The 1,139,083-nt window shown below is 39.8% G+C and overlaps 8 protein-coding genes and 6 long non-coding RNA genes across 20 annotated transcripts; 6 read left to right on the top strand and 8 right to left on the bottom strand.

Annotated features, from left to right (window-relative positions):
• Positions 1 to 172,491: 172,491 nt before the first annotated feature.
• LOC124115352 (U-scoloptoxin(11)-Ssd2a-like) lies at positions 172,492 to 182,898 on the bottom strand. The gene is made up of 4 exons (XM_046476301.2): positions 182,434 to 182,898; positions 180,602 to 180,779; positions 180,193 to 180,413; positions 172,492 to 175,005 (listed from the first exon to the last, which is right to left on the bottom strand). The coding sequence occupies exons 1-4, from the start codon at positions 182,518 to 182,520 to the stop codon at positions 174,799 to 174,801; spliced, it is 693 nt and encodes a 230-aa protein (XP_046332257.1). The 5' UTR covers positions 182,521 to 182,898; the 3' UTR covers positions 172,492 to 174,798.
• Positions 182,899 to 209,900: 27,002 nt separating this feature from the next.
• On the top strand, positions 209,901 to 231,594 carry LOC124115355. The gene is made up of 2 exons (XR_006857967.2): positions 209,901 to 210,099; positions 231,029 to 231,594. It is a non-coding gene; the product is annotated as an uncharacterized LOC124115355 (long non-coding RNA).
• On the bottom strand, positions 225,866 to 283,558 carry LOC124115354 (40S ribosomal protein S8-like). Its single transcript, XM_046476302.2, has 6 exons — positions 283,428 to 283,558; positions 273,280 to 273,386; positions 264,525 to 264,624; positions 261,766 to 261,941; positions 243,247 to 243,376; positions 225,866 to 226,033 (listed from the first exon to the last, which is right to left on the bottom strand). The coding sequence occupies exons 1-6, from the start codon at positions 283,429 to 283,431 to the stop codon at positions 225,924 to 225,926; spliced, it is 627 nt and encodes a 208-aa protein (XP_046332258.1). The 5' UTR covers positions 283,432 to 283,558; the 3' UTR covers positions 225,866 to 225,923.
• LOC125380766 lies at positions 243,847 to 245,016 on the top strand. The gene is made up of 3 exons (XR_007221422.1): positions 243,847 to 244,332; positions 244,673 to 244,733; positions 244,978 to 245,016. It is a non-coding gene; the product is annotated as an uncharacterized LOC125380766 (long non-coding RNA).
• A 25,225-nt stretch (positions 283,559 to 308,783) lies between the features above and the next one.
• Positions 308,784 to 325,369, top strand: LOC125380687. The gene is made up of 3 exons (XM_048396587.1): positions 308,784 to 308,914; positions 310,162 to 310,164; positions 319,922 to 325,369. Exon 3 carries the CDS (start codon positions 323,662 to 323,664, stop codon positions 325,081 to 325,083), a length of 1,422 nt encoding a protein of 473 aa, XP_048252544.1. The 5' UTR covers positions 308,784 to 308,914; positions 310,162 to 310,164; positions 319,922 to 323,661; the 3' UTR covers positions 325,084 to 325,369.
• Positions 325,370 to 327,402: 2,033 nt separating this feature from the next.
• On the bottom strand, positions 327,403 to 333,342 carry LOC124115357. Of its 4 annotated transcripts, none has more exons than XR_007221386.1 (4): positions 332,498 to 333,342; positions 331,896 to 331,985; positions 331,481 to 331,563; positions 327,403 to 327,914 (listed from the first exon to the last, which is right to left on the bottom strand). It is a non-coding gene; the product is annotated as an uncharacterized LOC124115357 (long non-coding RNA). The 4 variants fall into 4 exon arrangements; XR_007221398.1 differs by having other exon boundaries at positions 332,730 to 333,342; XR_007221392.1 differs by having other exon boundaries at positions 331,481 to 331,985; positions 332,730 to 333,342.
• Positions 328,699 to 331,152, top strand: LOC125380717. Its single transcript, XR_007221369.1, has 2 exons — positions 328,699 to 329,040; positions 330,875 to 331,152. It is a non-coding gene; the product is annotated as an uncharacterized LOC125380717 (long non-coding RNA).
• A 135,860-nt stretch (positions 333,343 to 469,202) lies between the features above and the next one.
• On the top strand, positions 469,203 to 549,524 carry LOC124115358 (protein odd-skipped-related 2-like). 2 transcript variants are annotated; one of them, XM_046476304.1, is made up of 7 exons: positions 469,203 to 469,521; positions 484,295 to 484,576; positions 495,968 to 496,118; positions 520,481 to 520,561; positions 520,739 to 520,894; positions 548,422 to 548,521; positions 549,260 to 549,524. In XM_046476304.1, the coding sequence occupies exons 2-7, from the start codon at positions 484,312 to 484,314 to the stop codon at positions 549,443 to 549,445; spliced, it is 939 nt and encodes a 312-aa protein (XP_046332260.1). In that variant the 5' UTR covers positions 469,203 to 469,521; positions 484,295 to 484,311; the 3' UTR covers positions 549,446 to 549,524. The 2 variants fall into 2 exon arrangements, with proteins under 2 accessions (XP_046332260.1, XP_046332261.1); XM_046476305.2 differs by lacking the exons at positions 469,203 to 469,521; positions 484,295 to 484,576 and adding an exon at positions 495,244 to 495,463.
• Positions 480,897 to 481,424, bottom strand: LOC125371779 (translation initiation factor IF-2-like). Its single transcript, XM_048380509.1, has one exon. It carries the CDS (start codon positions 481,422 to 481,424, stop codon positions 480,897 to 480,899), a length of 528 nt encoding a protein of 175 aa, XP_048236466.1.
• A 10,998-nt stretch (positions 549,525 to 560,522) lies between the features above and the next one.
• Positions 560,523 to 937,331, bottom strand: LOC124115359 (vacuolar protein 8-like). 3 transcript variants are annotated; one of them, XM_046476306.2, is made up of 14 exons: positions 937,166 to 937,331; positions 931,183 to 931,417; positions 930,697 to 930,819; positions 927,986 to 928,105; positions 913,119 to 913,241; positions 910,132 to 910,254; positions 823,378 to 823,586; positions 779,739 to 779,784; positions 775,529 to 775,683; positions 744,169 to 744,294; positions 682,472 to 682,586; positions 619,601 to 619,735; positions 613,865 to 613,990; positions 560,523 to 561,878 (listed from the first exon to the last, which is right to left on the bottom strand). In XM_046476306.2, the coding sequence occupies exons 1-14, from the start codon at positions 937,193 to 937,195 to the stop codon at positions 561,721 to 561,723; spliced, it is 1,824 nt and encodes a 607-aa protein (XP_046332262.2). In that variant the 5' UTR covers positions 937,196 to 937,331; the 3' UTR covers positions 560,523 to 561,720. The 3 variants fall into 3 exon arrangements, with proteins under 3 accessions (XP_046332262.2, XP_046332264.2, XP_046332263.2); XM_046476308.2 differs by lacking the exon at positions 613,865 to 613,990; XM_046476307.2 differs by lacking the exon at positions 744,169 to 744,294.
• On the bottom strand, positions 857,642 to 858,348 carry LOC124115360. The gene is made up of 2 exons (XR_006857972.1): positions 858,186 to 858,348; positions 857,642 to 857,789 (listed from the first exon to the last, which is right to left on the bottom strand). It is a non-coding gene; the product is annotated as an uncharacterized LOC124115360 (long non-coding RNA).
• LOC125380629 lies at positions 876,487 to 878,891 on the top strand. Its single transcript, XR_007221281.1, has 3 exons — positions 876,487 to 876,732; positions 878,449 to 878,550; positions 878,858 to 878,891. It is a non-coding gene; the product is annotated as an uncharacterized LOC125380629 (long non-coding RNA).
• Positions 937,332 to 952,334: 15,003 nt separating the features above from the next.
• On the bottom strand, positions 952,335 to 953,474 carry LOC125380578. The gene has a single exon (XM_048396586.1). The coding sequence runs from the start codon at positions 953,387 to 953,389 to the stop codon at positions 952,376 to 952,378; it is 1,014 nt and encodes a 337-aa protein (XP_048252543.1). The 5' UTR covers positions 953,390 to 953,474; the 3' UTR covers positions 952,335 to 952,375.
• Positions 953,475 to 958,827: 5,353 nt separating this feature from the next.
• On the bottom strand, positions 958,828 to 959,823 carry LOC124115361. The gene has a single exon (XM_046476309.2). The coding sequence runs from the start codon at positions 959,821 to 959,823 to the stop codon at positions 958,828 to 958,830; it is 996 nt and encodes a 331-aa protein (XP_046332265.2).
• Positions 959,824 to 1,139,083: the final 179,260 nt, after the last annotated feature.

The following is a 1,139,083-nucleotide window of genomic DNA, read 5'->3' as shown; positions in this document are numbered from 1 at the left end:
CACATTAAATACACCAACAATAGCATAAATCTTATAAGAATCAACATAACTCACTGTGCAAGTACTGTAATTTTTCTTCGGAAAAATCGATGGAACATCATGCCCTTTGCCTGGACCGTTACCACCCAGGAAATGTTCTGAGCATATTTCCGCGTGCTTGGTCACTGTGAGGTCTTTTCTCACTAACCGAAGTCGCCTTATCCACGCTTGTCGTAGGGACTTGCTTACTGGAATGACGTGTAGAGATACTATTCTTTCACCGACTCTCTTTCCCCTAAATTTGCTACAAATACAGCAGTATTGCTTCCCCATTTTGACAGCTTCGAAGCAGCGCGCTATTTTCGACGGAAGTTGACAATACTCGGCGGAAGTTCATCCAACCAATTGAAGAGTTCCAACTCAAGACGGATAACTCTCACTGAACTTGACTTTTCGGAAAGTCGAATACTGTGATATATAGCAATATACTGTCATATTCCACAATGCTCCAGAGACTTAGCAATATACTGTCATATTCCACAATGCTCCAGAGACTTAGCAATATACTGTGATGTTCCACAATGTCCGAGAGACTTAGCAATATACTCTGATATTCCACAATGTCCCAGAGACTTAGCGAAATAATGTGATATTCCACAATTCTCCAGAGACTTAGCAATATACTGTCATATTCCACAATGCTCCAGAGATTTAGCAATATTCCACAATGCCCCAACGACTCAGCAATATACTGTGATTTTCCTCAATTCTCCAGAGACTTAGCAATATACTGTGATATTCAACAATGCCCAAAAGACTGATCAATATTCGACTTTCCGAAAAGTGTTGTTATCTCCCTTTGCAAAGAAAATTAGAGTGATGTCCCCTTTTCACGTTCACTTCCGCCGAGTAAACCTTCAAAATGGCGGCAAATAACAATATTGACGTTGATGGTGAATTCCATAAAATGACAGTTAAAGAATTGCGTGAATACCTACGGGAACGAAATCAAAAGGTGACTGGGGTAAGAGCACAAGTTTAGGCACACCAAGCGAATATCGAATGCAAGACCCAACTACATTAATGATTGTATGGAACGATGCTGTTGAATCATTGCCGGAATTCTCAGAGAAGGAAATCTACAATTATATGGTACTTAGCAACCATAGGACTTCAGACACGAAACCCATGATGGCTAAACGACAAATGAAGGCAGTGGTGTTTTACCAAGATAGACATGTTCACGGCGTAGCTCTTCACAACATCCATCACGACTGTGACCATATGTTTGTCAGATGCCGTGTCATACCATCACTACCAACAGCGGATCCTAAGAAAAGCCCCGATCACGAAGTTTGGGCAAGTCTCTCAAAAGTAACAGGTCGTGTTCATTCAGCAAATTGTACTTGTGCAACTGGGTATGTAGACTTTGCATTTATATAACTAAAGTCGTGTCATCTATATCTAGATCGCTGTTTTTTTACAAACAAAACGTTTAAAAACCTTTTCAAAGAAAATATGTTCCAAATATTAAGTTTGATCAAAAGACATGTAAATTATTAATTCCAAATACCAGCAAAGTAATTGATACATTTTAAAATCTCTTCCTTTGAGGGACCTCTCATTCACTTTTGTTAATTTAAATAAATAAACAGATTATTGATATTGTTGCTTATTAATATGTGACATCTTTAGCTGATTACATTAAAGATAATAATTATTTAGGGTGAAATAGAGGAAACATGACTGTGTCATTTTATATGCATTTGATTGTTATTTCATAATATTAAAGCTAGAGTCCAAATAATATTAATAAATATAACTAATTTTGTTTTTGCAGTGCCGGGGAGGCTTGTAATCATGTATCAGCCCTGCTTCATGCCCTTGCAGACATTAGTCAGAAGAAAAAGGATGGTTTGCTTTCATGCACATCAGTTGAGTGCAAGTGGAAAATTCCCAGAAAAAGGAAGTTGGATCCAATGAAATCGGATGACTTGAACCTGATGTCAAGTGGCAGGAAGAGTCAACAAAAAGGTACTGGGACTACACAAGGTACTGTTGGAATACAGAATGGAACAATCAACAAAAGATCAATGTGTCCCTACAGCAACATGCCGCAGACAACAATAAATCTCACAAGATTTAATAAGAAGTTAATTGGTCATGAAACAAAAAGTAAATGTGGATATGTTGTTAATACAACTACTGTTACTCAAGCTCCTGAACCTATGCCAGAACTTCCAAAAATACCATGCATTGATCGTTGTATTCCTGACTATGTTGATATTAAATCGCCAACCTGTCAAACTACCTTTCAAAATTATTTTGATTCCATGAAAGTGTCAGAAAAGGATGCGAGGTCAATAGAGAGAATGACAAGTGGACAACATAAAACAAAGTTTTGGAAGGAAGCCAAATTGGAAAGGATAACAAGTTCACAGTTTGGCAAAGTATTTATCCGACAGACATCTACAGCTCCAGATAGACTTGTATGTGACCTAATGGGATATCGGGGCAAATTTGGTAACAGACATACCAGATGGGGACTTTCACATGAATCTGCAGCAAGGCGGCAGTATATCAACAAAATGGCAGGTCTTCATCCACAGTTGAAAGTGTCTCAGTGTGGACTTATTGTGAATACAGACTACCCTTACCTTGCAACTAGCCCTGATGGGACTTGTGTCATGCACAGATTGTAGTACATGTAGTAATCAACATGGCTTAGTAGAGATTAAATGTCCATCTGTTTTCAGAGATCTAACACCAGAAGAGGCTGCATCAAATACAAATTTCTTCTGCCATATTGTGGACAAAAATTTGACTCTAAAAGAAAACCATGCATACTACTTTCAAGTACAAGGACAGATGGCCTTGACCAAAAGAACTTGGTGTGATTTTGTGGTGTGGACTCTCAAAGGGATATCTATTGAAAGGATTACATTTGACGAGAACAAGTGGCATCAGATGGTCACAAGGCTTCGCAGTTTCTATCTGTCAGCCATTATTCCTGAAAAATATACCCGACTTGTCCAGCGAGGTGTTTCACTGTATTAGATTGAATGTTGTACTACCATCTTACCAGTTGTTTTACCCTATGCTCACTCAGTCAATTCAATGTTTCACTCAATACCATATCATATCTTTCTTTGAATGTCATAGATACTTACCATTCAGTGGGTGAATTGTTACTTAACGCCGCATTCACGGCGACTGACCATTCAAATAGTATGTCACTTAGACATAGGATATCTTCTTCGCCTTGTAATTTCTTGAACCATTCTATTAAGCCATAACATATCATAACATATTTTCTGTAACGTCTTAGTTATTGTTACAAAAATTAGAAGTTCTAGGCCTAAATGCAAATGTCCGATTGGGATTTTAAATTTTCCAGACCCCTGATTAGAACCATGGGACTATGATCCTGCTGTCACAGCTAAAACATGAAATTGTTTATCTACTTATATGAAGAGTCAGGATTTTTATATATCAATGCTTTGATTCAATAAGTAAAACAAAAATAGACAACCAGTAGGTGGTCATGTCAATAGTCATATTGGACAAACATAGACTTATTTGGCTCAATGTTTTCAATACAAAATTGTTATCATGATACCATGATTATTAAGTTTAAATATAGCAGAAAATATCATGTGACCATTCACATCTGGAGCTGCAATAAGATTATGCTAATCCTACTAATTACAGAGCAAGCAAGGAACTTTTATCAAAGAAGTAATTGTCATCAATTTCTTGGTCATGAGGATAAAGAGGGGGAAGCAGAGTAGTCAAAGCATTACAGATTTTACAGATTTTGTTTACAGATTTTGAAATTGTAATTGGAATTATACCCTGCAAAATTCTGAAATTCTTGACACGTTCCATGTGCCTTTCAACATGGATTCTCAAGTTTGCTATTCTCCTAGTTTGTTCAATTTCTACAGCAGTCAGCTGTTTTCTCTTATGTTTCTTTGGTGGAATTATTAGGAGTATACCTTTTGGTGTTGTCAAGTCTGAGATTGTAAATCCCTTATCCGCCATGATTGCATCACCTACATCACACAAATCTAAAAGTCCTGATTCTACTGTTATTTGCCGGTCACTTATAGCTCCTGACCACAAGTCAGAGACAAAGCTAACAACACCATTTGGAGTGACACCAACAAGCGCTTTAAATGTTGTGTGACTTTTATAATGTCTGTACATTTGTGACTGTTTACCAATAGAGTAAGGTTTTTCTGTAAATAATTCTGTACAATCTATAACAACCCTTGTATTTGGATACAGGTCTTTAAAACCTTGAGGCATAGTTGTATTAATAGTATCCATTGATGGCCAGACAACTAGGAAGGATAAATTGTTGTACAAAATATCAATCCATCTATTAATGACATCAGCACAGCAGCTTCTGGAAATATGAAATCGCTTTGATAAATCAACAACTAGGAGTCCAAGTCTAAGACGCATCAACACTAGAAAGAACTCGTCTATCAAAGACAAAGATTTAGGGCGTCCGATATTGGATGTTGGATAGTCCCTGTCATGAACCTCAGAAAACTCGTCAAATAAACATGAAAACTTTTCTGCATCCACAAGACCTGTATAATAGTTGCCAATTCTGAATCATTCGTCACATCAAAAAATGTTAAATCAGGAAGCTTGACTTGAGTGGCTTGATTGCGAAAGACTTTTTTATTTTCAGTCTCAGTCTGAGTCATTGCACAGGATGTTTTCACAGGATTCAAACACTGGAACATTACATCGTCAGTTTGAGTAGACATGCTTCTAACTTCCACCATTTCTATGGTCAATGCTCTATTATATTTTATGCTCTATATATATATTTTATGCTCTTTATATTTTATTGTTCTGTAAGTAAGAGAGACTACACCATGATTTTTATATTTTGTCTTGTTAAACATAACTTCTCATAATAATCAACAAATTCAAAAAAGAAAAAAACTTATGTTCCCGCTGTACCTGGCACCTTGACTGAATGTTGTGGAATGATGTTCAATTTCATCAGACTGAGGAGTCCCTCCATGTACATGTATCTGCATAGTCACTTTGGGAGATTCAGGGTCACAGGCCTGCTTGAATGGGCTTTCATTTGGCTTAGGGGTATCAGCAAAGTCAGCATCAGACACCTGCAACAAATTATCAACAGACACTGAGACATTTTTTTCTATTTATTCAAACAAATAAGATGAAAGAGAGGATACATAGAATTTTAAGATCAACACAACTTGAAACGTTTTTGTTTGTTTTTTTTCATTTCAAGTTTTAATCATAGCACTTTTTCACAATCACATAACATTCACAAAAGATAAAACACATTAAATACACCAACAATAGCATAAATCTTATAAGAATCAACATAACTCACTGTGCAAGTACTGTAATTTTTCTTCGGAAAAATCGATGGAACATCATGCCCTTTGCCTGGACCGTTACCACCCAGGAAATGTTCTGAGCATATTTCCGCGTGCTTGGTCACTGTGAGGTCTTTTCTCACTAACCGAAGTCGCCTTATCCACGCTTGTCGTAGGGACTTGCTTACTGGAATGACGTGTAGAGATACTATTCTTTCACCGACTCTCTTTCCCCTAAAATTGCTACAAATACAGCAGTATTGCTTCCCCATTTTGACAGCTTCGAAGCAGCGCGCTATTTTCGACGGAAGTTGACAATACTCGGCGGAAGTTCATCCAACCAATTGAAGAGTTCCAACTCAAGACGGATAACTCTCACTGAACTTGACTTTTCGGAAAGTCGAATACTGTGATATATAGCAATATACTGTCATATTCCACAATGCTCCAGAGACTTAGCAATATACTGTCATATTCCACAATGCTCCAGAGACTTAGCAATATACTGTGATGTTCCACAATGTCCGAGAGACTTAGCAATATACTCTGATATTCCACAATGTCCCAGAGACTTAGCGAAATAATGTGATATTCCACAATTCTCCAGAGACTTAGCAATATACTGTCATATTCCACAATGCTCCAGAGATTTAGCAATATTCCACAATGCCCCAACGACTCAGCAATATACTGTGATTTTCCACAATTCTCCAGAGATTTAGCAATATACTGTGATATTCCACAATGCCCCAAAGCCTCAGCAATATACTGTGATATTCCACAATGACCAAGAGACTTACCAATATACTGTCATATTCAACAATGTCCCAGAGACTTAGCAATATACTGTCATATTCCACAATGCTCCAGAGACTTAGCAATATACTGTCATATTCCACAATGCTCCAGAGACTTAGCAAAATACTGTGATATTCCTCAATGCCACTGAACTTTAGCAATATACTATGATATTCCACAATGTCCCAGGGACTAAGCAATACACTGTCATATTCCACAATGCTCCAGAGTCTTAGCAATACACTGTCATATTCCACAATGCTCCAGAGTCTTAGCAATAAACTGTCATTTTCCACAATGCTCCAGAGACTTCGCAATATACTGTCATATTCAACAATGTCCCAGAGACTTAGCAAAATACTGTCATATTCCACAATGCTCCAGAGACTTAGCAACATACTTTGATATTCCACAATGTTCCAGAGACTTAGCAATATACTGTGGTTTTCCACAATGTCCTAGAGACTTAGCAATTTACTTTGACATTCCTCAATGCCACAGAAAGTTAGCAATATACTGTGATATTCCACAATGTCCCAGCTACTTAGCGAAATACTGTGATATTCAACAATGCCCAAAAGACTTATGAGTATACTGTGATATTTCACAATGCCACAGATACTTAGCAATATACTGTGATATTCCACAATGTCCAAGAGACTTAGCAATATACTATGATATTCCACAATGACCCAGAGACTTACCAATATACTGTCATATTCAAAAATGTCCCAGAGACTTAGCAATATACTGTCATATTCCACAATGCTCCAGAGACTTAGCAATATACTGTCATATTCCACAATGCTCCAGAGACTTAGCAATATACTGTCATATTCAACAATGTTCCAGACACTTAGCAATATCCTGTCACATTCCACAATGCTCCAGAGACTTAGCAATATACTGTGATATTCCACAATGTCCCAGAGACTTAGCGAAATAATGTGATATTCCAGAATGCCCGAGAGACTTAGTAATATACTTTGATATTCCACAGTGCCCTAGAGACTGAGCAATATACTGTCATATTCCGCAATGCCACAGAACGTTAGCAATATACTATGATATTGCACAATGCCACAGAGACTCAGCAATATACTGTGATATTCCACAATGTCCCAGAGACTTAGCAATATACTGTCATATTCCACAATTCTCCAGAGACTTAGCAATATACTGTCATATTCCACAATGCTCCAGAGACTTAGCAATATACTGTCATATTCCACAATTCTCCAGAGATTTAGCAACATACTGTGATATTCCACAGTGCCCTAGAGACTTAGCAATATACTGTGATATTCCACAATGCCCCAAAGACTCAGCAATATACTGTGATATTCCACAATTCTCCAGGGATTTAGCAATATACTGTTATATTCCACAGTGCCCTAGAGACTTAGCAATATACTGTGATATTCCGCAATGCCCCAAAGACTCAGCAATATACTGTGATATTCCACAATGATCCAGAGACTTAGCAATATACTGTCATATTCCACAATGCTCCAGAGACTTAGCAATATACTGTGATATTCCACAATGTCCCAGAGACTTAGCGAAATACTGTGATATTCCACAATGCCTGAGAGACTTAGCAATATACTCTGGTAGTCCACAGAGCCCTGGAGACTCAGCAATATACTGTGATATTCCACAACGACCCAGAGACTTAGCAATATACTGTCATATTCCACAATGTCCCGGAGACTTAGCAATATACTGTGATATTCCACAATTCTCCAGAGATTTAGCAATATACTGTGATATTCCACAATGTCCCAGAGACTTAGCAATATACTGTGATATTCCCCAATGCCCAAGAGACTTAGCAATATACTGTCATATTCCTCAATGTCCCAGAGACAGCGAAATACTGTGATATTCCACAATGCCCGAGAGACTTAGCAATACACTGTGATATTCCACAGTGCCCTAGAGACTCAGCAATATACTGTGATATTCCACAATGCCCCAAAGACTCAGCAATAGTCTGTGATATTCCACAATTCTCCAGAGATTTAGCAATATACTGTGATATTCCACAATGTCCCAGAGACTTAGAAAAATACTGTGATATTCCCCAATGCCCAAGAGACTTAGCAATATACTGTCATATTCCTCAATTCTTCAGAGACTTAGCAATATACTGTGATATTCAACAATGCCCAAAAGACTTATCAATATACTGTGATATTTTACAATGCCACAGAGACTCAGCAATATACTGTGATATTTCACAATTCTCTAGAGATTTAGCAATATACTGTGATATTCCACAATGTCCCAGAGACTTAGCAAAATACTGTGATAGTCCCCAATGCCCAAGTGACTTAGCAATATACTGTCATATTCCTCAATTATCCAGAGACTTAGCAATATACTGTCATATTCCACAGTGCCCTAGAGACTCAGCAATATACTGTCATATTCCACAATGTCCCAGAGACTTAGCAATATACTGTGATATTCCACAATGCCCCAAAGACAGCAATATACTGTGATATTCCACAATTCTCCAGAGACTTAGCAATATACTCTGATATTCCCCAATGCTCAAGAGACTTAGCAATATACTGTCATATTCCACAATTCTCCAGAGACTTAGCAATAAACTTTATATATTACTCAATGCCACAGAACTTTAGCAATATACTGTCATATTCCACAATGTCCTAGAGACTCAGCAATATACTGTGAAATTCCACAATGCCCAAGAGACTTGTGAATATACTATCATATTCCTCAATTCTCCAGAGACTTACACTACTGCCTAGAAGTTCATTCCCCTTACACGCATGGGCAACGCGTTACGCAACCAGTGTGCATCGGGTTGGTCACTCGTGTGGAACCCGTCCGCCACTCGTGTGCAACGCGTGACACACTCATTAGAGGGGGAACAAACTTTTGACCAAAGGAGGACCCGTGTTAAGCTGAACCTGGAGAGAAAAATTTTGTTATCCTGACAAAAAATGATAATACACATGTATTTGCTAATGTCTCCTTTCTTTATTTGATTTTGTGGGAATAACATGAATACTGTTGTGATTTAATAGATCTGTCTTGTTTTATACGACCAATGCTTCTAAATCCGATGGTGTTAAGAGAATACATGGTCCTGGAACATGTTATTGCCATTGAAATGCTTTTGTTGTGATTTGACATTAACCGTCTGTAGTACGACTTTCAGTGATAATATGTATGAGGTTTGGCGGTGCATTGTTTTTATTGGACCCTAATTACTTTATGATGACTTGGACTCTTTATATCAGCTCCATAGCCGTGAGGCTGGAAAAGAGCAGCATGTAATTAATGAGGGTGGGTTATATCATTGAGGATACACTTGAGGGAGAGAATACTAATTACCGTACTACAGGAAGAGACCTGTAGACGTAAGCGCGAGGTTGTGTTTTAGCTGGCCGTTCGATAATGGCCGCCAGGAGAAGTGAGCTTTGACTGCGTCATCTAAAATAAATAGTAAGATACAGCAGTGTTATTTTCACGGGTCTGTTGAATAAACCCCCAGCGCTACTGTCAATGTATCTTCTACTTGATCCTTGATACATCATTTTGGCATTCACAATATATTGTATTTCAACGTACAAAGGAGCACTGATCTAAAGCAATTCCGCGGGAGTAGTTGTTACCTGTGCATTACTGTATTTTCCCAGTGAGTACCCGGACGATATAGCAGAAATCTAGACTTGTTCGCGACCTGTGCTCGCCATTCGTAAGCGCATTTTTATTGATAGTAGAAGGACGTATGGTCACATTGATCAACAAAAATGAAATACAGTTTTGGAAATGTAGGTATATTTGTGGGGAGCATCGGTAATGGTGATGAAGTTTTGATAAGTCACTTGCTTGGTAATTGTGCGATCTTCGTGTACACTATTTTGACTTGCAACACAAAGTAAATATTTCATCTGAACATTGCTTATTTTACCGTGTGTATATGTTTACACTCAAAATGTAAACAGATTTCACCAAGGAAATTTATTAAACGCCTAAATATTCAGTTATTTTACAAATTAACTGAAAAATATGTCCATCTTTATTAATATGATATCGAATTCCAAATATTTGTTTATGTTTAATTTCATCACCAAGTACAGTTCTGTACTGTTTGGCTTCTTTTCTTAGCATAATTAATATATTGTGATGTGTTTAAGCTCTTTTGATCGTCTTTATTATTTTGAGTCAGTCGGTTAAATAAATAGACAGATTATTCAGTCAATTTGTAAAATGATTGAAATATTTAGATATTTAATAAGTTGCCTGAGTGAATCATATTTTACACATTGACTGTAACATATACACGCTTACAAAGAAAATACTTGTGAAAACGTCCATCGCGCATCGAAAAACTTCCCAACCAAACGGAAAGGAACAAGAATGATTCTGTTCAAAGCTGCAGCGAATGAATGAAAACAAAATGCCAATATCATTATTACAACCTACCAAAGTTATAATGTATCCGGGATATCAACATAAAGGAACAATATCTATTGCGTCTGCAGCTGTACAAAAATACTTATTCGATGTCAAATGTCTCTGTGAGAATCAAATACGTTATTAATAATTATTTGGAAACAATATTTGGAATATATATGAAATATATTAAAGTATTTAAATATATCGTTTTTAAACGTTATTTAAATGTATCGGATATTATAACCCGTGTTCGTTTCTTAACTGATCACTTAGTTTGTTTCAATTGTTTCACATAGGTGCCAAGTCAGCTGAGAAAGCCCACGTGACAACTATTTTTATAATGTCCACGGTTCTTATAAACATACATTGAGTTAGATAACAATGAACAACCAGTCAGTGTATTATCGGTTACCCTTTGAACAAAGTATGTTGTTTTTACATCCCTACGCCATGATATGAGTGTATTCCCTAGGTTTAGTAAACCTACCTTCACATGTAAACACTTACTTTTGACATATCCACTGTGCAAGATAACAGTAATTAATCAATCAACGTATCTCCTGTTGATCCTTTGATGTCTGGGAATGATCCGTTGATTTACCAAAAAAAGTAAAGCAACTGATCATACATCTCTTGCTGGGCTGCCACGTGCATATCACATAACTCACATTCCACCTCACTTCAAACCTGGATTTAGATTGAATAATTACCCCAGGTACAAGAAAGACCAAATTTGAACCTTAATCGGGTAATCTGAGTGGTGCTACAACTAAGTATACATGTTATAAATTCATTAACTGAGCAGCAAGTGAATTATGACAAATACACAAGTGTAGGGTTATACCAGAAAATGTGGATGACAACAAGAGAGTAGTAATTGTATCATCCACTCAATCCGAAATCCGCAAATGCTTTCACTCAGGGATACTTTTTTATTATTAAACTGTAACCATCAGGGTTTTTTCCAAATAACGACATCCGATGAGCTTTCGCCGTTATTTGTCTGTTTGTTTAGGTTGAAGGAATTAATTACCATGCGCCCTTTGTCGAAATCTTCAGAGATCACGGGTAACCAATCAGTTTTAAAAAATGCGTAAGTTTATTCAGCTGTCCTTGCAGACTGGAAGCCCAGTCTCTTGTCACGCTCGGTTGCGTTAGCGAGCAAATTGACTCACGGCAAGGTAGTAAGCCCAAGCGGAAATCCAAAGGTCGTATTACCTGAAGAATCAACCTTCATTTGAGAAATATCTACTGCTCTCAAAATCAATATTTCTCCCAATACTAAAAGTCAGAATTTCTAACCAAGGATTACCAGTTGAAACTGGTCGATGGCTGAACATTCCCAGGGAAGACAGCCAGTGTCCACTCTGTGATTCTATCGCTGTGAGAGATGAATTGCATTATTTATTCCGATGTGAAGCTTTTCACCAACGGCGATATGAACTCTTAAATAAGCAATATCTTAAGTTTCCAAACATTTAAGAAAATTATAACAGTGTAAGAGATCTAAAAGGCCTATCTAAATTCCTTAACAATGTGTACAATACAATTGGTACATTGTATTAGTATCCACGTATCCTATTTTTATTAGGATTATTACGATTAATTAAGGATTTGATTTCTCTTAATGAGCGAGCATTAGTTACTTCATCGGAAAGAGGGTTCCGCAGGTTGATCTTATCTAGAAGAAATGATTAAGCATAGGTCTGTGTTCTACATTTGATTGTTTGTATGTTGAATCTATTTCTAAGGTCATATTTGCTGTTATCAGAGAATTGAATAAACACTTTTCAAATATTTTGGCTAAGCAACTTGTGAGTGCTACAGGTCTATAATTTGAGCATTCCTGTTCATCGCTGACACTGACACCGCATCAGCCCGGCAGTGGACTTGACACAGTTATTTGCGCACCGATTATATAACTCCTACAGACAGGGTGGGGTGGTTGTTCAGGTCTCCTCCCATTAGTAAGACAGCCCAGTTGTGAGACACCTTAAAACAACAATGGCATACCTGGTTGCACATGTTAATCAGGTAATTAACCCCTATCATGAAAATGGACTTGTCTTATTATAGACAAAAGAAATGACTCAAGATGCTTGATACCCTCTTTTACTTTATTTCATTCAACATTTTAATTCATCCATCCCTTAAATCCATTGTTTTAAAATATTCGCCACTTAGAGTTCAGTTAAAGTTAATTTCACAGTTCACATCACAGTTCACATCGAGGTTGTCACACTGACACAACCTTAATCCATCTTCAGAAGTTTGCCAACAGCATCCAAGAACTGGAGTGGTGTCTTGACACCCTGGGATAGCTGATCCTTCAGTCTGGAAAGTCGATTGTCAATCTCCTTGTACACACGCTTTCTTGCTGGTGGAGCTGCACCTAGGTCTAACTGAGATAGCTTGGTCTTCTCAGATTTCTCAATCTTCTTGATGATCTCGATGAACCTGTAGAGATTAGGATGACGATGATTCAGTGATGCATTGAGGCGACTGTGGAAACCCTCCAGGTTGTTGTTGGTACTTGGGCCGAATGTCTGGTGATGGTTCCACAGTGAAAGAGGGAATCTTCACAATCCACCCAGTTTGTGACTATGTAGTCGTTGAATTCGTCAGCATTCGGTACATCGGGAGACTGGTTCATGCTGATGACATAGTACTACTGGCCGAATCTGAAAGTGAGCTAAACATGTTGTTGAATTGCCTTAACAGTTGGTGTTTGAAGAACGATATGTCTGTGAACTATTACAAATCTAAAGTTATTCATTTCCGTGGTGCAAGAGTGAAAAGAACAACCGAGGTTTTCAAGTGTGGAGATGAATATATGGAAATAACGGAGAAATATACATATCTGGGAATACTACTCACAGAGCTCTTAGATTACAAGAGAATGGCTAAGGCATCATCAGCAAGTTCGGCTAGCAGATCGCTAGGGCTTTTAATAGCGAAATTCAAGCTTTTATGTGGCATGGAGTTTGGGACTTTTACGAAACTCTATGATTCAATGGTGTGGTCGTGATTGAATACGGAGCTAACATTTGGGGTACATACAACATGTCATGCATAGAAGCTGTCCAGAACCGAGCCATGAGATACTTCCAAGGGTTGAGAAAATTTGCGCCAAACAACGCTGTTTCCGGAGACATGGGCTGGGTCCCGACCACAGTGCGACAGTGGGGGTCAGTCACCCGACTATACATGCGCCATAGGAGAATGGACCATCAGCGTCTCAACTACAAGATATTCAAGTGGAGCCATCAATGGGCAATAAGACGAAAATCCAACTGGACCTTCCGAATACACAAGAAGTTACAGGAATCAAGCCTAACTCACATTATACCACTGGACAAAGTATATGGAAGTTGGAACATTGGAGGAATGAGGTTTCACAACAGGAAGGAAAGAGAGGAATCGGCGGAAATAAGCTAAGAACATACAACAGTTTCAAGGAAGGTTACGAAACGGAGTATTATGTTCGAACCCCTATGCCGAGGAGATACACGTCGGCTTTAGCCAAGTTCAGGAGTGGGGTGGCGCCCCTCAAAGTAGAGACTGGACGCTACACAAACACGCCCCTAGAGGAAAGAATATGTCCATTTTGTGCTGATGGTATAGAAGACGAAGAGCACGTATTACTAAGATGTCCTAACTATGAAACCGAAAGAGAAGAACTTTTAAGAAAATGTTGCGATGTTGAAGACGATTTTAAGAATTTCGATGATCCGAGAAAAGCCAGTTTTATCCTGTCTTCCCAAGATGTGATATATTTAAGTGCCAAAACCTGCTTTAACATTTTATCTAAAAGATATGATTGCCTTTATTCTTATTTAATGGTTTTACTTTAATATGCGTTGTAGTTTATGTACCTTTTATTTATATTTTAATATGCTCTTTATATGAAAAGTCTCTCGTAACCCTGTATAGGGTGGCTCGTTACATTTTATACTTGTATACTTTTACATATAATATGTATTTGAGATATGATTTTTGGTATTTTAAAAGTATGTATAAATCATTGTAATGAGGTGAGACTATAATAAACTGTCTGTCTGTCTGTCTTATTAATTAATCTGCTAATCATGGGCTGTGACCATTGTTAAGTGGGTAGACTGGCTGTGTTTGTCTTACAATTGGTGTCTCACTAATGGGATGTCTTACTAATGGGATGTAACCGTTGTTCAAAGCGAAACGGACGACCCCGTCTGTTATCTAATAAATGCTGTGCGGCGCCTTTGATCTTGCCTCCAACCATACGCCTAATAGTAGTAAACGACGATCAGGATGGCCTGGAAATAAACACAATTCTGTCTTGTTGACAAGGAACCAAATCACCTGTCAAGCATTTTTGTTATGTATGTGTGCCCAGTGTATCCACAATTAACTAGAATGCTTCATATCCACAAATATATATAGAAAATAGATATTTGCCCACAGCAAATATCCATTTGCTTAATTGCATCAGCAAGGCCCGGTCGGATCTCCAGGCTGACCAGGTCAACACCCCAAAGGAACAGCTCTACGCCAAACAAGGAGTCCCTTTCGTCATGGTGCACAAGAAGGGGGGACAGGACATCGAGTACGACATCACAAACTACACAGACTTGTACCACTTCTTCCAGACAAAAACGTATATACGTCCGTGTTCCAGAGTAGTGGCGTACCGACCTCAAACCACTTCGTCGCCAATTCCGCCGCCCTCCTTGCCAAGAGTCCCTAACAGAATCCCGACCCCCAGGAAGAGAAGCTGACCAAGAGACTACTACAAGGATACCGCCGCTAGACTTCTAGCCACACACGCTCGCCAGCCGACGCCGTGCCTCGCTTGACCCCCCCCCCCCCCCCCCCCCCCCACCGCCACCCCCACACCCAGGCCCAAACTTTTCCATATTATTGAATATTCTTTTATCACCCACTCCCACCCAGCCAAACCCCAACCCCTTTAACTTTATTAGAATAGGCTGTAAACTTTATTAAAGTTTTATTAACAATTTCATAAACTATAATAATATTAATATATTTATATGTCACCAGTTGGGAGATGTCACAGATAAACAAGGATTCGAACTAAGTTTGATCGTCTTTGACAATGAGGTTTATCCCCACTTTACCAGCAAACTGCAGAAGATTAACAATGAGTGAGTGAGCATCGTTAATATGTTTATACAAGAAAAGGTGTCATGCCAAAAACGCTCACAGTAGTTAATGAGTAAACTCACGACCTGTCATGACCTGGTTGAGTGACTTCCTCCAATCAACGTGAAAGGATTACCCACAGAGAAAGAAAGGATTAAAGTCACCCATAAATCTTATCCTAACGTAGTACTCCAACTTCTACATGCCTCTCAAAGAAGGATTAAAATCCTAAAGATATCCTATCTACGTGGTATAGGTACTCACAACCTCTAATAATAAACTGTTACGTTTGGTATACCCAGCAATACTCACTATGGTCATTGGGCAAATGTAAAAATCACAAACCCTAACGAGATTCTGTCTACATGGTCACACCCGGTGATTCTATCAACAGTCAGACAGCACGGCTGTTCATATTCATTTCCAACATCCTCTTATAATGAGTATAAAAGTGTCCCACACAAAGCTTTCTTTTATTTATTCTTTCAAAATATAAAACAGAAAGTGGGGTGTGGGGAAATGGGACATATTCCTACGTGAAATAATGAGACATTAGTAGTGGTGACGGCTATACCATAATTGTACTGTCTAAAGCATAAATTTGGCAAACGAAAAACGTTATATTTGCAATCAAGTGGAATGACTCATGTGGGCAAAATGAATATGTTCGCAATCCACAAACAATCATTTTACTAATGGCGAACATTTACCAACCCGCGACAATCGTGTCAACACGGGGGTTCCCCTAGCAATAAACTCGCATCTAAATTCACTACTGTTCTACTGTCGGCTAGCCACAATGGCTAGACTGGACCCTAGTGGAATGGTTCATGCCATAAAAGTCTAGCAACCGAACACTAATTAAGATGGGCCGACCTTGTATTTATGGTCTGGTGAACACAGCAGCTCAATGGCCGCTCATAAACTCAAGTTTCACATCTTACTGTTTTGTTTTATCTCACTATTCATTTGATAAATTTGTCAACTTCAACTGGAACCCGGTCCCGTGTTACACGCGTTGAGCACCCGTGTCACATGCGTGTTACACGCGTTCTCAACGCGTGTTAGGCGAATGAACTTTTAGGCAGTAGTGTAGCAATATACTGTGATATTCCTCAATGCCACAGAACGTTAGCAATATAATATGATATTCCACAATGCCACAGAGACTTAGCAATATACTGTGATATTCCACAATGTACAAGAGACTTAGCAATATACTGTGATATTCCACAATGCCCCAGAGACTTAGCAATATACTGTGATATTCCACAATGCTCCAGAGACTTAGCAATATCCTGTCATATTCCTCAATGCCACAGAACGTTAGCAATATACTGTGATATTCCACAATGTCCAAGAGACTTAGCAATATACTGTGATATTCCACAATGCCCCAGAGAATTAGCAATATACTGTGATATTCCACAATGCTCCAGAGATTTTCCAATATACTGTGATCTTCCACAATGTCCCAGAGACTTAGCAATATACTGTCATATTCCTCAATTCTCCAGAGACTTAGCAATATACTGTGATATTCCTCAAAGCCACTGGACTTTAGCAATATACTATGATATTCCACAATGTCCCAGGGACTAAGCAATATACTGTCATATTCCACAATGCTCCAGAGACTTAGCAATATACTGTCATATTCCACAATGCTCCAGAGACTTAACAATATACTGTCATATTCCACAATGCTCCACATATTTTGCAATATACTTCGATCTTCCACAATGCCCCAGAGACTTAGCAAAGTATTGTGATATTCCACAATGCCCCAGAGACCTAGCAATATACTGTGATATTCCACAATGCTCCAGAGACTTAGCAATATCCTGTCATATTCTACAATGCTCCAGAGATTTTGCAATATACTGTGATCTTCCACAATGCCCCAGAGACTTAGCAATATACTGTGATATTCCACAATTCTCCAGAGACTTAGCAATATACTCTCATATTCCACCATGCTCCAAAGACTTAGCAATATACTTTGATATTCCACAATTCTCAAGAGACTTAGCAATATACTTTGATATTCCACAATTCCCCAGAGACTTAGCAATATACTGTGATATTCCACAATTCTCCAGAGACTTAGCAATATACTGTCATATTCCACAATGCTCCAGAGATTTTGCAATATACTGTGATCTTCCACAATCTCCAAGAGACTTAGCAATATACTGTGATATTCCACAATGCTCCAGAGACTTAGCAATATCCTGTCATATTCCTCAATGCCACAGAACGTTAGCAATATACTGTGATATTCCTCAATGCCACTGGACTTTAGCAATATACTATGATATTCCACAATGTCCCAGGGACTAAGCAATATACTGTGATATTCCACAATGCTCCAGAGACTTAGCAATATACTGCCATATTCCAAAATGCTCCAAAGACTTAGCAATATACTGTCATTTTCCACAATGTCCCAGAGACTTAGCGAAATACTGTGATATTCCACAATGCACGAGAGACTAAGCAACATACTGTGATATTCCACAATGTTCCAGAGACTTAGCAATATACTGTCATATTCCACCATTCTCCAGAGATTTAGCAATATACTGTGATATTCCACAATGTCCAAGACACTTAGTAAAATACTGTGATATTCCCCAATGCTCAAGAGACTTAGCAATATACTGTCATATTCCACAATGCTCCAGAGACTTAGCAATATACTGTCATATTCCTCAATTCTCAAGAGGCTTAGCAATATACTGTCATATTCCACAATGTCCCAGAGACAGCGAAATACTGTGATATTTTAACAATGCCCGAGAGACTTAGCAATATACTGTGATATTCCACAGTGCAATGGAGACTAAGCAATATACTGTCATATTCCACAGTGCCCTAGAGACTCAGCAATATACTGTGATATTCCACAATGTCCCAGAGTCTTAGCAATATAATGTGATATTCCAAAGTGCCCCAAAGACTTAGCAATATACTGTGATATTCCACAATTCTCAAGAGACTTAGCAATATACTTTGATATTCCACAATTCCCCAGAGACTTAGCAATATACTGTGATATTCCACAATGCTCCAGAGACTTAGCAATATCCTGTCATATTCCTCAATGCCACAGAACGTTAGCAATATACTGTGATATTCCACAATGTCCCAGAGACTTAGCAATATACTGTGATATTCCACAATGCCCCAAAGACTTAGCAATATACTTTGATATTCCTCAATGTCCCAGAGACTTAGCAATATACTGTGATATTCCACAATGCTGCAGAGATTTTGCAATATACTGTGATATTCCACAATGCTCAAGAGACTTAACAATATACTGTCATATTCCACAATGCCCCAGAGATTTTGCAATATACTGTCATATTCCACAATGCCCCAAAGACTTAGCAATATACTTTGATATTCCACAATTCTCAAGAGACATAGCAATATACTGTGATATTCCACGATCCCCCAGAGACTTAGCAATATACTGTGATATTCCACAATTCTCCAGAGACTTAGCAATATACTGTCATATTCCACAATGCTCCAGAGATTTTGCAATATACTGTGATCTTCCACAATGTCCAAGAGACTTAGCAATATACTGTCATATTCCTCAATTCTCCAGAGACTTAGCAATATACTGTGATATTCCTCAATGCCACTGAACTTTAGCAATATACTATGATATTGCACAATGTCCCAGGGACTAAGCAATATACTGTCATATTCCACAATGCTCCAGAGACTTAGCAATATACTCTCATATTCCACAATGCTCCAAAGACTTAGCAATATACTTTGATATTCCACAATTCTCAAGAGACTTAGCAATATACTTTGATATTCCACAATTCCCCAGAGACTTAGCAATATACTGTGATATTCCAAAATGCTCCAGAGACTTAGCAATATCCTGTCATATTCCTCAATGCCACAGAACGTTAGCAATATACTGTGATATTCCACAATGTCCAAGAGACTTAGCAATATACTGTGATATTCCACAATGCCCCAAAGACTTAGCAATATACTTTGATATTCCTCAATGTCCCAGAGACTTAGCAATATACTGTGATATTCCACAATGCTGCAGAGATTTTGCAATATACTGTGATATTCCACAATGCTCAAGAGACTTAACAATATACTGTCATATTCCACAATGCCCCAGAGATTTTGCAATATACTGTCATATTCCACAATGCACCAAAGACTTAGCAATATACTTTGATATTCCACAATTCTCAAGAGACTTAGCAATATACTGTGATATTCCACGATCCCCCAGAGACTTAGCAATATACTGTGATATTCCACAATTCTCCAGGGACTTAGCACTATACTGTCATATTCCACAATGCTCCAGAGATTTTGCAATATACTGTGATCTTCCACAATGTCCAAGAGACTTAGCAATATACTGTCATATTCCTCAATTCTCCAGAGACTTAGCAATATACTGTGATATTCCTCAATGCCACTGAACTTTAGCAATATACTATGATATTGCACAATGTCCCAGGGACTAAGCAATATACTGTCATATTCCACAATGCTCCAGAGACTTAGCAATATACTCTCATATTCCACAATGCTCCAAAGACTTAGCAATATACTTTGATATTCCACAATTCTCAAGAGACTTAGCAATATACTTTGATATTCCACAATTCCCCAGAGACTTAGCAATATACTGTGATATTCCAAAATGCTCCAGAGACTTAGCAATATCCTGTCATATTCCTCAATGCCACAGAACGTTAGCAATATACTGTGATATTCCACAATGTCCAAGAGACTTAGCAATATACTGTGATATTCCACAATGCCCCAAAGACTTAGCAATATACTTTGATATTCCTCAATGTCCCAGAGACTTAGCAATATACTGTGATATTCCACAATGCTGCAGAGATTTTGCAATATACTGTGATATTCCACAATGCTCAAGAGACTTAACAATATACTGTCATATTCCACAATGCCCCAGAGATTTTGCAATATACTGTCATATTCCACAATGCACCAAAGACTTAGCAATATACTTTGATATTCCACAATTCTCCAGACACTTAGCAATATACTGTGATATTCCACGATCCCCCAGAGACTTAGCAATATACTGTGATATTCCACAATTCTCCAGGGACTTAGCACTATACTGTCATATTCCACAATGCTCCAGAGATTTTGCAATATACTGTGATCTTCCACAATGTCCAAGAGACTTAGCAATATACTGTCATATTCCTCAATTCTCCAGAGACTTAGCAATATACTGTGATATTCCTCAATGCCACTGAACTTTAGCAATATACTATGATATTGCACAATGTCCCAGGGACTAAGCAATATACTGTCATATTCCACAATGCTCCAGAGACTTAGCAATATACTCTCATATTCCACAATGCTCCAAAGACTTAGCAATATACTTTGATATTCCACAATTCTCAAGAGACTTAGCAATATACTGTGATATTCCACAATTCCCCAGAGACTTAGCAATATACTGTGATATTCCACAATGCTCCAGAGACTTAGCAATATCCTGTCATATTCCTCAATGCCACAGAACGTTAGCAATATACTGTGATATTCCACAATGTCCAAGAGACTTAGCAATATACTGTGATATTCCACAATGCCCCAAAGACTTAGCAATATACTTTGATATTCCTCAATGTCCCAGAGACTTAGCAATATACTGTGATATTCCACAATGCTGCAGAGATTTTGCAATATACTGTGATATTCCACAATGCTCAAGAGACTTAACAATATACTGTCATATTCCACAATACCCCAGAGATTTTGCAATATACTGTCATATTCCACAATGCACCAAAGACTTAGCAATATACTTTGATATTCCACAATTCTCCAGACACTTAGCAATATACTGTGATATTCCACGATCCCCCAGAGACTTAGCAATATACTGTGATATTCCACAATTCTCCAGGGACTTAGCACTATACTGTCATATTCCACAATGCTCCAGAGATTTTGCAATATACTGTGATCTTCCACAATGTCCAAGAGACTTAGCAATATACTGTCATATTCCTCAATTCTCCAGAGACTTAGCAATATACTGTGATATTCCTCAATGCCACTGAACTTTAGCAATATACTATGATATTCCACAATGTCCCAGGGACTAAGCAATATACTGTCATATTCCACAATGCTCCAGAGACTTAGCAATATACTCTCATATTCCACAATGCTCCAAAGACTTAGCAATATACTTTGATATTCCACAATTCTCAAGAGACTTAGCAATATACTTTGATATTCCACAATTCCCCAGAGACTTAGCAATATACTGTGATATTCCACAATGCTCCAGAGACTTAGCAATATCCTGTCATATTCCTCAATGCCACAGAACGTTAGCAATATACTGTGATATTCCACAATGTCCAAGAGACTTAGCAATATACTGTGATATTCCACAATGCCCCAAAGACTTAGCAATATACTTTGATATTCCTCAATGTCCCAGAGACTTAGCAATATACTGTGATATTCCACAATGCACCAAAGACTTAGCAATATACTTTGATATTCCACAATTCTCAAGAGACTTAGCAATATACTGTGATATTCCACGATCCCCCAGAGACTTAGCAATATACTGTGATATTCCACAATTCTCCAGGGACTTAGCAATATACTGTCATATTCCACAATGCTCCAGAGATTTTGCAATATTCTGTGATCTTCCACAATGTCCAAGAGACTTAGCAATATACTGTCATATTCCTCAATTCTCCAGAGACTTAGCAATATACTGTGATATTCCTCAATGCCACTGAACTTTAGCAATATACTATGATATTCCACAATGTCCCAGGGACTAAGCAATATACTGTCATATTCCACAATGCTCCAGAGACTTAGCAATATACTGTGATATTCCACAATGCTCCAAAGACTTAGCATTATACTGTCATATTCCACAATGTCCCAGAGACTTAGCGAAATACTGTGATATTCCACAATGCGCGAGAGACTAAGCAACATACTGTGATATTCCACATTGCCCAAGAGACTTAGCAATATACTGTCATATTCCTCAATTCTCAAGAGGCTTAGCAATATACTGTGATATTCCACAATGTCCCAGAGACAGCGAAATACTGTGATATTTTAACAATGCCCGAGAGACTTAGCAATATACTGTGATATTCCACAGTGCAATGGAGACTAAGCAATATACTGTCATATTCCACAGTGCCCTAGAGACTCAGCAATATACTGTGATATTCCACAATGTCCCAGAGACTTAGCAATGTAATGTGATATTCCAAGGTGCCCCAAAGACTTAGCAATATACTGTGATATTCCACAATGTTCCAGAGACTTAGCAAAATACTGTGATATTCCACATTGCCCAAGAGACTTAGCATTATACTTTGATATTCCGCAATGTCCTAGAGACTTAGCAATATACTTTGACATTCCTCAATGCCACAGAAAGTAAGCAATATACTGTGATATTCCACAATGTCCCAGAGACTTACCAATATACTGTCATATTCCACCATTCTCCAGAGATTTAGCAATATACTGTGATATTCCACAATGTCCAAGACACTTAGTAAAATATTGTGATATTCCCCAATGCTCAAGAGACTTAGCAATATACTGTCATATTCCACAATGCTCCAGAGACTTAGCAATATACTGTCATATTCCTCAATTCTCAAGAGGCTTAGCAATATACTGTCATATTCCACAATGTCCCAGAGACAGCGAAATACTGTGATATTTTAACAATGCCCGAGAGACTTAGCAATATACTGTGATATTCCACAGTGCAATGGAGACTAAGCAATATACTGTCATATTCCACAGTGCCCTAGAGAATAAGCAATATACTGTTATATTCCACAATGTCCCAGAGTCTTAGCAATATAATGTGATATTCCAAAGTGCCCCAAAGACTTAGCAATATACTGTGATATTCCACAATTCTCAAGAGACTTAGCAATATACTTTGATATTCCGCAGTTCCCCAGAGACTTAGCAATATACTGTGATATTCCACAATGCTCCAGAGACTTAGCAATATCCTGTCATATTCCTCAATGCCACAGAACGTTAGCAATATACTGTGATATTCCACAATGTCCCAGAGACTTAGCAATATACTGTGATATTCCACAATGCCCCAAAGACTTAGCAATATACTTTGATATTCCTCAATGTCCCAGAGACTTAGCAATATACTGTGATATTCCACAATGCTGCAGAGATTTTGCAATATACTGTGATATTCCACAATGCTCAAGAGACTTAACAATATACTGTCATATTCCACAATGCCCCAGAGATTTTGCAATATACTGTCATATTCCACAATGCCCCAAAGACTTAGCAATATACTTTGATATTCCACAATTCTCAAGAGACTTAGCAATATACTGTGATATTCCACGATCCCCCAGAGACTTAGCAATATACTGTGATATTCCACAATTCTCCAGAGACTTAGCAATATACTGTCATATTCCACAATGCTCCAGAGATTTTGCAATATACTGTGATCTTCCACAATGTCCAAGAGACTTAGCAATATACTGTCATATTCCTCAATTCTCCAGAGACTTAGCAATATACTGTGATATTCCTCAATGCCACTGAACTTTAGCAATATACTATGATATTGCACAATGTCCCAGGGACTAAGCAATATACTGTCATATTCCACAATGCTCCAGAGACTTAGCAATATACTCTCATATTCCACAATGCTCCAAAGACTTAGCAATATACTTTGATATTCCACAATTCTCAAGAGACTTAGCAATATACTTTGATATTCCACAATTCCCCAGAGACTTAGCAATATACTGTGACATTCCAAAATGCTCCAGAGACTTAGCAATATCCTGTCATATTCCTCAATGCCACAGAACGTTAGCAATATACTGTGATATTCCACAATGTCCAAGAGACTTAGCAATATACTGTGATATTCCACAATGCCCCAAAGACTTAGCAATATACTTTGATATTCCTCAATGTCCCAGAGACTTAGCAATATACTGTGATATTCCACAATGCTGCAGAGATTTTGCAATATATTGTGATATTCCACAATGCTCATGAGACTTAACAATATACTGTCATATTCCACAATGCCCCAGAAATTTTGCAATATACTGTCATATTCCACAATGCACCAAAGACTTAGCAATATACTTTGATATTCCACAATTCTGAAGAGACTTAGCAATATACTGTGATATTCCACAATTCTCCAGGGACTTAGCAATATACTGTCATATTCCACAATGCTCCAGAGATTTTGCAATATACTGTGATCTTCCACAATGTCCAAGAGACTTAGCAATATACTGTCATATTCCTCAATTCTCCAGAGACTTAGCAATATACTGTCATATTCCACAATGCTCCAAAGACTTAGCATTATACTGTCATATTCCACAATGTCCCAGAGACTTAGCGAAATACTGTGATATTCCACAATGCGCGAGAGACTAAGCAACATACTGTGATATTCCACATTGCCAAAGAGACTTAGCAATATACTGTCATATTCCTCAATTCTCAAGAGGCTTAGCAATATACTGTGATATTCCACAATGTCCCAGAGACAGCGAAATACTGTGATATTTTAACAATGCCCGAGAGACTTAGCAATATACTGTGATATTCCACAGTGCAATGGAGACTTAGCAATATACTGTCATATTCCACAGTGCCCTAGAGACTCAGCAATATACTGTGATATTCCACAATGTCCCAGAGATTTAGCAATATAATGTGATATTCCAAAGTGCCCCAAAGACTTAGCAATATACTGTGATATTCCACAATGTTCCAGAGACTTAGCAAAATACTGTGATATTCCACATTGCCCAAGAGACTTAGCATTATACTTTGATATTCCGCAATGTCCTAGAGACTTAGCAACATACTTTGACATTCCTCAATGCCACAGAAAGTAAGCAATATACTGTGATATTCCACAATGTCCCAGATACTTAGCGAAATACTGTGATATTCAACAATGCCCAAAAGACTTATGAATATACTGTGATATTTCACAATGCCAGAGAGACTCAACAATATACTGTGATATTTCACAATGTCCCAGAGACTTAGCAATATACTGTGATATTCCACAATGCTCCAGAGATTTGGCAATATACTGTCATATTCCACAATGCTCAAGAGACTTAACAATATACTGTCATATTCCACAATGCCCCAGAGACTTAGCAAAGTATTGTGATATTCCACAATGCTCCAGAGATTTTGCAATATACTGTGATCTTCCACAATGTCCAAGAGACTTAGCAATATACTGTCATATTCCTCAATTCTCCAGAGACTTAGCAATATACTGTGATATTCCTCAATGCCACTGAACTTTAGCAATATACTATGATATTGCACAATGTCCCAGGGACTAAGCAATATACTGTCATATTCCACAATGCTCCAGAGACTTAGCAATATACTGTCATATTCCACAATGCTCCAAAGACTTAGCATTATACTGTCATATTCCACAATGTCCCAGAGACTTAGCGAAATACTGTGATATTCCACAATGCGCGAGAGACTAAGCAACATACTGTGATATTCCACATTGCCAAAGAGACTTAGCAATATACTGTCATATTCCTCAATTCTCAAGAGGCTTAGCAATATACTGTGATATTCCACAATGTCCCAGAGACAGCGAAATACTGTGATATTTTAACAATGCCCGAGAGACTTAGCAATATACTGTGATATTCCACAGTGCAATGGAGACTTAGCAATATACTGTCATATTCCACAGTGCCCTAGAGACTCAGCAATATACTGTGATATTCCACAATGTCCCAGAGACTTAGCAATATAATGTGATATTCCAAAGTGCCCCAAAGACTTAGCAATATACTGTGATATTCCACAATGTTCCAGAGACTTAGCAAAATACTGTGATATTCCACATTGCCCAAGAGACTTAGCATTATACTTTGATATTCCGCAATGTCCTAGAGACTTAGCAATATACTTTGACATTCCTCAATGCCACAGAAAGTAAGCAATATACTGTGATATTCCACAATGTCCCAGATACTTAGCGAAATACTGTGATATTCAACAATGCCCAAAAGACTTATGAATATACTGTGATATTTCACAATGCCAGAGAGACTCAACAATATACTGTGATATTTCACAATGTCCCAGAGACTTAGCAATATACTGTGATATTCCACAATGCTCCAGAGATTTGGCAATATACTGTCATATTCCACAATGCTCAAGAGACTTAACAATATACTGTCATATTCCACAATGCCCCAGAGACTTAGCAAAGTATTGTGATATTCCACAATGCCCCAGAGACTTAGCAATATACTGTGATATTCCGAAATGCTCCAGAGACTAAGCAATATCCTGTCATATTTCTCAATGCCACAGAACGTATGCAATATACTGTGATATTCCACAATGTCCAAGAGACTTAGCAATATACTGTGATATTCCACAATGCCCTAGAGACTTAGCAATATACTGTGATATTCCACAATTCTCCAGAGACTTAACAATATACTGTCATATTCCACAATGCTCCAGATATTTTGCAATATACTTCGATCTTCCACAATGCCCCAGAGACTTAGCAAAGTATTGTGATATTCCACAATGCCCCAGAGACCTAGCAATATACTGTGATATTCCACAATGCTCCAGAGACTTAGCAATATCCTGTCATATTCTACAATGCTCCAGAGATTTTGCAATATACTGTGATCTTCCACAATGCCCCAGAGACTTAGCAATATACTGTGATATTCCACAATTCTCAAGAGACTTAGCAATATACTGTCATATTCCACAATGCTGCAGAGATTTTGCAATATACTGTGATCTTCCACAATCTCCAAGAGACTTAGCAATATACTGTCATATTCCTCAATTCTCCAGAGACTTAGCAATATACTGTGATATTCCACAGTGCAATGGAGACTTAGCAATATACTGTCATATTCCACAGTGCCCTAGAGACTCAGCAATATACAGTGATATTCCACAATGTCCCAGAGTCTTAGCAATATAATGTGATATTCCAAAGTGCCCCAAAGACTTAGCAATATACTGTGATATTCCACAATTCTCAAGAGACTTAGCAATATACTTTGATATTCCACAATTCCCCAGAGACTTAGCAATATACTGTGATATTCCACAATGCTCCAGAGACTTAGCAATATCCTGTCATATTCCTCAATGCCACAGAACGTTAGCAATATACTGTGATATTCCACAATGTCCCAGAGACTTAGCAATATACTGTGATATTCCACAATGCCCCAAAGACTTAGCAATATACTTTGATATTCCTCAATGTCCCAGAGACTTAGCAATATACTGTGATATTCCACAATGCTGCAGAGATTTTGCAATATACTGTGATATTCCACAATGCTCAAGAGACTTAACAATATACTGTCATATTCCACAATGCCCCAGAGATTTTGCAATATACTGTCATATTCCACAATGCACCAAAGACTTAGCAATATACTTTGATATTCCACAATTATGAAGAGACTTAGCAATATACTGTGATATTCCACGATCCCCCAGAGACTTAGCGAAATACTGTGATATTCCACAATGCGCGAGAGACTAAGCAACATACTGTGATATTCCACAATGTTCCAGAGACTTAGCAAAATACTGTCATATTCCACAATGCTCCAGAGATTTTGCAATATACTGTGATCTTCCACAATGTCCAAGAGACTTAGCAATATACTGTCATATTCCTCAATTCTCCAGAGACTTAGCAATATACTGTGATATTCCTCAATGCCACTGAACTTTAGCAATATACTATGATATTGCACAATGTCCCAGGGACTAAGCAATATACTGTCATATTCCACAATGCTCCAGAGACTTAGCAATATACTGTCATATTCCGCAATGCTCCAAAGACTTAGCATTATACTGTCATATTCCACAATGTCCCAGAGACTTAGCGAAATACTGTGATATTCCACAATGCACGAGAGACAAAGCAACATACTGTGATATTCCACAATGTTCCAGAGACTTAGCAAAATACTGTGATATTCCACATTGCCCAAGAGACTTAGCAATATACTGTCATATTCCTCAATTCTCAAGAGGCTTAGCAATATACTGTGATATTCCACAATGTCCCAGAGACAGCGAAATACTGTGATATTTTAACAATGCCCGAGAGACTTAGCAATATACTGTGATATTCCACAGTGCAATGGAGACTTAGCAATATACTGTGATATTCCACAGTGCCCTAGAGACTCAGCAATATACTTTGATATTCCACAATGTCCCAGAGACTTAGCAATATAATGTGATATTCCAAAGTGCCCCAAAGTCTTAGCAATATACTGTGATATTCCACAATGTTCCAGAGACTTAGCAAAATACTGTGATATTCCACATTGCCCAAGAGACTTAGCATTATACTTTGATATTCCGCAATGTCCTAGAGACTTAGCAATATACTTTGACATTCCTCAATGCCACAGAAAGTAAGCAATATACTGTGATATTCCACAATGTCCCAGATACTTAGCGAAATACTGTGATATTCAACAATGCCCAAATGACTTATGAATATACTGTGATATTTCACAATGCCAGAGAGACTCAGCAATATACTGTGATATTTCACAATGTCCCAGAGACTTAGCAATATACTGTGATATTCCACAATGCTCCAGAGATTTGGCAATATACTGTCATATTCCACAATGCTCAAGAGACTTAACAATATACTGTGATATTCCACAATGCCCCAGAGACTTAGCAAAGTATTGTGATATTCCACAATGCCCCAGAGACTTAGCAATATACTGTGATATTCCGAAATGCTCCAGAGACTAAGCAATATCCTGTCATATTTCTCAATGCCACAGAACGTATGCAATATACTGTGATATTCCACAATGTCCAAGAGACTTAGCAATATACTGTGATATTCCACAATGCCCTAGAGACTTAGCAATATACTGTGATATTCCACAATTCTCCAGAGACTTAACAATATACTGTGATATTCCACAATGCTCCAGATATTTTGCAATATACTTCGATCTTCCACAATGCCCCAGAGACTTAGCAAAGTATTGTGATATTCCACAATGCCCCAGAGACCTAGCAATATACTGTGATATTCCACAATGCTCCAGAGACTTAGCAATATCCTGTCATATTCTACAATGCTCCAGAGATTTTGCAATATACTGTGATAATCCACAATGCCCCAGAGACTTAGCAATATACTGTGATATTCCACAATTCTCCAGAGACTTAGCAATATACTGTCATATTCCACAATGCTCCAGAGATTTTGCAATATACTGTGATCTTCCACAATCTCCAAGAGACTTAGCAATATACTGTCATATTCCTCAATTCTCCAGAGACTTAGCAATATACTGTGATATTCCTCAATGCCACTGGACTTTAGCAATATACTATGATATTCCACAATGTCCCAGGGATTAAGCAATATACTGTGATATTCCACAATGCTCCAGAGACTTAGCAATATACTGTCATATTCCACAATGCTCCAAAGACTTAGCAATATACTGTCATATTCCACAATGCCCCAAAGACTTAGCAATATACTTTGATATTCCACAATTCTCAAGAGACTTAGCAATATACTGTGATATTCCACGATCCCCCAGAGACTTAGCAATATACTGTGATATTCCACAATTCTCCAGAGACTTAGCAATATACTGTCATATTCCACAATGCTCTAGAGATTTTGCAATATACTGTGATCTTCCACAATGTCCAAGAGACTTAGCAATATACTGTCATATTCCTCAATTCTCCAGAGACTTAGCAATATACTGTGATATTCCTCAATGCCACTGGACTTTAGCAATATACTATGATATTCCACAATGTCCCAGGGATTAAGCAATATACTGTGATATTCCACAATGCTCCAGAGACTTAGCAATATACTGTCATATTCCACAATGCTCCAAAGACTTAGCAATATACTGTCATATTCCACAATGTCCCAGAGACTTAGCGAAATACTGTGATATTCCACAATGCACGAGAGACTAAGCAACATACTGTGATATTCCAAAATGTTCCAGAGACTTAGCAATATACTGTCATATTCCACAATGCTCCAGAGATTTAGCAATATACTGTGATATTCCACAATGTCCAAGACACTTAGTAAAATATTGTGATATTCCCCAATGCTCAAGAGACTTAGCAATATACTGTCATATTCCACAATGCTCCAGAGACTTAGCAATATACTGTCATATTCCTCAATTCTCAAGAGGCTTAGCAATATACTGTCATATTCCACAATGTCCCAGAGACAGCGAAATACTGTGATATTTTAACAATGCCCGAGAGACGTAGCAATATACTATGATATTCCACAGTGCAATGGAGACTTAGCAATATACTGTCATATTCCACAGTGCCCTAGAGACTCAGCAATATACTGTGATATTCCACAATGTCCCAGAGTCTTAGCAATATAATGTGATATTCCAAAGTGCCCCAAAGACTTAGCAATATACTGTGATATTCCACAATTCTCAAGAGACTTAGCAATATACTTTGATATTCCACAATTCCCCAGAGACTTAGCAATATACTGTGATATTCCACAATGCTCCAGAGACTTAGCAATATCCTGTCATATTCCTCAATGCCACAGAACGTTAGCAATATACTGTGATATTCCACAATGTCCCAGAGAATTAGCAATATACTGTGATATTCCACAATGCCCCAAAGACTTAGCAATATACTTTGATATTCCTCAATGTCCCAGAGACTTAGCAATATACTGTGATATTCCACAATGCTGCAGAGATTTTGCAATATACTGTGATATTCCACAATGCTCAAGAGACTTAACAATATACTGTCATATTCCACAATGCCCCAGAGATTTTGCAATATACTGTCATATTCCACAATGCCCCAAAGACTTAGCAATATACTTTGATATTCCACAATTCTCAAGAGACTTAGCAATATACTGTGATATTCCACGATCCCCCAGAGACTTAGCAATATACTGTGATATTCCACAATTCTCTAGGGACTTAGCAATATACTGTCATATTCCACAATGCTCCAGAGATTTTGCAATATACTGTGATCTTCCACAATGTCCAAGAGACTTAGCAATATACTGTCATATTCCTCAATTCTCCAGAGACTTAGCAATATACTGTGATATTCCTCAATGCCACTGAACTTTAGCAATATACTGTGATATTCCACAATGTCCCAGGGACTAAGCAATATACTGTCATATTCCACAATGCTCCAGAGACTTAGCAAAATACTGTGATATTCCACATTGCCCAAGAGACTTAGCAATATACTGTCATATTCCTCAATTCTCAAGAGGCTTAGCAATATACTGTGATATTCCACAATGTCCCAGAGACAGCGAAATACTGTGATATTTTAACAATGCCCGAGAGACGTAGCAATATACTGTGATATTCCACAGTGCAATGGAGACTTAGCAATATACTGTCATATTCCACAGTGCCCTAGAGACTCAGCAATATACTGTGATATTCCACAATGTCCCAGAGTCTTAGCAATATAATGTGATATTCCAAAGTGCCCCAAAGACTTAGCAATATACTGTGATATTCCACAATTCTCAAGAGACTTAGCAATATACTTTGATATTCCACAATTCCCCAGAGACTTAGCAATATACTGTGATATTCCACAATGCTCCAGAGACTTAGCAATATCCTGTCATATTCCTCAATGCCACAGAACGTTAGCAATATACTGTGATATTCCACAATGTCCCAGAGAATTAGCAATATACTGTGATATTCCACAATGCCCCAAAGACTTAGCAATATACTTTGATATTCCTCAATGTCCCAGAGACTTAGCAATATACTGTGATATTCCACAATGCTGCAGAGATTTTGCAATATACTGTGATATTCCACAATGCTCAAGAGACTTAACAATATACTGTCATATTCCACAATGCCCCAGAGATTTTGCAATATACTGTCATATTCCACAATGCCCCAAAGACTTAGCAATATACTTTGATATTCCACAATTCTCCAGAGACTTAGCAATATACTGTGATATTCCACGATCCCCCAGAGACTTAGCAATATACTGTGATATTCCACAATTCTCCAGAGACTTAGCAATATACTGTCATATTCCACAATGCTCTAGAGATTTTGCAATATACTGTGATCTTCCACAATGTCCAAGAGACTTAGCAATATACTGTCATATTCCTCAATTCTCCAGAGACTTAGCAATATACTGTGATATTCCTCAATGCCACTGGACTTTAGCAATATACTATGATATTCCACAATGTCCCAGGGATTAAGCAATATACTGTGATATTCCACAATGCTCCAGAGACTTAGCAATATACTGTCATATTCCACAATGCTCCAAAGACTTAGCAATATACTGTCATATTCCACAATGTCCCAGAGACTTAGCGAAATACTGTGATATTCCACAATGCACGAGAGACTAAGCAACATACTGTGATATTCCAAAATGTTCCAGAGACTTAGCAATATACTGTCATATTCCACAATGCTCCAGAGATTTAGCAATATACTGTGATATTCCACAATGTCCAAGACACTTAGTAAAATACTGTGATATTCCCCAATGCTCAAGAGACTTCGCAATATACTGTCATATTCCACAATGCTCCAGAGACTTAGCAATATACTGTCATATTCCTCAATTCTCAAGAGGCTTAGCAATATACTGTCATATTCCACAATGTCCCAGAGACAGCGAAATACTGTGATATTTTAACAATGCCCGAGAGACGTAGCAATATACTATGATATTCCACAGTGCAATGGAGACTTAGCAATATACTGTCATATTCCACAGTGCCCTAGAGACTCAGCAATATACTGTGATATTCCACAATGTCCCAGAGTCTTAGCAATATAATGTGATATTCCAAAGTGCCCCAAAGACTTAGCAATATACTGTGATATTCCACAATTCTCAAGAGACTTAGCAATATACTTTGATATTCCACAATTCCCCAGAGACTTAGCAATATACTGTGATATTCCACAATGCTCCAGAGACTTAGCAATATCCTGTCATATTCCTCAATGCCACAGAACGTTAGCAATATACTGTGATATTCCACAATGTCCCAGAGAATTAGCAATATACTGTGATATTCCACAATGCCCCAAAGACTTAGCAATATACTTTGATATTCCTCAATGTCCCAGAGACTTAGCAATATACTGTGATATTCCACAATGCTGCAGAGATTTTGCAATATACTGTGATATTCCACAATGCTCAAGAGACTTAACAATATACTGTCATATTCCACAATGCCCCAGAGATTTTGCAATATACTGTCATATTCCACAATGCCCCAAAGACTTAGCAATATACTTTGATATTCCACAATTCTCCAGACACTTAGCAATATACTGTGATATTCCACGATCCCCCAGAGACTTAGCAATATACTGTGATATTCCACAATTCTGCAGAGACTTAGCAATATACTGTCATATTCCACAATGCTCTAGAGATTTTGCAGTATACTGTGATCTTCCACAATGTCCAAGAGACTTAGCAATATACTGTCATATTCCTCAATTCTCCAGAAACTTAGCAATATACTGTGATATTCCTCAATGCCACTGAACTTTAGCAATATACTATGATATTGCACAATGTCCCAGGGACTAAGCAATATACTGTCATATTCCACAATGCTCCAGAGACTTAGCAATATACTCTCATATTCCACAATGCTCCAAAGACTTAGCAATATACTTTGATATTCCACAATTCTCAAGAGACTTAGCAATATACTTTGATATTCCACAATTCCCCAGAGACTTAGCAATATACTGTGATATTCCAAAATGCTCGAGAGACTTAGCAATATCCTGTCATATTCCTCAATGCCACAGAACGTTAGCAATATACTGTGATATTCCACAATGTCCAAGAGACTTAGCAATATACTGTGATATTCCACAATGCCCCAAAGACTTAGCAATATACTTTGATATTCCTCAATGTCCCAGAGACTTAGCAATATACTGTGATATTCCACAATGCTGCAGAGATTTTGCAATATATTGTGATATTCCACAATGCTCAAGAGACTTAACAATATACTGTCATATTCCACAATGCCCTAGAGATTTTGCAATATACTGTCATATTCCACAATGCACCAAAGACTTAGCAATATACTTTGATATTCCACAATTCTCAAGAGACTTAGCAATATACTGTGATATTCCACGATCCCCCAGAGACTTAGCAATATACTGTGATATTCCACAATTCTCTAGGGACTTAGCAATATACTGTCATATTCCACAATGCTCCAGAGATTTTGCAATATACTGTGATCTTCCACAATGTCCAAGAGACTTAGCAATATACTGTCATATTCCTCAATTCTCCAGAGACTTAGCAATATACTGTGATATTCCTCAATGCCACTGAACTTTAGCAATATACTGTGATATTCCACAATGTCCCAGGGACTAAGCAATATACTGTCATATTCCACAATGCTCCAGAGACTTAGCAAAATACTGTGATATTCCACATTGCCCAAGAGACTTAGCAATATACTGTCATATTCCTCAATTCTCAAGAGGCTTAGCAATATACTGTGATATTCCACAATGTCCCAGAGACAGCGAAATACTGTGATATTTTAACAATGCCTGAGAGACTTAGCAATATACTGTGATATTCCACAGTGCAATGGAGACTTAGCAATATACTGTCATATTCCACAGTGCCCTAGAGACTCAGCAATATACTGTGATATTCCACAATGTCCCAGAGACTTAGCAATATAATGTGATATTCCAAAGTGCCCCAAAGACTTAGCAATATACTGTGATATTCCACAATGTTCCAGAGACTTAGCAAAATACTGTGATATTCCACATTGCCCAAGAGACTTGGCATTATACTTTGATATTCCGCAATGTCCTAGAGACTTAGCAATATACTTTGACATTCCTCAATGCCACAGAAAGTAAGCAATATACTGTGATATTCCACAATGTCCCAGATACTTAGCGAAATACTGTGATATTCAACAATGCCCAAAAGACTTATGAATATATTGTGATATTTCACAATGCCAGAGAGACTCAGCAATATACTGTGATATTTCACAATGTCCCAGAGACTTAGCAATATACTGTGATATTCCACAATGCTCCAGAGATTTGGCAATATACTGTCATATTCCACAATGCTCAAGAGACTTAACAATATACTGTCATATTCCACAATGCCCCAGAGACTTAGCAAAGTATTGTGATATTCCACAATGCCCCAGAGACTTAGCAATATACTGTGATATTCCGAAATGCTCCAGAGACTAAGCAATATCCTGTCATATTTCTCAATGCCACAGAACGTATGCAATATACTGTGATATTCCACAATGTCCAAGAGACTTAGCAATATACTGTGATATTCCACAATGCCCTAGAGACTTAGCAATATACTGTGATATTCCATAATTCTCCAGAGACTTAACAATATACTGTCATATTCCACAATGCTCCAGATATTTTGCAATATACTTCGATCTTCCACAATGCCCCAGAGACTTAGCAAAGTATTGTGATATTCCACAATGCCCCAGAGACCTAGCAATATACTGTGATATTCCACAATGCTCCAGAGACTTAGCAATATTCTGTCATATTCCTCAATGCCACAGAACGTTAGCAATATACTGTGATATTCGACAATGTCCAAGAGACTTAGCAATATACTGTTATATTCCACAATGCTCCAGATACTTAGGAACACACTGTTATATTCCACAATTCTCCAGAGACTTTGCAATATACTGTCATATTCCACAATGCTCCATAGATTTTGCAATATACTGTGATCTTCCACAATGTCCAAGAGACTTAGCAATATACTGTCATATTCCACAATGCTCCAGAGACTTAGCAATATACTGTCATATTCCACAATGCTCCAGAGACTTAGCAATATACTGTCATATTCCACAATGTTCCAGAGACTTAGCAATATACTGTGGTATTCCACAATGTCCCAGAGACTTAGCAAAATACTGTGATATTCCGCAATGTCCTAGAGACTTAGCAATATACTTTGACATTCCTCAATGCCACAGAAAGTAAGCAATATACTGTGATATTCCACAATGCCCCAGAGACTTAGCAAAGTATTGTGAAATTTCCACAATGCCCCAGAGACCTAGCAATATACTGTGATATTCCACAATGCTCCAGAGACTTAGCAATATCCTGTCATATTCAACAATGCCCTAGAGACTTAGCAATATACTGTGATATTCCACAATTCTCCAGAGACTTAACAATATACTGTCATATTCCTCAATGCTCCAGAGATTTTGCAATATACTGTGATCTTCCACAATGCCCCAGAGATTTAGCAATATACTGTGATATTCCACAATGCTCCAGAGACTTAGCAATATTCTGTCATATTCCCCAATGCCACAGAACGTTAGCAATATACTGTGATATTCCACAATGTCCAAGAGACTTAGCAATGTACTGTTATATTCCACAATGCCCCAGATACTTAGCAATATACTGTGATATTCCACAATTCTCCAGAGACTTTGCAATATACTGTTATATTCCACAATGCTCCAGAGATTTTGCAATATACTGTGATCTTCCACAATGTCCAAGAGACTAAGCAACATACTGTGATATTCCACAATGTTCCAGAGACTTAGCAATATACTGTGGTATTCCACAATATCCCAGAGACTTAGCAAAATACTGTGATATTCCGCAATGTCCTAGAGACTTAGCAATATACTTTGACATTCCTCAATGCCACAGAAAGTAAGCAATATACTGTGATATTCCACAATGCCCCAGAGACTTAGCAAAGTATTGTGAAATTTCCACAATGCCCCAGAGACCTAGCAATATACTGTGATATTCCACAATGCTCCAGAGACTTAGCAATATCCTGTCATATTCCACAATGCCCTAGAGACTTAGCAATATACTGTGATATTCCACAATTCTCCAGAGACTTAACAATATACTGTCATATTCCTCAATGCTCCAGAGATTTTGCAATATACTGTGATCTTCCACAATGCCCCAGAGATTTAGCAATATACTGTGATATTCCACAATGCCCCAGAGACTTAGCAATATTCTGTCATATTCCCCAATGCCACAGAACGTTAGCAATATACTGTGATATTCCACAATGTCCAAGAGACTTAGCAATATACTGTTATATTCCACAATGCCCCAGATACTTAGCAATATACTGTGATATTCCACAATTCTCCAGAGACTTTGCAATATACTGTCATATTCCACAATGCTCCAGAGATTTTGCAATATACTGTGATCTTCCACAATGTCCAAGAGACTTAGCAATATACTGTCATATTCCACAATGCTCCAAAGACTTAGCAATATACTGTCATATTCCACAATGTCCCAGAAACTTAGCGAAATACTGTGATATTCCACAATGCGCGAGAGACTAAGCAACATACTGTGATATTCCACAATGTTCCAGAGACTTATCAATATACTGTGGTATTCCACAATGTCCCAGAGACTTAGGAAAATACTGTGATATTCCACATTGCCCAAGAGACTTAGCATTATACTTTGATATTCCGCAATGTCCTAGAGACTTAGCAATATACTTTGACATTCCTCAATGCCACAGAAAGTAAGCAATATACTGTGATATTCCACAATGTCCCAGATACTTAGCGAAATACTGTGATATTCAACAATGCCCAAAAGACTTATGAATATACTGTGATATTTCACAATGCCAGAGAGACTCAGCAATATACTGTGATATTTCACAATGTCCCAGAGACTTAGCAATATACTGTGATATTCCACAATGCTCCAGATATTTGGCAATATACTGTCATATTCCACAACGCTCAAGAGACTTAACAATATACTGTCATATTCCACAATGCCCCAGAGACTTAGCAAAGTATTGTGATATTCCACAATGCCCAAGAGACTTAGCAATATACTGTGATATTCCACAATGCTCCAGAGACTAAGCAATACCCTGTCATATTCCTCAATGCCACAGAACGTTACCAATATACTGTGATATTCCACAATATCCAAGAGGCTTAGCAATATACTGTGATATTCCACAGTGCCCTAGAGACTTAGCAATATACTGTGATATTCCACAATTCTCCAGAGACTTAGCAATATACTGTCATATTCCACAATGCTCTAGAGATTTGGCAATATACTGTCATATTCTACAATGCTCAAGAGACTTAACAATATACTGTTATATTCCACAATGCCCCAGAGACTTAGCAAAGTATTGTGATATTCCACAATGCCCCAGAGACTTAGCAATATACTGTGATATTCCACAATGCTCCAGAGACTTAGCAATATCCTGTCATATTCCACAATGCTCCAGAGATTTTGCAATATACTGTGATCTTCCACAATGCCCCAGAGACTTAGCAATATACTGTGATATTCCACAATGCTCCAGAGACTTAGGAATATCCTGTCATATTCCTCAATGCCACAGAACGTATGCAATATACTGTGATATTCCACAATGTCCAAGAGACTTAGCAATATACTGTTATATTCCACAATGCCCCAGATACTTAGCAATATACTGTGATATTCCACAATTCTCCAGAGACTTTGCAATATACTGTCATATTCCACAATGCTCCAGAGATTTTGCAATATACTGTGATCTTCCACAATGTCCAAGAGACTTAGCAATATACTGTCATATTCCACAATGCTCCAGAGACTTAGCAATATACTGTCATATTCCACAATGCTCCAGAGACTTAGCAATATACTGTCATATTCCACAATGCTCCAGAGACTTAGCAATATACTGTCATATTCCACAATGTTCCAGAGACTTAGCAATATACTGTGGTATTCCACAATGTCCCAGAGACTTAGCAAAATACTGTGATATTCCGCAATGTCCTAGAGACTTAGCAATATACTTTGACATTCCTCAATGCCACAGAAAGTAAGCAATATACTGTGATATTCCACAATGCCCCAGAGACTTAGCAAAGTATTGTGAAATTTCCACAATGCCCCAGAGACCTAGCAATATACTGTGATATTCCACAATGCTCCAGAGACTTAGCAATATCCTGTCATATTCCACAATGCCCTAGAGACTTAGCAATATACTGTGATATTCCACAATTCTCCAGAGACTTAACAATATACTGTCATATTCCTCAATGCTCCAGAGATTTTGCAATATACTGTGATCTTCCACAATGCCCCAGAGATTTAGCAATATATACTGTGATATTCCACAATGCTCCAGAGACTTAGCAATATTCTGTCATATTCCCCAATGCCACAGAACGTTAGCAATATACTGTGATATTCCACAATGTCCAAGAGACTTAGCAATATACTGTTATATTCCACAATGCCCCAGATACTTAGCAATATACTGTGATATTCCACAATTCTCCAGAGACTTTGCAATATACTGTTATATTCCACAATGCTCCAGAGATTTTGCAATATACTGTGATCTTCCACAATGTCCAAGAGACTAAGCAACATACTGTGATATTCCACAATGTTCCAGAGACTTAGCAATATACTGTGGTATTCCACAATGTCCCAGAGACTTAGCAAAATACTGTGATATTCCGCAATGTCCTAGAGACTTAGCAATATACTTTGACATTCCTCAATGCCACAGAAAGTAAGCAATATACTGTGATATTCCACAATGCCCCAGAGACTTAGCAAAGTATTGTGAAATTTCCACAATGCCCCAGAGACCTAGCAATATACTGTGATATTCCACAATGCTCCAGAGACTTAGCAATATCCTGTCATATTCCACAATGCCCTAGAGACTTAGCAATATACTGTGATATTCCACAATTCTCCAGAGACTTAACAATATACTGTCATATTCCTCAATGCTCCAGAGATTTTGCAATATACTGTGATCTTCCACAATGCCCCAGAGATTTAGCAATATACTGTGATATTCCACAATGCCCCAGAGACTTAGCAATATTCTGTCATATTCCCCAATGCCACAGAACGTTAGCAATATACTGTGATATTCCACAATGTCCAAGAGACTTAGCAATATACTGTTATATTCCACAATGCCCCAGATACTTAGCAATATACTGTGATATTCCACAATTCTCCAGAGACTTTGCAATATACTGTCATATTCCACAATGCTCCAGAGATTTTGCAATATACTGTGATCTTCCACAATGTCCAAGAGACTTAGCAATATACTGTCATATTCCACAATGCTCCAAAGACTTAGCAATATACTGTCATATTCCACAATGTCCCAGAAACTTAGCGAAATACTGTGATATTCCACAATGCGCGAGAGACTAAGCAACATACTGTGATATTCCACAATGTTCCAGAGACTTATCAATATACTGTGGTATTCCACAATGTCCCAGAGACTTAGGAAAATACTGTGATATTCCACATTGCCCAAGAGACTTAGCATTATACTTTGATATTCCGCAATGTCCTAGAGACTTAGCAATATACTTTGACATTCCTCAATGCCACAGAAAGTAAGCAATATACTGTGATATTCCACAATGTCCCAGATACTTAGCGAAATACTGTGATATTCAACAATGCCCAAAAGACTTATGAATATACTGTGATATTTCACAATGCCAGAGAGACTCAGCAATATACTGTGATATTTCACAATGTCCCAGAGACTTAGCAATATACTGTGATATTCCACAATGCTCCAGATATTTGGCAATATACTGTCATATTCCACAACGCTCAAGAGACTTAACAATATACTGTCATATTCCACAATGCCCCAGAGACTTAGCAAAGTATTGTGATATTCCACAATGCTCAAGAGACTTAGCAATATACTGTGATATTCCACAATGCTCCAGAGACTAAGCAATACCCTGTCATATTCCTCAATGCCACAGAACGTTAGCAATATACTGTGATATTCCACAATATCCAAGAGGCTTAGCAATATACTGTGATATTCCACAGTGCCCTAGAGACTTAGCAATATACTGTGATATTCCACAATTCTCCAGAGACTTAGCAATATACTGTCATATTCCACAATGCTCTAGAGATTTGGCAATATACTGTCATATTCTACAATGCTCAAGAGACTTAACAATATACTGTTATATTCCACAATGCCCCAGAGACTTAGCAAAGTATTGTGATATTCCACAATGCCCCAGAGACTTAGCAATATACTGTGATATTCCACAATGCTCCAGAGACTTAGCAATATCCTGTCATATTCCACAATGCTCCAGAGATTTTGCAATATACTGTGATCTTCCACAATGCCCCAGAGACTTAGCAATATACTGTGATATTCCACAATGCTCCAGAGACTTAGGAATATCCTGTCATATTCCTCAATGCCACAGAACGTATGCAATATACTGTGATATTCCACAATGTCCAAGAGACTTAGCAATATACTGTTATATTCCACAATGCCCCAGATACTTAGCAATATACTGTGATATTCCACAATTCTCCAGAGACTTTGCAATATACTGTCATATTCCACAATGCTCCAGAGATTTTGCAACATACTGTGATCTTCCACAATGTCCAAGAGACTTAGCAATATACTGTCATATTCCACAATGCTCCAAAGACTTAGCAATATACTGTGGTATTCCACAATGTCCCAGAGACTTAGGAAAATACTGTGATATTCCACATTGCCCAAGAGACTTAGCATTATACTTTGTTATTCCGCAATGTCCTAGAGACTTAGCAATATACTTTGACATTCCTCAATGCCACAGAAAGTAAGCAATATACTGTGATATTCCACAATGCCCCAGATACTTAGCAATATACTGTGATATTCCACAATTCTCCAGAGACTTTGCGATATACTGTCATATTCCACAATGCTCCAGAGATTTTGCAATATACTGTGATCTTCCACAATGTCCAAGAGACTTAGCAATATACTGTCATATTCCACAATGCTCCAAAGACTTAGCAATATACTGTCATATTCCACAATGTCCCAGAAACTTAGCGAAATACTGTGATATTCCACAATGCGCGAGAGACTAAGCAACATACTGTGATATTCCACAATGTTCCAGAGACTTAGCAATATACTGTGGTATTCCACAATGTCCCAGAGACTTAGCAATATACTGTTATATTCCACAATGCCCCAGATACTTAGCAATATACTGTGATATTCCACAATTCTCCAGAGACTTTGCAATATACTGTCATATTCCACAATGCTCCAGAGATTTTGCAATATACTGTGATCTTCCACAATGTCCAAGAGACTTAGCAATATACTTTCATATTCCTCAATTCTCCAGAGACTTAGCAATATACTGTGATATTCCTCAATGCCACTGAACTTTAGCAATATACTATGATATTGCACAATGTCCCAGGGACTAAGCAATATACTGTCATATTCCACAATGCTCCAGAGACTTAGCAATATACTGTCATATTCCACAATGTCCCAGAGACTTAGCGAAATACTGTGATATTCCACAATGCGCGAGAGACTAAGCAACATACTGTGATATTCCACAATGTTCCAGAGACTTAGCAATATACTGTGGTATTCCACAATGTCCCAGAGACTTAGCAAAATACTGTGATATTCAACATTGCCCAAGAGACTTAGCATTATACTTTGATATTCCGCAATGTCCTAGAGACTTAGCAATATACTTTGACATTCCTCAATGCCACAGAAATTAAGCAATATACTGTGATATTCCACAATGTCCCAGATACTTAGCGAAATACTGGGATATTCAACAATGCTCCAGAGATTTGGCAATATACTGTCATATTCCACAATGCTCAAGAGACTTAACAATATACTGTGATATTTCACAATGCTCCAGAGACTAAGCAATATCCTGTCATATTCCTCAATGCCACTGAACTTTAGCAATATACTATGATATTGCACAATGTCCCAGGGACTAAGCAATATACTGTCATATTCCACAATGCTCCAGAGACTTAGCAATATACTGTCATATTCCACAATGTCCCAGAGACTTAGCGAAATACTGTGATATTCCACAATGCGCGAGAGACTAAGCAACATACTGTGATATTCCACAATGTTCCAGAGACTTAGCAATATACTGTGGTATTCCACAATGTCCCAGAGACTTAGGAAAATACTGTGATATTCCACATTGCCCAAGAGACTTAGCATTATACTTTGATATTCCGCAATGTCCTAGAGACTTAGCAATATACTTTGACATTCCTCAATGCCACAGAAAGTAAGCAATATACTGTGATATTCCACAATGTCCCAGATACTTAGCGAAATACTGTGATATTCAACAATGCCCAAAAGACTTATGAATATACTGTGATATTTCACAATGCCAGAGAGACTCAGCAATATACTGTGATATTTCACAATGTCCCAGAGACTTAGCAATATACTGTGATATTCCACAATGCTCCAGAGATTTGGCAATATACTGTCATATTCCACAATGCTCAAGAGACTTAACAATATACTGTGATATTTCACAATGCTCCAGAGACTAAGCAATATCCTGTCATATTCCTCAATGCCACAGAACGTATGCAATATACTGTGATATTCCACAATGTCCAAGAGACTTAGCAATATACTGTGATATTCCACAATGCCCTAGAGACTTAGCAATATACTGTGATATTCCACAATTCTCCAGATATTTTGCAATATACTTCGATCTTCCACAATGCCCCAGAGACTTAGCAAAGTATTGTGATATTCCACAATGCTCCAGAGACTTAGCAATATCCTGTCATATTCCACAATGTCCGAGAGACTTAGCGAAATACTGTGATATTAAACAATGCGCGAGAGACTAAGCAACATACTGTGATATTCCACAATGTTCCAGAGACTTAGCAATATACTGTGGTATTCCACAATGTCCCAGAGACTTAGCAATATACTGTGATATTCCACAATGCTCCAGAGACTTAGCAATATCCTGTCATATTCCACAATGCTCCAGAGATTTTGCAATATACTGTGATCTTCCACAATGCCCCAGAGACTTAGCAATATACTGTGATATTCCACAATGCTCCAGAGACTTAGCAATATTCTGTCATATTCCCCAATGCCACAGAACGTGAGCAATATACTGTGATATTCCACAATGTCCAAGAGACTTAGCAATATACTGTTATATTCCACAATGCCCCAGATACTTAGCAATATACTGTGATATTCCACAATTCTCCAGGAACTTTTCAATATCCTGTCATATTCCACAATGCTCCAGAGATTTTGCAATATACTGTGATCTTCCACAATGTCGAAGAGGCTTAGCAATATACTGTCATATTCCACAATGCTCCAAAGACTTAGCAATATACTGTCATATTCCACAATGTCCCAGAGACTTAGCGAAATACTGTGATCTTCCACAATGCGCAAGAGACTTAGCAAAATACTGTGATATTCCCAAATGCCCAAGAAACTTAGGAATATACTGTCATATTCCTCAATTCTCCAGAGACTTAGCAATATACTGTGATATTCCACAATGTCCCAGGGACTAAGCAATATACTGTCATATTCCACAATGCTCCAGAGACTTAGCAAAATACTGTCATATTCCACAATGTCCCAGAGACTTAGCAAAATACTGTGATATTCCACCATGCGCGAGAGACTTAGCAACATACTGTGGTATTCCACAATGTGCAAGAGACTTAGCAATATACTGTGATATTCCACAATGCTCCAGAGACTTAGCAATATCCTGTCATGTTCTTCAATGCCACAGAACGTTAGCAATATACTGTGATATTCCACAATGTCCAAGAGACTTAGCAATATACTGTGATATTCCACAATGCCCTAGAGACTTAGCAATATACTCTGATATTCCACAATTCTCCAGAGACTTAACAATATACTGTCATATTCCTCAATGCTCCAGATATTTTACAATATACTTCGATCTTCCACAATACCCCAGAGACTTAGCAAAGTATTGTGATATTCCACAATGCCCCAGAGACCTAGCAATATACTGTGATATTCCACAATGCTCCAGAGACTTAGCAATATCCTGTCATATTCCACAATGCTCCAGAGATTTTGCAATATACTGTGATCTTCCACAATGCCCCAGAGACTTAGCAATATACTGTGATATTCCACAATGCTCAAGAGACTTAGCAATATTCTGTCATATTCCTCAATGCCACAGAACGTTAGCAATATACTGTGATATTCCACAATGTCCAAGAGACTTAGCAATATACTGTTATATTCCACAATGTCCCAGATACTTAGCAATATACTGTGATATTCCACAATTCTCCAGAGACTTTGCAATATACTGTCATATTCCACAATGCTCCAGAGATTTTGCAATATACTGTGATCTTCCACAATGTCCAAGAGACTTAGCAATGTACTGTCATATTCCACAATGCTCCAAAGACTTAGCAATATACTGTCATATTCCACAATGTCCCAGAAACTTAGCGAAATACTGTGATATTCCACAATGCGCGAGAGACTAAGCAACATACTTTGATATTCCGCAATGTCCTAGAGACTTAGCAATATACTTTGACATTCCTCAATGCCACAGAAAGTAAGCAATATACTGTGATATTCCACAATGTCCCAGATACTTAGGGAAATACTGTGATATTCAACAATGCCCAAAAGACTTATGAATATACTGTGATATTTCACAATGCCAGAGAGACTCAGCAATATACTGTGATATTTCACAATGTCCCAGAGACTTAGCAATATACTGTGATATTCCACAATGCTCCAGAGATTTGGCAATATACTGTCATATTCCACAATGCTCAAGAGACTTAACAATATACTGTCATATTCCACAATGCCCCAGAGACTTAGCAAAGTATTGTGATATTCCACAATGCCCAAGAGACTTAGCAATATACTGTGATATTCCACAATGCTCCAGAGACTAAGCAATATCCTGTCATATTCCTCAATGCCACAGAATGTTAGCAATATACTGTGATATTCCACAATGTCCAAGAGACTTAGCAATATACTGTGATATTCCACAGTGCCCTAGAGACTTAGCAATATACTGTGATATTCCACAATTCTCCAGAGACTTAGCAATATACTGTCATATTCCACAATGCTCCTGAGATTTGGCGATATACTGTCATATTCCACAATGCTCAAGAAACTTAAGAATATACTGTCATATTCCACAATTCTCCAGAGACTTTGCAATATACTGTAATATTCCACAATGCTCCAGAGATTTTGCAATATACTGTGATCTTCCACAATGTCGAAGAGACTTAGCAATATACTGTCATATTCCACAATGCTCCAAAGACTTAGCAATATACTGTCATATTTCACAATGTCCCAGAGACTTAGCGAAATACTGTGATATTCCACAATGCGCGAGAGTTAGCAAAATACTGTGATATTCCCAAATGCCCAAGAAACTTAGGAATATACTGTCATATTCCTCAATTCTCCAGAGACTTAGCAATATACTGTCATATTCCTCAATGCCACTGAACTTTAGCAATATACTGTGATATTCCACAATGTCCCAGGGACTAAGCAATATACTGTCATATTCCACAATGCTCCAGAGACTTAGCAAAATACTGTCATATTCCACAATGTCCCAGAGACTTAGCGAAATACTGTGATATTCCACCATGCGCGAGAGACTTAGCAACATACTGTGGTATTCCACAATGTGCAAGAGACTTAGCAATATACTGTGATATTCCACAATGCTCCAGAGACTTAGCAATATCCTGTCATGTTCCTCAATGCCACAGAACGTTAGCAATATACTGTGATATTCCACAATGTCCAAGAGACTTAGCAATATACTGTGATATTCCACTATGCCCTAGAGACTTAGCAATATACTGTGATATTCCACAATTCTCCAGAGACTTAACAATATAATGTCATATTCCTCAATGCTCCAGATATTTTACAATATACTTCGATCTTCCACAATGCCCCAGAGACTTAGCAAAGTATTGTGATATTCCACAATGCCCCAGAGACCTAGCAATATACTGTGATATTCCACAATGCTCCAGAGACTTAGCAATATCCTGTCATATTGTACAATGCTCCAGAGATTTTGCAATATACTGTGATCTTCCACAATGCCCCAGAGACTTAGCAATATACTGTGATATTCCACAATGCTCAAGAGACTTAGCAATATTCTGTCATATTCCTCAATGCCACAGAACGTTAGCAATATACTGTGATATTCCACAATGTCAAAGAGACTTAGCAATATACTGTTATATTCCACAATGCCCCAGATACTTAGCAATATACTGTGATATTCCACAATTCTCCAGAGACTTTGCAATATACTGTCATATTCCACAATGCTCCAGAGATTTTGCAATATACAGTGATCTTCCACAATGTCCAAGAGACTTAGCAATGTACTTTCATATTCCACAATGCTCCAAAGACTTAGCAATATACTGTCATATTCCACAATGTCCCAGAAACTTAGCGAAATACTGTGATATTCTACAATGCGCGAGAGACTAAGCAACATACTGTGATATTCCACAATGTTCCAGAGACTTAGCAATAAACTGTGGTATTCCACAATGTCCCAGAGACTTAGCAAAATACTGTGATATTCCACGTTGCCCAAGAGACTTAGCATTATACTTTGATATTCCGCAATGTCCTAGAGACTTAGCAATATACTTTGACATTCCTCAATGCCACAGAAAGTAAGCAATATACTGTGATATTCCACAATGTCCCAGATACTTAGGGAAATACTGGGATATTCAACAATGCCCAAAAGACTTATGAATATACTGTGATATTTCACAATGCCAGAGAGACTCAGCAATATACTGTGATATTTCACAATGTCCCAGAGACTTAGCAATATACTGTCATATTCCACAATGCTCCAGAGATTTGGCGATATACTGTCATATTCCACAATGCTCAAGAAACTTAACAATATACTGTCATATTCCACAATTCTCCAGAGACTTTGCAATATACTGTCATATTCCACAATGCTCCAGGGATTTTGCAATATACTGTGATCTTCCACAATGTCGAAGAGACTTAGCAATATACTGTCATATTCCACAATGCTCCAAAGACTTAGCAATATACTGTCATATTTCACAATGTCCCAGAGACTTAGCGAAATACTGTGATATTCCACAATGCGCGAGAGACTTAGCAAAATACTGTGATATTCCCAAATGCCCAAGAAACTTAGGAATATACTGTCATATTCCTCAATTCTCCAGAGACTTAGCAATATACTGTCATATTCCTCAATGCCACTGAACTTTAGCAATATACTGTGATATTCCACAATGTCCCAGGGACTAAGCAATATACTGTCATATTCCACAATGCTCCAGAGACTTAGCAAAATACTGTCATATTCCACAATGTCCAAGAGACTTAGCGAAATACTGTGATATTCCACCATGCGCGAGAGACTTAGCAACATACTGTGGTATTCCACAATGTGCAAGAAACTTAGCAATATACTGTGATATTCCACAATGCTCCAGAGACTTAGCAATATCCTGTCATGTTCCTCAATGCCACAGAACGTTAGCAATATACTGTGATATTCCACAATGTCCAAGAGACTTAGCAATATACTGTGATATTCCACAATGCCCTAGAGACTTAGCAATATACTCTGATATTCCACAATTCTCCAGAGACTTAACAATATACTGTCATATTCCTCAATGCTCCAGATATTTTACAATATACTTCGATCTTCCACAATGCCCCAGAGACTCAGGAAAGTATTGTGATCTTCCACAATGCCCCAGAGACCTAGCAATATACTGTGATATTCCACAATGCTCCAGAGACTTAGCAATATCCTGTCATATTGTACAATGCTCCAGAGATTTTGCAATATACTGTGATCTTCCACAATGTTCCAGAGACTTAGCAATATACTGTGATATTCCACAATGCTCAAGAGACTTAGCAATATTCTGTCATATTCCTTAATGCCACAGAACGTTAGCAATATACTGTGATATTCCACAATGTCCAAGAGACTTAGCAATATACTGTTATATTCCACAATGCCCCAGATACTTAGCAATATACTGTGATATTCCACAATTCTCCAGAGACTTTGCAATATACTGTCATATTCCACAATGCTCCAGAGATTTTGCAATATACTGTGATCTTCCACAATGTCCAAGAGACTTAGCAATGTACTTTCATATTCCACAATGCTCCAAAGACTTAGCAATATACTGTCATATTCCACAATGTCCCAGAAACTTAGCGAAATACTGTGATATTCCACAATGCGCGAGAGACTAAGCAACATACTGTAATATTCCACAATGTTCCAGAGACTTAGCAATATACTGTGGTATTCCACAATGTCCCAGAGACTTAGCAAAATACTGTGATATTCCACATTGCCCAAGAGACTTAGCATTATACTTTGATATTCCGCAATGTCCTAGAGACTTAGCAATATACTTTGACATTCCTCAATGCCACAGAAAGTAAGCAATATACTGTGATATTCCACAATGTCCCAGATACTTAGCGAAATACTGGGATATTCAACAATGCCCAAGAGACTTAGCAATATACTGTGATATTTCACAATGCCAGAGAGACTCAGCAATATACTGTGATATTTCACAATGTCCCAGAGACTTAGCAATATACTGTGATATTCCACAATGCTCCAGAGATTTGGCAATATACTGTCATATTCCACAATGCTCAAGAGACTTAACAATATACTGTCATATTCCACAATGCCCCAGGGACTTAGCAAAGTATTGTGATATTCCACAATGCCCAAGAGACTTAGCAATATACTGTGATATTCCACAATGCTCCAGAGACTAAGCAATATACTGTCATATTCCTCAATGCCACAGAACGTTAGCAATATACTGTGATATTCCACAATGTCCAAGAGACTTAGCAATATACTGTGATATTCCACAGTGCCCTAGAGACTTAGCAATATACTGTGATATTCCACAATTCTCCAGAGACTTAGCAATATACTGTCATATTCCACAATGCTCCAGAGATTTGGCAATATACTGTCATATTCCACAATGCTCAAGAAACTTAACAATATACTGTCATATTCCACAATGCCCCAGAGACTTAGCAAAGTATTGTGATATTCCACAATGCCCCAGAGACTTAGCAATATACTATGATATTCCACAATGCTCCAGAGACTTTGCAATATACTGTCATATTCCACAATGCTCCAGAGACTTAGCAAGGTATTGTGATATTCCACAATGCCCCAGAGACTTAGCAATATACTGTGATATTCCACAATGCTCCAGAGACTTTGCAATATACTGTCATATTCCACAATGCTCCAGAGATTTTGCAATATACTGTGATCTTCCACAATGTCCAAGAGACTTAGCAATATACTGTCATATTCCTCAATTCTCCAGAGACTTAGCAATATACTGTGATATTCCTCAATGCCACTGAACTTTAGCAATATACTATGATATTCCACAATGTCCCAGGGACTAAGCAATATACTGTCATATTCCACAATGCTCCAGAGACTTAGCAATATACTGTCATATTCCACAATGTCCCAGAGACTTAGCGAAATACTGTGATATTCCACAATGCGCGAGAGACTAAGCAACATACTGTGATATTTCACAATGCTCCAGAGACTAAGCAATATCCTGTCATATTCCTCAATGCCACAGAACGTTAGCAATATACTGTGATATTCCACAATGTCCAAGAGACTTAGCAATATACTGTGATATTCCACAATGCCCTAGAGACTTAGCAATATACTGTGATATTCCACAATTCTCCAGATATTTTGAAATATACTTCGATCTTCCACAATGCCCCAGAGACTTAGCAAAGTATTGTGATATTCCACAATGCTCCAGAGACTTAGCAATATCCTGTCATATTCCACAATGTCCCAGAGACTTAGCGAAATACTGTGATATTCCACAATGCGCGAGAGACTAAGCAAGATACTGTGATATTCCACAATGTTCCAGAGACTTAGCAATATACTGTGGTATTCCACAATGTCCCAGAGACTTAGCAATATACTGTGATATTCCACAATGCTCCAGAGACTTAGCAATATCCTGTCATATTCCACAATGCTCCAGAGATTTTGCAATATACTGTGATCTTCCACAATGCCCCAGAGACTTAGCAATATACTGTGATATTCCACAATGCTCCAGAGACTTAGCAATATTCTGTCATATTCCCCAATGCCACAGAACGTGAACAATATACTGTGATATTCCACAATGTCCAAGAGACTTAGCAATATACTGTTATATTCCACAATGCCCCAGATACTTGGCAATATACTGTCATATTCCACAATGCTCAAGAAACTTAACAATATACTGTCATATTCCACAATTCTCCAGAGACTTTGCAATATACTGTAATATTCCACAATGCTCCAGAGATTTTGCAATATACTCTGATCTTCCACAATGTCGAAGAGACTTAGCAATATACTGTCATATTCCACAATGCTCCAAAGACTTAGCAATATACTGTCATATTTCACAATGTCCCAGAGACTTAGCGAAATACTGTGATATTCCACAATGCGCGAGAGACTTAGCAAAATACTGTGATATTCCCAAATGCCCAAGAAACTTAGGAATATACTGTCATATTCCTCAATTCTCCAGAGACTTAGCAATATACTGTCATATTCCTCAATGCCACTGAACTTTAGCAATATACTGTGATATTCCACAATGCCCCAGAGACTTAGCAATATACTGTGATATTCCACAATGCTCAAGAGACTTAGCAATATTCTGTCATATTCCTCAATGCCACAGAACGTTAGCAATATACTGTGATATTCCACAATGTCCAAGAGACTTAGCAATATACTGTTATATTCCACAATGCCCCAGATACTTAGCAATATACTGTGATATTCCACAATTCTCCAGAGACTTTGCAATATACTGTCATATTCCACAATGCTCCAGAGATTTTGCAATATACTGTGATCTTCCACAATGTCCAAGAGACTTAGCAATGTACTGTCATATTCCACAATGCTCCAAAGACTTAGCAGTATACTGTCATATTCCACAATGTCCCAGAAACTTAGCGAAATACTGTGATATTCCACAATGCGCGAGAGACTAAGCAACATACTGTGATATTCCACAATGTTCCAGAGACTTATCAATATACTGTGGTATTCCACAATGTCCCAGAGACTTAGCAAAATACTGTGATATTCCACATTGCCCAAGGGACTTAGCATTATACTTTGATATTCCGCAATGTCCTAGAGACTTAGCAATATACTTTGACATTCCTCAATGCCACAGAAAGTAAGCAATATACTGTGATATTCCACAATGTCCCAGATACTTAGCGAAATACTGGGATAATCAACAATGCCCAAAAGACTTATGAATATACTGTGATATTTCACAATGCCAGAGAGACTCAGCAATATACTGTGATATTTCACAATGTCCCAAAGACTCAGCAATATACTGTGATATTTCACAATGTCCCAGAGACTTAGCAATATACTGTGATATTCCACAATGCTCCAGAGACTAAGCAATATACTGTCATATTCCTCAATGCCACAGAACGTTAGCAATATACTGTGATATTCCACAATGTCCAAGAGACTTAGCAATATACTGTGATATTCCACAGTGCCCTAGAGACTTAGCAATATACTGTGATATTCCACAATTCTCCAGAGACTTAGCAATATACTGTCATATTCCACAATGCTCCAGAGATTTGGCAATATACTGTCATATTCCACAATGCTCAAGAAACTTAACAATATACTGTCATATTCCACAATGCCCCAGAGACTTAGGAAAGTATTGTGATATTCCACAATGCCCCAGAGACTTAGCAATATACTGTGATATTCCACAATGCTCCAGAGACTTAGCAATATCCTGTCATATTCCACAATGCTCCAGAGATTTTGAAATATACTGTGATCTTCCACAATGCCCTAGAGACTTAACAATATACTGTGATATTCCACAATGCTCCAGAGACTTAGCAATATCCTGTCATATTCCTCAATGGCACAGAACGTTAGCAATATACTGTTATATTCCACAATGCCCCAGATACTTAGCAATATACTGTGATATTCCACAATTCTCCAGAGACTTTGCAATATACTGTCATATTCCACAATGCTCCAGAGATTTTGCAATATACTGTGATCTTCCACAATGTCCAAGAGACTTAGCAATATACTGTCATATTCCTCAATTCTCTAGAGACTTAGCAATATACTGTGATATTCCTCAATGCCACTGAACTTTAGCAATATACTATGATATTCCACAATGTCCCAGGGACTAAGCAATATACTGTCATATTCCACAATGCTCCAGAGATTTAGCAATATACTGTCATATTCCACAATGTCCGAGAGACTTAGCGAAATACTGTGATATTCCACAATGCGCGAGAGACTAAGCAACATACTGTGATATTCCACAATGTTCCAGAGACTTAGCAATATACTGTGGTATTCCACAATGTCCCAGAGACTTAGCAAAATACTGTGATATTCCACATTGCCCAAGAGACTTAGGATTATACTTTGATATTCCGCAATGTCCTAGAGACTTAGCAATATACTTTGACATTCCTCAATGCCACAGAAAGTAAGCAATATACTGTGATATTCCACAATGTCCCAGATACTTAGCGAAATACTGTGATATTCAACAATGCCCAAAAGACTTATGAATATACTGTGATATTTCACAATGCCAGAGAGACTCAGCAATATACTGTGATATTTCACAATGTCCCAGAGACTTAGCAATAAACTGTGATATTCCACAATGCTCCAGAGATTTGGCAATATACTGTCATATTCCACAATGCTCAAGAGACTTAACAATATACTGTGATATTCCACAATGCTCCAGAGACTAAGCAATATCCTGTCATATTCCTCAATGCCACAGAACGTTAGCAATATACTGTGATATTCCACAATGTCCAAGAGACTTAGCAATATACTGTGATATTCCACAATGCCCTAGAGACTTAGCAATATACTGTGATATTCCACAATTCTCCAGAGACTTAGCAATATACTGTCATATTCCACAATGCTCCAGATATTTTGCAATATACTTCGATCTTCCACAATGCCCCTGAGACTTAGCAAAGTATTGTGATATTCCACAATGCTCCAGAGACTTAGCAATATCCTGTCATATTCCACAATGCTCCAGAGATTTGGCAATATACTGTCATATTCCACAATGTCCCAGAGACTTAGCGAAATACTGTGATAATCCACCATGCGCGAGAGACTAAGCAACATACTGTGATATTCCACAATGTTCCAGAGACTTAGCAATATGCTGTGGTATTCCACAATGTCCCAGAGACTTAGCAATATACTGTGATATTCCACAATGCTCCAGAGACTTAGCAATATCCTGTCATATTGTACAATGCTCCAGAGATTTTGCAATATACTGTGATCTTCCACAATGCCCCAGAGACTAAGCAATATACTGTGATATTCCACAATGCTCCAGAGAGTTAGCAATATTCTGTCAGATTCCTCAATGCCACAGAACGTTAGCAATATACTGTGATATTCCACAATGTCCAAGAGACTTAGCAATATACTGTTATATTCCACAATGTCCCAGATACTTAGCAATATACTGTGATATTCCACAATTCTCCAGAGACTTTGCAATATACTGTCATATTCCACAATGCTCCAGAGATTTTACAATATACTGTGATCTTCCGCAATGTCCAAGAGACTTAGCAATATACTGTCATATTTCACAATGCTCCAAAGACTTAGCAATATACTGTCATATTCCACAATGTCCCAGAGACTTAGCGAAATACTGTGATATTCCTCAATGCGCGAGAGACTAAGCAACATACTGTGATATTCCACAATGTTCCAGAGACTTAGCAATATACTGTGGTATTCCACAATGTCCCAGAGACTTAGCAAAATACTGTCATATTCCACATTGCCCAAGAGACTTAGCATTATACTTTTATATTCTGCAATGTCCTAGAGACTTAGCAATATACTTTGACATTCCTCAATGCCACAGAAAGAAAGTAATATACTGTGATATTCCACCATGTCCCAGATACTTAGCAATATACTGTGATATTCCACAATGCTCCAGAGATTTGGCAATATACTGTCATATTCCACAATGCTCAAGAGACTTAACAATATACTGTCATATTCCACAATGCCCCAGAGACTTAGCAAAGTATTGTGATATTCCACAATGCCCCAGAGACTTAGCAATATACTGTGATATTCCACAATGCTCCAGAGACTTAGCAATATCCTGTCATATTCCTCAATGCCACAGAACGTTAGCAATATACTGTGATATTCCACAATGTCCAAGAGACTTAGCAACATACTGTGATATTCCACAATGCCCTAGAGACTTAGCAATATACTGTGATATTCCACAATTCTCCAGAGACTTAGCAATATACTGTGATATTCCACAATGCTCCAGATATTTTGCAATATACTTCGATCTTCCGCAATGCCCCAGAGACTTAGCAAAGTATTGCGATATTCCACAATGCCCCAGATACTTAGCAATATACTGTGATATTCCACAATGCTCCAGAGACTTAGCAATATCCTGTCATATTCCACAATGCTCCAGAGATTTTGCAATATACTGTGATCTTCCACAATGCCCCAGAGACTTAGCAATATACTGTGATATTCCACAATGCTCCAGAGACTTAGCAATATCCTGTCATATTCCTCAATGCCACAGAACGTTAGCAATATACTGTGATATTCCACAATGTCCAAGAGATTTAGCAATATACTGTTATATTCCACAATGCCCCAGATACTTAGCAATATACTGTGATATTCCACAATTCTCCAGAGACTTTGCAATATACTGTGATCTTCCACAATGTCCAAGAGACTTAGCAATATACTGTCATATTCCTCAATTCTCCAGAGACTTAGCAATATACTGTGATATTCCTCAATGCCACTGAACTTTAGCAATAAACTATGATATTCCACAATGTCCCAGGGACTAAGCAATATACTGTCATATTCCTCAATGCTCCAGAGACTTAGGAATATACTGTCATATTCCACAGTGCTCCAAAGACTTAGCGATATACTGTGATATTCCACAATGTCCGAGAGACTTAGCGAAATACTGTGATATTCCACAATGCGCGAGAGACTAAGCAACATACTGTGATTACCCACAATGTTCTAGAGTTAGCAATATACTGTGGTATTCCACAATGTCCCAGAGACTTAGCAAAATACTGTGATATTCCACATTGCCCGAGAGACTTAGGATTATACTTTGATATTCCGCAATGTCCAAGAGACTTAGCAATATACCTTGACATTCCTCAATGCCACAGAAAGTAAGCAATATACTGTGATATTCCACATTGCCCAAGAGACTTAGGATTATACTTTGATATTCAACAATGCCCAAAAGACTTATCAATATACTGTGATATTCCACAATGTCCCAGAGACTTAGCAAAATACTGTCATATTCCACATTGCCCAAGAGACTTAGCATTATACTTTTATATTCTGCAATGTCCTAGAGACTTAGCAATATACTTTGACATTCCTCAATGCCACAGAAAGTAAGCAATATACTGTGATATTCCACCATGTCCCAGATACTTAGCAATATACTGTGATATTCCACAATGCTCCAGAGATTTGGCAATATACTGTCATATTCCACAATGCTCAAGAGACTTAACAATATACTGTCATATTCCACAATGCCCCAGAGACTTAGCAAAGTATTGTGATATTCCACAATGCCCCAGAGACTTAGCAATATACTGTGATATTCCACAATGCTCCAGAGACTTAGCAATATCCTGTCATATTCCTCAATGCCACAGAACGTTAGCAATATACTGTGATATTCCACAATGTCCAAGAGACTTAGCAACATACTGTGATATTCCACAATGCCCTAGAGACTTAGCAATATACTGTGATATTCCACAATTCTCCAGAGACTTAGCAATATACTGTGATATTCCACAATGCTCCAGATATTTTGCAATATACTTCGATCTTCCACAATGCCCCAGAGACATAGCAAAGTATTGCAATATTCCACAATGCCCCAGAGACTTAGCAATATACTGTGATATTCCACAATGCTCCAGAGACTTAGCAATATCCTGTCATATTGTACAATGCTCCAGAGATTTTGCAATATACTGTGATCTTCCACAATGCCCCAGAGACTTAGCAATATACTGTGATATTCCACAATGCTCAAGAGACTTAGCAATATTCTGTCATATTCCTCAATGCCACAGAACGTTAGCAATATACTGTGATATTCCACAATGTCAAAGAGACTTAGCAATATACTGTTATATTCCACAATGCCCCAGATACTTAGCAATATACTGTGATATTCCACAATTCTCCAGAGACTTTGCAATATACTGTCATATTCCACAATGCTCCAGAGATTTTGCAATATACAGTGATCTTCCACAATGTCCAAGAGACTTAGCAATGTACTTTCATATTCCACAATGCTCCAAAGACTTAGCAATATACTGTGATATTCCTCAATGCCACTGAACTTTAGCAATAAACTATGATATTCCACAATGTCCCAGGGACTAAGCAATATACTGTCATATTCCTCAATGCTCCAGAGACTTAGGAATATACTGTCATATTCCACAGTGCTCCAAAGACTTAGCGATATACTGTGATATTCCACAATGTCCGAGAGACTTAGCGAAATACTGTGATATTCCACAATGCGCGAGAGACTAAGCAACATACTGTGATTATCCACAATGTTCTAGAGTTAGCAATATACTGTGGTATTCCACAATGTCCCAGAGACTTAGCAAAATACTGTGATATTCCACATTGCCCGAGAGACTTAGGATTATACTTTGATATTCCGCAATGTCCAAGAGACTTAGCAATATACCTTGACATTCCTCAATGCCACAGAAAGTAAGCAATATACTGTGATATTCCACATTGCCCAAGAGACTTAGGATTATACTTTGATATTCAACAATGCCCAAAAGACTTATCAATATACTGTGATATTCCACAATGTCCCAGAGACTTAGCAAAATACTGTCATATTCCACATTGCCCAAGAGACTTAGCATTATACTTTTATATTCTGCAATGTCCTAGAGACTTAGCAATATACTTTGACATTCCTCAATGCCACAGAAAGTAAGCAATATACTGTGATATTCCACCATGTCCCAGATACTTAGCAATATACTGTGATATTCCACAATGCTCCAGAGATTTGGCAATATACTGTCATATTCCACAATGCTCAAGAGACTTAACAATATACTGTCATATTCCACAATGCCCCAGAGACTTAGCAAAGTATTGTGATATTCCACAATGCCCCAGAGACTTAGCAATATACTGTGATATTCCACAATGCTCCAGAGACTTAGCAATATCCTGTCATATTCCTCAATGCCACAGAACGTTAGCAATATACTGTGATATTCCACAATGTCCAAGAGACTTAGCAACATACTGTGATATTCCACAATGCCCTAGAGACTTAGCAATATACTGTGATATTCCACAATTCTCCAGAGACTTAGCAATATACTGTGATATTCCACAATGCTCCAGATATTTTGCAATATACTTCGATCTTCCACAATGCCCCAGAGACTTAGCAAAGTATTGCAATATTCCACAATGCCCCAGAGACTTAGCAATATACTGTGATATTCCACAATGCTCCAGAGACTTAGCAATATCCTGTCATATTCCACAATGCTCCAGAGATTTTGCAATATACTGTGATCTTCCACAATGCCCCAGAGACTTAGCAATATACTGTGATATTCCACAATGCTCAAGAGACTTAGCAATATCCTGTCATATTCCTCAATGCCACAGAACGTTAGCAATATACTGTGATATTCCACAATGTCCAAGAGATTTAGCAATATACTGTTATATTCCACAATGCCCCAGATACTTAGCAATATACTGTGATATTCCACAATTCTCCAGAGACTTTGCAATATACTGTCATATTCCACAATGCCCCAGAGATTTTGCAATATACTGTGATCTTCCACAATGTCCAAGAGACTTAGCAATATACTGTCATATTCCTCAATTCTCCAGAGACTTAGGAATATACTGTGATATTCCTCAATGCCACTGAACTTTAGCAATAAACTATGATATTCCACAATGTCCCAGGGACTAAGCAATATACTGTCATATTCCTCAATGCTCCAGAGACTTAGGAATATACTGTCATATTCCACAGTGCTCCAAAGACTTAGCGATATACTGTGATATTCCACAATGTCCGAGAGACTTAGCGAAATACTGTGATATTCCACAATGCGCGAGAGACTAAGCAACATACTGTGATTATCCACAATGTTCTAGAGTTAGCAATATGCTGTGGTATTCCACAATGTCCCAGAGACTTAGCAAAATACTGTGATATTCCACATTGCCCGAGAGACTTAGGATTATACTTTGATATTCCGCAATGTCCAAGAGACTTAGCAATATACTTTGACATTCCTCAATGCCACAGAAAGTAAGCAATATACTGTGATATTCCACATTGCCCAAGAGACTTAGGATTATACTTTGATATTCAACAATGCCCAAAAGACTTATCAATATACTGTGATATTTCACAATGCCACAGATACTCAGCAATATACTATCATATTCCTCAATGTCCTAGAGACAGCAATATACTGTGATATTCCACAATGCTCCACAGATTTAGCAATATACTGTCATATTCCTCAATGCTCCAGATATTTTACAATATACTTCGATCTTCCACAATGCCCCAGAGACTTAGCAAAGTATTGTGATATTCCACAATGCCCCAGAGACCTAGCAATATACTGTGATATTCCACAATGCTCCAGAGACTTAGCAATATCCTGTCATATTGTACAATGCTCCAGAGATTTTGCAATATACTGTGATCTTCCACAATGCCCCAGAGACTTAGCAATATACTGTGATATTCCACAATGCTCAAGAGACTTAGCAATATTCTGTCATATTCCTCAATGCCACAGAACGTTAGCAATATACTGTGATATTCCACAATGTCCAAGAGACTTAGCAATATACTGTTATATTCCACAATGCCCCAGATACTTAGCAATATACTGTGATATTCCACAATTCTCCAGAGACTTTGCAATATACTGTCATATTCCACAATGCTCCAGAGATTTTGCAATATACTGTGATCTTCCACAATGTCCAAGAGACTTAGCAATGTACTGTCATATTCCACAATGCTCCAAAGACTTAGCAATATACTGTCATATTCCACAATGTCCCAGAAACTTAGCGAAATACTGTGATATTCCACAATGCGCGAGAGACTAAGCAACATACTGTGATATTCCACAATGTTCCAGAGACTTATCAATATACTGTGGTATTCCACAATGTCCCAGAGACTTAGCAAAATACTGTGATATTCCACATTGCCCAAGAGACTTAGCATTATACTTTGATATTCCGCAATGTCCTAGAGACTTAGCAATATACTTTGACATTCCTCAATGCCACAGAAAGTAAGCAATATACTGTGATATTCCACAATGTCCCAGATACTTAGCGAAATACTGGGATATTCAACAATGCCCAAAAGACTTATGAATATTCTGTGATATTTCACAATGCCAGAGAGACTCAGCAATATACTGTGATATTTCACAATGTCCCAAAGACTCAGCAATATACTGTGATATTTCACAATGTCCCAGAGACTTAGCAATATACTGTGATATTCCACAATGCTCCAGAGACTAAGCAATATACTGTCATATTCCACAATGCCACAGAACGTTAGCAATATACTGTGATATTCCACAATGTCCAAGAGACTTAGCAATATACTGTGATATTCCACAGTGCCCTAGAGACTTAGCAATATACTGTGATATTCCACAATTCTCCAGAGACTTAGCAATATACTGTCATATTCCACAATGCTCCAGAGATTTGGCAATATACTGTCATATTCCACAATGCTCAAGAAACTTAACAATATACTGTCATATTCCACAATGCCCCAGAGACTTAGGAAAGTATTGTGATATTCCACAATGCCCCAGAGACTTAGCAATATACTGTGATATTCCACAATGCTCCAGAGACTTAGGAATATACTGTGATATTCCTCAATGCCACTGAACTTTAGCAATAAACTATGATATTCCACAATGTCCCAGGGACTAAGCAATATACTGTCATATTCCTCAATGCTCCAGAGACTTAGGAATATACTGTCATATTCCACAGTGCTCCAAAGACTTAGCGATATACTGTGATATTCCACAATGTCCGAGAGACTTAGCGAAATACTGTGATATTCCACAATGCGCGAGAGACTAAGCAACATACTGTGATTATCCACAATGTTCTAGAGTTAGCAATATGCTGTGGTATTCCACAATGTCCCAGAGACTTAGCAAAATACTGTGATATTCCACATTGCCCGAGAGACTTAGGATTATACTTTGATATTCCGCAATGTCCAAGAGACTTAGCAATATACTTTGACATTCCTCAATGCCACAGAAAGTAAGCAATATACTGTGATATTCCACATTGCCCAAGAGACTTAGGATTATACTTTGATATTCAACAATGCCCAAAAGACTTATCAATATACTGTGATATTTCACAATGCCACAGATACTCAGCAATATACTATCATATTCCTCAATGTCCTAGAGACAGCAATATACTGTGATATTCCACAATGCTCCACAGATTTAGCAATATACTGTCATATTCCTCAATGCTCCAGATATTTTACAATATACTTCGATCTTCCACAATGCCCCAGAGACTTAGCAAAGTATTGTGATATTCCACAATGCCCCAGAGACCTAGCAATATACTGTGATATTCCACAATGCTCCAGAGACTTAGCAATATCCTGTCATATTGTACAATGCTCCAGAGATTTTGCAATATACTGTGATCTTCCACAATGCCCCAGAGACTTAGCAATATACTGTGATATTCCACAATGCTCAAGAGACTTAGCAATATTCTGTCATATTCCTCAATGCCACAGAACGTTAGCAATATACTGTGATATTCCACAATGTCCAAGAGACTTAGCAATATACTGTTATATTCCACAATGCCCCAGATACTTAGCAATATACTGTGATATTCCACAATTCTCCAGAGACTTTGCAATATACTGTCATATTCCACAATGCTCCAGAGATTTTGCAATATACTGTGATCTTCCACAATGTCCAAGAGACTTAGCAATGTACTGTCATATTCCACAATGCTCCAAAGACTTAGCAATATACTGTCATATTCCACAATGTCCCAGAAACTTAGCGAAATACTGTGATATTCCACAATGCGCGAGAGACTAAGCAACATACTGTGATATTCCACAATGTTCCAGAGACTTATCAATATACTGTGGTATTCCACAATGTCCCAGAGACTTAGCAAAATACTGTGATATTCCACATTGCCCAAGAGACTTAGCATTATACTTTGATATTCCGCAATGTCCTAGAGACTTAGCAATATACTTTGACATTCCTCAATGCCACAGAAAGTAAGCAATATACTGTGATATTCCACAATGTCCCAGATACTTAGCGAAATACTGGGATATTCAACAATGCCCAAAAGACTTATGAATATACTGTGATATTTCACAATGCCAGAGAGACTCAGCAATATACTGTGATATTTCACAATGTCCCAAAGACTCAGCAATATACTGTGATATTTCACAATGTCCCAGAGACTTAGCAATATACTGTGATATTCCACAATGCTCCAGAGACTAAGCAATATACTGTCATATTCCACAATGCCACAGAACGTTAGCAATATACTGTGATATTCCACAATGTCCAAGAGACTTAGCAATATACTGTGATATTCCACAGTGCCCTAGAGACTTAGCAATATACTGTGATATTCCACAATTCTCCAGAGACTTAGCAATATACTGTCATATTCCACAATGCTCCAGAGATTTGGCAATATACTGTCATATTCCACAATGCTCAAGAAACTTAACAATATACTGTCATATTCCACAATGCCCCAGAGACTTAGGAAAGTATTGTGATATTCCACAATGCCCCAGAGACTTAGCAATATACTGTGATATTCCACAATGCTCCAGAGACTTAGCAATATCCTGTCATATTCCACAATGCTCCAGAGATTTTACAATATACTGTGATCTTCCACAATGCCCTAGAGACTTAACAATATACTGTGATATTCCACAATGCTCCAGAGACTTAGCAATATCCTGTCATATTCCTCAATGGCACAGAACGTTAGTAATATACTGTTATATTCCACAATGCCCCAGATACTTAGCAATATACTGTGATATTCCACAATTCTCCAGAGACTTTGCAATATACTGTCATATTCCACAATGCTCCAGAGATTTTGCAATATACTGTGATCTTCCACAATGTCCAAGAGACTTAGCAATATACTGTCATATTCCTCAATTCTCTAGAGACTTAGCAATATACTGTCATATTCCTCAATGCCACTGAACTTTAGCAATATACTATGATATTCCACAATGTCCCAGGGACTAAGCAATATACTGTCATATTCCACAATGCTCCAGAGATTTAGCAATATACTGTCATATTCCACAATGTCCGAGAGACTTAGCGAAATACTGTGATATTCCACAATGCGCGAGAGACTAAGCAACATACTGTGATATTCCACAATGTTCCAGAGACTTAGCAATATACTGTGGTATTCCACAATGTCCCAGAGACTTAGCAAAATACTGTGATATTCCACATTGCCCAAGAGACTTAGGATTATACTTTGATATTCCGCAATGTCCTAGAGACTTAGCAATATACTTTGACATTCCTCAATGCCACAGAAAGTAAGCAATATACTGTGATATTCCACAATGTCCCAGATACTTAGCGAAATACTGGGATATTCAACAATGCCCAAAAGACTTATGAATATACTGTGATATTTCACAATGCCAGAGAGACTCAGCAATATACTGTGATATTTCACAATGTCCCAGAGACTTAGCAATAAACTGTGATATTCCACAATGCTCCAGAGATTTGGCAATATACTGTCATATTCCACAATGCTCAAGAGACTTAACAATATACTGTGATATTCCACAATGCTCCAGAGACTAAGCAATATCCTGTCATATTCCTCAATGCCACAGAACGTTAGCAATATACTGTGATATTCCACAATGTCCAAGAGACTTAGCAATATACTGTGATATTCCACAATGCCCTAGAGACTTAGCAATATACTGTGATATTCCACAATTCTCCAGAGACTTAGCAATATACTGTCATATTCCACAATGCTCCAGATATTTTGCAATATACTTCGATCTTCCACAATGCCCCAGAGACTTAGCAAAGTATTGTGATATTCCACAATGCTCCAGAGACTTAGCAATATCCTGTCATATTCCACAATGCTCCAGAGATTTGGCAATATACTGTCATATTCCACAATGTCCCAGAGACTTAGCGAAATACTGTGATAATCCACCATGCGCGAGAGACTAAGCAACATACTGTGATATTCCACAATGTTCCAGAGACTTAGCAATATGCTGTGGTATTCCACAATGTCCCAGAGACTTAGCAATATACTGTGATAATCCACCATGCGCGAGAGACTAAGCAACATACTGTGATATTCCACAATGTTCCAGAGACTTAGCAATATGCTGTGGTATTCCACAATGTCCCAGAGACTTAGCAATATACTGTGATATTCCACAATGCTCCAGAGACTTAGCAATATCCTGTCATATTGTACACTGCTCCAGAGATTTTGCAATATACTGTGATCTTCCACAATGCCCCAGAGACTAAGCAATATACTGTGATATTCCACAATGCTCCAGAGAGTTAGCAATATTCTGTCAGATTCCTCAATGCCACAGAACGTTAGCAATATACTGTGATATTCCACAATGTCCAAGAGACTTAGCAATATACTGTTATATTCCACAATGCCCCAGATACTTAGCAATATACTGTGATATTCCACAATTCTCCAGAGACTTTGCAATATACTGTCATATTCCACAATGCTCCAGAGATTTTACAATATACTGTGATCTTCCGCAATGTCCAAGAGACTTAGCAATATACTGTCATATTTCACAATGCTCCAAAGACTTAGCAATATACTGTCATATTCCACAATGTCCCAGAGACTTAGCGAAATACTGTGATATTCCTCAATGCGCGAGAGACTAAGCAACATACTGTGATATTCCACAATGTTCCAGAGACTTAGCAATATACTGTGGTATTCCACAATGTCCCAGAGACTTAGCAAAATACTGTCATATTCCACATTGCCCAAGAGACTTAGCATTATACTTTTATATTCTGCAATGTCCTAGAGACTTAGCAATATACTTTGACATTCCTCAATGCCACAGAAAGAAAGTAATATACTGTGATATTCCACCATGTCCCAGATACTTAGCAATATACTGTTATATTCCACAATGCTCCAGAGATTTGGCAATATACTGTCATATTCCACAATGCTCAAGAGACTTAACAATATACTGTCATATTCCACAATGCCCCAGAGACTTAGCAAAGTATTGTGATATTCCACAATGCCCCAGAGACTTAGCAATATACTGTGATATTCCACAATGCTCCAGAGACTTAGCAATATCCTGTCATATTCCTCAATGCCACAGAACGTTAGCAATATACTGTGATATTCCACAATGTCCAAGAGACTTAGCAACATACTGTGATATTCCACAATGCCCTAGAGACTTAGCAATATACTGTGATATTCCACAATTCTCCAGAGACTTAGCAATATACTGTGATATTCCACAATGCTCCAGATATTTTGCAATATACTTCGATCTTCCGCAATGCCCCAGAGACTTAGCAAAGTATTGCGATATTCCACAATGCCCCAGAGACTTAGCAATATACTGTGATATTCCACAATTCCCCAGAGACTTAGCAATATACTGTGATATTCCACAATGCTCAAGAGACTTAGCAATATACTGTGATATTCCACAATGCTCAAGATATTTAGCAATATACTGTGATATTCCACAATGTCCCACATACTTAGCAATATACTGTGATATTCCACAGTGCCCTAGAGACTAAGCAATATACTGTCATATTCCTCAATTCTCCAGAGACTTAGCAATATACTGTCATATTCCAAAATGCTCAAGAGACTTAGCAATATACTGTGATATTCCACAATGTCCCAGAGACTCAGCGAAATACTGTGATATCCCACAAGGCTCAAGAGACCTAGCACCATACTGTCATATTCCACAATTTTCCAGAGACTTAGCAATAAACTTTATATATTACTCAATGCCACAGAACGTTAGCAATATACTGTGATATTCCACAATGCTCCAGAGATGTAGCAATATACTGTGGTATTCCACAATGTCCCAGAGACTTAGCAAAATACTGTGATATTCCCAAATGCTCCAGAGACCTAGCACTATACTGTCATATTCCACAATTTTCCAGAGACTTAGCAATAAACTTTATATATTACTCAATGCCACAGAACGTTAGCAATATACTGTGATATTCCACAATTCTCCACAGACTTAGCAATATACTGTGACATTCCACAATGTCCCAGAGACTTAGCAATATACTGTGATATTCCAAAATTCTCCAGAGACTAAGCAATATACTGTCATATTCCAAAATGCTCTAGAGATTTAGCAATATACTGTGATATTCCACAATGTCCCAGGGACTTAGCAAAGTACTGTGATATTCCCAAATGCTCAAGAGACTTAGCAATATGCTGTCATATTCATCAATTCTCCAGAGACTTAGCAATACACTGTGATATTCCGCAATCCCACAGAACGTTAGCAATATACTATGATATTCCACAATGCTCCAGAGACTGAGCAATATACTGTGATATTCCACAATGCTCCAGAGATTTAGGAATATGCTGTGATATTCCACAATGTCCCAGAGACGTAGAAAAATCCTGTGATATTCCCCAATGCTCAAGAGACTTAGCAATATAATGTCATATTCCACAATCCTCCAGAGACTTAGCAATATACTCTCATATTCCACAATGTCCCAGAGACTTACGAAATACTGTGATATTCCACAATGCCTGAGAGACTTAGCAATATACTGTGATATTCCACAGTGCCCTAGACACTCAGCAATATACGGTGATATTCCACAATGTCCCAGAGACTTACGAAATACTGTGATATTCCACAATGCACGAGAGATTTAGCAATATACTGTGATATTCCACAGTGCCCTAGAGACTTAGCAATATACTGTGATATTCCACAATGCCCAAGAGACTGATCAATATACTGTCATATTCCTCAATGCCACAGAACGTTAGGAATATACTGTGTTTTCCACAATGTCCTAGAGACTTAGCAATATACTCTCATATTCCACAATGCTCCAGAAATTTAGCAATATACTGTGATATTCCAGAATGCTCCAGAGATTTAGCAATATACTGTGATATTCCACAATTTTCCAGAGTCTTCGCAATAAACTTTATATATTACTCAATGCCACAGAACGTTAGCAATATACTGTGATATTCCACAATTCTCCAGAGACTTAGCAATATACTGTCATATTCCACAGTGCCCTAGAGACTTAGCAATATACTGTGATATTCCACAATGTCCCAGAGACTTAGCAATATACTGTGATATTCCACAATTCTCCAGAGACTAAGCAATATACTGTCATATTCCAAAATGCTCCAGAGATTTAGCAATATACTGTGATATTCCACAATGTCCCAGGGACCTAGCAAAATACTGTGATATTCCCAAATGCTCAAGAGACTTAGCAATATGCTGTCATATTCATCAATTCTCCAGAGACTTAGCAATACACTGTGATATTCCGCAATCCCACAGAACGTTAGCAATATACTATGATATTCCACAATTCTCCAGAGACTGAGCAATATACTGTGATATTCCACAATGCTCCAGAGATTTAGCAATATGCTGTGATATTCCACAATGTTCCAGAGACGTAGAAAAATCCTGTGATATTCCCCAATGCTCAAGAGACTTAGCAATATAATGTCATATTCCACAATGTCCCAGAGACTTACGAAATACTGTGATATTCCACAATGCCCGATAGACTTAGCAATATACTGTGATATTCCACAGTGCCCTAGACACTCAGCAATATACGGTGATATTCCACAATGTCCCAGAGACTTACGAAATACTGTGATATTCCACAATGCACGAGAGATTTAGCAATATACTGTGATATTCCACAGTGCCCTAGAGACTTATCAATATACTGTGATATTCCCCAATGCCCAAGAGACTGATGAATATACTGTCATATTCCTCAATGCCACAGAACGTTAGGAATATACTGTGATATTCCACAATGTCCTAGAGACTTAGCAATATACTCTCATATTCCACAATGCTCCAGAAATTTAGCAATATACTGTCATATTCCAGAATGCTCCAGAGATTTAGCAATATACTGTGATATTCCACAATATCCAGGAGACTTAACAAAATACAGTGATATTCCCCAATGCCAAAGAGACTTACCAATATACTGTCATATTCCTCAATTCTCCAGAGACTTAGCAATATACTGTCATATTCCTCAATGCCACAGAACGTTCGCAATATACTATGATATTCCACAATGTCCCAGAGACTTAGCAATATACTGTGATATTCCCAAATGCTCCAGAGACTTAGCTATATACTGTGATATTCCACAATGTTTCAGAGACATAGCAAAAAACTTTGATATTCCCAAATGCTCAAGAGACTTAGCAATATACTATCATATTCCACAATTCTCCAGAGACTTCGCAATAAACTTTATATATTTCTCAATGCCACAGAACGTTAGCAATATACTATGATATTCCCCAATGCTCCTGAGACTTAGCAATATACTGTCATATTCCACAATGCCCGAGAGACTTAGCAATATACTGTGATATTCCACAATTCCCGAGAGACTTATCAATATGCTGTGATATTCCACAGTGCCCTAGATACTGAGCAATATACTGTCATATTCCACAATGCTCCAGGGATTTTTCAATATACTGTGATATTCCAAAATGTCACAGAGACTTAGCAATATACTGTCATATTCCACAATGCTCAAGAGACTTAGCAATATATTGTGATATTCCACAATGTCCCTGAGACTTAGCAATATACTGTGATATTCCACAGTGCCCTAGAGACTCAGCAATATACTGTCATATTCCTCGATGTCCCAGAGACTCAGCAATATACTGTCATATTCATCGATGTCCCAGAGACTTAGCAAAATACTGTGATATTCCACAATGCTACAGAAACTTAGCAATATATTGTGATATTCCACAATTCTCCAGAGACTTAGCAATATACTGTCATATTGCACAATGCTAAAGAGACTTAGCAATTAACTGTGGTATTCCTCAATGGAACAGATAGTTAACAATATACTGTGATATTCCACAATGCTCCAGAGATTTAGCAATATACAGTGATATTTCACAATGCCCGAGAACTTAGCAATATACTGTGATATTCCACAGTGCCCTAGAGACTTAGCAACATTCTGTCATATTCCACAATGCTCCAGAGACTTAGCAATATACTGTCATATTCCACAATGCTCCAGAGACTTAGCAATATACTGTGCTATTCCACAATGCTCAAGAGATTTAGCAATATACTGTGATATTCCACAATGTCCCACAGACTTAGCAATATACTGTGATATTCCACAGTGCCCTAGAGACTAAGCAATATACTGTCATATTCCACAATGCTCAAGAGACTTAGCAATATACTGTGATATTCCACAATGTCCCAGAGACTCAGCGAAATACTGTGATATCCGACAATGCCCGAGAGACTTAGCAAAAAACTGTGATATTCCACAGTGCCCTAGAGACTCAGCAATATACTGTCATATTCCTCAATGTCCCAGAGACTTAGCAATTTACTGTGATATTCCACAATGCTCCAGAGATTTAGCAATATACTTTCATATTCCACAATGCTGAAGAGACTTAGCAATATACTGTGATATTCCACAGTATCCCAGAGACTTAGCAATATACTGTGATGTTCCACAATATCCCAGAGACTTAGCTAAATACTGTGATATTCCTCAATTCTACAGAGACTTGGCAATATACTGTGATATTCCTCAATGCCACAGAACGTTAGCAATATACAATGATATTCCACAATGTCCCAGAGACTTAGCAATATACTGTCATATTGCACAATTCTCCAGAGACTTAGCAATAAACTTTCTATATTACTCAATGCCACAGAACGTTAGCAATATACTATGATATTCCCCAATGTTCAAGAGACTTAGCAATATACTGTCATATTCCACAATGCTCCAGAGACTTAGCAATATACTGTCATATTCAACAATGTCCCAGAGACTTACGAAATACTGTGATATTCCACAATGCCCGAGAGACTAAGCAATATCCTGTGATATTCCTCAATTCTCCAGAGACTTAGCAATATACTGTCATATTCCACAATGCTCCAGAGACTTAGCAATATACTGTGATATTCCACAATTCTCCAGAGACTCAGCGAAATACTGTGATATCCCACAATGCCCTAGAGACTGAGCAAAAAACTGTGATATTCCACAGTGCCACAGAACGTAAGCAATATACTGTGATATTGCACAATGTCCCAGAGACTTAGCAATATACTGTCATATTGCACAATTCTCCAGAGACTTAGCAATAGATTTTTATATTACTCAAGGACACAGAACGTTAGCAATATACTATGATATTCCCCAATGTTCAAGAGACTTAGCAATATACTGTCATATTCCACAATGTCCCAGAGACTTACGAAATACTGTGATATTCCACAATGCCAGGGAGACTTAGCAATATACTGTGATATTCCACAGTGCCCTAGAGACTCAGCAATATACTGTGATATTCCACAATGCTCCAGAGACTTAGCAATATGCTTTCATATTCCACAATTCTCCAGAGACTTAGCAATAAACTTTCTATATTACTCAATGCCACAGAACGTTAGCAATATACTATGATATTCCCCAATGTTCAAGAGACTTAGCAATAAACTGTCATATTCCACAATGCTCCAGAGACTTAACAATATACTGTGATATTCCACAATGCTCCAGAGATTTAGCAATATACAGTGATATTCCACAATGCCAGAGAGACTTAGCAATATACTGTGATATTCCACAGTGCCCGAGAGACTTAGCAACATTCTGTCATATTCCACAATCCTCCAGAGACTTAGCAATATACTGTGATATTCCACAATGCTCCAGAGACTTAGCAATATACTGTGATATTCCACAATGCTCAAGAGATTTAGCAATATACTATGATATTCCACAATGTCCCAGAGACTTAGCAATATACTGTGATATTCCACAGTGCCCTAGAGACTAAGCAATATACTGTCAAATTCCTCAATGCCACAGAACGTAAGCAATATACTATGATATTCCCCAATGTTCAAGAGACTTAGCAATATACTATGATATTCCACAATGCTCCAGAGACTTAGCAATATACTGTGATATTCCACAATGTCCCAGAGACTTACAAAATACTGTGATATTCCACAATGCCCGAGAGACTACGCAATGTACTGTCATATTCCTCAATTCTACAGAGACTTAGCAATATATTGTCATATTCCACAATCCTCCAGAGACTTAGCAATATACTGTGATATTCCACAATTCTCCAGAGACTCAGCGAAATACTGTGATATCCCACAATGCCCGAGAGACTCAGCAATATACTGTCATATTCCTCAATGTCCCAGAGACCTAGCAATATATTGTGATATTCCACAATGCTCCAGAGATTTATCAATATACTTTCATATTCCACAATGCTCAAGAGACTTAGCAATATACTGTGATATTCCACAATATCCCAGAGACTTAGCAAAATACTGTGATATTCCTCAATTCTACAGAGACTTAGCAATATACTGTGATATTCCTCAATGCCACAGAACGTAAGCAACATACTATGATATTCCACAATGTCCCAGAGACTTAGGAATTTACTGTCATATTCATCAATTCTCCAGAGACTTAGCAATAAATTTTTATATTACTCAATGACACAGAACGTTAGCAATATACTATGATATTCCCCAATGTTCAAGAGACTTAGCAATATATTGTGATATTCCACAATGCTCCAGAGACTTAGCAATATACTGTCATATTCCACAATGTCCCAGAGACTTACGAAATACTGTGATATTCCACAATGCCCGAGAGACTTAGCAATATACTGTGATATTCCACAGTGCCCTAGAGACTCAGCAATATACTGTGATATTCCACAATGCTCCAGAGATTTAGCAATATACTTTCATATTCCACAATGCTCAAGAGACTTAGCAATATACTGCCATATTCCACAATGCTCAAGAGACTTAGCAATATACTGTGATATTCCACAATGTCCCAGAGACTCAGCGAAATACTGTGATATTCCACAATATCCCAGAGACTTAGCAAAATACTGTGATATTCCTCAATTCTACAGAGACTTAGCAATATACTGTGATATTCCTCAATGCCACAGAACGTAAGCAATACACTATGATATTCCACAATGTCCCAGAGACTTAGCAATATACTGTCATATTGCACAATTCTCCGGAGACTTAGGAATAAATTTTTATATTACTCAATGACACAGAACGTTAGCAATATACTATGATATTCCCCAATGTTCAAGAGACTTAGCAATATACTGTCATATTCCACAATGCTCCAGAGACTTAGCAATATACTGTCATATTCCACAATGTCCCAGAGACTTCCGAAATACTGTGATATTCCACAATGCCAGAGAGACTTAGCAATATACTGTGATATTCCACAGTGCCCTAGAGACTCAGCAATATACTGTGATATTCCACAATGCTCCGGAGACTTAGCAATATGCTTTCATATTCCACAATTCTCCAGAGACGTAGCAATAAACTTTCTATATTACTCAATGCCACAGAACGTTAGCAATATACTATGATATTCCCCAATGTTCAAGAGACTTAGCAATATACTGTCATATTCCACAATGCTCCAGAGACTTAGCAATATATTGTGATATTCCACAATTCTCCAGAGACTCAGCGAAATACTGTCATATTCCACAATGCTACAGAGACTTAGCAATATACTGTCCTATTCCTCAATGGCACATATAGTTAACAATATACTGTGATATTCCACAATGCTCCAGAGATTTAGCAATATACTATGATATTCCACAATGCCCGAGAGACTAAGCAATATACTGTGATATTCCACAGTGCCCTAGAGACTTAGCAACATTCTGTCATATTCCATCATCCTCCAGAGACTTAGCAATATACTGTGATATTCCACAATTCCGCAGAGACTAAGCAATATACTGTGATATTCCACAATGCTCAAGAGATTTAGCAATATACTGTGATATTCCACAATACCCTAGAGACTTACCGATATACTGTGATATTCCACAATGCTCCAGAGACTTAGCAATATACTGTCATATTCCACAATGCTCAAGAGATTTAGCAATATACTATGATATTCCACAATGTCCCAGAGACTTAGCAATATACTGGTATATTCCACACTGCCCTAGAGACTAAGCAATATACTGGCATATTCCTCAATGCCACAGAACGTAAGCAATATACTATGATATTCCCCAATGTTCAAGAGACTTAGCAATATACTATGATATTCCACAATGCTCCAGAGACTTAGCAATATACTGTGATATTCCACAATGTCCCAGAGACTTACGAAATTCTGTGATATTCCACAATGACCGAGAGACTACGCAATATACTGTCATATTCCTCAATTCTCCAGAGACCTAGCAATATACTGTCATATTCCACAATGCTCCAGAGACTCAGCGAAATACTGTGATATCCCACAATGCCCGAGAGACTGAGCAAAAACTGTGATATTCCACAGTGCCCTAGAGACTCAGCAATATACTGTCATATTCCTCAATGTCCCAGAGACTTAGCAATATATTGTGATATTCCACAATCCTCCAGAGATTTAGCAATATACTTTCATATTCCACAATTCTCCAGAGACTTAGGAATATACTGTGATATTCCTCAATGCCACAGAACGTAAGCAATATACTATGATATTCCACAATGTCCCAGAGACTTAGCAATTTACTGTTATATTCATCAATTCTCCAGAGACTTAGCAATAAATTTTTATATTACTCAATGACACAGAACGTTAGCAATATACTATGATATTCCCCCATGTTCAAGAGACTTAGCAATATACTGTCATATTCCACAATGCTCCAGAGACTTAGCAATATACTGTCATATTCCACAATGTCCCAGAGACTTACGAAATACTGTGATATTCCACAATGCCAGAGAGACTTAGCAATATACTGTGATTTTCCACAGTGCCCTAGAGACTTAGCAATATACTGTGATATTCCACAATGCTCCAGAGACTTAGCAATATACTGTGATATTCTACAATTCTCTCGAGGCTTAGCAATATACTGTGATATTCCACAATGCTCAAGAGATTTAGCAATATACTGTGATATTCCACAATGTCCCAGAGACTTAGCAAAATACTGTGATATTCCCCAATGCCCAACAGACCTATGAATATACTGTCATATTCCTCAATTCTACAGAGACTTAGCAATATACTGTCATATTCCTCAATGCCACAGAACGTTAGCAATATACTATGATATTCCACAAAGTACCAGAGACTTAGCAATATACTGTGATATTCCACAGTGCCCTAGAGACTCAGCAATATACTGTGATATTCCACAATGCTCCAGAGACTTGTGATATTCCCAAATGCTCAAGAGACTTGGCAATATGCTGTCATATTCCACAGTGCCCTAGACACTCAGCAATATACTGTGATATTCCAAAATGTCCCAGAGACTTAGCAATATACTGTGATAGTCCACAATGCCCCAAAGACTAAGCAATATACTGGGACATTCCACAATTCTCCAGATACTTAGCAATATACTGTGATATTCCAAAATGCTCCAGAGACTTAGCAATATACTGTCATATTCCAAAATGCCACAGAACGTTAGCAATATACTATGATATTCAACAATTCTCCAGAGACTTAGCAATATACTGTCATATTCCACAATTCTCCAGAGACTAAGCAATAAACTTTATATATAACTCAATGCCACAGAACGTTAGCAATATACTATGATATTCCACAATGTTCAAGAGACTTAGCAATATACTGCCATATTCCACAATGCTCCAGAGACTTAGCAATATACTGTGATATTCCACAATGTCTCAGAGACTTAGCAAAATACTGTGATATTCCCACATGCTCAAGAGACTTAGCAATATACTGTCATATTCCACAATTCTCCAGAGACTTAGCAATATACTGTGATATTCCACTATGCCCGAGAGACTTAGCAATATACTGTGATATTCCACAGTGCACTAAAGACTCAGCAGTATACTGTGATATTCCACAATGCCCGAGAGACTTAGCAATATACTGTGATATTCCACAGTGCCCTAGAGACTCAGCAATATACTTTGATATTCCAAAATGCTCCAGAGAGTTAGCAATATACTGTGATATTCCACAATTCTCCAGATACTTAGCAATATACTGTGATATTCCACACTGCTCAAGAGATTTAGCAATATACTGTGATATTCCACAATGTCTCAGAGACTTAGCAAGATACTGTGATATTCCCCAATGCCCAAGAGACTTATCAATATACTGTCATATTCCTCAATTCTCCAGAGACTTAGCAATATACTGTGATATTCCAAAATGCCACAGAACGTTAGCAATATACTATGATATTCCACAATTCTCCAGAGACTTAGCAATATACTGTGATATTCCACAATGCTCCAGAGACTAATCAATATACTGTCATATTCCACAATTCTCCAGAGACTTAGCAATAAACTTTATATATAACTCAATGCCACAGAACGTTAGCAATATACTATGATATTCCACAATGCTCAAGAGACTTAGCAATATACTGCCATATTCCACAATGCTCCAGAGACTTAGCAATATACTGTGATATTCCACAATGTCTCAGAGACTTAGCAAAATACTGTGATAATCCCAAATGCTCAAGAGACTTAGCAATATACTGTCATATTCCACAATTCTCCAGAGACTTAGGAATAAACTTTATATGTAACTCAATGCCACAGAACGTTAGCAATTTACTATGATATTCCCCAATGCTCCTGTGACTTAGCAATATACTGCCATATTTCACAATTCTCCAGAGACTTGGCAATATACTGTCATATTCCAATGTGCCCTAGAGACTCAGCAATCGACTGTGAGATTCCACAATGTCCCAGAGACTTAGCAATATACTGTGATATTCCTCAATGCCACAGACTAAGCAATATACTGGGATATTCCAAAATGTTTCAGAGATTTAGCAATATACTGTGATATTCCACAAGGTCCCAGAGACTTAGGAAAATACTGTCATATTCCAAAATGCTCAAGAGACTTAGCAATATACTGTCATATTCCACAATTCTCCAGAGACTTAGCAATTAACTTTATATATTACTCAATGCCACAGAACGTTAGCAATATACTGTGATATTCCACAATGCTCCAGAGATTTAGCAATATACTGTGATATTCCACAATGTCCCAGAGACGAAGAAAAATACTGTGATATTCCCCAATGCTCAAGAGACTTAGCAATATACTGTCATATTCCACAATGCTCCAGAGACTTAGCAATATACTCTCATATTCCACAATGTCCCAGAGACGTACGAAATACTGTGATATTCCACAATGCCCGAGAGACTTAGCAAAATACTGTGATATTCCACAGTGCCCTAGACACTCAGCAATATACTGTGATATTCCACAATGTCGCAGATACTTACGAAATACTGTGATATTCCACAATGCACGAGAGATTTAGCAATATACTGTGATATTCCACAGTGCCCTAGAGACTTAGGAATATACTGTGATATTCCCCAATGCCAAAGAGACTGATCAATATACTGTCATATTCCTCAATGCCACAGAACGTTCGCAATATACTATGATATTCCACAATGTCCCAGAGACTTAGCAATATACTGTCATATTCCACAATGCTCCAGAGACTTAGCAATATACTGTCATATTCCACAATGCTCCAGAGACTTAGCAATATACTGTGATATTCCACAATGTCCCAGAGACTTAGCAAAATACTGTGATATTCCCAAATGCTCAAGAGACTTAGCAATATACTATCATATTCCACAATTCTCCAGAGACTTCGCAATAAACTTTATATATTTCTCAATGCCACAGAACGTTAGCAATATACTATGATATTCCCCAATGCTCCTGAGACTTAGCAATATACTGTCATATTCAGCAATGCCCGAGAGACTAAGCAATATACTGTGATATTCCACAATTCCCGAGAGACTTAGCAATATACTGTGATATTCCACAGTGCCCTAGATACTGAGCAATATACTGTCATATTCCACAATGCTCCAGGGATTTTTCAATATACTGTGATATTCCAAAATGTCACAGAGACTTAGCAATATACTGTCATATTCCACAATGCTCCAGAGACTTAGCAATATATTGTGATATTCCACAATGTCCCTGAGACTTAGCAATATACTGTGATATTCCACAATGCTCCAGAGACTTAGCAATATACTGTGATATTCCACAATGCTCAAGATATTTAGCAATATACTGTGATATTCCACAATGTCCCACAGACTTAGCAATATACTGTGATATTCCACAGTGCCCTAGAGACTAAGCAATATACTGTCATATTCCTCAATTCTCCAGAGACTTAGCAATATACTGTCATATTCCAAAATGCTCAAGAGACTTAGCAATATACTGTCATATTCCACAATGTCCTGGAGACTCAGCGAAATACTGTGATATCCCACAAGGCTCAAGAGACCTAGCACCATACTGTCATATTCCACAATTTTCCAGAGACTTAGCAATAAACTTTATATATTACTCAATGCCACAGAACGTTAGCAATATACTGTGATATTCCACAATGCTCCAGAGATGTAGCAATATACTGTGGTATTCCACAATGTCCCAGAGACTTAGCAAAATACTGTGATATTCCAAAATGCTCCAGAGACCTAGCACTATACTGTCATATTCCACAATTTTCCAGAGACTTAGCAATAAACTTTATATATTACTCAATGCCACAGAACGTTAGCAATATACTGTGATATTCCACAATTCTCCACAGACTTAGCAATATACTGTCATATTCCACAGTGCCCTAGAGACTTAGCAATATACTGTGACATTCCACAATGTCCCAGAGACTTAGCAATATACTGTGATATTCCAAAATTCTCCAGAGACTAAGCAATATACTGTCATATTCCAAAAAGCTCTAGAGATTTAGCAATATACTGTGATATTCCACAATGTCCCAGGGACTTAGCAAAATACTGTGATATTCCCAAATGCTCAAGAGACTTAGCAATATGCTGTCATATTCATCAATTCTCCAGAGACTTAGCAATACACTGTGATATTGCGCAATCCCACAGAACGTTAGCAATATACTATGATATTCCACAATTCTCAAGAGACTGAGCAATATACTGTGATATTCCACAATGCTCCAGAGATTTAGGAATATGCTGTGATATTCCACAATGTCCCAGAGACGTAGAAAAATCCTGTGATATTCCCCAATGCTCAAGAGACTTAGCAATATAATGTCATATTCCACAATCCTCCAGAGACTTAGCAATATACTCTCATATTCCACAATGTCCCAGAGACTTACGAAATACTGTGATATTCCACAAGGCCCGAGAGACTTAGCAATATACTGTGATATTCCACAGTGCACTAGACACTCAGCAATATACGGTGATATTCCACAATGTCCCAGAGACTTACGAAATACTGTGATATTCCACAATGCACGAGAGATTTAGCAATATACTGTGATATTCCACAGTGCCCTAGAGACTTAGCAATATACTGTGATATTCCCCAATGCCCAAGAGACTGATCAATATACTGTCATATTCCTCAATGCCACAGAACGTTAGGAATATACTGTGATTTCCACAATGTCCTAGAGACTTAGCAATATACTCTCATATTCCACAATGCTCCAGAAATTTAGCAATATACTGTGATATTCCAGAATGCTCCAGAGATTTAGCAATATACTGTGATATTCCACAATTTTCCAGAGTCTTCGCAACAAACTTTATATATTACTCAATGCCACAGAACGTTAGCAATATACTGTGATATTCCACAATTCTCCAGAGACTTAGCAATATACTGTCATATTCCACAGTGCCCTAGAGACTTAGCAATATACTGTGATATTCCACAATGTCCCAGAGGCTTACGAAATACTGTGATATTCCACAATGCACGAGAGATTTAGCAATATACTGTGATATTCCACAGTGCCCTAGAGACTTATCAATATACTGTGATATTCCCCAATGCCCAAGAGACTGATCAATATACTGTCATATTCCTCAATTCCACAGAACGTTAGGAATATACTGTGATATTCCACAATGTCCTAGAGACTTAGCAATATACTCTCATATTCCACAATGCTCCAGAAATTTAGCAATATACTGTCATATTCCAGAATGCTCCAGAGTTTTAGCAATATACTGTGATATTCCACAATATCCAGGAGACTTAACAAAATACAGTGATATTCCCCAATGCCAAAGAGACTTACCAATATACTGTCATATTCCTTAATTCTCCAGAGACTTAGCAATATACTGTCATATTCCTCAATGCCACAGAACGTTCGCAATATACTATGATATTCCACAATGTCCCAGAGACTTAGCAATATACTGTGATATTCCCAAATGCTCCAGAGACTTAGCTATATACTGTGATATTCCACAATGTCCCAGAGACTTAGCAAAAAACTTTGATATTCCCAAATGCTCAAGAGACTTAGCAATATACTATCATATTCCACAATTCTCCAGAGACTTCGCAATAAACTTTATATATTTCTCAATGCCACAGAACGTTAGCAATATACTATGATATGATATGCTCCTGAGACTTAGCAATATACTGTCATATTCCACAATGCCCGAGAGACTTAGCAATATACTGTGATATTCCACAATTCCCGAGAGACTTATCAATATGCTGTGATATTCCACAGTGCCCTAGATACTGAGCAATATACTGTCATATTCCACAATGCTCCAGGGATTTTTCAATATACTGTGATATTCCAAAATGTCACAGAGACTTAGCAATATACTGTCATATTCCACAATGCTCCAGAGACTTAGCAATATATTGTGATATTCCACAATGTCCCTGAGACTTAGCAATATACTGTGATATTCCACAGTGCCCTAGAGACTCAGCAATATACTGTCATATTCCTCGATGTCCCAGAGACTCAGCAATATACTGTCATATTCATCGATGTCCCAGAGACTTAGCAAAATACTGTGATATTCCACAATGCTACAGAAACTTAGCAATATATTTTGATATTCCACAATTCTCCAGAGACTTAGCAATATACTGTCATATTGCACAATGCTAAAGAGACTGAGCAATTAACTGTGGTATTCCTCAATGGAACAGATAGTTAACAATATACTGTGATATTCCACAATGCTCCAGAGATTTAGCAATATACAGTGATATTTCACAATGCCCGAGAACTTAGCAATATACTGTGATATTCCACAGTGCCCTAGAGACTTAGCAACATTCTGTCATATTCCACAATGCTCCAGAGACTTAGCAATATACTGTCATATTCCACAATGCTCCAGAGACTTAGCAATATACTGTGCTATTCCACAATGCTCCAGAGACTTAGCAATATACTGTGATATTCCACAATGTCCCACAGACTTAGCAATATACTGTGATATTCCACAGTGCCCTAGAGACTAAGCAATATACTGTCATATTCCTCAATTCTCCAGAGACTTAGCAATATACTGTCATATTCCACAATGCTCAAGAGACTTAGCAATATACTGTGATATTCCACAATGTCCCAGAGACTCAACGAAATACTGTGATACCGACAATGCCCGAGAGACTTAGCAAAAAACTGTGATATTCCACAGTGCCCTAGAGACTTAGCAATATACTGTCATATTCCTCAATGTCCCAGAGACTTAGCAATTTACTGTGATATTCCACAATGCTCAAGAGACTTAGCAATATACTGTGATATTCCACAGTATCCCAGAGACTTAGCAATATACTGTCATATTGCACAATTCTCCAGAGACTTAGCAATAAACTTTCTATATTACTCAATGCCACAGAACGTTAGCAATATACTATGATATTCCCCAATGTTCAAGAGACTTAGCAATATACTGTCATATTCCACAATGCTCCAGAGACTTAGCAATATACTGTCATATTCAACAATGTCCCAGAGACTTACGAAATACTGTGATATTCCACAATGCCCGAGAGACTAAGCAATATCCTGTGATATTCCTCAATTCTCCAGAGACTTAGCAATATACTGTCATATTCCACAATGCTCCAGAGACTTAGCAATATACTGTGATATTCCACAATTCTCCAGAGACTCAGTGAAATACTGTGATATCCCACAATGCCCTAGACACTGAGCAAAAAACTGTGATATTCCACAGTGCCACAGAACGTAAGCAATATACTGTGATATTCCACAATGTCCCAGAGACTTAGCAATATACTGTCATATTGCACAATTCTCCAGAGACTTAGCAATAGATTTTTATATTACTCAAGGACACAGAACGTTAGCAATATACTATGATATTCCCCAATGTTCAAGAGACTTAGCAATATACTGTCATATTCCACAATGTCCCAGAGACTTACGAAATACTGTGATATTCCACAATGCCAGGGAGACTTAGCAATATACTGTGATATTCCACAGTGCCCTAGAGACTCAGGAATATACTGTGATATTCCACAATGCTCCAGAGACTTAGCAATATGCTTTCATATTCCACAATTCTCCAGAGACTTAGCAATAAACTTTCTATATTACTCAATGCCACAGAACGTTAGCAATATACTATGATATTCCCCAATGTTCAAGAGACTTAGCAATAAACTGTCATATTCCACAATGCTCCAGAGACTTAGCAATATACTGTGATATTCCACAATTCTCCAGAGACTTAGCAATATACTGTCATATTCCACAAATGCAAAAGAGACTTAGCAATATACTGTGGTATTCCTCAATGGCACAGATAGTTAACAATATACTGTGATATTCCACAATGCTCCAGAGATTTAGCAATATACAGTGATATTCCACAATGCCCGAGAGACTTAGCAACATTCTGTCATATTCCACAATCCTCCAGAGACTTAGCAATATACTGTGATATTCCACAATGCTCCAGAGACTTAGCAATATACTGTGATATTCCACAATGCTCAAGAGATTTAGCAATATACTATGATATTCCACAATGTCCCAGAGACTTACAAAATACTGTGATATTCCACAATGCCCGAGAGACTACGCAATGTACTGTCATATTCCTCAATTCTACAGAGACTTAGCAATATATTGTCATATTCCACAATGCTCCAGAGACTTAGCAATATACTGTGATATTCCACAATTCTCCAGAGACTCAGCGAAATACTGTGATATCCCACAATGCCCGAGAGACTGAGCAAAAAACTGTGATATTCCACAGTGCCCTAGAGACTCAGCAATATACTGTCATATTCCTCAATGTCCCAGAGACCTAGCAATATATTGTGATATTCCACAATGCTCCAGAGATTTATCAATATACTTTCATATTCCACAATGCTCAAGAGACTTAGCAATATACTGTGATATTCCACAATATCCCAGAGACTTAGCAAAATACTGTGATATTCCTCAATTCTACAGAGACTTAGCAATATACTGTGATATTCCTCAATGCCGCAGAACGTAAGCAACATACTATGATAGTCCACAATGTCCCAGAGACTTAGGAATTTACTGTCATATTCATCAATTCTCCAGAGACTTAGCAATAAATTTTTATATTACTCAATGACACAGAACGTTAGCAATATACTATGATATTCCCCAATGTTCAAGAGACTTAGCAATATATTGTGATATTCCACAATGCTCCAGAGACTTAGCAATATACTGTCATATTCCACAATGTCCCAGAGACTTACGAAATACTGTGATATTCCACAATGCCAGAGAGACTTAGCAATATACTGTGATATTCCACAGTGCCCTAGAGACTCAGCAATATACTGTGATATTCCACAATGCTCCAGAGACTTAGCAATATAATGTCATATTCCACAATGCTCCAGAGACTTAGCAATATACTCTCATATTCCACAATGTCCCAGAGACTTACGAAATACTGTGATATTCCACAATGCCAGAGAGACTTAGCAATATACTGTGATATTCCACAGTGCCCTAGAGACTCAGCAATATACTGTGATATTCCACAATGCTCCAGAGACTTAACAATATACTTTCATATTCCACAATTCTCCAGAGACTTAGCAATAAACTTTCTATATTACTCAATGCCACAGAACGTTAGCAATATACTATGATATTCCCCAATGTTCAAGAGACTTAGCAATATACTGTCATATTCCACAATGCTCCAGATACTTAGCAATATACTGTGATATTCCACAATTCTCCAGAGGCTTAACAATATACTGTGATATTCCACAATGCTCAAGATATTCCACAATATACTGTGATATTCCACAATGCCCGAGAGACTTAGCAATATACTGTGATATTCCACAATGCCCGAGAGACTTAGCAATATACTGTGATATTCCACAGTGCCCTAGAGACTGAGCAATATACTGTGATATTCCTCAATTCTCCAGAGACTTAGCAATATACTGTCATATTCCACAATGCTCCAGAGACTTAGCAATATACCCTCATATTCCACAATGTCCCAGAGACTTAGATAAAAACTGTAATATTCCACAGTGCCCTAGAGACTCAGCAATATACTATCATATTCCTCAATCTCCCAAAGATTTAGCAATATAGTTTCATATTCAACAATGCTCCAGAGACTTAGCAATATACTGTGATATTCCACAATATCCCAGAGACTTAGCAAAATACTGTGATATTCCTCAATTCTACAGAGACTTAGCAATATACTGTGATATTCCTCAATGCCACAGAACGTTAGCAATATACTGTCATATTCACCAATTCTCCAGAGACTTAGCAATAAACTTTCTATATTACTCAATGCCACAGAACGTTAGCAATATACTATGATATTCCCCAATGTTCAAGAGACTTAGCAATATACTGTCATATTCCACAATGCTCCAGATACTTAGCAATATACTGTGATATTCCACAATTCTCCAGAGGCTTAACAATATACTGTGATATTCCACAATGCTCAAGAGATTTAGCAATATACTGTGATATTCCACAATGCCCGAGAGACTTAGCAATATACTGTGATATTCCACAATGCCCGAGAGACTTAGCAATATACTGTGATATTCCACAGTGCCCTAGAGACTGAGCAATATACTGTGATATTCCTCAATTCTCCAGAGACTTAGCAATATAATGTCATATTCCACAATGCTCCAGAGACTTAGCAATATACTCTCATATTCCACAATGTCCCAGAGACTTAGCAATATACTGTGATATTACAGTGCCCTAGAGACTCAGCAGTATACTGTCATATTCCTCGATGTCCAACTAACTTAGCAATATACTGTGATATTCCACAATGACCTAGAGACTTAGCAATATACTGTCATATTCCACAATGCTCCAGAGACTTACCAATATACTGTGATATTCCACAATTCTCCAGAGATTAGCAATATACTGTCATATTCCACAATACTACAGAGACTTAGCAATATACTGTGGTATTCCTCAATGGCATAGATACTTAACAATATACTGTGATATTCCACAATGCTCCAGAGATTTAGCAATATACAGTGATATTCCACAATGCCCGAGAGACTTAGAATTATACTCTGATATTCCACAGTGCCCTAGAGACTAAGCAATATACTGCCATATTCAAAGATGTCCCAGAGACTTTGCAACATTCTGTCATATTCAACAATGCTCCAGAGACTTAGCAATATACTGTGATATTCCACAATGCTCCAGAGACTTAGCCATACACTTTCAATATATCTCAATGCCACAGAACGTTAGCAATATACTATGATATTCCCCAATGTTCAAGAGACTTAGCAAAATACTGTCATATTCCACAATTCTCCAGAGACTTAGAAAAAAACTGTAATATTCCACAGTGCCCTAGAGACTCAGCAATATACTATCATATTCCTCAATGTCCCAAAGATTTAGCAATATACTTTCATATTCAACAATGCTCCATAGACTTAGCAATATACTGTGATATTCCTCAATTCTCCAGAGACTTAGCAATAAACTTTATATATTACTCAATGCCACAGAACGTTAGCAATATACTATGATATTCCACAATGCTCAAGAGACTTAGCAATATATTGTTATATTCCACAATGCTCCACAGACTTAGCAATATACTGTGATATTCCACAATTCCCCAGAGACTTAGCAATATACTGTGATATTCCACAATGCTCCAGAGACTTAGCAATATACTGTGATATTCCACAATGCTCAAGATATTTAGCAATATACTGTGATATTCCACAATGTCCCAAAGACTTAGCAATATACTGTGATATTCCACAGTGCCCTAGAGACTAAGCAATATACTGTCATATTCCTCAATTCTCCAGAGACTCAGCGAAATACTGTGATATCCCACAATGGTCAAGAGACTTAGCAATATACTGTCATATTCCACAATTCTCCAGAGACTTAGCAATAAACTTTACATATAACTCAATGCCACAGAACGTTATCAATATGCTATGATATTCCACAATGCTGAAGAGACTTAGCAATAACTGTGCTATTACACAGTGCACTAAAGACTCAGCAGTATACTGTGTTATTTCATAATTATCCAGAGACTTAGCAATATACTGTCATATTCCACAGTGCCCTAGAGACTCAGCAATATACTGTCATATTCCACAATGTCCCAGAGACTTAGCAATATACTGTGATATTCCACAATGCCACAGAGACTAAGCTATATACTGGGATATTCCACAATGTTTCAGAGATTTAGCAATATACTGTGATATTCCACAAGGTCCCAGAGACTAAGCAAAATACTGTCATATTCCCAAATGCTCAAGAGTCTTAGCAATATACTGTCATATTCCACAATTCCCGAGAGACTTAGCAATTAACTTTATATATTACTCAATGCCACAGAACGTTAGCAATATACTGTGATATTCCACAATGCTCCAGAGATGTAGCAATATACTGTGGTATTCCACAATGTCCCAGTGACTTAGCAAAATACTGTGATATTCCCAAATGCTCCAGAGACCTAGCACCATACTGTCATATTCCACAATTTTCCAGAGACTCAGCAATAAACTTTATATATTACTCAATGCCACAGAACGTTAGCAATATACTGTGATATTCCACAATGCTCCAGAGATGTAGCAATATACTGTGGTATTCCACAATGTCCCAGAGACTTAGCAAAATACTGTGATATTCCCAAATGCTCCAGAGACCTAGCACTATACTGTCATATTCCACAATTTTCCAGAGACTTAGCAATAAACTTTATATATTACTCAGTGCCACAGAACGTTAGCAATATACTGTCATATTCCACAATTCTCCAGAGACTTAGCAATATACTGTCATATTCGACAGTGCCCTAGAGACTTAGCAATATACTGTGACATTCCACAAGGTCCCAGAGACTTAGCAATATACTGTGATATTCCACAATTCTCCAGAGACTAAGCAATATACTGTGATATTCCAAAATGCTCCAGAGATTTAGCAATATACTGTGATATTCCACAATGTCCCAGGGACTTAGCAAAATACTGTGATATTCCCAAATGCTCAAGAGACTTAGCAATATGCTGTCATATTCATCAATTCTCCAGAGACTGAGCAATATACCGTGATATTCCGCAATGCTCCAGAGATTAAGCAATATGCTGTGATATTCCACAATGTCCCAGAGACGTAGGAAAATCCTGTGATATTCCCCAATGCTCAAGAGACTTAGCAATATGCTGTCATATTCATCAATTCTCCAGAGACTGAGCAATATACTGTGATATTCCGCAATGCTCCAGAGATTAAGCAATATGCTGTGATATTCCACAATGTCCCAGAGACGTAGGAAAATCCTGTGATATTCCCCAATGCTCAAGAGACTTAGCAATATAATGTCATATTCCACAATGCTCCAGAGACTTAGCAATATACTCTCATATTCCACAATGTCCTAGAGACTTACGAAATACTGTGATATTCCACAATGCCGGAGAGACTTAGCAATATACTGTGATATTCCACAGTGCCCTAGACACTCAGCAATATACGGTGATATTCCACAATGTCCCAGAGACTTACGAAATACTGTGATATTCCACAATGCACGAGAGATTTAGCAATATACTGTGATATTCCACAGTGCCCTAGAGACTTAGCAATATACTGTGATATTCCCCAATGCCCAAGAGACTGATCAATATACTGTCATATTCCTCAATGCCACAGAACGTTAGGAATATACTGTAATATTCCACAATGTCCTAGAGACTTAGCAATATACTCTCATATTCCACAATGCTCCAGAAATTTAGCAATATACTGTGATATTCCAGAATGCTCCAGAGATTTAGCAATATACTGTAATATTCCACAATATCCCAGAGGCTTAACAAAATACAGTGATATTCCCCAATCCCAAAGCGACTTACCAATATACTGTCATATTCCTCAATTCTCCAGAGACTTAGCAATATACTGTCATATTCCTCAATGCCACAGAACGTTCGCAATATACTATGATATTCCACAATGTCCCAGAGACTTAGCAATATACTGTGATATTCCACAATGCTCCAGAGACTTAGCTATATACTGTGATATTCCACAATGTCCCAGAGACTTAGCAAAAAACTGTGATATTCCCAAATGCTCAAGAGACTTAGCAATATACTATCATATTCCACAATTCTCCAGAGACTTCGCAATAAACTTTATATATTTCTCAATGCCACAGAACGTTAGCAATATACTATGATATTCCACAATGCTCCAGAGACTTAGCAATATACTGTCATATTCCACAATGCCCGAGAGACTTAGCAATATACTGTGATATTCCACAATTCCCGAGAGACTTAGCAATATACTGTGATATTGCACAGTGCCCTAGATACTGAGCAATATACTGTCATATTCCACAATGCTCCAGGGATTTTTCAATATACTGTGATATTCCAAAATGTCACAGAGACTTAGCAATATACTGTCATATTCCACAATGCTCCAGAGACTTAGCAATATATTGTGATATTCCACAATGTCCCTGAGACTTAGCAATATACTGTGATATTCCACAGTGCCCTAGAGACTCAGCAATATACTGTCATATTCCTCGATGTCCCAGAGACTCAGCAATATACTGTCATATTCATCGATGTCCCAGAGACTTAGCAAAATACTGTGATATTCCACAATGCTACAGAAACTTAGCAATATATTGTGATATTCTACAATTCTCCAGAGACTTAGCAATATACTGTCATATTGCACAATGCTAAAGAGACTTAGCAATTAACTGTGGTATTCCTCAATGGAACAGATAGTTAACAATATACTGTGATATTCCACAATGCTCCAGAGATTTAGCAATATACAGTGATATTTCACAATGCCCGAGAACTTAGCAATATACTGTGATATTCCACAGTGCCCTAGAGACTTAGCAACATTCTGTCATATTCCACAATGCTCCAGAGACTTAGCAATATACTGTCATATTCCACAATGATCCAGAGACTTAGCAATATACTGTGCTATTCCACAATGCTCAAGAGATTTAGCAATATACTGTGATATTCCACAATGTCCCACAGACTTAGCAATATACTGTGATATTCCACAGTGCCCTAGAGACTAAGCAATATACTGTCATATTCCTCAATTCTCCAGAGACTTAGCAATATACTGTCATATTCCACAATGCTCAAGAGACTTAGCAATATACTGTGATATTCCACAAAGTCCCAGAGACTCAGCGAAATACTGTGATATCCGACAATGCCCGATGGACTTAGCAAAAAACTGTGATATTCCACAGTGCCCTAGAGACTCAGCAATATACTGTCATATTCCTCAATGTCCCAGAGACTTAGCAATATACTGTGATATTCCATAGTATCCCAGAGACTTATCAATATACTGTGATATTCCACAATATCCCAGAGACTTAGCTAAATACTGTGATATTCCTCAATTCTACAGAGACTTGGCAATATACTGTGATATACCTCAATGCCACAGAACGTTAGCAATATACTATGATATTCCACAATGTCCCAGAGACTTATCAATATACTGTCATATTCCACAATTCTCCAGAGACTTAGCAATAAACTTTCTATATTACTCAATGCCACAGAACGTTAGCAATATACTATGATATTCCACAATGTCCCAGAGACTTAGCAATATACTGTCATATTCCACAATGCTCCAGAGACTTAGCAATATACTGTTATATTCAACAATGTCCCAGAGACTTACGAAATACTGTGATATTCCACAATGCCCGAGAGACTAAGCAATATCCTGTGATATTCCTCAATTCTCCAGAGACTTAGCAATGTACCGTCATATTCCACAATGCTCCAGAGACTTAGCAATATACTGTGATATTCCACAATTCTCCAGAGACTCAGCGAAATACTGTGATATCCCACAATGCCCGAGAGACTGAGCAAAAAACTGTGATATTCCACAGTGCCACAGAACGTAAGCAATATACTGTGATATTCCCCAATGTTCAAGAGACTTAGCAATATACTACGATATTCCACAATGCTCCAGAGACTTAGCAATATACTGTGATATTCCACAATGTCCCAGAGAATTACAAAATACTGTGATATTCCACAATGCCCGAGAGACTTAGCAATATACTGTCATATTCCTCAATTCTCCAGAGACTTAGCAATATACTGTCATATTCCACAATGCTCCAGAGACTTAGCAATATACTGTGATATTCCACAATTCTCCAGAGACTCAGCGAAATACTGTGATATCCCACAATGCCCGAGAGACTGAGCAAAAAACTGTGATATTCCACAGTGCCCTAGAGACTCAGCAATATACTGTCATATTCCTCAATGTCCCAGAGACTTAGCAATATATTGTGATATTCCACAATCCTCCAGAGATTTAGCAATATACTTTCATATTCCACAATGCTCAAGAGACTTAGCAATATACTGTGATATTCCACAATATCCCAGAGACTTAGCAAAATACTGTGATATTCCTCAATTCTACAGAGACTTAGCAATATACTGTGATATTCCTCAATGCCACAGAACGTAAGCATCATGCTATGATATTCCACAATGTCCCAGAGACTTAGGAATTTACTGTCATATTCATCACTTCTCCAGAGACTTAGCAATAAATTTTTATATTACTCAATGACACAGAACGTTAGCAATATACTATGCTATTCCCCAATGTTCAAGAGACTTAGCAATATACTGTCATATTCCACAATGCTCCAGAGACTTAGCAATATACTGTCATATTCCACAATGTCCCAGAGACTTACGAAATACTGTGATATTCCACAATGCCAGAGAGACTTAGCAATATACTGTGATATTCCACAGTGCCCTAGAGACTCGGCAATATACTACGATATTCCACAATGCTCCAGAGACTTAGCAATATACTGTGATATTCCACAATGTCCCAGAGAATTACAAAATACTGTGATATTCCACAATGCCCGAGAGACTTAGCAATATACTGTCATATTCCTCAATTCTCCAGAGACTTAGCAATATACTGTCATATTCCACAATGCTCCAGAGACTTAGCAATATACTGTGATATTCCACAATTCTCCAGAGACTCAGCGAAATACTGTGATATCCCACAATGCCCGAGAGACTGAGCAAAAAACTGTGATATTCCACAGTGCCCTAGAGACTCAGCAATATACTGTCATATTCCTCAATGTCCCAGAGACTTAGCAATATATTGTGATATTCCACAATCCTCCAGAGATTTAGCAATATACTTTCATATTCCACAATGCTCAAGAGACTTAGCAATATACTGTGATATTCCACAATATCCCAGAGACTTAGCAAAATACTGTGATATTCCTCAATTCTACAGAGACTTAGCAATATACTGTGATATTCCTCAATGCCACAGAACGTAAGCATCATGCTATGATATTCCACAATGTCCCAGAGACTTAGGAATTTACTGTCATATTCATCACTTCTCCAGAGACTTAGCAATAAATTTTTATATTACTCAATGACACAGAACGTTAGCAATATACTATGCTATTCCCCAATGTTCAAGAGACTTAGCAATATACTGTCATATTCCACAATGCTCCAGAGACTTAGCAATATACTGTCATATTCCACAATGTCCCAGAGACTTACGAAATACTGTGATATTCCACAATGCCAGAGAGACTTAGCAATATACTGTGATATTCCACAGTGCCCTAGAGACTCGGCAATATACTGTGATATTCCACAATGCTCCAGAGACTTAGCAATATACTTTCATATTCCACAATTCTCCAGAGACTTAGCAAGAAACTTTCTATATTACTCAATGCCACAGAACGTTAGCAATATACTATGATATTCCCTAATGTTCAAGAGACTTAGGAATATACTGTCATATTCCACAATGCTCCAGAGACTTAGCAATATACTGTCACATTCCACAATTCTCCAGAGGCTTAACAATATACTGTGATATTCCACAATGCTCAAGAGATTTAGCAATATACTGTGATATTCCACAATGCCCGAGAGACTTAGCAATATACTGTGATATTCCACAATGCCCGAGAGACTTAGCAATATACTGTGATATTCCACAGTGACCTAGAGACTGAGCAATATACCGTCATATTCCTGAATTCTTCAGAGACTTAGCAATATACTGTCATATTCCACAATGCTCCAGAGACTTAGCAATATACTGTCATATTCCACAATGTCCCAGAGACTTAGCAATATACTGTGATATTACAGTGCCCTAGAGACTCAGCAGTATACTGTCATATTCCTCGATGTCCAACTGACTTATCAATATACTGTGATATTCCACAATGACCTAGAGACTTAGCAATATACTGTCATATTCCACAATGCTCCAGAGACTTACCAATATACTGTGATATTCCAGAATTCTCAAGAGATTAGCAATATACTGTGATATTCCACAATACTACAGAGACTTAGCAATATACTGTGGTATTCCTCAATGGCATAGATACTTAACAATATACTGTGATATTCCACAATGCTCCAGAGATTTAGCAATATACAGCGATATTCCACAATGCCCGAGAGACTTAGAATTATACTCTGATATTCCACAGTGCCCTAGAGACTAAGCAATATACTGCCATATTCAAAGATGTCCCAGAGACTTAGCAACATTCTGTCATATTCCACAATGCTCCAGAGACTTAGCAATATACTGTGATATTCCACAATGCTCCAGAGACTTAGCCATACACTTTCAATATATCTCAATGCCACAGAACGTTAGCAATATACTATGATATTCCCCAATGTTCAAGAGACTTAGCAAAATACTGTCATATTCCACAATGTCCCAGAGACTTAGAAAAAAACTGTAATATTCCACAGTGCCCTAGAGACTCAGCAATATACTATCATATTCCTCAATGTCCCAAAGATTTAGCAATATACTTTCATATTCAACAATGCTCCAGAGACTTAGCAATATACTGTGATATTCCACAATATCCCAGAGACTTAGGAAAATACTGTGATATTCCTCAATTCTACAGAGACTTAGCGATATACTGTGATATTCCTCAATGCCACAGAACGTTAGCAATATACTGTCATATTCCACAATTCTCCAGAGACTTAGTAATAAACTTTCAATATATCTCAATGCCACAGAACGTTAGCAATATACTATGATATTCCCCAATTTTCAAGAGACTTAGCAAAATACTGTCATATTCCACAATGCTCCAGAGACTTAGCAATATACTGGGATATTCCACAATGTCCTAGAGACGTACGAAATACTGTGATATTCCACAATGCCCGAGAGACTTAGCAATTTACAGTGATATTCCACAGTGCCCTAGAGATTCAGCAATATACTGTGATATTCCACAATGCTCCAGAGACTTAGCAATATACTGTGATATTCCTCAATGCCACAGAACGTTAGCAATATACTGTCATATTCCACAATTCTCTAGAGACTTAGCAATAAACTTTCAATATATCTCAATGCCACAGAACGTTAGCAATATACTATGATATTCCCCAATGTTCAAGAGACTTAGCAAAATACTGTCATATTCAACAATACTCCAGAGACTTAGCAATATACTGTGGTATTCCACAATGTCCTAGAGACGTACGAAATACTGTGATATTCCACAATGCCCGAGAGACTTAGAAATTTACAGTGATATTCCACAGTGCCCTAGAGATTCAGCAATATACTGTGATATTCCAAAATGCTCCAGAGATTTAGCAATATACTTTCATATTCAACAATGCTCCAGAGACTTAGCAATATACTGTGATATTCCACAATATCCCAGAGACTTAGCAAAATACTGTGATATTCCTCAATTCTACAGAGACTTAGCGATATACTGTGATATTCCTCAATGCCACAGAACGTTAGCAATATACTGTCATATTCCACAATTCTCCAGAGACTTAGCAATAAACTTTCAATATATCTCAATGCCACAGAACGTTAGCAATATACTATGATATTCCCCAATTTTCAAGAGACTTAGCAAAATACTGTCATATTCCACAATGCTCCAGAGGCTTAACAATATACTGTGATATTCCACAATGCTCAAGAGATTTAGCAATATACTGTGATATTCCACAATGCCCGAGAGACTTAGCAATATACTGTGATATTCCACAATGCCCGAGAGACTTAGCAATATACTGTGATATTCCACAGTGACCTAGAGACTGAGCAATATACCGTCATATTCCTGAATTCTTCAGAGACTTAGCAATATACTGTCATATTCCACAATGCTCCAGAGACTTAGCAATATACTGTCATATTCCACAATGTCCCAGAGACTTAGCAATATACTGTGATATTACAGTGCCCTAGAGACTCAGCAGTATACTGTCATATTCCTCGATGTCCAACTGACTTATCAATATACTGTGATATTCCACAATGACCTAGAGACTTAGCAATATACTGTCATATTCCACAATGCTCCAGAGACTTACCAATATACTGTGATATTCCAGAATTCTCAAGAGATTAGCAATATACTGTGATATTCCACAATACTACAGAGACTTAGCAATATACTGTGGTATTCCTCAATGGCATAGATACTTAACAATATACTGTGATATTCCACAATGCTCCAGAGATTTAGCAATATACAGTGATATTCCACAATGCCCGAGAGACTTAGAATTATACTCTGATATTCCACAGTGCCCTAGAGACTAAGCAATATACTGCCATATTCAAAGATGTCCCAGAGACTTAGCAACATTCTGTCATATTCCACAATGCTCCAGAGACTTAGCAATATACTGTGATATTCCACAATGCTCCAGAGACTTAGCCATACACTTTCAATATATCTCAATGCCACAGAACGTTAGCAATATACTATGATATTCCCCAATGTTCAAGAGACTTAGCAAAATACTGTCATATTCCACAATGTCCCAGAGACTTAGAAAAAAACTGTAATATTCCACAGTGCCCTAGAGACTCAGCAATATACTATCATATTCCTCAATGTCCCAAAGATTTAGCAATATACTTTCATATTCAACAATGCTCCAGAGACTTAGCAATATACTGTGATATTCCACAATATCCCAGAGACTTAGGAAAATACTGTGATATTCCTCAATTCTACAGAGACTTAGCGATATACTGTGATATTCCTCAATGCCACAGAACGTTAGCAATATACTGTCATATTCCACAATTCTCCAGAGACTTAGTAATAAACTTTCAATATATCTCAATGCCACAGAACGTTAGCAATATACTATGATATTCCCCAATTTTCAAGAGACTTAGCAAAATACTGTCATATTCCACAATGCTCCAGAGACTTAGCAATATACTGGGATATTCCACAATGTCCTAGAGACGTACGAAATACTGTGATATTCCACAATGCCCGAGAGACTTAGCAATTTACAGTGATATTCCACAGTGCCCTAGAGATTCAGCAATATACTGTGATATTCCACAATGCTCCAGAGACTTAGCAATATACTGTGATATTCCTCAATGCCACAGAACGTTAGCAATATACTGTCATATTCCACAATTCTCTAGAGACTTAGCAATAAACTTTCAATATATCTCAATGCCACAGAACGTTAGCAATATACTATGATATTCCCCAATGTTCAAGAGACTTAGCAAAATACTGTCATATTCAACAATACTCCAGAGACTTAGCAATATACTGTGATATTCCACAATGTCCTAGAGACGTACGAAATACTGTGATATTCCACAATGCCCGAGAGACTTAGAAATTTACAGTGATATTCCACAGTGCCCTAGAGATTCAGCAATATACTGTGATATTCCAAAATGCTCCAGAGATTTAGCAATATACTTTCATATTCAACAATGCTCCAGAGACTTAGCAATATACTGTGATATTCCACAATATCCCAGAGACTTAGCAAAATACTGTGATATTCCTCAATTCTACAGAGACTTAGCGATATACTGTGATATTCCTCAATGCCACAGAACGTTAGCAATATACTGTCATATTCCACAATTCTCCAGAGACTTAGCAATAAACTTTCAATATATCTCAATGCCACAGAACGTTAGCAATATACTATGATATTCCCCAATTTTCAAGAGACTTAGCAAAATACTGTCATATTCCACAATGCTCCAGAGACTTAGCAATATACTGGGATATTCCACAATGTCCTAGAGACGTACGAAATACTGTGATATTCCACAATGCCCGAGAGACTTAGCAATTTACACTGATATTCCACAGTGCCCTAGAGATTCAGCAATATACTGTGATATTCCACAATGCTCCAGAGACTTAGCAATGTACTGTCATATTCCACAATTCTCCAGAGACTTAGCAATAAACTTTATATATTACTCAATGCAACAGAACGTTAGCAATATACTATGATACTCCCCAATGCTCAAGAGACTTAGCAATATACTGTCATATTCCACAATGTTCCAGAGACTTAGCAATATACTGTGATATTCCACAATGCCCGAGAGACTGAGGAAAATACTGTCATATTCCACAATACTCCAGAGAGTTAGCAATATTCTGTGATATTCCACAATGTCCTAGAGACGTACGAAATACTGTGATATTCCACAATGCCCGAGAGACTTAGCAATATACAGTGATATTCCACAGTGCCCTAGAGATTCAGCAATATACTGTGATATTCCAAAATGCTCCAGAGATTTAGCAATATACTTTCATATTCAACAATGCTCAAGAGACTTAGCAATATACTGTCATATTCCACAATGTTCCAGAGACTTAGCAATATACTGTGATATTCCACAATGCCCGAGAGACTGAGCAATATACTGTGATATTCCATAATGCTCCAGAGACTGAGCAATATACTGTGATATTCCACAGTGTCCCAGAGACTTACGAAATACTGTGATATTCCACAATGCCCGAGAGACTTAGCAATATACTGTCATATTCCACAATGCTCCAGAGACATAGCAATATACTGTGATATTCCAAAATGCTTCAGAGACTTAGCAGTATACTGTCATATTCCACAATCCTCCAGAGACTTAGCAATATACTGTGATATTCCACAATGCTCCAGAGACTTAGCCATACACTTTCAATATATCTCAATGCCACAGAACGTTAGCAATATACTATGATATTCCCCAATGTTCAAGAGACTTAGCAAAATACTGTCATATTCCACAATGTCCCAGAGACTTAGAAAAAAACTGTAATATTCCACAGTGCCCTAGAGACTCAGCAATATACTATCATATTCCTAAATGTCCCAAAGATTTAGCAATATACTTTCATATTCAACAATGCTCCAGAGACTTAGCAAAATACTGTGATATTCCTCAATTCTACAGAGACTTAGCAATATACTGTGATATTCCTCAATGCCACAGAACGTTAGCAATATACTGTCATATTCCACAATTCTCCAGAGACTTAGCAATAAACTTTCAATATATCTCAATGCCACAGAACGTTAGCAATATACTATGATATTCCCCAATGTTCAAGAGACTTAGCAAAATACTGTCATATTCCACAATACTCCAGAGACTTAGCAATAAACTTTCAATCTATCTCAATGCCACAGAACGTTAGCAATATACTATGATATTTCCAAATGCTCCTGAGACTTAGCAATATACTGTCATATTCAGCAATGCCCGAGAGACTAAGCAATATACTGTGATATTCCACAATTCCCGACAGACTTAGCAATATACTGTGATATTCCACAGTGCCCTAGATACTGAGCAATATACTGTCATATTCCACAATGCTCCAGGGAATTTTCAATATACTGTGATATTCCAAAATGTCAAAGAGACTTAGCAATATACTGTCATATTCCACAATTCTCCAGAGACTTAGCAATATATTGTGATATTCCACAATGTCCCTGAGACTTAGCAATATACTGTGATATTCCACAATTCTCCAGAGACTTAGCAATAAACTTTATATATTACTCAATGCCACAGAACGTTAGCAATATACTATGATATTCCACAATGCTCAAGAGACTTAGTAATATATTGTTATATTCCACAATGCTCCAGAGACTTAGCAATATACTGTGATATTCCACAATTCCCCAGAGACTTAGCAATATACTGTGATATTCCACAATGCTCCAGAGACTTAGCAATATACTGTGATATTCCACAATGCTCAAGATATTTAGCAATATACTGTGATATTCCACAATGTCCCAAAGACTTAGCAATATACTGTGATATTCCACAGTGCCCTAGAGACTAAGCAATATACTGTCATATTCCTCAATTCTCCAGAGACTCAGCGAAATACTGTGATATCCCACAATGCTCAAGAGACTTAGCAATATACTGTCATATTCCATAATTCTCCAGAGACTTAGCAATAAACTTTATATATAACTCAATGCCACAGAACGTTAGCAATATACTATGATATTCCACAATGCTCCAGAGACTTAGCAATATACTGTGATATTCCTCAATGCCACAGAACGTTAGCAATATACTGTCATATTCCACAATTCTCCAGAGACTTAGCAATAAACTTTCAATATATCTCAATGCCACAGAACGTTAGCAATATACTATGATATTCCCCAATTTTCAAGAGACTTAGCAAAATACTGTCATATTCCACAATGCTCCAGAGACTTAGCAATATACTGGGATATTCCACAATGTCCTAGAGACGTACGAAATACTGTGATATTCCACAATGCCCGAGAGACTTAGCAATTTACACTGATATTCCACAGTGCCCTAGAGATTCAGCAATATACTGTGATATTCCACAATGCTCCAGAGACTTAGCAATGTACTGTCATATTCCACAATTCTCCAGAGACTTAGCAATAAACTTTATATATTACTCAATGCCACAGAACGTTAGCAATATACTATGATATTCCCCAATGCTCAAGAGACTTAGCAATATACTGTCATATTCCACAATGTTCCAGAGACTTAGCAATATACTGTGATATTCCACAATGCCTGAGAGACTGAGCAATATACTGTGATATTCCACAATGTCCCAGAGACTTACGAAATACTGTGATATTCCACAATGCCCGAGAGACTTAGCAATATACTGTCATATTCCACAATGCTCCAGAGACATAGCAATATACTGTGATATTCCAAAATGCTTCAGAGACTTAGCAGTATACTGTCATATTCCACAATCCTCCAGAGACTTAGCAATATACTGTGATATTCCACAATGCTCCAGAGACTTAGCAATATACTGCGATATTCCACAATGTCCCAGAGACTCAGCGAAATACTGTGATATCCCACAATGCCCGAGAGACTTAGCGAAATACTGTGATATTCCACAATGCTCTAGAGACTCAGCAATATACTGTCATATTCCTCAATGTCCCAGAGACTTAGCAATATATTGTGATATTCCACAATGCTCCAGAGATTTAGCAATATACTGTGATATTCCACAGTGCCCTAGAGACTTAGCAATATACTGTGATATTCCACAGTGCCCTAGAGACTCAGCAATATACTGTGATATTCCTCAATCCTCCAGAGACTTACCAATATACTTTCATATTCCACAATTCTCCAGAGACTTAGCAATAAACTTTCTATATTACTGAATGCCACAGAACGTTAGGAATATACTATGATATTCACCAATGTTCAAGAGACTTAGCAATATACTGTCATATTCCACAATGCTCCAGAGACTTAGCAATATACTGTGATAATCCACAATTCTCCAGAGGCTTAACAATATACTGTGATTTTCCACAATGCTCAAGAGATTTAGCAATATACTGTGATATTCCACAATGCCCGAGAGACATAGCAATATACTGTGATATTCCACAATGCCCGAGAGACATAGCAATATACTCTGATATTCCACAGTGCCCTAGAGACTAAGCAATATACTGCCATATTCAAAGATGTCCCAGAGACTTAGCAACATTCTGTCATATTCCACAATGCTCCAGAGACTTAGCAATATACTGTGATATTCCACAATGCTCCAGAGACTTAGCCATACACTTTCAATATATCTCAATGCCACAGAACGTTAGCAATATACTATGATATTCCCCAATGTTCAAGAGACTTAGCAAAATACTGTCATATTCCACAATGTCCCAGAGACTTAGAAAAAAACTGTAATATTCCACAGTGCCCTAGAGACTCAGCAATATACTATCATATTCCTAAATGTCCCAAAGATTTAGCAATATACTTTCATATTCAACAATGCTCCAGAGACTTAGCAATATACTGTGATATTCCACAATATCCCAGAGACTTAGCAAAATACTGTGATATTCCTCAATTCTACAGAGACTTAGCAATATACTGTGATATTCCTCAATGCCACAGAACGTTAGCAATATACTGTCATATTCCACAATTCTCCAGAGACTTAGCAATAAACTTTCAATATATCTCAATGCCACAGAACGTTAGCAATATACTATGATATTCCCCAATGTTCAAGAGACTTAGCAAAATACTGTCATATTCCACAATACTCCAGAGACTTAGCAATAAACTTTCAATATATCTCAATGCCACAGAACGTTAGCAATATACTATGATATTCCCCAATGCTCAAGAGACTTAGCAATATACTGTCATATTCAGCAATGCCCGAGAGACTAAGCAATATACTGTGATATTCTACAATTCCCGACAGACTTAGCAATATACTGTGATATTCCACAGTGCCCTACATACTGAGGAATATACTGTCATATTCCACAATGCTCCAGGGAATTTTCAATATACTGTTATTTTCCAAAATGTCAAAGAGACTTAGCAATATACTGTCATATTCCACAATGCTCCAGAGACTTAGCAATATATTGTGATATTCCACAATGTCCCTGAGACTTAGCAATATACTGTGATATTCCACAATTCTCCAGAGACTTAGCAATAAACTTTATATATTACTCAATGCCACAGAACGTTAGCAATATACTATGATATTCCACAATGCTCAAGAGACTTAGTAATATATTGGTATATTCCACAATGCTCCAGAGACTTAGCAATATACTGTGATATTCCACAATTCCCCAGAGACTTAGCAATATACTGTGATATTCCACAATGCTCCAGAGACTTAGCAATATACTGTGATATTCCACAATGCTCAAGATATTTAGCAATATACTGTGATATTCCACAATGTCCAAAAGACTTAGCAATATACTGTGATATTCCACAGTGCCCTAGAGACTAAGCAATATACTGTCATATTCCTCAATTCTCCAGAGACTCAGCGAAATACTGTGATATCCCACAATGCTCAAGAGACTTAGCAATATACTGTCATATTCCATAATTCTCCAGAGACTTAGCAATAAACTTTATATATAACTCAATGCCACAGAACGTTAGCAATATACTATGATATTCCACAATGCTCAAGAGACTTAGCAATATACTGCCATATTCCACAATGCTCCAGAGACTTAGCAATATACTGTGATATTCCACAATGCCCGAGAGACTTAGCAATAACTGTGCTATTCCACAGTGCACTAAAGACTCAGCAGTATACTGTGTTATTTCACAATTCTCCAGAGACTTAGCAATATACTGTCATATTCCACAGTGCCCTAGAGACTCAGCAATATACTGTCATATTCCACAATGTCCCAGAGACTTAGCAAAATACTGTGATATTCCCAAATGCTCCAGAGACCTAGCACTATACTCTCATATTCCACAATTTTCCAGAGACTTAGCAATAAACTTTATATATTACTCAATGCCACAGAACGTTAGCAATATACTGTCATATTCCACAATTCTCCAGAGACTTAGCAATATACTGTCATATTCCACAGTGCCCTAGAGACTTAGCAATATACTGTGACATTCCACAATGTCCCAGAGACTTAGCAATATACTGTGATATTCCACAATTCTCCAGAGACTAAGCAATATACTGTGATATTCCAAAATGCTCCAGAGATTTAGCAATATACTGTGATATTCCACAATGACCCAGGGACTTAGCAAAATACTGTGATATTCCCAAATGCTCCAGAGACTTAGCAATATGCTGTCATATTCATCAATTCTCCAGAGACTTAGCAATACACTGTGATATTCCGCAATCCCACAGAACGTTAGCAATATACTATGATATTCCACAATTCTCCAGAGACTGAGCAATATACTGTGATATTCCACAATCCTCCAGAGATTTAGCAATATGCTGTGATATTCCACAATGTCCCAGAGACGTAGAAAAATCCTGTGATATTCCCCAATGCTTAAGAGACTTAGCAATATAATGTCATATTCCACAATGCTCCAGAGACTTAGCAATATACTCTCATATTCCACAATGTCCCAGAGACTTACGAAATACTGTGATATTCCACAATGCCCGAGAGACTTAGCAATATACTGTGATATTCCACAGTGCCCTAGACACTCAGCAATATACTGTGATATTCCACAATGTCCCAGAGACTTACGAAATACTGTGATATTCCACAATGCACGAGAGATTTAGCAATATACTGTGATATTCCACAGTGCCCTAGAGATTTAGTAATATACTGTGATATTCCCCAATGCCCAAGAGACTGATCAATATACTGTCATATTCCTCAATGCCACAGAACGTTAGCAATATACTGTGATATTCCACAATGTCCTAGAGACTTAGCAATATACTCTCATATTCCACAATGCTCCAGAAATTTAGCAATATACTGTGATATTCCAGAATGCTCCAGAGATTTAGCAATATACTGTGATATTCCACAATATCCCAGAGACTTAACAAAATACAGTGATATTCCCCAATGCCAAAGAGACTTACCAATATACTGTCATATTCCTCAATTCTCCAGAGACTTAGCAATATACTGTCATATTCCTCAATGCCTCAGAACGTTCGCAATATACTATGATATTCCACAATGTCCCAGAGACTTAGCAATATACTGTGATATTACACAATGCTCCAGAGACTTAGTTATATACTGTGATATTCCACAATGTCCCAGAGACTTAGCAAAAAACTGTGATATTCCCAAATGCCCAAGAGACATAGCAATATACTATCATATTCCACAATTCTCCAGAGACTTCGCAATAAACTTTATATATTTCTCAATGCCACAGAACGTTAGCAATACACTATGATATTCCCCAATGCTCCTGAGACTTAGCAATATACTGTCATATTCCACAATGCCCGAGGGACTTAGCAATATACTGTGATATTCCACAATTCCCGAGAGACTTAGCAATATACTGTGATATTCCACAGTGCCCTAGATACTGAGCAATATACTGTCATATTCCACAATGCTCCAGGGATTTTTCAATATACTGTGATATTCCAAAATGTCACAGAGACTTAGCAATATACTGTCATATTCCACAATGCTCCAGAGACTTAGCAATATATTGTGATATTCCACAATGTCCCTGAGACTTAGCAATATACTGTGATATTCCACAGTGCCCTAGAGACTCAGCAATATACTGTCATATTCCTTGATGTCCCAGAGACTCAGCAATATACTGTCATATTCATCGATGTCCCAGAGACTTAGCAAAATACTGTGATATTCCACAATGCTACAGAAACTTAGCAATATATTGTGATATTCCATAATTCTCCAGAGACTTAGCAATATACTGTCATATTGCACAATGCTAAAGAGACTTAGCAATTAACTGTGGTATTCCTCAATGGAACAGATAGTTAACAATATACTGTGATATTCCACAATGCTCCAGAGATTTAGCAATATACAGTGATATTTCACAATGCCCGAGAACTTAGCAATATACTGTGATATTCCACAGTGCCCTAGAGACTTAGCAACATTCTGTCATATTCCACAATGCTCCAGAGACTTAGCAATATACTGTCATATTCCACAATGCTCCAGAGACTTAGCAATATACTGTGCTATTCCACAATGCTCAAGAGATTTAGCAATATACTGTGATATTCCACAATGTCCCACAGACTTAGCAATATACTGTGATATTCCACAGTGCGTTAGAGACTAAGCAATATACTGTCATATTCCTCAATTCTCCAGAGACTTAGCAATATACTGTCATATTCCACAGTGCCCTAGAGACTTAGCAATATACTGTGACATTCCACAATGTCCCAGAGACTTAGCAATATACTGTGATATTCCACAATTCTCCAGAGACTAAGCAATATACTGTGATATTCCAAAATGCTCCAGAGATTTAGCAATATACTGTGATATTCCACAATGACCCAGGGACTTAGCAAAATACTGTGATATTCCCAAATGCTCAAGAGACTTAGCAATATGCTGTCATATTCATCAATTCTCCAGAGACTTAGCAATACACTGTGATATTCCGCAATCCCACAGAACGTTAGCAATATACTATGATATTCCACAATTCTCCAGAGACTGAGCAATATACTGTGATATTCCACAATCCTCCAGAGATTTAGCAATATGCTGTGATATTCCACAATGTCCCAGAGACGTATAAAAATCCTGTGATATTCCCCAATGCTTAAGAGACTTAGCAATATAATGTCATATTCCACAATGCTCCAGAGACTTAGCAATATACTCTCATATTCCACAATGTCCCAGAGACTTACGAAATACTGTGATATTCCACAATGCCCGAGAGACTTAGCAATATACTGTGATATTCCACAGTGCCCTAGACACTCAGCAATATACTGTGATATTCCACAATGTCCCAGAGACTTACGAAATACTGTGATATTCCACAATGCACGAGAGATTTAGCAATATACTGTGATATTCCACAGTGCCCTAGAGATTTAGTAATATACTGTGATATTCCCCAATGCCCAAGAGACTGATCAATATACTGTCATATTCCTCAATGCCACAGAACGTTAGCAATATACTGTGATATTCCACAATGTCCTAGAGACTTAGCAATATACTCTCATATTCCACAATGCTCCAGAAATTTAGCAATATACTGTGATATTCCAGAATGCTCCAGAGATTTAGCAATATACTGTGATATTCCACAATATCCCAGAGACTTAACAAAATACAGTGATATTCCCCAATGCCAAAGAGACTTACCAATATACTGTCATATTCCTCAATTCTCCAGAGACTTAGCAATATACTGTCATATTCCTCAATGCCTCAGAACGTTCGCAATATACTATGATATTCCACAATGTCCCAGAGACTTAGCAATATACTGTGATATTCCACAATGCTCCAGAGACTTAGTTATATACTGTGATATTCCACAATGTCCCAGAGACTTAGCAAAAAACTGTGATATTCCCAAATGCTCAAGAGACATAGCAATATACTATCATATTCCACAATTCTCCAGAGACTTCGCAATAAACTTTATATATTTCTCAATGCCACAGAACGTTAGCAATACACTATGATATTCCCCAATGCTCCTGAGACTTAGCAATATACTGTCATATTCCACAATGCCCGAGGGACTTAGCAATATACTGTGATATTCCACAATTCCCGAGAGACTTAGCAATATACTGTGATATTCCACAGTGCCCTAGATACTGAGCAATATACTGTCATATTCCACAATGCTCCAGGGATTTTTCAATATACTGTGATATTCCAAAATGTCACAGAGACTTAGCAATATACTGTCATATTCCACAATGCTCCAGAGACTTAGCAATATATTGTGATATTCCACAATGTCCCTGAGACTTAGCAATATACTGTGATATTCCACAGTGCCCTAGAGACTCAGCAATATACTGTCATATTCCTTGATGTCCCAGAGACTCAGCAATATACTGTCATATTCATCGATGTCCCAGAGACTTAGCAAAATACTGTGATATTCCACAATGCTACAGAAACTTAGCAATATATTGTGATATTCCATAATTCTCCAGAGACTTAGCAATATACTGTCATATTGCACAATGCTAAAGAGACTTAGCAATTAACTGTGGTATTCCTCAATGGAACAGATAGTTAACAATATACTGTGATATTCCACAATGCTCCAGAGATTTAGCAATATACAGTGATATTTCACAATGCCCGAGAACTTAGCAATATACTGTGATATTCCACAGTGCCCTAGAGACTTAGCAACATTCTGTCATATTCCACAATGCTCCAGAGACTTAGCAATATACTGTCATATTCCACAATGCTCCAGAGACTTAGCAATATACTGTGCTATTCCACAATGCTCAAGAGATTTAGCAATATACTGTGATATTCCACAATTCTCCAGAGACTTAGCAATGTACTGTGATATTCCACAATGATCAAGAGATTTAGCAATATACTGTGATATTCCACAATGTCCCACAGACTTAGCAATATACTGTGATATTCCACAGTGCGTTAGAGACTAAGCAATATACTGTCATATTCCTCAATTCTCCAGAGACTTAGCAATATACTGTCATTTTCCACAATGCCCGAGAGACTTAGCAATATACTGTCATATTCCACAATGTTCCAGAGACTTAGCAATATACTTTGATATTCCACAATGCCCGAGAGACTGAGCAATATACTGTCATATTCCATAATGCTCCAGAGACTTAGCAATATACTGTGATATTCCACAATGCCCGAGAGACTTAGCAATATACTGTGATATTCCACAATGCTCAAGAGACATAGCAATATACTGTGATATTCCAAAATGCTTCAGAGACTTAGCAGTATACTGTCATATTCCACAATCCTCCAGAGACTTAGCAATATACTGTGATATTCCACAATGCTCCAGAGACTTAGCAATATACTGCGATATTCCACAATGTCCCAGAGACTCAGCGAAATACTGTGATATCCGAGAATGCCCCAGAGACTTAGCGAAATACTGTGATACTCCACAATGCCCGAGAGACTTAGCAATATACTGTGATATTCCACAGTGCCCTAGAGACTCAGCAATATACTGTCATATTCCTCATTGTCCCAGAGATTTAGCAATATACTGTGATATTCCACAATGCTCCAGAGATTTAGCAATATACTGTCATATTCCACAATGCTCAAGAGACTTAGCAATATACTGTGATATTCCACAATGCCCGAGAGACTCAGCAATATACTGTCATATTCCACAATGCTCAAGAGACATAGCAATATACTGTGATATTCCAAAATGCTTCAGAGACTTAGCAGTATACTGTCATATTCCACAATCCTCCAGAGACTTAGCAATATACTGTGATATTCCACAATGCTCCAGAGACTTAGCAATATACTGTGATATTCCACAATGTCCCAGAGACTCAGCGAAATACTGTGATATCCCAGAATGCCCCAGAGACTTAGCGAAATACTGTGATATTCCACAATGCCCGAGAGACTTAGCAATATACTGTGATATTCCACAGTGCCCTAGAGACTCAGCAATATACTGTCATATTCCTCATTGTCCCAGAGATTTAGCAATATACTGTGATATTCCACAATGCTCCAGAGATTTAGCAATATACTGTCATATTCCACAATGCTCAAGAGACTTAACAATATACTGTCATATTCCACAATGCTCCAGAGACTTAGTAATATACTGTGATATTCCACAATTCTCCAGAGACTTAGCAATGTACTGTGATATTCCACAATGATCAAGAGATTTAGCAATATACTGTGATATTCCACAATGTCCCACAGACTTAGCAATATACTGTGATATTCCACAGTGCGTTAGAGACTAAGCAATATACTGTCATATTCCTCAATTCTCCAGAGACTTAGCAATATACTGTCATTTTCCACAATGCCCGAGAGACTTAGCAATATACTGTCATATTCCACAATGTTCCAGAGACTTAGCAATATACTTTGATATTCCACAATGCCCGAGAGACTGAGCAATATACTGTCATATTCCATAATGCTCCAGAGACTTAGCAATATACTGTGATATTCCACAATGCCCGAGAGACTTAGCAATATACTGTCATATTCCACAATGCTCAAGAGACATAGCAATATACTGTGATATTCCAAAATGCTTCAGAGACTTAGCAGTATACTGTCATATTCCACAATCCTCCAGAGACTTAGCAATATACTGTGATATTCCACAATGCTCCAGAGACTTAGCAATATACTGTGATATTCCACAATGTCCCTGAGACTCAGCGAAATACTGTGATATCCGAGAATGCCCCAGAGACTTAGCGAAATACTGTGATATTCCACAATGCCCGAGAGACTTAGCAATATACTGTGATATTCCACAGTGCCCTAGAGACTCAGCAATATACTGTCATATTCCTCATTGTCCCAGAGATTTAGCAATATACTGTGATATTCCACAATGCTCCAGAGATTTAGCAATATACTGTCATATTCCACAATGCTCAAGAGACTTAGCAATATACTGTCATATTCCACAATGCTCCAGAGACTTAGTAATATACTGTGATATTCCACAATTCTCCAGAGACTTAGCAATGTACTGTGATATTCCACAATGATCAAATGATTTAGCAATATACTGTGATATTCCACAATGCCCCAGGGACTTAGCAATATACTGTGATATTCCACAAAGCCCTAGAGACTCAGCAATATACTGCCATATTCGAAGATGTCCCAGAGACTTAGCAATACACTGTGATATTCCACGATGATCCAGAGACTTAGCAATATACTGTCATATTCCACAATCCTCCAGAGACTTAGGAATAGACTGTGATATTCCACAATGCCCGAGAGACTTAGCAATATGCTGTGATCTTCCACAATGCCCGAGAGACTTAGCAATATACTGTGATATTCCACAAAGCCCTAGAGACTCAGCAATATACTGCCATATTCAAAGATGTCCCAGAGACTTAGCAATATACTGTGATATTCCACAATGCTCCAGAGACTTAGCAATGTACTGTCATATTCCACAATTCTCCAGAGACTTAGGAATATACTGTGATATTCCACAATTCTCCAGAGACTTGGCAATATACTATGATATTCCACAATGCTCAAGAGTTTTAGCAAAATACTTTGATATTCCCCAATGCCCAAGAGACTCAGCAATATACTGTCATATTCCTCAATTCTCCAGAGACATAGCAATATACTGTCATATTCCTCAATGCCACAGAACGTTAGCAATATACTGTGATATTCCACAAAGTCCAAGAGATTTAGCAATATACTGTCATATTCCACAATGCTCAAGAGACTTAACAATATACTGTCATATTCCACAATGCTCCAGAGACTTAGCAATATACTGTCATATTCCACAATGCTCAAGAGACATAGCAATATACTGTGATATTCCAAAATGCTTCAGAGACTTAGCAGTATACTGTCATATTCCACAATCCTCCAGAGGCTTAGCAATATACTGTGATATTCCACAATGCCCGAGAGACTGAGCAATATACTGTCATATTCCATAATGCTCCAGAGACTTAGCAATATACTGTGATATTCCACAATGCCCGAGAGACTTAGCAATATGCTGTGATATTCCACAATGCCCGAGAGACTTAGCAAAATACTGTGATATTCCACAAAGCCCTAGAGACTCAGCAATATACTGCCATATTCAAAGATGTCCCAGAGACTTAGCAATATACTGTGATATTCCACAATGCTCCAGAGACTTAGCAATATACTGTCATATTCCACAATCCTCCAGAGACTTAGGAATATACTGTGATATTCCACAATTCTCCAGAGACTTGGCAATATACTGTGATATTCCACAATGCTCAAGAGTTTTAGCAAAATACTTTGATATTCCCCAATGCCCAAGAGACTTAGCAATATACTGTCATATTCCTCAATTCTCCAGAGACATAGCAATATACTGTCATATTCCTCAATGCCACAGAACGTTAGCAATATACGGTGATATTCCACAATGTCCAAGAGATTTAGCAATATACTGTCATATTCCACAATGCCCAAGAGACTTAACAATATACTGTCATATTCCACAATGCTCCAGAGACTTAGCAATATACTGTCATATTCCACAATGCTCCAGAGACATAGCAATATACTGTGATATTCCAAAATGCTTCAGAGACTTAGCAGTATACTGTCATATTCCACAATCCTCCAGAGACTTAGCAATATACTGTGATATTTCACAATGCTCCAGAGACTTAGCAATATACTGTGATATTCCACAATGTCCCAGAGACTCAGCGAAATACTGTGATATCCCACAATGCCCGAGAGACTTAGCGAAATACTGTGATATTCCACAATGCCCGAGAGACTTAGCAATATACTGTGATATTCCACAGTGCCCTAGAGACTCAGCAATATACTGTCATATTCCTCATTGTCCCAGAGATTTAGCAATATACTGTGATATTCCACAATGCTCCAGAGATTTAGCAATATACTGTCATATTCCACAATGCTCAAGAGACTTAGCAATATACTGTCATATTCCACAATGCTCCAGAGACTTAGTAATATACTGTGATATTCCACAATTCTCCAGAGACTTCGCAATGTACTGTGATATTCCACAATGATCAAATGATTTAGCAATATACTGTGATATTCCACAATGCCCCAGGGACTTAGCAATAGACTGTGATATTCCACAATGCCCGAGAGACTTAGCAATATGCTGTGATATTCCACAATGCCCGAGAGACTTAGCAATATACTGTCATATTCCACAATGTTCCAGAGACTTAGCAATATACTGTGATATTCCACAATGCCCGAGAGACTGAGCAATATACTGTCATATTCCATAATGCTCCAGAGACTTAGCAATATACTGTGATATTCCACAATGCCCGAGAGACTTAGCAATATACTGTCATATTCCACAATGCTCAAGAGACAAAGCAATATACTGTGATATTCCAAAATGCTTCAGAGACTTAGCAGTATACTGTCATATTCCACAATCCTCCAGAGACTTAGCAATATACTGTGATATTCCACAATGCTCCAGAGACTTAGCAATATACTGTGATATTCCACAATGTCCCAGAGACTCAGCGAAATACTGTGATATCCCACAATGCCCGAGAGACTTAGCGAAATACTGTGATATTCCACAATGCCCGAGAGACTTAGCAATATACTGTGATATTCCACAGTGCCCTAGAGACTCAGCAATATACTGTCATATTCCTCATTGTCCCAGAGATTTAGCAATATACTGTGATATTCCACAATGCTCCAGAGATTTAGCAATATACTGTCATATTCCACAATGCTCAAGAGACTTAGCAATATACTGTCATATTCCACAATGCTCCAGAGACTTAGTAATATACTGTGATATTCCACAATTCTCCAGAGACTTAGCAATGTACTGTGATATTCCACAATGATCAAATGATTTAGCAATATACTGTGATATTCCACAATGCCCCAGGGACTTAGCAATAGACTGTGATATTCCACAATGCCCGAGAGACTTAGCAATATACTGTCATATTCCACAATGTTTCAGAGACTTAGCAATATACTTTGATATTCCACAATGCCCGAGAGACTGAGCAATATACTGTCATATTCCACAATGTCCCACAGACTTAGCAATATACTGTGATATTCCACAGTGCGTTAGAGACTAAGCAATATACTGTCATATTCCTCAATTCTCCAGAGACTTAGCAATATACTGTCATTTTCCACAATGCCCGAGAGACTTAGCAATATACTGTCATATTCCACAATGTTCCAGAGACTTAGCAATATACTTTGATATTCCACAATGCCCGAGAGACTTAGCAATATACTGTCATATTCCACAATGTTCCAGAGACTTAGCAATATACTGTGATATTCCACAATGCCCGAGAGACTGAGCAATATACTGTCATATTCCATAATGCTCCAGAGACTTAGCAATATACTGTGATATTCCACAATGCCCGAGAGACTTAGCAATATACTGTCATATTCCACAATGCTCAAGAGACATAGCAATATACTGTGATATTCCAAAATGCTTCAGAGACTTAGCAGTATACTGTCATATTCCACAATCCTCCATAGACTTAGCAATATACTGTGATATTCCACAATGCTCCAGAGACTTAGCAATATACTGTGATATTCCACAATGTCCCAGAGACTCAGCGAAATACTGTGATGTCCCACAATGCCCGAGAGACTTAGCGAAATACTGTGATATTCCACAATGCCCGAGAGACTTAGCAATATACTGTGCTATTCCACAATGCTCAAGAGACTTAGCAATATACTGTGATATTCCACAATGTCCCACAGACTTAGCAATATACTTTGATATTCCACAGTGCGTTAAAGACTAAGCAATATACTGTCATATTCCTCAATTCTCCAGAGACTTAGCAATATACTGTCATATTCCACAATGCCCGAGAGACTTAGCAATATACTGTCATATTCCACAATGTTCCAGAGACTTAGCAATATACTTTGATATTCCACAATGCCCGAGAGACTGAGCAATATACTGTCATATTCCATAATGCTCCAGAGACTTAGCAATATACTGTCATATTCCACAATGCCCGAGAGACTTAGCAATATACTGTCATATTCCACAATGCTCAAGAGACATAGCAATATACTGTGATATTCCAAAATGCTTCAGAGACTTAGCAGTATACTGTCATATTCCACAATCCTCCAGAGACTTAGCAATATACTGTGATATTCCACAATGCTCCAGAGACTTAGCAATATACTGTGATATTCCACAATGTCCCAGAGACTCAGCGAAATACTGTGATATCCCAGAATGCCCCAGAGACTTAGCGAAATACTGTGATATTCCACAATGCTCCAGAGATTTAGCAATATACTGTCATATTCCACAATGCTCAAGAGACTTAGCAATATACTGTCATATTCCACAATGCTCCAGAGACTTAGTAATATACTGTGATATTCCACAATTCTCCAGAGACTTAGCAATGTACTGTGATATTCCACAATGATCAAGAGATTTAGCAATATACTGTGATATTCCACAATGTCCCACAGACTTAGCAATATACTGTGATATTCCACAGTGCGTTAGAGACTAAGCAATATACTGTCATATTCCTCAATTCTCCAGAGACTTAGCAATATACTGTCATTTTCCACAATGCCCGAGAGACTTAGCAATATACTGTCATATTCCACAATGTTCCAGAGACTTAGCAATATACTTTGATATTCCACAATGCCCGAGAGACTGAGCAATATACTGTCATATTCCATAATGCTCCAGAGACTTAGCAATATACTGTGATATTCCACAATGCCCGAGAGACTTAGCAATATACTGTCATATTCCACAATGCTCAAGAGACATAGCAATATACTGTGATATTCCAAAATGCTTCAGAGACTTAGCAGTATACTGTCATATTCCACAATCCTCCAGAGACTTAGCAATATACTGTGATATTCCACAATGTCCCACAGACTCAGCGAAATACTGTGATATCCGAGAATGCCCCAGAGACTTAGCGAAATACTGTGATATTCCACAATCCCCGAGAGACTTAGCAATATACTGTGATATTCCACAGTGCCCTAGAGACTCAGCAATATACTGTGATATTCCTCATTGTCCAAGAGATTTAGCAATATACTGTGATATTCCACAATGCTCCAGAGATTTAGCAATATACTGTCATATTCCACAATGCTCCAGAGACTTAGCAATATACTGTCATATTCCACAATGCTCCAGAGACTTAGTAATATACTGTGATATTCCACAATTCTCCAGAGACTTAGCAATGTACTGTGATATTCCACAATGATCAAATGATTTAGCAATATACTGTGATATTCCACAATGCCCCAGGGACTTAGCAATATACTGTGATATTCCACAAAGCCCTAGAGACTCAGCAATATACTGCCATAGTCGAAGATGTCCCAGAGACTTAGCAATACACTGTGATATTCCACAATGCTCCAGAGACTTAGCAATATACTGTCATATTCCACAATCCTCCAGAGACTTAGGAATAGACTGTGATATTCCACAATGCCCGAGAGACTTAGCAATATGCTGTGATATTCCACAATGCCCGAGAGACTTAGCAATATACTGTGATATTCCACAAAGCCCTAGAGACTCAGCAATATACTGCCATATTCAAAGATGTCCCAGAGACTTAGCAATATACTGTGATATTCCACAATGCTCCAGAGACTTAGCAATGTACTGTCATATTCCACAATTCTCCAGAGACTTAGGAATATACTGTGATATTCCACAATTCTCCAGAGACTTGGCAATATACTATGATATTCCACAATGCTCAAGAGTTTTAGCAAAATACTTTGATATTCCCCAATGCCCAAGAGACTCAGCAATATACTGTCATATTCCTCAATTCTAAAGAGACATAGCAATATACTGTCATATTCCTCAATGCCACAGAACGTTAGCAATATACTGTGATATTCCACAAAGTCCAAGAGATTTAGCAATATACTGTCATATTCCACAATGCTCAAGAGACTTAACAATATACTGTCATATTCCACAATGCTCCAGAGACTTAGCAATATACTGTCATATTCCACAATGCTCAAGAGACATAGCAATATACTGTGATATTCCAAAATGCTTCAGAGACTTAGCAGTATACTGTCATATTCCACAATCCTCCAGAGGCTTAGCAATATACTGTGATATTCCACAATGCCCGAGAGACTGAGCAATATACTGTCATATTCCATAATGCTCCAGAGACTTAGCAATATACTGTGATATTCCACAATGCCCGAGAGACTTAGCAATATGCTGTGATATTCCACAATGCCCGAGAGACTTAGCAATATACTGTGATATTCCACAAAGCCCTAGAGACTCAGCAATATACTGCCATATTCAAAGATGTCCCAGAGACTTAGCAATATACTGTGATATTCCACAATGCTCCAGAGACTTAGCAATATACTGTCATATTCCACAATCCTCCAGAGACTTAGGAATATACTGTGATATTCCACAATTCTCCAGAGACTTGGCAATATACTGTGATATTCCACAATGCTCAAGAGTTTTAGCAAAATACTTTGATATTCCCCAATGCCCAAGAGACTTAGCAATATACTGTCATATTCCTCAATTCTCCAGAGACATAGCAATATACTGTCATATTCCTCAATGCCACAGAACGTTAGCAATATACTGTGATATTCCACAATGTCCAAGAGATTTAGCAATATACTGTCATATTCCACAATGCTCAAGAGACTTAACAATATACTGTCATATTCCACAATGCTCCAGAGACTTAGCAATATACTGTCATATTCCACAATGCTCCAGAGACATAGCAATATACTGTGATATTCGAAAATACTTCAGAGACTTAGCAGTATACTGTCATATTCCACAATCCTCCAGAGACTTAGCAATATACTGTGATATTTCACAATGCTCCAGAGACTTAGCAATATACTGTGATATTCCACAATGTCCCAGAGACTCAGCGAAATACTGTGATATCCCACAATGCCCGAGAGACTTAGCGAAATACTGTGATATTCCACAATGCCCGAGAGACTTAGCAATATACTGTGATATTCCACAGTGCCCTAGAGACTCGGCAATATACTGTCACATTCCTCATTGTCCCAGAGATTTAGCAATATACTGTGATATTCCACAATGCTCCAGAGATTTAGCAATATACTGTCATATTCCACAATGCTCAAGAGACTTAGCAATATACTGTCATATTCCACAATGCTCCAGAGACTTAGTAATATACTGTGATATTCCACAATTCTCCAGAGACTTCGCAATGTACTGTGATATTCCACAATGATCAAATGATTTAGCAATATACTGTGATATTCCACAATGCCCCAGGGACTTAGCAATAGACTGTGATATTCCACAATGCCCGAGAGACTTAGCAATATGCTGTGATATTCCACAATGCCCGAGAGACTTAGCAATATACTGTCATATTCCACAATGTTCCAGAGATTTAGCAATATACTGTGATATTCCACAATGCCCGAGAGACTGAGCAATATACTGTCATATTCCATAATGCTCCAGAGACTTAGCAATATACTGTGATATTCCACAATGCCCGAGAGACTTAGCAATATACTGTCATATTCCACAATGCTCAAGAGACAAAGCAATATACTGTGATATTCCAAAATGCTTCAGAGACTTAGCAGTATACTGTCATATTCCACAATCCTCCAGAGACTTAGCAATATACTGTGATATTCCACAATGCTCCAGAGACTTAGCAATATACTGTGAAATTCCACAATGTCCCAGAGACTCAGCGAAATACTGTGATATCCCTAAATGCCCGAGAGACTTAGCGAAATACTGTGATATTCCACAATGCTCCGGAGAGTTAGCAATATACTGTTATATTCCACAGTGCCCTAGAGACTCAGCAAAATACTGTGATATTCCACAATTCTCAAGAGACTTAGCAATATACTATGATATTCCACAGTGCCCTAGAGACTCAGCAATATACTCTCATATTCCACAATGCTCCAGAGACTTAGCAATATACTGTGATATTCCACAATGCCCGAGAGACTGAGCAATATACTGTCATATTCCATAATGCTCCAGAGACTTAGCAATATACTGTGATATTTCACAATGCCCGAGAGACTTAGCAATATACTGTCATATTCCACAATGCTCAAGAGAAAAAGCAATATACTGTGATATTCCAAAATGCTTCAGAGACTTAGCAGTATACTGTCATATTCCACAATCCTCCAGAGACTTAGCAATATACTGTGATATTCCACAATGCTCCAGAGACTTAGCAATATACTGTGATATTCCACAATGTCCCAGAGACTCAGCGAAATACTGTGATATCCCACAATGCCCGAGAGACTTAGCGAAATACTGTGATATTCCACAATGCCCGAGAGACTTAGCAATATACTGTGATATTCCACAGTGCCCTAGAGACTCAGCAATATACTGTCATATTCCTCATTGTCCCAGAGATTTAGCAATATACTGTGATATTACACAATGCTCCAGAGATTTAGCAATATACTGTCATATTCCACAATGCTCAAGAGACTTAGCAATATACTGTCATATTCCACAATGCTCCAGAGACTTAGTAATATACTGTGATATTCCACAATTCTCCAGAGACTTAGCAATGTACTGTGATATTCCACAATGATCAAATGATTTAGCAATATACTGTGATATTCCACAATGCCCCAGGGACTTAGCAATAGACTGTGATATTCCACAATGCCCGAGAGACTTAGCAATATACTGTCATATTCCACAATGTTCCAGAGACTTAGCAATATACTGTGATATTCCACAATGCCCGAGAGACTGAGCAATATACTGTCATATTCCATAATGCTCCAGAGACTTAGCAATAGACTGTGATATTCCACAATGCCCGAGAGACTTAGCAATATACTGTCATATTCCACAATGCTCAAGAGACATAGCAATATACTGTGATATTCCAAAATGCTTCAGAGACTTAGCAGTATACTGTCATATTCCACAATCCTCCAGAGACTTAGCAATATACTGTGATATTCCACAATGCTCCAGAGACTTAGCAATATACTGTGATATTCCACAATGTCCCAGAGACTCAGCGAAATACTGTGATATCCCACAATGCCCGAGAGACTTAGCGAAATACTGTGATATTCCACAATGCCCTAGAGACTCAGCAATATACTGTCAAATTCCTCATTGTCCCAGAGATTTAGCAATATACTGTGATATTCCACAATGCTCCAGAGATTTAGCAATATACTGTCATATTCCACAATGCTCAAGAGACTTAGCAATATACTGTCATATTCCACAATGCTCCAGAGACTTAGTAATATACTGTGATATTCCACAATTCTCCAGAGACTTAGCAATGTACTGTGATATTCCACAATGATCAAATGATTTAGCAATATACTGTGATATTCCACAATGCCCCAGGGACTTAGCAATAGACTGTGATATTCCACAATGCCCGAGAGACTTAGCAATATGCTGTGATATTCCACAATGCCCGAGAGACTTAGCAATATACTGTGATATTCCACAAAGCCCTAGAGACTCAGCAACATACTGCCATATTCAAAGATGTCCCAGAGACTCAGCAATATACTGTGATATTCCACAATGCTCCAGAGACTTAGCAATATACTGTCATATTCCACAATCCTCCAGAGACTTAGGAATATACTGTGATATTCCACAATTCTCCAGAGACTTGGCAATATACTATGATATTCCACAATGCTCAAGAGTTTTAGCAAAATACTTTGATATTCCCCAATGCCCAAGAGACTTAGCAATATACTGTCATATTCCTCAATTCTCCAGAGACATAGCAATATACTGTCATATTCCTCAATGCCACAGAACGTTAGCAATATACTGTGATATTCCACAATGTCCAAGAGATTTAGCAATATACTGTCATATTCCACAATGCTCAAGAGACTTAACAATATACTGTCATATTCCACAATGCTCCAGAGACTTAGCAATATACTGTCATATTCCACAATGCTCCAGAGACATAGCAATATACTGTGATATTCCACAATGCTTCAGAGACTTAGCAGTATACTGTCATATTCCACAATCCTCCAGAGACTTAGCAATATACTGTGATATTCCACAATGCTCCAGAGACTTAGCAATATACTGTGATATTCCACAATGTCCCAGAGACTCAGCGAAATACTGTGATATCCCACAATGCCCGAGAGACTTAGCGAAATACTGTGATATTCCACAATGCCCGAGAGACTTAGCAATATACTGTGATATTCCACAGTGCCCTAGAGACTCAGCAATATACTGTCATATTCCTCATTGTCCCAGAGATTTAGCAATATACTGTGATATTCCACAATGCTCCAGAGATTTAGCAATATACTGTCATATTCCACAATGCTCAAGAGACTTAGCAATATACTGTCATATTCCACAATGCTCCAGAGACTTAGTAATATACTGTGATATTCCACAATTCTCCAGAGACTTAGCAATGTACTGTGATATTCCACAATGATCAAATGATTTAGCAATATACTGTGATATTCCACAATGCCCCAGGGACTTAGCAATAGACTGTGATATTCCACAATGCCCGAGAGACTTAGCAATATGCTGTGATATTCCACAATGCCCGAGAGACTTAGCAATATACTGTCATATTCCACAATGTTCCAGAGACTTAGCAATATACTGTGATATTCCACAATGCCCGAGAGACTTAGCAATATACTGTCATATTCCACAATGCTCAAGAGACAAAGCAATATACTGTGATATTCAAAAATGCTTCAGAGACTTAGCAGTATACTGTCATAATCCACAATCCTCCAGAGACTTAGCAATATACTGTGATATTCCACAATGCTCCAGAGACTTAGCAATATACTGTGATATTCCACAGTGCCCTAGAGACTCAGCAATATACTGTCATATTCCTCATTGTCCCAGAGATTTAGCAATATACTGTGATATTCCACAATGCTCCAGAGATTTAGCAATATACTGTCATATTCCACAATTCTCCAGAGACTTAGCAATGTACTGTGATATTCCACAATGATCAAATGATTTAGCAATATACTGTGATATTCCACAATGCCCCAGGGACTTAGCAATAGACTGTGATATTCCACAATGCCCGAGAGACTTAGCAATATGCTGTGATATTCCACAATGCCCGAGAGACTTAGCAATATACTGTGATATTCCACAAAGCCCTAGAGACTCAGCAATATACTGCCATATTCAAAGATGTCCCAGAGACTTAGCAATATACTGTGATATTCCACAATGCTCCAGAGACTTAGCAATATACTGTCATATTCCACAATCCTCCAGAGACTTAGCAATATACTGTGATATTCCACAATTCTCCAGAGACTTGGCAATATACTATGATATTCCACAATGCTCAAGAGTTTTAGCAAAATACTTTGATATTCCCCAATGCCCAAGAGACTTAGCAATATACTGTCATATTCCTCAATTCTCCAGAGACATAGCAATATACTGCCATATTCCTCAATGCCACAGAACGTTAGCAATATACTGTGATATTCCACAATGTCCAAGAGATTTAGCAATATACTGTCATATTCCACAATGCTCAAGAGACTTAACAATATACTGTCATATTCCACAATGCTCCAGAGACTTAGCAATATACTGGGATATTCCACAGTGCCCGAGAGACTTAGCAATATACTGCCATATTCCACAATGTCTCAGAGATTTAGCGAAATACTGTGATATTCCACACTGCCCGAGAGACTTAGGAATATACTGGGATATTCCACAGTGTCCTAGAGATTTCGCAATATACTGCTATATTCAAAAATGTCCCAGAGACTGAGAAATATACTGTGATATTCCATAATGCTCCAGAGACTTAGCAACATTCTGTCATATTCCACAATTCTCCACAGACTTAGCAATATACTGTGATATTACACAATTCTCCAGAGACTTAGCAATATACTGTCATATTGCACAATGCTCAAGAGATTTAGCAATATACTGTGATATTCCACAATCCCCGAGAGACTTAGCAATATACTGTGATATTCCACAGTGCCCTAGAGACTAAGCAATATACTGCCATATTAAAAAATGTCCCAGAGACTTAGCAATATACTGTCATATTCCACAATGCTCAAGAGACTTAGCAATATACTGTCATATTCCACAATGCTCGAGAGACTTAGTAATATACTGTGATATTCCACAATTCTCCAGAGACTTAGCAATGTACTGTGATATTCCACAATGATCAAATGATTTAGCAATATACTGTGATATTCCACAATGCCCCAGGGACTTAGCAATAGACTGTGATATTCCACAATGCCCGAGAGACTTAGCAATATGCTGTGATATTCCACAATGCCCGAGAGACTTAGCAATATACTGTCATATTCCACAATGTTCCAGAGACTTAGCAATATACTGTGATATTCCACAATGCCCGAGAGACAGAGCAATATACTGTCATATTCCATAATGCTCCAGAGACTTAGCAATATACTGTGATATTCCACAATGCCCGAGAGACTTAGCAATATACTGTCATATTCCACAATGCTCAAGAGACATAGCAATATACTGTGATATTCAAAATGCTTCAGAGACTTAGCAGTATACTGTCTTATTCCACAATCCTCCAGAGACTTAGCAATATACTGTGATATTCCACAATGCTCCAGAGACTTAGCAATATACTGTGATATCCCACAATGCCCGAGAGACTTAGCGAAATACTGTGATATTACACAATGCCCGAGAGACTTAGCAATATACTGTGATATTCCACAGTGCCCTAGAGACTCAGCAATATACTGTCATATTCCTCATTGTCCCAGAGATTTAGCAATATACTGTGATATTCCACAATGCTCCAGAGATTTAGCAATATACTGTCATATTCCACAATGCTCAAGAGACTTAGGAATATACTGTCATATTCCACAATGCTCCAGAGACTTAGTAATATACTGTGATATTCCACAATTCTCCAGAGACTTAGCAATGTACTGTGATATTCCACAATGATCAAATGATTTAGCAATATACTGTGATATTCCACAATGCCCCAGGGACTTAGCAATAGACTGTGATATTCCACAATGCCCGAGAGACTTAGCAATATGCTGTGATATTCCACAATGCCCGAGAGACTTAGCAATATACTGTGATATTCCACAAAGCCCTAGAGACTCAGCAATATACTGCCATATTCAAAGATGTCCCAGAGACTTAGCAATATACTGTCATATTCCACAATGCTCCAGAGACTTAGCAATATACTGTCATATTCCACAATCCTCCAGAGACTTAGGAATATACTGTGATATTCCACAATTCTCCAGAGACTTGGCAATATACTATGATATTCCACAATGCTCAAGAGTTTTAGCAAAATACTTTGATATTCCCCAATGCCCAAGAGACTTAGCAATATACTGTCATATTCCTCAATTCTCCAGAGACATAGCAATATACTGTCATATTCCTCAATGCCACAGAACGTTAGCAATATACTGTGATATTCCACAATGTCCAAGAGATTTAGCAATATACTGTCATATTCCACAATGCTCAAGAGACTTAACAATATACTGTCATATTCCACAATGCTCCAGAGACTTAGCAATATACTGGGATATTCCACAGTGCCCGAGAGACTTAGCAATATACTGCCATATTCCACAATGTCTCAGAGACTTAGCGAAATACTGTGATATTCCACACTGCCCGAGAGACTTAGGAATATACTGGGATATTCCACAGTGCCCTAGAGATTTCGCAATATACTGCTATATTCAAAAATGTCCCAGAGACTGAGAAATATACTGTGATATTCCATAATGCTCCAGAGACTTAGCAACATTCTGTCATATTCCACAATTCTCCACAGACTTAGCAATATACTGTGATATTACACAATTCTCCAGAGACTTAGCAATATACTGTCATATTGCACAATGCCCGAGAGACTTAGCAATATGCTGTGATATTCCACAATGCCCGAGAGACTTAGCAATATACTGTCATATTTCACAATGTTCCAGAGACTTAGCAATATACTGTGATATTCCACAATGCCCGAGAGACAGAGCAATATACTGTCATATTCCATAATGCTCCAGAGACTTAGCAATATACTGTGATATTCCACAATGCCCGAGAGACTTAGCAATATACTGTCATATTCCACAATGCTCAAGAGACATAGCAATATACTGTGATATTCAAAATGCTTCAGAGACTTAGCAGTATACTGTCTTATTCCACAATCCTCCAGAGACTTAGCAAAATACTGTGATATTCCACAATGCTCCAGAGACTTAGCAATATACTGTGATATTCCACAATGTCCCAGAGACTCAGCGAAATACTGTGATATCCCACAATGCCCGAGAGACTTAGCGAAATACTGTGATATTACACAATGCCCGAGAGACTTAGCAATATACTGTGATATTCCACAGTGCCCTAGAGACTCAGCAATATACTGTCATATTCCTCATTGTCCCAGAGATTTAGCAATATACTGTGATATTCCACAATGCTCCAGAGATTTAGCAATATACTGTCATATTCCACAATGCTCAAGAGACTTAGGAATATACTGTCATATTCCACAATGATCAAATGATTTAGCAATATACTGTGATATTCCACAATGCCCCAGGGACTTAGCAATAGACTGTGATATTCCACAATGCCCGAGAGACTTAGCAATATGCTGTGATATTCCACAATGCCCGAGAGACTTAGCAATATACTGTGATATTCCACAATGCCCTAGAGACTCAGCAATATACTGCCATATTCAAAGATGTCCCAGAGACTTAGCAATATACTGTGATATTCCACAATGCTCCAGAGACTTAGCAATATACTGTCATATTCCACAATCCTCCAGAGACTTAGGAATATACTGTGATATTCCACAATTCTCCAGAGACTTGGCAATATACTATGATATTCCACAATGCTCAAGAGTTTTAGCAAAATACTTTGATATTCCCCAATGCCCAAGAGACTTAGCAATATACTGTCATATTCCTCAATTCTCCAGAGACATAGCAATATACTGTCATATTCCTCAATGCCACAGAACGTTAGCAATATACTGTGATATTCCACAATGTCCAAGAGATTTAGCAATATACTGTCATATTCCACAATGCTCAAGAGACTTAACAATATACTGTCATATTCCACAATGCTCCAGAGACTTAGCAATATACTGGGATATTCCACAGTGCCCGAGAGACTTAGCAATATACTGCCATATTCCACAATGTCTCAGAGACTTAGCGAAATACTGTGATATTCCACACTGCCCGAGAGACTTAGGAATATACTGGGATATTCCACAGTGCCCTAGAGATTTCGCAATATACTGCTATATTCAAAAATGTCCCAGAGACTGAGAAATATACTGTGATATTCCATAATGCTCCAGAGACTTAGCAACATTCTGTCATATTCCACAATTCTCCACAGACTTAGCAATATACTGTGATATTACACAATTCTCCAGAGACTTAGCAATATACTGTCATATTGCACAATGCTCAAGAGATTTAGCAATATACTGTGATATTCCACAATCCCTGAGAGACTTATCAATATACTGTGATATTCCACAGTGCCCTAGAGACTAAGCAATATACTGCCATATTAAAAAATGTCCCAGAGACTTAGCAATATACTGTGATATTCCACAATGCTCCAGAGACTTAGCTATATACTGTGATATTCCACAATTCTCCAGAGACTTAGCAATATACTGTGATATTCCTCAATGTCACAGAACGTTAGCAATATACTATGATATTCCACAATGTCCCAGAGACTTAGCAATATACTGTCATAGTCCACAAAGCTCCAGAGACTTAGCAATATACTGTGATATTCCACAATGTCCGAGAGACTTAGCAATATACTGTGATATTCCACAATGCCCGAGAGACTTAGCAACATACTGGGATATTCCACAGTGCCCGAGAGACTCAGCAATATACTTTGATATTCCACAATGTCCCAGAGACTTAGCAATATACTGTGATATTCCACAATGCCCGAGAGACTTAGCAATATACTGGGATATTCCACAGTGCCCGAGAGACTTAGCAATATACTGCCATATTCCACAATGTCTCAGAGATTTAGCGAAATACTGTGATATTCCACACTGCCCGAGAGACTTAGGAATATACTGGGATATTCCACAGTGTCCTAGAGATTTCGCAATATACTGCTATATTCAAAAATGTCCCAGAGACTGAGAAATATACTGTGATATTCCATAATGCTCCAGAGACTTAGCAACATTCTGTCATATTCCACAATTCTCCACAGACTTAGCAATATACTGTGATATTACACAATTCTCCAGAGACTTAGCAATATACTGTCATATTGCACAATGCTCAAGAGATTTAGCAATATACTGTGATATTCCACAATCCCCGAGAGACTTAGCAATATACTGTGATATTCCACAGTGCCCTAGAGACTAAGCAATATACTGCCATATTAAAAAATGTCCCAGAGACTTAGCAATATACTGTCATATTCCACAATGCTCAAGAGACTTAGCAATATACTGTCATATTCCACAATGCTCGAGAGACTTAGTAATATACTGTGATATTCCACAATTCTCCAGAGACTTAGCAATGTACTGTGATATTCCACAATGATCAAATGATTTAGCAATATACTGTGATATTCCACAATGCCCCAGGGACTTAGCAATAGACTGTGATATTCCACAATGCCCGAGAGACTTAGCAATATGCTGTGATATTCCACAATGCCCGAGAGACTTAGCAATATACTGTCATATTCCACAATGTTCCAGAGACTTAGCAATATACTGTGATATTCCACAATGCCCGAGAGACAGAGCAATATACTGTCATATTCCATAATGCTCCAGAGACTTAGCAATATACTGTGATATTCCACAATGCCCGAGAGACTTAGCAATATACTGTCATATTCCACAATGCTCAAGAGACATAGCAATATACTGTGATATTCAAAATGCTTCAGAGACTTAGCAGTATACTGTCTTATTCCACAATCCTCCAGAGACTTAGCAATATACTGTGATATTCCACAATGCTCCAGAGACTTAGCAATATACTGTGATATCCCACAATGCCCGAGAGACTTAGCGAAATACTGTGATATTACACAATGCCCGAGAGACTTAGCAATATACTGTGATATTCCACAGTGCCCTAGAGACTCAGCAATATACTGTCATATTCCTCATTGTCCCAGAGATTTAGCAATATACTGTGATATTCCACAATGCTCCAGAGATTTAGCAATATACTGTCATATTCCACAATGCTCAAGAGACTTAGGAATATACTGTCATATTCCACAATGCTCCAGAGACTTAGTAATATACTGTGATATTCCACAATTCTCCAGAGACTTAGCAATGTACTGTGATATTCCACAATGATCAAATGATTTAGCAATATACTGTGATATTCCACAATGCCCCAGGGACTTAGCAATAGACTGTGATATTCCACAATGCCCGAGAGACTTAGCAATATGCTGTGATATTCCACAATGCCCGAGAGACTTAGCAATATACTGTGATATTCCACAAAGCCCTAGAGACTCAGCAATATACTGCCATATTCAAAGATGTCCCAGAGACTTAGCAATATACTATCATATTCCACAATGCTCCAGAGACTTAGCAATATACTGTCATATTCCACAATCCTCCAGAGACTTAGGAATATACTGTGATATTCCACAATTCTCCAGAGACTTGGCAATATACTATGATATTCCACAATGCTCAAGAGTTTTAGCAAAATACTTTGATATTCCCCAATGCCCAAGAGACTTAGCAATATACTGTCATATTCCTCAATTCTCCAGAGACATAGCAATATACTGTCATATTCCTCAATGCCACAGAACGTTAGCAATATACTGTGATATTCCACAATGTCCAAGAGATTTAGCAATATACTGTCATATTCCACAATGCTCAAGAGACTTAACAATATACTGTCATATTCCACAATGCTCCAGAGACTTAGCAATATACTGGGATATTCCACAGTGCCCGAGAGACTTAGCAATATACTGCCATATTCCACAATGTCTCAGAGACTTAGCGAAATACTGTGATATTCCACACTGCCCGAGAGACTTAGGAATATACTGGGATATTCCACAGTGCCCTAGAGATTTCGCAATATACTGCTATATTCAAAAATGTCCCAGAGACTGAGAAATATACTGTGATATTCCATAATGCTCCAGAGACTTAGCAACATTCTGTCATATTCCACAATTCTCCACAGACTTAGCAATATACTGTGATATTACACAATTCTCCAGAGACTTAGCAATATACTGTCATATTGCACAATGCCCGAGAGACTTAGCAATATGCTGTGATATTCCACAATGCCCGAGAGACTTAGCAATATACTGTCATATTCCACAATGTTCCAGAGACTTAGCAATATACTGTGATATTCCACAATGCCCGAGAGACAGAGCAATATACTGTCATATTCCATAATGCTCCAGAGACTTAGCAATATACTGTGATATTCCACAATGCCCGAGAGACTTAGCAATATACTGTCATATTCCACAATGCTCAAGAGACATAGCAATATACTGTGATATTCAAAATGCTTCAGAGACTTAGCAGTATACTGTCTTATTCCACAATCCTCCAGAGACTTAGCAAAATACTGTGATATTCCACAATGCTCCAGAGACTTAGCAATATACTGTGATATTCCACAATGTCCCAGAGACTCAGCGAAATACTGTGATATCCCACAATGCCCGAGAGACTTAGCGAAATACTGTGATATTACACAATGCCCGAGAGACTTAGCAATATACTGTGATATTCCACAGTGCCCTAGAGACTCAGCAATATACTGTCATATTCCTCATTGTCCCAGAGATTTAGCAATATACTGTGATATTCCACAATGCTCCAGAGATTTAGCAATATACTGTCATATTCCACAATGCTCAAGAGACTTAGGAATATACTGTCATATTCCACAATGATCAAATGATTTAGCAATATACTGTGATATTCCACAATGCCCCAGGGACTTAGCAATAGACTGTGATATTCCACAATGCCCGAGAGACTTAGCAATATGCTGTGATATTCCACAATGCCCGAGAGACTTAGCAATATACTGTGATATTCCACAATGCCCTAGAGACTCAGCAATATACTGCCATATTCAAAGATGTCCCAGAGACTTAGCAATATACTGTGATATTCCACAATGCTCCAGAGACTTAGCAATATACTGTCATATTCCACAATCCTCCAGAGACTTAGGAATATACTGTGATATTCCACAATTCTCCAGAGACTTGGCAATATACTATGATATTCCACAATGCTCAAGAGTTTTAGCAAAATACTTTGATATTCCCCAATGCCCAAGAGACTTAGCAATATACTGTCATATTCCTCAATTCTCCAGAGACATAGCAATATACTGTCATATTCCTCAATGCCACAGAACGTTAGCAATATACTGTGATATTCCACAATGTCCAAGAGATTTAGCAATATACTGTCATATTCCACAATGCTCAAGAGACTTAACAATATACTGTCATATTCCACAATGCTCCAGAGACTTAGCAATATACTGGGATATTCCACAATGCTCCAGAGATTTAGCAATATACTGTCATATTCCACAATGCTCAAGAGACTTAGGAATATACTGTCATATTCCACAATGCTCCAGAGACTTAGTAATATACTGTGATATTCCACAATTCTCCAGAGACTTAGCAATGTACTGTGATATTCCACAATGATCAAATGATTTAGCAATATACTGTGATATTCCACAATGCCCCAGGGACTTAGCAATAGACTGTGATATTCCACAATGCCCGAGAGACTTAGCAATATGCTGTGATATTCCACAATGCCCGAGAGACTTAGCAATATACTGTGATATTCCACAAAGCCCTAGAGACTCAGCAATATACTGCCATATTCAAAGATGTCCCAGAGACTTAGCAATATACTGTCATATTCCACAATGCTCCAGAGACTTAGCAATATACTGTCATATTCCACAATCCTCCAGAGACTTAGGAATATACTGTGATATTCCACAATTCTCCAGAGACTTGGCAATATACTATGATATTCCACAATGCTCAAGAGTTTTAGCAAAATACTTTGATATTCCCCAATGCCCAAGAGACTTAGCAATATACTGTCATATTCCTCAATTCTCCAGAGACATAGCAATATACTGTCATATTCCTCAATGCCACAGAACGTTAGCAATATACTGTGATATTCCACAATGTCCAAGAGATTTAGCAATATACTGTCATATTCCACAATGCTCAAGAGACTTAACAATATACTGTCATATTCCACAATGCTCCAGAGACTTAGCAATATACTGGGATATTCCACAGTGCCCGAGAGACTTAGCAATATACTGCCATATTCCACAATGTCTCAGAGACTTAGCGAAATACTGTGATATTCCACACTGCCCGAGAGACTTAGGAATATACTGGGATATTCCACAGTGCCCTAGAGATTTCGCAATATACTGCTATATTCAAAAATGTCCCAGAGACTGAGAAATATACTGTGATATTCCATAATGCTCCAGAGACTTAGCAACATTCTGTCATATTCCACAATTCTCCACAGACTTAGCAATATACTGTGATATTACACAATTCTCCAGAGACTTAGCAATATACTGTCATATTGCACAATGCCCGAGAGACTTAGCAATATGCTGTGATATTCCACAATGCCCGAGAGACTTAGCAATATACTGTCATATTCCACAATGTTCCAGAGACTTAGCAATATACTGTGATATTCCACAATGCCCGAGAGACAGAGCAATATACTGTCATATTCCATAATGCTCCAGAGACTTAGCAATATACTGTGATATTCCACAATGCCCGAGAGACTTAGCAATATACTGTCATATTCCACAATGCTCAAGAGACATAGCAATATACTGTGATATTCAAAATGCTTCAGAGACTTAGCAGTATACTGTCTTATTCCACAATCCTCCAGAGACTTAGCAAAATACTGTGATATTCCACAATGCTCCAGAGACTTAGCAATATACTGTGATATTCCACAATGTCCCAGAGACTCAGCGAAATACTGTGATATCCCACAATGCCCGAGAGACTTAGCGAAATACTGTGATATTACACAATGCCCGAGAGACTTAGCAATATACTGTGATATTCCACAGTGCCCTAGAGACTCAGCAATATACTGTCATATTCCTCATTGTCCCAGAGATTTAGCAATATACTGTGATATTCCACAATGCTCCAGAGATTTAGCAATATACTGTCATATTCCACAATGCTCAAGAGACTTAGGAATATACTGTCATATTCCACAATGATCAAATGATTTAGCAATATACTGTGATATTCCACAATGCCCCAGGGACTTAGCAATAGACTGTGATATTCCACAATGCCCGAGAGACTTAGCAATATGCTGTGATATTCCACAATGCCCGAGAGACTTAGCAATATACTGTGATATTCCACAATGCCCTAGAGACTCAGCAATATACTGCCATATTCAAAGATGTCCCAGAGACTTAGCAATATACTGTGATATTCCACAATGCTCCAGAGACTTAGCAATATACTGTCATATTCCACAATCCTCCAGAGACTTAGGAATATACTGTGATATTCCACAATTCTCCAGAGACTTGGCAATATACTATGATATTCCACAATGCTCAAGAGTTTTAGCAAAATACTTTGATATTCCCCAATGCCCAAGAGACTTAGCAATATACTGTCATATTCCTCAATTCTCCAGAGACATAGCAATATACTGTCATATTCCTCAATGCCACAGAACGTTAGCAATATACTGTGATATTCCACAATGTCCAAGAGATTTAGCAATATACTGTCATATTCCACAATGCTCAAGAGACTTAACAATATACTGTCATATTCCACAATGCTCCAGAGACTTAGCAATATACTGGGATATTCCACAGTGCCCGAGAGACTTAGCAATATACTGCCATATTCCACAATGTCTCAGAGACTTAGCGAAATACTGTGATATTCCACACTGCCCGAGAGACTTAGGAATATACTGGGATATTCCACAGTGCCCTAGAGATTTCGCAATATACTGCTATATTCAAAAATGTCCCAGAGACTGAGAAATATACTGTGATATTCCATAATGCTCCAGAGACTTAGCAACATTCTGTCATATTCCACAATTCTCCACAGACTTAGCAATATACTGTGATATTACACAATTCTCCAGAGACTTAGCAATATACTGTCATATTGCACAATGCTCAAGAGATTTAGCAATATACTGTGATATTCCACAATCCCTGAGAGACTTATCAATATACTGTGATATTCCACAGTGCCCTAGAGACTAAGCAATATACTGCCATATTAAAAAATGTCCCAGAGACTTAGCAATATACTGTGATATTCCACAATGCTCCAGAGACTTAGCTATATACTGTGATATTCCACAATTCTCCAGAGACTTAGCAATATACTGTGATATTCCTCAATGTCACAGAACGTTAGCAATATACTATGATATTCCACAATGTCCCAGAGACTTAGCAATATACTGTCATAGTCCACAAAGCTCCAGAGACTTAGCAATATACTGTGATATTCCACAATGTCCGAGAGACTTAGCAATATACTGTGATATTCCACAATGCCCGAGAGACTTAGCAACATACTGGGATATTCCACAGTGCCCGAGAGACTCAGCAATATACTTTGATATTCCACAATGTCCCAGAGACTTAGCAATATACTGTGATATTCCACAATGCCCGAGAGACTTAGCAATATACTGGGATATTCCACAGTGCCCGAGAGACTTAGCAATATACTGCCATATTCCACAATGTCTCAGAGATTTAGCGAAATACTGTGATATTCCACACTGCCCGAGAGACTTAGGAATATACTGGGATATTCCACAGTGTCCTAGAGATTTCGCAATATACTGCTATATTCAAAAATGTCCCAGAGACTGAGAAATATACTGTGATATTCCATAATGCTCCAGAGACTTAGCAACATTCTGTCATATTACACAATTCTCCACAGACTTAGCAATATACTGTGATATTACACAATTCTCCAGAGACTTAGCAATATACTGTCATATTGCACAATGCTCAAGAGATTTAGCAATATACTGTGATATTCCACAATCCCCGAGAGACTTAGCAATATACTGTGATATTCCACAGTGCCCTAGAGACTAAGCAATATACTGCCATATTAAAAAATGTCCCAGAGACTTAGCAATATACTGTCATATTCCACAATGCTCAAGAGACTTAGCAATATACTGTCATATTCCACAATGCTCGAGAGACTTAGTAATATACTGTGATATTCCACAATTCTCCAGAGACTTAGCAATGTACTGTGATATTCCACAATGATCAAATGATTTAGCAATATACTGTGATATTCCACAATGCCCCAGGGACTTAGCAATAGACTGTGATATTCCACAATGCCCGAGAGACTTAGCAATATGCTGTGATATTCCACAATGCCCGAGAGACTTAGCAATATACTGTCATATTCCACAATGTTCCAGAGACTTAGCAATATACTGTGATATTCCACAATGCCCGAGAGACAGAGCAATATACTGTCATATTCCATAATGCTCCAGAGACTTAGCAATATACTGTGATATTCCACAATGCCCGAGAGACTTAGCAATATACTGTCATATTCCACAATGCTCAAGAGACATAGCAATATACTGTGATATTCAAAATGCTTCAGAGACTTAGCAGTATACTGTCTTATTCCACAATCCTCCAGAGACTTAGCAATATACTGTGATATTCCACAATGCTCCAGAGACTTAGCAATATACTGTGATATCCCACAATGCCCGAGAGACTTAGCGAAATACTGTGATATTACACAATGCCCGAGAGACTTAGCAATATACTGTGATATTCCACAGTGCCCTAGAGACTCAGCAATATACTGTCATATTCCTCATTGTCCCAGAGATTTAGCAATATACTGTGATATTCCACAATGCTCCAGAGATTTAGCAATATACTGTCATATTCCACAATGCTCAAGAGACTTAGGAATATACTGTCATATTCCACAATGCTCCAGAGACTTAGTAATATACTGTGATATTCCACAATTCTCCAGAGACTTAGCAATGTACTGTGATATTCCACAATGATCAAATGATTTAGCAATATACTGTGATATTCCACAATGCCCCAGGGACTTAGCAATAGACTGTGATATTCCACAATGCCCGAGAGACTTAGCAATATGCTGTGATATTCCACAATGCCCGAGAGACTTAGCAATATACTGTGATATTCCACAAAGCCCTAGAGACTCAGCAATATACTGCCATATTCAAAGATGTCCCAGAGACTTAGCAATATACTGTCATATTCCACAATGCTCCAGAGACTTAGCAATATACTGTCATATTCCACAATCCTCCAGAGACTTAGGAATATACTGTGATATTCCACAATTCTCCAGAGACTTGGCAATATACTATGATATTCCACAATGCTCAAGAGTTTTAGCAAAATACTTTGATATTCCCCAATGCCCAAGAGACTTAGCAATATACTGTCATATTCCTCAATTCTCCAGAGACATAGCAATATACTGTCATATTCCTCAATGCCACAGAACGTTAGCAATATACTGTGATATTCCACAATGTCCAAGAGATTTAGCAATATACTGTCATATTCCACAATGCTCAAGAGACTTAACAATATACTGTCATATTCCACAATGCTCCAGAGACTTAGCAATATACTGGGATATTCCACAGTGCCCGAGAGACTTAGCAATATACTGCCATATTCCACAATGTCTCAGAGACTTAGCGAAATACTGTGATATTCCACACTGCCCGAGAGACTTAGGAATATACTGGGATATTCCACAGTGCCCTAGAGATTTCGCAATATACTGCTATATTCAAAAATGTCCCAGAGACTGAGAAATATACTGTGATATTCCATAATGCTCCAGAGACTTAGCAACATTCTGTCATATTCCACAATTCTCCACAGACTTAGCAATATACTGTGATATTACACAATTCTCCAGAGACTTAGCAATATACTGTCATATTGCACAATGCCCGAGAGACTTAGCAATATGCTGTGATATTCCACAATGCCCGAGAGACTTAGCAATATACTGTCATATTCCACAATGTTCCAGAGACTTAGCAATATACTGTGATATTCCACAATGCCCGAGAGACAGAGCAATATACTGTCATATTCCATAATGCTCCAGAGACTTAGCAATATACTGTGATATTCCACAATGCCCGAGAGACTTAGCAATATACTGTCATATTCCACAATGCTCAAGAGACATAGCAATATACTGTGATATTCAAAATGCTTCAGAGACTTAGCAGTATACTGTCTTATTCCACAATCCTCCAGAGACTTAGCAAAATACTGTGATATTCCACAATGCTCCAGAGACTTAGCAATATACTGTGATATTCCACAATGTCCCAGAGACTCAGCGAAATACTGTGATATCCCACAATGCCCGAGAGACTTAGCGAAATACTGTGATATTACACAATGCCCGAGAGACTTAGCAATATACTGTGATATTCCACAGTGCCCTAGAGACTCAGCAATATACTGTCATATTCCTCATTGTCCCAGAGATTTAGCAATATACTGTGATATTCCACAATGCTCCAGAGATTTAGCAATATACTGTCATATTCCACAATGCTCAAGAGACTTAGGAATATACTGTCATATTCCACAATGATCAAATGATTTAGCAATATACTGTGATATTCCACAATGCCCCAGGGACTTAGCAATAGACTGTGATATTCCACAATGCCCGAGAGACTTAGCAATATGCTGTGATATTCCACAATGCCCGAGAGACTTAGCAATATACTGTGATATTCCACAATGCCCTAGAGACTCAGCAATATACTGCCATATTCAAAGATGTCCCAGAGACTTAGCAATATACTGTGATATTCCACAATGCTCCAGAGACTTAGCAATATACTGTCATATTCCACAATCCTCCAGAGACTTAGGAATATACTGTGATATTCCACAATTCTCCAGAGACTTGGCAATATACTATGATATTCCACAATGCTCAAGAGTTTTAGCAAAATACTTTGATATTCCCCAATGCCCAAGAGACTTAGCAATATACTGTCATATTCCTCAATTCTCCAGAGACATAGCAATATACTGTCATATTCCTCAATGCCACAGAACGTTAGCAATATACTGTGATATTCCACAATGTCCAAGAGATTTAGCAATATACTGTCATATTCCACAATGCTCAAGAGACTTAACAATATACTGTCATATTCCACAATGCTCCAGAGACTTAGCAATATACTGGGATATTCCACAGTGCCCGAGAGACTTAGCAATATACTGCCATATTCCACAATGTCTCAGAGACTTAGCGAAATACTGTGATATTCCACACTGCCCGAGAGACTTAGGAATATACTGGGATATTCCACAGTGCCCTAGAGATTTCGCAATATACTGCTATATTCAAAAATGTCCCAGAGACTGAGAAATATACTGTGATATTCCATAATGCTCCAGAGACTTAGCAACATTCTGTCATATTCCACAATTCTCCACAGACTTAGCAATATACTGTGATATTACACAATTCTCCAGAGACTTAGCAATATACTGTCATATTGCACAATGCTCAAGAGATTTAGCAATATACTGTGATATTCCACAATCCCTGAGAGACTTATCAATATACTGTGATATTCCACAGTGCCCTAGAGACTAAGCAATATACTGCCATATTAAAAAATGTCCCAGAGACTTAGCAATATACTGTGATATTCCACAATGCTCCAGAGACTTAGCTATATACTGTGATATTCCACAATTCTCCAGAGACTTAGCAATATACTGTGATATTCCTCAATGTCACAGAACGTTAGCAATATACTATGATATTCCACAATGTCCCAGAGACTTAGCAATATACTGTCATAGTCCACAAAGCTCCAGAGACTTAGCAATATACTGTGATATTCCACAATGTCCGAGAGACTTAGCAATATACTGTGATATTCCACAATGCCCGAGAGACTTAGCAACATACTGGGATATTCCACAGTGCCCGAGAGACTCAGCAATATACTTTGATATTCCACAATGTCCCAGAGACTTAGCAAAATACTGTGATATTCCACAATCCCCGAGAGACTTAGGAATATACTGTGATATTCTACAGTGCCCTAGAGACTCAGCAATATAATGTGATATTCGACAATATCCCAGAGACTTAGCAATATACTGTCATATTCAAAAATGTCCAAGAGACTTAGCAATATAATGTCTTATTCCACAATGCCCCAGAGACTTAGCAATATACTGTGATGTTCGACAATGCCCCAGAGACTTAGCAATATACTGTGATATTCCACACTTCTGCAATGACTTAGCAATATACTGTCATATTCCACAATGCTCGAGAGACTTAGCAATATACTGTGATATTCCACAATGTCCCAGAGACTTAGCGAAATAATTTGATATTCCACAATGCCCGAGAGATTTAGCAATATACTGTGATATTCCACAGTGCCCTAGAGACTCAAGAATATACTGTGATATTCCACAGTGCCCTAGAGACTCAGGAATATACTGTGATATTCCACAATGTTCCAGAGACTTAGCAATATACTGTCATATTCCTCAATTCTCCAGAGATTTAGCAATATACTGTCAGAAATCTCAATGCCACAGAACGTTATCAATATACTGTCATATTCCACAATGTCCTAGAGACTCAGCAATATACTGTGATATTCCACAATGCCCAAGAGACTTAGCAATATACTGTCACATTCCTCAATTCTCCAGAGACTTAGCAATATACTGTGATATTCCGCAATGCCACAGAACGTTACCAATATACTATAATATTGCACAATGCCACAGAGACTAAGCAATATACTGTGATATTACACAATGTCCCAGAGACTTAGCAATATACTGTGATTTTTCACAATGTCCCAGAGACTTAGCAATGTATTGTGATATTCCACAATGTCCTAGAGACTTAGCAATATACTGTCATATTCCACAATGCTCCGGAGAGTTAGCAATATACTGTTATATTCCACAGTGCCCTAGAGACTCAGCAATATGCTGTGATATTCCAAAATGTCCCAGAGACTTAGCAAAATACATATCCCACAATTCTCAAGAGACTTAGCAATATACTGTGATATTCCACAGTGCCCTAGAGACTCAGCAATATACTCTCTTATTCCACAATGCTCCAGAGACTTAGCAATATACTGTCATATTCCACAATGCTCCAGAGACCTAGCAATATACTGTGATATTCCACAATGTCCCAGAGACTTACCGAAATAATGTGATATTCCACAATCCCCGAGAGACTTAGCAACATACTGGGATATCCCACAGTGCCCGAGAGACTCGGCAATATACTTTGATATTCCACAATGTCCCAGAGACTTAGCAAAATACTGTGATATTCCACAATCCCCGAGAGACTTAGCAATATACTGTGATATTCTACAGTGCCCTAGAGACTCAGGAATATACTGTGATATTCGACAATATCTCAGAGACTTAGCAATATACTGTCATATTCCACAATGCCACAGAGACTAAGCAATATACTGTGATATTACACAATGTCCCAGAGACTTAGCAATATACTGTGATTTTCCACAATGTCCCAGAGACTTAGCAATGTATTGTGATATTCCACAATGTGCTAGAGACTTAGCAATATACTGTCATATTCCACAATGCTCCGGAGAGTTAGCAATATACTGTTATATTCCACAGTGCCCTAGAGACTCAGCAAAATACTGTGATATTCCACAATTCTCAAGAGACTTAGCAATATACTGTGATATTCCACAGTGCCCTAGAGACTCAGCAATATACTCTCATATTCCACAATGCTCCAGAGACTTAGCAATATACTGTCATATTCCACAATGCTCCAGAGACTCAGCAATATACTGTGATATTCCACAATGTCCCAGAGACTTACCGAAATAATGTGATATTCCACAATCCCCGAGAGACTTATCAATATACTGTGATATTCCACAGTGCCCTAGAGACTCAGCAATATACTGTGATATTCCACAATGCTCCAGAGACTTAGCAATATACTGTCATATTCTTATTTCTTAAGAGACTTAGCAATATACTGTCATATTCCTCAATGCCACAGAACGTTATCAATATACTGTGATATTCCACAATGCCCAAGAGACTTAGCAATATACTGTCATATTCCTCAATGCCACAGAACGTTAGCAATATACTTTGATATTCCACAATGTCCCAGAGACTTAGCAATGTGTTGTGATATTCCACAATGTCCCAGAGACCTAGCAATATACTGTGATATTCCACAATGTCCCAGAGACTTAGCAATATACTGTCATATTCCACAATGTCCCAGAAACTTAGCAATATACTGTGATATTCCACAATGCCCGAGAGACTTAGCAATATACTGTGATATCCCACAGTGCCCTAGAGACTCAGCAATATACTGTTATATTCCACAATGACCCAGAGATTTAGGAATATACTGTCATATTCAAAAATGTCCCAGAGACTTAGCAATATACTGTCATATTCCACAATGCTCCAGAGACTCAGCAATATACTGTGATATTCCACAATGTCCCAGAGACTTAGCGATATAATGTGATATTCCACAATGCCCGTGAGACTTAGCAATATACTGTGATATTCCACAGTGCCCTAGAGACTCAGCAATATACTGCGATATTCCACAATGCTCCAGAGACTTAGCAATATACTGTAATATTCTTAATTCTCCAGAGACTTAGTGTGGCAGGATGTATATATTTTGGATTATTTTAAAAGTAGTTTAGTATAAACTTATCCAAAACATAGGTATTTTAGGATGAGTGTATTTATTAAATAAATTAGTTTACTTAGTCCACTAACTCACACCTCAGTAACATAATCTAACATGTGGTGATTGATTCTTTGTGCTAAGGCTCCCGACTCAAGTGAAGACAGAAGAAGTACCATATGCCTCGCCCAGACATAGCCCCACAGAACCACTGCAGAGTTTAAAGAGCCTAAGTGTCAGACAGACACCTAGGGTGTCCTCTTTTTCAGGTGATCCTGCAGCCAAGGGTGAATTTTCTTTGGATATATGGCAGTATGAGGTTGAGCGTTTGTTACAAGATGAGACTCACCCTAGAGAAGATGTCATCCAGGCTATACATCGTTCTCATCGTGGTAGTGCAGCCAGAGTAGTGATGCGACTTGGACCTTCAGCTTCCATTTCCCGAATATTTGAGAAACTCAAGAGTATCTTCAAGCCTAGCGAGGTAGGAGAGACCCTCCTAGCCCAGTTCTACAGTGCAAGACAGGGTCCTTCTGAAGATGTGACTACATGTGGATGTAGACTTGAAGACCTCTTGTATGATGTCAAGAGTCAAGGTTTCTTGAAGGACATGGATGCTGACCAGATGCTCCGTAATGTGTTCTGGATGGGTCTACGTCAAGAACTGAAGGACATTAGCGGCCACAAGTTCGATACCATCACAGACTTTGACCGTCTCAGGGTAGAGATCCGTCGAATAGAATATGGACGAGAAGTGAGGATGAAGGAGTTCAAAACTCAACCCCAGAAGACCTCGTCAGCAGCTCCAGCTAAGCAAGCCATTGCTACACCTACAGCCGAGAACTCCGAGATATCAGAACTGAAGGGGATTCTTTTCAAGCTTTCAGCTAAAATGGATAACTTGGAGCACCGACTTCCTCCAGCACCACCAAGGATATCAGGAGCCATACAAGGCCTGGCCTTTGCACCTGAAGGGGAAGTGGAACACTTACCTCATAGACCACAGCGTAGGGAGGAGCGTTGCTGTTACAACTGTGGACAACCTGGACACCTCCAGATTGGTTGTTTGATCAGGACAGACCACAGACGAGGGTATTTAAACCGGAGAGGACCTATGTCAAGGGGCAGACGTTAGCTTCATATAGACAGAGCCCCACTGAAGTTCGTCCTCAGCTACCTCCTGGACACATTGGATCAGCAAGTGAAACATCAGTTACAATCAATGGAATATCATGCAAGGCTCTGCTTGATACTGGATCCACTGTGTCTACTGTTTCTGAGTCATTCCACAAGGAACACCTTTCAGGAACAGAGATCAAGCCCCTGAAGGACTTTATTCATATAGAGTGTGCTGATGGTAAATCCCTTCCGTATAGTTGTTATATTGTTGTAGAAGTAGGTACTTGTGGAATGGAGGCATTGAAGGAACCAAACATGTGTTTCTGTTTAGTTGTACCTGATAGTGCCTATAATTCTACTGTACCAGTCTTGTTAGGAACTAATTTCCTTTATCCGCTTATGGAAGACTGCAAGACAAGGAGTGGGACCAACTTCCTTCAGACAGTTGAGCTACATACTTCCTGGTATTTAGCTTTTAGGAGTATTGTGCTTCAGGACAAGGCTTTAAAGAAGAACTTTGGAAAGCTGGGTGTTGTGAAGTGTAATGAGCGTACCAAGATCATTGTCCCTCCTAACACCACAACCACCATCCGAGGCTACATTGACAAGGGACTCCCCTATCGAGATACCTGTGTGATGATACAGCAAACAACAGATGCTGGCGTGCCACCTGGATTGGAGATAGCCCCTGCTATTTTCAGATTCAACTACAAAAATAAGTACATCCCGGTCCAGGTATCTAACTTGTCATCTCAAACTGTAGTCATTCCCCCGAGAGCTTTGGTGTGTGAGATTCAACCAGTTCGGATTGAGGAGGTATCAACAATTGACCTTGAGAAGATGGTGAAGAAGGACATGGAACATCCTTTGGACAAGATGGATATATCTCCAACAATAACTGAAGATCAACAGAAGTTATGTGAGGATCTGTTAAAGAGATACAGTGATGTCTTCTCTACTGGGGATATGGACATAGGTCATTCTACAACTGTACAGCACAGGATCGAGCTAACAGATGAGGTACCATTCAAACAGAGACATAGGAGGATACCACCAGCCATGTTTCCTGAGGTCAAGGATCATCTCAAGCAACTGTTAGCTTGTGGAATTATTCGACGCTCACACAGCCCCTGGGCTTCTAACATCGTGCTTGCTCGCAAAAAGGACAATTCACTGAGGATGTGCGTGGACTTCAGATTTCTCAATAATCGGACCGTTAAAGACAGTTACGCTCTACCCCGCATCGATGAGATTTTTTATAAGTTAGCAGGGAGCAAATTCTACTCTGTCATGGACATGAAGTCAGGATATCACCAGATTGATGTCGCTGAGGAGCACAAGGCCAGAACAGCTTTCACGGTTGGACTACTTGGGTTCTATGAATATAATAGACTCCCATTTGGACTTGTGAACGCACCTGCTACTTACCAGAGACAAATGGAGGACATGCTTGGAGATCTGCACCTCGAACTTTGTATGATCTACTTGGATGATCTCATCGTCTTCTCCAACACCTTTGAGGACCACCTAGTCAGACTAGAGAAGATCCTACAGAGACTACGGGAGAGTGGAATCAAGCTGAACCCCAAGATATGCGAATTCTTCAAGGAGAGGGTGAAGTTCGTTGGTCACATTGTTTCAGCTGAGGGGATCCAGACAGATCCTGCTAAAACTGAAAAGATTGTGAACTGGCCTACTCCACGCAACCCTGAAGAAGTTCGCCGGTTTCTTGGCTTTGCTGGCTATTACCGGAAATTTGTGAAGAGATTTTCCAACATAGCCCGACCACTTAGTGATATCCTACCTCCAACAGTGAAGAAGAAAGGACCGAAAGGAAAGAGGCCGGGAGCAAGATTACCTTGGCATTGGGAAGCTACTCAGCAAGCTGCATTCCAGAAGCTGAAGGATGCCCTTACATCACCACCAATCCTTGGGTATCTGGATTATTGCAAGCCCTTTGAGCAACACACTGATGCCAGTTCTTTTGGATAAGGAGCAGTTCTGTACCAGGAGCAAGAAGGAACAAAGCGAGTGATAGCTTATGCCAGCCGAGGACTCAACAAGGCAGAGAAGAATTATCCAGCGCATAAGTTAGAGTTCCTAGCACTGAAATGGGCAGTGACAGAGAAGTTCTATGACTACCTGTACGGACACAACTTTACTGTCTACACCGACAACAATCCTCTTACTTATGTCCTAACATCTACAAAGCTCGACGCCACTGGACATCGCTGGTTAGCAGCCCTAGCTTCCTTTGACTTCAACATAAAGTATAAGCCAGGCAAAGGGAACACAGATGCTGATGCCTTATCCAGACTGCCAAAGGCTGAAGACAGAGACATTGCAACAGATGAAGTGCAAGCCATTTGTGGAAGTTTGCAACCAAGGAACTACGTGGAGAGTCTCTGTTTCAGTGCAGAAGTTATTGATGAAGATGAAAATGTCAGTGAACTATCAAGTCTATCTACACGAGATTGGCACAAGGCTCAGCGCAGAGATCCTGAACTAGGTCCTATTATTGCAAATCTTCATAACAGGAGGAGACCAGATGTCCCAGTAAATCTGCGCCGTGAGGTAGACCACTTACAACTACACCATGGAGTACTTTATAGGTGTACCAACATCAATGGCGAGGAGAAGAGGCAACTTGTACTACCAGTTGCGTTTAGGAACAAGGCTTTAAGAGGACTACATGATGATGTTGGTCACCTTGGACGGGAACGTACCTTATCCCTGTGTAGAGATCGATTTTACTGGCCAGGGATGTCACGTGATGTCGATTTATGGATCAAGAGCTGTGAGAGATGCATCAGGAGAAAGATCCCAACTAATGCAAGAGCTCCACTGCATAACATCAGAACTAGTCAGCCACTGGAGATGGTCTGCATCGACTTCTTGACCTTGGAAACATCAAAAGGTGGATACCAGAATATCTTGGTACTTACGGACAAATTCACTCGTTATGCACAAGCATTCCCTACAAGGAACATGACTGCCCGTACGACCGCAGAAGTCCTTTTTAACAGTTTCTTCGTACACTACGGTTTTCTTCAAAGGATACATTCTGATCAAGGAGCCAACTTTGAGAGTCTACTAGTGAAGGAACTGTGTCAAGTGGCTGGAATCGACAAATCGAGGACAACACCGTATCACCCCCAAGGAAATGGCATGTGCGAGCGATTTAATCGTACTCTGCTTGACATGTAAGGAACATTGGAGCCAACGAAGAAGACAGACTGGAAATCCCATGTAGCAAGCCTTGTCCATGCCTATAACAGCACTCAACATGACTCCACAGGAGAGAGCCCTTTCTTTTTGATGTTTGGTAGACAGCCTAGACTGCCAGTTGATCTTGCCTTTTGGATAGACACGCCAGAAGAAAGGAAATCTCTCACTGATTATGTGCACTGTCTAAGGCAGAGACTTTCGGACTCCTACCAGACAGCAGCCACAGCAGCAGATAAGGCAAGACAACAGCAGAAGAAGAACTATGATCTCAAGATCAGGGGTGCTACAGTACATCAAGGGGACAGAGTTCTAGTCAAGGTTGTTGCTTATGATGGTAAGCATAAGATTGCTGACAGATGGGAAGAGGACACTTACATTGTGGAAAGTCAACCGAATCCTGAGATACCCGTCTATGTCGTCCAGAAGGAGAATGGTGATGGGAAGAAAAGGACCTTACACCGGAATCTCTTATTGCCCATCGGCTCCTTGTTACCACCATCTCAACAACGACCAACACCAGCACCAAGGAAGAGAAGGCAGGAACAGGAAGAAAAGAAGGACCAGACAGTTGTCAGCACAGAAGAGCCAAACTCAACTGATTGCGACAGTGTCGATGGTGAAGTAGATGTAACTCTACTAGTGACAGAAGTTCCACCTGCTGAGTCAGTCCCGAAGACTTCAGTCATCGCTGTTGAAGGGAACAGTGCTGAGGTTGCTGAAGATGACTCCACTGAAACAGTCTTGGATCAGGACCACTCTACAGCGAGTTTACCTGATGCCGCGATTCAGGGGAGGGAGGAGGATGTGACACAGACAGGTGAGACAGAGCCTCAGGTGCAACCTGTGGACGAAGAGGAGACATTACCAAAGGAAGGAGATGTTCCAACAGAGGGAGAAATTCACTCTGAAGAAAGCCCCCCAACCAATGAGGAGACAGCAGCTTCTCCTTCGACGCCACCAAGACGATCTGGAAGAGAAAAGCGTCAACCAGTTTGGATCACCAGTGGTGAGTATGCTATGGCACAAACAGTGGTACCACCAGCAGATTGGGAGAAGAGCCAACTACCTGAGATCGCTAGCAGAAAATGGAACATTGAAGGACCTCCCCGCCGATGCCTACAGAGCCATACTCTCACTGGTCACGAATTCTTAGAATTCTACACCTCTGAATATGAATTTGTATATAGCCTGGTATCTGTATCTGGGATTATTTTAAAAGTAGTTAAGTATAAACTTATCCAAAACATAGATATTTTAGGATGAGTGTATTTATTAAATAAATTAGTTTACTTAGTCCACTAACTCACACCTCAGTAACATAATCTAACATGTGGTGATTGATTCTTTGTGCTAAGGCTACTGCGGTCTCAGCCTAGCCTATTGTTCTCTGCCGGTCAGCTTGGCCTGGCTTTGTATTTCCCGCGTCACATGACCACCTTGGTCATGTACTTCACACCTCTACTATGTGCACCATTTCTAGTCACAACTCTCACTGGGAAAGGACCATTCAGTTTGGGGTGAGTTAAATATATTTATTATCATTGTACTTAGGTTTCTAGTATATATAATGTAATATAGTGCAATATATATTTAAATATTGTAAGATGTTACCACTGAGGTATATGCATAATGAGTGTACTAGATTTAAGCATGTATTGGTACTATTTTATCATGAAAGTGTAAAATACCAAAACAGTATATTTGTTGATTTTATCAATACATATGAAATGCCTAAAAATGTTGATTTTTATACTGCTAGATGAGTTTCACATGCCATGTATACAATGTATGTGATGTTTACCATACCAGTAAGATTCATGTAGTTATATATCATTTATCAGGTCACGTAAGATACTGCATGACCAGTTTTGATGACATCTGGTGGTTTGGCCTCCGTCCCTTAGACGAGGTGAGGGTTACTTCCCTTAGTTATACATATATTTATGTCAACATGTCATGGCATAATTGTCTATACTATAGTAATGTTATATTGCTTAATATAGTATTATTTAATTGCATTGTAGTGTATTCAGTGATATCATCCTCACTGAGGAGATATCCTCCATAACATGCTTTACCGTACTAAATGTAAAGTAAGTGTTCACATTATATCTTATTAATTGGCATATCAAACACATGTAATGGATGTATAATGGCAGTATTCTTTTAATGATCTATTGGTTATGATGTTTGCCTACATTTTGTAAATATTGTGTTTTAGGGTTTTTTCATCATCATCATAACCACTGATTGTTGACCATCATTGGAATAAATCCGGTTGTAAAAACAGCATGCTTTTGTGTCTCTCCATTACCCTGCATAAGCCTCTGCGACATAAGCAATATACTATCATATTCCTCAATGCCACAGAACGTTATCAATATACTGTGATATTCCACAATGCCCAAGAGACTTAGCAATATACTGTCATATTCCTCAATTCTCCAGAGACTTAGCAATACACTGTGATATTCCGCAATCCCACAGAACGTTAGCAATATACTATGATATTGCACAATGCCACAGAGACTAAGCAATATACTGTGATATTCCACAATGTCCCAGAGATTTAGCAATGTATTGTGATATTCCACAATGCCCCAGAGACTTAGCAATATACTGTCATATTCCACAATGCTCCAGAGACTAAGCAATATACTGTCATATTCCATGATGCTCCAGAGACTTAGCAATATACTATCATATTCCACAAAGTCCCAGAGACTTAGCAAATACTGTGATATTCCACAATGTCCAAGAGACTTAGCAATATACTGTGATATTCCACAATCCCCCAGAGACTTAGCAATATACTGTGATATTCCACGATGCCCTAGAGACTCAGCAATATACTGTAATATTCCACAACGCTCCAGAGACTTAGAAATATACTGTGATGTTCCGCAATTCCACAGAACGTTAGCAAAATACTATGATATTGCAAAATGTCCAAGACACTTAGCATTATACTGTGATATTCCACAATGTCCCAGACACTTAGCATTATACTGTGATATTCCACAATGCCCCAGAGACTTAGCAATGTATTGTGATATTCCACAATGCCCCAGAGACATAGCAATGTACTGTGATATTCCACAATTCTCCAGTGACTTAGCAATATACTGTCATATTCAACAATGCTCCAGAGACTTAGCAATATACTGTCATATTCAACAATGCTCCAGAGACTTAGCAATATACTGTCATATTCAACAATGCTCCAGAGACTTAGCAATATACTGTCATATTCCACAATGCTCCAGAGACTTAGCAATATACTGTGATATTCCACAATGTCGAAGAGACTTAGCGAAATAATGTGATATTCCACAATGCCCGAGAGACTTAGCAATATACTGTGATATTCCACAGTGCCCTAGAGACTCAGCAATATACTGTGATATTCCACAACGCTCCAGAGACTTAGCAATATACTTTCATATTCCTCAATGCCACAGAACGTAAGCAATATACTGTCATATTCTACAATGCCCCAGAGACTTTGCAATGTATTGTGATATTCCACAATGCCCCAGAGACATAGCAATATACTGTCATATTCCACAATGCTCCAGAGACTTAGCAATATACTGTCATATTCAACAATGCTCCAGAGACTTAGCAATATACTGTCATATTCCACAATGCTCCAGAGACTTAGCAATATACTGTGATATTCCACAATGTCGAAGAGACTTAGCGAAATAATGTGATATTCCACAATGCCCGAGAGACTTAGCAATATACTGTGATATTCCACAGTGCCCTAGAGACTCAGCAATATACTGTGATATTCCACAACGCTCCAGAGACTTAGCAATATACTTTCATATTCCTCAATGCCACAGAACGTAAGCAATATACTGTCATATTCTACAATGCCCCAGAGACTTTGCAATGTATTGTGATATTCCACAATGCCCCAGAGACTTAGCAATATACTGTCATATTCCACAATTCTCCAGTGACTTAGCAATATACTGTCATATTCCTCAATGCTCCAGAGATTTAGCAATATACTGTGATATTCCACAATGTCCCAGAGACTTAGCAAAATACTGTGATATTCTCCAATGCCCGAGAGACTTAGCAATATAGTGTCATATTCCTCAATATCCCAGAGACTTAGCAATATACTGTGATATTCCACAATGCTCCACAGATTTAGCAATATACTGTGATATTCCATAATGTCCCAGAGACTTAACAATATACTGTCATATTCCACAATGTCCCAGACACTTAGCATTATACTGTGATATTCCACAATGCCCCAGAGACTTAGCAATATACTGTGATATTCCACAATTCTCCAGTGACTTAGCAATATACTGTCATATTCCTCAATGTCCCAGAGACTTAGCAATATGTTTATATTCCTCAATGTCCCAGACACTTAGCGAAATAATGTGATATTCCACAATGCCTGAGAGACTAAGAAACATACTGTGATATTCCACAATGACCCAGAGTCTTAGCAATATACTGTCATATTCATAAATGTCCAAGAGACATAGCAATATTCTGTGATATTCCACAATGCCCCATAGACTGAGCAATGTAGTGTGATATTCCACAATGCCCAAGAGACATATCAATATACTGTCATATTCCACAATACTCCAGAGACTTAGCAATATACTGTCATATTCAACAATGCTCCAGAGACTTAGCAATATACTGTCATATTCCACAATGCTCCAGAGATTAAGCAATATACTGTGATATTCCACAATGTCACAGAGACTTAGCATTATACTGTGATATTCTCCAATGCCCAAGAGACTTAGCAATATAGTGTCATATTCCTCAATGTCCCAGAGATTTAGCAATATACTGTGATATTCCATAATGTCCAAGAGACTTAACAATATACTGTCATATTCCACAATGCTCAAGAGACTTAACAATATACTGTCATATTCCACAATGCTCCAGAGACTTAGCAATATACTGTGAAATTCCACAATGTCTCAGACACTTAGCGAAATACTGTGATATTCCACAATGCTCCAGAGACCTAGCAGTATACTTTCATATTCCACAATGCCGCAGAACGTTAGCAATATACTGTGATATTCCACAATGTCCTAGAGACTTAGCAGTATACTGTCATATTCCTCAATTCTCCAGAGACTTAGCAATATACTGTGATATCCCGCAATGCCACAGAACGTTAGCAATATACTATGATATTGCACAATGCCACAGAGATTCAGCAATATACTGTGATATTCCACAATGTCCCAGACACTTAGCATTATACTGTGATATTCCACAATGCCCCAGAGACTTAGCAATGTATTGTGATATTCCACAATGTCCCACAGACTTAGCAATATACTGCCATATTCCACAATTCTCCAGTGACTTAGCAATATACTGTGATATTCCACAATGCTCCAGAGATTTCGCAATATACTGTGATATTCCACAATGTCCAAGAGACTTAGCAATATACTGTGATATGCCACAATGTCCCAGAGACTTAGCAATATACTGTCATATTCCACAATGCCCCAGAGACTTAGCAATATACTGTGATATTCCACAATTCTCCAGAGACTTAGCAATATTCTGTGATATTCCACAATGCTCCAGAGAATTAGCAATATACTGTGATGTTCCACATTGTCAAAGAGACTAAGCAATATACTGTAATATTCCACAATGTCCCAGAGACTTAGCGATATACTGTAATATTCCACAATACTCCAGAGATTTAGCAATATACTGTCATATTCCACAATGCCCCAGAGATTAAGCAATATACAGTGATATTCCACAATGTCCCAGAGACTTAGCAAAATACTGTGATATTCCCAAAGGCCCAAGAGACTTAGCAATATACTGTCATATTCCTCAATGTCCCAGAGACTTAGCAATATACTGTGATATTCCACAATGCTCAAGAGATTTAGCAATATATTGTGATATTCCACACGGTCCAAGAGACTTCGCAATATACTGTCATATTCCACGATACTCCAGAGACTTAGCAATAACTCTATATTCCAAAATGTCCCAGACACTTATCGAAATACTGTGATATTCAACAATGCGCGAGAGACTAAGCAATATACTGTGATATTCCACAATGCTCCAGATTTAGCAACATACTATCATATTCCACATTCTCACAGAGACTTAGCAAAATAGTGTCATATTCCACAATGCTCCAGAGACTTAGCAATACATTGTCATATTCCTGAATGCCACAAAACGTTAGCAATATACTGTGATATTCCACAATGTCGCAGAGACTTAGCGATATACTGTCATATTCCACAATGCTCCAGAGATTTAGCAATATACTGTCACATTCCACAATGTCCCAGAGACTTAGCAATATACTGTCATATTCCACAATGCCCCAGAGACTTAGCAATATACTGTAATATTTCACAATGCCACAGAACGTTAGCAATATACTGTGATATTCCTCAATGCCACAGAACGTTATCAATATACTATGATATTCCACAATGTCCCAGGGACTTAGCAATATACTGTCATATTCCACAATGCTCCAGAGACTTAGCAATATACTGTCATATTCCACAATGCTCCAGAGACTTAGCAATATACTGTGATATTCCACAATGCCCGAGAGACTAATTAACATACTGTGATATTCCACAATGACCCAGAGACTTAGCAATGTACTGTCATATTCAAAAATGTCCCAGAGACTAAGCAATATTCTCTGTATTCCACAATGCCCCATAGACTGAGCAATGTAGTGTGACATTCCTCAATGCCCAAGAGACTTAACAATATACTGTGATATTCCACAATGCTCCAGAGACTTAACAATATACTGTCATATTAAAAAATGTCCCAGAGACTTACCAATTTAATGTCATATTCCACAATGCTCCAGAGACTTAGCAATATACTGTCATATTCCACAATACTCCAGAGACTTAGCAATATACTGTCATATTCCACAATGTCCCAGAGACTTAGCGAAATAATGTGATATTCCACAATACCCTAGACACTCAGCAATATACTGTGATATTCCACAATACTCCAGAGACTTAGCAATATACTTTCATATTCCTCAATGCCACAGAACGTTAGCAATATACTGTCATATTCCACAATGTCCTAGAGACTCAGCAATATACTGTGATATTCCACAATGTCCCAGACACTTAGCATAATACTGTGATATTCCACAATGGCCCAGAGACTTAGCAATGTATTGTGATATTCCACAATACCACAGAGACTTAGCAATATACTGTGATATTCCACAATGCTCCAGACTTAGCAACATACTATCATATTCCACATTCTCACAGAGACTTAGCAAAATAGTGTCATATTCCACAATGCTCCAGAGACTTAGCAATATACTGTCATATTCCTCAATGCCACAGATCGTTAGCAATATACTGTGATATTCCACAATGTCCCAGAGACTTAGCGATATACTGTCATATTCCACAATGCTCCAGAGATTTAGCAATATACTGTCATATTCCACAATGCCCCAGAGATTAAGCAATATACAGTGATATTCCACAATGTCCCAGAGACTTAGCAAAATACTGTGATATTCCCAAATGCCCAAGAGACTTAGCAATATACTGTCATATTCCTCAATGTCCCAGAGACTTAGCAATATACTGTGATATTCCACAATGCTCAAGAGATTTAGCAATATATTGTGATATTCCACATGGTCCAAGAGACTTCACAATATATTGTCATATTCAACGATACTCCAGAGACTTAGCAATATACTCTATATTCCAAAATGTCCCAGACACTTATCGAAATACTGTGATATTCAACAATGCGCGAGAGACTAAGCAATATATTGTGATATTCCACAATGCTCCAGATCTAGCAACATACTATCATATTCCACATTCTCACAGAGACTTAGCAAAATAGTGTCATATTCCACAATGCTCCAGAGACTTAGCAATATATTGTCATATTCCTGAATGCCACAAAACGTTAGCAATATACTGTGATATTCCACAATGTCCCAGAGACTTAGCGGTATACTGTCATATTCCACAATGCTCCAGAGATTTAGCAATATACTGTCACATTCCACAATGTCCCAGAGACTTAGCAATATACTGTCATATTCCACAATGCCCCAGAGACTTAGCAATATACTGTAATATTTCACAATGCCCTAGAGACTTAGCAATATACTGTGATATTCCTCAATGCCACAGAACGTTATCAATATACTATGATATTCCACAATGTCCCATGGACTTAGGAATATACTGTCATATTCCACAATGCTCCAGAGACTTAGCAATATACTGTCATATTCCACAATGCTCCAGAGACTTAGCAATATACTGTGATATTCCACAATGCCCGAGAGACTAATTAACATACTGTGATATTCCACAATGACCCAGAGACTTAGCAATGTACTGTCATATTCAAAAATGTCCCAGAGACATAGCAATATTCTCTGTATTCCACAATGCCCCATAGACTGAGCAATGTAGTGTGACATTCCTCAATGCCCAAGAGACTTAACAATATACTGTGATATTCCACAATGCTCCAGAGACTTAACAATATACTGTCATATTAAAAAATGTCCCAGAGACTTACCAATTTAATGTCATATTCCACAATGCTCCAGAGACTTAGCAATATACTGTCATATTCCACAATACTCCAGAGACTTAGCAATATACTGTCATATTCCACAATGTCCCAGAGACTTAGCGAAATAATGTGATATTCCACAATACCCTAGACACTCAGCAATATACTGTGATATTCCACAATACTCCAGAGACTTAGCAATATACTTTCATATTCCTCAATGCCACAGAACGTTAGCAATATACTGTCATATTCCACAATGTCCTAGAGACTCAGCAATATACTGTGATATTCCACAATGTCCCAGACACTTAGCATAATACTGTGATATTCCACAATGGCCCAGAGACTTAGCAATGTATTGTGATATTCCACAATACCACAGAGACTTAGCAATATACTGTGATATTCCACAATGCTCCAGACTTAGCAACATACTATCATATTCCACATTCTCACAGAGACTTAGCAAAATAGTGTCATATTCCACAATGCTCCAGAGACTTAGCAATATACTGTCATATTCCTCAATGCCACAGATCGTTAGCAATATACTGTGATATTCCACAATGTCCCAGAGACTTAGCGATATACTGTCATATTCCACAATGCTCCAGAGATTTAGCAATATACTGTCATATTCCACAATGCCCCAGAGATTAAGCAATATACAGTGATATTCCACAATGTCCCAGAGACTTAGCAAAATACTGTGATATTCCCAAATGCCCAAGAGACTTAGCAATATACTGTCATATTCCTCAATGTCCCAGAGACTTAGCAATATACTGTGATATTCCACAATGCTCAAGAGATTTAGCAATATATTGTGATATTCCACACGGTCCAAGAGACTTCGCAATATACTGTCATATTCAACGATACTCCAGAGACTTAGCAATATACTCTATATTCCAAAATGTCCCAGACACTTATCGAAATACTGTGATATTCAACAATGCGCGAGAGACTAAGCAATATACTGTGATATTCCACAATGCTCCAGATCTAGCAACATACTATCATATTCCACATTCTCACAGAGACTTAGCAAAATAGTGTCATATTCCACAATGCTCCAGAGACTTAGCAATATATTGTCATATTCCTGAATGCCACAAAACGTTAGCAATATACTGTGATATTCCACAATGTCCCAGAGACTTAGCGGTATACTGTCATATTCCACAATGCTCCAGAGATTTAGCAATATACTGTCACATTCCACAATGTCCCAGAGACTTAGCAATATACTGTCATATTCCACAATGCCCCAGAGACTTAGCAGTATACTGTAATATTTCACAATGCCCTAGAACGTTATCAATATACTATGATATTCCACAATGTCCCAGGGACTTAGGAATATACTGTCATATTCCACAATGCTCCAGAGACTTAGCAATATACTGTCATATTCCACAATGCTCCAGAGACTTAGCAATATACTGTGATATTCCACAATGCCCGAGAGACTAATTAACATACTGTGATATTCCACAATGACCCAGAGACTTAGCAATGTACTGTCATATTCAAAAATGTCCCAGAGACATAGCAATATTCTCTGTATTCCACAATGCCCCATAGACTGAGCAATGTAGTGTGACATTCCTCAATGCCCAAGAGACTTAACAATATACTGTGATATTCCACAATGCTCCAGAGACTTAACAATATACTGTCATATTAAAAAATGTCCCAGAGACTTACCAATTTAATGTCATATTCCACAATGCTCCAGAGACTTAGCAATATACTGTCATATTCCACAATGCTCCAGAGACTTAGCAATATACTGTCATATTCCACAATGTCCCAGAGACTTAGCGAAATAATGTGATATTCCACAATACCCTAGAGACTCAGCAATATACTGTGATATTCCACAATACTCCAGAGACTTAGCAATATACTTTCATATTCCTCAATGCCACAGAACGTTAGCAATATACAGTGATATTCCACAATGTCCTAGAGACTCAGCAATATACTGTGATATTCCACAATGTCCAAGAGACTTAGCAATATACTGTCCTATTCCTCAATTCTCCATAGACTTAGCAATATACTGTGATATTCCACAATGTCCCAGAGAGACTTAGCAATATACAGTGATATTTCACAACGCTCCAAAGATTTAGCAATATACTGTGATATTCCACAATGTCCCAGACACTTAGCAATATACTGTGATATTTCACAATGTCCCAGAGACTTAGCAATGTATTGTAATCTTTCACAATGCCCTAGAGACTAAGCAATATACTGTGATATTCCTCAATGCCACAGAACGTTATCAATATACTATGATATTCCACAATGTCACAGGGACTTAGCAATATACTGTCATATTCCACAATGCTCCAGAGACTTAGCAATATATTGTCATATTCCTGAATGCCACAAAACGTTACCAATATACTGTGATATTCCACAATGTCCCAGAGACTTAGCAAAATACTGTGATATTCCCAAATGCCCAAGAGACTTAGCAATATACTGTCATATTCCTCAATGTCCAAGAGACTTAGCAATATACTGTGATATTCCACAATGCTCAAGAGATTTAGCAATATATTGTGATATTCCACACGGTCCAAGAGACTTCGCAATATACTGTCATATTCAACGATACTCCAGAGACTTAGCAATATACTCTATATTCCAAAATGTCCCAGACACTTATCGAAATACTGTGATATTCAACAATGCGCGAGAGACTAAGCAATATACTGTGATATTCCACAATGCTCCAGATCTAGCAACATACTATCATATTCCACATTCTCACAGAGACTTAGCAAAATAGTGTCATATTCCACAATGCTCCAGAGACTTAGCAATATATTGTCATATTCCTGAATGCCACAAAACGTTAGCAATATACTGTGATATTCCACAATGTCCCAGAGACGTAGCGGTATACTGTCATATTCCACAATGCTCCAGAGATTTAGCAATATACTGTCACATTCCACAATGTCCCAGAGACTTAGCAATATACTGTCATATTCCACAATGCCCCAGAGACTTAGCAATATACTGTAATATTTCACAATGCCCTAGAGACTTAGCAATATACTGTGATATTCCTCAATGCCACAGAACGTTATCAATATACTATGATATTCCACAATGTCCCAGGGACTTAGGAATATACTGTCATATTCCACAATGCTCCAGAGTCTCTCGGGCATTGTGGAATATCACATTATATCGCTAAGTCTCTGGGACATTGTGGAATATCACAGTATATTGCTAAGTCTCTGGAGCATTGTGGAATATGACAGTATATTGCTAAGTCTCTGGAGCATTGTGGAATATGACAGTATATTGCTAAGTCTCTGGAGCATTGTGGAATATGACAGTATATTGCAAAGTCTCTGGGACATTTTTTAATATGACAGTATATTGCTAGTCTCTGGAGTATTGTGGAATATGGCATTATATTGATAAGTCTCTTGGGCATTGAGGAATATTACACTACATTGCTCAGTCTATGGGGCATTGTGTAATATCACAGAATATTCCACAATACTCCAGAGACTTAGCAATATACTTTCATATTCCTCAATGCCACAGAACGTTAGCAATATACAGTGATATTCCACAATGTCCTAGAGACTCAGCAATATACTGTGATATTCCACAATGTCCAAGAGACTTAGCAATATACTGTCATATTCCTCAATTCTCCATAGACTTAGCAATATACTGTGATATTCCACAATGTCCCAGAGAGACTTAGCAATATACTGTGATAGTTCACAATGCTCCAAAGATTTAGCAATATACTGTGATATTCCACAATGTCCCAGACACTTAGCAATATACTGTGATATTTCACAATGTCCCAGAGACTTAGCAATGTATTGTAATATTTCACAATGCCCTAGAGACTAAGCAATATACTGTGATATTCCTCAATGCCACAGAACGTTATCAATATACTATGATATTCCACAATGTCACAGGGACTTAGCAATATACTGTCATATTCCACAATGCTCCAGAGACTTAGCAATATATTGTCATATTCCTGAATGCCACAAAACGTTACCAATATACTGTGATATTCCACAATGTCCCAGAGACTTAGCGATATACTCTCATATTCCACAATGCTCCAGAGATTTAGCAATATACTGTCACATTCCACAATGTCCCAGAGACTTAGCAATATACTGTCATATTCCACAATGCCCCAGAGACTTAGCAATATACTGTAATATTTCACAATGCCCTAGAGACTTAGCAATATACTGTGATATTCCTCAATGCCACAGAACGTTATCAATATACTATGATATTCCACAATGTCCCAGGGACTTAGCAATATACTGTCATATTCCACAATGCTCCAGAGACTTAGCAATATACTGTCATATTCCACAATGCTCCAGAGACTTAGCAATATACTGTGATATTCCACAATGCCCGAGAGACTAATTAACATACTGTGATATTCCACAATGACCCAGAGACTTAGCAATGTACTGTCATATTCAAAAATGTCCCAGAGACATAGCAATATTCTCTGTATTCCACAATGCCCCATAGACTGAGCAATGTAGTGTGACATTCCTCAATGCCCAAGAGACTTAACAATATACTGTGATATTCCACAATGCTCCAGAGACTTAACAATATACTGTCATATTAAAAAATGTCCCAGAGACTTACCAATTTAATGTCATATTCCACAATGCTCCAGAGACTTAGCAATATACTGTCATATTCCACAATGCTCCAGAGACTTAGCAATATACTGTCATATTCCACAATGTCCCAGAGACTTAGCGAAATAATGTGATATTCCACAATACCCTAGACACTCAGCAATATACTGTGATATTCCACAATACTCCAGAGACTTAGCAATATACTTTCATATTCCTCAATGCCACAGAACGTTACCAATATACAGTGATATTTCACAATGCTCCACAGATTTAGCAATATACTGTGATATTCCACAATGTCCCAGACACTTAGCAATATACTGTGATATTTCACAATGGCCCAGAGACTTAGCAATGTATTGTAATATTTCACAATGCCCTAGAGACTAAGCAATATACTGTGATATTCCTCAATGCCACAGAACGTTATCAATATACTATGATATTCCACAATGTCACAGGGACTTAGCAATATACTGTCATATTCCACAATGCTCCAGAGACTTAGCAATATACTGTCATATTCCACAATGTCCAAGAGACTTAGCAATATACTGTCATATTCCACAATGCCCGAGAGACTAAAAATGTACTGTCATATTCAAAAATGTCCCACAGACATAGCAATATTCTGTGATATTACACAATGCCCCATAGACTGAGCAATGTAGTGTGATATTCCTCAATGCCCAAGAGACTTATCAATATAATGCCATATTCCACAATGCTCCAGAGATTCAGCAATATACTGTGATATTCCACAATGTCCCAGACACTTAGCATTATACTGTGATATTCCACAATGCCCCAGAGACTTAGCAATGTATTGTGATATTCCACAATGTCCCACAGACTTAGCAATATACTGCCATATTCCACAATTCTCCAGTGACTTAGCAATATACTGTGATATTCCACAATGCTCCAGAGATTTCGCAATATACTGTGATATTCCACAATGTCCAAGAGACTTAGCAATATACTGTGATATGCCACAATGTCCCAGAGACTTAGCAATATACTGTCATATTCCACAATGCCCCAGAGACTTAGCAATATACTGTGATATTCCACAATTCTCCAGAGACTTAGCAATATTCTGTGATATTCCACAATGCTCCAGAGAATTAGCAATATACTGTGATGTTCCACATTGTCAAAGAGACTAAGCAATATACTGTAATATTCCACAATGTCCCAGAGACTTAGCGATATACTGTAATATTCCACAATACTCCAGAGATTTAGCAATATACTGTCATATTCCACAATGCCCCAGAGATTAAGCAATATACAGTGATATTCCACAATGTCCCAGAGACTTAGCAATATACTGTGATATTCCACAATGCCCAAGAGACTTAGCAATATACTGTCATATTCCTCAATTCTCCAGAGACTTAGCAATATACTGTGATATTCCACAATGTCCCAGAGAGACTTAGCAATCTACAGTGATATTTCACAATGCTCCACAGATTTAGCAATATACTGTGATATTCCACAATGTCCCAGACACTTAGCAATATACTGTGATATTTCACAATGGCCCAGAGACTTAGCAATGTATTGTAATATTTCACAATGCCCTAGAGACTAAGCAATATACTGTGATATTCCTCAATGCCACAGAACGTTATCAATATACTATGATATTCCACAATGTCACAGGGACTTAGCAATATACTGTCATATTCCACAATGCTCCAGAGACTTAGCAATATACTGTCATATTCCACAATGTCCAAGAGACTTAGCAATATACTGTCATATTCCACAATGCCCGAGAGACTAAAAATGTACTGTCATATTCAAAAATGTCCCACAGACATAGCAATATTCTGTGATATTACACAATGCCCCATAGACTGAGCAATGTAGTGTGATATTCCTCAATGCCCAAGAGACTTATCAATATAATGCCATATTCCACAATGCTCCAGAGACTAGAAATATACTGTCATATTCCACAATGTCCCAGAGACTTTGCAATATACTGTCATATTCCAAAATTCCCTCAGAGACTAAGCAATATACTGTCATATTCCACAATGCTCCAGAGACTTAGCAATATACTGTGATATTCCACAATGTCCCAGACACTTAGCAATATACTGTGATATTCCACAATGTCACAGGGACTTAGCAATATACTGTCATATTCCACAATGCTCCAGAGACTTAGCAATATACTGTCATATTCCACAATGTCCCAGAGACTTAGCGAAATAATGTGATATTCCACAATACCCTAGACACTCAGCAATATACTGTGATATTCCACAATACTCCAGAGACTTAGCAATATACTTTCATATTCCTCAATGCCACAGAACGTTACCAATATACAGTGATATTCCACAATGTCCTAGAGACTCAGCAATATACTGTGATATTCCACAATGCCCAAGAGACTTAGCAATATACTGTCATATTCCTCAATTCTCCAGAGACTTAGCAATATACTGTGATATTCCACAATGTCCCAGAGAGACTTAGCAATATACAGTGATATTTCACAATGCTCCACAGATTTAGCAATATACTGTGATATTCCACAATGTCCCAGACACTTAGCAATATACTGTGATATTTCACAATGGCCCAGAGACTTAGCAATATACTGTCATATTCCTCAATGTCCCAGAGACTTAGCAATATACTGTGATATTCCACAATGCTCCAGAGATTTAGCAATATACTGCGATATTCCACACTGTCCAAGAGACTTAACAATATACTGTAATATTCCTCATTGTCCCAGAGACTTAGCAATATACTGTCATATTCCACAATGCCCCGGAGACTTAGGAATATACTGTCATATTCCACAATGTCCAAGAGACTTAGCAATATGCTGTCATATTCCACAATGCCCGAGAGACTAAGAATGTACTGTCATATTCAAAAATGTCCCACAGACATAGCAATATTCTGTGATATTACACAATGCCCCATAGACTGAGCAATGTAGTGTGATATTCCTCAATGCCCTAGAGACTTATCAATATAATGCCATATTCCACAATGCTCCAGAGACTAGAAATATACTGTCATATTTCACAATGTCCCAGAGACTTTGCAATATACTGTCATATTCCAAAATTCCCTCAGAGACTAAGCAATATACTGTGATATTCCACAATGCTCTAGAGACTTAGCAATATACTGTGATATTCCACAATGTCCCAGACACTCAGCAATATACTGTGATATTCCACAATACTCCAGAGACTTAGCAATATACTTTCATATTCCTCAATGCCACAGAACGTTACCAATATACAGTGATATTCCACAATGTCCTAGAGACTCAGCAATATACTGTGATATTCCACAATGCCCAAGAGACTTAGCAATATACTGTCATATTCCTCAATTCTCCAGAGACTTAGCAATATACTGTGATATTCCACAATGTCCCAGAGAGACTTAGCAATATACAGTGATATTTCACAATGCTCCACAGATTTAGCAATATACTGTGATATTCCACAATGTCCCAGACACTTAGCAATATACTGTGATATTTCACAATGGCCCAGAGACTTAGCAATATACTGTCATATTCCTCAATGTCCCAGAGACTTAGCAATATACTGTGATATTCCACAATGCTCCAGAGATTTAGCAATATACTGCGATATTCCACACTGTCCAAGAGACTTAACAATATACTGTAATATTCCTCATTGTCCCAGAGACTTAGCAATATACTGTCATATTCCACAATGCCCCGGAGACTTAGGAATATACTGTCATATTCCACAATGTCCAAGAGACTTAGCAATATGCTGTCATATTCCACAATGCCCGAGAGACTAAGAATGTACTGTCATATTCAAAAATGTCCCACAGACATAGCAATATTCTGTGATATTACACAATGCCCCATAGACTGAGCAATGTAGTGTGATATTCCTCAATGCCCTAGAGACTTATCAATATAATGCCATATTCCACAATGCTCCAGAGACTAGAAATATACTGTCATATTTCACAATGTCCCAGAGACTTTGCAATATACTGTCATATTCCAAAATTCCCTCAGAGACTAAGCAATATACTGTGATATTCCACAATGCTCTAGAGACTTAGCAATATACTGTGATATTCCACAATGTCCCAGACACTTAGCAATATACTGTGATATTCCACAATGTCACAGGGACTTAGCAATATACTGTCATATTCCACAATGCTCCAGAGACTTAGGAATATACTGTCATATTCCACAATGTCCAAGAGACTTAGCAATATACTGTCATATTCCACAATGCCCGAGAGACTAAGAATGTACTGTCATATTCAAAAATGTCCCACAGACATAGCAATATTCTGTGATATTACACAATGCCCCATAGACTGAGCAATGTAGTGTGATATTCCTCAATGCCCTAGAGACTTATCAATATAATGCCATATTCCACAATGCTCCAGAGACTAGCAATATACTGTCATATTCCACAATGTCCCAGAGACTTTGCAATATACTGTCATATTCCACAATGCTCCAGAGACTAAGCAATATACTGTCATATTCCACAATGCTCCAGAGACTTAGCAATATACTGTGATATTCCACAATGTCCCAGACACTTAGCAATATACTGTGATATTCCACAATGCCCCAGAGACTTAGCAATTTATTGTGATATTCAACAATGCCCCAGAGACTTAGCAATATACTGTCATATTCCGAAATGCTCCAGAGATTTAGCAATATACAGTGATATTCCACAATGTCCCCGAGACTTAGCAAAATACTCTGATATTCCTAATGCCCAAGAGACTTAGCAATATACTGTCATATTCCACAATGTCCCAGAGACTTAGCAATATACTGTGATATTCCACAATGCTCCAGAGATTTAGCAATATACTGTGATATTCCACAATGTCCCAGAGACTTAGCAATATACTGTCATATTCCTCAAGTCTCCAGAGACTTAGCAATATAATGTGATATTCCACAGTTCTCCAGAGACTTTGCAATATACTGTCATATTCCACAATGCTCCAGAGATTTAGCAATATACTGTGATATTCCACAATTCTCCAGAGACTTAGCAATATACTGTCATATTCCACAATGCTCCAGAGATTTTGCAATATACTGTCATATTCCACAATGCCCAAGAGACTTAGCAATATAGTGTCATATTCCTCAATGTCCCAGAGACTTAGCAATATACTGTCATATTCCACAATGCCCCAGAGACTTAGCAATATACTGTAATATTTCACAATGACCTAAAGACTAAGCAATATACTGTGATATTCCACAATGCCCAGAACGTTATCAATATACTATGATATTCCACAATGTCCAAGGGACTTAGCAATATACTGTCATATTCCACAATGCTCCAGAGACTTAGCAATATACTGTGATATTCCACAATGCCCGAGAGACTTAGTAACATACTGTGATATTCCACAATGACCCAGAGACTTAGCAATGTTCTGTCATATTCAAAAATGTCCCAGAGACATTTGCAATATTCTGTGATATTACACAATGCCCCATAGACTGAGCAATGTAGTGTAATATTCCTCAATGCCCAAGAGACTTATCAATATAATGCCATATTCCACAATACTCCAGAGACTAGCAATATACTGTCATATTAAAAAATGTCCCAGAGACTTTGCAATATACTGTCATATTCCACAATGCTCCAGAGACTTAGCAATATACTGTCATATTCCACAATGCTCCAGAGACTTAGCAATATACTGTCATATTCCACAATGCTCCAGAGACTTAGCAATATACTGTGATATTCCACAATGTCCCAGAGACTTAGCGATATAATGTGATATTCCACAATGCCCGAGAGACTTAGCAATATACTGTTATATTCCACAGTGTCCTAGAGACTTAGCAATATACTGTGATATTCCACAATGCTCCAGAGACTTAGCAATATACTTTCATATTCCTCAATGCCACAGAATGTTAACAATATCCTGTCATATTCCAGAATGTCCTAGAGACTAAGCAAAATACTGTGATATTCCACAATGCCCAAGAGACTTAGCAATATACTGTGATATTCCTCAATGTCCCAGAGACTTAGCAATATACTGTGATATTCCACAATGCTCCAGAGATTTAGCAATATACTGCGATATTCCACACTGTCCAAGAGACTTAACAATATACTGTAATATTCCTCATTGTCCCAGAGACTTAGCAATATACTGTCATATTCCACAATGCCCCGGAGACTTAGCTATGTACTGTAATATTTCACAATGCCCTAGAGACTAAGCAATATACTGTGATATTCCTCAATGCCACAGAACGTTATTAATATACTATGATATTCCACAATGTCACAGGGACTTAGCAATATACTGTCATATTCCACAATGCTCCAGAGACTTAGCAATATACTGTCATATTCCACAATGTCCAAGAGACTTAGAAATATACTGTGATATTCCACAATGCCCGAGAGACTAAGTAACATACTGTGATATTCCACAATGACCCAGAGACTTAGAATGTACTGTCATATTCAAAAATGTCCCAGAGACATAGCAATATTCTGTGATATTACACAATGCCCCATAGACTGAGCAATGTAGTGTGATATTCCTCAATGCCCAAGAGACTTATCAATATAATGCCATATTCCACAATGCTCCAGAGACTAGCAATATACTGTCATATTCCACAATGTCCCAGAGACTTTGCAATATACTGTCATATTCCACAATGCTCCAGAGACTAAGCAATATACTGTCATATTTCACAATGCTCCAGAGACTTAGCAATATACTGTCATATTCCACAATGTCCCAGGCACTTAGCAATATACTGTGATATTCCACAATGCCCCAGAGACTTAGCAATGTATTGTGATATTCCACAATGCCCCAGAGACTTAGCAATATACTGTCATATTCCGAAATGTTCCAGAGACTTAGCAATATACAGTGATATTCCACAATGTCCCCGAGACTTAGCAAAATACTCTGATATTCCTAATGCCCAAGAGACTTAGCAATATACTGTCATATTCCACAATGCTCCAGAAATTTACCAACATACTATGATATTCCACAATGTCACAGAGACTTAGCGAAATACTGTCATATTCCACAATGCTCCAGAGACTTAGCAATATACTGTCATAATCCTCAATGCCACAGAACGTTAGCAACATACTGTGATATTCCACAATGTCCAAGAGTCTTTGCAATATACTGTGATATTCCACAATACCCCAGAGACTTAGCAATATACTGTGATATTCCACAATTCTCCAGAGACTTAGCAATATTCTGTTATATTCCACAATGCTCCAGATATTTAGCAATATACTGTGATATTCCACAATGTCCAAGAGACTTAGCAAATACTGTGATATTCCACAATGCGCGAGAGACTAAGCAACATACTGTCACATTACTCAATTCTCCAGAGACTTACCAACATACTATGATATTCCTCAATGCCACAGAACGTTAGCAATATACTATGATATTCCACAGTGCCCTAGAGACTCAGCAATATACTGTGATATTCCACAATGACCCAGAGACTTAGCAATACACTGTGATATTCCACAATGTCCCAGAGACTTAGCGAAATACCGTGATATTCCACAATGCCCGAGAGACTAAGCAACATACTGTGATATTCCACAGTGCCCTAGAGACTCAGCAATATACTGTGATATTCCACAATGACCCAGAGACTTAGCAATATTCTGTTATATTCCACAATGCTCCAGATATTTAGCAATATACTGTGATATTCCACAATGTCCAAGAGACTTAGCAAATACTGTGATATTCCACAATGCGCGAGAGACTAAGCAACATACTGTCACATTACTCAATTCTCCAGAGACTTAGCAATGTACTATGATATTTCAAATACCCCAGAGACTTAGCAATATACTATGATATTTCACATGCTCAAGAGACTTAGCAATATCCTGTCATATTCCACAATGTCCCATAGACAGAGCATTATACTGTGATATTCCTCAATGCCACAGAACGTTAGCAATATACAATGATATTCCACAATGCCCGAGAGACTTAGCAATATACTGTGATATTCCACAATGTCCAAGAGACTTAGCAATATACTGTCATATTCCACAATGCTCCAGAGAATTAGCAATATACTGTGATATTCCTCAATGCCCAAGAGACTTAGCAATATACTGTGATATTCCACAATGCTCCAGAGATTTACCAACATACTATGATATTCCACAATGTCACAGAGACTTAGCAAAATACTGTCATATTCCACAATGCTCCAGAGACTTAGCAATATACTGTCATAATCCACAATGCCACAGAACGTTAGCAATATACTGTGATATTCCACAATGTCCAAGAGTCTTAGCAATATACTGTGATATTCCACAATACCCCAGAGACTTAGCAATATACTGTGATATTCCACAATTCTCCAGAGACTTAGCAATATTCTGTGATATTCCACAATGCCACAGAACGTTAGCAATATACTATGATATTCCACAATGCCCGAGAGACTTAGCAATATACTGTGATATTCCACAATGACCCAGAGACTTAGCGAAATACCGTGATATTCCACAATGCCCGAGAGACTAAGCAACATACTGTGATATTCCACAGTGCCCTAGAGACTCAGGAATATACTGTGATATTCCACAATGACCCAGAGACTTAGCAATATACTGTCATATTCAAAAATGTCCCAGAGACTTAGCAATATACTGTGATATTCCACAATGCCCCATAGACTAAGCAATGTATTGTGATATTCCACAATGCCCAAGAGACTTATCAATATACTGCCATATTCCACAATGCTCCAGAGTCTTAGCATAATACTGTCATATTCCACAATGCTCCAGAGACTTAGCAATATACTTTCTTATTCCACAATGCTCCAGAGACTTAGCAATATACTGTGGTATTCCACAATTCTCTAGAGACTTAGCAATATACTGTCATATTCCACAATGCTCCAGAGATTTTTCAATATACTGTGATATTCCACAATGTCACAGAGACTTAGCAATATACTGTGATATTCCACAATGATCAAGAGACTTAGCAATATACTATGATATTCCTCAAACTCACAGAACGTAAGCAATATACTGTCATATTCCACAATGTCCCAGAGACTTAGCAATATACTGTGATATTCCACATTGCCCCAGAGACTAAGTAATATACTGTCATATTCCACAATGCTCCATAGATTTAACAATATACCCTGAGATTCAACAATATCCCAGAGACTCAGCAAAATACTGTGATATTCCACAATGCCCCAGAGACTAATCAATATACTGTGTTATTCCACACAGCTCCAGAGACTTAGCAATATACTGTGATATTCCACAATGTCCCAGAGACTTAGCAATATACTGTCATATTCCACAATGTCCCAGAGACTTAGCAACATACTGTAAGATTCTATAACTGACCTCTATGCAATATTCTACAAGGTCACGTGGGCTTTGTTACTTTCCATGATGTTCCACAATGTCTTATAGCCTCTGCAGTAATTTTAAGATTTAATATTTACAAGGCCCGACAGACTCAGGAAAACGTACTGGGCTAATCAATATAATTGGATATTCTTCAAGGTCTCACAGGCTCAGCAAAATAATATCTTATCCTACAAGGCCCTACAGGCTCAGCAATACACTAATCTCAAGATTTAAGATTCTACAAGGCTCCACAGGCTTATCAATATACTGGGAGAACCAGATATGCGTCAACGTCTCAGTACGATATACTGTTAGATGCTGCAAGGTCCCATAGCCTCAGCAATATACTATGAGATGATGCAACGTCTGATAGGCTCACCACACCACACCAGCTACTACAAACAAGGGATCAACAAAAATTATGTCCCTGTCGCGGATTTCGCGGCCGCTTCACCGTCTCAAATATGTCAATTTGGCGCCAACACTAGTGAGGAATCAAATCCGTTCCAGCCATACACAGGCGAATACAGGAGTGTTTAGGCAGACAGTTGACTTTGTATAATGCATTATAAATTATTCACTTTCAAATATTTGAAGTTGACTCGTTTAATCCTGCTATTATGTAATCCCTTTTTTAGTCTGGTATTAGGGTTATCGTTTTTGGTTTTTGTATTCTCTACTTTGACTGACCTTATCACACTTGTACGAGTACTTCCACACGTTGCCGTCTCTTTTCCATCATGTCATGTGATACAGGTCATGTCTACAGCGGCACCTCAATGGGAGCATGTGGGGTTTCCAAGACGTCAAAGGATGGTACTGCCCGGATGTCGGCATTACATGCATAAAACAAGGACTGATCGGCCCAGAGTCACTATGCTGTATCCGTCTTAAACTGCGGCATGGTATCTTAGTGGGCTAGCACTATGTCCGGTCTCGTACAATCAGCCACACACTCATACATGGTCGTCGCTATATAGGTGCAATAAGTTTGAACGCGACGTTAAACCTCATTTCATCGCCTTTTAAAAACGAACAATGGAGACAGATATATATACTTTGTAACTAATAATATCTGATTCATGCACTATTTTATCTTTCGAACAATGTGTCTTGTAATCACACTTATCCCAAAGAAAGACAAGTAGTGTGTAGATTCATCAGTTAAGATAAGTTCCTTCAACTTTGATTGGTTTTTAGCGTGTCACTATTTTTACATAGTGTATAACATATCAATAATTTCTAACTGAAAGGTCATATTTGACCCATGAGAAACACTTTTAAAGCATTTAAATCATGTCACAAACATTGTTTAAAAGGTTTCACATTAAAGGACAAGTCCGTTTGAAATACGGTGAACTATGAAACGAAAAAGTTGTATTTAGGTACATATAATACTATTCTCTCTATATATAAACACTTTCCATGATACATCTGTGAGATTTTACATGTTTTTAACTGCCCGGGCCAAGTCGGGGCGGAGCGGGGCGGAGCGGGGCGGTCGGGTAGCCTAGTGGGTAAAGCGTTTGCTCGTCACGCCGAAGACCCAGGTTCGATTCACGACATGGGTACAATGTTTGAAGCCCATTTCTGGAGTCCCCCGTCGTGATATTGCTTGAATAAACGTCGTAAAACCATACTCACTCACTCACCAAGTCGGAGCGAACACAAGTCAAACATATCTGATGATTTCGTCCAACCAAACGGTTCTGATACAGATTAAAATGGTGGAAATATAATTCACGGTAAAATAACTTTATTATATTGTTGGATATACAATTTCACTCAAGCTCAATTCCTTGAGTTAAACTGTACTTCCTAAATGTCCGAAAACGTTTGTAAAAATGCATTCATACTGCATTTTCGTACCGTGCATTGATTGTCATCTATACCTAATTGTATAAATATATATCCCTGTCATAGTGTATTACAGGAGAGAGAGAGAGACCAGCATTTACGTTTCTTATAAGTAAGGTTATATTTGCTGAACAGAGACGCTACGGACAGAAACGTGATCAAGATCTGAACAGACGTACCACTTCATGTTACCACAATTAGAAAGCTCGGAAGAAGTACAGAACTTTGTCATGATAACATTGAGATAGATGTATCATAAGAAAGCCGAATTTGTTTCAGTTGTAGGCTATGAGTATCTACATAAACACAAAATGAATACTTGTATTAATTGCTTTTCCGTTTCTGGAGGTTTTGTCCCTCCTGTTAGTTTCTGTCCCTGCTGTTACCATACTGTCCCTCCTGTTACCCATTTCAAACGTTAAAAGTAAATTGAATTAATTCAACAAGGTGCGCTGTACTTGTGGCATACTACCAACAGGGTCCTGCATCATATTTGTAATAATAAAGTCTAAATAATTGGTGAAGAGTGTATGAAAAATGATACTTAAAATATCAAAGGTGGACTATACTATGCATATGTTACAATGACAATGACTGTTGTGTATATTTTGATAATGTTATAAATCACAGTATAGATAATCTTATCCATTTTAGTAAACTTATTCAATTGTACCTCAGTAACAGGAGGGACATTTGACATGCAGTTACCTTTTGTCAATTTTCATACGTGAAGAAACAATCATTAAGATGTGAATTTCATGTTTTGTATTCTGAAAAGGTCATGCGTTAATGACAAAAACAAATTTTTTTAACACAAACGAGTTTTGTCATTTTTGCCGTGTAGAAAATCTGACATTTTCTTAGAATTACTAATAATGTACCATAGTACAATCTAGTATATACACTTGTACATTCCCGAGTACATATTCGTGGACATATATACACTTGTACGTACATATACTTCTACATACCCATGTACATATATACTCTTGTACATGTGTACCTTTGTACATCTATACCCATGGACATAAATACCCTTGTACATATCTACCGTTGTATATCATCTTGTGCATTATATCCCTCTGGATGCCGAGGTTTTTTTTCTGACGAACGTTTTCCAAAGATCTGAAAAGTGAAGGTTGTGCGAGAATAGCGCTCACGCGGCACTGGATCTACCTCTGGCTATAAAACTACGCAGAGGTGGAGAATATTAAATTTCCTATTTGATGGTGTAAATTTAACTGCAAATATTAAACCGGTTTTAAAAAAAGACACTTCCAAGTGTTGTCCGAGAATGTATTCTGCGTTGAAAAACAGTAAATTTCTCCGCTTTTTATCGTACACCGATTAAAGTACTGTGCGACGATTTTTTTTATGAAGAAGCCTAACGGAAACTGTTTAAAATACTGCCTAATATCTGAACGACATAACTATATATCAAATGGAGTTATATGCGTATGTATAACGACAAACATTCAATTCCAAAAATAGCATGCCGTAAATGACGAAAACTGATTTTTCTCTATGACGTCAAAAGGCGACAGAGAGGTTACACACGTACAAAGAAAAGGGGGCATAACTCCGCTAAGCTTAGCACTAGTTTATTGTAACTCTGGTCACTTGGTGAGAATTAGCTGTGGGTAAGGATAATATATTTTCGTGGTGTTTTGTTCAGGAGGAACCAATCTATTCCAACACAAATATCGATAAAGAAACTGCAAAATCACGCCCAACGACAACGGTATTTGTCAGAATTTCTGACTATTTCCGTTGGTTTCAATAAAAAATATAACAACAAATAACAGTACATAGATTGTCAGAATGTTTCTGATTACTTACATGTTTTGGATATTTGTCAATGTTCAAAATGACATCATACGTACATATAGGCCACAACATGTATGAACGAACCTTTGATAACCTGTTTGTTTGAACATTGTTTACATAAGAATGTATAGGTTTATAGTGCCAAATACGATATTTTTTTCCTTTTGTTTGTTTTGTTGTTTTCTTTGGACAATTGTTACAAGATAAGTGTAAATGTAACTGCAGCATGTACGTATTTCTTGATATGTGTAAAAGTTAATATTATAAGTTCATATAACCAATGTCCATGAATAGACGTTTCATTTTATAACTAAAAACTGAATATATTACTTTAACAAAATGGATAATATGTTTCGTTAAAATATATGCACACATTTCTTAATTGAATTGTTTTTTATGTCGTTTGATATACACAACATTGATGTCTAACGATTCGCCAGGTGCGCGTTTGTCACAAACAGTTTACGAATTATTCCTCTCGTTTTGCATTATATAATCAATGGGTTCATTCTTTTTTTTCAATATTTTGATCACAGGATATTAAACTGTTTACTTTATTTCTCCAGGAATTGTAAAAAGTATAAAAAATAAAACCCATGCCAGGTACCCCGTTGGTTCAACCTTATACGATTATCCTAATAACTCAATACCAATAGGGCTTTCTTCGCATCTTTTATTGTGTAATTCTGAGACGAGATGAAGAGAAATAATAACATTATAATGAACAAATATATGTCCAATATTGAATATAATTTTGTTTGTTTTGAAATATTCTTTTGGGTATTTCATTACGTAAATTGGTGAAAGCAGTCATTTTACGTTGTGTCGAAAAAGCGTCAAATTCCGTTTTAAACATCGAGATCTTTCATACCATGAACGGAAATTAGGGGAGATATATATTAATCAAAATATCAGTGTCGTCTTTCTCCGACGTTATCAAAGACATAAAACCAGCCATGACGTCAAAAGGAATGGTGTTATTTTTGGGGTATTTCATTACATTTGATGATAAGGCTAGTGCTCCATTAATAATGGTGCAACATTAGTCAAATTACACTTACACAATCAGGAGAATGTTGGAATCTAAGGACTAAGTTATAGGTTAGATAGGGCCATCCATTTTTCTATTACCTCTTTTTTATGAAGTACGATTTCATCATTTCTTATGGGTTTTTTTTTAATAACTAAACGTATACAGTTTCAATATGGATATTTGTTTTGGAATAGTTTGGTTCCTCGTGAACAAAACACCACGAAAAAAATTGTCCTTACCCACAGCTAATTCTCACCAAGTGACCTGAGTTACAATAAACTAGTGCTAAGCATAGCGGAGTTATGCCCCCTTTTCTTTGTACGGGTGTAACCTCTCTGTCGCCTTTTGACGTCATAGAGAAAAATCAGGGTTTTTTTGTCATTTACGGCATGCTATTTTTGGAATTGAATGTATGTCGTTATACATACGCATATAACCCCATTTGATATATAGTTATGTCGTTCAGATATTAGGCAGTATTTTGTTCGCTCACAGTTTCCATAAAGAAACTAAATATAAAAAATCGTCGCACAGTACTTTTATCGGTGTACGATAAAAAGCGGAGAAATTTACTGTTTTTCAACGCAGAATACATTCTCGGACAACACTTAAAAGTGTCTTTTTTCAAAACCGGTTTAATATTTGCAGTTAAATTTACACCATCAAATAGGAAATTTAATATTCTCCACCTCTGCGGAATTTTATAGCCAGAGGAAATCCAGTGCCGCGTGAGCGCAATTCTTGCACAACCTTCGATTTTCCGATCTAAGTAAAATGTGCGTCAGAAAAAAACCTCGGCATCCAGAGGGTTTACCGGAAAACATATAATAGATGTGCACAAATATACCCGGATATATAAATACCCACGGGCAGATATAACCTTGTCCCGTATATATACCCAAGTAGACATATACCAATGTACATATATATCATCCACCAATATTCCCGTCTACAGATATATATATAAAATACAAAAGTCCAAAGATGAGCTGTATAATTTACTCAACCGGTTTCACGGATGTGATTTTCAAGAGTACAGTTATGCTGTTACGTTGTTTTGACGTCACAGTGCACTCTAACATAGTATGACGTCATAGTGCAATCTAACTTTGTGACGTCACAATAAGACAGGCGTAGGGCGATAGGGTAAATAAGTATTGTAGTGGCAGTAAAATGTACAGTAATTGTATAAAATAATTCAATTATTTCAGGCCATTTAATTTTGGTTTGAAAGTATTAATACAATAACTTTCTTTTATCTTTCTCAGTGCATCATTGTCACATTTGTAAAACGGGCATATCACAAGCAAAACAAAAAAATTATTCCAGGCACATTGATCAATGTGTTGACTGAGTGGGATACACCGGCAAGAGGGGTCCCGTATTTGTTGTCGGTGGACCCTCACTCTCGCTCTTAGGGTGTCCCCTGTCTGTCCAATGTATTTGGCTTAGCATCCAGCACCTTGTATGACATAAACCAAGTTTTTCGAAGCACAGTTCATATTTTCACGGACATAGAAAGTTTTAAAAGAATGTAAAAGAACAACATTGTAAAACATGAGGGCAAGTGCCACAATTAGGTCTGATACACTTTTTGTACTGTTTTACATTCTTGTTTTCCTTTTTAGAAAGAAGCCCTAGTAAGAATCGGTTTCATAATTTGGCTCTGTCTTTTACTTTAAAAGCTTACTTTGTGACATTTTTTGTTTGTTTTAGTCCTTTACATTTATGTAAAGAATACAGTGTCTCCCGAACACTTCCAAATATTTCCGGGTTTGGGGGATTAAAGGTTGTAAACAAAAGGGAGAACACTCTCGTTAGTTTTATCTTTAGGTTTTAAAAGATCACAACGGTTTTGTGATTTAGCCTTGTTTATTGCGTCTTTTACAATTTTTCTAGGGTAGTTTCTTTCTAATAGTGACTCCCTCGGTTCATCGAGTCTATATTGTGCACGATCTGAATTAGATACTATAGCGCAGATTCTACGTGCTAACGAGTAAGGGACACTGTTTTTAGTATGACGGGGGTGACAGAAATTGTAATTGAGGTATTGTTTGTAATCGATTGGTTTGCAATATGCATCTGTTTTAATATTATTGTTTGAAATTATAACCATAACATCTAGAAACGATTGATTGTTATCATCATTTGTTCTCATCTCTAAAGATAAAGATAAAACTTGGATGGAGTGTCTGTTAAAAATATCAAACACTGTAGATCGTCTCCATTCCGGTTCATCTAAAAATCTGTTCCATTTATCTAGGAATCCCTGTCCAATTTGAATGCCTAATTTTTTATCAATTTTTAGTACAGTTTTTCCTCCAAATAACCAAGTACAAGAGTTGCATAAGAAGGGCCATTTTTGTACCAATTGCTGTGCCTTTAACTTGTTTGTAATGAGAACCATCAAATTAAAATTATTATTGTTGAGAATTAACTTAGTACTATGGATAAGGAATTCAGAGGTAATTTCTTCTCGGATCCCCGAACAGTGCTTATTTATCTAGTATTCAATAGCTTCTATGCCGAGATCATGGGGAATGTTTGAATATAAACTAACTACATCAAAACTGACTAACTTTGTACCATTTTCGACTGAGGCGGGAAGTTGGTTCAGAAAATCAGTGGTATCTTTTATGTAGCTCTTGACATGTTTAGTTATGGGTTTTAACACTTTATCCATAAGGTCACTGATTCTGTGTGTGGGACATTTGGGTCCCGCAATTATTATCCGTAATTTTAAATAATTTACGGGGGATATTTTGACATAAGCAGAATTCAATGCTCGTCATTATTCTTGGATCTGTAAGCTCTTATGAACTTTAGGGGGCCTTAAAAATAACTTTCTTACGATTCAAAATTAAATAAATAATCCTCTTCGTTTTTAGTCAGGCATTGAGAATGTGAATATACTAATCTTTTAAGATTAAGTAATACTGATTTCTCCGAACTGTCTGAAAGATTTCTGTAACGAGATTCATCTTTTAAAATATCTAATGAGAGTTCTTGGTAATAATTACTGTCCATCATACATTCGAGTACATATACGCAGAAACACATGACTGATTCTGAGAGAATATTATATCAATGAGAAGTACAAAAGATAAACACAGTGCAGTGTGCGGTGCAGATATAAAGATATACAGGACAGCAAATATATAACAGATACGCCTAGTTCAGTGTAATTTGAAGCTCTCCTCTGCGCTGTATCATCGAGCATCCCCCATACTAATGTGCAGTAGCAAGACGACAGTGTGAGGGTGGTCGGGGACAGAGAGCGCCCATACACGGGTTAGATCTTGTTGTGAGACTGTTTTATCGGTTGACACTTCACCTCCTTTTGTGCCTCTGTCTCCTTGCTTTCATCCCTAATCTTCGCGGGACATAAATGTCCCGGTGGACATGCACATTTGAATTTCACCTCTTTTACTATGTCCGTCTTTTTGTTTAGATCCATAAATATCGTTGCGCACACACCACCGTTCTCCTTGCACTCAGGCTGAAATGTCAAAATATCAAATGATGTGGTATTTGGTGTAGTGAAGGATAAATTACTATATAATACTAAAGATTCACAGTGATTTTCCTGAACATTCACATTTCTGTCACATTTCCCACAATTTGAAAATATATCTTAATCAAGCATTTGCACTCCATTCTGGCAATAATGTCTCCGTCAATATGTCACAGTGGTATCAATATTTACATGAATAGAATTTCGGATGCCATGGGCCAGTGGGGCTTTACGACAGACATTGTTACACCAGATATCACTTCTGAGTGTAATCGTTTGTGGGATAAATGATGAACGATACCACTTAATTTCTGGAGTGCGAAAAAAAAAGGTTAAGCTTTACAAATGGTAAAAATAAAAAACTAATCTGAGTAAACTGCTTAAAGCACATGTTTCATTACATTCAATTATAGCCACCAGAGGCTTCTCCACTTCACAGATATAACATTCACACAATACATTTCTCACAAATGAACATTCGAACTCTCCTCACTCTCGCAGATCAACATGCATAGTTTTCTTTTCACAAAACATTCGATGAACTATCATCGACAAACTATCATACACCTATTACTCTCACAGATCAACATTTAGACAATTGTACACACCCAGAGAACAACATTCACGCACTTTTTGCTCTCAGAACAACATTCCCACACTTTCTACTCTGGCAGAACATTCACAAAATTGTACACACACAGAACAACATTCCCACACTTTCTACTTTCACGGAACATTCACAAAATTGTACAGACACAGAACAACATTCCCACACTTTCTACTCTCACAGAACATTCACAAAATTGTACAGACACAGAACAACATTCCCACACTTTCTACTCTCACGGAACATTCACAAAATTGTACAGACACAGAACAACATTCCCACACTTTCTACTCTCACAGAACATTCACAAAATTGTACACACACAGAACAACATTCCCACACTTTCTACTCTCACAGAACATTCACAAAATTGTACACACACAGAACAACATTCCCACACTTTCTACTCTCACGGAACATTCACAAAATTGTACAGACACAGAACAACATTCCCACACTTTCTACTCTCACAGAACATTCACAAAATTGTACAGACACAGAACAACATTCCCACACTTTCTACTCTCACAGAACATTCACAAAATTGTACAGACACATAACAACATTCCGAAGCCTTCTGCTCTCAAAGAACACCATTCACACAATTGTACAGACACACACAGAGAACAACATTAACGCACCTTTCACTCTCACAGAACAAGATCCACACGCTTTCTACTCTCTCGGAACAACATTCACACATTTTTACACTAAACTAATATCATCCACACACTTGGCATTATCACAAAATAACATTCACTCTCTCCTTTCATATCATAGTCCATTATTCACTCCTTTTCATATCTCTTTGTTTGAAAGGTCCCACAGACTCAGCAATATACTGTGCGATTCTATAAGCGACCATAGTGAGAGCAAAATACTGGGATATTCTACAAGGTCCCACAGCCTCAGCTACATACTATGATATTCTACAATGTCCTATAGGATCAGCAGTAATTTCAAAATTTAGGATTTTACAAGGCCCCAGCGACTAGGTAATTTACTGTGAGATGTTTCAAGGTCCATTAGACTCAACAATATACTGTGATACGCTGCAAGGTACATCAGACTCAGCAATATACTGTGAGATACTGCAAGGTCCCTTAGACTCAGCAATATACTGTGAGATACTGCAAGGTCTATTAGACTCAGAAATATACTGTGAGATGATGCAAGGTCCATTAGACTCAGCAATATACTGTGAAATACTGCAAGGTCTATTAGACTCAGCAATATACTGTGAGATACTGCAAGGTCTATTAGACTCAGAAATATACTGTGAGATACTGCAAGGTCTATTAGACTAAGCAATATACTGTGAGATACTGCAAGGTCTATTAGACTCAGCAATATACTGTGAGATACTGCAAGGTCTATTAGACTCAGCAATATACTGTGAGATACTGCAAGGTCTATTAGACTCAGCAATATACTGTCAGATACTGCAAGGTCTATTAGACTCAGCAATATACTGTGATATACTGCAAGGTCTGTTAGACTTAGCAATATTCTGTGAGATACTGCAAGGTCTATTAGACTCAGCAATATACTGTGAGATGATACAAGGGCCATTAGACTCAGCAATATACTGTGAGATGATGCAACGTCTGAAAGACTCGTATTGGGACAAAGATAATTTCTAGCATTTTGCAACAAGGTTTCACTTCGAACAAATTGCAACAGAATTTATTTCCCCACAATGCATTTCTACAAGGTCCCATACTAAAAGTCCCAAGTTTTAGTTTGGGAACTATGTCTAATTTGCATAATCAAATATGACCACCAATTATCAATATATCTTCCATGTTTCAGATGAGGTTCAATCTTTTGATGAAAAAATGCATGTGTTGTGTTTCGAAATAGCCATATTGTGTTTCTAAAATTTATTCACAATTACTGAACGTTTTCGACTTTTGATAAATATACAAAAAATCAAGATGGCCGCCAATTTCAAGATTGCCGACAAGTTTCCTTAATATAGGTTTGACTCCGGAATCTGTTAACTCTAAAACAGTATGATAGGACTTATATGCATAATTATTACTTGGCACACTAACTCACTGAAGTATAGTTTACACTTTACACAACTCCGTCACCATTGCCTCCTTGTGGCCAAAATTCGATGATGGCCGCTAAACTAATGCTGGATAGACATGGAATATCAATGCACTGTTGGTCTCTGCTGTCATATTTCAGTAATTTGAACTTCTACATCAAGGTAAACAGACCGAAGGATGCATGTAGAATACTCAATCATTTGCATAAATCCAATTTCACCACCAAACATCAATATTTATCTCGTAAATGACATGTTTAAGCGAGTTTAAATATCAATATTGATTATTATTGCCTGTATCTACTTATTACCATGACAATAAACACTGTAACAAGTTTTGTTTTCATTCATGTTGGAAACAAGTATGTTCTCTCAGAATTTACGAAAAACCAGTTGTTTCACAAGTAGTTGGTTAGTAATTTCCTTGTAGTTCATTTGTGGAAGTCCAATATAACTACCAAATACCAATATTTGAAGATAAATCCGAAAATGTGTGATCCACTGCCCATTCAGTTACATGACTGTGTGATTTATGAACATTATTACTTGAAGAATAGTAGCAAAGTTGTCACAGTGAATGCTGTAGCTTGATGTTGCAGGACCATTATACCTCGAAAGTCTCCACTGGTTTGTCATCATCAGCTTGTATCGTGGCATTCGCCGCACACAACACTAATATAAGACCATGTTTCCGGCAAGTGCTTCTTCTTCTTTTACAGTCTCATTTGTAATTACAACAGATGATATCCGGGAGTGCTGAAGGTGCTGCAGACTGATTTGTCTGTATTGGTAAGGAACGTCCATCTATCATGTGCCATCCTCAACCCAATGGATTCATACTGAACCCTTTCCACTGAATTTTCTGGTTGTAGGCACGGGGGCTGTGGCATCTTGTGGCTACAGAGGTTGGTGGCAGGTTCTTCGTCACTTCTAACAAGATCACTTGTACCTTAAGCTATCCGGTCCTTCCGCCTTACATCCGCCATATAAATACCCAAGTGATTGTTCGCCTGTTTTGCATGTACAGAATTGCACCCAGGTCTATCCAGTTTGTCTCCCAGATTGGCAATGAAGTGTTGTTTGTTGTTTGCATTGTTCCAGAATGCTTCCTTCTTCGATCGAATGACCATTCCCCCGTTAAATCAACTGTCACACCAGTATAGTACAAGATCTATCTACAAGCACTGTTCATGTATGAACTCTGTAGTCACCCACCATCATTGTTTATATCCTCCTCCCTTGCACTGCAGGTCAGTAAGGCAACACTTACTGATGCTAGCTGGAACACCATCCAAGTGAAAGAACGAGAACCTTGAAATGTCCAGAACATTATTGATGGTAGTGCTCTACTTCACCCTGACCAAGAGGTTCTACGTTTTATCACGTATGTTAACTATAGACCATCGATATGTTGTACATAAATATGCTGCTGGTAACATTGTCTTTAGTGGCTCCAATGATGATCCATCAACGAAAGATGCTACACAGAGGTCTGTTCTGGGGAGAAAGATGAGTTCACGGGGGAAATTGATATTTAATCGTAGAAGGAAGAACTCTTGAACAAAGCAAAAAACAAACAGCGCTTTGTTGCCGGTCTGGGTGACAAACTGGAGAGAGCTTGGTTCAGCACAGTCCATGCAAAATAAGACGCTGTCACACTGTCCTGGTGGGAGATGACACAGATTTGCTCATCCTCCTTCTTCACCATGTTAAAATGGAAGCACTTGACTTGTTCCTGGCACCAGAACCCAAGCCAGCTTCAAGCAGGAACACGTTTTGGTAAATGAAGCAATCAACGCTACTGCTGGGCAGTGATGTATGTAAGCATATGCTCTTTTTACATACAATTCTTGGCTGTGAAACCACTCCTCGACTGTTTGTCTTGGGAAAGGGTCTAGCATTGAAGAATAATGCCTTGTTCTGTGATCAGGCTAAAATGTTCAGCAAAACAGAAGAAACTGGGGATGAAAAAGTCATCACCGAAGCGGGTAAACATGCTCTAGTGTCTTTATATGGCTGATGTAAGAAGGAAGGACTGAAAAGCATATGATACAAGCGATTTTGGGGGAAGATGATGAAGAACATATTACTTAGTAGAGACACAAACTCTACCATCATCCTCTGCAGCCGCAAGATACCACAGACCCCGTGTCTATTACCAGATAATAATAATAATCTTGGGACCTTATAGAAATGCATTGTGGTGAATACATTCTGTTGCAATGTGTTCCAAGTTAAGTGAAAAAATGGCCTAGATTGCCTGGACTATAGTCCACATTAAACACACCAGCTTCTACAAACAAAAGGATCAACAAAAGTCATGTCCCTGTCATGGATTTTCCGGCCGCTTCACCGTCTCAAATGTGACAATTTAGAGCCAACACCAGTGAGAAATCAGATACAGGTCAACCATACACAAATCATTTTATTCTGCTATTATGTTATCCCTTTTTTAGTCTGGTATTAGGGTTATCGTTTTCGGTTTTGGGTATTCTCTGCTTGGACTGACCTTATCACACTTGTACGAGTACTTCCACACGTTGCCGTCTCTTTTCCATCCTGTCATGTGATATAGGTCATGTCTACAGCGGCACCTCATTGGGAGCATGTATGGTTTCCAAGACGTCACCTCTGTCTCCACTACAGTAGACAGTTCTCCACTCTCACACTCACGCAGTTTATCTTCAGATATCAGCGATTGGCAGAACCGGTACTGGACCTTCCAGTGACCTAAATACCCAAAATTTATTTTAAACTCACATTCAAGTAAACATACATATATGTGTTGAAACGTGTTGGACGGGATATTTAGGGGACCTAAACACCTACTGTGTTTTAAATAGTATAGAGATAAACTCGCTTATTCTATTCGGCCTTCCGCATCATGTGAAAAGGTAATGTGAGTGTTGTCGTGTCACCTCTCTCGTAATGCTGCCAGGTAAGTGCTCTGTCGTCGTTGTCACTCCACGCCGACCCACAGTTGCCGTCGCTACAGGTGCAATAGGGGCCCTCGTTAGCAACATAACCATCTGGGTACTTCATCAGCGTAGTACAAACATGCCGTCGTCCCCCACAGATATCACTGCCTTTTGGTGACTGAAAATAAAGTCCACGGTCAGCGAAATGGAAACAAGCTTTGCACTGTTTACTAATGGTTCCTTTTCACCCAGCTCAAGATCGTTCCACCTTAAAGTCAGTCGTGTGTAACGAAGCGGTTATTTGACATGTCTATGACAAATTTAACTGTAGTACATATCAGAAGTATAAACATATGTTTAAGAAAGATGACATTACCGCATAATCCCCCTCTCCCCAGCAAGATATTCTACCTTGTAAGTCTTCTATACTCCATATGTCCATACCTGTGGATAGCTAGCTCAAGTTCAACACTTCAAGAACAGAATATAATCTCCCAGCCTTCATCCCCCTGAGGTTCAATTTTTAAGTTGAGAACCCCCTTTCTAACACAGACAACCTCATGCAGGGAGTTATGTGATAAAGTAACCACAGTAATCACATGTCGTTATTGGCGAGTGAAATTATGTTGATGAATATCGCCGTTATAACAACGCCTCATATCCGACTTCGGCGGACCAAACAACATCTTCACACCCAAACTTCAAAGCCCCAAAATAGACACAACAGTCTCCTCAAAAATACATTAAGCAACTGATCTAAACACCGCCAAAACCACCACACTAGAATAGATACGTGAAAAATGCCACTTTTACACAGACGGGTCCTCTAAAGCTGGCTCAAAACACACAGGATTCGGCATCCACATTTCCCAACCCACAAAATAAACTAAATCTTGTAGACCCAAAAACAAGCAATCAATCTTCACGGCCGAGCTAATGGGGATGGCTACAGCCTTACACAACCCCAAAATTAAAAAACAAAACAAAACCACAACTAATTTTAACTGTCTCGTTAAGTGGACTACCTTCTATTAAAAGCAAAACCACAAAAAACTCGCCCTAATACACCAAATACTGAAAAGTTCCAACCAGCTCAATAAACTAGGCAAAATATAGAATTGTATCCCTGCCCACGGTGGAGTGTTCGGAAATGAACACGCTGACAAAGCAGCCAAAGCAGCCCTTAAACAACCAGGAGTAAGCCTTAACTTATCAATGTCCAAAAACGATATATAGAGCATCACGAAGGGATTTTATCTCCAAAAGTGGCAAAATAACTATCAGAACTCAAACTGCAAGCTAAAACATATGCCCCAAAAGCCACTCAAAAAGGTAAAGACTCATCATAAATCCAAACATCCAACGTAATAATTAAACTACCAACAGGCCACAGTAAGTAAGTAAGTAAGTAAGTAAGACTTCGGCGGGTGGATTTTTGGAACAAGGAAACGTTGGTGCGATATTTAAAAAACACGATGCTAAAAGTAGACAAAAGAGGCACGATTTGTGGATAAAATTAAAAGTAAACGTTTGGTGGTATAGGTTCACGAACAACTGTGGGATAATCCAATGTCTTTCATCACAAAATTGAGACAATTAAAGTCGCCTTTCATAGTCATGATATTTCACATTCGCCATTATAGAATAGTGATAGAATCATATCAACAGATTTTCGACATCGTCGTGTTCTTTGACATCAAAACAACTGGGACGAAAATCAAATTGGTTTGTGCATTGTCCATGTTGCGACACTGCATTTGCAAGCATGTTAGAACAATGTCTGCACAGTGTCCAACAACCTGCAATGATCTTATGATGAATACATTACTCACCTCCTCCTCTTCATCACATCTTACTGTTGTAAGTAGCAGCATGGCGGCCAAATGCAGAAGCCACAACATGTCCGTTTTCGTTTCCATCTTGCCACAAGCACCCAGTTGATCCGGTCAATTTATGCAAAATGTGAATCTCAAAGCTGCGACGAGAACTGAGTGTGAAATTATTGCAGAGCTGAGGAAAATCAATACATGTGCGAAGGACCTTCTGTGAGAATGACTTCAGTGAACATTCCTCGCCGATGCGTTCCTGTGGAGAACATCGATATCCACCATTCCTTCTGCTCGCAACTCAACGTGTTAGCATGCAAGCAGGGGACACATTTATTTCTGACAGCCCAAGTAACATCAAACCAAACACAAGAATAGAAGCGACCAGTCAGAAGACATTATCTCTGACAAATGCACTGCGGGTGTTATGATCCTTGAAATATCGGCACGTCCCTTTGTTCTCATTAAATATTAAAATGTTAGAGAGATTGTAGCACCAGTTACATGCGCAGTGCCAGACGAGAGAGCCAGTGTGAGAGGACCAGTCGAATACATCAACAAACATCGATCCCCTTACACATATGCCATGGTTTTGGTTGTGAACTGCTGTCAAATAATCATCACTAGATCCATGCGATGATTGGCAGTTATAATATGCTTCTTATCTTTTTTTACACAAACTGCCCTGAACCCCTGAAGATGTGTAACTGTATCTATGGTCACCACGTTATGTTACAAAAGCCCCGCGGATCAAGGGAAGTTTTTCCTTAAGTTTGTCATGTGGAATAGTGGTGTACGAAGTTGGATATTGGTAATATATAGTTTCAATTTGGGAATCGACCCGTTACAATTTACGCGAAAGGAGATTATAGTTTTAGAAGGAATATATGGGCGTGAAAAGAGATTATACTGTCAGAACGAAGTGATGAATGGAGATTATACCGTTAGAATGAAGCGATGTACGTGAAAGGAGATTCTTCTGTTGGAACGAAGAGGTGAATAGAGATTGAACTGTTGGTATGGAGATGTGTTCGTGAAAGAGATTATACTGTAAGAGCGGTGTGATGTACGCGAAAGGAGATTCTTCTGTTAGAATGAAGAGATTCATGTGAAAGGATAATTTACTGTCAGAACGAAGAGATGCACGTGAAAAGAGATTTTACTCAGTCTGTTAGAATGAAGAGATGCATGTGAAAGGAGAATATACTGTCAGGACGAAGAGATGCACGTGAAAAGAGATTTTGCTCAGTCTGTTAGAATGAAGAGATGCATGTGAAAGGAGAATATACTGTCAGAACGAAGAGATGCACGTGAAAAGAGATTTTACTCAGTCTGTTAGAATGAAGAGATGCATGTGAAAGGAGAATATACTGTCAGAACGAAGAGATGCACGTGAAAAGATATTTTACTCAGTCTGTTAGAATGAAGAGATGCATGTGAAAGGGGATTATACTGTCAGGACGAAGAGACGCACGTAAAAAGAGATTTTGCTCAGTCTGTTAGAATGAAGAGATGTACGTGAAAGAATGTTATACTGTAAGAACGAAGAGGAGAACGTGGAAGGATATCATACTGTTAGAATGAAGAGGTGTACGTGAATGGATGTTATACTGTAAGAATGAAAGGAATAATGTTGTTTTCTGTATTTCGCTCTGCGTGACAGTGTGTATAACACAGGCATTCAGTGCCTTGGCATATCTGTTATATGTGAGTGTACAGTCAGATACATTCATATGATAATCCTCCTGTACAAACATCGGTGCGTTTGACATAAATATGAGGACTTTGGCACACGACCAAGGTACGCGCTCTTAACATAGATATGAACACATTCAGGAGTATTAATTGATTTAATCATGTTATTTTCATACACACATAGATGTAGACGTGAGACGTATTTTTTTTCTTTCGTTGTTTAACGCAATATTCTAGCTATATGACGGCTGTCTAAATAACCGAGTCTGGACCAGATAATCCAGTGATTGAGATCATGAGCATCGATCTACGTAATTGAGATACAATGACATCCATCAACCAAGTCACCGAGTGTGACCACCCGACCCCATGTAGACATTGTTTTTATTCAAATATACCTGTAGAAGAACTTGACAAGCTTGTTTGATTTGTGCATTGACATTGACGTTGATATGAACTTGACAAGGATATGCTACAATTTATACACGATGTCTATGTTTAACGCATATACGACAATTGGGTTTGAACACACATACATATATTGATGCACTTAGTATGTAGCTGACAGGAGTATGAAGTTTGTGTTTTCATGCACAACGATAGGAGTGAGTATGGTATTACGCCGCTTTTAGCAATACTCCAGCAATATCACGGCGGGGGACACCAGAAATGGGCTTCACACATTGTACCCATGTCGGGAATCGAACCCGGGTCTTCGGCGTGACGAGCGAACGCTTTAACCACTAGGCTACCCGACCGCCCCCACAACGATAGGACGCACTTGAACTGTTGAACTACAAGGAACTGTTTTGCTCTTAATGCCTGCCAACAGGTTGAATAAATCCATAACGAATGAGTTATTGTCATAAACTAGATTTACACTTACATCATTCAATAAAAAAAGTTAAATGTAGGTAAATATAATTCAAACGAAGAGTGAAAATGCTAAAGAATACAGTGGCGCCCGAACACACCATTATTGATTCCTATCTTGCATCGGCTCAGTATTCTCCACTTAAGGACCCGCCTGTAACAGCTTCGACCTCGTGCTATTTAAGAAAATCAATAAACTGCAGTAGTTTCACTTTTCGAGACAGCTCTTGACATAAAGGCGATGCGAATGCCTCGAACAGTAACAGTGACTTCAGTGATATGTTTAATCAAATATCAAAATATTTATATCAAATGCATTCTTGGCCGTGTACGTTATATTTGTGCTGCAAGGAATGCAATGATGAAATATTATCTTATTATCTCACATAAGAATGGAGCAAGAAAAGACGCACTCAAGCTCACACAGAAAGTATATGATCAGCTCCATGAACTGTTGAACGTTTAAGAACTAACTGTATAACAACAAAATAATGGTTTTACAGAGAAACAAGGTCGATTTGGTCAGTATTTCAGTTATATCACCGTGTCTGCTTAATGTGGGAGGAATGCCTAAAGGGTGGTATCAGACGTTTACATTTGAAACTCACGGGCGAGGGCGTGGTACTAACAAACCAATAGTCATGATCAGGGCTAATCTGGGATTCGAACCCATGATGGTAGGACTCTGCACAAGTAACTGCGGTGTCTTGGGCGACTGGGCCACTCGCACCTTAGTATGTACGTTATAATGTAAGCTAATACATTATAAATAAGAAGCTTTGAAATATTATTCCTAAGGGGACATCCCATTTGTCCCCATACCTTTAAATCAGAAATGTCACGGTTGAGTTCTGCCAATGTCAAATGCCTGTTAACCACGTGGGGAAATGTATTAGGCCTGATCATACCCCATTTGTCAGACATGAGACTATGAGACTAAAACATGCTCTTATTTTATATGAAATTCTTTACTTCTGAGTTTCCACACTATCAACAGGATACACTAAATCATAAAACACATTTTTTTCAGATTGATTCTGCTTTTCATTTTCTTTGTTATTAGTGTACACACATTTCTTAACAGAACTAATTCTTCACACTTTTATAAATCAGTACAAATAAATTTATTCACTCAATTTGTGATGAAAGCTTGCGTCTAACTTTTGTTAGACTCACCCAATCTTGTTCTTGCTGTACAGGTAATGTTGAAAGTGTACCTGGGGCGTACCTCTCTTCGATGTAACAAAGTCAACTTTTTGCAAACCAGCCATGTTTTTGACAAAATCAAATATTCTGACAATATATGCACAATTAGTCATATATAAAAAAATTGAAAAAACTCTGTATTCTCGTAAGAACCTGAGTTGAGAACTTTTAACATCAGTGAACATATCATTATGCATTGTTGACACTTAAATATAATTTTGTTTCACTATTTCACACTTTTTCGTTTTGTTGTTTTCCTGCTTTATGTTTTTGTTTTTCACGACAGCCTACGGGACGCAATCCTCGAATAAGCACCGTTCTTGTCTGTATTTCGGAAGGTACATTGACCCGCCACTTATCCGAAACAGGAATTGTTTTTGTCGAGATCTCATTCAATATTCTTTCAAATGCGCGTCTCCGCGATGTCTCGTTCTTGCGTCTAAGAATAACGACCGGGGAGTGGTAGGCTTGTGGTTCGATCCCCTGGCTACGTCACACTAAAACACGTTAAAGTATGGTTCTTCTTGTTACCCTGCTTGGCGCTCGTCATTAAGGAATTTAAAACAAGGTATACTGTTACTTATGTCTAAATTCAAACATTTCCCGCTTCGCAATTTATTCTCCCATACATAGCCAAACCCTAGTCGAAACGACAATTACTTTAAGTTGGAAACCCATTTTTGCCATTATTTGCTGCTTGTAAAGAATTGTATAGCACTTTCTGGATATTTTACATTTGACACGTACAATAATCTAATCAAGAATTATATCAAACGTTTTAATGCAAAAATATACAAGGGGTATCTGCCACATTCACCCAATGTGTAATTTGGTGCCGAGATCTTCACTCCAAGGAAGCGTTTTTACACGCTAACACGTGAATGGTTTATATATTTCCTACACTATCCAACCCCAAAACCTCAGACCAAAACACTTCATTGGGCATATTTTTTTGTAATTATCCTCCAAAATAATTCATACGGAATTGGATTTAAATCTATGTAGTTTCCTTAATTCGCCCCACGAACATATTCTAGCATGAGACGCCGCACCTTGAGTATGCTTATCCCAGGGTAATGATTTACTAACTTTTATACCCAAATATTTATAAAATGTCAGGGACTTGAGTCATTTCCCTTGATAATGTTTTTTTCACTTCTGGGGAGAATACTCCCATTCTTAGAAACAACTGCAACCACTTTAGTCTTATCCAAATTAAACGGAAAAAATAAAGGGTTTTTAAGCCCATGGGCTAAAATTAAATTTTTAACTTGAGTGATCTCCATTTCCGGATATTCCTCAACACGTGTTGTGGTAGGCCTATATATGGCTAATTTGCACCAATTTTGCACCTTAAGCGCTGTTAGAGGTTTCCACATATACAAGACGCATTAGACCCCTAACGTAGGTGACATTCTTGTAACTAAGTGTGACAGTTTAAACGCATATGACAGACACGCCGCGTCGGTACTGCATAATAACGTCATTGTGGGTCACGTTCCCGTTCAACAGAGTAAATTGTGCAACTACTTTCTTCTTCGTGGAGCTGTCATTCAAGTAGAAATTCTGTCACATAAACCAACACGTTCTAATCTACTGCATGGTGGACTTGAAATTCCTGCATTGTTTATATTCATTGGCAGAGAAAAGGACATTAACAAATTGCCTAACATTTTACAGGAAATAACTGTTTAAAGTCATGGCGTCCAGAAAATCATTTACGTTAGGTCAAAAATTAGAAGCTGTACAGAGATTTAAAAATGAGTTTGAAGGTAATTTAAGAAGAGCTGCCAGAGAATAAAATATTGATCGAAAAAATCTCAGAAGATGGATGTCGGAGGAACAGGTCATATCAAATAATGACGGCAGAATGAACAAACGTCGCATGGGCAATCCTGGGCGTAAACCGCAAGAACCAGACCTCGAAGAAGCATTGTTGGTGTGGTTTAAAGAACAAAGAGCTGAAAAGCACGTTGTGAATTACATCACTATGAGGGACTGGGCATTAACGCTGATGAAGGAAATGGGAATTAGCGAATCGCTAAAAATTAGTGATTCTTGGCTCCGTAAATTTTGCAAACGCCATAACATTTCATCCGGGAAGATCACCCATCACGGACAGCAGGACAAACGGAACTTAATGATTCAACGAATGGTCAGCTATGATCATCTCCGTGGTGTGCAACAGTTGGCAGCAGAACTCGACAAGACCAAGATATTTAACATGGATGAAACTCCATGTTACATCGACATGGCAGGGCAGACAACGCTCGACTTTGTTGGATCGAAGAACGTTGATGGCCTGACGACTGGACACGACAGAAACAGATTCACCGTTGTTCTGTGTACATGCTTGGATGGACGTATCCTCAAGGTCATGGTCATTCTCAAGAACCTGGTCCACCTCCCAAAATGCAAAGTTCCAAAGAACATTGAGTTGTTTGTGTCCAAAGGAGGTTCAATGAATAAAACGCTGATGCTTTCTTGGATAGAACGCGTGTTCAAATCCCGTGGATCGTATTTTGCAAATCAACCATCGCTACTCTTGATGGACAGTCACAGAAGTCATTACACTGATCCTGTAGTAATGTCACTGAAGTCCCTGAATGTCGCCACTAAACTTATTCCTCCGAAGACGACATCCTATCTCCAGCCTCTTGATGTGTGTCAGGTGGGGTCAACGCTCCATTCAAGGCTGCAATGAGAAAAGCTTGGCAGGATTGGTTGATCAACGGGGACAAAGAATTCACTCAAACCGGGAACAGAAAGAAGCCATCTTATGATGTTCTTCTCCAGATGGTTTCGGAATCGGTGGAATCTATCCCATCTTCTGTCGTCATCAATTCCTTTCAGCTGTGTAGTGTTGCTTAGTTCGGCAATGATGTAACAATGGAAAATCTGATCTCCCGACTACGAGACATCCTCCAATCCTCTGAAGGCTTTGTTCACTCGGATGAGAACAAAGACGACGATCCCTTTGAATACGTGCAGTCCCGGTAAGCATGGATATAAGAATGCCTTCATCATGAGGACCCGTATATGTCATAAACGGGGAACCGTCAGTGTGCTCTTGCGATATATACTCATAAGCTTTCATTGTGAGGAGGGGAGATGGTGTAGTGGTAAAGGCGTTCGCCGAAGACCCGGGTTCGATTCCCCACATGGGTACTATGTGTGAAGCCCATTTCTGGTGTCTTCCGCCTTGGTATTGCTGGAATATTGCTAAAAACGGTGTAGAACCACACTCACTCATGGTGAGGACCTGCATGTGTAATAAATCTGTCCAGTAATGACCAAACGGCTGTATAGAAATGCCCTTTTATACCTGACTATTATATGTGGCAAAGTCAAAGGATCACAACTGCACACTTACTACATACTTGTTACTTCAATATTCCAACAAAAGTAGCAGACTTATTGCCAAATATAGTCTTATCAATATTGGGGTATTGGCATTTGAACAAATCATTGTGTCATCACATACGGTGAGGTGAAATGGGGTTTAACGTCGCGTCCAAGATTATTGCACTTATATAGCGACGTGCATGTACGTGTGTGTGTTTGTGTGGCTGCTTGTACTAGTCCGGACTGATGCCGATTTAAAATGCTAGCTCACTGAGATACCATGCCGCAGTTTAACATGAATACCCCACTCAGACACAGTATACTGACTCCGAGCCGACCAATCCTTGTTTTAGCCACTTAAATATAACATGAGATCTGGTACTTTAAAATAATTGCCCACAGGGGAACCACCGGTCTCAGATCGCATATCAAAAGCTGTAAAGTGCATTAACTTTGTTCAGTACATTTGCAATGGCGTTAAAGTACTGTCGGAAATGCTAGAAAAATGCTTTTCCGTCTTCATTTAATAAATAAGAGGACTATAAAAAGAACATATATCAAAAGAACGCAAATACACCTAATCTAGCCTGTTCTAACTGTCATTGTGATCACCCTTAAAATGTACTTTTACAGGTAAAATGATGGTAAACTCAGACAATATTCGTGTGTTGTCATGCATGTATGACCTTAGGTAATTACCTAACACCGGCCCGTGCATTCTCACAGGTCCAAATGTCACCGAGTTGGGGGTGGTATCAAAATATTGCTGTTATTGTACTTAATTTATGTGCGTTGGTGCAAAGAAGTATTTGTAGTTCTTCAGGTGGTTTCTTGAGGTAGCATTTATCTCCGCTGATGACGTGTATGAATTTGTACTGTTTGAGTACTTTTTCAAGTGTAATATAACATGCATCATGGGACCAATGTTAACAAAAAAACGCAGCGTCATTTTCTTATTGTAGAAGATGCACATCTAGAATTTTCTCCAATTGATTTTTTTGGTGTGGATTAGATGTTTTATGAAGACTACATTAGTATTAATTATAACGGAGTCACGTGCGCATATTTCTATAGTCCGTTTCAGACTGCCATCATTGGACTTCCTGTTTTCGTTCGAATTTGTCTCCTACCGCAACTTGTCGATAGGACTCCTTGTGACTGAAATACTTCAAACAACAGGTAGGTCGATCGGTAGTTACTCGATATTTCAATAACAACAGGCTGTGAAAAATTCTTCTAGCCTTTCCGATAGTACTTTAGTTCATCTCTTGTGAAAATGAAATTTAACAAGAGATGCCCAGATCCATCAACCAGTGGCTATAACGAGTAATGTCCCTTCTATGTCCCTCCTATTGACCAATCAGATGCCACCTCTGATATCACTTGCATTTGTAACAAACAAAATAGCGGCGCCCACTGAAAACGATCTCATCGATGGTCAAGATCTATTTTGTAATAGCACGTGATTTGCTTCGCGAAGAGCATCAAATCACGTGAGCACCTTGTTTAAATACAAGAAAAGATTTGGAAAATATCTTGTGCCACAAAGTTGACGGTACACATGCTTTGTAAATCCTGCAATCGATCGAAATCTGCACGGCAGTTTACAAACCGGATGTTGATTTTGTTACGCGATTTTGATTGGACTATAGACTCGTTAGTCCAGCCAAAATGTAACTCCATAATTCCTGTCTAGTTCGGCAAGGGTGGAAAGTGGACTTTAAAAGGCAGTTACCTCCCTTGCCTCAGGAAGATGGGTAACCATATCAGTACCAGTGTACTGACAAGCATGTTGAGCATATATGTGCTTTGAGTATACTCCTCTGTGGGGATTAATCACAATATAAGTGATCCTTAGTGTTATTATTACATATTATACATGTGCCAACCATGTATTCATTCGAGTCACATCGGCAGTATTTCAGCCATATCGTGACTAAATCAAGTTGTACAGTAATAATACATAATTATACACTATAAAATCTGTCGACAAAGGACAGTAAAAGCACAAGAGTATCACAAGTACAGATATAAAACTAGTATGTAACCATGAAAATGTGACTATAAACAAAAATACATTGTAAAAATGAGCTAAAGATCACCAGCAACCAAAGGTAGGCCACCATACTAGGGACCATGGGCCGGGGACTTACGGTACATCTGCTTCCTGCATGGCACCCTAGCAGGACTTACACCATCCCCCTGGCCTCTGGTGAATATTGGAAAGTTTAAGCTAAACATTTAAAACCTACAATTATTCTACGATTAAAACCATGGAAAATGAATACTACTTTGAATTAAATGGGACTTAGGTACCCTCTCAGGAAATGTATTCATTCGACAGGTGGATGACTGGTCTGTGTCTCTGGTAACTTGTCTCCACTATTGTCGTAGATTAATGTTGATTGCCAAAAAATCAAAAAAATGCAGCATTCTGATCAAATTGTTTTATTTCAAATGGAAATCCTTAAACGAGCTCTTTTTCCATTACGACAAACAGAAAACTTTGTCCCTTTGTGCTATCTAAACATTCCTGTGGCAGAGATGGGACACTATTTGAAAACATTATCGCGTAAGTAAACTGACGTCCAAAAGAAACTTTACCAACTGAAAATATATATTTCAGACAAAGTATACATTTTTTTTAAAACACATAACCTAAATACAACAATTGTGTATGCAGAAAATGTTAATCGTCTGTTACATGTTTGCGAGAAAACACGCGAAAAAGTGAAAAACTCGTGCACCACGGACAACTGCAAATGCACGTGCGGGTAAGGGTATAAAACGATTGCAACGGCAAGTCAGACATCCACAGTGATAAAAAAACACAAAAGAAATGCCAGTCGAACAACGTGAACGAGCCTTGGGTATGGTACAGATGGGAGCCACCCACGCCCATATTGCACGAACCTTAGGTTGCTCCCCTGTTGCCGTTACCAACTTGATGCAACGTTACAGACAGACAGGGCGGACCGCTGACAGGCCAAGAACAGGCAGACCCAGGGTGACCACGCCCCATGATGACCGGTACTTGCGTACCTTGCACCTCCGAAATCGCTTCCTGACAGTGACGTCATCGGCGACAAATGCCTTAGGTCACAGGGTTAGTCGACAGACAGGGGCCAGGAGACTCCGGGCTCATGGAATCAGGGCTTTTAGACCATACAGGGGACAGCTATTGACAGCGCAACATCGTCGTCTGCGATTGAGATGGGCCCGGACTGTACGACGTTGGCAACGACGTGACTTGCAGAGGGTTGTCTTCACTGACGAAAGTCGATTCTGTATGTTTAGGGCTGATGGAAGACAACGTGTTTATCGCCGAAGGGGTGAACGAACGGCGGCGTGTTGCGTGCAGGAGGTCGTACCATATGGTGGAGGGAGTGTCATGGTGTGGGGAGGGATCTGTTGGCAGGAGAGGACACCGCTGGTCATCGTTGACGGAAACTTGACAACTCAGCGTTACATGGATAACATTCTTCGTCCAGTTGTCTTACCATTTCTCCAACAGCAGCCACGTGGTGTCATTTATCAGCATGACAACGCTAGAGCCCATACAGCCAGAATTGTCACTAACTTCCTCGCAGCCAACAACGTCAACGTCCTGCCGTGGCCTGCACGCTAACCCGACATGTCCCCCCATAGAACACCTCTGGGACTTGATGGATCGTCGTGTTCGACAACGATCACACTCTCCAGCCAACCAGCAAGAACTGATCTTGGCCCTCCAAGAAGAATGGCGTCAAATCCCACGTGACCTCATAAGACGATTGACTTTTTCTGTGCGTCAAAGAGTTTTTGCGTGTATTGAGGCATTTGGTGGTCACACACGCTACTAATGACTTGTTATTGAACGTGAGCGATTGTTTATGTACTCTGCCTATTGTACATGATTCTGAAAGCTCGAGTTTTGTACCACACCCAACTTTGGGGGGCTCTGACGTCATTCTCGGTCGCTGTATGATTGTCATTTTCAGTGTTGATTATGTTGATATATTGATCTTCTCAATACACTTTACTTCATGCATGTATGTTTTGTTGTTTTTGAGCAAGAGTGATTTCGAACTCTGGTCAAGTTTCTTTTGGACGTCAGTTTATTTCTGTAATTGTATACCTTTAATAGTGGTATTACAATAAACTGAGAACAGTTATACAAAATATTTATAATTTCCATACAGTCTCATTTAGTACAGAAAAAAGGCATCAGATTCTCTAATTTGTTATGTTGTCAGAGGGACAACACTCTCGGATTAAGGTATCTGATCTAGTACTTGTTTAGGTTGCGTATGCTAAGTACACCACTCAGACTGCCACTTAATTTAAGTGTATAGCAGTTGCTGAACATATTTCTTTACACGACCAAGCGGTACAGATCGCTGACATTGAGTATTCTGAGCGTGGGTTTGAATCCAAGGTTTGAATCATCACTACAAGAAATCATATAATCTGTAACCTTTGGCCTGCTGAATTGTTTTCGCACTTCTTAGCCCTGCCTGTTGGATTAATTTCAGCATAAGACGCTCTAAAGAGGGCGGGTGAATTCACACAGTTGTGGCTTCATTAAACATGGGACGAATGAATCAATATTTAGCCCATTTATTACTGATACAAAAATACACGTTGCTACATAAACATATCTGGATATTTTCAAAGATACAGAAGTTAAGAGCAAAGCGAACATAAAAGTTTCCTGAAATGACCCTAATTACGTGATTAAATGTGGAATGCGTTTCATATTATTAGGAACGTTGAATTTGTGCCAACTGATTTCAGTAATCATATCTTCAATATCTTCAATTTAACTGAGATGAAATTCGTAATGTTGTATCGGCAAACAACAGCGCGATGGTATATTATGAATCATATCAGTAAATATATTATGCAAAGGGTAGACAAAATATAATAAAAACGTAATTTTCGAGGTCATCCTGTCAATTGCTGAAATGAAAAAATTAGGCTTATTACCACGTGTCATGTTATAGAATCTGTATGATAAATATTCACCAGTCCTAATTTCAAATGTCTGGGTTGATTATTTTCGATATTCAGACACAAATCACGTGTCGTAATACAAGCAGACGAACGAAAATCAAACACGGCGTGCTTCGCCCGACCTCATCATAAAATATTGTTACTTTTATATCAACAAAGTATACATTGCCTTCATATATACACCTTACCGAAAGATGGGGATCTTCGCAATCTACGAATGTTTCATTTGACATTTTTAGTTTAATTTGAGGAAAGCGAAAGGAAAAACTAGGAATCGCGAAATCTGCCAGCAAACGTGCAAAGGCACCCCTCACAATGAGCACCCTCCACAACAAATGCGCGAAAATGGGCTTCACAGGTATTTTTGTTTCAATGTGATAAGAATGTGAGAAGATATTTTTTGCGGCATTCTTTCTTTTATAATATACTGAGAGGCATTAAAAACGCACGCCAGTCAAAATCATGCGAAAGTGATAATATCACACATGATATAAGATAAAAAGATCATAAAACGTGAAATGGAGATCAATCTTGACAAAATGATGTTGTTTTTCTCAGATTTTAATGCAAACCAATGACTGGAGAGCATCTCAAATTGAGGAGGTATGACATCAAACTGAAATCAAATGCCCACATGCATGTCTGAAGTCTGTTAGGCTTTGATAAGCACAGCCTTCGAATAAACGCCTGTGGAATGGCCCTCCATTGCACCTGCAGAGCTTGAGTTAACTCAGCGACAGTCTGTGGAGGTTGCAACTGACTTCGACCCTACGGCCAAGCTCGTCCCACAAATGTTCAACTGGATTCAAATCTGGCGATCGAAAGGGCTAATTTAACACCTGCACATTGTTTTGTTGCAAGAAATTCCGGGTCACAGGAGCTGTTTTAGGTCGGGCATTATCATGTTGGAACACCAGTTGGTTAACGCCACGTCGACGTCCTCTCAGCAACGGCAACTAACAAGATAGAAATGAAAGCCCTCATTTCGCAGGTGTCAGAAGTTTTCCAGTTATTAGCTAGTGAATGTACTTTCAACGTGTCCATGTTATTGGCCATAAATTGAGCCGCATACCTGTTGGTTTCAGTGACAAGTAAATCAAACACTTAAATCACTGAAAAATGTGTGAAGGCATCATACTCACTTAAAGTTTCACCAATAGTTCTTGGCCCCGATCGATCAACAAACTCTCGAAGCCATGACGTTTCGCATTCGCGACAAACTCTTCCCATTCCGGGACAAGCCGACTCGTGCCTCTCGTAGGTTTCCATATTGTGATATGAACACGAGAACTACTTCAAACAAGAACGATAACTCGTATTCTACCCGCGCCTTATAGGAAAATGTATGTTGGCGTTACAGCAGCGCTCGCTTATTCCTGTTGTAAACGTATACTGAACCTCTCTGATACCAAAACAAGAGTGCTCTGAGAGCACAACATCCCCCGCATGATTTTTTTAACGAGTCAAATGAAGCTCCGTAGAACAGGGGCAGTAACTCTGTCAAAATTAGTCGAACCGTAACGGGACTGCCATATGCGTATCATCAACATGTCAACATCTTGTGTGTAGAGTGTCAGGGATAATCTTTGGAAACTGTAGGCGGAGTTGATTTCACAAGCTTAGTATCCTCTCTCACAATTAGGCAAATTAAGCTCCGTAAAACAGGGGCAGTAACTCTGTCAAAATTAGTCGAAATGAAACGGGACTGCGATAGGCGTATTATCAACATGTCAACATCTTGTGTGTAGAGTGTCAGGGATATTCTCTGGAAACTATTGGAGGAGTTGATTTCACAAGCTTAGTTCCCTCTCTCACAATTAAGCAAAAGAAGCTCCGTAAAACAGGGGCAGTAACTCTGTCAAAATCAGTCAAAACGTAACGGGACTGCGATATGCGTATCATCAACATGTCGACATCTTGTGTGTAGAGTGTCAGGGATATTCTTTGGAAACTATAGGAGGAGTTGATATCACAAGTTTAGTACCCTCTCTCACAATAAGGCAAACGAAGCGCCGTAAAACAGGAGCAGTAACTCTGTCAAAATTAGTCGAAACGTAACGGGACTGCAATATGCGTATCATCAACATGTCGACATCTTGTGTGTAGAGTTTCAGGGATATTCTCTGGAAATTGTAGGAGGAGTTGATTTCACAAGCTTAGTACCCTCCGTGGGACGGACAGACGGACGGACTGCGCCACGACATAATCCCCCTTCGGCCATTCTGGCCCGGCGGGGGATAACTAGTATACAGTAGAACACGGATATAACGAACACGGATATAGCGAACAAACGGATACAACGAACTGTTAAAAAATCCCCGATTTATCTCCTATATAATATCATATAAAATTTACGTATATAACGAACTCTCTATAGCGAACTAACGGATACAGCGAACTGATACCTGATCACCGACAAGCCCATTTATCACTTATTAGCGACGTGTATAGCGAACTGAGAAATCTCACTCAGTGTCAAGTGTCACTGACAATTGGCTGTATGCAATCAGCGGCGAATCAAAACAATGGCGGCGAATCAATACAATCAGTGGTGACGGATCAACCTTGTTAAATTTGCATTGTGTTAATCTTACCTGTACATGTAATCTTGTCTGTAAAACAAACAGTTTTTGACAGTTTGGCGGATCTGAACGATGCCGTTTCAAGAATGCAGTCAGCGAAACGAAGCCAAAGTAAAATCACAGACTACACATTTCGTATGTAAATCGAAAAATGATAAATATGTTTAAATTTTGTACATGTATTTGATAACAATCTTCAGAAAATGTTATGAATTTAATGTGATTAAATGAATGTTGTAAATTGATATCAGTTGAATGATCACTGCTAATACAAATCAATGCTGCAGTTACGTGTGTATTGTGTTTTGTCTTATCCAAGATGGCGGACGTTTCCGAGCGAAAACGTGTATAACGAACAACGGATATAACGAACTGATTTCTCTGGTCCCTAGTAGTTCGTTATATCCGTGTTCTACTGTATTCTTTTCTTCTCAAGTATATTCAACTCATTCAACTCATTCATTCTCAGCTGTTCATCTTTTATTTGCAACTTAGTAAGGTGTTAAGAAAAAAAGGAAGGATTACAATCAGCTAATGTAAAATGATGTAGCTGGGTACAAACGATGTGCTAGATATAACACAAACAGCTTAAACTGATTAAATTGTGTGGGAGGAACATACTAATAATAATAATAATAATAATAATAAGTGCATTTATATTGCGCCAGTGGATGCTCATAGCGCTACATTATTATTACCCCGGTCAATGGATCAGTGAGCACTCGATTTTCATTCTCAGCTCCCTGGGGAGTATACAACCCAAGCTGCCTGTGAGGCGCTAGAAGGTTAACAGCCATCTCATCCTACCGGGTATCCACTCACTGCTGGGTGGACAGGGGCACTTTTCGAACAAAGTCACTTGCCCGTGGAGACACCACATGTGGTACTTGTGCTTCAGTGTGGGGAAGGATCGAAGCCCTAGAAACTCTCAGGGGTAAAGTTGCTGAACGTGGTCACCCGTCCGACTACTCTCCGAGAACAACGTTGCTTAACTTCACCTGATTTGTGATCTGTGCGCTGTGCGCTGTGCACAGGACCACATGCCACCACATGACTACATACTAGTCTCTTACAGGTTAGAACAAAACAGAATATATGTACGTCACCCAATTCAGGTAATTTAAAAACCCATATGTATTACATGAAGTTTTCATTGACAGTTTCCCTCAGTATTTAATCTTTTAACGATAGCTTTCTCTTCTTTTACAAATTTCGAAATAATTCGTTCCAATCTTACATATCTTTCATGATTTGTGGTAAACCATCATACGATTGTGACTGTTCATTGAAAAATCCTTTTTTCTTCTGGCCAACCTGTATTTTTGTGCTCAGTTATCACATAGGCGTTCGTGTAGGGGTATCTTAGAAACCAGCTAATCACCCAAATAAATATTAATAGCAATTAAATCCATTTAAAACACATTACCACCACCCTAATTGTGATGTATAATCCATCTGTTTATAGGCTAATAAAGCGAAATTAAACATCACCGATAATGCACTAGTTATGGAAGTGAGTGAGTGAGTTGTGTTTAACGCCACTTTTAACAGTATTCCAGTTATACCACGGCGTGTCTCTTAGTGTGGGAGGTAAGCCCGAAGTGATGCAGGTCTTAGACGTTTACCACTTCGGTGAAACCCACGAGCACGGGTATGGTGCTTACTAACCTAGAAACATAATCGGGGCGAACAGGGATTCGAACCCACAATCATAGGTTTCTGGTGTGCCCAAGGGACGCAACTCTGCACAGCGAAATACGGCGCCTTGGACGACTGGGTCACCCATGCCCCCAGTTATGGAAGTGGATTGCCTCTCTACGTGTTAGTACTAGCTGGTATACTTAAAATTTATACCCCTGAACAATGTCCGACAAAGTCATAGATAGTTAATAAAAGCTATCATTTGGCACACAAACCAAACACAGACCTTAAACGGGCAAATTCAGCCATCGCTATAGTTACATGTTCACTTTACTGATCCTAATATTTCAGTAAAAATATAAAACAAATTAATCGAAAGTATGAAATTTTCTTATATTTTTGTTGTCTTTATTGAGGTATATATATATGGATCATTCTCGAAAAGTAACATTTGTAAATATTGCAAATTATATTAATATATATAATGTGTGTGTGTGTGTATGTGTGTGCGTGCGTGCGTGCGTGCGTGTGTGATATTGTGACATATTTATATATACACTTAACATCAAAAGTTCCTGTGACATTGAGTAAGATTTAATGCAAAGTTATGTTTTTTTACCAAATCTGAAACAATTTCGGTTTGCAACAGATAAAAGACTCTTGCAAATGTTCAAATGGTTTAATTTCATATGCGTTTAAACTGTCACATTTAGTTTCAAGAATGTCACCTACGTTAGGGGTCCAATGCGTCTTGTATATGTGGAAACCTCTAACAGCGCTTAAGGTGCAAAATTGGTGCAAATTAGCCATATAGGGGCCCACCACAACACGTGTTGAGGAATATCCGGAAATGGAGATCACTCAAGTTAAAAATTTAATTTTAGCCCATAGGCTTAAAAACGGGGGGTCATAAATATGTGCATTCCCGGTATAGTCGGACACAAAATAATAATATGATCGAAAACGTTCCGATAATGACTTTGTAAGCGCTTCAACAGTCAGTTTTGCTGCCTCACCATACTCAGTCGTCACCTTCCGCCACCGAAACAACGGCAAGTCCCTCCAACCTGCCGCAGCAATCACCCGCCAGAGAAGAAATGAGAATACACGGGAAATTCACCCTGTCAACTGCCATTGCCAACCATGCCGCCACAGCTACCCAACCACTTGACCCCAACACACTGCCAAGACTGGAGACCGAGTCGGCAAATCTCAGGCAACAGATTCACGAGGGTAGGGACATTAATTTGGCTCTGTTACTGATTCCGGATGATGTTCATTGTGGCCCACGTAGCATTCAGATAGGTGATGGTCAATTACATCTCAAAACTACAAATGACAAGCGACTTCAAAAGTGTTGGGGATCAGAGACTTCCTCAAAGCATTTGATAGATTCAAAAAGATCATGTTGGAGAAATTCCCCAACAGGTCAGCAGAGTTGGACGAATATCAAGGCATCATTATTGGACTAAGTAACGAGACGGACGACAATGCATTCGATACTTACCACAAGATGTTCTCTGCACAAGCGGCAGCAGCCATTTAACTACTAAATTGACCAGTATACTGGCGCAGACTGGACTGAGAACTCTATATCAAGATCTTTACATCCAGGAAAGCCAATGCATGCCAGTGGTGCGGCGAATTAAATCATGCATCAGAATTCTGCCCGTTGTCACTTGATGACCAACTCAAATCATCCTTGGGACCAAGGAAGCTGCAGCAGACACGGAAGAACAATTTTGATGGTACAGACGCCCATGGACAAGCCATTATCTTCCACCAAGGACAATCCATCTGTAATAATTATAAAGACAGAGGATGCAGCCACCAACATTGGAGGTTCATGCATGTTTGCTTGATATGCAAGAGGAACCATCCAGACAGTCGTCCAGACAAGACATCCAAGAATGGGAAGTCGGATAAATGACTTGATGCCAGACCATCTCCTGTTAATATGGAGACACTGAAAGCAACGTTAGTAGAGCATCCAGACAAAAACATGACATCATATCTCATCCTCGGCCTACAAGAAGGTTTCTACACAGGAATTAAGACTCCACTAACCATCACACGAGTATGTCGTAACTTGTTGTCAACCCGAGGATCCCTCAAGGGTCAAAATGGTCACTAAACTGTTCAATGAAGAAAAGGACAAAGGTTACCTAATTGGTCCGTTTCACACAAGTCCCTTTCCTTTGCAGCGAGTTAGTCCAATAGGATTGGTTGAGGGAAAATATTCCAAAAAAATACGACTTATAGTAGATATGTCAGCTCCACATGAAGATCAAGGTAATCCAAGTCTCAACTCCTTGAATGATAAAGGAGAATATTCCTTAAAATATGTCAAAGTCGATGATGCCATTTCATGCATTGGACAGTTAGGTAGAGGAACGTTCATGTGCAAAACTGATGTTACGGATGCATTCAAACTTATCCCAATTCACCCCTCATTGTGGCATCTTCACGGTATCAAATGGCAAGGAGAATATTATTACTACACATGATTGGTGTTTGGCTGCAGATCCAGTCCTAAAATCTTTGATACCCTCACTTCAGCAGTGTGATTGATAGCCAAACAGCTTTAACGTGGAATTATCATAGTAGGTATCCAAGATTTCTCCGAGTCCATTCGAGGCCAGCTTCGAGCTTTCTTCCAAATTATCTTTATCTATGGTACCGAGTTCTGCATGCACAGTCTGAAGAACGTTAGTAGTCTTCGCAGAAAGTTTTTCTCGTGAGTAGTCTACAAAACCTTCTTCATTACGAACAGTGTTGATGCTGTGTTTACTGGCTATTGTAGACAAGGCTAGGGGCTTACGAGTACGAGAATTCATAAGATCAATATTCGGAGAGCCACGCAGTTGCAATATTCCTTTACTATCTATCGTAAACTTTGAATAGTCACGACCTATTGGGCTTTCTTTAAAGGCATCGTAATAATCATTAACAGTTGATTGTAAAAGTTCATCGTTAAGATTCGTAAAGCTGGTTTCATCAGTACCCTCTTCCATTGTACTAGGGTTATCAAAGTCATCTAGATTAAAATCATCCATTTTTATATTAAACATAAGGTTACATAATTTCAATATAACAATGTCTTCTCAATACGGACGCAAGTTAAACCCACAACGTAGACTTGGGGATCCATTAGGGGTCAAAGCAATTCGCCAATCTTTAACTATAACTTATAACCTGAGTACCATTGATCAGAATCAAACACTTCTGGTTTGCTTTCCTAATCTCGGCGCTCACGGTAATGAAGTTTTGAGTATTGACGACAGCGATGTATATTTCTGTTACATGGATCTCTGGAGAACGGCTAAACAACGGGAAAACTTACATTCTATATTCCGCTAGACTTTGAATTACTAGATGATCACATGCCCTTCTATCAAGCATCCCTAGGCGATAGGTTTGAATACGAACTCACTTTTAATGACTACAGCAGAGTTATCAAAGCTACTGAAGATCCTAGTAGCTATTCTATTGAAAATATCTCCCTGGAGTATGATATGATAACAGATCCTGAATTAGCCAGAAAAATTTGTAACCAGTATACCGGAAGTTTAGCCATTTTGTACGATCGCGTGCTTCGACACCGAAAGATCACCAGGAACAAAAGAGATACGACATGGAATATCTATCTAAACGTCCCAGCGAGATCGTTGAAGGGTATTTTAATGTTGTTCGAGGTCCCCTCTGAAGCATTAGCATGAGATACCAAGAAGTTCTACAATTAGTCTAGATGCCAAGCGGCCATTTTCAGGAGAAGCATGCTTGAGCGTCATTATGAAGTTTTTTGGTTGATTCATTATCTCTTAGCTATCCTGAACCAGCCGGGTGCAAGACTGGCACCATTGAGGAATTTTTTATAGGCGAAAAACAAAATGGCTGCCACGGATTTCCTCTTAATTCTTTGTGAGGCAATATCGTCACTTCTAATGCATTTGCAAACACAATTGTTGTGTCGAGTACTTTGTTTACATGGTCAAGGAATCCACTAATTATAAAATTAAAAGTGTACAAATAAAACTTGTGTCATATTTTCAAGATGGCCATCGTTTCAATATGAACATTGGCTATTTTGAAGTTCTACTGTCATGATCCAGGGTTCAATTCGCGTCCGGGTGGGAAGCAGCCCTCCCCCTTTCTTTTTACACTGTATGTGGGAAAGCCCGTCAGTTACTTGCCGAGGGTCGGCGGTTTACCCCGGACAATCCAGGTTTACTCCATCAGTATAACTGACCGCCTCGATATGACCTTTGATGTTGAGTGGCGTAAAATCCCCCAAATCCAATTCAATGCAATCACTTAGATAGACTTTGATGAACTCTCAAAATTTAATACAATACATGTAATAGTTGCAAATGAAACAGCAGTGCACAAAATAGAATAGGCAAACATTAATAACTTTACTGGTGAAGCAGCACGCAGTGGTCAGTCGTCGTCATCCTCGTCCTGGTTAGCAGCTACTGCCCTCGTCTGTTCGTTACAACAGCCTGGTTCAGCGTTACAATTGCAAAACATCGAACATGACATCTGTGCTGCTACACACCCACATCTCCCGGTGGAACATGGCCTGCTCCTGGAGCATCCACACTGGATCAGATGTAGAATGGTGACAGGTGCAGCAGACACATCCGGCGGAAGTGTAGTTGGATACAATGTCACACCGTCCTCACCTTCTTGCCATCCATACTTGAGGGGATCCAAGTTGGGAGGCTCTGACTGAGTGGCCGAGTGACCTTGCCTTGTCGGACTGGGACCCAGAGTTTAGTAGAGACCTCTTGCGTCAACCTTGGTCCGCCTCTGACCTCTTTAACGGACATATATCCAAGACGCACTCCCGGGTCTCAGCCTTCGCCTGTGATGAGAAGGCTCTCAAGGCCCTGGCCAAGGTGTCACAGCCAGCCTTTTTGCTAAGGCGTCCCAGTCTGGCTCATACCAGTCACGACGCAACACCCTCCAGACTCAGGGGCGGGACTCCATCTCAACCTCTCGGAGACTGGGTCGATTCTGGCACAGTTGGGAGATCCTGGGGGACCCATATATCACCAACATCATCCGACACGGGTACAAGCTGGCGCTTATAAACGACCCACCACTCACGTCGTTCCCCAAAGCGGACACCTACCCCCCTACTCAACAGCAGCTACTGAGCCGGAACATCACAGCGCTGCTAGACAAGAAAGCCATAGAGGTTATACACGCCCCAGCCATAACACCGGGCTTCTATTCACCTGTCTTCCTGGTCCCCAAGAAGGACTCGGACAAACACAGGATGATCCACAACCTTGCCGCTTTCAACAAACGCTACCTGGCGCGTCCACCTTATTACAGGATGACCACGCTCAGGCTACTGCGATCCCGGATCCAGGCGCAGGATGTGCCCATCAGCCTGGATATCGAGGATGCCAACCCACATGTCCCTATACATCCCGACGACCGGAAATTCCTCCGCTTCATCTTCATAGGAGTCCTCCCATTTGGAATTACTTTTGGCTTACCAAGCCGATAGCCTCGTACCTCCATCGCCGGGACATTCAGTTCAAGGCGTACATACTGAATCATGGGGTCACTCTACTCCGCCACATGGACTTCAACCTCCCGCTCCTGTACCAGTTGGGGTGGAAGATCAACCTCAGGAAGTCAGAGGTGACACACTCAAATCGCCTTCAGTTCATCGGGGGCCTCTTCCAGACGCACCTCGACCTCCTCTCTGTACCCAGAGACCAGTGGGAGACTCAAGCCCTCCACCTACCATGCACTCTGCACCAATTTCAATGCCTCCTGGGCCTCCTAACCTCAGCCCAGGACTTGGCCTACAGAGGAAGGCTCCGACTGCGCCCAGTTCAGATGTTCCTGGCTCCCTACATCAGGCACCAGGACCCCTCAGTATCCATCGTCCTCCCGGATCATCTCAAGCAGCATCTCCAGCGGTGGAATCGTCTTAGACGGCGTCTCCTTGCCAGGGCTTACGACCTCTCTGCGCCTATTCATAGACGCTTCCCTGCAGAGATGGAGCGCACACCTGGAGGGACAGGTCACCTTGGGACTGTGGTCCGCCAGTCAGCGCCTATGGCACATCAACAACCTCGAACTGGAGGCGCTTATCTTGGTCATCGCTCATGGGAAGCAGGCCCTCAGACACGCCCGGCTCTCCATCTCGACGGACAACATAACCGACGTATGGTGTCTACCTCGCCCCTTCAACATACGTTCCGATTGTTTCACCTGGTGGATCATCTGGGGATCCAGTTTCAACACATTCTGGGCTGCCGAAACATTCTTGCGGATGCTCTATCTCGGCCAGGCAAAGTCGCTCCCACAGAGTGGAAGCTTCACCCAGACGCTCTCCCCACGGTCTCCCCAACATAGACCTATTCGCCACCAGCCAGAACTACCAGATCCCGACCTACATATCTCCGGTCCCGGATCCCCTGGCTTGGGCAGTCGACTAAACGCCTCCAAGTCCAGAGCCAGCCTTTCGACCTCCCCTGGTGTATGCCCTGGACAAGAAGGTTGATGCCCCACTTGCATACGGCTGGGTACACCAGTCTAGACCTTGACTGAGGGTTATTGTCGGGCTGTGTAGTACCAGAACACAATGCATACCTGACTCTTCCCTTCCATGTAATGGTCATCCAGGCCGACCATACGGCCGAAGCCGGGATGAGGGAATTGGAGGTTCCCATACATGGAGTGGTCACCCGAAGCCGAACAGACAGCCAAGGATTGGCTAGGGAACAGAGTCTGGAAATAAAAGATGAAAGTCCACATCTGAAGGTGTGCCCGCCTCCGGTTCTGTCGAATAAAGATGCATTAAGGAGTAATGCAGGATAAATAAATAATCTAGTAAATTCCTAGAATTTTTTTATGTTTGTATACTTATCCTGCATTGCTGCGTCTAAAGGGACCCACCCATCACAGATCTACCTACCCACGGTGCCTTCAGATGTCTGGACTCCATAAGGATGTTCTTGAGAATAACAGAGTGTGTCCAGGCCAGTTGCAAACTTCGCGATTTGATCAATTACTTTCAAGCCCAGTGGATCGCTCATCCCACCTTCTCTCCCCGATCCTGGTCTGTGATTAACATAGCTGTCAGGACGAATAACTTTTTTTTCTCACGTTTTAGGTTGGCACAGACGTATCAATAACAAGGTGGGTGAGCAGTCCCTGGGGATCTACAGATTGATACAGAAGCTTTTCAGAGATGCCAGTCTGTTACCTCTTCAATCAAGACTGATTCAGGAGGGACGACAGGGCATATGTGCGCAAATCATCCACATCTCGTCAAGAGGAGATCTTCGACATATGGTGATGATACAAGGATGGAGACCTCTCCCTGAGTCAGTTACTCTCACAATGTTCGGTTGTACATGGCCCGATATTGTGAAGATGAAGATGACAATGAACACAACGATTAGAACTGAAGAACTGTATATATGAATATAGGTACTTATCTGTGAAAACAGGAAATACCTTGTAAATACATCACATACATCCAATAACGTGTAAAAATATCACATACATCCAATAACGTGTAAATACATCACATACATCCAATAACGTGTAAAAACATCATATACATCCAATAACGTGTAAATAAATCACATACATCCAATAACGTATAAATACGTCACATACATCCAATAACGTAAATACATCACATACATCCAATAACATGTAAATACATGTACATCACATTCATCCAATAACGTGTAAATAAATCACATACATCCAATAACGTATAAATACATCACATACATCCAATAACGTATAAATACGTCACATACATCCAATAACGTAAATACATCACATACATCCAATAACATGTAAATACATCCAATACCATGTAATTACCTCCGAGCCGACCCGTCCTTGTTTTAGCCCCTTAATGCCGAGCGCCAGACAGGGTAACAACAAGTACAATCTTTTAACGTCTTTTTGTATGACGCGGTCGGGGATCGAACCACGGACCTTCCGCTCTCCGGGCGGACGCTCTACCACTAGACCACGGAGGCGGTCCGGTGCGGTTATAGCCTGCACCCCTCTAAACAAAGCAATTAACTTAAGTTAAACCAGTTTGACTGGCCTTTTTTCACAACATGACAAGATGTGTGACAGGATGTCACTTATCTACGAAAACCCAACAATCAATTTGAGTTTGGGCAATTGTACTGGACTCACTCAAGGATCACAAGATGTCACTTTATTGTCAAAGCATAACAATCAATTTGATTGGTATCAATCACCATCCTAGATATAAGCATTCACAATAAATCTCTGTGTACATAACCAAAAAACACCAAACATAAATAACTCGACAAACCCTAAACAAAAAGCAAATAAACACCACTTCTGAGCCATCAGTAGTAATAGTAACTTCCCTGGGGAATTCCAAAAGCAATTTAAAATAAATAAAATCTTTAAATTACCCAAAAATGATAACCTAGAAATTAACCAACAATATATACTAGAGGAACTACTCCATGTACTAAATAATAGAAAAAAAAGGAACAGCCCCAGGACTTGACCTTACCTCATACCAAATAATTAAACAGCTATTACAAAATCTTCTTGAATCACTACTTAAACTATATAATCTCATCTACCAAAACGGCCAGGTTCCTACATCATGGAAAGAGGCATTGGCTATCCCAATACCAAAGCCGAACAAACCAGCAAACGAGGCAAACTCCTACAGACCAATCTAACTAACCTCAAACTTATGTAAAATCATGGAGGCAATGGTCAAAAACAGACTCAAACACTATCTAGACCAAAACAATATAATAAACCAAGATCAAAGTGGATTATCCCAAGGCCGATCAACCTTAGACATCCTCGCCCGATTAGAACAAGACATCAAAACGGCCAACTTTACCGACAATACACAATAGGCATATTTCTAGACTTCTCCAAAGCTTTCATTATGGTATGGCATAACGGGCTAATACAAAAACTAAGAAAGGCAGGACTTAAAGGCCAAATAATAAACTATATCCAAGACTTCTAACTAATGGCAAAATAACCGTGGGTATCGACCAAACGCTATCGGACCAGTGTCCCTTAGAAAATGGCACAGCCCAAGGTAGCATTCTAAGCCTTTCAACACTTTTCAACATTATGATTAATGACCTATTCGAGGGAATACCCAATAAAATTCAAACTTCCAAATACACGGATGATGGAGCCCTCTGGGTCCCCCACCAGAAGCATAAATATTGCTCAAAAATTACTGCAGAATGCATTACATAAAATTCAAATATGGGCAAATAAATGGGGTTTCTCACTAAATGCCGAAAAAAACGACAAGGATAGTATTCAAACACAGAAATATGCGTGCAAACACCCCCAAACTACAACTAAACAAAAAAACCATACAATTCCGAAAAAGAAACCAAATTCCTTGGACTAATCTTTGATGAACACCTCACCTGGGGTGCTCACATTAAAAACCTTACAAATAGATGCACTAAAGACCTAAACACACTACGCTGCCTGACAGGCTCCAACTGGGGGACTCCAAGGAGACCCTACTATCACTTTACAAATCACTAATTAGATCAAAAAAAGACTATGGATGCCAAATATACAACACCTTAAACTCCTCATTAAGCGATAAACTAAACTCAATTCAATAACAACCACTCAAGATAATCACACGCACTCAGCATGGCACGCCGCACATATCGCTACAGGCACTAACAGGAAAAAATACCCCTGGATCTACGCCGAGAACATCTAACAATAAATAACTTGGCCTCAACCCAACAAAACCAACAAATCCAACAGATCCTTAAAACTCAACAGATCCGTAATATCTCTCAACGCATAATAATTTACCTAAATACACACAACCCTAAATAATTTACAGTTAAACACAGCCCCAAATAATACCTTCACAGCCACACTCCAAACCCCCCAAATCGACATATCTCTCTCCACCGGACTAAATAAAGAAACTGATCCAAATACCGCTAAATCCATCACACCAGCATACCTTCAAGAAAAATGGCCAAATTGGTGTCACATTTATGGGTCCTTTGACCTGGGCTCAAAACGCACAGGATTCGGCATCCATATTAACAAACCCAAAAACGAAACACAATCATATAGGCTCTCAAATAATCAATCAATTTTCACAGCCGAATTAATGGGGATAGTAACGACCCTGCACAGCGATGAAATAAATAGACACCAAAACACCCTAATCCTTTCAGACTCATTAAGTGGGCTCCAGGCCATAAAAAAACAAGAACACAAAAAAAACACCCAAAACTAATACAACAGATAATTAAAAGTGCCAACAATCTACGTAAACTAGGTAAAGACAGAAATAGTTTGGATCCCTGCCCATGTTGGAGTGTTTGGCAACGAACACGCAGACAAAGCAGCCAAATCAGCACTAAAATTAGCAGAAGTAAGCATCAACCTACAAATATCAAAAAACGAAATTAAAAGTATCACAAAGGAAAAAATCTTTCAAAAGTGGCAAAATAACTATCAGAAATCTGATTGCAAACTAAAACACCTGCTACAAAAGCCACTCAAAAAACCTAAAATCCACCATAAAACCAAAAACATTGACAGAGTAATACCTAAACTACAAACAGGCCACACTAAACTCCCACCTAAACAATATTATATATAGTATACTGAAACATATATGTTTTATATTTGGGGTACAAGATCAATGAAGTACAACTTTGTTTTGGTACAAAATCACATACAATCGATTGCCATAGATATTTACTCAATGTGCACATTGACATGTTTATTTTTAATGTTATGGAAGATTGGATGTCGAAAGTGACTAGCATACAGTACACATATACTTTATTGGAATATCTGAACTGAAATTAGCAAAGATTTGAAAACCACAGGGAAGCAAATTTGCCTTGTTACAAGTCAACATGACACAACAAAATATTTCAAGTCATATACGTGTAATATTTGTATGTTGGCTTGGTGTTGATTCTGAATCTGTTTAAATAGTATTTATTCCCATGACAATTTATAAATAGTGATGCACAACAATAATACTTTCGTTGTCATATGATAGTATTGTATAATGATGAAACCTTATTTGATTACAGGTATTTTCATGGCTTGGGAGGAGAAAACTCCAGTGAACACTGAATACAAGGAGAAGCTCCTAGTTGATGGACATGTTCTTCAGGATCCTTTTTCCTTGGATTTTGGATGGAACAGGGAGGAGAAAGGAATCAACATGTGTCCGTCAGTGTACATTACAGACATAGCAAGTTACATGAATGAGAGAACTCCAGAGGACCTTGTGAGACAGATCACCAATGAATATAAAGTTGGTATTATTCATGAGACTGGGTGAAATAGATTTTGTACCTCAACATAAGGGACAATAGTTCAATTCTTAAACTTATCCTATCTCACACTATGCATTTCTTATTCTTCGATCTTGGTGTGGAAACGTCCTAAAGTTTCCAGCTTCAAAAACACCATACACCCAAACACATCCCATACATCACCAAATCACCACTGTGATCATGGTTCATGCACCACTAAAATCCCGTGCGACACGACCCCCGCGACCTGATCACCTGACATATCCAGCACCCTCAATCTCAATTCTATCGCTATGGTGTTCGGACGTTATACTTGAACAGAGAATTTTTTTTATTTTTTTTAATTTTTTTTTTATAAAATTTAAATACACGACTTCAATACTAAAGTTTACCATTACCACGAAGAGTGTGCGGTATTAATATCACCTTGTCAGAATTGGATCTCAACTTACTCAGCTAAATGTTTGATAAAGGCGACTGTTCGTCGGTTCAAGGCGTTGTTTACGGTTTTCGTGCATGTTGTTTTTTCCTCCGCTTTGGAACCCAAACGATTGTGTTATCCCCTGTGGCTGTACCTTCGTTTTCTTGCTTAACAAGATATTAGTCTATTCGGCGATGGTTACATCGCTGTCCTTTGAGGAGGATCGCTTTCCGTCTCATTTGACTGCTGCGATTCCCGCCTCTGTGCGGATCACGCCCCTGTGCATGTGTCCGCTTCCTCACAGGCTTCTACAGTCGTCTTGCTTTTATATGGCCAGTGTACGGTTCTGTCGTCTATCCCTTCACCTCGACTAACTTTTAGTCCATGAAACAAATAATTTCCCGATGCCCATACATATGTGAAATAAAGCTAGCTAGAACTGGCTAAATATGACTTTGTATACATATCTAGTTTGTTGTTTTGTTTGTTATTGTTGTTTTTTCTCACATACAATAACAATATTCCACAGTCATCGTGTTGGACTACGGCCCTTTACTCAGCTTGGGAAGTCAAGCTGTCAACTGAGGGTTGCCTCTTCCTCCCCCCCCCCCCCCCCCCCCCCCCCCGACACGCTTGCTACTCGGGTCATCGCTTCTGCAGCACTCTGAGGATATAGCTACACCTCTCCGGCTTTCTAATGGCGACAACCCTTCTGACTGAAAACGCTACAATCACCGGCGAGGAAGTGATAGTCGACTGACGATGGATCTTCACTCACAGGATCGTCATCCTTTGCTGGATCGTAAACGACCGAGTGATCAAGGGATCGACAGATCAACATACTTCACCATTATCGACAAGCATTGTTCTTTGATGGACATTTAGCCAAATCGTACCTTGGAGGATCGACAGGATCATCATCCTTCGAGGGATCATCAACGGCCGAGGGATGGACAGATCACCCTACTTCGCCATTATCGACATACTTCACCATTATCGACAAGATGCTGATATTGGATGGACAGTCCGTCAGGTCGTAACTCGGAGGATCGACAGTTTCGCCTCTCCTACAGATCGATACCGAGGGATCTCCACTCTATGATACATCGACACTTCGTCCAATCAAGAACTCGTCCGCTAGGACGACTTTCCCTTGCAGGAAGTCTCGGTGGCTGAGTGGGTTAGATCGCTGACTTTGTGTGCTGGCGATTAGGTCCCTTACTCTGTCAGTGTGGGTTCGAATTCCGACGGGACTCGACCACATAAAGTATGAGAATATGTACTTTACTGAGAAGATGTTATCCCAGATATAACTTTGTTATATAAAACAGACGAACGACGGATCGTCCTCACTCATAAGATCGTCATTCTTCCACGGAATCAATAGACCTCTCTGATCGTGCACCGGACTTCTATACGCGAACTTGGACTAGGCCTTCGCTGCATTCCGTTGTCTAGATCAGACAATCCAGTGATTGTCATCATAAGCATCTGTCTGTGTCTTGGGATACGATGACCTGCACCAACCACATCAGCGAACTTGACCAACCAGTCTCGTTGGTCTCTTACAGGCACAGTCACCTCTTATGGCGAGCTTGAGATACTGACGTCTCTTCTCTACCGTGATCTTCATGGATCAGGTCCACGTGCCTGCCAGCCTTGAACTGTCTTACGATACTCTCTTATGAGAAATCACCATTACAAGGTTATGATGATTGAGACAACGCGCTCTCCCTATTCAGATTTGAATCATCAGACGGACGACATTATCCTGAGGCTAGATATCATCGTAGCCGACCTTTATCATCGATACCCTCGAATTCAGCCTGATATTCCATATTAGCTGGCACGTCTTATCCACCCTTGCCGTGGTCAACCTTCACCATTCTAACAGATGATTCGACGGGGGAATTCATCGGTCTTTCATCGATACAAACGGCAGATGTTCGATGTCTGAAGATGGTTTCAAGCATCATACAGGGCTCACCTAGGTACTACACCGGTTTCGTCCCATATTCTACAAGAAATTGACTGCCTATACACCGGTGTTTTTCGTTACTTGGGACACTGCTCGTGTACTGGGAGCTTTTGACCACATGATCGGAAAGACTGCTGTATTTCCTGTTCTGTGCAAGGGTGAATTTCACGTCACGCCGAGATTGCTGTTTGTAAACAAGACTACCATGCTGACTTTGGTACAGGCTGATCTCATGCGAGTTTACAGTAGTAGTCAATGACTATACGTGCGGTCTGTCACATCTTCACAACTCCTTTTGTCGACGCATCGATACCGGAATGAACAGCGCTTTTTCCGGTGCCTGGGCGATGGAATCGATCCTCTCTTCACCAGTTATACGCATCATCGATCAACCTGGCAGGACAAGTCATCCCTCACTTATTCAAGACGAGAGTTGGCACGGTTTCTGCTATTACCTCTCTTCCACGTGGTCACGATTACTCTGCTTCGTACGATCAGCCAACCAGTAAACTACATCTTCAGCCTCGTTTTTCTTCTAGATACCAGATCAAACGCATGACTGTCAAGATTTTACCATCACTTTAGAACACAATTTTTGTGTTATGTGTGCTTCAACGTCGATCTGCAGGTGAACTCATCTCCACATCAACAACTCGGAAGTTCTACGTTTGTAATCGGACGACCTCTCCGCTACCCCATTCCAAGCATCACCGGTCAACAGACGACAGACAACTTGGACTTCAACAACTAGAAGGAGAACCACTCCTCTTGTCACTGGTGGAACACTACCCTCTGGAATTGCTTCGACCCATGGCTATGTACACGAGTGACTAAACCAATTGCTGTTCGTCACACAGGAATCTGTAATACATTTTACCTGGACGAAGGGATTCAAGCAGTTACTCAGACTACAATTTTTCCCTGGAAATTATTAACTCAACTACGTTGGTTAATAAATTATCAGAAGTCCAACTTACAACCATTCCTGGATCTCCATTCCTTGGGATAAAGTCTAATGAGCCAGACTAACATCCTAGTACCAGAACACAGTGAGGAATCACCTCTTGTGAAGGACAGTGGAATCGATTGTTTGCGCAGGAACTTGGTTACACAAGCCGGAATACAACAACCACCTGTTCATGGATGCCTCACTTCAAGGTTGGGGAGCTCACTTCAACTTGGAAGTAACATCAGGCCTACGGTCAGAAGCAGACAGCTCTGCCACATCAATTATCTGGAATACGAGGCTGTAATCCGGCCAATATTTCATTGGACCCCACAGTCAAGAAACCAACGTCTGATGATCGGGACACTCATTTCAACAGTGGGATATACTATACACCTTCAAGGCATGATGAAATCAGAGACCCTCCTGCAGTTGACTTTTTCACTTTTGGTAGACAAGCTCAACTTACTGATAAAGGCAATGAACCACTTGTGGATAAAACCTCGAACTTTACGTTCATGACGATCTTCCTTCTTGCACTTGTTCCTGCAGCTCGTGTTTGAGGAACTCGTGCTTAGACATCGGCTGAGTCCGGTTCCAGCGACTTCGACAAGATAAGCATTCAAGGACAACCGGATCGTCTTTTCACTCTCAACCACTCTCATTTATTGAGAGCTGATGTCGTGGAAGACATCTCACTTTGCCCAGCCTGAGCCTACAAGATCTACTTGAAGGCATCTCAGACCATCCGTCGCTGTCACAAGCATATTTTTCATCCACTTGTCGACGACTGCAACTTCTGATGTATCTTGTATAACCACCATCTCCACTGGCTACCGTTCTATGATCCTCGGGGTCTACACCTTTGAGAGACTACCGCCCCAGCTGCTTCCAATCCTCATGAGATGAGGGCAGTGACTTCCACCTTGGCGTTGCATAGTACTGCACACTTTCAGCCATCATGGAGGGATTGTTCTGGCGTTCTGATATGGTCTTCACCTCCTACTCCTTTCGGAATTTCAAACGCCGACTTCCAAGGTCACAGCAGCCACACAGCGCAGATGAGGAAGCCCAGCGGACTACAAGTCCCAAGTCTGGTTTCCTGTATATACTGCAATATTTTCATTTATTGCTTATGTCAATCGGGTTTCCCAGACAAGCTCCCAGAGGGAGGGTATATATGCTTGTCTGTTGGGACTTCGGTCCAAGTCAATAGAAGCCACCATCCGGTGCGGCCATTTGTTAAATGGTGTCCCAATCTTCTACCTGCTTACCTCTGTCTTTTGCACATGTGATGTCTCAGTAGTTGATTGAAGACCTGTGTGATAAACGGGTATCCTTCATGGTTTCCTCTTCTCGTTCTTACCTTATTCAATCTCTACGTGAGTTTGATAGGTTGACGAGGGGGGCACGGGTGGCCCAGTCGTCTAAGACTGTGATTCAATTCGCTGTGCAGAGTTGCATCCCTTGGGCACGCCAGAAACCTATGATTGTGGGTTCGAATCCCGGTTCGCCCCAATTATGTTTCTAGGTTTGTCAGCACCCTACCCGTGCTCGTGGGTTTCACCGAAGTGGTAAACGTCTGAGACCTGTATCACTTTGGGCTTTCCTCCCACATTAAGTTTTTTATACCCCCGACAAAATGTCGAGGTATATAGTTATACCAAGGTTCCGTCCGTCCGTCTGTCTGTCCAAACACTTTGTCCACGCGATTTCTCTTAAACTATTCAGGGGATTCATTTCAAACTTAGTACATATAATCTGTGTCATATAGTGGGGAGCAGACAAAAGAAAAGAAAATGTTTTTATTAATTTTCCATTTTTTAATGAATTTTTCAAACCCTAACGTACGTCCGAAAACTTTGTCCGAGCGATTTCTCTTGAAATATTCAGTGGATTCTTCTCAAATTTAGTACATATAATCTGTGTCATATGGAGGGGTGCAGTCAAAAGAAAAAAATTGTTTTTATTAATTTTCCATTTTTTTATGAATTTTTCAAACCCTAACGTCTGTCCGAAAACTTTGTCCGCGCAATTTCTCTTAAACTATTCAGTGAATTCATCTCAAACTTAGTACATATAATCTGTGTCATATGGAGGGGTGCAGTCAAAAGGAAAAAAATGTTTTTATTAATATTCCATTTTTTAATTAATTTTTCAAACCCTAACAACCGTCCGAAAACTTTGTCCGCGCGATTTCTCTTAAACTATTCAGTGGATTCATCTCAAACAAAGTTTTAGAAAGACTAAACATTTTCCATTTTTTATGAATTTTTCAAACCCTAACCCTATCTGTTTTCTAATGAAACAGAGTGAATGCATCTGCAATTGAATCAGTTGGTAAGTATTGTTTAATTGTTATTATGAATTTTATAGATTTCCTTTCTTCTTGATTTTCTGTTTTTGAATTATTTCTTTTTGTTAACTGAGAGTTTGTTGTTATGGTGGCAACACTACTCAGACCATAGTGATATACAGTGAAGTAGACATCAGACTTGTTTTTTATGAAAAGTTTAAGTCACTTCTGTAATGCATTTTAGATTATGTTCAAATTAGATATTTTGGCTTTACTTGATAAAATGTATATCATTTTTCTCTGTGTAGTGTTATAGACATTCACACACATGGAAAACATGGAAAATTCTTTTACAAACCAATTCCATATAAATGTGAGATTTCTGTTTAATCTTAAGTACATGTTTGGCACTGTAGTGGTAGTGCCTCCCAGTGGCGCCACCAGAAACAAGGAACACAATCAAGTTATAAGTTAAAAATTAAATTTGAATTCTTTGATTGTCAAATTTACACATCTATTGAGGTTAATTATATCAAAGTCATTGTTTTCCTTGGACAAACTACCACAGAATTAAACCCGGTCTTTTTTTAAGAGGTGTCGCATATTTCTGCTGAATGAAAAGTTTAAGGAAAGCGATAAAAGGTTAATTATGTCATTAAGTATCTTGCAGATAGTCACATAACCACTGAGATAGTGCACTCCGATCCTGCTTGTTCTCCCCTGTGTGTGGTGGCTTGGTACCGTATTTATATTTAAATCTTCCCATTTGTGTTTATTGAACATGAAACAATTATTTCAAGATTGAAAAGTATTGATTATGATTCTCAATCATTAAGAAATTAACCATGAATACTTTAATGATATGTTCAATCATTAATTTTCCAAGTTTTGTGATTGTGTCACTCTGTTGCCTAGCTGTAATCCCATTTCTTTTGTTTCCTTTGGTGAAGGAGAAGAGCATCATATACCGGCACTTTACTATACTTCATTGCTGTAAGGCAGACCTTGGCTTTATTTGTGAATGTTTTTTTATATTCTTCAGCTTAATTACACATTCTTTATGTAGATCTTTGAATGATGAATTTGCTTAATACCACCACCAAAAAGTTCCGATTTGGACTAATTCCCCCTGCTGCAACTTCAACTAAACCCACTGCATCGCCAGCTAAAACAAGACCTGCACCTGTGGATAAAATAGAGAAGAACTTAGAGGAGCTGAAATGCTGTTATGCACAATATGTGCTTGGGGCTAGAAGCCTCCTGTGGGTAGGGAGGTATCACCTTTCTTATGTAATGGAATTATTATGCCAGTACACCAAGATTGTGGAAAATTACCTGTGTCAAAAATAATATTAAAGACAAGTTCAATATATGGGACTAAAATATCCTGAGCAGCCACAAAGAACTCTGGTATTATATCATCCAACCCTGCAGACTTTGAACATTTAAGCTGTGAAATTGCTTTTAATATTTCCTCTCGGGAGATAGGAGAATCTAGAATATTCTTAGAGACATCATCAGTTAAGGTATTTACACATGGTTCAACAACATCATCAAAACACTCATTGTCAGCTTCACCATCATCTTCATGTGGGCCTGTCGAATAAACAGAACTATTAAACAAATCATTAAAATGCTCATACCACATACTTGTAGATATAGGTGATATATTATAACTAGATGATGAACAATGTCTCAATATTCTCCAAAAATCTTTAGCATTATTAATGTGTGACAATAATTTAACTCTAATCTCTTCAGCATAAAGTCTCTTTTTGTTCCTAAGAACAGTTGTGTACAAATTACGCGCTGTAATAAAGTTCTGAAGAGATATATTGTCCCTGAGTCGTCTGAAAACTTTCAAAAGTCTATCTCTTTCCATCCTGCAGTAAACACATTCCTTATCATAGCAAGGTTGTGACTTTGGTTTTATGAACAGATCCCTTTTCATACAGTCAGCTGCGGAGCATATACTTTAATTTCTTTCGACATACTAGATATATCAGTCTTCATCGCTCTAATTTCTGACAAAATTTCTCGTTGTAGCTTCTGTGTATCTAGATTTTTATCGCTATCATTTGGGCCGGGGTTACTTCTATATCGCCACACAAAGTGAGAAAAATGCTACTTGCAAATTGTTCAAAGTCAATGTTTACCTTCTCAACGCATCTGACAATTAGCCAAGGAAGTCCGTGCAATGTGGGGCCAATGCGGTTACATCCCATTAGTAAGACATCCCATGAGTGAGACACCCATTGTAAGACAGTGGAGAAGGTGGGATTAATTAAACAAACACAGCCAGTCTACCCACTTAACAATGGTCACAGCCCATGATTAGCGGATTAATTAATAAGAGTAGGCCAGTAATTCTGTTTGAAAATTCTCAGGAAATAAATGAGTTAGGAGCTAATAGGAGCTTACTCAAAAAGTTTCACTGTACACAACCACCCACCAGAAAACACCAGCAGAATCCAGTTCCTTGGCAGCTTAAGGAAGAGAGCAAGAGAAGAACCAACCACTCCTATGCCAGCCCTCTACAACGACAAGGTCTTGAGACATGATCCGGAGGCTGCAGCTATATTTCCCTCCATCAGCTAGGAGGGTTTCCACAGTCGCGCCAATGCATCACTGAATCATCGTCATCCTAATCTCTACAGGGTCATCGAGATCATCAAGAAGATTGAGAAATCTGAGAAGACCAAGCTATCTCAGTTAGACCTAGGTGCAGCTCCACCAGCAAGAATGAGTGAGTGAGTGAGTTTGGTTTTACGCCGTTTTTAGCAATATTCCAGCAATATCACGGCGGGGGACACCAGAAATGGGCTTCACACATTGTACCCATGTCGGGAATCGAACCCGTGTCTTCGGCGTGACGAGCGAACGCTTTAACCACAACGCTACCCGACCGCCCCCCACCAGCAAGAAAGCGTGTGTACAAGGAGATTGACAGTCGACTTTCCAGACTGAAGGATCAGCTATCCCAGGGTGTCAAGACACAACTCCAGTTCGTGGATGCTGTTGGCAAACTTCTGAAGATGGATTAAGGTTGTGTCAGTGTGACAACCTCGATGTGAACTGTGATGTGAACTGTGATATTAACTTATATTATATATAACTGAACTCTAAGTGGCGAAATGTTAAAACAATGGATTTAAGGGATGGATGAATTAAAATATTGAATGAAATAAAGTAAAAGAGGGTATCAAGCATCATGAGTCATTTCTTTTGTCTATAATAAGACAAGTCCATTTTCATGATAAGGGTTAATTACCTGATTAACATGTGCAACCAGGTATGACATTGTTGTTTTAAGGTGTCTCACAACTGGGCTGTCTTACTAATGGGAGGAGACCGCCAATGCATACCTTGCCATGTGACAGTACAGCCTCACAACTGGTTTGATACACTGTTGCAGCAACTACTGATATTAGATTATAGATTAGCACTGTGCACAAAACTCGATACCGGAGCTCGAGGTCGTCTGTCCATGTTGTGTATGGGGTATACTGACCAAGATGGCGTCGTCCACCCTTCCCACATGGTTGTGAGAAATTGCTGATACGGGCTCGCCAAAGCTCAGTTCCAATGTCCATTGCAGTGGTCAATTAGCTCTCTGGTGCACAACGGAACTTTTAGGTGAATTTAGGATGACACGGACGAATAATTGATATGATATTTCAGTTTTTTCTTGCGAGCTCGCACTCCCACTTCCACACATCAGGAGCGATAACCAAAAAAATCCAGTAATACTTCCAGGGAGGCCAGTGTTCAGGCCTTGTCAGTGTGATGGACGGCAGTGTTTCAAGGGACATAACTCGGGGGCAGCCAGGGATGAAAGAGATAGGTCTTCAGCAACTTATGCTTGCCATAAAACGCGACTTTGCTTGTCGTTGTAGGCGACTTACAGGACAAGGTGGTCAGCTAAGCTGACTTGGTTGATGCACTTCATCGATGTTCACATCAATCACTTGATTTTCTGGTCCAGACTCAGTTATTTAGAGGCTGCAGTAATTTTGCTGGAATGTTACCTTAAACCGCCACTTTTTCCTCAAGGAGGGAGGCCTGAGAACTTTGAGACACAGCACAGTCACACATATGACCTCGTAGGGCAATTACACTCTTTATGTAAACAAAACACAATCACTTGTCTGATAAGGATACTGTATTGCCATAGTCAGCTACAGTCCGTTTGATTCCATCTGAGACCGATGAATTGCTCACCAACTCAAAATCTAATAATTGCAACAAAACCAAAATGTGCACAGCGACATGAATTGGACAGACCAACTCTGATGGTTTGTCTCATAATTTTGGACACCCGAATAAAAGAATTGTTTAACAAACGATCATCATATTACTTCTTTCAGTGGCATTTAGAAGTTGGTGTGTTGAAGTAAGACGAGTTCTATTGATGAAAACTTCTTTATTACAATTAGTGCGACGTTTCGGTGTAGATCCTAACACCATTATATATTGATTGATGGACACAGAGAGCTGATTAAGATACTTGGAGGCCAGTTGATGACACACAGAGTCAGCAAGCAGACTGATAGAGATGATGGAAGCCAGTGGATTAATTGGATGGACATAGGGATTTAGCAATTAGGTGATGGTAAGCAGGCGGGATGTAATAGCCTTGATCTCTGTTCATTGCTGGCTGGATCCTTTTGATGTAGATGGCACTAATTGTAATAAAGAAGTTGCTCATCCATAGAACTCGTAACGTTTTTCTCGTATTGTGCGTAAGAAATGGTTCCTTAGTCGACAATATCAGACCTCTCGCATAATGCATGTCTATTTTCGGAGCCTACTTTTTTGTAACGGAAACCAAATTGGTGTAGCAATTTCCATAACTGATATTTTGAAATGGTCAAAGAATGATTTGTCTCCATATATTTTTTTAGAGAACGGAGAGAGACATAGATATTTTGTTTATACAGAGTCTTAATGGCGTTTTTAACCATCTCTTGTTGAAATGAATCGACTTTAAAACATCGCTTGGGTTTTGAGATGGTCCCCTCAGGTGTGTCACTGCAGGTTGAATCAGTACACTTTTTTAACATAGTTTTTAACTTCCCTTCTGTTATCCCAACTGCACGTGCAGTTCGTAAACGATACTTTTTCAAAGCATATTGTGGTCTACCTCTTTCACATTCTTTTTAAAAAAATTGAAGACGTGTGATGTTATCATTATTTCAGGTATAGCAATCACGCATCTATGGTTTGCTCAGCAAGCCTTACGTCACTTTCGCACATGAAACTCGCCCACCTGGCTGTTCTATGAGCGACTGGTCCTCCCTGGTATGCCATGGCGAAAAATGTCAACAATATGATGATCGTTTGTTAAACAATTTTTTTATTCGGGTGTCCAAAATTATGAGACAAACCATCAGAGTTGGTCTGTCCAATTCATGTCGCTGTGCACATTTTGGTTTTGTTGCAATTATTAAATTTTGAGTTAGTGAGCAATTGATCAGTCTGAAATGGAATCAAACGGATTGTACATGATGCCAAGAGTTTCATTTCTGTGTTGTGCTTTACAAAATTTTAATTTTCCCTAAAGAAATTAATTGCAGTTTTAGGAAGAATATCAATGATAATATATATATATATATATATATATATATATATATATATATACAAAGAGAAATATAACAAAGTCAGTTTACCACCACTTGTGTCCCATTATATGGCTCTTTTATCCTATTTGGGTATTTTCTTCGCACAAGTGTCAACACACATTCCGGCATTATTTGTCTGTGATGGGAGACAACATGCTCCCAATCACCCAGTCTGATCTTCTTTTGAACATATGCTGGTATTTTCCACCCGTAACAGTTGTCAATTATTTTCCAGAATTTATAGTAGAGCCTTTCTGGGCTTGGACGGTGCCTTTGTCCCATCTATCCGGTTGTTCTATTGTGGGTGGCTACACCGGGTTTGATAAAACAGTAGGGGCTTGTGTCCTCCTCCATTCGATTGTCACCCTCGGGACCTTGGTGATTTGCAATGATCTGTTCCCCTGGAATAGGCGAGTCCACTTGAATTTGTTCAGTGACATGTGTATATGCTTATGTTTTGTAAATACATTTTATGTTATTGTAAATATAATGCATGTAACTATTCTTTCATCTGACATGGTTGCAAGGAACATTATTTCGTGATTAATGTATATAAGTTATTTGGTCAGGATATGCACTTTATATATTCTTATTATGCAGTTTCCTTACTATCAAATTTGTAGCCCACAGACCTGTTGTCCTGCGATGTTCCGTAGCAGCCATATGTACAATATGCAGCAATAACACATATTCACCACGAATGAACTGCAATATGGTACACAAGTAGTTTGTAGTCAGCTTCTGGATGTATTTGAATGACTTTGATTTATTGTGATATTTGGCTCTGATTTAACCTGACATGAGATCATGCCACTATAGCCATATATATTATGCTGCTGCACCAAAGCAATTACGTGTTGCCTGCTAACTGACTATTCTGAGCCGGGGCACAATTTCCTTTTGATACACATTTATTTATATGTCATTGGTTTTGCTGAAGAAACTGTTTTTATCGTTTGTTATCATACACCATAATGTAAATAATGCCAACAAACAGAAAGAAGGTATGTGTATATAGATTTCATTAGGTTATGCTACCTTGGACCTGAGAATTGTCCGCAGACACCAGCTGAGAGGCCAAAGGGCCATATGACCCCATATCCATAATTGTATGTGGCAGAGGAATGTAATGTTTAGAACAAAGTGTGAAGCCGATTTGGGTGCTGAAAGGCTGTAACTGGCGGTTTAAACAAAAAACAATTATAAACAAGGATCAGTTAGCACAGGCCCTCTGAGAAGAATAATGTTGAATTTCTTGTGATCAGACACACCTCATAGTCAGCATTGATGCCCATGGTGGGCATACACAAAACTGACTGACAATTGTGTCTTCTGCTGATTTCAGTCTTGATGAAGTCTCGTCCAACAAACTGTGGAAACAATACCTTCCTTTTCATTCATTCATTGCATAGCTTGTAAGAATGTCTTTGGGCAATATAAGTATGTTTATGTTTGGGTTTTTTTCAAATGACGGTAAATGATGCTTAATGGACATTTCACATCAGTAAAAACTGTTTCAGCCAGATCACAGCGGGATAAGTGATGTCAATAACCTGGTCCAAGGATACGACAGTGATATATCTTGAAATGATTATTATCCCCCGCCACGAAGTGGAAGGGGGGTATAGGAATGGGTGCTGCCCGTCCGTCCTTCCGTCCGTTCGTCACATTTCGTTTCCGGAGCAGATCTTGAAAACCGTACCCTATTTCTTCACCAAACTTGGCACATAGATAGATCTAGTGGTGAGCTGGTGCCTTTTGATAGTTTGGGATTTAAAAAAAAATTATTTTTCGAGTTTCCATGGCAACGACTTTGATTTAGACTGAAAAGTGTTGAACTGGTGCCTTTTGATAGTTTGGGATTTTTAAAAAAGTTAATTTTTGAGTTTCCATGGCAACGACTTTGATTTAGACTGAAAAAGGCGGTACCTTGTTTCCGGAGCAGATCTTGAAAACCGTACCATATTTCTTCACCAAACTTGGCACATAGATAGATCTAGTGGTTAACTGGTGCCTTTTGATAGTTTGGGATTTTTAAAAAAGTTAATTTTTGAGTTTCCATGGCAACGACTTTGATTTAGACTGAAAAAGGCGGTACCTCGTTTCCGGAGCAGATCTTGAAAACCGTACCATATTTCTTCACCAAACTTGGCACATAGGTGGAACTAGTGGTAAACTGGTGCCTTTTGATAGTTTGGGATTTTTATTTTTTAATTTTTTATAGTTTTATGGCAACGACTTCGATTTAGACTGAAAATGGCGGGAGTCCTCGTTTCCGGAGCAGATCTTGAAAACCGTACCATATTTCGTCACCAAACTTGGCACATAGTTAGATCTAGTGGTGAAGTGGTGCCTTTTGATAGTTTGGGATTTTTATTTTTTATTTTTTTATAGTTTTATGGCAACGACTTCGATTTAGACTGAAAATGGCGGGAGTCCTCGTTTCCGGAGCAGATCTTGAAAACCGTACCATATTTCGTCACCAAACTTGGCACATAGTTAGATCTAGTGGTGAAGTGGTGCCTTTTGATAGTTTGGGATTTTAAAAAAAATGTTTTTCGAGTTTCCATGGCAACGACTTTGATTTAGACAGAAAATGGCGGTAGGCCTCGTTCCCAGAGCAGATCTTGAAAACCGCATCATATTTCTTCACCAAACTTGGCACATAGATAGATCTAGTGGTGAACTGGTGCCTTTTGATAGTTTGGGATTTAAAAAAAAAATATTTTGTGAGTTTCCATGGCAACAACTTTGATTTAGACTGAAAATGGTGGTAGTCCTCGTTTCCGGAGCAGATCTTGAAAACCGTACCATATTTCTTCACCATATTTTGCAGATAGATCTAGTGGTGAACTGGTGCCTTTTGATAGTTTGGGATTTAAAAAAAAAAAAATATTTGAGTTTCCATGGCAACGACTTTGATTTAGACTGAAAATGGCGGTAGTCCTCGTTTCCTGAGAAGATCTTGAAAAACGTACTATATTTCTTTACAAAAAGGCCCAGTGAACATAGTTCACAAGAGCTAATGCATTGCACACACCCGACATGTCATATTGGCGGGGGATGTGAGTATTTCATGCTTGTTAACAGATAAGTGTTATAGGCATACAATCATGCCTTGATAAATTTATGTGCGTAACTTGCCCATGATATACATGTGAAAACAGACAAGGCGTAACAACCCGTGTATTCTGTAAGTCTCTCTCTTAAGTCACAATATGGCTGAAATATTGCCGATGTGACTATAAATCTTAACTCACTAACTTACTCTCTCTTAAGTACAATTGCTGTGTTAACCCACAAGAGGAGCTCGATATGTCAGCTCACAAAAGAGGAGAGACTGATTCTGTGTAATCATCTTAGAGATCAGCTTTTATAGTTAACACCCAGGAGTGAAATAGAAGGCACTTGGTATCTATACTCATCTTCAATAAAGATTGTATGTGTGTTTCTGGGATGCCCGTGTATCTGTGGGCTTGTCGCTGCGGTGACCCGGATTATCTAGTTAGGGTTGTGGACATTTGTCTTTGAAGACATGTCCAAGAGGCGACAAACGGGATCGGGAGATTAGGCTCATTGACTTGGATTATGCATGTCATTGTATCCAAATTGCATAGATTGATGCGCATGATGTCAATCACTGGATTGTCTGGCCGGGGTTCGATTTCCCTTATGGATACAATGTATGAAGCCCATTTCTGATATTGCTAAAAGTGGCGTAAAACCATACTCTCTGCGGTGCCGAGGCAAGTGCTCCCTCAGACAGGTATACAGCCTTGGTAGTGGACTGTCCCGATGCGGATTATTCTTAGCCTGTTCAAGATGGTGTTTTAACAGCTCCACCTGGGTGGATATGGCTCACTATATCGTAAATGTGTGTACCAAGTTTTCATAAAGATTTGATAGTTTGAGTTCATGCCCTGCAAATAGTCCAAAATTTATACAAAGTATAAATGCTGGTCAAACCTAAAGAGCAAAAATCACATCTACACCATGTGGTTTTCCTCGAGTTGTGAACAGACGAACCCTTGGATATACATTGTATTCAGGGTCAAAATAGATCATCAGTGGCCATGTTGATCGAGTGGTCCAAAATCATGTAGATGGAGGCATGCAGAGCTCTAAACATGTTTAATATAAAGCAATATTTGTAAGTGCAAAATTTGGAATTTTAACAAGCTTACCAAACAAAGTGAGTTGGGTTTTTTATTGTATCGGGATACAATTTAAATTTTATTAATTCAAACGGTGTGCCAATGGTGCAGCTGGGAATGAATAACATACCTGGCATATTCACTCCAAAATGTTACCCGCAAGACGGGATTGGGTGGTCTGGCTTGCTTGTCATCGTATTCCAATTGCATGGATCGATGCTCATAATATCAATCACTAGTCCAGACCGCCATCACATAGCTGGAATATTGCTAATAGTGTGGCATTAAAAACAAACACTACAAAGGTTACAGTAGAACTGTCCAGCGTGTACAAAAAACAGGAAACTTGTTGTTATCCAACATTTATTCCTCTCATTTAATATGCAAGGGATAGTAGGTGGAACAGCTTATTTGCCCTTCTTGGCCTTGATTTTCTTCATGTAGAACTCCAGTTCTTTGCCTTCCAGGACATAGCCATCACACCGTCCACACTGGCCAGGGCGACTAGCTACCTTGGCTGGAAAAAAAACATACTCTATGAGTGGAAACCTTTGAGTGGAAAGTTTTTAGCAAAAATAGTGCTACCTGGTTCTGTAGCTACCTACGAAGTCAATCTGTCCCCGCTCTTTTAAAATATGTATGTGTATTAGACATATGTATGAGAACCCAATTCATATAGAGTTGGCAGTTAGAAGATTTCAAACAAGACCATTTTAAATCAAATCGCCAACATACTATCATGTAAAATGTGCATGGCACAGAACGCAGTAGAGGACTGAGAACAAGGAAGTGTTTGATATACACAGCATCATGATACAACTGATATTTTTTAAGAGTACAGCCACCAAACATGATTTAAAAAAATGTAACTGCTGCAGAAGAAAAACAATGCGTTGACCCAAAAATAATTAACATTTCTAAAAGGATACACTACAACTGAAATAACTTTACATAAAACAGGGTCTAAAGTTCACAACTCTGCTTGTTCCTTAGTGGTCTATTTATATCCTTAGTGGTCTATTTATAACAAACGACTAAAAACAACCTGGAGTGCCATCCTAACTTATCACTTGAAATCTTTGGAAGATCTTAAAAATTTCAAATCCAGATAAAGGCTGCGCAGTCATTGTAATGGACTGGAATACTATGAATCAAACATTACAACAAGACAAGGAATTTTATGATGAAACGGATAATACTGAAATAGCTGTAATTAAGAAGATTAAAATAACATAGTGAAGAATTCTCTGGAGAAAAGGACTACTTAATAAACCGTGACCCGCAGATGGCTAATTTCTACAGATGGCTAATTTCTACGGACTCCCCATGATCCATAAAAGTACATTGCTAAATAGTGCCATTGCTGAACAGAATTCAGAGTATATCGAAATTAAGGGACAACCTCCCAATTCACAGCAAAGTGATAAAAAATGAAACAAGGACTGAATAAATTTAAAATTATTAAAAAGTACCAGGCAACCAAAAAATCTCAAGCAAATTCATCCATCCAAGTATTGTTGTACAGAGAGTGTATCATGTGTTAGTAGATGTACATGTGCCGCATCTTGGCGTGTTACATTATAAGTGAAGGTACTACTTTCCTTTTCGCAAATGGCAACAGTTTCAGTGTGAAAGCCGACATGAACTGCCGTAGCAAAGATGCAGCAAAGCTGCATCAGAGAAACCAGCATGGAATTAAATGATAGTCACTGTACACAAACAGCAAATTAGAGACCCTAATGTTTGATGCCGAAGTGTTAGCAAACACATTGATGATTGTGGAAATGGGCAATAATAAGCAGCAGAGACTGGAAAAAGAACAATCATAAAATGGTTAACAGTCAGTAAATATGTTTGGATGGTCAATCTAGTGATTGATAATTGTGAGCAAAGATACTCTGTCAAGACTATTATGACAGGCAAATCAAGTCAGTGAGTTGTCTATGTTGCTCAGGACCAATTGAAGGTCTAACCATGGGGCTCTGTTACAAGAGGGTGGTTTAGAAAATCAACATTGATGTGGCAGCTGCGATGTTCAAATCACATGTAGCAGGGGAATTTAAGTACACTTCTTTTTACAACAGCAATACGACACTGAAACTTTCAGAAAAAAAGGAAAACAAAATAAATACCACATACAGGACAGGGATTTTTATCTATGCCCTGCTCAGACATATTCAGCACAAATTTAAATTAGAATTTTCCCAATTCCTCAGAAACTTTGAACAATATGAAGATCCTTTCCCAATTTGCTTGCCAAGGAAATGCACATTATTTGGAATCCTAGATAAAAAAAATCCCTGCCGACATGATTGAAGTACACAACTTTGGGATTAAGAAGAAAAATCTTTCAATTTCACAAAATCATCCCAGTCAGTCAAATTTTCAAAATCCAATGTCGTGCAAAGAAATTCTTCTAAGTTTTCTCCAAACCTCTGAAGGCCAACTTGTTTCATTTTTTTTAATTTCATTGAGGATAGCTATAAATTATCGAGTAAAGATTTTATGAGTCACATAAATTAGAAGGAAAATTCACAATTCATATGGTTCGAAGATTGAGAATGCAAGTTGCAGTCAAAACTACGACATGGTATCTCACTGGACACTACCTGGCCAGAACAGCCAGGCATCCGTCTCCTCCATGGTTATGACTAATTGTCATCATCCTGCTACTCATTCTCATGGCATGTAAAATATTCTTCAGGAAAAAATCCATGTTGAAGTGTGTAGTGAACCTAAGAATTTGGATCAAGGAACTGGTCTGAATCCCTGTTTATGTGTTATTTTAATAAAATATATTTTGACAGTGTACCTAAGAGTTATTCCCCTTGGAAGTGGCTCAGAGTTATATCCCCCTAGTTATTAGAGGGCACAGCTGGCAATGCATGGCGTCACGTAAGGCAGAACGACACAGCACGCTTGTTTCTTTTCGTTATCAATAATGATGCAATCTAATCCCGATTTGAAACCCAAACGAAAAACGGCCGGTAAACGAATGCCTGAGATAATGGAGGCTTTGAACAGTCCTATGACCGAGAGTTTTCGTAGGTATGACTCTCCACGTGAAGAATTTAGATCAAGGCCTAGTCTGCTGAGTGAGTTGGAAGGTGCTACTGGCGGGAGACCGACTGATGGGTTCGAGGCAAATGCACTGAAGTTAAAAGTCGGAATGTGGTCAGTTAGAGGCAGAACTGGCTCGCATGATTCTTGAGAAGAAACGGAGGGATCTAAAATTGCAGATTGAGAATCTACAATCGGAATTACAAGGGACGGCAGATCGAGGTCACGTGACAAGAATTCCCGCCACAGCTCAACAAAATGGCGTACGAGGTAAAGAAAGAGATTTAATGGACTATTTAATGGTTGACTCCCTTGATACTCCTAGGCAAACAGTAGATATTTGTGAAGGTGTAAGCATCGATTTGGGACGTAAAACTGCCTAATCTATCCAAAGTTACCACTGAAATGTGGGCATACGCAAACATGGGACTGTTAATGGATGGGATCAAGTCAGGAGATATGAATTCACAAGAAATCCTTGACTACCTAAAATATATGCAAGACGTTTGCCGCTATTCATCAAAGTACATATGGGCCAGCGTTCTGTTGTACGATAGAGAATATAGAAGCATGAAGAAGGTTTCCGATGTGGAACACCTTCCCAGGACATCAGGGAATTTCAGCTCATCCCAAAACAGACGTCGCAGACAGCGCGATTGATAAAACAGATGTAAGACAGTCCATACAAAAAGAAAGTACCGCAAGGTCAACGAACTAGGGGACCATTTACACCAGATGGTTTGGAAATCTGCAGACGCTACAACCAAGGTTTCTGCTCCCTAGAAAACTGTAAAATTGCACAGGTTTGCTTTACCCGTTTCAGGCGAGGACACAACCACCTACAGCATGTTAGTACACCTCTAGTTCAAACTGATGATCGTACTCAGTCTACAGCAACTAGGACTGAGTAAAAAAAAACGCCTAACGCATTCATGCAATTCGCTAAATCCTGTGGCTTGGGAACTTATATTACCGGCGGAAGATACGGATAGGGATTTCATTCTAGAAGGGGTTCATAATGGGTTTAAATTGGCGGATATTGACAATGTGACTATTGAGCATCAGTATACAAAAATTCACAGGTCCGCCTTTCACCACAGAGAGCAAACAGAAGCTCAGGTTACCGAAGAAATTGAACTTGGAAACTACATTGTTACTAATAGCAGACCAACTATTGTTAGTGCTTTAGGAGCTATCCCAAAATCTTCTACAAAAGTTCGACTTATTCACGACGGAAGTTTGCCGTCTGTTATCCGAATGAACAGTTTTATGTGTTCTTGTGAAACTAGCTATATGGACCTTAGACATGCAATGAAACACATAAAGAGAGGTAGTTACTTAGCCAAAGTGGATTTGAAAAATGCTTATCGCTCTGTTAGGATACACCCAAGCAATTTCCAACTTACAGGTTTAGCATGGCTTTTTGAAAGCAAGGAAGACATCACATACATGTATGATTCCAAGTTGCCATTTGGGGCAGCAAAAAGTCCGAAAATATTTCAGTGTTTGAGCGGCGCTGTATGCAGAATTATGTTGAAGTGGTATGGAGTGACAGTGCTTGCATATTTAGATGATTTTTTGATTGTGTGTGATACAGCTGAGTCATGTGCTTTGGCCTTGCTCCAGCTCTTGCAAGTTTTGTGTTTTCTTGGATTCAATGTTAATTGGTCAAAAGTAGATGGCCCAAGCCAGAAGATGGTGTTTCTGTGTACACTCTCCTTGCCAAATGATAAGCTTCGACATTTCCATGAATTACTGCAAGAATTCAAAAACAGGAAAAGGGCCAGCAAAAAGAGAGCCTCATAGGGAAACTTAATTGGGCTTCTATGGCTGTTCAGGGAGGAAGGACTTTAAGACGTGAGATAGATTTGAAAAATCAACTTGTGTCATCTGGAGATAAAGCTGTATTAGATAGTGAGTACAAGAAAGATATAATGTGGTGGAACACTTTTCTTGATACATTCAACGGATCAAGGTCTTTCCTCGATTCTGCACCAATCTGGACAGTTGAAACAGATGCATGTCTTGTGGGTGCAGGTGCTGCATATAATGGAGACTTTGTGTATGTCAACTGGGAATTTGACATGCCTACAGCCATAAACCAGCACATTAATTCCAAGGAAGTTCTAGCGGTTGTTATTGCAGCTGTTAGATGGTGTTTTGCATGGCAGAATAAAACTGTCATTGTTAAGACAGACAATATGACGACGAAAGCTGTGATTAATAAAGGGACATCTAGGTCTCCTTTTGTGATGCAGTATTTGCGCTATTTGTGTTGGCTCCAAGCCCAGTACAACTTTGTGTTGAAAGCTATCCATGTGCCTGGCAAGTGTAACGTTCTTGCAGATTCTATTTCTAGAATACATGAGTCTGGACAATTATCTAAAGTGTACGAGATGTTACCGCATTTGCAGTTGTCTGTTTTTAGCAGAGAATCATTCATTTCTTACAGATGGGGTAGCAGATCCCCTAAACAGCAACCTGAAGGAAGCAGCAAATCGTCTGGCAAGCAAGGGCTGGGCAGACTCAACAAAAGGGACGTATGGAAGCCACCTTAAGTGTTACATGGAGTTCTGTGAGAAGACAAAGTTCAACCCAGTCCCAGCTACAAATTAGTGTCTTTCTTGTTTTGTGGCATACATGGTTGATATAAAGCATTTTAAGTACAGTACTGTGAGACAATATTTGTGCATTGTGTCTAATATTCACAAAATGAATGATCTTGATGATCCATTGAAGGATAACTGGCATGTGCAGAACCTGCTCAGGGGTGTACGAAGAGAGCTAGGTGATGCTCAAAAGTGTGCAGCACCCATTACTCCCTATCACTTATTGATGATTCGTTTTAAGCTGAACTTAAGTTTATTGGGTGCGTCCATCTGGACTGCATGTTTAACAGGATTTTTTGGTATGCTTAGATCTAGCAACTTTTTGTGTTAAAGTGTGTTTGATGCCAGCAAGCACATGTGTGTTGAAGATGTCTCCCTGAGCGATGGAGCGTTTGCGATAGACTTAAAATTGACAAAAACTGTACAGTTTAGGGAGAGAATTCTGCAGGTGCTCCTCCCTAACATCGAGGGACATCCCCTCAATCTGTTTGAAGCTATGTCGTCTTTGCTACTGCTGCATGCAGATACTGGGCGGCTACAACCGCTGTTGTGTGACAATAATCTATGTGCATTATCTCATGACAGATTTATTAGTACAGTTCAGTACATTTTAGCATTATGTGGTTCAAATATTGTAGTTACAGGGCACTCATTTAGACGTGGTGGTGCATCATGGGCCGTTAAGTACAGGCCTACCCGGTGAGATAATCCAAGATATTGGATTCTGGAAAAGTCAAGCTTATTTACGCTACCTAAATGTCAGCACGGCTTCTAGACTGGAGGCCCTTAAGGTATTTGGAAGATCTCTTCCATCCAAGTGATATGTACTATATATTGCAGTTTAACCATTTTTGTCCATCTTAATCAGATAACCTACTTAACATCAACTGTATCTTTCCCTTCCATATTTCGGGGGTCTGGGAGTTTATTTACTCAATTACTCAACTTTGGCAAATTGATCACTACTGTTTAATCAAGCTTTGTAATTTTGTGAATGCATATTAAAGCTTCCAGACTTTTGAAAGTGTTGCGTTTATGCTGTTCATTGTTTAGCATCTTGATTAGCATTACTCGGGTTCAAGTTAAAGTGTATTTTTATTGTTAAAGGAAAAGTCATGTTCACGCAAGTATTTGTGAAGCATACTTGGAATGTTTGTTTAAATAAATAATAAATTCCCAATGTCCAGCTACCACGATACTTGTTTATTCAAACGACTTCTTCTGAACCACTAATAGGAAATAAACGAAATTTGACTGGAAGCATCCCTAGGTGGTGGGGATTCAAAAATGTAAAAATGGCTTGGGCTGACACTTGGACACAGTTATGATCACCGTGTAACCATATGTACAATTGTGAGTATAATGAGAGGAATGCACATATGCTACAAGGTTTGGCCCTTCTGTTCATCTGTCCGGTACTTCCAAAGGAGTTAGAATCTTGACCATAACATGCAAACCAATATTATCCCCACCCTATAATAAACAGATACATTGTCTACATATCTTCGTTATGAAGAGAATAATACCTTTAATATGATTTATCCTGGATCATAACATGGAAACGGTTCTGGTCCAATAAAAAAAATCTTCTGAACGTCATGATATCAGCAGGTAATTTTGTTGATGATTAAAGCTTTGAACTTATGATTGGTTGGTTGGTTTGTTGTTTAACGCCGCACTCAGCAATATTCCAGCTATATGAAGGCGGTCTGTAAATAATTGAGTCTGGACCAGACAATCCAGTGATTGATATCATAAGCATCGATCCACATAATTGGGATCGATGACATTCATCACCAAAGTCAGGGAGTCTTGACCACCCGATCCTGTTAGTCGCCTTTTACGACACGCTTAAAGTACTGATGGAAATGAAAAAAAAATGTTTTGCTGGATTTAATAATCGACACAAAGCATTACGTAGATGTAAATACGAAATAACAAAACAATTGGAAAAGTACTAGTCTGGATTCGCTAGTTTTATCTGAGTGCTCAATACAAAATGTACTTTACAGGAGGTAATTTGTAGGCAGTTTCAAAATTCAAAAATAAAACTAAGTCCAAATTGACATGGCAGAAACAGGCTACAGGCATTATGCAAATTAGCCTGGAAAAAAGTTATCTATGTTCATGTACATAATAATAATGACATGTAAGTTGTTGTTTGAGAAGGGAATATGTTACTTTTACGTTCTGATATTTTGACGATGATTCACTATCCCACAATGCCACTCACAAATCACTAACTACTGACAAATCACATGCACGTGGGTTTCAAGCACCTGTTTTCACCTGTCGTCAAGTTGTCATAGGTCATGGACATTCACCTTGATCTACTAACACCTGGTTATGCTCAGTTTCACAATAGTCTGTTTTGTTCATATTTTTACACACTTTTTCGTGTAAAAAGACATAAAAACCTTTGATACGCTGTATTTGTGCCAAGGCCCAATTAGTACTAATTGAGTTGTTTGAATATTTATATATTTTGTATATTAACTGCATTTATTTATAATCTGAGATCGAAAACAACAGGTTTTTTCCATTTCCGTGAGTACTTAAGTCAAGTTTTACGGCAAGCATGGGTTGCTGAAGACTTTTCTACCCCGGAATCTTCATGGGTCTTGAACTTATGAGATATTTAAGTTTTTTTAATGGCATTTAGAAGTGATTCACATAAGGAACAGAATTGATGGATGTCATTCCTCGTAATGAATAAGTTGACATCCATTTATTCTCTTCCTTATGTCAGAGATATTTGTTATAATTTACATGATTAGTTGTTAACAGTAATAATTATTGGATTCATGACAATTCTCTTCAATAAAAGATTACATATGAATTTGAATTTGTACATTTTATCAATGCAAGTTAATTTATGGGAAGAACTTCAGACCCTCTCTTCAGATAATTCTGCCACCCCAAGATATGGAATATGGATACGATTGATTAGCCAAACCATGGCAATTACAGGTTCTCATTTCATCTTGGATCCTCTCAATGTTTTCCACTGTTGTCTCATACATGTACCAAAATACTGGCAGTTTATTAAGTCCAATATTCTGGAAGTGTGACCAGGGATTTGTATTAAAATTTAGATTTCCAAACTACCGTATATCGCTGTGTATAAGGCGAGTTTTTCGTACCTAAAATGAGGGGGTTAAGAAGGGGGGTGGTCTTATACACGGAGTCGAAGATCTCACATTTTTTTCCACTGGCAATGTCAACCGGCGTCCGATAGCCAGCCCAGCATTTGACAATAAAACTTCGCATTTCGTCCGAAATAACTGTTCCAATAACTATTTCCATACATAAACATGATTTGTATCTCTTTTCCTTGAATAAAGTTTAATAATTTCTGCAAATAAAGTTGAAATGACCCTCGCCTCGATGCAGATTGTCAAACCAGCTGACACGGTAAAACATTCAACATCCGTGAGTAGAGAGCTGGAAGTACTGGTAAGCATTTGCATATTGCACATGTGACCTAACATGTGATAACCGGTGAAGCTGAAATCAATTCCCGCTGTTTTTACAGTTGTATTAACAACTGTTGGAGACAGTGTGAATAAGTGATTGTGGAATAAACACGCTGAATGTGAAGCAAATTTAAGCCTAGTTAGTTACAAAATAGTTAATTGGCGATTAAATTACTCACCATTGTCTGTTATATGTTATTACTTCATAAATGAATTTTATTTTACGGGCACCAATTTGGTGTCGTACCGTGTAAACACAAAATGGCAACATGTGCTGGAGTTAAACACGCGACCATTCATCGTAGAAAAAACAACGCAAGATAAACAAATTTTTATTGCATATATAAGGTTTGTGTGCGCACTTGTGATGTGCTTCATTCCAGGTCGTCTTATACAAGGAGTATAGGATTTTGGGTTGATTTTGAAGGTGTGTACAGGGGGGTCGTCTTATACGTGGGGTCGCCTTATACACAGCGATATATGGTAAGTGACCTTGGCAAACAGATTGGGAAAAAACTCAATACTTATAATTTCCCTAAATTCTGAGTTATTTTAGGATGGCATAGATACTGTAAAACGTGAAATTAATGCGTCTCCAAAAGAATGTGACCGCTGGCCCCTAGCCAAAAATGCGACTCAATATGAATGCGACACCCTCCTCTCACGCATCAGTGGATTTATATCTAAACAAAATGTCCTGTGTCAGGTTTACAGGAGAATCCTCACCTTAATCCAATCTTACATTAATCCAATCACACACCAAATAGCACTGCTTATTAGCGCTGAGTAGAGTACTTCAGCTAAAACAATATGTGCGCGCTGGCTCGTGTCGGCCTTTGATGCAGTCGCAAAGAGCAGAGACACCATGTTGGGTGGCGTCTGTCTGGACTTGCAGGTGTGATCAGTGATGACATGAGTGAGTAGAACGCTGGTCAGCAGTGACAATTCACAGGATGTAATTAGTGTTTGAATGACATTGTTTATATACATGTACTTGTTACAAGTGCTGCTCAATACACATTGATGTGGAATACTTAGTTGTTTGTTTTCAGCGTATGTCTAAGTTGGTATTTCTTCTATCCAAAATGTCTTATTGTTGATATAAATGCAATGTTTAATAATGCGAGCAAAGACCACTCATTTTTCACATTTAATTCACGCTCGCGTCAATTTCACATTTTACAGTATGTTTAAACTATTGAAGAGGGAAGTGTACTGACATCTGATGCAGGTATGGGGCTTAATATCAGCCTCTGAGCAGGTCTAGATTTATTCCTGGTGACATGCCTAACCCCATGTTCCAGATGCCCAAATAAAATGTTATTTTTCATTTAGGCTGAAAATAAAATAAAATTGGTTCTCAGACAATAGCTTTTGAAAATATCGTGCAGGCTCTTTTTTGTTTTAGGATGTGTACATGGAATTTCTGGTTGTAGAGAGAGTTCATAATATATCTGGACTTCCGTTGGTAATCTATTTTATTAATTTTATTCAACATTTCATTCAATATTGTTTCAATTAACTTCGGCAAAATCATAAATACCATACATTGAATCGCTGAAAGTCATACTTGTTGTAGTTTAACAATTATATGTCAACATTAAGTTTTCGCAATCGCGGTCGCAAGGACAGTAATTGGTCAAATTCTTCCATTCGAAAACATTTCCGGCAATGGCTATCAGCTGAACCAAAGTGCTACGCTTATGGTTATTAAATTATTTCACATATAGATAGTAAAGCTGCAACTACACATGATACTGGAATAAATTATTCCTGATAAAATAATAGTTTCAAATAAAATTCTTCTGTGCATTGTATTAAAATTCTTTAAAGTTATATTATTGGCCGAATCACATCTGAATGCTACTACGGCTTAGTTTACAAGACGCACGGTAATCTTAATCTCTGCATATGTAACAATGCCAATCAGAACAGGAAATACGGCTAATCATTATGTTTAGTGATGTTTTATCTCAAATTTCAAATTTGCATTGACCAAGTTTAATTGATATAATCTGTTCCGTTTCCCTGAATTCGCTGAAGGGCTATGATGTAATTATTTTTTCTGCGGAAGACAAACACGTTTTATTGCAAATGTAGAGATTTTGTATGCACTAGTGATGTGCTTCATTCCGATTCGCTTTATAGCTGGGGTACATAAATTAGCATCAATTACCTGATTATTTTACGAGACGATTAACCTCTGCGTATGAAACATTGTCCCTCATACAGTACACAAATACCATTGAATTTGTATTTGAATACGTTAATCATGTCTAGTGATGTTGTATCGCAAATTTAATGTTTTTATTCACCAAATTTGCAAACAGCAAAGCAAGCGCACAAACGCCTATTGCCACCATGACCATAACACACGAGATGTGCAGTAAAGCAGTGCTCATGACAAGGGAAGTAACTGCACATTATATTGGATTGCAATGTTTTTAAGTATTGTAGCATTTCACAGTTGAGGTCTCGTGTTCAAGACGCGAAACATTTAAGGATTATTTTTTTTGAAAATGGAAATATAAACGAAACGTGTGGCAGACTTTATGATGATGCAGCGGTGCCTGAGAACCAAGAATATTTTTTTAGCCTCATTGTATAATAAAAAACAACGTAGCAGTGAGGGGAAATAACATACTGCTTTGATTTTATCAACTAATCTTGTATTTATATTCATTAAAAAGACTCACTAACTCTATGCCTTTCAGGTTACATTGGTTATACTTAAGAGCACCAGACATAAAAGTGCTTTCCATACAAGTTGAACTTAAAGAGTTTAGAAACATGATTTGTAAGTAAAAAAATTAAAATGTGACATTCTTGAAAGTTTAATTTTGTCAGTATTTGGTACAGCTATTACATTGAATGTTAGACAGTAAAACTATTAAGAAATAAAAGCATTGCATCATATGCAAATAACATCACTTTGACACATACCAGTCCTCATGTGTATTGCATATCGTGTTTGTGTATCATGGTATGTTTTGTATTGTTTGTGGTTTAACGCTTGACTCAGCAATATTCCAACTGTATGCCAGTGGTCTGTAAATAATCAAGAAAATCCAGTGATTGACATCAGCATCAATCCACATGATTTAGATGTGATGACATACATCAACCACGTCAGCGAGCCTGACCACTTGATCCTGTTAGTCACCTCTTACAAACAGTCCTTTTTACGGCAAGCATGGGTTACCTATCGTATCAGAAAGGGCCCTCCAATACCCAAGGCCTACTGACCCGAGTCAGAGTCAAAATTATTGATTTGGAAACAGAATTTTTTTTCAAAATCTCTGAATACAGGGCTAGAAATGCAATTTTGCCAAGTGTGCCACAAGGCACAAGGTATAAAATTTAGGTGTGCTTTGGGAAATCATGGGGTGCCCAGCCAATTATTTGTTACATTTCAGCATTAAATTTTTTAACAACCATTAAAGTGTTTGTTGTTTATTTGTGTCTCTCTGTCAGTAGTTCAATCAAAATGTTAATAAATTCATGTGATTGTAAGTAAGTGAGACATCTGTGATCTTAATAGTAAGTGATTTATTAAAGTTAAAGTGAGTTACAAACTTATTAGTGACTTCCATTTTAATGACTGTGACAGACAAGCCCCATCTGAAGTAAAATCTACTTAGATCTACCTACTTCTGATTTATTTTCATTGTTTACGTAATTGGAAAATCATTTTAAAAAGAATTATAAATAGTTTCTGTCATCACCCATTTCCCGATAACAGCGGCTGACCGCTCAGTAACATGAAGAAATACCCCCGTTTTCGAGGCTTCGTATGAATAACATGTTTGTCGAAGAATGGCATATGACACATTGCTGGAAAGCTTATTCCTTCATCTACACGCTCGTAACATCGCCTTGTTTTTTCCCCCCGTAGTTATAACAAGAGATTTCATTGGATTAAAATTGGTTTCTAATGACGCTTTCTTGCCAAAATCTGCTACAAGTTTCCTGATTGGTCAATTTTGAGCATGTGACAATAAGGCAGCCAATCAAATTACAGCTGTGATACCAAGCTCGTGTTTGATAAATTTCAGAAGTTGGCGAAAGATTTTTGTTAAATCGTGTTATTCTGAACGTTTTAAGCAGGAAATCACAATATATATAAAAAATATGGAACTTCATGAATGATTTTACATGCATATATTTTTATATTAAACATCGTGTCCTAGCCGAGAATTCAAGGCGACGAAAGCCGAGATGTCATTTGACTTACATTACACGCAATCGCACGAAAGGATGGATATAATAACTTAGATGTAATTTGATTACTTTTAGATATATTTTTGTTGATTCTATTTATTACTTTGTATAAAATATTCAAAGATTTGTTTAAAACGTCTTTATTTTGCTCTTTGACATGTTCAATGTGGACCCGTTGTCGAAATGTGTGTCCGAGAATTTTATTTTCAATAACATCGCGGGAAATAGATCTAGTGAATATTTTTTTAATTTATCGATAAAAAATGATAAATTGAAATGGAATACGTATTTCAGACATTGTGAAATGTGATAGATTTAATAAATGAATGATATTACATGTAGGTCCATCAAAATATATACTATTTTGACGTGACTACGGCTTGGCCGGTTAACCGCCCTACGGTGTCTGGGGACTCGATGCTTCTTGGCCGGAAAACCGGCCTACGGTGTTGAAAGAGTTAATTTATTGCTGACGAGATTTATATTTATCATTAAAATATGCCTTATATGGCAAAGGTAGGTTATTAATTCCTATTTTCCAAGCGTGCCATCGAGGCACGAAGATCATGATGCTATTTTCATTTTAGGCGTGCGATGGCATGCAAAATATGGTTAATTTCGAGCCCTGGAATAGCAAAAGGCATCAGTTGACAATCTGGTCTTTGTGTGTGCAAAGTTTCATGAAAAAATACCTATTAGTTTTAGAGATATGATCTGGACAGAAAATGATAACTAACAGACAGACCGAGAAGCTGATTACTAAATCCCCCTGTAATACAGTTGTATTACGAACTCTTGAAACAGGCGCTGAACACTGTTACGGGTAAAGAATTATTAGATTAACAGATTCGGTAACCTATTAAGGCAATCAGAGTAACTATGACATATATATGTCTCTGGTAACCACTTTGCAAATTCAGCAGGCAGATTACCTCCACACATAGATCATCATATTGCCATCCTTCAATACGTCAATGAGCCAACCTCAAGTATAAACAAGAGTCATCAAGATATGACAATGCCTTGCAGCTATCAGTGTTAGAAACAAACAGCATTAGTCCATTCTTCTTTATAACATACAAAAAAGCCCTTGTTAGGGCAAATTTCAACTTGTCCTTATGATACCTAACTATTGTGCATTTTTGAAAGGACTATAGGACTCATGCCAATTTCTTACTCTGTAGCTAAACAGGAAACACAATTTAAATGGTAAATCATGTCTAGTGATGTTTTATCACAAACTGCACATTCTTACTGAACAAGTTTCGTATCACCTTTTCATTCACCTGAAGGAATGCAACATAGTTTTTTTTACTGCACATAATGATCTAAACATATGTAGTGTAACCGAATCCTTGCACTGCTGCATGAAGCTATAGAAAAATGTAGTTATACATTTCCATTTTTAGCGATGAACAATCTGAGTTTAAGATTCATGTCGTCAAAGACAATTATTATTTGTATAAAGTGAGAATAATTGAGAAATTAAATGTAATTTCACCTGATATAGTCGTTTGTCATTTATGTACAGTATTCACGAAACTATTCAGATAAAAAATCATCAAATATTCCGCCATTGTGAATGTCAGGTGTGTACAGGTGTGTGCTACGTAGTAGATTGTACTAGGTTCACAGGTGTGATACGTAATAGGTCAGGTGAGTGCTACGTCATCGTTTTCGTGGTGGGGCACAGATTGGGTTACAGACTGATATCAAACAAACATCGTGCGATTATAACGATGTAAGTTTGTATACCCTTGTAATAATGTAGTAATGATCGTCTCAGCACTAATGTGTTACGAAACTTTCTCATGATTACTATATATTGATTAGTCTAATACATGTAGTCTTAAGTCATGAAATAAAAAAACCTGAAGAATGCACTTTTAAAATAACTTTATAAACGTTCAGTTGGAATATCGGCAATCGGTGTCAGTCACCAACTTTGTGAAACAATTAAACTATGAACTTTAAAATGCGTAATATCAATTCATTTTGTAAATGTATAAAATATAAAGAACTAGTTTTAAATTTAACATCAATTCATTTTGTAAATGCAAAAAAATAAAATACCTAACAGCAATTCATTTTTCATGTTTTTGACTTTTGTGAATGTACCGCTAAATATCAAAACGCTAACACTTGAAAACTTATTTGTTTCTGGCAAGGTCACTTGCCTCAAATACGACAAATAGTCATGAGTTCATTTGGTATTGAACATGAAAATCATCACTGATCAAAGACCTTTTTAAGGTTTTTGTTCAAGAATATCAGCTTATCGACATTGTCTGTTTTCAAGCTGCTTCGTTGTTTATTAACAAGTCCCGCGGCGCTGAAAACCCGCTCACTGGGGACCGATGTGGCAGGGATGGAGAGATAACGCTTGGCTAGCACTTCCAGTGCTGGATATGCCACTTCCTTCATCTTCCACCATTCCAGGGTAGACGGGATTCCTTCAGATACCTACATATCTCCTCTCTTGCCCGTTGATTATGATCTACAGCAACTTTCTCCACTCCTGTGACAATGACATCTGAGAACCAGTCGTCAACTCCAAGTGACTTCGATTTTATGCTGTCAGATTCAGTCTTGATCCTTTTCACGGGTGGCTCAGTCTCAACTGTCACCCCAGACTTGCTTGAATCTGTACTATCTGCAGTATCTGGTACGTTGGGAAAATCTGGCAATCGGGGCAAGTCGGGAAGGGCTGGTTCGCTCTCAGCTAAGTCAGCTTTCTCCTGCTTTATGCTCAAACGCATTGGTGTTTCTGACAACTTGCGATGTACTTCTGTCACTTCTCTTTGTAGCTGATCCTCTGCTGCAGATTTATCATCCTCAGTGATACAAGGTATCCCATTGTAACGTGGATCCAGCAGCGTTGACGCTACGAGTGTTTTTCTGAGTTTGTCTTTGGTGTAACGTTTGGACAAGTTTGCTGAAATTGCCGATTTAACAGCTTTAACAAGCCCACTGTCCCCATCCTTGACAGTCAAATGAACCCTAAGCTTGTACATCATTGGCAAAACCATGGAAACACTCGGCAGAGTAGCGTCACACAGAAGGGTTGTAGCTTGCTTTAATGGCTGCAAGACACGGATAATATTTTCTGCTTGGTCCTGTTCGGAGGGATCTTAAACCAGGCCATGTGCGTCTTTCTTAAGACTTTGATCAGTGAACGCAGCATGGATTGCTGCAGTTTGCTCCAGCAAACGCATTAGCATATCGTATGTACTGTTCCAACGCGTTTCGACGTCTTGAATAAGATTGTGAAGTGGTAGTTGCAATAACTCCTGTTTGGAATGTAAGACATTTGTGGCCAGCGGACTTCTTTTGAAATAACCAACGAGGTGTCTGCAGCGAGATTGCAGTTTGCTGAGACTAGCATTTGCGTTCAGACCCGCCTTTGCTGCTAAGTTCAAAGTATGGGCGACGCAAGGAATGTGTATTGTGTTTTGAAATGACCCTCGCCTCGATCCAGATTGTCAAGCCAGCTGACAGGGTAAAACAATCAACATCCGTGAGTAGAGAGCCGGAAGCATTTGCATATTTCACATGTGACCTAACATGTGATAACCAGTGAAGCTGAAATCAATTCCCGCTGTTTTTACAGTTGTATTAACAACTGTTGGAGACAGTGTGAATAAGTGATTGTGGAATAAACACGCTGAATGTGAAGCAAACATAAGCCTAGTTAGTTACAACATAGTTAATAGGCAATAAAATTACTCACCACTGTCGCTTATGTTATTACTTCATAAATGAATTATATTTTACTGGCACAAATTTGGTGTCGCACCGTGTAAACACAAAATGGTGACGTGTGCTGGAGTTACGCACGCGCCCAATCATTGTAGGCAAAACAACACAAGATAAACAAATTTTTATTGCAAATATAAGGTTTGTGTGCGCACTTGTGATGTGCTTCATTCCAGGTCGCTTTATACACGGAGTATAGGATTTTAAGTCGATTTTGAAGGTATGTACTATAGATGGGATCGCTTTATACACAGCGATTTACGGTATGTCTCAATACTCACCAGTGGCGTGAAATATGTTGATTTCTTTTGGGACTACCTTTCACATTTACTTTAAGTTACTTCTACGATATATAGCGATAATTGATCGATAAATAGTAAGCATTTAGCAATCTCTTTATTCTATATCGATAGCCCTTGCTGTCACCATTTCTGATCATTCCATCTTGTTTTTAAAAAAAAACTAACAAGACTTTTTTTGGTGACATTGCAACTAGAATGAACCCCGTTGTACAATGCAACGATAGATAAGTGTCCATAATGGGTTGTTGAGAAAAAAATATATTTGTCAAAGTTCTGAGCTATTCGAAAAAATGTAGCTTAGCATACCCAGCACTCTGCCTGTAGCAAACTCTTCTTCGAGAGCAGATTCCACCTTGGCAGTCTTCTTCCTGGCCTTGTACTTCTTCATTGTTTTCTTGGAACGAACCTTATTCAGGACTTGCTCTTCCTCCTCTGTCTGGAACGAACAAAATACCAATGCTTAGAATGAAAGAAGCAACACCCAACATTTCAGTCAGCTAGCTTAATAAGAAATCTAATTGCACTTTGGCCCTCATGACACATTTAAACATGTGTTAAACACATGCATAATAAAGTTAACCTTTGAAAGTCAAATACTTGAAGCACACTTTCTCAGGAAGTTGTTTGGACTTTTGGTTGACATCTTTTGACATCACTTTTGGGTTTGGGAAACTACATGCCTTATGCATAACATCTTTAACCCTTTCGCCCCGACTGCCCGATTTATCGGGCAGCATAAACCGTGTCCCAGTACCCGGCTGCCCGAAAAATCGGGCGGCTATTGTCCAAGCCCCACACGGCTGCCCGATAAATCGGGCGGCGCGACCGTGTTTACAAAATCGCTCTTTCAACTTCCTTTCTCGTGTGTAATCTCGTTCTAAATATGGAAATGAGATCTACACGTGATTGACACGTCATTCGATGGAATTTCCCAGTCTTTTTGGCGCGAAAATCGTGAATGTCACCTGTTTTCGCGACAGGTATTTTTCTCGCTTGAATCGTAAATCTAGCGTAATGGCGGCCAACTACGATTTGGATAGCGATCAGATGACTAACAACTACTCTATCGGGAATAATAATGTGTTTGATTTGAATAATTTACGTGAAGGGGAGAGGGAATTTCGTGAAGATTTTGACGGTTTCGACGAGGTGTCCCCCCCCCCCCGCGCCAACTTTCAAGAATGGGAGTGGCAGAGGGACCACAACGGTGGAGACATGAGGGATTTTGAAGAGGCGACCGGACTCAAGAATATATATTGACACGGTGAGTGAAATATCGTGCTATTGATTTTTTCCAACTGTTTTACAATGATTCTGTGTTTGAACAGATTATCAGTGCGACGAATGAGAATGCAGCCTACAGGTGAACGAGCGATCACAACAACAACAAAGGTGAATGGCATGACGTATCTCTTTCTTTTTTTTAAAATTTAAGTTTCTGATCGCAATCCGAATTGTAGTTTGCCGGTTTGTCGTATGTCCTTATATTTCGCTCAATTTGAATAAAATTTATTTCCATATTCATGTTTGTTTTCTTGTTTTTTACATCTTAATTTAAATTTTAGTAACTGTAATGATTATTTATTTATTAATTGATGTAATAATGTACTGATTTAATTTATTATGCAATTGTAAATAACAGTGTATTGTAAATATGTTATCACAACTTGTATATTTGCAGAACTTGAATTTACGATCTTTCCGTCCTTTTACAATTTTTCCCTCCTTTCAGATCAATCTGTGATATCTTCTCTGTGATGTCATTCTTATAGGAGCTGTGGTTCAATGTTCAGGTAATGTGATAAATTACTATTTAAAAACTTTAAAACTTAATTTTTGTTTCAAATCCTGAAAAAGAACAAAATAAATAAAATATTTGTGTTTTTACCTGTGTTAACGAGTTAACCTGCGTTAACAAGTTTACCTGTGTTAACGAGTTTACCTAAGAGGCTGTAAGTGTATCATAAGTAATATGTGACATCAGTATAGAAAACAAAGTCAGTACCAAGAGTTGTAAACTTGTTTATTTGTTTACAGATGTGCATGAAGAGAATTTACCTGTAACACCTGGGATTACCTGTGCCGTCCAAGATGACAAGACCACTGTGTTATGTTTACCTTGTATCTGTGATTTATTTTTGTGATTTGTAATACAATTTGAGCCAAAATTCATTGTCTGTTTTCATTTTTTCAGTGTTTTCAAGTTTTATTTCACTTGTAAACACCTGTAATTAGAAAATAACAAAGGTTAGAGACAATAACAACAAAGAATATTAAAGTATACTTAATCCTCTTTACAATGGTATATGATAAATGTATATTAAAAGCAAGTTTCGCGTAGAAAAAGTGCATCAAAAATGATAGTGTGATTTTCCAATAATACTGCCAGGGAGGCCAGTGTACAGGCCTTGTCAGTGTCAGGGACTGCAGGGTCTCAAGGGACATAACTCTGGGGCAGCCAGTGATGAAAGAGTTAATACCAAAGACCCACAGAATAATATTTCCACCTTGATAAGCAGTAAACAGTTTAAAATGTAAAAAAAATAGAGGTTGGTGGGCAGGATTACTCCTTATTTAACAGAGAGACAGTATACTTTGAATTAACAATGATAACTATTGTTTGACAATTCCTGCGAATACACCCCTATTACATCATTGCCAGAATATACCAAAGGTTCTGGTGGGTTCTGACATCTAGATAACCCTTGGATAGTTAACAGTTGTTGTGGGTACCTAGTCAATCTAAAGCCCTTTAAACTGGAGATGGACCAAAATTAGGTAAACATCACAACCAAATCACTTTAGGGACAAATTCAAAAGATCCATGTCTGATTAACTTTGGGGTCAGGTGCAAGATCTCCAACAAAACCAACTTAACAGAATTCTCAATCTTTTAGATAGAAAATAAACTGAGCAAAGAGTCTGATACTATTTTTACCACAAAATCATTATCACTGTCAGGGCAAGTTGAGTGAAAGAGCAGTTAACTTGACTGCAGGGTAATAAACAAGAGTATCGCTCACCTGGATATTTACACAATCATGACAAAATATACATTTGCATTGTACATGTATATAATACTGCAAATATTTTGTAATTTTGACTGTCAGCATTTAAAAGGGGTGAATGGCAAATCTGACAGCATGAACGTGTACTTCTCTAGATACAAATGTAGCATAAAGATCTGAACCGTTCCATGTTATGATCCAGGATCCAAGTTTCCAGAGGCAAAGCTGGACCCCAGGGCTTCATAACACAGAAATGTATGCAATTATCTGTTTATTATAGGGTGGGGATATCGGTTTGCATGTCACAGTTCAGACAGATGAACAGAAGGGCCAGTCCTGGTAGCATATGTGCATTCCTCTCATACTCTGCAATTATACATATAGTTATACCGTGGGGATCTTATATTTGTCCAAGTTATAAATTCCTTATGGTCCCTCTATTTGTAAAATTGTGAATTCCCATCACCTGAGAATACTTCCAACCAAAGATGGTTGATATCCATCTTTTAGTTCCAGAGAAGAAGTCATTTAAAGCGTAATAGCCAAATTACTCCTATTTTCATTTAATTCATATTTCTGCGATGCACACGCTGATAAGTTTCACTATTATAAGTGTATCCCATGCAATACATCTGTGGATATCGTCGATCAGCACGATCACCCTCTACAACAGATGCACGAAAATGGTTTGACAAAACATGTTTCAAAATAACATTCCTGCGTTGCTGTATATGATAGGATATATATAAGCAATAAAATGCGACATACATATTTTTGGTGTTAGTTCCACATTATATTTGGGACAGTTTTCCTTTCATAATACATTCATAGATTCTACCATGATTTTAGAACAATTTCACGAAGCATTTCTAAATTTATTCCAAAAATATGAGTGAGTGAGCGAGTGAGTATGGTTTAACGCCGCTTTTAGCAATATCACGGTGGGGGACACCAGAAATGGGCTTCACACATTGTACCCATGTCGGGAATTGAACCCGGGTCTTCTGCGTGACGAGCGAACGCTTTAACCACTAGGCTACCCGACCGCCCCTCCAAAAATATGAAGACCGCCATGATTGAGTATTGATTATAGATTTGTAATTGTTTAATTATTTACAGCTGTTTACAGGTTTTAAAATTTTATGTTATATTTTTTATATTTAGTAGGTTTTGTTCCCCACAATGATTGTGTGTATGGAGACTAAATATTGATCAATGCATCAGCACAGTGTTACTGATCAAACTTCAATTATTATCTTTAGTTTAAAGATAATTTATTCTACAATTATCAGTGTTGGCTGAAGACCGCGTTTTTGCGTCTTGGACGCACAAAAATAAGTTTGAACGCACCTGCGTAACATGTGTGGGTCTCGTGGACGCAGTGACTGGGGCTATATTAATTTCATATCGAATTGACACTGTTATCGTAAATCAAAGATGTACGTCTTTGCGTAAAGGTATTTGTGGCCAAACAAGACAGCGAAGCATGTTGATTAACACTTCCGTTTGCTAAACCAAACCAGTTTCATTATTCTCTCCCTTTTTATGACAAATACCCAAACCGGTTTCTTGACCTATATCTATTGTCGGTTTTGCATGTATTAATTTTCGGTATGGTCCGTAGCTTTGCTTCCTTGTGTCAAACTAAAAATAGCCAGGTAAATCAAGGGTATACTTCAGAACGTGGTAACATTGACCCGCGAAATCGAGCGACCGTGTAGGATGATACGCTATATTATCGCGGTAGTTAATTTATAATGGATCGTAGTGGGGCACGCTTACAAACTTATTAAATATGTGATTCACAAAATGTTTGTTGTTCATTGGATTGATTGATGCTGATTTTCTTTACCGAGTTCGGTTAACAAGGTACCTGTCATTGGTGAATCTTACCGCAGTAAGTAAGGCTGTGTGGATTATATGGTATATCACTTCCTGTTTTGAATTTTTCATACGACCGAGGTTTGGTCAAGGGACTTCGTTTGAACAAATGGGTTCTTTTTCTAATCAATTTTGAATGGAGGAAGGGGTAATTCCACTTCAAAAACATCCTAGGAACTGTCATAAAAAAAGTTAACGTGTGTACAAGTAGCCGTGACATACCGCAACGAGTCCTGTATTCGATCATGCGATGAAATATATCGTGCTTAGATTTGCATAAGTAAACAGTCGACAGGTTGTGTGGATTACGAGATTTATCAATACCGCGATACTGTATATGATAAAGAATGAATGCGAACACTTGAATGTACAATGATGTAAGCATTGATTTTATTTAGCGGACTCTGAATATTTAGTTATTCTACAACAGACTTATCAAGCTGATAATAATTCAATATCTTGTGAGTCATGTTAAGAATTGCAAAACACATTTTGCCAGGACCGTTATTGGTGTAACTGACATGTTTAAACATTTATAGCACCTGAAACATGTTGACTAGATTTATCAAGGAAATGCTGGATCCTGGACATACTCTTACTAAAAAAACGTTCGATATGCCAATTATATTTTATGACTCATTGATCATTGTCACAGTTACAACATGAACTCAATACTCAGTACAGTAGCATCAGAACAGCCATTGAACTTAACTGAATCCATAACTTCAAATCATTGGTAGATCTCGGTAAAAACATTCACAAATGTCTGTCACAATGACCCCTCACCAATGGCTGACCCGTGTACTGCCTTTTCATATACGAAGTTAGATATTAACATGGATAATTTGTGTTATAATATTCATTAATATCAAATGTCCCTTTTAAGAAATTGTTTGTCCCTTAATGTAAACCTCTTGGTTATGAGAGCAAGATGTGCCCTGATGTGAACCTTTCTCTCACTTTGCCTGTTTGTTGATATTTTGCAGTTGCGAAAAGATTTCTTATTTTTCACAACCACTGTGTTCTGTTGTTAATGTTATGTTATAATGCTATAAATTGGACCCCTCCATTTTTGTTTTGGACCCCTAATTTTATGATGAAGGGGTCCAAGTGACCCCAAGAAAATTTAAGCCAGAGCAGACACTGAATTATTATCTTTCACTCTGAGCATCAATTATGTGAATAAGTAACTATTTGATTTCATTAAATTTTAGTATTCCATGAATAATGAATAAATTAATCAGATCCTTAACATATACATATTAAACTCATATGGACATTCATCTTGTGTATTAAGTGGTTTGTTTCCAAACAAAACAATTCTAAAATATATTTGTAATAAGAATATGATACATTACTTACTTGTAACAGTACATGATATTTTTGTTTATTTAATCACAAGAACCATGGTTGCACATAAGCTGGTAAGTTAGCCATATGTTTCTAAGAAAATGCTATCTCAGTCTTCTGGTTGGAGTGAAAAGAAATGTGCCTGTATACATGTTTACCCTTGCCAGATGTATTTTTTTCTGGTCAGCCACGCCCCATGACTTTAGTTCACCTTATGTGGTCTATTTTGCATATACAGGTACTGCTGCAAACCTGTTACTCCTTTGTATGCAATCACAGTATCACAACTTCCTTAGCTGTGTGTGTAAAAGTATCCCTGTCATCATGAAACAAGAATTATAAAAGACATATTTACAATTCAAAGAATATCTGTCTTTCCTTCAACACTCTTTGTCTAAGTGCCAGAAATTGTCAATCATAAAAATAAATTTTAAAAAAAGATTTTCATAAGGACTTTTTTTACCGTGTATAAGCCGAATTTTGGGTACAAAATCACATATAGGATCCTATATATATTTGCATTACCTCCATACAGTCATCGTGTACCAAAATTTTAATCGGTTCAGAGGACGGGAGGTTCTCAGAAAATTTTCAACATCTTTAATATTCTAAATTGATCTTTTTGTAATGTTAGACCAATAACAATATTACGTTGTTATTATTATGGCATATCAATACATTATATCGCTCTCCGTTGCGTTTCGTTTTCAGAAAAAAAATTTAAATTAAAATCATAGAGCGTGAAATCCATTACGGTTTCAGATTTAGACTGACACATTTGATGGCGACAATCACAAAGAAATATGAAACAAATAGGAGTGAAGACTGCTCTCCCCATCAATAAATAGTAAATAGTTGACGAAAAATAGTAAATTATGTATTTTCTTTTGAATTTGAATCTATTTCGGAATTTCTTTATGATAGCTTACCAACTTTTGCATATTTTGCTTCTATGTGTCACATGCGGTAGGTGCTTCCGGTTTCAGAAATGATAGCTAAAATTGCAAGTATTTTTATTATTTCTCGTAAACTGCACTATTTTGCTATTGAATGGTTTACCTAGAATGCATATCAGTTCAGATTTTGCCTATCATTCAATAATTTGTCATTTTTTGCAATGTTTGTTGACTTTGTTCAACTCAACAAATCGGCAGTTAAGCCACGCCCAAACGTGTCACTGACGTTTGTCGGCTTGTCAATGTGTCCGAAAGTTTATCAAACAAAATCATTTGCAAACTCTTTAAAAAAAGATTTTTTGTACAAAGATTTATACATGAGTGTTAATAATTCTAGAAAATTAAGTTGGATGTAACAAAATGATTGTAATAGTCTAACGGGGTAACTATGAATGTGGAGTTGTTTGTTTACTGCCGTTGCCATGATCATACAAGTTCCATCCAATCGATGATGTTACGATTTTCAGATTGTTTTTGTTTACAATTAGTTACACCGAAATTTGCATATTTTTAGAAATTAAGGAACATGAGTATTTTCATTTCGTCAGCAAATAAACAAATTTGATCGAATAGGAAAAATGATGAAATTTTAAAGAAAATATCGGACTGCATAACGCTCAATGTGATATGCCAAAAGTCAAGAATGGTCGTTTCTGGTAGTTGTGTGCCGAGAAATTTGGCTGAAACTTTTTTAACTCGCGATATTTTCTTTTTGAGGTAAATAAACAACTGAAAGTTTTAAAATTGAACAAGCTGAGCATTTATGCATGTCATATGTAATTTAAATGTTATGCAAAGCCTTCTTGGTAAATAGAGTTTTATTTTGGGGTGTCGTGATGCTATTGGCCTGTCGAATGGGTTCGACATCAGATGCACAGGAAGCGACACACCTGTCGAATGGGTTTGAGGTTAGAGGTTTGCGTGCATATATATATCTATATCTCGGACACACTTCGACAACGGGTCCACATCGAACATGTCAAAGAGCAAAATTAAGACATTTCAACTTCAAATATAATTTTCGGAGGACTACTGTTTTAAAAAACACGATTTTCCGCGAATCCAAGATTTCACATCCCTAATTATTTACGCATGGAACAAATTGACCAGTCACCGCAGGAACTTCCCGCGCTAGATCTACATGTATTTCGACTGCGAAAATGTTATGTTGACATTTAATAGTCAAATTGCCTCAAATATGACTTTAAATGAGTCAATTTATGGCATTAATGATATGTGTATCCATTCTCTTGCTATTTAAGTTCGTTTCAAGGCGCCAATAGCGGTAATCTGACTGTGGTTGCTGTAAACAACATTCAGTTGTGCAATCTACCGATCACTTCTCGTATGATTTTGCTGAAATTATCATAATTCTTGAATGAAATTTTTAATAAAATTAAAATATATTGCAAACTTAAGTCCAGATAAACAATGAACACCTTTTTATAACCAGGTATTCAGGTCAATAAAACTATGAAATTTGATATTAAACACCACTAGACATGATGATTAACTATTTAAAATGTATTTCCTGCTCTCCAAGGCATTTTTTTTTTATATGCAGAGATAAAGGTGTGTATTTTTTTCGTAAACTTAGCCAGAAATAGCAATCAGCTGTGCACATGTTTCCTCCCAATCTACCGGTGATTCAGTTGAAAAGTACCCAATGATAAGAATTTTGATTGCAATGGTCGGAAGAAATTGTATCTGAAATTATGATATTATCAGGAATAATAAATTCCAATATCATGTTATTTTAGATGCAGCTTCCACTATATATACTTGAAATTATAAGAACCATAAGCATTGCACTTTGGTACAGGTGGTATGCAATAGAGGTGGTATGATTAATCGATCCCCGAATACATCAATCTTTTTCAATTTCCGATTCTTGAGTCAATTCATAATCCTTACATAGCGATTCAGTAAAACGATTCATGCTTATCAAGTTTAACATGCTTACAATATTTCTATGTTAACGATGTTAGTATTTTACCATTTACGTGTTCCATTACATTTTTGATTGGTAGATTAAAAGATTATTCACTATTTCCCGCATATATATATCTATATCTCGGACACACTTCAACTACAGGTCAACATAGAACATGTCAGAGCAAAATTAAGACGTTTCAACTTCCAATATAGTATACAAAGTAATAAATCAAATCAACAAATATATATCTAAAACTTGTCAAACTTACAGCTAAGTTATTATTTCCATCTTTTCGTGCGATCGCGTGTAATGTCAATCAAATGACATCTCTGGTTTCGTCGCAGTTTTCATTCCCCATTAAGTAAACAACAAGTCAAAAATATCGTGTCGGACATTTTAATTAGACTAAAGACAAACACAAACCTTGCAGGAAACTCGCAATCTATATTAAAAACATGGAACTTCGTGGATGTATCGTTCTAGGATAGGAGCTGTGACAAAGGTTTTTCAGGCATATTGGAAACATCGTATCCGAGCCTAGAAATCAAGGCGACGAAAGCCGAGATGTCATTTGATTTACATTATACGTGATCGCACGAAAAGATTGAAATAATAACTTAGCTGTAATTTCGACAACTTATAGATATATTTTGGTTGATGTTATTTATTACTTTGTATACTAGATTTAAAGATTTGCTTGAAACGTCTTTGTTTTGCTCTTTGACATGTTTGATGTGGACCGTTGTCGAAGTGTGTGTCCGAGAATTTTATTTTCAATAACATCGCGGGAAATAGTGAATCATTTAATCTTTTGAAAAAATATGATAAATTGAAATGGAATACGTATTTCAGACATTGTGAAATGTGATTGATTTAATAAATGAATGATATGACAGGTAGGTTCATAAAATTATATAGATCTACCCTTTATTTTGACGTGACTACGACATGGCTGGTCTACCGGCATATGGTGTTGAAAGAGTATATTGGCTCTTCAAGCAAACTTTCTTGAAACCTATTTTTCTTTTGACAAAGTTTCGGGGATGCCATTTGGACTTTAGTCCTTGACATTGACAAAATACTGTTAACAAGGTCTGCGATTGGCTTACGTTTCTATTTCCGTTTTGTAAACCAATCAGCGATGCCATTACGGACACGACATGGAAGAGAAACGTCATCGGATACCTCTTAGTTTCCCGCATTCCCGCCGAAATCTGACTTGCACCGGAACCCAGCGAATATTGAATACACATTATCACATGGGTTTTGGGAGTGAGAGAAACACGAAACAAAACAACAATAAGTTATGCGTGAAGTGAACTTTTTTCAAAATAAAAAACGCGTAAGGGGTCTTTTGAAGGTTGTTTTTTTTGCGCCCTATTTTTTTTCAGTGCATATTTTTGTATATGGGACGCCGTAAACGCAAACACTGCTTCTATATATTAAACGAAAGTGAATAATTGACCACTTTCTGTTATAAAGTGGATAATAAAAGTTTATTCTAATATTAGCAAAAGCAATCTCCTGACTGGAGCTCTTAGGACGTCTTCGTCCCACAATGAATAAATGTCAACTAAAAAATGTTACTCCGTTCAACGTAGTGGTCTGTCACATCAGCTAGGCATGCACAAGATTTACCAAAAAATGAACATGCGCGACGGGTGTGTTTGGGCGATCACTTCCATATTAATTGAGTGTATTTGGACGAGCTATACCAAACCCAACCAAGAACAATTGTTTCCTTCTGTTCAATATGCAAGATTATTGCACTTATATAGCGACGTGCATGCACGTGTGTTTGTGTGTGGCTGCTTGTACTAGACCAGACTGATGCCGATTTATAGTGCTAGCCCACTGAGATACCATGCCACAGTTTAACATGAACACCCCAGCTAGACACAGTATTTTGACTCCGAGCCGACCAGCCCTTGCTTTAACCCCTTAACTCTTTCAACACCAGTCAACCAGAAGTGTTTACTGCTGGGACACCGAGTTCCCAGAGACTCTTGTGTGATAGATGAAGCCAACATTTATCAAAGAAAATATCTGCTTGTAAAATATATTTGCTACTACATGTTATACACCATTTGAAAGGTCTGATCCTATGGTTTATAAATATGAAAGTTATGTTTTTCACATTATTTAAAATAATGCATTTACAACTTGTTGTAAATAAAAAATGTAAGCTAACACTTTGTTAACATCCAGATTAAAGGGGCACTGATCTAACGCATTTCCCCGGGACTGGTTGTTGCCTTTGTTATTGTTTTTTCCCAGTGAGTACCCGGATGTATAGCAGAAATCTAGACTAGTTCGCGACCTCTGCTGCGCCATTCGTAAGCGCATTAGTCACTTTTATCGGTAGTAATAAGGGCGTATGGTCACATTGATCAACAAATTGAAAAACAGTTTTCGAGATAATAAGGAAATGTAGGTATCTTTGTGGGTAGCATCGGTAATGGTGACAAAGTTTTGATAAGTCATTTGCTTGGTAATTTTGCGATTTTCGTTTACACTATTTTGACTTGCAACACAAAGTAAATATTTCACCTGAGCATTGCTGTTTTTATAGTGTATATATTTTTTTACTGTCAAATGTGTAACAAATTTATTAAACGTCTAAATATTCAGTTATTTTACAAAGTGACTGAAAAACATTTCCATCTGTATTATTATGACAACGAATTCCAAACATTTTGATGTGTAATGTCATCACCAAGAGACTGAAAATGTTACGTTGAAAAGTACATTTCTATGTTGTTTGGCTTCTAATCCTACATAATAATCTGTTGTGATGTTTGTGGGCCCTTTTGATCGTCTTAATCAACCTGGGCAGATTTTTTAGTCAAAATGAGAGAATCACATTTTACAAATTGACGGTAATATATACACGCTTACAAAGGAAAAGACCTGTGAAAATAACGTCTATCGCGCATTGAAGAATGTCCCAACCAAGACGTAGAGAAACAAGAACGAATCCGTTCAAATGAAGGAAAACAAAATGCAAATTTCATAATTACAACCTACCAAATTTATGTGTATAAAATTTAGGCAGCTTCCTTGTTCGAGGAATGTATCCGTGAATATCCACACAAAGCAACAATATCCCACTTGTCTGTAGCTGTACAAAGAAACTTATTCGATGTCACGTGTCTCAGTAACAATCAAAAATGATATTTTAAAAGATATATATCGTTTCGGGATATTATAACCCGTGTTCGTTTCTCAACTGATCACTTGGATTGTTTCAGGTGTTTTACATAGGTGTCAAGTCTCAATGGACGGCTGAGAAAGCGCACGTGACAACTAACGTCCACGGTTCCTAAAAAATCCATTGAGTGATAGATAACAATGATCAATCAATCAACGTATTATCAGTTAACCCTTTGAACAAAGTATGTTGTTTTTACATCAGCACTTCACGCCATGAAATGAGTGTATTTCCTTTGTTTTAGTAAACCTAGACATGTAAACACTCACTCTAGACATATTCACTGTGCAAGATAACAGTGATTAATCAATCAACGTATTTTCTCTTAATCCTTTGATGACTAGGAACGATCCGTTGATTTACAAAAAAAAGTAAATCAACTGATCATTCATCTCTTGCTGGCCTACCACGTGCATATTACATAACACACATTTCAACTCACTTCAAACCTGGATTTAGATTGAATAATTACCCCAGACACAATAAATGCCAAATGGGAACTTTTGTCAGGTAATCTAAGTGGTGCTACCACTAATTGTACCTGTAATAAATTCATTAACTGAGCACCAAGTGAATGACGACAAATACACAAGTGTAGGGGTTATACGAGAAAACGTGGATGACAACAAGGGAGTAGTAATCGTATTATCGACGCAAGCCGAAATCCGAAAATGCTTTCCTTGCATGGATACTTTTTTTAGTATTAAACTATAACCATCTGGGGTATTTCCAAATGACGACATCCGATGAGCTCCGCTGTTCTTTTTGTCTGTTTGTTTAGGCTGAAGAAATTAATTAACATGCGCCCTTTGTCGAAATCTTTATAGATCACAGTTAACCAATCAGTGTTTATGCAAAAATGCGTAAAACAAATATTGCCTCCAGCCTCCAAGTTTATTTAGCTGTCCTTGCAGACGGTAGCCCAGTCTCTGGTCACGTTCAGTTGCGTTGCGTATCATCCGGGTACTCACGGGGGGAAAAAACAATAACAAAGGCAACAACCGGGGAATTGCGTTAGATCAGTGCCACTTTAAGGACCAAGGAAGCGAAAACTTGACGATTTTCGGCAAATATAAGATTTCATAAAATCCACTTACCTATTTCTGTTTTATTTTCATTGTTTACGTAATTGGAAAATCATTTTAAAAAGAATTATAAATAGTTTCTGTCATCACCCATTTCCCGATAACAGCGGCTGACCGCTCAGTAACATGAAGAAATACCGCCGTTTTCGAGGCTTCGTATGAATAACACGTTAGTCTAAGAATGGCATATGACACATCGCTAGAAAGCTTATTCCTTCATCTACACGCTTGTAACATCGCCTGTTTTTTTTTCGTAATTATAACAAGCGATTTTAGGCACATGGCCTAATGCAGCCAATCAAATTACAGCTGTGATACCAAGCTCGTGTGTGATAAATTTCAGAAGTTGGCGAAAGATTTTTGTTAAATCATGTTATTCTGAACGTTTTAAGCAGGAAATCACAATATATATTAAAAATATAAAACTTTGTGAATGTATCGTGCTAGGTTACGAGCTGTGACAAAGATTTTTCATGCATATATTTTTGCATTAAACATCGTGTCCGAGGCGAGAATTCAAGGCGACGAAAGCCGAGATGTCATTTGACTTACATTACACGCGATCGCACGAAAAAATGGAAATAATAACTTAGATGTAAGTTTGATTACTTTTAGATACATTTTTGTTGATTTTATTTATTACTTTGTATAATATACAAATCTTTAATTAGAACGTCTTTATTTTGCTCTTTGACATGTTCGATGTGGACCCTTTGTCGAAATTTGTGTCCGAGAATTTTATTTTCAATAACATCGCGGGAAATAGTGAATAATTTTTTAATTTACTGATAAAAAATGATTAATTGAAATGGAATACGCATTTCAGACATTGTGAAATGTGATAGATTTAATAAATGAATGATATCACAGGTAGGTCCATAAAAATATATATTATTTTTATGTGACGACTTGGCCGGTTAACCGGCCAACGGTGTCTGGGGACTCGATGCTTCTTGGCCTGATAACCGGCCTACGGTGTTGAAAGAGTTAATGCCGAGCGCCAGACAGGGTAACAACAAGTACCATCTTTTAACGTCTTTTGGTATGACGCAGCTGGGGATCGAACCCCGGACCTTCCACTCTCCAGGCGGACGCTCTACCATTAGACCACGGAGGCGGTCCTCAATATGCATGAACAATCTTTGTCACAGTTCGATCGTGATTTCCTGCTTAATGTTCAGAATAGCACAATTTAACAAAAATCTTTCGTCAAAGTCTGAAATAAGCTGAATAGATGTAATTTGATTGGCTACCTTAGGTTACGTGCTCAAATTTGAACAATCACAAACCTTGTTGCAGATTTCGTCAAGAAAGCATCATTAGAAACCAATTTTTATCCAATGATATATTTTTATTTATTACTACGAAAAGACTCCAGACGATGTTGTGAGTGTGTAGAAGAAAGAATAAGCTTTCTAGCGAAGTGTCATATGCCAGTCTTCAACGAACGTGTTATTCATACGAAGCCTCGAAAACGGGGTTATTTCTTCATGTTACTGAGCGGACAGCCGCTGTTGTCGGGAAATGGGTGATGACAGATACTATTCATAATTCTTTTTAAAATGCTTTTCCAATTACGTAAACATTGAAAACAAGAAAGAAGTGAGCAAAGCTCACATACCCCCGTTATCCCCGCTGGTCAACACCAAATAGTAAATATTTTGTTAATTTATGAAATATTACATATTTCTAACTGATTTTAACTTCAACGTTTTAAAAACTAAGATTGAGTTCCAGTGACAGTTGACCCCCCCCCAAATCTCCCATGTTACCAGTGTTCACTACGAGGAAGTAGATCATCATGAACAACTTTGAATAGGTGAATTATCAAAAGGACCAAAAATTGTTGATATAAAAACACATAAAAAATTGAACAATATCATATAAGAAAATCAATAAATTAATAATTTCCATCTAGCCTTTACAGATATGGTAAAGAATTCATAAATTCAGCAAAAACAGCAAAAGAGAAAACTTTCAGAATCTTATAAAAGAAAAAAACAACAATCATAGTGGTTAATGTAGCAAGTTTGCTGAAGCTAGGATATATAATATTGTAAACATGGATCGTACAAAAACTCTACCCAAAATTTATGTTTCACCATGATTCCATGGAAATGAAAACGGCAAAATAAAAAAATTCAGAATCTTCAAACTAGCAAAAGACACAAGTACTCATTGTGGTAAATGTGTGTAGCAAGTTTGGTGAAGCTAGGGTGCATGGTTAAAAAGATATGGGCCGTACAAAACACCCACACTTAAAGTTTAAGTTTCTAATGTTTCCATGGAAACGGCAAAAATTAAAAAGTTCAGAATCTTCAAACTAGCAAAAGGCACAAGTACTCATTGTGGTAAATGTGTGAAGCTAGGGTGCATGGTTAAAAAGTTATGGGCCGTACAAAAGCTCGGACGGAAGGACGGACGGAACGCTATATACCCCCGAATTACTTCGTAAACGAGGGTATAATAAAAAAGAAATAGGTAAGTGGATTTTCGCTTCCTTGGCCCTAAATGTGAACGTTATGAATGTGTTAGCTTACATGTTTTTATTTAATTAATTTATCAACTTAATTCATTTGTAAATGCATTATTTAAATAATGTGATAAACATAACTCATATTTATAAACAATAGAATCAGACCTTTCAAATTGTGTATAACATATAGTAGCAAAGATGTTTTACAAGCAGATATTTTCTTTGATAAATGTTGGCTTCATCTGTCACACAAGAGTCTCTGGGATCTCGTGTTACAGCAGTAACGCTTCTGGTTGTCTGGTGTTGAAAGAGTTAGTAGTACCTGAAGTCATGTCATGAGTGCCGTTCCACCTTAGCAATACCTGAAGTGTTATGGGTGTAAAAGAGGACTTTCAGCTTGCTGGTTGGTCGCACAAATTTGTTAGTTTTGAATGAGTGTTTTAGGCATTTAGTTGTCTGTTAATATTCACTTGTATTATGCTGAAACTTAACACCAAATAAACAGTAAACAAAGGGAGTGTTTTTTTATATTATATACGTTCAACATGATTCTGTAAGACAAAAGATGCACCATTTTTTTAATTTAATTTAATAAATACTTAAAAGTTTGAAAAAACTTATTATAAAACAAGTGATTCAAATCATGAATCGATCGAATGGAATTGAATCGGACATATAAAATCGATAATCAAATTGAATCGCATTGTATGTGAATCAGCCCACCTCTAGTATGCAAGATGTTTTTATGTATGGCACAATTTGACCAGTCACCGTAGGGACTTCCTGCGCTACATGTATTTTGATTGTGAAAAAGTTAAGACATTTAATAGTCAAACTGCCTCAAATATGACTTTTAGCGAGTCATGGTACGGCATTTATATGTGTATCCATTCTCTTGCAACTAACATTTGTTTCAAGGTGTCAATAGCGGTAATCTGACCCTGGTTGCTGTAAATAACGGTGAGTTGTGCAATCTACCGATTGCTTCACACACAATTTTGCCGAAATTAATGTAAACAATATTGAAAGAAATTTTGAATAAAATTGATAAAATTACTAAGACAAGTCAAGAATGATCACATCACATATGATTTCACCGAAAATTATTCTAAACATTATTATAATTATTGAATGAAATTTTGAATATAATTAATAAAATATATTGTAAACATTTGTCCAGATAAACAATGAAAAAAAATATGTTATAACCAGGCATTATAATAGTAGGATTAAATTGCGTACTTCAGTTCGGATTTGTTGACTGGTATTTCCGGTGTTACATGATCGCAGTGAGAGAAGAACCATTGTGTCATTGGAAAACTTAAGTTTTTTAAAAATGTAAGTAAATTTTGGGAGCCATGCTTTACCACCCGCTATAACTAAGTTAGCGCTATTAGTGAAGGGCGCAATATGATGCTGAAAGCTCTGATCGCAAACAGGACAATATGTGTACTGTAACATTCTCTCGATTTGCACTCACTTTTATGAGAGCATTTCATTGGTCATTAAAATCGATACCCAAAGTTGAATAATCCTTGCTATTTACTTTGTAATCAGGAAATTATGACACGTGTGACGCCTTGCTAAGCATTTTATCGGTCAAAAAGTCAGACAACTTAAACAAACCATTGGTCAAATTGAAATTTCAGTCTATGACCATCTGAAACCCCGTTTTCATGATTTATGTGCAATGCACAATCTCATTAAAATCAGATTTTAGTTTTCGCTACCGCTAACCAAAGATCTGAGGACATCCCATTACGGGTCACGTCAGAAGGACCTTTCACGAACATTGACCGACCAAAGAAATGGCTGACAAGAAATCGACATTTGCCAATCAGAAGGCAGCTATCTCGAGCTTTAAGGCACTAGTTTCAAACTGGCGACTACGCTTCGAAACATATTTTGACGTATTCTCGATTCAAAATATTATAACTGACCAAAACAACATTCTGGAATGGCTTATAGATGGCCTAGATTGTATGGAAATAATCATAAAACCCGTACCTGTCATTCGGAATACCCCGTGTTAAATATCTCGAGGTTGCATGATTAGAAAACACATTCCGACTGTCACTTTCAGGATCTGGTAAGCGACGCTCTGATTGGTTGGATGAAAGATCATGCTGACGTGACCTACTGATCTTTGTTTAGCGGTAGCGAGAACTAACAATCGGTTGGCAGCGTGGATTGAACATTCTTATGATCTTGAACATGCATTCTGGTGAAAAAACACCTTCCTGTTGCAAATATACAGTCCAGAAATAAGAGAAAAACACTGATCAAAAGGTATCTTTCTATTATCATTAAATAATTTACACAAGAACATGAGGGTCAGTCCAAAAAATAAGGACGACTGTATTTTTTAGTCAGCAAGTCTTGTGACCGGCTTGCAAAAAGCCACCGGAAACTCTGGGTAAGCATCGTTAGTTGTTTATTTATCTAAAAGACACCATTGCTCGTTGATATCTTTAGAAGAATAACTTTAGGTTATCTTATAAAAATATAAAACAAATTGTATTTAATATTTTTTAGAAATCACATTAGGCTGAAAATCTCATAAATTCTGGCTCAAAGTGCATTTTCTCCCATATGGCGAATATTCCATATCTGTTTTATATGTAGGAATTTTGACAACTGGAACCATTTGAACCAGATCTCTTCACTGAAAAAAACAAGCAATGTCTCCTTTAAGCCATCTTCCCAAGGCAAGAGAGAGTTAACTGACTTAAAAAGTCCAGTATAGTCAGTTAACTCACCTGTCTTTGGAAGATGCCTTTCAGCTTTCTTGTTCTAGCCCCTTCAGGGAAGATGATGATTACATATGAAGACATCGATGCTGGACATTGGATAGGAGGGCTAGGTATGTCATAAGCCAACCAAACATTCAGTCAAAATGGTCCAAAAATGTTTGTCACATACCAGTTTTACTGTCTTCTTCCTGCCAAGAGGTGTGGCATAGTGGGCCTCATACCACTGCCTGAATGGGGTGGAGTCAATCTGTAAGATACAGCTCTTTACAAGCGTCTTGGTTCTTACAAGCTCATTGTTGCTGGCATTGTACACCACATCAATGATACGGGTCTTTCTTGTGATACCTGCAATAAATATTGATCTTCTGTAAACATACCTTGAAAGCAGCTGCCATCTTAATTTTCCTTGTATACAATACCATCAGAATCCATGTGTATTAACATGATCAGTGGACACAGGAACAGATATTTGAAGATTGAACAGGGGGCAATTTCTGATCAAAATGTCAAAATGCTATTTACACCTTAGATTGTAAATCTTTTTCTAAAAGCACTCCTGGCAAAGCAATTCCTGTGAGCAAGATACAATCTTACAAGTTAATGTCTCAACCCAGCCTGACATCTGAGGAAGAACATTATTTTATACAAGTTCTTAGTTTGCTGAACAGACATAAAAAAGTTATCAGTGTAAATAATTCTAAGAATACTATTTCTATTACAACACTGCTGTAAATCCTGTATTTTGTTTTGCCAACACACAACTATTTAACATGTTCAGTTTTTTAACTGAAGTACTCTCCACGGTCAACTATCCATTAGGAGTTGTACAGACAAAAGAGTCCTGCTGCCCAATGCTCTTGCGCACACACAATGCCAAGAAACACCAAATTAGATTTAGGTTGTTGGAGATGTGGGCGACAATAATACTCATGTAACACAGGTACTATTCTTAGAATTATTAAGTTGGTTACGCACTTACAGTTATTGATAACTATTGTTTGATAATTCCTCTATTATATCACTGTCAGAACATACCAGTGTAACAGGGTGATTTCCTACAGCCAAATCATTATGCTGAAGTCTGATCTATATCCCTCTAAGGTGCTATGATGAAACTTATTATCCAGCCAGAGAATGATGGGTGTAGCAGCAACATTATCTTCTTCACCACTGACGGAACTGATCTGTTGTCGTTAAATGGCGTACAAAGGGGTTCACCGGTTCCGATGCAGTCTTGGACAAGCCAGAAGCCGGATTTTTATTGATCCAGTATTTTTTTTCAGAAGATGTTTACAAACGATTGTGTCGTCACCAATGACAGTCAAGTAGGTCATGTCATATACTCAATTTCAGTCAGGTGTGCAACATAAAAACCTAAATTCTTACAAATTTAACTTCAATGAATAAATCTAAAACTACACAAAACAAACTTTGTGTAAAGTAACAAAATGTAAAGAAACAAGAAATCTGTTTGCAATTGTTTGACAAATCAATAACACTGGGTTTTTCTTAAAAACCAGTAGCAAGGATACTGTAAGTGATCAAGATGTCAAGATTGATAGGTCACACATGGGGCCTAAAATGGAAATTACATACCAAAATGTCTTGCACTGAAGTCAAATCTCAACATAAAAAAATCACTCTAGTAACATGTAAAACATGTCTTTGTATCAATGTAGCAAGTCTTCTGATGAAGTCATCTGGGATGCATTGCCATTTCCCTGTCCAGACGTATGCCTTTTGCTATCTGTTGAATGGTGGCTGCTGTCTCAATTGAATCTGGCCGTCAAGGTGTACCCCAAACATGCTCATTAGGTGACATATCTGGAAAGTGTGCAGGCCATGGCCAGACGTTGAGGACGTTTTTCTGGTTGCAAAAGTCCTGACAGACATGCACTGTGGGATCTGGCATCATCTGTTTTAGGAATGGTTCTCAGCACATCATCCCTTTAATTTAAAGCCCCTCCCTGACTATAAATAGCCTGCTAAGTGACGGTGTTTCAGTTTCGAACAATGACTGGCAATGTAAGCACCTAGTGTCGAAAACAGTTCTTTGAAAACTGTACGAAAAGAAGACCGTCAAAAGTCGTATGAACTTGAATGACAAACCTTGGATACCAGAAATAGCTCCATATCTAGATGTAAGTCAATAAATTTTCTGTAGTTTTATCATAAATAATCGTATCAGTCATGTTTGAGCGTCTGCCTCAATCACAGTGGGCGGAGCTTATTTACGGTTGTCCCATGGACATCTGATGCGTTGTCTACCAGTTCGAGGTCGTTCAGAAGTCTGACTTGTCTGTGAACCATTCGAGGTACCAACTATACCTCTACAACAGCCAAAAGGCGCTTGCAACATGGGTGCACCCTGGTGGATGATTCCAATTGCTCATTCACATTGCTCTACGTACAATTCTACTGTAGTTTTGGTTTATTTTTATAGATAAAGTGCATGTGCAAAGTTGTAGTTATCAAAACATAAGATTTTTTCCAGTTTGGGATGTGCATAACAGCCACGAGTTTCGGTCAATTATGCATGTGGTTGTTTGGTCGATCGTTTATGCATGTGGTTGTGTTTGGTCGATTGTTCATTCATATGGTTGAGTTCAAACATTTACTTATGTGTTTGGATCCACTAAGTAATGTTTCCATGTGTAAAGTTTCTCATTGACTTCAGTATTAAATGTCATGTATTTTACAATATTTTAACTACATTAACAAAACCTATTGTGTTCACATATCTATTTTCCTGGACCTAGTGTAAGATTCAAGGTTTTTATTAACTTTAATCTGTTCCACATTGTTGATTTTACCAAATGTCCTGACTTTTGCTTTCATTCAGATGGGAGAAGTCAAAAGACTAATGGATGGACAGACAACACATATCAGCTCACTTGGAACTTGAATAATGAAAAAAGAATGACTTACTCTCTGAACCCCAGGAGAAGTTTCCCTGGTCTAGTCTAAGTCCCCGGAACTTGATGCTGCCTCCTCGGGTTCTCACAGTGTGAATTCTCTTGGATCCTAACTGAAGAGGAATCATAGGTTCACACTTTCTGCTGAGCAAAGCAGATACACAACTTTACTAAACGATATAACCTTTTATCATCCAAAACTGGCTCCCACAGGAGATATCGCTTGGGTGAGATCATGCGATATCTACACTGTAGATATCGCTGCAATGAAATTGCATCACAATGCTTTGCAGACCATTATGACGTCATTGGTTACCATGACGTCACAATCAAATGACATCACTAATGGCTCTGCTACTGAAGCTGTTAGCAGTACTTTTTACATTTAAGACACTGTTTATTACTGTCTACAAACTGACAAAGTTGGAAGAATGATGTTGGATGATAAATAAAATCTCACCCTCGTGTCTTTTGATATCAAATATATCAACACTCGTTGATAAAAGTGGCAAAAATCCTCGGCAAGCCTCGGAGTTTTCCAACTTTTATCAACTCGTGTTGATATATTTGATATCAAAAGACACTCGGGTGAGATTCTCTATATGTGCTGAATGGTTTCAAAGGCAAACATATTGTGAACATAACATGAACTAGCAACAAACACATTTGTCAATTGACAAAGTCTGTTTGCCTGTTGTATAACACCACATTAAGCAATATTCCAGCTATATGACGGCAATCTGTAAAAAATCAAGTCTGGACCAGACAATATAGTGATTGACATCACAAGCATCGTCCACGCAAATTGGAACACCTTGAATAACATGCAAGGATATGATTTATGGTCAAGTACCTGTGCAGTTTTCGACACATGATGTTGAGGATTAAAACTTCAGGTCATAGCACATAACTACCAGAGCCCAACAATTCCTCATACTAGTTATAGTGATAATATGTGACAAGAAAAACATGTGACAAAGCACTGAGCAGTGATCACAAGCGTGATAGCCTCTTCATCATTGTCACTCTTAAATTCTATTCATCAAAAAACTTATCTCTCACAAACATCACCTAAACATTGCAAGTTAAGGCTGAAAAAAAGTAAAAGAATTGGTTCTCAGGCAATGGCTTTTGAAAATATCGGGCAAGCGGGAGACTTTTTTTTTGGTTGCGTCACAAACCTAGTAAAATCCTCAATATTTTTTATATTTGTATACTTATCCTACATTACTCCTTAATGCATATTACTGCTTGTTCTTGACAGAGAAAAGAGCTGTGTGAAGGTCTTTGCTTGAAGAAGTTGTTTTCCAACTAGCTGAGAGGCCAATCCTATCACGCAGCTCCCACTTGACCAAAGGAAGTGACGTCACAGATCCTCACATTACTCTGGAGTCCAGACATCGGAAGGCATCGTGGGGAGGTAGATCTGTGATGGGTGGGTCCCTTTAGACGCAGTAATGCAGGATAAGTATACAAATATAAAAAAAAATATCTAGGATTTTACTTGATTTTTTACTTATACTGCATTACTCCTTAATGTATCTTTATCGGACGGAACCAGAGGCGGGCATACCTTCAGATGTGGACTTTCATCTGTTATTTCCAGACTCTGTTCCCTAGCCAATCCTTGGCTGTGTGGTCGGTGTCAGGTGACCACTCCATGTATGGGAAAGTCCGTTTCCGTCAGCCCGTCTTCGGCTATATGGTCGGGCTGGATGACCATTACATGGAAGGGAAGAGTCAGGTATGCGTTGTGTCCTGGTACTGAGCAGCCTGACAATAACGCTCGGTTAGGTCGAGACTGGAGTACCAAGCCGTATGCAAGTGGAGCATGAACCTTCTAACTCCAGGGCTTGCGCCAGGGAAGGCGAAAGGCCGGTTGTAGACTTGGAGGCGAGGTCAGTGGCGTGTAGTTGGACACTACTAACGGACCAAATTGTGCGTGCCTAGCACATCCTCCAATGCGACATCTCGCATATGGTGACTGGCGACGAATATGTTTCGATCGCCAGATCTCCATGATGGCCAGTAGAGCTCAGTTGCTGTGTAGCGCCATGGTGGAGGCGATCGCCCAGGTCTTATGCGGGTTGTTGGAGCCTGGGGGTCCAATCCCGCAGCCTCGTAGGCCTGGAAAATGAAGCCTCGTAGGCCTGGAAAATGAAGGCTCGTAGCCAGAGGGGGCTCGTAGCCAGAGGGCGTTCGTGTTGTGGCTACCTTCCGCTTGTGAGGCCGTAGCTCTATACCAGCATGAAGAAGCATCGTCTTTGTCTGTGGCGTTCCTTGGATCGTCTGATGTAGCAATGGAGCACTCTAACCGGATATAGACGGAGCTCTAGTTCATCATCCGCGCCCAAAATCGATGAAAGTGGGGGGATAGGTACGATCTAACGGGCTGGCCTTGGAGCTGATTCTTTGCAATGAAGTCCCAGCACAGGCCCAGATGCACGGCTCCGTGTGCTCCCTGCTCAAAGCGGACCCGTGTGACGTCTAGGGCAAACGCCAGTAGTAAGACCATCTTTTTCGTCAGATTGTAGAATGACGACGTTTCGAGTGGCTCAAAGGGCGCGTCTCTCAGCGAGGTGTGAATGACATTCAAGCCCCAAACTAGTGTACGAGATTTCGCCTTTTGGTCTTCCAGCCTGAATGAGCGGAGCAGAGCCTGTAGATCCAGGATTTACGTCATGCGTCTATCTTCTGGAACTGCCAGGATGGAGTTGAGTGCCACAAGGTAGGTGATGGTACTGCCCTTGAGCTTACGCTTGTGATGCAGATGGAGCATGAACTCGGCCAGGAATTGAGGTGATGCAGATGTGGGGTCTTGTTGCTTGCCCCTGCAAAAGCTCTCGAAGGATTGCCACTAGTCATGGTGGTTGGGCGATGTGCCATTGTGATGGCCCAAGCCGCTCTGGCCAAGTAGCCTTTGGCGTTCAGTGCTCTCTGTAAATGGATCAGACGTGAAGACATAGCTTGTCTGGTCCTGGGTGTGGCTGTCTGCTGTGATGGTGGTTCAGCAGATTTGGCCACCTGGAAGTGGCAATGGGTTGGCGTCGGACAGCTCTCTGCGGTCGACGAACCAAGCCCTCACTTGAGACCAAAGTCAGATCGGGGTTCTGTGTCCATCTGCTCTTCTGGACAACTTTGGGAAGGAGTACAGGTGGCGAAAAAGCGTTCGCTTTTAACCCCTTTTACCTATACTTCTACTCCCCAGGGACGCTAAAAGCGTCGACTGCCCAAGCCAGTGGATCCGGGACCTGAGAAATGTAGGTCGGGATCTGGTAGTTCTGGCTGGTGGCGAATAGGTCCATGTTGGGGAAACAAGAGCGAAAACAATTGGAATGTATGTTGAAGGAGCTAGCTCGAATGAGTTGTTCCTTGGTTCCATAGGCACCATACGACGGTTATGTTGTCCGTCGAGATGGAGAGCTGGGCGTGTCCAAGGGCGTGATTCCAGTGAGCGACGGCCAAGATAAGCGCCTCCAGTTCGAGCTTGTGGATATGCCACAGCCTCGAGGCGACCTGTCCCTCCATGAGTGCGCAACATCACTGCAGGTGCGCATCTACAAATAATTGCAGAAAGGTCGTAGGCCCTGTCAAGGAGACACTGCCTAAGACATTCAATTCCACCACCCATCACCGGAGAAGCTGCTTGAGATGATCCAGGAGGACGATGGATACTGAGGGGTCCTGGCGCCTGAAGCATGAAGCCAGGAACATCTGAACTGGGCGCAGTTGGAGCGAGGTAGCGTTTGTTGAAAGCAGTGAGGTTGTGGATCATCCTGTGTTTGTCCGAGTCCTTCTTGGGGACCAGGAAGACGGGAGATTAGAAGCCAGGTGTTATGGCTGTGGCATGTATAACCTCTATCGCTATCTTGTCCAGCAGCGCCAAGATGTACTGGCTTAGTACTGGCTTGGTAGCTGCTCTTGAGTAGGGGGGTATGTGGATATGGGCGACGACGTGAGCAACGGGTTGTCTGTAAGCGCCAGCTTGTACCCATGTCGGATGATGTTGATGACATATGGGTCCCCCAGGATCTCACAATTTTGCCAGGAACGACTGGAGCGTCGACAACTTGGACGGCTCAGGTTGGAAGTCCCTGCCATGCTTGTCTGGCTATTCACTTGAAGTCCCTGTGGTTGGCGTTACCTCACTTGGAGTGGCCGCGGCAGGACTGGTATGCGCCCGATGCCTTGCCTTTTCCTCTGCCTCTGCCCCAAGAGGTTGAAGTGGTGCTGCGCCACTGGGGCTGGAGGGTGTTGCGTCACGGTTGGTATGAGCCAGACTGAGACTCCTCAGCAAAGGCTGGCTTTGACACCCTAGCCAGGGCCTCTGTCTCGTCGGGATTGAGTCATTGATGTACAGCAAAAGGCTTCTGGTTGAGTGGTTGCAGTGTTACGCATAAGCGATCATGCAAGCCAGTCTGTACAGGGTTTCAGATGGCCGTCGGTCACCGGTCATAGACCAATAAAATTTCTATTTGACCGATGGTTTGTTTAAGTTGTTGGACTTTTGACCGATAGAAATGCTAAGCAAGCCGTCACACGTGTCATAATTTCATGATTAAATAGTAGGGATTATTCCACTCAGGGTATCGATTTTAATGCCCGATGAAATGCTCTCATAAAGTTTAGTGCCAATCGAGAGAATGTACAGTACACATATTGTCCTGTTTTCGATCCGAGTTTCAGCATCATATACAGTGAGTGTTCTCTCGCTATTGCGCCCGTCAATAATAGCGCTTACTCGGTTATAGCGGGCGGTAAAGCATGGTCCCAAAATTTACTTATGTTTATAATAAACTCAAGTTTTCCAATGACACGATGTTTTCCCCCCATCTCAAAAAAAACATAATCAACTGATCACCGCGATCACGTAACACCGGAAATACCAGTCAACAAATCCGAACTGAAGTACGCAATTTAATCCTATTATTATAATATCTGGTTATAAAAAGGTGTTCATTGTTTATCTGGACAAATGTTTGCAATATATCTTAAAGATTTTATTAAAAGATTTATTCAATAATTATAATAATTTTGGAGAAATCGTATGCGAAGTGATAGGTAGATCGCACAACTCACCGTTATTTACAGCAACCACGGTCAGATTACCGCTATTGACGCATTGAAACGAACTTTATTTGCAAGAGAATGGATACACATATCATAAATGCCATACCTTGACTCATTTAAAGTCATATTTGAGGCAATTTGACTATTAAATGTCAACATAACACTTTCGCAATCGAAATACATGTAGCGCGGGAAGTCCCTTTGGTGACTGGTCAATTTGTTCAATACGTAAATAATAAGATCTAACAATGTGAAATCTCCGCAAAAACGCTGAAAATCGCATTTTAAATCAGTGGTCCTCGAAAAGAGTCATCTTCCTCGTAAAAATATAATCAAAGATTAAAAAAAAATACTCCGAAAATATCGTGTTTCCGGAGAACCGTCGCGGATTGTCCTGTTTTCGATCAGAACTTTCAGCATCAATTATGCCTTTATTATTATTCATGACACAATACTATTATCGTCGGATCATAGGTTTTCGGACATCATACGTTTTCAATCACGAATACTTGCACCATAACGGTAGGTGTCACACAGAAATTATAAATACTCAGATGATGGCTTGATTCTAAGATAAAGTTGTCCTTTATGAATAAGTGAATGAGAAGTTTTACACTTACAGTTGTTCATGTGATCAGCGAGAAAACTATGACTGTTTCTTCAGTGTCCGAAAACCCATAACCCTGGATATGTGTTGAAATAATGTCATGTTTGCAATGTATTTTTCAACAATAGGTAAGTAAGTACAAGGCTATTTAAAAAATATATATATTTCAACATGGGGATTTTTTAAAAGTACTGATTTAACTTCGAAATTTTACTGCATCCGGAATCTTTGTTTAAGTGACTTGTTGACTTTTGCCACTGACTTATTACATTTCTTGGGTCAAAGTCATTGACCTGTATACAGCTTTTTGTGTCAAAATCACTGCTGTACAAATACACTGCACAGATCCCATAAGGTAAGCTGAGCTGATTACGGTCGAAGATGTTTACAGTCGTAGTTGACACGTGACCTGTAAGTCGTCCTGCGCAGTAAACTGTGACCCCGTATGCTGAGTGGACTAGTTCAAGCTCCACACACGGCCAATCCCCTGTGAACCCTGTGGTTGACAAACCGGTGGTGTTTCCAAGTTCTGAGTAGGAACTGTGACATTGCCGGTGTAGGGGCAAGTTGATCCCCATGATAAGAATGACGACTGGTCTGGTGTTGTGAACGATGACTCAGTTGGGTACACGGAAGCATATGTCGATTCTGTTGAATACTGAATTGGTCATTGGGTTGTCATCAACAACTGTGGTGCAGATGATATCTACCAGACGCCGTAGGTAGGGAAATCTTTGAGAGTAGGTTAGCTTTCTCCAAGGAAACATTCAACCAACATTGATAGACGAGGGCTCTCGAAATTGGAAATAGTTGGCTCTTATTAGAATATAATTTTGGTGAGAACAAAATTGAAAAATGAGTTGAAAAATAGTAAAATTCGTATTTTATGCTTACAGCCTGAAATGATACAAAAGAAAAGTATGTGCGTATCATACACGACAGCTATATTTTCCAGAATTTTATTGCCCACAATTAAAGGTGCATATAACACACGAGTGCGTATTATACACGAATCGATAAGTCTTGTGTACATTGATCAATCGGAAGGGGTGCTAATTGGGATTGATCACTAGGAAATATATACTCTTCAAAAAAAGAAACGTGACATAGATGTAAAACCACTTTTTGCCAAATATCTAAAAAAAAATACATTAAATGAGAACCAAACAAGTATTTGTCACAGAGTGACGAAATATCCCCCGCCTGTACACCATACTACCAAATATGAAGACAATCCAGCGATTAGTTCTTGAGATATTGTGGCAACACCGTTTTCCAACTCCAAAAACAGATTTGCCTGCTGTGACCTTGAAAATGGGGTCAAGGTCACCAAATCTGACAGGTGTATGCGGTGTCTGTATATACACTATAGTTCCAAATATGAAGACAATCCAGCGATTAGTTCTTGAGATATCGCGGCAACACCGTTTTCCAACTCCAAAAGCAGATTTGCCTGCTGTGACCTTGACAATGGGGTCAAGGTCACCAAAACCGACTGGTGTCTGCGGTGTCTGTATATACACCATAGTTCCAAATATGAAGACAATCCAGTGTTTAGTTCTTGAGATATCGCGGCAACACCGTTTTCCAACTCTAAAAGCAGATTTGCCTGCTGTGACCTTTAAAATGGGATCAAGGTCACCAAAACCGACTGGTGTCTGCGGAGTCTGTATATACACCATAGTTCCAAATATGAAGACAATCCAGTGTTTAGTTCTTGAGATATCGCGGCAACACCGTTTTCCAACTCTAAAAGCAGATTTGTCTGCTGTGACCTTGAAAATGGGATCAAGGTCACCAAAACCGACTGGTGTCTGCGGAGTCTGTATATACACCATAGTTCCAAATATGAAGACAATCAGTGTTTAGTTCTTGAGATATCGCGGCAACACCGTTTTCCAACTCCAAAAGCAGATATGCCTGCTGTGACCTTGAAAATGGGGTCAAGGTCACCAAAACCGACTGGTGTCTGCGGAGTCTGTATATACACCATAGTTCCAAATATGAAGACAATCCAGTGTTTAGTTCTTGAGATATCGCGGCAACAAACAGGTGGGACGTACGGACGTACGGACGGACGGTCGTGAATACTATATCCCCCGCTTCGCACTTTCGCGCGGCGGGGGATAATAAGTCAAACAGAAAGTTGATGTGTCTATAATTCGCGAAAACACATGCAAAGCACATAAACGTTGCGTTTGGGGATCAATTTTACAGCTTCATCCAAACGCAACCGCCTGTAAAAACGTGCCGCACAGGATCCTGCATTTAGGCATGCAGGCCCCCCCCTGCTGAATGGGTATAAAAACCCACATCAACGGCTGTTGATACAGTCCTTATAACAGCAGTGGAGGCAATGACAGAATGCCAAGACTGAATGCAGCTCAATGGAACAACGCCATTGGGAGATTACAAGCTGGAGCAACTCAGCAAGAAGTGGCCAGGCACTTTGGCGTATCCAGACAGACAATCTCCGCACTGTGGACCCGATACAACAACACCAACAGAGTTGACGACAGACCAAGGTCAGGAAGACCAAGGCTGACAACCCAAGCACAAGATCGATACATCCGGCTGCGACACCTCCGAGACCGCACTACCACAGCCACGTCTACAACCACACAGATCCCTGGGGTATGCAGAATATCAGATCAAACGGTACGCAACAGACTGAGGGAGGCTGGACTTTTTACACGAAGACCTGTTCGACGTCATGTATTGACCCCATGTCATCTGGCGGACCGTCTGCTTTGGTGCCAACAGAGGGTTAGATGGTCACGTGCAAGGTGGAGAAATGTACTGTTTACTGACGAGTTCCATTTCCTACTCACACGTGCTGATGGGCGCGCACGGGTATACAGACGTCGGGGTGACTGTTACGCCCCCAACTGTGTGCAGCAGGTTGTCCCATTTGGCGGCGGAAGTGTCATGGTATTGGCCGGAATTCATCACGGTGGTAGGACGCCCTCGTGCATGTGGCAGGTGCATTGACAGGTGTGCGTTACTTACGTTCTTCCTCACGTCAACGTTCATGGCGTTATATGCCGGGGGATAATAAAAACAAGGGGCGTGCAACTTGTATTTGCCATACCTTGGTTGAGGCAGATGGTCTTCCGAGTTCAAATTTTCTTTTCTTTCGCATCTGGTTCATGCGACCACCAGTCTTCCTCCTTTTATGCCACTTATCCCGTGAGATACCTGTCAACAAAAAGTAACAATTATAAATGTTAAGGATGAAATGACAGTAATATAAGGTATCAGCCTCATTTTCCAAATATTATAGAACTAATTAAAATGTATTAAAAAAATATTGATAACCTTCCCCAAACAGTCAGTCTGTGATCTGTGAAGAGTAGCACAAAGAGTACAGGCCGATATTCAGCCCCAATCTGGCAGCAAATGTTGGTAAAACTTCAATAATTCCTAGTTCCTAGTATATGACCGCAGATAAGCCTACCCCGTAGATAAGCCAAGGTATTAACTCGACCATTGAAATATGAAAGAAAATGATATGACCCGTCGATAAGCGCCAAACCAGGAAGTGAAAGGCAAAAAACACTGAAGTTGGACTGCAAGACATGTGCCGGTACTCTCAGATATTCAATAATATAAGATGAAAAACGTTGTAATTATATTGAAAAAGTCATTATTATTTCTAATAAAGATTTAACAAACCAGTCATCCACTATCATAATGTGGGAAGCTGTTTCTCTTGTCTTTTTTTAATCTCATAATGATCGTTATATGTTGCCATCAACAACGAAGCGCCACTTGTGAATCGGTGTACATGTATATAGAATTATGAACCCGTGAGAAAAAATATCAGCTAGAGCGAAAACTTGCAGTTTTAACGCAGCATCGTAAGCATGGCGTTTTCGTTTCAAACTCATGATGAGAATGCCAGTCAGTAAAAATATACCAACTTTTATAACCCCCTTTATACCACTATTGTATGTTAATCCAGTTGAATTAAATAAACTATGAACACATTGAATGAACATCACTTACTCACAGTTTATTCAACTAATCTCTCGAAAACAAAGGAATTAAGTCCCTACTCCCAACACGATCGCTAAGCACCCACAACTTGAAAGTTGTTGTGTAAACAACATAATACCAATCAGCCCGTTATTACCAATCATTTCCTTGTGTACTGTGTTGCTTTTTAAACAACAGGAAGCAATCACAGTGGTCACCGTTTGTGACGTCACAGGAAACAGCTGATCACATGTTTTTGCAAATGGCGAATGGAATAACTCGCCGTTACAGTTATTTATTTGCCTCTTTCAATAAAGGTAGATACTTGTTCACTATCAATTTATGAACTTTGCAAAACGTACGTAATAGCTATTGGTGATTCCATATATTGTTACATGAAAAGATTGTGGAGTTTATGAGGAAAGATAAACTTTGAACATTCAATTGAAAACTTATTATCGGAAGTAGTAACATGCATAACATTTTTTTAATAATGACAACATTGGTGTATAATAATAACTTTATTGATAATTGATAACAATAATGGCTCTAGTCGTGGCAACTTCCAAACTTTCGGGAAGTTGTAATCTATCGGACCGTCATTCGGGCGATGTTTCTGACAGATCACGATCTGAAAGATATTATCATGAAAGTATCCCGTGGATAAGCCGACCCCTTTCTACAGAATCTTTTTTCTGGTCCTCAAAATTCGGCTTATCTTCGGACGGATACGGTATGTAGTTGTAACTCGTATCATGGCTTAATAGAAGTGACATGTATTTCACAGACTATTAATGCTTTGTTTACATTGTTGGTTAAAAAAAAACACCTCTGAATTGAACACTTTGAAAAAAATCACAAAGTCGCACGTTTGAAATTAATCCCAGACGAAATCCCTGACAGTACACAGAAGAATATGTAGCATAGAGCAAGGGCTGAAAACATTCCCTGAACGTTATGGTACTTATGTTCTTTTATGGAACATTAATTACATTTTCTTCTTGAAAATCCCAATTACTCATGCCACGTTTAAATCAAATTGGTAAACTCTTAATAATTTTACATTTGTATACTTATCCTGCATTACTCCATTGCAATGCATTCACTGTTTACCTTACAACAACAAAATGACAGCGCACGGCGATGGTCTTGGGTGAAGAAATAAAGTTGTTTCACATTCCACTCCCTTGCTTTTATACGGACCATCGTTGCTGTCATGTGACCTTGATGACACCTTCCTCACATCACTGCCTGTCACCAGAGTTTACAAGACATACTATTGAGGTTTCTGAAGCCAAAGTGGGGTGGCAAGTCTGCGAGAGGTGGGTCCTTAAACGTAGTAATGCAGGATAAGTATAATGCAGAGCTCCAGATAAGCTTTTGGTGTTGTGGGTATTTTACCCATGCATTTTAAAATCATTGGGTATCAGTAATTGTATCTGGGTATTCAAATTCCTGTTACCCACTAGTTTTTACACGTGGGTATTTAAGTTAAATATTTAAAAACACTATTCATCAAGTCCCTGCAAACAGGTGTCGTGTGGTTTCGAGAGCTTTATAGGACTCAAAAATACCACGATACTTCCACAAGAAAGTGTGATTGCAAATGATCATGATGTAACTGTCATCGTGGTGTTTGGCAAGGTTGACGGAATGCCCGGTTATAATTTCAAAATAAGTTGCTGATTTGCTAATCAAATACACAGGGTTACTTCACAATATTTTGATGATATGCACAAGTTTTATTTTTGTAGCGTATCTGTAATGTTCGTTGCGTATTTGATATGTTTGGATTTTATTTTACTGCGTATTTCTGCATGTCTGATGCGTATTTTATGCAGCTACGCAGCTTATCAGGAGCTCTGTATAATGTAAAAAATATTTAGATTTTATTAAAATCTTTACTTATCCTGCATTACTCCTCAATGCATCTGCACTGTTTGGAGGCAGGAAACCTTCATAGAGCCCAAAGCCTCAATAATTCACACCCCAAAACAACGACACATTTGTCAATAATCAGTGAGGTGGAAAAAGCTCAGAAAAAACGCCATGACGGTAGGGTCATTCAATCTTCTTACAGAAGGAATGTAGTAATTAAAGGGTAGATCCCTATACATAATTAGTAACAAAGAAATACCAACTAAACAGCCAATTCTTTACCTACTATGTCATCGAGCCAAAGCCTGGTAAAAAAACTTGTTTAATTTTCTTCCACTGGCTGAATCTCGGGGACTTTCACAGGAAGTAGACTGGCTCTGTATAGAGCCAGTTCATTATTTGCGTCGAAGGTTGGTTACCTGCTAGGCTACTAACTTTGCATGCCTTCGACATGCTCGAGAGTCACAACGCGAAGACAATGACTAGCGAAAATTGCGCCGGACCTCCAAATACATCCTTCCATGATCGTTTTAATAGAGCAGTTACCATGTAAACACCATGGTCGGGGCTAACGACACGATCTCCTCAGGTTTATTTGCTCTCGGCGGATCAAGTATGGTGATCTCATAAGCCTGATCGTTTTAATAGAGTAGTTACCATGTAACGCCATGGTCGGGGCTAACGACACGATCTCGTGAGGTTTATTCGCTCTCGGCAGATCAAGTTTGGTGATCTCATAAGCCTGAAGGATGACTGCACATAACCATAGAGATGGTGATGCGACTAACTTCGGTCATGGACATAGGAGATACGGGAATAAATAACCGTTTCCTTGAGCCATGCCTTGTTTTGCAACTGCGGATGAAAACTTGGAAGTGCTCGCACCCAGCACGAGAGAAGTTCACACTTATCTTTGACTCGCATAATCTTTGATATATAGTCAGTTGGCCACCAGCGGAAAATAGGCTTAGTTTAGATTTTCGTTCCCACAATTTCCTGTCTACCTTAAACCATTTCTAATGCGTAAAGGAGGTATCTGTACACAATTCATTGTGTAGCAAGCTTGTAAGTGTGTGCGTGAATTTTCAGGGGGTCGAAATTGCATAAATTGAATGAAAAATGCATAATTTGACAAAATTGGCGGTAACATTTTTAATAAGTCATAAAAACTATCCAAATTATGTCTTTGATTACAGGTAATGTGTCCGGTTATCTGAATTTGGCAAACCTTTTGTTTCATGTAACTGTTATTCTAATTCTCAGTGGAAACATTGATAAAAATAATGTTTGTTTTTTACTTCATTTTCAAATCATGTGAGTAGGTAAAACACTAATTCCATTGAATTGTGACAATAAAACCACTATAACTGGGTATTAAAATCTGCCTGAATAAATGTACTGTCCTATTCAGAAAACAAAATGAAAATATATTAAATAGAGGCTGAGATTTTGTATACAATGTTACACCACCCCCCAAAATCCAATTTTGACAAAAATTGCTTATTGAGATATGGTGGTAGATTATGTTGATGTAGTGGATGAGTGGGATAATTGCAACAATGCTTAAAAACACCAAACAGTAAACTCAAAATGAAAAATGATGTTTCAAGTTTTTCTGTGAACATCTACGGTGGCCATCTTGAATTTTAAGATGGCCACCATTTTGACCTGTTTTCAAAATCAAGATCTAATATAGTTCTTCAACATGGTCATGTAACATATCATATGAAAGCATTTTACATTGTCTTTTCAATGATGTACCTTATTCACTGACTTCTGTGGTAATCTTATCCCCAACAATAGAACAAATGATATATCGAAAGCTAATTTCTCTAGCAACACCAACCAACCTCCAAAGTCGTATTTTAATAAAATGGATATCTTTTCACTCAAAATTGTAGATATACTGCACTTTTGTCTCAGCATTTCACTAGTTTATCATTTGAGTGAAAAAACATGAGAATACTTGCAGTATTATGAAGTATTAAAAATTACATCACAGTTATGGGCTGTGAAATAATGCCACCTCTAGTCACAGTAAGAGTCCATCTCTTCTGGAAAAGTAGGAAAGTTGTTTCTGTTTAGGCATGACATAGCACGACTGCATCCAAGGGAACATCCCATGTTGTTCTTGGCGCACCTACACCTGGATGAGGAGCATCTGCCAGTTGTGCATTTACAGATGATCAATTCTATACATTCGTTTCTGGGTCATTGGGATGGGTTCTATGACATCGTCTGTAGACTTCCACCGCCAGAAGATGTCATAGAACCCATCCCAATGACCCAGAAACGAATGTATAGAATTGATCATCTGTAAATGCACAACCGGCAGATGCTCCTCATCCAGGTGTAGGTGCGCCAAGAACATGGGATGTTCCCTTGGATGCAGCTGTGCTGTGTCATGCCTAAACAGAAACAACTTTCCTACTTTTCCAGATGAGACGGACTCTGACGGTGACTAGAGGTAACATTATTTCACATTTTATTTTTGATACTTCATAATACTGCAAGTATTCTCATGTTTGTTTCTTCACTCAAATGATAAACTATTGAAATGCCCAGACAAAAGTGCAGTATATCTAAAATTTTGAGTGAAACGACCTTCATTAAAATTGAAATCTAAATTTGGGTATGGGTTGAAGTCGCTAAAGAAATTAGCTTTCAATATATATTTTTTTCATTGTTGGGGATCAATGAAATGACAATGTAAAATGCTTTCATATGATATATTACATGACCATGTCAAAGAACTATTTTAGATCTTGATTTTGAAAACAGGTCAAAATGGCGACCATCTTGAAATTCAAGATAGAAAAGGTTTAAGGTATACAGGAAAATGTGGGAAAGAAAATCTTGTTTTTCACGTCTGGCCAACTGACTAATAGGTGGGATGGTGAAGGAAACAATCGGGTTGGCCTGGTAATTGATTTTTTGCTTTCAAATCCCAGCAAAACCAGATATATACCGCTCCTTGCGTACCATGCTCAAAACTGACCCGGGTGATGTCAATTGCAGGTAGCTCGCTGACCCGTGCCGCCCTGGCTAATGCCAAGAGAAAAATTGTTTTTTGGTGAGGTCATAAATTGAGCATGCATAGAAGGGCTCGAAGGGGGGTCCTCACAAACCTCGAAGTACCATGTTTAAGTCCCAAGCAGGGGGACGAACTTGGCCTTCTGATCCTAAATCCTAAATGAGCGTAGGAGGACCTGTAGTTGCGGGACCTTGGTCATTCTGCGATTTTCCGGAAGGGCCAACACTGAGTGAAATGCTTCCATAAGTGCTTCCAAATGCATAGTAATATTGCTACCTTTTAAGTGTTTCTAGGTATACAAATGTAGGAGGTATTCGCCTAGGAATTGTTGAGACACTGTCGTGGGGTCGTGGTTCCCCACTTGTCATCGTATAATCTTCTGGTAGAGGGGCGATGAGCTAAAACGATAGCTTTAGCTGCAGTGCCGTATAGCCCTTCGCACTTAATGCCTTTTTGCTGTGAGGGTGGATGAGTAGGTTGGACCACTGTGGGAGGGGTAGAGGATCATCTTCTGCTAGACTTCTGAGCTCGACGAACCACCAGGGCTCGACCAAAGTCCTTGTCTCTTTGATCTTTTGTATCACCTTGGGAAGAACAACAGGTGGTGTAAAAGCGTACACTTTTAGCCCTTCCCATGGGATTCAGAATGCATCCACCAACGGGGAGACATACGTCTTAAGTTGGTGGTTTTACGCACGTAGCAAACAGGTTGATGTTTGGTTGCCCAAACTTCTGAAGCAGTAGTTGAAATGCTTCTGTGTGAAGTTTCCACATGGTGGGACCCACCCATCTGGGCGTGATAATGCATCGGCCAGTATGTTCAGACATCGGGATTTGCTGAACTATGAATTGTAGTTCCAGACAATCCACTAGATGGAAGAATCTAAATGTCTGTTGAAGGGAGTGGGAGTGCGTTGTTCCCTGATTGCGCAGGCACTACACCAGTGCTTTTGTCTGTGGATACTGCGAATTTGGCGGACTGTAGCTGATACTGCCAATGAGAGTGGGTCAGAATTAATGCTTCCAACTCATTCATTGTTTATGATTGTTTATGTGCCAATTTTCGATGAGCACCCCACCCCTGAAGGGAGGCGTCTACAAACAGGTGTAGTTTCGGGGATAACCCGGATAAAGAGACTCCTCCTCCTAAGACATACGACTCAACCGTCCACCAATTGAGGTAAAGCCTTAGATGGACTGGTAGAGTGATGGGCTTGAGTGGAACCCGACGCCTGATGTAAGGCTTCAGGAATTGAACACGAGTGCTGACAAAGGTTTCAGTACACAGCTGATTTTCGTTTCTATGAACGCAAACCTGGTATCTTATACCTTAAGCGTGGTTGGCCTTGACAAGCCAGTCATCCTTTATATGTCCTCATCCAAACTCTGCTACCACAAACACATGGATAGGAAAGTCATCCATCCTAAACTTGGGTGGCTTAAATGACTGAGCAAGTGTGAGCTTGGAGAAGTCCTCATCCAATGACCTAATCATGTCCGTCAACAAGGGATCCACCGGAATCAATGTAGGATGTTACCACATGGTGTCCCTTTTTATCCACCCAGTTACAAGGGGAAGGCACCACTGACACGAGACAGTCTGCTACCCAATCGGTTACTTTCGCTAAGCCGAGATGCGTATTCCATTTAACAGAGGAATCCCCATCCTCGCCATTTGATAAATCCGATGAGTCAGAGCAATGTTGACTCACTCGCCCAGACGGTGATTGGCCTCTGCTCTGGTGCAAAGTGCCTCCTCTATCAGAAGGCTTCGATGACCCGCCTGGTGATAATGAGTCATGCGCTGATGTCCATGTACACGCTGGCATACTAGCGCTGCCCAGCGATGCATACTAACCAGAAAGCACATTAGGCGTTTGGTAAACGTTAGGCACCAGTGTAGGCGCTAACACTTGTGCCATAGTCGTAGCTGATGCAGGCATCTGGTACATATGTGTAGGCGCAGGATACAGGTGTGCCATAGACTGCTGAGCGTCTGCAGTCACAATGACGGAAGCCATATTACCCATCGAAGATGACGGCTGCGTAGTAATGGCAGAAGAATGTGTGTCGCTAACCTCTAGCGAGTGACATCTTCCTCACCACTCGACGGAACTGCTGCAAAATATGTTTGAAAATGACCTGTCTATAATTTGCAAAACTCGCTGGAGAGAGAGGTGCATTAAAAATTACAACTTAAGTTTGGAGAGCAAATCTGCGTGCATGCCAAACAAGGTGGATGAGGATCCTTGGAAGATTATTTATTATTATTTATTAAACAATATGCTATTGGGACATATTTTTACGAGTTGAAAGGACCCTTGAAGATCCGCGGTAGAATAGGTCTTCAGCAACCCATGCTTGCTGTAAAGGCTATTGTGCTTGTCGAAAGGAGCGACTAACGGGATTGGGTGCTCAGGCTCGCTGACATGGTTGATGCATGTCATCAATCCCAATCGTGTGGATTGATGTTCATGATGTCAATCACTGGATTGTCTTGTCCAGACTCGATTATTTACAGACTGCTGTCAACAAATGGTCAAAAAGCTGGAATATTGCCGAGTGCAGCGTTAAACAAACGTGAAAGTGTATACAAATATTGATACACGCAAACTATGTAACAAAAGCTACTAGTATTTAAACAGCACATGAATATGTTATACATACATAGCTGAGAATTGTTAACAATTTGACTACCCTTGCAGGCAAACAATTGTAACACAAATTTTTAAAATGGGGAAACGACGAGCATGTGGCAGGAAAAAAAAGAAGTCTTTTTACGCCTAAATAGCCCACATAAAACTACACAACTTTGAGAAATTAATATGAAGCAAACGCATCACCCACTCAGTCGAAGCTGAAGGTCTAAAATTATCCAATTTGAAGAGCTCCGCTGAGACATGTCCTTGCTGTAGCGTGACAGGCAGTGATGTGAGGAAGGTGACTGTCATCAAGGTCTTTATGTTTTAAGGAAAGCAGTGAATGCATTAAGGAGTAATGCAGGATAAGTAAAACATTTTAACAATACCAACATTCTGTCCTAATACACCTGCCAGGGGCACTTAGTTCGGAATCCTACTCCTAGATTAATCCCTGATGTAGTGAGATGATCTAAGATGTATTAAAGCATCCATAAAGCAAAGAGAAAATACTTTTGTGAATCATTCACCAGTCATTCATGGACCTGTTAAAACACTACACGAATAGTGGACAAGCTTCCACATTGAATCTTAATGATGTCTTTTGTGAATCATGGGGACATCTCGTTCTGTTTTTGTAATTAATGACTGTAATCTGTGTTTTGCAAAAACCAAACACTGACACTTGTTCCGATGTGTCATTAGATCTAGTTATACACAACTTTTATGAGATTTTAGCACAATATACTGAGATTCCAACCCTTATTGAGGTGAAATGTGTTTTAATGTTGCGTCGGAGTCCAACCACACCCATGGATTATTCAAGATTCAAATACCTTATGCTATTTTTTAAATATTTTTTTTCAGCTACAGTACAATATGAGTATTTGTCTTCATTACATTTTGACATAGTACATCAATCATGGTGTTTAATTAACGGTTTCCGTCTTCTTGTAGGTATGATTTGGCTTTGAAATGGACAAACAGGTTTCTGGTGTGCAAAGAAGACTTTATTACAAACTAACATATTTCCCTTCTGCAAAGCAATGTACTAATGTAAAAGACCGTATATACATTTGTGGTTCAAAAATATTTGTAAAATAAAGTTTCACATATGAGATAAGGAAGTGTAACGGGTTTTTTTTACAAAAATATAAATGTAGCCATTTCGTGGAGTGGACGGCAGGTGACTTTACTGCTTTGAAGTACAAGAACGAATCAACAGAATTTGGAAGAGTGAAGTTTGTTGTAATGCTGGTGTATCAACAAACCTTGAAAGAAATAGTTTTAAAAATCCAACCCTTTTACTCAAAAATGGTGTTGACTTGCTATTAGTAGTCAAAACTTACAGTGTCATACACCGATCACCAATAAACATTCCGAATGAATAATGGCAATAAGCACATTATTATTAGTGTGCATAAAAAAAGAACAGAAGAAGGGTGGTTGCTTGTGGTGAGCACCCTTTCCCTCTGTATTTGCGAATGTTTGTGAAACTCTGAATCCGCCATGGTGCATGAGTTTGAACCACACGTTTCGTCATATATCATTGCGAATTATGAAGTAAAATGTAGAAATATGAAAAACTATACCCTGTACTATAATGATTAATCATCGGACTTTAAAATATCAGGGACACACGAACTAATTATGCGTTCGGGGGGGCGGATTATAATGGATAATTTGAGGCAATCAAAACTTCAGTCATACCCATTCTTGTAGTTGGAGTAGGAAAGGAAGGTCAAGGACGATGACACGGAAACGTAAATTCTCAAGGGAGGTAATCGCCATAAATCACCAGGATAGCCACAAGGAATCTTCACTGCAATCTGTATTCCCACAGACTTATCGGTCCGTGGTGTTACCATTCAAGAAACAAAAATGCGAAAAGTGCACTCATGTATACCTAGCTGAGGTATTTGTTATTGCTTTGCTTACTGATTTTTTTTTTTAAAAGCATAACGTCAATTGTTGAAATAAAGCTCAACTGAAGCAGACAACACCTAGAGTAATTATTCGTCGTTGTTTTCACACGCCTTTTCATGTAAACATACGATTGTAGAGGACAACTTTGACTAGCCGGACCAATTTTTCTAATCAATATAAAAAAATCTCGCAACGTTTTCATAAATATTATTTTATTATATATAATGATAAACAGCGACTAAAATACGCGATTTAAACAAGCCGACAGCATGTCGAAAGCGAAGTGACCAATCCATAATGGCGGAAGCCCGAACATTAAAATGTTGCATTGGTAAACGGAAACGAAATTGACATTTAATAAATCATGCAAGTGCCTTTTCTGTACAGGCAGTTACATTTCTAAATGAATATCCCGAGTTTGCTTTCAGATTCGAAGTTTGAAAGTAAACATACGAGGTCATGTTTCCAGGAACATTCATGTAAAGTTTGTGTGTCTTTAATAAAATTTGTTTCCAAACAAAGTAGATTGTATTACATGAAGATATGTCAAACTTTTCTTCTTTTTCTCTTATGCTATTTGTTGCTTCTAATATGATATTTATTGCCATTTTTTAACATATATTTTTTTTTTTAAATAAAAAATGTCATGAGATATTTTAGCACATGTATAAAGTGGGAATGGGACTGTACTGCAGCGAAAGCGAATTATTCCTATATGAGTTAACACTATTTGTATAGTAGTATAGGTAATGGGGGTTCTGGACCACTTCCACTGGAGCCGGATTCATATACCTATACTGCTACTACAGGTGGCATTTTTTATGCCAAAATGATTATGCGATTCAACGATAGTCATGAGATTAAGTTAAATTGGCTCTAGCTCACCAATACCTGGGGCCAATCATTGCTTTAGATGAGTCTAAATGGTAATAAAAATATTCTTTATTATTTTTATCAATAAAGCGATATTCAACATTTTTATTAAGTTCTTCGTTCATTTTACTAGGAGACCAGACTATATAACTACACTCTTCTTGTAAATTGATAAGAAACAATTGATAACCGTATTTGGTTGGTTTGACATCACTGATATAATAAAAACCTTGTGGTAATTCTCTCCATTTAATAGCTTTCTCCATTATTATATATGTATGTAACGATAGTAAGCAATCTATTTTTAATCTCCAACCAGTTCTTTAGTTTTGGCAAGGAATAATTGACGCGCTTGTTGCCTCCCCTGTTCTATGAACTTTTTTTTCTCGTCTTCGCTAATACCACTGGTCTTACGAGATTTTGATCGAATCTCCTGCTTCATTTCGTTGTATTTGGTGAGTTCCGACAACACTAAACGAAACTCATCCTCGGATATCTTACAATCGACCATTGCTGTTGAAATATGATCCTCAATGCTGTTCAACTTTGCTTCGGCGAGTATCCGAATACTATCGTGTTTTAATGCTTTCTTTTGCAACCTACGAGAAATGAATTTTATCGCTATTCCTGCCAGTCCCGAGACTCCAGCGGCTATTTCCATGCCGAGCACGATAGGCGCGGCGATTATAGTTGATAGTAAACCGACACCGGCTACACCGAGTCCCATGCCAGCTGCTACAAGCGCGGTGTCAACTCCGTCCAGAGCATTCACGGCTCTGCGATACTTTTTATACAATCCAAGTCTCAACTCCCTATCCTTCTCTATTCGATGTTTTATGTCGCTTATTTGATGTAATCGAAATCCATCAACAGTTTCCATCTTTTCAATTGCTTCATCGAGCGCCGGATATAAACTCATAGTGTATATTACGATCATATAATAGTCTTTAATTGGTCTTGCTTAAATGTTTTGAGACTATACATCAACCTTATCAAATGTATATTATACGGCAAGAATATCTTAGAAAGAGAAATACTACCACTTTTAATAATTTGGACCCCCTCGAGGGTTGCAACGGGCGATGCTCCGATATGAATAATACTACAACGTTGACGCTGGTGTTTCTTGAGCCATTTCATCGATAGACCTGGTAATATTTCGAAGGCATCTTCCGGTACATCTCCGAACAAGACTTCAATAATAAGAGTAGAAATATTAGGTATTGCACTCAAGTTCTGTTTAATATCTTCGAATTCAGTAACCAAATTTAAAGTAACATTTTTTAAGGCTGAACGACTATATAACATATGACCTGGGTTTTCTGGCAGGGGGGTAACTAACACACTTTTTCGTTTTGATGGGATATAAGTACGATGCCACTATTTATTATCTTAGTTAAATTATGTCCCTACGCATCATCACATACGGTGGGGTAATGACGATATTCAGTAGCCACTCGATGTTTGCATCGACCATAGTCCATTTATTATCGTTGTTGCGAATAATATTGTACGAAGTGTTTTTAATGAGTCTACTAATGTCGACATCGCTTAAAGGGGCACTGATCTAACGCAATTCCCCGGACTGGTTGTTGCCTTTGTTATTGGTTTTTCCCCCGTGAGTACCCGGATGATACGCAACGCAACTGAGCGTGACCAGAGACTGGGCTACCGTCTGCAAGGACAGCTAAATAAACTTGGAGGCTGGAGGCAATATTTGTTTTACGCATTTTTGCATAAACACTGATTGGTTAACTGTGATCTATACAGATTTCGACAAAGGGCGCATGTTAATTAATTTCTTCAGCCTAAACAAGCAGACAAAAAGAACAGCGGAGCTCATCGGATGTCGTCATTTGGAAATACCCCAGATGGTTATAGTTTTACACTAAAAAAAGTATCCATGCAGTGAAAGCATTTTCGGATTTCGGATTTCGTCGATAATACGATTACTACTCCCTTGTTGACATCCACGTTTTCTCGAATAACCCTTCACTTGTGTATTTGTCGTCATTCACTTGATGCTCAGTTAAACGAATTTATTACAGGTACAATTAGTGGTAGCACCACTTAGATTACCTGACAAAGGTTCCCATTTGGCATTTATTGTGTCTGGGGTAATTATTCAATCTAAATCCAGGTTTGAAGTGAGGTGAAATGTGTGTTATGTAATATGCACGTGGCAGCCCAGCAAGAGATGAATGAAGAGTTGATTTATTTTTTTGTAAATCAACGGAACGTTCCTAGTCATCAAAGGATTAACAGAAAATATGTTGATTGATTAATCACTGTTATCTTGCACAGTGGATATGTCAAGAGTGAGTGTCTAGGTTTACTAAAACAAAGGGAATACACTCATACCATGGCGTGAAGTGCCGATGTAAAAACAACATACTTTGTTCAAAGGGTTAACTTATACGTTGATTGATTGATCATTGTTATCTATCACTCAATGGATTTTTTAGGAACCGTGAACGTTATGAAAATAGTTGTCACGTGGGCTTTCTCAGCCGACCATTGAGACTTGACACCTATGTAAAACACCTGAAACAATCCAAGTGATCAGTTGAGAAACGAACACGGGTTATAATATCCCAAAACGACATATATCTTTTAAAATATTTGATTGTTACTGAGACACGTGACATCGAATAAGTTTCTTTGTACATCTGCAGACGAGTGGGATATTGTTCCTTTGTGTGGATATTCACGGATACATTCCTCGAACAAGGACGCTGCCTAACATTTATACACATAAATTTGATAGGTTGTAATTATGATATTTGCATTTTGTTTTCCTTCATTTGAACCGATTCGTTCTTGTTTTTCTACGTCTTGGTTGGGAAATTCTTCAATGCGCGATAGACGTTGTTTTCACAGGTCTTTTCCTTTGTGTATATATTACAGTCAATTTGTAAAATGTGATTCTCTCAGGCAATTTATAAAATGTGTAAATATTTCAGTCATTTTGACTAAAAAATCTGTCCAGATTGATTAAGACGATCAAAAGGGCCTACAAACATAACAACAGATTATTATGTAGGATTAGAAGCCAAACAACATAGAAATGTACTTTTCTCAACGTAACATTTTCAGTCTCTTGGTGATGACATTAAACATCAAAATGTTTGGAATTCGTTATCATAATAATACAGATGGAAATGTTTTTCAGTCACTTTGTAAAATAACTGAATATTTAGACGTTTAATAAATTTGTTACACATTTGACACTAAAAAAAAATACACAGTATAAAAAAAGCAATGCTCAGGTAAAATGTGTACTTTGTGTACATCGCAAAATTACCAAGCAAGTGACTTATCAAAACTTCGTCACCATTACCGATGCTACCCACAAAGATACCTACATTTCCTTATTATCTCGAAAACTGTATTTCATTTTGTTCATCAATGTGACCATACGCCCTTATTACTACCCATAAAAGCGACTAATGCGCTTACGAATGGCGCAGCAGAGGTCGCGAACTAGTCTAGATTTCTGCTATACATCCGGGTACTCACTGGGAAAAAACAATAACAAAGGCAACAACCAGTCCCGGGGAATTGCGTTAGATCAGTGCCCCTTTAAATCTTCTAGATTACCCGTGAATGTAACTTCTTTCCGCTTGTATACATTATCATGTAAGTGTAAAGCGTATAACTTACCATTGTTACCGGGTTTATCAAATCCTTCTGTGTCTCCGAGATCGGAAAGCACAATTGTATTACATTGTCTGAGCGTTCCAGGGCCTGATGCATCAACCATTATTTTTAATATAGAGTGTTACACTTAAGTATCCTATATGTACTGGTTGGTGTTTTACATCTTATACAGAATTTTTGAGGTCTGAAATAATACCCCGCTTTAATTTTTTATATTGTAATGATGAGAAAGATTCCGTTCTACCGCTATTATATTTTTCATTTTTCACTGGAATAGATCTGAGCAGAGTTGAAGGACTTTCTAGTTGAATATTATTTGTCGTGCTTATTTGATCAAGATGGATGCACAAATCTTTATAGGGAACTAAATCGGGTAATGTATCTCCATCAGATGTTGTACTGAATAATGATAAACTCGAGTGTGGTGATCCTACTGCCCGTGTAAATCCAAGTGTAACTGATAATTCCATGTCAATCCATACACCTTTTTCTCCAGTGTCGATTTTCACTATCCCATTCGACTCATCTTGTGTTAGACTAATTCCATTAGGTTTAAAAAATTTATCATTGAGTGAGCATATACTGTAATACCCATCAGGTATATGAATGGTTTTTTCAATAAGATTTAGTTTATTTGTTATAGTCACAATATTATTACCTCTCGCAGCACTTATATTGGTCCACAGCGGGTAATACGTTATATCGCATAGAGCTACTTCGAGTTGTCCATCCGAGTTATCGATAGTATGAAGCAGTTCAATAGACTGACCATTTGTTATTCCCGGGAGTGTAAGATACATATTAAATATACAATGATACTATATCATAACTTAAATATGAAATCAACTTACATTACTAATCAATCGATTATAGTAACTGCCTCTGGTGCTGAGTTTACCGTTAAATTCCACGATATCTTTGAAAAATACAGTTTCACGGCAACTAACGATACAATGGCGGACGATTGGTTTAACCGTCCGATGCAATTTTGGCAGAATCAGTTAAACTTTGCCGTATGGTGTGCCACAACGGGATGTGGCGTATCTGTTAATGCCCCAGGATTTAAACTATATAAGTCTGTTATATTATTTCACGTGTACTATCAGATTAGACGTATACTTAAAGAAATTAGTGCTCCATTACCGCTGGATCCAGCATGGAACCACGCAAATAATCATTATAATAAGAGGGCCTTCGAACGTATTTGTAATGAATTTAATGTTTCTACGAGTAAAGATTGGCGCATTAAAGGACCTAGCCATGGTTTAGGTATTCCGTACAATGGACAAAGAACTATTAAAGATAAAAGCGATTATTTAATTAAAGAGGGTGTGATCCCTTCAGGCTTTGCTCTCTCGAGTAAACAGTTTAGAGCAGATCGTATGAACTTTGAGAGTGGCATTCCTTATATTATAACAAAGTTTGTGCATCCAAACGATACAACAGACGCTTGGAATGAATTTCTTAATGATAAAACGGAAAATAATTTTACTAACCCAGGATTTGAAAGAGTTAATGAATCGATAAGAACTTATGTATGGGCAATTCTCGGTGCTCAATCGCAAACACGAACGTCCATTATCGTTACTGGGACGGCGTTCGATGCACAAAAACAGTTTGTCGCAAACGTGGAGGACGCCATTTATTCACCAGTTGACATACCATCGTCTATAAAGCGTTTTCAAGATGCATTACAGTACGCTCAATCCAAAGTAGACTTCGTTTATGCGCCGGGACTATACATGTCTCCAAGTAATATGGAACTTAAGATCGGTCAAGTGATAGGCTATAATAATAAAATTGTTATCGCTACCGATCAACAAAAACCAGGTATAAATTCAGATATTAACGTCGAATTAATAACGCAAACAATCACAGGCGAAAAGGGAATAGTCAAGCCACAGTTATCTACTAACACATCTTTTAATGCTCAAACATCTACTAACGCACAAACACAAGTGCCACCACATATTGAGGCTAAAAATCAACAACATATTGATGAAAAAACAGCGCTTGTATTAGGTGGAGTCGCGGTTGGTTTACTCATGATTTGGTTTAATAGTTCTTAGCAGATACGTACAACAGCCCTGCAATTGCTACGATCAACCCCCACAAGTTTTGACTAAGCCAAGTGGTGGTCATAGCTAATAAATTCAATAGCCAGGAAACAACACTCCCTATTATACCGGGAAGTGCAGACGCGGCTTTCTCAGCGAGCTTTCCCAGTGCTGAACCTAATGCTTTTAAATGCTTTTTTATCCACTCTTTTATACCATCCGACGTAGGCGGTGATCCGCCACCACCTGTACCACCTGTGCCACCTGTTAACGTGAGAGTCAAAGTCGATATAATAAATCCAAATGCGGTTAAAATACTGGCAATTGTTATTCCCTGTTCTCTGAACAATGTTTTAATTTTATCGGCCAGTGTAGTGTCATCGTTGAGGACTCGATCGATAGTTTCTCGAATTCGACTGATTTCCGAACGAAGTGCCTTTCTATTACTGGAAGCAGCTTTGAGGCGGGCCGATCTTTCGTCTTCTAAGTTACGCAATCTTTCCGCTACGCGGCGTCTACTGAACTCATCTCCCGCCTGTTCGAGTTTTGTTTTCTCGTAAGCTATATGCTTGTCGATTTCGGATATCTTGGCCATATTATTCATGAGTTCTCCCTGCATTGTTCGCATTGCCTTGTCAAGACCTCGTAATTCCCTAATACTTAACTCCGAGGATGGTACCTGTAACGTGGAATTATCGTAATAGGTACCTAAGATTTCTTCGAGTCCGTCCGAGGCCGCCTTCGAGGAAGCTTCCAAATTATCTGTGTTACTGAGTTCTTCCCGCACGGTTCGAAGAACCTTAGTAGTCTTTGCGGAAAGTCGTGAGTAGTCGACAAAACCTAATTTATCACGAACAGTGCTGATACCGTGTTTACCGGCTATCGTAGACAAGGCTAGGGGCTTACGAGTACGAGAATGCATAAGATCAATATCCGGAGCGCCACGCAGTTGCAATCTTCCTTTACTATCTATCTCAAACTTTGAATAGTCACGACCAATAGGGGTATCTTTAAAGGTATCGTAATAATGATCAACGGCTGGTTTCAAAAGTTCATCATTTACGGTTGGGTTCAAAAGTTCATCGTTAAGATTCATAAAGCTGGTTTCATCAGTATCTTCGATTGGAGTCGGGTTATCAAAGTCATCAAAGGTATCTAGATCAAAATCAGTCATTTTTATATTAAACATAGGGTACATGTTTTCAATATAACAATGTCTTCGCAATACGGACGCAAGTTAAACCCACAACGTAGACTTCGAGATCCATTAGGGGTCAAAGCAATTCGTCAGTCTGTAACTATAACTAATAACCCTAGTACCATTGATCAGAATCAAACGCTTCTGGTTCGCTTTCCTAATCTCGGTGCACATGATGTGTTAGGTCCGGGAACTGTCCGACTAGCATTTACGATTAATTTGAATTCTACAGACGTTAACAGGGAGCCCGTTCAGAACATAGGTCGTGCTATCATTGAAAATCGCCATTAAAATTAGCGGTAATGAGGTTTTGAGTATCGACGATAGCGATGTATACTATTGCTACATGGATCTCTGGAGAACGGATAAAGAGCGGGAAAACTTACAGTACCAAGGTATTTGTAATAAGAACACATTGAGACTGCGCGTGGGCGCTGAAAATGGTGTTGATACCAATGAAAAAGATAAGGCCGTTGCCGACGCATTAGGTAACCGATTCTATGTTCCCCTAGACTTTGAATTACTAGATTCCCACATGGCCTTTTATCAAGCATCCCTAGGCGATAGGTTAGAATACGAACTCACTTTAAATGACTACGGTAGAGTAATCAGAACCGGTGGTGAAGATGCTAGCTATTCTCTGGAGTACGATTTGATAACGTATCCCGAATTAGCCAGACAAATTCGTAACCATTATACGGGAAGTTTAGCATTTTGTACGATCGCGTGCTGCGACATCGAAAGATCACAAGGGACAAAAAAGATACGATGTGGAATATCAATCTAAACGTTCCCACGAGGACTTGAAGGGTATTTTAATGTTGTTCGAGGACCCCTCCGATGCGTTTAAAAGAAATACCGAGAAGTTTTACAATCCCAAGATTACAAAAGTAGAATTGACTATCGAGGGCGTTCCTAATCAACTATATAGTCAAGGAATGCTTGCGTATCACCAGTGGGATGAGATTAAAAAACTTCCTTCTATAAAACGCCCCCGGAAGTTATCGCGGTCGTGAAAGATCTGTCTCTCGGGAGTGTATCGATGGGTGAATACCTCACCACGAAGTACGCGCTATGGCTCGACATGCGAACAACGGACGATGACCAACTACACGGCAGTGGGAGGAGAATAGAAAATGCTAGCGAGGGTGTCACTATACAGATAAACGAAGCTCCAGGAAGCGGCTGGTAAATTAAACATATATTTGTACGTGATTATGGATGCGCAACTTAATATACAGAATGGACGATCTTTTACCTAAAGATCCGCACTGCGCTATCATATGCGGGCAAACGGGCTGCGGAAAAACAGCTTTTATTCTAGATATTTTAGAAAGTCATTATCGGGACGTTAAGCGGCAACGTAGCACTGTAAACTCATATTAAAAAAGCGATCAACCAGCTGCTTATGCAATTGCCTAGCAAAATATAGCAAAAATTATAGCAAAATTATAGCAAATATAGCAAAATTATAGCAAAATTATAGTAAAATGTAGCAAAATGTAGCAAATTGAACATTAGCGGTTAATATGACATAAAATGTGGTTCGAAATCATCATTCTTTCGCAACAGTTCATTATTACGGGTTGTATTGGATATGTCATATTATATTATGTTAGACTTAAATATCTCCTTAGGTATTACATTATGGAATGCGACGAACTCATCGAACAAATGCTCAAAGAATCTGATGCAGATCAACATGTAGATCAAAATGTAGATAAATCTTTAGATAAACATAGAGAAAGACTCGCCGCTTTGGTAGCCGGTGGAAAATGTTCCCAATATTTGGGAGAAAATTATACCATCGAAAAAATTGATAACATGACCGACGAAGAGATTAAAAAACTGTACGCGCGTTACAAGTCTAGACTGGGAGCTACCATGACTAAAACGATAGGGTCTTCTATATTACAACTATACACAGTCGTAGCTAGTACGTTTCTCCCTATCCCGGCAGAACATCGCATGTATTTATGAGAATCTCTAGAGAAAGACCCATTCATCGAACACGCTATAAGCTCAGTGAGCTGTGAGTTTTATCATAGATACGGAATGTTCTTAGCTCCACTCACCACAGCTTTAATAACGGCTAGGTATTGTCAATTTAAACATACGTGCCCACTTAATAATAATGGAGACTCAACAGGTGACACCACAACAGATTGTGAACACACAACAACAAGTGAACAAGGAACAACAGATTGCGGAACAACGAGTGAATGAGGAACCACCACCAGCGATTGCACCACATGTGAATGAGAAAATACTAAAAGCCAGAGTTACTAAGAACCCCCCAAAAATAGCTGCAGGAAGAAAGGGAGGACTGGAGAGGAAAGCAAAATTAATAAATAATTCAAATATTAATCCGATTAAAACATGGGCACTAGTAGGAGTTGCTGGTATAGCAGCTGTATGGTGTTTTATAAGACCTGAGGAGAGAAAACGTCACCCCCAATGCAACAACAAGTTCAATTAGAGGTTAGCCCGCATATAATGCTATAATAAGCATGACTACTCCAGATACAGACGGTAAAATGTTGGTAAACGCGACGTATCATTCAGCGGTGGTCACCGGTAAATGATTACTAAAGCCACACCTCCCAAGCTAGATTTTAATGGATTTGATATAGGTATGATGGTTCTGGATATTGGATTAGCAATGGCAACGAAGGATATGCTCATCAAACAAGGGCTTATCCCGGAAGACATAATGAAGTAATTAATTAAACATTTGAATATATTATATTCATATAAACCATGGCAACAATTGCGATGATGGTCGGTGGAGCTATTGTTAATGCTCTAGCTTTTTCGGGGAGTAATTTTTTATTTTCTAGTATGAGGGAATCAAACGCTAAAGAAGTTGAAGAGGAACGTAAACTACATAACGAAGCAATGGAACAACTCCAAGCAGCCCAGTCACAATATACGCAGCAGAAAATGAAGAGATTAGACTTTATTCATGAAAAACTGCTTAAGGAAGGACATTCAATTCAAACATTTAAGGATGTCGAATCCGCCATGCACGAATACTACCTCGTTTATGGGAAAAAACTCGACCCAATACCGAGACCAACAATGAGTCAGTTTTATACACCGTCAGAGGCTCAAAAGAACCGCGAGGTCGCATTTGTGATTATGGGATTGACTTCTGTATTGATTTTCAGCTATACAATTATGCATAAGTCACCAGTGTAGATGTGATTTGCATTTAGACAAATGATATGATAGATGTATATTTACACTCATGGGTAAGACGACTCTATGTTACCGACGCTGTGTTGAAATTTACTGCGGCATACACAATTATTACATCAGGCGCGGAAACATAAACTATACGTGTTCTGTATGCGGGATAGGGGTCAAAGGTGGTTATTGTTTATGTAAGGAACACGGTGCTGATAGGGTCAGGAACCAGATTATTTATGCTAGGAAGAGAGATTACATCAATGAGAGGAATAGGTTGGGGAGAATACATATTTAGATATATGAAAACAACCAATTAGACATTTGTCTCATTTTGCATATACCATTCAACCACAATGGTTTTTGTCAGAGAGTTGAAGGCTATGGCAAAGCAAAGTGGCCTACGTGGATATTCTCGAATGAGAAAAGCTGAATTGATTGCCTTACTTGGTTTGGAATACAAACAAACCCCAGACTGTTAGGGAACTCAAAGCTCGAGCGAGAAACAGTGGGCTGAGAGGTTATTCTCGAATGAGAAGAGCTGAATTGATCGCTTTACTAGATAATAATGATATTCAACATAATGATGATGATAATGATGATGTTGAGAATAAACAACAAGAATTAATATTTGTACCCATATCCTCCAACGTTGGTAAATATCTAAGAGGTTGGAAGATGGATATTAATTCCAACATGGATGTTAACGATATTAAGCCCATCATATCGAGTAAAATTAACGAGGAGTTAGATGATTTACATAGTATAAAATACCAGCTGACGATTAAAATGTTATTGAGTAAAAGTAACACAGACGATAGCACCGAATATACCGAACCATATTTCCGGAGCAATCAAGTTATAACCGAATCCGATACTATCAACGCATCATTAGATACATCAATTCAGAGGATACAGGAAACTTTAGAACGCTGGACTAATAGAGCTTCGGGTTGGGGTGTGGATAAAATCGATAGTTTATATTTAGATATAGCAAATTATATGCCCTTCAAAGGTGGTTCTTATATAGATTTACCCCCGTATTATAAGAAGAAAAAAGCCATAATTAACGTAAAAAATAAATCAGATGACTGTTTAAGAATGATGATAAGATCTGCATTGTTCCCTGTAGACAAGCATCGGATAGACCTTCTAGCTATCCCCAAAACGATGGACTCAACTTCGATGGTATAGACGAACCTACACCAATATCACAAATTGATAAGGTGGAAAAACAAAATAATTTAGCTATAAATGTTTTCGGACATTCTAAAGGAATTGTTGTACACAGGATAAGCTCCGCTCCGGAACATATCCCCAGAATCAATTCATTTCTGTTTGAAAAAGATGGAAAATATCATTATATGTGGATAAAGAGTTTAAACAGGCTATTATACGATCAAACAAAACATAAAGAAAAGAAATATTTCTGCGAAAGATGCCTACATGGGTACAGCAGACAAGATCTATTAGAAGCGCATAAAGAAGACTGTAGAGGTGTTGGACAGAATGCTATCAGGATCGATATGCCTAAAGAGGGGAAGAATATATTAAAATTTGAACATTATTGTAATCAAATGCCAGTACCGTACGTAATTTACGCCGACTTCGAAGCGCTTATCAAACCCATAGAAAATACCAACCATAATAATCAAGATAGTAGTTTTACGTACAAAACTCAAGAACATATTCCTTGTGGGTTTGGATATATAGTTGTAAGGTATGATGGGAAAACAAACCCGCCCGTGATTTACAGAGGTCCCGATGCAGCGGGAAAGTTCCTAGAATATCTACAAAATGAAGAGAGAATAATCAGGGAAAAATTATCGTGTAAGAAACCCATGTGTATGAGGAGGGATGATTGGAGGGCCTATAAGAGTTCAACGAGTTGTCATGTTTGTAACAAACCCCTAAATGAGGATTCCGTAAGAGATCATTGCCACGTCACCGGTAATTATCGGGGGGCCGCTCATAACGAGTGTAACTTGAAACTAAAAATGAATTCTCAAACAATACCCATCCCCGTTGTGTTTCATAACCTTAGGGGATACGATTCACATCTCATTATGCAAGCTATCTCAAAGACCGACGGCGGTTTAACGTGCATTCCTAATAATATGGAAAAATACATATCATTCTCGTTGACTAAACCTATACATTATAGGGACAAGGATGGGAAATCTAGAATAAAGCAAAGTAATGGGCTTAGATTCATAGACTCCGTACAGTTTCTGTTATCTTCCCTGGACAATTTAGCTAATGCGAACAATCCCGATGACTTAGCGATAACAAATCAATATACCGATAAGATAACTCGTCATTTGTTGCTGAGAAAAGGTGTATATCCTTACGAATATATGAATGATTGGTCTAGATTCGAAGAAACTGAATTACCACCCCTCGAATCATTCTATAGTAACTTAACAGAATCTAAAATAACCGATGCCGATTATGAACACGCTCTGACGGTCTGGGATAAATTAGGTTGTAAGAATTTAGGCGATTATCACGATCTGTACTTAAAAACCGATGTACTGTTACTCGCCGATATATTTGAGATATTTAGAAAGACATGTTTAAAACAATACGGCTTGGACCCAGCATGGTACTATTCCAGTCCCGGACTATCGTGGGATGCATTGTTGAAGAAGACCGGCATAGAACTAAAACTACTCACAGATTACGATATGCACTTGTTTATTGAGAAAGGATAAAGAGGTGGTATATCGATGGCAGCGAAAAGGTATTCTAAGGCTAATAATAAATTAGTGGAAGGATACGATCCGAGTAAACCCGACACGCATATATTATATCTCGACGCTAACAATTTGTACGGATGGGCTATGAGTCAACCTTTACCCACGGGTGGTTTTGAATGGGTCAATGATATCCATAATATCCATAATAATGATGAGAATAAAGGGTACATACTAGAAGTTGACTTGGAATATCCAAGTTCGTTACATAAAGATCATAACAGTTATCCGCTAGCTCCCGAAAGATTAATGGTTAATAAAGATTGGATGTCGGAATATCAACGCTCCTTGATGGGTAATAGTAGGTTAGCTAACGTAGAAAAACTCGTACCAAATTTGATGGATAAGACAAAATATATAGTTCACTACAGAAATCTCCAGTTGTATCTATCAGGTATGAAACTTAAGAAAATACACAGAGTTCTAAAGTTTGATCAAAGCCCTTGGATGGAGCCCTATATAAGTTTGAACACAGATTTAAGAAAGATAGCTACCAGCGATTTCGAAAAGAATCTGTATAAGCTCATGAATAACTCAGTATTTGGTAAAACTATGGAGAATCTAAGGAAGCGTGTTGATGTTAAATTAGTCAGATCTAATGAGGAAGAAAAACTCAGGAAACTTATAGCCAGTCCGGCTTTTAACAGAAGCAAGATATTCGATAACAACTTAGCCGCGTTGCATATGCAGAAGAGTAATATAAAATTCAACAGACCGGTGTACGTCGGTATGAGTATTCTCGACTTTTATTACAACGAACTTAAGAAGCAATACAGCGATAGATGCAAGGTGTTATATACTGACACAGATTCTTTGTTGATGGAAATACAAACCGAGGATGTGTATAAAGATATGGCAGAAAAAATAGATATGTACGTCACGAGCGATTACCCTAAAGATAATCCACTGCACAGAGTAGTAAATAAAAAGGTGTTAGGTAAGATGAAGGATGAATGTGCTGGGACCCCTATAGCGGAGTATGTCGGATTAAGACCTAAGATGTATTCTATAAAGAAGTCCGATAATGGGGAGATAAGAAAAGCTAAGGGCGTTAAGAAGTATGTTGTAAAAAAGCATATCAAACACGAACAGTATAAAGAATCATTATTCAACGGTAGAACGTTCAAACACGAGATGAACTCTTTAAGAAGTTACAATCATAGGATATATGGATTAAGAATGAACAAGACATCATTATCCCCCTTAGATACAAAGAGATTGATTGATAATGATGGTGTAACTACCTATGCTTATGGTTATGGTGGTAATACCGTACCGTCGGGAACTATGAACAACACTTCTCGTACAAATGCCCTACCCGGTCCATCTTGAAGATAATAAAGAATAGGCTCTCCTTCTTTCGTAACCAATCGACTAATGTTATACGTCTTAAGGGACCATATTGGATCGGTTGCGCGACGTAGGCCTCCTTCGAGTTCACCGGGCTGGTATAAATATCTTACCCTTACTCTATCCGGAAGTTTTCGTTCTTTGCCTCTCCTCGGGGCTAAAGATTCGGAAGTCACGGATTTCATTTTCATCACATCGGATGGTTTCTTCCCTATTAATCTCGTTACTTCATTATTCAGCGCTGATACAACGGCTGATAATCGTGTCACCCATTCGGTTGATCTCAATCATTCCGATTTCATTTCGATCCCAAACTGATAGCCAAACAAACGTTCCGCTAATGTCCTGTTAAATCTTTCGACGATAGCTTGACTGCGGTGGGCCTCTCTTTCACCACGCCTGATTTTGACATCGTGCTTTGTTAACAGTTTAGTTACCGATCCCATAAACTCGCGACCGGGATCTACTTGAAATAGCTTAGGCCATTTTAGCAGTCCGCGTTTATATATGCGACTCAGTGCATTAGCTACTTCTGTTGATTCTTTCGAGGTTAATGGCTCAGCCTCTTTGTATCGACTAGCCACATCCACTACTGTTAAAGCGTATTGATACGTCTTGCGTTTTACCTTATCGTGGGGAAGAAACAAGAGGTCAGCCTGATGAACTTCATTCGTTGTAAAAATATCAAACTTCTTCCTCGGTATATAACGCGGTGCTGGTAAATATATTTGCCACATCGCTTGTTTCTTTAACCAATCCTCGGCCACATCTTTAGATACCTTAGCCCCGCTGGCTAATTATTTTATTGCTCCTACACCTTTCCAATATCCTCGAGGGCTATAGTAAATTTTATTCATTATTAATTAATATTGATATTTCTTTTAAAACGACTTTCGTTGAATCGCATCATCATTTTTATACTAATAGAAGCAATGATTGGCCCCAGGTATTGGTGAGCTAGAGCTAATTTAACTTAATCTCATGACTATCGTTGAATCGCATAATCATTTTGGCATAAAAAATGCCACCTGTAGTAGCAGTATAGGTATATGAATCCGGCTCCAGTGGAAGTGGTCCAGAACCCCCATTACCTATACTACTTGTATAGTAACAATCATTATATTTTCGCGATTTTCGAAAATCCACGTAGGTGAAAGAGTTGTTATATGTGTAACTTCTGCCGTAAGTCTAAAAAGTAAAATGTTTCTGGGGCATCAACGCGTCAGTCCTTAAAGGGGCACTGATGTTTTAAACATATTTATTTCACAACTTGTGAACTGGATTGGTAAACAAGCAAAAACTTATTTGAATACCGCTCCAGAATTAGAATACAATATAATATGACAAAAGTACAGTCAAGGAATACAATTGTATACATGTTCTTATTATAGAAACTACGTTGTCGGCGCTGTCAGGTCTCATTTTTAGTAGTAATAGTGTACTGCAATATACGGCAAGGAATAGTATTATAAATTTAAGATGCTATGTAAAATCACAAAACCTATTGGATAGCTGAATGTAGTCTTGTACTGATTTAAGAATTTCTAAGTTTATTTTTGACGTCCTTTCAGGATTACCTAATAGAATTGAATTTAGATCATATCCCTTAACATAATAGTACATATTCTGTCTTAAATCATTGTAATTTGGGCATATGAGAAAGAAGTGAAGTGCATTTTCAGTGTGATGGCCACAGCTACATGCGGGATTATCTGATAAATATCGTGCGACCCGGTCTGCATTAAGATCACTGCATCCAAGTCGAAGGCGGGCGTGCACAATTTGACAAAATCTGGACCCGTAGTTTAGATCAAAACTTATCATATTTTTTGAAGTCCTCTTTATATGTTTTTTTAAAGTACTCAATGTATCTGCATCTATATATTCGTCCGATACCGAATTCCAAATTTGGACAGTATCAGGAATAAATGATTTAGCATAATTTACCGTTTTACAGTTAACAGTTTGCAAATTAGAACTATTTCTCAAATTGAACCTACTCGTTTCTGAGACTTTTTGAGGAATAAGATCAGAAAGATAAGCCGGTACTAAATTATTGACCATTTTATAAAAAGTACTTAGTTTCGACATGTATCGTCGTTCTTCTAGTGATGTTAGGTTAGTTCCCTTATATAGTTTACTGTGACTGGTGCCACGGACGGCTCCGCAAATAGTTCTTAGTGCATCTAGGTTTAATTTTTCAAGCAGTGATGCTTGCTTCTTTGTACAATTATCCCAAATGTGACAACAGTAATCAAAGATTGGCAAGATAAAGGATTTATACATTGTTTCTAAGGTCTTTCTACTTAGGCGGTATTTAAAGCTTCTAAAACAATTAATCATTGGACTAACCTTCTTAAGTATTATATCAGTATGATAGTCCCACAGGCAATCATGTTGAAGTATTAAACCTAAATGTTTATGGGAGTTTGTTTATGGGAGTTAACTTGCTCGATTATAGTATCATTAAGTTTCAAACTTGGTTTAGGAGTAGGAAGTATTTTACGTGAGAACTGGACAGATATGGTTTTGCTAGGGTTGAAGTTAACCTGCAACATTTCAGCCCATATAGAAATTTTGGCTAAGTCAGTGTTTAAACAATTAGCTGCAATTGTCTACAACTACATATAAGGTGAGGTGAGGTGAAATTGGGTTTAACGTCGCGTCCAAGATTATTGCAGTTATATAGCGACGTGCATGCACGTGTGTGTGTGTGGCTGCTTGTACTAGTCCGGACTGATGCCGATTTATAGTGCTAGCTCACTGAGATACCATGCCGCAGTTTAACATGAATACCCCACTCAGACACAGTATACTGACTCCGAGCCGACTAGTCCTTGTTTTAGTCCCTTAATGTCGAGCGCCAGACAGGGTAACAACAAGTACCATCTTGTAACGTCTTTTGGTATGACGCGGCCGGGGATCGAACCCCGGACCTTCCGCTCTCCGGGCGGACGCTCTACCACAAGACCACGGAGGCGGCAACATATAAAGAAGTATCATCTGCAAACAGTCTAATATTACTTCCAATTTCATCGACAATATCATTTATATAGATAATAAATAAAAGTGGTCCTAATACTGACCCCTGAGGGACACCAGCCATAACAGGTCTTAAGTCTGAACTATAACCATTTATAACTACTTTTTGGTATCTATTTTCTAAGTTAGTTTGGAACCATTGTAAAAGTTTCCCGCAAATACCAACTGAATTGAGTTTACATAAAATGCCTTTATGCCATACCTTGTCAAAAGCCTTGCTGATATCACAAAAAACCGCCCTAACTTCTTTACCTTTATCTAGTTCGTTAGCAATAAAATCATACAAGTAAGTAAGCTGGTTGGTAGTGGAATCTCCTGGCATAAAACCTGATTGTAGATTTGTTAGTAAATCATTATGTCTCAAGTAATTAAATACATATTTAAAGACACACTTTTCAAAAACTTTAGACAGGCAGCATGTAAGAGCTACCAGCCTATAATTTGAACACTCATTTACATTGCCCTTCTTATAAATAGGTACCACTGAAGCTTCTTTCCAAATACATGGAAAAACTGACTTATCTAACGATGTATTAAATAATGCTGTCAGCGGATCAGATATTGCTGTTGCGGACAATTTTAGAAATTTATTTCCTATTCCGTCTGGCCCTGTTGCTTTATTCGCATCTATTGAGAGTAAAATATCCAAAACTTTTTTTTTGGAAAGAATAATAAACGAAAGTGATTCATCAGTTTTCTTAGCAAGTTTAGGTGGTGTAAGGTTTGGTTTTTCAACGATAGCTTGGTCCGTAAAATATTTGTTCAGCACACTCGCAATGTCTTCATTTTCATCATATATCTCGTCTTGATACTTTATCGGAGGGAATCTGTTGACATTGTTTCTGTTCTTAAGAAAAAAAATTACCAAACGCCACCAAATCTTTTCTCCGTATACATTATTAATTCTATTTCCAATTTTGGCTACATATTCCTTTTTAGCAATACGAACAGTTGAAACAACCCTATTCCTAATATGCCTAAAGTTAGCCCAGTCGATAGCTCCATTACGTTTTTTAGCGAGTTTATGAATGCGATTGCTTTTTCTTATAAGTTTGCGTATTTCATTATTAATCCAAGGTGGATCATCAGGTCTTATTGTTACAGTTTTGTTTGGAATTCGTTTATTACATATATCCATAACAGAGCAAGTGAAAGATTTAGCCATATTATCAACATCATCAGTTTTTAAATAATCCCACTTAATATTAACTAAATCATTTACAATCCCATCTCTAGCAGCTTGATCATAGTTATATATTTTCCTTTTATAGTTACTTGAATTGGGAATATTCTCTTTAATGATGACATATACTGGACAATGGTCACTACAAATAGGATCTAGAACACCAGATTTCCAAACACTATTAATATTAGTAACAAACAATAAATCATCAGAGTGCTGGAAGTAGATGTGATCCTTGTAGGTTCAGTGATAATCTGAGTCAATCCATACATCGATTGTAAGTAATCGATTTTGTGTTTACTTACCCCAAAGACATCTAAATTAAAATCCCCAGCAATAACAACTGGCATATTCAAATCTACCGCATTACCTATTGACTGATCAATCAGTTCCCAATATGCTTCACTCTTGTCTGCCCTATAAAATGTTCCTATCAGATATTTACCACCTTTACATCTAATTTCTACCCATAATGCCTCAAGATCATTAGTGCATAACTGGTTCATGTCTTTAACATATAAATTATTTTTAACATATATTGCAACACCCCCACCTCATCTTGGTCGGTCCTTTCTAAACGGTAAATGGAAACCGGGTATTGAGATATCAGTACTAGGTATGCCCTCATGTAGCCAGGTTCTGTTATACAGATGACATCATTGGAATTAAGTTCTGTGTACAGCATATCTACTTTATCTTTTAAACTTCTGACATTAAGATGAACAATCTTCAAATTACCATAAATTACTGGTCCTGGGTTGGGATGAACATCGCCACAGCATAAGAGAAGAAGAGTCAAAAGAAGAGATATCCTTGAATTATAAATGCAAAGACAAGATAAAAGTGACAATGACTTAACAAATTTGACTCTTGCTTTGCCGTGAATAAGAGCTGAGAACAAACCCACCGCCTGTCTGTATTGTGTTAATTCAACCGACATCTTTAGTTAGTGGCATAAGTTCATACAGGCAGATGGTGGGTTTATTTATTGATAGTAATGTATCAGGAACAAAACAAACATGACACGGCCGACAACAGATGACAACATAATGCAAATAATAATGATGAAGAAAAGAACTGAAAACAAAATAACCATGTCCATGGTTATAAAACAAGGTAAAGAAAAGATGAAGAAGGATTGACAATGATGCAATCATTCTTCTCATGATTTAAATGGGAAGCCAAAATAAGAAGAAAAACAGTAATTCAGAAATACGAAACTAAGTCAGATCGGTAGTTATAGGTCATGATGACCTGACAGCATTGCACGGGAGTTATAGGTCATGATGACCTGGCAGCATTGCACGGGCCACGAAGCAGTTGTTGCAACAGGTGCATGCTTTTTTCAAGAAATTGGCAATACCAGCCAGGATAAAACTTTTGCCTAGATTGTCATCTTAACACAATCAGATTGGATTATACCACGTGGATTGTAGACGGAATACTACCAATGTAAGTAAATCAGTTTTATCATCCTTAATATACAAACTTCCATAATGTAATTTGGACTGATATTTCTTCAGCTTATTTCAATCTACGAAGTTGACCAATCTGGTTGTGCAGTGACTAATTAATAAAAAGAAAATCTACGGCATAACAGCTTTATGCAAATGTTAGTATAATATATAGTATTTATAAAGAACCCCACCCATCCAAATTAACAATAATTTAACACCCATATTGTCCTGTAAGCGAAATAAAGATAGTCACAAGATCATCTTAGGCAATGTCTAAGAGGATTTTTAGTTGAGCTATACTAAACATTAATCTGGACTATAAAAGATACTGATCTAAAGCAATTCCCCGGGACTGGTTGTTGCCTTTGTTATTGTTTTTTTTCCAGAGAGTACCCGGATGTATAGCAGAAATCTAGACTAGTTCGCGACCTCTGCTGCGCCATTCGTAAGCGCATTAGTCACTTTTATCGGTAGTAATAAGGGCGTATGGTCACATTAATCAATAAAATGAAATACAGTTTTCGAGATAATAAGGCAAGCACGGCGAATGCACGGCGTCGGCTGGCGAGCTGGTGTGGGGAAGGAAGTTACTGCTTCTTCCCAGCCAGGAGGAGGAAGAGCTCGGAACAGTGCGGTGGTGAGGCGGGCGGCGGCGTTGGTGATGAAGAGCGGGCTGACTGGGAGATCACAGTCGACGAGGAACTCCGAGAGATCCTGGTAGCCGTGGATCTCGTGCTCAAACCTTTCTTCACCCCAGTACTGCACCAGCACCAAGGGTGGGCGTTGGCGGTTGCTGGGGTAAATCTTGCCGCTCTCATTCTGGTAGCAGGGGTTAGGGTGGACCTTGTGCTGCTCCAGGATGAGGTCTGCCTGCTGTGCAAGGTGGGCACGGACGTCTACCTCAACATCTTGTTCCGGAACCGGGTCGGTTTGGACTTGGCTGGTGTTGAGGGAGGGGCCTGGTGTTGTGGCGGTCTGCGTTTCCGTGGTCTTTCACCTCACTTCAAACCTGGATTTAGATTGAATAATTACCCCAGACACGATAAATGCCAAATAGGAACCTTTGTCAGGTAATCTAAGTGGTGCTACCACTAATTGTACCTGTACCGCCTCCGTGGTCTTGTGGTAGAGCGTCCGCCCGGAGAGCGGAAGGTCCAGGGTTCGATCCCGGGCCGCGTCATACAAAAAGACGCTCGGCATTAAGGGGCTAAAACAAGGACTGGTCAGCTCGGAGTCAGTATACTGTGTCTGAGTGGGGTATTCATGTTAAACTGCGGCATGGTATCTCAGTGAGCTAGCACTATAAATCGGCATCAGTCCGGACTAGTACAAGCAGCCACACACACACATACACGTGCATGCACGTCGCTATATAAGTGCAATAATCTTGGACGCGACGTTAAACCCCATTTCACCTCACCTCACCTAATTGTACCTGTAATAAATTCATTAACTGAGCATCAAGTGAATGACGACAAATACACAAGTGTCGGGTTATACCAGAAAACGTGGATGACAACAAGGGAGTAGTAATCATATTATCGACGCAATCCGCAATTCACTGCATGGATACTTTTTTTTTATTATTTAACTCTAAACAACTGGGGTAGTTCCAAATGACGACATCCGATGAGCTCCGCCGTTCTTTTTTTTGTATGTTTGTTTAGGCTGAAGAAATTAATTAACATGCGCCCGTTGTCGAAATCTTTATAGATCACAGTTAACCAATCATTCAAAAATGCGTAAAACAAATATTGCCTCCAGCCTCTAAGTTTATTTAGCTGTCCTTGCAGACGGTAGCCCAGTCTCTGGTCACGCTCAGTTGCGTTGCGTATCTTGCGTTGCGTATCATCCGGGTACTCACGGGGAAAGCGCTACTTCCGTTGCCAGCATTTCTGGTGACTAAGCTGGTTCTCGGCTCCCTATGCGCGTCGTCAACTTGCGCCAAGCTAGGAGCCGGTATAAGCTGGTTCCCGGCTCCCTATGCGCGTCGTCAACTTGCCAATTGTGATATTGGAGACGGGGCCCAGCTTAGGAGCCGGTACAGACCAAAATAAAAAACACTCAGCGTGTTTATTTGACGTCACATCCGGTGATTTTCAAAAATGGCTAAGCTAATGCCGATACAGGGGAGGGAGGGACACACCTGTGAAAAGCGTGTCATCTTGCGTTTGCTGTGGTTCAACCAAAATCTGATGGCGGGCAATTTTATAGAGTGGAAAATAGACAAACAAAATCAACTGACATCAGTCTCGCTAATCTTTTGGAGCGCTAAGGCAGATTAAAAGTGGTTCATGGGTTGTATTCTAAGTGAAGACAGAAAATATTTAAAAAAAATGTATTTCTGAAATTCGATGATTTTGTTTGCTTTTGTATATTCACATAAACCTAAAACAATTAGATCCTGCCTCTAAATGGTTAAAAGAGCTGCATTGTTGACATATTTATTTACAAGAATTCACTTCTATATTTTGGAGCACCTTTAGAATACGGTACTGTATTCTAAAGGTAGGCCGAAGATTTTATAGATTTTCGGGCAACGAGGTCCATTTACACCTTGTCCAGAATGAAGGCTTACAAAATTCCTAAAAATGTTATGAAGTAGAGAAACTGACACGGGCAAATTTCCCCTTGGATGATAGAGGGACATATTTGTCCCTCCTTTTCAACCCTCACTTTGAAGTCGAATAAAATTCAAACTGCAGCAGTCACAGAGACACTTCACAGTTTTGAATACGGTGGGAAATTCCCTGTTTGATCATGTCATCCACTGGCATTTTTGGCCAAGCAAAATTACTGAAAATTAGGTGCATAGTAAATGTCGACATTTTTTTTACACATTACTAAATTACCACTCATGGCGTTATTTACAGCATGTTTTGAAATTATAAGTTCGGCTATTCACTCGGCGAAATGAATTTCAAAAATAGCATAGCATCACCGGTATCTGTCTTTGATCAAATCCTCAATGATCATTCCAAAACGGATAGTTGTAAAAGGTTCGATGCCACAGAGATAACTCCTTTTGAGGATGATGCCCATGTCTGTCTTGTTCAGTAATATGGAAAGCAGTTTTCTAAGAACGCATACCATAAGACCCCATACCATCTTTCCAACGATCTTGAAAATTATCAACATAATCACTTAACACAGGTTTGATTTATGTAAATAGTTACTAAATACCATCCATGTTTAAAAGAAAATCGACATCTGGACACTACGCAATCTTAGACTACATTACTACTATAGTATTATTTGTAACACTTTGAAACGGAATGTCACCTACAAAGTTAGAAGTGATGACTGGGTGAATGAATAGAAACCATCCATTATGATTCTGCCCATTTGTTGAGTAATGGACATTGACTTATTTTTTTGGTATTAATAATTGTATTGCATTTGAATGTTGTTTAAAAATATATAGCTAGAAAATATCAACATCGGCCATGGTTAATTGCTTTTCTATTCCAATTTCAATATTTTCAACAGAGGTTTTATCATTTTAAACGTAACCATCCAATAAATATATTGCAACCACATACGAGTCGTACAACACATTTCTATTTTGTCAGAAGAGTCACATCATATTTATTACGAGTTATTCTTTATTCCTTAAATGGAACACTAACCCTCTTAAAATAAACTTTTTCGACGTCATGGAATGGAAAGACAAAGTTAGGAATATTTTCAATGCGACATTTATACTGTATGGGGTGGCTCTACATATGTCGACATATATAAACTTCCAACATGCGCATCTCGTTCAAATACCTGAGAATATTTTATTCGCTCAAAGTTTTCTGACAAGTGTATAATAAATATTTTTCTAGCATAGCACAATTTGGGGGTGTATTCGAAAACCTGCGAAATGTTCATGCAAAGAATACGCTAGACTATGTTTACTATCATTTCTCTTACATATCGATATCATGTACGTAAAATATATGAAGAAAATAATTTTGGAAATTTAATTTCCTACAATTAATTACAATTTAAAGTTTGAAGGTCTTTCCTGCACCCGATGGTGGCACATCTAACAAAATGACTTAAAGTAGTTTGTGACGTTTCTCGGTGGAGGCTTTTGTAGAAGGGTAGCGCTTCGTCTAAAAATAGCGACCAATGAAAAATTACATAACATAGTGTATGTTTAATATTTCGAAGGCGCTCACAGCCATCGTCTCATTGGCCTGTACCGGCTCCTATATTGTGATATTGGAGACGGGGCCCAGCTTATTCCGGTGACATGCCTATCCGCGTGAACTAGTGCTGCTTTCGAAATGCGCGGCCGCCAAAGCTAACTCTGTAGACGGTACCAAGTGAACTACCACGCTTGGTTGTCACCGCTGTTGACAGTCGTAAAAGTTTACTTATTTCAGAATAATATGATCGGTTATTTGTCATTACTGTCAGGTTTATCGGTTCCTGACTGACAACTGACAACCATGGGACCGTTCGTAAAGGTATGTGTTCTTTTCTTTACCTTTAAAATAATTTTGACAACCAGTGGTACTGTTGTGTGAGACGATCTCTACTTCCGTCGGAGACATTCGGTTTCCCTCGGAAGTGTTCGGGAAGCCGAGGCCGAGGTACGCTGCCGGAAAAGGGATCGTCTGCAACGAAGCTTCGAGAAAGGTAAAATCCCTAGTTCTGAGCTAACAGTCGCGGACCGCATTTTAAGACAACACTACGCAGATCGTGCCGGACAATCACACTATTAATTGACAACCATCAGAGCAGTTAATCACCATATTGTTCGCGGAAGTAAAATCACTACAGTGGCGCTGCGAACAAAAATACGATTTCTGCTTTTGAACGGGCCGCCATTTTGATTGTTTTGACCGTTGCCGATCTGAAGTGAAAATTTTGTCGTACGATTGGAAGATATTTTCCTTTTTTTGTGCGGCAAATATTGTAATTATTGATGCTATATGTGATTATATGTATGTCTCAAACATTTTTCATTCATGTGCCACGCGAATTAACGTGTTTGGCAGATTTTGAGAAATTTTGACAGTCTGTTGCGAGCGTCAACAAAACCTCTGACCTCGTGACCTTTACCCTCGTCCGTGATGCTTTGCATACGAGCGATTGTTTGTATGTATATGTATTTTCTGAACGAAATTTTTGTGTGAGATTGATTTATTACCACTTTTGGTCCACCGTGATACCTATTCATCGTGGATTAATCGTATAATAAAATTGAAATCTGTTGAATATTCTGTGGTGACAAGACAACACAGGAATCGTCAATATTGTCGAGATTTGGATCACACACTCGCTGAGTTTTGCGATATTTTTTGCAAAATACAATATTGCTCAACAATTTGAAGTTTGGATCCCACACCTGCTGTGTGTTGCGATAGATTTTGAAAAAAACATCTTGTTCATAAAGTGAATTAGGACTTCAAAATTGAATCAAACCATGGCAGAAGACAAAATTTACATTAACTCCTGTGAAATTCAAGATTTGGTCACAGTGCCTGGCATCGGCCCTTCCAAGACAAAATTAATAATGGCACACATTGAGAATAATGGGGAAATCACCAAGGAGGAATTTCTAAATTTAAAAATTCATAAAGTCACCTCCTTGGCTGACTATTTTGATTTCTCTGCACCAGGAAGCCCTGAAATAGGAAGCCCTACAATGGGTAGCCAGCCTCTGGCTCAAAGCCTTCTACAACCAGGTATATCAAGTTCAGCCAACATGGGGCCAAGTTCTGCGGCCGGTATGTCATCAGGGTATGGGGGTTTAGGGGGTTTAATGACCCCAGTACATCAACCACCACCTGCTGGCAGTGTTGCGAGCACTCTTGCAACACCCACTCATATACCACCACCTGTTGGCAGTGTTGCGAGCACTCTTGCAACACCCCATCATATACCACCACCAGTTGCGAGCACTCTTGCAACAGTCAATTGTATGCCACCACCCCTAGTTGCGAGCACTCTTGCAACCAGCATGCCCAACACATATCCGCACATCCTGGCACAGTACTCGCCTTACCAGTACTCACCATACTCACCGCCAGCGTTTGCTCAAGTCGCAGCACTCCGATATGAGGAAGAGTTGCATCAAAGAGATGCATTAATTCAGTCATTATTGGCAGAACGCCAAGAGAGGACACAACAGGTACCGGTAAGCAGCCCAGTCCAAACCCCAGACCAGAATATCCATGGTGGGGTTCGACCCAACGTGCCAGCATAGGCAACAGCATCTCGGATTCAAGATGACCGAACAAGACAGCAAAATCATTTAATTTCTGTCATTGACAAATATCAGGCCACACATGTTCAAACAATTCCCCAGCCAAGAAGGGTCGAAAACCAACCAGGAAGAGATATACATCCTGGGCAATTTCTCAGTGACCGAGAGTATGGGGCAGGGGATGTCAGACGACGCACTCAGATTATTACCGAGCCTAGTCGCCCAAGTACCAGAGAACCGGAGATTTCCATAGAGCCAGCGCTTGATCATGTTGATGATGAGGAATACAGGTTTCCTAACCGAGGAAGGGCCAGACAGCATCAACCAAGGCAGAGCTATGCAAGTCAGGACCGACACAGCCCTGCAATCAAGGTACCTAGGGCCCTGGTCTTTGATGGAAAGAGTCGTTGGTCGACTTTTTATTTAAAGTTTAGGACTTATGCCAAACGGGAGAACTGGAATTCTGAGGAGTTACGGGACCAGTTATGCTTCTGCATGAAGGACGAAGCAAGTGAATACTTCGCTTCTTGCATTGAGCGAGATCCCGATATCCCATTTGAGGATCTCGTTAAGAAGTTTCAACGGTGGTATGATCGCCAAGAACTTCCAGAAACAGCGCAGGTGAAATTCAGCACCATGCGCCAACAACCAGATGAGTCCCTCGAGAAATGATCGGAACGGCTCATGTCAACAGTAACAATTGCATTTGACAGATTGCCAGAAGACTATGTTGAGCGACAAGTCATCATGAGGTTCTGTCTTGGATGTGAGCAGAAGGAGGCAGGTCAGTATGCAGCCAACCTACATCCCTTTTCTCTTGAGAAAGCAATGGATGCTGTGCGCACATTCCAGCACACCCACAGGGATGTGAAATCTCCGCGGAAACGCGGAAAATCGCGTTTTTTAAAATAGTAGTCCTCGGAAAAAAATCATCTTCCGCGGAAAAAATTATTAAAAATTTAAAAAAAACACTCCGAAAAATATGATCGAAAACCGGACAATTGGCGCGGATTGTCCTGTTTTCGATCGGAGCTTTCACAGCATAGGTTTTCGGACATCATATGTTTTCCGTCACGAATACTTGCACTATAACGTGGGGCATGGCGTCACACAGAAATTGTAAATACTCAGAGTCAGCTGATGGCTTGTTTTTAAGATAAAGTTGTCTTTTAGCCTGTAAGTGAATGAGATGTTTTACAGTTGTTCATGTGATAAGCGAGAAATTTATGAATGTTTCTTCAGCGTCCAAAACCCCATGTCATGGGGATATATATTGTATTAATGTCTTATGTTTGAAATGGAGTTTTGTTTTTTTTCATCAAAAGGTAAGTACAAGGTAAGTTTTTTTCAATATGCTTCAACATGGGGAAAGGGTCAGACATTGCACACTTGTGACAGTTGTCCTTGTGTCTGGGGGATGGGGGTTGAAGTTTATGGCAGTATTGCTCCCAGACCTGGCGGGTAGCCAGGTGCGCGAAAGCTATGCCCGATTTTTTTAAAGTACTGATTTAACTTCGAAATTTTACTGCATCTGCCATCTTGTTTATTTTACTTATTGACTTTTGCCATTGACTTATTACATTTCTTGGTGTGAATGTTGTCCAAACTGCATGAAATTGCTTAAAATGCAATCAAATGTTTTAAAAATTTCTGGGGGGGCATACCCCCAGACCCCCCTAGACTTTTCCTCTTTTTTTCGGCAAAACCTGCTCACATCCCTGCACCCATCAGGCCATCTATGGTAAGCAGAGGCAGATAAGATACCTGGCATCTGATCGAGAAGAGGTTGGAGATTTTCAAGTCAGGGCTGTCTCAAGGTCACCAGTAAGCAATTCCAGAAACCCAACCCTGGAAAAGAAAATGGACCAGCTGGAGGCAAGGTTCGACAAGATGGAAACCATGCTATTCAAAGTAATGGGAAGGTTAAGCAATAGGCGTTCCCGTTCCCCTAGTCCCGCAACATCACCTGGTCGCAGCAACGAATGTTACCAGTGTGGCCAAGTGGGACACTTTAAGATAAATTGTCCTCAGAGAAGCCTGATTAAAGACAAAAGGGTAACATTTCGAGAGGAACAGAGTTCCGGGGAGAAGGAGTTAAACTCCAACGGGGTGGGTCGAAAGGCCTAAGTCCTACCCCCCACTGGAGTGAAGGCCAGCTGGAAACTGCAATCAGGGCGCCACAGCTAGGTCTCTCAAATTCCTTTAAAGGTGCCCACGAGGAAGTCACTGCTCACGGCAATGGTCCTAGCAGACCACAAACTGCTGTGAGTAGTGACATCTTCAAATGTCCATGTCCTGAAGTAACCATCAATGCAGTGCATCATGGAACAGTTTTTACCATCCCGCTATTGGTCCAGGGCACAAAGGCAGGGGCAATAATTGATACTGCAGCAGAGGTGACAATTATCTCTGACAAGCTATTCAAGAAGCTTCAACATAAACCAGAGATAGGAGATGAGATAACCCCGGGCTTTGACTTCTTGCTGAAAAATAGTGCCGAAATTGACATGAAAAATCATATCCTAACCATAAATGGAACAACAGTGGACATGGTTTTAAGGGAGTCAGGTAAACCAGTTAATGTATGTCGCATCATGATACCCCGGCGTACGTTACTACCACCCCATTCGGTAACCAGGACACCCTGTTACATGGAGCAAAGTTTACAAACCTACATCTCCGAACCAACTCCAGAAATGGCCGACATTACATCACCACGAATTCTTCATTCACCGGGAAATAAGCCAGTCATTTGCTTCCTTAACACTACAGACCACCACATTACGGTAAAGAAGGGTCAAATTGTTGGGGAAGCATCAGAGGTGGATATCAGGGAAGTCACTCTGGAGGAAGGAGATGACAGGAACAAACAAGACATCAATCTAGGGACAGAACAGCCAGGTGAAATAGGTCATGACACACATGTAAACTTACCAGAACATCTCAAGGACCTGTATTCACGTTCGTGCAAGCATTTGCCACAAGATGACTAGTCACGATTAGTGCGCCTACTCAAAGATTTTGAGGATGTCTTCGCAAAGGATGATCTGGATTTAGGGGAGTTTACTGCATTTGAACACAGGATTGACACAACAGATGCTAAACCTGTCAGACAACGCATGAGGCGTACCCCGCTAGGATTTGAAAATGAGGAAGAAGCACACTTGAAAAAAATGTTGGAAGCCAACGTTATTCAGCCTTCTATGTCAGAATGGGCTTCAGCTCCAGTTCTCATTCGCAAGTCTGATGGTGGGGTGCGTTGGTGCATTGATTACCGACGTCTGAATTACGTTACGGTCAAAGACGTGTTCCCTCTGCCCTTGATTGAAGACTGTATTGACACGCTAGTAGGCAGTGAATGGTTCTCCAAACTAGATGCTAATTCAGCATATTGGCAAGTCAAGATTGGTAAAGAGGACCAGAAAAAGACAGCATTCATAACAAAGTATGGATTGTATGAGCACGTCAGAATGGGCTTTGGTCTCTGCAATGCCCCGGCCACTTTTTCTAGAGTTATGGCACTAGTCCTCAGTGGATTGACTTGGGACATCGTCCTTGCCTTCTTGGATGATGCAGTGGTTAATGGGACCAGTATACCCTCCCACTTCATCAATCTGAGGAGAGTATTAGAGCGATTTCGGAAATACAATCTGAAGCTGAAACCTAGAAAATGTGAGCTGTTTCAGAAGAAAGTGGAATTTTTAGGCAGAGTGGTCAGCAAGGATGGGCTAGAAGTAAACCCAGGTAGCCTGGAATGTGTTCATAACTGGCCCGTCCCCACCTGCACAAAGGAAGTTGAGCGATTCCTAGGATTTGCCAACTATCACAGAGGATTCATCAAGAATTATGCTGAGCTGGCATGTTCTTTGTATGACCTCACAGGAAAAAAACCCTTTATATGGGAGGAAAAACAAAAGCAGTCCTTCAAAAGGTTAAAAGCTGCCCTTACGTCAACACCGGTGTTAGCATTGCACAACAAGGAAGACCACTTCATCTTGGATACAGATGCTTCAGATTGGGCCATTGGAGCGGAACTGATACAAGTGCAAGATGGTCAAGAGAGAGTAATTAGTTACGGCAGTTTTAGTCTCACACCGGAACAGAGAAGGTACTGCACCACGCGCAAGGAGCTGCGGTTTACCCGACAGTACCGCCATTATTTGTTGGGTAGGCCGTTCACAGTAAGAACAGACCACAGCAGTCTCACCTGGTTACTAAGTTCAGATCACCAGAAAGACAGCTCGCCCGTTGGCTTGAGGAATTAAGTCAGTATGACATGACAGTACTCCATAGACCTGGTGCCAAGCACCTCAATGCGGATGGATTGTCACAGATTCCTGAGAAGGACAATTGCCCTTATTATCAGGGAACAGTGGAGCCCCTATCACTCCCATGCAATGGCTGCAAATATTGCAAGAGAGCACACAAAAATTGGGGAGCCTTCCAGGAAGAAGTTGATTATTCCATACCCTTGTCAAGGAGAAACATCACTCAAGCCAAGGTGAGACAACTCTTGTTGGAGTCCACTTCTAGACAAGTAACATTTTCAACAGAGGGGAATGTTCTAGGTACATCAAGTACATATTTTACTCAAGATCTACAGACTTGTTTAGAGAGCTGTCCAAAGCCTGAAGTTAGTGTTCAGCGCCTAGTAATGGTGACTGACACACAAACAGGAAATCTTGAATTATTTCCGGAGCCGAGGGACGTACAAGTTCAGAAGGTCACCATTAATGCTGAGAAGGATACCACTCCAAGGTTTGGATATTCTCTGGACGAGTTAAGGCAGCTCCAGAGAAAGGACAAACAACTAACCTTTCTGCATCAATGGTTGGATGATAAAACAATACCATCTGAACAAGAAATATTTCTGGCAAGCCAAGCAACAAAGTCCTACTGGATAGACAAAGAATTATTCTCACGAGATCACCGGGGTCTGGTGGTCCGGGAGAGTAATCAGGACTCCAACAACAAACTGCTCCTTGTTCCACAAACCCTCCAGCAAGAAGTGTTGAAGCATGTCCATGACATTCCCGCAGCAGGCCATATGGGAATCTCAAAGACAAGAGAGAGACTAAGGTCCCGATATTATTGGTACCGATGCTCTCAAGAGGCACAGGAATATGTCCAAACATGTGAGAAATGTAGTAAGAACAAGAAACCCTCTAAACACTCTAGGGCGAAAATGACCAATTTCCATGCAGGCGCGCCAATGGAAAGGGTGCACCTGGATTTTATTGGTCCATTGCCCTTAAGCAAAAAAGGGAATCAGTTCATATTGATGATGGTGGATCAATTCACGAAGTGGGTTGAGTGCATCCCTCTTCCAAGTCAAAAGGCGGAGGCGACAGCACAAGCCGCTATCAATGAGTTTTTCTCTCAATTTGGCTATCCGTTCCAATTACATACGGACCAAGGTCGTAATTTTCAGAGTGAACTCTTTAAGTCAATATGTTCCTTGCTACACATTCACAAAACCCGTACAACACCCTACCGTCCGTCTTCTAATGGACAGGTAGAACGGTATAACAGGACATTACTCCAGATGATACGCTGTCATGTAGGGAAGTCACAAGCAGGATGGGACGAGTACCTAGCACAGCTAGCAGGGGCGATACGGTCATCTGTAAACCGACAGACAGGATATTCAGCCAACAAGTTGATGCTTGGAAGAGAGGTGAATGTACCAGCTGATCTGATGTTTGGATCCCCAGTTAAACATGTATCTAACTCCCTGCCAGAGTATGTGAATTCCTTACAGAGAGCAATCCAGGAGGCACATGAGATGGCCAGGTCTAATCTCCGAACAGCCTTACAAAGAATGAAGAGGGATTATGACTTGAAAACCAATGAAAGTACATACACCGAAGGAGATTTGGTGTATGTCATGGACACCGCTGTGAAGGTAGGGAAGTGCAAAAAGTTGCATCCCACATGGAAGGGTCCCTTTCTAATTGTCAAGAAACGAACACCCACCCTGTTTATCATCCGATACAGGAACCGAGATTCTACTGTCCACCATGACCGCCTCCGTCAGTGTCTGGATAGAAAAATTCCAGCATGCGTGTTGAGGGCAAAAGCCAAGTTTGAGTCCAAACAGGGGATGACACAGGATACACAGGTGGAATACCGTCGGATGTCGGCCAAAAAGAGACTGACATCTTATACTGTAAGTGCCAGAAACCCTACAATGGTACACTTATGATCGCTTGTGATGGTTGTGATGAATGGTATCGCGGCGAGTGTGTGGGGGTCACGGAGGAAGAGTCTAAAACAATGGACTCTTACTTCTGTGACTACTGTCTCTACAACTGAAAATGTATGTGCGTGGTCTTCCCATGCACATACTTAAATGATGGAAGGGTTAATATATAGTTTCCCACTCTTGCAGGCACCTGTAGACAAAAAACCCAAACAAAACCACAACCAAACATTGACATGGAGAACCACCGCTCACGTTCTATCCGGAGACGCGATTGCTTGGGACACCGTGCCCACTCACGTTTGCCCTCAAGGCATCCTCAACATAGAGTGTCCTGGTCGAGGGTCATTCGGAGGTCTCGTTCGCCAAGGAGATGCGTACCCACGAGTGAACGATCTCGAAGACCTCATCGAGGACCCAGTCCAAGAAGGGGAAGGTCCCCCCAACGAAACCGGGCTATCACGTACAGGAGAGGGCGGTCCCCAAGGCGTGGTGACCTACACCTGTACCACCATGGATTGAAGCCAGAGGGGGCCATCATCGAGGGAAAGCCTGTACAGAGAAAAGTATCTGTCACTTCCTCGGACAGGTTGGGGTTGGTGATTCAGACCTCATTAGCCCCGACTAACCCTGGAAAGCCCATCAGGAACCGTAAGCCAGGGTTGACACAGGATCATGGCCAAACCTTGCTTCGTGGTGGGGTGCTCCAAACGGACAAGGCATCTCAGGCAACACCTGATGAGTCATTTGCCCCAGTGCTTTGATGAGGGACAAATGGAGGTGAAGCGTCTGGTTCAGGCCCAGACAGGACTGATCTGGCTGGCCAAAGAGATCTTCGGTCCCGGGTCTACTCCTGAGGACCTGGTAGATCATTTAAATGGCTCTGACCTATTGGAGGAATATCCCATTTCCCCAAGTGGTCTTACCCGGATGAGAGAGTTCTCTCACAAGCTGGCTCTTGGGGTTCCCAACAAGTTCACCATGTGCCCGGTGAACTCGGTGGCTGTTCTCCTTCATTGGAGGGTCGTTGGGAACCTTCTCAACCTGCTTACCGAGGAGCAGAGAGCCAGGTTTAAGGCTCTCTTTAGTCTTGGTTTGGCACCACAGCTACAGTCACTGGCAAGTGTGACCAGCCCAAAGGAGGTCAGACCCACTGCAATGGTCACAGCCAAGCCACTGTTCAGACAAGAGGAGGAGGGTCCTATGGAGGCAGGGACCCCACTGGAAATGCCATCGCCAGCTATGGAGCAGGTTTTGGACGTCCTCGTCTTGGATGAGGGCGCCTCAGAGTTTGATGGTCAGTCCCTTGCGGGTCCCATCTCACCTCAGGCCATTGACTCTCACTGTCATCTGGATCGTCTCCAACTTAGACAGTTTGGCAAGTACCTAGAAAGTAGGTCTTTGGAGGACACCCTAAAGCCAGGACCCCAGCAACATCCAGATCGACCATTTCAGTTGGTTAGTGTGGTGTCCGTACATTGTGACCCGGGCACATATCCAAAGGTCACAGGCCAGGACACAATGATCCACCAACTATTGGTCTGCATCCTAAGAAGGCAGACCAATTTAACCAGGCTATCAAGGAGAAGATCTGCCACCTCCTGAAACAGCCTCAAGTCGTCGCCCTAGGGGAGATCGGTATCGACCAGTCCACCCCTCCAGCCTCCTGGGTGCGACAGAGGGAGGTGTTCCAAAGCCTGCTTAAACTCAAGCCATCAGGCCTACCGGTGGTAGTCCATTGCCGTGGCAACGCAATGGACGAGAAGAAGAATTTTGGTGCTGTGGCCCATTGCCTTGCTATAGGCATCCTAGATAGGCACTGCCAGGAATCCAAAGCAGATAGTGTATCAGACATGGCCATTCATGTCCATTGCTTTGGGGGAGATTACCAGGTTCTAGAGGCCTGGTTGGTCAAATTCCCCAGGGCCTACTTTGGATTTTCTGGAATGGTGGCGAGATTCACATCTCAACAAAAGAGAGCTTTAAGGAGGGTACCAGAAGATAGGCTACTCCTAGAGACAGATGCACCTTACCTGTCCCCGAGAAATAACAGGATCAGCACCCCCAATGATATAGGCGAGGTGGCCTACTCGGTATCAAGGATCCGTGGGACAACAGTGGAATCGGTTCTCGCCACCACCACAGCCAACAGCCAAGCCCTGTACCACTTCTAGTAAGTGACTAGAAGGACACCCGGGTTTACTCCTGGGGGTCAGGAAAGTGGTACAGCCACGATATGCAACTCACCCCATCAAGTACCCGTGTCCATTCATGGGTATTTTGCATCTTAATTATCCGATGCTAATTGTGGGGTACAAACCCTCAACACCTCGCATGATTGAATGTGTGGAGTAGGGCTGCAAGGATTTAAAAACTACGTACAAGGAAATACAAGACACAGTGAATCAAGTACCCATGTCTATTCATGGGTATTTTGCATCTTAAATTATCTGATGCCATAGGCTGTGGGGATACCATTAAACCTACAGACCCTTAACACCTCGCATGATTGAATGTGTGGAGTAAGGTTGCAAGAATATAGAAACTCCATATTGACACAGTAAATCAAGTACCTGTGTCCATTCATGGGTACAAACCCTTAACGCCTCGCATGATTGAATGTGTGGAGTAGGGTTTCCAGCAATATTAAAGCATCCCTCCCAGCGATGACGGACGTCTTTGGATGTGCTAGAGCGGCTAAAAAATAAGGTGTTCCTCAAGCAATGACGGACGTCTCCGGATGTGCCTGAGCAGAAATGATGGGGGAGGACCTTCAGCAATGACGGACGTCCTCGGATGTACCCGAGCTTAGAAAACAGGGAGGAGTGTTGTGTGAGACGATCTCTACTTCCGTCGGAGACATTCGGTTTCCCTCGGAAGTGTTCGGGAAGCCGAGGCCGAGGTGCACGTGGCCGAGCGCTGCCGGAAAAGGGATCGTCTGCAACGAAGCTTCGAGAAAGGTAAATACCCTAGTTCTGAGCTAACAGTCGCGGACCGCATTTTAAGATAACACTATGCAGATCGTGCCGGACAATCACACTATTAATTGGCGAAACCATCAGAGCAGTTAATCACCATATTGTTCGCGGAAGTAAAATCACTACAGTACTATCGTTCAGACGTGTATTTATAGTCTCAGTGGACAGTGTTTTATGATTACGGAGGATGTGTTACATGTTTCTGTGATGTAATATTATTTATGAAGATGTAACTACTAATAGGTAGGCCACTTTCCCCAACTTACCACGTTATTCTGGTATCTGACGGCATGATCAGTGTCATGGAAGCCGTGCCTTTGACAGTTTGAATAGGCATTAAATTAGGCAAGATTTGGAGGATGAAATTTGGAAAATCTATGCTATGAATATATTTTTTAACGTGAAATTTATTTTAGTATATTGTATTTATTTTTTTAGTAATTATAGTCTATTTATAGTACTTAATAACCCAGTCACGTGTTTGGAACTTAAAATTTAATATGCACTATATTTGGTCATAATTACCATGTTTACTCTGTCACACACCTTAAATTAAGTAAATAATATTCCATTAAGAAATTTGTTAGTTTGGAGAAGAAACTTACTTATAAATATTTTTTTATGAAGGAGACAATAGGGTTTTTATGCAATGTAGAAAGCCTGTGCATAAATTGTTGTGTAATTATGAAAATTAGTTTGTATATTAAATGTGAATAGATATAATAATGCAGATGTACTATTTCTTGCACTTTGGTAGTTTGCACCATAAAAAAAATGTTTTTGTGAAATAATTAAAAGTTGAGAGAAAATAAATAATTTCCTCTACTTTGGATGAATGACAGTCATTACAGAATTGTGTGTGATCAATCATGATATGTGATGTCAGCATTGTTTACATGGCGAATTCAGGAGACACTCGACTTGTTTACCGTCCCAGGTATGACTATCTTCCCATCAGTGATTCACCTGGCCGGAGACGTCAAATTGAACCCAGGTCCAGCTGGTAAGGAATTAGAGGATATGAAATCGGCTATCATTAGACAAATAAAGGAATCAGAGGAAAGACTGTCAAAAGATATACACTCGATGAAGAAGGATATAGAATATCTGATGTCGGAAGTAACAGATCTGAAGAAATAGGTCAAGAACAGTACAGCGGAACAAGAGATTTTACGACTGGACATCGATACACTCATAGAAAGAACTCATCATTTGGAGGAGTATGTTGGTGTTCTTGAATCTCGTGTCGAGGACCAGGAGCGAAGAGGTCGACGTAACAACATGGTGTTGTACGGAGTACCTGAGGTCGAGGGACACAAGGAAACCTACACAGAAAGTAAGAACAAGGTGCTGGAAATCTTGAACGACGCAAGGAGAACAAAGGGTCTGACTACGCTTGTGGTGAGAGACATTGAGAGGGCCCACCGTATTTCCTCAAAATACTCCAATAAAACCAGGCCTATAATCGTGCGCATGTGCCACTGGAATGACAAGTGGCACTCAGTGAAACTTAGGAGTGTACTGAAACAGAATGGGATAGGAATCGCAAATGACCTGTCAAACCAACAGAGACAGGAACTGTACAAGCTTCGTAGTGAGAACCCAAACATTAGATACTACTATAAAGGGAATAAGCTCGTCGAGGAACCTAAGGAGGACAGTGTACAGAATTCACAAGATAATATCACCCAGCAGAACAAGCCTCCCAGGCGACAGCTTAGATCCTACTCTCACGCTGCCTCTAGGGGACAGTCGAGCTAGGGGTGTGGTCAGGGCCGAGTAAGAGACAATGTACATACTTCTAGTGAATGTAGGACGTTTCAACAAGAATCTGTGGACTTATTTGACAATCAACCTGTAAGTAAGGAAAATCTTGTGAAATTTATATTTTGGAATATTTCTGGAATTTGGAGTAAATTAAGTGACTCTGACTTCTGTAGCTATGTACAAAACTTTGACATCATTGGAATTACAGAAACATGGTGTAAGGATCTCAATTTAGGTAATGTTTTTCAAAATTATGAAATCATTAACAAAGAGGCAGATAAATTATCATCTTATGGCAGACTTTCTGGTGGCATTTTAGTTATGGCTAGGAAAGAATTGTCTAAATGTGTAAAATGGACAAAAACTTCTGAAAATGCAATTTTCCTACTGTTTGACAAACAACTTTTTGGAACAGAATTAGATTTGTTTTATGCTTGTGTGTACATACACCCAGAGAGTTCCTCATGGTATGATAAGTTTAGTTCTAATTGCAAAAATGGTGTCACTCTTTTTCAAGAGAAACTACTTACAATATTATCAGAATTTGATGATGTACATGTATTATGTGGTGGTGATTTCAATGCCAGAACTGGAACTAAATCTGACTATGTTGAAGATGACATAACAGAGTATACTGAAAATCATAATTACTTCATGTCTGATCTTATATCGGATTACTTCAATCTTGAACGCTTTTCTCTAGATAGAGTTTTAAACAGCTTTGGAAAATGTTTAACTGATTTATGTTCAGTTCTGAATATTCATATCATGAATGGAAGATGTGGTAGAGATAAAAATGTCGGTGACTTTACTTTTATTGGTGTAAATGGTACCAGTGTAATTGACTATATTATAGCCTCTTCTCCATTATTTGACAATGTTGCAGACTTTGGTGTAGAATCTTGATCAGATTCAGTTCACCTTCCAGTTACTATGACATTAAGAGTACCCGAAACACACCAACCCTCAAAACCAAGGAATGATCAGGCTACTAAATCTTTCAAGTTTGTCTGGGATAATGACAAATCACAAAATTTTAGAGATCAACTCTTTTCTGACCAAGTTCAAGATTTACTTGATAAATCAGTAAATACAGCATTGTCCAAAATTGATGTAAGTATTAATTACTTAGTGGATGCCTTGAAATTAGCGGGCTCGGACATGCAAAAAAAGGTTAGAAATCCAAAGCTTAGTCAATTGTGTAAATGGTATGATGCAGAATGTGAGGGTCTTAAAAAGAAAAGATGTAGGGCACTCAATAAATTCAGGAGATGTAAAGATAAGGACTCACTTAGAGAATATCATAACATAAGAAACAAATATATAGCTATGTGCAAAGAAAAGAAACAAGAATATTTACATGATAAGCAACAATCCTTAGAAAATAACATTCATGACTCTAAACTATTTTGGTCAGAACTGAAAAGTCTAAGCAAACATCAAAAGACAAATAATATCAACATTAAGGATTGGTACATTTACTTTAAAGAATTATTTACTTTCACAGTTACTGATCAGAGCCCTGAAAATCAGTTCCAGGAGTCACAAGATAATACTCAGTTTGCAAATGATATACTGGATTCCCCTATTACCAGAGATGAGATTTTAGAGAGTATACACCATCTTAAATGCAACAAATCACCAGCAATGGATCAGATTATTCCCGAGTTTTTTTAAACATTCCTCAGATATAATTGTACCTTACCTTGAACTTATATTTAATGTTATATTAGAAAATGGAACATTTCCAGATGCATGGTCATTAGGGATAATTGTGCCAATACATAAACAAGGTGATATAAACAATTACAGAGGTATTTCACTGCTAAGTGTTTTTGGTAAATTATTCACAAACATAATAAATAAAAGGTTAGTGTTTTGGGCAGATACCCTCAACAAAATCAATGAAGAACAAGCTGGATTTAGAGAGGGCTATTCAACTATTGACAACATTTTTATCCTTCAAGTTTTAGTTAACAAATACCTCAGTGTCAAGGGTGGGAAACTTGATGTGCTCTTCGTTGACTTTGCCAAGGCATTTGACTCAGTGCAGAGACATAAACTATGGAACCTTTTAAGATCACATGGCCTCAGCTTTAAGATGAACAAACTATTGGGTAGCATTTACGAGAATATTAAGGTGTGTGTGCGAAACAATAATGAGATTTCAGAAACATTTATTAGTCAGTTAGGAGTAAGACAAGGATGCATCTTAAGCCCATTTTTCTTTACTTTTTTCATAAATGAACTGGCTGTACAAATAAATACCAACTGTAATTATGGTGTTCAGCTCCATCCAGATATTACAAAGATATTTTTACTTTTATTTGCAGATGATATTGTTTTCTTTTCATCAACAATCAAAGGACTGCAGTGTCAAATTAATGAACTTGAAAGTTACTGCAATAAATGGAAGCTAACAGTTAACATGAGTAAAACAAAAGTTTTGGTATTTAAGAATGGAGGTCATTTAGCAAGTAAAGAATATTGGTCCTTTAAAGGACAAAAAATAGAAACTACAGGATTTTATAAATATCTTGGTGTTTACTTCAGTAGAAACTTGTCATGGCATAAACATTTGTATCAAGCTGCTTTACAAGCAAGAAAGGTCTTTGTAAGTATCCATAAGAGTTTGAAAGTTTTAGAAACCATTTCTCATCAATCTTTTTTAAAAATATTTGATATAAAGATACTCCCCATTTTGTTGTATGGGGCAGAAGTCTGGGGTCTACATAACTTTGATGCCATAGAAAGGATTCATTTATATGTTTGCAAAAAGTATTTAGGTGTTAAAATAAACACTTCCAGCTTGGTGGTGTATGGAGAATGTGGAAGATTCCCTCTCTATGTATATTCAAATATAAAAGTTATTAAATACTGGCTGAGACTTATTGACATGCCCTCGTATAGATTGCCGAAAAAGTGTTATAATATGATGATAGTTTATGATAATAATGGGAAAAGAAACTGGGTTACAGGTGTTAGAGAATTACTTTTCAGTTGTGGCTTTGGTGATATTTGGCAAAACCAAAATGTGTATCCCAAACCAATGTTTATACTTTCATTAACCCAGAGATTAAAGGATATTTATTTACAATCTTGGACTGCATCATTGACTCAAACAAACAAATGCTTTTATTACAAATTGTTTAAAGCAGAAATAATTATGGAAGATTATTTATCAAAAGTTAATGTTAAAAAATTTCGAACGGCTCTTTCACGTTTTAGATGTTCTTCTCACAACCTTTTAATAGAAACAGGGCGCTATGTAAACATTCCTCGTGAAGAAAGAATCTGTAATCTATGTAGTTTAAACTCAGTAGAAGATGAATTTCATTTCTTACTTGTATGTCCAGTGTATTTACACCTTAGGGAAAAATACCTGCAAGCTTATTATTACAGGTACCCTAATATTATTAAATTTGTTACATTGCTGTCAAACACAAAAAGAAGTATCTTACAAAATGTTTCCATGTACATATATTATGCCTCTTTATACAGACAGAACCTTATGAAAGAATAATCTTAGCTGCTTGGTATTAGGAAACTATTGTGTATATACATTAAGTACATATTTATAGATATTTGCCATCTGAATAAACTACAAACAAAAGAGTTAAAAATGGTATTAAACTACTAGGCTGTCATATGATATTGTGGGACGTGATATTATAAATGGTTAAGAATAGTTATATGTATATGAAATGATATGATGTGACATGACATGATGTGATAGGATATGAAGTGTTGTGGTGTGATATGATACATGAGGGGATATGATGCAATATATTATGTGTATTATAGAAATTGTGTAAATACTGTTTTTTAGTGTACATATTATATGGCTTGCGGTCTTACAGTGTTGAATAAATATTGATTGATTGATATGAAATAAATTGGCATGGAATGACATGGCATTATATGGTATGATATGATAAGATATGATGGGACAAGCTATGACATTGCTAATGTGTTGTGTGATATGACATGTTGAAATGTGATACAATATAGTTGTGATATATGGTAGGATGGTATGTATAGTATGTTATGATAATGTTATATGAAATAATACTATATAGTATGATCTTATAATAATGATACAATATGATATGATGTTATATAATATGTTGTATGATATAACAAGTTGTGATATGGTAATATAGAAATTATGAAATTACAGGGTATGGTATTGTACTGTATGTGTGAAATTATGTGACTGCGTTGAAATGCGAGGTGGAATGACGTGAGGTGATCTGGTGAGATATGTACATAAATTGTATAAAACTGTATATTCTTCAAATTGTACTATAGGCCTGTGGCCTCTTCAGTATGTGAAATAAAGAAAGACAGTCATTACTGCATGCCAAATAGATTTTCTTAGCCCTGCCTGTAAATATATTGATCCCGAAAATAATTATCCAAATTGAATGAAATAAAGCTCTTCTCATCAACATGCACCAAAAAAGAATATATGGGAAAATAAACATAATAACTTATAGTGTCACAAATCAGTTAATCAAATAACCATGAAGGCAAGTCAATACATTATATTGATTACTATAATCTAGTATTTGAAATAAATATATCAAACCCTATCCTGTAAAACACACATACCCCTTAATTTCGAACTACATTTGAATATGTATTATCATTGTTATATTAAAAGTATGTAAGTCAAATTGTTTTATTTTACTCGCATATTTCAATGAAAGACCTCTTAGTCTCAGGTGGTTTCAGGTTTGTGCAACAAGTAACTGCTGTTAGTATTCGTATATGAATATTCACAGTGATATACTAATTCATCAAATTGTGTAAACATTATTTGTTAAGTCCGGTGATGAATAGAACTGGTGTTGGACAATGGTAATTTTACACTGTGTATGTACTTGATGTCTAGTTCTATGTTGTTGCAGAACATGAATGGTTTTTTTCTTGGTCAAAAGATGAAGCATCATCCAGCACGCAGCAACTTCAAGTCAGAAGTGGCCAAAATGCAAGACAAATACACTGAATTATGGAGGTGATCACCAATGACATGTCCTACATTAAGAAAGATACTTACTAATAAATGAAGTGTTATGTTATTCTGAGGGAAGAAATAAAAGTGTTACACCTCGTCAGCAATATAATTGTTATAACACTGCAGACTGTGATTGATAGCAGGGGCAAGATTAAAAGATTAATTGTGATAAACAGTAGGGGTTTTTAAATTAATATTTCTGGTTGTGAGGCTCAATTGAACAAAGTAAAAAAATTGCCACAAGTCCAAAACATTAATAGATTCAACTTATCACTCAGTCAACTCTTATGAACACAATGTAGTGCAACCATATTGACTTGATGAAGAGATAGAAACAATTGCACCTATTTTTCATATATTTGTGTATTTTAAATATTCTGCCAATAAATCCAAGTCAAACAAATGAGGTAACTGTCATTTCACATTTTCAGCTATCCATTTGGACCAATCTGTTTTAAGATTACTGGTCAAGAAATGTTAATGTTTATTGGCTATTGTTCTATGAATCAGTGTAATTTGTATGCTGGACCCTAAAACAGCGATGCAAAAACAAGACATGTTGATATTTCAACAAAGAATTCATTTCACAAAGCAACAACTGCTATGCCATTGGTTAAGTTAAATTTTCATTGGTAAGCATCTGTTGTATTTTCTTGGAAAATTTTGAACCATAAACTGGAAATCTATTATCACACATTCCATGTGCATTGTTATGATATTATATTCAATATCAATTCAGTATCATGGCTGATACCAGAAATATTAAAAAAAACTTTTTTTGTATGGCATTATCCCAGACAAAAAACAATAAATAAGCTTCAGCTCTATTCAGTAATTTTATTTCAAGGTCATGAGTATTAAACATTCATGGCAAATATTCCCAAATGCCAAGCCTGAACAAATAAATGTGCCAGCATGCACTGTTACTGGTGTCAGTATCTAGATTCACACTGGACTTTATGAGAGAGTCCCAAGATGTTCTGCAACACCATGTTGATGACAAGTAGGTCCTGTTCCAGCAAGTGTCCAGTGTATATGGTGTATTCTGATGGTCACAGACATCATTTACAGAGCCAATACTTCAGCAAAATGTTCAGATAGAACTTTAATATGTTTACACCTGTATACACAACAAGAGTTGTTCTTTCATAGGCAATGTAATGCTTGACCACAAAATATTCCAAGAAAAAAAAATCTGAAGATATGTTATAGTCTGAGATGCTCTTGAGGTGCAGTTATGCTTGGCATCAAGGTAATTCTGGTGATCCATATGCATCTACTCGTGAGTAAGATGAGGAAATCTTTCTCCCCTCAAACATGGAAATAGGGTCCAACTGCAAAAGATAAATAACACTTATGAGATCATAAAATACCAACCATTTCTTACAATGCCTACATCAAGATATAATTAATAAATTAAAGGGGAAGTGTACACGCAAAAATCACTTTCTTTCTTATTTTAAACAAAACGGAATTTTAGAATTAGTAAGTATCAGTGTTTGAAAATATACACTCATTTTTCTCACAGTCAATGTAGCGAGCTCACAATAAGTGTGAAAATGTCATGCCGTTATGAGGCCTTCGTTTTCCGAGCTAAACAGGCCTGAGTTATCCCCCTTAGATTATGACGTAGCAAGCTCCTCACAGCGATAGTACGTTCCCGGAGCGATAGTACGTTCCCGGAGCTCTCTATACTATCGCTGCCACCAGTCAAAACTAGGTGGCCACAACCATGCTTGGAGTTGAACTCGCAACCGAATGACCGTTATGTTTACAAACAAGTGACGACTGTCGTGACGCCGAATACACTTATAGCTGCTAAATTACTTTCTTCGTTTGTCAATTTGAATTTCTGTTTCATTAAAACTATCATGTTATTTATATAGTAAGAATGTAAGGGAGAAGTTGGTTGGTTTTCCGTTAGTCTGCAATCTCGAACCAATCTGATTATCAAAACAACAAAGTAAATTCATCTGGAAAACATGGTCAGTCGTAAACCTTTTCAAATTGAAATATGATGGCATTCCCAAAGACATAAACAAAAGTATAAACGTTACTACATTTGGGGTTAGAGGGCAAATTTCAAGATTCTTGTAATGGCCGCGCCCACACTGGTGGCAGCGATGTTACCGAGAGTGTAACGAAGGTGTCACGCGCTGGGAAGGAGCTTGATGACGTAGGTGCCAATTTAACTGGGTCCCTGTCTTGTCACAACGCAAAAGATATCAAGTACCAGTTTATGGTGAGACAACATGGCATCCGATACCTTGCCTGGTCCGAAGAAGTTCCCTTGACCCTTCAAGAAATCGCAAAACCATACGATTTTGAACCAAAACGAGCAAGCTTCGCGGTATGGAAACGATGAAAATCAAGTGGAAACAAGAGAAGACCCACATCACCTAATTTCTCACCCGACCCCGACTCGACATCTACACAATTAGGCCTACCAGTGACAACGTGGTAAGAATAACACTTTGATGTGTGTATACCTAAATTACCTATATGCTGATTATTACGTTTTCAGATGCGGAAATGTAATATTCTAAGAGATTTTTTGTCACGCCTGGTGACCCGCATGCTTTATCAGCAGCCCTATTAATCCTGTCCCACCCTGTTACGGGGCGGTCGGGTAGCCTAGTGGTTAAAGCGTTCGATCGTCACGCCGAAGACCCGGGTTCGATTCCCGACATGGGCACAATGTGTGAAGCCCATTTCTGGTGTCCCCCGCCGTGATATTGCTGGAATATTGGTAAAAGCGGCGTAAAACCATACTCACTCACTCACTCACCCTGTTACGACCCTATCGCCGGTATCGGCATTGTCGTCAATCTGAGTTTGTCTGTTTGGATGTAACTATTCCCACCACCTATAGGCTACAGATCAATGCTACTTGACAATATCAAGAAACAAATACGATCTGTCGCCAAACGTTGTCTCAACAAGATTACACATTAGGCCTACCAGCTGATGACGAGACCATATGCTTAGAGTAACACGAAAATGGGGTACGTCCCAGTACGTTTCTAAAGTCGGTTGCCGAGTGGAAACGTACTGGGGGAAAAAGATTCTCTTTGATTTTTTCCCATCCGAGTACAAAATACCTGCCATATTTATTGATAAGTAATTGGATGTCGTACTTCAAACTTCACACCGTCCCCATTTGAAAGTGAAAAGATAGATCACTCAATTGATTTGTTTAGTGTTTGAAACCAGTTACTGCAGTAGGCCTACAGTATCTTATTCTATTTAATAGATAATTGGTTGTTGATTTGTTCTGACAACCATTCATAGAAAATGCATTGCAACTTTGCAGGGAAACTATTTATCATCTATTATGGGGCCAGATTTTTTTTTTAAATGTTTAGAAACTATAAAAAAGAAGAAATATCTAATATATAATTAATTATTAAAAACAGTGGGTTGCTAAACTGAGTGGACCAGATATATGTAAAATGTTTACAAAAAGCTCATTTACAGTCACAATCGATACATATAAATTATCTAAGAAACTATAAGTAAAACTTTAAAAAAAAAATATTTGAAATTTTAAATCTTTGTTTGGAAATTTGGACCTCCCAACCTGACCTTTTGAGCAAAACGTCTGTTACAACCGCCCCCTAAAATGCAAATGAAATATGCAATAATTTTTTTATATGAGTGAGTGAGTAGGATTTTACCCCGCTTTTAGCAATATTCCAGCAATATCATAACTGGGGGACACCAGAAAAGGGCTTCACATGTTGTGCCCATGTGGGGAATCGAACTTGGGTCTTCAGTGTGACGATCGAACGCTTTCACCTCAAGGCTACCCCACCACCCTTTTTTATATTAACACTTGAAATAAAGTTTAGAAAACATATAATATGATTTACTTTCATCAATTTATTTTATTATGCATTTTAACATCTATCCTGCACAACAAACAAATCTGACAAGTAAAATAAGAGATTCGAGTACCATAAATGTTTATTTGCCAGCAAGTTGTGAAAGCATATGTAACTTGTAAGGTTATTAAATTACATCAGTGATATTGAAACATGCCCACAATATTTCAAGAAGTATTCAAACCTACAGTAATAAACACATCATGTCAACATGATAGAACTATAAACTGTTTTGGTATTTATTGAATTATTAACATGTAATAAAAATTATGCATATATCATCAATACAAGTTACTTCTTATATAAGCATCCCTCCAGATTTAATGACAGAAATATATATGTAAATGGTATGATATTTTTTTGTAATGTTGTGCATAGCTTGACTAATAAAAGACACTTTTTCATTTCAGAATCTATCTACACCTCATAAACAAGAGGTTCACTTTGGGGATTTGCAGAAATAGTTGAAGAATCAGAGAAAAGTTATTCCATCTTGTGTTGTCGAGGTGATTCATGAAAGATTTCCATCTGATGTATGTAATGTTTTTCTCTATGCTCATTAAAATAAACTTTTTTCGTTGAAATCTTGTTTTATGGTCTCTGACAACAATCAGCCTTTGCTGTTTCATTTGATAAGTTTCTGTAATACAGGATGGCTGATGCTGGATCAGGTAGTTTTGGGCAAGGGCAAAGGCCGGGGAAAAGACTTAAGAAAATATCACAAGCACTGGCTAAATGCTCAGTGGCAACTTGTTAGTGCACTGGTTGACTATTTCAAAAGTACTACTCTCTTGTTGTCTGAAGCACTGTACCTCACAAGACACTCTAATATTTTATGACTTGTAACTCTGCATGAAAATAAACACAATTTGCACACAATGAAAATGGATCTCAACACCAGGGATTTCTTGTGACACCGTTGGGGCAGGATACTCTCACCTTTCGCGAACACCTGGTATGATCACTATTTGATAGCGATTCATTAACACCTGCTCATGATTTAGTCAGAATCGTACCATCAACTGTTTTTTTACAAAGATTTCTTATGAATATGGAAAGGGTTTTGTCGCATTTATACTCTTCCATATCATTGTGGGACCTGAAAAATATAAAAATAATTTTAACATAGATTTGTCAAAAACAATATGTACACTGACTAAATAATTGTAAAAGAAGGTGGTAATAATCTGCAGCAGTGTGAGGCATGACACTGGGTGCCTGAATACAAATATCATCAGTTAACTGTGTACAAATTGTATCAGATCTAAACTTTTATATGTCATTCACAGTATACGTTCATTTGTCATCCACACTACACTTTTACAACAAAATATAGAATATAATAGATACACAAAATAGTTCAATACAGAAATTATTTGCATATAGTATTTACATTGTGTGATTATTCATTGTCAAAATATTATTTTGTACCTCATACTGTGAAGCACGGTGTGCCATGCTTCTGGTGTACATTGGACAGCGACTTTACACCATGATGGACTGGCATGACTTGGCTCGAAACTTCATATTTGAAAGATACAACATAGAAACATTAACACTTTTGTCATCTATATCTCACTATCACAAAATATAAAATGGTAACTTGATTTTTTTCATGTATAAATGTGCTATAAATTGTATATGTGTGTAAATTGCATTGAACATGAATTTGAATATTTTGGGTGGTAGGTGGGCGATGATTTTGGATAGTGACTGGCTATTTTGTCAGCTACAAACCAGCAAAACCAGATATCTTTTTGAATAAAAAATATATAAAGCCTAAATATAAAAAATAAACATGTTGCAACAATGTATTTTTGCGGATTTTTGCTTCAACAGTCTGAATCAAAATTATTGTACATGATTATTTAAAGATTAGGTACACACACAAACACAGAATTTCAATGAGTTTATAATTTATAATTTGTTTTACTGTGTTATTATAAAGTTTATTAATTACCGAAATGAGATGATTTGTGTTAATTCCAGACGGGAATGGCTGTAAAACTAAAACATTACGTAACACAACTTACTCCATCAACAGGAGTTTGCTGTTACTCCATCAACAGGAGTTTGCTGCATACTGCAACGATCAGCTGATCAGGAGTATCGACGTAACCATGCAGGAAGTGAACATGTGAACGAGACAACATCGCGGATATTCATGATTATCAAGTGAAACTATGTACAAATATCACCCTCCCCCAGCTAAAATACATTTTTAAATACTACTGTGGTTAGAATAAACTAAAACAGCAAACTTACCTGATCGAGTTACTTCAACCTTACGGCGTTTGTTTACAAAAACATCCCAGTCAGGGTCTTGATGAAAGTTCTGTCCCTTTAGCATAAGGATCGTACACCATCCGCTTCCGATCAGTTTCAGCACAGGACCATATGTAACTAATAATAGTAACAAAAACGGCCTTCGGCCTCGTCTATAATTTTTTGGCGAGTTTTTTTTATTGTTATTATTAGTTACATATGGTCCTGTGGTTTCAGAACCAGCAGGTATCTAAACTCTCATAGAAGACGACAGCAACTCAGCAAGAGCCATTATGCGCAACACAAATGAACGAATAAGCGCAATTCATCTGAATTCATACAACGGACCCTTCCAACCATAATCGCGAATCTTACAGTATGTTAACAGTGCATTGTTGTCTTCTCAGTCGCGAATTTGGAAAACGAAATAATTTTAGAGTAATTGTGCTTAGCGTTGTATCTTGGACAGCTCGGCACCGAACAAAACAATAGCTAGGCTGCGCATCTGAGAAGATAGAACCACACACCTACATACACCACGTGAAACGCGTCTAATAAAGTCTTATGACGTCATTCCTTTAACAATTGGCACCAATGACGTCATATTGCAAGGGGCATAAGCCATGGTGTGTTTATTATGGAAATAGAACTCTCTGTAAATGTGAAAAATATGAACCGATTTTATGAATAAAATAAATTTGATACGTGTGATATTTTAATTGTTTTGCCTCCGAAACTACTAGGTAAATACTTTCCAAGATGAAAAAGTACAAGAAAAATAGGTTTATTTTCGTGTGAATTTGCCCTTTAACCCCCTGGATGCCAGAGGGACATATATGTCCTTCCTCTACAACCCTCACTTTGAAGTCGAATAAAATTCAAAATACATCACCAACACAAATACACTTCACAATTTTGAATAAGGTGGGAAATTTCCTGTTCTGTGATATCATCCACTGGCATTTTAGGCCAAGCAAAAGTACTGAAAATGACCTCTGAAAATTAGGTACATTGTAAATGTCGCCATTTTTTACACATTACTAAATCACCGCTCACGGCGTTATTTACAGCATGTTTTGAAATCTATATTTAGGATATTTACTCGGAGAAATGAATTTCAAAAATAGCATATTAGTGATCACGGGTATCTGTCTTTTATGAAAACACCAATGATCATTCCAAAACGTCTCCCATAACCCGAGAATCGTTTAGAATGTTTTGGAAAATACGCAAACACGAACGCCGAAGTGAACTTTCCGCCATATTGGCTAGTGTTTACAAAATCACGTTTCAGGTACACCGGTTATGAGGCGCCTGTAACATCGCGTATATGTCAAACTTAGCTGCCATACACACATCCTTGAATTCCTCATACATTTTAGGATCAAATAACCAATGGTCTCTGTCACCAATACAAAGTGGCTGGATGAAATCAAGCAAAATATGTTAGGTGTGAAAACGAACGCTGTCCTCGAAAAACTGCACTTGTTTGAAATGTAAACAAAGCAAAATTCAGATTTTACACAGTGTAGAATTTTCTCCTATTTTGAGCTATCCATTCGTCTATTCGTTCAAGATATAGGCTCAACATTTTCAGAATATGCATGGGAAGAGAATCGTAGGAAGAATTAGGGAATTTAAAATAGATACATTGCAATGATTTTATATTTTCAACAGAAGTTGTCAAAGTTACCGTTCTGGTTGACGCCATGACTGACGCAAAATCACGCACAACGACAACGGTATTTATCGGAATTTCTGACTATTTCCGTTTGTTTCAATGAAAATTATGACAACAAACAACAGTACATAGATTGTCAGAATGTTTCTGATTACTTACATGTCACATTTATGTTTATACGATCCCTGAATCAACGAAAGTCCCCTGGTACAATCCCGCCTACTGTTGACAGTGTACACGCCATTTTGTAAAAGTGGGTCACAGGTAGTGATGTCATACGTCAACATTGTTGTACATATTTGGTAATTTCATTGAGGTGAAGGTCCTTGAATGAGAGTGCACACGATCATTGTATCATGCTGTTTACAGTTTCAGTTATGGTGTATATTTTGCATGTCTTTTATACATTTTTTTCACACAATTAATTTCACTTTGGATATTTGTCAATGTTCAAAATGAAATCATACGTACATATAGGCCACAACATGTATGAACGAACCTTTGATAATCTCCTGTTTGTTTGAACATTGTTTACATAAGAATGTGATAGGTCTATAGTGTCGACTACGATATTTCTTATTTCCTTTGGACAAGTGTTACAAGATGAAGTGTAAATGTAACTGCAGCATGTACGTATTTCTTTGGATGTGTAATTAGTCAATATTATAAGATCATATAACCAATGTCCATGAATAGCCGTTTCATTTTATTTTATAACTAAAACTGATTATATTACTTTAACAAAATGGATAATATTTTTCGGTAAAATATATGCACACATTTCTATAATGTCTTGGTCTTGGAATTGTCTTTTATGTCGTTAGATACAGAGAAAAGTGATATCTAACGATTCGCCAGGTGCGCGTTAGTCACAAACAATTTACGAATTATTCCTCTCGTTTTGCATTATATAATCAATGGGTTCATTCTTTTGTCAATATTGTGATCACAGGATAGTAAACAGTTTACTTTATTTCTCCAGGAATTGTAAAATGTATAAAAATAAAACCCATGCCAGGTACCCCGTTGGTTCAACCGTATACGATTATCCTGATAATTCTATACCAATAGAGCTTTCTTTGCATCTTTTATTGTGTAAGAAATAATAACATAATAATGAACAAATATATGTCCAATATTGAATATATGTTTGGTTGTTTTGAAATATTCTTTTGGGAATTTTATTACGTAAATTTATGCTAAACAGGTGCTTGTCTTGTCCAATAAAGATACACGATAAACTATCTAATTGTTTACATATTCAAGACATTATTAGCTTGGTGAGAGCAGTACTTTTATGTTGTGTCGAAAAAGCGTCAAATTCCGTTCCACACATCGTGATTTTCCATACCATGAAAGAAAATTAGGGGAGATATATATTAATCAAAATACCAGTGTCGTCTTTTTCCGACGTTATCAAAGACATAAAACCAGCCATGACGTCAAAAGGAATGGTTTTATTTTTAGAGTATTTCATTACATTTGATGATAAGGCTTGTGCTCCATTAATAATGATGCAACATTAGTCAAATTACACTTACACAATCAGGAGAATGTTGGAATCTAAGGACTAAGTTATAGGTTAGATAAGGCCATCCATTTCTCTATTAACTCATTTTTAATGAAGTACGATTTCATAATTTCTTATGGGTATATTTTATAACTAAACGTGTACAGTTTCAATATCGATATTTGTGTTGGAATAGTTTGGTTCCTCCTGAACAAAACACCACGAAAATACATTGTCCTTACCCACAGCTAATTCTCACCAAGTGACCTGAGTTACAACAAACTAGAGCTAAGCATAGCGGAGTTATGTCCCCTTTTCTTTGTACGTGTGAAATCTCTCTGTCACCTTTTGACGTCATAGAGAAAAAGCAGTTTTCGTCATTTACGGCATGCTATTTTTGGAATTGAATGTATGTCGTTATACAAACGCATATAACTCCATTTGATATGTAGTTATGTCCTTCAGATATTAGGCAGTATTTTGTTCGCTCACAGTTTCCGAAAAGCTTCTTAATTAAAAAAATTGTCGCACAGTACTTTTATCGGTGTACGATAAAAAGCGGAGAAATTTACTGTTTTTCAACGCAGAATATATTCTCGGACAACACTTAGGAGTGTCTTTTTTGTAAACCGGTTTGATATTTACAGTTAAATTTACACCATCAAATAGGAAATTTAATATTCTTCATCTCTGCGTAATTTTATAGCCAGAGGTAGATCCAGTGCCGCGTGAGCGCAATTCTCGCACAACCTTCCCTTTTCCGATCTTAGGAAAATGTGCGTCAGAAAAAAAACTCGGCATCCAGAGGGTTAAGCATGTACATTGTACCTTCAACTGAATATGCTAAACAAATGCTAAATGGGGTTGTAATGGTCAGAATACATTTAAGTGAGGTCACTTTTCAGAGATCTTTATAACAAACACCGCAAGGATTTAATCATCATTATTTACAAATTAGATTAATATCTTTGTGTGTGAATAAAACCTGATTTTTCAGTGCACATAAAATTATCATCGTGATATTGGCACATATCCTTATTTATTAACACAGGCACCCCCATAAGTCTCCTTGCACAACATTAAGTATTGACAAAATTTGCGCTGCCAACATGCACTCGATAGGCCTTCTTTAAATATGACTATAGTTTGTGTCATCTCCCCTGGACCTACAAATATAATTCTGTGACGTTCCCTATCAGAGCCGAACATTTATTATTGGAAAAGGCTCAGGATAGATGTAATGGAAATTTGCCATAACATTGTATGGTGCACAAACCGAGAGCATATTGCAAATACCTTCAGAACGAATGTTTTATGCTCATTTTTCAACGCCATCACCATTGTACGTGTGATGATGAACCGATCAGTATTGCCTTATCAACACTGACAATTACACCAACTTATCAGAAGTGTGCAAAAAGTGAAAACTTACCTCAATATTTATGAATGGGTAGCGGTCAGTTTGACATCGACCATAGGACGTCTTGACAACACTGCAACTGCTTTGACAAGCCAACACTTGCTATTCATGTTCCCCATCTCGAGTGTTTTAATGACTGTGACAGTGTCATGTTTTTCTAAGTTACACCTGCGTTTTCCAAATATGATTCGCCGGGCCCTGCCCGACGTGACACTGCTGTCGCCATTGCCGCGAGACGTTGTTTGTCACCGGTAGTACTAAATAACGTTAGGTCTCGCGTAGTCCCGTGACCTACTTACACCCCCTATTGGGCAAAACTTATTTCAACTTTCATTATTACCCATATGGGCTCAAATATGCAGTGTAGTAACTTTTTGATATTTGCACAGTGTGCAATTAGTGATTCTCGAAGCTGATTGGTCAGTGGAACAAAGATCAATTTTCATTGGACAACGGAACTTTTTTTCCCTCATCCCATTCATTCACAAATCCACGCCTTTGCCTTCAAATGTTTTACGTGCTACAATCTCACTGATTCGAGATTTTTAAAACAAGACACATAGTTTCATACTAACAACATGATTTCAAATTATCATTTTTTAAATTTATTTCACATGATTTTCATTTTACAGTAAAAACCAAAATTACGTCCCCGTTTGTAAACAAACATGGCTGGCCATTTGAGACCTGTCAAAGTAAATGACCTCGTTAAAGCGGACGGAGATCTGACTGACATGAAAACTTATTTGTATAATTCAACCTCTGAACACATTTAATGTCTTTGTTGTCAAAACTGCATATGGCCAGATTTAACAATATTTACATGAAACAAATACACTGTTAGGAAATGTTCAGAAAATAAAAAGTATAAACACAAGGACGGGGAAGTACAAATGGAGATTATTGATAGATATGTTTTGGAAAATTCGATCTCTTTTGAAAATATATGTGTATACTTGTTACCTACCAGAAGGCACTCTCCTACCCAGAGTTCCATGCGGCCGGCAGCCAGCTAGCATAGTACCTCTGCCACAGGCCAGCGCCATGTGACGATTCGTCACATCTTTCACAGTCCATTCAAGATATTGCATATGCTTTTCATCCGTTTCATGTTTGACAAGTCTACACATTTTCATAAACAAATGTCAAAGAATGGTTAACTTTCATTGAGAAAGTATGCAAATACGTAAAAATCTACTTGATTTTGCGAAGTTATCCTATGTTTACATTGGTTGTACGGCTCCACGTGCTGTCATCGAAGCCCAACGGAGAGCTAGCGACACGGTCACTTTGATGCATAAATATATATTGTCATGCAACTCACTGTCGCAGTTGTAGTAGCATATCTATATAGTTATGCAAAACAATATGTAAAGCGCCCCCAAATACTTGCATTAGTCCGATCTATACTGATTTCTGAAAAAGCGCGTTTGTTTACAAACAAGAGAAAAGTCCGGTCACGTGATATGCAAATTAGCCTGTGGCAGTGGTGTTATGCTGAGTCGCCACTGCGACGGAGTGTGACCAGAAGGAACATGACAGTCAAATAGAGCATGGTTTTCATTGGTTCTTATATGTGTTAATATATGTGTGACCTTCCATAGGAGTTCACGTGCATATGTAATAAGCTAAATTTATGTCTGTGGTTTTCATTGGTTAATGTGAGTGACCTATCATCAGAGGTCACTTGCATGTGTAATCAGCCGAATAGTACGCTACATAATCTCACATATGAGAGCTGAACATGTTGGAATAAGTTTTTGTTCTATACTTTGGGTGATTATTCCAAGTTACCACCTTGTTATTGTAACCAGATATCCACACCTTTCTTGGATTCTAAAGTAATGCATTTATTAATAACAGTTATAGCCTTCACCTTCATCGAACACGGCGGGATAACTGGTTGCAGTTATCGTTCGCGTAGCAAGACATTTTGAATGCTTTTAATCGTTTAGGTAGACAGCAGCCCAGTCTTATCGCTGGAAGCACATGCGTCTCTGGCTCAGCTGCAAATCAAATATCTAGCGTAGCCCAAAGACACTTTGCGTCTAAAGAGTTGGATTCGTTTTGTTGAATGTTGTTGCATGCTGTTCCTGTTTGTTGCTGTAACTTATTTTGCATACTATACTGCTCACAAAAAGTAGGGGATATTGAAATTAAAATCAATGGCACAAAGACAGTAATATAGAGGCCTACAAATAATTTATGTATGATTGAGGAAAAGCATAGGTCCGTCTGAGCATGCCTCACAATGACCACCAGATGCCCTTACATCCAGGAAAATTGCACCCAAACGTACCAGGGGGTGGGGATGAGAAATCACATCTTGTGTCACACGTGCAAATGAAAAAATCCACGTGCCTCACGTGCAAAAATGGGTGTTAACATGTGTCTTGGACCAAGTTCATCCATCACTTCACCACTTTCCACAATGCGAAGGTTACGAGAAGACGAAAGATTGAGAGCAATTGGGATGATCCAGGCCGGAAGAACGCAGGCCTACACAGCAGCACAACTGCATGTCTCACAGTCAGTAGTTAGCCGGTTGTGGGCACGTTACATTGCCACTGGAAGGGTTCAAGACAGACCCCGAAGTGGTCGTCCAAAATGCACGACCAGACGTGATGACCGGCGGATCATCACTGGAGTCCTCCGTGATCGACGTTTAAATGCGACACAGCTGCAGCAGGTTCACAGACATGCCACTGGGAATCTCATCTCCACACAGACGGTACGAAACCGGCTCCATGCTGCAGAACTTCGAGCAAGGCGACCTTACATCACATTACCCCTAACAAACCGTCACAGACAAGCCCGGCGAGAGTGGGGTCGTCGTCACCAGAGGTGGAGCAATGCCCGGATCCATGTGATGTTCAGTGATGAGTTGAGGTTCTCTTTAGACTTCAATGATGGCCGTCATCGTGTCTGGCGTCGTCCTGGTGAGCGTCATCAGCCAGCTGCCATGATTCCACATGATTGGTATGGGAGGGGTTCTGTAATGGTGTGGGGTGGAATCACGGTGACAGGCAGAACCGATCTCCACATCTGCCAAGGAAGAGTTACGGGTGTTTACTATCGGGACAACATCATCACGCCACATGTCCTGCCATTTGCACACCGTCACGGACAGGGTTTCATCTTCCAGGACGATAATGCCAGGGCTCACCGTGCGCACGTCGTCCTTAACCATTTGCGGCAGCACCACATTGAAACTCTTCCATGGCCAGCGATGTCCCCCGACCTCTCCCCTATAGAGCATGTGTTGGATATGCTCGGAAGACAAGTGCAGAGGCGGCATCCCCCATGTCAAGACTTGCAACAACTGGGCGTGGCACTCCAAGAGGAATGGCAGAGGATTCCCCAAGTTCACATTGGTCGCCTCATTAGGAGTATGAGACGTCGGTGTAATGCTTGTTTGGCTGCTAATGGTGGGCCAACCCGGTATTAACCCATTTATGACTTTTGGGTTTCTACCCCTCATGAACTTTCCAGTGTCTACAAAATGAAATTGCAGCTTGAACAAAGTCATTACTTTCAAAACTGTTTCTTTACATTCTTATTTCCACATTATTATTGTTTCCCAATGAAAATTAAACATAATTCTGAAGCTTTTCGTCGTAACTTTTCAATATCCCCTACTTTGTGTGAGCAGTATATTATTCTTTTCAGCAACTGTTTTCTGCGTTTTCTCTCGTTTCAGGTCTGGACACGTTACACCTACAACGCAGTAATGGCGGTAAGAATTGTACCAGTATTAACTATATGCAGTGTTAAAGTACAGTTATATGGTTTACTGATATCCTATTCGCATTTCCTCGCAAAGGATTATGCATTTAACTATGTTCAGACTCATAAGTAGTAGTATTTCATGTTCACTGCGTTACTTGGCAGGCGCGTTGACAGGTGGCGCCAAAAATTCATGGCGGCTACAAAACGTTTACTATTATTAAAGAACTACATATTTCAGATGTTATTCCAATTTATATGAGATGTGGGTTCCGGTGGAAACACAATTTGCGAACATTTGGTGCGTTTTTTGTCATATCAGGCAAAAATGGGGTTTATCATGAATACCTATATGAATGTCAAATGTATCATTTTGTTTCATGTCATTAAAATAGGTCATTAGGCCTATGGATATAGGCTAAAGGCCTCCATTAACCTAAGCTTGTCATGCCAAGCGACTTAGTGGACCCGGAAATCCGTAAGGGTGTCACGATACACCTACTTCATGAATCATGATACAATACTTATTGCCATGTTTGATTCACTATATATGATACAAATCGCATTATATAATTTGTGACTTCGTGTGAATTCTTCATGTTCCATACCACCCAACAGACAACAAAATGTCGATGTCAAATGGTTTGTGTTTGTATGATTGGTTAATTTATTCCTACAGTATCATAGTATAACTGACATTAAATGAAAATATAGGTTGGTGTATCATATGGGTCTGACATATTGTCCTGTAGCAATTTGAAATACATCGGTGAAATGTGACAGCCATAGTGGTCATGGTTAGTTATTTGGTTTATTAGGTATCATCAATACCCCAAGGCATGGGTCTAGTATTGTCAGTCACTGTATTGTCTTGTCCAGACCTAGCTGCAGTAAAAGTGTCTGTGCTGCTGGTATCCGGTTACAGCAGCTAGTCGAAACCACATTATCTACAGTCCACTGTGTGAATGATAATTATCAAGGCTAGGGACTGGCATAGTTCCTACCCTCTGGTACATAACGCTAGGTTAGAATCTGCTCAGTTAATGTAGATCTACATGTAGTTGCACCTGTTGGGAATAAGCAAGTAAAAAGATATTTAACACAACTAGTCACTTCTCAAGTTGTCACAAATGAGACTATCCAAATGCCAGAGCAAGATAATGTCTTTAGATTTCCACAAACCTATCTTCTTGTGCCGTACCTTATTAATTTTCTAAATTTGTTTCAGAGTGGCATTGTCTCTGTTAGCGGACATCCTACGACACGACCAGAGCTTGGTGGACCAAGTACTCTTTCAACTGTTTTGATTGGACCATCTCGAGGTAAAGTAACGTTTTTCTTTGTTTATTTGCATCTAACATAAAACATTTTGCACAATTATTTCTATATTTTTAACCTGTAAATGATTTTCATCCTGTAAATGATTTTCATCCCTCCCTACAAACCACTTTGCATTACATTAATTTATTTTCCCAAAGTACCTGTAAATTAAAAATACATTCAGATTTAACATTTCATTAAGTTATAGTGGCCTTAGACTGCTGTTAAATTGTAATGACAACTCAAACTGCTATGGTTGACTACCCAACAGAAAAAAATAGTCTTGGTTCTCAGTCAAAACCGCATCATAATAAAGTCTGCAGAACATTTCGGGTTTTTTTTCCATTAAAAAAACATCACTTAATATTCCGTGTCTCAAACACAAACCTCAGCAGTGAAATATTACAATACTAGGCTAAACCTGATAAAATAGAGTGCAGAGTTACTTCTCTTTACATCATGATACATGAGCACTGATTTATTGCACATCTCCTGTTTGGATCATGGTGGCAGATTCTGAGGAATTTGTGTGCTTGTTTTGCAATTTGCAAACTTGGCCAATGCAAATGTGAAATTTGCAGGAAAATCACTGGAGATAATGATTTAATATTTATTTATTTACTGTATGCTAGACATTGTTTTAGATAATGAGATTAATATTACTGTGTGTATTTGTCTCTTAAAATAAGCCTGAAATAGCAATCAGCTGTACATCCCACATTTTCTATGGGTGATTCACTTAAAATGATACCAAAAATCATAACTGAAAAGAATTTGTATTGCTGTGACAGAAGGGATTGTGTCTCTAACTCCTCAGGTTCATTTTAAGGGGTCAGTAGAGTTATTGTAAATAATGGTAAATTTAGTGGGATCTGCTGATCAGTTCACACCATCTTTCCTGGGCAAGGGAGTTAACTTACTTTAAAAGTTCAGCTTCCACCCTTGCCAAACTAGGCTGGAAATTCTCAGTTATGTTTTGGCTGGACTATGAGTCTATGCATAGTCCAATCAAAATTGCATTACGAAATCGACATGTGGTTCGTAAAACTGCTGTTAAGATTGCTGTTTGGGAGGGACATAGAAGGGACATAACTCTTAAAAGCAAATTCCAGCCTAGTTTGGCAAGGATGTTATAGTCCGTTAACTCAAAAAGATGAGTTCAATCACGATTTTGCCGAAATTAATATAAACAATATTTAATGTTAATATAATAGATTACAAACAAACTACTGTCACAAGCCTAATTATAAACATAATGCTGAGTGTTGCGTTAAGACAAAAACATGACATGATTCAATTCTATATATATATATGATTATTTGTCGATTTGCAGATCCTGTATTGGAGACCCTAAATAATTGCAACAGAGCCATCTGCCTATGATGGATTCAGACCTTTTTAACAGTGGCTTTGTCTCCACAACTCATAGACAACTCCCAGAAATGAAAAGAAAAGTCTTAGACCTAGCTGCAGCCACAGATGTTGTACAAGGCATTTTCTACTCCATTGCCTTTACAAAGGGAAGTCAGATGTTTGTGTCCTATTTTAAAAGTGGATGCTTCTCTGGAATCAGGCCATCCATTTCCAATGTTCTTCAGGAATCGGATTTGAAGGTCGCTCAACTTTTCCCATATAGGTGATGTTGTTAAGTATTAGTAATGCCTGTTTCATTGTTTGTATGTCCTTTAATACAATTATCATAGTATGGATTCATACCAATTTCATGAAGTCAGAAAATTATTATTATCTATCTGTATAGCATTTAGCAGTCTGCAACTTTAGCCACTAGTTGGAAGCCCAAGGCTAATAAAATTATGTTTGGCCTATTAAATGCAGTTAAGAATAGTCCATATAACAACACTCCATTCTACTGAAAATGATCCTAAGAACAGAGTTCAGACTCGTACCAGTAGTAGTCTTAGCAGTTTTTGGCAGACTGATTTAGTGTTACTTTATTAGCCTATATAGCATGAGTGTTGCAGCGCTGAATATAAAATATTTATGAATTATGCACATTATATCTTTTCTGTACTCAGAATATTCACCCACAAAGACTTGAACAAGAAAGTTCTACAGCAGAAAAAGGCAGCAGCCTCTCGAAGCAAAAGCCATGTGAAACAGAATGGGCATACTGATGGTAATGTATATAGATAAATATATTGTGCTGTAAAAGTTAGCTCAAATTGGGCCATTGTTTGACAGTTTTCTACATGCCATGGTTGGTTATCAACAATCTGAAATTTCAGTTCAAGCATTTTAAATGGCATGTTGACAATCTTTGATATATTTGAAGCATTTTATTGAACATTGTAATTTGGTACAAATTCTCAATTTGAATTTAATTCTTGTTCCTTTGTCAGCCAGTTTTCCATGTATGAATCAATTTGTAGTTTATTGGACATATATGTGCAGTAATGATATAAGTTGTGTGGAAACCTCTGTTACCTTTTTTGCATTTTCTTGTTCACCGAGTAAAATCTTTTTGATCAGTATATTTTGAGACTACGAGCCCAAACTTGGTTCTTAGCATCATATTCAGTATATTTTAGTGTTATCATTTGGCATTACTAGACCAAAGAGACTTTTACTAGACTCGGGCTTCCCACTAGTGGCTAAAGTCTCAGACTGATTGTTCCTAAAATTAACCATATGGCTGCCACTAATCTTAAAGTCCATTGATAATTGAAAATCCTAAAACACAACCTGTATTTTTAATCCAAAAGTAGTTAATTGCAATCAATGTCTTTTTGTTTGTTAAATGCTGCATTCACCAATATTGCAACTACCAGTTTATAATGGCAGCTGTAAATAATAAACAAAATTGAAATCCTCAGTGGCTGACAAATCTGAAATATATCTACTAGCCAAAGGATAAGGCATGTCAACATTCACTTGTGCTGATATTATGTTTATAATTGTCCACAAAAATTCTGAAAACCTTCATCGAAGGAAATAAATGATATTGGCTCAGTAAATGCATCTGCCACTGAATAAGTACTTGGAGCATATTTGGTTGTCCAAGTATTGAATTCTACATACCACTGCTCGAGTCCTGTAGTCCTTTGCAAACTTCCCATAAGTTAAGGTATTATAAGTACCAGTAAATTTAGCCTTTTTAAGGGTTCTGCTGTATGTTATCATTATAAGGACAAGTGGACTAAAATTGTTAGTTTCTATTGCTGGTATGGCACTCCAATGTGTCAAGCCCTGAGTAATCTGTGGAGTAGCTGTATTGAACTCAAAGTATGTAGATATTCATCATGTTCATCTCTTATTATGCACATACCACTACCTTAACTGCAGTTGTTATGATTGTATATGTTTGATTTTCTTTGTAAGTATGTTTATTTTCATTGTGATCAAGTCATAGTTGCTCACATTTAATGATATACCCGGTAGTTTGCTTTTGGCAGTTACATCTTATATCAGACTAATTTCCATACGTTTCATCACTATGTTATGTTTCATTTCTGTTATCTAAAGACCACAGTGGACAATACATTTTCTACGAAATGTTATTCTCATTTGGTGCCATCTATGTCAAATATGAATTTATACATGAGAGGACAAGTATTGAAAAAGTAATTATTGTATATAACAACTTTGTTTGGAAAAATAGCAATAACATTATTGTAATGTTTGATTAGGTTTGTTCAAGGCATCATCATACACCATCAGATTTTTTCATTGTTTGTAATTTTCATGGGTTTCTTTCAGCCTTGGGTTTCTTTAATTATAAACATAATAAAGTATAGTTGGCCATGAATATAAAAAACAAATTAGACTTTTTAAAACCTTTGGAGTTAATCAGAGCAATGTTGTTGTTTTTCAGGATCCAAGAGACAACGCTACAGCCAGTATTTCAACAGCAGATACAGTGTATGCAAAGAAGTGTTTGATAAGTTGTCCATGCTTGCACGCCAAAGACCCGGGTTCGATTCCCGACATGGGTACAATGTGTGAAGCCCATTTCTGGTGTCCCCCGCCGCGATATTGCTGGAATATTGCTAAAAGCGGCGTAAAACCATACTCAATCAATCAATCAATCAATCAATCCATGCTTGCAGTCTGAAGACATATCCAACAAGCTTCAGGTATCATCTGTGATTTTCCACTGTGTCAAGAAGAATGCAGATGAAAATCACATACGTGACAGGTATTCTTTACCGTTATATACAAGTTCCATAGTTACAGTATAAATGTTTTTTTCTTGGCAGTGCCATTATCACTCTCATTTCACAAATGCTAAACTTTGATAGGCCATCATTATGCATCCTCCTCCTGTTATGAATGTAACCAAATAGGCAATAAACAAAAGTCAGTGTTTGTTTTTAGCTCACCTGACTGATATTATCAAGTTTCATTTACCACAAAGTTTGCTTATTCACAAACTGTCCCAATCTTGCTCACTCACTACTCCCTTCTTGGGGTGAAACTGTACATTGGTGCATCGATGCATAGTGATTTTCCATGTGTCAATACAAGACGATAACGACACTTGATAAAATAAATTACTTACTGCTCGTTTAATGACACCCAGCATTTTTGTCAGTCATATATTGCGAAATGTGTTGTAATTAGTGTTTCAAGTTCACTAATTAAAATAACCTCTGCAAAACATGTCTACAGCTATCTTTACCTTTTTTATAGTCAAGAAGTTTCCACATGATTTGACGTAAATATGCACATTGCAATACGTATTGTATCATGATCTTGCTGTATCGTTTCACTGTACTCCCTTCACCTATGATAGTAACACATTTATTTGACTATTTTAACAGGCCTCTACACATATTTGGGCTTCATGACACTGATACACTTTTACAAGTTCTAAAGGATCACAGAATCCATGGAAACCATGTTGTAGATGACCCTGTGGACTTCAGCTTGAAAGAAGAAATAAAACCCAAAAGTGTTGAAGAAGAGTTCCACATTTTGTCATCAATATCAAACTATCAGTGGGACAATGACCAAAAAGTGAGCTACATGCAGTACTTTTCTACATACAATGAAGACACAAGGAAGTACCCTACCTCTTTAAGAAATAAAATCATATTTTACTTCATATGTGAAGTCAAGAAAAGTATAGACAAAGTGTGAAGATGCTTTCTGCTCAACATGCTCAGGGAAACTCCACTCACTCATCACAGACTACATCCATGCAGCCTCCACAGAAACGAAGACAAATTGCGAACCGAGTGAGGAGAGTGACACCAGAAAACTTTGCCCTTTCTCTCAACCTATCAGAACACATAGTCACTCCTAATGTTGCTCAACCATCATCGCTGTTTGACAACTTCTCAACACGTCTCATTGAAGGTGGCACTATTCTCTGGCAGTCTCATTCCTTTGCAAAGGATGTGTTGATTATGAGTGACTATTGTCCTGAAAGTGGAAAGTTCAAGCCCCAGTCATACTGCAAAGTGACAATGCTTCATGAGGAGGAGGATACAACACATGTCCAGTGTTCTTGTTCTGTTTACAAAATGCTGCTTAGTCATGTATACGAAAGTAACATTGAAAATGACGACACAGAAGAAACCTATCTAGACACATCAGGTGTTACATGCATGCATGCATGCATGCCTGATTTGTGAAAGAGTATGTACTGCAAGATTATCACAATCTCTTCAATTCAGAATTTCAACCTGAAACTGACAAAGATAAAAAGTTCAGGGATTCAATGTTAGTGCAAAATCAGGAAATAGTGCTGTTTGCAGAATCTCCTCATGTCCTCCTCTCCAATTATTCAGTAAAAGGAAGAAATGAAAGTGTTGAATTTGTACATGTCAACAATGATAACTGGACTATTTCATGTCAATCAGGACTTTATTCTGTTGGAAAATCTAAAACTTTAAAGAACTTAGAGGGATCCCAAAGGCTCTGTCCACATTTATTGTCAATGAAAGAAAACCAACAACTCTGGATTCCTTCAACATCAACTGAGAGCACTGAGGAACTAATGATCCCTTCTTCATCTACATTCACTGAAAAGGTATGTTAAACCATGCAACAAAACCTTCTTTTGTATCTTATAATGAAAAGTACATGTAGGTATTGGGTCATGAGTATTCCGCCTGTCCTGGCTTTGTTATCAGCAAAATCTGAACCGAATATATCTTTCAACTCTGTTTTTTTTTCACCAAAATAATATTCTAATAAGAGCCCCCTATCTCTACTTTTGAGAGCGCCCAGGGCGCTTATTACGTCAAATACGGTATTACTTTTTATGCATACTATTAACATTACCAAGGTGTTTTTAGATTCCTGGCGATATAGGGCAAATAATTGCAATAGTTTGATAGTTTGATAGTTTGATATGCCGGTATTGTAAAATTACTATTGTAATTGGTTCATTAATTCCTGATTGATAGATTTTTGTGGTTTGTTGTTAAATTCACATCTGATGCATTCATTCTTCTTAGTATTAATAAACACAATATGTCAAATACTGTTTAGGAACATATGGTTGAAAAAAGGCACATTTCTTTCCATTCAGTCAAAATTGCTAATTTTATCCTTGGAATTGTTTCCTTTTAACATGTTCATAAAACTTGAGATCAGGTTTATATTTCTAAACTTTTTGTTATTGCTAATGTTTGCTCTTTCATCACCAGTCAAACTTCAATGTCAACACTGGCTTCTGGGACTTTGGATCACTGAGAAAACATATTCCAACTCCTCAGAGTTGCCCAAAATACAGGGAGTAAGAAGTATTTTTATCTTTAATCGCTCTGCTGTGTGAACTATTTGTGTATAGATTTCATATGGTCTGCCAACAAAACACTGCAATGGAGCTATTGAAGTCAATGCTTATTACTCATGTTTCCTAACATTAAAACATGTCAAGTGCACATTGTTTCCTCCACTGCTCTTTTTTAAAATGTTGTGTATCATATTGTATTTTAAGGACATATCTTGTTGTATTTCAGAAATATCCACTTGCTTGAAAAATGGTGCTTTCCACACCAAACAGATAACCTGGAAATAATTTAGTCTCGTCTGGAAAAAACAGTGATATTATCACTGTCATCTTGTTACAATAACAAGCAACCAACCAAGTCACCGAACCTGACCACCCAATCACTTAACTCGTCCCTTATAACAAGGATAGGTTGCAGAGGCCCTATTCTAACACAGAATCACCACGGTAGACTGATTTTTGTGAACATTAATCTAGACACACCACAGCTGGGATTGTCAGAAAAGTAAAAGTTTTTAACAACTGAAGGTTAATACAAACTAACATTAGCTGACTTCAGCGCTTGGTACCTGAAGACATAACACATCTACAGACTGAATTTGGTTAAAATATATCAACATTGGTCTATGTTTTGTGTCGTTATATCCGTAGCCATGTTATTTTCGCCCACCTTAAAGGAAGATAAATATGAAAGTGACTATTGAACATAACATGTCTTTACACACATGACCATTCTATTTTATGTCGTAATTTTAAATTTCATGTCCATTATTCATGTGTTCAATCATTTTCAGATGACTTTGTACCCCACAGCCCCTCAATACCTGAAAAGTTCATGGTGGATATCAAACCTGACCTGTGTTCAGATAACAGCAGTTATGTGGGTGATTTCTGACCTGCTGACTGATTATTGTTCAGATCAACATTTGCTTCAACTCAGACACCCGTCTCAATGCAGTTATGTTTGCGATTTCGGACCTTCTTGATTTTGACTGATTTTGTTGACTTTTTGCCTAGTTTTACATTTAATGTATATTTCATAAAAATAAAAGTCCAAACAAAAGAAACAGTGGATAAATAACACATAACAAGCCATGAGGAATTTATTATCTTTTAATTTTCAAACCCCTGATGAAATTTGGAAGTTTAATCTTACCCAAAACAGTGAAAAGCTTACTTTTCCCCATAAATTTTTTAACCAGATGTTATTCTTCCACCTTTTGCAGATTTCCATGTCAGACAAAGATCAAGCTGTGTCATTGGATTCCTTTTCACTTGATCAGGAGGGATGCTATTGTGTGCCAACTGAAATAAAAAAAATGACAAATATAACGATGATAATCAATGCTACCGCATAGTCATACAGTCATTGGGGCCTTGGTCTATAATTCAGGGTACGATTTCATTCTGTCTTACAACCTGCACAAAGCGCAACGAAGTGAACTAAGCAGGTTGCACCACCAAAATATTGGCTGCACCAGTTAATCATAAATTGAAATAGGTTATTTTGAGTTATTTTGAATATTAAATAAATTCAAAGTGAGTGAGTGAGTGAGTTTGGTTTTACGCCGCTTTTAGCAATATTCCAGCAATATCACGGCAGGGGACACCAGAAATGGGCTTCACACATTGTACCCATGTCGGGAATCGAACCCGGGTCTTCGGCGTGACGAGCGAACGCCTTAACCACTTGGCTACCCGACCGCCCCATAAATTCAAAGAAAAACAAGTGCAAAAGTGAGCGTGGCTCACTAATACCCCCGACCCGCCTAGTGTGTCAGTAGTTACAAATTAAATAGCTAGGATAGGGTTAGCCACTTTGGGTTTGAAAAATTCATAAAAAAATGGAAAATTAATAAAAACAATTTTTTTCTTTTGACTGCACCCCTCCATATGACACAGATTATATGTACTAAGTTTGAGATGAATCCACTGAATAGTTTAAGAGAAACCGCGCGGGCAAAGTCTTCAGATGGACATTAGGGTTTGAAAAATTCATAAAAAAGTGGAAAATTAATAAAAACAATTTTTTTCTTTTGACTGCACCCCTCCATATGACACATATTATATGTACAAAGTTTGAGATGAATCCACTGAATAGTATAAGAGAAATCCCGCGGACAAATTTCCCAGACGGACGGACGGACGGAATCTTGGTATAACTATATACCCCCGACAAAATGAGACTCCGGCCGCTATTTCCATGCCAAGTACGATAGGTGCAGCGATTATAGTTGATGCCAGCTGTTACAAGCGCGGTGTCAACTCCGTCGAGAGCATTCACAGCTCTGTGATACTTTTTATACAATCCAAGTCTAAACTCCCTCTCCTTATCTATTCAATGTTTTATGTCGCTTATTTGATGTAATCGAAAACCATCAACAGTATCCATCTTTTCAAATGCCTCATCGAGCGCCGGATATTAACCAACAGTGTATATTATTATATCATATAATACAGAGCTCTAGATAAGCTGCGTATCTGCGTGAAATACGCATCAGAAATGCAGAAAGACGCATTAAAATAAAATCCAAGCGTATCAAATACGCAACGAACATTACAGATACACTACAAAAATAAAACTTGTGCGTATCATCAAAATATTGTGAAGTAACCCTGCGTATTCGATTAGCAAATCAGCAACTTATTTTGAAATTATATACGGGCATTCCGTCAACCTTGCCAAACTCCACGATGACAGTTACATCATGATCATTTGCCATCACACTTTCTTGTGGAAGTATCGTGGTATTTTTGAGTCCTGTAAAGCTCTCGAACCCACACGGCACCAGTTTGCAGGGACTAGATGAATAGTGTTTAAATACTTCACTTAAATACCCACGTGTAAAAACTAGTGGGTAACAGAAATTTGAATACCCAGATAGAATTACTGATACCCAATGATTTTAAAATGCATGGGTAAAATACCCACAACACCGAAAGCTTATCTGGAGCTCAGATAATAGTCTTTAATTGGTCTTGCTTAAATGTTTTGAGAGTATACATCAACCTTATCAAATGTATATTATACGGCATGAATATCTCAGTAAGAGAAATGCTGTCACTTCAAATAATTTGGACCCCCTCAAGGGTTGCAACAGCTGATGCTCCAATATGAATAATACTGCAACGTTGACGTTGGTGTTTCTTTAGCCATTTAATCGATATATACCTGGTAATATTTCGAAGGCATCTTCCGGTGCATCTCCGAACAAGACTTCAATAATAAGCGTAGAAAGATTAAGTATTGCACTCAAGTTCTGTTTAATATCATTGAATTGAGTAACCAAATTTAAACTAACATTTATTTATGCCGGACGACTATATAACATATAACCTGGGTTTTCTGGCATGGGGGTGACTAACACACTTTTTCGTTTTGATGGGATATAAGCCCCGAGTACGATCCCACTATTTATTATCTTAGTTAAATTATGTGCCTTACCCATCATCACATACGGTGGGGTAATGACGATATTCAATAGCCACTCGATTTTTGCTTCGATCATAGTCCATTTATTATCATCGTTGAGAGTAAGATTATACAAAGTGTTTTTATGGAGTCTACTTTCGTCGACATCGGTTAAATCTCCTAGATTTCCTGTGAATGCAACTTTTTTTCACTTCTATACATTATCTTGTAAGTGTAAAGCGTATAACTTACCATCGGTACCGGGTTTACCGAATCCTTCTGTGTCTCCAAGATCGGAAGCGCAATTGTATTACATTGTCTGAGTGTTCCAGGGCCTGATGAATCAACCATTATTTATAATATGGAGTGTTAACACTCAAGTATCCTATATGTACAGGTTGGTGTTTTACATCTAATACAGAAATTTTGAGGTCTGAAATAATACCATGCTTTAATTTTTTATATTGTAATGATGAGAAAGATTCCGTTCTACCGCTATTGTATTTTTCATCTTTGACTGGAATAGCTCTCAGTAGAGTTGAAGGACTTTCGAGTTGAATATTATCCGTTGAACTGATCTGATCAAGATGGATGCACAACTCTTTATAGGGAACTAAATCGGGTAATTTATCTCCATGCCCTGTTTGGTTGGGTGGTATTATTGCTAATCTTTCATCTACTATTACAAGTCCAAGTGTTTCTGCTAACATCTTGGCAAGAATTAAATTATCTTCTCCAACGCTTAATTTCAGCATCCCATTTGACTCATTTTGTGTAAGACTAATTCCATTAGGCTTAAAAATTTCATCATTGAGTGAGCATACGCTGTAATATCCATCAAGTATAACAATGTGAGTGTGATCAATACCTATTAATAACCTATTATTTTCTCTCGCATCATTTTTATTGGTCCACCGTGGGTAATATGTTACATCGCAGATAGCGACTTCAAGTTGACCAGCTGAGTTATCGATAGTATGGAGCAGTTCAATAGACTGACCATTTGTTATTCCCGGGAGTGTAACATACATATTAAATATACAAAGATACTATATCATAACTTAAATATGAAATCAACTTACATTATTAATCAGTCGATTTTAGTGAGTACCTCTGGTGCTAATTGTTTTGTTGAATTCCCTGATATCTTTGAAAAATACAGGTTCACGGCAACTAGCGATAAAATGGTGCACGATTGGTTCCATAATCCAATGCAATTTTGGCAGAACCAGTTAAACTTTGCCTTTGTGCAACAACAGGATGTGGTGTATCTCTTTATGTCCAAGGATTTGAACTAAATAAGTCTGTTTTATCATTTCACGTGTACTATCAGATTAGACGTATACTTAAAGAAATTAGTGCCCCATTACCACAGGATCGAGCATGGAATGCATCAAATAATCCGTACAATAGGTGGGCATTCGAACTTATTTGTCAGGAATTTAATGTTTCTACGAGTAAAAGATTGGCGTCTGAGTGGAGTTAACCATGGTGTAGGTATTCCATACGCTGGTGCACACTCAGTTAAAGAAGTCAGCGATGATTTACTGAAAAGAGGTCGGTTTCTTCCGAGCTTTGCTCTCTCGAGTAACGAGTGGACAGATGATCGTATGAACGGGTGTTGCTTTCACCATCCAAAAGGTTGAGCAACCACCTGGAAATGCTTGGAATGAATTTCTGTATGATAAAACAGAAAATAAATTTACTAACCCAGGAGTTGTAAGAGTTCATGAATCAATAAGAACTTATGTATGGACAATTCTGGGTGCACAATCGCAAACACAAACGGGGAATCATCGGTGGTTCTGGGACGGCACTCGATGCACATAAACAGTTTGTTGCAAATGTGGAGGATGCTATTAATTCACCAGTTGACATACCATCTTCTATAAAGCGTTATCAAGATGTATTACAGTACGCTCAATCCTAGGTAGACTACGTTTATACGCCGGGACTATACATGTCTCCGAGTAATATGTAACTTAAGATCGGTCAAGTGATCGGTTATAATAATAAAATTGTTATTGCTACCGATCAACAAAAACCAGGTATAAATTCAGATATTAACACGCAAACAAACACAGGGGAAACGGGAATAGTCAAGCCACAGACACCACATGTTTCACTACCATCTACTGACGCACAACAACAAGTGCCACCACATATTGCAGCTAAAAATCAACAACATATCGATGAAAAAAACGCTCTTATAGTACGTGGAGTCGCGTCTGGTTTACACATGATTTGAATAAATAGTTCTTAATGAACTGATTAAGTTCTTAGCGGATACGTACAACAGCCCTGCAATTGCTACAATCAGTGCCCACAAGTTTTGACTAAGCCAAGTGGTGGTTTTAGCTAATAAATTCAAGAGCCAGGAAACAATACTCCCTATTATACCGAGAAGTGCAGACGCGGCTTTCCCAGCGAGCTTTCCCAGTGCTGAACCTGATGCTTTTAAATGTTTTTTTATCCACTCTTTTATACCACCCCTATCACTAGTGGGTGTGCCACCTCCTGTACCACCTGTACCACCTGTACCACCAGTTAACGCGAGAGTCAAAGTCGATATAATAAATCCCAATGCAGTTAAAATACTGGCAATGGTTATCCCCTGTTCTCTGAACAATGTTTTAATTTTATCGGCCAGTGTAGTGTCATCGTTGAGGACTTGATCGATAGTTTCTCGAATTCGACTGATTTGTGAACGAAGTGCCTTTCTTTTACTCGAAGCAGCTTTGAGGCGGGCTGATCTTTCGTCTTCTAAGTTACGCAATCTTTCTGCAACGCGGCGTCTACTGAACTTATCACCCGCCTGTTCAAGTTTTGTTTTCTCATAAGCTTTATGCTTGTCGAGTTCGGATAGCTTGGCTATATTATTGATGAGTTCTCCCCGCATTGTTTGCATTGCCATGTCATGACCTCATAATTCCCTAATACTGAACTCAGAGGATGGTACAATGACCCTGGAATTATCGTAGTAGGTATCCAAGATTTCTCCGAGTCCGTCCGAGGCCACCTTCAGGCTTTCTTCCAAATTATCTATGTTATCGAGTTCATCACACACAGTCCTAAGAACCTTAGTAGTCTTCGCAGAAAGTTTTTCTCGTCGTGAGTAGTCTACAAAACCTAATTCATTACGAACAAAGTTGATGTCATGTTTAGCGGCTATCGTAGACAAAGCTAGGGGCTTACGAGTACGATAATGCAGAGGGTCAATATCGGGTTCGCCACTCAGTCGCAATATTCCTTTACTATCTATCGTAAACTTTGAATAGTCACGACCAATTGGGCTAACATCTTTAAAGGTTTCGTAATAATCATTAACGGTTGATTGTAAAAGTTCATCGTTAAGATTCGTAAAGCTGGTTTCATCAGTACCCTCTTCGATTGTACTAGGGTTATCAAAATCATCTAGATTAAAATCATCCATTTTTATAATAAACATAAGGTTACATAATTTCAATATAACAATGTCTTCGCAATACGGACGCAAGTTAAACCCACAATGTAGACTTCGAGAGCCATTAGGGGTCGAAGCAATTCGCCAGTCTGTAACTATAACTAATAACCCTAGTACCATCTATCAGAACTAAACGCTTCTGGTTCGCTTTCCTAATCTCGGTGCACACGATGTGTTAGTTCCGGGAACTCTCTGACTAGCATTTACGATTAGTTTGACTTCTACCGACGTTGACAGGGAGCCTGTTCAGAACATAGGTCGTGCTATCGTTAAGAAAATCGCGATTAAAATTAGCGGTAATGAGGTTTTGAGTATCGACGATAGCGATGTATACTATTGTAACATGGATCTCTGGAGAACGGATAAAGAGCGGGAAAACTTACAATACCAAGGTATTTGTAATGGGAACACATTGAAACTGCGTGTGGGTGCTGAAAATGGTGATAATACCGTCGTAAAAGATCTCGCTGTTGCCAGCGCATTAGGTAAACGATTCTATATTCCGCTCGACTTTGAATTACCTTATTCCCACATGCCCTTTTATCAAGCATCCCTAGGCGATAGGTTAGAATACGAACTCACTTTTAATGATGATGATGCTAGCTATTCCACTGACAATATCTCACTGGAGTATATGATAACAGATCCTGAATTAGCCAGACAAATTCTAACCAGTATACCGGAAGTTTTGCCATTTTGTACGATCTTGTGCTTCGACATCTAAAGATCACAAGGAACAAAAAAGATATGACGTGGAATATCAATCTAAACGTCCCCACGAGATCGTTGAAGGGTATTTGAATGTTGTTCGAGGACGCCTGATGCATTTAAAAGAAATACCGAGAAGTTCTACAATCCCAAGATTACAAAAGTAGAATTGACTATAGAGGGCGTTCCTAGTCCACTATATAGTCAAGGAATGGTAGCGTATCAACAATGGGATGAGATTAAAAAACTCCCTTCTATAAAACGAAGCCCAGAAGTTAACGCAGTCGTGAAAGATCTGTCTCTCGGGGGTGTATCGATGGGTGAATACCTCACCAGGAAGTATGCGCTATGGCTCGACATGCGAACCACGGACAATGACCAACTACACGGCAGTGGGAGGAGAATAGAAAATGCTAGCGAGGGTGTCACTGTCCAGATAACGAAGCTCAAAGAATCAGCTGATAAATTAAACATATATTTGTACGTGATTATGGATGCGCAACTTAATATACAGAATGGACGATTCGTGCAAGCAATCTATTAATAATCTTTTACCTAAAGAACCGCACTGCGCTATCATCTGCGGGCAAACGGGTTGTGGAAAAACAGCTTTTATTCTAGATATTTGAGAAAGTCATTTTCAGGACTTTTTCGATCATATTATTATTCTGTGCCCGACTATAAGCGTTAATTAAACATACCTATCGAGAGATTGGGTAATGAAAGACGATGGGGTACACAGAGTTGATCCGGGTGATCGTTTACAAGACTGTTTACGAGTATGTCACGGAAAATACAAAGGAGAATCAACACTTTTCGTATTAGACGACTGCAGTGCGAATAAAGAACTAACCAAAAAGAAAGATATGCTTTCATTTTTAGCATTCTCCGGATGGCATACTCAGCATAGCGTTTGGGTACTTACTCAAAAATACAACTTTGTCCTGAAAGATCTTAGAGAGCAGACCAAATGGGTAGCCCTGTTTCATTGCAAAGACCGAGTTTCATTCGAGGAATGTCTACGTGAAAATGATGTTATTTATACCAAGTCCGAATGAGATAAAGTCAGAAAACTAGTAGCTTCAACGAAACACTGTAAACTTGTATTAAAAACCGATCAACCAGCTGCTTATGCAATTGCTTAGAAAAATGTAGCAAAATTATAGCAAAAATACAGCAAAAATAGCAACATTATAGCAAATATAGCAAAAATACGAGAAATTGAACATTAGCGGTTAATATGTAATAATGTGGCTTGAAATCCTCATTCTTTCGCAACAGTTTATTATTACGGGTTGTATTGGATATGCCATATTATATTGTGTTAGACTTAAATATCTCCTTAGGTATTTCATTATGGAATGCGGCAAACTCATCGAACAAATGCTCAAAGAACCAGATCAAGATGTAGATAAATCTTCAGATAAACATAGAGAAAGCCTCGCCGCTTTGGCAGCCGGTGGAAAATGTTCAGAATATTTGGGGGATAATTATACCATCGAAAAAAATGATAACATGACAGACGAAGAAATTAAAAAACTGTATGAGCGTTACGAGTCTAGACTGGGAGCTACCATGACAATAGGGTCGGCTATGTTACAACTATACACAGTCGTAGCTAGTACGTTTCTCCCTATCCCAGCAGAAAATCGCATGTATTTATGCGAATCTCTCGAGAAAGACCCATTCATTGAACACTCTATAAGCTCAGTGAGCTGTGAGTTTTATCATAGATACGGAATGTTCTTAGCTCTGGTGACCACCCCTTTAATAACGGCTAGGTATTGTCAATTTAAACATACATGCTCACTTAATAATAATGAAGACTCAAGTGACACCACCACAGATTGTACAAAAGATTGTGGAACCACAATCACAACAAGTGAACGAGGATGTACAACAGATTGTGAATGAGGAAATACCACAAGCCAGAGTGACGAAGAACACCAAAAAAATCGCAGCCGGTAGAAAGGGCGGGCTGGCGAGGAAAGCGAAACTAATGCATAATTCAAATATTGAACATAGTCGTCCGATTAAAACTTGGGCACTAGTAGGAGTTGTTGCTATAGTGGTGGTATGGTTGTTTTATAAGACCGGAGAAGAGAAAACGTCACCCCCGATAACACAACAAGAAGTTCAATTAGAGGTTAGCCCCCATATAATGCTATAAGAAGCATGACTACTCCAGTTACAGACGGTAAAATGTTGGTAAACGCAACGTATCATTCAGCGGTGGTCAGCGGCTTGGCCATTGGCTATGCCCGTTTAGCTAAAATGATTACTAAAGCCACACCACCCAAGCTAGATTTTAATGGTTATGATATCGGTATGGTCATTCTTGATATTGGATTGGCTATGGCAACAAAATATATGCTCATCAAACAAGGGCTTATCCCAGAAGACATAATGAAGTAATTAAACATTTGAATATAATATATTCATATAAACATGGCATCAATGTTGCGATGATGGTCGGTGGGGCTGTTGTTAATACTCCAGCTTTTTCGGGGAGTAATTTTTTATTTTCTAGTATGAGGGAATCAAACGCTAAAGAAGTTGAAGAGGAGAGTAAATGACATAATAAAGCATTAGAACAACTCAAAGCAGCCCAGTCACAATGGACCAGACAGAGGATATTAAGATTAGATTTTATTAATGAAGAACTGCGTAAGCAAGGACATTCAATTCAAACGTTTAAGGATGTTGAATCTGCCATGCACGAATACTTCCTCGTTTATGGAAAAAAACTTGACCCAATGCCGAGACCAACAATAAGTCAGTTTAATACACCGTCAGAGGAACAAAAAAACCGCGAGATAGTATTCATAATGTTTGGGTTATCAGTCATCGCTATTGTAGCTACACAATAACTACACATAAACAATGACATAGTAATTCGAGTCTTATCAGCCATGTCACCCTGACTGCTTATCTATAAATAGCGCTGACTGCTTATGTTAGGCTGGGCATGCATTTAGACAAATGATACTAGAAGTGTATATTTATCACAATGGCGAGAGGCACATCAAGATGTAAATTCATACGCTTGGGGTGATCACAAATTTGTGGAAAGAGCTGTATGTCGGATTTTTGTGGAATCCATTCCATTGCAATTAGAAAAGGGCACATTAATTATTCGTGTTCTGTATGTGGGATTGGGGTCAAAGGTAATTACTGTTTATGTAAGAGTCACGGTGCTGACAAGAAACGGTTTCAAATTATTTATGAGAGGAAAAAGGCTTACCGAAATGAGATAAATAGATTGGGTAGAATTCAAACCAATTCGACATTAGTTCACATGTATTTATATATCACAATGACTTATGTTGTCAGAGAGCTGAAAGCTTTGGCAGAGCAACGTGGTCTACGTGGATATTCTCGAATGGGAAAAGCTGAATTGATCGATTTACTCGGTTTGGAATACAACAAACCCCAGACTGTTAGAGAACTCAAAGCTCAAGCAAAAAACAGTGGGCTGAGTTGACGATGTTGATAAAAAACAACAAGAATTAAAATTTGTACCCACATCCGCTGGCATTGGTAAATATCTAAGAGGTTGGAAGATGGATATTAATTCCAACATGGATGTTAATGATGTTAAGCCCATCTTATCCAGCAAAATTATCGAGGAATTAGATGATTTACATAGAATAAATTACCAGCTGACGATTAAAATGTCATTGAGTAAAAGTAGCGCAGACGATAGCACTGAATATACCGAACCATATTTCCGGAGCAATCAAGAAGTTATAACCGAATCCGATACTATAAACGCATCATTAGATACATCAATTCAGAGGATACAGGAAACTTTAGAACGCTGGACTAATAGAGGTTCTGGTTGGGGTGTGGATAAAATCGATAGTTTATATTTAGATATAGCAAATTATATGCCCTTCAAAGGTGGATCTTATATAGATTTACCCCCATATTATAAAAAGAAAAAAGCCATAATTAATGTAAAAAATAAATCCAATGACTGTTTCAGAATGATGATAAGATCTGCATTGTGCCCCGTAGACAAAAATCCGGATAGACCTAGCTATCCCCAAAACGATTGACTAAACCTCGATGGTATAGACAAACCTACACCAATATCACAAATTTTTACAAACCTTTAGAGGTTATGAATTCTCTGATGAAATCCTCCTTGGGGCATTTATTGCATTTTCCTTGCTCCAGAAAATCTACATGACATAGTTGTAACCCTTTTCCTTAATAAAAAATGTTACCACACAAAAAACTTCGTTTTTGTATGATATACGACCACCCTTATGGGGGATCACCCCCCACGGCGCCTCACGCCAGGGGGAGCAACTCCCACCCAAATCACTTTCCATATGTCAAATGCTGAAGGAATGTGGGGAGGTGGGTGGCCCTGCCCCAAGGAGGATTTCATCAGAGAATTCATAACCTCTACAGGTTTGTAAAATTCTCTTTCAGATTAAATCCTCCTTGGGGCACTTATTGCATCAAGACAGACTCCCAAAGATAATCTAGGAAGTGGCATCCGTCAGCAACAGGCGTAAATAAATACATCGTATTTGATTATTCAACAGAATAATTATAGAGTTCAATAAATGGAACCAACCTTATCGTGAGGCACCACCGTCGAAAGGCTGGGGCTAGAGACAGGGCGTGGTCGACCATATATTATGATAAAGCCTGTTTTTGCGGCTTGTCATAAGTTGAGAACTTGAAACACCCCCCACCCCCCCACACTTTTTTGAACAAGTGATATAGGGGCGTAGATCACGAGAGACTATAACCCACGCTGAGCTAGGCCAGAAGGTCCCCGAGGATCGAAGGAGTGCGTGTGCAAAATATGAGTATTATCGAGTAGTAAGGACTGATATTTATCGACCGCAGAAGATAAAATCAGGACCATTACTGAGCAGTATAACCGGAGGACTGTCTAAAATCTCGAATGCTCAATCGGCTAGAGATTAGAATTTTGCCCAGTTCGGAGAACTGACTGACCAAACCGAGCACGCTCGTTGAGTGTTTGTCGAGTTGGTAATGTTTGATGAACGTGCTCGGCTGGCTCCAAATAGCCGCGGAGCAGATCTCCTCAATGGGCAGAGCCGCGGCGTACGCTTGTGACGTAGCCACTGCTCGAACCGAATGAGCCTTCAACCTGGTAGGGGGGTCCCTACCCATAAGCGTATACGCTGTACAAATGGTTGAAACTATCCACCTTGAGATAGATTGTTTGCTGGCAGGTGAGCCAGCCTTCCTACCGCCGTAACAGCAAAATAGTTGGTTATCCTTTCGGATACCCATAGTTCTGCTGATATAGGCCTTGAGGGTCCTGCAGACATCCAAGACATGAGCATGTCTTGCAGTGGTCCCCGACGAGGAAGGCTGTGAAAGAGCAGGTAGCTCAATAGGAGCCGTTCACGTGGAAGGCGTGTGTGACCTTACTGACTCTGTCCCGGTGGAAGACAGTTATTTCGGGATCCGCTGACATAACACGAATGTCGCCTACCCGTCTTCCAGCTCAACAGCTGAAAAGAGAGAGATGACAGATCCCGAAAGGAAGGACCGGACAGCCAATCAAGAACGTTTGACAAGTCCCAAGGGGGACTGATCCGCTGGACTGGCGGTAGGATCCTGTCCACACCTACTAAAAAGCGCTGCACTAATGGGTGTGCACCCAGAAGTGCCCCGTCGACAGGGACGTGAAAAGCTGCGATAGCTGTAGAGTACCCTCGGAATGTTGATGCGGCCAGGCCGTCATCTAGTCGCGACTGGAGGAACTCAAGCATGGCTACACCAGCGACACACCAGCGCTCATAGCAGGTCTATCTATCTGTCGAATCCCTCCGCGAAGCCAGTATTGTGTCTGCAACTCCTGCAGGAATACCGCTCTTCTGGAGGCAATTCCTGACAGTGGCCAAGCCACCCATTGATTCATGGGATTTCGGGTGGAGGGCCCCGTTCTGGGATAGGAGGTCCGGTCGTAAAGGTAATATAACAGGAGGCTGAGCCAGAAACCTGAGTATTACTGGAAACCAACTCTGCGCCGACTAAAGAGGTGCCAGGAGCACAAGTAGTCGCCTAGCTGAGTAGGTGCCTAGCTGAGACAGGACCTTGGAAATCAGGTACTGGGGGGAATGCCCACAGAACTCTGTCTGTCCAATCTAGCTGGAAGGCGTCCGGTGCCACCGACCTCGGGTCGGGGACTCGGGAGCAGAACGTTGGTGTCTGGTGATTCACCCCAGACGCAAACAGATCCACCTGTAATGACCTGTATTACAGGGAGAAAATCCCGAATATCCCTGGGTCGAGCCTCCACTCGTGAGGAGCGAAGATGCGGCGAGACAGAGCGTCAGCACGGACATTGTCCACCCCCGGGAGATAAACAGGTAGCACCCTCATATCGTGAGAGTCGCACCATAGTAGGAACTGCCACGTCTCTTGGCGAAGCCACGGAGACGCCGTTCCCCTCTGCTTCCGGATGTAAGTCATCGCCGTTTGGTTGTCCATCTCTAGACGAACCACTTGGCCACGAAGCAGATCCGGGAAGCGTTGGAACACCAACCTGACCGCTCTCAGTTCTAGCACATTGATATGCATAGTCCCGAGGCAGTGTGATCATTCAGAACGCCTCCCAAACCGGAGAGTGACGCGTCTGTTTGAACTGTGAGAGACCGAACGGGAGTGTCGAGGGGGAGCCCCCGGGACAGATTCCCGACCTCGGTCCACCACTGAAGGTGTGTAATGAGCCACTACGGAGTCTCGAGCACAGTCTCGAGATCTTCCGAGTTCGCCCAAAGTCGACGGAGTGCTTGTTGAATGGGACTCATTCTCAAGCGCGCCCACCAGACCACATCCACTGTTGCCGCCATGTTGCCCAGTAACTGGTGTATGAGCAGTGTGACTTGCGCTTAAGGAACTTGATATCTTGTGACAGAGATACACGTCCTCTCACCGTGTTGAAATTCGCCCCTTGGGGGGCCTAGGTAACTAGATTCTGAGTAGGGCTGAGATCTGACTTCTTGAGATTTTACTGTCCACCCTAGAATGATCAGAATGTCTATCACTTCTTGTGTAGCTATCTGACTCAGGGATTGCGATAGAGTTCTTAGTAACCAGTCGACGAGGTACGGATGGCAGAACCGACCTTTCGACCTGGCCACTTGGGCAGGAATCAACATCAGCTTGGTGAACACCCTCAGGGCCGTGGAGATCCCGAATGGTAGAACCCTGAACTGATGACACCTCCCGTCGTAAGAAAACTTCAGGTATTTCTTGAACTCAGGGTGTATGGGTACGTAGAGATAGCGTATTTTAGGTCTATTGACATTAGCCATTCTCCTGTCTCGACAGCTGAGATCACTGTTTGGTGACTAGGAAATAAGTCGAGTAGAAGCCCTCGCTTTCCTGTCCCTCGGGACCCGGTTCGATCGCAGCTTTCATAAGCGGGCACCGGAGTGTGCTTTATCCTAGAGAAGGGGAGCGGATGATGTTTCCACCAAGGCAAATGGCCATCCCTTAAAGTGGACGGGGTCCGGGGATTGTAATGTAACTGTCTCCCATTCCTTCAGGAATAGAGCCAGTCGGCCACCTACAGGGACATCCGGCTTGAGGCAGTGGACCCCGGCTGTCGGCAGTTAGATAACTTGCAACTGTGGGTCCACCCGGGGCTCTTTGGGCGCTATCGGGTTCCCGGCCCCTCGAAAAAGCTGCTGGCCTCAACCAGCTGCCTTGCCCTGGCCCTTTGCCTCTCTTGCTCCTCCCGGCGCCCTTACCTGAAGGAAGCGGCTGCTTCCAAGCAGGTGTGGACTTCTGACCCGGTGCATCAGCGTAGGAGGGGTCAAGTGGAGAGGCCCGCTTACGCGGTTTTAACGCTTGGTACCTCCAACAAGGCCTTAGAGTCTTTGATGGAAGTATACAATTGAGCGGCCTCTCGGACCACCTGCTGAGCCCCAGGGAAGAGGGTGGCACCCATCTTATACGGCAAAGCAAGTAGGTCTTGGCATGTGGAAGTCGAGTATTTAGATACCGACATCCACAGCCTGCACATGCCCATAATAGCGCACATCATCTGCGAGGCACAGCTACGAATAGCGTCCCGCGCAAGATGACTGTGAACTTCAGTTAGTTGCGCGGCCAACTCCGAAGAGTCGGCCGGCCCCTATCCTGCTAACTCCCTCTGTACAGCCGACAGATACGTGGAGTGTACGGACACACGGAGCTGTTGGCATGCATTATGATATTGCTCCTCAAAGCATATGTAAGCAGTCTTCAACTCCGCACTGCACGCGGGAAAGGGGGGCAACCGCCGGCCCCGCTTGACCTTAGTCAAGTTGTTGGTCTCCTGAGGCAGTACCTGGACAATCCTGTCCCGCATGTGCCTCTGCACGCGGCCCGAAGCCGAGTCCCGGTGCCGAGGTGCCGAGGTTCAAGGGAACCCACCTGGCACTGGGCCAGGTATCCACTAGTGGAAGCCTCGGCCTCTGAAGAGGCGCCTGGCTCCGATAGGGAAAATTGTGCGTCGGTAGTGCACGGGCTGGCGCCCGCCACCTCCACTGGGGAGAGACCTCGAGCTGGAGCCGAAGCTCGGTCTCGGATTGTCCCCGAGACCAAGGGAACCCACCTGGCTCCAGGCTAGGTATCCACTAGTGGAAGCCTCGGCCCCGTGAAGAGAATTTTAGGCAGCGTTCATGCCTGTCTTAGAACAACCCGTACACAGTTTGTAAAAAAGACCGTAATTTCTGAGGTGGGCGGGAAGGGTATTAAAGTGTATCAGTGCGATATAAAGATCGGAAAGATACGTGCATAAATTGTAAAACTAGAAGCAAAGGCGTAATGTAGAATGTGATTTGTAACGCGATACTAATAGCCAATGTTGTAGTATAATTATAACACCAAAGAGGTGTTACACGCTAAGGTGTAAAACCTGTGAAAAAGGTAAGTGTAGTTTTTAAATTAACACACCACCTTGGGTTTTTGTAAAGGAAAAAATTGTAGACCAATGCTGTATGATATAACAAAACCCCAAGCCGTTTCTAATGGCCTTGGTGTTACATGTATCAGCCCGTGGAACTACAATATGGACGCCATTACGGCCATTTGAATTCAAAGGTACCGTGCACGTGGCGTATAATTACAACTCTATAGCTTTACAATGCGAGGTATTACGCCTTTGCAATAAAAGAAATGTACCATACATACAGTTTGGTCAGCCATGGTTCTTGTCCAACGATAGATTCTCTTATTTTGTCTTGTGTGAAAAATCTTACAGATGAAATAAGGAAAGTGATTTGGGTGGGAGTTGCTCCCCCTGGCGTGAGGCGCCGTGGGGGGTGAGGCCCCGTAAGGGTGGTCGTATATCATACAAAAACGAAGTTTTTTGTGTGGTAACATTTTTTATTAAGGAAAAGGGTTACAACTATGTCATGTAGATTTTCTGGAGCAAGGAAAATGCAATAAGTGCCAAAAGGAGGATTTAATCTGAAAGAGAATGATAAGGTGGAAAAGCAAAATAATTTAGCTATAAATGTTTTCGGACATTCTTCTAAAGGAATTTTTGTACACAGGATAAGCTCCCCTCCAGAACATATTCCAAGAATCAATTCATTTCTGATTGAAAAAGATGGAAAATATCATTATACGTGGATAAGAGTTTAAGCAGATTATTATAGATCAAACAACCCATAAGGAAAAGAAATATTTCTGCGAAAGATGCCTACATGGGTACAGCAGACAAGATCTATTAGAAGCGCATAAAGAAGACTGCAGAGGTGTTGGACAGAATGCTATCAGGATCGATATGCCTAAACAATGCTAAAGAGGGGAAGAATATATTAAAATTTGAACATTATTGTAATCAAATGCCAGTACCATACGTAATTTACGCCGACTTCGAAGCGCTTATCAAACCCATAGAAAATACTGAACGCAATAATCAAGATAGTAGTTTTACGTACAAAACTCAAGAACATATTCCTTGTGGGTTTGGATATATAGTTGTAAGGTAAGATGGGAAAACAAACCCGCCCGTGATTTACAGAGGTCCCGTTACAGCGGGAAAGTTCTTAGAATATCTACAAAATGAAGAGAGAATAATCAGGGAAAATTTATCGCTTAAGAAACCCATGTGTATGACGAGGGATGATTGGAGGGCCTATAAGAAGTCAACTAGTTGTCATGTTTGTAATAAACCCCTGAATGGGGATTCCGTAAGAGATCATTGGCACGTCACGGGTAATTATCGGGGAGCTGCGCATAACGAGTGTAACTTGAAACTAAAAATGAATTTCTCAAACAATACCCATCCCCGTTGTGTTTCATAACCTTAGAGTATACGATTCTCATCTAATTATGCAAGCTATCTCAAAGACCGACGGCGGCTTAACATGCATTCCTTATAATATGGAAAAATATATATCATTCTCATTGACTAAAACTATACATTATACGGACAAGGATGGGAAAGCCAGAATAAAGCAAAGTAATGGGCTTAGATTCATAGACTCCGTACAGTTTCTGTTATCTTCCCTGGACAATTTAGCAAAGCGAACAATCCCGATGACTTTGCGATAACAAATAAATATACCGATCGGTACTGTCATTTGTTGCTGAGAAAAGGTGTATATCCTTACGAATATATGGATTGTCAAGATTCAACGAAACTAAATTACCACCCCTTGAATCATTCTATAGTAACTTAACAGAATCTTAAATAACCGATGCCGATTATGAACACGCTCTGACAGTCTGGGATACATTAGGTTGTAAGAATTTAGGTGATTATCATGATCTGTACTTAAAAACAGATGTACTGTTACTCGCCGATATATTCGAGATATTTAGAAAGACATGTTTAAAACAATCCGGCTTGGACCCGGCATGGTACTATTCCAGTCCCGGACTATCGTGGGATGCATTGTTGAAGAAGACCGGTGTAGAACTAAAACTACTCACCGATTACGATATGCACTTGTTTATTGAGAAAGGATTAAGAGGTGGTATATCGATGGCAGCGAAAAGGTATTCTAAGGCTAATAATAAATTAGTGGAAGGATATGATCCGAGTAAACACGACACACATATATTATATCTCGACGCCAACAATTTGTACGGATGGGCTATGAGTCAACCTTTACCCACGGGTGGTTTTGAGTGGGACGATGATATCCATAATATCAATGCGAATAAAGGGTACGTACTAGAAGTAGACTTGGAATATCCAATTCGTTACATAAAGATCATAACAGTTATCCGCTAGCTCCCGAAAGATTAATGGTTAATAAAGATTGGATGTCGGAATATCAACACTCCTTGATGGGTAATACTAGGTAAGCTAACGTAGAAAAACTCATACTAAATTTGATGGATAAGACAAAATATATAGTTCACTACAGAAATCTCCAGTTATATCTATCGTTAGGTATGAATTTAAAGAAAATACACAGAGTTCTAAAGTTTGATCAAAGCCCTTGGATGGAGCCCTATATATAAGGTTGAACACAGATTTAAGAAAGATAGCTTCGAAAAGAATCTATATAAGCTCATGAATAACTCAGTATTTGGTAAAACTATGGAGAATCTAAGGAAGCGTGTTGATGTTAAATTAGTCAGGTCTAATGAGGAAGAAAGACTCAGGAAACTTATAGCCAGTCCGGCTTTTAACAGAAGCAAGATATTCGATAACGACTTAGCGGCGCTGCATATGCAGAAAAAAGTGTAATATAAAATTCAACAGACCGGTGTACGTCGGTATGAGTATTCTTGACTTGTCAAAACACTTAATGTATGACTTTTATTACAACGAACTTAAGAAGCAATACAGCGATAGATGTGAGGTGTTATATACCGACACAGATTCTTTGTTGATGGAAATACAAACCGAGGATGTGTATAAAGATATGGCAGAAAAAATAGATATGTACGACACGAGCGATTACCCAAAAGATAATCCACTGCACAGCGTAGTAAATAAAAAGGTGTTAGGTAAGATGAAGGATGAATATGCTGGGACTCCTATAGCGGAGTATGTCGGATTAAGACCTAAGATGTATTCTATAAAGAAGTCTGATAATGGAGAGATAAGAAAAGATAAGGGTGTTAAGAAATATGTGGTAAAAAAGCATATCAAACACTAACAGTATAAAGATGCATTATTCAAGGGTAGAACGTCCAAACACGAGATGAACTCTTTAAGAAGTTACAATCATAGGATATATGGATTAAGAATGAACAAGACATCATTATCCCCCTTAGATACAAAGAGATTGATTGATAAGGATGGTGTAACTACCTATGCTTATGGTTATTTAGGGCGGTAATACTGTATCATTGGCAACTATGAGCAACTCTTCTCGTACAAATGCCCTGCCCGGTCCATCTTTAAGATAATAAAGAATAGGCTCTCCTTCTTTCATAACCAATCGACTAATGTTATATGTCTTAAGGGACCAAATCGGATCGGTTGCGCGACGTAGGCCTCCTTCGAGTTCACCAGTCTGATATAAATACCTTACGCTTACTCTATCCGGAAGTTTTTGTTCTTTGCCTCTCCTCGGTGCTGAAGATTCGGAAGTCACGGATTTCATTTTCATCACATCGGATGGTTTCTTCCCGATTAATCTCGTTACTTCATTATTCAGCGCTGATACAACAGCTGATAATCGGGTCACCCATTCGGTTGATCTTAATCGTTCCGATTTCATTTCGATCCCATACTGATAGCCAAACAAACGTTCCGCTAATGTCCGGTTAAATCTTTCGACGATAGCTTGACTACGGTGGGCCTCTTTTTCACCACGCCTGATTTCGACATCGTGCTTTGTTAACAGTTTATTTACCGATCCCAAAAATTGCGACCAGGATCTACTTGAAATAGCTTAGGCCATTTTAGTGGTCCGCGTTTATATATGGGACTCAGTGCATTAACTACTTCTGTTGAATCTTTCGAGGTTAATGACTCTTCCTCTTTGTATCGACTAGCCACATCCACTACGGTTAAAGCGTATTTATATGTTTTGTGTCTTACCTTATCGTGGGGAAGAAACAAGAGGTCAGGCTAATGAACTTCATTCGTTGTAAAAATATCAAACTTCTTCCTCGGTATATAACGCGGTGCTGGTAAGTATATTTGCCACATCGCTTGTTTCTTTAACCAATCCTTGGCCACATCTTTAGATACCTTAGCCGCGCTGGCTAATTTTTTTATTGCTCCTATACCTTTCAGATATCCTCCTATTTCATACACACTAGTGTAACGGTGGATATGTAATATATTTATATGTAGTATACTTATTTGTGCAGGGCTATTCACTGTATATAAACTATTGAAATACAACGATGGGAATGTGTCTGGAACAATATCGGGTGGCTGTAGGAGGATTTGCTAAAGTCATCATCAAGATATTGACAAGAAAAGCAAATAAGGCCAGACGTGGACGCATTCCTTGTTTTTACGCGCTGGTTGGTATACATACCCGCTTGGTTGTGCTGAACCTCATTCCCATACTGTTACTGATGGGAGGTGTCGAACCCAACCCAGGTCCGGATTCTAATGATGGCGTACAAACTAGATCTACTGCTGGTGGTAAAGGTCGAGAGAAGCAACTTCATTATCCTCAAAGGCAAGTAAAAAAACTTTACAAACTGTGTTGGATGAACTGAGAGGAGTGTCATGTAAGATAGACAAAATTCAGCGTTCTAATGATGATATGAATCTGAAACTTCAGACTGTTGAGAGTACACTGAAGGTGGTTTTAGAGCAGATTTCTGAGACTAATAACCGATGTCAAGCCCTAGAAGAGGAAAATTTTCGTTTGAAAGATCAGATGAAAGCAATGGATGACAAACTTGATTACCTTGATAATATGAGCAGGCGTAACAATCTGATATTTCAGACAGACAGATAGACAGAAGTTTATTCAATATTTTAGGCCATATGACCTATGGTACAGAAGTGTTTTTTTTGTATCAACATTGTACAGTCATGTGTAGGTAATATAAGTTTACATAAAATATTAACGTCTAATTTAAAAAATCTTCTTCAGGAATATTGACAGAGATGATATTGTATTAGCATTGCGGATATTTTTCATCAGTTGTTCATCTTTGTACATAGTTGAAATCATAGGGAGGTATCTATTTCTAAGAAACTGATAATATTTACAAATGAGAAGTACATGAAACTCATCCTCAACATAGCCTTCATTACAATAACGGCATAAACTACTTTCTTTATCTTGTACATTTTTCTTTCTGAGGTTATTAACATTAAAATTATGTAATGATATACGTAATTTACACAAAGATCTTCTCAAAGTTCTATCCCGAAGTACAGATACATATTTTTCAGGAACAAGTAATGATTTTATATTCGTATAATGGCATAAAAACCTTGAGGATGATATTTGACAGTGCCAATCTTGTGAAAATATATCAAGTAATCTATCCTTAAGCATGAAGATAAATAATTTATCATTTCCAACATCTTGAGATATCCTTGCAAGAGAAAAACCAGACATACAAAGAATATTTACCCATTTCATCCAAGGCTTTTAACATATTATAACAATGAAGAGGAAATCTATTTGAATTCATACAAAGTAGCTTTATCCAATATTTAACTGCCCGTAGCTTGGATGAAACAAAAAGACTGGTACGACCAGTTTCTCCTAGAATGGCTTTGTTAGAGGCATATTTACCGACACCTAAAAAACGTTTAAAGTACATGGCATGAACTTTTTCTATGGAATCATTATAATGACATCCCCATATTTCTGAACCATACAGAAGAATTGGTGCTATTGTCAAAAATGTCCGAAACAACTTGGAAAGATATAAATTTGTTTTCTCTAAAAACTCTATAGACAGGAATCAAGGCTTTAGATGCCTGCAGAGCCAACTGCTTACATGCTGTTGACCATGCTTATCGAGAAGATACAGTCAATCCTAAATATTTATAATATGAAACAATATGGACTGTCTTATTACAATCTGTCCATTTTTCAAATTTATTTAAAATACCACCTTTTCTGAAAACAATAACATTTGTCTTTTTCAAATTTACTTCAAGGCCCCATTTCTCACAATATAGCTGGAGAACATTTAACTCTTTCTGGAGGCCACTAACTGAAAATGATAATAAAGCAATATCATCAGCAAATAGTAACAGCATTATATCAATTATATCTTGTGACACAAAGACTCCGTAATCACATTCATGATACATTTCAGTTACAAGTTCATTTATGAAAAATATAAATAGGACAGGGCTGAGTACACAGCCCTGTCTTACACCAGCTGAAGTTCTGAAACATTCAGTGATTCCTTTATCTGTCTTGATACATGCCTTAACTGATGAGTACATGCTCTGTAGAACGTTTGACAATTTGCCTGTTAATCCTTTAGTAATTAATAAAAACATCATTTTCTTTCTATCCACATAGTCAAAAGCCTTTTTGAAATCGATAAAGGCACAATAAAAACGGCCCTTGGGTTTAATAAGATATTTTGTACACAAAGATTGAAGAATAAATATATTGTCTGATGGAGAATAGTTGGGTCTAAATCCAGCTTGGGATTCTGATAACAGGTCATTCACATCTCACCATGTTCTAATACGTTTTTCAATTACAACAGAAAACAATTTGCCAGTCACATTTAAGAGAGAAATACCTCGATAGTTGCTTGGATCAGATATGTTTCCAGATTTATGTAGAGAAATAATCATTCCTATATTCCAGGCATCTGGAAAAACACCAGTATCTAGAATTTTATTAAAAAGCTGCCTAAGATAAGGGTTTATGAAATTTGTTATACTTTTCAGATATTCAGGGGGTATACCATCCTCACCGGCTGCTTTACCCACTTTTAACTCATTTAAAGCTTGTTTAATTTCATTTTCAGTAATTTCACCTGATAAGAGCTGGTCAGTAAAAGGCATATCATTACAATGTTGACATGAATGGGAATCTAAAAATTCCTGAACTGATTTATCAAATTCATTTACATCTCTGTTAAAATCTGGATTTCATATATTCTTAAAATATCTAAACCAAGTGTCAGGGGTTATATCACCTTGTCGTGCGTTACTTCTCAAATAGTGCTTTATAGTATTCCAGAACTCTTTACAATCACTCATATTTGCAGCCTCGGTTAATTTCTGACTCATATGTATTTTATACTCATTTTGTTTAGTTTTACACTTCTTTCTGAATTCAGTTTTTGCACATAAATAGTCTTTTAAGTTTGAGTCACTCTTGAATGATCTGAAACGATTTAGTAGCATGTATTTCTTAGATTTAAGTTGACAGCACTCTCCTTCAGAGGTTTTATTTCTAGACCATCTACACACTGCCCCCCGCCTTTTTAGTGGTGAGCTAGAGCCATTTTCATTACAATTTAGTTTAATCTCATGACGATCGTTGAATCGCATTAGCGTTTACACATAAAAAAGTCCCCCTGTAGTGGTGGTATAGGTATATAAATCTGGCTCCAGTTGAATTGAGCCAGAACCCCCATTACCTATACTACTTAGCTAAAAATTCTATATACAACAACAATGCTTAAAATGCATAGTAACCTGAGCTTCCAGATAAATAAAGTAATAATTAAATGAACTTACCCTATATGATACAGTGAAGAGAATGTGCTGAGAAATATGTGCTGACTGACCAGTAGAAGTTGTGATTAGGGTGTCCACATGATTGCAATAAGCACCTAATCACAGGCCAAGCCTGTGACTGACAGAGTGACAATAGCCATGAACCTAAGAACAAAATGACTGAACAACCCAAGCTTAGCAATATACAGAACTAGCTTACCTGTGAATTAGTAGATTTGTGCATGTGCTGAAGTTAAACACAAGTATTTAGGAAAATAAATGTTAAATATTTAGGTTAGCTTATTAATTTAATTCATGTTTGGTTACTATAATGATACTTTAAAATCTAACAATAGTCTATTTACAAGCATACAGCTACATAAATTTCAAAACAACAGATGGACGGACGGATGAACGACGGATGAAGCACCATGACAATAGTTTATTTTGACATTGTCAAGGTGAGCATAAAATAGAGCTTTGGTGTGTAACACTACCCACCAGCACTGTTGCTAAACTAGCAATAATTTTCGGTGATCAAGAAAACTCACAAATTCTACACATAATACAGTGACATTCAATATGTTTATGAACAAATTTGAAAATCCCATTGAATGCCATGTTTTTTCAGTGTACTGAACGAAAAATCCCAACACTTGACATGAAGTGACAGAATCATAAGCGGAAAACTGTCATCATAATTTCCATTTTAATATGTTTGATATAGCTATCTCCTGTTCAAACAAAAAACAGCGCTTCCTTCATGTTCAATGTTATCACACAATCTTTGCCATAACTGGTAAAATAATTGTATACATGTTGGTTACTTTGGGCCATTTTGTAAATAATGATTATATCAAAACACATGCAAAGATTATGTCTAAGTAGCTTAGATGATATCCCATCATCATGATCAAAGTTTGAGTCAAAACCGATGAAAATTAACAACATGAAAATAATTTCACCACATAAAACTCCGTAGATGTGATAGCGGTGTCTTCATCTGCTCATGCTCCAAAGGTTACAATCTCGTGAAACGAGAGCGAGACCTAATTACCCATAAGCCCTTCTTCATCATGCTAATCACACGTACGTATCTCGCTGGAGATTTTTTGTGAGTATACAAGGTAAATATGAGCAGTACACAATCTAATATCCTCAAACAACCTTCCAAAGGTTCAGGGGATCATGACAAACCTCCCGAAAGTGGAACAGTCAGTCAAGTGTCTTTAAATCTGACGAGTACGAGCCATGATGACGACCACGTGGGTCCGAAGGTTAGATCTACTAACCGGGGTACTTCGCAGGGCGTCAGTAGCGCAGGCACGCTAGATCAGTCACCTAAAGGTTATAGCATTCCTAGAAAAAGGAGAATTAACCACAGGATTGAACATGATATCTCAGACTGGTCTAGCTCGAGCGAGTCAAGTTCGAGTGACAGTTCGACTGATAGTGACTGTGGTATTAGCTAAACCCTAAGTGGGCCCCATCCTTAAATGGGCCCCAGCCAAAGACATGAGGGGAGATAACTCTGACGAGTATGCTGCTGGCTGGAAGCACATGGCTTCAGCCACACTCCTGTACACAGCTACACTTCCAGTGAATAAACACACTTAACAAACGAAGACATCTTTGTCATATCACCACATGGTGTCAGAAGAAGGATTTTGTCATGGCAAGCTTTCAAATAACTCCTCCTGAGCAATTTGATTTCTCTAACACAGAGGGATGGACAAGATGGATCCGTCGATTCGAGCGGTATCGCATCACCTCCAAGCTTGCTACAAAAGACCAAGAAACCCAAGTAAATCAGCTCATATACCTGATGGGAGCAGAAGCTGATGACATTTTGCCGACTTTCACTCTCTCTGAAGAGGAACAGACGAGCTATACTATTGTCAAAGCTAAGTTTGATCAGTACTTTTCTGTTCGTCGAAATGTCATATTTGAGCGAGCTAAATTTAACCAGCGTGTACAGAGAGATGGTGAACCAGTTGATAGTTTCATCACAGATCTCTATTCTCTTGCAGAAAACTGTAATTATGGTGCACTTCATGATGAGATGATTCGAGACAGAATTGTCGTTGGAATCCGTGACCTCAAATTATCAGAAAAACTTCAGCACGACTCTGAATTAACATTACAGAAAGCTGTCACAAGTGCCAGACAATCTGAAATTATCCACAAGCAGCAACCTGTGATTCGAGGCAATGTGTCTTTGAATACAGCAAGTGGAAATTCAAGAGTTGAAGAACTTGTCACTCCTAAAGGCAAAGGCAAGAAACCTCGTGGCAAAACTAAGCCCAAGACTTCACCTCGTCCATTTTTTAACAATGCAAAGCCTAAACCCACATGTTCATACTGTGGTAGAGATTCACACCCAAGAGCAGAATGTCCTGCAACCAGGTCAACCTGTCGGAAATGTCGTAAAGTTGGACACTGGGATGTAGTATGCAGGAGTCAACGGTGGGGTCTATCTGAGATTCGTCTCGAACAAGGGTCTAACAATGAGTGTACCAACGAGCAAGAATATGCTTTTCTTGGTTCCATTAGTGCTGATAGTGAAAGCTCTGATCCATCACGGCCTTGGCTTGTAAATCTTGAGGTTAACTCACGACTAGTTCGTGACTTTAAGATTGACACGGGTGCTGACGTCACCGTAATTCCCTATGACCTTTATGTGTCTAAGCCTTTTCCAAAACTTCAGCAAAGTGGCAAGAGACTGTATGGTCCAGCTAACTCTAGTTTGTATGTTGTTGGAAAATTCAGAGCAAAACTTAAAACTGTGTACGGTGATGTTGTGACTGAGCAGAACATATATGTCGCCAGAGGTCTTACTCGTTCTCTGCTGGGTAGACCCGCAATTCAAGCTCTCAACCTTGTCAGCCGCATTGATAGCGTTGTTGGGGACAAATGGAAAGACATGTTTCCCAAACTGTTCACTGGGCTAGGAAAGATGGAAGGTGAATATACTATCAAGCTCAAAGAGGATGCTAAGCCTTTCTCTATCTCAACACCCAGACGTGTGCCTCTACCTCTCATGAAGAAAGTGAAACAGGAGCTCCAATCAATGGAAAGCAGTGGTGTCATATCTAAAGTGGACTGTCCTACCGACTGGTGTGCTGGTATGGTGGTCGTCCCAAAATCTTCAGAGAAGGTCAGAATATGTGTTGATCTGACTAAATTGAACGAGTCTGTGAGGAGAGAATATCACCCTCTTCCTGCTGTGGATCACACACTAAGTCAGTTGAGTGGAGCTAAAGTGTTCACAAAACTAGACGCAAACTCTGGATTCCACCAGATTCCATTATCCACAGATTCCTCACTACTTACCTGTTTCATCACACCCTTTGGCCGGTATTGTTTTAACCGCCTACCTTTTGGCATCTCGTCAGCACCAGAACATTTTCAGAAAAGAATGCAACAGGTTCTGGAAGGTCTAGATGGAGTTGTGTGCCAGATGGACGATATCCTGATTCATGGTCATGATGAAAGCGAACATGATCAGCATGTAGCGGCAGCCTTGAGCAGATTGCGTGATGCAGGCATAACACTTAATCTGGAGAAGTGTCAGTTTTCAAAGAATAAAGTGAAGTTCCTTGGACACATAATTGACAGCACTGGCATTTATGCAGACCCAGACAAAATTCATGCTATTACCAGGATGAGCGAGCCACAGAAAGTCTCTGATATCAGGACATTTCTCGGTATGGTTAATCAGCTGGCAAAGTTTGTACCCAATCTTGCATCTAAAACACAACCTCTTCGCGAACTCCTTGTCAAGGACAGAGCTTGGGTCTGGGAGGAACCACAGCGTTCTGCGTTTCAGTCTATCAAGGACCAACTGACATCTGCTCCAGTACTCGGACATTATGATCCAAATGCAGAGACTTGTGTTTCAGCCGATGCTTCCTCATTTGGATTGGGGGCAGTGATCTGTCAGAAAGACTGCAGTGGAGTATATAAAGCAGTAGCCTACTGCTCTAGATCAATGACGGACACAGAAAGGCGCTACGCACAAGTGGAAAAAGAGGCGTTGGCAATTACCTGGGCTTGTGAACGTTTTCGTGACTACCTGCTAGGTAAACAGTTTCACATAAACACTGACCACAAACCACTTCTTTCTCTGTTGGGAAACAAGAGCTTGGACCAATTGCCACCTCGCATACAGCGATTCAAGATGCGCCTCATGGCCTATTCCTATACTATATCACATGTACCAGGGAAACAGCTTTGTTCAGCGGATGCACTCTCTAGAGCGCCGACGGATATTCCACTCTCAAGCCAAGAGTCTTGTCTTCTGAGGGACACAAATATCTATGTTGATTCTGTTCTTGCTACATTACCTGCAACAGATCAACGACTGGATGAGATACGTCTCAAACTACGTGAAGACCCGGTATGTGAACTCATAATGAAATACTGTACTGATGGATGGCCAAAATACACATCTCTGCCGGACTGTGCACGAAACTACTGGCCATATCAAGGGGATCTCACTGTAGTAGATGGGCTACTCATGATGGGAGTAAGACTGGTAATTCCAGCTTGCATGAGAATTGAAATTCTTGACATTTTGCATTCTTCTCACCAAGGTATTACTAAGTGCAGGGCGCGAGCAAATGAGTCAGTTTGGTGGCCAGGCATCAGCACACAGATAGAACATGTAGTTAGGGGTTGTCATACATGTGCGCGATTCCGACCAAACCCACCTGAACCTCTGAGATCTTCAGAAATTCCATCTCGCCCATGGAGTAAAGTGGGGACAGACCTATTTGAACTGGATTCCATACCATACTTACTTGTAGTGGACTACTACTCAAAGTATATTGAGATTGCAAAACTTGACAGTACTACCTCTGCAAGTGTGATAAACCATCTGAAATCTATTTTCACAAGACACGGTATTCCGGACATTGTGATTTCGGACAACGGTCCACAGTACTCGTCCTATGTTTTTCAGAAATTTTCTGAGACCTATTGCTTCACTCATATCACAAGTAGCCCGAGGTACCCACAAAGTAATGGTGAGGCAGAGAGAGCAGTTCAAACTGTGAAGCAACTTTTGAAGAAATCATCTGATCCTTACATGGCACTCCTCACCTATATGAGTACACCGTTACAAAATGGATTCAGCCCTTCTCAGCTCTTGATGGGACGCAACTTGCGGACAACTCTCCCAGTTCATACATCTCAACTTCAGGCTAATCAACCATCTTCACAGGAAGTGAAGTCGTCGTTTACCAAAATCCAACAGCGTCAAAAATCGAACTATGACTCTCGTCACAGATCACGCATTCTTCCCCAGGTGAAGGAGGGAGATACAGTGCTTGTTAATGACAGTGGATTCATCAGAGAAGGTCAAATCCACAAGGAGGCTGAAACTCCAAGATCATTCTACATCAAGGCAGGTGATAGCATTCTGCGCAGGAATCGTAGACACCTCACTCCTGTACCAGGAAAGCAGCCAACAAACACAGACGCCAGGTCACAGCCCTTGAATGTCTCGTCTGGTGTACCATCAAGTGTGCAGCGTGACATTCCACCTGATGTGACTCTGACCAGATCCGGAAGGGTTTCAGTTAAACCTGACAGACTTGATTTGTAGAAAAATGAATAGTAGTCAGTTAAGAAACATGATTGTTTCATGTTAGTCGTTAACAGTTCAGTAGATTTAAATCTACATTGTGTTTGATTTCAGTAAAAGACACTGAGGTTCAAATGTATGTTTACTTCAAAAAAAAATGGAAAGGACATTATTATTTGTGATGTATAGTTCAGCATCAACAGTTATTCTTTTATTACTAGTTTTAACTTGCTTTTGTGCTTAACAAAGGGAGATGTGGTATTAGCTAAACCCTAAGTGGGCCCCATCCTTAAATGGGCCCCAGCCAAAGACATGAGGGGAGATAACTCTGACGAGTATGCTGCTGGCTGGAAGCACATGGCTTCAGCCACACTCCTGTACACAGCTACACTTCCAGTGAATAAACACACTTAACAAACGAAGACATCTTTGTCATATCACCACAGTGACGAGTGCGATGTGGTTGATAGTTACCATCTGCCTGGTACGTTTTCAGGGCCAGGTGCGGACGACTATATCGAACCCTCACAAAAAAGAGGTCGATTTTCAAACATTTGTATCAATAAACTTGATAAACCCCGCTCTGAAAATGGTCCTGCAACTGTAGACGGTTCAGCTGAACCAGTAGATGAATATGTCCCATTTTCGATCACACAGGCAGAATCAGATTCTTGGTCCTTGCCAAGCCATCTGTCTAATCATCTCAATACTCAGTTCTCTACCTTCAAAAAAGATAATGTGTTGAATGAGAACATTCTTGATGATCACCCCATACCTGATGAGAATTGTTTGACTGCTCCCTAACTGGATGGGTATTTAGATGATCATTTTGAAGCGCGGGACAGGTCATTTGAGAAAAAACAGATTTCTCTTTGCAGTTTATTCAGAAGAGAATGTTAAATGTCATGGGTCCTTTGTCCCATTTATGGGGTAATCTTGACAAAACCAGACGCAGGGAGGCTTCACCTGATTTAGACATTTATGAACTTCTTGACATTGTAGAAAAGTCAGTCTGCCTTGTGGGACAAGCTAACTTGTCGATCAATTTCCACAGGCGGCTTTCAATTTTATCCAAACTGGTTAAGGATCCAAAGAAAGCCAAAAAGTTGCTTTACAAGTATGAGGGTACCTTTGCCGATGCTAAAGGGAAGCTCTTCGGAGACCCCTTTTACAACACGCTACTCGCCGAGGTGAAGCGTAAGCAAAAGGCCAGGGATATTCTTGGTGGGCGGCATTCGGCTCCTAAGAAAAAGATTAATTTCTTTACAAACCAGCCTTTCTCGCAGCAGCCCTTTCATGGTGAGCCCTCAGGTAAGCCCAGTCCATCTGGGGCGCATTTAGAGTTCAGGCATCCTTCAATTCCAGGAGAGGAGGGAAAGACCGTGGTGGCAAAAGAGGAAGATCCTCAGGACCATATAGGTTTGTATCACTCTCTTTCAACAAATACCGATGCAGTGAAGCTTGGCATAAGTTCAAGTCCCATGAATCCGAATGCTCAAAATCCAGAACATCCAGACAGTATGTTACCAAAAATAGAAGATCTAAAATTAGAAAACATTCCTTTCCCGGAAAATATTTTGGGGGGCAGAATAACACATTTCTACACCAATTGGGCAAAAATTACTCTAGACCCATGGATTCTTCAGACCGTTCTGGGCTTTCAAATCGAATTCATTCAAAAGCCTATCCAGAGAAAACCACCTCCACCGTTAACTCTTTCTCAGGTGAACCAGGTTGTTCTGGACAAGGAGATTGGGAACATGAGGATGAAAGGGGCGATAGAAGAGATTCTTCCGGGTGTGAATGTGGAGGATTCTCAATCTCAGTTTTTGAGTCCCATGTTCGTAGTTCCCAAAAAAGACGGGGGTCAGAGACCAATACTCAATGTGAAAAAACTGAATGCTTTCATTCCATACAATCATTTCAAGATGGAAAGCCTTTCACTCCTGAAGGATGTCATTCAGGAAAACGATTATATGTGCAAACTGGACCTGATGGATGCATACTTCAGCATCCCAATTGCCAGGCACCAGATGAAATTCCTCCGCTTTCAATGAAAAGGGCGATTGTTTCAGTTTCTCTGCCTTCCATTTGGCCTAGCGCCAGCTCCACGGACGTTCACCAAATTGCTGAAACCTGTGGTAAGCATTGCACGCAGAGCAGGTATTTGGTTGATCATATACCTAGACGATATGATTCTCTTTGCCCGCAGCCCAGAGAGTCTAGTTTGCTGCCGAGAGAGTCTCTTGTATCTTTTGAAGAACCTAGGTTTCGTTATCAACAAAGAGAAATCAGTTCTTGTTCCATGTCAGAACCTCATCTTGGGTTTCGAGATAGATTCTCAGTGTCTCACTCTAACACTTCCCCAGAAGAAAGTGACAGACATACTTCAAAGATGTCACAGGATACTGAAACAACCAGTGGTAAAGATTTGAACACTGGCCACTTTGTTGGGAAAGCTTTCAGCATCAATGAGAGCTATTGTTCCAGCCCAGTTACACTGCCGGTTCCTACAAATGCAATCATCACGGGAACTATTGGAACATCAGATCTACGAACACAGGATCAAACTTTCGAGGAAGTGTGTGCAAGAAATTCGTTGGTGGGTAGACAATCTGTCGACCTTCAACGGCAAACCCATTTCAGCAATCCACCCAGATCTGATATTACAAACAGATGCTTCCAATCTGGGATGGGGGGCAGTTTGCAATCAAGACCAGACTGGAGGTCGGTGGAGTCTGGAGGAGAGCAAATTCCATATCAATGCTCTCGAACTGAAAGCAGTTCTACTGGCTCTCCAGTGTTTCTGCAAAAGTCAGTCAGGCATGTCCCTTCTGGTCCAGGTAGACAACCGCACAGCAGTCTCTTATGTGAATCGTCAGGGGGAGGACAAAGTCTCATGTTCTAGTCACAATAGCCAAAGAAATATGGGACTTTTGTCTCCAGAGAAAGATAACTCTGGAAGCACAGTATCTACCGGGCAAGGAAAACATCATTGCAGACTGAAAGAGTCGCCATTTTGCTTGCAGATTCGAGCGAATTGCTCTTGAATCGCAAGCTGTTCAACCAGTGCAATCAGAGACTTGGCCCTCACTTGATAGACCTTTTTGCACCCCGCCTCTCACATCAACTGGAGAAGTATGTCAGTTGGAGACCAGATCCCCAGGCAACTTACATAGATGCATTTCAGTTGGAATGGAAGGGGGCGAGAGGTTATGCCTTTCCCCCGTTCTCCATGATCGGGAGATTTCTGCGGAAAGTAAGGAGGGAGGGGGCAGAACTGACCTTGATAACTCCAGTGTGGCAGGGCCAGGCGTGGTACCCTGTCCTGTTGGAGATGTCAGTGGAGTGTCCAATACTTCTACCAGTGTGTTGGAGATGTCAGTGGAGTGTCCAATACTTCTACCAGTGTGGGCCGACTTGCTGGAATCACCCAGGGTCAAACACACCCTCTGGTAGCAAACGGGACACTGCTATTAGCGGCCTGGAGGGTTTCAGGAATCTGGTCACTTCAGGAGGCATTTCGCAAAAAACTGCAAAGCTTTTGTCATACCAGTGGAGACCAGGGGCGCAAGGAGCTTATAATTCCTCCTGGAAGAGGTGGTCTTGCTGGTGTGTGGAACGGCAAATATATCCCTTTTCAGCCTCTTTGGAACATATCCTAGAGTATCTAACCCACATGTATGAAAGTGGATCTGAATACAGAACCGTTAACACAAGCAGATCAGCTTTGTCTGCCTTTCATCCCCACATACATGGCTACCCAGTTGGTCAACATCCTTTCACCAAGAAACTTATGACAGCTATTTTCAATCAGAAACCTCCATGTCCTCGATACCACCAAACTTGGAATGTAGACGTGGTCCTGGACCATATTGGTAATATGCCTGAAAATGGTAAATTATCAGATAAGCATCTGACAGAGAAACTGGCTATATTGTTGATGCTTACATAAGCAAGTCGCTCAGCTGAACTTACTTCCATGAACGTAAAGTTCACATCTGACAAGGGCGACAAAGTTGTCTTTCTTTTGACAAAGCCCACAAAGGTCTCTAAGCCTGGGTCAGAACCTCATAAGTTGACCATACAAGCTTATCCTAAGAATCCTTTGCTCTGTGTAGTGCAGTGTATCAGAGACTACCTTGACCGCACACTCCTGTGGAGAAAGGATGGGGATAGAGATAAGTTATTACACAGTTATGTGAAACCCCACAAACCTGTATCCTCAGCTACAGTTGCCAGATGGGTAACTAATGTAATGAACGATGCAGGGATCAATGTTACAGTGTATAGAGCACACTCTGTCCAGGGGGGCTTCTACATCAAAAGCTTACACTAAAGGTGCTTGGATCACTGAAATTTTAGAACTGGGAAACTGGTCTAGATCATCTACTTTCAAGCAGTTTTACTTGAAGGAGACTAAAGAATGTGGAATCCAGTCTAAAATACTAAACTAGCACCGCTATCACATCTACGGAGTTTTATGTGGTGAAATTGTTAATTTCATAAGCACATGTAATGTGTGAATTGAAATTATAATTTCATTAATAAAACGAAGTAGATGTGATAGCCCCACCCTTGAATTTCCCTCCCTAGCTTGTATTTTGACTGAATTGTATCTCTTTACAGAGGACGCCATTAGGAGGAGACCTGGCTGAAATTCCCACATTCCAGATGTCCAGCTTGGACCAAGATTATCTGTCCGTTTGCTGTCTCAGATGAGACTGTTTTTGTAGTTCGCGTTCGCATTCGGGTTACTTGTCACCACATTTTTTTTTTGACATCCCAAATAAATGTTTGATTGAAGCTCTTTTCTTAGTTGTTTTTAGCACTTCGGCATAATGAAGAAGGGCCTAAGAAGGGCTTAGGTCTCGCTCTCGTTTCACGAGATCGTAACCTTTGAACTTGGCCTATTTTTAGCATGAGCAGATGAAGACACCGCTATCACATCTACTTCGTTTTATTAATGAAATTATAATTTCAATTCACACATTACATGTGCTTATGAAATTAACAATTACGGCATTGTCACATTAAAATAACATGCAGTTCAACGAGATTTTCAGTTTTGTTCATAAACATACCGAGGTTACGGCACACCGCTGTACATGCTTGTGCAATGTTTTTACATCATTAACCAGTAGTTATTTATATATTTCTGAGTAAAAATTTGGATTTTGCCACACAGGGTCAAAAGTATGATAGAAAACTTCCCTCAAAGAAAAAGCTGTGAGATTATTTGTTGTATCATATATAGATCTATCCATTGCAGGTCAGAAGTGTTTTGATGAATTTATGTGAGATTTTTGTCTACCTTACGGTACAAGGTAAAAAAATTCGTACGTGCACAAAATAAGCCAACAGCACAATATGTCTACTGAACTGTAAACACTCACATGTCTAATGTCACACAAAAAACAATGTTTTTAACTCTGAACAGACAAGCTATGTTAGATCTACGTAGCTGAGGAAAATGACAATAGGACATTTCTTGGAAAATCTCTGATGTTTAGACTTTTCAATAGGACATTACCATAGACTGCTGTATAAGTTCTACAAAATCAATGGGACATTTGTGACAATGGGTAGGCAAATATCCTAAAAATTGGACGATCTGTATCACTGGTAACGTTACTTGAAGGCTTGTTGCAAGCGAGATTTCGTACAGTTCAAACATCGTGACACTGATAGGGCCTTGATCTAATCAGTGTGTGAGGACGCCTGGCGTGCTAAATAAGAAACAGACCTTTACTATCTGGTCATAAGTTTACAACATTCACAGGCTTCGTAGGACAGGTTAAAATCAAACAATGCGCTATTGAAAAAGCATAAAAAATATATTGGCTCCTTCGCATTATATCAAGGGACGCAACTCTTATTACGTTTTGCTGCCCACTATCAATGTTCTCTTTGCGACACATGAATGGTTTCATAGCTGGGTAATACTTTAGAATGTTGGAACAACATTGTTGTATGTTTGTAAGAGTCTGACATCGCAAATACAATTTATCCTACAATCTTAACACATAATTTCCATTTTTTTCTTTGTTCGTCGAAAAACCTCTCACAGTTTTGTATCAACTGGTAAAATGGCCTGCAGAAAGTGGGTTGAAATAAAATTGTGGATACGATACGTATCCCGATACGCAATGATAAAAAAACAAGACTTAAAGCAAAGACGTATATACTGTATATACGTCTTTGCTTAAAGCATGTCAAGATTGAACCTTTCATGATTTTGGAACAGTCAAAATTGTTTTATAATAACAAGACTACTGAAGTTGTTAAGCTTCCAAGTAACTTTCTCTAACTTTCCTTCAAAACAATTCAAAGTTCAAACACCAAAAAATAATTAATGTACTCCACCAGTGATACAACTTCAAAGAATTTTGATGCAATGGTCGAAGAAATTGTATCTGAAATAATTGTTTTATCAGGAATAATATATTCCAATATCGTGTTACCTTAGTTGCAGCTTTTGCTATATATATATTTAAAATGATAAGAACCACAAGTGTAGCATTTTGGTACTGGTGATTGCTGTTGCAGGATATTTTTACGTATGGAACAATTTGACCAGTCACCTTAGGGACTTCCCGTGCTACATGTATTTCGATTGCCAAAACGTTATGTGACATATATTAGCCGAATTGCCACAAATATGACTTTAACGAATGTTATATTTGGGATAACACTTTCTCAGTAAAGTACAGATTCTCATACTTTTTTGGGTTGAGTCCCTTCCGGGATTCGAACCCGCACTTGCCAGAGTGAGGCACCTAATCGCCAGCACACAAAGTCAGCGATCTAACCCCCTCAGCCACCAAGGCTTCCACAAAAGTGAAAGTCCGACAACTGGTAGTCTAGATCACATACTTTGAGTACCCCTCTGACAAGTGTAAATTCGCACGGATCCCATGGCCGAAAGCTATGAATACACAATGCCATTTAGAAAGTTCTCGCTGGACAAGATTGACGTCAGCTTTGCCAAAAGGCGAGTAACTCTAATCTTGCTTCATTCTTAATTTAAAGAAGAAGAGTAAAATAGATTACACTTGAATAATTCCTCAAATAATCTGCCAAATATTGATCGTTTATTATGGAAATATATAATTATGACAAATAAGTGAATAGTATTGTGCTTTCAGACCGCAAATCCCTGGATCAGGGACTGTCTCAGTGTATAAACTATGCAGATTGATCCGCCGATCAAATTGACAGGTGCCCTTGACATCCTAGTTTAAGATTGACATCTACAACGTTGTTAAGATGCTTTCATGAAACGGTCGTAAGGAGATCCCAAAGAGGGTCGTAAACCATGTCGTAGCGGTTTAGGGAAGGATGCAGCACTAAGAGGCTTTCATGAAATCCCACCAAGAGTCCTACCATTGATCGGAGTGAGTGTGTGAGTATGGTTTTACGCTGCTTTTAGCAATATTCCAGCTATATCATGGCGAGGGACACCAAAAATGTGCTTCACACATTGTGCTCATGTCAGGAATCGAAACCAAGTCTTCGGCATGACGAGCGAACACTAGGCTACCCGACCGCCCCAGCATGGATCTGAGTTCTACATAACAAAACAAGTTCATCCAACACTGGATTGATATGAGCTTCACATATTGAGCATATTACTGGCAACCTCACAAGACGAGGCTTCTCTGTCAGGGCAGGTAAGTCAGTCTCCAGACAAGTGGAAGAAATTTGACCAGTTTGTGAGGTCATAAAAAGGGTTCTCCGCAGTAAAAGCTACATCGCTACAAGTGGTGGAAATCTTGCGCATCTACGGAACACAAGAAGTTACAATGGTTCTACCTTAGGAACTTATTTGGCAGCAATTAGTTCAGTCTTAACTATGGCTAACGAAAAAACACTCACTATGGTTCCTGAACTGATAGCTCTACTGAGATCCTACAAAGTTGAGAACCAGAAAAAGTTTATAGCCTCAGTTTGGGATTTAAACATAGTACTGTAACATCTTACAAGTGATGTTTCTGAATTGCTGGAGGAAGATGACTTCGAACATCTGACACAAAAGACCTTGTTCCTCCAGGCAGTAGCCACAGGAATCAGAATGTCAGAAATCCATGCTTTCGACTTCAGTCATACTGGATTTGACTGAGGTGAATACTCATCGGTCCATCTCGGCTTGAGGTGAGATTTTATAGAATCAGCTACCAGGACAGCCACATAGGATCAAAGGACAAAGAGGATCATTTATCCCTCTGCCCAGTTAGGTCACTACACATCTACCTACAAAAGACAAGTTCTAGAAGGAGACGAGGTTCTCCCATTAAAAAGAACAATTTCCTTCTGAAAGAGGGAAGTCAACCTAAGATCTTACATGAAAGCAGGTCTGGATCCACCTAATGTGTCCAACCCACATGATGTCAAAGTGACAGCTTCGACTCTAGCCCGGCACGAAAATTGCTCTATTTCAACCATCCTGGAGGGATTATTTTTGCGAACCACTAGCTTAGCGACTTCGCCACCGAAGATGTCACTGACATACCTCAACTTGGGCCCTTGGTAACTAAAGGTGCCCACCAGAAGGAACAAGGGGTAATGCTTCACAAATATATCATGTTGACTTGGTGACATCAGGTTACCTGGGCCTGTTTGCACAAAGCCATTTTTGCTAAGAAAAATCTTAGCAGCTACGAGAATGCAAAGGGTGAGCTTAAACATATTTTCACTGGTTTCACAAAGCGGCCTTAGTGTCATCGTAAGGATAAGATTTTGTACAACAGCCAGTAGCACTAAGGTGGAACTCTTTTGCAATGGAGATGCGTATTTCCCTGAGTTTCCAAACTAGAGTAGTCTCCATGTGTCGCGCACTTTCTTCGCGCACTTGAATAATCGGGCAGACGACTGAAGTGCTTGTAAAATGTCTACGCCAACTAAACAGAAAACGAGTGCGAAAGACCAACTTCAGCAGCCAGGAGTTAGATATAATTGCTGATGACGTAAAGCTTTACAGTGATGTTACTTTTTCCCCTTTCTCAAACATCGTCACTAACAATGGAAAAAGAGGTTCTGGGCTTCAAATGCTGACAAGTAAGTTGAACTTTGCAAGTTTATTTTGATTCTATTAACGTTGCTATAAATTTCACAAAGAAGAGAATGTAAAATCGTCAACTCGTTGTCAAGGATTAAACCTCCCAAAAGAAACATAAAACAGCACTAGTGTTGTGAAATGACAATGATTTATTGAATAGAAACAACAAATAAAGATATGGCTTTCAATTTCCTTAGTCAATGCATCTTGTTCATCTACAAGGACTTCCGAGGAGGCGAGAAAGAATGAGTGAGTGAGTTAGTTGGGTTTAACGTCGCTTTTAACAGTATTCTAATTATATTGCTGAATGTCAGCTTAATATGGGAGGAAAGACCGAAGTGATGCAGGTCTCAGACGTTTATCACTTTGGTGAAACCCACGAGCACGGGTATGGTGCTGACAAAACTAGAAATATAATCGGGGCGAACCGGGATTCGAACCCACAATCATAGGTTTCTGGCGTGCGCAAGGAACGCAACTATGCACAGCGAATCGCGGCGCCTTAGACGATTGGGCCACCCGAGCCCCCGGCGAGAAAGAAGTCGCAAGACTACCGATAGGCTTCACCTTTCTTAATATTTCATTCAAATAATTTATTAAGTTGATTTATTATACAAATGTTGATCCACAGGAATAAATCAACGTTATTAAATATAATAAAAATCATCAATATGATAATTTACATAATATTGTAATATTACCTTTAATTCGTTTTCCTGCAACATATTGTCCGTCAAAAATAGTTTTTAGATTTAAAGTTTGAAACGATATTGTTATTATATAGTTCACTGGTAAAAAGGAAAGCAAGTGAAATGAAGAGGGAGGTGAGCAAAACAGCAGGTGGACCTGCACCAGTGCCTCTTCCTGAACTTGAAGAGAAGGTATGTAGGACTAAAAGATAATACAACAGAATTAGTCCAGCGGAATTGTGAAAAAGCATGTTTTGGCGTCATTATGAAGTTTTTTTGGTTGATTCATCATCTCTGAGCTACCCTGAACCAGAATCAGCCGGGTGCCAGACTGGCATCATTGAGGAATTTTTTATAGGCGAAAAACAAAATGGCTGCCACGGATTTCCTCTTAATTCTTTGTGAGGCAATATCGTCACTTCTAATGCACTTACAAACACAATTTTGGTGTCTAATACTATGTTTTCATGGCCAAGGAAACAGATAATGATATAATTAAGTGTACAAATAACACGGGTGTCATATTTTCAATATATGTGGTCGAAATCGTATTTCATCGTAACACTGGTGATTGTTCAATTTTGTCTTTTTTTCCTGGTGATTGTGGCAGCAGCAGGCCATGGCTTCTTCCAAAGAGATAACAGGTTACTTTTTTAAAACTTTGTGCCGCGATTAGGTGAGATGCACTTCCTAATGAGTTTCGTTGGAGCTGTGGGAACTCTTATGAGTAACACAGGATTGACTGAAATCATGTAAACAACTTTTGGTGGTGTCCCAAACATGCTCACCGGTAAGAAGTTTCCGCAAAACATGAGAGCCTTGCGCATGGTGGTTGAAGAACTTTTGAGGCCAATCATTGTAACAACCGATTATTACAAACAATTGCAGTTCATCCTCGATGATAAAGCATGCCAGAGCAAAACTTTGGTTTGATAACTTGATCAAGCTAATCCTCCTGATGGTGGTGTTTCTAAGAGCTGTGCGGGGAGCCAGCCGACTGGCCTCTCCATCTGTGGGCAGTTGCAGAGATGATTCCCTATTTCTTTGCTTCCAGTTATTGGAACTATGCCAGGTATGGTCTGTACTATCTTCGATCAATGGAGCATCTACCAGACTCAAAGAATTCATGCACGGCAAACATGTCATGCGTCACAACCCAGGCATATGGAACGCCATGTGGTCCGATATGTTTATAGAGTCAACGTTTATGAGATATGGCGGCGAGTCTGGCGGACTCACGGGACTCACTCTGAAGCCATCGGCTTTTACAAGATGGGCTCTGAGCTTGCATATTTGCAGCCAGCTACGTGGTGATCTAGGGGCGATGAAAGTCAAGCAAAACAGCAAGATCGTCACAACTCACAAAGAAGAGGCCCCAGCAAGGATTACAAGGGACTCATCTGATCGTCAGAAGACTCAAAACGCTCTTCAAAGTTACATCGATCCTTTGGCAACAGACACTCACCCACCTGGCCTTGTAAATATCGTGACAGGTCTTCATATGACAGGCAAGGTCAATGGTGATAATTCTCTCCAAATTGGACGACAAAAGATGGTGGAATTCGAATCTGGATGGCCAACATCCTTCAACAAGTCACTGACCAAGAAAGTGACCCTGATCATTTCGATGAAGAGTGAGTGAGTTAATGCTTTACGTCAAATCGGCAATATTTCAGCCATATCGTGACGAGAAATTATACATTTTTGTAATACATATATTTTTGCTAAATTAAAACCTCTCATTGATGGACAGTAAAATCACTAGACTATCACAGATTAATATTTAAAACTAGCATACAACTATAAAAGATATCACAATATATAACGGTACAATATAAAGTGTTACCAACGATCCCAACATGGCTGGGTAACCAACAAAAGACAATGTCGTATTGGCCAGTTGCAAGATTATTGTATAATTCAATTATTTCAAGTAAAACTGGATGCTGACAGGACATATTTTTTATTGCTTGAAGACAGGACAATGAGTCTGAAAAAATGATAAATTCCTTATGTTTGGACTGGCTATTGATATAGTTTAGAGCAGTTAATATGGCATTAGATTCGGCTGTAAAAATTGAGGAGTCATCTGGTAATCTGTTTTGATTTGGTTCTGGATCCAATGATGGTTGCGGTGGCAACAGCACCTCCATCCTTGGATCCATCTGTAAATATTGATTTGTAAGTGTTATATTCACTTCTTAACTGATTATATTCTTGTTGATATTGTAGTTGGTTTGTGTCAGATTTCTTTAGTTTAGATAATGTAAGATCCACCTGTGGCTTTACCAATTGCCAAGGAGGAGAGGAAAGCAGACGGAAAGGAGATATATTTTCAAGTGTAATATCAGCAGCAGAAATAAAAGGTTTAATTCTTATTCCGAGAGGCGGAATAAGAGATGACTTTTGACTCTATAGGTCCTCATAAAGCGGATTAAAAACACAGCTGTATGAAGGGTTGGACTCATTAGAATAAAGCTTTGTGATGTACTGTAACGAAAGTTTTATACAGCGCTGTGTAAGAGATGGCTCGTCGGCCTCAATGTACAAACTGTCAATAGGGGAGGTTCGGAAAGATCCAAGACAGAGTCTTAGACCTTGATGATGGATTGTATCTAGAAGTTTAAGATTGCTTTTACAGGCTCCACCATAGATGATGGAGCCATAATCGAGCTTAGAACGGACAGGTGATCTATATAAGTGAAGGAGGGTCGTTTGATCTCCTCCCCACTTGGAGTTAGAAACAACCTTTAATAAGTCTAGTGCCTTCAGACATTTAGCTTTTAAATATTTAATATGGGGTAAAAACGTAAGGTGATGATCAACAATTATTCCTAAAAATTTAGCTTCTTTTACGACTTAAATTGGAGTTCCAGCTACCGGTAGATGTAATTCTGGGTCCTTATGTGGTTTATATTTTCGACAGAAATGGATACAATTTGTTTTAGATTTAGAAAACTTAAAGCCGTTCTGCTCTGCCCAAACATTGATTTTATTTAGACAAAGTTGCAACTGTATTTCTATCGTGTGCATATTTTTACCTTGACATGATATATTAAAATCGTCAACAAATAACGACCCATCAACGGAGTCATTTAAAACCTTAGCTAAACTATTTATCTTTATACTAAACAACGTTACTGATAAGATGCTACCTTGGGGGACACCTTGATCTTGATCGTAAAAATCAGACAAAGTGGATCCCACACGTACCTGGAAATTTCTATCTGTTAAAAACTGAGATATAAAAGAAGGCAAACGGCCTCTCAACCCCATCTCATGAAGATCCTTTAAAATTCCATGTTTCCAGGTCGTATCGTATGCTTTTTCTAGATCGAAAAATATAGATACGGTGTGTTGTTTATTGATGATAGCATTTTAAACAAATGATTCTAATCTTACTAAATGGTCAATAGTACTTCTATTTTTCCTGAAACCACATTGAATATTTGTTTCTAAGTACCATATTAATCTATTATTGACCATTCTTTCCATGGACTTACAAACACAGCTAGTAAGTGATATATATAATTTGAAGGATCAGTGTGATCCCGTCCAGGTTTTGGAATTAGAATGATAATAGCATTCCGCCATGACAAAGGGAAATTACCAGTTGTCCAGATATTATCAAATATATTTAATAGTGTTTCTAAACAGGATTCAGGTAAATGTTTAAGTAACTGATAGTGGATATTACCAGGACCTGTAGCAGTATCACGAGCTTGTCCTAAGGCAGTATTTAGCTCATGAATGGAGAAAACTTCATTATAATCTTCACCATTATCAGAGTTAAAATTAATTTTCTTTCTTTCTTGTTGGTCTTTAAATTTCTGAAATTTTGGTACATAATTAGATGATGAAGAATGTTTAGCTAAAGTTTCTCCTAATTTGAAGGCTATGTCAGATTTATCAGTTAGTAATGTGTCACCCTCTTTAAGATGGTGAACACTAGATTTGGAACCTTTACCTTTAATCCTTTGAATCATATTCCAAACTTTAGACATCGGTGTTTGGGAATTTATTTTAGTTACATAATTGCGCCAAGATTGGGGTTTATTTTGTTTGAAAGTACGACAAGCTTTTGCATTTAAAATTTTAAATTTATTTAGATTGTGGACAGTTGGGTGATGGCGGAAATATTTCTCTGCCTTTTTTCTAGCTTTCCTAGCTTGTTTACAATCGGTGTTAAACCATGGTTTTCGTATATGTGGATTTGTAGAGGACCTTGGTATACATTCATCAGCAATTTCTTTTAAAACGTCAGAAAAAACCTGAATAGGATCAGCAATATCACTGAAACACTCAGGAATGAGCTTACGTGTGGATAATGTTTTAAATAAAGTCCAGTTAGCCTTTGTAAAATTCCATCTAGTTGAAGGTGGATTATCAGATGGATTGATTGCTTTAATAATAGTTGGGAAATGGTCACTTCCACAAAGATCATTGTGTACTGACCATTCAAATTCGTTTAGTAGATTGGCGTGAGTTATCGATAAATTTAGAGAAGAGTAGGTGCCAGTTGCAGAATGTAGGTAAGTGTTGGAATCGTCATTAAATATGCACAGGTCATTATTAGTGAGGAATTCTTGAATTATTTTACCTTTATTGTTAGTGTGCGTACCACCCCATAGTGGGTTGTGGCCATTTAGATCACCCATGATTACACAGGGTTTAGGGAGTTCATCATATAGCGCTTGAAGATCAGTCTGCTGGAGAGCTGATGAAGACGGAATATACAATGAGCAGAGAGTAAAAACAACGTTCAAAGTAAGTCGAACTGCAACGGCTTGGAGATTTGTTTTAAGTGTAACAGGGCTATGGATAACATCATGTCTCACAATGATTGACGAACCTCCACTGGCTCTATCGCCCGGAGGAGAAAAATAGTGATATGCATTGAACTGACGTAAGTTAAATTTATCTGTTTGTTTCAGATAAGTTTCTTGCAAACAGAATGCTGAAGGTTTCAAATCCTGGCCTAATAGCTGCAACTCATTAAAATTAGTCATCAGTCCTCTACAATTCCACTGCACAATATTATTTGAATATACTATCTTTTGGGGGGATTGATTGGGGATCTACCCCGCACTTTTTTAGAGGGCGACAAGCTATGTGCCCTTGGGTGGGTGTGTTCTGACACATCCATGTCTTCAAGTGATCCAAATTTATTGAATATTTTGATTTCATTTTCTGACCCCTTTGAGGCTCTGCCACTTTGATATTTCTTTGAAGATTCTGACCGTGGTTTGCTTTTGCTTTTGACAACTTGTTTGACATTTGTTTCCGATTGATGTTTTGAACCCGACTGAGATGATAATTGTACCTGTGTGAGAGACGAGTCCTGATCACAGGATGATAAAATTTGAGACGTGTTGGGAAGTGTCTCTGGCGTTTGTGTTGATTGTTCTGGTGAAAACAACTGTGAAGTTTCAGGGTTCACCCATGTAATATCAGTTTGGCAATTTATGGATTGAGTGTTGACTGGTAAAGTAGGACGTTTTGTGGTGGTTTAGGATGGTGATCTTGTGACAGATGCATACGTTTCTTTTAGTTCAGGATTTTGGCTAAGTTTTTTAGCATCAGTAAAACTGATGTTTCTGGTGAATTTGATTTTGTTTACTTCCATCTGATATTTCCATACGGGACAATCCTTTGAGAAAGACAAATGGCTTCCAGCGCAGTTGGCACACTTTTTATGGTTACTGTCACAATCTTCTGTTACATGTGTCTTCTCACCACAGTGAGCACATGTAACAGACAATGTGCAAGTATTGACACCATGACCATACTTTTGGCATTTAAAACACCTCAGAGGATTGGGGATGTAGACGTCAACATTGATGTTGCAATATCCTGCCTTTAATGATTTTGGAGTAGTAGGAGATGAAAAAGAGAACAGGTATGTATTGGTCGGAGAGGTCACATTGTTTTTACGGGCTGTGAAGCGTTTGACGAAAATAACACCTTGGTCTTTCATTGCTGAGACGATATCATTTTCATCGATGTCTGCAAACAATCGATCTCTGTCTCTCACAATCTTCTGTTACATGTGTCTTCTCACCACAGTGAGTACATGTAACAGACAATGTGCAAGTATTGACACCATGACCATACTTTTGGCATTTAAAACATCTCAGAGGATTGGGGATGTAGACGTCAACATTGATGTTGCAATATCCTGCCTTTAATGATTTTGGAGTAGTAGGAGATGAAAAAGAGAACAGGTATGTATTGGTCGGAGAGGTCACATTGTTTTTACAGGCTGTGAAGCGTTTGACGAAAATAACACCTTGGTCTTTCATTGCTGAGACGATATCATTTTCATCCATGTCTGCAAACAATCGATCTCTGTCTCTCACAATTCCTTTACTGGTATTGAGTGTTCGGTGAGCAGAGACTGAAACCGGGACGCCTATAAAAGACTCAGTTGACATGAGGTTTGTTTCTTGCTGCCTTTTACTACATTCAATTAACAATGCACCTGAACGCAAGTGTTTAATGTTTTTGACGTCACCTGCAATACCATGTATACCCTTAGATACTGCGAAAGGGTTCAACTTTAGAGGTGTTTTATCTAAAGTCTCAATCACAATGAAACGTTGCCAGTAATCAATCGATTTGGACGGTCATTGTTCATCATCAACTTCAAGTGGACTTTTTGGTTTTTTTTAGGGGGTTTCGTAATCCATGTTTAATTGTTATTGTTTCGTCACCCGAGATCCCCACCCACCATGGAGTGTCATGAGGACAATGCTAACAACAAGTGGACCTCCAACTTGCAGCACCAAGGATACACGGGTGATATACTCAAGCAGAATAATTAAAACAGTAACTATTCCACCAGATTGGCCCATGAGCCACCGCCTTCTGGGCATAGGACTCTAGGCAAATTCTAGGCATTTCATAATTGAAATGCATATATTTGAAACACATACATTTGAAATTCAACTAAGACAGCAGTTGTAATAAAATATAATTCTGAAATAGAATTTGTGCAAATACAATTTTGAATGCACAGGGCTCGGCATGACCAGCCGATTGATAGGACCGGGCCCATCCTACCACTGATGTTAGTGAGTAAACTAAGAATCCTGATGTTAGTGAGTAAACTAAGAATCCTGATGTTAGTGAGTAAACTAAGAATCCTGATGTTAGTGAGTAAACTAAGAATCCTGATGTAAGTGAGTAAACTAAGAATCCTGATGTTAGTGAGTAAACTAAGAATCATGATGTTAGTGAGTGAACTAAGAATCCTGATGTAAGTGAGTAAACTAAGAATCATGATGTTAGTGAGTAAACTAAGAATCCTGATGTTAGTGAGTAAACTAAGAATCCTGATGATAGTGAGTAAACTAAGAATCCTGATGTTAGTGAGTAAACTAAGAACCCTGATGTAAGTGAGTAAACTCGGTGTTATAGAAATTACCTGTTTGTTGCGTTTTATCTGTGAAAGACATATGTTTTTCCCAGTGCTGGTCATCAACGAAATCATCATCTAACGTAGTTTCGATGTCATTTTGTGACAATCAGAACTTAAGATTCTAAACACATTTCATCAAAACATAAAACAGTCATGCCGTTCTGTTCGGCTTCGATGGCGATATCATCTTCTTACATAAAACACCAATTTGATAATAGGGCTAAATCGGTAAGGAACGTGCTAAACAGTTACATTAGAAATAACCTTGTTTCAAACCGTAGTGTATATTCAACCAGGGTGAAGTTAAATAAAAAACAACTCTGTTTCCGTTTATAGAAGGAAACACCAGATTTATACGCATTACCTTTTAAATAATGCCACAACATAAGGTTTTTGCCACAACCCGAACAATACATTCGTTGGCGCGTTAGCATGTTTGGAAAGGGAATTTAGTATTATCAGCAGATGTAGTCGGAATTGGGTACTGTGTGTTTTGACACTGTTATTCCAATATGCAGGTATAACGACTTTAAGAAACGTTAATATGTTTCTGCCAAAAGGAACAGATATTATTTTTTTTCTGTCACCTCATTTTATGGCCCGCTCTCTTAGATTTCTGACTGCTTCACAGAAACCAAAAGGCTTATCACAGTTTCATTTTGGTCCAACTATAGCCGGTGAGCTTAAGTCGAAAAAGTTGCTTTTGGGGGACATTTTATTCCTTTAGGCATAGACATAACCAATCAAAATCACTTTTGTCTTTGCTATTCAACATACAATAATTTGCATCAATGTGGATGCCATTAAGAAGAGGGTGATGGAACTGATTGTATTATCTGTAACACATCTCCCTGATATGTTTGTCCACTGTGGAAATCCTTCAATTAATTGCTGATGCCAGTAACACTCAGGATCTTCCTTCTCATCTGGTTTCAATTAGCATATACCGACAGAAGTAAGCTATCTGTTAATTTCTACATTCTTTTCATTTACATGAAACAACCAGTCTAAACAGTGAGATTCCTTTGTAGTACAGAGATTTTTGGACTGACGCACATATCAGGTTCTTAATATGACCAGGTTTGTATTGTAGATAATTCACATGCAGGCAGAACTGAAAAGGGTAACGGATTGTGGTAAATAGATTTTACAGGACATGGGTTTGTTTCAATATATTATAATTAATGATTACAAGAAAGGTCTGACGCACACACAATGCTTGGGGGCGTCCAGGTCACCTGAGTTCTCATACTGTGAGCCCAACCAGTGGGAGAATTGATAAGCACCGGAGCTTGCTCACTGGGTGAATGTAAATGGTGGCATATGTTTTCATAAACTGTAGCTGGGAGTGTGTTCGGCTTGTGTTGGAATGTGTAAATATTAACGCTACATTACATCTGTTTTGCACCGTTTGCTCCAAAACAGATAAAACAATGTCGTACTTGCAATACTTTCCAAATGTGTCATTACGTTTTAGTTCCTATTGTTATTCATGAACGAGTTGAACATGTATCACATCGACGTAAAACTGACTTCCATTCTTTATTCTGAGTTATAGGTGATAGTCCCCTAAAAACAATACTGGTTACATTGTGTTCACAAAACAGAGACAGCTGTATACTTCTTTTGTACATTCCTTGATGAACGAACATTGCAATATTTTGTATCAAAATCTCATTTAAGATGACAACGTAATACAAAATACATGTCTACTTGGGTATTTGTAATATACAGAACAGCAAAAGAAAGCAAAGTTCCAATGTGTTTTAAATTTTACAAATGTAGACATTCTATTTTGTCTGAATTGAACGAAAATGCTGAAATGTTGACTGATATCGGGCAATATGGCGTTAATTCCACACATGCACACATACACAACCAAAATAAACATGCATTTGCATGTGCAGACATGATCCCCAGTAAAATGACGTGCATTTTCACTCTAAGGTATCGTTACAATCTTTCTCAAGCTGACGGTCGTGTACATGTTTTGCATCGCCGCAATGAACGTTAAGCTGATTGCAGTTTCATTCAGGCAAACAAAAATGTGGGGTTCTTTAATCTTGAAGTAAATCCGGGGATCTGTAGGGCCAGGGGAGCACATCAACGTTGTTGTGTAGACAGGCTCTTGTGATCCGTGCAGTATGCGGTCGAGCGTTGTCCTGGCTGTAATTTAGAGAACGGTAGGATGATTTCGTTGATGTATAGTTGAGCCGCAAGATTGCCCTGGATATTGACCAAACCTGTCCTGCCATGATGGGAGATAGCCGCCCACATCATAACGCTACCCCCCCAAAAAACAACAACAACAACAAACAACAACAACAAACAAAACAACAACAACAAAAAACCAAAACACAACAAAAACACAACAAAACAAACACAAACACACCAAAATCAACAACCAAAAAAACCAAAACAAAACCTGTCCACTTCCTGTTCTCCCCGACGTCTGTAGACCCGTGCTCTTTCATCCCCTCGACGGAGGAGAAATCTTGATTCGTCGCTGAACCAGACATCTCTCCATCGCATTTGAGGCCATACCCTGTGTTGACGACACCAATGCAGTCGTTGTTGACGATTTTGTCGACCCAATATGACACGTCAAACAGGACGTCTTGCTCGTAGACCTGCTTTTCTTAAACGGTCCGGGTATTTGGGATGAGGTGGCTGTGGTCGTCTTTCAACGATCTTGGGCGGGGGTTGTTACTCTTGGTCGTCCCGACCTTGGCCGATCACGTGTTGACCCATACGGTTAAAACCGATCCCATAGCCTTGTGATGGTGCTGGGCGCTACATTGAAAACCCTGGCTACAGCTGATCGGGATTCCCCTGCCTGCAAGCCGTCAATGACGTTGTTTCTTTGCACTTCTGTAAATCTTGGCACGTTGTTGAACTGTCCCTGATTGACGCAGATACCAGGCAGAAAAGAACCCTGTACTTTAATACCGTTCACAGTGCTGCTGCACGTGCAGTATGTGCAGCTCCATGGCCCATTTGTTTTTGCATTGGGTGCGTTTTTTCCGAATCGTTTGTGTTTCCTGACTAATGGTTTTCATGTCCTTGTTGTGATCATTTTGATCCGGGAAATTTGTCACTGACACTATAAGACATTAAACCTCTATATTGTGCACCTCTTGAATACGTTTTCGTAAGCCAAAAACAGAAATTAGCATAATTTCATCTACAAAAAAAGAGTAAAAATAAATGGGACCAACTCAAGATGATATTGTAAACCAGAACAACATTGATGTTGCATTTAATTTGTCGACAGAAAGGGACATAGGCATAACAGAAAGAGACTTAAAAAGCATCCTTGACACATGCCGGTGAAGCAGGCAAATGTACATGATACGTTCTCATTTACTTTCACTCAGATCATGCCATTACTTAATCATAAATGGATTGTAGAGCTCCTAAAATCCTAGCTGAATTTGCAACGGCGTCTGAGAACAGACCATACGCTGTATTTACAAAATCAAATGTCTTCTTGAAAGGGATACATATTATGCACAAATATTCCCTCCTTTCTTCCAAACACCGTAACACCAACTCCGAAAACAAGATTGTGCCTCAACTATTTTATTGTATGTATCGGACCAAAGACCAATCATCTTCCCTTAACATACTGAGTACGGTGATTGCCCTATAATTGTTTGGCTCAAGAATATTGTCATTATTATGCAAAGGTACAAACAGATCAATCCACCAAGATTTTTGACAATGATTCGAACGGGTCATTAAGCAAAACTTTTTTAATAAGGCACCAGTATATCATCTGAATTTAAATAGAATCTGTACCGTATTATTTTAAGGTTTCCGATAGCTATCATTTCTTTTGATGAGTGATAGGAGAATCTAAAATATCGCTACAAATACCATCCAATTCATGTTTTATCTTATAAATCCTCAGACTATGCAGACTTATAATCATTATTCTGTTCCTCTGACTGAAACAAAATATTAAAAGAATTTTTTGAAGTGAACAAACCAACTGTCCATAGAAACTGCTTTACCCCAACCACAGCAAGAAAGGTCATATTTGTAAGCACCCCTTAAAATCTTTTAGAATCCTTTAGATTTGCTGGCAGCTCATCACAAACATTCATATTATGTGAATCCTTTTTGCCTCTAAGAACCTCTGCCGTATTCTTTCCTAATTCTTCACAAGATAAATACGCATACTTTTCAGCCATTTTCAGTCTTTCGACGTTCAACAGAAGGAGTTCATAGCTTGTTAGGCACCCATGAAGAGCAACCTCCTCGTGGTGAGTGCTGGGTAGCGCTAATAGCTCTTCCCCCGTGTGGACTCGGGGTAGAAATTGTCCACAACACCCCATTGCTGGTCGTAAAAGGCGACCGAATTGGGCAACCTGTTTGCCGTGGGTTGCGCCCCTGTGTCGGTGGAGGAAGGGATTCTTGTGATTGAGGGCACTGGAGCCAGGAACCGGTGTTCCTTTGCCCAACACATCACTTCGACCCTAACTTCACCCAGACGGGTGGTAGAATGGGCCCGATTCTATCAATCGGCTGGTCACGCCAAGCCCTGTGCATAAAAATGTGTATGCACACACATGATTTTAAAAAAAGGCGCCTGTATCCCTGGTGTTTGCATCTTGGATACCCGTTGCAGTGTGACACCGTCCTTGTTGACGCTCCATGGTGGGTGGGGAGCAGGGGTTCTGAATTATTTTCTGTCATCATGACACTTCAACAACCTGGTTCAAATCGAAACGTAAAAAAGAGGAGACTTGAATTTGACAGACAATGTTTCTCAAAATATAGATTCGTGGGCTAGATTCTTAGTCATTGAGGCTAAGGATCAACTACCCATTAAACTCAATCCTTTTGCCATTTCAAAAGCTGTTTCTGGGATTTGTGGCGAGGTTAAGAATGTCACTCGTCTCCGTAGTGGTTCCCTCCTTGTGGAATGTTTGCGGAGACAGCAATCTCTTAATCTTTTGTCGATCAGTACATTTGCTAATGTTGAGGTTGCTGTGTCCGCAAACAGGACATTAAACTCCTGCAGAGGCATTATTCGAGACAGGGCTCGTTGTCTGGCCGATATGTCAGAAGATGAAATCACTGCAGAATTGGAGAATCAGGCTGTCTCGGTTTTTAAACGTTTTACTGTTAAGAAAGAGAACAGCAGGCAAAACACAAATACCTATTTGTTGACCTTTGCACGTGCATCTCTTCCACAATCTATTAAAGCAAGCTATAACAACATGGGAGTGGAGTTGTATGTCCCCAATCCACTCCGATGCTTCAATTGTCAACACTTTGGCCACGGATCTAAATCATGTCGTTACACAGTGATTTGTTATCGCTGTGGTGGCGATCATGATGGCACCAGTTGTGTAAAAGAGATCAAGTGTGCCAACTGTGGAAATGACCATGTTGCTTCTTCGAAGTCCTGCCCTGTGTGGCAGACAGATTAAAAAATAATGAAAGTCAAATGCGAACAAAACATGTCATACCTTGACGCAAAAAAGCTGGTTAAAAACCAGTCCACAACTCCCTTAACCTTGAATTATTCCGCAGCTGTCTCTCAACCCGTCTCTACCTCTTCTATCCAATGTCAGGCAGATTTGTCTTGGATTCTTTCTGATCAGCCTGTCCTCACCAAATCTATCTCTCCAACAAAGTCATCTGAAAATCAGCCCTGTTTATCAATCAGCCAAAATACAGTCCAAACTCAAACTGTGCGTCCATCTGACCCAGTCGTCACAGACACAGCTGTTGAAATTGTCCATTTATCAAATCAAGAAAAAAAAAAGAAGGAAAAAAACTGAATCGACAAACTGCCAGGATACCCTCTCCATCAGAGGTACCGGTTCACAACTCCTTAGAGCTCCTGGACATGGAAGTAACCCCATCTCCAGAGACCAGAAGGAGTTCTTCTTCCTCACATTCTCGTGAGCGTTCACGAATTGAGCCACCGTGACCCAATCATCACATTTAGGAATAATTCAAGATTTTAAACCATCAGCGTTATGTTTACAAGAAACATACTACAAAGAAACTGACACATTTGATATACGAGGTTATTCCTCCTACAATGTCTTTTCACCTCCTGGTGCTAAGGCCACTGGGGGCTCTTCAATCTTAATAAACAAGGTCTTATCCATAGCCCCGTCCTTCTTGCAACCGCCCTTCAAACTGTTACAGTCCGTGTGACTTTGCACATTGTGTTTACATTGTGCTCGCTCTATATTCCACCATCTTCTTCTCTCCGACAGTCTGAACTTCAAGCTCTCTATGATCAACTGCCAAAGCCCTGTATTATCATGGGCGATTTAAATGGACACAATCCACTTTGGGGCTCTTCAATCTTAATAAACAAGGTCTTATCCATAGCCCCGTCCTTCTTGCAACCGCCCTTCAAGCTGTTACAGTCCGTGTGACTTTGCACATTGTGTTTACATTGTGCTCGCTCTATATTCCACCATCTTCTTCTCTCCGACAGTCTGAACTTCAAGCTCTCTATGATCAACTGCCAAAGCCCTGTATTATCATGGGCGATTTAAATGGACACAATCCACTTTGGGGTAGTGTTCAGACTAATAATAAGGGGAAACGTTTGGAAGATTTCATTTCCGGCAACGACTTGTGTATCCATAATGATGGTTCAAATACGTATCTGCATCCCGGTACAGGTACCTACTCTGCTCTCGATTTGTCAGTAACAGATTCTGAATTGCTAGGAAGGCACGGAAAAAGGCTGAACACTACTGCCGTCGCCATCCCATGGTACATAATTTGAATAAATTTAAAATTCTAAATGCTAAAGCCAGGCGTACTTTTAAACAAAATAAACGCAAATCTTGGCAAAATTATGTTTCCAAAATAAATTCACGGACGCCTATGTCTAAGGTATGGAACATGATACAGAAAATTAAAGGTAAGGGTTCTAAATCTAGCATCCACCATTTTAAGAATGGGGATGAACTATTAACTAATAAATCGGACATTGCAAATAAACTTGGTGAAACGTTTGCAAAACATTCTTCTTCCTCAAATTATGTCCCTCAATTCCAAAAGTTTCAAAAACTGCAAGAAAAGAAAACCATTAATTTTAAATCAGATAATGGGGAAGACTATAATGAAATATTTTCGATCCATGAACTTCATACTGCTCTTGGACAAGCACATGATACCGCTACAGGTGCTGATAATATACACTATCAACTCCTGAAGCACTTACCGGAACCATGTTTAGAAACCCTTTTGTTAATTTTTGATGATATATGGACATCAGGTCAATTTCCTTCTTCTTGGCGTGATGCCATAGTTGTACCCATACCGAAACCTGGAAGAGATCATGATGCTGCTGCAAAAGCAGCACTCAACAAATCTGTGACACCACTTCTTATCCCATACACTGATTATAAACTTGTTATTAGATCTTACATTCGTGATCTGATGCAAAAGAAGTGGGACACCCAAGTAGGTATTAAATAAATTACATGAAATTAAACCAAATATCGGTTACACCTACATGGGCTGTTAGTCCAGATTTGAAGAGGTCATTATGCGACGATGTCGTATTGACCACAGCAGATACACAAATGAATATTTATTAAAAGGTGAGGATCCTCCGTTTTGTATCCCTTGTGATGAAAGAATCACGGTCAAGCATGTCCTGCTTGACTGCATTGATTTTTCCATCACAAGGGATAAATATTTCAGTGTCATAACAGTTAAGGACCTTTTTAATGATGTTATTTCTCATTTAATATGAAGTTTTTTAAAAGAAATAGAACTTGTCCATAAATTTTGATAAGCTTAATGTATTATTTTATAAATTGGTAGTGCTAATTAATAACTTAGATTGTGAGTGGCTGTACCCCCGAGGGGGGTTGAAGTAGCGTAAAAGTATTGTCCCCATAAGAGGGTATGTAAGTCCCATATCATTCGTAGTATTTTTATGCATACCAGACTTTTAAAACGTAGCATTTTTGTCATTTTAATCTTAGGCTTAACTGGTAAACTATCGCCAGTGACTGAAGGGATGATATAAATCCCGCCGGGGTCCATGCAGGAAGCAAATCACTGTAGGTCCCCATGGTCCCTAGTATGGTGATCTCCCTTTAGTTACTGACGATCCCTAGCCCATTTTTATATTGTGTTGTTCACTGATACTTATGACTTTTATATATTCTCAACTAGAATCAACAGAATCTGTGATATCCTAGTTATTGTACTGTCCTTCGTTGACAGCTTTTTATTTAGTCTACATCTATGTATTATTAATGTACTTCTCGTCACGATATGGTTGAAATACTGCCGATGTGACGTTAAATCTTAACTCACTCACTCACTTAACTCACTCATAGCTTGTTAATATTTTGGGGAAATTATTTCATTGTAAATTTAATCTTTAAAGTTTGACGCCGTGTTTTCTTATTATATTTTTATTTTTACGAAAATCCTTCAATAAGCTGTCTCTTTCAGTTCTGTATCTTCATTCACAGTCATACCAGGGTTGTGAAACAGATTTGAATGGTCTAACTGGCTTTTTCATAAACTCGAAACAGATTCATTGAAAACATCATTCGATCTCACAATGTCTGTAATTGCAATAGTTGTATACAACTCTAACTCTTTTAATTACAATGAAAGTTGAGAAAATAGCAATTCAAACAGTCCAGCATGATTGTCATCAAATATATTTACAAAGGCCTTCATGTCTGAATGGTTTCTTTCACAAGTTTCTTTCCTCGCAGACATAGAACTTTAGAACACACCAATATAGTTTCCTTAATAACCCATCATACACACCAACATGTAAGAATAATCAATCACACGAACATAGTTCGCAGTCTCACACACTCAGCCATTAATAACCCACCATACAAACTGACATGGACGGACAATCTAACATTCCAACTTTGAAAATCCACCATACGCATCGACATGGAAAAACAATCAAACATACCAACATGTATTAGAATCAAACATACATACATAGATAACCCATCATACAAACTGACATGAAAGAATAATCAAAAACTCCAGAATGGATACCCATGAAACATAAATCAATAGATAACCTATCATACAAACTGACATGAAAGAATAGTCAAATTCTCCAGATTTGATACCCATGAAACATACAGCCATAGACTCGTGAAGGTTCCGGGGTAGAATAGGTCTTCAGCAACCCATGCTTGTCGTAAAAGGCGACTTTGCTTGTCGTAAAAGGCGATTAACGGGATCGGGTGGTAAGGCTCGCTGACTTGGTTGATGCATGTCATCGATCCCAATTGCGCAGATCGATGCTCATGCTATTAATCACTGGATTGTCTGGTCCAGACTCGATTAATCACAGACCGCCGTCATATAGCTGGAATATTGCGGAGTACGGCGTTAAACAACAAACAAACCAAACAAAACATAAAGCCATAGATAACCTATCATACAAACTGACGTGAAAGAATAGTCAAATACTCAAGAATGGATACCAATGAAACATAAAGCCATAGATAACCTATCATACAAACTGACATGAAAGAATAGTCAAATACTCCAGACTGGATACCCATGAAACATAAAGCCATAGATAACCTATCGCACAAACTGACATGAAAGAATAGTCAAATACTCCAGACTGGATACCCATGAAACATAAAGCCATAGATAACCTATCGAACAAACTGACATGAAAGAATAGTCTAATACTCCAGACTGGATACCCATGAAACCATGAAGCCATAGATAACCCATCATACAAACTGACATGAAAGAATAGTCAAATACTCAAGAATGGATACACATGAAACATAAAGCCATAGATAACCTATCATACAAACTGACGTGAAAGAATAGTCAAATACTCAAGAATGGATACCCATGAAACATAAAGCCATAGATAACCTATCATACAAACTGACATGAAAGAAAAGTCTAATACTCCAGACTTGATACCCATGAAACATAAAGCCATAGATAACCTATCGTACAAACTGACATGAAAGAATAGTCAAATACTCCAGACTGGATACCCATGAAACATAAAGCCATAGATAACCTATCGTACAAACTGACATGAAAGAATAGTCAAATACTCAGGAATGGATACCCATGACACATAAAGCCATAGATAACCTATCATACAAACTGACATGAAAGAATAGTCAACTACTCAAGAATCGATACCCATGAAACATGAAGCCATAGATAACCTATCATACAAACTGACATGAAAGAATAGTCAAATACTCCAGACTTGATACCCATGAAACATAAAGCCATAGATAACCCATCATACAAACTGACATGAAAGAATAGTCAAATACTCAAGAATGGATACCCATGAAACATGAAGCCATAGATAACCTATCATACAAACTGACATGAAAGAATAGTCAACTACTCAAGAATGGATACCCATGAAACATGAAGCCATAGATAACCTATCATACAAACTGACATGAAAGAATAGTCAACTACTCCAGACTGGATACCCATGAAACATAAAAGCCATAGATAACCCATCATACAAACTGACATGAAAGAAAAGTCAAATACTCCTGACTGGATACCCATGAAACATAAAGCCATAGATAACCCATCATACAAACTGACATGAAAGAATAGTCAAATTCTCAAGAAGGGATACCAATGAAACATAAAGCCATAGATAACCTATCGTACAAACTGACATGAGAGAATTGTCAAATACTCAAGAATGGATACCCATGAAACATGAAGCCATAGATAACCTATCATACAAACTGACATGAAAGAATAGTCAAATACTCCAGACTGGATACCCATGAAACATAAAAGCCATAGATAACCCATCATACAAACTGACATGAAAGAAAAGTCAAATACTCCAGACTGGATATCCATGAAACATAAAGCCATAGATAACCCATCATACAAACTGACATGAAAGAATAGTCAAATTCTCAAGAATGGATACCCATGAAACATAAAGCCATAGATAACCTATCGTACAAACTGACATGAGAGAATTGTCAAATACTCACGACAGGATACCCGTGAAACATAAGGCCACCGATAATCCACCATACACATCGACACGGAAGAACAATCAAACACAGCAATATGGATTCAAATCAAAGACACAGCCATGGATAACCCATTATAAACATCGACACTGAAGAGCATTCAAGACTAGATTTGTTACATAGATTCCTACCAAACACATAGTCACGAATAAACAAGCATACACAGCAAAACGTATTAGTCAGTTGGCCACCAGCGGAAAAGAGGCTTAGTTTAGATTTTCGTTCCCACATTTTCCTGTGTACCTTAAAGCTTTTCTATTGCATAAAGGAGGTATGTTTACACAATTTCCAATGAGTAGTAAGCTTGCAAGTGTGTGTGTTTCATTTTGTTTTCTGTATAGGATAGTACAATGGTTCAGGCAGATTTTAATACCCAGTTATAGTGGTTTTATTGTCACAATTCAATGGAATTAGTGTTTTACCTACTCACACGATTTGAAAATGAAGTAAAACACATTATTTTTTTATCAATGTTTCCACTGTTTAGAATAACAGTTAAATGAAACAGAATGTTTGCCAAATCCAGATAACCGAACACATAACCTGTAATCAAAGACATAATTTGGATAGTTTAATGACTTACAGTCAATTTTGTCAAATTATGCATTTTTCCTTCAATTTATGCAATTTCGACCCCCTGAAAATTCACACACACACTTGCAAGCTTACTACCCAATGCAAATTGTGTACAGATACCTCCTTTATGCAATAGAAAAGCTTTAAGGTATACAGGGAAATGTTCGAACGAAAATCTTGTTTTTCACCCCTGGCCAACTGAATATATGTAAATCAAATATACCAACATAGCTACGAATCAAAGAATAGCAATGGATAACCTACCATACACACCGACATGAAAGAACAATCAAACACTCTTACATGAATAACCCATCAAACACACAGCCATGGATATCCCGTCCTACAACACCTGAAAACAATTAAACACACCAATATGGATTCTAATCAAACACACAGAAATGGATAACCCACCATACAGACTGAAGAACAATCATACACTCCAATATGGATAACCCTTCATACACACCGACATTATCAAACGAACCAACATGGATACCTATCAAACATACAGCCGTGAATACTCATCATACACGCAGACATGGACAAAAATCAATCACTGTAATATGGATAACACATCCAACATGCGGCCATGGATAACCCATCATGCACATCGACATGGATGAACAAGCAAACACAGCAACAAGGATCCAATTTCACTCACTCACGCATCGCATAAAAGTTGTGACGAGCGCACACTAACTACTTCATTGATGGAGTAATGCAAAACGTCACATTGCTCAGAAGATCCGAGTTCAATTTTATACATGAGTACATGAGGCAATTTGTTTATCCCTGCACACTGATGCATCAGCATGCAGTTGTTAGATCACGCTGTACATGACCTTAGTGCCAAACAGACGTATCCTTATTAAAAGAAATAAATATGTGCTTCAGTTAATGAGTATGCGAAACTCTTACATCTTACTTGTTAGAAAGATTACCGTAAGATGTGCACGTGACACGACGTACAGTTAAAAATCTTTATCTCTTTTAAATTCGGACCAGGAGGTAAAGTGTCATATTACATGAATGTTTAATATTTTCGCAAAATGATAAAATATTACACAAACGATTTGAAATGCGTAGAATTTCTCACATTTGCTGCAGATCTACAGTCTTGAATAATTGAAAATTGTAAATTGTAAACTATTCTAGCAACTGCTCCACATTTTAAGAAACTATGGATATGCATATCTAACGAGCTCCCACAAGTGTTACTCCATCTCTGAGGAAGCTAGATTGCCGAAGTCTCATGATTTCGTGGAAATTATGCATTAACTCAATAACTGTCAATTTGATAACAACTGCCTCAAGAAGTTGCGTATTTTTTTTTACGATTCGTTTCGCCCCGCTAAGATCACTTACATCCAGATGCCTAACTTCTTTTCCACGCCCTGGGACTATTTATTCCCAACTGAGGGATTTCCCCTCCCATAGGGGTTCCCTACATGAACAAAATGTACATAAAGATGTCTGTTATCTGTGGCATGCCACTTACTGTAGTGTCGCTAGGCATTAAATCTCCTATGTGTGAGTCGCCGGTCACGCCTCTGCTACCAAATGGCCAGTGACTGTTTTATGTTGATGTGCTTGTCAGAACAAACCACCCCGATAACGTAATGTCCCCGATGAAGCCTTACAACTGACAAACCTGGCGATATGTGGATATCAGCGTTTGTGTGAAGCAACCAACTTCTTGTCAAGACAGACAAGGGAAGCTAGTGTACACAAGATATAGGCAGAGTCTAAATTTTAAAATTTTAAATGTGTTTGCTTCCTTTTACTTGTTGACATCTTCATCGTGATATCCTTTATTGCCGATCGAAGTACGAGTTCGCCGGATTTCCATAACCCGTGTTCCAACATCAGTCACATATTGTAATAATGTATTTTCTGCCTCAGTAACGATTCGAAGATAATAAGTTATACAGGTCGTTCAGATTGAAGTATCTCTATCAAACTGCATGTTACTCAACTCTCGTCACCTGTTAATTCCTCTGCAGCCTGGTGACCATGTAAATTTAATGCAACAAATTTTAACTGTTAAACACTATCTATATGTGAGGCACAGTTCCGACCAATTAACAGTTCAAGTGATTGACTGACCCGGGCAACATGATCGCAAGGAAATGCGGGATTTATCGAGGACCTCTTTGTGGCAATTAGCTTACTCTCCCACTCGGATAATTACTTCTCTCGTTTACTCAGCTCGGTTAATGCGTTCGTTGCATACAGTAACCTCATTAAGGTAGTGCTCTCATTGTTTAGGTCGGTTGTTGTTCAACGAGCTCAAGAATGACTGACACATTACATACAAGCCCGCGGTATTTGTAGAGTTTTAAAATGACATTACTCTATTAACAAATAGATGATCGTTCTTGCTCCCGTGGCTGTCCAGCGGAAAAGGATGGTGGTATCTTTCTAATGTATCTCCGACATGCACCGCTTTGATTAAACGTCCCAGACAGAGGCACAGATTTAACCTAAAAGCTTAAAAGGCAGTTCAGTCAAAACACATTAGATCCCCTATCCAGTTACTCCCCCAGTTAAATTACGTTTATATATGTTGGTTACAATAGTTACCCAACCCCGTTTCTGGACCAGGTTCCTTGTGTTTATATGTGTTGGTTGGTACTGTACAATATGTACTGATTGAGACGTGCTAATTTGCCATAGCAGGAGTAAATCGATCGGCTGTAGGCGCGCCAAGCATCTGATTAATTTATTGTGGCCTTACTTTTGAGCATTATAAAATTGTGGGATTGTGGTCAATGTATTTTTATGAATACTTTGCAAAGTAAATGTTACTGTTTATCATTATACTGAAGGATGTCGGTAAAACAACATATAGTCATTTAGCCGTTAAGGGTGGTGAAAGAACATTTACCCATGAATCCAATTACCCATGAACAATGTTAGAAGAACAATCTCTTTTAGAAAGTGATCAAATGTAACAGATCTTATGTTTGGGATAACACTTTCTTGGTAAAGTGGTCAAATATAACATTTGTCGCATTTAACCACTTTCTGAAAGGCATTGTGTATTCATAGCTTTCGGCCATGGGGTCGTCCAAAGTACGTGATCTAGACTACCAGTTATCGGTATTCCATTTTGGTGGAAACCTCGGTGTCTGAGTGGGTTAGATCGCTGCCTTTGTGTGCTGGCAACTATGTACCTCACTGAGAGTGTGGGTTAGATCCGGCTGGGATGACTCAAACCACAAAAATACCAGAACTTGTACCAAGAAAGTGTTATCTCAAATATAGCATTTGTAACAAATTCATTGCCAAATCACATACCTTGTAAAAAATGACAGAGTGACAACGTCGATATCGGAGTGTGACCACCATTTGCGTTGATGCAGGCGAGGCAGCGTCGATGCATTGAAGAAACCCAAATGATTGAAAGAAGGCTGGGGGTGTTGTTCGAAATGTCAACCAAAGATTGAACCAACATAGCTATCGTTACCGTCTGGTTCTGGTCCTGTCGTAGGCGTCGATCCGTCTCATACCAGACATGTTCTATGTAGGAGAGGTCTGAATGTGAAAAGCCGGCCATGGCAGCACAGCAATATTATACTGCCTCAAAAAGTCTGTTACAATACGTGCAACGCTTGGACGCCTGTAGACGCTTGGACGCCTGTAGGCCCTTGTACGACAATCAGAGCTCTCGAGATAAAACCTGGATTCGTCTGTGAACAGTATATTGTCTGAACCTTAGATTCCGTCTGCACCAACCTAGGCGTGCCTGACGGCGACGTGGAAGCATAATTAAGCATATCTCTGGACGTTAATGCACGAACCGAATATTGTTGTCTTGTTGACCTGTCGGCTACTGCAGATAACGTCTCCAAAGAGATGATTTTGTTCTTTGATGAACTTTAAATTGCCTGGCATAATTTGATATTTTATAAAACATTTCATTAAGCACAGTTATTTTCTGTAATTATATATACAACTGGGATATTATTTGACTTAGCCTTACACAGGGATGTATGTACATTTAGGTTATTGTCGGATGTCAGTCTTACACGGTGTTGTACAAGCTATATGCTCTTATCTGGCGTAAGTTGCAGCTGGGTTGTAAGTCGCAAACGGGGTTGTATTAGCAGCTGCGTTTTAATCTGACTATATATATATAAGCTTATATTTATACGTAAGTCTTACAAAGGATTCTGAATGAACCTGCGTTGTTGTCTACTGTCTTACACGGGGTTGTGTTTAGAGCTACTTTGTTCTCTGGTGTATGTCTTTCACGCATTTGTATTCGAAGCTGGGTTGTTATCTGTTGCAGGTCCTACACGTGTGGTATGTGCAACTGGTTTGTTTGTCTGTTTGTAAGGCTTACACAGGGTTGTATATGCCGTGGGTTCTCATCTCACGTTAGCTTTACGCAGAGTTAAATAAACAACTGGGTTGTTAGCTGACGCGAGCCTTACACGGATTGTATATTTTACGAAAATGTTCTCGGAATTATGTCTTACACGAGTTGTATATGCAACTGGGTTGTTCACTAATGTAAGTCGTACACAGTGTTATACATAGCCCTGGGTTTTTAACTTATGTAAGTTACATGGGGCTGTATATGCAATTTATTCTTTTTTTCCCGCGTAATTCTTACACGGGAATGCATATGCGATGTGATTTTATGGCTTCCTATCTGAAGTAAGTCCTAGACGGGGTGTATATGTAGCTGGCTTGTTATCAGAAGTAAGTCTTACTCAAGGTTGTACGTGCAGCTTGGTTGTAGTCGGGTTGTAAGTATTGGCCTCTCGCATAATTCCCATTTACTCCGGAACATGAAGCCACAGTATACGTCTTTTGTTCATTTTGAGGGGAGCCCTGCCTCAGATGTATGCAGCGATGCTATTGTTATGTGCAAGATGATACCGTTACTGCCTTCAAGTAACAATATAGAATGCCCAGACCACACCGCATGGATTTGTTTGTCAAAGATTACAGGCACGATTTACATGTACTCTGCAGACTGAAGTTTTGTAGTTGGATAAGTAGGTCCATTTTGCATGTTTTGACAATCAGATTTCTGCTCCCTACTTAAAACGATTGCCTCGCCCTCCATCCGCCGTGAGATATTACGTGAAATTTTCATTACAAGGCAAACAAAACAAGCATTAGAGAACCTACAATAAAATAATGTTTTGAATACAACCCACGTCATCATAAAGCGTGGAGGACGGGAGAAAATCAATTAACAAAGAAGGTTCTTATTCCATTTCAAGCTTTTGAATTATTCATGAAAATAGGATAATTCCTGTTTATATCCCATCTCTATTACATCACTGTCATAGGTTAAAAGTTTTGCAAGAAATAGCATCAAGCTGCCTAAAGGCTCTAACGCATGCGCAAAGCAGGACATTTCACTTCTTTCCAGTGTGTGCTAGGAGAGACCATATGCTGAGGGACAGGCCCTAGCAATAGATTATCATTAACAATCACTGCCCATGAGCATTGATTGATACATTGTGACGCCCTGCTGTTTTTGCTCCTGTTAGCGGTCAAAATGCACGACACATGCTCAGATGTTCTTATCTGAGGACTTCCAAAGTCTAGTAAACCATCTTACGCAATGCTTGAATGCTGAGAGTTAATTCCCCTTGTTTCCCCTCAAGCGCACATGCTCAGAGTACACTGATATTTCGTGTACAAGGTTAAGCGCAGTCAAATAGGTCATCACATCGCTTCAGTGGAATGAACAGAAGATCGATAACAAACTTGGTTATGAAAATATGAAATTTGCGATGAAACATCACTGGACATGAGGATTTACCATTTCTGTTATATTTCCTGTTCTGCTAGGCATTATTTTCTAGGCAGGGATGAAGATTACCGAAGGTAAATACAAGATACATGCATATGATTTCAGATCTAAGAGTCCTCAACAAGGTGCTTCATTTCCAGGTTTTCCACCCTAGTTCAGATGGAATCTGTGAGAAGCTGCGGACGACACTGAGGACGGGGAACTGGTTGAACAGTTTGGATCTTCGGGATGCTTATCTCCACGTACCTCTCCGTCCTGGATCCCTGGAAGTATCTCTGGTTTTCAGTAAAGGAATGCCACTACGGATTTCGAGTTCTTCCATACAACATGTTGATTACTCATGGTCTGTTTAAGCTGATCACAGACATGATCATCAGATTTGCGCCTCATATCCATCTTGTTTGATTCCATGGTTACATCAACAATTTACTATCTGTAGATCAGCAGGGGAATCAACTCCAGCAGAATATGACTTTTATGATCCAATTACTATGCCCAGGAATACTATGCTTCCTAGTCCATCCGACCAAGTTAATGTCCTCCAAAGACCCTTCGCATGATTACAAAAATACACAATCGTCCCAACAAGACACTTCATTGGTGGATGCCACATATTGAACGGTGGGGTGCACACATCGACGGCCAACCCGTTCAGGGGAGTTGGCGGTCTCGCGAGAGGGATGTTCATATCAATTGCCTCGAGATGAGGGCAATCTACCACGCTTTCGAGCCATGGAAGCATCTTTTGGATTGTGATGAACATAGAACGTATGCTGGAACATCTTTATTATCGTATTATTCAATGCTGTTATTAAAAATGAATACATACCGAAAATGTACGATAAACCCCATTTCACCTCATATTGGCGAAATCGTACCATACATAAGGGACGAGGGAAAAGTAAAAGTGATCCATCTCACGACAGGGGCATAACACTAACTTGAGTCCTCAGTATGTTTTTCGAAAGAATGCTTCTAAACAGAATCGAAAAATGGACATGCGACAATGTAGCCTTTCCCCACCCCCTAAAGTTTGGATTTAGGAAAAATGCTGGTGCTGAAACGGCGGTTCTCACTCTTCTAGAAAGTACTTCATACTTTATAATACAAAGAAATTCACCTGTTTATCGTGCCTATTGTGTTCTCGATAACGAGGAAGCTTTCAATCGTGTTTGGCTTGACGGTATTTTTTTTTATAAATTACACAACTTTGGTATCAATGGTAAATTATGAAGAATTCTACGTCTATCTTATAAATCTATGTACTCATGTGTTAGCTTTGCCGGCTTAAAATCTGATGTTACATGGATTTCCCTGTTAGAGTGTAGGTCAGGGTCGTGTCATATCAGCATGGCTTTTTAATCTTTATATCAACGATTTACTTCATGAACTAAGCAATTCCGGTTGTGAACTATGTCTCCAATGGGCACGATGCCCAGGAATACTGTAAGCAGATGACACGACCTTGATCAGCTGTCACGCAACAGATCTTCAAATTTTCCTAAACGTTGGAGAAGATTATGCTGACACGTGGCAGTTGAATTACATTGTGATCAAAAGTGCTTTCCTAACTTTTGGAAGTCGTAACAACTCAGGGTCGCCTGAACATCTGTACATTGATAATATACATTTACCTGTTCTGAAAGGAATAGTCTATGCTGGAGTGTACACTGATAAATGTAAATCATGATTATGGCCTGACCTTTGGTGGACCTAATCATATAGCCGCTGTGCGCATCTGGCAACGAGTGATATTACCCTGTGGCTTATATGGATGTCATGTGTGGGGAATACTAACCTAAAAGGAATATGAAATGCTCGAAACCACTATTTCTGTAAGAAAATCCAGGGTTTTAATAAGAGAATGCCTAAAGAAAGAGTGAGATACACAAGGATACATTGATCAACAAATTCTTTGGCTCAGTGGTAAGCCATGTAAATCAAACTTTATGTTTATTTTCAAGCAAATGCTTCTAGTCCGACTTGGGCAGTTCAGATATAAAGCAACACCAGTTAATAAGAACAAGTGGGACGTGAAATCACCTATTTTTAGCATGCTACGCCTTGTCGGACGAGGTTAATGATTACATAATGTGTTCAAATGCCATCAAGCAACGATTGTTGTCAAAACTGGTGAAAATAAAGATTCACCTACATGAAAAACAGTTCGTAAACAATGCACTTCTGAGCGGATTAATTCAACCTATATACTCACAATACGATCTGGACGAGAACATAGGTTATGAACATGTTATAGAAAGACCAGATTTATTTAACTTCTTTAGCTAGACTCGTTCGCTTAGGTTCAATGACAATAGAGTTAAAGGAATGAATTTTTGGAGCAGTTGCGCATGATATCGTAAAACACGTTTTCATGTCATGTCAAAAGTAATTAGAACAAAAGAAATATCATGTTTGATAAAACCATGGTTTTGTTTGATGTTAATACATTTGTTAGAATCTGGAAAGACGATGATAACTTTCTGTCTTTTCTGCTTGGAGGTTTATCTGAACAATTTGAAGATGAATTAGACTACAGGGTATGGACAGAAAGCATGATAAATATTGGTTGTGCAGTTAAAACGTGGGATAAAGACACCCGAAGCTGCTTAAACCAAACAATGTATGTATTGAAAGCGAGGGTACACTTGTAAATAGCACATGCTTATTGTCCATTTACACCAAAAACAATATGATACATATGTATATGAACTGCTTCGCATGTACATGTCATATATACTAGTATATATGCATACTTATCCTATAAATGTTGTCTAATAACTGTATACTCTGTCTGTCTTCATAGTTTTCCGGTTTGGCCAAGCTGTGGTTTCCCAGACTGTTTCCGCTCCCCATGGAACCATTCGAATTACCGGTGACTCAAGACCTTCTCCATCATCCCAGGTCAGGCATAATGTACGACAGCCTCCACAATAAGAGTAAGATGATCCAATCGGTTTAGTCGCGTCCCTTGGGCAAGCCAGAAACATGATTTTAGGTTCGAATCCCGGTTCGCCATGATTATGTCCTAGATTTGTTAGCACCTTACCCGTACTCATGGATTTCACCAAAGTTATATAAAACGTTTGAGACCTGCATCACTTCGGGCTTTCCACCCACATTTACCTGACATGCTGTGATATAACTTGAAATATGCTCAAAGGCATTAAACCCAACTCACTCAGTCACTCATCAATCATCTACAATAGATGGGACAAGTTCTGTCAGTGGAGAAGAAGGCTCGAATTTGGAAAATAGAATGTCACTATACCCATGGTGGCGAACTTCTTATTCCATCTCCGACAAGATAATAATTTTCGTCATGGCGCCAAAGAGGGATATAGATCATCTTTCGCGCCAGTGCTTGAGTTTGATTGTTTATTCTTTTACAGTTTCTTTTAATCTTTCAGGGCCACTTTGCCACTGTTTGTTTGTTGTAATGACAAGGAGGGAAACATGCACATCCCGAGCAAGCAAGTGGAATAAACCGTGCAAGAGGAATTTAGTCTGAAGAGAGCACAAGCTGTTAAAGTCATGGAAGGCATGAATTCGAAAAGTGATTTGTCAATTCATGATAAGTGTGATAGGACCTGTGTAAAAATGCAGCTGATATTAAACCCATTATCAATTGCCAGAGGTTTACACAGTAACATGAAAGTAAGAACTCAAATGATTTTATACAGACACTTTTACTTCATTTAACATGAATGTGCCGCCCTTCCAGAACATTTCTTTTTCTTTGTGTGGTCATGAAAATCTTCATCCCACTTATTGTAAAGAGACTTTAACAATAGGTCAGCATATTAGTGACTTGTTGTAAGATATGAGAAGTGAGACTTAAATCTTCTATATTTGATGGTATTGTGTTGCTGCGCAGTGACACAAAGCCAGGTAATCTTCTCAGAGATGTATGTGTCAACAGAGACATTTATAATGTTAGTTATTCAAAATGAATGACCAGTCGTGAACCTGCAGGACGCAAGGTCTATCAAAAAGTAAATAAGAGTAGTGTCTGTGTGGAACACTATGTTCTTATTGTAATTCAAAGTATCCGTACCTAGGTGCTATCACAGATGGTTTTTGTATACAGAGGACTTATTGAGATACTGGTGGTGTTCTTGAGATAAAGTGTCATGCACGTTGTTACAGGAAGTAAACAGATCCTAAGGAGTGTGGCATTGATCCTTGATTCTTCTGCTGTGTTCAGCTTAAAAAGCCTCATTGATATTATTATAAAATGAAGGATCAAATATCTATTGCTGACAGACTGTGGCGTGATTTCATGGTTTGCCTTCAATTGAACAAATCTTACCTAACTAATGTCCGACCAGAATAAGTCTCAAGAAGATCAAGAAAAACACTATTTGAATTCAGAGTAGCTTTTGTAAAATATATTTAAGTGCTTGAAAACATCAAACATTAATTATAGAAGTAAGGGAATGTGGACGGACAACTTCTTTATTACAATTAGGAGCGCACGTTCAACACTGCCTCCTACCTCTCCATACATACTTGTCAACCATACTCTGCACATCACTTGCTTGATAACGGTGTTACAACCTACACCAAAACGTCTCTCCTAATTGTAATAAAGAAGTTATTCATCCATATATCTTACCCTTTCCTAGTACCCGTACTTCTAAATGCCTCTCAAAGAAGTTATCAATTATACAATCAAACATCTACCATGCATTCACTTTTAAGATAAGACAAACTACTTGAATCTTCTTTGCAAATAATACAATATATGTTTTGTTCATATAAACCACGTGCAATGTTGTTTTTCGGCAACCATTTTGCCTTATAAGGAGTATCTGCTTTGCAGCATAACTTTCAAGTCGTGTTTTTAAGTATGTATATATGACCAAGACACAAATAAATCATCAAACTTTTATTGATGACACTATTCAGATCATGAGTGATTCACTGCCAACAACATGTGTTAAACATGGATTGCCAGAGAGACATTGTGATTACAGTGGTTATTACCTATGGAATGTCTTGTACACTTCAGTTTTCTACAGATGGTTGCAAAATTGTCAAACAAACACATATATACCCTTGTTTTTAATTCGTTGAGATGAATCCTCAAATTAGCATTTTTTTGGTAAGATTCACCCCATCAGCTGTTGCTTTGTACTTTAGAAAGATATAATAATTATATCTGCAACTATGTCTGGTGATCTGTTTGTCAATGATGCTATCACAATATGTATCTGAAAAAAATGTTTATTACTACATCAGCTGGACTTATCCCAATCAACGCATTGTATGTCATATGTGACTTGGAGACAATGTATAAACGTGACTGTAGCTGAAATGAACTAGATGTCTCTATCCATATCTCAGTGCAATCTACAACTCTTTTCTAGTAGTAGGATAATTTTTACTTATTAAAGCTGGCATAGTTGCAAATTTCCCTACTAGGCCATTGCACCACAAATGAGAACAAAACATCTACTTGTTGCAGAGTCTGCTGCATGTTGCGCGTGAAAATCTAAATCTGTTTGTGAAATCATCTAGTAACAGTCCTAATATTAGTGTCCCCATTAGGATTCATCAATGTGCCTCCTGGCATGTGGACTCCCACCCTCGGATGTGTGAGTGTAAATGTACTCTTCATCACACATTTAATCAAATATGGCCTCAACAGAACATATTACTTTCATCGGGCCAACCCTGATATCCTCAAGGCCCTTGCTGGTTTTGTTACTTGAATACCAACACTTTGAGTTGATGATTCGTCTATTTGGGTGCTTGCATTTCAATGAATATTGTTATTGTCTAATGTCTGATAGCCAGCTGAGGATCTGGTCAACGTTTGAGAACCACTGTGGTTAAGAAGACTTCGGGAGAGTTCATATCTTGACACAATTGTGTAGCACATCACACAGACTTGTATCCCGCTAATGCGAAGCAGTCTCATCAATAACTATATTCTCTCCACCAACATGATCCAAACAACTTTCACAAGTGGTTACAGTTTCAAGATGGGACAAAGACGACTTATCAAGCAAAAGTCTTTGTCGTTTTTTTAGAAATGTTTACTGAGTCTTATTCAGGCAAAGATGTTGTCTATTTTCAAGAATTAAGAAAACAATAATGATATAAAATGAAAGAATGAAAAGCTTTTTGCCACACTAATCGTTGGAGGGATTCGTTGGAAGGATTAGGCGAAATTATTTTACCAAAATGTATTTAAAACTAGGCTTGCACTAAAAATACTTGAGCAAACATAATAACAGTTGTGTCTAACTTTGTTTCCCCACTTTCTCAACAGACATTGGAAGTAAAGTTTCAATATCTCCTTATGAAAAAAGGTTGGCAAAGGAGTAAGTTTACTTGGTCTCCGCTTGCCGTCAAAACATTCCGATCATTATATGGTGTTGTCTAGCAACAATATTCCTGCAGCTCCAGCCTTTGGTGTTTACATTTCACAACTTTTGAGATACACTCGAGCATGTTCCTACTACCAAAAAGTGTTATGGTAGACTTATGGAACACATACGACTCTTGCTTAAAGGTGTTTCATCAAGGTTACACATTCATGGCCTCAGTAAAGCTTTCAAAATGTTTTCTAGTAGACATGTGAAAGACATTTCCACATTTGACAAGAATAATGTCCAATACCCTTCCCTGTATTGACTTGTCCCATGTCTTACCGTGGGTTTTTTTTCCAGGTGAACAATTGACTTCACTTTGCATGTGTTTGTGCCACCGGTAGGGCACAACATAATACGCCTATCATTTCGCGAACACCTGGTATCATCACTATTTGATGGTGATTCATAAACACATGCTTATGATATAGTCGGAATCGTACAATCGACTCTGCTTTCAGGACAGGTTTCTTATGAAATGGTTCTGTCGCTTCTACTTTCAAGGGGTTGTATATACAGGTGTGTTCTTATCTGAAGTAATTCAAACACGGGGTTCTATATGCTGATGGACTGTTAAATGATTTAAGTCTTGCAATGGTCTTTATGTAGCTGGTAGTTTTTTGGCGTATGTCCTACACGGGGTTCTATATGCTGATGGATTAATATCTGACGCAAGTCACACGGAGTTATCTGGCGTAAGTTTCAGACGAGGTTGTTTTTGTTGCTAGGTTACCAACTGAATATGCATTTCCGTTTAAGGAACAACTCAACCATGAATTATAAACAGCTCAGTTGAAAACGATGACGCTATCGCCAAACTTTGATATAGGACTGTGTCTATAAGAGATGTTGAAATATATCTTTCAGCTCCCTTGCCAAACCAATGCCGCTGTATACTGTTGATTACATAATACGATATTAGTTTGTCATTTATATTAGCGTAGTGTTCAAGGAGTTAACAGTGCAATACACTGTGTAACCGTTTCCAAATCAGTAAATTTCTATCACTGTTTTTGATTTTGCTGAAACATTTGAATCGTTCTCTTTTTAAATATCGTAATTCTTTACTCTAACGTTTGCGTGACTTATTCATTTATTTATTCAGCAGAGGAGCCATCGCGTGCCGTATAAAAAGGGCAGCCACCATGATTCCTAACATTCCCAAAGAGACAAACAATAGTGAGAAGCCGGACAGTGTGCCAAGCCGCAACAACATTCCTGCTATCAAGTTACTGATGCCAGCACGGCACACTTCGGCTACAAATCGAGTAACGTGCAAATATTTTCTGTTAATTAGCAGTCGATTGTGACAAGACGTGTAATTTATTATGTATGCACAGGAATATTCACACAATGATTCATAGTTTGGCAGGTCACCTTTGCAGACAGCCTAGATGGTAGCCGCCTGTTATTTACCCAGGACAACAGAGTACCCAAGTCACAAACGAAAGAGTCTTGGTGATCTTGGTAGTAGCATGATAGTAACAATAGAATTCCTAATGGCGATGATGATGTTATACAGCTGACACCGGGAGGGGTCATTTAGCGGTTACATTACACAATACATTCACAATTGTGTACACACATGCAAAATAACAACAGTAGCCCTCAAAAAGGCAGGATAGGTACAAGTCGTTATTTATGAATTGACGTCAAAATTGTATTCGTTTATGCAGGTACAAACGTAAAAACTGGCGAGTATACTTTGTAAATCCACGTACATGCTCATTGATCTTTACGTTTACATCTCAATAAGCGCAAAACATATTGAAGTCAATTCTTATAAATAAATATGACAACTCCACAGACTTATTATTTAATCATTTACACACAATAAACCGCCGACAACAATACGGAATCAGCGACATCGTTCAGCGCAATAATGCAACACAAGCTCCGACCATTTCATTGTCAACTAACCAAGAAACAGTAGCCTGTTATGGGCGTATTTTTCGGTTTAACATTAACCAAACAAAAATATATTTTATGGGGTTTTTTTTCATTTCAGTTCAGGTCATTAGGTCTATTCATTACAATAGTTACATATAGATATATGTTACAGGCTGGGATATAGTATGGGTTCACTCAACAGATTCAAGATTTTATGGACGGAAAAGCATCACCATGTGGCAATGCACGGTAGCTTTATCAAGACATGGAAACATCTGAGTCATTTGTCAAAGCATGAACCAAGGGATTCCGCCTCCTCACAAAACAGTTCATTGTACAATTCTTTATTCTTTTTTCAATTTGGAATACGTCATTGACATGTTTCATATAAAAATACATGAACTAATGTTGAAAGGGCTACAGTTTTAATTACTGTAATTTTACCTATCAATGTAAGTCTTCTTTTTCTACAAATGACAAAATTGTGAAAGTGTTTTTAAATTTTCTTTTCAACATAATCTCCCTTCTTTTCAATACACTTCTCAAATCGATAGTCAGGATGATATTTTCTGAAGCCACCCTCAAAATCCCATTCACGGCAGCTTTGGGGTCATCCTTGTCGTTATCTCGCTGTCCACGAAAGTGTTCATTCAGTTGAGGAAACAGGTGGAAATCACTGGATGCAAGGTCTGGCGAGTATGGAGGGTCAGGAAGGTCTGCGAACCCACCTTGTCGCACAGCAGCCTTTGCAACTCTAGAGGTGTGAGAAGAGTTATTGTCATTAAGTAATGGAACTCCAGCAGTCAGCATTTCTCGCCGCTTTTCTATGGTAAAATCTCTCCCGCGATGAAGCAAATCAGCATAGTAGGCACCGGTAATCGTCTTTTGACTTTCAACAAGGATCACACCCGTTGCATCTCAGAATACAGTGGTCATAACTCTCTTCACTGATCTTGAAGACATTAATTTCTTTGATGAAGGAGAAGCGGAATGGTGCCATTCCATGGATTGACGTTTTGACTCGGGATCATAGTGGTAGGCCTATGTTTCATCACCCGTAAACTAATCTATTTTTGAATTTGACGAAATCCTCCTCAACTAGCTCAAAGTTTTCTCTGGGAATGTCAGTTCTATTTTCCGTAAGATCAGAATTGATTAACTTTGGCGCCCAACGAGCAGACATCTTATTAATCTGTAAATGTTCATGAATACTTTTTTCAATGGACCCATGGCTTAAACCTGTTTCTTCCCCATGTTCAGCAATGGTAATACGTCTATCCGACAGTATATGTTTTTTCGATCTCCTTGATTGAATCTTCATTGATCGAAGTTGAGGGACGTCCAGTCCTAGGGTCATCATCAAGGCTTGTTCTCCAAGCCTTAAACGTTTATGGGCACGTGCCCATACATTTGTGAAATGCGGTCATGAATGTCTTAGGGAGTACTTTTCTCTGATGTAATAAAACTTAATGACTGCTCGGTACTTGTTCTTTTCCATTACTCCATTCTCTCTCTTTGACTACGAAAAACATACATTTGCAATAATGGACTGTCAATTTTTTTAAACAAAATAACTTAGGTTTATTGTTTTATTTTACACCAGATCTATTGTCGATGTAAAGGCAGTTAATGTTAAACAAATATCTGTAATTTTCGGATTGAACTGAAAGAATCTTGTCGTCAATGTCGTATTTATGTAGCGTTATTGTTACATTAACCGAAACTGTTGTTCTGCTGCTGTTCTCCCGTAAAATATACAAAACAATACAGTTTGACTACAAATGCATTGAATGTGTCACATGTACACATGACCATGTGCTTTGCTATGTATAGCGCAATCGTAAATATAAATAAGCTCCGCCCACTGTGATTGATGCAGACGCCAAACACGATCGATTCGATTTTTTATGATAAAACTACAGAGAGTTTATTGACTTACATCTAGATATGGAGCCACTTGTGGTATCCAGGGTTTGTCATTCAAGTTGATACGAAGTTTGACGATCAAAGGTGATCTTGTTCCCGTATGGTTTTCAAAAAGCTTCTCCCGACACTCAGTTGTGTTTACATTGTCAGTCATTGTTCGAAACTGAAACACCTTGCGGGCTATTTATAGTCAGGGTGGGGCTTTAAGTTTGTTTTGTGGGAAAGAGATTTACAAAGTTGAAAATTCAAATGCTTTGACAAAGACGTTTCATAAAGTTCCATCCGTTCTAGCAATGATTCATCGTCGAGAACACTGTGGCGCGTTATACTTAGAACCATTTTGGGACATTCAACTTGCATATGGGTAAAGCTGGATTTGTTGGAAAGGGCCCGGTACATAATTTTAAATGCTTCTGATTAAATAACGTCAATTTTTGATAAATGACACTTGAAGGCATTTGTAAATATTTGGCAACTATAGTCCAGCCTCGATACAATCAGTGACTTAAATATCATATAAGCAACGGGAGGACTTATCATCTCCCTATTTTGTCATTGATTTTAGGAGATTTGCTATTTTGCTATATTTGGTAGCCCTGTATGCAATGCATTCGGACCATGTAAGCCTTTCGTAAAAATAGAAAAGTTAAAATTCAGAAATAATAATAATTGGATCAGATCCAAGCTTGATTTCAATAGCTTGTCGGATCTTCCTCCTAGTAAAGAACATCACCATTGTTCTTTGCATCGGACAACATGAACCCCTCCACTATACAGTGTTGACTTCGAGGCATGTTTACATGGAATCTTCAACGAATAGAAGATGGACGAATAATCTCAAGACATATTCATCACCAGCAAACTTGGAAGAAATAACAAAATGACTATATTACACTGCAGGACTTCTGTAAACAAAAACAAAGATTCATTTACTAACATCATTTAAAATTTTCAGAAAAGTTGGAGGGCAATTTTTCCGAACCCATGTCCATGCGGTATTTCTTTAATTGGCCCCAAACATTGCAAAATTAACTTTACAGCTAAAACATACATTACAAAACCCTTTGAAGACCAGCCAGGCATCAACAGAAATGTTTCCAATTGTGTCTACGAACATATCAATTCTTAAAATCACTCCACTGCATGAAAGTCACCATAACTAGAGAAAATATAGCATCCGTCTAATAGCTTTAAATGCAGCCGACCTTATGGTATGTCCAAAAAAATAATTGGATTCGATTGTTCTGTCCAACAGTGCTATATGGATGTAATAACAAAAATAAAACACGTTGACAGTCATTCTAAAGAACGAACTGACAATGTCACTCTATTACGCCACCGCAGTCGTGGTCACAAGAAAAGAGCTAGGCCAAATAATACCATTGATTTTTGAAGATGTGCTGCCCCTCCCTCAGGACCCACTGGGCCTGAACAACTAAAAACAGGAATAATTACTGTGTTGTTGAAAGAAATCAACCTACTCCAGAAACATTTGCTGATGGATGGCCCCAAAATCAACTAAGTACACACAGTGTCAAATGGACAGTATAGTTTTTGATGTGGTTTTGAAACGTTTAGCCAAAACAGAAACAGGCACCACTGAAACGGAAAAAGACAGCAGGTTCCTGAATTTGGGACAGTGGGAGGGATCACGGGAATTGATGCTTTGTGAATTATGTAACATATTCATACACAATTATCCTATAATTTTCCACACTTTTTCAAATTTCATGAACCACCAACAGTTTTATTTTGTTATACGGGCACCATCAATCCAAGCTGTTCAGTAATAGGAACTCATTACTTAAATTCCATTACTTATGGCTGTCACCAAGATGTCTCAATGTATTTAGCAAAACAAGCAATCAGAGAGAGAGAGAGCTGAAGATCAAAATACAGGAGAAAGATGAGGTAATATACAATCTGAATCTGAATAAGCTAGATTGAATGTAACAGTATACAAGGCGGAGCAATGTCATGGATATATCCCTGGTGGATATCGACATCAGTCACCGAGTGCCGTGATTCCCACCAACTCCCCTGTCTAACCCCAGAGTCACGAATGTGATGTTTATAAGCGACGTTACCAAGCTAGAACTACTCGCAAACAGATTTAAACTGAAGAACATGTCATCAAATTCGTGTCGTCATCAACCAAAAGATGAAATCAACCTTGGTGACTTGAGGGTTCATCCCAGTTTAATTCGAAGGTGGAAACTCATAAAAGTGGCAACAAAATCTCACTTACAGGAATTGTATAAAAACATACTTAAAATGCTTATATAGCTGAGCCAAACCCCAATACATAAGTACTCAAATGGTGACTCATGATGTGCATATAAACTAAATGTTTTCATAATATGCATTCATAGGAATGTGTAAAATAAGAGCATGTGATTACTGACTATGTGCTTACAAACTGGTCATATTTCAGGACCATGTACATGAGCATGTTGTGACTACCAATGTTCTCATAAACAGTTAGTGCATAGTTAGTATATACTAGAACATCATTGCAGGGACTCATGGTAAGATAAATCATGTGGTGATCATCTTCGGTGGATCCTATTAGGGATTTGATCATGTGGTCTTGACAAATACGAATGTGTCTCCCAAACACATTATGTAATGCATTATCCGAGAAAACTATTTTGTCTTACTCATTCTTTCTCCGTCTCATTCTTTCTTGATTGTTAAGCATTCGTTGTGTGTGTGTGTGTGTGTGTGTGTGTGTGTGTGTGTGTGTGTGTGTGTGTGTGTGTGTGTGTGTGCTTTGTAAACAATATATGTATATTTGGTGTTCTATATCTTATCTGTAGCGATTATTGCCCTACACCGGTGGTAATATGAAAGACATTATACCACAAGAAATCACATATAAGAGAAAAAGATATTTCTATCCCTTAAGGGATGCGGTTGGTATAAATCAAGATATTAATTATATTGACTCGGCTCATCTGATAATATTAATACAAACACCGAAAGTATAACTTGTAAACATATATATTCGATAATTATATACCGAATAAGATTATCGCTCTATCTGTGAATAAATAATGAGACACGCTCTCTCATAATAGAATGGAATAATATTCACAAAATTGCCTACAATCGAAATCGACCTTCAGATCAGGTAAACTTTAGATTATGCAGGAATAAAGTAATGTCAAACGCACACAGAAAATTATTAATGCCCTGAATTGATTCTTCGTCGATCAATCAATAGTAAAAGAATCCTCATTCTGATCTTCCATTTACTGGACTTGCACAATCAATGATCCATTACTATCTGTGAATTAAATCTGAAAGAATTCGTAATATTCTTCTTTCTGTAGATACGACTTAGACAACAGGACCAGGTGGTATAGAAAACAAGCTACCTAAATTAACAACGACTTGTCTAGCTCCGAACTTGACAAAATTATTCAACTGATGATTAAAACATAAACTTGCTTGGAAACAAGCGCCAGTAACGCCAATTCTTAAAAAAGCGATTCACACGAACGTCGTTTCTTTTGTCCTGCAGTTTTGAAAAGTGTATATTTAAATAAGTGTTTAACTTCTGACGAATTTACAATAAGTATTCATGCCAGGTGATTCAACATCATATCAACTCACGTACCTAAACGTAAAACATGGGCCCGTGATAAATGGCAAGTTGAATTCAATCCTGAAAAGACCAAAACTATAACATTCAGTCGCAAAGTCGATTCCGGTATTAGACCAAATTTATACATGGCTAGTCTCCAAAGTCTCCATGGCTTGTCTCCAAAGAACTAATGTAACCATACAAATAACAAACCACGCGCAAATAAAATGTTACGAACAGATGCCACCCAAGTATTATGACCAATGTTGTCAAAGAACATCAACATGTTAAATAGTTTTCGGGGGTACACGCCCTTCGTGCATTCTGGTCTATTTTAACCAACACTTTATAACATGGACTCGCCCATTGACGTCAAGTTTGTAGCGGCAACTTTCACCTCAGGCAATGGCATTTGACGTGACAAAAACTGCTCTCCACAAAACTGTATGACCAGAGGGATGACTTCAACGTTCCAAAACTTTCTCTTGTTTTGAGTAATATTCCAGCAGCTCCAGCTCCACCTTTTGAGGTACAATCGACTATGCTATTTCTACCAAGATTTCAAAGTGTTATGTTAGTCACGAGGAAGACATTTCGAAATGTTACGCATTAGTGACACAAATGATGCCCAATTCAATTCCCTGTTTTGACTTGTACCATATGTTCCTGTGTTTTACCACACGTACACACACATACACACACACGCTCATGCATGCACGTCGCTAAATAACTGCAATTACCTTCAACGCGACGTTAAACCCCATTTCATCTCTCCTCACCTACTTTGTTTTTGTAAGTGACTACTTGGCTTGCCTTTGCAAGTGTTTAGGACAGGTGCCACCGTTGGGGAAGGATAGGCTCACCTTTTTTCACCTAGTGGTTGAGCGTCCGTCCGGAGAGTGAAAGGTCCGGGGTTCGACCCCCGGCCGCGTCATACCAAAAGAGGTTAAAAGATGGTACTTGTTGTCACCCTGCCTGGCGCTCGGCATAAAGGCGCTTAAACAAGGACTGGTCGGCTCGGAATCAGTATACTGTGTATAACATCACATTTTATTCCTCCAAATATATTGGTTACATTGTCTCTTGATTTGCAAATATGAAGCGGTACCGATAAAATCAGAAAAAATTCTCAGGTTGGTTGATCACCAGTGATCATGACATAAAAGTTAGCTGGAATATCTAGGTTGTCAACCAGCCATTGTTTAAGGAGTTCAATGCCAATGCTTTTCCCACGTGATGTACAAAATGTAAAACATCAAGAAAATATCTTTCTTACTGTGCAGTACCCGTTAAGATATTCTCAGAGCAACAGAATTATTTTAAACCACACATCACATGTGTGCACAGTCCATGGACAGTCGTCCATGTCGGGCAGTTTCATGTGCTTTTGCTATACATGTAGTATAACCTGATACATATGGAATTGATATTAACTGATCACTGTATGTTCCAAGTATATACAAAATGTCAAACTCCGATAAATACTTTAGAAAACAAGAATCATCCATAACAATTTAATATTAACGTTATTTAAATATACAGTTTGCATCCTGATGATATTTGTGTACGATCGAAAACCGTGACACATAAGGCTAAGTCCCAAGGACGATGTCTGTCACGGGTAATTAAGTGTCACATTGTCCAAAGTATTTCTTAATAAATGCTTACGGTTTCAGCGTTATAAAACGTTTTATGAAGGAAGAACGTGTGATATATTATTTGTAGACATTTGTTGTTATCAAAATTGAACAGGACTGTAGAACATTATTGCAGATTATATTTTGGGATGAGCCTCAGATTGGTTTGGGGCAGAGAAAGGCGTATGTTTGGCTGAAAGATGGGAAATCGAAACCGAGGTGGCATGGTGAAAATGCCGTTAAAGTGGATTTTCTTAGGGATAATTTGTAGGTAAGTTGTTGAAAAGGTGTTTGAAAGTCCAATAAGGTGCATGGATATTCAGAATTACTAAGCAGCATGGGCAAAGAAACAGATTTCGGACAAATGTGACCAGCCCCGAGTTCAGGTATTAATGTTTTGAACATGGAAGGCACACAATTGTGTTCCAACGACGGCCAAGAGTATTTACTCCCTCTTGTTTGGTATAATCTGGTATTTCACCCCGGTATGTTAAGATCATTGCATAGGACTGTGACTTTGACAATTTGAAAATAATACAGACCGTGAGAACAACTAGACGTATTACCAACATTTAAACCATGGCTCCTTTGTCTTTGACCGTGGTCTAGCTAACTGAATTGTTAGTTAAACACCACTTGGAGCTTTTATTTCTCTCTATCATTTATCTTCATGATATAAACAAGTTTGCCGCCAGCGGGATTCGAACCCGCGAAGTCCGTACGGAGGGCTAACAAATGTAGTCTTCTGCCACGGCGACATTGAAGAAACTTGTGAAAAGTAACATTGTCATGTAAATATTTACTTATTTCAGGACTATTTGTTGATCCGTTAATGTACAGTTTTTATGCAATTTTTATGCAGTAAGTTACTCTGTGCATCCTAGTAATTGTACAGTATTTGGGATTCTGTACAGTGTGTAGCTTTGCGTTCAAGGAAACGAACAGATAGCATCGAAATAACTATTATCTCGATCAGGGCTCATGTTTGCTCATAATAGGCCCATCAACATGGGCAAGTAATATTTGGGTGATAAATGTGCTTGAGTTGGTCCAAAATGTATGGTATATTTGCCTCGGGAAATGCATTTTATAACCCAAATCGGCAAAGTGTGAGGAGCGAAAGGCTCGGGGGACATATTTAACGTGCTTCACACAGAGCCGACTCACACAGTGTTCTCACAGTTGTGCATCGAGTTTCTGAATATCTTTCAAAATACCTTTAGCAAAACAAATTTTTTAAAGCATTTTCGGTGCTAGAAATGATGGGCATGGTTTAAGTGTGTTAGACAACTCGGACCCCAGTGTCTAATCTTTGAAATGGTTGATTAATCCACTGGGCGCTGCACTCGGTCCTCGTGGTCTAACCTGTACGTAAACCCCGTCAAAGGGTATATTTCAAAATGTGATATATACAAAACCCCAATAAGTCATTCATCCATGCACGTTACACCCAGGAATGTTACATGTAGCAGTCATCACTGTATTGCGTGTACGCCCCTTGAATAGACGCCTAAAGGCTCCGTCTGTATGGACATTGCGTTATTTATTACCAATGACCTGTTCTCCCTGTGAGGGTTTCTAAGGGTGACTAGTCATTCTGTGGTCGACTGTTTATCCCTCCTACTACACGTTGCTACACCAAATCTTGCTGTTCATACAGTGGAGAATTATGCTGCTGATTTAAAATGCTCATTGTGGCAGCGAGCGCTTTGCTGCATTTAAACGACGTCAAACACACAATGAAGCTGTCGATGTAGATAGAGAAGAGGTCGTGAACAGAGGCCCGTCTGGACTCTATTAGAAACTCCTGAGGGAAAACTCTCCACTTCCGGCGCTTATATTCGAAACCAAACATGACACAGTCAAGGAAATGCATTGTCTATATATGCTTTAAGGCTACTCACTATCGCTTATGGTAATAAACATATCTTAGAAAATAGGGGACTCAGATCAATAATGAATTAAAATATTATTGTCATGTTGAGAGACAAATGATATGACTTTATAGTTTTCCCACACCCCACTTTTGTTTTTGTTTTTGTAAGCATTAATAAGATTATGCTTGTCCATCATGTTGTGACACTATTATCCTTCTGTTGTCATTACTTACTCATGTTATCGAACTCATGTATCCAATTGTTGTTACTGTTAATCGTCCTCTGTTAATCCTCCACCACTATATATATTCTGTACAATGTCCCTCATTCAGTCTTGCTTGACACCGGTATAAGGATCTATACCGAAACGTCGCTATTTACAGTATTAAAGAAGTTGTTATTCATAAATTGTGTCTTCCTTGTCATTCGTCAACTTCTAAGTAATGCCTATCAAACAGTTCTTCCTGAGATGTTATATTACCTATCTTATGTACACTTGGTGAATGCCAAAAACAAAATGCTTCATACACAACTGTATAACAACCTAATAGTTTTCTGTTTTTACTAACCAATATTTCAATAAATTTATACACAGATGGATGTTACTAATTATATTGAGGTATATAGGTCTAAGTGTGCAGGACACATCAAAACAAAATGGAACCCATCTTCAACACCATTTCTGTTACTTTTACTACATATTCTCTGAGTAGTGGACAAATGGGAGGTTACCCTATTCGTCACACGAATAGGGGCACGTGTGGCCAAGTCGTCTTCGGCGCCGCAATTCGCTGTGCAGAGTTGCGTTCCTTGGGCATCCCAGAAACCAATGAGTCTAGGTCTGTCAGCACCACTATTGTGAAAGCCACGAGCACAAATATTTGTGTTCGTGGCTTTCACAATAGTGGTAAACGTCTGAGTCCTGCACCACTTCGGGCTTTTCTCCGCACTAAGCAGACACGCCGTTATGTAACTGGAATACTGTTGAAAACAGCGTTAAACCCAACTCACTCACTCATTCGATACACGACTTAACACATCACAGATAAAATCCATTCAATACAAAACTAAACACTGATTTGCTCCCTTCAATACACGTGTAATCACAGTATTTATTAACATCTTCTGATACACGACTCAACTCATCAATGATTCACACCCTTCAATATACAACTAAACACATCACTCATTAAGATCCACCAATAAGTGATAAACACTATTTAATGCACAACTAATCACATTAATAATTAACATCCTTCAATACACGACTAAACACATCGCTTATTAACATCCTAAACTCCTCTATAGTTTGGCATGGTATCATATATCAAGGGGGATAACTCCTTTACGATGTACCTCGACACGGACACATTTACGTAATAACAATCATTTCACACCACCTATGTTTAACATTTTGTCAATAAATTCAAGGTATTACTGTCAAGGAAAACCCAGTATCCATAACCAGTGGTGACATAATGTATTTGCGTATGCTTTGTTTAATTCCTGTAGGTTTTTGAGGAATTCGATTTTGTATTACGTCAGCAATTTGCGAGATTAAATACGTGAAAAGTGAACATAGAATCGAATCGGGATGACATAGGTGACCAGTACCATACTATTCCTAGAAATGTGACAATACCCAGTTCAAAAAATACAGTCAGTCACTTCATCTGCATACCGCTCTACAAGCCACACTTTCTTTGTTGTGTTTCAACATCATGGAAATTAACAATAACAGCAAAAACAATGCATAAAGCGATTTTGGTGAAAGTTCGATCTTCATCATGGCGGAAGGGGGTGGCTTTAGTTAGTGTGATTGATATCAAATGGATGAGTGAATGAAACTGTTCAAACATCGGGCGTAGACGAAACTGCTAAGAGAATCATCAAAGGAACAACGTCGGGGTCCGATGACAAACGCTCTTCCAGTTCACTCAGTTTCTGATACCGAATAGGACAGTGTGGTACAGGGGTCCTGTTCTGTTCCGGAATCTCAAATAGATGAATGGGGCGAGAGGTGGTCTCAGTGTTGTCATTAGGGCTTCCAGCAGTTGTCATAACACCTGTCATCATAATTTGTCACGGAGTAAGTCGGCATTCCATTCCGTATTACTCATATTTCGTAAATATGCCAACTGATTTCAAATAAGGATGCAGGTTAGTTATTTGAGTTCAATAGATCATATTTCAAAGGTTTCTCTTTAACTGCAGCATAAACACACCGGTGCCGACTATTAGCACACACCGTGTGTACACAGACTGCAACCCTAACACACTGGCTGTAGGTTACACAGACTGCAACCCTAACACACCGACTGTAGGTCACACAGACTGCAACCTCAACACACCGACTGTAGGTCACACTGATTGCAACCCCAACACACCGATTGTAGGTTACACAGACTGCAACCCTAACACAGACTGTAGGTTACACAGACTGCAACCCTAACAAACCGACTGTAGGTTACACAGACTGCAACCCTAACACACCGATTGTAGGTTGCACAGACTGCAACCCTAACACACAGACTGTAGGTTACACAGACTGCAACCCTAACAAACCGACTGTAGGTGACACAGACTGCAACCTCTAACACACCGACTGTAGGTTACACAGACTGCAACCCTAACAAACCGACTGTAGGTGACACAGACTGCAACCCTAACACACCGATTGTAGGTTGCACAGACTGCAACCCTAACACACCGACTGTAGGTTACACAGACTGCAACCCTAACAAACCGACTGTAGGTTACACAGACTGCAACCCTAACACAGACTGTAGGTTACACAGACTGCAACCCTAACACACAGACTGTAGGTTACACAGACTGCAACCCTAACACACCGACTGTAGGTTGCACAGACTGCAACCCTAACACACCGACTGTAGGTTACACAGAATGCAACCCTAACAAACCGACTGTAGGTTACACAGACTGCAACCCTAACACACCGATTGTAGGTTGCACAGACTGCAACCCTAACACACCGACTGTAGGTTACACAGACTGCAACCCTAACAAACCGACTGTAGGTGACACAGACTGCAACCTCTAACACACCGACTGTAGGTCACACAGACTGCAACCCTAACAAACCGACTGTAGGTTACACAGACTGCAACCCTAACACACCGACTTTAGGTTACACAGACTGCAACCCTAACACACAGACTGTAGGTTACACAGACTGCAACCCTAACACACCGACTGTAGGTTGCACAGACTGCAACCCTAACACACCGACTGTAGGTTACACAGAATGCAACCCTAACAAACCGACTGTAGGTTACACAGACTGCAACCCTAACACACCGATTGTAGGTTGCACAGACTGCAACCCTAACACACCGACTGTAGGTTACACAGACTGCAACCCTAACAAACCGACTGTAGGTGACACAGACTGCAACCTCTAACACACCGACTGTAGGTCACACAGACTGCAACCCTAACAAACCGACTGTAGGTTACACAGACTGCAACCCTAACACACCGACTTTAGGTTACACAGACTGCAACCCTAACACACAGACTGTAGGTTACACAGACTGCAACCCTAACACACCGACTGTAGGTTGCACAGACTGCAACCCTAACACACAGACTGTAGGTTACACAGACTGCAACCCTAACACACCGACTGTAGGTTGCACAGACTGCAACCTTAACACACCGATTGTAGGTTGCACAGACTGCAACCCTAACAAACCGACTGTAGGTTACACAGAATGCAACCCTAACACACCGATTGTAGGTTGCACAGACTGCAACCCTAACACACCGACTGTAGGTTACACAGACTGCAACCCTAACAAACCGACTGTAGGTTACACAGACTGCAACCCTAACACACCGACTGTAGGTTACACAGACTGCAACCCTAACAAACCGACTGTAGGTGACACAGACTGCAACCCTAACACACCGACTGCAGGTTACACAGACTGCAACCCTAACACACCGACTGTAGGTTACACAGACTGCAACCCTAACACACCGACTGCAGGTTACACAGACTGCAACCCTAACACACCGACTGCAGGTTACACAGACTGCAACCCTAACACACCGACTGCAGGTTACACAGACTGCAACCCTAACACACCGACTGTAGGTTACACAGACTGCAACCCTAACACACCGACTGTGGAAAGAATAGACCGGCGCACTAACACATCGACTGGAAGGAACACCTTCTCTAGTCCCGACACACTGACTGCACTTTCAACACAGCCACTGTAGGGTGCACTAATTGCAGTCCCAACACTGCCACTGTAGGGTGCACTGACTGCAGCCCCTACACTGCCACTGTAGGGTGCACTGACTGCACTCTCAACACCCACTGTAGGGTGCAACTTATTGCAGCTCCAACACTGACACTGTAGGGTGCACTGACTGCAGCCCCTACACTGCCACTGTAGGGTGCACTGACTGCACTCTCAACACTCACTGTAGGGTGCAACTTATTACAGCCCCAACACTGACACTGTAGGGTAGAGTGCACAGACTGCAGCCCCAACACAGCCACTGTAGGGTGCACTGACTGCACTTTCAACACAGCCACTGTAGGATGCAACTTATTGCAGTCCCAACACTGCCACTGTAGGGTGCACTGACTGCAGTCCTGTGGCTTATTTTTACCAAAAGCATGCTTTATCATGTTATGTCACCATAACCAATAACAACCAACACAACTACTAAACTTAGCCGTTCCACATAAACGCAACATATAACACCATCATCAAGGTATCCTCAATGTGAGGTTGGTTGCGACTTGTTGGGTTGGTTGTATAGAAGATTATCCGTCAGCTTCTTATTTACAACGGTCAACATACTTATACTAACAGAAAAAAGAAACTGTGCAGCTGTGCATCAGACGACAGTTTGTTTATATTTATAGTCTCTGCATCAGTCACATCTAAAGTCATTGTTTTTATATACTAATAGAAAAAAATAACTGCGCTTCACATTTAAAATAATATTAATTCTGGAATTAAATAATGACTCTTTCAATACATATTCATGAAGGCTTCTCGTGATTCACATTTTGCAAGATATATGAGAGAGAGAGAGAGAGAGAGAGAGAGAGAGAGAGAGAGAGAGGGAGAGAGAGAGAGAGAGAGAGAGAGAGAGAGAGAGAGAGAGAGAGAGAGAGAGAGTAATGAAAGGGTGGCTGCCGCGCTTATCATCTCGCCTGCTGGAACAGTTTCCCAACTTCAGTAGCCAACGCCTCTAATAACTTTCTTCATCATCTTCTTTACGGTCTAGTTGCGTTGACTCGGCCGATAACAGCTGGCTTACCAGGCCATTTCTACGACACACAGTGTGCTCCAGCTTCATGTTCCTGTCTGGCACTAGCGGCCAGTTGGATGTATCGTGTTGACCTTTAAGAGTGATAGTGGTGACCAACAACAGGCTTTATCTGTTTCGCGTCCTTCTGTTTTCTGTGGCCGTGGCAATTGTTAGGGGCGATGGGTTCAGATTGTCTACATCTGGAAGTCATCAGACGAGAGGACAATTTGCAATGTTGTTATGGTAAACCTAATTATCTTACCTAAAATGTATTGGTCATTTCAATGTGTCCCTCATATAACAAAATGACAATGACAATTGTAAAAAAACAATTGACAAACACAAATGAGATCATGTCTACATAGTCACATCCGGTAAAACAAAAATGTTTTATGAGCAGCTGGCTGATAGCTAAACAATCATTGTGTGCTGTCCACATTCATGAACCACGTGTGTAAGTATCTCGCTCACAACAAACACGGAAATTACATACTAATTGTGCGCCGTGCATTATCTTCCACTTGCAAATTTTGAATCACGACTTAATGCCGAGGAGATGTCTTCATGAATCTTGGGCACACCTGTCAATATGATGTTTGTTTTCAAATTGCGGTAATATATCTGACGGTCCTACATTTTGTATCACTAATAATTACTCACGTAACTTCACTCCGATTTCAAACATGACCGTCAAGACAGCCACATTGCAACAATTATATTTCTTGGCCTTTTCTGCATGGATGGGAATATTGATTATCGGAATGCACAATATGATCTGTTGAGTTTCTATTCTGATTTCATACTATATTGTAATAACCCAGTAGCCACAATGCAAATATACTTGGTGCCCACTTCTCGGTTATGCCTGCTTGTATCATTGTGAAATAACAAGAAGTAAGGATTCTGTATGCATAAAACGGTTATGTTGAAACAGTACGTTTGGCACTCCACTAAGAAGAATAGTCATGTATCGATGTACAACTCAACACACATACATATAGGGTGTCTGTTGTGTTGAAACCTGGTTAATGTTTAGCGTTATTTTATTTATCCTTGTATTATTATCTGCATTTATTACATAATACTGCGAGGGTTTGTCAAAAAGTTCGTAGCCTGACAAATTTTCAACTATGGGCCATAACAAAGTGAACTGGTCAATGTAGTACATAGTTTGAGTAGTTCATTGCAAGTGTATTTGGTGTTTTGACACCGTTTGTATTTTTGTGACAGCCAGTTGAACGTGATAGGGGTCCAAATGGACACAGAAACGGAAAAGAACGAGTACCAAGCAGTCATCAAGGTTTTTTTTAAATCAGAGAAAAGTACTCCCTAAGACATTCATGACCGCATGTCACAAATGTATGGGGATAAGTGCCCAAGCTATTCCACTGTAAAACGTAGGGCAGCTATGTTAAAGGCTGTGAGAACAAGCCTTGATGATGACCCTAGGACTAGACGTCCCTCAACTTCTATAAATGAAGATTCAATCAAGGAGTTGGAAAAACATATATACTATCAATAAGACGTATTATCATTGCTCAACTTGAGGAAGAAACAGATGGAACCATTGAAACTTTTTTTCATGAAAATTCACAGACTAATAAGATATCTTCTCGTTAGGTACCAAAGTTTCTCAATTCTCATCTTAAGGTAAACAGAGCTGACATTCCCAGAGAAAATTTGGAGCTAATTGAGGAGGATTTCGTCAAATTAAGAAATAGATTAGTAACGGGTGACGAAACATGAGTCTACCACTATGATCCCGAGTCAAAATGTCAATCCACGGTAGGGCACCATTCTACTTCTCCGGCACCAAAGTAATTCAAGTCTTCAAGATCAGTGAAGAAAATTATGGCCACTGTATTCTCTCAAAAGGAAAAAAAATGATTAGCGGTGATTAGACTTTACAAAAGAAAAGCGGCGAGGAATACTGACTGTTGAAGTTCAACTACTTCATGAAAAAGCTTCCTCAATCTCCATTCTCGCCAGACCTAACATCAAGTGATTTAAAACCTGTTTCCTTAACTGAAAGAACTCCTTCGTGGAAAGTGCTATGACGACAACGATGACCTCAAAGCTGCTGTGAATGGGTTTTTGAGGGTGGCTTCAGAAAACTTCTTCCTGACTGGAATGATACGAAGAAGTGTATTGAAAAGCAAGGAGATTATGTTAAAAAATAAAATAACACTTGCATGTGTTAGGCTTAGAACTTTTTGACGAGCCCTCGTATGTGCAGGTAGAGATCATGTAATGGTAGACAAATAATATAATATTAATGTAACAACGTTCTGCTAAATAAAACGCAAATGAAAACTTAACAAGAATGATCACATTAAAACGTGATCTCCATTCGCCTTTCGGTATTTGTGATACAACAAATTGATTTTAGTGAATATTTGGGATTAAGGTATTTGCCTTACAAATTTCTCAGGATCGTTATCACACGGAGGCTATGGCTTGCGTAAATGTTAATGCTTGCCTGTCATATTGGTGACGGCGGCTACAGGCTTGTGTAAATGTAAATGCTTGCCTGTCATATTGATGACGGCGACTACAGGCTTGTGTAAATGTTAATGCTTTCCTGTCATATTGGTGACGGCGGCAACAGGCTTGTGTAAACGTTAATGCTTGCCTGTCATATTGGTGACGGCGGCTACAGGCTTGTGTAAATGTTAATGCTTGCATGTCATATTGGTGACGGCGACTACAGGCTTGTGTAAATGTTAATGCTTGCCTGTCATATTGGTGACGGCGGTTACAGGAATGTGTAAACGTTAATGCTTACCTTTCATATTGGTGAAGGCGGCTGCAGTCTTGTGTAAATGTTAATGCTTGACTTTGATATTGGTGACGGCGGTTAAAGGCTTGTGTAAATGTAAATGCTTGACTGTCATATTGGTGACGGCAGTAATAGGGTCGTGTTAATGTTAATGTCTGACTGTCATATTTGTGACAATCTCATTAAAATCAGATCATGGTTCTCGCTATCGCTAAACAAAGATCTGAGGACATCCCATTACGGCTCACGTCATGATTTTAATGAGATTGTATTTGTGACGGCGGTTACGGTGACGGCAGTAATAGGATTGTGTAAACGTTAATGTTTGACTGTCATATTGGTGACGGCGGTTATAGGATTGTGTAAATGTTAAAGCTTGAGTATCATATTGGTGACGGCAATAACAGGAATGTGTAATTGTTAATGCTTGCCTGTCATATTGGTGACGGCGGTTATTGGATTGTTTAAACGTTAATGCTTAACTAGTGACATATGTTTCTATAATATGAAATTCAAATGGGTCAAACATCATATTAAAAACTGGCTGGATAAATATTTATAATAAATAACATTTACTACAGTCTTTGTTGTAGGGACACATTATTTATGAGTAGTTAACATTACGTAGGATGGCGTCACTCAGGACCGTTGTGTTATGTATAAATGCACCAGTGAATAGACAAAATGTATGCATTTGTTGCTAAAATGGTGCGATTTTAGGGTGGGTAAGAAACAGATTACTGCAATCGTGCCTGTCAGATACCATTTATCTTACAACTCGTTCTTTCAAAGCGTTTTGAAACAACTCGTTGTAAGATGAATAGTATCTGACAGACACTCGTGTAGTAATCTCTATATCTACTGTGTATGTTTGTTCGTTATCTATGTGTTACAATCATCCGCCGGTCCCATACAGTGTTTGATATGACAATTCCTCGATAGAACTGACTTTTTATGTAAACCTTCGGGTTGTTATATAAAATTTATAAGTATATCAAATGTCAATAACTGGATTGTTTGGTACAGATTTACATATTTCCAAACCGCCGTCACATAGCTGGAATATTGCTAAGTGCGTCATTAAAAGCAGGGGGAAAGATGCTATGATACCCCGTCTCTCCATGAAAGGCAAACCAATCAAATTCATACTATCTGACTCGCTAAGTGCACTTCAAGCCATCAGTGGCAGATACTCAAACTCCAGGCCAAACAACAGTTGGAGCTGTGTTGGATCCAATCTCACGCAGATATTCATGATATGAAAAGGCAGACACACTGGCGAAGCCAGCTCTATACAAAGCGGAGATACAGCCTATTCCCTTTACTAAAACTAGAGAATAAAAAGCCAAATAAAAGCCTCCGTAGCCCCAAGATGGCTACGCAAGTGAGACGCAAGTAACATCGGCAGACTTGTACACAAAATTCAACCCCAGAACCACCAAAAGCCATACTCATACACAAATGAAATTAAAGTTGATATTGCCATCACACGCTTCAGACTCGGTCACCAAACACACTATAACAAGGTTTGTCCATCTTGCAATCAACCTAAATCTATTGCTCACTTGTTACTGGAATGTGAAGACCCAGCCCAGGCTCAGCTTAACGAGAATTGATCCTCTATCTGTGGTAGATCTCCAAAACCAAGAGATACAACAGCGAAGGACAAACTAACTCTGTTTATGAGAGACGGACAGCTACTCGAATGTATATAAACAAATCAGCTAAAGATAAAAGTGAAATTATATCAATATACGAAAATAGAAATGATATCAACACAAACACAGAAATTCTATGAATACCAAAACTCACAATAGATATGTGTAACCTACTCACTCAGTTAAGTCCTAAAGAGGGACAGGTTAGCCAAAATTGCACAGGCAGAAGATAACCTCTTAAACACTTAAAGCAACAAAAACAATAATACCACCAAAATGGCAAATGCGCAAGTGAGAGTGACTTTACTAGAGAGTGTGAGAGGCGGACAGCAACTGTACTATGGCAGGTTTAGATTTCGTTGCAAAAGTGTACATAATGCAACAAAGTATTGGAGATGTTCTCTCGTCGGGTGTACTGCACGCCTTTCAACCCATGAAGACAGACTCAACAAGGTTGACGAACTGGCCAACATTCATCCTGCTGAACCATTTGAGATGGAAGTAGCAGCATTCAAGGCCAAGCTCATCTCCCCTTACCTACCATCTATGGAGATGAAATGTCAACACTAAGACGTCACCATGAAGTTAGGTGTTGCTAAGGGAGATTCCATCCATCAATTCCATGAAGACTATCCTTTTCAGAAGTGCCACAAGACCATCCCACGTTTTCCTGCCTCCCGTCCCGAGATACAGCTTGAAGACAAGTTCTCCAACACCAAAGGCGGCGACCAGATTCTGTACAGAATCAACCATGAAATCCTTCTATTCACCACTACTAAGAATATTGAACACCTGTGTGTGTCCTATATTCTATACTGTGATGATACATTTTCTATTGCTCCACGCCTGTTTGAGCAGATCTACTGCCTTCATGCTGAGTTTGAAGGACACATGTTCCCCTTAGTGTGTACCCTTCTACCCAATTAAACAAAAGTTACACATGTGTGGGTATTCGAATATTTGCGTGAGAAGGCATCTGACTTGAACTTAAAATTCACTCCAAAGGTTATTCAACTTGATTTCGAGCTGCCTGTCCACAATCCCTCCTGTAGTGGGTTTCCAACCATCACAGTTGTGAGAGGGTGTTTCTTCCACCACACGCAATGTATATAGAGACGTGTGCAAAAAGCAGGGCTGGCTGTCAACTACAAGGCAGACCCTGATTTGTCGACAAGGTGGAAGAAGTGTGGTCGGAGACGATTGCCGATATCCCTGCAGGACCTAAGATTACCCCCTTCATGGACTTTGTGACAACATCTTGCGTTGAAGGGAAGCAGTTCAGTCCTGACATCTGGAACCACTTTGGCAACTTTGGCCACCAGACTAATAACAACCTTGAAGGGTGGCACCACAAGATCAACCAGCCAGTCAGGAAGAGCCACCCTAACGTCTGTGAGGTGGTTCAGCTATTTCAGAGAGAGTAGTCCAACACCGAACTCAGCATCCCGAGATTGAACGGAAAACCCTCTGCTACTCCCCGAAAGCAACGTTATGGCCAGATCAACGCACACCTCAGAGATCATTGAAGGACGACCTCCTCAAACACCATCTGTCTGACATTGACTACACAGACCATGTGTCGAACTCATAATTTGATGGAACATTGAGATATTATGATTATGTCCACATTAACTTTTTATACATTTTAACTTAAAATGCATTAATTAAACTTCTCGGAAATCCTTAACCGGGACTTAACATTAATATGAATATGTAAAGTTTAAACAGTCATTTACTTTAATGCATCAATACAGTAATGAAATTGATGAGCGGTACTCATTTGTTCTCGTTTTATTTGCCTGGTACTGTGGGTGCCCAAACCCGTGTCATTGAACCGTGTCCTTACTGGTCCCGAGAATGCCAATAGGATTTTTCCTCCTACTTATCAAATTTGGCACTCCTGGGGCGACACCAATCGGAATCAATCTGACAATCAGCATACTGTTATTTGTTTTTATGTTTTCCAATGTAACCAAGAGAATAAGTGGGGTAATGCAGGTAACTATCGTCGTCGTTCAATTTCTGTTGAAGTTTCCTGATCATTGTAATGTATAAATTTTTATTCCATAATTCGTGTTACGATACTCATCCCATGAATATTCTCAAACACGTGAGCCAATATATATGCAACAACAAGACGAATGGATCTCTCAAAATAGGAGAGAATGCTACACAGTGTAAAATCTGAATTTTGCCTTGTTTATATTTCAAACAAGTAAAGTTGCCCAAACCCAGCGTTCGCGTCCACACCTAATTTATTTTGCTTGATTTCATCTAGATAATTTGTATTAGTGACAAAGGCCATTTGACATTTGATTTTTAAATTATGAAGAATTCAGGGATATATGTATCGCAGCTGAGATTGAGGTGAGGCAAGGTGAAATGGGGTTTAATGTCGTGTCCAAGATGATTGCACTTATATAGCGACGTGCATGCACGTGTCTGTGTGTGTGTGTGTGTGTGTGTGTGTGTCTTCTTGTACTAGTCCGGTCTGATGCCGATTTATAGTGCTAGCCAACTGAGATACCATGCCGCAGTTTAACATGAATACCCCACTCAGACACAGTATATTGACTCCGAGCCGACCAGTCTTGTTTTAGCCCCTTAATGCCAGACAACAACAAGTACCATCTTTTAACGTCTTTTGGTATGACGAGCCCGGGGATCGAACCCCGGACCTTCCGCACTCCGGGCAGATGCTCTACCTCAAGACCAAGGAGGCGGTCCCACGTCTGATATTGAAATATACGTCATGTAATAGGCGTCTCATAACCAGCATCCTTGTAATGTGATTTTGTAAACACTAACACTATCCATTATGGCAGAAAGTACACTTCGGCGTTTGTGTTTTCGTATTTTCCAAAACATTTTAAACGATTCTAGGCTTATCGGCGACGTTTCAGAATTATCATTGGTGATAAACAGATAGAAACCTAATTGCAAGGTTTACGATATACCTCACGTTTTAGGGGTCACGTTTGCTTTACCTAAAATGACAGTGGATGATATCACAGAAAAGAGAATTTTCCACCGAATTAAAAACTGTGAAACATGTATGTCGCTGTGGCATCCAGGGGGATAACAATCTAAAACCATAGCCTACAACACAGACGTAGGTGAACATTCGACTGAAGCACGAGTAACTTAGCAATGACTTACGATCAGGAAAATAGTCCGTCATCATCTGACCTCAGCTCATCCCTCTTGGAGTAGCCACCCACAGGCCTGGAATTCGATCTCACACATAAGTTTGATACCAGTTCTTTCAATTCTCAAATTTACATAAGTCCCAGTCCAACTAACAGTGAAACAGAATTGTGATCATCGTTAACTGATTTCTGGTTGGACAGCAGTTGTCTCTTCTCCCTCTTATGGGCGTGGTCTAGGTTTTGAAACTCCTCCTTCTTCTTCTTGGCGGCATCAAACTAACTAGATTGTGATCGCAGTATTATCCTGCTCAACCCGCAGTGCACTCAATGAATATGTACAGAATTTGATGCCACCCCTTGAGATGATTATTTGGCGTTTGCAACAATTTGATTGTGCTTCGTGACAAAGTCATCTTAATTTTAATGGTTGTCGGGCATCCGCTTTGAGGACATTTTCAAGGAATTAAAGATTATCACCTGGTCTTTATCATGAACTTAACCGACAAAAAGCAAGTCCTGACCCCTTTTAGAATTGGGAATTAACTGTAAATCAAACTGCATATTTGCCACATTAGTACTGTTTCTTGTCTGTAATTCCTTTTTAAGCCCAAATCGTTCGAAATGATTAATATGTTCACTCACTTTTATTTAAGACGGTTAGCTACTCGAGCGTATATAAACAGAGTAACCAAATAAATTATATTGGGCATTATAATATTTGATATATGGCAGTGTGGAAAGTGCAGGAAGCTGGTTAGACAATATAAGTTGAGGAGGACGCACCCCTGTTTTATCTCACATTTCATCTGACATTACATCAAGACTAGCTTTCGTGTGAAGATCACTTTTCACCCTGGTGTTCATCCTGTCATCATATTTTGTATTTGATACGGCTATTTAATATTCAACTACCCTTCTATTGCATACTGCTATTTTTACTGCCGTGCAGTAATTTGTTTTGATGTGAAAACCTAGTTTTTGGTATAATCCAATTGTTGATTTATACCATTTGTTTGTTTCACACTAAATTCTTTTACGTACACATTTCTGGATTAACGAATTGTTTCAATTTTGGACTCGACACGTAACGTGGTCCCAAAGTGGGGCAGGTCAGCTGAAAATTGCAAACACAGAAGGTGACCTCTTAAACACTTAAAGCAACAACAACAGGTCTCAGTTATGTCACAGGACCCGTACTGTGTACGTACCTCACACCACACCCCTCGCCCACTAAGCTTAGTTCATTCACCAGCTCAATTTGCACGGTAGTCAATCAACCAGGCCCCTTGGACTGACAAATATGAACTCAGAGATGGAGATTGCGGACTTTCATAAATTACAATTGTTTAGAGCCCGCTCAACACCCAACGCAACCGAACTGAAGGGAATATCTTACTGTTAAGAGGAAAGCCACCATGACCTGTAATCAAGCCACACTGAATTACTCTGACCGTTTTCAGGACAGATTTATGTTCTTCAACTTCAACCAAAGAAAACATCGATTCTCCTGCCCTCTGTTCTCATGCCCCAACAAAAACAACCTCAACTTAGCCCACCCAAGGCCAAACTCGAACAGAGAAGACCATGAATAATCTCAGCCCAACAAAAGATCATAAAACAAATGGCGGCAAGTAGTGTCGTAGACTTCCACGAAGTTCTAAATAAGATCCGGACAGTTCACAATAAGAGCTTAAGCACAAAAGCATTATTATTAGAACAAATAAGTGTGAAAGAGGCTATTTTGTTGTTGGGGACAACATCACAGAATCAGTTGAGTTGAGCGACAGAGGGGTTCAGTGGAGGAGAGTGAAATGAGGCAAGGATCAAATCATTCTTGAGTGATGTTTTAAGGGATTGATTCGAGCCTGCTGCACTGGTATCACATAACCTTCCACAGACCTTATTTCAGAGGTTTTTGTTAAAACAATCTACAGATATCCTTGTACCTTATCTGGCTGAGTTTACTATAATGCAGGAAACATCATACTTTCCTGAAGACTGGAGATTTGGTATTATCTTCCCTCTCCACAAACAAGGTTCCGTTTGTTGTTTGTTTGTTGTTAAACGCCGCACTCAGCAATATTCCAGCTATATGACCGTCTGTAAATAATCGAGTTTGGACCCAACAATCCAGTGATTGACATCATGAGCATCGATCTACCCCATTAGAATACAATGAAATGCATAAACCAAGTCAGCGAGCCTGACCACCCGACCCTGTGTGTCGCCTCTTATGTCAAGCAGAGTCGCCTTTTACAGCAAGCATGGTTATTCGAAACGGGATCTTCATGGGTCAACGAGGTTCAGTGAATGATACAAATAGAGACATGGTGTTATCAAGCATTTTTAACAAAGTGTTCATATATATCATTATCAAAAGCTAAGTATTCTGGGAATCGGCCCGCAGTATGGCCGTCGTGCTTGAAGGTGAGCAGTTCTCAGACGGTTTCGAACTCAGTCTACCCCTAAACAGTTCATTTCTGGTTGATGTAGCCGTCAAAAATCGGTTACGGAGGTGACGTAAGACAATCTGACGATCCTCTGCATGCGATGTCACACGTGGTCGACCTGGCCGAGGGCGATCAGCGGTGGTACCCGTTTGCTGTAGACGCGTCTGTAAATCATAAACAGTCTGTCGACTACAACCCATTGTCCTTGCGACTTCAGCTACGGACGTTCCCGTCTGCAACATGCCGATGGCACGTTCACGTTGCACATTTGAAAGGCGTGGCATGACAAATGGCCGTAAAGACTTTTCTTGTAAAGTGTTTTCTTGTGTTTTTCTTTTTTGGTTAATGACTGCTAACAAGTATGGATGAAAACACGTTCGGTATTATGGCCACATGACCAGTTGCACGTGAAAAAACACTTTTGCCACTATGGTGCTGTGCACATGATTTTGATCGATTCACCAGCACAAAAACGGGTGTTATCTGAGGACAATACGTGGCCATTTCTGTTTAAATACACAATAAGGGCCCACAATGATAACTGGTCAAAATGTTAAAATTTTAGGATTGTGAAGTTTTTAATTTGGTTAGGTATAGTTATGTTGCAAACAATACTACAAACGTAGTTAGAAAAGTGGTAAATTATACGCTATATTTTTTAAATTTTACTCAAGCCTTTGATTCTGTTAGCAGAAATAAATTAAAGTCACGTTTAAAATCACAAGGTCTGAGCAGTACATTTGGGGAGTTATCTATGAGAAGGTAAAAGGTTGTGTGTGAAATAACGGTATACCTTTGATAGTATATTGGCGTTAAACAAGGGTGCATTTTTAATGCATATTTGTTCTTCTTTATCAACGAATCAGCTAAACAAAGTCAGCAAAGCTGTTCTGATGGCATCCAACTTGATGGTGTGTAAGATATTAGAGCTACCTCCCTTTGCAGCCAAGTCACGGGACCCCCTTTTTACCGGATGTGCCAACCGTGTAATTATGGCAATAAACAAAGACGGAACACTGCATATCGTTCCCTATTATTTATTTGTCCAAGCAAGCAAACAGTCCAGTGCAAGTTTTGCAATCATTCTTAGTATGTAAGAACATTACAGGGTGTAAGAGTCATGGATCTTTCCGGAATCCCCATCCCATCTATGGACTCGGAATCATCAAACCTGCCTGATGCATGGAGGTGTTTTAAAGAGCATGTGCAACTGATATTCGACAGACCGTTGGCGGAAAAATCGGAAGAATCTAAGTGCTCATATTTCCTACATTGGGTGGGAGAAAAAGGTAAAGATGTTTACAATACATGGACAGGAATTTCTGATGATGACAAAAAGTTACTTCAGAGTTACTACACTTGATAGGCTGTATAGGTCTTGCGAAGTAGAATTCTGTTTTCACAAGGTACAAGTCCAAGGGTCATCTCACTTTGATCAGTTTGTGACTAAATTAAAACTGCTAGCTACAAATTGTGCATTTAATGCGTCTAAAGTGAAGTAAATCATTGAACACCTTGATTAAACACATGAAAAGTTTTAGAAAATATCTGTCGATCAGTTGAGGGTACATCTGCTTTGCAAATCCTGCTGTCGATCGAAATCTGCACGTTCATTTCGTGTTGAGAAATCTAGAAAACCTCTTGATAAGAGCACCATTCTTTCAGAATATGCTGATGTGTTTGAGGGCAATGGGTTCTTTCCAGGTGAGTGTACATACACATCGATCCAAGTGCTATCCCTTTTGTTCACCCACCACGCAAAGTCCCAGTCGTACATCGTAAGAGACTTTGAGACGAGCTTCATCGAATGGAAAAGTCGAACATTATCACAAAGGTTGATGAACCAACTGAATGTGTCAACTCCTTAGTAATCGTTGAAAAGACACACTCAAAGAAACTGTGCATATGCCTGGATCCATTGGACCTTACCTGTGCTATACAGCATCAACACTACTCAATGACAACACTTGAAGACATAATTAAAATCCTCTTTCAGGCTCGTTATATCACTCAACTTGATGCTGGATCGGGATATTGGACTATCAGACTGTCTGAGGCATCTTCATTTCTTACAACTTTCAACACCCGGTATGGACGTTATTGATTTCTTAGACTACCCTTTTGGATACGTTCAGCGCAAGATAAATTTCACAAAAGGACTAGATTGCGTTGCATCCATAGTTTATGATATCCTGGTGCACGGACGTACACCATATGAACATGATCGCAACCTGCAGAATATGCTTTCTTGCTCCCGTGACAAATGTATTAAGCATAACAAAGATAAGTTTGAAGTCGCCGTTACAGAGATCGAGTGCTTTGGACATATCTTGACCAAACCCAGCTGAGATCTCTACTATGCTCAGTGGATCCAACACGTGACCACTCTGAATGGGAAACAAGTATTGTAATGGTGAATTATTTAGCTGAGTTTGCTCCTAATCTGTCCGAGATCACCATTCCTCTGCGACTGCTCCTTCCAATAGATGCCGAGTTTGTTTTGGGATCATCCTCAGTCCACAGCGTTATAGAGAATAAAGAGAATCAGAGATATCATGACACTGACACCTGGGCAAGTTCTTGCCTTCTATGACCCAGACAAGGATCTAATGCTCAAAGTTGATGCATCCCGGTATGGTCTTGGTGCCACTCTCTTACATGATGGGAAGTCTGTCACATGTGCATTTAAGTCATTGTTACCCACAGAGGTCAATTATGTGCAAATTAAAAAAGAAATGTTTGCTATCCTGTTCGGCTGTAAGCGTTTCCATCAGTATGTGCATGGTCGTGAAGGTCAAGTCTGATCATAAACCTCACATTTTTATTGTGAAGAAGCCTATCGCTGTCGCCCAAGCATGGTTACAGTGTATAATGCTGAAACTACAAAAGTACGACCTTACAGATGAACACAGACCTGGAAAGGAAATAGTAGCAGCTTTCACGCAAGTCTGTGCCTGATACTTACCCGCACCTTCCAGAAGGTATTAACGCACATGTCCATATGGTAATAGCCAATGTTCCTGTCAGTGACAAGAAGATAGAGGATATTAGACGAGCCACAGAAGCTGATCCTCAGTTCTCCTTACTCAACCAAACCTACAACAATCATAGAAGGTTGGCCTGAACATAGCAAGCAATGTCTAGGGACGATGCTTTTATTCTGGGACTTCAGAGACCAGCAAGCCGTCATGGATAGTATCATATTCAAGGGTCAGAAAGTCGTCATACCCAAGCCCTATGGACAGGTTAGCTTGGCACAATTCAAAACAGACATATGGGAGTCGACAAGTGCCTCCGACGTGACATTTTGTTTGGGCCCAAGATGTCAAATGACATCACAAGCCTTGTACTCAACTGTTCTGTATGTCAAGAGAGAAGTTACTCTAATCCCAAGGAGCCCCTCGTATCGCATGACATTCCCTGTCGTCCTTGGCAGACTGTGGCCACAGACTTCTTTTTATGGGACAACCATGATTTTGTAGTCATTGTTCACAGCAGGCAAGGATGTATTTGAGACATGAGACATGGGATACCGGATAAGGTGGTATCTGACAATGGCCCCTGATACTCCTCACAAAACCAAATTTGCAATTTGAAATTTGAAAAACTGTCCAAACCATCAAGCGCATCTTTCCCAAACAAAAAACAGATGGCAGAGACCCACACATTGGCATTCTAGAGTACCGTACTTCCCTAATGGAGGCAAATCACCCGCTCAGCACTCTCTCAGCTCCTCAGCAATTTTACCAAGTGCTAAACTACTGCCTGGATATTGTGATGATTCTCAGTTCCAGGAGGTACTACACCTAAATCGGAAAAAAGCACTACTACGATAGTACTGCCAAGCTCTTGTTGTCCCTTAAAACAGGAGAAGCAATTCGTGTACGACAACACAATGACTTGTGGACACCTGCAGTTGTCACAAAGAAGCACAATTCCAGGTTTTACACTGTTCACACGGCAATCGAGCAGAATGTCTTTGCAACCGACGTCACCTACTAAGGCGTGTCAAATGACATACCTAATATGAGTGTTCACCAGACTGACAAACCTGGTACAACTTATCATGATATCCCTGAGGTCAAACCCTCAGATGACCCTGTAAAATCACCGATCACATCGCCAGCACGCAGTCCCCAGAAAGTTATTGACAGTACCAATAAGCAATATGTTACTCGTTCGGGTCGAGTTGTCAAACCCAAGACTATTATCTCAGTGTAGTGTTTACCAGTTTTAGGTCACTATGGTTGTAAGACTAAACAGCAGGCGAACACAGTAGGTTCGTGTCAATGTCATTCTTATAAGGCTATGTATTCCACTTCACACTACAATTTTTGTAACAAGTTATAATCAGCTTTTAAGTTAGTAGTTGTTAATTCAAGTTGTTCAAGTGCCAGGTATGACTGAATTAATTGAATATGATCAATATCATGTGTCTACTCATCTATTTTACAGTTGCCATTTTCAGTGATCCGTAGTTCACGCATTGTCATTATTGTATACTGAACCGCAAAAGAAACGTCACCCAAAGTAACATTGCATGAAAAGTTGTCATTTGAATATCTGGGTATATTTTGTCAAAGTTTCTAAAATTTAACATTACCTTGTCCGGAAAAATGAAATTTGATGATAAAAAAACAAAGAAGAAGACAATAAAACCGATCGCCCAAACGCATAATGGCAACGGCCATGGTAACGCGATGCACATGAGTTCCGTGCAAATTGAAATGCACATGCGTTCCCCCATTTCTTGCCCTGAAAAATCCACCCAGATCCGATAACATTCATTCGTTATTGAATTGCTACCACATGCCAAGATTGGCAAGAAAACAGCGACACCAAGTCCTTAGACGATTGCCAGCTGGACAAACCGCCCGGCAAGTAGCCAATGCATTTCAAGTCCACGTGAGGATCATATACATGCTCCAGCAACGGTACCAGACCACCAACACTACAGATGACCGACCATGTAGTGAAAGACCAAGGGTCACCACCCGACGTCAGGATCGTCAGATTGTGCGACAGCATCTTCAAGATCGCCTTGTTACTGCTGCGTAAAAAACTGCTCGACAGACGATGGGGACACACCAGCGACACATTAGTGCGGACACCGTGCGTCGACGATTGACGAGCAGACACCTCCACTGTCACAGGACACACCGATGACCGATTCTGACACTACGTCATCGCCGGAACCGTCTTCAGTGGGCAACAGCACCAGCATTGGTGCCACCAGCATTGCAGAACAGTCCTCTTCTCAGACGAGAGCCGTTACTGTATCTCAACAGCAGATGGCAGAGAGAGACAGTCTGGCGACGCCGTAGGGAACGTTATTCGGATGCTTGTGTTGTTGAGAGAGACTCGTGGGGTGGTCCGAGCATCATGTTGTGGGGTGGAATTGGTCTTGAACAGAGGGTTGGTCCTGTGATCTTCCAGAACATAGGTCCAGGGAGAGGCAATGGTGTCACAGCAGCTCGTCACATTGATCAAGTCTTGAGACCACACGCCATACCTCATTTTGCACGTCGCTGCAACCACGAGTTTTAGCATGATAACGCCCGTGCTCACACTACGACAGCAACAAGAGACTTCCTACAACAGAATGGATCAGAACCATGCAGTGGCCTGCCCTCAGTCCCGATTTAAATCCCATTGAGCACCTGTGGGACGAGATTCAAAGACTGCTGAATGACGTCCGACCAAGTCCGACAACTGCAGCTGAACTGCGTCAGGCGTTCCCCAGAGTGCTCAAGTGCCTATGGCCTTCATCAGCCGCCTCATCCATTCCGGGTATCGACGTTGATGCCAAGGCGGACACACGAGATACTGACTTGTGATGCCATTTTCTCAGAGACTAGTGTTGTGTTTCACTTTAAGAACATTTGACACTTTAATTTTAGCCTTGATGATCAGTTTTGCCAAATTTCATCTTTTTTATATGTCTCAAAATATGTTTACAGTGTTTGGACAATTAAGATTTCTCATATATCTATCCATGGTGACGTTTCTTTTGCGGTTCAGTATATAATGCCATCAATTGCTGTGATGGTGTGTAAGATATTAGAGTTACCTACCTTGGCAGTCAAGTCACGGGACTCCCTTTTTACTGTATATACCACCCGTGTAATGATGGCAATAAACAAAGACGGAACACCACGTGTCGTTCCCTATTATTTATTCGTCCAAGCAAGCAAGCAGTCCAGTGCTACAATCATTCTTCGTGTGTAAGAACACTACGCTAGCTAGAAGAGAAAAATGGTGACATCCAGGGAATGCATTAGATGTCTTATCATTCTATAAGCACTTGGGTGTATATTTTACAAATCGATTGTCATGGAAGATGCATGGTAACCAAGCTGCTGTACAAGCTAAGATCTTAATTGAAAATATATCCTATGGTACATTCTTTAATGTGGAATGTTGACAAAATACTGGTTTAAATTAGTTAAAATGCCTAAAACAAGATACCCAAAGAAATGTTATAGCATGCTATTAGTCGATGGTCAACAAGGGCAGACTAACTAGGCATCTGCTGTTAACCATCAGCTTTATTCATGTGGTATTCATGTGGTAATGTATGGACAGTACAGGACACGGATATTTCATAGATACTTTCACTTAGACTTCGAAAGATATGAACATTTCCCCCTATCATGATCCAGTAAACTGTCAACTTATTCCCTCTTTAAAAACAGTTTCTGTAGAGGGCAATACATATGTAATGTAACACTAAAACATTTCGAATTGCACTTGCAAGATTCAGATGTAGTTCACACGAATTCATTATCGAAACGGGAAGATATATGGGGATCTTAGGAGAACATAGAATTGTTAGTTTTGTGATTTAAACACTGTTGACCATGAGTACCATTTCTTACTAAAATGTCCGCTGTATGCTGAACTCAGATAACAGCTCACTGATACATATTACATGTGTAGATGCAAGATTTCCTAATGTTTCAAAGTATGAACTGTTAGTGAAATGACATGAAATCAAGTTAAAATTATGACAGTTCATTTAACTTATTATTCATGGTGGTCCAATGATTAAGACACTTTATTTTTACACCAATATTCTAAAGTTCAATTTCCACGTAATATTTATCAATTCTAAGATATGTGTATACAATGTTTACATGTTCTCAGGAACTTTCCACTACCTCGTGACCTTAACCTTCATGTGCAATGTCAAAGCTCACAGGTCATGTCGCGACCTCTTCAAAGCTCATGCATTTCGAAGCACATGCTCACCAGTGTGTATTGGACCTCCATGCTGCCAGGTTCTCACCTTACTGCCTGCTATATTTGAACTATGTAAAGACACATTTTTCTGAACCTCATCAACTTTTCGACGCTTCAACTCGTCACCAACTCGTCACGAACTTGTCATCAACTGTCACCAATTGTTCCTAAAGCCATGGCTCTAACTATAAACTGTACTACGTTAAACGTCACGAAATAAACCCTGTTGATGCGAGTGTTAGTTTTGTCATCTTGCATCCACATTAGTTCAGAAAAATATACAGACAGTAGGGTGTAATTTTTGGTAAAATTGCAGTATATTCAACGTCCGTAAAGGAGGCCAATACACACTCATGTTAGACTGTTCAAAACGGTTATCAGTTTCAGTCCGGGATACGTTTGAAGTTGATTTTGAACTGTTTATTGCTTAACAGTACAGGGATTTAACGTTTAACCGTGAAGCAATTTATCGCACAACAGGTGTTAATTGTTGAAAAGTGACATCTGTATTCTTAAAAGTTAAAGAGTAATGGCTACAAGAGACATGAGGGATTACTCTGACGTTCCCAATCCTGTAGAAGAGGACGAACACTGGGACATGTTGGGAGGTGAAGAGAATAAGGACACTTCACAACGTCCAGTACGACAGAGAATTCTTACGGAGAAAGGCAAAAGTGAATACTGCCGCTCTTTCTGCGTTGAATCAGTGCAAAAATGAACTTGTTTCTCTTATGAACAATCATGATAATTTGCATTTAGTTAAATCTTTTCTTGATAATTTTGCTGCTTTGTTTTCCAGTTACGAAAATAGCTCTCAGATCTATTCCAGTGAACTTGACACTCCTGAGGAGAAAGTGAAGTCTATTCAGCATGCTGCGGTTAAGCTGAATGAAGCTAATGGTTTCAGGGATTTGGTCGTGAGTTGGATCCAACGTGTTGAACGTGAGTTGTCTGATCAAGTTAACAGAGGATCCATTTCAAAACAAAATTCTGTAATCAGTGAGCTATCTAAGCGTTCAGTTAATTTTCTAAAAAGTCTACCATTAGCTCTACTAGGTCTGCTCATATTTTTGAGAAAGCGAAACTTGCTGAGCTCCGCCCAGAAAAGGCTATGCTGCATTCGATGACACAGGCCCAGATATCCATGAATAAAACACAGTTGAAGAGGAAAGAGCTTGAGCTCGACATGGAGATCGCCAAGACCAGTGCAAGAGAACAAATATTTGCCGATGCTGAGGTAAAGTCGACAACAGAGATGAAGTTTAAGATCCGATCCTGCGAATCACTGCACTGACCGGCCTTCTTGGCAACTGTCGAATCCTTGTTCCAATCTTGTACAATACAACATTGATCACTCCTCGCAACCAAGGTTAGATCCTAATGCAAATGACTTTCTGCCAGAAAATAGGAATATTTCAATGAACTTTGATCAAGATCATGAATGTGTATCTGATAATCAACTTCATTCATCAAACCATGTTTTCCTAGAGACTCAAAGACAGATGGCCCACGCAATGTTTTTACCACAACTGGAAGTCAGCAAGTTCAAAGGTGACCCAATTGAATATGCCGCTTTCTTGATGGCGTTCGATGCCCGGATTGTTCCATACACGCAGACCGATGCTGATAGGCTTTACTACCTAGATCAACAGTTGCAGGGAGAGGCAAAGGATCTTGTTTCTGGACGTCTCTACATGCATGTAAATACTGGCTACAGCAAGGCAAGAGATCTCTTGATGAAAGAATATGGTGACCCATATAAAGTTTCTACAGCATTCTTGAACAAAATTCTTTCATGGCCCGTATTGAAAATTGATGACTATGCGGGACCTAAACAGTTCTCCTTTCTCCTGATTAAATGTTGCTATGTAATGCAAAACATTTCACACATGCTTGGTCTTAATCATGCTCCACATATGCAAGCAATTGTCTTAAAGCTTCCACAGTATCTGCAGACCAAGTGGAGGGATCGCGTAACCCAAGCAAGGATTCGAAACCAGTCATTGGTTTTCCAGACCTGGTCGACTTCATAGGCTTTGCAGCCAAGTCGGCGAACGAACCAACGTTCGGTAAGCAAGCTTTGACCAACTTACACGATGCATTATATCACAAGGGGACCCACAACAAGCCCAAGCAGATGTCTCACAGGAATCAGTCAACCAGTTTAGCAACTCAAGTTGGAAACGACACTTCACAGGTAAACGATTTTCTTCAACTTGTTATTTGTGCAAACAACCTCACGATCTTGATGACTAGATCCTTTGCACAAAAGTCTCTCAGCGAGAAGCGTGACTTCTTAAAGAAAAGTAACCGATGTTTCATTGCTATGGCCTCAATCACTCTGCTAAAGGTTGTCTGAAAAGACGCACTTGCAAAACCTGTAGTAGATGTCATCCTACCACTATGCACGATAATAACTTCCAGCCAATGAAAAAGCCAAAGGAAGTAGTGTCTGAAAGTAGTAACAAGCAATGTACTCCTGTCAAACAGGTTCATGCTGCTGCAAGTTGTAATGCTTCAAAGTCAAACAACTGTATCGAAACTGTTCTTCAGCCTAATCTTCACGTAAATGTGAAACAGAAGGGAAGTAATCGGGTTATCACTACATATGCCATGTTGGATAACGGTAGTACAGGCTGCTTTATCACGGAAGATCTACGAGATCGACTTGGTGCCAAGCGTTTGCCTACTGTATTAAAGCTTCAGACAATGAATGGTATAGATTTTGTCATGACATCTGCTGTAGATGACCTTGTGGTTTCAGATCTTGACGACACGCAGCACGTAGATTTGCCACGTACATTTTCCGGAGATGTTATGGCCGTAGATCATGATCACATTCCAAAGCCTGAACTACTGAAACAATTTTCTCATCTTAAAACTGTTTCTGACAAATTACAAGTACACATGCCTAATCTTGACACTGGTTTACTGATAGGCAGCAACTGTTCACTTGCGTTACTGCCATTAGAAGTTGTTCCACCCCTAGGTGAAGGACCCTTTGCAGTTCTTTATAGGCATGGTTGGACAATTAATGGTCCAATACAGCTCAAACACAATCTTTCCAACAACACTTTAGTATGTAATAGAATTGTTCTGAAAGAAATGCAAAAGTCAAAAGAATGCATTGCTCCCTGAAACAGTTTTGAAATTGTTTGAGTTAGACTTCAACGAACATGATCTTGGATCGACTCCAAACGAACGAGGCTATTCTGTTGGAGATCGTCGTTTTATGAAAGACACTGAACAAAATCTCAAATTCGTTGATGGCCTTTTTGAAATTCCTCTTCCATTTAGAGATGAGTCTCAAGTCCCATGTAACTGGGAACAAGCTTTTAAGCGTGTCCTTTGGCAAAAGTGAAATATTCTAAAAGATGACAGGTACCATAAAGATTATGTTAAATTTATGGACACCATATTGTTTAAAGGATATGCTTGTGAGGTCCTTGAAGATAAACTGCACTGACAAGAAGGTAAAACCTGGTATTTACCACATCATGGTGTCTATCACCCAAAAGGGCCAAATAAGATTCACGTCGTATTTGACTGCAATGCTAAATTTGATGGTTGTTCACTTAATGATGTTCTGCTACAGGGTCCTGACTTGGCCAACTCTTTGATTAGTGTCCTCACAAGATTCCGCTCAGATGATATTGCTTTTATGGGTGATGTGGAGGCAATGTTCCACCAAGTGAAAGTGCCTAAAGAACAACAAGACTTTCTCCGGTTTCTGTGGTGGCCTAAAGGCGATTTGAACTTTTGGAACAGTGTCATCTCCCACTATTGCAAACTATGCACTGAAAGCTTCTGCAAGAAATGCAAAGTCAAAATATGACGCAAAAGTTATCGAAACCATAGAAAGTAACTTTTATGTAGACGACTGTCTCAAGTCTGTTGAAAACAACCAAGTAGCTGTTGAGCTGATAACCAATTTGCAATCTGCATGCACAGAAAGGGGATTTAATCTTACCAAATTTACTAGTAACAGCAAAATGTTTTGGCATCCATTCCCACAGAACATTGTTCTAAGGAAATCCAAACAATTGATTTGAATTATGATGACATTCCAATGGAACGAGCACTTGATATGCAATGGGATATAAAGTCAGATAGTTTCAAATTCTCTGTAGATTTGCCGAAGAAATCAATGACAAGGAGAGGAATTTTGTCTACAATGTCTTCCTTGTACGATCCTTAAGGCCTTGTATCACCAGTCTTGCTACTTGCCAAAAAGATCCTTCAAAACTAATGTAAGGACAGGTCCTTGGGCTGGGCTGATGAAGTCAGCACTGAGCACAAACGAGAATGGGAACAATGGCTTCAAGAGTTGGAATTGTTAAGAGGCTTAACTGTTAAATGCTGCTTCAAGCCTTCTTCTTTTGGCACAATTGTTTCCAGACAATTGCACATCTTTTCTGACGCTAGTACTACCGGGTACGGATGTTCAGCTTACCTTAGACTATGTGATGACCAAGATAACATACACACTGCTCTGTTACTAGGCTAGCCCCTTTGAAAACTCTGACCACTCCAAGGCTTGAAATGACAGTATCTAAAGCTTCAGTTAAACTTGGTCAGTTTTTGTTGCACGAGTTGGACATCAGCATTGATAAAGTCACTTATTACACAGACTCCACATTAGTTCTTCACTATAACAGCAAGGAGGGAACAGATTTCCAGTTTTTGTAACAAACCGTGTGAAGATGATCAGAGATTACAGTGAGTCCCAGCAATGGAAGTACATTGATTCAAAAGGTAACCAAGCAGATATTTCTTCTAGAGGCTCAAGTTGTAAGCAGTTTCTCAAGTCAACACTCTGGTTTGATGGACCACAGTTTCTTGGAACTCCTGAAGACAAATGGCCAGTCTCCGATTGTCATGAATACGCTGGAATGGTAAAGTCAGAAGAAGCTGTCAATGCTGATAGTGAGACAGTAGATACTTTGATCAATCATTATTCTTCATGGTATCGTCTAAAAAGAGATGTTGCAATTTACCGCAGATTCTGTGCTTTTCTTCAGGTCAAGAAATCGCAATCCTAAAGCGCTCTGAAGAAGCAATCCACTGCAATGAATGAACCCCTCACCATCCAAGAGCTTGCATCAGCTGAAAGAAACATTCTTAGATTTGTCCAATTGAAGAGCACAGCAAAGGAAAGAGGCCGAGCACATGTCAAATTACCAAAGACCAGTTCCATTCAAAAGCTTAATCCTTCCTTAAACGATGGTTTACTGCAAGTTGGTGGTCGTTTAAGCAAAGCAAATGTGCCTGAGCTTGTCAAACATCCAATTATCTTGCCCCGTAAAAGTCATGTAGCTACCTTGATCATTCAACAGATCCATGATAAACTTGGCCATGCAGGTCGTAATCACGTGTGGCCTGCCTTGAGAGAAACATACTGGATTCCAAACGGAAACTCAGCTGTAAGGTCAGTTCTCAACAAATGTGTTGTATGCAGAAGATATAAAATGCCTACAAGTGTACAACTAATGTCAGAACTTCCAGCCAACCGTGTCAACCCAGCGCCTCCTTTCACATTTACAGGTATTGACTTCTTTGGGCCACATGTTGTGAAAGAAGGGTGTAAGTATGTCAAACGTTATGGTGCACTTTTTACATACCTTGTCAGTAGAGCCGTTCATATCGAAACCGCAAATTCTTTGAACACAGATTCCTTCATTAGTGCTCTTCGGCGCTTCATTGCTCGTCGAGGTCCAGGTAAAGAAATCCACTGTGACAACGGTACAAACTTCAAAAGCGGTGCCAGGGAACTTCGTCAAGCAATAGATGACTTGGATCAGTCAAAGTTACATTCTCATCTGCTTCAGCAAGACATTAGATGGAACTTCAATCCACCCTCGGCAAGTCATATGGGTGTAGTGTGGGAAAGGCTGATCAGATCTGTCCGCACTGTCCTGAATCATTTACTTCATGAGTTTAGTCAGCAACTGGATGATGAAATGTACAGAACCTCCCTATGCGAGGTAGAAGCAATTTTGAATTCAAGACCTCTTACTCCAGTTGCTAGTGACCCTGACGATCTTGGTCCACTCACGCCAAATCATCTTCTCATGATGAAATCAAAAGTTTTTATTCCCCCACCTGGCGAATTTCAGCTAAACGATGTTTATGCACGTCAACGTTGGAGACGCATTCAACATCTGGCAAATGTCTTCTGGTCACGTTGGAAAAGAGAGTATCTTGTAACACTACAACAATGTCAAAAATGGAACCCTCCAAACTGCAATTTCCAATTGAACGATATCGTGCTCATAAAAGATGATACACTTCCCCGAAGCACTTTGTCTATGGGTCGTGTGACCGGAACTGAGGCTGATGAAAGCGGATATGCCAGGAGTGTCATATTGAAAACAAAAGACTCTGAACTGCGAAGACCTATTCACAAACTCGTTTTACTCATTCCCTCAAACAGTTGATTAAAATGTATATTTGACGTCTTGTTTATAACAGTGTCATCTTGCAATTTTGTAGGTCTGTTTTTTTCTGTTAAACACAACGTGAGTATGTTTAAGAGGCCGAGTGTTTAGATGCAAGATTTCCTAATGTTTCAAAGTATAAACTGTTAGTGAAATGACATGAAATCAAGTTAAAATTATTACAATTCATTTAACTTATTATTCATGGTGGTCCAATGATTAAGACACTTTATTATTACACTAATGTTCTTTGTTCAATTTCCACGTAATATTTATCAATTCTAAGATATGTGTATACAATGTTTACGTGTTCTCAGGAACTTTCCACTACCTCGTGACCTTAACCTTCATGTGCAATGTCAAAGCTCATGTCGCGACCTCTTCAAAGCTCATGCATTTCGAAGCACATGCTCACCAGTGTGTATTGGACCTCCATGCTGCCAGGTTCTCACCTTACTGCCTGCTATATTTGAGCTATGTAAAGACACATTTTTCTGAACCTCATCAACTTGTCGACGCTTCAACTCGTCACCAACTCGTCACCAACTTGTCATCAACTGTCACCAATTGTTCCTAAAGCCATGGCTCTAACTACAAACTGTATTACGTTAAACGTCACGAAATAAACCCTGTTGATGCGAGTGTTAGTTTTGTCGTCTTGCATCCACAACACGTATATGCATTATCCTAGTTTATAGAAGCGTGTTTCGTTAAAGTCAAGTAACAATGCTGTAACGAAAGAAATGCCAATGTACATATTGCATGCTATGAACCTAAGAAGTTCCAAATATGTTACCTAATAATTGTTTATACACCCATTACTTTATAACATGTACTATAGGCCTATTGCCTTTCAGTATTATGAATTAACACAATATCGATATACATAGAAAACCATGCTTTGGTCTGCTACAAATAACTTTTGCAAATATACACAAAGAAAAAAACATGACAAACGGGATGGGATGACTGACCACAGGAGCTGGGCGATACCAATGTCATCGGATAGAACAAACATTTGACAACAAATAAAGAAGATATTGGTGAGTTGTGATTGAAATTTACTGACAGAAACATCATGGTAATACAGGTACTGTTTTTGACCTTAGACAATGCCTAAAAAATGGAGCTGCAGGATTAAGTGAACGAGTTACGTTTGAAGTTTCATGTGAAAATGTTCCTTAAAGTCTCTACTTGACATGACACGTGAAACAGATCATTATAACGGGTATAACTGTCACGTGCCCGGATGACGCATTCCACCCTACGTCGCATGCCTCCAGTCAGACGTTTGATCTGTTGGTGGGTCAACAACAACCACTCCTGATGCAATGCTGCTTCCAATTGGCGTAAATCTTGTACAGGAGGATCTCGTGCCTGTATGCGCCGCCCCAGAATATCCCAAACATACTCAAAGGGTTCAAATCTGGGCTCATTGCTGGTCAGGGTAGAGTCGTTATTGCATTGGCCCTCATGTCATCCACGACTGCATGCGAACGATGAGGCCTGGCATTGTCATCCATGTACTGAGGTCGAGTAGCAACATGGTGGTTGTCAAAATGAGGAACGACGACTGGCCTCAAAATGTCCCGTATGTACTGAGCCCCTGTTAAGTTGACCTTTATGGTGACCAAATCCAACCTGCAATCATGAGAGATATACCTCCAAACCATTACCGAGGCCCCGCCGTATGCAACAGTCGGTTTAATCTTCCAAACTCTCGTTCTTCCATCAGTGACGTGGAGCAGAAAGCGACTTTCGTCTGAACAATGGATCCGTCTCCAAGTTCTCAGAATCAAGTTCTATCGCGCAATACGCCATGCTAAACGAGCAGCTTTGTGGTGATCTCTCAACAAGGGACGCTTTATGACTCGTCTAGCCCTCAGTCCTGCTGCTTTCAGCCGGTTCCTGGCGGTTCTGGTGCTAAAACGACGATTGGGCAACCACAGATGCTTCAGACGACTACTTGTTCAATCAATCAATCAATGTTTTATTCCAACAAACCACCATAGGTGGTACAGGAACAATACAAATAAAGTTATAAGATAAACAATTAATTGTAGTGATCACTTGGTAAGTTGTAGTTTGTAGTGTTGTTCTTATCTTCTGACAGTATTATTTAATAATTCTTATAAATCTGGAGATATTTTGTCACGATTAAGCAATTATTTGAGGTAAACAAAACCTTGAGCTTTGCAAGATTCGGCCATTTACAAAGATAAATTGGAATATAATGTGATCTCATGGTATCAAAAAAGGAGCATTTAAATAAATAATGAAACTCGTCGGCTATCGCCGGTGAGCTACATAGGTTACAATTTCTATTGATTCTGGGTATATTTTTCCAGCGGCCTGTCTCTACAGGTAAATAATGATTCGATGTCCGAAATGACATAATAGGTCGAGAGAAATAATCAGGTAACAGGAGGTATTTTTCAAACGACGGTAAATCTTTGAACAATTTATAGTAATTACCTTTTGAACTTTTATCTATATCATCCCTCCATTGTTGTATAAAATGATCTTTAAGAACTGTTTCTACCATAGAGACAAGCCACTGTTTACAAACGCAACCAGGATTATCAAATACATATGTCAAGCCACAACTGTTTAAAATACTTTTTATGTGAGATATCCATACGTTACTATTACTAATATTGAGGGTGTGATCTAATTTGAACAGTTTAAGGATGCGTGATGACAACTTGAAAGGAGAAGATATGGTTTCTAAGTTATACCAAAATGAGATCATTCTTTTAGCAATTGTAATGTTCACAGGAAAACGTCCAAGTTCACCGTAAACCATAAAGTTAGGAGTTGATGATCGCAACCCAGTAGCAAACTTTAGAAATTTAAGGTGAAATTTTTCAATGTTTATAACATTTTCACAACCCCATATTTCACATCCATACAAGGCTATAGGTAGTATTAAGATATCAAACAATTGGATTACAGTATCAAGTGCTAGATTGAGGTTTCTTGATTTTTTCAGGAGTGCAAACATGGCCTTTTTAGAGCTAGACAGTAAATCGTTTATTGCGGTATTAAATCTTCTATTGCGATGGAAGTTGATACCTAGATACGTATAATTATCTACAATTTCAATTGGTTTAGAATCAAATTGAAAAAATAATTTAGATTTTTTACCCACGCCTCCTCCAAATATAATAATCTTAGTTTTGGCAATGTTAACATTGAGTTTCCACACATCGCAGTATTGTTTGAACACATCAAGAGAATTTTGGAGATCTTTCTGGGATTCACCTAAAAGTATAGCATCATCTGCGTACAACAAAATAAAGAATTTAATACACATATACACATAATCATCATGAACACAAGTGATGTCAACGCCCCTACAAACTTTGCTCTCAAGATATACATCTAAATCATTGAGAAAAATCGAAAATAATAATGGAGAGAGATTTTCTCCTTGTCGAACCCCGGAATAACTATAAAAGAAGTTAGAAATTTGGTTATCGACCATAACGCAAGATTTTATATTACTGTACATGTTTTTCACTAACTTGAAGAATCTCCCCTCTATATTGTATGATAACATCTTGTACCATAGGCCTACTCTCCAAATACTGTCGAACGCTTTTGTGAAATCGATAAAAGCGCAAAAAAGTTTTCGTTTTGATTTTTTGAAATACTGATTTAGCATATTTAAGATGAATATATTATCAAGTGTTGACATATTTTCTCGAAAGCCAGCCTGCGATGAGCTAAGAATTTCATTTGATTCTAAGTAACTATTTAATCTGGAATTCAAAAGACAAGTAAATAACTTTCCTAAACAGCTCAGAATGGTAATGGGCCTGTAAGAATTCGGGTCAAGAGAGTCACCTTTTTTCTTATATATTGGGCGAATCACTCCCGTCAACCAAGAGTCAGGGATAACACCAGTGGATAAAATCAAATTAAAAAACGAAACGTAACAGTCACCCAGAATATCAATTGAATCAATCAAATAATCATTTTCAATTAAGTCAAGGCCTGAGGATTTATTACGCTTCAGTCGCGAGATAGCTGAGCGTATTTCTTCTAAAGTAATATCTCTGTTGAGAGTCGAGTTATCATATGAACAGGGGTTGAGATCTTCTTCTATAACATCATTGTTAAAAAGCGTTCTCGGCGTATGAGACGAAGAAGGTCCCTGTCTTCGCGATGTGTCGTCACAGGGGGTCTACCGGATCTGGGACGGTCCTGCACATTACCGGTCTGAGCATGTTTCTCGACTAAACGGCTTACGACAGTGTGATGATACCCCAAATTTCGACCAATGGCATTACAAGACATTCCTGCGTTATGTATGTCGATTATTTGCCATCTTGTGGCGTTTGATCGTTACCTTCGTGCCATGGTCACACAATGTCATGGAATAATTGTTTAAAACCGAGCTTAAGAAAGCAATTTTAACGTTTGGATATTCTGCTTGTAGAGATACTCGAGGGCAGCATGCTGCACGGGCATACCATGCATGGCACGTGAGCTTTCGTCACGCATGACTGATTACATCATCTCGAGAAAACATAATTCTTCCCCTAATTATATCTTTCATGACTGTTGCAAATATTGGGACCAAACAATTATGAAATATATAAGGGCATGCATAACTTCTTTGTGTAAGTTTACCTGCCACTTTCAGATTAGTATTGAGACTATAGTTCATGGGGTCTCTGGGACTACCTGTCTTGAAGATAGGAAGTATTATACCACATATACTGTTCAGGATATATACCACATACAACTATTGCACTAAACAACTGTAAAATCTCATGACAATTGGGTTGATCGTTCGTTAACAAATCAACAGGTATTTCAGAATAACATTCCTAACATTCCAACTTTATGTCATCAGGTTCAAGCAATAGGCACAAGACCTACTTAGGGTGTTTCAATGTATGGTCGCATTCGAACTCCAATATAATTTCAGAGTCAGTGTTAATAATTGTTTACAAGTGAAAAATGTCATCTCTTATCTGAAATAACAAAACCCGAGAGTTACGAATTGTATTCATGTGTTTACCCCTCGGGTTCCTGAACTGTGAGAATATACGAAAATGTAAAGATATTAGATTCATTGGCGCTGCTTTCAATAAGACCAATGCGTTGTGGTATAAGTACATTGAACAATGGAGCATTCAACTTTGACTTCAAAGCGGTCAATATTACATCACAAACCTGTTCCATCAACGTGTTTGTCAGATGGGCCAGATTATTATTCTTTTCTATGTCTTTGAACGGAGTCCTGTGTTTTCTCTTCAGAGTGTGGTGTTATACGTTTAAAGTGTATTAGTTTATGGTTAACTGCTTGTATAGATCATCATCGATCTGAAGTTTAGTTAACTGAGCAGGGTCTGCCCTGCATACACTGCACACACGCACCGCTACACACACTTCCACACTCATTAACACATACACACCACTACCGCCACGCACAATAACACATATCACCACCACCATACACACTTTCTCACACGTATTAACGCACACACCACCATGACAACACAGTTCCACACACACTGCTTCCACCACCACACACACCTTTTCGCAAACATTGATACATATACACACCACCACCACCACCACCACCACACACACTTCATCACACACATACACACACCACCACCACGCACATATCCTCACACACATTCACATGTGCACACACACACCACTACCCTAACATGAGCACATTTACACACACCATCCTCACACACAATTCCACACACTCTACACTTCATCCTACACATATCACCACACACACACACACACACACGCACGCACACACACGCACACACGCACACACACATACACACATACACGCACGCATACACACGCACCACAACCAAACCTACATAAACACATACACAGTACTCCCAGCACCACAGACACTTCCACCACCAGACATACTTCCACACACACCAAACCACAGCCACACACACGTCCTCACACACATTAACACATACACACCACTACCACCCAACACACATTCTCAAAAACGTAAACACATTCACATACCACCACCACACACACACTCTCGCAGTAACACATACTCACACTACCACACCACACTTCCACACTCACATAAGCACATGCACACCATCACCACCACCACCACACACACTTCCCCTCACAAACCACTACATATACATTAGCACATAAACAACACCATACACATTTCTTGACACAATCCACTGCAAATACTGTAGCACATAAACTCACAATTCTTCACACACATTAACACCTTGTACCATCTCAAACACTTCCCCACACACATTTAACACCAATATTCCACCAAGCCACCACACACACACATACACGCACCTTATCCTAATAAACATACTACACACACAATAAACTACATACACATCACTACCACTACCACTTCCACACACACTAATCCACAGCCACATACACACTGCCCTACACAAATAAACACACACCACCAACACACAAACACATTACACACCACGACTACACACATTAACACACCATCACTACCGCTACACGCACTTTCTCGCACATATTAACAGTAACACACAAAACAACCAAGCACATATCCATACCCGTTAACACACCACTACCACCACATACACTTCTTCACCCATATTATCAATCTACCACACACACACGCACGCACGTATGCACGTACGCACGCACACGCACGAACGCACGCGCACACACATACATTAACATTCACACACTCTTCAACGCGTTCAATCTATCCAACACCACTACAACATCGCGTATATTAGATGTCTTCGTGCACCACATATGTGACTGGGCCAGTGAGTATACATGTGTATGTACGTCGTTGTTCTCTGCCTGTTAGTGTTAGCAACGCTACTTCTCAGTCACTCACAGAAAGTAGGGGATAACTTTGAAGACTGTTGGTAACCTTGGGGCAATGTTTACACATATGTGTAAGAAGGCAAATTGGTGATCGATCATTAGATCGTTTGTCTCATGACATTGTCGTTGAAATCGCAAAGATGCCAACGCCCACTAACATATACAATTAATATTCAAAGGCATTAAGGTCAATTATTGTCCTACTGTTTAGGAATTCGTTTAAGTACGGGCGATCTAGGGGAAGCCTTCATAATAGGACGGTAAAGCGTTGCTGTCATAGAAGACGGATGATCATGCCCTTACAATGGAAGGTAAGCATTCCCCTGGATATGTGCGATATTAGCCTAAAAATTGTTTCATTTGCATACTTGCACCCCAAACAGCGAACTATTAATCTGAAACGTAATACTATGATTATGAATTAAAGCGGATAAAATAAAGGACTTGTGGTTTTAGGACAACATCTGAGGATGTGTCTAATGACAGGCAAACAGTCAGGTCTATCTCAAAATTCGAAATGGGCATAGCACCATGCAGACCCTAACTTTAGTATATCTTTATCAAAACTCACTACCGACGGTAGTACCTTAAGACATTAATCACAGTATATATACTCATCAACACACGGTATTACGCATAGCGGACCGAAACTGTACCATATAATTTAACAGAAAGACGACATTATACATAAACTTAGAAGAAGTTTACATAACACAAGTATTTGTACAGTATATTTATATCAGGGTTCAACACACAACAAAAAATAACGCAACTTAAACTTCCTTACATTGGCATGATGCTTCACAGAGAAAATGTCAAGGCACTTTATCTACCCGCTACATCTACAACATTAAAGACGCTTACTGATTCTCACGCTTTCCTGACCCTTGGTGTAATCACATCGGCTACCTCTTTCCCGCGTCCCCATAGCCTAGGAGCGGCCACTACAAGCGTGTACCTGAATTAATTCCTTGCCACGACCACCCTGGGGTAATTAATGCAGCAACTGGCTTAATTATCGTATGTCTTTGTTGTTCACAGCTAAACTTTCACTTACTTAAAGTGTCAAGTGTTTATCGTTCAATAGAAAGTGATGGAATCGATAATGGGATTCATCCTTGAGATTAACGTCACTCAAGTGCAGTCAATGAATATCGTGTCAAAAGTGATTAGTTTCATCGAATCATGCACAAAAGAACCGTTTACCTGGTCAGCGAATATATTGTTGTTCTTATATTCCTAACCTGATCGTGTCCTCCCGTAGTCAGGTATATGTTGTAATGAAAGTGAACAATATAACAGTTGATATGACTAGTCAACGGGTATGGTAAAGCCGCTCGCTGGACTACGGATGTCGATGATGTCTTATGAAGAAAATTCTTCGAGCGGCTAATGGTTGTCCAGCCGCTTTGCCCTGGATACTGTTGACATCACAAGCGTGAATAAATACTTGTTAAGTGGCTGGTTTTAAGCCAGCGGTAACGACCCGCTAACGTTGAACGTGCATATAGTTCTACTCAACGGCCTATCTACGGTTAAAAGAACAGTGAGTCTATATGTATTTTAATCACACCCTGTTAACGGTATTTTGTCCGACGTTGCGAAATATTCAAATCTGAATTATCTTTGTTGTTATTGATGTTGATTATTTTTTTTAACACGTCATTCACCAATATTTTAGCTATACCACGACGGGACAAACTTTGAAATCAAGAAAACAGGAAATCTCGCATCGCCGTTATTTTCACACATTCCCAACTTGTTGAACCCTGCGTTTGTATTCCTCACTCGCTGCATCTCACAAATGTATTCCCACCTCGTTGCACCACGTGTCAGCATCAAGAAAATGCATTGTGCATAATGGAACGTAGCTATAGACGACTTGTCATGTTACACCCTGAGTCCTCCAAGTATGTACACAACTGACAGTTTCTTAACAATGTCTTTGGTTCAAGGTAAAATAAGAGTCTTCTTAAAATTTAATTTCCTTTGAAAGACGTACCTGTAGACAGATCATTGGGATTTCAAATTGAAGATTAAATGCTGTGAAAGCTCTCTTAAAGTTCTGTATTAGTGCAGTTAGAATTTTTCAAAGAAGAATAATTAATCATTTTTTTCAAATATGAATTCTACCAAAATGGATGATAAATATTTTTAACATAACCTACTGTTAACATGCCATAATCAAGACGATTGTGACAGTAAGTGAATATACGCGAAGCAGATTTAATGAATAATGCGAGTGTTTTCAATGCCAGACCTACTTGAAGACATGACATAAACTGAAAAGTCAAAAACAAAACTAAAAATGTTACAAAGTGCAAAGTTTCATGCCGCGGTCTCAGGTACATTGGCCACGTTAATCCAAATGACAACGATCCCAGTGAAATCGTTGTATATTGGTATAGACATTCCCAACAGGTACCGCCTGGAAAGCAGGATGTCCGAACTATTAGGGCTTCATTGTGCCCATTTCTAAAAAATGTGAAAGCACCAGGTTGGCATGCGCACTACAGAGCGTACTTAGGGTGGGCTCAAATGTGTGGTGTGACCACTGACATAAGGCATGCAGCTCGCCAAGCACACAATATCCTGACGTCATGACGAGTGGGTGGGGCCAGGCTGGATGGAAGTAGGGTGAATGAGGGGTCCCGGCCTATCCCTCTGCACTGTCATATCGTGCCAGACCCAACCGTGTATTCTGATTAAAGATTAATTGCGGGCTCCGACACCCACTTGTACTTTCATGAGCAGGCATATCATGTTTCTGGTGAGGAATTCCAATTGCATTGTTTTAGTGGAGGGACAGCAGAGAGTTGACAGCGAGACGCGGTGTGGGGGCATTACTGTCCACCACAGCAAACAGACCGAACAGTAGGCCATCACTACTCTTTATATACCCATTTACTACATCACAACGCTATTCTGGACGGCAGCTTACTACAGGTATGTATGCAGCATGCAGTTCTACTCGCTGACAAAAACAATTATTATGAGAAAGAAGCTTCAAACCCGTACAAGATGCAGCCAAATCAATACAAAAACTAACTTGTCTGGTTTCAAACACTGATGAGAAAAAGTTCAACTGTTTAGCGCTTTGTATCCACTTGGTTACCCTTTCATATAGTATCTTAATATCCGCCTCATCTCTATTACTGTCAACTGGAACATGGTAAAAAATTTAGGCCCAATGTATGATGTTGAGACACTTAAAACGGGTTTGAATCTACGTGTAGCATCATGTACAAATAATTTGTACACATCTCATCACTGAAACCAGCAGCTCGGCAAGATAAATATGATGGTATTATTTAAGCTGACCTTAAACAATGTAATTATTGCTTCTATGCTCATTGCACAAGGGCAACCTCACTGTCCTGTAAACACATGCCTGATATTCTACTCATGTATCTCAATACATTGGGTCCATGTGGTATATTGCTAAACTGGCGCCTCTTATGTTGCAAGACGTTATGTTCGAGGATCACTGTTGTGTGCTTTTATTCACTTCTTAAGAATGCATTGAGGCTGAGTTAGTAGAGTCATGAAGATATCAGTGACAGCTCAGTTGGTCAACGTACGTTATAAATCATAGTAAACTGGTGTGTTTCTAATTGAACTAAATGGAAATAAAATTATGTTATTAATAATACTATTTGTTTCAGATTATAGATAGTACATATCACTCAATTATTTGAAAATAACGAATTAAACGACCCCATCTATCCTAATGAGTTACACTGTGTGATAAACTACAAGTCGTAAACAGTGCAATTGTTCTTTGTTTTATTACATTTGTTGTTTTCAAGAGCGTTTGGCCCTATTTCAGACAAAACCTCTAAAATGTATGTGAGGTATAATATCCTCTTTCACACAGCATATTGCCGCACGGGCACGTTCTTTCATGTACCAGTCAAAAAAGGTGTCTTTGATATGGGACAGAACCAGAGAACCAGAATACCATGCTACGTACTTTGTATTCGGAAGCGCCTCCTGTCTTGGTCGCGCAGTCTACCCTAGAAGCAGTGTAGGTTATGTTGATGTGCAATAGACCCCCCCCCCCCCCCCCCCCGAATTGGACAGGCTGCAGACTAGAACAGAGTTGGGGGGGGGGGGGGGGGGGGGGGAGATAGGACGGGATGGAGGGTATTGTTTTCCCACGACAGGCGGGCTTGTAATGACTTCGGGACAGATAAGGCCGCCAGTTACGCAGATAAGTATGGAGTAGCGACGTGCCAGTCACACATTGACATTGTTGTTGTAAGTGTACAGGCGTTCAAGTCAAACAGAAAGGGAGGGGAATGGACGTAAAAGTCACACAGACAGTTAGTGGAATGGACAGACCGGTCACGCAGATAGGAAGGGGAATGGACGTACAAGCCACACAGATAGTGAGGGGATGGACGTACAAGTCACACAGACAGTTAGTGGAATGGACAGACCGGTCACACAGATAGGAAGGGGAATGGACGTACAAGTCACACAGATAGCGCGGGGAATGGACGTACAAGTCACACAGACAGTTAGTGGAATGGACAGACCGGTCACACAGATAGGAAGATAGATAGTTAGTGGATAGTTAGTGGAATGGAAGCCCAAGTCACACAGGAAGGAAAGGGCATTAACGTACAAGTGACGCAGATTGGGAGTGGAATGGACGTGCAAGTGAAAAAGATAGGAAGGGGAATGGATGTACAAGTCACGCAGATCTTCAGGGTAATGGACGTACAAATCACACAGACAGGAAGAGGAATGGATGTTCACGTCACACAGATTGGGAGGTGAATGTACGTACAAGTCACACATATTGGGAGTACAATGGACGAACAGGTCATACAGATGGCGGGGGGAATGGACGTACAAGTCACAATGATAGGGAGAAGAATGGACGTACAAGTCACTCAGATAAGGAGGTCAATTAACGTACAGGTCACAGAGATAGCACAGAGAATGGATGTACAAGTTACACAGATAGCGAGTGGAATGGGCGTACTGGTCACACAGCGCGGGGAATGGAAGTACACCTCACGCAGATAGTTAGTGGAATTGACGTATAAAGTCACACAGAAAGGAAGGGGAATGAACGCACAAGTTACACAGAATTTTGGGGAATAGACGTACAAATCACATAGATAGGGAGGAGAAAGGACGTACAGGTCGCACAGATAGGGAGGAGAATGGACATACACGTCACACAGATCTTCAGGGGAATGGATGTGCAAGTCTCACTGACAGGAAAGGGAATGGGCGCACATGTCACACAGATAGCGGGGGAATTGACGTCGTATAAATCAGACAGATTGGGAGGATTGGGAGGAGAATGGAGCGACGTGCCAGTCACACATTGACATTGTTGTTGTAAGTGTACAGGCAAACAGATAGGGAGGATAATGGACGTACAAGTCACAAAGATCTTCAGGTGAATAGACGTACACGTCACACTGACAGGAAAGGGAATGGACAGATTGGAAGGCGAATGGACGTACAAGTCACACAGATAGGAACGGGAATGGACGGACAGGTCACACAGATAGAGCGGAGAATGGAGGTACAAGTCACACATGTTGGGAGTGGAATGGACGCACATGTCACACAGAGAGGGAGGTGAATGGACGTACACGTCACACAGATAGGGATAGTAATTGACGTACACGTCACACAGATAGGGAAAGTAATTGACGTACACGTCACACAGATGGGGAGGTGAATGGACGTACTAGTCACACAGATAGGGAATGGTATGGACGTACAAGTCACATAGCGAGAAGGGTGAATGGACGTACAAGTCACACACATTGGAAGGGGAATGGACGTGCAAGTGACACAGCTAAGGAGGAGAATGAACGTATAAATCACACAGATAGGGAGGAGAATGCACGTTCAAATCATACAGAGATTTCTCCGCTCTATTTGTGTAGCTTGTACGTCCATTCCCCTCTCTATCTGTGTAGCTTGTACGTCCCTTCTCCGCTCTATCTGTGTAGCTTGTACGTCCCTTCTCCGCTCTATCTGTGTAGCTTGTACGTCCATTCTCCTCTCTATCTGTGTAGCTTGTACGTCCATTCTCCTCTCTATCTGTGTAGCTTGTACGTCCCTTCTCCTCTCTATCTGTGTAGCTTGTACGTCCATTCTCTTCTCTATCTGAGTAGCTTGTACGTCCCTTCTCCGCTCTATCTGTGTTGCTTGTACGTCCATTCTCCTCCCTATCTGTGTTGCTTGTACGTCCATCCTCCCCCCTATCTGTGTAGCTTGTACGTCCCTTCCCCGCTCTATCTGTGTACCTTGTACGTCCATTCCCCTCTCTATCTTTGTAGCTTGTACGTCCATTCTCCTCCCTATCTGTGTAGCTTGTACGTCCATCCTCCTCCCTATCTGTGTAGCTTGTACGTCCATTCCCCTCTCTATCTGTGTAGTTTGTACGTCCATTCTCCGCTCTATCTGAGTAGCTTGTACGTCCCTTCTCCGCTCCATCTGAGTAGCTTGTACGTCCATTCTCCTCTCTATCTGTGTTGCTTGTACGTCCATTCTCCTCTCTATCTGTGTAGCTTGTACGTCCATTCTCCGCTCTTTCTGTGTAGCTTGTACGTCCATTCTCTTCTCTATCTGTGTAGCTTGTACGTCCCTTCTCCGCTCTTTCTGTGTAGCTTGTACGTCCATCCTCCTCCCTATCTGTGTAGCTTGTACGTCCATTCTCCTCTCTATCTGTGTAGCTTGTACGTCCTTTCTCCGCTCTATCTGTGTAGCTTGTACGTCCATTCTCCTCCCTATCTGTGTAGCTTGTACGTCCATTCTCCTCTCTATCTGTGTAGCATGCACGTCCATTCTACTCTCTATCTGTGTAGCCTGTACGTTCATTCCCCGCTCTATCTGTGTAGCTTGTAGGTCGATTCTCCTCTCTATTTGTGTAGCTTGTACGTCCATTCTCCTCTCTCTCTGTGTAGCCTGTACGTCCATTCTCCTCCCTATTTGTGGAGCTTGTACGTCCATTCTCCTCCCTATCTGTGTAGCTTGTACGTCCATTCTCCTCCCTATCTGTGTAGCTTTTACGTCCATTCCCCTCTCTATCTGTGTAGCTTGTACGTCCTTTCTCCACTCTATCTGTGTAGCTTGTACGTCCATTCCCCTCTCTATCTGTGTAGCTTGTACGTCCCTTCTCCTCTCTATCTTTGTAGCTTGTACGTCCATTCCCCTTTCAATCTGTGTAGCTTGTACGTCCCTTCTCCGCTCTATCTGTGTAGCTTGTACGTCCATTCTCCGCTCTATCTGAGTAGCTTGTACGCCAATTCTCCTCTCTATCTGTGTAGCTTGTACGTCCATTCTCCTCCCTATCTGTGTAGCTTGTACGTCCATTCTCCTCTCTATCTGTGTAGCATGCACGTCCATTCTACTCTCTATCTGTGTAGCCTGTACGTTCATTCCCCGCTCTATCTGTGTAGTTTGTACGTCCATTCTCCGCTCTATCTGAGTAGCTTGTACGTCCCTTCTCCGCTCCATCTGAGTAGCTTGTACGTCCATTCTCCTCTCTATCTGTGTTGCTTGTACGTCCATTCTCCTCTCTATCTGTGTAGCTTGTACGTCCATTCTCCGCTCTTTCTGTGTAGCTTGTACGTCCCTTCTCCTCTCTATCTGTGTAGCTTGTACGTCCTTTCTCCGCTCTTTCTGTGTAGCTTGTACGTCCATCCTCCTCCCTATCTGTGTAGCTTGTACGTCCATTCTCCTCTCTATCTGTGTAGCTTGTACGTCCTTTCTCCGCTCTATCTGTGTAGCTTGTACGTCCATTCTCCTCCCTATCTGTGTAGCTTGTACGTCCATTCTCCTCTCTATCTGTGTAGCATGCACGTCCATTCTACTCTCTATCTGTGTAGCCTGTACGTTCATTCCCCGCTCTATCTGTGTAGCTTGTAGGTCGATTCTCCTCTCTATTTGTGTAGCTTGTACGTCCATTCTCCTCTCTCTGTGTGTAGCCTGTACGTCCATTCTGCTCCCTATTTGTGGAGCTTGTACGTCCATTCTCCTCCCTATCTGTGTAGCTTGTACGTCCATTCTCCTCCCTATCTGTGTAGCTTTTACGTCCATTCCCCTCTCTATCTGTGTAGCTTGTACGTCCTTTCTCCACTCTATCTGTGTAGCTTGTACGTCCATTCCCCTCTCTATCTGTGTAGCTTGTACGTCCCTTCTCCTCTCTATCTTTGTAGCTTGTACGTCCATTCCCCTTTCAATCTGTGTAGCTTGTACGTCCCTTCTCCGCTCTATCTGTGTAGCTTGTACGTCCATTCTCCGCTCTATCTGAGTAGCTTGTACGCCAATTCTCCTCTCTATCTGTGTAGCTTGTACGTCCATTCTCCTCCCTATCTGTGTAGCTTGTACGTCCATTCTCCTCTCTATCTGTGTAGCATGCACGTCCATTCTACTCTCTATCTGTGTAGCCTGTACGTTCATTCCCCGCTCTATCTGTGTAGCTTGTAGGTCGATTCTCCTCTCTATCTGTGTAGCTTGTACGTCCATTCTCCTCTCTGTCTGTGTAGCCTGTACGTCCATCCTCCTCCCTATCTGTGTAGCTTGTACGTCCCTTCTCCTCCCTATCTGTGTAGCTTGTACGTCCATTCTCCTCCCTATCTGTGTAGCTTGTACGTCCATTCCCCTTTCAATCTGTGTAGCTTGTACGTCCCTTCTCCGCTCTATCTGTGTAGCTTGTACGTCCCTTCTCCGCTCTATCTGCGTAGATTGTACGTCCATTCTCCTCCCTATCTGTGTAGCCTGTACGTCCATTCCCCTCTCTATCTGTGTAGCTTGTACTTCCATTCTCCTCTCTATTTGTGTAGCTTGTACGTCCATTCCCCTCTCTATCTGTGTAGCTTGTACTTCCATTCTCCTCTCTATTTGTGTAGCTTGTACGTCCCTTCTCCGCTCTATCTGTGTAGCTTGTACGTCCATTCTACTCTCTATCTGTGTAGCTTGTACGTCCTTTCGCCGCTCTATCTGTGTAGCTTGTACGTCCATTCTCCTCCCTATCTGTGTAGCTTGTACGTCCATTCTCCTCCCTATCTGTGTAGCTTGTACTTCCATCCTCCCCACTATCTGTGTAGCTTGTACGCCCCTTCCCCGCTCTATCTGTGTACCTTGTACGTCCATTCTCCTCCCTATCTGTGTAGCTTGTACGTCCTTTCTCCGCTCTATCTGAGTAGCTTGTACGTCCTTTCCCCTCTCTATCGGTGTAGCTTGTACGTCCATTCCCCTCTCTATCTGTGTAGCTTGTACGTCCATTCCCCTTTCAATCTGTGTAGCTTGTACGTCCCTTCTCCGCTCTATCTGTGTAGCTTGTACTTCCATTCTCCTCTCTATCTGCGTAGCTTGTACGTCCCTTCTCCGCTCTATCTGTGTAGCTTGTACGTCCCTTCTCCGCTCTATCTGTGTAGCTTGTACGTCCATTCTCCTCTCTATCTGTGTAGCTTGTACGTCCATTCTCCTCTCTATCTGTGTAGCTTGTACGTCCCTTCTCCTCTCTATCTGTGTAGCTTGTACGTCCATTCTCTTCTCTATCTGAGTAGCTTGTACGTCCCTTCTCCGCTCTATCTGTGTTGCTTGTACGTCCATTCTCCTCCCTATCTGTGTTGCTTGTACGTCCATCCTCCCCCCTATCTGTGTAGCTTGTACGTCCCTTCCCCGCTCTATCTGTGTACCTTGTACGTCCATTCCCCTCTCTATCTTTGTAGCTTGTTCGTCCATTCTCCTCCCTATCTGTGTAGCTTGTACGTCCATCCTCCTCCCTATCTGTGTAGCTTGTACGTCCATTCCCCTCTCTATCTGTGTAGTTTGTACGTCCATTCTCCGCTCTATCTGAGTAGCTTGTACGTCCCTTCTCCGCTCCATCTGAGTAGCTTGTACGTCCATTCTCCTCTCTATCTGTGTTGCTTGTACGTCCATTCTCCTCTCTATCTGTGTAGCTTGTACGTCCATTCTCCGCTCTTTCTGTGTAGCTTGTACGTCCATTCTCTTCTCTATCTGTGTAGCTTGTACGTCCCTTCTCCGCTCTTTCTGTGTAGCTTGTACGTCCATCCTCCTCCCTATCTGTGTAGCTTGTACGTCCATTCTCCTCTCTATCTGTGTAGCTTGTACGTCCTTTCTCCGCTCTATCTGTGTAGCTTGTACGTCCATTCTCCCCCCTATCTGTGTAGCTTGTACGTCCATTCTCCTCTCTATCTGTGTAGCATGCACGTCCATTCTACTCTCTATCTGTGTAGCCTGTACGTTCATTCCCCGCTCTATCTGTGTAGCTTGTAGGTCGATTCTCCTCTCTATTTGTGTAGCTTGTACGTCCATTCTCCTCTCTCTCTGTGTAGCCTGTACGTCCATTCTCCTCCCTATTTGTGGAGCTTGTACGTCCATTCTCCTCCCTATCTGTGTAGCTTGTACGTCCATTCTCCTCCCTATCTGTGTAGCTTTTACGTCCATTCCCCTCTCTATCTGTGTAGCTTGTACGTCCTTTCTCCACTCTATCTGTGTAGCTTGTACGTCCATTCCCCTCTCTATCTGTGTAGCTTGTACGTCCCTTCTCCTCTCTATCTTTGTAGCTTGTACGTCCATTCCCCTTTCAATCTGTGTAGCTTGTACGTCCCTTCTCCGCTCTATCTGTGTAGCTTGTACGTCCATTCTCCGCTCTATCTGAGTAGCTTGTACGCCAATTCTCCTCTCTATCTGTGTAGCTTGTACGTCCATTCTCCTCCCTATCTGTGTAGCTTGTACGTCCATTCTCCTCTCTATCTGTGTAGCATGCACGTCCATTCTACTCTCTATCTGTGTAGCCTGTACGTTCATTCCCCGCTCTATCTGTGTAGTTTGTACGTCCATTCTCCGCTCTATCTGAGTAGCTTGTACGTCCCTTCTCCGCTCCATCTGAGTAGCTTGTACGTCCATTCTCCTCTCTATCTGTGTTGCTTGTACGTCCATTCTCCTCTCTATCTGTGTAGCTTGTACGTCCATTCTCCGCTCTTTCTGTGTAGCTTGTACGTCCATTCTCTTCTCTATCTGTGTAGCTTGTACGTCCCTTCTCCGCTCTTTCTGTGTAGCTTGTACGTCCATCCTCCTCCCTATCTGTGTAGCTTGTACGTCCATTCTCCTCTCTATCTGTGTAGCTTGTACGTCCTTTCTCCGCTCTATCTGTGTAGCTTGTACGTCCATTCTCCTCCCTATCTGTGTAGCTTGTACGTCCATTCTCCTCTCTATCTGTGTAGCATGCACGTCCATTCTACTCTCTATCTGTGTAGCCTGTACGTTCATTCCCCGCTCTATCTGTGTAGCTTGTAGGTCGATTCTCCTCTCTATTTGTGTAGCTTGTACGTCCATTCTCCTCTCTCTGTGTGTAGCCTGTACGTCCATTCTGCTCCCTATTTGTGGAGCTTGTACGTCCATTCTCCTCCCTATCTGTGTAGCTTGTACGTCCATTCTCCTCCCTATCTGTGTAGCTTTTACGTCCATTCCCCTCTCTATCTGTGTAGCTTGTACGTCCTTTCTCCACTCTATCTGTGTAGCTTGTACGTCCATTCCCCTCTCTATCTGTGTAGCTTGTACGTCCCTTCTCCTCTCTATCTTTGTAGCTTGTACGTCCATTCCCCTTTCAATCTGTGTAGCTTGTACGTCCCTTCTCCGCTCTATCTGTGTAGCTTGTACGTCCATTCTCCGCTCTATCTGAGTAGCTTGTACGCCAATTCTCCTCTCTATCTGTGTAGCTTGTACGTCCATTCTCCTCCCTATCTGTGTAGCTTGTACGTCCATTCTCCTCTCTATCTGTGTAGCATGCACGTCCATTCTACTCTCTATCTGTGTAGCCTGTACGTTCATTCCCCGCTCTATCTGTGTAGCTTGTAGGTCGATTCTCCTCTCTATCTGTGTAGCTTGTACGTCCATTCTCCTCTCTGTCTGTGTAGCCTGTACGTCCATCCTCCTCCCTATCTGTGTAGCTTGTACGTCCCTTCTCCTCCCTATCTGTGTAGCTTGTACGTCCATTCTCCTCCCTATCTGTGTAGCTTGTACGTCCATTCCCCTTTCAATCTGTGTAGCTTGTACGTCCCTTCTCCGCTCTATCTGTGTAGCTTGTACGTCCCTTCTCCGCTCTATCTGCGTAGATTGTACGTCCATTCTCCTCCCTATCTGTGTAGCCTGTACGTCCATTCCCCTCTCTATCTGTGTAGCTTGTACTTCCATTCTCCTCTCTATTTGTGTAGCTTGTACGTCCATTCCCCTCTCTATCTGTGTAGCTTGTACTTCCATTCTCCTCTCTATTTGTGTAGCTTGTACGTCCCTTCTCCGCTCTATCTGTGTAGCTTGTACGTCCATTCTACTCTCTATCTGTGTAGCTTGTACGTCCTTTCGCCGCTCTATCTGTGTAGCTTGTACGTCCATTCTCCTCCCTATCTGTGTAGCTTGTACGTCCATTCTCCTCCCTATCTGTGTAGCTTGTCCGTCCATTCTCATCCCTATCTGTGTAGCTTGTACGTCCATTCTCCACTCTATCTGTGTAGCTTGTACGTCCATTCTCCTCCTTATCTTTGTAGCTTGTACGTCCATTCTCCTCTTTATCTGTGTAGCTTGTGTGTCCATTCCCCTCTCTATCTGTGTAGCTTGTACGTCCAATCTCCTCTCTATCTGTGTAGCTTGTACGTCCATTCTCCTCTCTGTCTGTGTAGCTTGTACGTCCATTCTCCTCCCTATCTGTGTAGCTTGTACGTCCATTCTCCTCCCTATCTGTGTAGCTTGTACGTCCCTTCTCCACTCTATATGTGTAGCTTGTGCGTCTATTCCCCTCTCTATCTGTGTAGCTTGTACGTCCATTCTCCTCTCTATCTGTGTAGCTTGTACGTCCATTCTCCTCTCTATCTGTGTAGCTTGTACGTCCCTTCTCCGCTCTATCTGTGTAGCTTGTACGTCCATTCTCTTCTCTATCTGTGTAGCTTCTTCGTCCATCCTCCCCACTATCTGTGTAGCTTGTACGTCCCTTCCCCGCTCTATCTGTGTAGCTTGTACGTCCATTCCCCTCTCTATCTGTGTAGCTTGTACGTCCCTTCTCCGCTCTATCTGTGTTGCTTGTACCTCCATTCTCCGCTCTATCTGTGTTGCTTGTACGTCCATTCTCCTCTCTATCTGTGTAGCTTGTACGTCCATTCTCCTCCCTATCTGTGTAGCTTGTACGTTCATTCTTCTCTCTATCTGTGTAGCTTGTAGGTCGATTCTCCTCTCTGTCTGTGTAGCCTGTACGTCCATTCTCCTCCCTATCTGTGTAGCTTGTACGTCCATTCTCCTCCCTATATGTGTAGCTTGTACGTCCATTCTCCTCCCTATCTGTGTAGCTTGTACGTCCATTCCCCTCTCTATCTGTGTAGCTTGTACGTCCTTTCTCCGCTCTATCTGTGTAGCTTGTACGTCCATTCCCCTCTCTATCTGTGTAGCTTGTACGTCCATTCTCCTCTCTATCTGTGTAGCTTGTACGTCCATTCCCCTTTCAATCTGTGTAGCTTGTACGTCCCTTCTCCGCTCTATCTGTGTAGCTTGTACGTCCCTTCTCCGCTCTATCTGAGTAGCTTGTACGTCCATTCTCCTCTCTATCTGTGTAGCTTGTACGTCCATTCTACTCTCTATCTGTGTAGCTTGTACTTCCATTCTCCTCTCTATATGTGTAGCTTGTACGTCCCTTCTCCGCTCTATCTGTGTAGCTTGTACGTCCATTCTCTTCTCTATCTGTGTAGCTTGTACGTCCTTTCTCCGCTCTATTTGTGTAGCTTGTACGTCCATTCCCCTCTCTATCTGTGTAGCTTGTACGTCCATTCTCCTCTCTATCTGTGTAGCTTGTACGTCCATTCTCCTCTCTGTCTGTGTAGCTTGTACGTCCATTCTCCTCCCTATCTGTGTAGCTTGTTCGTCCATTCTCCTCCCTATCTGTGTAGTTTGTACGTCCATTCTCCTCCCTATCTGTGTAGCTTGTACGTCCCTTCTCCTCCTTATCTTTGTAGCTTGTACGTCCATTCTCCTCTCTATCTGTGTAGCTTGTGCGTCCATTCCCCTCTCTATCTGTGTAGCTTGTACGTCCATTCTCCTCTCTATCTGTGTAGCTTGTACGTCTATTCTCCTCTCTGTCTGTGTAGCCTGTACGTCCATTCTCCTCCCTATCTGTGTAGCTTGTACGTCCCTTCCCCGCTCTATCTGTGTAGCTTGTACGTCTATTCCCCTCTCTATCTGTGTAGCTTGTACGTCCATTCTCCTCCCTATCTGTGTAGCTTGTACGTCCATTCTCCTCCCTATCTGTGTAGCTTGTACGTCCATTCTCCTCTCTATTTTTGTAGCTTGAACGTCAAATTCTCCGCTCTATCTGTGTAGCTGGTACGTCCATTCTTCTCTCTATCTTTGTAGCTTGTACGTCCATTCTCATCTCTATCTGTGTAGGTTGTACGTCCATTCTCCTCCCTATCTGTTTGGCATGTACGTCCTTTCCCCTCTCTATCTGTGTAGCTTGTGCGTCCATTCTCCGCTCTATCTGTGTAGCTTGTACGTCTATTCTCCTCTCTATCTTTGTAGCTTGTACGTCCCTTCTCCGCTCTGTCTGTGGAGCTTGTACGTCCATTCTCCTCTCTATCTTTGTAGCTTGTACGTCCATTCTCCTCTCTATCTGTGTAGCTTGTGCGTCCATTCCCCTCTCTATCTGTGTAGCTTGTACGTCCATTCTCCTCTCTATCTTTGTAGCTTGTACGTCCATCCTCTCTATCTGTGTAGCTTGTACGTCCTTTCTCCGCTCTATCTGGGTGACTTGTACGTCCAATCACCTCCCAATATGTGTGGCATATACGTCCATTCCTATCCATCTCTGTGTGACTTGTACGTCCATTCCACTAACTGTCTGTGTGACTTGTATATCTATTCTCAGCGCTATCTCTGTGACCTGTACATCCATTGACCTCCATATCTGTACGTCCCCTCCCTATCTTAGTGACTTTTACGTCAATTCCCCCCGCTATATGTGTAACCAATCTGTATGACTTGAACATACATACTCCACTCTATCTGTGTGACTTGTACGTCCATTCCATTCTCAATCTGCGTGACGTTAATTCACGCAAATCGGAAGGGGAATGGACGTAAAAGTCAGACAGAATAGGAGTGGAATAAACATACAAGAGGCCAACAGGGCCTGTATCGCTCATCTGGATATTTACGCAATCATAAAAAATATACATCCTCACCACCGGAGAATGCTTCCAACTAAATATGGTTGATATCTATCTCCTAGTTCCAGAGAAGAAGTCGTTTAAAACAATATAGCCAAATTACCCCCATTTGGCCCCGGCCCCGCCCCTCAGCCCCTTGGGGGTCAGCCCCACCATTTGTACAATTTTGAATCCCAACCACCTAGGGATGCTTCCAACCTAATATGGTTGATATCCATCTCTGAGTTCCAGAGAAGAAGTCGCTTAAAGCAATATAGCCAAATTACCCCCATTTAGCCCCGCCCCTTTGGCCCCTAGGGGGGTCAGCCCCTCCATATGTACAAATTTGAACCCTCACAACCGGAGAATGCTTCCAACCAAATATGGTTGATATCTATTTTTTAGTTCCAGAGAAGAAGTCGTTTAAAACAATAGGCCAAATTACCCCCTTTTAGCCCCGCCCCTCAGTCCCTTGCGGGGTCAGTCCCTAAATTTGTACAACTTTGAATTCTCACCACCGGAGAATGCTTCCAACCAAATAAGGTTGATATCTATTTCTTAGTTCCAGAGAAGAAGTCGTTTAAAACAATAACGCCAAATTACTCCTATTTAGACCCGATCCTCAGTCCCTTGGGGGCCAGTCCCACCATTTGTACAATTTTGAATCCCCACCACCTTGGGATGCTTCCAGTCAAATTTCGTTAATTTCCAGTTAGTGGTTCAGAAGAAGAAGTGAATAAATTGTTGACGTACGGACGACGGACGCCACGGTATGTCATAAGTTCACCTTGGTCCTTTGGACCCGGAGAGCTAACAAGTCACACAGATAGGGAGGAGAATGGGCGTACATGTCACACAGATAGGGAGGAGAATGGAAGTACAAGTCACACAGATAGGGAGGGGAACGGACGTACAAGTCACACAGATACGGCGGAGAATGAACGTACAATTCACACAGATAGGGAGTGGAATGGACGTACAAGCCATATTGACAGTAAAGGGAATAGACGTACAAGTCACACGTATAGGGAGGGGAATGGACGCACAAGTCACACAGATAGAGAGGGGATATGGACGAACAAGTCACACAAGTATGAGATGTGCTCTCTCTTAACAGATATGAGATGTGTTTTTTTCCTGAATCACCACAGTGTGAGACATGGCCTTTCTGAATCACCACAAGTAATAATAATAAAAATAATAATAATAATAATAATAAGTGCATTTATAATGCGCCAGATTCCATTCACCAAATAGATGCTCATAGCACTACACTATTATTACCCAGGTCAATGGATCAGTGAGCACTCGAGTTTCATTCTCATCTCCCTGGGGAGTATACAACCCAAGCTGCCTGTGAGGCGCTAGAATAGCCACATTACCATCTCATCCTATCCTAAGTATAAGATGTTGTCGCTCTAAATCACCGAAGTTACCAGATATAACCGTTTTTTTATATCGTCCCATTGGACTTAGAAAGGGCTGTATGTCACTACCTAAGCTGTTACCACATAAGCTGTTTATAAGCGAACTGTCAACTGTACTTTCACGTGAGGGAAAACATTGCGTGAAATCGTTTCCAGATTTAATTTAAATTGTCATGTTATTGTTTGCTGGTAATATCATTCTCGAATCTGAGAAACAATTAATATAGTTGATACGTAACTTTTTTGTATAACTGAAAAATGGGATTTGAGAGAACTATTGCTGAACTATTAAGTGAACTTTAATTAACAATACTGTTAATACAAAGTTTCAGTCACTGACTGACAGTGAAATTTAATATTTCGTTTATCTTACATATAACAATATATCATCTCCATGAGATCCACTTGCCCTACAAGGCATGGTCATGTCAAGCCAGCTTTGTCTCTCTTGGTTTGAAATAACAGACGTGGCTGTTATGTTTATATACGTCAACAATCTCAATCTCGTTCTTAAGACTTAGAACGAAGACATAATTAGGGTTTATTTGAAAATGGAAAGCTATGAATTCAATGTGAGGCCTGGCATTGCATATCATTATCATTTATAGTATCTAGTATTATATTCGAGTATCTAGATGTTATCTAGGTATCTTGATGCCTGTTCATATAGAGCCGGGACATTCGCGAATCATTCAGTGGCCTGTATCACAGTTATTAGTGAATGAGTGAGTGAGTTGGATTTAACCCCGCTTTGAACAGTATTTATGTAAGCTTGATTTAAGTATAGTTGCCATGTCTGTATGTAAAAGTGGCTAGGATACTACAGCGCACGGTTAAGAACGAATTGCGGCACATGGTATGATCTTTGAATTAATTTCGTGAACATTTTGTTGTTGTTGTAAAAGTGCTGCTTACATATTTTAAGTATTTTACTACATGATTTGCGATGTTAATACAAAAATATAAGTGTGTATGAAATATTCCATCGGCATATTAAAGATTTTGGAGGAGACTTGATGAAATATCCAGTTTGTTCGACTCGCCATTCGTGGTACAGGTTTAGATGATATCCTGATTTTATTTACAATGGCGTTGTTCAAGGTTCCCAAGCCTGAAATATGGCAGGTGTGATAGCAATGCCGGTTCCCCAGTATCCATCACTATGTGTTCCTGTGCCTATCTACCCGTGGACTACCGCCCCACCAACACCCTTGCTACACATGCCAGACCAGCAGGGACAGCGCTACTACACGTTTCCGTCTCAGTGTGTCAGCAGCTACACCATCAGCACCTGGTCTCAATGGCGGGCCGCGCCACCTGTCACCGGCACCTCGGCCATGGACCTGTCATCATCTGCCAAACCCTACTACTCCGCCCAGCAAGGTAAACCTCCACTCGGTCTACAAAGACACTGCAAACAGCCACACAAACTGCAAACAATAAATTTCTGGGCCCCAACCCAACAAAAGACCCTAATCCAACACATCCTTAAAAACAATATAAGCCTAAAACACCAAACACAAACACGGAAAAACTCATTATTAACACCAATCTCTCAACGCACACTCAACTGTTTAAACATACACAACCTAAACGCTTTAAGACTAAACACAAAACCAAACAACATATTCACACCAGAACTACAAATCCTCAATATAGACACAACTCTCTCCTCCAAACTAAATTAAAAAAACGATCCTGATACTGCTAATGCCATCACACTATCACACATACACGAAAAATGGCCAAATTGGTGTCACATCTATAGAGACGGGTCCGCCGACCCGGCCTCGAAACACACAGGATTCGGCATCCATGGGATACCAACCCTCAAAAGAAACTAAATGCTATAGGCTCGCAAATAATCAATCAATTTTCACGACCGAATTAATTGGGATGGCCACAGCTCTACATAACCCCCAAATTAAGAAAATAACCCAAAAACCTAATCCTTACTGACCCATTAAGTTGACTCCAAGCTATTAAAAATAAAAACACTAAAAATCTACCTAAATTTTACCTAAAATCAATAAAATACTCAAAAGCTCCAACAAAGCTCCGCAATCTAGGTTAAGAAATAGAATTGGTATGAATCCCTGCCCACGTCGGAGTGTTTGGTAACGAAGACGCCGACAAAGCAGCTTAAAGCATCACTACAATTAGAAGAAATAAGCATCAACCTACCAATATCTCAAAACGAGATTAAAGGTATTACTAAGAGTAAAATCCTCCAAAAGTGGCAAAACCAATTTCAGAAATCAAACTGTAAACTAAAACAGGTGCTCCAAAAGCCAATAAAAAACCAAAAGTTCTTCATGAATTCAAGAAAATCGACAGGGCAATAATCAAATTACGGACAGGGCACACTAAACCAAACTCTCCACTACACAGAATCAGAAAACACCAAACAGGTAAATGCCCTCACTGTAACCAAATAGAAACACCTGAACACACCACCAACAACACAGACCAACCCTCAAATCCACAATAAACGGTAACAAACAAATGTCTTTGGCAACACTTCTAAACCCACAAAACATCAAGGCATAAGGCATTTTCCTAATTAAAACACGTCTACAAGGCTGCATCTAATAAACTACAAAATCTTGCTATTTACTATACTATGCTAAATCCCTAAAAGACATTGTAAAAATATATTTAAACAAACTAAAATAATAAATAAATAAATAAAAATGAATAAATAAAAAATCCCAAATAACACACAAACACACAAACCCCCTCAGTTCCCCCACCTATGGCATGGCATTCTTCAAAATTCCCCCAAAATTAGATAAGCAACCCGAAAATCGCGTAAAGTCAAGCACTTAGCTCTCTCTCAAGCACTTAGCTCCTTACGAAACGGTTGTGTTACTAGGTAAATGGATGAGCAGGTTGCCGAGAGGGGACATCGTTTTCTCGCTCTCTCGCTTTCTCTCACTATTTACTTAAACATAATTTAACTGTACAGACGCAGGGGATTTTAAACAATCCACGGATTTTTTAATGACATATTGTTCTCAATAAACCGTAATGTGGAAATAGATAGTTGTTTGTTTTTATATTTAAGTTGGTATTTCCGCTATTCAAATTGTGCATGCAGTGAGTCTTATCAACAGTAATTTCTGAGACATAAATGCAAAGTTTAATTAATTACGTCAATTCGCATTTTTGCATTTAATTAACCCCATCGTTAATTTCAATATTTACAGTACATACTATTAAAAAGAAGTTAAAGAACACCCTAATCAGTCATATGACTATTGTTAGTCATGAGAGATAGCGATAAAGCCATAGAGCGGTAAGGCGATAAAGCGAAAAGGATAGCGCGATAGAGCGAGAAAGCGACAAGGCGATATTTCCCATAATGCCGTACATTAAAATGTTTTTGGCAGATTTACAGTTATCAATTCCTATAATGCTCACCGCTATTTTGCCTTTTATACCTAGAATTCTTCAACATTTTGTAGAAGATAAATAAGTTAGATATAAATACAGAATGCTATCACGTTTAGATTGTAAACAAGCTTGTGTTCATTTTCTTGTGTAGTAAATTAGCAAGATTCACAGACTACAATAGAATTGTCGCTATTCATATTTTCATTTTATTCAAAATACTACCCCATTCTTCCCTCAATCTTAAAACTAAAACTTTAAAGGATACATTGAACTGGAACAAATAATGAATTACATATAGGTCATAAATGTACATTGACAAATAATTGTCAGTATCATCAGCCGCTGTCTGTATTGTTCGCATTTTCCAAAGAATTATTTTGAAGGTTAACAGATTTGGAGTGAAGCCGAAAAAGATATATGTCTTTACTTTAAGTCACATATACGACTTTTGAGACCGTCCTTAACCCGTAACCTCATTCCTTGGACAATAGAAATGTAATACGTTTTAAATATTATTACTCGTTTCTTATCATTCCTTTCGATCGAACTATCTTCGGGAATTACATTTAAAACTAAAGAGCTTGTAAAATAGAGTTTAACTTTCCCGCCAGGGGAGACAAGATGTCCGATTACAGTATAGGATCTTTGGTCAAGCAGGAATATTCATATTTATGTAGCAATTCTCTATCTATTGAACTGTATGGTTGTTAACAATTGTGCGTTCTGGTGTAATTATCACACACACGCACGCACGCACGCACGCACGCACGCACGCACGCACGCACACACACAATGTGTGAAGCCCATTCCAGGTGTTCCCCGTCGTGATATTGCTGGAATAGTGTTAAAAGCGACTCACTCACTACTTGTAGATTTGCACAAGACAAGAAACACAATACAATATGATCATAAATCAAATGTCAAAAGGAATATCTACGGACAACAGTATGACATACTGTAACATCATAAACTACTCAAAACAAGTTACAGAACACCAACAATTATGAGATTGTAGTTTCAAATACAATCAGACATGAGTGATTAACCAAAGTCTTCTTAACTTCTTTTGAAAAGTAAATATTTAGACTTAAACCTGATTTATTGAGAGCGTATTGCCACGACCCGCCACGCCCCTTCGGCGTGATGGTCACAGAAAACTAAATAGGGCCATAAATCAATCAGTTACATTTTACGCAGAAATGGATTGTGGGTTTTTTTAAAATCACCTACGTCTGTACAGTTAAATTATGGTTACGTAAATAAAGAAACATTTCAACATACTCTCCCAATTGAAACAGATATCACCCTGTAGTGGTCAAGCGTGGATATTGCAATTCCGCGAGAAAGCGATGTCCCCTCTCGGCCACTATAGACCAGGTGTTGGAAGTTAGTGATTTCTGTCTCTATCGTGTATAGACATACATGGCGGGATAAATTACCACACTAAAAATTGAAATGCAATAAAACCTGTTGCTTGTTGCTAAGCATTTATAAAAGGATGTGTGAGAGATAGGCTGTTGACATTGCTGTCGACAATAAAGAAAAGAGGGTTTGATATTCATTCGTTCATGCTGAGATAACAGTATCGCGTGTAGGAGTCTCTGCTTCAAATAGAAGGCTCATACTGTATTGTTACCCTCAGGACACGACTACTCTTCTGCTGCCATGTACAGCGTGTATTATTATACATTTGTAAATTTTCTAATAAATTGTATATTTATATACTTATCCTATCTCACACTATGCATTTCTTCATATTCTTCGATCTTGGTGTGGAAACGCCCTAGAACTCCAATCACCCTAACACGTCCCATACATCACCAAATCACCACCGTGATTATGGGTCACGCATCACTAAAATCTCGTGCGACACGACCCCAGCGACCTGATCACCTGACATATCCAGCACCCTCATTCTCAATCTGGAGTGTACAGGCTGGTGGGGCGCAGATACCCTACCATGGAAGGACCTCAACCGTGAGATGTACAGAGGAAGCTGGAACTTATCAAGAAAATTCAAAGGATTTTACAAGGATTAGTGATAAACTCGTGTAAGGGTTGCTTCAAAAAGCCCTGTTTGTGCTACCAAGAGATATACATCATGACATCGGGGAATCATGTGTTCCATGGTTTCACACAGGACCCTGTTCTAAGTAACGACCGCGTAACTAAGAGCAAGGCGACACCTACTCGGTCACGACTTCAACCTCACCCTGGACAGGATGAGGTATTTTGTACAAACACCAAGTCCTCGGCCAGCAGGTTCTACAAGACAGACCTCACACATACGCTCCCAAGGACGTTGGCATCTCTTTTTTCGCTTCGCCAACCTCTCAAACTCACGAGGAGAATGAATAAGGTAAGAACGAGAAGAGGAAACGAACGATGATACCCGTTTTTCACACAGGTCTTCAATCAACCACTGAGACATCACATGAGCAAGACAGAGATGAGCAGGTAGAAGATCTGGACACCATTTAACCAATGGCCGCACCGGATGGTGGCTTCTATTGACGTGGACCGAAGTCCCAACAGACAAGCATATATACCCTCCCTCTGGGAGCTTGTCTCAGAAACCCGATTAACATAAGCAATAAATGAAATAATTGCAGTAAATACAGGATACCAGACTTGGGACTTGTAGTTTGCTGTGCATCCTCCTCTGCGCTGTTTGACTGCTGTGACCTTGGACGTTGGCGACTGAGATTCCGAAAGGCAAAGACCATATCAGAACGCCAGAAACATCCCTCCATGATGGCCGAGAGTGTGCAATTACTATGCAACGCCAAGGTGGAAGTTACTGCCCTCGTCTCATGAGGATTGGAAGCAGCTGGGGTGGTAATCCCTCAAAGGTGTAGGCCCTGAGGATGATAGAACGCAGCCAATTGAGATGGTGGTTCAAGATACCTCAGAAGTTGCAGCCGTCGACAAGGGGATGAAAAAGATGCTTGCGATAGCGACGGATGGTCTGAGATACCTCCATGTAGACCTTGTTGAGGACGCTGGAACCGGACTCAACCGACGTCTCAGCACGAATCCCACAGGGCAAGGAGGAAAACCGTCTGGAACGTAAGAGTTCGAGGTTTTATACACAAGTGTTCATACTCAGCCAAGAGGGCAAAGTCTGGATGATTGGTCCACAAGGCAGTATGAGTGAATCAATGTCTGAAGGTCGATGACAACGGAAATCTTGGAGCTAGAAGTCATGGTGACGACTGAATTACTCGCAGTCAGAAAGATCTGAGTAGATCTATCGGTTCGGGAAATATAGTAAATTTTATCCCATCAGTAAGTAGTCAGTAACTGATCACTGCCCAGTAAGTGCCCAGTGTCGAACTTTAAGATTCCTTTAATTCATAAGTGACATAGGTAATCTGCTGGTAAGTAGCTTGGCTGCAGAAAAACCTTGGATCTTACAACTGGTGAAAACTTTTCAATTTATCGTCATAGAGATTCTCAATGATTGACGAAGGGCTAAGGAATCTGCCTCAGCTGCTCTAATAGAATATCCTCTTACGAGACTGTTCTTGATATGCTCCATACGTGAAGTTCGTATAATTTTGGTCTTGGATGGACCTGATTGGAGGGAGGATGTAGCAGTAGATGTGTCCAGTTTGGTATCTCTACTAGTTCGACGAGATCTGGAATCCAAGTGCTTGTCGGTCAGAGGGCGCTACTAACAGCAGTTGTAGGTAGCTTGTGTTTAGGATCTGTGTAGTATTCGTGGTATCAAGGCTGGTGGGGGAAACGAATACGCTTCCCATGGTATTGACAGTGTATCGACTGACCAGGCCAGTGGGTTCAGCACTGGTGACACACTGTTATCTGATGCAAATAGGTCAATAGTGGACCTTTTCTTTTATTGCCAGTTGGAATGCTTTGGTAGAGCTTCCATTCTGTTGGTGAAGGTTTGGCTGGTCTGGATAAGGTGCTTGATAATCCATTTGCCGCTCCAGGTAAATGTCTTGCCTTTATCGTTAAGTCAGCTTGTCTACCAAAGGTGAAAAGTCAACTGCAGGAGGGTCTCTAATTACATCGCGCCTTGAAGATTAATGGTGTATGCCACAGTTTAATTGTGTGTCCTGATCATCAGACGTTGGTTTCTTGACTGTGTGGCCCAATGAAATATTGCACGGATTACAGCCTCGTATTCCAGATGATTGATGTGGTAGAGCTTTACTGCTTCTGACCATAGGCCTGATGTCACTTCCACGTTGAAGTGAGCTCCCCAACCTTGAAATGAGGCATCCATGGCTAGGTGGTTGTCGTTTACAGGCTTGTTTAAACAAATTCCTGTGCACACAATCGATTCCACTATCCATCAGAAGAGGTGTTTCCTCAATGTGTTCTTGTGCTAAGATGTTAATCTGGCTCATTAGAAACCTTGGACCTGATCCCAAGGAATGGAGATCCTGGAAAGATTGTAAGACGGACTTCTGATAATTTATTAATCAACCTAGCTGAGTTAATCATTTCAGAGTGAAACTCAGTTGTGGTCTGAGTAATTGTTGATATCCGGGATTGAATCCCTTTGTCCAGGTAAAATGTATCACAGATTCCTGTGTGACGAATGCCAATTGGTTTAGTCACTCGTGTACATAGCTATGGGGGTCCAAGCAATTCCAAAGGATAGTGTACCGGCAGTGACAATGAAGTGTGTTATCTCCTTCCTATTGTGAAAGTTCAAGCTGTCGTCTGTTGCCTTGAAACGGTTGGATTATGGGGTATCTGAGAGGTCGTCCGAAGTGTAATAGCTATTACCATGCGTAGAACGTTGAACTTCTGTGTTGTTGACGTGTACATGAGTTCATCTCTAAATCGACGTCCAAGCACATAGAACACAAATAATGTGTTCTAAAACCGATAGCAAAATCTTGACAGTCGTGCGTGTGATAAAATCGAAGTTGTATCTGGTAGAAAACGAGGCTAAAAATATATACTGAACTGCAAAACAAACATCACCATGGATAGATATATGAGAAACCTTATTTCTCCAAACACTGTAAACATACTTTGAGACATATTAAAAAGATGAAACTTGGAAAAACTGATCATCAAGGTTGCAATTTAAGTGTGAAATGTTCTTAAAGTGAAACACAACATTAGTCTCTGACAAAGTGGCATCACAAGTCAGTATCTTGTGTGTCTGCCACGTGCATTGATGGCTCCTTTGCAACATCGATACATGGAATGGATGAGGCGGTTGATGAAGGCCATAGGCACTTGAGCCCACACTCTGAGGAATGACTGACGCAGGTCAACTGCAGTTGTCAGCCTTGGTTGGACGTCATTCAGCCATCTTTGAATCTCGAGAAAGTTTCTTGTTGCCCTTGTTGCCCTTGCAGTGTGGTCACGGGCGTTATCATGCTGACGTGCAAAATGAGGTATGGCGTGTGGTCTCAAGACTTGATGAATGTACCGAGCTGCTGTGACACCATTGCCTCTCCCTAGACCGATGTTCTGTAAGACCACAGGGCCGACCCTCTGTGCAAGACAAATACCACCCCACACCATGATGCTCGGACCACCGCACGAGTCTCTCTCAACAACACAAGCATCCGAATAACGTTTCCCACGGCGTCGCCAGACTCCCTCTGCCATCTGCTGTTGAGATACAGTAACGCCCCTCTCATGAGAAGAGCAGTCTTCTCCACTGCTGGTGGCGCCAATGCTGGTGCTCTGTTGCCCACTGAAGACGGTCCCGGTGATGACGTGGTGTCAGAATGGGTCCTCGGTGTGGCCTGTGACAGTGGAGGTGTCTGCTCGTCATCCGTCGACGCACGGTGTTCGCACTAATGTGTCGCTCCTGTGTCCCCATGGTCTGTCGAACAGTTTCCGCAGCAGTAACAAAGCGATCTTGAAGATCCTGACGTCGGGTGGGGACCCTTGGTCTTCCACAACGTGGTCGGTCATCTGTAGTGTTGTGGTCTGGTCTGTCTTGAGACAACACGACATTCCTAATTTGGCACGTCGCTGCAACCACGTGTTTCAGCATGATAACCCCGTGCCCACACTGCGAGAGCAACAAGAGACTTTCTCCATCAGAATAGCATCAGAACCATGCAGTGGCCTGCCCACAGTCCCGATTTGAATCACATTGAGCACATGTGGGACAAGATTAAAAGACTGCTGAATGACGTCCAACCAAGGCCGACAACTGCAGCTGAACTGTGTCAGGTGTTCCTCAGAGTGTGGGCTCAAGTGCCTATGGCCTTCATCAACCGCCTCATCCATCATGTATCGATGTTGTACTGCAGTCATCAATGCACATGGCAGACACACGAGATACTGACTTGTGATGCCTTTTCTCAGAGACTAGTGTTGTGTTTCACTTTAAGAACATTTGACACTTTAATTTCAACCTTGATGATCAGTTTTGCCAAGTTTCATCTTTTTAATATGTTACAAAGTATGTTTACAGTGTTTGGACAAATAAGGTTTCTCATATATCTATCCATGGTAACCCACCTGCAGGTAAAGTCATACGAGCTGATGAGTTCTTGATCGGACGATATGTCGATGTATCGATGTGTATCGTCGATCGGAGATCCCTCGGGTATCCATCTGTAGAAGAGGCGAACTGTCGATCCTCCGAGGTACAATCTGGCGAACTGTCTATCCAAGAGCAGTGACTTGTCGACAATGAAGTCGATCTGTCGATCCCTCGGTCGTCTACGATCCAACGAAGGATGATGATCCTGTGTGAGTGAAGATCCGTCGTCAGTCAACGATCACTTCCTCGACGACGACTGTCCTGTTTTCGGCCAGAAGGGTTGTCTCCATGAGAAGGCCGGAGAGGTGAAGCTGTATCCTCAGAACGCTGCAGAAGCGAGGATGACCGAGTAAGAAGCGAGTAGGGGGAAGAGGCAACCCTCAGTTGGCGGCTCGACTTCCCAAAACTGAGTAAAATGTGGTCCTGCACGATGACTGTGGAATATTTTTTATTTTATGAGAGAAAAAACCCAAAACAATAACAACAAACTAGTTATGTATACAAAGGCATTTCAAATCAGCTCTAGCTAGCTCTAATCCATATATAACAAAAGTTCATGTGACAAAGAATACATACAAGAAGACCAAATCTAAAAGAATTTCGGTTTGCAACAGATAAAAGACTCCTGTGAGAGTTCAAATGGTTTAATTTGCCATACTGACTTCAGAAAATGCGTGATTTCATAAGAAACATGAACACGAAAAATGCTCGACTTGTTCAGGATTCTCTTCAACAAAACAACGTGAATGTCATCCCCTGGCTGGCGTGCTCCCCTGATCTCTCATGAAACGAGCACATGTGGGATTAGATAGATCGGCGCCTTCGACGTCAACCACGTGTTCCACAGACACTCCAGGAACTTCGAAACATGCTCCAGCAGATATGGACAGATATCCGACAGGACTTTGTGCGAAGCCTGGTCCATTCCATGGGATGATGATGTGTTTCTTGCATCACAACCAGAGGTGGACACACACCCTTTTGATTTGTAAATTGACAATATGAGGCAGGGTGTTGTAATGTTGAAAGGTAATGCCTGGGCCATGACGACGCAAAAACGGTAGGACAACAGGGCCGATGATCTCGTCGCGGTCGCGCTGTCCACTGAGATTTCCCTCTACCGCTACCAAACGGGTCCTCTGTCTTGCTGTAATCCCACCCGATACCATAACGCTGCCGCCCCCGATCCGATCTTCTTCCATGACACAATGATTGAAGAAGTAACGTTCACCTCGACGTCGGTACACTCGAATCCGTCCATCGCTGTGGTTGAGGTGAATACGAGACTCAGTCAGTGAATAAAACTTGTCCCCACTGCATGGCCGTCCAGCGTAGACGCTGTCTGCACAACTGTAGACGTGCTTGACGGTGGTTTCCTGTCAAAATGGGACGTCTGGCGGGTCTTCTGGCGAAAATCCCTGCACATCTGAGGCGACGACGTACGGTTTGTAAAGATATTTGTCGAAGGCCAGGGATGCTTCTTGCAGTCACTGTTGCTGGCTGGAATCGATTTCGTAGGTGAGTTGTTCGAATCCAGTTTCGTGTCGATTATTGGTTATGCGTGGCCTGCCACTCCGAGGATGGTCTCTTGACTGCATTCGTCTGTTGCCAATGTTGCCATAAACACCAAATGGTGTTTCTGTGGACGTTAAATTGTCTTGCAACATCACGCTGACTCGATCCTGCTTCAAGCATACCAATGGCTCACAGACGCTCATTTTCAGACAGGCGTGGCATTTCGTAATGTTGAATAATTGCGTAATGTTTTTTTTTCTGAGTTGTTGTTGTCAGCACGATGCTAAACAATGCATATAGAATCCCGTTAACGCACATGTTTTTATACCCATTCTTGGGTAGTGAAATGCGTGGGGCTTGCATAAAAGTCAACTTTTGCATGGAATGCATGCTTTTCTGTAGCAGTTGCGTTTTTGTGACTTGATTCCATACATGTACTACAATATTGAAAACCAAACTTTACTTGTTTGAAAAATACACTAAAATATTGGCGTCACAGGAACTTTATATAGTATATGAAATCAGCATCGGGAAATTATTTGTTTAATAAGATTTCATTGACTAACAGTTAGTCAAGGTTAAGGGTACAGACGACTGTAGATGATAGGGAGCGGACACGTGCACAGGGCGTGGTCAGCACAGAGGTGTGAATCGCGGTAGTCCAACGACACGGAGAGCGATCCTCCTCTAACAGAAAGCGATGTAACCGTCGCCGAATGGACTAATATCCTGTTAAGCAGGACGACGAAGGCATATCCGCATGGGTAACACATTCGTTTGGGTTCCAAAGCGGAGGAAAAAGGCATGCACGAAAACCGTAGACAACGCTTTAAACCGACGAACAGTCGCCTGTAACATTTTGCAAAGTAAGTTATAATCCAGTTCTGACGAGGTAAAACACTGTAAACATCGTTATTAATACCACACACTCTTCGTGGTAAATGGAAAACTTTAGAAGTGAAGTCGTTTATTTAAGTTTTATAAAGATAAAGAAACAACAACAAAATTCTCTGTTCCGAGTATAGCGTCCGAACACCATGGATATGTCAGGTGATCAGGTCGCTGGTGTCGCGTCGCACGAGATTTTAGTGGTGCGTGACCCATGATCACAGTGGTGATTTGGTGATGTATGGGATATGGGTGTTTCTTGAAGATGGAAACTTTGTTCTAGGGCGTTTCCACACCAAGATCGAAGAATAAGAAGAAATGCATAGTGTGAAATAGGATAAGTTTAAACATTTGTTTGTTGAACATTTAATTTCTTAATAAAAGTGTGTATTCCTTTACCATAACATACATAATCATACTTTGTTGAGTTGTTTTCAAAATGTGAGCCCATTGCTTAATTGTACAGGCCAACTCACTTTCAGGTTTTGACAAGGAAAAAAAGAAGGCAAGATTCGACTTTGCTCATCTAGCTAAATCAGTGTCTGAAGAAAATGAATGCAGGACTCAATCAATCCACAAGAACAGAGATGCCCAGATAATAAGTCATGTGATGGCAAACTATTGTGGCGCCAGGTACTTCTTGTATACATTTACACCTTGTTTTCTTCTTCTTGGTTTGTGTTGTACCTTAAGTACCATCCAATACACATTATAGAAAGTCTTTGTTTTTTACACAGTGTGTACAACCCTATAATCAGTGAGTACAGCCCCACACACAGCGTGTGCTGTCCTACACACAATATGTACCATGCTATGAATATTTTGCACTGACTTGGAAATTTTAGGGCTCCGAGCCCTATTGTAATCGGCCGATTTATAACGTATTATTATTCCGCCGATTTTTGTACCAGAGCTAGCAAAGTAACCACTGGCTCGTTTGCATTTAATTTTGTATGTGTATGTAGACAGTGGAGTTCTAGATACCACAAAAATCACAAGGCCGTAGGCTCAACGACCAAGGGCAGATAACTGAGAAACAAGTATTTTTTAAGGAAAATTTTGCCCTATTGCTTGGCAACCGCTTGTCCGATTACTTTCAAACTTTGCATGTGTCTGCTCCTTTAGGTGCTTTATGTGGTTGTGGTTGTGTTGGCCGATAGTAGAATAGGCGATCTACTGGCCAAATAATTACAAACAGCTGTGGGGGGTGAGGCTGATGACGTTTATTTTATTGTTAGGTACGAATGTACATACATACTTCATTCAACCTGAAACAATGAAAGTACAACATGAGCAAATATAACATAGAAATAAATATATACAATCCGTTATAGTTACTCTTTAAATTTCTGAAATATAGATATCACTTCCATTAAATGAATAGAACTTACTTTACATTACACAATACATCAGACATATCCGTACAATACATCAATACACAGATACAAAATATATTAATATGACAATAAAGTGATAATGAACATTACATACCAGATAGGTGAAACCTGTACTGGTAATACCGGTAACAATGATTGCACGGTGAACGTTGCCACCGACAAATCTGCATAATAAAGAAATACAAATGCAGAATACTATCAGATATCCTATGGTAAAATAGTGTATAAAAATAGTACAACAGCCACTCATATCAGACATATAACACTCATACACCTGCACTTACCAACAAACATCAAGCATACAGACATACATTTACTTTCCATTACTGTACAGAGGGGTTTAAAATACTTAGTTTATATATATATATATATATATATATATATATATATATATATATATATATATATATATATATATATTTAGGTTTCATGTTTAATACTGTCTTATACAGAAGATAATACTGTCTTATACAGATAATAATAACTTACTGTACTGTGAGTTCATCAAGAACTATAAATATATACAAGATGCATTATGTTTCTAATAAATAAAATTAAGAATGCATTCTACAATAAATATTATTTCTAATCTCAATAATTAGAAACCATCCATATATACAACATCATAAAATATATAGTCAACTAACCTTAAGTATGAATAAATTCCTTCACACATCAAAATCCTCACATGATAAGAAATGAATGCGGCAATAAATAAATGGTCTTTCCTTGTGAGGTGACAGTAGCAACTGATTTTGTAAAATTCAACAACAAAACATTGCTGTAGCTATGGCCAGCTTGGCCTATTAAAAAGACAATAGACTGGGCTGGAGCACGCTGGGGCAAAGAGTGCTGTAAGTCACAAGCATGCAGTATGACAATTAGTGGAAGTTAGACTGAGAGTAAGCTTATTTAATGTTACAGAGCTGTGGAATGAATGTTTAAGGTATAAAATACTAAGGTATAAAACATAACTAATATTATAACTAATTATATATTCTTATAATGTAAATATTGTAATATAAACTAATTAGTAAAAATGGTAACAAGGCCATATAACCTTACTACTAACAAATAAATCTTAACTAAAAGTTATGTACATAAGGTCTTGAGCCTGCCACATACTTCCCCTGCACCCAAATGACGTCCTTGTCATTTGCTGGTGTTATTAAGTAAAGTGACAATGAGCTGTGACATCGCACCACCAATTCGCTCAAAGATGCCAGCAGCCGCAAGCTGTTTGATGAGTTGAGTTTGATCATCCCTGACCTCTGATGTTGTCTGACTCATCACATAATCTCCTGAGCGCTGCCATTCCGATGTCCTTGGTGGTGGCTTGGGTCTTGGCCTTGGTCAGTTATCTGATGGGACAGGAGCAGTGGCTCCTACCACTGGGTCTGTGTCCTGTTCTTCACTGACATTAGCATCTGCTGCTTCTTCTTCTCTTGCATCCGCTTCTCATGTACCGGGGTTCTCTGATTCCTGTGGCATGTGGCCGTCGCCACTAGAAGAATGGCTGCCTACCCTCAGATCGTCACCCTCCGGCTGTGAGGTAGAATCTCGTTCCAAGGATCCTGCGCTGATGACAGTGGTATCATCAGGCTCCGTTTGGAAGTTCAACAAGCAGACTTGAGATGGACCCACGCTGATCTTGATCTACCCAATTAATCTGCTTTTTTATTATTTGTTTTTTCAGTTATGTGATTCTTCAACCAACAATTTTGGTTGATGTATATAGATTTTGTTTTGAAAGTTCATTTTGTGTTTGTCATGTTTTGTCTTATACTTCGCTCGTAACCCCCTCGCTGTCCACTGTAAAAAACCAACATATTCTGTAAAACAAGATGTCGGTTGAGATAGCACATTATAGACAGCTGGTGGGGTTATTTGCTTCTAGTCTTTATAGCAAAGCATCTTGCAAATTTCTCTCTCTTGCTGATTCTCTCCCTTCCTGTTGTATCTATAAGCTAAGACCGTCGAGTATTGTATTGATACTTCTCCTATGTTACGGGGATGTTCACCCAAAACCCTGGGCCAGTAAAATATGGTAATTTAAAGATTGTTCATCTAAATGTAAGGAGTTTAAAGGACAAGGGATGTAGCTATGTTTGTAAAAAACAATTTATGTGTTAAAAACATGGATCATCTGTGCATAAATGGACTCAAAGCATTATGGGTACAGGTAAGATGCGAGTTGATAGATCAGTCAATATGTAATGTAATAGATTTGAATATACCAACTATTATAGCTGGGGATTTTAATCTAGATATTTTTAGAGAAACTGAATTACAAATTAGATCACTTGCAAGCAATATATGGGTTGACCCAAATTATAACTGAGCCCACCAGGATTACACCTACCTCCAGAACTTTGATTAATTTATTGTTTGTAACACATTAGTTACAAACAACACTAACTAATGTGTGCTGTGGAGTTCGGGTGTATGTGATCCTTTATGCAGTGATCATTGTCCTATATTCGAAAAAATTCAGGAAAACATACCTAGTAATGCAAATTTTTCAAGAAAAATCTACAAATACAACATGGCTGATAATGAAGAAATGATTGACAGTTTAAGTGACACAAAGTGGGATCATTTGTTATCATCCAGAAATGTTGACGTCATGGCGGAATGTTTTTCCAGGACAATTATTGACGTATGTAATAATCATATTCCTAACAAATGTGGAACAATTAGACCTAAATACAACTTGTTTATAGAAAGGCACACACTGTGTATAGCATGGTACATATTTTTTATAGGACAGCACACGTTTTGAATAGGACGGTACAGATTGTGTATATGACGGTTCACGCAGTGTATAGAGGGGTAAATATTGTCTATAGGATGGCACACGCTGTGAAAAGGACTGTACGTACTGTGTATAGGATGACACAAGCAGTGTAAAGAAGGGTAAATATTGTCTATAGGATGGCACACACTGTGAATAGGATTGTACATATTGTGTATAGGACGGTACACTCTATGAATAGGACTTACATATTGTGTATAGGACGGCACACGCTGTGAATAGGAAGGTACATATTGTGTTAAGGATGACACACGCAGTGTATAGGAGGGTAAATATTGTCTATAGGATGGCACACGCTGTGAATAGGACAGTACATATTGTGTATAGGACGACACACACAGTGAATAGAGGGGTAAATATTGTCTTTAGGATGGCACACGTTGTGAATAGGACTGTACATATTGTGTATAGGACGACACACGCAGTGTATAGAGGGGTAAATATTGTCTATAGGATGGCACACGCTGTGAATAGGACAGTACATATTGAGTATAGGACGACACACACAGTGAATAGAGGGGTAAATATTGTCTATAGGATGGCACACGCTGTGAATAGGATTGTACATATTGTGTATAGGAAGGTACACTCTATGAATAGGACTTACATATTGTGTATAGGACGGCACATGCCGTGAATAGGAAGGTACATATTGTGTACAGGACGACACACACAGTGAATAGAAGGGTAAATATTGTCTTTAAGATGGCACACACTGTGAATAGGACTCTACATATTGTGTATAGGATGACACACAGTGAATAGAGGGGTAGATATTGTCTATAGGATGGCACACGCTGTGAATAGGATGGCACATATTGTGTATAGGAGGGTACATGCTGTGTATAGGACTGTATATTTTGTGTATAGGAAGATACACGCTGTGTAAATGGCGGTACATATTGTGTATAGGACAGTACATGCTGTGAATAGGACTGTACATATTGTGTATAGGACAGTACATGCTGTGAATAGGACTGTACATATTGTGTATAGGATGACACACACAGTGAATAGAAGAGTAAATATTGTCTTTAGGATGGCACACACGGTGAATAGGACTGTACATATTGTGTATAGGAGGGTACATGCTGTGAATAGGACTGTACATATTGTGTATAGGATGACACACACAGTGAATAGAAGAGTAAATATTGTCTTTAGGATGGCACACACAGTGAATAGGACTGTACATATTGTGTATAGGAGGGCACATGCTGTGAATAGGACTGTACATATTGTGTATAGAACAGCACACGCTTTGAATAGGATGGTACATATTGTGTATAGGATGACACACACAGTGAATAGAGGGGTAAATATTGTCTATAGGATGGCACACGCTGTGAATAGGACTGTACATATTGTGTATAGGATGACACAAGCAGTGTATAGAAGGGTAAATATTGTCTATAGGATGGCATACGCTGTGAATAGGACTGTACATGGTGTGTATAGGACGACACACGCAGTGTTAAGAGGGGTAAATATTGTCTATAGGATGGCACACGCTGTGAATAGGACTGTACGTACTGTGTATAGGACGGTACATGCTATGAATAGGACCTACATATTGTGTACAGGATGGCACATGCTTTGAATAGGATGGTACATATTGTGTATAGGATGGTACATGCTGTGAATAGGACTGAACATTTTGTGTATAGGAAGATACTGACTGTGTAAATGGCAGTACATATTGTGTATAGGACAGTACATACTGTGAATAGGACTGTACATATTGTGTATAGGAGGGTACATGCTGTGAATAGGACTGTACATATTGTGTATAGAACAGCACACGCTTTGAATAGGATGGTACATATTGTGTATAGGACGACACACAGTGAATAGAGGGGTAAATATTGAATTTAAGATGGTACATGCTGCGAATAGAACTGAACATTTTGTGTATAGGAAGATACACACTGTGTAAATGGCGGTACATATTGTGTATAGGACAGTACATGCTGTGAATAGGACTGTACATATTGTGTATAGGATGACACACGCAGTGTATAGAGGGGTAAATATTGTCTATAGGAGGGCACACGCTGTGAATAGGGCTCTACATATTGTGTATAGGATGACACACACAGTGAATAGAAGGGTAAATATTGTCTTTAGGATGGCACACGCTGTGAATAGGACTGTACATATTGTGTATAGAACAGAACACGCTTTGAATAGGATGGTACATATTGTGTATTGGACTGTACATGCTGTGAATAGGGTGGTACATATTGTGTATTGGACTGTACATGCTGTGAATAGGATGGTAAATATTGTATATAGTACAGTACATGCTGTAAATAGGACTGTACATATTGTGTATAGGATGGCACACCCTGAGTACTGCACTGTACATATTGTGTATAGCATGGCACACCCTCAGTACAGCATGGTACATATTGTGTATAGGAAGGCACACCCTGAGTACAGCACGGCACATATTGTGTATAGGATGGCACACCCTGAGTACGGCACGGTACATATTGTGTATAGCATGGCACACCCTGAGTACAGCACGGTACATATTGTGTATAGGATGGCACACCCTGTGTACAGCACGGTACATATTGTGTATAAGAAGACACACCCTGTGTACAGCACGGTACATATTGTGTATAAGAAGACACACCCTGTGTACAGCACAGTACATATTGTGTATAGGATGGCACACCCTGAGTACAGCACGGTACATATTGTGTATAGGATAGCACACCCTGAGTACAGCAGGGTACATATTGTGTATAGGATGGCACACCCTGAGAACAGCACGGTACATATTGTGTATTGGATGGCACACCCTGTGTACAGCACGGTACATATTGTGTAAAGGATGGCACACCCTGAGTACAGTTCCATAAATATTGTGTATAGGATGGCACACCCCGTGTACAGCACGGTACATATTGTGTATTGGATGGCACACCCTGAGTACAGCACGGTAGATATTGTGTATAGGATGGCACACCCTATGTACAGCACAGTAAATATTGTGTATAGGATGGCACACCCTGTGTACAGCACGGTACATATTGTGTATAGGATGGCACACCCTGAGTACAGCACGGTACATATTGTGTATAGGATGGCACACCCAGAGTACAGCACAGTACATATTGTGTATAGGATGGCACACCCAGAGTACAGCACGGTACATATTGTGTATAGGATGGCACACCCAGAGTACAGCACGGTACATATTGTGTATAGGATGGCACACCCTTAGTGCAGTACGCTACATATTGTGTATAGGAAGACACACTCTATGTGTAGGGCCATGCATATTGTGTATAGGATGGCACATCCTGTGTATAGCACTGTTCTTATTGGGTATAGGATGGTACATACTGTGTATCACACCGTACATATTGTGTATAGCACGGCACACATCGTGTATAGCACGCTATACGTATTCTGTAAGTATTTAATTACAGGATTATCTTTCGTAACTAGAGCTACGTTATTATTTACATCCAGCGCAACAACATCGCAGTATCATATAGCAAAGCCCAACATCTCACATAAATTCTCTAAATCGGCAAGAAGATAGAATAAAACTGTGCACTAATTTTAAAATTTCTAGATTTGTTACAGTCGTTAAATATGAATCTGGCAAATTTGTCAGCGTTAAGTTCACTGAAGCCAAGCCTGAGACGGGAGTGTATAACCTGACTGAATCAGTTCTAAGTGCATCTAGATTTTCAAGTAGTTACACTTTTCTTTTCTGCAGTTGTCCCATATGTGGCAACAATAGTCAAATAATGGTAATATTAAAGATTTATACATAATTTCCAGTGTTTTTCTATTTAAACGATACTGGAAACTCCTGAGACAGTGAATTGTTGGACTGACTTCCTTAACTAGGCTATCAATGTGATCGTTCCACATACAATCTTCTTAGAGAGTAAGTCTGAGATGTTCATGAGAAAGAACTTCCTGAACTGTAGTGGTACTCATTTTCAAAACTGGTTTTATATTAGGAAGAATCTTCCGTGAAAATTGAATAGATACTGTTTTATTACAGTTGAAATTGACATGCCAGTTTTCTGTCCAAGAGTATATTCTAATTGGATCGCAATTCAGACAATGTGCAGCTGTATGTGGATCATTTACCACGGCATATAGGGATGTGTCATTGGCAAACAATCTAATATTACTAACAGTATTGTCTATAATGTTGTTTATGAAGATTAAAAACAGTAGTGGTCCTAAAACTGCCCCTTGTGGAACTACGGCCATAACTGGTCATAAGTCTGAACTATACCCATTGATAACAAACCGTTGACATCTATTTTTTAAGGTAGCTTTCAAACCATCTCATTAATTTCCCTTCAATACCATAGGATTTGAGTTTATGGATAATGCCTTTATGCCAAACTTTATCAAAGGCCTTACTAATGTCGCAACAAAAGAAACGTCACCCAAAGTAACATTGCGTGAAAAGTTTCATTTAGATATCTGGGTAATTTTTATCAAAGTTTCTAAAATTTACTATTACCTTGTTCAGAAAAATGAAATTTGATGACAAAAAAACAAAGCAGATGACAATACAACCGATCGCCAAAACGCATCACGGCAACGGCCATGGTAAACCCGATGCACTTGAGTTCCGTGCAAATTGAAATGCACATGCGTTCCCCCATTTCGTGCCCTATAAAAATCCATCCAGATCGGATAACATTCATTCATTATTGAATTGCTACCATATGCCAAGATTGACAAGAAATCAGCAACACCAAGCCCTTTGATGATTGCAAGCTGGAAAAACCGCCGGGCAAGTAGCCAATGCATTTCAAGTCATGCTAAGGACCATATACAGGCTCCAGCAAAGGTACCAGACCACCAACACTACAGATGACCGACCACGTAGTGGAAGACCAAGGGTCACCACCCGACGTCAGGATCGTCAGATTGTGCGACAACATCTTCAAGATCGCTTTGTTACTGCTGCAGAAACTGCTCGACAGACCATGGGGACACACCAGTGCGGACACCGTGCGTCGACGATTGATGAGCAGACACCTCCTCTGTCACATGCCACACCGAGGACCCATTCTGACGCCACGTCATCACCTGGACCCTCTTCAGTGGGCAGCACAGCACCAGCATTGGCGCCACCAGCAGTGGAGAAGAGTCCTCTTCTCAGACGAGAGCCATTACTATATCTCAACAGCAGATGGCAGAGAGAGAGAGAGAGAGAGTCTGGTGACGCCGTGGGGAACATTATTCGGATGCTTATGTTGTTGAGAGAGACACATGGGGTGGTCCGAGCATCATGGTGTGGTCCGAGCATCATGGTGTGGGGTGGTATTGGTCTTGCACAGAGGGTCCGACCTGTGGTCTTCCAGAACATCGGCCCATAGAGAGGCAATGGCGTCACAGCAGCTCGGTACATTCATCAAGTCTTGAGACCACACGCCATACCTCATTTTGCACATCAGCATGATAACGCCTGTGCTCACACTGCGAGGGCAACAAGAGACTTCCTCCAGCAGAATGGCATTAGAACCATGCAGTGGCCTGCCCTCAGTCCCGATTTAAATCCGATTGAGCACCTGTGGGACGAGATTAAAAGACTGCTGAATGACGTCCGACCAAGGCCGACAACTGCAGCTGAACTGCATCAGGCAGTTCCTAAGAGTGTGGGCTCAACTGCCTATGGCCTTCATCAAACGCCTCATCAATTCCATGTATTTATGCTGCACGGCTGTCATCAATGCACATGGCGGACACACGAGATACTGACTTGTGATGCCATTTTCTCAGAGACTAGTGTTGTGTTTGACTTTAAGGACATTTGACACTTTAATTTTAACCTTGATGATCAGTTTTGCCAAGTTTCATCTTTTTAATATGTCTCAAAGTATGTTTACAGTGTTTGGACAAATAAGGTTTCTCATATATCTATCCATGGTGACATTTCTTTTGCAGTTCAGTATAGTATATTGTGGTAATTTACCGGGTTATACAGTATGTACATTCCTATAGAGAGTATGCACAGTATTATCTACAGTGCTACAGTGTTTACAGTCTTATACACTGTGTGTGCTGTCCAAAACACAGTATGTCAAATAAAACACTGCTCTATCATGCATCAGTTCTGAAAATTTGAACCAATTAAGCGCTCAAAACTTGGTAACATTGTAAATTGGACAACCCAATTTTTAAGAGGGTAGTAAGTTGTCCCCCTCAGATGAAACTGGGCAATGCAGATAAATGCAATGGTCGGGCAATCACACCCAAAAATGCGGGGAGAAAGGGTACAGATAATGGCCATCAGTTGTATGTGTTTGAGAGAATGTTCAGGAAATACCCACACACCACCACCACCACCCAATTCCACCACCCCTGTCTGTAAAATGGACTTGTCAGACATTGCTCCTCCTGGTCCCTGCAGTATTTTTATTGCATGTTCAACAACACCCGCTCATCGTTTAAACCTTTAATACACAGCATGTATCATCCTATACACAGTAACTTCTTAATTTATAGCTCTTCGGTACTATGAGCACATTTATAACGACAATAAAACAACCATGTATTATTCTTGCCACTTGCATGTATTACCTTACTTATGTTTAATTTGTTGGTATATGTGTGCTATGCTGCAGTTAGCTACAATTTGCTCATCACACATTGGTGACACTGAGTACGACAAGGTGGTGCTACGTACATATTTATGCAGGTCATGCTGACCTAGCTTGTACCAGCTACATAAATCCCTTCCCAAATGCACTCTTAACCTTTCCAGTTTATTGCTTAGACAACGGCTTGTGCCTACAACAGCCACACCCATCATAGTCGTAACTATTTGTTTTGACAGGAAGGAAGTTTGACAGGAGCATGCGCAGACATGAGTTTCCTCTCAGGAAGCTTACAAGCCTTCCTCCCACGCATGCGCAGTGGGTACAGGTCAGCAGCCATTGTTATCAGTTGTAAACAATTACAAGCAGTTTCCACCACCTCCCCAACCTACTCCCAAAGTAACCTCATGGTCATACCAGATATGATATGAAATTTATATTTTGTCTCACTTTATGTATCATACTCAAACTTGGGAATTCTCAGGCCCGGCCCAACTATCCTCCTCGACTTGCTTGGAGGCTTACAGCCTTACTATCCTCCTCAAATTGCTGGGATAGTTCCCCCTAAAGTTCAATAATCCACATCCAACTTGTAGGCTACTTGTATGCTCATTTATCGCACCATTTTGTGCCGTTCTGTGTAGTCACTCGCTGTGCTCTGAGGCTCAGAACTATTGCCAGCGTTTGATCCCAATGCTTGGGCATGACCGATGCTCGATCATGTACACACTTAGTGCCAACAATTTGGCCGTGTCATGTTATTATTTGCAAGTGGCCAAATCGTTTCTAATGCTTGGCATGATTGATGCTCAATCATGGGCACCCGTAATCAAACCTGAGAATTCCCCATACGCCAAATTTATAATTTTGTATTTTATCATAATAAATGTTTGAAACTACTTTGTGTTTGGTTGTCGTTATAAATATACATATTGTGTGCTGTCCTATACATAGTATGTAACGTCCTTATTATACATAGTGTGTGCTGTCCTATACACAGTATGTAACGTCCTTATTATACATAGTGTGTGCTGTCCTATACACAGTATGTAACTTCCCAATTATACATAGTGTGTGCTGTCCTATACACAGTATGTAACTTCCCAATTATACATAATGTGAACTGTCCTATACAAAGTATGTAACCTCCTAATTATACATAGTGTGTGCTGTCCTATACACAGTATGTAACTTCCCAATCATACATAGTGTATTCTGTTCTTAACACAGTATGTAACGTCCTAATTATACATAGTGTGTGCTGTCCTAAACACAGTATGTAACGTCCTAATTATACATAGTGTGTGCTGTCCTATACACACTATGCAACTTCCTAATTATACATAGTGTGTGCTGTCCTATACACAGTATGTAACCTCCCAATTATACATAGTGTGTGCTGTCCTATACAAAGTATGTAACCTCCCAATTATACATAGTGTGTGCTGTCCTATACAAAGTATGTAACTTCCTAATTATACGTAGTGTGTGCTGTTCTATACAAAGTATGTAACCTCCTAATTATACATAGTGTGTGCTGTCCTATACACAGTATGTAACTTCCTAATTATACATAGTGTGTTCTGTCCTATACACACTATGTTACTTCCTAATTATACATAATGTGTGCTGTCCTATACAAAGTATGTAACCTCCCAATTACACATAGTGTGTGCTGTCCTATACACAGTATGTAACTTCCCAATCATATATAGTGTATTCTGTTCTTAACACAGTATGTAACGTCCTAATTATACATAGTGTGTGCTGTCCTAAACACAGTATGTAACTTCCTAATTATACATAGTGTGTGCTGTCCTAAACACAGTATGTAATGTCCTTATTATACATAGTGTGTGCTGTCCTATACACAGTATGTAACTTCCCAATTATACATAGTGTGTGCTGTCCTAAACACAGTATGTAACGTCCTAATTATACATAGTGTGTGCTGTCCTATACACACTATGTAACTTCCTAATTATACATAGTGTGTGCTGTCCTATACACAGTATGTAACTTCCAAATTATACATAATGTGTGCTGTCCTATACAAAGTATGTAACTTCCTAATTATACATAGTGTGTGCTGTCCTATACACACTATGTAACTTCCTAATTATACATAGTGTGTGCTGTCCTATACACAGTATGTTATGTCCCAATTATACATAGTGTGTGCTGTCCTATACAAAGTATGTAACCTCCCAATAATACATAGTGTGTGCTGTCCTAAACACAGTATGTAACCTCCCAATTATACATAGTGTGTGCTGTCCTATACACACTATGTAACTTCCTAATTATACATAGTTTGTGCTGTCCTATACACACTATGTAACTTCCTAATTATACATATTTTGTGCTGTCCTGTACACACTATGTAACTTCCTAATTATACATAGTGTGTGCTGTCCTATACACACTATGTAACTTCCTAATTATACATAGTTTGTGCTGTCCTATACACACTATGTAACTTACTTATTATACATAGTGTGTCCTGTCCTATACACAGTACGTAACCTCCCAATTATACATAGTGTGTGCTGTCCTATACAAAGTATATAACTTCCTAATTATACATACTTTGTGCTGTCCTATACACAGTATGTAACTTCCTAATTATACATAGTGTTTGATGTCCTATACACAGTATATAACTTCTTTATTATACACAGTATGTAACTTCCTAATTATACATAGTATGTTACTTCAGTATGTAACTTCCCAAATATACATAGTGTGTGCTGTCCTATACACAGTATGTAACGTCCTTATTATACATAGTGTGTGCTGTCCTATACACAGTATGTAACGTCCTTATTATACATAGTGTGTGCTGTCCTATACACAGTATGTAACGTCCGAATTATACATAGTGTGTGCTGTCCTATATACAGTATATAACTTCTTTATTATACACACTATGTAACTTCTTAATTATACATATTATGTAACTTCAGTATGTCACTTCCCAAATATACATAGTGTGTGCTGTCCTATACACAGTATGTAACGTCCTTATTATCCATAGTGTGTGCTGTCCTATACACAGTATGTAACTTCCCAATTATACATAATGTGTGCTGTCCTATACAAAGTATGTAACCTCCCAATTATACATAGTGTGTGCTGTCCTATACACAGTATGTAACTTCCTAATTATACATAGTGTGTGCTGTCCTATACACACTATGTAACTTCCCAATTATACATAGTGTGTGCTGTCCTATACAAAGTATGTAACCTCCCAATTATACATAGTGTGTGCTGTCCTAAACACAGTATGTAACGTCCCAATTATACATAGTGTGTGCTGTCCTATACACACTATGTAACTTCCTAAGTATACATAGTTTGTGCTGCCCTATACACACTATGTAACTTCCTAATTATACATAGTGTGTGCTGTCCTATACACACTATGTAACTTCCTAATTATACATAGTGTGTGCTGTCCTATACACACTATGTAACTTCCTAATTATACATAGTTTGTGCTGTCCTATACACACTATGTAACTTACTTATTATACATAGTGTGTGCTGTCCTGTACACAGTATGTAACCTCCCAATTATACATAGTGTGTGCTGTCCTACACAAAGTATATAACTTCCTAATTAAACATAGTTTGTGCTGTCCTATACACACTATGTAACTTACTAATTATACAAAGTGTGTGCTGTCCTATACAAAGTATATAACTTCTTAATTATACATAATGTGTGCTGTCCTATACACACTATGTAACTTCCTAATTATACATAGTGTGTGCTGTCCTATACACACTATGTAACTTCCTAAGTATACATAGTTTGTGCTGTCCTATACACACTATGTAACTTCCTTATTATACATAGTGTGTGCTGTCCTATACAAAGTATATAACTTCTTAATAATACATAGTGTGTGCTGTCGTATACACAGTATGTAACGTCCTTATTATACATAGTGTGTGCTGTCCTATACACAGTATGTAACCTCCCAATTATACATAGTGTGTGCTGTCCTAAACACGGTATGTAACGTCCCAATTATACATAGTGTGTGCTGTCCTGTACACACTATGTAACTTCCTAATTATACATAGTGTGTGCTGTCCTATACAAAGTATGTAACCTCCCACTCATACATAATGTGTGCTGTCCTATACACAGTATGTAACGTCCCAATTATACATAGTGTGTGCTGTCCTATATACAGTATATAACTTCTTTATTATACACAGTATGTAACTTCCTAATTATACATAGTATGTAACTTCAGTATGTCACTTCCCAAATATACATAGTGTGTGCTGTCCTATACACAGTATGTAACGTCCTTATTATACATAGTGTGTGCTGACCTATACAAAGTATGTAACTTCCCAATCATATATAGTGTATTCTGTTCTTTACACAGTATGTAACATCCTAATTATACATAGTGTGTGCTGTCCTAAACACTGTATGTAACTTCCTAATTATACATAGTGTGTGCTGTCCTAAACACAGTATATAACTTCTTTATTATACACAGTTTGTAACTTCCTAATTATACATAGTATGTTACTTCAGTATGTAACTTCCCAAATATACATAGTGTGTGCTGTCCTCTACACAGTATGTAACGTCCTTATTATACATAGTGTGTGCTGTCCTATACACAGTATGTAACGTCCCAATTATACATAGTGTGTGCTGTCCTATATACAGTATATAACTTCTTTATTATACACAGTATGTAACTTCCTAATTATACATAGTATGTAACTTCAGTATGTCACTTCCCAAATATACATAGTGTGTGCTGTCCTATACACAGTATGTAACCTCCCAATTATACATAGTGTGTGCTGTCCTACACAAAGTATATAACTTCCTAATTATACATAGTTTGTGCTGTCCTATACACACTATGTAACTTACTAATTATACAAAGTGTGTGCTGTCCTATACAAAGTATATAACTTCTTAATTATACATAATGTGTGCTGTCCTATACACACTATGTAACTTCCTAATTATACATAGTGTGTGCTGTCCTATACACACTATGTAACTTCCTAAGTATACATAGTTTGTGCTGTCCTATACACACTATGTAACTTCCTTATTATACATAGTGTGTGCTGTCCTATACAAAGTATATAACTTCTTAATAATACATAGTGTGTGCTGTCGTATACACAGTATGTAACGTCCTTATTATACATAGTGTGTGCTGTCCTATACACAGTATGTAACCTCCCAATTATACATAGTGTGTGCTGTCCTAAACACAGTATGTAACGTCCCAATTATACATAGTGTGTGCTGTCCTGTACACACTATGTAACTTCCTAATTATACATAGTGTGTGCTGTCCTATACAAAGTATGTAACCTCCCACTTATACATAATGTGTGCTGTCCTATACACAGTATGTAACGTCCCAATTATACATAGTGTGTGCTGTCCTATATACAGTATATAACTTCTTTATTATACACAGTATGTAACTTCCTAATTATACATAGTATGTAACTTCAGTATGTCACTTCCCAAATATACATAGTGTGTGCTGTCCTATACACAGTATGTAACGTCCTTATTATACATAGTGTGTGCTGACCTATACAAAGTATGTAACTTCCCAATCATATATAGTGTATTCTGTTCTTTACACAGTATGTAACATCCTAATTATACATAGTGTGTGCTGTCCTAAACACTGTATGTAACTTCCTAATTATACATAGTGTGTGCTGTCCTAAACACAGTATATAACTTCTTTATTATACACAGTTTGTAACTTCCTAATTATACATAGTATGTTACTTCAGTATGTAACTTCCCAAATATACATAGTGTGTGCTGTCCTCTACACAGTATGTAACGTCCTTATTATACATAGTGTGTGCTGTCCTATACACAGTATGTAACGTCCCAATTATACATAGTGTGTGCTGTCCTATATACAGTATATAACTTCTTTATTATACACAGTATGTAACTTCCTAATTATACATAGTATGTAACTTCAGTATGTCACTTCCCAAATATACATAGTGTGTGCTGTCCTATACACAGTATGTAACGTCCTTATTATACATAGTGTGTGCTGTCCTATACACAGTATGTAACTTCCCAATTATACATAATGTGTGCTGTCCTATACAAAGTATGTAACCTCCCAATTATACATAGTGTGTGCTGTCCTATACACAGTATGTAACTTCCTAATTATACATAGTGTGTGCTGTCCTATACACACTATGTAACTTCCTAATTATACATAGTGTGTGCTGTCCTATACACACTATGTAACTTCCCAATTATACATAGTGTGTGCTGTCCTATACAAAGTATGTAACCTCCCAATTATACATAGTGTGTGCTGTCCTAAACACAGTATGTAACGTCCCAATTATACATAGTGTGTGCTGTCCTATACACACTATGTAACTTCCTAAGTATACATAGTTTGTGCTGTCCTATACACACTATGTAACTTCCTAATTATACATAGTGTGTGCTGTCCTATACACACTATGTAACTTCCTAATTATACATAGTTTGTGCTGTCCTATACACACTATGTAACTTCCTAATTATACATAGTGTGTGCTGTCCTATACACACTATGTAACTTCCTAATTATACATAGTTTGTGCTGTCCTATACACACTATGTAACTTACTTATTATACATAGTGTGTCCTGTCCTATACACAGTATGTAACCTCCCAATTATACATAGTGTGTGCTTTCCTATACAAAGTATATAACTTCCTAATTATACATAGTTTGTGCTGTCCTATACACACTATGTAACTTCCTAATTATACAAAGTGTGTGCTGTCCTATACAAAGTATATAACTTCTTAATTATACATAATGTGTGCTGTCCTATACACACTATGTAACTTCCTAATTATACATAGTGTGTGCTGTCCTATACACACTATGTAACTTCCTAAGTATACATAGTTTGTGCTGTCCTATACACACTATGTAACGTCCTTATTATACATAGTGTGTGCTGTCCTATACAAAGTATATAACTTCTTAATAATACATAGTGTGTGCTGTCGTATACACAGTATGTAACCTCCTTATTATACATAGTGTGTGCTGTCCTATACACAGTATGTAACCTCCCAATTATACATAGTGTGTGCTGTCCTAAACACAGTATGTAACGTCCCAATTATACATAGTGTGTGCTGTCCTGTACACACTATGTAACTTCCTAATTATACATAGTGTGTGCTGTCCTATACAAAGTATGTAACCTCCCAATTATACATAATGTGTGCTGTCCTATACAAAGTATATAACTTCCCAATTATACATAGTGTGTGCTGACCTATACAAAGTATGTAACTTCCCAATCATATATAGTGTATTCTGTTCTTTACACAGTATGTAACATCCTAATTATACATAGTGTGTGCTGTCCTAAACACTGTATGTAACTTCCTAATTATACATAGTGTGTGCTGTCCTAAACACAGTATATAACCTCTTTATTATACACAGTTTGTAACTTCCTAATTATACATAGTATGTTACTTCAGTATGTAACTTCCCAAATATACATAGTGTGTGCTGTCCTATACACAGTATGTAACGTCCTTATTATACATAGTGTGTGCAGTCCTATACACAGTATGTAACGTCCCAATTATACATAGTGTGTGCTGTCCTATATACAGTATATAACTTCTTTATTATACACAGTATGTAACTTCCTAATTATACATAGTATGTAACTTCAGTATGTCACTTCCCAAATATACATAGTGTGTGCTGTCCTATACACAGTATGTAACGTCCTTATTATACATAGTGTGTGCTGTCCTATACACAGTATGTAACTTCCCAATTATACATAATGTGTGCTGTCCTATACAAAGTATGTAACCTCCCAATTATACATAGTGTGTGCTGTCCTATACACAGTATGTAACTTCCTAATTATACATAGTGTGTGCTGTCCTATACACACTATGTAACTTCCTAATTATACATAGTGTGTGCTGTCCTATACACACTATGTAACTTCCCAATTATACATAGTGTGTGCTGTCCTATACAAAGTATGTAACCTCCCAATTATACATAGTGTGTGCTGTCCTAAACACAGTATGTAACGTCCCAATTATACATAGTGTGTGCTGTCCTATACACACTATGTAACTTCCTAAGTATACATAGTTTGTGCTGTCCTATACACACTATGTAACTTCCTAATTATACATAGTGTGTGCTGTCCTATACACACTATGTAACTTACTTATTATACATAGTGTGTGCTGTCCTATACACAGTATGTAACCTCCCAATTATACATAGTGTGTGCTGTCCTATACAAAGTATATAACTTCCTAATTATACATAGTTTGTGCTGTCCTATACACACTATGTAACTTCCTAATTATACAAAGTGTGTGCTGTCCTATACAAAGTATATAACTTCTTAATTATACATAATGTGTGCTGTCCTATACACACTATGTACATTCCTAATTATACATAGTGTATGCTGTCCTATACACACTATGTAACTTCCTAAGTATACATAGTTTGTGCTGTCCTATACACACTATGTAACTTCCTTATTATACATAGTGTGTGCTGTCCTATACAAAGTATATAACTTCTTAATAATACATAGTGTGTGCTGTCGTATACACAGTATGTAACGTCCTTATTATACATAGTGTGTGCTGTCCTATACACAGTATGTAACCTCCCAATTATGCATAGTGTATGCTGTCCTAAACACACTATGTAACGTCCCAATTATACATAGTGTGTGCTGTCCTGTACACACTATGTAACTTCCTAATTATACATAGTGTGTGCTGTCCTATACAAAGTATGTAACCTCCCAATTATACATAATGTGTGCTGTCCTATACAAAGTATATAACTTCCCAATTATACATAGTGTGTGCTGACCTATACAAAGTATGTAACTTCCCAATCATATATAGTGTATTCTGTTCTTTACACAGTATGTAACGTCCTAATTATACATAGTGTGTGCTGTCCTAAACACTGTATGTAACTTCCTAATTATACATAGTGTGTGCTGTCCTAAACACAGTATGTAACGTCCTTCTAATACATAGTGTGTGCTGTCCTATACACAGTATGTAACTTCCCAATTATACATAGTGTGTGCTGTCCTAAACACAGTATGTAACATCCTAATTATACATAGTGTGTGCTGTCCTATACACACTATGTAACTTCCTAATTATACATAGTGTGTGCTGTCCTATACACAGTATGTAACTTCCCAATTATACATAGTGTGTGCTGTCCTATACACAGTATGTAACTTCCTAATTATACATAGTGTGTGCTGTCCTATACACACTATGTAACTTCCTAATTATACATAGTGTGTGCTGTCCTATACACAGTATGTTATGTCCCAATTATACATAGTGTGTGCTGTCCTATACAAAGTATGTAACCTCCCAATTATACATAGTGTGTGCTGTCCTAAACACAGTATGTAACGTCCCAATCATACATAGTGTGTGCTGTCCTATACACACTATGTAACTTCCTAATTATACATAGTTTGTGCTGTCCTATACACACTATGTAACTTCCTAATTATACATATTTTGTGCTGTCCTATACACACTATGTAACTTCCTAATTATACATAGTGTGTGCTGTCCTATACACACTATGCAACTTCCTAATTATACATAGTTTGTGCTGTCCTATACACACTATGTAACTTCCTAATTATACATAGTGTTTGATGTCCTATACACAGTATATAACTTCTTTATTATACACAGTATGTAACTTCCTAATTATACATAGTATGTAACTTCAGTATGTAACTTCCCAAATATACATAGTGTGTGCTGTCCTATACACAGTATGTAACGTCCTTATTATACATAGTGTGTGCTGTCCTATACACAGTATGTAACGTCCCAATTATACATGGTGTGTGCTGTCCTATAAACAGTATATAACTTCTTTATTATACACAGTATGTAACTTCCTAATTATACATAGTATGTTACTTCAGTATGTAACTTCCCAAATATACATAGTGTGTGCTGTCCTATACACAGTATGTAACATCCTTATTATACATAGTGTGTGCTGTCCTATACACAGTATATAACTTCTTTATTATACACAGTATGTAACTTCCCAATTATACATAGTGTGTGCTGTCCTATACACAGTATGTAACTTCCTAATTATACATAGTGTGTGCCGTCCTATACACACTATGTAACTTCCTAATTATACATAGTGTGTGCTGTCCTATACACACTATGTAACTTCCCAATTATACATAGTGTGTGCTGTCCTAAACACAGTATGTGACGTCCCAATTATACATAGTGTGTGCTGTCCTATACAAAGTATGTAACCTCCCAATTATACATAGTGTGTGCTGTTCTAAACACAGTATGTGACGTCCCAATTATACATAGTTTGTGCTGTCCTATACACACTATGTAACTTCCTAATTATACATAGTTTGTGCTGTCCTATACACACTATGTAACTTCCTAATTATACATAGTGTGTGCTGTCCTATACACACTATGTAACTTCCTAAGTATACATAGTGTGTGCTGTCCTATACATAGTATGTAACGTCCTTATTATACATAGTGTGTGCTGTCCTATACACAGTATGTAACGTCCCAATTATACATAGTGTGTGCTGTCCTATATACAGTATATAACTTCTTTATTATACACAGTATGTAACTTCCTAATTATACATAGTATGTAACTTCAGTATGTAACTTCCCAAATATACATAGTGTGTGCTGTCCTATACACAGTATGTAATGTCCTTATTATACATAGTGTGTGCTGTCCTATACACAGTATGTAACTTCCCAATTATACATAGTGTGTGCTGTCCTATACACAGTATGTAACTTCCTAATTATACATAGTGTGTGCTGTCCTATACACAGTATGTAACTTCCTAATTATACATAGTGTGTGCTGTCCTATAGACACTATGTAACTTCCCAATTATACATAGTGTGTGCTGTCCTAAACACAGTATGTGACGTCCCAATTATACATAGTGTGTGCTCTCCTATACAAAGTATGTAACCTCCCAATTATACATAGTGTGTGCTGTCCTATACACAGTATGTAACGTCCCAATTATACATAGTGTGTGCTGTCCTATACACACTATGTAACTTCCTAATTATACATAGTTTGTGCTGTCCTATACACACTATGTAACTTCCTAATTATACATAGTTTGTGCTGTCCTATACACACTATGTAACTTCCTAATTATACATAGTGTGTGCTGTCCTATACAAAGTATATAACTTCTTAATTATACATAGTTTGTGCTGTCCTATACACACTATGTAACTTCCTAATTATACATAGTGTGTGCTGTCCTATACACACTATGTAACTTCCTAAGTATACATAGTGTTTGCTGTCCTATACACACTAGGTAACTTCCTTATTATACAAGACCGCCTCCGTGGTCTTGTGGTAGAGCGTCCGCCCGGAGAGCGGAAGGTCCAGGGTTCGATCCCGGGCCGCGTCATACAAAAAGACGTTAAAAGATTGTACTTGTTGTTACCCTGTCTGGCGCTCGGCATTACGGGGCTAAAACAAGGACTGGTCGGCTCGGAGTCAGTATACTGTGTCTGAGTGGGGTATTCATGTGAAACTGCGGCATGGTATCTCAGTGAGCTAGCACTATAAATCGGCATCAGTCCGGACTAGTACAAGCAGCCACACACACACATACACGTGCATGCACGTCGCTATATAAGTGCAATAATCTTGGACGCGACGTTAAACCCAATTTCACCTCACCTTATTATACATAGTGTGTGCTGTCCTATACAAAGTATATAACTTCTTAATAATACATAGTGTGTGCTGTCCTATACACAGTATGTAACGTCCTTATTATACATAGTGTGTGCTGTCCTATACACAGTATGTAACCTCCCAATTATACATAGTGTGTGCTGTCCTAAACACAGTATGTAACGTCCCAATTATACATAGTGTGTGCTGTCCTATACACACTATGTAACTTCCTAATTATACATAGTGTGTGCTGTCCTATACAAAGTCTGTAACCTCCCAATTATACATAATGTGTGCTGTCCTATACAAAGTATATAGTTTCCCAATTATACACAGTGTGTTCTGTCCTATACACACTATGTAACTTCCTAATTATACATAATGTGTGCTGTCCTATACACAGTATGTAACTTCCTAATTATACATAGTGTGTGCTGTCCTATACACACTATGTAACTTCCTAATTATACATAGTGTGTGCTGTCCTATACAAAGTATATAACTTCCTAATTATACATAGTGTGTGCTGTCCTATACAAAGTATGTAACCTCCCAATTATACATAGTGTGTGCTGTCCTATACAAAGTATATAACTTCTTAATTATACATAGTTTGTGCTGTCCTATACACACTATGTAACTTCCTAATTATACATAGTGTGCGCTGTCCTATACAAAGTATATAACTTCTTAATTATACATGTGTGCTGTCCTATACACACTATGTAACTTCCTAATTATACATAGTGTGTGCTGTCCTATACACACTATGTAACTTCCTAAGTATACATAGTTTGTGCTGTCCTATACACACTATGTAACTTCCTTATTATACATAGTGTGTGCTGTCCTATACAAAGTATATAACTTCTTAATAATACATAGTGTGTGCTGTCCTATACACAGTATGTAACGTCCTTATTATACATAGTGTGTGCTGTCCTATACACAGTATGTAACCTCCCAATTATACATAGTGTGTGCTGTCCTAAACACAGTATGTAACGTCCCAATTATACATAGTGTGTGCTGTCCTATACACACTATGTAACTTCCTAATTATACATAGTGTGTGCTGTCCTATACACACTATGTAACTTCCTAATTATACATAGTGTGTGCTGTCCTATACACAGTATGTAACCTCCCAATTATACAGAGTGTGTGCTGTCCTATACAAAGTATATAACTTCCCAATTATACATAATGTGTGCTGTCCTATACACACTATGTAACTTCCTAATTATACATAGTGTTTGCTGTCCTATACACACTATGTAACTTCCTAATTATACATAGTGTGTGCTGTCCTATACAAAGTATATAACTTCCCAATTATACATAGTGTGTGCTGTCCTATACAAAGTATGTAACCTCCCAATTATACATAGTGTGTGCTGTCCTATACAAAGTATATAACTTCTTAATTATACATAGTGTGTGCTGTCCTATACACAGTATGTAACTTCCTAATTATACATAGTGTATGCTGTCCTATACACAGTATATAACTTCTTTATTATACACAGTATGTATCTTCCTAATTATACATAGTATGTAACTTCAGTATGTAACTTCCTAATTATACATAGTGTATGCTGTCCTATACAGAGAATATACAGTATTTACCTCTGCACAGTATGCGTACTTTCATCTACAGTACGTACATTCTTACGCACAATATGTACAGTTAAATGTACAGTATGTACTGTCTTATGCACAATATGTAATGTGTAATCACCAGTGTGTGACGTACTGTGCAAATGTATGCACCGTGTTATACAGTTTGTACAGCGCTACAAACATCATGTACCATCTTATACACACTATGTATCGTCTAATCAACATTGTGGGAATTTATTCCATGGCATCTGATTGTGTAACCAAACATTTTTGTACTTGTTTCCATAGAAAGTCCTCCCAACCACTATACTACCCATATGAGATCGCTTGTACTATTATCATGTCAGTAACAATTGCGACCATTGCATTGACCATGTGGGCTTAAAACTTTGGAATATGAGTCCACATACTTTTACTAAAGTTGACGATTGGACTGGTGTTGAATAAATGCTGAATTCTTTTGTTATATGTGTATACTTAGAAGATTTCCTTATGTGTGACATTACCTTGTTTACAGGTTTTGTCTGTTAATAGGACTTGTACATTTAATTTGACTCTAGGTAATTAGTTTTGAGTTGTGCACTATCACCTTCAAAGTCAATTTCAAGATCATAAATTTGACATTTGACACCTCTTGAATTTTTTTTCTTCTGTGCAATATTTTCATACACGTGACCCAGTAAATCACTGAGGAACTGTTGTGCATGGCATATATGGATATCAGTATATTTTCAGTCAGCAAGAAGAGGCGTGTAGCAAGTACTGTGTTTTCTCCAGCCCCTCACATGTTAAAAAAACACGGAGACATGGACCTAGGTTTGTATAAGTTGTATAGCTGAACTCCATCATTTGTAATTCAGTCAGAAATATATGTATTTGTACATAAGGCCTAACATCGAGAAGTTATTTTACTGGTTAAACCTGAAAACCAACAATATTTAACACTGAATTTGTATTTGCTCTTTGATGCCAAATTAAAAAAAATAATTTCAGAGTGAAAAAAGAATTTATATGCAAGTACTGTGGCCGACACTTCAGCAAGTCTTACAATCTACTGATACACGAGCGCACTCACACAGACGAGCGGCCATACTCCTGTGACATCTGTGGCAAGGCTTTCAGGAGGCAGGATCACCTACGAGATCACAAGTAAGTTATCGTTCATAGCAGACGGATAGGATGAACTATCCTCGATCTCTTGATTGGTGGCTTGTGATTGCGTATCTGGACTAGCTGCTTCTGTTTGTTTTCTTTAGTGAAGTTATAGAGGCTATTTCATCCCCATCCGCCTATGAACTCATTCAGCAATAGCGACATCTCCACAAACCAATCATCTCACCTATCATGTGTTCTCTGGCTATCATATGGTTGCAAAATTAAATTTCTGTTTTTGTTAATTATAATCTCGATCTTTCATGTATATAAATTGTTGTTATTGTTACTACCAACGAAATTTAATTCTGTACCAGGCTCAGATTAGTCAGTCATTATTGTGAGTGATTGAGTTAAAATTTAACGTCAAATCGGCATTATTTCAGCCATATAGCGACGAGCTGACAACGGTATGTGGATCGATATCACTTAATAGCATATTTAAGAAGTCGTTGCATTACTGCCTAGAAGTCCATTCCCCTTACATGCATGGGCAACGCGTGACGCAACCTGTTTCAGAGGGAACAAACTTTTGACCGAAGAAGGACCCATATTAAGCTGAAATTGGAGGTATTAACAAGGAGAGCAATTTTTGATATCCTGATGAAAAATGTTAAAAGCCATTTTATGATTTGTACTTGCCGATGTCTCCTTTTAAGATGATAGATAGATCGTCTTTATTTCCTCCAAGAAATGAAGATACATTGATATCAGATATTATGGTATTCTAACAATGAACATATATATAACAGGGGATATATTGTGTGTACAGGCAGTTTCACATCTTATCATATAATATTTCTGACTTTAGACATTTTTACATCGATGCTCATGATTTCAATCACTGGATTGTCTGGTCCAGACTCGATTATTTACAGAAAGCTGTCATATAGCTGTAATATTGCTAAGTGCTGTGTTAAACAACAAACAAACCATACCAAAACATTTCAATAATTTTACATACAAGGAGCTTTATATTTGTCCATAAGTTGTATTGAATAGCCATAGTACTATCTGTTGCCAAGTAAAAAGGACGGAAAGGTATCGTCATCATCATTTCAGATGCTATAAAAAGTTGTCACATCTACTCGTAGTAAATCAATAATAGACTCAACAAGAATATTTCTTTGTTGTTGAGTCTTTTAACAATACATAAGTACATGTTTGATCATATCAAAAGCAAATGTGCCACATAAACATTCAACAGATTGTATACTGTAGGTGCTAAGACATAATAAATATGCTAAATCATAGAAGTGTTCCAGCCTTTCAATTGTTAGTAACCATAGTCTGTGTACCTTAGGAGATCATTTTAAGAAAGTATCATTTTAGTTTTTCTCTTGAATGAAACTCTGCATATATTATGTTACGGTCACATACGCTTATTTGTTCTTTAACTCGACTCGCCCATGCATGTTTGTTGGGGAAATGAGAAGAGTGGTATGGGTGTTAATATCATTATTGAGTTCATATTTGTTTACTAGAGATAGCATGTGGTATACGTGTGACATTTTACTTTCATCATCTTTTTCTTTAACTGTATGAGTTGATACTGAACAAGTCTGTGCTGTAATAGTCTTTTAAATGCAAAGTTAATGTCACTATTACATGGTCTTCCAAGGAATAAGAGAGCTCGTTGATCAATGTACGCCTTGAGAGAAGTTAAACCAAGACAATCTCTGGTGACGACGGAAGGAGTGCATCTAGACAATCCTTGAATCTTTTTACAAAAATAACGTTCAATAATTTCAAACATTTTGTATTCCTTTGTTGACAGTTTACACCATACACTACAAGCAAATAATCCACATGTAATATTACCCTTTCCCATATACCAACAGCTGGGATAGGGTTTAAACCACCAAAATATAGCCCATGATTATAATTTATATTGACTAACATTCTGAGTTTTTCACATATTAAATGGGTATGTTCTAAGGGTCTCTTTGATGTACTTAAAAGAAATACAGCATTAGTTACATTTTCCTTTTTATCCCCCCGGCATATAATGCGGGGGGATATAGCGATCAGCCAGTCTGTCTGTCCGTCCATCTGACCGTCTGTCCGTCTGTCCGTCCGTAATCATTTCCTTTTCCGGGGCAGAATTCCCAAACCATTCAGTGTATTTGATCGAAACTTGGCAAATCTATCAGGCACATACTGAAGTAGTGCCTTTTGATATTTTGGAATTTTACTTATTTTTATTTTTTAAAATTTTTATGGAATTAAGTTGGACATAGACTCAATTGGGGATGGGGTTCGTTTCCGGGGCAGAATTCGAAAATCATTCAGTGAATTGATCGAAACTTGGCAAATCTATCAGGCACATACTAAAGTGGTGCCTTTTGATATTTGGGGATTTTTCTAATTTTTATTTTTTTCAATTTTTATGGAATGAAGTTGGACATAGACTCAATTGGGTATGGGGTTCGTTTCCGGGGCAGAATACAAAAACCATTCAGAGTATTTGATCGAAACTTGGCAAAGCTATCAGGCACATACTGAAGTGGTGCCTTTTGATATTAATTTTTTTACGAATTTTTATTTTTTTACAATTTTTATGGAAAGAAGTTGGACCTAGACTCCATTGGGGAACGGGTTCGTTTCCGGGCCAGAATTCGAAAACAATTCAGTGGGTAAACAATGTATGCTTCTTAAAGAACATTCAACTGTTGACTCATTACATACAGAATTGCACATTTACTAGTGGTTACTTTACAGACAGCTGCCGGGGGGATATGTCATCTTTCTGATGACTCTTGTTAGGAAGTACTTGTGAACCAATGTAGACCCGTTGACAGACCGATTTGCAAATATTCCCAAACAGTAGAAATGCACTTTTACTGGCATTTTATTACAAATACCATCTCTTGGCATATGTGTATATATCAATCAGTAGACATTGCAGTCTGTCAGGGGAGCTGCTCAGCAACGTAGTATCGTCTGCTAATAGGATTCCGGGTGTATTACCCCATGGAAGACACAAGTCACGCCTGAATCATCAAGTGAATACAACAAGTCATTAATATAAAGAGTAAAAAGCCATACTGATAAAACGCAACCTTGACCAACACCTTGCTTAACATGAACACATTTGAGTTTAAACCCCCAATGCTTACACATAACTGCATTGAGGTACATATTGTACGTAAAAGTCGCCATAATTTTCCAGTTTGAAAAAAAAGACAATTAAGCCAGACTCTGTCAAAAGCTTTTTCGTCGAGAAAAGCGCAATGAACTGGAGACTGTCTTTTATTATAATTATCTGTGCTTTCTATTAATGTAAAAAGGGCAGTTTCTGCCCCAGCCCCTCTCCTAAATCCAAATTGAAAGGGGTGGGGGGAAACCTTTAACTTTGTTTGCCCACTCTTCAATTTTATTCAACAGGAGTCTTCCAAACAGTTTACTTAATACAGGAGTCTCGTCAAACTGAGCACATCTTAAAAAGTTTTCAGTGCCATATCGGTATATCAAAAAGTCTACGTCATTAGCTTTACGCCAGTTAAGATCTTCACTGCCATAGTGGCGTGGTGTTTATGGATCTCTATAGCTTATTAGCATATTAAAGAAGTTGTTAGCCATTTTATGATATGTCTCCTTTTTACATGTGATTTTGTAGGAAAATATGAGTACCGTACCATCTCATTTATATGACCATTGGCTACTACATGATCTTCTGCGATGGTGTAAAAAGAATATGTGATCCTGAAAAACATTAAACGTCTTTAGTATGACTTCCGGTGATTATATTTATTTGGTTTGGCGGAGCATTGTTTTATTGGACCCTAGTTACTTTATTATGATTGGGACTCTTTGTCTTAGCACGGTAGCCGTGACGCTGACAAAGAGCAGCATTTACTTAATGAGAAGAGGTCATATCATGGAAGATACGTTTCAGGGAGAGGGTGCTAGATAATGTTTTACCTGTGACAAGTTATGAAGGAAATCAGTACAAGCGTGTCCTGTTCACAGATATAGTCTTAATCTGTTAATAAGACGCCATGAATCCACAAACCACATTGGGTATCTAATAACATGTATATATAGTTTAATGAATATATTACTTTTCTTTCGCCTTTGTAGGATCGAATAATACAATAATAAGCACAGGTCGTGCGCACAACTTTATGCAACTGCTGTGCCCATTGCTGCTTGTTTTTTGTTTTTGTCGTTGTTGTTTTTTCTGCGCTATGGACCAATCCATTTGGAACCTGCATGCTTTCACCAGTGTTGTATTTGCCTTGTGTAGCCGGGTGGTGGTGCTAACTCTGAATGAGTTATAGCCACATAAGTACCACCCACTTATAACCCCCTAGTATTCATTCTATACATATATACATACATATATACATGTTCATCTATTATCACCATCACTTCATTCTGTGTTCATTATATGTTCATTATATGTTGTCCTTGTCTGCAGTTGAATGTCAGCCAACTAACACCAACCCTGATACCCTTTTGCAACCTCTGTAATTTCTCCAGCTTCACCTGGACTTCCCCCTATATATTTTTAGATTTGTCCACCACTTCATGTGACTGAAGCATCTTGACTTCCTTTTAATACCTGTCAGATGCTACCTTTCTTCTGATTGTCCCTTTGGTCCACTTCTTTAAACTTCCTTTCTCACCTGCCCTCCTCATGCATACTGCATGAACTCTTTATGGAGGGAGGTCTCTTCTTTACAGGTGAGAAACATTTCAATATTCTTATCTCTTTCCATCCTGCTTTGGAAACAAATATATTCATAGAAAGGGTACCACAGCTTTTCATTAAAGTAAAATATATTTAATTGCATTATTATTTAATTTGTTATATCTAAATATTTGCCAGCTCACACATTTTGTGTTACATTAATTGAGCACATGGTCTTCAACCATGTGCTTCAACCATGTGCTCCCAACATATCCTTATAAATTAATCTGTTTCCTTTTTGGCTTAAATTAAATTATAACAATTCTGCATGAACTCTTTATTGAGGGAGGACTCTTCTTTACAGCTTCCCTCCCACCATCTACTACAAAGAAATAAATATCATCATCATCCAAGAACTGCCTCATGTTTTGACTAGCAGCCCAGTGGCTGGACACATCACACCACATCCGGCTACAAAATGGCGCCCAACTAGGGGCCGCTAGTTTCATCAGCATCATCACTTGTACAGTGAGAAGAGGCAGTTCATCATTCATCAGATGGAATTGAATATACAAGAATTCATGCAGTTTCAAAGGACATCTTATACACTTTCGTGGATGAATAGTTCATTCATCATACTGTTTCATGAAGTGTATGGACCTTTCAACTTTTGATTTTTGTGTTTCACAAGTTCAGGACATATACATTTGACTTTTGAGCCTGAATATTGACATTATTTGTGATTCACATTTCAATATCATCCTGCAATATCACACTGCAATACCATCCTGTGATATATATTATATGTTTATCATGTTTACATTTGTTTGAAATTTATAATCATATGGACTTTTACAGAGTATTGATTGTAGTACAAATTCTATTTCTACCACATTTCTATGTCTACAGTGTTTATTTAAACTATATATATATATAGTATAGATTCATTTTCATCTCACTGACAAGTTATTCTGAAAAATTAATTGGAGTTCATATCTATTCAAAATTTCACCACTGATCAAAATTTCAGGTTAATATTAAGTGTAGCTGGTAATTATTTGACTTTGATTCCAAATTTATATTTGAAATTATTTAACATTTAACTTAAACAGTTCAATTTCAAAATCCAAAGTATTTTTTTTTTTACATGATATATTTTCTGTCAATACTTTTGATATTTGCATTGATACCCTTCTTACTTTACCTGTGCCAGACTCTATCCTCAGTACTTCTTTTTCCATGCTGTTCCTGCTGTCTTTCCTTCCGTGTGGACATATCTCTCTTCAGCAAACCACTAACATGTTTACCATAAGTATTTTGTCTTGTCTTGTGTTGTTTCTTCATTTCATCATATACCATATCCCATTATAGGCTTCATCACTATCATCAGTCATATTAGATCTTCTGTTTGAAATATTTGAACACCATCAGTGATTATGTCCTCAGTATTTCCCTCAATTGCATATCTATTATCTCAAGTAACAGTATATCTGTGATGTGAGATATTTGTATAGTTTCCCCTCATATGTAAGTTACATATGTGACAGTGGAGTTCAGTCAGTATCTACTGTTACATTTACTTTCTGTATGTACAACTCAGTTGTTGCTGCATCTTGTCTTATTTCCAGTGGTTGTCTGGTCTGTAGTACTTGCAGTTACTGCTTGTATCTGGGATGACTTTGTAGTTGTTGCCAGGTGAGTCTCACACCGTAGCCTTTGCTTGCTGGATTATTTCATTTCCATTGGTATCATCTGGCTAGTGTTTCATTTTATCTGACCTCAGTACATGCATAAGTTGTCCTTCAGGTGACCACATCCTGATTGTTGTTCGGCTACTTGCATTGCTATTGAACTTTGCTGCTTACCTGGGATAGTGGTTAGTTCCCCTCAGTTGTAATTCTACCCATATCACACCATAGTCCATCTTGTATCCTTGCTTTTGTAGGAGCCCTGCACTTGGTTTCCTAATACTTAGGAGTTTTTGCACTTTGCGATCGCCTCGGTTCATAATATTGTTGTTGGGTCCCAATGTATAGGATCCTTGTTGCCTTTTTGGAGGTTTGTCATACTTGTATTATCATACACATCATGGCTCAGTCGGACAGTGATGTTAGATCACAGGTTGATCAGGTTGTGGATTTCATCCATCAGCTTGATCCCTTAGTCCGTACTAGTTTACTCTCCTGTCTAGCAGATGACGCTAATCCACATCCACCTCAGACCACTTATGTAGCTGATGTTGGGTCTGGAGATACGTTGTTTCGGCCGCATGTGCCTCCACCTCCTGTGGATAGCCAAAGCGTTGTTCCCCAACCCTATACACCTGGGCTACCGTGACTGCTAACACATTCACCTCTGGGGACTCCTTTGTTGCCTGATGTATGGTCACCCATGGAGCCTTCCCAGCGGACAATACCCCCACAAGACCCTAGCCCTAGGATAGAATTGCCAAAATCTTTGCCTAGGCCCTACGGGTCACTCTTTAGCTATAATCAACCCCAGGGTTCATCAACCCCTTACTCACAGCAGTCGCGTGTCATTACACGTCCGACTGGGGCACCAAATGAGGCTTGGCCCAACAGACATGTACCCGTGCCCATTCTATACCCTGGATACACTCCAACTGCTCAGCCTAGTCAGTTCCTGGCAACTCCGCATTCCACTATGCCCATATCACACACCTCGTACATGCCAATAATCAATGCACCAAGTCCCCGGTTGTCAACATTTTCAGGGGATAGGGCAAAGGGTGATGTGTAATATAGTCTGTGGCGCCTTGAAATATTGGGGTGTCGATGTGAAAATGCTCACTCTGAGACTGCCATATTCAATGCCATGCGGAGAGCAGCCAAGGGTTCTGCTGCAGATCTTCTCAGTGGCTTCCCTGCTGAGGCAACCCTTGATTCTGCATTAGAGCAGTTGGACATTGTCTTTGGCAATGTGATGCCTGGCGAGACCCTCATGGAGCGCTTTTACACAGTTCGCCAGGAAATAAACGAGTCTGCTGCAGCTTGGAGTTGTAGACTTCGTGACTTGATCTCAAAGATCGAAGTCTCAGGAATGCTCCCACCAAATGCTGCCATGACCTTGCTTCGAAGCCGTTTCTGGATGGGGCTTTGAAGCAGGCAACTCATCATCACTTTGACTCTGGTCTCGAGTACAGCCAACTGCTGCTTGCTGTACGTCGGGTGGAGGAAGAACTGCTTACCCCTAAGGAGGCACATCAGTGTCCCGTTACCACTCCTGTACCATGTGTTCGGGAGATGGAGGATGTGCTCTCTAGGCTTAAAGACCCACCAGGAGTCAAGGCCAAGCTCCCTTCAAAGGTGCCCAGACAAATAAACCTTTAGTGAAGCAGGTCGGTGATAAACCCCCTCTACAACAATCATCAGTTTTCTGTTTTGATTGTGGAAGGCCAGGGCTCAAAAGGGGTCACCAGCATTGCCCTGCTTTAAACTTCTAAGAGTCCCAGTTATGGAGCGGTCTGAGGACTCTAACCAAAGCGTTCAACGTAAGGTGCCTTTCAATTTAGTTGGGCACCCAAACATCGCGCATGTGAAGGTAGAGGAGCATGCCTGTGAAGTTTTGATAGATACTGGTTCAATGGTCACCACTATCTCTGAAAACTTCTACAGAGCTTACCTCCCTCACTTGCCACTCCACCAAATCAGCTCATTACTAGAGGTGCATGGAGATGGGGGAGCCAAGCTATCCTATTTGGGGTATGACTTCACCTCTAAGGTACCTCTTATCCTGGGGACCAATGTCCTGCGTGCTGCTTGTGAAAGCAACCCTGGTGACAGGGTATCTAGGAGTTCTTCTCCTTGGACCATGGCTATTCAGTGGCTCAGTAGGCGTTGGAATGACCTGAACCGAACTGAGAATGTGCGGACAACTAAATCTATAACCATACCCCCTTCTTGCAACCAGATTATAACAGGTATTTGCAGTGGTAGTGCTCCACAGATTGGTATGGAGTTTTGTGCCACACAGTCCGTTCTTCCTGGTTCACTTACCCTCGTTACTGGCGTTGTTGGGTTTCAGTCTACCCACTCAACTACACGGGTCAAGTTTGAGGTCGCTAACCCGTCCACCAAGGCTGTTACAATTCCAGCCAAAACAGTACTTTGTCATTTGGAACAAGTTGCTGTGTTGGACGGCTTATCCCCTGAGGATGGGTGTCAGTAATACTGGCTCTGTACCTACCAAACTACCCAAAGAGTTATTTGAACTGGACTCTCTGGGTGATAATCACACTCCAGATGAAATAACTCAATTGCGCTCTCTACTGAATGAGTTCGACGATGTGTTTAGCAAGTCTGATATGGACATGGGACATACTGACTTGGTCACCCATCAAATAGAACTCACAGATGAGACTCCATTTAAGGAAAGACATAGACATATTCCGCCCTCTATGTATCAAGAGGTCAAGGACCATATAAAGCAGATGTTAGATGCTAAAGTTATCCGTCCATCTGCTAGTCCATATGCCTCGCCTGTTGTCCTGGTTCGCAAAAATGACTCGAGTCTGCGCTTCTGTATTGACTATAGAAAATTGAACAGTCGCACAATTCGAGATTCATACGCTCTACCAAGGATAGAGGAAACTCTTGATGCTTTACATGGGGCAAAATACTTCTCTTGTCTTGACCTTAAGAGTGGATATTGGCAAGTCGAAGTGGATGAGGAGCACAAGGCCCGTACTGCCTTTACTGTTGGCCCACTTGGGTTTTACGAGTGTAACTCTATGCTCTTTGGACTGACAAATGCTCCCGCTACTTTCCAACGCCTGATGGAGAGGTGTATGGGCGACATTCATCTTCTCCAATGCCTCATTTATCTCGATGACATCATTGTGTTTTCTAAGACCTTTGATGAGCATTTTGAGAGATTACGAGCAATCTTTCAAAGATTGCGCAAGAACGGCTCAAGCTAAAGCCGTCAAAATGCCAACTCTTGCAGACCTCCGTTAAGTACCTTGGTCATGTCATCTCCAAGGAGGGTATAAAAACAGACCCTGAGAAGATTGAAGTTTTGAAGACCTGGCCAATTCCACGTAATGTCGAAGATGTTTGTCGTCTTCTTGGATTCTCCGGCTACTTTAGACGTTTTGTTCCAGACTACGCTAAAGTTGCCAAGCCACTAACCAGTTTGCTTGCTGGACATGGCGGGAGATCCAAGCGCAAGATCAAGTCAAACCAACCATTTGTATGGGGGGATGCTCAACAGTCAGCTTTCAGTGAGCTTATTAGCAGGCTTTCTTGTGCTCCCGTTTTGGCTTTTGCTGATTTCACTCTGCCCTTTGAATTGCACATCGATGCAAGTGGGGATGGCTTGGGTGCAGTACTGTACCAATCCCAAGACAATCAAAGGCGAGTGATTGCCTATGCAAGTCGCAGTCTCAGCAAAGCCGAGCGCAATTACCCTGCTCATAAGTTAGAGTTTTTGGCTCTAAAATGGGCTGTCACCAAGAAGTTTCATGATTACTTGTATGGCAACTCATTCACTGTAAAGACTGACAATAATCCCCTCACGTATGTCCTAACTTCTGCTAAGTTGGATGCAACTGGGCATCGCTGGCTCGCAGAACTTGCTACTTATGACTTCTCCCTTGAGTATGTTCCAGGTGCAAGGGGGGCGGTCGGGTAGCCTAGTGGTTAAAGCGTTCGCTCGTCACGCCAAAGACCCGGGTTCGATTCCCGACATGGGTACAATTTGTGAAGCCCATTTCTGGTGTCCCCCGCCGTGATATTGCTGGAATATTGCTAAAAGCGGCGTAAAACCATACTCACTCACTCACTCCAGGTGCAAGGAATGTTGATGCAGATGCTTTGTCCAGGTTGCCGCGTGAGTCCATGGACATTCAAAGTGTGTCTGCTCTCTGTAATGGGCAACTCATCTCATCATGTGCCGTGGAGACACTCTCCCTCAATCAGGAGGTGATGAATTGTATGTTGGCGGTCGATGGTATGGAACCTTCTGACGTTGTCGCTAGCCAACGGATGAGAACATATCAGCAAGCTGATTCCTCAATCTGTTCGATTTTGGACCTCATCCGTAATGATACGCGTCCAACCAAGGAGGCTCTCAAATCCATGGACCGGGACACTGCATCCATTCTCAGGCAGTGGGACTCACTCACTGTCAAAGATGGCCTTCTCCACAGGCACCTTACTATCAATTGATTGTTCCTCAGTCTAAAAGAGATGAGGTCATTACCCATCTACATGACGGCATGGGACATCTTGGTAGGGACAGGACCGTGGCTCTTCTCCGGACACGGTTTTACGCGCCGGGAATGATCACGGATGTGGAGAAAAGGATTCGCTGCTGCCAGAGGTGTATACTTCGTAAAGCTCCTAACCAAACTGAGCGTGCACCATTAGTTAGCATCCAAACCACTCAACCTATGGAGCCCTCCTCTGGTGGTTATGAGAATATCCTGGTCATTACGGACCATTTCACCAAATATGCTGTTGCCATTCCCACTCGCAACCAAACGGCACATACTACAGCCAAAGTACTGTTTGATCACTTCATTGCTCACTATGGCATTCCAGAGAAGTTGCACTCTGATCAAGGCCAGAACTTTGAGAGTGATATCATCAAACAGCTGTGCAGCATATTGGGTATTCTCAAAACGCGGACCACTCCGTATCATCCAATGGGTAATGGTTTATGTGAGCGGTTTAATCGGACGCTCTTAGGGATGCTCGGCACTCTGGAGGAGCAGCAAAAGGCAAAGTGGAAAGATCACCTTTCTCACTTAGTTCATGCCTATAACTGTTCCCTCCATGAGTCAACGGGGTTCACTCCCTACTTCCTCATTGTTGGCAGACAACCTAGGCTGCCTGTCGAACAGGAAGAGTATCAATATTCTATCTCGTTCAGTTGCACAAACGTGACTAAACTTCAATGGTTCCAGTATCAAATTTTACATCATATATTATATATATAATAAAATGGGATACATATACAGTAATAAATTGTTTCATAGGCATTACTTAGAAGTTGACGGATGACAAGGTAGACACAATTTTATGGATAACAACTTCTCTAATACTGTAGAAAGCTTTTTATAGTATTAAAGAAGTTGTTATGCATAAAATTGTGTCTACCTTGTAGACAGTACTGTTCGCAGCTACTGTTCTAATGAAACAGTTAATGTTAAACATATATTTTGGGAATGCAACAAAGTGAGCTCCATCTGGCGTGACATGGAAATTTGGATATCGCACAAAATGCAAAGCCCGGTAACAATATCCAAAGAAAATGCTCTTTTTGGTTATTTATCGAAAAATAACAATCCTTTAAACCTATCCACCAACATTTCAATTTACACAGGAGCTCACTGAATTTTATAAGTTAACAAAGTACACTTCCATCACTAATTGTAATAGAGATTACTTTTATAAGCTGTGGTCAAGCTGTAATGCTTTATTTCTTTGAATATATTGTTATGCAAAATTGTGTAAATGCTCTAAAAAAATAAAAAAATTATTAAAACAAAACACATTCCTTATCAAACCAAGGTTGCTTAAGAGCAAAACTAAATTTACTTATTTTCAAACAATCTGCAGAACACATTATATAACACTATAAATAACTGTACTGCTTCATCCAGTGAATAGATAATTCAGTACACTTAGCCTGGATACAGAGTCGACTGAGAGTAACAAGTCTTTAAACATAGCTGCCCTGTCCTCGCTCCACACATAAAGGTAACTGTCACCTGGTCCACGTGCATCATGGTCACAAGGGATGGGTGTGATGTGGTCACCTGAGTGAACAGTACAAGTGAGTGGCCTGGGAACAATGTGAAGTCACCTATCCCGATGTCAGTACCACAGCGACCATTAAATAGGAACCAACTCAAAGCAGTGCAAACATTAAGTAATGTTTTCCCATACTTGTTCACCACGATCACAGGAGGACGGTTTAACATTCACACTGTCACATAATTCTGAAAAATCTTGTATTCCAAGTTGATGGGCAACATCATCATCAACCACTTCTGGCAATGATCCTGTTCACCCATTTAAATAGCCACCAAGTAGGATGTAAAGATCACCAAACTTTTGTTTTAAATCTCGCAGTGTTTCAAGCAATATCTAACAATAGTTATCATTGTGTATAATTCTAAGAATACTACCTCTATTACATCATAGCCATAAATTCCTGTTTATGCTGAGAACCACACTACAAATTTTTAATAAATTTTTCACTGCCAACATATTTAATAGTTGTGAGGGAAACCCTATCCCTCGCCAGAGACGCCATTGCGCATGCGCAAGGATTGAATCACCTCACTTCTTTCAACCCATGATCCTCATCAACTAGATGCAGATATTTGGGGAGGTGGGAGGGATTAATTACTGATGTAATAGAGGTAGTATTCTTAGAATTATACACAAAGATAACTATTGTTAGATAATTCTTGTGAATACCCTACCTCTATTACATCATAGCCAGTATACACTAGAGGGACCGGTGGGATCTGGTATCTAGCATCCCTTAGATATTTGGCTTTGTGAAGTGGGAAAACAAGGATTGTATACAAAAGGGACCAGACGGAATATGTCTAATAACCTACTTTGGAGGCTAGACATAGAGAAAAAACGTCATATTATGGATATAATATACACATATTTAGCCACAAATGTGATACTTAGACATATTATGATGTCACTTCCGGTGATGACATCACCTGTGACGTCACTTCCGGTTGTCTTTTAATGACCTCGTTTGCGTTATATGTCTTCTATGATCTCATATCACCTTTTGACGTAGTTTTCCGTTATGCTCTTTTGGATAGTGATATTTAATGTATGTTTGACGTTAGTCCGGTCGTGAGGTCTTCCATGACGTCACTTCCAGTGGTAGTACATCATACATACTAGATTATCATGTAGAAACCGTATATATCACTTATATCCTTTCGATCTATGATTTCAGTGTTGCCACTTGTGTACAAAGGTCAACTTACCCTGAGTTCATGAGGTATTCTGAAATCTTCACACACACACACACACACACACACACACACCCCTCTTTCCCCCATTCCCGAGAAGAGGGGGGAACAAGGTTACTTGGAGACTATCACCTGGGCTGCCACCAAGGGTCCCAGTGTGTATAGTCCATGCAGATCGGTCTGTATGTTTGAGAACGTGCTATGGGACTTCCACTGGTAGCTAGCTACGACTTGTTCAATGGATACTGTATTCCATGTGGCTAGACTTGTTGCAAGGGCTCTGATCTCGTGAGGCCTGCAGTTTCCCCAAGTTGGCATGGAGACTTGTGCCAGTTTATAGCTATCTGCGATAACCGATCTGAGCCATCCCGCTACATTACCCTTGGTTATGTCCTTTTCTGACGAGGGTTTGCAAGAGATAAAAAGGTGTTTTCTCTGCTTTCTGTGGGGTTGAGTTGCTGTAATGAAGTATCTCAAGGCTCTTATGGGACAAAGTAATCTGTCTGGATAGTCCACACTTTTACTTAAGGCTGGTATTGTATATTGCCTGTGTCCGAGTGGGCCGAAGGTTGACGACTGGTTTTTGGCAATAGAATCTGAAAGTGATCTGAACAACACTGATTTCCATTCTTGGGTATGAGTTACAGTGGAAATGTCAATAGCGTGTAATTCTGATAAACGAGCTGCAGTGGCCATGGCTAGGAGAAAGGCAGTGTTCCTGGAAACTAATAGTAATGTCGCACTACTCATGGGTTCATAAGGTGGTTTCATCAATGCTGACAATACTATTGATAGATCCCATTTTGGAAATACACGTGGTGTTTTAATATCTTCCAGTGCAAAAGACTTCATGAGTCGATTCAGTACTGGGTGTGTACCTATAGATAGGCTATCGTGTTGTAACACTGATGCCAGGGCAGATCTATAGCCTTCGATAGTGCCATGTCGTAATCTCTTGTCGTTTCTGAGATAGAGCAAGAATTCAGCATCGATAGGTATCGTTATCTCCATGCCTAAATAATTTCTTATTCTCCACTCGACGAACTTGTCCCATCTGTTATTGTATAGGGCAGATGATGCTGGTCGCCATGAGCTTGCCACTCTTCATACAGCTGATTTAGAGTAACCGGCGGCTTGCATCTTATTCAAGATAACTTCCACGCGTGAAGGTGGAGATTGTCGAGGCGGCCGTAAAACATGTCCGTTTTCGGTTATCTCAGTAAATCGTGACGTACCGGGAGTTTCAGAGGTTCTTCCACTAGGAGGTGTAGTAACCTTGGAAACCAAGTCCTGTTTGGCCAAACATTCCCTCCCAGTTCATAGATAGAGCATCTACCTGGAGAGCTAGCGGGTCTCGTACAGGGCTGACGTAGACTGGTAGTTTGTTGTTGAGACATGTGGCGAATAGATCTAGGTTTGGAGTTTCCCATAGGAAGGTTATCCACTTGAATATTTTGGGATGTAGTGACCATTCCATGGGTACTATCTTGTTTTTCCGGGATAGGTAATCTGCTAGAATATTTAACTTGCCTGGTATATGTCTTGCTTCGATCCTGCAACTCACTGAGGCAAATAAATGTGTAGCGTCCTTCAATAAAGGCTGAGACTTTGTGCCACCTGGTGCTGTATGTAAGCAACCACGGTCGAGTTGTTTGTAGCAATCTTTACTGACGAGTCGTGCAGACAATCTTGCTTCTGAGATTCGAACTTGCGGGGGTTGGATTAAGGCTTCCAGCTCTAGATTTTGGTGGTATTCATCCAATTTTGCAGGGGACGTAACTGTAGTCTGCCTCTGTTAGATCTTGGATAGAGGTGAGCGTGCTGAGGCAAGACATCCACCAGCGTCTTGATTTGATGGGCTGATCGAGTGCGCTTGACATCATGTCTTCTACTCTTGAATATCTGTCCTCTGGAGGTGCTACTATGCCTTTGTTGAATAGAAATCTTGCGCCTATGTAGGTGATGTCCTGTGTGCGTACTAATTCTGATTTTTGAGGGTGAACCAGGAAACCTAAGTGTGTTAGTAGTTGAATAAGGCACACTGTATTTAATCTGATTTGCGATTTGTCCTGAAATCGTCTATATATCTGTGTAGCCTTATGAGCTTTATATGGGCGAATCATTCAGCCTTAGATCTCTTTTGAATCTCGTGTTGTGCGACGGATTCTTTTAAATATGAGATTTCATGAGACATTGATTGCATACGTTTGTCAATCATTAAAGACATTGAATTGGTTATTTTTTTCCATGAACTCATTTAAGTTAAAGGGGGAGCGTGGCATAGAGTGGAAATCGGTTGCTTCTTCGAAGCCTAGATTATCCACCTTACCAGTCGCTTCCGGATGTACGTGACTGGTTATATTAAAACCAGAAAGGTACATCGGCTCCTTAACTATATAGGTAGATTGGGATGAGCGACGAGATCTCTTCTCCTCAGAAGGCGAGAAGGCGTCCCCACACGACACTCGCTTGTTACCCATGTGATTATCTTTAGGTTTCACAATGAACTTAATCACTTTCTTACATGAAGCAGATGAATATTTTGCTGACGCTCTAGTGTTCATCTTATAATCAGGGTCATTGTGCCATGCCTTAGAAAGTTTTTCAAATTTCTCCTTAGACAAAGGCTCCGATAGCTGCACCTTGATTTTTGCGTGCAATTGCTTTTCTTGCATGATAGGCATCTAGGGTAAGGGTCACCAGGGATCTGATGTTGCCCACAACCTGAACAGACAGGCGTCTGTTTTGGGGACGAAGTCCTCATCCCACAAACTTCAGCCTTCTTATACCCCTGTTCTCTGCTTGTAGAGCTGCTCACTGCTTGAGATGGTCTAGTGTGGCTTGTAAGTGTGGAACAGCAATCATGTGTACAGATGTATGCAACAAAAATATTTCCTTGTTATCATCTGGACACACAGGAAAGAAGTGAGGTGATTCCTGCCTTGCGCATGTGCAGTGGCATCTCTCCCTCACAACTATTAGATATGTTGGCAGTGAAGAGGACGTCTTTTGAAAATTTATTAAAAATTTGTAGTGTGGTTCTCAGCATAAATGTTAATTTTATAATTTTGTTTGTGCAGTGATCAACATATCCTTTCACCTATTATTAACATTGATGTCTACACAACAGATGTATATATTTGTCACCTACATAAGGTATTTCCATTTATTTCCAGTTGTCATTTATCATTCAGAATCGTCTGTGAACGATCACATTTCTTCTCTGTATCAAGTTACTATTTTCTATCCCAGAATGCAATATATTTGGTAGAGTGCGTACAAGAGCCTCAATGTCGTTCAGCTGTTTCCAATGTTTTCTCCGCTGTCATTACGAATCACAGTCATTCAAGGAAATCTACACAATCCTTTGCCATCCTGTTGTGTATGCAGTACAACTGTTTGTTGCTATCGTAACAATGGCTGACAGATGACATTTTAAGCCAGATCGCCATCAACACGAAGGGTTAACCAGGATACGAACTCTGACCTGCATGAAAACAACAATGGCGACGATCGTGGCGAAGCGTCTAGCCCTGTTTCCTCTCACAGAAATGTAACAGAAGCTCTCCTTTTTGACAGCTGCTGATAATCGACAACAGCTGCCAGACATGGGTGTCAATGTGCCCACTTTTTGGTCCAGACGGACATTAAAGGGGCACTGATCTAACGCAATTCCCCGGGACTGGTTGTTGCCTTTGTTATTGTTTTTTCCCAGGGAATACCCGGATGTATAGCAAAAATCTAGACTAGTTCGCGACCTCTGCTGCGCCATTCGTAAGCGCATTAGTCACTTTTATGGGTAGTAATAAGGGCGTATGGTCACATTGATCAACAAAATGAAATACAGTTTTCGAGATAATAAGGAAATGTAGGTATCTTTGTGAGTAGCATCGGTAATGGTGACGAAGTTTTGATAAGTCACTTGCTTGGTAATTTTGCGATTTTCGTTTACACTATTTTGACTTGCAACACAAAGTATATATTTCACCTGAGCATATGCTTTTTTTATAGTGTGTATATTTTTTTACTGTCAAATGTGTAACAAATTTATTAAACGTCTAAATATTCAGTTATTTTACAAAGTGACTGAAAAACATTTCCATCTGTATTATTATGACAACGAATTCCAAACATTTTTGTTTAATGTCATCACCAAGAGACTGAAAATGTAACATTGAAAAGTACATTTCTAAGTTGTTTGGCTTTTAATCCTACATAATAATCTGTTGTGATGTTTGTAGGCCCTTTTGATCGTCTTGATCAATCTGGACAGATTTTTTAGTCAAAATGACTGAAATATTTACACATTTTATAAATTGCCTGAGAGAATCACATTTTACAAATTGACGGTAATATATACACGCTTACAAAGGAAAAGACCTGTGACAACAACGTCTATCGCGCATTGAAGAATTTCCCAACCAAGACGTAGAGAAACAAGAACGAATCGGTTCAAATGAAGGAAAACAAAATGCAGATATAATAATTACAACCTACCAAATTTATGTGTATAAGTTTTAGGCAGCTTCCTTGTTCGAGGAATGTAACCGTGAATATCCACACAAAGGAACAATATCCCACTCATCTGCAGCTGTACCAAGAAACTTATTCGATGTCACGTGTCTCAGTAACAATCAAATATTTTAAAAGATATATATCGTTTCGGGATATTATAACCCGTGTTCGTTTCTCAACTGATCGCTTGGATTGTTTCAGGTGTTTTACATAGGTGTCAAGTCTCAATGGTCGGCTGAGAAAGCCCACGTGACAACTATTTTCATAGCGTCCACGGTTCCTAAAAATTCCATTGAGTGAGAGATAACAATGATCAATCAATCAACGTATTATCAGTTAACCCTTTGAACAAAGTATGTTGTTTTTACATCGGCACTTCGCGCCATGATATGAGTGTATTCCCTTTGTTTTAGTAAACCTAGACATGTAAACACTCACTCTTGACATATCCACTGTGCAAGATAACAGTGATTAATCAATCAACGTATTTTCTGTTAATCCTTTGATGACTAGGAACGATCCGTTGATTTACAAAAAAAGTAAATCAACTGATCATTCATCTCTTGCTGGGCTGCCACGTGCAAATTACATAACACACATTTCACCTCACTTCAAACCTGGATTTAGATTGAATAATTACCCCAGACACAATAAATGCCAAATGGGAACCTTTGTCAGGTAATATAAGTGGTGCTTCCACTAATTGTACCTGTAATAAATTCATTAACTGAGCATCAAGTGAATGACGACAAATACACAAGTGTAGGGTTATACCAGAAAACGTGGATGACAACAAGGGAGTAGTAATCGTATTATCGACGCAAGCCGAAATCCGAAAATGCTTTCACTGCATGGATACTGTTTTTAGTATTAAACTATAACCATCTGGGGTATTTCCAAATGACGACATCCGATGAGCTCCTTGTTCTTTTTGTCTGTTTGTTTAGGCTGAAGAAATGAATTAACATGCGCCCTTTGTCGAAATCTTTATAGATCACAGTTAACCAATCAGTGTTCAAAAATGCGTAAAACAAATATTGCCTCCAGCCTCCAAGTTTATTTAGCTGTCCTTGCAGACGGTACCCCAGTCTCTGGTCACGCTCAGTTGCGTTGCGTATCATCCGGGTACTCACGGGGGAAAAACAATAACAAAGGCAACAACCAGTCCGTTAGATCAGTGCCCCTTTAATGCAGTTTAATTGAAATATGAGGGTGATGACAGGCACCAACAGCACGGTCGCCACCACTACGATCCCTCAAACCGCTCCAGTCAGTCAAGATCAAGGCAGTGATGTGCCGCTACAGAGAGACAATTCACAGGACTTTGCTCTGATAATTCTGCTAGTGTTACAGAAAACACAGTGACAGTGTTTCATTACAGGGAGATCGCTGAACTGAGGTCTATCGTCATGAACTTGGGACAACAATTACAACCTCCTACAAGTACATTTACCACCACCAGTGACAACGACAAACCCAGAGAGGAGTCAAAACAAGCCACAGGAGCAAGTAGAGATTTTCCCAGACAGCTAAACAGGGACGTACCCTCGGATTCACGGACGCACATACACACATTTCATCCACTCTTAACTGAGATACAAGGTAATACGTCAATCTAGCCTTGCTTCTTCTGCCAAATCAGGAAATTTAGACACAGTGTCAGATTTTGACAGACTTTCAACTTATGTGATGAACAGCCTTTTTTGAGGAAGGCACCGGATTAGGTGGGATATACCTGATCAGAGACTATGGACAAGGGATGATATCCCCTATGCTAAATTCTCTTCCCAAGACACTGTTGAATTTAGGAACAACCTGTCAGCATGCAAGGCCCCAGATGTTGTCACTTAGCAGTAGAACATGTATCACAAGGGGTTATGTGATTGGACCCTTCGGGACGCCACCATACAGGGTGTATAGAATCAGTCCTCTAGGTGTTGCTGAAGGGAATATTCAAATCAGCACCTCATGACAGCAAGTCAGTCCCTTCTTTACTTATCTGGTACAGCTCAGCCAACAGTTTCCAGTTCCTACCCGCAGGGTACACCTATCCCTCAATTTCCATAATAATCTGATCCCTTTCCACCCCTATGCCCGCAGGGTATCCCTATTCTCGCAGGCCGGCACGGCCCTGGTCTGGCGCAGCCACCAGTTTCCAATTCCATACCCGCCGGGTACTTCCATAATAATCTGATCCCTTTACACCCCTATACCCGCAGGGTATCCCCATTCTCGCAGGCCAGCACGGCCCTGGTCCGGCGCAGCCACCAGTTTTCCAATTCCATACCCACAGGGTACACCTATCCCTCAATTCCATAATAATCTGTTCCCTTTACACCCCTATACCCGTAGGGTATCCCCATTCTCACAGGCTGACATGGCCCTGGTCCAGCGCAGCCACCAGTTTCCAATTCCATACCCGCAGGGTACTTCCATAATAATCTGATCCCTTTACACCCCCATACCCGCAGGGTAGCCCTATTCTCGCAGGCCAGCACGGCCCTGGTCCGGCGCAGCCACCAGTTTCCAATTCCATACCCGCAGGGTATGCCTATCCCTCATTTCCATAATAATCTGCGACCTTTACACCCCTATACCCGCAGGGTATCCCTATTCTCGCAGGCCGGTAGGCCCTGGTCTGGCGCAGCCACCAGTTTCCAATTCCATACCCTCAGGGTACACCTCTCCTTCAATTCCGTAATGATCTGCTCCCTTTCCACCCCTATACCCGCAGTGTATCCCTATTCTCGCAGGCCGGCAGGGCACGGGACCGGCGCAGCCACCAGTTTCCAATTCCATACCCGCAGGGAACACCTATCCTTAAAATTTGCTTGTCGTGTGATCCCCCCGAAGATCCTTTGTGTCCTCCCTTACTGACTATCAACCAAAGTAGCCAACTGCATCATCATATTCAGCTGTCTCAAGACCTTCGAATCGACTTGCGCATGTGGAACCCTTTCCTCTCACAGTGGAATGGCATAGCAGTATTTCATGACGTTGAAGTGACATCCGCCTCACACTTGAACCGATATACTGACGCTGCTGCAACGGTTGGCCATGGTGGATACTTCAACATATTCAATGGGGCCTGGTTTGCAGAGAAATGGCCATTCCTGGAGCACGAATCCAGGGCATTCATGGAGCTGTATCCAATCATGGTTGCTGCTAAACTTTGTGGACATTAGTGGACACAGAGACGAGTGCTATTTCATTGCGACAACCAGGCCACCGTGTTAATTATTAAAGGTCGATCAACAATGCAGGAAGATTATGGCTTTGATGAAAACACTGACTTGTACGGCAGCTAGAATAATTTTGTTCTGTTAGCTCAACATGTGCCCGGAATACAAAACGAACTTGCTGATTCTCTATCTCCGTTCCACATGGTGAATTCCGCAGTGGTGCCGCAGGCAGATGTACTTCTGCAACAGTGCCCACCCAGCTCAGACATCATGTGGCAGCAGCTATCAGTCAGGGTACTAAACGTGCATACACTACAGGCTCCATGTGCTATGTAATTTTTCTGTTGAAATTCAGCATGGTCAGCAACCTGTGAATCCAGTCCATCCTCTCACCATAAGTGAGACTATATACAATATTTCGTAGCCCATTGGTTTTTTTTAGTGCTAAAACTGAAACATGACACTGTGGATTTATCTGGCTGGTATCAAGTTCATGTACCTCCAAGCTGGTATCATGACCCTTTTTGATGATGTATCTTCAGGAGCTGTACACAGACTACAGACTTTATTAGGAGGTTACAAGAAATGCAATCAATATCTACAAAGTAGCGCTTGCCTATTACTCACAGTGTTTTATGTAAACTAGTGGCTCAGTTACAAGTAGGCGTGTTTGGATATTTCAACGATCTGGCTATGCAATGTATGTGCATAACTGCCTATTTTGGATTTCTCCATCGTGGAGAATTTACTTGTGCCTCGTCGTTTGATCCAGATGTACATCTAACAGTGAGTGATGTGCAATTTGAACAGACACAACATAGTGCATCCTAACCTTAAAGCTTCCAAACAGATCCCTTCAAAAGGGTGTGCAACTAGCGTTGTTCGCTACATCTAAGACTGGGTGTCCTACATGACCTGTATGACATGGCTTCAAGTTAGGAAGTTGAACCGAGCAAAATCCAGTGATCCTCTTTCGTGGAATCAACTGCTACTAGAACTGTCTTCTTGTCCCGGCTGAACATTTTCTCTCACCAGGGCAGGCTAGAATCCAGTGCTTATTCTGGACATTCATTCCCCATTGGTGCAGCAACTACAGCTGCTAGTGCAAGTGTGGGAGATCAATGGATTAACATTGGGCAGGTGAAATTCAGACTGTTTCACCAGATACATCAGAACACCAGAAGAGACACTAAGGAAGCCCAACGAGTGACTCTTTCTTCCATTAGAGGCTTGACCAACGTGTGTGTTATGACTTACATTATTCTGCTTCTAATCAAATGCCTCAACCTACATGACTGAACTGTTATTCCTATCGGTGCTACTAACACTCATCAGAGCTTCCTGACACCATTCAATCTAGTTCTGTAACATTACTTGGATGTTATAACTCATTGGATTCAGTATTTAATTCTCATATGTATATATTTAACATTATCATCTTCACTCATCACTCATTTTTATACTTTCTTATCACTTTGGGTGCTGTCAGTTTTTTACCTCGTTTTGGGCTTTGCAAGCCAATCATTCTGTAAACTATCATTATATGGCTTGCGGCCCCCAAAGTATTTTCCTTTTCACTCATACCAGCAGGGTATCACCCTTTCTACATATTTTCATTTTATTCCTTTTAGATCTACCCGCAGGGTTCTAAGTCATTTTCATATATATTTCAAATTCACTTATGCAACCCGCAGGGCTGCCTTTTTATACTACTTACCAGCAGCGTAAGTTACCTTTCCAACACCGAGTCAGCCCCTGAATCTTATGCCAAGTATTGTATATAATAAACATTTGATCGTACTCAATTGTTTTGTTGTCACTGCACAAAATGTTAATTTTATATTTTTGTTTGTGCAGTGATCAACATATCCTTTCACCTATTATTAACATTGATGTCTACACAACAGATGTATATATTTGTCACCTACGTAAGGTTTTTCCATTTATTTCCAGTTGTCATTTATCATTCAGAATCGTCTGTAAACGATCACATTTCTTCTCTGTATCAGGTTACTATTTTCTATCCCAGAATGCAAAATATTTTTCCCCGGGCATGTGCAGTACTACGGATGTGACGTCATTTTGTTTTTCTATATTAACAAGAGCCTCAATGTCATTCAGCTGTTTCCATTGTTCTCTCAGCTGTCATTACGACCCTCCATCCATCCCCATCTCCACCAAGGGGCTGGCTCGGAAGGGTCTTTGCAAGCCAATCATTCTGTAAACTATCATTATATGGCTTGCGGCCGCCAAAGTATTTTCATTTTCACTCATACCCGCAGGGTATCACCCTTTCTACATATTTTCATTTTATCTTTTTAGATCTACCCGCAGGGTTCTAAGTCATTTTCATATATATTTCAAATTTACTTAGGCAACCCGCATAGCTGCCTTTTTATACAACTTACCAGCAGCGTAAGTTACCTGAATCTTATGCCAAGTATTGTATATAATAAACATTTGATCGTACTCAATTGTTTTGTTGTCACTGCACAAAACAGGAATTTATGGCTATGATGTAATAGAGGTAGGGTATTCACAAGAATTATACTAATACATGTCTCATTGACATACCTTGTTGATCCATCGAGATGGATATATACACATGCGACAAGAATCTTTTTCCACACCAAAAAAGTTTTTGTCGAGGATAATATACACAGCAATCTTACCAATAAAATAGCCTTTAATATTTAAAATTATATTTTTCGAGTTTCCATGGCAACAACTTTGACTTAGACTGAAAATGGTGGTAGTCCTCGTTTCCGGAGCAGATCTTGAAAACCGTATGATATTTCTTCACCAAACTTGGCACATTATGTCATCTCGCAGTGTTGAATACATTTCCTTTCTTGTTGGCAAGTTCTGCATTGCTTGTGTGTATGTTCCTCCAAAAGTGTCATGGACGCATTCACTTACTAACTTCATGCAGAAACTTCAGGATCTCTCCAAGCATCATAAATGTGAACATGTCCTAGTTACTGTGATTTCAACTGTGATCTGAGTGAAAAACTGAAACTTGAAGATTTCTTTAATGTGCATGTAGTGGCCATAAAATTTCCATGTCCTGTGATGGGATTTGAACCACGGACCTTCTGATCTGAGGTCGGACACCTTGTCGACATGACCAAAGAGGTTAACCCCGTCAGCAAGCTGACAAGGTAAGGATGTCATCTGTGGGATGACTCCACGCCCTGCTACATGCGGAAAATGACTCCAACTCCTTCACTCTTCAACTCACTGTCTTGGAGTTACACTGGACTTGTGATTTACTGATCATGCCAGTGCTGTAGCATTCCAGACTCCAGTCTACTACTCTCAATGATCTCTAAGTAAAGCAAGAACTCCCTTACTTCTCTGATTATTGTTTAAGTAATAACACAACTCATTACAAATACAACAGTGTAACTGATCTTAAACTTACTCAACTGTATAAACACTGCCTCCTATCCTGTACATATTCTTGTCAACCATACTCTGTACTTCACTTGCTTGATAACAGTGTTAGAACCTACACCTAAACGTCGCTCCTAATTGTAATAAAGAAGTTGTTAATCCATATGTTACATATCCATTACTTCAGATGGCAAAACAACACCAGTAATAACTTTCTTTAGTGCTGCAATCAGGCCATTCACAAAAAGGCTTAGTGAACATAGTTCACATGAGCTAATGCATTGCACACAACCGGACATGTCATATTGGCGGGGGATATGATTATTTCATGCTTGTTATAATAGTCTCTCTTATTGTTGAGTCGCAGGTTCTGTAGTACCTTTCTCTGTGTTTTAGTAAGGTCGTTAACTACCCCACAGCCATTCTCATTCAGTTGTGGATGTAGACCAATCACTTTAATCTTCTTGTCTATTGAGCTAAAGCAAATAATGAATAAGAATAAGCTACACCAATCCTAATGTCCTTGTCTGTAAATAAATCAATGTCATCAACACCAAGGTGCCTTCTCTATAATTCAATAAAGCAAGATATTCTGCATTTGACTGTATTGCTCCAATTTGTCAACACATCTTCATTGTCTTGCACGTTTCTTGTCAGATCTCCATATGAAGTTTGGTCAACTGGAACCGAGTTATTTTCAGTACCATCTATTTGTTCAACAACAGCGTTAAGATCGTAGTATTTGATGCTGGCATATTATGTATGTCAATCTGTATCTTATTCACACACCTGTTTATTATCCTGGTATCCGCTCTAATGTCTCTCTTTCTCTGAACAGCTCACCTTTCATCGTTCGAAGTTTGTGTAAAATCTCATCTTTCCCTGAAATGCCATCTTGGATTTGGGTTTGGCTTGTAGTTCTCGGGTTAAGCTCTATGTCACCTGATAACAACAACTGACAATGTGTGAGAAGCACAACTGAACTCAGACTCGCTTTACTGTAAAGCACTATAAATGTCTCCATGAGTCGATAACTCACCCCTGTGCCTCGGTCCCATCTCGTCCACAGGGTATACACTCAAACATGGCTGATCTCTTGTGTGCATCGTGGGCGGGAGAAAGTCTTATTCTCATTCTCCATGTCTCGATACTAACCCCTATTACTCGCTATGGACTCCCAGGCGTGTTGTAAACCAATATGTGTATACCAGATGTTATTCGGTGCATTTGGTTTTCAGAGAATATAGATTTGGGGAGGACCGAACTGCACCTGCCACGAACTGGAACGGACGTAATGTTTATCTCCTAATTAATACGACCTTGTTTAGATTAAGGTATACTTATCTCATTGAAAGGTTGTATCTCTGTTTAAAACGTGAAATAAAGGTATGTGTGACAGGGAGCAGCTCAGACTGATGGTAAGGGATTGTATAGAAAAAAAAGAAATTGTCCCCATATATTCTTGAAAACGCTAATTATGCTTGACTGTGGAAAAAAACCCAACTTGCCTGCCCTTATATCATGGGTTGGCTCGTTGAGGGGTCCGTTGTATCCCACCTTCGAGTTGTGTAATGCGTTTTGCTCAAATCTGAGCTCCGCTTCCACAAATTGTTTCCTCAATCAGGTACATTACAGGTGTCAGAGACTTCACTCCCGATACACCTCTGATAATGTTATTATTATATGATTTCTTACCTTCTTTTAAGGTCAAGGTCACATGTGGTCACAAAATTTGGAATTGAATCAGGAAAATCTGGGCTTTTTAATGTTATCAAAGACACTAAATAATTAGCAAATACAGTGCAATTTCTCAAAAAGTATTAATGCATTTATCATGTCAAGGTCATCATTCAGATTTTGATATGGTTATATAACTGAAAGTTTCTGAAGCATTGCTACCTTAACAGGCATGGGACTTTATATTTGCATGCATTGGTGCCAGGTCTGGCGAGTATGGAGGGAGAGGAAGCTTTTCGACCCCACATTGTTGCACAGCAGCCTTTGCAAGTTGAGAGGTGTGAGAAGAGTCATTGTAATGATTCCACAGTCTGCATTCCTCACTGCTTTTCTTTGATTGGTTCTCTTAGGCGAAGGATGAGGCAAATCAGCATAGTATCCACTGGTAATCGTCTTTTGACATCTTGAGTAATCCGCAAGGATCACACACTTTGCATCCCAGAATACAGTGGTCATAAATTTCTTCACTAATCTTGAAGACTTGAACTTCTTTGGTGCCGGAGAAGTGGAATGTTGCCAGTCTTAAACATAGCTGCCCAACGTGTAACAGTGGAATAGCTAGGGCACTCATCTCAATATACTTGTGTCATGAATGTCTTGGCGAGTACTTTTCTCAAAAACTTGATGACTGCTCAGTTCTTTTCATTTCTATGTCCATTTGGACCCCTATCATGTTCAACTGGCTGTCACTAGTACACAAATGGCCTCAGACCAAATACACTTGCAATGAACTACTCAAACAATGTACTACATTGACCAGTTCACTTTGTTATGGCCCATAGTTGAAAGTTAGTCAGGCTTAGAACGTTTTGACCAGCCCTAGTATTTACACCATTTTAGTGTTTGTATACATTGCAACCAAGCAAAATCTATTGTAATTCCAATCACATGCAATATCCTATTTTTCCATCCTGGACGTATATGAATCCATATTCCTGCTCAAGATATAAGGGTTTTTACTATGCTTTTGACTTAACTTACATAACTCCTAACATATTCTGGATTTAGGATTTCATTTCTCTTAATACGACTTCCTGGACAATGTTCCAGAGAGAGATTCATGCTTTCAACTGTTGCTTTTCAGGTATATCCACTCCAAAGAGAAACCTTTCAAGTGCATGGAGTGTGGAAAGGGCTTCTGTCAGTCCCGTACACTTGCTGTTCACAAGGCTCTTCATATGCAGGTGAACTATATACAAACTGCAAACCATGTTGCTGCAAATTAATCTTACACGATTCCGCAAAATGGTGGAAAGTTGCAAAGTAGGCATTTATGGTAACAGTTACAATCTGTGGAATGGCAAATTTTTGCAATTGTGTGTCAGTTGTCAGGACTGATAGTCAACCGTTCAAGCTGACCTTTATTCAAATACTGTCTATCGTAGACAGGTCGCTATGGAAGTTTTTGCTATCCGATGTAGGCAGCATGAGGCCATTATGCAGAGATTCAATATAGCTAGTCATTATTAATGATAATTAATACCTTTCCACAGACCTAATAAAGCAATCCTATACTGAAACTGTGTATAATGGTCCCATACTGCATACATCAGATAGAGATCAATTTCCAGTGGACTGATTATTTTCAAAAAGCGGTCGGTGGGGTAGCCGACGACCCCCCTTCTTAGCCCCCTCATTTTAGGTACGAAAAACTCGCCTTATACACAGCGATATACGGTAGTTGTAAAAGCATTTGCTCGTCAAGTCCAAGATCCGGCTTCAATTCCCCACATGGGTACAGTGTGTGAAGCCCATTACTGGTGTGCCATGCCATGATATTGCTGGTATATTATATGATATTTTCAAAATGGCGACTGACAAGTTAGATAGCTAGACCGCTTAACAAGTAATGATTAATGAGGTTTTTATCAACATGTAAATATTTCGCTTTTCATTAGTATTGTTTCTTTGTATAACTACAGAGTTTATCCGGTCACTCGTGTCCACGCTGTGAGAAGTCCTTCAGTCAGCGGAGCAACCTGAAGACACATCTGCTAACCCACTCCAATGACAAGCTGTACTCATGCAGAGTGTGTGCCAAGATCTTCCGCGGGAACAGTGACCTGCGCAGACATATAGCCATGCATACACCGGAAACACAAAGATGAACTTGATGCTATTACTGAAACTTGATGCATTGTATAGCTGGATCAGTGTTTAACATAATTACATATTGAACCACTTAAACACAATCTTGTTTGCTTTGTCCACCCTTTTCTCTTGATAATTTGTGTTAACATGAATGAAGACGTAACCGTGGTAACTGTCAAAGGACTATACAGAATGTATCAGCGATAATCATATGAAGAAACATGACAATACACAAGGACTTGCAGGGACGGCTTAGTTCATACTTATGCTTTGACATAAAAAGATGAATTCAGTTATGTTCTGTAGTGATGTCAGTGTCTTCAGATACCTACATTAAAGCACTCTAACTATAGTTTATAATGCAAGTGAAAAGCCTTTGTGTAATGCGACAGGAAAGAGATAAATCATTTTTACAATATAAGAGTTTTTTAAATTAGACACCCGTCCACACTTTAACTTATATATAGGTATTATTTAGCAAATCCGATGGTTGTTAACTTCAACAATATATATCTACTTATAGTGAAGCTCAATCATGCTTGGGTACAATTTAAAGGATTAAAATAGTCACATAACATATTTACATTTTTGAAAACAAGAGAAAGTGCCAAATGCAGAAATCAGAACAAACACACACACATCTCCACTTGACACACATCTTTCTTTTAGTTGTTTACTAAGATTACATTATAACATAATCCACTAAAATGCTATTCAAAAAATACATTTTAGGGTAAAATACCATTTATAGTTATCCTGACTCATACTAATTGCTTATCTCTTCTTATTTCTGAAAAGTGGTGGGAACTTCCTGTGCTGTGTTCCCAGAGAACATAAAAAAACATCCTACCTGAACACGCCTCTGTCCAGTGTAGGCACACCCGAACCACCTGACCTTTGGGTTGGCTCATCACTGTCTACATTTTCCTATTTAAAGGTCTGGAAACAAATCAGGGGAGATCAGCTAGGAGGGTACTCTAGCGTATGAGTCAGGATAAGTATGAGTTATATTTTTTACCTTATCCTGACTCCTACTAATTGTTTGAATCTCACAGCTGGCTGTCTGTCCCACCTGCTTTTGTGATTCAGTCGTGACCTGTTCTGTAAACCCCATGGGTTAGACATTAGGTTGGATCTTCTTCTGTCTATGGTGGGGTACCACTTCCTTTTTCGTTAAAAAGGAGCAGATCTTATGATTTCGTTGGTTTGATAAGGCTTGCATAGAAATAATTCCAGTTTGCTTTAAAACAATTATAGATTAAGATTAAGATTAAGAGAAGGACATCAACTTAACACAATCGTTATCACCCATGCTCTGAATTAGGTAGTTAAACAATGGAACATAGACCCTAGATCTGTGGATAAGGAACAGTAACCTGACATCAAGTCAACCTGATTGTGTGTAAGTGTAGCTGTAGTCTATCTTCTGGTGGTACTGTTACTTTCTGTGCAACTACTAAATGTCCAAATCGATGAAAAGCAGCAACATCTCCTGTGGCGAAATCTCTGAGATAATGATTCGCAAAATCAGTGTCAGATCTCCAGAAACAATCCTCCATAATGGTCTGGATAGAGCAGTTACTGTGAAGCGCTAGAGCAGAAGCTATTGTGTGGGTGCAGGTAGATCCAGTCCGGCTGCCCTGTAGGCTCTGAGTATAACTGCTCTCCCCCAGAAGGAGATTGTTGTTCTCAAGACTTCAGATGAATGATTCCTTGATACAGAGATAAATAGTTTCTTTAATAATTGTCTTCTAGAAGTTGTTCTTTGAAGATAGATATGTAAGGCCCTAACTGGGCATATGGATAAGTCTTTAGTGTCCTCTGATCCCAGAAAGGATGAGAACACCATGACATGAAATTGTCTATCTGGTTGCCCAAGTAGCTGATTCTTTGCAATGAATTCTGGCTGTCGTGGCTTGTGGCAGAAGAAATAAAGTCTATTGTGTCAGATGTTCGAAGTCAGCCTGTCCTAATAGTTCATAACCATTGCTCTAAATTACTTTTGTTGATCCTCAATTCTGTAAGATCTCAACAGGGCTATCAATTAGGGAACTTTAGGAAGTTTGATGGAGCTCATAGCTGGCAAGTAAGTGCCTAAAGCTGAACCCTTGAAGATTTCTATTGCTCCGTAGATGACATAAGAAATAGGATACCTGTGGTGAAGTAGCTTTAGATGCTGTGTATCCTTTAGATCTTGTGAACTGGTCAAAACTCTTCCATTTGTCATCATATAAATTCCTCATAGATCTGCAGAGGGCTGAGGAAAGAACCTTAGGTGCCCTGGTCAGGTATCCTCATCTTGTGAGACTGTTTGTAATATGCTCCATACATGAAGCTTGTAAAGATCCGGTCTTGGATGAACTTGCTTTGAATGAGAATGTAGGAGATGATTTGACAAGTTCAGGAGCTTTAGAGTTGGTTTTCCTGTAATGACGAAGAAGAAGTCTGGATAGCATGTTCTCACTTGCCAATAGGGCACAATGCAAAGCAGTTGCAGGTTCTTGTATGCATGATCTTCTGTAATATCAGGGGTAGCAGTGCTGGTTGAGGGAAGGCATACATGTACATGAAGTCATGATATTGCCAGTGCGTCGTTGGCCCAAGCATATGAGTCTGGTACTAAGGAAACAAAGGTTGCTATCTGTCTGTTGAACCTGATTGCGAACCAGTCTACTGATAGGTAAACTTCTGCTTTTGTCACCAGTTTGAATGCTCCTGGATGTAGCATCCATTCTGTGGGCGACGGTTTGGATGACATGGATAGGGCGTCTGTTAGTACATTTGACACTGATGGAATGTGTCTTGCTTTTTTATCCTCAGATTCAAACCTATCTGTGAGATCGTACAGTTGAAATGTTAACCTCAGAAGTCGAGCATGTCGACCCTTATCTCTCAACTGTGGTGTCCAAAGAGATATTGCACAGATTTCTTCCTCAAACTTTTATTGGTTGATGTTTAAGTGCTTTTTTTCTTCAGACTACAGCTCTGACTCTACTTCCGATTTGAAGTTGAGTCCCCAACCTAGTAGTGTATGAATTCGATCATTTGACCTGGGTGTCCAAGTTTGGAGGTGTTTCTTGAGACATCTCGAGTTGTTGATGGTTTAAGAACGGTTTCAGGAACCTCTGAATGGGACGATGTAGTCTGCCCCATACTGTCAACAAATGGGCAGTCATGAGTAGCCCTAATGTCACTTGCCATTGGTTGACTGAAATCCGTTTGGGAATAGCCGCTGGAAAATGCTGAATTTTGATCCACCGATCCTTCTGCCCTGTCAGATATATTATGCCTAGGATCTTGAGATCTTAGGACGGTTGAAGATCTAATTTCTGATAGTTGATTAACCATCCTACTTGGGTTAATAATTTCAAAATGAGTGAGTTAGTATGGTTTTACGCCGCTTTTAGCAATATTCCAGCACTATCACGGCGGGGGACACCAGAAATTTCAAAATGAAGTTAAGTTGATGTTTGAGTAGCTCTACTAATTGATGAGCTTGAATTCTGTCGTCCAGAGAGAAGGTGCAATAGATCCTGTTGCACAGAAAAGCCATGATTGCTTTACTCACCCATATAAGCAACCATTGGACTTTACAGGGCAGGACTGTCCATTGGTAATGTTGCCCTTAGTATAGGAAAAGTAATTCCTAGAGGCTCAGTAAATGAGGACATGAAGGTAAGCATCATGAAGGTCGATGCTTACGAGATAATCATCCTATTTTATCATGTACTTTTGTTGTGGTAAGTTGATCATTCTTAACTTGTCAGGCTTTTGATGATAGATTTTGAACGTTGTAGAATAAACGAAACTTGAAATACTGAACAATTAGTGGAGAAAGAGGGAAGGGGTGGTCCTTGCGTATGGCTAGATTGTAACCCTTCTTGGTGAGGTGAGGTAAAATTGGGTTTAATGTCCAAGATTATAGCAATTATATAGCGACATGCATGCACGTGTGTATGTATGTGTGTGTGTGTGGCTGCTTGTACTAGTGCGGACTGATGCCGATTTATAGTGCCAGCTCACTGAGATACCATGCCACAATTTAACCTGAATACCCCACTCAGACACAGTATACTGTCTCCGAGCCAACCAGTCCTTGTTTAAGCCCCTTAATGCCCAGGGCCAGACTGGTTAACAACAAGTACCATCTTTTAACGTCTTTTGGTATGACGTGGCTGGGGATCGAATCCCGGACCTTCCGCTCTACCACTAGACCACTGAGGCGGTCCCTTTCTTGAGAATGTGAGAGATGAATGGGTCATCCAGGTCCAGGGCCCACTTGCACAGAACAATCTTAGTTACAATCGATCTTAGGCGGCTACAATCAACTTTACATTCACCATACAATTGTCCTATTCCACTTGCACAAAACGATCTTAGCGCGATTGTAAGACGGCTTGGAGTTAAGATCGTGATCTTAGCTAAGATTGAAATCTTCAACGGTGGAGGACGAATATTTTAAACTCGACTCCTGTCTACAGTTGTCTGCAAACGCGCATAGTTTGCTGCGCATACAATAAGTGGAACCGGTAACAACACACAACACGTACCTCCCTCCAACGCACTTTGAACAGTTTCAAGAAAGGTCCCAATTATTTGAAGGAAACGATTACTAGAATGAAGGCATATAATCTTGTCGGTATTAATACTGTCGTGATTTAGGAATTGTTTTCTATTTCAACAAGAGAAATACCTACTCATGTTTTTATTCAAAGTATTGAAATACGAATAAATACATTATTTAGTAACACAAATATTATGAAAATTAAAATAAATAATAAATATATTTCCTAAAAACATAACGAGTAAATGCATGATCGTCATCTATTTGGGGGAGCTTTTCGTAAAATGCTAAATAATTTATATCCTTCATGTTTTCATTTCGTTGCTACAACAAAGGATGTTATGACTACCATTTCAAAACACAGAAAGACGGGTACTTTCAAAAACGCATAGACGGGAAATAAGAATAATGAATAATGTTTAGAGAAAGCAATTGTTTATATATATTCACTGGGTATTAATTTTTTTTCATATATTTTAAAAAAGAAGAAGTGTGAATTTTGTTTTTGCTATTTATGGGATTTTTTGCAAAAAAATCAAATTTTTCATCATGTATATTTGCTTGTTTGATGAATACTTGTATTTTGTTTCTTTTAAATTCTGACATTTAACAGCTCGTCCCCTTCCCATTTGATTTTAGATTTAAACATGTATGATTTGCTCTTCAGCTTGTATTTATTCAAGATTAATTTAATGATAAACTATAGACAAAATAACTGACACGAATGTGACCCTAAAGAAATATAGGGGGAGCTCAGCGATTCAACAACATTGATACACTGGGTAAGGTAGATTGTACTCTACGGGCTTATACAAAGGGAAACCACTCCCATCTAGAGTATAAACTGAGATTAGTTGCCCTTGATTTATCGAAAAGGTCACAGACGTTACAAATCGCTTGCGGGACAACTTAGATTTTTATCCTTCCCTTGTATGTTGTTTCACATTTCTTTCAGCATTGAGTTGGATGGGAATATTCCTTTTAGCTATCGACTCGATAGTTACGTGTTTAACTATGGTAATTAACGATATTTCTGACGTTAAATCTGTTGTATGTTCTTCATGTTGTTATAGTGTCGATTCGAATTATAAAGTTTAACAAGATAAAGAGGCAATTTGTGCAAGTGGATGACGATTGTATCCGAAGCCTAAGATCGCGATCTTAAGGGTTTGCAATAATTGTAGCGCTAAGATCGCTTTGTGCAAGTGGACCCAGGTCACAATTTTTCCAGTAACTTGCGAGCCTTCCACCTGCAGACTACTGTTGTACTTGAACAGCTGGGGGTGGAAGTTCCAAGTTGTTCAACAGCACCCTTTCAGCCATAGGCATTGGATCCCCTGGATCCTCAGCCACAACTGGACTGAGCACGTGGTCTGCCTTGTAGTTTATGAAAAATGATTTTAGAACTGTGTCCTCTGCATATATTGTTTATACATAGAATTTATAGTCTGAACTGACTTGATTAACATTTGATCCTTTAGTCCTGGGACAACTTTGTTGACACTGCGGATACGGACGTCAAATATGGATGCAGAACTGGCTTAGTATAAAGATCCCAACAAGGTGAATTCCCTATCCTGGCAATAAAGTAGAGCGAGTCCAGCTGAGGCAGAGTTGATGTCTTCAGAAATAAACTTTTCTCCTGAACGACAACTGCCGATTGAAATATCTTCTCTTGGTCAGTCTGACGATTCTTCAAATCATTTAACATTGCTTCATTGATGGAGCGTGACAAAGCAAGGCCATTGAAGGAATGTCTGGCAGTTGTATCCAGCTGAGCTAGCCTCTTATCATACCCGATAAGTCTTCCTCGTAGAGTCTGCGTGACAGTATTGTCTTCATCAATTTCTGGAGCTCAGAGAAATGCTGACATGCCATGCATGGGAAGTTTTTTAGGATCGAAGCTAGGAGTTTGTAGTCCCTCGGTCATTGTAGCCTCAGAAAAAGAAGCATCTAGGTTCTTTGCTATCTGGGAGATCGGCTTAAGCGGTGGGATTGTTAATGTGTCAATATCTTGGCCCTTGATACAATAAGTATCAGCAAGGGAAGAATCCCTAGAAGGGGAGGAGATGGGGAATCTATCCATAATCCAATCCATTAATTCATGGTCATCATAAATGGAGGGATATTTCTTCGACTGGAGATATATTATTCTGGCTCAAAAACATCCTCATCTTGATGGAGTTAAGAAGTATTGGGGTTAGGAGCTGTGAGCAATGATGAGAAACATGAGAGGTCTTTTCAGAAAATGACATATCGGAGGAGTAGGCTGCGTGCAGGGACGATGTAGGTAATGAGTCCTGCGTGTAGAACACAGGCTGCGCGAACGCAGGAATCTGCGCGATTGTCTGAGGTTGTACGAAGGACCGAGCCTGAACATCTGAGGTTGCACAGAGGTGGAGGGCTGTGTGTAAGTATCTTTCTTCTGAGCTGTAGAATCTGACTTCGTAGACCCCTTTGTGGATAATTATGATATTGGCTTCATGGAGGTAATCAACTTCACGAAGGTATGCATGGCTCTGATGAAGAAGAAGAAGAAGAGCTTTTTTTTTTACTAAGGGCTGTAGTCTTTAATCATGGATGGAGGAAACAGCAGGGGATTTCTTCTTAGTTTTAGAAGCCTTCTTAATCAGGGAGTCAACACTCCTGCTGCCGATGGACGAACTCTTTAAAGGGATGACTGGAACTGGTCTTTGGAGAATGAAGTTCAGGTTGGACTTCCTCTTGCAGGTCAAATCCCCTTTCTTCCTTTGAGGAAGGGCATGGTGTTGACTCATGGTGCCCTGTTTTCTTCTTCTTCATTGAAGCTATCTCAGATGAGGATGATGTTGATCATGATGAATCATATCCCATCTTCCTCTTCTGCCCTGCAAAGGTACTGTGTAAATTCTTCCAAAGGCATACAGAAACTACACTTCCCATCTGCAGTGCAGTGTTGAGGAACGCAGGTCGAACAGATTGTCTGTTTCTACTTGCACTCAGCAATATTCCAGTTATATGACGGCAGTCTGTAAATAATCAAGTCTAGACCAGACAATCCAGTGATTGACAATATGAGCATCGAACAACACAATTGCGATATAATGACATGCATCAACCAAGTCAGCGAGTCTGACCACCTAAACCCCTTAATCACCTCACACAACAAGCATAGTTCGGAAATGAGAAAACAGATAATCAATTAGTATGAGTCTGGATAAGGTAAGATATGTGTGTTTCTATTTGGTGGTGGAAAAATGTTTTATAAGACTCCTAAAATATGAAATAAAAAGGCATTTGTTTATGTCAGCCTGCTTACTCATAAAACTAATTAACAAAACATTACATGGACAGTCAAATAAGAATATGGCTTCCAAATTCTGCAATATTCAACTGTTAGAACCATCATGCCAATCCAACACAATTACGCCTTCACTAAATATATTGGTTTATTACTTGCCCGTGAAGAGATCACCCGTTTAATAAACATACAGCTTTATTACACATTGTGTAATACCAAAACGCGTGCTTATGTACTCTCGGAACACGTTTCACGAACAAATATTGAAAGCTCTCAACATCCCTTGGCGTATTCAACAACATTGTGTGTGGAGATGATAGTTCACTCGGAGGAGCTTATGCACACTCGATGACCCCAGCAACCTTGTTGCTAGGCTGACGTCACATGGCATTGTTTCGCCGATGGATCTTGCAACAAAATTCAACAAATTACGTCATCGGGTATTGTGACGTCATTGTAAACTTTGAGCTGCAAGGCCCCGTTCCACAAGGTGATCGTACTCTAGCGCAACGAGAGTCTTTAGTCTAAGTTAAATTATGTGAGTTGTGATAGCCTAAGCACTACGATCATTTTGTGGGACGAACGCCTGAATTCTAAAGGTGGACCATTGTATGATATTAAATTAATTCGTTTCAATTTTTGACGTGTTTGAAGTATTATTCTGTTAAACTCAATTGGATTATGCCATGGATCGTGTAGGTGTCAGCCTATTTACACTCAACAGTATAATTCTAAAAACATTATAAATGACAAGTAATAAATAAAATACTAAACTCGCTCTCGTGTAAAACCAATTTTATGAAACTCGTGAATAGTTGTGGTATCTGACTCGCTTTCGCTCGTCAGATACCAGAACTATTCACTCGTTTCATAAAATTGGTATTACACGGGAGCTCGTTTAGTATTCTATATATATCAAACAAATGTTAATCTAAACAATGCATTTTGTGACATGAGTACATGTATTTAGAGCATGAAAAGTACTCACACTGTGGTTAACTGCAGATGTGCCGGTTGGAAACCATGTGTTTTTTCTACTTCCTGTTCCTGTGATGTAACATGCCTCATGGATTTATAGAGAGCTCCAAACATGGGAGCATTCATTTTCTAATTCTAAGATTGTTGGGATGTAAAAGTACAGGATAAAACAAGGACTGGTTGGCTCATTATCGGTTTACTGGGCCTTTTATCATAATAAAGCAAAAGTGGACAAAACAAGAATAAATGTGTTGGGACAATGTACCTTGACAGCTAAGTAAGCAGCTTCATTTAAGCCCAGCTTCATAGCCTCAGCTCTCACTCAGCTGAACTCATTTCTTTATGTGGCATTTTAAAGGGGCACTGATCTAACGCAATTCCCCGGACTGGTTGTTGCCTTTGTTATTGTTTTTTCCCCGTGAGTATACCCGGATGATACGCAATGCAACTGAGCGTGACCAGAGACTGGGCTACCGTCTGCAAGGACAGCTAAATAAACTTGGAGGCTGGAGGCAATATTTGTTTTACGCATTTTTGAACACTGATTAGTTTAACCGTGATCTATAAAGATTTCGACAAAAGGCGCATGTTAATTAATTTCTTCAGCCTAAACAAACAGACAAAAACAAAGGCGGAGCTCATCGTATGTCGTCATTTGGAAATACCCCAGATGGTTATAGTTTAATAATAAAAAAAAGTATCCATGCAGTGAAAGCATTTTCGGATTTCGGATTGCGTTGATAATACGATTACTACTCACTTGTTGTCATCCACGTTTTCTGGTATAACCCTACACTTGTGTATTTGTCGTCATTCACTTGATGCTCAGTTAATGAATTTATTACAGGTACAATTAGTGGTAGCACCACTTAGATTACCTGACAAAGGTTCCCATTTGGCATTTATTGTGTCTGGGGTAATTATTCAATCTAAATCCAGGTTTGAAGTGAGGTGAAATGTGTGTTATGTAATATGCACGTGGCAGCCCAGCAAGAGGTGAATGATCAGTTGATTTACTTTTTTTGTAAATCAACGGATCGTTCCTAGCCATCAAAGGATTAACAGAAATTACGTTGATTGATTAATCACTGTTATCTTGCACAGTGGATATGTCAAAAGGGAGTGTTTACATGTCTAGGTTTACTAAAACAAAGGGAATACACTCATATCATGGCGTGAAGTGTCAATGTAAAAACAACATACTTTGTTCAAAGGGTTAACTAATATTACGTTGATTGATTGCTCATTGTTATCTATCACTCAATGGATTTTTTAGGAACCGTGGACGTTATGAAAATAGTTGTCACGTGGGCTTTCTCAGCCGACCCTTGAGACTTGACACCTATGTGAAACACCTGAAACAATCTAAGTGATCAGTTGAGAAAGGAACACGGGTTATAATATCCCGAAACGATATATACATCAAATAAGTTTCTTTGTACAGCTGCAGACGAGTGGGATATTGTTCCTTTGTGTGGATATTCACGGATACATTCCTCGAACAAGGAAGCTGCCCAAAATTTATACACATAAATTTGGTAGGTTGTAATTATGGTATTTGCATTTTGTTTTCCTTCATTCGCTGTAGCATTGAACCGATTCGTTCTTGTTCCTCTACGTCTTGGTTGGGAAATTCTTCAGATTGACTAAAATTGATTAAGACGATCAAAAGATTATTATGTTGGATTAGAAGCCAAACAACATAGAAATGTACTTTTCAACGTAACATTTTCAGTCTCTTGGTGATGACATTAAACATCAAAATGTTTGGAATTCGTTATCTTAATAATACAGATGGAAATGTTTTTCAGTCACTTTGTAAAATAACTGAATATTTAGGCGTTTAATAAATTTGAAAATGTTACACATTTTGACAGTAAAAAAATATACTCACTATAAAAAAAAGCAATGCTCAGGTGCAATATTTACTTCGTGTTGCAAGTCAAAATAGTGTAAACGAAAATCGCAAAATTACCAAGCAAGTGACTTATGAAAACTTCATCACCATTACCGATGCTACCTGCAAAGATACCTACATTTCCTTATTATCTCGAAAACTGTATTTCATTTTGTTGATCAATGTGACCATACACCCTTATTACTACCCATAAAAGTGACTAATGTGCTTACGAATGGCGCAGCAGAGGTCGCGAACTGGTCTAGATTTCTGCTATACATCCGGGTACTCACTGGTCAACAACCAGTCCCGGGGAATTGCGTTAGATCAGTGCTCCTTTAAAGCTATAATATAAACAAAGTCAAGGTTAACTTATCGATTTCAACTTCTTTATTCATTCAATGCACTGTTTCAGTATGGATGCCATCTATGGTGTATGTGACACATACTTGTCTCTATGGTGTATGTGACACATGCTGGTCTGTAGGGTGTATATGACACATGCTGGTCTGTAGGGTGTATGTGACACATGCTGGTCTGTAGGGTGTATGTGACACATGCTGGTCTGTAGGGTGTATGTGACACATGCTGGTCTGTAGGGTGTATATGACACATGCTGGTCTCTATGGTGTATGTGACACATGCTGGTCTGTATGGTGTATCTGACACATGCTGGTCGTATTGTGATCCGACACATGCTGGTCTGTAGGGTGTATGTGACACATGCTGGTCTCTATGGTGTATCTGACACATGCTGGTCTCTATGGTGTATATGACACATGCTGGTCTGTAGGGTGTATGTGGCACATGCTGATCTGTAGGGTGTATCTGACACATGCTGGTTTGTATGGTGTGTGTGACACATGCTGGTCTGTAGGGTGTATGTGACACATGCTGGTCACTATGGTGTATGTGACACATGCTGGTCTGTAGGGTGTATCTGACACATGCTGGTCTCTATGGTGTATATGACACATGCTGGTCTGTAGGGTGTGTGTGACACATGCTGGTCTGTAGGGTGTATGTGACACATGCTGGTCTGTAGGGTGTGTGTGACACATGCTGGTCTGTAGGGTGTATGTGACACATGCTGGTCTGTAGGGTGTATGTGACACATGCTGGTCTGTAGGATGTATGTGACACATGCTGGTCTGTAGGGTGTATGTGACACATGCTGGTCTCTATGGTGTATGTGACACATGCTGGTCTGTATGGTGTATGTGACACATGCCGGTCGGTAGGGTGTATGTGACACATGCCGGTCTGTATGGTGTATGTGACACATGCTGGTCTGTAGGGTGTATGTGACACATGCTGGTCTCTATGGTGTATGTGACACATGCCGGTCTGTAGGGTGTATCTGACACATGCTGGTCTGTATGGTGTATGTGACACATGCTGGTTTGTATGGTGTGTGTGACACATGCTGGTCTGTAGGGTGTATGTGACACATGCTGGTCACTATGGTGTATGTGACACATGCTGGTCTGTAGGGTGTATGTGACACATGCTGGTCTCTATGGTGTATCTGACACATGCTGGTCTGTAGGGTGTATGTGACACATGCTAGTGTCTATGGTGTATCTGACACATGCTCTTGATGTGCCCCTAGAAGTCTGTCCTGCACTGCTTGAGCCAGGTCTATAATGGCAGGAGAGTGACTTGATGTAAGAAGCCTCCGTATGACATGGTCAATGTGGTGGTCCTTGAAGGCAGTTACAAACTCTGGATCTGAAACAAACAAAATAGAGAAATGGTGCCAAGCAATTGTGCTGGAGATAAGAGGCAAGCAAATAGATTGGTGGTGACTGGTCAGGCTTGCTGACTGGTTGATAGCATGTTGTCATACCCTGATGGTTTACCAAATAAATAAAAAGATTGTCTGGTCAAGACTCCATTATGTATAGGCCACCATCTTATTGCTTGAACATGGCTGGGTGAGGCGTTGAACAACAAACAACAGCAAAACAGAAGTAGCTCCTTCCTCCACCCATGCTTCACCAACATCATTACATACATATATTGAGTCTGATACCATTACCTTCGCTTTGGCAAAATACATGCCAGCCTTACCAGATTAAAGTACCTTGCCACTAGTTCAATTGATGAAACTAAAGGAATTTCAGGTCTAATGATATTACTTAGGTTCAAAAACAATATGCAATTCCTCTCTAATGACATCACTTGGGAGTCTCATGCATCATGTTTTGTTTGTAAAAACACATCCCAAATGAAGTTCAATTTTAACAAAAGGTCCTATGCCTCTTGCTACCCTAATATGAAAGTAAAATGCACTATTAACTTAAGTTCAGTGAATCACATGCCTAAATATTTCTGTTTAGAATCATGGTGCTAGCTTTAACATGCTAGCTCAGCACACAAAGAAGCAGAACTACCTTCTGAATGACCATTTCAGTGACCTTGACCTTATGTGAAGATCACTGAAAACTTACTATATCATTGCCTTAATACTAAGGATGATATATACTATTGAAAAAAAGTAACCCTGCTTCATATAAATTGGTGTAAATGTTATGTTACTAAGAAAAGCAACATAATATTTGGTCATTTGTCTGATCAATATTTTACAATAACAAATTCATTGACAAAATCATACCTAGTAACAGGAGAAAGGCCCTAAGAAAACTCAATTAACAAAGTCAATATTGAATGTGACAACCATTTGTGTTGATACAGGTGAGGCATAGGCGGTGCAATGAAGACTAACAGGATCAGTCATGCTTGCTGATTTGGTTGATGCATGTGATTGTATCCCAATTTGTGTGGATCTATGCTCATGATGTCAATCACTGGATTGTCTTGTACAGACTCTATTATTCACAGACCGCCGTCATATACCTGGAATATTGCTAGGTGCGACGTTAAACAACAAACAAACACACAAAACAAATAATTCCAGTCAAAGTTCTATGGAGGACAAATCAGATGGCTTTGGCAATACTTGGTTGATGTATGCCATCGTATCCCAATTGCGTAGATCAATGCTCATGATATCAAACACTGGATTGTCTGGTCTCTACTCAATTATTTACAGACTGCCGTCATATTGCTGGTATATTGATGAGTGCTGCGTTAAACAACAAACAAACAAACAAAGTTTAATTGACCTCACAAAAGTCCTACTTTTTTTAGTTTACATCCTTGAGGATGTCCTCACCCTAGTCTGAACTCTATTTTCATAACATTGTCATTCCCAGCACATAACCACTACAAGTTGTGTATAAAGGGGTGACGTCACCATAGTCTTCCAGCAACAGTTACATGCATAATTGACATATTTGTTTTGGTAATGGTACACACAATGTAATAAGTGAGAAGGGTCCGAGTTTAATACAGGGTACATCCCGATTGTTACGAGAGTAATCCTTTTCCGTCATAATTCCACAGAGACTTTACTTAGTTAACATGTGAAGTTTTACAAAGCAGTTTGAATATTTTAAAGAAACTAATCTGTACATTATTCTCAACCTATCTGCCACAATATACCAGTATTTTAATATTACTTAACTTTTGGAAGAAAAGGGGGATGTTACGAGAGTAATCCTTTTCCGTCATAACTGCACACATTCTTACTTTTGTATGTAACCCTGATGCGTTCTACGTCATTAAAATAGTACACTAAAATGGTGTCAGAAGTGGAGCGATTTTGGCGGAAACAAAACGCTAATTTCGGGTTGAAACTCCATTGTCAATGACTTTACTGACTCGTGAGTGTAACATTTATCAATAATAAGCTATGAAAAGTGAATTGAAGAAAAAAATCAATGAACTTGTTGACAAAGGTGTGTTGGCAAAAGTGACTCAACCAACTGACTGGATCAGCAGTGTGGTTGTTGTGAAGAAGCCAAACAAGATTCGCATATGCCTGGATCCAAAAGACTTGAATAAGGCATTGAAACGTTCACACTATCAGATTCCTACAATTGATGAAGTGCTTCCTCGTCTTGGAACAGCCAAAGTCTTCTCGACATTGGATGCCAAAGATGGATTTTTGCAAGTAGAACTGGATGAAACAAGTAGCTACCTAACTACCTTTTGGACTCCTCTAGGACGATACAGGTGGCTACGAATGCCCTTTGGCATCGCAACAGCTCCAGAAGAATATCAGAGACGTCAGCATGAAGTTCTGGAAGGTTTACCTGGGGTAGATGTAATTCATGATGACATTCTTGTGTTTGGCTGTGGAGACACAATTGAAGAGGCCACACGAGATCATGACCAAAATCTCATCGGTCTACTGCAAAGAGCCAGATCAATCAACCTGAACAAAACAAAACTACGACTTCGGAGGTCAGCAATACCTTACCTTGGTCATCTTCTTACAGCAGAAGGTCTCAAACCTGACCCTGACAAAGTGTGTGCTATCACAGAGATGCCCAAGCCAACTGACAAGAAAGCTGTTCAACGCTTCATTGGTTTCATCAATTATCTGGCAAAATTCTTACCTTGTTTGTCAGATGCCTGTGAACCACTGCGACGTCTCCTGGACAATGACGCAGTGTGGTGTTGGCAAACACAGCATGAGGCTGCATTTGAGCACATCAAGACTTTAGTGACTAACACTCCTGTGCTCAGATACTATGATGTGCGTGAAGAAGTGACCATACAAGCAGATGCAAGTGAAGTAGGGCTAGGTGCAACCTTGCTTCAAAATGGTCAACCTGTGTGCTTCGCATCCAGATCACGTACTCCTACAGAGCAGCGATACACACAAATTGAAAAAGAATGCTTAGCTGTGGTGTTCGGCTGTGAACGCTTTGATCAATACGTGTACGGTCGTGAGCTGTTCAATGTAGAAACCGATCATAAGCCACTTGAGACTATCTTCAAGAAATCTCTTCTCTCTTCTCCCAGAAGGCTACAGAGAATGATACTACGTCTGCAAAAGTACCACCTTGATGTCCGCTACAAGAAGGGCACAGAGATGTACATTGCAGATTTCCTGTTGCGAGCCTCACTTCCACTCAGGAAGATAGAGCCGACTTTGAAAGACTATGAAATCTTTGCTGTTTCGGAAGACACTTCCTTCATCAGCGAACTGGAGAATATCAACGCTGCAGAATGTATCACTGTCACAGATCAGCGTCTCGATCAAATTCAGCGTCTCACTCAACAAGACGTCAATCTCCAGACTCTCAAGTCCACCATCTTAGCCGGCTGGCCAGAACAACGTGAGGACACTCCAGTGTGTGTCAGAGACTACTGGACATTCCGAAGGAAATGAGTGTTCAGAATGGTGTTCTCTTCAAAGGATCACGAATTGTGATTCTGCCAGCAATGCAAAGTGAAATGGTTGAGCGCCTTCATGGAAGCCATCTTGGAGCTGAAGCATGCATCCGAAGGGCACGTGATGTTGTATATTGGCCAAACATGACTGTAGACATTAAGGACCATGTTGGTCAATGCACAGTGTGTTCTGAAATGAGGCCCAAACAGCAGAAGGAAACCTTAGTGTCACATGAAGTGCCTGAACGTCCGTGGAGTAAGATTGGTGTGGATCTTTTCACTCTACATAATGAGGAATATCTTGTTCAAGTTGACTATCATTCAGACTACTGGGAAGTTGACAAGCTGACAGACACAACTTCCACATCTGTTGTTGTGTGTATGAAGGCACAGTTTAGCAGACATGGCATACCTGATACCGTAGTGTCGGATAATGGTCCACAACTCACATCACGAGAGTTTGCTCAGTTTGCCAAAGCCTGGGAATTCAGCCATGTCACGACATCGCCATATCGCAGTCAGTCAAACGGCAAGGCCGAATCAGCTGTAAAGATTGCAAAGAAGCTGATCAAAAAGTCACAAAGAGAAGACAAAGACCCATGAAAGGCAATCCTGGAATGGCGTAATACCCCTACTGAAGGTATGGACAGTAGCCCTGTACAAAGAATTATGTCGCGTCGAACACACACCACTCTCCCAGTTGCTACACAACTTCTGAAACCTGAGCTTGTTGACAGTGTCAGTGCCAAGAAAGCCCTCAAGCACAGAAAGGCTAAACTCTATTACGACAGTCATGCTAAGGAGCTACCTGAACTCACAGTTGGTCAACCAGTACGTATTCAACCAGTGCCTTCCGACACAACGGGTGAATGGCATCACGGGACTTGCGTCAGACAAGTGTCGACAAGGTCATACATTGTTGACATTGATGGTAAAGAGTACAGGCGCAATGATGGCCAATCGCAAGTTTCTTAGATCAACGTCTGAAACTACACCACCAAAACAGTTTCCGGAAGTTACCAGTGAGATTGAACCAGATTCTCACATAACAGCGAAAAAGACAACTGCTACCAAGACATCGCCTGTTGTGAAACCACCTCCTTCATTGCCACCAGTACCAGCCTCTCTAGACCACCAGGACAAGAGCAGTCAAACCACCAACCAGACTGAAAGACTTTGTTATCTACTAATTGTGCCAAGGAATGAGCACGATTTGTGAACTGTTTCTTTTTGACTTCAAACGCAAAAAGAGCATTGTGTTTTAATTTCTTTGTTGTGTTCTCAGTATGGTATTTTGTCTATAGGAATTTTAGAGACATTCCACAGAGACTTTACTTAGTTAACATGTGAAGTTTTACAAAGCAGTTTGAATATTTTAAAGAAACTAATCTGTACATTATTCTCAACCTATCTGCCACAATATACCAGTATTTTAATATTACTTAACTTTTGGAAGAAAAGGGGGATGTTACGAGAGTAATCCTTTTCCGTCATAACTGCACACATTCTTACTTTTGTATGTAACCCTGATGCGTTCTACGTCATTAAAATAGTATACTAACACCGAGAGAACATGCATACAGAGGCCTTGTTGAATTCAAATAAACATTTTATCACAGTTCATTCTTGATGAATTTGATGTAATGATGTTTCATCGAACAATAACTGAAACAAAACCATACAAAAGGACAAAGTGTCATATATCTCATTACACAAAATGGGGTATCCTAAAGTTTGTGAGTACAACTGACATTCTGCAGCTAATTGACCCTGGCAAAATTGACAATTAAATAAAACTTACTTATAAGTTGAAGTTTGATTAAGATTATATGGAACAAGGGATCACATGAAATAGCTAAAGTGAGACCAGAGTCAGATCTTAAAGTATTTGAAACCCTGCACCCACAGAGGTTGGGTGAAAAACATAGTGACAGGGTGGGCACTTGATCCCTCCACTTGTCATGAGTTTCAGGCATAGTTTTGTTGTGTTTTTTTAAACCTTAATTGTTCCCAGAGTTATAGATTAATACAGTATTCCTTCAAAAACATATTTCAGATTGCATAGAATGACAATACACTCTTTTAAAATATAAAGGGTTGGAAACAAACATTGTCCTGTTTCAAACCAAAAGGGTGTAACACAAAATCAGACTCATACATAGCATGTATCAACAGAGAGCTAAGAATCTAATGCTGAGAATAACAGTGACCATTTTTTTTGTTAAAGTTATTTTTGTCATCCTTTTTTTATAGAAATACATTTCTCAATTGAATATATGGTTTTAAGTAGTTTTAAAAGTATATCTACTTTCGGTTCGGTTCCTTTGATTCCACTTACATGAATATGCCTTTTTCCCAATAAAAGTATATGATTGATTGATTTAGATCAGTAAGCACCAAACCAAATAAAATATTTTGTCAATTTAATTTTTTGTGAAAGATAATTGTTAAGCCAAAGTTCAAGATCATTCCAAAATTGTTTAGTTTCATTACATTCCCAAAAGACATGGCTGATGTCCTCATTGACAGCATTACAAAAGCTACAAACACTGTTGTCTACAAGATTCATTGTTAATAGTTCCTTCTTTGTGTAAATAATTCCATGTAGAAATCTGTACTGAAAATCTAAAAGTGTTACATCCTTCAGTTTACATCTATTAACAGTAAATTACGTTTTCCAATTAAAATCACAATTAAAAATTATTGCCATTTATCACGAACTTTAAGATTATTTTCATTTGATATCAATTTATCATAAAAGTTTCTAGCACCTTTAACAGGCTTCATCAGATCACTTAAGCAACTGTTTGTATATAAATTCTGTAAAATTCTTTTTCTAGTTTTCTTGATTGTTCTTTTCCATGATTCTGGTATATTGAAAATTAGATATCTATAGTCTGATATTGTACCTTTTATCGGATATTTTAGTTTCAGTTCTTCAAATGACATCAATCCATTTTCATTGCATATATACTGAACCACAAAAGAAAAATTGCGTGAAAAGTTGTCATTTAAATATCTGGGTAATTTTTGTCAAAGTTTCTAAAATTTAACATTGAAAAATGAAATTTGATTATAAAAAAACAAAGCAGATGATAATAAAAACGATCGCCCAAATGTATCACGGCAACGGCCATGGTAACCCGATGCACAGGATTTCCATGCAAATTGAAATGCACATGCGTTCCCCCAATTTCTTGCCCTATAAAAATCCACCCAGATCGGATAACATTCGTTTGTTATTGAATTGCTACCACATGCCAAGATTGACAAGAAATCAGCAACACCAAGCCTTTGGACGATTGCAAGCTGGACAAACCGCCGGGCAAGTAGCCAATGCATTTCAAGTCCAGCTAAGGACCATATACAGGCTCCAGCAACGGTATCAGACCACCAACACTACAGATGACCGACCAAGGGACACCACCCGACGTCAGGATCATCAGATTGTGCAACAGCATCTTCAAGATTGCTTTGTTACTGCTGCAGAAACTACTTGACAGACAATGGGGACACATTAGTGCAGACACTGTGCATCAACGATTGACGAGCAGACACCTCCACTGTCACAGGCCACACCCAGGACCCATTCTGACACCACGTCATCGCCAAGACCAACTTCAGTGGGCAACACAGCACCAGCATTGGCGCCACCAGCAGTGGAGACGAGTCCTCTTCTAAGATGAGAGCCGTTAGTGTATCACAACAGCAGATGGCAGAGAGAGAGTCTGGCGACGCCGTGGGGAACGTGATTCCGATGCTTGTGTTTTTTTAGAGAGACTCGTTGGGTGGTCCGAGCATCATGGTGTGGGGTGGAATTGGTCTCGTATGGAGGGTCGGCTCTGTGGTCTTCCAGAACATCGGTCCAGGGAGAGGCAATGGTGTCACAGCAGCTGGGTACATTGATCAAGTCTTGAGACCACTCACCATACCTCATTTGGCACGTCGCCACAACCACGAGTTTCAGCATGATAACGCCTGTGCCCACACTGCGAGAGACTTCCTCCAGCAGAATGGCATCAGAACTATGCAGTGGCCTGCCCTCAGGAATTTAAATCCCATTGAGCACCTGTGGGATGTGATTCAAAGATGGCTGAATGATGTCCGACCAAGGCCGACAACTGCAGCTGAACTGCGTCAGGCGTTCCTCAGAGTGTTGGCTCAAGTGCCTATGGCCTTCATCAACTGCCTCATCCATTTGATGTATCGACGTTGCACAGCAGTCATCAATGGACATGGCGGACACACAAGATACTGACTTGTGATGTCACTTTCTCAGAGACTAGTGCTGTGTTTCACTTTAAGAATATTTGACACTTTAATTTCAACCTTGATGATCAGTTTTGCCAAGTTTCATCTTTTTAATATGTCTCAAAGTATGTTTACTATTTCTATCCATGGTGACGTTTCCTTTGCAGCTCAGTATATTTTTAATTGAGTAAATTCCATTATTAGCCCATTGCTTTATGTAGTATGTTGCTTGTTTGAAGTTGTGATTAGGTCATAATGGTTGGGACAAAATTTCTTCTTTATTATTGGCATTAATTATATTGTTTTTACAAAAGTTGTTCCAAGCCTTCAATACATCTTTCCAGTAGGGGTTTTTGCTCGTCAACATTTTCACCCAAAGAGAGTATATCTTTAATTGGGATATTACAAGGGTTACTATATGTTGTTTTTTCACAATATAATCTGAGCGGAGAGTGTTTTAGTGCGTAAACAAAGGCTCTAATGTTGATCATGCGTAATCCACCGTCCTCATATTTTCTGGTCAAAGTGCTCCTTTTGATTTTGTCTTTTCTATTATTCATGATAAAATTGTAAAATATATTGTCAAGTGATAAGACAAAATTCTCAGGAGCGTTTGGTAGTGTCGAAAATATGTAAACTAGTTTTGACAATGATAGAGGGTTTTGGGCTAAAACCCAAGAGCAATCTTGGTGACTAGTTTCGAGCTGGGTGCTCTCATCAGACTGTTGTGTGTGGGTGTGGGGACTTTGTGTTCCAGATGCAGTACCGGTGGAGTCTACCGGCAGGGGTGTGCTGATGGACCGGTGGACCAGTGGTCTAATTGTCACCGGTGGATCGTGATTGATGTACTCAGGGCCGGTGGACCATTGAGTTGGTGGACCGGTGGCAGGGCTGGGGCAGCGGCGACATGAGCACAGCTGGATTATCGGTGGTCATTATTTTACGATCTCTTCAATAAATTCTATGTTTTCGAGATTTATTGTTGTGTGTTATATTTTTATATCACAGTTGTTGTTATCGGCCAAATGCATATGGTGCATTTTGTGTATATTTCCCGGGATTGGATGTGATCCCAGTTAAGATTTTGGAGTCGACCTTAAGTCAATAGACCTGAAACAGAACAAACCCTTTCGTATTTAGGACCCAAATTATATTTATTTGTGGGCCCATTTGGCCTTATTGTTGGCACATTAGGTCTACTGTTTGAGAATGATGGCTTGGCCATATCCTCTCTGTTTTGTGGCCTATAGACAGGCCAAAATTCAGTGTCTAGGTTGACATTAGGGTCATCTAGGTACTCAGTCCACTTGGTGAATGGTGGAGGGAGTATAAACGATTGGCTGTATGGCAGCGATTTAGGTGGTGTGTCTACATCGGGTCGTAGATGGTGTGTCATACTTGAGGAAGGACCATATGCAGAGTTGATGGTACCTTTGTGCATAGATGAATGTGTATTTACGCTGGGCTGTCCTTCTGGTAGGACTTGGATTTCCTGGCCATGGCGGACCGTCAGTCACGCTCATTGTAGCGGTGATGTTGATGGTAGCTGCTTTTTTCGCATAATATTGTCCGTGGCGATTTTGGTGATTTTTAAAATCAACCTGCCGTTTGTATGACTTATTGCATGACAAGCAGATGAACCTTTCGGGGCTGTGGGCGCTCCTAAAGTGTCTTTTGAGCCTGTCCCGGCGTGAGTAATACTTCAGGTAGTTTGGGCAGTGGAGGGACTCCATAGTTTGTGAGTGCCGATTGTGACGTCATAGTGAATGAAGTCACAGTTATAAGACCTGTGACGTCACAACTTTTGTGGGAGTTGTGACATCATGTTCCGATTGGTGTATCAGAATCGGGTTTGTGTAAAGAAGGAGGTTGTGAGATCTAATGCTGTTGTTCCAGAGAGAAAGACAAAGTAAGGTGAGTGGGTGGGGAATTCCAGGATCTTATCATTCATGCCCTGCGGGGGGATGGTTTTCAGATCAAATATCCATTTGAGTTCGATGGATCTGCATCTAGCCGTGCTCTGAGTTGTATGATTTGATAATGTAGGTCTCTTGTTGAGTGTCCTACAGAGTTGAAGTGTTTAGGGACTGCTGAAGGTGCCCACAACAGCAGCCACACAACAGGCAAAAAATATAAATGCCATTTGCATTTCACTTGCAAAAGCAGAAACATAATCTACCTGCTAAGTTGCACCAAATGTGGTAAACAATACGTAGGTGAAACTAAACGACACTTCTGCACTAGACTCAAAGAACACTTTGCGGATATCAACCATCATAGGGACAAACCTGTCGCTAAACACTTCAACTCCGTAGGACACTCAACAAGAGACCTACATTATCAAATCATACAACAGCTTAAAACAGACCCCGAGTCAACTCAGAGCACGGCTAGACGCCGATCCATCGAACTCAAATGGATATTTGATCTGAAACCCCCCCCCCCCCCCCCCGCAGGGCATGAATGATAAGATCTAATCCTGGAATTCCCCACCTACTCTTAGTTAGTTTTGACAATGCTAAAGTTTTTATGACTAATTTTTCCTAATAGCTTTAGATTTCTTTTTCTCCGATTTGCAAGCAATCTATTTCTTCTAGTTTTCTTTTTGTATAGATTACCCAGAGTTCACTTAAGTATGGATTAAACATTATTCCTTATTCTTCAAATTCCTTATTGTGCCATTCTCTTTGTAAATCTTGACATAATCGATCATTGCTCCCTGCTTTTGAGCCTATCCATATTGCTTTTGTCTTGTCTACAATAATCTTTAAGCCAGACATTTTGTAGAAATTAATTTTTCGTGTGGAACAATTTGATGAATCAATGCAGATGCTTCCATGCTCATGATAGTGAAAACTTTATGTTGACAAATAATAGTCAAACAAATATGTCTTTCAGCGAGTTAAAGTATGGCATTTATGATATATATATATCCATTCTCTATCCACTAAAGTTTGTTTCAAGGTGTCAATAGCGATAATATGATTGTGGTTGCTGTAAATAACTGAGTTGTGCAATCTTCCGATCACTTCACATACGATTTTGACAAAATGAAAATAAACAATATTGAATGAAATTTTAAATAACATTAATGAAATAGATTACAAAGGTAAGTCCAAATATATAATGAACTGTTTTTATAACCAGACAATGTAATTACATGATTAGTTTGTGTACTTCATTACGGATTTGTTGACATGGTATTTCCTGTGTTAGGTGCCCACAGTTATGTCTTTGTTGGGGGGCAAAAACATCAAAACTCTTCAACCCTGTGTATAAGACGGCCCCCTTGAAAGCCCCCTAAACCAAGGTACGAAAAACTCGCCTTATACACAGCAATATATATTAAGTGTTTCTGTGGCTGCATATAAGCTTTCATCTTTGCCATTTAAAAATAATTCAGTGTCATCAGCATACTGCCCAAGTTTGTATTCTTTGTCATTAGAGTAATCCCTTCAATTTTATTATTATTTCTAATCAAACATCCTAGGATTTCAGCTACTAGGAGGAAAGTATATGGCGACAATGAGTCTCCTTGTCGACAGCCTCTTTCATTTGTAAAAAATTCTGATAGATGCCCATTTTGTATTATGCTTGATGTAGTATTGTAAGTTAGTATATTTATCCACCTTATCATTTCTGGTCCAAATCCTTATTTTTGTAAAACTTTTTTTATAAATTGTTTTGATACCGTATCAAATGCCTTTTCAAAAACGATCAGTAGAACTAATCCTGGTTTATTTTGTCTTTTTGATTCAAAGATAATATCATATAACAACCTTGTGTTTTCTGAAATAGATCTTCCTGGAATAAATCCTGTTTGATTATTATAAATGAGCAATTCCAATGTTGATTTTGTACGGTTTGCAATACAAGTACTAATTATTTTATAGAGTGTATTCAATAAAGTTATTGGTCTCCAGTTTTTTATCAATGTTCTGTCTTTGTTTGATTTTGGTAGAAGTTATAACTCTTTTCATTGTCATACTCATTGTGTTACATGTATTAGCAGAAGTACTTTTTACAAATCTGTATATCCAGAATTTTAGTTCTTTCCAGAAAATTGAGAAAAACTTAAAAAATTCAATAGGAAAGACATCAATACCGGGGCTTTTGATTGTTTTTCATGTTTTTATATGCCAATGAAATTTCTTTTAGCTCAATTTGTCTTTCTTATACCTTTTTCATTTGGTTGTCTAATGTTGGAGTCTCTAAATCTGTTAAATTTTCGTAACTTCTGTCCTTGCTATCAGATGTATATATTTTTTTTATAAAAGTTTCTTAATTCATCCAATATGCAATTGCCGTCTGTTATTACCATATCATCTTCAGTTACAACTTTATTTATTAATTTACTGACATAATTTCTATTTTCTAAGTGGCAGAAATAACTTGTTGGTTTTTCTCCTTCCCCATACATTGCATTCTAATTCTAATTTGTATTCCTCTTCTTTTATATGTTCCATTTCTAATTTGTATTTGATAATTTCGAATAGATGTTTTCGTCTATTTGTTGAACATTTCGCCTTATGTCATCTTCTAAATTGCTTATCTTACTTTCTAATTCTTTTGTTGGATTGATTTTGGTTCTTTTAATGAATGAAGAAAATGAAATTGAATGAAACTTTCATTAAGAGGGTTTCAAGAAATAAAGTATCATCTATTTTAAGTTTGATGTCTAACTCACTTAGTTCGCTATCACTATTCTCAGAATATTCTTTTTTCGTTTCTTATATAACTGTTTCTAACTAATTCTGTATAATCCTTACTTAATAGGAGTGAAGTATTTAATTCCAAACATCTGCATCCTCTTTCTTGATTAATTGTATTAGAGAAAGATAACGTTATGGCTGAGTGGTCGCTTTTATATCCCGGTAAAATATTTGTTTCCAATGTCATATTTCTTATATCTTCAGACACTAAAAAGAAGTCCAGCCTAGCTTGTTGTCTTGGGTTTTCTTCCACCATGTAAATTTCTTTAAGTCTTTATTTAGTTCTCTCCATACATCTATCAAATTTACCGATTCTATTTTTCCAATACTATCCGTCTTGTTTTGGGGTAACATGTATTTATATTTTTATAATTTTATAATTCAACTGCAGGATTAAGACTAAGGTTCCAGTCACCTACAATAACGAATGAATCATTTCCGAAGTTGTCCATATTATCAAATAGATTTTTATAAAAATCAGTGTTATCACTGTTAGGTCCGTAGAGATTATTCATCCGAACAATGCTGAATATAAGGTTAAGCCAAAGAATATGAAACTAAAATTAAATATTTTGTGGTCGAATTTAGATTTCCCTACAAAGCTTTATACATGTAGATATCAAACAATAGTTTATCATTGTGAATAATTCTAAGAATACTACCTCTATTACATCATTGCCATAAATTCCTGTTTATGCTGAGAACCACACTACAAATTTTTATAAATTTTCAACAGACGTCCTCTTCACTGCCAACATATCTAATAGTTGTCAGGGAAACCCTATCCCTTGCCAGGGGCGCCACCTCGCATGCGCAAGGTGGGAATCTCCTCACTTCTTTCAACCCATTTTCCTCATCAACTAGATGCAGATATTTGGGGAGGTGGGAGGGATTACTTCCTTATGTAATAGAGGTAGTATTCATAGAATTATTCACAATGATAAACTATTGTTTGATAATTCTTGTGAACACCCTACCTCTATTACATCATTGCCAGTATACACCAGAGGGACCGGTGGGTTCTGGTATCTAGCATCCCTTAGATATTTGGCTTTGTGAAGTGGTAACCCAAGGATTGTATGCCAAAAGGGTCTCAAACGGAATATGTCTAATAGTCTACTTACAAGACTAGATATAAAGATTTCAAACGTCATTTAATGGGTATAATATCCGTGTATATATCCACCACTGTGATACTTAGACATATTATGACGTCACTTCCGGTGATGACGTCTTCTGTGACATCACTTCCGGTTGTCATTCCATGCCCACATTGTGGTAGTACATTGATACATCCTAGATTATCATGTAGATACCGTATATCACTTACTAACCGGTAATCCTTCGATCTCTGATTTCAGTGTTGCCACTTGCCTTGTTTACTAATTCAATAGTAAAACCCAGTACAAAGGTCAACTTACCCTGAGTTCATGAGGTATTCTGAAATCTTCACACACACACACACACCCCAACCCCCCACCCCTCTTTTTCCCCTTTCTGGAAGAGGGGGGGGAACAAGGTTACTTGGAGACTATCACCTGGGCTGCCACCAAGGGTCCCAGTGTGTATAGTCCATCCAGATTGGTCTGTATGTCTAGCAAGTAAAAGTTTGAGAACGTGTTATGGGACTTCCACTGGCAGCTTGCTACGACTTGTTCAATGGATACTGTATTCCATGTGGCTAGACTTGTTGCAAGGGCTCTGATCTCGTGAGGCCTGCAGTTTCCCCAAGTTGGCATGGAGACTTGTGCCAGTTTATAGCTATCTGCGATAACCGATCTGAGCCATCCCGCTACATTACCCTTGGTTATGTCCTTTTCTGACGAGGGCTTGCAAGAGATAAAAAGGCGTTTTCTCTGCTTTCTGTGGGGTTGAGTTGCTGTAATGAAGTATCTCAAGGCTCTTATGGGACAAAGTAATCTGTCCGGATAGTCCACACTTTTACTTAAGGCTGGTATTGTATATTGCCTGTGTCCGAGTGGGCCGAAGGTTGACGACTGGTTTTTGGCAATAAATTCTGGGAGCGATCTGAACGACACTTATTTCCATTCTTATGTATGAGTTACAGTGGAAATGTCAATAACGTGTAATTCTGATACACGAGCCGCCGTAGCCATGGCTAGGAGAAAAGCAGTCTTCCTGGAGACTAATATTAATGTCGCACTACTCATGGGTTCATATGGTGCTTTCAATGCTGACAATACTATAGATAGATCCCATTTTGGGAATGTACGTTGTACTTTAATGTCTTCCAGTGCAAAGGACTTCATGAGTCGATTCAGTACTGGGTGTGTACCTATACATAGGCCATCGTGTTGTAATACTGATGCCAGGGCTGATCTATAGCCTTCGATAGTGCCATGTCGTAATCTCTTATCGTTTCTGAGATAGAGCAAGAATTCAGCAACAATAGGTATCGTTATCTCCATGTCTAAATAATTTCTTATTTTCCACTCGACGAACTTGTCCCATCTGTTATTGTAAAGGGCAGATGATGCTGGTCTCCATGAGCTTGCCACTCTTCGTGCAGCTGATTTAGAGTAACCGGCAGCTTGCATCTTATTCGAGATAACTTCCACGCATGAAGGTTTTCTCAGTAGGTCGTGACGTACTGGGAGTTTCAGAGGTTCTTCCACTAGGAGGTGTAGTAACCTTGGAAACCAAGCCCTGTTTGGCCATGCTGGGGCTATGAGGATTATGACACAGTCTGTCTCCTCTATTTTCTTCAGTACTCTGTCTAGGAGAGCCCATGGGGGAAAGGCGTACGCAAACATTCCCTCCCATTCCATAGAGAGAGCGTCGACCTGGAGAGCTAGCGGGTCTGGTACAGGGCTGACGTAGACTGGTAGTTTGTTGTTGAGACATGTGGCGAATAGATCTAGGTTTGGAGTATCCCATAGGTGGGTTATCCACTTGAATATTTCGGGATGTAGTGACCATTCCATGGGTACTATCTCGTTTTTCCGGGATAGGTAATCTGCTAGGATATTAAGCTTGCCCGGCATATGTCTTGCTTCGCTTCTGCAACTCACTGAGTCTAGCAAGGCATATAAACGTGTAACCTCCTTCAATAAAGGCTGAGACTTTGTGCCCCCTTGGTGCTGTATGTAAGCGACCATGGTCAAGTTGTCTGTAGTGATCTTCACTGACGAGTGGTGTAGATGATCTTGCCATGCTTCTAAGGCTAGATATATCACTCTCATTTCTAGACAATTGATGTGTAACTCCTTTTCTTGGGAGGACAATTTTCCCTGTATGGTAACATCATCCATATGGGCACCCCAACCATCTCCTGATGCATCTGTGTAGAGTTGATGTAGGGGGTGGGGTATGCGAGTGGAATACCTGGCATGACATTTTGACGAGTCAGCCACCAATGAAGTTCTGAGATTCGAACTTGTGGAGGTTGGATTAAGGCTTCCAGCTCTAGGTTTTTTGGTGGTATTCATCCAAGTCTGCAGGGGCCGTAATTGTAGTCTGCCTCTGTAGGTTAGGGCTTCGATAGATGTGAGCGTGCCTAGGCAAGACATCCACCAGCATCTTGATTTGATGGGCTGATCGAGTGCGCTTGTTATCATGTGTTCTACTCTTGCATATCTGTCCTCTGGAGGTGCCACTATGCCATTGATGAGTAGAAATCTTGCGCCTATGTAGGTGATGTCCTGTGTTGGTACTAGCTCTGATTTTTTAGTGTTAACCAGGAATCCTAAGTGTGTTAGTAGTTTGATGAGGCACACTGTATTTAATCTGATTTGAGATTTGTCCTGATCGGCCGATAGGAAATCGTCTATGTATCCGTGTAGCCTTATGAGCTTTATATGGGCGAATCCAATGATGGGATTGGTGATCCTGGTGAATAGCCATGGGGCGATGGATATGCCAAATGGTAGTACCCTGAACTGGTATCTCTGACCGTTGACTGCAAAGCATAGGTACCGACAATGACTTGGATGGATAGGGACGTGAAGGTAGGCGTCTTGGAGGTCTATGCTTATCATCCAAACTGCTTGTCTTAAGGCATTCTTCAACTTCTTGATAGATTCCATCTGAAAACTGGGTGGTTTTTCCAGATAATCTTTGTTCAGGACTTTTAGGTCTATGATTAATCGCATCTCTGAAGAATTCTTCTTCGGTACCAGGAATACTGGGGAGTAGAATCTGTGAGTGGTGTCTGACTCCTTTAGGGTGCTGATAGCTCCTTTTGCAAGTAGTTTTTGTATGGCCACTTCTGCTGCAATAGACTTCGGTTCTGATAGCTGGAATCGGGGTTCGTTAGGGTGGGTGACTAGTCTTGGTCGTTTTGAGAAGTGAAGTTTGTATCCTTTTCTTACTACTTCAAGCAACCATTAGTCGTCTGTGATGGTCTTCCAGTTGTCTGTGTACTGGTCCCATGATCGGATGAATGCTGAACTTGGGTCGATGTCTGTGAGACCGGCTAGTTCGACTGGATTCAATGTGGTTGTATCTTTGATCTTCTGTAGTTCTAAATCGTTGTCCATTGGGCAGGTGATGTCGGTAGGATCTGAAGGGGTCTGTAGATTTCTGGTTGAGTCATTTCCGGTGGTATCCCCTTCGGAGACTGCCTCTGCCTCTGCCTCTGCCTCTGCCTCTGCTTCGTCCTCTCTGCGAAGTGGGATGATCATCTTTGGAGTTCCTGTACTTGGGTTGAAACGATCTGTTCTTCCATGTAGAGGCTCGAAAAGAATCCCGGCCAGGATTCACATGACGAGATCTAGGATTCTGTTGTTGATGCTGAATATCTGCAGGCCGTCTCTGTATCCTGGATGCCAACGAGATGGTGGATTCTTGAAACTTCTGGCTAGTTGACGATGCAATGGCTTCCTTCAGTCTGCCGTTGAATATCTGCGATGCTGTAATAGGCTGTGACAGCATGGATCTTCTTAGTGGCTCTGGGATCATATGATGAACTTGCTGTAGTAGATGTTTTCTTTGCATGAGCAGGAACTGTGCTGACATCCAAACTTGTGCTGATTGAAGATCTTCCGGCATCTTCAGTATGTGGTCCAGTGAGCTGTGAATGAATCTGGTCTGCTGTAGTGTCATCTCCGTGGGGGTGTCTAAGGGTAGACCTTCGCTCTGGTTGTTCAGGGGTATGACGTGGCAAACTCCAGCTGCAATCCAGTTAATGTATGAACTGATATTAATCATCTGTTGGTTGATGTAATCTAAGTCCCTGACTTTGGCCATGTCAACGTGCATTTTGGTGTTAGGTTTTTTAACCAGATCATAGAAATCTTCATCAATGCTCGGATGTTGTGCGAAGGGGGCATCGTGTGTCCTGTAAGCACTCTTATTAATGGCAGGCATACCCAGTCTAACATTATGTGCCGATGAAGCATTCAATGAATCTTCAATTTTCTTGATTACGTCATCAATATATGACGGACAGGGGAGGGTATGGAATTCTTCAGTCTTACTGACAGGTTCTTCATACCCAGCACGTTCCAACAAGGGTTTAACGGGCGTTTTGTCCTTGTTATCTGGTTTTAAGGCAGGCATTAGATTATGAAGTTCTGCAATGATATCTTTAATGGAATAATTATTTGGTCTATAATTATCCTCCGTAGTAGAGTCCCCATTGCATGAAGAACCAGTGTTAGCTATAGATCCACATCCCCTACTCAGGCTGCGCTGGGAGTGGGTCATATGGCTGAGGGTAGCGTAATCCCTATCGTCTGATCTACAGCTAGCAGTGTGGGAATCACATGTTCTATAACTGTATGATTGTGACGTAACATCTCCCTCGCTTTCTCCGCCCATATAACTGGACTGTGTGGCAGTATGAGATGGCGCATGCTTAGGAATTCTATCCTGATTTGCACGAGCTTTGTCAGTTCGTCTATCATAGTGGCTAGAGGGTGACTGGTGTGTATTTCTGTGCATACTGCGATGCGATGCCCCTGTTTGACGATCTACCCTATGGTGTGCGTGGTAGGGAGGTAATCTATGAGATTCTTGATATCTTTTTATGACTCCCCTACTGTCCTCATAATAATCTGATTCAGTGTGACCTTGTGCATGTCTGCTGTATGAGGGTGTTCTGCCATATTCAGCCCTAGATCTCTTTTTGAATCTCGTGATCAATCCCTGTTTGGCCATGCCGGGGTTGTGCGACAGATTCTTTTTAGATATGAGATTTCATGAGACCTTGATTGCATGCGTTTATCAATCATTACAGACATTGAATTGGTTATTTTCTCCGAACTCATTTAAGTTAAAGAGGGAGCGTGGCATAGAGTGGAGATCAGTTGCTTCTTCCAAGCCTAGATGATCCACCTTACCATTCGCTGCAGGATGCACGTGACTCTTTTCAGCCTTAGATATCTTTTGAATCTCGTGATCAAGCCCTGTTTGGCCATGCCGGGGTTGTGCGACAGATTCTTTTTAGATATGAGATTTCATGAGACCTTGATTGCATGCGTTTATCAATCATTACAGACATTGAATTGGTTATTTTCTCCGAACTCATTTAAGTTAAAGAGGGAGCGTGGCATAGAGTGGAGATCAGTTGCTTCTTCCAAGCCTAGATGATCCACCTTACCATTCGCTGCAGGATGCACGTGACTCTTTTCAGCCTTAGATATCTTTTGAATCTCGTGATCAAGCCCTGTTTGGCCATGCCGGGATTGTGCGACGGATTCTTTTAGATATGAGATTTCCTGAGACATTGATTGCATACATTTATCAATCATTACAGACATTGTTTTTTTCCAAACTCATTTAAGTTAAAGGGGGAGCGTGGCATAGAGTGGAGATCAGTTGCTTCTTCCAAGCCTAGATGATCCACCTTACCAATTGCTGCCGGATGCACGTGACAGGCTACATTAAAGTCTGAAAGGTACATCGGCTCCTTAACTATATTGGGAGAGTGGGATGAGCGACGAGATCTCTTCTCCTCATAAGGCGAGTCGGCGTCCTCGCGCGACACTCGCTTGTTACCCACGTGATTATCTTTAGTAGTCACAACGGACTTAATCACTTTCTTACATGAAGCAGATGAATATTTGCTGACGCTGACGTGACTGGTTACGTTAAAACCCGAAAGGTACATCGGTTCCCTTTTGCACCATATGCACATAGGGTGAGGGTGACCAGTGATTTGATGTTGCCCACAAGCTGAACAGACGGGTGTCTGTTTTGGGGATGAAGTCCTCATCCCACAACACTTTTCTAAATAATTACTTACTAGAGACTTCTGACTTCTTATACCCCCTTGTTCTCTGCTTGTAGAACTGCTCACTGCTTGTCTTTAGTGAAGCTTGAGATGATCTAGTGTTGTAAGTGTGGAACAGCAATCACGTGTACAGATGTATGCAACAAAAAGTTTTCCTTGTCATCTGGACACAGGCATATAGATGTCATGGCTCCAGGGTAATGAGCCTTTGCAATTAAATGTTCTTCAGACAATGGGTGTCGTAAATCAGTCGCTATGACAACTCTATAAGTTTATATTTATATTTTCAAGTATATCTCTATATTTAGTAATGTATCAGTAACTTAACTATAGCATGTAAAGTTCACATTATTTTTTAGTTTATAACCGTACACGTCGGTAAGTCACCATGCAGGAAGGGTAACACTTACAGCTGTGCAGTTTCAGTTAATAACATCCAGTATATGAGCTCCATGCTCCGTCAGCCTATAATATCTCACATGTTATTGTTTATCAACATGTTCAGTTCATATTGTTGCATCGAGGCTCGCTCTGTCAATCCTTGCTTGCTGGGGGTCGAGGTTTACTCCGTACTTTCCACATTGGCCCTTGCTCTGGTCACGAAAAAGTTGCCTAAACCTTTCAATTGAGCTTCTGTATCCTGTTTAGTTTTATTTCCTTTCTTATTACTGGCCATTTTCTTAGGATTTCACTGGATTGCGGGAGAACTATTTTTTACCGACCACTCATGAGCGCAGCGCCACCGGAAGTTATGTTTCAGGCATACTTAACCAAATTTCAATTTACAGGTAAGTCTCGTGTTATTGTCAAAAATATTTCAACCAAACAAACCGTTTTAATGTCAAAAGGCATCAATAACCTAATAAGAACATCCTAATGGATGTAACTAGCTCAACATGATAATCATCACAATGAGCTTACCACTAACTGCAGATACAGTGTAGTTATTCTCAACAGCTATTTTAATGACAGATAACATAAGTAACTCGTCATACTGAGAATTGTCAAAAACTGACAGCAATAAATAAGAGTCATAGTTCACTGGTTGCATCTTCCAAAGGCAAGTAGTGAAACAGCTAAGATCAGGTTTCCATAAGAAATGTGCATTTAATGATAAAAGCGCCAAAACTTGTCATCATATAGAAGAACATGTCTAAAACAATTTCAGATATGGAAGCACCTAAACTTTTGACTGTAAGCGCATGCGCAGTATAGATTAAACAATGATGTTATAATTTCAACGTTTCACCTCAAGGAATCAGTAAAGTCAATCAATAAACACAAATAAATTCATAGTTAACCATTTACAAGGACATACAAAGAGAAGAAATACATAATTATTTACTAATAAATAACATTTAAAAACAATGAACACCCCCTCTATTCAAAATTGTCGCCATCAGAGGGATTTTTGGAAAATGGAACTCTGTGACAGAAGGTATGTATACTTGGGTTTTGTCTGATCAATATTAACTGAAAATGAATAGTAATGTGTAGCAAAAGAACTCTAGCACAATAAAACAAAAGTAAAATCTTTTAAAATTCAAGTGATTATTCTGTAACTTCATTTCTCAGGGCAGGGAGATAATCCAGATTTGTCTTCCACAAGGGAGCATTCATTTCTTTTCAACTGAGTATCACTCCACCATAACCAAACACGTCTAAATTCAAGTTATTGACACATCTAAATCAGATAATTTCTCATCATCCAATTATGTAGTCTGGGAACTGTATCATCTGCCAAGGACAGAAACGTGAATGTCTCCCGTGTCCAGCACAGGTAAAAAGGTGAGATATCGGAAGTGGATATATGTCGTTTGCTGATAATCTTACCGGTATTGTTAATTTGGAGGTGTAAAAAGCTTACAGTTAGCTAGCAAATAGATTATGGGTCAAGTGTTGAGACAACTCTGACTGCCAAAAAAGCAAAGTAGCATAAAACATGCAGATTCCTGCCTGATCTCATGTTCCACATCAACATTTGAAGTAGACAAAAGAGTTCGAGAATGTGTAACACTAATTGAAGACCCTAATTTATGGTTGCCTTGGAAGCCAAATATCATAGTAAGTGTTTGGTGGCTCTCTGCAGCCGGGATACTGAAGAACACACAGCTGATGTCCCAAGTTTGATACTGGAATGATACTGGAAGGTGCAATCAAGACGAAAGTCATGAATCTTCATCTCAAACAATACTTACAATATCTCAGCTCCTTAAATACAACAGTGTCAGACACAGGCACTCAGCACCAACAACAGCAACCTACACAAGACACACCTTTCATAAGGAAACCCCAGTCTCTGTTTACATTGGATTGATGCATCATGGTCAGACTTGGAAAAGAGAGTTGGTCGACAAGTTACATGATCTTGGCATCTCTTAAGACAGAGTACTCTGTATCTCAACTGATTTTGGCTACAGAGTGTGTGAACACTTCGAAAGAAAATAATGTAGTATGCCCTCTGACAATGCAAAGTCAAGTCTTCACAGCTGCTATTGACAATATTGATCATAACCCAAGATCATCAAATGCCAAAGATTAATCTCATGGAACTAGCATATCGCTGCGTCAGCACCGCAGTGTTGAAAGTGAAGGCAATAATGGTACAATAACCACTATGAACGGGCATTTTAGTTCCAAGACAGTTAAGCATTTGACAAACTCCTACACAAATGTCCCTTCCGTTTCCTCAGACACACGAGAAGGATGATCAAGACAACAGATGAAACACATGAATGTATCTTGGGCTGCATATCATGCCAACAACAACGATAACTTCATTTCCCAATCAGTTCTTCTACTGTTTCAGGAAAGTGCTCACACAGTGTCAATCATCAAACACTCAAAGGATGTTGTGAAGAGTGTTGTAGAGCATTTGAATTCAGGACAGTTTTGGATCATTACATTTGAACAGCCTTTGTATGCTCTAGCCCTGGAAAAACAGGGGAAATGGCCTGAGAAGTATCCCGAAAACAAATTAGTCATTACGTTTGGGGGTCTTCATATTGAAATGTCAACCTTAAAAACTGATTTGTCAGGAAGTAGAAGGACACGTGCACTTATACAAGTAGAGATTGCCACAGCTGTAACTGCAGGACACATGTTATTCGCACAAGTAAGCTCATCAAATCACAGCAACTTCACTGGCTATAGTATACAGCATAATGCATATTGAAGATATGTGACCTCAACTACTCTAGAAGGGAATGTTACGTTGGATCTTAATGCTTGGTGTACAAAGGGAAGTGATGCCTATGGCATAAGTGCATTCACTACGAGAAGCAAACTTTGCCATGTACTTGGATATGCCAACAGAACTTGTTCCATGGTTCTTTGCCTTGGATCACACTCACTACACACGTTGGATACCAGTTCATCTCAAAGATATGTGAGTTGTCAGACAGACACAATAATGCCTGTGTTAAGGGGGATGGTGGTGCAGTGCTCTTAGGCTCTGGATGGTTTCTGGACCAGAGGTGTCTTGGGTGATTGGAGAATTTGAGAATGCCTGACATCAAAAGGGGAAACAAAATGGAACACCACCATGATCAGACTGCCAGTGTACAGAAAGATTTTGCTAAGGAAGTCTGTTCCCTTGCAGCTGTCATCCAAGAATTCAGAAACCCCTTTGTGTACAGTCTGAATTTGCTTGTCCTTGATACTAGATAAATAGAGATCACTACGCGAGTGTCTGTCAGATACCATTGATCTTACAACGAGTTGTTTCAAAACGTATCTAACGAGCGAAAGCGAGTTAGATACACTTTTTAACAACAAGTTGTAAGATCAATGGTATCTGACAGGCACGAGTGCAGTAATCTGTTTCTTACACACCCTAAAATCGCACCTTTTTAGCATCGAACCGATGAATTTTTTCTATTCTCATGATTGCAGTAGCGCATAACACCGCTGTCATAAGTGACGTCATCCTATGTGCTGCTTACTTCTCATAATAAATGTGACCCTACACAAAAAAGTTTCCGTCATATCTGTGGATTATCAAGGCGATGATGAAAATGCAAACTAGACAAAAACAAAGAACATGCTGGGTGCCAAGTTGAAAGTTTACACCTCAAAGAAATTACCAAATATGTACAACAATGTTTTCTTCCGTATGACATCCCTTCCGATGACTGACTTTAACAAAATGGTGTGTTCACTGACAACAGTACGCGGAATTTCCAGAGGAGGATTTTCGTTGATTGAGGGATCCTATACACATAAATGTTTCACGTAAGTAATCAGAAACATTCTGACAATCTGCGTACTGTTATTTGTTAACCATGTTTTCCAATGTAACAAAGAGAATGAGTCAGAAATGCAGATAACTACCGTCATCGTTGTGCGTGATTTAGCGTCAGTCATGGGGTCACACAGGACGGAAACTTTTACGGCTTCTGTTGAATTTACCACATCATTGTAATGTATATATGTGTAATTCCATAATTAGAGCAACGATACTCTTCCCATGAATATTCTCAAATGCGTGATCGAGCCAATGTATGCAACAATTAGACGAAAGTACCTCTAAAAATGCTACACAGTGTAAAATCTGAATTTTGCTTTGTTTACATTTCAGCAAGTACAGATTTCCGAGCACAGTTTTCGTTTCCATACCTAATTTATTTCGCATGATTTCATCTAGATAATTTGCATTGGTGACAAAGACCATTTATCCATTGTTTCGAAAATGTATGAGGAATTCAGGGATGCATGTATAGCAGCTGAGTTTGAAACATACCTGATCGAATAGGCGTCTCATAACCAGCATTTTGTAAACACAATCCAATCCAATATGGGGGAACGTACACTTCGGCATTCGTGTATGCGTATTTTCCAAAACATTCTAAACGATTCTCTTCTTATCAGCGACGTTTCAGAATTATCATTAGTGATTTTGTACACGTGATCGCTAATATGCTATTTTTCTACTTTAATTATTCGAGTAAATATCAGATATTTAGAATTCTAAACACACAATAAATATTTGTATAATGCCGTGAATTGTGATTTGGCGAGGTTGACAATGTATCCAATTTTTCAGAAGTCATTTTCAGTAATTTTGAATTGCCTAAAATGACAGTAAATGATAAACAGAAGGGGGAGTTCAAAACTGTGCACATGAAGTGTATGAGTCTGCGTGATGTATTTTGAATTTTATTCGATTTCGAAGGGAGGGTTGAAGAGGAGGGACATATGTGGTGGCATCCAGGGGGTTTACACTCTAAAAAAAGATAATGTTGACATAACAACAGATAATGTAACTGATAATAATACCAAAAAAACTCGCAGACGAGGACGAGTTTGTTCATTTTTATTATTAATTACACGGTCCTGTTGTTCACTGTGCACGAGCAACTTATGAATGACTTACACTCAGGAGAGTAGTCCGTCATCATCTGACCTCAGGTCATCACCATGGAGTAGCCAATCACAGGCCTGGAATTCGATCTCACACATATGTTTGATACCAGTTATCTCAAATGGGTTTCTCACCCACGGGTGTGTAAGAAATAGCAGGTGCTGAGCTTCTGCAGTCTGTCAAGTGTGTACAGCAGCTGGGGAAAGGGCAGTTTTTTTCACAAAGGAGCACCATGGCCATGTTACGAACAGTAGATACAGATGTTGTAGTGATCGCAGTTATGGTTTTCAAAAGCATAACATATATAACATAGCGGAAGGCATGAATACATTATGGTGTGAGTGCACAAATACAAATTGAGCTACATGGGGAAGTTTTGAAAATTATACTTTTGAATTAAGTTTTGGTTTCAAAAGCCTAATGAACATCTGTTCTTTTTTCATTCATAAATGTTTGTCATTATTAAACCATTTAAATAACGGAATGACAGTAAAATTACCTGTCCCGCATTCATCAATGTCATTGCTTACATTTATAAAACGTACATTTGGATCTCGAATTTGTTGTCTGTGTACAGAGATTCGGTCTTTTAGTCGCATACCAGTTTCTCCAATATAATGCTCACCACATCCCGCACATGTTGAAACATACATAACATCTTTACTGCGACAGTTCATGTTGTTTTTAACAGTAAATAGTTTATCTTGGCAAAATTGAAATTTGCAGTCTTCAATTATTATTGGGCAAGTTCCACATCGAGGTGTGTTACACTTTGTTACACTGATGGTCTTTGTATTTTGTGTGTATTTGGATGGACAAAGAATTTGTTTAAGATTTTTAGGCTGTCTAGTGCTGCGTATAAGTTTACACTTAGATAAACATGTTTTCATAGTTTTACTTTGCTGTAAAATTGGAAGATTGGCTTTTATAAGGGGCATATAATTTTACAGTTTCTAGGATTGTACGTACACACAAATGGAAGAATGTCCCTGTGTGTATCTGTTTCTTTTGTTTTCATTAATGTTTCTCGCGGAATTTTCATTGATTTATTTACAGCGTCTATAATCACTCCACATGGACATCCTTGTAGTTGGAGATATTTCTTTAATTCTTCTAATCTTCAGTTTCTTGTGACCACATCCGAAACATAGCACACACTCTTCTTGCCATCGAATATGAAATATCAATTTTAGTGTGCCGCGGATGACATGAATTGAATTGTAGGTACTGATGCGTGTCCGTCGCCTTGTAGTAAATATCTGTTTTCAATTGGTCTCCTTGCTTGATAACTTTCACGTCCAAAAATGAAATCTCATTGTGGTCACATTCCATAGTGAATGATATCAGAGGATGGATCGAATCCAGAATCCTCCGGAAATTGTGTAACTCTTTCACTGTTCAGAACCAAATAATAAAACAGTCGTCCATATATCTTCTCCATGTTTCACGAATATGTTTAACTGTATTTACATCCATCAAATGTACTACTTTGGAATAGAACATTTCTTCTATGTATCCCATTACCAGAGTGGCGTATGTGGGTGCTACTTTTGTTCCCATGGCTGTTCTGTTTATTTGCTGATAAAACTTGTTGTTGAAATGGAATGTGTTGTTCTCCAGTATACATTTCAAAGACTCCATGATGAACGTATGCGTTTAATTGCAGTCGCTGGCATCTGGATGCTTATTCAACCAATATTGCACCACTTGAAGTCCTTGATCCTGGGGTATATTAGAATACAAACTTTTAACGTCAAAGGTCACGAGAACAGCATCTGTTGCTATGACTGAGAGGTTTCAGAATTATATCTATGAAGTTGCTCAAACGTTGGGTAGGACTATTGGGGCCTCCAACAATAGGCCTAAATGAAAAGTCTTTAGGGTTATTGTTTTCCACATATTCACAATTCTGTTCCTTAACAGCTGAGTTTATCTCTTGACTTGTGTGTATTTTTGGCAGTCCATAAAAGTTTGTAGTCTGGGGATTGTAATTACATAAATAATCTTGTTCCTTTTCATGGAGCTGATTAGAATAGCGTTTTATGTGCTTTTTGATTTCTGTACTACAGCATTTTCTTGGTCGTTAGTTTCCCGATAGAATTCCCAGTCTTGTACCAATTCATTCACTTTAGTTTCATCGAATGCCGAATCCATAATGACCACCGCTCCACCTTTATCAGCCTCTTTGATTACAATAGAATGATCATTTTTAATTCCCACTAGTGCTTCCCTCTCCTCAAACCATAAATTGTGTTTTACTCTGTTGGAATTATTTAAAGGAAGTATAGTATTCGAAAATTCATCCAAATATTTGTCTAATTTCATTTAGGATTAAACTCACTTTTGTTTCTTAATAAAATGACTTACGTTTGATGTCGCAGCTTCCTGTGAGTTGACTATATTAACCTCTTCAAAACCTTCAAAATATTCCATAAGTCTCAGTCGTCTAAAAAAATGATGTATATCCACTTTCAACTCTTCGTTATTCTGGTTTGGTGTTTGCGTGAATTTCAGACCCTGTTTTGATAATTTGATTTCTGTATCTGTAAATTTTGTTTGAGAGATTTATTATTGTAGGATCAATTCGTGTATCTTCAGGCTTCTCAGAACCTGGTGATACCGTCTTTATCTGTATCGGTTTCTTTGATGGCGGAAGTAGTTTAAATTACAGTTGTGTTCATAATTTTCATGAGGAGGCTTTCTATTTCTTTTCTGTTGCCATGTACGCTCTTGACAACGGTGGTTCACATTTCCATAAAATCCGTCACCTCGAGGATGGAAACCTACTCTTTCCTCTTGTGAATATACTGTAAATCTTGATATTAACGCGAGCGTGAATTAAATGCAAAAAATGCGAGTGGTTTTTGCTTGTGTAGCCGGGTGGTGGTGCTAACTCTGAATGAGTTATAGCCACATAAGTACCACCCACTTATAACCCCCTTAGATTCGTTCTATACATATATATATACATGTTCATCTATTATCACCATCACTTCATTCTGTGTTCATTATATGTTGTCCTTGTCTGCAGTTGAATGTCAGCCAACTAACACCAACCTGATACCCTTTGGAGCCTCTGTAATTTCTCCAGCTTCACCTGGACTTCCCCCTATCTATTTTTAGATATGTCCACCACTTTATGTGACTGAAGCATCTTGACTTCCTTTAATATCTGTCAGATGCTACCTTTCTTCTGATTGGCCCTTTGGTCCACTTCTTTAAACTTCCTTTCTCACCTGCCCTCCTCATGCATTCTGCATGAACTCTTTATGGAGGGAGGACTCTTGTTTACAGGTGAGAAACATTTCAATATTCTTATCTCTTTCCATCCTGCTTTAGAAACAATTATATTCATAGAAAGGGTATCACAGCTTTTCATTAAAGTAAAATATATTTAATTGCATTATTATTTAATTTGTTATATCTAAATATTTGCCAGCTCACACCTTTTGTGTTACATTAATTGAGCACATGGTCTTCAACCATGTGCTCCCCAACATATCCCTATAAATTAATCTGTTTCCTTTTGGCTTAAATTAAATTATAACATATTCTGCATGAACTCTTTATGGAGGGAGGACTCTTGTTTACAGCTTCCCTCCCACCATCTACTACAAAAGAATAAAAATCATCATCATCTTCAAGAACTGCCTCATGTTTTGACTAGCAGCCCAGTGGCTGGACACATGACGCCACGCCCGGCTACAAAATGGCGCCCAACGTGGGGCTGCTAGTTTCATCAGCATCATCACTTGTACAGTGAGAAGAGGCAGTTCATCATTCATTAGATGGAATTCAACATAGAAGAGTTCATGCAGTTTCCAAGGACATCTTATACACTTATGTGAATGAATAGTTCATTCATCATTGTTTCATGAAGTGTATGGACCTTTGAACTTTTGATTTTTTGTGTTTCACAAATTCAGGACATTGACTTTTGAGCCTGACTATCGAGACATTTGTGATCCACCTTGTATATTTCTATTTATCCTGTGATATATATTATATGTTTATCATGTTTATATTTGTTTGAAATTTATAATCCTATTGACTTTTACAGAGTATTGATTATATTATAGTACAAATTCTATTTCTACCACATTTCTATGTCTACAGTGTTTATTTAAATTATATATATATATATATATATGTAGTATAGATTCATTTTCATCTTACTGACAAGTTTATTCTGAAAAATTAATTGGAGTTCATATCTATTCAAAATTTCACCACTGATCAAAATTTCAGGTTAATATTAAGTGTAGCTGGTAATTATTTGACTTTGATTCCAAATTTATATTTGAAATTATTTAACATTTAACTTAAACAGTTCAATTTCAAAATCCAAAGTTTTTTTTTTTTACTTGATATATTTTCTGTCAATACTTTTGATATTTGCATTGATACCCTTCTTACTTTACCTGTGCCAGACTCTATCCTCAGTACTTTTTTTTCCATGCTGTTCCCGCTGTCTTTCCTTCCGTGTGGACATATCTCTCTTCAGCAAACCACTAACATGTTTACCATAAGTATTTTGTCTTGTCTTGTGTTGTTTCTTCATTTCATCATATACCATATCCCATTATAGGCTTCATCACTATCATCAGTCATATCAGATCTTCTGTTTGAAATATTTGAACACCATCAGTGATTATGTCCTCAGTATTTCCCTTTATTGCATATTTATTATCTCAAGTAACAGTATATCTGTGGTCGGAGATATTTGTATAGTTTCCCCTCATATGTAAGTTACATATGTGACAGTGGAGTTCAGTCAGTATCTACTGTTACATTTACTTTCTGTATGTACAACTCAGTTGTTGCTGCATCTTGACTTATTTCCAGTGGTTGTCTGGTCTGTAGTACTTGCAGTTACTTCTTGTATCTGGGATGACTTTGTAGTTGTTGCCAGGTGAGTCTCACACCGTAGCCTTTGCTTGCTTGATTATTTCATTTCCATTGGGATCATCTGGCTAGTGTTTCATTTTACCTGACCTCAGTACATGCATAAGTTGTCCTTCAGGTGACCACATCCTGATTGTTGTTCGGCTACTTGCATTGCTACTGAACTTTGTTGCTTACCTGGGGTAGTGGTTAGTTCCCCGCAGTTGTAAGTCTACCCATATCACACCATAGTCCATCTTGTATCCTTGCTTTTGTAGGAGCTCTGCACTTGGTTTCCTAATACTTAGGAGTTTTTGCACTTTGCGATCGCCTCGGTTCATAATATTGTTGTTGGGTCCTAACGTATAGGATCCTTGTTGCCTTTTTGGAGGTTTGTCATACTTGTATTATCATACACATCATGGCTCAGTCGGACAGTGATGTTAGATCACAGGTTGATCAGGTTGTGGATTTCATCCATCAGCTTGATCCCTTAGTCCGTACTAGTTTACTCTACCGTCTAGCAGATGACGCTAATCCACATCCACCTCAGACCACTTATGTAGCTGATGTTGGGTCTGGAGATACGTTGTTTCGGCCGCATGTGCCTCCACCTCCTGTGGATAGCAAAAGGGTTGTTCCCCAACCATATACACCTGGGCTACCGTCACTGCTAACACATTCACCTCTGGGGTCTCCTTTGTTGCCTGATATATGGTCACCCATGGAGCCTTCCCAGCGGACAATACCCCCACAAGACCATAGCCCTAGGATAGAATTGCCGAAATCTTTGCCTAGGCCCTACGGGTCACTCTTTAGCTATAATCAACCCCAGGGTTCATCAACCCCTTACTCACAGCAGTCGCGTGTCATTGCACGTCTGACTGGGGCACCAAATGAGGCTTGGCCCAACAGACATGTACCCATGCCCATTCTATACCCTGGGTACACTCCAACTGCTCAGCCTAGTCAGTTCCTGGCAACTCCGCATTCCACTATGCCCATATCACACACCTCGTACATGCCAATAATCAATGCACCAAGTCCCCGGTTGTCAACATTTTCAGGGGATAGGGCAAAGGACGATGTGAAATATAGTCAGTGGCGCCTTGAAATATTGGGGTGTCGACGTGAAAATGCTCACTCTGACACCGCCATATTCAATGCCATGCGGAGAGCAGCCAAGGGTTCTGCTGCAGATCTTCTCAGTGGTTTCCCTGCTGAGGCAACCCTTGATTCTGCCTTAGAGCAGTTGGACATTGTCTTTGGCAATGTGATGCCTGGCGAGACGCTCATGGAGCGCTTTTACACAGCTCGCCAGGAAATAAACGAGTCTGCTGCAGCTTGGAGTTGTAGACTTCGTGACTTGATCTCAAAGATCGAAGTCTCAGGAATGCTCCCACCAAATGCTGCCATGACCTTGCTTCGAAGCCGTTTCTGGATGGGGTTGTCCCAGGATGCTTTGAAGCAGGCAACTCGTCATCACTTTGACTCTGGTCTCGAGTACAGCCAACTGCTGCTTGCTGTACGTCGGGTGGAGGAGGAACTGCTTACCCCTAAGGAGGCACATCAGTGTCCCGTTACCACTCCTGTACCATGTGGTCGGGAGATGGAGGATGTGCTCTCTAGGCTTAAAGACCTTGATAAGAGTCTAAAGTCTATCGGGGACAAAGTTCACTCTCTTGAGCTCAGGTCTGCTCAAGCCTCCTCTTACAAACCACCCACCAGGAGTCAAGGCCAAGCTCCCTTCAGAGGTGCCCAGACAAATAAACCTTTAGTAAAGCAGGTCGGTGATAAACCCCCTCCACAACAATCATCAGTTTTCTGTTTTGATTGTGGAAGGCCAGGGCTCAAAAGGGGTCACCAGCATTGCCCTGCTTTAAACTTCTAAGAGTCCCAGTTATGGAGCGGTCTGAGGACTCTAACCAAAGCGCTCAACGAAAGGTGCCTTCCAATTTAGTTGGGCACCCAAACATTGCGCATGTGAAGGTAGAGGAGCATGCCTGTGAAGTTTTGATAGAAACTGGTTCAAAGGTCACCACTATCTCTGAAAACTTCTACAGAGCTTACCTCCCTCACTTGCCACTCCACCAAATCAGCTCATTGCTAGAGGTGCATGGAGCTGGGGGAGCCAAGCTACCCTATTTGGGGTATGTTGAGGCTACGATTGCTATACCCCCTGACTTCATGGGTCAAGTAGTGGAGGTACCCGCACTCATTCTTGTGGTGCCCACTACCGACTTCACCTCTAAGGTACCTCTTATCCTGGGGACCAATGTCCTGCGTGCTGCTTGTGAAAGCAACCCTGGTGACAGGGTATCTAGGAGTTCTTCTCCTTGGACCATGGCTATTCAGTGGCTCAGTAGGCGTTGGAATGACCTGAACCGAACTGAGAATGTGCGGACAACTAAATCTATAACCATACCCCAGTCTTGCAACCAGATTATAACAGGTATTTGCAGGGGTAGTGCTCCACAGATTGGTATGGAGTTTTGTGCCACACAGTCCGTTCTTCCTGGTTCACTTACCCTCGTTACTGGTGTTGTTGGGTTTCAGTCTACCCACTCAACAACACGGGTCAAGGTTGAGGTCGCTAACCCGTCCACCAAGGCTGTTACAATTCCAGCCAAAACAGTACTTTGTCATTTGGAACAAGTTGCTGTGTTGGACGGCTTATCCCCTGAGGATGGCGTCAGTAATACTGGCTCTGTACCTACCAAACTACCAAAAGAGTTATTTGAACTGGACTCTCTGGGTGAGAATCACACTCCAGATGAAATAACTCAATTGCGCTCTCTACTGCATGAGTTTGACGATGTGTTTAGCAAGTCTGATATGGACATGGGACATACTGACTTGGTCACCCATCGAATAGAACTCACAGATGAGACTCCATTTAAGGAAAGACATAGACGTATTCCGCCCTCTATGTATCAAGAGGTCAAGGACCATATAAAGCAGATGTTAGATGCTAAAGTTATCCGTCCTTCTGCTAGTCCATATGCCTCGCCTGTTGTCCTGGTTCGCAAACATGACTTCAGTCTGCGCTTCTGTATTGACTATAGAAAATTGAACAGTCGCACAATTCGAGATTCATACGCTCTACCAAGGATAGAGGAAACTCTTGATGCTTTACACGGGGCAAAATACTTCTCTTGTCTTGACCTTAAGAGTGGATATTGGCAAGTCGAAGTGGATGAGGAGCACAAGGCCCGTACTGCCTTTACTGTTGGCCCACTTGGGTTTTACGAGTGTAACTCTATGCCCTTTGGACTGACAAATGCTCCAGCTACTTTCCAACGCCTGATGGAGAGGTGTATGGGCGACACTCATCTTCTCCAATGCCTCATTTATCTCGATGACATCATTGTGTTTTCTAAGACCTTTGATGAGCATCTTGATAGATTACGAGTAATCTTTCAAAGATTGTGCAAGAACGGGCTCAAGCTAAAGCCGTCAAAATGCCAATTCTTGCAGACCTCCGTTAAGTACCTAGGTCACGTAATCTCCGAGGAGGGTATCAAAACAGACCCTGAGAAGATTGAAGTATTGAAGACCTGGCCAATTCCACGTAATGGCGAAGATGTTCGTCGTTTTCTTGGATTCTCCGGCTACTTTAGACGTTTTGTTCCAGACTACGCTAAAGTTGCCAAGCCACTAACCAGTTTGCTTGCTGGACATGGCGGGAGATCCAAGCGCAAGATCAAGTCAAACCAACCATTTGTATGGGGGGATGCTCAACAGTCAGCTTTCAGTGAGCTTATTAGCAGGCTTTCTTGTGCTCCCGTTTTGGCTTTTGCTGATTTCACTCTGCCCTTTGAATTGCACATCGATGCAAGTGGGGATGGCTTGGGTGCAGTACTGTACCAATCCCAAGACAATCAAAGGCGAGTGATTGCCTATGCAAGTCGCAGTCTCAGCAAAGCCGAGCGCAATTACCCTGCTCATAAGTTAGAGTTTTTGGCTCTAAAATGGGCTGTCACCAAGAAGTTTCATGATTACTTGTATGGCAACTCATTCACTGTAAAGACTGACAATAATCCCCTCACGTCTGCTAAGTTGGATGCAACTGGGCATCGCTGGCTCGCAGAACTTGCTACTTATGACTTCTTCCTTGAGTATGTTCCGGGTGCAAGGAATGTTGATGCAGATGCTTTGTCCAGGTTGCCGCGTGAGTCCATGGACATTCAAAGTGTGTCTGCTCTCTGTAATGGGCAACTCATCTCATCATGTGCCGTGGAGACACTCTCCCTCAATCAGGAGGTGATGAATTGTATGTTGGCGGTCGATGGTATGGAACCTTCTGACGTTGTCGCTAGCCAACGGATGAGAACATATCAGCAAGCTGATTCCTCAATCTGTTCGATTTTGGAACTCATCCGTAATGGTACGCGTCCAACCAAGGAGGCTCTCAAATCCATGGACCGGGACACTGCATCCATTCTCAGGCAGTGGGACTCACTCACTGTCAAAGATGGCCTTCTCCACAGGCAACAACTTTCAGATGGTGTAGTACCCTACTATCAATTGATTGTTCCTCAGTCTAAAAGAGATGAGGTCATTACCCATCTACATGACGGCATGGGACATCTTGGTAGGGACAGGACCGTGGCTCTTCTCCGGACACGGTTTTACTGGCCGGGAATGATCACGGATGTGGAGAAAAGGATTCGCTGCTGCCAGAGGTGTATACTTCGTAAAGCTCCTAACCAAACTGAGCGTGCACCATTAGTTAGCATCCAAACCACTCAACCTATGGAGTTGGTGTGCATGGACTATCTCAGCTTGGAGCCCTCCTCTGGTGGTTATGAGAATATCCTGGTCATTACGGACCATTTCACCAAATATGCTGTTGCCATTCCCACTCGCAACCAAACGGCACGTACTACAGCCAAAGTACTGTTTGATCACTTCATTGTTCACTATGGCATTCCAGAGAAGTTGCACTCTGATCAAGGCCGGAACTTTGAGAGTGATATCATCAAACAGCTGTGCAGCATATTGGGTATTCTCAAAACGCGGACCACTCCGTATCATCCAATGGGTAATGGTCTATGTGAGCGGTTTAATCGGACGCTCTTAGGGATGCTCGGCACTCTGGAGGAGCAGCAAAAGGCAAAGTGGAAAGATCACCTTTCTCACTTAGTTCATGCCTATAACTGTTCCCTCCATGAGTCAACGGGGTTCACTCCCTACTTCCTCATGTTTGGCAGACAACCTAGGCTACCTGTTGACGCTGCTTTTGGTACATCACTGGCCAATATTTCATCACCAGCTTATACGCGGTTTGCTGCTGATCTAGAGCGCAAATTACACACTGCCTATGAGCTTGCAGCTGCAAACCTTGAAAGGGCTCAGGCTAAACAACGCAAAGCCTATAATCTTAAGGCACGCGGAGCCACACTCAAGGTTGGTGATGTTGTATTGGTGCGTAACGTCAACATACGTGGGAAGCAAAAACTGGCTAACCGGTGGGAAGAGGAGTATTACGTGGTTGATTCTCAACCTCATGCCGACATTCCTGTGTTTAAAGTCCATAAGGAAGGAACCAGAGAATGTCGTGTACTCCACCGTAATCTACTCCTTCCCATTGGTACGAATGGTCAGCCCATACCCAGGCCACGGCGCACACCATCGACATCGACGACGACTGCTACTACTTCAACACCATCTTCTGGCGAGCTTAAGGACACAAGTACTGACACAACACTGGAGATCTCAACAACCAACATGGATATTGAGAGTTCTCCTTCTCCAGTGTCGGTATCATCCCCAGTGTCAGCACTGCCACCAATCAGCCCGCCATTTGCAAGTGTGTCACCCGTAGTTTCACCATCCACACCAGCACCAACTGCACCAACCAGTTCTATCCCTGGCTCAGGACCGTCAACTCCACAGCCACCACCTCGGCGAGTTGGACGAACCCGAACAAAGCCAAAGTGGATGACAGATGGGCAGTTTGTTGTAAAACAAAGTGTCTGGGTGTGAGGATGTAATTATACATTGCCACTATTTAATGGCGAGGTCGCCATTTCCCAAAGTGGGGGTGTATGTAGCCGGGTGGTGGTGCTAACTCTGAATGAGTTATAGCCACATAAGTACCACCCACTTATAACCCCCTTAGATTCGTTCTATACATATATATATACATGTTCATCTATTATCACCATCACTTCATTCTTTGTTCATTATATGTTGTCCTTGTCTGCAGTTGAATGTCAGCCAACTAACACCAACCTGATACCCTTTTGCAGCCTCTGTAATTTCTCCAGCTTCACCTGGACTTCCCCCTATCTATTTTTAGATATGTCCACCACTTTATGTGACTGAAGCATCTTGACTTCCTTTAATATCTGTCAGATGCTACCTTTCTTCTGATTGGCCCTTTGGTCCACTTCTTTAAACTTCCTTTCTCACCTGCCCTCCTCATGCATTCTGCATGAACTCTTTATGGAGGGAGGACTCTTGTTTACAGGTGAGAAACATTTCAATATTCTTATCTCTTTCCATCCTGCTTTAGAAACAATTATATTCATAGAAAGGGTATCACAGCTTTTCATTAAAGTAAAATATATTTAATTGCATTATTATTTAATTTGTTATATCTAAATATTTGCCAGCTCACACCTTTTGTGTTACATTAATTGAGCACATGGTCTTCAACCATGTGCTCCCCAACATATCCCTATAAATTAATCTGTTTCCTTTTGGCTTAAATTAAATTATAACATATTCTGCATGAACTCTTTATGGAGGGAGGACTCTTGTTTACAGCTTCCCTCCCACCATCTACTACAAAAGAATAAAAATCATCATCATCTTCAAGAACTGCCTCATGTTTTGACTAGCAGCCCAGTGGCTGGACACATGACACCACGCCCGGCTACACTTGCATTATTAAACATCGCATTTATATCAACAATAAGACATTTTGGATAGCAGAAATACCAACTTAGACATACGCTGAAAACAAACAACTATGTATTCCACATCAATGTGTATTGAGCAGCACTTGTTACAAGAATATAAACAATGTCATTCAAACACTAATTACATTCTGTGAATTGTCACTGCTGGGGTCAAGACCAGCGTTCTACTCACTTATGTCATCACTGATCACACCTGCAAGTCCAGACAGACGCCACCCAACACAGTGTCTTTGCTCTTTGCGACTGTATCAAAGGCCGACACGAGCCAGCGCTCACGTATTGTTTTAGCTGAAGTACTCTACTCAGCGCTAATAAGCGGTGCTATTTGATGTGTGATTGGATTAATGTAAGGTTGGATTAAGGTGAGGATTCTCCTGTAAACCTGACAGAGGACATTTTGTTTAGATATAAATCCACTGATGCTTGAGAGGAGGGGGTGTCGCATTCATATTGAGTTGCATTTTTGGCTAGGGGCCAGCGGTTGCATTCTTTTTGAGATGCATTAATTTCACGTTTTACAGTACCTTGTATCGATCCTCCACGTATTGTCCACGTGGTTGCCTCTTTGGGTTTAAATCCATGTGATCCTCAAGAGTGTTTTGTTGGTAATTTTGTCCTGACCTATCTTGGCGGAATTGTTGCTGCATGTATCACTGTTAACCACACTTGCGTAACTCTGGCCAGGGTTGTGTGCTGCAGTTTGGATGATGCTCCTTGTAAATTTAGGGCGGGTATTGCTGCTTCTTTTTTCCTTCATACATTTCTTGCCTCTGCAGTAGTTGTCCGCATATGCCTGGAACCATGTCTCCTTCCTACTCCATATTTCTACGGACTTCATCTCTTCCTTATCAGTATCTTCTTTCCACAATTTTAAAAGAAAGTCCTGAACCTGAGGTGAAGTGTCCTCCTGAAATACAAATTCCATGCTGTTATCCATGTTTCAAATTTTTAATTCGTATCTCGGCAGTCTTTTCTCCAATAGTTTGACTTCCGTTTGGAATCTCTTGCGTCTGGTGCTGTAAGCATTATAGAATGCGACTCTTCTTTCACTTAGTCGACTTTGCCATTCTGAATACATGCAATTTTTTCTCAAATATGCCTCATGATAAACTGACATAGATGAAATGGGACTGTGTTCACTTTTAGAACATATTAATGTCAGTTTTTCAGTTAAGGTTTCATATACCTTGAAAAATTGTTCTTCCTTGAATACTTCATCTTTGGTCCCGTTCTACTGAATGTCTTTCCCGGCAGCATTTTTCGCCACATTAGACTTCCTGATTTCTGTTAGAATTTCTTGTAACGTGTTCTTGGTTGTTTCCAACTTCTCACTGATTTCTTCTAGGATTTCCTTGGTTTCGTCACAGTTGTTGTTTTCAAACTTGCCCAATAATAATTGAAGACTGCAAATTTCAGTAAGATGTTATATATGTTTCAACAAGTGCGGGATGTGGTGAGCATTATATATGAGAAACTGGTGTGCAACTAAAAGACCTAATCACTGTACACAGACAACAAATTCGAGATCCAAATGTACGTTGTATAAATGTAAGCAAACAAACTGATGAATGCAGGAGTGGTCATTTTACTTTCTTTACTTTTATAAATTGTTTAATATTGACAAACAGTTAATTCAAAAGTATAATTTTCAAAACTTTCCCATGTAGCTCAATTTGTATTTGTGCACTCACACCATAATGTATTCATGCCTCCCACTATTATCACTAGCTATGACGTCATATGCTTTATGACGTCAAAAGCATAACGTTGGCTGTCGCCTAGGACTACGTTTTACTTCTCCCTCTATTGTCACTACATCATATGCATTATGACGCCACAAATACTACTGTTTTACGACGCCTAGGACTACAATGTAAGTTGAAGATTTCATTACACCTGAAGAGCCGTTGAACGCGTTTTTGACAAGCACGAATATCTGGACTATATATATAAAACAGAGTCCAGATATTGGTGTTTTTAGCATGTAGTCAAGTCTGATGGTGTTATCAATATTTTTGGCTGCATTTTGGAAGCCCAGAGTAAAAACACAACATAAAAAACGAATCGCCAAAAGGCACCAATTCAATGAATATGTGGGTATCATGCACCCATTTCTCGCGAAATCGAAAATGCACGAACTGTCAAGAACTGTAAGGGGTATAAAACTGTGGCCGATTCTTGGACCTACCACTCCTTGGTCAACAATGCCACGCCTAACTCAAATTCAGAGAAACCAGGCTATCGGAAGTTTGGAAGCTGGAGAGTCTGTCCAAGATGTTGCCCGTCATTTCAACGTTAACATAACCACAATTTACCGTCTCCTGCATCGATACAATGCTACACAGACCACAGATGACCTTCCTCAGAGCGGTCGTCCTAGGGTCACCACACCTTGACAAAATCAGCAGATTACCCGTCAATACCAGCGACATCCGTTCCTAACTGCAAGTGAAAGTGCTCAACAGACCATAGGAACACATAATCGACACATTAGCCGGGACACTGTGATCCGACGTCTCCGTTCCAACAACCTCAGATGTTGCCGACCACGTCATCCTTTTCTCCAACCACGGCATCGACAAGCACGACCTCAGTGGGCACAGGGTCATCACAATTGGCGTCATCGTGAGTGGAGGTGTGTCATCTTCTCTGATGAAAGTCGCTTTTGTGTCTCCCATGCAGACAGAAGAGTCAGAATTTGGCGTTGTCGAGGTTATCGTTTCGCTGACAGAAACGTTGTGGAAAGGGATCAATGGGGTGGACCTAGCGTCATGATATGGGCAGGGATTGGACTTAATGCGAGACTTGGACCCATGTGTTTTCTGAATGTTGGTCAAGGTCGGGGACACGGCGTCACTGCTCAGAGATCAGACCCCACGTTGTTCCATTTTTTGCACAACATCAACAACACATTTTTCAGCAGGACAACGCTCGTCCCCATGTTGCCAGAGCTACCATGGCCTTTCTGCAACAACACAACATCCGTGTTCTACTGTGAGCAGCCCTCAGCCCTGATCTGAACCCCATCGAACACTTGTGGGATGAGGTTCAAAGACGCCTCACAATGTGCGCCCAGTCCCTACAACTGCCGATGAACTACACACAGCTGCTCTGGATGTGTGCAGGAGGATCCCTAGGGCCTTCACAAATCATCTGATCCACTCAATGTACAGGAGATATGTGGCAGTGATCAAGGCTAATGTTGGTCACACCAGGTATTGACCCGAAACTGTGTAAGCCCTTAACATTTGAAAAAAACAATTATGTCATCTGCCTTTTAATCCATTAAACTGTCTTCAGTCAAAATTTTGTCAATCTTGCCCTATTAGTATTTCTTGTCTTTACTGTTGAAAATTAATAACATGTATACTGCATACTCAACTTGCGTTTCTTTTGCATGTGAGTATATATATATATATATATATATATATATATATATATATATATATATAGGTGGGATGAATGTACAAAGATAACAATATAATGAGTTATATATATTTATCATTATATTGTTATCTTTGGTGAGATGTTTCAAGAGTAGGTTTGTAGGGTGAAGGAAACTATTAAAAGTTCAAGATGATTGATGTCAAGCACTTCCTTGTCTTTTGAACATCGGCCTACCGCAGACTGGCACCATTGTATGCTGCTCCCACTCCTATTTCGATGCATCTGACATGAGAGTGAATGTGATTTATACACCAAATCAAGTCACACTTGTCACTGTCCTGCAATGCTATGACATAATCATAGCTGCGCTTTGACACCTGCATATCTTGTGATTTGTATTGTCCAATTGATGGTAGCAATGTGGCCCAAGCATAATGCCTGGGAAACTAACGACAAGGTATCCAACTATTTCTGTTAATTGTTTTAAAGTAAATGTAATATTTTTTCTACTTTTTGTACCTTCATTGTCTATTGATAGTCGTACTGGTAATATGATGTCATCTCACATGTGACATCATTTCACATGTGACGCCATTACTGTTTTGAATAAACAGAAGTTGTCCAAGATCTAATTCTTTTTGAATTCTTTCAGGTAAAAAATACCCATCGAAAGTTACACCGTCCAGGGGGTGTAACATTCTGGGGGCTCGTCCGGGATTTAACTTCCCATGCTGAGATGAAGACGGACGAAGATTTGGCCAGTCAAAACACTGGAGCATATGTTGTAAACCCAAATGGACACCAGTATGGCTCGGCGGGAAGAGGGCACAAGTCATCCACTGTCAGACTCCGAAGAACAGAGGAAGCCAGCCCACCCAGCTTTCCAGGGAGGAGTTTGAGGTCTTAGGAGTGAGAACATTGCAGCAGCAATCAGACCCATGCTTGAGACCAAGGAAGTGCAAGACATACCGGTAGACATTAACAATGAGGTGAACAGACATCATGCCACAGAAATGGAAAGAAAGACCAAGTAAAAGACAAACTCCTCAGTGAAGGTGACATCCAGAAGTGAAGATAAGTATAGCAAGACGGAGGAAGAACTTTCTTCTCTGAAAGCGACAATACGATCGATGCAGTTGAACACTGAAAGATCAGTTCAACAAGGCAGAAGGGACTCTGTAGCCAGTGTCAGGAGAAGAAGTTGAGTAGTTGCAGTCACTGTTTCGCCTGTGGTAGTGTAGAACACTTTATGGCAGGGTGTAAGAAAGACAATCAGGGAAACCGGAAGAGTTCACATCCTCACAGACAAGGGGACAAGATGTGAACCACAAAGAAGCTTCCCCTTCATCAACTTTTTGTGCCAAAGTATACAACAATGTTTCTTCCTCACCTCGACAGAAAAGGACTGTGACAAAGTTGATTGGTAATGAGTGTCTTGTCAAAATTGACAAAGTTTATACTATTGCCTTATTGGACACTTGTGCTCAATTAAGCTTGTTACCTGCTAAATGGTTAGAAGAACACTTGCCTCATTTAGAAGTTAGAGAACTCAATGAAGTCTTGGATCATTCACTGACAGTGAAAGCAGCCAATGGATCAGATATCCCCTTCTCAGGATGGGTAGAAGGTACCACTAAATTTGTAGATTCTGAAATTTATGTGACAGTTCCCATGCTTGCGACATTCGCCAAGATCAACCCATCATCGGTTATAATGTGATCGAACAATTCATCAAATTGTACTATCAGGATCAAGACTGTTCTCAAGACAAGACTAGTGTGAAGAGTGTCCAGTCAGAGACAAGAACTGTTAACCCTGATGTGATCTCAGTGTTAAAGATAGCTCTTCCTAGTGTACCTGTGAAGGAACTTAGATCTCTTGTGAGATTCGCTGGTGACCGTGAATCAGAGTGAGTGAGTGAGTTGTGTTTAACGCCACTTTTAACAGTATTCCAGTTATATCACGGCGTGTCAGCTTAATGTGGGAGGAAAGCCCGAAGTGATGCAGGTCTCAGACGTTTATCACTTCGGTGAAACCCACGAGCACGGGTATGGTGCTGACAAACCTAGAAACATAATTGGGCCGAACCGGGATTCGAACCCACAATCATAGGTTTCTGGCGTGCCCAAGGGACGCAACTCTGCATAGCGAATTGTGGCGCCTGAGACAACTGGGCCACCCATGCTCCCCCTGTGTATCAGAACCACTGTGGTGGTTGAAGACCTGTAAGCGAAAGATAAACTGTCCGAGTGGTAAAATAACACCTCTGAAGTGCACAGTAAAGAGCGGTACCTTAGAGACTGATAATCATGCACTATTTAAACCTAATGTTGAGGGGCCTTGGTCCCATGGATTAACTTTCACTGTGTCTTTAGTTAAGCTTAGTCCTAAGTCTGACAAAGTAGTTGTTTATGTTGAAAATTGTACTCATCATAACCTTTATTTGCAGCCCAAGACTGTGATAGGTTCTTTAGAGCAAATTAAGTCTGTGTGAATGTGAGTTCAGTCAATTGTAATTCCACATCCTTTGACCCTGATGTAAAACTGCAAGGCCTTACTCCAGAGCAAGAACAGGTAGCCAGACAGATGTTGCGAGAGGAGTGTGAGAGTTTCTCAAGAGATGATGATGACTATGGTTGTGCTCCTGACCTAGAGATGGATATCAAACAACATGATCATGAACCAGTCCAGAAAACCTAGATATCTGTACCAAGACCATTGTATCAAGACTATCTTCAAGGTCTCCTCGACAAGCGATGGATAAGCAAGTCAACATCATATTCATCACCCGTCGTCTGCGTACGCAAGAAAGATTCTAGTCTGAGGCTATGTATAGATTACAGACAGTTAAATAGTAAGTCTATTCCTGATAGGACGTGTTACCTCGTATAAAAGACGCCCTGGAGAGTTTTGCAGGAAGTTCATGGTTCAGCGTTCTTGACCAAGGTAAAGCTTATCACCAGGGGTTCGTAAAACCAGAGTGTAGACACCTAACTGCATTTGTAACACGATTAACGATTAACCAACGCACCTGCTGCATTTCAACGGTTCATGGATGAGTGTCTTGCTGGACTGAGAGAAGAAATCTGCATTCCGTATCTTGACAACATCATGTGCTATCGTAAAACCTTTGAGAAACATGTAGAAAATGTAAGGAAAGTACTTTAGAGATTTAGGTCTAAAGGTATAAAGTTAAAACCAAAGAAGTGCGAGATGTTCAGACAAGAAGTCAGGTACTTGGGTGTGTTGGTCTCAGAAGATGGATGTCGTATGGACCCAGCTGACACAGAAGCGGTACATGCACTAAAAACCAAGACCCCAAGAACTGTTGGTGATCTGAGAAAACTGCTTGGTTTTATCAGTTATTACAGAAGATTCTTGCCAGACTTCTCCAGGAAAGCTAAGCCATTGTATAACCTTCTCAAGTCCTCCAAAAAGCCAGAAAAGATCAAGGGCCGTCCAAAGAAGAACAAGAATGCTAGTGGACAACTACCATCAAGAACATCAGACGATACTTGATAGCCTTATCGACATGTTAACAGAGTCTGAAAGGATGATGTCCTACCCAGACTTCGAGGGCCATTCATACTCCATATCGATGCATCTCAGGATGGATTAGGGGCTGTACTGTATCAAGAGCCAGGAAAACAGTTGAAAGTAGTGTCGTTTGGCTCAAGAACATTGACCCTAAGTGAACAGAACTATCGTCTCCACTCTGGAAAACTAGAACTACTCGCCTTGTACTGGTCTGTTACTGAGAGATTGAGAGATTACCTCTACTATGCGCCATCTTTCATCGTTTTCAGTGACAATAACCTTCTCACCTATGTTGGATGTAGCTCGACATAGATGGGTATATGTTCTGTCAGATTTCCACTTCACCCTATGGTATCGCCAAGGTAAAGCAAACATAGATGCTGATACCCTGTCTAGATTTCGCTTGAGATGTAACTGAGGCCAAGAGTGAGTATTCCGAGAAGTGTTCATCTGATATCATGAGCGCTGTTCAACAAGCAACTGAGGTAAACATGAATGCCAGCTGTGCTTGGATAACTGCTATGAGTACCAGTGTTGAAGCTGTCCCAGATAACCCACTCAAGATTGAAGGAAAACAACTGTTTTCAACCTGCGATATCAAGAAAAGTCAGAGACAGGACCAAGATATCCTCAGAGTCATAGAATACCTTGGATGGAAGAGGAAACCAACTGAGAGAGATTGACGAGAAGACAGACCTGAGACACATGCTCTCATGCGAGAATGGCACAATCTGAAATTAGATAGAGATGGAATACTATGGAGAGTAACAACATTACAAGGTAATGTAGTGAGACGACAACTTGTAGTCCCTATGGAGCTCAGAGGGACTGTGTATCATGAGTTACATGAAGAAATGGGTCACTGAGGAGTACATCGATGTGTTGCTCTGGCTAGTGACAGGTTCTACTGGCCACACATTAGAGACCAGATTGAAGACTTCATCACAACCAAGTGTCAGTGTCTAAAGAAGAAAACTCCAATAAAGATAACAAGAGCTCCAGGTCAGAGTATGGTAACATCCGCACCCTTTGAACTTGTGTCACTTGACTTTCTACATCTTGAACAGAGCAAAGGAGAAACAGAGAACCACTTGTTTCATCGTCTGACTCAGTACAGTTCCATAGCCAGATCACGCACAACTCCTTACCATCCTCAAGGAAACAACAACATTGTCTCAGAGAAAATGCAGTTGTCAGCTGCGAAATCAAGAAACTGGTATAATGTGAGAGCAAGGTACACTGTACTGCAAAGGTGGATATGAGTACATATTGGTTATTAAAGACCACTTCACACGGTTTGCTCAGGCGTACCCTACTACCAACAAATCTGGACGAACTGCAGCTGACAAGCTGTTTAACGACTTTATCCCTTGCTTCGGCTTCCCAACAAGGATCCATCATGACCCATTCCGTAAGTTTGAGAACCACTTGTTTCGTCATCTGACTCAGTAAAGTTCCATAGCCAGATCACGCACAACTCCTTACCATCCTCAAGGAAACGGGCAAACAGAGCACTTCAATCGTACCCTCCTAGGGATGTTGAAGTCACTTACAGCAGAACAGAAACAGAATTGGAAGGACTATGTCAGCAAAGTTGTATTCGCCTGCAATTGTATGAAGCATGCAGTAACAGGTTATTTGCCCTTTCAACTGCTCTTTGGTACATCACCTAGACTTCCAATCGACATTATCTTTGGACTGCCTGATGCACAAGATGACAGGAACTATAGACAGTTTGTAGAAGACTGGAAGAAAACAATGCAGGAAGCTTACAACATTGTCTCAGAGAAAATGCAGTTGTTGGCTGAGAAATCAAGAAACTGGTATAATGCGAGAGCAAGGTACACTGTATTGCAGCCTGGTGACCGAGTGTTAGTGAAGTATTTCAAGGATTGAGGTGGTCCTGACAAGCTAAGATGGCACTGGGAGGACACCATACATGTCGTCGTAGAATGCAAAGGAGAGAATAGTCCTGTGTATGTTGTGAGACCAGAAGGTAAACAGATGCAGCTCAGAACACTACACCGCAACCTGCTTTTGTCATGAGATTATCTTCTACTTGAAGCTCCAGGAGTACACTTACCAAGAGCTCCAAGAAGAAGACATCAAGTGAGAGAGAATCAGGATGAACCTGAATCAGAGGACTCTGAGAGTGATGATGATTTCAGATTTGTGAGAGTGACCGAACCCAACAATACTATGCTCCTCCTGTGCCAGAGACATTGCCTGATATACTGAATGACTCGAGGGAGAAAATGATGGAAACAGTGACAATGATAGGCAAGAGGAATCTGATGGGAGTGATTCTACAGATCATGGTGAGTATGGTGTCTTAAAGAGTGAACCTGAAGATGGCGCTCGACGCTAGCGAGACAGAGGAATCCACCATTGAGATTGACGTATGACACGCTTGGCGACATGTCCGAGTATGTGGCTAACCCACTGATGTCGTCCATGACTGTGAATCCACAAGTGCAATCTATCAGATATTAGACTGTCAGATATCAACCTGTTGTCTACTCTGGCCTCCATCAAAATATCGTGTTCATTCCAGTATTCCCATATCTCCCCCTCCTCTGGTGAGAATGTGTTGAGATTGTATGTTATTGTACACTGAAATGTTGCTCAAGCTATTTGTATATTGTATATATTGTTAACTGCTCCATTCATGGTATGAATGCAATGATTTTGTAAAAGCGAAAGTTTGACACTATTGTCTATATTGAATGTACATGTAGCAGTGAGTGGTTGAAGGTGTTCTTTGAGACCTGTATGTGATTTGGCTTATGTGACATTATATATGTGTATCTACTGTTCAATGAACAGTTGTGTTATGAACATGCTGTGTGAGAGTATTGTAAAGACTCATTTTGTTTTAAAGGACTGATCACCCTTGTCATTCAGAAACAGTATGCACTTGTGTAAGCATTATAGCATTTGTATTCAACACTTAGTAGTATATTAGGGAGGCTTAAGATCCTGTGTCAACTAGCTTTAAGAGTGTGTGAATGTTGTTTTATGACAAACTTTTGTCATGATGTAGGATTTTGTATTAGCTTTTAGTTAAAAAGACCCAAATGCTGTATTGTGTTAAAATGTTTTGGTGTATTTCAAATCAAAATTCATCGAATTCATTTTAATAATATCTGAAAAGAATCAACAGATGCTTCTGTATCTTCATTGTCTATTGATAGTCGTATGGGTAATATGACGTCATTTCACATGTGACGTCACCTCACATGTGACGCCATTATTGTTTTGAATAAACAGAAGTTGTCCGAGATCTAATTCTTCTTTTTGAATTCTTTCAGGTAATAAATACCTATCGAAAGTTACACCGTCCGGGGGCTGTAACATAACAAATGAATTGTACATGCCAAGCTAGATGTGTATATATAATAAATCTATTTGCAGTTTATATTAAACAATTCATTTAACTGAAAATCTGCCAGTGTTTAATATAAAGTTTGGAATTGAATCAAATATTAAGATTTGCTCTTGCATAGCACAGTTTGTAAATTATAACCATGTTGGTAAAAATACATTTCATTTTGAAGAACATAGTAATTTGTACACACAAATGAGAAGTGTAGAGCAACTTCGGTATGATATCCACAGGAACAAGTTTTTGTATCAAAGATATATCTATTATACTGATCTGCATTAAGATCGCTGCAGCCAAGCCTGAGGCAACTGAATGATTTGGCATAATCTGCTTCCATAATTTAAATCCCAGTGTATACCACTATCTCCCTTTATGTGAAGCAGATACTGGTACTTTAATTGTGTAATGGTCTCTGCCCCTGTTAGGTTTTCTGGTAACATATTCCAAAGTTGTGTTGTAGCTGGTATAAATGAATCTGCATAAGCTTTTGTTTTACACTTCACTGTTTAAAGATTAGTTTTAACCCTTAAGTCATTATTTTTGTTTTCTGAAGCTGTGTCAGGAATAAGCCTACAAAGATATTCCGGGGATAAATGGTTATTCATATTGTAAAACATTACCAGTCTTAAATTGTATCTTCTGTCTTTTAATGACCTACAATTTGTTTCATTGTAAATCTTCTGATGACTCCTACCCCGGACAGCGCCACATATGGTTCTCAAAGCACCTAAGTGTAATTTTTCCAATAAGTTAGCTTGTTCATTAGTACAGTTGTCCCAAATATGACAACGATAATCAAAAATTGGTAAAATAAATGATTTGTACATAGTTTCTAAGGTAGTTCGGGAGTGACGATATTTATAACTTCTTAAACAATTAACCAGAGGACAACATTCCTTACAATATCCTCAATGTGCATTTTCCATTTACAATTACTTTGTAACTTTGTAAAGTAATACCTAGGTGGTTATGACTTTGTACATCTTTGCTTTCTGTACCATTCATATATAAGTTAGGTTTGGGACTAGGGTTTACTTTACGGGTAAATTGAATAGATTCAGTTTTTTCGGGACTAAATTTAACTTACCATCTTGTAGCCAATTCTGAAATTCTGTCCAAGTCATTATTGTGATCACGAGCAGCTATATCAGGATCTTCTATGATCACATACAAAGATGTGTCATCAGCAAAAATTCTTATATTACTATATATTCCTTCAACAATGTCATTGATATAGATAATAAACAATAATAGTCCCAGGACCGAGCCCTGTGGCACACCTGCCAAGACAGCTTTTGGATCTGAGCTATAGCCATTTATAACTACCTTTTGATATCGATTTTCTAAGTAACTATCAAACCATCTCAATAAATTTCCACAAATACCATAATGGTGTAGCTTATAAATTATTCCTTTGTGCCAAACTTTATCAAAAGCTTTACTTGCGTCACAAAATACAGCTCTAACTTCCTTACCTTCATCTAAAGCCTTTGCAATAAAGTTATATAAATATGTCAACTGATTTGAGGTGGAGTCTCCCTGCATGAATCCAGATTGTAGGTAAGTGAGCACATTATTATTCCTTAAATAGTCATACACATGTTTAAATATACATTTTACAAATATCTTTGCTAAACAACTTGTGAGTGCAACCGGTCTGTAATTTGTACATTCATTCACGCTATTCTTCTTATGAATAGGAATGATAAGAGCTTATTTCCATAGTGATGGCAATATTGCTTGTTTAAGAGAGAAATTGAATAGTTTAGTGAGGATTGGGGCTAAACTGTAAGCTGTATTTTTAAGTACTTAATTTCCAATACCATCAGGGCCAGTTGCCTTTGTGGTGTACACGGACAGTAGTATATCCCTAACTTCATCTTCCATCAAAATTATATTTACTAATAGACTTTCAACTTTATCTAATTCTACTGGTGGAAGGTGCATATCAGGATTACATATGCGAGATTGGTCCACAAAGAGGTTATTGAGAATATTAGCAATATCCATGGAATTATCATACAACCTATCCCCAAATATAATTGGGGGAAAGTTGTGTTTTGCAGTTTTAAGTTCAAGACACTCCTTTACTAAACGCCACCAAGTCTTTGTACCATGAGAACAATATATACAGTATCAATTTTAGATGCATATGCCTTCTTTGCCTTACGGACATAGTCGATTACTTTATTTCTTAACAGCCTAAAATTTGCCTAATCAGAAGGAGTATTACGTCTTTTAGTTTTCTTATGTTGGCGATTTCGTTTTCTTATTAAGGAACGCATTCCATTATTGATCCACTGTGGATCCTTTGATTGTATGATAAAAAAAATTATTAGGAATATGTTTATCACAAACCTTTATAATTTGAGATGTAAGTTCGTCAGGAATTGTGAGTTCACATCCCCCCATGAGAATAATAAATCACTATCAATATTCAGCATGTCAGTATTTAAGCCATCTAGGTTTGAATGAATGGCATTTAGGGATTATTTCTTTTATGGTTACGAATATTGGACAGTGTTTTAATGTAATGAGATGTTTGTTGTGGAGTCTGGAGCATGATGACTTAATCTTATTGTGTTTCTCAGGTGTAAGTAACACTAGCATCCTGACCAAGTAAGGTAATAAAACCTAAGAACACAAGTTCTAGTGTCGGCCTCACAACTGATTTAATTGGATGAATGATAAATCTGAGGTAAGTGAATAGTTCCATATTCTCCTGCATGAAAATGCTACATTCAGTCTTGTCAATATTTCAGACATTTATGTGACCTTTGGATCTGATATTTGAGTAAGGGACCAGTTTGGAATAGACTGGAGCACAACTGAGCCCATTCGGGAGTGCAGTTAACTGATAAAGTACTCCTTGGCACAAGAATTTAACATACTTTTCATGATCTTGCTGTATGATCAATGAGTATCAAGTCTATTGAAGCTGTGTAGCAGTTTTTCCTGACAAGAGAGATAGCCGTGGACAGACTTTCCATTTTAAGGCATACATATTCAATGTTTTAATTCAAGGGCTTCAAGGTCAAAATAAGACTTAGCTTCAAGAGGAACTCCAACTTGAGTGTCAGCAGAGAACTTTAGCTACTCTAGCAGAGGTCCCTTCAACCCGACAAGTCACATTCAACCTGGTTGCCATGGGTTGACGTTCTTGAATCTACTGTCTAAGAAGCAGATTCTGTGTTGTCAATTTGCTTGTTGATATCCCCATCATAGTCTGATTAACCAATTTCTTCTCCCTTTTCATCATTTGACCTGAGGGATGTTTTTTCACTTAGATAAATCTATCACATCCGAGCTGCCACATTTCTGTCCAGCATGATTCTGCATCATGGTGATCCTAATTTCACAAGTTATGAAGACATGTTAGTGAACAAACGTTGATTTTGCTGACATAAGTTAACGTTTCACCAACACGTCGAGAGACTGGCATTTATTGCTCATCCCGCATACTCTTGTGATGGTTTAGGCTTAGTGAGGATTTATTAACTCCGTTGTATTCATTTTTTAACTTAAATTTTTCATCTGAGGACTTCAGGATCTCAAGCACGCTCCCTCATTTGGAGACTAGTCGACAGTGTAGTGGGGAAAATCCAAAGCCCTCAACTGTGTGATATCTCCTGCTGTAATTGTACCACTTGGAGCAATTTAGGAAGACTAGTCAGGTCTAACTCAATGGTATACGTCTGTCTTCTGGAAACCTGTTAATTGCATCTCGCTTTCGCTCTCACATTCGTGACTTTCGTGATCACATTTTATGACATGATTGGATGAAATATAATCTCAATCCAACTTCAACTTACGGGTAAGTCTCATTTAATTGTATGAAATGGTCATGATAAGACCAAATCAAATGATTCCCTCACTTCTTGAAATGATTTCTATATCTTCCAATGATGTCAATGAGTAATGGTACTTATCAATAGGTAGAACTCTTCATTTGACAACAATGTTGCATATAATATTTTCAAACATCTAAATAATACTTCCATAACAAAATTGCAACAATTCCTGAATTGATGTATGATTCTTTGTTTGCTTGTTTGCTAACATATGCTGCATTGTAAGAAACCGCCCACACTGACAGGGTACAATGTCACCCAATAAACCAAGTCATCAATCCTGACCACCCAATTCATTTAGTCGCCTCTCACAAAACACCCCAAGGATGTTGGGGACCTTAGCACTATGACTCTCATAAGTGTATGTTAAGGTATGGGAGTTATGATCACCTTAGCACTAAGATTGCTTTGTGCAACGGCACCCTGTTTATTAATTCTGCTCCGGAAAAGAGCCCTACGGTCCGTTGAACCAAATCCCCACATGTGCCTTTGATCACAAACTAGTATCCATGGACTAAAACATTTGGAAACCATAATAACAAAAGGCACAACTAGAGTGGTGAATTTGTATGCAGTGTTTCATAAATGTAGCCCTAATATTTCTGACCACCCAACTCTGAAACTATGAGATATATTGCTACGGTCAACTGTTTCAAATGTCAACAAAGGCAATCAATTAATAACACATTGAGAATGTGCAGGCCAATTTCAGCTTTTTTTTGGAGAAGATGTTGGGATGGATTACATATTAACTCACATTAGCTCACTAGAATTTCAGTCATGAGCGCTAACAGGACACAAAGGTGGTGTTTTTATAATTGTTTGATATCAGTCATATCTTAATTAACTGATAAGTAATTAGGAAAGCAAATATACTCTTGGAGCAGAATAGGACAATTGACAAAAGTGATATTATGCATCCCAAAATAAATGCAAACACATTTCTATTAGTCTTAGTAAAATCACATATCACTCACCATTCAATAGCTGACTTAGTGTCCAAAGACCGATGTGAAGAAAGTTTTGGTCCTTTGACTTGAGAAACTTGTCAATATACAATACAATACCAAGTTTATTAGTTTCCCTCAGGTCATCTGGTATACCTGATACAAACAATGTATACTGTCATAAATGTCATAAATGATAAAGCAACAATGCCATATGAAAAAACAAGTAACAAGTGAGTTACAAGATACAACAAAACAGTATGACTGTATCGCAACAACATTTTTTCTGAAGAAATATCCAACATACAGTTGAAATTGAAATTTTAGTATATATTGTATATTTACAGTAAACTATGGTTATAACGAACTCAGAGGGACCACTAATTTTAGTTTATTATATCCGTTGTTCATTACATGCATTTCGACTGTCAGACATCTTTTATCAAGTCATGTGACTTCATGTTACTTGAAAAATAACAAAAGTTTGCACTGTACATGTACAGAATATACTACTTCAACCACCGTATTACTATCGTAAGTTGAGGGTGTAATTTGAGGACAAGGTGTCAGTACATAACAGTAAATCAATTACCGTCAATTGTTTATTGACGCTTTGATCAGCAGCGCTTGGCCGCCGATGTTTTGATAGGTAGACTGGTGACACATGAGGAGTTCAGCTCAGGGATTAACAGTTTGTTGTACACTTAAACATTATCGTTGACAGAGTTCACACAGGACCACAAGGTGAGTTCGATATATCCGTTATTTCTTTATGAGCATGTTTGTTATATCCATGAAAAAATATGGCAAATTGCCGGGACCAAAAGAACAATTTGTTATATTCGTCAGTTTGTTATAAACGTGTTTGTTATAAATGTAGTTTACTGTACATACTTATCTTATCTCACGCTTTGCATTTCTTCCTTTTTCTTCTTTGATCCTATGTGGAAACATGCTTGAACCATGTTTCCAGCTTCTAAATAAAAAACATTCACCCAAACACCCTCTGCATCTACATGGTAACGTCCAGTAGCAAGGTCAATTGCGTGTTTCCCGTGCACGGTAAGCCTGCTCGAACTGACCATGTGCATATTCTCTTTCGCAGAGCTATCAGGGGAAGAGGAATTGAAATGCAGGATGGTGAGGTGGGTCTATTGTGTGTAAGATAGGATAAGTACATAAATATACATTTTATACTAAAATTTCCACTTTGCATTTTATCCCATGCTTTGATGGTGGGCCGCAGATACCCTTGCCTGTATAGACTACAACAGTGAGATATGTATAGAATACTAAACGAGCTTCCGTGTAATACCAATTTTATGAAACGAGTGAATAGTTGTGGTATCTGACGAGCGAAATGCTTTGTCAAGGTTATCAAACACATTGGAATGCATGAAGCGAACCAAGACGAAAAGAATAACGATCAACAATTCCATAGCAAGGACCATCAAACCAAAACCCTACATGATAAGCAACCAAAGCAGAGATGTTTTGAATAAAGATTCGGGACACCATTCTTAGTTTTATGAACAGACACACCTGATGGTGACTTTGTGGATGAAGACTAAAAAGTCTCCACGAACGAGCTAATCCACCCTCCAAAAGGGACTCAATCTTGGAAGACCCAAACAATAAAAAAACACCAAAGGAAATGGTCAAGGATTTCTTCTGTAAAACGATTGTAACCCCCAATGATCTTGATGTATAAGAGCTTTATCTGCATGAACTTGGGTGAGACAGTTGTTGTGCCAACACCAATTGAGCGAACTTGTGGAGCCCTTGTACGTCTGTGACTGAGATGTCGCGAGATAGTGAGACATGAAAACTGTATCAGACTTCCAAAAGCACCCATCCATGATGGCTGAAAGGGTACAGTTACAGTGTATAGAGCCATGGTAGAAGCAACCATTCAAATCTCTCGAGGAATGGACATAGTGGGTACAGGCAGCCTGGCAAAGGTATACGCAGGATGATGGAGCGAAGCCAGAAGGATAGAAATTTCCTGTGAGAAGCACTTGACAAGGTCTCTTCCAGGAATGCCTGTGGTGGCGAGATGCATCCAGATATAGCTGGGCACAGGGAGAGGTCTCCCTGGTCATTTGATCCCAAGATAGACAAGAGCGGGGGAATCGTAAATAGTTGGTCAGGTTGGCAGGGAAGTTAATTCTTTGGGTCAGGTCCCATAAAGGGAGCCGAAAATGGGCGGCTTGGTCTTCTAATTTGTAGGAATGGATGAGCGATTGTAGTTCTGCATCTGTGGAAACATTTGCCCCTGAAGTGGTGACAATGACAGAGTTGATAGCTGCGAGGTAGGTGGCTAATGTGGATAACTTATGTTTCCTTGTCGAAAGCAGGTAATGTAAAATACTCAGTGATCTGCTGAGGTGAGGCCGAGGTAGGAGTTGAAATATCACGAGCACAACAAAAAGTCTCAAAGGCTTTCACTTGTGGTCATAAAGGTGCGTGGTAGATGAATGATGGGATACAGTTTGGGCTTCAATACACACTGGGAGTAGCCTTTGGCGATGAGAGACTTCTGCAGTCTGAGTGCTGCAAGGGAGGGATCGAGCCACTGTGAGTGAGGCTAAGGAGAAGGTCGTCTGGTCAATTTGTGGCTGCTACCTTGATGTTGGATGTTGAGGAAGTTGATGAGCTGAAAGGACTCTAGAGTGAGCGGGAGGAGGGACATCGACTTCGTGGATCCAATTCTGTTGATGTACCATACTACCGCAGTGTTTTTGGAATGGATCATGAAGGAAGAGGAGCGTAGGACCAATGCAAGACAGCTAGAATGGCTGCCTTTGAAATTGTTCATAAGGAGGCAACGCTCGTCGTGGAACCACCGCCCTGCCACTTGCAGATCTCAAAAGTGTGCTCCCCAACCTACAGTTGAAGCGTGGACGAACAGATGGAGGGACTGGACAAATGGCCTCAAAGAGACCCCTCTGCAAACGTTTGATGCGACCAGCCACCATTGAAGATGAGGGTGGAGTCAGAGCAGTATGAGCAATCAGTGTGTGACAATCCTCAATCTTGATAAAGGGAAAGAGAAAACATTGAAGTTGTTGCAGATGCAGCTGACCCCTCACAGTGAGTGCCTGCTCTGACATTAGGTAACTCAGGAGTTGTTGCCGAATTGTTGAATCTTTACCCACTATTTGTTTGCGACAAACATCATACCCTGCTGAGTATCGAATAGGGCTCCTATGGATTTGAGACTTTGGGTGGGAATGAATTCTCATTTGTTTATGTTGATTAGCCAGCCTAGATGCAAAATAGAAGTCGATGGATGCATGAAGTCGAGTTGTTGACAGAGGATATCGGCATGTGAGCGAACTTGAATGCAGAGACATGGAGCACCTTCCATTGGTAGTGGCGGCCTTGAAAAAAAACACGTAGGAAGTGATGGTGCTCCTGTTGGATGAGAACGTGCAGACTAGTGTCTTGGAGATTGAGACTGACCATAAAATTGCCGGGATGAATGAGCATGCGAAGGCGAGAGATCGGCGTCATGAGAAACTTTGGCGGCCTTCTAAGTACGTAGCGTTGAAAACCTTCATTTTGAAGATGAGTCATATAGTTTTAGACTGTCTTTCTTGGGGATAAAGAATATGGGTGAATAAAACCCCGGAGTCATGGGAAGCGGGCTGAGACATTCGATTGCGTTTTTTACAAGTAACATACCTATAGCCCCGATCAACGTTGATAGTTGCCTGGCCGCATATGTTCGTAGGGGCTGGAACGTCGTAGGTGTTTGGGTTGTCAGTGGTAGTCTGTGCTGTAGTAACTGTGTCAAGAAGGTGTCTGCAAGGATGCTCCAGTTGCCTGCAAATAGCCCCAGTCTTCCACCTATGAGCGTGTCTGTAACAGCTGGAGGCGGAAGTTCCCAGTCATGCAGTAGTGAAAAGGAGTCAGTTTCCTGCTGAACCTCCCCTCGGGAAGGTTCACTTTCGTTCGGTAGAGGAGACTGATCGTCCTGCAAAAGGTCTCGAACCTTGTTGTCCTCTTCTGCGTCCGTGATAGGGATTAGGTTCATAGGTGAGAAGTTCACACTGGGTAGGAACGAACTGTGGACAGTTCCGCTCTTTCTTTTCCTGATCTTCCATTTGTGTCTTCTGGAGATGTAAAAGGTCCACAGTGACCGGAGGCTAGAGTCTCTCTGCAAACAGGGTGTTGTTGAGCTTTGCCTTGAACTGATCGTCATAGGAAGAGTGTTGTAGTATCCAACGGTGACGAATAGCTGTCATAGAGCCAGAATGGTGAGAGAGAAGTCCCAGAATCTGTGTGAGCTTATCGTGTATAAAGCTTATCACTCCTTGATTAAAAGCGTCATTGTGAGAATGAGTGGAGAGAGAGACAGAGAGGGCGTCCGTTGCTGACAGGATCGTAGACACTAGAGATAATGTATGGCATACCGTGGTATCCAAGTGTGTCAGGTCCTGATCTTCAACCACATAGGAGGATGTCCAGTGCTTCTGAAACAGTGTAGATACCTAGATTACCCTAGCTGACATTCCATGAGTGCCGGTATCTTCAAGGATGAATGGGGTACATGGAGTCTTTCACATAGATGACGGAAACCACCCTACCCGGGAGGGCCCGAGTGAAAAACTTTGTGGGTATGGGTATCTGGGTCACTGGTAGTAAGGGTCTCGATATCATTCGATCGTTGATCCTCAGCATGACGACCAGAAGCATCCCAGGAGGTAGTAGAACCATCATTCTTATCACAATCAGCTGTAGGAACAGGACAAGTAGGTATCTTAAAGGTGGTAGCGTGATCGGTCACTTGAATGGGAGCGTGAGCGTCATCGGTATCAGTCAGTTGGACGGAACGAACATCGGCTTGTATAGGAGATTGTGAAGTGTTCCATATTGTATCATCCGTGACAGAAAGTAAGGGTTCTTCTGATTGAAGTTAAGAGCAAGTCTTGAATTTCTTAGTTGAATCCTTGGCCTTAGAACGCCAGTCTGATAACCTGCAACGACATTGCTGAAGATAGACACAGAAGGCAGAATCTGGCAAGGCATGACACTCTGCATACTGTTAATTCAATGAACACTGCCTGCGACAGTCACAGCATAAGGAGTGAGGGTCCAATGTTGAAGTGGGCTGTGTAATTCTTCACAGTACACAGTACAGGACAAACAAACTTCTCTTCGATGGTAAAACATGTCACCACACGGGTGATGAGAAACAAAATGAGTTGGCAGAGGTATGCACATGGTCAGTTCCAGCAGGCTTGCCATGCATGGGAAGCACACAATTGACCTAGCTACTGCACGTAACCATGGAGATGCAAATGGTGTTCGGGTGAATATTTCTAATTTAGATGCTGGAAACAGGGTTCAAGCATGTTTCCACATTGGATTGAAGAAGAAGGAAGAAATGCAAAGTGTGAGATAGGATAAGTTTAAAAATGTTCTATTTATTATCACAGGTTTGGGAAGGTCAAAGGTCATGACAGGATCATAATCAAGATACCCACGTCTTTTGTTATTCTGCGGATCACATGTACTAATTGCATTATGGGCAACAATAAAAAATTCACAATGGCTGCCATGGCTACCAAGTTTTAAATCACAGGTTTTGTGAACATCTGAGAAAGAAATCTGCAAAGAAGAGGAGAAGAGAGTCTGCAGCATGACAAACACTCATGACCCTTCAGGTCAGCTGATCTACATATCACGGAATAATGGGTAGCACACTCACTATGTCAAGCCAGTTGCCCTACAATGCCAGCAATGTGGTATCATACTCACCATGTAAAGCCAGTTGCCCTACAATGCCAGCACTGTTGTATTGCACCTCTTTGCTGATGGAGAGTGATGCTAAGGACACCAAGCGACCAAACATCCCACCATTCCATAATGCCAATAGCTTGCTCTTCACATCATCTGAAAAATATCAGATGGTGATCATCAAGCCAGCCAATGAATTTTACCGATTACTGCTTTCTGAAAATGAGGAATTCTAAGGTAAATCTCTGTTATACATTATTCAATAATATCAGCAAGTTATCTGTAATCACTCAACAACAGCTTCATGCACATGTTGCACAAGGTAAAAAGGGCTCAGGTTGGACATTTCCAGAATGGACATGAAAACAGACATGTTTATGCATTCATGTGATGCTAAATCCTCTTGCATGATGTCATATCCACCTGATCCAGTGATTCCTCGGATGGGAATTGGCAGGACCAGAAAATGGTATTTTTTTATGCATGTATCATAAAACAGGATATTCTCATAAAGTTCCTGGGGCGGTTGGGTAACCTGGTGGTTAAGGAGTTTGCTTGTCACGCCGAAGATCCGGGTTCCATTCCCGACATGGATACAATGTGTGAAGCCCATTTCTGGTGTCCCCTGCCGTGCTATTGCTGGAATATTGCTTAAAGTGGTGTAAAACCATACTCATTCACTCACTCACTCACTCACTCACTCACTCACTCACCCAGCCATAAAGTTCCTCAATTATATTGCAATAGCTACAGTCTTCATAATACAGAAAAATGGGTTCTCAGGTAGCCACAGTTAAAAGTAATGCTTTGATGGATGAATTACATCGGACTCATGCAGTGCATCATAGTCTGCACAGATGGTATCCACTTGTCATCTGGTAGTTGACAATGCCTCAACATTTTCCCTATGAAGTATTTGTCTTCTCAGACATGTCCTAAGGGTCTCTCTATTCTGACTTTTGCCTCCAGTTGTAAGTATCTTTTAAGGCTTGAACCAGAAATGAACATATACACAGTAAAAAAAGTGTTGCACCCCCACATTAATACGTTTGATACATCACAACATTTAAAACGCCCGACTCTGGTTTTAATGGTAGGTATTCCTTGGGGATCTGATGTTAAATGTGTAATGTTTTCGGAGGGAAGATGATCACCAAAACGTAGCAATCAGCACGTGAATTGCATGGTGCATGACATTTGCAGATTGCAGTATCTTCTTAAGCTCAACATCGCCTATAAAAGATGTTCTCTGACAGCCCAGTTTATTGTAACCCACAATGCCGGGTAGACGATTGTCAGAAGCAGTCAAGTGGCAGATTATTGGCCTTCATGGAGCAGGTCTTTTGTTCAAGGAGATTGGCAGAAGAACCGGACATCACTACTCAACAATAAGCCGTTTGGTCAGAAAACACGCACAAACTAATGATGTAAGGAATCGCAGACCCTCTGGCAGACCACGAAAGACCACAGTTAGAGATGACAGAGCGTTGTTGAGGGTGGTAAGGCGTCATCCATTTGCTACAAGCACAACCTTGAAACGTCTTTGGCTTCCTCGTCAACAGTTCAGTACCCAGACCGTGAGAAATCGTCTTAAAGCTGCAGGGTTGAAGTCCAGAAGGGTTATCAAGCGACCTAAACTCACAGACAACCACAAACAACTACGTCTAGCCTGGTGTAGACTGAGACAGAACTGGAACTTGAGGTCCTGGAGAAGAGTCCACTGGTCGGACGAAAGCAGGTTCCTTCTGCATGTTGTGGATGGCAGAGTGAGAGTATGGAGGCGTCCTGGAACAGCTTATACTGCAAGAAACATCATGCCAACTGTACCATATGGAGGTGGATCTGTTATGGTCTGGGGATGCTTCTCATTTGATTGTAAGCTTGATTTAGTGACCATACGAGGCAACTTGACAGGGGAGCGCTACATCCAAGAGGTGCTGAATCCAGTTGTGGTGCCCCATTTTGACAATCATCCACTGGCCACCAGACCGATATTCATGGATGACAATGCCAGACCACATCGTTCACGAGCTGTGACCCAGGTTATCCACAACAATGCTCTGACGCAGATTCCATGGCCAGCAATGAGTCCAGATCTGAATCCTCTGGAACATGTATGGGACATTTTGGGACGCCTGATTTATCGTCGGGACCCTCCTCCACAGAACTTGCGTGAATTGGAAGCAGCATTACACGAGGAGTGGCAGCAGCTGCCCATGGAGCGATTCCAACGTCTGGTGAGGAGTATGAGACGAAGACTTCAAGCTGTGATCCAAGTGCTTGGTGGAAGTTCTCGATATTGACTTACTGTGTTCGTCAAATCTCCATATGACATTCTTACCCTATTGGATGAATTTGGTCACTAAAAATTATTGAGATGTCACCATACTTAATGCGTCTTCGTTGTTCGTTCATTTTTCGTAAAAGTTCAGCATGAGATTATAACATGCCATAAGGTCATGGAATACCCCATTTAAGTTCATTGTATAGACAATACACTGGTTTGTTGGTATACACGAAATCCTGGTTATAATATTAATTCGGTTATCTTTACACCCTTTCAAAACACCCCTCCATGAAAAAGTATAGGGGGTGCAACACTTTTTTTACTGTGTATATATACAGATTTGGTTTTCTGCAGTTAATGCCTCAAATTTTGTTTGCTCAGAATTCTGCTTGCAAGATCCTGACACTCACATCTGCACTAACAGTATTTAAGGCCAACAGGACAATGTTTCCACTGGCTTTTGTTATTATAGATGTGGATACAGGCACCGTAATAAAAAACCTGATCCAATAGTCAATAAATACAGTCTGCAACTCAGAGTTTTCTTATTTTATTTCTTAACAGATTGCAAACTTGTGAAATGTTATTACACCAGCATGAATGTTCAAGATTAGATTGTTCAGTTGTTTTTGACTAAGACGATTCCAAGTGGCCGTGTGGATCTGAATTGTTTTGCAAATCTTGTTCTGCTGGTACACTGCTGACTAGTATTGTCAGTGCGATTGCAATTTTGAACAAAAAAAGCTCCAAAGATATGAGCATAGGTTGAAACAGTAAATAGAGAACAACTAACACATTCCAATGGGGGGAGTGTCTTTCCCTGCCCTAATACTCCTCATATGGAATTCATGAGTACCTTAACCCCCAAGTCTCCAGGATCTACTGCAAGAAAACTCAGATTTTCATAAATACCAGAACATCTGACATACGAGGGATGTTCAGTAAGTTTTGCAACTTCAATATAAGACCAAGTCGCAGAATATCTTTTGCACTTTTATTTTTCAATATAATCTCCATTCACCTCAATACACTTATTCCATTTTTCCTTCAAGCTTTTAATACCATTTTTATAGAAATCCGCAGATTGGCCCTCTAACCACTCCTCTGTGGCAGCCTTTATGTCCTCGTCATCCTGGAGGCTTCTTCCACGTAGGGCAGATTTCATTTGCCAGAACAGGAAATAGTCACTGGGGGCTAAGTCTGGGCTGTATAGGGTGGGTGATTCAACTGTACAGCCCATACTTAGAAATTATTTCAAATATATATATATATATATATATATATATATATATATATATATATATATATATATATATACACACATGTGCATTTAGTTTCAAATGACATGCTTATGAATTCATGAATTTTGAGTAATATTTGAGTATTTACTCTCAGATTTTACTTTTCTTCACCTCTCTTCCCATGGATTTTACCATCCCAGCATAACCACCGAGTTAAACCCTAGATTTAAGCCATGTTACTTTTGGCCATTTTATATTACATATAATGTATTATTGGGTTAGCTCAGGTTTAGTTTATTTAGCATCTCGATACACTTAAAAACAAAATTACTGGAAAATTTCCAGTTTTGATACCTTGCATATAATCATACATCAATATACTTATGTTACCCCTGTGGGGAAATAGGCAATACTAGGTCCCTAATACTCCCCATGATTGTCGAGTTGACAAGTCGTAGGATATGCTAGTATAAACAATGCATAAAGTGGCTAATTGTGAGTTATCGTAAACCGTGTGGATGCATGGTTTGCAGATGTTATGAACACTGTGAAAACACAACTTTAATATTTTCTCAATATAATCAAGTAGTATTCATTGTTTAATTGTTTCATTTAGATAAATAATAATCACAAAAAGGTTCATCGCCAATAAAGACAAACACTGCTGCTTCATTACACTTGGCGGAAGCCCAGACGTTTAATGGAGGAGCAAAAACACAGAATGGTGAATGTGAAACACTAACTTATAACAAACGAAATAAGAGTAATGGCGTGACCATCTTTCTCTCCTCTTTCCCTCTGGTTCTAAGGGTGAGATACTTACAAAATGAACACAATAAAGCACATGTTATATCGTACAAAAGAGTCAATTAATGTCCCAGTCCCCGCTACTCTGCCAAGCAGGAGGATGGCGAATTCTGCCTGATCTTCGTGTACCATTATTTGATACCACACAGTCCATTTCACTGGGTGTGACAGTTTCAACGTCACTAGGTGAAACAAGTTCACTCTCACTTTGCAAAGTGGGGCCATAGTCACTTGACACAGTCTGGTCATTGTACGTTTGGTCAGTGGGTATACCTTGGCCTGAACTGGTGGTTGGGGCTTGATCTGTAGGGCAGTATTCTGGAGGCCGCTGAGGTGGTTGAACTATTTGTTCTGGGAGGGGAGGTAGACACTGAGAAGGGCCCATCATAGGTGAGGGTTCACAGACAGAAAGCGGTGGGTGACACAGATGGGATGAGTCATCCTCAGTGGTGTTATCTAGTCCACGTATAGGACCAGGAGAGTCAGGAACCATTACAGTCGGGAGAACAGGGTAACAGTTCCTGATCGGAACAGCATATGTCTTTGACCTGAACTGCGATTTGGTAAATTTCCTGACTAGGCAAGACTCACCAGATCATGTATCATGTATCATGTATTTCCCTCTTGTTTTGGTTTTGTCTTTGTCATGGACAAGGAAAACGAGATCTCCGATGCGTAAACTAGGTACTGAGGTCCCGGTCTTAACGTTGGCTTTTGATCTTGAACTGTAGGGGTGGTTTATTTCTCGCAGGTCTTTCTGTTGGGTGATGAGGTCTGCATCTGCTAATGGTAACTGACTGCAAGTGACCTGGTCTCTTTGTGTCCAGACCTCTCTTGATGACAATCCACCTTTACGTAGTCTGGCATTCATGTTAGCTACTGCTAATGCCAGCATGGTGTTGGAAAGTGGTCCACCTTCGGGTGACAGATGCAAAATTTCTGTTCTGAGTTCCTGTATAGCTCGTTCTGCAACGGGGTTCTTGTTGATGTTCTTTTCATAACCAATGATAAGTGAAATTCCATATTTCGCAAGCAGAGGATCCTTGACGAGGCTGACAAATCCTGGCGCTGGGTCAACACGAATAAGGGAACCACCATCCCCAATGTTACGGACGCCTGCAGATAGGGTTACAATAGCGTCCCGTAGACTGTCATGTTGCTCGTTGGGTATTGTCATAGCCCATGAGTAAGACGACACAATCTCTCTGAGGACAAATACAAGTTGTTTGTACTGGCGCATCACATCAGATGCGAATGAGGATCCAATCTTTTCAGGAGGGGGGTCTGAAGTCTGGGGTTGTAGATATTTGGGCACCGAGAGTAGGGACACACAGAGATGGCAAGATGAGGTGACATGGTCAATGGCCCGGTCAACATCCAAAGGAAACAAGTAGCGATTGAATAACATCCTTAGTTGATGTCTCGAAGGATGGTCAAACCTGAGATGTAAAGCAGTGATGAGACCATCGACAACAGACTTAGGAACAACAATACGTTCAATAGGAGACTGGAATGGCAGTGTTTCCTTGACAATAAGCAAACCATCACGTGCGATTGAAACCACACGGAGGTATTGTTTTTACATCAGGTATGGTTGTTTCTTTCTTAGAAGGCCGGGTTCCCTGAGAGGGATGGGCATGTGTTCGGCGCATGTCAGGACACTCTTGCTGTGTGTCCATCCAAGCAGCTCTGCTTGTGAAGGGCATTCGTGCTCCATGTTGTAAGACATCCTTTACTGACAGTCCAAGGACAACTGAGGCATCAGTGTCCTGAATGAATTTACATATCTGGCAGCTCTGGTCAAAACAATCCACAGGATTGCGGCTAGTGTAGTCAGATGGAAGGTTTGCTGCTCCTGATATGTGTCTGACCTGCACATTGTACCGACTGACTGTCGATAGAAATGTAGTCACGCAGGAGCTGGCAGAGAACTCTCCTCTTGTAAGTTTCTCGTAGGCCTGCACACAGGGACGGCTGTCAGTCAGGACTTGTATCGGGTGCTTCGACTGGATGATGACAGGAGAGAAGTGTTTCACAGCTGCTCCAATAGCCAAAGCCTCAATTTCACATGGCAGCCAATTTTTCTGATTCTTTTTCAGTTTTGCGTTGAAGAAGCCTGAAAGGAGCAGTTTGTCTTGTCGTTTGGCATACAATGTCGCAGCTAATCCACCCAATTTGAGAGATGCATCCGTTACTATCCAAAGACTGTCTGTTGGACGAGGAATGGTAATCGTTCTGCAGTCCTTAAGAGTTGACTGGGCCTTAACGAATGCTTGAGTGAGGCTATCAGACCATTCTACTTTGTCTTGGGACTGTTTTCCAGCCACAGCCTGATCCAAAGGGTTGAGGACACTAGTGTAGCCATGGAGAACTCGGCTGAGCACTTTAAAGGCACCAATGAAAGAACGTAAACCCTGTACAGTTGATGGAAGAGTGACTGATGAAAGTGCTGGTACCCGATGTGGACTTCCTTGGGACCAAATCCAACTGAGGATTGTTGTAGACTTTGGGCAGATAACTGTCTTGGAAGTTGGAGGTTATTCTCTTTTAGGGCGTGTAGCACTTGTTCCCAGTTGTAAAGAGCTTCATCAGAAGTAGCCCCTCCGCAAAACAGGTCATCGGCTAGCTTGATGACACGGCCTTCTTCAATCAGATGACCCAACACACGGCACATCAACTCCTCAAGGCAAGTCTTGGATCCGGGCATGCCCATGGCACACCGAGTATACACACGCACGCCCTTGAAGGGAGTAACAACTCCACAGTACTTCATTGACTGGTGTGAGAGAGGAATTTGGTAAAAAGCCTTTAACAAGTCAGACTTGATAATGTAAGTCCACTTCCCAATGTCTCGTAAGATGTCTTCAATGTTTGGCATCAGTGAAGGTTGAGGTTTGCTGTAACGGGCCACTTCACCGAATGATGTTACAAGACGCTTCCCACCATTTGGCTTTTGGACAAGAAAAGAGAGATTCAAGTATTTGACGCTGACACTAACCTTCTCAGGCTTTGAAAAAACTCCACAAGATTCAAGCTCATCAAATTGTTTTTGAAGTTCTAGGAGCATTTCCCTATTGTATCCTGGGAGGCGGCCTTTCCTTTGTGGGGGAAGAGTGGGGCCCATATTGACCACAGCTTCAATCTTGCCACTAGCACCATTATATTTTGAGAGTGAAGGATCAAAAACGGTGTCATATTTGAGATGCAGGGATTCAAACTCGCGTCGAATTGTGGGTGGAAGGATATTGTCAGGGTCAAGGAGTACCTGGCTTGAATAGGGTGGGGTGTTGATAGTCGGTTGAGGTTTCACTGTGGAAGGATGTGCCTCACTCCCTCTGGGTACTGGAGAAGTTACTTCTCTGATTTGACACAAATGTTCATTCTTCCTCAGGACCAGGGGGTCAGGAGATGTATTAGAAATCCTTACTGTACGACCGACAGACTCAATCTCCTGAACAGGAGGCCAGGCACTTTCAGACTTACGACATGAATTGAGAGGGCTGGCAAGTCGTGGTTCAAGTGCCCATTTAGAGTCAGGAGTGACATCTCTTGGCATTTCCAGCTGAACATACTCTCCAGGTAGAAGAACTGTTGGCCTAGATGGGGCTCGTAGTAGGATCGCCTGAGTCCTTCTGATTGTCACATCTCTCCCCTGTGGGGGTCTGTAATGGATCACTTCATTTCCAGAAATGACTATCTGGCGTTTGGCAGGTCTCGTAGATATGTCATTACGGGACATCAAAGGAATTCCAGCTATGATATCAACGTCAAGATCTTTCACGACTAAGGCATCCAAGGTGAAACTATGATCTCCCCTAGTAAGTTCGCAGTGCGTCTCCCCAATGACTTTAAGTGGTATAATACCATCGGCTTGACGAGCTGACTGAGATGCAGGTTTGATAGGCAAGTGTATGGCTCGTGCCAACGAATCTGTGATCATATTTGTTGTGGCGCCCGTGTCAAGTGTAAGCTTAACTGCATGTTGGTGGTAGTGAGCGAAAAGAACGGGAGATTGTATGACGTCTACTCTGTTGACAGAGGGGTGATCGAATAAAACATCCACATTGTGGACTTGAGCTTCCGGTTCCTTGTCTGAGTATCGCAGGTCATCTATGTCTTCACAAACGTCAGTGACAAGGCGTGAAAGACCAAGACTCAGGCGGTCTGTTTCAGGTAGAAATCTGCATGTCTTAATGTTATGGGACGACCGGCGGACTGGCAGAGTATGCAACTGGTCAGGGCCCGACGTTTGGTCTGGTTGCGAGACTGAGACTGAAACCTGTAGCTGTTGCCACTGGAAGAGGAGTGAAGGACTTTTGTGTCTTCAATGGTACGGAGCTCATCTAGTAGTGACGAGAGTGCCTGTGAAATTTCAGGTTTGAGAGATGCTATGGGTTTTTTTCGTAGCTCAGAACCATATTTTTGTTTCACTACCTGAGATAAGCCCGGATGGATTAGTTGGAGCCACTGAATAACAATAATGTTCTCAAGAGTTGGGGTTAAATCTTCATCAGTTGTAACCTGCTCACCATGGTGAGTAATACCACCATCAGATGACAGAAGGTTATCCTCAATGAAGGCCATAAGTCTTTGAAATAAATCCTCAGGCTTTTCTGCAGGTTTGAGAGAAATGCTTGCAAAGTTGAGAAAATGTGCACCTGTGGATTGGAATCCATAATGCTGCCGTATTTTCTGCCAGATATCGGGGAGAGACACAGAATTTTTTATGATTGAGTTGCGGGAAATTATAGAGCAATAATTGGCAACTTAACCAAGTATAAGATCGAGTTGAGCGTTCTTCTGAGCTGCAGTTTTACGTCTAGCTTCGGCAATTTCCTCCCCATCGTCAGTGAGGCCTCTGAGAGAGATTATTTGATGTTTTCTTCTGCCATGTGAATCCCTCTGCCAAAAACGTCGCGAAGTTATTGTCAAGGGATAATATATATATGAGGTTCTGCCTCCAATTTTCAAATGAGTTAATTGTTTCATTTGTAGTGAGTTGCCATTGTTTTGGAGCTCGCTGTGTGGCCATTTTTACAGTAAGGGTTTGTGCGAGGATCAATATTTGATGCGATGTGCGATGGAAGGGAGGTAACTCTTGACAGACAAACTTACACGGAGCGTAGCGAAGAAGCGAGCTGTATCATTCAGTTACAGCGTGATTAATGTCTGTTTACGTGTGTATATGAAGGTGAGCAGTGTTAAAGATGCTCGTTGTGTTGAACTCTTCTCTTCTTGTGTGGGTTAGACCGCGCTGCCACCACGCCAATAAAGACAAACACTGCTGCTTCGTTACACTTGGCGGAAGCCCAGACTTTTAATGGAGGAGCAGAAACACGGAATGGTGAATGTGAAACACTAACTTATAACAACCGAAATAAGAGTATGGCACACAATGTTTACAAATTTAATAGGCAGTTTTTCGGGTAATAATGCAACTTATAGTCATTTTGTTACTGGTTCGTAGATGAAGTAGTCACACCACACAATCCTCACTGATCAAAGAAATCAGAAAAGGGTTAAGCATAGTCATGTATTTCAAAAGTTTGTGTGATATTATTGAATTAATGGTGAGTAGTTGTTACAACCGTTGACAATTTATGTGTGTACATGCCAAATTCATTATATAAGTCCACAAAAATAGTGCATTTGACAATAAAAGATCATGTTTATATTCAACTGATGACCATACAACCAAAATGAAAATACATTGGGTCAAATAAGTGGCAACAGCAATAAGTAACAAGCCCTTTAATTATTCTGGATTCAAGAATGGAGAACGTTAGTGAGTGCACCTACACCATATCACAAATGCAACATTTGTTGGGAATTGTGTCTACTTTGTGTTTAGTTTTGTACTACCAATGTACATATATTTAACCTATACCTACTCCTGCCAATAATGCATAACAATGCCAACAAAATTCCAATCATGCAACTAAAATGTCAGATTTGTCCCTCCTTTTCAAGAAAAAAAACCTGGACAATTTGTTCTTGCCTTTTCTAAAAGGCGGGAACAAAAGAAGTCTAATCAGAAGAAATTTGGTTATGATCAGGTGAAAAAGGCTTTTTGTCAAGACTTAAGATGAGGTACCTGAGGCACACAGGCAGTAAATGTAGGCTGTCAAAGAAAAGGGTCGATAATAAAAGTTTAATGGGGAAAAGGAGACTTTGTTTCATAGGTGGTGTTCTTCGAAGGATTTTGACAAGTTAAGGTAGCATATTTTTGGGGAAGATTTCAAGCAGTGTGCATGCTGATATTATAAATACACAATTTGTTGTAAAATTTACAATACTTATCATCTCACACTTAGCATTTCTCCCATCTCAATCAATCCTAATGTTTCCAGCTTTTAAAAGCACCTCGGCCACACAAACCCAAGCCATAACCATGGCCACCACTTTCACCACATGCTCATACAATGCATGGACCGCATGCTACCTGATCATGTAACCTGTCCTGCCAACTCATTCCCTTTCATAGAGCATTTACAGCCGTACATAATTGTGATGCACAAAGTCACACAAAGATCATCAGTAGGATAGGTAATGGGGGTTCTGCCGCAACTCCACTGGAGCCAGATTTATATACCTATACTGCTACTACAGGGGGAATTTTTTATGTGTAAACGCTGATGTGATTTAACGATAGTCATGAGTCATATTAAAAGAAATATCAATATCAATTAATAATGAATAAAATTTACTATAGCCCACGAGGATATTGGAAAGGTATAGGAGCAATAAAAAAATTAGCCAGCACGGCTAAGGTATCTAAAGATGTGGCCAAGGATTGGTTAAAGAAACAAGCGATGTGGCAAATATACTTACCAGCACCGCTTAATATACCGAGGAAGAAGTTTGATATTTTTACAACGAATGAAGTTCATCAGGCTGACCTCTTGTTTCTTCCCCACGATAAGGTAAGACGCAAAATGTATAAATACGCTTTAACCGTAGTGGATGTGGCTAGTCGATACAAAGAGGCTGAGCCATTAACCTCGAAAGATTCAACAGAAATAGCTAATGCACTGAGCCGCATATATAAACGCGGACCACTAAAATGGCCTAAGCTATTTCAAGTAGATCCTGGTCCTGAATTTATGGGATCGGTAACAAAGCACGATGTCGAAATCAGGCGTGGTGAAAAAGAGGCCCACCGTAGTCAAGCTATCGTCGAAAGATTTAACCGGACATTAGCGGAACGTTTGTTTGGCTATCAATATGGGATCGAAATGAAATCCGAGCGATTGAGATCAACCGAATGGGTGACATGATTATCAGCTGTTGTATCAGCGCTGAATAATGAAGTAACGAGATTAATCAGGAAGATTTCTTCCTCATTAGATCTGACCAATTTAACATCAACACGCTTCCTTAGATTCTCCATAGTTTTACCAAATACTGAGTTATTCATGAGCTTATATAGATTCTTTTCAAAATCGCTGGTAGCTATCTTTCTTAAATCTGTGTTCAGCCTTATATAGGGCTCCATCCAAGGGCTTTGATCAAACTTAAGAACTCTGTGTATTTTCTTTAGTTTCATACCTAACGATAGATATAACTGGAGATTTCTGTAGTGAACTATATATTTTGTCTTATCCATCAAATTTGGTATGAGTTTTTCTACGTTAGCTAACCTTGTATTACCCATCAAGGAGCGTTGATATTCCGACATCCAATCTTTATTAACCATTAATCTTTCGGGAGCTAGCGGATAACTGTTATGATCTTTATGTAACGAATTTGGATATTCCAAGTCAACTTCTAGTATGTACCCTTTATTCGCATCATTCACATTGAAATCATTCACTTCGACCCACTCAAAACCACCCGTGGGTAAAGGTTGACTCACAGCCCATCCGTACAAATTGCTGGCGTCGAGATATAATATATGCGTGTCGGGTTTACTTGGATCATATCCTTCCACTAATTTGTTATTAGCCTTAGAATACCTTTTCAATATACCACCTCTTAATCCTTTCTCAATAAAAAAGTGCATATCGTAATCGGTGAGTAGTTTTAGTTCTACACCGGTCTTCTTCAACAATGCATCACACGATAGTCCAGGACTGGAATCCAAGCCGTATTGTTTTAAACATGTCTTTCTAAATATCTCGAATATATCGGCCAGTAACAGTACATCGGTTTTTAAGTACAGATCGTGATAATCACCTAAATTCTTACAACCTAATTTATCCCAGACCGTCAGAGTGTGTTCATAATCGGCATCTGTTATTTTAGATTCTGTTAAGTTACTATAGAAGGATTCAAGGGGCAGTAATTTAGTTTCATCGAATCTAGACCAATCATCCATATATTCGTAAGGATATACACCTTTTCTCAGCAACAAATGACGGCACCGATCAGTATATTTATTTGTTATCACAAAGTCATCGGGATTGTTCGCATTAGCTAAATTGTCCAGGGAAGATAACAGAAACTGTACGGAGTCTATGAATCTAAGTCCATTACTTTGCTTTATTCTGGCTTTCCCATCCTTGTCCGTATAATGTATAGTTTTAGTCAACGAGAATGATATATATTTTTTCCATATTATAAGGAATGCACGTTAAGTCGCCGTCGGTCTTTGAGATAGCTTGCATAATGAGATGTGAATCGTATCCTCTAAGGTTATGAAACACAACGGGGATGGGTATTGTTTGAGAATTCATTTTTAGTTTCAAGTTACACTCGTTATGGGCGGCTCCTCAATAATTACCCGTGACGTGACAATGATCTCTTACGGAATCCCCATTCAGGGGTTTATTACAAACATGACAACTCGTTGACTTCTTATAGGCCCTCCAATCATCCCTTGTCATACACATGGGTTTCTTACGCGATAAATTTTCCATCTTTTTCGATCAGAAATGAATTGATTCTGGAAATATGTTCTGGAGCGAAGCTTATCCTGTGTACAACATTTCCTTTAGAATGTCAGAAAACATTTATAGCTAAATTATTTTGCTTTTCCACCTTATCAATTTGTGATATTGGTGTAGGTTTGTCTATACCATCAAAGTTGAGTCCATCGTTTTGGGGATAGCTAGAAGGTCTATCCGGATGCTTGTCTATATAAGATCCACCTTTGAAGGGAATATAATTTGCAATATCTAAATATAAACTATCGATTTTATCCACACCCCAACCTGAACCTCTATTAGTCCAGCGTTCTAAAGTTTCCTGTATCCTCTGAATTGATGTATCTAATGATGTGTTTATAGTATCAGATTCAGTTATAACTTCTTGATTGCTCGGGAAATATGGTTCGGTATATTCAGTGCTATCGTCTGCGCTACTTTTACTCAATGACATTTTAATCGTCAGCTGGTATTTTATACTATGTAAATCATCTAATTCCTCGTTAATTTTGCTCGATACGATGGGCTTAACATCATTAACATCCATGTTGGAATTAATATCCATCTTCCAACCTCTTAGATATTTACCAATGCTGGCGGATGTGGGTACAAATTTTAATTCTTGTTGTTTTTTATCAACATCGTCTTGTTGTTTTTTATCAACATCATCGGGTTGATTATTATCTAGTAAAGCGATCAATTCAGCTTTTCTCATTCGAGAATAACCTCTCAGCCTACTGTTTTTTGCTTGCGTTTTGAGTTCTCTAACAGTCTTGGGTTTGTTGTATTCTAAACCGAGTAAATCGATCAATTCAGCTTTTCTCATTCGAGAATATCCATGTAGACCACATTGTTTTGCTAAAGCCTTCAACTCTCTGACAAAAACCATTGTGGTTTAATGGTATATGCAAAATGAGTGAAATGTCTAATTGGTTGTTTTTCATATATCCAAATACGTATTCTCCCAAACCTATTCCTTTCATTGATGAAATTTCTCTACCTAGCGTAAATAATCTGGTTCCTGACCCTATCAGCACCTTGTTTCTTACATAAACAATAACAACCTTTGACCCCTATCCGACATACAGAACATGTATAGTTAATGTTTCCCCGCCTGATGTATTTAGAGTGGATGCCACAGTAAATACCAACAGAACGTCGGTTGCATTGAGTCGGCTTCCCCATGAGTGTAAATCTGCACAGATTAATGGTAATACATCTATCATATCATTTGTCTGAATGCAAATCACATCTCCACTGGTGAGTCATGGTTTATGCGTAGTTATTGTGTAACCTAAAATAGCCACACCAGTCAACCCAAACATTATGAATGCTATCTCGCGTTTTTTTTGGTCCTCTGACGGTGTATAAAACTGACTTATTGTTGGTCTTGGCAAGTTTTTTTCCATAAACGAGGAAGTATTCGTGCATGGCAGATTCAACATCCTTAAACGTTTGAATTGAATGTCCTTGTTTACGCAGTTCTTCATTAATAAAATCTTATCTTAATATCCATTGTGAATGGGCTGCTTCGAGTTGTTCTAATGCTTTATTATGTCGTTTCTGCTCTCATGCTAGAAAATAAAAAATTACTCCCCGAAAAAGCTAGAGCATTAACAACAGCTCCACCAACCATCATCGCAATTGATGCCATTTTTATATGAATATAATATATTCAAATGTTTAATAACTTCATTATGTTTTCTGGGATAAGCCCTTTGTTTGATGAGCATATCTTTCGTTGTCATTGCTAATCCAATATCAAGAATCATCATACCGATATCATAACCATTAAAATCTAGCTTGGGTGGTGTGGCTTTTGTAATCATTTTAGCTATACGGATATAGCCAATGGCCAAGCCGCTGAATGATAGTTGCGTTTACCAACATTTTACCGTCTGTAACTGGAGTAGTCATGCTTCTTATAACATTATATGGGGGCTAACCTCTAATTGAACTTGTTGTGACATCGGGGGTGACGTTTTCTCTTCTCCGGTCTTATAAAACAACCGTACCACCGCTAAAGCAACAACTCCTACTAGTGCCCAAGTTTTAATCGGACGACTATGTTCAATATTTGAATTATGCATTAGTTTCGCTTTCCTCGCCAGTCCGCCCTTTCTACCGGCTGCGATTTTTTAGGGGTTCTTCTGGCTTGTGGTATTTCCTCATTCACAATCTGAATTCACTTGTTCCACAATCTGTGGTGGTGTCACTTGTTGTACAATCTGTGGTGTCACTTGAGTCTCCATTATTATTAAGTGGGCACGTATGTTTAAATTGACAATACCTAGCCGTTATTAAAGGGGTGGTGAGTGGAGCTAAGAACATTCCGTATCTATGATAAAACTCACAGCTCACTGAGCTTATAGCGTGTTCGATGAATGGGTCTTTCTCGAGAGATTCACATAAATACATGCGATCTTCTGCCGGGATAGGGAGAAATGTACTAGCTACGACTGTGTATAGTTGTAACATAGCCGAACCTATTGTTTTAGTCATGACTCAGTCTAGACTCGTAATGCGCGTACAGTTCTTCGTCGGTCATGTTATCAATTTTTTTAATAGTATAATTTTCCCCCAAATATTGGGAACATTTTCCACCGGCTACCAAAGCCATGAGTCTGTCTCTATGTTTATCTAAAGATTTATCTGTCATAGGTTCTGGCTCATCTTTGAGCATTTGTTCGATGAGTTCTTCGCATTCCATAATGTAATACCTAAGGAGATATTTAAGTCTAACATAATATAATATGACATATCTAATACTGCCTGTAATAATAAACTGTTGCGAAAGAATGAGGATTTCAAGCCACATTATGTCATAATAACCGCTAATGTTCAATTTATCGTATTTTTTGCTATATTTGCTATAATTTTGCTATATTTACTATATTTTTGCTATATTTGCTATAATTTTGCTATTTTTGCCATATTTTTGCTATAATTTTGCTAAGCAATTGCATAAGCAGCTGGTTGATCAGTTTTTAATACGAGTTTACAGTGCCTCGTTGCTGCTAACAGTTTTCTGACTTTATCTTGTTCGGAATTGGTATAAATAACATCATTTTCGCGTAAACATTCCTCAAATGAATCTCGGTCTTTGCAATGAAACAGGGCTACCCATTTGGTCTGCTCTCTGAGATCTTTCAGGACAGAGTTGTATTTTTGAGTAAGTACCCAAACGCTATGTTAAGTATGTCGACTGGAGAATGCTAAATACGAAAGCATATCTTTCTTTTTGGTGAGTTCTTTACTCGCACTGCAATCGTCTATTATGAAAAGGGTTGATTCTCCTTTGTATTTTTCGTGACATACTCGTAAACAGTCTTGTAAACGATCGCCCGGATCAACTTTGTACACCCCATCGTCATTCATTACCCAATTTCTCGATAGGTATGTTTTATTAACGCTTATAGTCAGGCACAGAATAATAATATGGTCGAAAACATCCCAATAATGACTTTCTAAAATATCTAGAATAAAAGCTGTTTTTCCACAACCTGTAAAAGATTATTAATAGATTGCTTGCACGAATCGTCCATTCTGTAAATTAAGTTGCGCATCCATAATCACGTACAAATATATGTTTAATTTACCAGCTGATTCCTGGAGCTTCGTTATCTGTATAGTGACACCCTCACTGGCATTTTCTATTCTCCGCCCACTACCGTGTAGTTGGTCATCGTCCGTGGTTCGCATGTCGAGCCATAGTGCGTACTTCGTGGTGTGGTATTCACCCATCGATACATCCCTGAGAGACAGATCTTTCGCAACCGCATTAACTTCTGGGCTTCGTTTTATAGAAGGGAGTTTTTTAATCTCATCCCATTGTTGATACGCTAGCATTCCTTGACTATATAGTTGATTAGGAACGCCCTCGATAGTCAATTCTACTTTTGTAATCTTGGGATTGTAGAACTTCTCGGTATTTCTTTTAAATGCATCAGAGGGGTCCTCGAACATCATTAAAATACCTTTCAACGTTGTCGTGGGGACGTTTAGATTGATATTCCACGTCGTATCTTTTTTGTTGCTCGTGATCTTTTTTATATCGAAGCATGCGGTCGTACAAAATGGCTAAACTTCCGGTATACTGGTTACGAATTTGTCTGGCTAGTTTTGGGATCTGTTATCATATCATACTCCAGTGAGATATTGTCAATGGAATAGCTAGCATCATCATCAGCTCTAATTACTCTACTGTAGTCATTAAAAGTGAGTTTGTATTCTAACCTATTGCCTACGGATGCTTGATAAAAGGGCATGAGGGAATCTAGTAATTCAAAGTCGAGCGTAATATAGAATCGGTTACCTAATGCGCTGGCAACAGCGAGATCTTTTATGACGGTATTATCACCATCTTCAGCACCCACAAGCAGTCTCAATGTGTTCCGATTACAAAGACCTTGGTATTGTAAGTTTTCCCGCTCTTTATCCGTTCTCCAGAGATCCATGTAACAATAGTATACATCGCTATCGTCGATACTCAAAACCTTATTACCACTAATTTTAATAGGGATTTTCTTAACGATAGCACGACATATGTTCTGAACAGGCTCCCTGTTAACGTCGGTAGAAGTAAAACTAATCGTAAATGCTAGTCGGACAGTTCCCGGAACTAACACATCGTGTGCGCCGAGATTAGGAAAGCGAAACAGAAGCGTTTGATTCTGATCGATGGTACTAGGGTTATTAGTTATAGTGACAGACTGACGAATTGCTTTGACCCTTAATGGATCTCGAAGTCTAAATTGTGGGTTTAACTTGGGTCCGTATTGCGAAGACATTGTTATATTGAAATTATGTAACCTTATGTTTAATATAAAAATGGATGATATTAATCTAGATAACATAACTGATACTTGTACAATCAAAGATGGTACTGATGAAACCAGCTTTACGAATCTTAATGATGAACTTTTACAATCAACCGTTAATGATTATTACGATGCCTCAAAAGAATGACCAATTGGTCGTGATTTTTCAAAGTTTACGATAGATAGTAAAGGAATATTGCGACTGATTGGCGAACCTGATTTTGACCTTCTGCATTATCGTACTCGTAAGCCCCTAACTTTGTCTACGATAGCTGCTAAACACGGCATCAACTTTGTTCGTAATGAATTAGGTTTTGTAGACTACTCACGACGAGAAAAACCTTCCCCGAAGACTACTAAGGTACTTCGGACTGCGTGATGAACTCGGCAACATAGATAATTTGGAAGAAAGCTCGAAGGTGGCCTCAGACGGACTCGAAGAAATCTTGGATACCTACTACGATTATTCCACGGTCAGGGTACCATCCTCGGAGTTCAGTATTAGGGAATTACGAGGTCTTGACAAGGCAATGCAAACAATGCGGGGAGAACTCATCAATGATATAGCCAAGCTATCCGAACTCGTCAAGCATATAGCTTATGAGAAAACAAAACTTGAACAGGTGGGTGATGAATTCAGTAGATGCCGCGTTGCAGAAAGATTACGTAACTTAGAAGACGAAAGATCAGCCCGCCTCGAAGCTGCTTCCAGTAATAGAAAGGCACTCCATTTACAAATCAGTCGAATTCAAGAAACTATCGATCAAGTCACTACACTGGCCGATAAAATTAAAACGTTCAGAGAACAGGGGATAACCATTGCCAGTATTTTAACCGCATTGGGATTTATTATATCAACTTTGACTCTCGCGTTAACCGGTGGCAGCGGACCACCCACACCCCCAAGTGATAGGGGTGGTATAAAAGAGTGGATAAAAAAGCAATTAAAAGCATTAGGAGAAGCACTGGGAAAGCTCGCTGGGAAAGCCGCGTCCGCACTTCCTGGCATAATAGGGAGTATAGTTTCCTGGCTCTTGAATTTATTAGCTAAAACCACCACTTGGGTTAGTCAAAACTTGTGGGCACTGATCGTAGCAATTGCAGGGCTGTTGTATGTATCCGCTAAGAACTATTTAACCAAATCATGAGTAAACCAGTCGCGACTCCACCTACTACAAGCGCTGTTTTTTCATCGATATGTTGTTGATTTTTAGCTGCAATATGTGGTGGCACTTGTGTTTGTGCGTTAGTAGATGGTTGTGGTGTCTGTGGCTTGACAATTCCCGTTTGCCTGTGTTTGTTTGCGTTATTAATTAATTTGCGGTATCGTTCAGTTGTACAAATTTTGTAACAATATAAGCCAAACCACCCTTAAAACTCATAAGATCTCCTCTCCAATCGTTACTCGAAAGTTCCCAGCCATGATTAAGATTATGCAATCTTACAAAAAGATTGTTTTTCTGTAACAAGTTAAATGGATCGAATGGTTGATTAGTTTTTTTAACTAAATCATCGCTTTCTTCTTTAACTGTTTTTTGTCTGCTGTACGGAACACCTAGACCATGGTTAAGTCCTTTAATACGCCAATCTTTACTCGTAGCAATATTAAATTCCTGACAAATACGTTCTTACGCGAACCAATTGTACAGATTATTTGATGCATTCCATGCTCGATCCTGCGGTAATGGGGCACTAATTTCTTTAAGTATACGTCTAATCTGATAGTACACGTGAAATGATAAAACAGACTTATTTAGTTCAAATCCTGGGGCATAAAGAGATACACCACATCCTGTTGTGGCACACCATATGGCAAAGTTTAACTGGTTCTGCCAAAATTGCATCGGATTGTGGAACCAATCGTGCACCATTTTATCACTAGTTGCCGTGAACCTGTATTTTTCAAAGATATCAGGGAATTCAACAACAAAATTAGCACCAGAGGCACTTACTAAAATCGACTGATTAGTAATATAAGTTGATTTCATATTTTAGTTATGATAAAGTATCATTGTATATTTAATATGTATGTTACACTCCAGGGAATAACAAATGGTCAGTCTATTGAACTGCTTCATACTATCGATAACTCGGATGGACAACTTGAAGTGGCTCTATGCGATGTAACGTGGACCAATATAAATGCTGCAAGAAATAATAATAAGATGTTTATATCAGGTGAAATAGATGATGACATTTACATTATACCTGATGGGTATTACAGTGTTTACTAACTCAATGATGAAGTTTTTAAGCCTTTGGGAGCTAGTCTCACACAAAATGAGTCGAATGGGCGATCTTTTTGTTCCAAAGGGCAATAACTCTCCTTTTGAAATGATATAAGCGACGGTCCAAACTGTCGCTTCCGGTCTGGTTCCCGGATCAATGCGCACTGCGACAACTACTGACACGTAGAGACGGAGCCAAGCTAAAGAGTTATCCTGTTGCCCCTGCGTTAAAAAACGGTCGTTTACAACTGAATATTTTTAACTAGCACATATTTTGTAGTGATTATTAGTTTATAATATGAACATTTGTTGAGTCTTCAACTACAAGACGAATTGTCACTTTGGAATATAGCGGGAAAAACGTCATGAAAAATGGTATATTGCCACGGTATTTTCTACGTCAGAAAACAGCAAGGCATTAGTCGGTCTGGGCTAACATATTGCATCGATGAAATAATGCAAACTCATTTTATTTATCAGCCTTTGTGTTATTACCCACAACAATTCAAGCATTCAAATCTCAACAAATACTACCATGGACTTCAATATTATAAAATTAGTGATACGCCAACATTTGCAGCACACAGACATCTTTGACAGGCCTTTAGCAATGATCTATATAGTAAGTATACATCCGTGCTGTTACAAATATTTTAAGAAGAAATAACGATCACAATAATAAAACAACTGATTTTAAATTTATCTTTTTATATCAAAATTAAAGTTGCATCTGAATATTTAAATTTACATTATTATTTTAGAAATAGGCCAAATGAACATATCTACCATGCATCTATTGAGCACTCAGTTACTCATTTGCAATATACATACCAGTCATCATTCTTTGAAATAAGAGATTTACCCATATTATTCTGCCCCTTATAACATGTGTCCCACCATTAAGTGCTCTGAGTCATCACAGGTGTTAATTCATTGATCCATCATTTCTTACAGAATTCTGATACTCATGCTCTTAAAATAGTAGTTAATTACAGAGATATGCCCCAACAAACAACAAATCATACTGACTACCCCACAAAATGTGTATGATGCATAAATAGATCTAAATCATAGTTTTATCTTCTTGTTTTAGTAACATCATATTTATTTTAATGTTGACAAATTATTTCCCATACATGCCCACACACTATCCTGCTGTATCTAAGTATCCTGATTTTCATTCAACAGTACTTCAAGACACCTGTAGTATAAAGTATATTTATATGAAAATATGAATATGAAAGTTTATCATCAAATCTTCTGATGGTTAAATAAATGCAAATTGAACCCCACAATCATTCCATGTAGATACATGGATTTATTTATGTTATTTGCTTTTGCATATACCAGATTATACTTACATATGTTACAGTCAGTGTCTATAATCAGGCCCAATATGTATTTTGACAGAAAATTTCAGTCAATATGCATATTGACTGATTCACTCAGGTAAGGCATATTTTTTCTTAAATTTTCATTCATTTATTATTGCCTGAAAAATAGGACCTGATTTTAGACAGACGGGCTGAAATGAATAAGACTGCATAATTTAATCCTCTTCAATTTAATTTGGATCTATTTTGATCTTATCAAGATCAAAGTAACTTATGTAAGAAATTAAAAATGTTTTCACAATGAATTGATTGATTCTCCAAACCTGAAAGAATACCAGAGTCCCTTTTTAATGTTACTTATCTTTATTAGCATAATATTCAGTTCAGAAACAGATGACAGCTAAAACGTCATGCATGTGTAATCAAATACTAGTACAGATGCACAAGTGTGCCATGATATTAAATAAAATAATAAGAGTCATAGTGCAATGCAGATATCTTTTGGTGTGAAGAAAGAAAAAACAAAACATTTATAATTTGTTTATGTTGGAATTTGAAACATCAGTTTAGAACAAGGAAACATAAAAAGCTTTAGAACAAGGAAACATAAAAAGCAAGGCCTGATGAAGTTAAGAATCAGCTTTATCTGTGTCACAATCATATGATTATTGTCAATGCAAACTGGATGTAGACACTGCATTGTTAATACAATCAACATTATAGAGATTGGCAATTAGTATGAATATATTGTTTTATTTTATAAAAATTGTAGTTCGTACGAATACTCTTGAATATGTATTTTAACTAATATATAGGGTCCTCTGTGTCTGAAATTTTTTTTCTACTTTGTAAAATTAAAAAAAGGCCAAAATAATATATATATTTCATTGATCATATTGAAATATAATCATGGTAGTATTTGGCAACAAACAGCTACCATTCATATACATAAAATCCTTGTATACAACATGCACCAATTAACCCTTAAATATCAAAACAGATTTCAGTGATTTCCATTTCTTTTATTTTGAACATTGTATCATGAAATCTAGTTGATGACGTAATTTTACAGTGCCTGTTACTCTTACAATATCTTGAGAACATTTCTCATTGCTCTCTGTTATATATCTGACAAATACTTACGCTCGTACATGTGTTGCTGTCAATATGAATTCACAACATTGAGGCTACGGCAACGTCGCATGAGACCTTCATATTTCGCGTACCGTATCGACTCACCGTTGTACATACTGAAATGCATGCATATGATGTAGCCTGCTCGGCGATGCTACAACATAGATATAGGAACGTATACAAAATCTACTTAATTTCCATATTCATACATCAAGGGCAACACTTTAAGTACCGATTGCAAAACCTCAACAAAGCGACCTGGGATGAACGATCAGCTGATCTCACCGCATCGCTTTGAACGCATATCTAGTGGATAACTATACAATACAATCAGTCGTGGTCATCCCTGATGTATCATTAAATCAAGGAACATTTATTTCCGAACATGGCAATAGATAAATCATTGTTTAGGCGAAAAGATATGCTGTCCACACACAAGCGTGACTGTTGCCGACAGAGATGAAGGTTATACTAGTTAACTGTCTATAGGCGTCATAGTAACATGTAGTGCTCGTTTTGCGCATACCACATGCGCCGTCAGTTTAAGGTTGGACCGTCCGGGTCAGCACACCTAGCGGGTTAGTGAAGGGAAGATAAATTGAAAAAGATCGCCCATTGGATGCTGATATTAAAGTCTGGAGAAAAGCGTCTAATTCTTCCCCCAGACTTAGAAGTTACACTTGGATTTGATGTTATAACGGGAATAATACTACCCATCGAAACAGGGCATGGAGTTAAATTACCCGATTTAGTTCCCTATAAAGAGTTGTGCATCCATCTTGATCAGATAAGTACAATGGATAATATTCAACTCGAAAGTCCTTCAACTCTGCTGAGAGCTATTCCAGTCAAAGATGAAAAATAAAATAGCGGTAGAACGGAATCTTTCTCATCATAACAATATATAAAATTAAAGCGTGGTATTATTTCAGACCTCAAAATTTCTGTATTAGATGTAAAACATCAACCTGTACATATAGGATCCTTGAGTGTAACACTCCATATATAAATAATGGTTGATTCATCAGGCCCTGGAACGCTCAGACAATGTAAGACAATTGCGCTTTCCGATCTCGGAGACACAGAAGGATTCGGTAAACCCGGTACCGATGGTAAGTTATACGCTTTACACTTACAAGATAATGTATACAAGCGGAAAGAAGTTACATTCACAGGTAATCTAGGAGATTTAAACGATGTCGACGTTAGTAGACTCTATAAAAACACTTCATATAATCTTACTCTCAACGATGATAATAAATGGACTATGGTTGAAGCAAACATCGAGTGGCTACTGAATATCGTCATTATCCCACCGTATGTGATGATGGGTAAGGCACATAATTTAACTAAGATAATAAATAGTGGGATCGTACTCGGGGCTTATATCCCATCAAAACAAAAAAGTGTGTTAGTCTCTCCCCTGCCAGAAAACCCAGGTCATATGTTATATAGTCGTCCAGCAGTAAAAAACGTTAGTTTAAATTTGGTTACTGAATTCAATGATATTAAAGATAACTTGAGTGCAATACCTGATCTTTCTACGCTTATTATTGAAGTCTTGTTCGGAGATGCACCGGAAGATGCCTTCAAAATATTACCAGGTCTATCGATTAAATGGCTCAAGAAACATGAGCATCGACGTTGCAGTATTATTCACATTGGAGCATCACCTGTTGCAACCCTTGAGGGGGTCCAAATTATTTAAAGTGACAGCATTTCTCTTACTAAGATATTCATGCCGTATAATATACATTTGATAAGGTTGATGTATACTCTCAAAACATTTAAGCAAGACCAATTAAAGACTATTATATGATATAATAATATACACTATGGGTTTATATCCGGAGCTCGATGAAAAGATGGATACTGTTGATGGATTTCGATTACATCAAATAAGCGACATAAAACATCGAATAGATAAGGAGAGGGAGTTTAGACTTGGATTGTATAAAAAGTATCGCAGAGCAGTGAATGCTCTCGACGGAGTTGACACCGCGCTTGTAACAGCTGGCATGGGACTTGGTGTAGCCAGTGTTGGTTTATTATCAACTATAATCGCCGCGCCTATCGCACTTGGCATGGAAATAGCCGCCGGAGTCTCAGGACTGGCAGGAATAACAATAAAATTCATTTCTCGTAGGTTGCAAAAGAAAGCATTAAAACATGATAATATTCGGATACCCGCCGAAGCAAAGTTGAACAGCATTGAGGATAAAATTTCAACAGCAATGGCTGATTGTAAGATATCCGAGGAGGAGTTTCGTTTAGTTTTGTCAGAACTCACCAAATACAACGTAATGAAGCAGGAGATTTGATCAAATTCATGTAAGACCAGTGGTATTAGCAAAGACGAGAAAAAAAAGTTTATAGAACACGGGCGACAACAAGCGTGTCAATTATTCTGGTTATAACTGGTTGGAGATTAAAATAGATTGCTTACTATCATTAGATCACACCGCATAAAAAATCATACATTCATTTAGAAGAATACTTACGTAAATATATAATAATGAAGAATTACGAACCAACAAAGGAAGAACTCGAAAAAGCTATCGAAACATTTATGCTTAAGGACAAAATTATCAAATGGAGAGAATTACCACAAGGTATATATTATATCAGTGATTTTAAACCAACCAAATATGGTCATCAATTGTTTCTTTCCAATTACCAAGAAGAGTATATAGTCTGGTCTCCTAGAAAATGAATGAAGAACTTAGTAAAAATGTTGATTATCACTTTGTTAAAAATAATGGTATATGTATTAATAAAAATAATAGAGAATATTTTCATTACAACTTAGTTTAATCTCATGACGATCGTTAAATCGCATCAGCGTTTACACATAAAAAATTCCCCCTGTAGTGGTGGTATAGGTATATAAATCTGTCTCCAGTGGAGTTGCGGCAGAACCCCCATTACCTATACTACTTCATCACATCTCCTAGGCTCGTTCTCATGAGAACTCCTGTGTGGGTTGCTTCTTTAAACCCCTTTGTGCCTCTGGGATGAACTCTCATGAGGTGGGGTAACTCATGTGTTTCGTGACTTCACACAGGATGTTGTTTGGCCACGACTTGCAAGTCCTTGGTTCTCTCCAGTCCAGCATTGACGTTCTACAAACTGCCCCCCACATACATCATGCAAATGTAAGGCGGAACAGCTTGGCATCTCTTTTAAAGCCTTGCTCAGCCCATCATCCAAAACCGAAGTGTTTTATCAAGCATGATCGTGAAGAGGAATGTACAAGATGCAATGACATGATCCAGCCAGATGGTCTTGTATCTGTGATGATTACTCCTCACTGTACTTACTTACGCCACTGTCCTTGTTTCATCCACAACCCCACAAAGGTGTTAGCTTGAAGGATGACGGAGCACAACTAAAAGGACACAGTGGTCCTGGCTATCTCTATAGTTGTAGCTGTTGATAATGGGATGAATAGACACTTGCGTGATCATCTCTGATCTTTCGATGCTTGAAGGAAGATCTTGAGAGCTCTAACTGGGCAGAGTGAAAGATCTTCCTGATCCTCTGCGCCTATAATTCAAGATGGAGGAAAGTCCCAGGAACAATTTACGGTACTGTGATGCTTCCTTTCAAAATGAGCCATGGTGAAATCAAGTGCATGAGTCTCGATAATGTGAGCTGCTGTGGCCAAGGCTAACAAATAGACAGTCTTGAATGAAATATGCTCAAAGTATTTATTGGCCAAAGGTTTGTAATTCTCTGATGACATATGTCTCAGGATGACATTCAAATCCTCAGCTGGCAATCTGAAATTTGAAGATTGGTCTGCCAGCTTGTATGAATGTAGCAAGGATTGCAGTTCCACCACTGTTGAAACCTTGCCTACAGGTGTAGCAATCACCAAGTTGATAGCAGTAAGTTGCAAGTGTAGAACCTTTCAACTTCCTTGAAATCCTCAAAAGCTGAAGGAATTCAGCTACCTGCTGTAGCGTAATTGTAATATGGGATTGAAGTCTCGAGCCTTGCAATATCCTTTGAACACTTTAATAGTATAAATAAGGGGATACTGGACCATCTCACCAAGACCAATGCTTCTATTGGGGTGTGAATTTTGTGTGAAGTTTATGTGAATTATGTGATGACAATCCAATATTCATCATGTGTGGTGGAAACATTTAAGCAAAATTATAATGAAAATATTCTCTATTATTTTTACTCATACGCATACCATTATTTCGGACATAGTGATATTCAACATTTTTGCAAGGTTCTTTGTTCATTTTACTAGGAGACCAGACTGTACTTGACAATTGGAAGAAACAATTGATAACACCTCACATCTATCACCATATTGCTTCTCAAGTTCATTGTAATAAAAGTCATACATAAAGTGTTTTGAAAAGTACAGTGTGCACTTTTTATTCAGAAAATAAAGCAGCGCAGAGAGGGATGCGCAGTATACACACCACCCAAAGATTTCAGGTATTTTCCCCATTAGTAACAAAACATCTAGCATGTATAGCGGAAATCGAGTGTCAACAAACGGAATAAACTACCAATACATTCGTCTGTACTATTTTTATATTTATATGAACATTATTACATTAAATGAACATGGAATACTTATGTATGAATCGTTACATATTTATATTTACTTATATCGTTTTAATGATTGTCAATGAATTGACTGGGTTTATAACACAAACTGCTTGATCACATTTGTATTACTGTAGTTTGGTAGTCTTGTCACAGGTATTTACCTACGATCGTCGTGGGTCCCAGGTAATAGTCAGTTGGCCACCAGCGGAAAAGAGGCTTAGTTTAGATTTTCGTTCCCACATTTTCCTGTATACCTTAAACCGTTTCTATTGCATAAAGGAGATATCTGTACACAATTTTCATTGGGTAGCAAGCTTGCAAGTGTGTGCGTGAATTTTCAGGGGGTTCAAAATTGCATAAATTGAAGGAAAAATACATAATTTGACAAAATTGGCAGTAACATTTTTATTAAGTCATTAAACTCCAAATTATGTCTTTGATTACAGGTAATGTGTTTGGTTATCTGAATTTGGCAAACATCAAACAATAGTTATCATTGTGAATATTTCTAAGAATACCACCTCTATCACATCAGTGCCATAAATTCCTGTTTATGCTGAGAACCACACTATAAATTTTTTATAAATTTTCAACAGACGTCCACCACACTGCCAACATATCCATAGTTGTGAGGGAAACCCTATCCCTTGCCAGAGGCGCCACTGCGCATGCGCAAGGCGGGAATCTAGGCACTTCTTTCAACCCATTACTCTCATCAACTAGATGCAGATATTTGGGGAGGTGGGAGGGATTAATTCCTGATGTGATAGAGGTGGTATTCTTAGAATTATTCACAATGATAACTATTGTTTGATAATTCTTGTGAATACCTCACCTCTTTCACATCAGTGCCAGTATACACCAGAGGGACCGGCGGGTTCTGGTATCTAGCATCCCTTAGAAATTTGGCTAGTGGAGTGGTAAAACCAAGGATTATATGCCAAAAGGGGTCTAATAGTCTACTTACAAGACTTAGACGTATAGAATTTTCCAGACGTCATATGAAGGGTATATGTATATTCCCTTGTTATACTTAGACATATTGTGACGTCACTTCCTGTGATGACGTTTCCTGTGATGATGTCATCTGTGACATCACTTCCTGTGATGATGTCATCTGTGACGTCACTTCCCGTGTCTATTCTCTCGTATCACTTATGACGTGGTTTACCGTTATGCCCTTTTGGATAGTGATATTTAACGTATCTTAACGTTATTCCGGTGTGATGACTCCTATGACATCACTTCCCCTCCCCTCCCCTCCCCCACCCCCACCCCCCCCCACCCCCTCTTTTTTCCCTTCCTGGAAGAGGGAGGGAACAGGTTACTTGGTGACTATCACCTGGGCAGCCACCAAGGGCCCCAGGGTGTAGAGTCCATTTAGATCGGTCTGTATGTCTCGTAAGTAAAAGTTTGAAAAAGTGTTGTGGGACTTCCACTGGCAGCTGGCCACGATTTGTTCGATGGATGTAGTATTCCATGTGGCTAGGCTTGTTGCAAGTGCTCTGATTTCGTAAGGTCTGCAGTTACCCCAAATTGGAGTGGAGATTTGTGCCATTTTATAGCTATCTGTGATAACTGATTTTAGCCATCCCCCTACAGTGCCCTTTGTGATGTCCTTTTCTGACGAGGGCTTGCAAGAGATAAATAGACGTTTTCTCTGCTTTCTGTGGGGGTTGAGTTGCTGTTATGAGTTACAGTGGAGATGTCAATAGCGTGTAGTTCTGACACGCGAGCCGCCGTAGCCATGGCTAGGAGAAAAGCAGTTTTCTTGGAGACTGATAGTAATGTCACACTACTCATGGGTTCATATGGTGCTTTCATCAATGCTGACAATACTATAGATAGATCCCATTTTGGGAAGGTACGTGGTACTTTTATATCTTCCAGGGCAAAAGACTTCATAAGTCGATTTAGTACTGGATGGGTACCTATAGATAGGTCATCAAGTTGTAATACTGATGACTGGGCTGATATATATCCTTCGATAGTGAGGTGTCATACTTTCTTGTCGTTTCTGAGATGGAGCAAGAATTCGGCTACTATAGGTATCGTTTTATAATAGTGAATGCAGATGAGCAAAACGGGAAGCGAGGCGATACATGAGGAAATTCAAAGAGAAGAAATCTAACGAAAATAAGTTAATCTTTTGTAAAATGAGAAACAAGTATAAACATGTTTGCAGAACAGCAAAATCAAACTATCAATTTATGACACGAACAAAACTAAAGCTATCTCTATCTGATTCAACCACATTTTGGAAAGAGTTACGGAGTATATCAGGTCATAGGGAAACAAAGAATAACATAAGTAAAGAGTGCTGGTTTGATCATTTTACAAACGTTTTTCAGTGTACAGATGTATTACATGCTGAAGTAGAATGTCAATGTGATGAAGATTTTATACTTGATGAGATTGACCAGTGTATTTTGGAGTCGCCGATTACCGACTCAGAAATCCACAAGGCTATAAATCGTTTAAAGAATGGCAAATCCCCTGGTGTTGATGACGTGGTCATTGAAATGTTAAAATGTTGTGAAAATGTAATAACTCCTTTCCTACGAAATTTGTTCAATAAGTTATTTGATTCTGGATTATTCCCTCAGAACTGGACGAAAGCTATTATCCTTCCACTACATAAGAAAGGTAACAAAAATAATCCAGATAACTTTAGAGGGATATTTCTATTGTGTACAATTAGTAAGGTTTACACAAGTGTCTTAAACTCTAGACTTACAAACTGGGCTAATATAAGAAGTAAATTACCCGAGACACAAGCAGGCTTTAGACAGGGATATTCTCCTGCTGACCACATATTCACGTTGAATGCAATTGTTAACAAATGTTTATCGAAAAGAAAAGGGAAATTATACGTTGCTTTTGTGGATTTAAAAAAAGCCTTTGATTCAGTAAATCATCTTAAACTATGGGAGTGTCTGCACGATGTAGGCTTGGGTGGAAAGATGATGAGAGCACTTAAGGGAATCTATGCCTCCGTGAAAGCGTGTGTGAGATGTAATGATAACATTTATACAGAATATTTTGATTGTCCTAACAGAGTTAAACAAGGCTGTATATTAAGCCCTCTATTATTTTCCTTTTTCATCAATGAACTGTCAAATGATGTTTCATCACATGGGAAACACGGCGTACAATTATTTCCTGACTTGTTTGAAATATTATTATTATTGTTTGCCGACGATGTTATTCTTGTCTCTGACACAGTAACTGGTTTACAGAACCAACTTAATATTCTTGATAACTTTGCAGATTCACATGGATTAACGGTTAATTTAGATTAAACGAGTGTTGTTGTATTTAGACGAGGAGGGCGGTTATCTGTTCATGAGAAATGGTTCTATAAAGGCAAACGTATTTCAACCGCCAACTCCTATAGATATCTTGGGTTTGTATTCTCATATACATCAAAGATGAACCAATGTGTTTCAGATCTAGCATCAAGGGGTAAACGAGCTTTAATGGAAATATTTCGCAATCTACGGAAGATTGGTTTTGTTGACACTTCAGTTTTCTTTAAAATATTTGATACTCAGATTCAACCTATTCTTTTATATGGTGCGGAAATATGGGGTGTAGACAGATTTGAAAAAATAGAACAAGTGCATATTATGGCTTGTAAGAAGTTTCTTAACGTTGGTTTGCAAACCCCAAATGCTATTGTGTATGGGGAATGCGGTCGGTACCCACTACATGTAAATGCTATGTGTCGTTCTGTAAAGTATTGGCTAAAACTGATTGAAATGGACGAAGATAGGATACCAAGAAAATCTTATAATATGCTTGTATATAACGACAAGTGTGGTCGTCATAACTATGCTTCTTCTATTCGTTCCATATTATTTTCTCACGGATTCGGAGTAGTTTGGCTCAGTCAAGCTGTTGGCGACAAACCATCATTCATGAATAGTTTTAAAAACATTTTGATAAATATGTTCTACCAATCATGGAATAGTACTATCAAGGCTAGTTCTAGGTACATTCTGTATAAAGAATTTAAAAGTCTCCTGGAACCAGAAAAATACCTTTCCATTATTACTGAAATAAAATATCGAAATGTTTTGATAAGGCTTAGAGCCGGGCTACTAAGACTTAAGGTAAACGAAGGTAGATGGGCTGATATTGACTTACGTTTACGACTCTGCCCCATATGTGAAACAAGTATAGAGAATGAATATCATTTTACTTTAGAATGTGAATATTACAACGATATTAGACATCTGTATTTACCAACAACATTTCGCAATAATCCAAATATGCATAAATTTAAAACGCTACTGTCATCTTCGTGTAAACAATTACTTGGAAAACTATGTGAATACCTGTATTACAGCTATGAAAGAAGACGTAATTATGAAAAGCCTGTAAACCTGTAAATTTGTACCTGACATTACCTTTTTTCATGTACCACACTATTTCAAATGTATGTATTGTATATGGGCCAGTGGCCTTGGTACAAATAAAGACTTCTTCATATATCTCCATGTAACTATTTTCCTCTTCTCCATCTGTTATTGTATAAGGCAGATGAGGCTGGTCTCCATGAGCTAGCCACACTTCGTGCAGCTGATTTAGAGTAACCGGCGGCTTGCATCTTATGCGAGATAACTTCCAAGCGTGAAGATGGAGGTTGTCGAGGCGTCCGTAAAATATGTCCGTCTTTGGTTGTCTCAATAGGTTGTGACGTACTGGGAGTTTCAGAGGTTCTTCTACCAGGAGTTGTAGAAGTCTCAGAAACCAAGCCCTTTTCGGCCAAGCCGGGGCTATGAGGATTATGACACAGTCCATTTCCTCTATTTTCTTCAGTACTCTGTCTAGGAGAGCCCATGGGGGAAATGCGTAAGCAAACATTCCCTTCCATTCCATGGAGAGCGCATCGACTTGGAGTGCTAGTGGGTCTGGTACCGGGCTGACGTAGACTGGTAGTTTGTTGTTGAGACATGTGGCGAATAGATCTAGGTTTGGAGTGTCCCATATCTGGGTTATCCACTTGAACACCTCGGGATGTAGTGACCATTCTATGGGTCCTATCTTGTTCTTCCGGGATAGGTAATCTGCTAGTATATTTAGCTTGCCCGGAATGTGTCTTACTTCGATCTTGCAACTCACTGAGTCTACCAAGGCATATAAATGTGTAACCTCCTTCAGTAAAAGCTGAGATATTGTGCCCCCTTGGTGCTGTATGTAAGCGACCACAGTTGAGTTGTCTGTAGCGATCTTCACTGACGAGTGGTGTAGACGATTTAGCCAAGCTGTTAATGCTAGATATATCGCTCTCATTTCTAGACAATTGATATGTAACTCTTTGTCTTGGGAGGACCATTTCCCTTGAATGGTGACATCGTCCATATGGGCACCCCAACCCTCTCCTGATGCATCTGTGTAGAGTTGATGTAGGGGGGTGGGGTAGTTTAGTGGAATACCTGGCATGACATTTTGACGATTTAGCCACCAAAGGAGTTCTGAGATTCGAACTTGTGGGGATTGGATTAGTGCTTCCAGCTCTAGGTTCTTGGTAGTGTTCATCCAAATCTGCAAGGGCCGTAATTGTAGCCTGCCTCTGTAGGTTAGGTCTTGGATAGATGTGAGCGTGCCTAGGCAAGACATCCACCAGCGTCTCGACTTGACGGGCTGATCGAGTGCGCTTGTAATCATGTGCTCTACTCTTGCATATCTGTCCTCTGGGGGTGCTACTATGCCCTTGTCGAGAATAAATCTTGGGCCTATGTTGGTGATGACCTGTGTGGGTACTAGCTCTGATTTTTGAGAGTGAACCAGGAAACCTAAGTGTGTGAGAAGTTGGATGAGACACACTGTGTTTAGACTGAGTTGTGATTTGTCCTGATCGACCGATAGGAAATAGTCTATATATCCGTGAAGCCTTATGAGATTTAGATGGGCGAAACCAATGACGGGATTGGTGATCCTGGTGAATAACCATGGGGCGATGGATATGCCGAATGGTAGTACCCTGAACTGGTATCTCTGACCGTTGACAGCGAATCGTAGGTATCGACGATGACTTGGATGGACCGGGACGTGAAGATATGCGTCTTGGAGATCTATGCTTATCATCCAATCTGCTTGTCTTAGGGAATTCTTCAACTGCTTTATAGATTCCATCTGAAATGTGGGTGTTTTTTCCAGGTAATCTTTGTTCAGAGCTTTTAGGTCTATTATTAATCTCATCTCTGAAGAATTCTTCTTCGGTACCAGGAAAACTGGGGAGTAGAATCCGAGGGTGGTGTCTGACTCCTTTAGGGTGCTGATAGCTCCTTTTGTGAGTAATTTTTGTATGGCTACTTCTGCTGCGATTAGCTTCGGTCCTGATAGCTGGAATCGGGGTCCGGTAGGATTAATTACTAGTTTTGGTCTTGTACCTGGGTTGATACAATCTGTTTCTCTGTGTAGAGGCTCGAAAAGAATCCCGGTTGGACTGTTCGCGTCGGGGTCCAGGACTCCGTCGCTGGAGTCGAGTAACCGCCGGTTGTCTCTGTAACTTGGATGCTAACGAGATGGTGGATTCCTGAAATTTCTGGTAAGTTGACGAGATAATGGCTTCCTTCACCGACTTCAGTCTACCGTTGAAAATCTGCGATGACGTAATGGGCTGTGACATCATGGATCTATTTAAAGGGTCTGGCATCACATGATGAACTTGCTGTAGTAAGTGTCTTCTTTGCATGATCAGAAACTGCGCTGACATCCATACTTGAGCTGATAGGAGGTCTTCCTGCATCTTCAGTATGTGCTCTAATGAGCTGTGGATAAATCCCGTCTTCTGACTAGTCATCTCCGTGGAAGTGTCTAAGGGAAGATCATCGCTCTGGTTGTATGGGGGTATGACATGGCGAATACCAGCTGCTAACCAGTTGATGTAAGAACTGGTATTAATCATTTGTTTATTGACCTTATCTAAGCTCTTTATCTTGGACATATCAATGCGCATATTGGGGTTAGGTTTCTTAACCAGATCGAAGTAATCTTCGTCAATGCTAGGCTGTAGTGTGAACGGATCATCATGTGTTTTGTAAGCAGATCTAATATAGATAGGCCTCAGTTTAGCATTAGGACCCGCTGCAAAGTTCAATTGATTTTCAGTTCTCTTGATGACGTCATCCAAATATGACGGAGGGGGAAGCGTATGGAATGGTTCGGTCCCCTTATCGGGTCCCTCATATCCTGCATGTTCAATCAAGGGTTTAACAGGTGTACTGTCCTGATCTGGTTTTAATGTGGGCATTAGTTTATAAAGTTCTGCTATGATGTCTCTAAGGGAGTAATTGTTTGGTCTATAATCCTCCTCTATAGCAGTGTCCCCATAGCCTGAATACTCAGGTGTAGATCGGCACCCCCTACTATGGCTGTGCTGGGAGTGGGTCGTATGGCTGAGGGTATCGTAATCCCGGTCGTCTGATTTACAGCAAGCTGTGCGGGAATCACTTGGTCTATAACTGTATGGTGATGTCATATTTCCCTCGCTTTCTTCGCCCGAATAACAGGACTGTGTGGCAGTATGAGAAGGTGCACGCTTAGGATTACTATCCTGATATGCACGAGCTTTGTCGGTGCGTCTATCATAGTGGCTTGACGGTGATTGGTGCGTATTTCTGTGCATACTGCGGTGTGAAGACCGTGATTCACGATGAGCCCTGTGGTGTGCGTGGTAGGGAGAAGATCTATGAGATTCTCGGTCTCTTAGTATAATTCTCCTACTGTCCTCATAGTCTGATTCAGGGTAACCTTGTACATGTCTGCTGTATGAGGGTGTACTGCCATATTCAGCCTTAGATCTCTGTTTACTCTCGTGATCAATCCCTGATTGGCCAAGCCGGGTTTGATTAACTGATTCTTTTAGATCTGAGATTTCTCGAGACATAGATTGCATGCGTGTGTCAATCATAACAGACATTGAATTTGTTATTCTTTCCGTGAACTCATTTACGTTAAAGGGGGAACGCGGCAGAGGGTGAAAATTGTTAGTTTCTGTCCAAACTCGATGATCGACCGTACCAGACGTTGCCGGATGCAAGTTAGAGGCACTTTCTGTTTGACCAGTAAAATGCTTGAGACGATCTATCTTGTAATGTGGAACTCAATCACGTGTTCGGATGTGCAACAACAAAAATTTCCTTGTTGTCATCAGGACACACAGGAAAGAAGTGACTAGATTCCCGCCTTGCGCATGCGCAGTGGCGCCTCTGGCAAGGGATAGGGTTTCCCTCACAACTATGGATATGTTGGCAGTGTGGTGGACGTCTGTTGAAAATTTATAAAAAAATTATAGTGTGGTTCTCAGCATAAACAGGAATTTATGGCACTGATGTGATAGAGGTGAGGTATTCACAAGAATTATTTGGTTTCATATAACTGTTATTCTAATTCTCAGTGGACACATTGATAAAAATAATATTTTTTACTTCATTTTCAAATCTAGTGAGTAAGTAAAACACTAATTCCATTGAATTGTGACAATAAAACCATAACTGGGTATCAAAATCTGCCTGAACCATTGTAATATCCTATGAAAATATGTAACATAGGGGCTGAGATATTATATACAATGTCCCCCCCCCCAACCAATTTTGACAAACATTGCTTTTTGAGACATGGTGGTAGATTATGTTGATCTGGTGGATGAGTGGAATAATTACAACAATCCTTAAAAACACCAAAATAGTAAACTCATAAAGAAAAATTATGTTTCAAGTTTTTCTGTGAACATCTACGGTGGCCATCTTGAATTTTGACCTGTTTTCAAAATCAAGATCTAATATAGTTCTTCAACATGGTCATGTGATATACCATATGAAAGCTTTTTACATTGTCTTTTCAATAATGTAGATTATTCACTGACTTCTGTGGTAATCTTATCCCCAACAATAGAACAAATGATATATATCGAAAGCTAATATAATTTCTCTTGCGTCACCAACCAACCTCCAAAGTCAGATTTTAATAAAATGGACATCATTTCACTCAAATTTGTAGATATACTGCACTTTTGTCTGAGTATTTCACTAGTTTATCATTTGAGTGAAAAAAACCATGAGAATACTTGTAGTATTATGAAGTATTAAAAATTACATCACAGAGTCATGGGCTGTGAAATAATGTCACCTCTAGTCACAGTAAGAGTCCATCTGTTCTGGAAAAGTAGGTAAGTTGTTTCTGTTTAGGCATGACATAGCACGACTGCATCCAAGGGAACATCCCATGATGTTCTTGGCGCAGCTATACCTGGATGAGGAGCATCTGCCTGTTGTGCATTTACAGGTGATCAATTCTAGACACAGTGCTGGCATTCGTTTCTGGTCCCATTTGGATGGGTTCTACTACATCCTCAGTAGACGTCCACATATACTCTTCTGGTGGTGGAATGTCCGCCTTTCCTTTGTGTGCAGAACACCACGTTTGTGTGCACTGGTACTGACATCTGAGTAGAGGTTGTGTGGTGGGAGTTCCTCTAGGTCTCCAACTCTGTGGCACATGTCAGCTGTAAGAGTAATTATTAATGCTAGTTGCAGTCGATGCTGTATTGTACACTTTGATGACAAATGATTCTGTCTTTTTCATGTTGAAGGCATCAGTATCTTCTGTTGGTTGCAACAAATATGGTTGTGCGATAAATATGTTCCAGGTCGACTTCTTGCCATAACCACTGAACTGGCTTTTTGTGTCACAACCATGACCGCATGGAATGCTGGTAGAGCTGCTACAACATCTGGAGTAAGAGATTGATGTACATCATCAACTTGTATGAATGGAGGGTCCTTTGCAGTACTTGCACCCATCTATATTTGAGCAGAAAACCGATGTTTATGATGTATCAACGGTACTAACACACCAGTGTCTCGGTTGTGAATGACAATGTGGTCATATACATTGCAGGAGGCATCAATGACATTGATCATCATTCGTGTATCTGCCTCTTTATGAGTTTACTATTTTGGTATTTTTAAGCATTGTTGCAATTATTCCACTCATCCATTACATCAACATAATCTACCACCATATCTCAAAAAGCAATTTTCGTCAAAATTGGTTTTTAGGGGGTGGAGTTACATTGTATACAATATCTCAGCCCCTATGTAATATGTTTTCATTTTGTTTTCTGTATAGGATATTACAATGGTTCAGGCAGATTGTAATACCCAGTTATACAATTCAATGGAATTAGTGTTTTACCTACTCACACGATTTTAAAATGAAGTAAAAAAACATTATTTTTATCAATGTTACCACTGAGAATTAGAATAACAGTTAAATGAAACAATGCTCAGGCAAGCAGCTTCTCATTCCGGAGATGCTCACTCACTATACATGCAGCACTATATGCGGGTAGTTGCTCCCAATGCTTGGGCATGTAATTTGTGCTGGTTAAGGTTGATGCACAACCACAGGTTTCATTGTTATAGTTATAGTGGTAGTTAGTATTAATATGAGAATCCCCTAATGCCAAAGAAACTAGCCTTGTATGCATGTGCTATGGTATAATGTTATTCTAATAAATATTTTGTCAGTTATCATGTGTTTGTTAAATTTATCATAAATATAGGCTATCTATTCCAGCGGATTATGCCATATTATTTAAAAAATTTGCACTTTGTGGTAAAAGCTTGAAATTTGGTACCTAGATACATCATACCAATACGTTTAGATTTAGATAGAATGCGAGTGTTGATTTGACCTTAGGCAATCTTGGTGGCCATCTTGAAAAATGGCTGACATTCTGAAACAAATCTGTTGATGTCTTGGTAACCAAGATAGCTGGAGCCAATTTATTGATGTGCAAATAAATGTTTTTTCTCCAAGTAAGTTAAAAACCTCGACCAGTGTATTAACCCTTGATAATTGGATTTATTCCTGATAATATGGCATCAAGGCTCATGGCAGGCAACTCTCCTATCAGTCACTGTAGAAGTAGAACTCATCCAAGATAAGCTTATTGGGAGTGTTCGTTAAATTGTCTCCGCTGTTGTCTGGCTGAGAACAATAAGGGTTAAAAATACCTAATACTCATATCTTAAGACAAAAAAAACTTTTCCATTGCAATTTATTGGTTACATGTTCATGTTCTAGCAACATTCAACACATCTGCACAGTGCAGTACTGCTTAATGCTGCTTTCACGCACTTGCAGCTTGCCAAACATCTTTTGTGCAGCCACATCGCAGTAGTTCTCTGCACACTCTGCTGGCCTGTGGGAGGCTGCTCCACATGACTTCCCATGTTCCTCCATCAGTTCTTGTCCAACCCCATCCTTCTGGTCGTGGTATGTCAACCACTGGTCTAATAGCCTGGCTCCAACAATTCCCAGCCTGGTAAGCTGCTCTTCTTACATGGTGTAGATGGGCAGAATGTGTTGGTGGAATGTTGTTCACATCCCCCACGCATCGAGGCATTAAACTATGTCAGATTTAGCTCCAAGTCTGAGTTTTCCCATCTGAAAGTGATGGTGGGCATACCTGATTCTCCTTAGAAAAGAAATCATGAAGATTCCCATCACACACTTGACAAGCGACATAGAGTCTTGAAAAGAGATTTCTGTTTCTTTTTTGCGCTGATACAAATTCATGAGCTTTAGTTTTCTGTCGTTTCACTGGTGAACTAAAGAGACAAAGTTTGTTCTTCTTTATTGGGTCGTCTATAGGTTTTGACCTTTCAACAAGGAGTCATCAACAGATTTATCAGCAATGTCATGTGTATCAAGTACAAGAAGGTCGTAACTGGATTACCATACTTTTCAATAACAGATTTCAATGAAGTGACATCTCCATTGAAAGCCTTTTGCACACTAGGACGTTGTTCATGATGGTGCATGTGTATCATCAAATGAAACTTCAAAGTCATTGATGAGATGTGCCATTATTTTGCTCATGTGTTTGATCAATAGCAATTCTTGAGTAAGCAGGCACAAAAGTTCATTTAATATTATTTACATTAATTTCGGTGAAATCATGTGTGAAGTGATCGGAAGATCATACAACTCACCGTTATTTACAGCAACCATGGTCAGATTACCGCTATTGATGTCTTGAAACAAACTTTAGTTGCCAGAAAATTGATACATATATCATAAAAGTCATATTTGAGGCAATTTGATTATTACATGTCAACATCAAACAATAGTTATCATTGTTAAAAATTCTAAGAATACTACTTCTATTAAATATCTGCCATAAATCCTGTATTTTGGCTTCAATCACACAAACTAAAATTTTCAGATTTTCAACAGATGTCCTCTTCACTGTCAATTATACACAACTAGTTGTCGCCAAGTATTCTCGTAAGTACCCAAGCCATGACATCATAATGGCAGTAACCTCACTTTTTTCCCCCATCTCCTTAGTCTGACTAGAGGTAGATGAATTGGGGAGGTGGGAGGGAGTATTTCGTATGTAATAGAGGTAGTATTCTTAGAATTATTAACAATGATAACTATTGTTCAATAATTGTTACAAAACTTCTATATCTATAACATATCTGCCAGAATATACCAGAGGGACCCGGTGGGATCTGCCTCCAGTAAATCCCCTTCTGGAAACCATAATGTACTGATTCTAATCCAACTGAGAATTCCTCTGAAATTCCACTTGAGGACTTGAAAATCAGAAACTATGTCAATAATCAGTCAAATATGTGATATTATCACTAGATTTACAGTTATATTTGCTGATTTGACCAGGGGTCCGGAAAATTTAAAATCCCAATCGGACATTTGCATTTAGGCCACGCCCCCTTCAAATAGCGTATTTTAGTACGACTTTTCACACACATTACAAGTTTACGTATTCATAATATGATGAATTATGAATTGTTTCAATTTAAATTGTTTAATTCACCGGACAATTAATAACAAATAATATCATTTTAGATTTACATGGAAAAAATACGTTTGTTTCTGTTATAATAACGATCTGTTAACGTAGTGAACGGTCTAATTAATATTCATGAGTCTGCTCAAGTGTACGCGTTGTAACATTTGGATCGAGACTATTATCCCATATTTGGTTATCACGTGACCTCACGGGAAAAGGGTTTTTTTGTACTTAATTATTGACCATAAAAAAATTGGATATCGATCGTCCGAGAAGCAAAATGGCGGTCAATCAAGATTCAATATACGACTAGCTACTGAAAACAATAAAATCTGCAAATCCTCATTGTATGTCAACCAAGTGAAAGTCGTTAGCCACGACTTACAAAATGATCGTCCAGACTTTGAGGGTTTGGCAGATCCGCTCGACTGATCTGCATCGGTCGACTGGCTGTCGTCACGCTTTCGCTTCTTGTCTGAGGTTACGTATCGTAGCATTGTGAGGATAATGAGGTACATCGATGATGCAAGGTATTAATGTACAGTTGTAAACACCTTTCACTCAAATTAACAAGATGTTCTCAGTAATTAATCCTCGATTAATCAGTGTCAACTCAGTTTATTGCCTATTACAGTGATTGACAGATTGGACTATCATGTAGGTACGATGTATTTACAGCAATCAAAACAAACAAAGCTTGTCAGTGTAGTTAATCTTCATTGTGTTGCAACTGCAGACAGAAACTGCTCAGTCCTAACTGTTGATCATGTCCGGTCAAAATTTAAGAATGTCCGGACAATACTTTTTAAAATGTCCAGTAAGCAATATTTTAAAACGGACATTTGAGATTCCCAATCGGACATGTCCGGCGCATATGACGGTTTCCGGACCCCTGGATTTGACCATAATAAACCTGGATCAGTGACCTATAATAGGGCTTGTCATCCTCCTTGTGGCTGTCCTCTCGGTTGGTTGGCTGGCCGGTGGGTCGGCTGGCTGGGTAATCACGTGGAATTCGTATGACTAGCTTGGGTCCTGTTGGATGGTCAAACGGTAAGCTTTGGTCGGTAGGCTGAGTAGCTGTGGGTGGCTGGCCCGTGTAGAAACGTGTAGATTTCTCAATTAATATGTTGTCGACTTTTTTCTTTGCTGCCTCTCCACTCTTAGCCTTAGTAACAGCCTCTGAAATCTTGGTGTTACTGCATTGCTCTCTTCTCCCTGGTGCAGGTCTTCCCTCTGCACTTCATGCAGTCTTTATGAGGATCTCCTGTGATCATAAACCAATCACACTTCTTACACCCAGGGGTGGAGGGGGACTGCATGGCGACCTCACAAACACCAAACACCAGCTATACTCACGTTCATGTTTTCTCTTCCACCAGCACTATTACTTTATATATACTGAACAGATAAAGAAACGTCGTATTTTTGGATTATTAGGACATAATTGTGCATGATCAAAATTGTTATTTTTCTTCATGAATATGTTTTTTAGACTTAAAAAAAAGCCAGTTTATGACATTCAACTGATAATACCGGTTGCGTTCGGTGTAACAGTTGTGAACCTTGGGAACTGTGAGATGCCCGTGGGAGCAAGTTGCAAGTGATGCACAGGAAAATTGAAATGCACGTGAAACATGCGCCAGGGTTCTGTATAAGAACCACCTGACACCTACTGAGAATTCAGTTGCTTTGTGATGACAGCGACAATGCCACGACTATCCTTCCAACAATGTGAACAAGCCATCGGACGATTAAATGCTGGACAACGTACCCAAGTCATTGCCAATGCTTTTAACTGCAGTGTACGAACCATTGAAAGACTTCGGATTCGTTACAACACCACCAACAGCACTAATGACTGTCCACGCAGTGGTCGTCGCCGAGTCACAACACCAAGACAAGGTCGCTTCATCCTGCGGCAGCATCTGCAGGACAGATTCACCACAGCGGCACAGACAGCTCGTCAGACCATTGGCAACCATCAGCGACCCATCAGTGCTGACGCTGTTCGAAATCGGCTCGCCTCCCAGAACCTGTCTTGTCGCCGTCCACACATGGGTCCAGTGCTCACTCCTCATCATCGTCAGCAACGTCTTGCGTGGGCCACCCAACGACAACATTGGCGGCATCAGCAGTGGAGGACCCACTTGTTCTCAGATGAGAGTCGGTACTGCATTTCCACCGCAGATGGCAGAGTACGAGTGTGGCGAAGGAGAGGTGTACGTTTTACAGAACAGTGTGTGGTTGAAAGAGACCCGTGGGGAGGACCAAGCATTATGGTATGGGGTGCAATCAGCATCAATCAGAAACTTGGACCTGTTGTCTTCCAGAATATTGGCCCAGGCAGAGGCCATGGAGTCACAGGCGCCCGTTACATCGACCAGGTTCTCCGACCCCATGTTGTACCTCATTTTGCAAGACTCCGAAACCACACCTTCCAGCATGACAACGCCCATCCACACACTGCCATAGCCACCAGGACCTTCCTCCAACAGCATAACATCAGAGTAATGCCATGGCCTTCACTCAGCCCGGACTTAAACCCAATTGAACACTTGTGGGATGACATCCAAAGACAACTAAACCAGATCCAACCGCGTCCAAGAAATGCAGCAGAATTCAGTGCAGCTTTCCTCAGGGTCTGGGTGCAGATTCCAATGGCGTCTGTAAACCGTTTGTGCCACTCCATGTACAGAAGATGCCGGGCCGTTATCAACGCACAAGGTGGACACACCAGGTACTGACTTTCAGCCTCCATCTGTGAGGATCACGTGATCAGACCCTCGATATGACATTGCAATAACATGACTGACACTCAAACAATCCTTTGTGCCAAAGGTGGTTGTTTTCTGACAATTATTTTTTGCATTATTGACATTTGAATAAACAGTTCACTATTTTCTGTATTCTTGCGACGTTTCTTTATCTATTCACCATATATACACTACACTTATGGTTCTTATGATCTTAAATATATAAAGTAAAAGCTGCAACTAAAATAACATGATATTGGAATATATTATTCCTGATAAAATGATAATTTGAGACACAATTTCTGCTTGCATCAAGATTCTTTGAAGTTGGGTACTTTTTTAACCGAATCACCTGTAGATTGGGAGGAAACGTGTGTACAGCTGATTGCAATTTCCGGCTTATTGTACTAGACAATACACACAGTAATCTTAATCTCTGCATATAAAAGAATGCCTTGGAGAGCAGGAAATACAATCTAAATGGAAATCATCATGTCTAGTGATGTTTTATTTAAAATTTCATATTTTTATTGACCAACTTTGTTCACCTTTTGTTCACCTGAATTCGCTGAATGGATACAATGTGTTTCTTTCAAAACGCATTACACTTGATAAATACCTTTTGTTCACCTGAATTCGCTGAATGGATACAATGTGTTTCTTTCAAAACGCATTACACTTGATAAATCTTTTGTACATTATGAAATCATAACAGCTACTATTCTAATATTTTTTGCAAACTCTGAAACGTGCATCGTAGATCGAGTTAGGTAGGCAGAGCATGTACTATAAGCCTCTGTGGTTTTTTCCTAGTCCATTGTGACTGGGCGGTTTTAAGTCAAATTTCTTTCAAATTCTTCGATTTTCTCATAGTAGAGAATAAAAAAATTACTCTCTGAAAAAGCTAGAGCATTAACAATAGCACCACCAACCATCATTGCAACTGATGCCATTTTGTGTTTGAACTATGTTCAACATTATTATAACATAAATATTCAAATGTTTGATCATTTCATTATGTCTTCTGGGATAAGCCCTTGCTTGATTAGCATATCTTTTGTAGCCATAGCTAGACAAACATCTTGGATAATCATACCAATATCATACCCAATAAAATCAAGCATGGGTGCTGGTGCTTTAATAATCATTTTACCTATTCGAGCATAGCCTATAGTTCAACCACTTACAACTGCTGAATAATACGCTTCGTTTACCAACATTTCACCATCTATAGCTAGAGTCGTCATTTTCCTCTATAGCATAACATGGGGATTTACCTCCAATTGAATTGTGTTCAGTACAGATGTTTTTTTCTCTTCACCATTAGATTTGCCAGTCTTAAACCATATGGCTGCTATAACAACAGTAGCTAGTGCCTATGGATCCCAATTTTTAACCCGTTCTGTGTGAAGACTGTGTTCAGTATTTGAATTGCATTCAACTACTAGAAGTTTTGCCTTCCTGGCTAAAGCCCCCTTTTGACTTACTGCCACTCTTTTAGGATTTTTAGTCACTCTCACAATTTGTGTTGTTTCTGCTTCCATTAATATTAGGTAGGCACTTATGTTTAAATTGACTGTACATGTACTTAGCCGTTATTATAGCGGCGGTAAATGGCGCTAAGAACATCCCATGTCGATGGTAAAACTCACAGCTTACTGCACTTAAAGCATGTCAAACAAATGGGTCTTCCTCAAGAGATTTGGATAGATACAGACGACTTTCTGGTGGCATAGGGAGAAACGTACTAGCAACATCTGTGGATAGTTGTACCATAGCTGAACCTATTGTTTTAGTCATTGTAGCTCTTAGTCTAGACTCATATCGCGAGTATAGTTTTTTAATTACTTCATGTTATCAATATTTTTAATGGTACAATTTTCCCCTAAATATTGGGTGCATTTGCCACCAGCTGCCAAAGCCACAAGTCTTTTGCGATGTTGTTCAGGAGATTTATCAACTATAGGTTCTGTCTCATCTTGGAGCAGTTGTTCAAAACGTTCATCATATTCCATCTTTTTAATGTAATACACTAGCCAATATTTAAGTCTAAAATAATAAAATATGAAACATCCAATACAACCTGAAATAATATAATGTTGCAAAAGAATGAGTCTTTGCCACCACATTATTGAAGACACAAATGGTTGCAAGTGTTCAAATTGCTACATTTTGCTAAGCATTTGCTAAATTTTGCTAAGCAGCTGCTAAATTTTGCTAAGCAGTTGCTACATTTCACACTGTTTTGCAAAGCAATTGCATAAGAAAGCTGGTTGGTCAGTTTTTGATACAAGTTTTGAGTGCTCTGTTCCTGTTAACAGTTTTCGAACTTGATCTCACTGACTCTTGGTAGGAATAACATCATTTTCACGTAGACATTCCTCAAATGAATCTTGGTCCTTGCAGTAAAACAGGGCAATCGATTGTGTCTGCTTTCTCAGATCTTTCAGGACAGAGTTGTATTTTTTGAGTAAGCACCCAAACAACTATGTTCCATATCTCAGCCAGAGAATGCAAAATAAGAAAGCATATCTTTCTTCTTGGTAAGTTCTTTACTTGCACTGCAGTCGTCTATTATGAAAAGGGTTGATTCTAATATAAATATGTCATGACACAGTCATAAACAATCTTGTTAACGTACACCTGGATCAACTTTGTTCACCTCTGGACCTCCTTCATTACCCAATCTCTTGATAGGTATGTTTTATTAACATTTATAGTTGGGCACAGAATAATAATATGCGAGAAAAAATTGTAATAATTGTAAAATATTGAGAATAAAAGCTGCTGTTTTACCACAAACTGTTCGCCCACAGATGATAGCGCAGTGCGGTTCTTTTGGGAATCTTCCATTTTGTATATTCAGTCGCGTATCCATAATCACATACAAATATAAGTCTAATTTACCAGCCATTTTCGCCTGCTAAGTTATAGTATAGTGTATAGTGACACCCTCACTAGCATTCTCTATTCTCCCACCACTACCGTGTAGTTGGTCATCATCTGTGGTTCGCATGTCGAGCCATAGCACATTCTTCTTGGTAAGGAATTCAGCCATTAATACATCCACAAGAGCCAGATCTTTTGGACTTCTGGACTGGTTTAACTTCCGGACTACACCTTATAGAAGGGATTTTTTAACCTCATCCTACTGTTGATATGCTTGCATGCCTTGTCTATGAAGTTGATTAGGAACAACCTTGATAGTCACTTCTACTTTTGTAATCTCAGGGTTGTAGAATGCCTCAATATCTCTGGAATATGCTGTTGAGGGGTCCTCGAACAACATAAAAATACCCTTAAAGGATCGAGCATGCACATTCAGATTGATGTTTCAAGGCGTATCACTTGTATCCTTGGTGATCTTGCGATGGCAGAGCACATGATTATACAAAATGGCTAAACTTCCAGTATACTGGCTATGGCTATGTCTCACTAGCAGAACCTACACGCAGTCTCTTTGAATTGCAATTAGTGCTTGTATCAATACCTTGATACTGTAAGTTGTCCTGTTCTTTAGCTGTTCTCCAGAGATCCATACAACAGTAGTAGATATCGCTGTCGCCAATACCCAAGACCTCATTACCACTAATTTTAATCGTGATTTTCTTTACAGTTGCACAACCTATGTTCTGAACAAGCTCCCTGTTGTCATCAGTAGATGTCAAACTCTGGTAATTGTAAAAGCTAGTCGGGTAGTTCCTGGAACTAACACATCATGAGCACCGAGATTATGAAAGTGAACCAGAAGTGTCTGATTCTGATTAATGGTACTCGGGTTATTAGTTATAGTTATAGACTGACGAATTGCTTTGACTCCTAATGAATCCCGGAGTCTATGTTGTGGATTTAACTTGCGCCTGTATTGTGAAGACATTGTGTATATTGAAATTATGTAACCTTATGATTAATATATAAATGGACGATATTAATCTAGATAACCTAACTGATACTATTACAGCCGAAGGAGAGACTGATGAAACCAGCTTTATGAATCTTAATGAGGAACCTTTGCAATCAGCTGTGAATGATTATTACAATGCCTCAAAAGAGGACAAAAATAATGTTACTCCATTGGTCGTGACTATTCCAAGTTAACAATAGATAGTAAAGGAAAACTGCGGCTTCGTGGCTCTCCAGATACTGATCTCTTTTGAAACCCCTAGCATTGTCAACAATAGCTGGGTGTTGTGGTGGTATCAGCCTAATTCGTAATGAATTAGGTCTTGTAGACTAAGACAACTCACAAGCAGCTTGGAAGCAGCTTTCACTAAGAGAGATGCACTTCATTCACAAATCAGTCGAATTCGAGAAACTATGGTTCAAGTCCTCAATAATGATACTACACTGGCCGAAAGAATTAAAACATTGTTCTGAGAGCAGGGATAACCATTACCAGTATTTTAACCACATTGGGATTGATTATATCAACTTTGGCTCTAGCGTTAAACTGGAGGCCTTGGTACAGGTGGTGGTACACCTACACCACATAGTGATAAGGATGGTGGAAAAGAGTGGATAAAAAAGCATTTAAAGGCATAAGGAGAAGCTCTAGTAAAGCTCACTTGGAAAGCCGCGTCTGCACTTACCGGTATAACAGGGAGTATTGTATCCTGGCTCTTGAATTTATTAGCGAAGATCACCACTTGGCTTAGTCAAAACCTGTGGGCAGTGATTGTAGCAATTGCTGGGCTGTTGTATGTAGCCGCTAATGACTACTTAACCAAATCATGAGAAAAAACCCTGTGGCTCCATTTACTGTAAGTGCTGTTTTTTCATTGATATGTTGATAGCGATGTATTGTATTGTTTCTTCTGGCAATAAACTCTTCAATGTGATTAATATCTTCCATAACTTTAACCCTTTTATACTCATAATATGAATGTGTCTTTTTGCTTCTATTACATTCTGATTTAGAAAGCCCTCCCCAAAAAAATTCTTTGTTAGTAAATTGAAGATCTTCCCAAACATTGTTGACAATTGTGCATTCTAGATAAACATGGTATATATTTTCTTTTGTAATTCCACAGAATGAGCAGGTATTGTTGTCGACGAGTTTCATTTTCAACAATGCTCTTTTAGTGTAAATAATTCTGTGAAAGAATTTGAATTGAAAATTTATTAATTTGGTACCCTATATACTTTTTCTATATTGCAAAAATGTTTCTCTCCAATTTATGTAATTATTAAGCTCCGTTTCTCATTTTTTGCACACTGCTGGTGGATTTACTGAACAAATAATATTATTATAGAACGTCTAGAACCTTTACCCGAAATAAGTAAGTCATGGCAGGGATTGCTTATGTTAAGTGATAAATTGTTGATAACACTAGTTCTGCGAATTGTATCTCTCCATGATATGGGTATATTTAGGGTCAATTGTTAGTAATCAAGTATAGTACCCTTTATATCATACATATTTTTAAGTTTGGTAAAAGGTTTAAGTCCTTATGCGTTGCATATATCTTTAACAGAATATATTCCCTTCTGATACCAGTGATTGATTATAAAATCTGGGTATTTGAATTGATGATTCAGCCACAGTGGTTGCATAAGGATTTTATTTATGTTTTCATCGTTTAAGATGAAATTCTTAATGTATTTTGACCAAGCATCCAAAGCGAGCGTCTTTCAAACATCCCCCGCATGAATTTTTTAACAAGTCAAATGAAGCTCCGTAAAACAGGGGCAGTAACTCTGTCACAATTAGTCGAAACGAAACGGGACTGCGATATGCGTATCATCAACGTGTCAACATCATGTGTGTAGAGTGTCAGGGATATTCTCTGGAAACTGTAGGAGGAGTTGATTTCACAAGCTTAGTACCCTCTCTCACAATTGGGCAAATGAAGCTCCGTAAAACAGGGGCAGTAACTCTGTCACAATTAGTCGAAACGAAATGGGACTGCGATATGCGTATCATCAACGTGTCAACATCATGTGTGTAGAGTGTCAGGGATATTCTCTGGAAACTGTAGGAGGAGTTGAATTCACAAGCTTAGTACCCTCTGTGGGACGGACGGACGGACGGACGGACGGACGGACTGCGCCACAACATAATTCCCCTTCGGCCATTTCTGGCCCGGCTGGGGATAAAAAGGATTGTCAACCTAAAACTTTTTCCTAATATTAGCACCTAGTTGGAAGCCGCAAAGGTAATATGGTGTTTTTTTGGAAAGGTGTCATTTAAGAGCAGTTATCTTTAAGGAGTCAATGAAAGTTCTAATATTTAATATTCTAAGTCCACCCTCTTCGTATTTCCGAGTTAGATTGATTCTTTTAATCTTATCCTTCTAAACATTTAATATAAACTTAAAAAATACATCGTTTATCTCTTTTGTAAATTCTTTTGGAGGGTTTGGGAGATATATTAGTATATGCACTAGTGTTGCTAATGCCAATGTTTTAATTACAGTAATTTTGCCAATCAAAGGGGCACTGATCTAAAGCAATTCCCCGGGACTGGTTGTTGCCACTGTTATTGTTTTTTCCCCCATGAGTACCCAGATGATACAGTAAAAATCTAGACTAGTTCGCGACCTGTGCTGCGCAATTCGTAGGCGCATTTGTCACTTTTATTGATAGTATAACGGCGTATGGTCACATTGATCAATAAAATGAAATACAGTTTTGGAAATAATAAGGAAATGTAGGCATCTCTGTGGGCAGCGTGGTAATGGTGATGAAGTTTTGATAAAAAAAAAGACTTGTGAAAACAACGTCTATCGCGCATCGAAGAATTTCCCAACCAAGACGTACAGGAACAAGAATAAATCTGTTCAATGCTACAGCAAATGAAGGAAAACAAAAGGCAAATATCATAATTATAACCTAACAAATTTATGTGTGTAATTTTAGGCAGCTTCCTTGTTCGAGGAATGTATCCGTGAATATCCACACAAAGGAACAATATCACAAACATCTGCAGCTGTAGAAAGAAACGTATTCGATGTCACGTGTCTCTGTAACAATCAAATATTTTAAAATATATATATCGTTTCGGGATATAACCCATGTTCATTTCTCAACTGATCACTTAGATTGTTTCAGGTGTTTCACATAGGTGTCAAGTCTCAAAGGTTGGCTGAGAGAGCTCACGTGACAACTATTTTCATAATGTCCACGGTTCCTAAAAAAATCCATTGAGTTAGATAACAATGAGCAATTGTTGTTTTTACATCGGCACTTCACGCCATGATATGAGTGTATGCCCTTTGTTTTAGTAAACCTAGACATGTAAACACTCCCTTTTGACATATATACTGTGCAAGATAACAGTGATTAATCAATCAACGTATTTTCTGTTAATCCTTTGATGACAAGGAATGATCCGTTGATTCACAAAAAAGTAAATCAACTTGCTTGGCTGCCACGTGCATATTACATAACACACATTTCACCTCACTTCAAACCTGTATTTGGATTGAATAATTACCCCAGGCACGATAAATGCAAAATGGGAAACTTTGTCAGGTAATCTGTGTGGTGCTAGCACTAATTATACCCGTAATAAATTCATTAACTGAGCATCAAGTGAATGGCGACAAATACACGAGTATAGGGTTATACCAGAAAACGTGGATGACAACAAGGGAGTAGTAATGGTATTATCTACGCAATCCGAAATCCGAAAATGCTTTCACTGCATGGATGCTTTTTTATGATTAAACTATAACCATCTGGGGTATTTCCAAATGACGACATCTGATGAGCTCCGCCGTTCTTTTTGTCTGTTTGTTTAAGCTGAAGAAATTAATTAACATGCACCCTTTTTCGAAATCTTTATAGATCACGGTTAACCAATCAGTGATCAAAAATGTGTAAAACAAATATTGCCTCCAAGTTTATTTAGCTGTCCTTGCAGACGGTAGCCCAGTCTCTGGTCACGCTCAGTTGCGTTGCGTATCATCCGGGTACTCACGGGGAAAAAACATTAACAAAGGCAACAACCATCCCGGGGAATTGCTTTAGATCAGTGCCCCTTTAAAAGTAAGGTTTCATATTCCCCAATTTGAAAGAATTTTTTCATTGTCTCAATTGTTTTCTTTTGTTTATCACCAAAAGATCTGTTAAATGGGGATTTAGTGTAATTCCTAATACTTCAAAGTCTCCATATTCCAGTCTAAATATAAGTCTGGATTGGGATTTTGTTGACTTCCTGCCATTGATCCTATCCATAATGCCTTAGTTTTATCAATATTTATCTTTAGTTCAGACATATTGTAAAATTGAACAATAGTTATCATTGTAATAATCCTAAGAATACTATCTCTATTACATCTTTTCCATAAATGCTGTATTTTGGCTTAAGTCACACTAACTAAAATTTTCAGATTTTCAACAGACGTCCTCTTCACTGTTACATACACAATATAGCACTATATCAACCCAAGCTTTGACGTGAGTAATGACAGGAACCTCACTTCTTTCCCACATCTAACCACTAGAGGTGGATGAATTGGGGAGGTGGGTGGGAGTACTTCTGATGTAATAGAGGTAGTATTCTTAGAATTATTAATAATGATAAATATTGTTCGATAATTCTTGCGAATCCTCTACCTCTATTACATTTTTGCCAGAATATACCAGAGGGACCCGGAGGGATTTGCCTCTAGTAAATCCCTGTGAAATTGACAGTAACCCTCTTCTGGAAACTATTTATTCACTGATTCTAATCCTGACTCGAGATAATTTCCTCTGAAATTTCTCCTGATGACTTGAAAATCAGAATGCATCAAGAATCAGTCAAATATGTGATACCTTCACTAGAATTACCGTTATATTTGCTGATCTTGATAGTAATAATGATGTCATTTCTTGTCTATTTCTACCAAATGACGTCATTCCTTGTTAAATTTGGATTTGTGACACTAATACCGGTGCTGACGTCACTTCCAGTTGTGACGTCACTTCTGGGTTGTCAGCTCCCTTTTTATTGGATAATGACGTCTCTTAAGGACTTTTTCTACCAAAAGACGTCATTTCCTGATTAGATGGACCTTGTTCTGCTATTTCCAGTGCTGGCGTCACTGCCGGTTATGATCTCACTTCCAGTGATGATGTCACTTCAGGTCACTGGAGGCAGTTGATGCTCAAGGTGCTCCTAATCCATCCTACACCTTATAGACAGGATACTCAAGGGTGTATTCACCCTCTGATGCAGCTGGTGTCAGATCCTCGCCGGATCACTATAGAGGTTCTCCATTAGTAGACTTAATTCTGGCACATGGCAAATAGATCTTGCTGTCGGCAAGGATGTTCATTTTCCCGGGAATATGTCTCCCTTTCATCCGGCAGTTGGGGGAGTCTGCTAAGGTAAAAACAATCGTGTAGTCTCTGTCATCAGGGAGCTGGATCTGTGGTGTGGTGTTGTCTGTGGCTATGAGAACTGATGATAGATGAAGTTGTGTTTTTCATTCCAGGATGGCGTAATATATGATGGAGTCTGCCAAGGCAAAAAATCATGTAGTCTCCATCATCAGAGAACTAAATCTGGTTCCCCCTTGTTTCTGGATGTAAGCCACTACTACATGGTGTTGTCCGTGGCTATGAGGATGGATGATTTGGAGAGACGTATTTTCCATGACAGGATGGCGTAATAGATGGTCTTCATTTCCTTGCAGTTGATATGAAGGATCCTCTCTCCATTGCAACTGATAAAGTCAGCTTGTCCACTTCAGTCGAGTCTCCGCCTGTGTCGGGACATGTCGAAATGTGGAAAACTGTGTTGTCAGCGAACCAATGCCAAAACCCTGGAAGACACACCCATTCTGTATCGAGGAGTGGTTGTGGGAAGAATTCAACAATGTATCACGTAAGAACAGGCTGGATATAAGAAGGTTCTGAAAGATCATACCATACAAATCGTTTCCATCCCTTGGGCGTTCCCGTTGTTATATCCGGGGACGATGGGGCATGGTGTCAGTGTTCATTGGGCGTGAAGGCATCGGATGTCCACTGTAGTTTGTGAACCGGCCACATTGATGTACAGCGACAGGCGTCTGGTCGAGTGGTTGCAATGTTATGCATAAGCGATCATGCAAGCCAGTCTGTACAAATAAACTGCACAAATCCCATTAGGTCAGTTGAACTGATTATGGTCGAAGATGTTTACAGTCAGAGATCTTGACACATAACATGTAATTCCTCCTGCGCAGTAAACTTTAACCCTGTATGCTGAGTTGACTACGTTCAAGCCCCTGTGAACCCTGTAGGAGCATGACATCCCCCATATTCCGGCATCTTAGGTGGTGAATTTTCTGTCATAGGAGGTTGGAGTACAGGCATGAGGTGATATAACTCCTCTCGATGAGTTCCATAAAAGTATATCCCTCTGTCGACAGCCTGATTAATCTCTTCATAAAACTCGGGGGGTGGGGGGTGGGGGGTGGGGGGTGGGGTGGATATTCGTAACAGTCCGCATACTCCATGTGTTCCCCGTGCAGTTCATCATCCGCTGGTGTACAGGATTGGATTCTGGTATGATTAAGGTCTGTGTGGCTTGTGATGGCTGCACATGTATAACAGAAGCCGTACGGTAATCCTCAACTTGGTTGGCTGGCTGGTCGGTTCGGTTGCCGTGGAGTCCATGCGGTGACTGTACAGTGTCTTTCACGGTAGGGAAAAGCTTGTAAGCTTATACCTGGCTAGTCTGACGCTTGGTAGGCCAGATGGCCGTATGGCTGATCAGTTGGTCGGACAGCTGGCTGGCCGACCGACTGGCTGACTGGACGGTTGGCTCATTAAACAACAAACAAACAAACACTTATGCATCTACCAGGAATATATCCGGTCTGATTATCATGAATTAGGACATTGAAGGTTTGTTTAATTCTATTTGTTATGCAAGCACTTATTATCTTGTACAAAGCATTTAATAACTATATGGGTTTCCAGTTTTTCAGCAGGCATCTGTTTTCTGTTAGGCTTCTGGATACATGTCAATAACTCCTCTGTTCATGGTTATCATCATAGAAATAGTTTCGAAAGTTTCTTTAATGTATCTATATATTCATATTTTCATGTCTTTCCAGAAAAAATGAAAAATTCTATCAATCTGGACCAAGAGTCTTATTATTTTTCATAGATTTTAAAACTTGTGCTATTTCATTCCATTCCAATTCATTTTCCAATTCATCTGCTATATCTTTATTTAAAGTGGGGTAACAATGTGAACAATAGCTGTCTTCGTCTATGTCGCCAGTGCACAGCACAAAGTAACACAAAGTTCCTTAAACAAGAAAACCAGCATTAACACAACTTACAGTTTCACGCCCATAAGATATTTGTCCATGAACATAGAATCCGTAGAGTTTCCGATGAATCAACACAAGAATATGCAGATTGATACTGCTTCCCACCATGGTTGTCGGTACAGTAAACATGTGTTTGCTCTCCCTAACCCGACAACATGTAATGCCTGTGTACGACTAAAAATAGGATGAGACAGCAAAATTGAAAGAGTAGTCAGTTTAAGTAATGTTTGCAGTCTAACAAAATTCTGATTGTGGTATCTTGTCTTCCTGTTAGAAAAAAATGGGATATAATTAAGCAAAGTGCTTTTGCAACAATATGTCAATGGGAAATATCATGTGAGCACATACTCATCTTGATCATATAGTAAATAAACACATTTAGTCATACTTACTCCAGCATGATCCACGTTCCTGAGGGTCCTTTGTCTCTATGATAACGTCTGTAGAGACGACTCTCGCGCATGTCCATATCTTGTTAGTCTCATGGATTGATGTGGCTTGCCCTTTTCTTCTTGAGCTTTGGTGGTAAGTTGGTCTGAATACTGATCCCTGTCTCTCTCAACAGCATTTTTGCCTCAAAAACTGCCTCCATGTCTGGCATGTACGCGAAGGCAGCCATTATGCTATGTTGGGTCGGTGTGCCTTCTGGAACTCTGACAGCTATGAACGATTTTAAAAAACATGTTGTCCACTTGAGAACTTGAGAACATTTCATGGAGTTAACAAGAACACGGATTCCGTATTTTCCAGGGGAGATTCGGGAATACCGTAAATCTCATATCGTGAATGTCCTTTAGGAAAAACTGTTTTTCTAGTTGATTGCGTCGTTCTACTTCCTCTGTCAGCTCCCAACATAGTTTATGGATCTTGTCCTCGTGTGTAGCGACCTCATGTTCCACAAATTTCACTTTTCTCTTTCACAATTTCATCGATATGTTGTTGATTTTGAGTCAATATGTGGCTGTTCTTTGATTACTTCTGTGTTTGGTTTAATTACAGTAGATGCTTGTGGCTTGACTACTGGTATTCCTGTTTCGCTTGTGTTTGGTTGAGTTATTAATGCAGTGATCTGAATTGAAACCTAGTGTTTGTTTATCAGTAGCAGGCACAATTTTATCATTATTACTTACCACTTGACTAATCTTAATTTCCATGTTACTCGGTGACATGTACAGGCCTATTCCAAAAACATAGTCTATTTTTGAACCAGCATACTGTTGTACATCTGGGTATCGCTTGGTGGCCGAAGGTAGATCAACAGGTGATGAAGTAGCATCCTCCACATTCTTTCAAATGTCAGCGTCTTTCAAACGCTGTACCCACACCAATGATGTTTGTATATGTTTGTGACTGAGCTCCAACAAGAGTCCACACATAAGTTTTTATTGAGTCATTAAGTCTTTCAACGCCGGGCCGAGTAAAACCTTCCAATATATTTCAAATGAAGTTTTTCTAAGCATTTTGCCATCTTGTGGTTGCTCAACTTTTAGGACAGTGAAAGCAACACCACCCTTAAAGTTCATACGATCATCTCTCCACTTGTTACACGAGAGAGCAAAGCTTGGAAGAAGTCGACCTCTTTTCAGTAAACCATTGCTGACTTCTTTTCACAGAGAGAGCACCACTGTATGGAATACCTAGACCATGGTGAACTCCATGCAGACGCCAATCGATATTTGTAGAAAATTCCCCACAAATACGTTCATATGCCCGCTGATTGTACAGATTATTTACGCATTCCATGCTTGATCATGCAGTAATGGTGCACTTATTTCTGCAAGGATTCACCTAATCTGATAGTAAACATGAAAGAAGGAAACAGAGGTACTAAGTTTGTCACAATGTTCACTAACAGATACACCATAGTTTCTTGTGGAACACCATATAGCAAAGTTTAGCTGGTTTTGCCAGAACTGCAATACATTGGAAAACCAATCATGTACTGTTTTTTGGTTTGTTGCTTTGAACCTGTAATTTCTAAAGATATCAGGGAAGTGAGTTTGAAACTGATCACCAAAGACATCAACTAAAATCCTTGGGTGTGTAAGGTCAGTTGCGTCTATTCTACTTTCAGGATAAAACATTCCTGTCTTGTACTTGGCATTTCTATTATACATACCGGAGGTATTTATGTTCATCTTCCCGAGGCAAGAGAGTTCACTGACTTTAAAAGTCCAGTTTCCACCCTTGCCGAACTAGGCTGGAATTCCTGGGCTCGATCGTAGCGCCAACAGTGGCTATTACGAGTTATGTCCTTTCTATGCCTCTCCTATTGACCAATCAGATTCAACCTCTTGTATCGCTTGCATTTGTTTCAAACAAAACGGTGGTGCCCAGTCAAAACGATCTGATCGATAATCAAGATCTTACATCGAGAAGTGCATCAAATCACGTGAGCACCTTGATTAACACCATGAAAAGATTTAGAAAATGTCTGTTGACAACGAGTTAGCGGTGCACATGCTTTGCAAATCCTGCAGTCGACCGAAATCTGCATGACACTCTACAAACCAGATTTCGATTTCGGTGCGCGATTTTGAATTGACTATGCATAGACTCGTTAGTCCAGCCAAAATCTAACTCCAGCCTAGTTCGGCAAGGGTGGAAACTGGACTTTTATAGTCAGTTAACTCACATGCCTCGGGAAGATGATTTAAGTTATAATATAGTTTCTTTGTATATTTAATATGTATGTTACACTCCTGGGAATAACAAATGGCCAGTCTATGCAACTTCTTAATGCGATTGATAACTCAGTGAAGCAACTTGAAGTTGCTCTCTATGATATAACATATCACCCACAGTGGACCAATATAAGTACTGTGGAAGGTAATAATAAGATATTACTAAACAAAATATCTGATAGATATTATAGTGTGTGCACTGAAATTTTAAAGCCTTTTGGAGCTAGTATCACACTAAATGAGTGAAATGAAGTTTATTACAGAGCTCAAATTTACTGTATTAGATATAAGACATCAGCCTGTATATACAGGATATCTGAGTGCGTCACTCAATATCATAAATAATGGTTGATTCTGCAGGCCCTGGAACGCATCACCTTAGACAATGTAATTCGATTGCACTTTCTGATCTTGGAGACACAGAAGGATTTGATAAACCAGGTATTGAGGGCAAGTTATAGGCTTTACACTTACAAGAAGTGTATACATGCAGAAAGAAGTGATATTTACAGCACCTAATGTCACAGGTGAGGTGAAATTGGGTTTAACATCGCGTCGAAGATTATTGTACTTACATAGCGACATGCATGCACATGTGTGTGTGTGTGTGTGTGTGTGTGTGTGTGTGTGTGTGTGTGTGTGTGTGTGTGTGTGTGTGTGTGTGTGTGTGTGTGTGTGTGTGTGTGTGTGTGTGTGTGTGTGTGTGTGTGTGTGTGTGTGTGTGTGTGTGTGTGTGTGTGTGTGTGTGTGTGTGTGTGTCTGCTTGTACCAGTCCGGTCAGATGCCGATTTATGGTACTAGCCCACTGAGATACCATGCCGCAGTTTAACATGAATACCTCACTCAGACACAGTATACTGACTCCAAGCCGACCAGTCCTTGTTTTAGCCCCTTTATGCTGAGTGCCAGACAGGGTAACAACAAGTACCATGTTTTAACGTCTTTTGGTATGATACGGCCAAGGATCAAACCCCGGACCTTCCGCTCTCTACCACCAGACCACAGTGGCGGTCCTAATATCACAGCACCTAATCTAGAGATTTAAATGATGTATATAAATATTGTCCACACTCATGATAAATGGACTATGCTCGAAACAAAAACCGATGTGATGTGATGACGACTGGTAAGGTACATCATTTAACTAAGATAATCAATAGTGGGATTTTACTTGGGACTTATATTCCTTCAAAACAAAAGAGTGTGTTCACTGCTCCCCTATCAGAGAAACCAGGCCATATGTTATTGAGTCGCCCAGCAGTAAAAGATAATCAGCTTAAATTACTGAATTCAATGATGTATAAAATAAATTGAACAGAACCAGAACAGGCCCTTGATGTATTACCGGGATTAAGTCTTAATTGGCTTAAAAAACATGAACGTCAATATTGCAGTACAGGAAGAGCACACTTTTCAATCCTTGAAGGGGTCCAAGTTATAGCTGGGAGCATTTGGCTGACTAAGATATTTAATCCCTCTAAGATACATCTAATAAGGTCAATGTGTAGTCTGAAGACATTGACAGACAATCAGTTAAAGACTCTTGTATGATATTATTTGTTATGGGTTTATATGCTGTGCTCGGTGATGCATCTGAAAAGATGGATACTGTTGATGGATTTCAATTACATCAAATAAGTGAAATAAAACATGAAATAGAGAAGGAGTGTGATTCTAGAATTGGATTATATAAAAAGTATCACAGAGCTGTGAATGCTCTTGACAGAGTTGACGCAGCAATTATAGTAGCTAGCATGGTGCAGCTGGTGTTGGTTTATTATCAACAATAATCTCTGCGTCTATCATACCTGGTATGGAAGTAGTGGTGGGAGTCTCTGCAGTGGCAGGAATAGCTCTTAAATTTATTTCTTTTCAGTTGCAAAAGAAAGCATTAAAACATGACAGTATTCGTGTGTTGGTTGAAGCAAAGATAAATACCATTGAAGATCATATCTCAAGAGCACTAGCTATCTGAGGAAGAATTTCGTTTAGTGTTGTCAGAACTCACCAAATACAACACTATGAAGCAGGAGATTCGATCCAATTCTCATAAGACTAGTGGCATTAGTGAAGATGAGGAAAAAAAGTTCATAGAACAGGGGAGACAACAAGCATTCCGTGCCAAAACCAAAGAAGATAAAAGGGAGATTAAGAATAAATAGTTTCCACGATATAGAATGGCATGTTGATACATATTGACACCATACATGACAAATTAATGATTGTCATCACATAATTCACATAAACTTAGGACCTCCATAGAAGCATGGCCTGGTCCAGGTGGGGTGGTCCAGTAGCCCGATCATCACAGACCCGTGAAGATTCAGCAACCCATGCTTGCCGTAAAAGGTGACTATGCTTGTCGTAAAAGGGGACTAACAGGATTGGGTGGTCAGGCTCGCTGACTTGGTTGATGCATGTCATCAATCCCAATTGCCTGGATCGATGTTCATGATATCAATCACTGGATTGTCTGGTCGAGACTCGATTATTTACAGACCGTCATCATATAGCTGGAATATTGCCGAGTGCGGCGTTAAACAACAAACCAACAACAACAACAATCATCTGTACTACTGCTTTCCATTTACGATCAAAGAGAGCAGTATGATGTGTTTCCGTAATTGACAGAGCCACACTCCAAGAATATCCTTTGGCAATCAAGGATTTCTGAGGATGTGCCAAACACAGACATGGATTGTCTCTGGTGACGAATGTAGCTGGTTTGAGTGGATCTGAAGCAGTAGATCTTCTTGAAAAGGTAGAAGATGGTGGCTTCGATCAGCGATGTTTTTGAAAGTGGTGATCTAGCTCACTGGCCAGAAGGGTGCGACCAAAACCAGCTGGAGTCTCTTGGTGTCAGAGATCTTCTGAAGCACCTAAGGAAGAAGTTCTGTACAAGTGATATCTAGAGCATCATGATCCCATGCAAGTGAGTATTGGAGTGACAGTATCTTGTTTATGTAACACACGTCTGATGCATTGTCTGCTTGGATCAGTCATGATGACTGTAGTACCTCCGCCCAGCTAATGCTGCCCCTTGGGTCTTAGACCATCATCTGCAGCTCACCAAACAGGCTGGCTCGTCAGTGCCATGGAAATGGAAATGATCCCCTCACAATGGCTCTGGTTCATTGGAGCATTGTTCGAAACCAAGGCAGGCAAGATGTTTGTTCCACGGGACAGGTCAGTGAATCGCACCAGTATCACTGCCTAATCTTACCTACTTAATTAATGAGCACGTCCTTACTGTGAGCAGAGTAAGATATTCCTATTTGTCATGTGATACAAATGAACCAGATTATGATTGAGTTTATAAGTTGTGTTTGATCTGTGCTCGGTTGCTTGAGTTCCATAAACAAATCTTTGGAGTAGTCTTTTAAATGATAACGCATGAATGCATCAAAGAATAAGAATGTAATAAAACGATTAACTTCTCCATAACATGAGCATAATCCTACATGTAGTATACAATAGGAAATAATTAAGTTTTTGTTGTGTTCATTGTAATTCCTGCATTCTGATTAGCTGAACTGCTCACGTGTTATTGCATTCACTTCCGAATGAATTAAAATATTAAGCCACGCCCACCAAGGCAGACTACTTTTGTTACTACGGAATATTGGGGAGTCCCAATATAACAGTCAAGGGAATTCCCTTTCTGCTCCAGTGAATTGTCATGCACAGGACATGTAGCGAAATTCATACGTTTTCATTGTCCAAACTACCCTTTGAAACCGAAGGCCGATAAAGAATGAAACCACAAACGTGCAGGCTCGCAGGTTTTTTGTCTGCTCGCCTGGGCTCTACAAATATCATGTCTTAAGGGTTCATTTCTAACCCACATTTTTCCAACTGTGTCTTCCCATTCTCAGGGAACTAATGTCTGAATCTGGCGGTAACTGACCATGTCATTTGAAACAGCCACCTTCTTCCAGACTGACTTGTTCTGGTTCGTTACAGACTGACTGTTGCAGTTCTTCACGCCTCTTGCCTTGATTGACAGGTCCTGTGCACTTTGTTTTGATCCTACTCTCCGTTGATTGGCTACTGACTTTGTGGGTTTGTCAAGTTATGTGCATAAGTTAAACAATCACCTGATTCATGTCACGCCACAGTATGTACTCCTACTACTGCAATGTTTATCAATCTCGTCAATCTCGTCACACGTTTTCATTGTCGAAATTAAAAAATAACCATGTGCAAACTTTTGTAAGAATCTGCTAACACGAAGCACCCCAACCTCTTTAGATTTGTGGAGCTGGTATAAGGGATTGAGAAGTCAGAAGGTGCTAAGCTGACACAGATAGACTTTGGTGCTGCCTCTCCACCCAGAAGTCTGAGGGGAGACTGCTGTGTCTGAAGGAGAAAATGCGCAGTTGGCATAAAACTCCTCTAGAATTTTTGGATGCAGTTGGACGTTTGCTGAGATTTAATATGATAATACAGTCATCCCTTGCCATAACATGGGTTTCAGGGTCCATGGGTGACCATCTACGTTATCAAACATCCGCGTTATTCTTAATATGGAATGTAGGTCAGTAATATCGTATTTTCTTGTGCATAGTGCTCACTTGAGTATAATTACTATTTATTGTATTGTGGCCAGTCAAAAACTATGTCATATCGCCTCAGGTGAATGAACAAAAGATAAACTTTGTCAATGAAAATTGCGATTAAACAGTAAGCATTAGTAGACATGAAATTTTATAAACATTTATTTGTATTTCCTGTAATGCTAAGCATTGTTTTATATGCAAAGGTTAAAATTACTGTGGGCAGTTGGATCGTTAACTAAGCCAGAATAAGCAATCAGCTGTGTACACATGTTGTGTCTCAATCTACCAGTGATTCAGTCAAAAACATAACAAATAATAGAAGAAGTTTTGTGAAATGATAAGAACAAATAGTATCTGAAACTGTTATTATGCCACGAATAATATTTCCTAATATGATGTTATCTCAGTCCTGCCTTCTCTGTACATGAATTTAAATTAATAGCAATAACATAAAACGCAGTATTTTGTTATTTTGAGGATACATTTTAAATATGGAACAGTTTGACAGGTCACCGTCAAGTCTTGTGTAGCCATTTTCTTCACAAAAAAAACAAAATGTTACATAATAGTCAAACTACAACAAATATGACTTTTAAAGAGGCAAAGTATGGCAATTATGATATATGTATCCATACTCTGACATCTAAGGTTTGTTTCAATGCGCTTATAGCAGTAATCTGATCGTGAATGCTGTGAATAAGTGAGTTAATGCGGTAACGGTGTGGGGTAAAGTGGTCCCCCATGGAAGTAAGGTAAATGGAAGTTGCAGGTGTTTAGAATACTGCTTCACACACAATTTCACCAAAATTAATGTAAACACATTTCTGAATGAAAATGTGACAAAACTATAATAAAATAGACTGTAAACTTAAGTCCAAAAATCCAGATAGATATAATGAACATTTATATTTTCAGTCCAGTTGCTAAGATTAACTTGTGTACGTATTTGTTGATATGCTATTTCTGATGATGTGAAAATGTGTCTTTGAGCTTGGATATGCAGTTTAATGTCTTCAAGATCAGATGAGCAGTCTCAGTTGGTGTAGCTTAGATTCAAAGCATCGCAAGCATGTGGCATATATGTCTGTCAGCTATTTCCTTTATACATTGTTGGGTCAGACATTCCCCAAAGTATTTCCTTTATGTAATGATTTGAAGGGTCAAGTTGGAGAGGTCGTCTTTCATAGGTTAGACAATTCCCATAATACATTGTATATGATATGATTAGCACCACTACCAGCTGCACATGTACCAAGTTTCATTACATTTTGAGCAAACATTCCTGAGTAATGGCGATAGATATGTTTTCAATCAGATTTGAACATCTTGATCAGGTGTAATCATTAATTGGTATAAGAAGTATGTGAAGATGCAGCTGGCGCTGTTGACATAGACAAAGATTGTGGGTAAATAGGCCATGACATGAGCTTACTTAAAAGTGGACAATTTGACACAACCTATAATATTTTGTTTGAGGTGAGCTCACTTAAAGAATGTAGGGAATATATACCTTCATCTGCCAGGACAGCTAAGGCCGCTGTGATGTCTGCATGTGCAGATGACTTTGTCCTTACATCAAGAAGACACCAGCACAGCGCCTCTAAACATTCACTTTCTAGAACTGCCTGAAACAAACACAAATCTCAAGTTGAGTGTCATTCAGAATGAATACCAGATAAATTACAGTAGCCAGATATATGGATCAAATTGGCATAACTGAATTTATGTCTCAATTAACATGAACCTAAACTGTTTGAGCACATTTAAGGGCAAGACACAGAGCAAAAGGCACTGAAGCTCAAACTGTATAAATCTGTATTGATGAATCATGATGCTCATTTGTACTAACTGTTCCAGCACATACACTATTCTTTCTGAAAATAACAGCAACACCACATTCTAAAGTAAATGGAGCAATTACAAAGGTTGACTGAGCATAAATCGAAGAAATTGCATAAAGATGAAACCTTTTGTTGTTGACTTTACATGGTGTCATAGAAGTGTATCCACAAAAAGTTGAGTCAACAGAGAGAGCAAATTGTTTTGCTGCGACTAGTCAGTGCAGTAAGCAAAGGTCCACGTCTTTTGGAAAATGGAAAACTTGAGGAACATTCAGTGATCAAGTAATTGCAGGAAAAGGGCTCAACACCAAAGCCCAATCATAAAAGATTTGAGTACAACACTAGGGAAGGATGTCCCTTCCTATGCGAAAATAAAGTGTTGGGAAGCAGAGTTTAAACATGGCAAAGAGAGCCTTGAAGTTGCCCCACCACCCCGGAAGGCCTGTGATATCAGCAACACCAGAAGTGATCCTAAGAATCCATGATATGGTGATAACCGACTGGTGAATGACTGAGTGTCGTACAGCTTGGTGAGTTGGCATTTTCAAGGAGAGAGTACATCCCATTAGCAGAAAACAGAAACTTTGACAATGAAGAAAGTATCAGCTTGTTGGGTTCCAAAGCTTCTGACATCTGATCAAATGCACCAGGCACAACAGGTCTCATGGTAATCTAGCTCTGGTGAAAGCTGATCGTGGATAGTTCTTGCAATGATTTGAGTCACTACCGCTGGAAAGGTTATGGCATCGTTGTTCTGGGATGCCTGGGGTATCCTCATGGTAGACAAAAGTCAATACCACAAACAGAATATATTAGGCTGCACTTTTGTGGTAATTTCGGTATGACATTAAGACTAAGAGACATGGGAAGCTGAGCTTATGTGTGCTCTTCCATCAGGACATTGCGCCAGTGCACAAATTAGTCCTTGCCATGGCTTGCAATATTGATACAGCAGTGGTAAATGCTGATATTTCATTGCTGCTCAGTAAAGCCTCAGTAAAGAAAGCAGGCACTGTGCTAGATCATAGCAAGGACGCTGCTTGGATGTTTGATGAAACAAGTCACTTTACAATTCACATCAAGTGGAAATTAGTGTGTTGATATCCTGGATGAGGAAAATGATGTGACTTTTGGCAAGGCTGAAAAAATTCAGACTGTGACTGACGGTATGAGCAAGTATAAACAAAGGTAGTGACTTAGCTACACAAACAGTCTGGACATGCCTCTTTTGAAAGGTTGAAAAAACTTGTTTAAAGTGCGGGCACAGACAACAAAGAGAAATTTAATTTGCTGTAGCAAATCTTAGAAAATTGTGACACTTGTTTGAAAAACAAAAGACCAAGTCCAAAGTCTGCTACTGGGTTTCCTAGTTGGCTACAGAATACATCAAGGCTGAAGCTTTTGACCCTCATGAACGTGGACATAGTGTGTGGCACCTTCACATTATCATTGAGTTTACACGCTTCAGTGCTGGTTGCATTATGAGAAAAAAAGCAATCATTATGATCAAGGCAGTTTGTAAAAAAATGTATTCAAATTTGGATAAGTGTACATCCTGCCCCCAAGAAGTTATACAGCGACAATAGAGGAGTTCAACAACAAGGAAGTGTGAGATTCAGATCAAAACTACATCTACGTACAGCACTTGGAGTAATAGTCTCCTGGAACGACACAACCAAACTCTAACAGACGTACTTCTCAGGGTCAGCAGAGTGGAAAATGAACGTGACTGCGAAACGACAAAATCCTAATCTCCCAAGTGTTATCACTCATGAAGATTCTGCACTTGAAGGCACATGCTCTAAATCCAGGACTCCTGGTAATTATTCAGAATTAGGAGTACATACTCCGTACTTTTTTAATATAGGGAGTACTGACAAAACTGAAGAGTACACTAAGAGTACTGAATGGAATTTTATGGATTAATCTTGTATTTCATTTTAGATAGGAAGCACAGTGTGCATTGCTACTCATGAATGAACAATAAATAAAACTTTTTTCTTTGTTGTATGTCAACTGCATAATGCACACCTTCTTCTGGGGTATTTAGTATTTTGAGAATAAATCAAGTTTTATGTGCAGAAAAAAGTTACATCGTATCCCTTCAGGGAAGTCAGGTAAACAAACAGGTGAAAACAAATTTTGGTCAATACAAATTTTAAATGTCAAATAAAACATCACTCAACATGATGATTTACCATTTCAATTGTATTTCCAGTTCTACTAGGCATTATTTTATATGCAGAGATAAAGATTACCATCTGTAACTAAGCCGGAAACAACAATCAGCTGTTGTAATTACCAAATAATATTACTTTAAAGAATTTCGATACAGTGATCAGTAGAATTGTACTTGAAACTATCATTTTTATTACGAATAAAATCTTCTAACAAAATAATATATCAAACAACACTTTATCATTGTTAATAATTCTAAGAATACTACCTCTATTACATATCTGCCATAAATCCTGTATTTTTGCTTCAATCACACCAACTAAATTTTATTGATTTACCTCATGACGTCCTCTTCGCTGTCAATCACACAATTAGTTGCCGCCAAATAGTCTCACAACTCCCCAAGGCATGACATCATAATAACGACAACATCACTTTTTTCCCTCATCTATTACCAGAGGGTAGATTAATTGGAGAGTGGGGAAGGTGTAATTCGTATGTAATGGAGGTAGTATTCTTAGAATTATTAACAATGATAAACTATTGTTTGATAATTCTTACGAAACTTCTACCTCTATTTCATATCTGCCAGAATAAACCAGAGAGTAGTATAGGTAATGATGGTTCTGGACCACTTCCACTGGAGCCAGATTTATATACCTATACCACCACCACTACAGGGGGAATGTTTTATGTCAAAATGATGATGCGATTCAACGATCCTCATGAGTCGTTATTAAAAGAAACATCAATATTAACTAATAATGAATAAAATTTACTATAGCCCACGAGGATATTGGAAAGGTATAGGAGCAATAAAAAAATAAGCCACTGCAGCTAAGGTATCTAAAGATGTGGCCAAGGATTGGTTAAAGAAACAAGCGATGTATACCGAGGAAGAAGTTTGATATTTTTACAACAAATGAAGTTCATCAGGCTGACCTCTTGTTTCTTCCCCACGATAAGGTAAGACGCAAAACGTATAAATACACTTTAACTGTAGTGGATGTGGCTAGTTGATACAAAGATGCTGAGCCATTAACCTCGAAAGATTCAACAGAAGTAGCTAATGCACTAAGTCGCATATATAAATGTGGACCACTAAAATGGCCTAAGTTATTTCAAGTAGATCCTGGTCGCGAGTTTATGGGATCAATAACTAAACTGTTAACAAAGCACGATGTCGAAATCAGGCGTGGTGAAAAAGAGGCCCACCGTAGTCAAGCTATTGTTGAAAGATTGAACCGGACATTAGCAGGACGTTTGTTTGGCTATCAGTATGGGATCGAAATGAAATCAGAACAATTAAGATCAACCGATTATCAGCTGTTGTATCAGCGCTGAATAATGAAGTAACGAGATTAATCGGGAAGAAACCATCCAATGCGATTAAAATGAAATCTGTGACTTCCGAATCTTCAGCACCGAGGAGACGCAAAGAACAAAAACTTCCGATATTCGCATTTCTTTGGGTGATCAGCATATTTTGAAACATGACCAGTTATGAACATACATGAACAGCAGTTAAGAAATAAGTGCATTTTATGCTATTCAGCATATCATTTATAGTTTTTAATAATAATAATAATAATAATAATAATAATAATAATATATGCATTTGCATAGCGCAGCATTCACTGTGTATAAGTGCTCTGTGCGCTGCAATGAAACATATAGTCAGTGAGAGTGTTTTTGGAACAGGTGGGTCTTGATGGGTTTTTTTAAGCAGGAGAGTGCATGATGAGGAAGTCTTTATGGAGAGAGGGAGTTCATTCCATTTGGAGCTTGCTCTGTAGCTGAAGGATCGCATGCTGAATGATGATGTCTTCACAGGTGGCACTGTTTGAAGGAGCTACATAATGCTACTTCCTGGTTGCATAAAAATTCCTCCACAGAAGAAATGACATCATCATCATCATTTGCATAATGCTTGCCAGACAGTTCATTCTTTCAATTTGAGAAGATGTGAAATCTCATAGTGCCAAATGTGGAGGATGTTCAATGAGTTCAAAGTCACAGTGATAAATTGCAGCCAGACTTATGCATAGGTGTATTGTCCTGTTGGGACAACACACCTTGTCTTGGTGGAACAACACACCGTGTCTTTGTGGAACAGGGGGCTGGGGTGGTCCAGTCATCTAAGGCGCCGCGACTCGCTCTGCTGAGTTGCGTCCCTTGGGCATGCCAGAAACCTATGATTGTGGGTTGAAATCCCGGTTCGCCCCAATTATGTTTCTAGGTTTGTCAGCACCATACCCGTGCTCCTGGGTTTCACCGAAGTGGTAAATGTCTGAGACCTGCATCTCTTCGGGCTTTCCTTCCACATTAAGCTGACATGCCGTGATATAACTGGAATAAGGTTAAAAGCGGCGATAAAACCCAACTCACTCACTCACTTAGTGAAACAAGACACCTTGTCTTGGTGGAACAACAGACCTTGTCCTGGTGGGACAACACACCTTGTCCTGGTCACACCTACTTTGTACTGGTGGAACAAGACACCTTGTCTTGGTGGAACAACACACCTTGACTTGGTGGAACAACACACCTTGACTTGGTGGAACAACACACCTTGACTTGGTGGAATAACACACCCAGACTTGGTGGAATAACACACCTTGACTTGGTGGAACAACACACCTTGACTTGGTGGAATAACACACCTTGACTTGGTGGAACAACACACCTTGACTTGGTGGAACAACACACCTTGTCCTGGTCACACCTACCTTGTCTTGGTGGAACAACACACCTTGACTTGGTGGAACAACACACCTTGTCTTGGTGGAACAACACGCCCTGTCCTGGTGGGACTACACACCTTGTCCTGGTGGATCAACACACCTTGTCCTGGTGGATCAACACACCTTGTCCTGGTCACACCTTGTCCTGGTGGAACAACACACCTTGTCGTGGTCACACCTTGTCCCGGTGAAACAACACGGCTTGTCCTGGTAGAACAACACACCTTGTCCTGGTCACACCTTATCCTGGTGGAACAACACACCTTGTTTTGGTGGAACAACACACCTTGTCCTGGTCACACCCTGTCCTGGTGGAACAACATACCTTGTCCTGGTGGGACAACGTACCTTGTCCTGGTGGATCAACGCGCCTTGTCCTTGTGGAACAACACACCTTGTCCTGGTGGATCAACACGCCTTGTCCTGATGGGACAACGTACCTTGTCCTGGTGGATCAACACGCCTTGTCCTGGTGGAACAACACACCTTGTCCTGGTGGAACAACACACCTTGTCCTGGTGGATCAACACGGCTTGTCTTGGTGGATCAACACGCCTTGTCTTGGTGGAACAACACACCTTGTCCTGGTGGAACAACACCTTGTCCTGGCGGGACAACACACCTTGTCTTGGTAGAACAACACACCTTGTCCTGGTGGAACAACACACCTTGTCCTGGTGGAACAACACACCTTGTCCTGGTGGAACAACACACCTTATCCTGGTGGATCAACACGCCTTGTCTTGGTGGAACAACACACCTTGTCTTGGTGGAACAACACACCTTGTCTTGGTGGAACAACACACCTTGTCCTGGTGGATCAACACACCTTGTCCTTGTGAGACAACGTACCTTGTCCTGTTGGATCAACACGCCTTGTCTTGGTGGAACAACACACCTTGTCTTGGTGGAACAACACACCTTATCCTGGTGGGACAACACACCTTGTCCTGGTGGATCAACACACCTTGTCCTGGTGGATCAACACACCTTGTCTTGGTGGAACAACACACCTTGTCTTGGTGGAACAACACACCTTATCCTGGTGGGACAACACACCTTGTCCTGGTGGAACAACGTACCTTGTCCTGGTGGAACAACACACCTTGTCCTGGTGGAACAAAACACCTTGTCCTGGTGGATCAACAGGCCTTGTCCTGGTTGGACAACGTACATTGTCCTGGTGGATCAACACACCTTGTCCTGGTGGGACAAAACACCTTGTCATGGTGGAACAACACACCTTGTCTTGGTGGAACAACACACCTTGTCCTGGTGGAACAACACACCTTGTCCTGGTCACCCCTTGTCCTGGTTGAACAAGACACCTTGTCCTGGTCACACCTTGTCCTGGTGGAACAAGACAGTTTGTCCTGGTGACACCTTGTCCCATTGGAAAAACACTTCTTGTCCTGGTGGAACAACACACCTTGTCCTGGTGAAACAACACACCTTGTCCTGGTGGGACAACACACCTTGTCTTGGTGGAACAACACACCTTGTCCTGGTGGATCAACACGCCTTGTCCTGGTCACACCTTGTCCTGTTTGGACAACACACCTTGTCCTGGTGGAACAACACACCTTGTCCTGGTCACCCCTTGTCCTGGTTGAACAAGACACCTTGTCCTGGTGGAACAAGACAGTTTGTCCTTGCGACACCTTGTCCCGTTGGAAAAACACACCTTGTCATGGTCACACCTTGCCCCAGTGAAACAACACACCTTGTCCTGGTGGGACCATACACCTTGTCCTGGTGGAACAAGACACCTTGTCCTGGTCACACCTTGTGCCGTTGGAACAACTCACCTTGTCCTGGTCACACCTTGTCCCGGTGAAACATTACACCTTGTCCTGGTTACACCTTGTCTTGGTGGAACAACACACCTTGTCCTGGTGGAACAACACACCTTGACTTGGTGGAACAACACACCTTGTCCTGGTGGGACAACACACCTTGTCCTGGTGGAACAACACACCTTGTCCTGGTCACACCTTGTCCCGGTGGAACAAGACGCCTTGTCCTGGTGGAGCAGGACACCTTCAGTGAGAATGTACTGGTGTCAAGACTCATCCATGGTTACAAAATCAAGCACTTAAGTTTAAACTATTTCTGCATTGATGGCTGTTGAGATGCTTGATGACAGCACAGAGGCCAATTATCATCAACAGAGAATACCAAGTCACTTTGCTGCATGCAGAAATCAAACAATAGGTATCATTGTGAATAATTCTGAAAAGACTACCTCTATTACATCATAGCCATAAATCCTGTATTTTGGCTGTTATCACACAATGAAAACTTTCTATTTTCAACAGATATCCTTTTGACAACCAGCTTTCCATCAGCCTGTTAGGCAAACCGCATCCCCTTCTTTCCAACAACCATCAACCTGGATGCTGTTATACTGGGGAGGTAGGTGGGATTACTCCTGATGTAGCAGAGGTACTTTTCTTAGAATTGTTCACAATGCTAACTATTGTTTGATATCTGCACCGAATGCCCTACCTCTATTACATCATAGCCAGAATTAACCAGAGGGATGGGAACAGACATTTCATAAACCTAGATAGCTGACAGCAGTGAAATATAAACACACAGAAATGAAGAATGTGAAAATACTGTTCACTTTCGAAGATATTACATCGCTTATGGGTCAAATAATCCCATCCATTTCTGTGGATGATCTCTTCCGGTTCCAGTGATGTCACTTCCAGTTCAGTTAACATCACATCCAGCTATGACGACACACACACCTGCACTTCTGCACAGTATATCCTCCAGAGCTTCTAATGTGAGTCGAGCTTTTAACCTATGATATGCCCAATCCTAGGTCTACGAATGATGAAAAGGCTAACTTACTTTCCAGGATTGTAGTCACTGGAATCCTTGCTCCTTTTTGAAAAGGACACTATAACCTAAGCAACAACTAAAGGTCCCAGAGAACATAGACCCTCAAGATCTGGTTGGTTATCACACAAGTAAAACTTTCAGAAAACTTCCACTGACACCTGGAGATGTCTTGTTAAACTGAGATTGATTTCCACTATGCTAAGCTGTTTGATAAGGCTATTATAATCGCTTGGGGTTTGCAGTCTTGGCGATATATAGAGAATACTACACTCATTCTCGTTACATACCATTTTTTCAAAACGAGTGGACTTTCTATGGTATCTGACCACATTTCGTAAAAATTGTATCTAATGAGAATGAGTGTGGTATTTTTTTTATAACCCACATATTTACCCATATGTATTTAAGTGTAAATACGTAAAAACTTTCTTTCATTGATAGACCAAACTGAAACCGGTTACATATCAAGTTGTGCATGAATATCGAACAATAATTATCACTCTAAGAATACTACCTCTATTACATCTTTGCCATTAATCCTGTATTTTGGCTAAAGTTGATCACACGAACTAAATTTTCAGATTTTCAACAGACGTCCTCTTCACTGTTTATGACACACAATTAGTTGTTCCTGAATAACACTAATGCAACCCAAGCTATGACGTGCGTAATGGCGGGAAATCTTGCTTCTTTCTAACATCTAACCACTAGAGATAGATGAATTGGGCTGGTGGGTGGGAGTACTCCTGATGTAATACATGTAGCAGTATTCTTAGAATTATTAACAATGATGACTATTGTTCGATAATTCTTGCAAATCCTCTACCTCTATTACATCTTTGCCAGAATATTGTCATGATATAACATTTATACTAAGTTTTCATATGATAATTAGATCCACATTAAGTGCTTTTATAAGTTATCATGGTGTAACATTTATACAAAATTTCATATAATTATAGAACAGCAAGTAATACATATTAGGATCCAGGACAAAATATATTAGTAGTTTCAGTTATAGCTTTTTAGACAGATGCTAGCATAAGGTAACGAGAACCCATCTCCCAGACATTCCTTACTATAAGACAAACCTTAAACGTCTACATCTAAATCTATTAGAATAACATTCAGCAAATACTTCAATCCAGACTCATTTAGGATTAGCCCCATACAAGCTCGTCTATAGTGATACCATAATCTCTTTCCAAGCACCAAGTAAATATGTCAACAAGATTACAGTGTTCCCTCGCTATTGTGCTCTTCAATGTAGCGCTAACTCGGTTATAACGCGCAGTAAAGCATGGCTCCCAAAATTTACTGACATAAACTCAAGTTTTCCAATGACACGATGTTTTCCCCCATCTCAGAAAACTTTATCAGCTGATCACCGTGATCACGTAACACCGGAAATACCAGTCAACAAATCCGAACATAAGTACACAATCTAATCCTATTATTATAATATGTGGTTATACACAAATTGTTCATTGTTTATCTCGACTAATGTTTGTAAAGTATTTTATTAATTATATTCAAAATTTCATTCAATAATTATAATAATGTTAACAATAATATCGGCAAAATCGTATGCGAAGTGATTGGTAGATCGCACAACTCACCGTTGCAAGAGAATGGATACACATATCATAAATGCTGTACCATGACTCGCTAAAAGTCATATTTGAGGCACTTTGACTGTTAAATGTCAACATAACATTTTCGCAATCGAAATACATGCGGCACTGGAAGTGTCTACAGTGACTGGTCAAATTGTTCCAAATGTAAAAAAAGATCCTGCATTACCACCTGTACCAAAGTGCTATGCCTATGATTCTAATCATTATATATAGTGGAAGCTGCAATCTTAATCTCTGCATATAAAAAACAATGCCTTGGAGCGCAGGAAATACAATTTGAATGATAAATCATCATGTCAAGCAATGTTTTATGTCAAATTTAATACTTTTATTGGCCAAGTTTGTTATACCTGTGTATTCACCTGAATTCACTGAAGGGATAAGATGTGTTTTTTTTGAAAGCGCACATTAATACTCAATAAATCTTTTTTTTTACACTATGAATCATAAACAACTTCTATTCTAATCTTTTTTTAAACTCTGAAATGTGCAACACAGATCGTGTTAGGTAGGCAGAGCATGTATACTGTTTTGTTGGTCATCTACCACCTACAACTTGACCTTTGTTAAACCGCTGATCATCGATAACCCTGATCAATTATTTGGACCCGAAGGTAGCGTTGTAACGAGGGATCACTGTATGAGGTAAATATTAACTGTAATGATCAAACTGAATAAGATGCCTAGAAAACAGTAACTTCTCGGTAACTTCAATTCAGCAAAGCAAATTAACTAGCAATACCACAATCTTGCCAAACACTCATTCATCCTCACAGGTCACACAGACAACTCAGACTGAGGATATTTGCACACCTATTGTTAACCACTTAGAATCAGACACACAGACAACACAATGGTCAGTCAGCTTTGAATATGAAGAGGATTATCAGTCAGTACCAGTTAATGTTGTTGCAGCATTACGTGCTACAAATACTGATGTTACACAAGACACGATGGTTGAGGTAAATATAAAAGAACATCCAAATTTACGTCATCTACAAAGGATTTGTCCAGATTTCATCCAAATCTTTGACTACAAAGGAGGGATGATGTTCTTCCAGCAGATGAAAAAGATTGTCAAAAGATTCTTATCGAAGCCAATACTTTTGAAATTGATGAAGGCATCCTATACAGATTCGTTCCACAAAGACAGAAAGGCCATGCAGACAAGTTCATTAAACAGCTGGCAGTCCTTAGAACTCTCAGGAATCAAGTTTTGCGATCCTGCCAAGACTAAGAGTTTGGCAGTTGTCACCATGGGAAAGTGAGTGAGTGAGTTTGGTTTAACGCCGCTTTAAGCAATATTCCAGCAATATTGCGGCGGGGTACACCAGAAATGGGCTTCACACCCATGTTGGGAATCAAACCCAGGTCTTCGGCGTGGTGCGCAAATGCTTTAACAACTAGGCTACCCGACCGCCCCACCATGGTAAAGAAAGGATATACAATACCATGAGACCAAAGTACTACTGGCCCAAAATGTACATCGATATTGCTACTTATGTCCAGACATATGAGGTATGTCAACAGACCAAGAGGCACCACCATGGCAAGAAGGCACCACCTCGTCCACTACCTGTAGAAGAGGTCTTCACCCAATGGTGTGTTGACATTCTTGGTCCCCTGCTAACAACACCAGACAAGTGCAAGTACATTTTGGTCATCACAGATGCATCATCCAAATGGTGTGAAGCCTTTCCACTTCGGACCCAAGAAGCAAAAGAAGTAGCAGATGTTTTGTCGGTATGGTGCTCCAAGGACCTTAATTTCAGACGAAGGTCAGAACTTCATGTCCAAACTTATCAAAGCAATTTGTGAACTTTTAGCAATTAAATTTACATATACCAGCCCATAGCATCCTCAAACAAACACCTGTGTAGAAAGGCTCTTAGTGATTGATTGATATAAGAATTGAGCCTATTTTAACAAGTCTCAAAATGATAGGCCCCGTTTTATTCCTGGCATTATGATGGCCTATCAAATAGCCCCAAATTAATCACCACAAAAGTCCCCATATGTTATGCTTTTTGGCTGAGACATGAGAGCTACACGAGATGTAGCATTAATTCCAAAAGAAAATTTAGGCCACAATAACAAAAGTTGCCTTTCAAATTTGCTTGAGGAGCTTGAAATCACATGAACAATTACAGCTGAAAACACTGCTCGGGCTAAGGAAGTGTATTCAGAACATTATAATCAAAGGGCTAAAGAGCCAGAATTCAAACCAGGTCAAAGGGTTTGGCTTTATCGTCAACCAAATTAACCAAATTAACCAAAAGGTGGTATGGCAGCCATCATATCATCCATACAGGTCCAAATTACACCTAAAAACTACGCCGAAGTTCTGACGACAAAATTCACAAACCACTGGTCCATGGCAACCATCTAAAAGCATATTTTGATCCTGCTGATCGTCCACAGTATCCTCCTGAACCATACCTCAATGACACCAGTAACATAGATTCAGGAGTCATGGATGACAATGAGGAACCAGTCAATGATACTCAGCCTGACAGCAACAATTCCCAGTCAACAAGCTCAACTTACGAAACAACTGATCAATCTCCTCCACGACAGAAAGGTAACAGGGACAATTCAAAAACCAAGGCAGGCTCTTCCAGCAACAAGAATTCACAACAACAGACTCCAACAAAGAAGTAAGACCCTGTTCCAAACCCAACATAAAAATCTGCAGGTCCCAGTACGACAATTACCAAGGAAAACACTATAGACCCAATCAACCATACCATGAATAAACGGTTCAAATCACTAAATGGCTATTAGCAGTATCTTGTTATGTTTATTTGTGTCCAGTCTTTTCACTCTGGGTTTTCTAATCTCACCAGTTGTGAACAAATAGCATCAGCCTGTTCATTTTGAGTCACAGCAAATTTTGAGCATTGTCCCCATCAACCAATCTCAAAAGCGAAGTGAAGGGAAGCGAACCGAACCGAACCAAAATAAACCAAACTGAATTGACATGAAGCGAACTGAATTGAACCGAACAGAACCAAATTGAAATGAACCACACCTTAGCGAAACAAATCAAATTGAGGTGAACCATACCGAAGCAAAATGAACCAAACTGAAGAAAAACAAACCGTATTGAAAAGGACCGATCGAATCAAAATGAACCGGACTCAAAAGCGAACCAAACCAAATGGAAATGAACTATAGTGAAACAAACCGAATGAAAATAAAGCAAACCTAACTACCGAGGTGAACCAAATCAAAGTAAAGCAAACCAAAAAGTAACGAAAGCCACCAACAAATGATCCAAGAAAGAATATACATATGTTCTAACACTTTGTATACCTTATTAGCGTAATTAATCAATGCACTTGTTATATGCACATGCACATATATGTTTATATATGATGTACCTAATGATTGTATCCAAAATTGGAGCTTATTATTGATCCAAGATGTACATAGTGTAATTTGCCTCCTATACATTTTTCCTAGTCATGACACCATTTTGTAATAATTATGTACTGATTTTTTCATCATAATTACCATATTTGTTTTATTTTCTAATTATCACATACACACTGAGGAAGTATGAACTTTTATATATGATATATTATTTGAACATGCTAACTCCCTTTTCTTTATTTTTCATGTAAAACCTCTGTAACGGATAATGGAGATAATATCCTAATTCTCAAACCAGGATGTGGAACAATCTCAATGCCTCAAAAGTCACAAAAACACCAGTACAGAGTGCCAAGACCAGCCAGATTCCCTGATGACAACAGTCAAGACCAGCCAGATTCCCTGATGACAACAGAGTCAAGACCAGCCAGATTCCCTGATGACAACAGAGCTTTACCTTATGTTTCCTTATACGAAAGAGACTACCGGCATATAATATTTGTTATTTACTATACTACCAGTTTAATATCATACATTGTCCATCTAACATTCAGCAAATACTTCAATAAAGACTCATTAAGGATTAGCCCCATACAAGCTCGTCTATAGTGATACCATAATCTCTTTCCAAGCACCCACATCCGAGAGTGAGTGAGTGAATTGGGTTTAACCCTGCTTTTAACAGTATTCCAGTTATATCGCTGCGTGTCAGCTTAATGTGGGAGGAAAGCCAGAAGTGATGCAGGTCTCAGACGTTTACCACTTCAGTGAAGCCCACGAGCACGGGTATGGTGCTGACAAACCTCGAAACAACGGGATGAACCGAGATTCGAACCCACAATCATAGGTTTCTGGCATGCCCAAGGGACGCAACTCTGCACAGTGAATCCCAGCGCCTTAGACGACAGGGCCTACCGTGCTCACACCATTGACAGAGAACTGGTTCTGGTTCCTCCTTGTTTCTGAATGCCACTACTGTGGTGTTGTCCGTGGCTATGAGAATGGACGATTGGAAAGACGTATTTTCCATGCCTGGACGGCATAATAAATGGCCTTAATTTCCCTGCAGTTGATATGTAGGATCCTCCCTCTGGTGTTCCAAGATACTTGTACCGTGAGATCGTCCATATGGGCTCCCCATCCCGAATCTGACGCGTCTGTAAATACCATATTTTCTTGAGTATAGTGCGCACCCAAGTATAATGCGCACCCCCCTCAAGCGGATTCAGTATTTTGGATAAAGATGTTTTTACGAATATTATGTGAAGAAAAAATTACACCGTACACCTTCAGCGAATTCCGGTAAACGAACGGGTGATAAGAAACTTGGTCAGTACAAATTTGAAATTTGAGATAAAAAAATCACCAGATATGTTGATTTACCGTTTAAATTGTACTTTTTCTTCTGCTGGGCATTGTTTTACATCCAAGGATTAAGATTACCTTGTGTAATTTCTCGTAAACTAAGCTGGAAACAGCAATCTGCTGTACACGTTTTCTTGGAATCTACCGGTGATTCGGTTAAAACTTACACAATGATATACCGAGAACTGTAAAGGATTTTGATGCAAGGATCGGGAAAAATTGTATCTAAAACAATTTTTTTATCGCGAATAATATTTTCCGATATCTTTTTATATAAGTTACAGTTTTTACTAAATATATTGAAAATATTAATAACCCTAAGCCTAGCACTTGCGAAGCGCAGGTACTTCCGTGACGATGGGTGTATGGGGACGTGAAGATAGGCGTCTTGTAGGTTGAGGCTGATGAGCCAATCTCTTGTCCTAAAAGCCAAGCGCAACTTCCATACAGATTCCATCTGGAACTTTGGAGGAGGTACCAGGAATGATTTGTTGAGGATCCTGAGAAGACTGATGTTTGTTGTACCCCGACTTGGTTGAAAAGAATCCTTCCCGGAGGGAACAAACTTCTTCTTCTCCAGTTTATATGACAAGTCTTTCTGATCCCAGGAACGCTTTGGGGGATAGGAAGATCCATGTGCCTTGACAGCTAGGTTGATAGTCGACACATGGAATCATATTTTATTCAGTTGTGTCTTGTCTGACGTCGTCTATGACATGTCCAATTTGCCGTTGAACATCTTGGGAGCATATATTGGTTGTGACATTATCAACCATTTCATTTGGTTGGAAACAGCTCTTGAACAAATCTGTGCAAGTAGTTGTTGTGCTGTACCCAGAGTAGCTGTGAAGACATCCAGACTTGGGTGGATAGTAAGTCTTCCTGCATTCTGACTATGGTGTCTAGCAGGCTGTGGATGAGTCCGACCTGATCCGTCCTAATAGTCATAGGAGTCTCTCTTGATATGCCGTCATATGATGTCTGCAATGGGGGAATGATGTGCCTGATTCCGGCGACAAACCAGTTGATATATGCGCCAATGTACATTAAATACCTGGATGTCATAGACAGGTCTTTAATCCAGGAAGCAGGTAATATGACTTTAGTATTAGGGTTTCGTACTAGCTTCATAAAGTCCTCGTACAAAACTTGATGGTCCGGAAGTGGAGAATCATGGGTTTGATACAACTTCCGCTTCAATGAAGGTAAGGGTAGCTGGTCATCATGTCTGAGCTTGAGTAGACTTTCAGATGCCTGATGTACCACCACCTTGCTTGCATAACTCGGCCACGGCATTGTCTGGTGGATGTGTTGAGATGATGTAGGAGGATGCCATCCTCCGTATTCCAGCATCTTAGGTGGTGAAATTTCTGTCATAGAGTTCATCACAGCTGTATCCCTCTGTATAATCACACTGGGGTAATTAACCCCCTCATATAGGTCCGATTCTGTCTCAGAAAGACCGTGGGTAACTCCCGGGAGGGGTGGATGTTCGGCATAATCTATACACTCAACGTGTTCCCCGTGCGGTTCATCATCCGCTGGTGTCCATGACTCCACTTTGAGTAAAGTCTGTGCGGCTTGTGACGACTGCCCGTGTATAACGGAACCCGTACGAGAATGATGGTCCTCCATCAAACCCCTTGGCTGTCCCATGATGTAATCTCCATCTCTGTCGGATGGTCCCGTGGGGCCTGAGCGGTCGGCTTGGGTTCCGTAGGTTGATGGTGATTATGCAGTCTGCTGGGCTACCGTGGGGTCCTTGTGGCCACTGTACGGTGTCTCAGATGAAGAAGATGGCCTTGCAGTACCCTGACGGGACCCATGCGGAGATCTAGATGCAGTGTCTCACGGGAGGGTACAGCTTGGGAGCTTCTATCCAGCTGGTCCGTACAGCTGTGTCTGTGGTCTGAACAGATGGCTGTCCCCAATGCCGTCTCTTGGCCAGAGGACTCTTCTTAGCCAATACTGTCAGCTTCTTTATAAGCATCTCCATCTCCTGAGATAGAGCTGAGAAGCGGTACTCAAACAGCGACTCCATCATCTTCTTCTGCTAGTTGAAGAGCTGTTCCAACATGTTCATAGAGAACACAGAAGTAGATTCATTTAACGGAGTAGAAGGTAGAGACGCTGTGACAGGGTCAGAGGCTAGGGCTGGGTCAATATCCGCAATCACATCGACCTTCTTCTTAGCAGCTTCTCTTCTAGCTTTTGTCAAGGCTTCTGCTTGTTTGTTGAAGGCCTTCTTACACAGAGTAGAGCACTGATCGCATCTTGCCTCTTCAGTGCATTTGGCTTCTCTGGACTTCCAGCAGTTGCTGTGAGGATCTCCCGTGATCATAAAATGGCCACACTTCTTACAAGCAGGAGGAGGGGGAGACTCCATGACAACCTCACAAACACCTCCTAACAGCAATACTTACATGAGTACAATCGTCACTACAATAAGCAGCTCTTAAAATGACTTAATTTATCTTAAGAAAACTATAGAACAATCTTTATTAAACGTGACAACAACCATGTGCGTGATCATTACAAGATGTTTCTCTTGTTGTGTGAGCAAACATGACAGCATCAACGCTCAAGATCTTATTTGAAGAATTTATTCAACTTATATGGTAATTCAAGTGCATTGTTGTGGTCTGCATAGTATGCAGGACAACTGTAAGAAAACTATAAAAGTCTGCGCTGCGCTTTGAATCTCGGACCAACACTCGATCGGTCCTTCGCACTGACCGGGTCCTGGCAGTACAGTCAAAATGGTTCGGCTTCCTTGATCTATCAGCTGAATTTATACTGAACCAAATTAAAAACTTCACAATCCTAAAATTTTAACATTTTGACCAGTTATCATTGTGGGCCCTTATTGTGTATTTAAACAGTAATGGCCACGTATTGTCTTCAGATAACACCCGTTTTTGTGCAGGTGAATCGATCAAAATCATGTGCACAGCACTATAGTGGCAAAAGTGTTTTTTCACATGCAACTGGTCAGGTCAACCACATGTGACGTCACATGCAGAGGATCGTCAGATTGTCTTACGTCACCGCCGTAACCGATTTTTGACGACTACATCAACCAAGAAACTGTTTAGGGGTAGACTGAGTGCGCAAACTGTTCGAAACCGTCTGGGAACTGCTCACCTTCAAGCACGACGGCCATACTGCGGGCCGATTCTGACTCAATAACACAGCGGGCACAGCGACACTTACGATGGACTCGGAGGAACTGGAATCAAGTCGTCTTCAGTGATGAATCCCGATTTAATCTTCGATTTGCTGATAGTAGGGCGAGGGTGTGGAGGCGCCGTCATGAACGTTACACCCAATGTTGTGTACAGGAAGTTGACAGATTTCGAGGCGGAAGTGTCATGTAGGGGGGTGCTTTCTGTGGCAATGCACGTTCCAGGCTTCTTGTCATCCGTGGCAACCTCAACGCTGCTGCTTACCGCGACCAGGTACTGGCACCAGAACTTCTGCCTTTTATGGCAGCACATGGACCCGGTTTGATCTTCCAACACGACAATGCCAGACCCCACACAGCAATTTGAACAAGGAATTTCCTTCAGAATGCGGGAGTCAACGTCATGGACTGGCCGTCAAGGTCTCCTGACCTCAATCCCATCGAACACGTCTGGGATGCTCTTGGCAGAAGTCTGCGCACTCTCCAGAACCAACCACAGAATTTGCAAGATCTTGGCACCATTTTGCAGCAACAATGGCGTCGTCTTCCCAATCATGTGTTCACAAGCATCACAAGGTCCATGCGGAGGCGTTGTGTGGCAGTTGTCAACGCACATGGTGGCCATACACGCTACTGAACTTGTGTGCCATCAGATTCTCGTGCTTGGGACTTATGATTTAAACTGTTGATGTTATTACCGATTACTGTAGGTGCTTGGAACAAATTCTGGTTACCACCGTTAATTAAAATGCTTCTTTGGGCATTAATGATTAAAAATTACCTTCTCTGATACATTTGTCCGTTGTATATCATATATGGGATTACTTTTAAAAATGTGAAGTTTTTAATTTGACTCAGTATATATCCTGTCAGTACCATTTTGGAAGAGGGAAATCAGAGTACTCACCAATTGCAAAGAGGTTTATGTTAACTGTAACGACCCAATACTGATGACATGAAAATTGAATTTTCTAATGATTTGTATCAGAACTGTTCACTTTGAGTGATCGTGCAGTCGTGTATGTTCATTCATGAACAAACAATTTCGGAATCCATGTCACAAAATACGCTTTAAATAGGGAAACTGATGGCACAACCAGAGTATCCAACATAAGTCTACATATCTGTCCAGGTAGTTTAAACTTCATTTCACCAGGCTTAACCTTTTAAGTTAAATCAAACTGAAAGTCACAAAAGTGGTTGGGTGTGTCATGCTCACAGGGGACCCTCAATCTATCAGTAGTCATTCATTGCATATGGATATAACTTGATTATATGTCTGTAGTAGCTCTATGCATAACTAATACATAAAATCAAAACGAATCTGATGTGTGTGACGATCTTGTTTGGTTTAATAAAGTGTGTGTAAATGTCTCGCGCGTTCATGAGATTCCTTCTGTTCTGCCAAGTTGTAAAAATGAATGATGTCTTGTGATTTTTTATGAATGAAAAAAGTAGTTCCAGTGTGACAGAGATCATGGTTATCCAATCAAAACAATTAAAATGAGGTCAACCTTGTATGACACACTTGTGACGTCCAGATTTAGTATCTTACAACCTGTATCTTCACGTGTGTAATAAAGCTGTGTAATGGTGGGCAGTGGTCCAATTTAGTGGTCTTCAGCCATCCTGCAATTGTGGCCCTTGTGATGTCTTTGTCTGAAGACGTCTTGCAGGTGATGAACAGTTGTCCCCTGTATCTTCTATGCAGTTGAATTGATGTTAGATAATGCTTCAGTGCTCTGACTGGACACAAGGGTCTGTCAGGAGCCACAGTCTTGATCAATGCAGGATTTGAGTAGTGTCTATGTCCTAGCGGTCCTGCGCCTCAGGTTGGTTCTTAGCAATAAACTCTGGCTGCGCTCAGAGAGTTATCGTGTTTAATCCTGTGTATGAGTGAGTGAAGAGACGTCTACTGCATGTTTCCCGAGATGTCTGCAGTAGGGTTGCTTGTGTCAGAGGCTCATATAGTGCTTCCATTAAGGTAGACAAAACGATGGATGAATTCCAAGTCCTAATGGCCTCTAGTTGAACTGATTTCATCAGTCGATAGAGTATTGGGTGAGTTCCTATAGACAATCCACCATGCTGCAGTACGGAGGCTCAAGCTGATTGGTACCCCTCTATCGTACCATGTCTAAACATCTTATCCTTTCTGAGGTGGAGTGAGAAGTCCACCACCATTGGTATCGTTGCGTCATTGGCAGAACTTGTTCCATCTGTTGTCATAAATGACCTAGAAAATTGAGGCGATCTGGTAGTTTGAGTGGTTCTACCATGAGTAGAGGATACAGTCTGGGAAACAGCGCCCTGTTGGGCCAAGCCAGGGCTCTTAGGATGATTATCATGCAATCCATGTCCTCCACTTTCCTCAGGGTGCTGACTATCAGAGGCAATGGTCAGAATGTGAAGTCAAACATTCCGTCACAACTCAATTTGTTGTTAAGGCAGGTTGGTGAAGATAAGGGGAACATTGGAGGAATTCCTGTCATCACTTTAAGATGATCCAGCCATCAATTCAATTCATTCAACATGCATGGGGGACATTGTACTAATGCTGCTAGATTGAGTTCTCTCATAGAGTGCATCCATCTTTGGATAGGGCATAGCCAAGCTCGTCCCATGTAAGTCAGACCTTGTTGAGATGCTAGTGTCCCCAGATATGACATCCATCCACAACGAGATCTGTTGGGACAATTGGTTTCTTTCAATATCATGTCCCTCTTCAGATATTGCTCCTTTTGGGAGCCTAAGATACCTGTGTAGCTGAAATCTGACCCTGATGTATAGGATGTCTTGGATTGGCTTTATCTCTGACTTGTAGACCCCAGATAGGACAGCAACTGTTTCAGAAAGATCATGTTCTGCTGGAGTTGAACTTTGTTCTGATCTGCAGAGAGGAAGTCGTCTATCAGTGTAGTCTCACTAGACATTGATGCGCAAAGCTTATGATCATTCCGGTTAACCCTGCTATTGATATGCCAAATGAGAGTACTTGAGTAGTATAGGTAATGATGGTTCTGGACCACTTCCACTGGAGCCGGATTCATATACCTATACTGCTACAGGGGGGATTTTTTATGCCAAAATGATCATGCGATTCAATGATAGTCATAAGTCGTATTAAAAGAAACATCAATATTAATTAATAATGGATAAAATTTACTATAGCCCACGAGGATATTGGAAAGGCGTAGGAGCAATAAAAAAATTAGCCACCGCGGCTAAGGTATCTAAAGATGTGGCCAAGGATTGGTTAAAGAAACAAGCGATGTGGCAAATATATTTACCGGCACCGCGTTATATACCGAGGAAGTAGTTTGATATTTTTACAACAAATGAAGTTCATCAGGCTGACCTCTTGTTTCTTCCCCATGATAAGGTAAAACGCAAAACGTATAAATACGCTTTAACAGTAGTGGATATAGCTAGTCGATACAAAGAGGCTGAGCCATTTACCTCGAAAGATTCAACAGAAGTAGCTAATGCACTGAGCCGCATATATAAACGCGAACCGCTAAAATGGCCTAAGTTATTTCAAGTAGATCCCGGTCGCGAGTTTATGGGATCGGTAACTAAACTGTTAACAAAGCACGATGTCGAAATCAGGCGTGGTGAAAGAGAGGCCCACGGCAGTCAAGCTATCGTCGAAAGATTTAACAGGACATTAGCGGAACGTTTGTTTGGCTATCAGTATGGGATCGAAATGAAATCCGAGCGATTGAGATCAACCGAATGGGTGACACGTTTATCAGCCGTTGTATCAGCGCTGAATAATGAAGTAACGAGATTAATAGGGAAGAAACCATCCGATGCTATTATAATGAAATCCGTGACTTCCGAATCTTCAGCACCGAGGAGAGGCAAAGAACGAAAACTTCCGGATAGAGTAAGCGTAAGATATTTATACCAGGCAGGTGAACTCGAAGGAGGCCTACGTCGCGCAACCGATCCAATATGGTCCCTTAAGACGTATAACATTAGTCGATTGGTTATGAAAGAAGGAGAGCCTATTCTTTATTATCTTCAAGATGGACCGGGTAGGGCATTTGTACGAGAAGAGTTCCCGACAGTACAGTATTACCACCATAACCATAAGCATAGGTAGTTACACCATCATTATCATTCCATCTCTTTGTATCTAAGGGGGATAATGATGTCTTGTTCATTCTTAATCCATATATCCTATGATTGTAACTTCTTAAAGAGTTCATCTCGTGTTTGAACGTCCTACCATTGAATAATGATTCTTTATACTGTTCGTGTTTGATATGCTTTTTTACAACATACTTCTTAACACACTTAGCTTTTCTTATCTCCCCATTATCGGACTTCTTTATAGAATACATCTTAGGTATTAATCCGACATACTCCGCTATAGGGGTCCCAGCACATTCATCCTTCATCTTACCTAACACCTTTTTATTTACTATGCTGTGCAGTGGATTATCTTTTGGGTAATCGCTCGTGTCGTACATATCTATTTTTTCTGCCATATCTTTATACACATCCTCGGTTTGTATTTCCATCAACAAAGAATCTGTGGCGGTATATAACACCTCGCATCTATCGCCTTATTGCTTCTCAAGTTCGTTGTAATAAAAGTCATACATTAAGTGTTTTGACAAGTCGAGAATACTCATACCGACGTACACCGGTCTGTTGAATTTTATATTACTCTTCTGCATATGCAACGCGGCTAAGTCGTTATCGAATATCTTGCTTCTGTTAAAAGCCGGACTGGCTATAAGTTTCCTGAGTCTTTCTTCCTCATTAGATCTGACTAATTTAACATCAACACGCTTCCTTAGATTCTCCATAGTTTTACCAAATACTGAGTTATTCATGAGCTTATACAGATTCTTTTCGAAATCGCTAGTAGCTATCTTTCTTAAATCTGTGTTCAACCTTATATAGGGCTCCATTCAAGGGCTTTGATCAAACTTTAGAACTCTGTGTATTTTTTTAAGTTTCATACCTAACGATAGATACAACTGGAGATTTCTGCAGTGAACTATATATTTTGTCTTATCCATCAAATTTGGTATGAGTTTTTCTACGTTAGCTTACCTACTATTACCCATCAAGGAGCGTTGATATTCCGACATCCAATCTTTATTAACCATTAATCTTTCGGGAGCTAGCGGATAACTGTTATGATCTTTATGTAACGAACTTGGATATTCCAAGTCAACTTCTAGTATGTACCCTTTATTCGCATCATTCACATTGATATCATTCTCATTGACCCACTCAAAACCACCCGTAGGTAAAGGTTGACTCATAGCCCATCCGTACAAATTGTTAGCGTCGAGATATAATATGTGCGTGTCGGGTTTACTCGGATCGTATCCTTCCACTAATTTATTATTAGCCTTAGAATACCTTTTCGCTGCCATCGATATACCACCTCTTAATCCTTTCTCAATAAACAAGTGCATATCGTAATCTGTGAGTAGTTTTAGTTCTACGCCGGTCTTCTTCAACAATGCATCCCACGATAGTCCGGGACTGGAATAGTACCATGCCGGATCCAAGCCGTATTGTTTTAAACATGTCTTTCTAAATATCTCGAATATATCGGCCAGTAACAGTACATTGGTTTTTAAGTAGAGATCGTGTTAATCGCCTAAATTCTTACAACCTAATTTATCCCAGACCGTCAGAGAGTGTTCATAATCGGCATCTGTTATTTTAGATTCTGTTAAGTTACTATAGAATGATTCAAAGGGTGGTAATTCAGTTTCTTCGAATCTAGACCAATCATCCATATATTCGTAAGGATATACACCTTTTCTCAGCAACAAATGACGAGTTATCTTATCGGTATATTTATTTGTTATCGCAAAGTCATCGGGATTGTTCGCATTAGCTTAATTGTCCAGGGAAGATAACAGAAACTGTACGGAGTCTATGAATCTAAGCCCATTACTTTGCTTTATTCTAGATTTCCCATCCTTGTCCCTATAATGTATAGGTTTAGTCAACGAGAACGATATGTATTTTTCCATATTATTAGGAATGCACGTTAAACCGCCGTCGGTCTTTGAGATAGCTTGCATAATGAGATGTGAAACGTATCCCCTAAGGTTATGAAACACAACGGGGATGGGTATTGTTTGAGAATTCATTTTTAGTTTCAAGTTACACTCGTTATGCGCGGCTCCCCGATAATTACCCGTGACGTGACAATGATCTCTTACAGAATCCCCATCCAGGGGTTTATTACAAACGTGACAACTCGTTGACTTCTTATAGGCCCTCCAATCATCCCTCCACATACACATGGGTTTCTTACACGATAATTTTTCCCTGATTATTCTCTCTTCATTTTGTAGATATTCTAGGAACTTTCCCGCTGCATCGGGACCTCTGTAAATCACGGGCGGGTTTGTTTTCCGAACATACCTTACAACTATATATCCAAACCCACAAGGAATATGTTCTTGAGTTTTGTACGTAAAACTATCTTGATTGCTTCGGTTGGTATTTTCTATGGGTTTGATAAGCGCTTCGAAGTCGGCGTAAATTACGTACGGTACTGGCATTTGATTACAATAATGTTCAAATTTTAATATATTTTTTCCATCTTTAGGCATATCGATCCTGAGAGCGGTCTGTCCAACACCTCTACAGTCTTCTTTATGCGCTTCTAGTAGATCTTGTCTGCTGTACCCATGTAGGCATCTTTCGCAGAAATATTTCTTTCTAGCATGTTTTGTTTGATCGTATAATAGCCTGTTTAAACTCTTTATCCATGTATAATGATATTTTCCATCTTTTTCGATCAGAAATGAATTGATTCTGGGGATATGTTCTGGAGCGGAGCTTATCCTGTGTACAACAATTCCTTTAGAATGTCCGAAAACATTTATAGCTAAATTATTTTGCTTTTCCACCTTATCAATTTGTGATATTGGTGTAGGTTCGTCTATACCATTGAAGTTGAGTACATCGTTTTGGGGATAGCTAGAAGGTCTATCCGGATGCTTGTCTACGGGGAACAATGCAGATCTTATCATTATTCTTAAACAGTCATCGGATTTATTTTTTACGTTAATTATGGCTTTTTTCTTCTTATAATACGGGGGTAAATCTATATAAGAACCACCTTTGAAGGGCATATAATTTGCTATATCTAAATATAAACTATCGATTTTATCCACACCCCAACCAGAACCTCTATTAGTCCAGCGTTCTCAAGTTTCCTGTATTCTCTGAATTGATGTATCTAATGATGCATTTATAGTATCGGATTCGGTTATAACTTCTTGATTGCTACAGAAATACGGTTTGGTATATTCGATGCTATCGTCTGTGTTACTTTTACTCAATAACATTTTAATCGTCAGCTGGTATTTTATACTATGTAAATCATCTAACTCCTCGTTAATTTTACTCGATATGATGGGCTTAATATCGTTAACATCCATGTTGGAATTAATATCCATCTTCCAACCTCTTAGATATTTACCAACGCCGGCGGATATGGGTACAAATATTAATTCTTGTTGTTGTTGATTATTATCAACATCATCATTATCATCATCATTAGGTTGATTATTATCTAGTAAAGCGATCAATTCAGCTCTTCTCATTCGAGAATAACCTCTCAACCCACTGTTTCTCACTTGAGCTTTGAGTTCTTTAACAGTCTGGGGTTTGTTGTATTCCAAACCGAGTAAGGTAATCAATTCAGCTTTTCTCATTCGAGAATATCCACGTAGGCCACTTTGCTTTGCCATAGCCTTCAACTCTCTGACAAAAACAATTGTGGTTGAATGGTATATGCAAAATGAGACAAATGTCTAATTGGTTGTTTTCATATATCTAAATACGTATTTTCCCCAACCTATTCCTCTCATTGATGTAATCTCTCTTCCTAGCATAAATAATCTGCTTCCTGACCCTATCAGCACCGTGTTCCTTACATAAACAATAACGACCTTTGAATCCTATCCCGCATTCAGAACACGTATAGTTAAAGTTTCCGCGGCTGATGTAATAATTGTGTATGCCGCAGTAAATATCAACACAGCATCGGTTACATAGAGTTTTTTTACCCATGAGTGTAAATCTGCAATGATTCTTGGTTTATACATCTATCATATCATTTGTCTAAATGCAAATCACATCTACACTGGTGAGATATTGATAAGGCAGTCAGCCAACGCTATTTATAGATTAGCTAACTAGGTCATGGTATAGCTGAAAATCAATACAGCAGATAACCGCATTATCTGCTGTATTGATTTTCAGCTATACCATGACCTAGTTAGCTAATCTATAAATAGCGTTGGCTGACTGCCTTATCAATATCTCACCAGTGTAGATGTGATTTGCATTTAGACAAATGATATGATAGATGTATAAACCAAGAATCATTGCAGATTTACACTCATGGGTAAAAAAACTAACTAGGTCATGGTATAGCTGAAAATCAATACAGCAGATAACCGCATTATCACAAATGCGACCTCGCGGTCTTTCTGAGCCTCTGACGGTGTATAAAACTGACTCATTGTTGGTCTCGGTATTGGGTCAAGTTTTTTCCCATAAACGAGGAAGTATTCTTGCATGGCATATTCGACATCCTTAAACGTTTGAATTGAATGTCCTTCCTTACGCATTTCTTCATGAATAAAATCTAATCTCTTCATTCTCTGCCGCGTATATTGTGACTGAGCTGCTTCGAGTTGTTCTAAAGCATTGTTATTTCGTTTCTTTCAACTTCAACTTCTTTAGCGTTTGATTCCCTCATACTAGAAAATAAATAATTACTCCCCGAAAAAGCTAGAGCATTAACAATAGCTCCACCGACCATCATCGCAATTGTTGCCATATTTATATGAATATAAAATATTCAAATGTTTAATAATATAAAATATTCAATTAATAATTTAATTAATTACTTCATTATGTCTTCTGGGATAAGCCCTTGTTTGATGAGTATATCCTTCGTTGCCATAGATAATCCAATATCCAGCACCATCATACCTATATCATATCCATTAAAATCTAGCTTGGGAGGTGTGGCTTTAGTAATCATTTTAGCTATACGGGCATAGCCAATGGCCAAGCCGGTGACCACCGCTGAATGATACGTTGCGTTTACCAACATTTTACCGTCTGTAACTGGAGTAGTCATGTCTCTTATAGCATTATATGGGGGCTAACCTCTAATTGAACTTGTTGTTGCATTGGGGGCGACGTTTTCTCTTCTCCGGTCTTATAAAACAACCATACAGGCGCTATACCAGCAACTCCTTCTAGTGCCCATGTTTTAATCGGATTAATATTTGAATTATTTATTAATTTCGCTTTCCTCGCCAGTCTTCCCTTTCTTCCTGCGGCTATTTTCAAAGGATTCTTTGTCACTCTGGGTTTTAGTATTTTCTCATTCACATGTGGTGGTTCCTCATTCACATGTGGTGGTTCCTCATTCACTCGTTGTTCCTCGTTCACTTGTTGTTGCGTTTTCACAATCTGTTGTGGTGTCACCTGAGTCTCCATTATTTATTTGAACTTCGTTCTTTATATTATTAAGTGGGCATGTATGTTTAAATTGACAATACCTAGCCGTTATTAAAGCTGTGGTGAACGGAGCTAAGAACATTCTGTATCTATGATAAAACTCACAGCTCACTGCGCTTATAGCGTGTTCGATGAATGGGTCTTTCTCTAGAGATTCGCATAAATACATGCGATGTTCTGCCGGGATAGGGAGAAACGTACTAGCTACGACTGTGTATAGTTATAATATAGCTGACCCTATCGTTTTAGTCATGGTAGCTCCCAGTCTAGACTCGTAACGCGCGTACAGTTTTTTAATTTCTTCATCTGTCATGTTATCAATTTTTTCAATGGTATAATTTTCCCCCAAATATTTTGAACATTTTCCACCGGCTACCAAAGCCGCGAGTCTTTCTCTATGTTTATCTAAAGATTTATCTGTACCTACTTCAGCATCTGCATCAGATTCTTTGAGCATTTGTTCGATAAGTTCGTCGCATTCCATAATGTAATACCTAAGGAGATATTTAAGTCTAACATAATATAATATGGCCTATCCAATACATCCCATAATAATGAACTGTTGCGAAAGAATGATGATTTCGAACCACATTTTATGTCATATTAACCGCTAATGTTCAATTTGCTACATTTTGCTACATTTTGCTATATTTGCTATAATTTTGTTATAATTTTGCTACATTTTGCTATAATTTTGCCACATTTTGCTAAGCAATTGCATAAGCAGCTGGTTGATCGGTTTTTAATACGAGTTTACAGTGCTTCGTTGCTGCTAACAGTTTTCTGACTTTATCTCGTTCGAGCTTGGTATAAATAACATCATTTTCGCATAAACATTCCTCGAATGAATCTCGATCTTTGCAATGAAAGAGTGCTACCCATTTGGTCTGCTCTCTGAGATCTTTTAGGACAGAGTTGTATTTTTTAGTAAGAACCCAAACGCTATGCTGAGTATGCCGACCGGAGAATGCTAAATACGAAAGCATATCTTTCTTTTTTGTGAGTTCTTTACTCGCGCTGCAGTCGTCTATTACGAAAAGGGTTGATTCTCCTTTGTATTTTTCGTGACATACTCGTAAACAGTCTTGTAAACGATCGCCGGATCGACTCTGTGTACCCTGTCGTCATTCATTACCCAATCTCTCGATAGGTATGTTTTATTAACGCTTATAGTCGGGCACAGAATAATAATATGATCGAAAACGTCCCAATAATGACTTTGTAAAATATCTAGAAAAAAAGCTGTTTTTCCACAGCCCGTTCGCCCGCATATGATAGCGCAGTGTAGGTAAAAGATTATTAATAGATTGCTTGCACGAATCGTCCATTCTGTATATTAAGTTGCGCATCCATAAGCACGTACAAATATATGTTTAATTTACCAGCCAATTCCTGGAGCTTCGTTATCTGTATAGTGACACCCTCGCTAGCATTTTCTATTCACCTCCCACTGCCATGTAGTTGGTCATCGTCCGTTGTTCGCATGTCGAGCCATAGCGCGTACTTAGTGGTGAGGTATTCACCCATCAATACACTCCCGAGAGACAGATCTTTCACGACCGCGATAACTTCTGGGCTTCGTTTTATAGAAGGAAGTTTTTTAATCTCATCCCACTGGTGATACGCTAGCATTTCTTGGCTATATAGTTGATTAGGAACGCCCTCGATAGTCAATTCTACTTTTGTAATCTTGGGATTGTAGAACTTCTCGGTATTTCTTTTAAACACATCGGAGGGGTCCTCGAACAACATTAAAATACCCTTCAACGACCTCGTGGGGACGTTTAGATTGATATTCCACATCGTATCTTTTTTGTCCCTCGTGATCTTTCGGTGTTGCAGCACGCGATCATACAAAATGGCTAAACTTCCTGTATAATAGTTACGAATTTGTCTGGCTAATTCGGGATCCGTTATCATATCGTACTCCAGCGAGATATTGTCAATGGAATAGCTAGCATCTTCACCACCGGTTCTGATTACTCTACCGTAGTCATTAAAAGTGAGTTCGTATTCTAACCTATCGCCTAGGTATGCTTGATAAAAGGGCATGTGGGAATCTAGTAATTCAAAGTCTAGGGGAATATAGAATCGGTTACCTAATGCGTCGGCAACGGCTGTATCTTTTACGACAGTATCATCACCATTTTCAGCACCTACGCGCAGTCTCAATGTGTTCCGATTACAAATACCTTGGTACTGTAAGTTTTCCCGCTCTTTATCTGTTCTCCAGAGATCCATGTAACAATAGTATACATCGCTATCGTCGATACTCAAAACCTCATTACCGCTAATTTTAATCCCGATTTTCTTAACGATAGCACGACCTATGTTCTGAACGGGCTCCCTGTTAACGTCGGTAGAAGTCAAAATAATCGTAAATGCTAGTCGGACAGTTCCCGGAATTAACACATCGTGTGCGCCGAAATTAGGAAAGCGAACCAGAAGCGTTTGATTCTGATCGATGGTACTAGGGTTATTAGTTATAGTTACAGACTGACGAATTGCTTTTACCCCTAATGGATCTCGAAGTCTACGTTGTGGGTTTAACTTGCGTCCGTATTGCGAAGACATTGTTATATTGAAATTATATAACCATATGTTTAATATAAAAATGACTGATTTTGATCTAGATTATTTAGATAACCCGAATCCAATCGAAGAGGGTACTGGTGAAACCAGCTTTACGAATCTTAACGATGAACTTTTGAACCCAACCGTAAATGATGAACTTTTGAAACCAGACGTCAATTATTATTACGATACCTTTAAAGATGATAGTCCTATTGTTCGTGAGTATTCAAAGTTGGAAATAGATAGTAAAGGAATATTGCGACTGCGTGGCTCTCCGGATATTGACCTTATGCATTCTCGTACTCGTAAGCCCCTAGCCTTGTCTACGATAGCCACTAAACACGGTATCAGCACTGTTCGTGATAAATTAGGTTTTGTAGACTACTCACGACTTTCCGCGAAGACTACTAAGGTTCTTAGGACTGTGCGTACTGAACTCAGTAACACAGATAATTTGGAAGCTTCCTCGAAGGTGGCCTCGGACGGACTCGAAGAAATCTTGGGTACCTACTTCGATAATTCCACGGTCAGTGTATCACCATATTCGGAGTTCAGTATTAGGGAATTACGAGGTCTTGATAAGGCAATGCGAACAATGCGGGGAGAACTCACCAATAATATGGCCAAGATATCCGAAATCGACAAGCATATAGTTTACGAGAAACAAAACTTGAACAGGCGGGTGATGAATTCAGTAGACGCTGCGTAGCGGAAAGATTGCGTAACTTAGAAGACGAAAGATCGGCCCACCTCGAGGCTGCTTCCACTAATAGAGAGGCACTTCGTTCGCAAATCAGTCGAATTCGAGAAACTATCGATCGAGTCCTCAACGATGACACTACACTGCCCGATAAAAATTAAAACATTGTTCAGAGAACAGGGAATAACAATTGCCAGTATTTTAACCGTGTTATATCGACTTTGACTCTCGCGTTAACCGGTTGCACAGGTGGTACAGTTGGTAGCGGTGGATCACCGCCTACGTCGGATGGTATAAAAGAGTGGATAAAAAAGCATTTAAAAGCATTAGGTTCAGCACTGGGAAAGCTCGCTGAAAAAAGCCGCGGCCGCACTTCCTGGTATAATAGGGAGTATTGTTTCCTGGCTCTTGAATTTATTAGCTAAGACCACCACTTGGCTTAGTCAAAACTTGTGGGCACTGATCGTAGCAATTGCAGGGCTGTTGTATGAATCCGCTAAGAACTATTTATCCAAATCAGTTCGCTAACCAAATCATGAGTAAACCAGCCGCGACTCCACCTAATACAAGCGCTGTTTTTTCATCGATATGTTGTTGATTTTTAGCCGCAATATGTGGTGGCACTTGTGTTTGTGCGTTAGTAGATGGTTGAGCGATAGTTGGTGTTTGCGGCTTGACTATTCCCTTTTCGCCTGTGATTGTTTGCGTTCTTAATTCGACGTTAATATCTGAATTTATACCTGGTTTTGTTTGATCGGTAGCAATAACAATTTTATTATTATAGCCTATCACTTGACCGATCATTAGTTCCATATTACTCGGAGACATGTATAATCCCGGCGCATAAACGAAGTCCACTTTGGATTGGGCGTACTGTAATACATCTTGAAAACGCTTTATAGACGATGGTATGTCAACTGGTGAATTAATGGCGTCCTCCATGTTTGCGACAAACTGTTTTTGTGCATCGAACGCCGTCCCAGTACCGATACTGGACGTTCGTGTTTGCGATTGTGCACCGAGAATTGCCCACACATAAGTTCTTATCGATTCATTAACTCTTTCAAATCCTGGGTTAGTAAAATTATTTTCCGTTTTATCATTAAGAAATTCATTCCAAGCGTCTGTTGTATCGTTTGGATGCACAAACTTTGTTATAATATAAGGAATGCCACTCTCAAAGTTCATACGATCTGCTCTAAACTGTTTACTCGAGAGAGCAAAGCCTGAAGGGATCACACCCTCTTTAATTAAATAATCGCTTTTATCTTTAATAGTTCTTTGTCCATTGTACGGAATACCTAGACCATGGCTAGGTCCTTTAATGCGCCAATCTTTACTCGTAGAAACATTGAATTCATTACAAATACGTTCGAAGGCCCTCTTATTATAATGATTATTTGCGTGATTCCATGCTGGATCCAGCGGTAATGGAGCACTAATTTCTTTAAGTATACGTCTAATCTGATAGTACACGTGAAATAATATAACAGACTTATATAGTTTAAATCCTGGGGCATTAACAGATACGCCACATCCGGTTGTGGCACACCATACGGCAAAGTTTAACTGATTCTGCCAAAATTGCATCGGATGGTCAAAACCAATCGTCCACCATTGTATCGTTAGTTGCCGTGAAACTGTATTTTTCAAAGATATCGTGGAATTTAACGGTAAACTCAGCACCAGAGGCAGTTACTATAATCGATTGATTAGTAATGTAAGTTGATTTCATATTTAAGTTATGATATAGTATCATTGTATATTTAATATGTATGTTACACTCCCGGGAATAACAAATGGTCAGTCTATTCAACTGCTTCATACTATCGATAACTCAGATGGACAACTCGAAGTAGCTCTATGCCATGTAACGTATTACCCGCTGTGGACCAATATAAGTGCTGCAAGAAATAATCATAATATATTGATATTAGATAAAAACGACTATAATATTGTTAGTAAATTCATTAATGTACCTGATGGGTATTACAGCGTATGCTCACTCAATGATGAAGTTATTAAGCCTCATGGAGTTAGTATCACACAAAATGAGGCGACTGGGAGACTGAAATTCGACCCTGGAGAAAATAATGCAAAGATTTTAACGAACTTAGCAGTTACACTTGGATGGATAGATGGAGAAGCATCATTACACAAGAAATCATCAAAGGCACGTGCTTTACCCGATTTAGTTCCCTATAAAGAGTTGTGTATCCATCTTGATCAAATAAGCACGACAAATAATATTCAACTAGAAAGTCCTTCAACTCTGCTCAGATGTGTTCCAGTTAAAGATGAAAAATATAAAAGCGGTAGAACGGAATCTTTCTCGTCATTACAATATAAATAATTAAAGCGGGGTATTATTTCAGACCTTAAAATTTCTGTATTAGATGTAAAACACCAACCTGTACATATAGGATACTTAAGTGTAACACTCCATATTATAAATAATGGTTGATGCATCAGGCCCTGGAACGCTCAGACAATGTATTACAATTGCGCTTTCCGATCTCGGAGACACAGAAGGATTCGGTAAACCCGGTACCGATGGTTAGTTATACGCTTTACACTTACACGATAATGTATACAATCGGAAAGAAGTTACATTCACGGGTAATCTAGAAGATTTAATCGATGTCGACGTTGTTAGAAGACTCCTTAAAAAAACCACTTCGTACAATATTATTCTCAACAGTGAGAATAAATGGACTATGGTCGAAGCAAACATCGAATGGCTACTGAATATCGTCATTACACCACCATATGTGATGATGGGTAAGGCACATAATTTAACTAAGATAATAAATAGTGGGATCGTACTCGGGGCTTATATCCCATCAAAACAAAAAAGTGTGTTAGTCTCTCCCCTGCCAGAAAACCCAGGTCATATGTTATATAGTCGTCCAGCAGTAAAAAACGTTAGTTTAAATTTGGTTACTGAATTCAATGAAATTAAAGTTAACTTGAGTGCAATACCTAATCTTTCTATACATATTATTGAAGTCTTGTTCGGAACACTTTTTATAACCAGACAATGTAATTACATAATTATTTTGCGTACTTCAGTGTGGATTTGTTGACATGGTATTTCCGGTGTCTCGTGCTCACGGTAATGTATTCCATGGGGGAAAAAATCATCCAAACTCATAATTCGTGTATAATGCGCACCCCCATCTACACAGCTGTGTTTTTTCGAAAAAAAGTGCGCACTTTACTCAAGAAAATACGGTATATGAATCTGGCTCCAGTGGAAGTGGTCCAGAACCATCATTACCTATACTACTACTTGGAACTCATACTTCTGTCTGTTGACTGCGAATTGAAGATACTGTCAACCTGAATGAATGGGCATATGAAGATATGTGTCCTGACGATCTGGGATGATAAATCATCCAAAGAGTGACAAAGTTGACACAATTTATGGTTAACAACTTCTTTAATTGCTGTAAAGGCGACATTTCTTTATAGATCCTTATACCGTTGTCAAGCAAAACGTCGCATTTACAGTAATTAAGGAAGTTCTTATCAATAAATTGTGTCTACTTTGTTATCCATCAACTTCTAAGTAATGTCTATCAAACAATTCATCCTGAGAAGTTCTTAGCTTCTTTACTGATTCCATCTGGATTCCACAAGGTAGTTTTTTTGGCGGATCTTCAAGTTGATTATCATATGAATGTTCGACATATTCTTTTTCAGCACAAGGAGGACTGGTGAATAAAACTCTGAGGGGGTGCCTTGGAAAGTCACAACCGTCAACTTGGTCCTTCCAGATGAAATTGATGGCCCACAGGCTGGGATGAAATTGGTGGGTGCTGGTGGAAATGCATCTTGTATCCTGTCCTCACTGTATTGATATTCAGTGGTCGGTTGTTATGATTTTCCAGTTGTTGGCATAAGCCATGAGATGTCCTCTCAATGCTCTTGGAGTTGGTTTTGAAGTCCAGTAGTCAATGACTGAGATCTATAACCAATATGGTTGCTCAAAAAGAGTCATTTCAATGTAACATGTAACATCCCAATGATCTCTGGAAGACTCAGTGGGTCACTTATGTGCCTTTGACACCTGGTTGAAGGTAGTCAACTGCTCTGTGAAGTCTCTGATTAAAAAAGAAGACCAGCGATGTGATGGGCTGAGGCAGGATGAACTTCTTGATGTGCTCTGATATCCGATTATTGAACTGTGCGAGGAGATGATACCACTGTGTAAGAACTAGCTGGCTTGACATCCACACTTGGGCAGTTCTTCTGTAGGAGAATCAACCTCTGATCTATCATCCAGCCATCTCAATATGACATCCTCTTCAGTGTCGATGGTCCAGAGGTTGTACCCCCCAACCTGCGAAATGACCTTCTCCTTCAGAGAGGGAACATCTGGTCTTACATGTATATTTTTCTCTGGACAAGTAGCACATTGGGTGGGTGTCCCTAATTACCTGAATGTTTTGATGCACTGCGAGCAGACGGAGGTTGACAATGGAGAGGGAGAGTTGTTCTCCCACAATACATTCAACAAACAATATTCATGGGATTATCCTCCTAAATAACAAGATACATACTACTTATAAATGATCCATTAACTTAGAAAACCTTATGAAATTAGTGTTATAAGACAACTTAAAATGTGTGCTAGATACTGAAAAAAATTCAGTGTTACTCCCAGAACACACAGTGAAGAAGTGATGTTTTCCAGCCTCATGCATGTGCAGAGGCACTGGGCACGGGATACTGTTTGCCTAATTACTGGTTATAGGATAGTGATGAAGATGACGTCTGTTGAAAATCTTAAGATTTTATAGTGTGAACACAGGATTTCTGGCTATAAGGACTTATATGTCGGACGGTTGTGTATTAGGTAGTGAGGCTCAGAACTTTTCAGCCACGTACCCCTCATAAGCTCACTTAACCTCCAGTGAGATTAGCTAACAACATCTGACTTTGTTTATACTGTTTGGCCTTTACTTAATGAAGATATATGGCTCAGACATACCTTGCTATATGGCTAAGATATACCTTGCTATATGGCTAGATATACCTTGCTGTATGGCTAGATATACTTTGCTATATGGTTAGACATACCTTGCTATATGGCTAGATATACCTTGCTATATGGCTAGATATACCTTGCTATATGGCTAGATATACCTTTCTATATGGCTATACATACCTTGCTATATGGCTAGATATACCTTTCTATACGGCTAGACATACCTTGCTATATGGCTAGATATACCTTGCTATATGGCTAGATATACCTTGCTATATGGCTAGATATACCTTTCTATATGGCTAGACATACCTTGCTATATGGCTAGATATACCTTGCTATATGGCTAGACATACCTTGCTATATGGCTAGATATACCTTTCTATATGGCTAGACATACCTTGCTATATGGCTAAATATACCTTGCTATATGTCTATACACATTGCTATATGGCTAGACAGACCTTGCTATATGGCGAGATATACCTTGCTGTGTGGCTAGATATACATTGCTATGTGGCTAGACAGACCTTGCTATATAGCTAGATACTGTAAATGAAAATGCATCTCCAAAAGAATGTGACCACTGGCCCCCTAGCCAAAAATGCAACTCAATACGAATGTGACACCCCCCTCCTCTCAAGGTTCTACTACACCAAATCAGAACCAGTTGGGACAGTGCGGTTTTCGTAGGGAGCCTTCAGAGCAGATCGAGAGATATCTGCAGGCTGTGATTGGAGGATATGGTGTAAGATTTTTATGTCTTTTAAATGTACATCCATCCAGTTATTAAAACTGACCATGGTTTTCTATATTTAGTACTGTCTTTTTCAACATGATGACTTATGCTGAATGTGACCACAGCTAATTTCAAGTAGGTGACATTTGGTGCGAAACTGGGGTTGGTGTGTTTAGCTTCCTGTACTCGGAAAAGGAGCTGGCTAAGCTAGTCATTTTTTTTGTTTTTATTGCTCCTCTAAGGCCAAACTGTGCACACATGTACAGGTAATAGCTGTTGAATGCTTAGTTATTTTAAAAAAAAATATAACTTTACTATAGAAGTCTATGGGAAAACATTTGGTTGGTGTAACATTTACTTACTTACATTGGAGATTTTACGTGCGCTTTCCGACTCTAGCGTATTTCCCACACGGGCCCAGCCGGGCCATTTAGTGTATTTCCGAAAAGGGAAAAGAATATTGGCAACCCAGTGGGGGAATATAGTGGTTGCTTATATAGAAAAATTTGGAATTTTTGAGATTTGGAATTGCAAAATGCCGAGGGGGTATGGTGGGCGGACTAAGGGAGTTGATTAAGGTGTGATTGGTGGTTTATGTGGTTTGTTTTGGTAGTTTGTTGGATATTAGATGCGCTTAATTAGGTCTGTTTTAATTAAGTATACGCCTAGGGCTTTAAATTTTTCTATTTTATTTTGTGGGTTTAGGATTGCTTCTAGAGCAAGAGCCTTATTTAGATTGAGGGTTGTTTGTAGTGTAGCTCGGTGTGTTTGGTAGTGGATGCAGTGTATGAGTGCGTGTTCTGGGGTTTCAAGGTGTTTGCAGTGTGGGCACTTTCCTGTTGCATGTTTTTTAATTTTTTGAGGTGGCTATTTAGGTTGGTGTGTCCTGTTTGGAGTTTAGTGATTATTCTATTGATTTTTTTGGATGAGTAGTATAGGTAATGGGGGTTCTGGCTCACTTCCACTCGAGCAGGATTCATTACCTATACTGCTACTACAGGGGGGATATTTAATGTCAAAATGATTATGCGATTTAACGATAGTCATGAGATTAAGTTAAATTGACTCCAGCTCACCACCACCTGGAGTCTATGATACAAAAAGTTTATAGGTAATGATGGTTCTGGCTCACTTCCACTGGAGCCAGATTTATTACCTATACTGCTACTACAGGGGGGATTTTTTATGCCAAAATGATTATGCGATTCAATGATAGTCATGAGATTAAGTTAAATTGGCTCTAGTTCACCAATACCTGGGGCCAATCATTGCTTTAGATGAGTCTAAATGGTAATAAAAATATTCTTTATTATTTTTATCGATAAAGCGATATTCAACATTTTTATTAAGTTCTTCGTTCATTTTACTAGGAGACCAGACTATATAACTACACTCTTTTTGTAAATTGATAAGAAACAATTGATAACCGTATTTGGTTGGTTTGACATCACTGATATAATAAAAACCTTGTGGTAATTCTCTCCATTTAATAGCTTTCTCCATTATTATATATTTATGTAAGCATTTGTCTAAATGTGATCAAACGATAGTAAGCAATCTATTTTTAATCTCCAACCAGTTCTTTGGTTTTGGCAGGGAATAATTGACGCGCTTGTTGCCTCCCCTGTTCTATGAACTTTTTTTTCTCGTCTTCGCTAATACCACTGGTCTTATGAGACTTTGATCGAATCTCCTGCTTCATTTCATTGTATTTGGTGAGTTCCGACAGCACTAAACAAAACTCATCCTCGGATATCTTACAATCGGCCATTGCTGTCAAAATATGATCCTCAATGCTGTTCAACTTTGCTTCAGCGAGTATCCGAATACTATCGTGTTTTAATGCTTTCTTTTGCAACCTACGAGAAATGAATTTTATCGCTATTCCTGCCAGTCCCGAGACTCCAGCTGTTATTTCCATGCCGAGCACGATAGGCGCGGCGATTATAGTTGATAGTAAACCGATACCCGCTACACCGAGTCCCATGCCAGATACTACAAGCGCGGTGTCAACTCCGTCCAGAGCATTCACGGCTCTGCGATACTTTTTATACAATCCAAGTCTCAACTCCCTATCCTTCTCTATTCGATGTTTTATGTCGCTTATTTGATGTAATCGAAATCCATCAACAGTTTCCATCTTTTCAAATGCTTCATCGAGCGCTGGATATAAACTCATAGTGTATATTACGATCATAATAATAGTCTTTAATTGGTCTTGCTTAAATGTTTTGAGACTCTACATCAACCTTATCAAATGTATATTATACGGCAAGAATATCTTAGAAAGAGAAATACTATCACTTTTCATAATTTGGACCCCCTCGAGGGTTGCAACGGGTGATGCTCCGATATGAATAATACTGCAACGTCGACGCTCGTGTTTCTTGAGCCATTTAATCGATAGACCTGGTAATATTTCGAAGACATCTTCCGGTGCATCTCCGAACAAGACTTCAATAATAAGCGTGGAAATATTAGGTATTGCACTCAAGTTATCTTTAATATCTTCGAATTCAGTAACCAAATTTAAAGTAATATTTTTTAAGGCCGGACGACTATATAACATATGACCTGGGTTTTCTGGCAGGGGAGTGACCAACACACATTTTCATTTTGACGGGACATAAGCCGCGAGTACGATGCCACTATTTATTATCTTAGTTAAATTATGTCCCTTACCCATCATCACATAAGGTGGGGTAATGACGATATTCAGTAGCCACTCGATGTTTGCTTCGACCATAGTCCATTTATTCTCGTCGTTGCGAATAATATTGTACGAAGTGTTTTTAATTAGTCTACTAACGTCGACATCGCTTAAATCTTCTAGATTACCCGTGAATGTGACTTCTTTCCGCTTGTATACATTATCGTGTAAGTGTAAAACGTATAACTTACCATTGTAACCAGGTTTATCAAATCCTTCTGTGTCTCCGAGATCGGAAAGCGCAATTGTATTACATTGTCTGAGCGTTCCAGGGCCTGATGCATCAACCATTATTTTTAATATGGAGTGTTACACTTAAGTATCCTATATGTACAGGTTGATGTTTTACATCTAATACAGAAATTTTGAGGTCTGAAATAATACCACGCTTCAATTTTTTATATTGTAATGACGAGAAAGATTCCGTTCTGCCGCTATTGTATTTTTCATTTTTCACTGGAACACTTCTGAGAAGAGTTGAAGGACTTTCTAGTTGAATATTATCCGTCGTGCTTATTTGATCAAGATGGATGAACAACTCTTTATAGGGAACTAAATCGGGTAATTTAACATAAGGATGTGTGTCAATTAAGCGACTAAATTCCTCTCTACCTGGTTGGCCCAATACAACTATATTATTTGCATGGTCGAATTTCACTGTCCCAGTTGCCTCATTTTGTGAGAGACTAACTCCATTAGGCTTTAAAATTTCATCATTGAGTGAGCTTACGCTGTAATACCCATCAGGTATAGTAATGGATTTGCTAGTACCATATGAAGTTAATATTATTATCCTATTATTATTTTTTGCAGCATTTATATTGGTCCACCTCGGGTAATACGTTACATCGCATAGAGCTACTTCGAGTTGTCCATCCGAGTTATCGATAGTACGAAGCAGTTGAATAGACTGACCATTTGTTATTCCAGGTAGTGTAACATACATATTAAATATACAATGATACTATATCATAACTTAAATATGAAATCAACTTACATTACTAATCAGTCTATTATAGTAACTGCCTCCTGTGCTGAGTTTACCGTTAAATTCCACGATATCTTTGAAAAATACAGTTTCACGGCAACTAACGATACAATGGTGGACGATTGGTTTAACAGTCCGATGCAATTTTGGCAGAATCAGTTAAACTTTGCCGTATGGTGTGCCACAACGGGATGTGGCGTATCTGTTAATGCCCCAGGATTTAAACTATATAAGTCTGTTATATTATTTCACGTGTACTATCAGATTAGACATATACTTAAAGAAATTAGTGCTCCATTACCGCTGGATCCAGCATGGAATCACGCAAATAATCATTATAAGAGGGCCTTCGAACGTATTTGTAATGAATTTAATGTTTCTACGAGTAAAGATTGGCGCATTAAAGGACCTAGCCATGGTCTAGGTATTCCGTACAATGGACAAAGAACTATTAAAGATAAAAGCGATTATTTAATTAAAGAGGGTGTGATCCCTTCAGGCTTTGCTCTCTCGAGTAAACAGTTTAGAGCAGATCATATGAACTTTGAGAGTGGCATTCCTTATATTATAACAAAGTTTGTGCATCCAAACGATACAACAGACGCTTGGAATGAATTTCTTAATGATAAAACGGAAAATAATTTTACTAACCCAGGATTTGAAAGAGTTAATGAATCGATAAGAACTTATGTGTGGGCAATTCTCGGAGCACAATCGCAAACACGAACGTCCATTATCGGTTCTGGAACGGCGTTCGATGCGCAAAAACAGTTTGTCGCAAACATGGAGGACGCCATTAATTCACCAGTTGACATACCATCGTCTATAAAGCGTTTTCAAGATGCATTACAGTACGCTCAATCCAAAGTGGACTACTTTTATGCGCCGGGACTATACATGTCTCAGAGTAATATGGAACTTAAGATTGGTCAAGTGATTGGCTATAATAATAAAATTGTTATCGCTACCGATCAACAAAAAACAGGTATAAATTCAGATATTAACGTCGAATTAATAACACAAACGATCACGGGCGAAAAGGGAATAGTCCAGCCACAAACACCACATGTTTCACAAACATCTACTGACGCACAAGTACCACCACATATTGCGGCTAAAAATCAACAACATATCGATGAAAAAACAGCGCTTGTAGTGGGTGGAGTCTTGGTTGGCTTACTCATGATTTGGTGGTTAAATAGTTCATAGCGAATACGTACAACAGCCCTGCAATTCCTACGATCAACCCCCACAAGTTTTGACTAAGCCAAGTGGTGGTCTTAGCTAATAAATTCAATAGCCAGGAAACAATACTCCCTATTATACCGGGAAGTGCGGCCGCGGCTTTCTCAGCTAGCTTTCCCAGTGCTGAACCTAATGCTTTTAAATGCTTTTTTATCCACTCTTTTATACCATCACTGGGCGGTGATCCGCCTCCACCTGTATCACCTGTGCCACCTGTTAACGCGAGAGTCAAAGTCGATATAATAAATCCCAACGTGGTTAAAATACTGGCAATTGTTATTCCCTGTTCTCTGAACAATGTTTTAATTTTATCGGCCAGTGTAGTATCATCGTTGAGGACTTGATCGATAGTTTCTCGAATACGACTGATTTGCGAACGAAGTGCCTCTCTATTAGTGGAAGCTGCTTTGAGGCAGGCCGATCTTTTGTCTTCTAAGTTGCGCAATCTTTCCGCTACGCGGCGTCTACTGAACTCATCGCCCGCCTGTTCAAGTTTTGTTTCTCGTAAACTATATGCTTGTCGATTTCGGATATCTTGGCCATATTATTGGTGAGTTCTCCCCTCATTGTTCGCATTGCCTTATCAAGACCTCGTAATTCCCTAATACTGAACTCCGAATATGGTGATACACTGACCGTGGAATTATCGTAGTAGGTACCCAAGATTTCTTCGAGTCCGTCCGAGGCCACCTTCGAGGAAGCTTCCAAATTATCTGTGTTACTGAGTTAAGTACGCACAGTCCTAAGAACCTTAGTAGTCTTCGCGGAAAGTCGTGAGTAGTCTACAAAACCTAATTTATCACGAACAGTGCTGATACCGTGTTTAGTGGCTATCGTAGACAAGGCTAGGGGCTTACGAGTACGAGAATGCATAAGGTCAATATCCGGAGAGCCACGCAGTCGCAATATTCCTTTACTATCTATCTCAAACTTTGAATACTCACGAACAATAGGACTATCATCTTTAAAGGTATCGTAATAATAATTGACGTCTGGTTTCAAAAGTTCATCATTTACGGTTGGGTTCAAAAGTTCATCGTTAAGATTCGTAAAGCTGGTTTCACCAGTACCCTCTTCGATTGGATTCGGGTTATCTAAATAATCTAGATCAAAATCAGTCATTTTTATATTAAACATAGGGTACATGTTTTCAATATAACAATGTCTCCGCAATACGGATGCAAGTTAAACCCACAACGTAGACTTCGAGATCCATTAGGGGTCAAAGCAATTCGTCAGTCTGTAACTATAACTAATAACCCTAGTACCATCGATCAGAATCAAACGCTTCTGTTTCGCTTTCCTAATCTCGGTGCACACGATGTGTTAGTTCCGGGAACTGTCCGACTAGCATTTACGATTAGTTTGACTTCTGCCGACGTTGGCAGAGAGCCCGTTCAGAACATAGGTCTCGCTATCGTCAAGAAAATCGCGATTAAATTTAGCGGTAATGAGGTTTTGAGTATCGACGATAGCGATGTATACTATTGCTACATGGATATGATAACGGATCCCGAATTAGCCAGACAAATTCGTAACCAGTATTCGGGAAGTTTAGCCATTTTGTACGATCGCGTTCTGCGACATCGAAAGATCACGAGGGACAAAAAAGATACGATGTGGAATATCAATCTAAACGTCATGAGGTCGCTGAAGGGTATTTTAATGTTGTTTGAGAACCCCTCCGATGCGTTTAAAAGAAATACCGAGAAGTTTTACAATCCCAAGATTACAAAAGTAGAATTGACTATCGAGGGCGTTCCTAATCAACTATATAGCCAAGGAATGCTAGCGTATCACCAGTGGGATGAGATTAAAAAACTTCCTTCTATAAAACGTTCTCCGGAAGTTAAATCGGTCGTGAAAGATCTGTCTCTCGGGAGTGTATCGATGGGTGAATACCTCACCACGAAGTACGCGCTATGGCTCGACATGCGAACAATGGACGATGACCAATTACACGGCAGTGGGAGGAGAATAGAAAATGCCAGCGAGGGTGCCACCATACAGATAACGAAGCTCCAGGAATCGGCTGGTAAATTAAACATATATTTGTACGTGATTATGGATGCGCAACTTAATATACAGAATGGGAGATTCGTGCAAGCAATCTATTGATAATCTTTTACCTAAAGATCCGCACTGCGCTATCATATGCGGGCAAACGGGCTGCGGAAAAACAGCTTTTATTCTAGATATTTTCGAAAGTCATTATCGGGACTTTTTCGATCATATTATTATTCTGTGCCCGACTATAAGCGTTAATAAAACATACCTATCGAGAGATTGGGTAATGAATGACGACGGGGTACACAGAGTCTATCCGGGCGATCGTTTACAAGACTGCCTCCGAGTATGTCACGAAAAATACAAAGGAGAATCAACCCTTTTCGTAATAGACAATTGCAGCGCGAGTAAAGAACTCACAAAAAAGAAAGATATGCTTTCGTATTTAGCATTCTCCGGTCGGCATACTCAACATAGCGTTTGGGTACTTACTCAAAAATACAACTCTGTCCTGAAAGATCTCAGAGAGCAGACCAAATGGGTAGCACTGTTTCATTGCAAAGATCGAGATTCATTCGAGGAATGTTTACGCGAAAATGATGTCATTTATACCAAGATTGAACGAGATAAAGTCAGAAAACAGTTAGCGGCAACGAAGCACTGTAAACTCGTATTAAAAACCGATCAACCAGCTGCTTATGCAATTGCTTAGCAAATTGCTTAGCAAAATATAGCAAAATTATAGCAAATATAGAAAAAATGTAGCAAAATTATAGCAAATGTAGCAAAATTATAGCAACTGCTTAGCAAAATGTAGCAAAATGTAGCAAATTGAACATTAGCGGTTAATATTACATAAAATGTGATTCGAAATCATCATTCTTTCGCAACAGTTCATTATTACGGGATGTATTGGATATGTCATATTATATTATGTTAGACTTAAATATCTCCTTAGGTATTACATTATGGAATGCGATGAACTCATCGAACAAATGCTCAAAGAATCTGAGCCTGATCAACATACACATCAACATGTAGATAAACATAGAGAAAGACTCGCCGCTTTGGTAGCCGGTGGAAAATGTTCAAAATATTTGGGGGAAAATTATACTATCGAAAAAATTGATAACATGACCGACGAAGAAATTAAAAAACTGTACGCTTGTTATGAGTCTAGACTGGGAGCTACCATGACTAAAACGATAGGGTCAGCTATATTACAACTATACACAGTCGTAGCTAGTACGTTTCTCCCTATCCCGGCAGAAGATCGCATGTATTTATGCGAATCTCTAGAGAAAGACCCATTCATCGAACACGCTATAAGCTCAGTGAGCTGTGAGTTTTATCATAGATTCGGAATGTTCTTAGCTCCGTTCACCACAGCTTTAATAACGGCTAGGTATTGTCAATTTAAACATACGTGCCCACTTAATAATATAAATGGAGACACAATCACAACAGATGACACCACAACAGATTGTGAACACACAACAACAAGTGAACGAGGAACAACAAGTGAATGAGGAACCACCACATGTGAATGAGGATGTGAATGCACCACATGTGAATGAGAAACCCAGAGTTACTAAGAACCCAAAAAAAATAGCTGCAGGAAGAAAGGGAGGACTGGCGCGCAAAGCGAAATTAATAAATAATTCAAATATTAATCCGATTAAAACATGGGCACTAGTAGGAGTTGCTGGTATAGCGGCTGTATGGTTCTTTTATAAGACCGGAGAAGAGAAAACGTCACCCCCGCCGCAACAACAAGTTCAATTAGAGGTTAGCCCGCATATAATGCTATAAGAAGCATGACTACTCCAGTTACAGACGGTAAAATGTTGGTAAACGCAACGTATCATTCAGCGGTGGTCACCGGCTTGGCCATTGGCTATGTCCATATGGCTAAAATGATTACTAAAGCCACACCTCCCAAGCTAGATTTTAATGGATTTGATATAGGTATGATGGTTCTGGATATTGGATTAGCAATGGCAACAAAGGATATGCTCATCTAACAAGGACTTATCCCGGAAGACATAATGAAGTAATTAAACATTTGAATATTTTATATTCATATAAAGATTTGATTATATTATATTCATATAAATATGGCAACAATTGCGATGATGGTCGGTGGAGCTGTTGTTAATGCTCTAGCTTTTTCGGGGAGTAATTATTTATTTTCCAGTATGAGGGAATCAAACGCTAAAGAAGTTGAAGAGGAGCGTAAACGACATAACGAAGCTTTAGAACAATACCAAGCAGCCCAGTTACAATATACACAGCAGAGAATGAAGAGATTAGACTTTATTCATGAACAACTGCTTAAGGAAGGACATTCAATTCAAACGTTTAAGGATGTCGAATCTGCCATGCACGAATACTTCCTCGTTTATGGGAAAAAACTTGACCCAATACCGAGACCAACAATGAGTCAGTTTTATACACCGTCAGAGGAACAAAAGAACTGCGAGGTCACATTTGTGATTATGGGGTTATCTGCTGTATTGATTTTCAGCTATACCTTGACTACTCATAAATAACCACAGCTGTGGCTATGCATAAACCATGACCTAGTTTAGAGCGATCTATAAATAGCCTAATCAATAGTGTAGATGTGATTTACCTTTTAGACAAATGATATGATATGTGTATAACCATGAATCTATGCAAATATACACTCATGGGGAAATCGATTCAATGTCAGTAGCCATCGGTGGGTATTTACTGTGGCACTCACGCTTATAACATCAGAAAGGGTTTTAAAAATTACGTTTGTTCTGTATGTGGAATTGGAGTCAAATGTAGTTACAGTTTATGTAAGAGTCACGGTGCTGATAAGGTCAGGAAGCAGATTATTTATGCTAGGAAGAGAGATTACATCAATGAGAGGAATAGGTTGGGGAGAATACGTATTTATATATGAAAAACAACCATTTAGACAAATGAATCATTTTGTATATACCATTCAACCACAATGGTTTTTGTCAGAGAGTTGAAGGCTATGGCAAAGCAAAGTGGCCTACGTGGATATTCTCGAATGAGAAAAGCTGAATTGATTACCTTACTCGGTTTGGAATACAACAAACCCCAGACTGTTAGAGAGCTCAAAGTTCGAGCGAGAAACAGTGGGCTGAGAGGTTATTCTCGAATGAGAAGAGCTGAATTGATCGCTTTACTAGATAATAATCAACCTAATGATAATGATGATGATATTCAACATAATGATGATGATAATGATGATGTTGAGAATAAACAACAAGAATTAATATTTGTACCCACATCCGCCGGCGTTGGTAAATATCTAAGAGGTTGGAAGATGGATATTAATTCCAACATGGATGTTAACGATATTAAGCCCATCATATCGAGTAAAATTAACGAGGAATTAGATGATTTACATAGTATAAAATACCAGCTGACGATTAAAATGTTATTGAGTAAAAGTAACATAGACGATAGCACCAAATATACCGAACCATATTTCCGAAGCAATCAAGAAGTTATAACCGAATCCGATACTATAAACTCATCATTAGATACATCAATTCAGAGAATACAGGAAACTTTAGAACGCTGGACTAATAGAGGTTCTGGTTGGGGTGTGGATAAAATCGATAGTTTATATTTAGATATAGCGAATTATATGCCCTTCAAAGGTGGTTCTTATATAGATTTACCTCCGTATTATAAGAAGAAAAAAGCCATAATTATCGTAAAAAATAAATGCGATGACTGTTTAAGAATGATGATAAAATCTGCATTGTTCCCCGTAGACAAAAATCCGGATAGACCTTCTAGCTATCCCCAAAACGATGGACTCAACTTCGATGGTATAGACGAACCTACACCAATATCGCAAATTGATAAGGTGGAAAAGCAAAATAAGTTAGCTATAAATGTTTTTGGACATTCTAAAGGAATTGTTGTACACAGGATAAGCTCAGCAATACTGATAGTAGTTTTATGTACAAAACTCAAGAACATATTCCTTGTGGGTTTGGATATATAGTTGTAAGGCATGATGGGAAAACAAACCCGCCCATGATTTACAGAGGTCCCGATGCAGCGGGAAAGTTCCTAGAATATCTACAAAATGATGAGAGAATAATCAGGGAAAAATTATCATGTAAGAAACCCATGCGTATGACGAGGGATGATTGGAGGGCCCATAAGAGGTCAACGAGTTGTCACGTTTGTAATAAACCCCTGGATGGGGATTCCGTAAGAGATCATTGTCACGTCACGGGTAATTATCGGGGAGCCGCTCATAACGAGTGTAACTTGAAACTAAAAATGAATTCTCAAACAATACCCATCCCCGTTGTGTTTCATAACCTTAGGGGATACGATTCACATCTCAAAGACCGACGGCGGTTTAACGTGCATTCCTAACAATATGGAAAAATACATATCGTTCTCGTTGACTAAACCTATACATTATAGGGACAAGGATGGGAAATCTAGAATAAAGCAAAGTAATGGGCTTAGATTCATAGACTCCGTACAGTTTCTGTTATCTTCCCTGGACAATTTAGTTAATGCGAACAATCCCGATGACTTTGCGATAGCAAATAAATATACCGATAAGATAACTCGTCATTTGTTGCTGAGAAAAGGTGTATATCCTTACGAATATATGGATGATTGGTCTAGATTCGAAGAAACTGAATTACCACCCCTCGAATCATTCTATAGTAACTTAACAGAATCTAGAATAACAGATGCCGATTATGAACACGCTCTGACGGTCTGGGATAAATTAGGTTGTAAGAATTTAGGCGATTATCACGATCTGTACTTAAAAAACCGATGTACCGTATATGACCGCGGATAAGCCGACCCCGTAGATAAGCCGAGGTGTTAATTTGACCATTGAAATACGAAAGAAAATGATATGACCCGCAGATAAGCCGAATCAGGAATTGAAAGACAAAAAACACTGCGGAGTCGGACTGCAAGACATGTGCCGGTACTCGCAAATATTCAAAAATATAAGATGAAAAACGTTGTAATTATATTGAAAAAGTCATTATTATTTCTAAAAAAGATTTAACAAACCAGTCATCCACTTTCATAATGTGGGAAGCTGTTTCTCGTGGGTTTTTTTAATCTCATAATGATCGTTATATGTTGCCATCAACAACCAAGCGCCATTTTGTGAATCGGTGTATATAGAATTATGAACCCGTGAGAAAATATATCAGCTGGCGCGAAGACTCGCAGTTTGAATTCAGCATCGTAAGCATGGCGTTTTTGTTTAAAACTCATGATGAAAATGTCAGTCTGTAAAAATATACCAACTTTTATAACCCCCTTTACACCACTATTGTATGTTAATCCAATTGAATTAAATAAACTATCATACTATGAACACATTGAATGACCATCACTTACTCACAGGCTTCTCCAGTTTATTAAACTAATCTCTCGAAAACAAAGGAATTAAGCCCCTACTCCCAACACGATCGCTAAGCACCCACAACTTGAAAATGTTTGTGTAAACAACATGACAATACCAATCGGCCCGTTATTATCAATGCTCATTTCCTTGTGTACCGTGTTGCTTTAAACAACAGGAAGCAATCCCAGTGGTCACCGTTCGTGACGTCACAGGTAACAGCTGATCACATGTAAATGGCGAACGGAATAACTTGCCGATACAGTTGTTTATTTGCCTCTTTCAATAAAGGTAGACACTTGTTCACTATCAATTTATGAACTTTGCAAAACGTACGTAATAGCTATTGGCGATTTTATCTGGGGATTATATATTATAGCTGTGAATTACATATATTGTTACATGTAAAGATTGTGGAGTTTACGAAGAACGATAAACTTTGAACATTCAATTGAAAACTTATTATCGGAAGGAGTAACATGCATAACATTTTTTTAATAATGACAACATTGGTGTATAATAATAACTTTATTGATAATTTATAAGAATAATGGCTCTAGTCGTGGCAACATCCAAACTTTCGGGAAGTTGTAATCTATCGGACCGTCATTCAGCCGATGTTCTGACAGATCAAGATCTGGAAAATACTATCATGAAAGTGTATCCCGTGGATAAGCCGACCCCTTTCTACAGAATCTTTTTTCTGGTCCTCAAAATTCGGCTTATACGCGGTCATATACGGTACTGTTACTCGCCGATATATTCAAGATATTTAGAAAGACATGTTTAAAACAATACGGCTTGGACCCGGCATGGTACTATTCCAGTCCCGGACTATCGTGGGATGCATTGTTGAAGAAGACTGGCGTAGAACTAAAACTACTTACAGATTACGATATGCACTTGTTTATTGAGAAAGGATTAAGAGTTGGTATATCGATGGCGGCGAAAAGGTATTCTAAGGCTAATAATAAATTAGTGGAAGGATACGATCCGAGAAAACTCGACACTCACATATTATATCTCGACGCCAACAATTTGTACGGATGGGCTATGAGTCAACCTTTACCCACGGGTGGTTTTGAATGGGTCAATGTGAATGATATCAATGTGAATAATATCCATAATATCAATGTGAATGATGCGAATAAAGGGTACATACTAGAAGTTGACTTGGAATATCCAAGTTCGTTACATTAAGATCATAACAGTTATCCGCTAGCTCCCGAAAGATTAATGGTTAATAAAGATTGGATGTCGGAATATCAACACTCCTTGACGGGTAATAGTAGGTTAGCTAACGTAGAAAAACTCGTACCAAATTTGATGGATAAGACAAAATATATAGTTCACTACAGAAATCTCCAGTTGTATCTATCGTTAGGTATGAAACTTAAGAAAATACACAGAGTTCTAAAGTTTGATCAAAGCCCTTGGATGGAGCCCTATATAAGGTTGAACACAGATTTAAGAAAGATAGCTACCAGCGATTTCGAAAAGAATCTGTATAAGCTCATGAATAACTCAGAATTTGGTAAAACTATGGAGAATCTAAGGAAGCGTGTTGATGTTAAATTAGTCAGATCTAATGAGGCAGAAAGACTCAGGAAACTTATAGCCAGTCCGGCTTTTAACAGAAGCAAGATATTCGATAATGACTTAGCCGCGTTGCATACGCAGAAGAGTAATATAAAATTCAACAGACCGGTGTACGTTGGTATGAGTATTCTCGACTTGTCAAAACACTTAATGTATAACTTTTATTACAACGAACTTAAGAAGCAATACGGCGATAGATGCGAGGTGTTATATACCGACACAGATTCTTTGTTGATGGAAATACAAACCGAGGATGTGTATAAAGATATGGCAGAAAAAAAAGATATGTACGACACGAGCGATTACCCAAAAGATAATCCAATGCACAGCGTAGTAAATAAAAAGGTATTAGGTAAGATGAAGGATGAATGTGCTGGAACCCCTATAGCGGAGTATGTAGGATTAAGACCTAAGATGCATTCTATAAAAAAGTCCGATAATGGAGAGATAAGAAAAGCCAAGGGCGTTAAGAAGTATGTTGTAAAAAAGCATATCAAACACTAACAGTATAAAGAATCATTATTCAACGGTAGAACGTTCAAACACGAGATGAACTCTTTAAGAAGTTACAATCATAGGATATATGGATTAAGAATGAACAAGACATCATTATCCCCCTTAGATACAAAGAGATGGATTGATAATGATGGTGTAACTACCTATGCTTATGGTTATGGTGGTAATACCGTACCGTCGGGAACTATGAACAACTCTTCTCGTACAAATGCCCTACCCGGTCCATCTTGAAGATAATAAAGAATAGGCTCTCCTTCTTTCGTAACCAATCGACTAATGTTATAAGTCTTAAGGGACCATATGGGATCGGTTGTGCGACGTAGGCCTCCTTCGAGTTCACCGGCCTGGTATAAATATCTTACCCTTACTCTATCCGGAAGTTTTCGTTCTTTGCATCTCCTCGATGCTGAAGATTCGGAAGTCACAGATTTCATTTTAATAGCATCGGATGGTTTCTTCCCTATTAATCTCGTCACTTCATTATTCAGCGCTGATACAACAGCTGATAATCATGTCACCCATTCGGTTGATCTCAATCGCTCGGATTTCATTTCGATCCCATACTGATAGCCAAACAAACGTTCCGCTAATGTCCTGTTAAATCTTTCGACGATAGCTTGACTGCGGTGGGCCTCTCTTTCACCACGGACGATTTCAACATTGTGCTTTGTTAACAGTTTAGTTACCGATCCCATAAACTCGCGACCGGGATCTACTTGAAATAGCTTGGGCCATTTTAGTGGTCCACGTTAATATATGCGACTCAGTGCATTAGCTACCTCTGTTGATTCTTTCGAGGTTAGTGGCTCAGCCTCTTTGTATCGACTAGCCACATCCACTACTGTTAAAGCGTATTTATACGTTTTGCGTTTTACCTTATCGTGGGGAAGAAACAAGAAGTCAGCCTGATGAACTTCATTCGTCGTAAAAATATCAAACTTCTTCCTCGGTATATAACGCGGTGCCGGTAAATATATTTGCCAGATCGCTTGTTTCTTTAACCAATCCTTGGCCACATCTTTAGATACCTTAGCCGCGGTGGCTAATTCTTTTTTGCTCCTATACCTTTCCAATATCCTCGTGGGCTATAGTAAATTTTATCCATTATTAATTAATATTGATGTTTCGTTTAATACAACTCATGACTATCGTTAAATCGCATAATCATTTTGGCATAAAAAATCCCCCTTTAGTAGCAGTATAGGTATATGAATCCGGCTCCAGTGGAAGTGGTCCAGAACCATCATTACCTATAAAAATTTATATCATTGGCTCCAGGTGGTGGTGAGCTGGAGTCAATTTAACTTAATCTCATGACTATCATTAAATCGCATAATCATTTTGACATAAAAAATCCCCCCTGTAGTAGCAGTATAGGTAATGAATCCTGCTCCAGTGGAAGTGAGCCAGAACCCCCATTACCTATACTACTGGATGGATGAAGGGTTTTTGGTTTGGTTAAGGGTTTTTTGAGAACTTTTTTAATTTGGCTATTTGATTTTAGATAGAGGTTATGCCATTTTTGGGTGATTTTTCGTTTGTTGATACTTTTGATCTCTGATTTGGATGTGGGTAGCTTTAAGCTTATTTCAGGGGTTTTGAGGGATCGTTTAGCGGCTTTGTCGGCGTTTTCGTTGCCGTATATTCCTACGTGGGCGGGGATCCAGATGAATACTATTTGTTTGCCTGCCTCTGTTAAGTTGTTTGCGCTTTTTAGTATTTGGTTTATGAGTTTAGGCGGTTTTTGGTGTTTTTATTTTGGAGGGCCTGCAGTCCACTTAGTGAGTCTGTGAGTATTAGGATTTTTTTAATGTTTTTTAGATTGCTGGTTATGGAGGGCTGAGGCCATGCCCATTAGCTCTGCTGTAAAGATAGATTGGTTGTTTAGGAGTCGAAAAGATTGTGTATTTCTGGTTGGTTGTGCGATGTGGACTCCGAAACCTGTGTGGTTGGAGATCGGATCAGAGGATCCGTCTGTGTAGATGTGACACCAATTTGGCCAATTTTCGTGTATGTTTGCTAGTGTAGTGGATTTAGCTATGTTTGGGTCGGTTTGTTTATTTATTGAGTTGGCTAGAGATATGTCTATTTGGTGGATTTTGAGTTTTGGGGTAAATATATTTGATTGTTTGCAGTTTTGTTTTAGGTTGTTTATTTGGTGTTCGTTTAGGTAGTTGGTTATTCGTTGGGATATTGGTGTAAGTAGAGGGTGTTTCCTAGTTAGAGCTTGGTTTTGAGGTCGGATATTTTGGTTTATTAGGTTTTGGATGAGGGGGTTTGATTGGGACGCGGCCCAGAAGTTAAGGTTAAGTGTTGTCTGCGTAGATTTAGTGGCATTTCTCCTGAAAGGGCCTGGAGTGAAGTGAGAGAGGTGCCATGTTGGGTACGTGTGACTAATCTAAGAGCCTGATATTGTATTCAGTCTAGTTTTTGGGTTAGAGTTTGGTTTAGAGTATCATAGATGGCACAGCCGTAGTCTAGTTTAGATCTAATTAGTGAAATGTATAGTGAGAAGAGGGTATCTTTAGAGGCCCCCCAGTTGGAGCCAATGAGACATCTTAGTGTGTTTAAGTCTTTGCTGCATTTAGTAGTTAGGTATTTTACGTGAGCATCCCATGAGAGATGTTGATCGAAAATTAGGCCTAGGAATTTAGTTTGTTTTTGGAATTTGATTGGTTTGTTGTTTAGCTGAAGATTAGGGGTGGCCGGTTTCATGTTTTTGTGTTTGAATACTATTCCTGTTGTTTTTTCCGAGTTTAGGGAGAAGCCCCATTTGTCAGCCCATTGCTGTATTTTGTTTAGGGATTTTTAGAGTAGATTTTGGGATATTTTGATACTTTTAGTGCAGATCCAGAGGGCTCCGTCATCTGCGAATTTGGATGTGTTTATTTTAGGGGATAGGCCCTCGAAGAGATCATTTATCACTATATTAAAGAGTGTGGGGCTGAGGATACTGCCCTGGGGAGTGCCATTTTCTAGGGGACACTGGTCCGATAGTGTATGGTCTATACCCACTGTTATTTTACAATCGTTTAGAAAGTCCTGGATGTAGTTTATTATTTGTCCTTTTAGTCCTATTTTTTTAAGTTTATGTATTAGCCCGTTGTGCCAAACCATGTCGAATACTTTCCAGAAAGATGCCTGTTGTGTATTGCTTGTTGAGTTTTCCTGTCTTAATGTCCTGTTCTAGTCGGGCGAGATTATCTATGGTTGAGCGGCCAGGAGTGAAGCCGCTTTGGTCTGGGTTTATGATGTTATTTTTAGTTAAGTAGTGTTGTAGTCTATTTTTGGCCATAGATTCCATTACTTTACATAGGTTTGAGGTTAGGGATATTGGTCTATAAGAATTAGCCTGATTAGTTGGTTTATTGGGTTTAGGGATTGGGATGACTAGTGCCTGTTTCCTGGGAGTTGGTACCTGTCCGTTTTGATAGATTAGGTTATATAATTTAAGTAGTGTCTGGAGTAGTTTGGGGGGGGGAGTTTTTTGATTATTTGGTAGGATGTTAGGTCTAGTCCTGGGGCAGTTCCCTTTTTCCTATTTTGGAGTACATACAGGAGTTCTTCCATTGAGTAAGGTTGGTTTATTTCAAGGTTATCATTATTTGGTTCTTTGGTAGGTTTGGCTTCTGCTTTAAGTTTTTGTTGGAATTTTTCGCGGAAGTTATTGTTGCTGCTTATGGCCGAGAAGTGGTTTGCTAGGTTATTTGCCTTTTCGGTAGGGTTGGTTGAGTTGTTTATGTTGGGTGGTTTTTTGGGACGTTTTAAGCCTCTAATGGCATGGATTTTTCGCCAGTCTGTTCTGGCATCTGTGCGGTTAATTACTCCTTCACAAAAAATTTTACAATCTCTGGTTTTAGCTATTTTGACTAGTTTTTGGACCTTGTGGTTCAGTTTGTGAGCTACCGGTATATGGTTATGGTTGCGGTCGGCTCTATTGAAGGCTGTTTTACGTTTGCGTCTAGTTTGTTCTATTTCCTCGTCCCACCATGGTACCGAGGGTTTGCCTACTTTATTTGTTTTATAAGGGATTGATGCTTTGGCTGCATTAATTATGTAGTCTGTGAGGTTTTTACAGTAGATTTCTGGGTCCTTATTTTCTAGTTTGGTTAGGTTGGCTTGGTTGCAGATCTCTTGAAATTTGTCCCAGTTAGCTTGGTTATAGCTGAATTTTGGTTCTAGGTTTGCTGTTTGGGTAGGAACGTTTGTATTGCCTATGGTAATGTTTAAAAGAATAATAATAATAATGTGGAAAAGTCGGGCTTGGGTGGGGGGAAGGGGTCAAGCGTGGAAAGACACTGGGTCGGCTGGCGAGCTGGTGTGGGGAAGGAAGTTACTGCTTCTGCCCAGCCAGGAGCCTTCTGGCTAGGTCGAGCTCTCCTGCAGGAAGAGCTCGGAACAGTGCGGTGGTGAGGCGGGCGGCGGCGTTGGTGATGAAGAGCGGGCTGACTGGGAGATCACAGTCGACGAGGAACTCCGAGAGATCCTGGTAGCTGTGAATCTCGTGCTCAAACCTTTCTTCATCCCAGTACTGCACCAGCACCAAGGGTGGGCGTGGGCAGTTGCTGGGGTAAATCTTGCCGCTCTCATTCTGGTAGCAGGGGTTGCTTATTAGGAGTAAGCATCAATGGATTTATATCTGAAGAAAATGTCCCACAGGAGAATCCTCACCTTAATCCAACCTTACATTTATCCAATCAAACACCAAATAGCGCCACTTATTAGTGCTGAGTAGAGTACTTCCGCTAAAACAATACACGCTGGCTCGTGTCGGCCTTTAACACAGTCACAAAGAACAAAGACACTGTGTTGCGTGGGTGGTGTCTGTCTGGACTTGCAGGTGTGATCAGTGATCACATAAGTGAGTAGAACTCTTGTCTTGACCCCAGCAGTGACAATTCACAGGATGTAATTAGTGTTTAAATGACATTGTTTATATGCTTGTTACAAGTGCTGCTCAATAAACAGGGTTGTGGCATACATAGTTGTTTGTCTTCAGCGTATGTCTAAGTTGGTATTTCTGCTATCCAAAATGTCTTATTGTTGATATAAATGCCATGTTTAATAATGCGAGCAAGGCTAAGCATCAACCTACCAATATCAAAAAACAAAATTAAAAGTATCACAAAGGAGAAAATCTTCCAAAAGTGGCAAAATAACTATCAGAAATCTGATTGCAAACTAAAACACCTGCTACAAAACCACTCAAAAAAACAAAAATCCATCATAAAACCAAAATAATTGACAGAGTAATAACTAAACTACAAACAGGCCACACTAAGTTAAACTCCCACCTGCACCAAATTAAAAAACACCAAACCGGTATAGCCCCCATTGCAACTTTAAAGAAACGCCTGAACACGTAATATCATATTGCACACATTACCAGCAACACAGAACAACACTCCAATCCACACTAAATTGCAACAATCAAATGACACTAGCAACAGTACTTAACCCCCTACATGACTTACAAACATTCAAAGCACTACGCATATATCTAATCAAAACAGGCCTACTTGGCCGCATTTAAAAATAAAAGTACAACAAACAAGCTGCCAATAAACCCTAAAATTCTAGACCTTAAAAACACACAAACTCAACCCCCCCTTGCATTGCATATTTCAAAATTCCAAACTTGTTCTCCAAATTAAGTAAGCAACCCTAAAAGCTCCACCTAGGTTGCCTCACCTTTTCGGACATACCCTTTTCGGTAACTCCGAAGTTGGAACGGTGGTTCGATGTGACCAGTGTGCTTCACTGCGGTGAAGTAACCACATTGTAGGCATTTGGGGGTCAGAAATTTTGTAAGTATAATTATGTTAAGTGAGCAACATGTTCATCTATCCAACCATTGTATAATATAAACCTGACATTGCCAAATTCATCAATGATGTGCAGTTATATCTAACCGTGCTAACAAGTCTAGACCACGTGGGTTAGCCTGAAATGGGGTTACATGTTTTCGTTAGTTTTACCTAAGAAGCGCTTCAGTTCACTGCGGGTAATTTTACTATTATTATTAGGTAATTACATTCAAGGTAAAGCTTTCAGTATCTTGCATATTTAATGATATTTGAATATCTAGACTGAGTGGAAACATTTTATTTGTTTTAGCTTGAACCGACAACTAATCATGGAATACAATGTACACGTGTAAAACACAGCGGTGTAAACAAAAATGTGAAGAGGAAGTAAAAATATCGAGTACAAGAATCAATGCCCTTTTGTTGTGCCTACTTGTTGTATCAGATTTATTTCGCTCCACTCTCTATGTTCACCACGTGGACATTTACCACTTGTTGATTACCTTCATCAGCTGGACTTTCCATGATGTCATGATGAGAGCAGCCATCAACCACAAACGTGTGAGGGGAGCCAAGCAAGCAAGGACAACCGGGAGACAAACCCAGGGAGTATGTATAGTACAGCCGATGGTGAGTCTTCGATACAGGAATATCGAAGGCTGCACGTCCACGCTTGATCTGCACAGTTCATAAATGACGCGAGGCTACTGACTCGGGTAGCAGGTAACCTAGCAACTAGAAAAAATACTCCAGTTGCTAGAACATTCAGCAGCCGTCCCGGCCATCTCAGACCAACAGGTAAGGCTTGATTTCAGTTCCCGCACCATTTCGCCCAACATAGGGAGAATCCCCGAAGCTCATAACAAAGCTTCCAGTGACGTGGCTTGGTCATCCAATCAGAACACAATATACAGGGATTCTCTATTCTTCCGTGCGGATGGAATAGACGCTCATGTCAAACAACCTGTGAGAGAAAAATTCTGGCGTGGCAAGTTTGTCGTTCTAGCCACCATACCAAGCCAAGAAGATGGTACATTAACCAAGTTATATGATTCCTCAGTTAAAATCATTTTTAAACCCATAAAGCAGCAACCCAAGCACCTGTCTTTGGCAGCTTTCCACATTTTCATGTATACTCAACAACAAAAGTTCATGTGACACCAATATTTTAGTGTACTTTTCAAACAAGTAAAGTTTGGTTTTCAATATTGCAAAAGGTGACTTTCATGCAAGCCCCATGCATTTCACTACCCAAGAATGGGTATAAAAACATGTGCGTTGACGGGATTCCATATGCTTTGTTTAGCATCATGCTGACAACAACCACTCAGAAAAACAACAAAATTACGCAATTATTCAACATTACGAAATGCCACGCCTGTCCGTAAATGAGTGTCTGCGAGCCATTGGTATGCTTGAAGCAGGATCGAGTCAACGTGATGTTGCAAGACAATTTAACGTCCACAGAAACACCATTTGGTGTTTATGGCAATGTTGGCAACAGATGAATGCAGTCAGGGACCATCCTCGGAGTGGCAGGCTATGCATAACCAATAATCGACAAGACAACTGGATTCCAACAACACACCTACGAAATCGATTCCAGCCAGCAATGGTGACTGAAAGAAGCATCCCTGGCCTTTGACGAATATCTTCACGAACCGTACGTCGTCATCTCAGATGTGCAGGGATTGTTGCCAGAAGACCCGCCAGATGTCCAATTTTGACAGGAAACCACTGTCAAGCACGTCTACAGTGATGCAGACAGTGTCTTCGCTGGACGGCCACGCAGTGGGGACAAGTTCTATTCACTGACGAGTCTTGTTTTCACCTCAGCCACAGCGACGGACTGATTCAAGTGTAGTGACGTCGAGGTGAACGTTACGTCAATCATTGTGTCATGGAAGAAGAGCGGCAGCATTATGGTATGGGGTGGGATTACAGCAAGACAGAGGACCCGTTTGATAGTGGTAGAGAGAAATCTCAATGGACAGCGCTACTGAGACGAGATCATCGGCCCTGTTGTTCTCCCGATTTTGCATCGTCATGGCCCAGGCATTACCTTTCAACATGACAACACCCGGCCTCATATTGCTCGACTTGTTCAGGATTCTCTTCAACAAAATAATGTGAATGTCTGCCCACGCTGGCTCGCTCCCCTGATCTCTCACCAATCGAGCACATGTGGGATGAGATGGATCGGCGCCAACGTCAACCACTCTAGGAACTTCGAAACATGCTCCAGCAGATATGGACAGATATCCCACCAATTGTTTCAGATTTGGTAAAAAACATAACTTTGCATTAAATCTTATTCAATGTCACAATGTCACAGGAACTTTTGTTGTTCAGTGTATATATATATATATATATAGTCAGCAGGCACACACAATGCAGGGGTTGCTATCCTACATCGAAACCATAAGGACAGCGGCCTTCGATTCGGAGGTGATGCCTGGTCAACCTACGACCAACAATTCTTACTCAGAATGTCAAGGGACCCCTCATGCCGCTGGGACAACATTGATGGGGAGCTGTGGCAGAAGCACATGGTTACACAGCAGGTACGACAACCATAGTCAGACGGATGGGGCACAATGACACAAGGGGGCATTGCCAGTAAGGCATGCTGGGACTTGAATAAATTTGGTTGTAGCAGGCATAACTGTAAGTACGCTCACAAATGTGGCAGAAATTCCCACAGATCTAGGACCTGCTTTCGAGGGAATGGGGCCCAACAGACCTCATACAAGCCCAACCAATCTTTTCCTGACAGCAAACAAGTCGCCAAGAAAGGTGGATCTCAATGAAATGGCATCCTGTTTACACCAATATGCTAGGTTAATTACAGAGGACAACTTCATAATGGGGGGCACAGCGGGCACCTGCCACTGCTTAGACGACTCAAGGGATGCATACATACACTGGAACAGTTTGGGGTCCCTATTGCCCATGACAAGACTGTCGGCCCCGCCACACAACTGACATTCTTAGGGCTGGAGATTGACACCAATGCAATGCAGATCAGAATCCCAGAGTCCAAGATCAAGGAGGTGACAGCAGAAATCCAAGACATCCTGTCGACAGGTAACATAAAGGTCACAAAAAGGGCCCTTCAGTCCCTCATAGGCAAGCTTAACTTTATGTGCAGGGCTATACCAATGGCAAGGTCATTCAGACATAGGCTCATGGACCTGCTTTGCAAAGGCAAGCAACCATTTCACCACATTAGGATTACCAACTGGGTCAAGGAAGACTTGCAAATGTGGTTAACATTTCTCACCGGTTATAACAACATTTCAGTGTTTCAGGATTAAAGGGTAGACAATGATTATCTCCAGCTGTTTCCAGATGCGGTGGATGGGGCTGGCTTTTGGGCCAAGCTGCAGGGCAAATGGTTTAGATGGCCAAACCAGTGGGTGACGGATGGAACTACATGCGACTAGACACTACTGGAGCTGTTCCCCATCACACTGGCCATCCAACTTTGGGGCAAGCAAACAAAAAGGTCCTCTTCTACTGCAACAACCAAGTCGTCATCGCAATAATCAACAAACAGTCTACTAAAGCCCCCAGAGTGATGAGCCAACTCCACCACCTAATCCCTCAGTCCCTCCGGAATAATATTCTGTTTAAGGCAAAGTATGTCCGTACCACTGCTAACACTATTGCCGATGCTCTCTCAAGGTTTCAGCTCGAACGCTGCAGCACCATGCGTGGACCAGAACCCCACACCTATCCTGTGCAACACATGGCTGATCTATGGCGAGAAGCTGGTAGACCACTACAACAATCTCTGCCTTACAACAGTTCCGGTCTGCACATTAGCTGCAAGAGGTGTGGCAAGTCCCGCTGGATCAGGTTGTAAACTTTATTGCTTATCTGTCAGTGAGTCACCACTCCCCTAACACAGTCAAGACTTATATTGCAGCACTGTCTTCACAGCACTAACTCACCGGGGCTCACCGATTGTACAAACCAATCCTAGAGGGGAAGCTATTAACAGGCTTACACAAATTGGCGGGCCGACCATATAGAAGAAAACCCATCACGGCAGATCTGCTGCAGGTAGTAACCAACAATCTGACACATGTAAGTTTGTCAGCATATGAAGCCAGAATGTTCAAGGCAGTCTACTGTACAGCCTTCTTCGGTTTCTTTTGGGTAAGTGAGCTGGTCCAAGCTGGTCCAAGCTGGTCCAAACTGGACCCTCCAAACAAGGTTGTTCCATCCATTATCTAAGGTTCTCCAACATCTATCAATACACCTCCCACACTCAAAGAGTGATCAGTACAATAAGGAGGCAACAGTCACATTGACATCTATACCAGGTAATCTACTATGTCCGGTAGCACCTCCAATAGCCGCTCTGGCCTGCAACATGCATTCGTTCATTTCGATCATTCACCAGTTACTAGGTACTAATTTCACTTCTTAAAAAGGTCTCAGCACACAGCAACATAAATACTGCTTGCTATTCTTCTCACTCCTTCGGAAATTGAGCGGCCACAGCAGCAGCCATGAACACCTCACACAGCAATATGGCGGGTGGAAGTCAGATTGTTACAATGCTTACATACAATTACCAACAAATTTAGTGCTACACAACTAGGTGAGGTGAAATTGGGTTTAACGTTGCGTCCAAGATTATTGCACTTATATAGTGACATGCATGCAAGTGTGTGTGTTTGTGTGTGGCTGCTTGTACTAGTCTGGACTGATGCCGATTTATAGTGCTAGCCCACTGAGATACCATGCTGCAGTTTAACATGAATACCCCACTCAGACACAGTATACTGACTCTGGGTCGACCAGTCCTTGTTTTAGCCCCTTAATGCCGAGTGCCAGACAGGGTTACAACAAGTACAATCTTTTAACATCTTTTGGTCTGACGCAGCTGGGGATCGAACCCCGGACCTTCCGCTCTCTGGGCGGACGCTCTACCACTAGACCACAGAGGCGGTTTGCTACACAACTAATTAAAATATTCTATACATGGTACTTACTACACTACTTATCAGTTTGGATGGTAGCTAGGTTCCAGCTACCTGGTCAGGCCACAGCAGTACCTGCCTCTGAAGGGCAACCAGTACAAGTCAAATCTTACTTTGATGTTGTAATCTATAGTATGTCTCTGACAGCAACACAAGATGAATTCTTTTTGATATTTGGATATTGATTCACTTGGTATGATGGAGTGGCTCTTACCTGGATGTGATCACCCACAGCAATGTTCCTGATGGTCCCTGCAGCATGTCTCTGAGCCTCCCAGTTGTGACCACTATTGAGAATTCTACACATATCAGGCAAGAAGTCTTCACTCACAATTGAAAGCTGAAAGATCAATTGCACTGCATGGACTGATGCTTACTGAATGATAGGAGTCAAACATAACAAGCATGAAATACTCACATCCCCTGCCAATATGACATGTCGGGTTTGTGCAATGCATTAGCTCCTGTGAACTATGTTCACTGGGCCTTTTTGTAAAGAAATATAGTACGTTTTTCAAAATCTGCTCCGGAAACGAGGACTACCTCCATTTTTAGTCTAAATCAAAGTCATTGCCATGGAAACTCTAAAAAATAACTTTTAAAAAAAATCCTAAACTATCAAAAGGCACCAGTTCACCACTCGACCTACCAATGCGCAAAATATGGTGAAGAAAATGGTACGGTTTTCAAGATCTGCTCCAGGAAACGAGGACTACCACCATTTTCAATCTAAATCAAAGTCGTTGCCATGGAAACTCAAAAAATATTGTTTTTAAAAATCCCAAACTATCAAAGGCACCAGTTCACCACTAGACCTATCTATGTGCCAAGTATGACGAAGAAATATGGTACGGTTTTCAAGATCTGCTCCTAAAACGAGGACTACCGCTTTTTTCAGTCTAAATCAAAGTCGTTGCCATGGAAACTCGAAAAATAATTTTTTTTAAAATCCCAAACTATCAAAAGGCACCATTTCACCACTAGATCTATCTATGTGCCAAGTTTGGTGAATAAATATGGTACGGTTTTCAAGATCTGCTCCGAAAACGAGGACTACCGCCATTTTCAGTCTAAATCAAAGTCGTTTGGAATGGAAACTCGAAAAATAATTTTTTTGAAAATCCCAAACTATCAAAGGCACCAGTTCACCACTAGATCTATCTATGTGCCAAGTTTGGTGAATAAATATGGTACGGTTTTCAAGATCTGCTCCGGAAACGAGGACTACTGCCATTTTCAGTCTAAATCAAAGTCGTTGCCATGGAAACTCGAATAATAAAAAGAATTTAAATCCCAAACTATCAAAAGGCACCAGTTCACCACTAGACCTATCTATGTGCCAAGTATGGTAAAGAAATATGGTACGGTTTTCAAGATCTGCTCCGGAAACGAGGACTACTGCCATTTTCAGTCTAAATCAAAGTCGTTGCCATGGAAACTCGAATAATAAAAAGAATTTAAATCCCAAACTATCAAAAGGCACCAGTTCACCACTAGACCTATCTATGTGCCAAGTATGGTAAAGAAATATGGTACGGTTTTCAAGATCTGCTCCGGAAACGAGGACTATCGCCATTTTCAGTCTAAATCAAAGTTGTTGCCATGAAAACTCGAAAAATAACTTTTTTTTTAAATCCCAAACTATCAAAAGGCACCAGTTCACCACTAGATCTATCTATGTGCCAAGTTTGTTGAAGAAATATGGTATGGTTTTCAAGATCTGCTCCGGAAACGAAACGGCACCCATTCCTATATCCCCCTTCCACTTCGTGGAATAACTTGACTGAACTGGATTAACAGGCTTTAGAATTTAGTGCGTAAGTTAAGCCAACATTTTATTCAGAGAAAAGGTTAATGCATGCCAAAAATCATATACAAAATTATAAACGACCTACTTTAAACCAACATCCTTTGGAGATTTGTGCTCAGCTGTGTGTGAGTCTCACTTTTGACCATGTTAGTTTTTAGCAATTTACCTTGCCATATTGAATTTGGCCTGAATTTGGCCTGCCTTGTCTCTCTAGAATACACGTCGATTTAGGATACAAGAAGAAATTTTCTTAAATTCATTGATATCTGTTCACACTCCAGTCTGATGTGATTTGTTGATAGTGAGCAATTAAGTTAATATCTAATACTGATATTGGAAATTTTAGTATAAATTATCTATTTATATACTTATTCTATCTCACACTTTGCATTTCTCCCTTCTTCTTTGATCTTATGTGGGAACATGCTTGAATCATGTTTCCAGCTTCTGAAAATAAAAATAGCCATCCAAGCCCCTCCGCATCTCCATGTTTACGTCCAAAAGCTAGGTCAATTATGTGCCTCTTGTGCACGCAGTGCCAGCTTGAACTGACCATGTGTGCACCTCTACCAATTCATTCTCTTTTGCAGAGCTTTATAAGGCTAGAGTAATGAGATGCGGGGATAGTCGGTTGGGCCTATCGTGTGTGAGATAGGATCAGTATATAAATATACAATTATTACTAAAATTTCCAAATTTTTAAACTTATCCTATCTTACACTATGCATTTTATCCCATGGCTGGATGATGGGCCGCAGATACCCTAGCCTGTATAGACTACAACCGTGAGATATGCACGAGGAAGCTGGGTCTAGACATTTTAATTTTGAATTTGTTTTTGAATTTTTGAAAACCGTCTATTGTCTAAAAGACATGAGCGGGACTCGTGAGCGGGAAAAAAACATGATGAACCGGTGTTAACGATCCCGATACGTTACTCAAATGAAACAGCATGAGATCGGGTTAACATGCCAAACATTTTTTCCCGTATGTTATTGTACATATAGAAGGACTGTGTAGCTGTAAACGCATAAGCGAAACGGCAGACGACTTAAAATCCATCCTGGAAGGACATCAATTCGTCAAACAAAACACACAACTATCTCCCATGAACCACAGAGTGCACTAGGTTTGGTAACCCTTTTAATGCTTCGTCATGGTTATCAAACACATTCGAGTGTATTGTCATAGCAACTGATTTACAACACCCATTGTCTGAAGAACATTCATTACCCTGGAGCCATGACATCTATATGCCTTGAAACACCTAATTGCTGTTATTTATAAGATGCTAATCCTATTTGTTAATCCCCATTTTTGTGTACATCGACCGTCTGCCATCCTGAACAAGATGTGCAAGTATGTCACTGATCATTTACTGTTTACATTTATATTTATTACTTAGTAAATGTCAGGTGACCTTGGATATATAAGCCTTGGTCCAGTGAGGTTGAAAAAGAGAGAAAAGAAAGGTCTTACCCTTAACCCTGCTAGGGTTAGGCTGGGTGCTCCGGGGCACCTAGACAACAACCACTACCACTATGTGCTGACCTGGCACATAGTGTCTTTTGTATGTATATATCTACATGTATAAAGTAAAACTGTATATACCGCAAGCCATAGTCTCCAAGTTGTCACTTCTTACTGAGAACTGTACATCGGCCCCTTGCATATAAGTATGCAAATTATAAATTAATCAACATCAGACCACACGCGTTGTTAATTTGGTGGAGCTATCGGGTATGACAGACTTCTTAGTCTGTTCTTTCCTGTACCTCTTTGCAGCATGGCATATGGTTCACAAAACTTAAGGAAGTGACAGTCTCTTATTAAAAGGATATACTACCTTCCTGAAGGCCAATCACCAAGAACGAAGAAACGGCCTTTAACAAGATTGAAGAAAGAACAAGAACCTCTCCAATCAAGAACAAGTTCTCCGATCCCAAACCTTCCCTGCTCGAATATCTTAGCAACACTGCTAAGACTTCCCCTTCAAGATGTCGTTCCTGCACATGACCTAAGAAAAGAAGCATACACGCCTATCCCTCAGAGACCCGACCACAGCCATCTTCATGCAGACCCTGCACAATACAGAAACCGCCTCATGGGCACCTACAAGATGGACACTGTGTACAAGATATCTCATGGGGACTTACTAATTTGTGTTTACTTATATGGACTCAATCAAGGATATATATTGTGTGACTGTTGAAAAATGCAACCAGGTATGTTTAATCAAAGCCAGTATATTAATGCCAAAATGTGTCTTTCCAAAATTCAGTTTTGTATATGTGCAATATACTCCAAATTACATCTTTAGTCAAGGTAGATCTTTGAAGTTATTGTGTAGGGAATCTTTGAAATGTCTCCAGGCCACGCCAGACATATAGTTGCAGCTAGGGCCCAGACAAACCTAAGCTGTAGGGTTATCGAGTCACCTTAAAGCTCGACAAAATTTGTCATTTGTTACAAGTTATTAATGTGCACAGTTTGGTACAAAATTGAATGTATTGTCTAGGACTTTGAATTCCGATTAGGGATATTCTTGGGTGAGCCACCCCACACACATGTTTATTGTATGTCAGTATTAAGTAATTAACAGCACAGCGGTATTCAGCATTTCAGAGTTTTGATGTCAGAATTAAGGATTTTTTTTCTTGGGCATCGCACCCACAATATCTGGGCAAGCTCAATCAAAGTCACAGGAAGAGCACCCATTGTACTTAAAAGGGCAATAGTACCCACAAGTACCGTTTGAGTAACGCGGTAAAGTTAGACTCCTGGTTTCAAATTTCTTTGATGTTTAATTTGTACTTTTTATGACATTATTCATTATCATTATATGGTACTGAGTCGCACTGCCAAGCCAAACTCCTGAATTCAAAGAACCTTCAGTAATATATTTATTGAATCTGTGCAAAACGGTAATTACCTTGTAGTGAAATTGCACATTACGAAGATCACTTGGTTAGTTTTCAAACTGGCACTAAATCAAATTGGCTAGATGATCACTTTCATACTGTCATTGCATAGATATATTTGTTGCATAAGGATTTCATGTAACTGATTTTGTTCACATATGTATGGTTGTTTCCGTTGGTGAAAAAATTCACACATATCAATTTGGACTCATGTAAGCGTTGGGTCCAAGCTTCACGTAACGGAGGGAAGTTGTCATAGCGACTGATTTACAACACCCATTGTCTGAAGAACATTTAATTGCAAAGGCTCATTACCCTGGAGCCATGACATCTATGTGCCTTGAAACACTTAATTGCTGTTATTTATAAGATGCTAATCCTATTTGTTAATCCCCATTTTTGTGTACATCGACCGTCTGCCATCCTGAACGAGATGTGCAAGTATGTCACTGATGATTTACTGTTTACATTTATATTTATTACTTACTTAATGTCAGGTGACCTTGGCTATATACCGCAAGCCATCGTCTCCAAGTTGTCACTTCCTACTGAGAACCATACGTCGGCCTCTTGCATATATGAGAATGCAAATTATAAATTAATCAACGTCGGACCACACGCGTTGTTAGTATGAAGTGAACCAAAACGAGAAGAGGAAGATTGAGAATATTCCATAGCAATGGACCTTCGAACCAAAACCCGACATCACAGATACCTGAGGCAGAGGTGAGCTGAATAAAGGTTCGGGAAACCGATCTTTTGTTGTTGTTATTTTTGTTTTGTTTTTGATCGGCCACACTGAATGGTGACTTCGTAAATCAAGACTAAAAAGTCTCTACAGATGAGCTAATCCACCCTCAAAAAGGGACTCAATCTGGAAAACCTGAACAACATAAAAACATGTAACACCACGTAAATGTTTAATGATTTATTCTACATATACAATTGTAACTCGCAAGGATTACGTAGTATCAACAGTTTATGTTCTGCATGAACTGGGGCGAGACAGTTGTTGTGCCAACATCAACGAACTGAATTTGTTGAGCCCTTGTACGATTGTGACTGAATGTATATGATCGGCCGCACCGACTGGTCACTTCGTAAATTTAGACTAATAGGTCTCTACAGATGAGCTAATCCACCCTCAAAAAGAGACTCGTTCTGGGAAAAAATCAAACATAAAAATAAAATGTGTAATGCCACATAAATGTTCAATTGAAAGTTCATGAAGTTCGCTAACCCGTGCAGCTGTGGCCAAAGCCAACAAAGAAACGGTCTTCAGGGTAACTGTCTCAAAATCCTTCTACGGCAGTGGTTCGTAATTGCCGGCAAATAGGTGTTGAAAAATAACGTTTAGGTCCCACGAAGGAGGCCGAAAACGAACAGCTTGGTCGGCTAATTTGTAGGACGGATGAGCGATTGCAGCTCCGTAACCATGGAAAGCTTCGCACTGGAAATGGTGTGCGATGATGAGTTTATGAGTTTCGAGTTTATAGCCTCGAGGTAGGTTCCTAATGTGGACCCCCAAAGTTTCTGAGTCGAACGCAGGTGATGGAAGTATTCGGCAATCTGTTGAGGTGAAGCCGAGGTAGGAGTGGAAATATCACGAGCGCGACAATAAGTCTCAAAAGCCGTCCACTTGTGGTCATAAAGGCAGCTGGTGGAAGCACGATGGGCAGCAGAGATGGTCTTTTTGCTATGAGGGACTTCTACAGATGTGCCAATCTCAAAGATGGAGCATTGTAAGAAACTGATGGAGCAACGGAGAGTGTGGTTGAATGAGGAGGTCATCGCAGAGCGTAAGAGGATGAAAATGTTCGTCGGTGAGCCTTAGCAAGGCCAACAGGGCGTGACCAAAATCAGAGACGGGTGATCGTTGGCTGCTACCTTCTGTAGAATCTGGGGAAGGAGCCCTGTCAGGGGAAAGGTGTAGGCATTGAGACTTCCCACGAGATCGCCAACGCGTCGTGCTCCCAAGCCCGAGGGTCGGGGATGGGAGGTACAAATCGGGATAGTTGAGTTTTGAAGCGGGTGGCGAAGAGGTCTACTTCCGGGGCCAGTTGGCAAATCCATTGGAATGATTGTGGAAGAAGAGACCACTCGGTTGGTGATTGTCTGTCTGGTCAGGACAAGGAGTCTGCTTTGACGTTGGATATCCCCATAATGTGCCGAGTGCGGACATGTATGTTGAGGGAGTCGATGAGATGAAAGAACTTGAGAGCAAGTGAGAGTAGGGACATCGACTTCCTGGTTCCCATCCTGTTGATGGACCACACTACCGCCGCGTTGTCGGACTGGATCATGAGGGAGGAGGACCGGAGGAGGTTCGACCTATGCGAAATCGCGAAAATTGCTGCCTTGAACTCGAGATTGTTGATGTAAAGGCAACGTTCTACATCAGACCACCGCCCTGCTACTTGCCGATCTTGAAAATGTGCTCCCCAACAGACGGTTGAAGCTTCAACAAACAGATGGAGGGATGGGACGAATTGCGTCAAGGAGACCCCATCGCAAACGTTCGACGCAACAAGCCACCATTGACGATGAGTGTGGAGATTGAGCATTAGAGAGATTGGCGTGTGACAATCGTTGAACCTGATAAAGGGCGCCAGAAAACATTGAAGAGGTCGCAAATGAAGTCGATCCCGTACAGTGAGCGCCTGCGCCGATGTTAGGAGGCCCAGGAGTTGTTACCATTGGCGCAGTTGAAGCGGCTGTTCGAGTGCTAACGGTACGAGACATTGAATCTTCACCCACCGGTCGTGGGGAATGAACATCAAAGCTTGCCGAGCGTCGAACAGGGCTCCTATGAATTGGAGACGTTGGGTTGGAATGAGTTCCGACTTTTGTTCAGTGATTAGCCAGCTAAGTTGTCTGAGAAGACGCATGGTGAAGGCGAGTTTTAGATGGAGGAAATAGGCATCTGCGTGAACTTGAATGCAGTTGTCTAGATAAGAATCGAACACGATCCCATGAAGATGTAGGAACTTCGAGATGGGTCGGGTCAGGCGGGTAAAAAGCCACAGGGCCGAAGAAATTCTAAACGGGAGCACCTTCCACTGGCAATGGTGGTCTTGAAAAACAAACAGGAGGAAGTGATGGTGCTCCCGATAGATGGGAACGTGCAGATAAGCGTCTTGGAGATCGAGACTGACCATATAATCGCCGAGATGAAGGAGCATAGAAGGAGCGCTATCGATGTCATGCAAAAATGTGGTGGGGTTTCGAGGTAGGTGCGTTGAAAGTCTTCATGTTGAAAATAAGCCGTAGTTTTAATTGCTTGCAAAGATCTTGAGTCTTCCGCCTACAGGTGTGGCTGTAACGGGAACGGGAACGATGAGGTGAGGTGAGGTGAGGTGAAATGGGGTTTAACGTCACGTCCAAGATTATTGCACTTATATAGCGACGTGCATGTACGTGTGTGTGGCTGCTTGTACTAGTCTGGACTGATGCCGATTTATAGTGCTAGCTCACTGCAATACCATGCTGCAGTTTAACATGAATACCCCACTCAGACACAGTATACTGACTCCGAGCAAACCAGTCCTTGTTTTAGCCCCTTAATGCCGAGTGCCAGACAGGGTAACAACAAGCACCATCTTTTAACGTCTTTTGGTATACCACTAGACCACGGAGGCGATCTGTAACGGGAACAGCTGGTGGCGGAAGATCCCAGTCGTGCTGATTTGAAAAGGAGTCAAGTTCCTGCTGAACCTCCTCCTTGGGAAGGTTCGCTGGCGCCCTTGGGTCCGGTTAAGGAGACAGATCGTCCTGAGGAGGGCCTCGAGCCCCGTTGACCTCTTCGACCTCTGCCGCGTCCTAGAAAGGCATTAGGCCGGGAAGAAATAAGCTCACATAAATCGCGCTGGGCAGGAACAAATTGGGAATATTGGCAATCCTTTTTCTGTTGATCCTCCAATTGTCTTTTCTGGAGATGTAGAAGGTCCACCATGACCTGAAGGCTAGAATCTCTCTGCACATCCTGTGCGACATGTTGTGTTGTATCGTGTCAGCAAATTAGGAGCAGGAAGATCAGGGTTGCAGTTTGGCCTTAAATTGGTCATCCCAGGAAGAATGCTGCAGCACACCACGGCGACGAAGAGCCGTCATGGAGCCGGCATGGTGAGTGAGAAGGTTCAAAATCTTGTCTTGTGTAAGGTTGATTAATCCCTGAGTAAAGGTCTCTTCTTGGGAATGAGTGGAGAGAGAGACAGAGAGTGTGTCATCCATGGCTGACAAAATAGTAGACACGAGTGGGAGGGTACGGCGGACTGTGGTATCCAAGTGCGTTAGGTCCCGATCTTAAACCACATAAGACGAGGTTGAACGCTTCTGAGACGTAGAGTAGAGTAGAAATGTCACTGTCAATACCGGGGGAGGCGACTGTAGTAGACATGCCATGAGTGCCTGTGTCTTCAAGGATGAAGTGGGGATATGGAGACGATCCCGTAATCGACAAAAGGATGTGAAGGCCATATCTAGGTTAGAGTTAATGTCCAGTAAGACCAGTCTGGGAGGGAGTGTGATCTTGGATGAACTAGCCAATTGAACTGCGAATCCAGAGAACCTATCCGCACCCGAAATCGTCCGCTTTAACTGCAATTTATCAGCTATCCAATGCATGACCGATTCTGTGTCTGCTGGTTCAAAACTCCCAACCGAGGAAGGCGTTGACAAGGGATCGTAAAGAATGCCTGACGGATGTGAACTGTCAATTGGTTGAGCCTGGATACTGGGATCGCCCAAAGTAGAGGCCGAACCACCCGATCAGGTAGGGGTTGAGCGGGAGGCAACCGGAACAGGATCAGTTGGTTGAGGAGTCGATGAAGGATCCGAACGGTGATGGAGGACAGTGGATATTGCTTTCACAGGAGAGTCGAACGATGGTTCTGAAGTCTGTTGTTGATTCTTGTGATCCCAACTCGTGGGTAGGATAGGTGGACAAGGGTCGGGAAGAGCCGACCAAGAAGGATAATGACTCCGAGAATGACTTCAACGATCACGTTTTTTATACGATGACGAACGCCGATCCTGTGAACTGTGAGGTGGGTAGGTGTAGCCGGCAGAAGAGCGGTAGTCAGGAAACTGTGAGTAAGGGACGCTGATAATAAGAGTCATGGTAGATCGGGTAGGTATCTCATCCTCTGTGACGTAGGTGCCTCTGTGCTGCGTAGGTATCAACCTGCTGACAAGGTTGACATAACCATGGAGATGCAGGGGGGCTGGGGGAGGGCTATTTTTATTTTCAGAAGCTGGAAACATGATTCAAGCACATCCCACATAGGATCAAAGAATAAGGGAGAAATGCAAAGTGTGAGATAGAATAAGTTTTAAAAATTTACGTTTAAATTGATCTAAATTCCTCAATAGTTGTTACGTGTTAGTTATTAAAGTTACTGTCTAGATATGACTGCCAAGCCATATAGTCACATATGAATTTAATTACATTTTATTCCATTTTATTAAATTTCTACATATATCAAATCAAAACGAAGTGCATAATTTTATTTATAGTAACTGCCATGTGCATCTTCACCAGCAAAGACAATAGACAATAGTGAAGACTTCACAAAGAAATAAAATCCATAAAAGATGTTTTCAGGGCATCTCTATTTGCAAAACCTCCACTAAGACAAGTGTGAAGCTGATGGCACAACGTCTCCTAATAGTAATACAACTGCTGACATTCAGATGAAATGAGAAGACTGAATCTCAAGTAGAGCTGAATGGGTTGTTGTCGGCACAGGTACTTCAGATATGTACCCCGGGTAAGTATACGGAAATGTACTCCAGCCAAAGTCAGAATACTGAAAGGTACCCTAGGATGAGTCCTTTCCACCACTGGCTGTATTGTGCAATGCACTTAACCAGTTCCTTGACCTTTCTGTATTTGACATGTCCTGGATGCCAAACCGTGTGAAAAATTCCACACTGCAGTTATAGTCTGGAAGTTAATTTAAGGTACCGACGTTTACTACAATATCTGAAAAACTATTGGACCTACTCCAGTCAAAGTTGGTATGAGATTATTAAACAGTCATACATAACTGGATATTACATTTAAAGACAATCGGTGCATGAATACAAAATCTGTCTATTTAACTATCACTATATTTCATCAACAACCAGACCTGTTTGTCACGACTGGAAAGAGCATTCACTGTAACAGCTATCTGCATAATGCTACCCCTGCGTCACAGGGCCATATGACACAGTTGAACCAATCAACTCAACTCGAAAGGTTGCACGGGAATCACGCACGCACAAATTTGGTGTTAGTGTTGGGTGTCTCTAGCAGTTATTTAATAATATTTATCCAATTATTTTTGCATTCTTTTCCAGCTCAGTGTTATTGACTTGAATGTATCATTCCTTGCCACATTATTATATTTCATGCATCATGTTATTAGGTGTAATATATCATACGTAATTATTCATTTAGACAAATCATTGCTTTATGGTTTCGAAGAAAATATTTTAATATTTTTGTAGATGAATCGAGCCTTTGGGGGCTGTTTCGGGTGAAAGAGAATCAAATTCTGAACCATTCTGAATTGCACAAAGTGCACCAGATCCAATTATGACATGTACTACTAAGCACAGACCTGAAATTCGTAGACGATTCTTAGAAATTCTTTGATAAACAATTTTTTTCTTATGAAACCCACGAACTACAAGAATGTTTGGGAATCAAATAAGATATATTTAAGATTCTTAAGAAATGATTAAGAATATGTACGAATATGTAAGAATTCATATCCGTGGTAATTCGGGCTATTACATGTCGTAGTGAAACAGGGGTATAAGTATTGCACTATTCTTGGTCCCACGAAATGCCCCCGTCGTCAGATTCGGATTCTGTGCTGTCACCTAAATGAACAACAACAGGCTGGACAGTATCTGGTCGGATACAGTCTTGTTTCGAATACTCTTCCTCAACTTTGATAACATGTTGGACACAGTTTGCCCAAAGTACATCTGTTATTTCTCCCATCCCTTTCAAGACAATCTGCTTGACGTCGGCAAGCTTGAAGGTCTTATTTTGCCGTGCGACCATTTTTTTCAAATCACCCCAGATTAGTTCGATGGGATTCAAGTCACAATGGTAAGGAGAAAGTCTAAGCCCTTCGTGACCATGTTCTCTCAACATGTTGTCAATCAAATAAGAGGGCGGTGGTTTGTTCTGAAGAACCACTTGGTAGTAGTCACTAGTCAGTTTTTTTGGCTTTCGTGTGCCGAGCAATGCGGTTGTTGTCCAACCACTGACATATCTCAGCTTTGGTGGAATTTGAGGTTGGACAACAGTTAAAATGATCTCGACAACTGTGATAGGGAGCATTGTCTATAACCACCAAGGATTTATCAGGCAGTGCTAACAGAAGCTGCTCCTCAACATACGCAGTGAAAATCTGACTATTCATCTCGGTATGGTAGTCTCTGCCATCTGTTGATCTGGATCTGAACACTAGATCACATCCAGGGAGGAAACCTCTGTGGGAGCCTGCATGGAGGACAATCAGACCAGGGGGGATCTTGCGCTGTGGCTCTATGGTATCTGGGTGAGACCATTGGTAAGCCGCTGTGTGGCAGGTGTTAACCCAGGTTTCATCCAAATAGACAGGCTCATAGCCTTCTTCTCGTTTCTTTTTAATAGTGTGCAAATAATTGATACGCAAACGAATGATATCTGGTCGTTCACACATTGCTAGTTTCGACCCTTTCGTCTTTTTGTACTGATATCCAAATTTGGAAAGGAGTTTACAAATGGTCCATTTAGAAATATCTAAGTCATGCTCTGTAAGGAGAATTTGTTTTAGTTTCTGTGTTGAAATAAATTTTCTCGTGTAAACCGCCGAATCACATCCCTGACAACTTTCTTATCAAAGGAAGCTAACTTTAATTTCCTATCCTGTTTTGAGATGCCCCCTAAGGGATGTGCAGGGGAGCATGTGTTTTAATGAGAGTTCAAAAGTACGGTTTGTTTGGGAAGCGGTAACACATGAATTGTTTCTTTTCATGTACTTTGAAATGTCAAAGAAGGGCAAACGTCTTTCACTTTCAACCTTAAAGTATTCAGTTATTTTAACAACGAAACCTTTCGCATCAGCGGAAAGATGCTTGCGCTGAGATATCATGAAATCTAATGCTAACACCGTATTCGTGCGTGCGTGATTCCCGTGCAACCTTTCGAGTTGAGTTGATTGGTTCAACTGTGTCATATGGCCCTTTGACGCAGGGGTAGCATTATGCAGATGGCTGTTACAATGAATGCTCGTTCCAGTCGTGAAGAACAGGTCTGGTTGTTGATGAAATATAGTGATAGTTAAATAGACAGATTTTTTATTCATGCACCGATTGTCTTTAAATGTAATATCCAGTCATGTATGACTGTTTAATATTCTCATACCAACTTTGACTGGAGTAGGTCCAATAGTTTTTCAGATATTGTAGTAAACGTCGGTACCTTAAATTAACTTCAAGACTATAGTGTTGTTTATATTTCTCTCTGAATTGGAAATGTCATACTGTTGTATGAGATGCATTCCAGTCTCCTATATAAAAAACTACCACACACAGTGATGTTACGTACATTACCCTAACATTCCATGATGCACAGCATTATCCAGCATGCACTCGTAATCAGGCGAACGAGAACAACAACATGAACCGGTTTTGGACTCAGCAGACGTTTAAGGTACCAGGCACCTTTCTGCATTCTGATTTTGGCTTGGGTCCTTTTCTATATACAGAAACATACCTTGGGTACATATCTGCGGTACCCGTGCCAACAACGACCACTTTAGCTCAAGTAGATGTCGGCATTCTGAAAATGTGAAATGTTTTAATAAAGTTATTTTTATTGACATTGAATCTTTGAACCACAATCATTTTCACAGGTGGTATCTGGCTTAACAAATGAAAGTTTCAAGAGAAAAGACTGTTGAAATTTATGATTGTGTAGTTAATGTGAATCAGAAACTTTACATTCTGTATACAAAGGTCTGTTACTTTAATGTGTTTAAAGTGGAAGTTTAAAATAAACCAGAAATGTGTCTGGAAGTAATTGCAAAGAGAGTTAAAGCCCCCTCACCCCCGTTTCTGGAATTACTAAAAAAATCATTAAATATCACCAGGCAGGTTCAGGGGGATATCATTAGCTCCAGTTTGGCTAAACCCATGTCCACTGCAACCTCCTAAATTTAAATACCTTTCCTCCAACTATTGGACAATTGTTTGCTGCTTTGTGTCACACTCAGTAATCCTCAAACTAACACACTAATACTTAATTACATCACTTCCAGTTCAGGAAAACACACGTATAATTCAGGACAATATAAAACAGGAAGTCCCATGTCTCTAGCTATCCAAGACTGGTGGCTGAAACATTCTGAGCTTAACTATGATGGACTGCATTGACGGAGTTGGTTACTAATATTTTCAACATAATCCCCTCCAAGGTCCACACTCTTCTGTCAATGATGCTGGAGTGCCTTGATCCCACTAGTGTAGAAAACTTCTTCCTGGAGCCATAAAAAGTACTCCAAAGAAGAAATGACATCAACATGTGCATAATGCTAATGAAAATTCTTTCTTCCAGTTTGGGAAATTTGAAAGTGCCAAATCTGGTGAATATGGTAAATGTTCCAGGAGTTCAAAACCACACTCATGCACTGCAGCCATGGTGACAACAGACTTATGCACACCTTCAGTGAGTTTTCCCACAATGTTTTAGCCTTAATATTCTTATAAATTTGCCATTGATCTGACCTTTAAGGAATTAGTCCACCAGTAGGATTCCCTTAGAATCCAAGAAATTCAAAGCCATCACTTTGCCAGCTGATGGGACAAACTCTGCCTTCTTCAGAGAAGGAGATGTTCGATGTTTCCATTGGTCTACAAAATCAGCTGGGTTTGCTTCAGAATGATCTAAACCTGCAGCGTTCTAATCAGGACTCCGCTGCTTGTTTGTTAACAGTGGGAAAGGAAGGAGCATCATCCCCTGACATTGACACCATGTTTGCATGGATGATTACCCTTTCAGTTGGAGATATGGAGGATTAACCACTGTGTTCGGTTGTTACCGAAAAATCTACACACGAGTGATTAATATGTCACGATTAGAACGAGGCTTTGCCAAGTTCTAATTGTGGCAGATTAATCAATCGTTTTGCCGAGTTCTAATTGTGGCAGATTAATCACTCGTGTGTAGATTTTTCGGTAACAACCGAACACAGTGGTTAATCCTTTTTCTCCCATAACAATACGCCATAAAAAGGCGAGCGCATAGTTGAAGATTTCCCAAGTTTAGTAACCACTCGGGATTCCCCCCAGCCTCGTTTTCGAATATGCTCAGTAAGACAACTGCACTATAAACAGGTAAAAAGGATCCAGCGAAGACAACCCACACAAGTTTTCCCGTGACAGGCAAGCCACTTGTTAGCATTCATGTTATGTTTTTTGTTAACTATTAAAAGGTTGACGGGAGTAACGTTTCTAGAATTAGTAATGTGATTTGATATTTGTTAATGGCTTTGGATTACTCGGCCCATAACTTTATTTGCATAGTCTCGCCATGACTATCATTCTCAATGTGCAACACTAAATTTTTACCTTTTCAGTGTATGTAAATACGTTATTCGTTTATTTGTCCGCAAGAAACAAATGTTATAAACCCAATTAAGAGGAAATTAAATATTGTCTAAAATATTGTGAAATATTGTTAACGAAAAACAAGGGCCCAAGGAACTGTCAGCAGGATTGATCAGGCAAGATTCTAAAAATACCAACTTAGGCAACTGATCAGGTGATTACTGCGAGGTAAATCTTCTCAAGTCCATCAATGTATTGAAATATATTTGAACGAATATTCCTCTTTAAAACTAATTTTACAGTGAATAATTTAATATGTAAAATGATGATTATTTCATGTGTTCTTTTTTTTTTTTGTTTTTGTTCCTGAACATGGTGAGCACGTGTTTTTATTATATAAAAAAATAATTATTCAGTGGACAATTTTTCTTTCGAACATAATATTTCACATCATGACCCCAAAAATGTTACTAAATGAGTTATCTAATTTCCCCATATTTGTGAATGACAAGAAACAATGTGAATTTGACAAGCACAATACTTTATTGTGTGTGAAACATAAATACATAGGATATATGTAAACAATAAATTATCATGTCAATAGTTCTACAAATATTTGCTTTTTAATACCCTTGTAATGTTACATTGTTATTTTACTGCAACAGTTACCTCCAAACTTTATTCTTTTGTTATTTCATCAGATTAGAAGTTAAGACTTACTGATAATAGGTAATATAAAATTAACATAATCTTCTTTTTATCTTCATGAAAACAAGACTCATAATAAATATGTATTTTAGTGACCTGTTCACATATGATTGTTTTGTAAAAAATATCAAAATTAAAATTAGACATTGCTAATGTAGAGAAATGAGGTTTATGGTAAAATGTTATAAGAGGACCTCTTGTTGGTCATTTCTTCATTACCCATAAATTTGAGTTTTTCTTTACTTACCATGTTCAATTTACACATTAGAATAGTTTAAGGTCTCTGATTAAAATAACGACACAGATTTCCCTTCCCAGGCAGCCAATTAGATTATGTGAAAAAATAAACCACTGTAAACCTTGTTAGGAAGAATGATAAACAAAAATACATTTCTTATTTTGTCAAATGTCCAGTTTATCATCCCAAGAAATGCTAAATAATTATCATTAAAATTAAGCTAGCTGTGCATATTGGGGCTCTTTATCTGCTATGATAATATAACAATTGCATTATTAAAGAAGTGGGGTTTTTTCAGTAAACATGGTAAATAATAAATCTTTGGTTTAAAGAATATACTTTAGACAAACATAATTATACATGTCTTAATACTCTGTATTGTCTGTTAATTCTGAAAATAATTAACTGTGATATTGTGTTTCTAACAAAAACTAATAATGTGAAATTAATTTTGAGATTATTTCATCCTATCTAAAATACAAAATATATTTTAAGATGCATAAATGTACATCATTGTTGAACAAAAACAATATTGTTTTTGAAAAAAAATATCTAATAAGTTTGATTGGTGCCCACCATCTTTATCTTCATCACTTTGTCTGCTCCCTATAAGAAATCAAAATAGTTTAGAAAAAATATAAATACATATATTACTCTCTTGAGTTTATATAGATTTAGGTATGACTTAATACATTCAAGTTTAAACGTATTGTTTTTACATAATAAGTTTCTTAATTGTCCTGAGATAGTATGTTTAAATAATTGAAGTCTTCGTGTTTAAAAAACACCAAATAATTATAGGCCAAAATACATTAATTATATTGATCTGGATAAACTCCACCCGTTGAAAGGGGAAACAACTGCTGTGGTTGCCAAACATCTTGGTCGTGAGATGTACGGTCCGTCCGGCAAAGATTGATCGTTTCCTGCATTAAAATTGAGTATTGCTTTAGATCCAAATTATTTGAGTCTTTATTTTCTTAAAATATGAAATTTAAGTATCGATTATTTTAATATAACTATGAAATATCTAACTGATCGATCAGCTCTAGATCAACACTTCGTTTATAACGTGACATTTCTTATGTGGTTGACAGTTATTTTGTCTCAACAGTGTCGCATAGACCTCACCATGTGGGAAACGTTTCTACAGCAGTGGAATGGCATTTCTTTTTTCCACGAGGATCGCGTCACGGCAGCCCAAGATCTTAAACTATACACTGATGCTGCTGCATCAGTGGGTGTTGGTGCCTTCTTCAATGGATCCTGGTTTGCTGAGCCATGGACTGTGGATATTTTGCAAGGACCCAAGCAGACTCGCTCTATAGCTTTTCTGGCGTGATACCCCACTGTCGCAGCAACAGTCATCAATGGAAAACTAAACGCATTCTCTTCCTGTGTGACAATCAGACTACTGTGATTAATAAGGGACGTTCTAAATGCCCACAGATAATGTCATTAATGTGCACACTTACTTGGCACTCCGCAAAAGGTAACTTTATTGTTAGAGCTAAACATGTACCTGGGAAAACAAATGACATTGCTGACGCTCTTTCCCGCTTTCAGATGAAGAAATTCTGTTCCTTGGCACCAACAGCGGATCTACAAGCAACCAAGTTCTCTCCCAGCTCTCAAGTGATGTGGCCTTAACAAGTCATCTTCGCAGCTTGTGGTGTGCAGCAGTCGGGAAACGCACACGTACCACTTAGGCAACAGGATTTCAGTGTTATGTGAGTTTCCTCATAAAATTTGTTCTCTTCATGGGACTAGTGAATACTGCCAACTTTCCACCAGTTAATGAAGGCCTCCTACAATATTTCCTGGCATATTGTTTCGGAAATCTACAGCTCACCCATAGTACCATCAAAACCTTTCTCGCCGGAATAAGGTTCACGTTCCTGGAAGCTGGTATCTAAACTTTATTCGATCACATCAACCTTGGATCTCTCAATAGACTACAAACCTTATTAAGAGGATACAAACGACTAAAATCACCTAACAGGAGAACTAGACTACGAATTATGTATGATGTGCTCTGTACAATCGTCGAGTGTTTACGGTCTGGCATCCTCGGACCCTACAATGACATGGTAATGGAAACTATGTGTATTACAGCCTTCTTTGGTTTCCTCAGATGTGGCGAATTTATTTGCAATGGTGCGTTTGACTCGAACATTAATCTGTGTATTAAGGACATTATATCTGACAACTTTAAACAGTGCTGCAATCTCACGCTAAAAGCTTCCAAGACAGATCCGTTCCGTCAAGGAGTGACTATTTCCCTATATGCTACCTCCAAGTGGTTGTGTCCATTTATATGTCTGAAACGTCTCGTCACTATCAGATGTCAATGCATGGCGAGTATACATGACCCCCTTTTCGTTGACCGTGCATTCATTCCAATTACACGAACTGTTTTCCTGTCTTGGCTCAACATCACCCTTTGCCGAGCAGGCCTGTGTCCCAATAAGTATTCAGGTCATTCCTTCCGCATTGGAGATGCAACTACAGCGTCCCAATCCCGCATTGAAGACCACCTGATCAAGACCCTCGGCAGATGGCAGTCAGACTGTTTCACTAGGTATATACATATGCCAGATCTCGTGGTCTGTCATGCCCAGCAAGCAATGTGCAGTTAGCGGTGTGTGTGAGATGCAATCTTCAGCCCAGGACAATGCATAATACATATTTACCGTGACCCAGTGTGTTCTATTCTGTACCATTCTACAGTACAGTGTGTTCAGACAATAATTGGACTGTACCTATTTTTATTAACTATGTTCTACATGTGTTAAGTTGACATTTCCATATCCATAGCATGGTGTCATAGTCCTGAGTGTTTTGCTTCAACATATTCATGGGACCTAAAACACTTGGCCGAACCATTCTATGGTACAGTGTGTACAGACATTTGACTAATTATACACACATATGCTGTCTCTCAATGTGTTATAGACATGTGATTATTTGTGACATTTGACAATTTTGACGTCTTCTCAGGAGATACAGTGCCTTACGGTACAGCTTTACTTCTTTTCCTGTATATTTCAAATTCATTCCAGTTACATAACACATGTCTTCTCCTTCTTTACACTACTTTTTTTTTAACTTGGGGGCTCTCATTTGCTCACAACCTCATTTTGGCATTTATACTTCACCCCATGGCAACACTCACGTGGAGTGAACTAATTATCCCCCAAGTAGTACAGGGCACATAGCTGGGATAGTCCGGGTCCACAACCCCAGGGCATCAAATCCCACGAGATAGTCCGGGTCTTGGACCCCACGACAACGCATCTCGGGCTATGGTCCTATACTACCCTACCTTTAAATGCAACCGAGTCTGCCTCCAAATTCTTGCCAAATATCATATTAATGAATAAATATATTCCATTTACTCCTTCTTGTGTTGTTATTGCACAAACAACAAAATTACGCAATTATTCAACATTACGAAATGCCACGCCTGTCCGTAAATGAGCATCTGTGAGCCATTGGTATGCTTGAAACAGGATCGAGTCAGCGCGATGTTGCAAGACAATTTAACGTCCACAGAAACACCATTGGTGTTTATGGCAACGTTGGCAACAGACGAATGCAGTCAGTGACATCCTCGGAGTGGCAGGCCACGCATAACCATAATCGACAAGACAACTGGATTCGAGCAACACACCTACGAAATCGATTCCAGCCAGCAACAGTGACTGCAAGAAGCATCCCTAGCCTTCGACGAATATCTTCACAAACCGTACGTCGTCACCTCATATGTGCAGGGATTGTTGCCAGAAGACCCGCCAGACGTCCAATTTTGACAGGAAACCACTGTCAAGCACGTGTACCGACGTCGAGGTGAACGTTACGTCAATCATTGTGTCATGGAAGAAGAGCGGCAGCGTTATGGTATGGCGGGGATTACAGCAAGACAGAGGACCCGTTTGATAGTGGTAGAGAGAAATCTCAATGGACAGCGCTACCGAGATGAGATCATCGGCCCTGTTGTTCTACCGATTTTGCATCGTCATGGCCCAGGCATTACCTTTCAACTGATAACATGTCAGTCCTAACCACATTGTGTGGTATATTTACATTCGAGTGTACTGGAAGTGACTTCTGAACTTGACTACGTGCGCGCATGCGTGAGAGGAAGCTGACGGGGAGATGGGAAATTGGAGAGGAAGCAGCGTGTTTATGGATGGCTGGGATTTGACATGAACTGTCAGTGGTGTGTTGAGTGAGAGAAGGACTAACCAGGGCCAACAGTGGAAAGGGCCATAAAGGTAAATAACATTGGTAGCAGAGCGTGGATGTGGGAAAATGGGACTAGCATTATGGCACATGGTTACAAGAATCCCCCGACTTTGACAAATGAGATGGAATACGAGACGTGGAAAAACGAACTTGAAATATGGTGTCACATGGCCGAGGTTGTAGAGGAAAAACAGGCACTCGCAGTCTCACTGGGATCACTTACGGGACAAGCTAGGGCAAAAGCAATGGCAATTGATGTGAAAGACTTGAATTCCAAATGAAATGAAATGATATGCCTGAAAGGGGAACGAATCCAATAAACAGGTTTGGAAAAAGCAGCCGATGTGTAATTTGTCAGTCAACTTTCCATTGGGCTAAAGATTGCCCACACCAAGAGAAACCAAGAAACAATGAGAAAGTGAAAATGATAGAAACAGAAGAACAGACAGAGCAATGTAACTTGACACTGTTTACAAAGGAGCAATGTACGGAGAACAAAATTCTACTAACAGAAGCATTGGGATGTGCAGTATTAGACACTGCCTGTAACAAGTGCAGTATGTGGACAGCAATGGTTGGACCAATACATAGAAGCACTCAGTTGTCAGGAAAGGGGTGAAATTATTTCAAATCCTAGCAATAAGAGCTTTAGATTTGGAGATGGAGTGAAAGTTTTCTCATCATCCAATGTTATGATAACAGCAGTAATTGGTGACACAGTGCACTATAAACACAGAAGTTGTAGAATCGGACATTCCTCTTTTGCTTGGAAAACCATCACTGAAGAAAGCTGGATTAATTCTTGATTTACCAAATGACACAGCTATCATGTTTCATAAACCAGTGAACTTAGAACTAACATCAACTGGACATTATTGCATTGATCTAGTTGGACAAAGAGATTTTCCTGCTGAACAAACTTCAGATCGTGGCCTGGATCAGTGTACAGTTGAACAGTTAGATTCAGAAGCACTCTTCATAAAGGAAAATCTTGGTGAAAAGGATCCTAAAGAAAGCACTGGAGAAGCTTCACAAGCAGTTTGGACACGCCACAGCGGAAAGATTACAGAGGCTTATTCAAAATGCAGGGAATAAAGATCCCGACATCTTGAAGACATTAACAGAAATAGTTGAGAAATGTGAAACATGTGAAAGGTATAGGAAACAACCAACTAAGCCAGCAGTTGGATTTCCTAAGACTACAGATTTTAATGAGACAGTGGCTGTTGACTTACACAAACTTGGAAAGAGCCTGTGGTATTTGCACATTATTGATGAATTTACCAGATTTAGTGCTGGAGCTATTATTAGAAGTAAGCAATCATCAGTGTTTGTTCAGAACTTTATTCAGCATTGGATTAGTATTCATGGAGCACGACAAAAACTCTTAAGTGACAATGGAGGAGAATTCAACAATGCTGAAGTGAGAGACATGTGTGAGAATTTTAACATTTGAAGTAAAGACCACAGCAGCTGAGAGTCCATGGAGCAATGGATTGCTTGAACGCCACAATCAGACTTTGACAAATATCATGAGAAAGGTGAAATCTGAGAAGAACTGTGACTGGGAAATGGCACTTAGTTGGGCATTAATTGCCAAGAACAGCCTCAGTAACATTTCTGGATACAGCGCATACCAGTTGGTTTTTGGACGAAACCCAAATCTACCACAGACCTGTCAACCCTCCCACATTTTGCGGGAGACTCCCGCAATTTGATGAAATCTCCCAGTCTCCCGCAAGATGGACTATTTCTCCCGCAAAACAGAATTCTTCATTATTTAAAAAAATCGCCTCATTGTCCCGTGAGTGAAAACAATGAACGGGAAGTTTGCGTCCTGATCTGTCCGGTAGGCTCCCGGATTAGCGACCCTTATCACAGCCACCCGCAGGGGGACCCAGATGGGCCTTTGTCCAGTAATCAAATGGTAATTAATTTCATATGGTGAACGATTGAACAATGTAAACTGTTAAGAAAACTCGGATAGTCCTAACAGGTGCCTGAAGGGTTGAACTTGAAATGAAAAATCAGCCAAGTATTCATCACTTCATGAAATGAACTGTTGTCTTCATGTTCTTAGCGTGTTTATTCTTCCATAATTTAAGAACGTAGATACATATGGCCGGTCCAGTTATACATGACTTTATTGGTTATCAGATTTGTCAGAAACTTTGTTAAAACATCAACATACCTCAAAGTTACGTCATTGAACTCTTGGAAATGAAAACAAAATATGTCCTGCAAGCGCCGTCTTCAGAAACAACACTATGCGTGATTGGTTGATTCGGTAGTCGAAATAACAATGAGTTACACGATCAGGCTTCCTCACAGCAGGATTTCAAAGTCAAAGTTTAAAGTGAAACTTACAAATTTCCTTTTGACTGACATCGTGACTTGTGTGCACAGAAAATATCAAAACAGAACTTTATCAAATTTTGCGAGAATGTATCATGTGATTATTTTACACGATTTGATTGGCTAATAGTTTGCTTGCGTCCCAGATCTGCAATCTAATTTGCATACAACAGTACTAGTCAACCAATGAGATTAATACACGCCAAGGTCAGAAAGGTCAACAACGACAACGAGACTCATTTCATTCATAAATTGTAGTAAAACGTAATAGTACTTCCAAATATGGCATACATTTCTTGGAATGGAATAACGTGAACATTTCTAGGAAATTTAAGAAGCGAAGTAATGGGACTGTCAACAGACTACCGCAGACAGAAAAAAAACCAGTATATCTTATTGAAATTAAGGGCGATGATGTTGCGTCAGGATAAATGCATTTGATATTTCTTTGGCGAATTTTGTAACCAACATCGCGCCAAATACTCAGAAAACCTGCATCGTAACGAAGCCTGACAACTGGTCGGATTGAACACGTCGTCAACTGGTCAAGCTACTGATTGTGAAATTTCAATATCTGTTTGCGTTTATCTGAGATGATCTTTGAACGAAAGTTATATAGGTAGATTGTGCTGGGTTTATTTTTGGAGGAGGAAAATGCAAACGGAAATTAAGCAAGCTGTACGTATAAGAAACTTATTGATTATTTATTGTTTCAAAATATTTGGTTTTCTTTGTAACATTATTAAAAATAATAGTTGGAAATTATCTTATCCACTATCTTAAAAATCTCCCCCTTTGGAGGCAAATCTCCCCCATTTTGAAGTCAAATCTCCCACATTGTCATGATGAGGGGTTGACAGGTCTGATCTACCATCAGTTCTGACTGACAAGGCACCTTCGCTTGAGGGTACCACAACAAGTGCAACTGTGGGAAAACATATTAATACAATGTTTGCGTCAAGACAGGCTTTCATCGAAGCTGAAAGTTCTGAAAGATTGAGAAGAGTCCTCAGAAAGCAGATTCGTCCTGTTGCTGAAAATTTTGAGACCGGTGACAAGGTCTACTTCAAGAGGTCAGATGATTCTAAATGGAAGGGTCCAGGAACTGTAATAGGACAAGACGGTACTGTGGTTTTCGTGAGAAATGGAGGAATTGTGGTGAGGGTTCCTAGAAGTAGAATGAGGCGTTGTGTAGAAAGAGAAATTCTTGAAAATAACAATGAACATAATGAGAGGCAAGTAGAACAAGGGGAAACTGTGCAAAGACATGATAGTGTCGAGGAAGACAGTGACATAGAGATACAAACAAAAATAACATTAGAACCACAGATAAGAGAAGTTTCTGATGAACTTACTTTACCTGTGAACAATCTACAGGAACGATTATGACAAATAAAGTCTGGGCAGACAATTTCATATGCACATCAAGACACTGGAGATCAAGTCTATGCGAAAGTTCTTAGCAGAGCAGGAAAGGCAACAAGCAAAAACAGGAGCGGGTACAACTTAGAATTCACAAATTCTGAAATGCAAGGTATAAGTCAGTCATTTGATTTTTCCAGGGTAGAAGATTTAAGGATAATCCCCTGTGAAATCATGGAGGAAAACGTCATGATTACAGAAGATGTTGCATGGACTAAACCCAAGCTAAATAAACTTGATAATTGGAAGAAAAATGGTGTTTACAAAGAAGTTGTGATGGGCAAAGATGTGTGTCCACCAGGTGGGTCTGTACACTTGAAGAAACACCAGAGAAAATAGTACCTAAGGCAAGGTTAGTTGCCCGAGGATTTGAAGAAGGTGAGAATGCGGACATTCAAAAAGATTCCCCAACATGTGCTAAAGAATTGCTGAAACTTATCTTGGCAGTATTTTGTCAGAAAAAATGGAAACCTCATTCAATGGATATTAAAACTGCGTTTCTTCAAGGTGAAGAGATGAAGAGAAACGTATACATTAGACCTCAAAAAGAAGCAATCATACTTGGAAAATCTGGCATCTTCAGAAGTGTGTCTATATGGACCAAGTGATGCATCACTACATTGGTATCAGAAAGTCAAGTCAGTCATGTTGAAACTAGGAGCTAAAGTATCGAGAGTTGACCCAGCAGTATTTTTCTGGAAAGGACAAGATCAAGAAACTGTTGGAATATTGGCATGTCATGTTGACGACTTTATTTGGGGTGCATCTGCAGAATTCAGATCAAATGTAATGGAATCTGTGAGATCATACTTCAAGGTTGGAAAAGAAGAAAACCAAGCTTTTCAATACTTGGGAATGAACTTATCTTGCCAGGACGGACACATTTTCTTACATCAACAGAAATATGCAGAAAGCCTCAACATTGTCCAGATTGATAAATCTAGATCCGCTCAGAAATCTTTACCCCTGAATGATATTGAGAAGCATGAACTCAGATCCAAGATAGGACAAATACTGTGGATAGCTAAACAGAGTCGTCCTGATTTTATATTTGATGCTTGCCGACTAGCAGCAAGGATGCCAAAGTTGAACATCTTTTGACAGCAAACAAGATTATTAGGAAGATTAAGTCAGAACATGTCAACTTGAAATTTCAGAATGTAGGAAAGGAACTTTCACTTGTAGTTTTCAGTGATGCTTCGTTAGGAAACCTGCCAGATGGAGGCACACAGGGTGGACACATGATTTTCCTCACAGGCAGTACAGGAAAGGTGACACCTTTATCTTGGAACTCGAAGAAGATTCGTCAGATGGTGCGAAGCACACTGGCTGGTGAAACTTTGGCGATGGCCGATGGTATTGATACAGGAGTGTACCTATAAATGTTGTTTGGAGAACTGAGTGTTGAGAAACACAACAGAATGACATTGACCTGTATCACAGACTCTAAATCACTGTATGATGTTCTAAAATCCACTAAACCTGTTAAAGAAAAAAGACTGAGAATGGAAATAAGTGGGATCAAGGAGTTAGTGGAATGTGGACAGATAGGAGATGTGACATGGATGGACTCAAACAACCAGTTGGCAGACTGTCTGACCAAAGAGGGCGCTTCACCTATGAAGCTACTAGGGGTCCTTGAAGAAGGAACTCTGTGAAGATATTATCATAAACTGCATCATCTTTTAACCTGTTTTTATGAAGATCTCTAAGAAGAAGAAAAAAGCTTTACATTTCGGATATACCATATTTATTCGTGTATAATACACACTCGTGTATAATACGCGCCCCTAAATATGGGCAATTTAATCCTGAAAAAAATATCTCTCGTGTATAATACGCACAGACTTTTCTTCAGTCTCATTTCAGGCTGTCATGATCCGTCATCGGAAATAGCATAACAAATCCGAATTGAATTACGCAAGTTAATCCTGTTGTTACACTATCTGGTAATAAAAAATGTGTTCTCTGTATATCTGACCTTATGTTTGTCATAATTATTTTATTAATTTAAAATTTCATTCAATAATGTTTACCTAAATCTCGGCAAAAACATGTGTCCCTCCGATACTTACAACTTCCGTTTACCCCGTTCCATAGGTTCTGCTTAACCACATACCGTGACCGCACCAAATCACATTATTCAATGCAACAATGATAATATTTTCTTCTGTTTCATTTTTTACGAGTCTACACATCTAGATAAACATATGTCATGGTTAACCTTTAGTGAGAAAATATGCCGAAACGTGTAAAACTTTGTCCATTTGCGGAGTTTTCCTTTGTTTACATCACATGCTGTCATCAAAGCCACACGGAGTGTGAGAGTTACGTTCACTTTGATGAATAAATATATTTTGTCGTGTACCTCACAGTCGCACAGTTTTAGTAGCATATCTATATAATTATGCAAAACAATATGTAAAGCCCCCGGCTGTTCTGATTTTAGCGTTTGATTTAAAATGAGAGAAAAGTCTGGTAATGTGACAGGCTATGCAAATTAGCCCGTGGCAGTGGTGTTATGCAAAGTTATGTTACTTCTAAAAACGACGATTAATTAAAAACTAGACGTAAATTTTAAGACGTTTGCATATATTGTCTTCTGAAAATGTTTATAAAATAAGTTCAGGTGAGTAGTTGTAATATTTTCATTCCAAAGCTGGTAAACAACAACATAGATATTTTGAAATTGCGTCAGTCATGACGCAGTCATCTATTTCTGGACATATTTTTCCTAAATTGAGAGTCATATATGCAAGAATCCTGCATCAGGGGAAACCCTGGTTAGGGTTTGAAAAATTCATAAAAAAATGGAAAATTAATAAAAACAATTTTTTTCTTTTGACTGAACCCTTCCATATGACACAGATTATATGTACTAAGTTTGAGATGAATCCACTGAATAGTTTAAGAGAAATCGCGAGGACAAAGTTTTGGGACAGACATTAGGGTTTGAAAAATTCATACAAAAATTGAAAATTAATAAAAACATTTTTTTATTTTTGACTGCACCCCTTCATATGACACAGATTATATGTAGTAAGTTTGAGATGAATCCCCTGAATAGTGTAAGAGAAATCGCGTGGACAAAGTTTTCGGACGGACGGACGGAACCTTGGTATAACTATATACCCCCGACATTTTGTCGGGGGTAAAAAAATATGTTTGTTGGAACAGTCTGCATCCTTCTTTTACATAAAACTATTTTATACAAATCAAAAATATTTGAGGTGATATGATGTGAAGAAACTGTTCTTGGGATATACTGTACAGAGACTGGTTTTAAGAAATGTTTCTTTTACTTTTACCGAGAAAGTCTGAGGGAAGGCTTTGCATATTAACAAATGGAAATTTGACACAGCCAGCAAAGTTTGTCACTCCAGCCTTATCACATTTGAAGACAAACTTTAAAGAAGTGGGAGACTGATAACATGTCAGTCCTAACCACATTGTGTGGTATATTTACATTCGAGTGTACTGGAAGTGACCTCTGAACTTGACTACGTGTGTGCGCATGCGTGAGCGGAAGCTGAGGGGGAGATGGGAAATTGGAGAGGAAGCAGCATGTTTATGGATGGCTGGGATTTGACATGAACTGTCAGTGGTGTGTTGAGTGAGAGAAGGACTAACAAGGGCCAACAGTGGAAAAGGCCATAAAGGTAAATAACATCAACATGACAACACCCGGCCTCATATTGCTCGACTTGTTCAGGATTCTCTTCAACAAAACAATGTGAATGTCATCCCCTGGCTGGCTCGCTCCCCTGATCTCTCATCAATCGAGCACATGTGGGATGAGATCAACCACGTGTTCCACAGACACTCCAGGAACTTCGAAATGTGCTCCAGCAGATATGGACAGATATCCCACAGGACTTTGTGCGACGCCTGGTCCATTCCATGAGACGAAGATGTGTTGCTTGCATCACAACCAGAGGTGGACACACATGCTATTGATTTGTAAATTGACATTTTGGCATGTTCATGTGTATTTATGAAATCACGCATTTTCTGAAGTCAGTATGGCAAATTAAACCATTTGAACACTTACAGGAGTCTTTTATCTGTTGCAAACCGAAATTGTTTCAGATTAGGTAAAAAACATAACTTTGCATTAAATCTTATTCAATGTCACATGAACCTTTTGTTGTTCAGTATATGAAAAACCTTATTTGTCCAAACACTGTAAACATACTTTGTAACACATTAAAAAGATGAAACTTGGCAAAACTGATCATCAAGGTTGAAATTGAAGTGTCAAATGTTCTTAAAGTCAAACACAACACTAGTCTCTGAGAAAATGGCAGCATCACAAGTCAGTATCTCGTGTGTCCGCCATGTGAATTGATGACTGCCTTGCAAAGTCAATACATGGAATGGATGAGGCGGTTGATGACCACACTCTGAGGAACGCCTGACGCAGTTCAGCTGCAGTTGTCGGTCTTGGTCGGACGTCATTCAGCCATCTTTGAATATCGTCCCACAGGTGCTCAATGGGATTTAAATCAGCAGGCCACTGCATGGTTCTGATGCCATTCTGCTGGAGGGCACGGGCATTATCATATTGAAATTCGTGGTTGCAGCGACGTGCCAAGTGAGGTATGGCATGTGGTCTCAAGACTTGATCATGTACGGAGATGCTGTGACACCATTGCCTCTCCCTGGTCCAATGTTCTGGAAGACCAATTCTACCCCACACCATGATGCTTGGACCATCCCACGAGTCAAGCATCCGAATAACATTCCCCACAGCATTGCCAGACTCTCTCCCCCTGCCATCTGCTATTGAGATACAGTAACGGTTCTCGTCTGAGAAGAGGACTCTTCTCCACTGCTGATGGCGACAATGCTGGTGCTGTGTTGCCCACTCAAGAACGGTCCCGGTGATGACGTGATGTCAGAATGGGTTCTCGGTGTGACCCGTGACAGTGGAGGTGTCAGCTTGTCAATCGTCGACGCACAGTGTCTGCACTAATGTGTTACTGGTGTGTCCCCATGGTCTGTCGAGCAGTTTCCTCAGTAGTAACAAAGCGATCTTGAAGATGCTGTCGCACAATCTGACGATCCTGATGTCGGGTGGTGACCCTTGGTCTTCCACTATGTGGTCGGTCATCTGTAGTGTTGGTCTGGTACCGTTGCTGGAGCCTGTATATGGTCCCCATGTCTCCTAAAACCTTGCTTTCCATATCATTGCAGGTTGGAGGGTGGATGATCTCACAGGCAACCTGGACAAAGAAATTACACAGTGGCTCCAGCAATGTTTTGCTTACCGTTGTCATGCGAGGATGTACCTGAATTTCTGTGTTCTTACAGGATGTGTTCCCGTACCAGCAACACCTCAGATGATACGTCATTATGCTGCTTATTTAGGATGCACCCATGCTAATAGTTCAATTCCCCAGTATTTGAACATAACTCGCATATTGCATCAGATGTTTGGGTTCACTAACCCCTCGACAGCTAATTTTCTCTTGACTTCAATGAAGGGCATCAAGAGGACCAAAGGATCAGCCCCTAACTACAAATTGCCTTTCACTCCAAACATGCTTCTGCAAGTTCAATGAACTGTTTCCCAAACCAATCCGGTTGATGTGCGTTTTCTTGCGGCTATGCTTGTATGCTTCTTTGGACTACTAAGAATCAGCAATGTTACTGCGGGATCTGTGTCTGTGTCTGCAAAGTATGCCAAGTCAGTGTGCCGATCAGATGTGAGGTTCACTAAAATGGGGGGTGGTTCTGTCTGTGCGATCCTCGAAAACTATACAGTTCAACAACAGATGCCATCATGTGACACTTCCCATGTATCCAGGGCATCCCTTGTGTCCAACCACGGCTCTTGTACGTTTCTTTCTGGTTGCCGGATCAGTGCCCCCTACAGTTCCAATTTTCACTGTGTCGGCAGAGGAACAATTGACTACGTTCTCAGCGAACAGTTTCCACTCACGTCTGCGACATGCCTTAACCACAAGGACTCTCTGTGTCCGATTATAGTGCTCATAGCCTCCGCCCGAACCGGAGTTGTTAAAGGCAGTTTTCATTGGACTATGCATAGACTCATTAGTCCAGCCAAAATATAACTCAGAAATTCCAGTCTAGTTCAGCAAGGGGTGGAAACAAGACATTCAGTCAGTGAACTTACTAGCCTCAAAAATCATATGTACTAAATCTAGTCAAATTCCAAACATTAATGCCGCATTATCTTGAACACAAGTGACAAAGTGACCTTAACCTTCACCCAATTACATGTGAGAACATTGTTTTTCACAAACTATAGAAGCAGTAAGAACAATGGGGGGTTTGTCACACAGCCCTGAAAATGCTCCCATGTAGGTCTTTTAGTGTTTGTTTAGTGTCAAGTGTAGTGGGTTTTTTAAATCAATTTTACCATTTTATAAAATACCCAGGATTCAATCACCTACAAAGCCCAGTTTGGAGCCTGATTTGAATGTTTATAAAAAGATGTCCAATTGGATAAACCCTTATTGTATCATTCTATTTCTACAACTCTTACCTTCAAACAAATTTATTCATATGGTAATCTTTTACCTAGATAATGCTCTGTCCTTGTTACAACAGGTAATGGCCACAGAGACCCCAACATAAATTATGCTAAATGAGGGTTATAACATACCTCCATAGATGAAGGTAATAAATCAACTCTTTGCACTAAGTCAAGAGACCTGGATGTTAGTAATGACTGTAAAAGTCCACTTTCCACCCTTGCCGAACTAGGCTGGAATTATGGAATTATATTTTAGCTGGACTAACGAGTCTATGCACAGTCCAATCAAATTCAGGTAACGAAATCAACATCTGGTTCATAGACTGCCATGGAGACTTAGGTCGATTGCAGGATTTGCAAAGCATGTGTACCAAACAACTCAGCGTCAACAGATATTTTCCAAATCTTTTCATGTTTTCAATGAAAGTGCTCACATGATTTGATGCACTTCACGAAGTAAGACCCGTTTTATCATAATATAGATTTTGATTATCCATCAGATCATCTTGACTGGGCGCCACCACTTTGTTTGAAGCAAATGTAAGTGTAAGTAATCTGATTGGTCAGTAGGAGAGACATAGAAGGGACGAACTCATATTAGCCACTAGCAGCGCTACGATTGAGCCCAGAAATTCCAGCCTAGTTCTGCAAGGGTCGAAACTGGACTTTTACAGTCAGTTAATTCCCTTGCCTTGGGAAGATGGCAACATCCAGAACATGATATAGTTGTATAACCCCGGTCATGATCAAAACTATGCAAAGATGAAAGGAAATCATTACCTCATTTGCTTTCAAAATTGACAGGTTCCTGAGACAGCCAAGTGCTGCAGCCAGCATGTGTGCAGCAAGGGGCTGTGTGCTGTAGGATGTTGCCTTCATCACCTTGTGCAGAGCTTCGAGGATACCATACCTCACAAACAGTACCTGCTGGTCGCCTGATCAATCAAATAGGTTATCTTATGGATTAACCCCACCTAGGACCAACCTGACAAGTATAAAGCAACAATTCTACCATGACATTGAAAGATGATCTAGTTTGACTGGTTAATTTCACTAAAGTTAAAGCGGTTAATGAGCAAAATACACTTCTGATTTTTGAAATAATTAGGAATAATTTGCACACAATGACCCCTGCATAATGTAAAAAAACATATGTTGCCTGATCTACTAGGACTATCAATATATTTTTCAATCGGTGACAATTAGCGCCATTAATAATTGCAAAATATATACAAATAATTGCAAGTGACAATGTAATCAATCCCTCTCACATAACAACAATAATGATCCCACATCCACTGGTTGGTGATAACTTTCAGGTATCCTGCAGAATGTTGATAAAAATACAGCCCAAATTACCAGTGGCACTCTTACTGTCACTGTCACATCAGGTATGTTCAATGTTTCTCTGAGTATCCAGGTTGGAATGTCTGGTTTATTTCAAATTGATAATAGTATTTTGGTTATCAACAACTACTTTCACAACTGAAGTTCGAACTTCGCGATGTAGGGCATAGTGAGTGAGTGAGTTTGGTTTAACGCCACTTTTTTAACAGTATTCCAGTTATTTCACGGTGTGTCAGCTTAATGTGGGAGGAAAGCCTGAAGTGATGCAGGTCTCAGACGTTTACCACTTCGATGAAACCCACGAGTACGGGTATGGTGCTAACAAACCAAGAAACATAATCGGGGCGAACAAAGGGACGCAAATCTGGACAGCGATTTGCGGTGCCTTAGACGACTGGGCTGAACGTGCCCCCGATAGAGGTCATAGTTGATTCTATTTGAGTGTAGGGTGTTGGATTGTTATTCATCTCGCCACGCAAAACAAGATCCTGGATCAATCAATTTATCATTTGACTGTTATGTTAATTCCTTGTTATTTTGTACTACAAGTACATATGAAGTCAACAATAGAGACCAAAAGACATAAAAATTAATTTTGAAGTGCTTTATTGCTGATTAAACACCGCCAATGTTACATTTAGCAGTGTTTAATCAACGATGAATCACCAAAACAGATTATCTCAGGATTATCTCCTAAATAAAATAGAACAACACTATTTGGAACATTAGTGATGAGATTTTGTTTAAATGTGCCAGAGACGATACTGATATTCTGCAAGATCGGTCTATGATGCTCCTACATACTGTGCTCATATCTAGCAGAGACTGTCCACAATACTCCAACATACCATGCTCATACCTAGCAGAGACTGTCCACAATACTCCAACATGTCATGCTCATACCTAGCAGGGACTGTCCAAAATACTAGTACATATCGGGCTCATACCTAGCAGAGACTGTCCACAATACTCCAACATATCATCGTGCTCATACCTAGTAGAGACTGTCCACAATACTCCAACATATCGGGCTCATACCTAGTAGAGACTGTCCACAATACTCCAACATATCGGGCTCATACCTAGCAGGGACTGTCCACAATACTCCCACATATCATGCTCATACCTAGCAGGGACTGTCCAAAATACTCCAACATATCGGGCTCATACCTACCAGAGACTGTCCACAATACTCAACATATCTTGCTCATACCTAGTAGAGACTGTCCACAATACTCCAACATATCATGCTCATACCTAGCAGAGACTGTCCACAATACTCCAACATACTGTGCTCATACCTAACAGAGACTGTCCACAATACTCCCACATACTGTGCTCATACCTAGCAGAGACTGTCCACAACACTCAAACATACTGTTCTCATACCTAGCGTGGACTGTCCACAATACTCCCACATATCATGCTCATACCTAGCAGAGACTGTCCACAATACTCCCACATATCATGCTCATACCTAGCAGAGATTGTCCACAACACTCAAACATACTGTTCTCATACCTAGCGTGGACTGTCCACAATACTCCCACATATCATGCTCATACCTAGCAGAGACTGTCCACAATACTCCCACATATCATGCTCATACCTAGCAGGGACTGTCCACAATACTCCAACATGTCATGCTCATACCTAGCAGGGACTGTCCACAATACTCCAACATATCATGCTCATACCTAGCAGAGATTGTCCACAACACTCAAACATACTGTTCTCATACCTAGCGTGGACTGTCCACAATACTCCAACATATCATGCTCATACCTAGCAGAGACTGTCCACAATACTCCCACATACTGTGCTCATACCTACCAGAGACTGTCCACAACACTCAAACATACTGTTCTCATACCTAGCGTGGACTGTCCACAATACTCCAACATATCATGCTCATACCTAGCAGAGACTGTCCACAATACTCCAACATACTGTGCTCATACCTAGCAGAGATTGTCCACAACACTCAAACATACTGTTCTCATACCTAGCGTGGACTGTCCACAATACTCCCACATATCATGCTCATACCTAGCGTGGACTGTCCACAATACTCCCACATATCATGCTCATACCTAGCAGAGACTGTCCACAATACTCCCACATATCATGCTCATACCTAGCAGAGACTGTCCACAATACTCCAAAATACTGTGCTCATACCTAGCAGAGACTGTCCACAATAGTCCCACATATCATGCTCATACCTAGCAGAGACTGTTTATGATGCTCAAACTTCAGTTGGCAGCATTGATGAGAACAAGTGAATGAAGTTTCAGCTTCTTTGGCACAGCTGTTTCAGAGTTGTTTACAGTACAAGGAAATGCATTTTGAGAGAATGTACGAGCATAGTTAAAGTGCAATGGTCGAAATTAGAACAATATGTAAAACATTGTGTTGAGATCCACTACTAACTACATTTAGCAAATATCATTATGTTTTGAATGAAGGCTGAGTAAGGAGCATAATATAAGAAGTATCATCTTTCAGTATGGTGGATGTTGGTTGGTTGGTTGGTTTGTTGTTGTTTAACACCGCACTCAGCAATATTCCAGCTATATGACGGTGGTCTGTAAATAATAGAGTGCAAAGGTCAATGAAGCTCCAATACCAAATGAAACAAATTTCAGTCCATTTGAAAAACAAAAGAATGGTTCCTGCAGAAGATCAGATACAAGCCTCGTGAACAGATTCAGGTGTCATCAGAGGTTGGAAGTAACAGTTTGTGCTTCATTGGTCCAGTGCTTTCTAAGGAGATGATGTTTACAATGTGAGGAAATGTATTTTCAAAGAAATAAAAAGCATGGTCAAAGTGCTAATTTAAATGAAGGTCATAATTAAAAATGGTGAACAATGAAACATGTGTTAAGCCCTGCTACCAACTACACATATACCAAATTTCATTACACTTTTAAAGAAAATGGCTGAGTAAAAGTGAGTCAAAAAGTTAAATGAGAGTCAAATTTGAAATATCGCAAAAATGGAAGATATATGTAGACCCCCAATACTGGATAAACTACACATGCACCAAACTTAAAGACTTTTTGTACGAGTGAGGCCACAAATAGGTTTTTCAAATGTAACTGCCATATTGAAAATATTCAGTGGCTTCTCAGAAGATTTTAATTGACGACTGACTGCTGACACGAAACAGGCCATGACATTATCTCACTTGATTTTCAGTGAGAGGTGAGGTAAAAATGAAGTTGAAACTAAAGTAACTTGGGAAAGTGAAAGCTTAAAAGACTTTACATGGTATTTTTATTCAAATACACACATGTAACATATGTTATTCAAAAATAGCTGTGGAATGGGCAAAAACAGAGACACAATTCTTTTCCTTTAATTAATAAACAAGTGAGGGAGTTAGTTTGGTTTGAACATTATTCAGTTATATATCATGGTATGTCAGCTAGTTGTGATGCAGATCTGAGATGTTTACAACTTTGGTACAATCCACAAGAAAGGGTATGTGCTGACAAGGAACCAAAATTGAGGCAGATCTTTAATTCAAACCCACATAATCAATGGTTTCTTAAACGCATAAGGGATCACTTAATCCTTTTCATGACCTGTGTAGAACTCTAAATATCTGACCCAGAGATAATGACTCTGTGACACTCACCATCAGAGGCCAAATTACGTACAGCAAAGCAGGCTTGGCACTTGATCTGAAAATGAAGCAGATCAACATAAAAATTGGTTCTATTTCATTAACTATAGCTAAATGGAAATCAAGTTCCATCAATATCTTTCTACCATGCAGAAGAGAATTTGAACTCAAATCAAGTATAGATTTAAAATATCATTCATAAATTGAGTGTAGCTTAGATTTGATTGAACTAAATTAGAGTATTGTTACACAGTGCAGTTCCAAAGGGCTCAAGGCTAATGGGTACAAAAAAGATGAGACTCGTAAGATCCGGGGTAGAATAGATCTTCAACAACCCATGCTTGCCGTAAAAGGTGACTATGCTTGTCGTAAGAGGCAACTAACAGGATTGAGTAGTCAGGATCGCGGACTTGGTTGATGCATGTCATTGTATCCCAATTGCGTGGATCGATGCTCATGATATCAATCACTGGATTGTCTGGTCCAGCCTCGATTATTTACACACCGCTGTCATATAGCTTCAATGTTGCTGAATGCGGCGTCAAACAACAAACAAACAAAACAAAGATGAAGATGGCTCTCCTGCCACTGGCTGACAAGCTAGTCATAGGTATACAAGTGTATGAACAGTAAATCTTGAAATTAACGCATTAGTCGTGTTAATACTGAGTCACATTTTAGGCTAGGGGTCAGCAGTCGCATTAATTTGGAGGTGCATACCCTTGTTCTTCCATCGGGTAATATCTCATAAAGATATCTGTACAGATAATTGACTGTAAGAAGGGATTTTATTTATTACTTTGGTATTGTTGAGTTTATAAAGGCAATAGCAATGGTTATGTCATACCATTGAATGTTATTTATTACATGCACTATACCATACGATAATTTTCTATGAAAACCTTTGTCCATTATTAATATTAATTTTAACAAGCTAACCTGTGCAATGCATATGTATACTGTTAGTTTTCAGGTTAGAATGCGCTCTTGCGATCATCCGTGGTCGCATTGTCACTGGTACGATGACATTCATGCCCTTGTAGAGGACACCATCTTGGACTGTCAGTTTGTCACGATACGCCCAATACTCGCATATCCCTATTGGCACTTCGTCCCTTGTGTCAGGCCATCCAAACATCACTATTGTCATGAGAGTCTGTAGAGCTGGATCTTGAATTTGAGCATGTGTGCTGCTTGAAAGTCTCATGTAGTCTACTTGATTGATTTCAGCTATCTCGTTGAACAACTCTTTCTCTTGAGTGATCGAGAGGTACTACTTCTGTAAGCGTAAGAGCATCCTCTGGAGTCTCTTCGCAGCTTTGTGAAGCGGCTTGAGAAAGATCGGAACTAGGGGTTTGTGATCCGATTGAACGTTGATGACATCCTTGCCTTGAATGTACTGGTTCTTACACGGGCAAACACAATCGCGAGACATTCCTTCTCGATTTGTGCGTAGCGACGTTCTGTCTGTGAAAGAGCTTTAGAGGCAAAAGCAACTGGCTGACCTTGCTGGAGCAAAGTAGCACCCAAACCTGATTCAGATGCATCACACTGAATGGTTACCTCATCATTCACATCATAGTACTTGAGCACTGGAGCTGTACTTATGAAAGACTTGATTGTGGAGAAGGCTTCTTCTTGTTGACTCTCCCACATGAATTCACATGACTTCTTGGTCACTCGTCTGAGTGGTTCACACACATCCGAGAGTCTAGGCATGAACTTTGACAAGTAGTTGATGCATCCAAGCAGTAGTATAGGTAATGGGGGTTCTGGACCACTTCCACTGGAGCCGGATTCATATACCTATACTACCACTACAGGGGGAATTTTTTATGCCAAAATGACTATGCGATTCAACGATAGTCATGGGTTAAGTTAAATTGGCTCTAGCTCACCAATACCTGAAGTCTATGATATAAATTTTTATAGGTAATGGGGGTTCTGGACCACTTCCATTGGAGCCAGATTCATATACCTATACTGCTACTACAGATGGAATTTTTTATGCCAAAATGATTATGCGATTCAATGATAGTCATGAGTTTAAGTTAAATTGGCTCTAGCTCACCAATACCTGGGGCCAATCATTGCTTTAGATGAGTCTAAATGGTAATAAAAATATTCTTCATCATTTTTATCGATAAAGCGATATTCAACATTTTTATTAAGTTCTTCGTTCATTTTACTAGGAGACCAGACTATAAAACTACACTCTTTTTGTAAATTGATAAGAAACAATTGATAACCGTATTTGGTTGGTTTGGCATCACTGATATAATAAAAACCTTGTGGTAATTCTTTCCATTTAATAGTTTTTTCCATTATTATATATATTTATGTAAGCATTTGTCTAAATGTGATCAAACGATAGCAAGCAATCTATTTTTAATCTCCAACCAGTTCTTTGGTTTTGGCACGGAATAATTGACGCGCTTGTTGCCTCCCCTGTTCTATGAACTTTTTTTTCTCGTCTTCGCTAATACCACTGGTCTTATGAGATTTTGATCGAATCTCCTGCTTCATTTCATTGTATCCGAATAATATCGTGTTTTAATGCTTTCTTTTGCAACCTACGAGAAATGATTTTTATCGCTATTCCTGCCAGTCCCGAGACTCCAGCTGTTATTTCCATGCCGAGCACGATAGGCGCGGCGATTATAGTTGATAGTAAACCGATACCCGCTACACCGAGTCCCATGCCAGATACTACAAGAGCGGTGTCAACTCCGTCCAGAGCATTCACGGCTCTGCGATACTTTTTATACAATCCAAGTCTCAACTCCCTCTCCTTCTCTATTCGATGTTTTATGTCGCTTATTTGATGTAATCGAAATCCATCAACAGTTTCCATCTTTTCAAATGCTTCATCGAGGGCTGGATATAAACTCATAGTGTATATTACGATCATATAATAGTCTTTAATTGGTCTTGCTTAAATGTTTGAGACTATACATCAATCTTATCAAATGTATATTATACGGCAAGAATATCTTAGTAAGAGAAATGCTGTCACTTTTAATAATTTGGACCCCCTCGAGGGTTGCAACGGGTGATGCTCCGATATGAATAATACTGCAACCGCGACGTTGGTGTTTCTTTAGCCATTTAATCGATAGACCTGGTAATATTTCGAAGGCATTTTCCGGTGCATCTCCGAACAAGACTTCAATAATAAGCGTAGAAAGATTAGGTATTGCACTCAGGTTAACTTTAATATCTTCGAATTCAGTAACCAAATTTAAAGTAACATTTTTTAAGGCCGGACGACTATATAACATATGACCTGGGTTTTCTGGCAGGGGGGTAACTAACACACTTTTTCGTTTTGATGGGATATAAGCCGCGAGTACGATGCCACTATTTATTATCTTAGTTAAATTATGTCCCTTACCCATCATCACATAAGGTGGGGTAATGACGATATTCAGTAGCCACTCGATGTTTGCTTCAACCATAGTCCATTTATTATCGTCGTTGCGAGTAATATTGTACGAAGTGTTTTTAAGGAGTCTACTAACATCGACATCGCTTAAATCTCCTAGATTACCCGTGAATGTGACTTCTTTCCGCTTGTATACATTATCGTGTAAGTGTAAAGCGTATAACTTACCATCGGTGCCAGGTTTACCGAATCCTTCCGTGTTTCCGAGATCGGAAAGCGCAATTGTATTACATTGTCTTACTGTTCCAGGGCCTGATGCATCAACCATTATTTTTAATATGGAGTGTTACACTTAAGTATCCTATATGTACAGGTTGATGTTTTACATCTAATACAGAAATTTTGAGGTCTGAAATAATACCCCGCTTTAATTTTTTATATTGTAATGTTGAGAAAGATTCCGTTCTACCGCTATTATATTTTTCATTTTTCACTGGAACACTTCTTAGCAGAGTTGAAGGACTTTCTTGTTGAATATTATCTGTCGTACTGATTTGATCAAGATGGATGCACAACTCTTTATAGGGAACTAAATCGGGTAAATAGAGTCCCTGATCTGATGTCTTGATTACTGTTATTTCTCCTCCCCATCCAAGTGTGTATGCTAAGTTCATGTAAAGCTTTACATCCTTTGTTCCAGCGTTTAAAATCAGTAACCCATTTGACTCATTTTGTGTTAGACTAATTCCATTAGGCTTAAAAAATTCATCATTGAGTGAGCATACGCTGTAATACCCATCAGGTATAATGTATTTTTTACCATTTATTTCTGTCTCATTATTATAACCCCTCGTAGCACTTATATTGGTCCACAGTGGGTAATACGTTACATCGCATAGAGCGACTTCGAGTTGTCCATCCGAGTTATCGATAGTACGAAGCAGTTGAATAGACTGACCATTTGTTATTCCCAGGAGTGTAACATACATATCAAATATACAATGATACTATATCATAACTTAAATATGGAATCAACCATTATATAATATGGAGTGTTACACTTAAGTATCCTACATGTACTGGTTGGTGTTTTACATCTAATACAGAAATTTTAAGGTCTGAAATAATACCCCGCTTCAATTTTTTATATTGTAATAATGAGAAAGATTCCGTTCTACCGCTATTATATTTTTCATTTTTCACTGGAACACTTCTGAGAAGAGTTGAAGGACTTTCTTGTTGAATATTATCCGTCGTGCTTATTTGATCAAGATGAATGAACAACTCTTTATAGGGAACTAAATCGGGTAATGTATTAGGTACAAACATTGTTACGTCGGGTGGTAATGTTGTTTTTCTTCTTCCCAATCCAAGTGTGTATGCTAAGTTCTCACCAATAATTATTTTTTCGTTTCCATTGATGATTTTCATTGTCCAATTCGACTCATTTTGTGTGATTCTAAATTTAATAGTATTTAAAAATTCTATATCAGCCTTAAAATAATCATTGAGTGAGCTTATGCTGTAATACCCATCAGGTATAGTAAAAATTCTATTAATTCTATTTTGGTCATCTATTATAAATATCTCATTATTTTTTCTCGCAGCACTTATATTGGTCCACAGTGGGTAATACTTTACATCGCATAGGGCGACTTCGAGTTGTCCATCCGAGTTATCGATTGTATGAAGCAGTTCAATAGACTGACCATTTGTTATTCCCGGGAGTGTAACATACATATTAAATATACAATGATACTATATCATAACTTAAATATGAAATCGAGATACATTACTAATCAATCGATTATAGTAACTGCCTCTGGTGCTGAATTTTTCGTTAAATTCCCCGATATCTTTGAAAAGTACAGGGTCACGGCAACTAGCGATAAAATGGTGCACGATTGGTTTCACAATCCGATGCAATTTTGGCAGAATCAGTTAAACTTTGCCATATGGTGTGCCACAACGGGATGTGGCGTATCTGTTAATGCCCCAAGATTTATGCTAAATAAGTCTGTTTTATTATTTCACGTGTATTATAAGATTAGACGTATACTTAAAGAAATTAGTGCTCCATTACCGCAGGATGGAGCGTGGAATTCCACAAATAATCCGTACAATAGGTCCGCGTATGAGCGTATTTGTCAGGAATTTAATATTTCTACGAGTAAAGATTGGCGTATTAAAGGAGCAAACCATGGTCTAGGTGTTCCTTACACAGGGGAAATAACCGTCAAAGAAGAAATCGATGATTTATTTAAAGAAGTTAACAAAGGTCCATTTAATGCGTTTAAGTTGTTGTATACCAGCAAACTTTACATAAGAATGTATGATTATTTTCTAAAAACTCATCATTGGTATAAAGACTGGGAACTTTCGAGTAACGATTGGAGAGGGGATATTATGAGTTTTAAGAGTGGTTTAATTTATATTGTTACAAAATTTATATAAATGAACGATACCGCAAACGCTTGGAATGAATTTCTTAATGATAAAACGGAAAATAATTTTACTAACCCAGGATTTGTAAGATTTAATGAATCGATAAGAACTTATGTATGGGCAATTCTCGGAGCACAATCGCAAACACGAACATCCATTATCGGTTCTGGGACGGCGCTCGATGCGCAAAAACAGTTTGTCTCAAACGTGGAGGACGCCATTAATTCACCAGTTGACATACCATCGTCTATAAAGCGTTTTCAAGATGCATTACAGTATGCTCAATCCAAAGTGGACTTCGTTTATGCGCCGGGACTATACATGTCTCCGAGTAATATGGAACTTAAGATCGGTCAAGTGATAGGCTATAATAATAAAATTGTTATCGCTACCGATCAACAAAAACCAGGTATAAATTCAGATATTAACGTCGAATTAATAACGCAAACGATCACGGGCGAAAAGGGAATAGTCAAGTCGCAAACACCACATGTTTCACAACCATCTACTAATGCACACGCACAAGTACCACCGCATATTGAGGCTAAAAAATCAACAACATATCGATGAAAAAACAACGCTTGTAGTGGGTGGAGTCTCGGTTGGTTTACTCATGATTTGGTTAAATAGTTGTTAGCGAACTGATTTGGTTAAATAGTTCTTAGCGAACACGTACAACAGCCCTGCAATTGCTACGATCAGCCCCCACAAGTTTTGACTAAGCCAAGTGGTGGTCTTAGCTAATAAATTCAATAGCCAGGAAACAACACTCCCTATTATACCGGGAAGTGCGGCCGCGGCTTTCTCAGCGAGCTTTCCCAGTGCTGAGCCTAATGCTTTTAAATGCTTTTTTATCCACTCTTTTATACCATTTTTATCGTTGGGCGGTGATCCGCCACCTGTACTGCCACCTGTTAACGAGAGAGTCAAAGTCGATATAATAAATCCCAACGCGGTTAAAATACTGGCAATTGTTATTCCCTGTTCTCTGAACAATGTTTTAATTTTATCGGCCAGTGTAGTATCATCGTTGAGGACTTGATCGATAGTTTCTCGAATACGACTGATTTGCGAACGAAGTGCCTTTCTATTACTGGAAGCAGCTTCGATGCGGGCCAATCTTTCGTCTTCTAAGTTACGTAATCTTTCTGCTACGCGGCGTCTACTGAACTCATCGCCCGCCTGTTCAAGTTTTGTTTTCTCTTGAGCTATATGCTTGTCGATTTCAGATCTCTTGGCTATATTATTGATGAGTTCTCCCCGCATTGTTCGCATTGCCTTGTCAAGACCTCGTAATTCCCTAATACTGAACTCTGAATATGGTACCTGTAACGTGGATGTAACGTGGAATTATCGTAATAGGTATCCAAGATTTCTCCGAGTCCGTTCGAGGCCATGTTAGAGGCTTCTTCCAAATTTTCTGTGTGACTGAGTTCTTCCCGCACAGTCCTAAGAACCTTAGTAGTCTTCGCGGGAAGTTTTGTTCGTCCGTATTCTACAAAACCTAATTTATCACGAACAAACTCGCGGCTATGTTTACCAGCTATAGTAGACAAGGCTAGGGGCTTACGAGTACTATAATGCATAAAATCAATATGTGGAGAGTCACGCAGTCGTAATATTCCTTTACTATCTAGCATAAACTTTGAATAGTCACGACCTATTGGGATAACATAATTTTTATCATCTTTTAATGCATCGTAATAATCATTGACGGACGATTGTAAAAGTTCATCGTTAAGACTACTAAACCTGGTTTCATCAGTACCCTCTTCGATTGGATTCGGATCATCAAAGGTACTTAGATCAAAGTCATTAATATCAAAATCAGTCATTTTTATATTAAACATAGGGTACATAATTTCAATATAAACAATGTCTTCACAATACGGACGCAAGTTAAACCCACAACGTAGACTTCGAGATCCATTAGGGGTCAAGGCAATTCGTCAGTCTGTAACTATAACTAATAACCCTAGTACCATCGATCAGAATCAAACGCTTCTGGTTCGCTTTCCTAATCTCGGCGCACACGATGTGTTAGTTCCGGGAACTGTCCGACTAGCATTTACGATTAGTTTGACTTCAACAGACGTTAACAGAGAGCCCGTTCAGAACATAGGTCGTGCTATCGTTAAGAAAATCGCGATTAAAATTAGCGGCAATGAAGTTTTGAGTATTGACGATAGCGATGTATACTATTGTTACATGGATCTCTGGAGAACGGATAAAGAGCGGGAAAATTTACAGTATCAAGGTATTTGTAATAAGAACACATTGAGACTGCGCGTGGGTGCTGATAATGGTGATAGTACCGTCGTAAAAGATAAGGCCGTTGCCGGCGCATTAGGTAACAGATTCTATGTTCCCCTAGACTTTGAATTACTAGATTCCCACATGCCCTTTTATCAAGCATCCCTAGGCGATAGGTTAGAATACGAACTCACTTTTAATGACTACGGTAGAGTAATCAGATCTGCTAATGAAGATGCTAGATATTCCATTGACAATATCTCGCTGGAGTACGATATGATAACGGATCCCGAATTAGCCAGACAAATTCGTAACCAGTATACGGGAAGTTTAGCCATTTTGTACGATCGCGTGCTGCGACACCAAAAGATTACGAGGGACAAAAAAGATACGAAGTGGAATATCAATCTAAACGTTCCAACGAGGTCGTTGAAGGGTATTTTAATGTTGTTCGAGGACCCCTCCGATGCGTTTAAAAGAAATACCGAGAAGTTTTACAATCCCCAGATTACAAAAGTAGAATTGACTATCGAGGGCGTTCCTAATCAACTATATAGCCAAGGAATGCTAGCGTATCACCAGTGGGATGAGATTAAAAAACTTCCTTCTATAAAACGTTCTCCGGAAGTTAACGCAGTCGTGAAAGATCTGTCTCTCGGGAGTGTATCGATGGGTGAATACCTCACCACGAAGTACGCGCTATGGCTAGACATGCGAACAACAGACGATGACCAATTACACGGCAGTGGGAGGAGAATAGAAAATGCTAGCGAGGGTGTCACCATACAGATAACGAAGCGCCAGGATTTAGCTGGTAAATTAAACATATATTTGTACGTGATTATGGATGCGCAACTTAATATACAGAATGGGAGATTCGTGCAAGCAATCTATTGATAATCTTTTACCTAAAGATCCACACTGCGCTATCATATGCGGGCAAATGGGCTGCGGAAAAACAGCTTTTATTCTAGATATTTTAGAAAGTCATTATCGGGACGTTTTCGATCATATTATTATTCTGTGCCCGACTATAAGCGTTAATAAAACCTACCTATCGAGAGATTGGGTAATGAATGACGACGGGGTACACAGAGTCGATCCGGGTGATCGTTTACAAGACTGCCTCCGAGTATGTCACGAAAAATACAAAGGAGAATCGACCCTTTTCGTAATAGACGACTGCAGCGCGAGTAAAGAACTCACAAAAAATAAAGATATGCTTTCGTATTTAGCATTCTCCGGTCGGCATACTCAACATAGCGTTTGGGTACTTACTCAAAAATACAACTCTGTCCTGAAAGATCTCAGAGAGCAGACCAAATGGGTAGCGCTTTTTCATTGCAAAGATCGAGATTCATTCGAGGAATGTTTACGTGAAAATGATGTCATTTATACCAAGGGCGAATGAGACAAAGTCAGAAAAGTGTTAGCGGCAACGAAGCACTGTAAACTCGTATTAAAAACCGATCAACCAGCTGCTTATGCAATTGCTTAGCAAATTATAGCAAATTGTAGCAACTGCTTAGCAAAATTATAGCAAAATGTAGCAAAAATGTAGCAAAAATGTAGCAAATTGAACATTAGCGGTTAATATTACATAAAATGTGGTTCGAAATCCTCATTCTTTCACAACAGTTCATTATTACGGGTTGTATTGGATATGTCATATTATATTATGTTAGACTTAAATATCTCCTTAGGTATTACATTATGGAATGCGACGAACTCATCGAACAAATGCTCAAAGAATCTGATGCAGATCAAAAAACACATCAACATGCTGATAAATCTTTAGATAAATCTTTAGATAAACATAGAGAAAGACTCGCCGCTTTGGTAGCCGGTGGAAAATGTTCCCAATATTCGGGAGAAAATTATACCATCGAAAAAATTGATAACATGACCGATGAAGAGATTAAAAAACTGTACGCGCGTTACGAGTCTAGACTGGGAGCTACCATGACTAAAACGATAGGGTCTTCTATATTACAACTATACACAGCCGTAGCTAGTACGTTTCTCCCCATCCCGGCAGAACATCGCATGTATTTATGCGAATCTCTCGAGAAAGACCCATTCATCGAACACGCTATAAGCGCAGTGAGCTGTGAGTTTTATCATAGATACGGAATGTTCTTAGCTCCGTTCACCACAGCTTTAATAACGGCTAGGTATTGTCAATTTAAACATACGTGCCCACTTAATAATATAAATGGAGACACAACAGATTGCGGAAACACAATCACAACAGGTGACACCACAGATTGTGAACGAGGAACCACAGATTGTGGAACAACAAGTGAACACACAACAAGTGAATGAGGAACCACCTGTGAATGCACCACATGTGAATGAGAAAACAAAAAAACAACCCAGAGTGACAAAGAATCCTTTAAAAATAGCCGCAGGAAGAAAGGGAGGGCTGGTGAGGAAAGCAAAATTAATAAATAATTCAAATATTAATCCGATTAAAACATGGGCACTAGTAGGAGTTGCTGATATAGCGGCTGTATGGTTCTTTTATAAGTCCGGAGAAGAGAAAACGTCACCCCCGCCGCAACAACAAGTTCAATTAGAGGTTAGTCCTCATATAATGCTATAAGAAGCATGACTACTCCAGCTACAGACGGTTAAATGTTGGTAAACGCGACGTATCATTCAGCGGTTGTCACCGGCTTGGCCATTGGCTATGCCCGTATGGCTAAAATGATTACTAAAGCCACACCTCCCAAGCTAGATTTTAATGGATATGACATACCAATGATGGTTCTGGATATTGGATTAGCTATGGCAACGAAGGATATGCTCATCAAACAAGGACTTATCCCGGAAGACATAATGAAGTAATTAAACATTTGAATATTTATATTCATATAAACATGGCAACAATTGCGATGATGGTCGGTGGAGCTGTTGTTAATGCTCTAGCTTTTTCGGGGAGTAATTATTTATTTTCCAGTATGAGGGAATCAAACGCTAAAGAAGTTGAAGAGGAGCGTAAACGACATAACGAAGCTTTAGAACAATACCAAGCAGCCCAGTTACAATATACACAGCAGAGAATGAAGAGATTAGACTTTATTCATGAACAACTGATTAAGGAAGGACATTCAATTCAAACGTTTAAGGATGTTGAATCTGCCATGCACGAATACTTCCTCGTTTATGGGAAAAAACTAGACCCAATACCAAGACCAACAATGAGTCAGTTTTATACACCGTCAGAGGAACAAAAGAACCGAGAGGTCACATTTATTATTATTGAATTGACTTCTCTATTGATTTTCAGCTATACCATGCATAAGTCAGAGTGACAGCTGTGGCTATGCATAATCAATATCTCACAGTGTAGCTGTGATTTGCATTTAGACAAATGATATGATAGATGTATATATACCATGAATAACTGCAAGTTTACACTCATGGGAAAGACTACCCTTTGTAACCGACGCTGTGTTGATTTTTTTTACTGCGGCATACACAATTATTACATCAGGCGCGGAAACATTAACTATATGTGTTCTGTATGCGGGATAGGGGTCAAAGGTCGTTATTGTTTATGTAAGGAACACGGTGCTGATAGGTCAGGAACCAGATTATTTATGCTAGGAAGAGAGATTACATCAATGAGAGGAATAGGTTGGGGAGAATATGTATTTAGATATATGAAAACAACCAATTAGACATTTGTCTCATTTTGCATATACCATTCAACCACAATGGTTTTTGTCAGAGAATTAAAAGCTATGGCAAAGCAAAGTGGACTGCGTGGATATTCTCGTATGAGAAAAGCTGAATTGATGGATTTACTCGGTTTGGAATACAACAGACCCCAGACTGTTAGAGAACTCAAAGTTCGAGCGAGAAACAGTGGGCTGAGAGGTTATTCTCGAATGAGAAGAGCTGAATTGATCGCTTTACTAGATAATAATCAACCTATTGATAATGATATTCAACCTAATAATGATGATAATCAACATAATAATGATAATGATAATCAACATCAAGAATTAATATTTGTACCCACATCCGCCGGCGTTGGTAAATATCTAAGAGGTTGGAAGATGGATATTAATTCCAACATGGATGTTAACAATATTAAGCCCATCATATCGAGTAAAATTAACGAGGAATTAGATGATTTACATAGTATAAAATACCAGCTGACGATTAAAATGACATTGAGTAAAAGTAACACAGACGATAGCACCGAATATACCGAACCATATATCCGTAGCAATCAAGAAGTTATAACCGAATCCGATACTATAAACTCATCATTAGATACATCAATTCAGAGAATACAGGAAACTTTAGAACACTGGACTAATAGAGGTTCGGGTTGGGGTGTTGATAAAATCGATAGTTTATATTTAGATATAGCAAATTATATGCCTTTCAAAGGTGGATCTTATATAGATTTACCTCCGTATTATAAGAAGAAAAAAGCCATAATTAACGTAAAAAATAAATCCGATGACTGTTTAAGAATGATGATAAGATCTGCATTGTTCCCCGTAGACAAAAATCCGGATAGACCTTCTAGCTATCCCCAAACGATGGACTAAATTTTGATGGTATAGACGAACCTACACCAATATCACAAATTGATAAGGTGGAAAAGCAAAATAATTTAGCTATAAATGTTTTCGGACATTCTAAAGGAATTGTTGTACACAGGATAAGCTCCGCTCCGGAAAATATCCCCAGAATGAATTCATTTCTGATCGAAAAAGATGGTAAATATCATTATACGTGGATAAAGAGTTAAAAGAAGCTATTATACGATCAAACTAAATATAAGGGAAAGAAATATTTCTGCGAAAGATGCCTGCATGGGTACAGCAGACAAGATCTATTAGAAGCGCATAAAGAAGACTGTAGAGGTGTTGGACAGAATGCTATCAGGATCGATATGCCTAAAGAAGGAAAAAATATATTAAAATTTGAACATTATTGTAATGAAATGCCAGTACCGTACGTAATTTATGCCGACTTCGAAGCGCTTATCAAACCCATAGAAAATACCAACCATAGCAATACTGATAATAGTTTTACGTACAAAACTCAAGAACATATTCCTTGTGGGTTTGGCTATATAGTTGTAAGGTATGATGGGAAAACAAACCCGCCCGTGATTTACAGAGGTCCCGATGCAGCGGGAAAGTTCCTAGAATATCTACAAAATGAAGAGAGAATAATCAGGGAAAAATTATCGTGTAAGAAACCCATGCGTATGACGAGGGATGATTGGAGGGTCCATAAGAAGTCAACGAGTTGTCACGTTTGTAATAAACCCCTGGATGGGGATTCCGTAAGAGATCATTGCCACGTCACGGGTAATTATCGGGGAGCCGCTCATAACGAGTGTAACTTGAAACTAAAAATGAACTCTCAAACAATACCCATCCCCGTTGTGTTTCATAACCTTAGGGGATACGATTCACATCTCATTATGCAAGCTATCTCGAAGACCGACGGTGGTTTAACGTGCATTCCTAACAATATGGAAAAATACATATCGTTCTCGTTGACTAAACCTATGCATTATAGGGACAAGGATGGGAAATCTAGAACAAAGCAAAGTAATGGGCTTAGATTCATAGACTCCGTACAGTTTCTGTTATCTTCCCTGGACAATTTAGCTAATGCGAACAATCCCGATGATTTCGCGATAACAAATAAATATACCGATAAGATAACTCGTCATTTGTTGCTGAGAAAAGGTGTATATCCTTACGAATATATGGATGATTGGTCTAGATTCGAAGAAACTGAATTACCACCCCTCGAATCATTCTATAGTAACTTAACAGAATCTAGAATAACAGGTGCCGATTATGAACACGCTCTGACGGTCTGGGATAAATTAGGTTGTAAGAATTTAGGCGATTATCACGATCTGTACTTAAAAACCGATGTACTGTTACTCGCCGATATATTCGAGATATTTAGAAAGACATGTTTCAAACAATATGGCTTGGACCCGGCATGGTACTATTCCAGTCCCGGACTATCGTGGGATGCATTGTTGAAGAAGACCGGCGTAGAACTAAAACTACTCACAGATTACGATATGCACTTGTTTATTGAGAAAGGATTAAGAGGTGGTATATCGATGGCAGCTAAAAGGTATTCTAAGGCTAATAATAAATTAGTGGAAGGATACGATCCCAGTAAACCCGACACGCACATATTATATCTCGACGCTAACAATTTGTACGGATGGGCTGTGAGTCAACCTTTACCCACGGGTGGTTTTGAATGGGTCAATGATATCGAAGTGAATGATATTAATATCCATAATAATGATATCAAAGTGAATAAAGGGTACATACTAGAAGTTGACTTGGAATATCCAAGTTCGTTACATAAAGATCATAACAGTTATCCGCTAGCTCCCGAAAGATTAATGGTTAATAAAGATTGGATGTCGGAATATCAATGCTCCTTGATGGGTAATAGTAGGTTAGCTAACGTAGAAAAACTCGTACCAAATTTGATGGATAAGACAAAATATATAGTTCACTACAGAAATCTCCAGTTGTATCTATCGTTAGGTATGAAACTTAAGAAAATACACAGAGTTCGATCAAAGTCCTTGGATGGAGCCCTATATAAGGTTGAACACAGATTTAAGAAAGATAGCTACTAGCGATTTCGAAAAGAATCTGTATAAGCTCATGAATAACTCAGTATTTGGTAAAACTATGGAGAATCTAAGGAAGCGTGTTGATGTTAAATTAGTCAGATCTAATGAGGAAGAAAGACTCAGGAAACTTATAGCCAGCCCGGCTTTTAACAGAAGCAAGATATTCGATAATGACTTAGCCGCGTTGCATATGCAGAAGAGTAATATAAAATTCAACAGACCGGTGTACGTCGGTATGAGTATTCTTGACTTGTCAAAACACTTAATGTATGACTTTTATTACAACGAACTTAAGAAGCAATACGGCGATAGATGCGAGGTGTTATATACCGACACAGATTCTTTGTTGATGGAAATACAAACCGAGGATGTGTATAAAGATATGGCAGAAAAATTAGATATGTACGACACGAGCGTTTACCCAAAAGATAATCCACTGCACAGCGTTGTAAATAAAAAGGTGTTAGGTAAGATGAAGGATGAATGTGCTGGGACTCCTATAGCGGAATATGTAGGATTAAGACCTAAGATGTATTCTATAAAGAAGTCCGATAATGGAGAGATAAGAAAAGCTAAGGGCGTTAAGAAGTATGTTGTAAAAAAGCATATCAAACACGAACAGTATTAAGAATCATTATTCAATGGTAGAACGTTCAAACACGAGATGAACTCTTTAAGAAGTTACAATCATAGGATATATGGATTAAGAATGAACAAGACATCATTATCCCCCTTAGATACAAAGAGATGGATTGATAATGATGGTGTAAATACCTATGCTTATGGTTATGGTGGTAATACCGTACCGTCGGGAACTATGAACAACTCTTCTCGTACAAATGCCCTACCCGGTCCATCTTGAAGATAATAAAGAATAGGCTCTCCTTCTTTCGTAACCAATCGACTAATGTTATACGTCTTAAGGGACCATATGGGATCGGTTGCGCGACGTAGGCCTCCTTCGAGTTCACCGGCCTGGTATAAATATCTTACCCTTACTCTATCCGGAAGTTTTCGTTCTTTGCCTCTCCTCGGTGCTGAAGATTCGGAAGTCACTGATTTCATTTTAATAGCATCGGATGGTTTCTTCCCTATTAATCTCGTTACTTCATTATTCAGCGCTGATACAACGGCTGATAATCGTGTCACCCATTCGGTTGATCTCAATCGCTCGGATTTCATTTCGATCCCATACTGATAGCCAAACAAACGTTCCGCTAATGTCAGGTTAAATCTTTCGACGATAGCTTGACTGCGGTGGGCCTCTCTTTCACCACGAATCGTTCTTTGTTAACAGTTTAGTTACCGATCCCATAAACTCGCGACCGGGATCTACTTGAAATAGCTTAGGCCATTTTAGCAGTCCGCGTTTATATATGCGACTCAGTGCATTAGCTACCTCTGTTGATTCTTTCGATGTTAATGGCTCAGCCTCTTTGTATCGACTAGCCACATCCACTACCGTTAAAGCGTATTTATACGTTTTGCGTTTTACCTTATCGTGGGGAAGAAACAAGAGGTCAGCCTGATGAACTTCATTCGTTGTAAAAATATCAAACTTCTTCCTCGGTATATAACGCGGTGCCGGTAAATATATCTGCCACATCGCTTGTTTCTTTAACCAATCCTTGGCCACATCTTTAGATACCTTAGCCGCGGTGGCTAATTTTTTTATTGCTCCTATACCTTTCCAATATCCTCGTGGGCTATAGTAAATTTTATCCATTATTAATTAATATTGATGTTTCGTTTAATACAAATCCGGCTCCAGTGGAAGTGAGCCAGAACCATCATTACCTATAAAAATTTATATCATAGATTCCAGGTGGTGGTGAGCTGGAGTCAATTTAGCTGAATCTCATGACTATCGTTGAATCGCATAATCATTTTGGCATAAAAAATTCCATCTGTAGTAGCAGTATAGGTATATAAATCCGGCTCCAGTGGAAGTGAGCCAGAACCCCTATTACCTATACTACTGCGCTTGATGCTTGATGCATCAAGATGCACTACAGTACGCTCAATCTAAAGTAGACTGTTTTTGGGGCAGGACTATATCCCTGAGTAATATGGAACTTAAGATTGGTAAAGTTGTAGGCAATAACAATAAAATTGTTATTGCTTCCGATCAACAAAAAAAACAGGTATAAATTAGATATTAACACTGTATTAATAACACAAACAATTACAGGCGAAACAGGAAAAGTAAAACCACAGTCATCTAGTGTAATTAAACCAAAAACAGAAGTGAAACAGCCACAAGTTGTAAAGCCACATATTGTGGCCAAAAATCAACAACATATCGATGAAAAAAACAGCGCTTATAGTAGGTGGTGTCACAGCGGGTTTACTCATGACTTGGATAAATAGTCTTTAGCGGCTACATACAACAGCCCAGCAATTGCTACAAACAGTGCCCATAAGTTTTGACTAAGCCAAGTAGTGGTCCTAGCTAATAAATGCAAGAGCCAGGATACAATACTCCTTATTATACCAGGAAGTGCAGACGCTGCTTTCCTGGAGCTCCTCCTTATGCCTTTAAATGCTTTTTTATCTACTCTTTTACGCCATCCTTATCACCTGTAGCACCACCTCCAGTTAACGCGAGAGCCAAAGTTGATATAATCAAACCCAATGCAGTAAAAATACTGGTAATTGCAACAGTTGATTACAAAACTTCCTCATTAAGATTCATAAAGCTGGTTTCATCAGTCCCCCCTTCTACTGTATGAGTATCAGTTCGGTTATCTGGATTGATATCATCAATTTTTGCATTTAACATAAGGAAATATGATTTCAATATAAAGAATGTCTTCGCAATATGGGCGCAAGTTAAATCCACAAAGTAGACTTCAGAATCCATTGGGAGTCAAAGTAATTTGCCAGTCTGTAACTAATAACCCAAGTACCATTGATCAGAATCAAACATTTCTGGTAATTTGCTTTCCTAATCTCGGTGCTCATGATGTGTCAGTTCCAGGAACAGCCCGACTATCATTAACAATTAGTTTGACTTCTACTGACGTTAACAGGGAGCTTGTTCAGAACATAGGCCATGCAATTGCAAAAAAATATCACGATTAAAGTTGGTGGTAATGAGGTTTTGAGTATTGATGACAGCGATGTATACTTCTGTTACATGGATCTCTGGAGAACAGCGAAAGAACGGGAAAACTTACAGTATCAAGGTATTGGTAATAGAAATGAGACTGTGTGTAGGTTCTGCTAGTGGTGATAATACAATCGTAGGAGATAATGCTGTTGCTGAAGCATTAGGTAACCGATTCTATATTCCACTTGGCTTTGAATTACTAGATAGTCATATGCCCTTCTATCAAGCATACCTAGGTGATAGGTTAGAATATGAACTCACTTTTAATGACTACCACAGAGTACCGTAATCGACGTAATAAGCGCCCGAGGCGCTCTCAAAATTAGAAATAGGGTGCTCTTATTAGAATATTATTTTGGTGAAAAAAAACAGAGTTGAAAGATACATTTCGTGGTTTATGCTGACAGCCTGAAATGTTTATGTACGACAGATATATTTTTCTAGAATTTAATTACCCATAATTTAGGGTGCATATAACACACGAGTGCGTATTGTACGCGAATTAATAAGTCTTGTAAACATTGATCAATCGGAAGGGGTGCTAATTGGGATTGTTCACTAGCCAATATATTAGCAAATACCGCTGTGGACGCTTATTAGAGTGGGGCGCTTATTACGTCGAATACGGTAATCAAAACCTCTGACGAAGCTAGTTATTCCATTGATAATATCTCACTAGAGTATGACATGATAGCCACACAATTCGCAACCAGTATACAGAAAGTTTAGCTATTTTGTAAGACCGCCTTCTTCAGCACCGAAAGATTTCCAGGGACAAAGGTGACACAACATGGAATATCAATCTAAACGTGCCCGCTAGATCATTGAAGGGTATTTTAATGTTGTTGGAGGACCCTTCTGAACAATTTTCCAGAGATACAGAGGCGTTCTATAACCCCAAGATTTCAAAAGTAGTATTGACTATCGTGGGCGTGCCTAATCAACCATATAGTCAAGGCAGGCGAGCATATCAACAGTGGGATGAGATTAGAAAACTCCCTTCTATCAGACGAAGCCCAGAAGTTAACACGGTTGCAAAAGATCTGGCTCTTGGGGATGTATCGCTGGCTGAATTCCTTACCACAAAGTATGCGCTATGGCTCGACATGCGAACCACAGATGATGACCAAATACACGGTAGTGGTCAGAGAATAGAAAATGCTCGTCTGGGCGTTACTATACAGATAACGAAGAAGGATGAAACGGCTGGTAAATTAAACTTATATTTGAATGTGATTACTTAATATACAAAATGGAAGACTCGTGAAGGCAACCTATTAATAATCTTTTACCTAAAGAACTGCACTGCGCTTTTGTCTGCAGGCAAACTGGGTGTGGAAAAACAGCTTTTATTCTAGATATTTTACAAAGTCTTTATCACAATTTTTTCACCCATATTATTATTCTGTGCCAGACTATAAACATTTATAAAACTTACCTATCAAGAGATTGGGTAATGAAAGATCCAAGGATGCACAGTTGATCCGGGTGATCTGTTTACGAGTATGCCACGAAACATTCAAAGGAGAATCAACCCTTTTCATAATAGACGACTGTAGTGCGAGTAAAGAACTTACCAAAAAGAAAGATATGCTTTCATATTTAGCATTCTCCGGACGACATATGGAGCATAGCATTTGGGTACTTACTCCAAAAAAACAACTCTGTCCTGAAAGATCTCAGAAAGCGGACCAAATGCATTGCCCCGTTTCATAGTAAAGACCGAGATTCATTTGAGCAATGTCTACGCGAAAATTATGTTATTTCTACCAAGCTCAACGAGATAAAGTCAGAAAACTGTTAGTGGAAACGAAGCACTGTAAACTCTTATTAAAATTTGACCAACCAGCTGCTTATGCAATTGCTTAACCTGTAGTTACAGAAAAACATAGAGAAAGACTCGCGGCTTTGGTAGCTGGTGGAAAATGTTCCCAATACTTGGGGGACAATTATACCACTAAAATAATTGATAACATGACCGATGAAGAAATTAAAAAACTATATGCGCGTTACGAGTGTAGACTGGGAGCTACCATGACTAAAACAATAGGTTCGGCTCTGGTACAACTATACACAGCTGTAGCTAGTATGTTTCTTCCTATCCCGCCAGAAAATCGTCTGTATCTATGCGAATCTCTCGAGAAAAAGCTTAAGCGCAGTTAGCTGTGAGTTTTACCATAGATATGGAATGTTCTTAGCACCATTAATCACCACTTTAATGATGGGTAAGTATTGTCAATTTAAACATATGTGCCCACCTAATAAAAATGGAGACGGAAATCCCACAAGCGAATGTGGAAACGCCACAAGTGAATGCAGAAACGTCACAAGTGAATGCAGAAACACCACAAGTGAATGCAGAAACATCACAAGTGAATGCAGGAACGCCACAAGTGAATGCAGGAACGCCACAAGTGAACGAGGAAGTTGTGAGATGACTAAGAACCCCAGAAAAGTAGCGGCGGGTAAAAGGTGGGCATTAGCAAGGAAGGCAAAACTATTACACAATTCAAATACTGAACACAGTACACAACGGATTAAAACTTGGGCTCCCTATGCACTAGGTGTTGTTGTTATAGCAGTGGTATGTTTGTCTACTAAGGCTGGCGAAGAGAAAACCACATTGTTTTCCCACATTTTTTGGGTTGTTTTTTTTGGTTTGGTGGTGATGGGGGGGGGGGGGGGGGTCAGCCCCTCCATTTCTCCAATTTGAATTCCCACCATTGGAGAATGCTTCCAACCAAATAAGGTTGATATTTATCTCTTAGTTCAAGAGAAGAAATTGTTTCAAGTAATATCGCCAAATTACCCCTATTTGGCGCCCGCCCTCAGTCTCTGAGGGGTCAGCTGTACCATTTGTACAATTTTTAATTACCACTACCTCGGGTTGCTGTCAGTCAAATTTCATTAAATTTCCAATTAGTTGTTCGGAAGAAGAAGTCATTTGAAAAGATTGTTGAGGTAAGGACAGACGGACGACGTATATGCCATGGTATGGCGTAAGCTCACCTTGGTACTCTTAGAAAAAACGTAGGGGATACTCAGATATTACTTTCCAAGATAGTAAGAGATATTTGCTAATTGTATGATAAAATTGAATGAATTTGGAACACGTTACAAGCAGTAGTTTATGTAGTATGACAGTAGAGGTCATGACCACCAACAATCTTGAATGATGATCGGGGTTACATGGGAAATTTCAAATTTGACATTTTCCGTTCAGTAGTGCGCAATACCACAATGATTTGTCAAACATTCATTCACCAGACGAGGCATACTGCGTATGAGTCTCCCAACGGGAATTTAAGGAGTCTGTCCCACTCCTCTAGTAGTATAGGTAAAGGGGGTTCTGCCGCAACCCACTGGAGCCAGATTTATATACCTATACTGCTACTACAGATGGAATTTTTTATGCAAAAATGATGATGCGATTAAGCAATCGTCATGATTCATATTAAAAAAAACATCAATATTAATTAATAATGGATAAAAATTACTATAGCCCACAAGGATATTGGAAAGGTATAGGAGCAATACAAAAATTAGCCACTGTGGCTAAGGTATCTAATGATGTGGCCAAGGATTGGTTAAAGAAACAAGCGATGTGACAAATATACTTACCGGCACCGGGTATATCCCGAGGAAGAAGTTTGATATTTTTACAAAGAATGAAGTTCATCAGGCTGACCTCTTGTTTCTTCCCCACGCAAAACGTATAAATACGCTTTAACAGTAGTGGATGTGGCTAGTCGATACAAAGATGCTGAGCCATTAACCTCGAAAGATTCAACAGAAGTAGCTAATGCACTGAGCCGCATATATAAACGCGGACCACTAAAATGGCCTAAGCTATTTCAAGTAGATCCTGGTCGTGAATTTATGGGATCGGTAACAAAGCACGATGTAGAAATCAGGTGTGGTGAATAAGAGGCCCACCGCAGTCAAGCTATCGTCGAAAGATTTAACCTGACATTAGCGGAACGTTTGTTTGGCTATCAATATGGGATCGAAATGAAACCCGAGCGATTGAGATCAACCGAATGGGTGACACGATTATCAGCCGTTGTATCAGCGCTGAATAATGAAGTAACGAGATTAATAGGGAAGAAACCATCCGATGCGATTAAAATGAAAACCGTGGCTTCCAAATCTTCAGCACCGAGGAGAGGCAAAGAACAAAAACTTCCGGATAGAGTAAGCGTAAGATATTTATACCAGCCTGGTGAACTCGAAGGAGGCCTACGTCGCGCAACCGATCCGATTTGGTCCCTTAAGATATATAACATCAGTTGGTTGGTTATGAAAGACGGAGAGCCTATTCTTCATTATCTTATAGATGGACCGGGCAGGGCATTTGTACGAGAAGAGTTGCTCATAGTTCCCAACAATACAGTATTACCGCTCTAAGTAACCATAAGCAGTAGTACACCATTCTTATCAATCCATCTCTTTGTATCTAAGGGGGATAATGATGTCTTATTCATTCTTAATCCATATATCCTGTGATTGACACTTCTTAAAGCGTTCATCTTGTGTTTGAATGTTCTACCATTGAATAATGCTTCTTTATACTGTTCATTTTATATGCTTTTTTACCACATACTTCTTAACACCCTTAGCTTTTCTTAGCTTCTTTGTAGAATACATCTTAGGTCTTAATCAGACATACTCTGCAATAGGGGTCCCGGTCTCCTCCCATTAGTAAGACAGCCCAGTTGCGAGACACCTTAAAACAACAATGTCATACCTGGTTGCACATGTTAATCAGGTAATTAACCCCTATCATGAAAATGGACTTGTCTTATTATAGACAAAAGAAATGACTCAAGATGCTTGATACCCTCTTTTACTTTATTTCATTCAACATTTTAATTCATCCATCCCTTAAATCTATTGTTTTAACATATTCGCCACTTAGAGTTCAGTTAAAGTTAATATCACAGTTCACATCACAGTTCACATCGAGGTTGTCATACTGACACAACCTTAATCCATCTTCAGAAGTTTGCCAACAGCATCCAAGAACTGGTGTGGTGTCTTGACACCCTGGGATAGCTGATCCTTCAGTCTGGAAAGTCGATTGTCAATCTCCTTGTACACACGCTTTCTTGCTGGTGGAGCTGCACCTAGGTCTAACTGAGATAGCTTGGTCTTCTCAGATTTCTCAATCTTCTTGATGATCTCGATGAACCTGTAGAGATTAGGATGACGATGATTCAGTGATGCATTGAGGCGACTGTGGAAACCCTACAGGTTGTTGTTGGTCCTTAGGCCGAATGTCTGGTGATGGTTCCACAGTGAAAGAGGGAATCTGGCTTCATAATCCACCCAGTTTGTGACTATGTAGTCGTTGAATTCGTCAGCATTCGGTACATCGGGAGACTGGTTCATGGAGTCAATCCATGCATCCTGAACCTGTTGAAGAGGCAGCAGAGGCAAGGCAGCAGCTCGTCGGATCCACTGTTCCAAAAGGGGGTTATCTCTGTATCCAACAGCAAGACCAAGCTCCTGTGTTTTCCGCCAAATCGCCTGGGTAAAGTGGAAGAAACACCCCTTGATGTCTGAACCTTGAAACTCTGTCCGGAGGTCTCTAATGGCAGCAACTTCAAAGTCCACCTGGAGTGTCTCTGGTTTAAATGGTTGGTTCAGTAGTTGTTGGATGTGGACCTTCAACTCAGCAAAGAGGCGTTGGTAAGTTGTAGTCCGACGACTACACATCCTCGGTTTGTATTTCCATCAACAAAGAATCTGTGTTGGTATATAACACCTCGCATCTATCGCCATATTGCTTCGTAAGTTCGTTGTAATAAAAGTCATACATTAAGTGTTTTGACAAGTCAAGAATACTCATACCAACGTACACTGGTCTGTTGAATTTTATGTTACTCTTCTGCATATGTAGTGCGGCTAAGTCGTTATCAAATATCTTGCTTCTGTTAAAAGCCGGACTGGCTATAAGTTTCCTTTGTCTTTCTTCCTCATTAGATCTGGCCAATTTAACATCAACTCGCTTCCTTAGATTCTCCATAGTTTTACCAAATACTGAGTTATTCATGAGCTTAAATAGGTTCTTTTCAAAATCGTTGGTAGCCATCTTTCTTAAATCTGTGTTCAGCCTTATATAGGGCTCCATCCAAGGTCCTGATCAAACTTTAGAACTCTGTGTATTTTCTTTAGTTTCATGCCTAACGATAGATATAACTGGAGATTTCTGTAGTGAACTATATATTTTGTCCTATAAATCAAATTTGGTACGAGTTTTTCTACGTTAGCTAACCTAGTATTACCCATCAAGGAGTGTTCATCTTCCGACATCCAATCTTTATTCACCATTAATCTTTCGGGAGCTAGCGGATAACTGTTATGGTCTTTGTGCAACGAATTTGGATATTCCAAGTCAACTTCTAGTATGTACCCTTTATCATAATCTGTGGGGATATCATTCACATCGATATTATGAATATCAACTCACTCAAAACCACCCATGGGTAAAGGTTGACTCATAGCCCATCTGTACAAATTGTTGGCATCGAGGTATAATATGTGCATATCGGGTTTACTCGGATCATATCCTTCCACTATTTTATTATTAGCCTTAGAATACCTTTCCGCCGCCATCAATATACCACCTCTTAATCCTTTCTCAATAAACAAGTGCAAATTGGAGAGTAATTTTAGTTCTACACCGGTCTTCTTCAACAATGCATCCCACGATAGTCTGGGACTGGAATAGTACCATGCCGGATCCAAGCCGTATTGTTTTAATCAAGTCTTTTTAAAAATCTCGAATACGAGGGCTGGCTGAAAAGTTCTAAGCCTAAGTGGGATATCTCAATCGGATTGAAACAAACTTTTGCCACCAACAAGTACAATCATTTAATGAATCATAGACATTAGAACTGCAACTGTAGTGTTATTATTGTCTTTGTACCAGACCATCTTGTGAACCTACCAATTGAAATCACCAGAAATGGACAAAACTGGCTAAAGGGCAGTCATCAAGTACCTGCAACTGAAAGGGCTAACTCCAACACAGATACATGCTGACATGGTCTCCACTTTAGGGGATGATGCCCCTTCCTTTTCCACTGTAAAGAAGTGGGCTGCGGAATTCAAGCGTGGCAGGGAGAGCCTTGACGATGACCCGCGTCCAGGAAGGCCTTCAACAACAACCATTCCGGAAAACATTACCCGGGTGCATGACATGGTGATGGCTGATCGACGATTGACCACTTGACATATTGCCAGTGTTGTGGGCATCTCTCATGAGAGGGTTGAGCACATTATCACTAATGAGTTGGGAATGACAAAAGTTTCTGCAAGATGGGTGCCAAAGCTCTTGACAGCGGATCAGAAACGTGTCAGATTCCTGATGTCCCGTGACAATTTATGCCGTTTTGAAGCAGACCCCGATGAATTTTTTGCCCGATTTGTAACCATGGATGAGACCTGGATTCATCACTTTCAACCAGAACCCAAAATTCAGTCTAAACAATGGAAGCATCCGGAATCACCAGCCCCCCACAAAGCCAAGTCGGTTCCTTCTGCTGGAAAGGTGATGGCTTCAGTCTTTTGGGATTCCAAGGGTATTCTGCTGATTGACTATCTTGAAAAAGGCCAGACTATCAATGGAAGATATTATGCTGACCTATTGAAACAGTTATCAAAGCTAAGCGATGGGGAATGCTCTCTAAAGGAGTCCTGTTCCACCAAGACAATGCTCCTGTTCACAAATCGGTGGTTGCCATGTCAGCGATCCATGATTGTGGCTTCGAACTCATTGACCATCCCCCTTATTCACCCGATTTGGCCCCGTCAGACTTCCACCTGTTTCCCAAAATGAAAAAGGAACTAGCCGGTCACCATTTTCCTAGTAATGATGACGTCATTTCCATTGTGAATGACTTTTTTAGGGTGGCTGAAGAAAATTTCTTCTTGACCGGCATCCACTCCTTGCAGCATCGCTGGCAAAAGTGTGTAAACCTGGAAGGGGACTATGTGGAGAAATAAATGAAAACCATCGACTTGGTACGGGTCTTTCACAGTTGAGCTTAGAACTTTTCAGCCAGCCCTCGTATATCGGCGAGTAACAGTACATCGGTTTTTAAGTACAGATCATGATAATCACCTAAATTCTTACAACCTAATTTATCCCAGACCGTCAGAGCGTGTTCATAATCGGCATCGGTTATTTTAGAGTCTGTTAAGTTACTATAGAATGATTCAAGGGGTGGTAATTTAGTTTCAATGAACCTAGACCAATCATTCATATTCGTAAGGATATACACCTTTTTTCAGCAACAAATGCCGTGTTAACCAATCAGTATATTGATTTGTTATTGCAAAGTCATCAGGATTGTTCGCATTAACTAAATTGTCCAGGTAAGATAACAGAAACTGTACGGAGTCTATGAATCTAAGCCCATTACTTTGCTTTATTCTAGATTTCCCATCCTTGTCCGTATAATGTATAGTTTTATTCAACAAGAATGATATGTATTTTTCCATATTATTAGGAATGCACATTAAGCCGCCGTCGGTCTTTGAGATAGCTTGCATGATGAGATGAGAATCATATCATCTAAGGTTGTGAAACACAACAGTGATGGGTATTGTTTGAGAATTCATTTTTAGTTTCAAGTTACACTCGTTATGCGCGACTCCCCGATAATAACTCGTGACGTGGCAATGATCTGACGGAATCCCCATTCAGGGGTTTATTACAAACATGACAACTCGTTGACTTCTTATAGGCGCTCCAATCATCCCTCGTCATACACATGTGTTTCTTACGCGATAAATTTTCCCTGATTATTCTCTCTTCGTTTTGTAGATATTCTAGGAACCTCTGTAAATCACTGGCAGGTTTGTTTTCCCATCATACCTTACAACTATATATCCAAACCCACTAAGAATATATTCTTGAGTTTTGTACGTGCAACTACAATCTGTATTGTGTTCTGTATTTTCTATAGGTTTGATAAGTGCTTCGAAGTCAGCGTAAATTACGTACGGTACTGGCATTTGATTACAATAATGTTCAAATTTTAATATATTTTTTCCCTCTTTAGGCATATCAATCCTGATAGCAGTCTGTCCAACACCTCTGCAGTCTTCTTTATGTGCTTCTAATAAATCTTGTCTGCTGTACCCATGCAGGCATCTTTCACGGAAATATTTCTTTTCCTTATGGGTTGTTTGATCGTATAAAAGTCTGCTTAAACTCTTTATCCATGTATAAGGATATTTACCATCTTTTTCGATCAGAAATGAATTGATTCTGGGAATATGTTCTGGGGCGGAGCTTATCCTGTGTACAACAATTCCTTTAGAAGAATGTCTGAAAACATTGATAGCTAAATTATTTTGCTTTTCCGCCTTATCAATTTGCGAGATTGGTGTAGGTTTGTCTATACCATCAAAGTTGAGTCCGTCGTTTTGGGGATAGCTAGAAGGTCTTTTTGCAATTTTAGAATCCGCAGGGAACAATGTAGATCTTATCATTCTTAAATAGTCATCGCCTTTATTTTTTACATTAATTATGGCTTTTTTCTTTTTACAATACAGGGGTAAATCTATATAAGATGCACCTTTGAAAAGCATATATTGGCTATATCTAAATATAAACTATCCATTATATAAACTATTTTATCCACACCCCAACCCGAACCTCTACTACCGGTAGTCCAGCGTTCTAAAGTTTCTTGTGTTATCTGAATTGATGTATCTAATGATGTGCTTATAGTATCGGATTCGGTTATAACTTCTTGATTGCCCAGGAAATAAGGTTTGGTATATTCAGTGCTATCTTCTGTGTTACTTATACTCAATGACAGTTTAACCGTCAGCTGGTATTTTATACTATTTAAATCATCTAACTCCTCGTTAATTTTGCTCGATACGATGGGCTTAACATCATTAACATCCATGTTGGAATTAATATCCATCTTCCAACCTCTTAGATATTTACCAATGCCGGCTGTGGGTACAAATTTTAACTCATTATTATCAACATCAACTGATTTACTATTATTAACATTCAGTAAATCGATCAATTCAGCTTTTCCCATTCGAGAATAACCTCTCAGCCCACTTTTTTTCGCTTGAGCTTTGAGTTCTCAAACAGTCTGGGGTTTGTTGTATTCCAAACCGAGTAAATCAATCAATTCAGCTTTTATCATTCGAGACCATGTAGACCACGTTGTTTTGCCAAAGCCTTCAACTCTCTCACAAAAACCATTGTGGTTTAATGGTATATGCAAAATGAGTCAAATCTCTAAATGGTTGTTTTTCATATATCTAAATACGTATTCTCCCCAACCTATTCCTCTCGTTGATGTAATCTCGCTTCTTAGTGTAAATAATCTGGTTCCTGACCCTATCAGCGCTGTGTTTCTTACATAAACATTTTACCGTCTGTAACTGGAGTAGTCATTGCTAATTTAACATCATATGAGGGCTTAACTCTAATTGAACTTGTTGTTGTGATTGTACAATCAGGGGTGACGTTTTCTCTTCTCCGGTCATATAAAACAACCATAACGCCACTATAGCAACAACCCCTAGTACATAGGGAACCCAAGTTTTAATTGGACGACTATGTTCAATATTTGAATTATGTATTAGTTTTGCCTTCCTCGCTAGCGCACCCTTCCTACCAGCTGCGACTTTTCGAGGATTCTTAGTCACTCTGGCTTGTTGTTGTGCAATCACTGGTATTTCCTCGTTCACTAGTGATGATTGTGTTTCCACAATCCGTGGTGCAATCGCTTGTGTTTCCTCGTTCACTTGTTGTGCAGTCGGGGTTTGTACTTGTTGTTGCATCTCCACTATCACTTGTCATGTCACTTGAGTCTCCATTATTAGCAAGTGGGCAATACCTAGCCATTATTAAGGTGGTGGTCTCCGGCGCTAAGAACATTCCGTATCTATGATAAAGCTCACAGCTTACTGCACTTATAGCGTGTTCGATGAAAGGGTCTTTCTCGAGAGATTCGCATAAATGCATGTGATGTTCTGCCGGGATAGGAAGAAACGTACTAGCTATGACTGTGAATAGTTGTAACATAGCTAACCCTATTGTTTTAGTCATGGTAGCTCCCAGTCTAGACTCGTAACGCGCGTACAGTTATTAATTTCTTCATCGGTCATGTTATTAATTTTTTCAGTGGTATAATTTTCCCCAAAATATTGGGAACATTTTCCACAGGCTACCAAAGCCACGAGTCTTTCTCTATGTTTATCTAAAGATTTATCTGTAACTACTTCAGCATGTTGATCAGGTTCTTTGAGCATTTGTTCGATAAGTTCGTCCCATTCCATAATGTAATACCTAAGGAGATATTTAAGTTTAACATAATAAAATATGACATATCCAATACAGCCTGAAATAATAAACTGTTGGGAAAGAATGAGGATTTCAAACCACATTATTACAATATAACCGCTAATGTTCAATTTATCTTATTTTTGCTTTATTTGCTATTCTTCGCTATATTTTTGCTATTTGCTATATTTTTGCTCAGCAGTTGCTATTTTTGCTATATTTTTGCTAAACAGTTGCTATTTTTGCTATATTTTTGCTATATTTGCTCAGCAGTTGCTATAATTTTGCTAAACAATTGCATAAGCAGCTGGTTGATTGGTTTTTAATACGAGTTGACATTGTTTCGTTTCCGCTGACTGTTTTCTGACTTTATCTCGCTCGAGCTTGGTAGAAATAACATCATTTTCGCGTAGACATTCCTCTAATGAATCTCGGTCTTTGCAAGGAAACAGGGCTACCCATTTGGTCTGCTCTCTGAGATCTTTCAGGACAGAGTTGTATTTTTGAATAAGTACCCAAACGCTATGCTCCATATGCCGACCGGAGAATGCTAAATATGAAAGCATATCTTTCTGTTTGGTTAGTTCTTTACTTGCACTGCAATCGTCTATTATAAAGAGGGTTGATTCTCCTTTGTATTTTTCGTGACATACTTGTAAACAGTCTTGTAAACGATCGACCGGATCAACTTTGTACACCTAGGGATCAATCATTACCCAATCTCTCGATAGGTATGTTTTATTAACGTTTATAGTCGGGCACAGAATAATAATATGCGTGAAAACATCCTGATAATGACTTTGTAAAATATCTAGAATAAAAGCTGTTTTTCCACAACCCCTTTGCCCGCAGATGATAGCTCAGTGTGGTTCTTTAGGTAAAAGATTAATAATAAATAGCTTGCACGAATCTTCCATTCTGTATATTAAGTTGCCAACCATAATCACGTACAAATATATGTTTATTTTACCAGCCGTTTCGGCGAGCTTCGTTTTCTGTATAGTAACACCCTCACTAGCATTTTCTATTCTCCGCCCACTGCCGTATAGTTTGTCATCGTCTGTGGTTTGCATGTCGAGCCATAGCGCATACTTCGTGGTAAGGAATTCAGCCATCGACACATCCCCGAGGGACAGATCTTTCACAACTGCATTAACTTCTGGGCTTCGTTTTATAGAAGGGAGTTTTTTAAGCTCATCCCACTGTTGATATGCTCGCATGCCTTGACTATATAGTTGATTAGGCACACCCTCGATAGTCAATTCTATTTTTGTAATCTTGGGGTTGTAGAACTTCTCAGTATCTCTTGCAAATGAATCAGAGGGGTCCTCGAACAACATTAAAATACCCTTCAACGATCTAGCGGGGACATTTAGATTGATATTCCACGTCGTATCTCTTTTGTTGTTTTCCCACATCTCAGAAAACATTATCAGCTGATCACCGTGATCAGGTAACACCGGAAATACCAGTCAACAAAACTGAAGTACGCAATTTAATCCTATTATTATATCTGGTAAAAAATTGTTCATTGTTTATCTGGACTAATGTTTGCAATATTTTTTTTTAATTATATTCAAAATTTCATTCAATGATTATAATAATGTTCACAATTTCGGCAAAATTGTATGCAAAGTGATCGGTAGATCGCACAACTCACCATTATTAACAGCAACCATGGTCAGATTACCGCTATTGACGCCTTGAAATGGACTTTAGTTGCAAGAGAATGGATACACATATCATATATGCCGTACCATGACTCGCTAAAAGTCATATTTGAGGCAGTCTGACTATTAAATGTCAACATAACGTTTTCGCAATCGAAATACATGTAGCGCGGGAAGTCCCTACGGTGACTGGTCAAAATCGTTCCATACGTCAAAACATATATTGGATACAATCTGTACCAAAGCGCTACGCTTATGGTTCTCATAATATTAAGTATATATGGTGGAAGCTGCAACTAAAATAACACGCTACTGGAATATATTATTCCTTATAAAATAATAATTTTAGATACAATTTCTTCCCACCATTGCATCAAATTTCTTTAAAGTGGTATCACTGGGTACGTTTTAACTGAATTACTGGTAGATTGGGAGGAGACGTGTGCACAGCTGATTGCTATTTCCGGCTTAGTTTACGAGAAAATACACATGGTAATCTTAATCTCTGCATATAAAACAATGCCTTTGAGAGCAGGAAATACATTTTAAATGGTAAATCATCATGTCTACTTTCATACTTTTATTGACCAAGCTTGTTATACCTGTTTATTCACCTGAAGGGATACGATGTGTTTTTATTTTTTGAAAGTGCATATTAATACTCCATAAAACTTTTTTTACACTATGAATCATAAATAACTTCTTTTCTAATCTTTTTCGAAACTCTTAAACGTGCAACTTAGATCGTGGCAGAGCATGTATACTGTTTTGCTGGTCATCTACCGGCTACAATTCGACCTTCATTAAACCGCTGATCATCTATGACGCTCATCAATTATTTGGACCCCGAAGGTAGCGTTGTAGCGAGGGATCACTGTACTTAGACATGACAAATTAAGTCATAGCCTTCATGACATTTAGATCAAACATTGTTTCAATATAGATAACTGCTGAATGTTTTGGTTCATGTGACCATATGTATTTATGGTTTAATATTTATAACATTGCAATGCTATTTTCTTTTAATACCTTTTTTATTTATGTATATCAAATGACAGTTATTTTAGTTTTAAACATTAAGCATTATTACAAACCTTATGTTCATTACGATGACATGCATCAACCAAGTCAGGGAGCCTGACCACCCGATACTGTTAGTCGCCTCTTACGTCAAGCACAGTCGCCTTTTACAGCAAGCCTGGGTTGCTGAAGACCTATTCTACCCTGGACCTAGACGGGGAGCCCATGATAGTAGTAGGAAAGCATTTATCATTGGAGTCTAAAGAGAAGATAAGGACAGCACGGCACCATCAAATCAGAGCATCAGGAATCGTTTTCAAGATTGGGCTGAGCATTTCCTGTCAGGGTTTGGCTGAGACTCCATCTTTTCAGTTTTGTTTCACTGCCAAATTTAAATGAGTGTACTCTAATGTAGACATTTCTATGTCTGACATGTGGTTTAAACATATTTTTATTCAATGAATCTGGTTCGGTAAACAAGCCAAAATGCTTATGTTAATACCTCTCCAGTACAAGTTATATTCATGAAGGCATTGTACAAAACAATACATGCTGATAAACTAAATATGTTTACAAGAGCAAGTGGTCATGGAAAACAGTTTGGAGTAATGTGTAGAAAAATTAATATAGACTTGGGATTTATAGACTCACGTTAGTTTAAACCTTTTGGAAGGAAGTATGTATGAATGTACTGATTTTAAGATATCTAGATTAGTAGTTTTTGTAACATTAGCATTACCATTCAATATAGTGTTGAGATCAACTCCCTCAGAGTAGAAGAATCAGTCATTTCTTACATCATTATAAAAGGGACAGGAAAAGAAATAGTGTGATACATTTTCATACATGTATTCACGAGAACAAGCTGCATTATCAGAAATGTGTCTTTCATATCGAAGGGCATTTAGATCACCACAGCCAAGTCTGAGGCGAGAATGTACCATCTGACAAAATCTACTTCCAAAATTTAGATCAATATACACACTGATATTTTTATTCTGTTTTAAAAATCTCTTAAATTCACCAACAGTTTCTGCATTAATAACGTCATGAGGCAATTGGTTCCAACACTTAAGAGTGTCTGGTAAAAACGATTATGCATAATAATTTGTCCTATATCTTATAGTCTGGAAATGTTGACTATTTCTCAATCTATAGCTACTGTTAGCAGAGACATTTCGAGGCATTAGACAAGATATTCAGGCGTGAAGTGATTGATCATTTTATACAAAAGAGTTAGTTTTGTGTTCTGCGCGTCTTAGGACTTGTGGTAGGAAATTTGTCTCAGCATACAACTTATCGTGACTTCTTGCTCCGCAAAAAGAAGAATATTACTATCAATACCATCAACTATATAATTAATGTATTAATGTAATGTACACTAGGAATACAAATGGTCCTAAAATTGACCCTTGAGGGTCACCTGCCATTATAGATTTTGACCCAGATCTATTGCCCTGAATAATTACTCTCTGTTGTCTGTTTTCAAGGGGTGGAAAAGGGTTTTCTCAGAAGTTATAAGCAGGGGTGGAAAAGGGTTCTCTCAGAGAAGTTATAAGCAGGGGTGGAAAAGGGTTCCCTCAGAAGTTATAAGCAGGGGTGGAAAAGGGTTTTCTCAGAAGTTATAAGCAGGGGTGGAAAAGGGTTCTCTCAGAAGTTATAAGTAGGGGTGGAAAAGGGTTTTCTCAGAAGTTATAAGCAGGGGTGGAAAAGGGTTCTCTCAGAAGCTATAAGCAGGGATGGAAAAGGGTTTTCTCAAAAGTTATAAGTAGGGGTGGAAAAGGGTTTTCTCAGAAGTTATCAGCATGGGTGGAAAAGGGTTCTCTCAGAAGTTATCAGCATGGGTGGAAAAGGGTTTTCTCAGAAGTTATAAGCAGGGGTGGAAAAGGGTTTTCTCAGAAGTTATAAGCAGGGGTGGAAAAGGGTTTTCTCAGAAGTTATAAGCTGGGGTGGAAAAGGGTTCTCACAGGAGTTATAAGCAGGGGTGGAAAAGGGTTCTATCGGCAGTTATAAGCAGGGGTGGAAAAGGGTTTTCTCAGAAGTTATAAGCAGGGGTGGAAAAGGATTTTCTCAGAAGTTATAAGCAATGATGGAAAAGGGTTTTATCAGAAGTTATAAGCAGGGGTGGAAAAAGGTTCTCACAGAAGTAATAGGTTGGGTTGGAAAAGGGTACTCTCAGAAGTTATAAGCAGGGGTGGAAAAGGGTTTTCTCAGAAGTTATAAGCAGGGGTGGAAAAGGGTTCTCTCAGAAGTTATAAGCAATGATGGAAAAGGGTTTTCTCAGAAGTTATAAGCAGGGGTGGAAAAGGGTTCTCTCCGAGGTTATAAGCAGGGGTGGAAAAGGGTTTACTCAGAAGTTATAAGCAGGGGTGGAAAAGGGTTCTCTCAGAAGTTATAAGCAAGGATGGAAAAGGGTTTTCTCAGAAGTTATAAGTAGGGGTGGAAAAGGGTTTTCTCAGAAGTTATAAGCAGGGGTGGAAAAGGGTTCTCTCAGAAGCTATAAGCAGGGATGGAAAAGGGTTTTCTCAAAAGTTATAAGTAGGGGTGGAAAAGGGTTTTCTCAGAAGTTATCAGCATTGGTGGAAAAGGGTTCTCTCAGAAGTTATCAGCATGGGTGGAAAAGGGTTTTCTCAGAAGTTATAAGCAGGGGTGGAAAAGGGTTTTCTCAGAAGTTATAAGCAGGGGTGGAAAAGGGTTTTCTCAGAAGTTATAAGCTGGGGTGGAAAAGGGTTCTCTCAGGAGTTATAAGCAGGGGTGGAAAAGGGTTCTATCGGCAGTTATAAGCAGGGGTGGAAAAGGGTTTTCTCAGAAGTTATAAGCAGGGGTGGAAAAGGGTTTTCTCAGAAGTTATAAGCAGGGGTGGAAAAAGGTTCTCACAGAAGTAATAGGTTGGGTTGGAAAAGGGTACTCTCAGAAGTTATAAGCAGGGGTGGAAAAGGGTTTTCTCAGAAGTTATAAGCAGGGGTGGAAAAGGGTTCTCTCAGAAGTTATAAGCAATGATGGAAAAGGGTTTTCTCAGAAGTTATAAGCAGGGGTGGAAAAGGGTTCTCTCCGAGGTTATAAGCAGGGGTGGAAAAGGGTTTACTCAGAAGTTATAAGCAGGGGTGGAAAAGGGTTCTCTCAGAAGTTATAAGCAGGGCTGGAAAAGGGTTTTCTAGGAAGTTATAAGCAATGATTGAAAAGGGTTTTCTCAGAAGATATAAGCTGGGGTGGAAAAGGATTCTCTCAAAAGTTATAAGCAGCGGTGGAAAAGGGTTCTCTCAGAAGTTATAAGCAGGGATGGAAAAGGGTTTTCTCAGAAGTTATAAGCTGGGGTGGAAAAGGATTCTCTCAGAAGTTATAACCAGGGGTGGAAAAGGGTTCTCTCCGAGGTTATAAGCAGGGGTGGAAAAGGGTTTACTCAGAAGTTATAAGCAGGGGTGGAAAAGGGTTCTCTCAGAAGTTATAAGCAATGATGGAAAAGGGTTTTCTCAGAAGTTATAAGCAGGGGTGGAAAAGGGTTCTCTCCGAGGTTATAAGCAGGGGTGGAAAAGGGTTTACTCAGAAGTTATAAGCAGGGGTGGAAAAGGGTTCTCTCAGAAGTTATAAGCAGGGCTGGAAAAGGGTTTTCTAGGAAGTTATAAGCAATGATGGAAAAGGGTTTACTCAGAAGATATAAGCTGGGGTGGAAAAGGATTCTCTCAAAAGTTATAAGCAGCGGTGGAAAAGGGTTCTCTCAGAAGTTATAAGCAGGGATGGAAAAGGGTTTTCTCAGAAGTTATAAGCTGGGGTGGAAAAGGATTCTCTCAGAAGTTATAAGCAGGGGTGGAAAAGGGTTCTCTCCGAGGTTATAAGCAGGGGTGGAAAAGGGTTTACTCAGAAGTTATAAGCAGGGGTGGAAAAGGGTTCTCTCAGAAGTTATAAGCAGGGGTGGAAAAGCGTTTTCTCAGAAGTTATAAGCAATGATGGAAAAGGGTTTACTCAGAAGTTATAAGCTGGGGTGGAAAAGGATTCTCTCAGAAGTTATAAGCAGGGGTGGAAAAGGGTTCTCTCAGAAGTCATAAGCAGGGGTGGAAAAGGGTTTTCTCAGAAGTTATAAGCAGGGGTGGAAAAGGGTTCTCTCAGAAGTTATCAGCATGGGTGGAAAAGGGTTCTCTCAGAAGTTATCAGCATGGGTGGAAAAGGGTTTTCTCAGAAGCTATAAGCAGGGGTGGAAAAGGGTTTTCTCAGAAGCTATAAGCAGGGGTGGAAAAGGGTTTTCTCAGAAGTTATAAGCTGGGGTGGAAAAGGGTTCTCTCAGGAGTTATAAGCAGGGGTGGAAAAGGGTTCTATCGGCAGTTATAAGCAGGGGTGGAAAAGGGTTTTCTCAGAAGTTATAAGCAGGGGTGGAAAAGGGTTCTCTCAGAAGTTATAAGCAGGGGTGGAAAAGGGTTCTCTCAGAAGTTATAAGCAGGGGTGGAAAAGGGTTTTCTCAGAAGTAATAAGCAGGGGTGGAAAAGGGTTCTCTCAGAAGTTATAAGCAGGGGTGGAAAAGGGTTTTCTCAGAAGTTATAAGCAGGGGTGGAAAAGGGTTCTCTCAGAAGTTATCAGCATGGGTGGAAAAGGGTTCTCTCAGAAGTTATAAGCAGGGGTGGAAAAGGGTTCTCTCAGAAGTTATCAGCATGGGTGGAAAAGGGTTCTCTCAGAAGTTATAAGCTGGGGTGGAAAAGGGTTCTCTCAGAAGTTATAAGCAGGGGTGGAAAAGGGTTTTCTCAGAAGTTTTAAGCAATGAACGAAAAGGGTTTTCTCAGAAGTTATAAGCAGGGTTGGAAAAGGATTTTCTCAGAAGTTATAAGCTGGGGTGGAAAAGGGTTCTCTCAGAAGTTATAAGCAGGGGTGGAAAAGGGTTCTCTCCGAGGTTATAAGCAGGAGTGGAAAAGGGTTTACTCAGAAGTTATAAGCAGTGGTGGAAAAGGGTTCTCTCAGAAGTTATAAGCAGGGGTGGAAAAGGGTTCTCTCAGAAGTTATAAGCAATGATGGGAAAGTGTTTACTCAGAAGTTATAAGCTGGGGTGGAAAAGGATTCTCTCAGAAGTTATAAGCAGGGGTGGAAAAGGGTTCTCTCAGAAGTTATCAGCAGGGATGGAAAAGGGTTTTCTCAGAAGTTATAAGCAGGGGTGGAAAAGGGTTTTCTCAGAAGTTATAAGCAGGGGTGGAAAAGGGTTCTCTCAGAAGTTATCAGCATGGGTGGAAAAGGGTTCTCTCAGAAGTTATCAGCATGGGTGGAAAAGGGTTTTCTCAGAAGTTATAAGCAGGGGTGGAAAAGGGTTTTCTCAGAAGTTATAAGCAGGGGTGGAAAAGGGTTTTCTCAGAAGTTATAAGCTGGGGTGGAAAAGGGTTCTCTCAGGAGTTATAAGCAGGGGTGGAAAAGGGTTCTCTCAGAAGTTATATAAGCAGGGGTGGAAAAGGGTTTTCTCAGAAGTTATAAGCAGGGTTGGAAAAGGGTTCTCTCAGAAGTTATCAGCATGGGTGGAAAAGGGTTCTCTCAGAAGTTATAAGCAGGGGTGGAAAAGGGTTTTCTCAGAAGTTATAAGCAGGGGTGGAAAAGGGTTCTCTCAGAAGTTATAAGCAGGGGTGGAAAAGGGTTCTCTCAGAAGTTATAAGCATGGGTGGAAAAGGGTTTTCTCAGAAGTTATAAGCAGGGGTGGAAAAGGGTTCTCTCAGAAGTTATAAGCAGGGGTGGAAAAGGGTTTTCTCAGAAGTTATGAGCAGGGGTGGAAAAAGGTTCTCTCAGAAGTTATAAGCAGGGGTGGAAAAGGGTTTGCTCAGAAGTTATAAGCAGGGGTGGAAAAGGGTTTTCTCAGAAGTTATAAGCAGGGGTGGAAAAGGGTTTTCGCAGAAGTTATAAGCAGGGATGGAAAAGGGTTTTCTCAGAAGTTATAAGCAGGGGTGGAAAAGGGTTCTCTCAGAAGTTATAAGCAGGGGTGGAAAAGGGTTTTCTCAGAAGTTATAAGCAGGGGTGGAAAAGGGTTTTCTCAGAAGTTATGAGCAGGGGTGGAAAAAGGTTCTCTCAGAAGTTATAAGCAGGGGTGGAAAAGGGTTCTATCAGCAGTTATAAGCAGGGGTGGAAAAGGGTTTTCTCAGAGGTTATAAGCTGGGGTGGAAAAGGGTTTTCTCAGAAGTTTAACAGGGGTGGACAGAGGTTTCTCAGAAGTTATAAGCAGGGGTGGAAAAGGGTTCTCTCAGAAGTTATCAGCATGGGTGGAAAAGGGTTCTCTAAGAAGTTATAAGCTGGGGTGGAAAAGGGTTCTCTCAAACCTTATAAGCCTGGGTGGAAAAGGGTTTTCTCAGAAGTTATAAGCAATGATGGAAAAGGGTTTTCTCAGAAGTTATAAGCAGGGGTGGAAAAGGGTTCTCTTCGAGGTTATAAGCAGGGTCAGAAAAGGGTTTTCTCAGAAGTTATAAGCAGGGGTGGAAAAGGGTTCTCTCAGAAGTTATAAGCAGGGGTGGAAAAGGGTTCTCTCCGAGGTTATAAGCATGGGTGGAAAAGGGTTTTCTCAGAAGTTATAAGCAATGATGGAAAAGGGTTTACTCAGAAGTTATAAGCTGGGGTGGAAAAGGATTCTCTCAGAAGTTATAAGCAGGGGTGGAAAAGGGTTTTCTCAGAAGTTATAAGCAGGGGTGGAAAAGGGTTCTCTCAGAAGTTATAAGCAGGGGTGGAAAAGGGTTCTCTCAGAAGTTATCAGCATGGGTGGAAAAGGGTTCTCTCAGCAGTTATAAGCTGGGGTGGAAAAGGGTTCTCTCAGAACTTATAACAAGGGTGGAAAAGGTTTTTTTTTAGAAGTTATAAGCAGGGGTGGAAAAGGGTTCTCTCAGAAGTTATAAGCAGGGGTGGAAAAGGGTTCTATCAACAGTTATAAGCAGGGGTGGAAAAGGGTTCTCTCAGAAGTTATAAGCAGGGGTGGAAAAGGGTTCTATCAACAGTTATAAGCAGGGGTGGAAAAGGGTTCTCTCAGAACTTATAAGCAGGGGTGGAAAAGGGTTCTATCAGCAGTTATAAGCAGGGGTGGAAAAGGGTTTTCTCAGAAGTTATAAGCTGGGGTGGAAAAGGGTTCTATCAGCAGTTATAAGCAGGGGTGGAAAAGGGTTTTCTCAGCAGTTATAAGCTGGGGTGGAAAAGGGTTCTCTCAGAAGTTATAAACAGGGGTGGAAAAGGGTTTTCTCAGAAGTTATAAGCAATGATGTAAAAGGGTTTACTCAGAAGTTATAACCAGGGGTGGAAAAGGGTTCTCTCAGAAGTTGATAAGCAGGGGTGGAAAAGGGTTTTCTCAGAAGTTATAAGCAGGGGTGGAAAAGGGTTTTCTCAGAGTTTATAAGCAGGGGTGGAAAAGGGTTTTCTCAGAAGTTATAAGCATGGGTGGAAAAGGGTTTTCTAAGAGGTTATAAGCAGGGGTGGAAAAGGGTTCTCTCGGAAGTTATAAGCTGGGTTGGAAAAGGGTTTTCTCAGAAGTTATAAGCAGGGGTGGAAAAGGGTTCTCTCAGAAGTTATAAGCAGGGGTGGAAAAGGGTTTCCTCAGAATTTATAAGCAGGGGTGGAAAAGGGTTTTCTCAGAAGTTATAAGCAGGGGTGGAAAAGGGTTCTCTCAGAAGTTATCAGCAGGGGTGGAAAAGGGTTCTCTCAGAAGTTATAAGCAGGGGTGGAAAAGGGTTTTCTCAGAAGTTATAAGCAGGGGTGGAAAAGGGTTCTCTCAGAACTTATAAGCAGGGGTGGAAAAGGGTTCTATCAGCAGTTATAAGCAGGGGTGGAAAAGGGTTTTCTCAGAAGTTATAAGCTGGGGTGGAAAAGGGTTCTATCAGCAGTTATAAGCAGGTGTGGAAAAGGGTTTTCTCAGCAGTTATAAGCTGGGGTGGAAAAGGGTTCTCTCAGAACTTATAACAAGGGTGGAAAAGGGTTTTTTTTAGAAGTTATAAGCAGGGGTGGAAAAGGGTTTTCGCAGAAGTTATAAGCAGGGATGGAAAAGGGTTTTCTCAGAAGTTATAAGCAGGGGTGGAAAAGGGTTTTCTCTGAGGTTATAAGCTGGGGTGGAAAAGGGTTTTCTCAGAAGTTTAACAGGGGTGGACAGAGGTTTCTCAGAAGTTATAAGCAGGGGTGGAAAAGGGTTCTCTCAGAAGTTATCAGCATGGGTGGAAAAGGGTTCTCTAAGAAGTTATAAGCTGGGGTGGAAAAGGGTTCTCTCAAACCTTATAAGCCTGGGTGGAAAAGGGTTTTCTCAGAAGTTATAAGCAATGATGGAAAAGGGTTTTCTCAGAAGTTATAAGCAGGGGTGGAAAAGGGTTCTCTTCGAGGTTATAAGCAGGGTCAGAAAAGGGTTTTCTCAGAAGTTATAAGCAGGGATGGAAAAGGGTTCTCTCAGAAGTTATAAGCAGGGGTGGAAAAGGGTTCTCTCCGAGGTTATAAGCATGGGTGGAAAAGGGTTTTCTCAGAAGTTATAAGCAATGATGGAAAAGGGTTTACTCAGAAGTTATAAGCTGGGGTGGAAAAGGATTCTCTCAGAAGTTATAAGCAGGGGTGGAAAAGGGTTTTCTCAGAAGTTATAAGCAGGGGTGGAAAAGGGTTCTCTCAGAAGTTATAAGCAGGGGTGGAAAAGGGTTTTCTCAGAAGTTATCAGCATGGGTGGAAAAGGGTTCTCTCAGAAGTTATAAGCAGGGGTGGAAAAGGGTTCTCTCAGAAGTTATAAGCAGGGGTGGAAAAGGGTTCTATCAGCAGTTATAAGCAGGGGTGGAAAAGGGTTTTCTCAGAAGTTATAAGCTGGGGTGGAAAAGGGTTCTATCAGCAGTTATAAGCAGGTGTGGAAAAGGGTTTTCTCAGCAGTTATAAGCTGGGGTGGAAAAGGGTTCTCTCAGAACTTATAACAAGGGTGGAAAAGGTTTTTTTTTAGAAGTTATAAGCAGGGGTGGAAAAGGGTTCTCTCAGAAGTTATAAGCAGGGGTGGAAAAGGGTTCTATCAACAGTTATAAGCAGGGGTGGAAAAGGGTTCTCTCAGAAGTTATAAGCAGGGGTGGAAAAGGGTTCTATCAACAGTTATAAGCAGGGGTGGAAAAGGGTTCTCTCAGAACTTATAAGCAGGGGTGGAAAAGGGTTCTATCAGCAGTTATAAGCAGGGGTGGAAAAGGGTTTTCTCAGAAGTTATAAGCTGGGGTGGAAAAGGGTTCTATCAGCAGTTATAAGCAGGGGTGGAAAAGGGTTTTCTCAGCAGTTATAAGCTGGGGTGGAAAAGGGTTCTCTCAGAAGTTATAAACAGGGGTGGAAAAGGGTTTTCTCAGAAGTTATAAGCAATGATGTAAAAGGGTTTACTCAGAAGTTATAACCAGGGGTGGAAAAGGGTTCTCTCAGAAGTTTATAAGCAGGGGTGGAAAAGGGTTTTCTCAGAAGTTATAAGCATGGGTGGAAAAGGGTTTTCTCAGAGTTTATAAGCAGGGGTGGAAAAGGGTTTTCTCAGAAGTTATAAGCAGGGGTGGAAAAGGGTTTTCTCAGAGGTTATAAGCAGGGGTGGAAAAGGGTTCTCTCGGAAGTTATAAGCTGGGTTGGAAAAGGGTTTTCTCAGAAGTTATAAGCATGGGTGGAAAAGGGTTCTCTCAGAAGTTATAAGCAGGGGTGGAAAAGGGTTTTCTCAGAAGTTATCAGCATGGGTGGAAAAGGGTTCTCTCCGAGGTTATAAGCAGGGGTGGAAAAGGGTTTGCTCAGAAGTTATAAGCAGGGGTGGAAAAGGGTTCTCTCAGAAGTTATAAGCAGGGGTGGAAAAGGGTTTTCTCAGAAGTTATAAGCAGGGGTGGAAAAGGGTTCTCTCAGAACTTATAAGCAGGGGTGGAAAAGGGTTCTATCAGCAGTTATAAGCAGGGGTGGAAAAGGGTTTTCTCAGAAGTTATAAGCTGGGGTGGAAAAGGGTTCTATCAGCAGTTATAAGCAGGTGTGGAAAAGGGTTTTCTCAGCAGTTATAAGCTGGGGTGGAAAAGAGTTCTCTCAGAACTTATAACAAGGGTGGAAAAGGTTTTTTTTTAGAAGTTATAAGCAGGGATGGAAAAGGGTTCTCTCAGAAGTTATAAGCAGGGGTGGAAAAGGGTTCTATCAACAGTTATAAGCAGGGGTGGAAAAGGGTTCTCTCAGAAGTTATAAGCAGGGGTGGAAAAGGGTTCTATCAACAGTTATAAGCAGGGGTGGAAAAGGGTTCTCTCAGAACTTATAAGCAGGGGTGGAAAAGGGTTCTATCAGCAGTTATAAGCAGGGGTGGAAAAGGGTTTTCTCAGAAGTTATAAGCTGGGGTGGAAAAGGGTTCTATCAGCAGTTATAAGCAGGGGTGGAAAAGGGTTTTCTCAGCAGTTATAAGCTGGGGTGGAAAAGGGTTCTCTCAGAAGTTATAAACAGGGGTGGAAAAGGGTTTTCTCAGAAGTTATAAGCAATGATGTAAAAGGGTTTACTCAGAAGTTATAACCAGGGGTGGAAAAGGGTTCTCTCAGAAGTTTATAAGCAGGGGTGGAAAAGGGTTTTCTCAGAAGTTATCAGCATGGGTGGAAAAGGGTTTTCTCAGAGTTTATAAGCAGGGGTGGAAAAGGGTTTTCTCAGAAGTTATAAGCATGGGTGGAAAAGGGTTTTCTCAGAGGTTATAAGCAGGGGTGGAAAAGGGTTCTCTCAGAAGTTATAAGCTGGGTTGGAAAAGGGTTTTCTCAGAAGTTATAAGCATGGGTGGAAAAGGGTTCTCTCAGAAGTCATAAGCAGGGGTGGAAAAGGGTTTCCTCAGAATTTATAAGCAGGGGTGGAAAAGGGTTTTCTCAGAAGTTATAAGCAGGGGTGGAAAAGGGTTCTCTCAGAACTTATAACAAGGGTGGAAAAGGTTTTTTTTCAGAAGTTATAAGCAGGGGTGGAAAAGGGTTCTCTCAGAAGTTATAAGCAGGGGTGGAAAAGGGTTCTATCAACAGTTATAAGCAGGGGTGGAAAAGGGTTCTCTCAGAACTTATAAGCAGGGGTGGAAAAGGGTTCTATCAGCAGTTATAAGCAGGGGTGGAAAAGGGTTTCTCAGAAGTTATAAGCTGGGGTGGAAAAGGGTTCTATCAGCAGTTATAAGCAGGGGTGGAAAAGGGTTTTCTCAGCAGTTATAAGCTGGGGTGGAAAAGGGTTCTCTCAGAAGTTATAAACAGGGGTGGAAAAGGGTTTTCTCAGAAGTTATAAGCAATGATGTAAAAGGGTTTACTCAGAAGTTATAACCAAGGGTGGAAAAGGGTTTTCTCAGAAGTTATAAGCAGGGGTGGAAAAGGGTTTTCTCAGAAGTTATAAGCAGGGGTGGAAAAGGGTTTTCGCAGAAGTTATAAGCAGGGATGGAAAAGGGTTTTCTCAAAAGTTATAAGCAGGGGTGGAAAAGGGTTCTCTTAGAAGTTATAAGCAGGGGTGGAAAAGGGTTTTCTCAGAAGTTATAAGCTGGGGTGGAAAAGAAATAAACAGAACTTGGTCTAATGTACAAAACAGAGATTTTCATGATGTGAAGTTCAACTTCGAAAATGAAATTGCATGGTGCTTGGGAAGCTATTAAGAACCTTATCTAGCATCTGGTTACAGACGGTTTTTTATATTTGTGAAGAGAAATGTAAAGGGAGAAATTGTGCTAATATTTTCATCTCTTCATTCTGCCACCAAACTCATGAGGTATATATGCATGCACTTTCTGGGGAAATGGGCTTAAAATGCATGTAAGTAGCCTTGCATACACCCACTCACACTTTCAATGTGAGTGGTCATGAGCTATGTTAATGATGCACCACATGAGCATCCTTCCTACCTTTTCTTGTCTTGAGTACATCAAACTGATCAGCTGCAGAATAACATCATGATTGCCAATAGCTACCATCATTGCTCGATGTTTTTCATGGACAGCAACATTGCTGAGTGCAGCAATACAAGTATACTGGATCTCTTCATCTGGGGAATGTAGCATATCCACCAACACAGGTAGTGCTCCCTGAGACACAAGCTCGTTACGATTACATTCTACAACACACACAAAAATACAAAGCATTAAAACAACATCATACCACAATGAAATAACATGCAGTCAAGGAGAGGCAGGTACAAGTGACACAGTAAACTTGAAATGAAATTGTTTTCGCTCTGGCAAAAGTATTGTAGCAGGTGTATATATTTGTATTTTAGGTTTTTTTGTAAATAAATCTATTTCAAGTTTTGTTTCTGTTGAACTATATTCAACAGAGGTGTGTTTTTATCCCATCATTCTAAGACCAGCCCTCAGTGATCAATCACATCCCAAGCTGTACTACATTCTTTGTCCAGCCCTCTACTGATCAATCACATCCCAAGCTATCCTGTGATTGGCCAAATTCAAACTTTACCTTCTTCTCTGACCAACTCCATATTGCCACCTTCACTGCATTAGGAGTATTCGTAGATCACCACAAAAGGTTTGTTTATAATTTATCTTGACTTCCAAATAGGATTAAATAGTAATCAAAGATTAGGCATTATAAATAAGTATCTAAGAAGTAATTATCATATTTACATTGAATCATATATTTCTATTAATGTTGATGTTTTGAATTAATGTTTTAGAGGTTGAACTTTAACCTGAGCAATAGTATATTTTAATATTATCTTGTATACATGCTAAGTTATATCTACAATAATGGAAGTGCACAAAGAATGCATTTTGTTATTCATTTCATTGTATTTAGTCTCTCTAAGTATTTATTCCTGCTCTTTCTTCTGCAGGACATATCATGAACGGTGACATTTGAAGGGTATCACGTTTCACACCCTTGTGCCACACATAGGGTATGTGTAACCATTTAACTTAATATGTATTATAAGCCATTTCTATCATATCATCTAATAATACTTAGTTGTAAGTAATGTAACAGAAATGATTGCTTTGATGATTATATGATATATTTTAATATGCATATACTATATTATCTGTTGTTTCTTATCACAGGGTGTCTATCGTGATTATTCACAAATAAACATAAGCCTCACACCCTGTCTTGGTATCATTTATACATATATATAATGGATAAAGCCAAGTAAACCCAGTTACAGTACTGTTGAAAATATCTTGACAATTGTCTTTTTTAACTTTTAAATAAACAACAAACTGAATTTCTCAATTCTGTCTTCATTGAAACTGCTGCTTCAAAATGTCACTCAATGATATACAGCTGGACCCCATTACCTCGAGGTCCGTTTTTCCAAAAGTACCTATATCTCGAACCTATTCTCCGTTTCCAAGCACCTCACTATACTAATACATATAATTTCAACTACTTATCTCTAATTCAAGATACAAATACATAGCACTATCTCAAAACTTGGACTCTGTCCTAACTTTGACTTTACTACTGCAGTTTTGTGAAGCACTAACAAGTATTTCATATTGCAGGCAGCAATTCTCCGGAAAATATGAAGCACCTCTCCTGACAAAAGTATCTCACATCACTGTAAAAGTACACTGCAACTTGAACCAATTGTTCAACCAATTCTGTACTTGCCTTTTAATCCCATTGTAAATGGTAATCTTTATTGACAAATAAAACCATGCGAGGAGACGTGAGTAAAAACATGGTGGTACTTCCAGGTTTCATCAAAAGGTGCTAATCAAAGTTAGATTAAAGGAGTCAAAGCCACATGATGCTCATCATAATATCCAAGTGTGACAAGCTCAAGTATTTAAACATATGTAGATAACTATTAATTAAGATTTATAAGTTAGTTGTAAGGTTGTATGACCTTGTTACCATTCCATCTTATTAGTTGATTATGATATTTACATTAAACATTAGTAAGAATATTAGTTATGTTTTATACTTTAGTATTTTATACATTAAACATTCATGCCATAGCTCTGTAACATTAAGCAAGCTTTCTCTCAGTTCAACCTCCACTTGTTGTCACACAGCAAGTAGTATAGGTAATGGGGGTTCTGCTGCAACCCCACTGGAGCCAGATTTATATACCTATACTGCTACTACAGATGGAATTTTTTATGCAAAAATGATGATGCTATTTAACAATTATCATGAGATTAAACTAAATTGTAATGAAAATATTCTCTATTATTTTTACTCATACGCATACCATTATTTTAAACAAAGTAATATTCAACAGTTCTTCGTTCATTTTACTAGATGACCAGACTATATACTCTTTTTTCGAAATTGGAAAGAAACAATTGATGACCGTATTTTGTTGGTTTGACATCACTGATATAATATATACCCTGTGGTATATCTTGCCATTTGATTGGCTCCATTACACAAGAAAAAATACCCATATATACAAAATATACAATTTTGTATATTTGATATTTCCAAAATATACAATTTTGTATAGTTGGTATTTCCAAAATATACAATTTTGTATATATGGTTAGATTTTACCACTGCTTCATTCAATTTCCTCACCTCTTATAGAATGTTTCACATAATATGTGGTTGCAAAGTTTACTAATGATACCGAACAGTATAATTATTGCATGTGACAATAATGCTTTAATACTATTTTCATTATGACAACTATATGATGTTATGAAATAATTTGTATTTCGTTATGTTTTACAGATCTTAATAACAGTTTGATCAATATAAAATGCGTACGCCAGCAACAAGTAGTTGAAAGTAGTTTTAAACATTGATGTTTATCATTCCAAAGCTCTGTTCTCCAGCTCAGTTCATCTTTGTTTACGAGAACGTTTTTAATATGGGCAATTTTCTTCTTTCGGGACATTGGAGCAGTCATAATATTCATAACATCATAAATATTAAGATTACAGGCAATTTTAACAACTTTAGTACTCCATGAACTTTTACATAGTAACCATTTTCTTCATCAAAGCGTTACAAGTACTGTTATTAAATCTTGGGGTAGTCTAAAAACATTAGCATGTAATGTAACAAACGGGGAGGAGAGACCCATGTCTCCATTAGTGGCTATACATGGAGGTACCGTTACTAACACCAAGAAATAATTTACCGGCTCTATTTTGGATTAGATTAACTTTTTATCCTCATATACCAGAGCCATAGAACATTACCGGCTCAACAAGACTTTCATACAGTTTCATAAAAAACATCATAAGACATACACCCAACAGAATAAGACAAAGCATGGCTGGCAGAATTGTACAACTCTTTCACAGTTTCACATATCTAGATGCTCGTCAACCCGTAGTCCCAGAAAACAATATGATTCTACATAGACCAGTGTTTGCCCAGCGTAGAGGAATCTGGTTAATCTGTATCACTTAACGAGTGGTGAATAGCTTACTCTGCCCACAGTCGAGAGCAGCACAGTAATTAGTAGTTTAGACCAGGCGAATACACTGGTCACACTTGACTGGTCTGTCTGATGATTCGGTCACCTGCCAAATGGGATGTCTGACAATTGGGTGTGAACCTTACAGAGAAAGTTATTTTATGAATGCGTCACGTGTTTCAAAAGAGATGACCATTATCTAAGTAAAATACTTCTAAGATCATAAAGGACATAACATTTAATAAAGTGAAATTCATTTTCGACAAACTTTTATGAACAATTTTAAAACAGTGCGGGCAGATTCTATTTTCTAAAAGGTTTGGGGGGTTGTAAATCGTCCTGTTTCGATCCAGATCTAAAACTAGCTAAAATGCGACGGTGGTCCCTGTATTTAAAACATAAGGAGCAACAACGTTACGATCATGAAAGTTCTTAATGTATTGCCCTTAACGTTATGTTTATCGTTCCAAAGCTCTGTTCTCCAGCTCAGTTCATCTTTGTTTACGAGAACGTTTTTAATATGGGCAATTTTCTTCTTTCGGGACATTGGAGCAGTCATAATATTCATAACATCATAAATATTAAGATTACAGGCAATTTTAACAACTTTAGTACTCCATGAACTTTTACATAGTAACCATTTTCTTCATCAAAGCGTTACAAGTACTGTTATTAATCTTGGGGTAGTCTAAAAACATTAGCATGTAATGTAACAAACGGGGAGGAGAGACCCATGTCTCCATTAGTGGCTATACATGGAGGTACCGTTACTAACACCAAGAAATAATTTACCGGCTCTATTGTGGATTAGATTAACGTTTTATCCTCATATACCAGAGCCATAGATCATTACCGGCTCAACAAGACTTTCATACAGTTTCATAAAAAAACATCATAAGACATACACCCAACAGAATAAGACAAAGCATGGCTGGCAGAATTGTACAACTCTTTCACAGTTTCACATATCTAGATGCTCGTCAACCCGTAGTCCCAGATAACGATATGATTCTACATAGACCAGTGTTTGCCCAGCGTAGAGGAATCTGGTTAATCTGTATCACTTAACGAGTGGTGAATAGCTTACTCTGCCCACAGTCGAGAGCAGCACAGTAATTAGTAGTTTAGACCAGGCGAATACACTGGTCACACTTGACTGGTCTGTCTGATGATTCGGTCACCTGCCAAATGGGATGTCTGACAATTGGGTGTGAACCTTACAGAGGAAGTTATTTTATGAATGCGTCACGTGTTTCAAAAGAGATGACCATTATCTAAGTAAAATACTTCTAAGATCATAAAGGACATAACATTTAATAAAGTGAAATTCATTTTCGACAAACTTTAATGAACAATTTTAAAACAGTGCGGGCAAATTCTATTTTCTAAAAGGTTTGGGGGGTTGTAAATCGTCCTGTTTCGATCCAGATCTAAAACTAGCTAAAATGCGACGGTGGTCCCTGTATTTAAAACATAAGGAGCAACAACGTTACGATCATGAAAGTTCTTAATGTATTGCCCTTAACGTTATGTTTATCGTTCCAAAGCTCTGTTCTCCAGCTCAGTTCATCTTTGTTTACGAGAACGTTTTTAATATGGGCAATTTTCTTCTTTCGGGACATTGGAGCAGTCATAATATTCATAACATCATAAATATTAAGATTACAGGCAATTTTAACAACTTTAGTACTCCATGAACTTTTACATAGTAACCATTTTCTTCATCAAAGCGTTACAAGTACTGTTATTAATCTTGGGGTAGTCTAAAAACATTAGCATGTAATGTAACAAACGGGGAGGAGAGACCCATGTCTCCATTAGTGGCTATACATGGAGGTACCGTTACTAACACCAAGAAATAATTTACCGGCTCTATTTTGGATTAGATTAACCTTTTATCCTCATATACCAGAGCCATAGAACATTACCGGCTCAACAAGACTTTCATACAGTTTCATAAAAAACATCAAAAGACATACACCCAACAGAATAAGACAAAGCATGGCTGGCAGAATTGTACAACTCTTTCACAGTTTCACATATCTAGATGCTCGTCAACCCGTAGTCCCAGATAACGATATGATTCTACATAGACCAGTGTTTGCCCAGCGTAGAGGAATCTGGTTAATCTGTATCACTTAACGAGTGGTGAATAGCTTACTCTGCCCACAGTCGAGAGCAGCACAGTAATTAGTAGTTTAGACCAGGCGAATACACTGGTCACACTTGACTGGTCTGTCTGATGATTCGGTCACCTGCCAAATGGGATGTCTGACAATTGGGTGTGAACCTTACAGAGGAAGTTATTTTATGAATGCGTCACGTGTTTCAAAAGAGATGACCATTATCTAAGTAAAATACTTCTAAGATCATAAAGGACATAACATTTAATAAAGTGAAATTCATTTTCGACAAACTTTAATGAACAATTTTAAAACAGTGCGGGCAAATTCTATTTTCTAAAAGGTTTGGGGGGTTGTAAATCGTCCTGTTTCGATCCAGATCTAAAACTAGCTAAAATGCGACGGTGGTCCCTGTATTTAAAACATAAGGAGCAACAACGTTACGATCATGAAAGTTCTTAATGTATTGCCCTTAACGTTATGTTTATCGTTCCAAAGCTCTGTTCTCCAGCTCAGTTCATCTTTGTTTACGAGAACGTTTTTAATATGGGCAATTTTCTTCTTTCGGGACATTGGAGCAGTCATAATATTCATAACATCATAAATATTAAGATTACAGGCAATTTTAACAACTTTAGTACTCCATGAACTTTTACATAGTAACCATTTTCTTCATCAAAGCGTTACAAGTACTGTTATTAAATCTTGGGGTAGTCTAAAAACATTAGCATGTAATGTAACAAACGGGGAGGAGAGACCCATGTCTCCATTAGTGGCTATACTGGAGGTACCGTTACTAACACCAAGAAATAATTACGGGCTCTATTGTGGATTAGATTAATGTTTTATCCTCATATACCAGAGCCATAGATCATTACCGGCTCAACAAGACTTTCATACAGTTTCATAAAAAAACATCATAAGACATACACCCAACAGAATAAGACAAAGCATGGCTGGCAGAATTGTACAACTCTTTCACAGTTTCACATATCTAGATGCTCGTCAACCCGTAGTCCCAGATAACGATATGAATCTACATAGACCAGTGTTTGCCCAGCGTAGAGGAATCTGTTTAATCTGGTTAATCTGACTGTTGGAATATTATCTATGCATTATCCTGTCTAAAAATCTAGATATATTTACAATATCATGTATGCATTTTTGAATCATTGTATTCCGGAGTGGTCTTCATATAAACTTCTTGACCAATCCGCTTCATGTACATTTTCAGAAAAACATAACATAACATGGGAATACCGTTCGAATTGAGCCTCACTCAATTTCCCTGTGCGCTGTGATTTTTTATTTATTTTTTTTAAATGAAAATTTTACAGGGACTAGCTGTGCTACCACACATGTTAAACCATTTTTACAGTTTTGTCTAATTTTAGCGATAATGAAAACTGAGTAGAGATAAGATATATTGATGAACAACGTCTTTATTACAGTTAGGAGCGACGCTTAGGTGTATGTTGTAACACCATTATCAAGCAAGTGATGTTGTTCATCCACAGATCTTATCCTCTCTCAATACTCCAACTTCTAAATTCCTCGCAAAGAAGATAATGATACTTGTTTTGAATCTTGCCATCGTACAAAATATTCTTCACACAGTATTCAAGAAACAATGTAATATTAATATCATACTACGCCATCAATATATGTTGTGCAATATTTGAGAGGTTGGCGCCTGTCGGGACGGTGTGAGATGCTAAAACTGTTCTTGTATAGTCTAGTATCCTTTGGCTAGTGACAGCTACCACTGTTTATTCCCATTCAAGTTGCTAACGGTGTTTCATCTAAACAGTATTATGGGAACGGAAATTAAAACATTACTTCATTCGTTATGCTACCATTTTTGAATATATGTCCATGAGATTAATCTGTTCATTTTTCCGTATTTTTATTACGGAACTTATAGCTTTGTGTGGCACAAACGATCAAATAGTAAGATGACTACAATTAAAGGGCATTAATAACGAGAGGCTGTTCACATATATGTACATCATATATGTATCACGCGAATCATTTCTGATTTTACTCGACGTAAGAGCTAGAAACGTTACCTACTTCCGGCGCAGCGGTTCTAGATGTTGGCGCTATCTAGATTGGGTCCCTGACACATGCAGCTCTATTTGATGGGTGTATTGTACTTAATAAGCTGAACTTTTATAAATCTATTTTTTGCAAATATATACTGGTCACTCCAACTAATCATTGTTACTAAAATATATAGGATTGTTGTCTGTAACGTGTCCATTCGTATGTCTGTTTTACGTCTGTTCTACTAATTATTGACACTAAGAAACTCGTACAATTTTTTAAATCATTACTAAACGTGTTGTACTTGTCTACATCTGAATTGAAAAGTGGGAGAAAAGTTGCTTACTGTATTTTGCCGCCTTTGATGGTTCTGATGATCAAGATGACAACGTCAAAATCTAAGTGTTCAGGAGTCGATGAGGATTCAGGAGTTTTTGAATTGATGCAGAATCAAGGTTGGGGGTTATTATAGGCCTAATAGTGCACCACGTGATTTATGTCCAGGCCCCCGTGACATGCAGTTGTCATGTGACATGTAATTAACTAATTGAATTGCAAAAACAATTCCGACAGCAAATAACCGCATCCACAACAACAATGCGTGGATGCAAAGAAAGAAACCATTTTAAACCCCTTTCTGTATATTTGTATTTGTATTCCTTTCTGAAACTATCATTCTACAAACAGTTGTGTTCACCGCCCATTGTGATACTTCTACTTAAGAAAATAAAAAAGGATGTTTATTTAGTCATTTGACATGCGTTCATTGTAAACAAGGATTAGTGTGAAAGGATTACTAAGTTTTCATCCAGTATAATGCACTTCCTCGATTAGCATAATTAGAACAGAGTTTGTTATTAGTTATATCCTGACTCCAGTTAACCAAGGCAGCTACATCAGTTGTGATTTATGAATTTGTGGAATCTTAATGAAAATAACGACCGCCTGTCACAAAAATGCAAACGAACATTGAACACGCACAGTTGCAGATTTTCCTTTCGTACATTTGAGGGTGAACGTGAACGAAGCCGTGCAAGATGCTTTACAGCGATTTGTCTTCAGAACACATATTGAGCTCAGGTAAGTTTATTAATGATGATATTTTCATCCATTCATAGATATGGCGATCATGAGCGCTGACACTATATATATTCGCAATAGAACATTTGGAAGACTAGACACAAATTGAGTCACAATATGACAACATCAAATCAAAGAATTTGTTTAATGCAACAGATTTAAGGCATTGAAATTGTACATTATTATAAAATACATGAGTGTCGCTACGTCTCATGTCAAATACATCAATGAATTCTTTATAAAAAAAAATAATTTAATATTACTATGAATTTATAGCTAAAATTATGGAGTCTTGCATGTCGAGCCAACAAACTATAGTACATATTATTCACCTTGGAATTTCTGTTTACTGTGCTTGCGGTGGGGTCAACCCTATTCCCGAAATGGACAGTTCCAAATACTACTGCATAAAATATTAATGCCAATTTGGAGAAAATTACCAAATGAATGAATGCAAGTAAAACTTAATCCAGGGAAAAAGAAAACTGTTCAATATCACGTCAAAGTGTGCCCAAGTGCAAAACCTAATCTTAAAATGAAAGGACTTTGGTATTAATATTTCAGTCAGATTATGATATTGGCGAGTTAACGAGGTAAGCCCTATGATTACTTGTCTTAAATACCTTTCTGGTGTCCACCGCCGTGAACCATACTCAATCACTCAGATAAATAACTCCTTTTACATAAGTCATGAACAAGCATATATATATTGCCAATATTTTGCTCCCATGTTTTGGATAATTGTACCAAAGAAAAAGAATTAATCCTAGAATGTCTACACATTAATTCATTACGGACGCTGAAATAATGCCGATGAGACGTTAATTTTTACCTCGCCCACTCACTGATTACGGACTATTTGTGGGCCAATAAGAGGTACAAGCCACGTGAAAATGTAGAGTGAGACCAACGTAGCCATTACACCTTTTTACAAGATGGAAAACATCTTTGCTGTTAGTGATTACATATAAAGAAATCTAACCAATTCACAGGCTATACGTTGTAGAACTGAATGCAAGTCATTCCTACCTGATACCATTAATAATTGGAATAGTCACCGGAAAAAGAGGATTATTAAACTTAGACAATGTTATATTCAGTTAAGCCATGATACCAGATTTTGTCACTTTAAACTTCCATCGGCTTAAAAAACACATCTCAGATAACACATCATGCATGCTCTTGTGGCTGTCACAATGGTACACTGCATTAATTTTTACACATGCCCCAACTACAATATATTTAGAAACGATTCTATTCTAAAGGTTAAGTGAGTTTCTAATCAGTGGTTTATTGGAAACAATTTGAACAGTGCCTAATTTAGCTATTTTGAAATCGGCCATGTACATCCGACGTTCGGGTGGATTTGCACATATATAATAACTAGTAGTAAGACTTAATACATACTTTGAGGCACGTATTAAGTATTAAAGAGTTAAATAACTTTTCTTAGGAAACCCCTTTCCATCAACCGCACTGTTGACCTATCTTTTTTGTTCTGTTTTGATGTATTGATGTATTATTTAATACAATATGTATATCTCCCCTCATCCCAATGTTAATAAAAGGAAGCTTGGTGGGGACTTTTGGGATATAAGAAATGAATACAGACTGCCATATTGTCTGAATGTCTTAACAATCACCGGGTGTGACCACGTAGACAGGATATCATTCGGGTTTCTCATAATTACTCCATGAGCATGCTTGGTATTGTAGCTTGGGGATATTAAATGTAAGTTTGTTATCAGAGGAGATTGATAGTGAACTTTTAGTACCAGTTAGATATGATATCTATATGACTTCTTTCTGTTTGACAAAGGATTAAGGGTATATGTGTGGGTAATCCTTCCACGCTGATGAAAGAAAGTCACTCTACTAGTTCATGTAATCTACGTCAAATAAGATCAGAACACATGCATTATTACAACATACTCAGGATACCAATAACAACGAAATGTACAAATTAACAAACATGATCAATATTATTATTACATGTTAATGCCATGTATGTAAATATAGCTATATAAACATATGTTTAATTTTTCAGCTTGTGTGAAGTCGTCCATAAATACAAGAAAACGTATATTTTCCCAAAATTATATTACCCTCAAAAGGGCAATTATATTCATGTTACATTTTTTCAGTCTCTTTTTTAATTCGAATGACGTAACATTTATGTTACTTTGATTTTATTAGACCCATGTTGTTGTTACAGACCCAGGGATTGACTAGGTTCATTACATGTCATAAAAGTGCCGGGACATAATATGGTGGCAATACATTCTCTAATTAACACCTGTCACAAAGGGACGGGCAATTTGGGTTTGTCCTCAGGGAATGTGTTATGCAATTTGTGTATTCACGAAATAACATTCAACAAATTATGTACATGGTCCTGTGATGTAGGATTGATGCATTCGTACTTTTTATAAATAAATGAATTGCATTTTTTTTCTTAACCGTGTGCGAAATACGCATAATGTCGGAAAGCGCAAGTTAAATACTGACTTCATCCCAAAATAAATCACAAACCCTCTCTTATAATTTGTATATTATTCTATATTTTAATTATGTAAATCACGTTCCTGTCACTTTTAAAGTAGAATACGTTAGTCACTCAACCAATTCCATTATTATTTTCCCAAAGATCAAAGATAAAAGCAGTTATCAAGATTTATTTTCCATATCTTTAAAAATACTTAATCTTTACATTGAAACTGCCATCATGATGTATTATTATTATTATTATTATTATTTTTACTATTATTATTGATGTACATATGGTTTGCACCCAACCATGCGCGTGCCAAATTATACAGCATCAAGCTTTTAGAGCGCCAACTAAGTTTTCCAAAGTAGAAATTAAGCCAAATGAATATATATCAAGTTTCCTTTTGCTAGAACATATGCATGCTGTTGTGTTTTTTCAAGGTAATCTTCGTTCTCGCATTGATAACAATATTTAAAGAACAAGTATTATAAAATATAATACGGGAATATATTACACACGTTATTTACGCATCCGGTTGCTCATAATACAATTTTCCCCAAGGCCACCGTTTTAAAAAACGCAATTTTCCGCGTTTCCGCCGAGATTTCACATTATAACAATGTATATCTACAATGAAACCGACAGCTCAGAACAAACCAAATTCAACACTTTTAAGTAGTGATAAAATAGTTTTCATCCTCTGTGCAATCCACTCTGTTGGCATATGTGCACGAGAGCATGTTACAAAACACATCGCGGCCTCCCCGTAAAACAAATCCAAGCTCAAACACTTTCAATACAGAAGTTACCGCCAAAGCAATCGCCCCCGACAGCTAATCCCCTCTGTGCATTTGACCATAAAGTCTACTCACATACCAAGCACCGCGCCAGGAAAAGTACCAGACGCCTCAACCGCCCACCCGTCAATATCATTGCAAGGACAGTATGTACTCCCGCTAACAGTGTGGAGTACTAATTAAACCTTCCAGTAATGTTACCCGCCACTAAATCAGTTTTTTGTAACTTGCTGATACTATTTTGCACATACAAAACATTTATAGAGCAATACATAGCAATTATCCTCCTTTACCAACATATACAAAGAAACACAGTGCTCAACTTAAAATACTTCAATTTGCACATATATCATAATTATACACAAATACATAATAATTATCTCCCTTTACCAATATATACAAACAAAACAAATTTGGATACACCATATATACAAATTTGTATATTTTGTATATGTCATATATACAAACTTGTATATTTTGTATATATCATCTTTCCAATCTTGTATATCCTTTGGAAATATCATCTTTCCAAAGGATATACAAGCTTGTATATATGGATTTTTTTTGCAGTGTTGCTAGGACATTCTACATGGGACTGGCCCCACACGAGAAGAGGTCACTGCACATGCTAGTTAGGAACCTGAACCACCGATTTGGGAGTGAGAGACAACAGAGCTTATGGCTTTCAAGGCTAGAAGTCAGACAGAGACAGAATGCGGAGTCAGTTGCTGCTTTGGCCGATGACCTAAGACAGATGACCCAAAGGGCATACATTGACTTAGACAGCAGGGCACAGGAAGCTATTGCCCTTAATCAGCTATACAAGACAGTCTCACCAGAGCTTAAATTTCATTGCATTGACAGAGAATGCAGGACTCTTTCAGGAGCGGCGGAGGTGATTGACAAGTCAGGCCTGTAGGGAACAGAAACGAAGGAGGGCTTGCTCCCTTGGAACTTGAGAGCGCACCCAAGCCGAATGAAGATCTTCAGGGTGAAGTGCTGCACAAGATCATGGGAAGGTTAGAGAAGCTTGAAAAGGGCAACAACTTCAGATATGAGAAGAGAAATGACCGACCTCAAAGTCAGAGAACTTGTTTCATCTGCAAATCAAGGGAACATTTTATGAAAGACTGCCCGATATACAAAAGGTGCCAGGAACAGATGTCCACCTTTCATGCTGGATCTGCAGGGACGCAGGGAAAAGCCATCCTGTCGACTCAGTAGGCCATGGGGAGACAGGGAATTCAAGGCCTGAAGATGCTGCTATCCGAGTTGGACTGACTGGGAACTCTAAGGGGGGTTTGGATAATGGATTCTACATTCAGGGTGTCATATATGGTGTAGAGCGAGTGAGTGATTATGTTTTTACGCCGCTTTTAGCAATATTCCAGCAATATCACGGCGGGGGACACCAGAAATAGGCTTCACACATTGTACCCATGTCGGGAATCGAACCCGGGTCTTCGGCGTGACGAGCGAACGCTTTAACCACTGGGCTACCCGACCGCCCCTATATGGTGTAGAAGCAAACGTCCTTGTTGACAGTGGGTCAACCATGACAATATTATCAAAGAGGATATTTGACCAGATCAAGTTGGAAGATGCTCCTTTTCTCCAGCAAGGGACCATTAAAGTCGCAGGAGTGGATGGAACAGGTTTAAAGATTGAAGGGCATGCTGACATGGACATTATTCTTGATGGACAAAAATACACACATCCTATCTTTGTGTGTGATGTAATTCCGGATGCAATCCTGGGTCAAGATTTCCTCTTGAAGCATGTGAGTGCCATTGACTACAAACGTCTAAAGCTCAATTCAGGGGATTCTTCCTTAAGTTGTTGGATTTCATCCGAAGCTGAAATGAGTTGTCGTGTTGAAGTGAGTGAGACCACAGTTATTCCACCTCATTCAGGAGCCTGGATAACGATGAAGATACCCAGGGCAAATAAACTTGCTCCAGCTGGTATTATAGCAGGGAAAAGGGATCTTCCGCCTGGAGTCCATGTACCAGAGTGCGTAGTAGATACATCTGAAGAGGTCCAGAAAATCAATGTCTTTAACTTCAGTCCTGACGAAGTCACACTCCACTGTAACATGGTTGTGGGAGTAGCAGAGTCACTGTACATGCAGCTGGAAGAACAAGACAGATGTGCCTCAGTCCATTGCAACGTCAATGCTGATATTTCAAGCTTACAATGTACACCTCTTCCTGACCACCTCAAGGACCTTTGGCAAAGAAGCTGCCAGCATCTCTCTATGGATGAGAGTGAAGATTTTGCAGTTCTTCTTGCAAGATACCAACAAGTCTTTGCAACTTCATCGGCCGACCTTGGCAGAACTTCAAAGGTGGAACATCGCATTAACACTGGAACAGCCTGTCCCATTCGACAACCTCCAAGACGGCAACCTTTCGGGAAAAAGGGAAATTGAAAAAGAAGAGATCCAGAAGATGCTTAAAAGGGGAGTAATTGAACCTTCAACCAGTGCCTGGGCATCCCCTGTGGTCCTAGTACGAAAGAAAGATGGATCTATGCGCTTTTGCGCAGATTATCGCCGTCTGAATGATGTCACATTAAAGGATGCTTACCCTCTACCAAGAACTGATGATTGCCTTGATGCCTTGGCGAATTCAAAATGGTTCAGCACAATGGACTTAAACTCAGGGTTCTGGCAGATAGGTTTGGTGGACGAAGACAAGGAGAAAACAGCATTCACGACTGGACTCGGACTCTATCACTTTACAGTGATGCCATTCGGTCTCGCGAATGCACCATCAACTTTTGAAAGACTAATGGAAGAAGTGCTCCGGGGACTGCAATGGGAGGAATGTCTATATAGTTGGAGCAATAGAAGTGCCACAAGCTTTGCAAAGGTTGGAACATGTCTTTGAAAGACTACTAGGGGCTGGTCTGAAGCTGAAACCATCAAAGTGCATCTTCTTCCAGAAACGAGTGAGGTTTCTAGGTCACATTGTGTCCGAATAAGGCATTGAAACAGATCCAGAAAAGACATCTGCTGTGCAGAACTGGCCAGTGCCAAAAACAGCCAAGCAGATGAGGAGTTTCCTTGGATTATGTTCCTATTACAGGAAGTTTGTAGAGAAGTTTGCCAAAATAGCCAAGCCGTTATACCAGCTGGTAGAAAAGAGGGTAACATTTTCCTGGACAGAAGAGTGCTCGAATGCTTTCCAACACCTCAAGGAAGCACTGACTTCAGCACCAATTTTGTCGTACCCTATACCTGGAACCAAATTTATTTTGGACACGGATGCAAGTGACAAAGCAACAGGAGCTGTACTTTCTCAGGAGCAAGATGGTGCAGAGAGGGTCATTGCTTACATGAGCAAGTCCCTGAACTGTCATGAAAGAAAGTATTGTGTCACTCGTAAGGAACTTCTTGCTGTGGTGAATGCTCTTAAGCACTTTCATTCCTACTTATATGGACAGGAGGTTTTACTCAGAACAGATAATGCAGCTGTCAGCTGGATGCGCAGCCTGAAGAAGCCAACAGGACAGGTTGCCAGGTGGCTTGAAGAACTCGGAACTTACAACCTCATGGTCATCCATAGGCAGGGCAGAAAACAACTAAATGCTGACGCTCTGTCACGAAACCCTTGTAAAGCATGTCTCAGACAGGAAGTAGAGCAGGAGCTGGGAGACTCGTCAGATGAAGAGGGAAATCAGATGGTCTCAGAGGGCAGCAGCCAACAAGCAGATATCTTCACAGAATTCAACCGAGCAGTTACTAGGAGCCATATGAACCAACCCAGTAAGCCATTGGTTTCTCTTGAAGGCTGGACACTCCCGGAAATCAGGCAGAAGCAGTTGGCTGATGCAAACGTGGGGATTTTGCTTGCTGCCAAAGAAGAAGGAAAAAAGCCAGAGTGGAAGGAAATCTCTCATATGTCATCCACTATCAAGACTCTCTGGAGACACTGGGATCGGCTGAATGTTTACTCAGGAGTGCTTTATCGCTTATGGATGGAAGATGATGAATCCCGACAGCAGATGATTGTTCCTCAGAGCCTGAAAGATGACGTTTTGAAGTACTATCATGACATTCCGTCCAGTGCACACTTGGGCAGAGAGAAGACTCTGGAGAAAGTCAAGTTCTCTTTCTACTGGCCAGGTCTCAAGGGTGAGGTGGAGAATTACTGTCAAACCTGTGACCATTGCACAGCAAAGAAACAACCTAAGGGACCCCTTAAGGTCCCTCTAGGGGAATACACAGTTGGAGAGCCTATGGAGCGAGTTGCTATGGACATCTTAGGACCTCTCCCGCTGACAAAGTCAGGACATCGCTTCATCCTTGTTATAAGTGATTGTTTCACTAAGTGGACTGAAGCTGTTGCTATCCCTAACCAGGAAGCTGTCACAGTCGCTAAAGCTTTTGTGGATGTGTTCATCAGTAGGTTTGGCGTGCCTATGCAGATACACACTGACCAAGGCTCTACATTCGAGTCAAAGCTTTTCAAAGACATCTGCGACTTCTTACAGATCCACAAGACCAGGACAACTAGCTACAGGCCACAATCAAATGGAGCTGTGGAAAGGTTCAACAAAACCCTTGCACAGATGCTCACAATGTATTGTGAGAAGGATCAGAAGCGGTGAGACGAGTACTTGCCTCAAGTAATGATGGCCTACAGAGCTTCAATGCATTCCAGTACTGGGCGCACACCCAACAAAATGGTCTTCGGAAAGGAGATAGTTCTGCCCATGCAAGCAGTCATTGGGAGGCCAGAAGAGCTTCGGGATCAGGCTGATGTTGAAACATATCTCTTAACATTGGAAGACAGGCTGAAACGAGCTCACGAAGCTGGCAGGAGATCCCTGAAACAGACAGCAGAATATCGGAAGAAGAATTATGATCTCAAGACCAAGGGAAGATGTCTTAAAGAGGGACAAGCTGCATGGCTCCACAACCCTGTACGGAAACGTGGGGTCTATCAGAAGCTCACTTCAAGTTGGAAAGGACCCTATCTCATTGAGAAAAGGATAGATGATGTCACCTACCTTGTGAGAAGGTCCCTTAAGCAACCTTCTAAGGTGTTTCATGTGGATCGGCTGCTACTCTACAGAGGGAAGAACCTTCCCTCATGGATCAAAAGATGTCAGCAGTCAACTTCAAGGAACTAGAAGATTTGGCCTTGAGAACCTGTCTTAACAATATCTTAAAGAAAAGTTGAACTTCAGAAGTTTGTGTTTATTGTTAACAATGTTGGAGTTTTATTACGATGTAAATAGTTGGATGGGATAATCTATGTCCCGAAGAAGGATCTTGAGCTTCAGTGCTGAAGCCATTGCTTGCATGGGTTGCTCTGTTAAATCTTAGGGAGCTGTACTAGGACTTGAAGCTTTGTTGGGTGGAACCTCAACTTGTGTCATACAGCGCCAGATATCTGCAAACAGAAAGAACATGTTGATGGAAGTGCTGCAGCAAACGATGATGGATCCGTCATGTAACGCAGTAAGACTAGGCCTGATCACCCTGGAACCTGCTGACTTGATGTTGTTTACATTCTTTCTGTGGCATTTGATCTGGGCATCGTGTGAGAACGGAGTACACAGAACCGATGGAGGTGACCCGTGTAAAGATAGAAGCTATGATTGTCCTGTGAGGCTAAGATATTTATCAGAGATCCATGCAAACCAGTGTCAGGGTTGTAGAGTATTGACCTTAAGACATAATCAATAGTACAATTACACATGATGGCATTTAAGTTGGAATAATATGCTGCATTGTTGGATGTTTAGGCGAGTCTAAAAGAAAACATTTGTGTTACAGAATACACATAATCGTTGAAGATGGCTCACAAGTATGTCTGTGGACTCGGAGCATGTGAAAATTCTTTTGCAACGAAGAAAGAATTGAAAAATCATTTGTCAGCAGCACCACACCGTAAACTCAAGGTAGCCTGTATCCTGTGTCCTTCATTCCAGTCCTTTGCAAGAGTTTCAGAGTGGAAGAGGCACTGTGATGCGAAGCACAAGCTACAGCTGCAGGAACTTGATGCAGACTTTACGTCAGAAAGCAACGCCACATGGTTTTCACTTAATCCAGAATCTTATGTGAGGGCGGTACCAGCTCCAGGTTGGAATGCGGCACTTTCAGCAAAGACAAGGGAAATGGTCCTTCTTTGGGTATCGACACAGGGCAGCATGCCAAGAACAGAGGAAGAATGGGAGGAGGGATGGCAGACGATTTAAACGGTTACAAAGACCCTACCAGTGGAGGTGCAGGAGGTAGAAGATGATGCTCTGTCCATATTTACAGATGGAATCATAAGTCTTGAACCGGAAGTTAACACACCACCAGAATACGACCCTTCAGAAAGCAAGTGTGGCGCCTCTACGCAACTAGAGATTAAGGACATCCTCCTCCAGAGGAATTGTGCTACTGTCCTGTTCTATACGCCTGGGGGTGGGTTTGTGTACGAGGCGGGCATTTCGGAAGAAGCCATGCAGAGTCCAAAGTCATTCGACAACCTCACAAGGCGGATGAGGACTCTTGGCAGGGCCGAACCCAACTCCAGGCCAAGTGGATCGGGGACGAAAATGGAGGGACCTCAACTGGAAACAAGGAAAGCCACCTTCGCATCACTTCTGGGGATAGAGAAGAACATGATCGACTCCGTTACACACTGGACATCCCCTTTTTCATCAAGGGAACCTTCCCCCAGGCCCAAGAAAAGATCAAGTAACTCCAACATGTCTCCCCATAAGGATTCCGCATCAAAGATCCCAAGAAGAGAGGAACAGAAAAGATACCATCAAAGGCCCAGCTCTCCCCCAAGGCCAAGGGAAGTGGACACCATGAGGGATGCCAAGAAGATCTTGACAACAGGTTGCATGCCACTGCGTCCCCCAGACAGAAGGGACTGGACACACCATCAGATCCGGCTCTCTGCTGGTGCAAGGAGCATCACCTGGCCTCCTAGGAGCTGGGAGACCCTCAGTGCAGATGAGAGACTCCTCCAGTGGGAATTTGCTGCCATGACCCTGGAGGAGGGCCTCCAAGGACGAGTCCCTCGGATTGAAAGGAGCTACTTGCATGACAGATGGAATATGCTTGTCCTCCCTGGTACCCTACTGCATACAGAGGACCACTCACCATCAAGGAAGGCCCGTCTTTACGATTACCGGACCTTGGTTGACATCTCCTTGGGCAAGATCAACGGCCAGACTGCCAGGGCCATAATCCTCATGCATCAAGCTGCCCAACGCCATAAGAATACGGAAACAGACAGGATAATCAACTCTATCGATGCAGCAAGGATCGGTCTTCGCCTGGAAGCGGATTAGCAGATCAGGGGACCTGATCTTTGAAGAGGGGGATGATGTGATGGCCATCACGAAGAATATATAAATATTAATGTGTCTTTATTATAAAATATGTAAGTTATGACAGCTTGTAAAAATTAGAAATATTTCCTAAATATTTCCCTGTTGTATTTTTGATGGTTATATGACGCACGAATTATATCATAATTATCCTGTAAACTGTAATTAGTTTTGCAGGTATATATCAGTATACTTTTGCCAACCTCGTTTTCACGTAATTCAATGTTTTGAATCCCGTTTTGGTAAGAAATCTATCAGAGGATCATAGCATGCTTTTATAGAGCTTCATGGCACACCGTTATCTCCTAAAAATAATCATATGTCCATGCCATCATGTTACGCATATTGTTTAGGATGTGCCAGTACCTCATAAGCATCGATGTCAACAACGTGCCTGTCAAAACGATCTTGTTTACTTTTTTCAAGAATATATAAATATTAATGTGTCTTTATTATAAAATATGTAAGTTATGACAGCTTGTAAAAATTAGAAATATTTCCTAAATATTTCCCTGTTGTATTTTTGATGGTTATATGACGCACGAATTATATCATAATTATCCTGTAAACTGTAATTAGTTTTGCAGGTATATATCAGTATACTTTTGCCAACCTCGTTTTCACGTAATTCAATGTTTTGAATCCCGTTTTGGTAAGAAATCTATCAGAGGATCATAGCATGCTTTTATAGAGCTTCATGGCACACCGTTATCTCCTAAAAATAATCATATGTCCATGCCATCATGTTACGCATATTGTTTAGGATGTGCCAGTACCTCATAAGCATCGATGTCAACAACGTGCCTGTCAAAACGATCTTGTTTACTTTTTTCAAGAGTTTTGCATTGACCGTAACTTTTGAAGAATTCATCGTTCTAAGCACACAGTTACGCAAATTAGCCATCAGATACAGATTAATCATACCTTTGTTCTTCAACAAACAGATCACAATCACTTGGCAGCTTGATATTTATCCATATTTGTGTGAATTTGTGATCAGGGCTGAGCTACGTGTTTCGCCGATGCCCGACATTTTAACTTTGTGACAGCTAGCCTAGGTCGCGATGAAGTTACTGAATTTGGCTAATGCTTAGCATTTGCATTATAAAGTTTATTTAATCTAATGAACTATGTCCAGAGGAACCCAGAATCGTATTTGATGATATGTCAAGACGTGTATTAAAGTTACTGTTAATTCTGACATCAGGAGCTATGTAATCTTCGCTGATGTATTCATGCGCAGTATTTAGCGTCACTATTTATGAACATGTTTCTCATAAATATGACATCCAGTGTTTCTGTCAAAGTATACCAGTGGCCAATTTGTGTTATTAAACGTCTTATGCATCAGATAAATTCCAATTGCCTCCTGACATTTGTAATCTTCCTCTTTGAATTGTCCATCATAATTCCCAGTCCATGTTGCTTGTTGTTATTACGTCCTCTCGGCAGGCAGCAAGGACGTAGCTTCGACGTAGCAGGACGTAATTGTTTATCTTGTGATATTGGAAGGCAATTAGTGAATCAATTAGACAGAATTCATTGATTGGTATAAATACTCATCTTTATACCAAATTACCTCCTGAGATGGTTTGCCTTCCTCTTTATTTCAGTGATTTTACATTGTGAAAGTAGATCCCTCAAAGGAATAAGGACGTAAAGAGACGTAATTACTCGTAATTTTATTGGTCAATAACAGACATGTGACCATTTTCTCACACCTATAAATACGATGAGATCCATTCTGGGTCATTCTGACTTTGGCAGTCTAAAGGTCAGTTTCAATCAAAGGGCAGATAATTCAGCCCAAAAGTTCCCCTTGTCCTTATGTAATCATTTCTATAAATAGACTGCATTTTTGAACACAGACACAAATTGCTATCTGAGTAACTGTAAAGTTATTCAGATAAAGAAGTCATCCATATATATATATTTATAGCAGTAAACTACCATTATAGTTACAGGCAATAATTATTTTGCCCTGACACTGGTCCTTACAAATAAACCTTAAAGCTCAGAGGGATCTACTTATTTGGAAGCATTGTGTTGTCCATATAAGGCATTGTTATACCCACATGAATAAAAACTAATTATTCATTGGAAAGAAGTGTTTTGACTCTCAGTTACATCCAGACTTCGAGGTTTATCAGAAGTTCGGGTCCGGGCCGCTACAGTATTAGCGAAGATGAGAAAAAAAAGTTCATAGAACAGGGGAGGCAACAAGCGCGTCAATTATTCCGTGCCAAAACCAAAGAACTGGTTGGAGATTAAAAATAGATTGTTTACTATCGTTTGATCACATTTAGACAAATGCTTACATACATATATATAATAATGGAGATCGAAAAAACTATTAAATGGAGAGAATTACCACAAGGTTTTTATTATATCAGTGATGTCAAACCAACCAAATACGGTTATCAATTGTTTCTTATCAATTTACAAGAAGAGTGTAGTTATATAGTCTGGTCTACTAGTAAAATGAACGAAGAACTTAATAAAAATGTTGAATATCGCTTTATCAATAAAAATAATGAAGAATATTTTTATTACCATTTAGGCTCATCTAAAGCAATGATTGGCCCCAGGTAATGGTGAGCTAGACCCAATTTAACTTAATCTCATGACTATCATTGAATCGCTTAATCATTTTGGCATAAAAAATGCCACCTGTAGTAGCAGTATAGGTATATGAATCCGGCTCCAGTGGAAGTGGTCCAGAACCCCCATTACCTATACTACTAGTTACGTTGACAAACTTCTACCCTATAAGCCAACTCATGTCATTGTCCAGCCAACCCAAGGATCATATATTCCTAACGACCTTGACATTGTACAGACCTTAGTCTCCTTAGAAGGAAGTGGACAGAAGATACTTGTTGATGTACACGTCTCAAATCTTACAACCCGTTCTGTGTCTATTCGAAGTAGTGTTCTTCTTTGTGTGTTGCAAGCTGTGAGGTTGGAAGGTATACCACAGGCCTCATCATCATCGAAAACATCTGAAGTTGCCTCTGTCTTGGATCTCATGGACCTCGACAAAACAGCCATGTCAGAGGAAGAACTTGCACATGCAAAACAAGTCATCAAGGATTACTTGGATGTTTTATCCACAGGAGATACTGACACTGGGACACATGGACAGGGTATGTCATCAGACTGAACTTACAGATGACATGCCATTCAAACAGCATAGAAGAGTTCCACCAGCAATGTACTAAGAAGTTAAGGAACATCTCAACCAACTTCTACTTTGTGGAGTCATCAGGTGCTGTCATTCTCCATGGTCCTCAAATGTTGTACTGGTAATAAGAATCAGGAATACTTAGACTTTGCGTGGGTTTTCGCCAACTTAACAAACACACCCTTAAGGACACCTATGCAATTCCAAGAATTGAAATGTTTGAAGCCCTTTTCGCGATCTAAGTTCTATAGCACCTAGTAGAGATAGGGGAGACGCACAAGGAATGAACTGCCTTAACCATTGGACCCATGGGATTTTATGAATACAATCGCATGTCCTTTTGATTGTGCAACAGTCCAGCGACCTACCAAAGACTCATGAACGAGTGTTTTGAAGTCTTGCATCTTAAGATATGTCTCATCTACTTGGACGATATCATTATCTTCTCATTCAAAATCGAAGAGCATCTAGACTGATTGAGACCAGTACTACAGCACAGAGAGACAGAATGGAAGCTTTCACCTAAGAAATGCTCCTTCTTGAAGAAGAAAATCAAGTTCCTAGGCCATGTTGTTTCTGAAGAAGGCATATCAGCTGACCCTGAGAAGGTGGAAAAGGTTCTTTATTGGCCGAGACCTACCAAAAGATCAAAAGTTAGTATCCTGTGAATTGTAGGAATTGTCTATCAGAAATTTGTGAAGGATTTTGCCAAGGTTGACAAGCTACTATCCTCACTGATGCAGCATGGGAAATCTAAGAAGTCCAGGAAATCACAAGATCAACCATGGCAATGGAAGGAAGAACAAGGACAAGCCGTTGAACAACTCAAGACATTACTGGCTTCACCACCTGCCCTTGCATACCCGGATTACAGCCAGCCATTCAAGCTGCATACAGATGCTAGTGGACGAGGACTTGGCACAGTGTTGTACCAGGAACAAGATGGAGCAAAGAGGGTTATCAGCTATGCAAGCAGAGGATTTAACAAGTCAAAAACCAACTGCTCAGCTCATCGACTGGAGTTCTCAGCGCTGAAGTGGGCAGTCAAGTTCCACAACAATCTCTATGGAGTAAGGTTTACAGTGCTGACAATAACAACCCTCTTACCTTCATCCTCACCAGTGCCACGTTTGATGCCACAGGTCACCGATGGCTAGTGACTGTCTCTGCTTATGATTTTGACATCCACTACAGACCTGGAATATATAACACTGACATCTCCATGGATTCTGTAAAGGCCATCTGTGGTGTTGTTCATGCCCGGCCATTTGTGGTTTATCTATGTCTATCAGCAAGTTCAGTGGATAAAGATCTTCACGCGACAACGTGGAATGACAGACAGGAATTGGTGTATGGTACAACCTGCAGATACAACTTTACCTTCTTGGTTACAGATACATAACAAGAAGAAGCCAAAGAGACAAGACTTCCCTCCTCATACCCCAGCCAATACATCTGTATAACAGAGCTTCCATTCTCTTTTTCTTCAATGTGGGACATTGTATGACCTGATCAATGTGGATGGAGTTACAAAAATCAACTTACCATCAGTGATGCATTACAAGACCTCCACAATGATATTGGACACTGTGGACATGATCAAACCCTTTCATTAGTCCATGACAGATTTTACTGGCCAGACATGCAAACTGAGCCAATGGACTAGATTAAGAGCTGCCTGAGGAGGAAAATGCCAACTAATATCCAGGCACCTCTAGTTTCCATCACCACATCACAGCCATTGGAGTTAGTCTGCATGGACTTTCTCACCCTAGAAACTACCAAGATGTGCTCGTGATCACAGATTATTTCATGAGGTATGCTTTAGCAGTGCCAACCAAGAATACAACTGCCAGGACCCACTGCAAAAGCATTCTACAAGAACTTTGTTCTCCACTATGGAATGCCCATGCGAATTCACAGCGACCAAGGAGCCAACTTCATGAGTCAAATGATAAAGGAACTCTGCAGCATCTTGGGCATATCCCAGTCAAGAACTTCACCATACCATCCAATGGGTAATGGAACGCTTCAATAGGACTCAACATGCTTGGGACACTGAAGCCAGATCAGAAGTACGACTGACAAGGATTCGTCGGTCCACTTGTTTATGCTTGGAATCCAACAAACATGAATCGAACAGGCTACTCCCCATTTTACCTGATGTTTGGTAGAGAGGCACAGCTACCCATCGACCTTGCCTTTGGGATTGAGATCAACAAGGACAAGCAGACTCTGACATCCTATGTCAAAGTCCTGAAGACAGGGTTGCCACATCTGCAGAACATACAGAAGACAGGGTATGATGTTAAACCCAGAGGTGCAACAGTCCAGTTTGGAGACCATGTCCTGATGAAGATTTAAGCCGTTGAGGGAAAGCACAAGCTATCTGACAAGTGGGAAGAGGATCCATACGTAGTTCTTCCTCAGCCAAACCTGGGCATACCAGTGTTTGTTGTGAAGAAAGAAAACGGAGACCCATAGGATCTTTACCAGTTGAGGAAATTGAAGAAGAGCCAATAACACCAGCTCCGACTCACGGACCTGAGAAACCTAAAGAACAAGAACCACCAGACACAGAAACATCAGTTTCGGATCAAGAGTGTGAATGTGCTTTTTGGTCAAAAACATGCTGTGTGACAACTATTGGAGGTTAAACTGAGAGAAAGCTTACTTAATGTTACAGAGCTATGGAATACTATATAAAATACTAAAGTATCAAACATAACTAATATTCTAACTAATGGTATATTCTTAATGTTTAATGTAAATATCATAATCAACTAATAAGATGGAATGGTAACAAGGTCATACAACCTTACAACTAACTTATAAATCTTAAATAATAGTTTTCTACACATGTATAAATACTTGCGCCTGTCACACAAACTGTGAATTAACATGATTGAGGCGCGAGTGACACTTTTTTTTTTTTTTTTTTGTCAAGTGCACAGAATAAATAAAAATGAACTTCAGATGTAACACTATCACATTTGATTGTGAGAAATTCAGTGAAGGATCAAGGCCTAGCTCTCAGGGAGAACTGGATCCAGTTCATCTACTCCAACACACAGACAGTACACATGATGCAGAAGAAATATGCTGTGATACATTGTCAAACTTTGTTTCATTCCCAAAAGCCTGGAGCATTAACTGCAGACAAACATTGCGGACATTTTTCGTAAAAAACTAATATTCAAGTTGTAAATACCAAGAATTACGTGACACTCACTCAGATGTACTGATGATTGCTACTGGCTATGGATCTATAATACTGTTATTTGATCTGTCAGGGTGGCCATGCCTCGCTATCTTGAATGTCCAGACATAATATATCAGACAGTGCTCTACTAGCATATGCTAGTGGTCTCCCTTGTTGTAACAACGCTGCACCCAGTCCCTTGCTTGAAGCGTCACATTCGATGTGTAGCTCCTCTCGAGGATCATAGTACCTCAACACAGGTGCCTCAGTCAGAAGTTGCTTGATCTCCGTCATAGCTGTCTCTTGTTCATCAGTCCACTCCCACCTAACTTCTTGGTGAGTGAGTCTTCTTATTGGTTCCATGACATCAGACAATCTTGGGAGAAACTTAGCGAGATAGTTGACAGTTCCTTGAAGGCGTTGAACTGCTTCAACATCAGTCGGAGTCTCCATTTCCAGGATTGCTTCAACTTTCTTTTTGTCTGGTTTCAGTCCATTTGCAGTGATTTCATGACCCAGGAATTCAACATGATCAGTCTTGAAGACACACTTTTCTCTGTTCAGTCTAATGTTTCTCTCACTGCACCTTTGAAGTAATTGCTGGAGGTTTGCGTCATGGATATCATCATTTTCTCCATGCACAAGCACATCATCTGCTACACAGAAAACACCTTCTAAACCTTCTAGATTCTTGTGTAACATTCTCTGAAATATTTCAGAACTAACCTTTGATCAGAAATAAAGCCTTAACCATCGGTACCTCCCGAAAGGTGTTATAACCGTGGTAAGGTAACTGCTCTCTTCATCCAGTACGCAGTGCCAGTACCCATGGGTTAGATCAACTTTGCTAAACACTCTGGCTTTAGCAATCTCTGGCAGTGCATCTTCTATAGTCGGTAACGGGTATATTTCCCGTTGGAGAGCTTCATTAAGAGATTTGGGGTCAACACATACCCTCAATTGGCCAGTTTTCTTCACCTGGACTGATATTTGGGAACACCACTCTGTGGGCTCAGTAACAGGTGTCAGTACACCAAGCTTGACCAGCCGGTCAAGTTCTTCCTTCAGCTTGGGCTTCACAGCGATAGGAACTTTTCTTGGTGGGTACTGAGACGGCATACTACCTTCCTTCACATATACCGTATATGACCGCGTATAAGCCGAATTTTGAGGACCAGAAAAAAGATTCTGTAGAAAGGGGTCGGCTTATCCACGGGATACACTTTCACGATAGTATTTTTCAGATCGTGATCTGTCAGAAACATCGGCTGAATGACGGTCCGATAGATTACAACTTCCTGAAAGTTTGGAAGTTGCCACGACTAGAGCCATTATTCTTATAAATTATCAATAAAGTTATTATTATACACTAATGTTGTCATTATTAAAAAAATCTTATGCATGTTACTCCTTCCGATAATAAGTTTTCAATTGAATGTTCAAAGTTTATCGTTCTTCGTAAACTCCACAATCTTTACATGTAACAATATATGTAATTCACAGCTATAATATATAATCCCCAGATGAAATCGCCAATAGCTATTACGTACGTTTTGCAAAGTTCATAAATTGATAGTGAACAAGTGTCTACCTTTATTGAAAGAGGCAAATAAACAACTGTATCGGCGAGTTATTCCGTTCGCCATTTGCAAAAACATGTGATCAGCTGTTACCTGTGACGTCACGAACGGTGACCACTGTGATTGCTTCCTGTTGTTTAAAGCAACACGGTACACAAGTAAATGAGCATTGATAATAACGGGCCGATTGGTATTGTCATGTTGTTTACACAAACATTTTCAAGTTGTGGGTGCTTAGCGATCGTGTTGGGAGTAGGGGCTTAATTCCTTTGTTTTCGAGAGATTAGTTTAATAAACTGGAGAAGCCTGTGAGTAAGTGATGGTCATTCAATGTGTTCATAGTATGATAGTTTATTTAATTCAATTGGATTAACATACAATAGTGGTGTAAAGGGGGTTATAAAAGTTGGTATATTTTTACAGACTGACATTTTCATCATGAGTTTTAAACAAAAACGCCATGCTTACGATGCTGAATTCAAACTGCGAGTCTTCGCTCCAGCTGATATATTTTCTCACGGGTTCATAATTCTATATACACCGATTCACAAAATGGCGCTTGGTTGTTGATGGCAACATATAACGATCATTATGAGATTAAAAAAACCCACGAGAAACAGCTTCCCACATTATGAAAGTGGATGACTGGTTTGTTAAATCTTTTTTAGAAATAATAATGACTTTTTCAATATAATTACAACGTTTTTCATCTTATATTTTTGAATATTTGCGAGTACCGGCACATGTCTTGCAGTCCGACTCCGCAGTGTTTTTTGTCTTTCAATTCCTGATTCGGCTTATCTGCGGGTCATATCATTTTCTTTCGTATTTCAATGGTCAAATTAACACCTCGGCTTATCTACGGGGTCGGCTTATCCGCGGTCATATACGGTAGGTGAACTACTCCTGGAAAAGTACCTTGGGAGCTTTTGTCGAAAACATGATAAAAGTTTGACAGCATATTATCTGTGGTGATGTTGTTGATTTGTTGAAAGATGCGGTAGTTGACAGTGATCAGCTGCATCTGCTCTGCTGATTTCCTGCTAAGAAGTGGTGTCAAGTTTTCTTTGGTGACATGAAATTCGATGTCATATGTCATCTTGTTTTCTGGGTTGGTGATCTTCATGATACACTTTCCTAGTGGCTTTGTGAGAGTTTGATTGTACATTCTCAATTGTGTTTCACTGTCCTGTAATGCACAGTTCACAAACTTGACAGGGATAATGTTCACTGTTGAGCCACAGTCAACTTGGAATGTCACTGTTTTCTTGTCATCAACAATCATATTAGCTAGGATAAGATCTGTATCTGGTGTGTTAACTTTGTTAACATCTGTCTGTATTTCTGAGAGAGTAAATACATAGCCATCTTCTGATACATCTGTATTGTGAGAGCAATCATCTTGGACTTGTACCCCATGGACAGGTTTCTGGCTGAATGTGCAACATATGTCAAAGTGGTTTGGTCTCTTGCATAACTTACAGGTCTTTCCCCATGCTGGACAAAGTTCTTTGCGAAATACATGTTCTCTACCACAAAACTTGCAGGTGTTTAGTCGTGGCTGTTGTCCCTGGTAAGTATTTGACCTTTGACTGTTGTGTGTACCTCTGTAAGCAGGTTTGGGGTTATGATGTTGTTTGCTTTCTCTGTGATATTTTGACATGTGTGGTGTTTGTCTTGTGACTTTGTTTACTTCACCAGATTGTGCTGCTGTTATTACTTTCAACTGAGATGCTGTGTTTTCATGACTTCGACAAATGTCTATGCATTTTGCAAGTGTCAGGTTGCGCTCCGGAAGTAAGTGTTTACGAGTATTGGCATCAGATATGCCCAGAACAATTCTGTCCCTAGTAAGAGAGTCTCTAAGGCAATTACAAAAGTTTTCACAATCTGCTTAATAGCTGCTACATAAGTATCAACATTCTCATTTGGTTGCTGAGTTCTAGTATTAAACTTGTATCTTTCAAAAGTCTCATTGCTTTCACCAAGAATGTGTGAATCAATCTTCTCAGTAATGTTCTTTACAGAGTCAGTTTCTGAAGGATCACATGAGTTGTAGATTTGTAGTCCTTCTACTCCCATGGTAGAAATTAAGTAAGATCTGAAGATTTTCATATTACAAGTTTCATCACTCTTATCGGTGATTACACAGTAATGACCCCACATTTGTTTCCATAATGTCCAGTTTTTAACAGGATCATCCCCTAATTTCAGAGGTTCAGGCGGTCTAATATGACTCGCATCATTGACAGTAGTTGCCATGTTTTGACTAGACTGAGCTTCCGTAGATTCGTCAGATGACATTTTCAAGTGTTAGAATTCATGTGATTGACTTGAATTTAAATGTTTCAAGTAAGATAAAGATAACATATACAGCTAAAGTCAATAATCCAGTCAGATTCAATCAGTATTTACCACTTGATCCTTGAATATGCAACACACTCGATCCACGTGTTTTTTTACACACGGTAAAACGCCGCTGTGAATTTAAGTTAATTCGACACAGAGAGTCAATTGTCAATGAAAAGTAGGGTTAAACACAAACCACACAGTGAGTAAGATAGTTCTTTTCCGCTGCCACCATGTTTCAATAGCTTGTGGGGGTGTAAAGCCCACATCAAAGCAAGAGAGTGAGAGAGAGCTAGGTTCGGCAGTTACTACCATTTACTAACGGAAGTGCATAGTACAGTAAAATCCGGACAGGCCTTAGCTCCATGCAGGGCACCTTTAACCGGACCGTGGCAGATATTGTAACAACATTGAATAAGTTTTAATGCAAAGTTATGTTTTTTACCAAATCTGAAACAATTTCGGTTTGCGACAGGCAACACGAACATGCAAAAATGTCAATTTACAAATCAAAAGTGTGTGTGTCCATCTCTGGTTGCGATGCAAGCAACACCTCTTCGTCTCATGGAATGGACCAGGGGCGGTATTCACAAAGCTTCTTAGAATTTTCTTAAGCCCTAAGAATGATTAAATCCACAAAGAAATCTTAGTTTCCCTAACAACCAACTTAAGTTTTAAGTAATTTCTTAAGTCATATTCACAGAGCTTCTCAGTGCTTAGTTCTTTGCTTAAGTTTAAGATACCTCATGAGCTTACTTAAGTCCTTAAGAATTTTCTTAAGACATCCAATATGGCTGCCATAGGTATTGTACAAACCACCGCTAGACGAGATGTACTGCAAATATATTCTGACAAAGAACTAATCAGAAGATACAGGTTAAACAAAAGTGGTATTGAATATGTGACTGGGTTAATTGCTGATAAAATATGTCCTAGCACCTCTCGTTCTCATGCCATGACAGGAATTGAAAAGGTTGTAGCAACGCTACGTTATTTCGCTACAGGCAAAATGCAATTATGCAACGGGGATGACTTGGGTCTTTCCCAATCGTCGGTCAGTCGAGCGATAGAGCAGACAGTGTCAGCTTTGTCCGACGCCGATATAGCATCCCAGTTTATTCACTTTCCGACAACGCAGGCTGGCATTCGTCGGAATCAAGCGGCGTTTTACAACATCGCTCACTTCCCTGGCGTTGTTGGTGTGATTGATGGATCCCATGTGCAGATTATTGCACCATCTGTTGACGAACCCTCATATGTAAATCATAAACAGTACCACAGTATTAACACACAGCTTGTATTTGATCCAAACAACAAGATAAATTGACCTTGTTGCGAAGTGGCCAGGCTCCACACACGACTCGAGAATACTCACCGAAAGCGGACTTCATATTTTATTTGAACGACACATCGTGCCAACCGGATGTCACCTACTTGGAGATAGTGGCTAACCCTGCAGAAACTGGCTGCTTACTCCGTACCTGAGACCAAATCCTGGCTCACAGACATCCTACAATCGGTAATATTTTCCTACAATCGTGAACACGCAATCGTAATGAGAGTTATTCCCCTTCAAAATTACAAAAGTGAGAATTGGTTGTTGTGAAAAGTTTAAGTGTTCAAATGTGAAAAGATATTTGGTTGTGCATATATATATCGAAAGTAAACATTAAGAAATTACCCATATAAAAATATTAAATATATGTAATGACAGATAATCCAGAAATACATAGAAATCAATTCAACTATTATAATAATAATAAAAAAACAAAAAAATGTTCTAAAAATATATATCCAATCTCATTAAAATCAGACCTTAGTTCTCGCTACCGCTAAACAAAGTTTTGTTTAGCGGTAGCGAGAACTAAGGTCTGATTTTAATGAGATTGATATATATATTACGGTCAATGTGTAAAATGTGATTCACTTTGGCAATTTATAAAAAGCCTAAATTTTTCAGTCATTATATCAAGTGACTAAAACATCTGTCCATTCACCTAACAGACTGGATAATCGTTATTGGAGTTCAAAAGGGCTTAGACACTTCACAGTAATTATTGACTACTCATGTTCAATCACTGAGTGATGAAATAGAGCATAATAATGTTTGGATTTCATTATTATTATAAATGAAATGGACAGATTTTTCACTCGATTTGTAAAATAACTGAAACAAATTTGTGGAAATTCCATATGGAACACATTGACTGTAATACACACATATCTGTAAATTGTTGTGTGTGTGTGTGTGTATTAGACGGGTTCTGAACTTGTTTTCCAGAGCACATAAAAGGACCCGGAGTGTCGTGGAAAGAGGTATAGGCCAGCTCAAGAGACGGTTCCATGTCTTACATGGAGAGATTCGCCTTTCTCCAATTAAGGCATGTAAAATCATAACATGTTGTGGAATTCTGCATAACATCTGCAAGATAAGGAATATCCCATTACCTGACAGTGAGTCCAATGTTCCGGATGACGACATGACAGCCCCCTACAGAGAGAGAGATATTCCTGGCCACAACTTGACCTTCAGGAATCACTTTGCAAACACTCACTTTCAGTGTGAGTGATAATTCTTCTTTTAATTGAGTAAAACCACTATTTAATGAATTATATTCCACAACAAAACATTTCAGTAAAAAAACAGTTTATTTTAACAAATAAGAGAGTAATGTATAAGAATCAGTTGATAAGGTTTACCTTTTTTAAAAAAAATTCACAAACAATTTATTACAACTGATTAATGAAATTAATATTGTTACTATAATTGTTAAATATGATATATAATTTGTTAATCTCAAGGATCATTAAAAATGCTCAAGGGTTCATTTGCAATGCATTTTCCCAGTTTACTTACCCGGTATATGAAAATACATTTATCTTCTTGTAAGAAACATTTTATGACAGACAGATTTTATTGTAGTAAAGGCAAAAGAATGATAGTACATAAAGTCTTCAATACATAATCATTATTGTTGAAAGTTAAACACGTTTAAATTCTTCCCGCATTTCTTATAGGTACATATTTCAGAAATTTAGCAAATTTTATAATTAGTTCTGGTTGAGATATGTACAAAGAGAAGCAATGTTGTAATACATATCACAATTTCTTGGAAGTAACTGGCCCTGTATGTCATATCAAATACAGTGACACAGAATAAGATATTCATCCTCACTGGCCATAGATAACAATCCTTTTTAGCACTGATAAACATACCTGTCAGGTGATAGTCTCAACAGACGGAGCCAGTACTTTCTACAATTAGTGACATAGACACCCCATAATGGACATCTTCCAGTTTCGCTATAAGTAACACAATTTGATGACTAGTACCCTATTCCTGAAATAGATTTACAAAATCTTTTGTGGATCATTTTGACATTATCCTGAACTGTATGCCTCCTTGTTGTGGGAACAATATTCTTATAAAAATATGAAAGGCATTCAACACAGATACACAATACTGTTCAATGAAATACTTAACTGGAAAAAGTGTGTTACAAGCTTAGTCGGCTAAGGTCTTACATTTTAATGATTTTATCCATATCATTGGCACCCAAATACGAAGATTTTGAACCCTGAAATGCAATGTTGCTGTAAGCAGTAGTAAAACATGAGAATATGGTTGAATGAAAACACATTCAAATTATGACATGTTATCAATGTATCTATTGATAGAAATGACATTTCACACACTGTTACCTCACACATTAACCAATATTATGTTATTGAAGATAAATTTAAACTGAAAAGGAGTATGGTTCTGTCAAAATAGGTTTCACATCTTTCTCTTCAAAGAAAACATTACATTTTGAAAACATATGGTAAACTCTCTGGCCTTAAAAAGTGATTTGCATACATGGTATAAATATAAATTCTATTCATTCTGCAGTTTTTGAAGTTGAATTTCCATAATTTTCTTCTTAAGACTTAAACAATCAGTTTCTAGTTTAAGTTTCTTGTAGAGTAACTCATCATAACTTTCCCCCAACAGGAATGTTTGTCGCGAGGACTTAGGCTCCTGGACAGTGCTCCATCCTGCTGGTCTCTTCATGGATCCCAGTGCTGAGGAGGCGGTATCTGGCACTGATGCTTCAGGCTGTGAAGGCACAGACACTGTTGATGCAGTAGGGACAGCTGCTCCCATGGCCTGGAGTGTCTGCAAGTCGAGTGCTGCCATGTCACTGTATTCACTGTATATAAATGGACAGAAAATGTTTTAGTCATTGTTATTTTTGAGTATCTATGTATCTGAATAGGGTAAAAATATGAGGGAATATCTTCAGTCTCAAACACATGGAGTCATCACTGATTTTTAGTGATCCCTTCAAATACTTTTCACCACAATCTTGCACTTTACAGGATTTGTTTAGGTGGATAATCAAGATTGGTTATTCTCTGTTATTGATGTGTTATATAATTTAATATGGATGCTTTTATAGTTATGTGTATGACCACTTATACACAGGAGGTACTTTGCTAACATAATAGTTTTTCATAGCAAATCATTTAAGTAGAATTATGCTATATGAATGATTATACTCAATACAAGGGCAAGGGAATACATCAGTAGAATTACCTTGCATTAACTGTGTCAGAAAGGCTGACCACCTGTAGGAGGGATGTGTCCATAGCTGATGGTATTCCACATATGGATACATTATTCTGCCCCAGAATATCCCACACTACCTCTGATGTGGCACTCAAAGTAGGGCATGGTGATGGACCACCACCTGTCAAAGTAAAAAATTATTTTTACTTACATAAGAAAAATTGAGAAAGTTTTATTCCGAATCAATGTGTTGAATAATACTAAAGTAACAATTGAAGACAACCTTACAATTTGTTTCAAACTTAGGAATCTATATAAATATGCATTCATCATTACTAACCTAAGAATTGTACATTCATATGTTAATTCAAACTTTTAAGAATTGATTATACACTGTATGGGACACCAAAATGTACTTAAAGACACCAAATACAAATATTTTTACTTGAAAGCTAGCACAGACAATAATTGTATCACATTAAGATTAAATGTATCTCAGATCTGGTGATTTATGCACTGTAAAACTACTAGATTCTATTACAGTTCAGTGTTGCAAAATGTGAACTACAATAATTACCTGTGCTGATAACACCTTGCTTGTACCTTGCAATTTCTCCCCTGGCTTTACTTTGGATGTTATGCCATTTTTTTTCCACCTCCTCAGGGGCTCTGATGCATCCTATGATTTACATAAAAATATTCAATTCTCAACTGTGTAATGTAAATTTCAGAAATAAACGAATAGGTACGGGATGTGGCACTGTAATATAACTGAAAACTTGTACAAGAACATTTATTTTTTTCTTTCCCTGAAAATAAATTTATGTTAAATAAAATATAATACAATACAATCTAGTTCCTTCCGATTTTATGTGCGTTGCTGCTGTGAAAATTTGCAAAATACTAAAATCTTGAATAACAATAGAATTTTGAACATTATTTGAATCTTAAATATATTTCAATACCAAAAAGTGGCACAAACTATCTTTATGGTCTGCTGTACCTGGAAAGGCTGCGTTGATCGTGTGGGTCAACTCCACCCACTTTTCTTTTTTCTTTTGGGCTGTCACGCCTGCACCGAACTTTCCTAATAAAACCGCTTTGTTTTCGTCAACAAGTTTCGTCAGGAGAAGGTTTTGGTCCTCAGACCAGTTGGGTTTTTGCTTTTTGTCAGTCATGTTCGCTGGCTGCCTTCGATATTCCTGCCGATCGAAAATAGGTCGTCTGCCAAAACTTTTGACTTTCGCGTTTTCAACACTGAAGAGTCGTGTTTTGTTGCTATTTATAGATAAGGGAATCTCCAAAACGTCACTCGTAAGGTGTTAAGAATATTCTTAGTCAAAACTTTATATCCCAAGATGCAACGGGGTAGACTAAGAAAAATCTAAGATATTATACTAATACTTTGCTAAGAATCATGCTTAGACTGTTTGTGACTTGATACTTAAGATTTTTTCTTAGCTAAGAATTTTTAAGAAAACTTAAGTCAATTTCTTAGAAGCTTTGTGAATACCGCCCCAGGCGTCTCACAAAGTCCTGTGGGATATCTGTCCATATCTCCTGGAGCATGTTTCGAAGTTCCTGGAGTGTCTGTGGAACACGTGGTTGACGTCGATGGCGCTGATCAATCTCATCCCACATGTGCTCGATTGGTGAGAGATCAGGGGAGCGAGCCAGCCAGGGGATGACATTCACGTTGTTTTGTTGAAGAGAATCGTGAACAAGTCGAGCAATATGACGCCATGCGTTGTCATGTTGAAAGGTAATGCCTGGGGCGGTAATCACAAAGCTTCTTAGAATTTTCTTAGAAATTGACTTAAGTTTTCTTAAAAATTCTTAGCTAAGAAAAAATCTTAAGTATCAATTCACAAACAGTCTAAGCATGATTCTTAGCAAAGTATTAGAATAATATCTAAGATTTTTCTTAGTCTACCCCGCTGCATCTTGGGATATAAAGTTTTGACTAAGAATATTCTTAACACCTTTGAGTGACGTTTTGGAGATTCCCTTATCTATAAATAGCAACAAAACACGACTCTTCAGTGTTGGAAACGCGAAAGTCAAAAGTTTTGGCAGACGACCTATTTTCGATCGGCGGGAATATCGACGGCAGCCAGCGAACATGACTGACAAAAAGCGAAAACCCAACTGGTCTGAGGACCAAACCCTTCTCCTGACGAAACTTGTTGACGAAAACAAAGCGGTTTTATTAGGAAAGTTCGGGGCAGGCGTGACAGCTCAAAAGAAAAAGGAAAAGTGGATGGAGTTGACCCACACGATCAACGCAGCCTTTCCAGGTATGGCAGACCATAAAGATAGTTTGACAATGTGCCACTTTTTGGTATTGAAATATATTTAAGATTCAAATAATGTTCAAAATTCTATTGTTATTCAAGATTTTAGTATTTTGCAAATTTTCACAGCAGCAACGCACATAAAATCGGAAGAATTTTTTTGGATAGAACTAGATTGTATTGTATTAGATCTATATTTTAGTTAACATAAATTTATTTTCAGGGAAAGAAAAAAATAAATGTTATTGTACAGGTTATCAGTTATATTACAGTGTCCGATCCAGTACCTATTCGTTTATTTCTGAAATTTACATTACACAGTTGAGAATTGAATATTTTTATGTAAATCATAGGATGCATCAGAGCCCCAGAAGAGGTGGAAAAGAAATGGCATAACATCCAAAGTAAAGCCAGGGGAGAAATTGAAAGGTGTTATCAGCACAGGTAATTATTGTAGTTCACATTTTGCAACACTGAACTGTAATAGTAGTTTTAGAGTGCATAAATCACAAGATCTGAGATACATTTAATCTTAATGTGTTACAATTATTGTCTGTGCTAGCTTTCAAGTAAAAATATTTGTATTTGGTGTCCCATACAGAGTATAATCAATTCTTAAAAGTTTGAATTTACATATGTATACAATTCTTAGGTTAGTCATGATGAATGTGCATATTTATAAAGATTCCTAAATTTGAAACAAATTGTAAGGTTGTCTTCAATTGTTACTTTAGTATTATTTAACACATTGATTCGGAATAAAACTTTCTCAATTTTTCTTATGTAAGTAAAAATATTTTTTTACTTTGACAGGTGGTGGTCCATCACCATGCCCTACTTTGAGTGCCACATCAGAGGTAGTGTGGGATATTCTGGGGCAGAATAATGTATCCATATCTGGAATCCCATCAGCCATGGACACATCCCTCCTACAGGTGGTCAGCCTTTCTGACACAGTTAATGCAAGGTAATTCTACTGATGTATTCCCTTGCCCTTGTATTGAGTATAATCAATCATATAGCATAACTCTACTTAAATGATTTGCTATGAAAAACTATTATGTTAGCAAAGTACCTCCTGTGTATAAGTGGTCATACACATAACTATAAAAGCATCCATATTAAATTATATAACACATCAATAACAGAGAATAACCAATCTTGATTATCCACCTAAACAAATCCTGTAAAGTGCAAGATTGTGGTGAAAAGTATTTGAAGGGATCACTAAAAATCAGTGATGACTCCATGTGTTTGAAACTGAATATTACCTCATATTTTTACCCTATTCAGATACATAGATACTCAAAAATAACAATGACTAAAACATTTTCTGTCCATTTATATACAGTGAATACAGTGACATGGCAGCACTCGACTTGCAGACACTCCAGGCCATGGGAGCAGCTGTCCCTACTGCATCAACAGTGTCTGTGCCTTCACAGCCGGAACCATCAGTGCCAGATACCGCCTCCTCAGCACTGGGATCCATGAAGAGATCAGCAGGATGGAGCACTGTCCAGGAGCCAAAGTCCTCGCGACAAACTTTCCTGTTGGGGGAAAGTTATGATGAGCTACTCCACAAGAAACTTAAACTTGAAACTGATTGTTTAAGTCTTAAGAAGAAAATTATGGAAATTCAACTACAAAAACTGCAGAATGAATAGAATTTATATCTATACCATGTATGCATATCACTTTTTAAGGCCAGAGAGTTTACCATATGTTTTCAAAATGTAATGTATTCTTTGAAGAGAAAGATGTGAAACCTTTTTTGACAGAACCATACTCCTTTTTAGTTTATATTTATCTTCAATAATATAATATTGGTTAATGTGTGAGGTAACAGTGTGTGAAATGTCATTTCTATCAATAGATACATTGATAACATGTCATAATTTGAATGTGTTTTCATTCAACCATATTCTCATGTTTTACTATTGCTTACAGCAACATTGCATTTCAGGGTTCAAAATCTTCGTATTTGGGTGCCAATGATATGGATAAAATCATTAAAATGTAAGACCTTAGCCGACTAAGCTTGTAACACACTTTTTCCAGTTAAGTATTTCATTGAACAGTATTGTGTATCTGTGTTGAATGCCTTTCATATTTTTATAAGAATATTGTTCCCACAACAAGGAGGCATACAGTTCAGGATAATGTCAAAATGATCCACAAAAGATTTTGTTAATCTATTTCAGGAATAGGGTACTAGTCATCAAATTGTGTTACTTATCGCAAAACTGGAAGATGTCCATTATGGGGTGTCTATGTCACTAATTGTAGAAAGTACTGGCTCCGTCTGTTGAGACTATCACCTGACAGGTATGTTTATCAGTGCTAAAAAGGATTGTTATCTATGGCCAGTGGCCAGTGAGGATGAATATCTTATTCTGTGTCACTGTATTTGATATGACATACAGGGCCAGTTACTTCCAAGAAATTGTGATATGTATTACAACATGTATTTGCTAAATTTCTGAAATATGTATAAGAAATGCGGGAAGAATTTAAATGTGTTTAACTTTCAACAATAATGATTATGTATTGAAGACTTTATGTACTATCGTTCTTTTGAATTTACTACAATAAAATCTGTCTGTCATAAAATGTTTCTTACAAGAAGATAAATGTATTTTCATATACCGGGTAAGTAAACTGGGAAAATGCATTGCAAATGAACCCTTGAGCATTTTTAATGATCCTTGAGATTCACAAATTATATATCATATTTAACAATTATAGTAACCATATTAATTTTATTAACCAGTTGTTATAAATTGTTTGTGAATTATTTTTGAAAAAAGGTAAACCTTATCAACTGATTCTTATACTCTTATTTGTTAAAATAAACTGTTTTATTACTGAATTTTTTTGTTGTTGAATATAATTCATTAAATAGTGGTTTTACTCAATTAAAAGAAGAATTATCACTCACACTGAAAGTGAGTGTTTGCAAAGTGATTCCTGAAGGTCAAGTTGTGGCCAGGAATATCTCTCTCTCTGTAGGGGGCTGTCATGTCGTCATCCGGAACATTGGACTCACTGTCAGGTAATGGGATATTCCTTATCTTGCAGATGTTATGCAGAATTCCACAACATGTTATGATTTAACATGCCTTAATTGGAGAAAGGCGAATCTCTCCATGTAAGACATGGAACCGTCTCTTGAGCTGGCCTATACCTCTTTCCATGACACTCCGGGTCCTTTTATGTGCTCTGGAAAACAAGTTCAGAACCCGTCTAATACACACCCACACACCCACACACCCACACACCAACACACACACAACAATTTACAGATATGTGTGTATTACAGTCAATGTGTTCCATATGGAATTTCCACAAATTTGTTTCAGTTATTTTACAAATTGAGTGAAAAATCTGTCCATTTCATTTATAATAATAATGAAATCCAAACATTATTATGCTCTATTTCATCACTCAATGATTGAACATGTGTAGTCAATAATTACTGTGAAGTGTCTAAGCCCTTTTGAACTCCAATAACGATTATCCAGTCTGTTAGGTGAATGGACAGATGTTTTAGTCACCTTAATGACTGAAATATTTAGGCTTTTTATAAATTGCCAAAGTGAATCACATTTTACATATTGACCGTAAGATATATATCAATCTCATTAAAATCAGACCTTAAGAAATAAGGTCTGATTTTAATGAGATATATTTTTAGAACCTTTTTTTTTTTTTTTTTAAACATTATTATAATTGTTGAATTTATTTCTATGTATTTCTGGCTTATCTGTCATTAAATATATTTCATATTTTTATATGGGTAATTTCTAAATGTTTTCTTTCGATATATATATGCACAACCAAATATCTTTTCACATTTGAACACTTAAACTTTTCACAACAACCAATTCTCACTTTTGTAATTTTGAAGGGGGATAACTCTCATTACGATTGCGTGTTCACGATTGTAGGAGAATATTACCGATTGTAGGATGTCTGTGAGCCAGGATTTGGTCTCAGGTACGGAGTAAGCAGCCAATTTCTGCAGGGGTAGCCACTATCTCCAAGTAGGTGACACCCGGTTGGCACGATGTGTCGTTCAAATAAAATATGAAGTCCACTTTCGGTGAGTATTCTCGAGTCATGTGTGGAGCCTGGCCACTTCGCAACAAGGTCAATTATCATGTTGTTTGGATCAAATACAAGCTGTGTGTTAATACTGTGGTACTGTTTATGATTTACATATGAGGGTTCCTCGACAGATGGTGCAATAATCTGCACATGGGATCCATCAATCACTCCAACAACGCCAGGGAAGTGAGCGATGTTGTAAAACGCCGCTTGATTCCGACGAATGCAACCCTGTGTTGTCGGAAAGTGAATAAACTGGGATGCTATCTCGGCGTCGGACAAAGCTGACACTGTCTGCTCTATCGCATTTTGCCTGTAGCGAAATAACGTAGCGTTGCTACAACCTTTTCAGTTCCTGTCATGGCATGAGAACGAGAGGTGCTAGGACATATTTTATCAGCAATTAACCCAGTCACATATTCAATACCACTCTTGTTTAACCTGTATCTTCTGATTAGTTCTTTGTCAGAATATATTTGCAGTACATCTCGTCTAGCGGTGGTTTGTACAATACCTATGGCAGCCATATTGGATGGCTAAGAAAATTCTTAAGGACTTAAGTAAGCTCATGAGGTATCTTAAACTTAAGCAAAGAACTAAGCACTGAGAAGCTCTGTGAATATGACTTAAGAAATTACTTAAAACTTAAGTTGGTTGTTAGGGAAACTAAGATTTCTTTGTGGATTTAATCATTCTTAAGGCTTAAGAAAATTCTAAGAAGCTTTGTGAATACCGCCCCTGGGCCATGACGATGCAAAAACGGTAGAACAACAGGGCTGATGATCTCGTCGCGGTAGCGGTGTCAATTGAGATTTCCCTCTACCACTATCAAATGGGTCCTCCGTCTTGCTGTAATCCCACCCAATACCATAACTCTGCCGCCCCCGAACCGATCTTCTTCCATGACACAATGATTGACGTAACGTTCACCTGGACGTCGGTACACTCGAATCCGTCCATCGCTGTGGCTGAGGTGAAAACGAGACTCGTCAGTGAATAGAACTTGTCCCAACTGCATGGCCGTACAGCTTAGATGCTGTCTGCACCACTATAGACGTGCTTGACGGTGGTTTCCTGTCAAAATGGACATCTGGCGGGTCTTCTGGCGAAAATCCCTGCACATCTGAGGCGACGACGTACGGTTTGTGAAGATATTCGTCGAAGGCCAGGGATGCTTCTTGCAGTCACTGTTGCTGGCTGGGATCAATTTCGTAGGTGTGTTGCTCGAATCCAGTTGTCTTGTCGATTATTGGTTACGCGAGGCCTGCCACTCCAAGGATGGTCTCTGACTGCATTCGTCAGTTACCAACGTTGCCATAAACACCAAATGGTGTTTCTGTGGACGTTAAATTGTCTTGCAACATCACGTTGACTCGATCCTGCTTCAAGCATACCAATGGCTCGCAGACGCTCATTTTCGGACAGGCGTGGCATTTTGTAATGTTGAATTTTTGCGTAATTTTGTTGTTTTTCTGAGTGGTTGTTGTCAGCACGATGCTAAACAATGCATATGGAATCCCATTAACGCACATGTTTTTATACCCATTTTTGGGTAGTGAAATGCATGGGGCTTGCATAAAAGTCAACTTATGCATGCTTTTCTGTAGCAGTTGCATTTTTGTGACTTGATTCCATACATGTACTACAATACTGAAAACCAAACTTTACTTGTTTGAAAAATACACTAAAATATTGGTGTCACAGGAACTTTTGTTGTTGAGTACATGTAAAGATATAGAAATAGTTTGGATGCCTGCGCATGTTGGAGTCTTTGGCAACGAACACGCAGACAAAGCAGCCAAATCAGCACTAAAATTAGAAGAAGGAAGCATCAACCTACCAATATCTAAAAACAAAATTAAAAGTATCACAAAGGAGAAAATCTTCCAAAAGTGGCAAAAGAACTATCAGAAGTCTAACTGCAAACTAAAACACCTGCTACAAAAGCCACTCCAAAAAACAAAAATCCATCATAAAACCAAAATAATTAACAGAGTAATAACTAAACTACAAACAGGCCAAACTAAGTTAAACTCCCACCTACACCAAATTAAAAAAAACACCAAACTGGTAAATGCCCCCACTGCAACTTAAAAGAAACTCCTGAACACGTAATACTATATTGCACACATTACCAGCAACACAGAACAACACTCCAATCCACACTAAACTGCAACAATCAAATGACACTAGCATCCCCCCTAAATGACCTACAAACCTTTAAAGCAGTTGGAATCTATCTAACCAAAACAGGCCTACTCCGCCGCATCTAAAGTACAACATACAAGCTGTCAATAAACCCTAAAATTCTAAACCTATAAAAACACTCAAACTCACAAAAGCTCCATTTAGTCCCTCACACACACACCTAGCATGGCACATTTCAAAATTCGAAATTTGTTCTCCAAATTAAGTAAGCAGCCCTAAAAGCCCCCCTACGTTGCCTCACCTTTTCGGACATACCCTTTTCGACCAATCACTAAATGGCCTGGCAGGCCTGAAATACCCATATGTCGGAAAGCCCACGTTAAGTTCCCAATTTAAGTAAGTAAGTAAGTTGGCAGAAGGGGTTTGACTCTCCAACGAAGGATAGCTCTCACTGACAGCCCAGATGGATGTACCGACTCTCTGTGGCATCCACAGCTATATTTAAGACATTGTTCATTCATTGTTCTTGTAAATAAAATTGTAATTAGTCTCTTGTGAGGCCAGCTCTTTGCTGACTAATTGCCCCACGAAAACCAGCACACTATTTGGAAGGTTTTGGAGCATCAGAACAGAACCATAATAGCAAGATTGGCTGCCCTTAGTTTGGCTCCTTCCAGATGGAATCTGTGACCCTGGGGTTGGGACACAAGAAGTGGGATACAATGTCAAGGATCCAGTGGTCGGACATAATCAGTTTTCAGTTGTTGGTGTAAAACAACAGACGTCCCCCCCACGTAGATTGTAATCCATACACAAATAGATAGGGCCTGTGACTGAAATGGGAGCTAGTAGACTGTATCATAACCGAAACGGGGACCGGACAATGGTCAAGCTGTTTTAGAACACTAGACTGACCGTCAAGGTGTGGCCGGACCGTTGGGGAGATTATGAGGTGATCGTGATGGATAAGCGTCACTTGTGGTTGGCGTTGATGGCTGGTTGGAAGGCCATGTGACCGTAGCACTGATAAAAGGAGACACATGTGACTCTGATAAGTCTCTTCCCCTATGCGGCCTCTTGGCCGGAGGATCCTTCTGACCCTGGCTGAATCAAGTCTATGTAGCCATTCTACCTCCAGCCATAGAGCTGAAAGACAAGATTCAAATAAGTCTTTCTTGGCCTTCTGTGATAAGGATATCGGAAGAAGGAGCCGAAGGTACAGTCGTCTGAGGAGTGGTAGTTTGATTAGGTGGTGGTGTAGATGACATGTCAGGTTGAGAAATTATGTCATCAACTTTCTTCATGGATGTGTCTTTCCTCTTGGCCTTGGTGAGAGACTCAGTAAGCTTGGATAAAGCTTTCTTAGAGAGGCAGTACGTAGGACACTTTTCCCACCTTCATGCACAAGAGTGCTTTGGGCTGATTGAGTGCTATTGTGGGAACAACCTATTCTTGTATAGTTGACAGTGAAGAGGACTTGTGTTGAAAATCAGAAAGTTTAGTTTAGTGTGATTGCAGCCAAAATACAGGAATTTGGCACTAATGTAATAGAGGTAGAGGATTCGTAAGAATTAAGAAGTATCCAGAGGCTTGTGATCGTTGCTTATGCAAACATTTCTTCCATACATGAATGACTGGAATCATATGTGACAGGACAGCTCCAGGGACTTAGGAGATGAATCAATGGCCAGGATCAGAACAATCTTAGCGCTACAATTATTGTAAGTCCTCAAAATCATGTTTTTAGGCTTCAGCAACAATCACCATCCACTTGCACAAAGCGATTGTAGGCTAAATCATTGTAAGCTACAATACAAAATTACAATTGATTTGAATCGACACTCCAACAACACGAAGAACGTACCACAGATTTAATGTCAGTATTATCATTAATTTTGACAGTGCACCACATAACTATTGAGTTGATAGCTAAAAGTACTATTCCCAAACAACTTACCCTCTGGATGCCAAGTTTTTTTTCTGACGCACATTTTCTTAGATCGGAAAAGTGAAGGTTGTGCGAGAATTGCACTCACGCGGCACTGGATCTACCTCTGGCTATAAAATTACACAGAGGTGAAGAATATTAAATTTCCTATTTGAGGGTGTAAATTTAACTGCAAATATTAATCCGTTTTTTAAAAAAGACGCTTCTAAGTGTTATCTGAGATTTTATTCTCCGCTGAAAAACAGTAAATACTCCGCTTTTTATCATACACCGATAAAAGTACTGTGCGGCGATTTTTTTATTTAGAAGCTTTACGGAAACTAAGCAAACAAAATACTGCCTAATATCTGAACCATATAACTATATATCAAATGGAGTTATATGTGTATGTATAACGACATACAATCAATGCAAAAAATAGCATGCCGTAAATGACGAAAACTGATTTTTCTCTATGACATCAAGAGGTGACAGAGAGGTTACACGAGTACAAAGAAAAGGGGGCATAACTCTGCTATGCTTAGCACAAGTTTATTGTAACTCAAGTCACTTGGTGAGAATTAGCTGTGGGTAAGGATACTATATTTTCGTGGGGTTTTGTTCACGAGGAACCAAACTATTCCAACACACAAATATCAATAAAGAAACTGTATATGTTTAGTTATTTAAAAACCCCATAAGAAATGATGAAATCATACTTCATAAAAAAGAGGTAATAGAGAAATGGATGGCCTTATCTAACCTATAACTTAGTCTTTAGATTCCAACATTCTCCTGAGTGTGTAAGTGTAATTTGACTAATGTTGCACCATTATTAATGGGGCACTAGCCTTATCATCAAATGTAATGAAATACCAAAAGATAACACCATTCTATTTGATGTCATGACTGGTTTTATGTTTTGATAACGTCTGAGAAAGACGACTGGTAATTTGATTAATACATATCTCCCCTAATTTGCGTTCATGGTATGGAAAATCTCCATGTGTAAAACGGAATTAGACGCTTTTTCGACACAACATTAAATGACTGTTTTCACCAGGTAAATAATGTCTTGAATATATAAACAATTAGATAGTTAATTGTGTATCTTAATTGGACAAGACATGCCCCTATTTGGCATCAATTTATGTAATGAAATTCCCAAAACAATATTTCAAAACAACCAAAATTATATTCAGTATTGGACATTTATTTTTTTCATTGTTATGTTTACATTTTTCTTTATCTCGCCTCAGAATTACACAATAAAAGATTCAAACAAAGCGCTATTGGTATAGAATTATCAGGATAATCGCATAAGGTTGAACCAACAGGGTACATGGCATGGGTTTTATTTTTATACTTCTTACAATTCCTGGAGAAATAAAGTAAACCGTATAATATCCTGTCATCACAATATATCGAAAAGAGAATAAAACCATTGATTATACATGTATAATGCAAAACGAGAGAAATAATTTGTAATTTGTTTGTGACTAACGCGCACCTGGCGAATCGTTAGATATCACTGTTCTGTGTATCAAACAACATAAAAAACAATTCCAAGACCAAGACAATTCTTTCAGAAATGTGTGCATATATTTTAACGAAAAATATTATCCATTTTGTTAAAGTAATATATTCAGTTTTAGTTATAATATAAATGAAACGGCTTTTCATGGACATTGGTTATATGAACTTATAATATTGACTATTACACATCCCAAGAAATATGTACATGCTGCAGTTACATTTACACTTCATCTTGTAACACTTGTCAAAAGGAAAGAAATATTGTATTCAACACTATAAACCTATCAATTCTTATGTAAACAATGTTCAAACAAACAAGAGATTATAAAAGGTTCGTTCATACATGTTGTGGCCTATATTTACGTATGATATCATTTTGAACATTGACAAATATCCAAAGTGAAATTAATTGTGTGAAAAAAATGTATAAAAGATATCCAAAATCTGCATCATAACTGAAACTGTAAACAGCATGATACAATGATCGTGTACACTCTCATTCAAGGACCTTCACCTCAAAGAAATTACCAAATATGTACAACAATGTTGATGTATGACATCACAACCTGTGACCGACTTTTACAAAATGGCATGTTCACTGTCAACAGTACGCGGGATTTAACGAGGGGACTTTCGTTGTTTCAGGGATCGTATATACATGAATGTGACATGTAAGTAATCAGAAACATTCTGAGAAGCTATGTACTGTTATTTGTTGTTATATTTTTCACTGAAACCAACGGAAATAGTCGGAAATTCCGATAAATACCGTTGTTGTTGTGCATGATTTTGCGTCAGTCATGGCGTCACACAGGACAGTAACTTTGACAATTTCTGTCGAAAATATCAAATCATTGCAATGTTTCTATATTAAATTCCCCAATTCTTCCTACGATTCTCTTCCCATGCATATTCTAAAAATGTTGAGCTAATATCTTGGAACGAATAGAGGAATGGATAGCTCAAAATAGGAGAAAAAAATACACTGTGTAAAATCGAGCACAGCGTTCGTGTTCACAATAACTTATTTTGCTTGATTTTATCTGGGCACTTTGTATTGGTGACGAAGACCATTGGTCATTTGATTCTAAAATGTATGAGGAATTCAAGGATGTATGTATCGCAGCTAAGTATGAAATATACATAATGTTACAGGCATCTCATAACCGGTGTACGTGAAACGTGATTTTGTAAACACTATGCAATATGGCGGAAAGTTCACTTTGGCGTTCGTGTTTGCATATTTTCCAAAACATTCGAAACGATTCTAGGGTTATCGGAGATGTTTTGGAATGATCATTGGAAATTTCATAAAAGACAGATACCCGTGATCACTAATATGCTATTATTGAAATTCATTTCTCTGAGTAAATATCCGAAATTTATGTTTCAAAACATGCTGTAAATAACGCCGTGAGTGGTGATTTAGTAATGTATAAAAAATGGCGACAATTACGATGTATCTAATTTTCAGAAGTCATTTCAGTACTTTTGCTTGGCCTAAAATGCCAGTGGATGATATCACAGAACAGGGAATTTCCCACCTTATTCAAAACTGGGAAGTGTATCTGTGTGGGTGATGTATTTTGAATTTTATTCAACTTCAAAGTGAGGGTGATGTGATGTCCCTCTGGCATCCAGGGGATAATGCTGAAAGAAGTGTGACACAACACTAATCAAGGAAAGAATAAAACCCCATGTTGTCGGGAAGCGATCTGTAACTTCCGTGACCTTTTGGATAAATCAAGGGCAGCTAATCATAGTTTATACTCAAGATGGGAGTGGTTTCCCTTTGTATAAGCCCAGAGTAGAACCTTGCCCAGTGTATTAATGTTGTAGAATTGCTGAGCTCCCCCTGTATTTCTTTTGGGTCACATTCATGTCAGTTATTTTGTCTTGAGTTTATCATTAAATTAATCTACAAATAAATACAATGAACACACAATACCATTTTGAAAGTGGTCAAATGTATCAAATGTTATATATTTATATATAAGAGTGTTAAATAAATACAAGTTAAAGAGCAAAACCATACATGTTTAAATCTAAAATCGAGTGGGATGGGGATGAGCGGTTTTAACTCTCTTGGTGCTACGGGACCATATTTGGTCCCTCACTTCTCACACCCACTAAGTGGCACGCGACCATGTATGGTCCTATGAAAATGTCCTTTTTCAACAGTAAATTAGGATGTCAAACACTGGGTGTGCACAATCAAAATTATAACCATCATCACCCTAATCATCTCAGCTTTAATATCGTGTAACTCATATTTAATACAGTGCTATGGATTGCGAAATATGGTGAGATTAGTAAAGTGGTTACTGCGCTTCTCGACCATTTTCTGCCATGTTGAACTTCATGCGAATGACATCGATTTTTTATTATGCACACGTCACATACATGTAATTATTATAATATCAGACAGCCAATTTGAAAAAAAATATATATCAGACTGGCCAAAAAGATTTACTGTTCCCCACTGTACAGTTATTGGCGTGAAATTACTAATATTTAGTCTGCAACGGAAGTTGTTTGTTCAAGTATTGCATATTATTATCGACTGTGTGTCATGGCTATTTAGCTCGGCGTTAGAGACGAAACGACTGTGCAGATAGTCTCTCTGTTTATGATGCTGATTTACAAAAATAATTCAAATCTAACATATGGAAAGATGGCTATGATCGTTAATATTAAGGTCGTATAGTTTATAATTCCTGCGAATCCTCTACCTCTATTACATCACAGCCATAAATCCTGTATTTTGGCTGCAGATACACTATAAGTAAATCTTCAGATTTTCAACAGAAGTCTTCTTCACTGTTAACTACACATAACTAGTTGTTCCCCTAATAGCACATGTAGATCTTCAGCTCTTCTGTGCAAAAAGGCGAGGAAAACGTCACTTCTTTCCTCAACACCTGTTTTTTGTTTTTGCTCTAGCACTTGGTATAGGTAGTCACACTGTATAGTTCATTTCTTCAGAAAAACTATATCATTTGGTTTACGATCTGGCTGGATACGAAAGTATACTGGGGTTGGTTGGTTATGTGTTTTCACTTAATATGGTGACCTCCACTTCCCTGCTGATGTGTCAGAAGTGTGGTCAGTTTATGGTAACTGGCGATCCACAAAACTTCTGCTGGAAGTGCAGAGAAGCTTCAAGTACGGTCGAGTCATGATGCGACCTGTGCTCTCCCCTCCCTAAGTCCTTCTTCATCGAAGAGTTGTTAAACACCTGTCTAGTGGCCATCACTTCAGAAGTCGATAAACTGAAGAAGTTGCAGGCTCAGATGTCTTCCCTGGCCAAGAGGCCACACAGGGTTAAGCAGCCGATAGAGCCTAAGTCAGCAACGAAGTCAAGATCAAAACTTCCTGACCAGCCGAGCCGACCAGCCGAGCCACCAAAGATCCCTCTGGTATATCCTGGCTATGATGTAACAGAGGTAGAGGATTTGAAGGAATTATCAAACAATAGTTATCATTGTTAATAATTCTAAGAATACTACCTCTATTACATCAGGAAGTACTTCCACCCACCTCCCAAATTCATCTGCCTCTTGTGGTTAGATGTTTTGGAAAGAAGTGAATTTTCCTGCCTTTTTGCACAGAAGAGCTGAAGAGCTACATGTGCTATTTGGGGAACTACTAGTTGTGTGTAGTTGACAGTGAAGAGGACTTCCGTTGAAAATCTGAAAATTTACTTATAGTGTATCTGCAGCCAAAATACAGGATTTATGGCTGTGATGTAAAAGGTAGTATTCTTAGAAATATTAACAATTATAACTATTGTTTGATATCTATGGGCAGGAAGTTCATGATCAAAACGTCCTACTTGCTCCCCCATTTCGACAAATAACTGCTGGTTTTTTTTATATGTAATAACTAAGAGTCATGTGTTATTGCTCCAACTACCTGACCATGTGAATGAATTGCCCTAACCGTTTCACTTTTTGTCACAAAAGGAGATTTCAAAAGTGTGGCCAAGACATCCAACGTTAGTCGACGCCATATTGTAAACAAATTGAGTCAAGGTCGGTTTCACATGTAGTAGGTTGGCCCCCATCTCTGTCAATAGTACTGTCATAGCGACTGATTGACGACAACCATTGTCTGAAGAACATTTGTTTTAAAAGGCTAATTACCTTGTAGCCATTACATGTGCATGTCTCCTTAACTTAATAGTCAATATGTATTAGGCGCTAATCCCCGTTGTTAATCCTCACCAACATTTCTGGGCTACTATATCACTTCCCGTTAATTACTGTTATTTACTGTATGACGTTTTTATTGCCTTAATTATTTATCCCCTGAGTTGTGTCGGTTCATCACCCCCAGAAGTCCCATGTCCAGAGCAACGTCATAGCCTTTCCATTGTTGTTCATTATTATATATGTGCTACCATTACACTGTTACTAGGTGTAAGTGAAGCTTGGTATTCCGAGTGCTGATGTAGGGACGACCTCGAGCAGGATGTGCCGCTCATAGGAAATGTCCTGAGGTGAGCTGGAGCTCCGCTCATCTCATGTATGCCTGAGCTGGAAGGTCCGCTCATCGCTGTGTTTGTGTTGTCAGAGCAGGTATTCCGCTCATTGTGTATTTGTTGTTTATTGTTTACATGTTGTGCATAAAACGTTGCGGGACAGTGATGTCGATTTTGTCCTTGATTCCCCTAAGACCTAATTCCCTGTCAACATGCGCGTTGACAGTACACGCGATAAAACTATTGCATTTGGGTTAACCGCTTATGGATACAATGTGCTGTAAAGTCTGACTTCGATTTGTTTTTCTTTTCATTGAAACTGTGATAATGGCGCTATGATTGGTTTGCTGAAATAATATTTTCCATGAGTCATGGTACATGCTGTGATTGGACAAGATAATTGATAATCAATTGTGTATGTATACATATACTCGAAATACACATTACAAATCTCCTCAGAAAATGGAATATATAATCACAGTATGACAGCTCGTATCTCCAACATTCTGGTTGGTTGGTTGATTTGTTGTTTAACGCTGCACTCAGCAATATTCCAGCTATATGACGGCGGTATGTAAATAATCGAGTCTACACCAAACAATCCAGTGACTGATATCATGAGCATCGATCCACGCAATTGGCATTGATGACATGTATCAACCAAGGCAGCGAGCCTGAGCCTGTTAGTCGCCTTTTACGACAAGCATAGTCCACTTTTACGGCAAGCATGGGTTGCTGCCATGGATATTAAATCTAATTAATATTAAATTTACAAATTATTGATGTAGACTGTATTCTTGATTAACGTATGATAATCTATTGCAAGTCTTCAACTCTTATTTGATGTTTTCTGAACAGTCACAAAGTAAACACTTTATTTTATTTCGTTATATAACAATGACGTTACAATCTTCATTCTCTTTCAGATTAAATCCTCCTTGGGGCACTTATTGCATTTTCCTTGCTCAAGAAAATCTACATGACATGAGTTGTAACCATTTTCCTTAATAAAAAATGTTACCACACAAAAAAACAACGTTTTTGTATGATATATGACCACCCCAACGGGGCCTCACCCTCTACAGGCGACACACGCCAAGGGGAGCGACTCTCACCCAAATAACTTTTCCTTATGTCATCTGACAGTGCAGACATACATCAAGACTCTAGAGAATTCACTTCATCCAACTTATCGTTGATACCTGAAGACATGGCTCAAACTGTATGTGTGGTATATTTCCCTTTCTTTCTTGCAAAGGCGTAATTCCTTGTATTTTATAGTTTTTTATATGTTGTAACTTGGCCGCCACGTGCCCCTGCCACGTTTGTTTCACGTAATGGCGGCCGCTGTGTAGCTTATTCTGTTCTGATAAATTCCATGTTCGTGTACAACCGACATGGCTTTTTTATCTTAACATTATTTCACTACAATGTTTCCTTTTCAACCCTTCTGTAACTTTAAAAAGTGCCCTACGGGCACAAGTTACTGTGAGTTTTTTCTCCGCTCAGGGGGGAGGTTTACTAAGCTCCCTTTGTATGTTACAAATGTATATACAGCCCTGGCTATCCATATCGTGTGTCGCATTTTCGTTACGCCTTTGCATATGTTTGTGTTGTAATTATGCTTGTATCTTTCTGCAATTTCATCAATTCGCACTGATACACATCCCTCCTCGTTCCCCATCCGTTTAGTTTTAACGGTCTGTTGCAGACTTTCAAAGTTTGTACGGGATGCGACACGGCGATACCACCGCAAGATCCACACCCTAAATGCATTTATTATTTCGCTGCTTGGCGGAGCCCAGCTAACACACGACGTTGTCACAACGTTGTGGAAAGGTTGTGGATTGGTAACGTCGTGAAATAACGTTGTCACAACGTCATTATAACGTCAACGTGCAACGTTATTTCACAACGTTATAACAACGTTGCACATTCACGTTGTGAAAACGTTGTGCATCGGACATCGCACAACGTTTTGTAACTACGTTTCTGAAACGTCGGTGAAACGTTATAAAGTTTGCTTCTTGATAGTCATAAAGGAATAGAACTGCTTTATCAAAATCAACATGAATTTGTCAGAATACCAAGGCAGTAATGCATTACCCTTTCTGTATATTCGTCATTTGAATTTTCATCTCTTAATACTAAAATTTCCAGAACGTAATTGCGTATCTCTATTACAACGTTAGTATTACGTTACATTGTAACGTTATTCCACAACGTAACAACAACGTTGCAAATTAACGTTGTGATAACGTTATGCTTTGGACATTACAACACTTTTTGTAAATGATGTTTAGGAAACCACTCGAGATCTACCATCTCGTAGTTTTATTTTTTTAAAACATATATATCTATGAACGAAGTTATCTATCTGTCTACTAAATGTTGCCTAAAGCAAAATTACAGTTAAAAACACATTGGCGCGCATTTTTTGCGGCGTGAGAGCGACTGCTGAAAAGTTTAGCCTGTTGTCTCGTGAAGTGACGTCAAAATGACGTCACATTGTCGCGGAAGATTTGTTGTCACCAGCCATCTTAGTTCAAACTCACTCTGGATATATTACAACCAAGTGATTGTGCAGCAACGGGAACTGGACAGATGATCTGTGAATTCGGATAAGGTAAGTTATTTTTCAAAAGCAGTCTCCGCTTGTTGATATGTTTCTGTACATGCAGATAGTCAAATGATTTAAATGTATCGTATTATTCAGAAGTGGCGGGGTTTAGAATGCAGTTTGCCGGTCACTTTCACTGAGCTGAGCGTCAGTGTTGATAGTAATATTTGATACACAGAACGTGATGTATATAGAGGTGAAGGAAGCCCATGACTTTTTACCATATTATTATTTTATGGATACCAAGGGTAATTACCAAGGGCAAGCAGTAGGTATATGTTTGACCAGAATTCAGTCTGGCGGCGTTTTGTGGTCGTCATATTATGTTCGGGTTTCGATCGTAAGCGTATAAGGTATGTAGGCCTAAATAGGCCTAACGTATGCATCGCCTACTGACCACTGACAGTTATCGCCATTTCTTCCGTGTTATTTCTGAAATCTGAAAGTTTACATGTACTAATATTCTGACTTTGATTGTTGTGAAACAATGTGGCTCATTCAGGCCATGGGAAAGGTTGAGTAGATTTCTCTTATACAGCGAAGAGAGGGAATCAAAACAATGGAAGTATTTTCCGATCGACTCTCTGTAGGCTGCTAGTTATAGCCCTAGTCTAAAGGGCTCAATGATGTTATGAAAAATTGTATTTTCGGGAAGAGACAGAAACATACTTGTTGTTCCCGAGAAGGCCCAATTAGCACTGACTGAAGTAGCCTAAATGTGCATCATATGGTTGTTGGTGCTGTCTATAAAGTTTATTTGAGCAAGGCGCTTATCATGTGTATTTTTAATATTTCCCCCAAAAAGAATCAATTCATCATTTTCCGATAACTAGATCTATGTCCGACTCCCTTCTAATGAAAACGAGCAAAAGTAAAACGAGTCTCGTCGCGCGCTATGACGGGATGTGATAAGCTAGTCGATAATCAAAAGTTAAATATCACCATACATTGTCAGTGATTTGGTCATCGTTTGTTGATTATTAAGGTGAGATAGGTGTAGATCTAGTCAATGTGCACCAATGAAAAATACAATGGAATTGATAGCAACCATATTCGTTCGGTTTTCGATCTTCGTATGTTGCCAGGTAGGCTACCATACTACAGAATTATATTTAACGATATTGAACTGTATTATGTTAATAAACGTAGTAAGTATATGATACTTGGTTCTCTGAAACGTTTTGGCAATGAGAGAGAATAAAATGGTGATCGAAAACTGAACGAGTAAGTTCCAGTGTTAGCTACGAAATCGTACTGTAGCTAGATCTATATAAACAGCGCTGCGATGAAGATGTGAGTCGTAATTAGCTACAATGCCTGTCAAATATATCTGTTCCCGTTTGGGTTCCGGTTTAGAAAAGGTCCCCAACAAACCATGTTTGTACTAACATGATTGTGTGTCATTGTACTCTGACAGAGGTTGTGAGACGTGTCTCACTATAACAATCACTGGTTTGCCCGACCGGTTTGTCCGACCTGGTGTATATGTAAAGCCAAATTACATTAGGTGTTGTTTTTTTAGGATGGTACTCATAATTTTGTTACTTATATCTGTAGCCTGAGTTTATTTCCGATCGGACCTTATACATGAAGACTTACAGTTTTCCTAAATTTTAGGCAATTATACAATGTATGTTATCTTTTTGTTTAGACTACAGATCTAAATGTATGCTTATTGAATATAGTTTTAGTTTTGACTTTTTTAATATGTTTTCGTTGCAGCAAGGGAGAAAATGTTGCACGACCATTCCAGGAGATAAAATCAAGAATGTTGTATCATTGAGGAACACACCAAATAAACCCTGGGCTGTGAATTATGTTAACGTAAGTACAATTGTTTACGGTTACATTCCATTGTCTATATCCATGTTAATTGGTGGGGTGTTTTTTGCTTGAAATGAATGCTAAGAATGTAGATCTATTTATATAAATCTATGCTCGTACCACGTTTTGTATTCAACCTGATTCTTCATGTCTCTGAATGAATGTTAAAATTTGTTTCCATCAGTCACTTGAATTATATACATTATAGTTTGAATATTGATAAAACCTTATCTCCAAATGAATGTTTCTCGTCATATGAAATCTTTCATATACCTGCTCGAGATTTATTAAGCTGTTTGTATTTCAGGGAAGTGGCAGTGAACACCAAAGAAAGAAGATTCTGGCATTCAATAATTTCGAAAAGTGTATACATTTTCTATAATCTAAAAATAATAAAATGTCAACGTAAATGTGTCTTGGAGCTCTTTGTTGAATGGTGACTTCGCATGACTGAAAGTTGAAGTATACTATATGGACTTGATTAGAGACCGACCATTTAATATTCAAGGAGGTGGGGACCTGGAACTTTTCTATGGAGATTACATATGTTTTCGGTCACAGCTACAAAAGTAGATATATGATTTTCTTTAACTCTATGAGCCTGAAGATAGCACCTTGCATCTAGATCTATGTCATTTTTTTGTGGCAGGCATTTTTTTCACCAGTCTGAACCGTAATTATTTTTGTCAAGAATTTTCGGTGACAATATATTTTTTCGATAACATTCCAGGACCCGACCCTCCCCAGAAAATATCACATGGTCAACCCCTTACAATGTCTGCCATTCTTTTTTTTTGTTTCTTTCAGTACAAGCCTAAAGGGTAATGGTGTCTGACTTTGTTATAGTCAAATCATGTATCTAGTTAACAGCTCAGTGGTGTTTTTACATTTTGAACATTGTTCGCAAAACACGATCTAACTCACTGTTAACCGGGCTATTCGACGCCCTGGTTTTAAAATATTGGTAAAAGGTATCTCGAATCATACACATTCACGTGACTAATGCATATTCTAAAACATTTCCGGAACAAGTTTTGGTGTTGTTTTTACAACATTTTAGTGTGGAATGGTCACAACCGTATTTCATCCTTGTAACACAAAGTTATTTCACGTCGTTGTGACAACGTCCATGGTAGTACAAAGAATAACGTTGTAGGGACGCATTATTATAACATTGCCACAACGTAAAATACAACGTTCCCTCAACGTAAAAATACAACGTTCCCACAACGTAAAATACAACGTCATCACAACGTTGTGACGACGTGAATATGACGTAACACAACGTTAGGCCATGACGTTGTGACAACATAAATGGGAGTCCACAGAATAACGTTATATGGAAGTAACATCCGCAACGTTACCACAACTTAAACACGACGTTATCACAACGTTCCCACAACGTAAAATACAACGTCATCACAACGTTGTGACGACGTGAATATGACGTAACACAACGTTAGGCCATGACGTTGTGACAACATAAATGGGAGTCCACAGAATAACGTTATATGGACGTAACATCCGCAACGTTGCCACAACGTAAACACAACGTTGTCACGACGTTGTCACAACGTGAAATTGTTAGCTGGGAGGATGGCCACGATGATCAGTCGTGCGCCAGATGTGGAGACTTTACCCCCAAAGCCAGAAAGAGACGGCACGCTGACTTGATTCATTTTGCGGGGTTATTGGAGGGCGGGGGTAGATATATGTTCGTCGAAGTCTGACCCCCCCCGTCAAAGGTTAAGGGCAAGAAGACCAAATCTTCTGCCCCGGTTCCTTCCACCTCCACTGTGCCTTTATCGCAGTCCGGGGGTGAGGGCTCTCGGGTCCCCGAGGTTCCCCCCTCCCCTGCACCTATTAACCTTGCCGATATTTCGGCGTTTCTGCGGTCGCAGATGGCGTCGATGTTCGAGGATGTCAAGTCCCAGCTCCGAGAGATCGGGCGGGGCTTCCCCGGGCGTCGGCGTGGGATGCGGCCGCGGGGCCTTGTGGAATGCCCAGCGGTGGCCGTGACAGGCCACTTGGTCTCGGGGACGACTCACGTCTGGGCTTCGGCTCCGGTTCGCGGTCGATCCCCAGCGGAGGGGTGGCGGGAGACAGCCTGTCCACTTCCTCCGCTTTGGTTTTCCTAGCGGAGCCGGAGGCTTTTATCGAGGCCGAGGCTTCGTCCAGTGGACCTGTGCCCGTGAGCCAGCTGGGTTCCCTTGAACCCCCAGCACCTCAGGACCCGGACCCGGTGTCGGACCGGGGACAGTCGGGGGATGCTAGGGCCCAGGCCTTCGGGCGCCCCCTTCCTGTTCTGTCTACTTCCTCTCTCGCTAAGCAGTCGGAGGCTACCTTCGGCTCGGAGTCGAGGGATGAGGAGTGGATGGAGGAGGGAGGGGATGACTCGGAGGCTTCGGGGAGCTTTTCCTTCGCATCCTCGCTGAGGCATGTCAGGGATAAGATTGTCCAACTACTGCCTCAGGTGGCTGCCCCTATGCCCGGCTAAGCAGGGCCGGCAGTTGCCACCCTTCCCTATGTGCGGGGAGGAGCTGAAGGCGGCTTACGTTTGCTTGGAGGAGCAATACCGTAATGCTTGCCAACAGCTCTGTATCGCCGTCCACTCGGCTTACCTGTCTGCGGTGCAGCGGGAGCTGGTGTGGGAGGGGCAGTCCGACTCTTCGGAGTTGGCTGGCCAACTCACCGAGATTCACAGTCATCTGGCGAGGCATGCTATTCGTAGCTGCGCCTCCCAGATGATGTGCGCAGTCATGGGCATGCGCCGGCTGTGGATGTCAGTGTCCAAGTACTCGGCGTCCACACGCCAAGAACTACTTGCGCTCCCTTAAAAGTTGGGTTCTACCCTCTTCCCTGGGGTGCAGCAGGTAGTTCGGGAGGCCGCTGTGTTGTATGCATCCATCAAGGACTCTAAGGCCTTCTTGGAGGTGCCTAGCACCAAGCTGCACAAGCGGGCCTCCCCCCTTGCCTCCTCCTATGCCGATGCGCCGGATCGGAAGTCCAAGCCTGCTTGGAAGCAGCCGCTTCCTTCAGGCAAGGGCGTCGGGAGAGGCAAGAAGGGCAAGGGCCGGGGCCATCGGGTTCCAAATAGCTCCTGCCCAGCCCCAGGTGGCCCCACAGTTGACAGTCCTTGGGCTGCCGACTGTTGGGGTTCATTGCCTGAAGCCGGAAGTTCCCGTGGGCGGCCGACTCTCTCTCTTCCTGTCGGAATGGGAGAAGGTGTCCTCCAATCCCTGGGTCATGTCCACACTCAGGGAAGGCCACTTGCCTCAGTGGAAACTTCTTCCGCCACCCTTCTCCAGGATAAGGCGCACTCCGGTGCCCGCTATCCGAGAGAAGACAGACATACTTCGTGCCGAGATCGTAGCACTGCTAGACAAAGCTGCTACCTCGACAACTGGCTGCTACGAGCGCTATCTCATCATATGAGTCAGATTGCTACACAAGCGGTGATATATAGGAATATCGGATGTTTATTAACGAAAAACCAAAACAATGAAAATGCAACCCATTTATTTACCCCAATCGAACACAAACAACTGTTCTATTGTCTACTGTTACGACACCTCTTTACTCTGCAAACTCACCTGTCTAACTAAACTCCCAGAAACTCCCATGTCCCAGTTATTAACAAAATCTTCACGGAAAGCACGTGCTTTCCGCGAAGCAGGGTGTGTTTTGTACACTTGGCTCTGATAATGACTGGGACATGTGCGTTTCTGCAAAGTAGGGAGTGTTTGTTTTTAAAACCCTCCCAAACATACCCCCCTCCTTGGAAGGATACTGACAACTACAAATTAATAATAAGCAACATTCTTACTGAACATTCAAATTACACTTAACAGTGCCGAAATCAAACAATTTCAAATCGATAACATTCCAAAAATTGTCCTTTGTGTCTCGAAATCGCATTTCTGTACAAACTCAAGCAATATGACTCCGTCTAAATTCACACAAAAACAGTTCATTTACAAAAAACAGTTCGATCACAATGTGTTCTTCAATATAATAGTCACTGTTCACACTGAATTGTCAAAACTTAACTGTCCACCTGAAACAAATTCACAATTCACATTCTCCATAGAAAACTTCATTGCAGTACATACCTGAAACAAAAGATTCACTATTCACCCTTTCTCGCAGTATGTTTTAGTGGAAAATGCCTGAAACAAAATTCACAATTCACACTATTCACTTCCCTTCATAATACTCCAATGGACACATCTTGTTCACAGGTCTAGTGAGAACATGCTGTCCTACTTGTACGTCCACCACTCTGACGTGTCTGTCACTTCAAGGATGAATCTTGATGATAGTTCCTAGGGACCAATGTCCCTGCAGTATCAGGAGATATCATCATCACGATGTCACCGACACATAGATCCTTGCACAGAGTGGTCCACTTCTTTCTTGTGTGGAGGCTGGGTAGGCATTCCCACATCCATCGCCTCCAGAAATGACGTACCAGCTCTTGAAGCCGTCTCCATCTCTTCCTGGGATTGTAATCCGTCTCGTCTGCAGACTCCGGGGCAAACATCCCTCCTATTTGCCCATGGAGGAAATAGTTTGGCATAAGGGGATTGTCATCAAGAGTTCCTCATCTGTAACATCACTGGTGCTTAAAATGGCAAATATGGCACGCTTGGCAGACTTGACCATGGTTTCAAACGCTCCACCAAAGTGTGGAGCATAAGGTGGATTAAAGTGCCATTTGATTCCCTTGTTGGCCAACGACTGAGTGATGGCGGTCTTATCCAATGCTTCAAAAAGTTGCTTCAGTTCCCTGACAGCCCCGACAAAGTTTGTGCCATTGTCAGAAATGACGTCAGTTGGTAGCACTCTTCTGTTCACCATCCTGAAGAATGCATTCAGAAATGCATCTGTATCCAAACTGTTTGCCATTTCCAGATGAACAGCACGTGTAGACAAACAAGTAAAGAGACACAGGTATCGTTTGTTACGTGTTTTTCTTCTACCTTGGATGGTGAAGAACGGACCTGCGTAATCCACGGCTATTTTGCTGAAGGCAAGAAGTGATACTTGAAGCCTTAACTTGGGCAAAGGAGCCATAACTTGTTGAATTGGTTTAGCCTTCATTAAACGACAACGGGAGCACTCTCTTTCCCCTTCTCGGATCACTTCTCTGGCAGAGATTATCCAATATTATGAAGATAATGCTGCCAAAGTTTGATTTGTTCCATATAAATGATGGCCATCCTCGTGATACGATTTCACAATGAGTTTTGTGACCCAACTTCGCCGAGGTAGGATTATTGGACATCGTGCTGCATGAGGCAAACAGTCTGCGTCTGTCAAACGACCACTTAACCTCATCACCCCATGTTCATCTAACTGTGGTTGGAGTGGTGAGATCTTTGAAGAAACAAGAAGAGGTTTCTTGGATTTTAAGGACATATATTCCTTTTGGAACCCATCACGCTGAGTTTGAACAATGATTCTGTTTTCCGCATCGTTTAGCTCTTCCAAAGATAATTCTCCTGAGACTCGACTATCTGCTGGCGCACAACAGTTAGTTATGAACCTGAAAACCCAGGCATTCACACGGGTAAATCTTTTCCAGTTGGAAAATCTTGTAGGTTCAAGCCTCCAGTTGGGATCAGGATCCACAACTGCAACCATGGTAACCATCTGTTTTTTCCTTTCCCTGTCACAAGATCAGATACATATACCAAACTTTTGTCTGTCGGCCATTCAGTTTCACCTTTTACCAAAAAGGAAGGCCCAGACCACCACAACTGATTGCTTTTTAACTGTGAAGCTGAGGCACCTCTTGTTAAGAGATCTGCAGGATTGTCAATGGATGGCACATGTCTCCATTGGGATGGATTTGTGGCACAATGTATCTCTCCGACTCTATTTGCCACAAAAGGTTTGGATGTTCTGCTGTTGTTTTTGAGCCAACACAAAACATTCATGCTATCTGACCAAAACCTTACTGTTTTGATATTTATATTTAGAACTCTGTTGATTACCGAAACCAGTCTGACACCAACAATTGCAGCCATCAATTCAAGACGAGGTATGCTTATGGACTTTAGTGGAGCCACTCGACTCTTTGCAGATACCAGCCTACTGGAAGTACTCTCGTTCAGGTAAGTATGAACAGCATAAACAGCAGCGCCATATGCCTCCTGAGATGCATCAACAAAGCAATGGAGACACACCTCTTCTACGGAATTGCGGAAACGAAGACATCTTGGTATTTCAAGGGTTTGTATTTCTGACCACTGCTCTAACCATTGACTTACTTTGTTTTTTAGATGCTGCGGAAGACAATCGTCCCAACCCTGCCCAGTCAGCCATATTTCCTGAAGGATGATCTTAGCAGTTATAATGAAGGGGCTTATAAGACCAAGGGGGTTGAAAAGTCTAGACACATGAATCAGGAAATCCCTCTTTGTTTTTACTTCCTGAGGATTGATTAGTGTGCTAAAGGTGAACATATCACTTTTAGCAATCCACATCAGTCCAAGTGTCTTAACTGATGGTAAATGCCCTTTGCTGAGGTCGATCTCAGCAGTTCTGTCTTCCACAGGAATGTTATCCAGAATTCTAAGCGAGTTTGACAACCATTTCCTTGCATGCATAGCAGCACCTGACCACAGTTCATTCAACTGCTTGTACAGCTCTAAGCCCTCATCCTCATCCTCATCCTCAACCTAGTCCATACTGTCGTCCATATATGTGGACTCTAAGACAGTCCCTACTGGTCGAGGAAGATCTTCCTGATGTATTTTAGCATGCTGTTGGGATACAAATTGGGCTAAGAAGGGAGAAGAAGTATTGCCAAATACCACTCGATTGAACTGATACACCTCTGGAGTAAGGGTTGTATTCATGGACCTCCATAAGAACCTATGAAAACTCCTACCACTTGGAGCAAGTTCTATCTGTAGAAACATCTCTGCTATGTCGCTACTGGATACCTGCGGAATCTCAACAAAACATCAAAAAGCTCACTGTGAAGCTTGGGACCAGGATCGATCATGTCATTCAGTGAGATATCCTTATACCTCGCCGATGCATCGAACACTATTCTAACTTTTGTTGTAGCCTTATCAGGACGCAGAATTGGAAAGTGTGGTAAATACCACTTGGATTCATCTGACTCATTCGATGATACTTTGGAGATGTAACCTTTTTTCTCATATTCAGAGATTACATTTCCATATACCTGTGCAATACATTTGTCTTTCTTTAACCTCTTTTCAGTGCTAACTAGTCTTCGGAGGGCCATGTCAAAATTATTTGGAAGACAAGGAACCTCTTGTTTCCATGGTATTCCTATCTGGTAACGACCCTTCTTAAATGCAAGTGATTCATGAGCCTTCTCAAGCGATTGTTTCTCAATGGGGCTAAGAATTTGTTGATGACTATTTACTTCCTCAATCTCCCAAAAGTTCCTCACTAGTGAAGATAACTCAACAATACAGGTCCACCCAAGAGGAGTACTTCTGGCGATAGGATCACCTGGCTGACCTGAGACGTCTTCATATGACTGATGAAGCTGTAGGTAATCAATCCCTTTCAAGAGATCTACTTTTGGATTCCGCCCAATAACAGGGAAACTGATGTTCTGCAAATGATTCCACTTATCCTTATGCCTTTCCCAGTCCATCACCTGCATATCACCTGTTACCCGTGTCGTGGTAAGTGCCAACATTTCAAGATTGATATTACCACAGACACTTTCAATGTGAAAGCTGACAGATTTTGACTGAAATGTTTCTGTATTGCCATTCAACACATTTACCGAAACTGTCCCTTGAGTCCTAATTCTGAAGCTACATCATCATTCAGATAGGACCTACTACTTGCGTCATCCAGTAACGCATTCACACAAATCCTCCTTTTGCCATTTGTAAGAATAACTGGAACTGTTCTGAGAGCTATCAACGGCTTCCTGGGCTCTGATTTTGGAAACGTAGTATGGGCTCTTTCAGTGCAACTACCATTCTTAGTCTGAGGCTTCACCTCAGATCCTTTACCTGTTTCTACAATATGAGGACTGTCTGAAGATCTTAGATCTGGCTTCGGCAAAATGACTCTTTTTGTTTGAGTCTGATTTGAATTTGCTGAATCATGCAAAAGTCTGTTGTGAGTTTTAGTACATCCACGGATACCACATTGTGTGATGAAATTACACTTTGCCCCAAGATGCGAGTAACCAAGACACCGAAAACAGACATTGTGCTTTTTGGCATTGTCCCATCTATCAGAGACACTCATGTTCCTGAACTCTCTACACCTCCACAAATCATGATTATCTCCACAGACTTTACATGAAGCATTTTTTTTAAAGATAGTGCTTTGATACAACTGGTTCGTGACAAATGTACAAGGACCTTTACCTTTGTAATCTGTCGGTTTACCCTTTTGTGCTATTTTTATAACTTCCGCAGTTTCAGTTTCAATACAACTGATTTCAGTTTCTGTTTGTACTACTTTCTCACGCTGTTTATCACCAGCATAAGCCATTGTAAGCTTTACCATGACAGCTATTGCCTTGGCTTGAAGAGAATTTATCTTGTCTATTCCTTCTCTTACAGTTCTCCGCAAAGGTAATTCCTCAGCCTCTATCAAATTATACTGCTTATTCTTAGATTTTGTAAATGCTGTTTTAGCATTTGCTTTCTGTTGTTTGAGTGTCAAGATTTGCTCAAAGACCATTCTTTGTCTATTACATTAGACTTCTGTTCAGAGACCTCAAATCTGTCACTCCCTTCCAAACTATCACTTGTTTTTTCAGCCATACCTACTGTGAATGCTAATAGGCAAAGAGTTGCATTTCCGTTTACCTTATACTAATACACTGTCAACGAAACGAACAGGATAAGGTATAAACCACGCTCTGCTACCATTGATATATAGGAATATTCGATGTTTATTAACGAAAAACCAAAACCATGGAAATGCAACCCATTTATTTACCCCAATCGAACACAAACAACTGTTCTATTGTCTACTCTTACGACACCTCTTTACTCTGCAAACTCACCTGTCTAACTAAACTCCCATGTCCCAGTTATTAACAAAATCTTCACGGAAAGCATGTGCTTTCCGCGAAGCAGGGTGTGTTTTGTACACTTGGCTCTGATAATGACTGGGACATGTGCGTTTCTGTGAAGTAGGGAGCGTTTGTTTTTAAAACCCTCCCGAACAAGCGGTGTTAGACATTCTGGTATCTCTCGGGCTTGTCTCCCTCTCACAAGACCGCATTGTCAAGGTCGGGAGTGTAACTGCACTGTTGCTTCTTTCCACTAGACACACTGCTCGCACATGGCTCCAGTTACTGGGCAACATGGCCGCGACAGTGGATGTGGTTTGGCGAGCACGTTTACGAATGAGACCCATTCAGCAGGCGTTGCGTCGGTTGTGGGCGAACTCGGAGGATCTCGAGAAGGTTCTCGAGACCCCGGCGTGGCTCATTCCACACCTTCATTGGTGGACCAAGGTCGGGAATCTGTTCCGGGGCCTCCTGCTCGACAATCCCGTTCTGTCTCTCACAGATCAGACAGACGCGTCACTCTCCAGCTGGGGAGGCGCTCTGAACGATCACACTGCCTCGGGACTGTGGTCCCAGCAGGAGATCACGCTGCACATCAATGTGCTGGAACTGAGAGCTTCTTGGATCTGCTTCTTGGCCAGGTGGTTCGTCTAGAAATGGACACCAGACGGCGATGACTTACATCCGGAAGCAGGGGGGAACGGTGTCGTCGCTTCTCCAGGAGACGTGGCAGTTCCTCCTATGGTGCGACCTTCATGCTATCAGGGTGATACCTGTTTATCTCCCGGGGGTGGACGCTCTGTCTTGCCGGATCCTCACTCCTCTCGAGTTGAGGCTCGACCCGGGGATATTCGGGATTATCTCCCGATTATACGGGTCGTTCCAGGTGGATCTGTTTGCGTCTGGGGTGAACCACCAGACACCAGTGTTCTGCTCCCGAGTCCCTGACCCGAGGTCGGCGGCACCGGACGCCTTCCAGCTAGATTGGACGGACAGAGTTCTGTGGGCCTTCCAACCAGTTCCTCTGATTCCCAGGGTCCTTTCTCAGCTAGCCACTCAGCCTGCGCGGCTTCTTGTGCTACTGGCACCTCTTTGGTCGGAGCAGATTTGGTTTCCCATAATACTCAGGTTTCTGGCTCAGCCTCCTGTTCTATTACCTTTACGACCGGACCTCCTATCCCAGAACGGGGCACTCCACCCGAATCCCAGGTTTAGTGGGTGCTTGGCCACTGTCAGGAATCGCCTCCAGGAGAGCGGAGTTGCAGACACAATACTGGCTTCGCAGAGGGATTCGACAAACGTTCAACATGAGGATAGATCCCTTTTCTGCAGATCTAGTCGCGGTGTTAGAGTTCCTCCAATCACGACTTGATGCCGGCCTGGCCGCATCGACAGTCAGGGGGTACTCGACAGCCATTGCGGCCTTTCACGTCCCTATCGACGGGGTACTTCTGGGTGCGCACCCTTTAGCGCAGCTATTTTTGGCAGGCGTGGACAGGATCCGACTGCCTGTCCGGCGGATCAGTCCTCCTTGGGACTCATCAATCTTTCTTGATTGGCTGTCCAGTCCTTCCTTTCGGGATCTGTTGAGCTGGAAGGTGGCGTTCCTTGTGGTGGTGACGTCAGGTAGATGGGTAGGAGACATTCACACAATGTCTGCCGATCCCGAGCTGACCGTCTTTCACCGGGACAGAGTCAGTATTCGCCTACCGGCCTCTTACCGTCCCAAGATCGCCCACGCTTTCCACGTGACGGCTCCTATAGAGCTACCTGCTCTTTCACAGCCTTCCTCGTCGGGAACCTCTGCAAGACATGCTTATGTCTTGGATGTCCGCAAGATTCTCAAGGTCTTTATCAGGAAGACTAAGGATATCCGTAAGGATAACCAATTAATCTGCTGTTATGGCGGTGGAAAGGCTTGCTCCCCTACGAGCAAACAATCTATTTCAAGGTGGATTGTTTCTGATATCTGTTCGGCTTATACGAACAAAGGGAGGGACCCCCCTGAGGGGTTGAAGGCTCATTCGGTTAGGGCAGTGGCTACGTCAAAAGCGTATGCTGCAGCACTGCCCATTGAGGAGATCTGCTCCGCAGCTATTTGGAGCCGGCCGAGTACGTTCATCAAACATTACCAAAATCGATAAACACTCCAGGGAGCGAGCGCGGTTAGGTCAGTCAGTTCTCCGCACTGGGCAGAGTTCTACATCTCTAGCCGATTGAGTCTTCGAGATTTTAGAATGTCCTCCGTTTTTTCTTGGCTTTGTAATGCTCCGTCTCCTCTCTTCTCTCCGGGAATGACGATTCTTCGGTAGCCATTACTAATCGATAATGCACTTGTTTTGCACACGACACTCGCTCGATCCTACGGGACCCTAAAGCCTGCCTAGCTACCAGGCGTATTGACCCTAGTGATTATTGTCCCCGATATCACTTGTATAAAAGTGTGTGTGTGTGTGTGGGGTGGGGGTGTTCTTGAGTTTTCACTCGTTTTATGATAAAGCCCACTACTGCGGCTTTTTTCATGGCATATGGTCAGACCACGCCCTGTCTCTAGCCCCCGCCTCTCAACGGTGGTGCCTCACGATAAGGTGGGTTCCATTTTTTTAATTCTCTATCGTCTTGTAAAACGATGTGTTTATTTACGCTTGTTGCAGACGGATACCACTTCCTTTATTATCTTTAGGAGTCTATCTTGATGCAATAAGTGCCCCAAGGAGGATTTAATCTGAAAGAGAATCGTACAAACCTGTAGAGGTTATGGATTCTCTGATGAAATCCTCCTTGGGGCACGGCCGCCTGCCTCCCCACATTCCTTCTGCTATGAGACATTGGAAAAGTGATTTGGGTGAGAGTCGCTCCCCTTGGCGTGTGTCGCCTGTAGAGGGTGAGGCCCCGTTGGGGTGGTCATATATCATACAAAAACATTGGTTTTTTTGTGTGGTAACATTTTTTATTAAGGAAAAGGGTTACAACTATGTCATGTAGATTTTCTTGAGCAAGGAAAATGCAAAAAGTGCCCCAAGGAGGATTTCATCAGAGAATCCATAACCTCTACAGGCTTGTACGAATTTTATTTGTGTAGGCAAATATATGGTCAGTGATTTCCCGCCGCTGTGAATTTGTCGTCTGGACAGGTGCGCATGATTTGACCTCGCGTGTTGTGACGTGTACGACATCACGCTTTCGCTCGTTAGATACGTTTTGAAACAACTTGTTGTAAGATCAATGGTATCTGACAGGCACGAGTGCAGTAATCTGTTTCTTACACACCCTAAAATCGCACCTTTTTAGCATCAAACCAATGCATTTTGTCTATTCTCATGATTGCAGTAGCGCATTAATACATAACACCACTGTCATAAGTGACGTCATCCTATGTGCTGCTTACTACTCATAAATAATGTGACCCTACACAAAAAGGTTTCCGTCATATCTGTGGATTATCAAGGCGATGATGAAAATGCAAACTAGACAAAAACAAAGAACACGCTGGGTGCCAAGTTGAAAGTTTACACCTCAAAGAAATTACCAAATATGTACAACAATGTTTACTTCCGTATGACATCACTACCGATGACTGACTTTAACAAAATGGTGTGTTCACTGACAACAGTACGCGGAATTTCCAGAGGAGGATTTTCGTTGATTGAGGGATCCTATACACATAAATGTTTCACGTAAGTAATCAGAAACATTCTGACAATCTGCGTACTGTTATTTGTTAACCATGTTTTCCAATGTCACAAAGAGAATGAGTCAGAAATGCAGATATCTACCGTCATCGTTGTGCGTGATTTAGCGTCAGTCATGGGGTCACACAGGACGAAAACTTTTACGGCTTCTGTTGAATTTACCACATCATTGTAATGTATATATGTGTAATTCCATAATTAGTGCAACGATACTCTTCCCATGAATATTCTCAAACGCGTGATCGAGCCAATGTATGCAACAATTAGACGAAAGTACCTCTAAAAATGCTACACAGTGTAAAATCTGAATTTTGCTTTGTTTAAATTTCAGCAAGTACAGTTTTCCGAGCAGTTTTCGTTTCATTACCTAATATATTTCGTATGATTTCATCTAGATAATTTGCAATGTGACAAAGACCATTTATCCATTGTTTCGAAAATGTATGAGGACTTCAGGGATGCATGTAATAGGTGTCTCATAACCGGCATTTTGTAAACACAATCCAATATGGTGGAACATACACTTCAGCGTTTGTGTATTCATATTTTCCGAAACATTCTAAATGATTCTACGCTTATCAGCGACGTTTGAGAATTATCATTAGTGATTTGATACCCGTGATCGCTAATATGCTATTTTTCTACTTTAATTATTCGAGTAAATATCTGATATTTAGATTTCTAAACACACAGTAAATATTTATATAACGCTGTGAATTGTGATTTGGCATGATTAACAATGTATCTAATTTTCAGAAGTCACTTACAGTAATTTTGAATTGCCTAAAATGACAGTAAATGATAAACAGAAGGGGGAATTCAAAACTGTGAAGTGTATTAGTCTGCGTGATGTATTTTGAATTTTATTCGATTTCGAAGTGAGGGTTGAAGAGGAGGGACATATGTGTCGCTGTGGCATCCAGGGGATTTTCACTCTAAAAAAACGATGATGTTGACATAACAACAGATAATGTAACTGATAATAATAACAAACAAACTCGCAGACGAGGACAAGTTTGTTTATTTTTATTATTAATTACACGGTCCTGTTGTTCAATACAGACGTAGGTCAACATTCGACTGAAGCACGAGCAACTTATGAATGACTTACACTCAGGAAAGTAGTCCGTCATCATCTGACCCCAGGTCATCACCATGGAGTAGCCAATCACGGGCCTGGAATTCGATCTCACACATATGTTTGATACCAGTTATCTCAAATGGGTTTCTCACCCACAGGTGTGTAAGAAATTAGAATCTCCCATGGTTAAATTTATTACATAAACAGAAAATGTAATTAGATCTACACACACTACATAGATAATCGATTTCTGAATGACAAAATGATTTCAGAGTAGACTAAATGTGATTTCATTTTAAATAGTTTTCATTTTTTTTTTAATCTGCATTATTTAAATTATCAAATACTTCGATCAGTGAAATACATATTTAGAAAGGATAACTGTTTTTCATCCTTAGAAAGAAAAAGAATTTGTAAAAAAATCTTGTTTCTAAGAGCAAAATGAATGCGTTCTTGTGGTTCTTCGTTCAAAATTTTAAATTGTGCATCTTCCTTCAAAGCTGTAGTTTAGCTAGTTAAAAGAGAAAAGGAAAGACATACATTATAACTGAAAACCATTTATACTAAACATTTTGTTAGGGATATTTTCTAAGATTATAATTTTCCTTTTATGACAAATAATTCCATAATGATTACTTTTATTCATTATCTATTTCAAACTTTTCCTTTTGAGGAATGGGATGAAATGGAAAACTGTATGTATATACCAAGGTGTAAAATACACTTCTAAAGTTGTATTTATAAAACAATATGAAAAAAGTTGTATTTCATGGACTGGCCATACAAGTATAGTTTGAGCAAAGGTCAAAGTAAGGCAGTCAAGTTTAAAATACATGCTGAGACGAGGATGTATGTTTTCTTGTGGTCATTAGTAAATGAGAAGCCCTAGGAGATAAACCAACTGTGTTTTGAAATTTGATTTAGATCTAGTCCCACTCTAGAGTAGATACCTCTTTATTTTAATTTAAACCGAGCACTTTAGCGAGAGGTATCTACTCTACCATGGGACTACATCAAATTTCAAAACACAGTAGGTTTATCTCCATTCTACCATGACGGCAACAACGCTTTGAAAACGGTGCTCTCTTGCAATGTGTAACAACACAGGTACACACGTCCGCAATCTTAGAACATTCCGAAAAGTGGTCACAGGTAGTCATATATGTAACAATTATTACTAAAGTTCAAGATTAAAAACGCCATAGTCATGAGTAGTTCAAAATAAGTGTTCAAAACATAGTTTTTCAAAAGAAGTTGACTAATAACACTCCAAACTTTGTCCAAAGACAGATGTTTTAATTTCTACCAACCTGTTGTACACTGTTTCGGCTGGCCCTGTCTTTTCTCGGAATTTAGCGAGAGAGGTCATTTCTTGGAAATCGAACATGCCATCATTTCAATTATAGGGGTGACAGGTTGTAGAAAAAGGTTTTAAAATGCTTAACGAATATGTTTCTACAAAAAACTTTATGAATTAACATTCTATTATATATTTAACATGTTTAAGTGTTATTAGTTAGTTAGCAATTACCCCCAGTAAACAATAATAAAATCAAAATAAACTAGAAAGTGTTTTTACTCGTAAAAACATATGTCTCCCCCCACTCCCCTAACCCCCATTCATTCGTTTACTTCACGTTAAACCCCATCTCTTCATTCCCACCCTCCATTACTAAATAACAAAGACAAAAATAGAACTCCTAGAAATTTCAAACAACTAATGGGCACCACTTCAGTGCTGGGTTAATGTGTATACAAAGTTTTGCGAAAAAATATTAAACGGTTTCTGAGTTATGGTCAGGAATCAAAGCTTACCCCCATTCAGAGCTTTGTTCAACTTATCTCCATGGAAACGAGAAAAAATAAAAATGTCAAAAATCTCTTAATAGCAAAAGGCACCACTTCAGTGCTGGGTTAATGTGTATACAAAGTTTCGCGAAAAAATATTAAACAGTTTCTGAGTTATGGTCAGGAAACAAAGCTTACCCCCATTCAGAGCTTTGTTCAACTTATCTCCATGGAAACGAGAAAAAATAAAAATGTCAAAAATCTCTAAATAGCAAAAGGCACCACTTCAGTGCTGGGTTAATGTGTATACAAAGTTTCGCGAAAAAATATTAAACGGTTTCCGAGTTATGGTCCGGAAACCAAGCTTACCCCCATTCAGAGTCTATGTTCAACTTATCTCCATGGAAACGAGAAAAAATAAAAATGTCAAAAATCTCTAAATAGCAAAAGGCACCACTTCAGTGCTGGGTTAATGTGTATACAAAGTTTCGCGAAAAAATATTAAACGGTTTCTGAGTTATGGTCCGGAAACAGTGGGAACGCAAACGCCGACGCCGACGCCGACGCCGACGCCGACGCCAACGCCAACGCCAACGCCGAGGCCGACGGGAACCGTGCCAAAAACAATATGTCTCCCTCCATTCTGGGGGAGACATAATGCCTCTCCACCCCGAACTTGGATGTGGCAGAACTTGCCCTACATCACGGTTATTCACACCTCACAGCTGTCAATGGCTGACAATCTTGTGTTTACATTCTCCGTAACTTGTTAAATGAAGCAAGATGACAACCCCGATCTATGATGTGGTTCAACATTAACCTGTAGATTTACTGGGATTGATCGAGCCTGTTGGCACAATATGATTACCAATGGAACTGCCATCATTTCAATTATAGGGGTGACAGGTTGTAGAAAAAGGTTTGGAAATGCTTAACGAATATATTTCTACAAAAAACTTTATGAATTAACATTCTATTATATATTTAACATGTTTAAGTGTTATTAGTTAGTTAGCAATTACCCCCAGTAAACAATAATAAAATCATAATAAACTAGAAAGTGTTTTTACTCGTAAAAACATATGTCTCCCCCCACTCCCCTAACCCCCATTCATTCGTTTACTTCACGTTAAACCCCATCTCTTCATTCCCACCCTCCATTACTAAATAACAAAGACAAAAATAGAACTCCTGGAAATTTCAAACAACTAATGGGCACCACTTCAGTGCTGGGTTAATGTGTATACAAAGTTTTGCGAAAAAACATTAAACGGTTTCTGAGTTATGGTCAGGAAACAAAGCTTACCCCCATTCAGAGCTTTGTTCAACTTATCTCCATGGAAACGAGAAAAAATAAAAATGTCAAAAATCTCTAAATAGCAAAAGGCACCACTTCAGTGCTGGGTTAATGTGTATACAAAGTTTCGCGAAAAAATATTAAACGGTTTCTGAGTTATGGTCAGGAAACAAAGCTTACCCCCATTCAGAGCTTTGTTCAACTTATCTCCATGGAAACGAGAAAAAATAAAAATGTCAAAAATCTCTAAATAGCAAAAGGCACCACTTCAGTGCTGGGTTAATGTGTATACAAAGTTTCGCGAAAAAATATTAAACGGTTTCCGAGTTATGGTCAGGAAACAAAGCTTACCCCCATTCAGAGCCTATGTTCAACTTATCTCCATGGAAACGAGAAAAAATAAAAATGTCAAAAATCTCTAAATAGCAAAAGGCACCACTTCAGTGCTGGGTTAATGTGTATACAAAGTTTCGCGAAAAAATATTAAACGGTTTCTGAGTTATGGTCCGGAAACAAAGCTTACCCCCATTCAGAGTCTATGTTCAAGTTATCTCCATGGAAACGAGAAAAATAAAAATGTCAAAAATCTCTAAATAGCAAAAGGCACCACTTCAGTGCTGGGTTAATGTGTATACAAAGTTTCACGAAAAAATATTAAACGGTTTCCGAGTTATGGTCAGGAATCAAAGCTTACCCCCATTCAGAGCTTTGTTCAACTTATCTCCATGGAAACGAGAAAAAATAAAAATGTCAAAAATCTCTAAATAGCAAAAGGCACCACTTCAGTGCTGGGTTAATGTGTATACAAAGTTTCGCGAAAAAATATTAAACGGTTTCCGAGTTATGGTCAGGAAACAAAGTTTACCCCCATTCAGAGCCTATGTTCAACTTATCTCCATGGAAACGAGAAAAAATAAAAATGTCAAAAATCTCTAAATAGCAAAAGGCACCACTTCAGTGCTGGGTTAATGTGTATACAAAGTTTCGCGAAAAAATATTAAACGGTTTCCGAGTTATGGTCCGGAAACCAAGCTTACCCCCATTCAGAGTCTATGTTCAAGTTATCTCCATGGAAACGAGAAAAATAAAAATGTCAAAAATCTCTAAATAGCAAAAGGCACCACTTCAGTGCTGGGTTAATGTGTATACAAAGTTTCACTAAAAAATATTAAACGGTTTCCGAGTTATGGTCCGGAAACAAAGCTTACCCCCATTCAGAGTCTATGTTCAACTTATCTCCATGGAAACGAGAAAAAATAAAAATGTCAAAAATCTCTAAATAGCAAAAGGCACCACTTCAGTGCTGGGTTAATGTGTATACAAAGTTTCGCGAAAAAATATTAAACGGTTTCCGAGTTATGGTCCGGAAACCAAGCTTACCGGAAACGGTGGGAACGCAAACGCCGACGCCAACGCCAACGCCGACGGGAACCGTGCCAAAAACAATATGTCTCCCTCCATTCTGGGGGAGACATAATGCCTCTCCACCCCGAACTTGGATGTGGCAGAACTTGCCCTACATCACGGTTATTCACACCTCACAGCTGTCAATGGCTGACAATCTTGTGTTTACATTCTCCGTAACTTGTTAAATGAAGCAAGATGACAACCCCGATCTATGATGTGGTTCAACATTAACCTGTAGATTTACTGGGATTGATCGAGCCTGTTGGCACAATATGATTACCAATGGAACTGCCATCATTTCAATTATAGGGGTGACAGGTTGTAGAAAAAGGTTTTAAAATGCTTAACGAATATGTTTCTACAAAAAACTTTATGAATTAACATTCTATTATATATTTAACATGTTTAAGTGTTATTAGTTAGTTAGCAATTACCCCCAGTTAACAATAATAAAATCAAAATAAACTAGAAAGTGTTTTTACTCGTAAAAACATATGTCTCCCCCCACTCCCCTAACCCCCATTCATTCGTTTACTTCACGTTAAACCCCATCTCTTCATTCCCACCCTCCATTACTAAATAACAAAGACAAAAATAGAACTCCTAGAAATTTCAAACAACTAATGGGCACCACTTCAGTGCTGGGTTAATGTGTATACAAAGTTTTGCGAAAAAATATTAAACGGTTTCTGAGTTATGGTCAGGAATCAAAGCTTACCCCCATTCAGAGCTTTGTTCAACTTATCTCCATGGAAACGAGAAAAAATAAAAATGTCAAAAATCTCTTAATAGCAAAAGGCACCACTTCAGTGCTGGGTTAATGTGTATACAAAGTTTCGCGAAAAAATATTAAACAGTTTCTGAGTTATGGTCAGGAAACAAAGCTTACCCCCATTCAGAGCTTTGTTCAACTTATCTCCATGGAAACGAGAAAAAATAAAAATGTCAAAAATCTCTAAATAGCAAAAGGCACCACTTCAGTGCTGGGTTAATGTGTATACAAAGTTTCGCGAAAAAATATTAAACGGTTTCCGAGTTATGGTCAGGAAACAAAGCTTACCCCCATTCAGAGCCTATGTTCAACTTATCTCCATGGAAACGAGAAAAAATAAAAACGTCAAAAATCTCTAAATAGCAAAAGGCACCACTTCAGTGCTGGGTTAATGTGTATATAAAGTTTCGCGAAAAAATATTAAACGGTTTCCGAGTTATGGTCCGGAAACCAAGCTTACCCCCATTCAGAGTCTATGTCCAAGTTATCTCCATGGAAACGAGAAAAAATAAAAATGTCAAAAATCTCTAAATAGCAAAAGGCACCACTTCAGTGCTGGGTTAATGTGTATACAAAGTTTCGCGAAAAAATATTAAACGGTTTCTGAGTTATGGTCCGGAAACGGTGGGAACGCAAACGCCGACGCCAACGCCAACGCCGACGGGAACCGTGCCAAAAACAATATGTCTCCCTCCATTCTGGGGGAGACATAATGCCTCTCCACCCCGAACTTGGATGTGGCAGAACTTGCCCTACATCACGGTTATTCACACCTCACAGCTGTCAATGGCTGACAATCTTGTGTTTACATTCTCCGTAACTTGTTAAATGAAGCAAGATGACAACCCCGATCTATGATGTGGTTCAACATTAACCTGTAGATTTACTGGGATTGATCGAGCCTGTTGGCACAATATGATTACCAATGGAACTGCCATCATTTCAATTATAGGGGTGACAGGTTGTAGAAAAAGGTTTTAAAATGCTTAACGAATATGTTTCTACAAAAAACTTTATGAATTAACATTCTATTATATATTTAACATGTTTAAGTGTTATTAGTTAGTTAGCAATTACCCCCAGTAAACAATAATAAAATCAAAATAAACTAGAAAGTGTTTTTACTCGTAAAAACATATGTCTCCCCCCACTCCCCTAACCCCCATTCATTCGTTTACTTCACGTTAAACCCCATCTCTTCATTCCCACCCTCCATTACTAAATAACAAAGACAAAAATAGAACTCCTAGAAATTTCAAACAACTAATGGGCACCACTTCAGTGCTGGGTTAATGTGTATACAAAGTTTTGCGAAAAAATATTAAACGGTTTCTGAGTTATGGTCAGGAATCAAAGCTTACCCCCATTCAGAGCTTTGTTCAACTTATCTCCATGGAAACGAGAAAAAATAAAAATGTCAAAAATCTCTTAATAGCAAAAGGCACCACTTCAGTGCTGGGTTAATGTGTATACAAAGTTTCGCGAAAAAATATTAAACAGTTTCTGAGTTATGGTCAGGAAACAAAGCTTACCCCCATTCAGAGCTTTGTTCAACTTATCTCCATGGAAACGAGAAAAAATAAAAATGTCAAAAATCTCTAAATAGCAAAAGGCACCACTTCAGTGCTGGGTTAATGTGTATACAAAGTTTCGCGAAAAAATATTAAACGGTTTCCGAGTTATGGTCAGGAAACAAAGCTTACCCCCATTCAGAGCCTATGTTCAACTTATCTCCATGGAAACGAGAAAAAATAAAAATGTCAAAAATCTCTAAATAGCAAAAGGCACCACTTCAGTGCTGGGTTAATGTGTATATAAAGTTTCGCGAAAAAATATTAAACGGTTTCCGAGTTATGGTCCGGAAACCAAGCTTACCCCCATTCAGAGTCTATGTCCAAGTTATCTCCATGGAAACGAGAAAAAATAAAAATGTCAAAAATCTCTAAATAGCAAAAGGCACCACTTCAGTGCTGGGTTAATGTGTATACAAAGTTTCGCGAAAAAATATTAAACGGTTTCTGAGTTATGGTCCGGAAACGGTGGGAACGCAAACGCCGACGCCAACGCCAACGCCGACGGGAACCGTGCCAAAAACAATATGTCTCCCTCCATTCTGGGGGAGACATAATGCCTCTCCACCCCGAACTTGGATGTGGCAGAACTTGCCCTACATCACGGTTATTCACACCTCACAGCTGTCAATGGCTGACAATCTTGTGTTTACATTCTCCGTAACTTGTTAAATGAAGCAAGATGACAACCCCGATCTATGATGTGGTTCAACATTAACCTGTAGATTTACTGGGATTGATCGAGCCTGTTGGCACAATATGATTACCAATGGAACTGCCATCATTTCAATTATAGGGGTGACAGGTTGTAGAAAAAGGTTTGGAAATGCTTAACGAATATATTTCTACAAAAAACTTTATGAATTAACATTCTATTATATATTTAACATGTTTAAGTGTTATTAGTTAGTTAGCAATTACCCCCAGTAAACAATAATAAAATCAAAATAAATGCCTCTCCACCCCGAACTTGGATGTGGCAGAACTTGCCCTACATCACGGTTATTCACACCTCACAGCTGTCAATGGCTGACAATCTTGTGTTTACATTCTCCGTAACTTGTTAAATGAAGCAAGATGACAACCCCGATCTATGATGTGGTTCAACATTAACCTGTAGATTTACTGGGATTGATCGAGCCTGTTGGCACAATATGATTACCAATGGAACTGAGTATGACTGAACAGCCGCTTTTTAGGCTGCAGACGAGCTGGATATTTTGAAACGAGGAATCTGCATGGTGTGACCTGTCAATTTCAAGATTTCACAGATCCAAAGCCAGATTGTGACAGAACTTAGACATTTGTGGCCCACAAATAGTATGTTGTGTATGATCAGAGACCATATAATAGATTATTATATGGTCTCTGGTATAATTTTCTTTATTGTGCATGTTCTGAAACAAATTTCATCAAGTTTGATAAGCTGTCACTTCAGTTGGGACATTGTTTTTGTGGACTTTCGAAGGGGAGTGTTTTCTGATGGACTTTCAATTCCCCTCCTGCCAATTTCTAACGGTGGAGGTTGACGGAGATAGCAACAGATATCGATCACAAAAAGGTTTGTAAACAACATGTTGTCATGAATAAAATGTCTTCAAACACATTTTATTATGTTATATTTTACTTTCATTGTCGGTTGTTTCAATAATGAAATTACCTGTTCATGGGTTACAGAAAAAAGTTTTAAAAAACTGAACAATTATTTTTTACGCAACAAACTTTATTCGATAGCACTCTTTCACTTATTTTAAATGTGTGAATCTTTGAATTATACCTCCCCACCCTGAATTGGGAACTGTCCTTACGTGTCCCGGTTGTCACTACATTGCACTCTCAGTTATGGCTCCCAAAGAAATTGTTAACAGTAACAGTGCTGTTAAAGAATTGCAGGAAACCAGAAGACAACCCAGTACTGTGAATGTGATGCTGTTCAACAAGGTTGACTAACTATCCCTGCTGGTGTGATGTTGCTACCACCCTGGAGAATGGCTGAATACCGCCTCTGAGCTGAAGAAGAGTGACAATTATATGACATGAGGGACTGTTCGTTTCTCTGTCCTGTCAATTTTTTGTCAACTCACTGTGTGTGTTAGTGATAAACTCCCACCCTACGTCGCCAACCTCGACACGGAAAGAATTGCGAGTGAGGTCACGTTGATTTTCACCCCCTCCGCCTGCCAAATCCTAATGTCAGATCAAACCAGACCTTCTTCTGAAGGTTAACTGGACTGTCTACCGATTGATTAGATCGGATTTTCACCAAATCCCCCTCCGGAATAGGCTCATATTGAGTAGATACATCCAACCCAAGTTTCTTAATTTTTCGAAGCATCCCCATAAAGACATTGTTCGCACTGACAAACTCTTGGTCCTGCAGCATGTTAAATGAGCGCTCATATGGTGGTTGACAGAGATGGCGCTAAATTGCAGATCTAATGCTGACAAAGGAGGACTTTGAATAATACTGTCCATTGGAATTTCGGTCCTCGGCTTAGAAAACTTTCAATGTGTTGTTTAATTCTTGAGGTGAAAGGGTGTCAAAACTTGGCGATTTGTCTCGCAAAGCAAGCCATTCTGGAAATAGAAGTTAATATTCTGTTACCGGAGGACTTGTAAAGAAGGTAAGTAATAATTCCAATGGTTACATAATCAATCTATTTGTATTGCTAAGATTGTAAATATCAAGAAATATTGTGCATTTCATACGCTAGGCTAGGCAAGGCCAACTCAATTCAATGTCAACACGTCACATTTCCATATTTTCTTTGTTTTTTCATAAGTAATAGATCTAAATATAATTATTTAATATATATCTTCCTTACGTTTGAATATCTCAATCGCCCAACTAGTGTTTTTATTGGTGCTTTGTGCCTTTGAGTTTATTACAAAAGACTCGATCTCATCAGCATCGAGGGTGACAAAGTGGCGAGAGTTACTAGTAGCGGCAGACATCATTCAGTGTAGGCTCTGTTGCATTGGTAACAAAATATCATGTATGATGTTTTTCTTACTTTTTTCCAGCTAATGTTATTTTTTTATTTCCATAGTTTATTGTTATTTTTTTCAGTGTGAGAATTAACGAACCTGTTCCTATAAACGTTACAATTTGTATGCAAACGATATACCTTCGTTGGGTGTTCCCATCTCATCGTCAAACCAGTCAGGGTTAACCTCTTGCAAGTCAAAATTGTCACTAAAAACATCCGTAAGCGATCCGAGATCAAATGATGAGTTATCGGTAGCCATCTTTTATGGATTGATATGTAGGCTATCGATGTATAAATACGCACGATTTTTGGGTGAAAAGGCTTGATACTTTTAAAGGGGGGTTCCATAGCAAAAAGGAAACCTCTTTTTAACAAATCAGAATCAAGCATCCAACAATGTCATGGTAGAATGGTGCATAAAGTTATCAACATATCTTTGAAAAATACCTGGTGACAATGATATGCTGAAAAACAGTCTGTTATATCCAAACAGTCAACAATAGGTGTTGCTTGTAGTGTACTCTCCCGATGTCTCTTCTAATGGAAGCTGTAGATATAGGCACTTGCAAGATCGATCTTGGAAAAGGTTTTACCTACCTGGAACTCTGTACAGATCGTTTATCTTCAGAATTGGATACGCATCCGATTTTGAGACTTGATAAACAGTCACCTTATAGTCCCCACAAACTGCCTGTACCTACACCCTTAAGTACAAGCTCAATGGGCATGGCCCACTCTGAAAACTTTACAGACTCGATGATGCTTTCATTCAACAGTCTGTTTGGATCAGCTTCCACATTCTGGAACAGATGTGGTTTGAAAATTCCCGGCTTAGCGACAGGAGACATGAATTCGATCTTCTCAAAACACCCTTGATCTCACTGACACCATCCTTGAAAACATCTCAATACTCTTCATAAATTTTGTCACTTGTGACATGTGAATGGACATACATGTCACTTGTGAAAGACTGGTCAGTTTGGTATATCTTTTTTGGTATGTTTGGGATGGTCTGTCATGGCAGATCTCAGGTTGTGGCACATGTTCCGTCAAATCAAGTTTCAGGAGATTTATTCCGAGCATATACTTTCTGACAAAAGAGCATGACTCTTTTTTTGGAACTCTAGTCTTTTGCTTTTTCAGAAAGACCACATATTGTTTCCACAGCTATCATTTGGTATTCAACTTCCTGAAGTACTCTATCTCTATCATGAAGCCATCTTTGGTCATTTTCTTTTGTAAAGTGGCATACAATAATCCATTACCAAGCTCTTCTATTCTATCTGCTTCTTTCAGACTAACAACTGCAATGTCCAAGACATCAGCAAATCTTTGAACACCTCTAGCATTCCCTTGGCAAATAAGCTTCAAATTTGTCACTTCTTCTAACTGTAATGCTACTTGACCCCTCCTACCACCATACTTTCTTTCCAGGTGCTCAGTTGCAATGTCATAAGCTATAGCACTATGCCCCAAACCTGGTATTGCTTTCAAAGCTTCACTTCAACTTGATAATGGAGGTTCATTGTAACATTAGCAAAAGTAATCTCCTGACTGGAGTTCTAAGGACGGCTTCGGCCCACAACAAATAAATCTCAACGAAAATCTTACGCTGTTCAGTCACATACAGAGCAGAACATAAAGAACATGTGCAAGTGATATAGCAATGGGTGTGTTTAGGCGAGCACTTCAAAGTTACTTGATGAGAGTATTCGGACGAGCTATACCAAAACAAACCATGAACAACTGTTTCCTTCTGTTCACCCACTTTCATCCACAATGAGAATGGAGGATTTTAGTTCCTGAATGTGGTACTAATGTTCACAATAATTTCTCCTAACATCTTCAGCTTGTTTCCTGTGTAGGATGCAGAACCCTGGAGGTATTGCTGAAAAGCGGATCTGCATATTCAAGCTAACTGTTGTTTTAACACGTTTTGGTCATGAGTGAAAAATGTCAATTGAAATCTTCCTCAGTGACATTTGCACCCCGTGATTGTGATCTTGTATGTTTGCATCTGAGACACACTTTCAAATTACATCCCTTGAAATGACAATATTTGCATAGCTCATCTTTGAATTTGCACTTGTTTGGGCTATGATTGTCACCTCCATATCTATCATTATTACTTGCCCGTGAAGAGATCGCCCGTTTAATAAACATACAGATCTATTCAATGTTCGAAATACCTGCCTGCCCGACCGTCCGAGACGGGTTGATTTCAACTCGGGCTGCCAGATTTTCAAATCCCCCTGCCCGACGGTCAGGTTATATTTCATATGTGAAAATATTCTAAATATTTCCCAATGATAAGCACTAATTCACATGTAAAGATGAATGATAAAATGTAACCAAAAAGAAACCCCGTTAGCTTATCCTGAGAAACATATGATTATAGTTGGCAGGCAGGTTTTGGTCAGGGCTAGCAAGTATTTCAGCTAGCCAGTCCTGTGGTCTGGCTGAAATTTTTGGGAGTTTCATACCCTGCTCTATTACACATTGTGTAATACCAAAACGTGTGCTTATGTACTCTCAGAACATGTTTCACGAACAAATATTGAAAGCCTTCAACATCCCTTGGCTTATTCAACGACATTGCGTGTGGAGATGATAGCTCACTCAGAGGAGCTTATGCACACTCGATGACCCCAGTAACCTTGTTGCTAGGCTGACGTCACATGGCATTGTTTCACCGATGGATCTTGCAACACATTTCCACAAATTACGTCATCGAGTATTGTGACGTGATTGTAAACTTTGAGGTGCAAGTCCCCGTTCCACAAGGCAATCGTATTGTAGCACAACGGCAGTCGTTAGTCTAAGTTAAAGTAAGTGAGTTGTGATAACCTCAGCGCTACGATTATTGTTTGGAACGGACGCCTGAAATCTAAAGGTGGACCATTGTATGGTATTAAATTCATACGTTCAACTTGTTATTCTGTCAAGCTCAATTGGATTATGCCATGACATTCAACAGTACAATTCTAAAATCATTATAAACGGCAAGTAATAAATAAAATACAAACTCGCTCCAATTTAAAACAAATTTTATGAAACTTGTGAATAGTTGTGGTATCTGGCGAGCGAAAGCGACGTCAGATACCAGAACTATTCACTCATTTAAAAATATTGGTATAACACAGGAGCTTGTTTAGTATTCTATATTTATGTGTATCATAAGGTCACATGAACATGCACACAGGCTGCATTCACGCAGAGGAAACAGACCTGTGATTGTCAAAACCTAGTGTAAACATTGACACAACATCAGACAGGAATACAGCTGATGTTATGAGTGACAACAGTCCATTAGTTACACAACATTTGATTACCATCATACATATGCTCATGGAATATTATTGGCTTGAAAAATTGTGTATTCAGATTTTTCTGCCTTTTATAAAAATGATGACATTTTCTGTTTGATAGAGACAATGATGTGTGAATGAATGCTCATATTTTGCAAAATCTATTTAACGACTATGACATCTTTAATTGCAATCCAAAACATTATAAATCCTATGGAAGGTTTTCAGGAGTATTTATTACCCGCGTGGTGAAGATACAGGTGGTAAGATACTAAATCTGTACGTCACAAGTGTGTCGTACAAGGTTGACCTCGTTTTATTCGTTTTGATTGGACAATCGTGACCTCGGTCACACCGGAACTACTTTTTTCATTCATAAACAATCACGAGACGTCATTGGCTTTCACAACTCTTTACTACTACGAAGCAGAACTGTAGGATTCTCGTGAAAACAAGAGACATTTACAAACAATCACAAGCAATTTTAATACATGTCATGACAATAAATGGTGTTTTGTTTGGCTAACTTGAAACATTTTGCATTTGGTAACAAGTATACTACAAAAAACACGATCGTCTGCTAAAATATTAGCGCAGATTGAAAGATGGCTACCACTATTCGTGTTAACGATTGTGTCAAAATTGACGGAGAAGTTAGAGGACGGGTGCTTTCTATTGTTCAACCACTTGGAACATTCAATGCCTACAATATCAAAACTCTAAATGGTGAAATGAGGCAAGTAGGACGGCATAGACTTTCTGTTGTTCCTGAGACTGTATCATCGGCCCCTATATCTGTTTTGAACCCATTTGACACTGTTCCAGAATGTGTGGAAAATTACATGTATACATTTATGCCCCTATACTACTTAAGTAAACCAATCCTATATTAAAACTTAAATCCAACTTGTTGTCATGGAAACATAAACAATAAAAAATTCTAAAAGTGCTATATATCAAAAGGCACCAGTTCAGTATGTGCCTGGTAGACATGCAACGTTTTGCAAGAAAGTATTTAACGGTTTTTGAGTTACACTCTGGAAACGAACACCACCCCTGTAGAACCTAAGTCCAACTTATTTCCATGGAAACGTGAATTATTTTTTTTCTAAAATTCCTAAATAGCAAGAGGCACCAGTCCAGTATGTGTCTGGTAAACATGCACAGTTTTTGTTGGAAAGTATTGAATGGGTATTGAGTTATGCTCCGGAACAAACTCTACCCTATAGAACCTAAGTCCAACTTGTTGCAATGGAAACATAAAAAATAAAAATTTATAAAATTCCTAAATAGCAAAAGGCACCAGTTCAGTATGTGCCTAGTAGACATGCAAAGTTTTGAAAGAAATTATTTAACGTTTTTTTAGTTACGCTCCAGAAACGAACAGCACCCTTATAGAACCTAAGTCCAACTTGTTGCCATGGAAACGTAAAAAATAAAAATCTATAAAATTCCTAAATAGCAAAAGGCACCAGTTCAGCATGAGTCTGATAGACATGCAAAGTTTCGTAGAGAAATAATTAACGGTTTCTGAGTTATGCTCGAGAAACGATTTCGGGACGCACACACACACGCACACACACACACGCACACGTGACACGCACACACGCACACACATACGGACGGAACCCATTTCTATATCCCCCGCCAACTTCGTTGGGGCGGGGGATAAAAATATGTATTCATCGGTAAAGGCTTGTATTAAAACACAATCTGGTAGAACACAGTGCTTCTTAACATCTAGTGGTGTACGTCAGGTATGTATATTCAGTCCAGTTTTGATTATATTTTTCATTTGAGCTTGTCACAGAACTGTATAACGAATGTCATAATGGTGTGTTTGTCACACAAGATATTGGAGATTTAATGTTACTTCTATTTGCTTATGATATTATGTTTTCATACTCTGTTAATGGTCTACAGAAACAATTGAATGTATAACATTCTTTTTGAAGTAGATGGGGATTGGAAGTTAATTTGTCAAAAACAAATGTAATTATTTTTAGAAATGGAGGCATCATTGCTAAAAAAAAATGAAAAATGGACATATAGTAATATCGCCTTAAAAATTGTTACTTATTACATATATTTAGGCTTGACGCTATCATCTAAACTATCATGGTTAGTTGTGTGCAAACAATTAGCATCGCAAGCATCAATAGCATTTAAACTTATCTATAATTTTTTCAAGCAACATATATAGTCTGGAAGGTAATTTAAATTTTTTACAACTTGTACTATATTTGATGGCCAAATCGCACCAATCTTGCTATAAGGAGCAGAAATATGGGGGGCAAAATATAATGATGCCATTGAAAAAGTACATGCTTCCTACTTAAGTGCTCTTTAATGGTTGGAAAATATGCCTTAAACAAAGCTTTTTTAGGTGAAACAGGCCGTTCAAAATGACAAAATATTGGTTAAAATTACAGAGGATGGAGCCGCAAAGATATCCTTACCAATGTTATAAACTACTGAAAGCTCTTGATGACAAAGGCGAAACGAATTTGGTGTCCAATGTCAGATATTTATCATTTTCATGTGGATATTCCTTTGTGTGGATAAGATGTAGGGGATACAAATTTGTTCTTATACCATTATATAACAACAATATTATACATGTTATAAGGAATTTTGAATAAAATTAATGAAATAAGTTACAAACATAAGTCCAGATATACAAAGAACACTTTTTATAGCCAGACAGTGTAATTACATGATTATTTTGCGTACTTCAGTGTGGATTTGTTGACATGGTATTTCCGGTGTTTCCTGCTCACGGTAATGTCTTTCCATGGGGGAAAAAAACATCCAAACTCATATTTCGAGTATAATGCGCACCCCCATCTACACAGCTGTGTTTTTTCGAAAAAAAGTGCGCACTATACTCAAGAAAATACGGTACTCTTTTAAACAAAGGTTACAGGATATGTATAGTCAAAACTGGCATGAAAGTATATCTTCTTCACATTTCCTAGCTATTACAAGGATATCAATCTGCTATAGAACCAGAGAAGTATATAAGTACAGTCAAGTCCCGTTAATCCGACACTCGTTAATCCGACAATCGCCTTATCCGACACTAATGTTGGGAACCGACTAAATCAGTGATGTTTACACCCGTTAATCCGACAGTCTCGCACTCTGACTCCGACACACCTAATTTGCAACGTATTACCGAAATCTCTCATTAATCAGTCTCGTTAATCCGACACAGTGATCAGTATAGTCCGTGGTCATCTGCCCGCGAGTACACAGCCTGTGTTTTGATGCATGACGAATCGGCTGGTAGCTGCATATTACAACGGGTTCAGGGATAAACTTGCTTAACAATAAACAATTAATCCCTTAAATAAAGAAAACAGGATTATTCACAAGCTTAGATTACCTCAATCTCATTAAAATCTGACACAAGTCTAACAGGAAGTCAACGTTAGCCACGAAGAAAGCAGCTTTCTCAAGCTTAGCAGTACTAGTTTCAAACTGGCGACTTCCATTCCAGACTATTCTTTTTAAATTATTTTGAATAAGTCATAAAGTCCGTAACAGTTATTTTATGCTAAGCTTTAATGGTTGCATGATTAGAAAACATATTCCGCTAACAATGTAATAAAACAATATGAATATTTCATTTTTTATTATGTGTTTGTATCGTTAACTATTGTGTAGTTGTCCGATTTTCGATCATGAACGTTGATACAACTTAATTTCGTTTATCCGACATAATCATATGCAAAAAACGATTTCGGATGAACGGGACTTGACTGTATGACATTCCTTTCAGGAATTCAAGCAACAACTAAAAAATAGCATATATGCTTCTAACTGAAAGTAGTTCATAGAGATCTACCACTGATATGAGATCGTCATCACCTGTATTAAATAAGTATTCAAATGATCATACCACTACATCCATTATACTTAAAAAGTATCTGCAGAAAAAAAGCATTTAGTGAAATTGGCAAACATACTTTACGAATGACCTTCACTGTGACCTTGAACCTGCAGCCACACCCCAAGGATGAAATGTATCAAGATTCATTGACATACAGTAAATGCTTCATGCTTAAACAAACTAAGCTGTGACCTCGTGGATGAGTGTAACCTTGACATATCAGGTCAATGTATCAAAAGAAATTCCAAGAACTATGAAAGACATATACCAGAACATGATATGAAATCCCTGAGATGTCCAAGCACCCAGTGGTCTCAAAAACTAAAAGTGTGGTGACAACAGTGGTCTTATTTACACAAGACCTTAAAGCATCCACATTTACATGGGGCTACAGAACTATTAGTTCCGCTTTTCATAAAATGTGTAAAAGTATGCTAATATTAAAAAAGAATCAATTTTCTCATTGGTTTCAAAGCACAGACCACTGAATGCAAAATTTAAATATATTTGAGGTAAAAATATATGTTTATTTAATATTAATTAATAATTAAATTACAATCATTTAACATTTACTGTAAACAACAGTGGAATACAAAACCATGGGAACCTCAAGTTTTGATTTCATTTTTGAAATCACCATACCTAGAAAGAACTGGTAAACCGAAAACTTGAGAATTCTGCATAGGATCTGTGCTTACAACAAGAAGCCAACAAAATAAAGATTCAACAACAATGGCAAAACTCACGAGAACGTGTGAGGTTGAGAATGGCTCCGGCCGCATTATGTTGGATGTGTACATGGGCAGATTTCAGCAAGGATAGTAGAGCTTTGATGCTTTGGTCCATGTATAGCTGCTGCTGGCTACAATCTATGTTAAATACAAGACAGGTGATAACTAGAAAAGTGGTCACAGAAAAGAGAAAGAAAAACAGAAGGAGCCACATCATGCGCTTTCATTTCAAATTCTGTAAATTTAAATCTAGGTGAAACTTGAATCTAGGTGTGATGAGTAATGGTGTCAGATGTGTAAGTTTTGGGGGCATAGCATATTTTTAAGAAAACTAGACGAGTGTTAAACTGTAAATTAGTAATAGTAAAGACACAACTTTTCATTTGATAGCAAAGTTCAATATAAGGTTGAAACAAGCATATAGTCGACAAAGTCATCTATATCCCCCGCCCATTTTAACACGTTATGGTCCCAAACCAGGTAACTGACCCAACATTTCTCTTAGCCCATGTCAAAATAGTTGCAATGGAAATTCTAAAATAAACATTTCTAAAACACCTTAATATCAAATGGCACCAGTTCAGTATGTGCTTTATATATAGACATGCTATGTTTGGCAAGGAAATATTTAACAGTTTATTTGTTATACTCCATAAGTGAACCCACCCTATATTAAAAGAAGGTCCAACTTGTTGCCATGGTAATGTAAAAAATAAAAACTTATAAAATTCCTAAATAGCAAAAGGCACCAGTTCAGTATGTGCCTGGTAGACATGAAAAGTTTTGTAAGAAAGTATTTAACGATTTTTGGGTTACGCTCTAACTTGTTGCCAAGGAAACATAAAAAAATAAACAATTCTAAAATTCCTACATACCAAACGGCACCAGTTCAGCATGAGTCTGATAGACATGCAAAGTTTTGTTACAAAGTATTGAATGGGTTTTGAGTTATGCTCCGGAAGCGAACTCTACCCTATAGAACCTAAGTCCAACTTGTTGCCATGGAAACGTAAAAAAATTTTTTTTTAAATTCCTAAATAGCAAAAGGCACCAGTTCAGCATGAGACTAATAGACATGCAAAGTTTCTTAGAAAAATATTTAACAGTTTCTGAGTTATGCTCCGGAACCGATTTCGGGACGCACACACACACGCACGCATGCACACACACACACGCAGGGACAGATGTACGGAACCCATTTCTTTACCCCCCCCCTAACTTTGTTGGGGCGGGGGATAAAAACACTCAGTTATACTTCAATAACAAAAGGAAAAAAAACTAATAACTTCTGAATTAATGTGTGATGTCATATTTGCTTGTTTGAATTAAGACATTATAAGCAAGCTCCCACTCTACCAAATCATGACCACCAGATCTGAAAACCTTATCCATTTAGTCCCCCGTCATAACAAGCAGAAGTTGTTTGGGACATATCTAACCTAGAATCCCCAAAGTTTCAGCAAGTAATATTTAGTGGTTTATGAGTTTTACTCTGCAAAATGAAACTCTCAAAAGCAAATAGTAAAAATCAAAAACTTAACTGAAAACTTAAAACAATTAAAATGGATAAAAGACACCAATTCAGCAATTGTCTGTGATTTTGTTACATGGAATATGTCAAATCAGGCAACATGTATAATACCTGAAAATTTCAGGGATTATACATTTTCCCTAATTTGAAATATTCCCTGTAACATATACACAATTTTCAGGAAGAAATAAGTAACTGTTTATAAGTTCTGCTCCAGGAATGAACCCCACCATCATTGGCAACATGTTTCCTTGAAAACATAAAAGAGTAAACCTGAAAAAAACAATTCACAAACCATAACTGCAAAAGGCATACCTTCAGTTTATGGTGAATGTGTGAAAAGTTTTGGAAAAATAGTCCTAATAGTTTTAGCTTTCTACTCTCAAAACAACAGTCACTTTCTCCAAAATCTCCTTACAATCAAATCTTTGGCTGGCTGCCGAAATACAAAGGTCTGAGGACACAACTGTGTGATTGGCATTCTAGAAGTTGGTGAGTAAATAAGAAAACAAAAGGTAATATTTGTATATCAAGTTTGTTCAGGGTGTAAGAATCTACATCGAAACTTCGCTTTATGCAATTAGCCTGGAGTTTTTATCCATAAAGTTGTATGTTTTCTTGTCAGAGAACATCACATTCACAGTCACATCAAATGACCTTTCATCTGACTAATCAGAGCATCACTTATGAGATTGCGAAAGTGTAAGTCTGTTTTCTAGTTGAAAATGTTAACATGAGGCATTCCAGAAAACAGTTATGGACTGTATGACTGATTCTGAATGCTAGACATTGTGTAGCCAATGTTTCAATTTGATAAGCATTTGAAGCGAAAGAGACCTCTCATTGCCAGTGGAAAGTCCTGTCATACAACCATAGCTATTAGACATTACAGAACGTTCTTTTGTTCAGTTTTCACATTTTAAATCAAGGACATTCTCAAATATTTTTCAAGGCATAGTATGGACAGGAAGTCACAACTTTGAAACTTGTTTCTTAAAGCTCCAAAAAGCTGCTTTCTGAAATTTAATGTTGACTTCCAGTTCATCATTTCATTGGTTTGTCAAAGTTTGTGAAATGTCGTTCTGACCTAACCTATCCTGGATGTCCTCAGAACTTTGGTGTAGTGGTAGCAAGCATTAATATCTGATTTTAATGAGATTACTACCTTCACTCTGTTTCAGAGATTAAGTTCAAACTCGTATCTGTGGAAACTCGTATCCCTGGCACAGTAGCTCATCTGGATATTATAATATATTATATCAAATATTTTATGCATTGGTATTAAACTCAAATGATTTGAACAAACTTTGACTTCATCATTAGGAAAAACATACATTACCGAGTTTTAGGAGAAATATTAATAGACAATGCATGTGCATTGCAGACACACATGACATTGATAGGATTATTTGTACATTCCTACATACAAGGAGTTGGTGTACGGTTCATGGTAGGAAGTGTAGGAACTTACCTGCTGTAGCCAGAGCAGCAATGCATCCACATGTATTACATAGTACCTCAGGGTCACTGGAGAAGAGGAGACGGTTCAAGGGAGTTAATACACCAATGGATGCTAACACCTCCTTGTTTGTGACTGAAAAAAGTGATTTTTGGAAATTGAAGGGCGTATTTTATTTACTCAAGTTAACATATAGCACAAATTGAATGCAAATTTGAAAAGAGTTTGCAACTTCATGCAAAAACAGAAGCAGATCTTCATTGCCATTTCTAGGTCTCAGAAATCTTAACAAGCCATCCCATATTTCCAGTGTGATACCAATGTCTGCTGAAATACATGCCTACTTAAACCTCATACCACATAAAAGACCCTTGCCTTAAACTTAAACATGATGAACCTCTGAAGCATTTCCACTTTGATAATATCACTTCCAGTTTGACATTTTTATTTACTTCACTTCCAGGTTGGGAAAACACATAGCTAAAGATGTAGAACTTTAAAACAAAAGTCCCTTGTCTCTAGTTACATTAATAACACAGTCATGAGGACCTCCAGTTTAAAAGGATCACTTCCTGTTTGGGAAAGCACATGACCAACACATTCACTTTGAAACAAAAAGTCCTTGGACTTTAGTTATCTTAATAACAAAGTTATTGGTTCAGGTTTAATAACATGACTTCCAGTTTGGGAAAACACATGGTAATCACTGTTCACTGAATCACTGTGTTACCTTTAAAAGGGAGAATATGCGATTGTGTGTGTGTCGTGCTGATATAAAAATAACATACACATGTTCAAAGAATTTATCGATAATACCTTGATTGATTGCTCATTGTTATCTAACTCAATCAATGTTTTTAAAGAACCGTGGACATCATGAAAATAGTTGTCATGTGTGCTATCTCAGCTAACAATGAGACTTGACACCTATGTGAAACACCTGAAACAAACTTACATGAACAGTTGAGACAAAAATAAAATCCAGAAACGCTATATAAACTGACGTCCAAAAGAAACTTTACCAGAGTTTGAAATCACTCTTGCTCAAAAACAACAAAACATACATGCATGAAGTAAAGTGTATTGAGAAGATCAATATATCAACATAATCAACACTGAAAATGACAATCATACTGCGACCGAGAATGACGTCAGAGCCCCCCAAAGTTTGGTGTGGTACAAAACTCGAGCTTTCAGAATCATGGACAATAGGCAGAGTACATAAACAATCGCTCACGTTCAGTAACAAGTCATTAGTAGCGTGTGTGGCCACCAAATGCCTCAATACACGCAAAAACTCTTCGACGCACAGAAAAAGTCAGTCGTCTGATGAGGTCACCTGGGATTTGACGCCATTCTTCTTGGAGGGCCAAGATCAGTTCTTGCCGGTTGGCTGGAGAGTGTGGTCGTTGTCGAACACGACAATCAATAAACTTCCCAGAGGTGTTCTATGGGGGACATGTCGGGTGAGCGTGCAGGCCACAGCAGGACGTTGACGTTATTGGCTGTGAGGAAGTTAGTGACAATTCCGGCTGTATGGGCTCTAGCGTTGTCATGCTGATAAATGACACCACGTGGCTGCTGTTGGAGAAATGGTAGGACAACTGGACGAAGAATGTTATCCATGTAACGCTGAGCTGTCAAGTTTCCGTCAACGATGACCAGTGGTGTCCTCTCCTGCCCACAGATCCCTCCCAACACCATGACACTCCCTCCACCATATGGTACGACCTCCTGTACGCAACACGCCGCCGTTCGTTCACCCCTTCGGCAGTAAACATGTTGTCTTCCATCAGCCCTAAACATACAGAATCGACTTTCGTCAGTGAAGACAACCCTCTGCCAGTCACGTCGTTGCCAACGTCAATCGCAGACGACGATGTTGCGCTGTCAATAGCTGTCCTCTGTATAGTCTAAAGGCCCTGATTCCTGGGTCTGCCTGTTCTTGGCCTGTCAGCAGTCCCCATGTCTGTCTGTAACGTTGCATCAAGTTGGTAACGGCAACATGGGAGCAACCGAAGGTTCGTGCAATATGGGCATGTGTGGCTCCCATCTGTACCATACCCAAGGCTCGTTCACGTTGTTCGACTGTGAGTCGTGGCATTTCTTTTGTGTTTTTTTATCACTGTGGATGTCTGACTTGCTGTTGCAATCGTTTTATACCCTTACCCACGCGTGCATTTGCAGTTGTCCGTGGTGCACGTGTTTTTCACTTTTTCGCGTGTTATCTCGCAAACATGTAACAGATGATTAACATTTTCTGCATACACTATTGTTGTATTTAGGTTATGTGTTTTAGATAGACTTCATTGAAATTTTTTCTTTATTTTCAGTTGGTAAAGTTTCTTTTGGACGTCAGTTATATATTATATAGTTTATATTTAGATTGTTACAAAGACACATGACATCGAACAAGTTTCTTTGTACAGCTGCAGACAAATGGGACATTGTTCCTTTATGTGGATATTTAGGGATATATTCCTCAGAGAAGGTAACTGCCCAACATTATACATATAACTTTGGTCGGTTGTAATTATGATATTTGCATTTTGTTTTCATTCCTTTGATCATGTTGATGTAGGATTGAACAGAATCGTTCTTGATCCTCTACATTTTCATTATGAAGTTAGTTCTTTGATGGGGGGCACGGTAGGCCCAGTCATCTAAGGCGCCACGATTCCCTGTGCAGGGTTGCATCCCTTGAGCATGCCAGAAACCTATGATTGTGGGTTTGAATCCCGCTTCGCCCGGATTATGTTTCTTGGTTTTGACAGCACCATACCCATGCTCGTGGGTTTCACCAAAGTGGTAAATGTCTGAGACCTGCATCACTTCGGGATTTCCTCCCACATAAAGCTGACATGCAGTGACATAATCTGGAATACTGAAGCGGTGTTAAACCCAACTCACTCACTCACTCACTAGTTCTTCAATGTGAGATAGACAACACTAAGTCAATGTTTAAACACTCCTTTTCGTTTGTAGGCATGTACATGTTACAGTATGTGTAAAATTTGATTCATTCAGGCAATTTATATCATGTCCAAATATTTCAGTCATTTTACTGAAATTGACTGAAAAATTTGTCCATTTATTTAACAGATTGACTAAAAATTAGACATTCAAAAGAGCTTAAAAACATCACAATAAACATTAATGCTTGGATCAGAAGGTAAATATATAGAAATGTACTTTGACATTCATTTTCTTTTAATCTTTTCAGTCACTTGGTGATGAAATTAAACACCAAATGTTTCGAATTTGTTATCATAATTAAATTTTTCAGTCAATTTGTAATATAACTGAATATTTAGGCATTTTACTAAATTGCCGTAGTAAATATTTTAGTCATTTTACACACTGACTGTAACATATACACATGATAAAATAAGCAATGTTCAGGTGAAATATTTAGTTGTTATATATCAAAAAAGTGTAAACGAATAGTGGGAAGTCATACGAAAACATTCCCGTTCAATCGATGGAAAGCGCATCTACTTGGAAAGCTTGAGGATCCAGTACTTGACCCCGTGAGCTTGTTGTTGAGACATGTGGAAAACAAATCCAGGTGTTGTGTGTCCCACACCAATGCTATACAACTGAAAATGTCTGGTTGAAAAGACCATTCCATGGCACTATGTTCCCTGGTGTGATAAGCTGTCTGCCAAGATGTTAAGCTTCCCCAGGATGTGACAAGCATGCAGCCTGCATGTTTATCAAGCCTCCTAAGGCAAATAATCATGCAGTCTTGCTCATTAGTCTGATCGACTATGACTGAGCAAACCCCACTCCATATTGTGGAAGGAAGGGTGGACAGTACTTATCAGCACAACATACTGACACCATTTTCAACGGTAAGGCTTAGTAATTGCTGGAATAAGTTAAGGTCAGTATGAAGTCTTTGATAGTGATTTAGAAGTTCAGAAAACATAGGGAATCAGAGTATTCCCCATAGTTTTATATTTATCCTAACACAACAGTATGCAATATTCCTATTTGCTTAGATTATATAACAGTGGAGAACATTGTGAAAACAACAATAAGCAGAAAACATCCCCTGACCACCTCGCTCCTAGCATGTTCCTGCACCACTCATCTTTTTTATCAACGATCGCCCACAGACAAGCGCATCCAAACGTTGAGAGGATGGACAGGCGGGCAATCATGACCTGTTGTGTCAGGATAAGTATATAAATAAGGGGAATACTCTGATTCCCTATATCTTTTAACTTGTCCCTCCACAACAGTTTGCAATTATACCACGGCAGGTCAAAGGGTTGAACCAACTGGATATCCCCATATGTGATTGAGTAGTCAGGCCAGAGCATGATCTAGACTAGACTGCCATTTTGTCTTCAAACCAGGGGTGTGTTCAACTAGTCCCATAATACATCACCACCATGCCTGATTTATAGTCAGACTGGGTATGACATTACATTGCAACTGGAGCTACTCGAAAGATTGGGAACTGTAGTTACCTTCACAATAATTAGTACCCTGGTACGGAGTTAAATGTAATCATTCCGAACAAACATGCAGGCGTACTGGTAATGGCAGGAACTCCAATCCAATTCGTCAAAGGCCATGGGGAGGGGCGGCAAGTTGCCTCACAAAGACGAGAGGACCTAGCAGGTGGACTCCCTCGACATCCTCAACTGACAGATCCCAGAGGTAGAAGTCGGTTTGCCAAAAAACAACCTTGGACAATGTCTGTGACAGCGCTGTTTGTGTGAAGTGCCATTGTGGATTCCCAAATTTCATGTGGATGGGAAGCTCTAGGTGGATCCAAACCAGCATGGGCATTAGCCTGAGTAATGGTTCACCAGAGCATAGTTCAAGATAGTTCGGCGACCCTCCTCAGTGGTCGGGAGGAAAAGACGTTTACTAAGATGCCGAAAACGACAAGTGATGTCAATATAATGACATAACATACGAACTGGAAATAGGGAGATGTCCTCTGTATCACTAGTCCCAATGGTGTTAGGCAGTGGGGCGATAGTGAAAGTGAGATCCGCCTGGCAATTGATTTTTGGCAATAAAGTCCTACATTAAGCCAAGAGGTACCTCTGCACGTGGACCATGGTCAAATTTGATTTGGGTGACATCAAGAGCAGTGGCCAAGGACAGAAGAAAGGCATAAGAGGCATAAATTCCAGGTTGGAGGTTCGTAGGAATAAAACAAGGAGGCGACGTTGAACTAGTCCCAAGTCCCAGGATGGAGGTCGAAACTTTAATCGATGATCGGCCTTACAGTAACCCCGTAAGATAGCAGCGAGTTCAGGAGCAGTGGTGATATAACCTATCAGTCCGAGAAGAGTTGATTCCAATTTTTTCAGAACTGTCGACAGGAGAGTTGTGAGGAGGGACTACCTGTGATGGACATGGTAAGGAGAATGACTGCCAGTCGTGCTTGGCGCCGAAGTGGCGTCCTCTGCCCCTGTCCCGAGTGCCTGAGGAGGAGGGCTGAGTGTGACCTCTTGTTGACTTGGCCTTATATGACTGGGAAGATGCGGCCTGTGATGAAGGTTGAGCATGATGGAGGTGCATAGCCTTAGGTTGATGTGGCATCCTCCGTGTGTACTGGGTACCCAGGCGGTTAATACACACCTGTCATGCCTGAACAGTGGCTTCAGGCTGTGCAGTTGAGACAGATTTCTTGTGAACCTCCTGAAACTTGTTATTGAAGAGCTTCTCAGCAGACCAGGGTTGACGTAATAAGTAATAACAGAAGAGACGGGTGCCAACCAACCTCCTCAATATAGGCCTGGCGATGCATAAGGAGGAGGGAGGCCGTGGCGTGCATAAGGAGTGGAGCTAAGTACTCCAAGAGACGAATGATTTCATCAAGAGCTGAGGGCAATACACACATAAGTTTAACTTAAGCCTGGACGAAAGTTGCATTAAAGGGGCACTGATCTTACGCCATTCCCCGGACTGGTTGTTGCCTTTGTTATTGTTTTTTCCCCGTGAGTACCCGGATGATACACAACACAATTGAGCGGGACCAGAGACTGGGCTACCGTCTGCAAGGACAGCTAAATAAACTTGGAGGCTGGAGGCAATATTTGTTTTACTCATTTTTGAACACTGATTGGTTAACTGTGATCTATAAAGATTTCGACAAAGGGCGCATGTTAATTAATTTCTTCAGCCTAAACAAACAGACAAAAAGAACGGCGGAGCTCATCAGATGTCGTCATATTGAAATACCCCAGATGGTTATATTTTAATAATAAAAAAAAGTATACATGCAGTGAAAGCATTTTCGGATTTCAGGTTTGAAGTGAGGTGAAATGTGTGTTATGTAATATGCACGTGGCAGCCCAGCAAGAGATGAATGATCAGTTGATTTACTTTTTTTTGTAAATCAACGGATCGTTCCTAGTCATCAAAGGATTAACAGAAAATACATTGATTGATTAATCACTGTTATCTTGCACAGTGGATATGTCAAAAGTGAGTGTTTACATGTCTAGGTTTACTAAAACAAAGGGAATACACTCATATCATGGCGTGAAGTGCCGATGTAAAAACAACATACTTTGTTCAAAGGGTTAACTGATAATACGTTGATTGATTGCTCATTGTTATCTATCACTCAATGGATTTTTTAAGAACCGTGGACGTTATGAAAATAGTTGTCACGTGGGCTTTCTCAGCCGACCCTTGAGACTTGACACCTATGTGAAACACCTGAAACAATCTAAGTGATCAGTTGAGAAACGAACACGGCTTATAATATCCTGATACGATATACATCTTTTAAAATATTTGATTGTTACAGATCTATAGACAATAAGTTTCTTTGTACAGCTGCAGACAAGTGGGATATTGTTCCTTAGTGTGGATATTCACGGATACATTCCTCGAACAAGGAAGCTGCCTATAATTTATACACATGAATTTGGTAGGTTGTAATTATGGTATTGCATTTTGTTTTCCTTCATTTGCTGTAGCATTGAACCGATTCGTTCTTGTTCCTCTACGTCTTGGTTAGGAAATTCTTCAATGCGCGATAGACGTTGATTTCACAAGTCTTTTCCTTTGTAAGCGTGTATATATTACCGTCAATTTGTAAAATGTGTTTCTCTCAGGCAATTTATAAAATGTGTAAATATTTCAGTCATTTTGACTGAAAAAGCTGTCCAGATTGACCAAATTTTAAGACAATCAAAAGGGCCTAAAAACATCACAACAGATTATTATGTAGAATTAGAAGCCAAACAATATAGAAATGTACTTTTCAACGTAACATTTTCAGTCTCATGGTGATGACATTAACATCAAAATGTTTGGAATTCGTTATCATAATAATACAGATGGAAATGTTTTTCAGTCACTTTGTAAAATAACTGAATATTGAGGCGTTTAACAAATTTTAAAATGTTACACATTTTGACAGTAAAAAAATATACACTATATAAAAAAAAGCAATGCTCAGGTGAAACATTTACTTTGTGTTGCAAGTTAAAATAGTGTAAACGAAAATCGCAAAATTACCAAGCAAGTGACTTATCAAAACTTCGTCACCATAACCGATGCTTCCCACAAATATACCTACAGTTCCTTATTAACTCGAAAACTGTATTTCATTTTGTTGATCAATGTGACCATACGCCCTTATTACTACCCATAAAAGTAACTAATGCGCTTACGAATGGCGCAGCAGAGGTCGCGAACTAGTCTAGATTTCTGCTATACATCCGGGTACTCACGGGAAAAAACAATAACAAAGGCAACAACCAGTCCCGGGGAATTGCTTTAGATCAGTGCCCCTGTAAGCGACAATGGTAGGAGCGACAAACAAATGTCAGAATCCACGGATATAAGGAACATCAAGGGGAGGCGCAAAAATTGGAAATGAAATCACATGCAATTTAAAGCAGGACGATGTGATGGCGGTTTGGGGAAGCAAACCCTTAAGGGCAACTTTATGCAGGCCTACTGCAACAGCGCAGGAATACCATCAACCAAATGATGAACAGAGACTGTGTAAGATGGCGTGGTACTCTTTGGTTTGAAAGAGCATTTTGCAGAAGGGAGTGGGACAGGCTCCTCGAGTTTCAGGACATCCATGATCCACAGGATCTGATCCTTTTGAGGCTTAGAGTGGCAGTTGCTCAGCCTCAGAGGTAGCAACACCAGGTGCCAAAAAACAGGTGGAGGACCTCGGCGAAGAACACATAAACTTGGAGACGACGAACGGGATCTGCCGAGGAGGAGAGCCCGAGGCACAAGCAACCCTAGACGCCTGATCAGGCGTGACGGCCGATGACCTAAGGAAGGGGATACCCCCAGGAGACAAGAGTGGTAGTTCCGAACTGACGTCCATGTCAATATGAGCATCCTAAGAAGATGTGGGAACAGGCAGTGCCCGAGGAGGCAAAGGTGGCGCCTGAAAAGGCAATGGTGGCAGAAGAGCTTGCACTTGCTGTCAGAAAAATGAAATAGGCCAGGTGGAGGGCACCTGGAATGGCTGTGGATAAGTAGGGTGATAACCTTACATCCAAGGCTGATAACCCTGTAGCTGCATCTGTGTATACGGTGTCGGATGAGGCATATGGAGAAATGGACACAATGGGATGCAAGGCAATATCATGAGCACAGCCATGAATCACAGCCATTTGCTTTAAAACGTGGGAGGTATAAAAACACAAGACACGGAAACCAAAAGATAGCCTTAAGGTGCCAAGTTTTATGTTAACAATGGCAGGGAAAGAAATATGTGCAGAAGGTAAATAGCTGTTTATTTGATATATTTATTGATAAGGGACCTGTAGATAAATGTACATACGGAGATATTCGATTCAAATCAAAATGATAAACAAATCCAATTGTAAATGAGGAGTGGAAGCAAACACGTGTGTTCACAACTAGTGATGAAGGGAAAAATGATGATGAGTACTACAGGAACATGTTGGGAGTGAGGTGGTTGGAGGTTGTGTTCTGGAGATTATTGTTTTCACAATGTTCTACACTGTCATATAATGAAAGCAAAGAATATTGCACACTGTTGAGGAGGGATAAGAGAATATTATGAGTACATGACACTTTTTATGGATAGCAACTTCTTTGATTCTTTGTCATGCATAGAAGGTCATAATTTAAAAAAGGTTGACCATATACATGTTGGGCCCCACTATTAACTGCACATACAGCCACTTTAACCATTATTGTAAACCTATAGAAAGTGTGTTCTGTGTTGTGATTGGCTAATTTGGGTCCCGTGACCAAATGTCAAAGGGTGAAAATATGATTTGCATTCCCTGAAGCAAGCGACCGAATCACTGTGTAGGAATACATAATTACTCAGCATTTTTTGCATACTAACAATGGACGCAAATTGAATTACAAAATTAACATTCATAACAAATATTTTGATTTTCTCTATTCATGGGAATTATTGGGATTTTAAATTTTTAATTAAAAAAAATAATAATGAAATAATTACCAAAATCACAATCACCATAGCGACTAACGCGCTCCTGGCGAATCCTCAGATATCACTGTTCTGTATATCAAACGGCATAAACAAATTCCAAGACCAAGCCAATTCTTCAAGAAATGTGTGCATATAATTTAACGAAAAATAATATCAATTTTGGTTAAGTTATATCGTCAGTTTTAGTTATAAAATAAAATGAAACGGCTATTCATGGACACTATTCATATGAACTTATAATATTGACTATTACACTCCCTAAAAATACATACAAGATGAAATTTAAATGAAATGTCACATGTACACTTGTTCAAATTAAAGAAATATCGTATACGACACTATAAACTTATCAACTTCATATGTGAACATTGTTCAAACAAACAGGAGATTATCAAACGTTCATATATGTTGTGGCCTATATCTACGTATGATATCACATTGAACATTGATTAATATCCAAAAATAAATTAATTGTGTGAAAAAAATGTACGAAAGATATGCAAGATCTACATCATGAAACAGTAAAAAGCAGTTAACAATGATCATGTGTACTTTCATTCAAGGACCTTCACCTCAGAGAAATTACCAAATATGTACAACAAATATGTTGAAGTTTGACATCACTACCGGTGACCGAATTTTACAAAATGGCGTGTTGACTGTCAACAGTGCGCGGGATTTTACGAGGGGACTTTCGTTGATTCAGGGTTCGTATATACATAAATGTGACATGTAAGTAATCAGAAACATTCTGACAATCTGTGTACTGTTTTTTGTTGTTGTTGTCAGTCATGGCGTCACACAGGACGGGAACTTCGACAAGTTCTGTTGAAAATATCAAATTATTGCAATGTATATATGTTTAATTCCCTAATTCTTCCTACTATTCTTTCTTACCGTGTATATTCTGAAAATGCAGATCTCGAGCCAATGTACTCAACGAATAGACGAATGGCTTTGTTTACATTTCCAACAAGTGCAGTTATTTCAGTGTTCGTTTTCACACCTCATTTATTTTGCTTCATTACATCTAGACAATTTGTATTGGTGACAAAGACCATTTGGCATTTGATTCTAAAATGTATGAGGAATTCAAGGATGTAGGTATCGCAGCTGAAATATACGTGATGGTATTTGCGTCTCATTACCGTTGTACGTTAATTACTAAAATCACAATTACCATAGCAGCGACAGAACGTTTGATGTTGACGCCTCACAACAGAGTAAGTATGAGGTGTTAAAGAGTGCGCATGTTTTTTTTCTAAATATAACAATAGATTTACAATATCGATAAATACTATGTGTGCGTCTATTTCCGGGATTTTATCGAGTATTTGCATCTTGGAAATTCATCTCGAGACCCGAAAGCGTTAGCTTGAGGGGCTCGAAAGAAAATTTCCAAGATGCAAATCCTCTATAAAATCCCGGAAATAGACACACACATAGTATTTATCTTCTAAACAATGACACAAGCTTGACAACGGCACCTCATTCATGACACACGATAGTTGAAACAGGCTTGTGGGATGTCATTCAAGATCTGGATAAAGGCCTGTCACAGCTGGACCAATGTCACTGGTTGTTTTGGAAGTCAGTGCGTGATGTTGTCATTGGTAGAAAGCACAAAGAGGAAACAGAATTGGAATAAACCTATTCTGTCCCAGCAAGCTGTCATCCAAAGTCTGGCTGCCTTACATGAAAAGTTTGTAGTTGTTCCCACTAACAAAGCCTCAAATAACATAACCATTGTATGTAAGCATCACTACATTAATTGTTTGATCCAAGAACTTGGCATAAATGACATTTCAAATAAAGCCACATATAAGGCCAGTATGCTAAATGAGGAAGAAATCTGCCAAAACGATAAATCAGTACTGTCAACTTTAGACTTGACTCTAAAACCTGAAGACAGGTCCATCCTCTTTTGTACTGGATTCCAAAGCTCCATAAAAATCCGTACAAAGAGAAACACATTGCTGGGTAAATCAAATGTACCACCAAATCCCTATCTCAAAGACTAACCATAATCCTTAATACAATCAAGGATGGACTTTCTTCATATTCACAGAAAATATTTGAGACAAGTGGAATTAATACCATGTGGATTCTCAAAAACTCAAAGGATTTGCTTGATTTTTTGCAATCACAGAAATTAACCAAGTTCAATTCTGTCAAAACATTTGATTTTTCAACTTTGTACACCACAAAAGAACATGATAAATTTAAGGCAAAACTTCATTCCTTAATCCATGGGGCTTTTGTTACAAAACATGGTGAACACAGAAACAGTTATGAATCTATATTCAGAGGTTCAGGACAATTTATGAAAAATGAAAGCAAATGCCATCTGAAGTTTACTGAGAAAACAATATGTGAAATGCTGCAATTCCTCATTGCTAACATCTATGTAAAATTTGGGCGCAAGATATTTAGGCAAGGAGTAGGCATCATCATGGGCACCAATTGTGCTCCCCCCCTTCTTGCGGATCTGTTGCTTTATGCATTTGAATCGGAATTTCTGCCTGTATTGGACAAGTCTAAACAAGATAATTTGGCCAAGAAGTTGAACTTCAGCTTCAGTATATTGATGATCTGATATAAACTGACGGGCAAAAGAAACTATACCAACATTGATTTGGTGTTGACAACATTATCAAATATATCACAAAAATAGTGTTGCGAGTTGGAAAGAAAATTTATCTGACAATGTTCTGATTCAAATTCCACAAAGGTGGCATTTACAGGAACTTCAATATCAGGTAAGGAATGACACAGGGGGTAAATGTCAATTTGCAAAATAAACAAATCATCTGAACGAAAACAGAAAACGCATTTTTTTGACAAATGCATTACTGTCAGTATCTTGTATGGCCTCCATTGCTCTGAATACAGGCTTGGACACGTCGCCGCACGGAGTTTACAAGATCCCTGATGACGTCATTGGGGATGGCTCGCCATTCTTCCAACAGTGCCTGAATCAACGTTTGATGACTTGGCGGAGGGGGATTTCTTTCCCTTATTTGTCTGTCCAGATAGTCCCACAAGTGCTCAATGGATGTTAAGTCAGGCGACCTTACTGGCAATTGCAAAAGGTCGATGTAGACTTGAGCATTTAAATTACGGTCAAAGACAACCAGGTCTGTTGTACGGTCCCTGCAAATCCCACCCCAGACCTTGACGCTTCCACCACCGAATGTGTCTCCTGAACACAACATTGGGCTGTTCTCTCTCCTCTCCAACGATACACACGCACACGGCCGGCCATCAGCTCGATACAACTGGAACCTGCTCTCATCAGAGAATAGAATTCATTGCCAGTTCCTGTTTTGTCACCGCTGTACCATTCTTGCCCAATGGAGGCGGTTATGTCGGTCACGACGGCTTAAGTTCATCCAGCGGAAGGGCCCGTAGGCCCGAATACCGTGTTGTCGAAGACGCCTGGCAACTGTCCTTCTGCTGACCACATGAAGTAAGGCTGTGGCTGCCGATGATGTCACAGTGACGAAACGATTGCGTAGATGTAAGATGCGGAGGTACCGATCTTCATTGGCGGTTGTGACCCTGGGTCTTCCACTTCTTGGCCTGTCATCTGTACGACCTGTTTGTGTGAGTCGTGTCTGCAGCCTCGTTATCGTTGTTCTGGTGCAGTTGAAGATGCGAGCAACATGGGCATGGCGTGCTCCCAACTGCAACATCCCAATTGCTCTCTCTCGCTCTTGTGCGGTCAGTCTCGGCATGTCAGCTGTTGTGGTCGGTACAATTGTGGTGTAAAACATACAGATTGGCGGATTTTATACCGTTCCGAGCCATTTTGTCGTGATGAACGTGCATCCCATTTTGAATGAAAAAAGCTTGATAAAGTCTATATTCGGGAAGCAGCAGGATTTTTAAAACTCAGTAATGATGAAGCTGCGTTCATGCGATTTTGTTTGTCAATGAAAACTCCAGTTCAGTGCTGATGTGATATTTATTAAATAAACAATTCTTTGGTATAGTTTCTTTTGCCCGTCAGTTTAGTTCAATAACCATCAAATAGCCAATTCCTTTCCACTGATTTACCCACCTGGACTAGAAATAAAGGAGACCAGTGAGACCGCCTCATTTGTTTCATATTTAGATCTTTGCATAAAGATTCAGAGTTACAAAACACTCTCCACAAGACTGTATGACAAGAGGGATGACTTCAACTTTCCAATGGTCAACTTTCCCTTCATGTCAAGCAATATTCAAGCAGCTACAGCCTTTTGTGTTTATGTTTCACAACTTTTGAGATACACATCGAGTATGCTCTTTCTACCAAGATTTCAAAGAGCGTCATACGACTCTTGCTCAGAAGTTGTTTGATCAAGGTTACAAAATTCAAGGCCTCAGTGAAGCTTTCAAAATGTTTTATGGTAGACAAGTGGAGGACATTTCCAAATTTGATGCATCACTGACAAAAAATGATGTGCGAATTCCCAATTTGGACTTGTACCATATGTTCCTGTGTTTTTTCAGGTGAACAATTGACTTGCCTTCACATGTGTTTGTGATGGGTGCCGCCGGTGGGGCTGGATACACTCACCTTTTCACGAAATCTGGTATCATTGCTATTTGATAGTGATTCATAAACACATGCTCATGACACAGTCGGAATTGTACAGTGCTTGATATGGAAAGGGTTTTGTCGCTATATTTGTATTCATTTCATCCTACACATGGCCAAGGGAGTGTGGGGATGTTCTGTTGTCCAATGAAGTCTGTGACAACAAGTGCAACATGATTGAGTCTGAAGGAACTTGAGCACATGTGGATGGTTAACTTCGTCACAGTACCAAACACCGGTCAAACTGCCACTGATGACCTGAACTTACTTGTGAGGAGGACCAACCTGCGGTTCTATAACCTGAACCTCAGATGTTGTCTTGACCATGACAAGCATGTGGTTCGATGACCCGATAGCAAAATTGGACACACAGCTGGACATCTTGGTCAGGTGCTCTTGTAATCAGTTCCTCACAGTCCTTGCACTAATCATACATAAGTCAAGGATGCTGCGAGCTGTGAAAGTAAACCAATTATGCAGATGACCTAGATGGATACGATTATTTATCCAGATGGATTATTTTGAATCAGCGTTACTCGTGGACGTCCTGTACAGCCCCTGGTGTTGCCCGTTTGTTGGTACCTACCCCTAACACACCGTATACTGACTCTTAGCCGACTGGTCCTTGTTTAAATCCCCTTAGTGTCGAGCTCTAGGCAGGGTAACAGTACCATCTTTAACATCTTTTGGTATGATGCAGCTAGGATTTGAACCCCAGACCTTCCGCTCCCAAGGCAGATGCTCTATTCGCTATACCACGGAGGCGGTACTGTAGATATACAGTGGGAAAGGGGGAGTGCAGAAGACGGACATTTGGAAAAAGAAAAGGCAGTTGACAGACAAAATACTCACCATATGGCACTACTAAAAACTTGCTGACAGTATGACTTGCCACTCTCTGTACTTGTACATCAGCTGAATGGAGCAGCTGGACAAGAGGGACAGCCATTTCTGTTGTGAGTGGTCCGCACACTGAAGATTGACATTAAGAACAAATGTTGGAAGATATTCTATACCTTGGAGAATACATTTCTCAAAGATGTATTTCGTGTAACATCTCAACAAATGATGTTTATGTAATGTACTCTGTTAAGCACTCCAGAGGATCGACGAGTTTGCAAAAACACATGCCTAATAAAGTACAACTATTAAATAATCTAATACATCTAGCAACCTTTATAAGAAAGCTATTTGCAGTTTTGGTTTCATAAATTTCTGATATTTCAGGAAAACACATGCCCAATGATCCATTGCTTCAAAACAGAAAGTCCCATGCCTTCAGCTTTTCATAGCTACCTAAGATAGTTATTTGCATATCCAGCCTAGTACTTTCATCTTTGGTTGGAGAAGCCAATTTCTAATGCAGTAGGTCTTGAGAAAGTCTCTACATATCTCAATAAGAAAGTGAATTACCGGTATATGCACTTCCAGTGTAACAACATTAGTTTTGGTTTCGGTACCCGCATTTACATTTAGTCAGTGGAACTTGGTACATGTAATCTTTCGTAGGGCCACATCCTGAATAGCTTCTGATACCTTCCTATAAGGTCTAGGACGCGGTGAAGGGGATTCTTAAAGTATGTTACCATTTCCAGCAGATGCTTTTTAAGCCTTATCCATGTATAGTGTCACAGGATGTTGACACTTATGTATGAAAAGTGGTGATATTCTTTTGATGAGAGTAGTAGGTCACTTTGACCTATTTCCAAGACACAATATTTGTCATATTCTTTTAGATTACATTAAATTTCACCAAGATATATTAAATAATATACTGTAAGGTCAACTCAAGGCTTTGACAATGCAAAAACAACTCAATTATCAAAAGTCAAATTAATACTACCTCTATTACATTATTGCTATAAATACTGTACTTTTGGAGGTGGGAGGGGGTACTTCTGATGTAATAGAGGTAGTATTCTCTGAATTATTAACAATGATAACTATAACTTTGATAGCTTTGATAATTCCTACGAATCCTCAACCTTTATTACATCATTGCAGGTGGCTTTTGCCTCTAGTACACACCCTGTATAGTTGACAGTAAATCCTGTAAAATCATGCAGTGGAATAATCAGTCAGAGTGTGATAGCTTCCCTTGAATTACCATTATATTGCTGATATTCTTATTAATGATTTTTCCATGAACCTTTCTAAGACATCATTTGCTTATTAATTTTGGGTTTGGTGTCACTTCTTGTCTTTCTCTTTCCGGTTTTGATGTCACTTTCAGTTTAATCTCGTCATTTCCTCCCTTTGACATCACCGGTTTCTTTTTAATGGCATTGACGATATCGGTGTTCTTACCTTCTGTAGCTGCTGGTGAAAATCCCCTACCCCTTCATTTCATGGAAGAGAGGAAAACTATTACCTGACAATGTACCTGTTGAGTTGCAACAACAGGACCTAGGGAGTATATGCTCTGAAGGTCTGGCTGTATGTCTTTCAAATATAAGCTAATAAAGGTGTTGTGTGAGCCCAATTAACATCCTGCAACAACCAGTTGTTCAGAAACCAAAGTCCATGACACCAGGGCTTTAATTTCATGCACACAAGACAAGCCTGGAATAGTAGTAAAATCCAGTCCACGATCGTGGCCTTAGTGATGTCCTTGTCGGAATGGATTTACATGAGATGGTAGGTCTTTTCCAACGATGCCATGAAGATCTGGGGTAGAATAGGTCTTCAGCAACCCATGCTTGCCGTAAAAGGCGACTATGCTTGTCGTAAGAGGCGACTAACAGGATCAGGTGGTCAGGCTGACTTGGTTGATGCATGTCATCATATCCCAATATGCTCATTATATCAATTACTGGATTGTCTGGTCCAGACTTGATTACTTACAGACCGCCGTCATATAGCTGGAATATTGCTGAGTGCGAACCAACAAACAAACAAACAACGATGTCGATGAGGATCTGTAGAGATTCGAGTAGTCCAAGGCATGAAGTTCAGAGACTCCAGCTGCTGTAGCCATGGCTAATCAAACGGCAACTTTCTTTGATGTTTGCAGCAATGTAGTATTTAGGAGGAGTTCAAATGGTTCAGCTAGGAGAGCAGATAGTACTACTGAAGAATTCCATTTCGGGATTATCCTACGAATGCAAACATCTTCATGCTGGAGGTTCTACAGTTGAATTGTATAAACAGCCCTTTTAATACACATCTAATGTTGAGTTTTAACTGGTTAAAAGTCACAATTGTTTTCACATGAAAATTCCATGACATGAATCGATCCTGGAACCTCATATATCATGTTTAGTATTGTAACACACTGTGCCACCCAGGCAGGTGATGAAAGGGCGTTTAAGTGTTAATATAATTTCAGCTGTATGCATGCTGCAAGTGGTCTTTCTCACGCCCACTGTTATCAAATCTTTTTTTTAAACGTGACTACTGTGTTGATTCACTAAAAGGTATCCCAATGTTTTCTTCTTCTTTCTTGTATTTCCTGCATTCAAATGTTTCAAAAGCTAGTTAAACACTTCTCCTCAGCTGCTGGAGGTTGAAAATTTTAAACCAAACCCTCAGAGAAACTATAACTTAATAAGAAAACAACTTACTCTTCTCACTGAACTCTGCAAAGCACAGGGCTGCTGATCGTTGTAAATCATTGTTGTCAGAATATGTTAGAATGCAGAGGGCTCGCAGATGCTGAGGGGACACCACCGCATCATTGCAGTTCTCTGAAACACAAACTTCTTCAAGTCCATTCAATGTGGCTGATTCATCTGGAAATCAGTCCTTCACTAGTCCCGATCTTGTGGGAACACTGCATGACTGACTATCTGACTAAACCAATTAAGTCACTATGAAATTATTCTAGAGCAGTGCCTTGATCTGTGACTTTTATGTCACATTAACCTGACTGTGGGACATATTATACATCCATCCATTATTAGTTGTCAAAGATGACGTGGTCCTGTAGACTGAAAGTTTTGAGGATGCATGGACACACCAGTAACAGGCTAGGAAAAGACTTTTTGTGTGTCAATGATGATAGCCTACATGTGATGTATGTCCCTAGCCTCTATGTGTTCACAACATACCTGTTTCCAAATATGTAAGCAGATTTTCAACAGCTATTCTTTCATCGTCTAACAGCAGTGTTCCATATTCTTCACCATTTATTCCATTTGAAGATCTGTGTGGTGCCACACAACCACACGTCACCACACAGATGCAATAATTGAGAATCTTCTTCAACAGGGCTATAAGCTCATCAAAAGCACTTGGTTTTGGTCGTTCAATGCAGATCTCAAACTCATGTATCACCTCTGTATGCTGTGTATATGAAAAACAACAAGTTTGTAATCATCTCCACTGCTCATACCTTGGAATGAAAATGCAAGAGTAGCTGAAAAGGTAATACTGTGATAAAATGTAAAGATTTAGATGTTTCCATTACTGTTCCAAACACTTGAGGTATTTGCAAGTACTAATAAAAACAGCAGCCCTACACCGCCATTTCCTCAAAGCTTCTAAAGTTTTAAGGGACCATCATGCCATCATTTAGCTGGAATTTTGCTGAGTTTGGCATTCAACAACATACAAACAAAACACAAAACGAACAGCTCAAAATCATTACTTCCAGATCTTGACCTTAATCCAGACAATTTCTCGAGATCTAATATTTTATCCAAGTGCAAGTAAAAGTGCAACAGTAACTGGCAATGGATACAACCCCATTTCACAATAGTGAGTGAGTGAGTGAGTATGGTTTTACATCGCTTTTAGCAATATTCCAGCAATATCACGGCGGGGGACACCAGAAATGGGCCCGTTTCACAATAATCTCAAAGATGACCTTTACCTTAGACATGGCACCAACAATTCCTGTGGTTTGATATAAACGGATGCATTCAAATATAGTCGGGCGTGCTTTATGGAATGTCCAGCCACTGGGCTGCTAGCTAAAACATGAGGCAGTTCTGGATGGTTGTGATGGTTTTATTCTGTAGTCAGATGATGGGATGGAAGCTAGAAACAAGAGATCTCCCTCTATAAGTGTTGATGCAGAGTTTTAATACTTAATACAATGTAAGCCAAAAGGAAATCTTTATAATGTATATGGGGTAGCACACAGTTGTAGTACAGGTGCTCAATAAATGAAACTAAAATGTCTGGACTGACAAATATTTAGATAGAATAAATTAAATAATATTGTAATTGTATATATTTTATTTTAATGAAAAGCTGTGACACCCTTTCTGTAAGTATATTTGTTTCTAGAACAGGATGGAAAAAGAATATTGAAATGTTTCTCACCTGGAAACAAGAGACCTCCCTCCATAAAGTGTTCATGCAGAATGCATGAGGAGGGCAGGTGAGAAAGGAAGTTTAAAGAAGTGGACCAAAGGGCCAATCAGGAGACAGGTAGCATGTGGCAGGTGTCAAAGAAAGTCAAGATGCTAAACAGTGATGTGAAGTTGGTGGAAGTATCCAAAAATAGACAAGTCCTTGTAAAGCTAGAGAAATCAAAGAGGTTGCAAAGGGTAGGAAGTTGTTAGTTGGCTGACTTTACACTGCAAACAAAGGACAACATATAATGCATGTGTTTGTAAAGGGTGCCAGGATATGCTCACTTTTTCGTGAACACCTCGTATCATCACTTTCTGCTAGTGATTCATAAACACATGTCAGAGTCTTACAATCGACTCTGGTTTGGGCAGAGATTTCTTATTGTGAATATGGAATGGGTTTTGTTGCTTTTATTTAAATGGAGTCTCATCTGTGAGTTCTATTTGATGGGTGACCAAGTCACTTAGTCCCATCTCCATATCCGACTTGCTAAACACATTGTCAAACTCATTCAGTAGAGAGCACATTTGAGTTATTTCATCCGGGGAGTGATTATCACCCAGAGGGTGCGGATCAAATAACTCTTTTGGTCGTTTGGTAGGTGGACAGCCAGTGTTGCTGACATCCTCAGGGGATAAGCTGTCCAATACAAAAGCTTGCTCCAATTGATAAAGCAAAGTACTGTCTTGGCTGGAATTGTAACATCCTTGGTGGACAGGTTAGTGACCTCAACCTTGACCCATGTTAATGAGTGGCTTCACTGAAACCCAACCACACCAGTAACAAGGGTATGTGAACCAGAAAGAATGGACTGTGTGGCACAAAAATCCATACCAATCTGTGGAGCACTGGCCCTGCAAATGCCAGTAATAATCTGGTTGCAAGAAGGGGGTATGGTGATAGATTTAGTTGTTGATTTAGTTTTCAGTTTGGTTCAGGTCATTCCGACCGCCTCAGTGGTCTTGAGGTAGAGCGTCCGCCCGGAGAGTGGAAGGTCCAGGGTTCGATCCCAGGCCGCATCATACCAAAAGACGTTAAAAGATGGCACTTGTTGTTACCCTGTCTGGCGCTCAGCATTAAGGGGCTAAATCAAGGACTGGTCGGCTCTGAGTCAGTATAAGGTCTAAGGAGAAGAACTCCCAGATACCTTGTCAGCAGGGTTGCTGTCACCTTAAAGAAAAGGTCAGCGGTGGGCACTACAAGAACAAGTATGGGTATCTAACAACTTGACCCATGAAGTCAGGGGGTATAGCAATAGTAGCCTCAACATACCCCAGAAAGGTTAGCTTGGCTCCCCCAGCTCCATGCACCTCTAGTAATGAGCTGATTTGGTGGAGTGGCAAGTGAGGGAGGTAGGCTCTGTAGAAGCCTTCAGAGATGGTGGTGACCTGTGAACCAGTATCTATCAAAACTATACAGACATGATCCTTAACTTGTTTGATAGGCATTACTTAGAAGTTGACGGGTGACAAGGTAGACACAAGTTGTTATCCATAATATTGTGTCTACCATGATCCTTGACCTTCACATGCACAATGTCTGGGTGCCCAACTAAATTGGAAGGCAACTTTGTGGAGAGCTTTGGTTAGAGTCCTCATTCGCTCCATCGATGGTCCTCTTACAAGTTTAAAGCAGAGCTATGCTGGTGATCTCTTTTAAGCCCTGGCCTTCCACAGAAAACGGATGATTGTTATGGAGGAGGGGGTTTATCACCAACCTGCTTTATTATAGGTTTGTTCATCTGGGCACCTGTTAAGTGAGCTTGGCCTTGACTCCTGGCAGATGGTTGGGAAAGGGAGGGTTCAGCAGACCTGAACCCATGAGATTGAACATTATCCCCCATAGACTTACAACTCTTATCAATGTCTCTAAGCCTAGCACATCCTCCATCTCCCCACCACATGGTACAGGAGTTGTAACGAGATACTGATGTGCCTCGTTAGGGATAAACAGTTCTTCTTCCTCCAAACGTACAGCAAGAAACAGTTGGCTGTACTTGAGACCAGAGTCCAAGTGATGACGAGTTGCCTGCTTCAAAGCATCCTTGGACAACCCCATCCAGAAATGGCTTCAAAGCAAGTTCATGGCAGCATTTGATGGGAACATTCCTGAGACTTTGATCTTTGATATCAAATCACGAAGTCGACAACTCCAAGCTGCAACAGACTTGTTTATATCTTGGTGAGCTGTGTGAATGCACTCCTTGAGCGTCTTGCCAGGCATCACATTGCCAATTACAATGTCCAACTGCTCTAATGCAGAATCTGTAGCAGAACCCTTGACTGCTCTCTGCATGGCATTGAATGTGGCGGTGTCAGAGTAAGCATTCTCACATCAACACCCCAAAATTTCAAGGTGCCACTGACCATATGTCACATCACCCTTTGCCCTGTCACCATTACATGTTGACAGCCGGCAACTTGGTGCATTATTCATTGGCCTGTACAAGGTGTGTGATATGGTCATGGTGGAATGTGGAGTTGCCATGAACTGGCTAGGCTGAGAAGTTGCGTGTGCCCAGGGGATGAAATGGGCATGGGGCATGTCAGTCGAATGTGTAATGACTGTTATGGGTAAGGGGTAGATGAACCCTTGGGTCAATCGTAACTAAAGAGTGACCCGTAAGGCCTAGGTAAGGAATTAGGCAATTCTATCCAAGGACTAAGATCTTGTGGTGGTATACCCTGCTGGGAAGGGTAAATATATATATTTATTAATCGTCCGTGAAGAAATCCCCCGTTTAATAACAATAAGCTGGTATTACAGTGTTTAATCCCAAAACACATGTACTGAGGGAACAAGTTTCACTTAACAAATATTGAAAACATTCAACATTCGTTGGCTAATTCAACAACATTGCTTGTACAAAATAATATGAGCTTATGCACACCCGATGACCCCAGCAAGCCTGTTGCTAGGCTGACGTCACATGGCATAGTTTCACCTGTGTGTCACAAATGATGTTATAGGGTATTGTAACTTGATTGTACACTTTGTGCTGTAGGACCCCATTCCACAAGGTGACTGTTGCACAACGACAGTCATAAGTCCATGTTAGTTAAAGTGTAGGAGTTACAATAACCTTTGCGCTACAATAGCTTTGTGAAACAGACCCCTGTATTCTAAGGGTGGGCTGTTGTATGGCATTAAATTAATGAATGTCAAGTTTTGACATGTTCGAAATATTATTCTGTTAAACTCAATTGCATTATGCTGTGAATCGTGAACTTGCTCCCTTGTAATACCAATTTTATGAAACTCGCTTTCATCAAACTGATATTACACGGGAGCTCGTTTAGTATTCTATATCAAGCAGATAAGGTAGAGTCTGCAACGACTGATGATAGTGATGAAGACTTTAATGAGATATGGTATATAATGAAAGAGATTGATATTATAGTTGGGATTATATATACACAAATACATTGTACAAATATACAATATGAAATGTGGATCACAGAGGTATAAATGTCAGCTATCTGGGCCTGAGATGGTGCATGAGATGGTTCTCGGAAATTGCATGAACTATTCAAAATGACATCAAAGGCTGGGGAGGAGTAAATTTGTCTTAGATCTTTATGATATTTTTAACATTTTTTCATGCTCCCCAATACATGTACCATTTTTCCATGACCCCCCTCCCTCTGTATAATAAATTACCAGTCCCTAAATAATGTTCAAAATTATAACTTTATTATTTGAAAAAACAAGAAATGTGTCATTTTTTCATGTCCCATCCCCTTAATCTCACCGGCCCTACAATAAATTACCAGTCCCTAATGAATAGAAGGAAAGTTTTTTGAAGAGTTGATTTGTTAATGTTAGAAATTATTATTTGGAGCATGTTATGAAATATGTTTGCCAAGTAATTTGTTCTGATAAGATGATTATTAACTGAAATATGTAAATGCTTCTGAGTGTATATCAAACATACCAATCTTCTTCTATATTTTATAGAGAAATAGTTGCATACTTATTACATATTGTATGGGAGAAATCTTCTCTGACAGTGTCTCCAAAAAGCAAGCAGTGTCTCCCTGCTGATTGTCAGAAATAACACACTTTTTCTGGCCCAGACTTGATTACTTAAAGCATGCGGTCATAATGGAGCATTTATGTGCACACATATGCAACATGCAACAGTGTACAGCATGTCCCTATTGCCTCATGAAAATATAGGTACAGTGAACTATGTTTATACGATAACTATAACGAAATGTTTGTGGTCCGTCCATTTGCTGAATATATACTGTAATTGGCTTATAACAAGAACTATGGTTATAATGAACTTACTTTAGTGGTCCCTTTGAATTTGTTATAACCTAGGTTTGCTGTATCCTGATTTGAGACAAAGTCAAAAGACACAGAGATCATCTAGTCGTATACTACCAAGTGACCATCAGAGTCAAGAAAACACCACAATTGGTAGGTGTACTTGAAGTTGCAACTTGTCTTTTCATTGAAAAACAAGCATCATTTGTGATTGTTGTGTAAATAACGACTAATTACTTCTGAAAGATCTATATGTATATAGGTTGTATGGAACAGCAATAATGTGGTCATGTATATTCAAAACAACACGACAAGCAAGCTGACGCGATGATGTGTGTTGCCCAGTCAGCTGCAGCCTGGAATTTCTCACTTTGCATCGATCATTGTCATGTTATGAAACGCGGTTTGCTGCATTGTGCTATCAGTGTGTGTTGCACCTGGATAACTTGACCAACTCACCTTGCTTCCTTTTACCTTAACCTGTTCCATGTCTCGTCAAAGTAACTAACGCATCTAATATTCCGTGGTTCTAGCAGCAATTACGTTTGACCTGTATGCTGCAGTCATGAATGCGTGTGGCGGCAGTGGTGTCAGCTGCGCTGGGTCAACACGTACACAGCCTGTATCGCCAGTTGATCACCAATAGCACAAACTGTCTGATTTCAATATGCAGCAAGGGGAGGTAAACTCAACAGATTACAATTAATCCATATATTATTCATAGAAACCGCTACAATGTACAATGGAAGACAATATTCTGCCTGGCCTTTTCTTCCAGTCATATCATAAAGCTAATATTAGGCAAAGGGTCTAAAATCTAACCAACCTGCAATGTTATTTTGTTGTTTTTTCAATCACATTAACATCTTTTGGAATTTAGCACTTACATAAAATTGACAAGGATCAATGTGTATATAAAATTGACAAGGATCAATGTGTATATAAAATCGACTAGTTCCTGATTACTAATATTTTTGGTTGGAAATGATTCCTTCCGAAATTGGTAACACTTGTGAGACATATTTAATTTTACATCCATGTCATCGGGTTGAAATGCTTCGTTAGATCGAGTTTTTGATGAATTTAAGTACATGTATTGATAAAACCTTTAATAAAACAGTAACCTTTTGACTTTTTCTAAAAGCATTTTAATTTCCTTCCATCCACAAATTGACGTTATTTTTAAAAGATTATTAAATGTTATTTTAATTTGATCACAGACCGAATCTGTTTCTTCTGTTTCCTTAAAACGCAAACAAGACATTTTTTAAAAGAGGCCATATAGTGACATACCTAAATGTCAAGGGTTGAGGTGTAGTATTTCTCAGTCCATCTTTTATTTCAGAACATAAAGGCCACATCCACTGCACAGATGAGTTCATGGCATAGAGCTCTCTTTTCGTCTTTCACAGATGATTAAAATGGTCTGTCTTATTTCTTTGGGGGCACAGTCGTCTGAGGCGCCGCAGTTCGTCCCGCGTTGCGTCCCTTGTATTGGGCACGCCAGAAACCTATCCTGATTCGCCTCGGTTATGTTTCTAGCCTTGTCTGCACGCTCGGTAGGTTTCGCCAAGATGTACACATCTGAAACCTGCATCACTTCGGGCTTTCTTCCCACATTAAGCAGACACGCCGTGATATAACTGAAATAATGTTAAAAGCGGCGTTTAACCAAACTCACTCACCCACTCTGTTTCCATTACTGTAAATGGATAGATCTAGCTGAACTGAGTTTGAATATCTCTATCAAATAAATTGAACAAATACAAATTTCGTTTCAACCAGAGGTAAGGCTGTTATAGATCATGTGTTTGTGCCACAACTAACCTTATATGATCACTTTTAATTGCGGTCTTTGGCTGTTTTAATCAACGATCGTGATTTATGCGTTCCAGAGAGGGTTCCGGATCATTCACTGTCAGAGTGGTCTGTGAAGATGAGTGTTTGTGACAGGGTAGGTAGTACAGGAAATGGTATTACAGATATTACAAGATCAGAGATATTCCAAATTACTTTCTTCTTGGTGACTGCTCTGATACCATTTTACAACATATTGCAAAGACAGAACATACACTTGACAATAGAAATGATGACAATACTGCGTATGATGAGTTTACAAAACTTATAACCACAAGCCTGGATAAACTGTGTCCAATAAACAATCAACAAATACCAAATGTAAATCTCGTCGCAAGCCCTACTGGTCACCTGAACTTCAGAGGCAATGGTATCAGGTATGCAGCCTTGAACGGGATTGGGCGACGGGCAATCGGGACAAGTCGCAAAAGAATTATGCAATATTACTCCCAAAGAAAAGCCTTTGATAGAATTTACAGAAAGTGTAAACGTGCTTACCCGTGTCATAGTTAAAAAAAACGTCATATTTTCTTCTACTTTTTATAAATAATTTTGACTTTATAGAATAAGACTAAGTAACATATTTTGTGTATATTACTCAAAAGTTTGTGTGCTAAAAGTCTATCTTAGTCGGTGTTGATATACGCCGATGTCACGAAATATATTCGCCCCCAGAAAACATCCTGTTTGGTTTAACATGAATTAGTAAAGGTTAATTAGGCATGCCCAACACGTTAATTAATGAAAGACGAGTAGTCAAAACACTGTCATTTCCTGCCCAGGACATCACACCCCTACACGCTAAGGTCGGTGAGAAACATTCTCATCAAAGAAAACACACAGTCAAGACTGTAGATACCCGTCGTCTAGCTACAAATCCTGAGATGTATTAAAGGCTGAAGAATTTTGAAATGAACTTACAAAAACTACAAAAATTAGGTCTTAAAGGTCAAATAATTAACTACATCCAAAGTTTCCTAACAAACCGCAAAATCACCGTGGGCATAGACCAAACGCTATCGGACCAATGACCCCTAGAAAATAGCACTCCCCAGGGCAGTATCCAAAGCCCCACACTCTTCAATATAATGATAAACGATCTATACGAGGGACTATACCCCAAAGTAAACACATCAAAATTCGCGGATGATGGAGCCCTCTGGATCCGCACTAAAAGCATTAAAATGTCCCAAAACTTACTACAAAAATCTCTAAATAAAATACAAAAATGGGCTGACAAATGGGGCTTATCCCTAAATTCAGAAAAAAAACCACAGGAATAGTATTTAAACACAAAAAATATGCAACCCGCCTCCCTAAACCTCCAACTAAACAACAAACCAATCAAATTTCAAAAACAAACCAAATTCTTAGGATTAATCTTCGTTGAACATCTCACCTGGGATGCTCACATTAAAAACCTAGTAACCAGATGCAGCAAAGACCTAAACACGTGAAGATGCCTAACCGGCTCCAACTGGGGGGCCTCTAAAACACCCTCCTCTCACTCTATATATCACTAATTAGATCCAAACTAGACTATGGCAGTGCCATTTACGACACCCTAAACACCTCTCTCTTTAAAAAACTAGACTCAATCCAGTATCAGGCCCTAAAACTAATCACACGAACTCAACATGGCACCTCCCCCACCTCACTCCAGGCCTTAACATGAGAAATGCCACTTAAACTACGTAGGGAACAACTTACCCTAAACTTCTGGGCCGTGTCCCAGTCAAACTCTCTAATCGAAAACTTAATAAAAAACATATTAGCCCTAGAAAGGCCCTATAGCTAGCCCGGAAAAATCAATTTCCCAAAGAATAACCAATTACCTAAATGAACACAAAATAAATAATCTTGAACAAAACAATAAATCATCCAATATCTTCACTCCAAAACTTAAAATACCAAAAATAGACACAACACTAGCCGATACACGAAATAAACAGACCGATCCTAACATCGCTAAAACCACCACACTAGCATACATACACGAAAATTGGCCAAATTGGTGTCACATATGCACAGACGGATCCTCAGATCCGATCTCAAAACACACAGGTTTCGGAGTCCACATCGCACAACCAACCAAAAACACCCAATTTTACCGACTCCCAAACAACCAATCCATATTCACGGCCGAACACATGAGCATGGCCTCAGCACTACACAATCAGCAATCTAAAAAACACCAAAACCGACTCCTAACCGACTCCCTCAGTGGACTACAAGCCCTCAAAAATAAAATAAAAAATAAAAACCGCCCCAAACTAATAAATCAAATACTCAAAAGCTCAAACAACTTAACCAAGACAGGTAAACAAATAGAGTTCATTTGGATCCCCGCCCACGTAGGAATCTTTGGAAATGAGAACGCAGGTAAAGCAGCAAAATTATCCCTTAAAGGGGCACTGATCTAACGCAATTCCCCGGGACTGGTTGTTGCCTTTGTTATTGTTTTTTCCCAGTGAATACCCGGATGTATAGCAGAAATCTAGACTAGTTCGTGACCTCTGCTGCGCCATTCGTAAGCGCATTAGTCACTTTATGGGTCGTAATAAGGGCGTTTGGTCACATTGATCAACAAAATGAAATACAGTTTTCGAGATAATAAGGAAATGTAGGTATCTTTGTGAGTATCATCGGTAATGGTGACGAAGTTTTGATAAGTCACTTGCTTGGTAATTTTGCGATTTTCGTTTACACTATTTTGACTTGCAACACAAAGTAAATATTTCACCTGAGCATATGCTATTTTTATAGTGTGTATATTTTTTTACTGTCAAATGTGTAACAAATTTATTAAACGTCTAAATATTCAGTTATTTTACAAAGTGACGGAAAGACATTTCCATCTGTATTATTATGACAACGAATTCCAAACATTTTGATGTTTAATGTCATCACCAAGAGACTGAAAATGTAACGTTGAAAAGTACATTTCTAAGTTGTTTGGCTTTTAATCCTACATTTGATCGTCTTGATCAATCTGGACAGATTTTTTAGTCAAAATGACTGAAATATTTACACATTTTATAAATTGCCTGAGAGAATCACATTTTACAAATTGACGGTAATATATACACGCTTACAAAGGAAAAGACCTGTGACAACAACGTCTATCGCGCATTGAAGAATTTCCCAACCAAGACGTAGAGAAACAAGAACGAATCGGTTCAAATGAAGGAAAACAAAATGCAGATATCATAATTACAACCTACCAAATTTATGTGTATAAGTTTTAGGCAGCTTCCTTGTTCGAGGAATGTATCCGTGAATATCCACACAAAGGAACAATATCCCACTCGTCTGCAGCTGTACAAAGAAACTTATTCGATGTCACGTGTCTCAGTAACAATCAAATATTTTAAAAGATATATATCGTTTCGGGATATTATAACCCGTGTTCGTTTCTCAACTGATCGCTTGGATTGTTTCAGGTGTTTTACATAGGTATCAAGTCTCAATGGTCGGCTGAGAAAGCCCACGTGACAACTATTTTCATAGCGTCCACGGTTCCTAAAAATTCCATTGAGTGATAGATAACAATGATCAATCAATCAACGTATTATCAGTTAACCCTTTGAACAAAGTATGTTGTTTTTACATCGGCACTTCGCGCCATGATATGAGTGTATTCCCTTTGTTTTAGTAAACCTAGACATGTAAACAATCACTCTTGACATATCCACTGTGCAAGATAACAGTGATTAATCAATCAACGTATTTTCTGTTAATCCTTTGATGACTAGGAACGATCCGTTGATTTACAAAAAAAAGTAAATCAACTGATCATTCATCTCTTGCTGGGCTGCCACGTGCATATTACATAACACACATTTCACCTCACTTCAAACCTGGATTTAGATTGAATAATTACCCCAGACACAATAAATGCCAAATGGGAACCTTTGTCAGGTAATATAAGTGGTGCTACCACTAACTGTACCTGTAATAAATTCATTAACTGAGCATCAAATGAATGACAACAAATACACAAGTGTAGGGTTATACGAGAAAACGTGGATGACAACAAGGGAGTAGTAATCGTATTATCGACGCAAGCCGAAATCCGAAAAAGGTTTCACTGCATGGATATTTTTTTTAGTATTAAACTATAACCATCTGGGGTATTTCCAAATGACGACATCCGATGAGCTCCCTTGTTTTTTTTGTCTGTTTGTTTAGGCTGCGTAAAACAAATATTGCCTCCAGCCTCCAAGTTTATTTAGCTGTCCTTGCAGACGGTACCCCAGTCTCTGGTCACGCTCAGTTGCGTTGCGTATCATCCGGGTACTCACGGGGGGAAAACAATAACAAAGGCAACAACCAGTCCGTTAGATCAGTGCCCCTTTAAACTCCCACAAATAAGCTTTAACTTATCCAGTTCAAAATCAGAAATCAAAAGTGTCACTAAACAAAAAATCAACAAAAATGGCAAAATATATACCAAAACTCAAATAGCCAAATCAGGAAAGTACTAAAAAAACACCTAACTAAACCTAAAATACTACACCCATCCAAAAAAATCGACAGAATAATTACTAAACTACAAACAGGCTACACCAAACTAAATAATCACCGTGTGTGTGTGTGTGTGTGTGTGTGTGTGTGTGTGTGTGTGTGTGTGTGTGTGTGTGTGTGTGTGTGTGTGTGTGTGTGTGTGTGTGTTTGTGTGTGTGTGTGTGTGTGTAAGAACAACAAAAGTAATAAGATAACAAAAGGTAGAAACTTAACAATGGTAGCAGACAGATAATCGGAGCTGATAGGTGTTTAGTATGGACAACTGGAAGCCAGGACTAAATTATCACTAAAGGTAATTGGCAATGGACAATGGGCAAACGGGAGGCCGGGGGTAATTAGCACTGATAGGTAAAAGAATAGAAATAGCAAAAGGCAAATGGAAGCCAGCTAGATGGTTGGCACCGACAAAGGTCAAAGCAATAAGTCCCAAGCACTAGGTAGGTAGGTTCCTGGTCACGGTTCGTGGTTGTCTGGTGTCTGCTGATGTCAATGGCTTCTTGTAGTTTTCTTTGTCGACAGTTGTTGTTGGTAGACAGGACTTTGGTGGCTTCCCACATGATGTTATGGTCTTGAGGATGAGCGCTAGAAAAGGTGACATCTATGTCAGCTTTGTTCTCCAACCTATACTAGCATACATACACGAAAATTGGCCAAATTGGTGTCACATTTACACGGACGGATCCTCAGATCCGACCTCCAAACACACAGGTTTCGGAGTCCATACCACACAACCAAATAGAACCACACAATCCTTCCGACTCCCAAACAACCAATCAATATTCACGGCAGAACTAATGGGCATGGCCTCAGCCCTCCATAATCAAGAATCCAAAAAACACAAAACAATCTTAATACTTACCGACTCCCTAAGTGGACTGCAAGCCCTCCAAAACAAAAATATCAAAATCCGACCTAAATTAATAAATCAAATACTTAAAAGCTCCAACGACCTAACTAAGGCAGGCAAACAAATAACCTTCTTGTGGATACCCGCCCACGTAGGAATATACGGTAATGAAAACGCCGATAAAGCAGCTAAACTATCCCTCAAAATCCCAGAAATAAGCTTAAACTTACCCATCTCAAAATCAGAAATTAAAAGGGTAAACAAGCAAAAAATCACAAAAATGGCATAACCTATATCTCAACTCAAATAGCCAAATCAAAAAAGTGCTCAGCAAACCACTAACCAAACCAAAAATTCTCCATCCATCCAAAAAGATCGACAGAGTAATCACTAAACTCCAAACAGGACACACCAACCTAAATAACCACCTTAAAAAATTTAAAAAACACACTACAGGTAACTGCCCACACTGCAAACAACCAGAAACCCCAGAACACGCACTCATCCACTGCACACACTACCTAACACATCGAACCGCATTACAAACCACCCTCAATCTAAACAAGGCTCTAACTCTAGAAGCAATACTAAACCCACAAAATAAACTAGAAAACTTCAAGGCCTTAGGCGTATTCTTAATCAAAACGGAACTAATAAAACGCATCTAAAAACACAATAACCTACCAAATCAAAATCACATAAACAAACAAACATCCACCATGCCCAGCTCCCTTAGTTCTCCTCCCCAATCCCATAGGCATCTATTCCAAATCTCAAAATTCCCAAATTCTATATAGGCAACCCCTAAAACCCCCCTCTTGGGTTGCACAGACCACTTTCGCCCCTTTCGGAAACACATTAAACGGCCTGGCCGGGCCCGCGTGCGAAATACGCATCAGTCGGAAAGCGCACGTTAAATCTCCAAAGTAAGTAAGTAAGTAAGTACCAACCTGTGCATAGAACCTGTCAGTCAAGAGGCGAGATGAATTGCAACAGTCTCAATCCAACCCCCTAATTCAAAGCCTAACAAACAAAAATATAAGCCCAAAAAACCAAGCCCTAGCTCGAAAACACCCTCTACTTACTCCAATATCCCAAAGAATAACCAATTACCTAAATGAACACAAAATAAATAATCTTAAACAAAACAATAAATCATCCAATATCTTCACTCCAAAACTTAAAATACCAAAAATAGACACAACACTAGCCGATACACTAAATAAACAGACCGATCCTAACATCGCTAAAACCACCACACTAGCATACATACATGACAATTGGCCAAATTGGTGTCACATTTACACAGACGGATCCTCAGATCCGATCTCCAAACACACAGGTTTCGGAGTCCACATCACACAACCAACTAAAGCCACACAATCCTACCGACTCCCAAACAATCAATCAATATTCATGGCCGAACTAATGGGCATGGCCTCAGCCCTTCATAATCAACAATCTAAAAAACAACCAAAAATCCTAATACTTACCGACTCGCTCAGTGGACTACAAGCCCTCCAAAATACAAAATAAAAACCGCCCTGAACTAATAAATCAGATACTAAAAAGCTCAAACGATTTAACTAAGGCAGGCAAACAAATAGTATTCATTTGGATCCCCGCCAACGTAGGAATATACGGCAATGAAAACGCCGATAAAGCAGCTAAACTATCCCTTAAAATCCCAGAAATAAGCTTTAACCTACCCATCTCCAAATCAGAAATAAAAAGTGTAAACAAACAAAAAATCACCAAAAAATGGCATAACCTATATCAAAACTCAAATAGCCAAATCAAAAAGGTTCTCAAAAAACCCCTAACCAAACCAAAAATTCTACATCCGTCCAAAAAAATCGACTGAGTAATTACTAAACTCCAAATAGGACATACCAACCTAAATAACCACCTCAAAATAATAAGAAAACACGCAACAGGAACCTGTCCTCATTGCAAACAACAAGAAACCCCAGAACATGCCCTCATACACTGCACCCACTACCTAACACACCGAACTACACTACAAACCACCCTAAATCTAAATAAGGCTCTTACTCTAGAAGCAATCCTAAACCCACAAAATAAAATAGAAAAATTCAAAGCCTTAGGCGTATCCTTAATCAAAACAGGACTAATAAATCGCATTTAAAACCCCAATAAACTACCAAAACCAGACCACATAATCAAACTAACAAACTTCCATACTCAGGTCCCTTAGTTCGTCCCCCAAACCCTCTTGGCATTTTTTCAAAATTTCAAAATTTCCAAAATTCTATATAAGCAACCACTAAATCACCCCTACTGGATTGCCAAACAACTTTTTCCCCTTTTCGGAAACACATTAAATGGCTTGGCCGGGCCCGTGTGCGAAATACGCATCAGTCGGAAAGCGCACGTAAAATCTCCAATATAAGTAAGTAAGTAAGCATGGAATGCAGTTGCAGTTTGTACTCCAAGCGAGCAACACCTCCCAAGCCAGCACAGAGCATTGCCTGATAGCCAGCCAAGGAGAAATCCATCATCGGTAATTATCACTTTATCCTTTCAGCCTTATTCACATACTCTTAAAAATCACTCTCATCGTTTGTTTGTTTGTTGTTTAACGCCGAACCTAGCAATATTCCAGCTATAGGACAGCGGTCTGTAAATAATCGAGTCTTGGCCAAGCGAGCAACACTTCCCAAGCCAGCACAGAGCATTGCCTGATAGCCAGCCAAGGAAACTCCATCATCGGTAATTATCTCGTTATCCTTTCATCCTTATTCACATACATCACTCTCACCGAATTAATCACAAAACCCCTAAATCCTTAAAAACAACAACACTCAACTCTTATAAATAACCAACATATTATCCTCCCCCATCTCCCTAACACAGCTCGCACTCATTTCTACTCACTACCCACGCCCACCACTCAAACACACCCTTTGACCCAACTCCTAAAAACAAAAAAACACCTACCCCCCACCCCCCCCCCCTTCTCCTTAACACAACGCACGCTCTTTCCTACTCACCACCCACGCCCACCACTCACATACCTCCACTCCTTCGACTAAATATCTCCTAATCCCCGCTTTCCACTTGTCTCACCTAATCCCAGCCTTCCAGCAACAAAATAAATCTTTAATAATTAATCCATTTCACAAACCCTCCTACTAAAACCAACAACAAATAACCACCGCAACCTCCTCCGCCTCCTAAACACAACTCACCAAGCAAAAACAACAAACCAACTCACCTCCCCAAAACACCACTCCCACTCCACCACCACTCACCACAACACACGCTCTCCAACTCTCCAACACAACACCCAAACAACATGACTGACACCCGCAACGCCACACTCGCAGACATTCCAGCTCCTTACTCACCCACGCCTGCGGAAGCGCACAACACTTCCGGGAGGTCACTCGAAAACATCGTCCCGACCGAGTATGGCGAAAACACGACACACACCACCCCCACCAAACCAGCTAACTCGCCACCTCAAAACACCAAAAAACGCAAACTCGACACATCCACTCCACCTCCTTCGCCCACACCCTCCCCGGCCGCCTTCCTCACCACCTTCGCCCTCTACTTCTTCTCAGCAGGCTCAGGCACCACTCTCTCACTAGAACTTTCGGCAGATAAAATAGGACTTTGGTTGAAAAGAGAAAAAATAAATTACAACAATATTAAAAAAGCCAACAAAGGATACCAGATAATCTTCCCTGACCGAGAATCTTACAACGCAGCAAATAAAATAACTCAAATATTCCACGTCACAGTAATCAAACAAACACCTAATTGGCAACAATATACACGAGGCGTAATTAGGGTTAACCCAAGGGAAACAACTGAGGACTTACAATTATACTCTCTAGAAGCTAACATAAACCAAGACCAAAACCCTCAACCCCTAATCACCAGCACGCGTAGAATAACCTCAACTAGAAACGGAAAAACGGTCCCAACCTCCATTGTTATAATCAACTTCAAAAAGACCGCTAAATTCCCTGAAGCCCCCAAACACATATCCTTCGGAGCCCACACCAACTTAGAAGTCAAACCCTATATAAAGCAGGTTAAGCAATGTACAAAGTGCCTCAAATACAACCACACTGCCTCCCAATGCACATACCGTAAAACTAAATGTAAAAAATGCATGGAAACTCAATTAGCTAAACCTAATCTAACCGATGACGAAGATTTCTCCACTACTGAGGAAACAATAGACACTACTCCAACTAAAACAAACCAAACTCCCCAACCAGCCAACACCCAAAACCTAAACAACCTCACCTTACTCCTAGCATACATGCATAGTCAAAACTCACCAAAAGCTAGCATGAAATCCTTCTACAAAGTAGCTTTCAATCTAAAATTAACCGATCTTCCCTTCTTCCTCTTTAACCTCCATCTAAAAGAACTCACCGAATAAAATAAAAAATAAAAAATAAATCACCAATCACCCGAACCCAATATTCGAAGGACTAAATATTTTTCAGTGGAACGCCAACGGACTCACCTCCCACGGCCATGAACTAAAAACTAAATTTAAACTAAATAAAGGCCCTCACATTGCTTGTATACAGGAAACCAAATTCTCAAAAAAATCCAAATTCACACTACCTAACTACAACTCAGTTAGAACTGACAGAGCTAAACCGAAAACAAGAAGAGCCGCAGGAGGACTAATCATATTTATCAGGGAAGATATAAATTACGAAGAAATAAAAATAGACACGCCAAACCTAGAAGCCAACGGCATTAAAATCACATTAAATAACCGAAACATAAACATCATAAATATTTACCACTGGGCGGAACAAAAAGTCCAACCTGAGGATCTAAACAAACTACTCCAAATAAGCGATAAATCTACTATATTCCTAGGAGACTTTAACGCTCACCATCCTACATGGAGCATAGATGATAAAATAGATAATCATGGCAAATTAATCTCCGAATGGATAGAAACAAACGACCTAGTACTCCTTAATAGCAACCAACCCACGAGGTACGATAAGATAAACCAAAAAATGTCGGCTATCGACCTAACCATATGCACCCGGATCTAGCCCAAAGTACTCAATGGGAAGTGCACGACGTCCCGCTAGGTAGTGACCACTTCCCCATAAACATAACCATAGGAAATACAATCGTACCAATCCAAACAGAAAACCAAGAACCAAAATTCCATTACAATAAAGCTAACTGGGACCAATTCCAAGATATCTGCAACGAAGCTAACTTAAAAGAAATAGAAAATAATGATCCAGAAACCTATTGTAAAAACCTAACAGACTATATAATAAACGCAGCCAAAACCTCCATCCCCTTCAAAACATCTAAGACAGGCAAACCGACGGTACCATGGTGGAATGAAGAAATAGAACAGACTAGACGAAAACGTAAATCAGCCTTCAATAAAGCAAAACGCGACTACAAATATTTAAACATAGCCCACGAACTAAACCACCAGGTTCAAAAACTAGTCCAAATAGCCAAAAGTAGAGACTGGAAAAAAATCTGCGAAGGTATAAATAACCGTACAGATGCCAGAATGGTCTGGCGCAAAATCCACGCCATCAGAGGCTTAAAACGACATAAAAAAACCCCTAACATTGACAACTCAACCAACCCCGCCCAAAAAGCAAATAATCTCGCCAACCACTTTTCGGCCGTTAGCAGTAACACCAACTTCAGTCAAAAATTCCAAGATAAACTTAAAACAGAAAACAAACCCACAAAAGAACCAAACAATAACAATCTAGAAATAAATCAACCCTACACAATGGAGGAGCTCCTCTACGTAATCCAAAACAGGAAAAAGGGCACAGCCCCAGGATTAGACCTAACTTCTTACCAAATAATTAAAAAACTCCCCCTAAAACTACTCAAGGCACTACTCAAACTATACAATCTCATCTACCTAAACGGACAGGTTCCTACTCCCTGGAAACAGGCCCTAGTCATACCAATCCCTAAACCTAATAAACCAGCTAATCAAGCTAACTCATATAGACCAATATCCCTAACTTCAAACTTATGTAAAGTAATGGAATCAATGGCTAAAAATAGATTACAACATTACTTAACCCAAAATAACATCATAAACCCAGATCAAAGCGGTTTTACTCCTGGCCGCTCAACCCTAGATAACCTCGCCCGACTAGAACAAGATATTAAGACAGGACAACTAAATAAACAATATACCACAGGCATCTTCTTAGACTTCTCTAAAGCTTTCGACATGTTATGGCACGATGGGCTAAAACAAAAACTTAAAAAAATAGGACTCAAAGGTCAGATAATAAACTACATCCAGGACTTCCTAAACAATCGTAAAATAACCGTGGGTATAGACCAAACTCTATCGGACCAATGTCCCCTAGAAAATGGTACTCCACAGGGCAGTATCCTCAGCCCCACCCTCTTCAATATAATGATAAACGATCTATTCGAGGGCCTATCCCCTAAAGTAAACACATCAAAATTCGCGGATGATGGAGCCATCTGGATCCGCACTAAAAGCATGAACATGGTCCAAAATTTACTCCAAAAATCTCTTAATATAATACAACAATGGGCTGACAAATGGGGCTTCTCCCTTAACTCAGAAAAAACAACAGGAATAGTATTCAAACATAAAAACATAAAAACATGAAACCCGCCTCCCAAATCCTCCAGCTAAACAATCAAACAATCAAATTTCAAAAACAAACCAAATTCTTAGGACTTATTTTCGATGAACATCTCACCTGGGATGCTCACATCCAAAACCTAACAACTAAATGCAGTAAAGACCTAAACACCCTAAGATGCCTAACTGGCTCTAACTGGGGAGCATCCAAAGATACCCTCCTCTCTCTCTACATATCACTAATTAGATCAAAACTAGACTACGGCTGCGCCATATACAACACCCTAAACAACTCTCTATCTAAAAAACTTGACTCAATACAATATCAGGCTCTCAAACTAATTACACGCACCCAACATGGCACCTCCTACACCTCACTTCAGGCCTTAACAGGAGAAATGCCACTAAGTCTACGCAGGGAACAGCTAAGCTTAAATTTCTGGGCCGCGTCCCAATCAAACCCTCTCATCCAAAACTTAATAAACCAAAACATCAGCCCCAAAAAACAAGCTCTAGCTCGTAAACACCCCTTACTTACCCCAATATCCCAAAGAATAACAAACTACCTAAATGAACACCAAATTAAAAATCTTAAACAAAACTGCAAACAATCAAATATCTTCACCCCTAAACTTAAAATACCCAAAATAGACACAACACTAGCTAGCCAAATAAATAAACAAACCGACCCAAACATACCTAAAACTACCACACTAGCATACATACACGAAAATTGGCCAAATTGGTGTCACATTTACACGGACGGAACCCCCGATCCGACCTCCAAACACACAGGTTTCGGAGTCCATACCACACAACCAACTAAAACCACACAATCCTTCCGACTCCCAAACAACCAATCAATATTCACGGCAGAACTAATGGGCATGGCCTCAGCCCTCCATAATCAAGAATAAAAAAATCTTAATACTTATCGACTCCCTAAGTGGACTGCAAGCCCTCCAAAACAAAAATATCAAAATCCGACCTAAATTAATAAATCAAATACTTAAAAGCTCCAACGACCTAACTAAGGCAGGCAAACAAATAACCTTCTTGTGGATACCCGCCCACGTAGGAATATACGGTAATGAAAACGCCGATAAAGCAGCTAAACTATCCCTCAAAATCCCAGAAATAAGCTTAAACTTACCCATCTCAAAATCAGAAATTAAAAGTGTAAACAAGGAAAAAATCACAAAAATGGCATAACCTATATCTCAACTCAAATAGCCAAATCAAAAAAGTGCTCAGCAAACCACTAACCAAACCAAAAATTCTCCATCCATCCAAAAAAATCGACAGAGTAATCACTAAACTCCAAACAGGACACACCAACCTAAATAACCACCTTAAAAAATTTAAAAAACACACTACAGGTAACTGCCCACACTGCAAACAACCAGAAACCCCAGAACACGCACTCATCCACTGCACACACTACCTAACACATCGAACCGCATTACAAACCACCCTCAATCTAAACAAGGCTCTAACTCTAGAAGCAATACTAAACCCACAAAATAAACTAGAAAACTTCAAGGCCTTAGGCGTATTCTTAATCAAAACGGAACTAATAAAACGCATCTAAAAACACAATAACCTACCAAATCAAAATCACATAAACAAACAAACATCCACCATACCCAGCTCCCTTAGTTCTCCTCCCCAATCCCATCGGCATCTATTCCAAATCTCAAAATTCCCAAATTCTATATATGAATGATGAATGATGTTTATTCTCGTAAATCACGGCAGTGATACAGAGATGTAAATGGACACAGGAATAAGATACAATGAAGAAAACATGTCAGTGGAACATTTCCATACATGATCTTATATAACTTGCCAGTTTTAATAGAGTTGGCTTATAAGTAATGGACATCAAATGAGAGAATTTTACGGCAGAAGGATACATACAGTAGTATTGAGGCAAAAACTTGTTTCTAATTTCTGAGAGTTTTGGACATTCTAATAAAAAGTGCATTTCATCACATATACAATTTTTACACAATGTACATTTTCTTTCCTCTCTCACAATATTATACCATCTTCCTGTTTCAATGGGTAATCTATGATTTGCTGTTCTAAAACGAGCAAGAGAGATGCGTAAGGTGATTGGTAGTTCTAGTAAATAAGGTTCTAGAGATGGTAACTCTTTAAACATGTTATAATAGTAACCTTTAGATGAATTTTCCTTTGATTCTCGCCATCTTTGCAGAAAATTATCAATGAGAACATGTTTCACATTTTGTTTCAACCATGCGGCACTAATAAAGGTTTGAGACAGCCAAATGTAATTAAAGCCTATATTTTGAAGAATGCATTTTACTTCTTTTAATAGTGGGAAATGGTAATCTGGATTTGCAATGGACATTTGAAACATAAGTTTATATACTATACTAGAAAGGCTAGTTTGTGATGATGTTAGCTTGCACCAATATGAAATCATTCTTATCTTAATGAAAATGCTGAGAGGATACCTCCCTAGTTCACCATATACCATGTAATCGGGTGTTGACTGTTTTAACTTGAGAATATATTTACAAAATTTAAGATGTACACGTTCAATGACAACAGCATTTTCAAAACCCCACACTTCAGATCCATATAACAATACTGGCTGAACAAGTTGATCAAATAATTTCAGTTGACAGTCAATAGGAATTTCTAATATTCTAATTTTACGAAATACAGCGTACATTGCTCTAGATGCCTGATCTGTCAGTCTCTTTAGTGCCTTACAGAATCTACCAGTGTTTGTAAATAAAATACCAAGGTAAACATATTCTTTAACAGCATGAAGAAACGAGCCATTTAGCATAAACTTGAAGACTCTATTTGTGGAGCGCTTGGCAAAAATAACAACTTTCGTTTTGTCAACATTGACTTTAAGTATCAGGTAGTACAATATTCTTCAAATATAGTGAGACACTTTCTTAAATCTTCTGGACTTTCGGCCATTAAAACAGTATCGTCGGCATACAAAATGAGAAAAAGTTTTATGTACAGTTCAAGTGAATCTATTAAAAGGTTATTTACATTATGCAGTCCTTCAAAGTCATTTTCAGATAAAAATCGTTCAAGGTCATTAAGGTACAAAGCAAACAGGAAAGGTGACAAATTTTCACCTTGTCTTACACCAATTTGACATGGGAAGAAACCTGACACCTTGTTATTATGTGTAACACAAGATTTGATATTTTGATACATATTATATATGACATTAAAACATTTTCCTTTGATATTAGACTTTATCATTTTTGTCCACAGACCACACCTCCATACTGTATCGAAAGCTTTGCTAAAATCGACGAAAACACAATACAACTTCTTATTAAGGTTTCTATAGATATCAATGAGAGCTTTAAGAATAAACATATTGTCAATTGTTGAGTATTTTTTTCTAAATCCTGCTTGCGCTTCGCTTATCAGATTAGTCTGAACTGAGTAAGCTTGTTACTTACTTACTTACTTTGGAGATTTAACGTGCGCTTTCCGACTGATGCGTATTTCGCACACGGGCCCGGCCAGGCCATTTAATGTGTTTCCGAAAGGGGCGAAGGTGGTCTGTGCAACCCAAGAGGGGGGTTTTAGGGGTTGCTTATATAGAATTTGGGAATTTTGAGATTTGGAATAGATGCCGATGGGATTGGGGAGGAGAACTAAGGGAGCTGGGTATGGTGGATGTTTGTTTGTTTATGTGATTTTGATTTGGTGAGTTATTGTGTTTTTAGATGCGTTTTATTAGTTCCGTTTTGATTAAGAATACGCCTAAGGCCTTGAAGTTTTCTAGTTTATTTTGTGGGTTTAGTATTGCTTCTAGAGTTAGAGCCTTGTTTAGATTGAGGGTGGTTTGTAATGCGGTTCGATGTGTTAGGTAGTGTGTGCAGTGGATGAGTGCGTGTTCTGGGGTTTCTGGTTGTTTGCAGTGTGGGCAGTTACCTGTAGTGTGTTTTTTAAATTTTTTTAGGTGGTTATTTAGGTTGGTGTGTCCTGTTTGGAGTTTAGTGATTACTCTGTCGATTTTTTTGGATGGATGGAGAATTTTTGGTTTGGTTAGTGGTTTGCTGAGCACTTTTTTGATTTGGCTATTTGAGTTTAGATATAGGTTATGCCATTTTTTGGTGATTTTTTGCTTGTTTACACTTTTAATTTCTGATTTTGAGATGGGTAAGTTTAAGCTTATTTCTGGGATTTTGAGGGATAGTTTAGCTGCTTTATCGGCGTTTTCATTACCGTATATTCCTACGTGGGCGGGTATCCACAAGAAGGTTATTTGTTTGCCTGCCTTAGTTAGGTCGTTGGAGCTTTTAAGTATTCGATTTATTAATTTAGGTCGGTTTTTGGTATTTTTGTTTTGGAGGGCTTGCAGTCCACTTAGGGAGTCGGTAAGTATTAGGATTTTTTTGTGGTTTTTGGATTCTTGATTATGGAGGGCTGAGGCCATGCCCATTAGTTCTGCCGTGAATATTGATTGGTTGTTAGGGAGTCGGAAGGATTGTGTGGTTTTAGTTGGTTGTGTGGTATGGACTCCGAAACCTGTGTGTTTGGAGGTCGGATCTGAGGATCCGTCCGTGTAAATGTGACACCAATTTGGCCAATTTTCGTGTATGTATGCTAGTGTGGTAGTTTTAGCTATGTTTGGGTCGGTTTGTTTATTTATTTGGCTAGCTAGTGTTGTGTCTATTTTGGGTATTTTAAGTTTAGGGGTGAAGATATTTGATTGTTTGCAGTTTTGTTTAAGATTTTTAATTTGGTGTTCATTTAGGTAGTTTGTTATTCTTTGGGATATTGGGGTAAGTAAGGGGTGTTTACGAGCTAGAGCTTGGTTTTTGGGGCTGATGTTTTGGTTTATTAAGTTTTGGATGAGAGGGTTTGATTGGGACGCGGCCCAGAAATTTAAGCTTAGCTGTTCCCTGCGTAGACTTAGTGGCATTTCTCCTGTTAAGGCCTGAAGTGAGGTGTAGGAGGTGCCATGTTGGGTGCGTGTAATTAGTTTGAGAGCCTGATATTGTATTGAGTCAAGTTTTTTAGATAGAGAGTTGTTTAGGGTGTTGTATATGGCGCAGCCGTAGTCTAGTTTTGATCTAATTAGTGATATGTAGAGAGAGAGGAGGGTATCTTTGGATGCTCCCCAGTTAGAACCAGTTAGGCATCTTAGGGTGTTTAGGTCTTTACTGCATTTAGTTGTTAGGTTTTGGATGTGAGCATCCCAGGTGAGATGTTCATCGAAAATAAGTCCTAAGAATTTGGTTTGTTTTTGAAATTTGATTGTTTGATTGTTTAGCTGGAGGATTGGGGAGGCGGGTTTCATGTTTTTATGTTTGAATACTATTCCTGTTGTTTTTTCTGAGTTAAGGGAGAAGCCCCATTTGTCAGCCCACTGTTGTATTTTATTAAGAGATTTTTGGAGTAAATTTTGGACCATGTTCATGCTTTTAGTGCGGATCCAGATGGCTCCATCATCCGCGAATTTTGATGTGTTTACTTTAGGAGATAGGCCCTCGAATAGATCGTTTATCATTATATTGAAGAGGGTGGGGCTGAGGATACTGCCCTGTGGAGTACCATTTTCTAGGGGACATTGGTCCGATAGAGTTTGGTCTATACCCACGGTTATTTTACGGTTGTTTAGGAAGTCCTGGATGTAGTTTATTATCTGACCTTTGAGTCCTATTTTTTTAAGTTTTTGTATTAGCCCATCGTGCCATACCATGTGGAAAGCTTTAGAGAAGTCTAAGAAGATGCCTGTGGTATATTGTTTATTTAGCTGTCCTGTCTTAATATCTTGTTCTAGTCGGGTGAGGTTATCTAGGGTTGAGCGGCCAGGAGTGAAACCGCTTTGATCTGGGTTTATGATGTTATTTTGGGTTAAGTAATGTTGTAATCTATTTTTAGCCATTGATTCCATTACTTTACATAAGTTTGAAGTTAGGGATATTGGTCTATATGAGTTAGCTTGATTAGCTGGTTTATTAGGTTTAGGGATTGGTATGACTAGGGCCTGTTTCCAGGGAGTAGGAACCTGTCCGTTTAGGTAGATGAGATTGTATAGTTTGAGTAGTGCCTGGAGTAGTTTTAGGGGGAGTTTTTTAATTATTTGGTAAGAAGTTAGGTCTAATCCTGGGGCTGTGCCCTTTTTCCTGTTTTGGATTACGTAGAGGAGCTCCTCCATTGTGTAGGGTTGATTTATTTCTAGATTGTTATTGTTTGGTTCTTTTGTGGGTTTGTTTTCTGTTTTAAGTTTATCTTGGAATTTTTTACTGAAGTTGGTGTTACTGCTAACGGCCGAAAAGTGGTTGGCGAGATTATTTGCTTTTTGGGCGGGGTTGGTTGAGTTGTCAATGTTAGGGGTTTTTTTATGTCGTTTTAAGCCTCTGATGGCGTGGATTTCAAGTAAGCTTGTAAACGGTTATTCAATAGTGTAGTGAACAATTTACCTAAACAGCTTAGGATAGAAATACCTCTGTAATTGTCTGGGTCAGCTTGGTTTCCTTTGTTTTTGTAGATTGGTTTTATTTTGCCAACAAGCCAAGCTTCAGGTAAAACTCCAGTGTCAAAAACGAGGTTAAAAAGCCTTACGTAAACCGGCATCATAACATGAATAGAGCTTTTAATGTACTCATTGTAAATACCATCCAACCCACAAGCCTTTTTATTCTTCAATGCACGGACAGCTGACATAATTTCTTCTTCTGTAATCCTACAATCTAAGATATCATCATGATTATCGTAATTTGTGTTATTGGCAAAAACATCGTCATTATCATCAGAACTTTGATTAAGATCTTTAAAAAATTGAAAAAAATTGTCTATACTGATTTTTTCTGCTGTTTTCTTTGGTTCAAATGATTTTAAAATTTCCCAAAAATTCTTAGGGTTACTATCCTTACATTCCCTCAGTTGTTGGACACATTTGTTTTGATATGTCTTAAATGCCTTCTTTAGGGTTTTACTATAAGCTCTACTAGCTGAAATGTACATAGCTTTGCTATTACTGTCTTTAGTCCTTCCATATATACGTTTACGCTTGTGGTAAAATCTACGTGATGATTTACATTTTTCATCAAACCAGGGTTTATGCTTGTGCTTATGTACAGAATGTCTAGAACTTCTTACAGTACCTAGAGTAGTTTCAGCCGCATTAACCAGCGTCTGAGAGAGTTTATTTACAATTTGGTTAATGTCATTTCGCTCTATTTGGTCTTTACATGCATCTAATTCTGTACACTGATGGGTAATGGCAACCTTATCGATATTACATAAAAATGTTTCACTTTTATCAGGAACCCATCTTTTTACAACTTTATGTACATGTTCATCCTTGTCATCATCTATAACTGGAGATAGTTGTTGTGCTGTACAATCTAACGTTAACGATAAGCCACAGTGTACATCGGACGAGATTGGGTCAAACTCCTGTACCTCAAAATCTATTAATAATGGGAATGTTTCTGCTGATGCAATACAATAATCGACAACACTGGCATTTCTGCATGTCAGTTTACCAATACCCTTGTCTTTGCCTAATCTTCCATTCACAATATACAGCCCGTTATTTTTACATAAATCCAGGAGTTTATACCCGTTACAGTTTGTTTCAGTATCCATTGATATTCTATCTAACTTTACACCGGTGTCAACTAGAAGTTGTACATTTGAAAACAATAATTCCTCGTCAATAATATCATTGTCACATAAATATTCGTCCAAAATGATAAAATCCGGAAGATTTTTAGTACGACGATTCATATCACCAACAATACACATGTACTGTGAACAGTTTGACATACGAATGATATCATTTTCTAGTGTTGTAAATATTTCCGGTGAATGAAATCTACTTTGCTCTGGTGGTATATACACAGTTCCTAGGATAAGGTCATCGTTAACATGCAGGAAATCACTTGGTATCTTACACCATAAAACAATATCATGCATCTTTTCGATGACGCTGACCTTGTCAAATAGTGTCTCTTTGATGGCTACAATGATCCCGCCAGATACACGTGTTTTCAGTGCGTTAGTTCTGTTATTCATATGAACTGAGAATCCTGGGATTTTCACAGCATCTAAATCACACGTTTTAGTTTCAATCAGACACAGTATATCGTATCTGGACACATCGTTCACAAAATCGGGGTTCAACAGCTTTGTCCTAATCCCACACACATTAAGAGACAGTATCTTAAGTTTCTCGTGGGAAGTTACGTTTTCACTGTTAGGCGACTCACGGGTTTGCTGACCTCCGTTATTCTCCTACCGCGGCCTGTTTTCTCCCGTGTCCTCAGTCCTGGCCATCTTGTTGGGTTGTCTGTTGTCTGACCGACCGACGGCACTCGCGTATGATCTCCTGCTGGGGGGAGGGCCTCGTGGGGTGAGATCTATAAACGGGTCGTCTCCTGGGTACACACGTCTCCCGTCTATATACAGTCTGTCTACTGTGAGGTTAGACTTCAAACCACGCCTCCTTGCTTCCTTGAAAAGGGGGAGTAGATCTCTTCGTCTCTGCACAATCTCTTGAGGAAACTGTTCACTAACACCGAATTGCGTTTCTCTCAGCTGTCTTGTGTTAGTCAGGATTTCCCGCCGTTCGTCTGGATTTGCAAATTTTGCCACTATAGTACGTGGTCTGTTAGATAAGTGAGGGCTAATCCTATGTACATTGTCTGTGTCACACTTCATTTCTTTCTTTAAGAAACCTTTAATTACCTCTTTAGGTTCTTCTCCAGGCATTTCCGGGATCCCGTGAAAGAGTAAATTATCTCTCATAGAGCGTGTTTTCAGGTCAATGACAGATTCTTTCAGGTCTCGCTGTTCCTGGTATATGGAGTCTATGTCATAAAACACGTCTTCTACATCTCTCGACAACCTGTCCCGATCATCGGTACTCTGTTCTGTAAGCTCCCGTACCTGTTGTTTCAGCTTTTTGTTTTCTGATGCAGTCTCTCTCACACAGGCTTCAAGCTTATCAACGCGAAGTGTTGTCTCTATCATTGTAATGTCGAGAGATGTCAGCTTATTGTCAATCATAGTTAATTTACTGTCAATGCTATCAACACACTGCATCCTCTGGTTTATGGAATGAACCATGGTAGTCAAGTGCCTCATTTGATCAAATAAGGTTTTAATCCACTCTGCGTTGTCAACACTGGCCTGTGGCTGGACAACATGGCCTGGCTGAAAATCCGTGTTGGCATTCTGATGTTGTGACACGACAACACGACACACGACATAGAGTTCAGTTCTAACCATTATGGAGCAAACACCATAGCGGAAATTACAATTCAGAGATCACGCAGATTACTGCCCCAGAGCAGGGACCATATAATAGAGGGACGGCCCTCACCAACAGTTTATCATAAACCATCAGCGCTACGGTCTGGCATGTAACTGATACACCCCGACCCCCCCCCCCCCCCCCCCCCCCCCCCGCTGTTAACCTCCCTGTACCGCTGCAGATGCGCAATAGATGCGCAGACATTCACGACTGACCATTCTGGTAACCACGTAAACAATATTACATAATATCTGGGGTAAGAGTTAATTCCCTTAGCCGAGATTTCTCCGACTACGACCAGCGACAATCCAATAAAAGGACGTCTCTTAGCGGATTACAAAGAATTTTTTATGACATCTCTCATTAACACATGTCAGTTGGCTGCAAATTGTTTGCTGAACATGTGTGTCTTCCGGGACATTTATTTCAATTTACATTTGCCACAATCTCATTAAAATCAGATCTTAGTTCTCGCTACCGCTAAACGGCAGCGAGAACTAAGATCTGATTTTAATGAGATTGCATTCGCCACAGCCATTGACGACTTCGTTCAATGGGACGATTTCGTCTTGGACCTAGATATGCCACTTGAAGAATTCCCAATCTTCGACCAGGGGTTGGTTTCGGATGTCTCTTGGTCCAAATAGAATGACAGTGATGTTACCGCTACCAAGCCGTTGGTAAATACCTCCCAAAAGGTTTCACTCAAAGAAAAAGATAGGAAATGAAAATATGACGTCTGTCCACAAGCGTAAGTTTTCGAGGGCGCGTGAAGGAAAAGATATCAAAATACCGTAATATTGATTCCGATATCAAAAGTATTTTATAATGTATTCTATTTTTTTTTAAAATCAGGTAATATATCTCATTTTATGCTGCAATTGCTAACTATTATAAATAAACAAATATACCAAACGAACTACGAACGCTACAGAAAACTACGATCCGGTAAATTGCACAGGAACTCAGGAAGTGTAAATAAAACTCATCCAGAAGCAAGGAAGACACTTGTAACATATCACCATATTCCCGATGTTCACAAAATATATCTCCAGATTAACTTTATTTCTTATAATAAGTCCAGACTAGATTTACTTGCAAAAATGCATGATAACCGACTGGTGTAAATGCTTTACTATTAGCCAGAAACAAATGACGCCATTGTATGTTTTTATTTCATGTAAATTCGTTACTATTTTGTAATGCTAGTAGTTCCAATGAATTAAAAATACACATTAAACTACGAGCGCTGTTCAATGAATTTTCGATGTGTCCGACAATGTGCTTCGAAGGAATCAAACGTTATTGGTTAATGCCAGTTTGGGGCTAGCAGTGATAATGTGGTTTGCAGGAGCGAGATAAGTTTTTTTCAAAGGGAGGCTACTGTTAAATTCCAAAGCAAAGAGGACGATTGTAATTTTACAATCGTTATTTAATATTAACCGATTATTTTGATATTTCAGCATACAAATAATAAGTTATTTCAGGTAACAATATAGCTTCAACGAGCATGGTACAGATATATACTAGTACATCGTAAACTGTAGTAACGTTTGTAGTTTTCCAAATTGTTTCATAATAGTTTTCTATTTATATCTAATCAATGAAAAACAAACGTTAAACTCTTACCTTGAACGAGGCATGCAACTTTACTATTAAAACAAAACAAAACATCACAAACTCTGACATATGTAAATGTATTTTTCATAGAAAAGGACAATAGACTATTTATTTTTACAGCCGATGTAATCCTTTTTCTTTCTTGGCATTTACAAAGCAAATGATAATTTTATGATACAAATATTTCACGTAACGGATTTATATTTTTTGTATGATGTTTTCATTGTTGTGTAAATACACAAAGTAAGTAGTACCTTCATCATATTTACATTATTATGATTGGGTTTAGCCCCATATTATGTAGCTCATAATCAATATTTACACGGCATAAAATAAATAATTGATCACCTGTAGTTATCATTAATACAGCCAAAATCTACAGAAGATAACAAATATGTAGTATGTAGTATATGCGCGATATGTGATAGAAGCCTAACTGAAACAAAGTTAAACTTACGAAGAAATGGCGGCGAAATCAATGGTAAATAAAATACGCGTCTTACAAAAACAATTCTAATATCATACAATATAAGTCACTTTGTAGAATGTTTCAAACGATATATGTGGTTGATAATCACAGACAAAATGCATGTTATGTCGTCTGCTATATGGTAATTTAACTTAAAAAATGTGACGTAAAATATGGCCTTGCGCCAAAAATCATACAAAAAAACCTACCGATCGTACCTTAATAACTTTGGTACCAAGCCAAAGGGGAATTCGTGATGAATGTAAAACGTTTTAATTCAGGACCGATAATAGGAACACATTCGTCTGAAAGCATGCGAAAATTAAGAGTTGGGGTGTAATTATTTCCGGAAAATTCAGATTTAGTCCGATTTCTGGAGTCCAATAATGAAATTTCGCATCCGACCTAAATTTGTTAATGGCACCAAGCCAATTTTAAACATATCTCCTTTTTATACACCTGGGTAACCAAGAACTTTCATTGCGAATTAGAGGCCATTATTGAAAATCAAAATCTGCACTTTTGCCGATTTTACATGTGCGCCATTTTGTTCTCTCGGACAAAGACAAAGCGTGATCACAGTCATCAAATACAGTGCTTTGCGACATGCTTTAGGGCACCAACAAATCTCAGTTGTAATGCTAACAATGTTAAGAAATACATGAATGCAAATATGTATTGTGAAATATATCTTTTGCATGAGAAAAAAAGGCGAAAACGATGACTGCAGTGAACGCGTTTCTGCTCGCTTCCGGACAGGCTGCGCAGTACAAGCCGTAGCACTGATGGTTTCGCGCATAGGCTAGAGGGCCGTCCCTCTATTATATGGTCTCTGCCCAGAGCAACGTAATCTCCTAAATTGGGATATCGAACAAACACCCCAAGTGGGAACAGACAGCAAAACTATACCAAGCCGGCAGTCGGCGGCCATCTTGGCCAGGGACTGACCCCCCAGGGCGACCCCCAAGGACAAAACCAAACTTGATAAGTGCCTTTATCATCTCCCTCTCCCCTCTATTCTTTCTAGTTTTTCTGGTAACTGTTGTATTTATATATTTTCTCTCTATATTCTATTGATAGTATTTAAATCAACCCTGTGTTATATTGCCATTACCTTGTTTATATCAATCATGTCATCAAACACCCCCCCCCCCCCCCCCCCACCCACATCCCCCCTTACAGACTCCATTTTCACTACACCCATACACTCAGACACCCATTTCCCGGGACTTACAACCACTCACAACCAAAACCCTGTCCCCTTTGATTTCGGAATAGACCTACAAGAATTTTCTTTCAACCAACCCCACAGCAGCATCACATCCCCCAACAGTCAACTCCAATTTCCCCCCCATCCTCCCCAAACACAACAAACCAAACCCAAAACAGCCCCCAAACCCCCATCCCCAAAACCTACAAAACGACCACACCAATCCCCAACAGAATCTTCACTAACAACAAAGAAAACATGTGCCAAACAAACACCTCCAACCACCTCAACATCTGAACAGCCTACAGCACCAGATCAAAACAAACTTATATTATTGGCTTTCTCAACAAACTCAACACCACTCAACGACACCTTTTCAAACAACAAATTCGCCCTCTGCCTGAAAAAAATACACATAACATACAAATATATAAACAGATGTGGCAGGGGGTTCAAAATCACCTTTCCCACTCAAGACACACTAAATCAAGCACGCAGACAAACTATGATAGACGGTCTAAACATTACATGGCAAACACCAAAATGGCTCACATCTATACAGGGGGTAATATACATAGACCATAGGGACACACAAGAAGATATATTAGAATACATCAAAACAGCAAATCAACTCCACTCACAACCCCAAATCACAGACTATAAGAGCATCAACAACAGAACACCCATACCTGGCAGAACCACAACACAAACTATCTTCCTTACATTCAAGAGCACCACACTACCCACACACATTATTTTCGGAGCACTAAGGTACAAAATTAATCCAATAAGGAAAAACCCACCACAATGCAACATATGTCACTCCTACAATCACACTACAGCCACTTGCCGACAACCGCCCATGTGCCAGAAATGTGGGTCCCTCAGACACGAAACCCCAGAATGCACATGGGCGGCCTACTGTATACAGTGCGAAACCGAGGGTCATACAGCCACACAAAATACTTGCCCACTCAAACAACAACACATCCTCCGGCTCAACAAACATATCAAACAGGAACACCTACCCAAACTTGCCAGAATACTACAAACATATAACAGCCTTCCAGACTACGAAGATCTATCAGACACATCATCCTCCACATCATTACCTCCCCCTATTCCCCCCACCCAGACCCGACCCACCCAGCCCAAACGTAAACAACTCTTTTCCACCCCAGTTCCAACCCACCAGACCCCCCTCCACCCACAAATCACCATCCCTCCCACCCAATCAGTAAACACTGTCCCACCCCACACAGATAACTCAACTCAAACACGCCCCCCACAAGCAGTACCCCCACCCACAACATACAACACCCTCCCCAAGGCCACCACCCCCCTGCTACCTACCCCTACCCCCCACCCCCCCATCCTACCTCCCCCACCCTACCTCCCCCACAACCCGGCCATAACCCCCTCCATCCCACCTTCCCCCAAACCCACCTCCCAACCTATCCAAACCCCCATTCACACACTCTTCAGATCTGCTATACCAATTTTAGCCACCCAACTACAAATCCAGTCCAAAACCCACAAAGTCAAAGCACACTTAGCTAGAAAACCACTACTCGCTCAAAAAATACAATCACTCAGGTCCACCACACCCAAACCAATCACCCCACAAAAACTTCACTCTAACACAAACAAGATCATAGAATTCCTGTCAGCAGTTCTCCTTATCAAAAACCCCACCCCCAAAAAAATCCACAACATAGCTTTGGTGTCTAACCTATACCAAAAACCATACCATCACTTCCAAACTGCCTTAAGAGCTCTCAAATAACAAGTTAAATCAGTCCCAACCCCTCTTCCAAATTAGCCCCATAGCACCATGCATTTGGCCTTAACACCCCCAAAAACCTTCAAATCAGAACATGGTGTTTTTACAGTGGAATTGTAATGGTCTCAATACTAATGGGCATGAACTCAAGGCCCTCATTGCCCTAAACAAAATTGCCCCATATGTAATAGCAGTACAAGAAACCAAAATATCTCCTAAAAAAGCCTTCAAATTGCCAGGCTACACTTTCATTCGACAAGATAGAGCCAGACCACCCAATAAACCAGGCCCCCCCCCATGGAGGACTAGGCCTGTTCATCAAAAACACTATCCAGTTTACAGAACTACCCATCCCCACTCCTAACCTAGAAGTCCTGGCAGCTAACATCACTATTAATGACACTAAAATAACTGTAATTAATTGCTACCACTCCAAAACCAAACTGTTTAAACCTTAAGATTTAGAAATTCTCTCCAAATTTATAGGCCCAAATACCCTCATTCTAGGAGACTTTAATGCACACCACCCACTGTGGGGCACTAAAAATTACCAAGATAGATTTGGAAAATATATAACTGAATGGTTAGACACCAAAAATCTCATTAGCCTAAACGGCAATAGAGCCACTAGAATCCCTACTACCCACTTACAATCCCCTACTGCAGTAGACTTATCTATCACTACCCCCCAACTCTTTCAAAAACTCACATGGGACCCCCACAATGACACCTGGGGTAGTGATCATTTCCCCATAAAAATCTCTATAAACATTCTTCCTAATAAACCCCTATCTGACCCCAACCCCACTTCTGACCACCCCATACAAACTAAATTCAATTTTACCAAAGCTGACTGGCAGGAGTTCAATATATTATGCAACCAGATAGACCCCCACAATATACATAGTACTGACATCGACACCTTCAACACAAACCTAAGCAATACCCTATACAACATATCCATTAAATGCATTCCCATAACCAAAACAAAACCCACACATAATACAGTACCATGGTGGAGCCCTGAAATTATTCAATCTAGAAAACTCAGGAAAAAAGCTCTTAATAAGGCAAAACATGATAGAACTAAACTCCATTTGGCTCATAAACAAAGAAATCTTACCAAAGAACTAATAATGGCAACAAAAAGAAATCATTGGCAAACTTTTACATCAACCTTGAAGATGGGCAAACAAAATTCAAAAATTCTGTGGAATAAACTCAAAGCAATAAAAGGCATCGCCAAATCCTTCAACTCGCCCAACTTTCCCCTACTTAAAACAAATAAAGAAAAGGCCAATGCCATGGCCGCCCATCTTTCGACCGTAAGTAGCTCCGCCAACCACTCCAAACACATACAAGACACAATAAACACTCAACCTGCATTCCAAAACAGATCACCACTCTCACATCTCGCAATAAACAAACTTATTAACATCCACGAACTCCAAAACGCCTTAAAAAGCAAAAACACAGCCCCAGCCACTGGATTAGACAATATAAGTTACAAAATTCTCAATCATGTCTCCATCAAAATTCAAAAATTAATACTTCAACTTTATAATCAGATTTGGACTTCTGGCCACCTCCCCAAAACATGGAAAAATGCTCTAGTGGTGCCAATTCTAAAACCAGGGAAATCCCCAAATGACCCTGATTCCTACCGCCCTATCTCTCTCACATCTCACCTATGTAAAATCATGGAAACAGTAATAAACAACAGACTAAAGCATAAAATACAAAACAATAGCCTTATAAAAGAGGACCAGAGCGGCTTTACAGCAAACAGACAGACCTTAGACCATATTTTACATTTGGAACATGACGTTAGGACAGCCCAAGCACAAAAACAATACACTGTGGCCATTTTTATAGACTTTTCTAAAGCATTTGATATGGTTTGGCAACAAGGCCTAATTCAAAAATTAATAAATAAAGCAATTGATGGGAGAATTCTAAATTTCATTCACTCTTTCCTAAATAACAGAAACATAACAGTAAAATCAAGCAACACCCTATCAGACCCCCACACTCTTGAAAATGGCACCCCCCAGGGAAGCATCCTGTCCCCCACCCTATTTAATCTAATGATTGATGACATATTCCCATCTACCCCAAAAAACACCACCACAGCTAAATTCGCTGATGATACATCATTTTGGTCGTCATCAACATCCATAAAACAAATTGAAAATAGAATCAAACCAACTCTTGCGAAAATAGAAAACTGGGCTTCCCAATGGGGGTTCAAAATTAACACCAAAAAAACCATCGGCATTGTCTTCAAAAAACCTTTCATGACAAATTTAACACCCAAACTTACACTCCTTAAAGAAAATATTAAATTCCAAAAAGAAGCAAAATTCCTTGGAGTCACATTTGACCAACATCTCACATGGGCTCCCCACATCAATAACGTGGTCAACTCCTGCCAAAAAGATATTAATCTAATGAGAGCCATCAGCGGCTCTCACTGGGGAGCTGACAAACAAACATTATTAAACATATACAAAACCCTTATTCAATCAAAAATAGACTATGCCGCTCCGGTCCTTCACTCTTTAACAGATAAATTGGAAAAAAAGCTCAATTCAATACAATATTAAGGCCCTCAAGATAGCCCTGGGGACTAGAAATGGCACTTCCCTTAATACACTGCAAATCATCACAGGCATTACATCAATTCAACTCAAACGACATCAATCTATACTCAGTTACTGGGCTGGGGCACAACAAAACCCCATTTACAACGAAATACTTCACAAATACAAAAATTCAAGACCAGCAACCCTCAAAAAGTTCAAAAACAAGACAAACATAGCACCCTTCATAACACACCTGCAAAATCTCATTAAAACACACAATCTAGGACACATAACTCACTCACCCCAAGACAACACTTATATTCTTGACCTTCCCCCCCCCCCGAAATAGACATATCCCTAGCCAAACTATTAAACAACCATAACAAACTCACAAATATAGAAAAGGGAACAATATCACTTAATTATATTCATGACAACTGGCCGGAACATACACACATCTATACAGATGCATCATACAACAGCAAAAACCAAAAAACAGGGCTGGGTGTCCATACAACACAGCCCATACAAAGCACAAAGAAATACCAATATACAAACTACTCACATACAAACACAGCAGAGCTATTAGCCATTCTCCAAGCCTATAAACAGGCAGAAACATCAAACTATAACAAAAATATCATAATTTCTGACTCACTAAATTCAATAAAACAAATATCAGACAAATCTTCCAAATGCAGACCCGACTTAATCAAACAAATAATAAACACCCATACAAAACTCAAAACATCCAACAAATCAATAACATTAGTATGGATACCCAGCCATACAGGCATACCAGGCAACCAAATTGCAGACCAAACAGCAAAAACAGCAACTACTGACCAAACACCCACTTTACAATTTCACACAAGCAAAGCCGAAACAAAAACTCTAATAAAACACAATATAATACAACAAAACTTTAGCAATAACATTCAAAAATGTAAATCCCAATGGATCAAAACACTATTCAGCAAACCAACAACAAAATGCAAAAATTACACAAACTCCATTTTAGCAGACAAAGTCATAAACAGAATACAAAGTAACCAAACAAACTTAAACGCAACCTTATACAAACAAAACAGACATACAAGCCCAAACTGCATTCCTTGCAATACAACAGAAGACATAAAACATATATTCACCACCTGTAGTAAATATAAACAACAACAACAAACACTTTACAACTCTCTCCCACCCAAATACAACAATAATATAACACTGCTATTCAAACCCGACAACCCACCAGCGATTTACCTACAAATAGCCACCTTCCTTAAAGACACCAACCTAATAGAAAAAATTTAGACCCTCCCAAACAGGTTAGGTTAGGTTACCTAGGAGATTTAACGTGCGCTTTCCGACTCATAGCGTATTTCGCACACGGGGAAGCACTTTATACTATTGGGAGAAAAAAAGCGTAATAAATAAATAAAGAAGTGCGACCCAAAAAAATGTAACTTTTACTGTACTAATCTAATAAAGCTAAGGGGGGCAGTGGGTTTGGCTGGGGGGGTGTGGGTGGTAATAAAATACTGAATAATATGGAAAAGTTTGGGCGTGGGTTGGAGGGGAGGGGGTCAAGCGTGGGAAGGCTCGGCGTCGGCAGGCGAGCTTGTGTGGCGACGAGGGCGTTTACTGGGAAGCGCCAGCGAGGAGGAGGTTGGCGAGCTTGCCTTCATCCTGGGAGAGGTCCTGGAAGGATCTGTTGATGAGACGAGCTGCCATGGCGGCGATGAAGTGGTCTGGGCAGGCGAGGTCGCTCTGTTCCAGGAATTCCTTGAGGTCTGTGAAGTTGTAGATATCATGCTCGAACCGTTCGCCCTCTATGGTCTGGACCATAACCAGGGATGGTAAGAGGCGACTGCTTGGCTTGATCCAGTTGGACCGTGTGCCACAGACCGGTGGAGACAGGCTTTTGTGGGCTTCCAACAGACTGGCCGCTTTCCGAGAGAGTGTTATCCGCTGGTCCTCTGGTTTCTCCTTTGGCACTCGGACCGGGCTGGTCTGAGTGTAGAAGTCGTGGAGAATCGGGACTGGTGGTGTGGCGGTCTGGGTGTGGCTGTCTTGGAGCTCAGGGCCTGGGGGCTCAATGGTCAGGTACTCCATGGATTGGTTGGGAGGAGTAGGAGGGATGGAGTCGGGGGAAAATAAGCTTTTCCTCTTCCTCTTCTTCCTCCCATGCCCTGTCCCCTCGGGAGAGCGGAAGGGCTCCTCCCCCATGGAGTCGACGGGAGCTGCTGTGGGTGGAGGGGTAATCTGGCAACTTGAGTGAGTTTCCATTTTACTCCCGTTCCCCTTTCCCTCGGGCGAGCGGAAGGGCTCCTCCCCCCTGGAGTCGAGGGGAGCGAGTTCCTTCGCTGCTGTTGGGGGTGGAGGGGTGGAGGGAAGACTCCTCTTGGTGTCCTTGATGGAGACTGTAGGGGTCTTCTTTGCCTTGGGCGGCCTTTTCCTTTTCATCGGGAGTGGTGCAGCGGGGGTAGGGGCCGGGGCGAGTTTCTCCTTTGGCTTGGTCTTGGCCGGGGCCGTGACCAGAGGCCTCTTCTTTTGATCAAGATCAAAGATGATGGAGAGGGTGGAGGTTTTTGACTTATAGGAAGTCCTGAGGGAGTAGTCCCCAACCCGGTAAGCCAGCAAGGGCCCCAGGATGGAGACAAGCTCCCTCGGTAGTGACCGGGAGATATCTCTCATGGTCGATTGGAGTGTTGAGAGCTTGGATGGACGTGTTCGCAGGGCGAGTGTCCAAGCCGAGATGTCGCCTCTTACTTACTTACTTATATTAGGGGATTTTACGTGCGCTTTCCGACTGGAGCGTATTTCGCACACGGGCCCGGCCGGGCCATTTAGTGATATAAAAGGGGAAGCGAGAAGAGTGCAACCAAGGAGGGGGGTTTAGTGGTTGCTTATATAAAGTTTTGAAATTTTGAGATTTGGAAGACATGCCTTGGGGGAGTGGTTGGGACTAAGGGAGTGTGTGGGGGTGAGTTGTTGTTTTTAGATGTTTAGTGTTGGTGGTTTAGTGAATTTTTAGATACGATTAATTAGGTCTGTTTTGGTTAGGTAAATGCCTAGGGCTTTGAAGTTTTCTATTTTATTTTGGGGGTTGAGGATTGCTTCTAAGGTAAGAGCTTTATTTGGATTTAGGTTGGTTTGTAATGTTGTACGTTGGATGAGGTAGTGGGTGCAATGTAGTAGTACGTGGTCTATGGTTTCTGGGTGAGTGCAGTGTGGACACTTCCCGTTTGCGTGTTTTTTTAGTTTTAGAAGATGGTTATTTAGTTTGGTGTGTCCTGTTTGGAGTTTGGTGATTATTCTATCGATTTTTTTGGATGGATGGAGGATTTTTGGTTTGGTAAGGGTTTTTTTGAGGACTTTTATGATTTGGGTGTTTGTGTTTTGATAGAGGCTATGCCATTTTTGGGTGATTTTGTGTTTGTTGATACTTTTGATCTCTGATTTACTTATTGGTAGCTTAAGGCTTATCTCTGGTATTTTTAGGGACTGTTTAGCGGCTTGGTCGGCGTTCTCATTACCGTATATTCCTACGTGGGCTGGTATCCAGGTGAGTACTATGTTTTTGCCTGCCTCTGTTAATTTATCTATACTTTTGAGAATTTGGTTTATTAATTTGGGGCGGTTTTTGGTGTTTTTGCTTTGGAGGGCCTGGAGTCCACTTAGTGAGTCTGAGAGTATTAGGATTTTATTTTGGTTTTTAGTGTGATGGCTGTGGAGGGCCGTGGCGATACCCATGAGTTCTGCGGTGAAGATAGATTGGTTGTTTGGGAGTCGGAAGGATTGCGTATTTCTTATTGGTTGGGCTATGTGGACTCCGAAACCTGTGTGATTTGTGAATGGATCAGCAGATCCATCTGTGTAGATGTGGCACCAATTTGGCCAGTTTTGATGTATGTAGGCTAGTGAGGTGGATTTAGCTATGTTAGGGTCAGTTTGTTTGTTTATTGTTTTGGCTAGGGAAGTGTCTATTTTGGGGATTTTAAGTTTTGGGGTGAATACGTTGGATTTTTTGCAGTTTTGTTGTAGGTTCCCTATTTGGTGTTCGTTGCGGTAGTTTATAATACGTTGGGAAATTGGAGTGAGTAGAGGGTGTTTCCTAGTTAGTGCCTGGTTTTTGGGACGTATGTTTAGGTTTAGGAGATTTTGTAGAAGAGGGTTTGATTGAGAAGCTGCCCAGAAGTTTAGTGTTAAGTGTTGCCTACGTAGGTTTAGCGGCATTTCTCCTGTGAGGGCCTGAAGTGACGTAAGGGAGGTGCCTTGTTTGGTACGTGTGACTAATTTGAGGGCTTGGTATTGGATTGAATCTAGTTTTTTGGTTAATGTTTCGTTTAAGGTATCGTATATGGCACAGCCGTAGTCTAGTTTGGATCTGATTAGGGATGTATAGAGGCTGAGGAGGGTATCTTTAGAGGCACCCCAGTTGGAGCCGGTTAGACATCTTAGTGTGTTTAAATCTTTGCTACATCTTGTGGTTAGGTTTTGGACGTGGGCATCCCAGGAGAGATGTTCGTCGAATATTAGTCCTAAGAATTTAGTTTGTTTCTGAAATTGGATTGGTTTGTTGTTTAGTTTAAGGGTGGGGGTGGCCCGTGTCATATTTTTATGTTTAAATACTATTCCTGTGGTTTTTTCAGTGTTTAGGGAGAACCCCCATTTATCGGCCCATTGTTGTATTTTGTTTAGTGATTTCTGGAGTAAGTCCTGGGAAGTTAAAATACTTTTAGAACGGATCCAGAGGGCTCCGTCATCTGCAAATTTGGAAGTATTTATTTTAGGGGATAAGCCATCAAAGAGATTGTTTATCATTATGTTGAATAGTGTGGGGCTAAGAATGCTGCCTTGGGGTGTGCCGTTTTCTAGTGGACACTGGTCCGACAAGGCCTGGTCTATACCCACTGTGATTTTACGGTTTTTAAGGAAACTTTGGATGTAGTTTATGATTTGACCTTTTAGTCCTATTTTTTTAAGTTTTTGGATTAGCCCGTTGTGCCATACCATATCGAAGGCTTTGGAAAAGTCCAGAAAGATGCCTGTAGTATATTGTTTATTTAGTTGTCCTGTTTTAATATCCTGTTCTAGACGTGCTAGGTTATCTAGGGTTGAGCGGCCGGGAGTAAAACCGCTTTGGTCTGAATTAATTATATTATTTTGGGTTAAGTAGTGTTGGAGTCTATTTTTTGCCATGGATTCCATTACTTTGCATAGGTTAGAGGTGAGCGATATTGGCCTATAGGAGTTGGCTTGGTTGGCTGGTTTACCGGGTTTAGGGATGGGGATAATGAGAGCTTCTTTCCAAGGATTTGGAACCTGGCCGTTTAGATAAATTAGATTATAGAGTTTTAGTAGTGACTGGAGTAGTTTGGGCGGGAGTTTTTTGATTATTTGGTAGGAAGTTAAGTCTAGACCTGGGGCTGTTCCTTTTTTCCTATTTTGAAGTACGTGGTTTAGTTCTTCTATTGTGTACGGTTGGTTTATTTCTAGGTTGTTATTGTTTGGTTCTTGGATAGGTTTGGTTTCTGCCTGGAGTTTTTGTTTGAATTTATGGCTGAAGTTGTTATTGCTACTTATTGCCGAAAAGTGGTTTGCTAGGTTATTTGCTTTTTCGCTGGGAGTATTTGAGTTGTTTATGTTAGGCGTTTTTTTTGTTTTTTTTAAGCCTCTGACGGCGTGGATTTTGCGCCAGACTGTTCTGGCATCTGTGCGATTATTTAGTCCCTCGCAGAATTTTTTCCAGTCTCTGGTTTTTGCTATTTTGACTAGTGTTTGGACTTGGTGGTTTAGTTGGTGAGCTACCGGTATGTGATTATGGTCGCGTTTGGCTTTATTGAAGGCTGATTTACGTTTTTTCCTAGTTTGTTCTATTTCCTCGTTCCACCAAGGTACCGAGGGCCTACCTGATTTATTTGGTTTTTTGAAAGGGATTGCGCTTTTGGCTGTGTTAATTATGAAGTTGGTTAAGTTCTGGCAGTATATTTCTGGGTCATTATTTTCTATGTTTTGTAGGTTTACTTGATTGCAAATATCTTGGAATTTGTCCCAGTTAGCTTTATTGTAATTGAATTTGGGCTCTGAGCTTTCAGTTTGGTGGGGGACGTTAGTATTTCCTATGGTTATATTTATTGGGAAGTGGTCACTTCCTAGGGGGGCGTCGTGAACTTCCCATTGTGTGCTTTGAGCTAGATCTGCTGTGCAGATTGTTAGGTCGATAGCCGACATGTTGTTATTGCTTTTATCGTATCTAGTGGGTTGGTTATTATTTAGAAGTACTAGATCGTTGGCCTCTATCCATTCTGAAATTAGTTTGCCGTGGTTATCTAGTTTATCCCCCGTGCCCCAGGAGGGGTGGTGGGCGTTAAAGTCTCCTAAGAAGATGGATGATTTGGTGCTTAGTTGTTTGAGAGTATTTAGATCCTCCGGTTGGATTTTTTGTTGTAGCCAGTGGTAGATATTTACGATGTTTATTTTTTTGTTTTTTAAGGTGATTTGGACGCCATTGGCTTCTAGGTTTGGGGTATTGACTAAGATTTCTTCGTAGTTTATGTCCTCACGGATAAGTATAATTAGGCCTCCCGATGCTCTTAGTGTTTTTGATTTAGGTCGGTCTAGTCTGACTGTGTTATAGTTTGGAAGGTTAAATTTGGATTTGCTTGAAAATTTGGTTTCCTGGATACACGCTACATGTGGTCCCTGTTTAAGTTTAAATCTAGCTTTAAGTTCGTGGCTGTGGGAGTTAAGCCCGTCCGCATTCCACTGGAAGATATTTAGGCCTGTCATTATTTGGGCTTTTAGTGTTTGGAGATTATGATTTTGGTTTAGGTTTTAATTTATAGTCCTGCGGTAGCTAGGGTGTAGCTTGCGTAGAATTCTGGGTAGGTTTGGGTTGTAAGATTTAGTCTACGAGCTACTTGGTGTAGGTTAGTGGCTTTAATGTCTGGTTTGATTTCTTTCAGCAGGTAGAGTAGAAGGATTGTGAAGTTATTTAGTTGGGTATTTAAGGGTGTTTGGGGTTCAGGTTGAGTTTGAGGTTTGCGTTTGCGGTTTTTGAGATTTTTGGGGGCCGACCGTGTTATATCATTTATGTTAATCTGAGTTTCGGTTTGGGAGTCATCTAAGTTAATTAGATTAGTGTCCTCACTATCCATGGGGGTTGTTTGAGTGTTTGGTTGTGTCGTGCTGGGTATTTCAATGGGTTGAGTTATGTTTGTGTTTTCGGGTGTTGCTTGCTCGTGTCCGATTGTTGTTGTCCTGGTGGCTGTGGATTGTATGGTGTTTGGGTGGGATATGGCGGGTATGGTGAGTTTTGGTTTGCGTGCGGGAGTAGATGCAAGGACTGGTTTGGGTGTGGCGAATGTTGGCGGGTAGTGTGGGGTTTGGGTGTTTGTGGCTGTTGCGTGTGGTATTTTCATGGGGACGCCGTCAAACGGGCTCTGTAGGTGTGGTTCGTTGTTTGGTTGTGGTGTGGGTAGCAAGGGTGTTCTTGGATGCTGTGTCAGTTTTCGTGTTTGTAATTTGGCCGAGTCGATGTCTATGTGTCTGTTGGCCTGTTGGGTGAGGGTGTGTTTGTGGGGGCATTTGTTGGATAGTGAGGAGTGATTGGTTGTTTTGCAGTGAATGCACCAGGGAGTGCAGGATCCTGGACATTGAGGTTGAGCGCAAGTTCTACATTTAGTTTTTTGATATTTACAGTCGTTAGCGGTGTGGTTATATTGAAGGCAGTTAGTGCACTGTTTAACTTGTTTGATGTAGGGTTTAACTTCTAATTTAGATGACGCTCCGAAGGAGATTTGTTTAGGGGCTACTGGATATTTATCTGATTTTTGGAAGTTTATGATGACTATTGGCGTGTTGGTTATTCTACCGTTCCTATTTGAGGTAATTCTCCTAGTGCTGGTTATTTTAGGTTGGAGGGTGTCTGTGTTAAGATTTGCTTCGTTACTGTATAATTCTAGGTCTTCCTCTGACTCTCTAGGGTTTACTCTGATTACTCCTCTAGTGTATAGTTGCCAGTTTGGGGTTTGGTGGGTTACTGTGTATTGAAAAATTTCCGTTATTTTTTTGGCTGCATTAAGTGAGTGTTGGTCCGGAAAGATGATTTGAAATCCTTTGTGAGCTTCCCTGATTTTATCGAAGTGTATTTTTTGTTTTTTAAACCATAGTCCTACTTTATTAGCGGAGAGTACCTTACTTAGTGTGTTAATGGGGCCAGCCGCGCAGAAGTAGAGAGCGAACGTGACCATGGATGCAGGGATGGAAGGTGATGTGGGTGTTGTGTTTGAAGCGTCCAACTTCCGTTTTTGGGGGTTTGTTGTGGTTGCGGGCGAATCCGAAGTTTTGGTAGGAGAAGCGACTGTAGTTGGCTTTCCGAATTCGTGTGGGATGAGGGTTTCAGGTGTCCGATCGGAGGTGTTGTGGGCCTCCGATGGTGTGGGTGTCTCTGTGCAGTGGATGTCTGCCTGGGTGATTATACGTGTGTCGGCCATGTCTGTGGTTGTGCGTAGGTTGATGTAGTGTGTTTAGGTTTTGTTTGGGGGGAGGAGAGTGAGCTGAGCTTAAGAGGGGCTTTTGTGTGTAGAGTGGGTGACTGGGTGAGTGGTGTTTGGCTGGCTTCTGCGCTGTTTGGGTTTGTTGGTGAGTTTGTTTATTTAGTTAGGAGATTTTTTGAGGGTTGGTGTTTTAAGTGGGCTTGGGGGTGAGTTACTTTTGCCTAAGTTTGAAAGGGTGTGTTTGGATAGTAACTAAGGGATTTGTGGGTTTGGTATTTTAAGTGGGCTTGTGTGTGATTGGTTTTAACCTAAATTGTATGGGTGTGTTGTGATAATTACCGAGGTGTTGCTCTTGGGCTGGCTATCAGTGGAACTGTGCTGGCTTCGGAGGCTTGCTGGGTGAGGTTGGCTTGGTGGCTGGATGGCTTGGGTTGCTTCGTAGGCTGAGGAGGTGTTGCTAGCTTGGAGTACTCCCAAACAAACTCAGCTAGGTTAGGTACCTAGGAGATTTTACGTGCGCTTTCCGACTGAAAGCGTATTTCGCACACGGGGAAGCACTTTATACTATTGGGAGAAAAAAAGCGTAATAAATAAATAAAGAAGTGCGACCCAAAAAAATGTAACTTTTACAGTGCTAATCTAATAAAGCTAAGGGGGGCAGTGGGGTTGGCTGGGGGGGGTGTGGGTGGTAATAAAATACTCAATAATATGGAAAAATTTGGGCGTGGGTTGGAGGGGAGGGGGTCAAGCGTGGGAAGGCACGGCGTCGGCGGGCGAGCGTGGGCTTTGAAGTTTACCGACACTGTCCTTGCAGGAGGTGCTTGGAGACCTGCTCTTCATGGGGTTTGGAACCCCTGAAGAGGACCTTTGTAAGGAGTGCGGTGGTGTTGGCGATGAAGTGGTTGGAGAATTTGACGTTGCTATTTTGGAAGAAGTGTTGCAATTCCGTGTAGCCTGCAATGTCGTACTCCAGTTCCTCGGTTGCCGTTCTGTGGACGATGGCCAATGGTACTCCTGGCTTGGCGTAGATGTGATCCGTGGAGGTGTGGACCTTATCTGCCTGGAGTTGCGGGTGCGTCCTGTAGTGCTGGATCAGGATATGTGCCTTTTCCACTAGGACATCCTCGAAGCTTTTGACCGGAGGGGGTGCCTCGACCGGGGTGGTCTGGGTCTGGGCTTCAGCGGATGGAGTAGGTGGTGGCGTCGTGGTCTGGACGCTGGAGTCCACTAGGGCGGGCTCCAAGGTCTGGGACTCTGTTGACGCTGTTTGTGTGGTCGGTGGGGTAGAAGGTTGAGGTGAGGAGATGGCTCTCCTCTTCCTCTTTTTTCTTCCGTGACCAGTGCCCTCCGGCGAGAGGAAGGGCTCCTCCCCTCTGGATTCGAGGGGAGCGAGTTCCAACGCAGCTGCCGGGGGGGGGGGGGGGGGGGGGGGTGGAAGGGAGGGTGGTCTCGATCTCCATGTCGAGGACAGGGGGAGGGGACTTCTTCTTCCGTGGGGGCCTTTTCTTCTGCGCCTGATGGGGTGCAGGAGGGGCTGTGGCCGAGGTGGGTTTCTCCTTGGGCTTGGTCTTGGCCGAGGCTTTGACCAGAGGCCTCTTCTTTTGACCTAAGTCAAAGATGATGGAGATGGTAGAGGTTTTGGACTTGTAGGAAGTCCTGAGGGAGTAGTCCCCAACCCGGTAAGCCAGCAGGGGCTCCAGGATGGAGACAAGCTCCCTCGGTAGTGACCTAGAGAGATCTCTCATAGTCGGTTGGAGTGTTGAGAGCTTGGATGGACGTGTTCGCAGGGCGAGTGTCCAAGCCGAGGACAGAGAGAGAGATTTAGAGATTTTACGACCGCTTCAGCCGTCGGCTATTTCGCAGTCGGGGAAGGTGGGGAAGAGATAATAAATATAACAATAAAGTTAAACACCATTCCCAAAAAACTATAAAGGAGGGGTATAAAACCTAGTAAGAGGGGGGTAAAGAGAGAGAGTTATACTTAGCAGCTAAAGTAGTCCTAGTTTGTACAGCATATGGTGATAAAAGTTACAGTTAAGCTGTAATTTAGAGATAAGGGGTTGTATAAATAAAGAAAAATGGGATAAAGCCTAAAGTAAGTCTAGAATAGCTGGGGTAGGGGAGGGGGGTGGAGAGAGAGCTTGGTCGGTGCTGTGCATCTCGCTGGGCTTGGGTATCAAGGTGGTATGGATAACTGGTAATGAGCTTGTGTAGGCTGGTAAAGAGAGTTTGATCGCGCGGACGTCGTAGAAGACAGTCCGCGCTGGAAATTTCAATCCCGATCCGAAATAAGAAGTTTGTTTACATTTGAAGATTGTTTGTTAGGTTTTATTTGGGAGGGTCAAAAACAATAATAGATAGGAGTTTGGCAATATATATTTAGTGGCGGAGCGTCAGGACGTGGTAGCGGTCATGGAGGGCGAGGAGGGTCTAGGTGTCGGGGACAAGAAGGCCCTGAAGTAGGTGTTTGATCCAACTGTAGTCCTGGGTAGTGAGGGGGTGATAGGATTTTTTAACAAAGTGGGCCGTGCTGTTTTTGATGAATTGGGAGGTAAGTTGTATACCCTGGTCCTGGATATCTGTTAGGAAGGAGTTTAGGTCTTGAATATTTAGTATTTGGTGTTCAAAGCGCTCCTGGTTCAAGTACTGAATCATTGTAAAATTTGGGTGATCTTGGGAGCTTTTATAAACGCATATGCCGGGGGCTTTTAATGTAAGTGGTGAGGGTAAGAGATAGTGGTCATTAAGGATTTTGTCTGCAAGTTGGCAGAGGTCTGAAGTGAGCTGGTGTTCTGTGAAGTAGCTATGTTGGGCCGGGTCTGTTTGGGTGGGGGTTTCAGTAAGGGAGGGGGGCCTCCTGGGGGAAGTGTGGGCGTCCTTTGTGGTAATTTTTGGCGAGGGGGTGGGGGGTGGGGAGGGTGGTGATAGAATCTCCAGGGTTTGGGTTGCGTTGTCGAGACTAGGAATAGAGATAGGAGGACTTTGGAGAGTTTGAGTGGCATGATCCATGAGGGGTGGTTGGGTAGGGGTGGGAATTGGAATAATTTCATGATTGTTATAAGGAGGTGTAGAGGGAATAGGTTCGGTTTCCATGGCAACATGGGATTGAATGGGCGGTTGGGGTTGGGGGCTGGGTGACTGGGGGGGGATTTGAGCTGGTTGTGGGGGGGGTGCAGGTGCCGGAGGTTGAGGTCTGGGTCTTTTGGGGTCATTTAAATTAAAGGTTATGGTGATGGTTTTGGTGGCGGCCGCCATGTCGGCGTGAAGGGCAAAATAAGAGACCCTAAAATTTAGGAGTGGGGTTATAACGCCGACTATGTCCCTGGGGAGTGACTTGTTTATGGATCGGTCCGTTTTAAACATAGTTGGTAAGGTAATCCAGTGATGAGAATGTGAATCCAGCTGGGAAGGTAATCCAAGGAACAGGGGTAGTCTCCGTGAGTGGAATAGGGAACAACGAGGAGGATGGTGAACACAGATGGCCGTGTAATCCAGTGAACAGTGGTGCCTGCTATTGATCCGTAAATGGAATCCAGTAGGTAGTCCGTAGGTAATCCGTAGGTTTCGTGAATGGATGAATGTAGCTCCGTGGAGGAGCAAGCGAGAGATAGATCCGTATAGGGCCTGAAACACTGTGACGACTGTGACGACGACGACCAACGAAAACGACCCGACGACCAACGAAAACGACGTGGTGTGTGACGCGATGGTAGAGGTTTTGGACTTGTAGGAAGTCCTGAGGGAGTAGTCCCCAACCCGGTAAGCCAGCAGGGGCTCCAGGATGGAGACAAGCTCCCTCGGTAGTGACCTAGAGAGATCTCTCATAGTCGGTTGGAGTGTTGAGAGCTTGGATGGACGTGTTCGCAGGGCGAGTGTCCAAGCCGAGGACAACTTACTTACTTACTTATATTAGGGGATTTTACGTGCGCTTTCCGACTGGAGCGTATTTCGCACACGGGCCCGGCCGGGCCATTTAGTGATATAAAAGGGGAAGCGAGAAGAGTGCAACCAAGGAGGGGGGTTTAGTGGTTGCTTATATAAAGTTTTGAAATTTTGAGATTTGGAAGACATGCCTTGGGGGAGTGGTTGGGACTAAGGGAGTGTGTGGGGGTGAGTTGTTGTTTTTAGATGTTTAGTGTTGGTGGTTTAGTGAATTTTTAGATACGATTAATTAGGTCTGTTTTGGTTAGGTAAATGCCTAGGGCTTTGAAGTTTTCTATTTTATTTTGGGGGTTGAGGATTGCTTCTAAGGTAAGAGCTTTATTTGGATTTAGGTTGGTTTGTAATGTTGTACGTTGGATGAGGTAGTGGGTGCAATGTAGTAGTACGTGGTCTATGGTTTCTGGGTGAGTGCAGTGTGGACACTTCCCGTTTGCGTGTTTTTTTAGTTTTAGAAGATGGTTATTTAGTTTGGTGTGTCCTGTTTGGAGTTTGGTGATTATTCTATCGATTTTTTTGGATGGATGGAGGATTTTTGGTTTGGTAAGGGTTTTTTTGAGGACTTTTATGATTTGGGTGTTTGTGTTTTGATAGAGGCTATGCCATTTTTGGGTGATTTTGTGTTTGTTGATACTTTTGATCTCTGATTTACTTATTGGTAGCTTAAGGCTTATCTCTGGTATTTTTAGGGACTGTTTAGCGGCTTGGTCGGCGTTCTCATTACCGTATATTCCTACGTGGGCTGGTATCCAGGTGAGTACTATGTTTTTGCCTGCCTCTGTTAATTTATCTATACTTTTGAGAATTTGGTTTATTAATTTGGGGCGGTTTTTGGTGTTTTTGCTTTGGAGGGCCTGGAGTCCACTTAGTGAGTCTGAGAGTATTAGGATTTTATTTTGGTTTTTAGTGTGATGGCTGTGGAGGGCCGTGGCGATACCCATGAGTTCTGCGGTGAAGATAGATTGGTTGTTTGGGAGTCGGAAGGATTGCGTATTTCTTATTGGTTGGGCTATGTGGACTCCGAAACCTGTGTGATTTGTGAATGGATCAGCAGATCCATCTGTGTAGATGTGGCACCAATTTGGCCAGTTTTGATGTATGTAGGCTAGTGAGGTGGATTTAGCTATGTTAGGGTCAGTTTGTTTGTTTATTGTTTTGGCTAGGGAAGTGTCTATTTTGGGGATTTTAAGTTTTGGGGTGAATACGTTGGATTTTTTGCAGTTTTGTTGTAGGTTCCCTATTTGGTGTTCGTTGCGGTAGTTTATAATACGTTGGGAAATTGGAGTGAGTAGAGGGTGTTTCCTAGTTAGTGCCTGGTTTTTGGGACGTATGTTTAGGTTTAGGAGATTTTGTAGAAGAGGGTTTGATTGAGAAGCTGCCCAGAAGTTTAGTGTTAAGTGTTGCCTACGTAGGTTTAGCGGCATTTCTCCTGTGAGGGCCTGAAGTGACGTAAGGGAGGTGCCTTGTTTGGTACGTGTGACTAATTTGAGGGCTTGGTATTGGATTGAATCTAGTTTTTTGGTTAATGTTTCGTTTAAGGTATCGTATATGGCACAGCCGTAGTCTAGTTTGGATCTGATTAGGGATGTATAGAGGCTGAGGAGGGTATCTTTAGAGGCACCCCAGTTGGAGCCGGTTAGACATCTTAGTGTGTTTAAATCTTTGCTACATCTTGTGGTTAGGTTTTGGACGTGGGCATCCCAGGAGAGATGTTCGTCGAATATTAGTCCTAAGAATTTAGTTTGTTTCTGAAATTGGATTGGTTTGTTGTTTAGTTTAAGGGTGGGGGTGGCCCGTGTCATATTTTTATGTTTAAATACTATTCCTGTGGTTTTTTCAGTGTTTAGGGAGAACCCCCATTTATCGGCCCATTGTTGTATTTTGTTTAGTGATTTCTGGAGTAAGTCCTGGGATGTTAAGGACAAGGAGGACAAACTCAGCAAGTAACATTAACAGCAAAATTCTAGATTCGGATCGGGATCGAAATTCTCAGCGCGGATTGTCTTCTACGACGTCCGCGCCTCAAAATTCTATAGCGGATAGTCTACAATGACGTCCGCGCACTCAACCTATAGCGCGGATTGTCTACTCCGACGTCCGCGCCACAAACTCCTATACCCATACCCAGTAACTCTATAGCCGCTTAACCAGCCATCCACCCACAGCCGACACAAACAAGCCCACTACCAATCACGCCGACACACAGCCTTACCCCCACCACCCAACCCCCGCGCTAGGTCCCCGTTTTCTAACTTAGGTTACTCATACCTATTCATTACTTTTTCCCCTTTGATTTAATTTAATTTATTTATTAATAGTAGCTATACATCAGCTTAACTGATTACTTCTGTCACTCTATCTATCCTAGTAATTATACCCCAATAAACCTGGCTAATGTAGAACTTTACTATCTCTCTACGGCTCTCTATGGCCACTAAATCCTCAACCCCTCTTCTCATTACTTTATCCCCCTTCACTTACAGTTTTTTGGGCTAGACGTTTATATTTATTCCCACTATTCTATATTTTATAAGAACCGTCTGCCCCGAGTGCGAAATAGCCAGAGGCTGAAGCGCTCGTAAAATCTCCAAATATCTCTCTCTGATGTTGTGAATGATTTTGGACGAAATGCGCCTCCATCACTGCACATCAATAATAAGATTTTCGCATATATTTATACAATGTCTGAATGTAGACTTACAGTTTGTACATGTCAATCTTGTTCGTGTCTCAATTTCTCGGTTAGCTATCAGGGCTATCAGAGCTCTCGAAAAAACACGTCCTCACGCTACGAACCCAAGCTACGAACCCCTAAAATATAAGCAACCCCTAAAACCCCCCTCTTGGGTTGCACAGACCACTTTCGCCCCTTTCGGAAACACATTAAATGGCCTGGCCGGGCCCGTGTGCGAAATACGCATCAGTCGGAAAGCGCACGTTAAATCTCCAAAGTAAGTAAGTAAGAAAGTAAGTAAGCAACAGTCAGACAGTAACGAACCGGAACAAATATGTCCAGGAGAAGGTGCCTGTTTCAAATGACATGGTCCGTTACCGCTAGATTCAAACATTTGATCCTTGGGAACGGGAAGACCCAGTTTGACAAATGCGGGTTAGAAATGAAACCCGAAGACATGAAATTTGTGGAACCAGGCGAGCGGAGTAAACGGCACAAACAGGCGCACGAGCATGCACGTTTGCTGTTATGATCCTTCTCGGCCTTCGGTCTCAAAGGGTTGTTTGGACAATGAATATGCATGCATTTTGCTAAATGTCCTGTGCATGATGATACACGTGAGCAATAAGGGAATTCCCTCGACTGTAATATTTGGATTCCCCGACATTCCCTCGACTGTAATATTTGGATTCCCCGACATTAATAAAAGTAGTCCTCGTCGGTGGGCGTGGCTTAATATTTTACATTCATTGGGAAATACCTGCCTGAAGGTATAGACGTTGGTAGACATTCTGACCCTCACAAGTTGAGGAGATTCATTTTACAGTTGACAGTTTTATCTACTCAGACTTAATGTGTAACATCCTTACACAAGCAACTGTGCCAGATAACTCTTTAAAAGTGAAACCTTTTTGGAGGAGCACATTTATTTACTGCAAAATACTCAAATTTCTCCGGCTTCAATGGTACATGTAATATTTAAGAGAAGAACCATGTTTATCTAGAAAGTTTAATTTATAGATATCTCTGTCTTAGTATTTGCTTTATTTGTGTATATTTGTGCATATTTGGATGTGAGTGTGCGCGCGAGTGTGAGTGTTTATAAACTATCATAGTGTGTATTAGGGTTGGGACGAGTCGTAATTTACTACCCGGGTATCCACACCCCAATTACCCGACCCTACCCGAGTACCCTCTGTTGGTGTCAAGAGATAGGTACAAAATGTCCGAATGTACACGTATAAAACGATGTGGTCATGTATACACTGAAGTTGACTGAAGTTTTGGCTTTGTTCAAACCACGGACTTGTATAACCTTATAAAGGTCCGTGTTCAAACATACTTAAGTCAGAAGGAACGTGTTCGTAGTCATGAAGAAATGCGAACATTAGACTTAAATTTGTTCGTTCGTTATTAATGGTTTAACGACCGCTTCAGCCATGGGCTATTTCGCAGTCGGGGAAGGTGGGGAAGAAAAAATGAATAATATAATAATAGAGATAATCACCATTCCCAAAAAACTGTAAGAGGGGGGTATAAACCTAGTAGAGAGTGGGGGAAAGAGATAGAGTTAACCTAGTGGCTATAGGCTATAGTAATGCTAGTTAATGTAAAGCATATGGTGATAAAAGTTACAGTTAAGCTGTAATTTAGAAATAAGGGGTTATATTAAATAAAGAAAAATGGGTTAGAGCCTAAGGTAAGTCTAGATTAGCTGGGGTGGGGGAGGGGGTGGTGAAGGTACTTGGTCGGTGTTGTGCATCTCGCTGGGCTTGGGTATCAAGGTAGTATGGTTAAGTGGTGGTGAGCTTGTATAGGCTGGTTAAGAGAGTTTGATCGCGCGGACGTCGTAGAGGATCCCGATCCGAATTGGAGAAGTTTGTTTACCTTTTTAGACAGTTGGCTAGGTTTTGTTAATACTCTCAGACTCACTAAGTGGACTCCAGGCCCTCCAAAGCAAAAACACCAAAAACCGCCCCAAATTAATAAACCAAATTCTCAAAAGTATAGATAAATTAACAGAGGCAGGCAAAAACATAGTACTCACCTGGATACCAGCCCACGTAGGAATATACGGTAATGAGAACGCCGACCAAGCCGCTAAACAGTCCCTAAAAATACCAGAGATAAGCCTTAAGCTACCAATAAGTAAATCAGAGATCAAAAGTATCAACAAACACAAAATCACCCAAAAATGGCATAGCCTCTATCAAAACACAAACACCCAAATCATAAAAGTCCTCAAAAAAACCCTTACCAAACCAAAAATCCTCCATCCATCCAAAAAAATCGATAGAATAATCACCAAACTCCAAACAGGACACACCAAACTAAATAACCATCTTCTAAAACTAAAAAAACACGCAAACGGGAAGTGTCCACGCTGCACTCACCCAGAAACCATAGACCACGTACTACTACATTGCACCCACTACCTCATCCAACGTACAACATTACAAACCAACCTAAATCCAAATAAAGCTCTTACCTTAGAAGCAATCCTCAACCCCCAAAATAAAATAGAAAACTTCAAAGCCCTAGGCATTTACCTAACCCAAACAGACCTAATTAATCGTATCTAAAAATTCACTAAACCACCAACACTAAACATCTAAAAACAACAACTCACCCCCACACACTCCCTTAGTCCCAACCACTCCCCCAAGGCATGTCTTCCAAATCTCAAAATTTCAAAACTTTATATAAGCAACCACTAAACCCCCCTCCTTGGTTTGTATCTTCTCGCTTCCCCTTTTATATCACTAAATGGCCCGGCCGGGCCCGTGTGCGAAATACGCTCCAGTCGGAAAGCGCACGTAAAATCCCCTAATATAAGTAAGTAAGTAAGTTTTGTTTGCCCAGACGAAAACGTAAATCAGCCTTCAATAAAGCAAAACGCGACTACAAATATTTAAACATAGCCCACGAACTAAACCACCAGGTTCAAAAACTAGTCCAAATAGCCAAAAGTAGAGACTGGAAAAAATTCTGCGAAGGTATAAATAACCGTACAGATGCCAGAACGGTCTGGCGCAAAATCCACGCCATCAGAGGCTTAAAACGACATAAAAAAAACCCTAACATTGACAACTCAACCAACCCCGCCCAAAAAGCAAATAATCTCGCCAACCACTTTTCGGCCGTTAGCAGTAACACCAACTTCAGTAAAAAATTCCAAGATAAACTTAAAACAGAAAACAAACCCACAAAAGAACCAAACAATAACAATCTAGAAATAAATCAACCCTACACAATGGAGGAGCTCCTCTACGTAATCCAAAACAGGAAAAAGGGCACAGCCCCAGGATTAGACCTAACTTCTTACCAAATAATTAAAAAACTCCCCCTAAAACTACTCCAGGCACTACTCAAACTATACAATCTCATCTACCTAAACGGACAGGTTCCTACTCCCTGGAAACAGGCCCTAGTCATACCAATCCCTAAACCTAATAAACCAGCTAATCAAGCTAACTCATATAGACCAATATCCCTAACTTCAAACTTATGTAAAGTAATGGAATCAATGGCTAAAAATAGATTACAACATTACTTAACCCAAAATAACATCATAAACCCAGATCAAAGCGGTTTCACTCCTGGCCGCTCAACCCTAGATAACCTCACCCGACTAGAACAAGATATTAAGACAGGACAGCTAAATAAACAATATACCACAGGCATCTTCTTAGACTTCTCTAAAGCTTTCGACATGGTATGGCACGATGGGCTAATACAAAAACTTAAAAAAATAGGACTCAAAGGTCAGATAATAAACTACATCCAGGACTTCCTAAACAATCGTAAAATAACCGTGGGTATAGACCAAACTCTATCGGACCAATGTCCCCTAGAAAATGGTACTCCACAGGGCAGTATCCTCAGCCCCACCCTCTTCAATATAATGATAAACGATCTATTCGAGGGCCTATCTCCTAAAGTAAACACATCAAAATTCGCGGATGATGGAGCCATCTGGATCCGCACTAAAAGCATGAACATGGTCCAAAATTTACTCCAAAAATCTCTTAATAAAATACAACAGTGGGCTGACAAATGGGGCTTCTCCCTTAACTCAGAAAAAACAACAGGAATAGTATTCAAACATAAAAACATGAAACCCGCCTCCCCAATCCTCCAGCTAAACAATCAAACAATCAAATTTCAAAAACAAACCAAATTCTTAGGACTTATTTTCGATGAACATCTCACCTGGGATGCTCACATCCAAAACCTAACAACTAAATGCAGTAAAGACCTAAACACCCTAAGATGCCTAACTGGTTCTAACTGGGGAGCATCCAAAGATACCCTCCTCTCTCTCTACATATCACTAATTAGATCAAAACTAGACTACGGCTGCGCCATATACAACACCCTAAACAACTCTCTATCTAAAAAACTTGACTCAATACAATATCAGGCTCTCAAACTAATTACACGCACCCAACATGGCACCTCCTACACCTCACTTCAGGCCTTAACAGGAGAAATGCCACTAAGTCTACGCAGGGAACAGCTAAGCTTAAATTTCTGGGCCGCGTCCCAATCAAACCCTCTCATCCAAAACTTAATAAACCAAAACATCAGCCCCAAAAACCAAGCTCTAGCTCGTAAACACCCCTTACTTACCCCAATATCCCAAAGAATAACAAACTACCTAAATGAACACCAAATTAAAAATCTTAAACAAAACTGCAAACAATCAAATATCTTCACCCCTAAACTTAAAATACCCAAAATAGACACAACACTAGCTAGCCAAATAAATAAACAAACCGACCCAAACATAGCTAAAACTACCACACTAGCATACATACACGAAAATTGGCCAAATTGGTGTCACATTTACACGGACGGATCCTCAGATCCGACCTCCAAACACACAGGTTTCGGAGTCCATACCACACAACCAACTAAAACCACACAATCCTTCCGACTCCCTAACAACCAATCAATATTCACGGCAGAACTAATGGGCATGGCCTCAGCCCTCCATAATCAAGAATCCAAAAACCACAAAAAAATCCTAATACTTACCGACTCCCTAAGTGGACTGCAAGCCCTCCAAAACAAGGGGGGGGTGAGGTTGGCTTGGTGGCTGGATGGCTTGGGTTGCTTCGTAGGCTGAGGAGGTGTTGCTAGCTTGGAGTACTCCCAAACAAGGTTAGGTTAGGTTAGGTACCTAGGAGATTTTACGTGCGCTTTCCGACTGAAAGCGTATTTCGCACACGGGGAAGCACTTTATACTATTGGGAGAAAAAAAAGCGTAATAAATAAATAAAGAAGTGCGACCCAAAAAAATGTAACTTTTACAGTGCTAATCTAATAAAGCTAAGGGGGGCAGTGGGGTTGGCTGGGGGTGTGTGGGTGGTAATAAAATACTCAATAATATGGAAAAATTTGGGCGTGGGTTGGAGGGGAGGGGGTCAAGCGTGGGAAGGCACGGCGTCGGCGGGCGAGCGTGGGCTTGGAAGTTTTACCGACACTGTCCTTGCAGGAGGTGCTTGGAGACCTGCTCTTCATGGGGTTTGGAGCCCCTGAAGAGGACCTTTGTAAGGAGTGCGGTGGTGTTGGCGATGAAGTGGTTGGAGAATTTGACGTTGCTATTTTGGAAGAAGTGTTGCAATTCCGTGTAGCCTGCAATGTCGTACTCCAGTTCCTCGGTTGCCGTTCTGTGGACGATGGCCAATGGTACTCCTGGCTTGGCGTAGATGTGATCCGTGGAGGTGTGGACCTTATCTGCCTGGAGTTGCGGGTGTGTCCTGTAGTGCTGGATCAGGATTTGTGCCTTTTCCACTAGGACATCCTCGAAGCTTTTGACCGGAGGGGGTGCCTCGACCGGGGTGGTCTGGGTCTGGGCTTCAGCGGATGGAGTAGGTGGTGGCGTCGTGGTCTGGACGCTGGAGTCCACTAGGGCGGGCTCCAAGGTCTGGGACTCTGTTGACGCTGTTTGTGTGGTCGGTGGGGTAGAAGGTTGAGGTGAGGAGATGGCTCTCCTCTTCCTCTTTTTTCTTCCGTGACCAGTGCCCTCCGGCGAGAGGAAGGGCTCCTCCCCTCTGGATTCGAGGGGAGCGAGTTCCAACGCAGCTGCCGGGGGGGGGGGGGGGGGGGGGGGTGGAAGGGGGGGTGGAAGGGAGGGTGGAAGGGAGGGTGGTCTCGATCTCCATGTCGAGGAAAGGGGGAGGGGACTTCTTCTTCCGTGGGGGCCTTTTCTTCTGCGCCTGATGGGGTGCAGGAGGGGCTGTGGCCGAGGTGGGTTTCTCCTTGGGCTTGGTCTTGGCCGAGGCTTTGACCAGAGGCCTCTTCTTTTGACCTAAGTCAAAGATGATGGAGATGGTAGAGGTTTTGGACTTGTAGGAAGTCCTGAGAGAGTAGTCCCCAACCCGGTAAGCCAGCAGGGGCTCCAGGATGGAGACAAGCTCCCTCGGTAGTGACCTAGAGAGATCTCTCATAGTCGGTTGGAGTGTTGAGAGCTTGGATGGACGTGTTCGCAGGGCGAGTGTCCAAGCCGAGATGGCAAACAAAACTTACTTACTTACTTATATTAGGGGCTGAGGAGGTGTTGCTAGCTTGGAGTACTCCCAAACAAACTTACTTACTTACTTATATTAGGGGATTTTACGTGCGCTTTCCGACTGGAGCGTATTTCGCACACGGGCCCGGCCGGGCCATTTAGTGATATAAAAGGGGAAGCGAGAAGAGTGCAACCAAGGAGGGGGGTTTAGTGGTTGCTTATATAAAGTTTTGAAATTTTGAGATTTGGAAGACATGCCTTGGGGGAGTGGTTGGGACTAAGGGAGTGTGTGGGGGTGAGTTGTTGTTTTTAGATGTTTAGTGTTGGTGGTTTAGTGAATTTTTAGATACGATTAATTAGGTCTGTTTTGGTAAGGTAAATGCCTAGGGCTTTGAAGTTTTCTATTTTATTTTGGGGGTTGAGGATTGCTTCTAAGGTAAGAGCTTTATTTGGATTTAGGTTGGTTTGTAATGTTGTACGTTGGATGAGGTAGTGGGTGCAATGTAGTAGTACGTGGTCTATGGTTTCTGGGTGAGTGCAGTGTGGACACTTCCCGTTTGCGTGTTTTTTTAGTTTTAGAAGATGGTTATTTAGTTTGGTGTGTCCTGTTTGGAGTTTGGTGATTATTCTATCGATTTTTTTGGATGGATGGAGGATTTTTGGTTTGGTAAGGGGTTTTTTTGAGGACTTTTATGATTTGGGTGTTTGTGTTTTGATAGAGGCTATGCCATTTTTGGGTGATTTTGTGTTTGTTGATACTTTTGATCTCTGATTTACTTATTGTTAGCTTAAGGCTTATCTCTGGTATTTTTAGGGACTGTTTAGCGGCTTGGTCGGCGTTCTCATTACCGTATATTCCTACGTGGGCTGGTATCCAGGTGAGTACTATGTTTTTGCCTGCCTCTGTTAATTTATCTATACTTTTGAGAATTTGGTTTATTAATTTGGGGCGGTTTTTGGTGTTTTTGCTTTGGAGGGCCTGGAGTCCACTTAGTGAGTCTGAGAGTATTAGGATTTTATTTTGGTTTTTAGTGTGATGGCTGTGGAGGGCCGTGGCGATACCCATGAGTTCTGCGGTGAAGATAGATTGGTTGTTTGGGAGTCGGAAGGATTGCGTATTTCTTATTGGTTGGGCTATGTGGACTCCGAAACCTGTGTGATTTGTGAATGGATCAGCAGATCCATCTGTGTAGATGTGGCACCAATTTGGCCAGTTTTGATGTATGTAGGCTAGTGAGGTGGATTTAGCTATGTTAGGGTCAGTTTGTTTGTTTATTCCAAACAAACTCAGCAAGTAACTTTAACATTAACAGCAAAATTCTAGATTCGGATCGGGATCGAAATTCTCAGCGCGGATTGTCTTCTACGACGTCCGCGCCTCAAAATTCTATAGCGGATAGTCTACAATGACGTCCGCGCACTCAACCTATAGCGCGGATTGTCTACTCCGACGTCCGCGCCACAAACTCCTATACCCATACCCAGTAACTCTATAGCCGCTTAACCAGCCATCCACCCACAGCCGACACAAACAAGCCCACTACCAATCACGCCGACACACAGCCTTACCCCCACCACCCAACCCCCGCGCTAGGTCCCCGTTTTCTAACTTAGGTTACTCATACCTATTCATTACTTTTTCCCCTTTGATTTAATTTAATTTATTTATTAATAGTAGCTATACATCAGCTTAACTGATTACTTCTGTCACTCTATCTATCCTAGTAATTATACCCCAATAAACCTGGCTAATGTAGAACTTTACTATCTCTCTACGGCTCTCTATGGCCACTAAATCCTCAACCCCTCTTCTCATTACTTTATCCCCCTTCACTTACAGTTTTTTGGGCTAGACGTTTATATTTATTCCCACTATTCTATATTTTATAAGAACCGTCTGCCCCGAGTGCGAAATAGCCAGAGGCTGAAGCGCTCGTAAAATCTCCAAATATCTCTCTCTGATGTTGTGAATGATTTTGGACGAAATGCGCCTCCATCACTGCACATCAATAATAAGATTTTCGCATATATTTATACAATGTCTGAATGTAGACTTACAGTTTGTACATGTCAATCTTGTTCGTGTCTCAATTTCTCGGTTAGCTATCAGGGCTATCAGAGCTCTCGAAAAAACACGTCCTCACGCTACGAACCCAAGCTACGAACCCCTAAAATATAAGCAACCCCTAAAACCCCCCTCTTGGGTTGCACAGACCACTTTCGCCCCTTTCGGAAACACATTAAATGGCCTGGCCGGGCCCGTGTGCGAAATACGCATCAGTCGGAAAGCGCACGTTAAATCTCCAAAGTAAGTAAGTAAGAAAGTAAGTAAGCAACAGTCAGACAGTAACGAACCGGAACAAATATGTCCAGGAGAAGGTGCCTGTTTCAAATGACATGGTCCGTTACCGCTAGATTCAAACATTTGATCCTTGGGAACGGGAAGACCCAGTTTGACAAATGCGGGTTAGAAATGAAACCCGAAGACATGAAATTTGTGGAACCAGGCGAGCGGAGTAAACGGCACAAACAGGCGCTAATATGATCCTTCTCGGCCTTCGGTCTCAAAGGGTTGTTTGGACAATGAATATGCATGCATTTTGCTAAATGTCCTGTGCATGATGATACACGTGAGCAATAAGGGAATTTCCTCGACTGTAATATTTGGATTCCCCGACATTCCCTCGACTGTAATATTTGGATTCCCCGACATTAATAAAAGTAGTCCTCGTCGGTGGGCGTGGCTTAATATTTTACATTCATTGGGAAATACCTGCCTGAAGGTATAGACGTTGGTAGACATTCTGACCCTCACAAGTTGAGGAGATTCATTTTACAGTTGACAGTTTTATCTACTCAGACTTAATGTGTAACATCCTTACACAAGCAACTGTGCCAGATAACTCTTTAAAAGTGAAACCTTTTTGGAGGAGCACATTTATTTACTGCAAAATACTCAAATTTCTCCGGCTTCAATGGTACATGTAATATTTAAGAGAAGAACCATGTTTATCTAGAAAGTTTAATTTATAGATATCTCTGTCTTAGTATTTGCTTTATTTGTGTATATTTGTGCATATTTGGATGTGAGTGTGCGCGCGAGTGTGAGTGTTTATAAACTATCATAGTGTGTATTAGGGTTGGGACGAGTCGTAATTTACTACCCGGGTATCCACACCCCAATTACCCGACCCTACCCGAGTACCCTCTGTTGGTGTCAAGAGATAGGTACAAAATGTCCGAATGTACACGTATAAAACGATGTGGTCATGTATACACTGAAGTTGACTGAAGTTTTGGCTTTGTTCAAACCACGGACTTGTATAACCTTATAAAGGTCCGTGTTCAAACATACTTAAGTCAGAAGGAACGTGTTCGTAGTCATGAAGAAATGCGAACATTAGACTTAAATTTGTTCGTTCGTTATTAATGGTTTAACGACCGCTTCAGCCATGGGCTATTTCGCAGTCGGGGAAGGTGGGGAAGAAAAAATGAATAATATAATAATAGAGATAATCACCATTCCCAAAAAACTGTAAGAGGGGGGTATAAACCTAGTAGAGAGTGGGGGAAAGAGATAGAGTTAACCTAGTGGCTATAGGCTATAGTAATGCTAGTTAATGTAAAGCATATGGTGATAAAAGTTACAGTTAAGCTGTAATTTAGAAATAAGGGGTTATATTAAATAAAGAAAAATGGGTTAGAGCCTAAGGTAAGTCTAGATTAGCTGGGGTGGGGGAGGGGGTGGTGAAGGTACTTGGTCGGTGTTGTGCATCTCGCTGGGCTTGGGTATCAAGGTAGTATGGTTAAGTGGTGGTGAGTTTTACTTACTTATATTAGGGGATTTTACGTGCGCTTTCCGACTGGAGCGTATTTCGCACACGGGCCCGGCCGGGCCATTTAGTGATATAAAAGGGGAAGCGAGAGGAGTGCAACCAAGGAGGGGGGTTTAGTGGTTGCTTATATAAAGTTTTGAAATTTTGAGATTTGGAAGACATGCCTTGGGGGAGTGGTTGGGACTAAGGGAGTGTGTGGGGGTGAGTTGTTGTTTTTAGATGTTTAGTGTTGGGGGTTTAGTGAATTTTTAGATACGATTAATTAGGTCTGTTTTGGTTAGGTAAATGCCTAGGGCTTTGAAGTTTTCTATTTTATTTTGGGGGTTGAGGATTGCTTCTAAGGTAAGAGCTTTATTTGGATTTAGGTTGGTTTGTAATGTTGTACGTTGGATGAGGTAGTGGGTGCAATGTAGTAGTACGTGGTCTATGGTTTCTGGGTGAGTGCAGTGTGGACACTTCCCGTTTGCGTGTTTTTTTAGTTTTAGAAGATGGTTATTTAGTTTGGTGTGTCCTGTTTGGAGTTTGGTGATTATTCTATCGATTTTTTTGGATGGATGGAGGATTTTTGGTTTGGTAAGGGGTTTTTTGAGGACTTTTATGATTTGGGTGTTTGTGTTTTGATAGAGGCTATGCCATTTTTGGGTGATTTTGTGTTTGTTGATACTTTTGATCTCTGATTTACTTATTGGTAGCTTAAGGCTTATCTCTGGTATTTTTAGGGACTGTTTAGCGGCTTGGTCGGCGTTCTCATTACCGTATATTCCTACGTGGGCTGGTATCCAAGTGAGTACTATGTTTTTGCCTGCCTCTGTTAATTTATCTATACTTTTGAGAATTTGGTTTATTAATTTGGGGCGGTTTTTGGTGTTTTTGCTTTGGAGGGCCTGGAGTCCACTTAGTGAGTCTGAGAGTATTAGGATTTTATTTTGGTTTTTAGTGTGATGGCTGTGGAGGGCCGTGGCGATACCCATGAGTTCTGCGGTGAAGATAGATTGGTTGTTTGGGAGTCGGAAGGATTGCGTATTTCTTATTGGTTGGGCTATGTGGACTCCGAAACCTGTGTGATTTGTGAATGGATCAGCAGATCCATCTGTGTAGATGTGGCACCAATTTGGCCAGTTTTGATGTATGTAGGCTAGTGAGGTGGATTTAGCTATGTTAGGGTCAGTTTGTTTGTTTATTGTTTTGGCTAGGGAAGTGTCTATTTTGGGGATTTTAAGTTTTGGGGTGAATACGTTGGATTTTTTGCAGTTTTGTTGTAGGTTCCCTATTTGGTGTTCGTTGCGGTAGTTTATAATACGTTGGGAAATTGGAGTGAGTAGAGGGTGTTTCCTAGTTAGTGCCTGGTTTTTGGGACGTATGTTTAGGTTTAGGAGATTTTGTAGAAGAGGGTTTGATTGAGAAGCTGCCCAGAAGTTTAGTGTTAAGTGTTGCCTACGTAGGTTTAGCGGCATTTCTCCTGTGAGGGCCTGAAGTGACGTAAGGGAGGTGCCTTGTTGGGTACGTGTGACTAATTTGAGGGCTTGGTATTGGATTGAATCTAGTTTTTTGGTTAATGTTTCGTTTAAGGTATCGTATATGGCACAGCCGTAGTCTAGTTTGGATCTGATTAGGGATGTATAGAGGCTGAGGAGGGTATCTTTAGAGGCACCCCAGTTGGAGCCGGTTAGACATCTTAGTGTGTTTAAATCTTTGCTACATCTTGTGGTTAGGTTTTGGACGTGGGCATCCCAGGAGAGATGTTCGTCGAATATTAGTCCTAAGAATTTAGTTTGTTTCTGAAATTGGATTGGTTTGTTGTTTAGTTTAAGGGTGGGGGTGGCCCGTGTCATATTTTTATGTTTAAATACTATTCCTGTGGTTTTTTCAGTGTTTAGGGAGAACCCCCATTTATCGGCCCATTGTTGTATTTTGTTTAGTGATTTCTGGAGTAAGTCCTGGGATGTTAAAATACTTTTAGAACGGATCCAGAGGGCTCCGTCATCTGCAAATTTGGAAGTATTTATTTTAGGGGATAAGCCATCAAAGAGATCGTTTATCATTATGTTGAATAGTGTGGGGCTAAGAATGCTGCCTTGGGGTGTGCCGTTTTCTAGTGGACACTGGTCCGACAAGGCCTGGTCTATACCCACTGTGATTTTACGGTTTTTAAGGAAACTTTGGATGTAGTTCATGATTTGACCTTTTAGTCCTATTTTTTTAAGTTTTTGGATTAGCCCGTTGTGCCATACCATATCGAAGGCTTTGGAAAAGTCCAAAAAGATGCCTGTAGTATATTGTTTATTTAGTTGTCCTGTTTTAATATCCTGTTCTAGACGTGCTAGGTTATCTAGGGTTGAGCGGCCGGGAGTAAAACCGCTTTGGTCTGAATTAATTATATTATTTTGGGTTAAGTAGTGTTGGAGTCTATTTTTTGCCATGGATTCCATTACTTTGCATAGGTTAGAGGTGAGCGATATTGGCCTATAGGAGTTGGCTTGGTTGGCTGGTTTACCGGGTTTAGGGATGGGGATAATGAGAGCTTCTTTCCAAGGATTTGGAACCTGGCCGTTTAGATAAATTAGATTATAGAGTTTTAGTAGTGACTGGAGTAGTTTGGGCGGGAGTTTTTGGATTATTTGGTAGGAAGTTAAGTCTAGACCTGGGGCTGTTCCTTTTTTCCTATTTTGAAGTACGTGGTTTAGTTCTTCTATTGTGTACGGTTGGTTTATTTCTAGGTTGTTATTGTTTGGTTCTTGGATAGGTTTGGTTTCTGCCTGGAGTTTTTGTTTGAATTTATGGCTGAAGTTGTTATTGCTACTTATTGCCGAAAAGTGGTTTGCTAGGTTATTTGCTTTTTCGCTGGGAGTATTTGAGTTGTTTATGTTAGGCGTTTTTTTTTGTTTTTTTTAAGCCTCTGACGGCGTGGATTTTGCGCCAGACTGTTCTGGCATCTGTGCGATTATTTAGTCCCTCGCAGAATTTTTTCCAGTCTCTGTTTTTTGCTATTTTGACTAGTGTTTGGACTTGGTGGTTTAGTTGGTGAGCTACCGGTATGTGATTATGGTCGCGTTTGGCTTTATTGAAGGCTGATTTACGTTTTTTCCTAGTTTGTTCTATTTCCTCGTTCCACCAAGGTACCGAGGGCCTACCTGATTTATTTGGTTTTTTGAAAGGGATTGCGCTTTTGGCTGTGTTAATTATGAAGTTGGTTAAGTTCTGGCAGTATATTTCTGGGTCATTATTTTCTATGTTTTGTAGGTTTACTTGATTGCAAATATCTTGGAATTTGTCCCAGTTAGCTTTATTGTAATTGAATTTGGGCTCTGAGCTTTCAGTTTGGTGGGGGACGTTAGTATTTCCTATGGTTATATTTATTGGGAAGTGGTCACTTCCTAGGGGGGCGTCGTGAACTTCCCATTGTGTGCTTTGAGCTAGATCTGCTGTGCAGATTGTTAGGTCGATAGCCGACATGTTGTTATTGCTTTTATCGTATCTAGTGGGTTGGTTATTATTTAGAAGTACTAGATCGTTGGCCTCTATCCATTCTGAAATTAGTTTGCCGTGGTTATCTAGTTTATCCCCCGTGCCCCAGGAGGGGTGGTGGGCGTTAAAGTCTCCTAAGAAGATGGATGATTTGGTGCTTAGTTGTTTGAGAGTATTTAGATCCTCCGGTTGGATTTTTTGTTGTAGCCAGTGGTAGATATTTACGATGTTTATTTTTTTGTTTTTTAAGGTGATTTGGACGCCATTGGCTTCTAGGTTTGGGGTATTGACTAAGATTTCTTCGTAGTTTATGTCCTCACGGATAAGTATAATTAGGCCTCCCGATGCTCTTAGTGTTTTTGATTTAGGTCGGTCTAGTCTGACTGTGTTATAGTTTGGAAGGTTAAATTTGGATTTGCTTGAAAATTTGGTTTCCTGGATACACGCTACATGTGGTCCCTGTTTAAGTTTAAATCTAGCTTTAAGTTCGTGGCTGTGGGAGTTAAGCCCGTCCGCATTCCACTGGAAGATATTTAGGCCTGTCATTATTTGGGCTTTTAGTGTTTGGAGATTATGATTTTGGTTTAGGTTTTAATTTATAGTCCTGCGGTAGCTAGGGTGTAGCTTGCGTAGAATTCTGGGTAGGTTTGGGTTGTAAGATTTAGTCTACGAGCTACTTGGTGTAGGTTAGTGGCTTTAATGTCTGGTTTGATTTCTTTCAGCAGGTAGAGTAGAAGGATTGTGAAGTTATTTAGTTGGGTATTTAAGGGTGTTTGGGGTTCAGGTTGAGTTTGAGGTTTGCGTTTGCGGTTTTTGAGATTTTTTGGGGCCGACCGTGTTATATCATTTATGTTAATCTGAGTTTCGGTTTGGGAGTCATCTAAGTTAATTAGATTAGTGTCCTCACTATCCATGGGGGTTGTTTGAGTGTTTGGTTGTGTCGTGCTGGGTATTTCAATGGGTTGAGTTATGTTTGTGTTTTCGGGTGTTGCTTGCTCGTGTCCGATTGTTGTTGCCCTGGTGGCTGTGGATTGTATGGTGTTTGGGTGGGATATGGCGGGTATGGTGAGTTTTGGTTTGCGTGCGGGGGTAGATGCAAGGACTGGTTTGGGTGTGGCGAATGTTGGCGGGTAGTGTGGGGTTTGGGTGTTTGTGGCTGTTGCGTGTGGTATTTTCATGGGGACGCCGTCAAACGGGCTCTGTAGGTGTGGTTCGTTGTTTGGTTGTGGTGTGGGTAGCAAGGGTGTTCTTGGATGCTGTGTCAGTTTTCGTGTTTGTAATTTGGCCGAGTCGATGTCTATGTGTCTATTGGCCTGTTGGGTGAGGGTGTGTTTGTGGGGGCATTTGTTGGATAGTGAGGAGTGATTGGTTGTTTTGCAGTGAATGCACCAGGGAGTGCAGGATCCTGGACATTGAGGTTGAGCGCAAGTTCTACATTTAGTTTTTTGATATTTACAGTCGTTAGCGGTGTGGTTATATTGAAGGCAGTTAGTGCACTGTTTAACTTGTTTGATGTAGGGTTTAACTTCTAATTTAGATGACGCTCCGAAGGAGATGTGTTTAGGGGCTACTGGATATTTATCTGATTTTTGGAAGTTTATGATGACTATTGGCGTGTTGGTTATTCTACCGTTCCTATTTGAGGTAATTCTCCTAGTGCTGGTTATTTTAGGTTGGAGGGTGTCTGTGTTAAGATTTGCTTCGTTACTGTATAATTCTAGGTCTTCCTCTGACTCTCTAGGGTTTACTCTGATTACTCCTCTAGTGTATAGTTGCCAGTTTGGGGTTTGGTGGGTTACTGTGTATTGAAAAATTTCCGTTATTTTTTTGGCTGCATTAAGTGAGTGTTGGTCCGGAAAGATGATTTGAAATCCTTTGTGAGCTTCCCTGATTTTATCGAAGTGTATTTTTTGTTTTTTAAACCATAGTCCTACTTTATTAGCGGAGAGTACCTTACTTAGTGTGTTAATGGGGCCAGCCGCGCAGAAGTAGAGAGCGAACGTGACCATGGATGCAGGGATGGAAGGTGATGTGGGTGTTGTGTTTGAAGCGTCCAACTTCCGTTTTTTGGGGTTTGTTGTGGTTGCGGGCGAATCCGAAGTTTTGGTAGGAGAAGCGACTGTAGTTGGCTTTCCGAATTCGTGTGGGATGAGGGTTTCAGGTGTCCGATCGGAGGTGTTGTGGGCCTCCGATGGTGTGGGTGTCTCTGTGCAGTGGATGTCTGCCTGAGTGATTATACGTGTGTCGGCCATGTCTGTGGTTGTGCGTAGGTTGATGTAGTGTGTTTAGGTTTTGTTTGGGGGGAGGAGAGTGAGCTGAGCTTAAGAGGGGCTTTTGTGTGTAGAGTGGGTGACTGGGTGAGTGGTGTTTGGCTGGCTTCTGCGCTGTTTGGGTTTGTTGGTGAGTTTGTTTATTTAGTTAGGAGATTTTTTAGGGTTGGTGTTTTAAGTGGGCTTGGGGGTGAGTTACTTTTGCCTAAGTTTGAAAGGGTGTGTTTGGATAGTAACTAAGGGATTTGTGGGTTTGGTATTTTAAGTGGGCTTGTGTGTGATTGGTTTTAACCTAAATTGTATGGGTGTGTTGTGATAATTACCGAGGTGTTGCTCTTGGGCTGGCTATCAGTGGAACTGTGCTGGCTTCGGAGGCTTGCTGGGTGAGGTTGGCTTGGTGGCTGGATGGCTTGGGTTGCTTCGTAGGCTGAGGAGGTGTTGCTAGCTTGGAGTACAAACTGCGACTGGTGGTGAGCTTGTATAGGCTGGTTACCTTTTTAGACAGTTGGCTAGGTTTTGTTAATAATCGTCGCAGTTTGTACTCCAAGCTAGCAACACCTCTCCAGCCTACGAAGCAACCCAAGCCATCCAGCCACCAAGCCAACCTCACCCAGCAAAGCCTCCCAAGCCAGCACAGTTCCACTGATAGCCAGCCCAAGAGCAACACATCGGTAATTATCACAACACACCCATACAATCTAGGTTAAAACCACTCACACACAAGCCCACTTAAAACACCAAACCCTCAAACCCTCTAGTTACTACCAAAACACACCCTTTCAAACTTAGGCCAAAGGTAACTCACCCCAAGCCCACTTAAAACACCAACTCTCCAAAATCTCCTAGCTAAACAAACTAACTCACCAGCCAAAACCCAAATAGCGTAGAAGCCAGCCAAACACTACTCACCCAGTCACCCACTCTACACACAAAGCCCCCTCTTAAGCCCAGCTCACTCTCCTCCCCCAAACCAAAACCTACAAACCTACAACAGCTACACTACCACAGACATGACCCCTAGTCCAAATAGCCAAAAGTAGAGACTGGAAAAAATTCTGCGAAGGTATAAATAACCGTACAGATGCCAGAACGGTCTGGCGCAAAATCCACGCCATCAGAGGCTTAAAACGACATAAAAAAAACCCTAACATTGACAACTCAACCAACCCCGCCCAAAAAGCAAATAATCTCGCCAACCACTTTTCGGCCGTTAGCAGTAACACCAACTTCAGTAAAAAATTCCAAGATAAACTTAAAACAGAAAACAAACCCACAAAAGAACCAAACAATAACAATCTAGAAATAAATCAACCCTACACAATGGAGGAGCTCCTCTACGTAATCCAAAACAGGAAAAAGGGCACAGCCCCAGGATTAGACCTAACTTCTTACCAAATAATTAAAAAACTCCCCCTAAAACTACTCCAGGCACTACTCAAACTATACAATCTCATCTACCTAAACGGACAGGTTCCTACTCCCTGGAAACAGGCCCTAGTCATACCAATCCCTAAACCTAATAAACCAGCTAATCAAGCTAACTCATATAGACCAATATCCCTAACTTCAAACTTATGTAAAGTAATGGAATCAATGGCTAAAAATAGATTACAACATTACTTAACCCAAAATAACATCATAAACCCAGATCAAAGCGGTTTCACTCATGGCCGCTCAACCCTAGATAACCTCACCCGACTAGAACAAGATATTAAGACAGGACAGCTAAATAAACAATATACCACAGGCATCTTCTTAGACTTCTCTAAAGCTTTCGACATGGTATGGCACGATGGGCTAATACAAAAACTTAAAAAAATAGGACTCAAAGGTCAGATAATAAACTACATCCAGGACTTCCTAAACAATCGTAAAATAACCGTGGGTATAGACCAAACTCTATCGGACCAATGTCCCCTAGAAAATGGTACTCCACAGGGCAGTATCCTCAGCCCCACCCTCTTCAATATAATGATAAACGATCTATTCGAGGGCCTATCCCCTAAAGTAAACACATCAAAATTCGCGGATGATGGAGCCATCTGGATCCGCACTAAAAGCATGAACATGGTCCAAAATTTACTCCAAAAATCTCTTAATAAAATACAACAGTGGGCTGACAAATGGGGCTTCTCCCTTAACTCAGAAAAAACAACAGGAATAGTATTCAAACATAAAAACATGAAACCCGCCTCCCCAATCCTCCAGCTAAACAATCAAACAATCAAATTTCAAAAACAAACCAAATTCTTAGGACTTATTTTCGATGAACATCTCACCTGGGATGCTCACATCCAAAACCTAACAACTAAATGCAGTAAAGACCTAAACACCCTAAGATGCCTAACTGGTTCTAACTGGGGAGCATCCAAAGATACCCTCCTCTCTCTCTACATATCACTAATTAGATCAAAACTAGACTACGGCTGCGCCATATACAACACCCTAAACAACTCTCTATCTAAAAAACTTGACTCAATACAATATCAGGCTCTCAAACTAATTACACGCACCCAACATGGCACCTCCTACACCTCACTTCAGGCCTTAACAGGAGAAATGCCACTAAGTCTACGCAGGGAACAGCTAAGCTTAAATTTCTGGGCCGCGTCCCAATCAAACCCTCTCATCCAAAACTTAATAAACCAAAACATCAGCCCCAAAAACCAAGCTCTAGCTCGTAAACACCCCTTACTTACCCCAATATCCCAAAGAATAACAAACTACCTAAATGAACACCAAATTAAAAATCTTAAACAAAACTGCAAACAATCAAATATCTTCACCCCTAAACTTAAAATACCCAAAATAGACACAACACTAGCTAGCCAAATAAATAAACAAACCGACCCAAACATAGCTAAAACTACCACACTAGCATACATACACGAAAATTGGCCAAATTGGTGTCACATTTACACGGACGGATCCTCAGATCCGACCTCCAAACACACAGGTTTCGGAGTCCATACCACACAACCAATTAAAACCACACAATCCTTCCGACTCCCAAACAACCAATCAATATTCACGGCAGAACTAATGGGCATGGCCTCAGCCCTCCATAATCAAGAATCCAAAAACCACAAAAAAATCCTAATACTTACCGACTCCCTAAGTGGACTGCAAGCCCTCCAAAACAAAAATACCAAAAACCGACCTAAATTAATAAATCAAATACTTAAAAGCTCCAACGACCTAACTAAGGCAGGCAAACAAATAACCTTCTTGTGGATACCCGCCCACGTAGGAATATACGGTAATGAAAACGCCGATAAAGCAGCTAAACTATCCCTCAAAATCCCAGAAATAAGCTTAAACTTACCCATCTCAAAATCAGAAATTAAAAGTGTAAACAAGCAAAAAATCACCAAAAAATGGCATAACCTATATCTAAACTCAAATAGCCAAATCAAAAAAGTGCTCAGCAAACCACTAACCAAACCAAAAATTCTCCATCCATCCAAAAAAGTCGACAGAGTAATCACTAAACTCCAAACAGGACACACCAACCTAAATAACCACCTAAAAAAAATTAAAAAACACACTACAGGTAACTGCCCACACTGCAAACAACCAGAAACCCCAGAACACGCACTCATCCACTGCACACACTACCTAACACATCGAACCGCATTACAAACCACCCTCAATCTAAACAAGGCTCTAACTCTAGAAGCAATACTAAACCCACAAAATAAACTAGAAAACTTCAAGGCCTTAGGCGTATTCTTAATCAAAACGGAACTAATAAAACGCATCTAAAAACACAATAACTCACCAAATCAAAATCACATAAACAAACAAACATCCACCATACCCAGCTCCCTTAGTTCTCCTCCCCAATCCCATCGGCATCTATTCCAAATCTCAAAATTCCCAAATTCTATATAAGCAACCCCTAAAACCCCCCTCTTGGGTTGCACAGACCACCTTCGCCCCTTTCGGAAACACATTAAATGGCCTGGCCGGGCCCGTGTGCGAAATACGCATCAGTCGGAAAGCGCACGTTAAATCTCCAAAGTAAGTAAGTAAGTAAGACATGACCGACACACGCATTATCACCCAGGCAGACATCCACTGCACAGACACACCCACACCATCGGAGGCCCACAACACCTCCGATCGGACACCTGAAACCCTCATCCCGCACGAATTCGGAAAGCAAACCACAGTCGCTTCTCCCACCAAAACTCCGGATTCGCCTGCAACCACAACAAACCCAAAGAAACGGAAGCTAAATGCTTCAAACACAACACCTGCATCACCTTCCACCCCCGCATCTATTGTCACCTTCGCCCTCTACTTCTGCGCGGCTGGCCCCATAAACATCCTAAGTAAGGTACTCTCCGCCAATAAAGTAGGATCATTCTTTAAAAAACAACAAATACTCTTCGATAAAATCAGGGAAGCCCACAAAGGATTTCAGATCATCTTTCCGGACCAACAATCACTTAACGCAGCCAAAAAAATAACGGAAATATTTCAATACACAGTAACCCACCAAACCCCAAACTGGCAACTATACACTAGAGGAGTAATTAGAGTAAACCCTAGAGAGTCAGAGGAGGACCTAGAATTCTACAGTAACGAAGCAAATCTAAACACAGGCTCCTTCCCCCAACCTAAAATAACCAGCACTAAAAGAATTACATCAAATAGGAACGGTAGAATAACCAACACGCCGATAGTCATCATAAACTTCCAAAAATCAGAAACGTATCCAGAAGCCCCTAAACACATCTCCTTCGGAGCGTCATCTAAATTAGAAGTTAAACCCTATATCAAACAAGTCAAACAGTGCACAAACTGCCTCCAATACAATCACACCGCTAACGGATGTAAATATCAAAAAACTAAATGTAGAAACTGCGCTCAACCTCAATGTCTAGGGCCATGCGCCCCCTGGTGCATTCACTGCAAAACAAACACCCACTCCTCACTATCCAACAAATGCCCCCACAAACACACACTCACCCAACAGGCCAACCGACACATAAACATCGACTCGGCCAAACTACAAACACGAAAACTGACACAGCATCCAAGAACACCCCTACTACCCACACCACAACCAAACAACCAACCACACCTACAGAGCCCGTACGACGGCGTCCTCATGCCAACACCACAAGCATCAGCCACAAACACCCAAACCCAACACTACCCGCCAACATTCGCCACACCCAAACCAGTCGCCGCATCCACACCCGCACCTAAACCAAAACTCACTAAACCTACCATATCTCACCCCAACACCATACAATCTACAGCCACCAGGGCAACAACAACCACACACGAGCAAGCAACACACGAAAAACTAAACATTACTAAACCCATTGAAATACCCAGTACACCTACTCCAACACAACCAAACACCCACACAACTCCCATGGATAGTGAGGAAACCAATCTAATTAACCTAGATGACTCCCAAACCACAACTGATCAAAACATAAATGATAAAACATTTTCAGCCCCCAAAACCCTGAAAAATCGCAAACGCAAACCCCAAACTCAACCTGAACCCGAAACTTTAACCACCAAACTAAATAGCTTCACACTCCTACTAGTATACATGCTTAAAGAAATCAAACCAGACCTTAAAGCCACTAACCTACACCAGGTAGCACATAGACTAAATCTAACTACCCAAACCTACCAAGAATTCTACGATAGTTACAACCTAGCAATCGCAGGACTATAAACCAAAAACCAAACCAAAATCGTAATCTCCAAACACTAAAAGCCCACATAATGACAGGCCTAAATATCTTTCAGTGGAATGCGGCCGGGCTTAACTCCCACAGCCACGAATTAAAAGCTAGATTTAAACTAAAACAAGGACCACACATAGCGTGCATCCAGGAAACTAAATTCTCCAATAAATCCAAATTTCACCTACCAAACTACAACATAGTCAGACATGATCGACCTAAAACCAAAATAATAAGAGCATCAGGTGGCCTACTAATACTAATTAGAGAAGACATAAGCTACGAGGAAATCAAAATAAACACCCCAAACCTAGAAGCCAATGGTATCCAAATCACCCTTAAAAACCAAAAAATAAACATCATAAACATCTACCACTGGCAACAACAGAAAATCCAACCGGAGGATCTAAACATACTCACAAAGATAGGCAACAAATCTACCATCTTTCTAGGAGACTTCAACGCCCACCACCCTTCCTGGGGCACGGGAGATAAACTAGATAATCACGGCAAACTAATATCAGAATGGATAGAAACAAATAATTTAGTACTACTAAATAACAACCAACCTACCAGATACGACAAAAACAATAAAAACATGTCGGCTATCGACCTAACCATATGTACAGCAGACTTAGCTCAAAGTACCCAATGGGAAGTTCACGACGCCCCCCTAGGAAGTGATCACTTCCCCATAAACATAACCATAGGAAACACTAACGTCCCAAATCAATCCGAAAGTTCAGAACCTAAATTTAACTACAACCAGGCTAACTGGGATAAATTCCAAGACATATGCAACCAAGCTAACCTAGTAGAACTAGAAAATAGTGACCCAGAAATATATTGCCAAAACCTAACGGACTTCATAATAAACGCAGCCAAAAGCGCAATCCCCTTTAAAAAAACCAATAAATCGGGTAGGCCCTCTGTACCCTGGTGGAACGAGGAAATAGAACTAACTAGACAAAAACGTAAAACAGCCTTCAACAAAGCCAAACGCGACCATAACCACATACCAGTAGCTCACCAACTAAACCACCAGGTACAAAACCTAGTTAAAATAGCAAAAACTAGAGACTGGAAAAAATTCTGTGAGGGATTAAACAACCGTACAGACGCCAGAACGGTCTGGCGTAAAATCCACGCCGTTAGAGGCCTAAAACGTCACCAAAAGACACCTAACATAAATAACTCAACAACCCCTAGCGAAAAAGCAGACAACCTAGCAAACCACTTTTCGGCCACAAGCAGTAATAACAATTTCAGTGACAAATTCCAACTAAAACTTAAAACAGAAACCAAACCTAGCCAAGACCCAAATAATGACGCCCTAGAAATAAATCAGCCGTACACAATAGAAGAACTCAATTATGTACTCCAAAATAGGAAAAAGGGAACAGCCCCAGGACTAGACCTAACCTCCTACCAAATATTAAAAAAACTCCCCCCTAAATTACTCCAGACACTACTCAAACTATATAACCTAATCTACATAAAAGGCCATGTACCAACCCCCTGGAAAGAGGCGCTAATCATACCTATTCCCAAACCCGGTAAACCAACCAACCAAGCTAACTCTTATAGACCAATCTCTCTTACTTCCAACCTTTGCAAAGTAATGGAATCCATGGCCAAAAATAGACTTCAACACTATCTATCTCAAAATAACATAATAAACTCAGATCAAAGCGGTTTCACTCCTGGCCGCTCCACCCTAGATAACCTCGCTCGTCTCGAACAGGATATTAAAACCGGTCAACTAAACAAACAATACACAACAGGCATCTTTCTGGACTTCTCTAAAGCCTTTGATATGGTATGGCATAACGGATTAATCCAAAAACTTAAAAAAATAGGACTTAAAGGTCAAATCGTAAACTACATCCAAAGCTTCCTCCAAAACCGCAAAATTACAGTGGGTATAGACCAGGCCTTGTCAGAGCAGTGTCCCCTGGAAAACGGCACCCCTCAAGGCAGCATTCTTAGCCCCACACTTTTTAACATAATGATAAACGACCTATTTGATGGCTTATCCCCCAAAATAAACACCTCAAAATTTGCGGATGACGGAGCCCTATGGATCCGCTCCAAAAGTATCTTAACATCTCAGGACTTACTACAAAAATCCCTAAACAAAATACAAAACTGGGCAGACAAATGGGGCTTCTCCCTAAACTCCGAAAAAACGACAGGAATAGTATTCAAACACAAAAATATGAGACGGGCCTCCCCTCTCCTCAAACTAAACAATAAACCAATCATATTTCAAAAGCAAACTAAATTCCTAGGTCTAATCTTCGACGAGCATCTCTCCTGGGATGCTCACGTCCAAAACCTAACCACCAGATGTAGCAAAGATCTAAACACACTAAGATGCCTAACCGGCTCCAACTGGGGTGCCTCTAAAGATACCCTCCTCAGCCTCTACACATCCCTAATCAGATCTAAACTAGACTACGGCTGTGCCATATACGATACCCTAAACGAAACCCTAACCAAAAAACTAGATTCAATACAATATCAAGCCCTCAAACTAGTAACACGTACTCAACATGGCACCTCCCTCACATCACTTCAGGCCCTTACAGGAGAAATGCCACTAAATTTACGTAGACAACACTTAACACTAAACTTCTGGGCAGCATCTCAATCAAACCCCCTTCTACAAAACATGCTAAACCAAAACATACGTCCCCAAAACCAGGCACTAACTAGAAAACACCCTCTACTCACCCCAATATCCCAACGAATAATAAACTACCATAACGAACACCAAATAGGAAACCAACAACAAAACTGCAAACAATCAAACGTATTCACCCCAAAACTTAAAATCCCCAAAATAGACACATCCCTAGCCAACACAATAAACAAACAAACCGACCCAAACCTAGCTAAAAGCACATCACTAGCTTACATCCATCAAAAATGGCCAAATTGGTGTCACATATACACAGACGGATCCGCTGATCCGATCACAAATCACACAGGTTTCGGAGTCCATATAGCCCAACCAGTCAAAAATACTCAATCCTTCCGACTCCCAAACAACCAATCTATATTCACCGCAGAGCTCATGGGTATCGCCACGGCGCTCCACAGCCATCACACCAAAAACCAAAAAAAAATCTTAATACTCTCAGACTCACTAAGCGGACTTCAGGCCCTCCAAAACAAAAACACCAAAAACCGCCCCAAATTAATAAACCAAATTCTCAAAAGCGTAAACAAACTAACAGAGGCAGGCAAAAACATACAACTTATCTGGATACCAGCTCACGTAGGAATTTACGGGAATGAAAACGCAGACAGAGCCGCAAAACAATCCCTAAAAATACCAGACATAAGCCTTAAGCTACCAATATCTAAAGCAGAAATCAAAAGTATAAACAAACGTAAAATCACCCAAAAATGGCATAACCTCTATCAAAACACAAAAACCCAAATCCTAAAAACCCTCAAAAAACCCCTCACCAAACCAAAAATCCTCCATCCCTCCAAAAAAATCGATAGAATAATCACCAAACTCCAAACAGGACACACCAAACTAAATAACCACCTTCTAAAACTAAAAAAACACGCAAACGGGAAGTGCCCACACTGCACTCACCCAGAAACAATAGACCACGTACTACTACATTGCACCCACTACCTCACACAACGTACAACATTACAAACCAACCTAAATCCAAATAACGCTCTTACCTTAGAAGCAATCCTTAACCCCCAAAATAAAATAGAAAACTTCAAAGCCCTAGGCATTTACCTAACCAAAACAGAACTAATTAACCGTATTTAAAACTTCACTAAACCACCAACACTAAACATCCAAAAAACATCAACTCACCCCCACACACTCCCTTAGTCCCAACCACTCCCCCAAGGCATGTATTCCAAATCTCAAAATTTCAAAACTTTATATAAGCAACCACTAAACCCCCCTCCTTGGTTGCACTCCTCTCGCTACCACTTTTATACCACTAAATGGCCCGGCCGGGCCCGTGTGCGAAATACGCTCCAGTCGGAAAGCGCACGTAAAATCTCCTAATATAAGTAAGTAAGTAAGTTTTGTTAATACTCTCAGACTCACTAAGTGGACTCCAGGCCCTCCAAAGCAAAAACACCAAAAACCGCCCCAAATTAATAAACCAAATTCTCAAAAGTATAGATAAATTAACAGAGGCAGGCAAAAACATAGTACTCACCTGGATACCAGCCCACGTAGGAATATACGGTAATGAGAACGCCGACCAAGCCGCTAAACAGTCCCTAAAAATACCAGAGATAAGCCTTAAGCTACCAATAAGTAAATCAGAGATCAAAAGTATCAACAAACACAAAATCACCCAAAAATGGCATAGCCTCTATCAAAACACAAACACCCAAATCATAAAAGTCCTCAAAAAAACCCTTACCAAACCAAAAATCCTCCATCCATCCAAAAAAATCGATAGAATAATCACCAAACTCCAAACAGGACACACCAAACTAAATAACCATCTTCTAAAACTAAAAAAACACGCAAACGGGAAGTGTCCACACTGCACTCACCCAGAAACCATAGACCACGTACTACTACATTGCACCCACTACCTCATCCAACGTACAACATTACAAACCAACCTAAATCCAAATAAAGCTCTTACCTTAGAAGCAATCCTCAACCCCCAAAATAAAATAGAAAACTTCAAAGCCCTAGGCATTTACCTAACCAAAACAGACCTAATTAATCGTATCTAAAAATTCACTAAACCACCAACACTAAACATCTAAAAACAACAACTCACCCCCACACACTCCCTTAGTCCCAACCACTCCCCCAAGGCATGTCTTCCAAATCTCAAAATTTCAAAACTTTATATAAGCAACCACTAAACCCCCCTCCTTGGTTTGTATCTTCTCGCTTCCCCTTTTATATCACTAAATGGCCCGGCCGGGCCCGTGTGCGAAATACGCTCCAGTCGGAAAGCGCACGTAAAATCCCCTAATATAAGTAAGTAAGTAAGTTTTGTTTGCCCGTCGTCGTCGTCTGGTCGTGGTCGTCGTGGTCGTCGTCGTCGTAGTCGTCGTCACAGTGTTTCAGGCCCTATACGGATCTATCTCTCGCTTGCTCCTCCACGGAGCTACATTCATCCATTCACGAAACCTACGGATTACCTACGGACTACCTACTGGATTCCATTTACGGATCAATACCAGGCACCACTGTTCACTGGATTACACGGCCATCTGTGTTCACCATCCTCCTCGTTGTTCCCTATTCCACTCACGGAGACTACCCCTGTTCCTTGGATTACCTTCCCAGCTGGATTCACATTCTCATCACTGGATTACCTTACCAACTATGTTTAAAACGGACCGATCCATAAACAAGTCACTCCCCAGGGACATAGTCGGCGTTATAACCCCACTCCTAAATTTTAGGGTCTCTTATTTTGCCCTTCACGCCGACATGGCGGCCGCCACCAAAACCATCACCATAACCTTTAATTTAAATGACCCCAAAAGACCCAGACCTCAACCTCCGTCACCTGCACCCCCCCACAACCAGCTCAAATCCCCCCCCCCCAGTCACCCAGCCCCCAACCCCAACCGCCCATTCAATCCCATGTTGCCATGGAAACCGAACCTATTCCCTCTACACCTCCTTATAACAATCATGAAATTATTCCAATTCCCACCCCTACCCAACCACCCCTCATGGATCATGCCACTCAAACTCTCCAAAGTCCTCCTATCTCTATTCCTAGTCTCGACAACGCAACCCAAACCCTGGAGATTCTATCACCACCCTCCCCACCCCCCACCCCCTCGCCAAAAATTACCACAAAGGACGCCCACACTTCCCCCAGGAGGCCCCCCTCCCTTACTGAAACCCCCACCCAAACAGACCCGGCCCAACATAGCTACTTCACAGAACACCAGCTCACTTCAGACCTCTGCCAACTTGCAGACAAAATCCTTAATGACCACTATCTCTTACCCTCACCACTTACATTAAAAGCCCCCGGCATATGCGTTTATAAAAGCTCCCAAGATCACCCAAATTTTACAATGATTCAGTACTTGAACCAGGAGCGCTTTGAACACCAAATACTAAATATTCAAGACCTAAACTCCTTCCTAACAGATATCCAGGACCAGGGTATACAACTTACCTCCCAATTCATCAAAAACAGCACGGCCCACTTTGTTAAAAAATCCTATCACCCCCTCACTACCCAGGACTACAGTTGGATCAAACACCTACTTCAGGGCCTTCTTGTCCCCGACACCTAGACCCTCCTCGCCCTCCATGACCGCTACCACGTCCTGACGCTCCGCCACTAAATATATATTGCCAAACTCCTATCTATTATTGTTTTTGACCCTCCCAAATAAAACCTAACAAACAATCTTCAAATGTAAACAAACTTCTTATTTCGGATCGGGATTGAAATTTCCAGCGCGGACTGTCTTCTACGACGTCCGCGCGATCAAACTCTCTTTACCAGCCTACACAAGCTCATTATCAGTTATCCATACCACCTTGATACCCAAGCCCAGCGAGATGCACAGCACCGACCAAGCTCTCTCTCCACCCCCCTCCCCTACCCCAGCTATTCTAGACTTACTTTAGGCTTTATCCCATTTTTCTTTATTTATACAACCCCTTATCTCTAAATTACAGCTTAACTGTAACTTTTATCACCATATGCTGTACAAACTAGGACTACTTTAGCTGCTAAGTATAACTCTCTCTCTTTACCCCCCTCTTACTAGGTTTTATACCCCTCCTTTATAGTTTTTTGGGAATGGTGTTTAACTTTATTGTTATATTTATTATCTCTTCCCCACCTTCCCCGACTGCGAAATAGCCGACGGCTGAAGCGGTCGTAAAATCTCTAAATCTCTCTCTCTCTGTTTGCCCAGTCGCAGTTTGTACTCCAAGCTAGCAACACCTCCTCAGCCTACGAAGCAACCCAAGCCATCCAGCCACCAAGCCAACCTCACCCAGCAAGCCTCCGAAGCCAGCACAGTTCCACTGATAGCCAGCCCAAGAGCAACACCTCGGTAATTATCACAACACACCCATACAATTTAGGTTAAAACCAATCACACACAAGCCCACTTAAAATACCAAACCCACAAATCCCTTAGTTACTATCCAAACACACCCTTTCAAACTTAGGCAAAAGTAACTCACCCCCAAGCCCACTTAAAACACCAACCCTCAAAAAATCTCCTAACTAAATAAACAAACTCACCAACAAACCCAAACAGCGCAGAAGCCAGCCAAACACCACTCACCCAGTCACCCACTCTACACACAAAAGCCCCTCTTAAGCTCAGCTCACTCTCCTCCCCCCAAACAAAACCTAAACACACTACATCAACCTACGCACAACCACAGACATGGCCGACACACGTATAATCACCCAGGCAGACATCCACTGCACAGAGACACCCACACCATCGGAGGCCCACAACACCTCCGATCGGACACCTGAAACCCTCATCCCACACGAATTCGGAAAGCCAACTACAGTCGCTTCTCCTACCAAAACTTCGGATTCGCCCGCAACCACAACAAACCCCAAAAAACGGAAGTTGGACGCTTCAAACACAACACCCACATCACCTTCCATCCCTGCATCCATGGTCACGTTCGCTCTCTACTTCTGCGCGGCTGGCCCCATTAACACACTAAGTAAGGTACTCTCCGCTAATAAAGTAGGACTATGGTTTAAAAAACAAAAAATACACTTCGATAAAATCAGGGAAGCTCACAAAGGATTTCAAATCATCTTTCCGGACCAACACTCACTTAATGCAGCCAAAAAAATAACGGAAATTTTTCAATACACAGTAACCCAACAAACCCCAAACTGGCAACTATACACTAGAGGAGTAATCAGAGTAAACCCTAGAGAGTCAGAGGAAGACCTAGAATTATACAGTAACGAAGCAAATCTTAACACAGACACCCTCCAACCTAAAATAACCAGCACTAGGAGAATTACCTCAAATAGGAACGGTAGAATAACCAATACGCCAATAGTCATCATAAACTTCCAAAAATCAGATAAATATCCAGTAGCCCCTAAACACATCTCCTTCGGAGCGTCATCTAAATTAGAAGTTAAACCCTACATCAAACAAGTTAAACAGTGCACTAACTGCCTTCAATATAACCACACCGCTAACGACTGTAAATATCAAAAAACTAAATGTAGAACTTGCGCTCAACCTCAATGTCCAGGATCCTGCACTCCCTGGTGCATTCACTGCAAAACAACCAATCACTCCTCACTATCCAACAAATGCCCCCACAAACACACCCTCACCCAACAGGCCAACAGACACATAGACATCGACTCGGCCAAATTACAAACACGAAAACTGACACAGCATCCAAGAACACCCTTGCTACCCACACCACAACCAAACAACGAACCACACCTACAGAGCCCGTTTGACGGCGTCCCCATGAAAATACCACACGCAACAGCCACAAACACCCAAACCCCACACTACCCGCCAACATTCGCCACACCCAAACCAGTCCTTGCATCTACTCCCGCACGCAAACCAAAACTCACCATACCCGCCATATCCCACCCAAACACCATACAATCCACAGCCACCAGGGCAACAACAATCGGACACGAGCAAGCAACACCCGAAAACACAAACATAACTCAACCCATTGAAATACCCAGCACGACACAACCAAACACTCAAACAACCCCCATGGATAGTGAGGACACTAATCTAATTAACTAAGATGACTCCCAAACCGAAACTCAGATTAACATAAATGATATAACACGGTCGGCCCCCAAAAATCTCAAAAACCGCAAACGCAAACCTCAAACTCAACCTGAACCCCAAACACCCTTAAATACCCAACTAAATAACTTCACAATCCTTCTACTCTACCTGCTGAAAGAAATCAAACCAGACATTAAAGCCACTAACCTACACCAAGTAGCTCGTAGACTAAATCTTACAACCCAAACCTACCCAGAATTCTACGCAAGCTACACCCTAGCTACCGCAGGACTATAAATTAAAACCTAAACCAAAATCATAATCTCCAAACACTAAAAGCCCAAATAATGACAGGCCTAAATATCTTCCAGTGGAATGCGGACGGGCTTAACTCCCACAGCCACGAACTTAAAGCTAGATTTAAACTTAAACAGGGACCACATGTAGCGTGTATCCAGGAAACCAAATTTTCAAGCAAATCCAAATTTAACCTTCCAAACTATAACACAGTCAGACTAGACCGACCTAAATCAAAAACACTAAGAGCATCGGGAGGCCTAATTATACTTATCCGTGAGGACATAAACTACGAAGAAATCTTAGTCAATACCCCAAACCTAGAAGCCAATGGCGTCCAAATCACCTTAAAAAACAAAAAAATAAACATCGTAAATATCTACCACTGGCTACAACAAAAAATCCAACCGGAGGATCTAAATACTCTCAAACAACTAAGCACCAAATCATCCATCTTCTTAGGAGACTTTAACGCCCACCACCCCTCCTGGGGCACGGGGGATAAACTAGATAACCACGGCAAACTAATTTCAGAATGGATAGAGGCCAACGATCTAGTACTTCTAAATAATAACCAACCCACTAGATACGATAAAAGCAATAACAACATGTCGGCTATCGACCTAACAATCTGCACAGCAGATCTAGCTCAAAGCACACAATGGGAAGTTCACGACGCCCCCCTAGGAAGTGACCACTTCCCAATAAATATAACCATAGGAAATACTAACGTCCCCCACCAAACTGAAAGCTCAGAGCCCAAATTCAATTACAATAAAGCTAACTGGGACAAATTCCAAGATATTTGCAATCAAGTAAACCTACAAAACATAGAAAATAATGACCCAGAAATATACTGCCAGAACTTAACCAACTTCATAATTAACACAGCCAAAAGCGCAATCCCTTTCAAAAAACCAAATAAATCAGGTAGGCCCTCGGTACCTTGGTGGAACGAGGAAATAGAACAAACTAGGAAAAAACGTAAATCAGCCTTCAATAAAGCCAAACGCGACCATAATCACATACCGGTAGCTCACCAACTAAACCACCAAGTCCAAACACTAGTCAAAATAGCAAAAACCAGAGACTGGAAAAAATTCTGCGAGGGACTAAATAATCGCACAGATGCCAGAACAGTCTGGCGCAAAATCCACGCCGTCAGAGGCTTAAAAAAAACAAAAAAAACGCCTAACATAAACAACTCAAATACTCCCAGCGAAAAAGCAAATAACCTAGCAAACCACTTTTCGGCAATAAGTAGCAATAACAACTTCAGCCATAAATTCAAACAAAAACTCCAGGCAGAAACCAAACCTATCCAAGAACCAAACAATAACAACCTAGAAATAAACCAACCGTACACAATAGAAGAACTAAACCACGTACTTCAAAATAGGAAAAAAGGAACAGCCCCAGGTCTAGACTTAACTTCCTACCAAATAATCAAAAAACTCCCGCCCAAACTACTCCAGTCACTACTAAAACTCTATAATCTAATTTATCTAAACGGCCAGGTTCCAAATCCTTGGAAAGAAGCTCTCATTATCCCCATCCCTAAACCCGGTAAACCAGCCAACCAAGCCAACTCCTATAGGCCAATATCGCTCACCTCTAACCTATGCAAAGTAATGGAATCCATGGCAAAAAATAGACTCCAACACTACTTAACCCAAAATAATATAATTAATTCAGACCAAAGCGGTTTTACTCCCGGCCGCTCAACCCTAGATAACCTAGCACGTCTAGAACAGGATATTAAAACAGGACAACTAAATAAACAATATACTACAGGCATCTTTCTGGACTTTTCCAAAGCCTTCGATATGGTATGGCACAACGGGCTAATCCAAAAACTTAAAAAAATAGGACTAAAAGGTCAAATCATAAACTACATCCAAAGTTTCCTTAAAAACCGTAAAATGACAGTGGGTATAGACCAGGCCTTGTCGGACCAGTGTCCACTAGAAAACGGCACACCCCAAGGCAGCATTCTTAGCCCCACACTATTCAACATAATGATAAACAATCTCTTTGATGGCTTATCCCCTAAAATAAATACTTCCAAATTTGCAGATGACGGAGCCCTCTGGATCCGTTCTAAAAGTATTTTAACTTCCCAGGACTTACTCCAGAAATCACTAAACAAAATACAACAATGGGCCGATAAATGGGGGTTCTCCCTAAACACTGAAAAAACCACAGGAATAGTATTTAAACATAAAAATATGACACGGGCCACCCCCACCCTTAAACTAAACAACAAACCAATCCAATTTCAGAAACAAACTAAATTCTTAGGACTAATATTCGACGAACATCTCTCCTGGGATGCCCACGTCCAAAACCTAACCACAAGATGTAGCAAAGATTTAAACACACTAAGATGTCTAACCGGCTCCAACTGGGGTGCCTCTAAAGATACCCTCCTCAGCCTCTATACATCCCTAATCAGATCCAAACTAGACTACGGCTGTGCCATATACGATACCTTAAACGAAACATTAACCAAAAAACTAGATTCAATCCAATACCAAGCCCTCAAATTAGTCACACGTACCCAACAAGGCACCTCCCTTACGTCACTTCAGGCCCTCACAGGAGAAATGCCGCTAAACCTACGTAGGCAACACTTAACACTAAACTTCTGGGCAGCTTCTCAATCAAACCCTCTTCTACAAAATCTCCTAAACCTAAACATACGTCCCAAAAACCAGGCACTAACTAGGAAACACCCTCTACTCACTCCAATTTCCCAACGTATTATAAACTACCGCAACGAACACCAAATAGGGAACCTACAACAAAACTGCAAAAAATCCAACGTATTCACCCCAAAACTTAAAATCCCCAAAATAGACACTTCCCTAGCCAAAACAATAAACAAACAAACTGACCCTAACATAGCTAAATCCACCTCACTAGCCTACATACATCAAAACTGGCCAAATTGGTGCCACATCTACACAGATGGATCTGCTGATCCATTCACAAATCACACAGGTTTCGGAGTCCACATAGCCCAACCAATAAGAAATACGCAATCCTTCCGACTCCCAAACAACCAATCTGTCTTCACCGCAGAACTCATGGGTATCGCCACGGCCCTCCACAGCCATCACACTAAAAACCAAAATAAAATCCTAATACTCTCAGACTCACTAAGTGGACTCCAGGCCCTCCAAAGCAAAAACACCAAAAACCGCCCCAAATTAATAAACCAAATTCTCAAAAGTATAGATAAATTAACAGAGGCAGGCAAAAACATAGTACTCACCTGGATACCAGCCCACGTAGGAATATACGGTAATGAGAACGCCGACCAAGCCGCTAAACAGTCCCTAAAAATACCAGAGATAAGCCTTAAGCTACCAATAAGTAAATCAGAGATCAAAAGTATCAACAAACACAAAATCACCCAAAAATGGCATAGCCTCTATCAAAACACAAACACCCAAATCATAAAAGTCCTCAAAAAAACCCTTACCAAACCAAAAATCCTCCATCCATCCAAAAAAATCGATAGAATAATCACCAAACTCCAAACAGGACACACCAAACTAAATAACCATCTTCTAAAACTAAAAAAACACGCAAACGGGAAGTGTCCACACTGCACTCACCCAGAAACCATAGACCACGTACTACTACATTGCACCCACTACCTCATCCAACGTACAACATTACAAACCAACCTAAATCCAAATAAAGCTCTTACCTTAGAAGCAATCCTCAACCCCCAAAATAAAATAGAAAACTTCAAAGCCCTAGGCATTTACCTAACCAAAACAGACCTAATTAATCGTATCTAAAAATTCACTAAACCACCAACACTAAACATCTAAAAACAACAACTCACCCCCACACACTCCCTTAGTCCCAACCACTCCCCCAAGGCATGTCTTCCAAATCTCAAAATTTCAAAACTTTATATAAGCAACCACTAAACCCCCCTCCTTGGTTGCACTCTTCTCGCTTCCCCTTTTATATCACTAAATGGCCCGGCCGGGCCCGTGTGCGAAATACGCTCCAGTCGGAAAGCGCACGTAAAATCCCCTAATATAAGTAAGTAAGTAAGTTTTGTTTGCCATCTCGGCTTGGACACTCGCCCTGCGAACACGTCCATCCAAGCTCTCAACACTCCAATCGACTATGAGAGACATCTCTAGGTCACTACCGAGGGAGCTTGTCTCCATCCTGGAGCCCTTGCTGGCTTACCGGGTTGGGGACTACTCCCTCAGGACTTCCTATAAGTCCAAAACCTCTACCATCTCCATCATCTTTGACTTAGGTCAAAAGAAGAGGCCTCTGGTCCCAGCCCCGGCCAAGTCCAAGCCCAAGGAGAAACCTACACCGGCCACAGCTCCTCCTGCGCCCCGACAGGCACAGAAGAAAAGGCCCCCACGGAAGAAAAAGTCCCCTCCTCCTGTCCTCGACATGGAGATTGAGACGACCCTCCCTTCCACCCCCCCCCCCCCCCCCCCCACCACCCCCCACCCCGGCAGCAGCGTTGGAACTCGCTCCCCTCGAATCCAGAGGGGAGGAGCCCTTCCGCTCACCTGAGGGTACAGGCCACGGGAGGAAAAAAAGGAAAAGGAGAGACATCCCCTCACCTCAACCCTCCCCACGGCCTACCACCACCACCGCGTCCACGCAGTGCCAGACGCCCACTTCGCCCCCACCTACCCTAGAGGACAGCTATGCCCAAACAGAAAATCCAGAGCTGCCTGGCATGAACACCAGCCACACCCAGACCTCACCAATCGAGGACTACATAGGGGGCCCTGGGTTCGTAGAAAAGTCTATCCGAAAGGCGGACTCCATAATCAAATTCTACGAAGAACACCAGGAAATCCAAACCACCTACAACGACGAAACGGAAAAGGTTTACCCAGAAAGGAGACCCCCTCTCGTCATAAGCCACGACATCGAGCTCGAAGAATTCGAACATGAGATCTTCTCCATGGCAGACCTCTCGAACTTCTTCATGGATGCAGACTTCACTGTCTCCAAGCACGTCGTGTCCAATACAGCAGCCATGCTCGTCCAGGCCCTCTACAAGCCTGATCCACCCTCTACCAGGGAGCAGAGACTCACCTCGAGACTCCTTGCGGGCTTCCGCAAGTAAAACTCTCCAGCCACCCTCACCAGCCTCCGGTCGCCACACCAAGCCCGCCTGCCAACACCGTGCCTTCCCACGCTTGACCCCCTCCCCTCCAACCCACGCCCAAGCTTTTCCATATTATTGAATATTTATTACCACCCACACCCCCCCAGCCAAACCCACTGCCCCCCTTTAGCTTTATTAGAGTAGTACTGTAAAAGTTACATTTTTTTGGGTCGCACTTCTTTATTTATTTATTACGCTTTTTTTCTCCCAATAGTATAAAGTGCTTCCCCGTGTGCGAAATACGCTTCAGTCGGAAAGCGCACGTAAAATCTCCTAGGTACCTAACCTAACCGTTTTGTTTGGGCATCTCGGCTTGGACACTCGCCCCGCGAACACGTCCTCCTGAGCTCTCAAAACTACAAGCCGACTATGAGAGACCTCTCAAAGTCACTACCGAGGGAGCTTGTCTCCATCCTGGAGCCCCTGCTGGCTTACCGGTTTGGGGACTACTCCCTCAGGACTTCCTATAAGTCCAAAACCTCCACCATCTCCATCATCTTCGACTTAGGTCAAAAGAAGAGGCCTCTGGTCAAAGCCCCGGCCAAGACCAAGCCTGAGGAGAAACCCGCCCCGGCCCCTGCCCCTGCTGCACCACTCCCGGTGAAGAGGAAAAGGCCGCCCAAGGTAAAGAAGACCCCTCCAGTCTCCAACGTGGAGATCGAGGAAAGTCTTCCTACCACCCCTCCACCCCCAACAGCAGCACTGGAGCTCGCTCCCCTCGAATCCAGGGGGGAGGAGCGCTTCCGCTCGCCCGAGGGGACAGGACACGGGAGAAAGAAGAGAAACAGGAGAAGCATATTCTCTCCAGACGCTTCACCCCTCCCAGCTCCTACAATCAACAAGTCCATAGAGTGCCAGACCGCCGACCCACCAGGCCCTGAACTCAATGACAGCCACACCCAGACCGCCACTCCACCAGTCCCTCCTCTCCGCGACAGCCACACCCAGACCAACCCGGTCAAGGTGCTAAAGGAGAAGCCAGAGGACGCCCGGGTCATGCTTACCCGGGAAGCGGCTAAAGTCACGGACAAATACAAGCAGCTCCCCCCACCCGCCTGTGGGAAACCAACAAACAGGATCCACCCTAGCAGCCGCCCCCGACCAGCCATGGTTATGGTCCAATCCATAGAGGGCGAACGCTTTGAGCACGAGATCCACAGTTTCCAGGACCTCAAGGACTTCCTGGAAAACAGCGACGTCGTGTACTCACACCACTTCGTCTCCGCCATGGCCGCCCACCTCACCGACGGATTCATCCCAGGGATCAGTCGGGAGGAATACAACATCGCCACCACTCTCCTCACCGGCGTTCTCAAGTAAACGCCTCTGGTCGCCACACAAGCTCGCCCGCCGCTTGACCCCCTCCCCTCCAACCCACGCCCAACTTTGTCCATATTATTGAGTACTTTTTTATCACCCACTCCCACCCAGCCAAACCCCTACCCCCCGCAGCTTTATTAGATTAGTCCTGTAAAAGATACATTTTTTTGGGTCGCACTTCTTTATTTATTCATTACGCTTTTTTTCTCCCAATAGTATAAAGTGCTTCCCCGTGTGCGAAATACGCTATTAGTCGGAAAGCGCACGTTAAATCTCCTAGTGTCACTCACTCACTCACTTGTTTGGGAGAGTCTAAACAATAATAGATGGGAGTTTTGGCCATATAGTTATTAGTGGCAAGAGGTGAGGACGTGGTAGCGGACTTGGTGGACGGGAGGGTCTAGGTGTCGGGGACAAGTAAGAATTTTGTCGGCAATTTGGCAGAGATCTGTGGTGAGCTGATGTTCTGTGTAATAGTAATGTTGGACTGGGTCTGTCTGGGTGGGGGTTTCGGTGAGAGCTGGGGGCCTCCTAGGGGAGGTGTGGGCATCCTTTGTGGAGGTTTTTGGCGGGGACGTGGGCGGGGGAGATGTTGAGATTTCTAGGGTTTGAGTTGCATTGTCTAAACTGGGGATTGGGATAGGAGGACTTTGAAGAGTTTGAGTAGCATGATCCATGAGGGGGGTTGGGGGGGTGGATAGGGGTACAGACTCTTTTTCTCCTGGGTGGGAGCCGCGGAGGGGTGGGGGTGGGAGGGGGGGAGGGGGAAAGAGAGCGAGTAGGGGAGGGGGAAATGGTGTGGCAGGGTGGATTTGGGCTAATAGCCAGGTTGTGGTGAGGAGGTGTTGAGGGGGTAGGTACAGTTTCCATGCTAACATGGTCCTGATTGAGCGCTTGGGTTTGAGGGCTGAGTGACTGGGCTGGAGCTGACGCTGGTTGTGGGTAGGGAACAGTTGACTGGGGTTGGGGTCTTGGTCTTTTGGGGTCATTTAGGTTGAAAGTTATGTTGATGGTTTTGGTGGCGGCCGCCATGTCGGCCTGGAGGGCAAAGTAAGAAACCCTAAAGTTAAGGAGTGGTATGATAACGCCAACTATGTCCCTGGGGAGAGACTTGTTAATAGATCGATCCATTTTTAACATAGTTTGACAAACCAAGAGCAGGTAATCCGGTGAAGGTAATAGAAATCCGATGTGGGTGAGTAATCCAGAGGTGCAGGGGTATTCTCCGTGAATGGAATCAGAAACAACGACGAGGAGTATACACACAGGTGACCACGTGAACCAGTGGACAGTGGTGAATGGTAGTGATCCGCGTATGAAATCCAGAAGGTAATCCGTGTATTCCGTCAATGAATGGATAAAGCTCCGTAGGGGAACAGGAGAGATAGATCCGTATAGGAACTGCCAACTGATCACGGACGAACCAACCACGACGACGACCACGAACAACGAACCACGACGACGACGACGAATTAAAATTGTCGTGTGACAATGTAGTTATATAGTGAATTTTTGTCATGAAACAATATATCACGTGACTAATCACGGGTCCGGGTAATCCTGTGGGTACCCGGGTCCTACTCAGTAACCACCCGGTACCCGAGTTACCCGTCCCAGTCCGAGTGTGTATGTAGTCTGAACTGTATATGACACTGTATGGTATGCTGTGGTAACAGGTTGGTAGGTTACTACGTGTGTGTGCATGTGGGGAGTGAAAGATGAGGGTAGATATGTAGGTGTGGTTATGATAGGTCTGAAGGTGATGTGTGGAGAAGGGCTGTGTGGTAGTGGCTGTATACTGGAGGCTGGTATCAAACTCCGGCGCAGTGGTGATTCAGCATGACACCACTGCCACAGGCAAATTTGCATATCACGTGACCGGACTTTCCTCTTGTTTGTAAACAAACGCGCTTTTTCAGAAATCAGTATAGAACGGACTAATGCAAGTATTAGGGGCGCTTTACATATTGTTTTGCATAATTATATAGATATGCTACTACAACCGCGACAGTGAGTTGCATGACAATATATATTTATACATCAAAGTGACCGCATCGCTAGCTCTCCGTTGGGCTTCGATGACAGCACGTGTGTAGCGACCAGAACTGGGATAAACAGTCCACAATTTCGCAAAACCCCATTTACTGCGGTAATGCTTTCGGTTAGCTCTAAAACGCATGGCGATATATATGCGGAATATGATTAGTTTTGTTTTGTTTTTTGGGGGGCACGTGGAGCCTTACAACCAATGTACACAAAGGATAACTACGAAAAAAACCAAGTCGATCTTCACGTATTAGGATACTTTCTTAATGAACCGTAACCATTCTTTAACATTTGTTTATGAAAATGTGTAGACTTGTCAAACATGAAACGGATGAAAAGCATATACAATATCTTGAATGGACTGTGAAAGATGTGACGAATCGTCACATGGCGCTGGCCTGGGGCAGAGGTACAATGCTGGCTGGCTGCCTGCCCCATGTAACTCTGGGTAGGAGAGTGGGCTGGTATGTGTGGGTAGTTAATATATGATCAATGCTTTGTGTATGTGCAGGTAGTGAATGTATTGTCTATGCTGTGTATCTATATGTAAGTAGTGAATGTATTGTCTATGCTGTGTGTATATGTGGGTTGTGAATGTAGGGTTCATGCTGTGTGAGTGTGTGGGTATTGAAAGTAGGGTTCATGCTGTGTGAGTATGTGGGTAGTGAATCTATGGTCTATGCTGTGAGTATATGTGGTTTGTGAATGAAGGGTTCATGCTGTGTGAGTGTGTGGGTAGTGAATGTATAGTCTATGCTGTGTGGGTAGTGGATCTATGGTTCATGCTGTGTGTATATGTGGGTTGTGAATGTAGAGTTCATGCTGTGTGAGTGTGTGGGTATTGAATGTAGGGTTCATGCCGTGTGTATATGTGGGTTTGTGAATCTATGGTCTATGCTGTGTGTATATGTGGGTTGTGAATGTAGAGTTCATGCTGTATGAGTGTGTGTGTAGTGAATCTATGGCCTATGCCGTGTGTATATGTGGGTTTGTGAATGTATGGTCTATGCTGTACGTGTGTATATGTGGGTTGTGAGTGTAGGGTTCATGCTGTGTGAGTGTGTGGGTAGTGAATCTATGGTCTATGCTGTGGGTATATGTGGGTTTGTGAATGTAAGGTCAATGCTGTGTGTATGTGTGGGTCTTGAATGTATGGTCTTTGCTGTGTATACGTCTCTAGGCTCCTTTTTATTATATTTTATTAAGACAATTTAACAACTTTTTTTTCTCAGTGTAAGATATTTTCATTTCAGAGATTATGTAAATGTTTGTCTAATACTACTGTATATAACAGGGATATATAGTAACGGAAAAGTAACTATGCTTCTATAAAGTGGTGAAAATGTTATGTTATTGGAAATATCATAATATTTGGTCATTTGTCAGATCCATGTTTTATCAAAACAAATTCATTGACAAAACCCATACCTGGTAGCAGGAGACAGAGTGACACGCCCTAAAATAGGGATGGTTGTACAACTCAATTACCATCGCAATAACGGGTGTGACCACCATTTGCATTGATAAAGGCGAGACAGCGACGGCGGCGCATTGAAGACTCTAAATGATTGAAAAAAGCCTGGAAGATGATGCTCCAAATGTCAAACAAAGGCGGAACTAGCGTTGTTGGCTGGTACTGGTCCTCGCGTCCGTCAATCTCACCCAAGACATTTATATGGGTGAGCGATCTGGATAAACAACCGGCCATGGCCGTACAGCAATGTTATGCTGCCTGTTTTTTACAACACGTGCAACATTTGGGCGTGCATTATTTTGCTGCAACGTGTCCTTACGTCCCTGCATTTGCACAAAGGGTTGAACATGATCTCGAACGATGTCCCGGTAGTATACGTCATTTAAATCGCCATTAACAATGACCATTTGTGTTCTCACGTGTGTTGTGATGCCACCCCATACCATTACACTTCCACCCTTAAAACTGACGACGTTGAGTAATGGAAACGTAGCTTAAACGTTCTCCTGGACGCTTGTAGACCCTTGCATGAACATAAGAGCTCTCCAGGTGATACCTCGACTTACCTGTGATCAGTATACTGTCCCAGCCTGGTCTTCAGAACTTCAGATGCCGTCTACACCATGACAGGCGTACCTGACGGCGACGTGGAAGCAAAATTAAGCATACGTTGGGCCGGTTGTTGTGCTACGTCAACTGGTTGCATACAGTTCTGCCTCTAATTGGTCGCAACCCAGAAATCGTCCGAGCTGTTAATGTGGCAGTTTGGTATCGATTCCGTAGATGCACCAAACGAATATTGTTGTCTCGATGACGTGACGTCACACATGAACGACCGGCCCGTGGAAAGTCATAAGAGTTGCCTTGCTGTAGCAAAGAGATGACCTTGTGTTTCGATGGACATTCAATCGTTATTCACTTGATAGCTAAACAATCATTGTGTGCTGTTCACATTAAAAAAACGTGCTCATAATACTTCCAACAAACATGCAAACATCCAAATTGTGAGCCATCTATGAACATGCACGTGCAAATTGTGAATCACGATCTTAAGGTCGAGGTTGTTGAAAGATGCATATTTAATTTCAGAAGGAATTTATTTTTATTGAACTTGATAGGAAGCGCAGTTACCTTTTTGTATACAGTATACATTACAGTGGATGTTCATGGCACCCCAGTGACTTTTGAGGTCAACACTGGCTGCCCAGTGACCATTGTTTGGTGACGTCATTTCCAGGTCATGACTGATTACAAGCCATTATACAGCGAGAATAATCCAGTGCCATAGATGGTGTCTCATATCATATTGTAATAGTGATGTTTCAGCATAGATCCTTAATGGGCAGGCAAAGCGAAAAACTGTTATTGCATTTTTTTGGCGAATATTAATTGTCCTATACATATTAATTATAAGTCAGTTTCCGAGGGAAAATAATTTATTGCATCATAAGAAAGTATTTAAATGTCCAAGTTAAAGTTGAAATGACACGCTCCGTTATTAGTAAGTTTCTAAAACATACACATTTTTGAGGGCGTGTGTAGTGAAAAATGTATGACCTTCTGAAAAGAATAGGGAAATCCTCTAAACAAGCAGACCAAAGAATAGAGAGATGACGGGTACAATGGAGCGGGTAAACATACGCAGAGGGTTCTTGGAGGGTTTTGAATAAGGGCCGGTGACATTTCGCGTTGTACATTCGCCATGGGCTATAGATCTCGCGTGTCGTATTTAAATGTATCAAAGCCGGTGACATGCCTTTCGTCGTGTGTGGTCGAGAAGTAGAAGTCGCCTAAAGGTATGGAATGTGCAAGGAAGATAATGATGTTGATGGGTGATATCTGTACGGATTCTGTGGCCATTGAGTCGCCTGTATCACTGGACTGGCGTTATTTTGAAAGAAGACTATCCTCGTTTAAGGATTGGCCGAGGCAAATGAAACAGTCGTCGGATGATATGGCACATGCTGGATTCGTCTACTTGAATCATGCTGATAGCTGCTATTGTTTTAGATGTGATATTCGTCTCGAAGAAAATACTTCCGGAAAGAGTGCTGGTAGATGAATTGGAAGCTGTCCATGTCATCCAGAACATAGAATCTTTGTTTACTTTGTGTTGTACACTGTCTACTGAATTCTGTTTTGATTGCATGTTTGAACACGAAGGTGAGCCAAGTCATACATGCAGTATGACGAGAACAAAGTGAATCTATTTTTGTAACTTGGCTTTATCCGAAGTCAGCGATGATCTAGTGATTGAAAACTGGTTAAAATTGGTTCACGATGATCCGAATTTATGTCCTACGTCATCTTTTACCTTGTATCAATCCCAGTGTAAACACTGTAGAGATGTTTACTTCAAAACTCCCCGTTGGGTATCAGTGTTAAGAGGCAATTGTGAAGAGCAACCTCCCTGTGGTGAGTGCTGGGTAACGCAAAGCTCTCAGTAGAATGTGTCCCCAGCACCCCATTGCTGGTCGTAAAAGGCGACCGAATTGAGCAGCCCGTTTGCCATGAGTAGTATAGGTAATGGTGATTCTGCCGCAACCCCACTTGAGCCAGATTTATATACCTATACCACTACTACAGGGGGATTTTTTTATGTCAAAATGATGATGCAATTCAAGGATCGTCATGAGATTAAGCTAAATTGTAATGAAAATATTCATTATTACTTTTACTCATACGCATACCATTATTTTGAACAAAGTAATATTCAACATTTTTACTAAGTTCTTCGTTCATTTTACCAGGAGACCAGACTATATACTCTTTTTCGAAATTGGAAAGAAACAATTGATGACCGTATTTGGTAGGTTTGACATCACTGATATAATATATATACCCTGTGGTAATTTTCGCCGTTTGATAATTTTGTCTATGAGCATAAATGTTGTTGACGTTATTATATACTTATGTAAGCATTCGTCTAAATTATTGTAGTGTGATCCAACGTATTTGGTGAGTTCTGACAACACTAAACGAAACTCCCCCTCGGATATCTTACAATCAGTGCTGTTGAAATATGATCCTCAATGCTGTTCAACTTTGCTTCGCCGAGTATCCGAATATTATCATGTTTTAATGCTTTCTTTTGCAACTTACGAGAAATAAATTTTATCGCTATTCCTGCCAGTCCTGAGACTCCGGTGGCTATTTCCATGCCAAGTACGATAGGCGTGGCAATTATAGTTGATAATAAACCAACACCGGCTACACAGAGTCCCATGCCAGCCGTTACAAGCACAGTGTCAACTCCGTCGAGAGCATTCACGGCTCCGCGATACTTTTTATACAATACAAGTCTCAACTCCCTCTCCTTCTCTATTCGATGTTTTATGTCACTTATGTGATGTAATCGAAATCCATCAACAGTATCCATCTTTTCAGATGTTTCATCAAGCGCCAGATATAAACCCATAGTGTATATTATTATATCATATAATAGTCTTTAATTGGTCTTGCTTTAATGTTTTAAGAGTATACATCAACCTTATTAAATGTATATTATACGGCATAAATATCTTAGTAAGAGAAATGCTATCACCCTTAATAATTTGGACCCCCTCAAGAGTTGCAATGGGTGATGCACCTACATAAATAATACTACAATGTTGACGCTCATGTTGCTTGAGCCATTTAATTGATAGGCCTGGTAATATCTCAAGGGCATCTACTGCTGCATCCCCAAACACGACTTCAATAATAAGTGTAGAAGGATTATGTATAGCATTCAAGTTATCTTTAATATCATTGAATTCAGTAACCAAATTTAAACTGACATTTTTTTATGCCGGACGACTCAATAACATATGATCTGGGTTTTCTGGCAGGGGAGAGACTAACACACTTTTTCGTTTTAATGGGATGTAAGCCCTGAGTACGATCCCACCATTTATTATCTTAGTTGAATTATGTGTCTTACCCATCATCACATACGGTGGGGTAATGACGATATTCAATAGCCACTCGATTTTTGCTTCGACCATAGTCCATTTATTATCATTGTTGCGAGTAAGATTGTATGAAGTGTTTTTATGGAGTCTACTAACGTCGACATCACTTAAATCTCCTAGATTACCTGTGAATGTAACTTCTTTCCGCTTGTATACATTATCTTGTAAGTGTAAAGCGTATAACTTGCCATTGGTACCGTGTTTACCGAATCCCTCTGTGTCTCGGAGATCGGAAAGCGCAATTGTATTACATTGTCAAAGGTTATGCGATCCAGGGCCTAATGAATCAACCATTATTTATAATATGGAGTGTCACACTCAAGTATCCTGTATGTACAGGTTGGTGTTTTAAATCTTATACAGAAATTTTGAGGTCTGAAATAATACCCCGCTTTAATTTTTTATATTGTAATGATGAGAAAGATTCTGTTCTACTGCTATTGTATTTTTCTTCTTTGACTGGAATAGCTCTAAGCAGAGTTGAAGGACTTTCGAGTTGAATATTATCCGTTGTACTGATCTGATCAAGATGGACTCTTTATAGGGAACTAAATCGGGTAATTTAACTCCATGCAATGTTTCGTTGTGTGGTATTACTGTCATTCTTCCTCCTCAGTCCAAGTGTATATCTGCTACATTTGGGTAAAGAATTATACTCTTTTCTCCAGGGATTGAAATCAGCATCACATTCGACTCATTTTGTGTGAGACTAGCTCCCCAAGGCTTAAAAATTTCATCATTGAGTGAGCATACGCTGTAATCTCATCAGATATAGTGTACACGATCTTAAGATCAAGGCTCTTGAATTTATTAGCAAAGACCGCCACTTGGCTTAGTCAAAACTTGTGGGCACTGATCGTAGCAATTGCTGGGCTGTTGTGCGTATCCGCTAAACTCCGAATCATGAGTAAACCAGCCGTGACTCCACCTACTATAAGCGCTGTTTTTTCATCAATATGTTGTTGATTTTTAGCTGTAATATGTGGTTGTGTGTCAGTAGATGGCTGTTGTGGTGACTGTGGCTTGACTTTTCCCGTTTCACCTGTGTTTGTTTGCATTATTAATTCGGTATTAATATCTGAATTTATACCTGTTTTTTGTTGATTGGAAGCAATAGCAATTTTATTATTATAGCCTATCACTTGACCGATCTTAAGTTCCATATTACTCAGAGACATGTATAGTCCCGGCGCATAAACATAGTCTACTTTGGATTGAGTGTACTGTAATACATCTTAATAACATTTTATAGAAGATGGTATGTCAACTGGTGAATTGATAGCATCCTCCACGTTTGCAACAAACTGTTTTTGTGCATCGAGCGCCGTCCCAGAACCAATTATTCCCGTTCGTGTTTTTGATTGTGCACCAAGAATTACCCATACATAAGTTCATATTGATTCATTAACTCTTACAACTCCTAGGTTAGTAAAATTATTTTCTGTTTTATCATTAAGAAATTCATTCCAAGCGTTTGCGGTATCATTTAGTAACAATTTTGTAACAATATAAATTAAACCACTCTTAAAACTCATAATATCATCTCTTCAATCATTATTCGAAAGTTCCCAGTCTTTATACCAATGATGGGTTTTTAGAAAAAAATCATACATTCTTATGTAAAGTTTGCTCGTATTCAACAACTTAAATGCATTGAACGGACCTTTGTTAACTTCTTTAAATAAATCATCGCTTTCTTCTTTGATGGATATTTTCCCTGTGTAAGGAACGCCTAAACCGTGGTTTATTCCTTTAATACGCCAATCTTTACTAGTTGCCATGACCCTGTATTTTTCAAAGATATCAGGGAATTTAACCAAAAAAATTAGCACCAGAGGCACTTACTAAAATCAACTGATTAGTAATGTAAGTTAATTTCATATTTAAGTTATGATATAGTATCTTTGTATATTTAATATGTATGTTACACTCCCAAGAATAACAAATGACCAGTCTATTCAACTGCTTCATACTATCAATAACTCGGCTGGTCAACTTGAAGTCGCTCTATGCGATGTAACGTATTACCTGCGGTGGACCAATATAAGTGCTGCGAGAAATAATAATAAGTTATTTTTAGATAGAGACGTGTACACTATATCTGATGAGTATTACAGCGTATGCTCACTCAATGATGAAATTTTTAAGCCTTGGGGAGCTAGTCTCACACAAAATGAGTCGAATGTGATGCTGATTTCAATCCCTGGAGAAAAGAGTATAATTCTTTACCCAAATGTAGCAGATATACACTTGGACTGAGGAGGAAGAATGACAGTAATACCACACAACGAAACATTGCATGGAGTTAAATTACCCGATTTAGTTCCCTATAAAGAGTCCATCTTGATCAGATCAGTACAACGGATAATATTCAACTCGAAAGTCCTTCAACTCTGCTTAGAGCTATTCCAGTCAAAGAAGAAAAATACAATAGCAGTAGAACAGAATCTTTCTCATCATTACAATATAAAAAATTAAAGCGGGGTATTATTTCAGACCTCAAAATTTCTGTATTAGATTTAAAACACCAACCTGTACATACAGGATACTTGAGTGTGACACTCCATATTATAAATAATGGTTGATTCATTAGGCCCTGGATCGCATAACCTTTGACAATGTAATACAATTGCGCTTTCCGATCTCCGAGACACAGAAGGATTCGGTAAACACGGTACCAATGGCAAGTTATACGCTTAACACTTACAAGATAATGTATACAAGCGGAAAGAAGTTACATTCACAGGTAATCTAGGAGATTTAAGTGATGTCGACGTTAGAAGACTCCATAAAAACACTTCATACAATCTTACTCGCAACCATGATAATAAATGGACTATGGTCGAAGAAAAAATCGAGTGGCTATTGAATATCGTCATTACCCCACCGTATGTGATGATGGGTAAGGCACATAATTCAACTAAGATAATAAATGGTGGGATCGTACTCGGGGCTTACATCCCATTAAAACGAAAAAGTGTGTTAGTCTCTCCCCTGCCAGAAAACCCAGATCATATGTTATTGAGTCGTCCGGCACAAAAAAATGTCAGTTTAAATTTGGTTACTGAATTCAATGATATTAAAGATAACTTGAATGCTATACATAATCCTTCTACACTTATTATTGAAGTCGTGTTTGGGGATGCATCAGTAGATGCCCTTGAGATATTACCAGGCCTATCAATTAAATGGCTCAAGCAACATGAGCGTCAACATTGTAGTATTATTTATGTAGGAGCATCACCCATTGCAACTCTTGAGGGGGTCCAAATTATTAAGGGCGATAGCATTTCTCTTACTAAGATATTTATGCCGTATAATATACATTTAATAAGGTTGATGTATACTCTCAAAACATTAAAGCAAGACCAATTAAAGACTATTATATGATATAATAATATACACTATGGGTTTATATCTGGCGCTTGATGAAGCATCTGAAAAGATGGATACTGTTGATGGATTTCAATTACATCAAATAAGTGACATAAAACATCGAATAGAGAAGGAGAGGGAGTTGAGACTTGTATTGTATAAAAAGTAACGCGGAGCCGTGAATGCTCTCGACGGAGTTGACACTGCGCTTGTAACGGCTGGCATGGGACTCTGTGTAGCCCGTGTTGGTTTATTATCAACTATAATTGCCACGCCTATCGTACTTGGCATGGAAATAGCCACCGGAGTCTCAGGACTGGCAGGAATAGCGATAAAATTTATTTCTCGTAAGTTGCAAAAGAAAGCATTAAAACATGATAATATTCGGATACTCGGCGAAGCAAAGTTGAACAGCATTGAGGATCATATTTCAACAGCACTGATTGTAAGATATCCGAGGGGGAGTTTCGTTTAGTGTTGTCAGAACTCACCAAATACAACGCAATGAAGCAAGAGATTCGATCAAATTCTCGTAAGACCAGTGGTATTAGTGAAGATTAGAAAAAAAAGTTCATAGAACAGGGGAGACAACAAGCGTGTCAATTATTCCATGCCCAAACCAAAGAACTGGTTGGAGATTAAAAATAGATTGTTTGATCACGTTGGATCACACTACAATAATTTAGACGAATGCTTACATAAGTATATAATAACGTCAACAACATTTATGCTCATAGACAAAATTATCAAACGGCGAGAATTACCACAGGGTATATATATTATATCAGTGATGTCAAACCTACCAAATACGGTCATCAATTGTTTCTTTCCAATTTCGAAAAAGAGTATATAGTCTGGTCTCCTGGTAAAATGAACGAAGAACTTAGTAAAAATGTTGAATATTACTTTGTTCAAAATAATGGTATGCGTATGAGTAAAAGTAATAATGAATATTTTCATTACAATTTAGTTTAATCTCATGACGATCCTTGAATCGCATCATCATTTTGACATAAAAAATTCCCCCTGTAGTAGTGGTATAGGTATATAAATCTGGCTCAAGTGGGGTTGCGGCAGAATCACCATTACCTATACTACTCATGGCAAACGGGCTGCTCAATTCGGTCGCCTTTTACGACTAGCAATGGGGTGCTGGGGACACATTCTACTGAGAGCTTTGCGTTACCCAGCACTCACCACAGGGTGGTTGCTCATCACAATTGCCTCTTAACCCTGATACCCAACGGGGAGTTTTGAAGTAAACATCTCTACAGTGTTTACACTGGGATTGATACAAGGTAAAAGATGACGTAGGACATAAATTCGGATCATCGTGAACCAATTTTAACCAGTTTTCAATCACTTGATCATCGCTGACTTCGGATAAAGCCAAGTTACAAAAATTGATTCACTTTGTTCTCGTCATACTGCATGTATGACTTGGCTCACCTTCGTGTTCAAACATGCAACCAAAACAGAATTCAGTAGACAGTGTACAACACAAAGTAAACAAAGATTCTATGTTCTGGATGACATGGACAGCTTCCAATTCATCTACAAGCACTCTTTCCGGAAGTATTTTCTTCGAGACGAATATCACATCTAAAACAATAGCAGCTATCAGCATGATTCAAGTAGACGAATCCAGCATGTGCCATATCATCCGACGACTGTTTCATTTGCCTCGGCCAATCCTTAAACGAGGATAGTCTTCTTTCAAAATAACGCCAGTCCTGTGATACAGGCGACTCAATGGCCACAGAATCCGTACAGATATCACCCATCAACATCATTATCTTCCTTGCTCGTGGAATGTCAGCTTGTGACTGAGCCATACTAACATATAGTCAATCCATTTAAACACATGAGCCAACAGGACTTTCCACTTGGGGCATGCACTTCACATGTACATTCCACATTCCATACCTTTAGGCGACTTCTACTTCTCGACCACACACGACGAAAGGCATGTCACCGGCTTTGATACATTTAAATACGACACGCGAGATCTATAGCCCATGGCGAATGTACATCGCGGAATGTCACCGGCCCTTATTCAAAACCCTCCAAGAACCCTCTGCGTATGTTTACCCGCTCCATTGTACCCGTCATCTCTCTATTCTTTGGTCTGCTTGTTTAGAGGATTTCCTTATTCTTTTCAGAAGGTCATACATTTTTCACTACACACGCCCTCACAAATATGTATGTTTTAGAAACTTACTAATAACGGAGTGTGTCATTTCAGAACTTTAACTTGGACAATTAGATACTTTCTTATGATGCAATAAATTATTTTCCCTCAGAAACTGACTTATAATTAATATGTATAGGACAATTAATATTCGCCAAAAAAATGCAATAACAGTTTTTCGCTTTGCCTGCCCATTAAGGATCTATGCTGAAACATCACTATTACAATATGATATGAGACACCATCTATGGCACTGGATTATTCTCGCTGTATAATGGCTTGTAATCAGTCATGACCTGGAAATGACGTCACCAAACAATGGTCACTGGGCAGCCAGTGTTGACCTCAAAAGTCACTGGGGTGCCATGAACATCCACTGTAATGTATACTAGCGGCAAAAAGGTAACTGCGCTTCCTATCAAGTTCAATAAAAATAAATTCCTTCTGAAATTAAATATGCATCTTTCAACAACCTCGACCTTAAGATCGTGATTCACAATTTGCACGTGCATGTTCATAGATGGCTCACAATTTGGATGTTTGCATGTTTGTTGGAAGTATTATGAGCACATGTTTTTTTAATGTGAACAGCACACAATGATTGTTTAGCTATCAAGTGAATAACGATTGAATGTCCATCGAAACACAAGGTCATCTCTTTGCTACAGCAAGGCAACTCTTATGACTTTCCACGGGCCGGTCGTTCATGTGTGACGTCACGTCATCGAGACAACAATATTCGTTTGGTGCATCTACGGAATCGATACCAAACTGCCACATTAACAGCTCGGACGATTTCTGGGTTGCGACCAATTAGAGGCAGAACTGTACGCAACCAGTTGACGTAGCACAACAACCGGCCCAACGTATGCTTAATTTTGCTTCCACGTCGCCGTCAGGTACGCCTGTCATGGTGTAGACGGCATCTGAAGTTCTGAAGACCAGGCTGGGACAGTATACTGATCACAGGTAAGTCGAGGTATCACCTGGAGAGCTCTTATGTTCATGCAAGGGTCTACAAGCGTCCAGGAGAACGTTTAAGCTACGTTTCCATTACTCAACGTCGTCAGTTTTAAGGGCGGAAGTGTAATGGTATGGGGTGGCATCACAACACATGTGAGAACACAAATGGTCATTGTTAATGGCGATTTAAATGACGTATACTACCGGGACATCGTTCGAGATCATGTTCAACCCTTTGTGCAAATGCAGGGACGTAAGGACACGTTGCAGCAAAATAATGCACGCCCAAATGTTGCACGTGTTGTAAAAAAACAGGCAGCATAACATTGCTGTCGGTCATGGCCGGTTGTTTATCCAGATCTCTCACCCATATAAATGTCTTGGGTGAGATTGACCGTGAACCAATTTTAACCAGTTTTCAATCACGTGATCATCGCTGACTTCGGATAAAGCCAAGTTACAAAAATTGATTCACTTTGTTCTCGTCATACTGCATGTATGACTTGGCTCACCTTCGTGTTCAAACATGCAACCAAAACAGAATTCAGTAGACAGTGTACAACACAAAGTCAACAAAGATTCTGTGTTCTGGATGACATGGACAGCTCCCAATTCATCTACCAGCACTCTTTCCGGACGTATTTTCTTCGAATCCATCATGTGCCATATCATCCATATCAATCTATTATTGACCATTCTTTCCATGGTCTTACAAACACAGCTAGTAAGCGATATTGGCCTATAATTTGAAGGATCAGTGTGATCCCAGCCAGGTTTTGGTATTGGAATGATAACAGCATTCTGCCATGAAGAAGGTACTTAGAAACAAATAATGTTATAACAAATATTCAATGCAGTTTTAGGAAAAATAGAAGTGCTATTGACCATTTGGTTAGATTAGAATCATTTGTTTAAAATGCTATCATCAATAAACAACACACGCTATCTTTAATTTTTTGATTTAGAAAAAGCGTATAATACGACCTGGAAACATGGAATCTTAAAGGATCTTCATGAGATGGGGTTGAGAGGCCGTTTGCCTAATTTCATATCACAGTTTTTAACAGATAGGGAAATTACCAGTTGTCCAGATATTATCAAATATATTTAATAGTGTTTCTGAACAGGAGTCAGGTAAATGTTTTAGTAACTGATAGTGAATATTATCAGCACCTGTAGCAGTATCATGAGCTTGTCCTGAGGCAGTATTTAGCTCATGAATGAAAAAAAATGCAGTATAATCTTCACCGTTTTCAGAGTTAAAATTAATTTTCTTTCTTTCTTGTTGGTCTTTAAATTTCTGAAACTTTGGTACATAATTTGATGATGAAGAATGTTTAGCTAATGTTTCTCCTAATTTATTGGCTATATCAGATTTATCAGTTAATAATGTGTCACCTTCTTTAAGATGGTGAACACTAGATTTGGAACCTTTACCTTTCATTCTTTGTACCATATTCCAAACCTTAGACATTTGTGTACGTGAATTTATTTTAGAAACATAGTTCCGCCAAGATTGGCGTTTATTTTGTTTGAACGTACAACGAGCTTTTGCGTTTAGAATTTTAAATTTGTTTAAATTATGGGCAGTTGGGTGATGGCAAAAATACTTCTCTGCCTTTTTCCTTGCTTTCCTAGCTTGGCATTTCCAGGTACGTGTTGGATCCACCTTGTCTGATTTTAACGATCAAGATCAAGGTGTGCCCCAAGGTAGCATCTTATCAGTTACCTTGTTTAGTATAAAGATTAATAGTTTAGCGAAGGTTTTGAATGACTCTGTTGATGGGTCGTTATTTGTTGACGATTTTAATGTATCATGTGGAGGTAAAAATATGCACACGATTGAAAGACAGTTTCAAATTTGCCTGAATAAAATCAATGTTTGGGCAGAGCAGAATGGCTTTAAGTTTTCTAATATAAAACTAATTGTATTTATTTCTGTCGAAAATATAAACCGCATATGGAACCAGAATTACATCCAGCTGAAACTCCAATTAAAGTCGTAAAAAAGCAAAATGTTTATGAATAATTTTTTACCATCACCTTAGTTTCTTACCACATATTAAATATGTCAAAGCTTAATGTCTGAAGGCAATTTATTTATTAAAGGTCGTTTCTAATTCCAAGAGGGGAGATCAGACGACCCTCCTTCACTTATATAGATCACTTGTCCGTTCTAAGCTCGATAATGGCTCCATCATCTATGGTGGAGCACGTAAAAGCAACCTTAAACTTCTAGATACAACCCATCATCAAGGTCTAAGACTCTGTCTTGGATCTTTCCGAACCTCCCCCATTGACAGTTTGTACATTGAGGCTGACGAGCCATCTCTTAAACAGCGCTGTATCAAACTTTCGTTACAGTACATCACAAAGTTATATTTTAATGAGTCCAACCCTGCATACAGCTGTGTATTTAATTCCCTTTATGATGATCTGTATAGTAAAAAGTCATCTCTTATTCCGTCTCTCGGAATAAGAATTAAACCTTTTTATTTCTGCTGCTGATATTAAACTTGAAAATATATCTCCTTTCCGTCTGCTTTCTTCTCCTCCTTGGCAAATGGTAAAGCCACAGGTGGATCTTACCTCATCTAAACTAAAGAAATATGACACTAACCAACAATAAAATGAACAAGAATATAATCGGTTAAGAAGCGAATATAACACTTACAAATCAATATTTACAGATGGATCCCAAGATGGGGCTGCTGTTGCCAGCACCACTATCATTGGATCCAGAACCATATCAACCAGATTACCAGATGACTCTTCAATTTTTACAGCAGAATCAAAGGCCATATTAACTGCTCTGAACTATATAAATAGCCAGTCTACACATAAGGAATTTATCATTTGTTCAGACTCATTGTCCTGTCTTCAAGCAATAAGGAATATGTCTTGTAAGCATCGAATTTTACTTGAATTAATTAAATTACACAATAATCTTGCAACTGGCCAATACGACATCATTTTTTGTTGGTTACCCAGCCATGTTGGGATTGTTGGTAATACTTTGGCTGCTGCTGCTGCTAAGGCAGCACTCAACGAATGTGTGACACCACTTCTTATACCCTACAGTGATTATAAACCTGTCATTAGATGTTACATCAGAGATCTGATGCAGAAGAAGTGGAACACCAAAGTGGGTATAAATAAATTATATGCAATAAAAGCAAATATCGATTATACCTACTTGGGTTGTCAGTCCAGATTTGAAGAAATCGTATTAAGACGATGTCGTATTGGCAATTCTCGATATACAAGTACTCATGAATATTTACTAAAAGCCGAGGATCCTCCATTCTACATCCCTTGTGATGAAACAATCACGGTCAAGAACAGGGGATAAGTATTTCAAAGTTTCAGCTGTGAAGGACCTTTTACACAGATAAGTATTCATATAATTTTTGTTTTTTAAAAGGAAATGGAAATTAATTCATAAATTTTGATTGCTATATTTTGTAAATAAATAAATAACTTTTATAATTAGTGGTATGAATCAATAACTTAAGCTGTTCGTGGCTATATCCTCGAAGGGGGTTAAAGTAGTATAAAATTATTGTCCCCCCGCAAGGGTATGTAAGACCACGTCTTACACAGTATGTTTATTTCTGCCACGTTTTAATCGTAGTATATATGTTCCTTTAAATTTTGCCTCAATTTGTCAATAATCGCCAACAGCTGAGGGGTTGATGTAAATCCGGATGGGGTCCATGCAGGTAGCAAAAGTACTGTCCCCATGGACCCTATCATGGTGATCTACCTTCAGATGCTTGTAATGTTTTATGACTATTTTGAGATATCTTTTTATTGTTGTATGCTAGTTCTAAATATTAAATCTGTGATATTCTGGTAATTTTCTGTCCATTGATGACAGGTTTTAAATTGGTTTAAATATATGTATAAATACTGTATAACTTCTCGTCACGATATGGCTGAAATATTGCCGATGTGACGAAAAGCATTAACTCACTCACTCACTCACTCAGAGTTAAGAAAACGCCTTGTAAAAATGTTGCAGTTGGAAACAGTTTTCAATAAAACATGAAGTTGAATGTTTTACTCTTTTAATTCTTATTTCATGGTGAGCTTGAATAGTATAGTTCATTTGCAGTATGGCTACTGAATCGCAAACACATTCAAGTGAGAAGGAGAAAAAGGTTTTGGAGTAATACTATTTTGCTCCAAAGCAAAGAGGGGCCTTTTACGGACCATCTAAATTTCAACATATACTAGCCACATAAAGAAACTGTGCACGGAGAAAATATATTCTGGATTGAAATACAACACAGCAAGAACAAAATGATGCAGACGCTGTAGCAGCTGAATGATCGGACCATAAGAAAATGTCAACGGGACCTGAACAACATCTGTTACGATGACGTCAGAAGATCAAAATGGTAGGGGGTCAAACGACAAAGTCACAAAGTCAATAACGGGTATGACCACCCTGTGCGTGAATCACAGCAGTGCATCGGCGACGCATGGAGTCCACCAAATGGGCATGGAAGGCCTGGGGAATGGCCTGCCATAGCCTCCTCAAATCCTGTGCCAAGTCACGGACGTTATCTGGAGGATGTGGAAGACGACGCAGACGGCGCTCCATTTCATCCCACACATGCTCTATTGGGGAGAGATCTGGAGAAATTGCAGGCGGTGGCAGTAACATGACATTGTGATTGTGAAGGACATCCATTGCGACCCTAGCCGTGTGAGGACGAGCGTTGTCCTGTTGAAATGTCAATCCCGGGCCATGACGTTGCAGGAAAGGAATGACCACAGGCCTCAGAATCTGATCTCTGTAGCCAACACCGGTGAGATTGCCCTGAACAACCACCAGAAGGGTTCGGTGTCGTGCTGTTATCCCACCCCAAATCATCACAGAGCCACCTCCAAAACGATTCCTCGCCACAATACAGTTGCGTGCATAACATTCTCCCAAACGCCGGTAGACACGTTGGCGCCCGTCACTGTGGGACATGTTGAACCTCGATTCATCTGTAAAGACAACATTTCTCCACCATATTCGAGGTTGGCGAACATGATTTCGACACCATCTTAGACGATGACGGTGTGTCAGGATGGGACGTATGGCAGGGCGTCGTGGTCGAATCCCGTACTGACGTAAACGATTCCTGACAGTGTTGGGATGGATACGGCGCAGTCCAGGAATTGTCTGGGACGTCGTTACTGCCGTTTGAAACCTGTGTCGGAGATGTGTAACTCGAATCCATCTGTCCTGTCTTGGCGTCGTTACTCGGGGACGTCCTGAACGTGGGTGGTCGGCAACGTCATTTGTGTTCTGATAACGCCTCACCAATGCCGATATCGTGTTACGATGGCATTGGAAATGTGTTGCCACCTGTTGTTGCCTCATTCCCGCTCGGATCATTCCAATGGCTTCATGACGCTGTGCAGCTGTCAATCTTGGCATGATTTGCTTGTGATATGCTTGTGTCTGCGCCTGAGAAGTTTTGAATTTTTGAATGACCACAGATCATGCTTTCCAAAGTGACAGCGAATTTTGAGTTGCACATGCTGTGTAGAGCTGCACAGATTGCACGTGCAGTAACACATTGCACGTCCATAGGCCCCCATCAATGACGTCATATCGCATGGCACGTGCATGAGCGTTTGAATGTCTCCAATAATTGCTGTGTTCAAACCTATCTTTCATATATAGACGGTGTGCCCTTATATCTATATTTTCTCCGTGCACAGTTTCTTTATGTGGCTAGTATAGATTGAAAAAGTGCGGTAAAATCTCCGCTCTCAAGTGAGTGAAATATTTCTTGCAAGAACAGAAGCATATAGCCTTCATAAACCCGTGAGGCACAAATTTCCACCGATTCGAGTTCCAGTCAACTAGCAGATGTGGATTTAATGGATGTGGGTAGATATTTTAAGTCCAATGACAATGTGCAATATTGATTGATAGTCATTGACGTTTTGTCACGCTATTTGTGGGTAAATCCCAAGAAACCAGAGAACCATATTGTCAGAGGGTCGAATTCCTAAAAAGATACGTGTGGATAAGGGAAATGAATTTATAGGTACATTTCCTATGTAGAGAACCAGGGCATCAAATTAATTGGGACATAAAATGAAGACATCAAAGCCGAAGTCACTAAGCCAAACGAAATGGAGGTGTGGGCACATCTGTACATGAGATACAGTGAGAATCTGTTATTTGAGAAAAACCTTTAGCAAGGAGCACAACTTGTGTTGGACTGAAGAGTTGTTCAAAATTACCAGGTGTACATTTGGACAGAACATACCACTTTACACATTTAAAGATTTTCATGACGAACCTGTGCGAGGACGTTTATACGAACAAGAGCTTCAGAATCTTGATAAAGATTTAGACGCAGTTTGGAACATCGAAAAAGTGTTGAAAAAAGTGTGAGTCAGGGAGCGTCTTTTACCTAGCGAGGTGGACTGGTTGGCCATACATATCTAATAGCTGGGTACACGAACGTAAAGTGAAAATCGTCTAAACATGGATAAATATGTCCTATTTAGCAGTTTAGATTCCAAGGGTTATTTTCCAAATTCACCCTTTTGTTTCTGAATAAAGCTATCTCAATGCCTGCAGTTAGATGGAGTGTGGTTGGTGGCTTTATTAGAGTTAGAGTTTTGGTAAGCTAAACTTGGAAGACATAAACAATTCCACAATAGACCTGATGTGCAATCTGTGCGCAAGTTCTCACGCTGGAGAGGATTATGTCCCTTTGTTAAGACGTGTTGATTTGCGAGACAGCACCAGTTACTATTTCCATCTCCCATGGTACATGCCAGTGGTTTTGAAAGACACCTCCGAAATTCATATCTATATCAAGTGTGCAGAGGGTACGACACACTCATTTCTGAAAGTAGACGTGAACGTGTTCAATTGTCTTGCGTCACTGTCCATTTTTAGATTAAAACTATGGGGAACGCAAATTGTATATAGCCGATCCTAGTAAATTTATGTACTTCTTTGATAATCGATCAAAAGGAACTAACCAACCAGTGGTGAAGGGACGACCTCGTTCCCAAATCATTTCCATTCTACCCAGAAAGCCCCCTGCGTCAAAATCGAGCAGATCATCGGTCAAAATAGAAGTGACGTCACACAACCAAGATGTGGTTGAAAGAGCAGAAGCTGCACAGAAGAGAACCAAAGCTATAAAAAGGCAAGCGGGTCAAAAAATTGACACAACAAAGAAAGTTCACCGTGAAGGAGAGACCAAAAAGCCATCCCTTAAGTGTAACAATACTCCAACCGTTGGTAAAAAGGATATTTTTCCCCAATAACAGAGAGGACCAGTTTAATGAAGCTCTCCCTTCTTCTCTGGATTTGTTTGAACTTGATTCCCATCTAACTCGCATCCTACAACATTATTACGACAATGTTCGACCTCTCTCGGTCATCATGGACTCCAGTCCCATGAAATTCCACATTGGCAAAGCTGGTAGTGATTACATCGATTTGCGTCGAACCAGAATTGACGTCAAACTGAGGGTGACCCATGCTCACAATTCGCCTCTCGCTGATAAGGAGAAAGTTGGACCCATCAACCTGACATTGCAGAGTTTAGTTTTTAGTCTCAGATTTAGCCAAATATACAGTTTCAACTGAAACCGACATTCATGAGTGGTCCGATACATCCCACAAAAACATGATTTGGTGCTGGATGATGGACATTTCAGCGAGTAAATTGATGATCACCTTGTATACCATTACCCACCCTCCTTCTGCACACGAATACAAAATTTTAGCTTCACAATTTTTTCCAGGAAAAAACAAATATTTTTCCGAATCCTATCAGGGTGCAGTAGAAGGGGGAAAGTATGTTTTTTTAGTCGTTGATGCATCGCCTTACAATAACCCAGAGTATGGTCGCTTACACACAGGTATTTTACCCCGTGAGCTTTGTACCATCTACTTACCGGATACTGAAAAGAGCTAATGTCATACATAACCAATGCAGTGTCCGTAACTTACTCAGGTGCTAATCAACTGCAAAATGCGCAAGGTCTACTTCTGGAAGAGTCTGTACCACACCAGCTCGCACTTTACATATGCCAGTGCATCCTGCCGAAGTAATAACGGTAAAGGAAAGTCAAAGGGTGTTTTACTATTAGGAACCTGCGTACAATCCTTACAATAAGCCTTGCTCGAATCAATAGATATCCCTGATCAGTTTGGTGGACCCATTTCTTATATCTACAAGAGGACTGAATACAACCCTTGGAAGAAAAACATGACTGATTGTATTGTACCATGTTTAGATTTGCTACACTTGTTGAGTGATTTTGTACCCATGCAAAAAAAATCCCTGTTATCTCACTTAACCAAACCTCAGTTCAAGGTTATCATTGCGTTGGTGTATAATGTACTCATTGGTAACATTCCACTGGAAGACAGTGTTAAAAAGAAACTGCAACGCTACAGCCTACAGACATGTCATTCGCTCAATAGCAAGAAAAACGCAAAGTAACTAACACAGGCTGTAGCTCCTGATATCTTATCACTACATTCTCCCCAGTACATTGCCGCCCACATATTTAGAGGCAGACGACGCTACGGATGAAATCAGTTCAGAGGATGAAGCCTATGATATTACTAACACGAGAAACATATCAAAGGTTGAACCAGAAGAGGGGGGTTATAGCGAAAACGGCACCTCAGCAAAACGTCACCGGGCGAAAACGGCACCGATTGGCGAAAACGGCACCTCGACTCAAGCGAAAACGGCTACTATTGCCTGGCGAAAACGGCACCTTATTTTTTTTTTACCTTGGTCAAAAAAGTGCTATTCAACTTATATGGTAACTTGCAAACACCAATATAATTGTGAGATGCTAAAACAAGTTTACATTAGAAATTAGCCTCTACTCCAACTATAATCCAACTTAGCTTATACACAACACAACATATTGTGAAAACATGACATGCTTTGAAGAAAAATAATAGAAATTAAACTCACGTCGTCTTTACAAACACAAATAATCGTGAAATTGTGAAATAAAACAAGTACGAAATTAGACCCCTACTCCAATTTACTCGCCGACTGATTGGGAGGCGCAGTTAACTTAATGTGAAAACACTATATGCTTTGAAGTGTTAAGTACCTTTACTCAATTTAAACTGAAACTGTATTTAGAGGCCAAACATGGTCCTGTCAGATCACAATTATTCACAATGGCCTTTCGATGTGTTGCATGAGAGAAGAATGTCAGAAAACAACAACATGCTGTGATAACTGTGACCATGTAAATAAACCATATATATTACCACAAAAATCGTTCTTATCATTATTAAAAATAGAGGTGCCGTTTTCGCCCGAAACATAGTAGCCTAGTAGCCGTTTTCGCCAAATGCGGTGCCGTTTTCGCCAGAGAAATCGGTGACGTTTTGCTGAGGTGCCGTTTTAGCCTGCACCCGAAGAGGGACACCACAGTAAACCTACATCTACAACAGACAGTGAAAGACAGCCAGGAGGATTTGCAGTCAACACTATCACTATCATCGGCATCTAATGCAACGACTAAGGATGAATGTCACGTATTGATTTCTTGAGAGTTACCTCCCTTACTTATGCGCATATGCATTGCGTCACTGTTAGTGTTGTCTGATGGCGTTCTGGAAGCTGAGAAGTAAATCCAATGACCAACCACTTCTATCTGTTATAACTTGGTAGTTATGAAGTCGAGTGTCATTAATGAATCGGAAGATATACTCGGACAACTTTTACGAGATATCAAAACTATCTCCACCATTGGGAAACTAGTGGGTCTGTGGCAGCTCTTGAAACAACAAAGCGACCTGGGACTTTCCATTAGACATTTCATTTTGTCTTTTCCAGTGCCCACTGGCTTCCAACAATTTAAATAACGAGTGAAAAAGCTAGCAGGTTATGACAAGTTTTTGCCGCAAGTGGGGAATGGTCTAAAGAGAACATTGTCAAACCCCACTCAAAAGCATATGCATGTCCGAAGTAAAGTCAAGTTTGGCTTCCAGGTGTCGACTAAAAGCTCAAACCTTTTGAAGCTAACTAACTGTTAACTTTCTGTCAAGTTGGAAAAAATAAATATATAATTTTTTTTTAAAAATGTAAACCACTGATGTGTTTAACAATAAAGTCTGTTACATACATGACTTGGTTGGTTGTTCTTCACAAATTGAATCGAGGTTCTAGAAAGAGTTACCTCCCATGAGTTGAGCTTTTCTCATATTCAAAGAATACTTGTCAAAATGCTTTCGACTATCTCGTCATCAACCATGTGATGAGACAATGGGACAATTAATAATATGCAAACTCCACACATCACCTTAAAGTGTGTTCACTAATGCTCATTTACCCTGTACGGAGCTGTGTTCAAGTATTTCATCATTGAGAAAACGCATTCCGAATGATCACTAACTCAGCAGAAAAATCTAACTTTTTTTCCATTCGTTTTGACGCGGTTCAGTGGAGGGGGCTGGATAAACGGCTTTAACCTTGTATTAGGGTTATTCCTAGTCATCAATATACTCACAGGTGTCATTGTATCACAAACATATTTCAGAGTAGACAAAGGACAACAGACAAAGGGGAAACATCATGTGAATTTATTAGCACTTCATTCAAAACATGATTTTCTCAATATCTCATATAAAATAATAGTATTTTTATGTATATAGTAACAAACTTTGCCAATGCCATCTCGTTTATCGTTTTATCTCAACCAAGTATGTGAATACAATATAGACATTGTAGATATCACTGGTTACACTGCACAATATTTGCACTATCCACATGAAACAGGGTGATTTTTAATTGTATACAGTTATAATACTTTGTCAGCATAACATACATACAAACAAGTTGATTTGTTTCTATTTACACACATGAGTCTACATTCCACTTCAAGTTCAGTCCATTATTATTTTAGTATACGTGTGTAGGAATTTTTCTTCTCTGTTGTCAAGAAGTTGACGCAGCCATTCTAGAGTTTCATATTTGAGTCTACAGATCTCATGAAATACGAGCCCCTCGGACCCCATAAAGCCCAGGCCTCAAAGTTTAAGTTTTTACCAAGTGGCTACAAGTATTTTTTTCCCAGGTAGCCAGTGGTAAAATCAAGAAGTCAAGCCGATATTGTAGGTAGCCAAAAGCATTTGAAATTATCTTTCTTCAAATAACTATTACTATGTACAAGTCATATCAATAGTCTTGGAATTGTATATTAGTGGAAACTGTGCTTGACTTTTGTTACTTGTTACTCGACCAATGATGCAATTTATATTCCTAGATTAGCATTGTCAACTGTAATTAAGTACTAACTACATTAATACTTATGTATTTCGGTTCATTGTCTACTTTAGGAGGAATTATTTGCGAGTACAATTATTAACAGACGTGTTTTCCCAGATCTGCTGTCGATCATTTTTGTGTCTACAGATGTGTAGCAATAGAATTTAGTCGCCACAAGATATTTTTCAAGGTAGTCATTTGGCTACCTCTGAATTTTAGATGGTAGACAAACTGAAATTTAGGTCGCATTGGCGACCATTTAAGTCGCAACTTTGAGGCCAGAAGTCATTTGCATCTTTTAAGATGTCGGCGTGATTTAACCTTCCCATCACATGGTAGAAATACCATGCTACCTCGCTGCTTCACTTTGAGGTGTTCAGCATGTGTGTTGTGTTTGTGAGGGTGATCCGTTTCACACCCAGGACACTTTGGTGCTTCCCCGATTTCTTCCCAGATACCATTCATTAATGCTTTTAGATAGAATGAATTAAAGATGGATTCGAACTTCTGTTGCTGCCTTCTAGACCAGGGAATGCTCGCCAGGTACAGGCATTACATAGTTCAGTCTGTGTATCTGTATTTGATAAGGAGCTTCCTTGGGAACCGAAGCCACAGCTTCTATGAAAGCTTTCACTTGTTTGTGATACAAGTTCTTCCCTTCGTACACTGTCCTCTGTCTGACACAATAAAGTGACATCTGGAAATAGAGTTCATAGTTCACTGAAAAATATTTCAAATTAAATAAATACGTATATCAATCCATGATTCATATCTCAAATAACGATTTTTTTTCTATATTATTTTTATCTTTTTTTATTTATTTATAGTACCTGGAAACGCATTGACTGTCGTCTCTGTAGTTCGACCGCACTCTCAATCCGTTCGCCAGTCTGTGCGAGTTCAAAGTGAGTGTGAGTGTGAGTGACAGTAGAACTTTGACAAGAGGGGTTACTGAGGGACGTTAGTTTGTTTATGACCATACGATAAACTCTGCACCCCACAAGGTAGTAAAAATCTGTAGTTTTCAAGTGGGGAGAGGGCTCTTTTGTTGACATTCACCATGTGCAGTGTGTTGTGAAAAGAACGTATCTGTCTGAAAGTAGCCCAGAATGTCTTTCGATTGAAAAGACACTCCATTAACATTTAGTGACGGAGATGTTTTTTCACCCAACTACCTTGAACATCTTTTGCCCTTTTCTTATTTGAAACATCTCCACTATCACCATCCACTAAATAACTATAATTATTTGGCTTTTAGACGGACAAATTCTCGGATGACCTTCCCATCGACCTCCTAATCAACGCTCACACCCAAGCCCAAACCTAAAACTACACTCACAAAGCCCACCTAAACAAACTCAAACACTTCAAATTAAAACACAAGCCCTCTAATTAATCTCTTAAAGCTTTAAACAACTCAGAAACCCAAAACAACCAAAACACCGCAAACACTACTCACCCCTTCCAAAACACTCCATCCACAACCCCTAACCTCAAACACCACAACAACACACACTCATCCTATACACCCAATCCCAGTATGGCAGACCAAAGACAAATCGAGATAAGCGAAATCTCTGGCATTACATCCCCTACACCTGCGGAGGCGCACAACACCTCCGACAGGGCAACACCCTCACTCATTCCCACAGGCTACGGCGATGAAGACCCTCAAGCCTCCTACATGGAAACTCAACCCAGCACCCCACCTCCCCAAGCATGCAACACAAAAAAACGCAAACTAGACGCATCGGCATCACCTACCTCACACACCCTCTCACCCGCAGCCCTCATCACCACGTGGGCCCTCTACTTCTTTTCGGCCACCCCCTCAGTACAACTAGCTCCAACACTAACCATAAATAAACTAGGCATGTGGCTAAGGCAACAAAAAATCAATTACCTAAACATCAAACGTAGCTTCAAAGGATATCAGATAATCTTCCCAAATCAGGAATCCTACATAGCAGCAACTAAAATTAAACAAATATTCCAATTCACCGTAAATAGCTCTAAACCTAACTGGCAAATATACACTAGGGGAGTTATTCGAGTGCACCCAAGGGAAACCGACGAGGACCTCGACATATACGCCCAAGAAGTTAACACTATCCAAACCCAACCACAAATAACTAGCCTCCGCAGGATTAAATCAAACAGAAACGGGAAAACCACCCCGACACCTATTGTAATAATAAACTTCAAAAAAACAGCTAAACACCCTGAAGCCCCCAAACATATCACTTTCGGCGCTAACCATAACTTAGAGGTCAAACCATACATCAAGCAAGTAAAGCAATGTTCCAATTGCCTACAATATAATCACGCCGCTAACCAATGTACTTTCAAAAAAACTAAATGCAAAAACTGTGCCCAAACGGACTGTCCAGGCATATGCACACCCTGGTGCATCCACTGCAAATCCATAAAACACTCATCACTCTCGAACCAATGCCCCCACAGACTATCACTCACCCAACAGGCCAACAGACATATAGACATAAACACGGCCAAAATCCAAACCAAAAAACCCACACCGCAAGCATACAAACAACTACTACCAACACCACCCCCAAACAACAACACTAACGCACGCAAAACAGTATACCCAATCTCCGTATGGGACCAAAATCAGCGAGACGCATACATCGCAAATGAAACAAACACCCCACACATCCCACAAACTCACACTCTCACCCTCCCCGCCTCTCACCCTACAATTACCACATCTACACCAGCAAGCAAAACCCAACGCACAACGACCACCACACAACCAGCACAAACACAAGCCATCACAGCCACAAGGGCAACAACACTCCAAAACCTACAGGCACCCCCCGAACACCCAGTCAACAGGGAAACTACAGAAACCACTCAGACTCTCACACCCAAACCCAGCATGCAACCCACCACCGAAGAGAGTGACCAAACTAAAGATAACTTAACCGAAGAGGACGAGTACACATCCTCAGAGGAAATAAACGATCTCACCTTGTCAGCCCCCAAAACCAAAAGCTATAGAAAAAAACTCACCCAAAACGTAGCAAGCAAAAAACTAAACAACTTAGTCCTCCTACTAGCTTACATGTTAAAGCAGTCTAATCCAGAAGCCAGCTCCAAAGCCTTCTTTGGTGTAGCACATAAACTAAAACTCGTCACCACCTCTTTCGACCGTTCCAGCAGCAACCTTAATAACCTACTAAAGTAAATACCTAAACCAAGCCTAAACCAAACATAAATCCACCCAGTTTCCCAATGGAAGGCCTAAACATTTTTCAATGGAATGCCAATGGCCTCGCCGGCCATGGTTCTGAACTTAAAGCTAATTTCAAAATAGATAAAGGTCCCCATGTAGCTTGTATTCAAGAAACCAAATTCTCACATAAAACTAAATTCAACCTACCAAATTATAACGCAGTAAGAACCGACAGGTCCAAAACCATCCCAGGCAGAACAGGAGGAGGTCTAATCATCTACGTTAGGGAGGATATTAACTACGAGGAAGTTAAAGTAAACACTCCTAATCTAGAAGCTAATGGAATCCAAGTCACCATCAATAACCAAAAAATAAAAATCATTAACATCTATCACTCAACACTAAAACCAATTAAAGATACAGACCTAGACATCCTTTACCAATTAGGAAATAAATCAACAATCTTCCTAGGAGACTTCAATGCCCATCATCCTACCTGGGGCATTGCAGATAAACTAGACAACCATGGACAACTAATATCAGAGTGGATCGAAAAAAATGACCTAATACTATTAAACAATAACCAACCAACTAGATACGACAAAATCCACCACACCATGTCGGCTATCGACTTAACAATATGTACGCCAGACTTAGCACAAAGTCTGATGTGGGACGTCCACCCAGTACCTCTAGGCAGCGACCACTTTCCCATAAATATAACCCTAGGAAATATAAAAATACCAAATCAAACCCCTAAACAGGAACCTAAATTTCAGTACAAAAACGCCAACTGGGACCAATTCCAAGAATTATGCAACGAAGCTAACCTAAACGATTTAGAAACAACAGACCCCGAAACATTCTGTCAAAACCTAACTAACTTCATAATCAACGCAGCCAAATCCGCAATCCCCTTCAAATCATCCAACCCAGGAAAACCCACTGTCCCTTGGTGGAATGAGGAAATAGAGCTAACTAGACTAAAACGCAAATCAGCTTTCAACAGAGCTAAACGAGACCCCTCTCATCTCAAAACAGCTCATGAACTAAACCACCAAGTCCAAAACCTAGTTAAAACTGCTAAAACCAAAAACTGGAAAAAATTCTGTGAGGAGCTAAACCACCACACCGACGCTAGGAAGGTGTGGCGCAAAATTCACGCCATCCGAGGCATCAAACGGCACAAAAAAAGCCCCAATATAAACAACTCAACTAACCCCAACCAAAAGGCCAACAACCTAGCCAAACACTTCTCTAAAGTTAGTAGCAACAGTAACTTCAGTAAGAAATTCCAAGATAAACTAAATAAAGAAATAAAATTCTCCAAAGAAATCAGACAAGACAATCTAGAAATAAATCAACCTTATACCATAGAAGAACTAAATCACGTACTAAACAATAGAAAAAAAGGAACAGCCCCTGGCCTAGACCTCACCTCTTACCAAATAATCAAACACTTACCTACCAAACTACTCCAAACTTTACTTAAACTATACAACCTAGTTTACCTAAACGGACAGGTCCCATCCTCATGGAAGGAAGCTCTAGTAATCCCAATACCTAAACCAAATAAACCAGCAGATCAGGCAAACTCCTATAGGCCCATATCCCTAACCTCAAATCTCTGCAAAATAATGGAACTTTAAAAATAGGCTACAGCACTACCTAGACCAAAACAACATCATAAACCCCGACCAAAGCGGCTTCACTCCTGGCCGATCAACTCTCGATAACCTCGCCCGACTAGAACAGGATATAAAAACAGGACAGCTAAACAAGCAATACACCATAGGCATATTCCTCGACTTCTCTAAAGCTTTCGATATGGTATGGCACCACGGGCTAATACAAAAACTTAAAAAAATAGGACTAAAAGGCCAAATAATAAACTTCATCCAAGATTTCCTAAACAATCGCAAAATTACCGTGGGTATAGACCATACGCTATCGGACCAGTGTCCCCTAGAAAATGGCACTCCCCAGGGCAGCATTCTCAGCCCAACCCTCTTCAATATAATGATAAATGATCTATTCGAGGGCTTATCCCCTAAACTAAACACTTCAAAATTCGCGGATGATGGAGCCCTATGGATCCGCACTAAAAGCATTAAAATGGCAGAAAACTTAATCCAAAAATCTCTAAATAAAATACAACAATGGGCAGACAATTGGGGCTTCTCCCTTAACTCAGATAAAACAACAGGAGTAGTATTCAAACATAAAAACATGAAACCTGCCTACCCAATCCTCCAGCTAAACAACCAAACAATCAAATTCCAAAAACAAACCAAATTCTTAGGACTTATTTTTGATCAACACCTCACCTGGGAGGCTCACGTCCAAAACCTAAAAACTAGATGCAGCAAAGACCTTAACACACTAAGATGTCTCACCGGCTCTAACTGGGGAGCCTCCAAAGATACCCTCCTCTCACTCTATACAGCACTAATAAGATCAAAACTAGACTACGGCTGCGCCATATACAACACCCTAAACCACTCTCTATCTAAAAAACTTGACTCAATCCAATACCAAGCCCTTAAACTAATTACACGCACCCAACATGGCACCTCCTACACCTCACTTCAGGCCCTTACAGGAGAAATGCCACTAAATCTACGCAGGGAACATCTAAGCCTTAATTTCTGGGCCGCGTCCCAAACAAACCCTCTCATCCAAAACCTAATTAACCAAAACATTAGCCCAAGAAACCAAGCTCTAGCTCGCAAACACCCCTTACTCACCCCAATATCCCAAAGAATAACTAACTACCTCAATGAACACCAAACTCAAAATCTTAAACAAAACTGCAAAAAATCAAATATCTTCACCCCTAAACTCAAAAAACCCCAAATAGACACAACACTAACTAACCAAATAAATAAACAAACCGACCCAAACATAGCTAAAACAACCACACTTTCATACATACACGAAAATTGGCCAAATTGGTGTCACATATACACTGACGGATCTTCAGACCCGATCTCCAAACACACAGGTTTCGGAGTCCATACCACACAACCAGTTATATCCACACAATCTTACCGACTCCCAAACAACCAATCTATATTCACGGCCGAACTTATGGGCATGGCCTCAGCCCTGCATAACCAACAATCAAAAAACCACAAAAAAATCCTAATTCTCACTGACTCGCTTAGTGGACTACAAGCCCTCCAAAACAAAAATACCAAAAAACGACCTAAATTAATAAACCAAATACTTAAAAGCTCCAACGACCTAACAAAAGCAGGCAAACAAATAACCTTCTTGTGGATACCCGCCCACGTAGGAATTTACGGCAACGAAAGCGCCGATAAAGCAGCTAAATTATCTCTCAAAATCCCAGAAATAAGCCTAAACCTACCCATCTCAAAATCAGAAATTAAAAGTGTAAACAAACAAAAAATAACCAAAAAATGGCATAATCAATATCAAAACTCAAATAGCCAAATCAAAAAAGTGCTCAGAAAACCACTAGCCAAACCTAAAATCCTTCACCCCTCTAAAAAAATTGACAGATTAATTACAAAACTCCAAACAGGACACACGAACCTAAATAACCACCTAAAACAACTTTAAAGACACACCACAGGCAACTGGCCCCACTGCAAACAACCCGAAACCACAGAACACGCACTCATCCACTGCACCCACTACCAAACACACAGAACCACACTACAAACCAACCTCAATCTAAATAAGGTTCCTACTCTAGATGAAATACTAAACCCTCAAAATAAACTAGAAAACTTCAAGGCCCTAGGCGTATTCCTAATCAAAACAGGCCTAATTAAGCGCATCTAAAAACTAATTAATCTACCAACCCAAAATCCAATAAACATACAAATACCCACCTCACCCAGCTCCCTTAGTTCCCTCCTCCATCCACCTCGGCATTTATTCCAAATTTTAAAATTTCAAAAATCGATATAAGCAACCCCTAAAAGCCCCCCTCTTGTGTTGCACACACCACTTTCACCCTTCTCGGAATACACTAAATGGTCTGGCCAGGCCCGTGTGCGAAATACGCTGCAGTCGGAAAGCGCACGTTAAATCTTCTATATCAGTCAGTCAGTCACGACATCATCTCAGCTTGGACACTCGCCCTGCGAACACGTCCATCCAAGCTCTCAACACTCCAACCGACTATGAGAGATCTCTCTAGGTCACTACCGAGGGAGCTTGTCTCCATCCTGGAGCCCCTGCTGGCCTACCGGGTTGGGGACTACTCTCTCAGGACTTCCTACAAGTCCAAAACCTCTACCATCTCCATCATCTTTGACTTAGGTCAAAAGAAGAGGCCTCTGGTCAAAGCCTCGGCCAAGACCAAGCCCAAGGAGAAACCCACCTCGGCCACAGCCCCTCCTGCACCCCATCAGGCGCAGAAGAAAAGGCCCCCACGGAAGAAGAAGTCCCCTCCCCCTGTCCTCGACATGGAGATCGAGACCACCCTCCCTTCCACCCCCCCCCCCCCCACCCCACCCACCCCCCCCCCCCCCCACCCACCCCCACCCCCCCCACCCCACCCCCACCCCACCCACCCCGGCAGCTGCGTTGGAACTCGCTCCCCTCGAATCCAGAGGGGAGGAGCCCTTCCTCTCGCCGGAGGGCACTGGTCACGGAAGAAAAAAGAGGAAGAGGAGAGACATCTCCTCACCTCAATCTTCTACCCCACCGACCACACAAACAGCGTCAACAGAGTCCCAGACCTTGGAGCCCGCCCTAGTGGACTCCAGCGTCCAGACCACGACGCCACCACCTACTCCATCCGCTGAAGCCCAGACCCAGACCACCCCGGTCGAGGCACCCCCTCCGGTCAAAAGCTTCGAGGATGTCCCAGTGGAAAAGGCACAAATCCTGATCCAGCACTACAGGACGCACCCGCAACTCCAGGCAGATAAGGTCCACACCTCCACGGATCACATCTACGCCAAGCCAGGAGTACCATTGGCCATCGTCCACAGAACGGCAACCGAGGAACTGGAGTACGACATTGCAGGCTACACGGAATTGCAACACTTCTTCCAAAATAGCAGCGTCAAGTTCTCCAACCACTTCATCGCCAACACCACCGCCCTCCTTACAAAGGTCCTCTTCAGGGGTTCCAAACCCCATGAAGAGCAGGTCTCCAAGCACCTCCTGCAAGGACACTGTCGGTAAAACTTCCAAGCCCACGCTCGCCCGCCGACGCCGTGCCTTCCCACGCTTGACCCCCTCCCCTCCAACCCACGCCCAAATTTTTCCATATTATTCAGTATTTTATTACCACCCACACCCCCCCAGCCAACCCCACTGCCCCCCTTAGCTTTATTAGATTAGTACTGTAAAAGTTACATTTTTTTGGGTCGCACTTCTTTATTTATTTATTACGCTTTTTTTCTCCCAATAGTATAAAGTGCTTCCCCGTGTGCGAAATACGCTTCAGTCGGAAAGCGCACGTAAAATCTCCTAGGTACCTAACCTAACCTAACCTCACGACACCAAAACGACACCCAAACGTCACCACCACACCATTCTCGATTTAGCCATGATGGAGTAAACACCACAGCGGAAAATATACCATATCTATAACACGCAGATCACTGCCCAAGAACAACATAGTGCTACTTCCTTCCTTCTCATCAACTGGGATACGGAACGAACACCCCAAGTGGGATCGGACAGTAAACTCATACCAAGCCGGCAGAAGGCGGCCATCTTGGCCAGCGACTGACCCCCCAGGGCCACCCCCAAGGACAAACCAAATTTGATAAGTGCCTTTACTATCTCCCTCTCCCCTCTATTCTTTCTAGATTTCTTGGTAACTGTTGTATTTATATATTTTCTCTCATATATCTAATTGATAGTACCTATTCTAACCCTGTGTTATATTGCCATTACCTTGCTTATATCAATCATGTCATCAAACACCCCCCCACCTACATCCCCCCACACAGACTCCATATTCACAACACCCATACACTCAGACACCCATTTCCCGGGACTCACACCCACACACAACCAAAATCCTGTCCCCTTCGACTTCAGAATAGACTTCCAAGAATTTTCTTTCAATCAACCCCACAGCAGCATCACATCCCCCAACAACCAACCCCAAATTCCCCCCCACCATCCCCAAACACAGCAAACCAAAATCAAAACAGCCCCCAAACCCCCATCTCCAAAACCCACAAAACGACCTCACCAATCCCCAGCAGAATCTTCACTCACTACAAAGAAAACATGTGCCAAGCAAACACCTCCAACCACCTCAACATCCGAACAGTCTCCAGCAACAGAACAAAACAAACTTATATTACTGGCTTTTTCAACAAACACCACACCACTCAACGACACCTTCTCAAACAATAAATTCGCCCTCTGCCTGAAAAAAGTACACGTAACATACAAATTCATTAACAGATGTGGCAGGGGGTTCAAAATCACCTTCCCAACACAAGACACACTCAATCAAGCACGCAGACAAACAATGATAGATGGTCTAAACATTACATGGCAAACACCAAAATGGCTCACATCTATACAGGGGGTAATATACATAGACCATAGGGACACACAAGAAGACATACTAGAATACATCAAAACAGCAAATCAACTCCACACACAACCCCAAATCACAGACTACAAAAGCATCAACAACAGAACACCCATACCAGGCAGAACCACAACACAAACTATCTTCCTTACCTTTAAGAGCACCACATTACCCACACACATCATTTTCGGGGCACTTAGGTACAAAATCAATCCAATAAGAAAAAACCCACCACAATGCAACATATGCCACTCCTACAATCACACTACAGCCACTTGCCGACAACCGTCCATGTGCCAGAAATGTGGGTCCCTCAGACACGAAACCCCAGAGTGCACATGGGCGGCCTACTGTATACAGTGCAAAGCCGAGGGTCATACAGCCACACAAAATACTTGCCCACTCAAACAACAACACATCCTCCGGCTCAACAAACACATCAAACAGGAACACCTACCCAAACCGGCCAGAATATTACAAAGATATAACAGCCTTCCAGACTACGAAGATCTATCAGACACATCATCCTCCACATCATTACCTCCCCCTATTCCCCCCACCCAGACCCGACCCACCCAGCCCAAACGTAAACAACTCTTTTCCACTCCAGTCCCAACCCACCAGACCCTCCTCCACCCAATAAACACCATCCCACCCACCCAAACAGTAAACACTGTCCCACCCAATACAGACAACTCAACTCAGGCACGGCCCCCTCAATCAGTACCCCCACCCACAACATACAACACCCTCCCCAAGGCCACCTCCCCCCTGCTACCCACCCCTACCCCCCACCCCCCCCCCATCCTACCTCCCCCCCAACCCAGCCATACCCCCCTCCCCCTGTCCATCCCACCTCCCACCCAACCTGTCTCCCTACCCATCCAAACCCCCATTCACACACTCTTCAGATCTGCTATACCAATTCTAGCCACCCAACTATAAATCCAGTCCAAAACACAAAAAGCCAAAGCACATTTAGCTAGAAAACCACTACTCGCTCAGAAACCACACCCAAACCAATCACCCCACAAAAACTTCACTCCAACACAAACAAGATCATAGAATTCCTGTCAGCAATTCTCCTTATTAAAAACCCCTCCCCCAAAAAAATCCACAACATAGCTTTGGTGTCTAACCTATACCAAAAACCATATCATCACTTCCAAACTGCCTTAAGAGCTCTCAAATAACAAGCTAAATTAGTCCCAAACCCCTCTTCCAAATCAGCCCCATAGCACCATGCATTTGGCCTTAACATCCCCACAAATCTACAAATCAGAACATGGTGTTTTTACAGTGGAATTGTAATGGTCTCAATACTAATGGGCATGAACTTAAGGCCCTCATCGCCCTACACAAAATTGCCCCATACGTAATAGCAGTACAAGAAACAAAACTATCTCCCAAAAAAGCCTTCAAATTGCCAGGCTACACTTTCATTCGACAAGATAGAGTCAGACCACCCAATAAACCAGGCCCCCCCCCCCCCCCATGGAGGACTAGGCCTGTTTATCAAAAATACTATCCAGTTCACAGAATTATCCATCCCCACTCCTAATCTAGAAGTCCTGGCAGCTAACATCACTATTAATGACACTAAGATAACTGTAATTAACTGCTACCACACCAAAACCAAACCGTTTAACCCTGAAGATTTAGAAACTCTCTCCAAATTTATAGGCCCAAATACCCTCATTCTAGGAGACTTTAATGCACATCACCCACTGTGGGGCACTAAAAATTATCAAGATAGATTTGGAAAATACATAATAGAATGGTTAGACACCAAAAATCTCATTAGCTTAAATGACAATAGAGCCACAAGATTCCCTTCCAGTCACTTACAATCCCCCACTGCAGTGGACCTATCCATCACCACCCCCCAACTCTTCCAAAAACGCACATGGGACCCCCACAATGACACCTAGGGTAGTGATCATTTCCCCATAAATATTTCTATAAATATCCTTCCTGACAAACCCCTATCTGACCCCAACTCCACTTCTGCCACCCCCAAACAAACTAAATTCAACTTTACCAAAGCTGACTGGCAGGAGTTCAACATATTATGCAACCAAATAGACACCCACAACATACATAGTACTGACATCGACACCTTCAACACAAACCTCAGCAATACTCTAAACAACATATCCATTAAATGCATTCCTACAACCAAAATAAAACCCACACATAACACAGTACCATGGTGGAGCCCTGAAATTATTCAATCTAGAAAACTCAGGAAAAAAGCTCTCAATAAGGCTAAACATGATCGAACTAAACTCCATTTGGCTCATAAACAAAGAAATCTTACTAAAGAACTAATCATGGCAACAAAAAGAAACCATTGGCAAACTTTTACATTAACCTTGAGGATGGGCAAACAAAATTCAAAAATTCTTTGGAATAAACTTAAAGCAATAAAAGGCATTGCCAAATCTTTCAAATCGCCCAACTTCCCCCTACTTAAAACAGATAAAGAAAAGGCTAATGCCATGGCCGACCATCTTTAGACCGTAAGCAGCTCCGCCAACCACTCCAAACACATACAAGATACTATAAACACTCAACCTGCATTTCAAAACAGATCACCACTCTAACATCTTGCCATAAACAAACTTATCAACATCCACGAACTTCAAAACGCTTTAAAAAGCAAAAACACAGCCCCAGCCACTGGACTAGACAATATAAGTTACAAAATTCTCAATCATGTCCCCATCAAAATTCAAAAATTAATACTTCAACTTTATAATCAGATTTGGACTTCTGGCCACCTCCCCAATATGGAAAAATGCTCTAGTGGTGCCAATTCTAAAACCAGGGAAATCCCCAAATGACCCTGATTCCTATCGCCCTATTTCTCTCACATCTCATCTATGTAAAATCATGGAAACAGTAATAAACAACAGACTAAAGCATAAAATACAAAACAATAGCCTTATAAAAGAGGACCAGAGTAGCTTTACAGCAAACAGACAGACCCTAGATCATATTTTAAATTTGGAACATGATGTTAGGACAGCTCAAACACAAAAACAATACACGGTGGCCATTTTTATAGATTTTTCTAAAGCATTTGATAGTGTTTGGCAACAAGGCCTAATTCAAAAATTAATAAATAAAGCAACTGATGGGAGAATTCTAAATTTCATTCACTCTTTCTTAAACAACAGAAACATAACAGTAAAATCAAGCAACACCCTATCAGACCCCCATACTCTTGAAAATGGCACCCCCCAGGGAAGTATCCTGTCCCCCACCCTATTTAATCTAATGATTGATGACATATTCCCATCCACCCCAAAAAAGACCACCACAGCAAAATTCGCTGATGATATATCATTTTGGTCATCATCAACATCCATAAAACAAATTGAAAATAGAATCAAACCAACTCTTGCGAAACTAGAAAACTGGGCTTCCCAATGGGGGTTCAAAATTAACACCAAAAAAACCATCGGCATTGTCTTCAAAAAACCCTTTATGACAAATTTAACACCCAAACTTACACTCCTTAAAGAAAATATTAAATTTCAAAAAGAAGCAAAATTCCTAGGAGTCACATTTGACCAACATCTTACATGGGCTCCCCACATCAATAACGTGGTCAACTCCTGTCAAAAAGATATTAATCTAATGAGAGCCATCAGCGGCTCTCACTGGGGAGCTGACAAACAAACATTATTAAACATATACAAAACCCTTATTCAAGCAAAAATAGATTATGCCGCTCTGGTTCTTCACTCTTTAACAGATAAACTGGAAAAAAAGCTCAATTCATTACAATATAAGGCCCTCAAGATAGCCTTGGGGACTAGAAATGGCACATCCCTTAATACACTCCAAATCATTACAGGCATTACATCAATTCAACTTAAACGACATCAATCTATACTTAGCTACTGGGCTGGGGCACAACAAAACCCCATTTACAACGAAATACTCCACAAATACAAAAACTCAAGACCAGCTACCCTCAAAAAAACAACACAAACATAGCACCCTTCATAACACACCTGCAAAAGCTCATTAAAACACACACCCCCCCCCCCCCCCCCCCCCCCCCCCCCGAAACAGACATATCTCTAGCCATACTATTTAACAAGCATAACAAACTTACAAACTTAGAAAAGGGAACAATATCACTTAATTATATCCACGACAACTGGCCTGAACATACACACATCTATACAGATGCATCATACGACAGTAAAAACAAAAAAACAGGGCTGGGTGTCCACACAACACAGCCCATACAAAGCACAAAGAAATACCAATATGCAAACTATTCACATACAAACACAGCAGAGCTATTAGCCATTCTTCAAGCCTATAAACAAGCAGAAACATCAAACCATAACAAGAACATCATAATTTTCGACTCATTAAACTCAATAAAACAATTAGCAGACAAATCTTCCAAATGCAGACCCGACTTAATCAAACAAATAATAAACACCCATACAAAACTCAAAACAGCCAATAAAACAATAACATTAGTATGGATACCATGCCATACAGGCATACCAGGAAACCAAATTGCAGATCAAACAGCAAAAATAGCTACAACTGACCAAATACCCACTTTACAATTCCACACAAGCAAAACCAAAACAAAAACACTAATAAAACACAATATAATACAACAAAACTTTAGCAACAACATCAAAAAATGTAAATCTCAATGGATCAAAACACTATTCAGCAAACCAACAACAAAATGCAAAAATTACACAAACTCCATTTTAGCAGACAAAGTCATAAACAGAATACAAAGCAACCAAACCAACTTAAACGCAACACTATACAAGCAAAACAGACATACAAGCCCAAACTGCATTCACTGCAATACAATAGAAGATATAAATCACATATTCACCACCTGTAGCAAATATAAACAACAACAACTAACACTCTATAACTCTCTCCCACCCAAATTCAACAACAATATAACAATGCTATTCAAACTCAGCATTAACGGTTAGGTTAGGTTCCTAGGAGATTTAACATGCGCTTTCCGACTCATAGCGTATTTCGCACACGGGGAAGCACTTTATACTATTGGGAGAAAAAAAAGCGTAATAAATAAATAGGCGGGTGGGTGGTAATAAATACTGAATAATATGGAAAAGTTTGGGCGTGGGTTGGGGGGGGAGGGGGTCAAGCGTGGGAAGGCACGGCGTCGGCAGGCGAGCTTGTGTGGCGACCGGAGGCTGGTGAGGTGGCTGGAGAGTTTACTTGCGGTGGCCCGCAAGGAGTCTCCCGGTGAGCCTCTGCTCCCTGGTAGAGGGTGGTTCAGGTTTGTAGAGGGCCTGGACGAGCATGGCTGCTGTGTTGGACACGAGGTGCTTGGTGACAGTGAAGTCTGCATCCATGAAGAATTCCGAGAGATCTGACATGGAGTAGATGTCATGTTCGAATGCTTCGAGTCCAAAATGATGGCTCATGACGAGAGGGGGTCTCCTTTCCGGGTATACCCTCTCCGAAATGTCTTCGATGGTGGTCTCGATGTTCCGGTGTTCCTGGTAGAACTTGGTAACGGAGTCCGCCTTGAGGATGGACTTCTCTATGAACCCTGGGCCCCCTGTGAGGTCCTCGCTTGGTGTGGTTTGGGTTTGGCTGGTGTTCCTGCCAGGCAGCTCTGGATTTTCTGTTTGGGCAGAGCTGTCCGCTAGAGAAGGTGGAGTGGGCGTTTCGCATTGCGTGGACGCGGTGGTGGTGATAGCCCGTGGGGGGGTAGGTGGGATGGATGGAGCGTCAGGGGAAAATAGGCTTTTCCTCTTCCTCTTTTTCCTCCCATGTCCTGTCCCCTCGGGAGAGCGGAAGGGCTCCTCCCCACTGGAGTCAACGGGAGCTGCTCCGGGTGGAGGGGTAATATGGTGACTTGAATTGGTCTCCATTTCACTTCCATGTCCTGACCCCTCGGGTGAGCGGAAGGGCTCCTCCCCCCTGGAGTCGAGGGGAGCGAGTTCCTTTGCTGCTGTTGGGGGTGGAGGGGTGGTGGGAAGACTTCTCTTGGTCTCCATGATGGGAACTGGAGGGGTCTTCTTCACCTTTGGTGGCCTTTTCCTCTTCACCGGGAGTGGTGCAGCGGGGGTAGGGGCCGGGGCGGGTTTCTCCTTTGGCTTGGTCTTGGCCGGAGCCGTGACCAGAGGCCTCTTCTTTTGATCTAAGTCAAAGATGATGGAGAGGGTGGAGGTTTTGGACTTATAGGAAGTCCTGAGGGAGTAGTCCCCAACCCGGTAAGCCAGCAAGGGCCCCAGGATGGAGACAAGCTCCCTCGGTAGTGACCTAGAGATATCTCTCATAGTCAGTAGTAGTGTTGAGAGCTTGGATGGACGTGTTCGCAGGGCGACTGTCCAAGCCGAGATGCAGCATTAACGGTTAGGTTAGGTTCCTAGGAGATTTTACGTGCGCTTTCCGACTAAAAGCGTATTTCGCACACGGGGAGGCACTTTATACTATTGGGGGAAAAAAAAGCGTAATGAATAAATAAAGAAGTGCGACCCAAAAAAATGTAACTTTTACAGTACTAATCTAATAAAGCTAAGTGGGGCAGAGGGTTTGGCTGGGGGGGGGGGGGGGGGGGTGGTAATAAAATACTCAATAATATGGAAAAGTTTGGGCGTGGGTTGGAGGGGAGGGGGTCAAGCGTGGGAAGGCACGGCGTCGGCGGGCGGGCGTGGCTTGGAAGTTTACCGACAGTATCCTTGCAGGAGGCGCTTTGTGACCTGCTCTTCTTGGGGTTTGAAACCCCTGAAGAGACTCCTTGTAAGGAGGGCGGTGGTGTTGGCGATGAAGTGGTTGGAGAACTTGATTCTGCTATCTTGGAAGAAGTTTTGCAACTCCGTGTAGCCTGCAATGTCGTACTCCAGTTCCTCGGTTGCCGTTCTGTGGACGATGGCCAGTGGGACTCCTGGCTTGGCATAGATATAATCCGTGGGGGTGTGGACCTTTTCTGCCTGGAGTTCCTGGTGCGCCCTGTAGTGTTGGATCAGGATTTCTGCCTTTTCCATTAGGACATCCTTGAAGCTTTTGACCGGAGGGGGTGCCTCGACCGGGGTGGTCTGGGTCTGGGCTTCAGCGGATGGCGTAGGTGGTGGCGTCGTGGTCTGAACGCTGGAGTCCGTTTGGGCGGGCTCCAAGGTCTGGGACTCTGTTGACGCTGTTTGTGTGGTCGGTGGGGTAGAAGGTTGAGGTGAGGAGATGTCTCTCCTCTTCCTCTTTTTTCTTCCGTGACCAGTGCCCTCCGGCGAGAGGAAGGGCTCCTCCCCTCTGGATTCGAGGGGAGCGAGTTCCAACGCAGCTGCCGGGGGGGGGGGGGGGGTGGTGGAAGGGAGGGTGGTCTCGATCTCCATGTCGAGGACAGGAGGAGGGGACTTCTTCTTCCGTGGGGGCCTTTTCTTCTGCGCCTGACGGGGTGCAGGAGGGGCTGTGGCCGAGGTGGGTTTCTCCTTGGGCTTGGTCTTGGCCGAGGCTTTGACCAGAGGCCTCTTCTTTTTACCTAAGTCAAAGATGATGGAGATGGTAGAGGTTTTGGACTTATAGGAAGTCCTGAGAGAGTAGTCCCCAACCGGTAAGCCAGCAAGGGCTCCAGGATGGAGACAAGCTCCCTCGGTAGTGACCTAGAGATCTCTCTCATAGTCGTTTGGAGAGTTGAGAGCTTGGATGGACGTGTTCGCAGGGCGAGTGTCCAAGCCGAGATGGCAGCATTAAGAGAGAGATGTTTGGAGATTTTACGAGCGCTTCAGCCTCTGGCTATTTCGCACTCGGGGCAGACGGTTCTTATAAAATATAGAATAGTGGGAATAAATATAAACGTCTAGCCCAAAAAACTGTAAGTGAAGGGGGATAAAGTAATGAGAAGAGGGGTTGAGGATTTAGTGGCCATAGAGAGCCGTAGAGAGATAGTAAAGTTCTACATTAGCCAGGTTTATTGGGGTATAATTACTAGGATAGATAGAGTGACAGAAGTAATCAGTTAAGCTGATGTATAGCTACTATTAATAAATAAATTAAATTAAATCAAAGGGGAAAAAGTAATGAATAGGTATGAGTAACCTAAGTTAGAAAACGGGGACCTAGCGCGGGGTTGGGTGGTGGGGGTAAGGCTGTGTGTCGGCGTGATTGGTAGTGGGCTTGTTTGTGTCGGCTGTGGGTGGATGGCTGGTTAAGCGGCTATAGAGTTATTGAGTATGGGTATAGGAGTTTGTGGCGCGGACGTCGGAGTAGACAATCCGCGCTATAGGTTGAGTGCGCGGACGTCATTGTAGACTATCCGCTATAGAATTTTGAGGCGCGGACGTCGTAGAAGACAATCCGCGCTGAGAATTTCGATCCCGATCCGAATCTAGAATTTTGCTGTTAATGTTAAAGTTACTTGCTGAGTTTGTTTGTTCACGTCGCAGTTTGTACTCCAAGCTAGCAACACCTCCTCAGCCTACGAAGCAACCCAAGCCATCCAGCCACCAAGCCAACCTCACCCAGCAAGCCTCCGAAGCCAGCACAGTTCCACTGATAGCCAGCCCAAGAGCAACACCTCGGTAATTATCACAACACACCCATACAATTTAGGTTAAAACCAATCACACACAAGCCCACTTAAAATACCAAACCCACAAATCCCTTAGTTACTATCCAAACACACCCTTTCAAACTTAGGCAAAAGTAACTCACCCCCAAGCCCACTTAAAACACCAACCCTAAAAAATCTCCTAACTAAATAAACAAACTCACCAACAAACCCAAACAGCGCAGAAGCCAGCCAAACACCACTCACCCAGTCACCCACTCTACACACAAAAGCCCCTCTTAAGCTCAGCTCACTCTCCTCCCCCCAAACAAAACCTAAACACACTACATCAACCTACGCACAACCACAGACATGGCCGACACACGTATAATCACCCAGGCAGACATCCACTGCACAGAGACACCCACACCATCGGAGGCCCACAACACCTCCGATCGGACACCTGAAACCCTCATCCCTCAAATGAAAGGAAAATTGAAACTGCTATCTCACGCCTCAGACTTGGTCACAAAAAGCACTATGACAAGGTTTGTTCATCTTGCAATCAGGCTGAAACCATTGACCACCTGTTACTAGAATGTCAAGACCATGCCCCGGCCCGGGCTAGGTTAAAACAAGAATTGCAGTTAGATCCGCTATCTGTCATAGATCTCCTAAAGCCAAGAGATGCAATAGCGAAGGCCAAACTAACTCTATTTCTGAGAGATGGACAGCTGCTCGAACGTATATAAACAGAGCAGCCAAGGATAAAAATGAAATCATATCAATATAAGAAAATAGAAATCATATCAATGCAAAAACAGAAATTATGTGAACACCGAACTCACAATAGATATGTGAACCCTTCTCACACACAGGAGTCCCAAAGAGGGACAGGTCAGCCGAAATTGCCTAGGCAGAAGGCGACCTCTTAAACACCTAATGCAACAACAACAACAACAGACATGGCCGACACACGTATAATCACTCAGGCAGACATCCACTGCACAGAGACACCCACACCATCGGAGGCCCACAACACCTCCGATCGGACACCTGAAACCCTCATCCCACACGAATTCGGAAAGCCAACTACAGTCGCTTCTCCTACCAAAACTTCGGATTCGCCCGCAACCACAACAAACCCCAAAAAACGGAAGTTGGACGCTTCAAACACAACACCCACATCACCTTCCATCCCTGCATCCATGGTCACGTTCGCTCTCTACTTCTGCGCGGCTGGCCCCATTAACACACTAAGTAAGGTACTCTCCGCTAATAAAGTAGGACTATGGTTTAAAAAACAAAAAATACACTTCGATAAAATCAGGGAAGCTCACAAAGGATTTCAAATCATCTTTCCGGACCAACACTCACTTAATGCAGCCAAAAAAATAACGGAAATTTTTCAATACACAGTAACCCACCAAACCCCAAACTGGCAACTATACACTAGAGGAGTAATCAGAGTAAACCCTAGAGAGTCAGAGGAAGACCTAGAATTATACAGTAACGAAGCAAATCTTAACACAGACACCCTCCAACCTAAAATAACCAGCACTAGGAGAATTACCTCAAATAGGAACGGTAGAATAACCAACACGCCAATAGTCATCATAAACTTCCAAAAATCAGATAAATATCCAGTAGCCCCTAAACACATCTCCTTCGGAGCGTCATCTAAATTAGAAGTTAAACCCTACATCAAACAAGTTAAACAGTGCACTAACTGCCTTCAATATAACCACACCGCTAACGACTGTAAATATCAAAAAACTAAATGTAGAACTTGCGCTCAACCTCAATGTCCAGGATCCTGCACTCCCTGGTGCATTCACTGCAAAACAACCAATCACTCCTCACTATCCAACAAATGCCCCCACAAACACACCCTCACCCAACAGGCCAACAGACACATAGACATCGACTCGGCCAAATTACAAACACGAAAACTGACACAGCATCCAAGAACACCCTTGCTACCCACACCACAACCAAACAACGAACCACACCTACAGAGCCCGTTTGACGGCGTCCCCATGAAAATACCACACGCAACAGCCACAAACACCCAAACCCCACACTACCCGCCAACATTCGCCACACCCAAACCAGTCCTTGCATCTACCCCCGCACGCAAACCAAAACTCACCATACCCGCCATATCCCACCCAAACACCATACAATCCACAGCCACCAGGGCAACAACAATCGGACACGAGCAAGCAACACCCGAAAACACAAACATAACTCAACCCATTGAAATACCCAGCACGACACAACCAAACACTCAAACAACCCCCATGGATAGTGAGGACACTAATCTAATTAACTTAGATGACTCCCAAACCGAAACTCAGATTAACATAAATGATATAACACGGTCGGCCCCCAAAAATCTCAAAAACCGCAAACGCAAACCTCAAACTCAACCTGAACCCCAAACACCCTTAAATACCCAACTAAATAACTTCACAATCCTTCTACTCTACCTGCTGAAAGAAATCAAACCAGACATTAAAGCCACTAACCTACACCAAGTAGCTCGTAGACTAAATCTTACAACCCAAACCTACCCAGAATTCTACGCAAGCTACACCCTAGCTACCGCAGGACTATAAATTAAAACCTAAACCAAAATCATAATCTCCAAACACTAAAAGCCCAAATAATGACAGGCCTAAATATCTTCCAGTGGAATGCGGACGGGCTTAACTCCCACAGCCACGAACTTAAAGCTAGATTTAAACTTAAACAGGGACCACATGTAGCGTGTATCCAGGAAACCAAATTTTCAAGCAAATCCAAATTTAACCTTCCAAACTATAACACAGTCAGACTAGACCGACCTAAATCAAAAACACTAAGAGCATCGGGAGGCCTAATTATACTTATCCGTGAGGACATAAACTACGAAGAAATCTTAGTCAATACCCCAAACCTAGAAGCCAATGGCGTCCAAATCACCTTAAAAAACAAAAAAATAAACATCGTAAATATCTACCACTGGCTACAACAAAAAATCCAACCGGAGGATCTAAATACTCTCAAACAACTAAGCACCAAATCATCCATCTTCTTAGGAGACTTTAACGCCCACCACCCCTCCTGGGGTACGGGGGATAAACTAGATAACCACGGCAAACTAATTTCAGAATGGATAGAGGCCAACGATCTAGTACTTCTAAATAATAACCAACCCACTAGATACGATAAAAGCAATAACAACATGTCGGCTATCGACCTAACAATCTGCACAGCAGATCTAGCTCAAAGCACACAATGGGAAGTTCACGACGCCCCCCTAGGAAGTGACCACTTCCCAATAAATATAACCATAGGAAATACTAACGTCCCCCACCAAACTGAAAGCTCAGAGCCCAAATTCGATTACAATAAAGCTAACTGGGACAAATTCCAAGATATTTGCAATCAAGTAAACCTACAAAACATAGAAAATAATGACCCAGAAATATACTGCCAGAACTTAACCAACTTCATAATTAACACAGCCAAAAGCGCAATCCCTTTCAAAAAACCAAATAAATCAGGTAGGCCCTCGGTACCTTGGTGGAACGAGGAAATAGAACAAACTAGGAAAAAACGTAAATCAGCCTTCAATAAAGCCAAACGCGACCATAATCACATTCCGGTAGCTCACCAACTAAACCACCAAGTCCAAACACTAGTCAAAATAGCAAAAAACAGAGACTGGAAAAAATTCTGCGAGGGACTAAATAATCGCACAGATGCCAGAACAGTCTGGCGCAAAATCCACGCCGTCAGAGGCTTAAAAAAACAAAAAAAAACGCCTAACATAAACAACTCAAATACTCCCAGCGAAAAAGCAAATAACCTAGCAAACCACTTTTCGGCAATAAGTAGCAATAACAACTTCAGCCATAAATTCAAACAAAAACTCCAGGCAGAAACCAAACCTATCCAAGAACCAAACAATAACAACCTAGAAATAAACCAACCGTACACAATAGAAGAACTAAACCACGTACTTCAAAATAGGAAAAAAGGAACAGCCCCAGGTCCAGACTTAACTTCCTACCAAATAATCAAAAAACTCCCGCCCAAACTACTCCAGTCACTACTAAAACTCTATAATCTAATTTATCTAAACGGCCAGGTTCCAAATCCTTGGAAAGAAGCTCTCATTATCCCCATCCCTAAACCCGGTAAACCAGCCAACCAAGCCAACTCCTATAGGCCAATATCGCTCACCTCTAACCTATGCAAAGTAATGGAATCCATGGCAAAAAATAGACTCCAACACTACTTAACCCAAAATAATATAATTAATTCAGACCAAAGCGGTTTTACTCCCGGCCGCTCAACCCTAGATAACCTAGCACGTCTAGAACAGGATATTAAAACAGGACAACTAAATAAACAATATACTACAGGCATCTTTCTGGACTTTTCCAAAGCCTTCGATATGGTATGGCACAACGGGCTAATCCAAAAACTTAAAAAAATAGGACTAAAAGGTCAAATCATAAACTACATCCAAAGTTTCCTTAAAAACCGTAAAATCACAGTGGGTATAGACCAGGCCTTGTCGGACCAGTGTCCACTAGAAAACGGCACACCCCAAGGCAGCATTCTTAGCCCCACACTATTCAACATAATGATAAACGATCTCTTTGATGGCTTATCCCCTAAAATAAATACTTCCAAATTTGCAGATGACGGAGCCCTCTGGATCCGTTCTAAAAGTATTTTAACATCCCAGGACTTACTCCAGAAATCACTAAACAAAATACAACAATGGGCCGATAAATGGGGGTTCTCCCTAAACACTGAAAAAACCACAGGAATAGTATTTAAACATAAAAATATGACACGGGCCACCCCCACCCTTAAACTAAACAACAAACCAATCCAATTTCAGAAACAAACTAAATTCTTAGGACTAATATTCGACGAACATCTCTCCTGGGATGCCCACGTCCAAAACCTAACCACAAGATGTAGCAAAGATTTAAACACACTAAGATGTCTAACCGGCTCCAACTGGGGTGCCTCTAAAGATACCCTCCTCAGCCTCTATACATCCCTAATCAGATCCAAACTAGACTACGGCTGTGCCATATACGATACCTTAAACGAAACATTAACCAAAAAACTAGATTCAATCCAATACCAAGCCCTCAAATTAGTCACACGTACCCAACAAGGCACCTCCCTTACGTCACTTCAGGCCCTCACAGGAGAAATGCCGCTAAACCTACGTAGGCAACACTTAACACTAAACTTCTGGGCAGCTTCTCAATCAAACCCTCTTCTACAAAATCTCCTAAACCTAAACATACGTCCCAAAAACCAGGCACTAACTAGGAAACACCCTCTACTCACTCCAATTTCCCAACGTATTATAAACTACCGCAACGAACACCAAATAGGGAACCTACAACAAAACTGCAAAAAATCCAACGTATTCACCCCAAAACTTAAAATCCCCAAAATAGACACTTCCCTAGCCAAAACAATAAACAAACAAACTGACCCTAACATAGCTAAATCCACCTCACTAGCCTACATACATCAAAACTGGCCAAATTGGTGCCACATCTACACAGATGGATCTGCTGATCCATTCACAAATCACACAGGTTTCGGAGTCCACATAGCCCAACCAATAAGAAATACGCAATCCTTCCGACTCCCAAACAACCAATCTATCTTCACCGCAGAACTCATGGGTATCGCCACGGCCCTCCACAGCCATCACACTAAAAACCAAAATAAAATCCTAATACTCTCAGACTCACTAAGTGGACTCCAGGCCCTCCAAAGCAAAAACACCAAAAACCGCCCCAAATTAATAAACCAAATTCTCAAAAGTATAGATAAATTAACAGAGGCAGGCAAAAACATAGTACTCACTTGGATACCAGCCCACGTAGGAATATACGGTAATGAGAACGCCGACCAAGCCGCTAAACAGTCCCTAAAAATACCAGAGATAAGCCTTAAGCTACCAATAAGTAAATCAGAGATCAAAAGTATCAACAAACACAAAATCACCCAAAAATGGCATAGCCTCTATCAAAACACAAACACCCAAATCATAAAAGTCCTCAAAAAACCCCTTACCAAACCAAAAATCCTCCATCCATCCAAAAAAATCGATAGAATAATCACCAAACTCCAAACAGGACACACCAAACTAAATAACCATCTTCTAAAACTAAAAAAACACGCAAACGGGAAGTGTCCACACTGCACTCACCCAGAAACCATAGACCACGTACTACTACATTGCACCCACTACCTCATCCAACGTACAACATTACAAACCAACCTAAATCCAAATAAAGCTCTTACCTTAGAAGCAATCCTCAACCCCCAAAATAAAATAGAAAACTTCAAAGCCCTAGGCATTTACCTAACCAAAACAGACCTAATTAATCGTATCTAAAAATTCACTAAACCCCCAACACTAAACATCTAAAAACAACAACTCACCCCCACACACTCCCTTAGTCCCAACCACTCCCCCAAGGCATGTCTTCCAAATCTCAAAATTTCAAAACTTTATATAAGCAACCACTAAACCCCCCTCCTTGGTTGCACTCCTCTCGCTTCCCCTTTTATATCACTAAATGGCCCGGCCGGGCCCGTGTGCGAAATACGCTCCAGTCGGAAAGCGCACGTAAAATCCCCTAATATAAGTAAGTAAGTAAGTTTGTTTGTTTGTTTGCCTGGTTTGAGAACCGGATTCCTACCGCCCTATCTCGTTAACCTCCCATATTTGTAAAATAATGGAATCCGTCATAAACAATAGACTAAAATTCCAAATTTCATCCCAAAAACTACTTAATGAGGACCAGAGTGGCTTTATGTCAAACCGACAAACTTTAGACCACGTTTTACATTTAGAACATGACGTTAAAACAGCACTCGCCCAAAAACAATATACTGTGGCCATTTTCATAGACTTTAGTAAAGCATTTGATATGGTTTGGCATCATGGCCTAATCCAAAAACTTAAAGCAAAAGCCATAGATGGTAGAATTCTAAATTTCATACGCTCTTTCCTAACAGACAGAAACATCACAGTTAAAACCAACAACACCCTATCTGACCCACATCCTTTAGACAATGGTACCCCACAGGGTAGTATAATCTCTCCAACACTTTTTAATTTTATGATTGACGACATTTTCCCACCTAAAATTAAAAAAACAACTACTGCAAAATTCGCAGATGACATTTCCTTCTGGACGTCGTCAACATCTATAAAAGAGATCCAAAAAAGAATTCAACCCCTTCTGAAACACATAGAACTCTGGGCAACCCAGTGGGGATTCCAAATTAATACTAATAAAACCATCGGCCTACTTTTCAAAAATAGACATATGCCAAATTGTACACCCAAACTCACCCTTAACGATCAAACCATTTCATTCAAAAAGGAAGCCAAATTTCTGGGAATTACTTTTGACCAGCACCTAACATGGGCTCCCCATATTCATAATTTGGTCACATCATGTCAAAAAGACCTAAATTTAATGAGAGCCATCAGCGGCACTGATTGGGGCGCTGACAAACAAACACTGCTTAATATATACAAGTCACTAATTCAATCTAAGATTGACTATGCTGCCCCGGTCCTCAACTCCATCTCAGAAACACTCAATAACAAACTAAATTCCATCCAATATAAAGCTCTAAAGATAGCCCTGGGTACCAGAACCGGTACAGCCCTAAATACCCTTCAGCTTCTATCAGGAACCACCTCCATTCAACTCCGCCGCAATCAAACCATTCTCAATTACTGGGCTGGGGCCCAACAAAACCCCATCCTAAAACAAATCATCACTAAATACAACAATCTTAGACCTGCAACCTTAAAGAAATTCAAAAACAATCATACCCTAGCCCCCTATCTTACGCTAAATTCCCTGAAGCCCCCAAACACATATCCTTCGGAGCCCACACCAACTTAGAAGTCAAACCCTATATAAAGCAGGTTAAGCAATGTACAAAGTGCCTCAAATACAACCACACTGCCTCCCAATGCACATACCGTAAAACTAAATGTAAAAAATGCGCACAAACAGACTGCCCAGGCACATGCACACCCTGGTGCATCCACTGCAAATCCACCCAACACACTTCACTCTCAAACCAATGCCCATACAGACAGACACACACTCACCCAGCAGGCCAACAAACACATAAACATAGACACGGCTAAAATCCAAACACGAAAATTTGCTACACCTGCATCTAAACCACTCCTCCCTACACCACACCCAAACACCATCCCACAAACAAACACCACACCCATAACCGACAGCTCTGTCTGGGGCCCCTACCGAGAAACCGCACCCACCTCACACATACAAGCAGCCACTCAACCAACCACGAACCCTCCCACATCTCACATAGCCAAAACATCAACCCCCGCATGCAAAACAAACCTCAAAATGACCACCACAACACGACCCTCATCCAAGCACCCTACAGCCAATATGGTAACAACGCTCTCCCACAAGCAAGCACAACAACAAAACACAAACACTATGAAATCATCAGCTACACCCATCCCACAAACACCTTCACAATCCTCCACATCACATGCCTCCCCCATGGAAACTCAATCAGCTAAACCTAATCTAACCGATGACGAAGATTTCTCCACTACTGAGGAAACAATAGACACTACTCCAACTAAAACAAACCAAACTCCCCAACCAGCCAACACCCAAAACCTAAACAACCTCACCTTACTCCTAGCATACATGCATAGTCAAAACTCACCAAAAGCTAGCATGAAATCCTTCTACAAAGTAGCTTTCAATCTAAAATTAACCGATCTTCCCTTCTTCCTCTTTAACCTCCATCTAAAAGAACTCACCGAATAAAATAAAAAATAAAAAATAAATCACCAATCACCCGAACCCAATATTCGAAGGACTAAATATTTTTCAGTGGAACGCCAACAGACTCACCTCCCACGGCCATGAACTAAAAACTAAATTTAAACTAAATAAAGGCCCTCACATTGCTTGTATACAGGAAACCAAATTCTCAAAAAAATCCAAATTCACACTACCTAACTACAACTCAGTTAGAACTGACAGAGCTAAACCGAAAACAAGAAGAGCCGCAGGAGGACTAATCATATTTATCAGGGAAGATATAAATTACGAAGAAATAAAAATAGACACGCCAAACCTAGAAGCCAACCGCATTAAAATCACATTAAATAACCGAAACATAAACATCATAAATATTTACCACTGGGCGGAACAAAAAGTCCAACCTGAGGATCTAAACAAACTACTCCAAATAAGCGATAAATCTACTATATTCCTAGGAGACTTTAACGCTCACCATCCTACATGGAGCATAGATGATAAAATAGATAATCATGGCAAATTAATCTCCGAATGGATAGAAACAAACGACCTAGTACTCCTTAATAGCAACCAACCCACGAGGTACGATAAGATAAACCAAAAAATGTCGGCTATCGACCTAACCATATGCACCCGGATCTAGCCCAAAGTACTCAATGGGAAGTGCACGACGTCCCGCTAGGTAGTGACCACTTCCCCATAAACATAACCATAGGAAATACAATCGTACCAATCCAAACAGAAAACCAAGAACCAAAATTCCATTACAATAAAGCTAACTGGGACCAATTCCAAGATATCTGCAACGAAGCTAACCTAAACGAAATAGAAAATAATGATCCAGAAACCTATTGTAAAAACCTAACAGACTATATAATAAACGCAGCCAAAACCTCCATCCCCTTCAAAACATCTAAGACAGGCAAACCGACGGTACCATGGTGGAATGAGGAAATAGAACAGACTAGACGAAAACGTAAATCAGCCTTCAATAAAGCAAAACGCGACTACAAATATTTAAACATAGCCCACGAACTAAACCACCAGGTTCAAAAACTAGTCCAAATAGCCAAAAGTAGAGACTGGAAAAAATTCTGCGAAGGTATAAATAACCGTACAGATGCCAGAACGGTCTGGCGCAAAATCCACGCCATCAGAGGCTTAAAACGACATAAAAAAAACCCTAACATTGACAACTCAACCAACCCCGCCCAAAAAGCAAATAATCTCGCCAACCACTTTTCGGCCGTTAGCAGTAACACCAACTTCAGTAAAAAATTCCAAGATAAACTTAAAACAGAAAACAAACCCACAAAAGAACCAAACAATAACAATCTAGAAATAAATCAACCCTACACAATGGAGGAGCTCCTCTACGTAATCCAAAACAGGAAAAAGGGCACAGCCCCAGGATTAGACTTAACTTCTTACCAAATAATTAAAAAACTCCCCCTAAAACTACTCCAGGCACTACTCAAACTATACAATCTCATCTACCTAAACGGACAGGTTCCTACTCCCTGGAAACAGGCCCTAGTCATACCAATCCCTAAACCTAATAAACCAGCTAATCAAGCTAACTCATATAGACCAATATCCCTAACTTCAAACTTATGTAAAGTAATGGAATCAATGGCTAAAAATAGATTACAACATTCAATAACCCAAAATAACATCATAAACCCAGATCAAAGCGGTTTCACTCCTGGCCGCTCAACCCTAGATAACCTCACCCGACTAGAACAAGATATTAAGACAGGACAGCTAAATAAACAATATACCACAGGCATCTTCTTAGACTTCTCTAAAGCTTTCGACATGGTATGGCACGATGGGCTAATACAAAAACTTAAAAAAATAGGACTCAAAGGTCAGATAATAAACTACATCCAGGACTTCCTAAACAATCGTAAAATAACCGTGGGTATAGACCAAACTCTATCGGACCAATTTCCCCTAGAAAATGGTACTCCACAGGGCAGTATCCTCAGCCCCACCCTCTTCAATATAATGATAAACGATCTATTCGAGAGCCTATCCCCTAAAGTAAACACATCAAAATTCGCGGATGATGGAGCCATCTGGATCCGCACTAAAAGCATGAACATGGTCCAAAATTTACTCCAAAAATCTCTTAATAAAATACAACAGTGGGCTGACAAATGGGGCTTCTCCCTTAACTCAGAAAAAACAACAGGAATAGTATTCAAACATAAAAACATGAAACCCGCCTCCCCAATCCTCCAGCTAAACAATCAAACAATCAAATTTCAAAAACAAACCAAATTCTTAGGACTTATTTTCGATGAACATCTCACCTGGGATGCTCACATCCAAAACCTAACAACTAAATGCAGTAAAGACCTAAACACCCTAAGATGCCTAACTGGTTCTAACTGGGGAGCATCCAAAGATACCCTCCTCTCTCTCTACATATCACTAATTAGATCAAAACTAGACTACGGCTGCGCCATATACAACACCCTAAACCACTCTCTATCTAAAAAACTTGACTCAATACAATATCAGGCTCTCAAACTAATTACACGCACCCAACATGGCACCTCCTACACCTCACTTCAGGCCTTAACAGGAGAAATGCCACTAAGTCTACGCAGGGAACAGCTAAGCTTAAATTTCTGGGCCGCGTCCCAATCAAACCCTCTCATCCAAAACTTAATAAACCAAAACATCAGCCCCAAAAACCAAGCTCTAGCTCGTAAACACCCCTTACTTACCCCAATATCCCAAAGAATAACAAACTACCTAAATGAACACCAAATTAAAAATCTTAAACAAAACTGCAAACAATCAAATATCTTCACCCCTAAACTTAAAATACCCAAAATACACACAACACTAGCTAGCCAAATAAATAAACAAACCGACCCAAACATAGCTAAAACTACCACACTAGCATACATACACGAAAATTGGCCAAATTGGTGTCACATTTACACGGACGGATCCTCAGATCCGACCTCCAAACACACAGGTTTTGGAGTCCATACCACACAACCAACTAAAACCACACAATCCTTCCGACTCCCAAACAACCAATCAATATTCACGGCAGAACTAATGGGCATGGCCTCAGCCCTCCATAATCAAGAATCCAAAAACCACAAAAAAATCCTAATACTTACCGACTCCCTAAGTGGACTGCAAGCCCTCCAAAACAAAAATACCAAAAACCGACCTAAATTAATAAATCAAATACTTAAAAGCTCCAACGACCTAACTAAGGCAGGCAAACAAATAACCTTCTTGTGGATACCCGCCCACGTAGGAATATACGGTAATGAAAACGCCGATAAAGCAGCTAAACTATCCCTAAAAATCCCAGAAATAAGCTTAAACTTACCCATCTCAAAATCAGAAATTAAAAGTGTAAACAAGCAAAAAATCACCAAAAAATGGCATAACCTATATCTAAACTCAAATAGCCAAATCAAAAAAGTGCTCAGCAAACCACTAACCAAACCAAAAATTCTCCATCCATCCAAAAAAATCGACAGAGTAATCACTAAACTCCAAACAGGACACACCAACCTAAATAACCACCTAAAAAAAATTAAAAAACACACTACAGGTAACTGCCCACACTGCAAACAACCAGAAACCCCAGAACACGCACTCATCCACTGCACACACTACCTAACACATCGAACCGCATTACAAACCACCCTCAATCTAAACAAGGCTCTAACTCTAGAAGCAATACTAAACCCACAAAATAAACTAGAAAACTTCAAGGCCTTAGGCGTATTCTTAATCAAAACGGAACTAATAAAACGCATCTAAAAACACAATAACTCACCAAATCAAAATCACATAAACAAACAAACATCCACCATACCCAGCTCCCTTAGTTCTCCTCCCCAATCCCATCGGCATCTATTCCAAATCTCAAAATTCCCAAATTCTATATAAGCAACCCCTAAAACCCCCCTCTTGGGTTGCACAGACCACCTTCGCCCCTTTCGGAAACACATTAAATGGCCTGGCCGGGCCCGTGTGCGAAATACGCATCAGTCGGAAAGCGCACGTTAAATCTCCAAAGTAAGTAAGTAAGTAAGTTGTTTGTTTGTTTGCCTGGTTTGAGAACCGGATTCCTACCGCCCTATCTCGTTAACCTCCCATATTTGTAAAATAATGGAATCCGTCATAAACAATAGACTAAAATTCCAAATTTCATCCCAAAAACTACTTAATGAGGACCAGAGTGGCTTTATGTCAAACCGACAAACTTTAGACCACGTTTTACATTTAGAACATGACGTTAAAACAGCACTCGCCCAAAAACAATATACTGTGGCCATTTTCATAGACTTTAGTAAAGCATTTGATATGGTTTGGCATCATGGCCTAATCCAAAAACTTAAAGCAAAAGCCATAGATGGTAGAATTCTAAATTTCATACACTCTTTCCTAACAGACAGAAACATCACAGTTAAAACCAACAACACCCTATCTGACCCACATCCTTTAGACAATGGTACCCCACAGGGTAGTATAATCTCTCCAACACTTTTTAATTTTATGATTGACGACATTTTCCCACCTAAAATTAAAAAAACAACTACTGCAAAATTCGCAGATGACATTTCCTTCTGGACGTCGTCAACATCTATAAAAGAGATCCAAAAAAGAATTCAACCCCTTCTGAAACACATAGAACTCTGGGCAACCCAGTGGGGATTCCAAATTAATACTAATAAAACCATCGGCCTACTTTTCAAAAATAGACATATGCCAAATTGTACACCCAAACTCACCCTTAACGATCAAACCATTTCATTCAAAAAGGAAGCCAAATTTCTGGGAATTACTTTTGACCAGCACCTAACATGGGCTCCCCATATTCATAATTTGGTCACATCATGTCAAAAAGACCTAAATTTAATGAGAGCCATCAGCGGCACTGATTGGGGCGCTGACAAACAAACACTGCTTAATATATACAAGTCACTAATTCAATCTAAGATTGACTATGCTGCCCCGGTCCTCAACTCCATCTCAGAAACACTCAATAACAAACTAAATTCCATCCAATATAAAGCTCTAAAGATAGCCCTGGGTACCAGAACCGGTACAGCCCTAAATACCCTTCAGCTTCTATCAGGAACCACCTCCATTCAACTCCGCCGCAATCAAACCATTCTCAATTACTGGGCTGGGGCCCAACAAAACCCCATCCTAAAACAAATCATCACTAAATACAACAATCTTAGACCTGCAACCTTAAAGAAATTCAAAAACAATCATACCCTAGCCCCCTATCTTACACATCTCTACAAACTCTTAAGAACACATCAGTTAGAAAACATTAAACACATAAGCCCCCAAAACATATACATAAATGACAAACCCCCCCCCTGAAACAGACCTCTCACTCCACAAAACATTCATCTCACATCCTGACCCTAAAAATCTTGATAAAAAAGAAATATCTAATAACTACATACATCAAAACTGGCCCAACCACACCCATATCTATACTGATGCATCACAGACTAATAATGACATAACAGGACTAGGCATACAGATCACACAACCTACACCAATCACCACAAACTTCCACTATACCAACTACACACATACCACCACAGCTGAATTACTGGCTATACAATGTGCATATCACTATATAAAAATATCCAACGACACTAACTTCCTTATAATTTCAGACTCATTAGGTGCACTAACCCAAATTCATAATAAAAAATCGAAATCAAGGCAAGACATTATAAACAATATCATAGACATCCACACAAAACTCATACAAGCAAACAAAACAATAACTCTCCTATGGGCACCTGCACACACTGGCATAACAGGCAACCAATTAGCAGACACAGCAGCAAAATTAGCCACCACCCAACCATCACCAAGTATTGATTTCACCACCAGTAAAGCCGAGATAAAATCATTAATCAAAAGAAACACATTATCTCAAAATTTCAAAATTAATATTCAAAATTGTAAGTCAATCCTGACAAAATCCCTCTTTAACAAACCAGTCACTAAGTGTCGAAACTTCACAAAGTCCATTTTAGCAGATAAAGTCATTAATAGAATGTTAAGCGGCCAAACTAATCTAAACGAAACACTCTACAAACAAAACAGACACCCACATCCAAACTGCATTCACTGCAATACACCTGAAACACTAGACCATATATTCAACCACTGCTCACAATATAAACAACAACAAACACAACTTTACAACTCTCTCCCCCCACAGCTCAAAAACAACATCCAACTCCTTCTAGATCCCTTCAACCATACCACTAAATTTACCCATATAGCTACATTCCTTAAAACTACAAATCTAATAAGCAAACTTTAGGAAAATCCCAACAAAGTACAGCATAAACGCTATGTCTAAAACCCACACATTTACAATTTAGGATCGGGATCCAAATTCTCAGCGCGGACCGACTTCTCCGACGTCCGCGCGACAAATTCGCCCATATCCATACTCTAATAAACATGACCGTTCAACCAGCCACCAACCCAAGCTCAGCTCCCACGCGCACGGCCTATACCCCCCCCCCCCCCCCCCCCCCCCCCTCTCCTGACTCCCAACCCCAGCCAGTAAGTCCAAACTTTTTATGATAGGTTTTTCACCTTCCCCACTGTTATTTTTCATTTATAATACATATTATTATTTAGCATATCAGCTTAACTGATATTATATCAAGTCTCTGCACTAGTTACTTCCCTTAGATTAGGTTTCTCTCAGCTCTACATTACTACTGCTAAACTTCTTTTCCCTTCACACCCCTTTACTATATTTCTTTCTTCTTTAACCCCCCTAAACTTACATTTTTTTGGGCCAGCCGATTACTTATGTATTACCCACTATTATTTATTATTGTTAAACCCGTCTGGCCCCGACTGCGAAATAGCCAACGGCTGAAGCGGTCGTAAAATCTACAATACTACTATTGTTTGTTTGTTATTCATCTTGGCTTGGACTCTCGCCCCGCGCACACGTCCTCCCAAGCTCTCCAAACTACCAAGCTGACAATGAGAGACCTCTCAATGTCTTTGCCGAGGGAGCTTGTCTCCATCCTGGAGCCCTTGCTGGCCTACCGGGTTGGGGACTACTCCCTCAGGACTTCCTACAAGTCCAACTCCTCAACGCTCTCCATCTCCTTCGACCTTGGTCAAAGGAAGAGACCTCTGGTCAAAGCCCCGGCTAAGACCAAGCCTCAGATGGCCAGAGCCCCAGCCCCTAAACCTCCTGCTCCCCGCCCGGCGCAGAAGAAAAAGGGGCCCCCCCGGGTAAAGAAGACCCCTACAGTCTCCATCAAGGACACCAAGAGGAGTCTTCCCTCCACCCCTCCACCCCCAACAGCAGCAAAGGAACTCGCTCCCCTCGACTCCAGGGGGGAGGAGCCCTTCCGCTCGCCTGAGGGAAAGGGGAACGGGAGTAATATGGAAACTCGCCTAAGTTCCCAGATTACCCCTCCACCCACAGCAGCTCCCGTCGACTCCAGGGGGGAGGAACCCTTCCGCTCTCCCGAGGGGACAGGGCATGGGAGGAAGAAGAGGAAGAGGAAAAGCCTATTTTCCCCCGACTCCATCCCTCCTACTCCTCCCAACCAATCCATGGAGTACCTGACCATTGAGCCCCCAGGCCCTGAGCTTCAAGACAGCCACACCCAGACCGCCACACCACCAGTCCCGATTCTCCATGACTTCTACACTCAGACCAGCCCGGTCCGAGTGCCAAAGGAGAAACCAGAGGACCAGCGGATAACACTCTCCCGGGAAGCGGCCAGTCTGATGGAAGCCCACAAGAGCCTGCCTCCACCGGTCTGTGGCACACGGTCCAACTGGATCAAGCCCAGCAGTCGCCTCTTACCATCCCTGGTTATGGTCCAGACCATAGAGGGGGAACGGTTCGAGCATGACATCTACAACTTCACAGACCTCAAGGAGTTTCTGGAGCAGAGCGACCTCGCCTGCCCAGACCACTTCATCGCCGCCATGGCAGCTCGCCTCATCAACAGATCCTTCCAGGACCTCTCCCAGGATGAAGGCAAGCTCGCCAACCTCCTCCTCGCTGGCGTTTCCCAGTAAACGCCCTCGTCGCCACACAAGCTCGCCTGCCGACGCCGTGCCTTCCCACGCTTGACCCCCTCCCCTCCAACCCACGCCCCAACTTTTCCATATTATTGCGTATTTTATTACCACCCACACCCCCCCAGCCAAACCCGCTGCCCCCCTTAGCTTTATTAGATTAGTACTGTAAAAGTTACATTTTTTTGGGTCGCACTTCTTTATTTATTTATTACGCTTTTTTTCTCCCAATAGTATAAAGTGCTTCCCCGTGTGCGAAATACGCTTTTAGTCGGAAAGCGCACGTAAAATCTCCTAGTGTCACTCACTCACTCACGTCGACCATCTCGGCTTGGACACTCGCCCCGTGCAGACGTGTCCTTCCTTGCTCTCAACCCAAGCTATCACCATGAGGGATATCGCTCTATCTCTACCTAGGGAGCTAGTCGCCATCCTGGAGCCCTTGCTGGCTTACAGGGTCGGGGACTACTCCCTTCGGACTTCGTACAAGTCCAACTCCTCCACCCTCTCCATCTCCTTCGACTTAGGTCAAAGGAAAAGGCCTCTGGTCAAAGCTCCGGCCAAGACCAAGCCTAAGGAGAAGAAGACCCCGGCCCCTGCCCCTGCTGCACCACGCCCGGTACAGAAGGCCAAGCCGCCCACAGTGAAGAAGGCTCCACCAGTCGCCCCCATGGAGATCCAGGAGAGCCTTCCCACCACCCCTCCACCCCCTTCAGCTGCACTGGAACTCGCTCCCCTCGAATCCAGAGGGGAGGAGCCCTTTCGCACGCCGGAAGGGACAGGACATGGTAGAAAGAAGAGAAAGAGGAAAAGTATCTTCTCCCCCGACTCTCCCCCTCTTCCATCACCACCAAGCAGAAACACGGAGACCCAGACCGCCACACCACCAGGCCCGTCTCTCAACTCTAGCCAAGTCCAGACTGACCCAGTCCCGGACCGAGTTCCAATGGAAAAACCGGAGGACCAGCGGTTACTTCTCTCCCGGGAAGCGACCAGTCTACTGGAAGCCCACAAGAGCCTACCACCACCGGCCTGCGGAACTCGCACAAACTGGATTAAGCCAAGCAGTCGCCCCTTACCATCCCTGGTCATGGTTCAGACCATAGAGGGCGAACGGTTTGAGCATGACATCCACAACTTCACCGACCTGAAGGAGTTTCTGGAGCAGAGCGAACTCGCCTGCCCAGACCACTTCATCGCCGCCATGGCAGCTCGCCTCATCAAGGGATCCTTCCAAGACATCTCCAATGAAGAAAGCAAGCTCGCCAACCTCCTCCTCGCTGGCGTTTCCTAGTAAACGCCCTCGTCGCCACACAAGCTCGCCCGCCGACGCCGTGCCTTTCCACGCCTGACCCTCTCCCCTCCAACCCACGCCCAAACTTTTCCATATTATTGAGTATTTTATTACCACCCACACCCCCCCCCCCAGCCAAACCCACTGCCCCTTAGCTTTTATTAGATTAGTGCTGTAAAAGTTACATTTTTTTGGGTCGCACTTCTTTATTTATTTATTACGCTTTTTTTCTCCCAATAGTATAAAGTGCTTCCCCGTGTGCGAAATACGCTAATAGTCGGAAAGCGCACGTTAAATCTCCTAAATCCATCCATCCACGTCGACACACAGCCTTGCCCCCACCACCCACCCCCCGCGCTAGGCCCCTGCTTTTAACTTAGGTTACTCACACTTATCCATTACCTTTTCCCCCTTATAATTTATTTTATTTTTATTATTAGTAGTTATACATCAGCTTAACTGATTACTTCTGTCACTCTACCTATCCTAGTTACTACACCCAAAATAAACCTGGCTAATGTAGAACTTTACTATCACTCCTCGGCTCTCTATGGCCACTAAATCCTCAACCTCTCTTCTCATTACTTTATTCCCCTTCACTTACAGTTTTTTGGGCTAGACGTTTATATTTATTCCCATTATTTTATATTTTATAAGAACCGTCTGCCCCGAGTGCGAAATAGCCAGAGGCTGAAGCGCTCGTAAAATCCCCAAATATCTCTCTCACACCATGGTAACTCATAAAAGCACTTGATGTGGATCTAATTATTATGGGATAACTTAGTATAAATGTTAACCATGATATTTAACACCTGTTTCATACCTAAAATGTGGTAACCTATTATGGACACGACCCTTAAAATTCAGTATTGCACCAGATAACAGAACAACATATTTCATATATTATATAATATACTAGATTTGAAGGTGATAGGAATCATTATAAAGTTATTGTGAAACTGAAGGATATTTTATGTAAGTGAGTGATTCTGTTCATGTGTGTACATGTAGAACGCAAAACACGGATAGTATTGATACCGGGAACATGTACCTTTTCCGCATATTGTCAAAATATTCACACTGGAAGGGTAACATATACATAATATATCAGTTCCATGTAGAGCGAGGAAAACAAAGACTAAAATTATTACTACTGTAATAATGCTATAAATATATAGTTCATTATAACATGGCTGATATTCGTGTAAACTGCTTCCATCAATAATAAATCTGACCTTAAACAATAGTACTATGAAATGAAGAATCGTCAAATGATTAATGCATTTGGCATATTCAAACTTGTTATCTTCTCTGTAACAGGTGAGGCCAACAGACTTGTGAAGCACTTCTTTGATAGGCATTTAGAAGTTGAAGTACTAAGTCAGGATAAGAATTTATGGATGAACAATCTCTTTATTACAATAAAGAGTGACGTTTCGGTGTAGGTTCTAACACCGTTATCAAGCAACTCGCCTCTGCTGGTTCCGCAAAGTTGATGACACATTTGTCATTCTACACCCCATCAATGACCCCAGAGCTCTATTGGACCACCTGAATTCCAAAAACCCACGAATGCAGTTCACCATGGAGGAAGGAACCAATCGACAGCTCCCCTTCCTTGATGTACGCGTACAGAAAGATAATAACGACAAACTCCAGACCACTGTGTATCGGAAACCTACCCACACAAATCAATACATACACTATGCCTCCAACCATCCACCTCAAGTCGAGAAAGGAATTATTTCAACCCTAGTGAGACGAGCTCCCAACATCTGTTCTACGAAGCAACATCGAACTAATGAACTAAGCCACCTCAAACAAGTATTTACACAGTATAACCTCTATCCTGAGCAACTAGTACAACAGACGATAAAGAACATCACCAAGAAATCTCAGAAATCCCTACGTCAACAGTCTTCACCCTGTGTGATCAGCTAGCCTACTTTGGAACAGTTAGCCACAAAATCCAGAGACTTGTAAAAATTACCAGGCCAACATTGATGTAGTTTTCAAGAGAAGTCATACCATTCAGATCACAATTAAAGCCCCAGGGTAACCACCATCGAGCCACAAGCTAGAACCACCAGGAGCAGTTTACCACATTCCATGCACTTACTTACTTACTTACTTTAGAGATTTAACGTGCGCTTTCCGACTGATGCGTATTTCGCACACGGCCCGGCCAGGCCATTTAGTGTGTTTCCGAAAGGGGCGAAAGTGGTCTGTGCAACCCAAGAGGGGGGTTTAGGGGTTGCTTATAGAGAATTTGGGAATTTTGAGATTTGGAATAGATGTCGATGGGGTTGAAGTTTTCTAGTTTATTTTGTGGGTTTAGTATTGCTTCTAGAGTGAGAGCCTTGTTTAGATTGAGGGTGGTTTGTAATGCGGTTCGATGTGTTAGGTAGTGTGTGCAGTGGATGAGTGCGTGTTCTGGGGTTTCTGGTTGTTTGCAGTGTGGGCAGTTACCTGTAGTTTTTTTAAAAAATTTTAGGTGGTTATTTAGGTTGGTGTGTCCTGTTTGGAGTTTAGTGATTACTCTGTCGATTTTTTTGGATGGATGGAGAATTGTTGGTTTGGTTAGTGGTTTGCTGAGCACTTTTTTGATTTGGCTATTTGAGTTTAGATATAGGTTATGCCATTTTTTTTATTTTTTGCTTGTTTACACTTTTAATTTCTGATTTTGAGATGGGTAAGTTTAAGCTTATTTCTGGGATTTTGAGTGATAGTTTAGCTACTTTATCGGCGTTTTCATTACCGTATATTCCTACGTGGGCGGGTATCCACAAGAAGGTTATTTGTTTGCCTGCCTTAGTTAGGTCGTTGGAGCTTTTAAGTATTTGATTTATCAATTTAGGTCGGTTTTTGGTATTTTTGTTTTGGAGGGCTTGCAGTCCACTTAGGGAGTCGGTAAGTATTAGGATTTTTTTGTGGTTTTTGGATTCTTGATTATGGAGGGCTGAGGTCATGCCCATTAGTTCTGCCCATTAGTTCTGCCGTGAATATTGATTGGTTGTTTGGGAGTCGGAAGGATTGTGTGGTTTTAGTTGGTTGTGTGGTATGGACTCCGAAACCTGTATGTTTGGAGGTCGGATCTGAGGATCCGTCCATGTAAATGTGACACCAATTTGGCCAATTTTCGTGTATGTATGCTAGTGTGGTAGTTTTAGCTATGTTTGGGTCGGTTTGTTTATTTATTTGGCTAGCTAGTGTTGTGTGTATTTTGGGTATTTTAAGTTTAGTGGTGAAGATATTTGATTGTTTGCAGTTTTGTTTAAGATTTTTAATTTGGTGTTCATGTAGGTAGTTTGTTATTCTTTGGGATATTGGGGTAAGTAAGGGGTGTTTACGAGCTAGAGCTTGGTTTTTGGGGCTGATGTTTTGGTTTATTAAGTTTTGGATGAGAGGGTTTGATTGGGACGCGGCCCAGAAATTTAAGCTTAGCTGCTCCCTGCGTAGACTCAGTGGCATTTCTCCTGTTAAGGCCTGAAGTGAGGTGTGGGAGGTGCCATGTTGGGTGCGTGTAATTAGTTTGAGAGCCTGATATTGTATTGAGTCAAGTTTTTTAGATAGAGAGTTGTATATGGCGCAGCCGTAGTCTAGTTTTGATCTAATTAGTTATATGTAGAGACAGAGGAGGGTATCTTTGGATGCTCCCCAGTTAGAGCCAGTTAGGCATCTTAGGGTGTTTAGGTTTTTACTGCATTTAGTTGTTAGGTTTTGGATGTGAGCATCTCAGGTGAGATGTTCATCGAAAATAAGTCCTAAGAATTTGGTATGTTTTTGAAATTTGATTGTTTGATTGTTTAGCTGGAGGATTGGGGAGGCGGGTTTCATATTTTTAGGTTTGAATACTATTCCTGTTGTTTTTTCTGAGTTAAGGGAGAAGCCCCATTTGTCAGCCCATTGTTGTATTTTATTAAGAGATTTTTGGAGTAAATTTTGGACCATTTTCATGCTTTTAGTGCGGATCCAGATGGCTTCATCATCTTCGAATTTGATGTGTTTACTTTAGGGGATAGGCCCTCGAATAGATCGTTTATCATTATATTGAAGAGGGTGGGGCTGAGGATACTCCCCTGGGGAGTGCCTTTTTCTAGGGGAAATTGGTCCGATAGAGTTTGGTCTATACCCACGGTTATTTTACGATTGTTTAGGAAGTCCTGGATGTAGTTTATTATCTGACCTTTGAGTCCTATTTTTTTAAGTTTTTGTATTAGCCCATCGTGCCATACCATTTTGAAAGCTTTAGAGAAGTCTAAGAAGAAGCCTGTGGTATATTGTTTATTTAGTTGTCCTGTCTTAATATCTTGTTCTAGTCGGGCGAGGTTATCTAGGGTTGAGCGGCCAGGAGTGAAACCGCTTTGATCTGGGTTTATGATGTTATTTTGGGTTAAGTAATGTTGTAATCTATTTTTAGCCATTGATTCCATTACTTTACATAAGTTTGAAGTTAGGGATATTGGTCTATATGAGTTAGCTTGATTAGCTGGTTTATTTGGTTTAGTGATTGGTATGACTAAGGCCTGTTTCCAGGGAGTAGGAACCTGTCCGTTTAGGTAGATGAGATTGTATAGTTTGAGTAGTGCCTGGAGTAGTTTTAGGGGGAGTTTTTTAATTATTTGGTAAGAAGTTAAGTCTAATCCTGGGGCTGTGCCCTTTTTCCTGTTTTGGATTACGTAGAGGAGCTCCTCCATTGTGTAGGGTTGATTTATTTCTAGATTGTTATTGTTTGGTTCTTTTGTGGGTTTGTTTTCTGTTTTAAGTTTATCTTGGAATTTTTGACTGAAGTTGGTGTTACTGCTAACGGCCGAAAAGTGGTTGGCGAGATTATTTGCTTTTTGGGCGGGGTTGGTTGAGTTGTCAATGTTAGGGTTTTTTTATGTCGTTTTAAGCCTCTGATGGCGTGGATTTTGCGCCAGACCATTCTGGCATCTGTACGGTTATTTATACCTTCGCAGATTTTTTTCCAGTCTCTACTTTTGGCTATTTGGACTAGTTTTTGAACCTGGTGGTTTAGTTCGTGGGCTATGTTTAAATATTTGTAGTCGCGTTTTGCTTTATTGAAGGCTGATTTACGTTTTCGTCTAGTCTGTTCTATTTCCTCATTCCACCATGGTACCGTCGGTTTGCCTGTCTTAGATGTTTTGAAGGGGATGGAGGTTTTGGCTGCGTTTATTATATAGTCTGTTAGGTTTTTACATTAGGTTTCTGGATCATTATTTTCTATTTCTTTTAAGTTAGCTTCGTTGCAGATATCTTGGAATTGGTCCCAGTTAGCTTTATTGTAATGGAATTTTGGTTCTTGGTTTTCTGTTTGGAATGGTACGTTTGTATTTCCTATGGTTATGTTTATGGGGAAGTGGTCACTACCTAGCGGGACGTCGTACACTTCCCATTGAGTACTTTGGGCTAGATCTGCGGTGAATATGGTTAGGTCGATAGCCGACATTTTTTGGTTTATCTTATCGTACCTCGTGGGTTGGTTGCTATTAAGGAGTACTAGGTCGTTTGTTTCTATCCATTCGGAGATTAATTTGCCATGATTATCTATTTTATCATCTATGCTCCATGTAGGATGGTGAGCGTTAAAGTCTCCTAGGAATATAGTAGATTTATCGCTTATTTGTAATAGTTTGTTTAGATCCTCAGGTTGGACTTTTTGTTCCGCCCAGTGGTAAATATTTATGATGTTTATGTTTCGGTTATTTAATGTGATTTTAATGCCGTTGGCTTCTAGGTTTGGCGTGTCTATTTTTATTTCTTCGTAATTTATATCTTCCCTGATAAATATGATTAGTCCTCCTGCGGCTCTTCTTGTTTTCGGTTTAGCTCTGTCAGTTCTAACTGAGTTGTAGTTAGGTAGTGTGAATTTGGATTTTTTTGAGAATTTGGTTTCCTGTATACAAGCAATGTGAGGGCCTTTATTTAGTTTAAATTTAGTTTTTAGTTCATGGCCGTGGGAGGTGAGTCCGTTGGCGTTCCACTGAAAAATATTTAGTCCTTCGAATATTGGGTTCGGGTGATTGGTGATTTATTTTTTATTTTTTATTTTATTCGGTGAGTTCTTTTAGATGGAGGTTAAAAAGGAAGAAGGGAAGATCGGTTAATTTTAGATTGAAAGCTACTTTGTAGAAGGATTTCATGCTAGCTTTTGGTGAGTTTTGACTATGCATGTATGCTAGGAGTAAGGTGAGGTTATTTAGGTTTTGGGTGTTGGCTGGTTGGGGAGTTTGGTTTGTTTTAGTTGGAGTAGTGTCTATTGTTTCCTCAGTAGTCGAGAAATCTTCGTCATCGGTTAGATTAGGTTTAGCTAATTGAGTTTCCATGGGGGAGGCATGTGATGTGGAGGATTGTGAAGGTGTTTGTGGGATGGGTGTAGCTGATGATTTCTTAGTGTTTGTGTTTTGTTGTTGTGCTTGCTTGTGGGAGAGTGTTGTTACCATATGGGCTGTAGGGTGCTTGGATGAGGGTCGTGTTGTGGTGGTCATTTTGAGGTTTGTTTTGCATGCGGGGGTTGATGTTTTGGCTATGTGAGATGTTGGAGGGTTCGTGGTTGGTTGAGTGTCTGCTTGTGTGTGTGAGGTGGGTGCGGTTTCTCGGTAGGGGGCCCAGACAGAGCTGTCGGTTATGGGTGTGGTGTTTGTTTGTGGGATGGTTATTGGGTGTGGTGGGATTAGGTGAGACAAGTGGAAAGCGGGGATTAGGAGATATTTAGTCGAAGGAGCGGAGGTATGTGAGTGGTGGGCGTGGGTGGTGAGTAGGAAAGAGCGTGCGTTGTGTTAAGGAGAAGGGGGGATTAGGTGTGACGATGAGAGTGATTTTAAGAGTATGTGAATAAGGCTGAAAGGATAACGTGATAATTACCGATGATGGATTTCTCCTTGACTGGCTATCAGGCAATGCTCTGTGCTGGCTTGGGAGGTGTTGCTCGCTTGGAGTACAAACTGCTACTGCATTCCATGCTTACTTACTTACTTATATTGGAGATTTTACGTGCGCTTTCCGACTGCAGCGTATTTCGCACACGGGCCCGGCCAAGCCATTTAATGTGTTTCCGAAAAGGGGAAAAAGTTGTTTGGCAATCCAGTAGGGGTGTTTTAGTGGTTGTTTATATAGAATTTTGGAAATTTTGAAATTTTGAAAAAATGCCAAGAGGGTTTGGGGGACGAACTAAGGGACCTGAGTATGGAAGTTTGTTAGTTTGATTATGTGGTCTGGTTTTGGTAGTTTATTGGGGTTTTAAATGCGATTTATTAGTCCTGTTTTGATTAAGTATACGCCTAAGGCTTTGAATTTTTCTATTTTATTTTGTGGGTTTAGGATTGCTTCTAGAGTAAGAGCCTTATTTAGATTTAGGGTGGTTTGTAGTGTAGTTCGGTGTGTTAGGTAGTGGGTGCAGTGTATGAGTGGTGTTCTGGGGTTTCTTATTGTTTGCAATGTGGGCAGGTTCCTGTTGCGTGTTTTCTTATTATTTTGAGGTGGTTAATTAGGTTGGTATGTCCTATTTGGAGTTTAGTAATTACTCAGTCGATTTTTTTGGACGGATGTAGAATTTTTGGTTTGGATAGGTTTTTTTTGAGAACCTTTTTGATTTGGCTATTTGAGTTTTGATATAGGTTATGCCATTTTTTGGTGATTTTTTGTTTGTTAACACTTTTAATTTCTGATTTGGAGATGGGTAGGTTAAAGCTTATTTCTGGGATTTTAAGGGATAGTTTAGCTGCTTTATCGGCGTTTTCATTGCCGTATATTCCTACGTGGGCGGGGATCCAAATGAATACTATTTGTTTGCCTGCCATGGTTAAATCGTTTAAGCTTTTTAGTATCTGATTGATTAGTTCAGGGCGGTTTTTGGTGTTTTTAGTTTGGAGGGCTTGTAGTCCACTGAGCGAGTCGGTAAGTATTAGGATTTTTGGTTGTTTTTTAGATTGTTGATTATGAAGGGCTGAGGCCATGCCCATTAGTTCGGCCGTGAATATTGATTGATTGTTTGGGAGTCGGTAGGACTTTGTGGCTTTAGTTGGTTGTTTGATGTGGACTCCGAAACCTGTGTGTTTGGAGATCGGATCTGAGGATCCGTCTGTGTAAATGTGACACCAATTTGGCCAATTTTCATGTATGTATGCTAGTGTGGTGGTTTTGGCTATGTTTGGGTCGGTTTGTTTATTTATTGTGCTAGCTAGTGTTATATCTATTTTGGGTGTTTTAAGTTTTGGTGTGATGATATTTGATTTTTTACAGTTTTGTTTAAGATTGTTTATTTGGTGTTCATTTAAGTAATTGGTTATTCTTTGGGATATTGGAGTAAGTAGAGGGTGTTTTCGAGCTAGGGCTTGGTTTTTTGGGCTTATATTTTTGTTTATTAGGCTTTGAATTAGGGGGTTGGATTGAGACGCGGCCCAGAAATTTAGGGTTAATTGTTCCCCATGTAGACTTAGTGGCATTTCTCCTGTTAAGGCCTGGAGTGAAGTGTAGGAGGTGCCATGTTGAGTGCGTGTTATTAGTTTTAGAGCCTGATATTGGATTGAGTCTAGTTTTTTGCTTAGGGATTGGTTTAGGGTGTCGTATATCGCACATCCGTAGTCTGTTTTAGATCTAATTAGTGATATATAGAGTGAGAGGAGGGTGTCTTTGGAGGCCCCCCCAGTTTGAGCCAGTGAGGCACCTTAGCGTATTTAGATCTTTGCTACATTTAGTTATTAGATTATTTTTTTGTGAGCGTCCCAGGAGAGATGTTCATCGAAAATTAGTCCTAAGAATTTGGTTTGTTTTAGGAATTGGATTGGTTTGTTGTTAAGCTGGAGTTTTGGGGAGGCGGGTTTCATGTTTTTGTGTTTAAATACTTTTCCTGTAGTTTTTTCCGAGTTAAGGGAGAAGCCCCATTTGTCAGCCCATTGCTGTATTTTGTTTAGAGATTTTTGAAGTAGGTTTTGGGCCATTTTAATGCTTTTTGTGCGGATCCAGAGGGCTCCATCATCATCGAATTTAGATGTGTTTATTTTAGGGGATAGGCCCTCGAATAGATCATTTATCATTATATTGAATCCTTACTTACTTACTTACTTTGGACATTTAACGTGCGCTTTCCGACTGATGCGTATTTCGCACACGGGCCCGGCCACGCCATTTAATGTGTTTCCGAAAGGGGCGAAAGTGGTCTGTGCAACCCAAGAGGGGGGTTTTAGGGGTTGCTTATATAGAATTTGGGAATTTTGAGATTTGGAATAGATGCCGATGTGATTGGGGAGGAGAACTAAGGGAGCTGGGTATGGTGGATGTTTGTTTGTTTATGTGATTTTGATTTGGTAGGTTATTGTGTTTTTAGATGCGTTTTATTAGTTCCGTTTTTATTAAGAATACGCCTAAGGCCTTGAAGTTTTCTAGTTTATTTTGTGGGTTTAGTATTGCTTCTAGAGTTAGAGCCTTGTTTAGATTGAGGGTGGTTTGTAATGCGGTTCGATGTGTTAGGTAGTGTGTGCATTTGATGAGTGCGTGTTCTGGGGTTTCTGGTTGTTTGCAGTGTGGGCAGTTACCTGTAGTGTGTTTTTTAATTTTTTTTTAGGTGGTTATTTAGGTTGGTGTGTCCTGTTTGGAGTTTAGTGATTACTCTGTCAATTTTTTTGGATGGATGGAGAATTGTTGGTTTGGTTAGTGGTTTGCTGAGCACTTTTTTGATTTGGCTATTTGAGTTTAGATATAGGTTATGCCATTTTTTTGCGATTTTTTGCTTGTTTACCCTTTTAATTTCTGATTTTGAGATGGGTAAGTTTAAGCTTATTTCTGGGATTTTGAGGGATAGTTTAGCTGCTTTATCGGCGTTTTCATTACCGTATATTCCTACGTGGGCGGGTATCCACAAGAAGGTTATTTGTTTGCCTGCCTTAGTTAGGTCGTTGGAGCTTTTAAGTATTTGATTTATTAATTTAGGTCGGTTTTTGGTATTTTTGTTTTGGAGGGCTTGCAGTCCACTTAGGGAGTCGGTAAGTATTAGGATTTTTTGTGTTTTTTGGATTCTTGATTATGGAGGGCTGAGGCCATGCCCATTAGTTGAATCCTGTGGTTGGCAAGTTTATATACAAGTAGGAGGCAATGTTTATACAGTAGAGTGGTATTGTTATACTGGAGTAGAGAAGCCTGTTATGTACACACAGGGGTAGTGATGACAATCATCGGTGAAGTCAGTGACATAAACAAAGGATGAGTGAGTGAGTGAGTATGGTTTTACGCCACTTTTAGCAATATTCCAGCAATAACACGGCGGGGGACACCAATAAATGGGCTTCACACATTGTAAACAAAGGATGAAGCCAGTAATATAAACAACGGGATTATGACTGATTGGGGTCTTTGAAGAGTTGATGGTACGCCGGGGGTATGTAATAGCCTTGGTCACGGTTGATTGCAACTGAAGTCTTTTGATGTTGATGCCTTCTTGTAGTTTCCTGATCTTGAAGTCTTTGAGGTTGGTGGTGAGGGCTGTGACTCTCTCCCACTGAATGCTGTGGCTCGGGTTGTCACGGATGTGGTCTGATAGAGCTGATTTAGAGTCATCTTTGGAGACTGAGCTTTGATGTTCTTTAATTCGGGTTTTCAGGGGCCTAGATGTTTCTCCAATATAAGCTTGTCCACAAATGCATGGAATGTCAGGTGCAGTTTGTACTCCAAGCGAGCAACACCTCCCAAGCCAGCACAGAGCATTGCCTGATAGCCAGCCAAGGAGAAATCCATCATCGGTAATTATCACGTTATCCTTTCAGCCTTATTCACATACTCTTAAAATCACTCTCATCGTTTGTTTGTTTGTTTGTTGTTTAACGCCGAACCTAGCAATATTCCTGCTATAGCACAGCGGTCTGTAAATAATTGAGTCTTGGCCAAGCGAGCAACACTTCCCAAGCCAGCACAGAGCATTGCCTGATAGCCAGCCAAGGAAACTCCGTCATCGGTAATTATCACGTTATCCTTTCATCCTTATTCACATACATCATTCTCACCGAATTAATCACAAAACCCCTAAATCCTTAAAAACAACAACACTCAACTCTTATAAATAACCAACACCTTATCCTCTCCCATCTCCCTAACACAGCTCGCACTCATTTCTACTCACTACCCACGCCCACCACTCAAACACACCCTTTGACCCAACTCCTAAAAACATAAAAAACCTAATCCCCCCTTCTCCTTAACACAACGCACGCTCTTTCCTACTCACCACCCACGCCCACCACTCACATACCTCCACTCCTTCGACTAAATATCTCCTAATCCCCGCTTTCCACTTGTCTCACCTAATCCAGCAACAAAATAAATCTTTAATAATTAATCCATTTCCCAAACCCTCCTACTAAAACCAACAACAAATAACCACCGCAACCTCCTCCGCCTCCTAAACACAACTCACCCAGTAAAAACAACAAACCAACTCACCTCCCCAAAACACCACTCCCACTCCACCAGCACTCACCACAACACACGCTCTCCAACTCTCCAACACAACACCCAAACAACATGACTGACACCCGCAACGCCACGCTCGCAGACATTCCATCTCCTTACTCACCCACGCCTGCGGAAGCGCACAACACTTCCGGGAGGTCACTCAAAAACATCGTCCCGACCGAGTATGGCGAAAACACGAAACACACCACCCCCACCAAACCAGCCAACTCGCCACCTCAAAACACCAAAAAACGCAAACTCGACACATCCACTCCAACTCCATCGCCCACACCCTCCCCGGCCGCCTTCCTCACCACCTTCGCCCTCTACTTCTCAGCAGGTTCAGGCACCACACTCACACACCAACTTTCAATAGACAAAATAGGACTCTGGTTCAAACGAGAAAAGATAAACTACAGCAACATTAAAAAAGCCAACAAAGGATACCAAATTATTTTCCCTAACCAAGAATCCTTCATGGCAGCCAATAAATTAACTCAAATATTCCACGTTACCGTAATCAAACAAAAACCAAACTGGCAGCAATACACACAAGGCGTAATTAGAGTCAATCCAAGAGAAACAACCTGAAGATTTAGAACTTTACTCCCTAGAAGCAAACATAAACCAAGACCTAAACCCTCAACCTCAAATCACAAGTACCCGCAGAATCACCTCAACTAGAAATGGAAAAACGGTCCCAACCTCAATTGTTATCATCAACTTCAAAAAGACCGCTAGATTTCCCGAAGCCCCTAAACACATATCTTTCGGAGCCCACACTAGCTTAGAAGTCAAACCCTATATAAAACAGGTCAAACAATGTTCCAACTGCCTCAAATATAATCACACAGCCTCCCAATGCACATTTCAAAAAACTAAATGTAAAAAATGCGCACAAATTGACTGCAAAGGCACATGCTCACCCTGGTGCATCTACTGCAAATCCATCGAACACACCTCACTTTCAAACCAATGCCCACACAGACACACCCTCACCCAGCAGGCCAACAAACACATTAACATAGAAACGGCCAAAATCCAAACACAAACATTTGCATCACCCGCATCAAAACCGCTTCTCGCTACACCGCACCCAAACACCATCCCTCAAACAAACACCACACCCATAACCGCAAGCTCTGTCTGGGACGACGACATAGAAACCGCACCCACCTCACACACACATGCAGCCACACAACCACCCACCAACTCTCCCATACCTCACATCACAACATCAACACCCGCATGCAAAACAAACCACAAAACGACCACCACAACACGACCGTCACCCAAACACTCTACAGCCCACAAGGCAACAACATTCACCAACACGCAAGCACAACAAAAAAACACAAACACTAAATCCACAGCTACGCCCACCCCGCAAGCCCAAACACAACCCTCCACACCGCAAGCCACCCCTATGGAAACCCAAACAGCTAATTCTAACTGATGAAGAAGAGTACTCCACAACAGAAGAAACAATCGAAGCTACTCCAACTAAAACAAATGAAACTACCTTCAAAAACCTAAATAGTCTCACTTTACTCCTAGCTTACATGCATAGTCAAAACTCACCAAACGCAAGCATGAAATCCTTCCACAAAGTAGCATTCAATCTAAACTTAACCAATCTCCCCTTCTTCCTCTTTAACCTCCACCTAAAAGAACTCACCAAGTAAAATAAAAATTAAAACGAAAATTACCAAACACCCGACCTCAATAATGGAAAGACTAAATATTTTTCAGTGGAACGCCAACGGACTCACCTCCCACGGCCATGAACTAAAAGCTAAATTTAAACGAGATAAAGGCCCACATATTGCTTGTATTCAGGAAACTAAATTCTCCAAAATATTCACACTACCTAACTATAACTCAGTTAGAACAGATAGAGCTAAACCAAAAACAGGTAGAACCGCAGGAGGACTGATTATATACATCAGGGAAGATATAAACTACGAAGAAATAAAGATAGACACGCCAAACCTAGAAGCTAACGGCATTCAAATCACATTAAATAACAAAAAGATAAACATCATTAATATATACCACTGGGTAGAACAAAAAGTCCAACCTGAGGATCAACATAAGCTACTCCAAATAAGCAACAAATCCACTATATTCCTAGGAGACTTTAACGCTCACCATCCTACCTGGAGCATAAATGATAAAATAGATAGTCATGGCAAACTAATATCCGAATGGATAGAAACAAACGACCTAGTACTCCTAAATAACAACCAACCCACGAGGTACGATAAGATTAACCAAAAAATGTCGGCTATCGACCTAACTATAAGCACCGCAGATCTAGCCCAAAGTACTCAATGGGAAGTACACGATGTCCCACTAGGTAGTGATCACTTCCCCATAAACATAACCATAGGAAATACAAATGTACCAATACAAACAGAAAATCCAGAACCAAAATTCCGTTATAACCAAGCTAACTGGGACCAATTTCAAGTGATCTGCAATCAGGCTAATTTAAACGAATTAGAAAATAATGATCCAGAAATTTACTGTAAAAACCTAACAGATTACATAATAAAAGCAGCCAAAACCTCCATCCCTTTTAAAACAACTAAAACAGGCAAACCAACAGTACCATGGTGGAACGAGGAAATAGAACAAACTAGACGTAAACGTAAGTCAGCCTTCAATAAAGCCAAACGCGACTATAAACATCTAAAAATAGCTCACGAACTAAACCACCAAGTTCAAAGTCTAGTCAAAATATCTAAAACCAGAAACTGGAAAAAATTCTGTGAAGGAATAAATAACCGTACAGACGCCAGAACGGTCTGGCGCAAAATCCACGCCATTAGAGGCTTAAAACGTCATAAAAAAACACCTAACATTAATAATTCAACAAACCCCGCTGAAAAGGCAAATAACCTCGCCAACCACTTTTCGGCCGTAAGCAGTAACAACAACTTTAGCCAAAAATGTCAAGATAAACTTAAAACAGAAAACAAATCCACCAAAGAACCAAATAATGACAACCTAGAAATAAACCACCCTTACACAATGGAGGAGCTACTCTACGTCATCCAAAACAGGAAAAAGGGCACAGCCCCAGGATTGGACCTAACTTCCTACCAAATAATTAAAAAAACTCCCCCCCTAAACTACTCCAAGCACTACTTAAATTATACAATCTCATCTATCAAAACGGACAAGTACCTACTCCCTGGAAACAGGCCTTAGTCATACCAATCCCTAAACCTAATAAACCAGCTAATCAGGCTAACTCCTATAGACCAATTTCCTTAACTTCAAACTTATGTAAAGTAATGGAATCTATGGCTAAAAACAGACTACAACATTACCTAACTCAAAATAACATCATAAACCCAGATCAAAATGGTTTCACTCCTGGCCGCTCAACCTTAGATAACCTCGCCCGTTTAGAGCAGGACATTAAAACAGGACAACTCAGCAAACAATATACTACAGGCATCTTCTTAGACTTCTCCAAAGCTTTCGACATGGTATGGCACGATGGGCTAATACAAAATCTACAAAAAATAGGACTCAAAGGTCAAATAATAAACTACATCCAAGACTTCCTAAACAATCGTAAAATAACCGTGGGTATAGACCAAACGCTATCGGACCAATGTCCCCTAGAAAATGTCTCACAAGCGGTTCATTACATTTGATGGCGTTGGTACAACCAAACCATATGCGGATTCGAACATGGTCGAAGTCAAACATGGGTTAAGAACACACTGGGACACGTGTGGTGATGTCTCACAAACGGTTCATTACATTTGATGGCGTTGGTACAACCAAACCATATGCGGATTCGAACATGGTCGAAGTCAAACATTAGTTAAGAACACCCTGAGACACGTGTGGTGATGTCTCACAAGCGGTTTATTACATTTGATGGCGTTGGTGCAAACAAACCATATGCGGATTCGAACATGGTCGAAGTCAAACATGGGTTAAGAACACACTGGGACACATGTGGCGATGTCTTGCAAGTGGTTCCTTACATTTGATAGCGTTGGTACAAACAAACCATTTGAGGATTCGAACATGGTCGAAGTTGGAAATTGGTTAAAACATCCTGGGACACCCAGGTCAATTTAGTAGTGGTGATGTCTCACAAGAGGTTCTTGACATTTGATGGCGCTGGTACAGGTAAACCCTTTGAGGATTCGAATATATAAACGAGGTGGGAAACAAGTTTAGCACTTTATCTCAGCAATGCGACAGGAACCCGGGGCCCCGACGAACGCAGAACGCTAATCCGTTTGACTGGAGCCCAACTGACAAAGAAGTTACGGCCTGTTAAAGAGTCACCAAGCCGAAAGGCTGAGGAGTCCCAGTGTTATCGTTTGATTTAATATTATTATTATTCCGCTTTTTGTACCAGAGCTAGAAAAATAACCGCTGGCTCGATTTTGATCAAATTTTGTGTGTGTATGTGGACCGTTGGGTACTAGTGCCCGCCAAAAACCCAAGGCCGAAGGCCTAAAAGCCAAGGGCGGATAACTAAAAGAACAGAATATTTTGAAGATGTATTTCGCCCTATTGCTCCGCAACCGCTTATCCGATTACTTTGAAAACTTGCATGTATCTGCTGCTTGAGCTGCTTGACATTTTTTGTTCTTTGACTTTGGTCATTGGTCACATGGTTTGGCAGCCATATTAGATTCAAGGTTTTCACAGTGTCTTTTGGGTACCTGTGTTCAAACGCAAACAACTCCGAGTCCACTGCATGAAATACTTCCAAATTTTCTGAGAATTGTCTCCACACACAACACAGCAAACTCTAATAGCCGTTTTTGGATATCTGTTTTAGTTGCGGTTGTATTGGATTTTGATTTTGATAAAAAAAATTACCTAAATTTTACTTTAACGATCCTATCTTGTTAGCTTGTTGACAGAAACTATTGCAAGTTTACATGAAGTTAGTGTATCATATGCATCTTATTTTCTGTTCTTGGGTGCATGGAAAACGGAACAACACTTGGTGGTAATATTTGATTAAAATTTGGGACACCCCTGGAACACGCCAATGTCCTGCAAACGGTGACTATCTTTTGACAGAGTTGGTACAAACAAACCCTTTGAGGATTCGAACATGTTTGATGTCGGAAATGGGTTTAGAACAGACTTAGCACACGCCAATTTCGTAGCGGCAATACCCTGCAAATTGTGCCTACATGTGACGGATTTGGTACAAGGAAACCCTTTAAGGATTCGAACATGGACGTTTGTGCACAGTGTAACTTGGAGCCCGCCATTGCTGCTCTGCAGCTATATTTTCTAGATTGTTATTGTTTGGTTCTTTTGTGGGTTTGTTTTCTGTTGTAAGTTTATCTTGGAATTTTTGACTGAAGTTGGTGTTACTGCTAACGGCCGAAAAGTGGTTGGCGAGATTATTTGCTTTTTGGGCGGGGTTGGTTGAGTTGTCAATGTTAGGTTGTTTTTTATGTCGTTTTAAGCCTCTGATGGCGTGGATTTTGCGCCAGACCATTCTGGCATCTGTACGGTTATTTATACCTTCGCAGAATTTTTTCCAGTCTCTACTTTTGGCTATTTGGACTAGTTTTTGAACCTGGTGGTTTAGTTCGTGGGCTAGGTTTAAATATTTGTAGTCGCGTTTTGCTTTATTGAAGGCTGATTTACGTTTTCGTCTAGTCTGTTCTATTTCCTCATTCCACCATGGTACCGTCGGTTTGCCTGTCTTAGATGTTTTGAAGGGGATGGAGGTTTTGGCTGCGTTTATTATATAGTCTGTTAGGTTTTTACAATAGGTTTCTGGATCATTATTTTCTATTTCGTTTAGGTTAGCTACGTTGCAGATATCTTGGAATGGGTCCCAGTTAGCTTTATTGTAATGGAATTTTGGTTCTTGGTTTTCTGTTTGGATTGGTACGTTTGTATTTCCTATGGTTACGTTTATGGGGAAGTGGTCACTACCTAGCGGGACGTCGTGCACTTCCCATTGACTACTTTGGGCTAGATCTGCGGTGCATATGGTTAGGTCGATAGCCGACATTTTTTGGTTTATCTTATCGTACCTCGTGGGTTGGTTGCTATTAAGGAGTACTAGGTCGTTTGTTTCTATCCATTCAGAGATTAATTTGCCATGATTATCTATTTTATCATCTATGCTCCATGTAGGATGGTGAACGTTAAAGTCTCCTAGGAATATAGTAGATTTATCGCTTATTTGGAGTAGTTTGTTTAGATCCTCAAGTTGGACTTTTTGTTCCGCCCAGTGGTAAATATTTATGATGTTTATGTTTCGGTTATTTAATGTGATTTTAATGCGGTTGGCTTCTAGGTTTGGCGTGTCTATTTTTATTTCTTCGTAATTTATATCTTCCCTGATAAATATGATTAGTCCTCCTGCGGCTCTTCTTGTTTTCGGTTTAGCTCTGTCAGTTCTAACTGAGTTGTAGTTAGGTAGTGTGAATTTGGATTTTTTTGAGAATTTGGTTTCCTGTATACAAGCAATCTGAGGGCCTTTATTTAGTTTAAATTTAGTTTTTAGTTCATGGCCGTGGGAGGTGAGTCCATTGGCGTTCCACTGAAAAATATTTAGTCCTTCGAATATTGGGTTCGGGTGATTGGTGATTTAGTTTTTAGTTTTTATTTTATTCGGTGAGTTCTTTTAGATGGAGGTTAAAGAGGAAGAAGGGAAGATCGGTTAATTTTAGATTGAAAGCTACTTTGTGGAAGGATTTCATGCTAGCTTTTGGTGAGTTTTGACTATGCATGTATGCTAGGAGTAAGGTGAGGTTATTTAGGTTTTGGGTGTTGGCTGGTTGGGGAGTTTGGTTTGTTTTAGTTGGAGTAGTGTCTATTGTTTCCTCAGTAGTGGAGAAATCTTCGTCATCGGTTAGATTAGGTTTAGCTAATTGAGTTTCCATGGGGGAGGCATGTGATGTGGAGGATTGTGAAGGTGTTTGTGGGATGGGTGTAGCTGATGATTTCTTAGTGTTTGTGTTTTGTTGTTGTGCTTGCTTGTGGGAGAGTGTTGTTACCATATGAGCTGTAGGGTGCTTGGATGAGGGTCGTGTTGTGATGGTCATTTTGAGGTTTGTTTTGCAACTTGGGGTTGATGTTTTGGCTATGTGAGATGTGGGAGGGTTCGTGGTTGGTTGAGTGGCTGCTTGTGTGTGTGAGGTGGGTGCGGTTTCTCGGTAGGGGGCCCAGACAGAGCTGTCGGTTATGGGTGTGGTGTTTGTTGAATCCTAACTTACTTACTTTGGAGATTTAACGTGCGCTTTCCGACTGATGCGTATTTCGCACACGGGCCCGGCCACGCCATTTAATGTGTTTCCGAAAGGGGCGAAAGTGGTCTGTGCAACCCAAGAGGGGGGTTTTAGGGGTTGCTTATATAGAATTTGGGAATTTTGAGATTTGGAATAGATGCCGATGTGATTGGGGAGGAGAACTAAGGGAGCTGGGTATGGTGGATGTTTGTTTGTTTATGTGATTTTGATTTGGTAGGTTATTGTGTTTTTAGATGCGTTTTATTAGTTCCGTTTTTATTAAGAATACGCCTAAGGCCTTGAAGTTTTCTAGTTTATTTTGTGGGTTTAGTATTGCTTCTAGAGTTAGAGCCTTGTTTAGATTGAGGGTGGTTTGTAATGCGGTTCGATGTGTTAGGTAGTGTGTGCATTTGATGAGTGCGTGTTCTGGGGTTTCTGGTTGTTTGCAGTGTGGGCAGTTACCTGTAGTGTGTTTTTTAATTTTTTTAGGTGGTTATTTAGGTTGGTGTGTCCTGTTTGGAGTTTAGTGATTACTCTGTCAATTTTTTTGGATGGATGGAGAATTTTTGGTTTGGTTAGTGGTTTTTTTTGCCATTTTTTGCTTGTTTACACTTTTAATTTCTGATTTTGAGATGGGTAAGTTTAAGCTTATTTCTGGGATTTTGAGGGATAGTTTAGCTGCTTTATCGGCGTTTTCATTACCGTATATTCCTACGTGGGCGGGTATCCACAAGAAGGTTATTTGTTTGCCTGCCTTAGTTAGGTCGTTGGAGCTTTTAAGTATTTGATTTATTAATTTAGGTCGGTTTTTGGTATTTTTGTTTTGGAGGGCTTGCAGTCCACTTAGGGAGTCGGTAAGTATTAGGATTTTTTTGTGTTTTTTGGATTCTTGATTATGGAGGGCTGAGGCCACGCCCATTAGTTGAATCCTGTGGTTGGCAAGTTATATACAAGTAGGAGGCAATGTTTATACAGTAGAGTGGTATTGTTATACTGGAGTAGAGAAGCCTGTTATGTACACACAGGGGTAGTGATGACAATCATCGGTGAAGTCAGTGACATAAAAAAGGATGAGTGAGTGAGTGAGTGAGTATGGTTTTACGCCACTTTTAGCAATATTCCAGCAATAACACGGCGGGGGACACCAGAAATGGGCTTCACACATTGTACACAAAGGATGAAGCCAGTAATATAAACAACGGGATTATGACTGATTGGGGTCTTTGAAGTGTTGATGGTACGCCGGGGGTATGTAATAGCCTTGGTCACGGTTGATTGCAACTGAAGTCTTTTGATGTTGATGCCTTCTTGTAGTTTCCTGATCTTGAAGTCTTTGAGGTTGGTGGTGAGGGCTGTGACTCTCTCCCACTGAATGCTGTGGCTCGGGTTGTCACGGATGTGGTCTGATAGAGCTGATTTAGAGTCATCTTTGGAGACTGAGCTTTGATGTTCTTTTATTCGGGTTTTCAGGGGCCTAGATGTTTCTCCAATATAAGCTTGTCCACAAATGCATGGAATGTCAGGTGCAGTTTGTACTCCAAGCGAGCAACACCTCCCAAGCCAGCACAGAGCATTGCCTGATAGCCAGCCAAGGAGAAATCCATCATCGGTAATTATCACGTTATCCTTTCAGCCTTATTCACATACTCTTAAAATCACTCTCATCGTTTGTTTGTTTGTTGTTTAACGCCGAACCTAGCAATATTCCTGCTATAGCACAGCGGTCTGTAAATAATCGAGTCTTGGCCAAGCGAGCAACACTTCCCAAGCCAGCACAGAGCATTGCCTGATAGCCAGCCAAGGAAACTCCGTCATCGGTAATTATCACGTTATCCTTTCATCCTTATTCACATACATCATTCTCACCGAATTAATCACAAAACCCCTAAATCCTTAAAAACAACAACACTCAACTCTTATAAATAACCAACACCTTATCCTCTCCCATCTCCCTAACACAGCTCGCACTCATTTCTACTCACTACCCACGCCCACCACTCAAACACACCCTTTGACCCAACTCCTAAAAACATAAAAAACCTAATCCCCCCTTCTCCTTAACACAACGCACGCTCTTTCCTACTCACCACCCACGCCTACCACTCACATACCTCCACTCCTTCGACTAAATATCTCCTAATCCCCGCTTTCCACTTGTCTCACCTAATCCAGCAACAAAATAAATCTTTAATAATTAATCCATTTCCCAAACCCTCCTACTAAAACCAACAACAAATAACCACCGCAACCTCCTCCGCCTCCTAAACACAACTCACCCAGTAAAAACAACAAACCAACTCACCTCCCCAAAACACCACTCCCACTCCACCAGCACTCACCACAACACACGCTCTCCAACTCTCCAACACAACACCCAAACAACATGACTGACACCCGCAACGCCACGCTCGCAGACATTCCATCTCCTTACTCACCCACGCCTGCGGAAGCGCACAACACTTCCGGGAGGTCACTCAAAAACATCGTCCCGACCGAGTATGGCGAAAACACGAAACACACCACCCCCACCAAACCAGCCAACTCGCCACCTCAAAACACCAAAAAACGCAAACTCGACACATCCACTCCAACTCCATCGCCCACACCCTCCCCGGCCGCCTTCCTCACCACCTTCGCCCTCTACTTCTTCTCAGCAGGTTCAGGCACCACACTCACACACCAACTTTCAATAGACAAAATAGGACTCTGGTTCAAACGAGAAAAGATAAACTACAGCAACATTAAAAAAGCGAACAAAGGAAACCAAATTATTTTCCCTAACCAAGAATCCTTCATGGCAGCCAATAAATTAACTCAAATATTCCACGTTACCGTAATCAAACAAAAACCAAACTGGCAGCAATACACACAAGGCGTAATTAGAGTCAATCCAAGAGAAACAACCTGAAGATTTAGAACTTTACTCCCTAGAAGCAAACATAAACCAAGACCTAAACCCTCAACCTCAAATCACAAGTACCCGCAGAATCACCTCAACTAGAAATGGAAAAACGGTCCCAACCTCAATTGTTATCATCAACTTCAAAAAGACCGCTAGATTTCCCGAAGCCCCTAAACACATATCTTTCGGAGCCCACACTAGCTTAGAAGTCAAACCCTATATAAAACAGGTCAAACAATGTTCCAACTGCCTCAAATATAATCACACAGCCTCCCAATGCACATTTCAAAAAACTAAATGTAAAAAATGCGCACAAATTGACTGCAAAGGCACATGCTCACCCTGGTGCATCTACTGCAAATCCATCGAACACACCTCACTTTCAAACCAATGCCCACACAGACACACCCTCACCCAGCAGGCCAACAAACACATTAACATAGAAACGGCCAAAATCCAAACACAAACATTTGCATCACCCGCATCAAAACCGCTTCTCGCTACACCGCACCCAAACACCATCCCTCAAACAAACACCACACCCATAACCGCAAGCTCTGTCTGGGACGACGACATAGAAACCGCACCCACCTCACACACACATGCAGCCACACAACCACCCACCAACTCTCCCATACCTCACATCACAACATCAACACCCGCATGCATAACAAACCACAAAACGACCACCACAACACGACCGTCACCCAAACACTCTACAGCCCACAAGGCAACAACATTCACCAACACGCAAGCACAACAAAAAAACACAAACACTAAATCCACAGCTACGCCCACCCCGCAAGCCCAAACACAACCCTCCACACCGCAAGCCACCCCTATGGAAACCCAAACAGCTAATTCTAACTTAACTGATGAAGAAGAGTACTCCACAACAGAAGAAACAATCGAAGCTACTCCAACTAAAACAAATGAAACTACCTTCAAAAACCTAAATAGTCTCACTTTACTCCTAGCTTACATGCATAGTCAAAACTCACAAACGCAAGCATGAAATCCTTCCACAAAGTAGCATTCAATCTAAACTTAACCAATCTCCCCTTCTTCCTCTTTAACCTCCACCTAAAAGAACTCACCAAGTAAAATAAAAATAAAACGAAAATTACCAAACACCCGACCTCAATAATGGAAGGACTAAATATTTTTCAGTGGAACGCCAACGGACTCACCTCCCACGGCCATGAACTAAAAGCTAAATTTAAACGAGATAAAGGCCCACATATTGCTTGTATTCAGGAAACTAAATTCTCCAAAATATTCACACTACCGAACTATAACTCAGTTAGAACAGATAGAGCTAAACCAAAAACAGGTAGAACCGCAGGAGGACTGATTATATACATCAGGGAAGATATAAACTACGAAGAAATAAAGATAGACACGCCAAACCTAGAAGCTAACGGCATTCAAATCACATTAAATAACAAAAAGATAAACATCATTAATATATACCACTGGGTAGAACAAAAAGTCCAACCTGAGGATCTACATAAGCTACTCCAAATAAGCAACACATCCACTATATTCCTAGGAGACTTTAACGCTCACCATCCTACCTGGAGCATAAATGATAAAATAGATAATCATGGCAAACTAATATCCGAATGGATAGAAACAAACGACCTAGTACTCCTAAATAACAACCAACACACGAGGTACGATAAGATTAACCAAAAAATGTCGGCTATCGACCTAACTTTATGCACCGCAGATCTAGCCCAAAGTACTCAATGGGAAGTACACGATGTCCCACTAGGTAGTGATCACTTCCCCATAAACATAACCATAGGAAATACAAATGTACCAATACAAACAGAAAATCCAGAACCAAAATTCCGTTATAACCAAGCTAACTGGGACCAATTTCAAGTGATCTGCAATCAGGCTAATTTAAACGAATTAGAAAATAATGATCCAGAAATTTACTGTAAAAACCTAACAGATTACATAATAAAAGCAGCCAAAACCTCCATCCCTTTTAAAACAACTAAAACAGGCAAACCAACAGTACCATGGTGGAACGAGGAAATAGAACAAACTAGACGTAAACGTAAGTCAGCCTTCAATAAAGCCAAACGCGACTATAAACATCTAAAAATAGCTCACGAACTAAACCACCAAGTTCAAAGTCTAGTCAAAATATCTAAAACCAGAAACTGGAAAAAATTCTTTGAAGGAATAAATAACCGTACAGACGCCAGAACGGTCTGGCGCAAAATCCACGCCATTAGAGGCTTAAAACGTCATAAAAAAACACCTAACATTAATAATTCAACAAACCCCGCTGAAAAGGCAAATAACCTCGCCAACCACTTTTCGGCCGTAAGCAGTAACAACAACTTTAGCCAAAAATTTCAAGATAAACTTAAAACAGAAAACAAATCCACCAAAGAACCAAATAATGACAACCTGGAAATAAACCACCCTTACACAATGGAGGAGCTACTCTACGTCATCCAAAACAGGAAAAAGGGCACAGCCCCAGGATTGGACCTAACTTCCTACCAAATAATTAAAAAACTCCCCCCTAAACTACTCCAAGCACTACTTAAATTATACAATCTCATCTATCAAAACGGACAAGTACCTACTCCCTGGAAACAGGCCTTAGTCATACCAATCCCTAAACCTAATAAACCAGCTAATCAGGCTAACTCCTATAGACCAATTTCCTTAACTTCAAACTTATGTAAAGTAATGGAATCTATGGCTAAAAACAGACTACAACATTACCTAACTCAAAATAACATCATAAACCCAGATCAAAATGGTTTCACTCCTGGCCGCTCAACCTTAGATAACCTCGCCCGTTTAGAGCAGGACATTAAAACAGGACAACTCAGCAAACAATATACTACAGGCATCTTCTTAGACTTCTCCAAAGCTTTCGACATGGTATGGCACGATGGGCTAATACAAAATCTACAAAAAATAGGACTCAAAGGTCAAATAATAAACTACATCCAAGACTTCCTAAACAATCGTAAAATAACCGTGGGTATAGACCAAACGCTATCGGACCAATGTCCCCTAGAAAATGGCATTCCCCAGGGCAGTATCCTCAGCCCCACACTCTTCAATATAATGATAAATGATCTATTCGACGGCCTATCCCCTAAAATAAACACATCTAAATTGGCGGATGATGGAGCCCTCTGGATCCGCACAAAAAGCATTAAAATGTCCCAAAATCTACTTCAAAAATCTCTTAACAAAATAAAGCAATGGGCTGACAAATGGGGCTTCTCCATTAACTCGGAAAAAACTACAGGAATAGTATTTAAACACAAAAACATAAAACCCGCCTCCCCAAAACTCCAGCTAAACAACAAACCAATCCAATTCCTAAAACAAACCAAATTCTTAGGACTAATTTTCGATGAACATCTCTCCTGGGACGCTCACATAAAGAATCTAATAACTAAATGTAGCAAAGATCTAAATACGCTAAGGTGCCTCACTGGCTCAAACTGGGGGGCCTCCAAAGACACCCTCCTCTCACTCTATATATCACTAATTAGATCTAAAATAGACTACGGATGTGCCATATACGACAACCTACACCAATCCCTAAGCAAAAAACTAGACTCAATCCAATATCAGGCTCTAAAACTAATAACACGCACTCAACATGGCACCTCCTACACTTCACTCCAGGCCTTGACAGGAGAAATGCCACTAAGTCTACGTAGGGAACAATTAACCCTAAATTTCTGGGCCGCGTCTCAATCCAACCCCCTAATTCAAAGCCTAATAAACAAAAATATAAGCCAAAAAAAACAAGCCCTAGCTCGAAAACACCCTCTACTTACTCCAATATCCCAAAGAATAACCAATTACTTAAATGAACACCAAATAAACAATCTTAAACAAAACTGTAAAAAATCAAATATCTTCACCCCAAAACTTCAAACACCCAAAATAGACATAACACTAGCTAGCACAATAAATAAACAAACCTACCCAAACATAGCTAAAAAACCACCACACTAGCATACATACATGAAAATTGGCCAAATTGGTGTCACATTTACACAGACGGATCCTCAGATCCGATCTCCAAACACACAGGTTTCGGAGTCCCATCACACAACCAACTAAAGCCACACAATCCTACCGACTCCCAAACAATCAATCAATATTCACGGCCGAACTAATGGGCATGGCCTCAGCCCTTCATAATCAACAATCTAAAAAACAACCAAAAATCCTAATACTTACCGACTCGCTCAGTGGACTACAAGCCCTCCAAACTAAAAACACCAAAAACCGCCCTGAACTAATAAATCAGAAACTAAAAAGCTCAAACGATTTAACTAAGGCAGGGCAAACAAATAGTATTCTTTTGGATCCCCGCCCACGTAGGAATATACGGCAATGAAAACGCCGATAAAGCAGCTAAACTATCCCTTAAAATCCCAGAAATAAGCTCAAACCTACCCATCTCCAAATCAGAAATTAAAAGTGTTAACAAACAAAAAATCACCAAAAAATGGCATAACCTATATCAAAACTCAAATAGCCAAATCAAAAAGGTTCTCAAAAAACCCCTTACCAAACCAAAAATTCTACATCCGTCCAAAAAAATCGACAGAGTAATTACTAAACTCCAAACAGGACATACCAACCTAAATAACCACCTCAAAATAATAAGAAAACACGCAACAGGAACCTGCCCACATTGCAAACAACAAGAAACCCCAGAACACCACTCATACACTGCACCCACTACCTAACACACCGAACTACACTACAAACCACCCTAAATCTAAATAAGGCTCTTACTCTAGAAGCAATCCTAAACCATCAAAATAAAATAGAAAAATTCAAAGCCTTAGGCGTATACTTAATCAAAACAGGACTAATAAATCGCATTTAAAACCTCAATAAACTACCAAAACCAGACCACATAATCAAACTAACAAACTTCCATACTCAGGTCCCTTAGTTCGTCCCCCAAACCCTCTTGGCATTTTTTCAAAATTTCAAAATTTCCAAAATTCTATATAGGCAACCACTAAAACACCCCTACTGGATTGCCAAACAACTCTTTCCCCTTTTCGGAAACACATTAAATGGCTTGACCGGGCCCGTGTGCGAAATACGCTGCAGTCGGAAAGCGCACGTAAAATCTCCAATATACGTAAGTAAGTAAGACCACACTCTGTATATCCAAATTGGTGTCACATATACACAGACGGATCCTCAGGTCCGATCTCAAAACACACAGGTTTCGGAGTCCACATCGCACAACCAACCAAAAACACTCCCAAACAACCAATTCATATTCACGGCCGAACTCATGGGCATGGCCTCAGCACTACACAATCAGCAATCTAAAAAACACCAAAAACCCTCATCCTAACCGACTCCCTCAGTGGACTACAAGTCCTCAAAAATAAAAACACTAAAAACCGCCCCAAACTAATAAATCAAATACTCAAAAGCTCAAACAACTTAACTAAGGCAGGTAAACAAATAGAGTTCATTTGGATCCCCGCCCACGTAGGAATCTTTGGAAATGAAAACGCAGATAAAGCAGCAAAATTATCCCTTAAGCTCCAAGAAATAAGCTTCAACTTACCCAGCTCCAAATCAGAAATCAAAAGGGTCACGAAACAAAAAATCAACAAAAAATGGCAAAATATATACCAAAACTCAAATAGTCAAATCAGGAAAGTACTAAAAAATAATAATAACTAAACAAAAAATACTACACCCATCCAAAAAATCGACAGAATAATTACTAAACTACAAACAGGCCACACCAAACTAAATAATCACCGTAAAAAAGCTAATCTACACACAACAGGAAACTGCCCACATTGCAAACAACAAGAAACACCAGAACACGTACTCATCCACTGCATACACTACCAAACACACCGAACAACACTACAGACCACCCTAAATCTTAAAAACGCACTTACACTAGAATTAATCCTAAATCCACAAAATAAATTAGAAAAATTCAAAGCCTTAGGCATATACCTAATTAAAACAGGACTAATTCGTCGCATTTAAACCCCAAATAAAATATTAAAACCAAAACTACCTAATCTAACAACCACCCAACACACACAACACTCTTGGCATTCATTCCAAATCTCAAAATTACTATATAAGCAACCCCTAGAGCCCCCCTCCTGGGTTGCACAAACTCACTTTTCCCCTTTTCGGAAACACATTAAATGGCCTGGCCGGCCCGTGTGCGACATACACTTGCAGTCGGAAAGCGCACGTTAAATCTCCACCATAAGTAAGTAAGTCTGTATATCACTTGCTTGATAATGGTGTTAGAACCTACACCGAAACATCGCTCTTAATTGTAATAAAGAAGTTGTTCATCCATAAATTCTTATCCTTACTTAAACTTGTGAAGGTTTAGTTGTTATTGCTACTTTCACTACTGCTAGTTTCACCAAACCGTTCACTGAGAGTTTATCATTCATTGGTTATAAAACGTCAACACCAGAGAACAACCAGTCTCAATTATCCACAGATATAGATTCCATTGGGCGTAACTGCAAAATAGCGGTGAAAATTATATGAATAGATCACTGAAAATCAACGAAAAGGTAAACATGTCCTGCCCTACCGGTAACACCTGCCACTCACACAATTTACATATAAAATAAGTGTTTGTATGTTGTTTTCATGCGACGGTTGTCTTTAAACACACCAGAGAAACAAGTAATGGACCTGACAGAAAATTCAGTGACACGATAGTGCATTTACTGGGGTTTTTTGGAATCTAAAATCTGATATGTTAATTTTGAATTACGTCTGCTGTGTACAAGTGCAGAAGTGTGTTTGGAACGTAGCATGGCTAATTTACATAATGACCTAACAAGCGATTTATCATCTAACATACTTATATACTTCTTTAGTTCAATAGCAGACTTGATATCCTTGTAATGAAGAAGATATACTATCATGCCAGTTTTGACTATAAATATCCTGTAACCTTTGTTTAAAAGAGTATAAGATCAAATTTATATCCCCTACATCTTAGGATATCCACATGAAAATAATAAATATCTGACATTGGACACCCAATTCGTTTTGCCTTTGTCATCAAGATCTTTCAATAGTTTATAACATTGGTGAGGATATATTTGCGGCTCCATTCTCAGTAATTTTAACCAATATTTTGTCATTGGGAGTTGACTCAATACATGAAAGGGACAACTGCGTTTCACCTAGAATAGCTTTGTTGGAAACATATTTTTCAACCATTAAAAAGCGCTTAAAGTAGGAAGCATGTACTGTTTCAAAAGCCTCATTATATTTTGCGCCACATATTTCTGCTCCATATGGCAAGATTGGCGCTATGAGTGCATTTTTCCACAACTATCCCTTTAAAAATATGTATAAATACTGAAACTATGAGCATGTATGACCCGTGAAGATCCGGAGTAGAATAGGTCATTAGCAACCAATGCTTGTCGTAAGAGGCGACTAACAGGATCGGGTGGTCAGCTTCGCTGACTTGGTTGATGCATATCATCGATCCCAATTGCGTGGGTCGATGTTCATGATATCAATCACTGGATTGTCTGGTGCAGACTCGATTATTTGCAGACCTTCGTCATATAGCTGGAATATTGCTGAGTGCGGCGTTAAACAACAAACACACAAATTTGCATGTGTGTCAATGAAAACGTCATGTGAAAAAAAGTGGTACATTATCATGTCATAAAATTTCAGTGTCATGTTTGATTACTCTCTTGGATATCATGAAACTGACATGAACAGTTTCTTTTATTTCATAGATACTCACCGCCAAAAGAAACGAGACTGCCCTACATGTTGGTTAATATGTATAAATACTTACTCATATTCAAGAAATATTAGACTGTTCGATGCACAAACGATCATACTGGTATGTTGTGTTAACCGATGCTCATGAACGCATCACATGTGACGTCATAGATGATGACTCGAGATGCATCATTTGTCTCGTGCAGGATTAGCGTGTAAAGTTTGGAAGTCACGTGCAGCATATTGTGAGAAGAATAAAGACACCATCTGATAACACTTGACTGATTGTTAGTTTTGTCAGTAACTGGTACACATTGGAAACATCTCTTCTTAACGTACATTCTTCCCTACATGTTTCTTATAGTTCGCGTTTCAGAGAGTATACCAGATTTGTGTACTCGTATCTTTTTACAATGAAAATATTCCACCTTGATAAGCAAACAGTAACTTGATAAATTAGAAAGAGTGGGGTGATTACACTACGTGATAAGTAATTAATTTTAATGATGATAAAACCTCCCTAGACTGGTTAGGAATGAGCTATTAAATTTACTATAATATCATTTGTGAGATCTGTGCTGTTGGAAGTGTGGACATCGAGATCATCATGAATGTGGTCGTCTAAGGAGCGGACCAGTTGATTTATAGGGGGCGGAGACTTTTGGAAATCAACACAGCTCATAAATTGTGTAAATTCAAACTCAGCCTTCATCTGCTTGAAAAAATATTACTCAACCTTAATAAAATGTCTCGACCACATCTTCATCAATACAGACTATTTCGTGAGCAAAGCCATAATCTTTGAGAGAAACAGTATGCATGTAACCCTAAATTATTAATAATCATTTGTTGACTGTGGTGGGAAATCACCATTAAGCATCATATACCCATACCTGGCGAGCAAAAGAAACGTTACCAATCAACATTGTTTGTTCCTAAAGCCAGAACAGGAAGATACCTGTACGATGTAAGTGAGTGTGCCCTAATTCTGACCAATCTGAAGTAAAAATTACTTGGCCTTTCAATATTTTAAAAATGCTTTTGGGGACAAAAGCTCCAGGACGTTCAGGGGTATGTTATGGTGCATGACTAGTACGTTATAGCTGCCGCCTGCCGAACGACGTGGACGATGAAGTACACTGAAAGGCAAAAGAAACGTCACTTCTGGAAATACTGATAAAACTTAACAGACACTGGCAGTTACATGTTCTGTGGTCAATAAACTCATTAATCGTTCTACTGCTTCTTTATGTTGCCTTAAAGTCCATTTAACAATTGAGTTTAAAATCGAGTGCTTTGCCCAAACGCAGCCTACAAAAGTGCAATGGGACTCAGTTGCGGATGGTATGGGTATAAAGACACCCAAAACTGTTAAGCTGGCTTTCGTTATTTCGATTCATCAGCCATGCCAAGATTATCAGGAAACACCACCGACGACCGACCGCGTAGTGGTCGTCCTAGAGTCACTACTCCCAGACAAGATCGGTTCATGATACGCCAACATCTGCAGAACCGATTCCGAATGGCCACTGAAACAGCTCGGCAAACCATTAGCAACCACCAGCGTGCCACCAGTGATCGTACAGTCTGACGTCGCCTAACTGCCAACAACATCTCGTGCCATCGACAGGCCCGACTGCAATGGGCCAGGCAGCATTAAAATTGGCGTCAACAGCAATGGAGAAGAATTATCTTCACTGATGAAAGTCGCTACTGTGTTTCAACAGTGGATGGCAGAGTCAGGGTCTGGCGAAGGAGGGGCGAACGTTATGCTGATGCTTGTGTTAGGGAACGAGACCCGTGGGGCGGCCCAAACATCATGGTTTGGGGTGGACTCGGACTGAACTAGAGAGTGGGACCTGTGGTCTTTCAGAATATTGGTCCAGGCAGGGGTAATGGCATCACAGCTCTCCGCTACATTGACCAAGTCCTCAGACCCAATATCGTGCCTTTTTTTTTGCCCGTCATCAAAACCACACCTTTCAGCAAGACAACGCCCGTCCCCACACTGCCAGTCATCAGGGACTTCCTCCAGCAGCACAACATCCAAATCATGCCTTGGCCTGCCCTCAGTCCAGATTTGAATCCCATTGAACACTTGTGGGATGAGATCCAACGCTGACTTAACGGCGTACGCCCAAGGCCGACAACTGCAGCAGAACTGCCTGTAGCGTTCATGAAGATATGGGCCCATATCCCAATGGCATTCATCAACAGGCTAGTCCACTCCATGTACAGGAGATGTGTGGCTGTAGTCAACGCCCGTGGTGGCGACACCAGTTACTGATTTTGAACACCCCAGCTGTGATGTCTTCTGGTGCCTCCCCAAATTCACAATTCACAAAAACATTCCCCAGACTGTTAATTTCATGTGGGTCAAACACTGACTTTCTCCGATGTCTTTACTTACATATATAAGCATTTGAAAATAAAGATATTTATATGATACATCCACATGACGCTTCTTTTGCCTTTCAGTGTATCTCCTGTCTCCTGTCCATCCAGTGTGCCTATAATGGCCCATCAGCCTGGTCTGGTGACTGTCATTCGGCTATAGCTAAAACTCCTTGCAACGTGGTCATGCGTTGCTTCTTGATGTATCATGCCAATGGCTTGTTTATTCAGTATCATTAATCTAAGCATGTTATTTGTCACTGTCCAACAGTTTGGGTGTGAATGAACATGATGAACAGTACATCGTTCCTTTTATATCCATATGCTTCTATGCTGGCATGCTGCAAGTGCAGCAAAAGTTTCACCTCAAACTCAAGTTCCACTGATCTTGGTAATGTAGCACGTGGTTGTGTTTGGGAGATTGATTCTCAAACATTTTGTAAGACTAATCGGGGTGTGGACCCAACCGTCCCAACTTTCAGTTTGGTAACGTTTCGTTTTTTCGTCAGTTGACATAAAAAGTTAGGCTACTTATGATCATCATCTTAGTAATAGAAAAGTACATTCCTCCAGTAGATGTGAGTACAAACATGTCAAGTTGACTGGGTTTTGCTACACATTGTGTTGTAAACAGATCTTTTATTTATTATTTTATAAAATGCTTTATCATACTGCTATTTTCATTGTAGTTTCAAAATCACCCATATCTGTACAGTGATTATGCTTTAGTGAACAGTAAGAAAAATGAAGAAACAAAATGGCTCTACCAAACCGACCCCAAATCCACCCCTAAAACTCAAGTGCTACATTAATATGACTTTTCCTATGTCTGCAGTAATTGATGAGAGTTCCCGAGAAATAAATGGCATAAAAATGTTATAGGCAATGCTTTTGATTTGGAATACATTGCCATTCTTGTTCTCCTTTTCAATTAAAACTGAAGGGACTGCAAAATTAATTGTTGTCATGAAGTCTTATAATTATGTAGAAATAGCACAACTTCACATTTTATTCTTTGCTACCAAACAACATAAGCATATAAGGAAATTATCTCCCAAAAGCAATATCTTGACAAATTGAACTCAACAAAAATCTGAAAAGAAATATTGAAATCCTGAAAATAAATATTACTTTGTTAATTGTATTCTGACATTCGTCAATCATGATGGAATGAAAGTTGTATGAGTACTTTCACCGGAGAATTAAAGAAAATATAAAGAAACTAAGCTGTGTTTTCTTAAACTCAAGTGTGTAAAAGTAGTATAGGTAATGGTGATTCTGGCTCACTTCCACTGGAGCCAGATTTATATACCTATACTGCTACTACAGATGGAATTTTTTATGTCAAAATGATGATGCGATTCAACGATCGTCATGATATTAAACTAAATTGAAATGAAAATATTCTCTATTATTTTACTTATACGCATACCATTATTTTAAACAAAGTAATATTCAACATTTCTACTAAGTTCTTCGTTCATTTTACCAGGAGACCAGACTATATACTCTTTTTCGTTGGTTGGTTTGACATCACTGATATAATATATACCCTGTGGTAATTCTCGCCGTTTGATAATTTTGTCCTGGAGCATAAATGTTGTTGACATTATTATATACTTATGTAAGCATTCGTCTAAATTATTGTAGTGTCATCCAACGTGATCAAACAATCTATTTTAAATCTCCAACCAGTTCTTTGGTTTTGGCATGGAATAATTGACGCGCTTGTTGTCTCCCCTGTTCTATGAACTTTTTTTTCTCGCCTTCACTAATACCACTGGTCTTACGAGAATTTGATCGAATCTCCTGCTTCATTGCGTTGTATTTGGTGAGTTCTGACAGAACTAAACGAAACTCCTCCTCGGATATCTTACAATCAGCCATTGCTGTTGAAATATGATCCTCAATGCTGTTCAACTTTGCTTCGGCGAGTATCCGAATATTATCATGTTTTAATGCCTTCTTTTGCAAGTTACGAGAAGTAAATTTTATCGCTATTACTGCCAGTACTGAGACTCTGGCGGCTTTTTCCATGCCAAGTACGATAGGCGCAGCGATTATAGTTGATAATAAACCAACACCGGCTACACCGAGTCCCATGCCAGCTGTTATAAGCGCAGTGTCAACTCTGGCAAGAGCATTCACAGCTCTGCGATACTTTTTATACAATCCAAGTCTCAACTCCCTCTCCTTTTCTATTCGATGTTTTATGTCGCTTATTTGATGTAATCGAAATCCATCAACAGTATCCATCTTTTCAGATGCTTCATCGAGCGCCGGATATAAACCCATAGTGTATATTATTATATCATATGATAGTCTTTAATTGGTCTTGCTTCAATGTTTTGAGAGTATACATGAACCTTATTAAATGTATACTCACACGCAAAAGAAACGCAAGTGGTTTTAAGCAAATAGGTAACAAACACGGAACCATAAATTGATACGAGTTTTAGCATGTAGTGAAGCCTGATTTTTGGTTGCATTTTGGAAGCCCTGAGTAAATACACAAAATAAAAAACGAATCGCCAAAACAAACCATTTCAATGAATATGTGGGTATCATGCACCCATTTCTCGCGAAAATCGAAAATCCACGAACTGTAGTGGGTATAAAACTGTGGCCGATTCTTGGACCGACCACTCCTTGATCAACAATGCCATGCCTAACTCAAATTTAGAGAAACCAGGCTATCGGACGTTTGGAAGCTGGAGAGTCTGTCCAAGATGTTGCCCGTCATTTCAACCTTAACATAACCACAATATCAATACAATGCTACACAGACCACAGATGACCTTCTTCGGAGCGGTCGTCCTAGGGTCACCACACCTCGACAAGATTGGCAGATTACCCGTCAACACCAGCGACATCCGTTCCTAACTGCAAGTGAAAGTGCTCGACAGACCATAGGAACACATAATCGACACATTAGCCGGGACACTGTTCTCCAACCACGGCATCGACAAGCACGACTTCAGTGGGCACAGGGTCATCGCAATTAGCGTCATCGTGAGTGGAAGCTTGTCATCTTCTCTGATGAAAGTCGCTTTTGTGTCTCCCATGCAGACGGAAGAGTCAGACTCTGGCGGCGTCGAGGTGATCGTTTAGCTGACAGAAACGTTGTGGAAAGGGATCCATGGGGTCGACCTAGCGTCATGATATGGACAGGGATTGGACTTAATGCAAGACTTGGACCCATGTGCTTTCTGAATGTTGGTCAAGGTCGGGGACACGGCATCACTGCTCAAAGGTATATCGACCAAGTGATCAGACCCCATGTTGTTCAATTTTTGGCACAACATCAACAACACATTTTCCAGCAGGACAACACTCGTGCCCATGTTGCCAGAGCTACCATGGCCTTTCTGCAACAACACAGTACCCGTGTTCTACCGTGGCCAGCCCTCAGCCCTGATCTCAACCCCATCGAACACTTGTGGAATGAGGTTCAAAGGCGTCTGCACAATGTGCGCCCAGTCCCTACAACTGCAGATGAACTACGCACAGCTGCTCTGGGTTTGTGCAGGAGGATCCCTAGGGCCTTCACAAATCCACTCAATGTACAGGAGATGTGTGGCTGTGATCAATGCTAATGGTGGTCACACCAGGTATTGACTGACATTTTGGGTATTGACCCGAAACTGTGTAAGCTCTTAACATTTGAAAAAAACTAATTATGTCATCTGCCTTTTAATCCATTAAACTGTCTTCAGTCTAATTTTTGGTCAATCTTGCCCTATTAGTATGTCTTGTCTTTACTGTTGAAAATAAATAACATGTATACTGCATACTCAACTTGCGTTTCTTTTGCGTGTGAGTATATATTATACGGCATAAATATCTTAGTAAGAGAAATGCTATCACCTTTAATAATTTGGACCCCCTCAAGGGTTGAAACAGGTGATGCTCCTACATAAATAATACTACAACGTCGACGCTCGTGTTGCTTGAGCCATTTAATTGATAGACCTGGTAATATCTCAAAGGCATCTTCTGATGCATCCCCAAACAAGACTTCAATAATACACGTAGAAGGATTATGTATTGCACTCAAGTTCTGTTTTATATCATTTTTTACTGCCAGACAACTCAACAACATATGACCTGGGTTTTCTGGCAGGGGAGCGACTAACACATTTTTTTCGCTTTGAGGGGATATAAGCCCCGAGTACGATCCCACCATTTATTATCTTAGTTAAATTATGTGCCTTACCCATCATCACATATGGTGGGGTAATGATGATATTCAATAGCCACTCGATTTTTGCTTCAACCATAGTCCATTTATTATTGTCGTTGCAGGTAAGATTGTATGAAGTGTTTTTATTGAGTTTACTAACGTCGACATCACTTAAATCTCCTAGATTACCTGTGAATGCAACTTCTTTCCGCTTGTATACATTATCTTGTAAGTGTAAAGCGTATAACTTGCCATCGGTACCAGGTTTTCCGAATTCTTCTGTGTCTCCGAGATCGGAAAGCGCAATTGTATTACATTGTCTAAGGTAATGTGATCCAGGGCCTAATGAATCAACCATTATTTATAATATGGAGTGTTACACTCAAGTATCCAATATGTACAGGTTGGTGTTTTACATCTAAAACAGAAATTTTGAGGTCTGAAATAATACCCCTGTTAATTTATTATATTGTAATGATGAGTAAGATTCCGTTCTACCAGTATTGTATTTTTCATTTTTGACTGGAATAGCTCTCAGCAGAGTTGAAGGACTTTCTAGTTGAATATTATCTGTTGTACTGATCTGATCAAGGTGGATGCACAACTCTTTATAGGGAACTAAATCGGGTAATTTAGTTCCATGCACTGTATCGTTGGGTGGTATTACTGTTCCTCCTACATAGTTTACAAGTCCAAGCGTATCTGCTACGTTCGGGGCAAGAATTATACTCTTTTCTCCAGAGTTTAAAATCAGCATCACATTCGACTCATTTTGTGTGAGACTAGCTCCCCAAGGCTTAAAAATTTCATCATTGAGTGAGCATATGCTGTGATACCCATCTGATATAGTGCATGTTTCTCTATCTAAAATAACCCTATTATTACCTCTTGCAGCATTTATATTGGTCCACCGGGGGTAATACTTTACATCGCATAGGGCAACTTCAAGCTGACCATCCGAGTTATCGATAATATGAAGCAGTTGAATAGACTGGTGATTTGTTATTCCTAGGAGTGTAACATACATATTAAATATACAAAGATACTATATCATAACTTAAATATGAAATCAACCATTATTTATAATATGGAGTGTTACACTAAAGTATCCTATATGTACAGGTTGGTGTTTTACATCTAATACAGATATTTTGAGGTCTGAAATAATACCCCATTTTAATTTTTTATATTGTAATGTTGAGAAAGATTGAAAGATTCCGTTCTACCGCTATTATATTTTTCTTCGTTGACTGGAATAGCTCTTTGCAGAGTTTAAGGACTTTCAATTTGAATATTATCCGTTGTACTGATCTGATCAAGATGGATGCACAACTCTTGATAGGGAACTAAATCGGGTAATTTAACTCCATGCAATGTTGTGTGGAGTGATATTAATCTTTTCACTAATTCGATGGTCAAGGGGGGGGGGGGGGGGGGGGGGGCAGTCGTCTAAGGCGCCATGATTCGCTATGCAGAGTTGCGTCCCTTGGGCACGCCAGAAACCTATGATTGTGAGTTCGAATCACGGTTCATCCCGATTATGTTTCTAGGTTTGTCAGCACCATACCCGTGCTCGTGGGTTTCACCGAAGTGGTAAACGTCTGAGACCTGCATCACTTCGGACTTTCCTCCCACATTAAGCTTACACGCCGTGATATAACTGTAATACTGTTAAAAACGGCGTTGGACCCAACTCACTCACTCACTTACTAATTCGACTTCAAATCCAACTGTATCTGCTATGCCCAATACAAGAAGTACACCATTTTCTCCAGTGCTTAATTTCAGCATCCCATTTGACTCATTTTGTGTGAGACTAGCTCCCTAGGCTTAAAAATTTCATCATTGAGCGAGCATATGCTGTAATACCCATCAGGTATAATAATGTTTTTTTCTTCACCTATTCTTAACCAATTATTTCTTTCACATCATTTATATTGATCCACCACGGGTAAAACATTACATCGCAGATAGCGACTTCAAGTTGACCAGCCGAGTTATCGATAGTATGAAGCAGTTGAATAGACTGACCATTTGTTATTCCCGGGAGTGTAACATACATATAAACAAACAACTTCGAGTCCACTGCATGAAATGCTTCCAAACTGAGAATCGTCTCCACACACAACACAGCAAACTCTAATAGCCGTTTTTGGATATCTGTTTTAGTTGCGGTCGTATTGGATTTTGATTTCGATCATTTCCCCCCCCCCGAAATTTTACTTTAAAGATCATATGTTGTTAGTTTGTTGACAGAAACTATTGCAAGTTTACATGAAGTTAGTGTGCCATATGCATCTTATTTTCTGTTCTTGGGTGCATGGTAAAAGTAACACCACTTGGTGGTAATATTTGATTAATATTTTGGACACCCCTGGAACAGGCCAATTTTGTTGCGGTGATGTCCTGCAAACGGTGACTATCTTTTGACAGAGTTGGTACAAACAAACCCTTTGAGTATTCGATCATGTTCGAGGTCAGAAATAGGTTTAGAACAGACTTAGCACATGCCAATTTCGTAGCGGCGATACCCTGCAAGTTGTGCCTACATGTGACGGATCTGGTACAAGGTAACCCTTTGAGGATTCTAACATGGACATTTGTGCATAGTGTAACTTGGAGCCACCCATTGCTGCTTTGCAGCTATATTTATCTTTGTAACTACTTTGTGAAAAGTTGTCCATATTTGAATACTTGTTTTTTTAAATATAAGGACAGCATTAAAGAAATCATCACATATGTGATATTTACTTTTAGCCCTGTTGTATAGTGGTGGTATTAGACTATCATAGTATGCCATACAACTATTTTTTAACTTTAGCAATCCTACCAGTGGATCGATATCTATTATTTTCTTATCTTGCCTACCTAGAGGACAGGTGATTTAAAATGATATTCTGTGGTTTGTCGAAACCATCCAGAATCCATCTGCTATATATTGACCCCTTGGCAAAACACATGTACTAACTGCAACCTTACACACTTTCTGCACTAAATCACCATTATTCATAAAATGAGTGAGTGAGTGAGTGAGTTGGGTTTAACGCCGCTTTTAACAGTATTCCAGTTATATCACGGCGTGTCAGCTTAATGTGGGAGGAAAGCCCGAAGTGATGCGGGTCTCAGACGTTTACCACTTCGGTGAAACCCACGAGCACGGGTATGGTGCTGACAAACCTAGAAACATAATCGGGGCGAACCGGGATTCGAACCCACAATCATAGGTTTCTGGCGTGCCCAAGGGACGCAACTCTGCACAGCGAATCGCGGCGCCTTAGACGACTGGGCCACTCGTGCCCCCTTATTCATAAAAAGAGCAGTTACACAAAAAGAGTTTACATTAACAGGGTATACAGGACTCCCAACATGACAGTAGCCTTTTAAAACTTGAGTAGAACTCTCTACTTCCCAAGAGGGCAGCAAAATAAAAAAAATTCTTTCTGCATTAATGGCCAAAACATCTCCTTCTAACATATATTTAGCTACCACATTTGACATTGTTTCATTAAATGTCAGACCCACTGGACTGGGGGTATGTAGGTTATGAACTTTGAAAACTTCAAAAGTACCTATAGTATCCAAAATAGGGATTGGTGTAATAACTACAATCTGTTGTTCATGAATGATTGTACTGCTTCTAAGATGAGTATAAAAACCCCATAGATCTTTCGATCGGTTGCCGGGTAATTTTATCAATCTTGGCAATTTTTGTTCGATTTCTGACAAAATTTGTTTTAATTTTACTGGAGTAATGGTACTTTGGGCCAATCTCCCTACCGACAAAATACTCAGCTGTAGCGTGATCTCCTTTTTTCTCGTGAGTAATCTACAAAACCTAATTCATTACGAACAGTGTTGATGCCGTGTTTACTAGCTATCGTAGACAATGCTAGGTGCTTACGAGTACGAGAATTCATAAGATCAATATCCAGCCACGCAGTCGCAATATTCCTTTACTATCTATCATAAACTTTGAATAGTTACAACCTATTGGGCTTTCTTTTAAGGCATCGTAATAATCATTAACGGCTGGTTTCAAAAGTTCATCATTTAGATTCATAAAGCTGGTTTCATCAGTACCCTCTTCTATTGTACTCGGGTTATCAAAGTTATCTAGATCAAAATCATCCATTTTTATATTAAACATAAGGTTACATAATTTCGCAATACGGACGCAAGTTAAACCCACAACGTAGACTTCGGGATCCATTAGGGGTCAAAGCAATTCGCCAGTGTGTAACTATAACTAATAACCCAAGTACCATTGATCAGAATCAAACAATTCTGGTTTGCTTTCCTAATCTCGGCGCACACAATGTGTTAGTTCCGGGAACTGCCCGACTATCATTTACAATTATTTTGAATTCTACCGACGTTAACAGAGAGCTCGTTCAGAACATAGGTCGTGCGATTGTTAAGAAAATTGCGATTAAAATTAGCGGTAATGATGTTTTGAGTATTGACGACAGCGAATTATACTTCTCATACATGGATCTCTGGAGAACGGCTAAAGAACAGGAAAACTTTCAGTACCAAGGTATTTGTAATCAGAACACATTAAGACTGCATGTAGATGTTTCTACTGGTGAAAGTACCGTCGTAGAAGATGCTGTTGCTGATGCATTAGTTAACCGATTCTATATTCCGCTAGACTTTGAATTACTAGATAGGCACATGCCCTTTTATCAAGCATTCCTAGGCGAGAGGTTAGAATATGAACTCACTTTTAATGACTACAGCAGAGTAATCAAAGCTACTGAAGATGGTGGTAGCTATTCTATTGACAATATCTCACTGGAGTACGATATGATAACAGATCCTGAATTAGCCAGACAAATTCGTAAATAGTATACCTGAAGTTTAGCCATTTTGTACGATCGCATGTTTCGACACCGAAAGATCACCAGGAACGAAAGAAATATGACGTAGAATATCAATCTAAACGTCCCGGCGAGATCGTTGAAGGGTATTTTAATGTTGTTCGAGGATCCCTCTGATGCATTTGCAAGAGATATCGAGAAGTTCTACAACCCCAAGATTACAAAAGTAGAATTGACTATCGAGAGCGTGCCTTATTAACTATATAGTCAAGGCATGCAAGCATATCAACAGTGGGATGAGATTAAAAAAGTTAACGCGGTCGTGAAAGATCTGTCTTTCGGGGATGTGACGATGGCTGAATTCCTTACCACGAAGTATGCGCTATGGCTCCACATGCGAACCATGGATGCTGATCAACTACACGGTAGTGGGCGGAGATTAGAAAATGCCAGCAAGGGTGTTACTATACAGATAATGAAGCACCAGGAAGCCGCTGGTATATTAAACCTATATTTGTACGTGATTATGGACGTGCAACTTAATATACAGAATGGAAGATTCGTGCAAGCGATCTATTAATAATCTTTTACCTAAAGAATCGCACTGTGCTATCATCTGCGGGGAAACGGGTTGTGGAAAAACAGCTTTTATTCTAGATATTTTAGAAAGTCTTTATCTGGATGTTTTCGACCATATTATTATTCTGTGCCCAACTATAAGTGTTAATAAAACATACCTATCGAGAGATTGGGTAATGAATGATCCCGGGGTGTACTAAGTTCATCCGGGCGATCGTTTACAAGACTGTTTACGAGTATGTCACGAAAAATACAAAGGAGAATCAACCCTTTTCATAATAGACGACTGCAGTGCGAGTAAAGAACTTACCAAAAAGAAAGGTATGCTTTCATATTTAGCATTCTCCGGTCGGCATATGGAGCATAGCGTTTGGTTCCTTACTCAAAAATACAACTCTGTCCTGAAAGATCTCAGAGAGCAGACCAAATGGGTAGCCTTGTTTCATTGCAAAGACCGAGGTTCATTTGAGGAATGTCTACGTGAACATGATGTTATTTATACCAAGCTCGAACGAGATTAAGTCAGAAAACTGTTAGCAGAAACGAAGCATTGTAAACTCGTATTAAAAACCGATCAACCAGCTGCTTATGCAATTGCTTAGCAAAAATAGCAACTGCTGAGCACAATAGCAAATATAGCAACTACTAAGCAAAAATAGTAAAAATATGGCAAAAATATAGCAAATGAAGCAACTGCTGAGCAAAAATTATAGCAACTGCTAAGCAAAAATATAGTAACTACTAAGCAAAAATATAGCAAATATAGCAAAAATAGCAAACATATAGCAAAAATAGCAAAAATACGATAAATTGAACATTAGCAGTTATTATGTCATAATGTGGTTTGAAATCCTCATTCATTCACAACAGTTTATTATTTCAGGCTGTATTGGATATGTCATATTTTATTATGTTAAACTTAAATATCTCCTTAGGTATTACATTATGGAATGCGACGAACTTATCGAACAAATGATCAAAGAACCTGATCAACATGTAGATCAACATGTAGATAGATCTTTAGATAAACATAGAGAAAGACTCGCGGCTTTGGTAGGCGGTGGAAAATGCTCCCAATATTTGGAGGAAAATTATACCACTGAAAAAATTGATAACATGACCGATGAAGAAATTAAAAAACTGTACGCGCGTTACGAGTCTAGACTGGGAGCTACCATGACTAAAACAATAGGTTCGGCTGTGTTACAACTATACACAGTCGTAGCTAGTACGTTTCTCCCTATCCCGGCAGAACATCGCCCGTATTTATGCGAATCTCTCGAGAAAGACCCATTCATCGAACACGCTATAAGCGCAGTAAGCTGTGAGTTTTATCATAGATACAGAATGTTCTAAGCGCCGTTGACCACCGCTTTAATAACGGCTAGGTATTTTCAATTTAAACATACGTGCCCACTTACTAATAATGGAGACTCAGGTGACACCACAACAAATTGTGGAAACACTATCACAAAAAGTGAACGAGGAGATAAACCTGATTGTATCACAAGCGATTGTACCACAAGTGAACGAGGAAATAACCCTGATTTCACAATCACAAAAAGTGAATGAGGAAATACCAGCGATTGCGAAATCACAAGCCAGAGTGACTAAGAATCCTCGAAAAGTCGCTGCTGGTAGAAAGGGTGCATTAGCGAGGAAGTCAAAATTAATACACAATTCAAACATTGAACAGAGTCGTCCGATTAAAACTTGGGCTCCCTATGTACTTGGGGTTGTTGCTATAGCAGCAGTATGGTTTTATAAGACCGGAGAAGAGAAAAGGTCACCCCCGATTGCACAATCACAATAAGTTCAATTAGAGTTAAGCCCTCATATAATGTTATAAAAAGCATGACTACTCCAGTTACAGACGGTAAAATGTTGGTAAACGCAATGTATCATTCAGCGGTGGTCAGCGGCTTGGCCATCGGCTATGCTCGTATAGCTAAAATGATTACTAAAGCCACACCACCCAAACTAGATTTTAATGGTTATGATATCGGTATGGTGGTTCTTGATATTGGATTGGCAATGGCAACAAAAGATATGCTAATCAAACAAGGGCTTATCCCAGAAGAGTGAGTGAGTGAGTGAGTGAGTTTTACGCCGCTTTTAGCAATATTCCAGCAATATCACGGCGGGGGACACCAGAAATGGGCTTCACACATTGTACCCATGTCGGGAATCGAACCTGGGTCTTCGGCGTGACGAGCGAACGCTTTAACCACTAGGCTACCCGACCGCCCCTTATCCCAGAAGACATAATACAGGGATGTGAGGTGTTCCCGAAAAAAGAGGAAAAGTGTAGGGGGGTCTGGGGGCATTTTTAAACATTTGATTGCATTCTAAGCAATTTCGTGCAGTTGGACAACATTCATACCAAGAAATGTAAAAGGTCAATGGCAAAAGTCAATAAGTCAAATAAACAAAGATGGATGATGCAGTAAAATTTCGAAGTTAAATCAGAACTTTTAAAAAATCGGGCAGCACCTGGCTACCTGCCAGGTCTGGGGGCAATACTGCCATAAACTTCACCCCCCATCCCCCAGACACAAGGACAACTGTCACAAGCATGCAATGTCTGAACCTTTCCCCATGTTGAAGCATATTGAAAAAAACTTACCTTGTACTTACCGTATTTTCTTGAGTATAGTGTGCACGGCTGTGTAGAAGGGGGTGCGCATTATACACGAATTAATGACTTTTGATGTTTTTTCCCCCATGGAAAGACATTACTGTGAGCACCTAACACCGGAAATACCATGTCAACAAATCCATACTGAAGTACGCAAATTATTCATGTAATTACACTGTCTGGCTATAAAAAGTGTTCTTTGTATATCTTGTATCTTGTATATCTTGTATATCTTGTATATATTGTATATTTTTTTGTTTTATTCAAAATTCTTTTTAATTAATTTCGGCGAAATCGTGTGTGAAGCGATAGGAGGATCGCACAACTCACCGTTATTAACAGCAACCACGGTCAGATTACCGCTATTGACGCCTTGAAACGAACTTTAGTTGATAGAGAATGGATACATATATCATAAATGCCATACTGTGACTCGTTAAAAGTCATATTTGTTTATGTTGGACGATTCTATGCCAACATGTGATTCTCGCGATCACGCGATCATGTGCACGGGAGCCTTGACGGTGACTGGTCAGACTGGTTCCATGTAAAAAATAATACCCGGCAATAGCGATCAGCTGCTTCGCTTAGGGTTATTATTTTTTTAAATATGTTTAGTAAAAGCTGCATCTAAATTAACAAGATATTGGAATATATTATTCCTGATAAAAAAATATTTTCAGATACAATTTTTGCCGATCCTTGCATTAAAATCCTGTAAAGTTATATCAATGGGTGTGTCTTGATCGAATCACCGGTAGATTCCAATAAAACATGTGTACAGCTGATTGCTGTGTCCGGCTTAGTTTACGAGAAAATACACAAGGTAATCTTAATCCCTGGATATAAAACAATGCCTAGTAGAACAAAAAATACAATTTAAACGGTAAATCAACATGTCTGGTGATTTTTTATCTCAAATTTCGAATTTGTACTGACCAAGTTTCTCATCACCCGTTCGTTTGCCGGACTTCGCTGAAGGGGTACGGTGTCATTTTTTTCTGCGCTTGGTATTCAATTATTTTTTTTCAAAATATTCAATCCGCTAGAGGGAGGTGCGCATTATACATGGATGTGCACTATACTCAAGAAAATACGGTACTTACCTTTTGTTGAAAAAACCCCAACTCCATTGCAAACATAAAACATTAATACAACATATATATGTTATGGGGTTTTTCGGACGCTGAAGTCAGTGAAGAAACATTCATAGTTTTCTCGCTAATCACATGAACAACTGTAAAACATCTCATTCACTTAAAGGCTAAAAGACAACTTTATCTTAAAAACAAGCCATCATCTGAATATTTATCGCTATAGTGCAAGCATTCGTGATAGAAAACATATGATGTTCGAAAACCTATTATGCTGAAAGCTCTGATCGAAAACAGGACAAACTGTGAAGGTTCTCCGGTTTTCGACAACATTTTTTCAAGTGTTTTTTAAATCTTTGATTATATTTTTACGTGGAAAATGATTTTTCCTGAGGACTACTGTTTTAAAATTAATTTAAGTAACTAAACATTTGAATATTTTATATTATTGAACATTTGGATATTTTATATTCACATAAAACATTTGAATATAGCAACAATTGCGATGATGGTCGGTGGAGCTATTGTTAATGCTCTAGCTTTTTCGGGGAGTTATTATTTATTTTCTACTCTGAGGGAATCAAACACTAAAGAAGATGCAGAGGAGCGTAAACGACATAATAAAGCATTAGAACAACTCGAAACAGCCCAGTCACAATGGGCCAGGCGCAGAATGGAGAGATTAGATTTTATTAATGATCAACTGCGTAAAGAGGGGCATTCAATTCAAACGTTTAAGGTTGTTGAATCTGCCATGCACGAATACTTCCTTGTTTATGGAAAGAAACTTGACCCAATACAGAGGCCAACACTCTCTCAGTTTCATACACCGTCAGAGGCTCAGAAAGACCGCAAGATGGCGCTTATAGTGTTTGGGTTATCAGTCATTGCTATTTTTAGCTACACAATAACTACGCATAAACCATGATCTATTGCGTATCAGCCATTAATAATAACCCTGACTACTCAGCTACAAATAGCGCTGACTAGCTGACTGTTGTCTATTTTTAGCTACACAATTACAATCTATTACGTCTCAGATATAAATAGCGATGACAGCTATAACTCACCAGTGGAGATGTGATTTGCCTTTTAGACAAATGATATGATAGGTGTATAACCATGAATCTGTGCAGATATACACTCATGGGGAAGCCAATTCAATGTAACCGACGGTGTGTGGGTGTTTACTGTGGTACCCATTCATATTACATCAGGCAAGGATATAAAAATTACTTTGTTCTGTATGTGGGATAGGGGTGAAAGGTCGTTATTGTTTATGTAAGAAACACAGCGCCGATAGGGTCAGGAACCAGATTATTTACGCAAGGAAGAGCGATTACATCAACGAGAGGAATAGGTTGGGGAGAATATGTATTTAGATATATGAAAAACAACCATTTAGAGATTTGACTTATTTTGCATATACCATTAAACCACAATGGTTTTTGTGAGAGAGTTGAAGGCTTTGGCAAAACAACATGGTCTACATGGTTATTCTCGAATGAGAAAAGCTGAATTGATTGATTTACTCAGTTTGGAATATAACAAACCCCAGACTGTTAGAGAACTTAAAGCCCAAGTGAAAAAAAGTGTGCTGAGAGCTTATTCTCGAATGAGTAAAGCTGATTTGATTGATTTACTGAATGTTGATAATAATAAATCAGTTGATGTTGATAAAAATAATCAACCAGTTGATGAGTTAAAATTTGTACCCACAGATGGCGTTTGTAAATATCTAAGAGGTTGGAATATGGATATTAATTCCAACATGGATGTTCGTGATGTTAAGCCCATCGTATCAAGCAAAATTAACGAGGAGTTAGATGATTTAAATAGTATAAAATACCAGCTGACGGTTAAAATTGATTGAGTAAAAGTATTGCAGACGATAGCACTGAATATACCGAACCTTATTTCCGGAGCAATCAAGAAGTTATAACCAAATCCGATACTATAAGCGCCAACATTAGATACATCAGTTCAGAGGATACAAGACACTTTAGAACGCTGGTCTAATAGAGGTTCAGGTTGGGGTGTGGATAAAATCGATAGTTTATATTTAGATATAGCAAATTATATGCCTTTCAAAGGTGGATCTTATATAGATTTACCCCCATATTATAAAAAGAGAAAAAGCCATAATTAATGTAAAAAATAAAGGCGATGACTGTTTCAGAATGATGATAAGATCTGCATTGTTCCACACAAACAAACATCCGGATAGACCTTCTAGCTATCCCCAAAACGAAGGACTCAACCTTGATGGTATAGACGAACCTACACCAATCTCGCAAATTGATAAGGTGGAAAAGCAAAATGAATTAGCTATAAATGTTTTCGGGCATTCCCATAAAAGAATTGTTGTACACAGGATAAGCTCCGCCCCAGAACATATTCCCAGAATCGATTAATTTCTGATCGAAAAAGATGGTAAATATCATTATACGTGGATAAAGAGTTTAATCAGGCTATTATGCGATCAAACAAAACATGCAGGAAAGAAATATTTCTGTGAAAGATGCCTGCATGGGTACAGCAGACAAGATCTATTAGAAGCGCATAAAGAAGACTGCAGAGGTGTTGGACAAACTGCTATCAGGATTGATATACCTAAAGCGGGAAAAAATATACTAAAATTTGAACATTATTGTAATCAAATGCCAGTACCGTACGTAATTTACCCCGACTTCGAAGCACTTATCAAACCTATAGAAAATACCGACCGAAGCAATCAAGATAGTTTTACGTACAAAACTCAAGAACATATTCCTTGTGGGTTTGGATATATAGTTGTAAGGAATGATGGGAAAACAAACCCGCCCGTGATTTACAGAGGTCCCGATGCAGCCGGAAAGTTCCTAGAATATCTACAAAACGAAGAGAGAATAATTAGGGAAAATTTAGCACGTAAGAAACCCATGTGTATGACAAAGGATGATTGGAGGGCCTATAAGAAGTCAACGAGTTGTCATGTTTGTAATAAACCACTCAATGGGGATTCCGTAACAGATCATTGTCACGTCACGGGTAATTATCGGGGAGCCGCTCATAACAAGTGTAACTTGAAACTAAAAATGAGTTCTCAAACAATACCCATCCCCGTTGTGTTTCACAACCTTAGAGGATATGATTCTCATCTAATCATGCAAGCTATCTCAAAGACTGACGGCGGCTTAACAGGCATTCGTAATAATATGGAAAAATACATATCATTCTCGTTGACTAAAACTATACATTTTACGGACAAGGATGGGAAAGCCAGAATAAAGCAAATTAATGGGCTTAGATTCATAGACTCCGTACAGTTTCTGTTATCTCCCCTGGACAACTTAGCTAATGCGAACAATCCCGATGACTTTGCAATAACAAACCACCCCTTGAATCATTCTATAGTAACTTAACAGAATCTAAAATAACAGATGCCGATTATGAACACGCTCTGACGGTGTGGGATAAATTAGGTTGTAAGAATTTAGGCGATTATCACGATCTGTACTTAAAGCCCGATGTACTGTTACTCGCCGATATATTCGAAATATTTAGAAAGACATGTTTAAAACAATAGGACTTGGACCCGGCATGGTACTATTCCAGTCCCGGACTATCGTGGGATGCATTGTTGAAGAAGATCGGTGTAGAACTAAAATTACTCACCGATTACAAAAGCACTTGTTTATTGAGAAAGGATTAAGAGGTGGTATATCGATGGCGGCGAAAAGGTATTTTAAGGCTAATAATAAATTAGTTGAAGGATATGATCTGAGTAAACCCGACACGCATATATTATCTCTCGACACCAACAATTTCTACAGATGGGCTATGAGTCAACCTTTACCGACGGTAGGTTTTGAGTGGGTCGATGTGAATGATATCGATGTGAATGATATCCATAAAATCCACATGAATGATATTCACATTTTTGGATAAGACAAAATATATAGTTCACTACAGAAATCTCCAGTTATATCTATCGTTAGGTATGAAACTAAAGAAAATACAGGAGTTCTAAAGTTTGATCAAAGCCCTTGGATGGAGCCCTACATAAGGCTGAACACAGATTTAAGAAAAACGGCTTCCAGCGATTTCGAAAAGAATCTATATAAGCTCATGAATAACTCAGTATTTGGTAAAACTATGGAGAATCTAAGGAAGCGTGTTGATGTTAAATTGGTCAGATCTAATGAGGGAGAAAGACTCAGGAAACTTATAGCCCGTGCGGCTTTTAACAGAAGCAAGATATTTGATAACGACATAGCTGCACTACATATGCAGAAGAGTAATATAAAATTCAACAGACCGGTGTACGTTGGTATGAGTATTCTTGACTCGTCAAAACACTTAATGTATGACTTTTATTACAACGAACTTAAGAAGCAATACGGCGATAGATGCGAGGTGTTATATACCGACACAGATTCTTTGTTGATAGAAATACAAACCGAGGATGTGTATAAAGATATTGCAGAAAAAATAGATACGTACGACACGAGCGATTACCCAAAAGATAATCCACTGCACAGCGTAGTAAATATAAAGGTGTTAGGTAAGATGAAGGATGAATGTGCTGGGACCACTTTAGCGGAGTATGTTGGATTAAGACCTAAGATGTATGCTATAAAGAAGTCTGATAATGGGGAGATAAGAAAAGCTAAGGGTGTTAAGAAGTATGCGGTAAAAAAGCATATCAAACACGAACAGTATAAAAAAGCATTATTCAATTGTAGAACATTCAAACACGAGATGAACACTTTAGGAAGTGTCAATCTCAGGATATATGGATTAAGAATGAACAAGACATCATTATCCCCCTACAATACAAAGAGATGGATTGATAAGGATGGTGTAACTACCTATGCTTATGGTTACTTAGGGCGGTAATACTGTATCTTTGGGAACTATAAGCAACTCTTCTCGTACAAATGCCCTGCCCGGTCCATCTTTAAGATGATAAAGAATAGGCTCTCCTTCTTTCATAACCAACCGACTAATGTTATATATCTTAAGGGACCAAATCAGATCAGTTGCGCGACGTAGGCCTCCTTCGAGTTCACCGGGCTGGTATAAATATCTTACGCTTACTCTATCCGGAAGATTTTGTTCTTTGCCTCTCCTTGGTGCAGAAGATTCAGAAGTCACGGATGGTTTCTTCCTGATTTAATCTCGTTACTTCATTATTCAGCGCTGATACAACAGCTGATAAACGTGTCACCCATTCGGTTGATCTTAATCGATCCGATTTCATTTCAGTCCCATACTGATATGCAAACAAACGTTCCTCTAATGTCCGGTTAAATCTTTCAACGATAGCTTGACTACGGTGGGCCTCTTTTTCACCACGCCTGATTTCGACATCGTGCTTTGTTAACAGTTTAGTTACTGATCCCATAAACTCGCGACCAGGATCTACTTGAAATAACTTGGGCCATTTTAATGGTCCGCGTTTATATATGCGGCTCAGTGCATTAGCTTCTTCTGTTGAATCTTTCGAGGTTAATGCCTCAGCCTCTTTGTATCGACTATCGTGGGGAAGAAACAAGAGGTCAGCCTGATGAACTTCATTCATTGTAAAAATATCAAACTTCTTCCTTGGGATATAACGCGGTGCCGGTAAGTATATTTGCCACATCGCTTGTTTCTTTAACCAATCCTTAGCCACATCTTTAGATACCTTAGCCGCAGTGGCTAATTTTTATTGCTCCTGTACCTTTCTAATATCCTCATGGGCTATAGTAAATTTTATCCAATATTAATTAATATTGATGATTCTTTAAATACGAATCATGATGATCGTTGAATCGCATCATCATTTTGACATATAAAAATTCCCCCTGTAGTGGCAGTATAGGTATATAAATCTAGCTCCAGTGGAAGTGGTCCAGAATCACCATTACCTATACTACTCATGTCATAATATTCTATAAATATTCACTCGCCTATTTAGGTGAATTTCAGCGGGTCTTGGTTGATGATAAGCCTTCCTTGATGAAGGAAAAACTCCTCTTGTCAGAGTTGTCTCAGCCATGTTGACTTGAAAGGTCAATGGGGAGATAACTCATTTTCATAATATTTACCTACAACTAGTTATTATTGCTGTCATTTACACTGACAAGAAGTGGTCAAGTTTGAGCGTCATTTATTCGCAAACTATGGACCCAAAAAAATTGGAAACATTGGTTTTTATGTTGGGTAGGCTCTGTAGTATTTAAAAATATATACAGAGGCAAATCTCCAAATTTGTTGAACGAAACATTAAAAACGTACACAATATACAATGGACTATTGACCTTTTTCACACTTTCGCCATCTTGGATCGAAAACGAGGCTTGGAAAGCATAGCTCCATGCAGTGAGAGTCGCATCAGCTCATAGGGAACAGACAGCATGTTGTGCGTTTCACTGATGGACATTTTAAACAAACAAAAAATGGTATCCTCTGTATCTAATACAGAAGATATTTCACATTAAATCATGAGGTCCAACTAAAATATGCCTGTAATACACTGGAATTAGCATTTGCTGCCAGGATCCCGGAAGTGAATCGAAAGGTGCATTTCGAGATACGTATTTCAGAAATAGATTGTTTTATCATAACCTCGTCGGCATATAGAGACAGTGTGACAGTACATTCAATGACAGAAGTTTTGTATCGTAAATAAACCGCATAACATGAAACACGTCAGTTTCCTTTTGCAAAATTGCTCAGTCAATGCGTGGCTTGGCGAACTCTAGATCAAGATTGAGATATGTTTATTTCACGTTTCATAGTGGTGTTTGCTGAGCAACGCACTATCGTTTTGCCATAAGTCCAGTTGACAAAAGACACTTTTTCTGCTAAGATTTTCATTTTAACATATTACAATGTTAATTATGAAAATAATTCGTGTGTCAAAATAAATATTCAGAAGGGGCGATAACTCTATTCAGTGTGTACAATGACAGATGATACTTTCAAACATCACTTACTTAACTGATTATTGCCGATTGAGATTGCACCGCGCACGACAAAAGTAATAATGTGTGAACTGTTTAAAATAAGTTAAAGGGAAACTAAAAATTGATAAATATAAATAATGTATGAAATTGAAGAAATATAAGAATTGATACAACTACCAACTTCTTGAACACCCTCACCTAATCCTGTATGATGATAGGTAATTGTATATCAAAAGGAAGCTACTAATACATTTATCCTGAATAGTTTGAAAATGTCTTGATCAGATATGAGTACAGATAAAATAACAAAAGATATAAAGGAATCAACTTCAATTGGTAATCAAGCCAAGATAAAATATATGTCTCGGTACAAATTATGTTGATGGAACAATCTGGATTTCTCATATTTAACAAAGAAAAACAAACCAAAATTTTCATATCTTTATTTCTCACAATATAAGTTTTCAAAACTTAACATGGACTGGGTGTCTTTGTCAGTCAAAAGCACCTAATTAAATTCCAGGAGAAAATAATTTTCTTGCTTGTAAACAAATGGTACAATGTGCTTTTTCAGTGTCCGATAAATAGTGGCCATGTTGATTTGTGAGTGAATAAGGCTTTTCACTTCCTCGTCCTATTTAAGTGAAATATGACAGGAAGCACATTTGTTGATTAAATGATTATGGCTTTTCACTTCCTCGTCCTTTGACAGGACGCACATTGTAACCATTGTGTTAGTGTCAGCAGAAAGCTCCTCCAGACATCCGTCACCGGATACTAGTACTTCATTGTGTTGACTCGCTGGCCTGAAATGAATAATTCAATAATATTGTAATAATATTCCTACTTCAATAACATTTTTTATAAACAATGCATATTCACCTCTCAAAATATTGCTTATTTAGAAAACAACATTCTTCTGAAATAGAGAAGTTTAAGGAAATTTAATCACAGTGTGTAACATTACATGCTACTTAAGAACAATCTTGAAGGCATCAATTCATCTGATATGTCGAAAACTCAAACAGTATATTCTTTGTAAACAGTAAACTCAACAGATGCATCAATTTAATGACAGTGTACTAAAGCTCTTTATATCAATGTCACACAGAAATTCACTCTTGTTTTAATTAAGGATTGACTGTGTATTTTTTTCGGTTCATTGAGGTATGAATCGAAAAGCCGATGTGCAAACTTTTGTAAGAATCCGAGTAATCCTTATAATTAAATTCGACAACAAAAAAAGTGTGTTATCTACAATAGTTTAATCAAAAACCATTATATATCTATCAAATCTGACAATAATGACGAGATTGACAAACATTCCTGGCGTAGGAATATATGCAGTGGCATGTCATGAATCAGGTGATTATCTAATTATGTACATAACTTGACACGCCCACAACGTCAGAAGCCAATCAATGGAGAGCAACGTCAAACAAAATTCATCGGACCTGTCAATCAAGGCAAGAGATGAGAAGAACAACTGGAGCTGTAACGAATCAGAACAAATAGGTCAGGGATACTGCGCCTGTTTCGAATGACTAATGGTCAGTAACCGCCAGATTCAAACATTACTTTCCCGAGAACTGGAGGACACAGTTGGAAAAATGCGAGTTAGATATAAAACCCGAAGACGTGAAATTTGTGGAACTGAGATTGTGGCATGCCGGGTTTTGTTCTGTGAGTGTGGAGGACGGCGGTGTTGTATCTAACTGTCTGGGACCAGTGGGGGCTGTGATGTCATGCAGTGATTGCGCGGGACGGGTTTGTGGAGTGACAATGGCTGATAAGGTCTCGCTAATTCTGTGTTTCTGTGAAGTTGTTGTATTGCGACTGTAGCTACGCACAGAACTTTTGTTTCTGTGTCCACTCATGAACATTATGTGACGAAGTTCGAAATCAGCATCGCTCATAGATTGGATGGATGTGGCGCGAAGGCAGTGGGCGGTGGAGGACTTGCTACATTTGGCATTTCGACAAATGTCTGACATGAAGCGAGAGAACTGGTAACTTTTGACAGAAGCTGTGGTGTACCAAGTGTTGTGTGTGTCTGGGGAACTAAGTGCATCTTTGTTGCAATGACAAAAAAGTGATTGTGCACTTGGGTCACTTTTTTCAAGGAGTTGGCGAAGTGAATTGACAGGACATTTGTCACCTTTTCTAGCGTACATGCGCTTGTCGCACGCCGCTTCATCGCTACACAGACCACCTTGGATATTTTGTTTGTTTGTTTCATGCGACAGTGTTACATACTGAACATTGTTTTCATCTGTGTCAAAATGAAAGGATGTGGGAGTAAGCTGCTGATGAAACTCAAGACCACGACTGACGAAATGGATGGCTAAGTTGTACCATACTTGGTACCGGAGGATGACAGGATTGAAGGCAGAATGGAGATAAGTACTAATTTTCATTAGGTCATCAGTGTCAATAATATCTTTGTGCTGTGTAGGGCGTGATATACCATGTTGCACATTGTATTTCAACTTAGCATCGAGCATGTCATTTGCCGATTTGAATTGTTTATCCCGAACAATATCAATATCCCTCCCAATGTCATTCAAGTGTCTTTTTAAGGCAGACCGAACATTTTTCATCGTGTATTTATGATATTCTGCAGCCTGGGCTTGCGGCATCTTGTTGGCCCTCTGATCTTGATGTTTTGGCTGGGCCTCCGCGTAGAACTTGCGTAGTTTACCATCGAGATCTTTGGGGCTTATCGATGAAAGGTCTACAGTTGCCCCACAAGTTTCGGTCGCCCAGTCTTAAAAAGATATAACATAGCCCAACTTATTACTTGATTTCTATGTTGATTTGGCCGAGATACAGATATAGATCTATGATCACAAAAGAAAAAGTTACGAAACACTCCTATCGCATATCATATATATAACGAGGAATATTAGGCCAAGATATGAAATAGGAATCTATTGTATTATTTCAGAAGGAAATGTCGTAGAATTAAATCCAGTTGCATCTCTAAGCATAGACAACGAAATATGGCTCCCGATTTTTTTATCCATGTATAGATTGTAGGCAATACTACCATGAGCACCGTGATTTATTTCGTTTATTTTGGGAACATAGGGCCTACCTTGAAACATTTTTACACCCCATTTTGTATTTTTCTTTGTTGACGTGGATTGCCTGCTTTCGTCAAGTTGTAGCAAGTCTCGATCTGATAATTTCTTGAATCTTGATGGTGCTAGCGTTGGACCTTTGTTGTCTTGTAAAGCCATTTCCATTTCTTGGGTTGCAGTTTTGGGAGTAGTCGAAGCTGTAATCTCTTTCAAATTTTCTATTTCTTCCAGATTAAAATCATCCAGAAAATCTAAGTCATCGAATCCGGGACTAAATATGGCATTGTCTCCAGATTGAAACCCAAATACACTCTTTGAATCTCCTACATCAAAACTTCCGTAGTTGAAGTCGGCCATATTGTTGATTTGTACTCAAGACGATGCAGACGATTGTTTCTGGACTGCGTGTGATAAATACGGTAACTACGGAAACCAGACAAGACGTACATACCTGTAAACTCTTTATTTCGTTAGTAAACTTTTTATTAACTTTGAATCATGTGATTTGTGTTTTGTTGTTGATATGTTTGATACCCCAAAATAACACTAAAATGTTACTAGGCCTGATAACTTCAAGAAGATACAGGTGAGCAGAAAGGGAATTCCCTCGACTGCAATATTGGGATTCCCCGACATTCCGAGGTAATAAAAGTAGTGCGCCTCGGTGGGCGTGGCTTAATTTTTTACATTAATTGGGAAATGAATGCAATAACACGTGACCAATTCAGCTAATCAGATCACAGGAATTTCAATGACCACAACGAAAATTTAATTATTGAAACACATTTTGATATTTGCATTACCGGTATGTATTTAATCATGAAATACTTTGTTTAGTCTAACCATGTTGAAAACATTCTTTCGCTGGAGTGAAAATCAGGTGAAATATCACGTTTTGTCACACCTTCAGTCAGTCTGCCTCATTGACACTATGGTTTTCTGAGTAAGGTCATGAAGATCACAAAGAAAATATAAGACTTGAATTTATCTTGTCAAATGCAATGTTTATCCCTTCATGTGGTTTACTAAAGTTGATATCTTGACTTGAAAATATTAACTTTGTCAGATCACAAGATGAAATATTATTCAACATATTTTATTGTCCAAAAAGACAAAGGGCAGCACTTATTACCGCCTTCTCCCTATATACAGTTATACATAATATTGCATAATGAAAATGAACAATTTACAGTTGAAGCTTCCCATTGTGGAAACATAGTGCGCAATATATATACAGTGCTCATATGAAGGATATGTACAATGTGCTGGAAAGTGAAGACAGTGTGCATCTCATACATATCCTAATATTATACATTTTAGTGTTGAATATAGATTTAACAATATTAATGAATAACAGTTTGGAAACAATAATATGCTAGCTACTGAATCTGTTAGTCGTTTCTATAAATTTGTGTACAGACAAGAATATTTTTGTATTCAGGAAAACATCTAAGTTTGGATCACCAAAAAGAATACTATGTAGAGTTTTTTGTCCTCCAAGATTATCGATAGCTGTCAGTAATGTCTCCCTAAAATCATCATATAAGGTACATTCGAAGAAGAAATGGAATGAATTTTCACAAGGAGCATGCACACAAGGAGCATGAGATAAATTCATGCTATCATCGTTATTTGACAAGGAAAACAAATTTCTTCTATGTATTTTTATTTTTTTATTTTTCGCGTTTTGATTGAATTATAAAAAAATATCAAAATGATCACACCACTTGACTTGATTGAAATAAACTAAAGTTCTAAAGATTGTTAACAATAGTAAAATATTACATCATAACAATATAATTATTGCAAAATGACACAGTAAGCACAACTATATTCTTATATATAAATTGATATGATTAATAATCAATAATACATGGCAATAGCTTGCACAAAAGAAATCTTTTTGTTTTAAAAGTTTCAAAACATGTTTGTGGACATAAAACCAGATGGGTTTCACAATTAATCAAAGGGAATTAATGAGTTATGATTGCAATACGCATGGGAATTAAAAATAATTCTTTTTATACTTTAAGTTTTTAGTAATGTCAATATCAATTTATGCATTTGAAATATTTGAATACAAACTGTTAAAGAGTAATCTGTTTCTGTAAATTATATAAAGATCAAATGTAGATTGAACATTTACTGGACATTAATTAGTTGGGTTTTTGTTTATTTCATG

Source organism: Haliotis rufescens, unplaced genomic scaffold, assembly GCF_023055435.1.
Source record: "Haliotis rufescens isolate VD_foot unplaced genomic scaffold, xgHalRufe1.0.p SCAF_1, whole genome shotgun sequence".
In the NCBI taxonomy this organism is placed as follows: domain Eukaryota; kingdom Metazoa; phylum Mollusca; class Gastropoda; order Lepetellida; family Haliotidae; genus Haliotis; species Haliotis rufescens.
This window is presented reverse-complemented; position numbering and strand designations above follow the sequence as displayed.

Excerpts from the sequence above, each read along its gene's own strand:
- LOC124115359 (XM_046476306.2), bottom strand. The coding sequence starts at position 937,195 with ATGGAACAGGTTAAGGTAAAAGGAAGCAAG. Across the intron at positions 928,106-930,696 it reads TGCAGAGTTCAGTGAGAAGA|TGTGCGGACCACTCACAACA; the intron begins GTAAGTTGTTTT and ends GTCAATCTTCAG. Across the intron at positions 619,736-682,471 it reads AGCTGTCCTGGCAGATGAAG|ATGATGTGAAGAGCAAGCTA; the intron begins GTATATATTCCC and ends GATATTTTTCAG.
- LOC124115358 (XM_046476304.1), top strand. The coding sequence starts at position 484,312 with ATGGCAGGTGTGATAGCAATGCCGGTTCCCCAGTATCCATCACTATGT. Across the intron at positions 484,577-495,967 it reads CTACTACTCCGCCCAGCAAG|GTTTTGACAAGGAAAAAAAG; the intron begins GTAAACCTCCAC and ends ACTCACTTTCAG. Across the intron at positions 548,522-549,259 it reads ACAAGGCTCTTCATATGCAG|AGTTTATCCGGTCACTCGTG; the intron begins GTGAACTATATA and ends GTATAACTACAG.
- LOC124115352 (XM_046476301.2), bottom strand. The coding sequence starts at position 182,520 with ATGGAAACGAAAACGGACATGTTGTGGCTTCTGCATTTGGCCGCCATG. Across the intron at positions 180,414-180,601 it reads CTGGCAGCATTACGAGAGAG|GTCACTGGAAGGTCCAGTAC; the intron begins GTGACACGACAA and ends TTGGGTATTTAG. Across the intron at positions 175,006-180,192 it reads ACTCGTACAAGTGTGATAAG|CCTGAGTGCAAGGAGAACGG; the intron begins GTCAGTCCAAGC and ends TTGACATTTCAG.
- LOC125371779 (XM_048380509.1), bottom strand. The coding sequence starts at position 481,424 with ATGGATAGGAATGGACGTATATGCCACACATATTGGGAGGTGATTGGA.
- LOC124115354 (XM_046476302.2), bottom strand. Across the intron at positions 264,625-273,279 it reads GACCATCTGCCTCAACCAAG|TTAGGATCCAAGAGAATTCA; the intron begins GTATGGCAAATA and ends ATTCCTCTTCAG. Across the intron at positions 261,942-264,524 it reads CTTCTCCTGGGGTTCAGAGA|GTATCACAAGAAAGACCCGT; the intron begins GTAAGTCATTCT and ends TATTTATTGCAG.
- LOC124115361 (XM_046476309.2), bottom strand. The coding sequence starts at position 959,823 with ATGGTTAGAACTGAACTCTATGTCGTGTGTCGTGTTGTCGTGTCACAA.
- LOC125380687 (XM_048396587.1), top strand. The coding sequence starts at position 323,662 with ATGAACAAACTATTGGGTAGCATTTACGAGAATATTAAGGTGTGTGTG.
- LOC125380578 (XM_048396586.1), bottom strand. The coding sequence starts at position 953,389 with ATGCTAAATGGCTCGTTTCTTCATGCTGTTAAAGAATATGTTTACCTT.